The sequence below is a fragment of the Topomyia yanbarensis genome, chromosome 3 (assembly GCF_030247195.1).
Source record: "Topomyia yanbarensis strain Yona2022 chromosome 3, ASM3024719v1, whole genome shotgun sequence".
Taxonomy (NCBI): domain Eukaryota; kingdom Metazoa; phylum Arthropoda; class Insecta; order Diptera; family Culicidae; genus Topomyia; species Topomyia yanbarensis.
Genome location: NC_080672.1, coordinates 154,561,892 through 155,644,476, shown reverse-complemented (window position 1 = coordinate 155,644,476; position 1,082,585 = coordinate 154,561,892). Strand labels below are relative to the sequence as shown.

General features: G+C 36.6%; 3 protein-coding genes across 39 annotated transcripts; 2 read left to right on the top strand and 1 right to left on the bottom strand.

The window, feature by feature from the left end:
- Positions 1-200,852: 200,852 nt before the first annotated feature.
- Positions 200,853-284,688, bottom strand: LOC131687327 (uncharacterized). The gene is made up of 4 exons (XM_058971404.1): positions 284,535-284,688; positions 240,691-240,738; positions 201,587-201,788; positions 200,853-201,425 (listed from the first exon to the last, which is right to left on the bottom strand). Exons 1-4 carry the CDS (start codon positions 284,567-284,569, stop codon positions 200,853-200,855), a joined length of 858 nt encoding a protein of 285 aa, XP_058827387.1. The 5' UTR covers positions 284,570-284,688.
- LOC131692185 (protein muscleblind) lies at positions 283,597-1,065,916 on the top strand. Of its 37 annotated transcripts, none has more exons than XM_058979074.1 (14): positions 780,067-780,326; positions 824,876-825,254; positions 825,359-825,422; positions 949,228-949,437; positions 993,484-993,651; positions 1,008,384-1,008,689; positions 1,010,151-1,010,336; positions 1,019,101-1,019,316; positions 1,026,060-1,026,242; positions 1,027,504-1,027,545; positions 1,028,062-1,028,188; positions 1,051,351-1,051,409; positions 1,052,599-1,052,710; positions 1,058,292-1,065,916. In XM_058979074.1, exons 4-14 carry the CDS (start codon positions 949,435-949,437, stop codon positions 1,058,441-1,058,443), a joined length of 1,554 nt encoding a protein of 517 aa, XP_058835057.1. In that variant the 5' UTR covers positions 780,067-780,326; positions 824,876-825,254; positions 825,359-825,422; positions 949,228-949,434; the 3' UTR covers positions 1,058,444-1,065,916. The 37 variants fall into 37 exon arrangements, 28 of the variants coding, with proteins under 28 accessions (XP_058835047.1, XP_058835068.1, XP_058835074.1 ...); XM_058979075.1 differs by lacking the exons at positions 780,067-780,326; positions 824,876-825,254 and adding exons at positions 865,601-865,750; positions 910,258-910,305 and having other exon boundaries at positions 825,261-825,422; XM_058979064.1 differs by lacking the exons at positions 780,067-780,326; positions 824,876-825,254; positions 825,359-825,422; positions 949,228-949,437 and adding exons at positions 283,597-284,331; positions 316,179-316,217; positions 504,553-505,997.
- Positions 1,028,195-1,036,691, top strand: LOC131692190 (uncharacterized). Its single transcript, XM_058979094.1, has one exon. The coding sequence runs from the start codon at positions 1,028,455-1,028,457 to the stop codon at positions 1,029,394-1,029,396; it is 942 nt and encodes a 313-aa protein (XP_058835077.1). The 5' UTR covers positions 1,028,195-1,028,454; the 3' UTR covers positions 1,029,397-1,036,691.
- Positions 1,065,917-1,082,585: the final 16,669 nt, after the last annotated feature.

Here is a 1,082,585-nt window from a genome sequence, read left to right as displayed (position 1 = left end):
TAAAATTTCAGACCATGAGACAATTTCAATTTTACTGGAGAATGAACCTAACCATGAAGAGGATAAAGTTAAAATCAAGTGCTGGAAAAGATATTCGAAACAAGCTATGTCTCAACTGGTTTCGAGAAGCATGGATTTTACGGAATTGAATGGAAATTTGGATAACAAGGCAGCTGTTCTAACTAACGTGTTAAAAGAGTGTACAAATAGTTTAGTTTCTCAAAAGTTTGTTAATTCAAATAAATCGAACAGCTGGTACTCTTTAGATCTTTTGCGTCTTAAACGTAAAAGGGATAAAAAGTACAAGAAATTTTGCAGAACTAATAGTGAACGTCTTTGGAATGGGTACACACACGCGCGAAATATTTATTCACGGGCCTTGAAGAAGACCAAATGTGAATATATTCAAAGGAAGATCGATCAACATCAAAACAACAGCAAAGAGTTATGGAAAATCCTAAAGAATTTAATTAAACCTAAACGTAGTTCCTCGCAGTCCATAACTTTTAACGGGATAGAAGAACAATCTGAACAAATAATAGCTGAAAAATTGAACAGTTATTTCGTTAACAGTGTCCAACTGATCAATCAAAGTATTGAGCTGGTCAGTGAACCTGTGGAAATAACACAGCCGATTAATACTAACTGTAGATTTGACGGATTTCACCCAATCACTTTTGAACAATTGAAAGATATTTGTTTTTCTTTGGGAAAATCGGCTGGTATCGATAATGTCAATGCAAAAGTGATACAGGATTGCTTTCATGTCATCGGACACGATCTGCTGGATCTTGTAAATGAATCGCTACAAACTGGGCACGTGCCGACAGTTTGGAAGGAGTCACTTGTGATTCCTATTCCCAAAGTTACTGGGACGGATAAAGCCGAAGAGTACCGCCCCATTAACATGTTGCACACATTAGAGAAAATTTTAGAACTTGTTATTAAGGGCCAGCTGATGAGTTATTTGAATAATAATAATTTGCTAATTCCGGAGCAATCGGGATACCGAGAGGGACACTCTTGCGAAACCGCTTTGAATCTAGTGTTAGCAAAATGGAAAGAGAAAATCGAGGTTAAAGAAACTATATTTGCTGTATTTTTGGATCTGAAACGCGCTTTTGAGACAATTTCGAGACCTTTACTTTTGAAAACTTTAGAGCGATTTGGTATCGGAGGGATAGCACATAAGTGGTTTGAAAACTATCTATGTGATAGAACTCAGAAAACTAGTTTTAACGATTTTGTATCTAGTCCTCTCGACAATCCTCTTGGAGTGCCGCAAGGTAGTGTCTTGGGTCCTATTTTATTTATTATGTATATAAATGACATTAGGCGAGTTTTACGATTTTGTGACCTAAATTTGTTTGCTGACGACACTGTTCTGTTCATTGCAGCTAAGGATATAGATGAAGCCGTGGCGCATTTGAACGAAGATTTGCATTCCCTTGCTCGTTGGTTAAAATTTAAACAATTAAAGTTAAATGTTGCTAAAACTAAATATATGATTATCTCTTCGGCTAATACTAGGCCTGACGTTAACGTTAAAATAAATGGTGAGACTATTGATCGCGTTAGTGAATTAAAATATCTTGGAATAATCATTGATGATAAGTTAACCTTTAAGTCTCACATCGACAATGTCATCAAAAAGATTGCTAAAAAGTATGGTATATTGTGTCGTCTGAAAAATGATTTAACAATTAGTAGTAAAATTTTATTATATAAATCTATTGTTTCACCACATATTGACTTCTGCCCGTCCATTTTGTTTCTTGCCAATCAAACACAAATATTGAGGTTACAGCGATTGCAAAATAGAATCATGCGATTAATTTTAAAATGTAACAGATACACTTCCTCTAGTTTCATGCTAAGCGCATTACAATGGCTCTCTGTGAAGCAAAGAATTTATTACTTAACAATGGTGTTCATTTTTAAAATTATTAATGGAATGCTACCTCGATATTTGTGTGATCGAATTGAAAGAGGAAGTGATGTGCATAGGTACAACACTAGAAACGCGTCTGATGCAAGAACACCTAACTTTTTATTTAGTAGATCACAGAACTCCTTGTTGTACAAAGGAATAAGTTTTTTCAATTCGATGCCTAGACATATTAAACGTGCGGCAACATTAGCGGAGTTCAAAACACTATGTATTTCACACGTAAAATCTGCTTTGTAGACAGATTTGTTGAATTTTCATATTTTGGAGTTATTTGAATAACTATGTAATACCACGAAGATTGTATTTTTTTTCTCTTCTATTATTTGCATTTAGTCACACGAAGTTATTATATTCGCTATGATGATGATGGATTTTTGTTAATTGTTTATTATAGTTTTTAAAAATAATGAGATGTCTACAGAAGTCTGAGCCACGCGCGCGATAAACAGATAGAGACTAACTTGAAATCGAACATGGTGACCAGTACTAAGAGCTCATCGGGTTGAATTGAAGCTTTTAGACTTTTGTTGTGATCAGGGTCTGATTTGATGATGGAGTTGCTTTGCTGGCTTTGCTCGACAATAGAGTTAATCTCGGTTATTGCTGCCATAGCGGCAATAACGGAGTTGGTTCGTTGAGTGGGGGGCTTGGTGATTTCTTCTGATAAAACAAGATATCGGGTTCAATTCCTGATCAATCCAGGGTATTCCCGGAAAGGAATATCCCTGGGTTGCCTTGGGTTAGTGGTACGCAACTTTCAATAAAGGGGCCTGATGTGGATGATATAACTCGATTAGACTCTGCACTGCCACTAGGCTCGTCACTTCTCACCTTAGCAGGTGGTAGTACCGATGTCTTGGTCAGGCGGGAGGAGTCTTACAGAGAATTATCAGAAATGGAAGCTATTGGGTTCAATTCCCGATTCTATCAAGTATCTTCCCGGAATGGAAATTTTCTTGATGGACCCTGGTTGTTGATGGAATATTCGAAATATATCTGGTTACGTTCTTTTGAAGGAAAGGCTATGTCTGTAAATTGAACCAGTCCGTTTTTTTTGTTAACTGGTCTTGTCATGATTTAAAATATTAATTATCTTCTAGATAACTCGTTCAGCTCACACCTTTGTGGGGGTATGAGGTGGGACCATCATCATCATCAAGCATAAACTAATCAGCCTAGTTCTTGTCGCTTACTTTAATCGGTGTGGTTTGTTAAAGAGGAAAGCACAGTTTGCTCAGACGAACATACATTTCAAACGGATTGGGATCTTTCAAGGGAATCATCGTCCATGACATTAGCGATGATATTTACCATGTGATACTTATAAACACTTTTGCATGAGATTTTTTTTCATTGGGATTCCTCTGTCAAAAGATAGAGTTGATCTAGGTTAGTTTTTGCTTATCTAAATCAGAACCAAAGCTCTTAAAATTCTGTTTATCAACTATACTCTGTCGAAAACACCAAACTTGAATGATACATACCCAGAGCCCAAGAAAGTTCGTTCAACGAATATAGCATCCTGCCTCACCTAGTTGGAAGTTTCGTAGTTCGATTCGAGTTATCGTAAAATGGGGCAACATTGATCACTGTTTCTGACGATTTTCGAATAACATTATTTATATCAATTAGATGTAATTGTTTGTATTTTTAAAGCAGTCACTGATTCCCTTAGATTCAAATTGTTGGGTGGTTTATTTTGTTTTTGTGCAAGAATATAATAATATTATTTTGAATTCACAATCTTTGCTCTCAAGGTAACTTTGATCAGTCGAATCATTGAATCGAAAAGTGAAATTACAAGCGAAACTTTGTGTAAATTGCATACCTTGAGGCAATTTCATACCCAATATTGTTTTCCAGGAAATTGTTTTTTTTGTTTCGATGATTTTGTTGAAGGGAATTTTCTTATTGTACAGTTACTAAAATAAGCTTTATATGGTCAAAATTTCCTCATTGATCAGAGATACCCGTTTTATGTTATGATTTGAGCAATAGCTTAACTCACCAAGAGAATCTGTAGTAGCACTCGTTCACGCATTCTAGAAATTACATCTAGATACCTGCTCGGCAATTCGCAACTTCATCATTAGAAAGCACTGGTTATTTTCCGGGTAACCTTTCCGCAAATTTCGTCCGAATTGCAACCACGTTCAACTACAGCTAATGCCAGTTGCTGGTGCTAATCGGAGTATTCAAACCTTTTGGAAATGGCAGACTGTATGTGATTAATTATTTCGTGATCGGTAAATAGGAGACTATATTTTCAATGACCCATTCACCGATCATTGTTAATTTTGAATTTTCTGGGTTATTAAGTTTTTATTCGCAGAAACTTAGACTAAAACGTGTGCTGCGTGCCTTGTTCATTCTGTTTGTATATTGATTACTTAGAAATATCAGCCACAAAATAGATGTATTTCCTTAAATTGCAAGTTAGCTTTTTAAGCGACAAAAATAACAAAAGCGCAAAAATGGCGCTTGATGCGATGCAGCGTACAAAAATGACTATATGGCGAAATAATAAGAGATACATACTGAAAATCTATGTCATGTTGGTGTTGTAGGTACTGCTTCCATGTTTCGCTTTAATTCTAATTTGTTGATTCCATTTAATATTCGAAATGAAACGATTTTTGCATCAAAATGATCGGTGAATGGGACCCGATAGATGAGTAGACGGTTGTCACGGTAAAGATGGACACGTCTATCATTACCAGGACACATGTTAGTGAGCTCGGGTGATTCGTAGTTATACTGCCTAAGCTCGACCCTCATTAACAGAAGACAAAGATTAAGCCCGCACGATATTAAGCCTGTTCTAATGACCCTGCCACTTCTAGTTTTCCGATCTGTTTACTTCACATCCTTGCTCTCACTTGAGTACTATGGCTCAATTTTCATAACTTTCCCTACCCAGTAATCTCTAGCTAATTGAATGTCGTTAAAATGTAAAAAAGTAGTAAACAATAATTGATAGGATTCAATAACACATACTTTTGGTTTAAATATGCTTAATTTTTCTACTTGTAGAAATGTTGGACAGCATGTAGGGAAAATAGGTAATTTTTGGATTTTTTTGCACAATGTGAATATGAATGATCCTGTATTTCTTATATATTTTCAGCAATTTAGCATTGCTTTGGTTCGATGTATGAATAACTGCACACTCAATTGCTATTAAACATTTTTGCAACGACATGTCATGAGATGTCATATTTTTACGTTAATTGAAAGTTTTTCCCACTATGTCATGGTGAAAACTATGAAAGTTGCATTGAATTTATTTATGAATTCAAAACTGTTTGATCCACTATAGGACAACATGCACCTGATTATTTCAGTTCTTTTATAGTAAAATTCAAAGAAGAAATAGTCGCATGATTTGATTGGGATTTTTTAAACCAAAATAATTCATACCATTTTCCATTGAAACACTACAATTGCAATGAACATCCTACCAAATGTAAGTTTGTCTGATTTATTGTGGCAACAAGTCAGTGCTCCACGTTTGGAAGGAGGCGCCCATTTTTGGCAGACGTAATAATTAGCAGCAACACACGCCTCTGTCAGAAAAGGACACCGAAAAAGTAGGCGGAATCTCACGGTTTTATGTACCTACCGCTATGTCTGACAGTTCAGCAAGAGAAGGCCCAAACGAATCGGAGATGTTGCGCAACACATAATTTCCCTGCCTGCTGTGAGTCGTGGGGGTGGCAGCCTCGTTCCAACCTGTAGCTATTTGTTATGTAGTATTCGCGAATGGGGATTTTGATAGAATGGATGTTCGCAATAAAATGCGAACCCCAAGACGAGGAAGCGTGATTTTTTTCTGATGTGCGTTACCAGTAGCAACGACACCACTCGTACCATATAGTAACATTTCATAGTAAATCAGTCAAATAAATAGGGTCACCAATCCAGTCACAAATCTAGCGGTGCAAGTATTAAAGGCCAGGTTAAAGAAATCTTATACTCATCGAAAATGTATAATGAATGCATTATACACTTTTTGTATGAAATGATGTTTATATATATATATATATATATATATATATATATATATATATATATATATATATATATATATATATATATATATATATATATATATATATATATATATATATATATATATATATATATATATATATATATATATATATATATATATATATATATATATATATATATATATATATGTATATATATTAGGGTGACAATAAAACGACCATTTTTGAAATCGCTAATCTACACCCCCTAGCGTTGTTCCAAATCATGAAAAAATGACATTGTCCAAATTTGAGCGAAATCGTTTAACCCTAACCCCTCCCCCAAAGAGCTTAAAGTTTGTATGGGATTTTTGGCCAAAATGTATGGGGAAACACTCGCACTTCACAAAATCGCCGCTAGAGGTCGCTGTAAACTTCCGATCACTGACCTAGGAAGGAGTTAAGCTTTTGAAGATATGCTGAACAAGTTTGTCGAAGACTGCAAGACAATCCAATCAACCGTTAAAGAGTTATTAACGTTTAAAGTTGGATACTGCTGCTTAACATTCACAAAGGGCGTCCTCCGCTTATCTCATGTATGTGAACCACGAGTGAAGGTGGGACAAAGTTAGGAAAAACTCATATATCTCTGAAACGATAAGAGATAGAAAGTTATGATGTTCCACAAAGCTGTAGAGGAATAAAAGGATCTTTTGGTTTCACTAGAAAGTTTCAGGATTTCTCCGCAAGGTGGTGGTAGTGAGCCAAGCAATTTAAAGGGAATACTCCTATCTGTATAACGGTAAGAGATGGAGCATTTGGATGTTCTACAAAATTGTAGAGCATCAAAAAATATTTTCTTTTCTCATTTGAAAAATGCAGAATTCTACCACATGGTGGCGCCAGTGATCAAAATTAATTCCAGGTAATACTCCTATCCATACAATGGTAAAAGCTAGCGCAATCTGATGTTCTGCAAAGTTATACAGCATTTCAAAGGCTTTCGTGTCTCGTTATTAAAATTGGAATAAGGACGCATATATACTGTATGAAGCTTAAGGGGTTACATACCTTTTTTATTTTTCAAAAAATCGATTTTTTTTTATTAATTAATCTGAAAGTACAACTCCTTGAGAATATTTTTCCAAGTTTTTATAGAGATCCGAGAAATAGATCGAAAGTTACAGCGCTTCCAGCCGTGCTTCGTCTACCAAGCGCAGTGGTAATTTTAAACTCGATTATCTCGAAATACCGATTGTAAAAAAATGGTTTTCCCGTGATCACGATTCCTGAAATACCACTCAACCGATTGTCTTTATTTTTTTTAAATTGATCGTAATTAATTTTTCTCATACCTTAACAATTCCTTTTTAATATTTGTTTTGTAGATGAGAATTTTTTAATACAATTTTAAAAGCCTAAAACAGCGATTTATTAGGAAAAACGTTCACGAATGCAGGAAAAATGTTGAAATGTAGTCTCCGGTTATTCAAATAGGTCGACTAATAGAAACCGACTAAAATTACAATTATTTTGTTCAAGATGTGTGGTTCGGTGCACGAAATTAGCGGTAACCAATAACGAACTGGTTTTAGTTGGGTTTTGTAAAATCCGTGTTTTTCGGCTCGGTGCATAAGTTAACAGTAAAGAATCACGAACTGGTTACGGGCGGGTGTTTAAAATCCGGTTTTTCGTCGTGCATGCTACTCTCTAACTATCAGAAATGAAAATAATTTCCTCTGCTAGTAGTAGGTAATGACACAAATTGATTCATCCACCAGCCGTGTACAGTTCACAAATATTTTTTTCCCGGTATTTTACAGCCCTTGGAGAACCCTGTACGCTCTAAACAGCTCTACACAAAAAATTGAAATAAAACTGTAGCGGACCTACATTTAAAATTTCTCATCATTTCAGTGTCCGGTTGGTGCATCATATTGAATGCTCTGACCGAGATGAGCTGAAACTTTTCCCCATTTACAAGTAGTTTTTTTTCGAAAGATTTCTCAAAACAGGTTTTCGTTATTAATGCATGTCATACATACCTCAAAATTTTATACAACATTGTTGAACTTATTTTCGACAAATTCCGAAAATTGATTAATTCCATGCAGTATGATATGAAAAGATGTGAGCGTTCCAAACCTTACACGACTTTCATCCCGAAATTTTGAAAAGGGCCCGTATATTGAACGATAAGTCGTTAGTCACGACAAAAACGGAACAGCGCTTCATAGTATAATGGGTTCCGCCGCGGTACAATTTTCGAAAAAGCACACTTTTATTGGCTTACTTTGTGGTCCTAGAAAAAATGTCACTGTTGAGTTACTTAGTACTTTGGAATGGACAGGGCTCCAGAATGTAAATTTAGCAGAATTTTATCTTTTTGCTAAAATTAAATGATTTAGCCTTACAATATGTTTGGCAAAGTTGTTGTACATTACAAGCCCTTTATTTTGCTTTAAACAGAAGCAAGGGTGGTTCTAACTTTAGCAATATTTAAAATGAAACTTTTGAACGGTTCGAGATAGAGCTTGACTATTATCGATGAAGTTATAGAACAACACATTTTAGCCAAATTTGCTGAAGACACGCAAGCTCTTGCTTTTATACATTCCATTGCCTGACAAATCCAAATGTAAGCTGTAAGGTGTTCCTTAAAAACGGTGTTATTTCTATAAAAAGTTTTCATTTTACACTAAAGTACCCTATGGACAGGGGTACAAGATTATTTTAAGGTGCATAATTTTCTTTAAAACTCCAACTGCCAAAAAATTTTCGTTTGAAAGGTATGAGAACTTTTTTATATTAAAAAATATAACTTTTTCATATAGCATTATCTTCGATTAGGACACTTAACATTAAATACCGTTGTTGTCATGTGATATAGCATGCTTTGTAGTATAGATCGCAAAAAATGGCAAATACAATATTTTTTACGTCTTGCAATATTTACTCATAAAAGAGTTTACTTTTAGTAAAAAGTATATATAACTTTCTAACGAGAGATGCTAGAGGTTCGGTACATTGAGACAAAATGCTCTCCTTCAAAATATCTGAAAGTTTTTCTTACGTGATCCTTATGAAAAATTAAAACTGCAAAAGTTATATAAAGAAAACCATTTGTTAAGAAACATCCTATTTTTTTGATAAATTTCTTGTAAAATGGAAAATACACGACATGGAGTTCCAGTGTCTTCGATCAAGTTTTTTTAAATTTTATTTTCTACGAAGCTCTATCTCGAACCATTTAAAAGTTGATTTCAAGATTTTAAAAAATTAGAACTACCCACATTAAAACGCTAGGTTCTATTATTCAAAAGATATAAGAACTTATAATATCAAAAATAGAATTTTTGTAATCAACTTAATGAACTTTTAGAAAATAACGTATTCGTTATTTTTTGCTCAATTATAACTCTGGTAATGACCTTAGTTATACTTGAAAAAGAATTATTATTTGTTTGCCTCAATGAATGATATTGTTATTGTTGGCGAAAAAGTGCTCATAACTCATCGGCAAAAATAGTTAGATATAATAGTTGCCATGAAACAAGTTATTTTCCTTAAAACAATCTTAAAGTTGTCTGTAGACTACTTCACTTTTAAATCAATACCGCAAAAGTTATTTGACTAAAACAGTTTTTCTGATAAACATTAAGAAACACCCTAACCTTCAATTTTAAAATAAAAGTATAAGTTGTAAAATGAAAAGTATGATAGGTAGAGCTCACATGTCTTCAGCAAACTTTTCCAAGATTTGTTGTTCTACAACTTCGTTGAAGATTATTTGGCTCTAGCTGGAATAATTAAAATGTTATTTTTTTTTATCTTGGTACAATTACCCTATCTGTTTTTTTTTAACAAAAAGAAGAAACCCACAAACTACGAAAACTTCCCCAAAGACTTATTAGGGCTATGTTGCTTAGATTTAGAAAAATCTCAAAATTCCTGCTAAATTTACATTCTGGACCACTGTGGAATGGTAATCCTTATTTCTATGACCTCACATGAACTACAATTCCAAAGTATTGATTTGAATTGTTCAGTGTGGAAGTTTTGTGTGGTATCAGATACGACGAAAAATTGACCAATGTCTTCAAATGGGCGTAGTATCCTTTGCCTACTACCAAAATATCAGTCCTGTACTCGTACAACCAATATCATTTGAATTGGGTTCGCAGCACATGGCACGTCTTGAGGCGACCAACGATCACCGACGACAACAACATACACTATATTCCTCCGGCGATAGCGAGCAACATGCGCGATGAACCGCATAAAATACCCAGCTGTCGAGACGATCCACCCATTCTAGAAGATCTGCAAAATCAATATTCAAATATCTGGTGATGTGGTGATCTGGTTGGCCGGTAGCGCAATTGGCATGCTTATTTGCAAAAAAGGGGGATGCTGAATATAATAGAAGCACAGCGCGAAGTGGATTGTAGCCTACTTAGGTATTTATCCCAGGCTGGCAATATTCTAGCACAATATAGTACTTAAGCCCTGTAGTCCGCGTAAGAAAACAGAATATATATTTCGAGCAGCCTATTTCTAAGTTATAAGTGAGGCCAGATTTGATGAAAAAGTCACTAATTGGCATTCGAATCACCCTAGTAGTTCTCACCAATAACCAAATTATCAGCCCTATAATCGTGCAACCAATGCCAGTCTAACTGGATTCACAGTGCATTGTGTACGCTTCTTCTGCGAGAGGTAATAAACAAGCACTGACGCGCGGCACTATACACGACATCTCTGATACAAGAGCGCTCTTAAAGTTAGTCAACAGTTAATTAAAAAAATTAAAAATGCTATATAAATGAATGCAACAGGAGAAATATAAATGGGGTTACGAAGAAATTTAAGAATACAGGTTTTATCATAGCATGATAGTCTTAAGAAAATATTGTAACATGTTATGTATAATAAAAGAATCTCTGCACAAGAAATAGGAGTAAAAATTCGAAAAAATAGAATACATTCAAAAGGTGTATTAAAATATATTCATACTCTATGCTGTTTGCACCACTAAGCGGCCTAAATTCTATTTTTACAACGAGACACGAAAGCCTTTGAAATACTATATAGCTTCGCAGAACATCAGATTGCACTATCTCTTTCCATTGTATGGATAGGAGTATTACCTTGAATTAATTTTGATCACTGGCGCCACCATGTGATAGAATTCTGCATTTTTCAAATGAGAAAAGAAAATATTTTTTGCTGCTCTACAACTTAGTAGAACATTCAAATGCTCCATCTCTTACCGTTATACAGATAGGAGTATTCCCTTCAAATTGCTTGGCTCACTACCGCCACCTTGCGGAGAAATCCTGAAACATTCCAGTAAAAACAAAAAGTCCTTTTATTCTTCTACAACTTTGTGGAACATCATAGCTTTCTATCTCTCATCGTTTCAGAGATATATGAGTTTTTCCTAACTTTGTCCCACCTTCACTCGTGGTTCACATACATGAGATAAGCGGAGTACGCCCTTTGCGAATGTTAGGCAGCAGTATCCAACTTTAAACGTTAATAACTCTTTAACGGTTGGTTGGATTGTCTTGCAGCCTTCGACAAACTTGTTCAGCATATCTTCAAAAGCTCAACTCCTTCCTAGGTCAGTGATCGGAAGTTTACAGTGACCTCTAGCGGCGATTTTGTGAAGTGCGAGTGTTTCCCCATACATTTTGGCCAAAAATCTCATACAAACTTTAAGCTCTTTGGGGGAGGGGTTAGGGTTGAACGATTTCGCTCAAATTTGGACAGTGTCATTTTTTCATGATTTGGAACGACGCTAGGGGGTGTAGGTTGCGAAATTTTTTTTCATATAAATCATTGTCACCCTAATATATATATATATATATATATATATATATATATATATATATATATATATATATATATATATATATATATATATATATATATATATATATATATATATATATATATATATATATATATATGTATATATGTATATATGTATATATGTATATATGTATATATGTATATATGTATATATATATATATATATATATATATATATATATATATATATATATATATATATATATATATATATATATATATATATATATATATATATATATATATATATATATATATATATATATATATATATATATATATATATATATATATATATATATATATATATATATATATATATAATTTTCATGTCTTGGGCACTTTTTGGTACCTTCTTTACTTTTGACAGTACGAGCAATTGAAAAAAGTTGTTTTTTTTCAAATGGTGAAATTCAACACAAAAAATCTCGAAAGTCTCGCCTACTATGTTGAAATAAAAAAACGTGTCGAATATTTTTGACTACCAAACCGAGAAAAAAAGTGATGCGGACAAAAATAATTTGTGTGGCATATTTTGCGCGGAATGCCCCTTATATATACAGAAATTCCATGAAAAAAAGTTATACGATCTCTCAGAATATTTTTTTATTTTGTCATTAGGGTGTCGCTTTCCACGTTGGACTGGTTAAAAAATCGTGATTTTTCAAAAGATGAATTTTTTAAAAATTCATAACTTTTGAATCGCTGAACCGATTTTGATTGGATATACGTCAAATGAAAGGTATTTGAGTGCAGTTCCAAGAAAAAATATTATCCTAAAAATATTGAGTTTTGTAGGAGCAACATACGCAATAAATAGTTTTTCTTGATTTTCTCTTCGAGGGGCCTTGAATACTCCATACTTTTATATTTTTATTTGAAAGATCATTCAATTCTACACAACATCTCTAAATATATTTTTGAGTCAAGTCTTAAGGTTTCGGAGATTTAATTTTTTGAAAATAAAAAATCTATGGGGTGTATCCCCACATGCATGGCAACGATGAAACCGCATGGTACTTCACCATACACCTCCAGAGAGTCTCAGCAGCTGTGAATAAATAAATCTATGATTTACTTACAAGGTGGGTGCAACATTCGTCCATTAATCACATAAAAAAATCAGACATTGCAGATCTTCGGGTTCAAAGTATTTTTACCGAGCGTCATCTTTGGTTAGAAATTCTCCTTCAATAAAAATCCAGATGGTTTTAAAAGCACAGACTAACAGACATAACACTATGAGGGAATTCCCTAAAAAATATCGATCCAACAATTTTCCCAGAACACTAGCTCCACCTTTTATTCACGGTCCCAAACACTCATTTGCTGGTGGGTTACCCCTCAGGTATGGGAACAATTTGGTATATTCCCCATATGCTTCTTCATATGTCAGAGGCGCCATAATTTCAAATGTGGCCGCAGTCCCAACTACAAATATATTCAAAATGACCTTAAAGCGGGCGAAACTTTGTTTTTGAGTGTTATGTCTGTTAGTCTGTTTGTATCCTTTTGTATCGAAAATCCAGAGGAAGCATGAAGAGAAATAAGTAAAACATTTTTATAACTTTATTCGTTGTAATTTCATTTCTTTGGCTACAATTTCACACATATTTCTTCCGTCGAAAATGAATACCGTTTGATAATAATATAGCTTCACCCAAAACGAATCCTTGAGAGCGGAAATGATTCTGTTTTTTTCGCTCTCGAACTGTGAGCTAAAAGCTCCCAAACGATGCGTTAGTGTTCAACCAACCTCATACTCGTGCAATACAATATCGTACCCCATAGCTACACGCTGTTGGCTCATGCAGTGCAGGGATAACTTGAATAACACATACCATCGTCTCCATGCTGTCCCATTTGTGATCGCTGCTGCAATGATGCGAAGTTTATATAGCTCGTTCTAACGACTACCCATTATGTGTCGTTATGGCCTAAGGTGTAAAGTAGACGTTTTAGCGAGTAGATGTTTGTCGGTTCCAGTCCTGATGCTACCCGTTGATCTATTTTTTCTAGTGAGGCTTAGTTCCCAACACATACATACAAACGAAATATTAATAACAGCGGGGAAATGGCACAAAGCAAAATGCGTCAATGACGATGCTGAAATACCGACGCGGCGGCGGGGAAGCAAACGATATTATCTCACTCATCATTAGTGTGAAGCTTATATATGCCATTTAACTATTCCACCAGTGTGTCGTCATGGCACGGGTAGTAAAGAGGTGTTTTTACCGAATAGAAGTTTGTCGGTTCTAATCTAGAATGTGATATCAAAATTTTTTTACTAGAAGTTTCAGGTCACGAGCTATTTATAGCAGTGGAAAGTGTAGAAAAAAGATACGAAACGAAATACTAACGAAGTTTCCTTGTGTGTGAGTGTGTGTCATCGTTTTTTTTTTCGTGAGCGTTGCGCTCATCTCGAATTGTGCGCGAACAGCTCAATGTTCAAAAAGGATTGCTTTTGGGAATGAGATTGTGAGCCCAAAAACAGAAAATCTGAGCGCGTCGTTTTGGGTGTTTCAATTTGAGGTCATCAAAACATTAAACTTATTTTTAATACATCACAAAGCAGTAAATCACTTCCAGATGGTGGTAACTCCTATCATGATTTGTTTCCAAAACTAATTTGTGAAAATTAGAGCGAACAGTGTTGGCTGCAGTGTTGCGGAAACTACACTGGAACGCAGATTTTAGCGACAAAGCTAAAAAATATTCTTAGAAACGGCCACATTGAATCATTAAAATTAAAAATAAAGGCGTCAAGTAGAAAGATGAATTATGGACTTAGTTGAAATGGACACACAAGAATCTATTGGTGCTTTTTTAGAAAAAATATTCAATATATATCCATAACTTTATACCTGAGCAACAAGCAAACCACTTGAAACACATCAAAAGCAATTTGAAAGCTACAGAATGCATCATTATCCATGATTTTTCGGAGAATCATTCTTTCGATGTGCAGGATGCAGTTCAAGGTTTTCATTGGGTAAACGCTCAATGTACTATTCACCCTTGTGCTATTTATTTTAAAGACGAAGAATCGAACGATTTGAAGTTTACTAGAGTTATTGCAATAGCTGACTTTACTAAACATAATCATGTCGCAGTTCGTTTATTTTTGACTCATTGTTTAGCGTTCATAAAAGGTAAATAGCCAGGCTTACAACAGATTTACTTTTTCTCAGATGGATGAGGAAGCCAATACAAAAATAAAATGACGGCATTTAATTTCTGCAACATGCAAAAAGATTTTGGCATTGATGCCGAATGGAGTTTTTCGCAACTTGTCATGGAAAGGGTTCTTGTGATGCTTTGGGAGGAGTATTGAAACGAAGCTCTGCGAAAGCGAGTTTGCAAAGCCATCATATAACAACAGCCAAAAGACCTTTATTTATAGGCTATTTCTAAGCCAGATTCAAAAATACACTAAGCTTTTTTCGGAATCCGAATACAATAAAATGGAAAAAAGTTAAGGAATCGTTATACAGTTAACTCTCTCTATGTTGATATTGAAGGGACCATCGACATAGGGAGAGATCGAGATATAGAACAGAATGGTATTTTTTCAGGACATCTTTACCTTGAGGACATCATACTGCATGCTGGGAAACGAAGATAGATGCTCGCCTTAGGGAGTAATAATAGAAGACGGCGTAAAATGTGCGTTCGGAGGAAACATTTGTCCCGCATTTTTATGCATACACTGCCACAGCCAATAAATGTGCAACATTGGAAATTGTTTCGACCGTGGAAATCCCATTTTAGTACTGTAGTGTCGGAATTGATTATATATTTTCAATTTCAATTCCCCTGAATGTGAGAAGTAAGCTGTGATTTGCTTATTTTTTGTATGCAGATGCAATTTTTTTGACAATATTGGGTAGAAATTTTTTTTTTTTGCTGAAGACACTTGACGATTTGAATGTTCCCGAAATATTTCAAAAAGCGATTTGAAATAATCTTAAAAAATAAATATAGTTGCATATTTCGCTAAACTAGTTTACGCGAATGATGGAAGTGTTAGTTCCAGGAGCTGTACGCAAAAATGATCTTAAAAAATCATTCGCATAATGTTCGCACATCTCAGACTGCTTCGTCTAAGTTTGGTAATATTTTCATTAAATGATCGAAGCTATCATTTCAGCACTAAAAATTTTCTATTTCATAGCCATTAGGGCGAAGAGCCAATTTTGGTCCTTTTATGGAGGGGAGGGGTGCAAAATTTCATTAATTACTGCTGCTTGCAATCGATGGAATGCGGATAAATATGCATCACCATCTTTACTTCGTTACTAAGAACAATTACCATTACCATTTCAGCCAATGCGTTGCACAAAGATGGCAGACGCCCTCTAACCAAGGGCTTCAAATGAGTAGAGTGATCATAGAAACATGGTGAAAATAAGCTGATTACCCTATATGGGCAATATATTTCTTCAATCTCCATTTTTTAGATTTCTGAATGCGAATTATTTCTGAAAAGAAACCAGCCGCACTTCTGGAGATCAAATATATTTCACTGAAAGTTGCTCTCTTCCCATCTACTACAAAATCCAGCAAATGAATTTAAAATTTTTAAAGCCTGCTACAAACTTTTTTCAACGAAATTGTATTAAATATTCGGTGCAGTGTGAAATTTCCTATAAAGAACGTTAGTCCTCATGCGTAACAATTGCAAGTTTTTGCGGTGAAGCTATGATAGATCAAGATTGATATGCCAAACCCGAGCTTTGAACAATATCTGTGAACATATGTTTTTTATTAAGTTCAGATAGAGATCTGTTAACTCTACCTATACTAATCATATATCAATACACAATCATGCAGGTAATTAACGGACTAAATGCCCCAATCATCAATTTTTATTCTATTATATAGAATCACAGATCACATCGACATAGAGAGAGAAGATTGCAGGCAAACCGCAAGCAGGTACATCTAGATAGGGAGATATCGAGATAGAGAAAATATCGAGATACGGAGGATTTTTCACAAGCAATCTGAAGGGACTTCGAAATAATCGAGATAGAGAGAGATATCGAGATAGAGAATATCGACATAGAGAAAATTAACTGTACACGTGTAAAACAAATTTCTGGAACACAGTCATTCCATTGTTTTAAGCCTCAAAATGAAAACTATATTTTAACTATATTTTACATTGTCCGAAAACCATTGCTGAAAGTCAATAGAGCTAAGGTTCTTATTCTTGCTTTGTAGTGAAATCAGTAGTTTTTGCACTCACTTTACATTTTGACTTTTACTATAGTTTTATGGATCTAGGAAAATCAGTCTACGAAATTTGTAATTCGTAAGTCCAATGGTATAAAAAGTATTTAAAAAGAATCTACTTAAATAGATAAATAATAATAATTATCTATTCTCAATTGCCTGATTGTCGAAGATAGTCTTTAACCCATTCCCCACGAGAGTCAAATGAAAAAAAAACATGTGTTTTTCTCAGGATTGTTATGATTACGACATGATCAGTATCATTTTAATTGAAAATTTCTTAAAGTTGAGTTAATACAAACTTCGGATGCAGTCACAGAACTAGTAATAGTAGCAAGACGCCTGATCATGAAAACAGAAGTTGAACCTATTTTCCGCATCTACAAATCGCCTGCCTTGTCAGAAGATTTGAAGCAAATTTCGACATTCACTTTGTTCGGACATCTTTTGCAGGAATCAGGAATCAGTAGCGTCTGGCTCAAATGGCACGTTCCCCATGTTGTGCCTTGCCAAGAATCGTATTTACATAATTTTCCTGATGGGAAGGATTGGGGAAGTGGTAAGGTTAGGAGTAAGGAAAATAACGACACAGAACAATTAAAACAGAGCATTCTGCACCATCGGAGGGATGCTGAACGATCTGCAGGTACTACAATAGCAGGAATCAAACTTCCAACCCCCGGAGGGATTTAGAACTTATATTTAAGCAGTGATGTATCAACACCCCCGAGGGGATATTAAGATAACGGTAAACTTGGATTTCACACTGATATATTCCTATCCATGGAGACAACCTTGACGTTGGTTTCGTTCTCCTGATTAGCAAATGCGTGTAAAGTTTTGTGAGACGGGTTTTTGGATATTTTTCTACTCATTCCAATTTAGCGACTGCTATACCTTGTAAACGTGTAGTCTAGAATACGTAGCGTTTTCAAGCTGCCCTAAATACTTACTACTCTTGAATATTCATTTTTGTAACTAGAGACGTTTCTAACTTGTAAATTAATAATAATCAAATTTAATTCGTCGATGCACTTAGCCTTTCTTGTAACAGACAACACACTTTTAGGTTTGTTAGTTGTCATAGTTTTGTAATTGTTTTCGCTAAGGGACCATTCATAAATTACGGTACACTTTTAGGGGGAGGGGGGCACGACAAGTTGCGACCTAGGGGAGAGGGGGAGTAAGCTAGTTCGTTGTTTTTACTGAACAAAAAAAAATTCAAAGAATTTGTTACGTAATAGGGGAGTGCAGGATAGATAAATTTGTGACAATTTGTTACATAGGGGGAGTCCATTTTGTGCAATTTTTGCGATACGTAATTTATGAATGGTCTCTAAGAACTTATCATAATTACGTTCAGTTTCCAGTGATCAGAGTTAAAAATATTCAAATTCATTGAATGAAAATTGATCATATTCAGCCGCATTCATTTTCAATATTCAGTGACGCAGCTGAAATCGTCAAACGAACAAACCGCCCATTCATCCATGCAGATTTTCATTCGTCTCCGATCATTACACGAAGCGACCGTGCAGCACCGAATCAAACGCATCAAAGTAGGCCCTGGTACAATGTAATGATTATGATTGTTGTTTCATATGCTTTACCGGCATTTGAAAACATTTTCCTAGATAATTAGAATATATTGCACGATTCAACTGAATGAATACCATGGATATTTGAGTGAGTTTTTTTCATATTCACCGCGAGTCGCATCAGGTTCATTTTCAGCCGTCAAAAAAGAGCTTCGACTATTTTTAACTCTGCCAGTAATTATCTCAAGTCACAAGTATCTACGGGCCTTAAACGAATGTTGCACCCATCTAGTAAGTAAATCATAGGTTTCTTTATTCACAGCTGCTGTGACTCGCGGAGGTGTATGGTGAACTACCATGCGGTTTAATCATTTCCATGCATGTGGGGTGTATTCATAGATTTTATATTTTCAAAAAATTATATCTCCGAAACCTCTAGATCTGACTCAAAAATATATTTGGAGATGTTGTGTAGAATTGAATGATCTTTCAAATAAAAATATAAAAGTATGGAGTATTCAAGGCCCCTCGAAGTGAAAATCAAGAAAAACCATTGAATACGTACTTTGGTCGTACAAAACTCAACATTTATTAAAGTTATTAATTTTATTCGTGAAACTACAAATAGCTTTCATTTGCCCTATAACCAATGAAAATCGGTTCAGCGGTTCAATATATATATATATATATATATATATATATATATATATATATATATATATATATATATATATATATATATATATATATATATATATATATATATATATATATATATATATATATATATATATATATATATATATATATATATATATATATATATATATATATATATATATATATATATATATATATATATATATATATATATATATATATATATATATATATATATATATATATATATATATATATATATATATATATATAACATATATGCATGTGTGTTTTAATAATATAGGAGGAATAAGAAATAAGAAGAATTTGATTATTCATTTAATGAACCAATAGCTAGAAACGCCGCAAGAATAGCCAACACCACATTCATAATTTCACTTCCGACGCCCAAATATACGCGATCACAATAAATTATATTATAGGATCCATTAGCAGAATTCTATCTGATAAGTTGCCTCGACATCATCCAACAACTCCACACATCCAGCAACGTTCGATTTAATGAGAGCTGCACAAATTGTTCGGTTGATCCAATTATGAGCAGTCTTTCTCCACTTGATTTGGCAGCTTTGCGTCATTCATTGAGTTCATCAGATGCAGCTGTTTAGCGATGTCTCGCATATTGATTCACTGGGGAGGTCAAATTGATTAGTGACTTGGCTGGACAACACATCGTATAAATCAAATCTTCTGCAAGCCTTACAGGACCGGTCTACAGCGTACGTGAGAAAAGTGAGAAAAATCCTCCGTTCTTGAAGTCTTTTGTCGATTGCAGAGAACCACATTTTGCTTGGTCTCGCGAGCCAGTATTTGTAATTTTTGCTCTCTACTATCTTCGCATAGGACTATTCCCCAGCTTGTTTCCTTTCAGCCAAACTGTTTAATTGAACGTTTCGGTGAGCTAGGGAGTAAATGCAAGGATAAAGTTTCTGCTGATTACTGAGAAGATATTGCTTGTATTATCGCTTCTTGCTGGCAGACAATGAGCAACACGTTTTTCATTTGACGCAAGTCACGAACCGAACAAACAGAAGCAAACTGGGCAAAAGCGTGTAATTTAATAAGTTACGCAATTTGTTTTCCCTCTGATAGAGCTCCAAGTGGGAAAGCGGATGAAATGCAGACTCAGTCAAACGTTTTATATTTGAATCGGATGGTCAAACTGATATAGGTCAAATTTGATGATACTCGATATAGCTGTACTAGATATAAAGCATATTGTATTATTATCAACTAAGGAACCGAACACATTACGATTTTTTTCTGTTATGATTAACGACTAATTGTTCAATATTAGGACCTTATTTTAGAAAGGCGGAATATAGCAAATGTCATACATTAGAAGCCTCGACTTCTTCTATTCAGAAGCTGAAACTGACTTAGTGACAGGACTAAGCTAGCGCCAGATGATGATGATGATGATGATGGTGGTTTTACCTCATACCTCCACAAAGATGTAAGCTAAACGATTTATCTATAAGATAATTAATATTTTGACTCATGACAAAACCAGTTAACAAAAAAACGGACTGGTTCAATTTGCAGATGTAACCTTCAAAGGAACGTAGCCAGATACATTTCGAAATTTCCGCCAACAACCAGGATCCATTAAGAAACTTTCCATTCCGGGAAGATACTTGATAGAATTGGGAAAAGAACCCAACAGCTTCCCTTTCCGCTAATTCTCTATAAGACTCCTCCCGCCTGACCAAGATATAGGTACTACTACCTGTTAAGTTGAGAAGTGACGAGCCTAGTAACAGTGTAGAGTCCAGTCGAGTTACTACTACTAACCCACGGCAATTAATGGATATTCCTATCCGGAAACATCCTAGATTGATCAGGAATCGGGTTCGATCTTTTTATATCAGAAGGAGTCATCAAGCCCCATAATCAACAAACTAACTCTGTTATTACCACTATCGCAGCAATAATCGAGATTAACTCTATTGTTAAGCAAAGCCAACACAGCTCCATGATCAAATCAGACACTGATCACAACAAAAGTCTAAAAGCTTCGATTCAACCCGATAATCAATTACAATGTATCATTTCCATAACATTCTGTATTTTTTCCATGCAAAAATTTCGACAAGCGACTTTGTGACGAAGCTTTTTGTAGAACGTCTCTGGAAGAACACGATTTGCGGTGTTAAATGCCATTCAAAAAAATGCTTATCCGATTTATTTCAAGCTTTTCAATTAAGGAGGGTTTTTTACTCATTTCAAATAAAAATTGCTATTTTCACTAGTAAAAACCCCTTTACTTACAAATATCCTCGGTTCAGTTATTTTTTTTGTTCATTTAACCTTCCGGCAGTCGCGCTAGTGCACTGAGTGCACGTTGCTCTGAAAATCTAGCGAAATTGTCTTTGGACACCAACGGGTGTTTGTTCAGTGAGCCATTTGTGCGACTTCCGGAGGGTTGATCTAATTTGTTAATATAACACAACTTTATTTGTTCCATTAATTTACCTTTTTTATTTTTTTTTATTTTGATTATAGAGGTATTAACCTGAGGATCATTCGCCGCTTGCCTTTCATCAATATTGTCAAATTTTTGAGCGAAACAAATTTGATTTATTTCTTTTATTAAGAGGTTACACCACTCTAGAGCACGAGAAAATAGTCATATTTCGTGAATACGTTGTTAAAGTTTTCAGTACACTCGTGGTATACATAATAGTTGTGACAGAATTGAAAAATTGTTTTCGTCTATCATTTTTGGGATATCATTTTTAACATCCTATAGCATATTTTAGGTCAATAAATAAAAATTCGATTTTGTTTAAATTGTACGGTGGTGTAGCCCCTTAATTTAATTTATATTAATTTTATGAATCTGTTGCTTTTTTGCTTCATTAATTTCATTTGTTTGTGCCGGATTCGAAACTATGTTCATCCCATCTCTAGTAGAGTGCCTACTTCGCATGAGTTCTTCAAACCAATGAATGAATAAACATTCGTATGTGTAAGAAATATCTCATCTCACTGCTAGGAAGAATAAATCGTTTTTTTTGCATAAATGCAGAATTTTTTTCTTCCAACTTCCATCAATCCAGTTTTGTTTCAAGTAGAAATGCAGGCCCATCAAGAATCTTTCTACCATGGTAAGAAATGTTATCAGGATGCTTACAAGTAGGTCATAAATATTCAAAGTATTGAAAGCACAATGTGAGCAAGTTATATTAGTTAAACGCTGGATTTTATGGAAACGCTTGGGATTTTCGATGTCCCAGGAAATATTGGGAACTCTTTTTCTGAACTCGGATTTCTTAGGCCAGAAGCTACTTGTTTCGGTTTTGCACCAGTACTTCCACGAGTTGTTATTTTCAAGGACCTTGGAGAGACACCTTCTGGCCTTACAACGAAGCTTAAGAGAGAATATGTCCCTCCTTTTCTATTGCTTCTAGGCACAGCCTGAGCCGTACTACGAAATCGCCGGAGGAACCCCTTCCGGTTCGAGGAAGACCGCCCAGCGTCCCAATACATAAAGCATGCTGATGAGAACCTGTCTGTGCCTTTGTGCGATTGTGCCTTTCTCATTTATTCAAACTATGTTTCATTAGCTGGTTATGTTCAATATAGTTGTGGAAATGTCTCATTACATTCTTATTATACTTAGCACGCATCCCACGACTATCACGAAAGTCGACGCTAACACACTTTGAACATAAAAGCGAAGACTTTATATCAAGAAGACTGGCCACTCTGTCCAGAATTTGGAGACAGTAACAGCAACGCTACTTGCGGGTAAAGGTGGTACTTCCCATAGTGATGTATACACACATATAATACACTTTTACAGTATGCTTCCTACCTTCATATAATACAGGTGCTGTAACCACTGTCGATTCTCATTTGTATGGGGGATGGAAAGAGATATCACTATATCAGTAGGGGAACCCGAGTCTATTAAGACAGTGGGGGTAATTCGGACTTCCTCGATTTCTCAGAAAATAGTAAGACTTTCTGACTATCGTACATATTCGTGTACCCGCTATTCTGAAACATTAATTTTGAGAGCTGAATTTGATTCTTTGTTCTTTGTAGAAAGGATATACAACGTGTTTCGTTTTTTTTTTTGCAATTCTCAAAACAAAAATCATTATAGTGGAAAAACCGTGATTAAAGCAACAAATAAAAGTGAAAAAATATAAGGTAAGTGTTTTGGAAAACTTTAGGCTCCTATTTTATGGAATGATTTTTGTTTAGGTGAAAATACAAATATTTTCGAGACGCTCAACACATTTGTGCGAATTGAGCGAACGCGGCTATTCGGACCCCCTATTCCGTCAACCACTGTTCAGCGGCTTGCGGCTGCGCACATCATTGCACACGTCACAGCAAAGAAAATACATGGGTCACCAATCGACAGCTGTGACATACCAGATTAAGTTTTTGTAAAGGAATTTTTTTTTGCTTCTTAAGGAGTTTCTCTTATAAATATTTTATAGGTTAACATAATTCCATTGCAAAAAAAAAATTAAAGAGAAATTACGGTGTGAATTGCCCCGTAGGGAGGTCCGAATTACCCCTACATTGTAAAAGAATGGAAAAACGTAGAGGTTTGCAAATCGTCGCCTAGCGCTGCCATTGAGTGATGAAAATGAACCTTTTATGGCATCAAAATGTAGCTGAGGTTTCAAATTAGGACCTTTGACCGGTAAATTTTCTCTCATTTATCCACCTAAAAGGGCGATTTGCTTAAGTAGGTCTGAATAGCCCCGGGTTCCCCTATTCTTAATATGCAGTCTTCGATAAAAATATAACATTTAATTAGCTTAATCTTTTGAAATGCTAGGGGAATGGGTTTGGTAGGGGAGGAGGGATAGTGGGTTAGCAGAGTAAGAGGATGCGTCAGAAATCCTTTATCTTATTTCGGAATGCTGAGGTGAAGGGAATGCGGGTTATAGAAAAACCGACTTAGTCCAGCCGGGGAATCGATTTTATCGACTTCCATTGCACCATCGATTTCCATAGCACCATGAGGTGAATCATTATCATGGAAAATCATTTTTGCTCGGGTCTATTGCCCAGGGAAGGATAACACCCCTCCCGCCATATAACGAATTGTCACATATTTGTTTAATGCCTCTCTTCCCCTAATGTGTTACGTCACTCCTGCTCCTCCATATTTCTCATTTTGTCGTTCAACTACTCTCCCTAAGTTTTTCGTAATTTGTGAATGGTCCCCACAAGAAAAATGCCAATACCTTGAATCTTTTGACATGACATGAAATTATTATTTACTGAATTTTATTTCAATACCTCCATCAATAATTTATTTTAATATCACAGTTGTGTGAAATGACAAATGAAAATATTGATTTTTAGGGGCATGTTGACATCGTTCAATCTCTTTTGAGAAATAGTCAATTAAATAGTTTCATAACTTTGAAGAACATTATGTAGCTAAATTCCACATATCAAAACAGTTGATACTTTGAACACCCTAACCACAAGAACTATCCTAATTCAACTAATATAAAAACGGCTAAAAAGTACTAAGAAAGTTTGCCGAAGACACTATACATCTCTAAACCACCGGTTTGGGCACAAACAGTTTTGTCTACCTAAATATGGCTTTGGGACCATAGTGCATTGGCAGAAATGGTGCGGTTTTCTTATATTTGCTAAGGTTAAATTTTCATGCAGGACATGTGTTCTAATGCTGAAGGTATGTAAAGCAGTGAGAAGCGGTCTTTCAAGCAGCGTTTTGCTCACGGTAAAGGACCTGGCACTTAGCTCTTATATCTTTTACCCATAAGGATTGAACATGTCGTTTGCCTTTCGACACTAAACTAAGACAACGTGGCGAGCAAATATTTTGTGTTTTCGGGTTTTTATTTGGCATGGTCAAATTGTGCTGTGTTTTTCACTGACTACAGATTTTTCATGAATTGCGTTCAGTAGAGGTATTGTAAATTATAATCGTAAACATTTACGTTCATATTGCGATTATTTTGAAATTTATTTTGTTATTTTTAACTTAAGGCTAACTTAATTAAGAGGCTGTAGCCGATTTACTTTGAAAACAGACATTAAACTCCTAGCAGTGTGACTTTTTTATAACTTCAAGTAGTTTTTTTTAATTTTGATTATAGAGGTTTTAACCTTAGTGTCAATCGCCTCTTTTCGGGTTAGAGAAATCTCTTTTGGAAAAATCTCTAACCCTATGTGCGGGGTTGGGAATCGAACCCAGGTGAGCTGCGTACAAGGCAATCGATTTACTAACTACGCTATGCCCGTCCCCACTTTTCGCAATCGTTTCAATCAAACGACTTGTCAAACGTGATGTCCCGTCCGATTTTTCCCAATTTTTCCTCCTTAAGGAAGAATATAGCATAGTGCTTTCGCCAAAACAAGTTTCGGCTTCACTATGTCTCATCGGCATAAACAGAACTTCTGCTCGGACGGGCTTAATGCGAATATAATTAATCTGTTTTGTGGAAAATGTGTTTATAGCATGATGATACGTAAATTTTTTTCTCCGTTTGCTCCGAGGACCGAGTATTTTAAGTTTCCCATGGTAGTCTAAAAATGCTCCATAAACTCGTAAATAAACTTTCCGAAGTAACTCGTATCAAATCATCAACAAAAAATCATAATATCAGCATCCAATAAGCCAACACTTTCTCCTTTACCCAACGAAACAACCAGTACGCACTACGGCTTGCCAGAGGAAACACACAGATAAATTCACCACGGTGCACTGTGGAACGCGCGCCGCACAGTGGCGGCTCTTCAAACAAAAGTCGGACAAAACCTCAAATGTTACCAAATTTGGCTGAAAATCACAATTTTAGCTAATTTTGAGGTGCTGAGCTCATTTTTGTTGCCAAAAGTCGTAAAATATTAAATGCATTTTTCCATACAGTGTCATTGAACCTTTCTTATAACTATGATCCCGTTTTCATGATAGATTTTCCGTTACTGTTCACCAATGTCAACAATATCATAAAAAATGAAGAACACTACTTAAAAACCATTGTTGAACGTGTTGGTTTACTGTAGATTGTCTAACTATTTTACACAAAATACCATGTGTCTCCATATCAGCAACCAAGCTTCAAAATCTCCTTAAACCTTTTTGCGCACCTAGGCGCAGAACGAGACCATGATATTCGAAAAGTAGAGGTAATTTTACATAGAATGTATACTATGTGACCGTTCCGTAATGATTCCGAAATTTGTACAGAATACATTAGTGAACAAAGTATTTTTGATCTGACCACCTTAAACATATTTAAACTAAAAAGTCAGAGTTCCAAGCAAATTTACCAAATGTATTTTACTCACTAACCAAGTTTTTTAGTTCCTCTACACAATGAAACTAGTTGTGCTAAAATCGAACCAAAATCAAAAGAGCAACATGCATTTGAAGTGAACAGAGCAATGGTGGTTTCGGAAATGAAAATCATTAAAAAAATCCGGACATTGGTACGTTTAAACTCGTGTTAAAAATCGTGTTCTTATCCAATGATCAGAAAATTTCGAATATACATCATTCAATACATGAGAAATTTAGGAAAAATATAAAATATGAATATTTCAAAACTAAATTTTTGAGGTTTTGGCCAACCTCCGGTCACTGTGCGCCGTGGTGAATTTATCTGTAAACGCTCTTGACGACACATATAGTTTAAAGAACAAGAGAGCGCGGTTCTCGCACTAAACCACCCCATCGCCAATCCATTTATTCAGCTCTGAAAAAAGTGCTTTCTGCTTTTTCTGTGGTGTGTCATCATTGTACCTTCCGTGTATGGTTGAAACTGGCATGTCATTAAAATGAAAAAAATGGCGGCAGTCATGGTATCTATTACCTACCATCAAAGAATGTGAGCTGACATGAAACGCAGCAGCTGCTACGCTTACAACGTCAGAACACAAACTAACGATTTTTTCTTGTGTTCCCTTTTTATACGCGTCGCAGTTCATTTGATGAAAAAGAGTCCCAGTAACGCTTGCTTTTTGAGCGAATTGTACCGACCAATCATGGATCAGATAATTACTACTTTCATAAAATCCATTATTTCCGCTATTTTTAGTAATTGTACATACTACCGAATTGGGTACAATTGTTGTACATATTTCCAATCAAATAGCGTAATAATCTTATTTTTCCATTTAGTTCCGGCAGAAAATTGTTAAACGGGACCCCTATGTTGAAACGTTAGAAGTATTCTACTTCAAAATAATAAAGAATAGATTTCATATCTTTATGGATAACTTTCTTTTATTAAATGTTATAAAATCAAAGAATATGCATTTTTAAGTGGAATATATGTTCGACAACTTTTCTTACGGTCACATAATTTCGAAACCAACTTCAAAGGTTGGTCGTCAAATGGTGAATAATTCCCAGTCTTCACAAGCTCCTATCTCATGCTTCCCTGTGCGTCTTTTGATGACTTTTAATCTGTAGGCCGCCATCGACTGGGTACTACCGTCTTCTGCAGTAGAAGCAAAATGATAAGGTGCGAGTGGGTATGGGCGCTATAACCCTACCATAGACAAAACTGAATACGTGAGGTGGCAAAGAAACCCGCATGGCTGTCCTTCAACGAGACAGGTGGTTGGGTCAAACCAATCAAGCCGCCCAGAAATAACCAAGTGCAGTAGAATCAGGAAGAAAAGGCCGATCGGAACAATCGGTCAAAGCTTACGTAGCGAAAAAAGGACTATGATTGAAAACTTGGCACATCGAACTGCAAGTCACTTTGCTTACCTGGGTTCGAACGAAGCCTACACGATGAGCTGAAAACTCGCAACTTGAAAGCCGTAGCATTGTAGGAACTTTACTTGGCGGGCCAGAATGTGTGGAAAAGCGGGCATGTGTCTGGATCAACGGCCATTTCTACAACTACAGCATCGCCAACGTGCACTGCCCTCACGAAGCGTGATCCGAAAACGAGAAAGAAGGATTTTACGCGCATTTGGAGCCCGCGGCAGAATGTAAAGCTCTTCATTAGCGACATGAACGCCACCCAAACAAACTGAGAACTAAATCGACCACGTTCTAATGAACTGAAGTTTCTTCTCCGGCAACACAAATGTTCGCGCCTTCCGCAGTGTGAATATAGATTCAGAATCCCTTCAGGAAGATCGGGACACTGAAGCGGTAGAGCATCTGTAGAGTTACGAAAATTCTACGAGTACGTAAATGGTTCGAGCAAAGGCTAGGTACCACAGGCTGACATATGAAAAGATACTAATCGAGACCTTCTCAGGACCGAGTGTGAGCTGATCGATAAGTGTTTTATGACGAACATCGAACTAGCACTAGATGACGAGAGTATCGCAAGAATTAGCCTGGGGATATGCGCAGCCGACGATAGATTCCCAGCTCCGGGTCTAGCTAAAATTTATGAGGAGATCGGACGGTTAAGAACTGATAAAGCCGCTGGCAATGATCAACTGCCATGTGAGCTGCTGAAACACGGAAGAGAGGCGTTGGTTAGAGAATTCCATCGGGTGGTTTTGAAGATCTTGAAGAAACAGATCTTACCGGAGCATTGCATGGAGGAAGTAGAATGCCCCATCTATAAAAAGGGTGTTAAGCGGGATTGCTGGGTCTTCGTGTCCTGCGAGGAGACAAACAGCCATGGACCGAGTGAACTGGAGACAACTTCTTGATAGAGCAAAGGACAACGCGGCCATAGACTGATTGGTAACTAAATTATTTAAATGAAAGTTTAGCAACGAGTTTTCCAATATTAAATAACACTTCAAATATAATCATGTTAGTGATAAATCCTCCTAGAAATAATTATGGAAAATCAACTCTTCAAGAAAGTAGTAAGGGACTTGATGTCTTCAGCAAAGTTTTTGCAAATTTCACTTAAAACATCTTTATTGAAGATATGAACGCTCTATGTATGTGGCATATCTAGATATAAATCGATATTTACGATATTATTCTTAAATCCAGTTTTCTTCAATGTTATTGTAAGCTTCAGAGGCACACAAGGATAAAATGTTTGTTTTATTGTTTATTGACAGCAGAAGAGATTGATCATATACAGTAATATCAGAATAATTGATTTTGAAAGTTCACTTTCGCAAATAGCAAATATATCTCGATACTCTGAATATATGGAGCATTTATGTCCTCAACCACGTTATTTGTAATAAAATTTTCGAAAACTTTATTGAAGGCACCAAGTTTTTCGAGACTAAATTTGTTTGAAGAATTCATGCATCCATCTGGGAGGATTATTCACGTAAATTATTTTACCAGAAGATGTTTTGCAAATTGCAAAAGTCTACGTAGACTTTGATTTAAAAAAAGAGTTGTGTTAAAAATAGTTGTGTTCAACATACTAGTCGATTCAGCTAGACGTATTTATGCAGACACGTCGAAGTTAGTACACCATTGGAAACTATTCTTTAGGCGACCACTCAACCCAGAACACATGTCATCTTTTGGATAAAACAACAACCCGACACGTTGTTGCTTCTTGCGTATATTCAGATATAGTTTTGGTCTCATGAAAAAATTCTTAGAATAACAAAAAATGACAGTTCTAAAGACGATCTCTCAAAATTTCTCTCCGCGAAAGATTTCGATTGTGAAAATCCTGCAGTCGTGAATTATCATCTGAGACAAGGAAGGAATGAATGAAAAGCAGATGTTAAGGTGGGCGTAAGGGTCTTGGCGTAAAAAAACACCTTTTTTGGAACTTTGCGTAAAGTGAATTGATCAAAACTATCATATATTATAGAGTATCATTTCAATAACATTCTGTAATTTTTCTATGCAAAATTATCGACAAACGACTCGGTGATGAAACTATTTGTAGAACTTCTTTGAAAAAAAAATGATTTGCGGTGTTAACTGCCATTCAAAAACTACTTAACCGTTTTATTTCAAACTTTGCATACACATTCTATGTAAAAAATAGGTAACCCCTATGTTGAGTTTTTGAAATAAATTTGCAATTAAGGGGTTTTTTCTACTCATTTTAAATAAAATTTTCTATTTTTCACGAAAAGTTTCGCCTTTTTATGTGTAAAAACCTCCTTAATTGAAAAATATCTCAAAAACTTGCTATCGGCGGCGGCGCGCCGGCGTATGTCGGCGTGACGAATATTGATACCTAAACCAAAAAAAAAATCTTGACGGTACAATTCCTTTCCCGAATTTTTGGTTTCTACTGTAACAGATTTCGCGGCATACAGCCACAGACAAACAGACGTAACAGTTTGAAGAAAATTCTAAAAATATAATCACCCGCAGTATACTACATATACAAATCTACAATAGCATACACCCAACAAACATATAAATGAATATAAATAAATATATAAATTTCCAATAGAATTTACCCTACAAACAATCATAAAACATTAAATATTATGGTTTTTTCTGTTTCAACATTGTTCGACGCAGAGCTCTCGCAGAAAATTTACAATAAAACTTACCGTAACAAATAATTTTACTGTCCAACGAAAAACTGATACAGTAAATTAACATTAAATGTTATTGTTTCCCAGCAAAAATCGTATGGAAAAAACATGATTTTTTAATGTTAGGATACTTAGCAGCCACCGTTTTTGCAGAAAAGTCTATTTTAGAATAAAATGTATTGTAGGAACGTTTATTGTTTTTGTTTTGTAGCGCAAAATTGGACTTTACTCTAAGTTATTGAAAAATTGCTGATGTCGCATACTTCGAGTTTCCATAGCATAGCACACAAGAAACAGTTCTCGAATCCATGAATAATAGTCTGAGTTCCTTAAATTGTGTATGTCAATATATTAAGATCATGCAGAAAATTAATTACTTCATGAACTATATCATGAACTGTTTCACGAGCTCTGCTGGTGAATCGTGACTAGCATACTAGGAATCATGATCCTGTTAAAAAATCCATGAATAATACACTTCATGAGTTCCGTGAAATTGATTACGTGCAAAAAATGAGATCAGGCAGAAAATCGCAAATTTCATAAACTATGTCTTGAAAGTGGAAGTGTTTTTTGAATTTGTGGACAATTTTGCGAGCACGAATTGTGAATTATAACGTATATGCTATAACTATGTATAACTATGTATAATGAATTCCGAGTTTCGTGTAATGGTTTTCGAGAAAATTTCAAGAGTATTTTAATTTTGTGATCTAATACCAAGTACAGTCGTGACCAACTGCATGGACACTTTATAACTGGACCGCTTTTAAGTTGGACCTCCTATAGTTGGACCATTGTCCAACTGAAAAGCATCTGAATGCCAAAATTTCATGACAAATTTACTTTCACAATCAATCTGACAATAATTAGAGATGCGAACTTTACTTTACTCTACTATCATCTCTTTTGGAGAGGTTTTGACATCTGTCAGTCGGTCCAACTATCGAACCAAATTCTATAGTTGGACAGAGACTGTGGTCCAACCAGCGAATCGCGACCGTAATGACCACGATGTGATAAATCACGAATCAGTGAAAGTCGTATATTCGAACCATAGACAATGTTCCTAGATCAGTCTACTTTCTACTTCTGCCCAAGTCAGACGTACAATCGAACCAAGTGAATAAAAACTAGCAACCTCTCGATCTAGTGTGCATTGTCTCGAGAACAAAGAAAACATTTAATTTATTCTGGCCATCATGAGTAAAGTTGACGAAAAATCTCTGCTCCGACCCAACACAGCGGTCGTTGACTTTAAATTCTGTTCAATAAGATTGAGTTTTCGTGAAGTGGAATACCTGCTGAAGGTGAAGATGCAGCTTAAGCTCAAGGAGGTTATGTATCTACAGTATCATCATCTTCGTAATGTTGTACTCATATCATTCAACACGTTAGCAAAAGCCGAACGTTTAGTTTTGCAGAACAACTTGAAGCACGTGGCTCAAAGTGATAAAGTTGGAATTAAGATTCCCGTGTATATAGAAAAAGACTATGTAGATGTAAAGTTACATGATCTATCACCACGTACCCTTCCTGATCTAATCGCAAAATACATGTCGCAATACGGCGAAGTAGAATCAGTTACACGTGATACGTGGAGAAATTTCTTCCCGGGTACACCTAACGGTGTTCTTGTGGTGAGGATGCGGATCGAAAAACCTATCCCCTCCCTCTTGACTATAAAACTCAAAACCCATGAAGCCACTATTAATCAAACTACGTTATGCACCCATGAGGGGCAAACTCCCACGTGCAAGTATTGTAATCAAACAGCACACCACGGACAACCTTGCGCGGAAGATACAGAGGAGAATGCATCTCTACCGATTGCCAACGAATCCACGGTAAACCAACCCAAAAAAGAGTTTTCAATACCAATACCTGAAGCACAAACGGTTGCCAAATTTGTGGCAGCTGTTCAGTCCATATTGACAACTGCCAAAACAGCATCCAGCACCCCAGAAACCACAGTAAGCAACATCGGTGACGAAGATAATAACAATGACGACGGATTTACATTGGTCACCCGTAAGTGCAAGAAGCAGGAAAGAACACCTGGTCACGAGCACCAAGGCACTTTTAACGATGATGACCTTGATGTGGAGGACAGGAGAGAATTAAATTGTCCCCATGATGCAGTAGGTGAGCTGCGAAAGAAGGTCTCCGCTCGCAATAAAAAGTTGCGCGCACGAGATCCAACGGACAATCAATAATATTTGTTTTTATTTTTATTTTTTACATATTATAAACACATAAAAGATCCACGGCTCCGTTAAGCTACCGCTATGAGCCGTGTCAAATAAACGAAATAGAAAAAAAATGTTCCTAGATTAGTGGATAAAATTAGGGTTCGTCGCGGTTGCGGTAATTACCGCAACCGCGCGGTATTTACCGCACCCGCACCGCAAAATCTGTGGTGCGGTGAGACACTTTTTCCCGCATATGCGGTGCGGGAAAGAGCTTTTGCCGCGCGGTTTTACCGCAACCGCACAGCAAAAAAAAATTATAAAGTGATAATTTTGATTATTCTAAATTGATAAACAGACTGCTATTACGAAAGAAAATCTAGCTGTGTCCGAAATATTTTGACGCTATTATTTTTACGACATAGTTTGGACACTAGTTATTTTATACTTCTAAGTAAAACTTCACAAATTATTAGATCATCTAAAAATAATAAATTTGTACTCTTAAATCCAATTTAAAAGTGCAAAACTTCTGTTTGAAATCGTATCAATTTTGATTAATAAGGAATTAGAGATAAACTAATTATCATGGGACTTAAACGCAACCCAAACAATATAATTATCTTTATCAAACCAAACGAATTTGGAGTAATTAGCAGTAAAGAAGACAAATGTATGAAAAGCGTCCAAAATAAGGAGGGGTCCAAATTAGGCTGATTATTCTATCATTCGTTCATCAACATCGTATTTATATCTTCTATGATTGCTGTGTAAATTCAATGTGAATTTTTCTGCAGTCAATTTTATTGGACTCTCTCAAAAAGTATGATACATAACTTTTTTTCGCGTGCTTCCATTAAAATTTACGATAGTTTTCTACCAAATTAACTCCTAATATTTTTCAGTTAACCCTCCAGCACTCGCGCGAATGGTTCCCCGAATGAGCAGCCGCTGGTGCTGAAAGAAGATTTCGCTAGAGTTTCGGAAGGTGTTTCACAAAATACAATGGCGCGTGTGCTGGAGGGTTAAGACTATTTTGTAGCTTTTTCGAAACTATTTTGCCAAATACCACATCGTTTGAATCCCGTCAATTTTAATTGAAATTGGCTCTTTGGAAAAATATTAGAGGAAACACATTAAATGCTAGAACTTTCGGACTAGCCTTTAGAAAATTACACTTCATACATGTTTAAAGGGAGCAATCTTAGTTTCTGAATAAGAATACATATATTTCTTGAAAAATGCGGAAGTTAGATTTTTGGGTTATTTTGTCCATAAAACCCCCTTATTTTTAATAACATTTCTGCTATATGTTACAAATCTTTTTGCAGTTTTTCTAATGTTCAATAATTCTGTACCGGTTGAGACCAGACTCCTGATTAGATGTAATGCATAGAGCATTTTTTTTTCGTCAAATATGGCGTCGTTCTTATTGATGAAATACAATATGTTTTTATTTCACTGTATTGGAATATATGCGCATATAGTAGAAGTACCGGTATTTGGACTTTAGACTTTTTTGTTGAAATTCCTTTAAGAATGAAAGGTGGTTTTTATTACGTAAATGCGAAAATGATCCATTTCATTTTCATATATAATAAACATTGAAAATATGACAATTTAAAGAAAAAAATACTTCATTTCTTATTGCATTCCATTATTCCATTTTTTCAATTAACTGAAGGGTTGCTAAAATAAAAGTTTTCCTATTACTGCAGTAGAACGTTTTTGAATGTATAATGTTTGCCTTAAAATGTACGGAATTTTATTAATAGCAAATGAAAAAGTTGATTTTTTCTTGAACATTACATTCTGAGGAGTCTCTTAAAGTTAAATTTTGTGTAAATAAGAATAACATTTTATTATATATACATTATACAAATGAACAATTTTTCAACACAATTTTTAAAAATATAAAAATTTTACCGCATTTACCGCATTACCACGCGGTGCGGTGCGGTAAATAAAGTGCGGTTGCGGTAAGCGGTGCGGCTTTATTATTTTTTTGCGGTTGCGGTGCGGACAATCCATTTACCGCCCACATCAGCACCGCGACGAACCCTAGATAAAATTATGAGTCAACAACACATGTCTACAATGAACTGTATTTCGTTTTTTCAAAAAAGATTTGCATAAAATATTTTTAAAAATCACGAACATAGCTCACTTTTTAGCCTCAACTTTGTATATAATCCCATAAAAGAATTAAAAAAAACATTATATTCATCCTCGGCCGCGTTGCTTGGGGAGGGTGTGTAGGAAAATGCTACGTTATTTTCAAGGGGGAGGCCAGAATTTTGTGACAAAATACTACGAGGGAAGAGGGAAGGGTCAAAAATCACTGAATAATAAGTAATTTGTGTACGACCCCCATATGAGAAAGACAAAAGAATACAAATTATTTCACAACATTTCTCAGTTTTACTGGCCTATAGTCTATTTCCGATGTAGACTGTCGTTCTAGTGGCAGACTGTCTCCATTCGCGATGTCCCAGCTGCAAAAATGCTTGCACTTATGGTTTTTATGTTGTCCCTACCCGTGCGGAATACGACGGAGTACAACTGTGACAAAACGGCTACACGTAAATTCACCTTTAGGTATTGCCCTTCTAACGAATTCAGGTTGACTTTTCTGGAGCCTTCACTTCATTTCACTGCAAACCTGCGATGCCGTTTTGTCTTTTTCTTACTTTATACCCTTCATAAACATTTGCAATCATTCGCAAATTCTTTGACTTCACATCCCCAGGAACAACAGCGCCACGTCATATTCTGCGGAATTTTATTTTGTGCCCCTGACGACCCTGCTGTTTCATGGAATAGCTTTGCATTTCGAAAGGTACACTCCAGTTTACCAGCATTATTTATGCCTTGACAGTCAAATGTACACGTTTCTGTTTTCTTTCCCGCCGTGACCGGAAAAGGAAGTTTAGATTTGCATATGCAGCATGTTTATTAATTCAAAACGAGTTTGTGTTCTCTTTTGCGCTTTACGCGATAGGTGGAAGATGTCATGAAATATAGGTGCATAAAATATTATTTTGCATTCATCCAACTGGAATGATTGAGTTGTAGGAGAAGCTATAAACCTTGCGTAATAAAGTAAAGCGTTCATTTGATTTAAATCGGTATTTTCGATTACTTATGTATAATAAGCTTACATGATAAGCACTTTCACATCCCGCTTTTTTCTCGAATTTTTTTTTCGAATTATTACTTTCAATTTCCTACTTCCAATTTCACCTTATCAATCCCAAATTTCGTATTTTTCGTAACAATCTGTTTTCTGGTTTCTATTTCCAATTTTCCTAGTTCTATTTTCTATTTCTGTTTTCTGGTTTCTATTTTCTATTTTCAATTTTTCCTTTTCGATTTTCTATTTCCTATTTCTTATTTCGAATTTCATTTTTCTCATTTCTTATTTCCTATTTCCTATTTCCTATTTCCTATTTCTTATTTCCTATTTCCTATTTCCTATTTCCTATTTCCTATTTCCTATTTCCTATTTCCTATTTCCTATTTCCTATTTCCTATTTCCTATTTCTTATTTCTTATTTCCTATTTCCTATTTCCTATTTCCTATTTCCTATTTCCTATTTCCTATTTCCTATTTCCTATTTCCTATTTCCTATTTCCTATTTCCTATTTCCTATTTCCTATTTCCTATTTCCTATTTCCTATTTCCTATTTCCTATTTCCTATTTCCTATTTCCTATTTCCTATTTCCTATTTCCTATTTCCTATTTCCTATTTCCTATTTCCTATTTCCTATTTCCTATTTCCTATTTCCTATTTCCTATTTCCTATTTCCTATTTCCTATTTCCTATTTCCTATTTCCTATTTCCTATTTCCTATTTCCTATTTCCTATTTCCTATTTCCTATTTCCTATTTCCTATTTCCTATTTCCTATTTCCTATTTCCTATTTCCTATTTCCTATTTCCTATTTCCTATTTCCTATTTCCTATTTCCTATTTCCTATTTCCTATTTCCTATTTCCTATTTCCTATTTCCTATTTCCTATTTCCTATTTCCTATTTCCTATTTCCTATTTCCTATTTCCTATTTCCTATTTCCTATTTCCTATTTCCTATTTCCTATTTCCTATTTCCTATTTCCTATTTCCTATTTCCTATTTCCTATTTCCTATTTCCTATTTCCTATTTCCTATTTCCTATTTCCTATTTCCTATTTCCTATTTCCTATTTCCTATTTCCTATTTCCTATTTCCTATTTCCTATTTCCTATTTCCTATTTCCTATTTCCTATTTCCTATTTCCTATTTCCTATTTCCTATTTCCTATTTCCTATTTCCTATTTCCTATTTCCTATTTCCTATTTCCTATTTCCTATTTCCTATTTCCTATTTCCTATTTCCTATTTCCTATTTCCTATTTCCTATTTCCTATTTCCTATTTCCTATTTCCTATTTCCTATTTCCTATTTCCTATTTCCTATTTCCTATTTCCTATTTCCTATTTCCTATTTCCTATTTCCTATTTCCTATTTCCTATTTCCTATTTCCTATTTCCTATTTCCTATTTCCTATTTCCTATTTCCTATTTCCTATTTCCTATTTCCTATTTCCTATTTCCTATTTCCTATTTCCTATTTCCTATTTCCTATTTCCTATTTCCTATTTCCTATTTCCTATTTCCTATTTCCTATTTCCTATTTCCTATTTCCTATTTCCTATTTCCTATTTCCTATTTCCTATTTCCTATTTCCTATTTCCTATTTCCTATTTCCTATTTCCTATTTCCTATTTCCTATTTCCTATTTCCTATTTCCTATTTCCTATTTCCTATTTCCTATTTCCTATTTCCTATTTCCTATTTCCTATTTCCTATTTCCTATTTCCTATTTCCTATTTCCTATTTCCTATTTCCTATTTCCTATTTCCTATTTCCTATTTCCTATTTCCTATTTCCTATTTCCTATTTCCTATTTCCTATTTCCTATTTCCTATTTCCTATTTCCTATTTCCTATTTCCTATTTCCTATTTCCTATTTCCTATTTCCTATTTCCTATTTCCTATTTCCTATTTCCTATTTCCTATTTCCTATTTCCTATTTCCTATTTCCTATTTCCTATTTCCTATTTCCTATTTCCTATTTCCTATTTCCTATTTCCTATTTCCTATTTCCTATTTCCTATTTCCTATTTCCTATTTCCTATTTCCTATTTCCTATTTCCTATTTCCTATTTCCTATTTCCTATTTCCTATTTCCTATTTCCTATTTCCTATTTCCTATTTCCTATTTCCTATTTCCTATTTCCTATTTCCTATTTCCTATTTCCTATTTCCTATTTCCTATTTCCTATTTCCTATTTCCTATTTCCTATTTCCTATTTCCTATTTCCTATTTCCTATTTCCTATTTCCTATTTCCTATTTCCTATTTCCTATTTCCTATTTCCTATTTCCTATTTCCTATTTCCTATTTCCTATTTCCTATTTCCTATTTCCTATTTCCTATTTCCTATTTCCTATTTCCTATTTCCTATTTCCTATTTCCTATTTCCTATTTCCTATTTCCTATTTCCTATTTCCTATTTCCTATTTCCTATTTCCTATTTCCTATTTCCTATTTCCTATTTCCTATTTCCTATTTCCTATTTCCTATTTCCTATTTCCTATTTCCTATTTCCTATTTCCTATTTCCTATTTCCTATTTCCTATTTCCTATTTCCTATTTCCTATTTCCTATTTCCTATTTCCTATTTCCTATTTCCTATTTCCTATTTCCTATTTCCTATTTCCTATTTCCTATTTCCTATTTCCTATTTCCTATTTCCTATTTCCTATTTCCTATTTCCTATTTCCTATTTCCTATTTCCTATTTCCTATTTCCTATTTCCTATTTCCTATTTCCTATTTCCTATTTCCTATTTCCTATTTCCTATTTCCTATTTCCTATTTCCTATTTCCTATTTCCTATTTCCTATTTCCTATTTCCTATTTCCTATTTCCTATTTCCTATTTCCTATTTCCTATTTCCTATTTCCTATTTCCTATTTCCTATTTCCTATTTCCTATTTCCTATTTCCTATTTCCTATTTCCTATTTCCTATTTCCTATTTCCTATTTCCTATTTCCTATTTCCTATTTCCTATTTCCTATTTCCTATTTCCTATTTCCTATTTCCTATTTCCTATTTCCTATTTCCTATTTCCTATTTCCTATTTCCTATTTCCTATTTCCTATTTCCTATTTCCTATTTCCTATTTCCTATTTCCTATTTCCTATTTCCTATTTCCTATTTCCTATTTCCTATTTCCTATTTCCTATTTCCTATTTCCTATTTCCTATTTCCTATTTCCTATTTCCTATTTCCTATTTCCTATTTCCTATTTCCTATTTCCTATTTCCTATTTCCTATTTCCTATTTCCTATTTCCTATTTCCTATTTCCTATTTCCTATTTCCTATTTCCTATTTCCTATTTCCTATTTCCTATTTCCTATTTCCTATTTCCTATTTCCTATTTCCTATTTCCTATTTCCTATTTCCTATTTCCTATTTCCTATTTCCTATTTCCTATTTCCTATTTCCTATTTCCTATTTCCTATTTCCTATTTCCTATTTCCTATTTCCTATTTCCTATTTCCTATTTCCTATTTCCTATTTCCTATTTCCTATTTCCTATTTCCTATTTCCTATTTCCTATTTCCTATTTCCTATTTCCTATTTCCTATTTCCTATTTCCTATTTCCTATTTCCTATTTCCTATTTCCTATTTCCTATTTCCTATTTCCTATTTCCTATTTCCTATTTCCTATTTCCTATTTCCTATTTCCTATTTCCTATTTCCTATTTCCTATTTCCTATTTCCTATTTCCTATTTCCTATTTCCTATTTCCTATTTCCTATTTCCTATTTCCTATTTCCTATTTCCTATTTCCTATTTCCTATTTCCTATTTCCTATTTCCTATTTCCTATTTCCTATTTCCTATTTCCTATTTCCTATTTCCTATTTCCTATTTCCTATTTCCTATTTCCTATTTCCTATTTCCTATTTCCTATTTCCTATTTCCTATTTCCTATTTCCTATTTCCTATTTCCTATTTCCTATTTCCTATTTCCTATTTCCTATTTCCTATTTCCTATTTCCTATTTCCTATTTCCTATTTCCTATTTCCTATTTCCTATTTCCTATTTCCTATTTCCTATTTCCTATTTCCTATTTCCTATTTCCTATTTCCTATTTCCTATTTCCTATTTCCTATTTCCTATTTCCTATTTCCTATTTCCTATTTCCTATTTCCTATTTCCTATTTCCTATTTCCTATTTCCTATTTCCTATTTCCTATTTCCTATTTCCTATTTCCTATTTCCTATTTCCTATTTCCTATTTCCTATTTCCTATTTCCTATTTCCTATTTCCTATTTCCTATTTCCTATTTCCTATTTCCTATTTCCTATTTCCTATTTCCTATTTCCTATTTCCTATTTCCTATTTCCTATTTCCTATTTCCTATTTCCTATTTCCTATTTCCTATTTCCTATTTCCTATTTCCTATTTCCTATTTCCTATTTCCTATTTCCTATTTCCTATTTCCTATTTCCTATTTCCTATTTCCTATTTCCTATTTCCTATTTCCTATTTCCTATTTCCTATTTCCTATTTCCTATTTCCTATTTCCTATTTCCTATTTCCTATTTCCTATTTCCTATTTCCTATTTCCTATTTCCTATTTCCTATTTCCTATTTCCTATTTCCTATTTCCTATTTCCTATTTCCTATTTCCTATTTCCTATTTCCTATTTCCTATTTCCTATTTCCTATTTCCTATTTCCTATTTCCTATTTCCTATTTCCTATTTCCTATTTCCTATTTCCTATTTCCTATTTCCTATTTCCTATTTCCTATTTCCTATTTCCTATTTCCTATTTCCTATTTCCTATTTCCTATTTCCTATTTCCTATTTCCTATTTCCTATTTCCTATTTCCTATTTCCTATTTCCTATTTCCTATTTCCTATTTCCTATTTCCTATTTCCTATTTCCTATTTCCTATTTCCTATTTCCTATTTCCTATTTCCTATTTCCTATTTCCTATTTCCTATTTCCTATTTCCTATTTCCTATTTCCTATTTCCTATTTCCTATTTCCTATTTCCTATTTCCTATTTCCTATTTCCTATTTCCTATTTCCTATTTCCTATTTCCTATTTCCTATTTCCTATTTCCTATTTCCTATTTCCTATTTCCTATTTCCTATTTCCTATTTCCTATTTCCTATTTCCTATTTCCTATTTCCTATTTCCTATTTCCTATTTCCTATTTCCTATTTCCTATTTCCTATTTCCTATTTCCTATTTCCTATTTCCTATTTCCTATTTCCTATTTCCTATTTCCTATTTCCTATTTCCTATTTCCTATTTCCTATTTCCTATTTCCTATTTCCTATTTCCTATTTCCTATTTCCTATTTCCTATTTCCTATTTCCTATTTCCTATTTCCTATTTCCTATTTCCTATTTCCTATTTCCTATTTCCTATTTCCTATTTCCTATTTCCTATTTCCTATTTCCTATTTCCTATTTCCTATTTCCTATTTCCTATTTCCTATTTCCTATTTCCTATTTCCTATTTCCTATTTCCTATTTCCTATTTCCTATTTCCTATTTCCTATTTCCTATTTCCTATTTCCTATTTCCTATTTCCTATTTCCTATTTCCTATTTCCTATTTCCTATTTCCTATTTCCTATTTCCTATTTCCTATTTCCTATTTCCTATTTCCTATTTCCTATTTCCTATTTCCTATTTCCTATTTCCTATTTCCTATTTCCTATTTCCTATTTCCTATTTCCTATTTCCTATTTCCTATTTCCTATTTCCTATTTCCTATTTCCTATTTCCTATTTCCTATTTCCTATTTCCTATTTCCTATTTCCTATTTCCTATTTCCTATTTCCTATTTCCTATTTCCTATTTCCTATTTCCTATTTCCTATTTCCTATTTCCTATTTCCTATTTCCTATTTCCTATTTCCTATTTCCTATTTCCTATTTCCTATTTCCTATTTCCTATTTCCTATTTCCTATTTCTTATTTCCTATTTTTTGTTTTTTCTTGTTTCCTATTTCCTATTTCCTATTTCCTATTTCCTATTTCCTATTTCCTATTTCCTATTTCCTGTTTCCTATTTCCTATTTCCTATTTCCTATTTCCTATTTCCTATTTTCTATTTCCTATTACTTATTTCCCATTTCCTATTTCCCATTTCCTATTTCCTATCTACTATTTCCTATTTCCTATTTCCTCTTTTCTCTTTCCTATTTCTTAATTTCTATTTTCTTTTTTCTATCTACTATTTCCTATTTCTTATTTCCTGTTTCCTCTTTTTTTCTTTCCTATTTCTTATTTTACTATTTCCTCCTTTTAATTTTGTATTCACTTGTGAAATGCCTGTTAGTAATGAAATTCTTTCAATCGCAGTTTCACTTGATTAAATGATGCGTATGATGCATGTAAATATCCTCATTTCTTTACCATCGATTCAAAGAAGCCCAATCCTGTATAAATGGTATGCAGTAACCACTCACTCCATTCCTTCCATGAAGTGGATTTAAAATTTATCAACAATTCCTCGATAACACCCGAAAGCACCTTTTGTAATTTCCACTCCCAGCTTCTGCCACAACTTGATCCCACATGCCAAACCATGCATAAGAGATATGGCTATCCTAGCAATATGTCCATCTTTTATTATATTTTTCTACTCTTGTACCTTCCACGATGCGGAAACGGATCGGGATGTGCACGCTGGTGGCAACGGAAATTTTGGCATTGCATCTATATCTTATATAGTAGCGAACTGCGACGGAGGGTTCTCTGTCGGAGGATTGATGCCGGAGGGAAATGCACAAAGTCATTGAGCCAAAGCTATAAATTTTAGCTAGTTTATGTTTATATCCACCAACATACAGATACGAGCTGAATCGGAAAGTAAGCAACAGAGTGTGCAGCTCCATTGGCAGTTGCTTAACGGATCGACAGACGGACGCTTGATATCATCCCAAGAGAGTTCCGGACTCTTGAATGGTCGTCCAAAGGATAGAGCAGTAACGCGAATGCTGGACTTGGACAACCGTAAGCTTACATAAGTTTGGTGAGGCATAAAATACAATTCAATATAAATTTACAATCTGGTTAAACTTGCATTAAGTATGTTTTATGTTGGCCAATTTTATGGTTGCTCCGTCAAAACCATCAAAATGGTTTTAAGGCTGTTTTGACGGTGAGATATAAAGTTGGATTGGTCTGACCAATGTTTTAATGGTTCAAAACCAATGAGGAGATATAAACACCATCCCTTGTGATCCATTGACGGTTTCTCATTGCGGAGAATACCGATTGGAATTAATGAGTTTCAAGTTGTCATCATGTTTGAGTTGTCATCATGCTAATTGTTACTTCATGCTCATTATTTCGACAGAATTATGGCATGATTCCAAAAATTACTTAAGCCTTTTTACATTTATTTTTGAATAGAAAGTTTGATTTTATGTTATAAACCAGAAATACAGAAATGAAATGGTGTATGAAACAAATCAGGAGCGGATCCAGAAAAAAAATTCGGGCGGGGTCCGAAATTTTGATTTTGGAATTAACATTGTACATTACGTTATACGCCAAAACTTCATTTTATGAAAACCAGTTTTGGTTGTCAAATTTGGTTTGAAATAATTTTATGTTTGAAACTGAAAAAAAATTGAAATGCATTTTATAATTTTCAAAAAGTCGAACTTTTCGGAGGGGCTCCGGACCCCCAAAACCCTCCCTCTGGATCCGCCACTGAAACAAATATTGAATTCTCTTCATCAGTGTGTCATTGCTACCTAATCTTGCAAGGAAATTGCGTAACAAGTTACTTTCAAAAATGTTTAATTATTTAGACAGTTTTAATCAAATTTTAATCCACGTAATAGGTTTTGAATCTTCGGCATAATTCTTGTTTAAAAATCTAGTATCAACAATTGGTCGTTTCATCTATGTGGCTTAAATAAACATTCACAGTACACTTTCATATTAGTGGAAAACGAAACTGCAACAATCTGCAATTGTCTATGAATAAATAATTTCCACAAGGCCGTTCTAGACAATAATGGTATCAGCCGTAGCAAAATCACTCCCATTAATTGTACTAATTAAATTGACAACAAAAAATAGAGCGCCGAAAAGTTCGTCTTGTGCTTTACCATTTTGTCCGGGTTCGAATTTCTTGCTGGAGCGAAATTCGGACCATTTTCGTTCATTCAACTAGCTAATGAAATTAAACTTAAGTTTTACTGTTATTGTGCACTGAGTAGATTGTTGATTGCCTGAAAATATTCCATCGTTAAACTTTTCCGGCTCCTAATAGCAAAAAAGTTCAATAAAACTTGGCAAGATATTGGCGGTCGTACGGTGGGTTGGAATGCAATCAATCCAGTTCGGTACCCGGTCTTTAGTTATATTCGCCCCAAGACTGCCATTGCACAGTGGGAAAAATATACCCAAAACTTTTGTTTAAGAGCCTGGATGACGTTTACTAGGAAAGGTATGTAAAAAGGTCTGCAAAATTGATTGCTAGTATTTTAAAACGATCGCACGGCACACGCTCATGCCTATTTCACCCAAATTCCCAATTCTTTCTTAATACACGTTACATACATTTTACCTCAACTCTTCGTACAACTATAGATTGAAGTAAATTCTCGTTTTATATTTCGGTAGAGTGTTATAAGCGACTGATCAAAAGTAGTAATTCTTATGTATAAAAGTCCACGTTATCGTTTGAATATAGTTAGACTGGCCGCCCGAAACGTGTGTATCCGTTTTATCCCAATTCGTCCCACAACTCAAGTGTAAAATTTAACCTGGCTCTACATTTCAGCATGAAATTGAACGAAACTGACCAAAAGCAGTATTTCTTATGCAAAAATTTCTGAGGAAACGATTGAAGATAGTGAGAATGACCACACGAAACGCTTGAACCCGTTTTACTCTTCTCAAGTTTGAAATTAAACCTAGCTATGCTTCTCGGAGAGAGGCTGATTTTGGCTGATGAAAAATAGTAATTATTAGGTAGAAAAATCTAGGGAACCGATTAAAGATAGTCAGAATGACCGTACGAAACGTTTGCACTCATTTTATCCCAATTCTTCACATAATACAAGTTTGGAGTAATACCTTACTCAACATTTAAGACAGTTGCTGAAAGTGGCTGATTAAAAGTAATTTTTAATGTTAAATAGTCCAGAGAATTGATTAAAGATAGTTGGAATGACCGGACAAAACATGTATAGGTACCCGTTTTATCCCAAATTCCTCCCACAATTCAAGTGAGAAGTTAAACCTGGCTGTGGCCTGGAAAGATGCATTCAGCTTCAGTTGATGAAAAGTGATAATTCTGATGTTCAAAAAAATCGCGTTCAGTCTGTTTTCAAAATGTAGATTTAACTGTTTTCAGTTAAAGATATGATAAGAAATGGGGTGAAACTAGTTCACACGTTTCGTACGGCCATTCTATCTTTCTGTAATCGATTTCTGTTTACGTAAATCAGAAATACTTTTGATATGCCGCAGTCAACCTTTTTCTTAAACTTCAAACTTCAGTTCAGGGAACTGGGGTAAAACGAGTACACATGTTTCGTGCGGTCGTTCAAATTATCTTCAACCGATTCCCAGGACTTTGGCATATAAATATTAATACATTTGATCAGTCGCATTCAGCCTCTTCCCGAAATGCAAGGCCAGATTTTACTTCACACTTGAGTAATGAGAAGAATTGGGGTAAAACGCTTACACACGTTTCGTGCGACCCTTCTAACTATTCTCCAGTGATTCCTCGGTCTATTTTACAGAAAAGTAACTACTTTGGATGAGCCCTATTTGACCTCTTCCCTAAATGTAAAACTTGGATTAACTTCAATCTTGAATTATAGCAAGAATACGGGGTAAACGGGTTCATACATTTCATGCGGACATTCCTATCTGCAATCGAATCCCAGGTCCTTTTTCCATAAGCAATACAACTATTGATCAACATATAGTTTCGACTCTCCACCAGTTCGGGTGCTTTCTAAACTCGGTGCAGTGTGTGATTATTCGCTTTGTCTCGGTTTCGCTTTGTGTTTCGTTTTTCAAAGCCGCATTCCTCAGCCTTTTGTTTGCACGGTGAATATAGAGTAAGGTGGGGTAAAAGTGCGCGTGGGGCAAAAGTGCGCATAAGACTTTTAGAAGCACACAAGAGCTAGAACCTGGCAACTCTGTATGGATTTAGTGTATCATTAAGTCAACTAATCGCACATATAAGCATGAAAGGTTTGAATATAGTGATTTGAAATTAAGGAGGAAGGACCATTTTTCGCATATTTGATATTATTTTTTGAATTTTGGGAATCATAAATTAGCTGTTTGAATAAATCAGGATCTATAAAACTACAGTACCCTAAAAATCTACAACATATGGTTCGTTGCGAGATATATTTGATTTAATGAAAAAATTCAGTAATTTTCGTGACAATTGAATAAGTTAAAAAACTGACAGTGGGGTAAAAGTGCGCATAGCATATCCGCCCCAAATCAAAAGACGCGAGTGAAGCTTTTTATATAAAAATTGAACTAATTCTTTCATGATTTGAAGAAGGGATAAGCATCTTCAATAACTGCGAGCTCACCGGTCAAATTACGACTGATATGAGCGGTTTAGGAGCAAAAGCATCAGCATAACTGGTTCCAAGGAAAAATATAGAGTGCCGAAAGCTCAGAGTAATTAAAAAAGAACCAAAAAACTATGAATATGTAAATAAAGATGTATTTCCAATATAAATAGCATATTCGCAAGAATTTTTGTAGTGATCTACCCAACTATGACAAATAATGATGTTACCAGGGGTGACAGTTTGATCATGAACCACATTGTCTAAAAGATGAAACATCCAAGTTTTTTCAACAAAATGGAAAACTGAACAACATCAACCGAGGCAGAGAGAGGGGTACTTTTTAGTTATGAAGGAAGAGTAAGAGGGGATGGATATCCTAAAATTGATTAGCTTAATTTATGGGCGGAAATAAATCGGCTATTTAAGCTGTGCGCACTTTTGCCCCGTGCTATGCGCACTCTTGCCCCGACCATGGGGCAAAAGTACGCATTTGAGTATTCATAAGAAAATAACCATTTCTCGGATTACAAGCAAAACCAAGAGATATCTAGTATTACGTTTTGAAGATGTGTGATGAGAGTAATAATTTGTAATCATGCCGATTTTCTAGTGCTTTTCTACCAATAGTTATTTTACGAAAACTGTTAGGTGCGCACTTTTGCCCCACCTTACTCTAGAACAATAGCCAGCTATATAAGCTGGACTGGTGCGTCGTGGGAAACAAATTGAAGATATATGAGATCTACCTTATTTGACACTAAGAGAAGAGACGACAATCGCGTAGCTAATCCAGCCCTAACCTCAATATTGAACCAGCTTCTGATTGGACGTTTTACCAGTCATGGGCGTTCATTATATTTAGAAACGGGATAGAAAACAGTGCTGCTGAATCTATTCTGGCTACTTTTCACACACATCAACATTTCATGCAAATTGAATAAAAGTCCTGAATGACGATATAGCTACGTGTATTGCTAAAAGAGACATGAATAAAAAATAAATTTAATTTTTAAAAGCAGCTAGTATTGTAAATTGTGGTTGAGGTGCAATCTTTGAGGTACAATTTTTTTAGCAATTGCGAAAAGCATACGAAAGGAATCTGACAACGATGAACGCTTGCTGTCTTTAGATTTACGGTCGAGAAAATTAAGAAGAACAAGAAGCCTGATGTCGTCTCTTCTCTTAGATTTGACACATTTACTTCTTTTTCCCGTCTGCACGGGTACTGACCTCGTGCGTTGTCGGTGTCCGTGGCTTCCTCCCCGAACGGCTAAATGGAGGTCGAATCGACTATCAAGGTTCCTCCCCCGACCCAAACCATATCCAGAGCTCTCGACCCGTCCCTTTGTGGTCTACTTTCGTCCCAAAACAAAATCGATGATTTTTTTTTTATTTCGATTCATTCGCCTCTTCGGGTTAGAAAAATTTCATATGAAAAATTTCTAACCCAAAAAATCGATGAATCTCTGTGCGGTGCACAATGTACGGTATCGGGAATCTGGATGGCTTCTCTTGATGGCTTTTCAAAACGACGACGGTAGTCGATTCGGAACAGCAATAGGTTGTCCGTGTGCAAGTCGAACTGGTGTCCATAATAGATTACCGCGGGTGGGGTCTAAATGTGGATCAGTTCGATGGGACCAACGCTCCTTGGGTGCGCTCTGCGATACGCAGCAAGTCAGTGGACTGTATTACGATGGCTTAGCTACAGCAGCAAATGGATGCCTCAGATCCAGCAGTGGAGGACGAAATACGAATGGTGCTCTTTCGGTGGCAGAAAGGAAAATTCCGGATTCTCTTTGGATTTGTATATTTCGCGATGTTTACAGTTCGAGTTTTACAAAAATACTGATACTGATACGTGCAAATGCATTTCTTTTATAGCTGATTGCCTTCCGATGTCTGAATCGGCTTTGTATGATATTGGCTCCTCCCACCTCCATTGAAACAAAAAAGCATGATGGTACGGCTGAGCGGGAGGAGGTTTCTTGATAGGACAAGATTGAACAGGATTTTCTACATTTACTTATGGACTATGGGGAAAGATACAAGAATCGGATAAGATTTATTTTCAAGAGAAAGATTTAATAATGGATTGGGTGATAGTGGGTGGGGGATTTATAGCAAATATCGGTCAGGGAAAGACAAGTGAGATTTCAATGAATTTAGACGTTCGATACCGAACAATCTCTCTGACCTGACAGAATGGTTCTCGGAAGTGACCGAAATAAAAAAGGTCCGCTCAGACAGGGTCAGGGTCTTGTTGACAAACTCAAAGCAGGCAAATGATATTTCTTGCTGCGAGCCGTTTACGCAGGACTATTATGTGTATATTCCAGCTGTAAAAGTACAGTCTGAAGGCGTCGTCACTGATGAGAGTTTGACATGCAAGGATCTGCTATTGTACGATGTTGGCCGTTTTAGACACCGCTTTCTTCAGCCAGTGAAAATACTTGAGTGCAAGTGTTCCCTTGCGGAACGTTTCGAGCGTTCTTTCGCAGAAATGTTAAAGAAAGCTACGCCACCATCCTCTTGCCCCCTAAACGCAGGTGAGGCTGATGATCCACAAGAGGGTACATCCACTAGGGTGCCTAGTCTCTAGGAAGTTTTGCAACCAAACAGAAGCAAGTAGCTCCTGGTCTCGAAGGATTAAACTCGGAAGGATCATCAAAACCACCAATTGTTACTCAGTTTCAGCTCAAGAATAATCGCGGCACTGGAAACTCTCGGACATTGTGGACTTGATAATAAAAACTTCAAATGTAACTGATCCTATTAAAAGTCTGTTGTTAGGTCTTCTACCTATAGTAAGAACATTTTTAAAGCAGTTGACTGCAAAATGGCCCCTCTTTTCAGCGATTGTATTCTTCGATGGCTAACTCATCGTACGAGGTCACGGATTTTATCACTGTTCTACAGTGGTATTACAGAAGTATCATCCCAAAAATCGATTGTTTCAAAGTTTTAATAAATAACTTGAGATGCGATGCATTCTCTTTAGGTGTAGCTAGGTTTTCCAATATAAACCCAAACTTCCATGATTTTGATATTAATCGCTTGGATCGAGATACCCCCTACAGAGGACTACTTTTGGGGATCAAAAAGTGTCATTCCTTCTACAGAATTAACCTCCCTTCGTTACCAGGCATTGACATTGTCACTTGGCAAAGACCTTTGCTTCCATATATATATATATATATATATATATATATATATATATATATATATATATATATATATATATATATATATATATATATATATATATATATATATATATATATATATATATATATATATATATATATATATATATATATATATATATATATATATATATATATATATATATATATATATATATATATATATATATATATATTACCCCAACACCGCGATTTAGGCACCGCCGGTTACATGATATCATAGAATCCCTGTCGGCACCGCGACTAGTTTTAGGAAACTTTAACTCTCACGGTACGGAATGAGGTTGCCTTTATGGTGATAACCGCTCTTCTTTAATTCACAATATTTGCGACAACTCCAATATGACAATTCTAAACACGGGTGAAATGATTCCTCTCCACCAGCGCGCCCAGCGCATTAGAATTATCCCTTTGCTCGATCTCGCTATACTTACATTGCATGTGGAAGGTAATCCCTGAACCCCATGGTAGTGACCATCTGCCGCCCGTAGTCTCGATCACCTACAGCTCAAGACTATTGGAAACAATCAATATTTCGTATGACTTCATACGAAATATCGATTGGAAGAACTATGCTGCCGCGATATCCGACAACATCGAATCCACGCAAGAACTTCCTCCGGAGGAAGAGTACAGCTTTTTGGCAGGTTTGATTCTCGACAGCACGAATCAAGCCCAGATTAAGCTGGTATCCGGCGCGAATATACAAAAACGTTCTCCCAATCCGTGGTGGGACAAAGAGTGCTCAGACTTATATATAAGACGTATAAGAACTACCGCGACGATGGGCTACCCGCTAGCTATCAAGAGTGCGCGATGTTAGCAACGTGAATGCAGAGTTTGATGAAAGCGAAGAAACGTGGTTACTGGCGCTGGTTCGTTGTTGGATTAACGCGACAAACAGCGATGAGCACTCTTTGGAGCACGGCCCGGCGTATGCGAAACCGAAACACTACTAACGAGGGCGTGGAATATTCAAACCGTTGGATAATCGATTTTGCCAAGAAGCTTTCTCCGGATTCCGCCCCGGACCAAGATGTTCTAGCAAAGAGCAAATGGCATCAGTGTTCTTAGATATTAAGGGGGCTTTTGATTCAGTTTCTATCAACATTCTTTCAGAGAAGCTGCCCCAGCATGGTCTTTCAGCGACATTAAACAACTTTTTACTAAACTTGTTGTTGGAAAAGCACATGCATTTTTCGCATGGTGACTTATCGACATCACAATTTAGCTACATGGGCCTTCCCCAGGGCTCATGTTTAAGACCCCTGTTACAAAATTTCTATGTCAACGAGATTGATGATTGTCTTGAAAATTCCTGCATGTTAAGGCAACTTGCAGACGATGAAATCTTAGACAATTTGTCTGCTTGGGCTATTCCCAAATAACCATAAGCATTAACGGACCACTTCAAAATAAACTGTGAATATTTACTTACTGCATATAACGATTTTTTTCACCGTATATACGGCGCTGACGGCATTCAAATCACTTCAATACCTAAAATAGAGCATAGAAAATATTTTAAAATGAATACAAAATTAATTAATTCATTATTAGCAAAGATATCCTGTCCAGAAAACTAAAGGCCTAGTATAGATTGCAATGCCATATTATTACATGACGCCGCAATTTTCTGGGCAGTTTATCTAAGCCTCTACCAAATAAATAGTACTCAACTCACCTTGATCCCTTTGTGACACCCAATGAAAGCTCTTCAAGTCAGCAGAATCCATCAAAAAGGCCCTTGAATCGGAATTTCCTGTCCGAAAGTTCTATGAAAGTAACCTTTTGTTTACATTCATATCGGCAACACTATGGAATTTGTCAAAGTTAGCGCGCACTGTGTGCATTTTGTTGTAATGTGGTCAGAATTCAATATTGAATCCTTTGAGACATAAATTTCGAAACATTATTAACTTTATACATGGACCAATGCATCGACAGTACATTTTGTCATGAAAAAACAATTTTGAAGCGTATTTTTTCGATTTACGTTCAACTAATGAATGAAACATGCTGACATATTTGACCATTCATGGTTGTTCGTTTGTTACAGTGTGAAAACACGTTTCATAAAAATTATATCCCATGGCCATCTACCCATATTTTCACTTATTTGTTGACACACTTTCATCGCTGTCAAACGGTTTATCTAGTGAGCTAATTGAAAAGGGATTTTATCAAATTTATGGAACCGATGCGGCAAAACATGAACAAATGCATTTGCCGGTATTTCTGGTTCTAGTAAAACTCTATATTCAATGGTGAATAAAGATACCAAAAGTAGTATATAATCGAAACTTATGCATGAGGCAGACATCATTTGTCTCTAAAGAACATTTGCAATGTAGCCAATCGTTTTTTGGAGTGCCTAAATTTGTAATAGAATATTTTTTTACATTCAGTCTAATAACTGATTGCAACCGTCGTAAGGTAATAATGATCGCATCCGGCGATGGTATGTGAAAAATATATTACAGTCTTCGGTAGAAGTGTGATGAAGAGTTATGTTACTTATTGAAGAGAAAAAGCAAGTTATTCAACTACCAACGTATATACGCCAACGAACGACAAACCCGATGATATGAAAGGGAGTTCAACAAACGTGTAGACATGATGTACGAAGAGTACATAAAACATGGTGTGAAGCTAATCAGCGGGGTGGAAAATGCAAAGGTCGGTAGGGAAGAATTTTTTCGCCTAGTTATTGGTGATGAGAGTCTCCCCAGAACCACCGACGACAGCGTAAACGTCAATATTGCAGCAGGCAGAAAAATTGCTATGTGTAATACTTAGTACAACAAAATATTCGGAAACGCATTTGTAGACATCCAAATGGTGAAACGTGTTTTCAAAACAACCAGGTTTTAACAAATGGTTATTTCGTTGATGTCGTCGATGTTAGTATCTTCCAAAAATCGTCGATTCTAACCATGATGTGCTGGGAGAGAACTATTTACATGCTTGGTCAAACAGTGACTGTTGAATCAGGATGCTGCTAAAGAATATGTTGAAAAGCTCAACGAACGAATAATTGAGCTACTAATAAGAGATAAACTAAACACAGCAAGGTATCAGGTTCACGAGGCGGTCTACTACAGTCACAAAGTGTTAAAAATACAAAAGGGCATCTGTGGAACGGCTGGATCAACGTTGAATGACCAATAGCGACAAACGAGAAAATCCAGACTGTGAGTCGAATGCTTGCAGCGGCTACACAGGCAACTTACACATTCAAGTGAAAGCCGGTATAAAATTTTATCGATGTAAGAAGGGGTACTTCGAGAAAAAAATTTCGAAGTACGAGGTAAGCTTTTGCTGGAAAGATTTGCAAAAATTTTACGGGACTATTTTCAGCACAAAAAAGAAAAGTTCTGTGGGATCAGATAGGATCAGGATGAGAAATCTGTTATCAAATTAAACAAAGACAACTGCCAGCGGTTGTCATAGAATGGGCAATCAAATAGAGAATGAAAACACAGAAAAAGGATTGTTGATGAAAAACAGTTTATGAATCTACCCTCGCTAGAAGAAGTTGAAAATATTGCGATAACATGTTTGACAATAAAATGATATCAGTTTATAAGGTATCAAATGAGTAGAACGTAGAGATAAGCATTGCGTTACAAAAGAAACGAAATCACATCTGATCATAAGCCATTTTTCAACTAGATTGCTAGTTGAATAGTTTTACAAATATCTTTTATAACAATAAATGGTTACAATTTTTTTAAATTACTAGATATATGACGGTGAAAAAACGTTTATAAAAATTAGGTAGCCAAATGATAATTTGAATACAACAGAGGCTGTATAAAACTTACCTCCTCTCTACAGCAAAGAGTGTTTCATCAGAATATTTTTTACTGTACACTCGATGGCAAATTCTACAAAAAATCCTTATCGACGCACTAAATTCACCAGACCTTTTATTTTTTAGATATTTCCTCTTCTTCAAAAAAAAACTTTGCTGTCGGTTGTAATATTCTAGTCAAAGCACTGACTGGACATTGTAAACTCAAATATCACAAGTTTCCTACTCAGCGTGCTGAGTATTATTTGTGTGACAGTGAATTCGATTACGGAACTTCAAATCTTTTGATATGTAATTGCTCTACAATAACGCAATTACGTAATCGGATTTTTGGTTCTATATACATACACAAACTTTTGTACAGGAAGCTAGTAAGGATATGCTATAGTTCCTAACCCAGTGTGGCAAAGAACTATAGGCTTTGTCAGTAGGGTTAATTATTCCTCCGGGAATGAAGAATTCATGCTGTTTACTGTTTTGTGTTGATTGTATTGTGTTGTCATTTTCCATTCCCCTTCCTTTTGTCTCCTTTCCCTTCTTATTAGGAATCTTATAAGGGGACAAGGCTGGGCACAAATCTTCGAATAACATGGGGTGCGTACCAATCGAGTCAATATATACTGATTCCAATTTTACGATCAGTAATAAAATAAAGATTGTCTCATCCAAAAGGGCAGAGTTCTGCTGTTTCTTTGCGTGTACCTGTCATACCATCTATTCTGTGTACCGTTACCTTGCCTTGTATAAATCCGAAAAATCTAATATAAAACTAATGGCACTATCATAATAAATGAGCCACAAGATGTTTTTACCAGTTCCAGTTACGCAGTACTCAAATTATAGGATATAATCTTACTTTTGCACACCGATTTTGCTGTTGAGCATGTTGAGAACGTTAGTGAAAACGACTTTTTCAAATGAAACGCTAGATTTTTGTTTGACTTGTCTTGTCAACGCAATCAAAGTAACCAACAGTGTTCCTGGAATATTTTCACTTTCAACACATTATTTTCCATTGAAGTGGTCCCTTAAGCCATTGCACTATATTGGCTATACATTTGCACTAATGTTGCATTGAAACTCCATTACAGCATTAACAACGCAATGAAGCCCTTTATTAGCATCAATAATGCATAACTGCACAGCCGACATATAGCATTATAGCTTGCTCTATATGCGTATATAAAGCTGATATAACGCGTACATGCTTGAAGGATCTTTAAGGCATGTAAGCTTTACAAGTGCATTTAATGCCATTTTAGAGCATATAAAAAGCTGATATAATGCTATTGTAATGCTGTGGGTTTATTTGTTATGCAACTCTTCTTGAAGATTATATTCGGCATATTTCATTCCAATCGAACATATGCAATATAGTCCAGGAAGCAAACGCAGCCCACTTACCGTGAAGGACGAGGCAAGGTACCTCAGTTCGAGACTTACTAAAGGCAATTTTCGTAAACATTCATATCATGTGAGAACGAAATCCCATTGAGGATATTCATTACAATGCATTAGAACAGAGTCAATTACGGTTTTAAACAGAATATTTTATTTTAAAATTTTTCCTTTTTGCTCATCATACCGAAAGGAAATATAAGAAATGGTTTTAAAACCATGGCGGACAATGACAACCAACTGAAGCTTTTTAATAGCATTAGTAGTGCCAATATAAGGCTTTCAAATTTGACATTTGTACGCTTTTGCTATAGTATTAGTACTGCAGAAACGAGCTGTCAATCTCCGCACCGTAATAGCACTATATTTCGCATTTTCTGGCATAATATCGGCATTAAATAAGTATTTAGGGCTTCATGGCTTTTTAGGACAGCTTTATATGTGGATCTAAAGCAGATATTAGGCTACGTTATAATGCTTATTGGTTACTTGGGTTAAGCTGGGTATAGAATTGTCTATGGAGAAAACTGAGTTAGTTGTATTTTCTAGGAAGCGTGAACCAGCACAACTACAACTTCTATTAATGGGTTAAACAATCGCTCAGGTCTTGACAGCAAAATATCTAGGGGTCTGGTTCGACTCGAAAAGTACTTGGGGATGCCATGTTCGATATCTCAGAAATGCCAGCAAAGGATCAACTTTCTTCGTACAATAACCGGAACATGGTGGGGTGCCCACCTAGGAGATCTAATTAGGTTGTATCAAACAACGATACTGTCGGTAATGGAATACGGATGCTTCTGCTGCCGCTCCATTGCGAACATACATTTCATTAAACTCGAAAGAATTCAGTATCGTTGTTTGCGTATCGCCTTAGGGTGCATGCAGTCGACCAAAAGAGATTATAACTACTAGAGAGAGCAAAGCGGTACGGTCTCCATGTATTCACGGACTAAAACATGGAGTCTCGCTCTAGCATGTTGTATCCCATCACTTTGACATTTGTGTACCCGGGGCAATAGGTGTCAAACTAATGGGCCTAGCATATGTGAGAGCGAGATGATAAATTTTCAGTGTTAGCAGAGACGTGCGACTTCTAGTAGTTATAATCTCTTTTAGTCGACCCATACGATGAGTCTCGAAGCCCTGTCGGGCGCTCATCCATTGAAAAATCGATTTTGGGAACTCTCATATCGATTGCTCATTCGATGCGAAATCTTGAACCCGTAGGTGATTGAAAATTTTGAAAGGCTTGTCGAGCTCAATTCTCAGACCTGTTTAATGTCCCTGTACTTTGATTACATGGCGCAGAATATTAATCGTTCTTCTTACAATCTCAACCGTGTGGATATCATAAATACTTCTGAATCTACTGTTTTCTTCGACACATCCATCCAAGTGGTTCCATTTTTTTCATAATAAACTACGAGAGGTCGACTGTTCTAAGATGTTTTATACTGAGGATCAAAGCTCGAAGGGTCCACGGGCTTCGGTATTTTCAATCAAAAGTTTACCGCCTCCTGCAAACTCAGTTACCCTGCTTCATTTTACGCCGCAGAACTAACTGCTATTCAGCATACCCTTGAAGTCATTAATACACTACCCGCAGACCATTACTTCATCGTATCGGATAGCGTCAGTTCCATTGGCACTATTCGCTCGTATTTTTTGGGAAAATTCGGGAGCTACTGAGTGTTTGTGTTCTTGATTTTCATGAATTATCAAAGAAAATACTACAGTAGTATGAAAGGTTTCATTTTTCCACAGAGGAGCTAATGATTCTGATACAAATCTTCCTTAGTGTTTTCAAATAAAAGGTTAAGTTCTGTTGATTTTTACGTGATTTTTTTGATTTAATCCAGTAATCCAGCTTTGTCAAAGATGAAATTCAACGTTTCGCGTTCTCCTACGACTGGGACTCAAATATTTTCATTATCAGAATCCGGAAAGGAATATGAAATTAGAGGTGTGCGCCACGCCGCGCCGACGATTGCATGTAAAAATAGTAAGCACATCGGCGTGACGCCGGCGCGCCGCCGATTCCTACCTGAAATCGGCGGCGCGGCGCGCACCTCTATAAGAAATGCGCTTCCTCGACTGGAAGTTCAGGTAAAATTTGTTTGGCAAGTTTGGAAAAGGCTTCGTATTATTGCTTGCATCGAAATTACTGTATATGTTTCTAGAAAATCCTGGTATTTGCTCATTATCTTCGCATTATCGGAACTTCTGCTGTAAAACACAATCAGCTAATCAAATAAAATGATTGCTTGCTGTTGCCGATACATACATGCTGTGATTCAGGGAAGGAATTATTATTAGATTCACACAAAGCGGCAATTTAGTAAAGTGCAATAGTAACTGTTGCTGGATAATCCATAAGTCAGGCGAAAAGTGTCGTACGTGACGATGAAGGATTGGAAGGAAATTTTATTAGCGTCTTTGATAAGCTCTTTTACGATCTGGTGCCAATTCCGTGTTTTCCAGCTGAATTCCTATATACAACGAGAATATGCGGTAAAAGTTATTTAGTTGCTGCACTCACTGGCCGTATCCACCCTCCGCAGTATGTACACATTACATTTTGTCATTCCGGCTAATAAGGCCATAACATTGCTGGTGTGTAGGGCGAACTAGCGTAAACACATCCACTGACTGCGACCGTCGACTCTGGCGAAGAATATTGAGTCCATAAAATCCTGACTGAAAGGAGTGATTCTTTATGCTCCTTGCAAACTAGCTGCGATGGCGACTTCCTTATCAAGAACGCGTTGCCATCGCAGCAAATGCGAAAATTGTAGTACTAAATGGATTGTTTATGGTTGCGACGTGATTCTGGCTCGGTGGAACCGTGGAGGCGACCATAGTCCGGTGAGTTGCTTTGAACGGTTGTCGATATTTCGATCATTGCTGAAACTGAAAAATAGTTAATCATGAATTTAAATATAAATTACTAAAATGATTATATAAGCTTTGGTAGCGTTACAAAAGATATAAAAGAGCGTAATAAATTTATGAAAATGTGCCATATCATGAAATTATGTTTTATCATCTTTTTTAAATTGAAATAAAACGCATAGAACATTGTAGACAACAATTGATGTTTTTTGGTAGAGTGTGGCCTACAATCAAATGTTTTGATATTATTTCAGATAAATGTCCACTTTTTAAAAATCCCATTTTGTAGGTCAAATTTTGATCATTTTTTCGAGAACATCTGGAAAAAATTTGTGAATATCGCATTCAATATTAGCATCTAGCTCATCAGTTGCTCGCAGTTTGACGGTGTAGACAAGAGACTTAACGTAACACGTTAAATCTATTATCGTTTTCGATAAGATTTTTCTATCGAACATCGTCTTAAATAAATTGATGATTGCAACGGCCTTAGACCTATTGTTTAGACAAAAGGTCTTCTAAGATTTGTGTAACAACATTTGGAAGCAGCCAGTCCTTAACCATGTCTCAATATTGCTGGTCAGTGTTGTTAATGTTGAATCCGGCATTATTTTGTAAGAAAAATGGGCCCATGATGCCAATCGCTAACGATGTGATGGGGTCTCTAGCAGAGTTAAATATAATCGAAGCTCTTTTTGACGACTGAAAATAAACCTGATGCGACTCGTGATGAACAAAAAAAATACTCATTCAAAAATCTATGTAATTCCTTCAGTTGAATATCGTATAATAATATTAATTTCAATAATCATATACCGTTCCAGCCGAATATCGAGTAAACAGATAAATGCCGTCCTATACTGAGAAGAAGGCTTTGACCAAAGGTGGATGCGACTTATGCGACTTCTTAATCTGCCACGTTTTTTTTCGCAAAAAAAGTTCTTGGTACTGCAATTTTCGACTTTTTTCTCACGCTATATTCTTGCACACTCGAATTTGTTGTGTTTAGCTCCATAATAATATATTCAGCTTATTGAAAACGTCAGCATCGGTATTAGTCTGTTAGCGGTTTACAGTCAGACCAGCCACCCGGATCATCACCGATGCCTTTTTCGTCAACTTCATCTGAGAACTTTTATTGTTGCGGTATCCCATCTAAGCGGAATGCTCGGAAGAAGTCGCAGTGAAGATGGAAGCGTTTCTTTTCGAAACGTTGCACTATAGGGAGGCGCGTGACAAAAGTAGAAAACTACATCAACTCCAATTTCATTCAATTCTATACTGAGTAAACACATACACTATAATTAAGGAAATCCTTAGGTATCTCAGAAAAATAATTGATTAAACTGGGCAATATCTTTGTTTAAAGGTGAAATTAACACATATTTTTTTTCAAACTCCGCGTGTCTCGATTGAACTTTGAATGAAAGGTTTACCTGTTTTGTGAAATTAATATTGAAAATGCCCATTCATTGCATTGGTTTGAATTCTTATGAAAAATAACGGATAAAAGTCCAAAAAATGTACAGTCTCCCAAAGACCACCTGAGTAGTCGATGGAAGATGCAAGTCTAATGTTTCTTCTAACTTATAGCGAAGGTTTCAGTAATCCATATTTGCTCTACGCTGAGAACGCTTCAATTAAAGTTTCAACGGCAACGGCGATTAAAGTGGTTTTTACTTAAAAAGGCGGAATTTTTCGTGAAAAATAGAAATTTTTATATAAAATTAATAAAAAACCGCCTTAATTGAAAATTTATCTCGAAAACTCAACGTAGGGATTAGGTATTTTTTGAGTTTGAGCCTGAGCTTGTGCGACCAACCCAGGCTGCTATTCCGTTATCGATCTGGACTAGCTGAAGTTGCACAGAGAATAAGTGTAGATAATTTTTTCTTGGGAGTAGCGAAACATCTTTCAATGTGCAACTCCTGGTAATCCTAAAGTGTTTATTGATCAATACCGGCGCCGGCCAGGCCCGAACGTAGATCGCGGAACGAAAGAGAAGGAATGGTTAGTCCGATACTTGCTTTTGCTAGAGGCCGTATATACAACTGCGTACACCACAAGTATCACAGGATGAGGATATTTGTTTTTGTTAGTAAGAGTATAGAAGTTGGATCGACTTCTTCTTTACCAACGCCAGAGAAGTGACTTCACTATCTGGCCTAGATATCTATCCACCAAACTCATAGACCGGGGACCAACGGCTTTTACTTCCCTTCCGAAGGAAAGTCATACATTACCACAGATTTTTTCACCTCAGAAAAATCTCAACGACCTAGCCGGAATCGAAGCCAGGCCAACTGGAATGAGTGGCGGTCACGCTTAAAACTCAACCACTGGTGCCGTCGTAGAGGTTAGGTATTTTTTATATAAAAAGTGTATGCGAAGTTTTAAAGAAATCGGTTAAGTAGTTTTTGAATGGCAGGTAACACCGAAAATTATAGTTTTTGCAGAGATGTTCTACAAAAAGCTTAGTCACTGACTCGTTTGTCGATATTTTTGCATATAAAACTTACAGCATGTTATTGAATTGTTACACTATAATGTATAAAAGTTTTGATCAATTCGCTTCACGCAAAGTTCAAAAAAATTTCGCAAAAAGAGTTTTTCTTCAAGCTGAAACCCTTACCCCCTCCCCCCTTAATCTTTGTTTTATCAGTTGTATCCATCTATTCAATCTTATTCTATTTATTTATTTTTTTATTTTATTCATTTCATTTATTTTATTTATATCATTTATTTTTTATTTTATTCATTTCATTTATTTTATTTGTATTACTTATTTTATTTATTTCAATTAGTTTCTTCATATTATTATTTTTGTAATTATGTTCAGTCATACCATTTATTCATATCATCCAATTTACAGTCTACTTTCTACTTCTGCCCAAGTCAGACGTACAATCGAACCAAGTGCCGATCTAGTGTGCATTGTCTCGAGAACAAAGGAAATGGAAATGAGTAAATTTGACGAAAAATCTCTGTTCCGACCAAACACAGCGGTCGTTGACTTTAAATTCTGTTCAATAAGATTGAGTTTTCGTGAAGTGGAATACCTGCTGAAGGTGAAGATGCAGCTAAAGCTCAAGGAGGTTATGTACCTACAGTATCATCATCTTCGCAATGTAGTACTCATATCATTCAACACGTTAGCACAAGCCGAACGTTTCGTTTTGAAGCACGTGGCTGAAAGTGATAAAGTTGGAATTAAGATTCCCGTTTATATAGAAAAAGACTATGTAGATGTAAAATTACATGACCTATCACCACGTACCCCACCTGATCTAATCGCAAAATACATGTCGCAAAACGGAGAAGTAGAATCCGTTACACGTGATACGTGGAGAAATTTCTTCCCGGGTACACCTAACGGTGTTCTTGTGGTGAGGATGCGGATCGAAAAACCTATCCCCTCCCACTTGACTATAAAACTCAAAACCCACGAAGCTACTATTAATCAAACTACGTTATGCACCCATGAGGGGCAAACTCCTACGTGAAAGTATTGTAATCAGACAGCGCACCACGGAAGATACAGAGGAGAATGCATCTCTACCGATTGCCAACGGATCCACGGCAAACCAACCCAAAAAAGAATTTTCAACCACAAACGGTTGCCAAATTTGTGGCAGCTGTTCAGTCCATATTGACAACTACCAAAACAGCATCCAGCATCCCAGAAACCACAGTAAGCAACATCGGTGACGAAGATAATAACAATGACGACGGATTTACATTGGTCACCCGTAAGTGCAAGAAGCAGGAAAGAACATCTGGTCATGAGCACCAAGGCACTTTTAACGATGATGACCTTGATGTGGAGGACAGGAGAGAATCAAACGGTCTACATGACGCAGTAGGCGAGCCGCGAAAGAAGGTCTCCGCTCGCAATAAAAAGTTGCGCGCACGAGATCCAACGGACAAACAATAATATTTGTTTTTATTTTTATTTTTTACATATTGTAAACACATAAAAGATCCACAGCTCCGTTAAGCTACCGCTATGAGCCGTGTCAAATAAACGAAATAAAAAAAAAAATAAAAATAGAAAATATCCAATTTGTTAGTTTACATCTATTTAATTAATTCTACTGAGGGGGCGTCTGGTGTAGTAGGCAAAAATAATCGACTTCTTTTTTATCCGCTTAATTTCTAGCATTGAATCTTTGGAAAAGTCACCCGCAATCTCTGTGGCCACACTGAACTTCTGTTTAAAATAACCATGCATTCGTCGTGCATATTTAATATAACACACGCAGATTTCGATCTATCGGCAACAATTTTCGAAAAACTGCCAGCGATAAAAATACAGTGTAAACAAAACACTCTAAATTACTTCTACCCAATTTTTCATGAAAAAATATCCAATGGGCAATTTGATATGGGAAACCCTTCAATACCGTTCTTCTCGAAACCGCGTTTTCTCAAATTGGCGAACTCGATAACTCAAAATTAATTAACGAATTGGCTTGATTTTTTTATGAGAATGCACAATATGTACAGCCTGTCGATAAACCACAGAAAATTGAATAAAAAAATCTCCCTATTATTTCGAAGAAAAGTGAGCGAGTTTTACAATAAAATATGAGATTTTTCGGTTTTCATGAAGCCATATCCGAAGCTATTTTTTGTGGATCATCGTCTATCTACAAGTCTAAGCTTTACAAAACTTATTGAATTTCCCTCATCAGACAATTTTATCGAGAGTTATGGTGCTCGCCGCGGCGCTCCTCGACGCGAAAATGGTTGGTTGTCTAGTCTTGGAGCGCTCGTATGTGTGGTTCTGCGTGACTGATTTTTTCCCGTAGCGATGAATGTATGAATAAATCTGAACATTACATAAAAGATCCATTGTTACCTTGCATTCAAAATCGTAAAGCAAAATAACCTTCGATTTGAGCACTTTACACCAGACGCCTCCCTTAATTTGAACTGATTTGATTTATTTATTTTATTAATTTTATTGAATTTTTAAAAACTTAATCGGCCCACTTCTGAGTCGATTTCTAGTCCCACCAGAAGTTCTTCCTCCAAAATCGGACAAGTCTAGCTATAGGACCAGCGTGCCTGAAATTATATAAATTTTTCAACAATTTACTTGGAGAAAACCCACTAGCTCGCATTTTCGCCGCTAGGTGGCACTGCATGCATCGCATTATCACTGTAAGTGGAAATAAGAAAGATAATTTAAATGTTTACAACTTTGTCGAAGACTGCTAGTCCGGCTTTGTTGAGAGAAGTTATTAAGCTTTAAACGAAATGATGTATGAGCAGGGCCGTCGAGAGCGGCGGCGGGCCCCAAGGCTAGTGTTACTGACGGGCCCTTCTCAACTTACTTATTTGAATCTTGATTAGAGGACTTGTATATTTTCATTCATATATCAAACTATGTTGCTGTTGCTAAAATTGCTATGGTTACGAGTTTTTCAATTAGCGGGTTCCCGGGTACTCTTTTGCCCTGTTAAAAATATACACAATGGTTAACAACCTTATTACAGGTATATGGAGATAATCCGTGTATTCGCACCACGTTTGTATCATCGCCTTTATATATACACTCAGGTTTTTTTACGCGGGGGATACGAGCCGCGTAAATGAAAACCGCGTAAATGAAAACCGCGTAAATTTCAAAATCCGCGTAAATGAAAACCGCGTAAATTTCAAAATCCGCGTAAATGAAAACCGCGTAAATTTCAAAATCCGCGTAAATGAAAACCGCGTAAATTTCAAAATCCGCGTAAATGAAAACCGCGTAAATTTCAAAATCCGCGTAAAAAAAAAACCGCGTAAAAAAATACCGCGCAAAAAAAAACCGCGTAAAAAAAAACTTGAGTGTACAGAGGTACTGACTTCATGTTGCCACATTCAATGATATATTTAATTTTGCGCAATAAACGCTTCTACTTGATTATTAGTCTGAAAAATAATCAGTACCCTATGTCCAACTATGAAATTGTAAGGTATAGACATTGATCATCTTTACCTCCATTTGCAAATTTGATATTTTTAACTTCTCCAACAGGTGACTTTAAGGGACACCTCGAAAAGTAAACAGGAATACGGTTTGACCACAGTACGGCCATTTTCCGCTTTGATCGTCATTCATTTTTATTCACGTTCGACACAGTAGGTTGAAGTAGGGGAGACTGGGGCTAGTGGGCGGGGTTTTTTGGTTTCAATTTTTATCGCCGATTTTTTTAAAGTGTTTGATGCATTGTCTCCATTTTTAGAGACAAAAATATGTGACGCGGAAAACCCGCTAACTTACCTCGGCCCCGGGGTAAGTTGGCGGTATGTGAGTATACGCCAAAAACTAAGCAATCAAATGGAGATTCAATTCAAGGGTCCTTTTGGAACGTGCTGAATGTCTTTTCGAGAAAACTGTATATTAACCGACATTTGCTATTATATTTCAGTTTCAATTCCCCGGAATTTTGACTTTGACGCGTACTCCCTATACAAAAGAATTTTTCCCTATACAAAAGAAATTTTTTATGCAATTGACCGGAATAAATGTCTCCTACATTGGCGAGATACACAAGAAAAAGATTTTCTTACTTTGGAGTGAATTCCAGAAATAAAAATATTTCATGATTTTATTGCACTGTAAATAGTACCGCCAACTTATCCCACGTGCAGCACCGCCAACTTGCCTCAACCGCATATTTTATTAAAAATTATTTAAAAAATTACTTTTGTTTGTGGATAGATGTAATATCTATACGGATGCTCTTTTCACGCGCTATCGAAAGATATAATCATTCGGGAAATAGATTTAAAATCACTCTAAATAACGCAAAGCATTTAAAATTTAGAACATTTACGTGGTATACTCGAAAACACAATATCACCCACAACTTCCACCAAACAAATCGTTTTGCAACAAAAACACATTGGATAACGGGTTTTACCTAACTTGAGGTACACAAGAAGAGCCAGCGCTATATGTCTAATTGAAACAGAGAAAAAGGGATTCCGCCAACTTACCTCAACTGCCAGCTAGCCCCGGGCTCCTCTACGATATTTTGCTTCTGTGGTTTAGACAAAATAATACACGGGTAGATTTATCTGTTGGTAGCGGTGGAGCAGTTTTTAGCTTTTGTTGTTAGCAAGAATAAGGTAGCAAATTCAGCTCGTAATTCTCGTTTAACCCTACAACGGTTTCGTAACTTTTTCTATACGTAAACGGTTTTGTGGGTACATTCGTACCCCAGAATTAAAACCGCTCTAATATGCCTAGTTTTTATTGAATTTATAATTAAATTAGATAGTTTTATTCAAAAATAAGCCAATCAAAGCAGCCTTTTCAAAAATAATCGTGCTTTGCAAATTTTTTATGCACATTTTCATTTTTATACAATTTGTCCTAAAAATATGTCAACATCCCTTTTTAACCTTAATATTGCTATAGCTTCGGAAGCTTCTAACCGATTTTTACTATCTATACGGCGTTGTAAATATTATTAAATTGCCTTTTGAACAAATAGTAAATAATTCAAAAACCGACCAAAAAGTGCATTTATTCCGATGCTTGTTTGAACACCAAATACAAATACAATACAAATAGTAAATATACAGCAATATGCAGTAACGAAGTTAAAATAGGCGATGAAGGAACAGACCAGTGCATTGTACGTTCCAGAACTTGGGCTACAGAAGATGAGGAATTGAGTGGTGCGTAGTACATATTATATACAAATCATATTTTGACATCAAAACCAAAAAATACGATTACGATCCAAGCGCCTTTTCTAGTTACTTTGCTATAGTAGCATTATTAAATCAAATAACAGATTTAATTGTTCAGCAGTGTTGAAGCCTATACAATTTCACGCAAGTTACTATGTATCGATATTTTGCTTATAAAAAAGATATAATAAATTTTCCGAATTATATACACATGATAAAACACTAACGTAAACGGTTTTGTGGGGTACATTTGTATTCCAGACAAATTTTAAGCAGGCACTGTTAGGTTATTTAAGTGAAACAAATAGGTTGCACCAGCTTTAATGGAAGTTTAATAATCAAATTGATTTATGATAAAGTTTGCTTGCAGTTAAAATAAACCGTAACGGAATAACAGGGATTGCAAATAGCTCTGGGGTACAAATGTACCCCACAAAACCGTTGTAGGATTAAAAATATAGAACAACCGAGAAAATTTTCTAATCATAGCTTTTATGAAGGTTTTTTTGGAAAGGAATGTGACGTTTTAATGTAGAAGTCGGTTTAATACGCTGTTGGAATATGCAGTAATAGACAAAAAATGACACAGAACGCAGTAATAAGGAATTAAACGCAAATAAAACAACTGCGAGTACAGCGGGCAAACGACTGCTAGTACTGGTGACTGAATTGAACTGATTTGATTTCCTTATTTGGCACATAGCAATTGGCTTCTTATGGATATCACAAACATCTCTAGCGACGCCCAAAATTAGTGTTCCATCTTAACACAAAGCGGCGAAAAATTATTTTAACGTGCTATAAAAATACAAATATACAAATAAAAATTTATTTCAATTACCGGTTAATTAAGGTCAGTCTACCTTCTCATCCCTCCCGGAGTCCAAGCTAAAATCGTTCCGCCATAGATCCCCTGCAAAAACTAGCCCCACTGTGGATAAATTGTGTTGCTATTGTTTTTTTGGAAATGTTCTTTGAGACCAGCTATTCGAGAAGTGAAACAATTACTAAAAGTGAAAAAGGTGCTCAATGTGGCAGGAGCTAATATCCTACAATTGCACCATATAAAACATTAATCACAGTCATTCGTTACGTGAAACAACATACAACACGCCAACGAATGCGGCAACGTTAACTAAAGCATCCCCGTATATATAGACAACGGCTCTAAACAGGTGCGCTTACACGATTTATCTCTGCCCACTCTCCCATTTTCCAGGGTAATTCTAATCCTTTTCCTGTGGTGAGAATGCTTGTGAACAAACTAATTCCTTTTTACAAAACCATTTTATGCATATTAACCGAACATGGAACTTCTCATCAGACAACACCGGTTATGCACCCAGGGCAGATTCCTATGCGCAAATTCTCCAAAAAAACACTGCACCACCTAAAACATTGTACAGAAGTAGCTAAGAAAAGTCCGCCTACTATAACCGCTAACAGCACATCGTTATCTTATGCCAAACCACAAAAAGCTTCAAAACCAAGATTTGTGGATCTTACAGAAACAAATATTCACTCAATAAAATACTCCCAGTGTCTGCAATCCAACAACCGGTACCACCAGTAAAGAAACGAACGCAGAAGAGGACGGATACGTCCGTGTGCTTGCATTTCTGTTTGGCGCTGTTTTCTTCGAAAATACATTGAATTGGCTTCTGAACGTTTTGTAAAGTATTCTGCCAATTCAAACAAAAAACTCGGTTTTGTTGACCTAGTACATAAAGTAGACAACTCCTCTAAGAACGTTTGTTTTAACAAATGTTAAATATATCGTCGGTTGTCACGGTAAAGATGGACACGTCTATCGATACCAGGACACATGTTAGTGAACTCGGGTGATTCGTAGTTATACTGCCTAAGCTATGAGGGTCGAGCAGAAGACGAAGACAAAGATTAAGCCCGTACGATATTAAGCCTGTTCTAATGACCCTGCCACTTCTAGTTTTCCGATCTGTTTACTTCACATCCTTGCTCTCACTTGAGTACTATGGCTCTAATTTTCATAAATTTCCCTACCCAGTAATCTCTAGCTAATTGAATGTCGTTAAAATGTAAAAAGAAAATGTGACTAACATAGTCGAAATAAAAAAGGAAAAAAGTTAAATATAAAATAAAGCTCTGGTATCCACAATTTCGAATTCTCAAGTTATTAGATTAAAATGTCTTTCAAATTTTTCTCCGCTTTTATCATATGACAATTTAATAGGGTGAATAATTACAAAGAAATTACAATTCTTATTTTTCTTGCTCTTCTATGAATACCAGACGTTTTCACCCATCTTCCGGATAAAAATTCGGGCCCCCAAACGCGACCCGGGCCCCAGGGCAATTGCCCCGGCTGACCCCCCCTCTCATCGGGCCTGTGTATGAGTCAGTTTTGCATGGGGCCTAGCAGTGCATGGTTGTGTATCAGTATTCGACCCCCACGGATTATACATTTTTGTGAAACAATGGTTAGATTTAGCTGAATAGTATGCTCAGAAAAATTGTACAACATGATAAAAGTTATGTTTTGGTTATAAAATTTTAGTTCCACCTGTGACTGCATATAGGGCACCAACACTAACTTTTCGTAGAAGAGAGATAGAATATCGAGATGCTCGGAAGAATTACTGAAAAATGCCTGTTCTATAACTTTGCAGAAGACACCTAATTCCTATCTCTCCCCGTTGAAAAGTTGGCGCCCTCTGTACGATAACATACAGGGCCAAAGATGTGTAAAATTTTAGATACACACCTATTCTTGTACTTTATTGATATATAATGCAGCATTAAATTATTCCTTCGTATATTGATCCCATGACTGCATATATCTAAGATTCGGAATAAAATACCTTAAATCAAAATCTCGCTAAATTTATAAGACGGCATGAATTCGAATAATATTCTTGTATGTAGCACGATTTATACCGTTAATGCACAGTGGTCCTACGGGATAGACTTCCTTTACATGAGAGTAATTATAGCCTTCAAATAAAAATGTTGAACACGTATTCGCAAATCCGTATACCCACATAGAGGATCTGCTTCATGTAAGAGTCCCGCTGGCATTCCATGTCTTCTATACTGACACATCTGGACACGTTATTGGCACCGCACACTCTAAGGGAATCAACGCTTTCGTTAAGCGCCGAGCTGGTAGAATGAAATATGAGTTTCACTTTCGTATTCTCACTCGTAACACATATGATGCAAGTCATGTTTTTTCTTGAAGAGCAAATTAGCCATATGTTCTGCTGTGTTCTGTGCTTTTATTATTGACTGCAGATTGCTGAGTGTAACTAGGGTAATGAGCCTGTTTTCACCATGTTTCTATTATCACCATAACCATTTGACGCCGTTGGTTAGAGCATAGTATGTCATTTTTGTTCAAAGCATTGAGTCAAATGGTAGGGCAACAATAGAGACACTTGATTCGAGTTTTTTTCGTTGCGCTCAAACATGATCATTTCACCGTTTTCTGCGCATTTGTGTTATCATCTTGATTCCTAACATCGAAGCAAAACTGTTGATGCCAATTTGAGCGCATTCCCTCGATTGTAGGCCGAGTAAATAATAAATTAGTGAGGCACCCTCCCTAATAGGGCTAATAGGGTGAAGATAGGTAGTTTACCCTATATGTACCTATTTCGAGTATGGAATATGAGGTGGATTAGGTACGTCCATACCAAAAGAACCTGTGTCTCATCACCGCTCGTTGTATCCGGCAAAACTTCAGAGATTTGGGATGAGAAATATGAAATACATCACTTCTAGCTGATGCACTGAATGCAGAATAGGGTCTAGTCCCAACTACGTGATTGTTGTACTACGATTGCTAGTAGTGTTTTGATAGATATACCGAAATGCTATGCGAGCAACGCACGTACGATCACTTTTAAGAAAATTTTCTATCTTTCAAAATAGTGCCATAATTTGCTTTAGTGCCGCATCAAGGGGGTCTTCTACTCGCGATGCCTAAAAATTGAGCACTTTTGACGTAGGACTACGTCTTTGTTTTCGATATGGGGGTGCACTTTGCGAATTCTACAAAAATGGTATGTAACGAAAAGTGGTCCAATTTTAAACGCATATAATTCAGCCATCTTACGATAAATTTTCAAATTTTTTGTGCATATCGCTCCGAAATGCTTCAAAGAATTGACCCCAATAGATAAACCCAAAGATTTTTGATATCATGGCATTAAAAATTTAAATAATGTACAACTTAGTCAAAATATAGCGCATTTACACACAGAAGATAGCGCTTCCCAAGTCCAGCACGACAGATTTGTGTATCTAGCGCGCTATGCTTCTATGAATGACGTCATCATCGACTATTTAAAGAACGGATTTGGCTCAGTTGCCGCATTATTTCTTTCGTACGATAATCTCGTCCCAAAAAAAAACAAGAATCCATTCATAGACGCTCACATATTCCTTAACCGTCAAGAATGAACCAGTGAATTCTTTAAACAATGATTTTCTCATAGAGAAGCGCCATCGTGGTGCGCCGCGCTTTGTGTCTCAGAAACGGCGGGAGATGGGTACCTTTCGGTTCCCAGAAACATGCCAAGCAATATGATTTTCACTAAATGCTTTCTGTGGCGTATTCTCAGATACATATAGATTGAAATTAAGCAAAAAAAAAAATCGATTTTTTGAAACCATGAAAGTAGAAGACCCCCTTAAAGAAACAAAATTCAGGTTGAGGTACCTACACGATTTTGTTTTCGATTTATTATGTTTGAATAAACTAGTATACAACAATTCTGAACTCAATAATCTAGTTGTCATTCTCAATGTAAGATCATATGCTGAATCCGAAAATGAAGTCTGAAAAATTAATAGTAGAACAGTTTTCGAGGTAAAGTAAATAAATTAATTTAATCTTTAAAATATGAAATTATTAAAATTTATAGTTATAGTAAATCGGAATAAAATATTGTAATATTAAATCAAAGATATATGAATGTAGAGTAGAATGGAGTCAAATAGGTATAGGACATTATCTTTGCTATGTCATTGGAGAGTTCTCTTGTGTTGCGTGAGTTGGATACGGGTAAAGAACTTCGTTGGCGACTGTCATTTCGACTGTTACCATGGATCAGCTGTATTAGTTACGGTGTCGTTTATGTTTTCGCGTTTTGTTCTGCGAAAATGTATGGTCTTTTGTCCTCGGAACCGTACATTTAATCAATGTAAAACAATGTCAAAAGAGTTTTTTCTTACGTAAAACTTAATGCTGACGAGGAGTTTTGTGTTCATTTTTAGATATTTTTGCTTTAAAAAATACGAACATCAACATGAAACATACGCTTGGAGGCATGATATGTCAACCTTTTGTGTCACTAATATAATGTAAATTTGAATTACAGTGAAGTTTTTATCAGTCCCTTGGTGAATTAGACTGATAAAACGGAACATTGACAAAATCGGGATACATTTTTTTCTTTTTTTTAAGAAACCGATGCTCTTAAAATATTCTTCTTTAGTTCCTTAATATAGCCTCATAAACCTTTCTGATTATTTAGTTTAAATTTCCCTGTTCCATTCGAAACATTACGTGCTCCTGTGAAAGGAAAGTGCACGTAATCAATGAATGCTCGTCAGATATTTTGCGTGAGTTAACAATATAATAATTTAAGGTGTGGTTGAAGTAGATAATCGAAAAAATAATAAGGGAAAAACAGATGGAAAAGGAATCGAAAAGAAATACTCCGAAGCGCAAACGTGATTGTCGCACAGCTAAGCAGCACATGAGCCGAAATGCACAACTTCAATTCCACACTCAGTCGACGACGAGGACACCGAACAAGTCATTCGCGAGTACAAAGCCAGACGCAGGTGCTGAAAAAACATGTATTTTCAACATTTCCTTCCGTGGTTTCATGCTGTTTTCACATCATTTGCCACTTCCTTGTTTTTTACCTGAATAATATCGATAGCTCATGTTTTGGATTGTTCAATAATCCGCTGTATTCATACTCTTCAAATGAAAGTTGAATCATTGATTTTCTATATATACTGACCTATTGTATCCCCAGGTTTTAAAAACATCGAATCGCTTTATTGGATTTAGCTTGAAAAATATTTATCCATGTATAAAATCATTTTTGCCAAAATGTTATCAGATGTGTAACCTTTCCAACAATTCCTTGTTTGTCAAAATCAGTGCAAAAGTACCAGCGTACTGATGAACATTGTGTCATCTGAGCATTTTGTTTTAGTGCGATGTTATTTACGAGTTTGTTGAACTTTTATTAATTAAAATTAATTAATTAATGTTCTTCCAATCAAACTTTGCCTGAAATTAAGTTTGATTTGCCTGTCTTCCTGTTTGCCAATGAGGAGAGGTACAGAAAATGGCTCTTCAAGGTGACTCTTTGTGCGCAATTGTATATTTCTGGGTGCACAAAACTTCTATTTTTACTATTTGCATTGCTGTCTCAGTCTAGTAGAATCAAAACGAATGTTGGTTACTGCCCGACTTTTCGGCATTTGACGTTGGCCTTTACCAAGGTAAACTAGATATATTGGAAAATTAGTTCGTTATGATGGTTTACATTGTGAAATAAAATTATCACTTACTACTGTCAATCGTTTTACAATTCGTATAAAAGAAATGTATAAAATTCGCTCAAGCTTTCAAGATTTTTTCCGAGACACGGAGGGCCGAGTTTTATATATCCGACTCAGTTCGACAAATTAGGACAATGTGTGTGTATATAACGGACAAACCCTCATTCGTGTTTCTCAGCAACGGTTGAACCGATGTTATCCAAACTAATTTCAAATAACATCCAGACAGAACGCTACTAATTTGTTTTTGATTCTGATGTTTAGTTTCTAAGATATGGATTTTTGAATGTGTAAAAACGGTTTTTTTCGCAGTTTTATGTGAATTATTGTCGAAATTTACAACATAGATGAACAATTTATATATCTTCAGATAGCGTATACGACTACCTTTTGAGCGAGCTATATTTTGTTGAAATCGAATTATTATCAAAAGAGATACAGTGACATAATTTCATTTTCGTACACCGCTATGTGGAATGCTTTTATGCATTTTACAAGTAAAACATTAGTTTACGAGACATTCGTTTATGTAGAAATAGTTTACTAGACAGTATAGGGAAGATACAATAATTGTCTTTGTACTACAAATGCTCATTTTTTAAAAAATAATCATGATTCTAAAGATAGTCAAATATACACCCAATCTCATATTCGTACAGTACACATATTTTTTTAAAAATGAATTGAAATTTCTATAATAAATATTCAATGTGGAAGCTTTTGTTTGTAATTACAGTTTTCAATCGTATTGGAATGCCGACCACTAGTTTTTGTGTGTACTCAACTTAAATTTTATCCCATTCTTCTAAATAGTAGTTTCTAAGATCATTATCATTATAATCCGGATAATTTCGCACTTTTTATCCAAATACTCCCACATATTTTTCCAATTAGTTAATAAACGGGGTCCGCAGTGGAGAATCCATAACATTTAAACAATTATAAATTTACTCTAAACGTTTTTTGCACGCCTTATACTTTAGGTTCTTCTCCTGAACGAATTTCCAATATCCACCATTTATTAGTAAAAGTACCATTTTATGGAAACTTTGTTTTAAAACTTATTTTAAGATATTCATATTAAAATACACTTTCTGAGCCATCATTCCATCAATGAAGACCAAATTTCTAGCACTTCTAGAGGACATAGGGTTTGTATGCCTATGATGGACCGTTTGCGTATAATGGACCCCCTGACGCATTTTTGTCAATTATTCCTTATAAATAACTGTTTTTAACGTATACTGATGGTTACAGGACAGCTTTAAGACTTAGACAGCAATTAGAATGTGTTTTTTCACCATAATTGAATTCAAAATTGATATTTGCACTCGATTTTAACCCAGTGCAGCATGACACATGGTTTGTAAGTAATTGTTTTACTATTATAAAAAGAATACTTCGCTCTGATGAAAATAAACTACGTATGAAAAAGATATTGTTTTACTGGTTAATACCTAACACTAACACAATCTTTTGCGATGTAGATCTAACAAACTAAGATAATTTAAAATTTATATTGAAATTCTGGGCGTCCATTATGGGAACAACTGAAACTAGGTATCTGCGCATTATGAACCCCTGGCACATTAATACAACTAGAAACTTGTAATAGCAACTAATAGAATTAAAGAGAGTTATCAACATTCTGAGAATTCAGTAGGGTGATGAGCCTATTTGCGCCATGTTTTTATTATCACCTTACCCATTTGAATCCGTTGGTTAGAGCAGTGTCTGCCATCTTTGTTCAACGAATTGAGTCAAATGGTAGCGCAACAATAGGGGCACTCGATTCGAGTTTTCATTGTGCTCAAACACGTGAATTGTACTGTTTTCAACGCATTTGTGTTGTTATATTGTTTCTTAACAACGAAGCAAAGCGGTTGATGTCAATTTTTACGAATTCCATTGATTGTAAGGCAAGAAATTACCGGTTTATTGAGGCACCTTGCTTAGTACGGTGAAAATAGGCTCATCACCCTATAAGATTGATTGAAACCATCATATTGAAAATTTTGCAGCTTCTCAGTATTGGATCAACAAAATTTGTAGTTCCTACACCAATCAATAGACAAAAACTAATCACTGTAGGTACAAATAAAAGAGATTATAACTACTAGAGGGAGCAAAGCGCTACTGTCTCCATGCATTCACGGACTGAAACATGGGGTCTCGCTCTAGCACATTGTATCCCATTACTTTGACGAGTGTATACCCGGGGCAAAATATGTCAAATTAATGGGTCTAGCATATGTAAGAGCGAGATGATAAATTTTCAATGTTAACAGCGACATGTGACCTCTAGTAGTTATGATCTCTTTTGTACAAATACATGAAGGCTGCCATGCAAAAGTTCATTCGAGCGACTGGAACCATGTTCTGTCAAAAAACGTGCAGGCAATTTGATGTATCACGCTCTACTGTGAAGTATCGCGAAGTATATGGAAAACTGGCCTAAAGGAACAAGAAAAGGTCCACGCTTCCCACCATAGAAGAAAATAAAATAGTGACATGGATGGCCCGAAAAGATTACTTAATAACCACGAAAAATTAAAGTCTGGAGTAATACTTTAGCAAGTTCGTCGTTCACAGGGTTTCAGAATGATTGCAATATATTCACTAGTATCCTTCTATTAAAAAGTAATAGAATAAATATATTGATTTAGAAAAAAAGGTGGTGCTAAACGTTCAAGAAGCTTTACTAAAATTTGATTATACGGAATATTAAAATAAATACCGTAAAATGTAGCATGTATTACTGTTTCGAAGAACTTTCTTGAAATCAACGAGCTGTAATTAATTTCTTTTTTAAAGTAAGACAATATAATTCGAAATCTTGTATATATTGCATATATCCAGGCAATTTCATGTCCATTATTGTTACGTCCCAAAATAAATCAAAACTAAAAATACAAAGTACTTTTATAGAACTTTTTCAGGAAAATAGTAGAAATTAAATAGTTGGGGATTAAATCATGTAAATCATGGGCCCTGTCAGCTAAAAATACTTACGGTTTCTTCAAAACGTTTCAGATATTGCTATACATGAATGTACAAGCAATTGTATGAACTGATCAAAATGATGCAAGAAGTTGTGTCGTTTTTAATTTGTATTTGGTCGTTTTTAATTTGTATTTGGTATCTTGACAAAATATTCGTTGTGTTTAGACACTGAACATGTTTAGAGCCGACTTGTTAATATTGCAAATGCTTGTCTCCACCGTATTGTTGATGGATTGTCATAATTCGACCACCAATCAATTCAGACAATTGCCAATTTCAATTTTCGCAAATTTGTGTAAGACTTTCTATAATGCAGACCTCATCACCTTACTCATAAGCGCCATACAAATCACATCGCTTGATATAAAAGGCATGTTCGCCTTTCAAATCAGCATCAGATCAATTAAAAATTTAATTCATTAGTCAAAGGTTTCGAGTGCTATTGAAATATTTAATGAAAGGATTTGTTATTTTTCATATTTTATATTTTTCTTATAATACTGTGCTAAAATGACTGTTGATAATACCAGAAAACTGAAAAAATACAAATTTATGTATTAATTGTTGGATATGCGTATAATGGACCCGGGTTCATAATATCGAATTTTACTAAAGGAATCAATATGAAATGCTTTAAATTTGCATTATATTGTTTGAAAGACTTGGTATCATCAATTGATAAGATATTACATTAAAAGTACAACTGGATTTATCCAAATTCTTTGAAATTGTTAGCACCGTCTACTGCGGGGTCCATTACTAGCACATTAACCCTATTTTACCCCATACAATAATTCCACTGTCCCTGCGCTGCTGTTATAAGGTTTTTACGTCCAGGTCGATTTTATCCACTCGACACAACAGCCATTTAAGTCAAAGATGTTGAATTTGGACCCGTCGACAAAGTTTACAATCTTTCCAATATTTTGATAAAGTATTTCAATAGTGTTGAGTATATAAAAAAAATCAATTCTTTGTTCTTCTCGTTGATGATCGGTACCAGAGCAGACTTACACTTAAATGCTATGATTCAATTTCTTTACCATGTATATAATATTAATTACTTGATTTTCTAAAATTTTTCTAATTAAAAATCGTTTATCCCTCATCGTTAATTTTTTACAGTTCAAGTTTTTCGAAACGTCTGCTCTACGTTTCGCAACATAAAAGTTTTTAACGACATGTTAAATAGTTGGACGAAACCTTTGAACAATTTCAAAGATTTCATGAAGTGATTTAGCTTCATTTTGGTTAGTAATACTTAGTTTCCGTCCCATAATGGCAGTTAGTTTAGTTTTTTTAACCATTACGTTAATTTGACGGAATTTTTTAACCGTCTAGCGCCCAAATTTTTTTGGCTTGAAAAAACTTTTGGAGGTGGGCTTCGTGATGAGAAAAACGAAAATAATGTTAAAAATTCTTGAAAGTAATGGATTTTTAGCCTTAAAATAAGTAGGCCGCCTAGAGGCGGTGTTGGGCACCTGGGCGAATAAAAACAAAAACTTTTTTTCCTGGTTACTTCAACATAAGCGAATACCGATGGTTGCTTATATTTTAGACTCCATCAGAACGCCAAATGCCTAAACTGTAAGTGCTAGTGCTTTGGTTGTTTAATTATTGACTTCTAACTTATCGTAGGGGAGTCTAGAGTCTGCTGGCGATGGTTACACTTATCATGTTTTATGTTTTTAATTTAAGAAGATCGTGTAAATGTGAATGCGTTGCATAAAAGAGCGGACTGTTAGTTGCATTACAAATTTTAAATATGTGACGCGGGAATCTCGCCAATTTACAACTATACGCACTATGATGCCACATGACCTTTTTTGATGGTAAAGGATGGATCGCGTGGGATTAGGGTTGTGGTACCGGTAATACCGGTACCGAAAATCCCGGGAATACCGACCCATTTTTGGTACCATAATACCGGTACTGAACAAAAGCCAGTACCGGTATTTTCGGTACCATAGAATTTTTTATGACAAATGTGTTAACTCTGCAGGGTATCTGTTTCAAAATATCGGACTGCAAGATAACGTTTAAATATATTAATTTGCCTTCTAGATAAATCGTTGAGATAACACTTTTGTGTGGGAACGAGGTGGGGCCATCATCATAATAATTCTAGAAGTTAAAGTTTTATTAGCGACATTCTGATTGGTTTCCATTATTCACTGGGTGGCGCGTAATAAGACTATGGTCTAAGTCATGCCTGTATTTGGTTTGCTCTTAAACCTTTATCTATAATAGAACGAACAGCGATTTACTAGCTAACAGTTTTTGACTTGGTTAACTGCTTCAAATGGGGAGATTTGTAATTATTGGTGATCGGAAAATTCAGCAAAACTCCGTAGTTTACAGGAAAGCAAAGAGCCTGGATATGCGTTAGAGAATAGTAGGCAAACGATATAAAGTTCGAAACCAATTTTCAGAAAAGCAAGAGAGGAAATACGATTAACCTGCTCGGATTTACTGCCATTCTCGCTTTGATTTACTGTTGTTAATAGGGTTTCATACATTTACCATCTGTTCAAGTCGACGAAAGTCGCACCACTCAGCAGTTATTGATTTCAAAGTGGCCTAGATTTCGAAATAAAAGAAGGTGCCCTATACGAAAAATATCTTCTGTGAAATAAGTCTTGCCATTCCGAAGCAATTAAAAACAATAAACATGTTTTTTGATCAGCAAAAATCAATCATCTGAGAATAAGATCATCAGTTTGAGCATTCAATTTCAGTTTGAAGCTTTTTTCGAATTTTTTAAAAAAATATTCGAGTACCGGTACTTTACCGGTACTACCGGTACTGAGGGCTTCAGTACCGTAGTACCGGTTCTCGCCAAAAAGGGTCGGTACTGCGAACCCTACGTGGGATGCTTTTTGAATAGAACTGCAAATCAATCGATACGTCTTATTATTTTTCAGCCTCAATGCTCTTGCATTTTAATTTCGGCGAACGCTTTGTATTCAAAATCTAAATTTTCGAAATTCTTCAGGTGAAATTCCGAAGTAAGCAAACAAAAAAACAAACAAAAAACAAATTTTGTTTGTAGTTACATATACGACCAAGGAAAGTTGTTTTCGCGCGCTATCGAAAAATCTAGTCATTCGTGGAATAGCTTTGAACTCGCCCTAAATAACAAAAATGCTGAAATTTAAAAACTTTACCTAGGGTAATGAGCCTATGTTCGACCTAACCTTGTAAAACCGTTGGTTAGAGCAGCGTTAGCCATCTTTGTTCAACGTATTAGTTCAAATTGCGATTTTTGATATCATAATGGTTCAATAGAAGAAAGCAAAGATATTGGTGTCAATTCATACGCATACGCATTCTGAGTAATTAATGAAATGGTGAGACACTCTTCCTAATACGACTAAAGTAGGATCTTCACTCTAATACGCTCGAAAACTCAATATCACTTACAACGTGTACGAAACAGAATTTAATGAAACATACACACATTGGAGAATGGATTAAACAGTACATGAAGTGCAGAACTAGAGACAGCACCATAAGTCTAATACAAAAGGAGAAAAAAATATTCCGCCAGCTAGCCCCAGACTCCCCTAAATATTATTAAATGATAAGAATATCCATATTCTAACAGCAACATTCACCCAAAGTTTTTAAAACATACTTATTTTCAGTTAAAATTGCACATAATGCTAGTTTCGGTACGATAAGTAATCACTAAAGACTGAAAAAAAATTTCGCTCGGGTGTCCAACACCGCCTCTAGGCGGGCAAAGTATTTTACCAAAAAACCTAAACTTCCGAATTATTCCACTAAACCAATTCACATCTACAGTGAAATTCTAGTAGCAGGCTACTCAAAAATATTTTTTTTTTAGTTTTTGAAATTTCTAAAAATAGTTAAAAAATTTTTAAAGAAGATTACCGCTAAAACACACAATAATTTTTTTCCACGTTTTCCTTGAGTTTTCAACTTTGAGTTTCAATTGCCTTTTACCATATTTAATTGAAATCAGTATTGGTTACATTTGGTTTAAAAATATTTTGAATTTGAAACTAATATAAAATTCAAACTAATTGAAAATTTATTAACAAGTGAAAATTGTCAAGTATTTTCAACACAAGATGGCGGTTGGACGATATTTTTCCGCTGTTGAACTCTTTTGGAAAGTGTCCATGGCTGGAAATCTATCTCCCGTAATCTATGGCCTAGAGTCAAAAACTATTTTTTTTTTCGATTCCTTAGAACGATAGAAAGCGACGTACGTCAGTTTTTAGATATTTTGATTTTCCGCAAAATGGCACACTTTTTAATACAAAAACGCTGAAAATGGCATAATAATCGACACAAAATTGCTCATTTCAAAATATCTTGCCTACGTTACTGGAGAAAGCAATCATCAGCCGATAACTGTAAAATTTGATATGGTGTACCATCAAATCGTTTTAAATATTCTATGTTATGATGTTATTACCATATGTAAGAATACTTATCCCTCACCAGTACTAAAAGGAACAACGGCCCATTTAAACTTGAACCGTCCTTCCTTTTGAATATATAAAGTTTTTTTTCGAATGATAAACAATATTTTATTCAAATGAATACCTCCAATTAAGTTTTTTGGTCAGAAGTTGGTGTCATTGCATTCATTACATAATAACATACAATAATTTGTGATTAACCTACTTTTGATATTTTTTTGACTTGGGCCGTTCTTGCACTGAGCCCTTCAAATATGCGTTTAGTTGAAACGACTGCTGGTAAAAATGTTTCGTCCATTTTCATTACTTACACATTGTGCGAAGGCAAATAAATATGTACTATATATACCTGCTGCAGGAAGCCACACCGTGGCTTCTTATGTTAAGCATTGTCGTACTTATTCGTCTTTTCGTGACAATCAGGGTTCCTGGATACAAGGACAGTGCCAAAGGTGTCACAACAAAGAGCAGTGGGATGTTCGAGAGATGAGATTGCGACAATAACTTACTGCGATTCCATGCACTCTAAATATGAGTCAGGAGCAAATGCAAATACCATTTTTCCAAAACAGCTTTCTGTTGAAAAGGGGGAGGGCATATACCCCCTCGTGTCCCTCCCTGCATCCGCCAGTGCTATTTAAAACAAATAAAGTTCAGCGTGGCCACCGAGATTGCGGTAGACTATCCCAAAGGTTCAACACTAACAATTAAGCGGATAAAAAGAAGTCGATTTTGTTTTGCCCACTAAACCAGACGTTCCCTTAAACTAAAAATGGTTGATTTCGGTAAAAATTTCTAGCTTGAAATGATGTTCATAACTTGACTGGTGAAAAACAGAAATTTTAATGAATTTTAATGAAATGAAATTTCATACGCGAATGCAAAGCAGATTTCCGTTGATTTGCATACTCTTGGGCTATTTTTTAGTATCGCAATATCGTGATATATGTACCTACAAAAAACAAAATTTATTGGTCGAGAAGCTTTTCACTCTGCCCTTGCCTATTGTCATCTTTACCAATACCGCTCGTCCATCTTACTCATGCCATGTCTTTCCCATTTCATCAGTTTTGCAATGACGATTTTGTGCCTCTTTTTCACAACTATTTTAAACATCTTTCTATATGAAATTTTATTCGTATAAGTTACTATATTTATGGAATATGATCTAAAATCACGGTTTACATACAATTCGCGAGCAAAGTATCAATTGATGTTTTAAATTGGCTATTTAACCTCAAGGTCTCCATCTTAGGCACAGTTCCCCTATAGACTACTAGCTAATACCCATCGCGCGTTGCTGCGACTTTCGTCGAAATATGAGGAAATCACAATTTGTTCAGAAGCGCCATCTGTCGGGTAGATAATCCCCAACCAATAGCACATAAACATGCTCCATAACAAACGCCTACTATGTACAAATTTTTACGGTAATCGGTTAAGCCGTTTGGGAGTCTATAAATCATATACATACAAACATTGACTTTTATATATATATATAGATAGATAGATAGATAAACCACTAATTAGCAAGCCCATCACAATCATATCGTACGTCTTTTGATTTTGTGTTTTAATCAACCTAGCCGATTTTTTGTATTCTATAGCCTAGTGCTATAAAGGTTACTCTCTGCTTCTGAATCTGCTGGTTCTTCGCAAATGCTAGAACAATTGACGATAAAAAAACTCGCTGAAGATGTACTATTAAGTACGCAATTAACATTATTTATGATGTAATTAAATTCTAATACTCGCCGTCAGCAGAGCTGTTGCCGCGGCGACCGCCGTGCATGTGCAGTTCCGCTTTCCATTCAAGAAGTGAAGCAGTTAAACGCGGAACCTTTTTCGCCGGTTCCGGGTCTCGTTAGCATTTTATTATTCCTAAAAGGACGAAAATGTGGCTCTACTCTACTGCTCTAGCAAACTTCTTACACCTTCATAAATTTTGGAAACGTTTATTCTTCTATTTTCCTGTCTGCAAGAATGTGTTTTCCATCTTTCCACTTCATTCCTCACATTCGGAGCATCTGTTTCATCACCAACGGAGAAAAGCGACCGTTTGAGGAAAATAGATAGCTTGCTAGCTATCCTTGGTTCGCTTACTGAAAACGTGGTTCTGTCCCTAATACCAAGCGATGAGTAGAGCAAACCCTATTGAGAAAAGTTTATAGTGAGTCATTATACTATCATCCGAAACGCGAGTTTACGTTTATGGGGGCCGCGGATCGGAAGTGCTATTTTTCCGGTTTATAGAAATAGCAATAGACAATTTGTTTTAGTTCAAAGTTTAATACATCTTGATGACATCAAAATTTCATTTCTAATGTTCTTGTCGTATCAACAATAATGGTTACCGTGCAAAGTAAGAATACTTCTGTCTCTCCTGTCGAAACTTACTGCAGCTAGACGGGCGGGACATAGTCCCCGTGCTGTCTCAAAGCTTTATTATCTCATAATCAATGATGCGAGAAGCCACGCTGACATATTGAATTGAAACCAGCAATACAATAGGAAATCTTGTTTGATGGCAATACAATTCGCGAATAAGCTTTAATCTACCAAAACTATCGACTCATTTCAGGACTGGAGACTACAATGTCTTCAGTAAAAACCTACTCCGTCACATTCTAGCTTACTCTCCTGCTCCAATATACAATTTGCTATACATCCTCTCACCCCTTATAACATTATTTATTGATGATCCTTTAACAGTAGAAAAATTCTAAAACAAAGTACAACACCATGCTCATTGATATATTTTTAAACTAATCGAGTATTTTAATTAATAAATTATCTCTTGGCATTAGTCGATTACCAGTAGCAACTATATGAACAATAAGCTATTTTCTATTAATCAATCAATTGAAAAAATAACATTCAGTTAGCAAATTAGCTGGTCTATTAAAAAATCTATTAAAATCTATTAAAAAATAAAATTAAAACAGCGCCTCCATATTGAGGACTTTGATGAGGAAACCCACTCTCCCAAAGGAAATATTCAGTTCTTCAATGAAATATGAAATTACATTTTCGACAATGTACTACAGTAATGTTTCGATTATATCACGGTCGGTTTGTATTTTAGCGTGATATATTTGAAGCGTGATATATTCAAAACAAAATAAAAAAATAAATTCAAGCATTAATCTATGTATTTCTATAAACAAAGAGTAATAAATAGTTGAAGTTAGTTAAAATAAAATAAATCATAGTAGGGTAATGAGCCTATTTTGCCATGTTATGTTTAAAATTAACACGACATTGAACTTATGTTGGGGAAACTTGATCAAGATGTTGACTTGACCAAGTGCCATTAATCTGAAGAACACAACACAATTTTTGATCTTTACTAATCTGTGGTACCTACTGTTAACGTTAATCACGTCACAAAAATATCACCCTTAGCACCAGTCTATATTTTTATAGTACTAGTCAAAACAGTTGCATTTATAGGGCTGATTTCGTGGCGTGTAAACATGCAATGTAATCCGTACAGTTAGTCCCAAAATCAAAATTAAATAAAAAAATCAAAATTCATGAAATACAATCCTTTCATATTTTTCCTAGTTATAAGGACCTCGATATTATGGAAAAAAATTATTACAGCATGTTTTATGGCTTTATTTTTGTTCTGATAATTCAAAATTCTAAATACCCCATGCGGCGAATGAAGGGTCTCAGAAAAACTTTTATAACTTTTAAAATTGTAAATGCAAAAAAAAATATGAATACGCACAATACTTTCGCATATTATATTTAAATGAGTTTTGATAGATTGAAATCCTTTTTAGAGATTTAAATAAGTTTAACTGAAAACCTGGTCGAGTCTCCCCATGTTCTCCTATTCACATCGAATCAAGAGAAAATGCATATCTCGGCATACCTACCATATCTTGCGTATTTTGTTTTTCTCATTATTTTGTTAGATTTTCCTGCGGATAACTAACAATTTAAAAAAGAAGTCGATTTGTTTACCCGCTACACCAGACGGCCCTTTAAGTACACTGCAAATAAGTTACGAAGAATTTAAAACTAAAATTGGAAGGTATTTCGGCAATCCTAGTCATTGCAACAACGTCTTGGAAAAACATGATTTCGAGATTATTTACCTTTAAAGTTTCGCGCCACGCCTTCCGCCCCCGTAAAGGAACAAGATGAGTAGCGCTATAACTTTGCTTCTACTGCTAAGACCTCATCAATAATAGGAGTGCTAAATCCTAGACCTCTATAAAAATTTGAGATACTTTCTTAAGATTCTATACTTTAAGATAAAAGAATAAAAAAGTTGGAGTTTTTGACCGACTTCATCATATATAAACCCTTAACCAGTGAAGCCAATTTTCATCAAAATTAACACTCATCACCCAATCACTCATGATTGTAATCCATGGTTTCGATGCACGAATATGTGTACAGCCGAAAACCTTCCATGGTAACCTATTTTCAAGTTGCAAACAAATCAGTATCGATGAAATGCGTAACCAAGTTCACTTGTTTGCATTCCCTCCATTCATTCATTCCGCGTGATCATTTTTCAATCTGAGTATGCTTCACTATGTTCGATTCTTATCCATTCAGAAGTGAGACACGAGATCCATAATATTTTTCGAAGTGATTGAGACAGTTTTGATGCTCTTATGCATAAGAAGGGCATTTGAAACCTATAGTTACGGGCCTTTATGGTACTAGAGCCTCGGATAGTACTATTGATGCCAAAATATCTTCATTTTCTTGCCCAAAAAATTGCAACGAATGCTGTTTGATTCATTCATCAAGCATCGAAAGTTTTCGATTTCGATGAGAAAATATCCATATTGGACCGATCTTCACTCAATGCTGAGTTGCCTCTGACAACAGGTAGTACAGCATTTATTGGCGCGTTATGTATTTGGATTTTATCGCCTACTACAAATAGGATGACCTGATAAGCAAGGACAATTGGTTCAGTATACAACATTCAACGTTAATATGCATCATTTTAATCAACAATATTTTCATCAATCACCATCACTGCCCTTAACGAAATAATCCGAAACCCAAAAATAGGCTCATTACCCTACATGTAAATAAGCAAATCAATTGTAAAAATAATCCGGGAATTTCTAACACAACATGTGGCTTATTTGGATCAAAACGTAGTGTGCCTTGTCTGTTTTCCAAAAAGCGTGATATAATCGAGACAAAACCGTGATCTAATCGAGGGTGATACAAACGAGTATTGATATAAACGCATAGTGATATAATCGAAACATTACTGTAATGCAGTGTTTCTCAACCTGGGGTCCGCGGACCCCTAGGGGGGCGTGAAGTCGTTGCATATTGAAACTTCAAGTCTTGTTTCCTAACAAACTGATAATAACATATTGATAGCATACAAAATTTATGTTTATCCGTGGGGGTCCACAGCAAACCAGCGTGATTTCTAAGGGGTCCGTGGTACGAAAAAGGGTAAGAGTTGCTGTAGTAATGAACTTAGGTAAACAAGTATTTCTTAATCGATTAATTTCTAAACAAAAAAATTAATCAATTACAGTCTTATTACCGTGCAAATCTGAAATTTAGACAATTTTAGAGATAAACCAGATCCAGTTTGAAATTCAAACAATGAATTTAGTGCTTGTTCTGCAACATTTTACTTTTTATAGGTTTTTCAATGGGCCCCTATTGAAACAATTACATTTCCATTGTTTCTTGATTTAAAACAATATTGTTTTAAAATTTAAATTAGTGTAAATCGTAACTCTGTTTGTTACTTAATTCAAAACATGATTTGCACTGTGTTGTGAATACATATAACATCACAGATATTTAGACTGGATAAACTGGGGAAATAGTTTTGAGTCCTTCAACACCTAACACAAGACGTGGCATGAATTTAAAACTAAAAAGAACACCCGCTCAAACTGCAGCTGAAGAGAGTAAGTTCTAGTTTGACAATTTTCAGTTTTCTATTATTTTCTATTATCTATTCTGGTCATATGAATCTAGAACTGAGCCACTCCAAAACGTGTATTTAGGTTTTGACTTGAATCGAAATTGTTTTTCCCAATCTATTAAACCTGAGTGTAAGTACTGAATACTCCTTATATATAACACACACCGTTCTAAACGTGTTTCAAATGAAGCAACAAAGAGAACAGAAGTGTATACCAGTTTTAAACAAAACTGTTGGAAAGAATACATAAAATAACAACTCTGGGGACGTGACTAAAACATATTTATTTTCTAAAAATTAAAACTTGCATTACAAGAGTGTTCATGCCCCACAAGCAGTTTATATGTCCAGAAACACTTTCGATGGCCATTTGATTTTCCAAGAATTTAAATACTTATTCTGATAGTTTGAAGCATTTTTTTCATGGTATTGGTTTGTATACGACTCATTAATCCATATCTTCGGATCAAGAATTCCGAACGAAACAATTCGCTAACTATAGAGGTAACTGAAAAGGCAGACTAATCGACTGAATGCACGGCTGTGTTTTGCTTCACACTTCCTTAAATGCAAATGAATACTTTGAAATATTTTAATTTCATGAATTTTGCTCGTTTTATTTATTTTCTTTATTTGAATATTAGAATAATTCTAAATATATGATAGTTTCATTTTAATCATTTATATCTTTCAGTGTTATTTTTATTCATTTTGGTAATAAGAGTTCATTTTTTTCATTTCATCTATTTTATTTGTTTCATTGTTTGGGTTCATTCTGATCAGTTGGTTTATTTTATGCATTTAACTAATTTTTTCTTTCATTTATTTTAATCATATCATCCAAAGTATTAATGTGACACGCTTTAATTTATTCTATTTATTTAATACTTTATTTTAATATTGTTTCGCTTCGCATTTTAATCATTTCATATATTTTATTCTGTTTATTTTTTTCTTCTTTTTATTTATTTTACCAATTCTTTCCATTTTGCTTATTTTATTAATTTTAGGCATTATGTTTCTTTAATACATAATTTTCATTCATTTATCCTTTCATTTTGTTCAATTCGTTAATTTCTTTAATTTATTCTATTTCTTTCATCGTTTTCATTCAATTCTTATATTTTCGGTAAATTTAAGACTAAGAGAAACGAAAGCAATGAATTTCAAAGACGGATAGGTATTCTAGAGCGAATCAGTTATAAACTTAGAACGGAAAACTTTTTTAATTTTATCTGTTTAATTCATTATTAATTTTACTTTTTTTTAGTTTCCTTTATTTTATTGTTTTATTCATCTCACTAACGTATTACTTTTATTGTTTTTTAACTTTTCAATATTTCGTTAATTTAAATAGAGGGCTGCTTTAAGTCAAATATGTTTTCTAAAATCATGTAAACTTCTTAAGTTATTACAATGGATTATGCTAATTATGATTAAATGATGTCGTGCTCGTGAAAATGAAGAGGTATGTTCAAAAACTACGTAATACGCATCCAGTAACTTTGTTTTGAAGAGTCAATAAGTCAACGAAAACCAGCACGCCATGAAAAACACTGTTCAAGATATACTTTTTCATTAAGCCTTATGAATTAGACATTGCTTTGGTATTTTTCTCAAAGTATTAATGATTGTGTTCCGGCGGGCAATGGCATTTATGACAAAAATGCGAATGGGACTGTTAGTATTAATTGTCACGTAAGTTCCCCCATCTTTGATGTGATATCCATTTCCAGTATACTGAGGAGCTCTTTTTGTTTATTATTTTTGTTTATTCGTTTCGTTATTAGTTTTGTTTATTCGCCTTCACTGCAAAATTATTCTCCGCTTCCCTTTCTATCATTCAACAACGAATTTCTTTAATAGACATAGTTTAAGTACTTCTAGAAAAGATAGCGTTTTTACATTTTTGCATCATTGCATGAACAGGTTCATTCATCTACTCAACTTGCAAATTATCGATTACCGTTTTTTTAAACTGTCAAAATTTACTTAAAATCACAACCCAAGATAAGAGTAAATTTTAAAACAAATATGCAGATTGAGTAATATATACAAGAGTAAAGCTTGGCGTAAATTAACCTCATTTTTAGATAAAATGGACATATTACCAATCAATAAAAAAATACGAACAAAAAGTACGAACACAAATTATTTCATTATATTGCCATGTTAATTTTATGTGATCTTCCATTGTACTGAACGGAATTAAATTATGTTGGCACTAAATATTTATAAAATGATAACTTAATTAAATAAAGAAAAATAGACATTTTTTAAAATCATTCCGCAGCGCTATCTGATTGGATTAAACTAATTTATAAGACTGCGAAATTGTTATAAATATAAGTGGCGACTTTCCTTCTTGTGCTGTCATTATTTTATGGTTCACCGTACCAGCAATGTATGGCTGCAAATTTTCGGTAGCATAATCAACTTGTTCTTTGTTGATGTAATAGTAGTGAAGCAGCTGCAGATTTATTTGTTTTCTCCGTGCGAGTTAATAAAAGAAAGCGTAGTTTCTTTCCATACGCTAGGAAAAATATTCCGATTGTTGTTTCGGGAAATTTTAACATAGACATTTCAACGTAAGAAACTATGAAATTTGTTCATTTCATGGATGAATGTCTCAAGCTCCATCTTATATCTGATCCTTTGCTGATTGATTGATTGATCCTTTGCAGGCTACCACGCTTGGAGGTACATGCATTGTTCTCGTGTTTGCCAGAAACGTTAATGTAGAAACCCGAAGATATATTTCGTACTTTTCGTATCACAGACCAATACTTTGTTTGATTTAGTTTAATTTGAAATCTGCAATATACAACACATCATAAAATTATCGCCTATACTTACACTAATCATCGCTATCATGAAACAGGCGTTTAACAATGTTTCCTAGTATAATAATACTTCATTGAATTAATTGTTCAATGTTACTAGAGGCTGTTTTGTAGTATCTGATTTCGTAGAAAAAAGAATGTTCAGTTTTAATAATGTTTGGCCGTGTGTCACAAATTTAAATCAAAGCTTTTAGTTATTATTTCGATGGTTCACAATGTAGAAAATATTGAAGAATATTTAAGAAATATAGTTTAAAAGTTAAAAAAAACATACCTATTTTGTTCAACTTTTTGTTCTAGCCACTCTATAGTGCGATGCTCTATCATGTATTACCGAATACTTGAACAATAGTGAACGTTACATGGAAAATCTGAGTAAATTTCATTACTTATACAATTTCAGTGATGATACTGTTGTTGTGTACAATGTTTACCTTGAATAAAATGGCAAGAAATTGATTATGTACGCTAGATCCTAATTAGCTATATAAGAGAAAATGATGCTTCGAAAATTAATTTTGAATTTCCGAAATAGTAACATCGATCAAGAATCTATCTAAGTTAGAGTCGGATTTAAAGCATTCACAGAATTTTTAACAAATAAACCGCATCTTTCAATTTTTGAATGCAATGCACTTGCTTTTATTTATACATATACAACAATGTGTTTATAATCCACTATGGCCAGAACCGAATCCGCCATTGATTAATTACTGGTACGACCAACAGCCAAAACAGTACAAACGTGTATACGCCACTGATACCATAATGATAATCTTACCGTTCCGCCTAGCTTTGAGTAGCTCCAGTAGAACAATACGCCCTGTTTCCCAGTCTGAAAATGATTTATGAACTTGGCAAAATTAAATACGACATTCCAACCTCTTCATATTTTCTAGCTCCCGCTTGGAAGCATATGCATTTCACTCCTGTAGAGTCATTCATTCGTCTACCGATTACCTTGCCCTCCCAACAGGCAAAGAAATATCCGCATGCAAAAATGTCCCTCTGCTCATCGGCGTCGTCGGGACGAAATGACTCGGCAATGGCTCGTTAAACAGTGATTGCTGAGGCTAGGTTTGGTTTTCGGATAACTTAAATGGATCATTTACTTGATGCTCTAGTTGTTTTGCGACCCATTTGTTTCACCACCTCGTGTTTGCTGCAGCCCCACTGTACCGGACAAAACACGGAAGATGGAAAAGTTGTCTCCCTCTCAATGCCGGAAACTCTTGCGAACAAAAGAAGAATAACAAATAATTACACATTTATCTAGATGCATTTTCTACAGCAGTCATTCATTTATCACACGGGTCAGGAATTCAATTCCAGTGTGTATTTTTTCATTCAATTTAATTCCATTTTTTTTCAATTCATTTGTCTCAAAATATTGAGAGGTCAGAACTTTATTGCAAGGCAAGTGAAACTATAAACCACGAATTAAGGATGAAATTCTGGTATTCTTGAGCATTTGTAAATCTTTTCAAATGCCAGAAAAACTTAGCACCAAAAAACAAAAACGTCTGGATGTAACATACCGGCCATAAATCTTGGATTTTAATTTAATATCGCAGAAATGCAATGATACAAAAGTATTGTGCACCGTAACAAGAAAAACTTTCTCAGTAATTAGATTTCTAAATTCAATATTGAAAGTTTTTCCTACTTTTGTACCATCATATATTGAAAGAAGCTAATTGCAGCAAGAAAAACGATTCTCATCAACTCAACAGTGTGATGAGGCATTTCATATAACTCTTATCACTCTTTTCGTATATTATATCTATTGAGAACAATTAGAACATGATGTTTTGTGATGTTTTGATAACAAATACTGCATGGATCATAGCCAGGCTCAGACAAACACTCAAATCAGCATGGGACAACATCAGCGCGAGAAATCTCAAAGGGCAAACCAAATCAATGGTAAACCGAAGAAATGGGCTATAAAATAAACGTTTGTTTGACCTATTAGGCCATTACAAATCTTTTTAAAAATTATGTCACCCCCCCCCCCCCCCCAAAATCGCTGAAAAAAATCAGGGGGCAAATAATTTTTTTTATAATAACCAAAATTCAAAAAATTGTCACGTTTTATAGAACAACAACAGCTTCCATAGAGTTTTGCTTTTCGTCACTGAAAACTATTATGGTTTTAGAAATTACCATCCCATGATAGTTTTTATTTTGACCATTCTCGGGTAAATATGAAGTTTAAATGAAATCGTCAATCCAGTCCAACATCAAATGAAACGTTTGCTGGTCGCGGAAGGAAGGACCCGCCAGTGTATTATCAAACAAATTTCTCATGGAAAGGCTAATACTGACCGACTTCTGAATCGATTCCATTTTAAACGCAACAGTCGATAGAGACAGAATCGATCGTTGCATTCGAAAATAATTTCGATAAAGAAACAATCTGAATTCAAATCAGACTCCTTGCGATTTATATGTGGTTCAATATTCAATATACATAAGCTTTAACGAAAGGTTTTTGACATTTAACGATTTCATATGGGATCGTAGTGTTCATACCGTATTTCCGCAGCCATATGTGCGATTCGTATGAACTTGACCAGATCAAAATCTGCTATTAAACCTTCCATTTAAGACTAAGCTTGTGAAAATCGAATAAACCGTTTTCCAAGAAGCCGAAAAGACTTTAATTCTGAAATATTCCAAGAACCAGAAACATGCGAAATTTTCGAGATAGACGCTGGAATCAAAAGGACTTTGCCTGGCCATCAGCGATCAAGAATGCTCCAGCAAAGCTAAATATAGATCTTACCAAAATGGGAACATCGGTACTTACCGCAGGGAGAGCCGGGAATCCATTATCGATGTCAATTTTTGTAGCCTTGAAGTAACCGGAAAGATGGACTGAAAAGTGTGCGAGGATATATCCACAGCGACTTCCAAGCGATCTGGTATAGCATTGATTACAGGACACGGTTTGAATATGTGGGAGATATATAAACGAATGAAGTTGGAAAACACCGATCTTTCACAGGAACGTGTCCGTCGAGGAACTTGAATTTGAGGGTATCCTCTTCAACCTAAATGCGAATGAGTTCACGGAACAACTAACAAGGGCGTGTATTGCGACCATACCAAGGAGAAACGGTCCCCGGGTGCAATACGACGATTATCGATCTACGTATAAGTTGCCTCTGAGCTTGGAGAAGAAGTCGGAGATCACTTCGGTTTCTCATCTCGCTCAGTTCAGAAGCTAGAAATCGCTCCGCTGCTATAGCAGGGCAAGTAATCAAATTTACCCGCGCGACGTTTAGTCTATTTGCAAAGGCAAAAATTGATTCCTTCTGCCTAATTTGTGAAACGTGAACAAACAATGAGTGACAATGCAAAGCAAAAGTATATGACGGTGCGGGCAAACTGTGTTGCTGTTGACTACTCGAAATGTCCGGTAAGACCATCAATTCGTGAAGTGGAGCAAATGTTGAAGGTGAACTTGAAGTTCAACGTAGCTTGCGGTACTCTATGCGGTGTAATTCCACCATTTATGTCATGCGGTACTGATTATGTTAAAAAACATTAGTCAAGCAGAATCATTCGCTTCCCAGAACAACATGAAACACGTCATCGAATGTAATGACATTTTATACAGTATACCAACGTATATAGATGTTGACAGCATTGAAATAAATATACATGACCTGGCAGCACGTACTAGTTCCTCCGCTATCAAACAAATCATGTCAAAATACGGAGAAGTGGATAGTGTTAAGGAGGATACTTGGAGGAACTTCTTCCCAAGACTCCGCAACGGCGTTCGTGTGGTGAGAATCCCGATCAGAATGAAATAACAAGATTATAACAGAACGCAATTTTTGTAACAAATTGTGTTATAAATTAGGTCTCGTTAGTAGTTAAAATAACAGAAATTTATAACAAGTTACAGCGTGAGATATAGTTATGAAATATTTCTGTTATGTGTTTCTGATCGGGATGCGTCCGACAAAACCTATTCCCTCTTACTTGACTTTCACATGCAAATCACCTCATGATGTTGAATATTCTCAACGAACACTAGTCACGCACCTGTCAATATTGTGATCATCCGCTACACCACGGGAAACCTTGCGCAGAGACTGCTAAAGAAATTCCACCTGATACGACCAAAGCCGGTATACAATCATCGTATGTTAAACCACAACCAGTTGGTAAACCAACGACTGCAGACCGGGCATTCACAAACACCAGCTCAACAACGATCGGCTCCAGTACCACTAAACCAACTGCCATTACCAACATCGAAGTAACAACGATTACAGCAAATGTTTCCAAACCAACAACCAACACCACCAACAAAGAATCTAATACCGATGAAGAAGGATTTACAATAGCGACCCGTAAGCACAAACAACAAATAAGAACATCCAACGATGAGCAAGATGAATGCAGTACCGCTAACGACATGGTCGTAACGAAAACGCAAGAGAAGACGGACCAAATGACCCCAAAGGTGCGCTCCACGGCTCAGAACCGTTCTCAACAAAGCAGTCAAGCTGAACAAGAAAGCATTGCCACAAAGCCAACGCGAATTTCCTTAGGAGACACCTACAAAGTTGACATAACAAAGATAAAAGGCTCAGCTGCACCACCTGAAAGGTGCCCGGAGAAGATGGAGGTCACCATCGAAAGGTTTTCCCCACAACATGAAGCTATTTTCGCCGTACAGTGGGGAGGATGATCACAAGGATGAAGATCGATTTACCAACAAACAGCTGATCGAGATGTCGAAAGCCATAAAAATGAAGCGATACATTAGAGCCCGGATATGTTCAAAGCGATCCGATAATTGCAAGCGACCAAAGGTGATGTTGCTTCCGATGCCGGGAAAACATGGAGATCTTTCAGCGTAGTCAATATATACCTTGGTAATGTTAGAGAGAGAGTAATGCTGAACAAGCTAACGAAGTACGCGGACCGTGAAAACGGCATGTCATGCAATTCAGCAATTGTTCAGTGGGAGCTGTGGAGACAGCAGAGATAAGGATATCGTTATTGCGTGGTGGTTACCTTAGGCGTGAAGAATGCTTCAATAGTACTAGCTGGGAAGCAACCGCCCATTCGCTGTACAGCATGAGTGAGTAACTCTGCAGGATATTATAGATCTACTTTCAGAGCCGAACAATCTACGAGACAGACAAGGGAGAATCACAACTACAACTGACGTTCCTCGACTCGATGCTGTGGAACGCAGTGTACGATGGAGTATTGAAGCTGAACCTTCCCAGAGATATAACGATTTTCGGCTTCACGAATGATGTGGTGTTCCAAGTAATCGGACAATCGCTAGAAGAGGAGACACTCGACACGGAGACGATTGCTCATCATAAAGCAGAGTTGGTGATGACTAGCAGCCGAAAGACAGCAACAGGCGAAAATCGCGGACGGAGAATATATCATCGACTTGAACTTTTAAAGTCATGACGATTATGTTAAGGGGAAGGCTGCGAGAGCAACCACAGCTTTGCTTGAGGCGCCAGTGTACTGGGCACCACGAACCAGCTGGAATCGCCGGACCGAAGCATGTGAGCAGACTAGTTTCACCGTCAGGGACAAGATCGAGTAGGTCGAGTGAAGCACCAGCGGTGGGTCATCGAGTTTTCAACGAACCAGAAGCTACGCTCCATCCGGTATCGCCGAACCGTCCTCGCCAAGTACTGGTTGGCCCTTTGAGTAGGATTTATGGACTATGCGAGTAGATTGCGATAAAACTGGGAGCTAAATGACTCACGCAACAAGCATCGGTATCGGGAGAACTTCCGCCGAGGAATTGAGATGGCTCGCGAAAACAGGAACTAAATGGTTCACAGAAACGGGAGCCAAATGGCTAAAGGAAGTTCACCACTGCGATTGAACGAATAGGTGTTCGGAGCTAAACCGCTCTAATGTATCATTTTGTCTTAAGACTGAATCAGCCTCTCCACGATATAACGCTTCGATGCAGTCTCGTGGAACAAAAGGAAGGAAGAAAAGTAAGGACTGTTAGTAGTGGTTAGGCACAAAAGTGAGTCCCACCTAGGGCCAATGCACTTTTGAAGCTATTTAACCATACTATAAAACGTACAGATATTTTCAGATATCGACGAACTGAATCTAGTAGTATATGACACTCGACACTCCGGGTGTAGCTTAAAAAGTCGAGTTTCAGAGTGATTGCACAATCTTCCTTATATGAAAAAGGCAAAAATGAACTGATGATTGCTATACATTTCATAAATCCGTACGATTGTCAAAAGAATTTCTCTGATGTGGCTACCTACTGCGCAACAAGATGGAGAAAAATGCAAAGATTTCGAAGATGCACACGGAACCGAGCCGAATTACTATCATGTACCAAACAAACAAATCTACAAGTCTTCAAGCACAAGCGATAAACCAAAGCTGATGTTTCCACTAGAGTTCGAAAAAGTATAGTATGCACAGGATGTACGTTCACCAGGCTACTGTATACGAAATACGCAATAGAAAAAAATATCAGAGAAAACCATATCTGAGATGAATAATTCCATTGACGCGCACTTTACCTTTGGATTCATTCCAGAATGTTTTCCAAAAGTCCATAAGTGAAATGTTGCAATCCTGTTTCTGTACATTGTTATCAAGCAGAATCATCTTTGACCGATTTTCATGCCTTGTGTGTAAAGTCGGTCCGTGTGCCGCCACGACGGAACGAAAACTATTCTAGCAACCAAAAGTTAATACCTTAAAGTACTCTTAAATGTTTACATTAGGTTCTTAGAGAATTTGCAAGCTTTTATTGTGAATTTAGAAATGGCACTTTTCGGAAAATTATTTAAAACGAAAACTTTTGCATCCCTTTCTTATATGAACTTTTGATTGATTCAGTAATATTTGCTTGAATTTTTCAAGTAAAACAAATAGCTCAACCTCGCTACACGAAATCACCCTGCGGAAACGTCCACGAGAACAATCGAAAGAAAATGTAAAAAAAATATGTTTATTAAAATAAATATTTATTTTTTGTTTGCCCCCCCCTTCAGAAAAAAATTTGTACTTGGACATAATTTTTAAAAAAGATTTGTAAAGGCCTTACTAATGCTTTGTATGTACTACAATCAATGCATTATATAGAGAAAAATTGAATTTTTCTAAAGGGGCTCTATATTGTGTGCTGGGCCAAACAATCGTTAAACAATTTATTACATATATTCGAAGAGCACACTCTCAATAACGTTTACTCAAATTTTCAACGCGACTGAAAACTATAAATTGAAATAACAGATCATGATTACACGCTACTTTTGAAGTGCATGCGTGATACTTCGACTTCACAGTAGTAACATATACCGTAGTAAAATATAACGAATACCGTTGATCTGAAACTATCCAGTATTATCTATGTTCACTAGAGATGGTCAGGTTTCAGTTTTTTGAAACCCGATCCGAGCCCGAAATATTGAAATTTGAAGAACCCCAACCCGATCCGAGCCCGAACAATTTAAAATTGAAAACCCCGAGCCCGACCTGATCTCGAAAATGAAAATTTTGTAAAACCCGAGCCCGACCCTAACCCAATAATTTCAAAATTTAAGGACCCGAACCCGACCCAAACTAAAAAAATATATTTTGAGAAACTCGATCTGCACGGGACTTGTTAATACGGAGAATCAACCAAAGATCCCGATGAGTTTTAATTTCAGGCTTGGATCCGAACTGGGCCCAAGCCTCATCTAGAATTATAGAATCACAGAAGTAGCACCATACGCGTCCAGTTACATCTGCCTATGGCAAAACGTATTACTGGCGAGAGGTATTCTCATTTATATTTACTATTATTTAGCGCCGAATTTGTAATGTTCTGAGACACTTATAAATCGTTAATATCGCATGGAGAAACAAAAGGCGTAATGATGACTGATACAAACAATTCAAACGATTTGTATAATTTATTCCCTATATTAAATTAAAATATGTCAACTGGCAATTCATATTCGACAGTTTACACGACGTCACTCGCGTTACTGGTTGGTATGATCAAACTTGTGTCGAAAGGTGTCAATCAAGATCCTCTGACCCATTCTTGATGTCACATCATTGGCTAGTACAGTATGCGCGCCAGTAGAAATGCTTCGACATATCCTATGGAGTTCTCGGGACGACTCAAAACTTCTACCAATCCGCTAATGGTTTGAACAGATCACACACTATTTTAACGATCATTCGTGGAAATTCATGTATTTTCATGAAGGAACCCGGATCATGCAAACGGCCTACTCGGGGACAATCTGACAGAAAGTGCTTGTTTCATATGTGTACCACTGATTTGATAGTGGCGCTAGTAAACCATTACCAAATCAGTGCCAACGTTGTTCATGATCTTAAGGAATTGGTCGTAAAAATATTGTGTGATCTGTTTAAGCAATTAGCGGATTTGTAGAAGTTCAAGTTAAGAGCGTGTTTTGTACCTTATGTTATGAACGCCATCAGTGCATCTAGCGCCGCCACTACATCATTCAAATTTATCTCTGTAGAGATTTAACGTGTCCTTCATTTGCTCGCAGCCTATTTGGTAACACTACGTAAACCAAGGACAGCCAGAATCCTAGCGGAAAGGTTTCTGTCGGGGGACTCAGTGCCTGGGAAGATGTAAATTAAAATCCAAAGTTTTTGATCACTTATAACATCGATTTAATTCATTATAATTTTTTTAAATTCAAAATGAAATCTACTATGTTTTGCCTTTCACATATAAAGAATGGCTATACAATCACTGTAAAAATCGACTTTTAAATCGTGGTCCGGAGGACCGGGTGTCATATGCCATTCGATTCAGTTGGTCGAGATCGGAAAATGTCTGTGTGTATGTATGTGTGTGTCATTCAAACGCACACAATTTTCTCAGAAATGGCTGAACCGATATTGACAAACTTAGTTTCACCTGTAAAGTATAACGCTCCCATAAGCTGCTATTTAATTTTTAGTTGATCCGACTTCCGGTTCCGGAGTTACGGCTTGAAGAGTGCGGTCACACAGCAAATTCCCATATAAACTGGTACAACCATGATACATTCCAACCATGATGTCTAAATGATGTAAAACATATTAAAATGGGTGCAACATTACTGGTCTGGATCACTAACGATCATTAAAAGCAGCTTTGACCACATTGGCCATCTATGACGGTTCTTGAGGACCCTGGGGAACTCGCCATGTTCCTAATCTAGTAACGAACCTATTTCCCAACGAATTCTTGACCGATTTCTATAATACTTCAGAGACTAAAAATCTACTGGAATGCTCACCAAATTAATTCCATTCGCAGGTCTAGATCATTGAATTGAAATCAAACATTCCATGAATATATTGTCCACCATCGACAATTGCGGAAGTTCCGGATTTCGGGCATATTCCACAATCAAAATCACATCGATTCTTCGGTCATGACTGAACCAATTTTCTCAAACCAAGTCTCGAATGAAAGGTATAATATGCAGTTGGGTACCACTTCGACATCCCCCACCCCCCTTATTCTTACACCTACCCCTTTAATCACCTCCCTACCCCTTGGACCACCCTTACATCCGCATTCCCTTCATCTATCCCTCATACCAAAATAAGATGAAGGATTTCTGATGCATCCTCCACTCTTACTCCACTAATCCGCAGTTAGTATTCGGACAATTTATTAACCGTTATATGTCCAACAAAAAAAATCTTTTAGGAGGGGGAGGAGGGAGGGTGAGGTGGTAAGGGTTTCAGCGTGACAAAAAACACTTTTTTATGATTTTTGTTTAAACTTTGCGTGAAGCGAACTGATTAAAAAAACTTTTGTACATTATAGTGTAACATTTCAATAACATGCTGTAATTTTTCTATGCAAAAATATCGACAAACTATTTGGCGACGAAGTTTTTTGTAGAACGTAGAAAGTTTTTGAGATAATTTTTCAATTAAGGGGGTTTTTACTCATAAGACTACAAATCACGTTTTTCTAGAGACGTTTTACAAACGTCACCAAGTCTTTTGTCGATATTTTTGCATAGAAAAATTACAGTTTGTTATTGAAATGATACATTATAATGTACACAAGGTTTGATCAATTCGCTTCACGTAAAGATCTAAAAAAAATCGCAAAATGTGTGTGTTTTTTTCACACCGAAACCCTTATCCTCCCCCCCCCACCGCCTCTTAACAGGCAGACGAGGGTACCCGGGTACCCTTAAATTGAAATGCTTATAACTATAGCTTTCTTTAACCGATTTGGACAAATTTAGATGTTTAGGATTTAGAAATTCGTCCACTTTTTGATTCTGTAAAATTGAACCGGATGAATAGATCTTTGTAATCCGGATTTTCCGGAGTAATGTTCTAGTACTAGGGTATGATTTGTAAATTTTAATAATGTCCTGGCAATATGAGTATCCAAACTCTTCAAATTGTCTGGAAGTCTGTTATTATTTGTTGCGGGACCATATTGCAATTTAACCTCAGAATGGTCATTCACGGTTCCACGGAAATCTGCTCCGAAATGTCCGTTCCGGGGTCAAATCACCAAATGGTTCCAGAACCATAAGATACAGCCTACCAGCGTTGCCAACTTTATTTTCAAAAAAACTGGAACCTCTCTTTAAAAAAGACTGGAAAAAACTGGATGCCCGAATAACCAAATTTATCCTTGCAAAAGGGAATGTAGTTTAGGGATGCAAAGTATTTTAAAATAAAATGGATTTATTTTTAATAAAACAGGATTCTCAAATATGAAGACAAACATTCAATATGAAAACGTTCAGCTATTAGACAAAATAAGAAAACAATTCTCATATAGCAGCGAATTTCTAGTTTAAGATAGTATAAAAGCGATCGCTACTATTTAAATATAACTTTTAGATAATTTCACATTACAAGTTTTAAGAAATTTGAAATGTTAAACGAAAAAATTGGTACCTGCAAACTAACGCACTATGCCATGTGTAATTAACAGACTAAAAAAACAATCTTCATTTTAATTAACAATATCTGCTAATCTTGCACTCCATAGCATATCAATTTCTAATGTGTATTGAAATACGACAGGGTGCAGCAAAATATGGTTACTGGAAAACAATTTCCCTTGTTCCCTAGAGAGGTTGTACTCTTCACAATTTCATTTATTTTATTTTATTATTTATTACTAGTTTATATAGTAAACTACTATTGTAATGCAAATAGTGAGGAAATAATTTTGGCGCACACCTCTGGGAAAAAAAAACTGGATAAAACTGGACAATATTTAAAAAAACTGGACGATTTACACATTTGTCTGTTTGACTGGATCGTGTAAAAAAAACTGGAAGAATCCAGTTTAAACTGGAAGGTTGGCATCGCTGCAGCCTACTGATGTAATGTCAAGAATTTTGATACCCATATTGCAGTATCTGGATGAATTTGAACGGCTGTCTCAGTCAACAAAAAAGCAAAACGATCTGGCGCAGAATGATTTGGCGAACACGAAGATCATCGATCGCACACTCCGGACTTCGGCATTACCGCTGCTAGAGATGTGTCACATTGCAAACACACCTAACACAATCAACCACCTCACCGATGTACAGGGCCTCAACAGGTATTTTGCACGCTACCAATTCCGTCAGTTGTAGTAGCAGAAACAGACGAAAAAGTTTCTCTACTAACACTGATACTGTTCCATCAAAAGCTCCGTAATGTCATTTTTTTGGGCCACGATAGACCAGGTGAGCTTTCCCAATGTCTATGTTCAGCTTTTCAAATCAATCGTTATTATTTTTAATTTGCATACAAGTAGATACGCATGAAGAAAATCAATCAGACACCGCAAAGTTGGACAGCGACAACTTAACAAAAAACGAGAGAACATAGTAAGTTTGTGTTCACAATGTTAACCGTCACTAGCTGTGCATTATTGTTATTACTAACTAACGATATCCCCAATAAATTAACAGTTTCCCTTGAAAAAGGCCAACACCAAAGGCCGAAACGTCGGGCAGTACAAAAAAACATTCGTTTTGCTTTTTTGTTGACTGAGACAGCCGTTTAAATTCATCCAGATAAAATCATCCCAGTCGACATAAACATAACCATATTGCAGTATTCCACTGAAATTCACAAATGGTGTCCCAGCACTGGAACATGCTTTCAAAAATCCGAACTCTCGGGAACCGAATGAAGTAACCCGATTCATTTTTACTAAGTCTAAAAGTAGATGAGTTCCTGAATCCGAAACATCCAAAAGTATCGAAATCGGCTAGAAATTGCCTTAGTTATTGGCACTTCAGTTTTGGGGGTACCCGGGTACCTTCGGCGGCCTGTTACGTAATAAAAAAAATAGGAACCCTCCCTCACTCCCCCTTATCATATCAACAATATTATTAACCCAAAAGCTTGACTTGGTGAAGTTCTAAGATGTCACATAGTTTCTACTTCCACCTATGGATAAAACATTAGAATTTCATTAATTGAATCCTAAAAAGGTACTCGGGTACCGCGTCGAACACATAACGGTTAAAACGACCAAAACGATATAAACCAGAGTAATCCTTACCTGCAACAACACAGCATCAAGTTAAAATTATCTTGAGAACAGTTTAAAAAAACTCTTTTGTGGGACTTCGAACATTTTTTTAATCGTCGAATTTTACAAACCGAACTGAACAAAACCAAAAATTGCTAGGGTTTAGTGTTTCTACTAAACAATTGTGAAGAAACATGTCCATACAAATTGTAAAGCCACGCTCTATCTCTTTTAAAATAACTTCATCACGGCACCCAAAAAAATATTTTTTTTAGGATTTGGTTTTAGGAAGGAAGGAGTCTCTTCGGGCCCTTTAACTGGCTACGTAATTAAACTTAATTTAATTACTTCAAATATGTGTTCTTAAAACCCTGGATTTTTTATCGCGAACAATCATTTTCCAAAGTACGAGTCACTCAATCAATCAAAAGAGTCGATTCATTTTAGTGAGCGAATCAGATACGGTTCACTCACCAAACTGAATCGGTTTGCCCACCTCTAACGTCAATTATCTAAAAATCAACAGCCAGCACCATCAATGAGGAAGTCCTTACTAGTAATCTGTATGGGCACAAGGATGAAATCAGATGTTCGCGAACGACGGCAGTTAGAAATAAACGACCACTGAGACGCTGTTGGTTAGGAAAAATATGTCCGAGCCTAGTAAACATGTTTCAACATTATGATAGATATTGGCCAGAATAAAGTTAGTTACATTATAATAGGTAAAGTTAGTTAAATAAGCTAAAGCTAGTTAAATTGTAATAGATTATTGCACTGGACGCTTAGCATAAACGCCAGTCATCGCACTCTAGCGTGCTAGGGAAAATACATTTCAATTTGCTGATAACAACATAGCCGAGAAGATAGTTTTTAATATGTGTTCCGTACTGAAAACACTGTTAAACCAGAAAATCAATCGAACAATAAGCAAGAAAACCAAAAAGTGGTTAAGCAGTGGTTTTACTGAGATGTACATAGATCCACGAATTATATACACTCGTCAGATGTCAATTAATGCTAAATCACATATTAGTCAATCAATCTTAATGAACTTTATGTTGCAACCAGCAGTAGCTATTTGTTGCTTTGCATGGTTTTTAATTCATTCATTTATGTAAGTTTTTAAAAAAGACGGCACGATTCAGCAAACAGACATCAGTAGGCAATCTTGGAGAGCGACTAAAATGTTGTAACTGGTTGAATCTATAAGTGAAGAAGTTCGGATTATTGTTCCGATATCATGTTTTCAGTATGTGAAAGTCGTTAGTTTTAGTTTTGTTGGTAGTGGAATAAAATGAGAGAGACCATTAGCAGTCACGAAAAAAAGAGAGAGAAATGAATCAATCAATTGAAATCGATTAAAAGTCACCTGTTCTATATTTTCTATGCACTCAACACGACTGCTTTCGGAATTGCTCTCATTTTCGAAAGATCTTTACGCCTTCATTATCCGTAGGACTTTGATGCGTTAGGTGCAACAGCTTCAATTGCAACAGATTCCCAAAGTGTGGTAAAATAAATTTGTAATTAAAAAGACAATAAAGCTTTGTTGAGGTAGTCGAACATCTTGCAATCTTTACCGTCTTTTCCACAAAGGGGAAGTGAGTGCGATGTATTCCTGTCCATGTGTCGGAAGCAACAGATACTGAAATTATTGAGTTCATATTTATAGTTTCTAGTTATTTTGGTGGTGTCATCAATGATACATTTAACAAATTTTTCCTAAAAATCATTGAAACATATATTTTGATCCTATTGATCACCAAAAATCCTTTCCTGGCTGGGGCTCAGATCAGCCAGGCTAAGCCCAGCCTTGAAAATAGTTTCATTTAATTGGATTATATATATATATATATATATATATATATATATATATATATATATATATATATATATATATATATATATATATATATATATATATATATATATATATATATATATATATATATATATATATATATATATATATATATATATATATATATATATATATATATATATATATATATATATATATATATATATATATATATATATATATATATATATATATATATATATATATATATATATATATATATATATATATAATATGTATTCCAATTTAATTTTTCTATTCATTTGGATTTAGCGTCTGCTACACCTTTTAATCGTGTAGTTTAGAAAACCTTGCTTTTTTCCAGTACATACCGCAAAAGATTGTCATATTCGGTTAGTGCATAAATACTTTGAACTCTAGAATATCCATTGTTGTAGCGAGAGTAAATCAATAATAAAAAACGAATTCAGCATCTATAATTCGTCAATGTACTATAATCTATCTTGTGACAAACAACATGTTTTTAAATTTTTAGTTTTTATTGTTTTAAATTAGGAATTGTTTTCATTAAGAACTTGTCAAAATTTCATTCACTTTCTAGTGACCATATCAAGTCATCAGAATTAAAAGATTTATGCAATAATTTTTTAAATTCCCTCCCGAAACAAAATCCTGGCTACGGGCCTGTGTGTTTGAGTGGCAAAACTAAACCAATTTTTGATATCGAGGAATGAAAAAAGATCTACGTAATTCAAGTAATTCGATTCCGCAATCACTTTGAGAATTTACTCAATATTGAATGAACTATTTCTCAAAAGCTATTATGTAAGTTCACTTCAAAGACAAAATAATGTGTAAGTGAACATTTTTTCAGAGTTGATGTTTGTATCCATTAGATTAAGCATTGGGTTCAGCCGTGAGGTAGATGTTGGATGGTATATTAGTGCATAGATCATCAAGTAATCTATCTAGAAATATGATAATAGATTTCTCCTATAATTTATGTACATATTGTACTCGTGGCATTACCGAGAGCAACGTTATTTTTGAATCCTAAAATTCTAGTGAAAATTTGATTTCTTTTGCAAGATTTACATTATTACAATTACAAGTTATTATTGCACCCGTAAATAGTTAATTTCAACATTTGTGTTGGATTTGTCGGTATGGTAAGCCAATGTAAACAAGGTTTTTCATTGTTTTAAATTGTTTGGGGCAGCGGTTCTCAACCTTTTTAGTACCACGGACGCCTTAGAAATTGCCCAGGGTTGCTGCAGACCCCCTCGTATAAACATCGATTTTATATGCTATCAATATGTTATTTTCAGTTTGTTGGGAAACAAGACCTGAAATTCCAATCTAAGCTTTAGAGCATGAGCTAAGAAAATGGTATACACCAATGATATTATTTTAGAGATGATAGATCTCCTTGTTGGAGTTTTAATCTTTTCGATTTACGTAGAGTCTGCTGCAGCTTTCAAACTTTTCAAACTATTATAATAAATATATATTTTATTTCAGTACAAAAATAAATTAAATATTTCAAACTGGCGCATTTACTTAAACAAACAAAATTCTTGATCAAACACTTCTAAATTTTTGTACATGTCATCGATGAAAATTTAAATTTATCTGTGCCTTATGACAGTGGTGGTTCCAGTGGAAGGGTCCTGGGGGTCTGGACCTCTACTCCCCCCGAGATGTTTTAACCTGTTGACAAATTTTAAATGAGTTTCTATTTGAAATTCGTTCTAAACTGAAAACTATGCCGAACTAGATTCAACCACCAAAATGTATTGTGCAATGAATTTTTCAATGAATCGAAATTTCGGACCCCACGATTTTTTTCTGGATCCGCCCCTGCCTTATTAACTTGTGATCCCCTGAAAATAAGTATGATGGGTTTGTTGATTGGCATTTATATAGTTTGTTTACTTTGCAACTTTTCCATACAATCACATAGGAATAGTGGTTATAATGCAAAGCTTGTAAGTTGAAGATTTTCGGTCTAACTAATGATTACAATGCAATAAAAAACTAAAACTTTCTAGAAAGTATAGACAACTTTAGATGTAGACATAAAACACAACCTCATATTATTACATACGTATCCCGCAAGTGGGAACGTAGGTGCATATAAAGAGCCACCACTGACTCACAATGCATAAATAAATTATTACAACTCATAAAGTGCAACATTTCCTCTTGCCGACAGTACGAAACATCCGGTAAGATCGTTTCGAATTGCTGGACGAGTCCCACAAAAAAACGTAGAGTTTTTCAAGAAGAGGAAATTTATGCTCATTCGTATTCCGCTTTCCGAATTGCTTCAACGTGATGAGTTTTTCCGAGTTTGTTCGATCGTAAAAAGTAGAAGCTAGACACGGAGAAAGGGATAACTCACCTGGCTGTCGAGGAGGGGGAACGAGATCTCTTAAGAGATGGTCCACCCTCGTCGTCGCTGCTTCGAATGCAATTTCTATACCGGCACGGTCGGACAGAAAGACACAGTCGGTCCCACAGCATAATCCTTCTCTAGCTCATAACAAATTGAGATGAAATTCTGTTAACTAAGCACAAGCACGTCATGGTGAACCGTGGGCTATGCTTTTACTTGGCCTGGTTCAGTAGGTTCTTGGTCGAGGAGAGATAGAAATCGCTTTATTTTGCGGGAAAGAAACCTTAAACTAAGCACCCGGTTGGAAAATAAAACTCGGCGAATGGAATTTAAACGGGCTTGGTAAATATTTAATTTTATTTGATATACACGAACAAGCGAGGAAAAGATTAACTGCCAAAGTTAAAAATTGGGTCTTCAAATTGTAAATCGTCCACATATTGACTGAAATAAGGCTTTTGCGCCGAAATATTTCGTTGTCTATCTAAACTACATTTTAAATATACGAAAACTTCGAAGGTTTCTTGCTTCCGATTTCAAATGCAGCAGCACCACGCAAATTTTTATCCGCGTAGGGTATTCCGGAACTCGTATCAATTGTTTCATATTTTGATTTCTTTAGTGCCAATTTTTATTATGTCCAACTGAAACCAGTTAGTGAATTAATATGTGAAAAAATTTCCTCGGAGGCAGGATACGAATTTGCGCCTTCTTCCATTTGTACTATGTACGTTTTACCATCGCCTAACAGTGGGATCAACCCAAAAAAAGGTGGGACAAAACCTATTTGAGGCCTTACATGTCATTTTAGAGCCAGGATTTCTTCGTAGGATATGTTCACAATATTATGCTGCAACTTTTTAAATAGATTTTTTTTGGGAGTCTTTGGAAAAGTTGTCGAATATTATGTTTTGAATAACTTCGAATAAGCTACCACAGAAATCAGACCTCATTTTCGAGGCGAAATTGTTGTTTTTTGTAAATATGACCTAAACATCAGTTTTTCGACCTTTCCATGCTAAAAACCTTAATTGATCAATTCAATATGTTCTACAATCTTTCACTAAAATACAAATTTTTGTTGGAGGAACTAATAACGTAAAATCAATATTTTGGCTTCTACAACTAATCTTCATATAAATTTGCACTACTTTCATAAAAGATTTTGTTTTTGTGCACTTTTGTGCAGCCAAATTTTGGTTATCAAAAAAACAACAATTTCGTTTCAAAAATTAGGTCTGATATCTGTGATATTTTAGACGAAGGTATTTAAAACATAGTATTCTACAACTTTGACTAAGTCATTGTTCTGCCTTCTAAAACATTGTTCTAAATTTTTTTTTGCTCGGGTACTCTACTGTAGTCCAACCAAAAAATATTCTATTTAAAAAGTTGTAGATTAATATTGCGAACATATCCTACGAAGAAATGCTAGCTCCAAAATCACATCTAAGGCCTCAAAAAGGTTTTGTCCAAACTTTTTTGGATTGGTCCCACTGTGCGCCTGTTCCACACGGAATCGAATACACCTCGTTCTTCTGTTTCCCGGGTCCTTCAACTTAGAGAAAATTTTGTTTTTTATTTTGTCTTTTGGATTGAAAGCAAGTTTTGTATCGTGTTTTTTGGAATTTTCTTTAGTTTTCACTGAGCCTCGGGACGTATGGCACAGCTACATATGCCACTTCAGCAGTCGCATCTTTATTCTGCGATCTTTAAGAATTTTGCGAACAAACCATTAAGGGTAATGGTTTATTCGCAATATCTTTTTGGCTGTTTCAATTGCCGCTATTCGGGTTTTACATGGGATGTTCTGGTCACCAATCTTCGACAGTGTTGGAATAGCGAGGAACGCAGACAGTCGAGGAGTGATCACCCGCCAAGCGGTGGAGAGTGAACGAGAGTACGAATGAATGGAGGATGTGTTATATAAAATTATGTGAGTTGATTGTAATTTGTCATTGTTTTGTGTATACTAGCTTTGTAATGTTTTGTGAACAAATTGATGTTAATGTTAATGCTTAATAAATGTTTGTAGCCCGATCAGAATGAAATAACAAGATTATAACAGAATGCAATTTTCGTAACATATCGTGTTATAAATTTGGTCTCGTTAGTAGTTAAAATAACAGAAAATTTTAACAAGTCACAACGGGAGATATAGTTTTGAAATATTCTTGTTATGCGTTTCTGATCGGGAGGCGTCCGACAATGGTTGAAGAACAGTAAGCCGAAACGATACGTGTAAAAATTGGAAAATTTGCTGTTTCATTTTCACTGCGAAAAATCAACAATGCTACGAAATAAATATGTTACGGTGACCATGAAATCTTATATTCATGTCCATATGATCCTCCCTAGTCCTAGTTTTCCGTTCTAAGTTTGTAACTGATTCGCTCTAGAATACCTAACCGTCTTTCAATTTCGTTGCGTTCGTTTCTCTTAGTCTTAAAGTTGCAGAAAATTGCAAACAAAATCGATACAGTACAAGCAAATATTATAGTACAAATATTGGACTTCGTGTGCGCTACTTTTTATTGCGAACTGAGACCTTCTTTTACGGGGGCGAAAAATTTGTCTGTTGACATACTGCGTCAGGGCCACTGTTTGTGGTTCAGGCATTGGTATTAAAAACTGTGCGATTTGCCATAAATGAGTTGGCAATCGCTTGAGATGCATTTTCCTCTGCATCTTCCGCGCAAGGTTGTCCATAATGTGCTGTCTGAATAAATTACTTGCACATAGGAGTTTGCCCCTTATGGGTGCATAGCGTAGTTTGTTTAATTGTAGTTCCGTGAGTTTTGATTTTTATTGTCAAGTTGGAGGGTACAGGCCTTTCAACCCCGCAAGTAGCAATTGAAGTGTTATAGCATTCTACAAGTGCAATCTGAGTTTTATGACTGGCTTTAAAACTACCATAAAACCTCAATTGTTATATGCGCCGCATATACCTTACAAAAGAATTTGCCACGTGCTAACCAATAGAAATTGCGAGGTGCTGAACCATATTTACGTCAATTTGATCAAGCCAATCAAGGTTATCTTGGGCAGTTGGCTGAGCGCGTCGCGGGACAAGCAATCCCATATCTGTGGATTGGAATAAAAGGACAAAATCAACCCAAAAAAAGGTGGGACAAAACCTATTTGAGGCCTTACATGTCATTTTAGAGCCAGGATTTCTTCGTAGGATATGTTCACAATATTATGCTGCAACTTTTTAAATAGATTTTTTTTGGGAGTCTTTGGAAAAGTTGTCGAATATTATGTTTTGAATAACTTCGAATAAGCTACCACAGAAATCAGACCTCATTTTCGAGGCGAAATTGTTGTTTTTTGTAAATATGACCTAAACATCAGTTTTTCGACCTTTCCATGCTAAAAACCTTAATTGATCAATTCAATATGTTCTACAATCTTTCACTAAAATACAAATTTTTGTTGGAGGAACTAATAACGTAAAATCAATATTTTGGCTTCTACAACTAATCTTCATATAAATTTGCACTACTTTCATAAAAGATTTTGTTTTTGTGCACTTTTGTGCAGCCAAATTTTGGTTATCAAAAAAACAACAATTTCGTTTCAAAAATTAGGTCTGATATCTGTGATATTTTAGACGAAGGTATTTAAAACATAGTATTCTACAACTTTGACTAAGTCATTGTTCTGCCTTCTAAAACATTGTTCTAAATTTTTTTTTGCTCGGGTACTCTACTGTAGTCCAACCAAAAAATATTCTATTTAAAAAGTTGTAGATTAATATTGCGAACATATCCTACGAAGAAATGCTAGCTCCAAAATCACATCTAAGGCCTCAAAAAGGTTTTGTCCAAACTTTTTTGGATTGGTCCCACTGTGCGCCTGTTCCACACGGAATCGAATACACCTCGTTCTTCTGTTTCCCGGGTCCTTCAACTTAGAGAAAATTTTGTTTTTTATTTTGTCTTTTGGATTGAAAGCAAGTTTTGTATCGTGTTTTTTGGAATTTTCTTTAGTTTTCACTGAGCCTCGGGACGTATGGCACAGCTACATATGCCACTTCAGCAGTCGCATCTTTATTCTGCGATCTTTAAGAATTTTGCGAACAAACCATTAAGGGTAATGGTTTATTCGCAATATCTTTTTGGCTGTTTCAATTGCCGCTATTCGGGTTTTACATGGGATGTTCTGGTCACCAATCTTCGACAGTGTTGGAATAGCGAGGAACGCAGACAGTCGAGGAGTGATCACCCGCCAAGCGGTGGAGAGTGAACGAGAGTACGAATGAATGGAGGATGTGTTATATAAAATTATGTGAGTTGATTGTAATTTGTCATTGTTTTGTGTATACTAGCTTTGTAATGTTTTGTGAACAAATTGATGTTAATGTTAATGCTTAATAAATGTTTGTAGCCCGATCAGAATGAAATAACAAGATTATAACAGAATGCAATTTTCGTAACATATCGTGTTATAAATTTGGTCTCGTTAGTAGTTAAAATAACAGAAAATTTTAACAAGTCACAACGGGAGATATAGTTTTGAAATATTCTTGTTATGCGTTTCTGATCGGGAGGCGTCCGACAATGGTTGAAGAACAGTAAGCCGAAACGATACGTGTAAAAATTGGAAAATTTGCTGTTTCATTTTCACTGCGAAAAATCAACAATGCTACGAAATAAATATGTTACGGTGACCATGAAATCTTATATTCATGTCCATATGATCCTCCCTAGTCCTAGTTTTCCGTTCTAAGTTTATAACTGATTCGCTCTAGAATACCTAACCGTCTTTCAATTTCGTTGCGTTCGTTTCTCTTAGTCTTAAAGTTGCAGAAAATTGCAAACAAAATCGATACAGTACAAGCAAATATTATAGTACAAATATTGGACTTCGTGTGCGCTACTTTTTATTGCGAACTGAGACCTTCTTTTACGGGGGCGAAAAATTTGTCTGTTGACATACTGCGTCAGGGCCACTGTTTGTGGTTCAGGCATTGGTATTAAAAACTGTGCGATTTGCCATAAATGAGTTGGCAATCGCTTGAGATGCATTTTCCTCTGCATCTTCCGCGCAAGGTTGTCCATAATGTGCTGTCTGAATAAATTACTTGCACATAGGAGTTTGCCCCTTATGGGTGCATAGCGTAGTTTGTTTAATTGTAGTTCCGTGAGTTTTGATTTTTATTGTCAAGTTGGAGGGTACAGGCCTTTCAACCCCGCAAGTAGCAATTGAAGTGTTATAGCATTCTACAAGTGCAATCTGAGTTTTATGACTGGCTTTAAAACTACCATAAAACCTCAATTGTTATATGCGCCGCATATACCTTACAAAAGAATTTGCCACGTGCTAACCAATAGAAATTGCGAGGTGCTGAACCATATTTACGTCAATTTGATCAAGCCAATCAAGGTTATCTTGGGCAGTTGGCTGAGCGCGTCGCGGGACAAGCAATCCCATATCTGTGGATTGGAATAAAAGGACAAAATTTACGGATTATTGAAGGTGTACGTTTTCCACGTCATTTTACATATATTTTGATTTTTTTCTAGCTCCGAGAACACAATAAAATTTTGTATTGTTTTCAAGAAAAATGAAGTTTCAAGAAAAAGTATTTTTTAGACTAATTTTGGGTCGCTGAACACGAAAACAATATTCATTTTTTTGTTCAAAGAAGCGATTTTGTGATTTTTTCAAAAAACTCGTTTTTGAGCACTTTTTGTAGTTTTTAGTCAATATTTCGTGTCAAAATCATTCAATTCATTTATTCAATACGCAGGTTGAAGGGTGCCGAGATGCCCTTTCCAAAAACATATAATAAGTGTCGATCATATGTAACATTTTTAGTGTTGCAAGCGACCAAAGTTTAAAAAAAGTGCATTTTTGACCATTTTTTGAAGTTACTCATTTTTAAATGATTTTTTTACCAAAAAATAATTTTTTTTCCGACCTTTTAGAATCTAAGATGACATATAATATGTTTACGTTAATTTTAAGCCTAATATCACTAACATCGGATGGAAAATGTTGATGCTATGGCACATTGATCGAAATGGAAATTTTATGATTTTAGCGGACCCTGCCCTGGTGCGGCGGTTTAGAGGGTGTAGCGCTGGTCTCATAAGCCAGTCGTCAAATATTCGAGTCCCTATCGGGAAGGAGTCGCAGTGGGATCGTAGCACTAGCCACGTAATATTCTGTGAACTGAGAATCTGCTGTGAAGTCTGTTGAAGCAGAAGGCGAAAATTCTTTTAATTCGTAAAATATGTACTCACTACAGACAAAACAAAACTTTTCCAACAATATTTCCACATTTTAAAAAGAGCACTTAGTTGTACAATGAAATATCCAAAACCATTCAAATGTCGCAGGATGGATGGATGCAAGCTCGAGAAGACAGTACCCAACACAAACAATAACTATCAAGTATAGAAGATTATTTCAGCCGAAAGTATAATTGTGCGAAAAATAAAAAGTTACAATTTTCACTCAGTGCTTCATACCATCTACATTTTTTATCCGAATTTTGTGATCATTGGATTAAAATTTATGCAAAAAGATTATTTATCTCATTAGATTCTAAAAGCATTTTCTTCTGTCCTTGATTTATTCTAAAAAAATTACTAGAAATATGCATTTTTTTAAAAAAAGGTCGTACATTAGACTTTTTTTTACTTTGGTCGATTGTAATCATAATAAATGTACATTTCTCGACAACCATACGATTACGGCTCAAAAGCCAATTGTCAAAATTGTCTTTGAAAGGAAATTCCGGACAAACCGTTACTGGCTAACCGCAGTTCATAGCAGTTAATGCAAGAGAAAACTTTCTTTTGTTTACTATAAACATCTGTGATTGACGGGTAATAGTTTGTCTGAAATTTCCTTTCAAAGAGAATTTTGACAGTTGGTTTTTAAGCCGTAATCATATGTTTGTCGAGATTTGATCTACGCATATTATACATTTTCGGAAAGGGCACATCAATACCTTTCGAAATGTTTCGATCAGATCCTATTTGAACAGGATATTGACAAATAACTAAAATAGTGCCCAAAAACACCTTTTTCAAAGAAATCTCGAAAATGCTTCTTTGAAGAAAAAATGGACTTGGTTCTCGTATTCAGCGATCCAAAATTAACTGAGAAAACACGAACTTCTTTGAAACAGAAATAGAGTATTATTTTCGTATTCAGCGACCCAAAATTAATCTAGAAAGCACTTTTTCTCGTAACTTCATTTTTCTTGTAAACTAGTGTAATCTTATTTAAGACCAAAAGAGATATGTGAAAAACGGAGCAATTTTCACTCGGTGCTTAATAACATCACCAGTTTTTGTTGGATTTTTGTGATCTTAGGCTTAAAATTCACGTGAAAAGTGTGTCTGTCACATAAGATTTTAAAAGATTTTTTTTGCCGATTTATTTTTTTATGAAAAATCATCTAAAAATTAGTAATTTTGCCAAACACTATTTTTTTGACTTTGGTTGCTCTTAACCCTAAATTTTTGATATTTTATCCTAACATGTTATACATTTTTGGAATGAGCACATCAATACCTTTGAAATAGTGAGTCATTTGTGTTAATCGGAAAATTTGTTCCTGAGATATTGACCAAAAACTGCAAAAAGTGCTCAAAAACGTCTTTTTCAAAAAATCACAAAATCGGTTCTTTGAAAAAGAAAATGGATATGATTTTCGTGCTCAGCGACCCAAAATTGACTTAGAAAACACCTTTTTTCTTAACTTCATGCAATTAACCCAAAATTTGTAAACTAGTGTTATTTAAAACTAGCTGTCCCGGCAGACGGTGTCCTGCTTATAAGTATTCACTGGAAAATACAACGAAAGCAAAAATTGCAATGCTTGTGGATAAAACTTCTATTAATTTCAATTCCAGTGAGGTGACACCAATTGTAAAACATATTACGAAAAGTTTTTTTGCATACGTTATGATCAACAGTGCTTTTATTTCAGACTCTTTCTACAAACAGCAACAATGCTGATGCTTTACCAATATCTGAACAGGACCATGGCAGAATCGACAGTACGTCAAATTTATTCCGAAGCTTTTCAATGACTTATTGTCATTTTCAAAGTTGTATCGGAATTTGAAACTGTTTGAATCATGGGAATTCGTTGAAACAAAGCATACCTGAATTCACACTCTCCTTTGTGAATAGTGCCTTCATACACGTTGCTCTTGAACTCTTTCGCCGCTCTTACCGTACCGTTGCGGAAAAACTGTAAACCCAATAACAATCAAATGGCATTTTATTACGTAACTCCATATTATGACAAACTAAGCACACAATCCTAAACCAAAAATATCCCAATTGCACAAATAGGTGAATCAAGAAACTGTTAATATTTTGTGTTCCTGCTAAAAAACCTTTCACAGAAAATAGCGCAAAAATCGAAGAAATCCATTATGTCATTCTTGAGTTATGCGATGACACACGGAAACCGTTTAATTTTTATATATATTTAAAATGTATGTAAAGTACTGTTAATACAAATATCCCGTAAATGTAAATGTAAACATCATTCTATAAGTGTGTAAAATTTCATTCAATTTTGTTTAAAACCCATAATTTGAACAAAAAAAGGAGTTTTAACAAAATATTCATACCAAAAGTTACATCCCCTATCCAAAAAATTGTTTTCTTGGAAAAAGGTGATTTAGTGGAAATTTCGGGGCTCACTTGACGTGGTTTGACTCTACCACTGTCCTTTCCAGGACAATAAAATATTTCCAATAAAAAATATAATTGAAATTTTCGTTCACCAGATCCCACTTCTTTCTCATCGGCTGTTTCCGAATCTTCTAATCTAAATGTGAGGAACTACAATAGGCTCGCTTACGAGAACTGCGTGCGCTGGCTCCAATATACTTGAAAAAATGAAATCAAAATCTGGAAACGCGTTTCCTAAAAGTTTTGTGTTGTATAGTCAAGCTTTACTTATATTATAACTGGAGTGTTGTGACGACATTTCGGGATGGTATTCAACGAAATGGATTGGAAATTTTCGAAATATTTATTGATAATTAGGATGGTTGCGGATGGAAGTCGCATCAAAATGCCAAATGAGGTGCCGCACTTGATGACTGAGGATGCGTGGATAAAATGTATTTTTTACGTCAGGTATAGGTTCTTAAGGGGGTCCTCTTATATAATTGTGCAAAAAGTACCTAATGCTTGAAATTTTTTTTGAAGATGTAAAATGACTTAGACATGTGCGCTATTCTGCAAAATGTTTATGAAGGTTTCATCAACAAAACAAAAAATTTCGAGTGTAAGGTGTTAAAAATGGAGTCCAAAATGGTGGCTCCAGCAAAAGGTTATTTGAAAACCGACCCCATCTGAGGACACGGTACAGGTCGCAATTCGTCGTGTACAAGCAGCAAACCAAAACGATCTTGAAGATTACATTCCGTAGAGGAGCCCTAACCTAAAAAACATGAAAAAATTTGATATAGAAATCAAATAGCGACAACTTGAAAATTCTCGCAGAATGTTTCCACTTTGTCCGGCTTTACAAAATCGTTAATGATCAAAATAATGCGATTTTGTAGGTTACAGCGCCCGAGAATGCTGTCTTCTTTTAGGCGGGCAAAACCCGAAGTAGATTGGTTGAATGGTTCAAAAACGAGAATACCCGATTCGAAAAATCTTGTTTCGAGAAAGCCGCCATTTTGGACGTTATTTTTGACACCTTACACAAATTTTGATTTTATAGATGAACCCTTAATAAACATTTTGCAGAATAACGCACGTGTATTAGTCAATTTACTGCTTAAAAAAATTATTAAAGATTTGATACTTTTTGCCACAATTTTATAAGAGGACCTCCTTAATGAGGTATACTTACAAACAAACGGACTAAACGGGCGTTATATATCAATGTATTGGTTACTTCGGATTATTCTTTAAAGTTTCAGGCATTACCTTTCCTCAATGTATTAATTTGAACTGATGCCAATTTTGGGATAAAAACGAAATTTCAACGAATAAATGCTTTTATTAAATATGAAGCTTACAAGAATAAACCTAAATGATGCTTGATTTTAAGGAACCCCTACCAACGATTTTAATATCGTTCGCTCAAATATATTGATAAATAGTACCTCAATAAAGTTACTCCAAATTAATAATCATGCCAGAAATTTTTTTAATATTGTTTGATAAAAAATTGTTTCTAGAAATGGGAGTACACCCTTAAGAAAATCAAAGGTACTAACATGAAACTTAGATGAAGACACCCAGCCAAATAATACTTTTGACGATAGCCAAAAATACTTTTGGTCGCCATTTTTAAGTTTGGGATCACAGGGTGGCGTTTCACCTGCACATGTAGCATCTCTCCCAAATAGATCTTTTTAAATGTTCGTGGAAATTTGATGATTTTTTTCCTTACGAAAACCATTTCAGTGTATTTTAGGTAGAGTAGAGTGAGGTCAAGTAGGTCAGTTTTCTCGTACGATGGTGTTTTTGCACTGATCTTGATAAACAAGCACTCGTTGGAAAGGTTATACATCTGGAAACGCTTTGGCGATAATGGTTTTATGCTTGACTAAATATTTTTCAAGCTAAGGCTACTTTTTTAGATGCTTTTTTTAAATCTGGGGGTACGATAGGCGTTTGGGGGCACTATAGGTCACTACTGTTCGTCTCACAGCTAAGTAACCACGTGAGCCGGAATGAACAACTTCAATTCCACAGTCTGGCGACGAGGAGCACACCGAAGAAGTCATTCGCAAGTACAAAGCCTGACGTAGCTGCCGAAACAACATGATTTTGTAATCTTACTCACAAGTAGATATAAGAAGAGTTCTGGTGGGTGTTACGGTGGTATAAAAATATATTCTGGGCTGAATGTTGTAAAAACGGCAAGAATTCAGTTTAAACTGAAATGTTGGCATCGCTGGAATGTGAAATTTAGCATATGAACTTACTTTGAGAGCTGTCACAATATGGAAAGGGGGGTCCTCGCAGACAGTTTCAAATTATTTGACTGCGAATGAGGCGAAAGGACCGAAAGTTTAGTGCTTCTATAATAATAAAATAAAAATAAATTTAAAGGTTGCCAGCGAGCCACATCCTTCAAATATTCGTTGGACCCTGTCACATATAATTTTCCAACTGACAACAGTAATAAAAATCTAACATTAATGATGACATCCATTCTGCTGCAAAGCAACTTCACTCAGTAGTAACGCAGTAGAATGGTTTTGGAAATCGACATGTGTCATTCGAAATCGCAGGCGAATGGCCAGATCATGTGAAAGCTGTTGCCATTGGTCATAAAAAAACTGTTGGAAGGTGTCTTTAGGCAACCCCCTAAATATATTTGCGTCGTAAATTTCCCGAAAACCAATTCGGTTTCTGCAGGAGTACATAAATAAAAGTATTTCCACTCACCTTAACTAACCTGTCCGTTTATGATGGTTGGTATCCAACGTTCAGGATGTACCTATATATTTCCCGCCTGCTTCCAAGACATACCGTGAGACGATGTTGTTTGTTGTTGCTGTATCGCCTTACTGCGGGTGATTGCAAGTCCGTGACAATTTTGACGAGAATTTGCTTGACAGCTAAACATAAATGCGGACATCCGGGGACGGAAATGGGTATGAGATAACGACCACCAAAACGTCCAGAGTGTAAGCGTTGATAAGCCATCCAAAGACCAAAACGCAAGTAAATTATGAAACGCAATAAAACACCATAAAAACGGTAATAACAGTTCCCTGAAGAAATGATTTGTATGAAAAAACATGTGAGAAGGGTTCATTTCTAATATTGAATTGATGGTCGTAGCCAACAGTTTTTATCACCCAAGCTCTCGCACAGTCTCTCACTTTGCAAGAGCATATAAAGTTTATAAAGGGCTTATTCAGATTAACTGTTACATAGTGTCGGATACAACAATAAGATTACCTTATACAAAATTAGTAATTTTCTATTTTTTCTTTCGTCAACCATCGAGTTATTTTTACGCGAATGAATTAATTTATTAATAATTTCATATAGATCGCAGCAATCGTAAAATGCAGACGCAAGTAATTTTCGCTGTCCGTGAAAAATTAAGTTTTTTTTCAATTCGTTTATTTGATAAGGCGTTAGCTTAAAGGTTCCATTTTTTCATTGTTTTACATTGTGAATTTCCTAAAACTAGGGGGTTACACATTTCAATATTATTTTGTTTTATATAATAAAACTAAAAAAAACTTTACAGCTAACTTATACATATACAAGAGGGGATAATATAATATTCGTAAGATTAGGGGGACGGGTCATGTTGTGTGTTCTTTGTATAGTAATTAACTTTAAGATTTTTAGAAGGGAGATTGTTGGAGCAATTTATTATTAACTAAGCGGAACATTTTACAAGCTTATACCATGTTCACACTACAGAGTGAAAAAATGTTATAACAATTAGCAACAAGAAAAACATCAAGATAGCGTTAAAACACGTTTTAACTCGTAGTGTGAACGTAGTATTATTAACTAGAAATAACTAGAGGGAGTGGTTCAATTTTATGGTACTGTTGGGCATTTCTTAACGAGATTAAATATTGATCAACTAAAAGAGGCACATAAGTCTTGGGAAGATATTCAAGGGGAAGGGGGTGAAGTCATACATCTGTGTTTATCAGAGATGCGAATGAAATCCCGACCCACATCCATCCCCCTGAACCAAGGTTTCATCGATACCTTAGGGATTATCGAATGTAGCCAGAAAAAATCAGTTTTCATCGTCTTTAAATTGTGGATTTTCGATATTTTGGACCATTTGCGGTTGTCCCGATTAAATAATAGAAACTGCAATTCCAAATCCGGTTTCCGTGTAGTGCATTACTCTTCCAGAAGCGAAGTGGAACTTGTTTTTGGCAGTACATAGGATATACAAAGGATCTTCGCATGCTGAATACCGGCGAGACCGTTTCATGTACATTTTAAATTTATTTTAAATTTATTTTAAATATCATGGCTTTATGGCGGTAGAATTTAAAAAATCGATTTTCTTTTCATGAGTCTAAAATATGCTTTAGGGTGTTAAAAATGATATTCCAAAACATGGAAGACAAAAACTATAGATAAATGTTCAAATTTTCAATTCTGCCGCAACACCTCTTATGTATATCCCGTGTGTACTGAAAACTTTAGCCGTGTTTTTCTCGAAACCATTTTTTTAAGCGGGCCAGAAATGTAACTCGAAAAAATGATTTTTGATTGCTTTGAAATTTTTACAACATATTCGAAGTCGATTGCTCCATCGACATACGTAGAATTTTATTTTTTTTATTGCTTACCTTTTTGCCTTTCTCATATAGAAAGGATATGCAATCACTCTGAAAACCGACTTTTTGACCGAGGCCCGGAGGGCCGAGTCTCATATACCATTAGACTCAGTTCGTCGAAATTGACAAATGTCTGTATGTGTGTGTGTTTTCAAAACTCACTCACTTTTCTCAGAGATGGCTAAACCGAATCACTCAAACTTGATTTCAAATGAAAGGTATAAGCTGCTATTGAATTTTTTGTCGATCGGACTTCCGGTTCCAGATTTACGTGTTGAAGAGTGCGGTCACCCAGCAAATTCCCATATAAAATGGTAACACCATGATGTCCAGATGGTGTAATGCATATTAAAAAGGGTGTAACATAACTCGGATTTGCGAGTCCAGATCACTATTAATCGTTCTAAGCAGCTTTGACCTCATTGGCCACCAATAACGGTTCTTGATGCCCCAGGTACTTTTCAAGTTCGTAAGTTAATCTCACACCTTTTTCTCAGGGAATTCTTGACAGATTTTCATAAACTTGGTTTCAAATGAAATATATACTCCCATGGACTGTTACTGAATTTCATTTGTATCTGACATTTGGTTCCAGAGTTACAGGTTGTTTGTTGCGACCACATAGGAATTTCCCATATAAACCGGTACAATCGTAATTCTTCAAAGGTTAAAAATTCATTTCTATTTGCAAGTCTAGATCACTGATCGCCAATCAAAGATTCTTAGAATATAAGGGACCATTCATAAATTACGTAACGCAAAAATTGCCCAAAATTGACCTCCCCCTCCCCCTATGTAACAAATTGTCACAAATTTTTCCATCTCCCCCTCCCCTGTTACGTAACAAGTTCCAAGAAAAAAATTTTTTTTCTTCGATGAAAACATGTTACGTAACGATCTAGTTAACACCCCCTCCCCCCTATGTCACAACTTGTCACAACTTGTAGTACCTCCCCACTGCGGGGAGACTTGACCAAGGCGTGGGGAGACTTAACCAATAGAATTTTGAAAAATCATAACAAAAAATAATGACATAAAACATACTGTAATTATTTTTTCCATATTGTCGAGATCCTTAGGTAGCAGTAAAAAATATAAAAGGGTTGCATTTGATAAATTTCGATTTTTTTAATGCATTTCTTTTTAAGAATTAACCGTACTGCTTGCATTGTATGTTCACACGTCACGAAATTAGTCCTACTATTGTAACTTTGTTTACTAATACTAAAATATAAAGACTTATGTTAGAGGTGGGATTTTTTTATAGCGTGATTAACATTAACAGTAAATACCAAAGCATAATAAATATCAGGAATTTTGTAACTTTCTTCATCTAATTGCCACTTGGTCAAGTCTCCCCATAAAATCTTGGTCAAGTCTCCCCAACATTAGTTATTGCATTCAATGTCATGCGGATTCTAGTAATAACTATTCCAATGTTACAATATATGTAAAACCATTTCACTACTTCACAAGGATTAAGATGGTATATTAGTACATTAATAGTAATTAGTAGTTGAGTAGATATGTCCAAACAAAGTTTGATAAAAAATTACATCATTTAATGCAAATTTATTAATCACGTAATATTTTCTATAAGGAAAGGATTTTTCATTCCAAACTTTTAAAATTACCTTAAGGGAACGAAACAAGTATAAAAATATTTTTGAAAAAATTTTAAGAAACGAATAGAAGACGCCATAGCCAAAAATAGAATTTTGCGCTTGGTCAAGTCTCCCCATGTTCCCCTACTCAGTGATGACTGAACCGATTTTCATAAACCAAATCTCAAATGGAGGGTACAATATGCTGTTGGGTGTTGCATACTCCATCAGCCCCCTCTCAACTTCCCCTCACACCATCTTTTTCTACATACCATCCCCCCTCCCCCACCCTTTGACCTACATTCTCTTCATCCGCCAAATTCATTTTTGGAGAATTTCGTTCCATAGCCATATATTATAAGTGAATTTGGAGTCGCTCAGCTCAAATTTGATATCGAAAAGATCAGATCAATTCATCTTATAGTGATAAATTGATTTTGGCACGAGGAAAATACGAAAGAGAACATAAATAAACTATCCGATCTGATTATCGTCAATTTGGTCCTTGTAACTTTTTTACTACAAATTTTATATTAGATGATAGAATCTATCGACATTCTTACTATGACTTTTAGTTATCAACTCGGTATTGTTTGTTGGTTTTAATCGACGATTTTATTAATTGTGTGTTTAGGCTAGCTTCAATTCGGTTGATTTCTTAGCTGTATTTTCGATTTAGGTATAACACTTTTTTACATTTTAGCGATATTTAATTATCTAGAGATTACTGGATTGGGTAGGGAAAGTTATGAAAATTTAGAGCCATAGTACTCAAGTGAGAGCAAGGATGTGAAGTATACAGATCGGAAAACTAGAAGTATCTTTAGAAAAAGCGCTGCTGTTATAATCTAGCCAAATATTAAAAGGCGCCTTTCTACTACTTATGCGCAAATTAATAAGCATTGATACCTTGTTAGCTTAGTGTCGACTATCAGAGATAGTACTTCATCAGCATTTAACTTCGCAAATTCTGTAGCATAAGCACTCAAGTTAACTAGAAGAATTTTCATAATAACTTGCATCAACTTTAGACAATTCTAATACAATGAAGATCCATTTTTAACAGCCCTTTGGTGAGATTTAGTCTGTTAAAACGGGGATATTGACAAAATCAGAACATATATTTTTCTTTCTTTTTAAAAAATTCACTCGAATTCGACTTGGTTCGTCTGCTAGAGCCCATCAAACTACCAACTATCAATTTTCATATGAGGCTGACAAAATCATGGGCTGATAAAATCTGGTCTTCTCTATAATCTATCAATCGTAAAATGTAATGGCACAACAACATGACAACAATGTTCCATAAATACCTTCTCGTCTCATTGCGACTGTACTCTCCGTAAATTGATCTTTTTCACACACGTCCATACCCTAGTAACAATTGAGATTTCATGGCACTCTTGGAGCGCCTCTTAAAACTTAGACTGCACTTGTAGTGTGCTATAAACCCAGAATTGTTACTTGGGTAGCGAACTAGTCCATTGTTCACATTAAAAATCATATTCAATTTTGTTCTGTTTGCTTTCGTCCATTTCTGGACAGCCAGTTTATAAAAGGAGCAAATGAGTTATTTTAAATCCTCAATCTTTTCCTAATACACTTGTTATAACACTTTTTGTCACCTCCGATTCATACAAACCTGAAAAAATCAGATCCGTCCAGATTTCGAAAATATATATTTTAGCTAATTGTCAGCTAAGGGGTCATGCACAAATGACATAGCTTTTTGCCTTTCTCATATAGAAAGGATATGCAATCACTCTAAAAATCGTCAACCTAATCCCGGCATTGACATAAGGTTTTTGGGTTTTAACAGGAGAGAGTTACACCCCCCTCCCACTCACCGGTCACCCCCTTAGATCACTCCTCATTGCATTCCCCTTAGATCACCCCTCATTGCAGCCTCCCCCCCCAGGCCACAGCTCCATTCATCACTCATACCCCTCCCCCTCTCAACCCCATCATCTTTATATCACCGCTATAGCACAAGGCATCCCGAATTAAGATGGGGCACTCCCCAGCTTAATTCATAGTTAGCAGGAAGCCAACATTGAACTAATGCTGATTTGGCTAATAAAGTAATATATTTTTTGTTTCAAGTGTTTCACCGTCGACATCATATAGCTCATCAGGTTCGTGGCTGGCGAACCATTGTGTGTAAGTGTAAAGTGTACTAAGAATGTAGTAGATGTTTCCATAATTGAAACGAACATAACCAGCCTTAGACTCATAGTTTAGAGAAATGAGAAAGGCACAATTGCACCACTAGGTGGATTAAAACAGGTTTTTTTAATTAACAATTTTGTGTCAATTGTTATGATATTTTCGGCGTTTTTTTCACTGAAAAGCCTGCCATTTTGCGTAAAATAAAAATATCGAAAAAATCCTATGTACGTCGCTTGCTATTGACGTAAGGAATCAGAAAACTTTAGTTTTTGGCTCTGCCTATTTTTTCGTGTTCTACAGTGGTGTAACCCTTTGAGCAATAACATTGTTCAGGGATTTGTGTGATATGATTTTATATAATCTCCAGCGCACATTTTTTGGCCTTCTGTTATCTCCGCCATCTATAAAAACTGTTTCGGCTCCGAGCGTTTTCCAAGTAGGTGGTGGTACTATTACGGAATAAAAACGTTTGTAAGGACATGGCCAGGTGTGTGGAGATGAGCGGTACTATGTCATTGTAGATCGTGGCGAGGTCTGATATGGCAATGGATACGCTCAATTCTGCAACTCCATCGGCGATTTGTGCAGGTGTTCGTGCTATGCTATGCTATCAATTAATTTATTATTGGCTTCTATGAATAACATGAGAATAGAACATATCCACCGCGTTTACATTGAACTTAAAAGAAATTATATATGAGCATCGAAAAAATAGCAACAAAACAATTAAACAACTTTACAGCACGGGGTTTTTCATGACTAAACCGAACGTATTCATTTCAAATTGATGCTTTTTCATTCATCAACCAAATCTATCATCTGCTCTTAGTGACCAGTTTAGGTTAAATGTTCACTTGACAGTTTTAGCATTTTCAAGCATACATTGATAATGTGAAGTATGTTCTGAGTAGTTTTGTTTAAAATCCTAGTCAACACTCCAGTAGAGAGATATTAACAGTGTCAATAAAATTGAAAATGATTGAGTGGCTGGATTTCAAAACAAATCAGTTGAAAATTTGTAGCTCTGACAGTACTACTGTAGTGAAGACCCGATTATATCAGCACCCGACTTTATCAGTACCCGATTTTATCGACCCCCGATTTTATCAGCTTTTTGACCCGATTTTATCAGCTTCATATGAAAATTGATAGTTGGTAGTTTGATGGGCTCTAGCAGACGTACCAAGTTGAATTCGAGTAATCCTTACTTGAGCATTCGGGAAATGAATAATAAATTTCCCGGGAAATCCCGGGAATACAGAAGAAAAATAAAAAGGTGAATGATTTTCTTAAAGAATAAATTGAAAAGTTTTCAAACCAGTTTGATTGCATGTATATCTGTCCTAAAAGCAGTTGTCAGAAAAAGGCGTCCTACACATCATTCAATCATTTGATAACTCGTCAATAAGTTTACTAAACATCAACTTCTTTTGATTTTTCTTGGTTATATGTATAACCTAAATTTTTGTAATCACGGATACGATTGGGACGATATACTAAACGCAGCTGCTGGAGTTACTGTCCAAAATTGGAATTCGTTGTTCTTATACGATGGATCAATTTAATGCAAAGTACCTTCTTTGGTAATCTTGAGTGAAAAGATTGAGCTGCTTCAGGGTATTGTGCAGTTATTTGCGACCAAATGAGAAAATGTGATATATGGAATCCATTTCTGTCGCAGTAGGATCAGCATCATTCCGAATTAAGTGTGAATCAAAATCAAGCAGATAATGAACGAACTGTGCAGCGATGGATGAAGCCTACATGATGCATCGATTTCCTGTTACGTGCGAGTATCTAGATTGCTTGATCTTATCCCTTCAAACATTTTGCCTGCATCCTTGAAAGCGACATTCAAATAGGTTGGATGCGCATAATATTGGACAGGTACAGCGTTATGTCTTTCTTTTCATACATCAAAAATTTACAGATATTTTAGTTACGGTATAACAAATTAGACGATGAACCGATCAAATAGTTCTGCAGACGTTGTAGACACATTCTTTATTTTAAATAGCGTTTGCGTTAAGCATGATATCACTAAAAACTATCCCAAATTTCGAAACAAACACTCATCGATTTTTTTAAGAAATTACCGCCATTTCAATTACTAATTTGATTGCATTCATTCAAGATCTTTCATTCAAGATTAAAATAATCTATTAAAAGAACTTTTAAAAAATCTGATCAATCGGCTCATCGGTTGCAGAGATATCGTACGCATCACTAACGCTACTGTAAGGAAATACTTCGGTACAACGGCCGGCAAATTAATCCATTAATCCATACCTAAAAAATCATGAAAACATATCAGCGAGCCTAAAGATATATAGTCCAAAGATCTACAAATCAGTTGGAAAAGCAAATGTTTGCCGATTTTTGTGCTAGGCTGAAGCGTTCGTGTCCACACTGAAATTGGCAGCATCAAACCAACAGCGTTGGATTATTGTTTTCAACAAAAACTTTGTTCGCCCAAATATTAGCTAGACGAAACCAAAAATTAAACTATTTTTTTAGTTGAAATTGTGATGAATCGGTTTTCCGTGTGTTTTCAGAATGGGTGTTACGATTAGATTCCAGAATTCGATGTTTGACGCAAATTTGAAGTCCAAAATGGTTGGTATCTCAAAATGGTTTGAATATTTTCGAATGAATGCAGTTTTTTTTCAATTGGCACGGTTTTTCACCCAGATATTTCTTTTTACGCGTACGCTATACGCATCCATCGTGTAAAAACTAAATTTGAGGTTTTAGCAGTAATAACGGTAATTTGCACCAGGCCACCATATATGTGTAGTATTGCCAAAACGTTGCGAGTTTATATTTTATCTACTGATTCTGAGTTCTAGAAAATACAAGCCTTATTACGCTTGTTTTATAAAATAAAAGAGAAGGAGATGGCATTTAGTCGCGTTTTTAAAGAATATTATTCTATTTTGTCTATCGCTTACGTTTCAAAGGTATCTTCGTCAAGTGTAACCGTTTTTTGCCCTGAAAATAAAGGCACCTTTGAAACGTAGGCAATAGACAAAATTAAATAATATTTGCTAAAACAGTAACAAAATGCCATCTCTTTCAATTGAAAACAAAGTGCTCGTTCTTCCAGTTATTATAAAATAACGAAGTTTCGCTACAAACACTTACATTTTCCAATATCCATTCGGAATCCAGATTGAAGTCGTAAAAACGAAAAATGGTAAAATTAATTATTCAAGGTAATTTTATAATTTATCTTAAGCAATAAACTTTCACACTTTCTTCCTTTTTCCGGTCCGAGGCGGAAGCGTTTGTTGGTTACCCTCGCGACGGCCTCGATGCACTTTCCTCTGCTTGCATGCGCTTCTTCCAGACACCAAGTTCAGCACGTTCCACCTTTATCAAGGGTCGAAACGCCGGCAAATAATCAGGATAATCACATCATATATATTGGATGTTTACGGTGGCGGTAATTTTATTACAGAGATTAACGGCTCCACATTTTTGGAGTTTGTCGAAGTGTGTCTGTGTGTATAAAATTCACACAAGAGTAACACCGATCCCTAGCGCGACTTTCCGTACTTGGTCCAAATAGGTGAACCGGAAACAATGTCAAAAACACTTTATTTCCTGAGTGCCGGCTTTTCACTTTCTCATCCCCCCTTTTCGGGGGATGGCAGTTTGCGTGGGAGTTCACGGATGCTGCTAGAATCGAAACGAACAGGTCACCCGATGAGTAAATGCACTGACTGGTGAGGGGATGGTAATTTTTGGCGCCGGGTAATCGAATTTTGGTCGCTATTTTGGTAACTTGTGTGGTTGGCAGGGGTACGATGAGGAGCGTTTTACCGGTTAATGGAAATAACCGTTTCGGTGGTATTTTCATCATTACATTATGTAAAAGAAGTGCATCGAAGATGGACACCCCGAAAAAAGTGACACCCTTTGAGTTTTAAAATGTTTTTAAATAACCCTCTTAAGATAGATTTTCTTTATTTATTTATTAAACAACTAAACCTCACAATTATGCAAGTAACGTATCTGTTCTCCAAGTATGCACTAGTGCCTAATTATATAGATCTCAGCAAAGGGATGAGTAAAATTTCAATGAGTCGATTTTGAATCGAGTTAAGGAGATATTGGATTTTATAGTTGAAAGAAGAATATATCCAAAGATTGATAGCACGGATTCGAAGATACAGTATGACTTGTGGATTTGTGATATATGGTCTTTCTTTGACAAATTATGAACATACCTAGTAAATGAATTAAAAGCTACTTCCAGTTTTCTGAATAGTGTAGCATTTATTTTGAAGCGTAAAAAACATCGCAGTATTAAAATAGGGTGACAAGAAGAGTCGTACATGAAACGGAGTAATTACCCTAAGACTAAGATGAGAGAGTGTAAACTGTAACAGCCATTAGTATTTAGACGATAACGTATAGTCTTTTTCAGTGTTCATTTTAGTTCAAGTTTTTGAAATAACTTGTCCAATACAGTTTGGCTACATTTAATATTTTGATTATAGAGGATTAAACCACAGGGTCATTCGCTTTTTCTTCGAGTTAGAGAAATCTTTTTAGAGAAATCTCTAATCATGCATGGATAGGAATCAAACCCAAAAGAGCTGCGTACAAGGCAATTGCCCGCCCCTCCATTGCAAACATGTTATGGTATGTCAAAAGTATCAACTTATTATTTTAATAGCTTTTCGAGCGCTCGGTCGAGACACAACTGTTTTGTTGCGGGCCTGTGCAGTGTATAGCGACAAAGAATTGTGCCAATTCGCGTTTAAGGTTATCTTGTGCATTCTCCGCTTCGTCGAGGACTAGTGAAGCAGTGTTCTTCTAGCAAGCCGTCTGGATAATATTACCTACACAAGTTAAGTATTATTTTACGATTCCCCTTCTTGGTTTTCCTACTAACGTACACTGGGCAATAAGCCCGTGCAAAGATAACTTCCCCTGACGGCGGTTCATCGCAAGGTGAGAGTGTCGTCGAAATAAAATCTGCTCCTCGGCTCAAAGTATATCCAAGCTCGGCCAAGGACCCTTCGTAATCTTCTTCCGGGCCAAAGACAAAAAGTGTTTGAATCTGTTGCAGATTTCTCGAGTTCTGGCGGATCGGTATTCGGCCGTGACAGTTGGTATATTCCAGTTAACAGGGTTGAAGTCTGTGGGGTCGTTTCCGATTCGAGTCTGAGTTGCGAGGACCTGCTGAAACGTTTGCATTCTGCATCAGTCGCAGCTGACGGGAAGAAAACATACGTCAACTCAAACTCTTATCGGTAGATTTTCGCCGGTTCTGCTCTACTCAACTACTTTCGCTTTGACAAGGTTCGTCTACCTGTTCGCCTCTTTGTGCCGCGGGTCATGAACTGTACTAATTGCAAACAATTGGGACACACAGCCTCCCATTGTAGCATTAAGGCCCGTTGTGGGAAATGCGGTGGGAATCATTCGGATGATTCCTGTGGAAGGGATGCCGAAAAATGTCTCAATTGTGGGGAAACCCTCATTATCTCCCGGCATGTCACGCGTACAAACAGCGCGAGGAGAATCTTAAGCATTCCCTTCAAGGGTGCTCTAAGCGATCTTTTGCAGAAATGCTTAAGATAGTCACGCCCCCGGCCTCTACGAACATTTATACCAACTTGTCTACTGACGAAGGCGACTATGATGAACTCCAGGCGGGAACATCTTCTGTTGTGCCTAGAAGTAATAGAAAAGGGAGGAACATTTCCTCTCCTAAGCTTCGTCGTATAGGCCATGCCCCCCCCTCCCTAAAATAATTGCTCAAGAAAGTACTGGTGCAAAACTGAAGCAAGTCGCTCCCGGTCTCAGAAACCTGAGCTCAGAAAGGAGTTCCCAGCACTTCCAGGAACATCAAAGACCCAAGTTTCCCATATTTCAGCCAGAGAAAGAAACCAGCGCTGGCTTAATAAATTTCTCAGACATTGTGGACCGTATTTTTACAGCACTAAATATTTCTGACCCTCTTAAAATCAGCTTTCTCCCCGCAGTAAAAACATTTCTACAGTGGAATTGCAGAAGCACTGTCCCGAATATCAATTCTTATAAAATCTTAGTAAATAACCCGAAATGCGATGCATTTGCACCATGCGATATAAGGCTTACTTCAGGAATTGACCTATACTTCCACGATTTTAATATTATTCGCTTGAATCGAGAAGAATCTTACGGAGGAGTACTTTTGGGGATCAAAAAGTGATACTCTTTCAATCGAATCGACCTCCCCTTGACACCAGGCATTGAAGTTGTCGCTTGCCAAACCATAATTAAAGGTAAAGACCTTTGCATTGCTTTCATCCCCCTTAGAACCTCAGTTAGCCACCGACGGCTTTGCGATATTGCGGAACTCTTCCCCGCACCGAGGCCAGTTTTAGGTGATTTCAACTCCCACGGTACGGAATGGGGTTGCCTTCATGACGATAATGTATCTACATCAATCCATGAGCTTTTTAATATGACCATTTTGAACAAGGATGAAACGACACGGATTCCGGCCCCTCCAGCGCGTCCCGCACCTTAGACCTGTCCCTCTGCTCGACATCGCTGCGGTTACTGCATGTGGAGAGTAGTCTCTGATCCCCACGGCAGCGACCATCTGACAATCATAATTAATATTGCTAACGGTTTAGGACTACCGAATACAATCAATGTGTCGTATGGCCTTACACGAAATATTGATTGGAAGAGCTACGCGTCTGCTATATCCGACAAAATCGAGTCCACCCAACAGCTTCCTCCTGAGTAAAAGTACAGGTTCCTGGCTGGTTTGATTCTCGATACTGCGATTCAAGCTCAGACTAAACGCGTAATGGCTTACGCTAGCAAAGAGCAGATGGCATCAGTTTTCCTATATGTAAAGGGGGCTTTTGATTCAGTTTCTATCAACATTCTTTACGAGAAACTGTACCACCATGGTCCTTCGCCGGTTTTAAACAAATTTTTGCTAAACTTGCTGTCCGAAAAACACATGCATTTTTCGCTTGCTGATTTGTCGACATCACGAATTAGGTATCTGGGTTTACCCCAGGGCTCATGTCTAAGCCCTCTTCTCTACAACTTTTACGTGAATGACATTGACGAATGTCTTGTCAATTCCTGCATGCTAAGGCAGCTTGCAGATGATGGTGTGGTCTCTATTACAGGTCCAAAAGCCGTTGATTTGCAAGGATCACTGCAAGATACCTTGGACAATTTGTCTGATTGGGCCCTACAACTGGGTATCGAGTTCTCTACGGAGAAAATAGAACTTGTCGTATTTTCAAGGATGCGTGAACCAGCGCAACTACAACTTCAATGAATGGGTCAAACTTTTGCTCAGGTTTCAACTTTCAAATATATCGGGGTCTGGTTCGACTCTAAAGGAACCTGGGGATGTCACATTAGGTATCTGAAACAGAAGTGCCAACAAAGGATCAACTTTTTCCGTACAATAACCGGAACATGGTGAAGTGCCCATTAGAGTGGCTCGAAAATGACATTTTTCAGCACAGCACTTTTTGAGTTCCTTTTGTGGTCCCAAATGCCTGTGCAAAGTTTGGAAGCGGTCGGTTGCTTCCCGGGTTTGCGCATTGCGTTTAAAGTTTGTATGGGATTTTATATGGGGAAATCAATTATTCTGCATTTACGTTAATAAAAATCGCTATTTCACTGAATATGAAAAACCAGCTTTATAAAACCTTGGTTAACAACTTTGTAGAAGACGGTAACTAGCTACGAGTTTTAAAAAAATAATTATAACGTTTTTAAAACTTATGGATCAATCCAAATGCAGAAATTAATTATTTCTTCCAACACTGGCAGTACACCACGACACCGATACTTTAAAATTGAATAAATGAGAATATATTCAACGCAGAGATTTGGTACCTTTGAATGAAATGTACAGAATGAATTGCTGAATAACATAGACGTAGTCAGAAAATTAAAATAAGAGGGGGTGTGGCTTGTGTACTCCCCAGTTCCCTGTTTAGATAGTTTAGTATAACATAAGGAGCACATCTTCAACGCAGGTTTAAACCGCCGAATTAAAAATTAATCTTACGTGTTTGAGTGCTACTATTTAATGGTACAGCGGTTTATAAGTTTTACATATTTTAAAACCCTATTTCTTAGCCGTTCAGAGTCACAATTTTTAAAAAAGCATATCCTTAGATTCCTTGAGATATCGGAATTGTTTCTATTAACGTTTCTATTAATCGTTTGAGAATCTAGGAACGAAACCAGGATAGTTATGTCAAAAAAGTGTTTTTTGATGAAATTGGGTTAGGTTAACGTAAAACAGAGGTGATGTTGGCGAACTAGAAATATAATTCAGGTAAGAACCCAACGCGATTTCCAGACCTGAGTTAGTTTTTGCCCCAAGCAAAAACAACACATAAATTTGTAGGTGTAAATTCTAAATATTGTAAATGTTATTTCCCACAACAAAGATTCTAGTATGATTCATATTTGGGTCTATTAAAATATTAAAAAAATTCAGTTATTGGCATTTACAAGGACGTAATGATTCTTTGTCTTAAACAAAACAATCTAAGCAGGGACTGGGGAGTACACATGCCCCCCCCCCCCCTTCTTCTTGAATTTTCTGACTACGTCTATGATATTCAGCAATTCACTCTGAACATTTCATTCAAAGGTACCAAGTCTCTGTGATGACTGTATTCTCATGAATTTAAGTTTTTAATGTCGATGTCGGTGGTGCACTGGCAGTGTTGGAAAAAGTAATCAATTTCTGCATTTGTATTTTACCATAAGTTTTAAAATCGTTATAACTATTTTTTGAAAACTCGTAGCTAGTTACGGTCTTCGACAAAGTTGTTAACCAAGGTTTGAGCTATAGTTTTATAAAGCTGGTTTTTCATATTCAGTGAAATAGCGATCTTCATTAACGTAAATGCAAAATAATTAATTTCCCCATATAAAATCCCATACAAACTTTGAACGCAATGCGCAAACCCGGGAAGCAACCAATCGCTACCAAATTTTGCACAGGCATTTGGGACCACAAAAGGAACTCAAAAAGTGCTGTGCCCGCTAGTTTAAATCATTTTGAAGTTTTCCCATACAACCGCGAGCCACTCTAGTGTACCATTATAAATACTTTACGAGAGCTATTCTAAACGTTTAAATTGGTTGACAGTTTTATATATGACAGCTGGAGGAAAACAAACCTCCAATTAGTGTGTGTGAAATTATTTGCATAGAACTCTATAGTTTATACCCTACCATTTCGGTACGGTACCGTGTCTCCTTAGTTAACCGGATCGTTATTTGCAACTCGCCCAGGTTAAAAAGCAGCTTCAGTGCACCTTTCAGCTCGTTCACAGTCCTGATATCATCCTGGTCTCTACACATAATCACTGTCTTTAAGGCTTTAACTTCTGCCCTTTCACCCAGTGATGTGGTAATAATCTCTTATATAGTTGAGCTGTTAATCTTGGGGTCCTCCTTCAACTCGAGTATATGTATGTAATTGTAATTGTATTACAATGTATTACAATGCGTATATGTATGTAGGTATTTGTATATGTATGTGTGTATGAATGTATGTGTATCTTTTTTATGTATACATGTGTGTATCTATGTATGTATATATGCACAGGAAAAAAATGGAATCTTGAATTTATGTTTATGCACATATTTGGAGCGTGAATATAAATGTAAAATTGCATTCCACCACAAATACACATAAATTGTCGTGCTTACTTCAACGAATTTCATTATAGTTTTACACGTTGATTGAAGATTACAGTTGCATTAAACCGGATGCCAAAGCACTTTAATGTATTTTTAATCCAATATTGTTGTAAAATAAATGGCATGTAATATTATACGAACGAAAGTGTAAAATCATATGCTTATTGATGCTCCCATTGAGTGCATCGAATTCAACTTAATTGTCAATTAAATTTTTGATTCAAGCTTTGTATGTTTACATTCGTATTGAATTACATGTCGTTTGAATTGCATTATTTTTTGGTGTGTGTATGTGTATATGTGTGTATATGTACATATAAATGTTCAAAAAATGGTTGCATTATACACGGGATTGTTTTGTAGTGCACACATATAATCTATTAATATGAAAAACTGATACTTCTGGATAGAAGTCGGATCTTCCTCCAATTACAGCCCCTTGAAGATCTCCATTGGAGCCACTTGCACAAGTCCAACAGGCAGTGACACCAGACTAAGAGAAACGAAAGCGCTGAGGAAAACACGAAGCCTATCGGTTCTTTTTCAGTATTTCTCCTTTTCTTTCTTAAATAAGCAGGAATTCAAAAAAAATGTGGATGAGAGTCAAAAGTGACATAAATGGGAGATAGAAATGAAGGTAGGAAACTGCAAAAATGGTAAGTTTTCTAGTACACATATGTTATGTCATATATACAAATTGAACCAATATACTAAATACGCGTCGATTTTCTGCTTAAATGGAATCGAAAGTCTTACTGTAATGTTACAATCCAATTGATACAAACATTACAGTAAGGCGGGGCTAGTTGATGGAACGATGACCTCGGAACATGTCTGGCACTGTACACGAAATGGGTCATCGGAAAGTCAATTGAGCTAACAGCTTCCTAAATCCGTGAACCGAGTTATTTGCATGAATGTTTAAATACATGCAAACATCTTTTTTCTGTAAATCACTACCAGCTAGTGGGAGATAGGATGGTTAACACACACACACACAACCGCGAGCCACTCTAGTGCTCATCCAGGAGACCTGATCAGGCTGTACCAAACAACAATATTGTCGGTGATGGAGTACGGGAGTTTCTGTTTCCGCTCCGCTGCGAACATATATTTCATCAAACTATAGCAAATCCATCCAATAATGTTGTTTGCGTATTTCTTTGGGTTGCATGCACTCGACACTGAAAAATCCATTTTGGGACCTCTCATATCGATTGCTTATCCGATGCGATATCTTGAACCCGTTAGTAATTGCAAATTTCGATAGGCTTGTCGAGCTCAATTCTCAAACACGATTTATGTCCTTGTACTTCGATTACATGGTACATAATATCAATCCTTTCTCATCCCGATCAGAATGAAGTTACAGGATTATAACAGAACACAATTTCTGTAATATATTGAGTTATAATTTAGGTCTCGTTAGTAGTTAAAATAAAACAAAATTTATAACAAGTAACAATGTGAGATATAGTTTTGCAATATGCTTCTGATTCAATTGTATTTTTCGACACATCCATGAAAGATGAGATTCGAATTCCTAGAAACTATCAATATCCAGATTTAAATGCCACTATCATTTTTCTGATCATCCTCATAAGTGCCTTCTTCCGCCTACCGTACCCCAACGATGGTTTGATGCGACTCCAAGACGGCACAGAACATCTCTGTGGAATGACCCAACAAACACGAGACCTACAGCACAACATCACACGCGCAACGCGGTGTGTTGCCGATCCACATCTGAGCCGTACTACGAAATCGTCTTAAAGAACCCCTGATGGCGCGAGGAAGACCGCCCGGCGTCCCAATACATGATACATCCGTCCGAATCTGTAATCCTTACCGTTGATTCCCGATGCCAGAAATTGAAAGGTAATATCTCCCCTCTCCCTGTCAGCCTTGTCCACCCTCTCTCCACTGTTTCTGATACACAGACGTAGGACATCACCTCCTCCCTCCTCCTTCTTGAGTATCTTCCCAAAACTGTGGCCCCCTATCTTCTAGTTTTAATGCCCAAGTACCACTACTTAAAAATAGCCCTAATAAATCCCCCCTAATCCCAATAAAATTGAACCACTCCCTCTAGTTATTTCTAGTTTGTAAAATGTTCGGCTTAGTAAATAATTAATTGCTCCAACAATCTCCCTTCTAAAAATCCCATAGTGCACTACTATACAAAGAACACACAAAATGACCTCCCCCTAGTCTTACAAATATTAAATTATCCCCCCTTGTATATGTATTAGTTAGCTGTAAAATCTCTTTAGTTTCATTATATAAAAACAAAATTGTATTGATAAATATGTGTAACCCCTAGTTTTAGGAAATTCAAAATGTAAAATAATACACTTTGCACATGTTTACAAGGGCACGACTGCCAAGAGCCTGATGAGCAACATGTTGACGATGACGTATAATATTTAAGTGGATAAATCAGCATGAGTTAAATGTTGTCTTCGTGTTAACCTATTTTGGAATGCAGTGGGAGGGGAAAGGGATTATAACTGTAAAAGAGGATGTGAGAGATGCCTAGTTGGTGAAAATGGGTTCAGTCATCACCGAATCCGATGTGACTTTAATTCGGGAATATGCCTGGTACCTTGTTTCGGTTTAAATTCCTACATTACCGCAGTAACTCCGGTATCAAAAGTCAGATCTGAATGAAATTCAATTGCAGTCAATGGGTGTATTGTAATTATCATTTAAAACCAAGTTTGTAAAAATCAGTCAATGTTGTGTAATGTTGAATCCGTTTTAATATTGCATCATATGGACATATTCATAGTGCAAGTTTACATGGGAATTTGCTATATGGCTGCAGTCTTCAACCCGTAATTCCGGAACCGGAAGTAGAATCAACAAAAATACAATAGCAGCTTGTGGGAGTGTTAGAACCGTTCCACAGAAGAGTATTCGTAACAAAAAGCTGGCCAAAAGCATTAATATAATTTGTTCTACGAAAAACGATCCGGTAATTAATGGAAATTAGTATAATAAGATGCGCTAAGTAGTTTTCATATTTTTTTTACGTTTTAACGACATTCAATTAGCTAGAGATTACTGGGTAGGGAAAGTTATGAAACTTAGAGCCATAGTACTCAAGTGAGAGCAAGGATGTGAAGTAAACAGATCGGAAAGCTAGAAGTGGCAGGGTCATTAGAACAGGCTTAATATCATGCGGGCTTAATTTTTGCCTTCTGATAATGAGGGTCGAGCTTAGGCAGAATAACTACGAATCACCCGAGTTCACTATCATGTGTCCTGATAAAGGTAGACGTATCTATCTTTACCGTGACAACGTGGCCGGTACGTCTAACTAGTGCTAAATTGGGTACTAGTTTAGATACATCGTCTAACTAGACACCCAGATGGTGTTAGTTACTGACGAGATGAATTCGAAACACAAAAAATAAAACTTAATTTAAAGAAAGTTATTATTCGTTTTTTAAAATTCCATTATTTTATAAATGGCTAATTACTATGCAATGAACTTTCTAGGGTTTTCATACTTTTTTTGTTTTCACCTTTTCATTTTCGTTGTTCTTTTCTTGGCGTTTAAGATTCTCTGGTGTTTCTACTTTATTGATGGACCTTAATTAGTTGTCAGGAATCTAGAACGTTCAATTCATTTTGGAATTTAAAGTTTTATTTTTGATCACATATTTCCAAAAAAAGATGTTTGTACAGAATCCGTGAATACGCGCAATTGGAAATAGCAAAGTGAGACAAGGTCACATGCGCTTTCAATCCCCTTAAACCCCAAAGCATGCCTTTTTGGTAACATGAGCTTTCTGGGAATGTTTGCATTCGTAAAATATTAACGAGCATAAAAGAAATTCGGCGTGGCAAAACTCGGCAGCAGCGCGCCGCCGAGGGATCGAACAGCGTCGGCGTGGTGTACAAAAAGTACCGGCAGCTGCGTGGCGCAGCGGCGCACATAGCTAGTCTCAATTTGTTGAGCTGATTTGAGTGGTTTATGGGACTAAGACCTCCTGGCCTTGGACAAAGTTTTCAAAGCTGAAATGAATTCTATACTTTTCTTTTATAAGAAATGTAATATAGTTGGATCAAAAAGTTAAAAAAAATCCTGCTTTGTCTAACTTTTAGTTCTAGCCACTCCATAGTGCAGCGTCCTGTGGACGAATAGCCACGGTAAATTCATGGTAATTCACTATGTTGTAATGATAGAGAAAGCTTCAGGATAGGAAAAAAACAAGAAGGCCAATCACACCCTGCTTGACTTCTGACGAAATTATTTGTACAAATAAATCCGGTAATTTGAGACAACAGTACGTACAAAAAATGGAAGACAATCGAGATTGTAGAACGAACGTTTCCATCCCAAAAATTGTATTCCTACCGGTTGAAGAAAACTTCAGCACCGTTATCGGAGGGCCCAGCCTGAGAAGTCAACGTCGGGTCGTTTATTCGAATAACAAAACGACGAGGGGAGAATAAATATTGAGGTGTGAGTTTTCATCTGCAAATCTGGTGTTGTGCAGGAGGGGTTGAAAATCTTTTACATCGATAAAGTTGGATGGAAAGAGGCGTGAGCTGCACCAAAGAAGATGATGTTTTTCGGGGAATGAATTATTTAGCAAGACGGTACACGATTGTTTAGCAGATAGCATTTCTTGTTCCGCTTTTCTCGCTCTTAGTCAATTAAATCCGTAATGAGATTTTTTACCGCGGTTGAAGCGTTGATATTTTAATCAAAATGAATCCAATTTGTGGGTGATTCTCTGAATTTGTCTTTTGATATGAATTTGCACGCAATAGTAAAAAGATTGAACTGATTTATTGAGCCAATAAACGAAATGAATATTCTACATTTCCCAGAAAATACTTCCCGTATGCTAAACGAGCCTACCACTAAATTCACTGCTCATCGTGACATATGGAAGACTAATTACTAGTATTCCACCGAACTTGGACAGATCTCGGCCATTCCGAGTGAATACCACAAAATACCTGTAGTATGCGAGCAGGAGCTTAAAATTTAATCAATTTATTATGCTAATTCTGCACTTCATCACTATCACTGCAGTGCAAACGAGCACAGTCAGCAGCCGAGTGCTGTCATTAGATAAGATTAGCTTGGCCCTGACACCCAACCAACCAACAGCCCAGATAGCAAACCAACACGACAGCCTCACTATAGTGCCCTGGTCCAGGTGTTGAGACTGAACCGTCATCAGCTGCGAGTACCGGTCTGTGTGTGGGTGTATTCTGGAATAGAGCATGCCGCATCGAATAGAGGGAACATTTCGTCCGATTAAATCGTGCATCCATTGGATTTGGCTTCTTTTGGATACGGCAGTGGCTGTAATCTCAATACTAATGATGATGGATTCTGTCGACTAGCTATCCAAGTGGAAATAGGAGAGACCGGCATCAATCTCAATTTCGGTTGAACAGGTAGTAATTCTGTTTATTTTCCTATCACATTATTTGACAAGTGAAGCCAATTAGTCAATGTATCTCATATATGTATATAAAACACATGTTGTGGCTATATCTTTTTGACGTAGATCTACCGAGCACTGAGAAAGTGATTGTATGTTTTAGCGAGATTTTCTTCATTCTATTTTGTAGCCAAAGTAGTAAATTTGCAAAAATATATACAGGATCAATTATCCGTAGTGCTCAGACAAATTTTACTCCAGATAATCGAATCAAAACATTTTTTTTCATGCAATAGATTTGACAAAACCTACTCTTTAAGGCACATTCTTCAATATTTGGCTTATAAATCTTCGCTTTACAGTGTTTTTTTCTCCATAACCTGCGATTAATTATTCATGCAAGAACAGTAAAGTGTACGAAAATAATTGAGTCAAAATTTCTCAAGTGGGCTACCCAAATTAGGCGATATCGCAAATTCAATGGAAGATCCAATTTTTTGATATTATTTGGTATTGCAAAACTAAATCCTGATGGGATTCGCGAATTTTGGCCATAACATTGACATTTCGAGTTTTTAACCCGTTTATTTAAAAAAAATACTACAGGCGACCTAATTGACCGAATTTCACGAACTAAGCAACAATAAAATTGTCGTGAGACACAGATTGTTCATGATTTTCTTCGATCCAAAAAGTTACTATTTTGCATATTTTTTTAACAATTGTTCATAAAAGAATGAAATTAAAAAGTGTTCTGCGCCTCTTTTTTGTTCCAAAAAATACCGCATATACTACTTTTAGTACCTAACATCATGCCGTCGAGAAAAAAATGGCCTGCCATATGCAACTAAGTTATTCAACGCCGAACGTCGCCACACACGAATTTCGAGCAACGGATTGAAGGCGCAAACAGCTCCGCGTGGACCAACATGCCCGGTGCTAGCGTGGTAAACACTTAGCCAGCCTGTAATTTTGAATCCAATGCGATGACATACACATATTTATGCATCAATCGAATGCAAATAAGGCAGGCTACGATTTATGGTAAAAATTTTTGAAATTTATTGAAAATATTCAAAAAATCATAGAAAAAAGTATGAACTTTTACTCATAGAACCAATCTATTGTAATTTAACACAATGACATATTCACAATGAATTTCAAAAAACTTTCTTCCATAATTTGTAGCCTGGTGAACCACCAGAACATTTCTTTGGTTTAGTTAATAAATGTGATACAATAAAATAGACAAACTTAATAGCTTGTTGATCCATTCTTCGAGATTATCATGTCAACCAAGAGCTCATGCAAACATTTTATAAGCGAAATTTAAATCCTTCGTATATGTTTTATTTACGATAAATAAGAAAAATGACGAATGGGAAATCTGCAATTATCAACACCAATCACTTTATTTGAAGTTTCTATTAAAAACGCATTATTTACCTGCTAGCATGAGAAGTGGATCCACAAGATATGGAAACAATTAACAGCTTCTCAAAACACCACATTCATTCCGTATGCGGAGCTGCATCGAATCCCTAGGCTAATAAAATAATCATAAGATAACCACAGCACATAGCTTCCTTCCGACCGGAAACTGACAGTCGGAGTTTAACCCTTCCGTCATTAGTAAAGTGAGAAGAGGGATATGAACTTGCCAAATCCAGCTGGGGAGTAAACTTTAATTACCCCTTTGGTGAAGGATAAATCTCCTTGTATGTGACCGAAATGTGATTGGAATAAGAAAATAAATTAATTTGAAAGAAACGGTATAGCACTTTCGTCGGGCAGCAGGAGTAACTTTGTCGCTGAAACTAAGTGAGAGTGGTTGGATGTTGGTTGGTCAAATTTTGCGGGGTTCTGTTGGACGCACTTCGAATGGATGATTTACAAGCTATATCCGAGACAGGGTCCGGCAAGCATTCGGTCTCAGGGTAGTTCTTGCAGAGAGTGTTGTAATCCTTTTATAGATGAATAATTAAACCGGGATTTGTTTCTTATAAGATTAGGTCTGAGGTTAGGGATTGATTTAGTTTTAATGGAGTCTTGATTGAAATTCAAAGCATAGTTATGACCCATACGAATCTGTCTCAAAGTGAGGCGTGAGGCACAGAAGGAAGTTTTTGTTCGTGTGTAACTATGTTCAAAGCGAAAATTTTGGATAATATTAAGATTTAATTCCAACATTGTTCTAATGATCCGGGGAGTTGATAACTCGTCGCTGTTGTGCTATCTTATGACAAACGCAATTTTGGGGTAAAATGAGTTAGATATGCCACATTACTAAACTAAAAAATCTCTACAAAATGGCGTTTTCAGAATTTTGACATTCTGCTTGGTTATTGAAATATAGCGAGAAACATGCTGAGAAAATTTAAATATTTTGCTTCAAAGATATGAATAAAAGTTAATAAATGATGCTTTTTTTGTATGGAAAATTTTCCATGCACGATTATGACACGCCATATAAATTTTGTCATCAATACACGCCTATGACACGTGTGAGCGCGACTTTTGTTTACATTTATAGTAAAAACTCGCAACATAGTCAACCGATCTTCCCAATATTTGAGAGATTAATACAGAATAGATAGAAGCATCAATTGTCTTTTTTGAATTGCTTATACCATTTATAATTTTCAAGATATTCCATCTCAAACTTTAAAAATCGTTTTTCTCGAAAAGTGCTAAATGGCGCTTGTCATAAGATAGCACAACAGCGACGAACTAGAGTAGACGAGCCATTAATTAGTTGTGTTAATGTGATAGTTATTGAAGCATAATGATCCTCATTAGGGACCATTCATAAATTACGTAACGCAAAAATTGACTCCCCCTTCCCCCATGTAACAAATTGTCAAAAATTTATCCATCCCCCTCCTCTATTACGTAACGAATTCCTTGCAAAAACAATGTTTTCTTCGGTGGAAACATGTTACGTAACGATCTAGCTTACTCCTCCTCCCCTTATGCCACAACTTGTTCTACCACCCCCCCCCCCCGCCCCACACCTAGACACGTTACGTAATTTATGAATGGTCCCTTATCGCCAATGCGATTCGTTTGTAATTTGGGTTGGGTTAAAGCAGGGTCGTGTACTTTCTAATTTGTTGTTCGACATAGCGGTTGAAAGTGCGACAGGAAGATCTGGCGCGCAAAGGAACGGAACGAGATCTCACATGCTCTTTTACCTCGCAGACGAAATATGATTGGAGTTGATCGCAGAACGAAGCTATTTTTTGCATTCTTGAGAGGGGATTTTTTGATAGGAGGCCATTTTATAATGGGAAATGAAACGAATGTGCGCAAAGAAATTATTTTTTGGAGTTTTTTTAGATTTACTGTAATTGACAACATAGCCAAATGCTTTGCATATCTGCAGATACGAGTACCTTTCCAACGAGCTATAGATTGTCATAATCAGACTATTATCAAATGAGTCATTTAACATTAAATTTTCTTCATGTTCCTATAGTTACAAATAAGACAAAAACATGTTTATTTAAACTATGATGCTAACATTGTGGAAATGTATGTTCCATTAGGCTGTCCCAAAAAAATCGATGTTCGAAAAGTCATGGTGCTCAACCCTATAATGAAAGATAAGCACATTTTAAGCACTTTTGTAGAACAAATCAAGTTTCTAAAAAATCATCTAGAGGTTCCGCAAATGCGATTTATGAAAAATGGTAATTTTTGAGCAATATTGTCGTATATAAGTGGTTTTCGCAACTTTTTCAAAGCCCAATTATTTTTAATATATTTTTTCATTTTTCTGTGGACCTCAGAGGATAAATCCCATTTAAAAGTTTTTTACAAAAAGTCCTTATATTAATTATAGAACCTCTTAACCACGGCGAAAAAAAAATATTTTTATTCTAAGGTAGTTATTGAGAGATTTATGGGATTGTGCATGATCAACAACTTTTTCGAATAAGAAGTGATAACACCAATGTTGCTATAACCTATGTAACATTCACGATTGATTAGATTTATTTATTAATGTGAATATATACTAAGTCTTGTAATAAAACAGTCAAAATGAATCCATTTCATATGTTATAATTCAATTTTTAGAAGTTATTTTGACTCTGCATATTTTGGGTGATAGTCAGTAATAATTCATTTCTATCAGTGTCATTTTTAGAGCCATCTCGTAGATTTCTCCACATAAAGCTACTGTTCTTTCAGTACGATCATTACTGTCATTTATGTTTAAACGGGAAAATACAGGAAAACGAAAATAGCAGTTTATTTCCTCACCGATTTTTGCCAACAAAATTAGCTTATATAGTATTAGTACTACTGATTGAATTTAGTGAAGATTTTGCAAACGCAGTAGAGAAAATTGAATTATCTCGTTGTAAATTTTTGTACCATTTTCAGTTTAACTTTAAGATTTCCGAACAAACTTTGCCTGAAGCGATTCATTGTAGTCCATGCTGATTGATCTGTGTTAAAGACAAATTCAGTTATACCGAGATATTGGAATATATTTTGGGCAACTTAATCTGGTAGCGTACAGAGATTCGAGCTGTTTTACTCTGATCAAGAATTTCCCAGTACTTTTCTTTTTTAAGATTTTACAATCAATTTTGTCATGGATGTCTGATTAAGCTAAATATTTTGAACCCACGATACCAGATTATGTTTTCCAAACTTTACTCCAATATTTCGATACAACTTGTCTTTAACACCGATCAATCAGCACGGACTACCAAGAATCGTTTTAGGCATGTCAAAGTTTGCTCGGAAATCTTGAGCATGCTCGGAAAAATTTTCAGTAATTATCAAACTGTACGATTATTAGCTTCATGTGAAGAATTCAACAAAGATGGCTCAAAGAATGGTATTGATACAAACGAGTTATTACTAACTATCGCCAAAAACAGAAATAGCCAAAATAAATCTTCTAAAGCTTCAATCAGGCCGTACCCGAGCAGAGTCTGATATCAAATTGAGAACTTAACTTGATGTTGTGATGTAATAGGTAATGATTGCTCATGTTGTTATCGTTTTGGTCGTTTTAACGGTTAAAAGATCAAAATCGAGAGCAGAAAAATTGTCCTATGGCATCAAGTAGAAAACCATTTGAGCTATCAGTGAAAGCAAATTGAAAACTCGTTGAGATGTTGAAATATTTCAATAAAAACAAAATAAGTAATCAATTTGATGTTTGTCAAAGAAATAGAAACAATCATTTTTTTTTCTAAAAAACGCAAAGCATGTAAGCACATCAAAATGGGATCAAAATATGATGTCATCTCTGAAAAAGTTTAAACCGATATCAAAATAAGATTTGAATTTGATGACTGATATCAAAATATGATGTCTACTTGCTGTAATTTTGATGTTTGACTTTGGTAGATTCCACATATGAAAATGCTTTGTAAGATTGAGAAAAATCCTTTTTATTTGACACCCAATATACCTACACTGGTCAAGTTACGGTTGAGATATTGAACAATTCAAAAAATGTAGCAAAGTTTCATGGTTTGAAAGCATTTACTAAAAATGCTGTATCTCAGCCCCTCGACCGAATTTTCACAACATTTGTTCACGAAAATTTTTGCAATGAACAGTACTTTCCAAAACATGTCTTTGGTTTATTGAAAAAAATTTATTGACATTCGTTTTGTGTGGATTTTCTTCAAAATTAACCAAAAAAATATTTTTTTCGCCGTGACTAAGAGGTTCTATAATTAATATAAGGACTTTTTGTAAAAACTTTTAAATGGGATTTATTCTCGGAGATCCACAGAAAAATGAAAAAATATATTAAAAATAATTGGGCTTTGAAAAAGTTGCGAAAACCACTTATATACGACAATATTGCTCAAAAATTACCATTTTTTATAAATCGCATTTGCGGAACCTCTAGATGATTTTTTAGAAACTTGATTTGTTCTACAAAAGTGCTTAAAATGTGCTTATCTTTCATTATAGGATTGAGAACCATGACTTTTCCAACTTCGATTTTTTTGGGACAGCCTAATGTTCCATTCTTATTACACTTGGTAAGTATATATAAGTGCACGATTGGCACGATCCTGACGAGCGACATGTCGACGCTAACTATGATACTATGAAAATACGGGATGGTGGAGAACGGGGAGGGGATAATTAGTGAGAGGAAGGAGCATACGTCGGGAACCATATAAGAAATTTTGCTATACAGGGTTAGGTTGGTCTGAGAGGGAGGGGGTGATAGTGGGATGGGTTGTGAAAGGAAGCAGGGTGGAATGGTGCATGGGGGGAGGGGTCCAAAACTCAACTGCATATTATATTTTCCATATGATACTAGTTTAGTGAAAATTGGTGCAGTCATCGCTGAAGAGGTTTTAGTTCTGGAATATCCCCGGAACCAGGGACTTGCGGGATTATCGATAGTGGACAATATATTCCAAGAATCTTTGATTCGCCATCAGTGATCTAGCCCTACGAATGGAACTAATTTAAATTTTATTTGAATAGATTTTAGAAATATGAAGTATTACGATTGTACCTGTTCATATGAGAATTTCCTATGTGACCACAATAACCAACCTGTAACTCCGGATCCAAAAGCCAGGTTTTTTGAAGTAGAATACTTCTAACGTTTCAATATGGGGGCCCGTTTCAAAATATCGCCTGTGGCAGTCGCGTCAGATTTTGAACGTTAATAGCTTCCATCATACTTAATAGAATGATTTGAGGTTTAAAGCAATTTTATCGAAAATATGTTCCGCAATGTAGTATTAAAATTTGGAGTATGTATAACATGCATTAATACCGAAAATACTGTGTTTTAAAAAAATCTTTCAAAAACTGCCGAAAATGGTGAAAATTTTCAGCTCATCTCGGCCAGCGCCAACGATATGGTGCACCAACCGTGCTACTAGCAGAAGCCATCATTTTCATTTCTGATGGATAGCATACACACACGAAAAAAACCCGATTTCAAATCATCTGTCTGAATCTCATTCCTGATTGGTTCCCTCTAATTTCATGAACCAAGCCGCAAATCTGGTCAGAAAGAATTGTCATCCCGAGCAAACGAAAAGCCCATAATACCCCCATGCTCATGGGGTTTGACATGGGTGTTTGAAATGGGTTCACCCCTTGAAAACACCATCACCATGGTCCGGTAGATCCCATATAAAATACCATATGTTGGTATATTTATGGGTTACTGAGACCATTTTATGGTGTATTGATGATAGTGAATTTTGGCATGGACCATGTTTAAGGTCTTTTCAAGGGGCTATGTGGTGTTTGAACCCATGAGTATTTGCTCGGGATTTCAATCGGTTTCAGCAAGTCCACTTGTCAGATGTCAATTCCGGGAGAGATGATTATTAGGATTCAAGTCCGTGGATTAATTTGTGCAGCTTCGTATTAGAATATTTTCTTCGGCAAACAAATTAGCCCTTATCAACGCTATCATTCCATTAGAAATAATTAATTTTGAAAATCTTTTCTTTCGCCAACCGCGCAAATAATTGACGTTGGAAAACAAATCGGCAAATTCTATTGCCAAACACTTAGAAACGATCGAATCAATTTCCCGTCAATGTCACTTTTCTGATTCAAATTTTTGTAGGTATGTATTTTCTTCAAATTGGTCAGTTCATTTGTTGTATCGCACATTTTTCGGATATTATTATAGAAAATAACTAACCCGATAGGAGGGAAGTTATTTTCCAAAACACGAAATGGAAATTTCATTTGTAATTGTTCTGAGAACGAGTTTGTGGTCCTAATAAGGACCGTTTGTTGTGATTATATCGCCTATTCCTTGCAAAAACAATGCGACTTCTGTGCACGTCTAGTGAAGGAGGCCATTTTGAGAGCGCCTTTGTTTGCTGCTGCTAACGGGCAGTATTCCTTCCAGGAACTAACGAAGCGGGTCGCCGGCGACAAACGAACTGATTTCAACGATGATCAATAATTCAAATTGTGATAATAATTAGCGGATTTTTCTCATCGGCAAACAGATTATGCACTTTTCAGTTCCAATAAAAAAGACGTTGTGTTTTCAAACAGTTTCATATATTCAATAGATTTTCATTATAACACACATTGACTATTTCTCAGTTGATTTTTCCATAAGAGATTGAACGATGAAAACGTGACCCCTTGAAATCACTATTTCTCATTTGTCACTTCATACATTGATTTATCGTAAATAGTTTGTTTGCAGCACTTTTAGAACTTTGTATGGCAAATATTTTTGCTGAAGTAACAAAGTTATTATCTCATCTATTTGAAAAGTTATGAACGATTTTTGTTGAAAAATACACCATTTTCAAAAATTAATTATTTATTTTACAGAAATAACGCTCCCGCAGTTTTTTTTTACCAAAAACTGCAAAAGTTCCGATCTTTTAAATGAAATTAAAAGATTGAAAATTCATTTGCAATGTTGGAAGATATATAGCTTTGAAAAAAACCATTTTTGTTTTGAAAATCGCCTGTAACTATGCAAACAAAAGAGATAGAAACTTCATTGCTTCGGCAAAAATGTGTATTTACAAAAGTTGAAAAAACCTCTAGAACAAAGTATGGGCGAGAAATTAACACATAAAAAGATATTAATAGAAAACCAATTTTTAAAGAGCCACCCTACCTTAAATATTGCAAAAATTATAGCACATGAACCATTAGAGATAGCCACATAGTTTTTTCAGAAAAGTTGCTTCAATTTGATTGATTTATAACTTTGTAGAACACTATGTAGCTAAATTTTATATATCTAAGAAGTTGATACTTTGAACACCCTAACCACAAGGACCACCCTAATTCAACTAATATAAAAAAATCGGCAAGAAAATACTAACAAAGTTTGCCGAAGATACTATATATCTAAAACCAATAGTTTTGTCTTCCTAAATACAGCTTTGGGACCATAGTGCATTGGTTTGTTTTATCGTGGGAGGAAATACCGTTCACTTCCGATAGCGGCGAATTTCTCACAGGGTGACAGTTCCTGTTCCGTAGCATTTGGCTCCTCAACGTCACCAGCGGTTTAGGTACTTTCGCGGATGGTTTTCGTTGTTGTCTGCTTGCGAACGGTCTGTTTGGTACGGGCTATGGCGCGGAAATTACTGCTATTCTGGTGTACAACGAATGATGAGAAAACCGACCGACCAATATTTACGCGCGAATACGCACTACTATCACTCTTGCTCACTCGTTTTCGTGCCATGCACTTTTTCATTCCTTTCTGCTACTAATACTAGCATAACCTAAATGAATACGCGTCTTTCCCCCACCATCCATTTAGTGGGCAGTGTTGCCAAACGCATTTTCAGCGTTTCATCAATAAAATTTCAACAATATTTTCAAAGAATGTTGCAGATTTGAAAAGAAGAAAACTAGTTGACGATGGAAAACAATTCTCAATTTTAATTTTTTAATTTTACTTTCTTAACCATAATTATCATAACGAATCATTTGAAAATTTCCAAACGCCATCTTTCTTTAATGCAGAAAGAAATCATAAACGGTTTATAACGCTACAGCTACACCAATCATGTCAGTATCGTACCCACGGACAACAGTTCAATCCGGAAATAGAGAGTAGAAGTCAGCAGCATCCAACGAGAATCGATTCCAGCGCGTCATTCGCCAAAGCGAACATAAACGGTCCTTTTCCACTATTATTTTAATGAAGAATTAATTAGAAGGCTTTCCCTTTACCCTTCCCGTTGATAACCTACATATCCATATAAATAATCCTAAGTGTATTCTACTTCACTCCAGTTATGTCGCTGACATTACCCACCCATTTTTTACGTAGGGAATACAGGCCGCGTAAATGAAAACCGCGTAAATTTCAAAATCCGCGTAAATGAAAACCGCGTAAATTTCAAAATCCGCGTAAATGAAAACCGCGTAATCTTTAAAATCCGCGTAAAACTACCGCGCAAAAAAATCGCGTAAAAAACCTGTATTATTTCTTCCATTTGAAATAAAGTTTGTAAAATCGATTAATAGTTCGTTGGAAAAAAGGTACGAAATTAGTTAAGGAACTTGTGGAGTTCCCCGGAGGCATCAAGAACTAACATAGGTGGCCAATGTGATCAAAGCTACTTTTATTGGTCATTAGTGATCTAAACCCGAAAATCCAAATAATGTTGAACATATTTGAATATGAACATCATATGTGAATTCGCTGTGTGACCGCACTCTTCATCCCGCAACTCTTGAACCGAAAGTCGAATCAACTAAATATTCAATAGCAGCTAATGGAAGCGTTATACCATTCATTTGAAACTTTGTCTTTGTCTGACATATCTGAGAAAATTATGTAAGTTTAAATGACGCACATATACACGCATATACACATAGATATAAACATACATACGAACCTCCCACCCCCGGCCACACTGCGAGTTGGGGAGTTTTGCTAGGATATGGTGGGGTTTGGGTTGGGCTCTGTTAAACCTCTAAAAAAGATATAACTCCGAAAGCAGCTCCGACGAAGCGAGTCTGTGCCGCTTCTGCCAAGATCCTTTGATTCCAACAATCTAAGATCTTAGCAATAAAACACTCTAGCCCAACCAGCACATCAGGATCGACGCCAGTAACATCTTGATAATGACATACTGGCCATAGTGAACTTCAACGTACAGGGCACGGATTACGAATTGGACGGTGACTTTGGGCTGACAGACTTACTGTCCTACTCCCTGAATAAGAAAAGATGACACCGACTTAACCCTTAAAGGCGCGAACCAATCAAAACTCTGGCAGTTCTCCGAAAAAGTTCAAAACTCGTCCCCATTTAGTTGGTGGTACTAGGTTCAGTTGAAGCATTCCCGAGTTTACGCCGATCCTGTTCTGAACACTACTCTCCATGAAGCATAGTGTCAACTCTAGCATGACCCCACTGTGCTTGTATAGATAATCATGGACTCACGAGAGGTGACTATGTACAACGAGTGGAGATAGGGGCCCGGAGTTGGGACTCAACAAAATGCAGACATCCAATAAAACAAATGAGGAGGTCGATTACGTTTGATTACGTTTGCAAGGAGCGGTAAGCTGCAGAGATCACCGGCTACGCCACTGGTAGCCACAGCGAGTACCAGCAGCGGCTTGATACAGAGTGAGCCACGAGAGAACCAATGTGAGATGGGCTTACCGAACTGAGTGTTCACCTTGAGATCAGGTAGCGACGCTACCCAGAATGACTCACATATTGAGAAGTTGCTCTATAAGTTCATAGATGACAATGTAAACAACAAGGTGAAGCAGCTAGTGACGAGTATCAAAACGGCCGTAACAGCTGCAGCGGGCGCTCTTGATGATAGCTGAATCAGTCGAAAAAGCTCTGATGGAAGCCGCAGAACACGCGAGGGTAGAAAATGAGGTGACACCGAAGAGTCACCACACTCGTTGAGAAGAGTGAGGGGTACACAGGGAGAACAAGAGGACCCGAAAAAGTAGAAGAGCGAGCTGGAGGGCTCCTGCGACCAGAGGAACGTTGAGAAAGACCATGGTTAGCGCATCATGGGAAGCCAGCAGGCGAAGCGGAGGGAACGGAAACAGAAGGGAAGAAAAGAAGAAGATACAAAGGCGATACATTGATCATCGAAGCGAACGATACGACGTCCTACACAGCTCTTCTCAAAAAAGTGGGAGACGACCCAGAGTTGAAGGAGCTTGAGAGAACGTCGTTAAAACGAGACGCACTCAGAAAGGCGAGATGATCTTCGAGCTGAAGAAGGATGTCGCAGGAAGCCGTAGTCGAATACTTACAAAAAAGGGAGTTAACGATCGTCGATGAACTGAAGCGTGCATTCGACTACCAATGGGTGTTGCCAACAAACTGCCGGAGACCGGCATGATAAAAGTCAGATGGTCGTTGTGCTCGTTGAGAGTCGCTCCACGATTTACCAAGCAGATGGAGCGATTCTTCAGGTGCTTGGTCCTCGGACATCCGGAGAAGAACTGCAAGGAACCGAACAGGTCAGCACTGTGTAGAAAATGCGGAGGAAAGGGGCACGTTGCTGGAGACTGCATGAAGCAACCAAGGTGCATGATCTGCAAACCGGAGGACGAAAATGATCACACGACGGGCGACTTCAAATGTCCTGCGTACAAATAGGCAAAGGCAGGCTAGCAATGATGAAGATAAACAAGCTTAATCTCAATCATTCATTTTGTTTCATTCGCTCTAAAGATTCATCATCACGGTAAACTGTCAAATTGACTCATTCGGTTCTTGTTGGGTCTCTCTCATAATAATTAGCCACATTTTTAGTGAACCACAGTTCTTTAAAAAAGAATCACGGTTCATTCATTCTTTTTGAAGAGTCGATTCTTTTGATCGATTCAGGATTCATTCGTCCATCTCTAGTGGATAGTGCAGGGATGGCTGCAAAGCAAATAATGGGCGGTTTCTCTGTCTAAGAGGTGGTGGATATCACACACGAAGGTTTTGTGATCGCCAGGATCAACGGCGTATTCGTCTGTAGCTGCTATGATCCGCTAAGATGGGCACTAGAACAGTGCAATCGGATGCTGGACGCACTAACTGACTCGTTAGTCGGACGAAAGCCCGTTGTTATAGGAGGAGACTTTAACGCATGGGCCGTGGAGAGGGGTAGCATGCTGACCAACGCAAGAGGTAACAACTTGTTGGAAGCCCTGGCGAAGCTGGATGTAAGACTGTGCAACGAAGGTCCGGTGGCACATTCCGCAAAGACGGTCGGAAATCCATCATCGACATAAAATTCTGCAGTCATTCGCTATCGGATAACTCGAATTGGCGAGTTAGTGAGTAGTATACACATAGCGACCACTAGGCGATCCACTACACCATTGGTTGGCGGAATTGTACTGTATCGCGGAGAGTGAGGACTGGCGAGCGAAAGAGAAAATAAAGCACCTTGACTGGGACATTTTTGTGGAAGCACTTCGTTTTGACAGCGTCACTCCAATTCCGAGCGCCGAAGGGCTGTTAGAAATAATAACGAGGGAATGTGAGAAAAATGGAGCCAAGGCGTCCGGCGTACTGGTGGAACGAAAGACTCAGCATCCTCCTCGCAGCCTGCTTGAAAATCAGAAGACGCGTTCAGAGAGCAAGATCTGAGGCAGTCAGAGAAGAGTGTAAGGTAACATTCCGGACAGCCAGGGCCACTATTAAACACGAACTAGTGATAAGCAAGTCCACCTGCTACAAGAGGAGCTGCGCAGAGAAGTAGACGCTAACCCCTAGGGCAATGATTACCGTGTCGTTATGGCCAGGATCAAGGATCTAACGACGCCAGTCGAAATGTGCGCTGACAAACTGATAATTATCGTGGAGCGTCTTTTCCCGATGCACGATCGAACCGCATGGGTCTACACCGTACGTTTATGCAGACGCTGAAAATGCTGGTGACAATCTAGTCTCCAACAACGAGCTCCTTATAGTGGCAAAAGGGCTGAAAACGAAGAAAGCCCCTGGACCGGATGGTATCCCCAACGTGATACTGAAGACTGCGATCCTGGTGTTTCCGGATATGTTCAGTATAGTTTTACAGAAATGCCTGGATGATGGCTACTTCCTGGATAGATAGAAGATCCAGAAGCTGGTGTTGCTGTCAAAAGCAGGGAAACCACCAGGAGATCAAGCATCGTATCGGCCTATATGTCTGCTAGATACTCTTGGTATACTTCTGGAGAGGGTCATCTCAGACTGACGACTTATGCTGAAAGTGAGATCGGACTATCGCATAGGCAGTTCTGGTTCCGGAAAGGGATAGCGATGGTGGACGCCATCCGCACATTCATCGCGAGCGCGGAGAAAGCATTGAAGCAAAAGTGAAGGGGTAATCGCTACTGCGCCGTAGTAACGATAGACGCGAAGAACGCGTTCAACAGTTCCAGCTGGGGGCGATTGCTGTAGCGTTGCAAATATTGCGGGTTCCAAACTATCTGTGCAAGGTTCTGAAAAGTGAGTTCAGGAGCCGAGTACTGGTCTACGAAACGAATATGAGGGGCTCCATACTCGGCCCAACGCTCTGGAATATATACAACGGAAAATTAGCACTGGAACTGCCCAGGAGAGTTGAGATCGTCGGCTTTGCAGATGATGTTGTCTTGATGATAACCGGCGAGATCCTTGAGGATGTGGAGATGTTGACGGTATAGACAATAGGTATGGTGAAAACCAGGACTGAAGTAGTGCTGTTTAGCAAACTGGAAAAAATCCAGCGTGTCGAGATCAGCGTCGGGGGACAATCCATCCCTTCTATGCGATCGCTGAAACAACTTGGTGTGATGGTCGCGTCGGTCAAATTACAATTACTATGCATGTGAGAAGGCTGCAAGGACAACTAACGCATTGGCAAGGTTCATGCCGAATCACGGAGGAGCAAAAGGCAGCACGAGACGTCTCCTGGCGGGTGCCTCATCCTCAATTATGAGGTATGGCGTACCGGTCTAGGCTGCTGCGCTGAACTCCAAGGGGAACCGGACGAAGTTGACAAGCACGTTTCGTCTAATTTCTGTTCATGTGGCGAGTGCGTACAGAACGATATCGTAGGAGGTGGTATGCGTAATTGCCAGGATAATTCCCATGTGCATCACTCTGGCTGAAGATGTGGAATGCTACCAGCGGAGAAATGCACGTAACGCAAAGAGACTGGTCCAAACGGACTCGTTGGCTAAGAGGCAGCAAGAGTGGCACAACGTAGAGAAAGGAAAATGAACCCACCGACTCATCCCAAATGTGTCGGCTTGGCTGCATAGGAAGCATGGAGAGGTGAACTTCCATTTGATGCAGTTTTTGTCCGAGCACGGATGCTTGCGGAAGTACCTGCATCAGTTTGGGTACGCTTCGTCACCCCTTTGTCTTGAGTGTGTGAACGTGCAAGAGACACCGAAACACGTGGTCTTCGAAGAAATTCCGCTGCCGGGGAACTCTCCAACGGTATAGGCTAAGTCCACCGCCGCGGACCAGTTGAGTAATACGCAACTTCACCGGAATCGCCGGGTCGACCTCGACACCTTACCGGGGAGCTCGTGAGTAGGCTAGATCCACCGCCGGGAATAAATAAAGAATATAATTTGAGCTTATTTTTGCACACCTGTTTTAGGCAACTAGATTTTGTCATTGTCCAATATGCTTGGTTCGAAACCAAAAGTGCGAAATGGGGTCACAATAGGCTCTACAGCTAGGATAGGCACATTGCCCTACTATGATTCGACAAGTTTCGTGCATCAAAGCATAAATGAGCCAACTTGATTAATACAATAACTTTCATGCTTACACGAACGGCATAAAGTTCAATGTTTGCCAGTAGCTAATTGGGCAATTGAGTAAATTTGTTTCGTTATAAATCCCTTCAGTGCGAACGGCACAACCGATACCAGAATTAATTGGTCAGATTATTGATAGTTCAAGAGCTTGAAATTCGTTGCACGCACCTTCAGTGCCATAATTCTGCCAAAAATAAATTATCCCAATTAGGTTTTCCTCGGACTTTGCGCAAAAATATGTAGGGAGTTTCTTCAATATGACAAAGCATATACTTTCGATCTAAAAATCAATCTTCTTTTGAGTAAATCGCTTACTTACATAGTTTAAGGCGAAAGCAAGCTGTTTTAACTCTTTTTGCACATAATTTGACGAACTAACTAACTTTGACTACACACAGCCATGTAAGGTACTTACGCATTAAACACTGTAAAATACCACCAACTGAGTGAAATAAACGTGGCTGAGAAATCTAAAAATCGATTCAATGCATCTAACAGTGAGATCGAACCATTCCGATGCCATGTTTTTTTGCATTTGCTCAATTTATTTCCTATAGGCTGGTAAAACCAAAATCATAAATCGTCGCTGTTGTGCTATCTTATGACAAGCGCCATTTAGCACATTTCGAGAAAAACGATTTTTAAAGTTTGAGATTGAATATCTTGAAACTTATAAATGGTATAAACATTCCAAAGAAGACAATTAATGCTTCTATCTATTCTTCATCAATCTCTCAAATATTACGAAGATCGCTTGACTATGTTGCGAGTTTTTACTATGAATGTAAACAAAAGTCGCACTCACACGTGTCATAGGCGTGTATTGATGACAAAATTTGTATAACGTGTCATAATCGTGCATGAAAAATTTTCCATAGAAAAAAATCATCAATTTTTAACTTTTATTCATATCTTTGCGTTCATATGGGCTATAAACAATCGGTGAAATGCATTTTGAAGGGAATGAGTCAGGGAATCTAGAAAAAATAGTTATTTTTAGTTACAGTGTTGCCAAATATCCTTTATTTCCAATTTAAAACTAAAACTGTGTTTTTCTCACAACTCGTGTAATTTTCTTTTGAAAATGTTTATGTCATTGTGTTCCTCAGACATTTTCACGCATAAAAACATCTAAAACTTCAATATAACTTGAGCAAATCCCTAGATACAGTGATTTTAAGCAAAAAACTCACAATTTCTCATGACGTTTCTCGCAATATCTAAGTAACCAAGTAGAATTTCAAAATTCTGAAAACGCCACTTTGTAGAGATTTTTCAAACAAGTAATGTGGCATATCTAACTCAGTTTACCCCAAAATGGCGTTTGTCATAAGATAGCACAACAGCGACGAAATGTGTCATTTGTTTGAGTCACGATCTCAAAGGATTCTGTACGATGTCACTATCTACTAACCATATAATTAAGGAGCTTTGATATAAAAAAAGATAGTAGGGATGTTTGTCACTTCACCCGTAGTTATCCGAGCCATTGGAAAAGACCAATCTCGAGTACTTTTTCAAATGGACGTAAGTAACAATGAGAGATTCTCTTTGAGGTCTTTCTCTTCTGTTCATTACTCGGCCATTTCAACATTTACTACTCTACTATTTGCATAATATTGTAGTAAAAACCGTCGGGTTTCGATATGTACTGGAAAATTAGTACAAAGTGTTGTAATGACGTCGTAATAAACGAAAGAGAAAGTAAACAAAGAGAGGCTCTCAATGTTACTTACGTCCATTTGAAAAAGTACTCGAGCAATAGTTATGACTCGAAAGTACTTTTGTGCTCCGCAATTAGGGTAAAAGGGTGTATTACGTCCCACCGGGGCAAAATGCCCTTCTTCGATTCCCAGGATTCCTGAATAATCTATAAAGTAAAAATGACTGATAACAGTATCGTTTCATGAAATCAACGTACTAAGTTAGTTTGGTATATTTAATATGTTGCAAAACAACAATATACACAAAAGATTCAAAAGAGCTACTTTGATGTAAGCTCCCACTTTTGCCAATAGGATTACAACCAATTAGAAACAGTCGGATTCGATAGAACTATTTAAAGTAGCTCACTAGAATATTATAGTTACTGTCTTAGTTTTTAGCTTGGCTTAAAACTACGTGTGTGTAGAATTATTCATATATTCACAACAGCTCATCACCGGCCAAAACGCCCTACCCATTGTTGTGGGGCATACTCACCGATTGCTGTGGGGCATACCGTCCTCTTGTTGTGGGGCATATTACACTATAGCCGGGGGCATTTTGCCCTGGGTGAAAGAAAAAAAACTAGAATTTAGGCATCTTTGAAAAATGTTTAATAGTACTTGTATCAGGATGTTTTTAATAAAAAATGAAACGGATACCAATTTCTAACCAATATAACAATAAATTAGAGTAATTAGTAGGAAGATCATAGTGTCGAGTGGTGGAATATAACTATTTTTGCTTAAGAGGGGCGTATTAGACCTGTTTACCCTATCTAGAATCAAAACGTTGGTATCTTTATTGCTGGTAATTGGCTCAAACTGTTAGCCATTACCCGTTTTCTGAAAACGTCCACCAACAGGTTGCGAAACTTAAAGAACAAATGGACATATGCGGTTAATGTAAAATAAATCTGGAAATGATAAAAATAGAATCTTGGGATTCGAGAGCCGTCAGAACTAGTGACTACAGTTTTAGATTTAGTTTGATCACAGACTAGCCAGAGGCTCCAGGTCATCAAAGTGTAGCAAAAAATAACGGCGTTTTTAAAAGTTACTTTATTGTGCTCACCACAAGAGGCGTTCAGCCATATGACATGATTGACAAGAATGTCCAAACTAGAGATGGGCGTGCACGGATTATTTTTACCTGATACTCGACCCGAACCCGTACCCGCAGGAATCGGGGTGGGTTCGGGTTTTGTTATCACCGGCTACGGGTCGGGTCGGATACATTAACCCTTAAAAAGGTACGCGAGTATTCCAGTCCAGCTATCGGTTTCTTAGTTACAAAGCGTTATGCTTGAGCATGGAAATTCCATTAACTGACGCTAAAATTCATTTAAAAAGTAAGTTATTACGGAAATATCACATATGAAGTGCTTCATAGATTCGTATAAACTTTTAAATGCACAAAAAGGCAAGAATTCCTACCGGGCCCACTAGGTACTCCGATATCAACTTTTCATACTGGTGATGCAAATAATATTCCTGGCACATATGTTTGCATCCAAAAATCAATTTTGATGGATTCATTTTAGTTTTTACAAATATTTCCTAAGCTTTGACGAACTTATCTTCGATTAAGTTAAAACACATTTACTTTTTAGTTATGTCATGTAATTTTTCTCACGCAAACGCTTTTCTATACACCCAGAACTGTGCCCATATACTAGACCGGCAACTTTTTTTGAACTTTTTTGGGAACACTGCTAAATCAAGTGCTAATTAGCTCTACAAAACTATATGCCACTTATGAGCTTTTCCTATAGCTCTAGTTCACTCACAAGAGTTTTGAAGCTGTTCTGGTTAATATGGAAAATCGGAAACAAGAAATCAAAATTCAATAAAAATTCCCACAGTTTTATACGGTAATATGATATTGTGAGTTTGTCTTTTGAAGAATTACAACACTGGAGATGTAAAATAATCCTTATCATTAGTTTACAAAAATTTTATTAATGATTATGTGCGTCCAGTTGCACACGGAGTGCCGAAAGTTTTTCAGTACCACATTAAAATTTCGTTTTTTTAAATTGTTCGATTTTTTTTTTTGTAAATCATGTATCGGTTGAGTAGCTGGGACCTTTTAGAAGGCATTCTGATCATGTGCACGGTCATCCATTATTTCAGAGGAAAATGTCGTCGTGCGGCATCTCTCCCATACAATTGGGAGAGATGCCGCATCAAAATTGCGGGTGAGATGCCGGACTCGATGGCGGAGGATACGTAGCTAAAATGTATTTTTTTCGCTTCGAAATGTCATTAAATGATCATTTGCATCAGATATAGATTATTAATAAGGTATATACACAACCTAAACGGACCTAAAACAGTGGCATATAGAAATATGAGTCTATTTATTTATACATTTGAACGGACGATATGTATCTAAGTATTAGTTACTTCGGTTAATTCTTTAAAGTTTCAGGCACTAATTTTCGTAAACGCATTGATTTGTAGTGATGTCGATCTTGGGCTAAAAATGAAAATTTCGACGAATTGATGCTTTTTAAAATGAATCTTTCAAGAACAAACCAAAGTTATATAAATACATTGTTGGAAGAAACAACCAAAAACTGCTTCTAAATAACCCCTACCAATATATCGCTCGTATAAACATATAAATAAACAGTACTCTTAATTAAGTTAGGGGAGAGAGGGTAACAATGAAACACATTTTTTCTACAATTTAATTTTGATGATAATACTTGTTATTTGTGTAACCAAAAGTGATACATATTGCCACTCTGTTGTTAACTAATACATATATTTTTTCCAGCTGGTAAAATTCACGGGAAATAACATTTTTTGGATAATAAACAGTCGGTGGTAAAATGTATCAGTGGGCCCCATGGGTAGGAACTATGAAACACGATGTCGTCTATAGTGAAATATTCTACTTATAAATTTTATTCTTTTGTTTTGACGAAGAATGATCCTAACGCTTTGAATTTAAGTTATATTGAGGCGAAAATCGTTTGTTTACGAAAGAATCCACTATAACATCGCGTAACATTGAACCACCATATATGCATATCAGCTGCAATCCTGAAATAAGAGCCAATTTCTACAAAACTTGCCCAAATTCACTAATTTTGCACTATATGAGTAGTATTTACTGTTGAAAATCGGAATCCATTCACATTTTGAGACAGACCACAAAAACAAAAAATAATCACTGTTCCCCATACGCCTTCGTTCCACAGTTACCCAATGGGTCTATTCATGAAAATTGCGAAATTACACAGAACCATGAGAAGTTACCAAAAAACTTTGTTCGCGGCATATGTTGAGCATAAAATTTGCTATAAATAGCAATAGACTAAACATTTATTCAATGAATGGTAACTCATAAAGATGCAATAATGTTTTTCATTGCGAATTTACTCTGGCTATCACAAAACAAACAAATATCCATTAAAAGAGATACAGTTATCAGATCTCTTCCAAAATATAGCAACACGTGTAAAGAATTAGAAATCGTGAAATATGAGAGAATGAGACGATTCTGATCATGCATTATGATTTTATTGCGAATGTTTCATAGTTCCTGCTGATCCACTGTTACCCTCTCTCCCCTACTCCAACTAAACCGTTACACAAGGTTGCAAAACTAAAATATTTTTAAAATGTTGAATAAAAAAATGTTTCTAGAAATGGTATTACCCCCTTAAGAAAAATAAAGGTGCTGGCCGATTTATAGGTGTAATCAAACTTCATGGAACTCAGCTGAAGACTCTTAATCACAAAAACATTAATGATAGCTAAAAATACTTTTGTTCACCATTTTTCAGTTTGTGAGCATGGTTCGGCATCTCTCCCGCAATGACCTTTTACATTTCTTAGAAAAGAAATGTATAGAATTCGCTCAAACTTTCAAGATTTTTTCGGAAGCCCGGAGGGCCAAGTCATATTTACCAATCGTTTCAGCTCGACGATTTGGGACAATGTCTGTGTGTGTGTCTGTGTGTGTATGTAACGGACAAACTCTCATTCGTGTTTCTCAGCAGTAGCTGAACCGATCTTATCCAAACCAATTTTAAAAGAAAGAACTATCAAACAGTAAGAACGCTATTCATTTGTTTTTGATTCTGATGTTTAGTTTCCAAGATATGAATGTTGGAACGTGTAAAAATGGCGTTTTTTTAAATTATCTGCCGAAATTGACAACATAGATTAACAATTTATATATATTTTAGGCAGCTTATACGAAATGCCTTTCGAACAAGCTATAGCTTGTTGAAATCGGACTATTATCAAAAGAGATATTTATAATTAAATGCGGACGAAAGATTTTTATCATTTCCCATTGCCAGAAATATGACCAAAAACATGTAATCTATTATTAACGCCAAAACGGCTTATTTTAGGTCAATAGTATCTTCGGTGAATTTATTGGAGGCAATATGCCCTTTCTTTTGGTATTGTGCTTTTGCTGAATAATCCCCCTATGAGTGAGATATTTTCATAAATTTTCTTGGAAGTGATTATATCGAAATGATGCCTTCAGCAAATTTGTAGCTTTTTTTTTGAGATTAACTTTACTGAAGACTTCAGAAATATCTATTTTGAATACTTTAAAAGTTATGGCTTGTTGTTTGTGGATTATTCTTTGTCGTCTATTTATTGTTCAATATAGTAATAATCCCTTGAAATAAGCCAAACATTATCACGATAAAACGAATTTTGTATTAAATTTTTCTATCTACAACCGCTCACCAAACACTTCCAAGTTGTCTGGAAGGAACTTGATAACTTATCAGTGCAAAAATGTTCATTTGTACGAACCTTCTGTTTGCAATTTTTATAACTTATAACCATCGGATCGTTCTGAAACATATCGGAAAATGAAAGCGAAGTAAATAACTCCAAGCGACGGCGTAGTCAAGAGAAGGTTTCGGGGTTTAATACCATACAACTCCCCCCCCCCCACCACACCCAAAAAAAATTGGATTGAAGTTGAAAATTTATTGATGCTGACTGATTTAATTCAATATTACAATAACAATTATCTGATCCGTAGATTGATAACCTGTTGTTGTAAACATCATGAGGACTTTTGATAAATTGTCGGAATGGGGTCCTGATATGTAACTGATCTATGGGTCTTGATTTCACAGTTGTCTAATAGCATCAATATCAAATTCCTGCCTGAAAACATTCCAATAGAAAATTCCAGAGTTCTGTAATTCATCATAATCCTCAGATTTATTTTCAAATCGAGCTCGTTTTTGTAGAGATGTACTGTAATAAGGGTCTTTATTTAATAGGAAGCGAAGTTAAAATTGATTTAAAGTCTATGAAACATAGAACTGCTCACCAAAAAATGCATAACTTTCAACATTTGCTAAAAATGTTTTTGCCTTTCTCATTCACTCTAAAATTCGTCAATCTAATCCCGACAGGGAGGGCCAAGTGTCATATGCCAATCGACACAGTTCGTCGAGATCGGAAAATGTCTGTTTGTGTATGTATGTGTATGTTAATCAGAGATGGCAGGATCGATTTTCACAAATGAAATGAAAAATTTTCAAAATCAAATTTGTATTTTTGATGCCAAATGACTTTAAAATGCATGAAACATTGAGATTTGATGTAAACTCGAAAAAAATAATGTTTGACAAAAATTGACTTTTTTGGACTTTGGTACATTTTTGCCTTTCTCATATAGAAAGGTTATGCAATCACTCTAAAAATCGTCAATCATACCGGCCCGGAGGGAGTATGCAGTGAGGGGTTGCTACTTTAAAATTAAAACTAGTTTAAAATTTCTTAACAAGTTGAAAATTTTCGGCAGGACCCGGATCTCCCGGATCTTTCTCCATGATTTGCCGCTGGTTTCAAGCGATGTTTCAGTATCACATAGTATCTGAAGATCGTAGCTGTCGATCCGTTGTATGTATGTGCAAATCGTACTGAACATGTAATATTCATTTCCACCATTGTATTGAACATAACCAGCCATGGAATCTGGAAGTCTGGACAAATGAGAAAAGCACAATTGCACCACTAGGTGGATTAAAACAGGTTTTTATTTTGGGAATGCGTCGAGTCGAGACGAAAACGTAATATGATTAATAACGAGGATAACACTTTCCGAATATAAAGAGAAATTTATTAAAAATGACGATTTCCATTCGACTCTAGCAGGTCCTGATCGATTTTGATGAGCATTTGATTTTTGTTGTATGACCAATTATAGGTAAAATGTTCAAAAACAGTAATTTAAGGTCAAGATAACATCATTTTGAAACCGCCAATTTCGGAGGTTTAGTATCCTCGATGGGTTTTACAAACGTTAAACAGCGCATCATTTGATAAAATAATTTTGACGGTATATCGTCCAAGAAGTATTTATGGTGAAGTTTTTCAGGTTAATATTCATGACTACAATAATGTCTCAACAAATTCGCTAAAGACACGAACTCTGTTACTATTTTCTGAAAAATTAATTCTGCATAATTTTAAAACTTCAAAAATTACGGTTTCGGAATTATGCCGTTTGGACAGTATGATCGATTTTCACCAAACCGAATTTCTTGCTACGCCGCTGATTTCAAGTAAGTAGAAACAAAGTCGTTCACAAGAAACTTCTTCGAATACTGAATATCTATTATAACACATTGAAACCCCGATTTTATCAGCCAAATATGAACATATGTTTGATGGGCTCTAGCAGACGAACAAAACTGAATTCGAGTAAATCTGAGCATGTTTTCCTTATCATGAAGATGGAAATATGCAAAAATAAAAAGTTCATCATAATCAGAAATAGTTATCAGACTACATCAAGGGACGGGAAGAATATTTTAACAGCTTGAGTGTATTATAAAGAAAAAAATTGCCCGATTTAGTCAATGTTCCCATTTTGTCTGCCTAAAATACACCATGAGATTGATAAAAATGGGTCTTTATTGTATGTATTATTCACTGTGTTTCACATTAATAGGTACATTTCATTTTTTAGGATTTTTTTATTGCATCGAACTACAACAATTTTTAGGTAGTTTTCAAGGGGTTATTTTGTAGACTTCTTCCAAAATTTGGCGAACCTATTCCAATTCGTATACCAATTAATTGGTATACTTAAGGGTTTATATGTTGCAGATAGAGAAAATACTGAAATTTTCAGATTTTTTCCTACACAATATTACGAAAGCTTATTAAACAATTTTTCCTAATAAGTTTGTGAAAATTATAAACTATTTGAATTTTTTTAATAGTTTTATTTTTTATTTAACCGTGATTTTTTAATAAATAGTGACCATCGCTTCACAACGTAGTCTATTTTTCATAGCTTGCGGTGAGCACGATCTCTCGAATTGCTCAACTGAAAATTATGGAATAGAAATTAATTTTTAGTATTCTTTACAGATTTAACTCGCCGCGCAGATAGCTCTGAATTAGACCCGCTGGTGCCCTAAGAGGATTTTGCTAGATTTTCAGAGCACTGTGCACCCAGTGCATTAACGCAAGTGACGGAAGGTTATCGAAAAGTTTCGTGAAAATGAAAATTCCAGAAATGATGATGATTTTCCCAAACGGTTCGTTTTCGAGAGGTTTTTATTTGTTCTTTGGCATTAGGATTAGCGATAATAATTTATATCAAGGATACTACTGGGAAGTCACCTTTAGAAAAAGTCGATGTCGAAGTAAAATTTGGAACTATGCACGCATGCACTTCAGAGATAGCGTGATATCAGGAGCTGCGATTTCAGTTCAACGCTTTTTTGTGAAAAGGGCGATACTTACAAATGTAAACATAAGGCTTTTTTCATACATGCAAATGAGGGCTTTGAAACGCAACAAATTAACCTAAAAATTTGGATTCTACGATATTGCTTTCTTAAACTACAGCAAAAAATACAACGGGCGAAACTGTATTTTTGTTTGTTTATTTAAAGTTTCACCCTCTACGCTCCATGCAAACAAACAGGGCGATACTTTTTTTGCTAGCAGTTTAGAGGCTAAACTCTTCTTTTCGTATTTTTTAGGATTATCAGCTGTAAATAGTAACAATGATCGCTATTGAAAAAACCCGGACGATATCGGTGGTGTAAAACGATAGTGTTTTTTTTTCTTAGTTCTCAGTCGCGTTGGAAATTTGAGTAAAGTATAAACTTCAAATCGATTAAAAAAATCGATTTTTTTTTGGCTCAGTACAATATATAACCCCTTTAGGCAAATTCAGTTTTCCCACCACAATGCATTGATTGAGGAATTTAAATATTATATTAACAGAGCATTAGCAATAATTCGTTTGCATGTCTATTTTATGGGCCATTTTTTCGCTTTCCCATTGATTTGGTTTGAGATTTCTAGCACTGATGTTGTCCTATGCTGATTTGAGCGATTCTCTGAGTCCTGCCACTATCCCATGTAGTATATGTTATCAAAAACATCGCGAAGCATCAAGTTCTAAATGTTCTCAAACGATATAATATCCGAAGAGAGTGATAAGAGTTATAAGAAATGTGATGAATTTTTTTCATGAAAAAAACCATTTCACAGTATTTTCGAAACTTGTCGCAAACGATAAAAATGATTTTATCAAATATTGAATGGTTAGCTTCGATGCAGGATTGATTTTAGGAAATGTGCGGCATCTCTCCCCAAATTACCCTATAGAAAGGTTATGCAATCACTCTAAAAATAGCCAACCTAATCCCGGCCCGTAGGGCCGAGTGTCATATGCCATTCGACTCAGTTCGTCGAGATCGGAAAATGTGTGTGTATATGTGTGTATGTGTGCATGTGGAAAAAATGTCACCTCTGTTTCCCAGATATGGCTGGACCGATTTGCACAAACTTAGTCTCAAATGAAAGGTACAACCTTCCCATCGTACAGTGTCGCCTAGCTGGACAAAACCTCAAAATTTTGTTTTGGATTTTTCATAATTTAATATTTTTCTCTATCATCAATCGTAGTTCCACTGTGATTTAATTTGTATTGCATTGCTGTCTGTATCGGTTATCACACTATGTATGTAAATTATATTTCGCATTTTCACTTGAACTACACACCAAAAATAATGAAATTTAAACGAGATGTAAATCAATACGAATGTAAATATACAAAGATTGAATCGAAAATTTGATTGAAAATTACGTTAAAAGCAATTAGAGCATCAAACAGCATACAATTTTACACTTTCATTCGTGTAATATTACATGTCATTCATTTTACAGCAATATTCGAGTAAAAAATACATTGAAGTGCAATTGTTTTTCCGTGTAAAGAAACTGTAATTTTCAAACCACGTATAAAATTATAAGAAAATTCGTTGAAGAAAGCACGACAAGTCGTGTGTATTTGTGGTGGAAATGTTACATTTACATTCATGCTCCAAATATGTGCATGAAAATAAACTTAAAATTACAAAATATTTTTTTCTGTGTAACTAAATTCCCTATTGTCATGTAATTAGTTGTATCTACTCAATACTCCTCTTTTTACATTTGTCGTACTTCATTCACTTTAAATTTGGTCGAATTCAATAAGCTGATAAAATCCAGTCAAAAAGCTAACAAAATCAGGGTAGACAAAATCGGGGGTAGGCACAATCGGAGGGAAATCGTCTCTTCACTGAATTTCCAAATCCTAAGTGCGATTGCCTATTTCTGCACCTTTGCTGACATAGATCTATTTCATAACAGTCAAGAGAAGCCACAAGTGTGTATTTTACCCTCCGCCGGGAGTACTTATGCACTACAAGCAGACTGATGGAAATCTAGGGATAGACAACTGTCCCTATGATTCGTTGACTGCGAAGTTTCGTGATCTAGCTAGTCAACCTATCTTTCGAGGTTAGTGGGAGAAAATATAGGTTCGCACATGAGCTACAAAGCGGTGAATGTGGTTTTTCTATAATGCCTAAAGTTTTTTCCCTGGTCGGGGTGGCTGAAAAGCTGATAAGATATGTAACGTTGAGCTTGCTTACGTAAGTTGAGATGTACCGAAATAGCAAAGGACGAAATCTTTTAACATTACTGCGAAGAAAGAGCAGAAGTTTCATCACCGGCAGGATCAAATACAATATGTAAAACGGAATTTTCGCATAGAGATTCGTGTAAAAATCTGACGATGTATTCGAATATTTTGGACAATTTGAGATCCTACCTACCATCTTTTGCTATATTGTGGACTCAGCGAACCATGTGATTACGATCTGTTTTAGTTGACAAGGAATAAAATTATAATCACTAACCGATAGACGATTTATTAAATAGACCATACTCGAATCGACCAACGGTAGCTATAGCAAGGGCAAAAATAGATAATCTAAGTATCAGTTGCTGCGGTCGATCTTCCTACCGAGTGCCAGGAAGAATAGTTTAACAACATTCAAAATATTTATAGATTCTCATCATATGTTCCAACACAAGTTTCCGGTGAATTTTCGTTGTTATGGTTAAGTTCACATTTTTACGTTCCGTACGATGTATGCACAACTGATACTAATAGAGCTGAGATGGAAAATTACGTCTTAAGGGGGTCCTCTACAGATGCGGTTTTAAAAAAAATATTTTTTCGCATTTCTCTACTCTAAAACCTGTTTCAAATATAATCGTAACAGGTTTTAATAGAATACGCATTAGTTTAGTTTCCTGGGAGCTTTGAAGATGATTGAGCGTTGTCCTCTATAACTCGCCTCCGCAGGTTTCCCAAAAGTCATGTTTTTGCAACTGGTTAGCAAGATATCTCAGAAAATAATTTATCAATCGGCTTGGAACAACTTGTGAAATGTTCGTAAAACGAACCGCTATTGTCCGACACAAGCTTTTTCAATTTTACATAGTTTATTATAATCTTTATTCTAATCAAAAACAAAGGAATTTTTTTTTGGTCATAGTTCAACCATTTTGTAATTTTTTTGAATTTTGGGTACACCGTATATCAAGTAACAGTCAAGGAGATACAAAAATCAATTCTTTTAGAATTCTCTGTTTCAGTTTAATTGCATGACCGGAATCCTGCCAGCCGTTTGACCTAAATTTTTTTAGAGGAATGCGTTCAAGATCAAACAGAAGTCACACAACATCTAATAAAAATATAAATTTATGTTAAAAGTTCAACAATAAACAATTCGAACCAAAGTCTCATTGCATTCGCATTAAGGTTGCACAGAGAATGCGCAAAATTCGCAAACGAAAAAAGCAGTTTTTTTCCACACCGTATGTCAGATCTTCATAAAAATCAATCAGCAGTACTGTAACAACATTCTACACATGCTGATTGATTTTTATGAAGATCTGACATACGGTGTGGAAAAAAACTGCTTTTTTCGTTTGAGAATTTTGCGCATTCTCCGTGCAACCTTAATGCTTCTACTGCAATCCATCCTCAAAAAGTGTTTAAAAAGAGGATATCTGTAGAGGACCCCCTTAATAGCACCCCATCGTCGCGATTCGACGTTTGCTGCAAAATGGCAGTTGGAATGAGGAGAACAGACTTTTCTGCGCCAGAATACTGTGCCGCGTCGGTTTCAAAAAAGCAGTTATTTTGGCTTTCGACAGGCAGAATGAACGTATCAATGCCGCATCGTCTTCGCATCACCGACAAGCCACGAACGTAGAGCTACGAAGCAATTCGATGCTTGTCGCTTCTCGACGCGTGCAATGTTTATTTAATGTTCCATGTTTGCCGAATGAGCTTTTCCCGAGAGTGAGCAGGCATTTCTTATGGTTTTGGGTGGTGGGCAATTTCCACGCACTCGCGTCCTGGGAGAATAGTAGAGTCATTTTAAAGTGATATGAAATGGAAAACGCATGAGTTTCGCAATATCTTTGCACAGTGTGCTCAAATGTGTACTTTGGGGGTGCGATGTTCGGTAATCGCTCGTGGAAATGGCTTGTGGAGCTTATCGCGAAGTGTTTCGGATGAAATCAATTTCCGGAATTTCACACCCGAGATTCAATGCTAAGCGTTATGTAAGATCAAGTGTTTTCTATGCATCCTTTCTTTCAAGTTTTTGTTAGAATTGGATTCTCCTTAGCATCAAACTGATCCCATAAATCTAGTTTTTTATCCTTTTAGCATAAGGCTAAGGACTAGTTCGTCCTGATAATTTACCGTACCATAAGATTATGTTACTCAGTTTCCCCGAAAAAGTGGCAAGGCATGTGTCTCCATCTTTCTACTGTCTTGCTGATTTTTTTTTTCTTATAGGACTGGGTTCAAGATTCCAAAGGAATCCGGTTATCCTTCCCCTGTGTTTGGGTTGATTTACGTGCGAACGATATTGTTTCATTGCTCGGCCGGGTGGAATGCTTTACAAATGATTTTCTACCGCACAGAATGGCACTATGAATATAGGCAGAGCTATGAAGCCGAAGTTAAGGTAGTCACAGTGTAATTGCTGAACTTAATGTCGTTTAAAAATATTAAGGAGGATCATAAGATTTAACGATAATTATTATAATCTATACTGTCCTTTACACCTGCATTTGCAGGCCTAGAATTCCACGTCAAATGAACAACCAACATTTTAATTCCTTCCAGTTTTTTCTTGCATTCTGCAGCTAAAAACAATACGTATGTTTTGTTTTGGCTGAATATGATATTTTTCAAGTTACTAATTTTTGAACTTTTGAGGTTTATAAGAACATTTTTCAATCACTGAAACAATCACTCGGAAATGATTAAATTAAATAAAGTTGCGTTTTCAGATGAGCTTGCGGAATTTTTTATACAACTTATGAAGCCTGCAATTATTTTAAACAAATTGAATTTTTTAAGGGTTTTTTTAAGGACGATTTTTTTACTTAATATTTTCTTCAAATATTAGGAATCATGTTTAAAAGATTGTGTAAAAATTTGGGAGTGGATATCTAAATACTTTGCGAAATATTACAATTATAAACTGAAAATAAGGCATTTGTACATTGGCAGGCCCGTTATAATTATAATATCTACTGTATCGATTTTGTTGGCTATTTTCGGCAAATTTAAGACTGAGAGAAACGAAAGCAATGGAATTGAAAAACGGATAGGTATTCTAGAGCGAATCAGTTATAAACTTAGAACGAAAAACTAGTACTAGGCAGGATATGTGAAGTTTCTTTTGCCGGCGGTAAAACATTATGATGAGTTATGTTCTACCATAGACCATGCGGTAGACTTGGGTGCAACGCCCAACTCCTACTTAGCAGAAGGCAAAGGACTCTTCACATTTCCTTTCGATCATGTCCATATGAGCCTGCCTAGTCCTAGTTTTCCGTTCTAAGTTTATAACTGATTCGCTCTAGAATACCCATCCGTCTTTCGATTCCATTGCTTTCGTTTCTCTCTGTCTTAAATTTTCCGAAAATAGCCAAAAAAATCGATACTGTAGAACCTTGCCGCAATTAAAACATAGTAACAAACTATAATATCTCGTAAAGTATTTAGAGATCCATTCTGAAATTTTTATCCAGTCTTATCAAAATAATTATAAATGATTTAAAAAAATAAACAATGTTTTTTGGCTCAACTTAAAAAATCATTTGCTTCTAACATTTGCAGACTATATAAGTTACACAACAAAACAAATAAGTGATTGAAAAATGTTCACTTTCATAAAATTTATAAAAATTTTCAAAATATTTTTTAAAGTTCAAAAACTCATAACTTGAAAAAAATATTATATTAGGCCAAAGCAAGAAATTTGCGCCAATATTTTTTAGCAAAAGAATCTAACGAAGAATGCCACGCATTCTGCAAATATTAGAAGCAAAAAAAAGATGACAAGCCGGAAAAAAATTATATTTTTTATATAATTATATTGAGAAGATTGTGTGAAAATTTCATAATGGAATTCGAAGTATTTTAGGAAATATTACAATTATAAAAGGTCTTTCACTGGGTTTTTGGTGTAAAATTGCCTACTTTTAAGTTTATAGTTGTAATCATTTCATTCCTTTCAGTAGTTAATTTTCATTCACTTACTGGGAGTAAAACAAAATAATTGTTATTATTGATTACTTTATCGTTAGAACTAAGACTGTTAATATTGTTCCCTATCGGCCTATACATAACTACAGTGTTGCGATATAACTAGCTGCATTTCTCAGAACACCTATTGTCGTTACTGTTTTCTTTAGAGCGCGCATGTTGTCATTCGGGTCTGCTTTCAGTTAATTAGCACATGTTGTCGACTGGGAACGTTCCATGTGAACCAGCTAATAACTTTGCCGTAAAAGTTTTTAATGCTTCTCTGGTTGAGTCCCTGGAATCTTTCGACAGACAAATCTGAAAATGCCGAATTTGGAAGAATCTCTGAAATAGAGAAAATCGATGAAAATTTTGGAATGGGTCTCAATTGGGAGAGATGGTGATACATTGGCATCTACGGCTGTTTTATTGTATCTCCTTGTTAGTTTGTACACTAGAGTGACAGAAAAAATGATCCCTATCGGTCCATCTCTAAATCGATTCCTAGTTCCAGTAGAAGTGTCTGCTCACAATTTGAGTCAAATCGAACAAGTCTAGCTACCGGACCAACGTGCTTGAAGTTTGTATGGAATTTTTCGACAATTCATATGGAAAAAACCCACTTGCTCAAATTTTCGCCGATAGGTGGCACTATGTCCATCAGATTAATATCAAAAGCGAAGCTTAAGACGATAATTCTATTATCTACAATTTTGTTGAAGACAGCAAAGCGAACCGACTCAAACAAAAAAATTATTAATTTTTTAACGATGTGATGTCTGAGTTAGTTTTACACGGGGTCTAACTGCGCTTGATGAACATGCTGGTGGTTCAAAAGTCGATCGAACTTAAAACAAATTTTGCGAAAAAAATGGGTAGGTTTAGCTGAATGGTATGTTAGAAAGAATGGTAGTATATGAGATGGGTTAAATAGTTAGTTCCATATTTCACAGACTAGAGGGCATCAGCACTAACTTTTTAATGGAGGGAGATACACCTGTACTGGTGTCTTCTAGAACGTTGTAGAATAGACTTTTTGTAATAATTCTTCTGGACACGTCAACTCGCTATCTTGTATTGCAACCGGTTTATAGGGTGTATTCTGTAAATAGCCGTCGAAACTCAGCTTCTAGGCGAATTTGAATGCAATAGTTTGGAAGGTAGTCTATGAAAAAATGATTTTTGACGCCATTTTGAAATCCAAGATTGCTACTTCTGGCTTAACGAAACTCTACAACTCAATCAATATGGGTATTTTTCGAATGGTCTTTACAAGTAGGAGACAAAGGTCGATGTATGACGTCATTTACAAAATTTAAGATGGCGACTTCCAGTTCACCGAAATTCCCGCCTGGAAGATCTGGGCGATCATCCAAAATTTCCTTAAATATAATGCAACGAAATACAAAATATTTTTATGTGTTCATCTAGAAGAGTGCGGTGAGAATGGAAGTGAGAAGAGAAATAGAAGGATGTGGTGTGAATTGGGGGTTTGAAATGATTCAAATTAAACACATTCCATAAATGTAAGTAAATTCAGCTGTTTAATTAAAACTATTTGTACTACAACTTCAAATACCCATATTGATTGGTTTATAGCGAATTTCGCCAAATCGGAAATCGCCATCTTGGGTTTCAAAATAGCGTCAAAAATTTATTTTTGGAACCTACTCGTCAAGACCATTCCGAAAATACCCATATTGACTGGGATATAGCTAATATGGCTAACCCGAAAGTCGCCATCTTGGCAGTGGCGAATTCAGGGGGAGGGTCTTGGGGGTCCGGACCCCTCCCCCCGATTTTTTTTTTACTTTTTGAGAAATTTTAAATTAGTTTCAATTTTCTATTAATTTCAAACTCAAAATCATTCCAAACCAAATTTGTTTAACAAAACTGATACTTGTTAAATAACGTTATTTACGTATTACGAATTTAACAATGTTAATTTTAAAATTGAAATTTCAGACCCCTCCCGAAATTTTTTTCTGGATCCACCCTTGCATCTTGGACTTCAAAATGGCATCAAACATCGAACTTTGTGTCCTACTCATCAAGACCATTCCGAAAATACCCCCATTTATTGGATTATATCAAATTTCGTTAAACCGGAAGTCACCATCTTGGATTTCAACATTGCGTCAAACAGACATTACTGGCACCTACTTGTCAAGATTTTGCAGATGATCTTCGTGATGAGAAAGAAGAAAATAATGTTGATAATTCTTATAAGTATTAGACTTTTCATTTAAGCCTTAAAATAAGTAAGCCTAGAGGCGGTGTTGAGCACCTGAGCGAATAAAAAACAAAACCTTTCTTGATGTAAGACTACGTCTTTGTTTTCGATATGGGAGTGCACTTTGCAAATTCAACAAAAATGATCCGGTTTTAAACGCTTATAATTCAGCCATCTCACGATAAATTTTCAATTTTTTTGCACATATCGCTCAGAAATACTTCTAAGAACAAATTCCAATAGATAAACCCAAAGAAATTAAAAATTTGAAAGATGTATAACATAGTCAAAATACCACGCATTTGTACACAGAAGGTAGCGCTTCCCAAGTCTGGCACGACAGATTTATGTACCTATCGCGCAATTCTTCTATGAATGACTATTGACTATTTGAAAAACGGATTTGGCCGGACAGTTGTCTGTTGAACGACAGGCGGGATAGATCACTGCGCTGCGTGCTTTCACGGCCAGTGTAGCTGAGTGAAAAGTTCGTTACACTGGCTGTGGAGGTACGCTAAGGAGTGCAGTTCAACTGTTGAACGTCAACACGCGTCCGTTCAAACACCATACTTTCTTTTGTGTTGTGCTCTTTTCAAGCACTCTTCTATGTACAATCTCGAATGCATTCGTACGCAAAATCGCTTGTACAGTCGAGCTCCATGTGTAAGTACGGTTATCAGGAATCAGAATACATTAACCCTCTAGTTCCCAACACCGCCTCTAGGCGGTCTCTATAAAAATCTAAATAAAACTACTAAAACATGATTGTATGTTGTCATCCGCACTAGCATTTCTTCCCAACGCTCGCACCCTTCATACACACACATTATTTTAATATTCGTAGCTTTCTGTCGAAGGCATTTGAGGTTCAAAGTTGAAAATTCGAGGAAAACGCGGAAAAAAACTATTTTGTGTTTAGTGGAAGCTTCATTAAACAAATTTTAACTGTTTTTAGAAATTTCAATAACTAAAAAAAATATTTTTGAGTAGCCTGTTACTAGCATTTCACTGTAGATGTGAATTGGTTTAGTGGAATATTTCGGAAGTTTAGGTTTTTTGATAAAATACTTTGCCCGCCTAGAGGCGAACACCGCCAACACGGGCACCTGAGCGAAAAAAAAATTCAGTCTTTAGTGATTACTTATCGTACCGAAACCAGTATGATGTGCAATTTTAACGTATTTTTTAAAAACTTTGGGTGAATGTTGCAGTTAGAATATGGATATTCTTATCATTTAATAATATTTAGGGGAGTCTGGGGCTAGTTGGCAGAATCTTTTTTCTCCTTTTGTATTAGACATATGGCGTTGTCTCTAGTTCTGCACTTCAAGTACTGTTTAATCCATTCTCCAATGTGTTTATGTTGCATTAAATTCTGTTTCGTACATGTTGTAAGTGATATTGAGTTTTCGAGTGTATTAGAGTGAAGAGCCCACTTTAGTCGTATTAGGAAGGGTGCCTCATAATTTCATTAATTACTCGGAATACAATTGATGCAATGCGTATGAATTGGCATCAATATTTTTGCTTTCTTCTTATGAACCATTATGATATCAAAAATCGCCATTTGAACCAATACGTTGAACAAAGATGGCTAACGCCGCTCTAACCAACGGTTTTACATGGTTATGACGAAAATAGGCTTATTACCCTAAGTAACGTTCTTAAATTTCAGCATTTTTGTTATTTAGGGCGTGTTCAAAGCTATTCCACGAATGACTAGATTTTTCGATAGCGCGCGAAAAGAACTTTCCTTGGCCGTATATGTAATATACGTAACCACAAGAAAAAATTGTTTTTTTTTGTTTGTGTGTTACTATGTTTTAATTGCCGCAAGGTTCTACTGTATCGATTTTGTTGACTATTTTCGGCAAATTTGAGACTAAGAGAAACGAAGGCAATGAATATGAAAGACGGATAGGTATTCTAGAGCGAATCAGTTATAAACTTAGAACGGAAAACTAGAACTAGGCAGGCTCATATGGGCATGATCGAAAGGAAATGTGAAGAATTCTTTGCCTTCTGCAGAGTAGGAGTTGGGCGTTGCACCCAAGTCTACCGCATGGCCTATGGTAGAACATAACTCATCATCATGTTTTACCGCCGACGCCGGATTTCATTGCTTTCGCTTCTCTTAGTCTCAAATTTGCCGAAAATAGCTAACAAAATCGATACAGTTTTGTTTGTTTGTTTACTTCGGAATTTCACCTGAAAAATTTCGAAAATTTAGCTTTTGAATACAACTTGTGCGCCGAAATTAAAATGCAGGAACATTAAGACTGAAAAATAATAACAAGTATCATTGATTTGCAGTTTTATTCAAAAAACATCTCACGCGATCCATACTTTATCATCAAAAGTGATCAGGTGGCATCATTGTGCGTATAGTCGTAAATTGGCGAGATTTCGGCGACACATATTTAAAATTCTGTAATGCAGACAACAGTCCTCCCTTTTATTGCAACGCATTCACTTTTACACGATCTTCTTAAATTAAAAACATAAAACATAATAAGTGAAACCATCGCCAGCAGACCCTGGACTCCCCTACTATAAATTAGAAGTCAATAATTAAACAACCAAAGCACTAGAGAACAGTTTAGGTATTTTGTGTTCTGATGAAGTCCAAAATATAAGAAACCATCTGTATTCGCTTATGTTGAAGTAACTAGTAGAAAAAAAGTTTGTTTTTTATTCGCCCAGGTGCCCAACACCGCCTCTAGGCGGTTTACTTATTTTAATGCCTTAATGAAAACCCCATTACTTCCAAGAATTTTCAACATTATTTTCGTTTTTCGCATCACGAGGCCCACCTCCAAAAGTTTTTTCAACCCCAAAAAAAAAAAAAATTGGGCGCTAGAGCGTTAACTTAAATGGCACGTTCCCCGTATGTAGTCGGAGATTTGTGCCTTGCCGTGTGTTTTCATCATTTCCTGAGCGGTAGGAAAGGACATGGAGGTGTAGGGAAGCAGAAGTGGAAGGGTGGGAAAAATAACAGCACAAAAACAAACAACACAGATAAAAAAATCATGTAAAATTATGCTAACTAAATGTAAAAAAAATTAAAATGTCTTACTGCACATAAAATGAACGCGACCAATAGTGTAAAATCATGCACCTGCTTAATTTTACATTGGCCACATATCGTGCTAAAAAATAAGTTACGTATGTGTTGGTGACCATATCGACATCAAAAAAAATCCCGTTAAATAATGAACCGACTATTATTGTCCAAAGACACCCCTTACTGGCTGAGATAAAACAACACATAACAACGGGACTGCAAAGTGGCGTATATAAGTTTCGCTTTAGCGTGAACGATCCAAGCGCATTGAGCTGCGGCTCGTGCATGTATGTGTATAACGCAGCTAGTTTTTCACAATGCTCAACACCGTTTCACATGAAATCATGTCAAAAATGGATATTTTGGCTGAAAGTTGAATTAATAACAAGACTCGTTGATATTTTTGTGATTAGGTGCGATCAGCTGAGTTTCATGAAGTTTGATTAGCTATAAATCGGCTAGCACCTTCATTTTTCTAAAGGGGATACTACCATTACTAAAAACATTTTTTTGCTCAATTTTTTAAAAATATTTTCCTTTTGCTACCTTGTGTAAAGGTTAAGTTGCAGTAACTACACCCAAAACAGGCCCTGTAACAATCGCTTACATTAAATCAATAAATACGAGCGAATATTGCAAGCGTTCTGGTAATGTGCAAAAATTGCAAGAAGCTTCCTTGCATGTAATGCAAGAAACAAAAGAAAATGAATTTTGCCTACGTATTAGCGATGTATGTGTATTGGTGACCAATATGCGTTAGATAAAAAAGGCAGCTAGCGTTAAAAAACGAGTCCCATACAAGCAGATCACTAACCAATATCTAATCCACCCAACCATGCTATCAGATGATTATCTCAGTGGCTAAAAGTCGTATATAAACACTTGGATGATTTCACGATTAATAAAAAAAAGTAAAAACTGCATCAAGATTTGAACTCAAGTCCTTGCGCATCGTATCCCCGACTATAGGCACTGTTCAATCTGTGCACATGCGGACAGAGCGTTAATGCTCGTACAATCAGCACATCCGCAATTTGATACTATCTCGTGTGTAATGAATTAGCCACAAAACTGCGTTTGCTGATGTTGGTAAGGAATGAATAAAAAGTAGACGGAAAATAAAAACTTGCGATGCGTTTCTATAACACCCAGCATAGACACGTGAATGTGGTGGTAATCCTTTGACAGTGTGTTGAAGAAACGTATGTACGTATAGCGAGAGATGAAGTGATTTTATATGCTTGCAATGATTGCAAGCGGCTTTCACTGCAAAATTGCAAGCGATGCTAACATTATTTGCAAGTGATTGTCGCTTGCAACTATTTAAAGAGATTTTTGTTTTGGGTGTATTTAATTTTTAAAAAGCTACTACTCTGTTCAACTCTTCCGACGAAATTGTTTGATATCAAGCCTCTGCATCCTGAATTACGGAACCATAACGTGTTGAAATTACTTGCTTGATGCTTGAGTTGTGAAATTTACATTTCCCATTGGACTGACTAGGCTTTCTTCAACTCCAATTATCATATATATTAAAAATGAGCTCATCATCTGTGTGCAGAGATGTTACAGTTAATAACGAGATTTGAATGTGAAATGTTTTAGATTTGACATCTTATTTTTTCCGTATTCCTTTTCCCTCACAAAAACATTCAGCTGACCTGTTTCATTTACTTAATGTCAGGCACTTTCATTTGCAATGACCACAGTGCCCGAAAGTACGCAGTCACCCCTCCTAAAGGACAAACTTTCCAAATGAATAATACGTGATAGTCGACAAGCCGCCAAAATGTGTGCCCATTAAAAAACTTTCAATCCTGGCCTGTGGACTATTCTCTTTCTCTCGTTTGTGTTCCGCATCTTGCGAATCACGTCAAAAAGCTCCATTTTTATGAACTGCGAAAATCGTGCGCAGTCGAAATTATTACACTTTGCTTGAATTAAGATAATGCTGCGGATATGGCCACCCCGGACTGTGCCTGAAATGCGCGAAAGTGCCATCCCACTTTCAGGCCTTTCGGCATAAATAAGAACGCGAAACGTGGAACGGAAAACCATCCCCAGTGCTGACATGACTAGGTAAAGTGCTGACCAGTTGAGAAGCCGAGATGAAATGTGAATTAGTGAATCGTCGGGTGGCAGCTCGGGAGGACGAAATATGGCTACTCACCAGGCTCATTAAGTATCATCCGCACGTCCACAGTCGAGAATTACGTGTAAATTTCGGATGAAAAAGAATTGCTTTTGTGTTCTCTAATTATTGCTGCTCTTTTTGTTCGATTGCGTTTCTTGCGACAGTGCGACCACAGGCGGAAGGACCGATGCAACGGCATCATGAATCTTGCCGGATTTTCTCCATTTCGTTGTATAATATATTTACGTGTGTAGCTTTTTAATATTGTTTTGCTGTTCTGTTTTATTCTTCCGAAAAAACGATGTTATTGAAAAAGAATATTTTTTGCATTTCCTATTGATAAAATCTATAAAGTTCGCTCAAACTTTGAAAGCGAGGGTCTGAAGGGCGAGTCTAATCTAAGTAAACTAATCGACTCAGCTAGACGAATTGGGACAATGTTTGTGTGACTGTATGTATGTGCATTAATGTCATGTAATTATCTTCGAAATGGCTAAACAGATCTTAACGAAATTTTTTAGATATGTTGTTTTCTTACTAAGATATGGGTGTTTTTGTCAAAACACAACGTGTTTATTTATTTATTTATTGTCGTCAAACAAGAGTAGACCGTTTTGTTACAACGATAAAATATAGTATACACTTAAAACATAAAATACTAAAAACTAAACTAAACACTATCTGGTTTACATAGCACTACTTTAGGATGTTCTTTATAAGCGAATAGAATTGAAATATTTTTTTAATTTGCTTTTTGTCATTGTTAAGTCAATAGCTTCGCAGTGCTTGTTGTAAGTTGCCATCATCTGATTTAATGGTCCAAACTTGGCATAATTTGTACGATAATTGTTTGTTATAAATGTATTTCGGATTCGTAACTGCCGGGAAGGTATATACAAATTAAGTTTAGATAGAAGTTCGACTGAATCAATACGACACGAAATTATATCGTTTAGAAATGAAACCATTGCATATTCTCGGCGCTCTTTTAGTGTTTGGATGTTAATGAGCATACAGCGAGCTTTATAAGATGGGAGAGGAAATCGTGTCCAACCTATTTTGCGAAGTGCAAACAATAAAAATTGCCTTTGTACTGATTCTATTCTTTCTTCATGTGTGATTGAGAAAGGTGACCAAACTATGCTACAATATTCCAGTATTGACCTTACATACGAGATGTATAATGTTTTTATTGTATATGGATCATTAAAATTGTAACTAAAACGCTTTATAAATCCAAGCATGTTATTTGCTCTATTGATGATTGTGTTGTAATGGTCAATGAATGTTAATTTTGAATCTAGAATGACTCCCAAATCTTTAACTCTTTCGCACTTTTGTACCACTTGATTTCCTAGAGTGATTGAAATGTCAGGTGTATTTCGTTTCCTACTAAAAGTTATTGCATTACATTTTTTTACGTTTAGTTGCAGAAGGCTTTTGTTACACCAGAGGTAAAACATGTATTTCTTCCTGTAATATCTTTATGTCTTGTTCGTTCCTAATTTCTAAAAAGAGCTTCATGTCGTCGGCATAGATAAGAACTTTTATGTTTTTGAGAATGTATGATATGTCGTTTACGAATAAAATGAACAAAAGAGGGCCTAGATGTGAGCCTTGAGGAACTCCTGATGTGACTTGAATGGGATTCGATTTCTTCCCTTTAAATCTAACTATTTGTTGACGGTTAGTTAAATATGATTCGAGCCATTTGAGAAGACCTGATTCAATTCCTAATTTTTTCAGTTTGAATAATAGCAAGGGTATGTCGATACGATCAAATGCCTTGCTAAAGTCCGTGTAAAGAGCTTCAGTGTAGTTTCCATTCTCCATTGCAATCAATGAGTAGTTAACGAATTCTAGTAAATTTGTATTAGTTGAACGTCCTTTGAAGAACCCATGCTGCGTGTTAGTAATTCTGTTTTTGATTTGATTGAATAGTTTTTCGTTAACGATTGCTTCAAAGAGTTTAGGCATACATGACATAATGGCAATTCCACGGTAGTTACATATGTCAGATTTTTTGCCACTTTTAAAAATGGGTACCAGGTACGAGCTTTTCCATAAATTGGGGAAAATGCCAGATTCAAGCGACATGTTAAAAAGCCAAAACAGAGGAGCTGTGAGTTCCAACGCTAAGTTCTTCATAAATACGGGTGGGATCCCGTCAGGTCCAGAACCTTTGGAGGCATCTAGTTTGTTTAGAGCCTCCATAATATCTTGCACACTGACATGATTGACGCCAATGTCTGTGGTGAATTCTGGGAAGAAACCGAAATATTCGCGATCACGATCTTCTTCAGAAAATGTGGTATTTTCTTTAAGTTTCATTTTTGAAGGGAAGTTTTCCGATTTTAAATTATTTTTAACATGATTAAAGAATTTTTTTGGGCAAGATTTTATTTGAAGTTCGGTTTTTGAGTTATACTCTTCAAATGCTATTTTAATGGATAGGTTTAGTTGATCGCAAATGTCCAAATAGTTAAATGAGTTCCTTTCATTTCTGATTTTTTTATACTTTTTGTGGGCCTTTTGTTTACGATTTTTTAAATTTTTAATTTGCTCGTTATACCAAACTGGATATTTTGTGTTGCCTTGTCGCCTAATTTTTTTCAGTGGTACTTGTTCAACTATTATATCAAACAATTTTGTGTAAAAGACGTCTACTGAATTTTCGATACTTGTTTCATTTCTAAACAACGTTTGCCAATCTATACTGCTTAGTCTTTGTTTTATGTTGTCAAAATTTGCCAATTGAAATTGAAAGGCCTCTTCGTACTCGCAGTCATCGGGTCTTTTGTTATCATGTACAAATACAGAAAACTCTATTGCTGTATGAAACGCTTCATTTTTCCATAGTGGAGTTAATGATTCGGTGACACAGAAGTCTTCAAGAATGTTTGTGAATAATAAATCTAAATAACAGTTTTGCTGATTTCTAACATGATTAATTTGGTTAAGTCCTAAACTTGCAGTTTTATCAAATATGGCCTGCAGAGTTTCGTTATCCCCAACGACTGGAAGTAGAATGCTTTCATTTTCAGTGTCTGGAAAGAAGTCAATGCTTCGTTGATTGAAGTCACCATAAATATGAACTTTTACCTCTGGGGGGAGCTTGGTTATACTGTCTTCGGCAATAAGAAAAAACTTTTCAAATGTATCTTCGCGGGCATTATTTGGGGGGAAGTACACAGAGGCAAATATATGTGTTTCACCTGCCAGATGGGTTTTAACCCACACATGCTCAAATTCTTTAAATTTCCTTGTAGTAATGATTTCTGCATTAAATTTTGATGTAATTGCTATTAAAACTCCCCCTCCTGACTTCTTTTCAGACATATGAATGTCTCGGTCAGCTCTAAACACATTGTAGCTGTTCCCGAAAACTTCTTCACTTCTAACACTTTCGTCCCAAGGCACATCACTCTTAAACAGAGCAAATTTGTGTGTGATGTGCATAAAATTAGCTTTCCAATAAACTACAGATTGTCAAAATCCGTTGACAAACGACGAAGATATTATACATTATATACTTGTATGTATTTTTCACTTAATAATTTTCAATAACTAAAAATGAGTTCGTTATATAAAGAGTATAAATATACTAGTGTACTAGGGGCAAAACTAAACCGATTTTCAATATCAGGGTATGAAAACACATCTACGTAATTGCATTGGCTTGCTAAGGGTTCGCATAACCCTAGTGAGAGAAGAGCACTAATTCTCGACCCACAGCCAGCTTCCCTACTGCCATTAGGGTTCGTCGGCATGCCGATGCGGGCGGAAAATGCATTGTCCGCACCGCAACCGCAAAAAAATGATAAAACCGCTCCGTCTATCGCAACTGCAATGCAATGAAATTGATGTATTTTTAAAAATAGTGTGGAAAGTTCTTCATTTTTAAAAACAAAAAGGTAAATTTTATTCAGACGAAATTTGATTTTGACAGACTCTTTGTTTATGAAAAAAAATCAACCTTTGCAATTTTTATTGATATTATATTATTGATATTTATTATTTCATCTGGAGTGCTCGATACTTCCTGCATCTTTTTCAAAATAAGTTTTATATGAAAATTATAATCTTTAGAATATCTTGATGATAACTTTACGATTCCAAAACTTTTTGAATAAAGGCATTGAAATCATTAGCCCCATATTCGAAATTGTGTGTCAGACGAGTGTCTCAGAAAATAAATAATCTGTTAATCAAAATGCAACCAAGTAAGTCGAACACCTTACTGACAAGTTTTCCGACCACTTACATCTAAAACTTCGAAAATTTGCTTTAAAAAGTTGAATAACGACGCATGAAAAGAAACTTCAGCGTTTTAGTAAATAGACGGTCATTTGTGTAATGTAACAATCATTCACAGTTGATTGATTAATTTGTTTATTGGGGCTTTAACCAAATGGTCATTTGCCCGCTTTACAGTTTACCGTTAGCGTTCAAAGATAATTGTGAAAGAACATATGTATAACTTATTATAACATCATCGTTATATGCGTACATTAATATCGTATTAGCAGTCCAGTGATATGACCAGAAGATATAATCTTGATGTATGTTTGGTTGCCTTGCTGATTGGGATATCACAAAGATAACACAATGAGTAATAAATATCAACATGAGATATAAATTTGATAGCTTTCTGTTATGTCGTTCTGATCGGGATGGCGTCATATTGGCGTAGTCAACATAAAAAACTTTGTAACAAAATTAACGAAATTTGTCTAAATACAAACGAGAAGCACTTCAGTTTCGATCAAATTAGAGACCCCCATTGATCGGTTAACAAACGATGTTACCTATTGAGTTCGACAAGGTGACGACACGAATGAACTTATGTTAATGAAGTTCATGTTTGACAATTCTCGGTGGTTTGTTTACTTTGTCAATTGCGTGAGTGCGAGTGCAACGTGTGCTCATCTGTTACATTCGTACTCACGTAACTCCCATGTAAACAAACCACCGAGAAATGTCAAACAAAATTCATCCGGCTCATTTTGTGGGGTTATGTCGGTTGGTGTAAAACCTAATTGTCAAACTCTGTATATAAAGATAGGGAAGCCAGTTACCTGTGTGCGCTGGATTCGCATGTTAGGGAAATAATACAAACTGAAATGCCACTGCTGCTCAAAAGTGTAAAACCATGTCATCACCTCCCTTATAGTTTATGATACTTTAAACTTAAATACTTTTACTGCGAAATACTGATATTATATCACCTGAAAATACTGTTGATATAAGGAATGTCAGAAATGATTGGCGGACGGCTTCTATCAGACAAGTGTTGAAATTTGTTAGCCCAATGTTCCCATATAGGTAATTTTCTCCTGCGTATAGTGCGCTTAAAAAATCATTAATCATTATTAACATTTATGAACCTATCTAGTGGCTACAACTCGCATATAGCTGGTAAATTTAGGGTTGAGAGAACGCCGAAAGCTCAACATAAAATCAACACATAATCATCACCCACACCCCATCAATTTGTTATAAACTGTTCTCTCCAATATGCAGCATGTGATCAGTAGAAAGGCAAAATGGAAACAGGTCCTTGAGCTTGTATTAGTATTTTCAGAGCGCACATGTATCCGAGTGGAGATGTCATTTATATGTGTATTAGTGCGGAGTCATTTCAATACTAATACTCCGATATCGTTAAATTCACTAATACATTCCCAACTGTGGGTTTGTGTAAGTTTCTGTGGTGTAATCGCCATTTAATGCATTTTTGTCCCAAACCAACATCGCTTTCTATGCATTATACCAGTTACAATGCAAAATTCTTATTAGAATCATGCTTATTCGCATGTAATTCATATGGTTCGCGTTTTGGGCGTAGAGATCTCCTCACATCTCTGACTGAGTGCCTCTACACACTTAAAAATATTTACATCTCATAAGATGTCGTCACAATTCACTTAAATTTACATCAAGAACTTGTAAAACGCGCTTTGTTCACAATTCTCCATCTCTATTCAACCGAGTTTTACATCAAAAGAGACACAATATTTTATTTCACATGTCAAAACATGTAAAATTCCATTATTAGACAGCAAAATACGTCGCAATTTTGTTTATGTCAAATGTAATTTTAATTTTTTCTTTTGTTTGCAATGGAGAATGCAATTTACGCACTGATCCAGTACACGTGCTTAGTAGATTCCAAGCTACCACACGGAGTGTACTGGAGTGTCGGGCTCCACCATGAACAAGGTAATACCGACTAAACTCCATTGGGCTCCGCCATTGTTCTCCCCAGTGACTACCTTTCGGTATTATTTCTGGGGGGATGGCTGTACTTGATTTACTCACTCACTCTCGCTCACGCGTTCATACATACTGTATGAGGCTTACTTGGGTGCTCGCTCTGTCACTTTTGTGCTCACCCCTACCACGCCTTACTTTTGTGCTCACCCCTACCACGCCATGTGAGACTGCCTTGGATGCTCACCCTGTCACCTCATTCAATCTCGATCATACCACTCTATTACGCCCTGTCGCTCCGCCTGGCATCGCATGTGGGACATTTTTCTTAGGCCCCACTTCTGACATACCATGTGAGGCTTACTTGGGTGCTCACCCTTCCTTCCTCTGCTACGTTACGAGGTATCAATAGCGAAGTCCCAACATACTACGCTGCGACCCTCCCGTCTTGGCATGAGGCAGTCCATTTATACGCCTATTCACTCACTCTTCTACCTTGCTTCGGGGTGGCTGGGTTTACCCCTTACGTGGTTGCCAGTCGCTGCGCCAAACCTGCCACAGCATGAACAAACGATTCACTCACTTTTTCGCACTCAACCCTTTCTGCTCCAACTAACCAATCACAAGTTAGTCGTGCTCGTCGTCTGTTGCTCGGCGCGCCAGATTCTCTGTAGCCTGCAGGTAATCTGAGTGGTTGCAGTCGAGACTACGTTCCACTTCTCCACCGCTTGACACATCCACTCAATAAGGGTATCAGGGGTTGTGTCCCATACAAACAGGATGTGCTCGGCAGTTTCGTCTACACCTGGGAAGTCAGGGCAGACGGGGACCTCCGCGTGCCCGAACCTGTAAAGGTACTGTCGGAAGCAGCTATGGCCTGACAGGAATTGTGTCGGATGAAAGTGAACTTCCCGATGGGGTCTACCCACCCAGCTCGATATGTTAGGTATCAGCCGGTGGGTCCACCTACCTTTCGAGGAGTTGTCCCACTCACGCTGCCATCTGGCGACCGAAGCCACCCTGATGCGCTCGCGGACTCCTCTAATGCCACGCAGCTCAAAGCACTCCTCATGCTCGCTATCACACAGGATGCATCGTGTGATACCGTGCGGTAAGCAGATATCACTCTGCGGCACATCACGCGGTAGGTGCTCTCCAGTTTCTGCAGGTAACTGGTTACCGTCAGTGCTCTTGACCATGACGGGCCGCCGTACTTGAGGATAGATACGGCAACGCCTGCCAGTAACCTACGTCTACTGGCGCACACCTTTGAGCTGTTAGACATCATCCTCGATAATGCCGCAACAGCAGTCGATGCTCTCTTGCACGTATATTCGACATGGCTTCCGAAGGTCAGCTTGTCGTCTATGATGATTACGAGAGACTTCAGACTCCGCTGTGAAGTGATCGTGACTTCTCCCACCTGGATAACTGCATGTTGTGCCGACTTGCGGTTGTTGACGATAACTACCTCCGTCTTGTGCTGAGCGAGCTCCAAGCCTCTCGCGCTCATCCATTCCGCCACAGTGTTGATCGCGTGTTCTGCGGTCAGTTTTATCTCGGGGATTGACTCCTCGTAGATAAAACACCACCACTTCTATATAGCAGCGCATGTATCTCAATATAGTGATATAAAAACATGATAAATTTCATTAATTAGAACGACGCCATATTTGACGTAAAACAAATCGTTCTACACATCACGCCTTAATAGGAATTCATCCATACTCAACTGGTAGAGAATTATTGAACATTAGAAAAACTACAAAAATGTATGATTTGCAACATACTGCAGATATGTTTTCAAAAGTAGGAGATTTTAAGAATAATATATCCCAAAAACCTTACTTCCATATTTTTCGAAAAACGGAAGTATTCTCATTCAAATACCAAGATTAATCCCCATTAAAATGTATGAACTGTAATTTTTTAGTTCGAAAGTTTTAGTAGGAGAACCCGGGGCTATCAAGACCGTGAGGGTAATTAGGGCCTCTTCGATTTCTTAGAAAATCGGAAGACTTTCTGACTGTTATACATATTCGTGGAAGTGCCATTCTAAAACATAAATTTTGACAGATGAATCTTATTCTTAAGTTTGTTTTTAGAAAGAAGATAAAACGTGTTTCTTTTTTATTGCCATCCTCAAAACAAAAATCATTATAATGATAAAACCCTAATTAAAGCAACAAATAAAAGTGAAAAAATAACAGGTAAGTGTTGTGGAAAGCCTGAGGAATGATTTTGGTTTTGGTGAAAACGCTGATATTTTCGAGACATTCTCCACCTTTATGCGAAATGAACGTACAGGGCTATTCGGACGCCCTATTCCATCAACCACCGTTAAGCGGCTTGCGGTTACACACACGATTGCACACACCACAATAAAGAAAATACATCGCCAATCGATAGCTGTGACAGATTAAGTGTTTGTAGCGCAATTTATTGTTTTTGCTTAAGGAGTTTCTCCCTAAAAAGTGTCATATGTAAATCCATTGTAAAAAATAATAAAAATTCACGGTCTGAATTGCCCCGCAGGGAGGTGCAAGTTACCTCTACATTGTAAAAGGATGAAAAAATGAGTTTTGAAAATTGTCTCCGTCGTTTGCCTTCTCCGAAAACACTTGCGACTTGCGAACCTAGATATTGCATGAACCAATCTATCTTAGAATGCTCCGATAAAATCATCAAACCTAATTATTATGTTAAAGCATTTCGACAAAACAAGGTGGATTAAAAATTCTGATCGACCAAATAAGGTGAATTGGATACGCAATCTGCGATTTTTGGTATGTTGATGATATCAATCAACGCACGTATTCGTATAGACTGCAAACATAAATATTATGGCTACAAATCTATATGTATTTCCAGGTAATCAACTTCCCTACTTTATCGTACATTTTGGATTTTATGTATTCTTATGCACTTTTGGCCGCAAGCAATATTGGTTGCTGGTCAAAAAGAACATTTGCTTTCTTTATCTCTGTTCTAACATGCGAAAGGACACGCATTTTCGCTATATACTCGAAGTAAGGTGCTAATCAATCCGGCTGAGATCCCTTTCCCTCGAAGGATGATGGAGGCGCGCCTTTTGTTGGAACGTAATAATTCACATTCTGGTCGTGTCCCATGCGTTCCGCCTACTTTTTTGGTTGTACCTGTTTCACTTCCACACGTGTTCAAGTGCGACAGTGTTTTTGATTAGGGTAAAGTGCCTATTTTCACCCTATTATGGAGGGCACCTCACAAATTCATTAAATATTCGGCCTACAATCGATGCATTCCATTAAATTGGCATCAACACTTTGCTTCGCTGTTAAGGACCGATCTAGCGACGCAAAAGCCCTGAAAATGATGGAAGCTCATGTTTGAGCGCAACGAAAACTCTAATCGGGTGCCCCAATTGTCACCCTGTCATTTGAGCTATTGCGTTGAACAAAGCTGACAGACACTGCTCTAACCAACGGCTTCAAATGGGTAATAGAAACATGGCAAAAATAGGCTCATCACCCTGTATAGGTACAAGGTAAATCGATTTGTTCTTGCATGCCGATTCGTTCAATTGATAGTGGTGTTATTAATTCGAAAACCAGGGTAGTAGAAACCTAATCCAGTTTTATCCTTAATCAAAGATTTCAATAAGAAAAATGATACCCAACTTCAGCGAAAAACTGAAGACACAATTTTGAGCCTCCACTAGTTAGATTTTTGTTCACCGTAGCGCATATAGATAAGCAGTTGATTTACTGACTTGAAATGTAGATGTCTAAAAGAGTGAATCTTTGCTGAAACTATAGAGAAACAACCCACTAGTAGAATTCAACAGATGCTACTAATGGCTATAAAGGGATGTCTTATATACAATAAATGAAAAGTATCGAAGTTCGGTATCATTCTCCTAATTGATATTTTTGCCCTATTACTAGTTTTGCAGTGAGCCTACATTTCAATTATTCTACTGACGTCTAGTTCACCTTTCCGCTTGAAATAATGGTCCCAATTAAATTGTGTAGTCGCCACCATGGCTGGGTGGTGCGTCGCCATTTTCAGCAACTAGCTGCAACTCAGCATTAGTCACCGAACAAACTGTGGGCTGGATATAATTTGTTGTTTTCGTGTAAAAGGCGTAATTATTGATATTTATAAGCAAAGCGTTGAATTGTTTTAGTGATAGTTGTCAAAATTTTGGAACTCATTGTCATTCGATTATTCATTAGGCCAGTAAATCAGTCAACCTTCTGCTTACGCACAGAACAGAAACTGAAAATCCTCCACTATATCTATACCAGTGAAGCAGAGGTGGCATTCCGCATCTCGATTCGAACATTTTTCAACTAATCGACTAAATTGGGGTATTACGTATCGCGTTCGACCGAGCTTTCGAGTTCCTTCGTTTGCGGTACTAGATTTCGACTGCATTCGTACGAGCTGTTCGAGAGCAAGCTGTCAAATTGAAATAAATAAACCAAATTTCTGGTATCGGTGGAGGAGCATATAAAACGAAAGGACTCAATTCGTCGTCGTAAAGTAATTTTTGCCTAATTGTCGTAATGGTTACTTTTGCCTGATACTTATAAACATTCAAAATTATTTAATTTATTTTAATTCCTTAAAGATGCTTGGTTTTTATATATTCGCTTCGGACAGTGAGGATGAGGAGTACTCTTTCAATACGGGGATTATGAGGCGCCATTTGAGAGACAAAAGCAACCCATTGGATTTGAATGAACGAGAGTATCTTCAAAACTTGCGGAAAGGAAAAAGCGTTTTGTTCGGTGCATCAGCAGCTGATCGTGAATGGTTTATTTAATGTTATGTTCGTTTGCCTACCTCACACTTTTGGCATCAGTGAATTACTTTAATATTCCATTAATCGGTTCCGGTGCGTAACTTTTTGGGCTCAGATTTTATGTACAAGTTTTGTGATTCAACACGGAAAGAACGAAATCAGCTGGAATGCTAAAACCGTTTTCTGTTTTTGAATTAGTTAAATTTAAGGAAAAAAATCAATAAAATAACTAATAGCTTTGTTGTTATTCAACTCGTTTGTTTCTAAAAATATTTCTTAGATTTAAGAAATGTATTTAGTTGAATGAAACCCTAGACACAATCCACAAAAACAAAAAGTAAAAATGCAACTTTTCCATTTAACTATGTGAGCGCCTAAAAACAGTAATTTGAATGAGGTTTTCAACTAAACAATGGGTTAAAGTTATTTTTTTCCTCTTGAGTTGTAGAAAAAGCTGTAAAAATACAGCACATTAAAAAACAAGAGCCCGTTATAGATTTTTTAATTAAAATCAAAGCTGAATACTACAAGTAGATCTTTTATTGTAAAATTGACGTTTTTCACACTAACAAATAAGTATCGTTTGCATCTGGCTGGTGTGCGGTTGAATGAGATGTGTTTTCCAAAGAGTAAAGGTAATAAAATCAAGATATTGGTTGAGTATTACGATATTTATAAATAATATTGAACTGTGAAGAAAATTAATTTTATTAATGTTTCTATCAATAAACCAGCAGAGCAAAATGTTTGCACAAGGTAAGCAAGTTTGTGGAACGCTGGCATTCCTCGAATATTTTCGTAAGTATTGCCTTCATATCAAATTTCAAGTGACAGCAAACAATGTTTGGCAATATCAGTGAACGAACTTCTGATCAATCCATTTTCGAAATTTGAAAGTTTTTTGGTTTATAACTGTATGCTTATTACGTGACAATAGTGGCAAGCTAGTGTAACAAGTAGTATTGTAATTGTACTTCAGTCAGTTATAAACTATATTTTACGTCGAGATCGTCCATCGTACAAAATCTGGTTAATAAGCATATCAAACCTTTTTTGAAAAGAGCGATAGTATAAGTAAAGTTACACAATCTGAGTTTTCAATAAGTTGATGGAGAAAGCACAACTTAGTTCGAGCCCAGCGTATGATGGAAGTTATTGTGAAAAAATATGGGTAATGCTTCAATGGTTATGATACTATATTCAGTGGCGTAGCCAGAATTTTGGTTTGGAGGGGGTTTTGATAAAAATCGCAAATTTTTTGAAAAAATGCTAAAATTTAATATGAGTTTGATAAATTATTGAAAACTCAAAAACATAAGTAGTCTAACAGATGTCATTCCAGTCTACAAACAAGAAGGATCAACATGGAACAGTTTTCAAACCTCTATAGATTATTTTCTTGTATAATATGTCAATGAAGTCAAAAATTGCGATCTTTTAAAGTGGGATAAATGATCTAAAAAAATTTCAACGTTCAAGATCACCTAATATAATAATCCTTGACTTTGAAGGTTTGACAACTTCGGGAAGTTGTCAACATAAAACAGCGCCTACTTTGATATAGAAATTTTAGTGATTAACTCTCATAGAGGTAATTATGGTGAATTAATTTTTCAAAAATATTAGGAGACATGGTGCCTTCAGCAAAGTTTTTGATAATGTCATTTCAAACAATTTTGTTGAAAATATGAAGGCTACATGAATTCAACATATAGGGATTTAAATGGACTGGGCCTGCTCTATTTCTTCTTAGTGAAGAAAAATTTAGCTGAAAACTATTTTTTTCTGCGCTACGGATAAAATTGTTTGAAACAATAATTGCGAGTTGAGAACACAAAACCTATAACTAAATTATGGATGGATGGAACTGAAACTTGCGTTTCGACTTCATCTCATCAGAATCCGACACTATCTTGGTGGGCGGACTAAGCTTGCGCCGAATTGATGCTAGCTCCTGAAAATGGAATCACTCTTTGTGTTTTTGAGTCCTTTTAATATCTGGGAATTATTTGTTTTAAATCCAGTTCCCTTATTTTTTTGTAAGCTTCAAAGGCACCTTGAACGCAATGTGAATTTATTATTTAATTACCGCAGAAGAGATTTATCAAATACAGTAATTTCAGAATAGCTTGTTGTAAAGGTTTTCTACTACTATATTTCGATACTCTGAATATGTGGGATATTTATGTCTTTGACAAAGTTGTTTGAAATAGCACTTTCGAAAACTTTGCTGGAGACAAGTCTCGACCCAAATTTGGTTGAAGAGTAATTCTTGTCTATAATTACTTCTAGGAGGATTAACCGTCAAAATTATTCTATCAGCAGATGAACAGTTTTACGTTTTGAAATTCTTCAATGTTACTTAACATCGAAATTTGGCAGTTTCGAATGAATGTGATCGTGACCGTTAAAAATTTATCGAGCATTAATTTTACTTTTCTGTTATGTTACTATGTTTTAATTGCCGCAAGGTTCTACTGTATCGATTTTGTTGGCTATTTTCGGCAAATTTGAGACTAAGAGAAACGAAAGCAATGAAATTGAAAGACGGATAGGTATTCTAGAGCGAATCAGTTATAAACTTAGAACGGAAAACTAGAACTAGGCAGGCTCATATGGGTATGATCGAAAGGAAATGTGAAGAATTCTTTGCCTTATGCAGAGTAGGAGTTGGGCGTTGCACCCAAGTCTACCGCATGGTCTATGGTAGAACATAACTCATCATCATGTTTTACCGCCGACGCCGGCGGTAAAACATGATGATGAGTTATGTTCTACCATAGACCATGCGGTAGACTTGGGTGCAACGCCCAACTCCTACTCTGCATAAGGCAAAGAATTCTTCACATTTCCTTTCGATCATGCCCATATGAGCCTACCTAGTTCTAGTTTTCCGTTCTAAGTTTATAACAGATTCGCTCTAGAATACCTATCCGTCTTTCAATTTCATTGCTTTCGTTTCTCTTAGTCTCAAATTTGCCGAAAATAGCCAACAAAATCGATACAGCAATTTTACTTTTCTTCATTAGTCAACCTCACAACTTACAGTACTAGTACGTAGCACACAAAATTTTAGTACGCCATTCATTGCATCCTGCTAAGAGGCTATTCATATAGTTGATAATACAACAAAAATCCAATGCTCATAAAACCGATCCTGACCTGCTAGAGACAAAATTACATCAGCTTTCAACTAGTTTCTGAAATGTTATTCTTGTTGTCAACCATATTGAATTGTTGTCTAAACTCTACACAATCTAAAAAAATACATTTTCAGCAAATGTTGAAATGTATGTAAGTTTTCGGTAAACAAGCTTATGTTTTATATGCAATCAACCTATTTAAATTTAGATTCCCATTCGAAAAATTGTCTTTAATCCATATTTTGAAGCATCTTTCCAAAAATGAGCTCATAATAATTCAGACAGTTATTTTATTTTATATTGAAGTAATTTGACAACTATGGGATTTTGGCTAAGAGATAAGTTACAAGATCCCCTTCCCACAATTTTCCAAAAGTTCTCATGACACTTCAAACACAGTTCTCAATGTAGTGATCAGAGAATATTTTTCCAAAAATATTTTGTGTAATATTAAATTAAATTCGTCAGCATCAATTTTTTTCAATCCAATTAATTTTGGTTTGGGGGGGGTTTTAACCCCCAAAACCCCCCCTGGCTACGCCACTGACTATATTGAGTGGGATTAATCAGTAACTCCATATTATTATCGACTTCGTTTTGTATTTTTTCCAAACTAATGTAATGTAAAAAAAGAAACTTATTTTTCTCAAGCAAGAGAAATAGTCGGTGCTAGACCAATGTAGCTCACAGACAAAACCGAATATACCATAGCACATACCTTACCATATCGAATAAACAGACTAAGAGTATGTACACCACACAAGCTTAAAAAAATGGTATCAAAACCGAATCCACTACCATTTACGAATTTGCTTTGAATGTTAACACCACTAGTACCGCCTTTGCCTACTAGTTATGTTTTCATGTCATTCTTAGACGAGGGTTCTAAATTTATTAGTCAAAGCTAAATCTCATGATTTAGTATATACGTCAACTAGGGTAGTTGTCTGTAGGACATTGCATTTGCTTTAGTATTATCAAAATGATATACACTCAAGTTTTTTTTACGCGGTTTTTTTGCGCGGTATTTTTTTACGCGGTTTTTTTACGCGGATTTTGAAATTTACGTGGTTTTCATTTACGCGGATTTTGAAATTTACGCGGTTTTCATTTAGGCGGATTTTGAAATTTACGCGGTTTTCATTTACGCGGTTTTTGAAATTTACGCGGTTTTCATTTACGCGGATTTTGGAATTTACGCGGTATCTATCAACGAGGTTCCCTTTAGCGCGGATTCTTAAATTTAAGTGGTCTTCATTTACGCGGATTTTGAAATTTACGCGGTTTTCATTTGCGCGGTTTTCATTTACGCGGCCTATATCCCCCGCGTAAAAAAACCTGAGTGTACTATGAATCGACTTTGAAATATGACGAGACAAATTGTAATTCCCTAATGGAATTTTAGTCCAGAAAGTTTTAATGATATACATCCCCTCTATTTCGAGTTTTCGACAAACTTTCTAAACGATTTAGTAGTCCCTTTATACTAACGATGCAGTTATTGCACTGTTGTGTGCTATACTTATTATAGTTTCACAATATTATACCTACATGCAAAAAATAACGGAATAGCAAAGTTGAATACAGTTCATTGATAGTCCTCAGACTAAAGCATGCAGCACTGCCCGCCGTAAACGAACTGTGAACATTCTGTAAACATTTGACGACTTGTACAAAAACATCAATATCTACAAATAGAATGAAAGTTTAATGCAATAATTCAAAAGAGAATGCACATATTGTTTATAAGTACATACCAATATGCCAAGTTGACTGCAACAGGGAAAAAACTAACAAAAAACTGGTAACGACACAATTAAATATATTTAAGATTAAAATTGTAGTGAGTGTATTTAAAATGAATATAAAAATAAAAGCAGCTGTAAGTCAACTGTCAAAAGGACCACGAACGAGCGAGCATAAAAAAGAAGACTGTTAATTCGAAGACACACAATAATACGTCGATGGACAAGTCAGTCGAGTGTACATAATAAGGGTACTTATTCAAAAGGTCCCAATTGATATTCTTCTCAAAACACAAAATATTGGATTCGAGTTTCAGGGATCTAAAAATATTAGTATGTGATAATAAATGTTTCGTGATACACCAAATATGGCAATGTATTCTAAAGATTACGTTCAATTTTGTATATTCCTAAAAGGATGTAATGTTCACCATAAACTATAAATAAAAATAAAAGATAAAAGCGATTTGAAGGACTCTAACATATCATTATTAATCAATACATTGAGATGTCGGATTTGTAGATTCAATGACGTGTATTCAAATAATATAGCGGTGTTGACAGCTCACTGATTTGGTTTCCCTCTGGTCAACTCAGGCTGAATTCTGTTATTTCGGTAAGAATTCCTAATGAGTCAACGTTCTTGCACAAAGAATAAGCCAAAATTGCATGCAATAACCATCAGTAAAGCAAGCAAACAATGGTATCTAACACTTTGTTGTTTAAATAATGCATAAAACAGTATAGTAACGAAACTTCCGACTGCGCAGTGAAGTGACTGACCCACTGAAAATAAAAGTACCGACTCAACGAAAAATAGAATTTCGATTCACTTTAAGCGAACTAGCATTAGATATACAATCCGTGGGGTAGAGCACTTACTAAAGCTTCATCTTAAGGATGTGACCTAAATACAGCAACATCAGTTTCGTAATTGTGTAATTAGAATTAATAATTATTTAATTTCGTAATTAGAGCCTTAGCACAGGTAAAACACCTCATTGCAAGGAAAAACCCGCAACACGACGTCGCATATGCGTACGAATACGTTAAAACCAAGACTGCTGCTACGTATTAAGATTCTTTTCCTTGGCGGTCCAAGTTTATTGCCGAAAAAGTTCAATAACTATGTTACGGTTAAGATTTGATGGTGTGGGAGCTTTTCCACAATTCGTTTAACCCATTCATGCCCATGTTGTTTGTGGACAACAACGTTTTTAAACAGCTATAACTTTTGATTGAGGAAAGATTTTCTCACAATAATAAGTAAGGCTAATAAATGTGACTATTGCCTTTCATTTGAGTATTAACAGTTACAAGGATCAGCTCTAGAACTGAAGTTATTGCACTTAGTCTAATTGGATTCCGATGGAGCTGTGCTGCCAGGAACAGTGTACGTTGACGACGGAAAACAAGTTTTTCATATATCTTCGTTATGTTGCAATATTATTGAAAACTGATAAAACTTATCAGTTTAGACTGTCTTTGGCTACGTTTTTGACGCAATTGGACTGTTGTAAACATTCTGAGAGACATGCATTGTGCATTGGAAGGTAAAAATTGAGCAGCTTCTAGCACTGCGGGGGAAGCACCTAACTTTACGAAAAAAGGCTTTTCGTGTTTCTTGACGTCAACGTTTTCAAGGAAAAGTTGTTTTGAAACCATACATGGACTAGAAAAAAGTTGGGCATGAAAGGGTTAACTCGATGAAAGGTGCTCCCACCGATATCTTCTTTTTTTATGGTCTCTGAACTCTTACGTGCCCACTAAGAAACTAAAAAAAAATCTTCCAAAATCGTCAAACACGGGTCCAATGATGGATGTCTCTTACTTCAACGGTTTGTTGGACGTTATCCAGCGTTGGCCTAAAGAACGTCCGTTATTGAACGATTTAGTAACAACCTTCTCCTAGGTATTTAAATTTACTCCTATTTTATTTGTATCATAAAAATTATTTATTATGAATGTATAAAAAGTTTACACTCTTCGTATGTAAACATATTGACAAGCATTTCTTATTTTAATCTCAATACTCCCCACGCATTACTTCCCTAATCCGTCATATTTGTTTACATCGCTCGTTTGGAACCGATGTTTTGGGTTGATCGAAACTTTTGGCTTCAGTCTTCTCTATAAACATCATCTCTGGTCATAAGCTCCTAAGTGCATATGGAGCTAAACAATTCCATTTTCGATCTGTTCCATGCGACGCTTGACAATTCGCTGGTGGATTTGACGGACTCATTTGTTTTGCTCTACCGCTTTCGTTGCGGGATCCTTCTTCCCACGAATACAAAAACCCGTCCGACGAACGTCATTTATTGATCCTATAAGTTTAATGTTTAACCGAATCGACGATTTTGTGGGACAACGAGCAGAGATCAGATCACCCGAGAAACGTCAGAAGGATTTAAAAAATCAACTTATCGGTAATCTCTCACGGAAAGACTTATTTCTAGTAAACATCGATGATTTGACAGTTAATCGAATTAAGAAAGAAAAGGCAAAACGGAATTGCAGTTTTCTATGATTTTTTTCTTTTTTCCAGTACTGGAATAAACCTAAAGATAAACAATAGATCATATCAGAATAAAATAAGTTTTATCGTAAATTTCAATTAAACGTAGGTATGTGAAAGGAGAGAAATCTATCAGGATTGTGATTCGGGATTCTATTTGGTTTCCAATGAATTTTCGGCTTAATCGCAACAACCTTGGAACAATTCTATAATATCTAAGATAAGGAAGATCCTAATATATGAGTGAGTTAGTAAAAAGATGGTATAAAATCAATTATCTGGTCCATCACTGAATCATATACAACATATTAATAATTACAATCTATAACAGATTAGGTTCATTGAATGTTTTTTGAAAATTTTACTGATCTTTGTAAATATTCAGATATTTCACAGATTTTATTATATTCTAGGTATAACTTATGGCAGAAAAAAATTGACTGGCAGATTTCAATTTGACATCTCTGGCAGCCATAACCAAACGCGTTTGCGTGGGAGTATTAGCACAGACTAACAGAACGCTCGAAAATAAGTCTTCGCTCTTATATTATCGATGCGTAATAGGCATCGAGAGACTGTGCGCACCCCATTATAAAGTAAAGTTGATTGCTTTGTACTTTGTGATGGGTATTTTAACAACATATGCGAATGAACAAACTATATCCAATTATGGGATTATCTAATATCTCATATATTAGATAAATCAATCCCAACAAAGATTAGTGGTATCAAGCGCTATATTCCAACAGACACGTAACCAAGTGACTTCAAATAAATTTTCTTAAAATCACTAGGTACGGTGACAGAACCTTTTCAATATTTCTTGTTTCCTTTATATGTTCTCATCAGATAAAGTATCTGTTATAATATTTTTATTCAATTTTCAAACAGGTTCATTAATCGGTAAACGGGCGATCAGTTGCAAAAAGAGGACTTTTTCGAGGATCGCTAGTGTCTTTGGGGAAGCATCTCGTTCAGTCATTATGTTTATGATAAGTTGTAGCATAAATGAGCTCACGTGCAACAGTCCAAGACACACGAGTAACAACGACGATTAGCATTACCATTACGAATAACAATGTAATGTGAAACAGTAGTATATATCATTTTTTATAATAGTATACCTTATTATTACTTCCGAAGTTTACATTAGTAGTATAGGTTTTGAAAAAGGAACAGAAATCCTCGATTCTGAAAAAGTGTATTCAACTAATAAAACCAAATTTCAGAAATAGTATTTAGTGAAAATCAACAAAAGCTATTATTGAATACAACATAAAATGTGGTTAAAATAATAATTGATATTAGTTGAAATTGATAAAGCCCTTCGCTGAATACAATAAGGTTTTTAGTTATATTAGCAATTGATACTGGTTGAAATCAACAAAAACCCTTACTGAATACAACAAGGACTTTCGTTGAAATTAGCAATTAATATTGGTTGAAATCGACAAAAACTTGCTGAAATCACCCAGTAAAGTGGTTAAATGTAAGAGAGGTGTGTCTGTGCTAAAACTGACAGCATACTCTACACCACAACATTAACTAAAAAAATAGTAATTTCAACCAATGTTTTAGGTTTATTCAAGGGGATAAAAAACAACTCTTCCAAATCAGCAAATTTAAAATTTTGTTAGCTGTCTCAAATAATAACTAATGAAAAACAAAAAATCAACTAAGGTTTTCGCTTCTGAGCTGAATTTTCGTTCTCCGTGAATGTATAATCAATTTTGCCTGTTACATATATGTAAATTCAACCTGGTGGTTGTGCGTTAACTGTGATTATTTGGCAGTAGTAGGAACCCAAATTTCGGTATGTGAAACTTATTGTAAAATAGTTTTGGATATCGGATTTTGGAACCTACCGTAAAGTGATCTTCAGTTAGGATTACATTGTACATAGATAAAAGATCCGGAATAATCTTTAACCGGGGAATCGTGTTTTGAAGTCGGAGTTCCATGCTTGTGTTTTCTAAATACTAAATAAATCAAAAATGAGTTTTTTCATGCAATCAAGCATGCATCGCACATTGTACAAGTCACTCGATATTTACACAAAACTTCAGGTTGCCAAAACCAGCAGACAAATGTAGTAAACCGTCCCAGTTAAGCTCAACCGGAAATAAACTGGAATTGTGGCTGGTTCCAGTTCGTACTCCGGCTCCAGTGACACAACCGATTCTAGTTAGAATCGGCTGTGTCATTGGAGCCGGAATACGAATTAGAACTAGACAGCATTCCGGCTGATTTTCCGGCTGAACTTAACTGGGGATTAGCTGTTGCACAACCCCCCTCCCTTTCCTTTGAAGCATTCCGCAGCAGTCACAGAAATCTGTCAATATATTTCCTTTTATCTATCTATCTATAGAAAGGGGTTGAACATTCGGTATATTTTCGCACTCAATTTATGAGCATACTTTTCAATTGCAAAATCTATTGCCTTTTTAACAGTTTTTTCATCTTTGCATAGGTTTCAGCAAAACTTCAGATTAAGTCGTGAAGCATTTAATTATGTCCTTAATTTTGCACAAATTCCTGCAGGGTCCAGGTCTACATCGATTTCTCCTGTCTTAAAATTAGCCGCCACACTCAATATACTAGGAAGTGGCAAATAAATGCTGGAAGTGGATTTATGATTGGAATGGCACAGCCCACGGTTTCTGTTATCTTCAGTGATTTGATAAATTCAAAATCCCCAGTGTCGTTGGATGTATTGATGGAACGCACATCTCTATACTAAGACCTACAGAAGATGAGCACATGTATTTCAACAGAAAAGGAAATCACAGCATAAATGCAATGATTGTGAGTAGCATATCATCAATCTTCTTGTATCAAACAACATTAAAGTACTTTACTGGAATCTTTTCAGATATGTGACCATAACTACCGCATACTAGCAGTGAACGCATGTTATTGTGGAGCTGCGCATGACTAATTCGTGAGGAACATGAGCAATGAAAAAATATTTTTTGAACAAATGTACGCAGACGGAGATTGCAACTCCAAGCTATTAGGTAGGGTGTTATGCCTTTGGTTTCAAAAAATACAGAATAATCACAATATCAATTTTATTAAAGAGGATTTGCGGGGACCAGTTTGTTTTCCATATTAATACAAACCATACTAGTTCAAAGCGATCGGCCAATTCTAATTTTTAGTTGGGAAACTTACTTCTAGTCTTTTCAGTTCATTCACCTTTGTCTAGTATCCCATACCGTTATTTTAACTGGAAAATATATTAGTTATTTCAAAATTAAATTCAATGTTAGATGCTAGGATGTGAATTGTGCTGTAATACATTATTTAGAAATGCTTGATTGCTAGAACTACACTGTCATAATCTACAGTACTGCCGAATATAACATAAACTAAAAAAATGTAGTGTGGTTCTTTCAGACATAAGTAATCAATTATTTGCCTCGTTTGTATTCACGACATGAAAAAGTTCATTAACAAAGATGGACCATTACTATATTTCTAGGTGATAGTGGATATGGGCTTGCACCTTGGCTTTTGGTTCCATATCGCAATGCCAACGACGGTTCTGATGAAGAAACTTTCAATGGTGTTCACTCTTCAGCCAGAACAACAGTCGAGCGAGCGATCGGTGTACTTAAAGGTCGATGGAGAAGTTGCAGCTCTGATAGGAAAATAAGATACAAGCCGATATAAAAAACTACAAGGGGCAGCCTTATGGGGTTGCACGAACTGTAGACGTAGGACTATACTACTTAATGTAAAATATTTAGTGTGTGGGAAAAAACACCCGGACCGGTGAAGAAAAATCAAATTTTAGACAATATAATCACATCTCATGTATAGGACAAGCTTTCTAGTTGCTCTCAAACAGATCCTAAAAGTTCAAACACCCATGGATAACCCCAAGTTTGTAGATGTGTTTTCGATGCCACAGGATTGTAAAATGGTAAATATTACGTCATGAAAATTCAATTCTTCCGTGATTATTTTTTTTGCCTGCAAAATGCCCTGTGTGTATGCAAAGCTCATGATTTGTTGGGTATTAGCATTGATCGGAAAATGCTTTCCAACCAGCGCATTGGAATTTTGCAGGTCACCAGAAGCTGTTCATTTTACCCACTTGCTATAAACATGTCTTATTTTTGGACAGGTTTAGAAATCAAGAATCATGTTTGAAAAAATGTGTTTATGACGAATTATTTTTACCAGATATGTACAAAACATGTCTAACAAGAAACGTATAAGGTGATTGTAATATCTCATTCACTTATTAGTTAGAAAATAATGACTTTGCTTTGCACATTCGCTCCAAACATTGAACCCAAGCGCACAATGCAAAATGAGTCCACGGCTTACATATACTAGGCTAGCTCGTTAGAGTGTAAACATTTGACGAGAGCGCGTCATAGAAATCGTCGGCGAAAACAATTACATGAAATTCATATATTGTTTGCTGCTAGCGAATGATCGGCACCTGGTAAATCACAAGGAAGCTATGCGGATGTCCAAAACCTTTGCTATGATCAGAAAATTACGGTGGGATATGTTTTCTATGGCATGCATCCAAATTCCCGATTTACGCTAATAATCACATAGATGCACTGATTATCCACTGTGTCCGGTGTAATTATGGCGTAATTTACGTCTAAAATCCATTGCACACTATTTTTTCCACCGTAAGAGCTCAAATATAGTCAATTAACAACTTTCGAGAAATCCGTTTGTTTATCTCAACGATTTCTCTGACGTCACTGAAAACTGTCAATTCGCGGAATAGCAAGCCTCCTTTCTGTGAGCCGTGAATGAGTCAACGCTGATGATGATGGGTAGAGCGAAAGAGACAACTAGTACCACCACGACACTATTAGCGCGTTTCACCAAAATTCCACGCGGCCTTTCCCGATTGAAAGAAACGGCCGCGCTTAGCCCATCTGTTATAATATCGTGATTTTGCATAGCGAAGGGCTGAATCATTTTGTTCCAAAAACAGCCCTGCGTTATGCAACACTTTGTGCAGGTTGATTATACTAGTTGCAAGTGGGGCCAAATTCACCAAGTTCCGTAAAATTCCTTTTAAATTGCAGAATTGATAAAATTGCTTAGATGAGCTAAACTAATTAATCAAATCCTGTTTTAAAAACTGTCCTTGCGTTTAAACCAAAATGGGAAGCTTATTAGTACCACTACATTACTTAATTTCAAGCGCTAATAGCAAATACATGTGCTAGTTAAACCAAAAATTTACTGGCAACATTACAGCGGCATTTAGGAAGCAGTTGGAGCGGTCGCCTGTTGGACGACACAGGGTAACGTCCCTCCACAGCCAGTGTAACGGACTTCTAGCTCAGCTACACTGGCTGTAAAAAACACAGCGCAGTGATCTGCTTCGCCAGCCGTTCAATAGGGAACTGAGCGTGTCTGGCCAAGTCCGTTCTTTAAATAGTCGATGATGACGTCATTCATAGAAGCGTTGCGCGCTAGGTACACCAAACCGTCGTACAGGGCTTGGGAAGCGCTATCTTCTGTGTGTTAATGCGCGATATTTTGACAAGGTTGTATATTATTTATTTTTTTAATGCTATGATATCAAAAATCTTTGGGTTTATCTATTGGAATCTATTCTTAGAAGTATTTCGGGGCGATATGCGCAAAAAATTTGAAAATTTATCGTGAGATGGCTGAATTATATGCGTTTAAAATTGGACCACTTTTCGTTACAATCCCTTTTTTGTAGAATTTGCAGAGTGCACCCCCATATCGAAAACAAAGACGTAGTCCTACGTCAAAACATCATCTATCGTTAACGTATTCGCCGCTTTACATAACATATGCATTGAGTACAATGTGCATTTTAACTCATCAGACATAGTGCATCCGGATGACCCTATTATTCATAGGTCAGCGGACCTTTCTGCCAACGACAACGCTGTTACAAGAAGAGCCGAAAGAATCAGAAACTCCATTAGAGACTCTTTGGTGAGAAGATGACCAAATCAGTAGCCCTTTAACGTCCAATACTTTTAACAAATGAAATATATATCAATGCTAAATGTAATGAAATGAATAAGTATGGTACATTAGGGCATATGGGACCTCTCAAAGCAAAAATAGTGTTCGAGATGTCTTTGGATAGCTTCAAAGTAGGTATCAATAATTATTGTTTCGCATTCTACATTGCACATGAATTGTATCTAAAAACTGAAGATAGGTAAGGTTCCACAAACCCCAGTGTACCGAATATAATTTCATTATAACAATAACACTTCCCCCTTTAAAATTTTCTTGGTTTTAAGGAATATGTCAAAACATTAATATCTGAAGAACTTTAAAGTAATCAAAAAGTAAAGTTTTTAAATATGAGTTTTTTTAATAAATTTTCGTGAAGCATGAGAAATCCTCTGTGAATCTAAAAAGCAATCTATCTTTCTAGTTGTTCATGAAAAAACTCACTGTAATTGCAATTCATTTCTAAAAAGTAACCCGAAAATGTTTTTTGAGGCACATTCAGTAGTTTCCCTGTTCACCAGTTGCTTTATTGAAATTGATCACGGCTTCTAACAACGGTTCTATATAAGCATTTGTCTAAAGCTAAACCAATCTTCCTCAAGGCTTTTTTTTTTTTCAAAGAACGCTTATTCAGTCCAAAGGATTTCGTCGCCGACCAGACCCATTAGATATTTCATACACATTTTCGACGAATGGTATGAGAACCACCCCTAGTTTTAGTAAAAAAGTCAAATTTCAAAGGATCTCAATAACCTTTCAATATGAAGAAGCTACTAAAAAGTTTTATTTTTATTTTATTATCATCGTCATTTTTATCATTATACGCAACACTGTATACAACATCTTAATCTACCACAATATTCCTTTAAAAGGTCGCAGTGGAATCAAGGCTCTACAACATAAAAAAAACATCTTAATCACTATCATTTGAAACATTCTGACAGTATTTTCTTCGTTTGAATTCGAGCAACTGTTGTTGCACGCAACAGTTTTCTTTTTGAGCAGACAATAGCTCTCTTTGAATGCTATTGCTTTCTTCGAGTGCTTCTACGTATCTTTTAAAAAGCTTCAGTTTTTCGGCTTTATAGTTCATGCGGCGGCGAGGTAAAAATGGTGCACAGTTTGTTGATTGATTTTCATTCTCGTCATTGGCAGTGTCTTCTACCAAATTTACTTCCGTTAACTCGCTCGTGTAGTTTCCTTCTAGCCATTCCGTAGTGTATTGCTCCATTCTCTGGGGGCTATCAACTGATTGGCCTTCGTCTGTCTCTGTCGATGACGTTAGTCTGAGATTGTTGCTGTTGGCTCCAAACGCCTTTGTCCCATTGACACCATTAACAGCCGCCTCCAAACCCGCTGATCGGACCACGCTCTCTTCGAATGGGTTGAGGTTTTTTATCTCATTTGGCCCACCTCCAGTTTTGCGGATGCTGTTTAGATTGTTTTGTAGTTTGTTTTTAACATTGTATTTATAATCTGCCCAAACCTAAAATCAAATGAAATTATGATGCCGGTACATCATTGAATATAATACAACTTTGAAAGTTTGTGTTGCTTTTTTTCTACTATACAATAATTTGGTTCATTGATGCAACAATAATGTGCTTATGATAGACGAAAGAAACAAACACATCGAAAAAATCTTACTTTTTTCCATTCCTTTACTTCCCGCATGGGAGGACCTTTTTCGTTCAAACGCTCTTTAATATTGTCCCACAATTTATTTGAGTTGTGCCTCCCGTCCGCTCTGTTGAGGATCCCACGAGCGAGATCCGGGTGTAGCTCCATAAATTTGGTCAATTCTCCAACTTGTTGAGGGTTGATCCCCATGGTCATTTTCGGTTTGCTCCTGTGTAATGCAAAAAAAAACGATTTGAAAAACCCATGCAAAGATGCAACATTTCCCTAGAGGAATGATTTCGAACGTTCAGTTCACGCGAGTATTTCAGAAAAAATATTGAAAATTACAATAAAACTATCCTCAGTATAAACGTGACTTTACGAAAATCCTTAGCACAAAAGTATTTTATACTTACATGCTTATGGTGGCTTACAGAGACGTAAGAAAAACGAAGATTTTGATTGTTAAATTAAATAAAATAAACGGTTCTCGAAACCGAGCTTGGGCGGTCGACAGCAATAATACTATCGAGTATTTACGATCGAATCGAGTCGTTTTCGAGTTTGATTGTTTTGGTTGCATAATGCCAAATCTTCTCGATAATCTAGTACTTCTGCGAGCGAATTCGAACGAAAATTAATTTTCGTTCTAATCTAATTTCTACCTTCATCGAGGGCTACTTTACGCCAAAATTAAAGAATGATTTAAGCTTCCAGGTTAAATTTAAGGAAATATTTTGACAAAAGCAAAACATAGTATTATTCGCTGGATCAAATCGAATATAAAAATTTGATATATTTTTAAGAGAATATTTGCAAGTAACGTAGCAGGCGATCAAATTGAAACACAAAATGAAATAAAAACCTGGTAACTAAAATTCTCTTGGAAAAATGTGATGTACTAATAAATTATTAGATAAGAGGAGAAAGATTACGCAAAATAACCTGGTAATGTAAATGTAATGCAATTAAAAAATTTGCTGCTTTACGCCAAGCTTTACTCAAGTATATATTATACAAGAGATCATCCATAAATGACGTAGCATTATATGGGGGAGGGAGGAGTATTGTATTTTGTGATTATGTGGGTCATGTCATGCTACGTAGTTTTTTTAGAGGGGAATAACTAACATCGTTTTTTATTTTTTAATGTAGAATACATTTAAGGTTTCAATATAGGGGTCCCGTTTCAAAATATCGGCTGCGGCGCCGCGTCAGATTTTGAACGTTAATAACTTTTATCATACTTAACAGAATGATTTGATTTTTAGACCAATTTGTTGCAAATATGTTCCTCTATGCTGTATTAAAATTTGAAGTATGTATAACATGTACTAATAACAAAAAAAATGTGTTTTGAAAAATCTTTCGAAAACGACTCGGAAAAGTGAAAATTTTCAGCCCATCCCGCACAGAGCCGTCGTTATGGTAGACCAACCGAACAATAAAATAATGAAAAGTTTATATATAGGTCCATTACATGTTTGTTCGTATGGTTATTCGCATTGGGTTGCTTGACGAGAGCACTTGGTGGGGGAAAGACGGCATATTCCTTTGGTTAGGCCATTAGAAGCCGGACGGAAAGGAAAGGCTCATGCACGGCACGAGAACGAGCGAGAAAGCGATAGTAGTGCATATTAGCGCGATTATATAAATATCTGTCGGTCGGTTTTTCTCATCATTCGTATTCGTTCAAGCACTAGCAAGCAGCCAGTCCACCGAAGAAAAGCAGTCGGCGATGACGACGGCGGAAAAAGTGCCCCAGCTACTGGTGACTCATCGCAACCCGATCAGGAACTGTCGCCCTGCAAGAATTTCGCCCCAACTAAAGGGCAACAGAGTACAGTTTGTTCGAGAATGCAAAATAGTGCTTTCTAGCTCACCGTGTCCGCGGGGAGTGCGTCTGAATTATGCTCCCGCAATAAAACAATAAACGGTTCTTTACAGGACCAATTAATTGTGTTCTAATAAGAGTTAAACTGAAATTTACATTTTATGGTGTATAACAAATAATTTTCAGAAAGCAATATAAGAAATACGATGTGTGGAAAGAAAGAAAGAGAATTTAAATTATCTTCTCTCGCTCGTTTTCGTGCACTGCTTTTCCATTCCTTTCTGCTGCTACTACCATCATAACTAAAACAAATGTGCGTGTTCCCCCACCATCTCATGGCCAGTGTTGCCACAATTCCATGTCGCTATAACAATTTGAATTATTTTATTGATCCTCTCTAGTATTGATAAAATATAGAACATGCAAAGTACACTAGTCGCATGCTTTTATTCGAACTTTTTGGCAGCCTCCGTTGATTAACTGCATAAATCGATTTGTTTGTGCAGCTCCTTGCTAGTAGCAAACTAAATAGCCTTTATCAGCGCTAACAAATAACACGAAAGAATTTAAATTTGTGAAAATCTTTTCCTTCCTTCTTTTCAAATCTGCAACATTCTTTGAAAATATTGTTTGAATGTTGTTATTGAAAAACTGAACATGCAAGTTTGCTAGCATTGGCCACTAGATGGCGATGGAAAGACAGAATATTCGTTTTGGTTATGCTAGTATTGGTAGCCGAACGGAAAGGAAAGGCGCAGGAATGGCACGAAAACGAGCGAGAGAGCGATAGTAGTGCTTTCTCGTATATGAATATTGGTCGTTCGGTTTTTCTCATCATTCGTATTCGTTCAAGCACTAGCAAGCAGCCAGTCCACCGAAGGAAAGCAGTTGGCAATAGCGACGGACGGAAAAAGTGCCCCAGCTACTGGTGACTCATCGGAACTGTCGCCCTGCAAGAATTTCGCCCCAACTAAAGGGCAACAGAGTAGGCTATCGTTCCAGCGTCTGGGTCGTGAGATTGTGCAGGACTGCAAAGTCGAGCTACGCTTACAAAGCTCAGTCGTAATGATGCCCCGAGAAGCCAACGATGCCTACTTGGTCGGTTTGTTCGAGAATGCAAAATAGTGCTTTCTAGCTCACCGTGTCCGCGGGGAGTGCGTCTGAATTATGCTCCCGCAATAAAACAATAAACGGTTCTTTACAGGACCAATTAATTGTGTTCTAATAAGAGTTAAACTGAAATTTACATTTTATGGTGTATAACAAATAATTTTCAGAAAGCAATATAAGAAATACGATGTGTGGAAAGAAAGAAAGAGAATTTAAATTATCTTCTCTCGCTCGTTTTCGTGCACTGCTTTTCCATTCCTTTCTGCTGCTACTACCATCATAACTAAAACGAATGTGCGTGTTCCCCCACCATCTCATGGCCAGTGTTGCCACAATTCCATGTCGCTATAACAATTTGAATTATTTTATTGATCCTCTCTAGTATTGATAAAATATAGAACATGCAAAGTACACTAGTCGCATGCTTTTATTCGAACTTTTTGGCAGCCTCCGTTGATTAACTGCATAAATCGATTTGTTTGTGCAGCTCCTTGCTAGTAGCAAACTAAATAGCCTTTATCAGCGCTAACAAATAAAACAAAAGAATTTAAATTTGTGAAAATCTTCTTCTTCCTTCTTTTCAAATCTGCAACATTCTTTGAAAATATTGTTGGAATGTTGTTATTGAAAAACTGAACATGCAAGTTTGCTAGCACTGGCCACTAGATTGAAGGCGATGGAAAGACAGAATATTCGTTTTGGTTATGCTAGTATTGGTAGCCGAACGGAAAGGAAAGGCACAGGAATGGCACGAAAACGAGCGGGAGAGCGATAGTAGTGCTTTCTTGTGTTTTCATATATGAATATTGGTCGGTCGGTTTTTCTCATCATTCGTATTCGTTCAAGCACTAGCAAGCAGCCAGTCCACCGGAGGAAAGCAGTTGGCGATGATGACGGTCCGCAAAAGTGCCCCAGCTACTGGTGGCCCATCGCAACCAACTACCGATCAGGAACTGTCGCCATGCTAGTATTTCGCCCCAACTAAAGGGCAACGGAGCAACTAATCCGCTGGCTAACATTCCAGCGTCTGGTTCGTAAGGTTGTGTATTACTTCAAAGTCGAGCTACGCTTACAAAACTCAGCCGTAATGAAGCCACTGATGCCTACTTGGTCGGTTTGTGGGAGTGGGCGTAAATTACAATAAAAGCAACGGTTCTTTTCAGGACCAATCAATTGTGTTCTAGTGAGAGTTAAACTGAAACTTTTATTTTAAGGTGTGTAGCAAATTTTCAACAAGCAACATAATACGTTGGGTGGAAAGAAGTAGCTTGCACACGGAACAAAAATTTAAATTATCCTCTCGCTCGTTTCGTGCACTGCTTTTCCATTCCTTTCTACTGTTATTATCAGTATTACCAAAACGAATGTGTTGTTGCATGTGTTTAAGAGAAACGTTGAAGTCGCATGCTTCTATTCAAGCTTTTTGGCAGCCCCCGTGAACTAACTGCATTAAATGATTTTTTGTGCAGCTCCGTGCTAGTAGCAAACAAAATGGCCCTACCAGTGTCTGATTCGTGAGATTGTGCAGGATTTCAAAGTCGAGCTAAGCTTATAAAGTTCAGCCGTAATGGTACCCGAAGAAGCCAGTCTTGTCGTTTTGTTCGAGGCTACAAAACAGTTCGCCAGGCACGTAACTATCATGCCAAAAATATCCAACGATCCAGCGCATCACCATCAACACCAACGCCGATACCAAAGGTTCTTTTCAGAACCACCATTATTACCATAGAGAATTATTTGAAAATTTCCCATTCAAACGTGATTCTGTTGAATATTATTAGATTTAAATTAACGTCTCGAATTGAAATCACGACGCTCCGGTTATGTGACAGACATTACCCACCCATCTTTTTTTATTGTGACCACGACACCCCATTTCAATATTTCTGAATGAACAGAAGGTCGAGTTTGGAAAGTTTGTAACTTTCATTGTACTTAACCAAATTACACAATGTTCGCACTAATGATTCAGAAATATGATCAGGAATCTTCTGTTAGATTTGTAAGTATGTATAATTTACATGAATAAAGAAAAATTGATTTTCAGGAATCAATTATTATCTGTTCTTCCATTGGCCAGTACTACGCGACTTCCTCATGCTAACAATTAATTTCATCGTTAGCCATCTCCCTCACCAAGGCCAACAACGCCAACAAAACCGGTCCTTTTCAGGACCACCATCATTTTTGTAAAGAATAATTTGAAATATTCCTCGCCCAAATCACCTTTTGTCCGAAAATTCCAATGAGTATCAACATATTTGAAGAACGTGTTCCTTATGTATTCTACATCTCTCCGGTTATGTCGCAGACATTACCCACCCATCTTTTAATGTAGAATACATTTAAGGTTTCAATATAGGGGTCCCGTTTCAAAATATCGGCTGCGGCGCCGCGTCAGATTTTGAACGTTAATAACTTTTATCATACTTAACAGAATGATTTGATTTTTAGACCAATTTGTTGCAAATATGTTCCTCTATGCTGTATTAAAATTTGAAGTATGTATAACATGTACTAATAACAAAAAAAATGTGTTTTGAAAAATCTTTCGAAAACGACTCGGAAAAGTGAAAATTTTCAGCCCATCCCGCACAGAGCCGTCGTTATGGTAGACCAACCGAACAATAAAATAATGAAAAGTTTATATATAGGTCCATTACATGTTTGTTCGTATGGTTATTCGCATTGGGTTGCTTGACGAGAGCACTTGGTGGGGGAAAGACGGCATATTCCTTTGGTTAGGCCATTAGAAGCCGGACGGAAAGGAAAGGCTCATGCACGGCACGAGAACGAGCGAGAAAGCGATAGTAGTGCATATTAGCGCGATTATATAAATATCTGTCGGTCGGTTTTTCTCATCATTCGTATTCGTTCAAGCACTAGCAAGCAGCCAGTCCACCGAAGAAAAGCAGTCGGCGATGACGACGGCGGAAAAAGTGCCCCAGCTACTGGTGACTCATCGCAACCCGATCAGGAACTGTCGCCCTGCAAGAATTTCGCCCCAACTAAAGGGCAACAGAGTAGGCTATCGTTCCAGCGTCTGGGTCGTGAGATTGTGCAGGACTGCAAAGTCGAGCTACGCTTACAAAGCTCAGTCGTAATGATGCCCCGAGAAGCCAACGATGCCTACTTGGTCGGTTTGTTCGAGAATGCAAAATAGTGCTTTCTAGCTCACCGTGTCCGCGGGGAGTGCGTCTGAATTATGCTCCCGCAATAAAACAATAAACGGTTCTTTACAGGACCAATTAATTGTGTTCTAATAAGAGTTAAACTGAAATTTACATTTTATGGTGTATAACAAATAATTTTCAGAAAGCAATATAAGAAATACGATGTGTGGAAAGAAAGAAAGAGAATTTAAATTATCTTCTCTCGCTCGTTTTCGTGCACTGCTTTTCCATTCCTTTCTGCTGCTACTACCATCATAACTAAAACGAATGTGCGTGTTCCCCCACCATCTCATGGCCAGTGTTGCCACAATTCCATGTCGCTATAACAATTTGAATTATTTTATTGATCCTCTCTAGTATTGATAAAATATAGAACATGCAAAGTACACTAGTCGCATGCTTTTATTCGAACTTTTTGGCAGCCTCCGTTGATTAACTGCATAAATCGATTTGTTTGTGCAGCTCCTTGCTAGTAGCAAACTAAATAGCCTTTATCAGCGCTAACAAATAACACGAAAGAATTTAAATTTGTGAAAATCTTTTCCTTCCTTCTTTTCAAATCTGCAACATTCTTTGAAAATATTGTTTGAATGTTGTTATTGAAAAACTGAACATGCAAGTTTGCTAGCATTGGCCACTAGATGGCGATGGAAAGACAGAATATTCGTTTTGGTTATGCTAGTATTGGTAGCCGAACGGAAAGGAAAGGCGCAGGAATGGCACGAAAACGAGCGAGAGAGCGATAGTAGTGCTTTCTCGTATATGAATATTGGTCGTTCGGTTTTTCTCATCATTCGTATTCGTTCAAGCACTAGCAAGCAGCCAGTCCACCGAAGGAAAGCAGTTGGCAATAGCGACGGACGGAAAAAGTGCCCCAGCTACTGGTGACTCATCGGAACTGTCGCCCTGCAAGAATTTCGCCCCAACTAAAGGGCAACAGAGTAGGCTATCGTTCCAGCGTCTGGGTCGTGAGATTGTGCAGGACTGCAAAGTCGAGCTACGCTTACAAAGCTCAGTCGTAATGATGCCCCGAGAAGCCAACGATGCCTACTTGGTCGGTTTGTTCGAGAATGCAAAATAGTGCTTTCTAGCTCACCGTGTCCGCGGGGAGTGCGTCTGAATTATGCTCCCGCAATAAAACAATAAACGGTTCTTTACAGGACCAATTAATTGTGTTCTAATAAGAGTTAAACTGAAATTTACATTTTATGGTGTATAACAAATAATTTTCAGAAAGCAATATAAGAAATACGATGTGTGGAAAGAAAGAAAGAGAATTTAAATTATCTTCTCTCGCTCGTTTTCGTGCACTGCTTTTCCATTCCTTTCTGCTGCTACTACCATCATAACTAAAACGAATGTGCGTGTTCCCCCACCATCTCATGGCCAGTGTTGCCACAATTCCATGTCGCTATAACAATTTGAATTATTTTATTGATCCTCTCTAGTATTGATAAAATATAGAACATGCAAAGTACACTAGTCGCATGCTTTTATTCGAACTTTTTGGCAGCCTCCGTTGATTAACTGCATAAATCGATTTGTTTGTGCAGCTCCTTGCTAGTAGCAAACTAAATAGCCTTTATCAGCGCTAACAAATAAAACAAAAGAATTTAAATTTGTGAAAATCTTCTTCTTCCTTCTTTTCAAATCTGCAACATTCTTTGAAAATATTGTTGGAATGTTGTTATTGAAAAACTGAACATGCAAGTTTGCTAGCACTGGCCACTAGATTGAAGGCGATGGAAAGACAGAATATTCGTTTTGGTTATGCTAGTATTGGTAGCCGAACGGAAAGGAAAGGCACAGGAATGGCACGAAAACGAGCGGGAGAGCGATAGTAGTGCTTTCTTGTGTTTTCATATATGAATATTGGTCGGTCGGTTTTTCTCATCATTCGTATTCGTTCAAGCACTAGCAAGCAGCCAGTCCACCGGAGGAAAGCAGTTGGCGATGATGACGGTCCGCAAAAGTGCCCCAGCTACTGGTGGCCCATCGCAACCAACTACCGATCAGGAACTGTCGCCATGCTAGTATTTCGCCCCAACTAAAGGGCAACGGAGCAACTAATCCGCTGGCTAACATTCCAGCGTCTGGTTCGTAAGGTTGTGTATTACTTCAAAGTCGAGCTACGCTTACAAAACTCAGCCGTAATGAAGCCACTGATGCCTACTTGGTCGGTTTGTGGGAGTGGGCGTAAATTACAATAAAAGCAACGGTTCTTTTCAGGACCAATCAATTGTGTTCTAGTGAGAGTTAAACTGAAACTTTTATTTTAAGGTGTGTAGCAAATTTTCAACAAGCAACATAATACGTTGGGTGGAAAGAAGTAGCTTGCACACGGAACAAAAATTTAAATTATCCTCTCGCTCGTTTCGTGCACTGCTTTTCCATTCCTTTCTACTGTTATTATCAGTATTACCAAAACGAATGTGTTGTTGCATGTGTTTAAGAGAAACGTTGAAGTCGCATGCTTCTATTCAAGCTTTTTGGCAGCCCCCGTGAACTAACTGCATTAAATGATTTTTTGTGCAGCTCCGTGCTAGTAGCAAACAAAATGGCCCTACCAGTGTCTGATTCGTGAGATTGTGCAGGATTTCAAAGTCGAGCTAAGCTTATAAAGTTCAGCCGTAATGGTACCCGAAGAAGCCAGTCTTGTCGTTTTGTTCGAGGCTACAAAACAGTTCGCCAGGCACGTAACTATCATGCCAAAAATATCCAACGATCCAGCGCATCACCATCAACACCAACGCCGATACCAAAGGTTCTTTTCAGAACCACCATTATTACCATAGAGAATTATTTGAAAATTTCCCATTCAAACGTGATTCTGTTGAATATTATTAGATTTAAATTAACGTCTCGAATTGAAATCACGACGCTCCGGTTATGTGACAGACATTACCCACCCATCTTTTAATGTAGAATACATTTAAGGTTTCAATATAGGGGTCCCGTTTCAAAATATCGGCTGCGGCGCCGCGTCAGATTTTGAACGTTAATAACTTTTATCATACTTAACAGAATGATTTGATTTTTAGACCAATTTGTTGCAAATATGTTCCTCTATGCTGTATTAAAATTTGAAGTATGTATAACATGTACTAATAACAAAAAAAATGTGTTTTGAAAAATCTTTCGAAAACGACTCGGAAAAGTGAAAATTTTCAGCCCATCCCGCACAGAGCCGTCGTTATGGTAGACCAACCGAACAATAAAATAATGAAAAGTTTATATATAGGTCCATTACATGTTTGTTCGTATGGTTATTCGCATTGGGTTGCTTGACGAGAGCACTTGGTGGGGGAAAGACGGCATATTCCTTTGGTTAGGCCATTAGAAGCCGGACGGAAAGGAAAGGCTCATGCACGGCACGAGAACGAGCGAGAAAGCGATAGTAGTGCATATTAGCGCGATTATATAAATATCTGTCGGTCGGTTTTTCTCATCATTCGTATTCGTTCAAGCACTAGCAAGCAGCCAGTCCACCGAAGAAAAGCAGTCGGCGATGACGACGGCGGAAAAAGTGCCCCAGCTACTGGTGACTCATCGCAACCCGATCAGGAACTGTCGCCCTGCAAGAATTTCGCCCCAACTAAAGGGCAACAGAGTAGGCTATCGTTCCAGCGTCTGGGTCGTGAGATTGTGCAGGACTGCAAAGTCGAGCTACGCTTACAAAGCTCAGTCGTAATGATGCCCCGAGAAGCCAACGATGCCTACTTGGTCGGTTTGTTCGAGAATGCAAAATAGTGCTTTCTAGCTCACCGTGTCCGCGGGGAGTGCGTCTGAATTATGCTCCCGCAATAAAACAATAAACGGTTCTTTACAGGACCAATTAATTGTGTTCTAATAAGAGTTAAACTGAAATTTACATTTTATGGTGTATAACAAATAATTTTCAGAAAGCAATATAAGAAATACGATGTGTGGAAAGAAAGAAAGAGAATTTAAATTATCTTCTCTCGCTCGTTTTCGTGCACTGCTTTTCCATTCCTTTCTGCTGCTACTACCATCATAACTAAAACGAATGTGCGTGTTCCCCCACCATCTCATGGCCAGTGTTGCCACAATTCCATGTCGCTATAACAATTTGAATTATTTTATTGATCCTCTCTAGTATTGATAAAATATAGAACATGCAAAGTACACTAGTCGCATGCTTTTATTCGAACTTTTTGGCAGCCTCCGTTGATTAACTGCATAAATCGATTTGTTTGTGCAGCTCCTTGCTAGTAGCAAACTAAATAGCCTTTATCAGCGCTAACAAATAACACGAAAGAATTTAAATTTGTGAAAATCTTTTCCTTCCTTCTTTTCAAATCTGCAACATTCTTTGAAAATATTGTTTGAATGTTGTTATTGAAAAACTGAACATGCAAGTTTGCTAGCATTGGCCACTAGATGGCGATGGAAAGACAGAATATTCGTTTTGGTTATGCTAGTATTGGTAGCCGAACGGAAAGGAAAGGCGCAGGAATGGCACGAAAACGAGCGAGAGAGCGATAGTAGTGCTTTCTCGTATATGAATATTGGTCGTTCGGTTTTTCTCATCATTCGTATTCGTTCAAGCACTAGCAAGCAGCCAGTCCACCGAAGGAAAGCAGTTGGCAATAGCGACGGACGGAAAAAGTGCCCCAGCTACTGGTGACTCATCGGAACTGTCGCCCTGCAAGAATTTCGCCCCAACTAAAGGGCAACAGAGTAGGCTATCGTTCCAGCGTCTGGGTCGTGAGATTGTGCAGGACTGCAAAGTCGAGCTACGCTTACAAAGCTCAGTCGTAATGATGCCCCGAGAAGCCAACGATGCCTACTTGGTCGGTTTGTTCGAGAATGCAAAATAGTGCTTTCTAGCTCACCGTGTCCGCGGGGAGTGCGTCTGAATTATGCTCCCGCAATAAAACAATAAACGGTTCTTTACAGGACCAATTAATTGTGTTCTAATAAGAGTTAAACTGAAATTTACATTTTATGGTGTATAACAAATAATTTTCAGAAAGCAATATAAGAAATACGATGTGTGGAAAGAAAGAAAGAGAATTTAAATTATCTTCTCTCGCTCGTTTTCGTGCACTGCTTTTCCATTCCTTTCTGCTGCTACTACCATCATAACTAAAACGAATGTGCGTGTTCCCCCACCATCTCATGGCCAGTGTTGCCACAATTCCATGTCGCTATAACAATTTGAATTATTTTATTGATCCTCTCTAGTATTGATAAAATATAGAACATGCAAAGTACACTAGTCGCATGCTTTTATTCGAACTTTTTGGCAGCCTCCGTTGATTAACTGCATAAATCGATTTGTTTGTGCAGCTCCTTGCTAGTAGCAAACTAAATAGCCTTTATCAGCGCTAACAAATAAAACAAAAGAATTTAAATTTGTGAAAATCTTCTTCTTCCTTCTTTTCAAATCTGCAACATTCTTTGAAAATATTGTTGGAATGTTGTTATTGAAAAACTGAACATGCAAGTTTGCTAGCACTGGCCACTAGATTGAAGGCGATGGAAAGACAGAATATTCGTTTTGGTTATGCTAGTATTGGTAGCCGAACGGAAAGGAAAGGCACAGGAATGGCACGAAAACGAGCGGGAGAGCGATAGTAGTGCTTTCTTGTGTTTTCATATATGAATATTGGTCGGTCGGTTTTTCTCATCATTCGTATTCGTTCAAGCACTAGCAAGCAGCCAGTCCACCGGAGGAAAGCAGTTGGCGATGATGACGGTCCGCAAAAGTGCCCCAGCTACTGGTGGCCCATCGCAACCAACTACCGATCAGGAACTGTCGCCATGCTAGTATTTCGCCCCAACTAAAGGGCAACGGAGCAACTAATCCGCTGGCTAACATTCCAGCGTCTGGTTCGTAAGGTTGTGTATTACTTCAAAGTCGAGCTACGCTTACAAAACTCAGCCGTAATGAAGCCACTGATGCCTACTTGGTCGGTTTGTGGGAGTGGGCGTAAATTACAATAAAAGCAACGGTTCTTTTCAGGACCAATCAATTGTGTTCTAGTGAGAGTTAAACTGAAACTTTTATTTTAAGGTGTGTAGCAAATTTTCAACAAGCAACATAATACGTTGGGTGGAAAGAAGTAGCTTGCACACGGAACAAAAATTTAAATTATCCTCTCGCTCGTTTCGTGCACTGCTTTTCCATTCCTTTCTACTGTTATTATCAGTATTACCAAAACGAATGTGTTGTTGCATGTGTTTAAGAGAAACGTTGAAGTCGCATGCTTCTATTCAAGCTTTTTGGCAGCCCCCGTGAACTAACTGCATTAAATGATTTTTTGTGCAGCTCCGTGCTAGTAGCAAACAAAATGGCCCTACCAGTGTCTGATTCGTGAGATTGTGCAGGATTTCAAAGTCGAGCTAAGCTTATAAAGTTCAGCCGTAATGGTACCCGAAGAAGGCAGTCTTGTCGTTTTGTTCGAGGCTACAAAACAGTTCGCCAGGCACGTAACTATCATGCCAAAAATATCCAACGATCCAGCGCATCACCATCAACACCAACGCCGATACCAAAGGTTCTTTTCAGAACCACCATTATTACCATAGAGAATTATTTGAAAATTTCCCATTCAAACGTGATTCTGTTGAATATTATTAGATTTAAATTAACGTCTCGAATTGAAATCACGACGCTCCGGTTATGTGACAGACATTACCCACCCATCTTTTTTTATTGTGACCACGACACCCCATTTCAATATTTCTGAATGAACAGAAGGTCGAGTTTGGAAAGTTTGTAACTTTCATTGTACTTAACCAAATTACACAATGTTCGCACTAATGATTCAGAAATATGATCAGGAATCTTCTGTTAGATTTGTAAGTATGTATAATTTACATGAATAAAGAAAAATTGATTTTCAGGAATCAATTATTATCTGTTCTTCCATTGGCCAGTACTACGCGACTTCCTCATGCTAACAATTAATTTCATCGTTAGCCATCTCCCTCACCAAGGCCAACAACGCCAACAAAACCGGTCCTTTTCAGAACCACCATTATTACCATAGAGAATTATTTGAAAATTTCCCATTCAAACGTGATTCTGTTGAATATTATTAGATTTAAATTAACGTCTCGAATTGAAATCACGACGCTCCGGTTATGTGACAGACATTACCCACCCATCTTTTTTTATTGTGACCACGACACCCCATTTCAATATTTCTGAATGAACAGAAGGTCGAGTTTGGAAAGTTTGTAACTTTCATTGTACTTAACCAAATTACACAATGTTCGCACTAATGATTCAGAAATATGATCAGGAATCTTCTGTTAGATTTGTAAGTATGTATAATTTACATGAATAAAGAAAAATTGATTTTCAGGAATCAATTATTATCTGTTCTTCCATTGGCCAGTACTACGCGACTTCCTCATGCTAACAATTAATTTCATCGTTAGCCATCTCCCTCACCAAGGCCAACAACGCCAACAAAACCGGTCCTTTTCAGGACCACCATCATTTTTGTAAAGAATAATTTGAAATATTCCTCGCCCAAATCACCTTTTGTCCGAAAATTCCAATGAGTATCAACATATTTGAAGAACGTGTTCCTTATGTATTCTACATCTCTCCGGTTATGTCGCAGACATTACCCACCCATCTTTTTTTATTGTGACCACGACACCCCATTTCAATATTTCTGAATGAACAGAAGGTCGAGTTTGGAAAGTTTGTAACTTTCATTGTACTTAACCAAATTACACAATGTTCGCACTAATGATTCAGAAATATGATCAGGAATCTTCTGTTAGATTTGTAAGTATGTATAATTTACATGAATAAAGAAAAATTGATTTTCAGGAATCAATTATTATCTGTTCTTCCATTGGCCAGTACTACGCGACTTCCTCATGCTAACAATTAATTTCATCGTTAGCCATCTCCCTCACCAAGGCCAACAACGCCAACAAAACCGGTCCTTTTCAGAACCACCATTATTACCATAGAGAATTATTTGAAAATTTCCCATTCAAACGTGATTCTGTTGAATATTATTAGATTTAAATTAACGTCTCGAATTGAAATCACGACGCTCCGGTTATGTGACAGACATTACCCACCCATCTTTTTTTATTGTGACCACGACACCCCATTTCAATATTTCTGAATGAACAGAAGGTCGAGTTTGGAAAGTTTGTAACTTTCATTGTACTTAACCAAATTACACAATGTTCGCACTAATGATTCAGAAATATGATCAGGAATCTTCTGTTAGATTTGTAAGTATGTATAATTTACATGAATAAAGAAAAATTGATTTTCAGGAATCAATTATTATCTGTTCTTCCATTGGCCAGTACTACGCGACTTCCTCATGCTAACAATTAATTTCATCGTTAGCCATCTCCCTCACCAAGGCCAACAACGCCAACAAAACCGGTCCTTTTCAGGACCACCATCATTTTTGTAAAGAATAATTTGAAATATTCCTCGCCCAAATCACCTTTTGTCCGAAAATTCCAATGAGTATCAACATATTTGAAGAACGTGTTCCTTATGTATTCTACATCTCTCCGGTTATGTCGCAGACATTACCCACCCATCTTTTTAAATTTTACGGGGACAAGAGGGGGGAGAATTACCGTCAAGCTGCGTAATTACCAAGGGGGGCATTTAGAGGCTTGTGACGAAATGCTACGATGGGGGAGGGGGGTGTTTAAAATCACTCAAAAAATGCTACGTCATTTATGGATCGTCCCCAATCTGTATATTTGTTCTAAAATTTACTCCCATTTTACGATTTGATTCCATTTCATAGCAAACCGATTTTCAGTAGCGTACATGTTTGACAGTTTGAAACGAAGTTTTTTCTCCTTTTTTATGAAATTAAACTATTTCCGGCTAAAAACTTCTTCTCAGGGCAAACTACGGGATAGAACGACCGATTGGTACTTACCTTCTCAAAAATGACCTCACAATGTTCCTTTTTTCGGAACGGATTATATATAAAAAAGCTAGTTTAACTGCATTTTACGTGTATTATTGGAGAATTTGAAATTTTGAAAAATTGCATGTTGCGCAATCTTACACAAAAGATCTATTGTTGCCTTGCCTTCAAAATCGTGAAACAAAATAACTTTCGTTTTGAGCATTTTACACCAGACGCTCCCCTTAAGATAAAACTTAAGGGGAGCGTCTGGTGTAAGGCAAGGCAACAATAGATCTTTTGTGTAATGTTAGATTGCTTTATACATTCATTGTGTACGAAAAAAAATATTTTCAGTCACACAGAGCCACACATACAAGCGTTCCAAGAGTAGACGTCCATCCATTGCCAAGTCGAGGAGCGCCGCGGCGGACACGATAACTCTCGATAAAATTGTCTGATATGGGAAACTCAATAAGTTTTGTAAAGCTTAGACTTGTAGCTAGTCGATGAACCAAAAAAATATAAAAAACTACAAGGGGCAGCCTTATGGGGTTGCACGAACTGTAGACGTAGGACTATACTACTTAATGTAAAATATTTAGTGTGTGGGAAAAAACACCCGGACCGGTGAAGAAAAATCAAATTTTAGACAATATAATCACATCTCATGTATAGGACAAGCTTTCTAGTTGCTCTCAAACAGATCCTAAAAGTTCAAACACCCATGGATAACCCCAAGTTTGTAGATGTGTTTTCGATGCCACAGGATTGTAAAATGGTAAATATTACGTCATGAAAATTCAATTCTTCCGTGATTATTTTTTTTGCCTGCAAAATGCCCTGTGTGTATGCAAAGCTCATGATTTGTTGGGTATTAGCATTGATCGGAAAATGCTTTCCAACCAGCGCATTGGAATTTTGCAGGTCACCAGAAGCTGTTCATTTTACCCACTTGCTATAAACATGTCTTATTTTTGGACAGGTTTAGAAATCAAGAATCATGTTTAAAAAAATGTGTTTATGACGAATTATTTTTACCAGATATGTACAAAACATGTCTAACAAGAAACGTATAAGGTGATTGTAATATCTCATTCACTTATTAGTTAGAAAATAATGACTTTGCTTTGCACATTCGCTCCAAACATTGAACCCAAGCGCACAATGCAAAATGAGTCCACGGCTTACATATACTAGGCTAGCTCGTTAGAGTGTAAACATTTGACGAGAGCGCGTCATAGAAATCGTCGGCGAAAACAATTACATGAAATTCATATATTGTTTGCTGCTAGCGAATGATCGGCACCTGGTAAATCACAAGGAAGCTATGCGGATGTCCAAAACCTTTGCTATGATCAGAAAATTACGGTGGGATATGTTTTCTATGGCATGCATCCAAATTCCCGATTTACGCTAATAATCACATAGATGCACTGATTATCCACTGTGTCCGGTGTAATTATGGCGTAATTTACGTCTAAAATCCATTGCACACTATTTTTTCCACCGTAAGAGCTCAAATATAGTCAATTAACAACTTTCGAGAAATCCGTTTGTTTATCTCAACGATTTCTCTGACGTCACTGAAAACTGTCAATTCGCGGAATAGCAAGCCTCCTTTCTGTGAGCCGTGAATGAGTCAACGCTGATGATGATGGGTAGAGCGAAAGAGACAACTAGTACCACCACGACACTATTAGCGCGTTTCACCAAAATTCCACGCGGCCTTTCCCGATTGAAAGAAACGGCCGCGCTTAGCCCATCTGTTATAATATCGTGATTTTGCATAGCGAAGGGCTGAATCATTTTGTTCCAAAAACAGCCCTGCGTTATGCAACACTTTGTGCAGGTTGATTATACTAGTTGCAAGTGGGGCCAAATTCACCAAGTTCCGTAAAATTCCTTTTAAATTGCAGAATTGATAAAATTGCTTAGATGAGCTAAACTAATTAATCAAATCCTGTTTTAAAAACTGTCCTTGCGTTTAAACCAAAATGGGAAGCTTATTAGTACCACTACATTACTTAATTTCAAGCGCTAATAGCAAATACATGTGCTAGTTAAACCAAAAATTTACTGGCAACATTACAGCGGCATTTAGGAAGCAGTTGGAGCGGTCGCCTGTTGGACGACACAGGGTAACGTCCCTCCACAGCCAGTGTAACGGACTTCTAGCTCAGCTACACTGGCTGTAAAAAACACAGCGCAGTGATCTGCTTCGCCAGCCGTTCAACAGGGAACTGAGCGTGTCTGGCCAAGTCCGTTCTTTAAATAGTCGATGATGACGTCATTCATAGAAGCGTTGCGCGCTAGGTACACCAAACCGTCGTACAGGGCTTGGGAAGCGCTATCTTCTGTGTGTTAATGCGCGATATTTTGACAAGGTTGTATATTATTTATTTTTTTAATGCTATGATATCAAAAATCTTTGGGTTTATCTATTGGAATCTATTCTTAGAAGTATTTCGGGGCGATATGCGCAAAAAATTTGAAAATTTATCGTGAGATGGCTGAATTATATGCGTTTAAAATTGGACCACTTTTCGTTACAATCCCTTTTTTGTAGAATTTGCAGAGTGCACCCCCATATCGAAAACAAAGACGTAGTCCTACGTCAAAAAGTTCGAATTTCGGAAAACGGCTTCATGAAAACTGAAAAATCTCATATTTTCCTGTAAAATTCGCTCATTTTTATTCGTAATAACAGAGTGAAATTTTTTTTTCTTCAGTTTTCTGTGGTTCATCGACAGACTACACATATTGGGCGTCCTCATAAAAAATCAAGTCGCTGATTTGAAAAAAATTAAAAAGCTGTTTCGAGAAAAAAAAACTTTATTAAAGGGTGTCCCACATCAAATTGCATCACGGAAAAAACGCTGTAGAAAATGACTCATTGGGTATTTTCTCTTGAAAATTTGGGTTGAAGTAGTTTGTATTGTTTAAACTGTATTTTTATCACTGTCAGTTTTTCGAAAATTGTTTCCGATAGATTGAAATCTGCGTGTGTTATAGCAAATGCGCGCGTGGAATGGATGGCTGTTTAAAACAAAAGAAGTTCAGAATGACCACCGAGATTTCTGGAGACCTTTCTAGAGATTCAATGCAAACAATTAAACGGATTAAAAAAGTCGATTATTTTTGGCTTCTACACCCGACGCCCTCCTTTATTTTTTAGGTTAAATTTTTTCCATCGTTGGCTAGCATGGTACGGCAGTCGGTCGGGTGAGCGCCTTGATATGTAGAAACTACCGGACAGACTCTTCGTGTCCGGGCAAAGCAAGCAGTTCATGTTAGGAGTACTCACATACCTTAGTGAGCGACTCGCCGGTCGCAACGGTGGTGGTGACGGGTTGTCGATGTTCGGTGAGAGTTCACGATAAGCGGGTAGTGTGGGATAGCTATCGTAGTAGTGGTTGCTGATGAGATAACGAGAGGGATGCGGATCCAGGCTTCGTAGTGTTGGGTCCAACGTGTCTTCTTTCGCAACTGTATCGTCGATCGTAATGACGAGATCGGCGAGGTATGATCACCCGCGTGGAGTGATCGATCGACGGGAAGCGGAATCGTGTGTCGACGTACTATCAAGGAGTACTCGAGCGGACACTACATTTACATGGTACCCTAATAAGAGTGGGTTATTTAGAGGGAGAAGCCGTACGACAAATTTTAATTCGGGCATGCTAGCTATAGGACCAGTAACTTTTCGACGCGCTCACTGGCAGTCTCCGATCAGAATGAAATAACAAGATTGTAACAGAATGCAATTTCGTAACATATTGTGTTATAAATTTGGTTTCGTTAGTAGTTAAACTAACAGAAAATTATACCAAGTAACAACGGGAGACATAGACGCTTAATGTGGCTACGCCACATCGCTTTATGTCAAGTGCTGTCCGACATCGCTCCGCTCCGTCCGACTTAAACTAATTTAAGCCCATATGTTTGAGTAATCCGGGCAAACGAGTGGATCACAGGTTTGCTTGCGAGAGGCCGCCGCTTCCGACGGCGCGGCGGGTCGACGGCCACCTCGTCCGGCGAATCCTCAGCGGCTTTACGCCGCTTCGGATCCTTGGCCTCGGTTATGCGGCTAGGCCGCATGCGCTAGAGCAGTGTAACAACCGAAAAATGGTTGTGGCTAGCGGTTATATTAAGCCAAACTGACTTTTTTATTTTAATTTTCTTTTATTACCTATGCATTTTATAAATGGGATTTTATTTTGAAATATCAATCATTGGCAATATACTTTAGGGTTGAATTTCTGGTGAACGGTACATTCTGAGAAATTATTTCCGGAAATTGATATTATAATAAGAATGGGTTTGTTTGGTGATTGTATTTTCTAGGGAAAACTCTTCGACATTATATTTTCTAGGGAATGTTTAGCTAAAACTTGTAGAACTACGTTGGACTCCATCTGATTGCAGTTAACATCGTAAACAGAACTAGTTGGTATTTATATTTTATTTCGGGAATGATTGCTACAAAAGCAATAATATAATCATTAATTGCATAGGTATTAAATTTTTTAACGACTTTTGCGGAGTCGTTCATTCTTCTGAGCGTGTTCATTCTTCTGTGCGGCTCTTCCTCCAACAAGGAACACATTCCCCCACACACTACCAGCTTTCTGTTCCAAACGAAGTTCGTCAATCGTCTTCCATGTTCCCACATGTGGTGCTCCAACAAGTTTCGACAACTGGCTATGCCACGATTCGACCTGGTTTGTTGTTCTTGGTAATTCGCTACATTGGAATATACAGATGAAAAAGACGGAGGGTACATAGGAAGATTGCGCTGCGGAGACTAACTAGCTAACGATCAGAGATTAGTCGAGACTATTCACGAAGAAGTACTCCAAATTCCATGGTACATCGTATACTAGATCTTTTGAAGTAAAGAAAAAAGAACGCTCCCTTTAGTTTTGGCGGCTTTGACAAATAAAAGTCAAGGTTCGAACTTTCCATCAGGCTCGTAAATATGGTAGCAATTGTTTATTGTTCGTTATTAAGTTCGTTTCTAGGATCATTTTTTACGAGCAAAAATGTGTAAAGATTTTTAAATCATGCAACTCCACCGAGATTGGGAGAAACTAGCTCGTTAAATGGACTAGGAAAATCATCAGAAGATTGGTAAAGCGTGAGGGATTTAAGTATTCAAAGGGAGATTCCACTTGTACTCGTAAAGAAATTTTATGACGAGATGTTTTGAGGCGCTAACTAATATTAAAACTGATAACAAATAAGCGTCGTTGTGCCAGAGAGACATTATGACGTATTAGGGGTACGTTGTAAAATTTGGAAACAATTTGGGTTGAAACTTTAATTTCCGGATGTTATGACACACTTAATGTTCTGGGTGATATATGCAATGCTAATGAATATGTATTGGTATCCGAAATCAGCAAATTTAAAAAAAATGTTTCTGAATAAAATACATCTAAATAAACCCATCACAACCGATGTTAAGAAATATACAGCACTCTCCAAAGAAAAGTAAAGCACTTTCGATTATCAACGCGTTTTCTGTTTGACATTTCGAGGGACCCTCTAGTACAACATGAGTTAGAAACTTTTGAACCATGGGGAACTCGTGAGCCCATCTCAATTAGTCTCTGTAACGATGCTTTTAATCAAATGACATTCAGCACAATGGTACATACGATCTAATGAGTCATTCGGCCTAATGACCCATTCGGTCTAATGACCCATTCGGCCTAATGACCCATTCGGCCTAATGACCCATTCGGCCTGATGACCCATTCGGCCTGATGACCCATTCGGCCTGATGACCCATTCGGCCTGATGACCCATTCGGCCTAATGACCCATTCGGCCTAATGACCCATTCGGCCTAATGACCCATTCGGCCTAATGACCCATTCGGCCTAATGACCCATTCGGCCTAATGACCCATTCGGCCTAATGACCCATTCGGCCTAATGACCCATTCGGCCTAATGACCCATTCGGCCTAATGACCCATTCGGCCTAATGACCCATTCGGCCTAATGACCCATTCGGCCTAATGACCCATTCGGCCTAATGACCCATTCGGCCTAATGACCCATTCGGCCTAATGACCCATTCGGCCTAATGACCCATTCGGCCTAATGACCCATTCGGCCTAATGACCCATTCGGCCTAATGACCCATTCGGCCTAATGACCCATTCGGCCTAATGACCCATTCGGCCTAATGACCCATTCGGCCTAATGACCCATTCGGCCTAATGACCCATTCGGCCTAATGACCCATTCGGCCTAATGACCCATTCGGCCTAATGACCCATTCGGCCTAATGACCCATTCGGCCTAATGACCCATTCGGCCTAATGACCCATTCGGCCTAATGACCCATTCGGCCTAATGACCCATTCAGCCTAATGACCCATTCGGCCTAATGACCCAGTCGGCCTAATGACCCATTCGGCCTAATGACCCATTCGGCCTAATGACCCATTCGGCCTAATGACCCATTCGGCCTAATGACCCATTCGGCCTAATGACCCATTCGGCCTAATGACCCATTCGGCCTAATGACCCATTCGGCCTAATGACCCATTCGGCCTAATGACCCATTCGGCCTAATGACCCATTCGGCCTAATGACCCATTCGGCCTAATGACCCATTCGGCCTAATGACCCATTCGGCCTGATGACCCATTCGGCCTAATGACCCATTCGGCCTAATGACCCATTCGGCCTAATGACCAACTCGGCTTTATGGCCCATTCGGCTGAATGGCGTTCGGCCTAATGACTCATTCGGCCTAATGACATTCGGCCTTATGACCCATTCGGCCTAACGGCGTGTGGCCTTGCAGCATTCGGCCTAACGGCTTTCGGCCTAATGGCCCGACACCGTGGAACTCTCACTCTTATATCCCGAACGCAATGAAACCCACTAACTATATAAATCTTGGTTCAACATCCCGTGAACCCAGAGTTTTTTCGTGCGAATTTTTTTTCGAAACTCCGTGCGAAATTTCGAGCGACATCCTGTGCGAAATTCCGTGCCAAATTCCGCGCGAAATTTCGTGTGAAACTCCGTGCGAAATTTCGTGCGAAATTCCGTGCGAAATTTCGCGCAAAATTCCGTGCGAAATTTCGCACGAAATTCTGTGCGAAATTCGTGCGAAATTCCGTTCGAAGTTCCATGCAAAATTTCGTTCGACATTCCGTGCAAAACTCCGTGCGTAATTCCGTGCGAAATTTCGTGCGAAATTCGGTACGAAATTTCGTGCGGTATTCCGTGCGAAATTCCGTGCGAAATTCCGGACGAAATTTCGTGCGAAATCTCGTGCGAAATTCAGTGCGAAATTTCGTGCGAAATTTCGTGTGGAATTTCGTGTGAAATTCCGTGTGAAATTCCGCGCGAAATTTCGTGCGAAATTCCGGGCGAAATTCTGTGCAAAATTTAGTGCGAAATTCCGTGCGAAATTTCGTGCGATATTTCGTGCGATATTCAGTGCGAAATTTCGTGCGAAATTCAGTGCGAAATTCCGTGCGAAATTCCGTGCGAAATTCCGTGCGAATTTCCGTGCGAAATTCCGCGCGAAGCTCCGTGCGAAATTTCGTGCGAAATTCCGCACGAAATTTCGTGCGAAATTCCGTGCGAAACTCCGTGCGAAATTTTGAGCGAAATTTCGTGCGAAATTCCGTGCGAAATTCCCTGCAATATTTCGTGCGAAATTCCGTTCGAAGTTCCATGCGAAATTTCGTACGACATTCCGTGCGAAACTCCGTGCGAAATTCCGTGCGTAATTCCGTGTGAAATTTCGTGCGAAATTCGGTACAAAATTTCGTACGATATTCCGTGCGAAATTTCGTGCGAAATTCGATGCGAAATTCCGGGCGAAATCTCGTGCGAAATTCCGTGCGAAATTTCGTGTGAAATTCCGCACGAAATTCCGTGCGAAATTCCGTGTGAAATTTCGTGCGAAATTTCGTGCGATATTCCGTGCGAAATTCCATGCGAAATTCCGTGCGAAATTTCATGCGATATTCCGTCCGAAATTCCGTGCGAAATTCCGTGCGAAATTCCATGCGAAATTCCGTGTGAAATTTCGTGCGAAATTCCGTCCGAAATTCCGTGCGAAACTCCGTGCGAAACACCGTGCGAAATTCCATGTGAAATTCTGTGTGAAATTCCGTGCGAAATTTCGTGCGAAATTCCGTGCGAAAACTCGTGCGAAATTCTGTGCGAAATTTCGTGTGAAACTCCGTGCGAAATTTCGTGCGAAATTACGAGGGAAATTCTGTGCGATATTTCGTGCAAAACTCCGTGCGAAATTTCGTGCGAAATTTCGTACAAAATTTCGCACGGGGTTTCGCACGAAATTCCGTGCGAAACTCCGCGCGAAATTCCGTTCGAAGTTCCATGCGAAATTTCGTTCAACATTCCGTGCAAAATTCCGTGTGAAATTTCGTGCGAAATTCGGTACGAAATTTCGTGCGATATTCCGTGCGAAATTTCGTGCGAAATTCCGTGCGAATTTTCGTGTGAAATTCCGGGAGAAATTCCGCGCAAAATTTCATGCGAAGTTTTGTGCGAAATTTCGCGCGAAATTTCGTGCGAAATTCTGTAGAAATCCCACACATTAATTTTTCGGGCGTCTAAACAGAGCCGAACGTTTCTACTGGGTTTTATCACGGGTACCATATTCAAGGCCCCATCGGAATCACTTTCGGAGACATCACATACGGAAATTGTCGCACCACTGGATTATCTCTCCATTCTGGTTTGAACTCTATATAGTGCACACTGATTAAATATATTCGGAAATCGCCACGAATTAATTTCGTACCGACAATTTTCCAAAAATATATCAATTTTTCTTACTTAGGGAGATGAGCCTTTTTTCGCCGTGTTTCTATTTTCATCCTACTTGAACCCGTTGGTTAGAGCAGCGTCTGCCATCTTTGTTCAGCGCATTGAGTCAAAGGATAGCCTAACAATAGGGGCACTCGATTCGATTTACGTTGCGCTCAAACTCGAGAATTCCACTGTTTTCAGTGCATTTGTGTTATTACCTTGGTTCTTAACAACGAATCAAAGCTGTCAATATGTACGCATTCCATTGATTGTAGGCCGAGTAATTAATGAATTAGTGAGGCACCGTCCTTAGTATGGTGAAAATAGGCACTTTACCCTATAATGAATCGTTCGTTTGGCTTAATACGAATCGGCTTCATTAGGAAAGCGAATTGTTCGCTGATATATACGAAAGTCTTTATAATATTTAGGAGCACCACTCGTCAAACCGTCTACGTCAAAAGATCTCCAATAGAGATAGAATATGGTGTCGTTGTTGCTATAGGGGAGCTCGGGGCTAGTTGGCGGCTGGGATAAGTTGGCGGAATCACTTTTTCTTCGTTTCTATTGGACATAAAACGCTACCTCTCGTTGTGTATCTCAAGTAATTTGAAACACATTATTCAATGTCTTTAAAATGTAAAAAATAGATATCAAAGATCTTAGCAACAAAAGCACCCTAGCTCAACCTGAGTACCAACCGGTACATCAGGATTAGCGTCTGTAACATGCTGATTACGGCATACTGGTCATTGTGAACGTTAACCAATAGTACGCGGATCACGAATTGGACGGAAACTTTGGGCTTACATGCGTGCTGTTCTTCCTGAGTAAGGAAGGATGATACTGACTTGAAATGGCTTCCGTCCTGTCAAAACTCTGACAGGTCTCTGGTTATGTTCAAAATTCGTCACCAAATAGTGGTGCTAGGTTCGGATGGACCATTGCTGATTTTACGCCGATCCGGCTATGAATACTACTGTCAGTTTTTGTTCGAGAGATTATATTACTGTGCTCAAATTTTGATTAAACTTTCAGCATTTGTTTATGTAAATGTGGGAAAGCCCGGCCAAAAATCAGCTAAATACTTTAATGGGCAGTGGGTTTACAGGTGAATCGAAAGTTCGACCGAAGAAATAGGTAGAAATTTTAAAATATCTCTAACTCTGGTTTAACTACAATTTTTCTGGTTGAACTTTAGAAGGGATTAAAAATAGAATATACCGATTCGATTTGTAATCGATGCATTGAAAAATTTTCATACAATTATCTTGAAAAAATCAACGATTTTAAAAATGTATTAACTCTTAACAACAACCCAATTGAGAGTCGGTTTGAATATAAGAGTAAACTTATGACTATAAGCTTATTGTGATAACTTTTTGGGGTGTCTTGAAATTCGTAAAATATTGCATTTTTTAAGAAACATATTTTCAAAAAATACTTTTACTCGGGTTTTATTTTCAAACTAATTTTGTATTCAAAACTTCAACATTGTCAGACAATTCTGATGTGGTTAAGTCATATAGTTCGTCAAAAATCTGCTCGATTGAAAAACTTACCTTTGAAAACACATCAGAGTATGTAGTCTAGAGTGATATTTAAACAATAAAGTTTTACCGCAACTGAGTAAAGCCATGTCAAGTGATCCTCGAATTTTTCGCAAAATCACCGATCTTCATGAGGAATATTTTATTGGATAGGGATTATGGTGAATAGCTTTTGGTATAAATATTTCGTTAAAACACCTTTTATTTTTTAAGTTATTAACCCTTAAACTTTATTGTATGATAAAATTGTAAATTTTATATCTTAAAAACTACTAAAGATAATTCAATGAATTTTTGCACACTTATGGAATGATATTTGCGTTATCTCATAAAAATATTTTTACTGTATAATTATGTAAATAACGGTACTTTGCATCTATTTAAATATTTCAATTGTATTTTTTCTTCTGTTCTTCACGCTAAAATTTTTCAAAAAGTATGTCAAATTATGCGGCAATCTTTCACCTTCAATAATCTGTATTGATCATTTTTCATTTTTGTTCCTATCGAGAGTTCTGGAGGATTTTGTAACAGTGCACTCTTTCAACGCACGGCCCACTTTGATGCAGCCCGCGAGAACGTACATATTGGCAACGTCGCACGTAGCAACGTCAGAATGCGCATCGCGTAGGAAGTGCGCATCGCATGACAAAAAGAAACCACATCTCTTGATTATTGCAAAAGGGTAAACTTTTCTATACGGATTATCGAAGCTGACTTTTTTCCAGACCGAGGTAAACAACAAAAATTATAGTTGCTTAGTATTTTTTATTAATATAATTTAACGTTTCCAACAATTAACATCATCAAAAACACTTTTGTTAGTCAAAGTACATCTACGTTATATCCAAATTCATTTTTAGTCTACAACATTAATATAGGAAAATGAAAAATCTTATGACAACAGCATTTTATTTCACGTTTTTATTTTCACCGGGTGATATTACCTTTGAACAACGATGTGTCTTTTGAAAAAAGTTTACTTAGAATCTTTACTTGTTCAATCGCATCGATGTTGAGGTTTTTTTACCGCTATTGCTTCTGTTAATTCTGTTAATTTGTGGTTCTCCAAGTTCTGGTAAGATATTATTTATTTTATCGAATTTCAATTAATCATCAACGATCTTTATTTATAAATCATCGTTACAGTTTTCCGCATGAACCTGTTGAGTCAACGAATATTCCAGTTCATTACTTTGGCAAACACTAAAAGAAAATATTTCCTATATTCTAAACGCGTAATTGAGGAACCCATTACCATAAACATGGGATAAAAATTGAAAATTTAACGAACATTGTGTTTTGTTCATGTCCATATTTATTTTTGTAGTATTTTCTGCATCCATTACGACATATGCCATACATGTGTTGACCAATATAATTTTTAAATTTATCACAATAACCAGATACGACGAAAACATTTATGAATTTTTTTAACGGAATAAATCATTTGTGTGATCGACCCATATTTACAACATCAAAAAATCGAATGTTTTTTTAGCAAAGTTTGTCTATTTTGAGATAATCTAGCATTTTGTCGAGTTCTTGCTATATGGGAAACACTCGAGTGCGATCGAAACAAAAACAAACGTCAAAACGTTTTTTCACTCGCACTGATGCAAATTAAATAGGCGCGTAATTTAACGCAAGGCCCGATGGCGCATGGCTGAAAAGTTGTAATGTGGATTTAAGAAAAGATTCGCAATAAACCATGCTACCTCTCAGACAAATGAACTGACAATCAAATATGGTGAACGCAGGGTAAAACATGCCCACTGCTCAACTTTGCTCATAGGTTGCCAATATCCGAGCGCGCTTGTCCGAGGTATTGAGTGACAGAAAATTGAATAACTCCTGAATAAAACATTCACCTTCAATAATCAATAAAGAAAAGCTTGGCTTTTTGTTTTAATCTCACAGATGCCAATTTTGCACATGAGATACGCTCCTTCAAAGCGATGCGCATTAGGACGTTGCAACGTGCGGCGTTGCCAATATGTATGTTCTCGCAGGCTGCATCAAAATGGGCCGTGCGTTGAATAAGCGTACTGTTACAAAATCCTCCATAACTCTCGATAGGAACAAAAATGAAAAATGATCAATACAGATTATTGAAGGTGAAAGATTGCCGCATAATTTGACATACTTTTTGAAAAATTTTAGCGTGAAGAGCACAAGAAAAAATATAATTGAAATTTTTAAATAGATGCAAAGTACCGTTATTCACATAATTATACAGCAAAAATGTTTTTATAAGATAGTGCAAATATCATTACATAAGTGTACAAAAAATCATTAAATTGTCTGCAGTGGTTTTTAAGATATAAATTTTTAAATTTTTTCATGCAATAAAGTTTAAGGGTTAATATCTTAAAAAATAAAAGGTGTTTTAACGAAATATTTATACCAAAAGCTATTCACCATAATCTCTATCCAATAAAATATACCTCATGAAGATCGGTGATTTTGCGAAAAATTCGAGGATCACTTGACATGGCTTTAGTCAACTGCGACAAACCCTAGATTCTGAAGTAAGATTAAATTCTACTTTTACAAGTAATACAATACTTTCATTTTTCGTTGATAACAATTTTTCTCTAGCCCACAGTGCTACATTGACGTGGCGTGATTTAGTTTTCGGCTTTCATGGAATTACAGGTCACTTTTGCTCAGCTGGCGCCCAACAGGGGGAACTGCATTTGCTGCTATACATATATTTTTGTATGTATGCAAAGATTCAACCGTCGTTTTAGCACTTTGCTCTAATGGGTAAACGTTTCGTGCAAACTATAATCAAATGAGCGAAAATGCGGGAAACGCAACTCTCAATATCGTTTGTTCGAAGCGGTGATACCTGGGCTATTAGTGAAATTAAAATTTGAAAAGTTTGCCCGTGTGTCTGTCGACTTTTAGGTTTGAATTTATTACATGCCGCCAAACGGTGTGTGAGCATTATGCAGTCATGGCATTAAACAAAATTGCTCGGGACGCGATTTTTGCTGTGGTGTTCTGGTTCACCACGAGTTGGCACGATTTGATACTTTTTGAGTAAAAATGTGGTCGCGTTTTTTGAGTCGAGGTTGGCAAATTATCGTAGCTTGCACCTATGTATATTCTCATATAACATTTGACTCTGTTCGTGGAGAATATGTGTGCATGTATGTAAGTGACCAAAAAAGTTACACGATTTACGCAAACTTAGACTCAAATCGAACACTATATATCAAGTAGATTGACATCCCTTTCCTTCCCCCTTACAAATGATAAGTGACAGAGATTACAGCGCATCTATTGCACAAAGGTAGAAAGCTCGATATAAAAGTGCGCGTCAATCACTGTGGAAAGTAACACCTAAATATTTTTTCCGCTTGTGTATTGCGCTGTGCACCAAATGTAAGGAGCGGGTTAACCCACTACTTGGAATCAGTAGCGACTGGCTCAAATGGCACGGTCCCCATGTTGATCGCAGATTTATGCCTTTACCCACTACTTAGCTTCTTATTTATTTTCCCGGCGGACACTATTTCACAGGACGGCAAAGATACCTTTACTGGTGATTTCTGATCTTCGTAGCCACAAAGAAAAAAGAAAAACAAGCTAAGTTTTACTGTACCTTGTTCTAAGCGTTTCTCCTTTGTTATGCGTTTGCTACCGGTGGATAGGCGGAGCGGATACTGCTCAATTTCTTCGACCGGTCGATACTTCCGCGGCTTCTCTAGCTGGAATTATCGCATGCGAGCTGGTATCTTCCAGTAATATAACTTTTACGGAAGCTCTACGACAACGCCACATCTTCGCTTCGAGGTTAGCAATCTTCTTTTTATTTGGTTCGCCGCACAACTACAACAAACCCCGCCTTCCATCACCGCCGCCACTAAGGCATGCTGAATAGCGAATTCAGCATTGGTTTTCGGCAGCAAAAGGACAAATCTAGCCTACCTAAGCCCTACGTTTTCATTTATAAACATGTAACAAAAATTATTTAACCTAGCCAAACCGCACATTTTTAAAAATCGATCCTGCATCGAAGTTAACCATTCAATATTTGATAAAATCATTTTTATCAATTGCGACAACTTTCTAAAATAGTGTGAAATGATTTTTGTCATGAAAAAAAAAATTCATCAAATTTTCACGAACATTTTAAAAAAAGGTCATTGCGGGAGAGATGCCGCATGTGCGGGTGAGACGCCGCACCGTCGTCACAAACTGAAAAGTGGCGAACAAAAGTATTTTTTTAGCTCTCGTTGGTGTTTTTTGTGATTAGGTGTCTAGTTGAAGTTTGATTATACCTATAAATCGGCTAGCACCTATACTTTTATTAGGGGGGACCTACCTCTACTTCTACTACTCTAGAAACATTATTTTATTTAACATTTAAAAAATATTTTTCTTTCGCAACCTTGTGTAACGGTTAAGTTTGAGTAACTTAATTAAGGGTACTATTTGTCTATTTGTTTGCTCGAGCGACACATATCTATGTGTTAGTAGGGTTTCTTAAATGTAGTTTTTGGCTGTTTCTTCCAACAATGAATTTATATAACTTAAGTTAGTTCTTGAAAGATTCATTTTGAAAAAAGCATTATTTCCTTAAAAATTTCGTTTTTATTCCAATATTGACATCACTACAAATCAATTCACGAAAATTAGTGCCTGAAACTTTAAAGAATAAACCGAAGTAACTAATACTTAGTTATATATCGCCCGCTTTAAATATTAAAAATATAGATAAATATAGGTACTCATAATCTTATATGTCACTGTGTTAGGTCCGTTAGTTTTTGAATATACCTTATTAAGAACCTATACCTAACGCAGATGTTCATTTAAGGACATTCCGATGTGAGAAAATACTTTTAGCTATGGATCCTTCGCCATCATGTGTGGCATCTCACCCGCAATTTTGATGCGGCATCTATCCCAATTGTAGGGGAGAGATGCCGCACGACAACATTTTCCTTTGATATTATGGATGACTGTACTCATGATTGGAATGCCTTCTAAAAGGTCCCAGCTATTCAATCGATACATGGTCGGTGTTAAGTCAGACCGGACCAAGTCGCAAAACATCAAAAAATGAGTTAACGATAGCACTGGATAAAGAATTTCTTCATCTACATTCCACTTTTACCAGACTTGAAATATGAAACAATAAACAAGAATTATGGTAAAAATTATTTTCCAATTATAATGTAAAGGATGCTGCGATTCAAACTTTAAACGCGTTTTTCTCGAAATCAATGCACTGTCACTTAGTCCGGTCTGACCTAACACCGACCACATGATTTACCAAAAAAAATCGAACAATTTAAAAAAAAACGGAATTTTAATGCGGTGCTGAAAAATTTTCGACGCTCCGTTATGCAACTGGACGCACATAATCATTAATAAAATTTTCGTGAGTTAATGATAAGGATTATTTTACATCTTCAGTGTTGTAATTTTTAGAAAGACAACCTCACAATATCATATTACCGTATAAAAGTTACCTCATATACGAGATATAGAGAGTGCGGCATCTCTCCTGACGCGGCATCTCTCCCGAAATTACCCTAATACATGAACGTTAACGCGCAAACAAATACACTACGAAGTGTACATACAAATTCGAGTTTTTTTCCACCCAGTGCAAAATTATTACCCTTACGGGTTACAACACACACGCACACAAACATACATGTATACAAGTTAGGGCATTGCAAAAAAAATTTTTTTTTTTGAATTCTCAAAGGCCCCCCTCTCATATTATGACAAATGTCAAAGTAAGCTCAGATGCCAAATTTCACATCATTTGGACAATTCTAGACCCCCGCCCACTTCGCTTGAAATTTTTGAAATTTGTGCTATGGGAAAATGTGGAGGAAAAATATATTAAATGCTATAACTTTTGAAGTAGCAATCAGAAAATTACAATTTATACCTCTTTTTAAAAGAAATAACCTTTGTATTGGAATGAAAATATTTCTGTTTCTAGAAAAATACGGGATTGTGGGGTACTGGGTCATTTTGGCCCCAAAATCCACTATTTTTTAAATTTTTCTGCTCCGTTGTGCAAACCATACATATTTTGCAGTTTTTCTAATGTGAAAAAATCTCAGAAATTGAACGAAACCTTTTAGACCTTTGTCCGATTACGAGAAGTTGGGGTTATAGGGTCTTTTGTTATTTATATTAAATTTTATCATTTTCTCGTGCATATATCTCTATTGTTCTTCATTCAATTTTAATGATTTGTGCCTTGTTGAACGCGAAAAATTCTTAGAAATACAACAAAAATAGATTCGTATGCGTTAAAATTCAAAAACATCAAATTTTTTGACATTAACTCTGCAATCCACATTTTTTTCATTAAATGTCCTAATACCTCAACTTCACCTATTTTTCCAGGCATGAAACTTTTCTCATGTGATTCCTAAGCGCATTTTTCATTATAAATAGTAAATGAACTAAGAATTTTGTAGTTAAATGGAGTTAATATGTGCGATTTCATGATAAAAATGTGAAATCGAGACTATATGTCAGATAATTTGATGTTTCTGAATTTTACCGGTAACGAATCTATTTTTATTTTGTTCCTAAGGATTTTCCACGTTGAACAAGGTACAATTTATGAAAATTGAATGAAGAATAATAAAGATATATGCACGAGAAAATGATAAAATTTAATATAAATGACAAAAGGCCCTATAGCTCCAACTTCTCGTATTCGGACAAAGGTCTAAAAGATTCCGTTCGATTTCTGAGATTTTTTTACATTAGAAAAACATCAAAATATGTATGGTTTGCACAACGGAGCAGAAAAATTAAAAAAATAGGGGATTTTGTGGTCAAAATGACCCAGTACCCACTTTCCCGTATTTTTATAGATACAGGAATATCTTCATTCCAATACTAAGTCTATTTCCTTTAAAAAGAGGTATAAATTGTAATTTTATGATTGCTACTTCAAAAGTTATAGCATTTAATATATTTTTGTTCCACATTTTCCCATAGCACCATTTTCAAAACTTTCAAGCAAAGTGGGCGGGGGTCTAGAATTGTCCAAATGATGTGAAATTTGGCATCTGAGTTTACTTTGACATTTGTCACAATATGAGAGGGGGGCCTTTGAGAATTCAAAAAAAAAATTTTTTGCAATGCCCTAATACAAGTCATCGCCAGAGCCACCGTTCGCTGATTTTATTCGTCAGTAATAAGCGATATCGACAATCGAGGACACTAGCAGCAACGTGCCAGCACGCAATACCAGACGCCAACGCAGCATTTAGTGTGCTTAGTCCAATTCAAAAAATAACTGGATCAGGGAAATATCGATCACGTTAGGCCTCTGTAACATATAAATTAATAAATAAAACTTCACTTAGTGCCTGACCGTGGAGCCGAGTAAATCGTTTATTTTGAAAACCCTAATCGGTCGCCATTATTCGTTAATTGGTGCAGGAACGGTAGGATGGCATATCCAATTTGGCTTATTGAGAAGCAGCGGTGTAACCTACTCAACACAGCGACCAACCCTGCAAAGCGAACGGAAATCGTCGTACACCACCGAAGGAAAATAAATAACTCGACGAGTGACGGGTCATCGCAGTCTGGGATCCTCTTTCGGCTCTGGAAAACCGATCAATTAAGTAATTTTAATATGATTAACGTGAATATAAGTGAAATAAAGTGATCAAGAATAAAAAAAATTGTTTATATTTAAGTGGAAAAATCTCTCTTCTAAAAGAAAACATGAAATAATGAACCAACAGCAAGATCAACTGGCGGAGGTCGCAGCCGCCGTCGAAAGAATGATGAATGAAGCAGATCGCTTTTTTTTTTATATTTTTCACTGTCAGACTCCCTTAAGGGGAGGGTAAAGGTTTCAGCGTGAAAAAACACTTTTTTTACGAATTTGTTTTAGAACTATGCGTGAAGCAAATTTATCAAAACTCACAAAAATGTCGAATTTTTCATGGAAAATAGTAATTTTTATTTAAAATGAGTAAAAACACAGTAAATTTATCTCGAACACTCAACGTAAGGGTTAGGTTTTTTTACATAGAATGTGTATGCAAAGTTTGAAAGAAATCGGTTAAGTAGTTTTGGAATGGCAGGTAACACCGCAAATCATGTTTTTCCAGTGATGTTCTACAAAAAGCTTTGTCACCGACCTTGTCTACGCTTGAGTCAAAATAATCTTATTGACTGTGGAGAATGTTTAGTCTTCCATGCCGGTTGAACCTGTAAAGTTTTGTCGGAATCTAAGATGGTCGGTCACGATTTTAGAGATTTTCGGACGGACCTTCGTGGAATTCCTTCGGCTCTAACAAGAATTATATCGACCCCGCGTAGGTAACCGAAAATTCGATACTGAAAAAGAATCAAATGAGTGTCAATAATGTAAACGGAAAGCATAAAATCGACAGATTTATATTCTTCTCTCCCTTTGGCGATAAGCAACCTGAAATTTTTTACTTATTTAACTTTCACCAATTTTTTGAAGGATTGATCGGATATGAAACCCTTCAATCGCTAAAAGCCGAAATCAACTGTTCCAATGACGTCATAAAATTCTCCGACACATCAATTACCATGCTAAGAAAATATTCAACCACCTACACATTACAACTTAACGTCCGCGAAGCCGTAATTTCCAAATTACCCATTAATGCACAAAATGATGATTTTTATATCGAAAACCTTTTACGTCTCACAACAGACGTAGCCGTAGCACCCGGAATTTACACAGCAATTGATAACAAAGCCAAAGTGATTCTAACAAACCCAACGAACACCACTGTCCAAATTAATCCAAATCGTCCTCATTTCGCGGAAGTGCATAATTTCGAATGCGTAACTCCCAAATTCCAAACATGCAGGAAAACTTCAAATTTGACACAACATTGAATTATTTTAATGAAATCGAAATAAATTCAATGACGAAGTTTGCCGGTTCAGCTAGTTTATTTTAAAGCCTAATTTACGATTTTTCTTAAAATTTGAAGCTTTGGTGCATTTTGTTCGTTTGCTATAGCAGTTTAAGTGAAATCTTAACTTATAATTTCGGGTCAATTGTAAGCGTAGGAATATTATTCCAAACAAAACAGATTGACTAAACTAAAAATCTTGGAAACTTTAGCGTTTTGAATACCTTTTGTGGTAGCGCTGCTATTTTTACGAACAGCTTTATATCGACTTTCTTCCGAAATGACAGCTGTGTTTCGTAAACAATAAGCCAATGATTCTAAATGGTGGCGTGTTTTACTCTTCGTACTTTAGGTCACTTCAGGCAGCACGCACGGGGGGGGGGGGGGGGGTTTGGGGGTTCAAACCCCCCCCCCCATGAGCGCTTTGAATAACTTTTAAAAATTTATTATCTTCCTGTCCAGGAAAAAATATACTGCAAACCGTTTGGACACACTACACTGAAGGTTCGGTTAACGTTTCGACAAGCTTCGATGTTAGCAAAAGTAGTGAGTAGACAGCAGATGTCGGTCAGCGGGCTAGCAACGACAGTCAAGGAGGAAAAACACGAAGTTGGAGAAAATCGGGATATCCTTGTCTAGAGAAATTTTACCGCCGATGATTATTCCGTTAGAGTGGCAGCGAAATGGATCGCGAAAATGGGCATCGGTATAGGGTGAAATGCTGCCGCCAAGAAGTTCTCAGCACCAGCTAGCAGATAAATAGGAACGACTAGTATCAAGAAGGATAAGAAACCCGGCGAAGGTGGTTGTAAACAGATGTAAATCCTTATGGTCGACACCCCGGATCGGTTCATGTCTCAACAGGGTACGATATTTACAGCAGACCTGAGCAGGTGAGATATATCGCGAAGATTTGACAGCAAGTAAGGAAAAGTAGCTATGGATAAATAAAAACATGACGATTAACACAAAACAAAATAAGCAAGAACACAATCCTTACTAAAGCAGTACTTAACGGTTGACCCAGATGGAAGAGGATTACGAGATACAAGAGATTTAAGTTTAGTTGGTTGGCTCAACAACTACTACAAACCAATCCGAATCCACCACGAGCCAGCAGGCAACGCACAGTGGTCGGAAATGACAAAAACGTCACTAGAGGCCAAACCATTGAATATATTCGTAGGGTACCTTTGGAGGAATTGTTCGTAAGAATATTCCCCACAATCTGATAAAAATTAAATTGAAGCATGGCTTACTATGATTGAACTAGAAAAATTAACTTTTTATGCTGACGGGGTAGAAAGATGGTGTCTTCAACAAAGTTTTAGGAATGCTCATAATGAAGAATTTTGTTGAACAACTTGAACTTGTAGGACTAAATGTTATCGATTTATAAATCGTTTTCTGAGGCAAACCCCTTAAATTTAGCTTTTTTCGCTGTGATTTTTTGTGCAAACGATGTTCCAGACAAATGTTGAGGTATTAAAACCACATAATATTGTTGAAGACTACATGTAAAAATTAAATTATTGTTGAAGACTGCATATAAAAATTGTACCCGAAATCGGCGGCGCGGCGCACACCTCTTGTAAAAATACTGATTCGTTTTAGAGTTATTGAAGAATTTTAAATTTTTTACACCAAGTTCAACTGCGTATAAGAGAGAGAGGTACAAACCAAAATGGACGAGCAGACGCTATTTTCAATGTCCGGACTACGCATAATAAAGGTAAGAAGGTTTTAAGCTCATTTTGTAATGTTTTTTACTTGGGTATTTTTACTTGGGTATTTTTACTTACAGTCTTCAACAATATTATGTGGGTTTAATGCCTTCACATTTGTCTGGAGCACGGTTTGCACGAAAAGTCTCAGTGAAAATAGTTATTTAAAAAAAACTAAATTTGAGGGTGTTGCCATAGAAAACGCTTTACAAATCGATAACATTAAATCCTACAAGTTCAATTAGTTCAACAAAATTATTTATTACGAGCATTTCTAAAACTTTGTCGAAGACACCAACTTTCTACCTCGTTAGCATAATTTTTTTTTTAATTTGATCGTAGTAAGCCATGCCTAATTTTAATTTTTAAAAAGGTTGTGGGGAATATTCTTACGAACAATTCGTCCAAAGATACCCTGTGAATATATTCGATGGTTTGACCTCTAGTGAAATAAGTTCACGTTTTTGGGGTTTTCGACCACTATGCAGCGGTGTCTTTTGATGACTCCTTCTCGATAACAAACATTTACCCAATTTGTTGAGCAGAGTCGTTTGGTTCACAAGACTAGGTCCAGGCCTCTGAAAAAATCTTCAAAGTTTGAGGGTTTCTATACGTTTCTTTCAAAATAAACGTTAAAAAATTAACCCCCCCCCCCTTGAGAATTTTCTGCGCACGGGCTTGGGTCACATACAAAAACATATAATGTTATTGGAGAATAGAACGTATGGTAGTATTTTACACTCAAAAAATATTTACGCTGATATTTTTTCGGACAGCGCTATACTTCTAAGAATAGATTCCAATGGATAAACCCACAGATTTTTGAAACCATGACATTAAACATTTGAATAATGCAAAACATTGTCAAAATACCGCGCATTTACACACAGAAGGTAGTGCTTCTCAAGTCTGGCACGACAGATTTTTGTACAAAGTGCGCTACGCCTCTATGAACGTCATCATCGAATTATTCAAAATTGGTAAGTGAAGAATAAAAATATAAAATGTTCGATATCTCCTCCGTTTGTAAACGGACAATCTATACCGTGTTAGAATTAGGTATTTCTAATTGTATGTGCATTAGGGTGGGACAAAAATTAGATTACAGCTCCGAGCAACTTTTTGGTCCTAGAACAACTGTGCTCGATCGGTGAAACTATATTTTTGTGCCCACTGCTTAAAGTTTACATGGGATTTCGTATGGGAAAATTAACTTTTACAAAATAATTCCTCCAGGAGTCGCCCATTACTTCCTAAAAATAAATCGTTATGTGACTTTTATAGGAAATTTAACAAAAAAACAAAGGTTCGAAAACAATAAAACGATCTGACGCTTGAGAAAAAAGTTATTAAGCAGAAACCGATTGATGCTCTGACGATTGACAAAATAATCATTTTTTCTAGCATCACTGCTGTTGGTTGTTCAATTATACGCAAATTTATTTTAATCCTCTCTTAATGTGTCTAAACCGTTTATCTACACTGGCCACTTCACAAGGTTTTGAGGGATAAATTGAGGCTTCTTTTGCATATAATAAGAGAAAGTTGAAAATTTTGTATATAATTAGATCATCAGAAGCAGTGATGCTATGAAAAATGAAGTTTTTATCAATCTTCAGGGCATCAATCGGTTTTCGCTTAATAACTTTTTCCACAAGCATCAGATTGTTTTGCAGTCTTCTAGACTTTGTTTCCTTGACTAATTTCCTACAAAAATCAGACATCTGTTTATTTTTAGGAGGTAACGGGCGACTCTTGGAAGAATTAATTTGCAACAGACAATTACCCCATACGAACTCCCATGTAAACTTTAAAATGCGGGCGCAAAAATATAGTTTCACCTATCGAGCTAAGAATTTGCAGAGTTGTTCTGGGAGCTAAATGGGACCCAAAAAATTACTCCGAGCCAATTTTTTTCATATAACCATGTCCAACTCTAATGTGCACAGTGTGACTAAATTGCTTTGTTTGAAAGTTATGAAAGTTATGTGTTTAAAACATGTCGTTTTTGACAAAATTACCCATATCTCAAAAAGTAAGCAACATATCTAAAATCCAAAATAATTGTGTCATGTTAGGTCTTTTAATTTTCACTAGTTTCAAAGTAATTATTGCACTTAACTGGTTAATTGATTCAGTAAATTTGTGACCACGACGTTTGGTTCATTGTTTGAAGTTCAATCAACATAGAAAGCGAAGAATATAGAAGCTAAGTTGAATAATGGAACAAACACCATAATCCCCCAATTTCGCTTAGTTGTTCATTATATGTTAATCAGAGTCATCAGTAGCCAAGCCATACCTTATCTTGGAGCAAAGGTGGATCAATAACTCACCATTCACGCATTGTTAACCCCCAACAACGAGGGAACTTATTGAGCGTGACACCGTCATTAACAATACACCGGGAAAAGAAAACTACCTCATTTGGTATTCTTCCATCGCAGCTTTTTGGATACACCCTCCGTCATCCAGTTGGGAATGTAATTTTCTTTTCCTGCTCTCAGTCAAAATTCGTGGGATGCGATTTCCACTTTTTCCTATGAGTCTTTTTTCAGGATTGACTCTTCTATTTTTTTTGTTTTGTCATTCATCTCCAACTGTCACTGCCAATGTGAGTCACCGTGTACGCAGTTAATTAATTTTTAGGACAGAAAAGGACAAACCATTACGTTTAATTGAAATTATGTTAATTTAGGATGCGTTGAGCATATCAACAGGGACACACAAATATATTCGAAATAAAGCAAGCGATGGGTTTATTGGCGACAGGTAGCTGTTTGTATTTTTACATCTATTTTAAAAGAAATGTATAGAAACCGCACAAACTTTCTATATTTTCACTGGGACTCGGAGGGCCGAATCATATGTACCTATCGACTCAGTTCGACGATTTTGGAAATCGTCTGTGTGTACAACTCGAGGCAAACTCTGCAGTTCAGATGTTCAGTTTCGGAGATATGGATGAATGTGTACGTAAAGAAGACACTTTGCATTAACTGTCAAAATTTATAATGAAAGCAAACGTATCTCTAGAAAGCAAATATACGAATTCATTACCAACGAACTATAGATCGTTAAAATCGAATTCTTATCAAAACAGATATTTACCTTTGTTTAAAAACAGATATTTACCTTTGGCTTTGAGTTTGGACGAAGGATTTTCTTATCATTTTCCCATACCTAGAAATAAGACCAAAACATGCAAATGATTGTTAACGTTGAAACGGCTAATTTTAGGCCAATAGTATATTCAGAAAATTTATTAGAAGCACTATGCCCTTTCTTTTAATATTCTGTTTTCGCTGATAAATCCCTCTATAAGTAAGATATTTTCAATAATTTTCTTTTAAATAATTACATATAGAGATTATGCTTTCAGAAAATTTGTAGCTCTTACTTTTGCGAACAACTTACCAGAAAACATTAAACATCCATCTTGTTTGTGGATGACCTTTTTCCGCCTATTTATTGTTAAATACAGTAACGATCCGTTTAAATAAATAAGCCGAATGTTGTTTATCCACTCACTTTTCAAAAAGCCATTAGAAAAATATTTATTCTACTCTTCTAATATATTCAGCTAAACAAATTGTGTTTTACTCTAATTTCGTTCAAAGTCGCATCAAGGCGCGACGGGTATTAGTTAGTCTATTATTATAATCAATATTCACTGTGTGTGGGACACATTTTTGGGGGGTTTTTAATTTAGTTACAGGTTTTGTGCTGTTTACGCGCAAAGATGATTTCAAGCAATTTCCTCCTTAATGGAGAGAAATAGGTTTTACCTAAATTTCTCCCCCCAAAGAAGAAAAATAATTGGTTTGCTAAGCCAAACCAAGTTTGGATTTTATTAGTTCTCATCAGCTTAATCAGAATTCTTTTTCATGCTCAGAAACACAATAGTGTTTTCCATTCGTAGAGCTAGCGTTAATCCGGCGCTAGTTAAGTCCGATCACTAAGTTAGTGTCGGATTCTGATGAGGTGAAGTCGAAACGCAAATTCCGTAACTAATTTAATTATAGGTATTGTGCTCTTCATGCGCAAAGATGGTTTTAAACAATTTTCTCCTTAATAGAGAACACCTAAAATACATAAACGACATAGCAATAAAACAATTTCAGTTAATTCCGAATGGTTTGGTGGTAAAAGACAAGAATTTATCCATAAATAACAGAGATATTAGCGTTCAAAATAGTGCCATAACATTGATAGATTTTACATTTTAGAATGACACACAGTACAGTAAAATATAGGAAAAATAGGAAAAGGTCATCATATTCATAAAATGAGTGAAATGATTATTGAAAATCATATTAGTTCAGCTTATCTAATAAATTAAACGAATAAATTAACCAAATAATATAAAAAGAATAAAATAAACAATATGAATATGAATAATAAAATCGATAAAATGAATAAAATAATCCAAATGAAAAGAGTTGCTACAATTAACAGTTGTTCCCAACAAAAAAAACCCTTTAACAGACCAACGTGTGTCCAAAAAAAAACACCTTTAACAGGCCAACGTGGGCACCCGGGTACCCACAAATTGAAATGCTCATAAATATGGCTTCCTTTAACCGATTTGGACACTTTTAGATGTTTTGGATTCAAGAACTCGTCCACTTTTTGATTCTATAAAATTGAACTGGATGAATGGATCTGGTTCTTGGTAATCCGGATTTTCCGGAGCAATGTTTCAGCACTAGGGAATGATTTGTAAATTTTAATAATGTCCTAGCAATATGAGTATCAAAACTCTTTAAATTATCTCGGAAGTATGTTATTCATTGTCACGGGACCCTATAGAAATTTCAAAAATGTATTTGGAATGGAATGGCCACTCATGGCCCCACGGGAACCTGCTCCATAATGTCTGTTCCGAAGTCAAATCATCAAATGGTTCCAAAACCACGAGATACAGCCTACTGATGTGATTCCAAGAATTTTGATACCCATATTGCTAGTATTCCATTGAAGTTCACAAATAGTATCCCAGCACTGGAACCTGCTTCCGGAAATCCGGATTCCCGGGAACCGTATGAAATAACCCGATTCATTTTTACCAAGTCTAAAAGTGGATGAGTTCCTAAATCCAAAACACCCAAAAGTGTCGAAATCGGTTGAAAATTGCCTTAGTTATTGGCATTTCAGTTTTGTGGGTACTCGGGTACCCACGTCGGCCTGCTACGCAATAAAAAAAAATCAGGAGCCCCTCCTCACTCCCGCTTACTATATCAACAATATTATTAACCCAAAAGCTTGACTTAGTGAAGTTCTAAGATGTCACAAAGTTTCAATTTCCAGCTATGGATAAAACATGCGAATTTCATTAATTTAAACTTAAAAAGGTACCCGGGTAACGCGTCGGACACATAACGGTTAATTAAATCGATAAAATGAATAAAATACTCCAAATGGAAAGAATTGCTACAATTAGGAAAAAGAAGAAAAAACAATAAAATAATTAAATGGTTAAAATGAAACCTTAAACGATACTCAAAAGGTTGAAATAAATTGAATTGGGTCGAAATAATAATTTGAATGAAATCAATAAAATGAATGACTGATAAAATTAGTCAGATTTAAAAAATAACGAGGTATTAATTGCATAACATTACATATAGAAGAGAAAGGCCAAATGTTCACAATGGAAATAATATCCGAAGAGAGTAGGAGTTATATAAAAATATCTCATCACCCGGTTAGCTGGATTAAAATCGTTTTCATTGTAAGGATATCTGTAATTTCTCTATCCGGACTAGAGTAGATACGATACATTGTAGAAATCTCGGCTCGAGGAATAATTTCCCCTACACCATACTCACTTGCATCGACTAGACGCAAAAGAAGACTTGGCACAACCTTACTCTACCTTTTGAACATCTTGCTTGCAGAAAGTGCATATTCCAAGAGTGAAACGTGCCAAAGTGAGCCCGATATGGATTGAGGGTTCACATCTTCACGGAGCACACTGGAATAGTTGGTAGATACCTATATCCTTATTATACTTTTGCTCTTGCCTCACAGTTGTTGCTACTTGAGAGCTTTTTGATTGTTCACATTTCAAGCTCTTATTAAGTTTCCTGGCTATCCAACCGAATACAATGCTGTTTTATTGCTGTTTTATTCGTTCCGGTTTTGCTACTGAGCTATGCATATGGTTCCTGCATAATCTTTTCATCAAATTGAGTAAACAGAATATTGATCAAGCTGAGCCAATACATATTGTGTTTTTTATGTCAATTGGTTGGACGGCGATATGCGCGCCTTCATTTTCTTTCTACGAAGAAAAGGGGCCATTCGGTGCCAAAATTAAAATAAAACATTGTTTGCAGATCCCACATTACCTATGAACGACCGAAAATAATAATCACAAGGATAGAACATGTTTCCTAGAATCCGGTTTAACTATATTAGAAGGCAGTAATCGACTTCTAGAAGTTTATAATTTCTAGCATTAAAATCGGACTGCAATTCTTCAGCCTAAAAATCTCCAGTATAAAAACCGATTTAAAATAATTTGTGCAAATGAAATCCGTATATCGTTATTTTCCTAATTAAATTTGGCAAAAGAAAACTTCTTTACAAGAACCGGATATATTTTTCCAGTTTTTATAATAAAAGTTTTTAGTCGAAGAGCATCTTGGTTTTTGAGGTTTGAAGTTTGCATCCGCTTTTTTTTTCAATTCTAGTATATTTGTAATTTGTATTGAGCAGTTTTACAACTTTAAAGGCGTATGTAAACAATAAGACGTATTTTCATGTGAGTTCACAGGATTTCATTGCAGTTTATCATCCATTTGTTGATTTTATTTGATGATTACCACAAACTTTGCCAAAAATCTGTCGTAATGTATAAAAGGCCCAAATTAATCCCCAAATATCCTAGCAATACTTAATAATAATAATTTCAATAAATCAAAAGATTTTAATAGGTGAATCCGGTGCTATTCGAACCCACCTAAACAAGTCGCCCTTTTAGGTGGATAGAAGTGAAAGAATTTGTTGGTGAAAGGTCCTAATTGTTTGTTTGAAACTTCACCTACTTTTTGGATCCATAAAAATTCATTTGCACCACTCCATGACAGCGCTAAGCGACGATTGGTAAAACTTTACGTTTTCCATACTTTTACTAATAAGGAGTAATTCGAACCTCCCTACGCACAGTGGCTGGAGGCTGGCCAAAACCTCAAAAATTTATTTTTGAAATATTGATATTTTATATTTTTCCTAAATTTCTCATGTATTGAATGACGTATATTCAAAATTCTATGATCATTGGATAAGAACATGATTTTTGACATGAGTTTAAACGTAGCAAAGTCCGGACGTTTTAATGATTTGCATTTCCGAAACCACCATTGCTCTGTTCACTTCAAATGCATGTTGCTCTTTTGATTTTGGTCCAATTTTAGCACAACTAGTTTCATTGTGTAGAGGAACGAAAGAACTTCGTTAGTGAATAAAATACATTTGGTAAATTTGCTCAGAACTATGACTTTTTAGTTTAAATATGTTTGAGGTGGTCAGATCAAAAATACTTGTTTTCACTAATGTATTCTGTACAAATTTCGGAATCATTTCGAAACGGTCACATAGTATACATTCTATGGGAAATAACCTCTACTTTTCGAATATCATGGTCTCGTCCTGCGCCTAGGTGCGCAAAAATTTTTAAGGAGATTTTGAAGCTTTGTTGCTGATATGGAGGCGCATGGTGTTTTGTGTAAAATAGTTGAGCAATCTACAGTAAACCAACACGTTATACAATGGATTTAAAGTTCATTTTTTATGATATTGCTGACATTGGTGAACAGTAACGAAAAATATCATGAAAGCAAAATCATAGTTATAAGAAAGGTTCAATGACACTGTATGGAAAAATGCATTTAATATTTTACGATTAGCTTAAATTGTGATTTTCAGCCAATTTAGGTAACATTTGAGGTTTTGTCTGACTTTTGTTTGAAGACCCGCCACTGTGCTACGGGGCAGTTCGAACCTTCAATTTCTTTCTACAAAGGTATTATCTAAAAACTGCAGGATGACATTCAGCTGTCAAAATTAATGTTTCAGAATAGCGCTTCCACGAATATGTACGATAGCCAGAAAGTTTTACGATTTTCTAATAAAACGAGAGGTTTTGAATTATCCCCACAGTCTTAATAGGCCCAGGTCCTCATACTCTATGACAAGCACATTTCTTCGAATTCATTGGGCTGATAAAATCGGCGGCAAGAAAAATCAGCGCGTGGTAAAACTGGGAATGTACATATTATTCTGAGTGAATTTCATTTCTATATTCATAGACTGTTGTATGGAATCCTAGCCAGGCAATTCACAATTCAACTTATACTTTGGCATAAATAGGGTTACCAAATCAACTCGGAATTTGAGCCTGAATCAGTCGTGTCATTTGAGCCAGAATTCTGGCAAAAGCCAATTGGTATTCTGGCTCATATTCCAGGTGTACAACTGGGACGTTGAATCCCGATAGAGACAAGTTAGAATGCCCAAGTAGCACGCTTTGTTACTGTATAGTATTTGTAACTCTCTTGGTAACAACTATGTTATGGAAAAAGCGCACTTTGTTTATATGTTGTGCAACATGTTCCTAATTGTAGCAAAATAATGAAAACAATAGCTGTGCCATTTGTCGAGTACTGGGTAGTTGGACAGTTCTGTTTTAGGGTGAAATGGCAAACAAAGAGGCATTTGCAACTTGTTAGACTGTTTGTGCAAGTTAGCAAAGTTTCTCACAACTGTTATTGATGTTTGCATGCTTAACACTATTGGCCAACTCTATAGTTACATAGTTGCACAATCAGTTTAAAAACCCGTGGACATTATTTTCAAATATATCCTACAATAAAAAATATTGTGTAGCAGTTGTGCAACATTTAAAACTTTCAACAAGTTGCAATTGCTACTTGGGTGGTGTAGCGCCTATGTCAAATGAAGATAACCACTTTGGCCAAACGTCATATTGAGCTATCTAACAAATTTTGGTTGCTTTGAGTAAAAAAACGTTTGGTTGAGATGGGTCGCGCAGGGGTTCAAAAGGCTGGAAGGAATTGAAATTGATAACTGAACAGTTACTTTCTCTTGGGATAAACTTTTTTTTATTTTTTTTTTTAGATTCAAGGTTTAAATATTATTTTGTTTTTATAAAATAAAACTAAAGAAATTTTACAGCTAACTTATACATATACAAGAGGGGATAATATACGGATTACAGATACGGACGGGTGCATCATGTATTGGGACGCCGGGCGATCTTTCTCGAACCGGTAGGGGCTCCTCGAAATGATTTCGTAGTATGGCTCAGAGGCGGATCGGCAACACACCAGGCTGCTCGTGTGATGTTGTGCTGTTGATCTCGTGTTTGTTTGGTCATTTGACCGAGATGTTTTGATTGGAGTCGCATCAAACCATCGTTGGGGTACGGTAGGCGCAAGAGGGCACTTTTGAGAATGATAAGGACAATAATAGGGGCAGTTAAATCTGAATATTGATGGTTTTTAGGAAGATATATACGAGGGACATATAGAGGGAATCGCGGCTTGACAATTCATCTCGAACCGGGACATTGAGTGATCTTCCTCGGGCCCGAAGGGAAACGAATAGTTGAGATCTGGCTCAACAATACTCGGCGCATGCCCAGAAAATATGTTCAATATCTTGATAACCGTTGCTCCAGGTTCAGATACCGCTATTTGCGAACCCAACACGTCGGAGATGAGCGTCCAGTGTGTAGCGATTGGACATGAACCGAGACATCACTCGAATGAAATCCCTCCATCCCTCCGAACCAAGGTTTCGTCGATACCTTAGGGATTATCGAATGTAGCCACCTTTCTCGTTCACCATTGCTCCATGAAGCTTGCCAACTTTCGAGGGTTCTCTGATGAATAATACTGAAAAATTCGCTGAAGCAAATTGGTCTTTCATATATGTCACTTTCTTAAGCGCCCGCTTAGCTAAAGAGTCCACTTCTTCATTACCTGGAATGGAGCAATACGAAGGAACCCAAATTAAAGTAATCTTGTACGATCTTACAGGCAAAGCATGCAGGCGCTCCCAGATTTTCCCCGGAAAATTGTAACTGGCCAGCCTAACGAGCTTCCGAGGTAAGTAAGTGGGTGGTTTATGCGCCACTCTCAGTTGAGAGACCACCCACCTGGTTTAGAGCTGCCCGGCCTTGTGAGACCCTTCAGGAGAAGGTTCTGGTTTTCCTCAATGTAGGAAGGAAGCAAGCTAGCTGATCACAACCGTCCGAGCCGCGCGTATAATAAACCCGAGAAATATCCGAAATGATCAATACAAACTAGTTCCGAAGCAAAGATTCTGTTCGCGGGGGTTTTTCATCACTGGCAGAGTCCAATCCGACCAATTGACGAACAAGCGTTCGATTCGAGAGTGGTTCCGGTTGGTATCGAAGCCAACCTCCCCAGCAAAAGACAAAAAAAAGACGAGAAAAGAATACCGACCGAAATAAACTAGACCCCAAAGACTTCACCAAATCACAATTACTACATCTACCGTACGGGAAACCTCATTAACACAGAACAGAACTTTTCACTTCATCAAAACATTTATTCCTATTTACAATTGCGATTTTATTCCCATTCTTCGGTTTTCTCTATTCAAACCTAGCTAGACGCATTTTCCTCTCTATCCCTCTCGGTTTCCCTATCCTCTAGTGTGGCGATATACAGTGCATTGTGCGTGCTCTCGGCGTGGGTATTGTTCTATACCGTGCGGTGCTATTTAGTTTGCAAGTTCACTTCGAGCCACGGCTGGCAAATCTGACGGTAGGGTAAGGCCGTCTAATGTGACCCCATGCGCATGGACAATCACAACATATATTTCACTCTACTCACGACCTAGGATTTACGTGTACATGATGGCGGGAGACGGCGATTCCTTCTGCTGCTGTTGCTACTGCTGACACCACGTGCGATCACCCTTGATCGGACTGGACTGACGACGATGGTCTTCACCGCCGGTTCGTGGAACTTACGCAGACGGGGTACTTCCGTCGAAACTTTCGGTCGTCACCGGAAAGCGTAGATTGCTGTTGAGGTTGCACTTGCTGTCTTGGAACGGTCCTGCCAAGGCGCGATTTGACGGACGCCGCCTTCTTCCGGCCACGTGTACCGCCGGGACCAACCTTGAGCCGAATCGTGGGGTCAAGAGCGGTCACTAACGAAGAGGTGTGATGTGTCGGACTTTCGACGGCTGCCACGAACCTGTGAAGTAAATTGCCGTCGCACGACGACAAATAAGCACGCGCACATTTGGGGGTAACCAAAAATTACGGGTTTACCTTATATTTTTCTAGCAGCGCACACACTAGAATCGCCAAGCTATTTATTGCTATACTTTGCAATACTTTTCTATTGGGGAGGGAAACTTATTAGTAATTTGGTGAAACAATTAAAGTCGAGTCAATTTACCACACTAAACACATCACGGCGCGAACAAAATTGAACCACTCTTGCCTCTTCCACTGAAACGATCAAAGTGGTTTATTGGGCTCTGGGAATCCTCAGAATAACCGCGATTTGGAGATCTTCGTCAGCGGATCTGACGCAATTTCCACGAAGTGGACAATAGAGACATTTCTAATATCATATTGATCATCCCGAACTTCCCCAGTTTCATGACCGCATCTCATTTCTGCGGACGGTGTCTATCATGCACGGCTGCTGCCTGTCCTAACATTAGAGTGAAACAAAACGCTCTCCCAACAGTGCAAATATTCGTGAAATTGACCAAGGGTAGATGGCCTCTTTCGGCAGCCCAATCCCTTCCCTCACCGGCGGCATCGCTAGGCCAGCAAATTAGTAATGGGCAATTGCGAAGAACTACGGGCACTCATCAAGTGCGTATTATAGCAAGTCTCTTGATGAAGTCTCTCTCGCGCTACCGTAGCAACTCGATTTTGCGAACATTTCTCCATGGTTTAAATTGATAATATGGATACCATGCATAATAAACAATTTAGAACAAATAACAATTTACGCATACGTACTAATATTTACAAATCTATATACATTTAATTATTTACAATTAACGTACTCGTTACATCATTCCCTGCTAAAAGTACGAAAATTTGATTGGCCTTGAAATGGACATTGCAATAACCAATCAAATTTTCGTAGGTCAAACAAGTCATATTCGGAAACTATTTTCAACATTCGGGGTCATATATGGTCATCGCCAATAGGGATTGGCTCGTTCTCTGTTTACAGCACTTCGCCTATTACGGATGAAGTCTGCTACTGACTCTCATCGACTTTCGTCTCCAGTCTCCAGCAAAAATTTACTTGTAGCTTCACAGAATATAACTCAATGCCTAACAAAACTATACTGTAACGCCTTCAATAACCAATCAAGAACAACAGAGACGCGAAGAGTGTTCTGACCGACAATCGTTGGTGACTGTGAAATCCATTCATACTCCTCACTTATTCATCCCACTTATCCCACATTCAAAACATACAACATTAAAATGGCTTAAATTCAAAGTTGTCGACAAACTTTGAACAAGCGCACGAAAATAAACTGGAACATTGTCGTCTACACCAGGACGAACCGATTAACGAAAACAATGTTCACGAAATAATTCACCTAAGTGAAAACCATAACTAGTAGGTTCAGATTGCTGTCCTTACCCCAGCATATTGCGAGATCACAGGACACAACTTTCCCTCCAAAATATATACTGTCCAAGCTGGCAATTCACTGCCACAAAAATAAATCTCTGCGATTTTAGCTTACTGCACGCTTGGAACGAAACTTGCTTCTTAAGAGAATTTTTAAACGCCAAACTTACTCCGACAACAAAATTCTCCAAGAAAAATTAAACACGATAGTAACAAAATCATTCACTCGCCCCTTGCACACTACGCGCATCAGAATCCAACTACGCGCTGAATTCCGACACGCGAGCTCAACCGGTCTATCATACATACGCTTTCCACAGCACCTTCAACCGAAACGTCAAAATGAAACAAAAGAACAGAAATGAAAAAAATTGTGGTAGAATCGCGTGCGCGACGTGTTCGTATTTCCCTTATCGGGAAATTGAGAAAAAAAATCGGTCGTCAGCTAGTTCGATTCACGGGAAATCTAACGGGTGAACATTGACGGAGGAGAGTATAATTTTATAATCGTGGCCTATCGGGTGTAAAGTTGTGTGTTGGCTTTTTCATTACAGGTAGACGAACCATCCGCTATTGTGAAGAATGGCACTAGCTAGCTAGGAAAAGGAAGGATTGTGTAGGATGCCATCGATCGGGAATTGAACGTTAAGGAAGGATCTCGGACAATGAAGGATGAGTAAAAAATAACATGAAATGAAGGATGCAAACTAAGAATCAAAATAGAGGAAGTTTTTAACTGGTCGAAATTAACAGAGGACACCTATTTAATGGGATGACTACTGATTTAAAGCAAAAAATTCAAGGAGGATCGGATGGGAGGTATGGATAAGGAACTGGAATTATAGGGAAGCTGTAACATGATGCAATTGGAAAGGCTAAGGAAAACAAAATTTAATCGAAAAAATCAATGATGGAAACGAGGAACTTGGCTATTGGATTGGAAGATATTGGAGGGTTTCAGGACAAAAAGGAATTGGATTTGTGGGATGTAAATCTACAAAACGGAAGGATAGGATCGTAGAAATGCGAGAAAAAGATTTGGTCTGTCACCTACCCGAATAAGCTGCTGCGTGGGACGCGCTCAAAATAAAGAAAAGGAATGAAGTAAGTATTTGTGAATGAAAACTAAATGTAAATTTTTATATGTACAGGAAGACGAAACTAATGGAAGCAGAAAAAAACCCTCAACCGAATCATATACTACTAAATACAAATATACATCGATGACGTCATCAACAAGCAATCCCTCAGAAGGAAGGATGTGTATTCTTTTTGCCTGCTTGCAAGTATTCCCCTCCGAAGGAAGGAAGCAAGTTAACAGGGTTTCGACCATCGTTGGAAAACTGTGAGTGTATAGAATTAATGACTAACTTAGAATAAGGACTAATACTAGCATAAGGGTTAGGTAATTAGGCAATTAACTATTTACAAATTAATTATTTACAATTGACCATCGCTGATGTATTATGTTTCGCGATTCGCGGTTCTAAACCGGTTTGCTATGTCGGTTTGTTTACCCATTTTTGGTTTTTTTGTGAATCATCCATTCGTTGTCACTTCGCAGAAGCTTATTCATAGCTGAGAGGATTTTCTATTTGTTTAGGCACAATCTTGGTATCTCAGTAGCAATTCCGTCCGAGGACTTCCTTGAACGAGTTCATCAAGATTGGCCGTAAGCTGCATTTAACCTGAAGGGTGTTTTCTTACTCATCGTATAGTGTGGTTACTCCTTGCGGAGGTACATAGCTCGACTCTGTTCACTTAATTGTTTAGATGAGAAGAGTGCAACTTTTTCAGCCGGTTAGCGAAGTAGACCCCAAATCTTTTTCCCGCAAGATCTTCCAATTCATAGGTATTGGAGCCAAGTACCTTCCGCACGACAGCCGGTTCGTACTTGGGCGCTAGCTTTTTGCAAAACCCTTTCCCCTTGTCAGAAAGGTCAAAGGTTTGCTTCAGCACCTTCTCCCCCACTGTATAAGAAGCACATTTAGCATTTGATCGAAGGTTGTATGTTTTAGCGTGTTTTTGGTACGCCAAGGTCAGATTGGTTCGCACTTCCTCGAACAGTTTCTTCCGTCTATCGGAAACAGAATTGTCGTCATCCGCGCTTGGCTGATAGTTGTCCCTTACGTAACCGTACTCCCTTCCGTCCGAAATCTTGTTCCGACCAAAAACGACAAAGTACGGGCTGTACTTCGTGGAGTCATGAACTGCGTTACGGATTGCGTTGGCGATTTCCTGAACATCGTCTGCCCAATGATTGTGGCCTTTTTTAAAGTTGCCCGAATTGCCGTCGTAATGACGCGATTCACCCTTTCGGTGTTGTTGACCTGAGGGTGGTATGCAGGGGTTAGCCAGTGGGACACTTGATAAGCCTCCAGCAGACTCTTAAAAGTTTTTGAAACGAACTGCGATCCATTGTCCGTGAGCATGATCTCCGGTACCCCGAATAGTCGGAAAATCATGTTTTCCACGAATTCGACCAGTGAACTTGCTTTGGCTTCCCGGAATGGCTGGACCAGAACAAATTTGCTGAAGACGTCCGTTGCAACAAGAAGGCAAGTGTTCCTATTTCTGCCGGACGCCGGTAGTGGGCCGACGTAATCCAGCGTTATGAACTGCCATGGGTACTCTACCGGTTTCTGTGCTCCCATCGGTGGGGTGACGTTAACATTCCCTGATTTGCTAACCTGGCATTTCAGACACTCCCGACAAAACCGACGAATTTCCTCACTCATTCTGGGCCAATGGAAGTGTTGTTTCACGGCGGCCAAGGTCTTTTCGAACCCGAAGTGGGCTTTTTCGTGTTCCTTATTAATGATTTCCTTACGTTTTGCTGTCGGAGGGAAGTGTTTCCAAGCAAACCTTGGGTCACTCTGCCTGCTATTGGTTTTCACATATTGGAACACTTTTCCATCTACAATTCGCTTGTCGCTGTGTTTGGCTGGGTTCGCTCGAATCTTTTCAACGAGGTCTTCGTATGCTTGATCGGCTTGCAGCAGCGTGATTGAGTCAACCTCTATCGACCTTGACAAACAGTCTGCCAGAATGTTACTTTTTCCCTTTCGGTACTCAAGGTCGAAGTCATAGGCCTGAATGCGGAGCGCCCATCTTAGCAACTTCGCATTCCCCGTCTCTGTACCGAGATTGAATAACCAGAGTAAGCTTCTGGCGTCCGTTACCACCCGAAACTTCGTACCTTCAACATAGTGACGGAAGTGGTGTATTGCAGATAGAACACCTAAGCATTCCTTTTCGACTGCTGAGTACCGTCGCTGTGTGCGGTTTAGCTTTTTGCTAAAGTAGCTTATTACTCGCGTTTCCCCGCCTTGCTCTTGCACCAGCGCTGCCCCGACGGCTCGGTCCGACGCATCTGATTCGATAGTGAACATACGACTGAAATCTGGGTTTCCAAGGATTGGTGCTGATGTCAACACTGACTTCAGTTCATTGAATCCACTTTCGGCTTCTTTCGTCCACGTAAAGCGCTTGTTTTCCTTTGATAGGAGGTCCGTTATGGGGGCCGTGATCCTACTGTAATCTTTTATAAAGCGTTGGTAAAAGCCGGCCAGTCCCATCAGCCTTCGAATGTCCTGCTGCGTTTTGGGACGTGCATAGTCCAAAATTGGTTGAATCCGTCCACAGTCGATCGTCAACCCGTTTTCACTCAGTAGGTAACCCAAGTACATCACCTGCTTGCGACAAAATCGTGATTTGTCGAGTGAGATGGTTAATCCTGCTTGGCGGAGTCTTTCGGCCACCCTTTTGAGCAGCTTCAGGTGGTCTTCAAACGACTCCGTTGCGATGATTATATCATCGAGATATACAAACACGCGTGGTTCGAGGTCAAACCCAATCGCCTTTGCCATCAAACGCGACATTGTGAATGGCGCATTCATCAGGCCGAAGGGCAGTACTTTAAATCTGAATACACCCTCCGCTGTACGAAATGCTGTTAAGTTCCTGCTTTCTTCTTTCAGTGGTATCTGAAAGTAGGCATCCTTTAAATCTATCACTGAAAAATATTTTGCTTTTCCCAAACGCCGAAATATGTCCTGCATATTTCGCATTGGGTAAGTGTCCTTTACTGTCAGTTTGTTGATTTTCCTGGAGTCCAGGCACACTCTAACCTTGCCGTTCTTTTTCATCACCGGTACAAGCGGATTCGTCCATTCCGAATAGCATTCCTCAATGGCATCGAGCTTTTTGAAGCGTTCAACTTCGGCGTTGATGGCATCTTGAACGTAGGGTGAACATTTGTACATCGGGGGATTTCGTGGTACCGCTCCTTCTTTGAGGGTTATACTGTGTTCGATTAGGTGTGTTCGTCCCAGTCTGCCGTTAGAAGTCAGCTCGAAGCCTTTTATGACTTCCGTAAGTTGTCTCCGTTGGTCTGCACTGAGAGTATGTTCAGTCTCTATCAGTTCTGGATCAGGTATTGACTCGGTTGGCCCTTCATAAACTGGAATGTCCAACGTGTCGTCTTCAGTTTCCACTTCCGCCTGCGACGGAACCTCCGTTGGCTCGATCGTGAAACAAATTGTCGAATCCTCTTTCGGGTTTACGGTTTCAAGTTCCTCCGGGCCATGGCCCATATCTATCATCGGTTTAATTTTAAAGTATTCCCAAAAGTCTGCCCCAAGGATCAATTTCCTCGAGATTTCTGGGACAACAATTGTTGGAATTACCTTTGTAACATTTTTGTAGGTGAAGGGGATGTTCAAACAGCCGAGACACTTATAATTTGTGCCATCTGCCGTCGAAACGCGTATTGGAGCTGGCTGAATTTTCAAGCCGTATTTTTGTACCAGTTCGAGGGAGTTTAGAACACTTATTCCCGCCCCGGAATCTAAAAGAGCTTCGATTTCAGTGTCAAAAATTTTTACTTTTAAATGGGGACATTTGCTGGCGCGTAGTTTGATATGATAAACCTGCAATAAGGGGTCGTAGTTTAGGGTTTGGAACATTGATTTGGGAACATCTACTGAAGTTGGGATGCTCGAATTCCCCGACTCACACCCCTTCATTCGTTTCCCTGTAATCCGTTTGGAGCTGCACCCGTTGAAATTACGCAACGTTCGCAGTTTCGAATCGTTCGTCCCAGACTCCCGCAACCATAGCAAAACACTAGTTTGGGTTTCGTGCACTGTCGCCAGCCGTGTCCCTCCCCCTGACAATTCCAGCATTTTATCGTGACCTGTCCCTGAATAGGTCGTTCAACTCGTTGCATTGTAGCCCCTGACGATACTTGTTGTCTCGGTCTTGTAGTAGGAAAAGAGGAGTCTCTACCTGGTCGACTTCTAAGTAGGTTTAGCGGGGCGGAACGATCGCTTTCGTAGTCACTTCCGTCGGCCTCGATTTGGTTAATGGGGCGGCGAAATTGGTTTTCCGTTTGCTGATGTAGCTGCGGGTCCGCTGCGTCGATTCGATAGTTTAACCTGATCAGTTGTTGGAGATCGTTTATTTCGACGATTGAAATCTTAGATCTGTAATGCTGGCGCATGTTGTCCCAGATCACTTCAAATTTCCTTCGTTTGGATAGTGGTCGAGACAGCATGCGGTTCAGTTTTTCGATTTCGGTGACGAAGGCGATAAAAGGTTCTCCGCGCTGTTGTTTTCTTTCTTGGATCTTTGAACGAATTCCCTGATCTTGGTTAGGGTTCCCAAACCGATACGTTATGCTCGTTTCGAAAACGTCCCAAGAGTAGAAATCATCCACGTACGTGAAGAACCAATCTGATGCTGCTCCATCTAAGAGCATGTGAATATCCCTCAACAGCATTTTTTTTGGCACTCCCTCTCGTTCTGCCAGTTTCTTGGCTTTGTAAAGGAAATTTTCGACTGTGATGGACCTTGGCTCTCCCGTAAATCGTAACTTCCATTTCTCTACCCGTCCGTGCGCCTCATTCCTTCCACGATAGGATCGTCTTTGTTCCCAATACCGAGGTTGTTCATCGGAGTATCTGGAAGTTGAGTGTCTTCCGAAGCTTCTGTGGGAGTCATCTGTACTGTCTTGGTAATTTTGCCGGCCTCCAGGAAATCTCGCTAATAATCGACTATTGCATTCATCTTCGCTTGAATCCGTGTTCTGGTCTCGTTCTGGCAAGTTTGACAATGTTGGCCGTGGTGGTCTTTCCATTGAAGTCGTCTCGAAAGTATTGAGTTCGTGGTCCCTTCGCCGTTCGACTACGTTAGGCTGAATGTTCAGTTGAACCCGTTTCATCAGGTCCGATAACGCCCGTTGCATATCCTCCCATTCTTTCTTGGTCACCGTCACTGTGGCATCTGCACCTTTTTCTAGAAGTGGCTCCGTTGGCCGTTTAGGCACGGCTCCTTTCCCTGTGTCTGGTGAAGGATTGACGGAAGGCGCCTGATTAAAATCTAATGGCGTAGGAGCCGGAATGGGAAACCTCTGATCTTGCGTACCCCCTGCCCCTTCAGCTTCTTGGATAATGCTATTTATCTTGTTCTTAAACGGAGACAGCGGTGGCCCAAATTGAAAATTCTGCATGACCTTCTCGATTCGCCGAGTCAGGTCCCGACGAATCTTTTTTTCTTCGTCGTTGTTAGCCAAACACCTTTTTACCCTGTACCAATAATGAAGAACTCTCGATTCCAGTTTTTGTTCAACCTTTCTTGATAAAGCTGTTTCTAACATTGAAATTCGTCCCTCAATATGCGCAACTTCATGCATAATGTTAATCGTCGACCGATAATTTCGACCTTCGGCCTGATCTGCCCTGAACAAACTTCGCAAATGTCTCTGTTTCGCTTGGAGATCTTGTAAGAATGCATCTTCTGGTTGCTCCCGAATCATCAACTCATAATCGACCTCGTCTTGGTTCAAATCTTCGGCATGTGGGAAGAGTCGATTCATTTTTTTAAAAAAATTTTTTTTAATCTATTGTATTGTATAGACGTTATAGCAAATGATGTAACCGATATAGCACGCGTTAGACGAGTATGAATAAATAACAATATGATAATTGGAATGATTTCTTAACAATATTAATGAACATGCAATAAATAAATAAATAATAAATAAATGAGCGAAATCAGCGAATAATATATCACCATGTATAGATAAAGAATAAATATAAATGTATATAGAATTTTTTCCGAAATTTTATTGAGAAATGTCCCTTAGTAGAACGGAAAAATATTTACATAAAGACTGCCAAATTGCGTTGGATGACTGTAAAGTCGAACCGACGTTTGACCAAAAAAAAAGTAAAATGCCTGGTTTTGTTGGGCGCCAAATGTAACTGGCCAGCCTAACGAGCTTCCGAGGTAAGTAAGTGGGTGGTTTATGCGCCACTCTCAGTTGAGAGACCACCCACCTGGTTTAGAGCTGCCCGGCCTTGTGAGACCCTTCAGGAGAAGGTTCTGGTTTTCCTCAATGTAGGAAGGAAGCAAGCTAGCTGATCACAACCGTCCGAGCCGCGCGTATAATAAACCCGAGAAATATCCGAAATGATCAATACAAACTAGTTCCGAAGCAAAGATTCTGTTCGCGGGGGTTTTTCATCACTGGCAGAGTCCAATCCGACCAATTGACGAACAAGCGTTCGATTCGAGAGTGGTTCCGGTTGGTATCGAAGCCAACCTCCCCAGCAAAAGACAAAAAAAAAGACGAGAAAAGAATACCGACCGAAATAAACTAGACCCCAAAGACTTCACCAAATCACAATTACTACATCTACCGTACGGGAAACCTCATTAACACAGAACAGAACTTTTCACTTCATCAAAACATTTATTCCTATTTACAATTGCGATTTTATTCCCATTCTTCGGTTTTCTCTATTCAAACCTAGCTAGACGCATTTTCCTCTCTATCCCTCTCGGTTTCCCTATCCTCTAGTGTGGCGATATACAGTGCATTGTGCGTGCTCTCGGCGTGGGTATTGTTCTATACCGTGCGGTGCTATTTAGTTTGCAAGTTCACTTCGAGCCACGGCTGGCAAATCTGACGGTAGGGTAAGGCCGTCTAATGTGACCCCATGCGCATGGACAATCACAACATATATTTCACTCTACTCACGACCTAGGATTTACGTGTACATGATGGCGGGAGACGGCGATTCCTTCTGCTGCTGTTGCTACTGCTGACACCACGTGCGATCACTCTTGATCGGACTGGACTGACGACGATGGTCTTCACCGCCGGTTCGTGGAACTTACGCAGACGGGGTACTTCCGTCGAAACTTTCGGTCGTCACCGGAAAGCGTAGATTGCTGTTGAGGTTGCACTTGCTGTCTTCGAACGGTCCTGCCAAGGCGCGATTTGACGGACGCCGCCTTCTTCCGGCCACGTGTACCGCCGGGACCAACCTTGAGCCGAATCGTGGGGTCAAGAGCGGTCACTAACGAAGAGGTGTGATGTGTCGGACTTTCGACGGCTGCCACGAACCTGTGAAGTAAATTGCCGTCGCACGACGACAAATAAGCACGCGCACATTTGGGGGTAACCAAAAATTACGGGTTTACCTTATATTTTTCTAGCAGCGCACACACTAGAATCGCCAAGCTATTTATTGCTATACTTTGCAATACTTTTCTATTGGGGAGGGAAACTTATTAGTAATTTGGTGAAATAATTAAAGTCGAGTCAATTTACCACACTAAACACATCACGGCGCGAACAAAATTGAACCACTCTTGCCTCTTCCACTGAAACGATCAAAGTGGTTTATTGGGCTCTGGGAATCCTCAGAATAACCGCGATTTGGAGATCTTCGTCAGCGGATCTGACGCAATTTCCACGAAGTGGACAATAGAGACATTTCTAATATCATATTGATCATCCCGAACTTCCCCAGTTTCATGACCGCATCTCATTTCTGCGGACGGTGTCTATCATGCACGGCTGCTGCCTGTCCTAACATTAGAGTGAAACAAAACGCTCTCCCAACAGTGCAAATATTCGTGAAATTGACCAAGGGTAGATGGCCTCTTTCGGCAGCCCAATCCCTTCCCTCACCGGCGGCATCGCTAGGCCAGCAAATTAGTAATGGGCAATTGCGAAGAACTACGGGCACTCATCAAGTGCGTATTATAGCAAGTCTCTTGATGAAGTCTCTCTCGCGCTACCGTAGCAACTCGATTTTGCGAACATTTCTCCATGGTTTAAATTGATAATATGGATACCATGCATAATAAACAATTTAGAACAAATAACAATTTACGCATACGTACTAATATTTACAAATCTATATACATTTAATTATTTACAATTAACGTACTCGTTACAAAATATAGAATGTGCTTTCTAGGTTTCATTGAACGGAGAGCTTCGATTGAGCTGAGGCTACCCGAGACAATAAAGTATCTATGATCCCAAGGGTGTGCTGAATAGCAGCAAGTTCTGCGACGTAAACTGAAGCAGGATCATTGAGCTTGAATGAGGCGGTTAGGTTTTGATGGAATATACTGAACCCAGTGGACCCGTTGAGGTGAAACATCTTGTTGCAGTCAACTTCGCGAAATCTACTATGAAAGATGCTTGGTATTACTTGAGGACGTATGCGATCCGGGATTCCACGAATCTCGTCCTTCATGGATTTGTCGACGAATACAGTTGGACATAAATCGTGTTTGAGAATTGAGCTCGACAAGCATTTCGAAATTTGCAATTACTAACGGGTTCAAGATATCGCATCGGATGAGCAATCGATATGAGAGGTCCCAAAATTGATTTTTCGGCGGAAGGACGCTTGACAGCACTTCTAAACTCATCGTATGTGTCGAGTGCATGCAACCCAAAGCAATACGCAAACAACAATATTGGATTCGCTCTAGTTTGATGAAATGTATGTTCGCTGCGGAGCGGAAACAGAAACTACCATATTCCATCACCGATAATATCGTTGTTTGGTACAGCCTGATCAGGTCTCCTGGGTGGGCACCTCTCCATGTTCCGGTTATTGTACGGACAAAGTTGATCCTTTGTTGGCACTTCTGTTTCAGATACCGAATGTGACATCCCCAGGCTCCTTTAGAATCGATCCAAACCCTGAGATATTTGTAAGTTGAAACCTGAGTAATAGTTTGACCCTTTATTTGAAGCTGTAGTTGCGCTGGTTCGCGCTTCCTTGAGAATACGACTAGCTCAGTTTTCTCCGTGGAGAACTCGACACCCAGCTGGAAGGTCCAAGCAGACAAATTGTCCAAGGTATGGTCCTTGCAGATCGATATCGGCTTTGGGCCCTGTAATAGAGACCACACCGTCATCTCACCATGTAACTAATTCGTGATGTCGATAAATCACAATGCGAAAAATGCATGTATTTTTCAGACAGCAAGTTAAGCAAAAAGTTGTGTAGAGTCGGTGAAAGACCATACTACTGCAGATTCTCAGAAAGAATTTTGATAGAAACTAAAATAAAAGCCCCCTTAATATCTAGGGAAACTAATACCCTTTCTAGCATAAGCCATTTGAATTTCTGTTGAGAGCTACGCAAGACAATCGTTCGTCCCTTTGCTTTTGCGGATACCAAATTGCGTATCTGACAGTAAGCCATTTGCTTCAACCCAATTGTCGAGGCGAAACAAGATCATTCTCTCGAACAACTTTCGGATACAGGACAGCATTATGCAATCGATCGAAACGAGTTGTGGTCGGAGGATGGCTTTGCTGGTTTTTGGATGGCGATGACCTTCACTTGCCTCCAGTCATAATGGACAATGTAACCCTCAAAAAAATTATTAAATAAATTTAACAAGTTTCTCTTGGCAGATTCTTAGCAAGTTAAATTTGATCCTATCTGGCCCTGGGGCTTTATTGTCACATAACAAGAGAGCAAATGAGAAACGACGAATATCCGACGATTTGAATATTCCACACTCTCGTTAGTACTGCTTCGGTTTCGTAAGCGCCGGGCCGTGCCCGAATGAGTGCTCATCGATGTTGCTCTTGTTAGCCCGTCGACGAACAAACCGGCGCCAGTAGCTAGGTTTTCTGGCTTTCATCAAACTCTTCATGCGCGTTTAGTCTGAGTTTGAATCGCGGTATCGAGAATCAAGCCAGCCAGGAACCCGTACTCTTCCTCCGGAGGAAGCTCTTGAGTGGACTCGATTATGTCGGATATCGCGGAGCCAAACAATACTTCGTGTGAGGTCATACGAACCATTGATTGTATTCGGTGGCCCTGAACCGTTAGCATTATTAGTTACGATTGGCAGATGGTCGCTGCCGTGGGGATCAGAGACTACCTTCCTTATGCAATCTAATCGCAGCGATGTCGAGCAGAGGGACAGGTCTAAGGCGCTCGGACGCGCTGGATGGGTAGGAATCCGTGTGATTTCACTCATATTCAAAATGGTCATATTGAAATTGTCGCAAAGTTCATGGAATAGGGTAGATTGATTATCGTCATGAAGGCAACCCCAAACCGTACCGTGGGAGTTGAAGTCACTTAAAACTAGCCTCGGTATGGAAAGGAGTTCCGCAATATCGCAAAGCCGTCGGTGGCTAACTGAGGCTCTAGCGGGGATGTAGGTAGAAGCAATGAAAAGGTCTTTGCCTTTAATTCTGATTTGGCAAGCAACAAGTTCAATGCCTGGTGTCGAGGGGAGATCGATTCGATTGAAAGAATAGCACTTTTTGATCCCCGAGAGTACTCCTCCGTAAGAGCCTTCTCGATCCAAGTGAATAATAATAATAAGCGAACGGACTGACAACAAAACACTTGTGGCTCGACCGAGTGCTCGAAAACGAATAATTGGAATAAACTTGATCTGAATAGTTTAATTTAGGGTGATAATAAGATTTTTGAAGCAATAAAAAATGGAAAATATGTTATATGTATCCCGAAAACTTATAATTACTCGAAAGACCATTCTTAGCCATTTATTGTTTGAAAACAGTTTGAAAAAAACCTTATGTTGAATAACCCAGTTGGGGAGACCGGGGCTAGTTGGCGGTGTTCTCAGTTTTCATTTTTTACCGCTTTGATTTTGGTAGATCGTGCAAAATAGAACACGTTGTATGAAAGGGTAGACTGTTGGCAACATCTCTGAATTTTATTAAATTGTTTGATACGTTGTCTTCATTTCTAGAGACAAAAATATGTGCTGCGGAAAAGCCACCAACTTACCCCAGCCTCGGCGATTGGCGGTATGTATGGGGTAAGTTGGCGGACTGCCAGAAAATAAGCAAACCAATGGAAATACAATTACATAAGTGGTCCATATGAAATGTGCCGATTGTATTTTCAATAAAACTGTATAGTATGCGACACTTTTCATTATATTTCAGTCTCAATACCACGCCATTTTGGATTCGACGCGTACTCCATATTCAAAAGCAAATTTTCGAAATTCTTCAGGCGATTGGCTGAAATAATTGTCCCCTGCGTTGACAAGAGACACAAGAAAAAGTTTCTCTTACTTTGGAGTGAATTCCAGAAATGAAAATATATGATGACTATTTTTGTACCGCCAACTTGCCCCGTGTGCGTTACCGCCAACTTACCCCAACCGCATATTTTATAAAAAAGGATTTAAAAAATTAATTTTGGGTATGAATAGGTATAACATCTATACGGATGCTGAAAGCACTTTTCACGCACTATCGAAAAGTATAATCGTTAGGGGAATAGATTGAAAACCATCTTAAATAACACAAAATGTTTAAAATTAAGAAAATTTACAGAGTTTGCTCAAAAACACAATATCGCCCACAGCTTCTACAAAACATAATGTTTCACAACAAAAACACGTTGGATAATGTGTTTCACATTACTTGAGGTAGCCCCGGGCTCCCCTATATGCCAAAGTTTGATACTAAAATTAAAGATATTTGAAGTAAAATAAGAAAAAATTCTCAAAAATCTTGAATGCAAGGACATGTGCTTCAAAATAAGGACGGTTGGTAACCCTAGGCATAAATAACATAACACTTTCGTTAGTAGAGTTGGATGGGATCAAATAGGTATGGGGCTAAAATTGGCATAGGGCATTATCTTTGCTATGCTATTGCTCATCTTGTGTGAATTAGATACACGAGAACATCGTTGACGACTGTCACTTCGACTTTTACCGTGGATCAGTTTTATTAGATTCGATTAGTCCTTTATGTTTTCGTGTGTTGTTCTGCGAAAGCGCATTGTCTTTCGTCCTCAGTTCAGTACATTTAATCAATGTAAAAAATGTTCAGTGAGTATTTTCTTACGTAAAAATTAATGCTGAACGCGATAGTTGTTTTGTTTTCTCGATATTTTTGTTTTTGAAAATTATATGGACATCAATACGAAACATGCACTTGGGCACGATAGGTCAGGCATTTGGGGGAACTATAGGTCACTACTGATCGTCTCACAACTAAGTAACCACGTGAGCCGGAATGAACAACTTCAATTCCACACTATGGCGATGAAGCCCTTCGCAAGTGCAACGCCTGACGCAGCTGCCGAAGCAACATGTTTTTTCAACATTTCCTTTTGCGGTTTCATTATTTTTCATTTCTTTTGCCACTTCTCATATTCTTACTTGAATGACGTCAATTTAAATTTTGAATAATCTTCAGTATTAGTACTCTTCAGATAAAAGTTGAACCGGTGATTTTCTAGGTGTGTAGATTGTTTAATTTAACCTCGAATATAGTACCCTATCGTACCCCCATATTTTAAAAACATGGAAAAAATACCTTCGCCTTTTTGGATTAAGCTTGAAAAATATTTGGTCGGTGTTAAGTCAAACCGGACTAAGTCGCAAAACATCAAAAAGTGAGATAATTATAGCAATGGATGAAGAATTTCGTCAGCTACATTCGACTTTTGCCAGATTTGAAATACAATAAACAAGAATTACGGCAAAAATTAATATCCGATCATAATGTAAAAGATGCTGCGATTCAAACTTCTCTTCTGCGATTCAAACTCGTTTTTCTCGAAATCAATATTTTGTCACTTAGTCCGGTCTGACTTAACACCGACCATTTAGCCAGGCATAAAACGTTGCAGATGTATAACATTTCCAACGAGTGCTTGTTTGTCAAAATCAGTGCAAAATACCATCGCACGAGCTCGCCAAAGAAAACTGACCTACTTGACTCCACTCTACTCTAGTTATTAAACGATTCCCTACAAATTCACCACCATTTTGAAATTACTGTTATTGGGTTATTGGGTCCATAAAATCGTATTGTGTGAATTCAGATAATTTTATTTCAAATAAATCACATAATCGTATGTTCCAAAAAGCTAAGTGATAATATTATTGCTAATTTTGTTGGATTCACTGCAATTTTCCGAATTAGAATGGGTCACACAGTTTTCAACTCATCTATTACGCACGACTTGCCTCTAGCAGCAATTTTAATTTACAGTTCGACGAGCAATCCGAAAACCGAAACTTTTCCTTTAACTAATGCATTGAAACTTAGGTACCCGTGTGGTTCGGCTCTCGGTAGTGACAGAATATGGTGCGGCAAACATCTCCATTTGAACCGGCACTGTGGGAAGGATCTCACGCACCACAGTAAAATTATTCAATATTTTACTTTATCTTTCATCCCCCCGAACAGTTCTGGTGGTAGATTCACTCAGAAACACTCCAAAATTGCATAACGTAATTTAAAGTTTTACTTTTTCACTCCCTTTCAGATTACCGCTCCGTGGTAATGATTGAGGAAAACGATTCGAATGTTTTTTTTCTAGGTAGGTATATTCTAACACTATACAAAATTTCATCCGAAAACAAATGAAACTAAATTACCGCTCACAGTGTGATCATAAGTGGAACGACAACATGAAAGAATGGAACTGAATTGCAATACTAATTTCAACAGAAAATAAAGGTTCTTATTATTTCATTCTTGTAACAGTTCTAGGCGTCGACGGCGCCAATCAGACGCGTCGACAGCGGCCTGATGGTCTACCAGACGCCATAAGTGTTGCTTACTTTCCAGCCGGGTTGCATGAATACATGTGTACTGTGCCGATTGAACATCGAACCGTCCCGAGTACAGCATATTTTTGCATAAAGCATAGGCGTAAATTATTGAACTAGAACAGCCTCTGTATTTAGAATAGCAAGGTAAAACCTAAGTCCGGTCTGGGAGTTACGGATTTAAAAGTACGCTCACACATGAATTTTCATTGAAATTGTATTTGGGAAGTCAAAGCTGTTTACGTCCAAATCTTTAGTTTTAGATAAATGGTGTGTTCAGTAAGTTTTCTTTGTACTTTTTTTGCCAAAATTCTTATATCAGAAACATTAGGGTGGTTTTTGTGGTTAGGGTTGACAAAGTCTCAACTCTTTAGATTTGTATAATTAATCTACACAATGTTTTACAAATTAACTTGAAGCAACTTAGTTACGATTTTTTATATATTTAAGGTTTGGTTGCTCTTGAAAAATCTGTTTCCAAGAAATGTTCGAACCGAACCCATATTGAAATACTTTCAAAGCACGTAGCTTTGAGTAGCTGGTTCGCATACGCAAGCTTCGCCTCACAACCGCTACATTATGGTTGCGGACATTAGGGCGATACTTTACAATGCTCATCGGCGAGAACAAGAAAAGCTGTTTGTTCGTTTTTTTTCTATTTTGAAAATAATAGAAAAAAGCTTTTGCGTTACTTTCATCGAATACGATGTGGCTCTTAGTTTGTATGCAGGAAGTCCATAATCAGGGGAAAGTGAATGACAAAGATGCTGTCGTATACTAGGGTTCGTCGCGGCGCGGATGCGGGCGGTAAATGGGCTGTCCGCACCGCAACCGCAAAAAAATAAATTTTAAGGCTCAATTTACCTTTTTTGAGCATGTGTTAGAAATGAACGCTTGGTAGTATGCGTAGGAAAAATTGTGTTCAGCTTTGCCACCGGATTATTCATTTGAACCTTTTCAAAACATTTAAAGAAGAATATCAGTCGATTTATTAGATCATCACGATTCAAATCATGCAAAATATATGCTGTGAAAACCATCGTCTTAGCTGAATGGTGCTTTTGAAAAAGTGGCTGTGGCGCCGGCGCTAATCTATTCCGATAAAAAATTAGTGTCGGTTTGTGAAGAGACGAAGTCGAAACGCACCCATGACTAATAATTTAGGATTTGTGTCGTTCATATACAAAGACTGATTTTACCAAAAATTTTCGCCCTAGTGAGAAATTTTGGCGTTTACCCAATTTTTCTACTTCATGTGAAATACAGCATAGTACTCAAATATAATTTATTCCAGGTTTAAATCCACCGTGTTATTCGAAAGGCTGACACTACGTCATCAATTCTCGGCTTAGTTTTGAAAAACGCATACACAATAACCACAAGATTGAAAAAAAAGTCGTTTCTACTTCCCATCCTAGTCAAAAAATATCCCACGCCCTAATGCGCCGCCCAATGGACGGAGGCCGGACAAAACCTATTTTTCAAATATTAATACTTTTTGTTTTTTTTAAGCTTATGTATTGAATGACATACTATCCAAATTTTGTGACAACCGAATGAGAATTTCATTTTTAACCCTTTCATGCCCAAGTTTTTTGAAAGGCAATAGTCACATTTAGTAGCCTTACTTGTTTGTTGCGAGCAAATCTTGCCTCAATCAAAAGTTATAGCTATTTAAAAACGTTGTTGTTCACAAACAACATGGGCATGAATGGGTTAATAGCAATTTAAACGTCGTTGTGTCAGATAATTCTAATACATTTCATTTTCGAAATCGCATCTATCTTCACTTCAAAAACATATTGCTCTTTCAATTTTAATCCGATTGGAGTACAACTAGTTTCATTTTAAAGGGGCATTTAAAGAACATGTTGAAATGATATTTGCCAAATATGATTCGAATTATGTAATATTATTACAAATATATCTTTAGTGGGTTTATAGAAAATTCTTTATTTACAAATGTATTCTGTACAATCAGGCGAAACAGTTCGGAACGGTCACTTATTATAAATTCTATGGGAAATCATCTCTACTTTTCGAATTTCAAGGTCCCGGAGGGGTTAAAAATCGACATTTTTAAATTCTTGCTGATATGGAGGAGCCTGGTGATTAGTGCTAAATAACAACTGAACAAAACCTAAGCATACTCTTCATGTAGAGATTGAAAGTAGTTTTATCCAATTATTATGTTGTTATTGATACAGCTAATTAGTAAAAAACCATGTATCATACAAATGGTATTATGCTCATAAGAAAGGTTCGATAACACTGTATGGGAAAATTCATCTCATCTTTTATAACTTTTGACATTAAAAATAAGCTCAGCTCCCCAAAACTACCTTAATATGTAATTTTAAGCCAGATTTAGCAGCCTTTTCTGGTTTTGTCCGACTTTTGCTCGAAGACTCGCCACCGCCGATTTTAGCGATCGGCGTCACGCCGCACAGTGGTCGGAAATTGAAAAAATTGGAATAAATTAATAACTCCTCGTGGTTACGTTTTAAAAGTATAGTGTCTTCGGCAAAGTTAATGCTTAGTATCTAGGCCTTCATGTGGTTGCATCAAAGTAGTTTGCAACTCGGCCGCAAGGGCGGCGCTCCACCTAACTGTTTAATGAAGCATGATAGAAGGTTGGTGTCTTCGAAGAAGTTTTAGGCACTGCTATTCTGAGGTACCAAAGGTACCAACAATACAGGAATTAAAGGTTTTGAGATAATGCTCTATTTTTGAAAAATAATTTCAATAGTTGATTTTTACCCATAACTTAACATAACTTCGTGCAGAAATTGATTCAGTCAGAAAAAATACTTAAAGTCAAAGACGATTACAACAGTCACGACAAAATAATAATCGCAAAACATCAAAAATGAGATAATGATAGCTCTGAATAAAGAATTTCGTCAGCTACATTCGACTTTTGCCAGATTGGAAATATGTAACAATAAACAAGAATTATGGCAAAAATTAATTTCCAGTCATGATGGATGCTGCGATTCAAGCTTATAACTCGTTTTTCTCGAAATCAATATTTTGTCACTTAGTCCGTTCTGACTTAACACCGACCATACAGTGTTACAGTCTAAATAATCAAAGCAACCAACACTAATCTTTTACAGTATTGGAGAAAAGCTAGAGCTTTACAACTCAACGAATCTTAAAAAATCTACCACAATGAGAAAATTGGATTCAATCCAAGAACACAAATGTATGGAAAAGTAGTGCTACTAGTTGTCCTTTTTTCTATCACTTATTCCTACCGAAAAATTGTATATTGTATGCTATATCCGGCGGTTTCGCCAGTCGAGTTTGTCCTTCCGATAATTTATGATTGGTTTTTGTTCCATGTAGCTTCAAGGCAGAAGATTAATCTACTCAATTTTCAAGTGGAGATCCATTCGTTGCCCTGTAACGACAATGGTTGGAATTATACACAGAAAGTGTTTCAGGATGGTAGAAAAGAGTCGGTCTGGAGCAAAAAATGTAACATCAGGATTGGCGCGAATTGTTGTAAGCTAATTTTCACTTTCTACTTCTACTTGCTGTTTTTTGTTTCATTCTTTATCGTAGTGCCACTGGGATCGTAGCATCAAGAGGATGTCACGCTGTTACGCACAGCGTTTATAATTTATTGGCTGCAGATATTTGGCTTTCTGTTCCGCTGTCGCTATAACCAGGCGGCCGCAACAAATGTGTACAATTTTAACGAAACACCTGTTTCCAGACGTGCCTCAGCAGCAAGAAAAGATGGGTAGCAAACGTCGTCAACACAAGTTTCAGCTCTAAAACACACTGGAATTTCCAATTTCTTTATTTGTTTTATTGATTCACTGCTTCTTCGTTCGCTAAACATCTTCCAACTGCTGACCTAAACATTGGGAAATCATTTTCTTCCTTCCCATAGTGTGGTTTACCGGAAAAGTGGAATTCGATTCGATCGTTTTACTTTGGGGAATGGAAATTGGAATATATATTTCGTTAAAAGTCGGCAAAAGGTGTGCATCTCAGCGAGATATAATTTATTTCCATTTTTTGGAGACACTTTTTGTTTTAATTTTATTTTCCTATAGGGAATCCTAGATCCGTACATATGATCAATTCCAAATCTGCATAGATCTAGTGCTGAAATCACATTTTTATGAAAACCCCAATGAATTCCCAAATGATTACTAATGATACCAATCGATACCCCGTCAACCTATACCTCCGGATAGTGAGCATGGGCTGCTACAAATTGTCTACCCAGCTAATGTAAAACGGTTCGATTAATCTTTATCAAGTATAAATAGAGGATCACAATATCCGGACAAACGAAGACCAATCCGTGCCAGAAATTGAGAAAAATGAAAGAAGGAATAAACGTTCACTGTAGAATTACCGGCATCTGCCGGCTGGTGTTTGGAATCCGCTTCATATTTTATTCATCGCACGTTTTGCCAAATTTGCTTCTGCTTAAGTCGAATTATGGTGTATTATCCTCGCATCTAAGCCCATTTTTCGACTCTCGAATGGAGAAATGGAAAACAGAAGGTCAAACGTCGCACAACGTAACATTTCCTAATGTAAAATAATTTAGTTATCGCACTGAAAATATAAATTCGTAAAAATAATGAAATAGATCGTGCACTGCACGAGTTCATTCGTCGTTTTCTGCAACGAAATATTTTCGTGCATAGTAAATAGTAGGTTTTGTTCATTTCATGAGCTGAAGAATGGCCGCTCGATAAACGAAATTTTTCGTAAATTTTACCTATTTAGTGTACATTGCTATCGTTGATAACGAAATTATTTTTCACGAATGAAACGAAATGTTTCGTCTATTTTAATTGATGTTTGTATATATTACGAACGACTTCGTTGGTCGCACGAATCATTTTCGTTCATCTTAGAAAAGTTTTCGTATTTATTAGCATTTTTTTCATTCGCTCTTTTAGGATTGATGATTGACAACACCGATTTTTTTAAAATTAAAAGGATCGATCTCGTCAAATCGATTTTATTTCAACCTGCTTATCACTATTGACGGGTTGAAAGATTGTGGTATGAAGAAATGGCAACTTGACGAACGAAAGTTTTCGTAAATTTTACTTATTTGGTGTACGTTGATAACGAAATTATAATTTCGTGAATGAAACGAAATGTTTCGTTTATTTCAATAAATGTTTGTGAATATTACGAACGATTTCGTCGCAAAAAAATCATTTTGGTTTATCTTAGAAAAGTCTTCGTGTCGATTAGTATATTACTTTGGCATTGCTCCGGCAGAATATGCACAGTGGCGGGTCTTCGTACAAAAGTCGGACAAATCGAAAAATGTTGCCCAATCTGGCTAAAAATTACATGCTGAGCTCATTTTTAATATCAAAAGTTATAAAAGATAAGATAAATTTTCCCATACAGTATTATCGAACCTTTTTTATAAGCATAATACCATTTTTATGATAAATCTTTTTTTACTGATTAGATATAACTGAAACTAGATATAACAACAATCTAGTCTAGTTTAGTCTAGTCAACACATACGCAGCCAATACATGTAGGAAGCCTACAAGCCTACAATTTTTTTTCTTGTCTATATTAATGTGTGTGGCACATATGATATGTGACACTACCATTAAAGCGGCCAGGCCAACTGTGCAGCGTACAATGTAGAAGAAGATTCCAAAGTTCAGTTCAAAGGGGTTTTGAGAAATCGCTGGGAGTGACTTAGCTAAAAAGGTTAATGTCACTACTTTGGTCCAGAGATGGAACAGAGGTATTTAGAACTGTCCTGGCTAACATGTCTAGGTTATAGCGCCTTTATTCGCTCTCTGAAATAAAGAAAAAGATCGGAAAGAGCTCACCAATAAATGCAGGGTTCAACATAATATTTCTTCAATATAGCTTCCATGGTGTGTGGCAGCAACTCTTTTCTTCATCGGTCCTGGTAGCTGCCCATTGGTACTGTGATAAGATACTTCGTCCGGGGAAACTTCAGAAAAAGAGCCACCGGTGCCGACAGATTTGCTGGATCCGACTGAAGCTCATGCGGTTCGGCTTCGTTTGTTGATGGTTGATGATTGTTGCGTTGCAACGGAAAATGCATGAAATAATTGGCAATGTCGTGAAGAGGTCATGATTACTAACAGGAATATGCTGGGGTACGCGAGGGTTGAGAGGCATTGGGGTACGGAATGACTTGCTACGCGTCACATACTGAACCGAGCTTAAAAGTTCAAGAAAATATCCGTTTTTCTAGCCGTTTTGCGTGGTTTTTATGAGGTTACAGCAGGTATCTGCTACGCCTCCATGATTTCAAAGCCAACATCTTAAACGTCACGTTAAGGTTGATCTACAATGAATAGAATCGATTCCATTCGACACATATTTGTAGAAGTCGAGTTCGTTTAATTCATTGATGCATCATGGTAAAAAGATTTTTTTTATTCACCGATATGTCCAAAACAACATTTTTCATCAATTAGCGGTCGTACATTTTCGCTTTTTAACAAACAACTAAAAATTGAGTCATGCCGTACCATGCCTGACTAATGAAGATCGAGCTTCGAGCAAAACGAGCAGAACAATTTGAACTGTCAGTGGGGCCCATAATTTGTGTGCCCGCTGAGATGTTGACTTATGTCAGTTCAAGTCAAGTCAGTCAAGAGTCCAGTTTGAGTACTTTGTTTTTTTTTTGTGATTTTTGCGTTGGCCGTCGTTCTGTCCATTTAATAAATTCGGGGCACTGTTCCAAATGCCGTGGTTTGTGTCGTGCGTTTCTCGGTTTATGAAGTGTGAAGAAGTGGATCCTAGAAGCAGATTTTCGCCTAGTTCTGGATCCTGGCCGTAGCACAGGCCGAAGAAACTGTGCAAAGACTGCTGGAGCAGGTATTTGGCGGTCCGTGGGTGTCATATTTGTATTTCCTTTGTTTCTTGATTTTCGGTATTTCTGTGCACACCCCCACCCCGCCCCCCCCCCCGGGGTAAGAGTCCGGGCAAATTAATTAGAAAACCGCTAACACATCTACTTTTCGCGGATGGCGCTAAAGTGTTAGTTGGTAAAGTTTGCGACATCTTCCCATTAAACCGGCAGAGCGATATGCCACACGTAGCATGATATAGAAGATACGACGTTTTCGATATGCTGCTATAGCTGCTCTGAGCGAGGTTTCTTGCGGAATGTCACCCGTAGCACCTGGTTTATCGTTAGTCTTGAGTTGCCTCCAGAAGCCCAGACATGGAACCACATTGGTGAGCATAAAGTCCAGAGTTTATTCCACTTGCCACACTGCACTGCTACAATTATAATGTTTGTCTTGAAAAATCTTGGAGGACCTGTTGAAAAAATGACACGTCTATTTACACCCGCCTACTCAGTTCGACTCAGAATAAAACTATTTTCAATCTCTGCAAAAAGTGTTTATTTACGTTTTATTCAGTTGTTATTTTACACTAATCACCATGCTCCTCCATGTCAGCAGGAATTTAAAAATGTAAATTTCACACCCCTCCGGGCAAAGGGGGCAAAACGAGACCTTTAAGTTCGAGTAGAGATTGTACGAAATACATTTGTGAAACAAGAATTTGCTATCAACCCACTTAAGATGTATTGTAATAATATTAGTTCGAATCAAATTTGGCGTACATAATGAAATAATCACCAAAGTTCTTTAAATACCCTTTCAAATGAAACTAGTTGTGCTCAAATCGGATTTAAATTGAAAGAGCAACATGTTTTTGAAGTGAATATAGATACTGTGATTTCGAAAATGAATCTTATTAGAATTGTGTTATACAGCGATGTTTAAATTACTATTTAAAATCTAATTCTCATTCGGTTATCATAAAACTTGGAGAATATGTCATACAATGCATAAGAAACCTAGGAACAAATAGAAATACCTATATTTGAAACATTGGTTTTGTCCGGTCTCCGGTCACTGTGCAGTGTGGTGGTGTGACAAAAAATCTCCGCCAATTTTTAAAAAGCACGACACATTTATAATATATGTTGTTGTGACTACGACTAACTTTTCAATGTAGGGGTCTCTTATTAAAATATTGAAATAATGGAATGATAGTTTTTAAACGTTAATAATTGTAATTGTTCTGAACGAAATTGCACAATTTTTGCACCAATCAATCGAAAAAATGTTCACCAATTTTATATTAAATTATGAAGTAGATACTATATGATATAAATAATGGATAAACAACGCAAACACAGCACTATGGTACCAAAGTTTCAAAGTTGTATTCAGGAAGATAAAAGTGTTTACGCCCAAACCGTTGGTTTTAGCAATAGGTTTAGTTATAAAGTATGTATGGAAAATTTTCTCGGAACTTTGCTTGCAGTTGAATTGGGGTGGTCCTTGTGGTTATGGTGTTCAAAGTATCAACTTTTTAGATATGTAAAATTCAGCTACATAATGTTCTACAATGTTATAAAGCAATTGAAATAACTTTTCTGAACAAATAATATGGCTATCTTTATTTGTTCATGTGTTATGATTTTTCCAATATTTAACGTAGGGTGGCTCTTAAAAAAATGGTTTTTCATTAATATCTTTTTATATGTTAATTTATCGCATATACTTTGTTCTAGAAGTTTTTAGAACTTTTGTAAATGCACATTTTTGCCGGAACAACTAAGTTTCTATCGCTTTTGTTTGCATAGTTACAGTCGATTTTCAAAACAAAGCTATATATCTTCCAAGATTTCAAATGGATTTTCAATCTGTTAATTTCATTTAAAAGATCGGAACTTTTCTAGTTTTTAATGAAAAAAATGCGGCAGCGTTATTTCTGTAAAACTAAACAAGTTATTTTTAAAAGTAATGTATTTTTTAACAAAAATCATTCATAACTTTTCCAATAAACGAGATAATAACTTTGTTACTTTTGCAAAAATATGCGCAATACAAAGTTCTAAAAGTGCTGCAAACAAAGTATTTACGATAATTCAATGTATGAAATGACACATGAAAAATAGTGATTTTAGGGGTCACGTTTATCGCACAATCTCTTATCACTTTAACAAAAACACTGTTTTTGAGCGACTTAGTGGAATGTTATATTAAACACTTCTACCAATATCTTCCGTTTTAATTCCACTATGATGATCATCATCATCTTAGTGGAATTAAAACGGAAGGCATCGGTAAAAGTGTTTAATTACTAACAATCTATTATGCTGATATCAACTGAGAAATAGTCAATGTGTGTGATAATGCCGAAAGTCACGGAAATACTATTGGATATGTTTGAAAAAAAAACTGTCTACCCAATAACTAAATGTTATTGTTATAATAAAGCCATATATCTATGTGACTTTTTTTCAAATAATTTGAAATATGTCGATTGCACTTATCAAAATCAAAGACCAATCCTTTTCTAAATATTCACAGTTTTTATCAGCAACAAACTTAAATCGAAAATGATTATATTTATCAGCATCTCTTCAGTCAGTCTAAACAATTGCTAGTACGTATATGGAAACAATGCATATAGATATGAATAATCTTTTTATTAAAAAACGTTTTACCAATAAAATCACAGAAAAATTGTGATTTTAGTTGATAGTCCAATCCAATAATTATGCTGAATAAAATTGCCCTGAGAACAAATTTACAACAAAAATAAATCATCAATTTAAATGTTTTTAATCAGTTAGTGCCAAAAATGATTTTCAGAATACAGAACATAGCATCTGCTTGATTCCATGAAAGATATTCGAAAAACTTTCCAAAAAGTAATCGATTTCCCCATTTGACGGTAATAAATGTAAATATCGTGTGCCTTGGTCTAATGGTTTTACGGTATTCGGTCTATGACAAGAAGAAGTATCAGAGTAAGTATACATGGCAATTTACATCTATACTAAGCATCTTACGTTGAATTTGTCAAAATAAATGTCCCAGTATTTTGCTTTAGTTTGCCATGATTTGATTATATGGTTAAAAATTCGGCAAATATTTCATTCAAACAAATATACTTATTAAGTAACATATGAATGAATTTTAAGTGGTTTGAGGATTTTTCTATTGCCCTCCCCTTATTTTCTCGTATATGTAGTAATTTTCACGAGCCAAATAATGATAACCGATCAAGACTATATACTCTTCAGTCCTTATATTATTTTTGTATTACTTTGAAATGAAGAAAAGAGTTCGAATATTTTATCATTTTCCATAAGAAATTCTGCAGTTAGTGTGCTACAATCGACCTAGAACATTTTCATCTAAAATATACCACTGATTTTTTGTGTAGTAGTAAATCGATAAAAAAAGTATAAAATTGTTACAACTGGAACATCAATATCACGTTTAAAGTAATTTTACCAATATAAAGTAGTTCTATTTCTAGTGTGACAAGGACTACAGAGTATGCCTGATAACTGGTAATAAAACAAAACAGCTGGTAAGATGACTTTAATTTTTGAATCACTGTAGTGAAGCATTCGAAAAATTTTGGAAGAAAAATCGACATTGAAACTACTCCAATATGACTATTCTCCCAACCCATCAAAATCTCGAATTAAGCCTCGGATGAGTCGCATGGATGGTTTTTTCCTGAACTTTCCAATATCGTCGATTTTTCAATATTAAATTACTGCCAATAATCAGGTGTGCCTATAAGTAATTAAAACCCATCGACGAATAGCGGAGTTATAAGCGTGTAAATTTTACATAGTTTCGTTACATAGGAGATTTTTTAGATTTTAGAATGCTAGCTTTCCCCAGATATTGGAGTAAGACATTTTGAATGTCGAAATGTATGAATTTTTCAAGTGACCCAGTGTTTTCGTCTACCAAGCTTGTAACCAAGGAATGGTAGAGCAGAAATCAAAACTAACTTATCAACCTGCCTACGCTACGAAACAGAAGAGTTTTTCTGCAGCGACTTTTTGTGTTTGATCTTCTCGCTGGCAACATTGATTGCCCTCTGCTTCTCGCTAAGCTGGACTTCAACGTTCCTGGTAGGTCTCTGCGGAGAATGGACTTCTTTCGGCGCTCTACTCATCGCACGCAGTACTGCCAGAATAACCCGGTAGATGTTTGCTGTCAGCTCTTCAATAGCGTTTTTCATCATTTTGACTTTAATTTAAGTAGAGAAATTTTAAAATTGAAAATAGGTTTAAGTTAGTATAGTATTTCAGTCTGTACAAAAATTATTAATTCGAAGACAATATATATTAAATAGCTAAATAGTTATTTTCAACAACAATTTCGCAAAAAAATAATTTGAAGACGAATAATTCAAAAGAGTGTTGCATTTCTCTTAAAATATAAACTGTCGGATGCATGAAAAAATTGCGTCTGATCAATAAACAAACTCGGTTGAAATTTATTCAAGCTATGTAAAATTTTATCAATTATTTATCTCGTTTATATTTTTTTTATTTATTAACAGTTTAAGGCCGAAGTGGCCTGTGCCGTATACAAAAGATTCCTCCATTCCACTCGGTCCATGGCCGCGCGTCGCCAGCCACGCAGTCTGCGAAGGGTCCGCAAATCGTCTTCCACCTGGTCGATCCATCGTGCTCGCTGCGCGCCACGTCTTCTTGTACCGGTCGGGTTGCAATTGAGAACCGTTTTCACCGGGCTATTGTCCGACATTCTGGCTACGTGCCCGGCCCACCCTAGTCGTCCGATTTTCGCGGTATGACAGATGGGTGGCTCCCCCAACAGCTGATGCAACTCATGGTTCATTCGCCGTCTCCATGTGCCGTCTTCCATCTGCACTCCACCGTAGATGGTACGCAGCACTTTCCGTTCGAAGACACCAAGTGCGCGTTGGTCCTCCACGAGCATGGTCCAGGTCCCGTGCCCGTAGAGAACTACCGGTCTAATCAGCGTCTTGTAGATGGTCAACTTCGTACGACGGCGAACTCTGTTCGACCGAAGTGTCTTGCGGAGGCCAAAGTAAGCACGATTTCCTGCCACGATGCGTCTACGAATCTCTCTGCTGGTATCATTGTCGGCGGTCACCAGTGAGCCCAAGTACACGAACTCTTCAACCACCTCGATTTCGTCGCCACCGATGCAAACTCGAGGCGGGCGGTTCTCATTCTCTTCTCGTGAACCCCTTCCTATCATGTACTTTGTCTTCGACGTGTTGATGGCAAGTCCGACGCGCTTGGCTTCTCTTTTCAGTCTGATGTAGGCTTCCTCCATCTTCTCAAAGTTTCGTGCAATAATATCAACGTCATCGGCGAAGCCAAGTAGCGTTTATATAGTTGAACCAGTTTTGAGAATGCCTTTATACCTATGATCCATATCTTGAGCTGTAATTTCTTTTCAGATAAATCGAGCTGGTGTTTATCCTTAAGTAGGAATTCGACATTATAGGTTGCATAGTTTTTACTTCGAATAGTTCATCTTTCTGGGAGATCCTCAAAAACCTCCTGGTCATTCTCCTAACTCCTCATTCTGCAAATCTACCTTATCCACGCTGTTGCAACAAATTCTTGGCGCATTACCATTTTTTAATTTTTTACTCATGAGCTGAAACAATAGAACATCCTGACGAAAATTGACACAAAAATTAATTTGTCTTTTATGCTTACTTGAAGTTATCAGGTTCTTAAAATCATACTTAGTTCGCTGGATTATGCAATTATCCATGCGATGTAAATCAAAAAGATCAAATTTTGTAATCATTGTTTTAATTTTAATTGATTCAGACTAGGTTTCTATCATTATATTTCTCTCGGTTTGTTAGGAAACAAGACTTGATATTTCAATCTGCACTCGGAAAATATATTTTTCCCCGCGGACCCCAGCAACGACTTCACGAGCCCCAGGTTGAGAATCACTGCTTTAATACATCCACGGGCTGAAGCAATTTAAAATAATCGTTGTCTTGTTTGAGGTGGATTGCGATTGCGTGGCATTTTTTAGTTTGATGGGGAGTGATGAACCATCGCAAAAAGTGGGAGAAATGGAATATTTTTGAATTTTTTTTCGAGTTATAAAAGCTAAATTTTAAGATGTTTCTAAGCTAATGGTGAGATGAAAAAGTGGTCTGATTCGCAATGAGCCGGCGATAACATGATTCGTACAGTAGAAACATTTAATGGTAGTTACCACATTTTTACAATTTATATCATAGCGGGTATTGACGGTTCCCTACAAATTTTAGCCTTACATAAGTTACGATATTACGATATTACACGTGATTGTTTCCAATCAAAAATTTTCTACCCATGACACTTGACAGTGCGTAGGGAAAAATTAAAGTACTTTAATAATGTAAGCCATTGGCGGATTCAGGGAGAGGGTTTTAAGTTAGTTTCAATTTTATATCTGCTTAAATTCAAATTTAAAATCATTTCAAACCAAATTTGACCACCAGAACTGATTTTCATTAAATGTGTAGTGTTTCGTTTGCAATCGTGAATACCGTCTGAAAAAGGGGTTTCTAGGCGCTCTAAAGTTTTCCCGTCACCGCACGAGAGGTGTGACGAGAAGCACTGACGTCACCGCACGAGAGGCACGGCACAACCAGTTGAAGTGACTTCGCGCGCGTCGGTTCCTGGACGGATAATCCGAAATTATTCTCAGTATGACCATCAAACTTGAGGATTATATGTTCAGATAGTATAGCTATCGATTAAAGGAAAAAAAGAAAAATCGATTTTTTGAAAGTTGTTCTTAACTGAAGCGATTTTACACACATACGTAAACACAGAATAACTTCAAATTGAAACCTACACCATAAGTTTATTTAGTGCATATCAAACGTCATTTATTTAGAATATAACCTGAAGGTTATTGTAATGAGTAGCCATATTTTCGACCAAACAGACATTGAGGATTTTTAAATACTATCTGAATCATATAAAAGACTTTTCCTAAAAAAATTCTCAAATGTACGAGCAAAACAATATGAGTAATACTGCGCATGCGCTGCAGAGGCCTGAACCGCTTCTATTCAAAAATCGAAGCAGGAATACCTATAACATTGAAATGTTTCTGCAGCTGCAATGTTTCCTTTAAAATGATCTGATTTCATAGTACATAGAAATCACTAGACTAGACTAATTGCGAATATTACCCATAAATCAAAAATCACAATATTATTAAATGAAGTAGAACTTATTTAATGCTAAAAGCTAAAATTGTGACTTTAAGAAACATCGCTCCTAAGACCCAATGCAATCAAATGCCTCTATTTTGTCGTTTTATCAGTGAAAGAATCGAAAGCCCTATAACGATCGATCATTTGTATTTCAAATTATTAGTTCAATAAACTAGAGAACTGTAAGTAGCCGGGCATCTGAGACCCCTTGCCATTTTGAGGGTTAAAAGGTTTTCCATAATATACGAACAATAGTTAATTACGTTAATTTTGAAACAACTAAACAGCTAAAAACTATATAAATTTAATTAAGAAATGAGTAGCAATTTCGATTTGAGAAGCAGTACGTGATAAACTTGCGCTGCAGTGTAATAGGAATTTAAAACGTAAATAGGTAAAGAATTCAATTTATCCGATGTAAATTAATGACATACGTCTTGTGATTTTTCATTCAAAAATATCAACGAACGACTCAGTGACGAAGCTTTTTGTAGAACATCTCTGAAAAAACGTAATTTACGTGGTAACCATCCATTCAAAACCTACGTTGAGTTTTTGAAATAACATTTTGATTAAGGGGGTGTTTAGTCATAAAAAGGCGGAATTTTTCGTGAAAAATAGCAATTTTTATTTAAAATGAGTAAAAGAACCCTTAATTGAAAATTTATCTCTAAAACTCAACGTAGGGGTTAGGTATTTTTTACATAGAATGTTTTTGCAAAGTTTGAAAGAAATCGGTTAAGTAGATTTTAAATGGCAGGTAACACTGCAAATCATGTTTTTCCAGAGACATTCCACAAAAAACTTCGTCACCGAGTCGTTTGTCGATATTTTTGTGAAGAAAAATTACAGCATGTTATTGCAATGAGAATTTACAAAAGTTTTGACCAATTCGCTTCACGCAAAGTTCTAAAAAAATCGCAAAAAAGTGTTTTTTCACGCTGAAGCCCCTAACTATACCCCCCTTCCCCCTCCCTTAAGCAAAAACTGTCAATATACTCAACCGATCTTCGCATAAATCGAGAGATTACTACAGAAAACATAGAAGCATCGATTGCCTTCTTCGAAAAGCTTCTACCATTTATAAATTTCAAGATACCAACCTTAAACTTTAAAAATCGTTTGCTTGAAACTATCGAGATAGCAGATAGACACTTACTAGATTAAGATGCTCAGCAGGTGATTGTGATTTTTTTCTTTGAGGGAGTTTGAGCAACCGACCTTGCATGCTTGCACCTTGTTGCAGCAATTGGGTTTTTTTAATTTTGAATAAGGAGGTTTTAACCTTGGGGTCATTCACATCTTAACATGGTCGGTGTTAAGTCAGACCGGACTAAGTCGCAAAACTTCAAAAAATGAGATAATGACAATACTGGATAAAGAATTTCTTCAGCTACATTCAACTTTTGCCAGATTTGAAATATGTAACCATAAACAAGAATTATGGCAAAAAATAATTTCCAATTATAACGTAGAGAATGCTGAAATTCAAACTTCAAACCCGTTTTTTCGAAATGAATATTTTGTCACTTAGTCCGGTCTGACTTAATACCGACCACATCTGAATGACAATGTGCCGTTTTCTCTGCAAATGGAAACACGGAATTCATTATTTCGTTAGTTTACTGTAATCATTGCGTATCAAAATTGATTTCAATCTCCGAGAAAGATTTGTTTAATACCTGTGACTTCACATGATAATACAGGTACAACAGTATTTTAAAAAATAACTCTATACGGTTAGTCAAGCTATATAAAAATAATTGGTGGTGTAGGTTGTGCCCAGGAGCCTCTCATATTTGTATATTTTTAAGGAAGTAAGTAAAGATAATTTTGCCCCGGCCAGCCGTGTATCGTACAGTTGCGGGTCCTCGAACAAAAATCGAACAAAACCAAAAATATTGCTTAATCTGGCTCAAAATCAAATGCTAGGGTATTTTTGGGATGCTGAGTTCATTTTTAATGTCAAAAGTTATAAAAAGTGTTTTAAGTGAAATATTTTTTCCATACATCGAACTTTTCTTATTTAATTGAAAAAGATATATTCTATTATACCTATTAATTTGGGACACAATGAATAATAAATACAGTAAAGACTTGTTCTTCAAAATCACATGGTGTATTTTAGGCTGACGAAATGTGGGTATTGACTAAATCGAGACATACTTCCTTCTTTCTTTATAATAAACTGAAGCTGTTAAAACATTCCCTTGGTGTAGTCTCATAAGCATTTCCGATTAATTAATATAAAATTTCTTTTAAAGAGGTCTTTCAGTGAAAAATCTAAAAAAGATTGAGCCTTTTTATTTTTGTATATTTGCATCTTTAAGATAAGAAAAATATGCCCAAGAAAAGATTAGCTCGAATTCAGCCTTGTTCACCTACTAGAGCCCACTAAACATATTTTCATATGGGGCTGACAAAATCGGGGGCTTCATTGAATTATAATAGATAAGCAGTATTCGAAGAAGTTTCTGGTGGATGCGTGTAGAACGACTATGTTTCTATTCACTTGGAGTGGCGGTTTGGTGAAAATCGATCAAATTTTTCAGAAAATAGTACCAGGCCTCGTGTCTTTAGCAAATTTGTTGAGATTGTCTTTTAAAACAACTTTGTTTAAGGTATGAATACTACGTGTAGGGAGTATATCGAGCTATAAAGTGATATTTACGAAATGTTCTTAAATCCACTTTGTATAGAATGTAAATTTTATTGTTTATAAACTTTTAAAGTATTCGAGATGGTGTCTTCAGTAAAGTTATTAGCGAAAGTAAGAGCTATAAATTTGTTGAAGGTATTATTTCAATACAATCACTTGAAAGAAAATTTATGAAAATATCTCACTTGTATGGGGAATAATCAGCAAACACACAGTATCAAAAGAAAAGGCATATTGACACTATTGATCTAAAATTATCCGTTTTGGCTTTAATTATATATTGCATGTTTCTAGACTTATTTCTAGCTATGGAATATAATATAAATCTTTCGTCCGAATTCAATGTTAAATATCTTTTTTGATATTAGTCCGATTTCAACAAAACTTAGCTCGTTGGAATGGTATTAGTATAAGCTGTCTGAATATTTATGAAGTGCCTATCTATTTTGTCAATTTCGACAGTTAATTTCAAAAAACTGAAAACACTTTTTTTCACATTCAAACATTCATATCTTGGAAACTAAACCTCAGAATCAAAAACAAATTAATAGTGTTCTGTCTTGGTATTAGGTCTTTCATTTGAATTTGGTTTAGATAAGACAGGATTAGCCATTGCTGAAAAACACGAATGAGAGTTTGTCCATTGAATACAAACGAGTACACATTGTTCCAAATCGTCGATCTGAGTCGATCAGTATATAAGACTCTGCCCTCCGGAACTCGGAAAAAAAATCTTGAAAATTGGAGCGAATTCTATACATTTCATTTATAACACATGTCAAATTTCTATAATTGGAACAAAAATATCTTTAGAACAGGAACGATTCCTTGGAAGAATGTTGCGCTATTTACAAATTATTCACAAAAAAATCGCATAAAAATGGTTATTTTTATAATGTAGTCCCAAAATTGCATTATGATTGTCAAAATAGCATATCGTTAGAAAGGTCTATTCTTTTTCTTCCCAGAAATTTTTAATCGGATGAGAAATTACAACGCATCCAAATTTGTGGTGCTGAAGTAAAATGGTTTTAGCTGCAAATCAGGATTTTGACAGTAAAGATATTAAATTGTTTAAAGATGGTTTTGTGTTGTATTTGACTAGACCTACATTATTTATTAGATCGCTTTAAAAGATCATTGATTTTTTAAATTTTTTTGTACCGCATTGGTTTGGCAACATTGTTTATATCATCGCACTCCAAAAGAAGCTCAGGCCATCATTAGAAGTTCTGCAAGGTGAGGTAGCACAACATTCGCAAAATGTTTTAATTTCTCGTAAAACGAAATATTTCTTTATCGCATGTTTGGAATAAACGGAACGCCAATGGATATTAGGAAAATTTTAGAAAAATCGAATCAACCCAGTCAACAAGTTTGTTCCAAACGACAATATTTAATTTTGACAGCCGTTCTTGGTAGCCTTCCAGTAGCAGCTTCGATGCATGCGCAGTGACTTGCCCTCCAATACTGCACTCACACTCTTGTATAGAACCACACGTACTCCTAGTTTTTCTTTATCGGAAAATGTTGACATAGAGCGTACAGAAAGAGAGAAAACATTGACTTTCAATGATGTCATAAATTGTACATCTCTTATAGGTTGTTTATGATAAAAATTTTAGGAGAGACTTTTCCGAGCGTATTGCTTGTACTGGTCCCATGCAAAGAGCATATGAATGAGAGAAAACGCGACCCCTACTTAGAATGAACTCTCGTGTGTTTCGTAGGAAAATAGAAAATTTCGGCCCTAATTACGCCACCTTTTCGCTCTGCTCGCGCTACTGTTGCCTGCTATTTTTGCTCTCCGCTTTCAATGTTCTTGTTTTTTGCGTTGTTAACCACCTACCCAGCTGCCTGTCCGCTTCGACCATTCGGTTAACCCACCGGGACCGGTGTCGCAAAGTAACGGCGAAATTGTGACGGTAGAATTCTGTGCAAAGTGTTTCGCCTTACTTGAAAAACAGTGTGCATCTTGAGGGTTTATATCCTCTGCGGTGTGGAAATAGTGAAAACGCAAGAAACCAACCACTAAGACAACAGAGAAGATCTCACCAATACGAGCTCACAGATTTTCCGCTGTTCATGTCATGAACTCACGCGTTCGTGATAGAGAAACGTGATTTTAGTGGGTATTTCTTTCGGTTACCACCGGAGGGCTACCAAGGTGACATTCATTCTAGTGGTAAAGTAGGCGATAAATACAAGCCAACCCATACTATCAAGACACAAACGTAACAAAGGCAAAGTCATCTGTTTTGTAGCACAAACACCACATTGTGACAAACTTGAAAACGCGTGCGAGCATCTCAAAACAAATGAAAACAAATTGGTTCTGAACTATCGAAAAAATTGAGCACTGTCAAATGTGTAGCAATCGGATTTTCGCTGTGGAAAAGCGATAAACTGTTTGTCGTATATCAACGCAAATTGAAAAGCTATTGTTGATAAGATATATTGTCGATGTGTTGCGTTTTATTTGTGTGGGTAAGTGTGGGTGATAACAAACTCCGCATGCTGACTGGACAAAGAAATGAAAACAATGTTTACAACAATACACATATATCGATTTCCTGTAGCCGATACATACCAGATGCGTGAGATTAAATTAGCTTATATTACAATAGAATGGTCATATGTTTTTTCGTGGTTTACAAGATTTACACTTGAGACATATTATAAGTGCTTACCTTTTAAACAAAACACCGTTTGCGAGGTATTCCATGAGAAAGCAGCAGACTATAAAACTTGGCCATCACCGATTCGAACGGAACTTTACAAGGATATGAATCTCCATATTTTCCACTGGCAACTAGACTAGTTTCGCAAACGCAACTTTTTTAAATCGGGCATGATTTTTTTGCAAGCACAATTTTCTAAAAAAAATTTGCTGGGGAGCCGTATTTTGTACAGCAAAACTATCCAAGAATGAGATTTTCGGCAAATTAATCCTTTTTTGCACAAAAAATGCTCTGAAATAAAGTTATGGTATTTCACGAAAGGTCAACAATGTTTGGTTAAACATAATTACAAAAAACCTGTTTTAATCCACCTAGTGGTGCAATTGTGCCTTTCTTATTTGTCCAAACTACGATTTCATTATGTTCAATACAATACAATGGTGAAAATGTATATTACATATTCAGTACGATTTGCACATAGTACATATAATAGATCGACAGCCACGATTTTCAGATACTATGTGTCGACACTGAAACATCGCTTGAAACCATCGGCGAATCAAGCAGGAAGATCCGTTAAGAAATTTTAAACTATTTATTATTTTAAAGTAGCAACCCGTTATTGCATACTCCTACCTAAGCCTATACAAGTCAAAAAAAAATTTGGCCGGGATTAGGTTGACGATTTTCAGAGCGATTGCATAACCTTTCTATATGAGAAATGCAAAAATGTGCCAAAGTCAAAAAAGACGAATATTGCGCCAACTCGAACAAATGTTGTCAACACCCTCTCAGATTTTAATGAAACTTTCTTTACATGAGAACTTTGTCACAAAAAGCCACTTTGCATACTTTGTGTTTCCAAAAATGATCTAGACTGTCTTTTGAAAAGGGCCAAACTTTTTTTACCATTTTTTTTTTCAAATGGCTATAGTCTAAAAATGACAAATCCTACAAAAAATGTTGTAGGAGTGGTTTTCACAAAATTAGTCAAATTTCCAATAAAAATATTGAAAAAATTCTTCATTGACTTCTACACTTAAAAAATCGATTTTGAAAATTTAAGATCGATTTACAAAAAAATCCCATTTTTGATTGGGATGAAATTTTGTTGCAAGATAGGTAATTATGTTCCCTACTTACTGTTAAAAATTGAAGTTGGGTACTTTCAAGGAAAAAAAGTTATTCGAAAAAAAAATCCTTCCTGTGTCCTTGATTTTTTTTCAGTATATTTTTATCGAAAACTAAACTAATGATAGTCATAATCATCTCAGAATCCATTTTCCCAACTGCTAGTTGCCTGATACATGCAAAAAATATCAGTAACGAATTTGGTATATATTCATAACAAACTTAAATGAAGACTGGAAGATTGAAAGACGAAAAGACTGGAAGACAAGAAGATTGGGAGCCTTGAAGACTGCAGTTCATTTGTTCCTCTCAAAACTGATAAATTTTATGAAACAATTGACAAACTTTTCTAAAATTTATTTTATGTCTGATGGAGCAGCAGCACATTACAAAAATAAGAAAAACTTTGCAAGCTTGTGTGGATTTCAGTCAAAGTATGAGTTAAGCGCAGAATGGCATTTTGTTGCAGCATCCCATGAAAAAGGACCCTGTGATGTTATTGGTGGCACTCTCAAGCGAATGGCAAAAAGAGTCAGCCTTGCTCGCGACTATGGAAATACCATAAAAAGTCCCCGAGATTCATATAACTGGACAGTTGAACAAACTGATAAAAATATCACAAAATTAATTTTCTGCTACATATTTACTGAACAGTACAACAAAATATCAGAACTCTAAGAGCTGTATAATAACGCCAAAACAATAGCTGGAACTCAAAAAAATCCACAGTTTTGTGCCTATTCCTGGGGAGACGAAAAGGAATTCTAATTAAGAAAAAGAACCAAAAATATTTTCCTTGTATAGAAATAATACAAAATAGCATGCATGAAGATAGTTTTAAGACAAATGTAATATATAAAAATAAATAAATGGTTATGTAAAATTCAGTACATAATGTTGTGGTGGTTATTTCTTTCTTTGATTCTTCCTTAGTTTATTAAAATAAATTGATAATTGGCGGAGTTATGGCTTTTCCCCGAAACCCTTTTTTGTTTAAGAGGTTTGCGGTGATCACGATTGGAGACCAAAAGATCATCTAAAATCCCAAAGCTCAAAAAATTCCATTAGTAACAATAATTTTTCCTGCATTCGAGAACGTTTTTAGTAAAAAAATTGCTGTTTTAAGCTCTAAAAATTGTATTAAAAAATTCTTATCCATGAAAAAAATATTAGGAATAAAAAAGAATCGTTAAAGTACGAGAAAAAAATAATTACGATCAATTGAAAAAAAAAAAATTAAGAAAATTGATTGCGTAGTTTTTCGGCAATCGTGATCACGGAAAATCCATTTTTAATAAAACGACATTTCGAGATAATCGAGATTAAAATTTCAAATTACCACTGCAATTGGTAGACGAAGCGCGCTTGGAAGCGCTGTAACTTTCGATCTATTTCTCGGATCTTTATGAAAATTTGGAAAAACATTCTCAAAGAGTTAATAAAAAAAATCGAATTCATGAAAAAAGAAAAAGTAGTTGACCTCTTAATGAAAATATGTTTAGTTGCTAAATTAGATAATATCTTATCACAAACTGAGTTTTATTGGATTCTGAGATGATTATGACTTTCATTGGTTTAGTTTTCGATAAAAAAAACACTGAAGAAAAAAATTCAGTTTGGACTAGGAAAAGTTTTTTTTAAATAACTTTTTTTTTTCTTAAAAGTGCCCAATTTGAATTTTTGACGGTAAGTAGGGAACATAATTATCTATCATGGAACAAAATTTCATCCAAATTAAAATTTTTTTTTTTTGTAAATCGACTTTAAATTTTTAAAATCGATTTTTTTCAGTATAGGAGTTAATGAAGAATTTTTTCAATATTTTTATTCTAAAATTTGACTAATTTTGTGAAAACCACTCCTACAACATTTTTTTTGTAGGATTTGTTTTTTTAGACTATAGCCATTTGAAAAAAATGATGAAAAAAGTTTGGCCTTTTTCAAAAGAAAAACAAAATATGCAAAGTGACTTTTTGTGACAAAGTTCTCATGGACAGAACGTTTCATTAGAATCTGAGAGGGTGCTGCCAACTCTGAATACGATATGGTGCAAAACTCGTCAAAAGTCAATTTTCGCTAAAAAAATTTTTTTCGAGATTGCATCAAATCTCAACATTTTATGCATTTTTTTCGATTTTGAAATTTTCCCTTACTTCCCCTTTGAGAATTTTTCGTTTCAGTTTATATGGGAATTTGCTGTGTGGTCGCCCTTTTCAACCCGTAACTCCGGAACCAGAAGTCCAATCAACATAAAATTAAATAGCAGCCGATAGGAAGGTTGTACCTTTCATTTGAGACTAAGTTTGTGTAAATCGGTCCAGCCATCTCTGAGAAACAGAGGTGACATTTTTTCCACATACACACATACATTGTGTGTATGTGAAAAAAACATTTGTGTGACATTTGTCGATCTCGACGAACTAGCCCTTCGACCTGGGATTAGGTTGACGATTTTTAGAGCGATTGCATAACCTTTCTATATGAGAAAGGCAAAACTTTTTTGTCAAAGAAATCATTATTTCGATTTTTTTTTATGTCAACACGGAGAAAAGAAACATTTTAAATATAATTCCTTCCTGAAAAGCTGTCAGTAAACAGAAACGCAATAGTTTAAATGACAGGGCAATTGGGATACTCGATTCGAGTTTTCGTTGCACCCAAACATCAACAACGAAGTAAAGCTTTTGATGTCAATTTATACGCATTCCATCGATTGTAATTAATGTAATTAATTGTAAATAATGGAATTATGAGGTACCCTCCATCATAGGGTTAAAATAGGTTACTTTACTCAGTACACCTTTCAATTGTACACAATGGCTCGCCAGCCTCAAACTTGATGAGCTACGTGTCGGTGAAACACATGAAATAAAAAATAATACTCTTTAATTAGCTTAATCAGGATTAGTTCAATGTTGTCTTCCTGCAAACTTATTTTGTCATGCGGGGGAGGGGATGTGAAGAGGGTGAATAACCCACAACCGATCCCTCCCAGCTTATTTGTGTATGCTTGATGATATAGTGGTGGTATAAAAATGATACAGTAGAGAGGAGAAGTATTAGGGATGGGTGGGGTGATGGTCTAAAGGGGGGTGTAATGAGGGGTGATCTAAGAGGGTTTTCAGGCGGTCCCTTACACTACGCCTATGTTAAAAATCAGAAACCCTACCTCAGTCGAAAAAAATCGCCGGGATTGGGTTGACGATTTTGAGTGATTGCATTACCTTTCTATATGAGAAAGGCGCAAATGGTTAATTTAAAATCATAAAAATTGCCCCGTGTACTGAGAGTGGAGAAAGTAAAGTGATTTTTACGCATAACCAAATTCATTACGTGGTTTAGACATACACTTTAAAATGAAATTATTTCATAGTTTCTTGCACATTAGTGGGTTTTACTAAATTAATGTCTCGATATATCAAATCTGATCACATATATTCAATGGGTGCGAATTTGTCGGTTTAAAGTATGCTGGGTGTAGGCATTTTGGGTCTGATATATTCAAAGAGCCGAGTCATCCCACAGCTAGTTGTGCAATTATTCATCAAAGGTAAGGTTAACTACATATTTAGGATGAATCAGGATTCAGTTCCGTAGGTATAATACCAGCACAACGAACCTACTTTGTAATCAAGATACTTTCGCGTAGCCTCTAACAAATCTAAACCTGAACTTTTGTAACATGTTATGTAAAAAAACCCCGGCGTAAAAAAGCTTTTGCAAATGCCGTGTCAAATAAACGTTTTATGAAAAAAACAAAACAAATCCAATAATCACATTTTGTGGTTCTTAACCGATTAAGTATTATGATGGAACAGGTATATGGACATGTATATGGGAAATTCCTATTTAACCGCACTTACCAACCTGTAACTCTGGAACCGAAAGTCAAATCGGGATGAAATTCAATAGCAGCCAATTGAAGCGTTGCATCAATCAGTTCAAATTTGGAAGATGGTGGAAATCGGACAAGAATTTTCTGAGGAATAGTTGTGAAAATTACTCTGAACATTGGCAAGTTCTCTGGGGCATAAAGACTATCCTAGGTGGCCAATATGCTCAAAGCGACTACAGACTTCAAATCTAAGTAATCTAACACCCATTTTAATGAGTTTTGCATCATCTAGATATCATGGTGGTATCAGTTTAAAAGGGAATTTACTGTATGATCGCAGCTCTCAGCCAGTAATTTCAATAGCACGCCATGCCATTTGTTTGAGATTAAGTTTGAGAAAATCAGTCTCCGAGTAACCAATGTGCCATTGTTTAACACATACCTACACTGAAACGAAGACCATGGTATAAACTACTATATTAGAGGTTTAAATTAAAAGGGCTGTACCAGTGAATTTTGGTAGACAATATATCATACTTGTCTTGAGTATGATTCCTGTCATTTGTACCATGTCCATTCCAACATAGAGACATGGTATTTCTTACCATTTCATGGTGATATAAAGGTATTATTAACTATGCTTCTATTTTCGTACAACGGTTAGATTTAACATAAATATGGTTGTTTTGAAAACTGTTAGTTGGTTAAAAATACTTTTGGTGTTCACTATGTTATAGTAATACTATAGTATATGTGATATATGATCAATATTTCTTTGAATAAATTTGAAAGGTTTTGTTTATTGGTTCGTTTATTGATTCGCGCATAAAAATATATGTGAAAAAATCGGGCATAAATATTAATTGTGAAGCTCCACGTCGCAATTTCCTTAGCTAGATGCTATTATATTTTTGAGCACCTTACTTCATTGTTTTAGTATGGAACTGTAATATCGTGACCTAGAAACCAAAATCCATATTACAGAGTTTATAACAAGCATATTATAAGATCTTGCCGATAAGATTCCCGTACGCCTGTTGTTTCTAGGACTCAAAATAGAGTTAATGAAACTTGTTTTTTGTGGTTTTTAATACATGGAAAATGAAATCATATTAAATCATAGAAATAATTTTTGTTATTATTATACTCACCGATGATAAAATGCGTGTTAGAAACGCAATCTTTTATTTTTGGTTTCGATATTCACTTTCATTTCTAAAAAAACTAATTTGTGGAACAAACAAATGCTCTTGGAGAAAAAAATCCTATTTTTCAACAACATGGCGGACACCATTTTCACTACTCGAAACATTACCATATTTATAGTGATTTTAAAATGAAGCCGTGTACAGTTGAAAAACACTGGTAATTCCTTTTATTATTACCATGTTCGTGGTAAAACAGATAGAAGTCTGAAGATCCATTCCAAATTGAAACCAGAATCATAGTGAAATTGATAATTTTAGAGGTTATTTTAGTCATGAAATAAAGCTTAAATCAAATACACAAAATAGTAAAAAACACATTGAGTGTTTTTCCGAACTGTATGGTAGTTTCAAGCATTTTCTGGTAGACTAAACATTATTCATGATAAATTTAACTTTTTAGTTCACATGGTTTTTTCTACCATGACTCTGTAGTTAGAACTACCATATCGTTCTTTTCAGTGTACAAACACACATGCTCACACGAACATTTGCCGAACTCGATGAAGTGAATCGAATGGTATAAGAGTTTTGGCCCTCCGGTCCTCTTTTAAAGAGTCGATTTGCAGGGTGATTGCCAATGTTGCATACTAGTAGACTTAGTATGGTAGCTGAATTAAATTTTCTTTTCGCATTCAACCAAACATAATTTAGTAATTTACATGAACGCATGCTACTTAGAATCATTAACAGCTGCAGGATTATGAACTGAAATAACTTCTCTTCATGCTCCCCTTGACATATAAAATTCAAAACAAAAATATTATTTTGAACGCAATTTGCTGTTATAATGAAAATGTTGATAAAAGTCGTCAAACATTTTGAAATAACATGTATTTAAAATAATTGAAAAACATATATAATTTTTTTAATACACCAGCCGCGTTGCATAGGATGAGGGGGGGGGGGGTAGGTAAATGCTACGTTATTTACGAGGAGAGGTTAGAATTTTGTGACCAAATGCAACGAGGGGGGAGGGAGGGGTCAAAAATCGCCAAAAAAAAGCTCCGTCATTTGTGTATTCCCTAAAAGCTTTCTAATTCCGATCTTGTCTATTCAACGGTTTGAGGCATTTTATTTCACTGCTATCACCTATTTAACCTACGTTACTTTTAATTAAAAATTTTTCTTGCATGCTGATTTTATGGCAAGTGAACTGACAGCACTGACTGCATTCTGTCATGTCATTATAAAAAGAAGGAAAATTTACTTTCTGGGAAATGTTGTGGGACATCGGTTTCACCCATAATTCCCCTATTCATTTTTAAAGCCAAGCATACTTTTTCCAAGCATACTTGTTGAATAAATAGAATAACTATGAATACAGTTACGAGAGCAATTACAATATTTCGTAGATGTGCATGTGTTTCCGCTGACTTGAACTGAAGACAACAGTATCATTTATATTGTATTCAAAAGTCAATCAAACTCTAGATTCATCATCAATTAGGCTGCCTAAACAGAAATATAGGAAATTGATTTAGAATCCTTCCACACGTCAGTTAACTTTGGCTTCTCATTAACAGCTGGAACACGTTTTAGCAATTTCCTGTACGGAATCATTAGTACAGATTTTACGGAAATTTTCATTACTGTATTGAAATTCCGACGCGCTCGCTCTGCTCATTTAGTCATGACATCTCTTCAATACCGAACCACTGTTTCAAAGTTTCTGTCCAGTTGAAATCCGTACCGAATGCATTCTGCATCAAGGTTCGTTAATTTAATTATCAGCAATACTGAATTCAATGAGAAGGTACGTTCGCTCGTCACCGACTGTTTTTATTTGACAATTGAAGGGTTGCCGTGTGAAAGGGCGGAGATGGTCCATATTTCACTTTCAACGATTAGAAATGGTAATTTACTGGGCTATATGACTACGGGACTTTCTCTACCACTTCAAATTTTATTCAACAAAGACGGATTTGTTGCCAATAAATAAACCAATATATTGGATATTTTAAAATACGTGCACCTCTGTTTATCATGACACGGCTCAACATTAGAACGTCCGGCTCCGTTGATACGTCTGTCCATCAATCAGTGAAATAATACAAAACATTGCAATGGGATTGACATCCATCGAAAGACTGTCGTGTTCAGACCAGTAAAATACATCCTTTCCCTCGTTGCAGCATAACGTACACCTGACTAATGCATTATAATCGACAGTGCAAATAATTATAATTATTGACTTCCCAGAAATATAGATTTTATCACTGCGATTGTAGGGGTTCAACTGTCCCTCTTCTTGATATTTGTAGAATTCAAAGTAAACCAGTTTTACTAACTTCTAGGAAAAGCCGCCGGAAACCCTTTCCATACGATTCTGAAAAATCACTTTAATGCGTTTATGTGTGTATGCAGTACTGTTCAATCAACCCATGTCCAAGTACTAGCTCATTAATTTTGCACGACGCAATCAACCCTTTCGTTTTCTCGCAGTTTACCAAAGTTGCATATGGTCTAAAATAATACCGCGTGGACAAGCGGGAGGTGAGATTGTACCTATTAGATAAAGGTCTGCCAGATTATTAACAGATATGCGAAATGTTGTATAGTCCCTCTACAAACGTGAAATTAATGAACGAATAATAATGCTGTTGGTTACTGGTAAGTTAACATGACATTACTGTTTTATTAGTGTTGAAGGCTACTTAATGAAGGGATACATTTGATTCAAATCGATTAATTTCTATTTTCAAGTATCTTTCTGAGATTGGCTTATCTGGTTTTTCAGATAACTCGAATTTTATTAGTCCACTTATACGTGTATTATTTATCTCCTTCAGTCGGCGGTTCAGAAGGTAATGCGCTTGTTGCGTAAACCACTCATCGTATGTTCTAGCCAAGAATGAATTCTTCCACTTGTCATTGTACACGCAACTGAATGTAGTACCATTGCTTTGCTTTGATATATTTATTTAGGGAAAATCATTTAGTCTCACTTTTCACCTCAAACTGCTCAAAAAAATCATTTGAATTATCTTTTCAAACTGTAGAATCTATCATGTCAAACATGGAACCTGACGAAAAACTACATATTTATGGCGACATTTATCAATGTAACTCCAACTTCATTGTAGACATTGAAAACGAATGGATCTTACTCCCAGTCGTAGACGAAAACGAAACACTTTAATACTTATTTGACCAATATCAGAATTCGGCCTGCATCAAAGAAACCGTGTAAAAAAAGACAAAACTCATATTTAGACCTGCTATTCACGAACTGCACTGAAGACTTCTGTGTTAATGCACTCCATAATGAAAAAATGAAGAATTTCACACAGCAATCGAAAATCCATTCTTCATGCATCAAAACTCTTCTCCGAACGACTTGGTGTATGAGGAAGCGCCGGAATACCATAAAACTGACTTTGAAGAAGTCAGACGTAGGATATGTAGAATAAATTGGCAAAATGTATTGAATATAGAAGGAAATGTCACCGAAGCAGTGACAAAATTCTATTTAATTGTAGTGAAAGAAGAAGAAAGGCTTATGACAGTCAACAACCTGACTTGTCCAACCAACATCTGAAAACTTAAAAATAGCGAACACAAGGCACATAAAATGTGCAAGAGAGATCGACAAAGCTATTTAGAAATTTGCTCCCAACTCGGCATAGTCATTAACACTGCACATGAAGAATATAATCGTAAAATCGAAAAAGAAATCATGACATGTCCAAATTACGAAAATTCCACTGCACTAAAAAACCTAGACGCATCAAAAGGACCATGAGCTGACGGAATTCCACCAGTATTTTTAGAAAATCTAACAGAAGAATTCACGCTACCATTACCGCATATTTTCAACATGTCACTGAAAAATGAAGCATTCCCAGAAATATGGAAACAATCCTTTTTAGTTCCTGTTTCTTAATCAGGCACTCAATCGGACATCCGAAACCATCGTTGGATTGCCGTGGGATTGCACCGCGGGGAGGTAAGGGATAGCAGTTCTGTATCAGAGGTGAATAGCGACATAGATTGGCCTCATGTTGCAGGATAATACAGCTCTGCCAACCGACATACATTTAGCATAAGCATAAGCATAAGCATAAGAGATCGCCCGTAGTTGCTACTCCGTTATTGACCAGAACCAAATTAGGTTGCAAAATGTTCATTGGAACAACATGTTTGGGAATAACATGATGAGCCACATTGTACAATCTATTCTGATCCCTGCATGCTGATCAATACCGACGCCGGCTACGTCCGAATGCAGATCTTCTGGGAAAGGAAGGAATGTTAGTCCGATACATGTTGCTACTAGAGACCGAGGAATCCTCTGCATCTCCACATGTATCACGGGAAGGGGAGAGTTGTTAGTAAATGTGTCAATAGCGTTATCATGTAATAATTGCTCTGGGCACCCGGCTGCAGAGAATTTGGGAAATTTATTTGTTGTATTAATACGATTAGAAAAATGAGCACCTTGAACTCCGGATAGCCGGCTATGAGGAGCACTGCTTATATTTTTAATAATATTCAATCACGCGACAAATTTGTTCGTGGTTTCTATCGTGTCGGTGCTGATTTTACCCGGCGATCGTTTGAATAAATATAAAAATAATATATAAATAATATAAATAATATATAACATTCCGCATATAGAAGGTTCATCAGACTGTTCCATAGATGTCGCGGAGTTAGTGGTTTGGAAGGATATAGGGTCTAGGATTCGCTCCAAGCAAGCGATCCGACCTGCAAAGCACTAGGTACTAGTTTATTTAGTCTTCGAGAACACGATCGCTCAAAAAAGAAGATCTTGTTTAGTTTTTGGTTCTTTCCAAACTCTGGGCAGCCGGCCACCGAGAGTATCCCACGTTTACCAAACAAAAGCAATTCCAACCCCACACAGCCGACCGTGGGAGTATTGCCTAGAAAAGCTAATCTTATCTGCGTAATGGGCCGGATCACTATTTATTGCGACATTATTTAGACTAATTTTGATATTCCTTCCCTACGATATATTTTTGGGTTGCAAACTACCGAGTGATAACACGTTATACAGACAGAGTTATGATAGCTCGAGATGTTATAAATCAACGAAAGTATTTCCTATTTTCCTTATTGGATTGTTTGTGAAATATACGTATACGAACGATTATATCGAACCATGAAGGGAAATACAGAGGATAGTTAACCCGATGCACGGGCCTGTTACCAATAACGGAACTTGAAATTAGATTCACCAAAACAGATGCGGCGAACCTTCAGTACGCATCGACCCGCGATCATCGACACCAGTCAAATCAAAGTCCCATTGGAGCCAACTCCCCAACAACAATTCGTCTTTACGGTATTGTCTTCCCGGCCAGATCCGCTCGCACCCCCTCACTCTGCCACCACCGGCAGAAGGCCAACAGTACCCAGTCGTCGCCTGTCCAAGGACCAAATATCATCAATACACCCAGACTCGCGTGGGGGCATGAGATAGAATTGAACGCTAACCAATGAACATGACAGAAAAACACTTATTCTTCGTGCGGACATAACTGAAGGTAATTGCCAACCGGTCCCCGATCCCTCTCGCGAATTGCCAATTCTCAAACATTATACATGATTGAAGTCATCATTCCACTTAAATCAGGCCATGTGTTTTCCCTAAGCACATTGAATGCTCTGTGGATCAGTTCCCCCGTTGGTAAAACAAACCCCAAACAAACATAGAAATTAGTTTGCTCAGTCCAAAGAAAAGTTGGCCGACCGGCGGATACGTGTTCCCTTACAGTGCCATCACATCAACGAACGCCCAAAATTTACATGCGACAAAATATCTGCAATCCCGAATATAAAAGAATCAAAACCTCTACTCATTTGCAATAAAATAAGAAAGCAAAAAAACAGTTGAATATCCAAGGCGGTTCATTTTCAAAGATAGCACCGCCGATGAAACACCCAATAAAAAATAGGTGACAAGGGATGCGGACGAAATTAGCTGAGCACCGATCGGCTGGTTTGCCACCTATTTTTCGGGTGAAGATTTTTGGGGCGACACCTGGTAGTCGCAAGTCGCTGGTGAAACACCAATTATTTGATTATGCCAAATTTTCTTATCGCCGTATTTTTTCACTTTTCGGATCGAACTTTATTTTCCGAAAAACCATTTTTCACTATTTTTAGAATGTACACTGTGTTGCTAGACATTTTCTGTGCACTTTTAAGTACGATTCAGACGATACATCAGCCTCCGTCAACGTCAACGGAACGTCACCGTTCCGTCAGGATAAGTTTAATACTTTTCTCTTGTGCCCGTTCACACATGCCGTACGTCAAAACGTTCCGTGCCGTTGATGTTGTGTGTGAATGCCTCCATTTAACTGCATGTAACTTATCCTGACGGACCGGTGACGCTCCGCTGACGCTGACGGAAGCCGATGCATCATCTGACTCGTACTTTACTGTCTTTGCATCGGGAATCGACGGCCCGTAATGCGAGGAAAAGATTTTTTTTACACCGGCCGCAGGAATGACCAAAAAAGAAGACGGATACACCAAGGTCACTAGTAAACACAAGAAGGCAACAAAAATATACGCCATAAAAAGTTCTAAAAGTGCTTCAAACAAAGTATTAACGTTAAATCAATGTATGAAGTGAGAAATGAGAAATAGTGATATTAGGGGTCATGTTTTCTTCGCTCAATCTCTTATGGTAAAATCAACTGAGAAATAGTCAATGTGTGTGATTTCGTATTTTCGTATTGAAAATCGCCTGTAACTACGCAAACAAAAGAGATAGAAACCTCCTTGCTTCAACAAAAATATGTATTTACAAAAGTTCCAAAAACCTCTAGAACAAAGTATTAGCGAGAAACTGACACACAAGAAAATATTAACAGAAAACCAACCCTTCAAGAACCCCCCTACCTTAAACATTGCAAAAATCATAACACATGAACGACCAGAGATAGCCATAAAGTTTCTTCAGAAAAGCCGCCTCAATTTGATTGATCTACAACTCTATAGAATACAATATAGCTGAATTTTACATATCCAAGAAGTTGATACCTCAAACACCCTAACCACAAGGACCACCCTAATTCGACCAATATAAAAAATTGGGCAAGAAAGCTCTAAGAAAGTTTGCCGAAGACACCACATATCTGCCTCTGTAGCTCTGCCAACCGACATACATTTAGATAACAAACTCGTAGAAAAAAAGCGAATCTGTACGATATTTAGGCGTAATCGTAGAATCCAAGCTCATATTTGTGGAACATTAGGATACAATAATAAATAAAGTAAAAAATATGCTGGGCTTTATTAAACGCTTCAGACTCTTACGCAATAAAATATAAACGTCAGACCAATGTTGGAATATTGCAGCGTAGTGTGGAACCCATACACTGTCCAGCACGAATAACACATCTAATCAGTCAAAAAATAAATTCTTTTGAACGCACCTTGTAAACGAACCTGGACGACATTCCCTCTTCCATCATATAAAGCATGCTCATTAACATTCAAACACTCAAAGAACGCTACGAATTTTCCATGCTTTGCTTTATCAATTTAATTTCTCAACGTGTACAACTTTCGTAAATAACATTTAATGTACCTAGCCGTCATCTAAGACCTCTTAATTTATTTCAAGAACAATACTTTTGGACAAACTATGCTAAAAATAACCCCGGCAATAGAATGATGCGTCAGTACAATGCAAATTGTGAAATAATTCACTTTGCCATGTCCAGAAAGAAATAAATTTCAACTTAACTGTAGAAATAATGTGTAGTGTATAAGTAACTATTATATGCACCGATGTGCCCACCACAGATTGAATACCTTAGGCACCGCTGAGATGAGAGCAGCTAAATAAATCGCCCACGCAACGCAGCACAAGCACAGTATCTAGTTCACGGCGATTTCGTTCGTATACGGTAGCACTTGAGGAACAACTCATGAACCAGCTGAAAGAAAGATAATACAATGGAACTCTATTTTCCGAGCAGAAAAACATTTTATATTTTTCCCTAGTTTTTTTACATGTTCTCACTTCCCTAAACTACCCTGTCTTTCGCGATTCTTTCGCGCCTAGTTTCAACACTAGTGATCTAAGGTCTCGGTACCCAGAGGTACGCACGGCACATGGGCCGAGCCTTGATCATTTATATAAGATTAGTCTCGCACAAAAAGAAGCGCGCACTCAAGAAGCCCCGATTCTAAATTTTCTGAAGTTTATATTGTAAAATTCTAGCTAGCTTCAGCAAATTACAATTATTAACTATCTGTCCCAATTCAGCATGCGATTGACATTATATTTGTATTAGTATCGCATGGTTTTCTATCTTTCCCATTCGTATGCAACTTGTGTGTTAATGTATTCCTATTCTCCTCTATCCTAAAGTAATTCTTGCTGTCTTCTGTTATTTACCGAAGATCGGATGAGCATGAATAATTCTAATTGCTTTGGTATTAATGAGGAACATGATTCTAAATATCATACTATCTAAATGCATGTCAAAAGGAGAAAATAGATGGGTGGGTAAGGTCAGAGACATAACCGGAGTGAAGTAGAATACAATTAGGATTATTTCTGGATCAATTAATGAAAGATGGCGTTTGGTCGCGGGTTTCTTACAATAATATTGTATTGCGTCTACCACCTGCGTTTCAAAGGTCTTTTAGAGCAAAAAACACTAACAATATTATCTTTGTAAAGTTGATTTGAACATTTGAACGGAAGACGCAACGCACTGATCTACCTCAGCCGGTCCCCGCACAAATCACTCATTGCTCAGTCTGCTAGTGATTTGTGCGGGGACCGGCTGAGGTAGACAAGTGCGTTTCGTTTTCCGTTCAAATGTTTAAACCAACTTGACAAAGATAATATTGTTAGTGTTTTGCCCTGAAGAGGAATCTTCAGGTGATAGACGCAATACAACATTATTGTAAGACACCCGTGACCAAAGGCCATCTCTCATTACTGATAACAAAGTGATCGTTCATCTCTCTATCGGATCAATCAAAGAAAGTTATGGCCTGTTATATGAAAAGTACGAAATATATCTTCGGCTTTCTACATTGCAGTTTTTGACAAACACTAGATCAATGCATGTACCTCCAAGTGTAGTAGTTTGTGAAGGATCAGTAATAAGACGAAGCTTGAGGCATTCATTCATGAAATGAACAAATTTCATGTTTTCCTGCTTTGAAATGTTTATGTTAAAATCTCCCGAAACAACCATCGGGATATTTTTCCGAGCGTAAGGAAATAAATTATGTGTAACGAAGAATTGCTTTTCTTAAATGTTGTATGTGGTGAAATGTATACAGCAACGTTTTAATACCTTTTAGCATAACTTCTGCTGCACAAATATCACCATTATTATCCGCCAGACAAATTCGCGTCATGCTCTTCACTGACTTGTTCAATTTAATGACCAATAGCCTTAGTAGATGCAGTGGTCCTTTGATAAATTGCAACACCACCAGCTCTAGAATTAGGACCATTTAGTTCAACCAACTCTCACTGAGGGCTACAATGTCGACTGTGGTCAGTAAACTGTCCATTGAAATATCTGAGAAATGAGCATTCAAACTTTGGACGATAAAACTTATCAAGCAGCAACTATGATCTATCGCTCCAATAAAATTCACTGTTGATAGTCGGCAGCTGATGCTTTGACAGGCGTACTAGCTCTGTTCTCAATTTAGTCATTCGGGGTGAATTACTACCCTTAGAGTGGTGATATTTGAAATTATTTTTCGAGTAAGTAAAAAATATGGGTCGGTACCCGGATAGAATTTTACAATAGCATTTACCCTACAAACAATCATAAAACAATAAATATTATAGTTATTACTGTTTCAACACTGTTCGATGCCAAGTTCTCACAGTAAATTTACAATAAAATTTCATGTTACAATAAATTTCATTGTTCAGCAAAAAACTGATACAGTGAATTCATAGTAAATTTTACTGTTTTGGAGAAAAAAATGTATGGAAAAAAATTGATTTTTTTAATGTTAAGATACATAACCACCCCCCTTTTTCACTGTAAAAGTCTATTTTACATTGAAATTTACTGTAAAAACGTTAAAGTTTATTGTTTTTGTATTGTAGCAAAACACTAAAACTTACTGTAAATTATTGTAAAATTACTGTACTGTCACGTAATGTCTGCGATATAACCAGAGTGTCGTGACTACACTTCGGGGCGTTAATTCAAATCTAATGCTATTGAACGTAATCACGTTTGAATGGGAAATTTTCCAATTATTCGTTATGATAATTTTGGTTAAAAATTAAAATTGGGAATTCTTTTCCATCTTCAACTATTTTTCTTCTTTTCAAATCCGCAATATTCTTTGAAAATATTGTTGAAATTGTATTAATGAAAAACTGAAAATGCGTTTGGCAACACTGCCCACTAAATGGATGGTGGTGGAAAAACGCGTATTCGTTTATGTTATGCTAGTATTAGTAGCAGAAAGGAATGAAAAGGTGCATGGTACGAAAACGAGCGAGCAAGAGAGTGATAGTAGTGCGTATTCGCGCTACTATACTAAATATTGGTCGGTCGATTTTCTAATCATTTGCCGATGAAAAAAATCCGCTAATTATTATCACAATTTGAATAGGTGAGCGCTGTTCAGGCTAGAAACATGAGAAATAGCATTACCGGAAAATTTGCACTAATAATTCTTCACGAGTAGATTTTGTTAGTCCTGAAAAGGACTGTTTTGGCAATATTGCGGACGCGCGAGTTTACTTCATAGGGGAAGATGGGGTAAAACGCACCCCCTAAGGAAATATGATCATAACTCAGCTATAGAACATCAATTGGAAGAATTTAATTAATGATATCGTCTAGCCAACATTTTCCTCTATAATCACAATCACAACGCTTTGCAAAGTATACAGAAACATGAAAAATATTCAATTTTTCAAAATCATTGAAAATTACCTTTTCAAAAATAAGCGGGGCAAAACGCACCTGTACGGGGGCAAAATGCATCACAACAACGGGGCATAATGCACTACAACAACGGGGCAGGATGCACCGCAACAGCGGGGCAGAATGCTCGGTGAACAAGAAAGTAGTTTTGTTTTCTAACGGGATATCACAAACGTGTGCCATTAAATAGCCGAAGGTTATGCAATTAACATGTTTTCAGAACGATTTTTCTGTTTTCGATTAAAAAATCAGCAAAAATAAAGAAGAGGGCATTTTGCCCCCGATGGAGCAGAGATATAAATTTAGCAAAAAGTGAACTATTTAGTAGATTTTTCATATATAGGCGACTGAATAATAAGCAACGCTATAAATAGAACTGGAATGCACTGATATAATAGTAAAACAGCATTTATAAGAGCTGAAAATCCTTGTTGCGCGAGCCACAATAATTACACGAGAAAAGCACGTTATTGTTTTTTGTTTATTTCTCGAGTTGCTATTGTGTACGGTTATCAAACTTTGACAGTGTAAGTTAACTATGAAGGACTTCCGACTGGTTTTACCCTTTTCTAGAAATTTTTAGCAGTTTTCGATATAAACAAGGGGTGCATTTTACCCCGGGGGTGCGTTTTACCCCATCTTCCCCTACTGGCGGTTTACTTCATATGGCCTTCTCATTACCTCCACAACCAGCGGTTTTTCTTCTCTCCTGTGGTAGTCGATTTGTTCGGTTTTTTTTCGCTGCAGCCTTCTTATCACCAGTCGGTTTCTTATCCTCGACTGTCACCTTAAACGATCTGGATGCGCCAGTCCTTCCTGCCAGCCTGGCGATGTCACACACATGTAGTTGGCGGCGGTGTACTTTTTGATCGTATGCAGCAGCTGGGGAACTTTAGAGGTTGCTCCTGATCTGCTGCTCCTGTTTTACTGCTTCTGCTGCCGCCACAATCGGGAACATGTAAACGAATGACGAAAAATTCAAACAAACCGTATGTCTTATAATCGTTGCATGGTTTAATGTAGCAAGAAAGGCGTGGCTAACTATGAAATGAAATACTAAAATACGCGAGTCGAATAGTACTGGGCAATGGTGGGACAGATAATAATTGATTTCGGAAAATCAATTTTTCTTTATTCATGTAAGTTATGCATACTTGCAAATCCTATAGAAGATTCCTGATTATTTTTCTAGCTGATTGGTTTAAACATTGTATATTTTGGTTGAGTACAAGGAAAGTTACAAACTTTCAAAACGCGACCTTCGGTTTTTCCGAAATTTTGAAATGGGGCTTCTATTTTGAAACGTTAGTTGTAGTCACAATAATAGTTGGCGAAAGAAAAGATTTTTAAATTTAATTCTTTCGAGTGGAATGATAGCGTTGATAAGGGCTAATTTGTTTGCCGAAGAAAATATTCTCCGGGTGGGAGATTTTTGTTCCAATTGTTCCTGCTTTCTAACACCGGAGCTGCACAAATTAATCCACGGATATAAATCCTAATAATCACCTTCTCTCCCGCTGTTGACATACAGTCTGTGGACATCTGACAAGTGGACTTGCTGAAACCGACTGAAATGACATTCCTTTCTGACCAGATTTGCGGCTTGGTTCATGAAATTAGCGGGAACCAATCAGGAACGAGTTTCAGTCAGATGATTTGAAATCGGTTTTTTTCGTGTGTGTGTGTGTGTGTGTGTGTGTGTGTGTGTGTGTGTGTGTGCGTGTGTGTGTGCTATCTTACATCCATCAGAAATGAAAATGATGGCTTCTGCAAGTAACACGTTTCGACACAAACTGATTCATCCATCAGTCGTGTACAGCTCACAAATATTTCTCGGTATTGTACAGCCATCCGTTCGCGCCAAGCAACCAAATACGAATGTTGATGGAAACAAATCTGTAGCGGACCTATATTTAAAACTTTTCATCGTTTAATTGATCGGTTGGTGCACCATGTTTACGGCACTGGCCGAGTTGAGCTGAAAATTTTCACCATTTTCGGTAGTTTTTGAAAGATTTTTTAAAACACAGTATTTTCGGTATTATTGCATGTTACACATACTCCAAATTTTAATACTACATTGCGGAACATATTTTCGATAAAATTACCTTAAACCTAAAATCATTCTATTAAGTATGATGGAAGTTATTAACGTTCAAAATCTGATGCGACTGCCACAGCCGATATTTTGATATTGAAACGTTAGAAGTATTCTACTTCAATACTTTGTACAAAACCATTGATATCAAGGAGCTGCCGATAGTGGTATGTTGCTTCCATTCCTCTATCAATCATCACGTGGTCAGTCAAGTCCTCAAAATATGTCTATGCTCTTATTTCAAAACCGTGGGAAATTTTCAACATTATTCTAATTCACAACGAATCAGTGAACTGCATATTGAAGTTCAACCAGTTTCACGAATTAAAAAACATTTTTCCTGTTCCGTAGACAGCAGGAATAAGAACAAAAAACGAGAAATTGATGTTCAAACCCTATCTGGACAGCATTTCCCGCTGGACCAGCAGATGATGCTCCTAAGTTATAATACCTCTAGTTGATATCGTTTCTCCTTGATAATCGACCCTGCAAAACCTGTCAGAAAAAAAATGGATTTAAAAGGGTACCCCTCAGCTTTTTTTTACAAATCAGACGGTGGGTAGGTCTGTGACTTGATTATAGTTCTGCCTTAACCGGGCTTGGATTTAGAAGGATTTATACCAACAGAAACAAAACGTAGTCTTGACTTGATTGTGAATTTCTGTTCTGATACACGGCATACAAAGAGTACACGAATATGGGACCGCAAGCCTGTTGTCTTTCGGGACGCAGGTGAATTTCGTGATTTAAATGCAACAAATCTAGCCCTTTTACTGTGGCTCTTTTTCTCCCTCATTCGTTTTTTAATTTGCTTAGAATTTAAATGAACATTGTTAACCCATTTCGGCCTATCGCGGAATTCAAGGCCCAGCTGGGGCAGTCTTGAATTCGCAGTGAAAAAGGTTTCCTTATTAGCATTTTTAGTTTGGCTTTATGCGGTGCAGACCGGAAGCAGAGAACCTTTCGGTATTGTAATTTTGCGAAATACTTACGATAGGGCGATTTACTGCAAAGCAGGTAGCAGTTGGGTATGTTGGATGCGTAAGGGTTGTATATGAGTTTTGGGGTTGACATATATGGTGTCTGTTTCAACCTTTCTTAGTTTTGGGATGACTTTATTGTACACAGTTTTTATGATTACTGTTTAATACTGTGGCCATTACTTGTTAAACATGTTTAAAACCTCAACATGTTTCATTTAGTAGCGGATGCTAACAAAATGCCCACAGAAGAATGAACCTTATCACATCTAGTCGAAAATTACCTCCAGCGAGTAATTATCCTGTCACACCTCTAACGAACCATATATTAATGACCAGTGCATAAATCGCCTGAGTAGAAGTAAGTTAGAAGGTAATTATCGCATGAAAAGAGGTACGTCTATGTAACGTATATACCAGTCCAATAGTTCCCAGAAGAAATACAGCTTGAATATCGCGTTATGTTTAACAATTTTCATTGATTGTATATTGAACAGCGGTTGGACCATCCGATTCCTGATAAATTTCAATTTTACGGATTTGGTCCCATAAGGCCAATTACATGCGCGTAAGCGAAAACATAAATGTTCAAGTCAGCTAACCTTTGCACCAGTTCCACGCTACTAAAAATAAAAGAATCCCAAAGAGGAAAAATCCAATATAGTCAAGTAAATTCATAAATATATTATGAGCATCGGCTGCGGCTGTAGATAGGAAAACTGCCAACCCCAAACTGAAGGGGTGAAGCCTGCATTAGAGTTTGCAGACGGTACGAAGAGGTGCGACACACATTCGACGAGACGCTACTCTCCGCTTCGTGACCGTTTCGGGAGCATATTTTTAGTCCGTCTTCAATGGAATGAAAACAGCTAGCGGAGGGAAGAAACCGATTGTTGATACGAAAGGGGAAAACTCAGCAGTATAAAATAAAATAAAATAAAATATATCTGCTGTGCCGAAACTACTCGTCGAAAGACATGTCCCCAACAAAGCGCTAGACTGGTTTGGGAAGGGTGCAGTAGGCAGCAATGTGTGGGAAACGGAAAACCCACCCCGATAGGAAGCGTACAAGGGCAACAAATAAAGAAAATATTGCATAATGTTGATTTTTGTATTATTCATGCATGTTTATCCGAAATGCTGAGGAGCCGGAACGCGAAGAAGTTGGTCGGAATTGAGACTAGTGTTTTTTTTTTCAACCAAAAGACAGGGTGGAAATCTTTTAGAATTTGTTTTTCTAAGTGTTATTCGTACCTCCACTTTCCTTGATTTTATATAATTTAAACAATTGCAACTTTTTGCTTTTCTCAATAGAAAGGTGTAGCAATTGCTCTGAAAACCGACTTTTTAACGGAGGCTTGGAGGGCCGAGTGACATATACCATTCGATTCAGTTCGTCGAGTTCGGCAAATGTCTGTGTATGTATGTGTGTGTATGTATGTGCATTTTTCTCAGAGATGGCTAAACCGATTTTGACAAACTTAGTCTCAAATGAAAAGTACAACGTTCCCATAGACTGCTGTTGAATTTTTAATGGATTCGACTTCCGGTTCGGGAATTACAGGGTGATGAGTACGATCACGCAGAAAATGTCGATTTTAATAAATTCTGCAATGAATGTATAAAGGTGAAAATTTTTCCAAAATGTGACCACAACTGCTTCGATTTGTAGTATTAGATCATTACCAGCCACTCAAAGTCTCTATGGCCACATTGGCCACCATCATCGGTTTCGGAAGCCCCGGCGGACGTATCTAAATTCAGAATAACAGTCACATCGGTTTCTCGGAGATATTTAGACCGATTCAACCAAACTTAGTCTCAAATGAAAGTAGTTGCGCCCCCGTAAATGGTTATTAAATTTCATCCCGATCTGACTTCCGGTTCCGGAGTTACGAGTTGTGGCGTGCGATCACATAGCAAATTGCGATTCAAACCGATACTCCGATAAAAGCAAAAAAGGTAAAAATTACGCTAAAATGTCTCTCAAACAACTTAAATTTCTATGCTATATTTCACCCTAAGGAGGAAAATTTGGTAAAACCAAAATTTCTTACTAGGGTGAAAATTTGTTGGTAAAAACCAGTCTTTGTACAGGAGGGCACAAATCCTTATTTCATACTATGTTGCGTTTCGGCTTCGCCTCATCAGAAACCGACACTAACACATTGTCGGAATAGATTAGCGCCGGCTTGACGCAAATCCCTTAAAACTAAAACACACTATGTGTTTCAATCAAACGACTGATCAAACGTGATGTCCCGTTCGAGCAGAAGTTCTGTTTATGCCGATGAGACACAAGTGAAGCCGAAACTTGTCTTGGCTTAGCAGGCCTATGCGAAAGCACTATGCTATATTTCACCCTAAGGAGGAAAATTTGGTAAAACCAAAATTTCTTACTAGAGTGAAAATTTGTTGGTAAAAACCAGTCTTTGTACAGGAGGGCACAAATCCTTATTTCATACTATGTTGCGTTTCGGCTTCGCCTCATCAGAAACCGACACTAACACATTGTCGGAATAGATTAGCGCCGGCTTGACGCAAATCCCTTAAAACTAAAACACACTATGTGTTTCAATCAAACGACTGATCAAACGTGATGTCCCGTTCGAGCAGAAGTTCTGTTTATGCCGATGAGACATAAGTGAAGCCGAAACTTGTCTTGGCTTAGCAGGCCTATGCGAAAGCACTATGCTATAGTCGTTTGATTGAAACACATAGTGTGTTTTAGTTTTAAGGGATTTGCGTCAAGCCGGCGCTAATCTATTCCGACAATGTGTTAGTGTCGGTTTCTGATGAGGCGAAGCCGAAACGCAACATAGTATGAAATAAGGATTTGTGCCCTCCTGTACAAAGACTGGTTTTTACCAACAAATTTTCACCCTAGTAAGAAATTTTGGTTTTACCAAATTTTCCTCCTTAGGGTGAAATATAGCATAGTGCTTTCGCATAGGCCTGCTAAGCCAAGACAAGTTTCGGCTTCACTTGTGTCTCATCGGCATAAACAGAACTTCTGCTCGAACGGGACATCACGTTTGATCAGTCGTTTGATTGAAACACATAGTGTGTTTTAGTTTTAAGGGATTTGCGTCAAGCCGGCGCTAATCTATTCCGACAATGTGTTAGTGTCGGTTTCTGATGAGGCGAAGCCGAAACGCAACATAGTATGAACTTAAATTTGCAGTTCTAGGTCACCGACGGCCAACCAAACTTTCGTTGACTACATTGACCACCATAGACGGTTCCGGAAGTGCCCGAGAAAAGCAGCCATCTTTCAAAATTTACGAACTCACATCAGTTTCCCGGAAATGGTTGGGCAGATTTTCACAAACTTAGTCCGAAATGATAGCTTTAATATCCCCACAGGTGTCTAAAAAATTTCGTACGGATCGCTTATATGGTTCCGGAAATATAGGCTAAACCGTCCGGTCACATACGAAATTCCGATATAAGCCGGAACTCACAATTTTTTTCAAATGGGGGACCCCATGAAATTTCAGAAATCGAATTCGCATTTTTGATGCCAAACATCTTTAAAATGAATGAAACGTCGAGATTTTAGGTAATCTCGAAAAATGTTATCTCGAAAAATGATTTTATTTTATTTTTATGCGTTCAGTTAAACTGTTGGACTGGAATCATAGTCACGACAAACCTCTTAGAAAAAAAACTCGTTTTTTCAATTAATATAACTTCAACAATTATTAATATTTTTTATGTTCCCAAGTGGATTTTGCAAATTGGACATTATACTACGCTAGACGTATAACAACTATTTCATGAAAATATGGCTACATACCTTTACAAAATTCAAACTATTCCCTTTTTTCCTGCATTTCAACATATATAAACCCTTAACGATCTTGTAGCGAACGCCATCATTATCAAGACGTGATTTATTTTAGTTATACATCAACATGATCAGTTATGTCTAATGTCTATTATGCCAATCGTCCATTATGCCTAACGACCTAATTACCATTACGTGCGAATGCCTAACGTTCGTATGCCAAACGAGTTTATGCCTAATGGGGTACACCCGAATCGATATACATAGTACGGTATGTTGAATCTTTATAGTTAAGGAGCTACCATATAATAAGCAGAACCCAACCGTTGCCAACATGCTTTTAGGCGCGACAGCGGGAAATTTCCGACTGCGCTCGAGTTGGCTAATCGTATACAGACATATTTTGCTGGCCTTTGGCTCCGTAAGGTATAGCTGGTGTGGCGCCATATGTGTTTTAAAGTGTTCTACACTTTCTCCTCGCATACGAAATGAGCGCAACCTTTCGGCTTTGGGAGAATTTGTGATTTTTGCTCTGTTTGCAGTCAACCTGGAATAATGTAGAATCGTCATAAAAATGCTGCAAGTGGGCGTATATGGGCTTTCCTTTCTACTGCGGCAAATAAATATTTGGTACAGCCATAAAATATGCCCGCTTGCATGATGAAGCATTCTAAATGAGATGTAAAAGTGACATCTAAATTCGAGTGAGGCAGACGAAAATGAATACGATTTAACTGGATAATAATTGCAAAAATTGAATGCTCAATGCTAATTCGTGCTGTTTTATATAGAAATGTCGTGATTTCCGCTGACAATCCCTCGGGAATTCGACACTGCACTATGGATTTATGGCGATGACGAATTGCTAGCAAAATGAAGTAGAATTGTAACCCAAAAGGTTAAAATAATCTAAAATGAAACTGCCATATCAGATCGGATCAATTTGCTTCCGAATTCACGAATTGTATGTAAGTGTAACCAAAAAGCTTTACTGCACTTTTCGCATGTAGGGCAAGCATATTTTAGCGTTAGCATGGCAAGGAGGCCATTCAGTATAAAATTACAAAAAAATTAGAACCGTCAGGTGTCATGAGATATGCAGAATTTTGTTGGTGTTTGTTAGTATGTGCTGACATAGGGCCTATTCTCACTGTGTCGCCACCTAGTGCTCGAAAAGTCATAATGAAAAAAGTTATATTAAAAAACTAGATTTAAGGGGGTTGCCATAGAAAACGCCTTATAAATCGATAACCCTTAGTCCTACAAGCTTAAGTTCTTCAACAAAATTCTTCACCACGAGCATTTCTAAAACTTTGTCGAAGACACCAACTTCCTACCTTATCAGTATAAAAGTTAACTTTTTAGTTCGATCATATTAAGCCATGCCTAATTTCAATTTTTATTAGATTGTGGGGAATATTCATACGAACAATTCCTCTAAAGATACCCTGTGAATATATTTAATGGTTTGGCGTCTAATGAATTGAGTTCGCCTTTTTGGCGTTTCCGACCACTGTGTAGCATGGACTTGGTGGAGTACGAAACATCAGGGTCAGCAGTAATGTGCAAAATTTTAATGAAAAAAGCTCCATACAAGTTAATTTGTTTCCGAAACACCTTGAACGACAAATTTAGCATATTATTAAATTGATAAAATCAGAATAACCCGCTTTATTTTTAGAATGGAAATTATTCGCAAAAAAATAATTAAATTGGGACGGTTATAATAAACCTAAAAACTACGTGGGGTATCGAATGATTATTGCGTTTAGGTTCCCACACTGCAAGTTTCCATGGGTTTCAAAACGAATTTTTTCTCATTTTTTTCTTTATGTTGCTTTATTTTTCATTATTTGGATACAATTGTATTTGGAATACATCTAATAGGCTTGAAGGTGCTTGAACCAAAACTGTTCACTTAAATGAAGAAAGCCTCCAGCTCATCCACGGAAGAAGTAAAAAAATCATTCTTCCTTCAGCTTCTTGCTCTCCTTTGAGTACTATGGCACCTAAAATTGAAAAATATTTCACACTACCTTACTAATTAAATGTCGTTACAACATAAAAAAGGAAAATTAACTCACTCTTAATCATTAACAAAAAAAAGAAAAAAATGGATTGAAAGAAATTTTATCGCGACACCGATACTTTTCAATCCTTGATAAGTTGTAATAGCTTTTTTGGTTACTATTGTATAACAATGTATAGTTTTCATTTCCGACAATCTAAATTCAGTAATATCCGATAACTCTTACACTGACTACGCCACTGATCACATTTTTAGTTGAAGCCGCATAGGAGAAGTCTCCTGCTATGAAAACATTTGCAGAAGAAGTGGTCTTTTGGCTTATGTATGCATCAGATGATTTCATCGGGGAGTAGTTCCGATGGTCGGAGATTCTTAGTTTCTACCTCTGTTAATGTTGCTGTGAGGTTCAATTCGTTCTGCTCTGCGATGATAAGAGTGAAGCTGTATTGGGCCCAGTCAGTGCAATACGTGATGTCCTATGGCCGGATGGCTGCAAGAATATCAAAGGCAGTAGGTATGAATACTCTAACCGGATGGCATTCCATTTACTTTGTACCAAACTGAATTTACATGTGTTCCGATTTATTGTTGGCCTAAATATTTGTTCGGTGATTGGGATGTTTTGCCAAAGATCATCAATGCATTTATGTTCACTGTTCAAAAAAATTCATTAGGTTCTAGGGGTGGGACGATTAAAAAATTTGTGATAATTTGTGACATGGTAGGGGGAATTTATGTTGGGCAATATTTGTGTTACATGATATACGAATGGTCCCTAAAGGATACAGGCGTTAGTTGGTGGTGTTTTGAATTTTGATTTCTATCTTTTACATTTAGATAAAGGATAAAATAAAAAAACCTTTGAGTTTGATGAATTATCTTTAATTTTAGGGGTATAAAAGGAGGGGGCCTGAATCTAGCAAATATTCTAGTTTTTGGCATGTCAAAAAAGCAATAGCACAGAAATAAAGATGCTTCAAGAGTTGAGACAATAACTCAATAAGATTAATAAAGAGAATAACATTTCGGGAGGTAGAAGCAAAGTGGTGTAAAATTGTATTTTATATTTGTCTCTAGCGGGTCAGAATCGGTTTTAATGCGCATTTAATTTTTATGGTATTATCAATAACAATGGAAATGATAAAAGTTTCAGAATATTTCAAGTTACTGGCTATTAATAGTGGCGTAATAAAACATAATATAAAACGACTCGTTCTCAAGTTATGAATTTTAATAATTATAAAATGTAAAAAATTTGGAGAAAATTTACAATAGGACGTAAGTAACAATGAGAGATTCTCTTTGAGGTCTTTCTCTTCTGTTTATTACTCGGTCATTTCTACATTTAGTACTCAACTCTTTGCATAATATTCTAGTAAAAATCATCGTCTTTCGATATGGGCTGGAAAATTAGGGCAAAGTGTTATAGTGACGTCGTAATAATCGAAAGAGAAAGTAAACAAAGAGAGGCTCTCAATGTTACTTACGTCCGATTCTGAATTTTCTCCAGAAATGCTCGAATTTTTGTTACGACCAAGATCACATTATTTCGAAAATGTCAACTTTGGAGGTTTAGTAAATTGGAAGAATTTTACTTCGTAAAATAGCATATCTTCTGATAGAAGTTATTGTGGAGATTTTATGCTTCAAGCAAATTTAGTTCGAGATTAAATATTTTACGCCAAATCTTTAACAATAGTATTTCAAACACTAATAATTCATTTGTTTTGGTTTTTGACCTAAGTGCCAATATCTTATTTAAGACTGGTGGTATCCAACGGTGCTAACATGCGAGTTAAAATCTTCCAACTGTGCAAACAACTATAGAGCTTTTGATCTCAGTAAAAAAAATTCAATTATTCAATATATCAATTGACAATAATATAAGGAGATATTCCTCCTTCCAATGCAATATTTGGACATTTGTTAAACAAACGCCCAAAATTCCTTATGAGATGTTATAATAGATTATATTGATGATTGATTATTGTTAGATGTTTTATTATCATTGGTATCCCTTAAACCCCTAGTATGGAACTGTGATTTTTGTAGATGTTTTATTCAAACTTCCTTCAACATCAACATTACTTGCCTTTGATAGGGTTAATTATATTATGTGGGACTATAGATAACGTGATTAATATTGGGACTATTTGAAAAATATGCGACAAGACATATTAATATGAAGTAATGCCTCAATAACATCATATACTGCCAAATTTAACATATTTTAATCAATCACACATGGTCGGTGTTAAGTCAGACCGGACTAAGTGACAAAATATTGATTTCGAGAAAAACGAGTTTAAAGTTTGAATCGCCGCATCCTTTACATTATGATGGGAAATTTATTTTTGCCATAATTCTTGTTTATTGTTAAATATATCAAATCTGGCAAAAGTCGAATGTAGCTGACGAAATTCTTTATCCAGTGCTATCATTATCTCATTTTTTGATGTTTTGCGACTTAATCCGGTCTGACTTAACACCGACCACATGGTAACATATGGCTAGAAATTTTTCTATCGCTCAAAATTGTCCGAAAAAGAATTACTTCTTTTTCTGATACATTATGTCGTCTTGAGTGAGGTTTGTTGAACAAGCTTGCTTATGATAAAATGCTCACACATTGAAGGTTTATATATTGTAATGTGAGCAAACACCTATAAATGTTCATGTAAATGGATTGGAAAATATCATGAATTAGGTTTAAAATAAAGTATAATCATGGTTTTGCCTTTCTCAATAGAAAGGTATTGCAATTGCTCTGAAAACCGACATTTTAACGGAGGCCCGAGGGCCGAGTGACATATACCATTCGATTCAGTTCGTCGAGTTCGGTAAATGTCTGTGTGTATGTATGTATGTGTGTGTATGTGCGTCTGTGTGTGTATGTGACCAAAAATATCACTCATTTTACTCAGAGATGGCTGAACCGATTTTGACAAACTTAGTCTCAAATGAAAGGTGCAACGTTCCCATAGGCTGCTATTGAATTTCTAATGGATCCGACATCCGGTTCCGGAATTACAGCGTAATGAGTACGAACACGCAGAAAATGTCGATTTTAATAAATTCTGCAATGAATGTATAAAGGTGAAAATTTTTCCAAAATATGACTACAACTGCTTCGATTTGTAGTATTAGGTCACTAACATCCATTCAATTGGCCACCATCATCGGTTCCGGAAGCCCCGGCGGACGTATCTAAATTCAGAATAACAGTCACATCGGTTTCTCGGAGATGGCTAGACCGATTCGACTAAACTTGGCCTCAAATGAAAGGTGTTGCGTCTCCGTAAATGGCTATTTAATTTCATCCCGATCCGACTTCTGGTTCCGGAGTTACAGGTTGTGGCGTGCGATCATATAGCAAATAAACCGGAACTCAAATTTTTTTTTTCAAAGGGGGGACCCCATGAAATTTCAGAAATCGAATTCGTATTTTTGATGCCAAACATCTTTAAAATGCATGAAACGTCGAGATTTTATGTTATCTCGAAATTTTTTTTTTATAAAGATCGACTTTTTGGGACTTTGCCGATTTAGCACCTTTATTTTCAATTTAATATTAATGTGGTTGTTTTTTCTTTTATAAAGTTTTAGAACTCGAATAATGATTTCTATTCTTGTATATAGTTGTCATGTCGTGTATAATAAAAATGTAATATATACATTTGGAAGCTTATAATGAATATAAACAACGCAAAAATTATCGTGTTCATGTTTGAGAAAGGCACAATATCACCGCTAGGTTGATTAAAACAGGTTTTTATATTGAATCGCACCTCAAATAATCGTGATTGAGACTACCAGTTTCAGATATTCACTCCTTGAAGAGATATTTTTGATAGTATTTTGTTGTGAAGAAAATCTTAGCTCAGGGTTTAATGAAATTGTTTTGGAAAAAAACTCTGATTTGCTTTTGGAAAGTTTTGGTAGAATACACTCTAGATTCATTTCATAGAGTTTTGAGCATTAAAATCTATGAAAACATTTTCAAATATATTTTTTAGCTTTTTGGGATACCAATAATTCATTTGAAACATATTGAAGCATTTAAAGAGGGCTGAAACTATAGTCCCAATCAAAATTATTTTTAGTTCGATTCAAGAAAAGCACATTCCCACTTATCATCAATATATTTCAGTCAGTAAAATTGTTATTCTGGTTACAATCACAAAAAAAATAAATTCCAATCCATAAATTATCATAATTATTAGTTTCACTTTTCATCAAATACGTCTTTTCTAAAATATTTTTCTAATTTTATGCCGAGGTATGTGTCAACTATACCGCAGAAAATAGAACAAATAGTTCACTCAAGATCATTTACCCTACTTGCTTTCAGAGGATAGTAACAATTGCTGCATTCGAATTAAATGGTTAAAGTGTATTCCATTTCACTTCGGTTATGTTGCTATGTTTTTGACATTACCACTCCATCAGCTTTTAAAGTTAGATATTCTGAATGAGCATATATTGAAAAATATTCTCTCAAAATATTGCTGTGCACTCGAAGGCGGCGTTTACGTTCGATACGTGAGACAACACGCTATCTGTACCAACCGGTCAACTTGATTATGTCAGCATTGTTCTCATGCATAATGACAATACTTTCTTCGCTAAGTTACATTTTATTAGTAATCTGCTTGGGAACTGATCCCAGGTGAGCTGCGTATAAGGCAATCGACTTACAGACTACTCTTTGTCCGACCACAATACAACTGTATCAATGACAGTTTCTCGTGTTTTCTGTTTAATCACGAAACCATTTCAGCAATCACATGAAGTATTTTAGTCATGTTTTCCAATTATGAAATTTAATAACGACGCCATCGTCATCACCTCCGTCCTATGGAACACTTGTTGTTGTTAGATAGCACTTGTCTCCACTCCACCGTGCTAGGTGCCACCAACGCATAAGTTCTTTTCTCATACTTCCTAAACTATAAGAACAAAACCAATTCAAGCCGCTTCCTCTTGATTGCTGCATCTAGTTGACAAGACAAGCGCTGAACTTTTGGCCCGCTCGTTGCAAGTTCTAATTCCAATTTATTTTCTCCTCTGTCCTCTGCCGGCCACAACGCGATGCGTTGTACAGCTCTCTGATATTGGAAGTGTTCCACATCTGGAGCATCACTTTCATTGAATAGTTTACGGTACGTGCTAACGGAGAGAAACAGCAGCCAAGCTTCTTATTCCCACTTTCGAGGACGGTAGTATGATAGAAGAAATCAACGGAGGTAAGTTCTTGAAGCGGGCGCCATGGGAAAAGCCGTCGGCAATGCTTGAGAAGATGTTGGTCGTCAGGATGTTACAAATTCCTCCCACGCGCCATCGTCATCCTGGTTTTTCACGAACAAAACATGTATTAGTCAGCCATGTTTTGTTCGTGAAAAACTAGCTATATTGCAACGGGTATCTTCGTCGCTGATACCGTGGATCAGTTCCCTAGAAACGTTTGTAGAAGTTGGTATGGCTTGATTTGTATCTAAGACTCTTAGCTATAAATTTAAAAATGTGTTATTTTGACTTATTAAAAATGGGTGTATGCATTTTTAAAAATTAAAACAAAGTATATTCGTTGACAGATTTGATGTTCAAAAAGCACGTTGAGTTGTTGAATCCGTTGTAATTTATGTATGTATCGCTCTCATTCTCTCTTTTTACAGATTATGTAAAAAATGCTTCAACGTGTCAGTTAATGTACGGTAAGTTAACTTGTTTGTAACCATTTCGTAAAAATAGTAAGCCGAGAGGTGTCAAGAGATAAGAATGGAACGATATCGTACATTCAGTGGCGGATCCCGGGGGAGGATCCAGGCGGTCCGGAACAGACCCTCCCATTAGCAAATTTTCAACTTGTTGAGATTTTAAATTAATTTCAATTTTGTATTAGTTTCAAACTCAAAATCATTTCAAATCGAATTTGACCACCACAACTGATTTTCATGAAATGAGCTTTTTCCGTATATTGTACAATGTTCATTTCAAAATCGAAATTTCAGACCCCTCCCGAAATATTTTGCTGGATCTGGTCCTGCGCACATTATACTGAAACCAGGCATTGCATTTATCGCTCATATGAGTAAATGCGCCCGGATAGTTTGCTACTGCGACAATAAAAACTCACATTTTCACACGAAAAGTTATTGGCACTCACACAACTTCTCCGGATAAAATCAACGTGTTATTTCTCCGGATAAATAAAACAGCCGGAGAATGAGAGAATGAGTTTATCACGGTATCCTTCTTGTGTTCCCTGCTTTGCTGTCGTTATTCCAAAACACGATAAAACAAGTCTATCATACTTCTTTGCCGCTTTTCTTTGTAATTAAGTGTATTTTTTGCAGTTTTAATTGATTTCCACGAAATTAAAATTTTATCACCTTCTCCGGTGAGAAGGAAAAAGTCAAATAAATTTTATCCGGAAAATCATTCTCACGCTATTTGTGGAGACGGAGAATTTTGCGACTCATCTTATCTCGGAAAAGTTGGACATCGGATAAGCTACTTCTCGCGTGAGTGAGAGAGAATTACAATGCCTGACTGAAACAAATCGCTAATATGTAAATTGAGCCGGGAAAATATCACATCACTGGGAGGGCAGCAAAAAATAAAACATACATTTCATAACGTCTACAATATCATTAGCAACTTGTCGATAGCTACCTACCGACCGGTCCAGCTTCCTATGCATAGCCGATTCGTGAGTGCATACCGGTTATCGCTAAACGAATGCACAATCCATATCAGTCGAGCTGCCTGTTGCCGCCTTTTTCCTTCTATGTGGCATTGGTAGTAGAAATGTCGGAAGTATACTACATCACAAAGAAGCAAAAGTGAAGCCAAAGATTACATCTTATTTCAATTAACACTTACCATCAACTCTCCGGGTTTGATAATCGTCGTTCGTCTTATGGGTTTGGGTTTTTGTATGCAACTGTAGGAAAACTTACATCCTACTTCGGCTAGAAGACCGGCATCTGCAAAACAACATGCGTGGATGTCATTCGCTGGAATATTTATGATTGTTCCTACTGATTGTTGTCGTTGCGGTTCTTAAGTACCTCCTTATTTGTAATTGTACCGCCCCACAGCGAATGCAGTGCTTTTGATGGCAATGTCCTGCACTCAGATGGACGAGTAGTTTCTCAATTTTTGGTTCTGAGATTGTTTGGCCTACGCATACACTGCCGTGGTCATTTACATTCAGGGATATACATCATTTTAATTAAGACACGTTTATGACGCTACTCTTGAGCCGAAATTAACATTATAAGAATGTGTGTTGTACCTACCGGTATATAGTAACATAAATACCTATGTCACTTCAGCGGCTAGCAATAATTCATATTGGCATATTGGCCCTACAACGTAACTGGCGAAAAAGCTTTAAGAAAAAAAATTGAAAGATGAAAAGAATTTTATATAAAAGTAGCAATAAAAAAACATAAACGAATTATAAACAGAAAATAAAATATGCAATAGCACAATCCTTATTGAAGTAGTACCTAACGGTTGACCGGAAGGATGAAAATTGTGAGAAACAATTAATCGTAGGCTTAACTACTACAAACCAATCCGACTCTACCACGAGCTTGCAGGCAGTTGTGTCTGTTGATGATTTCTTCTCGATAACTGACAATTTGTTGAGCTGAGTTGATTGGTATCAACTCGGCCCTCCACGCATCGGAAAAAATCTTCAATGTTTGAGGGTTTTTATACATTTTCTTTATAAGAAACGTAACAAAATCAAAACCCCTCCCTTGAGAATTTTCTGGGCACGGGCCTGTCTAAAAAAATGCTAAATTAACCTACAGTCAGGTCTCCTACTGCGCGATTAATTGGAGGGCGTGAAAAAGGAATCCGAACTGCCAATAAAAAAATTGTTTAACTTTCAACGTTTCCTCAGGCTCGATGAGCGGGGGGAGGGGTCCACCGGGGCAATTGCCCTGGGGGCCCGGTCCTATTTGGGAGCCCAGTTTTTACCTGAAAGAAAAACTGAATGGGCGGACGATAGGCGAAAAATTCCAGTATTCATAGAACAGCGATAAAAATAGTGATTGTAATTTATTTGTATTCATTAACCATATTAGATTGTTATATGATGAAAGCGGAAAAAAAATTCGAAAGACGATTAAATTTAATCATATCATAACATTATTTGATATTTGACGTTTGTTGAAGTAAGCGTTATCTTCTATATATACAAGGTCAAAAATAGAGCTTTTTGGTTGAATTGTTGTTCCCCTAAAAATTTATTGTGTTGAATTTGAGCCTCGCCAAATTATGATATTTATAAGAACCCAATAGTTATGTGCAAAATAAGGAAAACAAATCAGTTCAATTCAGCCTTCGGCATTCGATTGTCTTCTTGTTTCATTTAAGTCACATTGTATTTAAAAACAAAAAAAAACCTGCATAAAAGTTCCGATTAGAAGATTTCTTCATATTTTTGGATTCAATACGAATTAAGTTAATGAAAATTGAAAATCTTTTTGATTTTATATATTTAAACGAGAACTACGAACTGTATATGCTACCTTCTCATCTTGCTTAAAACAAAAGTCAAAAACTTCTCCACCGCTATCAGTAATTAAATCTACCCATGTATCACTTTTCCTACACCGCAGAAGCAAAATATTGTGCTTCAAACAACTGTGTCGAACGTGAGCAAAAATGAGGAACGATTACAAGCATAAAGTGGCCCTATTGTTGTCAAGATGTATTCTTGTCTACTTTTCAAGATGTCCCTTAAAAGTACCTGGTCGAGAAGGGCCAAAAATATTATAAGAGCAAAAGTGTAGTTAAATATGGCCGATGATTACAGCTTACAATTTCACCATGTTAGACATATCGTACTGATTATGTACCAGAACATTAATAAAATATAAGAAATGTAACAAAAGTGATTGTTTCGCAATATATCGTTACAGAATGTTATTAAAATGTTACATTATAGCGTACAAAAGTTTTGATCAATTCGCTTCACCCAAATTTCCAAAACGATCGCAAAAACGTGTTTTTTTTCAAGCTGAAATAACTTATCCATCACCCCCTCTTAAATAAATACACAAGAGGTGTACTTGTGAACTTTTGATAATCGTAAAGAAATGGCGTTGTCCACAATTTTCTCCTCAAAGGCTTTCGATCAAGTTAGACGTAACTCGAGATGCAGCCTCACAGAATCATAATGCATTTTCATTATAATACATTGGCTGATACATTGACGATTAGCATATTGTCGGTTTAGTGGCACAAACCCATGCCTACAGTTTAAGAATTGCGCTACTGCTGGAAGACATGTAATGTGCTGTCGTTATGCCATCGTGGGGCAATAGGAAACCAGATCGGACTGATGGTGCAAAACTGACTGTGAAACCGGTATTGGGTTACACACTAACTGTTGCCTATGCTGCTGATTGATACTTGGGTTGGTCCACTTGCCTGTTTATTGCTTGTGCATAAGCAACTGCGTCGATATGCATTAAAAGTGAAAGGTATTTAAATCTGTTTACCAATTGATATCTTTCTTCGCAATATTATGAAAGATTTATCGCGAAAAGATTTCAATGAACTCATTCTTCTAGTTTATTTGATGAAAGGTGTAGTAAGCCCATTCAATTAAAAATGCTATTTATCATTGAAAGCTCTCGATTTATTACTGCTCGATTAGAAAAAAAACGTTGCAAAGTATAAGAATTAGAGAACTAGCACTAATTCAGACACACACAGAGTGCTCGTCTTTGAATTTTAAAGATATCGCAGAAACCGATTTTATAGCTTAATTTCGAATATGGGTCATTCTTTTACAACCGCTCAGATTTTGGGAAAAATAAAGAACTCTTTAATTGTATTAAAAGTTCTAAGCATACAAATGTCCCACTGCACTATACGGAGCTACGTGACATTCTGAAATCCAAAATCTATCGATATCACGTTTTTGAATCACTATGGTAAACGCTCATAACTCTGCTATTAACGGATGGATTTCCTTTACGGAAAAATCCGTTCATAAGTTCATGAAAAGAAATCGCGCTTTAATGAAGCAGTTCACGAAACCATGAATATTAATTTATAATATTCTACAGTATCGATTTTGTTGGTTATTTTCGGCAAATTTGAGACTAAGAGAAACAAAAGCAATGAAATTGAAAGACGGATAGGTATTCTAGAGCGAATCAGTTATAAACTTAGAACGGAAAACTAGGACTAGGCAGGCTCATATGGACATGATCGAAAGGAAATGTGAAGAATTCTTTGCCTTCTGCTAAGTAGGAGTTGGGCGTTGCGCCCAAGTCTACCGCATGGTTCATGGTAGAACATAACTCATCATCATGTTTTACCGCCGGCGAGCATTCTTTTGTAAAGACTTGCGTAAGGTTTAAGCACTATGCCTTAAAAATCACAAAAAAATGTCTTCATATTACCGAGTTCAAAGGTATATTGCCCATTGATCTGCGAACCAGTTGAACAAGTATAATTTACAATGACTACCCACTTCAAGTACTCAAGCTGCAGAATTTTTGTGCAAAATGTAAGTTTTTTGGAATAAATTAACAAATCATTTTCCCGAGTTCACGAGAATGTTCTGATTTTTTTAAATAATATACAGCAACGAAACCTAGATCACGATCAAGTCGCAATAAATCATTAATCAGTTTACGTTGTGTTGTGCTCCTTAATTTATGAAAAAAACACGAGTCAACCTTCGATTTATGAATAAGAGTTATAAAGTTATGAACTAGATCGCGTACAGTATATTGATCTCTTCACTGATAAAGGTGTTATGCTGGTGTAAGTTGAACATGATTGTAAAACTCGTGGTTTTACATTTTTCGTAAAAGAAATGGATAGAATTTGCTCAAACTTTCAAGATTTTTTCCGATTTTTTTTTGGCTGAGCCGATTTAAATAGATCATTATTTTTTGAACAATGAATAACATGTTATATCTTTTACAGCATACAAGATAGACACTTTGCGTCTTCTGCGTCTTCTTGTTCACAAAAGAAAGGGCTAAGCGTTTGCTTAAGACATGATCTGAATTTAAGCACTCAAAAGAAAAGCGCCAATAGAATCAATGTCGTTCTACAATCCCACATTAATAGGTGTACCCCATTTTATGAGGATGTTTTTTCTATTGCAGCGAACAACACAAAATAAATTTCTGGTAGTTTTTAAGGGGTTATTTAGTGACTTCTTCCAAAATTTAGCGAATCTTCTCTCATATATGCATTTGCAACGATAGTTCAAGTTAAAAGTGTATCCTAAATTAATTGGTACACTGAAACATTTATATACGTTGCGAGTCGAAAAAGTTCACGAATTTTCATACTTTTTTTTCAATATTTAAAAAGTTTTTTAAACGCGCTTTCCATGATAAGGTGGTGAATATTATAAAGTAAATGATAATTTTAATTTATTTTATTTTTAATAAACGGAGTAGTCACCGTCGCGTCGTACTGTGTAGTGGCTAAAACAAAAAGTTGGACAAAATAGGGAGAAAATATTTAAACTTACTAATCAAACCTCCTTTATTAAATGTTATTTAATGTTTTCTACATCATGTACCATTGAAATAACTAAATAACTAAAAACTTTAATCTATAATTGTGACGCATGGTCAAACATTATTAAAAGTGAACACTCTTTTTTCTGCTTTATCAGGCAATAGGAAACAGTATCTATTAAAATTGTATTATTCAATCAATGAAGTATTATTATACTAGAAAATATTGTTAATGATCTATTCGTACTACATACTATAATAAATAAAAATAAAAAAAAAGTATTTTTCTATTAAAGAAGTTAACGAATTATGTCAAAATAAGTTAATGTTGAAGCTATAGGTTATTGCCAGTTTATCGCCGGCGGAAATTCATCCTACCGCGTCCGGCCGATCATTTGAGAGAAATTGTAATTTTTACATTATTTTGGTGTTTTAAGGTAAAATTTTATAAGTAACTATAAGTCTTATTTCACCAGATCGCCTGCTATGGTTTTTATGAGTTTCGCCTATATTTTACTTTACTACAGCAGTCATATATTTTCGATCTGTTACTATCGACAAACCCTCACCTCGCTTCCTCCTTACCTTTCCAAACTAGCGATGGGACTTGTAGAGATGTGGAACAAAGACTCACCAAGAAATGTAATGTTACACACTTTTCTTGAACATGCAAAAAAGTTTAAGTTGACAAACTGAAGGAGTATTTTTGCCTTTCTCATATAGAACGTTAATTTAATATCGGCCCGGAGGGCCGAGTGTCATATCCCATTCGACTCAGTTCGTCGAGATCGGAAAAAGTCTGTATGTGTGTATGTGTGTGTATGTATGTGCGTATGTGTCAAATAATGTCACTCATTTTTCTCAGGGTTGACTGGACCGATTTTCCCAAACTCAAACTCAGATTTGAATTTTTGATCGATCGGAATTTTGGTTCCGGAATTACGGATTTAAGAGTGCGGCCACACAGAAATTTCTCATGCAAACTATAGGAAAATAAAAAAAAATATTTTTGATGTTAAATGTCTTTAAGGTGCATGAAACGTCGAGATTTGATGCAGACTCGAAAAAAAAATTTACGAAAATTCACTTTTTTGGATTTTGGCACATTTTTGCCTTTCTCATAGGGGCCATGCATAAATGACGTAGCATGTTGGGGGGTAGGGAGGGTATACCAAATTTGTGACGAAGTGTGACGAGGGGGAGGGTAGGGTTAGTAGTCGGGCGACGTAGCATTAAGTTTAAATTTTTTGACGGGCATCAAAACCTATTGATTAGAGAAAACAATGCAATGTTCCTCCATTCCCAAGAGAAATAAATTTAAGTTCACACAAGTTACTTTTCATGCGGTTTTTCATGATGTATATTTTACGATTCGTGGAATTACAAGCTTGCAAAAATACGGAAAGATTTTGTATGCGGATTTAATTTGCTGCATTAGTTAGTTAATGTTGCTAATACACTTAGTTTGGTAGCTGAATTAAATTTTCTCTTCGGATTCAACTAAATAAAAATTAGTAATTTAGATGAACAGCTGCAGGATTTCGAACTGAGAGAACTTCTCTTCATGCTCCCCATGACATATAAAATTCAAAACAAAACTATCAACACTATATTTGTCATGAAATGAGCTTATTTTGTACGCAACACAAATAATGAAAATGTTGATAAAAGTCGTTAAACATTTTGAAAGGACATGTATTCGACATAATTGTAAAACATATGTAATTTTTTTTCATCCTCCGGTCGCGTTGCACAGGATGAGGGGGGGGGGGGGGGGTAGGTAAATGCTACGTTATTTACGAGGGGGAGGTTAGAATTTTGTGACCAAATGCTACGAGAGGGGTGGGAGGGGTCAAAAATCGTCGAAAAAAAGCCACGTCATTTGTGTACGGCCCCATATAGAAAGGTTATGCAATCACTCTGAAAAACGTCAACCTAATCCCGGCCTTTTTTTGACTAGCATAAGGTTTCTGGATTTTAACAGGGGCGTAGGTGATAGTATACGGAGAGGGGTTACCCCCTCTACTGTTCACTCCCATCCCTTTAAAATCCCCGTACAACACCCCTCCAGTCATCATACCCCTCCCTCTCAACCCCGTCATCTTTAAGCCACCACTATATCACAAAGCATACCAAATTAAGCTGAGGAGTAGGATGTCTCAACATGACATCATGTTAAAAAGTCATAGGGCTCACTACTTAAATGAAAGGTTAGGGTATCAAGACCACTTTCTTCTTCGGAGTGAATTTGCTAAAATGCTCCCTACTGGTGGCGAATTTTGATTTTTTGAAAAAAGGACCGATTTTGGGAAAAATTTCAAATTCATGCTTGTTGAAGTGCTTCTGAACTATCTTAGATTTTTTTTTCAGCATTTTTTATTTTTCTGGAGATCCAAATAGAGAAGTTTGGTTAGTTAGTTTGTACAAATTTTGAAGTACATGAGCGGCAGAGCCATTAAAACTTAGTAAAAAGCGTAATTCTTGGTGCTTTTAATTAGTTTTTCTTCAAAACTGGGTATCTACAAATTTTTAAAAGTATAGAGAACACTTCAAGTAGTTGAGCCGAATAAAGGGGCGTAATTTTGTTGAAGTGTATAGCTACGGCTAGTGGGGTATGAGTTATATAATTTTTTGCTAGATAACCTTTTGACACCCTACTGTTCGTGGAACTTTCGCCCTCCTCACACACTTACCCCCGCATGACAAAATGAGTTAGCAAGCAGATAACATTGCTGATTAGGCTAATGAAGCATGATATTATTTTCTTTCAAGTGTTTCACCGTCGACACGTAGCTCATCAAGTTCGTGGCTGGCAAGCCATTGTTTATAAGTGCAAAATGTAGTAAGAATGTAATGGACATTTCCACAATTATGTTGAACATAACCAGCCACCTAGCCATAGTTTAGAGAAATGAGAATGGCACAATTGCACCGCTAGGTGGATTAAAACAGGTTTTTCAGTTTACTATTTACCAATAGGATTAGATTCCCCAAGTAATGTCCCTTCTATATCAACACAAATATTTTCTTTGTGCAGTCATTCACATCCGCACTTTAATCTTTTAACAAAACATACACACACAATGACGGACAGCATTATTGTGAATGTATGTTCAGTTGGATATCATCTCTGAATATTCAGTTAAAGATCATCTCTTTAAAATAATTACTTTTTGCATTAAGATTATTTTTATTCAAAACTTTTTTCACAATAATTTTATCGGAACCCTGCCTAAATTCCTGCCATCATATGCATTTGTTTTGCTCCCAAGCCCAGTTCGTTGGGTTTTAAACTGTGAAATCCCGTTCCAGTTTTTTACGCTTTTTCATCACTTCTTTTCTGTTTTTTGTCTTTTTCCGATTTTACCTTCTTGCTTTGATAAAAGATCTCGACGGTTCATGCATTTTGAAATTATATAGCATTTCAATAAAAAAATTTATCCGAATTTTTTTCAAAAAGTCTTTTTTGTCCTACTGGAGCTGTAGAGCTAGGTTCTCGGAAGGGCTCCCCGTCAGAATCATATACTACAATTTGCAGACGAGACGGGCAATGTCGCCCACTAAAACACTGCTTTAGGTCAATTGTAGCGGGCCGTGATTCTGAATGTGATATTCATTGTACGGTTCAAGTATGTGCGGGCGTAGGGACTCGTGATCGCATGTATCACCGCAAAGCGCTCGATCATTTGTACGTTAACGTGTTCGATCGCGTGTGCGTTTGTATGTCGCGTGTGTATGTAACTTCGCGTGTGTAAATTCTATTCTATAACCGTGTGCCTTTCGCATATTCGCGTGTGTTCTTGGATAATCGCGCGCGGACCGTAAATCTTATACTTTATTTTTGGTGTGCGGCTAAGATGCTAAAAGAGACTGAGATCTTCCATATCACTAGAGTTCCCGGTGATGTCGCCATGGAACGTATTGTCTAAAGAATATGAGCTTTATTTTTTGATTGGTCCTACTGAATGTATGGACGTAAGTTATTAGGACAGATAGTAATGGTTTCCGGACGTGACCGATTCATGAGCGCGCGAAAACGGACGATTGTAGGTTCGCGTTTGAGACAGCGTTTGAAACTTCGTAAGTGAAAAAACGTTCTCCTTATTACCGGGGTGTTCTTAAGTTTGCGCGATCGCGAACGTAGGTGTGCGTTGTTAATCGCGAAGGGCTTAAGCGTTCGTATGTTAACGTGTTTGTCACGTGTGCTTGCGTTCATGTGACTTGCGTGTACAAGAGTGGATTTTGTAACCGTGTGGCCATTCCTATATACGCGTGCGTTCTTGGATGGTCACGCGGACCTTTTCTTCGGTTTTGAACATTTAATGTACTCCTTCTTTGGATTTGGATTTGAGTATGGATTATGAATTCAATGTTAAAACGCTAGACACCTCTGATTGAGCTAAAAATTGCATAGATTTGCTTTTCCGATGCAATAAGTATTTTACGTAAGACTTTATGCAAAAATTTAAGGTTCCATTTTCATTGATATTTTCCCTATTGAACACTCCTAGTTCTCTATACAAAGTTGGGTTCAAACTGTGAAGCTCCGTTCCCATTTTATTCAAAAATTTCTTCACTAGCTTTTTTATGAGACCCCAAACTTTTGCCATTTTTTTCGTTCTGCTCACCGATCTTGTGTTGAATACGAATTTTGGTCACTGTAATTTTACAGTAAATTAAAATACTTTGTACAATACCAATTAAAATCTATTTAATAATGAGTATCTTTTTAGAATTAGTTCAAACAAATTTTGAATGAAAAACTTTAACATCAAGAACTTAATGTGAACATACAGTTTACCAAAGTCACCCCGGAATACGAAAATGGACTTCAAATTGTAATCATTTTTGGAAAAAGAGTAGTTATCGGACATTTTCAAGTGAATCTATCCAATTTTGTTCTTCATACATCAGTACATGGTTTGAAAATATGACACTTCAAAAAATTGTGTAGCGTCTAAAAATATGAAATGATTACGTTGAATCGCCCCGGTTTACGGTAATTAATTATATTCTATTTATTGTTGAACAGGTTTATCTGAAAGTATATTCCGAACAATGAAACTCAAGATGGATATCTAAAACACATTCAAAGTACTATTTTCAATCATTGAATTTCTACCAAAGTATCTTTCGCGTCAAGGGATATAGATTTATCTACGAAATTTTCAATTATTGCTATCGAACAGAAATCGAATGAAAACGGATTGTCAGACACATTTTTGCTGTTGCGCTTAGGTATGCCTTTGCGTCTTCGGAGTATCTCTTTTCCAAGGACTGCATTCGATACCCGAGTTGTAGTGACTGGAACATAAATTTCATACCCTATTTAGTCCCAACTGTTTATTATTGAATATTTTTGATCAAGAGTTTTTAAATAATGTTTTCGAGACATTTCTAACTCTGTTGCGACACAGCAAATAAAATTGAAATTTTGAATCAATTCAGTACCAAACGCATTGAAATGGTAATACTTTCGGCTCTGGAAAATTACCTTAGATCGTTGCGATAGTGTGACAGCGGTCCTCATTGGGTAAACATTGCACAAAATGTGACACAAGCAACTGATTCCGTGCTGGGAAGTAAATTTCCCTTGGAATGTTCAATTATTCGCTATCCCCGTATATCCTCCATTATTTTTCAATGCTTTACCATGGTTAATCCCAAGTGAGTCGGGTCGGTTCGATTCTAGAATGTATAGTAAAACAGGGCAATGTGTGCCACCCTGTCGCAATACAATCTACACCAGACTGAACGGAACATTGTGATTGTAATTCTATCGTTTTCATATAGGTATTTATAAATGAATCCTTTGCATTCACAATAACTTAATATTAGTTAAAACATTTACTCAATTCATTCTTATTCTCGAGTAATCCCCACTCTTCGTTGCCATTTCCACTTATTGTGATTATGCTTATAACTCATCGTCATTCTGTCTTCGAGGCTCCTCTATTCTCTACGACACGATGGCATAAAAAATCTTGCTTTAACCTCCCACCGCCCAACTGATAATGATTTTCCAGCTACTGCTCCTGCCCTATTCTCATCCACCCCTAGTGTCAAGTGTTCTTGGGTCTGATCGAAGGAATCTGCTTTTTCTTTTCTCTCCCGCTCGAATCTACCACAACCATTGTCGTTTTTCTATATTTTCTCTGCTGTTTGCAATGGATAAATCGGGTTTCGTGTTCATTTTCTTCCATTCAAGGACATGCTCTCTGTTTCTGCTACCGTCACCGGTCGAACGGTCGGTCAACTGAATAATGCTACCACCAGACACAGTGTAAAGTATATCATCAACGAATTCCGAGTCCTTTCTGCGGGATTTTTTTCCCTCCATTGGATTGAAGTTTTTCCGAGACTACTCTTGTGATGACAACCACAACGATTGGAGCCACCAGCCGACCAATGAGCAGCGCGTCTCTGTCCAATCATGCAGCTGTTGTCAATTCCGATGCGTTTCGCTGCTGATGCCGGCGGTTTTTTACTAGTCATCGTGTCGCAACGGTTGCCAGAATTAAAATTTTGTGTAGCGATCTAGTTAGTTTGTACCAAGAGTAACAAACCATCGATGAATGACTCTTGCGCAAAATTATTTTCATAAGTTAAATTGTCCGATGATACCTATATTCCTGTTGAGCTATTATTATTGGCTTGTAATTCATGATTTTTTGCCTTTCTCATATTAGCAAGGATATGCAATAGGCTGTCAAAAAATCAATGTTCGAAAAGTTTTTCTTTCACAAATAGCCTAAACTATTTCGATATGCTCAACATACGGAGCATTCATGTCTTCAACAAAATAATTTGTAATAGCACTCTTGAAAACTTTCTTGACGACATTAAGTCCCGAACTGAGCTTGTTTGAAGAGTAAATTGCCATTCAAAATCTAACTTTCAATTTTGCATACACTTTGAATGCATAAAATACCTAATCCCTACGTTGAGCTTTCAAGATAATTTCTCAAATAAGTGGGTTTGAATGTTGGAAGTTACATAATTTTTCGGTGAGTCGTTCTATATTTCATAGACATTCAAACTATTTCAACTTGGCTTCCTATTCGAAAAATTAACTATTTTCGGAACATCCCTTCAAAAGATTAGATATTGATAGCACTGAATAAAGAATTTCTTTGGATACATTCAACTTTTGCCAATAAACAAGTAACAATAAACAAGAATTCTGCAAAAATCAATTTCCAATTATAATGTAAAGGATGCTGCGATTGGCGATTCAAATCTTAAATTCGTTTTTCGCGAAATCAATATATTGTCACTTGGTCCGGTCTGACTTAACACCGACCGATTATAGATATCTGACGGTTATTATTATTCCGGGATGGGTTTCTATTCGAGAGTTTTGTGTAGGTATTTGATATTGATGTGATGTGACAGTTATGGAATGCCGACCAATAGATCAGTTATAGGATCCCATTCCCACATTTTTCCAAAAGTACTTAAGGTGTGTAAAACAAATGGTTTTTAATGTTGTGATTAGACTATTATAATTGTAGTGCTAAATTAAATCAGTTAGTATCCTATTTATGTCGATTGAATCTTTCGTAAAATTTTGTCTACTTTCCGAATCTGTAATAAGTTTTGATTTAGGCGTTCATTTGATAAAGTTATAATATATTTGTCGAATGAAGATTCGTCAAATCATTGTAAACGTCACGAAAGAATGTGTCATTAGTACACACCTAGAAAAAATAGTGTAAATGACCATGACATATACGAGCATCAAAAATGACGTAGTTTTACGTTTGATTTTAATTTTACATGACGTTTAATTTCGTAAATCATGTAAAATTACTCCACATATAGCGTTTGTTCTGAATTGTAGGAAGTGTAATTTTATGTCATTGGGCATGTAAAGTATATGTAGCATGTAAAATTAAACGGAACAAGGTAATGTTTCGTCATTTCGTGAATTACTAGTTGTTGAATTGAGTCATGTTTGCAATTACGTCAACGATAAAATTCAGATTTTTTTGGTGTGTACACACTTAGAAATAATAATGTAAATTTACGTCTCCTGACCCTGACATATACGAGCATCAAAAATAACTTAGTTTTACGTTTGATTTTAATTTTACATGACGTTTAATTTCGTAAATCATGCAATTTTACTCCACATACAGCGTTTGTTCTGAATGGTAGGAAGTGTAATTGTATGTCATTGCGCATGTAAAGTATATGTTTCATGAAAAATTAAATGGAACACGGTAATGTTCCGTCATTTCGTAAATTACGGTTTGTTGATTTGTGTCATGTTTACAATTACGTCAACGATAAAATTTAGATTTTTTTGGTGTGTAGTGTTGGAAAATTCTTCATTTGTGTAACAGTATATAATAAAATGTTATTCTTATTCACACGAAATTTATCTTTAAGAGATTCCTCAGAATGTAATGTTTATGAAAAAATCAACTTTTGCATTTTCCATTAATAAAATTCCGTTCATTTTAAGGCAAACATTATACATTCAAAAACGTTCTACTGCAGTAATAGGAAAACTTTTATTTTAGCAACCCTTCTGTTAATTGAAAAAAGGGGAATAAAAATGTAATAAGAAATGAAGTTGCATATTTACATATCTTATAAAAGAAATGTATAGAATTCGCTCAAACTGTCAAGATTTTTTCCGAGGCCCGGAGGGCCGAGTCTTACATACCAATCGACTCAGCTCGACGATTTGGGACAATGTCTGTGTGTGTCTGTGTGTGTGTATGTAATGGACAAATTCTCATTCGTGTTTCTCAGCAATGGCTGAACCGATCTTATCCAAACCAATTTTAAATGAAAGAACTAAAAAACAGTATGAACGCTATTAATTTGTTTTTGATTCTGATGTTTAGTTTCCAAGATATGAATGTTTGAATGCGTAAAAATGGCGTTTTTTGCAGTTAAAATTATCTGCCGAAATTGACAATATAGATTAACAATTTATATGTTTTTAGACAGCTTTAATGAATACCTTTCGAACAAGTTATAGATTGTTGAAATCGGACTATTATCAAAAGAGATACTTACCATTAAATGCGGACGAAAGCTTTTTATCAAATTCAAATATCTATTTTCAAATACTTTAAAAGTTATGGCTTGTTGTTTGTGGATTACTCTTTGTCGCCTATTTATTGTTCAATATAGTAATAATCCATTGAAATAAGCCAAACATTATTTCGATAAAATGAATTTTGTATTGCATTTTTCCATCCACAACCGCTAGAAATAATCACCGAACACTTCAAAGTTGTCTGGAAGGAACTTGATAACTTATCAGTACAAATATGTTCATTTATGCGAACCTTTTGACTGCAATTTTTCTAACTTATGACCATCGGATCGATCTGAAACATATCGGAAAATGAAAAGCGAAATAAATAACTCCAATCAACGGCGTGGCCAAGAGAAGGTTTTGGGGTTTAACACCATACAACCCACCCCCCACCACACCTAAAAAAAATATTGGATTGAAGTTGAAAATTTATTGATGCAAATTGATTTAATTCAATATTACAATAACAATTATCTGATCCGTAGATTGATAACCTGTTGTTGTAAACATCATGAGGACTTTTGATAAATTGTCGGAATGGGGTACTGATATGTAACTGATCTATTGGTCTAGATTTCACAGTTGTCTAATAGCATCAATATCAAATTCCTGCCTGAAAACATTCCAATAGAAAATTCCAGAGTTCTGTAATCAATCATAATCCTCAGATTTATTTTCAAATTGAGCTCGTTTTTGTAGAAATGTACTGTAATAAGGGTCTTTATTTAATAGGAAGCGAAGTTAAAATTGATTAAATTTCTATGAAACATAGAACTGCTCACCAAAAAATGCAAAACTTTCAATATTTGCTAAAAATGTTTTTGCCTTTCTAATTCACTCTAAAATTCGTCAATCTATTCCCGACCCGGAGAGCCGTGTGTCATATGCCAATCGACTGAGTTCGTCAAGATCGGAAAATGTCTGTGTGTATGTATGTGTGTGTATGTGGAAAAAATGTGACCTCTGTTTCTCAGAGATGGCTGAACCGGTTTGCACAAAGTTAGTCTCAAATGAAAGGTACAACCTTCCCATCGGCTGCTATTGAATTTTTTATTGATTGGACTTCCTCTTCCGGAGTTACGAGTTGAAGAGTGCAATCACACAGCAAATTCCGATATAAACTGAAATGAAAAATTTTCAAAATCAAATTTGTATTTTTGATGCCAAATGACTTTAAAATGCATGAAACATTGAGATTTGATGTAAACTCGAAAAAAATAATGTTTGACAAAAATTGACTTTTTTGGACTTTGGTACATTTTTGCCTTTCTCATATAGAAAGGTTATGCAATCACTCTAAAAATCGTCAATCATGCCGGCCCGGAAGGAGTATGCAGTGAGGGGTTGCTACTTTCAAATTAAAACTAGTTTAAAATTTCTTAACAAGTTGAAAATTTGCGGCAGGACCCGGACCACCCCGATCTTTCTCCATGATCCGCCGCTGGTTTCAAGCGATGTTTCAGTATCACATAGTATCTCAAGATCGTGGCTGTCGATCCATTGTATGTATGTGCAAATCGTACTGAACATGTAATATTCATTTCTGCCATTGCACAGTGGTCCGAATCCAGAATTTAGGATGTCAAAAATATTTGTGTCTAAACTACTGGCTCTAGAGATTTCATGTCTTCGGAACAAATAATCTGTGTCAATTGAGGCATCTTTTGAGGTGGGTGACATTAGGGTGGTCCTTATTGTTTGTACGATCTGAAAATTATTTTCGAAATAAGAAGAGATAAAACAATGAAGTGTTCCGCAAAATTGTAGAACAACCTTTTTCAAGCAACTTTGCTAAAGACGTCATATTTGTAACTTTAATGGTTTTAGTTTTACAGCTATTAAAATGTTGTGTGATAGGGTATCCCTTACAAAATCAGTTTTTTCGTTATAACTTTTTAAATAATTTTTTTCGTCAATGGCGTCTTCACAAAACTTTTAGAGCTTATTGAGGCGAATATTATTTACCTTATGTTAAGTTATGAGCAATTTTAGCAAAAAAAACACAACTTTTTCAAATGTTGATATCTAAAAATGGAGCAAGTGAAATGGATTTCTTTTTTTTTGCATTCGAAAGACCACAATTGATAGTATGTTTTATGAAAAAATCATAAAATATACATACATACATATCAGGACCCCATTCCGACAATTTATCAAAAGCCCTCATGATGTTAACAACAACAGGTTATCAAACTACGGATCAGAAAATTGTTATTGTAATATTGAATTAAATCAGTCGGCATCAATAAATTTTCAACTTCAATCCAATTTTTTTTTTTGGGTGTGTTGGGGGCGGGGGAGGGGTTGTATGGTGTTAAGCCCCAAAACCTTCTCTTGGCTACGCCGTTGCTTTGGAGTTATTTATTTCGCTTTTCATTTTCCGATATGTTTCAGATCGATCCGATGGTTATAAGTTAGAAAAATTGCAGTCAGAAGTAGGGTTCGTCGCGGTGCGGATGTGGGCGGTAAATGGATTGTCCGAACCGCAACCGCAAAAAAATAATAAAACCGCACCGCTTACCGCAACCGCACTTTATTTACCGCACCGCACAGCGCGGTAATGCGGAAATTTTTTTATATTTTTAAAAAAAACACACCTAGAAAAAATAGTGTAAATTTACGTCTCCTGACCATGACATATACGAGCATCAAAAATGACGTAGTTTTACGTTTGATTTTAATTTTACATGACGTTTAATTTCGTAAATCATGTAAAATTACTCCACATATAGCGTTTGTTCTGAATTGTAGGAAGTGTAATTTTATGTCATTGGGCATGTAAAGTATGTGTAGCATGTAAAATTAAACGGAACAAGGTAATGTTTCGTCATTTTGTGAATTACTAGTTGTTGAATTGAGTCATGTTTGCAATTACGTCAACGATAACATTCAGATCTTTTTGGTGTGTACATAAGAATCGGCCCTGCGGGCCTCGGAAATCATCTTAAACGTATGAGAGCATTCCACCCATTTCTTTTAAAATAAATGCAAAACTAATAAGGATCTGCTAGAGTCTAATGGTAAACGCCATTTCTAAAAAAATCCCTTCTACTTTAGAACTGTGTTATTATCGTTGTTAATCATATGAAGTTTTCGTCTTAACTCTACGCTTGTTAAAAGTTTTCTAACATAACCATCGACAATAAAATAATCGCCTACCTTTCACTCTAGCCTCTATTTACGTCAATGCAAATGAATATTTTGAAATATCTACCTGTCTCATTCACGCAATGCATTCTCTCTCTCTTTCGTTCTCTTTGGAAGGGGCTTGAAAGCACATGTGAGTTTATCTCAGTTCACTATTTTCAATTACGCGTTAAAAGCTGGAATTAATCAGGAAATTCTATTATGAACAAAAACTTTTTGAAATTTGAAGAAATCTGTGACCACAGACATCTTTGAATTCCAAAACAAATTGTACGTTCCCGTGTCCTGATAACTAATTAAGGTAATTTGGTAATAGGTAATAGGTAATTCCTTTACTTTGATGAAATCTTATTTTTTTAATTTCTATGTACTCATTTCTTCAGTTTATTCATTTCATGGATTTTATTTTTTTTAGTTCATTTGAGCTATCTTATTCGTTGCGCTCTATAGATTCATTCTGATCAGTTGACTCATGTCATGTATTTTATTTATATGATTAAATTAACTTATTTTATTAACTATATTTATTTTATGCATTTAATTTATTATTTTCTGCCAATACATTTGTTTCAGTTTCTTCGTTTTAAGAATTAGACTATTTTTTCCAATTATTCATTTTATTTATTTCATCTAACTTATTAATTTGACACAAATAAGTTTCTTTATTGTTTCATAATTTTTTAAAAATCGTGTAATTTTTCATTTTCGTTTTTTTTTATTCATTTTATCTATTTTATTAATTTTCTTTATTTTATTTATTCGATGCATTTTGTTGATATGATCATTTTATTCATATTATTCATTTTATAAGTTTTATTTATTTTGTTTATTTGATTTATATTATTCATTTTATTAATTCTATTCATTTTAGGATGAAAACTAGTTAGTTTGAAACTACTGAACTTGTTAGTTTGAAACTACTGAATTTATTCCATTATTTTATAACTTTCCTAATGTTGCATAGTTTTTCATGTATTGTATTGAATAGTTTTAGCTGCACTAATTTGATTAATTTATATTATAAATATGATTTATATTAATCATTCTACTCATTCCATGCATTTGACAACATTTTTTTTTCATTCTTTGCTTTGTTATTTATTTTAATTTCATTTTTTCTTGATTTTCGATAATTTGTTCAGTTATTTCGAGATTGCTTGCATAACTCGAAACTGCTTTCATCCCACCTAGGGAATGATACCACAGTGGTCTGTGTAAGAAATGTCTCATCTCACTGATAGGTGCATTGAATCGGTTTTTTTATTTTACAATCACCTGCACTCGAAATGGGATGCATGAAGTGAAGGTGGTTGAAATCGATTGCGCCAAGCTGTTAACTATTGGTTTTTTCTGGTCATTTGTGCATGAATAAAGCTAGCAACTGTCTTCCACCGGGATTATAACTACGAAAGCATGCCTTTGGTTACACATAGGGAAAATCTTCCAAACCTGCAATTTCCTGATTGTATACGACACGATTTGAAATGTGTTTGGGCTTTCTACATATAAAGAAAAATAGTTTATTGAGATGTACATGCAGACGGTTCGGATCGGGAAAGCTCATGTCCCATATAAAGTAATGTCGATAGCTCGTTTTGTATGCGGATCTGGTTGATTACCAGCTTCCAACCTACATCAAACACGACAAAGTCGCGTGATTTTTCTGTTGGAGGCCAATAAAGTGATTTTGGCGACATTGTTTTTCTTTTCTTTGGATTGGATTACCGGCTGTGATCGCACCCTTCGGTGAAATCCAAAGGTGAGAAATCGTTCCACGGTTTAGTTGATAATATAGGTATGATGAAAACGGATGATAACGCAAAAGATTAGGGACTCGTGCGATGCTTTCTTTGTATAAAGGAAATACTGTTTCTGGTCTTGTAACTTTACAGCCAGCGAGCAAGATTTGGTGGGTTACACTTTCTAATTTAAATTTCAACCGCTTTGAAGCGGATGGAAGTTGTGGCATGGCAGTGAACGGTATAGATATGATGCGACAATGCGTGTTCCATCCTCGGGGGCCGAAGGATAAAATAAGAAAAAAATGCTCGAAAATTTGGCGTGGTAATCGCTAGAGTTTAGCATGTTTATGGAAAGATTATCGAAAAATCGTGATGTTAGCAAAAACACAGATATATTTGTGTCGTTAGGGTGTTGATTTATAGATATATTTCGATAGGAACTTTTGAGAAATACTTCCTAATTTAAGAAGGATTCGAATTTAATTGGAAACGACCGGGCATGGCCCTGGTCGATCTTGACGAAATTTAGCGCACAGCTTCGATACGAAAGATGATGTAGGGTATTGTGACTTTTATAGTAATAGAGTCTACTGTTTCCTTATTTCTCATCTCTTTGTTTCGAACTAAGTATATGCGATAATGGCAATATTAAATCGGCTAAAATGATATGCAATGATATTTTATTTTTATTTTTTAATTATGAACAATTATGGATTATCCAGTTTAAGGGAAGCGTCTGGTGTAAAGTGTTCAAACCGAAAGATATTTTGTTTTACGATTTTGAAGATCTATTTTTACATTCATTGTTTACGAATTATTCGATGAACCAAAAAAATGGGAAAAAGTTCGAGTTTCGGAAAATGGTTTCATGGAAACTGAAAAATCTTATATTTTACTGTAAAATTCGTTCATTTTTCTTCAAAATAATAGGGAGAAACAAAAAATTATTCAGTTTTCTGTGGTTCATCGGCAGGAAACACATATTGCGCAATCTCTTAAAAAAATTAGGTCCATCCGAGAAAATGTAATTATGTTTCACGAATAAATTTATACTAAATGTCGTGCACAATAAAATGAACCCTGAAAATCGTGCAAATATATAGGGGGAAGTGGGCCAATTCGGACCGCTGGCCAAATCGAACAGCCAGCTGTTTCTCAGCTATGGTAATATTATGAAAAGCGTATATATCATTTTCATGGCTGTCATGTAGCTTTGTACAGAGTCGATGTATTTATCCGTTGGATTAAGCATTGCGTTCAGTCGTGAGATAGACGTTGGGTGGTATATGAATGCACAGATCACCAAGTAATCCACCTTGTACTGAGAAAATAGATTTCTAACATAATTCATATTCATATTATACTCGTAGCATCACCGAGAGCAGCTGTGTTTGTGAATAACAAAATTCTTGTGAAATTGTATCTTCTTTTGAAAGCGTTATGTTATACTAATTATGGCGTTTTAAAATTATCAGTTGCATTATGTATAATAAAGATGCAAGGAATCAAAATTTCGCGCTATATACAAAAATAATGTCACATGGTATTGTAATTCCCTCTCACTCATGCGAGAAGAAGCTTATCCGATGTCCAACTTTTCCGAGATAAGATGGGTCGCAAAATTCTCCGTCTCCACAAATAGTGTAACACTAATTTTATGGATAATTTTTTTTTGATTTTTTCCTTATTACCGGAGAAGGTGATAATATTTTAATTTCGTGGAAATCAATAAAAACGTCAAAATATACACAAAGAAAAGAGGGAAAGAAATGCGATAGACTTGTTTTTTCGTGTTTTGGAGTAGTGACAGCAAGGCAGTGAGCACTAAAAGGATACCGTGATTAACTCATTGGCTCATTATCCGGAGAAGTTGTGTGAGTGCCAATAACTTTTCGTGTGAAAATGTGAGTTTTTATTGTCGCGGTAGCAAACTATCTGGACGCATTGGTCACAGCACTAACCATCATTTACCATTCCTCACTTGTCGCCCCTCCCCACTCCAGATCTCTCACCAAATCGTGTTTGTGGCAACTGTCACGACTCAGATCTATCCTTATATTTCCAAATCCATTTCTAAGATGTGTCATAAGATCTTCAACTAATCTGAAATATTTGTTAGTATCCAAACTAATTTAATCTTGCGATGTATTTTATTTATTTATTTATTGAATTAACAATATACTTGTGGAGTAAGGACTTTTCCTTCTTTGCTTCTACAATCGGAATTCATTTGGCCACATACTAACAATTATCATAATTAAAAGTTATCTATAAAAAAAATCAGCTTTTTTTAAATTAAACATAAATTAATTCTAATTCCTTTCCCTTAACCAATCTAAGCACTCATGATGAAACCGCTTACGAGAATTAATATTTTTAATTTCAACTGGAAGCTGATTCCACAATATGATTGCTCGCACAAAGAACGAGTCTCAGTAATGTGCAGAATTGAGTCGTGGCACAATAAGATTCCTGGTTCGTGTACTACTAACCGAATTGAGTTTTACTGATAGATAATCTGGGCCTTGATGCATTATTTTGTAGAGCATAAGACAATATCTCATCTTGAGAAAAACATGGAACGGACATCCGGTCGTGGAGATAAAAGACACTTGAAAATCTAGATATATTCAATACCCAACGAATGCATCCATTGAGCGCAATTTTTATCTGTTCAGCGCAGCGACGGAAGCATTCGACGTTAGCTCTATGCCATTAGTTAGATGCGGAAGTAGAAGGGATTTGAAAAGCCTTATTTTGACCGCTAAGCCTAAGCCGGCATAGATTTTTTGCACACTGCCCATTAATATGATTATCCCATTCTAGGTTTTGTTGAAAAATAATACCTAAATTTGAAACCTTCTCAACGTAAACAAGAGATTCATTATTGAAAACGATATCTGGTAATGGCAGGCGTTGCTGACGTCATGATTTTAAATTTATTAGTATTGATGGGAAGTAAGTTTCGTATTTGTTCAGGTTAAAGAAAACAAACCTATATTTTTCTTCTTTTTGCCTATAGACAGTTTTGCATTTTAGTGCAGAACAAAGCCACTTGCGGAAATTAACTAAATATTACATTCTACTTGTAAAAGAAATTATTTGTCCTGGAAAAAATTGCCAAATATTTGTATTATGAGAAAACTATAACTAATTTATGTTCAAACCCTGCTTTTCTCTGAAGATGAGAGGCTATTCCTTCGAACGTTGCACTAAGGAGAGTCATATGACCAAAAACCGAAAACTACCTCAACTCCAATTTAATTCAATTATATATTGAGCGTTTGTATATACCATAATTACGGAAATCCTTGGGTATTTTAAATTGGGTAATATGGTTGCTTGAAGACAAAAATGTTGAAAAGAGACATCCCAAGTGCACTTTTATAAACTTTTCGTATCTCTACTGAATTTTAACAACATATATGCTCAAATGTTTCATTTGAAAATTGACAACACCTGTTTTGGGTTGATATTATTGACAATTATTCATTGTATTTGAATAAAAATAAACATAAAAATAACGGATCAAATTACAAAAATATCCACGAATTAGATCCGGGAAAAATGGCGCCCAAAGACCCCTGAACTATCGAACTATTCTTGCGTCCCAGTAAAAGGATGCTTTTAGCTTATAACGGTGGTTTCAATTGCCTAAATTTGCCTCATGCTGAGAACGCTTCAATTGAAGCTTCAATGCCAGAATTAGTATGGGAATTGGACAATTCAATAGACGTTTCGTTTGAGTGCTCCGTATTCTTCATCTAAATTAGCGAGGACTACAATCACAGTTTATGCATTGGACAGATAGTTGATCTTAATGAATTTGTGTCATACATATTACTGTGTACCTACAACTGATACTGAGTCGTACTGAAAACCCCAATATACATCTTTCATGATCAATGTGACAGAAAGCATATTAATTTGCAAAAAATACGAATTGTAATTTCAATAATGTTCGTGTTTTAAAAGCATTCCAGGGACACTTTCAATAGCCACTGGCTTTTCAATGAATTTAAATACTCATTCTGGTAGTTTGAACCATTTCTTTGTCATGATATTGTTTTATGTAGGACTCACAAACCCATAGAATTCCGAACGAAACAATTCTTAAGTGATAAGGAGGGGTGGAAAGAGACTGCATTGTAATCGACTGAATGTACGGCTTTTGTGCAAACGACAATAATATAATTGCCAACATAACCTAGACACTTGACACTCTTTTCTATATATTTCAATGCAAATCAATGCTATTTACAGGTGGCCTTATTTCAGTTTAATATTTCCAATTACGCGTTAAAACACTGGACCTGAAAATTCTATTCTGTACAAAAATCATTTTCCAGATTTCTGTGACCAAAAAGACATCTTATAATTCCAAGACAAATCCCTGATTTCTAGATTTCCTGACTAGTTAAGGCCCATCAATAAAGAACAAAAACCAGATATTCTTAAAACGCCGCCAAGAAAAGAAGAACGAAAACGTGCTCTTTGAAATGGGATTTTCACAAACTCTTCAGAATATTCAGTTTCTTCATTTTATTAATTCGGTTTATTCAGTTCTTTTTATTATTGGATGACAGTTTGTTAGTTTAAAACAATTTTATTTACTCTCTTAATTTTACTTTTCGCATATTGTCCATTTTTTTTTGAGCTGATTTGATTTATTTTATAAATTTGATTTATCTTAATCATTCTATCCATTTTATGAATAACTTTTTTTTTATATTTTTTTGCTTCACAATTATTTTTAATTTTTTATTTGTTTTATTATTTTTATTCAGTTTATTCGAAGTGTTATTCGTTCAGGGCTCGAAACTGTGCTTATTTCACATCTAGTTGCTTGCCAACTTTGCGTGTGTTCGGCAAGCTAATAAGTAATACAACAATGATATGAGTAAGTAATGTCTCATCTCACTGATAGGTGGATCAAATCGGTTTTTTCCTTGTAAAATGCGCATATGCATTCCGCATAGCGGTGTACGAATATGAGATTGTATCACTTTATGTCAATTAGTAGTATTGTTTATACATCCGGGAGTAAAAGTGCAACTTATGTGTTTACTTTTGTGCCTTCGCTATCCCTATCTCTAAAACCTTTTCTTCCTTAATCTTGATGAGAAGGCATTGTATGGCAAGGAACCAATCTCAACGTCGAAAACGTGCCATTTTAGCTAGAAAAACTCTACATCAAAATCTCATATAAATCGAAGGCTGAGGCCAGTCCAATAAATATCCATCGAGTAGGTGTTATAAAAAGCAAACTAAGAATAAAAATATACACTGAAGTTTTTTTATGCGGTACCGCATAAAAAACGCATAAATTTGAAAATACGCATAAAAAACCGCATAACTTTGAAAATCCGCATTAAAACCTGTTTTAATCCACCTAGCGGTGCAAATGAGTCTTTCTCATTTCTCTAAACTATGGCTCGGTGGCTGGTTATGTTCAACATAATTGTGGAAATGTCCATTACATTCTTAGTACATTTTGCACTTATACACAATGGCTTGCGAGCCACGAACTTGATGAGCTACGTGTCGACGATGAAACACTCGAAACAAAAAATATCATACTTAACCTAATCAGCATTAGCTCAATGTTATCTGCTTGCTAACTCATTTTGTCATGCGGGGGTAGGTGTGTGAGGAGGGCGAAAATCCCACGAACGAACGACTCCCCAGCTTAATTTGGTATGCTTTGTGATATAGTGGTGGTTTAGAGATGTTGGGGTCGAGAGGGGGGGGGTATGAGGGCTGGATGGGGTGGTGGTCTGAGGAGTGATTTAAGGGAATTTTAAAGGGAGGAAAGTGAACAGTAGAGAGGGGGGGGGGGTCTCTACGTATACCGTCAATTACTCCCCTGCTATAATCCAGAAATCTTATGCCAGTCAAAAAAATTAGGATTAGGCAAAAATGTGCCAAAATCCAAAAAAAAGTGAATTTTAGTCAAATTTTTTTTTTCGAGTTTGCATCAAATCTCGACGTTTTATGCACCTTAAAGACATTTGGCATCAAAAATAAAAATTCTATTTTTAATTTTTCCTATATTTTATATGGGAAATTTCTGTGTGGCCGCACTCTTAAACCCGTAATTCCGGAACCAGAATTCCGATCGATCCAAAATTCAATAGAAGCCGATGGGAAGGTTGCACCTTTCATTTGAATCTAAATTTGGGCAAATCGGTCCAGCCATCTCTGAGAAAAATGAGTGATATTTTTTGACACATACGCACATACATACACACACATACAGACTTTTTCCGATCTCGACGAACTGATTCGAATGGGATATGACACACGGCCCTCCGGGCCGGGATTAGGTTGGCGTTTTTCAGAGTGATTGCATAACCTTTCTATATGAGAAAGGCAAAAACACATAAGTTTGAAAATCTACATAAAACAATACACATAACAAATCAGTAATACTCAGTCAAAAACCTGTTTTAATCCACCTAGCAGTGCAATTGTGCCATTCTCATTTCTCTAAACTATGGCACGGAGGCTTTTTATGTTCAACATAATTGTGGAAATGTCCATTACATTCTTAGTACACTTTGCACTTATACACAATGGCATGCCAGCCACGAACTTGATGAGCTACGTGTCGACGGTGAAACACTTGAAACAAAAAAATATCATACTCCATTAGCCTAATCAGCATTAGATCAATGTTATCTGCTTGCTAACTCATTTTGTCATGCGGGGGTGGGTATGTGAGGAGGGCGAAAGTTACATGAACGAACGACTCCCCAGCTTAAATTGGTATGCTTTGTGATATAGTGGTGGTTTAAAGAAAATGGGGTTGAAAGGGAGGGGTATGAGGTCTGGATGGGGTGGTGGTCTGAGGGGTGATTTAAGGAGATTTTTAAAGGAGGGGAGTGAACAGTAGAGGGGGGGGGTGTAACCCCTCTCCGTAAAGCATCAACTACGCCCCTGTTAAAATCCAGAAATCTTATGCGAGTTGAAAAAAAAATTTGGCCGGGATTAGGTTGACGTTTTTCAGAGTGATTGCATAACCTTTCTATATGAGAAAGGCAAAAATGTGCCAAAATCCAAAAAAGTGAATCGTAGTCAAATTTTTTTTCGAGTTTGCATCAAATCTCGACGTTTCATGCACCTTGAACACATTCAGTATCAAAAATAAAAATTCTATTTTCAATTTTTCCTATAGTTTATATGAGAAATTTCTGTGTGACCGTAGTCTGAAACCCGTAAATCCGGAACCAGAATTCCGATCGATCCAAAATTCAATAGCAGCCGATGGGAAGGTTGCACCTTTCATTTGAGGCTAAGTTTGGGCAAATCGGTCCAGCCATCTCTGAGAAAAATGAGTGACATTATTTGACACATACGCACATACATACACACACACATACACACACATACATACATACATACACACACATACAGACTTTTTCCGATCTCGACGAACTGAGTCAAATGGGATATGACACTCGGCCCTCCGGGCCGGGATTAGGTTGATGTTTTTCAGAGTGATTGCATAACCTTTCTATATGAGAAAGGCAAAAAGATTAGGTTAGCGATGTTCAGAGTGATTGCATAACCTTTCTTTAAGAGAAAGGCAAAAATGTGCCAAAACCCAAAAAAGTCAATTTTAGTCAATAATGTTTGTCGAGATTACATCAAATCTCGACGTTTCATGCATTTTCAAGACATTTGGCATCAAAAGCACACATTCAGTTTTAAAATTTTCTTTTACTGCTTATATGGAATCAAGAACTGTTGTAGGTGACCAATGTGGTCAAAGCGACGTTAGTTAGTCATTATTGATCTAGACTTTCATATGAAGCTGATAAAATTGAGTCAAAAAGCTGATAAAATCGGAGATAGATAAAATCGGGGGTTGATAAAATCGGGTCTTCACAGTAATCTAAAATAAAAATATGAACATTTCATGTCTTTTGTTTGAGCATGTGCATTGATATCTATCTTTCGATAAAATTTGCTTCAGGTGATTCCCTAAAAATTAAACGGAAGCTGCATAAAACAAATCGCATAACTTTAAAAATTCGCATAAAAACCGCATAACTTTGAAAATCTGGATAAAAAACCACTTAACTTTGAAAATTCGCATAAAAACCGCACAACTTGGAAAATCTGCATAAAAAACCGTATAAAAAGACTTCAGTGCACATTTTTACTTACAGATACCTCACTAGTTAGTATCACAATGAACAAACAACTATTCAGAATCTAATATCGCGCTAGCTGTATATCTGCCTAATGGGATAAACGGAACACAAAAGATGCATTATCTTCAAGCATAAAATATTCTACACCAAAACCTCTCCGCAGTAGCTCTCTTGTTCCACGTGCACATTGTCTGGAATCCACATTTATCCTCTCTCATTCCTTCAGCGAGATGGTCGATTGCTTCATGCGGTCCCCTCTTTATAGCGAACATATTCCACGAAAAATCGCACGTGTGTGTTTTTATAGCAACTATACGCACACGTGGTTTCATTGTGTATAACAGAAGAGAACAAGACCACAACAAGCGAATCTCTCGTTGATTTGTTCCCCTGACGGTATCTCTCGTGCAAACGCGAATGCTCACTCGTAACGGATAAATTTTATTATATCGCCCTGCTCGTGCTATGACTAACCATAAACACACATACACACGTGCTTTTGCTGACAAACGAATGGCTTCTTCGGCCATGCAGCGAGAGCGATTCGGAATCGATGGCGAGAGAATACTAGAGCGAAAATTCGCGCCGTGAATGTACGGTTAGCTGGGTGAGTGAGCGGACTTCGGTGTGTGAATTATACGATAGTACCACGATATCCAAAGGGTGATCCCGAGGATGTGTATGCGCTCGTGCTCTTGGAGCTTCGCCACAGACCATCAAGACTTTTTGTGCTCGGTTATAAATTTAGAGTTTTCGTTCGAGTCAGTCTACGAGCGACAACGTTTAAAGAAGGTCGCGCTGTTTCGCATCCCCGCAAAAAATTTTGCCGCTTATTGCTTATTAATGTAAATCCGATATATCACTATATATTACACATATATAATATCTCTTGCATCCCAAAAGTAACGAAAAAGTAAATATTTACTGTTCGAAACGGGAAGAAAAACTTGTCGCAACAGCGAAGTGGAGAGTCGAACGGAAAACGCCGAAAGTGTCTGTGCCGTGTCGCGGAAAACACAAGACCACCTTATTTCCCGAGAAAGAATAATATTAGGGAAATCGTTGCTTCAAACCGATTCGAGTAGTCAAATTGTAGTGACAGCTACAGCAAACCGAAAGAAAATCGTGAAGTTGATAAAGTTTCCTGTGTGTTGTTTCCAACTATCCAACCGGCGAAAAGTAAACTATAACGTGAAAACATAAAAACGCTCCATCTCTGCCGAAAACTAAAACGATCAGGATTTTTGCGCCAAGTTTGCAAAGAACAAGAAGCCGCTTAGTCGTTTCGATTCATTTATTTCCCGCCCACGGTTCCCAGTAATCCTTATTTCCGTATTCTGCCGAAACAGCGTGTAGCTTTGCGTGACCGGTGACACAGTTAAACAGTAGGCGTATGCCAAGAAGAACAATAGGCTCGCATTCGCTTCTAAACACTTCTCCTACTGTCATTGTACATGCGGTCATCTTTGTTTTCTGTGTCTTTGTCATTCGCTTGGCACTTGAAACTGAAGTAAAAACACTAGCAAGTGTGTAAGCTAACAAACGATTATAACTTCAAGCAATTAATGGAAGACAAAAGCAACAATCAGCAGAAAATTTTGTATTGCTATGTTGGCTGAGGGAAAGTTCAATTGGGTACATGTTGCTAATAGTGCATTCTCCACCAAGTAACAAAAAAGTGTAGTTGAGTGTTGTATTCGTCAGCAGCGAGAAAAAGGAATGCTCCATTAAAAATATTCTCATGAAAATTCATCAAAATTATCGAAAGTTTGTTTAACCTTCACCTAGGCCATAGTATATTGCCGAACGGCTCGTAAGAAGGAGGTGCAAGATAGAAGAAAATTCATCGCCCCAACCAATCGCTTGCGAAGAGAAGAATCAGTGTGTGAAAAATTATTCCAATCGGGAAAATCGTAAATATTTTTAAGAGGTACACCGCAGTCGCAGCACAAAAGCCGTAGAAAGTGTGACGGAGCGCGGAGGTGTGTACGTGAAAATAGAGAGTGTAATACATCACCATCCGAATTGATACGACTTACGGCGAAAAAATAAAGCAGAGCAGGGAAGTTGTAGTCATCAACAAAAAACAGCCGAAGCACGACTTGACAACGGACCCAACGAGAAACGACTCGTCAGCATTAAAAAAATGTAGGTGTAGAAATTTTTCTCCTAATGTTATACTGTGATATCCTCATAAAATCTGCACAAATTGCAGCGCTCCAACGAACAAAAGAGAGTTGATGAAAATTTCATGAAAAGCTCAACATTCTGGCAGTGAGCAAAAAAAGAAAGTTTTGCGCACCCAAAGCAGACCACTTTAAACTTTGTCAATCGCTGCTTTTAGCATGAATCTACTTTATTTGATGTTTATTCAACTTGTTTTTCTTCTTTTACTGTATAGGCGTTCCGCTGCAATGTCTCCAAAAGCGGTTTCTCACATATATACACACTTACAGCTTTTGAAGTGTTGCAACAAAATGTGGCGTTGCGCCTGGTTCAGTAGTGAATAAAAGGAGTAAAATCGAGCCGAGATAAGGGCCGAGAGTTGATTTCTTATACCTCACGCGTTATATTGGGTTCTCGACAGTCAACAAAATCGATATCATCATTCAAATAGTTGAGGTTTCCCTTATATCAGCGTATATTAGAAATGTTGCTCCATTTTTAGAAATTGAAGCATAGTTACTTTTTGGCAAAATGTGCCTCCTTCTATACTTATTCATAAATATTGGTTACGCTTGAAAACTTGTTCGTGAACAAGACTAAACTCGATGGACTGTAGGAACACTATGTACGGTGACCCATAAGACATACCACATCACGTGTCCGGGTTCTTTCGAACTAGCTGCACACGAAACATGCTAAGCAAAGTCGGATTGTACATGTATTTGAGACTACGGCGATTAAACCACGGGAATTGGAGCCCCCGCAGAAACTTACTTGTATGCGGACTACGTACGTTATCCAAGTGTTTTGTGGGGACTCTTGCTCAGCTCGAAATGCTCGGCAAAACGAAAGGGAAAATAGGTAACCAAAACGAAAAGAACAGTCACCACGACTGGTCGCACACCACCACAGACCACACCGTAACTATGGTATAGTAGTAGGCTTGGGAATTGTGTCGAAGTGCCACGGGAAGACGCAAACGAGTGGAGCGCTGACGGTTATACATATATGAATATTGCTGTGTATTTTCCCCCTTGTTTGTTTCTTAGCTTCATTTTCGGGTTTCGATTCCATGCGTCGTGGTTGACACTTTGGAACAGATTTCGGTAAAAAAAAGTTCGTTGTGAAACTTATATAAATAGAATGATAATAATCGCTGAGCAGGTAGAATTGTTCCATATGAATTTAATTACTAGAAAACTAATGCTGATTTCGTTTTTAGATCAGGTGCTCGAAATTGTCCTTTTATATGGATTTTGTAAACATTACCGTGAACCTAGAACGGCTCGAAGCCAAAACCGAAGTCGTTTAATTTTTAGAGTGAAATTATGTTATTCCTCTTCTTCTTTTTCTTCATTGTGTTTTTTTGAGCTGTTATATAACGCATATAAGAGCCAGATAGGTGGACTGTATGCCAAAAAATAATGTCAGACGCTGCATAATTTGTTTAATGTTTTTGCCGGTTTTCAGTATTTCATACATGCAAGTTTTGTGTTGAAAACAGGGTGAGAGTTTGCTGATGAAATTTACGATTAACAGATTAATACAATATAAAGAAAATGTCAAAAACACTGAAGTTATCAAATGAATGTTTGTAGAAATGATTTTGTACAAAACTGGGCCGCGATAAGGGCCAAATAGTAGTGAGCTGTACGACATGTCAAGTAGGGATTTTCTAAAACTCATCTGATTGACAGTGACATAAATTTTAATTAAAATTTTAAACAGTTCAGTTTAAATTTTAAACTCTATCTCGAAATGTCGGTTTTTCAAAAATGGTTTTTCCGTGATCACGATTGTCGAAAAACCACTCAACTGATTTTCTTCAATTTTTTTTTCAATTGATCATAATTAATTTTTCTCGTACCGTAACGATTCCTTTTTTTGCATAAATTTTCGTTTTGTAGATGAGAATTTTCAAATACAACTTTTAGAGCTTAAAACAGGGATTCTTTAGAAAAACATTCCGAATGCTGGAAAAAATATTATCTATTTAACTAATCGTTAAGGTACGGGGAATACTCCTATACTAATGGATTGTTTTAAGTTTTGGGTAGAGCTTCCATTCCCCGACGGTTTTCAACTTCCCGGGATTCGGGAAATAAATAATAAATTTCCTTGGAAATCTCGGTATCCCGGGAATACAGAAGAAAAATAAGAAGGGTAATGATTTTCTTGAAAACAAAAGAATAAATTGAAATGTTTTAAAACCCGTTTAATTGCATGTACATATATCTGTCCTAAAAGCAGTTGTCAGAAGAAGGCGATTTGGTATCCTACACATCATTCAATCTTCTTTTGATGATTTTTCGTGGCTATATGTATAACCTAAATTTTGGTAATTACGGTTACGATTGGTGCGATATACTAAACGCAGCTGCTTAAGTTACTGGAATTCGTTGTTCTGATACGATGCAATGTGATCAATTTAATGCAAAGCACCTACTTTGGTAATCTTGAATGAAAAGATTTAGCTGCTTCAGTGTGCAGTTATTTTCGATCAAATGACAAAATGTGATATATAAAATCCTTTTCCGTCACATTAGGATCAGCATCATTCAGAATTAAGTGTGAATCAAAAACAAGCAGATAATGGACGAACTGTGCAGCGATGGATGAAGCCTACCATCGACTTCCTGTTACGGGCGATTGCTTGATCTTATCCCTTCAAAAATCCTGTCTGCATCCTTGAAGGCGATATTCAAAGAGTTTGGATGCACATGATATTGGACAGATACAGCGCTATGTATTTCTATTCATACATCCAAAAATTTACAGATATTACAGTTTCGGTATAACAAATTAGACGAAATATGCATTCGATGAACCGACCAATTATTTCTGTAGACGTTCCAGAAACATTCCTCGTTTTAAATAACGTTTGCGTTAAGTATGATATCACTACTAACTATCCCAAGTTTTGAAACAAACACTCATCGATTTTTTAAGAAAGTTTCGCCATTTCCATTACTAATTTGATTGCAAGCCCTTTCATTCAAAATCTAACTATTAAAAGCACTGTTAAAAAATCGGATCAATCGGCTTATTTGTTGCAGAGATATCATGCGCATAACTAACACTACTTTAAGGAAATGTTTCGGAATAACGGCCGGCAAATTAACGCTTTTTTGCATGAAAATATCAACATTGTTTAGCAGTGTTTTGAGTAAGGCTTGGAGTATATACCTAAAAAAATCACGAAAACATATTAGCAAGCCTAAAGATATATAGTTCATTGATCTGCAAATCAGTTGTAAAAGCACAATCTGCCTTCACTACTCGCTCCAAATGTTTTCCGGTAAATATATTACCTAAGGAATTTCTTTCGTAGGACCTAAGCCTTTTGGAATAAATTAAACATCTCTTTTCCGGTATTTCCGAATCCCGGGAATGAGAAAATTCCCGGGATGGAAGCACTATTTTTGGGATTTTAGTTGATCTATCGGTCTTCAATCGTGATCACCGCAAACCTCCGATATAAAAAGGTGTTTCGGGGAAAAAACCGTAACTCCGCCAATTATGAATATATTTTTACAAACCTTTACTGTTTATTTAACTGCAAAATGTACTACCAAAATATTATAAGTTTGATATAGCGAAATTATCGCTTTATGCCTTTACGTAAATTCAAAATTTCTTGACATTTTTATCACAAAAAGGCATATAACACCTTAATGTTAAAACTTTTATTTTATCTATCCGCAGTTAATCCAATCTTAACTGGTAAAGAGTTCTTTGAACATTGGAAAAACTGCAAAAAATGCATGATTTATTCATGCATTGAAAATTTGGGTTTTATGGACAAAATAATCCAAAACTCTAACTAATTATTCAATGAAACGGATGTATTCTCTTTCCAATAATGCGATTGTTCCGTTTAAAAAATATATGAACTGTAATTTTCTAAAGGCTAGTTCGAAAGTTTTTTCCCTCATATTTTCCCATAAAACAAAAACTTCAATTGAAGTAGGCGGCAGTCAAAAACTATGTACAGATTTGGGGTCTGAGCTAACTTTGATATTTTTCACAATACAAAAGTGCGGCTGAGAATTTCAAAAAAAAAAATCGCGATGCCCTATACTATAAAAACACTAACTTCGAATAACTTTACTCAAGGAAATTTACAAAATACTCTTAACTGAAACATATTGGTATTTAATTTGATAGAAACTTTGCCCAGCTTTCCAACGGAAGTATGCGTGAAAAGTTATGTTGCATAATGTTTGAGAAAGATGAAAAAATCTAAAACAATTCATAATTCCAAGATTACCAAATAGAATCTGGAGAAGCGATATATTTTTAAATTGGATTAAGGAGTACAATTTAATTGTTTTTCAATGATCCAATAATTTTGTCTCTATAAAGATTACGCATTATATGTATTCGAAATGTTTCGTTTGTACAGTTTCACTGAGAAGTATAAAACAAATAGTGTCCAAAATATGTAGTAAAAAAGTGCCATATTATTTTGGACCCAACTGGATTTTCCTTCTTAATAGCAGTCTGTTTATTAAGTTAGAATAACCTAAATATAAAACATTTAGTATCGATAGGTCGAATGTATATTATATTCGAATTTCTTCTCAAATCATTAGCAAGTCAATGAAAATTATGGCAATTTGTATAACGTTTTTTATGTTTCTCCATTGTAAAGTGAAAAGTAAAACACGAGCGTTCTGACAGATGGATTTTCCAATCAATGCCGTTACTAAGCAGTCACCAAGGAAATAAATCTCAAATGGTAAAAGTCTTAGTTTTAATCCACTTTTAATACAGCAATTATCAATTTTTTTTAAGTGCGAGAAAAAGTGTCTCACCGAACTACAGATGTTGCGGTGCGGGTGCGGTAAATACCGCGACGAACCGTAGAGACCACTAGAATTGCGGAAGCTTTTCAGTGGGCGCATACTTCTTTACAACTTATATCAAATTTACAGTGGTTCTTCCAGTACGTATGGCGAACACCTATTTAAATGGTGCTGAATACGTTTCTCGGATAGAGTTTATACACAACTATCATAGCTCAGTGAGATTCTTAAAGGATGGAATGCATAAATATTACGGCTGAAGACTTTTTTCGAGTATCAACCACCGTGGATGTTGAAACATCACTCACAGGTAATGAACCAGTTGCTACCCATATAGCCGAGAATGCTATTTTATCTTTATTTTATACTGTGACAAATATATAGTTGACAACTACATATTCGCATATAGATATAGAATAGACAACTACATCCGTAGCAGCAATAGTTAAATAGTTTCAGTTTAGGTTTTTACCTTTCTCAAAAAATGGTTATGCAATCACTCTGGGATTTAACTACCTAACCAAAACCAGAAGGTCCAAGTTTTAAACAACATTCGATTCCGTTCGTTGAGTTTGACAAATGTCTGCGTATAAAAGTTAATAAAAATGTGACAACATACTCTCGGAGATGGTTAAACTGATTTTCACAAAAAAATCAAATGAAAGGATCAGAGACTCCATTGACTTTTCCCATTCGACTTTTACTTCTGGAGCTACAGGTTGAAAATTACGATTTAGATCGATACGGTTTCTCTCAGATGACTGATTAACAAGATTAACTTATACTCAAATATGAAAGGTGTTATACCCCTATGAATCTCTAACGAATTTCATACCGATCGCACTTCCAGTTTCGATATTACGAGTTGATGTGTACGATTACAAAGAAAATCCTGTTTTAAACCGATACCACAATGAATGTAAAAGTGTATTTCTGCATTCATTTTATGTTATATAATGCAAGATATCTTCTAGATACATAGATCGACAAGATTTAGTGTTATTTCGAAAATCTAATTTTTGTGTTGATTATAGGACTTATACTTAAGCTGCACAAATTACGTATCCGTTTTAACTACAATACTCGTTTTTTACTTAATGGTCTTAGTTAAACAAATAAAACAAACAACTTTATAATATATTTTGAGGGCGCCACATCACGTTGTTTAGCCATCCCAAAAACTGTTTTATCATCAAAAAAAAGTTTCATACTATTTCATCAAGAACTGTTAAAGCATAAGCATGAGCATGATGACTGTACAATTCGTAGTTGCTACTCCGTGATTGACTAGAATAAGCGAAGTTGTACAGAGAATCAACGAATGGGGCCTGGGAGTAGTTATCCATTCTCAATGCGCGCGTTTCGAGAGTTCTATACTTTGAAATATCAATAACGGCACCGGCCACGTACTTACAGTCATCGGAAAAGGAAAGGAATGTTAGTGTGACGAACGTTGGTATGGAGACCGTGTATACCTCTGCATCTCCACGTTTGTCACGGGAAGGAGTTTTTGTTAGTAGGATGGGGTGAATAGTTACGTAAATCTGGATTCACCTTGATAAGTGATACGATCTATGCAACTCTCAGAAGTATTATCATGTGTTATTTGCTCTGGGCATCCGGTTGCCGAGAATTTATGATAGATTTATCGTTTGTTGAATTAATTTTTAAATGCTCGGTTTGTAGAAAAAAGCAACTTCAGCTCCGGATTGCCGACAGTCCGGAGTGTTGCTTATGTTTAATTGTACCAAACGGCATGTGACCGATTTTATTATTCCTTCTTTCTTTATTCCTGCGAAACACGAAAACAATGCAATATCATGAAAAATCATAAAATTTTGTCGAAATAGATATCGTAATACTTATGTAATTGAAGATTTCGTAATATGGGTATTATTTATCATGTATAAACATTGGTATTATAAAGCAAATAAAGCAAGAATTATGTATTGGTTTCTTTCTCCGCAAACAATTGAATAAGAGGTCGATTGTTTTGTTATTCACGCGCGTTTTTAAGCTAACTACAGCGTATTTTAGACGGCATAAAATAAGCACTAACGAAATACCTGAAACTGAAGCTTTGTATGTCGAATATACAACCGACGACACTAATTTTTACATTAATTACTAGAACTAGTAACAGGCTTTTTCTCGCGAACTGTCAATACTCAACCCTAACACATGATTCAACAGTCATCACTTCACTCAGACAAGACCATGCGTATTCCCCACGCACATTAAATGCCCAGTGGATTAGTTTTCTAGTTGGTCAAATAAACGCTAAATAAACAAAGAAATTAGTTTGATCAGTCCAAAGAAATGTCAGCTCGATTAGCATCAACCGGCGGATACGAGTTCCCTTACAATGCCATCAAATCAAAGAATATTTAATTACATATGCCAAAATATGTGCAATTCAGAATCAAACGAAATGAAAACTACTTAATTATTTGCAATATGAATCACCTTATAAAATAAGGATAGGTGATAAGGACGCGGACGAAAATAGCTGGCCACCGCCTATTTAATCAAAAACTGTTAAAGCATCAACAAAGAACTTAATTTGAGACATTATTCTTATAAAAGAAATGTATAGAATTTGCTCAAACTATCAAGATTTTTTCCGAGGAGGAACGGGTCTTAAATATCAATCGACTCAGTTGGACGATTTGGGACAATATCTGTGTGTGTATGTAACGGACAAACTCTCATTTACGTTTCTCAGCCATGGCTGAACCGATCTTATTCAAACCAATTTTAAATGAAAGGTCTGTCACCCAGGCAGAACAATATTAAATGGTTTTTGATTCTGATGATCCGTTTCCATGATATGGATGTTGGAATGTGTAAAAAAGGTGTTTTTGATGTTTTCTTTTAAATTATCTATCGAAATATATGATAGAGATAAACACTGCATACATCTTTATATAGCTTATACGAACACCTTTTGAACAAGCTGTAGATGGTTGAAATCGGACTATTATCAAAAGAGATATTTAACACGAAATATGGACGAAAGATTTCTATGATTTCCCATGCGCAGAAATATGATGATAGTGTGTTGAGACATTTCTTATAACTCTTATCACTCTCTTCGAATATTAAATCGATTTAGAAAATTTAGAACTTGATGCTTTGCGATGTTTTCGATAACACATACTACATGGGACTCAGAAAATCGCTCAAATCAGCTTAGGACAACATCAGTGCTAGTAATCTCAAAGGCTAAACCAAATCATTGGAAAAGCGAAAAAATGGCCCATAATATAGAAATACAAACGAATTATTGCTAATGCTCTGTTATTAACATATATAAATTCTTCAATCAATGCATTATGTAGGAAAAATTAATCGTATTTGGGGAAAAATCGTTCTACCCGTGCCATCAAATCTCAACCGTTACAGAGTTATTGAACTATTTCTGTAAATAATTAGTTCATCTTTAAATACCTCTAATTCAAAAAGTGCACTTCGTATTTTAAGTCTTTTAGTTTCATTCGGTGGTGTCCTCACTTGTATCAGGTTAAGTAATCTTTAGGAACTAATTTATTTTAAAGTTAACATCTTTTATCGATTTTTCGGGCATTTCTCGAAAATCTCAATAGTTAATCTCACCATTTTAATGATTCAGATTGTTCGCCTGAAAGAGCTGCATAATTTGTTATTTGACATGATACACTTATCTTTTCTTGCTTTCATGTGTTTGGGTTATTGAAATTATAACACTTTTATCTTATTTTCTCCAATATAAGCTCTAATTAAAAAAGTATATTACTTATGGTTTTTATTTTATTTTTATTGGAAAGCCAAGAAAATTTCTAAGAGAAAAATGCTCTAATACCATTCAGTTTAGTGCATTTAGTATTCTTTCAGAAATAAATGAATTTAAAGTTAGTGTTATTATTAGCACTTTTGTTAATTTTCTTAAAAAGTGCATCTCAGTAAGTTCAAAAATTCTTGCTTTGACTCCACACCATTATCTCTTATCTTTTCGACATAAAATTATTTTCATCGCATCATTCCGTATGCAAAAACGACCACTTAGAACTAACTGAATCTGTGGTGACGTCATGCTGTGTTCACCATTAAATTGCAGCGGAATGAAAAAAGATAGGGATAAAGTGTCAAATAACAAGTTATAGAGCATCAAATGAATAAACGCCACGATAAATTTTGTTACTTAATAATTGAAATAATTACAAAACTCCTTTGTCATTTAGTGCTCTTTACTAAAAAGATATTTAAAAAGATAATTCGCTATGGAATTTTCTCAGTTTTCCAACGAAACCTTGAGAATAAGGATATAAAGCATATTTTTAGGACAAGAGTTTTTTAATCACTTGCAAGTCGACTACAGAAAAAGTTTAGTAATGAAATTACAAAAAAAGCGAGAAGAGATAGAAATGCATTGTAGAAAAACAAATCATGGGTCGTCTTAAAACTCACCTTTTGGGAAATATAGATTGTTCATAGATTGTTTTTTTTTAAATATCAAAAACGCTAACTTTTAATTACTTTACCACTAAATGTTAACTAAAACTACTTAATTGATATAAACATGGTGACACCAAGCATTAGGAAATTTTCTTACCTTTGCAATGGAACTAAAAGATTCTAAATAGTTTTCGAGTTAGAGGTATTTTAAGTTTAATAAGTTATTTGCATAAAAAATTAGCATTTTTATTTAATAGCACAGCATTTAATTAGCAAGGGAAGGTGAAGTATATTTTTTAATATTAAGAGCCATAGTACTCAAGGGAGAGCAAGGAGGTGAAGGAAGAAAGTTCACAATAAACGTGGAATAGGGTCATATGAGCAAGCTTAGAGTTTCCCGGCAACATCACTCTTTGTCTGCTACCGCAGGAGTCAGGATCTTTTGCCAATAGAAATGCGAATCACCTGAGTCTGCGGCATATCCGGACGAGCTTTCATGCTTTCGGAAGTCACCTTCTAGAATGACTTTCCTCGACTATTAGAAAACCACTAACCAAACTACCAAATCTGTCAGAATCTAGAATAATTATGCATCAAAATATCACAGGATAGGTCCACACGATCCATTCATCCTTAAAGCTTTTCCCGTTAACTGAACCAAACTCAAACATAACATACATAAATCTTATTCACCGGAAATCACTTGATCCTAACCAAACAAGCCGTCTAGAGCTGTGTCGCACTTCCAACTAAAACAAGCACCCTAACCATAAAATCCGTAACCGCATAGAGAAGAGACCTGCCATTTGAACTTTGACCCCTTGAGAGGTATTACCATCGGCCCCTGTCTTGTCTGCCACCGGACGTCCCGTGTCACATATATAATTCTGTCTCCCGGCTGCCGCGCAGGTTAGCCAATTTTACGGTCAAAATAATGACTCACGTGTGCTGTGCACCAGTCACAATAGCCGAGGGGACGACACTTGTCCCGTTTTCGAGGTCCCTAATTTATATTCCACTATGTGCTGAAAATTATCTTGCCCATTAATCAACGTTCTACGGGTTCTGGACGGCCGGCTACCGGTCGCTAAAGGACCTTCTGCTGTTTGTGTTCCCCTTGCCAAAGTGAACTCTCTGTAGTGGTCCAGAAAGCGGTTGCAATGCCCGATGAGAAAAACATGTGCCGCTGCAAAGTACCGCCAGTAACGGTTCTTTTGTTTCATTGAGAGTACACATTTCGGCTAGGTTGGTTAAAATATCACTAGATCATGAGACGCGATGCTGTAATAATTTGCGCGCTAAAATTCATCGCAATGCAAATGGTTGGTATTTTTTCTCAGGACAGAATCACAGTCACCGACTGTCCACATGAATTCGAATGAAAAAATATGCTGAAAACCAGACCAAAATCGAGAATGTATTCAGGGGGAGAGAGCCGGTCAAACCGGTTTTTTTTCGTTGGTCGTGCAACCATTCGAACCCGCTGTCTGGTCGTTGCATTTTGACTGGCTTCCTCCAACTTAGAATTCGAATCCGCCAGGAATACAAATGCAGTCCAAAATACTGGCGAAAGCGAAAAAGAACAGGAAAAATTACATCGCTTCATTATCACCTTACCGTGACCCTCGTCGATTACCGCCGTCGTCTGCAGAATTGGTGCAAAACACTCACACATCGCGACACGACCCGAGGAAACAGCCGTGAATTTTTGTGGTCTTGTGTGCTTCGATCGGTTGACTCGTAGTCGTAGGTTGCGGTTGATCGCTGAACTGAATCAGCATGTTTTTTCTGCGCCTTCGGGATTTGATATAGCATTCCACTTTCAGTGTCTCAGTGCAGCAGGAAGAATATCGTGCCCCCAGAAATGTGTGGGTTTTCATGATATTTCACGTTCTCGGTGATTGTAGATGTTCCTTAAGCACCCACGCACACAGTTTTTGCATTTTAATTTTTTGTTTTGTTTGCTCGTGGTGACAGTGGTAAAAAATCAGCTAATGTTAGTTGATTCAAAATAGAGATGTTCATCTGTTTTGTCATCCTCACACACTTAGTTGAATTCCGCAATTTGCCGCACAGCCGAGCAATCATCAAATGTTTATACTGATATCTCGTAAAAGTGTCACTTGTTTGCTGATTTTCAGCAAAATATTTCCTGAGACGCGGCAAATAATTGTATCTTTTACTAAGATCTCAGCAAAAAAAATGAATTTGCGGGTGCTCGGCTGTTCAAATTTTGGTAAAAGATGCAAAAAATGCTAAGATTCGGCAGAAAAAATATCGACAGAGCTCGACGAATTGCTTCAGAGTTGCAAGCTGAATCACAGAATGCATGCTGAATCCCATTATGCATTTCATTTAGCATTATTTGATTCTAACATAACCCCTTGGATTTGTTTCGTTTCAAGAATAACAGATTTGGAATATTTGAATTCTCAATTTTTCAACTTCTAATTATCTGAATTAATTGATTAATGTATGGTATCAGTCTGAATAAATTTTAGCATCAGTCTTTTTTCATCTTTTGGCCCAATTTGATTGGGAATCTGAATAGCAGATTTTAAATTATTATTACTTGGTTTATAGGGTTCGATTGCATTGTACGTGTGCCACCTGGGTTCGAAATTTTTCTTAAGAATCTTCTAACTCGAAGAAGACGCGAGTGAGCATATTTTGACATTTAAAATGTTCTCTATCTGCGGATAGGTTTCATTCTAAAAGTTGGAATACCTCCCATGTAACAAAACTATGTAAGGTTTACACACTTATGATTCCGCTATTACATTTTTGCATTAGTCGATTCAGAAATATCTGACCTAAATATTGGAAATTATTTAATAAAAATAGTCTATTGAAAAGTTCACAAAAAAGGAAAATTTCGCATTAACGAGGCAACAATTTCAGGTAGAGCCGTCAAAAAGAAGCACCTAAGTGGCTCAATCAAACTCTGAAGTTATAAATAGATGTGCCGTGTGCCTGTTAGAATCAGTGTTTGCTCTTATGCAAACGAGCAACGTGATGGCTATAGCGGTGACATCGCACAAGTTAAACCATGTACGAATTTTTCGGGTACCAGCACGATCATGTCACATAGTGATTTGCAAAGTGGGTGGGCGGGGTGGTTTTAGGTTTAGTACAATACTGCAGGGTGCTGTTTGAGAGTTTAGTTTTGAAAAAAAAAAATATTTGTTGTTTCCGGCGGCTTGTTTCATATTTCAGATATGATGTCAAATAATGTCACTCATTTTTCTCAGAGATGGCTGGACCGATTTGCCCAAACTTAGTCTCAAATGAAAGGTGTGACCTTCCCATCGGCTGCTATTGAATTTTGGATCGATCGGAATTCTGGTTCCGGAATTACGGGTTTCAGAGTGCGGCCACACAGAAATTTTTCATAAAAACTATAGGAAAAATTAAAAATAGAATTTTTATTTTTGATGCTAAATTTATTCAAGGTGCATAAAACGTCGAGATTTGATGCAAACACGAAAAAAATTTGACGAAGATTCACTTTTTTGGATTTTGCACATTTTTGCCTTTCTCATATAGAAAGGTTATGCAATCACTCTGAAAAACGTCAACCTAATCCCGGCCCGGAGGGCCGAGTGTCATATCCCATTCGACTCAGTTCGTCGAGATCGGAAAAAGTCTGTATGTGTGTGTGTATGTGTGTATGTATGTGTGTGTATGTGTGTGTGTATGTGTGCGTGTATGTATGTACGTATGTGTCAAATAATGTCACTAATTTTTCTCAGAGATTGCTGGACCGATTTGCCCAAATTTAGTCTCAAATGAAAGGTGCAACCTTCCCATCGGCTGCTATTGAATTTTGGATCGATCGGAATTCTGGTTCCGGAATTACGGGTTTCAGAGTGCGGCCACACAGAAATTTCTCATAAAAACTATAGGAAAAATTAAAAATAGAATTTTTATTTTTGATGCTAAATGTATTCAAGGTGCATAAAACGTCGAGATTTGATGCAAACACGAAAAAAATTTGACGAAGATTCACTTTTTTTGGATTTTGCACATTTTTGCATTTCTTATATAGAAAGGTTATGCAATCACTCTGAAAAACGTCAACCTAATCCCGGCCAAATTTTTTTTTCGACTCGCATAAGGTTTCTGGATTTTAACAGGGGCGTAGTTGATGGTTTACGGAGAGGGGTTACACCCCCCCCTCTACTGTTCACTCCCCTCCTTTAAAAATCTCCTTAAATCACCCCTCAGACCACCACCTCATACCCCTCCCTTTCAACCCAATCATCTTTAAACCACCACTATATTACAAAGCATACCAATTTAAGCTGGGGAGTCGTTCGTTCGTGGGACTTTCGCCCTCCTCACATATCCATCCCCGCATGACAAAATGAGTTAGCAAGCAGATAACATTGATCTAATGCTGATTAGGCTAATGGAGTATGATATTTTTTTGTTTCAAGTGTTTCACCGTCGACACGTAGCTCATCAAGTTCGTGGCTGGCATGCCATTGTGTATAAGTGCAAAGTGTACTAAGAATGTAATGGACATTTCCACAATTATGTTGAACATAAAAAGCCTCCGTGCCATAGTTTAGAGAAATGAGAAAGGCACAATTGCACCGCTAGGTGGATTAAAACAGGTTTTATTAATAAGGTATCTGACATCATGATTCTATAGTTAAATCACGGGCGGACTCAACTGGATTTGCATCTTCAGAAAGGCGGGGGTTAGTTGGAGATTTTGTTGGGCGAGGAGACTGAGTTATGTTAGAGCAGTTTTAGCTTAGATTTGTTTTCAAAAACTTGCTAGCTAATCTATAGCGATTCTTGGTAGTCAACCCAAAAGTTATGCCATCTGATCAAGAGAAAGCAGTGATTGGTTTTTATCACAGGTTGCATTATTATTTTATATCGATCGAGTTCTTTAGGGCAAGTTTAGCAGCGTAGTAATTTATATGGGAGTTTCAAAGTACAAAATTGGAACGGAAACAATCACATTCTCAACGGAGCTTCTTGATTTATTATTGCCAACAGTTTTGTTTCGAACTGTGTAACTAGTGTACGCTGCCGTACTCTTTGTCACTCAATTGAAAATACGTTTGAAACTGTTTTGAATACATAAAGAGTATTCAGCACATACCCTCAGATTCGAGAGATTGGGAAAAAATTCGAATCAAGTAACGACCTAAGGACATCTGGTCGTGTTCAGTTTAAAATTCATAATTTTGACAGTTCTATAATATAAAACTGAAAATTTTAAGACAGCATTTAGTCTCTTAGCAGCATTTTGGGCGGGTGTTGTTTTTAGTTTAAAATTCATGTTTGAAATTCGTGCCATGTCAGTTTTAAAGTGTTTTAAATTAAATGCAACAAATAGAACGGTGGTGTACACCAACTTAAATTTTAAAACAAAGCTGTTTAAAATTATAAAACAAACCGCAATACTGGGGATGTGATCGTTTTAGTCCTAGTCCCCCATTGATACACCTATATAAAATAAAACGCTGCAAAATATGCACTAAGTTCATTGTTTGTTTTCAAACTGGAACTGGTTTAATAACAATTTATTCATGATTTCATTTGTTTGGCCCTTAGTCGATTAACAAATACTTAACCTAAAGATTGTTTACCTGAGCTCATTAGTACATTATTGAAAATTTAATTGGAAAATTAAATTTCATATTTCGTGGAAGAACTGTCCTCAATACGGAGCTACTCGTTTTGAATATATTTGCTGGACAGACCGGCTATTTTTACTAGATAGATGAGCTAAAAAATGTGAATCAGCTAGTGAGATAATTGATTAATTGAAATAATAGATTAGTTTAAAAGTATAGCAGAGAGCACGGTGTTGTGCTTGGTTTTAGAATTTAGTTACTGTTAAATGGCCTGCAATGAATTGTTATGATGGGGAGTGTCCTGCACACAACTCTTAATGTTTTTTTCTTATCTTAGAGGTTCAAAAGATACATTCGACTCCCTTTAGAGAAATTCATACTAAATAATTAGAAAGGGCTATGAGAATAAATCTACGAACTGAAGAAGAATTCGCTTTAATAAAAAGAAAGAAAAAATGTCCCGATTTCGTCAATATCCCTGTTTAGTATGCTTAAAATTCAAGCAGCTAATAGAAACGGGTCTTCACTGTATTTGAAAAAGCTTGGATTAATGAAATTCACAAGTCTAAACCTAGGTTTCCAAAACTAATTATTTCCTGGATGTTTACACGGAATTTTTAACCCTTCATATGGGTTAATATTGAAGGTTATATTAATGGAAACGCGTTCTTTCACTTAGTTTATATTTATTATATATATTTACATTTATTTCGTGAGAAAAACTGTTTGGAAAAGATGTCAATATAGTTACCACCGCCTGGTAAAAACATTTCATGAAACTCTATTTCTGAAGAATAGTGTAGGAAGAAAGCCAAACGAAAGTTTATGCTTGCCGCCATCATGCTCGTTTTTATGTAACCGTTTTTGTAATTGCTAGTTTTACTATTTTTACCTCCACATCTATGCAGGCCCGTGCGCAGAACATTTTTAAGGGAAGGGGGGGGGATTAATTTTATTTGTTTGTTACAAAAGAAGGATATAGCAACCCCAAACTTTGAAGATCTTTTCTCAGGTCTGGATGGCCTATTCTTTTGTATTAATAAACTCAACTCAACAAATTAGAAATACTTCATTTGTGATGTTTTTTAGAACCTTGGGTGAAACAAATTGATCAAAACTTTTGTACATTATAGTTTTATCATCTAAATAACATCTATGCAATAATATTGATAAACGACTCGGTGACGAAGCTTTTTGTAGAACATCTCCGGAAAAAACATGATTTGCGGTGCTACCTGTCATTCAAAAACTACTTAACGGATTTCTTTCAAACTTTGCATACACTTTCTATGCAAAAATACCTAACTCCTACGCTGAGTTTTTGAGATAAACGAAAAGGTGGCAATATAATTGCTACTGCTTTTTAAAGGGTTAAGCTGAAACAAATTTTACTGGAGTATTCAAATTTCTTCAATGCCAACTATTCTCGAATGAGTGATCAGATCAGATCAGATCAAGTTCTATAGCTATAGGTTAGTAAACTCACTATGATTAGATTACTAATGAATTCAAAGATTCCAGGATATCTGATTATTATTTGGAATTGAATTTTTGCCTGTGTTTCGAAACAAATGAACTCCTGTGTTCATATTTTTTAAATTTCTTTCTCATTTATTTTTTGGATAATACTCAAGATTTCTTAAATTAAAATACCTGATATTTTCTTCTACCACTCATTCGAACGATAAGAAAAAAAGGTCGAAAAACAACAATCTTCGTAAAACTTACTTTAAACACATTAAAATGCAAAATCGGATTACGGATACATACATTTTTATTCAAGCGCGAATTAATTATTTAAATTGTTTTTTTTACTGCGAACTTCCTTCTTTACTGACCTTTGCAAAGCACTTCTAAGAATGTTAAAACTGATATCCCAAAACATGGAAGACGAAAACAATACATGGATTTCAAATTTTCAATTTTGCCGCAACGTCTCTTAGGTATTCCCCGAGTGTAAAGAAAACATTACCAGCGTTTTTCTCGAAACCACTTTTTAGAGCTGACCAAAAATGTAAATCGAACAAATGATTTTTGATTATTCTCAAATTTTCACAGTATATTCGTAATTGATTTCTCTATCGACGTATGTAGAATTCAAGTTTTTTATTGCTTCATTTTTTTGCGATTAATAATTTTGTGTCGAAATCCCCTTAATCGATTCTTATGTTAATGGACCTCAGTTCGATTTCGCTAGAATTTCATATCCTATTTATACATTCTAATATTCAGTCCGGCTTGAACATTCGTTCGATCCGGTCACAAAACCATTGAAGCTGGTGTACCTAGAGATTTTCAACAGCAGCAGTCTTTCTCAAGACTACCTATATTTTCTGACAATCAGTCTTTCTCAAGACTACCTTGATTTTCTGTTCAAACAGTCATTTTCCAGACTAAATCGTTTCTCAAGAATACTGCAGCCTAGTGCAATTTTACTTAATTCTTCCAACATACTGTAGATTTATTTATTAAGCGAAAATCGTTGTTTTTTGGCAGTTTTTTCTATATTGTAACCAACCAAACTCATGTGCATTTATTTTACATTACGAATAGATGATGATATACCTGAAACGATAATGATTTTGATTTCGGAACTGAGCATTGGTTTTTTCATGAGCGGAAAATTCTTCTAAACAACTCCAATTTTTTACAGTTGTTTTACGTGCCTTGCCATTGAATTGAATTTTCCAGAATAAAATCAAAAAAATATCTCATCATGTAACAATTGACTTTCATCACAAGTACTATTGATGTGTTGGAATCCCAATGAGTTTTCGGGGCCAAAAAGTTATTGTTTTCCTATTTCCCTCAATTCGACATCCTGCGGTTTACTTCGTCCCTACTAAGCTATGCAGTAGTTACCGATGGCGGCAATATACGCAAGATATCTTCAATCTTACACTCATCTGGCCACCCAAGACATTCCAGCATAGCAGATTCGATTTAACCGCAAAGACAGAGAAAATCTGCCCACTCAGTTCAGCAGAGTCAGTATGTAACGTTTTGCGTCACATGGCTGAGGCGGCAAACCTAATTCTCTCTTTAACCTGCCATCGTTTGGTAACCACTCTTGGAAGTACGACGACCTTACCGTCATCATCATCATCATCATCCTTCGAGGACTTGGAGAGTCGTGCAAAGAAAAGATTATATCACCTCACCTTCTCCGTTTTTCCACTTTCAACACCCTCTTCAACTCGAATACTAACCTTTTCGGTGTGACAATCCTTACCAATGCATGGCACACCTGAAGTGGCCTCTGCTGTTCGGTATTCGGCGTCCGTTTGCCAGAACGATCAACGCAAAACAGAGCTCATCGGTTGGTGACGCGGCGACACTTGTCTCGAGTGGAAGGAAAGGAAAAACTCATCCAAGCATGGCATGGCGTAGGTCACCCTCGAAAAACTACCACCCACCCCTCACACGAAGACACAATCGAAACGACTATTTCATCTGTGCGAGGGGTGCGAGTTTTCATTAGCGGCCATCCATATACCACGTGGACAATTTAGGGGAGGATAGGGGTCACGAGAAAATCCACGCTTGTCCATGCGGAGGGAGGTGTGGGTATTGGAAATAAAAGACAAAAATTATATTTTTATCTTTTATAAGAAAATGAAATAAATATGTATAATCATTAGTGTGGTGAGCTTGATTTCAAGATTTTGAAATGGTCAAAGTGTTTATAATAGCATAGTGTGTGATAACAATCTATCATAAAAAATCATAGAAAATCGCGCGAAACAAAATCTGAGAAAAAAAATTCTGTTTGAATCATTTGATTCAATCTTTCGTGACTTGGTCAAATGTCACTGATTATGAATTTAAAAGCTTGTGGTTGAAATTACCAGTTCAAGTTCCATAGGTTACTTTAATTTTATGTTATTAAGATGAATCATTAATTTAATTTCGTTTTTGAAACGAAAATATAAAAGATTATATTTTTGTTCAGAAATGAGATATTTCTAAGAAAATTTCACAAAAGAATCATGTATGGTAGTTTGTGGTTGACGCTTGAAGCGATTTTCATTAGGTTCTTCTTCACTACAGTAGTCTAAACACATAGGAAAATTTGAAAATTTCCGATCACCCATTTTTTATTAAATTTTCCAAAAAATTGGAAAATCCACGTGGACATCGTTTGGAGGGGTATTGTCCACGCTTGTTCACGGAGGGGAGGAGGGAGTTAAAAACAAAGATTTTTCGTGCACGTGGTATATGAACGGCCTCTTACTGAATACTAGGACATTTATTTTCTTATAAATGGTAGAACCAATTCAGAGAAGGTAATTGATGCTTCTATCTATTCTGTATTAATCTCCCAAATATTACGAAGATCGGTGAACTGCATTGCGAGTTTTTACTAAAAATGTAAACAAAAGTCGCACTCACACGTGTCATAGATGTGTATTGATGACAAAATTTGTATGGCGTGTCATAATCGTGCATGGAAAATTTTCCATAGAGAAAAAGCATCAATTATAAACTTTTATTCATATTTTTGGTTTAATTTGGTCTATAAACAATCGGTTTGAGGCATTTTGAAGGAAATGAATTAGGGAATCTAGAAAAATAGTAACTTTTGGTTGCAGTGTTGCCAAATATGCTTTATTTCCAGTTTAAAATATGAACTGTGTTTTTCTCGTAACTCGTGTATTTTTCTTTTGAAAATGTGTATGTGTTCCTCAGACATTTTTTTGTACAAAAACATCTAAAGCTTCAATACAACTTGAGCAAATCTGAAGATATAGTGATTTGAAGCAAGAAACTAATAATTTCTCATCATGTTTTTTGCTATATCTTAGTAACCAAGTAGAATCTCAAAATTCTGAAAATGACACTTTGTAGAGATTTTTCAGATAAGTAATGTGGCATATCTAACTCAGTTTGCCCTAAAATGGCGTTTGTCATAAGATAGCACAACAGCGACGAAATGTGGAATGCTGAGTATAAGGTAACTATTACATCAAGAGTTGTCTTCGATTTCAAATGTTTTTCGCATTTTCTCAACCACTCACCCACACATCCTATGGTGTTGGAAGTTTCCACGTGACCGGAAGCAGCCGCAACAGCGGTTGGATTCGGCCCATCAATGTGTGAAGGTTGTGCGTGAGTCCTCTTGAGTAGTTGAGCCAGAGAAAAGCCCGAAAGGCGCCATCACGATCATATCAACCTAATGCTTCGAGCATTATCTGCAAGAGCTTGAACTACAGTTGCCCGCGGTCAGACCAACGGCCTTGATGATGATGACACGTCTACCCTGGTGGGGTTGAAACTACTACATACTTCGGCTGCGTTTTTTGTTCTCCCCTGTATCTTATTTTTTTATTCTTCCGTTGCCGTTGTCGCTTATAGTGTCGGGGTTCCGCCACCGTTGCCTTGACTTTCAAACGGAAGGTATCTTTATTGCAGTGCGATGGAAGTTCCCACGTAATTTGGCGATAAAATAAACCTCGGCTTTTTGTTTTGGAACGAATTTTCTCATGACACCACCAATTCTATTCCGTTGTTCGCTAGATTTCATATAATCCGAACAGTTTCATAAAACTATTTCACTGCTCCAATTTCATATCTATTCGAGGTAAAAAAAAACAAGAAATAATAAATTACTTTGCTATCTCCTATTCTACCGGAAAACAGCATTACTCTTGTACTTGTGAACAATTCTAGGTCAACCTTTCTAAAGAACCAGTTTTATTGACACTGCCGCCGTTTCATGCCGTTTCAGCTCGAGAACACGAGTATATCGTTCTGCAAAATTAGCTACAGAATAAAGGAAAAACAAACCGCTTGCAAGAAAAAAATACTTACGACATGATCTGTCAGCACGAATTAATTCATATTTTGTTCATAAAACAACATTATTGGCAAAAGTTCGGAAACATTTCCCCCCCGATGCGAGTCCTTTCATAGCACTGCTCCACAATCAGTACCATAACTCTAATTCAGTTTGTCAGTTTTGTGTTATAATTACAAAGGCATCATTCTACTGATCCGACACTAGGGTGGTCGGCTTTATGCCAATTGGGTTGCGAGTTCCTTCAACCAGAATAAATATGGTTAGTCCCCAACCCATGGTCCCGTTTGTGTTGAACCCCAGCCCCTAGGGCTCCCTTGAAAACAAACAGCACAGAAGCAGTGCAGCCCTAGAGGATAGGAGAGCTAACGAACGTAAAACATCAGCACCCAGCGATTCGCTTTTGATGATTATGAATCGTATTTCCATTTCCGCAAGGTAGACCGTCACTGGTGAACCTACCGCGTGTGAGAACAAGATCACAATCAGAGGCGTTTTACTAATTTTTGTGTGTTTTCGGTCGGATCGCGAGTTTACCGAGAAAGTCTAGGCCCAGTAGCGACATCAGATGAGCGCATGAACTCTGATTGTTGGGAGACAGATGCTTTCTGAACCAATTTGGTTCGGTGTCACTTTCCGTGTCCTGATTGTTGACGATGAAAAATGGACTGGTCAGATTGAGAGTGGTGACATTCTGGAGTTGCCGGAATGGTGCTGTACAGCCGAGACAAACTTTAGCTGAAAAATCTCCTCTTAGCAGATGGCACATTTTCCATTAAGTTACTGGCGCTTTGCTGTGGTTCTGAGTTGATACTTTAAAATGCTAGGATAGTTTGACGAACCATACACAATAATTCGATATCTCTGATAAATCATATTTGTTATCATATCAGAGCACTAAAATACATTCATCCAGGCTTATTAGCAGCGGAAGGCTTCCGTGCCATCAAATTATGGTTTAGGGGGAAAGCCTTTTTTTTAATCCGGGGGTCAATTGTGCGTTTCTCATAAACTCTAGAATTTCATTGCTTGTTATATTAGTGAAAATTTGGAAATGTTTATTACAATGTTATTGTAATTGACAATGATGTAACTGTTTTTTTTATTTATTTATTTGGGTTTTAACCTACTGGTCATTCGCCCATATGCACAGTGGCTCAAAACAGCGTTTTGAGGTACTTAATTCATTGCAGTTAAAACTGTTCATATTAGCGATTTTACATATTCTACAATGTTTGTGTGTATAAATAGCGCCATCTTTTGGCAATATTGTTGTTTTAAAAAATTGATCATAGTAGGCTATAAAAAAATTAACTTTTGAACCGAAAGAGATAGCGCTTGATCGTCTTCAAAAAAGGTGTAGAGGAGAGTATTTTCATAAATTTTGCAGAAGACATGTTGTCTCTGTCACTCACAGTTAATGAGTTATAAGATATTTTCTATGATGAAGTCCTACAATTCTTATTTTTACTCATAACTTTTTTGTTTCTGATTTTTCGCGTTAACTATGTTCGAAGGTATTTTGTATCATTACAAAACACACAACTTTTTCGAAGAAACAAAATAGCTGTGAATGCTGTGCAAAGACTTATGGCTGATGTTGATTTCATTTTAACCTGTTTTCGAACCCGTGTACCTTTCCTATCGGCAAAACCTGTAATTATACTATCAATTATTCTAATAGGACTGGATTTCACCTACATAACGAAGGTAAAACCGTTTGTCCACAATCATCCGTTCAGAAGTTATACCCTGTTGAAAGCTGTATGTCTGGACCTCTTGAAGTCGCGCGTATGGCTCACTGAACGAGTAGGCGCTGGTGTTCAAAGACGCTTTCGCTTGTTTTTCTGAGTGGCGCGCACTCTGTGTACTAGCGCGTCTGCTGAAAGCACCGATATTGCATGATTTTCTAACGGGTGATGTACTTTTCCAGCTAATCGAATGAATTTTAATTTCTGGATGTTGAAGTAGAGGTAAAAGATACACTTTTCCATATGGGGTAAAGTGCCTATTTTCACCATACTGAGCAGGGTGCCTCACTAATTCATTATTTTCTCAGCCTACAAGCAATGGAATGTGTAAAAATTTACATCCACAGCTTTGCTTCGTTGTTGAGAACCAATATAATAACACAAATGCGCTGAAAATAGTGAATTTTTCGTGTTTGAGTGCAACGAAAATCGAGTGCCCCCATTGTTGCGCTACCATTTCATTCAATGCGTTGAATAAAGATGGCAGACACTGCTCTAACCAACGAGCTCAAATGGGTACGGTGATAATAGAAACATGGCGAAAATGGGCTCATCACCCTAATCGCTGTATTAACCTTTTGATTATTTTCAGATATTTCATACAATGCAGCAATTTTGTGCATCTTTATCCTAAAGCTAACATTAATACGGTAACCCCGACGGAAATGAAATTGTACATTACCCGTTAGAACATCATGTAACATCGATGTTAACCTTCTAGCAGACGCGCTAGTACACAGAGTGCGCGCCACTCAGAAAAACAAGCGAAAGCGTCTTTGAACACCAGCGCCTACTCGTTCAGTGAGCCATACGCGCGACTTCAAGAGGTCCAGACATACAGCTTTCAACAGGGTATAACTTCTGAACGGATGATTGTGGACAAACGGTTTTACCTTCGTTATGTAGGTGAAACCCAGTCCTATTAGAATAATTGATAGTATAATTACAGTTTTTGCCGATAGGAAAGATACACCGGTTCGAAAACAGGTTAAAATGAAATCAACATCAGCCATAAGTCTTTGCACAGCATTCACAGCTATTTTGTTTCTTCGAAAAAGTTGTGTGTTTTGCAATGATAAAAAATACCTTCGAACATAGTTAACGCGAAAAATCAGAAACAAAAAAGTTATGAGTAAAAATAAGAATTGTAGGACTTCATCATAGAAAATATCTTATAACTCATTAACTGTGAGTGACAGAGACAACATGTCTTCTGAAAAATTTATGAGAATACTCTCCTCTACAACTTCGTTGAAGACGGTCAAGCGCTATCTCTTTCGGTTCAAAAGTTAAATTTTTTATAGCCTACTATGACCAATTTTTTAAAACAACAATATTGCCAAAAGATTGCGCTATTTACATACACAAACATTGTAGAATATGTAAAATCGCTAATACGAACAGTTTTGACTCCAATGAATTAAGTACCTATAAACGCTGTTTTGAGCCACTGTGATATGATGTAAATTTAATTTTTAATATAAATATTTCCTCCAGCGGTTGGGGAACCGTCGATGGTGGCCAATTTGACCAAAGAGATATTTATTGGCTGGACATGGCATGCAAGCAATTTCTCTCGCATTTTTAAACCTTTTAGTTATCATGCTCGTAACTATCTATATCTCAAATTTCCATGTTAACGAGCTTATCAACCCGTAATTCCAGAACAGGGAGTTGGATCAGAAAGGAATTCCATAGCAATCGTTGAGAAATTATACCTTTCATTTGAAACCAAGTTTGTGCAAATCAGTCCAGCGATCTCCGAGAAAATTATGTAACATTTCCGTCACATACACACACATTTTCAGATCGCGTTAAGCTGAGTTCAATGGAATATATGACTGTATCCTTGGTACCTAGGGTTGCCACCTCTGGAGAGGCTTTGACCCGGAGATTTTCACTGATCTGGGGGGTGGTGGATTTTAAGTGGAACGAGACAGAAATTGGAATCAAAGCGATTGCTAGGCATTTTTGAGCACTTTAATCGCTTTTTATTACCACGTTAAAGTAAAACTGTAAATTTTTCACGCTTGAGAACGGTTTTATCAGTTTAATGTGGTGTAGTATCTCACTTCCCCGACTAAGTGCCAAGAATACAAAAGCACCAGCTACTCTCACTGTGGAGTTCGAACGAGCATTGCTCTCCTCCACAATTAACAGGAGAAGGAGAGCAAAGGAGGCAGAGCTGCGATATCATACTATGTGGTGTCGGTTATTCGTCACCAACAAATTTTAATGTCGCAACAAAGAGGCAACACCGCAAGAACTCGTTTGATGTTGACCTAGTCAGTTGGATTAGAACAAATCTGCCAGACCTTAGTGCAGCTGGTAATAAGCACCACTAAGAGTGAAATGATTTGGTAAAATTGTAGCAAATAATTTCAATTGTAGCACATAGCGAAATATTATTTTCCTTAACCCTCCGGAAGTCGCGCATATGGCTTATCGAACGAGCAGCCGCTGGTCCCCTAAGACGATTTCGCTAGATTTTCAGAGCAGCGTGCACTCAGTTCACTAGCGCGACTTCCGGAAGGTTAATTTGTAGTAAATTTTATTTGTTTTTCATTTTCATTGCTTTGTGAAAGAAATTAGCAAAATTTGGTAAACTCTTCGCCACCTTGAAACGAAGGTTTAGTCGGGAAAAATAAATCTGAACCAGAGTAATAGTTAATTTAGACTTTTTAAATATTTTGTAAAGAATCAATTAATTCCAAAAAATTGAACTTATGCTTCTTCCCACCAAACCCGGAGAAATTGATGTAAAACCCGGAGACCCGGAGATCGCTCCCGAAAACCGGAGTCTCCGGATCAAACCCGGAGAGGTGGCAACCCTATTGGTACCTGTACAGCGACCTACAGTGACACAATCTCATTTTCGTACACCGCTGCGGAATGTTTATATGCATTTTACAAGTAAAAAATTATTTTACGTGACATTTTATTTATGTAGAAATAGTTTACTAGACAGCATACGGAAGATACAATAATTATCTTTGTACTACAAATGCTCATTTTTACAAAAAAATCTTAATTCTAAAGAAAGTCAAATATACACGCAATCTCATATTCGTACAGTACACATATTTTTTTCAAAAATCAATTGAAATTTCTATAATAAATATTCAATATGGTACCTTTTGTTTGTAATTACAGTTTTCAATCATATTGGAATGCTAACCACTAGTTTTTGTGTGCATTCAACTTCCCATTCTGTGCAAATTTTATCCCATTCTTCTAAATAGTAGTTTCTAAGCTCATTCTCATTATAATCCAGATAGTTTCGCACTTTTCATCCAAATACTCCCATTTATTATACAATTATAAATTAACTCTAAACGTTTTTTGCACGCCTTATGCTTTAGGTTCTTCTCCTGATCGAATTTCCAATGTCCACCATTTTTTAGTAAAAGTACCATTTTACGGAAGCTTTGCTTTAAAATTTATTTTAAGATATTCATATTAAAATACACATTCTGATCCATCATTCCATCAATGAAGACCAAATTTCTAGCACTTCTAGTGGACATATAATACCCCATACAATAACACCACTGTCCCTGCGCTTAGCTGCTGTTATAAGACTATTACGTCCAGGTCTGAGTTCGAATTTCTCCACTCAAAACAACAGCCATTTGAGTCAAAGATGTTGAATTTGGACTCGTAGACAAAGTTTAACATCTTTCCAATATTCCAATAAAGTTGTTTCGTGTATAAAAATCAATTCTTTGTTCTTCTCATTGATGAACAGCTTCTTGCTCAGAACACAGGCATTGTAATTGTCCGTTCTCCGTACATTAAGAGCCGTACCAGAGCGGACTTATACTTAAATGCTATGATTGAATTTATTTACCATGTATATAACATTAATTACTCGATTTTCCCAAATTTTTCTAAGTAAAAATCGTTCATCCTTCATCGTAAATTTTTTACAGTTCAAGTTTTTCGCAATATCTGTTCTGCATTTCGCCACATCAAAGTTTTTAACAACATGTTAAATAGTTGGATGCAACCTTTGAACAATTTCAAAGATTTTATGAAGTGATTTAGCTTCATTTTGGTGAGTAATAATTAGTTTCCGTTCCATAATGGCAGTTAGTTTACTTTTTTTTAACCATTACGTTAATTTGAGGGAATTTCTTAAACTAGTATTGAGAAAACTGTGCCAATGAACACTTTTTTGTTGTCATAAAATCTATATTTCAAAGTAAAACAAAAAAAATAAAGAAATAACAGGTCTTAAATTACAAATTCAATGACTTTTCAAAAGTGTACGAATATGAAATTGTGCAATTTTCACACCAAGTAATGATTTTTTATGTGTAGTGTACGGAAACTTGCACGCTTTAGATTACAAATGATATGAAAATGACAGATAATGATTCTAATACCACATTTACAAAACAATACCTATATTAAGTAGCGCAAACATTTATGAAACAATTTTAAACACATACACTAGAGGTGTACGAATATGAGATTGTGTCACTGTATATTCATGGATTAGATTTACCAAAAAAAGTGCCATTTGTATCCCGGATGGGAAGATTACAATTTGGAGATCAATATTCCGGACGGGCATTATATAACAATGATTTGATGTGTTGAATATTATACCAGATTGCATCTCACATCCGCTGTGTTTTAAAAATAATTAACTTTGAGTTACTACTGGATTTTATTCCGATTAACCCACTCATGCCCATGTTGTTTGTGGACAACAACGTTTTTAAACAGCTATAACTTTTGATTGAGGCGAGATTTGCTCACAAAACAAGTAAGGCTCATTAATGTCATTATTGCCTTTAATTTGAGTATTAACAGTTACAAGGATCAGCTCTAGAACAGTGCTGTCAGGGATAGTTTACGTTGACGACGAAAAATGATTTTTTCATATATCTTCGTTATGGTGCAATATTATTGAAAACTGATAAAACTTATCAATTCAGACTGTCGTTGGCTACGTTTTCCACGTAATTGGACTATTGTCATTATTCTAGGAGAAGGTAAAAATTGGCCAGCTTCTAGCACTGCCATGGAAGCACCTATCTTTATGAAAATAGGCTTTTCGTGTTTCTTGACCCAACCGTTTTCAAGGAAAAATAGTTTTGAAACCCTGCATGCACTAGAAAAAAGTTGGGCATGAAAGGGTTAATGTGCAGTATCGTTTAGTTCCCATCATTTTTTTATTCGCGTTTTTTTATGATTGAGTTGACATAATAAGTTTTTTTTAATTTCCTCAGTTAACTCTATAAATCTTTCAGGCCAAAAATATACGCTTGAGTAACGACATAAAATTTTGAAATTTTCAATCAAAAATGACCGTTTGGTCAAGCAAAAATCACCGTTTGATCAAGCAAAATTCTGATTTATTGGGTGTAAATAAACAAAACTGCCTATTCAGTGTTATGGGTAGCCAGTAAAGAGTTCTTTTCAATCCAATCCAATGACAGTGTGGTGTTGTTTGTACACGAATGACATACCATTTTTCTTCTAAACATCACTTGCGAGCAATATTGAGACATGGTTGAGGACGGGATGCCTCTAAATGTTGTAACGTAAGATTCGTTAGCCTCAAAAAGCAGCCATCTTTGAAAACGAAAATAGCAGTTGTACCACAGACAAAATTAAACGTTATGGTGTATTGATTCAGCTATATAGTTGAATCATATTTTGATTGTTTTTATGTAGCTTTCAAATGGTTCCCAGTATCGCCTTGAGGTCAAAAGGTTACAGTTACAGCATTTTTAAAAACCTTTTGTTCTTACTACTTATACCTAGTAAGGGCTTTTTTGATAATACTTTTTAATTCCACTATTCACTGGTATCTGCTACAGACACGCGTATTCTGCACACCACTTATGTGAATCATCAGAAATATGGCACCGATGATGCTCATAAGTAGTGTGCGAAATACGCGTCACAGATACAAGTGAATAGTGGAATAAAAAGTGCTGCCAAAAAGAAATAAGGGTTAAGGTGATAAAGGATTGTAAAGTTTTCTAGGGATTCGTACTTGTACAATCCTCATCGGAGGCTGTACAGACCTTACGACCTAACGTTAAGAATTATTTGAAGAAGGTATCGTATTTTGTTAACAATTTATTTTAACTAATACTACCGCGTAGTAATGCTTCATTTACTTTCAAAACTAATCAATTTGTTGAATTTTAAAGAAAGTGGTTAATATTAGTGCAAACTCAATAAATGAGCTTATAAACGCATAGTTTTCCCTTCTTTGAGCTCCTCTTCCACGAACACCTGAATCTATTCACGGACCCATTCAACCACGGTGAATTTGAATGAAGCTTTACTCATTATCCATCTGTGCGATAGACTCGCGTCATGCAACCACCTAATAACCCAAACAAATGAAATCGAAAGGCAAGGCGTAAAGATACGACGCAAATGCAGAAAAGAAAGGACTGCCGGATAACTCCACCGTAGGTATTTAAATGAAACAAAAAAAAACAATGCATTCCAACACACGTTTTTAGCATACCCCGAATAGTATTCGTAAACCTAGTTACTTTTATCGCAGCACTAAGTACCAGTTGTTTAAGTGTGATTTTTTCTCCAAATTCCTCGTTACCCATCTGACACATGGTTTTTATGAGGTGAAACAGTTTGACGCAGGAGATTCGTGGCGCGTGTGTTTCTACATACTTTTACCTACCTATTATACGTAGACAGTAGACACGGTTGTTACGGATCCAATCGAATGAAATTTTTTTGGCTGCTGTGTGCTTTAACCGTTGAACTGCTGCGAGAATCGATCCGAAGGGGCCTTAGAGGTTAGATTAATTTAAAAATAAAACCTCGTTTCATCGACAGCAAAATTAAGCTTCTCTCTGGAGCGTGCAATGTTTGCAGAGCGGTCAGTGAAAGTCGACTCGATCAGGTCACGTCGTTCTCCATCGCTGTCTGTTCCGACCTGGTGTCCGTAATGAGTTGGTCGTTTTTTAAGCTGAATCAATTTCATTGCATGTAAGTAGTTATGTAAGTCTAAAGACCTGGGCCAACTTGCTGAGAATGGCACTTGGTTCCGTTTGACTGCGTCCGCGACTTGGTCACTGTCGGCGTGCGGGCTACCATTAGGTAGATGGTTGGCCGCTCTTTCACCTTGAATCTTAGTTCAGGTACACTGGCAGTCACAGCCCACATGTAATTGTTAATCAAAACAATACATACCTACAATGCTGCAGCTGATAATCAAAGATTTCTTGCTGCAACTTGTGATATGGAAAAATTCCAACAAAAAATGAGCAATTAAGAACTGCGGTAGGTGATATACGGGAAACACATGCTTTCCGCGACATATCGTTTCGCAGCTTGGCGAACTTAGTATTGGTACCAACTTAAGTCAGCACAACTACGGCTGCAGTAAACTTAGCGGTTTTATTTATCTTCCATTATTGCCACCGCAACGTGCTTTTTCGTTTATCTCTCTCCCGCAGTCTAGCACGATAAACACACGACTCTTGACCGGTTTACCCCATACGATACGTGTTGCGCTTGCATCCCCGCACGCACACAACCTAAAAATTAATCGCACTTTAGCATTTGGATTTTCTTCGCGCAGACTGGCCGATGCCGGATGGCGCATAATTAATTAACAAACACATGTGTATAGGAAAACCAGGCCGAAACCGAGACTTTTGAACTGGCCCAGGGACGAAGAAGCATGGAATTACATGTTCCACGTTGGAGTGAGCGCTTGGCAGAAAAAGGGGCACCAATGGGTGAGCAAATGTTTCGAAAGGTCTGTCATTAAAACAGTCTGGAAGTCTGTTTTTTATTCTTGTTAGTATAATGATCAAAATCAAAATTGCAATTGTTTTGTAATTTTGTGCAATCCACTTTCAGTGAAACTTGGTCCTTCACTTCGCCAATAGTGATGATCCCCTTTTTCACGTCATTTCAATTGAGCGCATGGCACACTGCGTTTCGCCGAACCACGCAGCGCAAATAATAGCAAAACGAATAACCATGAAGCAATAACAAAAACTACCACCACGAATACAGAGTTCACAAAAATTGCATACGATCTCTCACACGCTCTCTGCCTTCAGCTCTCAGTACGCATACTATGGCGCGGTAATAAAATGCCATAAACTCACCATCCGTATATATCGATGTATGAGTGATGAAGTGGAAGTTATGGAACCTACGCTTGAATATACGTGTATGAAATTTCTGTTATAAGTGAATGTGAGTTACCTTTTATAGATCGCGAACGTTTTATTTCTCAATGCGACGAAGCGAAAGGGTAAATATCAGATGAGGTTACTTTTGGGACCGCTGCCCTAATGTTGAATAGGAGGTGGGGGGTTCGACATTATTTAGGATTCATCGAAACAAAGCAAAATCTCGGAAATTTTTTTGTCTAAAGTTTTTTTTCTCATTTTCTGAGCATCTTTCTTGTTTTCTGCAACGATATTACGAATATAGAAAATGCAAATATCACCATCAAAATATTCAATGCGGTTAACTGCGTCTAGATACACTTGCATTAAAATGTCCAGTGAGAGACTTTTAGTATTTTGTACCCATTTCCATTGAAATACATTAACAGCAACACTGATAATCGGTTGACCGGAGCTTACGTTGCGTGTTTTATTAACCGGAATTTTCAGAATTAATAGGGGAGACCGAGGTGGGTCGAAACAATTTCTGATTTTTATTAAATATATCGTTAAATTTAAATTTATTTTTATTAAATATATCGTTAAATTTAAATTTATTTTACTTCCGTTTATGCTTTAGCAAATTACGTCAGAATAAATGGTACAAACCAATAACAAATTATCAATATGGGTCATTCCACGCGAAGTGACCAAAAAAAGATGCAAACTTGAAATCGACTTTCACTGATTTTAACTAAATTTGGAGGAAATGTTCATCTAGTGCCAATATATAAAAATCCAATTTTTTGTGTCAATTGAACCACCACTCGGGCCATGCGAGCACCCCCCGTTTTGATAAATTGCCAAAGCCCTTGATTTTCTTTTGATCATATCTCCGGTTTTATTTACTAGAATAAAGCCACAAGATGATTTTTAATTAATTTGAAAATTGTTCAAGGAGTCTAGAAATAATATTAAGTTTTGGCAGTAGTGCTGCCAACTATGTGATTTTTTCAGTAAAATATTAAAAGTTAATTTTTCTCTCAATATATATATATTTTTATTTTAAAAATTCTAATGCCATCGTGTTCCTCAGGCATTTTTACACAAATAGCACCAATAATCTCAATATAATTTGAGCGCATCCTCAGATACACCGTTTTGCAGGAAAAAACTCACATTCTCCCATATAAAAATCTATTTTTATTGGTCAAAATTGAGAAAATCTTCAAACGGTCATAAAAGTCGACCCTGATCTGCTAGAAGCAAACCAAAAACGTAGTTTTTCATCATTTCTCGTCTATTTCACGATAAATTATGTGTGAATTTAGAATATTCAAGTTGGGTTTTTATTGTTGTGCGCTTGCGATTTTATATGGGAAATTGCGATTTTTTTGGTTCAGAACAGAGTATCCCAGGATAGGCTAACTTTCTGGGACGTTTCGCCAAGCGGAACAAGATCTTGAAATCCTGGACTGCCCGCCTTATTCGGGACCTCCGGTCACGTTAGTAAGACACAGCAAAAAGCTCGAGAAAAACAAAAAAATCGCTATTGACCTAAAGCTGGACAAGCAACATAGCCTTATTCAGCAGCAAATTACTGGAACAAAATCAGTGCTCCGCATGAACCACCAAACCGACAAAGAGTCGTCACTTTCGTTTTAACTATTTCTATTTTCATGTGGTCGCTTGTTGTTATAACTCCCTTCATGCCGACTTCTGTTCTTCAAACACTATAAAAAGTCATTACGCCATAGATTCGTGCGTCGCGCCGTCGAATTGATTTGCATTTGGATATTTTATGGGCCGTCGAAAATTCAGTTTTTCACTAATAGCCAGCACAATGTATAATTAAGCACATTTCTATTCTAAGCCAGATTCTTTTATTCAGTAATTTCTATGTTTCGTTTTTATTTCGTATATGTAGTGAACAACTTTCACTTTTCGCCTGTTTTATATGCTCCGTATTTTGCAGCAGACGGTGGACAAAAAATCCATTGACGCTACCGACACCGAATGGAAATACGAAGCTCACTGTTAAACCGGTCACTGCTAGCCAGTTTCTAATTCTGTGGTAATCCCGTGTGTCACTGCTGACATTGCCGTTCTCGACCGCGCGATGTTCGTTTTCACCCAAAACTCGCTGCACGTTCATCCGGAATGCCAGAAAATATGATTGAAAATAAAAATCAAATTTCTGAATCTCGCGGTTGAATCTGGCGAACTGCTCAACCGAGAACCTGAATACCAGAGTTCGACTAGAAAACGTATTCAGATAGAAAATGCAAAACTGGATTAGCACGTGATTCTTTTGGAAGTGATGCGACATTGGTTCAGCTGAGCAATGGAAAACAAATAGATTTGCAACTTTTATCTAATCGCAGCTGGATTTCGCTATCGGTCGGTGATGAGTACCGTGTCTTTAATCGAACTAGTCTGAAAGATACACAAGCTTACACCAAGGTTCGATTTAAGTTAAGCTTACCGCGATCGTCACACCGATACTTCCGATGTTACGCTGTGCGCGGGCTTAAAATACAGGCAAACATTACAGTTGAAAACTTTATTGCTGCAAATCATCGTATTTTTCTCTCCTCTTTGCTTCTAACGATCAATTTTAACTTCGTTTGCATCTTTATCAGTTTCTGCTGCTCCTACTCAAACCAACTTCGATAATTCTCTCATTATCCGTTTACATCGAGCAGATTTTTAATTGCAGTGAGCGATTTTCGAACGCTGCTTCTCGTGCCGTCATAATTTTTGTGTTTGTGTGAAGTATGGCACGCGCACAGATTTCAGACAGGGGGGGGGGGCGAATAATTGAAAACAATCATGATTATACGATTACTACCAATCACGCTACAAGCGTCGGCGAATGGACGAAGGTACGACAAGGAAATAGAGACAGAGAAATGGTATATTCATTATTCTTGGCCTCCAAAATCCAAAGAAGACCGACCTCTTGATAAGCGATGGTGATGCGTGTGAGTTGTGATTAGTATTTTATTGGATGAGAGGGGCGGGGGTGTTTATGCGTGAGGAGAGGTTTCAAATGAATGAACAAAATTATTTTTTTACACCCTAATGAACAGGCCCACAATCAATTGGCTTTTATTTTCATTTGCAGAACAATTTACCTTGACTCGCTTTGCTCATTGGAGGTAACAAACCTCGGCTGTGGTTTGCGGTGCACGGTTTGAAGTGATTACTCATCCATTCGTGATGGTGGTTCTTTTGTGGGTTTGAGTAAAAAATTAAAGTGCTCTACAATGTATAGCGTTACGTGATGAAAAAGTTCTACATTTCAAGCTCATGGGTGCAAAAGCTGGTATAAAACAAAAATTTAAAACGCAAAATATAGCGATGTAATATTTCATTTAACATCAAATGCCTACTAAATAGTTCCGGTTCGTTTTTTCTCTAAAATCAGCTTTCAGGTTCGCTTTCGTTCCCATGCACGCATTTTGTTAATATATGTTAATATGTGTATGTATATATATTAATTATTTTTTATTTTAAAATAATGTATCCTCGAAATAGCTAGTCAATCCGGCCTAATTTTTTAAAAAATGTTATGTAAATGTCAATAAATTTTCTTAATCATGAGCATTAGAATTCCAACTATTAAATGAAAAAATCAAAATCAGTATTCGAGTTCAAATTTTTTTTAAATTTTTCATGCATTTTCAAGACATTTGGCTTCAAAACAACGAATTCTTTTTCTGAATTTTCAATTAGTTCCAGCTTATATGTAAATCTCATATGTGACCAGACGATTTAGTTTATATTTCCCGAACTATACGATCGATCTGTACCCAATTTTACAGCAGTCTATGGGGATAATATCCGTTTCATTTAAGACTTAGTTTAGAAAAATGGGCCCAAACCATCTTCGAGAAACTGACGTGAGTTTGTTAATTTTGAAATATGTCCATTATTCCAGTTAATGCTGAAACCGTCTATGGTGGTCAATGTGACCAACCAAACTTGAGCAAATTTGTTACCTTCTTCCATTCATCGCGGTATCGGTTTGAATCGGAATTTTTCGGCATGTATAATATTATGCCGTGCAGGATCGATGCAGGCTGCGACGAGACCAGCGAACTAGCACGACCAACAAGACCAGGTTTCAAGCGAAGTGCATGAGCACTAAGCTCCACCGGAGTCGCTGAACAAATCTGAACAACTACTGACTGACCTATCGAGTAGGTCAACCGTTGGGGGCTAAATCGAGTAGATCGGGACGAAGCGGGGAGCTAAATGGCTCACGGAAACGAACATCGATATCGGGAGAAATTTACCGACGGGGAATTCACAGTAGAGTAGATTAATTGCCGTGGACTACCCGACTACATCGTGATAAAAATGGAAACTAGTTGGCTCACGAAAGAGACATTGCTACCAAGAGAAATTCCGATGCTGGGTAATTCTCCGTCGGAATAGGCTAGGTCCATCGTCGGGACTACACCGAGTAGCTCGCGAACAAGCCGGGAGCTCAACGAGGAAGTGGGTCTATACGGGACATGGGAGCGAGCTGAACTACCCATAAAAGCATAAGAGTCCAATATAAATTTTTGTCAAAAATGAGTTACCTGTTGGATTGTATTCTGTATTACCACTGAATCACAATGCACATATAGGATTTGTTTAGAAAATATCAAAAAAATACCAAAACATGGTTGTCCCATCCCATAAGGCTGAATGAAAATGTAAATCTTGAACAGCGTTTTTCTCGGCTTGCTGTTTTTCATTATGGGACTCTTATGCTTTTATGGGCAGTGAAGGGCTCAATAAACTAAACAATCTGATGTTTCCGCCCGGTAAGTTCTCGTAGGGGAAGCGCAGAAATTGTCACGTTGTGTGGATGATCGAAAATTGGTAGTGCGTAAGGATGCTGTAGCCCTACTGAAAGAACTAGATTGGAGTGTGTGCTTTGCATATAATAAAATCTCCCCCCAAATGCCGTTAGACATTGCCGGAAAGGAATCAGCTTCCATGCTTTAGCGGATCGGGTGGTTGTTCAAACTTGTTCCCTAAGTTGTTGGTTTTTGTAAATTTTTTCCAGCTCAGGGTCTGTTTGAACATTTTTTCTGCTCTCTCTAAAAATACATGCACACAAATATAAATACACCCAGATATTTGTCATTATCAACGAACTGAATCGAATGCTATGTAGTAGTTGGCCCTCCGGGCCTCGGTTGCAGAGTCGGTTACCAGGGCGTTTACAATAACTTTCTATTGAGAAATTAAAAAAAGATAAGGTTTTTTTCATGCAATATCAAACATTTTAGGAAATTCCCCACCATAGAATTTTTTTCCTTACAATAATAATCGAATCAATGGCTCAGAAGTTATATTTTATTCAAAAACTCAACTTTGAAAAATTACGATTTTGCGACAGTTTATCGTGGCACACGGCTGTTTAATATTTTTCGATTTTTTTATATTCCTATTAACATTGCTACTCCTATTCCTATACCTATACATATTCCTATTGCTATTCATATTCTTATTGATATTCCTATTTCTATTCTTATTTCTATTCGTATATATATTGATATACAATCTTTTACTAATGTTATTAATATTGTTATCATTTTCTATTTCCAGGTACGTTAGTCTAGAGTGAAGATCAGCATATATTCGAGTCTTGTGAGTAGTATAAGACGGTCGTTTCAAACATTTTTAACGTACTTCAAATCTTCTTTTTCTGGAATTTGTTCAAATTCGTCACAGAATTTTTGGTTTGTGACATACCTGTATTTCAAAAAAAACTGGCGTCGATTTTTCAGCCCAGATTTTTTTCTGAATAAACAAGTTGAGATTTATTACCAACTATCCAATTCATATTTTGTTGTAGAAACTTGCAACGAAATTCATTTACTAAGTCAATTTTGTGAAGTTCGAACATTATTTTTCTCGAAATTAAGCAATAGACTGAACAATGCTCTACGATTGGGTTAATAATTTGTTTTAGTAAAAACTAAACTGGAATAACGTCTGCGTCGCGAGCTGAAACGTAACGATAAAAAAGGTGAGACGTTAAACGGCAAGCGTGTGCATGCTAAGGCGTAATCCGAATCGATGATAATTTCTTTAAATCGCTAATACTACTCAACGTATAAAACAAACATATCAAATCTCATCCCATCCTTCACATTGAAAACTTATATGACCTTCAATGCTCTAAAAACCGATATTTGAAATATTTTTGGTAAAAAACTGTTTTTCGTAAGGACACCTCAACCTCCACCACAATTGCAATTATAAATAAAAAACTCTATGGGCTATAAAGATTCCATACTCGATATATGATCTTGGATTTGATCTCTCCTTAATACAAAGTTCGTATCTTCAGAAGATATGCTTATAATACTTGACCTATAATTTCGTTGTTAGACACCATCCTTCTATCTAGTTGTTATAAAAAGTTGATAACAGCGCCATCCTTGCGACTGAGCTTCAAACTAATATGATCAAATAAAGCGCTGGACGCTATACAACACGTTTGCCAAAGACACTATAACTTTGGAACGAAAGATAAGGAAAGGGTGTACGAGTTGTGGGTTACCTCCATCTGGACGCCGGGTACCCTTATGTTTTCCAGACATCTTTAATAAAAACTACAAATCTAATGTGGAAGTTGTTTTCCGTAAAAAATTAAAAATGAAGTTAGCCCCCTTTGGACGTCAGCCACACAACTGCTTTCAAATTAATTTTGTTGAAAATATTTATGCAGATTACTACAATCATAAAGACCACTAACACATTTGATAATATTTTCATAAGAGTCAGCACTATCTCGGAATGCCAAAAATGAATTATGAAGTTAAGATGTTAATACAGTAATACAGTTGATACAGTGATGACCCGTTTTTATCAGCCACATATGAAAATATGTTCGATAGGCATTCGCAGACGAATCAAATTAATTTCTTATCTCAGTGATCAGTGATATATATTTTTTTAAGGAGGGCGTCTGGTGTAAAGCGCTCAACCCGAAGGTTATATTGGTTTACAATTTTGAACGCAAGGCAACAATGGATCTTCTTTCTAATGTTCAGAATTATTTATACATTCATTGTGCACAACAAAAATATTTTCAGTCACGCAGAGCCACACATACGAGCGTTCCAAGAGTAGACGTCCAACCATTTCTACATCGAGAAGCGCGTGAACACGATAACTCTCGATAAAATTGTCTGATACGGGAAATTCAATAACGTTTATAAAGCTTAGACTTGTAGTTAGTCGATGAACTACAAGAAAACAGAAACAAGTTCGAGTTTCCGATAACAGCTTCATAAAAACTGAAAAATCTCATATTTTACCGTTGGTTTTAGATATATGGTATCTTCGGCAAACTGTTTTAGTGCTTTTTAGCCGATTCTTTTGTGTTATTTGTTAAATTAGGGTGATCCTTGTGATTAAGGTGTTCAAAGTATTAACTTTTAATATTTGTAAAATTAAAAAAAAAATTGCTCATGAGTTTTGTTTTTTTTTAATATTTAAGCTAGGGTGGCTCTTGAAAAATTAATTTTCTTTTAATATCTTTTTATGTGTTGATTTCTCGCAAATCATGTGTTCTAGAGACTTTTAATGGTTTGGAAAGCGCAAAGTTACATGCAATTTTGAAAACAAAAATGGTTTTTTCCAAAGTAATGTACACACATAAAAAATTGATATTGCATGCGACATATTTTGCTGTCTAATAATGGATTTTTACATGTTTCGACATATGAAATAACATATTGTGTCATACCAGCCACTCTCGCTGTGGAGGATAGGCCCAACGACCATTGTGCTCCAACTTGAAGAGCAGATAAGCAGGATATCAGTACTGCCTGGGAATCACACCGCGGTGTCTCCGAGATTTTTCGTAGAGAGCGAAGAATCCTGTTTTTCGCTACAGTCGCTAGGGAGATCCCAACAAAGGAACAAAGTTCACCTGCGTAGCCAATATCTAAGGACGGCTAAAAGAGTAGCAAACGTTAACACAAGAAAACATCGTTAGAAGTTGACCCGGCCGGTTTAATTAGACCAACCGCCATCCTATCAAGCAGTAGCTGCACACAAGCATCAGCAACAGTGAGGTGATTGATTGAAATTGAAGGAATTTAACTTTTTTAAACCATTTTGAGCGCATTTGTGGAATGTAAAATTACAAATTTTAGCAAACGGCGGAATATTTTCTCTAAAATGATGGACAAAATGATTTGTTTTCATACGATTTCCGAAATAGTTCTTAGCATAATGGCCACCTTGAAACAAAAGGTTAGTCGAGCAAGTAACTCTTAACCCTACAGGTGATAATAGCACTGCTTATACTTTTTAAACATTTTGAAAAAAATAGTTCTAAAACAGTATAAATTATAATTATCTGTTGTTTCACCGGGCCCGGAGAAATAGATGTAAAATACGGAGGTCAGGAGATCGCCCTCAAAAACCGGAGTCTCCAGGACAAACCCGGAAGGGTGGCAACCCTATTCCTATACCTACCGCATCTCGAACACTTTCAGCAGCTAAAAAAACTCACCGTCTCGATTTCCAAACAAACGAAACAGCTACCATCAAAACAGAAAACTATGAAAGGGGCACTGGAGGAAAGGTTTAAGACCAAACATATCGTAGCCGATATGGTCGGTTTACATAACATTACGCCATCGGGCAACTTTAGACACCAAACGCCATAAGCACCAATAGAAGCAGATGTATGTATAGATGCCAAACTCACCGCAATCAACGGAGTAGTCGATTCAAAATGGGTAGAAAATCTATTTGGGGGAACTGGTGGTAAGCCCGACACTGTAGGTAAGTCCGACACCCCACGACTTTTCCCAGAAATTTAATCATACAATGACAGGATATCATTAGTACGATTATTTTGAGCATTTCGCGACACATCGATGCCTTATAAGTACATCAAACGTCAACTAAATAAAGAAAACATGCGAAAGCAAAGTTGATGCACACTGGGATGTTATTTTGAGTTGATAGGTATATTTTAAGCTTTTAGCAGCACAATAGCTTTGAAAAGTTTTTTCATCGCACATCCTAATCTACTCTACATATTATCATTTGTGTGTGTGTTGAAGATAAGTTTGAGTGTTTCGATACCGTTAATTCGGTATTTAAAAAAATGTGCACTGTTAGGGTAAAACTGACAGTTGTTGGGTGGGGTAAGACCGATACGCTGTCTAGATGGTTAAGTTTATTGTTGATTCAATGTGAGTGACTGGGTATGTGTGGTGCTCGATTAGACTATTGATACATCAAGTTGATAATAGAAATATATGTAAACTTTTCATTTATTTTTAGTCAGTATTGTTCCAAGTAGACAAAAAAAATTAAAGTTGATTGGAGCGTGATCCAAACGAGAAAGTATAATCTGAACTTTTGAAGTGATGTTGAAAAACAGTTTCCATAGACCGTCGGATTGTTGATGAAGAACGTTGCGAAAAATCGTAACACGAATAGCTTACTACTAAGCATACGTCGCTTTTAAAGTGAATGAATCCTAGTAATTGGGCCTGTAGAACTACTTTGAGTGCTTCGAATGGCTGGCAACAAAGCTCGAAAGGATTACTTGAGAAAATCCATGCCATAATATAAATCAAGTGTTAAACAATATTTATTCATAATACCAAACATTCGAATACTCTTCTTCTTGCTACCCGATGAATCTCCAGATAGCATACATTTGCATCAAACACAGAATTTCACTTTATCACACATACACAACACATTTTTAAAGAAAAAAATGTACAAAAAGCATAATTTAAAAGGGCCCCCTCGAGGTGTCGGTATTACCCGTAGTATTTTTAAAATGTTATTTTCCTCCTTTTAATGGCAACTAATAATCTAAACGAAACCAATTTTTTGAAGCGCTGAAACAATATATCTTATTAAGAACCATCTAAACAAGGAGTATGCACAGAATATATAATTGTGGTATTTTAGAAAAAATGATTATTCTTAAGGTGTCGGACTTGCCCCAGTTCCCCTAATACGCTTTCTTGAATTGGAATCTTGCCGATGCGAAATTGAATGTGACTCGCCAGGGTCTTGGGGTCCTGGCAGCGGTCTCTTTTGTAATCCGAAAGCTAGGAACGTAAGGGGAAAACGTTTTCTTAGCTGCGCACATAACGACTCGCTTTAGAATCTCTGGGATGACGAGCGAACGGGATGCCGATTGTCTGGAAACAATTTCTAGCCATTTTGCCAATCTTTGCGTCATCCTATTATTGGTCGACGCATCCCGGGACCGGTGATAGTAGGCTGGCTGTTTCAGTCTCTGATGTTTTAGCACTTTGATATCGAATGAATGGGAGGGGATTACGTGTGTATCTCAGAGGCATGGATCCCATTTTGTACTTTGCATTCCCATTCGTATCTAAAATAGAGATTTGTAATTTAAATGAAGCAATCAAAAGTTGGTAAATGGACCTTAAGGGTTCGTTTTAACATACGATGAGAAAATCACAACAAGCTGTCTGATAGATGCTTCCGAATCAATAGCACGAAATTTTACTTTATAATTCTTTCAAGTTAACTAAAAAAAATCAAATCAGGAAACGACAATCTGACTTATCGATCGAAATCAGCCGCTAACTCACCAACTAAACTTTTCATCCCCCCATCCTTATCATAACCCTCTGCCGGTAGCAATCCGCCAGTTTATCGTCCGGGCTGTACGATATTGTAATGTCACGTAATTCACAGCGAGAAGCAAAAATTTATTGTTTTTCTTCCCCTGTTGCGGAAGGGAATGAAGCGGAAATAATGTTTTCAAAGGGCTGCGTGAACTTGTTTTCCCTCGGGTAGCATTACGCGTTGCAATGAAACAAAAACAATAGGATTTAGTGTGCGTTTTTTTTTCTTCTAGGGGAGGGCAATTGTTTTCAAGAACACATAAAATAACCGATTTTACACACAAAACTCAATTAGTTTACACTGGCAAGTCGAAGCAAGGAAACGGTCTACAAATATAAGCGTGATTCATTTTCTATGAAAAACTATTCTAATTTTTGATACATCCTGTGCATATTTGTTAAGATTCAATCGATGCTTTTATTCTGAAATTAAGTTTCCGATGTGCTGGTACAGTGCTATCAGCAGGAAACAAGTTTTTTTTACATTTCCGTGGTTTTACCTTATAGTCACAGACAAATTTCGCTTTATGATAAATGAAGTCAGGTGTAAAAATAGAACTAGGCCTAGAAAAGTTATCCACACACTTTAACCTTTGAATTGTGATGCAATACACCACATATGAAACGATGCAGATGTTATCAAACTTACAGTGCAGAAACGACCCATGATGCATGATTTACTTTGAAGTTCATAATATAGGTGTTTCTTATTTTTGCAACCAGAAATAAACGAGAACTGTTCTTCGGAACCGATTACCACAAGTCGAGTGGCAATTGTTGCAGTTAACCCTCCGGAAGTCGCGTAAATGGCTCACAGAAAGAGTAGGTGCCCAAAAATGATGTCGCTATATTTTCAGAGCAACGTGCACTCAGTTCACCAGCGCAGCTGACTGAAAATTAAAATCAGGGTACTCACGACTCGATCCAACGTCAACAAACAAGAAATGAAGCGTTTTGATTCAAGAGTAGTTCTTGTTTTTTATTGTTATTTAGAAGTTAAGTGGCATCATATGCGGCTCTAGGGCGGGTGCTTGTGTTAGAAGGCACAAAATAGATATTGGACGCAACAGAACGAAATAAAACACACAGCATCAGCGAGGGTGATTTCTCTCGATTCGGTCTTCCTCCTAATTTTGTTAGTTTTTTGACCTGTTATTGTCTGGATCCGACTCAATTTGAGGATCATTATAAACTGCATTCTGAAGGGTTGTTTGAGTTTGACAAAGAATATCCATAATTTTCATTGGAATATCCATAAATAAAAGATTTTTTTTGTAAACTTTTATGCTCTTTAAAAATCATTTATTTTAAATTAATTGATTTGGCACACAAACTTAACGGAGCCGTGGGTCTTTCATAGATTTATAATATGCAAATATCTAACCTAAAACCTCTATAATTCAAACAAGGAGTCAAACTTCTATAATTAAAACGATAAAAAATAAAATGTAATAAAATAGATATCAGAAAAAGAGACGGCATGGCATAGTTGGTGAATCAAGTGCCTTGTTGTCATCTTTAGTGCTATCTGGAAGTACGTGATCAGATGTTCTTCCTAGTTTTTTAACTTTCGGGTCGAAACTATTTGGTATTGGCTTACTCACTGATGGTGTTGATTGTTGATGTGGAGGTACTGGACGCAGCTTTTCCATTTGTCATTATTGCTGAAACCGTAGCCACACATTTGGCAACCTTTATTTTCCTCCAATGGGGTTTTTTTGACAACTATTTTCTCATATTATCGCAAATTTTTATTGTTTCAGTTTTCATTAAAACTTAATCATGCGCATGAGTAACATTTTCGAATTGTGTAATTTCACATAATAAAGAACCAAAAATATAACACGGTGTTTCAGTAATTTTGTACTTTTCAAGCGACCTAGTACAGGTTGTAGATCTTATCAAATGCAACACAAAATAATGTGTGAAAAATGTTGTTGACCCTCATAATCTTAATTTATTGCAGAAAACCAATTTTTCGGAACTTTCGGCAGTACAAAAAATTCTACACTGTCATTTTTCAACAGATTTTAAGGGGTGTTCTAGAAAGAAGAAGAAATGACCTTTCCAACGGTATGCTATGTTTCGTTCTTTTATTTATAATACTTTACGGTTTTTTCGGACAACAATATGAAATTTGCAAAAAATTGCATTTTTTCTATGAAAATTTTGAAAATTGCTCAACATTCTTCTGAAAAAGCGGCGTAATTTTAATAAAAAATTAGAGAGAACGTTCAATTTCGCATCCAACGACCTATTTATCATTAAAATCGGTTGAATGATGGCAGAGTTATGTTTTTTCCAAATTAGAAACATAATCACTTGAACTATTAAGGGGGTTAGTGAGGTATTAAGCCGTATGAATAAAAACTAGCATTTGCTCAGCTTCTTGAGATTCGAGCAGTCGAGCAGCTGCGTTGAGCATTTACTCAAGTTGGTATGAATAAAGACTTTGCTTTGACAGATGTATACTCTATTTGTGAGTTTGCTTTTCGAACATCTGATTCCGTATGAATAAAGTAATAAATCCTGAGCAAATGCTCAGCGAAAGCTGAGAAAACCAAGTAAATACCTGAGCATGCTCAGTAGCATACTTGAACGATTTTTTTTATACTTTAAATCCAAGGGAAGCAAACAGTTTAGTGATGTGCAATTGTTTTTGTGCATAACAATGCACTGATTACCTACTTTTGGTGTTAAACTAGATCAAAAAACAATTTGGCCAAAAAACTTTGTACTAGTCGGTCTGTTGCACTTTACATCAAATAAGAAGAAAAATTTGAAACATGTTAATACGATGATTTCTTGAGGTATGCTGACTAAATTCTTTCAGTGAGAAATTGTTCTGTGACCATACAAGTCACCCATATGACAGTGTTGGGCGTACAATCCTATAATAAATTCAATAAATGAATTAGGTTTTAAGGCCTCAAGTTTTCCAAAAGTTCATCTGCATTGCTCGAAGGTTAAAGATGTTTTATCGACTTTGTAGTAAATGCGAGGAGACCCATATCCAATACAACTTAAATTTATTTGATCTGATCCGCTCACAGTAACTAAGAGTCAAAGAATTTGCCATTAAAGTTTTGTATGGATAAATCGATAATTTAATTTGTCGACATCATTGTCCGATAGCTGTTAATGTAGATGGGTTAAGGTTCAAGAGAATTTGGCCCGGCCTGCGTGGGAATATAGTCCTTAAAGATGTGTGTGTGTGAAAGGGTGGGGGTGCATGTGCTGAGCTTTGCGCCCTCTAGTTAGTGAGACCTTTCTTGGGTTGTTTGTTGTGTTGTCTATTGGACGGCTAAGACCGATCACGGTCCTTCTCACTTCTTGAGTTGTTGAATGGGAGAATCACCCGATTTATTTGATGGTCATTGTTCTGATTATGCAGAGGGGATACTTAAGGAGTTGGAGCGGCTTTAAATGTAGAGAGAGTGTTCAGTACATGCACTCGGGTTCGGTAGATTAGGGGAAGGAGTTTAGAGTTGGGTAGTGACCTAGGGACGCGTTCGGGAGTGGTTCAGTTCTGGATTCATATTTTTTCTCCCAGCAGCGGTTTGAGCGGGGATTCTTTTGGTTTGGGATTCGTGTTTGAAATCCGGGTATTGGACGTTACTGGACAGGGTTGTGTTTCCCAATCTGTCTGGTCTGAGTGTCTGTCCTTCTCTGTGTGTTTGAAGCACGGTTCTGGAAATGTTTTGGATTGGACGCCGGTGTATTCCAATTTAGATTTAGAACAGGGCAGTATTGACAGCTATGCTAGGGATGTGGTCGTTCCAGTTCTAGTTCCACATTGGAATGCCTGTGTGGGGTAGGGCGCTGCAGACATGTACTGGGTTCGTTGTTTTAGTTTCGGACTGGAACCGGTTTGGTTGCGCTATAGTTTCTTAAATTATTTCATTTAATCGATTGAGAGGTGCTTGACCTGGTGCTTGTGTGCCTGGTTTCATTGGTGCATCTTTTATGTTTTGATTGGAAAGTGAGATTTCGTGTTTCGTGGAGGAGCTGGGTGTTTCCTTTGGCGAGTGTGAGCTTACTCGTTGCACTCCTCCGTGTGGGGCTGCTCGGTTTGAGTAAGTTTTCTGAGCAGACCGGCCTATTATTACTGGATGGATCGGCTGAGTGTTATAATTGATTGATTTAACTGGTAGACTGGTTTGAACGTGCAGCGGAAGACATGGTGTTGTGCCTTGTTTTGGAGTTTTGATGCTGATGAGTGTTCTTTGGTGGGTTATGTTTTGGTGGGGAGGGTTGTGACTTGTGCGAGTGGGTGAGTGGGCTGGAGCGTGAGTTGTGATGGATTGGAATTCAATCGCGAACTGTATTGCATGCTCTTGAAGGGGCTGCATTTTTTGTGTCACCGTGGTCGTGTCCTATGCACGGCCCTTTATTTTTTTCGTTTCAGGTGTTTCAGTGTCGATACCTGACACATTGGGTTTATGGATGTCAGGCCATTGTGTAAGGGTGCTGAGTGCAAGAGTGTAATGGTCATTTCCGCAATTGTATTGGGCATTGCCAGTCATGGAGTCGTGGTTTGGAGGAGTGGGAGGGGCACGGTTGCGCCATTGGGTGGATTAAGAGGTTATATCCATTTGGATTTAAAAACATTCGCGATTTTTCAATTCATCATTGTTATATTATTCTTTATACTATGTTACATGTATTGTAGTATATGGTCATAGGTTTCTGTAGTAATTTTGTAGCTTGCAAACTGACAGTGATATAGCTGTTCCCATGGATCACCTTATTTTAAACCTCATGTGCGGGGACCATGATAAAGCCAGAACGGCTTATCTTTAATGGGAAAACTGATATGAATTTCATATAGCCATAATTATCGAAAGTGGTAAAACTGGTTCTGGACCAACGAAGTCAGTCGCAGCGTCTGCTGTTGCCAATTCGTCCGCTCATTCATTTTCAGTAATACCGGAATGACCAGGTACCCATAGAAGATAGGCAGCATTTGAAATGCTAAGTTCTTCGACATGAGTTCGACATGTGCTTAATAATTTGAGTCAAACAAGTACGGTATTCCACCAAGGTGTTCCTCTAGAAGCATAACTCGAAGCGGGCAATCCTCTTGGAATGCTGCTACTATGAGTGTGTTTATTTTATCCACGACCTCATCCGAGTCACGTGGAAGTTAGCCCTGGAACCTAGTCGCCAAGCCCTCATCGTAGAGGGCCCAGTTCGTAGATATGGGATTACGATATGTGACGATATCTAGCGAATGATCAAAGACGAGGAACTTATGATCCGATACCGACGGTTCAAGCTCGCTCGGTTCAAGCCAGTTTGCCAACTCATACGTAATACTGTCGGAGCAGAGTTACATCTAACACCTCTTCTCTGCCAGATAGTGCAAATGTTGGGCGGTTTCCTGCATTAAGTCTCGACAAACATGTCAAATGGTCCTAAGTGCAAATGAGAGCCTCTCTTTACTTTCTCTTTGAATTCTTACGGCGTCAGCATAAAACTTTTCAATATTGTTTCAGGATATATCGAAAAACGCTGATTTCGACTAGCATATTATGCTGAGAGTTAATGAACATACGTATAAACTGACGAGTTCTTAGCGAAAGAGAAAGTAAACAAAGAGAAACTGTCATTTTCACTTAAGACCATTTGACATGTTTGGCTAGAAGAATGTGCAGATTTGTACTACCTAAGCATTCCATTAATTCGATGCCTCTCAAATATGTGAGCTGCCCCAAATTATGAGACGGGCATTTGCATCACTGCCGGTTATAAGGGGAAACCCATTCCTGCCTCAGTATAATACAACCCTTTTGAAATCATCAGAAGGTGATGGTTCGTTATGTGGCAAATATGTCGAACAATAGACGTATTTCTTGTTTATGTTATCAAGTCATATTGACTGTGACAGCACAAATATCGCGAGTTGTAAGATCGGATATAAGACATGCGACAATAGCACTATTCGCGAGAATACATGCACGAGGCATTTCACGTGGATTTGTCATGCCATTTTTGTTGAAAGCTACGAAGACGGTGTTAAATAGCTTTCCAACATAAAATTTTCCTTTAAAGAAATACGGCTCTTGAACCAAAGCTATAGAAGCTTTTGTTCCTGCATAAGGCGGGATAAATTCATAGTTGCTGTACGTTTATGCTGAAGATTAATTTGTGTTGCTCTAACCATACTTGATCACAGCACTATACATTTCATCATCAGCGTTTGTGGCTTATAATCGTCTATAGCGCACCCCGCAATGTATATTAGGGACATGACCACCATTTGATCTCCACGATTTGCGAAGAAACAAACTTCCACTGTATCAGAGACTCGCTTAACACGGTAAGCTTAAGACTTACGACACTCCGTGCGCGACTGGCATATTTTAGTCTTCCCAGCCATTCAGTCCTCGGCACGGGGAAACAACTTGACATGAGGGGCCCTATTCTCACAGTCACGTCACTTAGTGAATATAAGGAAATTTTCTTCTAGTCACTAGGTGACGTGACTGTGAGAATAGCCCGAGGGCTCCTGTTTTAAGTCGCCTCATACGACATGGGAGCAAAAACACAGTGGATCAATTCTTGGTTGAGAAAACAACACGGCCTGGGTGCAACACGGCCTCTAGGTGGATTTGTCCAGAGAAAGATAATAGACTGTTATCAACCTCCTAGTGGACCCCAGCCGGCGAAATATATAACACGGCTCAGTTAAGCTTACGAATAATATAAAAAAGTAACAAGTCATGAAATGATAGTTTAGATATAAGATAGAGTGCAACAAATAAAAGTGGACTACCCGAATTTCTTTGAGTACTTGAGACATCTATGTCAAGCCATGCATATAATAACCATATTTTGACGTGAGTTTACTCTTCCTAACTATTTGGAGGTTACTTGGTTACATTAATGCAATTTCTCATCATATCAAATCAGATAAATATGTTTCCAATATCATTTTTCGAAATGCAAAGTAGATTTGGCCCATTCAGGCCACATTTAGTTGACATGGCATGTATATGCATAAAACGGCGCTTGCAGACAGAAGGGGCCCCTTCAGTAACGGCACTCTTTGCGCAGTGAAGTTTTTCTACGAGTTATGCAAGTCTTGATGACTTATTCTGATTTTTGTTTTATTTTCTCTTAATTAGAGTAAGAGCTTATTTTAACCCTATTAGAAAGGTACAGCACTACTTAATCAATTACTCGGTCTACAATCGATGGAATACATATAAATAGGCATCAACATCTTTGCTTCGTTCTAAAGACCCAACAAAATAATAAAACTCTCGACAAACATATGATTACGGCCTAAAAGCCAACTGTCAAAATCCACTTTGAATGGAAATTCCGGACAAACCGTTACGCGCCAATCACAGAAGTTTATAGTAACCGAAAGAGAAAAGTTTTCTCTTTCATAAACTGTTGTGAACTGTGTTCGGCTAATAACGGTTTGTCCGGAATTTCCATTCAAAGTGGATTTTGACAGTTGGCTTTTAGGCCGTAATCATATGTTTGTCGAGAACTGATCTAACAAAGGCGAAAAACCCGCGCTTGAATGCAAGGAAAACTCGAAGCGAGTGCCGCACTACCATTTGAGCCATTGGTTTGGGCAAAGATGGCAGGCGCTGATCAAACCAACGCGTTCAAACGCGTAGGGTGTTATAGAAACAGAGTGAAAATAGTCTTCTTACCCTATACTTGTATCCTATAATCCGCCATTGTGAATTTTGCAACTCGGATCTTTCATTCATCAATAACGAAAATATATATATTTTTGTTTATTTGGATTTCAAGACTATTTAATTACATATACTTGTTTTCTTTGTTCAATATTTTCAAATCTTATTTACTTTTTTACTGGATATTGATTTATCGTTATTGTTTTAGAACAATCTGGTTTTCCACCAAATCTGTTATGCTATCATGAAAAAATCATTCAATTCATTCGTACATCCAAACATCTGAGCCTCCTACGCTCACACACAAGTATACTACCCATGATCGCATAGTTGTCCCGTTTTCTATGGGATTTCCTATCTTTATGGGACTGATATGCGATCATGGGCAGTATAGTGCTTATCGACCTATGTTCTGCTAGTAATAACATCCTCATTTGTAATGGATGTAACACCCAGTATATTCGTCCAATTTCGGCAATGCTAATTTACAATCATTGGTTATACGCTTACTCTACATTACAACATGGAGTAATAGAACATATCTTGTGCTTAATGAAACGTTAGATTAAAGCTGTCCTTAGACGAGCGATGTGTCTAATTACGCGTCCAGCTAGTTGCTCACATTCGACAACAACGATGCGTTGACGTACAATGCATACGAGATTAGTTACATGCAGTTAAATGAAGGCATTCACACACAACATCAACGGCATGGGACGTTTTGACGTACGGTACGTGTGAACGAACACAAGAGCAACGCATCTAACTTATCCTGACGGAACGGTGACGTTCCGTTGACGGAAACTGATGTATCGTCTGAATCGTCCTTTAGAACAGCTGCCTGTGTGCAGCTCAATTGAGATTCAATGAAGCACCAGTTACACAGCCGCTATAAGCATAACTGTCCCATGTGCTATGAGATTTCCTATACACATGGGACAGTTATGCGTATAGCAGCAGTACAGGTTCCACCATTAATCGTCCAGGATGCACATAGCGTTATGTTAAATATAATCAATGATTGTATTGCACCGCAAGAAAAACAAACAATCTAAACGTTGTTACATGTGCATTGTATGGGGCACTTCCACGATAAATACTGGGACTATCCTGCACCAGTTGTTTTTCCCTACTGATGCTCTAGCCAGTAGGTGTCATAACAGTCCTTGGTGATGAAATCGATGCTGCTGTTCCGTTATATCGTGCCTTATCTTTCATCACTACTTAACTGCACTTTTAAGCCAATTCGGTTTAGGTCTGGGATGCTGCTTTTCCATTTACTGCCCAACGAATGGAGCGTACTAAATGCATTAAATCAACGTGTCTACCTGTAATAAAATACAAAGTAAGTAAATAGTAATATAACTACATACCTTAAGACAGAATTACCACGACTTAATCCAACACCTAGCACCGTCAACTGTGTCTTGTGTACACATCGTCAAAGTCACGTCATCGTTCCGCTAGTATAAGTTGAATGCGTTTCTCTTTTAACCATTTACAGGTTCCGTACCTTGAAACATTCGTGCCGTTGATGTTGTGTGAATACATCCATTTAACTGCATGTAACTAATGTTGACGTTCCTTTGACTTTGACAGAAGCCTGACGTATCGTGTAAATCGTACTTAAATTAGAAAATACAACCTCCGGTAGTCACGGCATGATTTCTTACTGTATGTGTAGTTGTTGACGGTTGTTAGTGATTAGTTCGATAGAGTTTGGGTCAAATATCTAAGAAAAAGAGCGTTTTATTAATGTTTTTCATATCCATAAAAACTTACGTTACCTTTTTCCTTCACGAAATAATTAAAACAATTTTTTTGATTCCACTTAAAAATTTTTACTACCCGAAAATTATGATGTTGACAAATAATTGACGGAGCAAAAGCTATGTTCGAATTTCGAACTTGCTACAGTCCAAGCTGAGTAAAGTAAAGTTTTATTCATACCAATTTGAGCAAATGCTACGAGAGTTTACTTTGCTCAGAATCGAGCTGAGCAAACTTGTCTTGAGCAAATGCTCATTTTTATTCATACGGCTTATTGTCTCGTATTGTAGGATTCGAAAATTATATCTTCCGTTATTTTTTCCATATGTTCAATAATGTTCGACTTCTTTCATTCTTACAATTTGTTAGTCTAGTTTCCTATTTTCTTTTATAAATTTTTTATAGGTTCTGCTTTGGTTTTTTTTATTATACATTTTCTGACAATTGATCTTATTTTGTTTATTTGGTTCATTTTTCTACTTTTAGACATTTTTTTGCACATTCTTTCAATATTCAGTTTTCTCATTGTTTTTTCATTGATCTCCGTTATTTTTAGCTTTTGTAAGTACTACATTTTTAAACTTTTCATTTCTTTACTTTTATTGACACTATTGACAAAAATGGCTCCTTTCAAAGTTACCAAAACTTTTAAGGAGGTATTTGAAATATTTATTTGTTTATTTATTGCTCATTTTTCATCTGACCCGTGTTGGTCTACATGAAATTTGATGTATATTCCAAAGTATTAATAGTTCTACCTTTTTCCTGTTATTGGCATTACAAACAACTTGAGCGAAAAACTGGTACATAACTATAAAATTTAAATGAAATATTCATAATATCAGTGAAATCCAATGGATTTCAAACTTTAACTTTTTGGCACTCGGGCAATATATAGTGATGAGGGTCCGTACTTTCTCTCTACATCCCTGCCCAAAACCGCATAGTACTTTTAACAAAAGAACGAAAGGTTTTTCCAAAACACGTAAATAATTGAAAATCGGTTGAACTATGACCGCGTATAATTTTTTTTCGTGCCGGAAATCCTGCAAATATTTTTTTGCTATAAATAAAGATTTTGAGGGTATAATAAATTTATCAAACGTGCTTTTGGGTTGCATATGACCAGACCTTGCACCTTTAACAGACCACTTTAAAACCACATTCAATTTTTTCTGATTTGTAGTACAATGTAATATGACCCTAATTTAATTTACAGTAAGTATTGTTTCCTGTAGCTGTAGCTTCATCATCAGAGTTCAGTTTGGATGGTACGAGTCGTCTTTGATTTACGTTTGTGCTTTTTAAAATTTCACCGATTCGATGAGTAACGAATGTTTCATACTACTTAATCAATCTCGTTCCTAATAGAGCTTCTTGTAATTCCATCATAGAAATGGAAAGTTGATAAATTGGTCCTACTCTTGCTATAGTTGATAATATACGTACGTATATCAGCTCGTTTACTTTACTGTGCAGAAATACACTTGCAGCATGTGCCTCTATATCTTTAATTAGAAGGATAGAGAAAAACGACGTCCTACTACACCTATGTTCTAATACTGCACCTTACACGCCAGGTGAGGGCAGCTTTCTTTACTTTATTTCTTCATATCATTAAATATTAGTTTTTTAGGCTCATGTTATTCTACCTTCCGATGTATGTTGAGAATGAACTCCAATCTGTATGATAACTTATTTCGATCTGCTGCATTAGAAAGGAAAGGCAAATTATTTTGGTTTATTACATTTAAATGAGAAGCATTATTTAGATTTGCTATATAATTCATTTAACATTGCACAATATTGACTTGAAATTTTAGAGACAATTATCGCAGAATCGTGTTACAGCTTAACGGTGACCACGATTTCTCGGCAACAACTAAACCGGTTGATTTGAAACTTTTACCTTTTCATTTCTTATTACAATGACTTCTGTGTTAGTATATTTCAGAAAACTGGTCACCATTTTGTAACAAAACGAAATTTTGTAAAATACGTCGTTCGCGAATGGCATCCGGGCATATACTAAAAAATAGTTTGTTGCAGATAAGCCGTTCTTGATTTATCATGATACAAAATGAAATGATCGGTAGCAACAGCTATGTCATTGTTATTTTGCAAACTTTTTCAGCATAAAATTACTAAAATGTAATGAAGATAGTGTCACAAAATATTAACGATTACAAAATAAAATACTTAGAATATACGTAATTATTTGAGACCCAAGTAGATATAATCCCTTAATAGAATTTAGCCATTTCTCCACCCATCGTAAAATAAATCTTAAAATTAAGTGAAAATTACTACTTTTTAACTTTTTTTTCTTTTTTACCTTTTTTTATTTCGACTATATGTAGACACATTTTCTTATTTACATTTTAACAACACTCAATTAGCTAGAGATTACTGGGTAGGGACAGTTATGAAAATTTAGAGCCATAGTACTCAAGTGAGAGCAAGGATGTGAAGTATACAGATCGGAAAACTGGAAGTGGCAGGGTCATTAGAACAGGCTTAATACCTTAGGGGTCTTCTGTTGATAGGGGTCGATCTTAGGCAGCATAACTACGAATCACTCAAGTCCAACAACATGCCTTCTGGTAAAGACAGATTTGTTTTTGCACTTTTATTTGTTGCTTTAATCACGGTTTCACCATTATAATGATTCTTGTTTTGATGATGGCAAAAAATGAAACAAAACCAAAGAATTAGATTCGCCTGTCAAAATTCATGTTATAGTACAGCGGTTTCACGAATGTGTACGACAGTCAGAAAGTCTTACGATTTACTGAGAAAACGAATTGAAAGGTTATTTGCAGAGTGCCTGTGTGTGTAGCAACGTCATCAGAGGCATGAACGTAAAACATGCAACCAACGAAGGTTTTGCTTTTGTTAATAAAAACAACGTAAAATTTGAACTACAAGCTCAAATATAGTTCTTTAATGTCGTTTCTCACTGAAGAACACCGGAGCGGTGGATTGCACTGGTTTTGCATTTTCTAGCAGAAATGGGAATGAAACACGTCTAGTAGGCTGCTTTTCTGCTGGAAAGTGCAGCACCAGTGCATTCCACTGCCCCAGCGTTTTTCAATGAAAAACCCCATAATATTGGCGTAAAGTAATCTTCGTGAGGAAGTAGCCCCCGATGACGGTATCTTTCGATCTTGTGCTTAATTTTTGACATCGGCTAGTTACTTTTTATTTCCAGCCCTCCCGTCCCAATGGCGGAAATTAGTTCACCCATGATGGGTTATGATGCCTCTGAAATTCCATAAAACACCTCTTCATTTGCTCGTATCCGGCCCTTGATAAGAATGAAAGTGAGCACCATCTGTTCATGACCGAATATCGTAAAAACTTTTCCCTAATAACCCTAATGAAAACATTAAACCACTAATTAAACTTATATACTAACACATGCCCCCACAGCTTTCAGCATGCGACCGGGGACTTGAGGTCTGGTCCAGTTTTAAAATCGCACCACAATTGCTTGAATACCAGGACACATTCTCACACCTCCACCCGCAGACACAAACAGGCTCTGCCCATGCAGAGCCAGCAGACGACCATCACCGAAGTGTTAGAACGTATAAAATTTGGAATATTTATCCTTTTTGCTCGTCGCCTACTTTCCCAAGTCCAACCCGGGCTTCCGTGTAAAAGTGTCCGACTATTTGCATCGGCTCATCGTCCCGCTTGCACTGTGCGACAAGCCTCAACTTGTGGCAAATAACTGCCCGAAGCCAAAGAGCATGACAAGATAACCTCTCTCTTTCTGCACCTGGTCACATCTGCCACATTACCCTTTCTACTGCATTATAACGGGCAATAAATGACCGAACCAGTCGTCGGTGGAGAACAGCCCAAGTCGAATGAAACGAAATTATGAATATATTTTCCCCTACTTGGATGTGGCATAAGGAATGGTAGGAAAAAATGGGTACTTGGTGTACGAAACCACTCTGTTCCATGAAACCGGTAGACTCATTTCTCAGCGACGTCGGCGATCGCTTTTCTCGGAAAACCAGTTGGTCCCAAATCGTGGAACGAGTAGTGAGATACCTGATTTCTTTTTTTTAAACGGGGATGCTTATTTGGACTTGGTCCAGCCGCCAGACTCGTCAAGATAGCCTCAATGGTTGCGTCTCCCCGACGACGACCCAGAACTGAAATGGAAAGGGATGAGTCGAGATGGCATGTGACCCTAGAGTTTTTGCTAAACTCTAGCTGCTGAGAGGTGGTCAGCAGTTTATGTTTTTTCTCCTAAAATTAGAATAACCGCTGAAGCCGGATGGTAGTGCCCAGGGTCGAATAATTAACCGGTAAATCTGCGATTTTTGAACTAATACGCAACCGTGGATAACATTCGGGGTAATGGTCAGTTTGGTGGGATCTGCTTTGCTTGAGTAATCTTGTGAAGGGTTTATTATACATTCGATCCTTTTTCGGTTGCATTGTGCAAAAACCGGTATTTTTTTTAAGAAACGTGATGTTGGTGGGGTGGAATGATTTCAAAGGAAAAACTGATGTTTACACTGAAAGAATATATTCGTAAATCTGCTACGAATGCGTTTCGAACAGAAAAAATTCGTAAAATTTATGAATTTTTCGTACATATAATGAATTATTCGTAGTTTCATGAAAACGATTTTATTTTAATTGCGAATTTTTCGACTGTCATGGGCTTATTACGAATCGTTAGCCATTAGTCCGATAAATTGTTTAAAGAAATATACTAAAGTCTTTCTAATATTTTGGAGCATCTTGCATTATATGATTAAAAAATGCATTGCATTGAATGCATTATAAATATTTGCCAACGCATTGGCTCAAATGACAGAGCAATAATAGGGGAACTAGATTCAAGTTTTCGGTAAACTCAAAACGAGTATTTCGATATTTTCAGGCCTTTTGTGTTATTATTGCCAATTGTAACGAATTCCATCGATTGTAGGGCGAGTATATAATGAAATCGTGAGGCATCCTCCCCAATGGGCACTTTACCTTCGTTGGTTTCATTCATTTCATGAGCTGAAATCATAGGGATTCGAAGAACGAATATTTTCGTAATTTAACATATTTAGTGTAAGTTACATGAAATTTGTCGTCGAAAACGAAATTATTTTTCGTAATTGACACGAAATGTTTCGTTATGTTCCTAAATCTTTGTATATAGTACGAATATTTTCTCATTATTTATAAATGATTTGTCTAGCATATTGAGTCATTGCAGCTAACATCTTTGCACGGATGACTTACACTATACCTGTCTGGTGATAAAAACGAGATTGATGGTTGCCAAAATCAAGTGGTGAATGCTTAGCTTCATCTATAAATGACGTAGCATCGTTGGGGGTGGGGGATTTTATTGTTGGAAGAAGATTCTTGTCCCTGCGCTCCGCCCATAAGAACTTCTGCTTGTGGATCCAGCCCTTTTTGGACCTTTACACAACGATAAATTGAAAGTCGTTTGCCATCATAATTTGACTTTGCTATTAAAACCAACTGCAGCCACTGACGTAGCCCTTGCACTAATGGTGGCTTCATTACATCATCATATGTGACGATGGGGAGGTAGGGTCTCAAGCAAAGCTACGTAGCTTTCTTTGGATTAGAAAAATGTAATTTGAATTGTGAACACCGTCAATTCCCGCTAAGATATAGATGATAAAAATGTGGTAACTTTTATTAAATGCTTCTACTGTCATGACGTCACATTCTCATTACCTAATGTTGCATTAACTCATGTTCTGCATGTTCAGGTAACTAGCGACTAAATATACCAAACAAAAAGTTTTTTACTCAATTCTATTTGTGGTATGTGGAGTCCCTTTATGTAGCTGATTTCCAAGTAAATTAGTGCAAAACATTCCTTGGGGGGAGGGGGGTATCATTGACAAAAAAAAATTTGGATTAATTTTTATTGTGCCGATGTAGATATGAATTTTTCGAGCTCTGACAACGAAAGTGTTTTTTCGCTCCTGACAAGTTTTTGAAGAAAAAACTTTTCCGTTCGCTGTTCTTCAACAACGCAGCTGAAGAGAACCATTTTGCATTTGTAAATTCGTAAGCGGACTGGGCTCGAGGAGATACGGCCACATGCGTCCACTCGCAGGGGCCCAACGTCAAGAAGTCCCCTCAAAACTGGCAATATTGGAACTGGTTCATTCCGGTGACCTCCTGGCTACAGATATTGTTGAACCGGACAAGGCCATTCATTACGGAGTGTTCAACGTTCAAACAAATGTTTGAAACGATGGCTGTTCCAATGGGTGTTCTCTACCTCGGCAACATTGGTATCTTCAGCATACATTCGTCCACGTGGAACTCAGTGATGTCCTAAGATTGTTATGTGACTCGCTGTTGTGCTCGTCGGATTAACTGGGTGGATCTCCTGGGCACGATTGAATGCAAAATCGGCTACGAGTGGAATACTAAATCGTGAATATTCTGTGTGTGGGGGTCGAGGCCGCCATCACGAGAGATGCAGATGACAGCATTCTGGATGATCCTGTTACACGTGAGTCAGATTTATTTGGCGTTTTCTAAAAGATCATTTTTGAGATTCGTTGGTGTATGTGTATGGGATCTTCGAGACAATTAATCAAACTTAAAAGTTTCATAGGGTTCAGTTGTCTGGTTCTCGTTGATTGACAAGATATATTTTTTTAATGATTCCTAACCCATTTGAAATAGGCAAATTAAAAGCGAGTACAGGCGCTGTTTCCTAGGCTTATTGGCCAGGGCAAGGTGTAAATACCTCTGTCCCATCCCAATGGACCAAAGGAGTGACATAAATCTTCTTAGCCAAGTCACTCCCAACGATTTATTATATCCCCTTTAAACTGAAACGGTCGGTACGGTTGTCCTCGTTTCTTCCTTCTTTAAGATTCAAAGTAAGTCGTTAATTAAATTATTCATTAAATGAATTTGCCGTCTAATTTTGAAACATCTTCAAACCCAACTCTGTACAGTAGGCCTGGACGTTTCAATATTTGCGACATATGAAAATATGCTTCAAATATTAATATTGACAAGAAAAACACTACACTACGTTCCGTCTTCAATCTGCATGCCAGCATAGATGGTACGCAACACCTTTCGTTGGAAAATTTCAAGGGCGCGTTAGTCTTTAGTAGAGATGGTCGGGTTTCAATTTTTTCGAACCCGAACCCGACCCGAACCCGAGAGCATGAAAATTTAGAAACCCGAACCCGACCCGAGCCCGAAATTATAAAATTTGAAAAACCCGAACCCGACCCGAGCCCGAACATTTTAAAGCTTAAAAACCCGAACCCGACCCGTACCCGAGAATGAAAATTTTGTAAAACCCGAACCCGACCCGACCCGAGAATTTTAAAATTTGAAAACCCGAACCCAACCCGAACCCGAAAGTTAAAAATTTGAGAAGCCCGATCCGAATCCAACTTGCTACGGAGAATCAACCAAAGATCTCGAAGATTTTTAATTCTAGGCACCCGATCTGGACCCTAGGCTCATCAAGTAGAATCACTCGAATCTGAAGTAGCAACATAGGCATTGAGTTATATCTGCATATGGCAAAACAAATCACTGCCGAGTAGAATCCGCATTTATATTTACTATTATTGAACGTCGAATTTGTAATGTTCTGAGAAACTTCTAAATCGTCGATATCTTAACCGGAAATTAAGTTAAATCGGTGGCTAACTCATGGGGAAACAGAAAGCTTGTTCACAGTTTCCAACAACCTTGTTCGTCATCCTTAACCAAAATTTCTGATTTTTTTATCAGAAACCATTCCTGCAAGGCAGTTTCGTATAATTTATTACATGTATTAAATTAAGCTATGGCAATTGGCAATTCGTATTCGACAGTTTACATGACGTCACCCACGTTACTGGTTGGTAGGGTCAAACCTGTATCCCATCATTAGCGATAGGACGATCTATGATGGGGTATCTAAGTTATTTTATGCTTCAGATTATACGGTAAGCACGCCAGTAAAGATGCTTCGACTTCTCCAATGGAGCTCTCGGAACGACTCCAAACTTTTAAAAATCCGTTGATTGCTTCAACAGAACACACAAAATTTTTGCGATCAATTCCTTAAGTTCGTGGAAATTCATGTATTTTCATGAAGGAATCCGGATCATGCAAACAGCTCAGCCCGGGAACAGACAGAAAGTGCTTGTTTCATATATGTACCACTGATTTGATAGTGATGCTATTATACCATCACCATATGAGTGTCATGAACAACGGAACCTGGCGGAAGTGAAGCTAGGTTTAGGTCTGATGGAACAAAGTCTCTAGAAAATAAATTTGGCCTAAACTATCCGCTTTTAAAAAAATAATGTGCCCTTTTTAAATTTGAGCCTCCATAATGACACCAAAGTACCACCAAATCCTTAATTTTCCGTTATAGTTTATTTAAATTGCAAGCAATCTTTATCATAAACCAATTTGATTATTAAACTTCCGTTAAAGCAGGTACAACCTATTTGTTTCATTTGACCAACTTAACAGTGCTCGCTTAAAGTTTGTTTGGGGTACAAATGTACCACACAAACCCGTTTGCGTTAGTGTTTTGTCATGTGTACATAATTAAAATAAATTTTTTTATCTCTTTTTCAAAGCAAAATATCGATACATAGAAAGCGAGAAACTTGTGTAAAATTGTATAAGTTCCAGCTCTGCCGAATAATAGTATCTGTTATTTGCAGGCATTGCATTTATCGCTCATATGAGTAAATGCGCCCAAATAGTTTGCTACTGCGACAACAAAAACTCACATTTTCACACGAAAAGTTATTGGCACACACACAACTTCTCCGGATAAATACAACGTGTTATTTCTCCGGATAAATAAAACAGCCGGAGAATGAGTGAATGAGTTTTTCACGGTATCTTTTCTTCGCTCGCTGCTTTCCTGCCGTTATTCCAAAAAACGAAAAAAAACAAGTCTATCATTCATCGCCGCTTTTCTTTGTAATTAAGTGTATTTTTTAAGTTTTTATTGATTTCCACGAAATTAAAATTTTATCACCTTCTCCGGTGAGAAGGAAAAAGTCAAATAAATTTTATCCGGAAAATCATTCTCATGCTATTTGTGGAGACGGAGAATTTTGCGACTTATCTTATCTCGGAAAAGTTGGACATCGGATAAGCTTCTTTTCGCGTGAGTGAGAGAGAATTACAATGCCTGGTTATTTGATATAACAAAGCACTATACCAAAGTAACTAGAAAATGCGCTTGGATTGGTATCGTAATTTTTGCTTTTGCGGATTAAAGAGGCAAAACACATTCATGAATATGATTTGTATATAGTATGCAAAACGCATCATTCGATTTGTTATCTTCTGCAGTCCAGGCTCTGGAACATACTTACTTATATACACGTATAATGCACCGGCTCTACCTGTTCCTTCGACGCCTTCCTGTTTCATCTCCGTTACTGCATATTGCTGTATTTTGAACGTTTGTATTGGCGTTTGGTTTTCATAAAAGCATCGGAATAAATACGCTTTTTGAGCGGTTTTTGAATAAAATGTTCAAAAGGAAATTTAAAAGTCTTTACAAGATCGTATAAATGGTCGAAATCGATTTGAAACTACCGGAGTTATAGCAATATGAAGAAAAAGAGAATTTTGACGTATTTTAAAGACTTACTCTATACAAAATGAAATATTACATAATTAAATAGTCAAAACGCGAATATTTTTAAACAGGTTACTTTACGATTGATTTTAGAATAAGACTACCTAATTTATTTATTTATTTATTTATTTATTTATTACTACAAAAAAGACTGCCATGAAATGGTTGGGTTGTTTTGTTCAAAACCCGAACCCAACCCGACCCCGATAATTTGTAATTTGAAAAACCCGAACCCGACCCGAGCCCGAAAGTTCAAAATTTCAAAAACCCGACCCGACCCGAACCCGAGAATTTCAAATTTGAACTCCCGGAACCCGACCCGAACCCGAGAAGCTTTAATTTACAGAACCCGAACCCGACCCGAAACCCGTCGGGTTCGGGTCGGGTCCGGGTTTCGGGTCCAAAAACCCGAACCCGACCATCTCTAGTCTTTAGTGAGCATAGTCCAGGTCTCTTGGCCGAAGAGGAACACCGGTCTAATCAGCGTCTTGTAGATAATCAACTTCGTGCGAATTTTGTTCGACCGGAGCGTCCTTCGGAGTCCATAGTAGGCACGATTCCCCGTCATGATCCGACACTGAATTTCTCTGCTGGTATCATTGTCGGCGGTTACCAGTGAGCCCAAATACACAAATTCGTCGACCATCTCGATTTCGTCACCGTCAATTCGAACTCGGGATGGGTGGTTCACTTTGTCGTCTCTAGAACCTCTTTTTCTCATGTATTTTGTCTTCGAAACGTTGATGGCAAGTCCAATCCTGCAGATTTTTCTCGGACTGAGTGTTTTTGACATGTCTCATGCTCGAACAACACTGACAGATAAACAAACGATTGAGATTGCGAGTCTCCAAAGATTCAGCGTCCTTAATTTCTACTACTGTTGAATTTCAGCAGCTACCACCTATCTCTCTGTTAATATTTTAAATAGGTCGATTTCGAGAATAAATTTTATCATTCGAGAGGTGCTTTATAATGTCTTAATTGCCAGCAGTAATATATATTCTGTACTCCAAAAAATGTTGATAATAAATAAAGGGGGAGGGGATTGTCATTGGTGGGGAGGGGTTAGAAATTTGTCAAGAAATGCTACGAAGGGGGGGGGGGGGTTCAAAACCGCCTAAAATGCAACGTCATTTATGGATAAGCCCTCACTAGCAAAAAGCTACAAGCATTTATTTTCCGTAAATAATCTACCATTTATATAAAGGGAATTGTGAATATAAGTAGACACTGTCTCAGTCACATACATGGATTGAGTTGTAAAGGGCTAAAATTCGACTCTCATCGCAGAAATCCATATTTCAATACAATTCGGAAAACTGGAGGTAGCATTTAAACCCTGCTACTATTTTTTTTACAATTTGTAAAGGATGACAATGTGTCACAATTCACAAGTTAATTTAACGATGCCCCTTAAAAAATTATCTGAAATATAGACACTACTACATTACAATTTTCAAAATTATACGCGAACTCAAATTTCCTGAAAAATTCTTTTCGAATACGTGGTATCATGGTCTCTTTACAACTATTAAAACCAATCACTCCCTAACCTGTTTAAAAAGTAACGTATTAAAATCATACTCAACCCTTTGCAATTTGTAACTCACTTAAAATAGTACGTGTTAATGGTGTCTTGGCCGGCTGGCGGATCACGGTGAAAAACGGTGACTCGACGACGGTGGTATACGATATTTGTGGATGACTGTTCCTTGCCTTAACCGCGTTTAGAGCGATTCCTTACTTTCAGTCGCTTGATCACTAGCACTTATCTCCATGCTGAAAGATTTTGTTAGCCGTCACCTCCTTTAGAATATTTACGTCACGCTGAAACAATGTTTGGCATAAAAACAGATCATCAATATACCGCGTTGCTAGAGTCTGGTATTGGCTTTGAGTATACGTAAAAACAAATCAAAATTAAATACATAGAGATTCCTATCAAAGAAATAGGGACGGACCTAATTTATTTTATTTTTTAAATCCGGCTGCAAAATAAATTTAATAACCAACATTTGACTGCTTTAGCACGTCTCGAGAACATGTGTGTTTATGCTAGCAACTGTTGATAACTGACTTTATCACGCTAAAACTATGAAACTTTAATGTCACATTCATAGTCTAAAGCTTATAGTGTTCAATCTGTTGTGATGCCTTAAATATTATCCCTAAAGTGTCCAACCCACAACACTGTCGCGAGTTGTTTCCAGCCGATATGAGTATTCTATCATACCAAACAATATCGATGAGAGCACACATTTGCAGAGTCTGTTTTTATATCTTTCATATCTCTGATAACCATTGTGCTCAATCGAATTTCCACCTATCCTTTCGGCAAACCCCGTCCTGATACCGACTCGAAATATACACAAGCACATGCACAAACCGGATCTGATCACTATTATTTCCCCGGATCGATCCAACAGCGTATGTCATCACTCTTGCCCGGTACTGTCTCGTTGACTACCTTTACATATCCTGTTAGCGAACGATACCCCATTGCGTTATGAAAACCTCGTCCCATCCAACAATACACTGAACGACCATAGTCAATGTCGATATCGGCTTAATTTTCCACCAGCAACTGCCGTTCAACTTCACATAAAATGTGTGATTCGGCAGTTTTTAATCACACTATAAATTACACATTCAACTCAAAAATAGGCTCCTGCCGAATTTCCATTCTTTCCCGCTTTTTTACCAATTCCAGCGTGCAGCTTCCGGGAGCCAATCAATTTTTCACCAATCAGCCACCGTCACGAGCCATGGTGTGGGTACCGGAGTAAGTTTAATTTTCTGTGAAACGATGTATATATCTAGTTTTAAAGTGAATTCAAGCGATGGTATTTGATTGAGTCTATTTCATAGCGTTTTCAAAATTCCTGCGTATTTAAAACAGAATGGAAAACGGCCAATCGACTAAATACTCATTTTACCTATATTTTTTCTCATAAAATAGTTCTGAAGACGGCTGAAGTTTAACAAATATAATTTTTTTTGTGGGTCCAAACCATTGAAAAATATAAGACCTATTCCTTGGTTATTCATTAAAATTAAATTTTGGGGAAGCTTAATCCGTTAGTAATTATTGTCAATGCTGAATATGGCGGGAATTCTGCAAGTGTGCCGTAAAATGTGTCTACTTTTACTTTTATTATGAATATTGATGGGGATTGCAGGTGCACAGAGCACAGAGAGGCTCGGAAAAAGGCAACCAGTTCTCTGCTGTACGCGTGAATGGGTATTGCATTGGTTGACTTACAGTTTTTTTTGTTTTTATTGTTTGTTTCGCTCTGATCAAGAATCGGTCATCCATGGCGGTGATTGGTTAATAATTTAATCACGGCCATAAAGTAGAAAGCCCCGACCTGTGATGAATGATATATCTATTTGCGGTACCGTGTTGCAGTTTTCAGCCTATCGTACCGGCATTGTTTCGTTAGTGCAGCTTCAGAAGCGAGCCAATAATGGGAATAGCTGCTAATTACTGGCAAAAGTTTCTGCTTTTTTATTAATCAGCAGTTAGTTAGTGATGAGTTAAGATTAATTTTTCGTTGGCTGTAACAAATGGTAGTCGGTTACGACTTTTTTAGTTTGATGTCTACAACCGAATCTTTTAAAAAGAACATTTAACAGGTCCAAATTACCAATTAGCAATTAATCGACTTCACCATCTACGTAACTTTGAGGTGTAGTTGGGTACAGAAATTTACGCAAAGTTAATGTTTAAATTATGACAATATGAAAATAACCATTATTTTGCGATTTTTTGCATGAGAAATGTGAAATTTGCCCAATATTATCATTAAAAACCAACATAATCCACCTAGCAGTGAAATGATACATTTATTACACATGTCGCTGTTGAAAAATTCATTAGTTTGCAGAACTCGTTAATTACTTTGCAGTTTATAGTCCTGCGCGAATAAAACCTCGAATCAACTGAATAAAACATAGAAAATCAATAAAACGAACAAAATAAAAATGAATAAAGCAAAAAATGAAAAACAAAATGTTTTCAAATTTATTAAATGAGTACAATGAATAATATAAATAATATAAATCATATTAATAAAATACATAAGTCAAATTAGACTAGCTGATTAAATAAAAAATTAGGCAATATTTAAAAATAGTTATTAAAATAATTGAACGAATTAAATTGACTCAAACTAACAAATTGAACGAGATAAATAAGCGAAATGACTGATTATGAAATGAATAAAAGTAAAGAAATGAACAAATGGATAGAATTAATATAATGAATTCAGTGAATACAATGAATCAAATGAATGAAATGAATAATATGATTGGAATGAATGAAAAGAATAAAACTAATAAAAAATAAATTGAATAAAATAAATAAATAAATAGAACAAACGAATCAAATAAACGAAACGAATAGAATTGATAAAATGAATAAAAAGAAGAAAAAAAAGAATTGATTAAAATGAAAAATTAAGCGATGTTAAAAAGATATAAATTAATGGAAAAAAGTAAACTGTGTCAAATAAATAATTTGGATGAAATGAAAAAATTTAAAAAATTAGTCAAATTATTAAAATGAAGAAACTGAAAACATGTATAAACTGGAAAAATCGAATAGAATGCATAAATGGAAAACAATTAATAAAATAGGTTAAATGAAGGATACGAATGAAATGTAACAAATAAACTGATCAGAGTGAATCCAAAGAATGAAACGAATAAAATGAACCTAAATGAACAAAATGAATAAAAAGAATACTGAATGATGTAAATAATAATTAAAATGCAAAGGTCATGTACTTAAAATCAGTCAAATATTCAAAATGAATAAAATAAACAGAACGAATAAAATCCATGAAATGAAGAAACTGATAAAATTGACTATTTAGAATAAAATTAAAAATCGTTTTTGAATAAAGTAAATGAATAAACCGGATTGTACGAATTTGAGAACTATTGTATTAGAACGTTGTGAAATGTTTTTGAAAATCCCATCATGTGAAAAATCACTAATTAGTATGCAATGAACTTTCTAAAGTTTTCATTTCTTTTTGTTTTCATTTTTTTTATTTGCGTTGACGTAAATAGTGTGAAGCTATGCTATGTCGATAGCACAAAAGCCATTCAGTTGATTATAATGCAGTCTCTTTCCACTCATTATTATAGCTTGTATATTGTTTCGTTCGGAATTTGCGATCAGGAAATATGGATAAATGAGTGGTGTGCAAACCAATATTACGAAAAAGAAATGGTTCAAATTTTCAGGATAAGTATTTAATTTTTTGGAAACGCAAGCGGCCAATGAAAGTGTCACTTCACATAATACTGCTCTTGATGGATAGATATGCTTGACATTACAAGTCTTAGTTTTCTGCGAATAAATATGTTTCTAGTTACATTGGTGAAAAGGGTACCTTCGGGTTCATTTGTTGTTACATTGTAATGTGTATGGCAAGAATGTAGTGAGATCAAACGTTTCCGTACACAGTACATCCAACGCTTCTCTACTAATGGTGACTGCCATTTAAACATCAATTGAATTGTACTTAGTATAGAGCAAAAATGGACAACGATAAGTTAGAAGAAACATTGTACTTGGATCCCCCATCGAGAGTGGAGTCTTTGGGAGACTTATTTTCTCGGAGCTATTCATTTAAAATTCAATTCAGATACGAAAAGTTCAAATAACGCATGTGGAATGTTTCTTTTCAATATTTTCATCTTCAAACCTCCATATTACCTAGTTAAGTTAAATGTTTTTCTAGATAGCCATGAATTTCATTAATTATAGTATATTATGGTATAGGTATATTATGCGATATATTTATTTCTTTACACCCTTATTGTAAATAACGCAACTAGTAATTTTTACGCCATGACCTGTATAACTTAAGTCTTGCGAAAAAAGCCAACTTTTAGCTAGAATTTTGGGATTCAAATATACAGTTGCTCTTGGTGATGCTACGAGTATAATTATATGAGAAATCTTTTATCTCACTACTAGGTAGTTTACTTGATGATATACCTCACGGTTGAACGCAATACCTAATCGATTGAATAATGGCACAGTTGATATTTTGTTTATATATTAGAAACTAGCTCGCATGAGCTCTTAAGGGGTTAATGAGGCATTGTCGCGCACTGTGGGATTCTATAATTATATCTTTTAAAAATCGATTTGAAAAAAAATACTTGGGACTGTCCCCTATAAAAATTGATGCGAGCGTGTTTCTAATATAGGAAAAAAAAAAGAATTTTTCTGCAATTTTCGAGGTCTATAGATGTGCGACTTGGCGACAAAGCTTTTTGTAGAGCGTCCCTGGAAAACACGATTTGCGGTGTTAATTACCATTCAAAAACTACTTAACGGAATTCTTTCAAATTTTGCATGCATATTCTATGTAAAAAATACCTAACCCCTACGTCAAGTTTTTGAGATAATTTTTCGATTAAGAGGGTTTGTACTCATAAAAATTGCGGAATTTTTCGTGAAAGCTGACAATTTCTATTTAAAACTAGCTAATACCCATCGCGCGTTGCTGCGACTTTCAACTTTCAAATAGGAGCACAATTTGTTACGATCTCTAACCAATAGCACACAAACACGCTCCATAACAAATGCCTAATATGTATAAATTTTTACGGCAAACGGTAAAGCCGTTTGCGAGTCCATAAATCATATACATACAAACATTGACTTTTATATATAAAGCCCCTTAATTGAAAAAATATCTCAAAAACTCAACGTAGGGGTTAGCTATTTTTTACATATAATCTGTATGCAAAGTTTGAAATATATCGGTTAAGTGGTTTTTGAATGGCAGTTAACATCGAACATCGTGTTTTTTCTAGAGACGTTCTACAAAAAGCTTCATCACCGAGTCGCTTGTCAATATTTTTGCATGAAAAAAATACAGAATATTAATGAGATGATACAATATAATGCACAAAAGTTTTGATTAATTCGGTTCAGCCAAACTTGTAAAAAAATTCGCAAAAAAGTATTTTGCAAGAAAACTTGCTGAAACCCTTACCCTTACACCCACCCCCCCCCCCCCCTCAATTAATCATGCGTGGTTTTCGATTGTATGTAATGGATTGTTGTGATGTAAACCTACAACACAACTTTTACTAGATCGCTTGAGCAGTACATTATTTTTTTTTATTTTGTTGTACCGTGTTATTTATTGATTTCATATCACTCGTAATTTTTACATATCTTTTAAAAGAAAAGAATAGAATTTGCTCAAATTTTCGAGATTTTTTCCAAGAACTGGTGACCGAGTCTTATATACCAACCAATCAACTCAGCTCGACGATTTGGGATAATGTCTGTGTGTGGCTTTGTGTACGTGTATGTGGCAAACTCTCGTTCGCGTTTCTCAGTAATGGCTGAACCATTTTCATCTAAATAAATTTGAAAAAAAGCCTAACACTCACACAGAATGCTATTAATTTGTTTGTTATTCCTATGTCTAGTTTCCAAGATGTGTACGTGCAGAAGGCGCCATTTGCATTTTTTTAGATTACGCACCAAACAAATATGAATTTTATCATTAACGTAATTGTAAATATGACACAATTTAACAAACCGTAATTGACGAAGTGGCGAAACATTACCGTGTTCTGTTTATTTTTACATGAAACATACACTTTACATGCGCAATGACCCTACTGCCATTTAGAACAAAAGCCATATGTGGAGTAAAACTATTTTTTATATTTAGTCAATGAAAACCTAAATAGAAAAGAATTATTTTGAATGTAATTGCATGATGGAGAACTTATCGGTCAAAAAGTTTTTCTAACAATAACTTTATACATGTTTTTAAATGTCAATGTTGTTACGGGAAATAATTCTTAGTATCATTTTAAATCCAAATACATTTACCAAAAATCTTCCAAAATGCGATAATTGTCGAATTTTACTCAAGCAAAACAATTGATTTGTGTATTTGTACCTTTTTTAAAAGTTATTCGCGTTACCCCATTATAAAATGTCTACAATCTAATGTGTATCGTTTGAAAGACATAAAAGAAACTTTTTCAGTGTATTTCAATAAAAAAAAGTTTGCCTAACAACAACTTTTGACATATTTTCATAATTCATATTGCAGCCAAAAGCCCAATTTTCTATTTGAATATGATTCTAAACGCTATTTGAAATCAAAATGCTCTTAACAAAAACAAAAACAATTCTCACGCTGTTTAAAGAATTACCAAGAGCATGATTTAAGATTAAAGATTTTCGTTAACAAACATCTAGATAATTTGCTGACACATTTTACATTACAGTGCTCGAACACAAATGTGTTATTTATTGATTTCATATCACTCGTAATTTTTACATATCTTTTAAAAGAAAAGAATAGAATTTGCTCAAATTTTCGAGATTTTTTCCAAGAACTGGTGACCGAGTCTTATATACCAACCAATCAACTCAGCTCGACGATTTGGGATAATGTCTGTGTGTGGCTTTGTGTACGTGTATGTGGCAAACTCTCGTTCGCGTTTCTCAGTAATGGCTGAACCATTTTCATCTAAATAAATTTGAAAAAAAGCCTAACACTCAGACAGAATGCTATTAATTTGTTTGTTATTCCTATGTCTAGTTTCCAAGATGTGTACGTGCAGAAGGCGCCATTTGCATTTTTTTAGATTACGCACCAAACAAATATGAATTTTATCATTAACGTAATTGTAAATATGACACAATTTAACAAACCGTAATTGACGAAGTGGCGAAACATTACCGTGTTCTGTTTATTTTTACATGAAACATACACTTTACATGCGCAATGACCCTACTGCCATTTAGAACAAAAGCCATATGTGGAGTAAAACTATTTTTTATATTTAGTCAATGAAAACCTAAATAGAAAAGAATTATTTTGAATGTAATTGCATGATGGAGAACTTATCGGTCAAAAAGTTTTTCTAACAATAACTTTATACATGTTTTTAAATGTCAATGTTGTTACGGGAAATAATTCTTAGTATCATTTTAAATCCAAATACATTTACCAAAAATATTCCAAAATGCGATAATTGTCGAATTTTACTCAAGCAAAACAATTGATTTGTGTATTTGTACCTTTTTTAAAAGTTATTCGCGTTACCCCATTATAAAATGTCTACAATCTAATGTGTATCGTTTGAAAGACATAAAAGAAACTTTTTCAGTGTATTTCAATAAAAAAAGTTTGCCTAACAACAACTTTTGACATATTTTCATAATTCATATTGCAGCCAAAAGCCCAATTTTCTATTTGAATATGATTCTAAACGCTATTTGAAATCAAAATGCTCTTAACAAAAACAAAAACAATTCTCACGCTGTTTAAAGAATTACCAAGAGCATGATTTAAGATTAAAGATTTTCGTTAACAAACATCTAGATAATTTGCTGACACATTTTACATTACAGTGCTCGAACACAAATTGTCCTTTTGACTGGTGATATAAATTAAACACATGATTACAGATAAAAGACATATTTTGTGTGTTATGTTAGAGCATTCTGTCTATTGTAAAAATTATAAACGCTATTCTCATGGTACCGCTAATGTTAATATACATTTGGTGGTTCGAATCCTGTTGAGAAGATTTTGTATTTGAAATCCTTGCATTTTAGTATTCAAATATTTTCATTTTTGCATCCGAATATTTTCATTCAATATTCATTTTTTATGATACATATTTAAAAACTTGAAACAGAACAGATTGGAATTGTTTTTGTTATCATCGGAAAATAATTACAAAATGCAGTTAAATCAATAAGCTAGAATTGGTGCAAATTGTTTTAATTACTGCACAACAAGAGCTAGCCTTTGCCTTCGAGGTGCTACCACCGATAATTGAGTATTCCACAAAACAGCCAACTTTAACACCACTCCTCTAACACGCCCTTAGCTGGTGCGCAGTATTCAACCCGCCAGTAAAGTAACAACTTTGTCGCCCATTCCAACCCGCAGCACGAGGTCACCGTCGCTTTTACTCTTCTCAAAACCTTCGGCATCCCCACTCCGCTTGGTAATGTGCCAACCGACTTCACTACCATACATCTTTCAGCTCCATCACAACTCACCGCTGCCAACCGGTGTGGAACAAAAGCGGCCTGCAAACTAAAAAACCGAACGCTAAAACAATACATATTATCGCAACGACATAAATTAAAACCGTTGATGCGAAAAGTTGACTCGTGCGACATTGCGCTCATTTCCCTAACCTCCTACACCGCCCGATCATAGTCGCATAGGCGCTCGCTCGCGTGAACGTCGGTCGGCCGGTACCAATACGCAACCATGCAGGTCGGAGCGTAGTACCAGTAGAGACCTTCCGCCTCCATTTATTCCATCTGACAACGTAGTCTGACAGTTTCGGTACATGTTATAAGCCGGACCAAAAAATTTGTGTGTATTCTGCTCAGTCATCGTGATTTTTTCGTCAGACGTTTGACGCCGCCGTCGTCGCCGCTTCTACCGCAAAAGATGCTTGTTTGAACTCGCGATAAGGATGGTTGATTTTTTTGCTCACCACATTGACAGGCGCAACCCAATTTCGCTGATTCAAATGCGCTTCGTTGGATTCTTGGTTTGAGCTGCTCCCAAAGGAGATCCTTGAAGGACTAGATTGATTTGAATAGCGGAAGAGTTGTATCACAATCGTGGTCGGAATCGCATGGCAATTGGTTGCAGGAAACATGATCTACAATTGAGGGCAATTGGGGGAGGTATAATAGAAGGGAAGGATCCATTGGAGAAGGTCAAGCAAGCCTCATGGGGCTCACAGTTGCGAAACTGTAGCATTCGGTGCGTGAAAGATTTGATTGAAACAATAAACTAGCGAGCTTCATTAATAGAATTCAATTTTCCGCCCGCCGTCACACGGGACGAGACGATTAGCCGTGTGTATGGTAGGCGAGACTACTCATCCATCCCCTCCATCTAATTAAACTGTCGCATCATAAACGGCTCTCGGTACGGCTAAGAACGCAGTCACCGCCCTCCGGAATGCGGAAGGCATACCTGCCTAATTCCGTTGGGCCTGTTTTCTCTTTTTCTATTATTTTATTGCCTTTATTGAATTTAAAAAAACGGGACGGTCTAAGACGGTCCTCATGGGTTAGATTAAACTGTTAAATTCAAATTTTTTAGGGGTTGATTTATCAATCCACTGGCAACTCACTTGTCCAGCTTAGCGATCGCATTTATGATACAAAATATATACTGTTTACTTAGTTTCCCCCAAAATTTGCCTAAAAATTTAAAATTTGAAAGAAGTTGACCGACTAACCGAAAACTGTCGTTTCGCGAAATTTCGAAATCGTCATTTATATAAAAGACTATTGAAAATATATTCCTACACTGAAAAAGAGGTGGTTTAAAATATAAGTAACATCGCAAAAATTAAGTTAAGTATTAATAGACATTTTTTCGCATATTTTTTTTGCATCTTTAAATAATTGATTAGATGATTTAATGAAGACCATTATTTCACTAGATAGTAGTTTATCGTGATATGTTCTGCTTTAAAACCAACTAGTCTATGAGACTCTTCATGGACCCAATGAAGTTTTGTGGGTTCAGTTTATTTCAGTTTTAGTGGATCATTTTATCTAAACAGTCGAATGCCCCAATCTGGACAATGGGCGATCACAATAAATTGTAAAAGTTTTCATTCAAGTGAAAAATTGAAAGTTTGTGGAAAAGTTGCTAAAACATTTTTACATTTCTTACAAAAGGATTCGCTCCAACTATGAAAGCTTTTTCTGACTCGCGGATGGCACAGTCTCATATACCAATCGACTCAGCTCGACAAATTGGGACAATGTCTGTATGTGATGTGTGTGTATCTGTCTGTATGTACGCTCATGCCATGTATTGTGTTCTCTGATTTTTGAAAATAATCGATTATCCGTTAATCGAGTAATTTCCAAGAGCTTAATTAATTGATTCGATTAATCGGCCAAGATAATCGATAAAATCAATAATTGATTAGGTAGTAAATCTTAGTTTGCCAACCAAGATAAAAAAGGTCGCTGGGTCTATTTTAATATTTTGAGTCGCTTGCATTTTTTGTTCTGCGGTTTTCATGTTTAGTGTTAGCACGTACCCTTTATGCCGAGATTCATGCATTATGTTGTCGATTAATTGATATCAGCTAATCGATTATTTCAGAAATTAATCGATTATTTGCGTTAATCGATTAATTTCTGAAACAATCGATGTCTCGATGATTCAGAAAATCGTAAGGCTTTTAGACTGTCGTACATATTGGTGGAACCGCTATTCTAAAACATTAATTTTGACAGCGGAATCTAATTCTTCGTTTCTTAGAAAGGAGGTATAACGTTTCATTTTTTGCAATCCTCAAAACAAAAATCATTATAATGGTAAAACCTTGAATAAAGCAACAAATAAAAGTGAAAAAATAACAGACAGGTGTTTTTAAAAGCTAGAGCCTCCTATTTTATGGAATGATTTTTGGTTGAAAACACAGATATTTTCAAGACGCTGACCACGTTTGTGCGAAATGAGCGTACGGGGCTATTAGGATCCCCTATTCCATCAACCACCGTCCAGCGGCTTGCGGCTACGCACACGATTGCACACGCCACAGCAAAGAAACTACACGATGCGCCAATCGACAGCCGTGCCTAACCAGATTAAGTTTTTGTAACGCAATTCATTTTTTTGCTTCATTATCTTTTCCTCCAATAGATATTTCATAGGTAAACATAATTCCATTGTAAAAAAATAAGAAAAACCTGTTTTAATCCACCTAGTGGTGCAATTGCGCCATTCTCATTTATCCAAACTATGGTTCATTAGATGGTTTTGTTCAATAGAATTGTGGAAATGTCTATTACATTCTTATTTCACTTAGCACGTATCCCACGATTACCACGAAAGTAGACGCAGACTCACTTTAAACAAAAAAGTATAGGGGAGACCGGAACTAGTTTGCGCTGTTTTCAGTTTCCATTTTTTACTGCTTCGATGTAGATAGATTTTGCAAAATAGAACATGCGGCTGTAGCCAACATCCCTGAATTTTATCAAAGTGTTTGTTTTTATAGACAAAAATGTGTGACGCGGAAATCCCGCCAATTCACCCCGGCCCCGGGGTAAGTTGGCGGTATGTATGAATACGCCAGAAAATGGAGATTCAATTATATCAAAGGTTCGTGCTGAATGTCTTTTCAATAAAATTGTATATTAACCGACAATTGCCAATATATTTCAGTCTCAATACCCCGATATTTTACTTTGACGCGTATTCCATATTCAAAAGCATATTTTCGAAATTCTTCAGGCGATTGGCCGAAGTAAATATCCCCTGCATTGATGAGACACAAAAAGTTTCACTTTGGAGTGAAATCCAAAAATAAAAATATTTGATGACTATATTTGCACTGTAAATAGTAGCGCCAACTTGCCCCGCGTGCGTAACCGTTAACTTACTCCAACCACATATTTTACAAAAAACTATTTAAAAAATAACTTTAATTCATGGATAGATTGAATATCTATACGGATACTGAAAGCTCTTTTTACACACTATCGAAAAATAAAATCGATTGGGAAATAGATTGAAAATCACCCTAAATAACACATGGTGTTAAAAATTAAAAAAATTACTTGGTATGTTCGAAAACACAATATCGCCCACAACTTTTACAAAAGAAAATGTTTTTTAACAAAAATGCATTGTTTCACATAACTTTAAGTACACAATGAGAGGCAGCGCTATATGTCTAATAGAAACGAAGACAAAGGGATTCCACCAACTTACCCCAACTACCAACTAGCCCCGGGCTGCCCCTAATATTTAATTAACTTAATCAACATGAGTTCAATGTTATCTTAATGTGATTATATTTCGAAATGTTGGTGGAATGGGTTTGGAAGTGGAGCGGGTGGGGGTTTAATAGAGTGGCTGTGGAGGATGCGTCAGAAATCCTTCATCTTATTTCGGTATACGGGGTGGATGAAGGAAAAGCGGATGTGAGGGTGGTCCAAAGGGAGAGGAGTGATGAAGGAGTGAAGTGTGAGAGCAAGGGTGGAGGGAGGTGGTGCTGAGTGGCGACACAATACTCAACCGCAAATGTTACCTTTATTTGAGACTTGGTTTGAGAACATCGGTTCAGTCATCACCGAAGAAACCATGTGACTTAAATTGTGAAATATGCCCGGAATGCGGGACTTCCGGAATCGTCGATAGTGGAAAATATATCTAAACAATGTTTGATTGGCAATCAGTGATCTAGACGTGCGAATCGAAGTTATTTGGTGACCATTTCAATAGTTTTTAGCTTCTGCGGTGTTACGATTGAACTGATGTATATGGAAAATTCCAATGTAGCCTTACTAACCAACCTGTAACTCCGGAACCAAGAGTCAGAACCAAATGAAATTCAGCAGCAGTCAATGGCATTACTGTATTTTTCATTTGAAATCAAGTTTGTAAAAATCGGTAGAGAATTCGCTGGGTAATAAGTGTGATATTAGGTTTGGAACGTGGTGAGTTCCCCGGAGGCATCATGAACCGTCATAGCTGGCCAATGTGGTCAAAGCTACTTTGGTTTATCATTACTGATCCAGACCCGCAAACTAGAGTAATGTTGAAACCATTTTATTATGTTTTACATCATTTGGACATCATAGTTGTACCAGTTTATATGGAAATTTGCTGTGTGACCACACTCTTCAACCCGTAACTCCGGAACCGGAAGTCGGATCAACTAAAAATTCAATAGCAGCTTACCTTTCAGATGAAACTAAGTTTGTGAAAATCGGTTCAGCCATCTCTGAGAAAATTGTGTGAGTTTAAATGACACACACATACACACATACACACATACAAACATGCATACAAACAGACATTTGCCGATCTCGACGAACTGAATCGGATGGTATATGACACTGGGCCCTCCGGGCCTCGGTTGATAAGTCGATTTTTTCAGTGATTGCATAGCCTTTTTTTATACGAGAAAGGCAAAAATGACGGTCTGAATTGTCCCGTATGGAGACTTGAATTACCCCTACTATGAAAAAGAATGGAAAAACGAAAAGTTTTACAAATCGTCGCCTAGCGCTGCCATAGAGTAGTTCAAATGAGCTTTAACGGCACCAAATGTAGCTGAGGTTTCAAACTAATAATTAGGACCATTGACTGATAAATTCACATCTATTCAGCTAAAAGGGCTATTTGATAAAAGGGCGAGGTAGGTCCGAATAGACGCGGGTTCCTCTATGTTGTTTACTTTCTGAGATATTGGTGATTTTGTCAAAACACAACAGGTTTTCAGCATATAACCTAAAAACAAAGTAATTTAGTTATCCTACTTGCATACAATTATGAAAGCTTATAACATTTCTAAATCCCTGTAGATTGTCAAAATCTGTTCGCCGTGATATTAAACATACTTATCAATAGTCAATGACTAAAATTAAGACCATTACATAAATAGTATTGCTTTACTGGTGTTTCAGGAGCAAAACTTAATCGATTTTTAATATAGGGGATTGAAAACAAATCTATGTGATTCAAGGAATTCGATTCCTTCAACATATTGTAAATTTACTCAATAATGAATTAATTATTTCTCAAAAAGAAATATGTAACTTCACTCCATAAAAAAAGAGCAAATTTTTCCAACGTTAAGCTTTTTGACCGGTGCATTAGGCATTGCGATCAATCGTGAGTTTGATTTTTGATGGTATATTAATACAGATCGTTATATAATTCTCCTATAGTTCATATTCATATTCATATTTAAGCTGACCAACTCTGTCGAAAAAATCCGTACACCATTCTGCAACGAAGCGCGATTGTTCACCACGGTCAGCCACATAGTTCGCGTTGTGGTCGGAGTTTAGAGTTGGTCAGCTTATTCATATTATACTCATGGCATCGACGAGAGCAACACTCTTTGAATCCACGACTTCTATTGAAAAATTAAACCACACACATAGGGTGAAGATCCGATTTTGCCCAATTTACACGACTTCGTCACCCTATTCACACGAAACCGTTGATTAGAGTAGCATTAGGGTTCGCAGTACCGACCCATTTTGGCGAGAACCGGCACTACGGTACTGAAGCCCTCAGTACCGATAGTATTGGTAAAGTACCGGTACTCGAATATTTTTTTAAAAAAATTGAAAAAAGCCTCGAACTGAAATTGAATGCTCAAACTGATGATCTTATTCTCAGATGATTGATTTGTGCTGATCAACAAATATGTTTATTGTTTTTAATTGCTTCTGAATGGCAAGACTCATTTCACAGAAGATATTTTTCGTATAGGGCACCTTCTTTTATTTCGAAATCTAGTCCACTTTGAAATCAATAACTTCTTTCGTCGACTTGAACAGATGGTAAATGTATGATATCCTATTAAAAACAGTAAATCAAAGCGAGAATGGCAGTAAGTCCGAGCAGGTTAATCGCATTTCCTCTCTTGCTTTTCTGAAAATTGGTTTCGAACTTTATGTCGTTTGCCTACTATTCTCAAATGCATATCAAGGCTCTTTGCTTTCCTTTAAACTATGGAGTTTTGCTAAATTTTCCGATCACCAATAATTACAAATCACCCCATTTGAAGCAGTTCACCAAGTCTAAAACTGTTAGCTACTAAATCACTGTTCGTTCTTTTATAGATAAAGGTTTAAGAGCAAACCAAATACAGACATGACTTAGACCATAGTCTTATTACGCGCCACCCAGTTAATAATGGAAACCAATTAGAATGTCGCTAATAAAACTTTAACTTCTAGAATTATTATGATGATGGCCCCACCTCATTCCCACACAAAGCGGCTATCTCAACGATTTATCTAGAAGGAAAATTAATATTATTAAACGTTATCTTGCAGACCGATATTTTGAAACAGATCCCCCTGCAGAGTTAACATATTTGTCATAAAAAATGCATAGTACCGAAAATACCGGTACTGGCTTTTGTTCAGTACCGGTATTGCGGTACCAAAAATCGGTCGGTATTCCCGGGATTTTCGGTACCGGTATTACCGGTACCACAACCCTAAGTAGCATATGTCACCTTTGTTCAAGGCATTGACTCAAATGGTAGTACGATAATCAATTCGAGTTTTCGTTGCGCTCAAATAATTTCACAATTTTCAGGCTGTTTTACGCTTCTTACGTATGATTTTTCACAATCAATGTGACTAAAAATCTATTTATTTGCAAAAAAAATTATATTACAATAATGTTTATGCCTCAAAAGCAGTTTATATGACCAGGGAAACGTTGAATTGCCACTTGCTTTTCCAAGAATTTAAATACTTATTCTGATAGCGTGGTGCTAGTTTGTATAGAACTCATTAATCCATATCTCCGGATCGAGAATTCCGAGTGAAACAATTGCGAAGGATTGATATGGATAACCGGAAAGATGTTGCATTGTAATTGACTGAATGCACAACTTTTGTGCTATCGACAATTACATAGCCTAGACACTTCCTTCTATTTACTATGAACGATACAACATGCCCATTGACTGTTATTGGATTTCATTCATATATGATTTTTAGTTCCTGTGCTACAGGTTGGTAACTGCAGTGAGCTAGGAATTTTCCTTATAAACAGCTACAATCGTTATACATTAGAGATTTACAATCTATTGAAATGGGCATCAAACTACTTAGCTTTGCAGGTCTAGTCTATGGCCAATCAAAAAATTCTTAAAACTAAAACTAAAGTTGTAAGAACAAACATCGTATTACAAATAAGGTTTTAAGTAAGATTCAGATATCATTCGCTCCATAAAAATATTAGGCTGTTATATTAAAAAAAAAAAAAACTTTTGGATAATGCAATGGAAAGTATGTGAAATTATCCATTGTCCTACTTGTGCTTGATGACCCTCGGCGAGGGCTACTAAAATGTACGAGTTCCGCGCGATCTTCACCACCAAGAGCTCTAAAAAATAAGTTGATTAAATTTACATGAAAACATATTGGAAATATATGTTAATCCGAGCTCCAGGCGCTCGCTGCCTGGTTGGCTAACTGACTGAATTGCTCGTTGTGGGGCATAATGATGGAAAAAATTGCCTTTTCCCTGCTGTCGCTAGTGCTGCTCGTACCATTGGCGTTTTTTGCTGTTTAGCTATTGTAATTTTGGCGTCTTTTCCGTCCACTGGAAACAATGACCAAATGTTCACTTAATGTTTTCACCGACAGAGGCGAACTTTACGCGATCCATCCACCACCCACTGGCACTGGTACCACTCGTTGAAAAGAGAGTGAGTCTGCGGTTAGTTACCCAGGTTGGATGAAACATTCCGATGCCGAAGGTTTCACAGCATGTTTATGAGCACCGGGGAAAATATGCGATTGTTCACTGATGATAGTAGCAGATACAGCTGGGCCGAGCGCCACAGCGCAACAAAGTGTTGTGATGGAAATGATGATTTCATGGCTTCTGGTTGCAGACGGCAGTTTCCAATTCGCACATACACGAGGGACGATAATTTTCGATGAAGTGTGTTTTCATATTTTAGTGGTTGGCTGCAGATTTCACACGTATTTGAGTAATTTCAATGAAATGTTTGGGCTTTTGTTTTAATATGTATGTTGGCAATGGTACCATACTACGTATTGCATTTGTGCTCACAGTTTAATTGTTTTCGTGCTAGGGTATTTGAATAACAATAAGTCTTTTCGTTCCGTTTGTTAACTTAATTTCAATTCCGGCGAAAAATAAACCAAATAAAATATTTGAAAATTAAAGTCCTTTATTTCTCAGACTATCTAAGAATCACACTATGAAAACAATGGACATGTTAATTTGAACCTAACGCTAAAAACGAGTTTAATCCACCTAACAGTGTGATAAGGCATTTCTTATAGCACGTACTCACTATCTAGCACGTATCACTATCACCGATTGTATATCGATAGAGAATCGCTTTCTTTCCTTGCTTCCTCCTTACATATGTTGTACTGGGCCAAAAAATCGAGAAAATAAATTATTACATTTGTTTAAAGTGTATACTCTCAATAGCGTTCGCTTAATATTCCAACGCCACTGAGAACTTATAACTGAAATCGCAGCTTTGTAAAACACGCTACCTCTAAAGGGCATCGTGAATACTTCGACTTTTTCGAATAGTGACTTCACAGTGAGCAACATGCTTCGAATACCGTTGAACCAGACTTCCCTGAAATATTTATACTCTCAATAGCTAGTAATTACATAGTTACATTACGACTTCCATTGGGTTAAATCAGTACAGGAAACATTCTTAGCATTTCAATGGAAGCTAAAGCCTTGTATAAAATGTGATCTTTTTTATAAACAACAAAGAAGTTATTTCGAAGGTTTGCTTTCACAAGTAGCCTAAAATAATTAAACTCCTAATTTCAAAGTATCGAAATGATGTGATTTTGCACTTAAATAATTACTTTTCGAACATTGATTTTATCTATTCATAAAATTGATACGAAACAAAAATCAAATGGTCATAAAAATAGATCATGACTTGCTAGGGTCAAACGGAAAGCGCCATTTTTCGAAAATTTTCTTCTAATTCCGGAAAGTGATATTCTCCTTACTAATCATATTAAGTTTTCGTCACAACTCTACGTAGTCCCAAAAAACATGTTCAGTAAATATTCATATTTATGCAATTTTTCGGTAAGCATTTCTATGTTTCATTGACATTCAATCTAACGGCGCCTCCCATTCGAAAAATGAACCCCAATCCATATTTCGGTATATCCGTTCAAAAATGAGCTCAACATGATTGGAAATCTGAGGATTGATTAGTTTCAGAACTTCGGTATATGTTTCTATTGGAGTGTTTTATGCAGGTATTTGATAATGATGTGATTTGACAACTATGGTCCTATTCCCGCAATTTTGCAAAAGCCCTCATGATGCTTGAAACAATAGGTTCTTAATATAATAGTCAGACAATTATTATTGTAACAATACATCAAATCAGTCACCATCAATATTTTTCCAATCCAATTAATGTTGCTTTGGGGGGAGGGGGTCGAAGCTTAACCCCCAATTTTCCCGCTGGCAAAACCGCTGCTTGGATTTAATTATTTCACTTCTAATTTTCCAAAATATGTTCCTGGTCATTCCATGGTTCCAAGTTATAAATTTATCTGTCAGAAGGTTCTGGCAAATATTTTTTTTGCATCAATAAGTTACTAAGGTCCGACTTGGAATCGTTCGGTGGTTATTTCTAGCGGTGGTAGATAGAAAAATTAAACACAGAAAATGTCCTGACATCATCCTTTTCCAATTCATTGAAATAAGATTCGGATTGTTTAACAATCTGTTACTATATTGAACAATAAATAGGCGCTAAAGGGTCATTCACAAACAGTGTGCTATAACTTTAAAAGTACTCAAAATAGATATTCGATGACTTCAGTAAAGTCATTCGCAAATGTAAGAGCCAAAATTTGCAGCAGATATCATCTCAATACAATCATTTACAAGAAAATTAATGAAAATACCTTATTTGTACGAGTATTAATCAATGAAATAATATTTTTGAAAAATTTGCCGTTTGGCATTAAAAATTGCTTGTATACATTTAGTCTTATATCTAACTATGGGAAAATGATAAAAAGAATTCTTTAAATATGTCTTTTAATAATAATCCGATGATAACGTCAATTTTTTCAGTTAACCTATATAAAACTGCAAAAAGCGCCTTTTTCACGCACACAATTATCCATATCTTGTAAACTAAGCGTCAGCATCAAAAATAAATTAATAACATTCTGTCTGAGTGTTAGACCTTTCACTTGATATTGATTTGAATAAGATCGGTTTAGCTCAACGATTTATAACAATGTCTGCATGAGTACATGCACACAGCTAATGTTGTAAATTGTTGAGCTGAGTCGATTAGTATATAAGAAAGACACGGCTCTCTGGGCCACAGAAAAAATCTTGAAAATTTGAGCGAGTTCTATGTATTTCTTTCATAACAATTATATCTTTTATTGCGTTGTACCATTAGAACAAACAAAAATTTCGATTCTCAATAAATGTACATTACTTTTTATCTTTTCAGGTAAGTTTGCGTTTATCATCACGTATCGGTATAAGGAATACGTGCGCGGAGCATTCACGCTAAACAAAATGCATAAATAAGTGAGTTACACCCTATATACTAAAAAAATCAAATACATGCAGGGTCCGGCAAATGAACTGCTACAAAAATGTTTTCAGTACTTTTAGGCTACATTTATACATAACGTAGCATTTTTTGAGTGATTTTTAAAACCCCTTTCCTCATCGTAGCATTTCATCGCAAACCTCCAAATACTCCCTGGTAATGATGTAGCTTGACGGTAACCCTCCCCCTCCCTAAAGCTGAGTATGTATTGTTGGAGAATTAGCAAATAAAAAAACTATTTGTTTTTAACTGCGCACATGTTCAAGGAATTTCCATTGCAATTAGAGCAACTTGAAATCTTTAAAAATAAAAAAAAACGAAGCATGAAGCATCCAGTACAGGAACCAAATAATTCTCACTCGCTTTGATTTTGTATTCATATTCCTATATAAGAAAACACTTACGAATTGAAATTGACATCTTTCTTTACTTGTAAGTAATGCAGTTAGTTTGTTGAAACGGGGAATATTGTCGTGACATCAGGTCAACTCCTATTCCCACTTGAAAAGCTACTTAGAATGACATGGCTCCCTACCCCCTGTCGTCCCACATCATCACGAAATACAAAACTCCTCCTCCTCCATATGCTACGTCATTTAAGGATGTACCCTATAACTTTATACGTAGAATTGAATTGGGTCACCTTTAACCATTTCGTTGTTTACTTTGATTCCTAGAAAAACCTATGTATATCACTGATTTGGACAAAACGCGTGGGACTTTACTTTAAACTATGCAGGAGTTCGCATGGTATGATTAATATTCAGCTAGGAGTAGCCGGTAAATTCACCAGATCATTGCCCGATTGATAATTATGTAAAGAAAGTATTGGATGAAACATAAAAACGTAGAAGTTCTGAGAATTTCTTGTAGCAGAATGAATTCAAATTATAAAAGTTCATCGGCGAGCAACCTTCAATATGTTCTTATGTCGTCTATAGCATGTCATTGATCTGAATGGTTAGTATGAAATATTCGGTCAATGAAATGTCTTAATTTAGACTATTCTCAAGTATATTTGACTTAATTATAAATGCAAAATATTGTGTTAATTTTTAGAACGCACTTTAATTGCCGGATCCTATATCCAGAATCACCCTATTGCATTCTCAAGAAATTTCTATGAAAGTGCGGTTAGTAACTATTATTAACTATTTGTATATATATATATATATATATATATATATATATATATATATATATATATATATATATATATATATATATATATATATATATATATATATATATATATATATATATATATATATATATATATATATATATATATATATATATATATATATATATATATATATATATATATATATATATATATATATATATATATACAATTTCTTAATTTTATTATTTCGGTTCTGCCATTCCTTTCATTTATTTCATCCAATTTGTTTATTTAAAACAATTTAATAAATTCTATTAGCTTTTTTAATGTTGTTGATTTTTACGTTTAGTTAGTTGAACTAATTTTATTTATTTATTTTATTAATTTGCTTTATATTAATTATTTTACTCATTTTATGAGTTTGATTACCTCGCTTTACTATTTTTTTACTTCCATTTGTTTTATTGTTTTTCTATAATTCATTCAGTTTATTCGAGGTTATGTTCGTGCAGGACTTGAAACTTTGTTGATACCACTTTTAGTTGGGTGCGAAATTCGCATGTGTTTTGCAAAATACACAGAAAAAAATATTTTGCGATTTTAAATTTATTTTCATGCACATATTTGGAGCATGAATATAAATGTGGAATTAAGTTCCACCACAAATACACAAAACTTGTCGTGCTTTCTTCAACGAATTTTATTATAATTTTAAACGTTGATTGAAGTTTACAGTTTCATTAAACAGAATACCAACGCGCTTTAATATATTTTTAATCCAATATTGCTGTAAAATAAATGATATGTAATATTACACAAACGGAAGTGTAAAATCCTATGCTTTTTGATGCTCTCATTGAGAGCATTTAATTCAACTTAATTTTCAATCAAATTTGTGATTCAAGTTTCGTATGTTTTAATTCGTATTGATTTACATGTCGTTTAAATTTCATTATTTTTTTGTGTAATACAATGATCCAACAGATATATGTGTAAGAAATGTCTCAATTCACTGTTAGTTGCCCATGATCGTCCGATTCAGTCCCATATAGATAGGAAATTCCATAGAAAACGGGATAAATATGCGATCATGGGCAGTTAGGTGGATTAGATTGATTTTTATTGTACTTACGCATCTTTCTATAGCCCGCACAAAAGATTAACTAGAACAAATTCCTGGCCAATAACCAACATATTTCTTCTCTATTTTCTATTTTATTATATTTGTTTACATACCTAAAAGCTCACTGATTAACGTGGCAAAAATAGGAGTATGTCAAATTAATATAATGTTATATTATATATAAATATAATATTATTAAAGATTTTTTGCAAGAATTACAAAACCAGATTACAGCTATCCGAAAAGCATTCGAACTCTTCCGATCTTATCCGATCCACAAATTTTAAGCGATTTGAAAATATTGAAATTTTTAGTAATTTGAGGTACACCGAAATGCTGTACGGCCGATTTCGGAGGGGGTCCGGACCCCCAGGACCCTGCCTCTGGATCCGCCACTGCACAAAAACAATTCTGGGCCACTATTCTAGAATGTACAGTTTGTAAATGCAAGTAAATCCTAGAAAACTCGCGGCTCTTTTTTAATGTTATTATTTCAATGAACATGCAGCAAGATTTATATAATGAAAGGGGAAATGCAGTCCAATTGAGTTTAAGAAGTTCATTTTGCTCACTACTAAATCCTTCCACGTTCTACTTTGTAGAACACTTTAAAACGATTCTTATTCAATAATGGTACAAAAACTGCAACAGTGGGAAAACAGAAATCGAATAAAACAATGTCGTTACATCCTTTAGTCATTCAGTGCCTGCATCATTACAAGCTCATGTTGTCCCCTATGAATGCCACAGCAAACCGCTTAAACGTTCTGATGACCACTTGTGGCTGCCACTCACTCATTTCCAAGACGTGAGTCCGCAGTCAACCGTGCAACGTGAAGATGGTTGGTGCAATCCGGATCGAAAGTGAAGCGGCATTCATCATAATTTTTCGACGGAAACCATGCCAAAGAAAAAAGAAAAAGACAAAAGTGAGAGGATGAAAAACTCTAACTTTCAGAAACACTTGGGCAGAAAGGCGAAATGAGGGGACTCGGGCGGTTTTGGCCTCGGGTGAAACGGTAATCGTAAAATATGTTTGAGGGACGTAAACAGGGCTTCTACCAGCTGAATGTACTAGATGTTTTGGTCAGTAGGGCACGTGTGGGTGCCGTAAGCGATGATCAGGCCTGGCTATGTTTCATCTGACGTGTGGGAAGTTCACACACACTGCCTCGTACCCGACAGACGACGGTTAGTGTCAAATATCTTTTAAAAGTACTAGTCGTACTTTCAGTTTATTTTATAGCTTGCTTGAAATTTTTTGTCATTAATTTCTTTGGAAAAAAGTTAATGACATTTGTTCAAATATTAATCACGTACATTCATTTCAGATTGAAGATGGAGGTGGGCAAATCGACTGGAATGTAAATATTTTTCACCATAACAAAGCTTTTTGGAGTCGGCACCTAAACAATTCCACGGTGTGCCCAAAACCGTCATGAGAATCGAAATATATTGCAATTTAAAGTTTTATGACAATTTTTATAAGACTAAAAGCATACACCCAGAGGCTTGGTTTGACCTTTGTATTCGAACAGCATTCGAATAATATAGTATGCAAGTATTCCCTCTGCAAATTTGAAAATATTTCATAAGCGGAATCGAAAGTTATTGCGATTTGAATTTGCATGAGTACAACGATGGGATTTCTACCAGACTCCAAGCATTAATCCATGGTTGTTTATTAAATATTTGAGGCGTTAAAAAGTTGCTCAGTTTTAAAGACAAACCTTACCATTTAATTATATATTTTGCAATGTACAAATACTGCACTGAAAATATATGAAAACTAGAGTTGTCTTCCCAACGTTATAGTAAAATGTGTAAATGAAAGAATTAGAGTAAAACGAATAATTCAATTTTTTGTCTTTTGACTTAAGTGCCAATACCTTATTTAGTACCATGTGGTATAATGGTATGATGTGGTTGCAGGCAGGGTACGATCACCGTCGCCAGTGCGATAATCATATGTTCTTTCTGGGATGTCACCATACCCAGAGATCAAAGGTTGCGGGTTCGAGTCTCGCCTCTGGGGGGAATTTTTTTCACATGATTGCTTAGCTTTACTCACCATTTCCGATCGTTTTCCCCGTTGGATACCACCAGTCCTAGAGTAAAACGGTTTGTTTACCGATTCTATTTTTTTCATTATTTAACAGTTAAACATTTATCAACCATTTTCCTTGAGGGGGGTAAGGGTTGCAGCGTGAAAAACACTCTTCTTTTTGCGATTTTTTTAGAACTTTGCGTGAAGCAAATTGATCAAACCTTTTGTACATTATATTGATTCATTTCAATAATATGTTGTATTTTTTCTATGCAAAAATATCGACAAACGACTCGGTGACGAAGCTTTTTGTAGAACGTCTTTGGAAAAAAACACGATTTACGGTATTACCTGCCATTCAAAAACTGCCTAACCGATTTGCTTCAAACTTTGCATACACATTCTATGTAAAAATACCTAACCCCTATGTTGAGTTTTTGAGAGAATTTTCATATTGTGATAAATATTAAAGTAAGCTCAGATGGCAAATGATTCAAATGATTTGGGCTACTTTTGCACCTCACCCACTTCGATTGAAATTGTTGCCACTGCTACTATAGAAAAATTTGAAAAATACATTAAATGCTATAACTTTGAACTAGCTCTAAGGAAATTATAGTTTATAGCTTTTTTGAAAGCAAACAACCTTAGTATTTGATTGAAAATATGTCTGTTTCATGCAAAATACGGACTAGAGCTCATTCATCGTGAAGTCGCTTAAATCTGCACAACGAAGGCACCGTCGATTGATTTACCTTTCAAGGTGACAGAAAGGACTAAATAATCTCAATATCAATACTGGTATTATATAACTGTTAATTTTGTGGCGTTTCGGTTAACAACTGTTTCAAAGCTTGAATCATTGCCTCGTGTCATAGATGTTAATTGTTTGGCCGTTTTAATTGTCACTTATAGTGAGAAAATTATCAGCATTGTCTATTGTCCCCCTTTCGATTTATTTTAAAAAAAATCGTTAAGCTCAAAAGTACTTACATACATGTGTATGGGATCGTTGTAACACACGCAACAGTAGTTATAATGAATGGGCTCTTTGATCAATCATCCAAAGCTGTCAAAAAATCACACCAACCAAGCCACAAAAGCGTCGCGTGCGGCAATGGGTCATTTCTAGATGAGCAGATCGTAAATCAATATTGCGATTGCACGAGCGCCCCACAAGTTTACAGGATTGCTCTCACTCACGACGAAACAACTATCGTTTAGTAATAATTCGCAAAAGCTTTCTTCCAGCAGCGGTTGCAATAATTGTCAGTTGCATCAACGCTGACCACCGTCATCTCGTAAACCACGTTATCGGGTGCCTCCCTACCCCTCCAACGATCATCGGTTGTAGTCATCACAAAACATAACAAAGATTATAAATCAACTACGCGGGCGATAAGGTGGAACGAACCGAACGGGTTTTTTTTTGTTAAGTACAACAATGAAAGCACGTTAAGGTTCAAGTTACCTTTTTTAAGCATGTGTTAGAATTGAACGCTTGGTAGTGTGCGTAGAAAAATTTGTGTTCAGCTTTGCCACCGGATTATCCATTTAAACCTTTTTAAAACTCTAAAAGAAGAATATCAGTCGATTTATTAGATCATCACGATTCAATTCATGCAAAATACCTGCTGGAAAAACCATCGGCTTAGCTAAATGGTGCTTTTGAAAAAGTGGCTGTGGTTTTTTCATTGCGCAGTTGTGTTGCGTACCCCAGCTCGGTGTGGTAGTGTGATAAAAAATCACAGCCACTTTTTCAAAAGCACCATCCAGCTAAGCCGATGATTTTTCCAGCAGGTATTTTGCATGAATCTAATCGTGATGATCTAATAAATCGACTGATATTCTTCTTTTAGAGTTTTGAAAAGGTTTAAATGGATAATCTGGTGGCAAAGCTGAACACAATTTTTCTTACGCATACTACCAAGCCTTGAGGTAACTTGAGCCTTAAAGTCAACCGTATATTGACAATCAGTCACCCCCTCTGCGACCCACAAAACCTGCTGGAAATGAAAACATCAAGAAGCGACCAGAGCAGACCAAACCGTTTATTGTTCTATTGCAGCAGGACCGGTCCAAAGACGATGTTTTGAATATAAAGACACGCGGAGAGAAAAACATTCAATTTGGCTACACGGTTTACCAAGTTGTTTTGTATGCTAGTTTTGGAAACCAGAAGGTTTGTGTAAACAGCGAGTGACTTGTAGTTTTAATAAATGCTTGACGAATTTCTTTTTTGAAATGTTTCGCAGTTTTCGTTGCGCTAGAGAGGATAGATCAAAAATGCTGTTGACGAGTAATAGCAACATTACCGCACAGCTGGCTACTTTGCTGATGCCATTCAAAATTAGGATTTATGGCGGATGTCACGATATTAGGAGAAAACTAGTCGATAAGTCTATAATGTTCAAACTTCGCATCTACCAGTTATATAAAATGAGGGACGAGACAGTCGATCAATGGTTTTGTAAATTATTGATGTGGTTAAATTTACTTATTTAGTTATTTAGTATTATGTATATAATGTTTACACTCTTCGTATGTAAATATAATTACATGGATTTATTTTTATATATTTTTATATTGTAACGACATTTAATTAACAAGAGACTGGAATGTGAAATATTTTTCAAATATTAAGAGCCATAGTACTCAAGGAAGAGCAAGGATTTGAAGTAAAAAATTTTTATATTTCTATATCAATCTCAATACTCCCCACGAGTTACTTTCTTAATTCGCCATATTTGTTTACATTCCTCGTTTTGAACCATTGTTTCGGGCTCGATTGGAACTTTTGACTTCAGTATTCGCGCATCTCTATATAATCATTATCTCTGGACCGGTCCAACAATCTCAGTTGGTTGGTAACAGTTGGTGAAGAACGATGATAAGCAACGGATTTGTGGAAAGAAGAAGAAAAAAGTTAACCACTGTTGGTTCACTAAAAGCGAAGTCGAAATGAATGGACCTGATGGAAGCTGGTTACTAGGTTGAAGGTGGCAGCGGTTGTTGCTTTCACCTCAAAAGATTGGATCCATCAGTCAATCCAGCGCACAATGCAATTCTGCATAGGACAGTGTCTGGTCGGTTGGCTGGATGATTGTTCTCGTTCATGCTATCCAGGCATGACGTGCATAGTATCCGTGTAGGTATGAAGCATTTCTCATGCAAGATTGAGCTTAGCTTCTACAATCTGGGAATAGTTGGGCACTGTACGATAAGCTTCGTAAGAGTTCTTTTTCGTATCGTGATTTTGAAGGTAGGTCTTAGATTATAATACTGGGGATATTCTTTTATATTTAAACGAGATATAAATATAATGTTTTATATTAAAAGGGGAGGAGATATAATACAGATACAACCGATACATTTTCTTGATATAAAAACTTGATATTTTAACAACTATCCAGCCATATTTTACATCAAATAGAGATATGTATTTTGCTATGATATAATATCTTATTTTGATATAATCTTGATGTAAATTTCTGATTGGGAAAACAATCAATGACTTTTAATAAGATACTTAATGCAATTATTGTCATTGTGCAAGTAATTATAGTATATAAAATGTATATTAGGGATACTTAAAATATTTTGTGTATTTAAAGTACGAATGCGCTGTACTTATTACTCTTTTTTATAATAAATTTACATGACATTCGTCACGTATTTTCTAAATATTGACAGTACTTAATGTACTTGATGGTACTCTTTGCTATCTTTTTGCCAGAACCTTCTGACAGACAATTTTCTAACTTATAGGGTAGACTAGCCCTTATTCATCTCATTTGTTAGTATGTCACACTATTTCGTTGATAACTCGACTTAGAGTGACTGGATTTCGCTTAAATAAGTATTGTCATCTTTGCTTCGGTCCTAAGAAGTAGCAGAATTTTTACCTGGAAAATGCAAAACACTCTAGTTTGAGCGAAGCGAAAAGTCGGGTACAACGTACCCGTAATAATCCTAAATGCTAATGCGTTGAATAGAGCAGATACTGCTCTAACGAATGTGTATGGTTAGGATGAATAGAGGAGCTAAGATGAATTAGGGCGCAGCAACCTTAACTATAGCCAATAAAAAAATCGATTTTCCAAAAATTCTACGGTAGTGTAACCACTTAACATTTTCAATGTTTGGCCTAATAAAACATATTCCTCCATTTAAACGTATTAAAAATGCAGTAGAATGTTCAGTCATGCCAATGAAACAGCATTTTCCAGCTCTAGCAGCTGACGCCAGTCTTCATTATTTGCATACGAAAAAAATATGCCATGACACCATACGCCTCGACGAAGGTTCAGAGTGACCACGGATGATGATCAATTATGCCATTTTCGAGCAAAGTTTGCTTTCTTTTTATTCTCGTGTACCAGTACGGTCCTGGAACAGTTGATCCTTGCCAGGATTCTATCTCAATCAGAATTAGAGACAATCGACCCCGTTTCTATTCTAGGAATTTTCGGAAGAATAGCGTGCCGAAATTGGATTAAGCTTTTTTTTTCGGGAATCGAATTGATTTGAACAAACAGTGTATTTGGTAGCCTGACTAGCTGACTGCCTGTCTGCCAGCCGGTCGGTTCGGTATAAGTTTATCGGATCGTAACATACCAGCACACATACACAAACACACACGCAAAGGCATGCATATCGAGCAGGCAGGGGAGTGAAACAATCAAACTGATTTGACTTTGCAGCTGTCCATGTTCCATAGAATTGCCGCTGCTGCGCTCCGGTGTGGTATGGAGCCCACAAGCCGCTCCACGAACGGACTCAGCCAGTGGGTGGTTGGTTGGTTGATTGTAAAACAGGGTAGTTGCTATTTGCGAGCAAAGCGGAGAACAATATGGAGCAGAAATAATCGTTACAGTAAACACAGCTGGATGGCAGAAAGGATAGAGAGCCAGATAATTGGTTAGACATTGTATTTCACTCAGCTCAACCAATATTCTGGTTTTGTTTGCTTAAGGCGGAGCTTGTCGATTTCAGTTCACGGACAGCATAAGCGGACATTCTAGAAACAGAAATAACTAGTTTACTGCTGGATTGGCGGGGAGTTTTAATCAACTGGAGCAGCAGCGCTTTCGCCAAGTTTTATGTTCTACACTGTATCGCTTATCGCGCATCATTCAAGAGGAATGCCGGAGAAGGACAACCATCCAGAGCTCAACATTTCCCAGGTGGTGTGCATTGCCGTTACTGACCTGTTTCCCTGAGGTACAATGCTGGTAATCATGACGATTCCTTCTGGAGTCGTCCGGAAAATACATTATGCTCACTTTCTCGCATTATATTTACAAATGGGTAACGTTTAAATTTCCACCGCTCGCTTCATGCAGATTCATTCAGTACATACTTAGCAAATAGCCAAAAACAGTTCCACCATATTTTCCATTCGAATTAACGATAGTACACGGTGTACAGTGGTCCAGACCAGGTCAGTTAGCGCTTTTTTACGGCGTGATTAAATGTATAATGAACTCTAATTGCGCCATCATTTGAGTGACGAATATTCTGGCGAGAGCAGCAGGAATCTATCGATCGAAGTCGACTGGCTCTCGGTTTGTTAAATGGCGCAAGAAATAGTGAACGTGGTACATTGCCCATCAGCGGGACGTTTTTGTGACGCAAATAACCTGGTCGATGGTCATCCGTCCCTTTTGAATGTCGGGTATAACATAAAACTGACAAAAATAAAAATATCGAAAGTCAGCCATTCTTATAGTGATGCATTATCACTACTTATTCGTTTATCTTAATGCAATGCGAAAACGCTAGGCTTCAAGATGTTGAGGTTATAAAATCCAATAAAACAATTGAACTCCAAAATTTGTATTATGGAATAACCTTAAGATTTGGACTTGAATACTTAGAATTTGTTTAGAAATCATTTAAAACAGATGCTACTACAAAATTCAGGATAATTGGTGTTTGGTGTTCAACTCGACAGGTTTCTGGATTTTAAATGTAAGGGAACATGGTGAGATTTTCAGTTAAACCTTAGCAATTCTCTAGCTAGTGTTGTTGTTTTCAATCCTTCAAAACCTGTTGAAATGTAATGTGCAAAAGTATTGTGTATTCAAGATTTTTTAAAGACTTTTTAATATACTTTTTCAAAAGTTATTAAAGTTTTTCTGTTATCACGATTTGGAAACATTACAACAAAAAATAATGGCATAAAACATGCTGTAATCATTTTTTCCCTATATTGTCGAGCTTCTTAGATACCAGTTAAAATATTTAAGGGATGCATTTCATGATTTTTTTTGTCTTCTGTCTTCTGTCTTCTGTCTTCTGTCTTCTGTCTTCTGTCTTCTGTCTTCTGTCTTCTGTCTTCTGTCTTCTGTCTTCTGTCTTCTGTCTTCTGTCTTCTGTCTTCTGTCTTCTGTCTTCTGTCTTCTGTCTTCTGTCTTCTGTCTTCTGTCTTCTGTCTTCTGTCTTCTGTCTTCTGTCTTCTGTCTTCTGTCTTCTGTCTTCTGTCTTCTGTCTTCTGTCTTCTGTCTTCTGTCTTCTGTCTTCTGTCTTCTGTCTTCTGTCTTCTGTCTTCTGTCTTCTGTCTTCTGTCTTCTGTCTTCTGTCTTCTGTCTTCTGTCTTCTGTCTTCTGTCTTCTGTCTTCTGTCTTCTGTCTTCTGTCTTCTGTCTTCTGTCTTCTGTCTTCTGTCTTCTGTCTTCTGTCTTCTGTCTTCTGTCTTCTGTCTTCTGTCTTCTGTCTTCTGTCTTCTGTCTTCTGTCTTCTGTCTTCTGTCTTCTGTCTTCTGTCTTCTGTCTTCTGTCTTCTGTCTTCTGTCTTCTGTCTTCTGTCTTCTGTCTTCTGTCTTCTGTCTTCTGTCTTCTGTCTTCTGTCTTCTGTCTTCTGTCTTCTGTCTTCTGTCTTCTGTCTTCTGTCTTCTGTCTTCTGTCTTCTGTCTTCTGTCTTCTGTCTTCTGTCTTCTGTCTTCTGTCTTCTGTCTTCTGTCTTCTGTCTTCTGTCTTCTGTCTTCTGTCTTCTGTCTTCTGTCTTCTGTCTTCTGTCTTCTGTCTTCTGTCTTCTGTCTTCTGTCTTCTGTCTTCTGTCTTCTGTCTTCTGTCTTCTGTCTTCTGTCTTCTGTCTTCTGTCTTCTGTCTTCTGTCTTCTGTCTTCTGTCTTCTGTCTTCTGTCTTCTGTCTTCTGTCTTCTGTCTTCTGTCTTCTGTCTTCTGTCTTCTGTCTTCTGTCTTCTGTCTTCTGTCTTCTGTCTTCTGTCTTCTGTCTTCTGTCTTCTGTCTTCTGTCTTCTGTCTTCTGTCTTCTGTCTTCTGTCTTCTGTCTTCTGTCTTCTGTCTTCTGTCTTCTGTCTTCTGTCTTCTGTCTTCTGTCTTCTGTCTTCTGTCTTCTGTCTTCTGTCTTCTGTCTTCTGTCTTCTGTCTTCTGTCTTCTGTCTTCTGTCTTCTGTCTTCTGTCTTCTGTCTTCTGTCTTCTGTCTTCTGTCTTCTGTCTTCTGTCTTCTGTCTTCTGTCTTCTGTCTTCTGTCTTCTGTCTTCTGTCTTCTGTCTTCTGTCTTCTGTCTTCTGTCTTCTGTCTTCTGTCTTCTGTCTTCTGTCTTCTGTCTTCTGTCTTCTGTCTTCTGTCTTCTGTCTTCTGTCTTCTGTCTTCTGTCTTCTGTCTTCTGTCTTCTGTCTTCTGTCTTCTGTCTTCTGTCTTCTGTCTTCTGTCTTCTGTCTTCTGTCTTCTGTCTTCTGTCTTCTGTCTTCTGTCTTCTGTCTTCTGTCTTCTGTCTTCTGTCTTCTGTCTTCTGTCTTCTGTCTTCTGTCTTCTGTCTTCTGTCTTCTGTCTTCTGTCTTCTGTCTTCTGTCTTCTGTCTTCTGTCTTCTGTCTTCTGTCTTCTGTCTTCTGTCTTCTGTCTTCTGTCTTCTGTCTTCTGTCTTCTGTCTTCTGTCTTCTGTCTTCTGTCTTCTGTCTTCTGTCTTCTGTCTTCTGTCTTCTGTCTTCTGTCTTCTGTCTTCTGTCTTCTGTCTTCTGTCTTCTGTCTTCTGTCTTCTGTCTTCTGTCTTCTGTCTTCTGTCTTCTGTCTTCTGTCTTCTGTCTTCTGTCTTCTGTCTTCTGTCTTCTGTCTTCTGTCTTCTGTCTTCTGTCTTCTGTCTTCTGTCTTCTGTCTTCTGTCTTCTGTCTTCTGTCTTCTGTCTTCTGTCTTCTGTCTTCTGTCTTCTGTCTTCTGTCTTCTGTCTTCTGTCTTCTGTCTTCTGTCTTCTGTCTTCTGTCTTCTGTCTTCTGTCTTCTGTCTTCTGTCTTCTGTCTTCTGTCTTCTGTCTTCTGTCTTCTGTCTTCTGTCTTCTGTCTTCTGTCTTCTGTCTTCTGTCTTCTGTCTTCTGTCTTCTGTCTTCTGTCTTCTGTCTTCTGTCTTCTGTCTTCTGTCTTCTGTCTTCTGTCTTCTGTCTTCTGTCTTCTGTCTTCTGTCTTCTGTCTTCTGTCTTCTGTCTTCTGTCTTCTGTCTTCTGTCTTCTGTCTTCTGTCTTCTGTCTTCTGTCTTCTGTCTTCTGTCTTCTGTCTTCTGTCTTCTGTCTTCTGTCTTCTGTCTTCTGTCTTCTGTCTTCTGTCTTCTGTCTTCTGTCTTCTGTCTTCTGTCTTCTGTCTTCTGTCTTCTGTCTTCTGTCTTCTGTCTTCTGTCTTCTGTCTTCTGTCTTCTGTCTTCTGTCTTCTGTCTTCTGTCTTCTGTCTTCTGTCTTCTGTCTTCTGTCTTCTGTCTTCTGTCTTCTGTCTTCTGTCTTCTGTCTTCTGTCTTCTGTCTTCTGTCTTCTGTCTTCTGTCTTCTGTCTTCTGTCTTCTGTCTTCTGTCTTCTGTCTTCTGTCTTCTGTCTTCTGTCTTCTGTCTTCTGTCTTCTGTCTTCTGTCTTCTGTCTTCTGTCTTCTGTCTTCTGTCTTCTGTCTTCTGTCTTCTGTCTTCTGTCTTCTGTCTTCTGTCTTCTGTCTTCTGTCTTCTGTCTTCTGTCTTCTGTCTTCTGTCTTCTGTCTTCTGTCTTCTGTCTTCTGTCTTCTGTCTTCTGTCTTCTGTCTTCTGTCTTCTGTCTTCTGTCTTCTGTCTTCTGTCTTCTGTCTTCTGTCTTCTGTCTTCTGTCTTCTGTCTTCTGTCTTCTGTCTTCTGTCTTCTGTCGTCTGTCGTCTGTCTTCTGTCTTCTGTCTTCTGCCTTCTGTCTTCTGTCTTCTGTCTTCTGTCTTCTGTCGTCTGTCGTCTGTCGTCTGTCTTCTGTCTTCTGTCTTCTGTCTTCTGTCTTCTGTCTTCTGTTTTCTGTCTTCTGTCTTCTGTCTTCTGTCTTCTGTCGTCTGTCGTCTGTCTTCTGTCTTCTGTTTTCTGCCTTCTGTCTTCTGTCTTCTGTCTTCTGTCTTCTGTCTTCTGTCTTCTGTCTTCTGTCTTCTGTCTTCTGTCTTCTGTCTTCTGTCTTCTGTCTTCTGTCTTCTGTCTTCTGTCTTCTGTCTTCTGTCTTCTGTCTTCTGTCTTCTGTCTTCTGTCTTCTGTCTCCTGTCTTCTGTCTTCTGTCTTCTGTCTTCTGTCTTCTGTCTTCTGTCTTCTGTCTTCTGTCTTCTGTCTTCTGTCTTCTGTCTTCTGTCTTCTGTCTTCTGTCTTCTGTCTTCTGTCTTCTGTCTTCTGTCTTCTGTCTTCTGTCTTCTGTCTTCTGTCGTCTGTCGTCTGTCGTCTGTCGTCTGTCGTCTGTCGTCTGTCTTCTGTCTTCTGTCTTCTGTCTTCTGTCTTCTGTCTTCTGTCTTCTGTCTTCTGTCTTCTGTCTTCTGTCTTCTGTCTTCTGTCTTCTACCTTCTACCTTCTGTCTTCTGTCTTCTGTCTTCTATCCTCTGTCTTCTGTCTTCTGTCTTCTGTCTACTGTCTTCTGTCTTCTGTCTTCTGTCTTCTGTCTTCTGTCTTCTGTCTTCTGTCTTCTGTTTTCTGTCTTCTGTCTTCTTTCTTCTGTGTTCTGTATTGTGTCTACAAATACAAATATTATACTGGCTTATTGCTATTCCAAACTTAACACTAGCTTTAGGCTAGTAATAGCTGGACATTTTTAACTATCAACATTAGTTTCTTATGAATCTGAACATTTTTGTCAAAATTATATTTGACCATATCTAGTACAAAAGTAATGAACGTACTATTTCAAACAATGAAATATCCAATACATTCATGTCGTAAAATTTCTCGCCCTACCCCTTTACTCATTTACCTATTCTGAACTTCAACCCATTTATCAAACCTAGAATTGGTAAATTCGAATCTATCACACATTATTGCATCCACTGACTGACGGCAGTAGTTGCGACATTTGATCCAGAATTAGTGAAACAGATAAGTATGCAAATCCCCCCCCCCCTACACACACGAAACGGTTGGCTAGAGAAAATCGTAGCAGACACTTTTATACTATATGCTCATCTCTATATATTTAATACGCTATCCCTCCATCCACACTCCGTTCAGTACACACATGCTTTCGTGTTTCCACGATCCCAATATCGGTTTTAAACCGATCACCTGGATTTCCGTCTTGAATTGAGGAATGGGAAAGTGTGCCTGTCGATCCGCCTGAGCAATTCGTTCTAAAATTCACACCTCCTGTCGGCTGCACGTATCCCCACGAGGATCCTACAGCTGAGTGCACGTGTTAAAAGTTTATGCAGTCAGTAGCTGTGTGGTCCATTTCAACGAGATAAATAGAAAATCTGATTCGCGCGTATTTGTTCAAATGAGACGTCACATCAGTTGTTAAAACTAATTCGAGCATCACCACATGCTGCACAATTCCTTACTTAACATTTGAATGGAAAGCCCGATAGTGAAAGGCTTACTCTCACATCCCAAAGCTTAACTCCGTGCAGTTTAGTTCGAAAACATGAAATACGATGACGTAGCGGTAAATATATCGATTTCCTGTGAAACTGTACAGATTGCACACGAACCAATGCAAAGCTAGTGTTGTTATGCCCCAACACATCTCACCTATGGCACCCCATCTCCTCCAGCAGCTGTCTAGAAACATTTCCAACGCCCACAGTCGGTACCAGGCATAAGGCAATAGCAGATGTCGAAAACTTCGGGACCTGGCGGGCAGTGATTATACTGGTATTCTTCTTCAAATCCTATTTATAAACACTTTTGGCGATGCATCAAACATATACACGGTTCTATAAGCTCGGGTTTGTCCACCTAAATTTTCACGTTGCGAGGAGAGGGTGAGGTAGTGCTGTAATCGCTACCACAGAGAAGAGGTAGTCCCTGGATACCAAACCACGGAAATAGGCTTCTCAGTGAAAGTGGAACCTCGTCGGACTGAATATTGGAGCAAGTTTCTCGATCTCACGAAAAATTCGATTACCTTCAGGTGGGATATTAGAGCGTAGCAAACGTCAAGCGAACTCAACTGAGAGAAAAAGTAAATCGGCCGGCGGCGGTAGCCAGACAGGAAAGCGAAATTTCCAGATAATGTTTACTTAAGATTTACACGATGTTTACCGTTCTTGCTTCGCTATTAAAACGAACTTGCGGCAGATTGATGTGAACCATATTTTGCTGTTCGTGGGAGCGAAGTCGGCAGAGTATTGTTTCGTTTCGGTGGTTTACGGTGAAAATTGTGTGAACGGTAGAACGTATCCGAGTTTCGTGCTACCATTCCCGAAGTCCTAGAAATTATGCAGTTAGTAGGACAGTTCAAGGCATTCATTGAATTCTATCCGAACACTGATGAAGGAATGATTTGATGTGCTTTATTCCTTGTACGCAATTGACTTTACAATCAAATAGTATACGTACATGTATTATCTATATAGGTACTATTTAAATTTTTACTCATCAAGCGTTGGTAGGTTGTCAATGTCACGCCAGGAACTCGTTTCTAGTTTGTTTGCAGCACTTTTAGAACTTTGTATGGCGAAGATTTTTGCTGAAGTAATAAAGTTATTATCTCGTCTATTTGGAAAGTTATGAACGATTTTTGTTGAAAAATACACCATTTTCAAAAATTAATTATTTATTTTACAGAAATAACGATCCCGCAGTTTTTTCACCAAAAACTACAAAAGTTCCGATCTTTCAAATGAAATTAAAAGATTGAAAATCCATTTGCAATGTTGGAAGATATATAGCTTTGAAAAAACCCATTTTTGTTTTGAAAATCGCCTGTAACAAAGCAAACAAAAGAGATAGAAACTTCATTGCTTAGGCAAAAATGTGTATTTACAAAAGTTCTAAAAACCTCTAGAACAAAATATTAGCGAGAAATTAACACATAAAAAGATATTAATAGAAAACCAATTTTTAAAGAGCCACCCTACCTTAAATATTGCAAAAATCATAGCACATGAATCATTAGAGATAGCCACATAGTTTTTTAAGAAAAGTTGCTTCAATTTGATTGATTTATAACTTTGTAGAACATTATGTAGCTGAATTTTACATATCTAAGAAGTTGATACTTTGAACACCCTAACCGCAAGGACCACCCTAATTCAACTAATATAAAAAAATCGACAAGAAAGTTCTAAGAAAGTTTGCCGACGATACTATATATCTACAACCAACGGTTTAGGCGCAAACAGTTTTGTCTTCCTAAATACAGCTTTGGAACCATAGTGCAACGTTCGCACTGCCAGTTAAAACGGATTTTGATGCTATCTTGGTGACATTTTTATTGTTGCTAATTATTATAACGTGTTATAACTCTGTAGTGTAAACATTGTATTATTAAACCAATTCTGTAGCGTTTTATGTTATATAGGTGTTTTATGTGGTAATAGGACTGACATAATTATATCTTCAGTACAGCGGTTTGTTTCATAATTTAAAACAGATTTATTTTAAAATTTAAATTAGTATACCCAACCGTTCTATTTGTTGTATACTTTAAAACGCGATTAGAACTGTGTTTTAAATACATAGGGCAACGTGTAGTGATTGGACAAAGTCGGGATATTACACGAATGAAATCCAGACCCATATCCATCCCCCTGTACCATAGATTCGTCGATACTTTTGGGATAATAGAGTATGGCCATCGACATTGCTCCATGTTTAGCGTTCTCTGACGACAAATATTTATAAATTCATTGAATCAAATTGGTCTTTTGTAGATGTAACTTTCTAATGCGCCCACATTAGCTAAAAAGTCTCTTTAGTTTGAGCGTTTGTTCGCAACGGAGCAGAAACAGAAACATGTGTACTCCATCACCGAAAAATTGGTTGTTTGGTACCGTCTGATCACGTTTCCTGGAGCGGCACCCAATTATGTTCCGGTTATTGTCCGCGGAAAATAAATTATTTGTGGGAATTTCAATTTCGAATAACTTTTTTGTTTCGAATATAGAGGTTTTAACCCTAGGGTCATTCGCCTCTTTTTCGGGTTAAAAAATCTCTTTAGAAATATCTCTAACCCAATGTGCGGGGTTGGGAATCGAATACAGGTAAGCTGTGAACAAGGCGATCGACTTAGGGGCCGTTCATATACCACGTGGACAAAAAAAACCTTCGTGTATAACCCCCTCCTCCCCCTTCGTGGACAAGCGTGGACTATTTCTACCCCCTTTCTATGATATCCACGTGGACTTTCCAATTTTTTTCAGGTAACTTCATAAACAATAAGTTTTCGGAAAATTTTCATATGTGTTAGACTAGTATGGCGAAGAAAAATTTAATAAAATTGTTCAAACTTTAACCACAGAATATCACACACTTCTTTAGTCTTTTGTGAAATGTCCATAAAAATTTCTTATTTCTGAACGATATAACGATCTTTTATATTTACGTTTCAAAGATTCATCATAATAACATAAAGTTGAAGTAACCTATGAATTCTTGAAGTGGCTAAAATTAGTGGTATTTGAACAAGTCATAGAATATTGAATGAAATGATTCAAACCGGATTTTTCCTTGGATTTTGTTTCGCACGATTTCCCTCATTTTTATAATGATAGTTGCCGTCACACAACTGTGATGTTATAAGCACTTTGACCATTCCAAAATTTTGAAAAAAATGAAGGACACTAGTAACACTTATGGTTTTATGATAGATTTATGTGCATGAATTGACAACATAATCGTCTATGTCATTCACGTAAAAATGGTCGAAAGGGGAACTTTGACATGAGCCCTGGGGATAACCCATGTAGCAGTATCGTGATACAGTTCATTGCCCGTGGTACAAACAGGCGACCAGGTGGATGAACATTTTCCAGAATAATATAGTTAGCAAGAGAAGATCCGGCGAAAGTCATCCGAAGCGAGCATGATAGAGTATAACTAGACTTATTCTCCGCAATTTTTGCTGTCTTCGTACTTTAGACCCGATTCGGAGATAACGCCATCGATCTCAACTATCTTTGCCGGTACGCACATCCGAAATTCGTTCAATGCTCACAGCACGCAATTTGTTTCGTCTGGTCGATGTCATTTACTATAACATGTATCTTATTAGCTTGAGTTACGGCAGAGTAGTGAGCAGTCAGCTCCGGTGAGATCATCGAAATATTCGATGATTTCTAAAATGGATTATCCAGTGTCCATTTGACCTGGTTGGATATTTTTAAAGCAAGCACTACAGTTAGAATCAGGGGAGTAGTACTGTTAGAATCGGGGGAGAGGGTTTACCATTCTGGTTTCATTTTCTTCCTCCTCGATCATTGCGGTACAAGGTTAGCACGACATGCAAACAAGTGATGAATCTTATATTTGGGACAAGGGATCTAAAAGGTAGCGACCGGATAGAAGGAAAAGTAAAAAAAAATCTTAACTTCACTAATGACCAGTCCGACTAATCTTGTTCGAATCACTGCACAAGCAAACAAAGGCTCTGTTTCAGATATAGTATGACCTTCCCAAGCGATACATCAACTTTACACACTATGCACAGCATTAGAAAACGATCTGCTTTGATCGAAAGCTTGGAAACGAATGAGTTTAATGTCCAATATGACTATAGTATGGATGAAAGTGACAACCAAGGAAGTGGATCGAATGATCCTCAGGCGTCATTAGCTAATGCTAAAATTGTCCCATTACCGCGTAAATGAATTAATGCGCGCATTGGTAAATTGCGTGTGAAAACATTAAATATGCTTTAGGGGAAGTGGGACAATTCGGACCGTTGGCCAATTCGAACCTCAAGCTGTTTCTCAGCTATGGTAATATTATGAAAAGCTTATATATCATTTTCATGGTTGTCATGTTCTATCTCACAAAATTTTACGGCTCTCAGTTTTCGTGTACGCGTGCTAGAGACGAATGTTGTTTCGGAGCGCTTTTTTGAAAAATGTGTGAGCCGAAAAACAAGATTTTCGTTGGCAACAACAACAATTAATTAAATCAAGTGCATTATCGTAATTTTGGATCTGCCGGACAAAATCTTTTATTTAATAGGGTAATTTCGGGAGAGATGCCGCGTCAGGAGAGATGCCGCACTCTCTATATTTTGTATACGGGGCCACTTTTATACGGTAATATGATGTTGTGAGATTGTCTTTTAAAGAATTACAACACTGGAGAAGTAAAATAATCCTTATTATCACCTAACGAAAAATTTTATTAATTATTATGTGCGTCCAGTTGCATTTCGGAGTGCCGAAACTTTTCAGTACCACATTAAAATTTCGTTTTTTAAATTGTTCCATTTTTTTGGTAAATCATGTATCGGTTGAATACCTTTTAGGAGGCATTCTGATCATGAGTACAGTCATCCATAATTTCAGAGGAAAATGTCGTGCGGCAGCTCTCCCCTACAATTGCGATAGATGCACAGAAAAAAATATTTTGTGATTTTGAATTTATTTTCATGTACATATTTGGAGCATGAATATAAATGTAAAATTAAGTTCCACCACAAATACACACAACTTGTCGTGCTTTCTTCAACGAATTTCATTATAATTTTACACGTTGATTGAAAATTACAGCTTCATTAAACGGGATACCAATGCACTTTAATGTATTTTTACTTCAACATTGCTGTAAAATAAATGACATGTAATATCACATGAATGAAAGTGTAAAATTATATTCTTTTTGATGCTCCCATTGAGTGCAACGAATTTAACTTAATTTTCAATGAAATTTTTGATTCCAGCTTTGTATATTTACATTCGTATTGATTTACATGTCGTTTAAATTTCAATCTTTTTGGGTGTGTGATGCCGCATCAAAATTGCGGGTGAGATGCCGCACATGATGGCGGAGGAACCATAGCTAAAAAGTTTTTTTTACAGCGGAATGTCATTAAATGAATATTTGCGTCAGGTATAGGTTCTTAATAAGGTAACAAACTAACGGACCTAACACAGTGACATATAGGATTATGAGTCCATTTATCGATATATTTAAACTAGAGCTTCCATTTCCCGACGGTTTTCAGCTTCCCGGAATTCGGGAAATAATTGATAAATTTCTCGGGAAATCCCGGGATCCCGGGAATACAAAATAAAAATAAAAAGGGGAATGATTTTCTTGAAAAAAAGAAGAAATTGAAAAGTTTTCAAACCCGTTTGACTGCATGTATATCGGTCCTAAAAGTAGTTGTCAGAAAACGGTGATTTGGTATCATACACATTCTTCAATCATTTGATAACTCATCAATAAGTTTACGCAACATCAACTTTTGATGATTTTTCTTGGCTATATGTAGTTGCAATTACGATTGGGACGATATACTAAACGCAGATGCTGGAGTTACTGTCCAAAATTGGAATTCGTTGTTCTGATACGATAGAATGTGATCAATTTAATGCAAGAACCTTCTTTGGTAATCTTGAATGAAAACATTGAGCTGCTTCAGGGTATTGTGCAATTATTTCCGATCAAATGAGAAAATGTGATATATTGAAACCATTTCCGTCGCAGTAGGATCAGCATCACTTTGAATTAAGTTTGAATCAATATCAAGCAGATAATAATGAAGCAATGGATGAAGCCTACCATCGAACAAGTTTAAAACAGTTTTTCAACTATTTGCGAAATCATAGTACATAGGGATAGTATACAATACAGTATATAAGCAATTCATGTTTGTGTAATGTAGTCTACAATTGATTGACGAATAAATAAATAAATTTCCTGTTACGGGCTTGATCTTATCCCTTCAAAAATCCTGCCTGCATCCTTGAAAGCGACATTCAAATAGTGTTTGCGTTAATCATGATCACTACACTATCACTACAAACCATTCCATGTTTTGAAACAAACACTCATCGATTTTTTAAGAAATTACCGCCATTTCAATTAATAATTTGATTGCATTCATTCAAGTTCTTTCATTCAAGATCTAAGTATTAAAAAAACTATTAAAAGAACTGTTAGAAAATCAAATCAATCGGCTCATCGGTTGCAGAGATATCGTGCGCATCAGTAACGCTACTGTAAGGAAATGCTTCGGTAAAACGGCCGGCAAATTAATCCATTTTGCATGAAAATATCAACATTTTTAGCAGTGCATCTGCATCCACTGCTCACTCCAAATGTTTGTCGGTAAAGATATTTCCTATATATATATATATATATATATATATATATATATATATATATATATATATATATATATATATATATATATATATATATATATATATATATATATATATATATATATATATATATATATATTTTTTTTTTTTTTACGTTTTAACGACATTCAATTAGCTAGAGATTACTGGGTAGGGAAAGTTATGAAACTTAGAGCCATAGTACTCAAGTGAGAGCAAGGATGTGAAGTAAACAGATCGGAAAACTAGAAGTGGCAGGGTCATTAGAACAGGCTTAATATCGTGCGGGCTTAATTTTTGCCTTCTGATAATGAGGGTCGAGCTTAGGCAGAATAACTACGAATCACTCGAGTTCACTATCATGTGTCCTTGATAAAGGTAGACGTATCTATCTTTACCGTGACAACCGGTACTATGGCTCTAAGTTTCATAACTTTCCCTACCCAGTAATCTCTAGCTAATTGAATGTCGTTAAAACGTAAAAAAGAAAATGTGACTAACATAGTCGAAATAAAAAAAGGGAAAAATATATATATATATATATATATATATATTTGGAATAAATTAAAAATCTTTTTTCCCGGGATTCCCGAATCCCGGGAATGAGAAAACACAATTTCCCGGGAATCGGGAATCCCGAGAAATACAAAAATCCCGGGATTCCCGGGAAATAAATTCCCGGGATGGAAGCTCTAATTTAAACGAACGAAAAGTATTAGTTACATCGGTTTATTCTTTAAAGTTTCAGGCACTAATTTTCGTGAACGCATTGATTTGTAGTGATGTCAATATTGGGATAAAAACGCAAATTTCAAGGAATTAATGCTTTTTTCAAAATGTATCTTTCAATAACAAACCTAAGTTATATAAATTCATTGTTGGGAGAAATAGCCAAAAACTGCTTTTAAGGAACCCCTACTAACACATAGATATTAGACCGGTAACAATTTTGACTTTTTTTCGGAACACTGCTAATTAAAATGGTAATTGGATGCAAAAACCATTTGCTAAATATGAGTTATCGGAAAAAACTCTAGTTCACCCACAAGAGATTTCAAGTTTCTATAGTAATATATATGGAAACTCGGAAATAAAAACTTAAAATCCAATAAAAAGTTCCACAATAACTCTGCATACCTCGAAACTTATGGTCACATAGCTATTTTATAAAGCACAGCTTTGTTGAAGATTGCATATTGATTGGAGGTTCCCGGACAAAGTTATTTAACTTTGAAGACCAACCGATTTTTTCAAAAATTCCTATTCTTAGTATGTGCGAGAAAGAGAGGCAACACATAACTTTTTACTGCAAATTCGGATCAATTTGCTGTCTTCAGCAATGTTGATCCTTAAGCTATATATCTGCAGATTTTGGGATACACAAGATGACACTGGCATTTTGTACTGAATTCATTGTTTCTATTGCCTATTTTTCATATAATTTCACATACAAACTTTAAAGAGTTTTCGGAAAAAGCTCATATTTGGTAAATGATATGTGATGCCAATTACCGTTTGATTTAATCCTTTCATGTCCAACTTTTTTCTTGTGCATTTAGGATTTCAAAACTATTTTTCCTTGAAAACGGTGAGGTCAAGAAACACGAAAAGTCACTTTTCATAAAGATAGTTGTTTCATTCGCAGTGCTGGAAGCTGCTCAATTTTTACCTTCCAATGCCCAATACAATTCTCCTAGAATATTTACAATAGTCTACTTGCGTGGAAAACGTAGCAAATGGCACTCTAAATGGATAAGTTTTATCGGTTTTCAATAATATTGCAACATAACGAAGATATCTGAAAAATTCATTTTTCGTGGTCAACGTAATCTGTCCCTGGCAGCACTGCTCCATTGGAATCCAATCAGACTAGCTGCAATAACTAGAGTTCTAGAGCTGATCCTTGTAACTGTTAGTACTGAAATGAAAGGCAATAGTCACATTTATAAGCCTTACTTGTTTTAGTGAGGAAATATAGCTGTATGAAAACGATGTTGTCCACAAACAACATGGGCATGAATGGGTTAAGAGTGTTCCAAAAAAAGTCATAATTGTTGCCGGTCTAATAAATATATAGCGCTCGTGCAAACATATAGATTAATAGTACCTTTAATTAAGTTACTCAAACTTAATCGTTACATAAAGTTGCGAAAGAAACAGATTTTCAAAATATTGAATAAAAAATGTTTCTAGAAATGGTAGTACCCCCTTAAGAAAAGTGTAGGTGCTGGCCGAATTATAGGTATAATCAAACTTAATGAAACTCAGCTGAACACCTAATCACAAAAAAACATCAACGACAGCTAAAAAATACTTTTGCTCGCCATTTTTCAGTTTGTGACCACGGTGCGGCGTCTGACCCGCAATGACATTTTTTTAAAATGATCGTGAAAATTTGATGATTTTTTTTTCATATCAAAAATCATTTGACAGTGTTTTAGAAACTTGCCGCAATTGATAAAAATGATTTCATCGACTATTGAACGGTTTACTTTGATGCCAGACCGATTTTTAGAGATGTGCGGCATCTCTCCCCAAATTACCCAATCTTGTTTTGGGCGAGACTATCAACTGTTTTTGTATAATCGAACTGTTGATAAAAGAATATGGGTTGATCCAATTAGGAACTTTCACGTATATGGCACCCCTATCCCATTTGTATTGAACTGACATAAGTCAACATCTCAGCGGGCACAAAAATTATGGGCCCCACTGAGAGTTCAAATTGTTCTGCTCGTTTTGCTCGAAGCTCGATCTTCACTTGTCAGCCATGGTACGGCATGACTCAATCTTTAGTTTTTTGTTAAAAAACGAAAATATAGGACAGCTAATTGATGAAAAGTGTTGTTTTGGACATGTCGGTGAATAACAAAAACTTTATACCATGATGCATTAATAAATCAAACGAACTCGACTTTCACAAAGTTGTGTCGAATGAAATCGATTCTGTTCATTGTGGATCGACCTTAATGTGACGTTTTAGATGTTGGCTTTGAAATCATGGCGGCGTAGCAGATACCTGGCAACTTTTCCGTGTATACGATGTGATACGCGATCGCGAAAAACCGTTTGAGAGGAAAGGGTGCGTAGTCGGTCGAGCTTTCACGAAAACAAGTTTTCACAAATCGGTTGACAGATTTCGACGATATAGCTCATAACCTAATTTTAGGTAATTTGGCTCAACTCTTACTTTGTATTGTTTATTTACTACTAAGTTTTATATATCAAAGAGAAATTTTCATTTCATTACTGAATATGATACAGGAATAACTTAGCCTAAAATAGGAATTCAACTCTAATGCAAAAAAATCGATAAGAAATTGGTGGTCCGAATTGGAACAGGGTTGGGGTTATTCGAACCTTTCATGTACTTTTGCGCAGAACCCTTTATACACAATGCGCTAAAAGATCAGAAAAGTCGCATTAGAAAAAACTGTGCGCAATTGAACAGGCTTTCAGGAAAAAATATTTGTTTGAGAATCGGTTGACACTATCCAGTTCTATAGCTCATAAACCCCTACTAGGTTTCAATTGGCCCAGTTCCCTCTATTATCCTAATATTTATTTGTTGTAAATAGATTATTTACACACAACTCTGCTAGGCTCAAGTAATGAGCCGTATGAAATAAATGAATCGAGTATATGGTCCCAAATTCGAATGAATGATCAATGATTTTCGTTCAACAATGGTATTCCGTCATTTTCTTAAACCTTTTGTGCCTTCCAACTCCACCTTATTTCGTTCGAACGTGCAGCCAATATTGTCAATTGGAATACAACATCTTTATTCAAATTTACTTTTTCATCCTCATGCGAAACTTAAAATGTTTATTTTGTAGACACAATCCAAAGAATACGAAATTCACACTGAACTCATTTCAAACATCCCACGTCTAGGCCGTTGACCTCTGGCTGAAAAATTCTCACCATATCCACGCCAACTCATTATACGATCCAGAATGTACCGAGAGTGGCACGGGTCTGAGCCGATTTGAATTGGGAAATGTTTGCACCTTCCTGCGCTAACTGAAGCCACAGCAAGTCGAACGTGATCAACACGCCTACATCACCCTGCCGCGACTGGAGAAGATCTGGTTGCCGGCACGCGGCGGCCACGCTGTACAGAAAATGTCAACGACTCTTTCGGAGTACCCTCCTGTTTGATGCCCAAACACCCCACGCATAATCGTTATTATTTTTGCGACTGGCGCTGGCTCCGGTTGTTGAGAGTTCATATACGTATCGACAGATTAAAGAGCACGCGGACAAAAATCGTGAGCTCGCACGTACGAATGATTTGTTTACTCCTACCTACTGGCCGGCCGATTGCAATGCTTTCGCGCCTACCCCTTCCTATGTTGATGACGATATGTAGTTAGAGAGGTTTGAAAATATATGTGCCCATCAAATGAACTTACACAAAAACAAGCGTATGAAATCTGGGAATTATGCTCCGTCTGTTTACCTACAAAATATTTGCCTTTAAACTTTGTGCGTCGTCACTGAAATGGTTTCGGGGATTGTAACTGAGCCGGTTTGTAGTAGGCCAATCGAGCACTGCTGTTTAGATAGGGCTGTTTCCTGGTCTACCGAAATGGATGATGCCGGTCAAGTTTGAGCAAATTGAACCAATTTTAGCGCAAACAGGTTCATGTGATTTGCTGTTGATTCCTGATTGCATCATATGATGGCAATTATGTCGCTTTAGTTGGCCATGTGGCAATGCTACGATTGCTGTTGCCATGTACGAAACACTACCGCGGTTTCCTCGGCTAGCGGTTGCGGCCACAACAGCTCAGATGTCTTGCTGGGAACGTAGCAAATCGAGCCATTGCGTATAGACTGAAATATATGGACACCAGCTGTGGGAGAGGAACTTTGGGACATGGGAAATATAGAAGCAATTTTGTAAGAGTTGAGCGAGTTCATTGGACGGAGCAAGTTTCCTTACATGGAAGTCTGGGGACGAGCCAGAGTTGAATAGACTTTCTACCTTGATTGATGTCTTGGCCAGTTTAAACAATGACTAAAAATCAGCATGCACTTTGAAACTTTGATACTTTTGGAACGAATAAAGTTCCAAAAATATCTCGTTATCTTAAATTAATTCAAAAAATTTGGATAATACACTGTGTTGCAGTGAAGTGAAAAGCGCGCCACTCCACATGATTGAACGACTAGCACCATAATTCGCTCCAAATAAGGTTTCCCGGCAGTTTGTGAAAGGGAAACGATGTGATCCAACGCCTCGTTTCCATTGCAGTAGTCGATTTCCTATCGCACTCTGGCTATAAGTTGGTACTTTCGACACAAACCACCAGACAAACTACACTTTCACTTTTCTCTTGCTTTATTGTGAATAAGGAAAAGATGGCTACCCCCAGCTGTACGAGCTGTTTTGCCGACGCCATATAAGGTTGGATAGTGGAGACCAACTCTTTGGAGTGAGTAAAAACTCAGCCGATAAACCGGTAAGTACCGTCTATTTTATTGTGGACCAAATTCTAATTGCCAGAAATATTATCTTGGTCGCGGTTGTGTTCAACCAAACACGTTCGAGCAGATGCTAAACGTCTGCCTGGAAATGTGTTTCTCAGTCAGCGAGAGCGACAGAATCATTAATCTAATTCACACCCCAAATATAAGAAATAAACGACCGACAAGATTCAGTCATTTCCACCTACGCAAAGGCCAACTTTTTCTCGTCACCTTCTCTCGCCTCGCTTACGGAATCGAAAAAGATGAGCATGCGCAGTCCCTTTGGTGACAGCGAAGCAACACCGTCAGACGCGGTCGGTGTCGTTTGCTAGCAAACATTGCTTTAATTGGTCGCCTAATCATCAGCAGCATCATCGTCATCGTGATCATCATCAGCAGCATCATCGTCATCGTGATCGACGACAACAACGGCCGCCACTCTAACTGTTTCGGTGTTTCAATGATGCAATCAAAACAAGACAACGGCAGTGAACGAAGTAGGGACACGCCACACACACACAATTGCCCTCCCAAAACAAACCACGCGGTTCTTGATCATGCGGCGCCGGCGCGCTAGTCGCTCATTTAGGGTTGGTTCAAACTGCAGCTTCGACATACGAATGTTTTAGTTTGGCAGGATAATTTAGAAGATCGGAGAACAATGCGTCTCGGTTGATGAAAGTTGTTTAAGGCGGTCTTCTACTCGCGAGGCCTAAAATTGAGCACTTTTTTGGGAATAAATTGTAAAGCATCTACTCAATGGATTTAGAAACTATTTTTTTATCTTGAAGATACATGTTTTAACTTTTCAAGTTTACTTTTGAAGACGAAAAGAAAAATCTCTCGTTATCTTGAAATTTTATTGATGACATTGATGTTGAAGCTGCATGGGTTCCGCTTAAGTAAAGTTTTGGCAAATTGGGTAATCAGAAAACCCATATTTTTATAATCATAGTCATGATGGCTATATTTAGACGAGAGGGATTTCTTTTATTTTATAATTTGTAAAAGTTATATAACGATTTGTGTTAATTTCCAATATTTACGTTATTTTTTGGCCTATTAGGGGCCATAATAATGGAACAAATTGACATTTTGCAAATCCCTCTCGACCAAACATAGCGGTATGTTTTCTGAACAATTTGAGAAAAAATTATTGAAATCGGACCAGTACTTATATAAAAAGTCTTACTTGACCGCTTAAAAATACTACTTTCGGGAAAATGCATTTAAAGATAAAGTGTATTATAACTCGATAGTAGTAATTTACTAGATAATCTACTATACCGGGTCCGCTGAGCTCACCTTCCTCACCACGAAAATGATCTTGGTTTTGTACATTTTACTCTTTGTTAAATTCGGGCCAGTTTTGCCGCGACACTCACTTTGCGTTCAGAACGAGTTATACGTTCACTGTCGAGTCGAGTAGCACATCTTTCAGCTTCAATCCCCAAGGTAATTCCCATCACCTCCAAAGCTTGTAAGATCGATGAAAATCCTTGGTTGAGGATACTGACTGCCAAATAAGTCACAACATTGGCCACCTGCCTGCCAGAATTTATGCATGTGTTTTGGCGCTAAGGAACAGATTCCACTATTCAGAGACTCATTGATGTTTTGGGTGTGAGCTCCTAAGAAATATTTCTAATAAATCATTAGATGCATGCACCAACTGCCCTCGCCGGATGAACACTTTGGGTGTTGGGGATTTTCGTTCGATGACGAACGGTTTTCGAGGGAAGCCCATATATTTCACATATGTTCTACAGAATTTGAGTTTCTCCGAATCGCCAGCCCATAAAATTTTGTTAGCTGGTCGATTGATTTGTCCGTCAACTTTCTCTTTCCTTTCCCACCGATAACTTTGTTTTCTTTCTTCAGTTTTCGTAATCTCGTTCCCATACGCTTCTCAACATGTCCGACGCATTCTTTCTTCCGTACGATAATCTTGTCCACCCCCAAAAAAAACAAGAAACTCTTCATAGACGTTCACATATGCATAAACCGTCAAGAATGGACCGGTGAATTCTTTAAACAAAGTTTTTTTTCCATAGACAAGCGCCATTGTATTGCGCAGTGCTTAGTATCACAGAAACGGCCGGAGATAAGTACCTTTGGGTTCCCAGAAACATGCCAAGGAATATGATTTTCACCAAATCCTTTCTGTGGCGTATTCTCAGATAGATATAGATTGAAATTAAGCGAAAAAAAATCGATTCATGTAAAATTAAAATCAAACGTTAAACTAAGTCATTTTTCATGCTCGTATATGTCAGGGTCAGGAGACGTAAATTTACACTATTCTTTCTAGGTGTGTGGTTATTAATGATCCTGGTTATAGGCGGATATAGCCGGATGATAAAGAGGGGGGGAGCAAGCCTTCATGGAAAAATGTGTCTGATGCACAATTTGGAAAATGAAATTTCGGATCTTGAAACGCATTTCCCGACATGTCTAAAGTATCGCGAAGATTTTGTCAAATAAAAAAAATAATGTGTTTATTAAGGAACATTTGGGGGTAGTAGATTTACGGTTGCATCAACCATATCAAAAAAATCGTATTGTTGTGCAAGGGATGTATACTGCCATATTGTATTTGAAAAATTAAATATAAATTTGTTTTCGTGCCACAAGACTGTTAGAAACATAAAATACATTTTATTGCATGAATCCATTTCCATCTGATAAAACTAAGAAATTGACCTATGGTTTTGTGCTCACAAGGTAACTTTTAATAAAGTCGAGCATTTAAAATTCAAATACCTGGTCATATGTACCGCGGTCGACTTGATCAATGTGATCAGAAAACTGTGTATTGTTTCATATTATACGTCCTATTCAAACTTTATTGTTTATTCTCTCCATGCCATAATGTCATTGAGGCAGTTTTCTTAGCTCAGTGTTTTTTATTCACTCTGCTTCATGTTATCTGTTTTCAAATTTCTCAAAATTAGTGGTTTACAACATTAAAATTGGTTCCACAGTTCGATATACAAGGAGATCAATTGAATTTTAATTAAACTAAAGGGGTATTAAAGATTGTTTTAAAGACTAGGAATTCATATCGGCAACATTTTTAAAATTGAATTAACCTGAGCAAACGCTTGGAAAAACACAGGGTAGATTTCAACATCGGAGTAATAACAGTGTCACAGACAAAAACACTAAACTTGTAGTGAGAAACGGAAGAAAAACGACATTTGACAGTTTTGGATTTCTAGGACATCACGAACCGGGACACAAGGTGCGAATTACGGAAAAACCGACACCGCACAACTTTTCCTAGAAATCAGTTTATTAGGAATTAGTACGAATATGCAGATCATATGAAGACAAATTGGATTTACGTCAGAAGATTTAACCGAATAAAAGTTTTTTGTACCCATTATTATCGGCCTTTCCTATGATCAACTACGTGCATTGAAGAGGAGCTTGAGGTATTCAATATTTGTTATTGCATTTTGAAAAAAAATGTTTACTGTTGGGTTAAAAAGGACGACCTTTGTTTGGTGTTTAGGGCCCATAAATTACTTATTGCAAAATTTGCAACATAACATAACAACATAACATACATAACTAACCCTTAAAAAACATTTTTCTTCGACAAAAACATGTTACGTAACGTTCTAGTTTACTCCCCCTCCCTCATATGTCATAACACTGATCTTCTTTTGATTTGAACCGCCATGTATTTCTCGCACGTGTTTGTTGTCACACCCGTACATCGGTCGCTCTCCAAAACCGTATTTTTCAAATTGGCGGAAACGATAACTCAAAAACTATCCAACGGATTGACTTGATTTTTATTGATGTATACCTAGTCGATGACTCACCGAAAACTGAATAAAAAATATATCTCCTCAGTAATTTGAAGAAATGTCAATGAGTTTTACATTTAAATATGAGCTTTAACGGTTTCTATGACGCTATTTTCCAAAATTCAAACATTTTTATAATCCTTTTTTGATTCATCGAGTAAGTGCAAATCTGAGCTTAATAAATCCTTTTGAATTTCCTGTTTTAGACATCTTTTTCAAGAGTTATCTTGTCCGTCGTGGCGATCCTCGACGTAGAAATGGTTGAGGTACATTGTGTCCTGGTGTTCAAAATCGTAAAAACAAAATTTCGTAAGTTCGAGCATTTTACATCAGACGAAACCCCTCCCCCTCTTCCTCTTAACTGGCAACGGTTTCCGTAACTCGTGCGGCGTTGGACAGCCTCGATTCTGTCAACGCCGTTCTGGTAGTACAGCAGAACAATATTCAAACGTTGAGCGGACCAACGCTCAATAAAGCGATTTAAGACAGTATACGTCCCTGGAGTTTTTTTCTATTCGGAAGATGTGGTTTGAACGTTGGTGGCAATCCAAGGGTTCTCCAATCTCCTTGACGTGAGAGTGTCTTGTAACGCTCGAGTCGAACAGACGGCAATTGAACTGGATCGGATGACGTTTCTGTGCAAACCATTCTGTTCACGTTATGAAACTGTCCAGTTCACTTTGAAGAAATTCGGTATTTGTTGAATCCCGTATCTGTCGAAAAATATTTGACATATCGTCGACGAAGCGAGAAATGATGCAGAAAGATAATCCTTAAAGTTGATTTGAGTCGCCTTGAATCGAGATAACAATGAAACCAGCGAAGAAGTTGACCATGAATACCGAGTTTATTTAGCTTGACTATTGCGATATCATGGTTGATTTTGCAGTTCGTCAGTGACCATCGAATACATACGTTGTGAATGAGAGCAGGTTGGACGTTGTCGATCGTTTAGGCATAAAGCCATGTTACAGTACCACTGATTGATTTTATTAAAATTCAGTGTACTGTGCAGATAAAAGCGTTTTTTTTTCTTTTTTCGATTTTTGTACCATTCCATTGTACCATTGAATAACCTTAACATATTTCCAACAGATAATTCTTCATTTTCGGATCAAAAGGTTTACCCAGACCAACTCAATAATTTCTATTCTACAAATAATGTATAACTTTCATCCGATTTAAACTAATAAGTACTTATTTTCATTGGTTATTGTTTTTTCCATCGAAAAAATGCACGTTTCATAAAAAAAATTAGTGAGCCGTTAAAGAGTTTCTAAATCACAACAATTGTATATTCCACGGTTACCATCTAACGGTTTTTGAGATTGGGACAGATTAGCAATATGTATTTTTATTAATTTTCACTCTAATAATTGTGAAATGTCATATCTTGTCACTTATGCTAGAGTCGAATCCATGTTTCCTTTAAGGAAATTGTACCGTAACTTTTTTACCACATAACACACGAATAAATCAATACTCCGATTCTGAATGATGATGATGAAGTAATGCAATATCCCGTTCACTCCGAATCTTATGGCAATATCCCATGTCTTTTGATCCTGCTCGGCAAAAAAACAGGTTCCGCAAAGCCGATAAATCGTCCGAAGTGCTTATTCTTCCTTTAAAAATATCATCAAAATTGATTTTGTTTCACCGATTTCTTCTTTCTGAACATTCGAGCTCACTACACAACCCGCATCAATTTTTTCCGTCCGACCCGTGCCCAACTCAAATTCGCCAACCATACACCATCTTAGGATGGAGCGCTTCGAATCCGAGCTTATTTGCAGAATTCCCTCACCCCACCTCTAGGAATCGCAAAGTTTTCATATTGATTCCCACCGCCAGACAAGCGGTCGCAAAAGAAAGTTCCCCCACCACGTGCCGATTTCAACAGAGCTCTGTCCTGAGACGGAAAACTGACGGAAGCTGAATTGACTCTTCCGTGATACTACTGCTACTGCAACCACCACAGGAAGCATTTCGCAGTTTGACTGGCATCGCGCATTTTTTATTCGATCTCGATCCAAATTGATTTATATCGAGATTTAGTTTCAGCAGAACGATTCGATAACTGCTGCTACTGAGATGATGGTTGGGACTAACGGTAAGTAGGGTGCGAAGTGAAAGAAAAACAGCTTGATCACCTAGTAGAGTGGGCTGCTATTTACACAAAACACTAATGAAATGTCCTCTGGGGTCTTCATTCGAAGCACACGTAGCTGTTGTATGCTATTTCTCGTTGTATAATTTTACTTGAATTGCAATACTGTTTCCAAACCCCGAGAGGGCTTACTAATTCGCAAAGAAAGATGTTAAAATTCAACGACAGGTCTCTTCCCGGGCAGCAAAGACGCAAACGAACTGTACTCCGGCACTCTGACGATTCTGTCAAAAGAGAAAAGAAGCACGAGCAAAACGAGAGGAAATCCGTGTAATGACTAAAGCACACAGAATGAGTTTCAAACTCAATTTGCATGTTATTACTTTTTCCTGGGCTGCAGCCAAGTCGGAACAAGACTGGAAAAAAGGGCGACCAGCGATTGACGTTGAAATAGTTTGACAACCCGCCAAAAGGAAAGTTGTTTTGTTGGCTCACAGCATCATATTTTGTTTGGTGAGCTCCCGAGAATGCACTCTACACAATAGCTGGGTACAAAACACGCCACATCGGGTTGTGATGATGGATGCTGGATAGATGCTACGGCAGACAGAGTGCACCAGTACGATTCGGAACGAGAGCTTTGCCGGTTTTAAAGTTTCATTAATGTCATTTTCGAGCGGCGATAGAGCGACAGCAGGAAAGTGTACCAACAAATTTCATGTAAAAGTTGAACACGCCTCCAGGGCCTTTTCGGCAGAGAGAAAGAGAGTAAAGGTCTTGGCCGGCCAACAAACAGCCCGAAATAAAAATCCGGTGTCGAGAACAACTGTTGGCAAACAACATGATTTATTTGCAGCGGCAAAAGCGAGCACGAGATTAAAAATCAAACGGGAAAAATAAAAGTTTTCAGTCGGTTTGTTTTTCTCACTCTGGAGTTTAAACTAGCCTAGTTTCTATTGGCAGCATTGAATGAAACACGGTAGAAACGTCGACCAGTTTTTTTCAACTTAAAGCGATTCGTGCAGAGAAATGTGAAGCTGTTAGATGTGAAATCGATTGAAGCGCGTTGCGATCGTTAGGCATTTGTCGCCAAGGACTTGTTCGTGGAATCTGTGTATTTCTTGAAAACATCCCATTTCTGACGATGATTCTTCGGAAGAAAAGTCAACGACATCCCGCTCTGAAGTTTGACGCGCTCGAGGAACAATTGAAAATGACAAGTCATAAGCAAACATATCGATTCGGAATTGATGAGTTTGAGTGCAAGTGTAATTTATAAATATTTACTTAAATTGAAAAAAGCACGGGCTACCTAAAAATTTTGCGCTGCTGACTACCAGTTTCTTTTAATTGCACGTCGAGTGCCTGGAAATATCACAACACACCTCGGTGACATGTTGACAATGAACTTGACGTAGTTGTTATGAATGTAATTTTTCGCAGGAGAGGAATTCCACGAAGAGCCGTCCAATTTTGTAAAAAATCGTGACAGACCATCTTCGATTTTGATTAAACTTTTTACGTTGCGCCTATGTGGGAAATTAAGTATATTCAAGAGATAATCAAATCGTTTTGTCTCTAGGGCAACTTTTTAAAAGGGCGTATGTGTTTTTGCGTGCACTACTTTCTAAAAAAATATTGTTCAAGAACCATAATTTGTACAGCAAAACTATTCGAGAATGCGTTGCAGGGCATTCATTAATCTTTTTAAAAAAAATATACACAAAAAATGTACCGATTTTCAAAAAATGTATAATTTATATTAAAAATTGAAATTAAAAAAAAACCATTTTTTTAATTTTTTATTTTTTTCCAGCGAAAACCTAAATAAAAAAGAAACATTTTAAGTCTAATTTTATGTTGGAAAAGTTATCAATAAAAAAGTTTTTCTAACAATAACTTTGTACATGTTTTTCAATTCTGTACTATTTTACAGACAAAAATATATTTTTTTATCGATTGTGATTCTAAATGTCATTTCAAATGAAAATGCTCTTTACAGAAATCTTCGAAAATGTAGTCGTTTTCAAGATATTTTAAATTTTGTTTAGACAAAAAGTAATAATTCGTTAAATTACGCCCTTTTCATACGTTATTCGTGTTTCTCCATCAACAATCGTACGATTTTCATAATAGTCGTAATATATTCTACAACTTTCCTTTTTACAGCATGACGGTATAACGAACCATTAAAAAACTACAGGAAAATAATAAAAAAATTATTTGACTACATAGAAATTGAATTCTCTAAAAATGTTGTTTCCAGCGCCAAGCTGATAATATTCGGATAATAGTTCAATTTGTACGTTATTTAAGTCGCACATTTGAGAATTACTCTTTATTCTGGAGAAACCATAGGAGGAAATAGATTTTACCTGCCAATGTTTTCTGAAGCAAAATAGTTGATACCTGTATGAACCATGTATTAAAACTTACCTATATTTTACATTGAAATAGGTTGACACATTAAAGAAACTTAGTCAGTACGGTGTTTTGGTGTCAACAAGAGCAAATTATTATGGATATCAATAAAGTAAGGTGTTGTAAGCCATTTCCTAGTAAACGGTGTTCATCGAAGCTTCGCAAAGTAACGCAAAAAATATTGAAATTTTAAAATCCACAGAGTGTAAAATTCAATTGGATGAGTCTGTTTTTATATGTGATACTTGCAGGTTGCAGGCATGCAATTCTGACAATATAAAATATCTGCAGTTAGCGAGCATCTACACTACAGAACCACAATCATCACCTTCAGGATATGATCCAGTAGACATACCATCGGTTACATCAATCTTCTCAGCATCTACTCAGGAAAGCGATGTGCAGGATTATTCCAGAATACATAACATTGAAATATTCAATAAAGGAGTCCTGGGAATCAACGTTTCACCAATAACAATAAACAAGCTTCAACAAGTCAATTATTCCAATAGTAAATATTCGAATATTTTACATGGAATACGAAAACATTTATTCGGGTTTAATGTAGAAAATGATGAGCTGGAGTTATTAAAATCGAAAGCTGCTGACCTTGATGATATAATTTCTCAACTGAAAGAGAAATTTGCATATTCAGGATGTTCAAGAAACGATCAAGTGAGGTTATTGTCTATTTTACCAACAAAATCTTGGTCAAATCAAAAGATAATGGATGAATTTCATGCAAACAAACACATTGTATAGCAAGCTAGGTTATTAGCAGAAGGAAAACATCACAACAACAAGAACAACAACAACGAAAAGATGGTTCATACTTTGGATTCACAAACAAAAAACACGGTGTTGGAGTTCTATGATAGCGACCAGATTAGCAGAGCCATGCCTGGGCTAAACGACTATGTTTCTGTGAAAAAGGATGGTAAGCGTCAACATGTACAAAAACGTCTGTTAATTTGTTCATTGAAAGAGGCTTTTAATAGGTTTAAGGAAATTAGTGAATTTACTATTGGATTTAGTTCATTTGCATCATTGAGATCGAAGAATTGCAAGCTATTAGGAAGTTCAGGTTCTCATAACATTTGTGTTTGTACGATTCACGAGAATATTATTTTAATGCTCCATAGTCTACAAAAATATTCTTTCGAAAAAGATTACAAGTTTTATTTCGAAAAAATGTTGTGTAGTGCATCGTCAAGATCAAAAGATTGTTATCTTCGTGAATGTGACCGCTGTCCAAATCTTTCAATGTTTGAACACAATTTTTCGAAAGAATTGGAGGAACGTTGTGTTGGAGAAATAACTTTCGAACAATGGGTTGCTACCGATAGATGTAATCTAGAAACACTCGTCAAACTAGTTGATGAGTTTGTAACATATTTTGGTGAGAAGTTGGAAAAATTGATAACTCATGATTATATAAAAAATCAACAGTCTATTTTTTAAATGAATCAAAATCGTCTTTAAAAATAGGCGAAGTTTTAGTAATTTGTGATTTTTCTGAGAATTATTCATTTGTTTTGCAGGATGCTTCTCAGAGTAGTTATTGGAACAATGATCAAGCTACAATTCATCCGTTTGTTATTTATTATATGGACCCTGGAATAATAAAAAAATTAAGTTTTGTAATAATATCCGAAGTTCTAAAACATGATACAATCGCGGTGCAGGTAGGGTTCGTCGCGGTGCGGATGTGGGCGGTAAATGGATAGTCCGCACCGCAACCGCAACAAAATAATAAAACCGCACCGCTTACCGCAACCGCATTGCATTTACCGCACCGCACCGCGCGGTGATGCGGTAAATGCGGTAAAAATCGTATATTTTAAAAATTGTGCTGAAAAATTATTCATTTATTTTGTATAGCCATTTATATTAAAATGTTATTCTTATTTACACGAAAATTGTCTTTGACGGACTCCTCAGAATGTAAAATTTATTAAAATATTCAACTTTGCAAGTTTTATTAAGAGAGATAAGGGTTTTGGCGTGAAAAAAAAACTTTTTCTCGATTTTTTTTAAACTTTGCGTGAAGCGAACTGATCAAAACTTTTGTACATTTTAGTGTATCATTTCAATAACATGCTGTAATTTTTCCATGCAAAAATATCGACAAACGACTCGGTGACGAAGATTTTTGTAGATCGTTTCTGGAAAAACATGATTTGCGGTGTTACCTGCCATTCAAAAACTACTTAACCGATTTCTTTCAAACTTTGTATACAGATTGTATGTAAAATACCTAACCCCTACGTTAAAGTTTCGAGATAAATTTTCAATTAAGGCAAAAACTGTCCAAACTATGCAAAATTTGGCATCTGGGCTAACTTTGACACTTGTCACAATATGAAGAAAGACCTTGAGGGGGACTTTGAGAAACCTTTGAGGGAATGCCCTACACTAACTTCGAAAGCTTTACTTTCAAAAAGTTACAAAATACTTCCAACTGAAAATATTATTTGTTAATTTGGTAGAAAATATTCCCAGTTGGACGAACAATGGAGGCACGCAAAAAAAATCCTCCAAATTCGTTTGGTTTGATGATGATAATTACATTCTTTGGATTGTTTTTAAGTCGTAGTATCATTAGTTCATCAAAATTCACAGTTGGGAAAATGTCATCGAAAACGATTCATAATTCCACGATTGCCAAGAGGAATCAGGAGAAATGATGCATTTTATAATTGGATTTGATAGTAAAATTCAATTGTTTTTCAATGATTGGATTTTGCGTTTTATGTATTCGAAAAAGTTCGCTTTGTAATTTTTTTTGAAGTATAAAATAAATAGTTTTCAAAATATGTCGTAAAAATAATGGTGCCAAATTATATTGGACACAACTTATAAATTTTATTTCTTAGTAACAGTATGTTTTATCATATTTGAATGACCAAAATATAAAAAATCAAGTAGCGATAGGTCGAATACAGATTATATTCGGATTTCTTTTCAAATCATTGTCAAGCCTATGGAAATTAGAGCAATTAAATGTTTATCATGTTTCTCTATTGTAGGATAATAAATGAAACTCGAAGCATTCGTTCAGAAAATAAATCTAGTTGCGTCCTTCTCAAATGGTAAAAGTCATAGTTTTAATTCACTTTTTAATGCAGGCTGCAGACTTTATCAATTATTTTTTGAAGTGCGGTTGCGGTAATACCACGCGGAAAAAGCTCATTTCCCGCACCGCACCCCCGGGAAAAAGTGTCTCACCGCACCGCAGTTTTTGCGGTGCGGGTGCGGTAAATACCGCGCGGTTGCGGTAATTACCGCAACCGCAACGAACCCTAGGTGCAGGTATTCATTTCAAAGTTACTAACTTTTCTAAAACCAAAAATGCAATTATAGAAGGCTATATTTATGTCTGATGGAGCTGCTTCTTAATACAAAAATAGAAAAAAATTTGCTAGTCTTTGTAAATATAAAACTAATTAAAACATTGATGCTGAGTGGCACTTTTTGCAACTTCTCATGGAAAAGGACCCTGTGACGCAATTGGCGGGACATTGAAACGAATGGCAAGAAATGCGAGCGTAGCAATAGCACACGAACATCCAATCACAAGTGCAGAAGAGTTATATAAATGGGCTAACCAGCAAAGTAATGAACAACTAACAAAAATTTCGTTTTGTTATGTATCACAAGAAGAATACGAACAGGGAGCAGCTGAATGGAGCTGAAGGCAAAAATGATTCCAGGTACACAGAAATATCACTCTTTTGTTCCTATTTCAGAAAATAAAATTGCCACGAAACTGTTTTCGAATGACGAAACACCAAGTATTTTTAGCATATATAAAGAACAAAGTGTTAAGGTGTATATAGAAGATAAGAATTGTATATAACAGGAAGAAATAAATTTTAGTATAAAAAATGACCGATAGTGATTTTATAAACCTATAACTTGCAACATTATCCTCTTATCATCTTGGTGTCAAGAGGTAAGTTGTAGAACTTATCATGACTATTATGAAAATCGTACGATTGTTCATGGAGAAACGAAAATAACTTATGAAAAGGGCGTAATTTAACGAATTATTACTTTTTGTCTAAACAAAATTTAAAATATCTTGAAAACGACTACATTTTCGAAGATTTTTGTAAAAAGCATTTTGATTCGAAATGCCATTGGGAATCACATTCTATAAAAAAAATATATTTTTGTCTGTAACATAGTATAGAATTGAAAAACATGTACAAATTTGTTGTTAGAAAAACTTTTTTATTGATAACTTCTCCATCATAAAATTAGACTTAAAATATTTCTTTTTATTTAGGTTTTCACTGGCAAAAAATAAAAAATTTAAAAAAATGGGTTTTTTTTTAATTCTAATTTTTAATATAAATTATAAATTTTTTGAAATTTTTTTTTCAGTGTATATTTTCTTACAAAGATTAATGAATGCCCTGCAACTCATTCTCGAATAGTTTTACTGAACAAATTATGGTTTTCGTATTATTATTGTTTGTTCATTGTGCATGCAAAAACACATACGCCCTTTTAAAAAAAACCTCTTGAGTCAAAATGGTCTAATAACCTGTGGAAGTCATGGAGACTCATAAACCAAACATAGCTGCAAATTTTTGTTAAAATCGGAGATGGTGGATTTTTATGGTCGGCCACTTCCCCGTGGAATTCCTCGATACGATACTTTGATTCCATACATACATTATTAACAATATAACCTAAATCTTGCAAAAGTAGCCAAATTGTTGCACAGTTGCTCTCGGTGATGTTACGAGTATAATATTTATATGAATCATATGAGAGATCTATTATCTCATTACTAGGTGGATTACTTGGTGATCTATTCGCATATCATTCAACATCTACCTCACGGATGAACGTAACGTTTATTCCAAGGGGTAAATACATCAACACCGGAAATATGTTATCTTTAAAGTGAACTTATACTTTATTTTGTGAACTTATCCATGAGTAAATTCACCAAATGTTTATGCAGCTGAATTGATCGAACTACATAGATAATGTTTGCATACCACGTTAAAAATGCCCCCAAAACGCTAACGGTCTATTCCAAATGATATGTGAGAAATAAAAATATAAAATGTGTAATATCTCCGCTGTTGGTGAACAAATTGACACGATCTATGGCTTAGGGACCATTCATAAATTACGTAACCCAAAAATTGCCCAAAATTGACTCCCCCCTCCCCCTATGTAACAAATTGTCACAAATTTTTCCATCCCCCCTCCCCTGTTACGTAACAAATTCCAAGAAAATATTTTTTTTCCTTCGATGAAAACATGTTACGTAACCATCTAGTTAACACCCCCTCCCCCCTATGTCACAACTTGTCACAACTTTTCGTAGCCCTTTCCCCCCCTAAAAGCGTTACGTAATTTATGAATGGTCCCTTATTAGAAAGGATTTTTTAGTGTTCTATACTATTAACTATATGTATATGGCGCTTGAAAGTTATATGGTTAAAACATGTTGTGTTCTGACTAGAACACTTATATCTCAGAAAATGAGCAACATAACCTAAAAAAATATTTGCCGCAACAGGCTTTTTGTAGGAAAATAGCTTCGTTAAGATAGATTAAGCTATTACTGAGATAATAACATGACAATAGTGCACACACACAAATACACACATGCATGCATTGTCTCGATTTTCTATCAAAGTCGATTGGTAGATAAGATTCGAACCTCTGAGCTTCGTAGAAGGTTTTCAAAGTTTGACCGAATCCTATACATTTATTTTGTAAAAATTTTAAACCTCCTAAAAGTTGTGCAATACTTCTGTTTCTGCGCAACGGAAACTCGAATCGAACGCCCCTATTATCGCACTACTATTTGAGCCAAAGTGTTAAACAACAGAAAATGCTGCTCTAACCAACGGCGTCAGAAAACTAGAGTGGTAATAGAAACATGTAGGGAAATAAAAGGGATGCATTAAGTAATAATCCCGTGTGTTTACATTTTCATTTAAATGGATTGGAAATACTACGGAAAATATCATGATTTTAAATAATGTATAATTATAGTTTTTTGATATTGAATCGCACTACAAACAATCGTGATTGAGACTACCAGTTTCTGCTATTCACTCCTAGAGGCGCTATTTTTTGTAGCATATTGCTATGAAGAAAATTTAAATTCATGGGTTGTGTTGAGATAAAACTCTGATTTGCTTTTGGCAAGTTTTAGTGAAATATACTCTCGGTACATTTCATGAAAATTTGAGCAATAAACCTATTAAAACATTTCCAAATATAAAGCAACATGGGGAGACTTGACCAGGTTTTCAGTTAAATCTACTTAAATCTCTAAAAAAGCTTCCAATCTCTCAAAATACGTTGAAATGTAATGCGCAAAAATATTATGCGTTTTCATGATTTTCTGCAGAATTTTAAATGTACTTTTTCAAAAGTTATACAAGTTTTTCTCCCCACTGAGGGGAGACTTGACCAAAAGAATTTTGAAATATCCGAACAAAAAATAACATAAAACGTGCTGTAATCATTTTTTTCCATATTGTCGAGGTCCTTAGTGCCAGTAAAAAATGTATAAGAATTGTATTTCATGAATTTTTAGTTTTTTAATGAATTTCCTTTTGGGATTAACTGATTACATTGCATGTTCACATGTCACGCAATCATCCATATAACTAACTTTGTTGACTAGTACTGTAAAGCTATAGACTGTTGCTCTAGGTGGAATTTTTTGTGGCGTGATTAACATTAGCATTCACAGAATAGTAAGTATCAGAAATTTTGTATCTTTCTTCAGCTTATTGCCACTTGGTCAAGTCTCCCAATAAAATTTTGGTCAAGTCTCCCCAACATTAGTTCTTACGTTCAATGTCGTGCTAATTTTATAAATAACTATTCCAATATTCCGAAAATGTAGAATCATTGCACTGCTTCGTAAGGAATAACACGGTATATGAGTTCTTGATATATCCATACAAAGATTTTTAAAAAATTACAACATTTAACGCAAATTCATGAATTACAAATTTTTAAAATTACCTGATGGGATCGAAACAAGTATAAACATATTTTCAAAAAATTTTAAGAACCGAATAGAACACGTTATTGATAATTGTTGAATCTCGCGCTTAGTCAAATCTCCCCATGTTCCCCTATATTTATCCTATTGAGTGAGATACCAAATGTTCATTTGGAACTTGTTGATGCGTTTAAAGAGGACTGAAACTATGAGCCCAATCAAAATTATTTGTAGTTCTATTCATTCCTTCTGTAGATCAAGTCAGTAAAAATGTTATACTGATTCCAATCATAGTAAAATTTAAATTTCAATCCACAATTTATCAAAATTATTAGTTGTAGCTTTCATCTAAAACGTGTTTTTTCTTATTTATTTTTTCTATTTTTACTCCGAGAGTTAGACATCGACGATTCTGCAGAAAAACAAATCAAATAGCTCAACCCAAGATTACCTTACCAAAGCGACGGATAATATGCTTCCAAGTGGGAAGGCTGCACGATTTTGGTATTAAAAAGCACCTAAGACAATGCCTACGAGCTCGTTACACTGTTAGCTCAGTGGAGAAAGTGAATCGTTCCTCATAGAGCAACGGGCGTAGCAGACAGTCTCTAAACCAGTATTTTAGTCAGATCTACAAACAAGCAGTCCAAAAGGCAGCATTTAAAATGCTGACTGTCCTAATTTTTTCATAGCTCATTACTAATGCTCGTTGCAGAGTTGCTTTCATTTTTCCCTTCCACCACAGTCGGTCACGCGTCGCACGTGCATGCAGTCCAGTTACGTTCCAGACTTCGGTGCACCCAATAAGTGGCGTCAATCGTGGAGCACACTGGGGACCAAAACTTGTGGGCTAAAACATATATTTTTGGATTCGTATCATTTTATAATGGGTTCGTTCCTCAAATTTCAACCAAATCACTTGAACTGATTTTGTTGAAATTATTTCGCCAACCCCGTTTAGCAATAACATCCTACTCGAAGGAATTCTGACAAGGAATTGAAATCCCTTTGAATCAACCAGCTTCTTGGCAGCAATAACCCACTGTGCCTGCGACTAGTTTCGGATCTACCGCAATGTTGATGGATTAGGTCAGAAGGGGTGGCATTTTTGTAACAAACCGATTTTCTTGTAGGTAGGAACTTTTTTTCTTTCGCTCTTTGACCAGGTTGGGCTTTTGGTCGACGTGATTTAGCAAGTTTTTCCGTTTCTCTAGCATATCATGTAGGTATGCCGCTTGATTTCGGGTTTGCCCTTATGACCCTCTACGAAAGAAAAAAAAAATTGGGAACACAAAGAATTTGTGTACGTAAGCAATGTTGAGAATAGCGCTATGTCGTGATCGCCAGGATGGAAGCAATGGGAACAAGTTTTGTAGCAGTTTCATAGTTCGAAAGTTTCTGATTCAATTATGACCTGATTGGCTCTGAACGAATTCTGCTTTACTTGTGATCTTTGTTCAAACAATCTTAACATGATAAATGTCTTCATTGTTTTCAGTGCGATTCGCATCGATAGTTGCTTAAGAGGGGTAAGGGTATCAGCGTGAAAAAAAAACACTTTTTGCGATTTTTTAGATCTTTGCGTGAAGCGAATTGATCAAAATTGTTGTACATTATAGTGTATCACTTCAATAACATTCTGTAATTTTTCTATGTAAAAATAATGACAAAAGACTCGGTGACCAAGCTTTTTGTAGAACGTCTCTAGAAAAAAAAAACATGATTTGCGGTGTTACCTGCCATTCAAAAACTACTTAACCGATTTCTTTCAAACTTTTCATACACATTATATGTAAAAATACCTAACCCCTACGTTGAGTTTTCGAGATAAATTTCAAATTAAGAGGTTTTTTTTCATTTTAAATAAAAATTTCTATTTTTTCAGTAAAAACTCCGCCTTTTTATGAATAAAAACCCTCTTAATTGAAAAATTATCTCAAAAAATCAACGTATTGGTTAGGTATGTTTTACATAGAATGTGTATGACGCTCTTTTACGGAATCCGAACTGCATTTTGGACACCCTGCGCTCATTCTCCGTGCATTTAGTCAGTCTGTTAAGAATGTTGCTTCCCAGGAGTTTTCCGAGTATGTTCAACAAAACTATACGAAGCCGGATCGCCCTGATTTCAGTCGCTTCGATGCTTCTGCGAGTTTATCGTTAGTCGCTTGCCGATCGTCCTTGTTCATTCTATCTTCTTTGCCGGACGGTGTCGGTTGCCAGGTAGTTGGATAGTGCTTCGGGAAGAGACCCTTAACAATTATCTTTAGCGTACTCGGGCATATTTCGGCTGGCGTCAACGGGCCCTTCATGTTCGCCATCACGACTCGGTACGCGTCGCCCTACGGAATGGCGTATACCTTTCGGCACAGCTCCTTATGCCAATCTGATTTGCTAAACTTGTATGTGAATGTCTGTTTGTATGTTATGCAATTATCTCAGCAATGGCTGAACCGATCTTAACTAAAGTAGCTTCAAATGCAAGCCCTAATGTGATTTGTAACCGTTTTTTGGTTATGCTATTTCTCAAATATGGGTGATTTTATCACAACACGACATGTTTCAAGCACATAACTACCAAATAAAGCAATTTAGTCACGCTATGTGCATAATTACAGGGTCCGGCACTCGAAGCGTAACCAATTTAAGAAGTAATTTTTTCGGTTTGGAATATTATTTTTATTTATTTCAAAGTACAGGATGTGTGAAATAAACGAAATTTCAGAATCAATTCCCTTTTGCTCGATATGACGACTGGTGGCATTTTTACTTCGTATCTTGCTCTACAAAATGATCCAGAGAGAATAATTCATCGGATTCGCGTCTGATGAATACGAGGGCCATTGTGTGGTCGTGATGAAGTTCAGAATGTTGGGTTTAAGTCCTTCTTGGTTTACTTGCGCTTTGTGATATGGTGCCGAGTCTTGTTGAAACGTCCATGGTCTGCGACCGAAATGTTTATCTGTGCGCGGTTTCAAAGCAGCCTCCAGAACACTTTCCCAATAATATGTCGTATTTACTTTGGTACCATGCTCGATGAAAACGATTGGAGAGTGACCATTTGTGATTACAACGGCCATATCATTACTAGTGGCAGGTGCTGCCACCTGGTGGCTAATAGATAACTCAAATTATCAGTCGGTCGAGTAAACCCGTATCGTTTTGAGAGTTTACGAATTGCTCAATTTGATTTGTTTTTCGTCAGATCATCGCTGTTGTGCTATCTTATGACAAGCGCCATTTTGCACATTTCGAGAAAAACGATTTTTTAAGTTTGAGATTGAATATCTTCAAATTTGTGAATGGTAGGAACAATTCAGAGAAGACAGTTGATGCTTCAATCTATTCTGTACTAATCTCTCAAATATTACGACGATCGGTTGACTATATTGCGAGTTTTTAGTAAAAATGAAAACAAGAGTCGCACTCACACGTGTCATAGGTGTGTATTGATGATAAAATTTGTATGGCGTGTCATAATCGTGCATGGAAAATTTTCCATACAAATTAAGCATCAATTATTTACTTTTATTTATATCTTTGGCTTAATCTGGTTTATAAACAATCGGTGAGATATATTTTGAGGGAAATGAGTCAAGGAATCTAGAAAAAAAAAACAATAGTTCTTGGTTGCAGTATTGCCGAATATGCTATATTTCCAGTTTAAAATTTAAACGGCATTTTCCTCAAAATTCGTGTATTTTTATTTTGAAAATGATTATGCCATTGTATTTCTTAGACAGTTTTACATACAAAAACATATAATACATCAAAATAACTTGTGCCAATTTCCAGACACAGTTACTTTAAGCAAAAAACTTATAATTTCTCAGCACGTTTCTCGCTATATCTCAGTAATCAAGCAGAATGTCAAAATTCTGAAAACGCGACTTGGTAAAGATTTTTTAGACAGTTTCTGTGGCATATCTAACTCAGTTTACGCTAAAATGGCGTTTGTCATGTGATAGCACAACAGCGACGAGATAACACGATGTTCGAAATTTGACGCTTTTCGGCCAAACGAGCCACTTCTTTGCTCTCTCAAGTCTAACTTGTTGCCACTACGGTGTGAGATAATAAGCCTTTTGGAACATATAACGCATGACCGTGAGCTCATTTTCAAATATGAATCCTGAAAATCTTGCAGCATTCCATTCGGAGATTTTCAGTTCTTTAGCCATTTGATTAGAACTTTGTTGTGGATTTTGCTGAAGTCGCTGCTTTACTTTTCGAACCATCTCACGTGCCGTTGCAGTCTTGCGATGTACGATAAACAAAAACTTAACCCACACTAGAGGGGACGTCTGTTATAGTGGGTAAATAAATCGACTCATTTTTATTCTCTTGATTGTTAATATTGAATCTCTGGGTCTGCCGCAATCTCGATGGCCGCTGAACTTTTTTGTTTTAAACAGTCATGCGTTCTTCGTGCGTATTTGCTGTAAAACTGTAATTATTTTTCTTCCCATTATTTTAAATAAAAGTGAATTTTACATTAAAATATGGGGGTTTTCGGCTTTTATTATGCCATTTTCTGAAATTCAAACTTTTTTCTATTTTTTGTTCGTCAAGTAACTATAAGTCTAACCTTTATAAAACTCGCGGAATTTCCTGTTTCAGTCAATTTTATCGAGAGTTGTCATTTCCGCCGTGGCGTTTTTCGACGGGGAAATGGTTGGATTCCTACTCTTGGAACGCTTGTGTGGCTCTACGTGACTGAAAAATACTTTTTTGTTATACATAATGAATGTTATACATATAAATAAATCTTTACATTACACAGGAGGTTCATCGTTGCCTTGCCTTCAAAATCGTAGAACAAAATTACTTTTGGTTTGAGCACTTCGCACCAGACGTTCCCCTTAAGAGGTTTGAGCTCACGAACAATTACTGATTGTTATGTTTCAGGCTAGATGTAATGTATTCCCACTATTACGGTTGAATTCCATCGTTGATCACTTTTTTGCATTCACTTTCGGCATAATTCTTTAGCACACTTGTAAACAATATTCCGAACTATCATTCAGTCAATTTATAGACAGCTAATGCCAGTGCGACAGCTGCGGGAATGATCTGAATTTGGTTGCACTTCGAGTGCCGGACGCTGTAAATTTATTCCAATTACAACTAGAAAACCTATAAAAATACCTTGCTAACAAGCTATAGATTGAAATCTCAAAAAAAAAATCACTTTTGGAGAAAATTTTTTCCTCCTTAGGGAGGAATGTAAATTCACTACAAAGATAAAGAGCAAACTTTGCCTAAAGATATGATGTTTGACCCATGCATTAGACATTGCGATCAAACGTGAGTAAATTATGGTTCTGGTTCTAATTCGAATAGATGGATTTATTTTTTCTTACAACGTAGTTTTCTTTACGTCAACTGCGTTAGAAGAATATGGAATTTACTTCAAATTCTGCTTAATCAGGACTAGAATTAAAAACAGCATCGAGAACACTCAAATTACGAAAATTCGCAACCAAATGTCTACAGAAATCCAAAACATGACCTAGTTAACACTCGGAATACCAAGGGGGTAAAAAGTTACGCGGACTACCAAGGGGGTCTAAAAAAATGGGAACGCTTACATTGACCGGTCATATCTCAGCCGTTACATAATCGATTTTAAATCTGTCTTCACCAATAGAAAGATACGTATTTTGTGAATACGTCAAATTAAAAAATAGAAGAATAGAGTTGTCTACCGTAAGTTACAGTAAAAAGAGTATAACAAAGTCAGTGAGAACAAAAATGGGAACGCTTCTTTGACTTGCCATGTCTTAGCTGTTTGCTCACCAATTTTAATTCTTTCTTCCCTTTTTTTATTTCGACTATGTTAGTCACATTTTCTTTTTTACGTTTTAACGACATTCAATTAGCTAGAGATTACTGGGTAGGGAAAGTTATGAAACTTAGAGCCATAGTACTCAAGTGAGAGCAAGGATGTGAAGTAAACAGATCGGAAAACTAGAAGTGGCAGGGTCATTAGAACAGGCTTAATATCGTGCGGGCTTAATTTTTGCCTTCTGATAATGAGGGTCGAGCTTAGGCAGAATAACTACGAATCACTCGAGTTCACTATCATGTGTCCTTGATAAAGGTAGACGTATCTATCTTTACCGTGACTACCGACAATTCTTTCTTCATCATTACATAGGTAAATCTTTTATAAAAACAGTGAACAAAGAATGGTGGAAATCAAATTTGTATATCTGAAGTAATTGTAAAACAGTAATTGAGAGTCAGTACAGACGAAATGAGTTTTTCTGTTCAAACAATCGTATCACGACCGTTTGTCAACCAATTTCAATTTTCCTTACACCAATGCAATCCTTAGAGCTTCTAGACTTGTAATATATGCAATAAATAGTAGATTTTCAAAAATTACTATACTTTTTCGAGTTTTTAGGAGATAGGATTTTTACAATGTACGTGGCATACGGTTGATTGAAATTCTTTGCGACTTGTTAGATTTACGGTTTGAAAATTACCTGTTTACTCAATAGTTCTACATATTATACATGGATATTATTATATCAAAATGTTTGCACGGACGTGGAGAAACACATTATTGTATGTAAGTTACTAAATAATAGAGTGTGTTAGGACGATTCAGTAAATACGAAGAAGTTCAGAATTTTTAAATATTCGTCATATAACTTTAAATTTGTAGCGATGACCTATATATTTTAAAAAAACAGTCGATTGTAATTGATGGCGGTTACAATTTCTGAAAAAAACACATTTTTATTACATAAACTTTTTTAAAAACCAAAGGATATTGTAATTGATGGCGGCTACAATTTCTGAAAAACACATTTTTATATTTTCTCAAAAAATAGCCAAAAGTACGTAGAAGTACAGAAATTCCATTTAGTTGGCAAATAACGTCGAGTTCAAAGTGATGGCCTATACCTTTTTATATACCAATCGATTATAATTGATTTTGGTTACAATTTCTGGAAGAACGATTTTTATATTTTCTCAAAAATAGACAAAAGTACGTAGAACTACAGTAATTTCATTTAGTTGACAAATAACTTCAAGTATTCAAAGCTATCACCTATCGTTTGTAATTGATTTTGGCTACAATTTCTGAAAGAACATATTTTCATATTTTCTAAAAAAATAGCCAAAACTACGTATAAGCACAGAAATTTCATTTAGTGGGTAAATAACGTCGAATTTTAAGGGATGATTTATACTTTTTTTTATACACCAATAGATTGTAATTAATGGTGGCTACAATTTCTGAAAGAACACATTTTTATATTTTCTCAAAAAATAGACAAAATACGTAGAAGTACGGAAATATGATTTAGTTAGCAAGTAAGGTCAAATTCAAAGTGATGACTACACTTTTATATATACCAATCGATTGTAATTGATTTCGGCTACAATTGTTGCAAGATAAACTTTTTATATTTTTTACAAAAACGACAAAAATACGTAGAAGTACAGAAATTTCGTTTGATTGACAAATAACTGCAAATTAAAAGGGATGACCTACACTATTTATACACCAATCTATTGAAATTGATGGCGGCTACAATTTCTGATAGAACAATTGTTTATATTTTCTCAAAAGTTAGCCAAAAATACGTAGAAGTACGGAAATTTGTAGTTATGTGCCAATCAGACGAAATTTCTGTTCTTCTACGTATTTTTGTCGTTTTTTTTGGGAAAATATGAAAAGTTTATCTTGCAACAATTGTAGCCGAAATCAATTACAATCGATTGGTATATATATAAAAGTGTAGTCCATCACTTTGAATTTGACCTTATTTGCCAACAACATCAAATTTCCGTACTTCTACGTATTTTGTCTATTTTTTGAGAAAATATAAAAATGTGTTCTTTCAAAAATTGTAGCCGCCATCAATTACAATCGATTGGTGTATAAAAAAGTATAAATCATCCCTTAGAATTCGTCGTTATTTGCCCACTAAATGAAATTTCTGTACTTGTACGTATTTTTGGCTATTTTTTGAGAATATATAAAAATTTGTTCTTTAAGAAATTGTAGCGAAAATCAATTACAATCGATTGGTGTATAAATGGAATAGGTGATAGCTTTGAATACTTGAAGCTATTTGTCAACTAAATGAAATTTCTGTACTTCTACGTACTTTTGGCTATTTTTTGAGAAAATATAAAAATTTTTGTTTTTTCAGAAATTGTAGCCGCCACCAATTACAATCGACTGGTGTATTAAAATGTATAGGTCATCGCTTCAAATTAAAAGTTATATGACGAATATTTTAAAATTCTGAACTTCTTCGTATTTACTGAATCGTCCTAACACACTCTATTATTTAGTAACTTACATACAATAATGTGGTTCTCCACGTCCGTGCAAACATTTTGATATAATAATATCCATGTATAATATGTAGAACTATTGAGTAAACAGGTAATTTTCAAACCGTAAATCTAACAAGTCGCAAAGAATTTCAATCAACCGTATGCCACGTACATTGTAAAAATCCTATCTCCTAAAAACTCGAAAAAGTATAGTAATTTTTGAAAATTTACTATTTATTGCATATATTACAAGTCTAGAAGCTCTAAAGATTGCATTGGTGTAAGGAAAATTGAAATTGGTTGACAAACGGTCGTGATACGATTGTTTGAACAGAAAAACTCATTTCGTCTGTACTGACTCTCAATTACTGTTTTTACAATTACTTCAGATATACGAATTTGATTTCCATCATTCTTTGTTCACTGTTTTTATAAAAGATTTACCTATCCAATGGTGAAGAAAGAATTAAAATTGGTGAGCAAACAGCTAAGATATGGCAAGTCAAAGAAGCGTTCCCATTTTTTTTCTCACTGACTTTGTTATACTCTTTTTACTGTAACTTACGGTAGACAACTCTATCCTTCTATTTTTTTAATTGGACGTGTTCACAAAAGACATACCTTTATATTGGTGAAGACAAATTTAAAATCGATTATGCAACAGCTGAGATATGACCGGTCAAAGTAAGCGTTCTCATTTTTTTACCCCCTTGGTATTCCGAATGTACCGCTGACGACGATTAATGATTTCTATTCTCCACTCACTCTGACACGACCCATCGAAATATGTTTAAAAGAAAATAAAATATAAATCGATAGTCAACAGACTTGTCTCACGCGGAGTATGGAAAACAAAAAGAATGAAACCGATATGGCCTCGTAACAAATTTCGAACGAAAAGAAATCTCACTCGCCATAGCTTGTTTTCGTGACATTGTGTCTTTTTCCTTCCGTACTGCGACTGGTCTTCGGTCTAATTTAGGTCCATTTCCTTTGCCGGCTCAAATTGCCTACTGAAGCTTCCTTTTCATATTACATTGTATTAACTAATCCACTTCGGTGACGGAAGAACTGATTCCAATTTCAACTCATTTAAGGTTCATCATGTATTTTAAGAATAAATTTCCAGGTGAAATATCCACGAGTTGTGTTTTAATTGAAACTCGAACTCGGAAATTCAAAAAGTTGATATAGTTCCTGAACATGAATACCTTTCATTTCTATTGAAGATTGGCAGTTGATCAGTTAGATAATTTAACTTTATTCTCAATTTACATTGTATATAGCATTTTTGTAGCTTCCGATTCCGATGCGGGTTACATTTTGGTATATTCGATAATACTTGAAGAATATGAATTGAATCCTTTGGGGATTTTCAAACCGACCAAGATTGAACCAACGACACTCATAACATAATTATAACAAGTCCAGTATATTATTGAATTAGTTAATGTTTCCACTGACGATCTCAGAATTAATAAAAAAAAAGATCATCTATCAACACCTACAATATTAGGTTCTATTTTGAAGGAGAAACGAATAGTTTAGGGATATATTTACATTTCTAGAGATGCCACGCGTTTCGGCTTATATCCAGAAAATTATCGATACTATCATTGATCATCATAATATAAAAAAAATTTCTTCGCATCAATTTGCATCATGATAAATGGTTTATTATTTCATACCAAAGCATGGAGAAGCTTCTAATAAAAAGGTAATGGGCTCACCAATTTACCGATATTGAGCTTGTTCATTCCGCTTCGGAGATTGATCACTGAAGCGAGATTCGAGAAGCATCAAATCGAACCACGATATCCTGCTAAAAGTTTTCAGTATGAGTATCAAGTAGTATTCCTCTCACAATAAACCCTTTGAGTTTCTCTTAGTCGCAGTTGGACACACACAAACGTTAGAAAATACGTAGACTTCACTAATTATAGGAATTAAAATAATACTTTGCCAACCTCGTTTTATTTCATTGGCATAAAGACCGTTAACATTACTGTTTAAAATTATTTTTAGCGAATAGAATCTGAATGCCCAGTTTTTTGGCTCTTTTTTCATGGTTGAAGAAAAATTATCGATAATGAAAAAAAGAAATTCTACCACAATTTTTGCAACAAACGTCACAGTCAAGGACTTACTTTCTCTTTCGATTATGGTGCAATTATAAAACTTTTCAGTAATTTCCCAGTACTTATCGATAGACGATGTAAACTCTTTTCCACAAAAGTTGTTTAAAAAAAATCATGGTACATTGGCCGGTGATCTTCAATTCAGAAACGTGACGTTCTCCAGTTTCTTTGAACATTTTTTCAATTTTTTTAGATTATGAAACATGTACTCTCCCAAGTAGCGCGCTTTGTTACTGTATTGTATTTTAAACTCTCTTGTTAACAATTATGAAAAAAAAACGAACTTGGTTTGTATGTTGTGAAACATATTTCTAATTTCAGCAAACTATTGAGTAATGTAGCTGTGTAGTTTTATCAAATACTCGATAATTAGACAGTTCAGTTTGATGATGGAATGGCAAAACAAAAGGTATTTGCAACGTGTTGAACTGTTTGTGCAAGTTAGCGAAGTTTTTAAATAGATTCCCAACTGTTATTAATGTTAGCACGGAAATTCTTTTCAACTATATTCACAAATAAAAAATATTGTGCAGCATTTCAAACTTTCAACAAGTTGCAATAGCTACTTGGGATACACTGCACGCTTTCTCCTGCACATCAACACAAATGATTACAAGATATCTGACGGAAATGGAACCGAAGTAAAAATCCGAGATTGTAAAAATTTTATGCTACCACAAAATATCACATATCGAATCATCCAGCTATTAAACCTTCTTTTCTGACCCTCCCGAATTTGTCATCTCGTGATGATTTCGCTGTCCAGTACTATATTTCCATTCGTATCCCTTAGTACTGGACATTAGGATGCGCTTTCGCCATTCTTGATAACGTCTCGTCTGAACGAGTAGATATTCTATAAAAGGAGAGACTTTTATCCTTTTATATGTGTGGTGTGGACCTAGTGGATAGGCAACGGACGATCTTTTCGGAAGAATATTTGTGTGTCTGTGTTTGTAGAGCACTTTTCCGGTGGAGAAAGTGCACTGTTACACAATGGAATGTTGGTCAAGCAGCGATAGAAGGACGTCCACTGAAAATGACCCGAGGGAATGGACTAAGGAAAAGTAAATTGGAAAAGCTGCAAGATGATTGTGGTTAAGTCTATGGATTATGGAATCGATTCCGAAAAGTGGACATGTTAAAGATTCCTCCGTTTCATCGGTGGAAAATAACGAAAGGCTTAGCTTTTAAATTATTTTGAGCTCATTTTTAAAGCGATGTACCGAAATATGGATTAGGAATTTTTTTTTCGAATGGGCAGAGCAGCTTGAATAGGACTGCTAACTAATAATTGCGTAAATGTCAATATGCTGAAAATGATATTCTTAAGAATCGTAAAGTTGAGACAAAAACTCAATAAGAATCAATAAGGTTAATAAAGAGAATGTTCTTCAAGGTTGAAACTTAATGTCATTAGCAAAAAATTCGAGAATGCTATTACAAACAACTTTGTTAAAAATATTAATGCTTCATGTGTTCAGGGTATCACTCAGTTGTTGCTATTTGCAGTTCTGCTTGGCTGATGGTAGCGCGGATGGAATCTGCTTGCTTTTGGTTGCACTGTATCCGTCCTTCGCTTCGTCCGAAACGTGAATAAGATAGTTCGTGTTAAGACTCTCGCTTATATAGCAAGGACCTTTCTCTTTCCATAAATGAGCATCAAGCAAAACAAACATCATTGTCACTATGCGACAATAAGAGGGAAACATTAAATGCAATAACTTTTGAATTAGTACTCAGAAAATTCAGCTTCATATCTTTTTTAAAGGAAACAATCTTGCAATTTGAATATGCACGATTCTTGAAAAAATACAGGAAATTTGGATTTGGAATCCTTTATATTCAATTACATTTCTGCCCTATGCTCATACCTTTTTGCCGTTTGCGTCAGAATACAAGAAGATGGGGTTCTAGGGCCTTTTCGTTATTCATATTAAATATTGTCATTTTCTTATGCATACATCTCAATTATCCTTCAATGAATTTTTATCAAATGTACTTTGTTGAACCTGGGAAATCAGAAATAAAATGAAAATGGGAGGAGCCTGGTTACCGGTAAAATTCAGAAACATTAGTTTCTTGACATTTAATCTGGAAACATTTTTATTAAACACTGATAGGGGAGCCCGGGGCCAGTTGGCGGTTGGGGTAAGTTGGCGGAATATCTTTTTCTCTGTTTCTATTAGAGATATAGCGCTGCCTCTTCTTGTGTACCTCAAGTTATGTAAAACCCGTTATCCAATGTGGTTTTGTTGCAAAACGATTTGTTTGGTGGAAGTTATGGGTGATATTGTGCTTTCGAGCATACCAAGTAAATTTTCTAAATTTTGAATACTTTGCGTTATTTAGGGTGATTTTCAATCTATTTCCCGAATGATTATATTTTTCGATAGCCCTTGAAAAGAACTTTCAGTATCCGTGTAGATATTACATCTATCCACAACTAAAAGCTATTTTTAAGTAGTTTTTAATAAAATATGCGGTTGGGGTAAGTTGGCGGTGCTGCACGTGGGGCAAGTTGGCGGTACTATTTACAGTGCAAAAAAGCCATCAAAATTTTTTCTCTGGAATTCACTCCAAAGTCAGAAAATATTTTTCTTGTGTATCTCGCCAATGTAGGAGGCATTTATTCCGGCCAATTGCATGAAGAATTTCAAAAATTTGCTTTTGAATAGGGAGTCAAAATGCCGGGGTATTTAAACTGAAATATAACAGCAAATGTCGGTTAATGTACAGTTTTCTCGAAAAGACATTCAGCACGTTCCAAAAGGATCCTTGAAGTAATTGAATCTCCATTTGATTGCTTAGTTTCTGGCGTATACTCACATACCGCCAACTTACCCTGGAGCCGGGGTAAGTTGGCGGGTTTTCCGCGTCACATATTTTTGTCTCTAAAATGGAGACAATGCATCAAACACTTTAAAAAAATCAGAGAGGTTGCCAACAGTCTCCTCTTTCATGCAGCGTGTTCAATTTTGCAAAATTTACCTACATCAAAGCGATAAAAATTGAAAACTGAAAACACCGCCAACTAGTCCCGGTCTCCCCTACTGCTTTTTTGTTTGTTTATTTGACACGGCTCCATGCGTTAACATAACTGAGCCGTGGGTTTTTTTATTTTTACGATGCGAGTTAATTTTCACTATATTTGTCCATCAGGTCTTATTGTCGCAGCTTGCTGCTGCGTGTTGAGATCCTCTTCCTTGATGGTGAAACATTAGGTGCGTTATCTGTCGCACGTTGGGGGTCATTCGGTCCGTCTTCTCTAGCGTTTTCGTTCACGTCCATATCGTCGTGTAGCGGTTGATCACAATATTGGCACGTAGGAATCTGCCCTGGGTTCGTGAGAATATGTATCACCTTGAGGTGATCTTCTTACGAGTGTCAAGTAGGAGGGAATAGGTTTTGTCGGACCCATTCTCACCAAACGAACGCCGTTACGAAGTTATGGGAAAAAGTTCCTCCAAGTATCTTCTTTAACACTATCCACCTCTCCGTATTTTGACATGAGGTGTTTGATATCAGCGGTGGTGCCAAGTCATGTAGTTTTATTTCAATAGTGTCATTATCTATACGTGGTGGGGTGCTATATAAAATGTCATTACATTTGACGACGTGTTTCAAGTTGTTCTGCGAAGCAAATGATCCTGTTTGACTAATGTTGTTGAACATAATCAGTACCGCATGATGTAAATGGTGGAATTTCACCGCATTAACTTCTGTTACGTTGAGCTTCATGTTCACCTTAAACAATTGCTTCACTTCACGAATCGATGGTCTTACCGGACATTTCGAGTAATTAACAGCAACACAGTTTGCCCGCAACGGGATATAAACTTGCTTTCCAGTGTCGCTTATTGTATGTTCACGTTTCACACACTTGGTAGGTAGAAGGAATCAATTTTTGCTTTTGCAAATAGAGCAAGCGGCACGCGGGTAAATTTGATTACTTGTCCTGCTATAGAGGAGCAATTTCTAGCTTCTGATCTCAGCAAGATGAGAAACCGGACTGTACTAATACTGCTAATCTTTCAAGAAAAATAGAAATTCCGCCATTTTATGAGTAAACTCAATGCTTGGCGACATATTTCATACATAGAATGTGTATGCAAAGTTTGAAATAAATCGGTTGAGTACTTTTCGAATGGTAGTTAACACAGTTCTACAGAAAGCTTCGTCACCGAGTCGTTTGTCGATATTTTTGCATAGAAAAATTACAAATGTTATTGAAATAATACATTATAATGTACAAAAGTTTTAATCAATTCGCTTTATCTAAATTTCTAAAAAAATCGCAAAAAAATGCGTTTTTTCATGCTGAAGCCCTTATCCCTCCTCTTTTAAGCTGTAGTTAGCAACTTGCTGCCTGTTGTATAGAAATGAAGTCGTTTTACAAAGTTGGTTGCGGTGAAGCGGTAGGAATTTTGACATGATTTAATGAAATAGGCGTGCACACTACCCACGTTCTTTAATTTTTCGACGAATTGCCTAAATATATGAAGACCAGGTTCTTGTGCCATTGATTTTTTGAAAATACCACCTGTCGCAACATACGTTCGATGCATCCAGTCGAGAAGCATCTTGACCACGTTTACCCACCCTCTCGCGTTCCCATTTTCAATGGAGCATGCAATTAGTTTTACAACACGTCCATTAGCCACACCAGTTGAAAAAAAATCAGCAAAAAGTCGAATCATTTTAGCAGACCATTAAAAAAACCAGTGCGAATAATTTATGCAGACCGGGCCAGGGCGTGAACTACATTAAGAAGTCAAGGATCTGCAAGCTGGTCCGAAATGCGAAGGCGTCTTTCATCCCTTTGTCATTCCTCTCTCGCACGATGACGAAACATTCGTCGGATGCCTCTCGGCCAGCAGCGGTCGATTGAATCGATTTGCAGTTCATTTGGTTCGGAATAGTTTAATTTCAAGATTTATTTTCGGTTCACCCTCATGATAGAGGGATGCTGGAATAATCATTTTGGGTTCGAGTTCTGATCGCAAGTTCGAAATCGATTTCTCATCAACCGCTGCGATGGTCTTTCTTTTCGATTAAGCCGCGTGATGGGTCATTTGCAATTTCGCTCAAATTAGAGTATATACTTTGGTGTGTGTGTTTTGAGATGGGCGATTCATGTTAAATTGTGAAATGTGTTTCCTGGGGAAGATTGGTGGCCATTCGCTTAGCACGCGGGAGCACGGACGGAGGAGCTCATTTGGGAAAGTGTCGTAGTCTTCGTCGTACCAGTCGTGTGTCAAATCAATCACTTGCATGGGGCGAAATCCGCTTCTAGGGGATTTAAAGCAGCTCGATCGGAAAGCGATGATTTGTTGTTTCTATATTCTGCGGATTCGATTAGGAAGTGTACCCATGTTTATCCATCACAAATTTGGACATGTTGAAGATGTACGTTCTGTTGAGAGATTGAATTTATAGGAATGGGTACGTGATGATGAAGTATAATCACTTGGAAAAACTTAACAGTTTGTTTGAGGTAATGATAAAAAGTAATCTTAGATTCCGATATGGTGATTGCGCCTTCAAATTGTGCAATCCTTTTATTTTATTTCATTCGCCCAATAAATATTTGTATTTTAATGTTATTCTAGTACGCGATCAGTCTTTCAAGATGACTGAATATTATGTTGGCATTTATTTTTGCGATGTTGAAATTTTGTCCTTGGCCGGTTAAAAAATGAATCAAGGCATCAAAACAAAAAATTAAGGGGGGGGGGATGTTAAGGTTTTCAGTATAAAAAAAACATTTCTTTGTGATTTTTTAGGAGTTTTTGAATGGCAGGTAACATTGCAAATCATGTATTTTTCCAGAGACGTTGTACAAAAAGCTTCGTCAACCGAGTCGTTTGTCGATATTTTTGCATAGAAAAACTAACAGCATGTTATTGAAATGATACATTATAATGTACAAAAGTTTTGATAAATTTGCTTCACTCAAAGTTCTAAAAAAAATCGCAAAAAAGCGTTTTTCTCACGCTCAAACCTTTACCTCCCCCCCTTATGCAAACTTTGAGCGAAATTGTGCCACTTTAACACGTGCTCAAAGCGATTTTTTATTGAGGCCTTGACTCATTTTTTGATCGGCGACGGATACAATTCAAACATGGCAAAAATAACTGCCACCCTACTGAATATAGATGTACAATAGAATTGCATCGAGCCGACATCGAAACATAAGAGAAGCACGCAATATTTATTCACATAAGGGAAACAATTGGATTAAACTAATTTTGCGCATTAAGGGCACAAGACCCAACTTAAAATTAAGTTGGATTTTTGTGTTTCGAATTCATGTCGTCAGTAATAAACACGAACTTGGGGCCAAGTTAGACGATGTCTCTAAGCTAGTACCCAAATTAGCACTAGTTAGACACTATATCCAAACAATTACACGACATACATGCCGCATAAAGCAACTGCAACTCAACTTAATTTTTTTCCATTAATTTTATAACTTTTTTCAATATTGTCTAATTTTTCATTAAATGAGCTGAACTAATTTGATTTATTTATTGAATGATTTATTTACCATTTCATTTTATGAATTTGATATTTTTTTTTGCTTTTGGAAGCTTTTAATTTTATTTATTTGATTCTTTATAATATATTCAGTTTATTCGAAGTTTTATTCGTGCAGGACTCGAAACTGTGTTCATCCCACCTTTAGTTGGGTGCCTACTTTGCATGAGTTCTGCAAAGGGGCCATGCATAAATGACGTAGCATTTTGGGGGGTAGGGGGGTATACCAAATATGTGACGAAGTGTGACGAGGCGGAGGGTAAGGTCAGAAGATGTGCGTAGCATAATGTTTAAAATTTTTGACGGGCATCAAAACCCATTGATTAGAAAAAAACAATGTAATGTTCCTCCGTTCCCAAGAGAAATATATTTAAATTCACACAAACTACTTTTCACGCGGTTTTTCATATGGTAAATTGCACGATTCGCGAAATTGCAAGCTCACAAAAAAAACGAAAATATTTTGCATGCGGATTTAGCTTGCTTCATCAGTTATGTAATGTTGCTAACTACTAGACTTAGCTTGGTAGCTGAATTAAATTTTCTCTTCGTATTCAACCAAATCAAATTTATTAATTTAGATGAACGTAAGCTTCTTAGAATCATTGGCAGCTGCAGGATTATGAACTGAGAGCATCACTTCATGCTCCATGACATATAAATTTCAAAACAAAACTATCAACAACACAGTATTTGTCATAATGTGGGCTTGTTTTGTACGCAAATGTTGATGAAAGTCGTTAAATATTTTGTATTTAACGTATTTAAAGAATTAAAAAACATGTAATTTTTTATCATCCACGGCCGCCTTGTGCTGGGGGAGGGGGTGTAGGGAAATGCTACGTTATTTACAAGGGGGAGGTTTGAATTTTGTGACAAAATGCTACAAGTGGGGAGGGAGGGGTAAAAAATCTCCGAAAAAAGGCTACGTCATTTGTGTACGGCCCCAAACTAATAAATTATCAAACAGTGAAATATTAAATGGCTCATATCACTGCTGGGTGAATTAGATCGGTTTTTTAAATTCCGGACCACTGCAGTGTGGCGTCAGCTCTCGAGCTATTCCAGCCAGTATGCTATCATCTCCGCACATTTTATCTATATTCGGTTACGACCAAGGTATGGTGCATCCACACCATGTCGTGCGAATCTGCGGTGTCAACTTCTATGTGTATTCTGTGCGATCCGAGACTGGCAAATCTTCAAACGGGATTGCCTAAAAACAATGTTTTTAAAACATTATTCGCGATTACACAAGAACGACTTCACTTATTTTGGTAGAAATTTTGGCAAATTAGACTGCCGAGTGTAATTTGAGCAAAAATTTTAAATTATTTTTTAACAATGCCCTAAAATGTCAAACGTGTTATAAGTAATGTTAAAAATTTAAACCTGGAAAAAGTGAAACGCATGCACTAGAGAACATTAAAGTATATGAGAAATGTGAAATTTTTCATAGATCTACTTCCCTGGGTGCTTCAAACTCAATATTGAAGCAAACTTTTACAAAGCCACTTGCACTGGAATACGTTGAGAAAGTTGTAAATAAAGAACTCTGTTTGTTTAAACTTTCAAGTTCTACACTGCCCATGATCGCTAATCAGTCTTATAAAGATAAGAAATCTCATAGAAAATGGGAGGAATATGCGATCATGGGCAGTACAATAAATAGTTTCTTTTTAATTTGCACGCAAAGTAGAGAAAGCAGAAACCCTGTATATATATATATATATATATATATATATATATATATATATATATATATATATATATATATATATATATATATATATATATATATATATATATATATATATATATATATATATATATATATATATATATATATATATATATATATATATATATATATATATATATATATATATATATATATATATATATAGGACTGTCCATAAATGAATGGTTTTAATATGAAATAATTCTGAATAAACAACCCTAGTAACAATTGAGGTTTTATGGTAGTTTTACAGACAATCATAAAACATTGGCATGTTTTAAATGTAAATTCATACGAATTGTAATGCTTCATTTGTGTGCATCATGCGGTTCGCAAAATTGCCAGATTTTCTCAAACAGTTCTAATAACGTTAGAGATCCGGGGGATAGAAAGGCGATCACGCTGCAATCTCTCTAGAAGAAATTAAAAAAAAACTGGCATAATTTCAAATCCTGATCATTGGTACAATTTAAAACATTGCCCATTTATTCTTAGTTGAAAATAAACTGACAAACTCTTCACCAGTACAAGTGCGCAAACGTGTTGAAACGCTCGTATGATAAGTGTACTAATTAAAATTATAAAATTAATGAAGTGAGGAAACTGGTCTCGCTCCAGTACCTTTCCTTGAAAAATGGCACGCTCATTACAGCAAGAGTTCAGAAGGAAAATTGCGCCAGCATGAAGGTGAAGAAAATTGTCTCTCGGTGCCGGGTTAAAACCAAAGGTCGAACTATTTTTGACATTTTAAATTTAACTTGGTTTAGATGAGCTTTAACTCATTTGTGATTATAAAGTGCTCAATTCTGTCGAAGCTAAACTTGCTCAAAAATGAATAGCATACAAAAGTTATGTTGGAAAACTTTGATAAATTGATTTTCAACTTGATTTTGATTGGTAGTTTTGACTAACATAGTACATGTTGTTAACACTTTGTAAGCGAGAACTGTTATTTGGTTTCATGAGTACCGAAAACTTTTACCAAATTAGTCCAAAAACGAAGTCTACATCAAGCGATGCGATGAAATCTCAACCAACACCGATACCTCTCTATTCAAGATTAATTACCAATGATATATCTATTTAAGATTAATTACCAACCGATAAATTTCATAATAGCAACTCTCATTTCGAATGATTACTCGATAGGTGAGAATCATTACAAAATTGTTTGATTTATCCCACTTTGTCCATCACTCTTTCGCCAATCTATTTCAAAATTCAATTTTTTCCGTTTCTTTGCATACCGCGCAAACTATGCTCGAACCACGCGCGATTGGTTCTCTTCTCCGGTAGTGGTTCCCATATGTTTCCTTCCTTCCTTTTCGCTTCTTCATTCACCACGATATCGATTATTCCAATCATTCGCGGTTTACGTAGCAATTAATGATCGCTTTGTGAGGTGGGCCATTTTCTTCGTTTGGCTCTTTTGCATTACTATTTCTTTCAATGCCTCGTCCCGTCCAGATAGCCTTGACCCGGACTCGTAACCTTCCAATACCCATATGGTAGATGTCCGACGACGACGCAGTGAGCTGTCGGATGGCAACGAGCTGCTCTTTAGTCGGTTGTTGCCGTTGCCGCCCCTGCTGGACAATGCGGCATTTCTATCATACTACTATTATACACAAATTCCCTCGGTGATAGCCACGATTGTTCCGCCATCAGCGGGTGCGTTATTTCATGCGAGCTCGGACCTGGAAGAAGCGATCTGCAAGCGAGGTGTTTTTCGTTTGCATTCAATTAGTTACTCATTTGCATTTTGCGCAAACTACCGGCGTTGACTGATGGTGTTGTTCAGTGAATAAGATTCTGGTAGTTGGGCCATGGCCAGGTTAAATGAAATTGATTCTTTGCTCAGTTGGTCATTTTTTCGTGATGTACTTTTTGTCGATGATGGCGTATGTTGATCTGTCACCCCTGCAGATAGCTGTTTTTGGGTATCTTTATGTTAATTTGAACGTTGATTGATCCAAAATTACATAATCGAAACACTGAATAAAAATACACCAGTACACTCATTCTGAAAGCTTGAAATTTGCTTATTGTATCGACTATCGATCTAGCAAACTTACACAAATTACGCGGTGATACAAAATATTTTTTTTTCAAATTAAGAATTTCGTCGCATCAATTCTTAAGGGTACCGCCTTCAATAAAATTTCTTTTAATTCGATTGCATGTACATTCTAAAATATGTGTGTAAAACATGAGATTGAAATTGAAAAAAAATACGAAGGATATGGTAATAGAATCTCACCATGCATCACTATGTTACATAAACCCTTCAAAAGCTCACGAGAGCAAATTTTAAATTAGGGAAAAATGGAATACCTGGAATTTTTCAAAAGATTTAAATAATTAAATAATCTCTAGAAATAAAATGTTCTTCTAATTTATTTTAATAAAACAGGAACGTAAATGTAAATGTACAGCAATTTATATAATTTCATTGAAAAAATTAGTTGATTGGTTATTTTTATGTTGTTATCCCGAAACCGCATAGTATTTCTCATCAAAAATAAGGAAGAATTCTTTCCAAAGCCGTTGCAAAATCTAAAAACGGTTCAAAATGACAGATTGGATGAATTGATTTTCTTTACGAGATTTTGACGATATATAAATTTGTTCAAACATTATATCGTGTTGCATTTGATGAGACCTACAACCTATACTAGATCACTTGAAAAATACAAAATCACTGGAGCACCTTTTTATCGGACTGGTTGCGTACAGTTAAAGGATTGGAGGTTTTTCACTTATGGTTTCACTTCACACATCGGTTCAAGTGGGTCAGTAATCAACCGTTTGAGCTCGGTGCTTTTATCTCTACCTATTCACTTCTATTTGGCTCCAGTCGGATGGAGCGAACGACACTCGGTTAGGTTGCTCTGGGCTGCAAAGTTTTGGCCATCCGGTTTAATTTTGTGGAGCTAAGAACCACTTGAAAGAAATGAAGTGAAGTACCCTTGTGTTACAACATTTATATTGTCCATAATCGCATATTTGTCCGGTGTTTTCTGGGATTCTCTATCTACATAGGACTGATTTGCGATTATTGGCAGTATATGTGATTCATGACGCTTTAACCAGGAAAAGAACAAGAAAATTGTGATAGATTACGAGGGGAAAAACTTGGGATGAAAATTTTGGTACCTAACTTTTAGGGGTTAAAATCATTAAAATATGATTTTTCCCGACTGCAGTGATATTAACCGTAGAATATATCGCCCTTTTTTTGGGTTGGAAAAATTAATTTGAAAAAATCACTAACCCTATGTACGGATTGAGAATTTAATCCAGGTGAGCTGCATACAAGGCAATCGATTTTCCAACTATGCTATGACCGTCCACAAAAATTGCCCTTTGCAATGCATTTCAAAAATCGTCTTTCCAGCAGGTGCACAGTAAGGAATCACTTCACTTCAACCAAAACTCGGAAATAAGCAAAAAAATCTTTTTTCCTTTATTTCGACTATGTTAGTCACATTTTCTTTTTTTACGTTTTAACGACATTCAATTAGCTAGAGATTACTGGGTAGGGAAAGTTATGAAACTTAGAGCCATAGTACTCAAGTGAGAGCAAGGATGTGAAGTAAACAGATCGGAAAACTAGAAGTGGCAGGGTCATTAGAACAGGTTTAATATCGTACGGGCTTAATCTTTATTTTCTGTTAATGAGGGTCGAGCTTAGGCAGAATAACTACGAATCACCCGAGTTCACTAACATGTGTCCTGATAAAGGTAGACTTATCTATCTTTACCGTGACAACAGGTCATTTCTAGTTTTCCGATCTGTTTACTTCACATCCTTGTTCTCACTTGAGTACTATGGCTCTAAGTTTCATAACTTTCCCTACCCAGTAATCTCTAGTTAATTGTAAGTAAAAAAGTGTATTTAATATTTTCGAACAATTATTTCTTAGTTAACTTTGAGTCGCTGGTCTAAAGTATGAGGTCTAAATAGTCCTAATGCCTGATGATATCATGATAGGGAGAGGATGGCGGTATGGTAGAGAAAACTCGTCGAAGACCGGATGAATCTTTTATGGCGATATAGAGAGTGTTGATCTATTCAGATAATTTTTATTTGAAAAATGTTGTCCAGAGGTTTCATTGCAAAATAATTAAAATTGAACGGGTAACAGTGAATCTTCGGTGATATTTCAAAAAAGGCTGTTTGGAGGTGTACATCATAACTAAAGATCTATTGGATCAATAATTTTGAAGTGTTGCACAATATTTCTTTGTATGATTTCCCATATAACAACACAAGTTTTTTGCTTATTCTTCGATTTTTTTTTTAATTTTTTCGTGACACTTGTAAGTCTAAAATCGATTTTTCGGAAAGTAAAATAATTATTTAATGATAAGTTCTCGTACATGTTGTGGGTTTTCAAAGATCCTGTGTCGTCACTCGCTCAATTTTACTACATTCAAATTTCGGACATTATTCTTCATATGTTGCAATATAATATGGAAATTAGCTGATTAATACCACTTTCTGTATCGCAAAAAGTCTAAAAAGTATTCCTTATCTTAACAAATATACTTGAAAACTTAGCAATCTAATATTTGCTTCAAATAGATGTTTGGATAAGGAGTTTGGAGAGTATAGTTTTGAATCAAATAAAATCAATGTTTTACACAAAACCTCTCATAAAGAATGATATGGCGGAACAAACAATTTAATTTAAATTAAATATTCATTTTTCCGTCTTGTTACACTCCTAGTTCGATCGCATTTTATAGCTTCCATTTGATACTAGGTTTATGAAAATCGGTTCAGTCAATATCCAATAACCGATGTGACTTTAACTCTGGAATTAGCACGAGACCCGGTTCTTCCGGACTTGTCAGTGATATAGATCGGCAAATCGTAACAGTGATCTGGATCTGAAAAATGAAATTAATTTGATGTTCATTTCAATAGATTTTTAACCTCTGAAGTAATACGTACTAATCAACCTATCACTTCGGAACCAAAAGTCAGATCTGAATGAAATTCAATAGTCGGTAAAAAATGCACTGCGAAAAATGTGTAATATTTAATTGGAGTTTGGCATATCAAAGCTACTTCGATGAGTCATTAGTGATCATCCTGGTACCAGATTATATGTAAGTTCGCTGTGTAACCGCATTCTTCAACACTTAACTGCGGAGCCAAAAATTCGATCAATGAAAAATTCAATAACAGCTGATGGGAAGATAAAACCTTTCATTGAAGACTAACTTCGTGTAAATCGGGCCAGCCATCTCTGAGAAGCAGAGGGGACATTATTTGCCACATACACATATACGCACACATCTCATCGAACTGTTCTCCGGGCCTTGGTTAAACAGTCGATATTTCGAGCGATTGTATAACCTTTCTATATAAGAAAGGCAAAAATGAATTATTTCAAAATCGGCATTTTCATCCATCAATTTTTAATGAAAATGTCGCTCATTTAGTTAGAATTCAATGTATTAAAATTTGACCATGGTATAACAATAAAAAAGTTATAATTCTTTGAATATTGTATAGTTTTATATCCCCAAGAAAGACAATTTTTTACAGTGTACATCATGTATTTTGTGCAATGATAATATCGAAAGAAGGTATTTCATATAAATTGGAATAACTGTTCAAAGATTCAGTCAAATTAGAAACGATCGATCAGCACAGATTTGCGCAAGTTTCGGGAATGGGTCAGATGCGCTTGATTGCTGTTATTACGGGGTTTATTATCGAGAAATTAAAATTAAATAATATAAAATAAGCTAGGAGCGACAGAAAGGAAAATTACAAACAGAACTTTCGCAGAACTGTGGTTTCGATGTGTGGTGGTGGTAGCGGTGATCGAAAAAATATGTATGTTCTTCCGCAAACATTGACTTTCCACGCTCGTCAGCAACGCCCTCCGGTAGAAGGAGGTGGGTGTCAAATGTGTTTTCCGACTTGTGTAATCTGTTTGTGCACTTCAATTAATGCTAATGAAATTAAATCCTGACAGAATCAGCGCTCAACCGACGAAAAACCAACCGATGCTATGATAGAGATACGGATGAAAAGTAAAAGTTTATCTATGTAAAACATTGAATGTCCGCCTAGAAGTTGAGCAAAAAAGTCTATGCAATTGAAACTGCCCCACTTCATAGAGCTGCGATGGACGGTTTTCAACTAATTATCAAAAGTGTCAGTGTGTATAGAGTGGTAAGGACACACAGAGAAAGAGTAGGTTTTCCTTCGCCACTGGTAAACCATTCATCGGGACAACAACAATATCACACTAAAGGGAGGTTCTAGTGGGTTGTCTCGTTTGCCTTTGACTGCGATGTTGCATTTCGATTTCTAAAAGCAAAACACCATACTGCACTGTATGATGTTCTGTTGTTTTTCCCAGTTTTCCCTGTTTTTCCGAGCCAGGATTGAGCACATACTACATAAATCAGCCTGAAAGAGAAAAGTGTTCAGTTGGACTAAGGCTGCTAACAGTCACGCTACAAGTGTCATCGGCACTCGGAACAGGCTAATCTCCACTCGTTCTCCGGGCGTTTGAGTAGAGAGTACGCAGTGAAAGCTGGTTCTTCATGTGGCGGAACGATAGGTATGCGAAGTTCTCTCAATGTGGAAGCCTAATGTCGCAGCAAGACACAAAGAGATCACTGGAGGGGTCCGTGTATTGCTGATTCAATATTGAGAGGAAAAATTTTAGTGTTGGCTGTTTGTCCAATACCAATATGAATCTAATTGGAAGTACATCAGGATTCACACGGACATAGTATTCCGACAAAATTAACTGGAAACTTCGTTGCTCTCATTGTGATTGAACACAGGCTATAAGCACAATTATCAATTGAACTGATTGATGTATGACGCAAAAGGTTCTCAGCAGGGATACCACATTAAAATCTGTGTTTCAGTAAAAAAACTCTTTTTACCCTCTGTGATGGCTAAAACAGGAAATAATCTGTGATAAATTTCCAAAAAATCTGTGAAAAATCACAATATTTCCACAAATCTGTGAAATTTTCATCAAAACGCCAAAAATCTGTCATCTGTGAAAAAGAATCTGTTATCAAAAATTGTGAAAAAAAATCTGTGACAGTACAGAAAAATCTGTGAATATAGTAACCCTGGTTCTCAGTGTGCAATGGTAAGGGGGTACGCAGACAGGATTTTTATTATGAACAAGAGCATTTCTAGTTACAAAAGTTTCACTATTTTGTATTAATTTGGTAAATTCAGATGGCTAAAAGTTGAAAACCATTCTATCAGGAAGCTTAAAGGCTTAAATTTTACCATTATTAGTCCAAAAAAGTTTTAAAGTTCTAAAAGTTAAGACATCATTATTCTAATATTCTAATAATCTGAACTGTGTCCAAGATGAACACGTTAAAGTTTAATAGCAAATTTGAATCATCGATTGAATCATTTCTCGAAAATTGCACGCAAACCATAATTTGAGATTATATTCCATCAATATAGTAACTTATACTAATAAAATTTAAAACCGAAAGATGATTAAAATGGTTGTGAAAAAGAGGTACAAAATCGAGATATCGTACCATCACACAGATATTGTAAAGAGATGCTTTGGGGAAATAGTCTGCAAATTTATATATTTTTGCATGAAATGGTTTCATTCTTTAGCTGTGACTTCTATAATGTTTGAACTTATACCTTAAAAAATATCTTCGTTTAATCGAGTTCAAAGATGTACTGTCCCTTGATTTCCGACCCAGTTAAAAAAGTATAATTTACAATTACTATTCACTCATGTATCTACCGGTCGAGACATTGCCTGAAGAATTTCTTTTGCAAGTCTTAAGTATTTTGGAATCTATTAAAAATCTTTTCCCGGAATTTCCGAATCCCGGGTATGAGAAAACATAATTTTCCGGGATTCTGGAATCCCGGGAAATCCGAAAATAGCAGGATTCCCGGTAAATAAATACCCGCGATGGAAGCTCTACTTTGGATATTACAACGGCTTTTTCGACAAATGATCTCACAGTGACCCGCGTAATTCGAATATGGTTGAACCAATCGATCTGAATCTTCACAGTATTATCTATACTCACAGTAGCTAGTGATTGAACAATAAGATTGCTTTGAACCCATATTATTAATCCTACTGTCAAAGCAGAAATTAAATAATTGCCATTACTGGAACATTCTCGTGACTCCCTTCGATAACTACTTGTATACAAAATAAAAATCTGAACTTCAATATTTGACCTCCATTTTCGTTGTAAATTTGTTTGTTGAATCCGAAAATGAAGACAAACAAAGTATTCGAGTTAGAGTAAAAAGAAACATATCATCTTTTAAAAAATACGTTTAGTAAAATCCAAGTATCTTCGATTACACCGCATCGATATGAAATATGATTATATGGATTTGAAGGTAAATAGCTGTACTGTTGGTAATCTTTACATTTTACTTCCGTGTGGCTAATGGTTCTGACGTTATTTTTGAGTTGGTAGAAACTTTTTCTTAATGTTTCCTCGATTACTAAATAAAAAACAGCGGTTGGTCAAAATTATATACAAGACATACGCAATTCTGTATGATACATGTAATTATTATGCGTATTATTTAATATCAATTTTTAATGACATCACTTTATGGAGCCTGCAATTATTGTTATCAGAAGTCTTTAATCATTTGGATAAACGAGGTCGAATATTATCCTAGATCAAATTCTCCCAAAATTTTTGTTTATTTGTTTAACAGAGTTCTAACAGAGAATTCCCTAATATATTTTGCAACAAGCCCTAGAAAAAAATGGGATCTAAACAATTCAAGATAAGATGAGCCAGAGAAACTCAATAATTTCCTATCTATAAAAAAATTAATAACTTCCACGTTTTTCATCTGATATAAACTAATAAGTACTTATTTTTATTGGTTATTAATAAGCTTTAAGTTCCCCTAAAAATAAATTTTTTACAATTGCTTTATCTTGCCCAGAATGATTTGGTCATTTTTTTTAAATGAAGCGAAATTAATGAAAAGTTCAACAAATTCATAACAAATATTAACATAATAATATTTCACATCAATGTGCTGTACCCGAATATATTTGGATTTTACTAAAAATACTTTTTATTTTAGAGGTAAAATTCATGTTTTACACTAACTGGAAACTTCTGCACTGAAAATTTTTTGATCTTCATTTTCACTACACGATTTTATTGAAAATGAACCCGCCTATTGGGTTCCGAAATAATGTAAGGGGTTATATATCTTTTTGTGAGAAAAATGTCGATAAAGTTTGAATTTACCTAAATGCCTAAAGCAATGATTTCATTACATCAAATTTATAATATTTTGGTAGTAAATTTTTTAATGCAATACACAAGCATAAGTTTATAAAAATGTAGTCATAATTCGCGAAGTTATGGCTTTTTACCCGAAACCCGAAAAGAATAAAATCGGTTGAGTGATTCTTCGGCAATCGTGATCACGGAAAAAATATTTTTGGAAAAATGACATTTCGAGATAATCGAGTGTAAATCGACTTTGTTTCTACTTGCTTAGAGTCAGTGGCGCAGCCAAAAATTGGGTTTGGTGGGGGTTTGATGAAAATCGAACATAGTGTCAAAACGACATAATTTCTGAAACCGTTATCTTTGAAGGTTTAAAACTTCGTTGTAGATCTCCAAAATAAACAGTGCGTTTTCTGATTTAAAAATTTGAGTAATTATTTCTTCTAGAATAATTCAATTAATTCTCTTAGAATTATTTCTTTAAAAAAAAGACATCGTGGCTTTAACAAGCTTGTTAGGACTGTAGAGAGCATATCGACTAGTATTACGACATTTACGAAATGTTTTTTTTATTTCAATTATGGAGGTTTTAACCTTAAGGTCATTCGCCTCTTCGGGTTAGAAAAATCTCTTAGGAAAAATTTCTAACTGTTGTTTCTGTTCTTAAATCCTGTTTTTTTTTAATAACCTTTTATTGAGAGCTTCCCAAGCCTTATGTAATGTATGAATTTTATTGTTTAAAAACAGTAACATCATAATAACTTACTTTAAAAGTTTTCTTCTACAAATGGCCTAAAATATTTCGCCGCACTGAAGATATGGAGCATTCATGTCTTCAACCAAATGGTTTGTAAAAGATTTCTCGAAAACTTTGCTGAAGACATCAAGTCTCGACCTAAATTTGTTTGGAGAGTAAATTCGCCATAACTATTATTATTGTTTGTATTTTTTCATAAAGGTTTTAACCTCAAGGGTCATTTGGCTTTTTTGGAAATAATGCACATTATAGATTGATGTAATTCTATAAAAAAACAACGAAAACTATTGTAGTCGTCTATCCTGGGTGCATTGCTTGAAACTTCGCGTGATTTTTGTCAGAAGTGGATTCACTCTACCTTCTGCTGCGCTCTCGTGTACGTCCATGTAGTTATCGCTTGAGCAGTTGGAATATTCACTGTTGGTTGTTTTTTGATGCTTCTTGTGTTTCTGAGAGACCTTGGTGAATCCTTATTGCCTTTCCAGCACAGAAAGGTTATGCAATCACTCTGAAAACCGACCTTTTAGCCATTCGACTCAGTTCGTCGAATTTGGATAATGTGTCCACGAATATTTCGTCATTCGCACGGTTTCATTTCGTTGATCGAATAAAATGTTAGTGTATAGCCCAAAGTCCATATATAGGAAGGTCCTAGCATGCGTCTAAACAAAAACTGCCCCTGTGCTCGTATGTGTGACAGTATCTAAGGGCGAATGGTAGCGTCTACGTCATCAATACCACGTTTTATAGGCTGTCTCTGTTCACTACCACTAACGCATGCTAGGACCTTGTTTAGAGGGACTTTGTGTATAGCCCAAATATTTCGTCAGTCTCACGATTTCATCTTTTTCGTTCTAAGATCTATCAGAGTAAGAATCGTTTTAAAAATTCTCCCACGAAACAGTAGGCAAGGATGAATATTCAGTTAAAAAATCGTATAAAAATTAAATCAATCGTTCACAGAAAAATCCGTGAATCGCTTCCTGAAACATCCAGAGCGACTTTAACTCAAGAAATCTTCTATTATAAAGCTTATTCAATCTACCTCTTTATTGTTTCTGAAACTGTTGCATTGTGAAAAAAAATAATTTAGGAGATATCTGAAAATATATTTTATTGGTTAAATATTACTACGTACACTACCCGTCAAAAGTCTGGAACCGCTTCAATAAGTATTGCAACACCCATATTGAATATTGCAACACCCCCCGAAAAGTTTAGCATCACCTAGGAAAGAGTCAACTCATGAGACTGTATCTCGAGATCCAGATTGTCTGCATATTGGCTCTCTTCAAGAAAGCTTTTCTTTAAGTTAAGGAGATCTGGCAGATGAACTTTTTAGTTTGGAATTATGTCACTGCATGGCGCTAGTGTACATGTTAAGTTGTGCACTTCAACTTAACATCATCTCATTTTTATAACGACCAGAAGGTTTGTGTCTTCTGAAATTTCATTCAAATAGTCACGACCATGCACATGGCAATCGTTTTAATTTGGAATTCTGTCACTACGTGGCGCCAGTGTATAAGTGAGATAATACATTTTGAACATGTTTTATCTGGTGATTTTGCTTTCCTAGAAGATTAGGGCCTTCAGCGAAGTTGTGTACAAGGACAATAGCACATTACATACAACAGTTTGGAATCGTGTCAGTAAGTATTGTAACACCCATATTGAATATTGCAACATCTCCGGAAAATTTTGGCATCATCTAAAAGTTTTAAATTCATGGTACGGTACCTCGAAATCCTGATTAGCTACATATTTACTCTCCTCCACAGTGTTGTACTTTAGTTCAAGGAGGTCTAGTAAGTGAACATTTTAGTTCAGAATTCAGTCACTGGATGACGCTAGTGTGTATGCGAGGTGGTGCATTTGAACTTGCTCCATTTCGTTTTTCCAAAGGCCTACATTGTCAGACAAAAAAAATACTCCTATGCGTTTCACTCTATATCTTGCAAAATATTTTGAATTGGGTTCTGAATTTTTGAAATGCATTCTTAGATAGTTTATTTATTGATGAAAACGATAAAAATCATATTTTTCAAACTTACAAGGCAGACCACCACCGTAGGCGTATTCTACTCGAGACAAGCATAATATAAAATAACATAAATGAAAATGCACTATGCTATATTTCTCCTTAAGAAGAAAATTGCGCGAAGAGCGCAAAACCTATAACTAAATTAGTTGTGGAATTTGCATTTCGACTTCGTCTCATCAGAATCCGACACTAACTTAGTTAACGGACTAATTCTGACAAGCCGGCGCTAGCTTATTATTACTTATTAAAGTTATTCCAAACTTTTGACGGGTAGTGTATGTGCTTCTCAAAGGGATTTCTGTTGATCGTGCTGAACCCCAGAGTATTCCACAAAATATAGAACTGTAATATAGCAAAATAAGGTTGACTTGTCTGAGAAATCTGAATATAAAAAAAATTAAATTGAAAAATCGGTTGCAAAACAAATCCGAGTAAAAAGATATTTTATAAATAAAACGATTCTGAAAAATGTAATATTTTGCGAATATTAAGGCACCCCAAAATGTTATTACCTTATAGTCCTAAGTTTACCCTAAAATTCATCCAAAAAATAAACCTTTGCTCAATTCGGTTTGAAAAAAAAACGATTATAAGATTGTCATTTTCTCAAGGTAAAATATGATCAGTTTTCTGTGAATCCATTACAAATGGAAAATTTATAATCTATTTTCAATCCCATTCAAAGTCCTTTCAGAAAAACTAAAAAGATTTAGATTTGATCAAGTTAAAGATATTTTAAAATTTTGACCTATTTCTTCGGACCAATTTTCAATGCCAACTTTCCCTCAAAGTAGGCATCTTATATTGGACCAAAGTCCATGCAACTTATGCACAAATAAACGCTGAAATTTTCATCCATATCGGATCATCAATACGACCTCTCGGATAAAGGAATACTCACATTTGAAAAACTGGTTCTTACCCGACTTTTACAGATGATAGCCCATGTCCGATTGCTATGCTTGAAGTTTATATCCAATTTTCACGTTCAAATATATTTAAAGCGTGTTTCACAAATCATGTTCTGTTTTCCGACTTTTATTTTTAGTCGGGTAAAATATTTAATTGGTTAAACGGATTAAAAATACTAACCTACAATTTACACTCAACAAACTATTCGATATGGCGAATTGGGGTTGGTAATGTTGAACATGAAATCTAAACACTGAACCGTTCAATATGGAATTATTCTAAAAATTAAATCATTAAAATGTGTTGTCGAACGCCGTCCAAGCCCTGAGACTTGCATGAAGTATGAGTTTAATATGGAAATGACAAACAAGTAAATACGTGGTGCGCTTTAACCCAGCACAGCACGAACTACATGTTTATACATATATTCTGTTTGAAGACCGACTTCTGCTATGCCTGCCTGTAGTCAGAGTCTACAGCAGCTAGCTTTTGCAATAAAATACAATTATTATTTCATTCATAAGCCAAAACAAACGCAGTCTTTTATAGAGTTGATGGTCTCGACGGTGTCTCGCTAAGGCGACTATCCAACATTGTTGTTGCTGCTGATTCTGCAATTCACTCTCTTCTCTTTCACACTCCATGCTCAGAAGAAGTAGTTGATCTTGGAACGAAATCTATCCAATTACGTTTTATTAACTTTTACGGAACACGCCGTTCGGTTGGTCCCATCGTGACCGATCGTAGAAGGGTAATGGACGAATCTGAAAAGTGAGAAGTTTATTAAATTCTAACACGCGTAGGTTTGAAATTTTTCGCGAAGCTGCGGTTGAGTAAGGCGTTTGGCATTTCGTTGTTATTCTGTTCTCCGCGATGAGATCATTAGGCGCCTCCGATCCGGTTAAGACCGTTTAATATGCGGAAGCTATCTACAGTGGAACTATTGTGAACAAATCTACCATCCTGAGGAAATGCTGCCTACAGTTTGACGTGAACCTTTTGTCATGCGTAAATCGGATTATATTGTCGGCCTTTGTCAGATACCTAATAATGTAGTTAATTAAAGGACAATCGTGTGAAACCTGTTATTGTATGCGTGGGCAAATTGTGTGAAGTGTTTGGTAGATGCCTTCAATTAAACTATTAAACGCTTCCACTGGAACGCAAACACTGTAAGCAAACTATCATGCGTCTCCTTTAATTGAATCAGGTTTCAAACGATTCCTATCTTGTCGACCGTTGTGTGGTAAGTTCCTATGAACGATAAAACTTTTCAAAGATATTAAAGACGGTCCAGAACCAAACACACACTACAAAGTTCGAATAACTGCTATGCAGAGGCAGCACCAAATCTGCTCCAAAACACACTAAACTGGTTCCAGTTATTTCCCAGAAGCTACACACCAAAAAAATGAATTTTATCTTTGTAATTCCATAACTTGACACAATTTTATAAACTGTACTTCACTAAATGACGAGATATAACCGAGTTCCATTTAATTGTATATGAAAAATGTACTTTCCATAAAATTGCACTTACCAACATTTAAAACATAGGTCAAGGTCAGGAGGCGTAATTTTATACGATTTTTTATTAGTGTGTAGCCTATTCCCAACCGTTTTCCGTACCTAAAGGATCAAACCAACCGATTTGTACGTATACAGTTTACACTCGCCAACCATCCTAGCCCACGCACACAAAAAAGCTTCTAATCGTCTGATGGTTGACGGGCGGCCTCAGAAGGAAAAGGCATGAAATCGAGTAATCCAATTACTTGGGCCGATGATCGTTCTGTGTGCGCTCTTTGTTGATTCTTTCCCAGCAACTTGTGGTGCGGTTCGTTAAATCCTCCCCTCCCTATCACCACGTCGATGTTGCCGCAAGTCAGTATGTATGCGTGCGTCCATTGCGCTAGTTGCGAAAGAAAAAGCACCACCGAAAATCAATGTAAATATAAATACACCGAGACTGGAGGGAAGGGCGCATTTTCGCACGTGTTGTTTTTGACGGTGTCGTAGTCTTGTGCTGTGACTGCACAAAATCGAAAAAAGTGGAAGCATAAACAGATACTCATCCTGTCGAACGATGAAGGTAAACTGGTGGGTGGGCCTTTTAATTTTAATTGAGAAATGGAATCAATTTCAATTTGAAAGGCTAATGGCTTTGTAAACAAAGTGAGAACCATTTATTTAGCAAGCTTATATGGCTAGGTAACCGAAATAAAGTAAAAATAGGAGCTTGTTCAGTTTGACGTTTTATTTTTTGACATGGTAAGCAAGTCCGGTATATTCTAGAAATATTTGAACTTCGGGTATGTAATATGGTATAAAATGTATCGAAGATGTTTTACACTCATTAAACTTTGAAACATATTAGAAAAGTCGTTTTTGAAGAAATAGGTCTCAACTTTCGATTTCCACCAAAAAGTAAACGAGCCTTACTGTAGCAATCGTTTATAAAACCGCTCGAAAGAATGTTTGTCATCTAATTTATGATACCCACTCTCTCTCTCTGATCTAATTTTAGCATCTTTACCACCTATTAACATACTTAATGATCGCTTTCATTTTTCTTCTTTCCAGAGCAAGCGTCCTCTCCCCATCCAAATTACGCCCAAACTGGCTTTGCGCGCGCTATAGCTGTATTTTATTGGTTCTCAATCCTGAAACTCGACGAGCGCTGCCAGCGTCACCTCCCCTGCTGCTAGTCGTCTGTCCTCGCGCACCGCTGCTGCCACCGCCTATGCCCCTAGCTCCTTTGTGCTTGTGCTTTTCGCATCTTCTACTGCAACATCCAACAGAAAAGGCGAAGCTCATTACATCCTAGAAACAGCCAACTGCACTATCACACCAATTATACCACAGAGAGCAGTAGGAACGAAACCGCGTAGAAAAGAAACTGATAAAAAACGACAGGACAAAAAACACCACACTGACAGAGTTTCTGATTTCCGTCGCCTGCGAATTCTGATAGAAGTCTGCCGCCTCATTGCCCGCACAGCCGCAGGATATCCATGAACGGGGAGCAGAAGTAATTAGAAGTTACCAAACAGCGAGAGCAGAAAAAGCGACTCGCAAGGCGAAACCAGGAAACGGCATAACTCTTCCCAAGGACAATCAAAGCTAGCGTCCGTCGAGTGAACATAGAGAAGGTATAGAGGGGTATCCTGAAACAGGAAGCTTATTATCCACATCTCCATCAAAGCAGTAGCAGTCGAAAGCTGAGACAGTCGGTCAGTCAGCCAGCACTAAAACTCGGACTGATAGACACAGAGAAACCAAAAAACGTCCGTTCCTGAGTAACTACGAAGGAATTAATTTTTTTAAATCTTAGCACCAGAGAAGTGAAGATCGAGAAGCAAAAGTACCTCTAGTCTTCGGTTTTAATTGCCATAGGAATTAGTTAGCGAAAGCAAACAACGCAGACGGGAAAGCACTCCTCTGAAGAATACTGAATCATCTACATCGACTTATCTTGTGATACTAAACGAAGAAAATAAAAAGACCTGCCGAAACGGTGGCTCGAAACGAATCAAACCATTCAGTAGAAAGGATTCTTAGGACAGTTTTAGAATATCGTTGTATCAAATCGCAGCGTTTATCGCCGATAGTGAATGTTTGTGTAGATTGTTTCCCGATTTTATACACTCACACACCCCCCGTTGTTTATTTTGTGTAGTTTTGCTAGTAAACAAGAGTTAAATTACCACATCACAAAAGTGTTGAGGTTATTCCGAGTGAGCGTGAAAAACAGAAAGAGAGTGCGAACTAGCAACCGCCAAGGCCTAAACGCATAAACCAAAAGCACACACTACCACACAAAGGAAAAGCCCCAGCGAATGGCCGCTATGATGAACATGACAAATCTACTGAACGGCAAAGATTCTCGCTGGCTGCAGTTGGAAGTATGCCGCGAGTTCCAACGCAACAAATGTTCCCGCCCAGACACCGAGTGCAAGTTCGCCCATCCGCCGGCCAACGTCGAAGTACAAAACGGACGCGTCACCGCGTGTTACGACAGTATTAAGGTAAGTGCTTTGCTTTTCTTTCAACTTGAAGATGAGGTTGCTTTTTCACACCGATGTAGCAGAAGGAAGTCGTTCTTGGTCCGACTGAAGAAAGCGTAATTCAATCTGGTCACCAAATTGGCTTTTTGCTTTCGTTTCATCTGTTAAGGGGTTGTATATGTTTAGGTCGCCCAAAAATTGATTTTTTTCTTGTATCTTAAAATGTAGGTTCTTAAGAATATTTTCCCAATCTTTGTGCAGATTTAAGCAGTAGAAGCCAAAGGCTTTTGTCATCTTGCTTCTGGTGTTGTGCCTGTGATTGCCGTAAAAATTTTCAAAATGGGCCCTCGGAAAAGTTTTAACTGCCTTGAGAGCATATATCGAGGTGAGTTGAGCACCCAATTATCAAGTTTGGTAGAGTGTAGCACCGGCTACACCGGTGCACAGTGATGCCACTTAGAACAAATTTGGCCAAAATCTCAAAATCTGTCCAAATCACTAAACTAGACTATTTTAGTACTCTGGATTACATTTTTGCATACACGATTTTATAAAAAATGGTTTTGGATTGATTAGGGTGGTCCCAACACACAAATAAGAAATTTCCTACCAACATAGAAAAGGTTAATTTTAGTGTTACAATCTGGTCGAACGTTATATCATTCAAAACCAACAAATTTCTGACATTTTCCTGATCATTGCAAATATCGTTTGTGTTTTCTATTCGTTTATAAATATATCGTTTATAAATATTTCGTAATTGCAATAATTTCTTGCTTCACTTGTTATTTCATCAAACCTTTGACAAAAAATAGTTACCTATCGAGTTTGGCGCAATACACCACTATGATATTCTGAAAGATGATGAAATTTTCTATAATATGCAACTGCTTTTCCGATTTTTCCTTCCTGTAAAAGTTATGATGAATATTCAAGGTTGTATATTAAGAAGGTATTCTTTATCATCAAATGCTAACATTTCCAAATTTTCAAGTATGTCTTAATCCAAGGTTAATTTTCGTTGCATATTGAGGTAGAATACCATGAATTTTAAAGATATTGGGAATTAACTTGTGATGAATATGTTCTAAATTCAATTATGAGTTAGAAGTGTTAAATAAAATCGAAACCTGAAAATACCTCATTTCTAATCAGATCTCAACATCCAAAAAATACTAAGACATCTTCAAACACCACAATTTTTCGCAGGTTTTTAAATCAACTATTTTGGGCCCAAAGAAAAATATTTTTGATGATAAAAATTGAATTTCATATTTTTAATTTTGGCCAGCTTTGCATTACTGTGCGTGGACTGTCAAAAACGAAAATGCTACAAGTTTCGGTTTACTTCCACTTCCTACTGTAATCACCAAAGATCTAAATACTACCCGCAGTGATTCGTCTCCAACAAAAAATATTACCAAAGGTTTCGTTTTAACAAAATTTTCTGGACATGTAAAGGGTGCTTTGATCGAAAATTGGTCATACAAGGATGTGTTTAAATCAAACTTTGTATTAAAGAATCAAAACATGTATCTTTTGCAAGTTGAACAGAATAAAAAGAAAAATATTCATCCAAACTTCTTTCTTAGCGAATGAAAATTGCCTTTAGGGATCATCCATAAATGTCGTAGCATTTTTTGAGTGATTTTTAACACCCCCCTCTCCCATCGCAGCATTTCGTCACAAACCCCTAAATACCCCCTGGTAATTACGTAACTTGACGGTAAACCTCCCCCCCCCCTTGACCCCGTAAAAATTTAAAAAAATTAAAAAAAAACGATGTTAGATGAAATGGGTAAAGCTACGTAGCATGACATGACTACTACCCTCTGTCGTCACACATCATCACAACATACAAAACTCCCCCCTCCTCCATATATTGCTACGTCATTTATGGATGATCCCTTAGTATGATCCCATTCCATCAAATTTTCTCGAGGTTCCGCTTGACGATTGCCCAATATTTTTCCATTTTTCTCTGTTCTTGGGTAAACCTGGAAATTGTTTGCGCCATACCATGACCTTTTTCCGTAATGGCAACAGACCAAAACCGGCCAAAAGAACAGGGAACAATTGTGTTGGTTGAGGAAAGGCAACAGACGTTATTCGAGGCACTTCAGCACATAGATTTCTTGGTTGCGATGTAAAAGTCGCTATTCAAGCTACAGGAACAGATGACCTGAACAGATGTTTGAAAATCTTTGCCGCCTTTCTTCTTTCAGTCAACGTGTAATATATCTGTCCAGGAAGCTGTTTAAAGTATTCCATGACGATTTTTTTAATGCATGATGAAATAATTACGTCAACTTCACCGATTTTTGAACGCTTTTTATTGAATGAGTGATTGCGGTCAGCTATTAAGGATGAAATGTCATTAATATTTGCAATTTAGGGTTAGCTTCTTCTTCTCATTTTTGAATTTCACAATAATTTTTTTTAAATCAACTAGAGTGTTCGTTCGCCGTTTCTGGAACTACGTAAATTTTTAGGATTAATTGCACACCTTGAAAAAAAAACGAAAAATGACATAGTTTTACGTTTGATTTGATTCAGATATGGCGTGGAATCTCACAAAACACGTAATTTGATTCCACATATGGCGCCATATGTTTTGATAAGTGTAATTTTATGTCACACGTCATTTCGTGAATTACGGTTTGTTAAATTGTATCATGTTTGAAATTACGTCAAAGGTTCCAAAGAAAGGGAAAAGGCAAAATACACGTCACGGGCCCGGAAACCGTACACTCAGATACTGACGAAACCTCATTGTCTCATTATGGATGATTAAATTTTCATCAAGGCAGACTTCCGGCAGCTTGTGGGGCTACTGTTCTTCACCACCCAGCACAAGTTTGATGTACTGGAGGAAGTAAGGAAGCAGAAACTTTCAAGTTTGCCAATAAATACATGATTTGGCAAGCGATCTGCTCATGTAACAAACGGAGTGCGCCATTCGTGACTACCGAGACTGTGCCCCAAGGAATGTCTACAGAAGCGTCTATTTCCTCAGTGGAAGTAACACGAGGGGCCTACGATCTTTTTGCCGGATCTCGCTTGCCACTATTCAAATGTTGACCTGGAGTGGTACGAAGCCAACGGAGTCACTTTCGTACCCAAGGACATGAACCCCTCCTCCCCACAACGTAGCAGAACTAAGGTCCATAGAAAAATACTGGGCAATTATGAATCAGGCACTACGGAAGCACCCCAAGGGGGTCAAATCTGTGGAAGACATGAAGAAAAAGAGGTTTTCGTACGTAAAAATCTGCAGCCAGATATTGTACAGAGCCTAAGGTGCGGGCGTACCGGTTATAGTATTAGAGTTGAATGAAATGAATGAGCCAAAAGCTTACTAGTGGGTTATATTTTATTGTCTGAAAGTTTGAAAAGGATCGGCAGAGGCGTCTTGAGACTAAGCTGGTCCCTGGGTACTCTTGAGCTAGGCGCATCTATTATTAAACAGGTATAAACAGCTGTAATAGCAGGAGGATCAAAAAAAGATTCCCAGCATTACGGAACCATGTCCACTCCACGCCACCCTGAGACTCTTTTCCAAATTTGAGCCAAATCAATCAACCGTGTTCAAATTATTTAAAAAAATGGGTTCAAAATATACGGAGAACAAAGACGATTTCAGATTTTCACAACCACGGGTCGTTGCCGATGTCCAAATATCGTCAAAAACGCAAGATGAACTGAGGTTATTTGTTTTTCTGGCCGATCTGACCGATGGTGGAAAATGGCCTAACACGTTATATGCGGTGGTGCGAGTTCGAACTCAGGTTAGCTGCATACAGGGAAGTGGACTTATCAACTACGCAATAGTATTCCCATACGGTGTAAGCTGACCTTCATAGTTGGAAGATGTTGTTTGCGGATGAAGGGTACTTCCATCAAGATGGAGGAATGTTGGGGTAGGGTGTCTTAAACGTCCATTATTGGAACGTTATGTAGTGTAGCGAAAATTTCATCGCGCATACTCCACAATGTATAACCCTAAACGAAGCGTACTGTTCCTATATTTTTTGGAATACTGCATGTAGTTTGCATGTGGTCAGCACCATTGATTTGTTTAGTGTTGTTCCTGGTATAATAGCTTCTTGATGTTCCTGATATAATGAAACTAAACGGAGTCGACTTCCGACTTTGGAAAAAGCCACATTTTTTCTTTCAATGAATAGTCGGGAACCAAATCAATCGGTGTTATTTGGAGTCTAAGCGCGCGAATCGTCACGAGATTCGTTCATTTTGTTCGTATTGTTTTCTGCCGGAATAGAAATAACGGTTCTTTGCAATATTGTCTCTTTTTGCACGAATTGTTGGTGGCGTAGATTTTTTTATATATAACGGCAGACGGTTTGTGCATTCGATTATTATAACCGGTTCAGGGAGGCATAGAAAGCGAACTGGTAATAATAACAGTATCCCTGTTCAATAAATTGGAGTTTCGAAGACAACCATTAACATGCTCACTATTAGATATAATAATTGTTCAATACCTTAGTTTTCGCGTAAAGTTTGTTTAAAATTGCTTTCAAAACGACACAAAAAAATTGCTCGAATCGATCAATATGATCAGTACAATTTGTTTCAATGGCGGGAATGTAAAATATTCGAAACATAAAAGACGCCGAGTGCACGTTGCCGCGACGCCAAACATGCAATAGCATTCGCCACTTTTCTAGAAACTGACGATTTGAATTTAGCTAAGAGAACTGCCTGTATGAAGCGCCATACAAAAATATTCATAAGAATATTTACGCTAGCCAATGTTCGAGGCTCTGCGAATGTCCTCAAACGCATGCACTTTTACCGTGACTCAATTAATCAAATCATTGGTAAAGACAGGGTCGATATGTGTAAACACTTTCAAAAAAAAATTTTTTGGAATTCATGATCGTTTGTCTTCATGATGGTTTATTTTTTTAGTTAGGGTGGATGCACTACGAAAAACTATTACTGGTTTTGTACCAGTATAAGACTGAGCAGGCATAATGAAACATGCCACATCCGGCCAAAAAGTGTCGAGTCTTCGTAAGACCTCAAGAGGTCACTTTTGGGCGCTTCCATGTGGATTTGTCCATTTACAGGCACAGATATGACGTAGAAATTAATATTTTTTCACATCCACAGATCGCTCATCATACAAGGTTTTCTGGTTGGTTGGCTAAGGTTCGGTGCCTTCTAAACGTTGTATACGTAGTGTAGTAAACGTTTTATTGTTAAAAATAAATTGAAACTTGAATCAAAATGTTGAATTGACATTAGAACTGGTTCAATAGTCATGCAGTGTCTCGTTTTCTGCCGTTCTGATGCCTTTTAAATGTTTTGATCACATGGGATACGGTGCAATGTGCGATTCCGAGCTGTTACAGATCTATTGTTACCCCCAAGCAAAAATGTTATGCATAAATATTTTTTGAAATTTAGTCTATTGAATAATTTTATATTAATCCTAAGTAAGGGGCCCGCAAAATCCCGGGGCCCCTGGCCTTGGCCCAGTGTGCCCATGCGTAAAGACGGTACTGTGGATCAGTCCAGTAGATAATTGTCTACAGCATTTTTCCGTGATGCAAATTGATGTGGGATACCCTTTATTTGAGGTAGCAGCACAAAGTTTGGATGAAATATTATAACTACGCGTTTTAGTGAGTAAAAAGATCGTATCTCGTGTGTGACGTTATGAAAAAAGCTTACTGTATGGACAATTTCTGTGCCGTTCAGCAGTTAAAGGTACAGCCATCTTGAAGCAAGGCAGAAAGATACATGAATTTCGATATGCTCAAGATGAAGTCAACTGTCAGTGAAATTCATTCCAACTTTTTCCTTTATTCTATCCGAGTACGTAGAAGAAGGGCTAATATGATTTGAATTTTACGCCAAACAGTATTACATTTTTTTATATGTACATTTTGCGTTGTAAACCTGCTTATGGGCGGTTGAGCGAAGAAACCAAATCTCCAAGCCGCTCGCTCGTTGTCCGTTCTTTTGTGGTGCTTTGATCGAAGAATGACCGGTTGGTGCTCTCGTCTACCGCTTGGTTTCATATTCGAGGCTAGATTATATTTTTCTCATTCAGCTTATTTTTTCTCATTCAGTACCCAAAAGCTGAACTATGTAGCGTACACTACATATACTTGATGTAGTATAGCAGAAGCAGCATAAATGGACGGGACTCACGCTGGATGAAATTTCAACAACCAACCATTATGTCCTGTGTCTGTCGGTCGTTGTAACAACCAGCAGTGAAGGGCTTTTCCTGCTACATGGTTGTGACGGAAGTGGAACAGATTGAAAAAGCTGCCTGGCTGTTGAATGGGGTTTGGATTTTTCCTTCCTCGAACAGCTGAGCTGAGAAGTTTACTCGGTTTTGGATGAATGGAGGCATTATGTAAATACGTTTCTTACAAAATGGTACAATCTGTTTTTCTTCCGTATCAAAAGAGGATTATCTCCTAAAATTTTGTGTATGTTCCTTGAGTATAGTGTTTCTGTTGTGCCTCGGAAGTTTATTGGTATGTTGTACAATTTGGTAAGCTCCGTTAGCTGTTCGCTGCTGTTTATATGAGAACTTTCAATCTAATTGCATTTTCAAGCACCTCAAGTATTCGGTGATATTTACTGAAAGTTTGCGGGGATGTATAGTAATCAACTAGTCATAATCATAATTAAGAAACCAAAAATTCCCAGAAGACGCCAGTCCATAAAGCCCAGGAGCGGCTTACCGGCGTTTTCATTGTCAGCGCAAAAAGTAAATATATCCGGAATGATGCATTCATTAATTTTTTCTTGAGCTTGTAAATTAAATTTTGGTAATTTTTTCTTTTGTTCTGTTTGTTTTTTGAAGATCGTACAATTTGTATTGGTTATCGTAAAATTCTCTCTCGGTCAAGGTCGCTCCTTTTAAATTCACACATCCGGTGTTAATGAACACATCAAGTTTGATTGTGGATGGCAAATTGCCAGTCGATGACCGGAGGTATAAGAATAATCAATTCCGAATTGGATTGGCTCTTGATTGCGCCATCTAAAGTGAAGGAGGGAAGCAGACTTCATAACTAGTGGCGGGATGAAAGTTTAAATCAATAGCAGGATATATTCTAGATTGGAAGGGTCGACTGCAATCTGTCTGTCCCTCCTCGATGGCACAAGCCAAAGTTTTAGAATTTCGGGAACACCGGTTTTGACACCAGTGCGATTATAAACGGAGGAGTTTTCTTCACTGAAATGACTGAAATGGTTTACGGGACTGCATGTGAAAGTTAGACGGTTGTTTTAAATTTTGGACTAGTTCATGTTCTAGTGGATAACTCCCGGATAAGAGACGAACGGATAACTTTCCGTATGATAATAATGAACCTATTATGGCTGTATTACTAGTGGTTATCAAGTTTATATTTACTCGCAATCTGTTCATCATCATTTTCAATCAAAGCTGCATGATTGAGTATTCTCAGAAAACCATGTACAATATCACGAAAAACCGCCAAGGAGCTCCTGCTTCAGCATCGTTCCAAAAAGGTGTTGAAAAAACCTATTTTAAATCTATTATTGGCTCGACGCGTGAGCTTAACTCTCTAGTATTCACGTGAATGGCCCTCAAAATGAGCGGCCGCTGTTGCTCAAACGTCATTGTGCTTGAGCTTCTAAAGGTGTTGTGCTAGATATAATGACGCGAGTTTTAGAAGGTTAACAAAGTCGTGGATCATTTCAATATATTTGTGAAAAAGATAATGGAATAAAAATCAATCTATCCTTCGAATCCTAAGCACACAATATACCAGTGCTGACTCGGATTCTTTTCCTTTCTGGCGGAGCGTTTTCAGCAGCCTCTAACAATACCTGAGGTTCGTTTACCTTTGTCGTCCAAAACATGTCATCATTCCATCATTGAATGTGAAATGCTCCCGATAATTATTGGCTCAAATATTTTATAAAAAATAACTACCGCAATTGTCAACGGGAAAAATGAAAGGCGATACTCATTTGATTACAGGTAAAGATGTTATTTGAAAAATAAATACAATTTTTGAAACAATTCAACAATCCTGAAGGAGGTGCTTTTTGGCGGCTTTTCGTGACATTGTATATGAATTCCTGGGAAAAAAACATAATTTGAAATGCGCGTCAATTGATTGATTGATCAGGCTATTGGTTTGTATAATCTATATCATAGTTTATTTTAGGAACATGTTTTTCAAACCTTGAACATAATTGTTTTTCCAAAGGCATGTTACCAGTTTTCCTTTGTGGTGAAGAGAGATGAACAAGACGAAAGATTCCATCAGGTGCAGCAATTATAAAAATCGCGTGAATAATTTATCTGTCACAATAGATTCTGAAAATATGAGAAAATAGTTTTTCTGTGATAAAAAATTAGAGTAAAAGCAAAAAAAGTACGCAAAACACGTTTTTTGAAAAACAAAAAAAACATAAAATGCTTCCTTGAAAGAGAAATTGAGTATGATTTTCGTGTTCAGTGACCCAAAATTAATCTAGAAAACTCTGTTTCTCGTATCTTAACTTGTCTTGAAAACTAGTGTAATCTTATTAAAATCCACAAGAGATTGAAAAAAAAAATATTTTTTTTATTCTCAAAGCCCCCCTCTCATATTTTGCCAAATGTAAAAGTAAGCTTAGCTGCCAAATTTCGCATCATTTGGACAACTCTAGACGCCCGCTCACTTCAGTTGAATTTTTTGAAATTGGTGCTATGGGAAAATATGGAGGAAAAATATATGGAAAGCTATAACTTTTTAAGTAGCAATCAGAAAACTACAATTAATTATTATATTATTACTTCACTTGAGTATTATAAATTCATAAAAATGAATAGAATGTTTAATATAAATCAAATTAATAAAATACATAAATCAAATTAGATAAGCTCATTAAATGAAAAATTGGGAAATATTCAAATTGTTATAAAATTAATAAAATAAATTAAATTGACTCTAACTAACAAATTAAATGAAAGAAATAAATGAAATGACTGATCATGAAATGAATTAAATTAAAGAAATTAACAAATGAACCAAATGAATCGAATGAATCAAAAGTAAAGTAAAGTAGTAATGAATCCAGTGAATATAATGAATCAAATGAATGAAATGGATAAAATGAATAAAATAATTAGAATGAATGAAATGAATAAAATTGATAAAAAAATGACTTTAATAAAATGAATAAATAGAACAAAATGAAGAAGAAAATGAGCAGAATAAAATGGATTGATCAAAATAAAAAAAATTGGCGATGTTAACCATTTATAAATTAGTCGAAAAAAATAAATGGTGTGAATTAAATAATTTGGACGAAAAGAAATAAAATTGAAAAAATAGTTAGTTTATTAAAATAAGGAAACTGAATAAAATTCGTGAACTAGAAAAGATAAATAGAATGCATAGAACGAAAATAGTGAATAAAATAAATTAAATGAATGACATGAATAAAATGAACGAAAAAAAGAAACCGATTAGAGTGAATTCAAAGAATTAAACAAATAAAATAGATAAAATGAACTCAAATGAATAGAAAGAATGCCGATTAATACAAAGCAAAGATTACATATTTAAAATTAGTCAAACAAGACGAAACCATGAAATGAAAAAAAAAACTGAAAAAATTGATTATTAACAATGAAATTAAAAACAGTTTTTGAATAAAGTAAGGGGTGTTCAATAAAAAATGATAATGATTTAAATACCTTTCTGTAATTCAAGTAAAGAGCGTAATTTTTCTTGCTCTCCGGAGTCCCTAGAAATGGGTTACATGTTTCTTTTCGATCGAATACTGTCAGTTCAATCGAAGATGGCGTCGAAGCAGCAGGCACTCCGCGAGCGTGTTGTATGGTTTTACGAAACGCATGGTCATCGTGGAAAAAGTTTACGATAGACCATTTTCGAGACGAAAACGTGTCCCTGGTAATTGGTAAGCTTCGAATAAAAAATACAAAATGCTTAATATCTCCGGCGCTCGTAAACAGATTTTGACAATCTATAGCTTGTTAGAAAGGTATTATTTATTTAGTATTTGAAAGCTTTTTATTTTTAAGAAGTTACGCGCTGTGATTGCTTTGTTCGAAAGTTAGTTGCTTAAAACATGTTGTGTTTTGACAAAATCGCGCATATTTCAGAAAGTAAACAACATATCAAAAATAATTGTGTCAAATGTTTGACCTTTCATTTGAAACTAATTTCATTAAAATCGCTTCAGCTATTGCTGTGATAATTACATGACATTAGTGTTCGGACATACACACATACAGTCATTGTTCCAATTTGTTGAGCTGAGTCGATTGGCCTTAAGGGGCTCGGAAAAAGTTTTCAAAGTTTGAGCGAATCCTGTACGTTTCTTTTGTACGAAATTTAAAAAACACATTTCTTTCGAATTATGATAATTTCAATTATCTATTCATTACATTTACTTCATTTATCGATACTGATATCCTTAAATTAATCATCTCGGTAACATGTTTTTGTCTGCGTAACTTTTCTGCGTAAGTAAGCCGTCAATTGCTTTCCATTCTACCTTTAATTCAAATTGCTAAATGTAAGATTGAAAGTCGACTCATTTTACATGTGTTGGTAAAATCAGCAAACATTACAGTGACTTGCGTATGCTATTTCTTTAAGGCGTAAAGTGTGGCCTAATTGTGATGAATCCAAACACTCAGCTTCACTTTTTATACCATGAAAAACCAGTTGAGTTTACTCTTAAAAATTCAATTTACACATACGGCAAACAACATACAGCTATAACTATGGCTAACCACAGCGTGATGTGTCGAACCTTGAATTGCCGCAACCATAACGGCGGCAAGTCGAAGTCATAACATAGAACCACGGTGCGTTGCTGTTGGCCACTTAGGTGCGGACGGTTTATTTGCCGTCGCTGCAAATGCAGCAGACACAATGCCAAACTAAGCTATTTCAACCAGATATGGATAGATTATATTGCATTCGCTAGTAGTAGCCAGTTTTTGTACCAGTTTTAAATGTCATGTCAACTTTTCTTGGTCGTCGACTCAATCGTCTGTTACCTGTGACATAGGATTTGGCTAAACTCATGTCAATTATTTATTGCATTTTTATTAATAGTTAAAACTCCAAACTGAAAGCCACAATAACGCTGATACCCTACACTACAGCAGCGATGTTAAGATAATGTCATCTTATCCGAAAATTAATCATATTAATACTACTCTGATGGTGGTTTAATTATCTGATTACTGATCTTTCGACATCTCCGCTGACACACGAACGGAAATATGAACGATTTGACATAAACCAGCTGATAATTTCGATACTCGCGGCTGGTAATTTGTGGTACAAAACCATACACGGTTAAATATCGCTTCGCCCGGTAAATGCTAATGACGAAAAAATATAATCACAATCGGGTCATTGTGCATTGTTTACGCGCCTGTCGTTAATGTTAGACAGAGCTTCCGGCTTTGTGTGAAAGCCGCGTAGGTGCCCTCTTTGTATTAATTAGCTTGTTTAGAATGCAAAAGCATACAGATTTCACTAATAATAAAAGCGTATGTTGCCAAACAACCATTTCCGGTACCGTGAAATTAAATCCATACTTCGAACACTGATGCTTGGCAGTACCTGTCAATCAGTGTTGATGAAACCGTCAGTCACCATTAAAACTAGTTTCAACTTTCAACTGAGTGCATGTCGTCTTCACCGCGGAGGCCTATTAATTAAAACGCTTCCAAAAACACCTGTCATTAATCATAGTCCTGGCGAAATATTATACCCATCGCATTCCATCAGGGTCACACTGCAACCACACTGGAATTTGACTCCAGCAACTGAATTCCCCGGAAAGCCTATCGTGCTTCCATTCCGTCAAATTCAACCGTACCTATTTTTAGTTTCAGCGGAATAGTACCGAACGAATATTTTACATTTCTTCGAATTTAACGCAAAGGTTCACTCTGATGCAGCAACTTGACACTGAACCCCGGTAAACCTGCCCCAACTCACAGCATCCTCCTTCCAATCGCTATACTCGCTGAACAGAATCCGAGGCTTCGCAGAGGGTAGTGAACGAAAGTTGAGAGAAATATGTGGCGGAAAATGACTGATTTATTGCCGCAGATAACGTCAACGAAAATGACATGCTCGAAGGAATTTTTGCGCTTTCCCTCGTCAGAGTGGTTGGCGCCCGGATTTCACTTCTCACTTGGGAATTCGACGAAGCAAATTTCGAGCACTGTGCAAAAACGCATAGCGAAGTTCAACAGTTTCCTGAAGGCTGCAAGCATAAACTCACGGGCTGCGACTGCCAAAAGTCAAGGATAATCGAATAGGGGCAGAAACGTAACTAGAGAGGGGTTTAGGGTGTTAAAACACCCCCCCCCCAAACTTTTGAAAAGTAAAATGAAGAAAAAACCTGAATTTCGGCGACTCTTAACGAATTTTTGTCTTGATTGGTTTTTAACAAATTGATGAGAGAACGTTGAAGAAGGTTGCTATTCCCAACCACCATGATATTTAGTGTATTGTACGAGCCAGTGCGAAGCGAATGACCTAAACAACTACTTTTACATTATGCGCCTTGTCTGCAGAGCAAAATAAACTGTTACTTAAATTCTTGCCGGTGTGATCTGTCGAGATGAGTGAGTCGCAGAATCAAGAAGGTATGATCCGGTCAAATACGGTGTCTATTGACTTCCGTTCTTTCGCATAAAACCTAGAATGTGCAACGTTTGGTGAAGGTAGAAAATGGAGCTTAGGCTTACAGAAGTAGCCTTTATCGAGTTACGTCATGCCAGGCATTTAGTGTTTATAACGTTCCACAAATTAGCCCAAACGTTATCGTACGTTTTAAATAACAACTTGAAACAAGTGGTTGTGTATGTGTGAATAATAATATTGTTCAGAATCCCCATATAGTGGAATATGGGGAGACTTGACCAGGTTTTCAGCTAAAACTGCATAAATCTCTAAAAAGGCCTTCAATCGCTCAAAAATCATTGAGAAAAAATGTGCGAAGTTATTGTGTGTCATCATGATTTTTTGCAAAATTTTTAATTAAATTTTCGAAAAGTTACAAAAGTTTTTCTGAAATCGTTTTTTTTTTTTTGGTGAAGTCTTCCTACTGCGGGATATTTTGAAAAATCGCAACAACAAAAATAATGACATGAAACATACTGTAATTATTTTTTTTCTCCATATTGTCGAGATCTTTGGTTAGCAGTAAAAAATATAAATGGGTTGCATTTCATAAATTTTGATTTTTTAATGCATTTCTTTTTAAGGATTAACTGTACAGCTTGCATTGCATGTTCACACATCACGAACTCAGTCGTATTATTGTCAACTTTGTTTACTAATACTAAAATATAAAGACTTATGTTTGAGGTGAGATTTTCTTATGGCGTGATTAACATTAACAGTAGATACATTAGTTATTGCGTTCAATGTCATGCAAATTCTAGTAATAACTATTCCAATGTTCCAATTTATGTAAAATCATTTCACTGCTTCACAAGGACTAAGATGGTATATTAGTACATTAATAGTAATTAGTAGTCGAGTTGATATGTCCATACAAAGTTTGATAAAAAATTACATCTTTTAATGCAAATTTATTGATCAGGTAATATTTTCTGTAAGGCAAGGATTTTTCATTCCAAACTTTTAAAGACATCAAAACAAGCATAAAAATATTTTTGAAAAAAATTTAAGAATCGAATAGAAGACACCATAGCCAAAAATAGAATTTTGTGCTTGGTCAAGTCTCCCCACGTTCCCGTATAAATGAACGGTGGCAAAATCGTGGTTCGGTTACAAGATCGTATATGATACTTAGGGGAGACTGAGGAGACTTGATCCCCTTTTTTATTTTTCAGTCCAACTCCGTGGAATGATAGAAAACTATGTATTTTTTTGTAGTTTTATATTGTTTCTAGGGATGACTAATAATCATAAAAAAATTACATGGAAATATTATACTGGACATGAGCTATGAGCATTTCTGGAAAACAACAAAAAAATGGGAAATTCGTGGATTAGTGGAGACTCGATCCCTAATTTGGGGACACTTGATTCCTTTATGAAAACGTGTTTAAAAGAGCATGTAGGGTAATAAGCCTATTTTTACCCTGTTTTTACTATCATCCTACCCATCTGAAGCCTTTGGTTAGAGCAGCGTCTGCCATCTTTGCTCAACGCATTGACTCAAATGGTATTGCGATAATGGGGGTACTCGATTAGAGATTTTGCTGCGCTCGAACAGAAGATTTTCACCATTCTCAAGACAATTTTGTTATTATATTGGCTCTTATTAAGAGGCGAATGACCTTAACGTTAAAACCTCTATAATCGAAATAAAAAATGGACCTTAATAACAAATCAAAGAAGCGGAAATAATAAAATTATTATTGTAATAATGTGGTGCCCTTCTTAATAGGGCAAAAACGGGTACATTACCCTATTCAATTTTATAAATGGATTGTAGTATTGATTAAATTGTTATGATTGAAGTTACTACATATTACGCATCTCTCACCTGATTTTTTTACGAATTCCCCTAATCTCCGTGCAATTATTTGAAAGCTGTCTTTATTATGGTTGAGGAACGTCAAATGTGGGATGAATGGTTGCTACGTATACTGTAGTAAACAATTACAGTTATGTTTCTTTACGATGAAGCGTTTATTTTTGGCATTTTTTATGACAACAATGACTTCAATTGTTCTGGTGTGAATTTGGTTATTTTCAGTGGTGTGTATGAAGTATGGCGAAGGGGATCAAATCTCCACGAATTTAAAGTGATCAAGTGAACCCATAGCATCTATTTAAGCAAACTTTAGTAAAAATAAAGTTGAACAAAAGAATCAGCTCAATCATAACGTATTCATATAATTGACATTCTCCTGTAATTCTGTATGCAGAAGTAGAGTATGTGGTGGGTGATTTTATCAATTATATAAAAGTTTGAAAATTTAGAAAATAAATCTTCTTCAGTTCTTCTGAGATTTTTTTTTAAATCGGTAAAAATTCGGTTACACAAAAGTCCAATTTCTTTTTTCTGTGTTAATGAAATTTATGTTTAGATAAAACTACGTAACTTTATAGTATATTCGATTAATGTATCCTGATCCGCCTTTGAGTTACAATGATGGGATCAAGTCTCCCCGGGGATCAAGTCTCCTCAGTCTCCCCTACACAGTGGCGACTAAAAAAATCATGCCGCATTTAGGAGAAATGGAATCCATTACAAAGAACACATGTAAGGACTACTTTCCGATTTATCAAATAATACGTGCCAGCTCTGTGAAAAGACGATTATGAGCTACCCTGCTCAGAAACAACTAATGAAAGTTTATCTGCGTAAATTAATTCTAATCCACGGTCATGAACCACAAACAGTTGTCAAGTTGATGGCAGCTGCTATGATAACATTAACAACTGCAAAAGCAGTGTCAAGTAACTCAAAATCAACACCACAATCACTGAGGAAGTTCACACTTGTAATCCGTACAATATCGGAAGTGTATACTAACGAAATTGAAATGAATAACCTCAAAAACGAATGCCTTATCGCTAGTGATTGTCATGTTTAAGAGCACTCGGATATAATTTTACACAATTTGAATTCCTGTGTTAGGTTAAAGCCCTATATTTTTAGTATAAACACCCTCAAGCGTGTTCTCGCGTTGTTTTGTCACAATGGCTTTTTTATTGATACTTAATTTAATTTTTTAAAACAGTTTCAACTATTTTCCAAATTATGGTTAAACAAACCTGTAATAGAACAAAGATTACAGCTTTCTTCAAGTAGCGGAACATATCTTCCAATCATGACGGCGGTTGTGAAAAAAGTCAAGAGCAAATTAGTTACAATAGCATCGAATAAGTTATTTAATGTTTTATTTTATAAAAAAAACAAGATGTCCATCCGCATGAACCCAAGATAAAATCGCTTCAGAATTGCACTATTCTAATGTTGTTGATCATGTTTCGCATTTTGTGCTTTACTCACAAAAGTTTCAGCTAGAGTTTGGTCAGAAACATAACCACGACTACTCGATGACATGTAGCTAATCAAACAGTCAGATGGAACCAAACATTTTTCCATACACACCGCCGCTGAAAAAAGTTTTTGAAAGGCTGCATAGAAATTGGATAAATTGAAATCTACAATTTAAAAAAAAAACAAAAAGCGACTTTGTGAAATATCTTAATAGGGTTAACTAAATTCCTAGAAGGTTAATTAAAAATAGAGAAATTTAAAAGAAAATCTCTTAGGTAAAGGAGAAGCAAGTGCGATGTTTTCTCTTCCATTAATCGCAAGCAAGTGATGTTGCAATTATTTTATTCATGATTTGGTTATTTTGGTGGTGATACATCAATAAAGTTTGCTAAACTTTGGTAACCTTATCGAGTCCCAATGGTTTTACAAGATTGTTCAAAGTAATTACAGCTAAAGTTCTTATTCTTGTTTTGCATATAAATTAGTATTGTCTGTAGACACATTTTCAACTACACCGGGAATTTTATCGAAGATGACAATGAAAATTACTGGTTGGCCTTTTGATTTCAGGGATCGGAGAATTCACCTGACCTAGAAAAATTAGTTTGCGACCTTTTTAATTCGTATTATTGCGTATTATTATGAAAAATTTAGTATTCTGTTTAAGCAGTTGTTCTAATTTGTTTGACAATCTTGCCGAACATTTGGGGAAAGTTAAAGTAGTTCTAAGTTAAATGTACTATTTTATATATTGAAAATATCATAATATCGTCGCACCTCAGAACTGATAATAGTACCCTATATTTCTCCCAATGGAGAAAAATTGGAGTAAAAACTATTTTTTCTGCAGTCGAAAAGTAAATTCCATAATTAATTTGGTAAGAGTGGCAAATCGCCAAACCAAGAAAATAAGAGTTGAATCGTTTCTCCACATCTACAAACCTCCTGCCAGAACGGTTTGACGCTGATATATTCCTATCCATGGATATAGCTTTGACATAAAATTCGTCTCCCATTAGGGTGCGTACGATTTAATGAGCAACTGCGTGTAAAGTTTCGTGAGACAGGTTTTTCGGTGTCTAAAATACCACACATTTTCTCCGCAGTGATTGTCATATTCGGCTAGTCCTTAAATACTTTAATATCCATTGTTGTAACTAGAGTAAATTTCTGTCTTACAAAATGCTTTCATTGAGAATTTCTATTTAGTATATAGTGATTTTCTCAAGCTATCAAGATGAATAAATTTATGCTTCAATATTTTAAGCTCCTCCTGACATAAAATCCTGACTACGGGCATGAGTAGGAGTTTTTACTTTGTGTTGTATGTGGTGGAATGAAGCTGGGTCCGCGCTTGTCTGTGTCCAGCGAAGCGAGATAGCAGTGGCACTGTAATGATTTTAACGGTTTCGGGGGATTTGTTCAGGTTCAGTGAAATAGAGTCCATCTAATCTGGCAGGAGTATTCGAGATTCAAATATTATATATATGGTACCTGGTTAGGTAATGATAGCGATGGTGAGCAGGAAAGTGAAACAGCCACGAATGAAAAATTTATAAAACGAATCGGGCAGAGTCAATGCTATATGATATTAAAAGAACTAATGCAACGTCTAGGAAAATAATTTTTACCTCAAGTAGGTCAGTTTCCTTGGCGAGCTCGTGCGGTGGTATTTTTGCACTGATTTTGATAAACTAACACTCGTTGGAAAGGTTATACATCTGGCAACGTTTTAACAATAATGGTTTTATGTTTTGCTAAATATTTGTCAGGCTAAATCGAATAAAGCAAAGGTATGTTTTCAACGTTTTTAAAATCTAGTGGTACGATAGGTCACTATATTCGAGGTTAATTCAAACAATGTACACGACTAGAAAATCACCGTTTCAACTTTAATTTGAAGATTATTAATACTGCTGATTATTTAAAAATTAAATTGACGACATTCAGGTAAAAAAAGAGAAGTAGCAAATGATGTGTAAAATGATGAAAACGCGAAAGAAAATGTTGAAAAATCATATTTTTTCGGCTGCTGCGTCTGGCTTTGTGCTTGCGATTGACTTCTTCGGTGCCCTCGTCGTCGCCAGAGTGTGTAATTGAAGTTGTTCATTCCGGCTCACGTGGTTGCTTAGCTGTAAGACGTTCAGTAGTGACCTATAGTGCCCTCAAACGGCTGACATATCATGCTCCCAAGCGTATGTTTTATGTTGATGTACGTATTTTTTTTTTCAAAAACAAAAATGTCGAAAAACCAACACGAAATTCGTGTTCTGCATTAATATTTACTTAATAAAAAACCCACTTGACATTTTTTTACATTGATTAAATGTACTGTACTGAGGACGAAAGACGCGAAAATATGAACTAGGCCGTAGCTAATACAGCTAATCCACGATAACAGCCGAAATGACTGCCGTCAACGATGTTCTCTACCGTGTATCTAATTCACACAAGATTAGCGATCTCTGTAATAACATAGCAAAGATAATACCCTATACCTATTGTACCGCCATACCTATTTGACCCCATTCTACTCTACCTCATTTTAAAAGGAAATAACCTTAGTATTTAAATGGAGATATTTTCGTTTCACGAAAAATGCGGGAAAGTGGAGTACTGGGTCATATTGTCCCCAAAATTCTCTATTTTTAATAATTTTTCAGTCACCACCAAATAACCGATGCTTTAATTCAGATATATACCCGAAAGATTTCCGGACTTGTCAGTAGTGGATAATAAATTCAAAGAATCTTTGATTGGCCATCAGTGATCTAGCTCTGCTGTGTGACCATACTAAGTCCGGAATGAAAAATCTTATCTGAATAAAATTCAATAGCAGTCAATGAGAGTATCATATCTTTCATTTGAAATCAAATTTGTAAAAATATGAAAATAATTCGCTGAGAAATAGGTATGACATTAACTTGAAACTTGACAACTTTCCCGGGGTCCTCAGGAACCTGTTACACCTATTTTAATTTGAACTACATCACTTGGGCATCACGGTGGTACCAGTTTATATATAAATTTGCTGTGGGACTGAACTCTTCAATCCGTAACTCTGGAACCAGAAGTCCAAAAATTCAAATTAAAAATTCAAAGATTATACCCTATATCTATTGTACCCCCATACCTATTTGACCCCATTCTACTCTATCGATTGCTCCAAATCATAATGTAAAACTAAACATTAATGTAAATAATCGGTCGTTCCCAGCGCGTTGGTTTCATCCATCAGCACTTGACACGCAAAAATTCAAAAAATCTCGGAATGCAATTTTTTGAAAAGTATCATTTTGAACACCTCAAAGATAATTTTTTTTGTCAACATGGTTTTTAATATTGGAATGTTTGACTTGACCGGTGTCGCCTCTTTAAAAAAAACACGCCTCGTGGATTTTGCAGGGCGCATTTTCAAAAAAATGCATATAACCCCTTAAATATCATCACCAAAATATTAGAAAATAACCGATAGTCACAGACCTGATGCGACACACGAAGTAATTTTCATAAATATTCATAATAATCTGAGTATGGCGAATCGACAATGACGCTGATGGGTAAAGCACGGACTCCCAATATAGACACCCAAGCAAACTAGATCACCACCAACCACGCGGTTCAGGGCGAGGACATCATCATTTCGAAATTTCAAATTCTCCTCTCTCGCTCTATCCAACGGCTGCAGTGAAAGACTGTCAATTTGCCAAGGTGAAAAATGATCAGTGTCCGGGGGGTTTTCCCTTCATTCAACGTTGCTCGAAAAGTTCAATCAAATTTCGATTAAGAGCTTTTAAAAGCTATTCCATTCGTTAGACCCGACACGCGGGAAGCTGCTACAGCAGTCAATATTCCCTTGAGCAATTGGGCTCTCCACCCTCCACCCGCGTCAGGACTACTGTTCAACGGGAAGTTCCGGCTAGCGCGGTATCATTAATCATAACACCTGTGCTCTCCCACTGCATTATCCTGATGAATTTGTGTGTCACATTTGCTGCTTGCTGCAGCCTTCAAAGCCCGAGGGTTCATTTCCGGTGGTGATGGCGATGAGATTGTTATGCGGATAATGGTAGCACCGGAGTGTTGGCGTTACTGGTAAATGAACAAAATGGGCTCTTCTGTCTGCTTCGCTTCAACATGAATCATTCGGATAATGTTTTTGCATTGCTCGAATGGCGGAATGGAACTTCTTTCAACTTTTCAAAGTTCAATAGTTTTAAATTAAGTAGAGTACATTTTTAACTCTACTCGCTATTTCTAGTCATGGAATTGATTGAAATAAAAAGATGCAATGTATGTAGAGCAAACATTGCTTGTTTGTGCACTTCTGGATCATCACGTAAAATTTTTCTGGCAACCTGCAAGTTAACTTCTCGTCGTAATTAGTATACTTTGACATTTATGAACATACGGTTTCGATATTCAAAACACAGTTCTAAACGTGTTTCAAATGAAGCAACAAAGAGAAAGGCAGCAGTTTTAAAGTTCGAAACAAAACTGTTCGAAATAATAAATTAAAACGCTCTAATGGGGATGTGATTGTTTCGGTTACAATTCTAATTCCTACACCCAAAACGCGAACCGTATGAATTACATGCGAATAAGCATGATTCTAATGAGAATTTCGCATTGTAACTGGTATAATGCATAGAAAGCTATATTGGTCCAGGACAAAAATGCATTAAATGGCGATTACATCACAGAAACTTACACAATGCCTTTTTTGCATTGGGAAATTGTTTTGGGTGTACATGTAATGCTACGCTGCTGTATATCCCAGTCTATCCACTCTGAGTATCTGTACTGCCCTATGTATTTGAAACTCTAAACGTGTTACTTCTAGTTCTAGTTACAATTGAAACATCTATATTAAATATAACGCAGCAGAACATACACTAACTTCATTGTTTTAGTTTCAAACTGAATCCGGTGTAAAGCTAAAATTGTCAAAATTTCAGCTGGGTACGGTATAACACTATAATTTATTAAATAATAGTATTTGTTTAACCACCAATCGGTTAGGAAATAAGAAGATTGTTTACCTAAGTTCATTACTGCTCATAAAAGCATAAGAATCCCATATTGAAAAGCAGTAAACCGACAAAAACGCTGTTAAAGATTTACATTTTCATTGAGCCTTATTGATGGGACAAAAATAAACCTGGTAATCTTATTTGTGCATTGTGATTCATTGGTGATACAGCATACAACCCAACAGATAACTCCTTTTTGACAAAAATTCATATGGGACTCGTAGGCTTTTATGGACAGATTAGTACATTATTGAAAATTTGATTGGAAATTAAAATTTCAGATTTCGTTGAAGAACTGAATATTTATTTTGGAGAGCGTTGGCTTCCTCATCACACACCTCAATGTGGGTTGCTAGATGGATCAACCCAATAACATCATATTTTCAGTTGATCGATTAATAGCAAATAGATTATTTTTACATAGTCGCTTATTGAAATTTATTCATACCATGAGATAATTGATTTATTGAAATAATAGATTAGTTTTTAAGTACAATATCAGAGAGAATTGTATTGTACTTGATTTTCGAATTTTGTTACTGTTAAAATACCATTAATAAATTATAAGTGTGAGGGTGTATAGCGAGTTGCCACATATGGGAGTAGCATAATAATCTACAATATTTGGTAGCATGTGTTTACTAAGGACTATGTAGTCTCCAGCCTTGAGATGAGACGATAGTGTAAATAGATTAAAATGCATTCGCGAATTATATTGCGCGGTCTTGAAAAATGCTGCATTTTTCTTGTTACCGTGGTCGTCTCCTGTGCACAACCCTTTAACCCTCCGGCACTCGCGCAAATGGCTCCCCGAATGAGCAACCGCTGGTGCTGAAAGAAGATTTCGCAAGAGTTTCTGAAAGTGTTGTACAAAATACAACGGCGCGGGCGCCGGAGGGTTAACTTGGAGACGGGCATAGCGTAGTTGGTAAATCGATTGCCCTTTACGCAACACACCTGGGTTCGATTCCCAACCCCGCACATAGGGTTGGAGATTTTCCCAAAAGAGATTTCTCTAACTCGAATAGAGGCGAATGATCCTAAGATTAAAACCTCTATAATTAAAATTTTAAAAAAAAAACTAACTTTTTATTCAACAATTAGAACATATTTTGTTGTTCCACAACCTTGTAGAGCAACTAATTTGAAGCCACTTTGCTGATGATACTATTTGCTATTAATTTATTTGGAAGATGTTTACTCATACCTAGAAAGTTTCAGATATTAATAAATTGCAGGTATATTGTGCCTCAAAATGCGATCTAGATTGTTTTATACACATGTATTGCTATGAGATGCTACGGCTCTGCAAATGACAATTGGTCGGTGTTAAGTCAGACCGAACTAAGTGACAATTTATTGATTTCGGGAAAAACGCGTTTAAAGTTTGAATCTCAGCATCTTTTACATTATAATTGATTTTTTTGTGCAATAACCCTTGCTTATTGTTACATGTTTCAAATCTGACAACAGTCGATTGCAGCTGAAGAAATTCTTTATCCAGTGCTATCATTATCTCATTTTTTGGTGTTTTGCGACTCAATCCGGTCTGACTTAACGCCGACCAATTGCAAATTGACATTTGAGGATAGTCTCTGAACTGTAGTCGAAAATCAGCGATGAAACGACAAAGTTTTTGCAGAGGATCCAGGATACCTGATACCTATAATTATTGAATAAATATATCACAAGAACATAAATAGAATTTATCTGACACTTGCATAACACTTCGGTATGACACCAAAATAAACAGTTTACTTAAATCAGCTGTTTTCGAACCCCGAACAATTAATTGCCCCATCCCACACTGTCCTTTGGATCATTGTTGGGACTATCAGTCGAAAACTGAGTTGAAATACTAGCTAGTTTCAGCCAGCATTCCGGTTCAGTTGACACAGCCGTTATTCTAGCAGAGCTTACGGGGTATTCTCGTACTACCTTACATTAGCGCTACCCAAAGGTGCTTAAGTTCAAAGAGGTAGAGGAGAGGGAGTAACAGTGAAACACATTTTTTCTACTACGATTTAATTTTGATAATAATACATATTATTAGTTTAGCCAAAAGTGGTACATAGCTCCACTCTTTTGTTAATTAATACATATATTTTTTCCAGCTGATAAAATTTATTAGTGTTCCCATGGGTGGGAACTATGAAATACGACGTCATCTATGGTGGAATATTCTACTTGAAAATTGTATTCTTCAAACATTACGAACAAAGATCTTAACGATTCCAATTAAAGTTATATTGGGGCTCGTTTGTTTACGAAAGAAATCACTATATCATCGCGTAACATCGGATCACCATATATGCGTATAAGCTACAATCGTGAAAAAAGGGATCTTTTCCAAAATACTTGCCCAAATTGACAAATTTTGCACTAGATGAGTAGTATTTACTGTGAAAAATCAGAACCCATTCACATTTAAAGAAAGATCCTAAAACAACAAAAAAAATCCACTTTCCAAAAAAAAAAACGCAGCGAATGTTGAATATAAAATTAGCTATAAATACCAACAGACTGAACATTTATTCGCTGAACAGTAAGTCGTCATAAAAATGAAATAATGTTTTTCATTGTAAACTTATCTATTACAAAACAAACCTATATCTTTGAAAAGGGATAAAGTTATCAAAAGTCTTCCAAAATATATCAACATGCGTAAAGAGTAAGAAATCAGGAAATATTAGGAAATGAGACGATTCTGTTCATGCATTATGATTTTGTTGCGAATGTTTCATAGTCCTGCTGTTCCACCGTTACCCTTTCTCCCCTACGTTACTGTATGCCAATTTGGCTTGCGATTTTAAATCTTGTTATGCCATCGCTAGGCCCTCATATCAAAAACCCTGGGGCGAGCTACATTCCGGTGTAAACATCGCACGATAATACCGCGAAATGTGCAAAAAAGCAACAAAAGCTTGAAGAGAATCACTTCTTATGATTTTTCGCCATTCACCCGGACCGGAGCGGAAGTTGGTCCCACAAAACGGTCGACTACCTCTGCCCACACAAAAGTGCGAGCGATAAAAAATAGAATGCTTCCACCGCCTAAAGGGTTGTGCTCTTGCTGTTCGGTTGACGCCTCTGTTGCAACATGCCATAAAACAGGTGGCGAACCGTTTGACACGGGAGTCGTCTCTTTTTTCTTCCGCCTTGTCGTTATACATACTCTATTCCGGAAGAAGCCCCACACCTTATTCCAGGACGTACTACGTCACTGTCGCTAAACTGGATAACACTGTCTGCCGTTATCTACCGGCACAGAGCAGTGGGAAAGGGATTCGTATCTTTTTTTTTACTGCGAGATTGTACAACGAACAGCGGGATAGTGATTGTTCGGTACCTGCCGGAAAGATAAAGGTTCACGTAGAAGATACTTCTGGAAGAAATTACACTTTTCTATTTGGAGAATCACAAAAGAACTTGAGTGGAATTGAATTTGTTCTTTCTGAATTGTAAGTCTCGAAACTAGTTTGAAATTAGTTCGTTGAGAATTTTAAGCTCCCAGGTTCTCTCGCCAAACAACGACTAGTTTGCATTATCACTATTCAAATACTGAAACGATAGTTACGTGCAAGGAATCGCAAAAGCAATGAGAGTTTGTCAAACATAGTTATGAAGGCTTAATCATGTCTTGTTCATCAGCATCGCAAACGACACCCATATAGCCGAGCCTGATTCAACATTGTGCAGGAAATATTTGCCTAATAACTTGAGTCCTGTCTCGTGCTTTTCGAACGAAAGCAATACGCAACTAGAATGAACAATGGACCAGAATCGCTCGATTATACCCGACTGAATGGCTCTGTATGTATGATCGTACAATGCGTGCCAGCTTTGGCAAATGTTTTCAGTGTATTTGGTTAATTAATTTAATCGAATTGAGTTCATCCAGTCAGTGGGTCTTCTACGCAGACGAGAATACCTCCATCCTGCCTCGACAGGAGAAAGAGTGGAGAGTATGATGTGTACTAATGGACAAATGGAAACCCTTATTACCAAAGGCGCTTCCCTAGACTCGCTCTGAGAAATACGCATAGTTTGGGGCATCATTGCTATGGGAAAGTAAAACAATCAGTAGTGTCAGTAGCTGAATTGAAGCGCTATCAACTATTGCTAAATCTAACAGTAGTTAAATCCAAAAGACACAAACGCGCAAATCGAAATATTCATTAGTCAACCGATCCTACCCTGGAAATAGCGTCGTCTCGAAACAGCTATAGAAGTGAGACGATTGATTTCAAAACTTGATTGCGGGCCTTGTGAATCGAGCCTCAATTTGATTACTTACCACTGACTGTAAGAATGCTTACATGCGGAAGATTCAGCCTGGTCCTTGCTATCAACCACATGTCGGTATGATGGGGACTTTTGGTTGCCGGTGGAAATTAACATACAACCATCAGTTGGTGCGTGTGTTCCTAGAATCTATTCGCTCACTAAATATGTGGTAGGAGTCAATTACAATAATCACAAGGTGCTTGTTTGCTTTAAATGTTGACAGATAACTTGAGTACTACGACTACAACTGAATGGATAACGAAGTGTTGCCGATGTAGACAGTCATGTCGTGCTCTTGTATAATTTGAGGCATCCCCGTGGCTTATACACACTTGAAGGGTATAAATTGATAGTAATTCTTTTCTAGAACATTATTTTATCGTCACGTGTAATCTTTCAAACAAGCAATCGGAATAAGCCTGATTGGAGCATACCAACAATCATTCCTCTGTGAGTTACTTCTGTGAAAACATTTTTCATTCCCAGAGGTGGAACATCGGAGTTCCGGTTGCCACCGGTCGGTGATTCCATTTATACCGTCCCCACAAACACATTCACAAGTCCAATCAAGCATGATCGAAAACATGTGCTTTGAGTGCTGATCCTTTCCGGTATGGTAAGCATCGAAAAGTTGCCATTCGAAAATTCGCTTCTGCTCCGGGAATCCGACAGTTACCTATGTGTGCTATCTTCATAACCGATAAGCCTAATCCGAGTTTCAGCAGCTGTGCGCTTGAACGATAATCTAATGAAAACACTCGGCAAAGTCTATTATCGGATCAAAAAGAGCAAGCAGCTCAGCAGTGCTGACTGAGGCCGACGTACCTCCTGTGAGGTCGAACTAGTATAGGTATCCCCTTCTGCCAGTGCGAACTGCATTTGGTTATTCTCGGCCGGATGTTGCGGGAAAATGGCAAAAGTTTTCATTGCACTGTTCACCTTTAGTGTTTTGGTTATGCTACGTACGGCGCTAGTTGACAGGAAAGGTGTGAACAGAACATTTGCTTCTCGGGTGGGATAAAGTTGTCAGATCAATCTAGCACTCGGAAAATCTCAGGCTTGAATTGAAAAGGGAAAAAAATGCATTGGTCCTTGGACTCCAGGGAAAACTCGTCTCTAGCTCGGAGAATGAAAATGATTATTCGATTCGTCTCTATTCCATTTCACCGTTGGTGAGGCTACATCCATAAAGGACGTAGCATTTTTTGAGTGATTTTTAGCACCCCCTCCCCCTTCGTATGATTTCGTCACCATCCTCTAAATACCCACCCCCCCTAGATAATTCCGTAGCTTAAGGGTAACCCTGAAACGGGTAAGATTAACGTGACATCAGGTCAACTACTATTCCCCTTTAAAAAAGCTACGTAGCATGACATTACCCCCTACCAACCCTGTCCTCACACATCATCACAAAATTTAAAACTCCCCCCTCCCCATACAATGTTACGTCATTTATGGATGATCCCTGATAGGATTTCTAAGGAGTTGGCAAACTAGTTCAACATTCTTAATATTGTAGACATAAAAAACATTCTCAACGAAAACAAAGTACAAATAGACACGAATTAAATAACAAAGAACATTCTCTTTAATATAGCATCTGATAAAAAGGTAACCTGTAAAGCAAAGTAAAAAAAGTTAGTAGAAAATTTTCTTCATGTAAAATACATGTCAGCAAAAACCGAAAGCTGCGAAAGTTATGTAAAAAAATATTTTTCTGGATTGTTCTTTAGTAATATGTTTAAATTACTTTCACGATGGACAATATTAATAATATAGAACCCATCGGTCGTCCCAATACATGATACTTCCCGATGAAGACCGCCCGAGTCTGTAATCCTTACGTTGATTTCCCGATGCCGGAAACTTAAAGTTAATATCCTTCTCCCCCTGTTATCTTTGTCCACCCTCTGTCCCCTGTCTCTGATACCCAGATGTAGGAATTCACCTTTCCCAAACCTATTTGCCTTTGTCTATTCTAGTTTTAGTTGCTCAATATATCATCTCGGTAAGAAATGACACACAGTACTACAACTTATATAAATAGCCCCAATTAACCCCCCTCTAATCTTAATAAAATTGAATCACTCTCTCTAGTTATTCTTAGTTTTAATATGATTTTAAAATTGTTCCGCTTCGTTAATAATTAGGAGCTCTCCCTGCTAAAAATCTTAAATTGCATTACTATGTAAATATACTCTAAATGACCCCCCTAATCTTACGAATATTATATTATCCCTTCTTGTATATGTATAAGATAAGATACCTGTAAAATTTCTTTAGTTTCATAATAAAAAACCTGTTTTAATCCACCTAATGGTGTAATTGTGCCTTTCTCATTTATCCAATAGCAAGTTATATTCAAAATATTTGTGAAAATGTCTATTACATTCTTATTACACTTTGCACATATTTACAACGACATGACTGCCATGAACCTGATAAGCAACATGTTGACAATGACGTTCTTGAAAAAAAAAAAATAAAATATTTAGTTGGATAAATCAGCATGAATTACATGTTGTCTTCGTGTTAACATATTTTGGAATGCAGTGGGAGGGGAAAGGGATTATAACTGTAAAAGCGGATGTGAAAGAGGCCTAGTTGGTGAAAATGGATTCAGTGATCACCGAATGCGATGTGACTTTAATTCTGTAATATGCCCGGTACCTTGTTTCGGTTTAAATTCCTATGTAACCGTAGTAACTCCGGAGTCAAAAGGGTTAGACAAATCTCTTTAGAGAAATCTCTAACCCTATGTGCGGGGTTGGGAATTGATTGGGAGGTGATCTGCGTACAAGGCAATCGATTTGGTAGTTTGAAGCGAAATTTAAACTATATAATCGGAAAGAATTATGAATTATATCTAGGGACTAAAGAAGAATATTTTAAGAACTTCGGTTTATTAAAAAGAAAAATGCAGGTCTGACTCGATTATCCGCGGATACGATTATCCGTGATTCGATTAGCCGGGGAAAATGATTCGATTATCCGGGTGTTTCGAAAGAAATTCAAAATTTCAACTAGAATGTCTGATTACAGTACAAATTCGATCATTGCGGTCAATAGGACCTTTTTTTGGGAATGGGGGGTCTAGGGTTAACCTCCTCTCAAATTTTGGCCTACCTCAAAAATAGCTTATATATGGGTTATTCCGCCTAAAGTGACCAAAAAAACCAAAACTTGGAATCGACCTTCCCGGATTGGAACCAGTTTACAAGAAATTGTTCATCTAGAGCCAATATATAATAAGTTAAATTTATGTCATTTGAACCCCCCTCAGGTCTTGGGCACACTTAATCTGAACAAATTGTTTAGAAAAATGGTTCTCTTCGGATTATATCTCTGGCACTGTTTGCATTAGAGTGCGAGGTTATTGTTGAAGGATTTGTTCAAGGTATCTAGCAAATAGTAGTTTTTAATGGCAGTGTTGCCAAATATGCAATTTTTAGCACATTTTTCTCGTTTTACACATATCGGTTACTGCAGGCCTTACTGATACATAATATGTCATTATACCTACTTTGATCGGTCGGTTTCTGGCACTAGCTTGGATTTTGAGCACATGATTCTCAGGATCCTGTTTGGATACTTTCAAGGAATCTGATCGATGTTTTCTTAGCATTCCAATGTGATCTATTTCAGAAAATCGATTGAAGCCTTATCCATATTTCTACGGTTTTTTTCTCTGAATTTTGATGCAGGATTTTAGAGAAAAGCTTCTCAGGGGTCTGGTGGAATCCTTTTCAAGATAAAATTCTGTTGAAGATTATGATTTATTCAAGATGCTGATAGAATCTTATCCCTATTTTCAATAAAATACGGTGTAAAATTCTGATGAATATGTTGCTCTGAGCACCAGTGAACTTTGATACAATATGGCTCTTCTCCTATTATCCCCTTTAACCACTGATCTCTACTCAGAATTCCAATGGCATCTTTTACCACTTCATGTTCATGTTGTTTATAAACAACGTTGTTTCTAAACGACTATAATTTTAGGTTTTCACAACATTTGTTTACAACGACAAGTAAGGCTTATGGAACTAATATCCTTCATTAAACTTCCAAATTTTGAGCACTTACAGTTATAAATATTATCAGTAGAACAGAAGTTGTTACAGTTAATCTGATTGGGTTCCGCTCAAGCAGTGCTGCCAGGGATAGTTTCTGTTAATTGTGAAAACTTTGGAATATTTTCGTAGCCTGGCAATATTATTGAAAACTACTGATAAAACTTTCTAATTAAGACTGCCTTCGACTACCTTCTTCATGTAATTGGACTAGACCAGAAGGTAAATATTGACCAGCTTCTATCACTGCGAAAGAAGCACCTATCATTATTAAATCAAGTTTTTCGTGTTTCATGACGCCAACAGTTCTAAGGAAAAATAGTTTTGGAACCGCATACGCAGTATAAAAAAAGTTGGTCAAGAAAGAGTTAACAAGAATCTAACAAGAGACCCGACTGTCACTTGAGGCGATTTCAATTTTTGGGTAATCGAAGTAAAGTTGAATGTTAGCCTTTTTAAAGCCAGCAGTACTCTCGATGAGGCGGCCAGGAAGTTATCTTCTACGTAACCTTTGGTAGTCCTTCGCTGGTGACAAACAAGATTGGGAGAGTTTACGAAGACTACATGCGTAGACTACATGCGTACAATCCGGTATGGGTACAAACTAAATGATGCTACAAGGACAAGAATCTCTTTGTACAAGCACAACGCGCACTCTTCTAACTAGAATAAGGGATGAAAGAAACGTTAGCTGTGATATGTGACAACATCACTTAAATTAAACTCAGAGTCAAGAAACAGACGATTACTTACTTAGTTCATATCGAATCATTTTTCCCGGAAAATCGAAGCCACGGGTAATCGAGTTTGACCTGTATTGCAAGACACACACCTTGTTAAAAAGCTTGCCTTAGAATTCTTGCACAAATATCTATAAACAACTGATACGTGCCGTTAATTCGTTACCAATATAAATAATAAATGAAATCCAACTGAAAATACAAATCACACATTGAAATTCTGCAAAATCGACTAGGGTCAAAATAAGTCCACTTACATTTACCGTAACAGGAATATTTATCCTGGCCATTTTATTTCCAATTTCTCCTTCAATGAAGCTAAAATTCATAAAATAACACAAAAAAAGTTTGATTCCATTATCCGGGTGATTCGATTATCCGGGGTGAGATTTTTTTAAAATTCCCGGATAATCGAGTCCGACCTGTATATGTCCCGATTTTGTCAATGTCCCCGATTTAACAGCCTAAAATTCACCAAAGGGCTGTTAAAAACGGATCTTCACTGTATTAGAATTGTCTAAAGTTGATTCAAGTTATTATGAAAATTCTGCTAGTTAACTTGAGTGCTTATGCTACAGAATTTGCGAAGTTAAATGCTGATGAAGTACTATCTCTGATAGTCGACACTAAGCTAACAAGGCATCAATACTTATTAATTTGAGCATAAGCAGTAGAAAGACGTTTTTTGATATTTGGCTAGATTATAAAAGAAGCGCTTTTTCTAAGGTACTTCTAGTTTTTCGATCTGTATACTTCACACCCTTGCTCTCACTTGACTACTATGGCTCCAAATTTTCATAACTTTCCCTATCCAGTAATCTTTAGCTAATTTAATGTCGTTAAAATGTAAAAAAAAGTGGTATACCTAAATCGAAAATACAGCTAAGAAATCAATCGAATTGAGGCTAGCGTAAACACACAATTAAGAAACCTGTTTTAATCCACCTAGTGGTGCAATTGTGCCTTTCTCATTTATCTAAACTATGATTTAATGGCCAGTTATGTTCAATAAAACATTGTGGAAATGTCTATTTAATTCTTATTACACTTGATGAGCATATATAAGTGCACGACTGTCACGAACCTGATAAGCAACATGTATCTGAATATGTATTACATAATTCCGACATCATAGGATTACCAGTTTATATGGGAATTTGCTGCGTGACCACACTCTTCAACCCGTAACTCCGGAACCGGAAGTTCAATCAACTAAAAATTCAACGGCGTCTTATGGGAGCATTATACCATTAATTTGAAACTAAGTTTGTGCAAATCGGTTCAGCCATGTTCCGTTTATATCAAGCGATGAAATTGCTATGACCCTTATGAGTATGATAATGAGGTCTGTGTTAAGGAAAGTGCAAAAATTGTATCTCTACACATTATTTATAGATTCATGAATTTTTCAATACTGTACTATTAAAACATACAAATAAATTTGACAAAAATTGTTCATTAGCTGAATCGATTGATTGTCGAATTATAAAAATCCACCATCAGTCAACTGAACGTATACCACATTTTCACAATGTACTCACAATAGTATTGATTATTCAATAGTGTAGAATTGTAACACATTGCTAAGTTGGACTTGTATGAATCGTTGGGTGGGTAAATAACGGAAATCCATCAATAATTAACATCTCTGTAATCGTTTAAAAGTTCGCCATAATTCCGTGATGCGGATCGAATTTCCAATTGTAGTTTAAAATCCAGTCCCAGCTTCATATAGTTTAGTGAAACATTTTCAAAGCTAAAAACTGTAGGGCACCTGAATTCTATCCGCAACAGTGAAGAAGTTTTATGACGTTTTCGTTTGATAACCCAGAAACGAAAACAGGGTAATTGCTTCAAATTAACGATTGTAATAGAACTGACTTAGGTTCACTCAAGTTAGCGGTTGTGTGACTGACCTTCATACATATTTTCGCAAATGAACCCAACCCGATGTTCAGCTCAAAGATCAAAACCAGGTTTGAACAGGTTTTAAACAACCGATTTAATCGCACTTAGTTTTAAAACTAACTCAGTTTCAACATCAAGCGAAAACGACATTTCTGTACATAGGAAAACTGTCCTGGTATCCCTTGTGCTAGACATCTAGACATTTTTTCAAAAAATAAACCAAATATTGCATTGGAATGCAGCACTATGATTTCGCTTATTTGAATGGAAAAAAATTGTTATACGTTCATCTAACATATGTTTCGTTGATTTTATTTCACTGGGACATATACATGGATTTTTTGCGATAGCAAGAGACAAATTACGACTATAGATCAAGTGCTTCTAAAGTGCTATGTGAACGGTGAAAATGGTTCAATTGCACCAATAAACCACCGAACGATTGGTAACTTTAGTGAATAGGCCAATCGGGTTATCTAGCCGAAACTAGATTTCTCACGATAAAGATGTGTCGGAATAAATCACAGCTTTTGCAAATCATTAGTGGATATTACAATCTTTAATCTTTCAGAACCTTTTTAAATTAATAATTCACTGTTAGGTTTATTTTGTTTATTCAAACTTTTAACCTTTTCATGCACAATTTTTTAGTGCACAGAGCGTTTGAAAACAATTTCTCTTCGAAACTATCAGTGCACTGAAACTATAAATTCGTAAATATAATGAAATTGATCGTGCAATGCTCGAGTCCATTCGTCGTTCTCTGTAACGAAGTGTTGTCGTGCACTGTAAACAGTGGGTTTCATTCATTTTATGATCTGAAGAATGGCTGTTTGGTGAACGAACGTTTTCGTAAATTTCGGTTATTGACTATTTGACCGTCGCGATTAACAATTATCTGGCGTATAGCAACAACGACAACATATTTTACCTCTATTGAAGCTCTTTTGAATGGTGCTCGTAAATATTGTAAAGCCTTTCGTATATATCAGCGAGCAATTCGTTTGCCGATTCATAATAAGCCAACGAAAGTCGTTTCGTGGGTTTTACGAGAAACTTGTAATAAAAAATAAAAGTGTGTCAATAGAACTACGAATGATTCGGCATATGTATTTGTCCTCAAAAAACCGGAGTCCCCGGATGAAACTCGGAGGAATAGCAACCCTTGAGCTATAGATAGCACGCACAGTCTCTTTTAGCAGCCTTAGTTATTTATGTAAGCAAATCCGGTCGAACCTAAGAATTATAGCTACGCATTTAAAAATTCTATTGTTTCTAAACAACATGAACATTAAAAAGTTAAAAGGATTTTCTTTTTGTGGAACGATCAAATTCGGCAAACCCCCGCACTGTATATTACTTGCAGTGCACTGTGTTGATCTACAGGTGCACATACTATTTCCTGCTGACATCATTCCCTTAATATTTGTTGTTTGTAAGTTCCACTCCAATTGTTTGGCCCCACTTCTGCACTTAGTGGAATTACCATCACGGTGTGCTTCCAAAACGCAATGCCATTTCATAAAGGATAGAGTTGCATGCTAACCGAACGACCAAATATAATCTGCTTTGACCTGTCCAAATTTGTCTACCGGGGGCATTTTTAGCGTGGTATTCGTAAGCAAAGCCGAACAAAATCCTAGCTCCGTGTATGTTTGTGTCTGTGTGTTTTACATATATCTATTAACGGCAGTTGTACGGCTGGATTTGACCCCACTTCCATTTGCAACTGCTACGTAACACGAACTTCAACAGGGACTTATGAAATTAAAATAGGATTTACAGTTTCAACAGTTCGCCGCTGTCCGGGGATACATGTTGGACTTTGGCTAAGCTTGGATACAAAACGAAAGGCTGAACCCTAGCCAGCCAACCAACGAGCCGCCAGGACATGCACGGATATCCCTGATGTTAAAATTTCTTCCAGGTACCGTGCAGTTCAGCACTCTTTATACTGTTCGTCTCACTTTGCTGACCTTGCTGCAACTGGACTCGGTTTATCCGTACAAGCGAATGCGATTCTGAGTACGGGATTAAATTGACTCCGAAAACGTTAAACGTTCTGACGAGAAAATTATTGTATTATATTTTTTGCCCACACACACTTACCTCACCAATTCAATGGGGAGTGACATTGAGCAAGAGAAGCACTAAAATTTGCTCTTCTACGGCACTCATCATCACTGTCATCATCGTCGGGTGGTACTTTTAGTCTACCGCGGTAAAACCACCATTCAGATGCTGTAAATTCCGTATGTTCAATCGGAGGATTAATTTTATTGGTTGTTGGCTATTTCAATTCGGAAGGCGAAAAATTCTCCTCTGATGGCTGTACATTTTAGACAGAGATGTAGTATAAACATCTCTACTTCACCAGAATAGGAACCGAAACCATTAGTAATTATTGCTCGGCTGGATGATTTTTTCCATTAGGGAAAATAGCACACATCTGCAAAATTTCTCGATTCAGCGTTTAACACATAACCCAATGTATCGACATGGATTGTATCAATTTTCCCAGCCTCAGTGGGAAGGATGGATGAAGGGACGAAAACGCCAACTGCCTGTCAGTCAGTAAATTGTTTTTATTGTAATCCTTATTATGAATACAAAACGCTTTGTGCTCCTCCGGTCCCAGACCCAGTTCTCGGGCTCTAGGTAGCGTTAGAAGGGGTGGAATCCTTTCGAATCGCATCCGATCCTCCGCAGACCCACCAACTAATAGTCGGTGGTGGCAACAAGGACGAGCAAATAACTGGAGGGAAAACGAATTTAAAACAACAAATTAAATTGAACTTAATCTCATTTGATGTGGTTCGGTGGGCACAATTTCTGCGTACTGCTGCCACTACCGATAGCGAAGTAGTTCCGCTTGTCTGGGTGGATTTTATGTATCCGACTCTCTCACGTTACGTATTTTGTTTTTGTTTCGCTTCCTTCGAAGCATGTTTTGCTGATTTCGTTCCGTGGCTTTGGCTGTTGCCGATTGTGCATGGGATAAGGGGGGGGGGGTCTTTTAATATACAATATTTCCGATTAAATCCAATAAAGGATGTCACAGATTTCTTCTATACTAATATATACAATTTTTATTTTATTTTTTGCAGGTGCGTATTCCAGCAATCAACAATAGCCATTTCCTAAGGTAATCGCCTCAATGCAACTTGTAGGGTTAATACAGGCTTCAGATAAGTATCGGTTCATTTAATGAGTGAAATCACAGAAACACGCATCTCACTGGTCGTCATTACCAAGTAATCCAATTAAACGTCTGACAGCTAAACATCCTGATTAACGCGCCTATGCTTAAGCATTTCCTTCAACTCGTCCGGATCTAATCCGCCGCATTGCCTGGTCATTGTTCCGTCCACCATCAGTTGACTACCTCCATATATTTTCCCAACCACGGCATGGTATCTTCAGCTAAATGGAAATTACGTCATTCTATACCCTTCCGGGCCGCAGGGAGTTCTCGCGACTCCGACTGGCAGCCAATAATTATTTGGCTGGCGTCATTCTTTTCCATTAGTCATTCCGTCGTTCGCCGGGGGTCAGTCCGTAAAAGTGTTGTTCACCCACTTGTAGTTCTGCCGACAGACCGAGTGACGATGGTGTCATCGAGTTACCACGGTCCGTGGGATGAACTCATAGAACTTCTGGTAGAAATAATCTTCCCTAATGATACTACATTTCAGTGGATATTTGTTTTATTTTGTTCTGATGATAAATGTCTCACCAGAATTACAGCCCTGTCACTCGTTGGCGCTTCTTGATGACGGCGATGTCGATAGTAAAACTCGTACAGCTTGTCCGCCAACACAATATGGTTTAAATTAATTTAGTTCAGTGCCAACCTCTGCAAGTTGATACCCAGCTGCTGTGGAGGTATAGATAGTTAAGTTGTGCCTACGAAAAAACTATAACCATATACTGAACGACACAAACTGGAAGACATCTGAACGCTTTACGCGTGGATGAGCAAATGTTGATTCATTATACCGTAAACCGAGGTACCTTTGATCATCGGGGTACCTTTTATCTCTCGAAACTTTTTTCATAAATTACTCATTTAGCCAAAATAGTCTACCGAATCATTCAAATTTGAAATGAAAACCTATAAAATTTAAATCTAAATCTATAAAATACTGTTTTGTCACACTTTTTGAGTATTCTTAAATTTTTGAGTACAAAACCGAAATTTTACTTTGCTTTACTTTTACGAAGCTTATATTTTAGCAAGAGTAATAAATTCCAAGCGAGTTTTTATTTTTCTTTAGAATCGGATGTGCTAAATTGATTTTTAAGAACATGCTTATTTTCAAACCAATTATTTTTCGTGAAACTAGTTCGCAATTATTTCGAATCACTTCAAGCTAAAATGCGCAATATTTTTTTATATTCAATACTCCAACGTGTTGAAATGGATGAAACTCTTTGTTAATTGATAAACCAATAAAAAAACAAATTTAGCAGTTAAAAATATTTTCTGATTGTTTTATTCAAGTTGAACTCGAATTATACGGATTTTAGTCATTCGAATTTTACAGTATATTGAAATATTTTGTACATTACCAATTAGCATCTATTTAGCAATGAGTATTTTTTCAGAATTAGTTTAAACAAACCTTTGAATGAAAAAAACATTGCCATCATGTATTTTATGAGCGTGAACAGACAGATTATCAAAGTCATCCCGGATTTCAAATTGAAATCATTTTTAGAAAAATAGTATTAAGCGGATAATTTCATGTAAAGCAACCCAATCTTGTTCTTCATACACCAGTACATGGTTGCAAAATATTAAACTTGAAAACAAATGTGATGCGTCTAAAAATATGTAATGATTATTTCGGAAATTGATCAATGTCACCCCCATTTACGGAACCTGCTTTGCGCTTCTCCACCAAGTCATTGCCGATGCCGCCATACTACTGCAAGTGCCTAGACATGTGGGCCAAATTGATTTGCTTCGTACTCTCGTCGTCTCTGAATCCGATTCAATCTACAGTGGATAACGCGTACGCTTGCGGGATATTGATTTTCCAGATTTTTAATGTCTTTCCTTTTTGCAGTCTAATCAATCGGCGACTACCACGAATCAAATCTTTATTAAGAGGAGGGTAAGGATTTCAGTGTTTTCTGTGCTACTACTACTACTCTGTGCTTTCTACTCATAACGGCGGGATTTCTCATGAAAAATGGCAATTCCGAGACGTTCCACAAAAAGCTTCGTCACCGAGTCGTTTGTAGATATTTTTGCATAAAAAATACAGGATGTTATTGAAATGCTATAGTTTAATGTACAAAAGTTTCGATCAATTCGCTTCACCCAACTTTCTAAAAAAATTGACCAAAAACAGATTATTTTACGCTGAAACCTTTCATCCACCACCCACCCCCCCCCCCTCCCCCTAAGAGCTATGACACTCGATTAAGGGGTTATTTCCATTAGCATCTCAAAAAAAAATAGAATGCGTTTTTTTCTTTAATGATCATTATATCTTTATGCAGAAAGAACTTATAAAATGACAGAGCTATATCAGTTGCCGCAGATCACTTTATTTTGTACTTCTTGCACGGTGACCATGATAAATCAAGAACGGCTTATTTGCAATAGAAAAAGCAACATTTCTTAGCAAATAAATGTATAGGATTCTCTCAAACTTTGAAAACATTAGGCAACTTCTGTAGGTGTTTTTAAGAGTGCATAAAAAATGTTCAAAAACTCCTTGAGCACGAAAAAATTGTACAAAAACCAACAACTCAGCGAACGGGTTTGGGCAGCCACCCGACACGCTAAAACAACTGCTCTTGCACGGAACCTGATTCCTCCCCGGCTGTACCTTACGGCATTACTTCGGGAAGAGGTTTTTTATGTGTACAGCACATACTCCAATCCCACTACTTAGTAGTTTTGGACCATCCACACAACGTAACAAATTCTGTATTACAATAAGAAAGCTGTGGGTCGAGGATTAGTACTTTTCCCCTACAAGGACAATCTGGGCGGAAAACTTCAGACTGTCTAATTTACTGAGCCCTTTGGCTGCCTTGTGCCTTTAAGTACCACATCCTCGTTGAGCTCCCGCCTTGTTCGCGAACTACTCGGTGTAGTCCCTGACGATGGACCTAGCCTACTCCGACGGATAGTTCCCTGGCGAAAGAAGTTCTCCCGAAACCGAGCTAACCACCCGGGTGCCGAGGTCAGTACGGCAATTCCAATGGAGTAGAGCAATGGCTGAGAATGAAGCTAGTATTAAATGAAAGGCCTAACGTGACAATTTGCCAGTATTATTTTCATTTTAGGATATGTTGTTCACTTTTTAAGATATGGGGGATTTTGTCAAAACACGGCATGTTTTAAGCTTATAATTAGAAAGTTTATAACAAGCACCTTTATAACAAGCTATAGATTATCAATATTCGTTCACGAACGGCAGAGGCATTAAACATTATGTATGTTTTTTTTCTCGTTTACCAGTTTCCAATTCCAATAATAATGAGACGGTTGCATACAGAGTATTGATTTAAAGGTGATTTAAGGGTTAAATTAAACCGGTTTGTCGGGGTATGAAAACACTTCTACGTAATTTAAGCAATTCGATTCTGAAAATATTATGTGAATTACCTCAATGGTAAACTAATATACTGTGTAAGTTCACTTCAAAATATTTCTAAAGTTCATGATTAAACGTTGCTTTCAACCGTGTGGTAGATGTTGGATGGCATATTAATACACAGATCATCAATTAATCCACCTGGTAGTGAGATATTTGATCTCATATAATTCATATTCATATTATACTCGTGGCATATCCGAGATCAACTGTATTTTTAAATTCCACAATTCTATTGAAAATTTGGCTTTCCTTTGCAAGATGTAGGTTATACTGGCCATGGTGCAAAAATTACTATTTGCATTATTTATAATAAGGATGTAAGGAACCAAAATGTCGCATAATATATAAAAATAAGGTCATGGCGCTAACCATCATTTACCATTTCCCACACGCCCTCTCTCTCCTACTTTCTCTACCTTCATGTGCGTGGCAACTGTCACGACTCACATCTATATTGCTATTGCTCTATCCATTTCTAAATTGTGTGATAAGATCTTCTGCTAATCTAAAATATTTAATAATGTCCAAGATAATTTCACTTTGCACACAGTATTTGTGTATGTTTGAGAATACAAACTTACTTTTGTTACCATGTAAATAGCTTTTGGCACTTTGGTGTAGAACAGAGTCACTCGCGGAAAAAAAATTTAATATTACAACCTACTTGGCAAAGAAAATAGTATTCCCGAGAAAATTTGCAATGTATTGTGAGAAAATATAACTATTTTCAAATGTTCAAACCCTTAAGATGAAGATATATCTCTTCGAAAGGTTGCACTATTAGGACCCAAGTAACCAAAAAGTCGAAAACATCATAAATTGCAATTTGATTCAATTCAATACAGAGCGTTTTTATACGCTATAGTTAAGGTAGGGTGACCATATCAGGCGAGTAAAAACCAAGGGCAGTCGAAAGGAGAGACCCTCCTCCGTTGCCTCTCGCCCGAACATGCCTGGCGAAACTCTTCCCAGGGATCCGTCAAAATACCTTTCGTAAGAATTCGAACACCAGGTGCTTAAGCGGATTAAGCAGCTTTTGGCTGTTTCTCCCAACAATGAATTTATATAACTTAGGGTTGTTCTTGAAAAATTCATTCTGAAAAAGCATCAATTCGTTGAAATTTTCGTTTTTATCCCAATGTTGACATCACTACAAATCAATGCGTTCACGAAAATTACTGCCTGAAACTAATACTAAGATACGTATCGCCCGTTTAAATATATTGATGAACTCATAATCCTATATGTCACTGTGTTAGTCCGTTAGTTTGTGAATATACCTTACTAAGAACCTTTACCTGACGCAAATGATCATTTAGTGACATTCCGAGGTGACAAAAGATATAATTTAGCTACTTATCCTCCGCTATCGAGTGCGGCATCTCACCCGTAATTTTGAGGCGGCATCAATCCCAATTGCAGGGGAGAGATGCCGCACGACGACATTTTCCTCTGAAATTATGGATGATCATGCTTATGATCAGAATGCCTTCTAAAAGGTCCGAAGCTATTTAACCGATACATGATTTACCAAAAAAAAGAAACAATTAAAAAAACACGAAATTTTAATGTGGTTTTTTTTCGGCACTCCGTGATGCAACTGGACGCACATAATCATTAATAAAATTGTCGTCAGCTAATGATAAGGATTATTTTACACTTCCAGTGTTGTAATTCTTCAGAAGACCAACTCACAATATCATTTTTTTTATTCAATTCGTTTATTTGATAAGGCACGTTTGCGTTAGCTTAAAGGTGCCAATTTTGTTTTGTTTTACATTTTAAATAACTTAAAACTAGGGGATCACATATTGATTTTTTTTAATGAAACTAAGGAGATTTTATAGCTATCTTATACTATTCACAAGGGAATAATTTAATTTTCATAAGATTAGGGGGTCATTTAGTTTTTATGGCAATATGGTTTGACATTTTAAGCAGGGAGATTATTAATTTTTAACTAAGGGGGTCAATTTTACAACTATCTTAAAAGTAGGAATAACTAAAGGGCGCGATTGAATTTTGTAAAGATTCGGGGAGATTAATTAGAGTTAGTTTTATTATGGGTTTGGGCATTTTCAACAAGAACGCGAAGATAGGGTAACCAACCAATTTTGGACCCCTAGAGGAAGTGAAATTACGTGAACGTCAAAAAATGTTTGCTTGCCTATGTTTTTTAATGCAAAACATGCTCCAAAATTACTGTTCTTGAAAGAAAACTGCTAATGGATGTTTTATACATTGACATAAACTCGAAAATGACATTTATTCACAGCATGTATTTTTCACATTTCGGACCCTTCCACACTAATTTGGACAGTGTTCCAAGCATATTTTGGACACACTAAATGTGACTGAATATATTTTGGAAACATTGAAGTTTTTTTTTACTAAACTGACCTACTGACTCGTTCTCTTTGCAGTATATTTAATGCATGAAAGAAGAACATAAGTAAATCAGTGACTGCCAATCAAAAATGGTACATTAATCTTTATATGGAAGGCTGATTGCATGAAGTATTTTTTTAGTTCTATCATTTTGAGAAATAGAAAAACTTTCGGTATAATAAGGTTACTCCAGACTTAACAAAGCAGCATTAAATGTTATGCAATAGAGTTAACAATAATATATTTCGTGTAGCAATTCATCTGTAGCAGTATTATGGAGTAACATCCTCAAGTGGATGATAAATCAAGGTTCAAAGTTCGTCAGGAATGTTCTTGTACTAAACATTATTTTTTAATTCTTTTGTTTACGAGGTGGTTTCTTGTTATTCTTTCTAAGCTCAGTTTTTCTTTGTTTCTCTTCCTTTAAGTTCCTTTTTTCTTCAGTTTTCGCCTTGTGGTATTCAACTGTTCGGCGCAATGTTAAAACAGCAGGACTACGTCGCTTGAATCGTGATGTTCTTGTTCGTGTGAGTGTTTCAGGCGATTCTAGGAATTCAGCAAACACACTGTTAGATTTGTCAACATATAGCTCGTCGAATTCAACAAATTTGAACTACAAATGTTCTTCAACATGCATTTCAGAAGTCTCCTCTTTGGTCATATTATGGTCTTCAATCAAATGTTCCTCAATCGTTTGATTTTCGACATCCATTAGTTTGAACATATTTAAATAATTTGACCAAAAAGAGCAAGCGACCTACCGTTACGAAATTTTTCACTTTTTGATTATTCTAACTCGATAAACAAATAGCTGTCAAGAAAGAAAATCAAGGGGTGTCCAAAATAAGTTTATATCAATTTTTTAAGACATATTGTGGACACCATTTATTTAAGATTTTTTAGATAAAACATTACGAAGAAACCTTTTCAAACACGTAACATGCATAATACCAAGTCAGACAAACTAATTAAATCGATAAAAAATATTATAATTGTTCATTTAAATCCAATTTGAAAATGTATCATTTCCACCGGTTCCTCTTGGCTATCGTTGAAACTTGAAACGTTTTCGGTGATATTTTTGAAAACTATGATTCTGTTTAATTTTAAACAATTAGTGATGAACTAATGATATTGAAACTTAATAGACAACCCAAGGGATGTAATTGCTGCATCAAACTAAACGAATGCAGAGAAACTTGGCAGTGTAGGAGGCAAATACATTAACAGGGTCCAAAATATGCAGGGGTCCAAATTAGGTTGGTTACCCTATTTCGGGTAGGGGTTATACTTCTGGGTATAAGAGTCAGGGGAGGGAGGGTGGACAAAGATGACAGGGTGAGAAAATTATAAACTTTCAATTTCAGGCATCGGAAGATCAACGGCAGAGATTACAGACTCGGGTGGCCTTCATCAGGAAGAATCATGTACTGGGACGCTGGGTGGTCCTCCTCAAGACGGCAGAGGTTTCGATTTCGTAGTACGACTCAGATGTGGATTGGCAACACTTCGAGTTGCGCGTGTGATGTTCGTACTGTAGGTTCTATGTTTGTTGGCTCATTCGACAGATGTTTTGTGTCGACTTGGAGCCGCATCAAGTCTGGCAGATTCTTTAACAAGTCGAATTTGACTCTGTCTGGCCCTGGAGCTTTATTGTTACATGACAAGAGAGCAACTGAGAACTCCACCATCGAAATAGGTGTTTCGTTCGCTTTATCGTGAGGGGACGCAGCGCGGTTGATCTTCTGTGCCGGGGCGGAATCCGGACAAAACCTTCTTGGAAAAATCGAATATCCAGCGGTTTCAATATTCCACGCTCTCGTTGGTATTGTTTCGGTTTCGCAAACACCGGGCCGTGCCCCAAAGAGTGCTCATCGATGTTTGTCTTGTTAGTCCGTCAACGAATCGGCGCCAGTAACTATATTTTTTGGCTTTCATCAAACTTTTCATTCGCGTTTCTAACGTTGCGTATTGTAGATAGCTAGCGGGTAACCCGTCGTCCCGGAAGGTCTTATACGCGGCGGCGAAGACTCAAAGTAATTAAAAATGTAGCTTAGAAATTCGATGCTGTGGTCCAAAAAACTTTTTCGAGTTTTCGATCTGTCATGTTACACGCATTAATCCATTTTCATCTAAAATTTCGAGCGATGTTTTCAAATTTAAACTACGATGAAAAAATCTGGTTCAAGGCATAAAGTTGAAAATATGGATTTTATTTACCTTTTCATTTTCTTACGGTCTTTAAGTCATTTTCAAGTGGTGTAAGAAGCATTGGCAAGTTTTAATAAATGACAGCGATGAAAATTTATTTGGGCTTGTCATTGATATTCATTAATATTCGAGGATATATACAGACGGGGAAAATAGTTTGATAAAATGAGTCTTGACCATATAAGTATCACTGAAACAGAAAACACCCGATACTGCTATTCAATCTTTGAACCATGGCTGGACCAATAGAGTTATGCTTCACGCAGAACATAACCTTTCTATCCATATAGTGCAAGTGATACATTTGTTCGAAGTTGTAAGGCTACGTGAAGTTAACTAGCTGAAAACGAGGGTAATCTTGGTTCCAGCTACGTTGAAATGACATCTCTTCCTTTCAAGCCACAGCACGGCATGTGGACCCGGTCAATCAAAGCTAATCAACGGTCGATTAAATGTAAAATTTTCATCCATACTAGCCGACTATACGACTGGTAGGTGCACGTCCTGGCCAATTACCTGCCCCATAGCGGATAATTCCACAAATGGCGGACGCCATTTGCCCATTCCTGCAGCATTGCTCGAATAAATTGGTGTGCACAAGCCCCATCAGCTCTCCCACTTTAGAATTTCCTGTTTTTTCTATCTCCCTCCGACTATCCTTTTAGCTTCCCCACGTCAGACGAAATGTTGCTGCCTGGCGCCAGTCAGGTCATGTACAAGCATTGCGTGACTTGCTTGTCGGTGTTCTCTGCCGACTGCGACAAAACGTGTGTGAGACTACGGTCTCCGCGCCGGTTCCGACAAACAGCAGGTCTGGCGACAGTAAGTCCCTCGCACCTCTGTTCGGCGGAAGCGGAATCTCCACTCCCACCATTCCCGCATTTCACCCTTTCAATCGGGTGGGGCGTCATTTTTTTTTTTCTGCGGAAGTTAGGTTTCTGGAAATCTAATGTGGAAGTCCTTGTACTAGCGAGGTTTACGAGGGATGAGGTAGGGGACATATGATTACAAAGCAGGAGGTGCCGCACACGAATACTGTTTTATTGGGCGCCATCGAGTTTTTATGCATTTGAGAGGGGTTGGCGCGTGGTCGGAGAAATCGCTGGTAACACGTCGTGGCTGTTGGGAAATAATAATCGAGTGAGTTGCTTCATAGTGGTAGCATTTTTTGCTTGCACCGTGAGCTGAAAATAATCACACTAATGCTAGTGGAACTAGTTTTTGCCTCGCCTGGTGAAGCAGGAAAACAACACCAACGAGCTTTACTTTCAGCTACATGGAAAGTGCTAGCCTCCATTTGTGGTGCTTTAGTAGGATAAATATGGTCCCATGAGCGAGAAATTTTGTTCTGCAGTACGTTTACCTCAGGATGAAAGATGCTATCGAAGATTTCTTAGGTAGAGCACTTACTTTTCGCACAGACTGGTACCACCACGGAGAGCAGTGCGACTGCTGGGAGGAACTTCATTACAACCTTTGGCAATAGTTTTAAATGTAGGCCAAATGGATAAAGTTTGGCCGGGTTTTATCTATTTACCCTTTCTCTGAGGTTACGTGATACGTGATTACAAGTTTAATTAAGAGATAATTTCTCGGTTGAAACTGTTCTGGGAAGGTGTTCAGATCATGTTGTGTAACAAAATCATACATGGTGTTTCAGTTATTTACTTATATTTGCTGTTTCTGGGCTCTTTCCATATATCAATCTCAGTTCTTCTAGTATAAATCTTAATAGGAATTGCGTTGTCGCTGAATGATTCTAAACTTTATCAGATGCTGCTTTTACTGGATATACCGGTTGAAAAAATGAACAAATTTTTCCCGCGCATACTACCAAGCGTTCTGTTTTATACACATTCAGCAAAATTAAGCCATAAATAAATAAATAAATATAAAGAAACGAGGCGCAATAATAAATGGAATGAATGTACTGTAATTATTGAAACAAATAAAACGCTTATTATAAAAGAAAAATTGTGGAACCCGGGGCTATTAAAAAAGTGGTGGTAGTTCAGACCCCTCAATTTCTCGGAAAATCGTAAAACTTTCTGATTGTCGTTGAAGCTTCTTTCTGGAACATTAATTTTGACAGATGAATCTCATTCTGTAGTTTTATTAGAAAAGAAATACAACGTGATTCATTTTTTTGCCATCCTCCAAACAAAAATCATTATAATGGCAAAATCATGATTAAAGTAACAAATAAAAGTGAAAAATAACAGGTACCCAAGAATTTTGTAAAGCTCTCCTATTTTATGGAATGATTTTTGCTTGGATAAAAACATAGATTTTAAACACGCTCATGATTTTTGCGTAAAATAAGCGTACGGGGCTATTCGGACACCGTATTCCATATTCCGTAAACATGATTCTATCGTAAAAATGGAGGTTCGAATATCCCCGTAGAGAGGTTCGAATTATCTCTACATTATAAAAGGATGGAAAAACGTAGTTTTGCAAATCGTCGGCAAGCGCTGAATTTTTATGGCTTCGAAATGTATCTGAGGGGTCAAACTAACAAAAGGGACGTTTGAGCGATAAATTCTTTTTCATCTATCCACCTAAAAGGGTGATTGATTAGGTAGGTCCGAATAACCCCGAGCTCCCCTATAAAATAAAGAAAAGAATAAAGCAAATAAAATTAAAAACATAAATAAAATAAGCGTTAATAATAAAACTAAATAAAAGAATAATATCTATAATGATAATAAAAAATTACAGCAATCAATCAAATGAAGTTAATAAAATTAGTAAAATAAATGAAGTGTATAAAATCAAGAAAAATATAATGAACATACAATGTTTAAATCAATATTATGAATAAAATAATTGGGGTTGATTATCTGTCTAAAACCCGACTTGATCCATCTAGCAGTGAGATGAGACATTTCTAACATATATCTCTGTTGGACTATTCATTAGTTTTCAGAACTCATGCGAAGTTAGTACCCAACCAACGATGGAATGAAAGCTTTTCCAATCCTGCACGAATAAAACTGAATAAATTATATAAAATTAATAAAACAAATAAAATTATAAAATTCATAAAGCAAAGAAAAAAAAATTCAAAATTCATAAATTGAATAAATAAATAAATCATTCTTATATAAATCAAAATAATAAAATAAATTAATCGAATTAATTTAGCTTATTAACCCTCAAAAAGGCACGCGGGTCTCAGAGGCCCGGCACGCTACAATTTTTTAGTTACAACAAAATGTGTATGCAGTATAAGCTTGGACATGGAAATTTTGATAAGTAGCTTTGAAATCTATAACAAAAATAAAGAATTGTGAAATTTTCATCTATGGAGTGATGCGCAGCAATGTTTGAATTTTTTACATGCGCAAAAAGGCAAGCCGGGCCTAGCAGGCCCGGTGTGCGTGTGCGGTGTGCATGTGCATGTGCGGTGTGCATTTACTAGGAATACCACGGGTTTTATACATTAATACTTATCTGAAATAAAAAAAAACATTTTTTTAAGTTCATCTCCATATTAGTTGCTTAAATAAAAGAAGATAAAATTAATTTTAAATTGATTTTATCTTCTTAGCATTTTTATAAGAAAAAAATAGCATACGATAATCACGTGAGTCATATGTTTTTTGGTAAATACTTTCATTTCACTCACTGTGGTCTACTTGATAATTATTTGGATCCAACATAATCTAACTTTTTCGTTATTGTCTATTTTTGTTGTCTATTCTTGGTGTTATAGTTGTCGTAATTATTCAAATTGTAGGATCTAGAAGCAACAAAAAATTTAAATGGCTAGAAGACGATCTGCCCATGTTTTCAATCGCCTCATAGAATCTGAAATAATGAAAGAAATTCGAGCAAATTCAACAGCAGACGATGCCGAAGCTGATTTGCAAAGCGAGGAAGAAGATGTGAATGATATTGCTTCCGAAGATGAATCTGATGCAGACTAGGAAGAAGAATCTGAATATGTACTCTGGTTTTGCATCAGAAGAAATTAATACCAACCCAGAAACATTGATTGGTCGTGATCAAACGAAATGGAGCTCAGAACCAATCGACGGTCGATGTGATCCTCCGAATACTCACCTTTCGGAAAAAAAATCTCCTTTTTACATCCATCGCTGTAAATCGGGATTTGCTGCGTGTTCGCACTCAACATCCTTTAATTTTGGTACCGGAAGTCGGATCAATTAGAAATTCAACAGCAGCCAATGGAAACGCTGTACCTTGCATTTGAATTCAAGTTTGGGAAAATCGGTAATGAATTCGTTGAGAAATAGGTGTAACATTATCTTAGGAATTTGGCAAGTTCCCCGGGGGCATCAAGAACCGTCATAGCTGGCCAATGTGGTCGAAGCGCCTTCGATGGGTCATTAATGATCTAGACATGCGAATCAACGTAATGTTGCACACATTTTAATATATATTGCTTCATTAGGACATCATGGTAGCACCAGTTTATATGAGAATTTGCTGTGTGATCGTACTCTTCAACCCGTAACTCCAGAACCGAAAGTCGGATTAACAAAAAAAAATTGCGACCGATGGGAAGGTTGTACCATTCATTTGAGACTAAATTTAAGCAATTCGGTCCAGCCATCTCTGAGAAAAATCGGTAAGATTGTTTGCCACATACACACATCCATACATACATACACACACATACAGACAGTTTACGATCTCGACGAACTAAATCGAATGTTATAAGAGATTTGGCTCTGCAGGTCTCGGTTAAAATGTCCAAATTCCAACCGATTGCATAATCTTTCTATATGAGAATCGCAAAAGGGAGCTTGAATTTAAACGGGCCTGAGCTACCCGGCTTGCCTTTTAATATTAGGATTTTAGCTTGCCTTCACAAGGGTTAAGTGAAAAATTAGACAAAATCAAAAAATTTTTGAAAACATAATCTGTAAGTACATGTTTTAACTTAAACCTTCTCTATCTCGAAATATACAGAACCTACAAAGTTTGCGTCTTCAGAAGACAAGTTTAAAATACTAGGACCTACAACTTACTCGGAAACACCACAGTTCTATCTAGCTTCATTAAAAAGTTGATAACAGCCCCGCCCTAGCGACTGAATTCCGTACTAGTATGACAGATCAAATAAAGCGCTAAGTGCCGTACAGTAACTCTTCCTAAGACATCATAACTCTTTAACGAAAGATAATAATTGATTCTACGTTTTTTAACTTTCTGACGACAATGTACCGTTTTTCCCTTAATCCCTTATTGCTCGGTGAACTTTCAACGTAGAGACATGACATCTTTATTGGAATTTTCAAAAAAAATATGCTCAATAATATACATTTGTGCCAGAAATATATATTACATAGAAAAGCCATACATAGCAAGCGTATGAGCGGACCTTACCTTCAACAACTGTTTGGGTCGAAACGTCAACGTACAATGCAATCCTACTAAAAACAGTATTAAATCTAGTTCACCGATATGTGAGCTACAACACAAAATTTACTGATTGCGAATCGATTGATTACTTTTTCTTAAAACCTCGGAAACGCTCGAGAAAACTTGAATTTCTATAAAACTTCCCTAGGCTCTTTTGGACGCCATGGTCAACTTTGATTGCTAATAGCAAAAAATCTAAAAATTATTTTACAATTTCTTAAATGGCAGTACACGTAGATTACTTAGCAATATCAAGAAATGCAAAAATGTCGATTTCGGAAAAAAAAAAGTGGGTTAGCCCCTTTTGGACGCCAAGCCACTCAAACGATGTAGTAACACAGTGAGAGGGGACAGTAAAGCCGAACAAATTATTGATCTTAGTAATTTCTTTGTCGCTTCTGACTGCAACTTTCGAACATAACTGCTGCCAAACATGTCTCAAGATAAAACGACATAACTATTCTAATCTGTATTAAATAAGCTTATCCTTTACTGGATGCTACACAAGTAGAAATACTGATGATCCCATTTATAGAGCAAAATATTGTTGGTGGGAGGGAGAGCGATTTCAAATAGGATTGACATATTGAAACAGTCTTGTCAATTTCTGTCTCGTGTAGGGTTCACTTTTGATTCATAACGAGATACCATAAATATTGATCTCAACATCAATGCGGAAAGGGTTAATCCTTTCCATCAGAATGTGACTTTCCCGCCTGACCCACACCTTAAATCAGCCAAAGTTTAATTAACTGTCTAAATCGTTACGTTTATTAGGTTTCCTTTCGAACATCCGCTCCTTTATCGCTTGTTAATTGATTAAATTTTGCGTTCTGCTTTTCATTCCAAGTTTGCCGTTTGACTTGCGCGGCACACCCATTTCTTCGGCATTTGTACCCTCAGATGCAATGCGACTCGACTGCTAACCTTTCACGAACGACGCTTATGCTAGCTGCCAGAATTGATACAGCAAAGCGTCGTCATGCCCATCGTCATCATCGTTGTCACCGTATATCGCTTAAGTACATTGACGTGTATTCAGTAGGGGAACTGGTGGTAAGCCCGACAACGCACAACTTTTTCCAAAAATCAAACTTTAAATCATACATTAATGACAGGATAATATTAGTGCGATTATTTTGTGTATTTCGCGAAATATCGATACCTTACTGAAAATATAAATTTGTAAATATTATGAAAGTAGTCGTGCAATGCACGAGTTCATTCATCATTCTCTGCTACGAAAATGCAGCGTACATTGCAAATAATAGGTTGTGTTCATTTCATGTACTGAAAAAATGGCCGCTTGATGAACGAAAGAGTTCGTAAATATTACATATTTGGTGTACATTGCACGAATGTTATCGCTGATGACGAAATAATTTTTACGAAAAATGTTTCGTTTGTTTTAATACACGTTTCGTTGGTCGCACGGATTTATTTTCGTTCATCTTAGACAAGTTTTCGTTTATATTGGCATATTATTTTTTTCATTCGATCTTTTAGGATCGATATTCGACAACACCGATTTATTTTAATTAAAAGGATCGCTCACCACTATTGAGTACTAGAATGATAGTGGTATTTTTTTTTTCAAGAAAAAATGTTTTTGAAAGTGAGATGCACCCTTGTAATAACCATTTTTGTGAATAAATATTGTAGGGATTTTTTGGCATTAAGGTGTTATATACAAAGTTGGAACTCAAAAAAGCGAAAAAAAAATTTATTGAATATTCTGAAAGTACATGCTTTTGAAAATATCTGTGCGAAATTTCATCCAGATCGGAGTACCAGATTTCAAACTACATTCGTGCGCAGCGCGCAGGTTCTTCCACGAGTGAAGTTAACACGAAACTTTAAACGCAATCATCTCGGAACTATGTTTTTTGAAAAGTACCGTTGCGGTAAACGTGATATCTAAAAAACTATTCATCTGATCTTCATAACTTTTTTTTGAATTGTTTGTATTAATATTCTCGTGTACTTTAACGGTTCCTTTTTCATCCAATAATTTTCGATTCTTCGCAATGAATTTTTGTTTAAAATTTTAAACACCAAAAAAACTGAACTTTTTGGTCAACAAGTTTTTTTATCGGAAATTTTTTTATTGAGAAATCGATCCGTTCAAGTACACCACAAACCATTTTTCTTCAATAATCTTTTTACTTTTTTAATTTCTGTTGAGCGGTTCGGCTTGGAGAGCGTTCACCGCAAACCTCTGCCAAAAAACACGTTTCGGGGGATAGGGCATAACTTCACCAACCTTGAATATTTTTTATTTCAATCTGTTTTTTTTTCGAACTTCGATAGTATTACTAACGAACGTCTTTCGATTTTTCAAATAAAATTTGCATAAAACACTTTTAAAAAATCACGAACCCCTTAATCGTGAATAGCGCAAAACAAATTTCTTGAAGACGAATCTATTTCGCAAGAATTTTTTGATAAGATAGACGAACGTAATATCTACGAACGTCTTTAAGGGCTCTTACACGCACAATTAAAGTGTCATTACTAAGTTTTTTTTAATTTAGATTATAGAGGTTTTAACCTTAAGGTCATTCGCCTCTTCGGGTTATAAAAATCTCTTATGAAAAATTTCTAACCCTATGTGCGGGGTTTCAAACTTATTCTTACCAATCCAACGAAGAGTTAGTGATGGCTCCACTTAACCCGATCGAGCCTGTACTGCACCGGATTCTGGATCAACTGGAATCGCAAGAAGTTCAGAAAATCTTGCTGAAACTGGTGGACACGGATGAAGTTACTGCCTATTTGAGCGTCTTTTGACGTTAACGGTTTGACAAATTGTGCTCGTAAATATTGATAAGACGTTCGTATATTTCATCGAATAATTCGTTTGCTAATGAAATTGAATCGTAATACGCCAAAGAAAGTTGTTTCGTGGTTTTTACCGGAAAAATCGTAATAAAAATAAAAGTGTTTCATTAGAACAAAATTCGTATATTTCACCGAAATTGTGTGTACGAAACTATTTCTTAGCGATATACGAATATATTCTTTCGGTGTCTTTCAACAAAATAAACATAACTTGGGAAGGCAAAGTTGATGCGCATGGATGTTATTATTAGTTGATACATTTTAAGGTTCTATTAGCACACAAACGTTGAAAATCATTAGTTTTTGTTCCCATGTTCTAATCTAAGCTCCCTACCATTTTCTTTATGTGTTGAAGATAAGTTTGTGTTTCGATACTATCAATTGGGTAAAAAATGGAAAAATATACTTTTGCAGATAAAATATTTAAAATAATCTATAAAGAAAACAACAAATCCATAAAAAAGTTGTCCATGTTCCATAAAACAAAACTGAAAATTCATAAAACAGTGTGAATGATCCATAAAAAAGGGTGATTTGATCAATTGAACCATAAAATGGTCGCAAAAGAGCACTAAAATAGTAATAAAAAGCAATTTAAATGAACCAATGCCCCATAAAAATATTGGAAATGTTCCATAAAATGATACATTTTGCGCCATAAATTAACTGACATTGATCCATAGAATATTAACAATGTACATTAAAACACGTCGATATGTTCCATAATATCGACAAAAGTGTTCCACGGTATTACAAAATGGAGCAATAAAATGTTAGAAAAAGTTCCATAAATTTGATGAAAATGTTTACTAAATAATTTCTCTTGGTCCATAGAAGATGTAAAAATGTACATTAGAAATGATTCATGTATCCAACGTTAAATTATGGTTCATGGATATTTACAAAACGATCCATAAGAAAAGAAAATGTAAAACGATCCATTAATATGTGCTTATGCACCAGAAAAATTAAATTTAATGAATTCAAGCGAAATTTTATGGTAAACTGAAAAAATAAGTTGTGCGCTTAATAATACTCATAACAGTGACAGTGTTTTAACAAATGAGCTTATACTGGGAGCTAGTGTGATGCGGCTTAGCCGCATATCCGAGGCCAAGGATCCGAAGCGGCGCAAAGCCGCTGAGGATCCGTTGGACGAGGTATTGATTAACCCGTAGCTGGAATTGCCAGCGAACCAGTGGTCCTCTCGTTTGCCCGGTTTACTTGAACATAGGGGCTATAGCTAGTTAAAAGCCGACTGAGCGGCAGCGAAGTCAGACCTTGCACTAGAAAGCGATGTGGCGTAGCCACATTAGTCAGTTTTCGTGTATAAAGTGTCCGTTTTCGCATCAGATAGTTGGTATTTGCGACTCATGCCAGCCTGTGTCAGTGGTCTAATAACTCTCAGCGCGCTAATATCATAGATACCCTGCCGTTTAAAGAGTTGCCATAATGATTTCAGGTTAGCTAAGGTCAGCTACCTGACTAATGGGAACTAATACGGAAGCTGAAGTTTAACTATAATGTATGCATTGTTTGTTGTAGTTTGACATTACAACCAAATGTAATAAACTTTATTATTAGTTGGAATAGCAAAAATTTCGCATGAATTTATTAAATTTAATTTTTCTGGTGCATAAGCACATATTGATGGATCGTTTTACATTTTCTTCTCTTATGGATCGTTTTGTAAATATCCATTAACCATAATTTAACGTTCGATATATGAATTATTTCTAATGTTCATTTTTACATCTTCAATGGACCAAGAAAAATTATTTAGCAAACATTTTCATCAAATTTATCAAACTTTTCCTAACATTTTACTGCTCTATTTTGTAATACCGTGGAACATTTTTGTCGATATTATGGAACATATCGACGTGTTTTAATGTACATTGTTAATATTCTATGGATCAATGTCAGTTAATTTATGGCGCAAAATGAATCATTTTATTGAACATTCCCAATATTTTTATGGGACATTGGTTGATTTTAATTACTCTTTTATTACTATTTTAGTGCTCTTTTGCGACCATTTTATGGTTCAATTTTACATAATCTATGGATCAAATTACCCTTTTTCTGGATCATTTACACTGTTTTATGGATTTTCAGTTTTGTTTTATGGAACATGGACAACGTTTTTCAATTTTTTATGGATCATTTTTGTTGTTTTAGCGGCGCAAACTTAGGGCTGTCGTAAAAAATGTGCCCTGTTGGGGTAAGATCAACAGTTGTTAGGTGGGATAAGACAGAAACGCTGATAGTTGGAGCCATTTTTTATATAATCTGAACGACTTGTAATGTGTGCGGTGCTCAATTAGAATATTATTACAACATGTAAAATAATAGAAATACACAGGAACTCTGCTTTTTGCATTTATTTCTTGTCAGTATTGTCCCAAGCCGACAAAAAAATTAAAAGTAAAATTGAGCGTGATTCATAATTATATTATAAAACGAAACGAAAAATTATAAACTAATATGAGATTCTGAAATGATATTAAAGAACAATTTTTAGCAACCATCGGGTTGTTGATAAACCGAGTTCCGAAAAATCGTAACACGAACGGGATAGCTTGCTACGAAGCGAATGTCTCTTCTAAGTTAATGAATTCTAGTAACCGGGAATAAGTTCCACTAGTAGAACTGCTGTGTTAAACATTATTTATTCATAACACCACGCATAGTTAAGAACCATCTGTACAAAGATTATACACGGAATATATAATTTTGGCGGTTTGTGATATTTTAGAAGTATAATTACGCTTAAGGTGTCCGACTTGCCCCCGGTTCCCCTATCGTTACCCCGTGGGCATCATCGATCGGTCGAGATCCCTTCTGTTTTACCCGCAAGCACACACGCACACACGTCCCCAAAGAAACGCCATTAGGTATTTGAGGTATCGATAGAAGAAACCGCAGACGAGATTGCTTTCGTTTTACGGTGTATGCACGCTTAACCTAGATCCTTCGGTCGACAGAGTGAACGAAACGATTTAAAATAAAGTAATATTGCTTTAAAACTTTTGCTCCCGACTGTGGGCCCTACCGCAAGTCAATTTTCATCGGCACGCTGTTCAATCTATCGTTGCTGACGGAGTTTTGCTTCAGTGGAGATAGAAAAGCGGAAAGAGAAGCGAAAATGATATTTGATTACACCCATATTGTCGTCAGCGACCGTACTGAAGGTGAAGGCATGGCGATGTTTATCGACAAAAAATGTGGAAGGAAGAAAATCATCCTTTCCGAATCCATTGTGGGTGAGCTAGAGGTAGCCCGCCTCGCAAAGTAAGCAAACTGGAAGAGGTTTAGTAGCAAGAGGGAAATCTATTCAATGTTGAATCGATGCCGAAGTGTGGCATTTCTTCGCATATTGCTGAGGCCATTTTGGTTTGCCCTAAGAAAGCGGAAAATGGTTGGAAGAAAGATATGCATTTTGTTTCATTCTTTATCGAGATGAAAGTGAATGGAAACATTCGCTTAAAGCAATGGCACAGAAAGACGCATAAATGTTGAAAATGTGGGCAAAGTCTATGTCACCCAGCAGTCCTCCAGGTCTGGTAAAATATGAACCAGAAACATTGAAGTTCTTTTGTGGCACAGATCGATCCCTGCTGTGTGATGGTAGAAATTGGAAAATATGATAACGATTCAATTTTGTTTTTTTCTAAAGATAGAGACAGCAGATAGACGACACAGTGATCGACACAAAACTGACTTAAATGTATTTTTCTGAATTTATTTCAACAGATCGCCTAAATTATTGATTTACGGTCTTTCGATTCTTATTCGGTTTAACCCTTTATATGGCCCAGAGTTTGGGGCTATTAATGAATGTTACATTATTATAAACACGGTTCTTTCACTTAGAATATATTTACATCTATTTCGTAATAAAAACTGGTTTGAAAATATGCTTGCCCGTGACAAAACGTCAGGCTTTGTCATGTTAGGTGTATTTCCAACGAAGTTGGTGCAAACATAAAGACAAATCGAGCTGGATCAGAAATTCAGAAAGAAATTATAGTGGGTTACTGGTTATTACCTGATTAACAGTAAATAACCCCTGCATTCTGAGGATAAGTTGAAAATGAGACCACAGATTACAGACGTTCATTTATTCTTTTTAATTTTTTCTTTGCAATTTTTATCACTCAGAAATCAAATTTTCGGATTAAAAATAGTTGTTTTTACAAATCTGCATTACCAACTTATAGGGTCTAGAACACTTTTTTTTTTCAAAATCGAGCAAATCCAAATGGAAATCGCCGTATTTTTTTCAAAAAACTCTTCACCAATCTGACACTTTTCACTGTATCTCAATAAAAAGTTATCAGAAGAGTTAGCAGACTCCTAACAAGTAAATTTCAAAAGTTTGGAACACTTCCCATTTCATATTCCTGCATTATGAACGAAACGAAAAGGTGGCAATATAGTTGCCGCCGCCTTATAAAGGGTTAAATGCAATGCCATCTTCTCAATCTATCCCACATGATTTTAGCTGAACATTCGATAAAAAATCCAAATATATCAAGCGGAACTAGCGAGGTGCAATCATTTATCGCCTAATGTAAGAATCAGCACGTCGTAGTCATCGTACCACCCACTGTGTGTCGCAGCCTTCAAATGAGTTTAATGACGTAACCATCGTCTGCTGCATTTCTTGTCTGCCTGTGAACTACGAAACCACACTGGCGCGGAGTAGCGCGCTGTGATTAATGGAGAAATTATATACTGCAATCGGCACAAGCAATTCTATCCTCGTCTGCGCCAATGCCACTGTCGTCGTCATGCGAATAGGCAGCCGAAGTTTACTGTTTTCCTGCTGACTGCCTGCAAATTTTTCACTAGTCTCTCTATATACCATCTCATCCTAAACCATTTACCACTTGCTGACTGTTTTATTCCCTCAGTGAGACCCCGGTAATCCTTAACTCACTCAAACTCACACACAATTTAAGGACTGCAGCAAAATAATATAAATAGTATGCATTTTTCTCTCAGAAATCGTGACACAGAACGACATGTCTTCACACTAGTCTGCCCGCTGCAGGTTTTCTCCATTCCGTTCGAATCCTCGACAGTCCTGTATACACGATTCCCATAGGAGAGCACAACCGACTCCGAGCAAAAATATGGTATGCCAGCTGTCACATATTGAGCAATGCAAAATATTTTCTGCTTTTTATTTATCCTTGGCATGGACCGGCATCACATCTTTCCGGGTTTTCCTAAGTTTGACTTCTGAAGGAACGGTTGTGAGGTTTTACACTCCCAAAATCACCACCACACAATTTTCTTTTCCCCGTCTGGCGGCACGACTCCATTAGGCTGTTTCGCTGTTCCTGTTGCCGTATACTCATTTATCTTAGTTTCTTATGTGATTCACCCACGCCTTGCGACACCAGTCGAGACGATCTTACGCGTTGCCACATTGATTCCGCATTTTTTTTTCTTCTTTTATATTTCCGGGGGAAAAGCATATGATGTTCGGAACATGTTTTGTTTTGTTTGTGTCATCTTTCTGCTCGTATTGTGTTGTTAAATGCAACTCCAGATTATTCGTTGATCTGTAAAATCAGAATTAACGAGGCGATAGAACTATTGGGAAATGTAAGGGGTTTGAAAATTTGTAATCGTATTGACACATTGTGTTAAGATTTTTTATATTTCGCCTACGTTACGTGGCTCACAGAGTTAGCTTAACTTCGCCGTGGGATTTCTACATATAAGACATTTCATAAAAAATTTGTCTTGAATTGTCACGTTCGACAAAAAGTACCTTTTCTCAATCGCAAGTACATATATTGTTTTGCACGATTCTGAAGATTTTTCTCTACTCTAGATCCTACGAAGACTTGTATATCACTGATATATTGCGAAACGAAAAATGTCCCATTTCGTGGAAATGTCACTGTGCAAGCCAGATTTGTGGTGCGAAACATTTTTAAATGTTTTGCATTTTTAAATTGCTGAACGGCACTATCACAAATATAAACGCACCTATATATTTGTGAATGATTCACCGAGAAATACGAATTTAGGTATTTAGGCAAAACGTACACAGCTATAGCATCATGTTTCCTTCAGTCAAGAATAACTATTAGGTATTATTAAAATCTACAAAATTTGTTTGAAAATACAAAACAAAATACAAAATACTTACAAAAAAATTACTTGATGCGCGATAATAATCACCATTGATGTTTTATTTGGATTAACTGATAGTCGATGATTACATATCAAGAAGACTAATATCTCTTTCCTTCCGCCATACAGACGAGGAGCGACAGAGGTTACATCACCTCTATTGTATAAAGGTAGGAAGCTTAATGTAAAATTGTACTTGTGTGTGCATCACTATGGGAAGTACCACCTTTACCCGCAAGTGGCGTTGCTGTTCCTGTCTCCAGTTTCTGAACAGGGTTGACAGTCTTCTTAATATGCAGTATTCGTGATAGTTCAATATGAAGAATCTTTTACTCAACAACACATAAGGCTTCAGTTTACTTTCGTCTGTGACGTGTGTGTATGTGACAAAAAATGTCATCTAATTTTCTCAGAGATGGCAGAACCGGGCTGATGCCATATACCCTCAAAATGCATGATACGTCGAGATTTGATGGTACCTTGAAAAGAAAAACATTTGAAAAAAAATTGACTTTTTGGGACTGATTACGCACCATTTTACCTTTCTCATATCGATAGGATATGTAATCACTCTGAAAGTCGACTGTTTAGCAGGTGCCCGGAGGCCGAGTATCATATACCATTCGACTCAGTCCGTCGAGATTGCAAAATGTATGTGTGTGTGTTTGTGTGTGCGCATGTATTTTCTAATGTCACTCATTCTTCTCAAGCTGACTGAACCAATTGCGTTTTACACACAAGATTTTTGCCTTTCTCATATAAAGAAAGGCTATGCAATCACTCCAAAAATCGATTTTGCAATCGTGGCCCGGAGGTCCGAGTCTTATATCCCATTCAATTCAGTTCGTCGAGATCACAAAATATCTGTGTGTGTATGTATGTATGTGTGTATGTATATGTGTGTCAAATAATTTCACTCAATTTTCTCCGAGATGGCTGAACCAATTTGCACAAACTCAGTTTCAAATGAGCGGTATGACGTTCCCATAAGATGCTATTGAATTTAAAGTTGATCGGACTTCCGGTTCCGGAGTTACGGGTTGAAGAGTGTGGCCACACAGCAAGTTCCCATATAAACTGGTAACCCTATGGTGTCCGAATGATGTAATACGTATTCAAATACGTTCAACATTACTTGGATTTGCGGGTCTAGATCACTAATGACCACTTAAAGTAGTTTTGACGGATCTTGATGCCTCCTGGGAACTCGCCAAGTTCCCAAGCTAATGTCACACCTACTTACCAGCAAAGTCCTAACCGATGTTTACAAACTTGATTTCAAATGAAAGATATAATACTCTCATTGATAGCTATTGAATTTTCTTCAGTTCTGACTTTTGGTTCCGGAGTTACAGGTTGTTTATTGCGGTCACATAGGAATTTCTCATATAAACCGGTACAATCGAATTACCTCATAGGTTTAAAATCTATTGAAATGAACATCAAATTACTTCGATTCGCAGGCCTAGATCACTGATGGCGAATCAAAAATTATTGGAATGCATTGGGGTTCCGGACGAATTCCAGATCTAATGCCACTTCGGTGATAACTGAACCAAATTTCACTAACCTAGTCTCAAATGGAAGGTATAATATGAAGTTCGGTGTTGAATCCTCCATCTACCCCTCCACCTTTTACCACTCAACCCCACCCCCACCCTCTCAGACCAACCTCCCACATGCATTCCCTTCATCCACCCCGTATACTAAAATAAGTTAGATGTTTCCCGACACAGCCTCCCCATCCTACTAAATATATCCCGTCCCTTCTTCCCCATAAAGTGAACATGAAGACAACATTGAACTCACGAAATGTAGTTTGCTATACTGACGGTTTGTTGTTGAAGAACCGAGCCAATTCGGAGTCTATTGTCGTGAAATGAGATAATGAGTCTCATTCGCTTAGTAGATACTGTACCGTATTTTGAAATCTTTGCGATTCTTTGTGGCGTACAATCGGCACTCCAGAAAGGAATTGGCGGTAAAAGAATTTATGTTTGCTCTGATAGTCAAGTTGTCCTGAAAGCACTTAGTTTTGATTCGAAATCAAAATTAGAAATCGAATGTCGAACGTTAGTCGAAGAACTTAGCATTTCAAATGCTGTCAACCTTCTATGGGTACCCAATCATCCCGGTGTTGCTGGAAACGAATGGGCGGACGAATCGGCTAGAGCGGGCGCTGCGACTGACTTCGTTGGTCCAGAACCAATTTTACCCCTTTAGATAAGTTGGATAAAGCACAGGATTTGCTCTTGGGCTGCATCCGAACATGCCAGACATTGGCGTAGCTTGCAAACTTGCGTTCAAACAAAGATTTTCTGCCGTATGTGAGTCCGAAAATGTCAAAGAATCTGCTGCATTTTTCCGAGCACACTTGCAGTATTCTAGTCAGGGCACTGACTGGACATTGAAAACTCAATTATCACATGGCTGCTATTCAGCGTGCTGAGTATTATTTGTGTGCTCTTTGTGAATCCGATTGCGAAACTTTGTATCATTTGATATGTAGCTGCCCTGTAGTAAGGTGAAGTTTGTTGAATTCGAAATGTTAGAATTTAACCAAATTTGGTTTACAAGAGAAGGTGAAGCATATTCATTCAAGAATACATTAGTTATCCCCGAGATTAATGGAGGAAACGAAAAAGGAGTCAAGATATGTTATTGAAAAATCAATTTCTGCATGCAATATTTTGTAAAAGAGCATTAATATCGTACAAGTTTGGTCCATACTTACCTATCTCCTTATTTAAAAGACATCGTGCCCTATATCAGGTGAAATTTGGAATTATACTTTTCAACCAAAAGGTGAGGCTTTTCAAGCACTCAAATTCCTATGAGTTCAACTAAACACAACTATTTCGCAACTATAATAAGTACGTTGAAATTGATTTACAAACCACTAGGCCTCCTGTTAAACTATCCTAGACATAAGTTCGTCAAAACCTTAAAGAACTTTTACGGATGATTTCAGATCGATTTCCAGTTGTTAACAAAGAAATGTGAACTAGTTCTATTGTAAAACCTATGTTTTCACGAAAAAAAAAACTTCAAAAAAGTTGCTTCAGATCCACGACGGATTATTTTAAAATTGGTTGGATATGAAAGGGGATAGTCCATTTTTCATATCCAGAAATTTTAGCCATGCTGATTTTTTTTGCATAATATTGTTCTACCAAACACACCGTTATATGCTATTGTTCCTAACTCAGTGTAGTAAATAGCTATAGTTTAAGCCATATTTGAATAACAATATCTCTTCGGGGGTTGAAAGTTTTATTCCTGCTATTGTAGCACCTGCAAATCGTTCAGCATCCTTCCGGGGGTGCAGAATGCTAGGTTTTAATTGTTCTGTGTCGTTATTTTCTTTACTCCTAACCTCACCACTTCCCCAATCCTTCCCATCAGGGAAATGATGAAGAAAACAAATCATGGCAAAGCACAAATCTCCGATCAACATCGGGAACGTGCCATTTGAGCCAGTCGCTACTGATGCCTATTAACTATTCCTAGTTAATTCTTGCTATTAATCCTGTTCTCTGCAATTCTTCGCTACAAATAGTGTAACAAATTTGTGAACAAAATCCACCGCCTACTTTGAAGTCAAATATGTTGTTTTAAACATAATGTATTCCCTCTTTCTCATTCCAGGTAAATTTTGTTCCCTTTCCTTTGGCAATTTAGAAAACAGTACAAAAATTGCAATAAGACAACAAATGATTTTGGTAAGAATGATCATGTTTAATTGTAATTAATTTTACATTTAATTTACAATACCTTCTTTTCATCAAATCATTTTCACTCAATCTGTGCTTTTCACATTGTGTATGGTCTATTTGAAGGTATTCAAGAATGTATGTATTTTATTAAGTCTTAGATCACTAAAGTGTGTTTTGATGAACTCGAACTTCATTCACTGGTTTGAAAAACTCACATACAATCTCGAATCTGTACGATTTGACCGGATTACCCAAGAAGTTTGTGAGTTTGTTTCGAACGTAGTTGGAAAATTTCGCAATTCAAACGTAATATAAATTGAAGTTGTTCAATTACCAATATAGGTATACATGTCAAATATCATGATCAGAGCGCACTAACGAAATAGCTCTTCTATTATAAGCAACGCGATTTAGAGCAGGGATTTGTAAAACCTTCTCCAGATGATTCACTCCATCAAGCAACACAGCACATGCTTCCAATCCAATCGCAAAAAAAAACAATTAATTTCACTCCATAATGCGTCAGAGACCTCGTATTGGAATGGAAATGAAAATTGAGATAGAACTTTTTTCACTCTACAATCTAAACATGGTAGATACACAAACCAGCTATGTGCTACTTTTATGCTTCCAAAAGCCATGGAAATAACAAAATATAATAAAAAAATACATTCTCATTTCCCTGGCTGCGCTACATCTTCGCTTTACTCTCTCGACCGCTCTGTCCCACCGCTGGTGGATAGTACCGAAAATCATTTGCATAATGATGACTTTTCCTATACTGCCATGTTCACTCCGCAGCCTTTTTGATTGCAATTTTCATTGGTTTCACTTTTTTCTTCTCTGCTATCGATTCCCATCACCAGATGCCAATGTGGCTCCGCAGTCTTATTATTTTCTAGTGCGGACAAAACAAGCGCAAATGGTTTGGTTGAAGTGGCAAATGAGAAAGGCAGCAGTAGCAAGAAAACATATATTTTAGCACGTCGGATTTCTCGTTTAGATTGGAGCGAAAGTGAAAGGAATGCATTGATTTTCATGCGAAAGGAAAAACAGCCTTAGCGCTCTGGGGCCCGTGGTCCCGTTGTATTGGCAGGTGGAGCTGAGAAAAATTGAAATCGATGATTTTCCGCCTCACCATCGTAAATATTTAGAATAGACGTGCGAGCCACATTACCTCGGCGAATGCTTTCTGTAGACTTTTTAATCTAGATTATTAAAGCAAAAAGCGAAAAATTATCCAGTCGGAATGTTTGGGTCGTTGAGTTTTATGCCAATCTTACCTTAGGTAGTTTACTTTTCAAGCGGATTGGATATCGTCTCTCTACAGTCCTCGGGAAATAAGCCAAATGTGACTGACAAAACTAAAATGGTTTGTTTAAAAAACACATCACAACTTTTCTAATTGGGCAGCTTCAAGCTTTCGTCTTTCGCCTTGTGGTTTCCGCAACAGACTAGAGATTAGCTTAATACATTTTTGTTTATTATCGAACTTTATTGTTATATTTATTTCCTCTTGGTAACAGTATAACACATCGCCTTATTTTCAAATCATCCCTTCTGGCTGCTGCAAAAAAAAACATGAAAACAATTTCCGGTTTGCCTGTCCCATTAACCCACCAAAGTGCAGTTTGCTACTCTTGGATATTAGTTCAGCTATAATCCACTTAAAAGCTTCCAACGCCTCCCGAACAAGCACCACTTTAACACCCGCTCCTTCCCACTTCGTTAGCATCTATTGTGATGGGTGGTATGGAAACTGCCACTACTAATGGAGCACGACACAGTTACGCAGTTTGTTAGCAACAGAGTCGCTAGTAGCTAGGACAATTCCGCGCCGATCATTGGCTGGCAAAGTGGCAATTTGTTAATGCAATTTTCGACATCGCGCTTGATAGCGGTTTCCGAATACGTCGGGGTGGGTACCCTTCCATCCTGTTCGTGTCCTACATGTGTTCTCTTACAGGAAAAATGAAAATCAAATTCGTTGGAAATCAGGAAGGATTTCCGATGCGTGAAATAAGGAATGCGGAATATTTAGAGGATACATATAGCATGGGACTTCCATATGAAGAGTGGATATTTAAAGTCGTATAAACGACGATTTATTAAAATTCGTTTCATTTATACATTTATTATAAAAGAAATGTTTAGAAATCGCTCAAACTTTCAACATTTTTTCCAAGGCCCGGAGGGCCGAGTCTTACATACCAATCGGCTCAGCTCGACGATTTGAGACAATGCCTGTGTGTATGTGTGTGTGTCTGTGCGTGTGTCTATGTGTGTATGTACCGGACAAATTCTCATTCGTGTTTCTCAGCAATGGCTGAACCGATCTTATCCAAACCAATTGCAAATAAAAGGCCTCACACCCAGACAGATTTTTGATTCTGATGTTTAGTTTCTAAGATATGGATGTTTGAATGTCCAAAAAGGCACTTTCTGCATTTTTTTTGAAATTACTGTCGAAATTGACAACATAGATAAACACTTTATACATCTTCAGAGAGATTATACGAATACCTTTCGAACAAACTGTAGTTTGTTCAAATCGGACTATTAGCGAAGGGGATATTCAACATTAAATACGGATGACGGATGCTCGCCGTATCCCAATATCTAGAAATAAGACCAAAACATGAAATTGACTATTTCCGAAAAAAAAGGCTAAGTTGAGGTCAATAGCATCTTCGGAGAAGTTATTGGATTTAATATGCTCCTTAACATTATTTTTTCACTGAAATATCCGCCTATAAGTGAGATATTTTCATTATTTTCTTTTAAGTGATTATATTGAGATGATGTCTTCTGCAGATTTTTATCTCTTTTTCTTTTGCCAACAACTTTGCTGAAGACACAAAGTGTCTATCTAGCTTGCTTTAAAAGTTATATCATGTTATTTATCGTTCAATATAGTAATGACCCATTATAATATACAAGACGAACTTTATTTCGATAAAACGGAAAGGGATGATATCAGGACATTGCATCGAACTACAGCAACTACGCCATTTTTGGTAGTTTGTTTAAAGAATAATTTCACGATTTCTTTCAAAATTTGGCGAGCCTTCTCCCATTCGTTCATGTCAAAAAAGTGTCCTAAATTAATAGGTACAATTAAGGGGGTGCGGTGGACTGCTCTGGTTGGCAAAAATGAGGCTCGTTTTAGTGATTTTTAGAAAGGGAAAGCAACGTCCTAACTTATTGAAAATTCATGTATACTCGTCCACACATTTGGGAAATTAAAATAATAAAATTTCTTGGAAAACTTCACAATATGGCGGAGTAAAATAATATTTTACTACTAGTAAAGTGCAGCTAGTAGTTATTGTTGAAATCAATGAATCTACGAAATTTCCAATTCACATAAGTATACCTCTGTTTGATTTTCTTTATCCGTTGTCTCCGCGGTCGTCTGGAAATTATATGAATTTTTTGGTACTAACGTGTCACAGACATGGTAAAAAAGTTTGTTAGAATCTTAAAAAATGTACATATATTGTTGTTCTTCGTTTTACCTATCGTCATAAGTTTTTTTACTTTTCTTACTATTCGATTTTTTCGATCTTGTATAGTAGGTCACCTCGTCCAGGGTTTATTTATGTAGCGGATCTCAATAATTAGAAAATTGCTTTATTTTCTCTAAACAAGATTGCAAAACTTTAAGGGTAACACGACTGTATAGCACGAAAACATAGGAATATTTCGGAAATTTATCTTGATACAATGTAAAGATTAATCGAGATCCCGTAAAATGCAAGTTATAATACTAGTTTTGATGCACAAAAACTAAAAGTATCAAGTGTTTTCAACACAAGATTGCGGCAGGACAACATTTTCCCACAGAGTAGTTATTTTCGAAAAAGTCCACTGCCGAAAATCTAGCTTCCGTGATTTTTGACATAGAGCCAAAAACAAAAGTTTTTTCGATTCCTTAGAACGCTGAACATTTCATAAAAATCGATACAAAATTGCTTATTTTTTAAAAAAAGTGCAAAAAAAGGAAAACCTGCGTACGTCGCTGGAGAAAGCAATTTCGAAAACACTGTAAAAATTTCAGAATGATAAAAAGATATTTGTTAAAGTTATATTTTCGACCACCGAAAAAATATGGCGTGAATATTACAAAGTACTTGTGTAAATATTATCAAAGATTTAGGCATTAGGATTAGTGGTGATGGTTCAAATCAAAATCCTTTTTTCAACCACTAACTATTGCGAGTCGAAATATGTTGCTCACTACGAGGTCACTTTCAGAAAAAGTCGATATTGAAATAATTGCGTTGAGGTAGCGTGATTTCAAGAGCTGTAATTTCATTTCTAGTTCTTAGATCGCCATGAAAATTTGAATTAACGCTTTTAATGATACGTACTTCAAACAAAGATAAACTTAAGATTACTATGTCCCATATAAAATATTCAGAAAAGATGGTTCATTAACCGTGAACCGGTGAACTCAACCCTAGTAACAATTTAGGTTTTAAGGTAGTTTTATAGCCACTCATAAAACTTAGATTGCACTTGTAGCGTGCTATAAAACTTCAATTGTTACTTGGGAATAATAGTATGCTTTTGTTACCCCCTCATTAATAGGCGTCGGTGATTATTTGATGGTATCTACACAATGCTATGATTATAACTTAAACAAGGTTGGAAAAATTCTTGTGCAGTATGTAAACATGGTGCCGAATCGTTACGCAGAATGCATAGTAGACTGAAAAGACTGAATCAATAGTACAACTGCATGGTTGTTTTTTCAGGACATGGGATGTTGCAGATCGGTTTCTATCCTAAACAGGTAATGTACGTTGCGATTGAAAATAAAAGGTGCGCTGAATTGCACCTTAATTTGATTCGTACGCGAAATATAGTGCGAAACCCTGGTGCAAGATTCCATGGAACTCGATGAAACTTATAGCAGTCGTTATAGTTATTCTATTTTTTTAAATTATCCACATTAGTGAAAAAAACCAGATTATCTCTTCACTAATTATCGAACTATAAGTAAGTTTGTTATTTTGCAGCTGAAAAATCGATTAATATTTTCACAGCAACATATTGTCATAGATACGACGCAAAGATCGACGGCGGTCTTACCCAAAGCCTCGCTTCGATTTTTATTAAAGAGCTGTCACTCTGACGGTGAACCGGCTTCAACGAGGGGTCTTATTTGAATGGTGCATTGAAAATCTCTGATCACTCTATCTTGAGTTTATCTTTGGTACAAACACAAATAATTGCATTAAATTGCCAGGTTAATTTCACGTAATCTATATTCTCTTATCTAATAATTTGACTAGTATATCACACTTTTCCATGAGAAAATAAGTTACAATGTTTTTTGCGTATATTTTATGTTCCAGTTTCATCGCCTACTACGATTACCTATCTCCAATTTTTATATTCGCGTTGAACCAGCGAATAATACTATTTTTGCTTTTGTCAAAATACAACGTTAAATTTGAGCTAGAAGCTCAAGTATCATTCTTTAATTTTGACGTAAAGTAGTTCCCGCGACGTAAGATAACCCCCGATGATGGTACTTCACGAATGATTTTAGAATAAAACTATTCAATTTAATTAAAAATTCAATAAAAATTAGGCATATTAGAGGGAGTTTAGTTCTGGAGTACGAATGTACCCCACAAAACCTTTTACGCATAGAAAAATGCATGAAATTGTTGTAGGGTTAAATACAATCCATTAATTTAATTTAACTTTCTCAACATTTAACAGTCGGATTATTAAATAATGTATTTGTTGAATCGTGCCGCTATTATTTATTTGTTAAATTTATAGGTTTACTTAAATCAACAAAAGTTGTTTTTTATTTATATCATAGATATATTCTTCCTCGAAGAGTTGGAAAGGAAGAAGCTGAAAGCAAGAGATGAAAATAGTACGAACATACTTTCAGAAAATGGGGTATGAACATTTTTTGAAATTTATGGGAGTTTAAAATCAAAACAATTGTCTTCAAAGTACTAAACACGTTATTAGGATATAGAACACGATATTCTGCATTTTTATACTGCAGCTGTAGGTTACACCATTAAAATGTTATTTAAAATACTACAAAGACTAATAATTTAAATGCCCAATCATCCAGCTGGCTCAAGGCATAATAAGTAATAAGACTAAATACTGTTGCATGTTACCCCACACGGATAGTTAATATCAATAATACATTTTTTTCTTTATTGTTTATTTGAAACGGCTCAATGCGTTAGCATAACTGAGCCGTGAGTCTTTTGCGATTTTTACAATAAGTAAAAATTAAAATTTAAAATTAACTTTCATGTGTCCATCGGGTCTAGTTGGCGCAGCTTGCTGCTGTGTGTTGAGATCCTCTTACTTGCTAGTGAAACATAGGGTGCGTTGTTTGCCGCACCTTGGGGTTCATTCGGTTCGTCTTCTCTCGCATTTTCGTTCACGTCCATGTCGTCATCGGTACTGCATTCATGATGCTCACGGTCGGATGTTCTTGTTTGTTTCATGTACTTACGGGTCGCTGTTGAAAACCCTTCTTCATCGGTATTTGATTCTTTACTGCTGGTGTTGGTTGTTGGTTTGGAGGTATTTGGTGTAATCGTTGCTACTTCGCTGTTGGTAATGACAGTTGGTTTGGTGGTACTGGACAGAAGTTCCTCCAAGTATTTACCTTAATACTATCCACTTCTCCCTATTTTGACATAAGTAGTTTGATAGCGGTGGGTCCAGTACGTGGTGTCAAGTCATGCAGTTATATTTCAATACTGTCATTATCTATATATGATGGGATGCTGTATAAAATGTCATTACATTCGACGACGTGTCTCAGTTGTTCTTCGAAGCAAACGATTCTGCTTGACTAATGTTTTTGAACATAGCCAGTACCTCATCTCGTACATGGTGGAATTGTACAGCATTAATTTCTGCTACGTTGAGCTTCATGTTCACTTTCAACATTTGCTCCACTTCACGAATAGATGATCTTACCGGAATGTTCGAGAAGTCGACAGCAACACAGCTTGCCCACAACGGGGTATACACTCGCTTTGCATTGCCACTCATTGTTTGTTGACATTTCAAACACCAGGTAGAATGGATCAATTTTTTGCTTTTGCAAATAGACCGAGCGGCACACGGGTAAATTTGATTACTAGCCCTGCTATAGCAGCGGAGCGATTTCTAGCTCCTGATATAAGCAAGATGCGAAACAGGACTCCTCAATAATACGTTATCTTACGTCTATTTGGGATGGTAAACAAGCATGTATCAAACAGTTATGTTTGCTATTGTATTCTCGATCTCTATGTAAGAGATACAAATTATGTGCTCTCACCATTGAAGTGGAACAAAGGGCAATATTCCAACTGTTTTTCTATTAACAGTTATGTGTCCAACAAAAAAACACCTTTAACAGGCCAACGTGGGTACCCGGGTACCCACAAATTGAAATGCTCATAACTATGGCTTCCTTTAACCGATTTGGACACTTTTATATGTTTTGGATTCAGGAACTCGGCTACTTTTTGATTCTGTACAATAGAACCGGAATAATGGATCTGGTTTTTGGTAATCCGGATTTTCCGGAGTAATGTTCCAGTACTAGGATATGATTTGTAAATTTTAATAATGTCCTAGCAATATGAGTATCAAAACTTTTCAAATTGTCTCGGATGTCTGTTTTTTATTGTTACGGAACCCTATGGCAATTTGAAAAATGGAATTGGAATGAAATGGCCACTCACGGCCCACGGGAACCTGCTCCGGAATGTCCGTTCCGGTGTCAAATCACCAAATGGTTCCAAAACCACGAGATACAGCCTACTGATGCAATTCCAAGAATTTTGATACCCATATTCAAGCATGGGGAAAATCGCATCGTGAACAGATCGTTCGCGCTTCGCAAGCAAGCTTTCTTCAGTTGCGATGCATTCTGTTAGCTTCGAAAATGATACCTAGCAACCTGTCGTTACGGACACATGCGATTCAAAGCTATAACAACCAACGAAGAAGCACATCAGTTGTGTTTTAATTCTTTCCTTCCCCAACGCGGATGGCTTCGTTCGCGAAGCTCTTCTCGAGCGGTTCGCGGTTTGCATAGGATTTTCATTATACAGTTTTATTTCATTTTCATATTCGCACAATATAATTAATACTTGGAAAACCATATACCATTTTAAAACTAGCTGATAATATTAAAAATTTGCAACAATGCACTGCTAACAAATAGGCCGCAAGGAACTTCAGTAGATCAAATTGCTAGTAGTGTATCACAAAACTACCCATAACGCGATCTGTCAGCAAAAAATCCAGTGCAAAAATAGGTACTATGTTTTAATCATGCATGAAGAAACCTTTGTGAGCTTCGCGAAGCTACGTGACAAACATTCACGAGCGAAGAATTGACGCTGCTCTTAAATTTTTTAAGCTTCACTTTTTATTCGCAGTTTGCCCATCTAGTGACCTGCTCTGAAGTTATTAGACTTCTCCCTTCGTGCGTTGATTATGGTTAATTAGTGAGCACAAAATTTTGACTACTTTGTGATCCACAGTTAGAAACAGTCGCGCGAGTGAACGAATTTTCCCATGCCTGCCCATATTGCTAGTATTCCATTGAAGTTCGCAAATTGTACCCCAGCACTGGAACCTGCTTCCGGAAACCCGGATTCCCGGAAACCGAATGAAATGACTCGATTCATTTTTATCAAGTCCAAAAGTGGATGAGTTCCTGAATCCAAAACGACCAAAAGTATCGAATTCGGTTGGATATTACCTTAGTTATGGGCATTTTAGTTTTGTGGGTACCCGGGTACCCACGTCGGCCTGTTACGTAGTAAAAAAATTCAGGAGCCCCTCCTCACTCCCACCCTTACTATATCAACAATATTATTAACCCAAAAACTTGACTTAGTGAAGTTCTAAAATGTCACAACATTTCAATTTCCAGCTATGGATAAAACATAGGAATTTAATTAATTGAAACTTAAAAAGGTACCCGGGTACCGCGTCCGACACACAACGGTTAAAAAAAAATTAAAGGGTTGTGTACAGGACACGACCACGGTGACATTAAAAATATAGCTTTTTTATCTATCACACATATCGACACACGTTCTTGTTCACTCGCCTGGTTTCATATGTTACAATTTGCTATATACCCTCCCCATTAAAACATAATTTATTGAAGGTCTTTTAACGGTAATCTATTAATTAATCAAGTATCTCACTAGGTGATTGGCATTATTTGGCTGATCCATCTAGTAAAAATAGGCTGGTCTGTCCAGAAAATATATTCAAAAGAAAAGTTCCATATTGAGAGCTGTGATGAGGAAACCCACGCCCGCCAACGGAAATATACAGATTCTCCATAAAATATGAAATTTCATTTTCCATTTAAATTTTCAATAATGTACTAATGAACTTAAGTAAACAATCTTAAGTGTAAGTATTTCTTGATCGATTAGTGGTGGAAAAATGAAATTATTTGATAAATTACATTGTTATGCAACGTTCGCACTACCAGTTAAAACGGGTTTTTATGCTATCTTGGTGATATTTTTCTTGTTGCTAATTATTAAAACGTGTTATAACTCTGTAGTGTAAACATTGTATTATTAAACCAATTCTGCAGCGTTTTATGTTATATAGGTGTTTTATGTGGTAATAGGACTGACATAATTATATGTTCAGTACAGCGGTTTGTTTCATAATTTAGAACAGATTTATTTTAAAATTTAAATTAGTATACACAACCGTATTTGTTGTATACCTTAAAACGCAATTAGAACTGTGTTTCAAATACATAGGGTAGGACAGATATTCTGACTGGTTTAACTGGGAAAACAATTTTAAGTCCAGTAACGCTCAAGACATGACTTGAATTTGAATCGAAAAAGAACACCCGCTTCAACTGCTGCTGGGACGGTAAGTTCTGTTTTAAAATTTTCCGTTGTGTGCAGTACGAAACAAAAGTGTTTGAAATTAGAAAACAAAAAGTTCTGCTGGGAATGTGATTGTTTCCGATGCAATTACACTCAGATTTTTCACGCAGGGGATACAGGCCGTGTAAATGAAAACCGCGTAAATTTAAAAAAAAAACGCGTTAATGAAAACCGCGTAAATTTCAAAATCCGTGTAAAAACCTGAGTGTACTCTCCTATATAAAATACTACGCTGCTGAACAGTGCAATAACTACAGAAGCACGTTGTCAGATGCCTTACTGATAAAAAACATATAACCGAAATATGAAACATGAAAACCAATTGGCTCTTTACCCTACGCAGCTACAAAGCGCCGTAAACATGGATTAACAAGTTACAACGCACACGCATGCATAAAAATAAATATATTTTTTTCAAACGCAACACTCTTAAGCAGCACACACCGTATTGAATTAAATCCAAACCACCCCGCCCACCCACTTTGCAAATCATTCTGTGACACCATGCTGGTACCCGACAAATCCGCACACGGCCACCGCTGCCGAAAATGCATAGCGTCTACCGCTTATTGTAGTGCCCAGACGCTGCAGCCATGATCTTACCCGTTCGACATAAGAACAAAAACTGATTCAAACGGGTACGCGTCACCTCTATTTATAAACTAACCGTATATGGTTTAGTCACTTAAGTGCGAGTGTGTGCAAATGCCAACGTTACCGAAAATCGATAGCGCTTATTGCATCGCCCGGAGACGACGTTGCTCGTGTGGGATAAGAGCAACAACTGATTTAAACGGACATGCGTTGCTTCTATTTATGACTTTTCGTGTTTCATTGAGCAACTAAGCTGCCCTCTTTTGACGGCTGTGTCTGAGAAATCTGCCTCACGAATGGTATTTTTCCCGTTTTTTGTGAACTTTTTAATTTTACCAATTTCCAAAAGTCTACTTTTATTGGGGAGATATTAAATTATTACCAATATTTAAGTTAGGTGTTTCTGAATCGGTTGGTGTATGAATGATTAAAATCCATCTAGTAATATCGGAGTTATAAGCGTGCAAACCTTACATAGTTTCGTTACATGGGAGATAGTTTAGATTTTAGAATGACACCTAGCCCCAGATAGTGGAGTAAGACATTTTTAATGTCAAAACTCGAAATATAGAAGATTACTCTGCCGCGCTAAAGAAACAGAAAATAGTGACTGGCAGTACATGATTATCTGTTACCATATGCTAACATTTAACAGGCATTTTACTAGATCGTAAACAAAAACACCGTCGAGGTGTCGTAAGTTACCCCGCTGCACAGAGGAGTAATTGGGGTCGAATCCTGGGCAAAATTATTTGCTGCTGCAATTGTTGTTATTATGCCTTAATATGAACTAAAAATAGACACTTACTAGTTTTTGGGACAATTTGGCATCTACCCACCTACCAGTGCAGAGGCCAATTTTCTATATCCTTTCGAATACTAGTAATTTCTAGGTGATCTTTGTGAATACATTTATTTTTCCAGTTGCGTAAACATTTGATCAGTGGGAAAGGGAGAAGAAAAGGAACGCCTGTGCATATTTTCATAGAGATACATTTTGGCAAATATAATATTTGGCCCTACCGCATTTCGGTGTACCTCAAATTAGTAAAAATTTCAATATTTTCAAATCGCTGGGATTGGTGGATCGGACAAGATCAGAATCATTAAAATTTATCATTAAAATTTGGAATAAAATGTTTAAAAAAGGTATTTTTTAAAGTTGGTGCAATACACAGCAAGTCGACTGTTTTAGTTAGTTTTAAGCTGAAGTTAAACAAACGGCTGTGTTGAACTACGTTTGTAATAATATTGTCTTATTTAATACAGTCATCATCACTAGAAAGCGATTTTGCTGAATATATTACGAAAAGGATTAAAATATCCCTTATAATATCACCATTGGGCATACATGCAAAAAAAATTTAACAATTTTTGATATACGCCTAATTTAGCCACGTTATACAGTAGGTTTTTAGGTATTTAAAAAAAATATAACGGAACAAAAAAATCGAAAAAAATATTTTGGGTTTTTGGCCAAGAATTTGTTCTAGTTACTCCTCTGTGCGCTGTAGTGAGTTTTGAAAAACAGTTATTGCAGGCGTATTCTTTTGCATGAAATATCAAAAGAATGTGTATTCATTGAAATTAATTTTATTTTTTGTTGAATGTAACATTCCACGTTCAGCTCCATTCAGAAATATAAGAAAGGTCAATTATAGATGGAAATAAGCGGTTATTGCTGAATGCACATATAAACATGTACGCAATCAACTGATCTAAACTAAACTGTGTAGAAATTAAACATTAAAATCTCAAATATGATGTGCTCAACAAAGTTGCTTAGAAAAGATTACTGGACACTTGATTGTTCTATCCCTTCTTATTTTGAAAATACTTTTCAGATCAAACAATTAGGGCCACTCTAATACCATCCATCTCACAAGATACCTCAATTGACACAGATTATTTGTTCCGATAACATGAAAGCTTTAGAACTAGTAGTTTGGTCACAAATATTTTTGTCATTCTAAATTATGGATTCGGACCTGCAATGGTAATCGTGCAAGGTTGGATGGGTTTCTGAACCATTTTGGCGCAATTCATTTTATACGTGCCGTGCCGTGATGGTACATTAAGCATAGCGCAAAAACTCTATGCTCCAATTACCATTAGTATTTTTGCATAGTGAACAAACAAAGGAAGCGTCGAGTAACACAAAAATGCTACTTTGAGTTACTTCACTACAAGCGAAGTGCATGCATTTACCAATTTCCGCTGAAATTTTCTCGTGAATTGAGTGAATATACTTCGAACAATCTTCTTATAGCTTTTTGCTCAAATATGCGAGCTGGTGACGATTTTCCATGTAACAAATGACTGCCGCTAAGAATTCAATGATCTTGTTATGAATTTGGAAGAAAATGAAGCCTTTAACGATCTAATAAATATTATTGCTTTTGTTGTTTTATATATAATATAACAAAACTCTTTCAAATATAAATCATCTGCAATCAAACAGCGTAAGACGTTTTTCTAAACGAAGCTGATAATTACATCAGGATATTTGTTACTAATGACAGTCGTTCGACTTCTATACCCTAATACTATTGTAGTGACTAATATATCATCAGGAGGATAAGTGTCATGTGTGGGCTATGGAAGTAATAAAGTCCGACTCTTGGCTCTCATGTAACAGTCCTCCAGAATCGGTGTCCTATCGTGGCGTAACCAGTGAAATGATAATCCTTTAGAAAAATCTCATTTCAGTATCACTTCTCGCACATCCCTTCGCGTACGGATAGTCCCATTGTTGTTTGACGGCCATAACGTTCACATGCACACATAACATGGCAACTCAGCTGAGATTTTGTTTTCTATACACATCGCAATCCCTCCGACATCCGCTCACGTGCACACCCTTCATGACCAAATGTTTCCGACAACATCAGTCCAGTAGTGAGCACAATACCGACCGAACGATGTTGTCGTCATATGACTTGTCGGCCAGACCTCCCCAGCCATGCCACCGCTCAGTACTTATACGCTTGTTGATAATAATAACGGCATATAAATGAATGACCGTATATCTTCATACGGACCAGTGACTACATATTGCAGGACACATTTATAAAATAATGTTATTGTTCGGCCCTGCTCTCGCCTGGTGATCCTTCGTTCGTCCATGATGTTGCCACAATTTTTGCTATCCTTTTGTAGTGTATGGATTGCGAGAGAAAAGTCACCGCCACCACTCCTCTTATTCTCTGGTCATTATTGAGGCCAATCACAGGATTGTACTTCCGCAAACCAGCTCTCCCTTTTCCGTAGGTCACATCCCCAATTTCAGCCCTGGAAAATCCTGAACCGTACACAGTTGTGAGACAGCCCAAGCTCGGGAAAGTCTCATTCCTCATTCATGAGAGCCAATGTCAACGGAAAGCAACGATCCGTCGAATGAACAATGAGATTTTTTATCCACTACACACTCCCTTACCTAGAAGGCCTCAGTCGGAGGTTTCATCTTGACTTCCATCCGTGGTGGTTGCATGCGGTGGCAGATTAGGTATCCTCATCCATCCACCGCAAAAACGCCACGGCGCATCATCAAGGCCTGCAATCTGATATTTTCCATCCTGTTACCTACCCAAACCCGGACTAGCATCATCAGTGGGAGGTTGAAATGGGCAGGAGTGACTTCGGTTTTGGCATCGGGCAAGTTAATTATATTCATGAATCAAAATTTAGGACGTGACTATAAGTACGTGGCCTGACGTGGTTCGCTTTGGTTCATTGTATCAGCATCGGAACGAGTAGCACTGACTCCCGGCTGTTCCTTGCCCGAATTGCAAGGGCAGGCTGTTGACGTTTGCTGTGGAGTGGTGTTGGTACCCTAAATGAAGTAATTTTTCGATTATAAAGAGAAGTTTATTAACATATCACGTTCCGGTCCTTGCGAATCATATTGGTGATGTTTGCTATGTTGGTGAAGTACCACACTAGGAAAGAGGGGGACTTTGAATCGTAGACTACTGCCATAGGAGCTTGTGCTGCAGCTGATAACATTTTTTTTTCAGTTGGTCTTGGTGCTCTGCCTCTTGGCGAATTCCAACGCTGTCGGACTGGATTTATCTCGCCTAAATAGTTGCATGAATCGCTCTCGAAACGAAATTACATGCATATTACATTAGAGCTTATCTATTCTAAGCACAACTAATTTGAAATAAATTGAAAGTGACATTTATATAATTCTGGTTGCACTTGCTCGCCTTGTCTACCAGTCAAATTTTGTCGCATATTTTTTATTATGCTTTGAATTTTTTATTTTCAAAGCATGAAACTTTTGACATTAAATGAAAAAGTTTTTGAAGTTTAACGGAAGACAGATTTCATTCTTATGGCATATTCGTTTTTGACACTGCACTACACCGGTGTAGTCGGTGCTACACTCATTCAAACTTGGGTGTAATCAGTCTATCTCTTTCTTTGCACTACACCGGTGTAGCACCAAGAAAAAACGAAAACGCCATTAGACTGGTACTTTTATGACCCAAACTGTGTAGTGCTAATCAGAAATCAAATGAAGCTTCGCTTCAGCTATTGTTCACATTCGTGTTTCATCCAGAAAGACCGAAGTAGAACACCCGGGTCAAAGTTGAAAGGATGCTATTTGCTTCTCGTTCCATCTCCTTTACCAGGCGAATGCTGCAAACAAACAACTATTTCCCGCATCTTTTACGGGTGAAAGTACTCCGGTAAAAAAGGATCTGAAACATAAGTGGAACTGCTCCTTCGCTTCTAGTAGGTAGCATCTGTTACCGGAGATTCTGTCGCTGTTCGTCGGTGGCCGCAGGGGCAATATCTACTCTACGGTGGGAGAGTACCACACAGCCGCAAAATAAATAGGATTAAAAGAGGAAGTTTCCGCAGGGTCTCGTGCAACTACACTTTTCTTCCGTTTTTTGTTCATTGCCACAAACAAAGTTCCCATCTTCAAATGGCCCGATGAAGTTCACCGCTTTCTCGTCACCATCGCTGGAAAAACTTTGAAAAATAGTACCTTGAATCAGGGAAACTTACTCACTGCGCAGAATAGAGCTCACAAAGACATGGCAGCAACAAATGAAGTTTCGCACCCGCCATAGATACAGGACTTATTTGACCGTTGCACGGTAGTTCGATTGGAACAATAGAGTGATTTTTTAGAAATATCTGATTCTAAATTTCCCTTCCTCGCAAATTGACTTCAACTAAATAAATAAGTGACGAACCTTCTCTAGATTTTTTTGAAAAATTATTTTTTTAAACCATAGCCCACCGTGTAATGCCGTGATCCTCACAAAAGCGATTGGTATGTGCAAGTGTTGAAATTTTTGCCGAGATTGTTTCACGCCCAGGCTCGGAGACACCAACTGACACCAACAGGAAGATAGAGAGAGTTTTAAATTTGCTTCACTCCATGCACAACTGTGCAGCAACCAGCAGTAGAATAATGGAGGCGAAACTTTTTCACCTTTCCCAACTGGCGGCATCACCGGGTAGAGTGCATTGCTGGATCCTTTGGCATTTTTAGCGGTTTATTAGAAGAAAGGAGCTTTTGTTTTTGCTTCGGTATAATATCGCATTCACTCGGAACAGTTATTGCTGAATAGAAGAAAATTAGGCTTTGGAATACTTGATCCGGTTATACTCTGGATATTTGTCTGTGTTTGGAGGTAACTTAGAATTTGTCGGAAAACAATTATATATTATTCGATTGTTATTTCCAGGTAGGGCTTTTGGCATTTTCCCCGCAGAAGCGATGCGGGAAATGACCTTTTACCGCGCGGTATTACCGCAACCGCACTTCAAAGAAATAACCGATAAAGTCTGCATTAAAAAGTGGATTGAAACTAGGAGTTTTACCATTTGAGAAGCACACAAAGAGATTGATTTTTTAGTGAATGTTTAGCAACGGCATTGTTAGGAAAATGCCTCTATCAAAACGTTCGAGTTTTACTTTTCACCCTACAATAGAGAAACTTAAAAACATTGTATTGCGATATTTTTTTTAACTTGCTAATGATTTGGGAAGAAATCTGAATATAATTTGCATTTGACCTACCACTATTTGATTTGTTAAATTTTGGTTATTCTAACCTGATAAATAGACTGCTATTTAGAAAGAAAATCAAGCTATGTCCAAAATAATTTGGTCCTATCAATTATCATTTTTCGACATATTTTGACACTATTTATTTCATACTTCTCAGTAAAATTTTGAGAAGGACCTCTGCGATCAATATTTATCTATTATGGTATCAGTAGAACTTTACAAACGAACCCTTTCAAATACATAAAATGCATAATCCAAATAGAGATAAAATTATTACATCATTGAAAAACAATTAAATTGTACTCTTAACACAGACTAACAGACATAACACTCGAAAACAATATTTCGTCCGCTTTAATGGAAATTCTGAACATATTTGTAATTGGGACTGTGGCCGCATTTATGAACAAGCATGCGAGTAACACTAGCAAACCGTATATAAAAGGTGGAGCTAGCGAGCTGGGAAAATAAGCGAGTCGATCTTTTTAGAAGAATTTCCTCATAGTGTTATGTATGTTACTCTGTACCCTTAAATCCAATTTAAAAACGCATCACTTCTTCCGATTCCTCTTGGCAGTAGTAGAACTATTGATAGTTTTTGATCTCCTTTTATCAACTGAGAATTTTAATGAATTTGAAGCAATTATACATGAACTAATAAAGCAGAGACGTGAAGACAACCCAAGGAATGAAATTATCTTCATCAAACAAAACAAATTTGGAGGAGCTTTCATTATTAAGAGCCATAGCACTCAAGGAAGAGCAAGGAGTTGACGGAAAAAAGTTTAAAAAGCTTGAAATAGGGTCATATGAGCAAGCTTAGTTTTCCGGTGACTTAATCTACCGCAGAAGTCATATTATTTTAGCATTTGAAATGCGAATTACCTGAGTCTGCAGCATGTCCGGATAAGCGTAAAGTGACTTAGTACTTCATGGTGTCGGAACCGACATGGTCGGTATTTTTATTATTTTTGGGATATATTGTCCTTGAATACCCCTATTTTAAATGACATTTCTGCTTTTTCTAATGTTCAATAACTCTGTAGCGGTTGAGATTGGACGGATTCCTGATTAGATGTTATGTGTAGAACTTTTTTTGTCAATTATGGCGGCATTCTTATTTATGAAATTCAGTATGTTTTGATAACACTGCATTGGGATATATGCGCTACTATATAGAAGTACTGATGTTTCACCATTATTTTTTTGTGAAATTTTTTTAAGAATGAAAGGTGATCTCTAATACGCAAATTAGTAAAACCTCTATTTCATTTTCATGTGTCAAAATCACTTAAAATATGAAACTTGCTGCAAAAAACAACTTCATTACTCATTACTCTTTTATTTCATTTTTCCAAAAAGCTGAAGTATAGATATAATAAAAATTTTAATATAAATTGCCACGAAAGAACTTATTTGTTTGTATAATGATAAAAAAAACATTACATTAGGGGAACCGGGAGCAAGTCCGACACCTTAAGCGCAGTCATTATTCTGAAATTCCACAAAGCTCCTAAAATCGTATTTTCTGTTCATAATACTTATTTAGAAGGTTCTTAACAAGATATAATTTTTTCAACGTATCAAAAAATTGAAATCATCGAAAATTATTGGTTGCTATAAAATAGAGAAAATGACATTGTAAAAACGCTGCGGGTAAGACCGACATTCCAAAGGGGCAAGAGCGACACCCTTTTAAACTTTCTTTTTGTCCAATTTTCTACATTAAAAATGTGTTGTGTTTGTGTGATATAGTGTAATTCAAATGCTTGCTTTCTGGAGTTTCATCGCGTAGCAAGAGGAAGAGCATTCGAATGCGTGGTGTTATGAATAAATAATCTTTAACGCATGGTTTATATCAGTGGTTTTCAACCTTTTTTGTTCCACGTATCCCTTTCCGAATATTGATCCTTATGATGCACCTCTTTCTGTAAATTGCTCACCATCATTACCCTGTCAGAAAAAAATTATTTTCACTTGGACGAAAAACATAGTTTGTCAATGAAAAACTTGTTCCTGAACAGTCTTAGTAAGCTAGAATATATAAAGACAAATATCCGACGGGAATGTTAGGTCAAAGTTAAACTTATCCCGTATAATTCGCCCCCTACAATAGCCTAATTTACCCCTGGAGGTGAATTCATCCCCGGTTGAAAACCACTGCTTTAGACTAAATACGGTCAGAATTATTGTCGAATTTGAATCATATTTTATCTATCTAATAGTGTGATAAACCCATTCTATACCACCTAATATTATTAAAATTTGAAAATTCATGATTTTGCTGAACTTACACTATTAAAATTGTCAAATTTGTATGATCCCATAGTAGGATAAAAAATTAAAGCATACATTGCATCAAAACTATATTACAATTCAGAATCTGACGGGAGCATCTTTAAACATCAAGAAGGAAATGGAACGGAGGAACGGTGGATTTGAAGTAATTGATGATTACTCCCTTCAGAAGTGTTAACCGTTATGTGCTCAACAAAAAAAACACTTTTAAAAGGCCGACGAGGGTACCCGGGTACCCACAAATTTAAATGTTTATAACTTTGGCTTTCTTTATCCGATTTGGACACTTTTAGATGTTTTGAATTCAGGAGCTTTCTGATTCTGTAAAATTGAACCAGATGAAAGGATCTAGTTCTTGGTAATCCGGATTTTCCGGAGTAATGTTCCAGTACTAGGGAATGATTCGTAAATTTTAATTATGTCATAGCAATATGAGTATAGAAACTCTTCAAGTTGTCTCGGAAGTCTGTTATTTATTGTTACGGAACCATATGGCAAATTGACCTCGGAATGGCCACTCACGGCCCACGGGAACCTGCTCCGGAATGTCCGTTTCGGGGTCAAATCACCAAATGGTTCCAAAACCTCGAGATACAGCCTACTGAAGCAATTCCAAGAATTTTGGTACCCATATTGCCCATATTGTATTCCATTGAAATGCACCGGAGCATCTTCCGGAAATCCGGATTCCCGGGAAACGAATGAAGAAACCCGATTTATTTGTACCAAGTCTAAAAGTGGGTGAGTTCTTGAATCCAAACCACCAACAAGTGTCGTAATCGGTTGAAAATTGCCTTAGCTATTGACATTTCGTCGACCTGTTACGTAGTAAAAAAAATCAGAAGCCCCTCCTCACTCCCCCTTACTATATCAACAATATTATTACATACGTCTCCCAACCTTTGAACGGAACGGATCGTTATATTTCACAGTGGTGTTCGGTGTGTAAATTTCAGTGAGTGAAGGTCATCCTTTGTTCGTTCGTTAGCTGCCGTTCTGCTGGTGCCGGCAGTAAATCCAGTGCCGGCAGTAAATCGGCCAGGCAAACGCGATTGCTTGCTGTGAGCGCTTTACGCGGGAATTTAAAGCGTACGTGCCTTGTGTGGCCTGTGAAATCGATGGGGTAGTGTCCGAACCGAGCCTGAAATGCGAAGAACTGTTGGAGCACGGGGTTGGCTGCTTTAAGGACCCCTCACTTGAACAGATTAAGATCTTGGAATGCAAACAATTGTATACCGCAAACACCGAGGGAGGTAAGACTACCTACTCTCTATCAGGCTCGCTTCGGGTGACATTCGCCGGGTCCTCTCTTCCCAACTACATCCTCCTTGACAGGGTTCGCCTACCAGTTCGCCTGTTTGTACCGCGGGTCATGAGCTGCAGCAATTGCAAGCAGTTGGGCCACACAGCCACATATTGTGGAAATAAGAAACGATGCGGCAAATGCGAAGAAGAGCATGAGGATGACTCTTGCGACAAAGAAACTGAAAAGTGTATTTGCTGCGGGGGCCCTTCACATGCTCTTAAATCATGCCCTGCGTACAAGCAGCGCGGGGATAAAATTAAGCGCTCCCTTAAGGAACGCTCAAGGCGTTCTTATGCAGAAATGCTAAAGAATGCTTCGCCATCTGTCCTGTCCGAAAATCCCTATGCTGGTTTGGCTAACGTTGAGCAAGAATCTGACGACCCACGAGAGGGAACATCTTTGGTTAACCCAGGGGAATCCAGGAAGTGGAGAAATCCAGCCTCCCCTACATTGCCTCGTAAGGGTGCCAAGGTGTCGTCCACTCAGAGTGCGCCAACTACAATCAATAAATCCAACGGAAGTGATGCACAAAAGCCGAAGCAATGTGCTCCAGGACTTGGAAATATTAATTCTAACAATGAGTACCCACCCCAAGTGTCCCCTTTTTTCAAACAGATACTCAGTCCAGTAGCTGACTAATGAAATTTTCTGACATAGTGGATTTAATTTTCACAGCTTTCAATGTTACTGATCCTCTTAAAAGCATTCTGATACGTTTTCTCCCTATAGTGCAAACATTTTTGAAGCAGTTGACTACTAAATGGCCCCTCCTTGCAGCGATCGTATCCTTCGATGGCTAAGTCATCGAACGAGGTCACCGATTCGATCACTGTTCTACAGTGGAACAGCAGAAGTATCCTCCCGAAAATCGATTCCTTTAAATTTTTACTAAATAGTTTAAAATGTGATGCTTTCGCATTATGTGAAACTTGGTTAACTTCCGATATAAATCTCAACTTCCACGACTTTAATATAATTCGTCTGGATCGAGAAAACCCCTATGGAGGAGTACTTTTGGGGATCAAAAAGTGCTATTCTTTCAACCGAATTAACCTCCCTTCGACACCAGGCATTGAAATTGTCGCTTGTCAAGTTTTAATCAAAGGTAAAGACCTTTGCATTGCTTCCATCTACATTCCTCCTAGAGCCTCGGTAGGGCACCGCACGGAATCCTTACCGGCACCGCGGCTAGTTCTGGGAGACTTTAACTCGCACGGTACGGTGTAAGGCTGTCTTCATGATGATAATAGATCAACATTAATCCAAGATCTTTGCGATAATTTCAACATGACCATCTTAAACACGGGAGAAATGACGCGGATTCCTACACCACCAGCACGCGCAAGCGCGTTGGATTTGTCGCTTTGCTCGACATCGCTACAGTTAGATTGCATGTGGAAGGTGATCCCTGATCCCCACGGTAGCGATCATTTGCCTATCGTGATTTCAATTGCTAACGGTTCAAGACCATCGGAAACAATCAATGTATCGTATGACCTCACACGGAACATTGATTGGAAGAGTTACGCGACCGCGATATCCGTTAAAATCGAATCCACTCAAGAACTTCCTCCGGAGGAAGAGTACAGGTTTTTGGCTGGCTTGATTCTCGACAGTGCGAATCAAGCTCAGACTAAACCAGTACCCAACGCGAATACCCATGGACGGTCTCCCACCCTGTGGTGGGATAAAGAGTGCTCAGAGCTGTACGCGGAAAAGTCCACTGCATATAAGGCCTTCCGGGAAGACGGGTTACCCGCTAGCTATCAACAGTACGCGTCGAAAGGCGAATGAAGAGTCTAATGAAAGCCAAAAAACGCAGTTATTGGCGCCGGTTCGTCGACGGGTTAACAAAAGAAACAGTGATGAGCACTCTTTGGGGTACGGCTCGACGTATGCGTAACCGTAATAGTACTAACGAGAACTTGGAATATTCAAATCGTTGGATATTCGCTTTCGCCAAGAAGATCTGTCCGGACTCTGTCCCGGTACAGAAAACGTGCCGCGCCGCGTCTCCTCATGATACCGCGAACGAAACACCGTTTTCGATGGTGGAGTTCTCACTTGCTCTTTTATCGTGCAACAATAACGCCCCAGGGTTAGATAGAATCAAATTCAACTTGCTGAAGAATCTGCCTGACACTGCAAAAAGGCGCTTGTTGAATTTATTTAACAAGTTTCTTGAGGGTAACATTGTCCCTTATGAATGGAGGAAAGTGAAGGTCATCGCCATCCAAAAACCAGGAAAACCAGCCTCCGACCACAACTCGTATCGGCCGATTGCAATGCTGTCCTGTATTCGGAAGTTGTTCGAGAAAATGATCTAGTTTCGCCTCGACAATTGGGTTGAAGCAAATGGCTTACTGTCAGATACACAATTTGGCTTCCGCAAAGGCAAAGGGACGAACGATTGCCTTGCGTTGCTTTCTACAGAAATCCAAATGGCCTATGCTAACAAAGAGCAGATGGCATCAGTCTTCTTGGATATTAAGGGGGCTTTTGACTCAGTTTCTATCAACATTCTGTCAGAGAAGCTGCACCAGCATGGTCTTTCGCCAATTTTAAATAACTTTTTGTTAAACCTGTTGTCTGAAAAGCACATGCACTTTTCGCATTGCGATTTAACAACATCGCGATTTAGCTACATGGGTCTTCCCCAGGGCTCATGTCTAAGTCCCCTGCTCTACAATTTTTACGTGAATGACATTGACGATTGTCTTGCCAATTCATGCACGCTAAGGCAACTTGCAGACGACGGGGTGGTCTCTGTTACAGGGCCCAAAGCTGCCGACTTGCAAGGACCATTACAAAATACCTTGGACAATTTGTCTGCTTGGGCTCTTCAGCTGGGTATTGAGTTCTCCACGGAGAAAACTGAGTTGGTTGTTTTTTCTAGGAAGCGTGAGCCGGCGCAACTCCAGCTTTTATTAATGGGTGCAACGATCAACCAGGTTTTCACATTTAAATATCTCGGGGTCTGGTTCGACTCTAAAGGTACCTGGGGATGTCACATTAGGTATCTGAAACAGAAATGCCAACAAAGGATCAATTTTCTCCGAACAATAACTGGAACATGGTGGGGTGCTCACCCAGGAGACCTGATCAGGTTGTACCAAACAACGATATTGTCGGTGATGGAGTACGGGTGTTTCTGTTTCCGCTCCGCTGCGAACATACACTTCATCAAACTGAAGAGAATCCAGTATCCGATTTAAGGCCTTGTACTTCGACCCGATTTATGGCCTTCGACTACATGGCACAGAGCATTAATCCTTCTTCATATACTCCCAACCGTGTTCGTTTCCTAGATACTTCTGATTCTACTGTAATCTTCGACACATCCATGAAGGAAGAGATTCGTGGAATCCCGGACCATATACACCCGCAAGTGATCCCCAATATATTTTATAATAAATTCCGAGAAGTCGACTGCCGCAAAATGTTCTACACTGACGGATCAAATCTCGATGGGTCCACTGGCTTCGGTATCTTCAACAATACTATCACCGCTTCATTCAAGCTCAATGATCCCGCTTCAGTTTACGTCGCAGAGTTAGCTGCAATTCAGTACACCCTTGGGATCATCGACACTCTGCCCACAGATCACTACTTCATCGTTTCGGACAGCCTCAGCTCTATCGAGGCTCTTCGTGCGGTGAAGCCTAAAAGCAATTCCCGTATTTTCTGGGGAAGATACAGGAGTCCTTGTGTACGTTATCTGAAAAATCTTATCAGATTACCTTTGTTTGGGTCCCCTCTCATTGTTCTATCCCGGGCAATGAAAAAGCCGACTCATTAGCAAAGGTGGGCGCATTAAATGGTGACATATACGAAAGACCAATCTGCTTCAACGAATTTTTTAGTATTTGTCGTCAGATGACGCTCAACAGTTGGCAAACCTCGTGGAGCAATGGGGAACTTGGACGATGGCTACATTCGATTACCCCAAAGGTATCAACGAAGCCTTGGTTCGGGGGGATGGATGTGGGTCGGGATTTTATTCGTGTAATGTCCCGACTTATGTCCAATCACTACACCATGGATGCGCATTTGCGGCGTATTGGGCTTGCGGAGAGTAGTCTGTGCGCTTTGTGACGAGGGCTATCACGACATCGAACACGTTGTCTGGGTATGCGCCGGGTATTGTGACGCTAGGTCTCAGTTAAAGGAATCCCTTCGGGCCCGAGGTAGACCACCCAATGTACCAGTCCGAGATATGCTGGCAACTCGTGATTTCCCCTATATGTCCCTTATTTATACCTTCATAAAAACGATAAATATCCCAATTTAGCCTTTCTTTTATTTCTCGTTTTTAGAGTTTCCTCCTGCCTTGTGGAACCGATCAGCTCCAGAGTGCCACTATGTAACCGCCGTCGCCCTTACCACTACGCCTGCATAGAAGGAAACTGAAGCGAGAGCGACTCGAGATCCGATGACTTTTGAAGGATTCCCCGCGGGTCCGAAGAATACCATCCGCCAATCCGGTACTCGACGACTTACTAGACTGAGGCGCAAATTTATTTCGCTGATCCCCCTCCCCCCGTTCGAGCGAAAGTTGCAAGTTTTGTCTTCTTTCCCTGTCTCTCCCCTGTCCTTGATACAACTGCTGCTACACTAATGCGGAAATAAGTCACCCTCTGAATATCTTGACCAAGCATAAGTTTTAGTTAAAAAATTCAAATTAGTATTCTGTATTCCTAGTTTTAAGATAGCTATAATTTTTACTCTTTATTGAAACTCTTGTCCTCCATTTTGTAAACAGAATTGAATCCCTAGTTTTAAGATTTCTGTGAAATTTCTCATAAATATTTGTTCCCCCTTTTGTGTACTAAACTATATTGTTAGTTTTAAGATAACCGTAAAATATTTCGTAAAATACTATTACTCCCTCTCTTGTATATCAAAGTGAATCCCTTGTTTTAAATTTTTTCATAAAAAAAACTTTTGGCCCTCTCTTGTATATTGAATCTTATTTCTAGTCTTAAGATAGCTGTAAACTTTCTTTTCCTTAGTAAAAAAAATATTTCAACATTGTAACCTCCTAGTTTTAAGATATCCAAAATTTAAAAACAAAAGCATTTGGCACCGCCAAGCTAACGCATTTGTGCCTATCAAATAAACGAAATGAACAAAAAAAACAATATTATTAACCCAAAAGCTTTTTTTTAACCCAAAAGCCAATTTAGTGAAGTTCTAAGATGTCACATAATTTTTATGTCCAGCTATGGATAAAACATTGGAATTTCCTTAATTGAACCCTGAAAAGGTACCCGGGTATCGCGTCGGACACATCACGGTTAATATTGAAAAAGATCCCCCAACATTGAATTCTTGAAATATTGCCATAACATGAAAACATGTAAGCTGTTAGCGATCAATGGAACAAACCCTGAAAACTGTCATACAATAAAAATGTGTTGAGATTAAAATAGCAAAAAAAATATTTTTTAACCTAAGCAGAGTAATAAAATCAGAGACTGTATTATATAGCAACAGACTCGCGACCAAAAACATTTTTTGCTAAACGGAATAATATACGAGAGAAAAAATGAGAGTGCGGACCATATGATTGTGAATTATACGAACTAATAAAAGGAAAAGGTAAGCTACATGCATTTTGCACTGCATTTACAACGAGAGGTTGTTAAAAAAGCTGCTCGGACTAAACGCGCCCTACTAACACAAACTCCTATTACTGAAACATCTATGAATGTCGTATGAGTTTTGGGCCACCGTCACACTTTTATCCCGAGTGGGTAGTAAGATATGCTAGGGTGAGGGTTCTAATTGCCACATTTTCGCAATACACATACTTGCATTAAAATCACATAAAATCATTCGCGGTGAGTTTATGCAAATGAATGGTACATCGAGGATTTCAGACGCGAGCATTGTGTGCACGTGATACATGTGTGATAAATTTCAAATTTAAATTTATTCTATTATTCCGATTAGGTAATTGCCTTTTTGGAAATTTTCGGGTGGGCAGTACAATACATAAGCCGATCCCGTATGAGTTCCCTACACTTACGCTAGTAGATGTCAAAATAATATTCCTTCCCTTCCTCGTCTATTGTAAGGACGTGGCAAGGCTCACTCTGTGATACTTGTTCCAAGAACAACAAGAACAAGAAAACGTTAATCCAAAATGTTTTTTTTCTTGCGACATGCTATGGTGAATATCTCAATAAATATTAGTTGATCATTTTACAGCCACCGACAATTTGAGAAATCGCATATACAGGATGTTTGGTTCATGGCTAAGAACCTCTCGGGGGGTGATTGACTGACATATTTGGAGAAAAAAATGTTCTACAGTGTGATTGTACTCTTAAACCAGTAACTTCGGGATTAGAAGTTGGTTGAACTAAAAATTCAATAGCATGGGAGCGTTCCACCGTTGAATTTGAAACCAAGCTTGTGTAAATCGACTCAGTCATCCCTGAGAAACTTGTGTGAGTTTTAATGACGCACACATACACACATACATAGATATTTTGCGGTCTAGAGGAACTGAATCGAATGGTATAGGAATCTCAGCTTTCCGGCCTCGGTTGAATAGTCGTTTTTACAGTGACTGCATCGCCTTTATATGAAAAAGGTAAAAACGAAGCAAATTTCGGGTAGATACCTATTACATTGATTATGAATTTTAAAGTTGAAATATGTATCGCGCACCTGCAAAGGGTAATTAAAGCTGACTAGTAAAATAGTAGCAGTTTGTGGCTGGAATCAAAGGTCGGCACAAACTGCACCCCCGTGGGCCATAAATTGCGGTGAAACATAAGATTTCGAGAAAAGGGCACACAGCTATTGAGTGCCCCACCGAATCGACATATTCAAAGTGCTTTCTCTCAGACACCAGCAAGTGTATTGACAGGTTCGGTTGGCAAAGTATTGCCGGGTGCAACTTTATCTGTACAAGATTTATGCGCTTAGGTGCGGCCGAGTGCTGAAACTGGGATCGTCTAGTATTTACTATACAGAGGCAATGCAGGCTGGAAGTTTTTGTTCTTGCTGTTGCCTGAAAATAGAGCCATTTGCCATTTGTATATCGTTTTAGCTCTTATTTATACTCTAATGCAATTATTGACAGATTTACGTACAGTCGTGGATAAATCTCTGGTATGCGGACTATTTAAATCTATTCACTTTTGGATAGTGGACCTGTTTACACCATTCTCGTTCATCGCAGTGAATATTAACTTTTTAACAACTCTAGTTGGTTCTCATTTTTCAAGTTAATTTCAACATACCTTTGAACTAAAATGCTTACTATGTCTCTTTTCATATGCATACATCACAGCGAAATAAACTGCGACCAATTTGACGAAATGTAAAGTTTGACCTTTTTACTTACTTAACAGTGTACTTTTTACTGGTAAATCATTAACGTGTCGTTTCGCATAAATCGCCCACATGTCGGGCACACATATCAAATTTTTGCCCCTGCCTCCCATAATAATTACGTAATTTGTCACAACAAATAATAGCAACGTGTCAGTTGAAAATTGTAGAGCGACGGCCGGGCCGCTGTATTGTAATATCACCCTCATTAATCTAGCTCGCACTGACCGAATCCCTATATAGAACACACAAAAACCCTCACTGTGGCGACGAGCCGCACATTATGAAGTGGAAGGATCAGCAATTCGTTTGTCGCTGCCGTTGCCGTTGCCGGAAGCAGTGAGAGGGTGTCCGTTCGATAGAGAGGAAAAGAGGCCGAAAAGACAGCTGCTGGATGTTCTGAAATGACCCACTCTCTGGTCCCACTGGATTGCCAACCGAGTTGAACCGCAAACCATCCAGTTGTAGTCAGCGCGGAGTATGAATGGGAAAGAGAGCCGGATAATTTGCATATTTCTTCCCTCGACAGAGAGCTTGTGCAGCATTTTCATACTGTCGCAGCATCGAATTGTACTTTAATTTTACAAACATTCATCATCGTTACTTCCGGTATTTCGCACATTTCTCTTCCCGGTGGACAATTTTGGTCAACCCTTGCGGAAAATGGAAGTTAGGGAGATTGTGTTGACTGTCAAGAACGCAGCTTGCCATGACAGTTGTTCTGTAGTGGACGGAAGAGTGGTCACACGGACTGCGCCGGTTTGGATAGTAAATATTTTAGTCAAATAGGATTTACATCTGGAAGAAAAAGGTACCTAAACGAACGGTTTCAAAAAGAATATTGGAATAATATTCCAATCGTTTGAGAAGGTTTTATGTTTTAAAATGTGTTGCGAGTATCCATCTCACTAGGAAATACCAAATCACATTAAGAGCAATAACGAGTTTAAGGAGTTACATTCCTTTTTGTTAAAAAAATATCAAGAAAGTTTAAATTTACGTAAAAGAATAAAGCAATTCTTTCATTACATCAAACTTATGATATATTGGTAGCACATTTTTCAATGAAATAAACAAGAATAAGTTTATAAAAATAAATTGATAATTGGCGGCGTTATGGTTTTTTTTCTCGAAACCCTTTTTGCCTTTCTCATATAAAGAAAGGCTATGCAATCACTGTAAAAATCGACTTTTTAACCGAGGCCCGGAGGGCCGGGTGTCATACACCATTCGATTCAGTTCGTCGAGATCGGCAAATGTCTGTGTGTATGTATGTGTGTGTATGTATGTGTGTGTATGTGTGTGTGTCATTTAAACTCACACAATTTTCTCAGAGATGGCTGAACCGATTTTCACAAACTTAGTTTCATCTGAAAGGTATAACGCTCCCATAAGCTGCTATTGAATTTTTAGTTGATCCGACTTCCAGTTCCGGAGTTACGGGTTGAAGAGTGCGGTCACACAGCAAATTTCCATATAAACTGGTACCACCATGATGTTCAAATGATGTAAAACATATTAAAATTGATGTAACATTACTCTAGTTTGTGGGTCTGGATCACTAATGATCAATTAACGCAGCTTTGACCACATTGGCCACCTATGACGGTTCATGACGCCCCCGGTGATCCCGCCAAGCTCCTAAGCTAATATCACACCCATTCCCCAACGAATTCTCTACCGATTTTTACAAACTTGATTTCAAATGAAAGATACAGTAATGCCATTGACTGCTGCTGAATTTCATTCGGTTCTGACTCTTGCTTCCGGAGTTACAGGGGTGTTAGTAAGGATACACTGGAATTTCCTATATAAATCGGTACAATCGTCATACCTTAGAGGCTAAAAACTATTGAAATGGTCACCAAATTACTTCTAATCGCAGATCTAGATCACTGATTGCCAATCAAACATTCTTTGAATATATTGTCCACTATCGACGATTCCGGAAGTCCGGAATTCCGGGCATATTCCACAATTAATATCACATCGGTTCTTCGGTGATGACTGAACCGATTTTCTCAAACCAAATCTCAAATGGAAGGCAAAATATGCAGTTGAGTATTGCGTCGCCGCCCCTCCCCCCGCCTTGCCCTTACACCTCCCTCCTTCATCACTCCCCTCCCCTTGGACCACCATAACATCCGCATTTCCTTCATCCACCCCGTATACCGAAATAAGATGAAGGATTTCTGACGCATCCTCCATTCCCACTCTACTAACCCCCCATTCCCTCCACTTTCAATCCCATTCCACCAACATTTCAAAATATAATCACATGAAGATAACATTGAACTCATGCTGATTCAGCTAATTAAATATTATTCTTTTGCCTTTCTCATATAGAAAGGTTATGAAATTGCTCCAAAAACCGACTTTCTAACCGAGGCCCGGAGGGCCGAGTCTCATAACATTCGACTCAGTTCGCCGAGTTCGCAAAATATCTGTGTGTATGTATGTATGTGTGTATGTATGTGTGTATGTATGTATGTATATATGTATGTATGTATGTATGTATGTATGTATGTGAGTGTATGTGCGGATTTGTTAACAAAAAGTCCACATCGGTTTCTCGGAGATGGCTGAACCGATTTTTACAAACTAAGATTCAAATGAAAGGTATAATATTCCCATAGGTTGCTATTGAATTTCATTTTCAACCGAGATCTTGTTCCGGATTACAAGTTGAAGAGTATGGTAACAAAACAAAATTTGTTGATTTGTCCACATCGGATTCTCGGAATTTTCTGAACCGATTTTGACAAACTTAATTTTAAATGAAAGGTCAATCAGCTGCTGTTGAATTTTGTGTGGATCCGAGTTCTGGTTCCTGAATTACAGGGTGATACGTACGATCATGCAGCAAATCCCGATTCTAACGAATTCTGCGATGAATGTAAAAAGGTGATTTTTTCCAAAATGTAACCAAGGTCACCAACAGTCATTCAAAGTCTCTTTGGCCACACTGGCCACCATCGACGGATCAGGAAGCATCCAAATTCAGAATAACGGTTATATTAGTTTCTCGAAAATGGCTAGACCGATTTGATCAACTTAGTCTCAAGTGAAAGGTGTTGCGTTCCCGGAAACTGATATTAAATTCCATCTCCATCCGACTTCCGGCTCCGGAGTTACGGGTTGTGGAGTGCGATCACATAGAAAACTCCGATTCAAACCGATACCGCGATGAATGCAAAAAGGTGCTCTTATATATATACTTACCAAGTGTTATAAGAATAAAAGACATTTCCATAATGTTATATTGTACGAGCCAGCTATTAAATCATCAGGAATCAGTAGCGTTTGGCTCAAATGGCACGTTCCCCATGTTGATCGGAGATTTGTGCCTTGCCAAGAATCGTCTTTTCATCATTTTCCTGATGGGAAGGATTTGGGAAGTGGTAAGGTTAGGGGTAAGGAAAACAACGACACAGAACAATTAAAACAGAGCATTTTGCACCCCCGGAGTGATGCTGAACGATCTGCAGGTGCTACAACAGCAGGAATAAAACTTCCAACCCCCGGAGGGATTTAGAACCTCTACTCAAACAGTGAGCGGATATATCAACACCCCCGAGGGGATATTGAGATAACAGAACGACAACACCCCCGAAGAGATATTGTCACTCAAATACGGCTAAAAAACTATAGCTCTTTACCACACTGGGTTAGGAACAAAAGCATATCCTTAAATTTCAGCTCTCTGTACATAGGTTCATCTATGTATGGAGAACCAAAAAACCGGATGCGCAATTGCATTAATACAGAGCAATTGCATATCAAATGATATGATGTTCCGTAATCGGATTCACAAAGATCACATCATATTCAGCGCGCTGAATAGTAGCCATGTGATAATTGAGTTTGCAATGTGCAGTCAGTGCCCTGACCAGAATACTGCAGTTGTGCTTGAAAAAATGCAACAAATTTCTTGACATTTTCGGACTCACATCCGGCAGAAAAGCCTTTGTTTGAACGCAAGTTTGCAAGCTACGCCAATGGTTGGCATGTTCGAATGCAGCCCAAGAGCGAATCTTGTGCTTTATCCAACTTATTGACAGTGGTAGAACTGGTTCTGGACCAACGAAATCAGTCGCAGCGCCAGCTCTAGCCAATTCGTCCGCCCATTCATTTCTAGTAATACCGGAATGACCGGGTACCCATAGAAGGTAGATAGCATTTGAAATGCTAAGTTCTTCGATTTGAGTTCGACATGCGATTACTAATTTCGATCTCGAATCTGCCGAACTAAGTGCTTTCAGGGCAGCCTGACAGAGCAAAAATAGATTCTTTTACCGCAAATTCCCTGTTGAAGTGCGGATTGTACGCCACAGAATCGCAAAGATTTCTGCTTGGAATATGGTACAGTATCTACCAAGCGAATAAGATTGGTTTAATCTCATTTCATGACAATAGACACCAGCACCGGCTCGGCCCTCCAACAAAGAACCGTCCGTATAACAAACTACGTATTCTTCAAGTTGTCGCTCCATCCAGCCAGACAGCCATTCCTCACGAAGAGGAATTCTCACATTGAAAGTTTTAGAAGGAAAACTACATGTGAGTGTAAGGTCACTAGGAGCAAGTGTATATTCATCCCAAGTAACCTTTTGGGGCCACAGTCTTGTGTGGCTAGTTACACGATCTATTGGGTTACTGTTCCAGAGCCCAGTAACCTTAAGACGGTATGCACAAGAAAGTGCTTCTTGTTTCAGAAACACATGTAGTGGTTTTATGTTAAAGAGTGCCTCGAGAGCAGCAGTAGGTGTTGTCGAGAACGCACCAGTCATCGCCATCAAGACCATCCTCTGAAGATGGTTTAACTTTGATTGGATTGTCATGACTTCTCCCTTCTGCCACCAAACAAGGCACCCGTATGCCAGTATTGGTCTAACAATTGTTGTGTAAATCCACTGAATGTACTTGGGTTTGAGTCCCCAAGATTTGCCAAAAGCCCGTCTACATTGGCCAAAGGCCATGCAAGCTTTGTAATCCTTCGTTGCGTGAAAAGCACCATTAAGGTTTTATTTGGATTAACTGATAGTCCAACATGAAGACACCACCGCTCAACAACACATAAGGCTTGTTGCATCAAATCAAAGAGTGTGTTAATGCAAATACCGGTGATCATTATATGATAATCATCGGCGAAACCATACGTCGGAAACCCAAGCTCATTTAGTTTTCTCAACAAGCTATCGGCGACAAGGTTCCATAGAAGTGGTGACAGCACACCACCTTGAGGACATCCGCAGACACTCAGTTTCCTCATCTCTACTTGTCTTAACGATGAGCACAGATGTCGGTTGCTAAGCATTGCGTGTATCCAGTTCGTGATATATGAAGGTACTCCATGATCTCGTGCTGCTTCCAAAATGGATTCGAAAGACACGTTGTCAAAAGCACCTTCAATATCGAGAAAAACTCCTAAACGTGATTACTTTTGTGAAAAAGCTTTTTCAATGTTGTAGACAACATTGTGTAACAGGGCGGTAGTAGACGTCCCCCGCTGATATGCATGTTGCATTGCATGCAGCGGGTGCTCGCCCAAGCTACCATCCCGAATGTAGTGGTCGATTAAACGTTCCACTGATTTGAGAAGGAAGGAGGTCAGACTGATCGGTCTAAAGCTCTTTGCCTCCTCATAAGTGACGCGACCACCTTTGCGAATGAATTTGACAGTTATTTCCATAACTGACATACTTCAAACCCGCCGGATGCCACGCGGCCTCTAGGCTGGTTTTGTCCGGAGAAAGATAATAGAGTTATCAACCTCCTAGTGGACCACAACCAGTCACTGGGGAGTTCGCCCGGCTCTTCCCAGGCTCCGTTCGCCATTGAGAATATTTTAAACCCCCTCAACAATTTTACCCATAGCACGGGTCGCATGACACTATGGAATTGGGGTTCCCTGTTTGGTGTTACCACCGGAACAGGTAGTCCGTAGTGTAATTCTTAGCCGGTTGAAACAACTACTACCGACACTACACGGCTTATCTAGGCTGTTCGGAGAAAGAAGCTGACATTTATGGACAGCTCCCATAGATGGCCGAACAGCCACTCTTATATATACTTACCAAGTGTTATAAGAATAAAAGACATTTCCATAATGTTATATTGTACGAGCCAGCTATTAAATCATAGTTTAGAGTAATGAGAAAGTCACAATTGCACCTCTAGGTGGATTAAAACAGGTTTTTATTTACGAGGTTTGCGGTGATCACGATGAACAGATCAACTAAAATCCCAAAAGTAAAAAAAAATCCCTTCGTATATGAATATTCCTCGTACCTTAACGATTAATTGAATAAATAATAATTTTTTCCTGCATTTATACACAAAAAAGAAATCTCTAAGGTACGAGAAAAGTTAACAACGATCAATGGAAAAAAATTGTAAAAAATCGGTTGAGTGTTTTTTCAGTAATCGTGATCACGGAAAAATCATTTTTGGAAAATCGAGTTTAAAATTACAAGTTACCACTGCTTTTGGTGGACGAAGCGCGCTTTGAAGCGCTGTAACTTTCGATCTGTTTCTCGGATCTCTATAAAAATTCTCAAGCAGTTGTACTTCCAGATAAAGTAATAAAAAATCGATTTTTTGAAAAATAGAAAGGTACCCTTAAGGAGTTACACCAATGTAAAGCATTGAAAAATAGGCATATTTCGATAATTTTCTTGACGCATTTAAGCGTCAAATCGAGATCTTGTTCCATGGGATTTATGACATAAGTAATGAAAACCGAAAACTATTTTTTCCAAGTCATTTCATCACAAGATATCAATTATGCAGCATTTTCCCCGCGATTTTGGAGGTCCACGGCCGGAGATCTATTTCTCGTAAGTTTTGACCTAGAGTCAAAACTAGCATAATATGCCGAAAATATCAAGGTAATTAACACAAATATTTTAAAAAAGTGGTTTCGAGAAAAACGCAGTTCAAGTTTTCAGTACACTCGAGATGTACATAAGAGGTGTTGTGGCAGCTTTGAAAATTTAAACATTTATATATTGTTTTAGTCTTCTATTTTCTTTCCTAAAGCACATTTAGGCCAATAAATAAAAATTTGATTTTTTAAATATTCTACGATGGTGTAACCACTTAACCAGTCGTATAGACACAGCAGTGGCAAAGCTAAACAATCTATTGAAATTTGAAATCCCACGCATCAAAATAAGTATCTAGGTAATAAAACGCAGAACCAACCCAATCAACGGTTTAGATTGGAAGGGTAAGTTGTGCTTTCCTAAAATTAGTAAAGAGTCCCAGTGGTCTAGGGTATAAATTTACCAGGAATTATAACTTTTTACTAAAACTGGATAACTTAGCCTTGTAATATGTTAATAAAAAAATTTCTTGACAAGGTCCCTCTTTTCACTTAAATAGTAGCTAGGCTGATTCTAATTTTGGCAAGTTCTAAAATTGAGCCTTTTTTATGCAGTTAAGTGTGTGCACAATTAAATTATCTAAAAATCAGTCCTTTACTTGAATACATAGTTTTTTTGTTATAGTGCACGGAATATGGAAAACATAGTTTTCATAATAAAGGCCTTAAAGCTTTAAAAAAAAATTAAATCAAAGAAAACTTACCAGCCTAAGATGTTAATTAGCTATATGTACTCTAAGACTTTGCAAGATTGTTCGCATGTTATAATTAAACAAAAAATATCGTATTTTCGAAGCTGACTATTGAGGGGGCCGCAAGCTCCACTTGGTCTTGGCATTTTCACGTGTCTTTGGAATATTATTATTGTTGATGATTTAATTTTTCTTCCGTGAACTGGTTCATGATTCATAGTACATTGATCACGATTTATTACGTGTTTAGATTGAAAGTAAATGAACCTAATATCTTATTTCACACTTAAAATAATACAACACACACAAGGTTTCCTATTATTGTGAACTTCAAGCCGCGTAAATGTCAAATTGTATTAATTGTTGGGTCACTCTACCTACGGTGTTCATTCTTTATTTGCAATTGAGACCATAACGAATCATCAATACGATGACATTGACAAACCAGAAACTGTTTCAATCAATATACTAATGCCGCAAGCAAAAGCACCCACAAGTGACCAATTAACGAAAAGTTCAACCAAGCTTTATTCCAGCTTTCGCCACAGCCGTTACATATTCTGCACCATTCGTCAGCCTCGTCAATCCCCAACACCTCTGCCTACTTTCGCACAATGCAATGCTGCAGAAGACAAGCAAACGGGTGGCGAAAAAGGATATCTGCCCTTTTCATGTGTTGAAAAGCGGCACATTGTCAGCAGAAGAGTGTGCACCGATTCTGCATTCTATAGAGATTAAAATAGATCGAGTATAACAAATGTTAATTACCAGTTGAGGCAAATCGTTATCTCTGGGCGATGATGCCGTAATTTAATTTTAAATCACTTCTCGGTCTTTCGGTTACACCACGGTACTGTTCCAGTGTCTAGTTTTCTCATCGAACTTGGTGTTTATGTGTGTGTGTGTGAGAGAGAAAGTTTATATGTCTGCTGAGGGTCATCCTCGTGCAAGGAATGTCATCATCATCGCCCGTTTTTGGATTGCTGGTTGGGGGATCATCTTGGGAGCCTTAAGGTAATCTAATGGAGGAGCATAACTCGGAGAGGTAAAACTTTTGCTCACGGAAAACCGATTCATCACAATTTCAACTAAAAAATTAGTTGAGTTTTTGGTTTCGTCTAGTTAATATTTGGGCGAACTAAATTTTTGTTGAAAACAATAATCCAACGTTGTTGGTTTGATGCTGTCAGTTTCAGTCTGGACACGAACGTTTCATCCTAGCACAAAACTTAAAAAGCTAAAGCACAAAACTTGAAAAGCTACATGAGCTAAAGCTTGAAACGCTTGTCTCAGCTTCTAACGCTTGCAGACACAATTGCATATGCCGTTACACTACCTTTTCAGCCAAGACACAAACGACTAGAATTCAACTAATCTCATTGTTGAATTAAACTGCTTCATCGTAAAATACAACATAGGATATTTCAAACGTTTTGTTTCACCGACCGACGGATGAAAGGTATGGAATTAAATTGTTGAAAAATTCCGTATGTCAGTAATTCACACGTAAATATAATACAGAGTTATGTTTCTCATAATGTTATCTTTTTATAAACTGCAATCTTAAATGAGACGAAATAGCCAAAGGTATTTAAGGATTGTTGGAAATTGATTGATTTGAATTTTAGAATAAAGGTATATTTTTTTCTATTTAGTCACAAACACTATCCAGCACTACAAAAAAAACTTCATACTTATTCCACATCTAGTTTGGAATCTCAAACGATGAAAAATAATTATCATATTACATATTACATTGGTTAATAATTGAAATGTTACTATATAATCGACTAAATCCGAAATAGAATGATTTTGACAATTTTCGACAATACTTTCAATTTTCAGTGCACATGTATTGAAAAAAATGTCAATAAAAATCATCCCTTTATTGAAATGTTTTTAAAGAAAAACTAGGTAAAACCAAAATGAGGTCAGTTGAATTTCTGTTTTTTTTGTATACTGGTTCAGGTAGTTGCGTCCAGGATAAAACAAGCTTTCCAAGCTGAGACAACTACCTACGTGCTTAACCGTTATGCCCAGCGTGTATGAACATAGTTGCTGTCGCTACCTTGATGTATTTCAGTAAGGTGTGCATCTTAGCTACTTGCTGTCATTTCGTATGATGTGCGTCTTGAATCAAAATCAATAATAATTTTCAATAACTATTATTTGAGAATCTCTCAAAATTAAGAGAAAATTTAGTTACGTTATTCATTTTTCTGGTGAAATCAACTAATTAGGAAAACAAAAATTTGTTTTGTTATTTTCTTCATCGAATGGCTTTCAGTGCTGTATTTCGTCCTGTCGAATAGGGGATGGAGTTTTATGCTGAAATTTGCCCGGATTATGTGATAAAGGAAGTGGTTTCCATACCACTGCCTACCTTAAGACCATCATCGCCCGGAATAAAAGACCATTACGAGGATGTTTATTTCGGGTCCTGACTCTCTACTAAATGTTTTCGAAACATATTTTGAATCAACTTTTATCTTGCAGATCGTGCATCTTCAGCACTTTCATGACATGCATCTGCCTGTCGGTCGTCGTTGGATAGTGTTGAACAAGACCAGTCCCATCCTACACCTTTCTCGATGGACCGTGTTTGGCTTCGGAATTCATTGAAGTGCTAAATTTTTAGCCTTCATTTCTGACGCCCTTACATTTACTCCTTACGTTTCAAGTCTGGTTTCTGGACAAAAAGTTTAAAGCTGTCTTCCACGTTACAGTGCCGGCTTCAACTATCCCAGTAAACTCGTAGCATTAAACATTCCGAACGTTATCTCCACCTCTACTTCAATTTAAATTGCTTTATTCTTAAATAAAATGAACAAAGCAATATATTAGGTTGATTGTTGTGGCACAGGATTCCGGAAATCAACTGTTTGCATTACTGCAGCTTACCTTCAAGTATCCCGGCAAACGCTTAACCACTACAACCTGATGCAACGAGCCTCGAATGTACAGAGAATGAGTTTTCATGTCTAACCACACATCCCAAACCAAGTAGTCTTACATTTTTCCTTGTACCCCTGACGGAACTTTCAACTATCTCGCTTGTCTACCATTATTTTGATCTGACCGACATCTGAAGCTGGAGCTCGAGTTTCTTGATTCCTTGGAACCTCTAGAGGAAGACAGAGATGATGGTGCTGCTGGATACACACGGAGGGCAAACCTCATCCGAGTCAGGTATTAGGCTTTCGGGAAAGTCCGTTCAGCATCGGCAATATAATCCGCATTGCGGAGAACCTGAAGACTGATGGACGCCTCAGGAGAAAGCTGAGCTTTAAGAGCTATGCGCTGAGACCTCGTCTCCTCTCGGCCGAATGAGAGATATAACACTTGAACTATGGTCGGGTGAGGGTGGGCGTTACTTGGTTGACGCACACCAAACTACTACTTTTAATGGAACAAGTTTTTCTGTTTGTACGGTTGTCGGTTTTGTTCGGTTGTTCCATACGAGATAGGCAAACCGGAGCTGATTATAGCGATAAACATGCAGTACACAACGTCATCTTGTGTTTATGCTGCTCTCTTGTTGCTGTGTTTTGTGACGCAAAATAATTGTGGTAAAAAGTTTCTTTTCTCGTTGTCAATTATGCGGTTTGAAGACAGGCCTGAGTGAGTTATTCATTGTTTCAAAAGACAACATATGCTATAAATAGTGAAATTTTTGTTTCGATGGTTAATCTTGTAGCGAATATACGAGATTAAGTGCAAATATTAGCAATACATTTTAAAACCAAAATATCAACTCTTGTAAGATTTAGAATTCACATGAATAACTGTTTCCTATCTGTTCCGCGTACACTGCACACTGAGCCAGCTAAAATCTTATTTTTTGAGTTTTGTACAGTAAAACGATTTTTTTCTGAAATTTCAACAATCGTTTTCAAAATTTTGGAAGAGTTTTCTATTGTTGAAAAACTATCGGTAACTTTATCAAATACTTACATGTTATGATGTTTAAATTTCCATTTTGGGGACCAAAAAATATTGACGACCTTATAGCATCATAAAAGTATTGATCCGATTTCAATCCCTTTTGAGCAAAAGATATGTTATGCCGATGAGACACAGCGAAGCCGAAACTTGGATTGGATTGAGTTCAACGCTGCAGGGGAGTTTGAGTAGATTAATTGATTCTTCTGTTTGTGGGTGCATTGGGTTGATACGGGTGAAATGCTAATGTCAAAATGTATTCGGTAGTTCGTAGGTACGTAGAGTAATGAGTATATTGACACACACTTTTCATATTTAGGATACACGTGATTCGTTTTTTATCACTGAAGCATTTGACAACATGCTTCTGTAAGTATTTCTAAAGCACGAGCGGACTGCGGATTTGTGCCTGCTCAAAGGTGGTGTTAGTTAGCGATTTTGGTGGACGAGGAAATTGAGTTATGTTAGAGCAGTTTCAGTTTTGATTTGTTTTCAAAAAGTTGCGAAAAAAATATGTAGGAATTCTTGGTCGTCATCCCAAAAGTAATGCCATCTGACCTAAATAAAGCACTCATTGGTTTTCATTGTTATCACAGGTTTGCAAGTACTAGTATTTTATATCAATCAATATCCTTATGGTATATTAAACTAAACATTACAACTAAAAATTACGCGTTACTGGACTTAAAATTATTTTCCCTAGTTTATCCAGTGTCTGTGGTGGTATTATACTTGTGTTCAGAATATTGTTGACGAGCAAATTGTAATATATGGGAGCGAGAGAGTAAGCTACAAAATGACGTAGCATGTTTTTACTGAAGACTGTATAGTCTCAAGCCCTGAAATGAGTCGACAATTTTGATGAACTTAAATTATGTCGCAAATTATATTGCACGTAATAAACTAACATATTCATTGTCTCCGTGTTCGTGTCCGGCAGAGAGAAATGGGAGAAAGAGATGAATAGTGGAAATCAGTCAAAACGGCAACTTTCCCTTTTTGTTGATTTCAACGCACAGTGGTCCAGATCGCTAATTTAGGAGGAATTTTTACTTTCTGACAAACCTGTATAATTTAGCCGTATCATGTCTTAGGATGAATTTGTGTACTTTAGAAGATGCTTCTTTTTATTGGAATAGTTATTAGGGTGGTTCTAATTTATCTAAAATACGAAAATAAACTTTTTACTGATGAAAGATAGAGCTCCACAGTCTTCCACAAAGTTGTAAAGTAACTTATTTTGAATAAATTTGTTGAACATATTAAAGCTCTATCTCTTTTAGTTTTTGTTATACAAGAAATTTAAAAAAAAAGATTAGGGTGTTCCTGAAAAAAACGTTTTTTTAGTATAACTTTCGTATCTTTTACTTTTTGTTAACACAACCTTTGAACAGCTTATTGAAAACTTCAAGCCGAGTATTTTTCTCCAAGACACCGAAGGTCTAACTTTTTTCTTTAAAAAGTTATGGACACTTTTCGTTAAAAAAATAGCCTATTTCAAGGCTCAATATCGCTGATGCGGGCACCTAAAATTGAATTCTGTTTCCACCACATGAAAGACCATACTTATTAGTATATTTGAGCAAAAATTGGCGAATACGATATTTTTTTAAAATTTGCAATTTAGATTTAAAGTTTGTAGTTTTGCAGGTTCAACGCATTAAAGCATTTACACACATATCGTTGTATTATGAAAAAAGCCACTTTCAAATATCATTCTTTCATCGCAGCAAGCTTTGCATAAGTGAAACGACTGTCAAAAAAGGTTTCTGATTTTATTCGTTTTAAATAAAACTAGTAAATATGGATATTAGTCGAAGAGAGTTGGCGAATTTGCTTATTGCTGGTAAAAAGACAGATGAACTGCTTAAGTTCATTACAAGTAGTAATCCAAATGTAAAATTGAGACTTGTTAATGTTCGAAAGAAATTTTATATTTTGTTAAAACAACCTTTGAACAGCTTTTAGAAAACTTCAATCCACGTTTTTTCATAACTCTGAAAGTCTAACTTTATACTTTCAAAAGTTATGGAAACTTTTCGCTCATAAATAGCCCTTTTTCAAATGTCATTATCTCTGATTGGGGCAAATAAAAGTAAGTTCGGATTGAACCATAGAAAAGAACATACTTTTAAGTATATTTGAGCAAAAATTGGAAAATATTATTTTTTTTAAGCATGTAATTTTAAATTTACTAACCAAAGTTTTAAATTTTATCGCATAGCGACATAAAAGAAATTGCCTAAAGCCTTTGTATTTCCTTTTCTGTTTTGCTTACATATCAACAATACTGAATGTGTTCATTAAAAATAATTTGGCTATGACAACAATTACAAGCATTATTCAACATAACATGCTGCCAGTAGGTATGTGCAGTGAAGAAGTTCAAGAAACCAGGAATAAAAGTATTCGCAGATTCCGAGAATTCCACGCACGCAAATTCGATCGACTCGTCAATCTTGATGACGTTTTCAAGAGACTTCTTGTTTCATCAGATCCTATAATTTCTCTTAAATGTAAACGTCGAATTCAACGAGCACCGCTGGATATACCTGAAAATGCAATGCATCTACTTTTGAATTAATTGGCATTGAATAAATTCTCCTTATATAAATCATAAATTGTTGTCATAGCCAAATTATTTTTAATGAACACATTCAGTATTGTTGATATGTAAGCAAAACAGAAAAGGAAATACAAAGGCTTTAGGCAATTTCTTTTATGTCGCTATGCGATAAAATTTAAAACTTTGGTTAGTAAATTTAAAATTACATGCTTAAAAAAAATAATATTTTCCAATTTTTGCTCAAATATACTTAAAAGTATGTTTTCTATGGTTCAATCCGAACTTACTTTTATTTGCCCCAATCAGAGATAATGACATTTGAAAAAGGGCTATTTATGAGCGAAAAGTTTCCATAACTTTTGAAAGTATAAAGTTAGACTTTCAGAGTTATGAAAAAACGTGGATTGAAGTTTTCTAAAAGCTGTTCAAAGGTTGTTTTAACAAAATATAAAATTTCTTTCGAACATTAACAAGTCTCAATTTTACATTTGGATTACTACTTGTAATGAACTTAAGCAGTTCATCTGTCTTTTTACCAGCAATAAGCAAATTCGCCAACTCTCTTCGACTAATATCCATATTTACTAGTTTTATTTAAAACGAATAAAATCAGAAACCTTTTTTGACAGTCGTTTCACTTATGCAAAGCTTGCTGCGATGAGAGAATGATATTTGAAAGTGGCTTTTTCATAATACAACGATATGTGTGTAAATGCTTTAATGCGTTGAACCTGCAAAACTACAAACTTTAAATCTAAATTGCAAATTTTAAAAAAATATCGTATTCGCCAATTTTTGCTCAAATATACTAATAAGTATGGTCTTTCATGTGGTGGAAACAGAATTCAATTTTAGGTGCCCGCATCAGCGATATTGAGCCTTGAAATAGGCTATTTTTTTAACGAAAAGTGTCCATAACTTTTTAAAGAAAAAAGTTAGACCTTTGGTGTCTTGGAGAAAAATACTCGGCTTGAAGTTTTCAATAAGCTGTTCAAAGGTTGTGTTAACAAAAAGTAAAAGATACGAAAGTTATACTAAAAAAACGTTTTTTTCAGGAACACCCTAATCTTTTTTTTTAAATTTCTTGTATAACAAAAACTAAAAGAGATAGAGCTTTAATATGTTCAACAAATTTATTCAAAATAAGTTACTTTACAATTTTGTGGAAGACTGTGGAGCTCTATCTTTCATCAGTAAAAAGTTTATTTTCGTATTTTAGATAAATTAGAACCACCCTAATAACTATTCCAATAAAAAGAAGCATCTTCTAAAGTACACAAATTCATCCTAAGACATGATACGGCTAAATTATACAGGTTTGTCAGAAAGTAAAAATTCCTCCTAAATTAGCGATCTGGACCACTGTGCAACGCTATCATTTTGGCAACCGCTTCCACAGGCAGCACTTTAAATGACTCCTATATTATATTTTGAAATCAAACCGTATGGTAATCGTTGGATTTGTTTAGAAAAGGATGTGTGAAACAAGGAGATGAAATAAGGAGATGAAATACTTGTAAGGCTTGTTTTTCTAATACATACTCTAAAATGGACCGTACAATGAGGATTTAACTAAATTCTGACGAAAATTTAAGTTTCTTTTTTGATGGATGTACAATACTCATCTCTTCCAACATGATAATTTACATTGCACGATTGGTCTGCTCAATAAGGTATTTTCGGCTTCACACTATTCGTCTCTCTCCGTATTCCTTCTGGTGTCCTGTACACACCTTTCAATTTTTTACTGATTGTCAATCCAAATTTCAATGATTTCACAACGAACCGATCATCTTTAATATCGCAGAAATTAAAAAAAAATCAAGAAATTGTGCATGATCCTTGCAGAGATAGTTGTCTTTTATATTAGTGATACAATTTCATTTTTATCACATACGTTGCAAATAAATTAGGATATTTTTCCACCAAACTTCTGGTATTGGCGAAAAGTTTAAAAAATATGGGAAGCTTGCGCTTTGTGCCCACTGTTGGTAGTAAATAATAGTACCATTAAAGTTGGTACAGTCCTGGCAAATATTGTCCTAGAGAAAATATTCATCGATTTAATGTGATCGCATATTCCACAACACTAAACGCGATAATATATTTTCCGAATTCGAAAAAGAATTAATCCCAAACGACTTTCCTGAGATTCAGATGACAATTTACGGTACAAGTTAGAAGAGAAAAACTTAAGTGTATTCTTCTTAATGGTGCATACAAAAAATCATTTGTTACCGTTTTTAATGAATAATAATAATTTAATATCATAATCCAAATAATTTGTATACATCATCCTTCATTGCATTGTAGAACAACAAGAGATGAGAATCATTCCGAAGGCACTTATCCCTTCCGACAGTTCCATTCGAGTAAAATTCGATTGTAAAGTTGTTTTTCATTCTATTTCCTTTGCGCTACCTCTTCTTTCCCCATCCAAAACCGGTTTTGAACTTCAGCCTGTCGATCAGCTTGGGCCCGATTTCTAGTGCAACAGTCGAGAAAGGAAAATTTACATCCCCGTTTTCTTATTTATTTAATCAAATTGATGCCACTCACGAATGTAAACAAGCTTCGCATTCGCCCCAAAGCAGGATGGAAGGCTGTAATGCTTTCACGAGGCAACATCAAATGCAATCCCCATCAAGTATTCAGCGCATTGAATTGGAGGAAGGAGCAGTTTAGCGATTCGAGCCGTTTGATTTTTTTTTTATTTTAGCCACCCTCCATCTGATTGTGAAGTTGTCTGATCCTTGCAGGATCTGCACGACTATCCTTGTATTATTCGGTGCCCTCTTTTTATCCCTCATATCAGACTCTTACTAATTTGGTTTTCGCTTTTTTTCCTTTCAGGTAAGTTTTTCTTCAGAGACGTGGATCTATTTTCGTTGTCAGCGGTAAATATGTAAGTTGTTGCTGATTGAGTCAGTTTCGAAGACACGGTTAAAAATACAACATAGGGAAACAGATGACTGACGATGCAAACTAAGGTTACGATTGCTGCGAATCATCGTATCTCACCCCTTTGATAACAATTAGAAGAGGGAACGCTTATGGATGTAATCTGTTGGATTCTTAATTGCATCACTGCTGGTTTTATTAAGGGACTGGATCAACTAAAAAAGAAAAAAATCGACATCAGGTTAATGAACAAAAAAGTTTATTTGCAATGTCGAAAAGCTAACGAAATGTGATTCGAAATTCGATTTCGGACAAAATTGTATAAGTAAATAGGTTTTTTTATATTCATATTTATTTTCCGTCGGCCTCTGTCTGCACTGAGTGCCTATCACCGACGCCAGACAGGTGACTCCACCATCTCGACCATAAAATCAGCACATGGAACAACGGCTTTTACTTCCCTTTTGAAAAAAGACGTGACCACAGCATCCCAGAAAATCTCAACTACCTTGGCTGGTATTCAAACTAGACCCACTAGGGTGCGAAGCGGTCGGACTTGCCACTCAATCACCGGCGCCATTGAGCTAATGGGGTTTGCATCAATACGTTTCTCACTAAATGCAAAGCGATAACCCTCCTATATTACACTGATTATTTAGATTGTAACTTATCTTTCTTTAAGAATAGTTTTGATTTGAAATTTTTAAGAAGCAACGAAAGTATCTTTAGGAAAATCATGGTAATTTAATTTTGTCTCAAGAACCTGACACGAGCGTTAAAATGACAAGGTTTTACGTTTGTCTTTAAAGTTACAAGACATTAATTTTTATGAACCAGCTAATTTACTCCATACTGACACTTTCTTAATTTTTGACAAATTTAATTTATGTCGGTGCATATCTGTATTCTTTATTTCATTCAAGTTAAATTAAATGCTAAAAGGCCGGTAGCGGTGGGGAGCCAAACGATATTATTTACGTATATGGCACCCCTATCCCATTCGTATTGAACTGACATAAGCCAACATCTCTGCGGGCACACAAATTATAGGCCCCACTGACAGTTCAAATTGTTCTGCTCGTTTTGCTCGAAACTCGATCTTTACTATTCAGACACGGTACGGCATGTCTCAATCTTTAAATGTTTGTTAAAAAGTTTAAATATAGCCATGCTAATTGATGAAAAGTGTTGTTTTGGACATGTTGGTGAATAACGTAAACTTTACACCATAATGCATCAACAAATTAAACGAACTCGAGTATTATAAAGTGGTATCGAATTGAATCGATTCCGTAAATTGTGGACTTAACGCGACGTTTTGGATCATGGCGGCGATAGGGTAAACAGGTCTAATACGCTCCCCTTAAGCAAAAATTGTAATATTTCACCATTCGACACTATGATCTCCGCACCAATTACTCTAATTTATCGTTATATTAGTTAGAAATTAGTACCTGTTTCAATTTTTATAAAAAAACATCTTGATACAAGTATTGTTGAACATTTTTCAAAGATGCCCAAATTCTAGTTATTTCTTTCACCCAGGGTAAAATGCCCCCGGTTAAAGTGTAATATGCCCCACAACAAGAGGATGGTATGCCCCACAAGAATAGGTGAGTATGCCCCACAACAATGGGTGGGGCATTTTAGCCGGCGATGGGCTGTTGTGAATGCATGAATAATTCTACATGCACACGTAGTTTTAAGCCAAGCTAAAAACTAAGATAGTAACTATAATATTCTAGTAAGGTACTCGAAATAGTTCTATCAAATTCGACTGTTTCTAGTTGGTTGTAATGTTATTGGAAAAAGTGGAAGCTCACATCAAAATAGCTCTTTTTAAACTTTTGGGTATATTGTTGTTTTGCAACACATTAAAAATACCAAACTAACTTAGTACGTTGATTTCATGAAACGATACTGTTATCAGTCATTTTTACTTTTCAGATAATACAGGAATCCTGGGAATTGAATAGGAGCATTTTGCACCGGTGGGGCGTATTATACTCTTTTACCATACCTGATATTATCTCACTCATCATTAGTGTCAAATTTGTGCCATTTTACTGTATGTCGTCATGGTACGGGTAGTTCTGTAGGTTTTTAGCGAATAGATGTTTGTCGGCTCTAATCTATGAATCTAGATGGCCGGATTTTTTACAAGAAGATCAGGTCATTTATAGCAGCGGAGAAAAGAATGGAACAAAACAAAATACAGTGCAGCAGAAATGATCGCTTGTGAGGGGTGGGTGGGGGTAATATAAGGTGTAGAAGAAAGGGAATCTTTTGTGAACTTGGTAAGCAGCAATTTGATACGAAACCAAAATACTAACTTAGAAAGTCTAGTTTTGTGTGTGTGTGTCATCGATTTTTTTTCGTGAGCGTTGCGCTCATCTCGAACTGTGCGCGAACAGCTCAATGTTCAAAAAGGATTGCTTTTGGGAATAAGATTGTGAGCGCAGAAACAGAACTCTGTGCGCGCCATTTTGGGTGTACTTAAAACATAATGTTTATTACTTCATTGTTTTCGTTCGTTAACATTAATTTCAATTGTATGGGTGATAAATATAGGTCGCACGGAAGAGTTTTGCGATCCATTGCGTAAACAGTATCACCATCTTTTCGTTGATACCAAATGGAACAGCAAATTTAAAAAAAAAAAGTTGAATTGCAATGATTATCGAACTGATTCACGTTAACGAGAACAGATCATCAATTAAAAGATATAGGAGCTATCGCGTATACACTAGGGTGTCCCAAAATGACATCATGATAAAAAAAAGTCATCGGGCTCACTTGTTAAATGAAAGGTTAGGGTATCAGGACCACTTTATTCTTCAGAGTGAATTTGCTAAAACGCTCCCTACTGGTGGTTAGGGTTCGTCGCGGTTGCGGTAATTACCGTAACCGCGCGGTATTTACCGCAACCGCGCGGTATTTACCGCACCCGCACCGCAACATCTGCGGTGCGGTGAGACACTTTTTCCCGCAGATGCGGTTTTACCGCAACCGCACCGCAAAAAAATAATTGATGAAGTGATAATTTTGATTATTCTAAATTGATAAACAGACTGCTATAATGAAAGAAAATCTAGCTGTGTCCGAAATATTTTGACGCTATTATTTTTACGACATAATTAGGACTAGTTATTTTATACTTCTAAGTAAAACTTCACAAACTAACCATTTCAAATCCATAAAATGCAAGATCCAAATGGAGACAAAATTATTAGATCATTTAAAAACAATAAATTTTTACTCTTACATCCAATTTAAAAGCGAATCACTTCTCTCGATTGCTGTTGGAAATCGTGGAATTATAAATCGTTTTCGATATCAATTTTTCAACTGTGAATTTCGACTAACTTAAAGGAATTAGAGATGAACTAATTATGCTGGTACTTAAACACAACCCAAAGAATATAATTATCTTCATCTATGCTACATAACTTTTTTTCGCGTACTTCCATTCAAATTTACTATAATTTTCTACCAAACGAAGTCCTAATATTTTTCAGTTAAGACTATTTCGTAGCTTTTTAGAAGCTTTTTTTTTCCAAATATCACATAGTTTGACTACCGTTCACTTAAATTGAAGTTTTTGCCATTGGCTCTTTGGGAAAATATTAGAGGAAAATACATTAAATGCTAGAACTTTCGCCTTTAGAAAATTTGTAATTTTTGGTTTTTTTCAATAATTTTTCTTCTAAACTGGGTATCTACAAATTTTTAAAAGTATAGAGAACACTTCTAATAGTTGAGCCGAATAAAGGGGCGTCATTTTGTTGAGTAAAGTGTATAGCCACGGTAAAAGGGGTATGAGTTATATAAGTCTTTGTTATATAACCTTCGACATTTTTAGAAATTCATAAAAAATAATGATGTTCCAAAACATAAAACAATTCGAATGTGCTTAGACCATATATTGTTTTTTGGAAAATAGAAGGAAAATGATTTAAAACGGCGTTTTCTGTTTGTCTTTAGTTTGATGAGCATTTGATGATTTTTTGTACCATCAATAATAAAAATAATGATAACTTTACTAATGATGCCAAGTCTCTAATTATTTTTAGAAAAGTTAATTCTCCATAATTTCTTCTTGGAGCCTTATTCTCCAAATTTTTGTACTAGAAGATGCGTTGTGTTCTGTCGTAAAACTTTTTCGAAAATACAAATCCTTCAAAGTTGACTATTTCGGAAATGTGTGATCTAAAACGTAAGGATCAGTTTTTCAACATTCAACCCACCCTTCTGCATTTTCTTCACTCTAAGGTACCTAACATGGGAAAGAGACTTTATATACAAAATCTGAATGCGTTAATCAATTTAGCATACAAATATACGCCATAACTTGCCACTAACTCGACATATTTGTTTAATTTTCATGATTTTCAACCCCACTAGGTGGTTATTAATATACTAAATAATTTTAAAAAAATCGTAAGGGTCATAAAAACTGATTCTGATGTACTAGAGACAAGAAGAAAACGCCATTTTTCATCATTTTCCTTCTATTTTACGAAAAACAAAATGCGGATTAAGCACACTGAAATTGTTTTATTTTGTAGAACAGTGCTATTTTTTATGAATAGCATAAAATGTCAAAAGATTATATAGCGAAAACTTATAGAACTCATACCCCTTTTACCGTGGCTTTACACTTTCTTCAACAAAATTACGCCCCTTTATTCGGCTCAACTATTTGAAATGTTCTCTATACTTTTAAAAATTTGTAGATACCCAGTTTTGAAGAAAAACTAATGAAAAACACCAAAAATTACACTTTTTACTAAGTTTAAAGACTCTGTCGCTCTTATAATCCACAATTTGTACTAATTAACTAACCAAACTTCCCTATTTTGATCTCCAGAAAAATAAAAAAATTGCTGGAAAAAAATCTAAGACAGTTCAGAAGCACTTAAACAAGCATGAATTTGAAATTTCACCCAAAACCCGATCAAAAACACAACAGAAATATTTCAAAGCTATATCTCGCATTATTACTTGTTATAAATTTAACTACTAACGAGACCTAATTTATAACACAATATGTTTCAAAAATTGTGTTCTGTTATAAACTTGTTATATCACTCTGATCGGGAATCGGCCCATTTTTCGAAAAATCAATATTCGCCACCAGTAGGGAGCGTTTTAGCAAATTCACACCCTAGTATACACCCAAAACAAAAATCTTTTCCAATAATTGCAAGCGACAATCACTTGCAAATAATGTTATCTTCGCTTGCAATTTTGCAATTAAAACCGCTTGAATTTTTTGCAAGTATTTAAAATCACTTCATCTCTTACTACACCTACACACGTTTTTTCAACACAACTCGTCGCTGTTGTGCTATCTTATGACAAACGCCATTTTGGGGTAAACTAAGTTAGATATGTCACATAACTTGTTTGAAAAATCTCTACAAAGTGGAGTTTTCAGAATTTTGAAATTCTACTTGGTTACTTAGATATAGCGAGAAACATGATGAGAAATTGTGAGTTTTTTTGCTTCAAATCACTGTATCTAGGGATTTGCTCAAGTTATATTGAAGTTTTAGATGTTTTTATTTGTGAAAATGTCTGAGGAGCACAATGGCATAAACATTTTTAAAAGAAAATTACACGAGTTGTTAGAAAAACACAGTTTTAGTTTTAATCTGGAAATAAAGGTTATTTGGCAACACTGTAACCATAAATAACATTTTTTCTAGATTCCCTGACTCATTTCCTTCAAAATGCATTTCACCGATTGTTTACCATATGAACGCAAAGATATGAATAAAAGTTAAAAATTGATATTTTTCTATGGAAAATTTTCCATGCAAGATTATGACACGTCATACAAATTTTGTCATCAATACACGCCTATGACACGTGTGAGTGCGACTTTTGTTTACATTCATAGTAATAACTCGCAACATAGTCAACCGATCTTCGTAATATTTGAGAGATTGATGCAGAATAGATAGAAGTATCAATTGTCTTCTTTGGATTGTTTATACCATTTATAAGTTTCAAGATATTCAATCTCAAACTTTAAAAATCGTTTTTCTCGAAATGTGCTAAATGGCGCTTGTCATAAAATAGCACAACAGCGACGAACTGTCAAAGGATTGTCACCACATTCACGTGTCTATTCTAGTTGTTATAGCAACCAGAATTTTATTAATTTTTTATTATCTGCTTTTTATTCATTTCTCACCAACATCATTAAACGCAATATTGTGGCTCATTCATTACACACGAGACAGCATCGAATGTGCTGATTGTACGAGTTTTAACGCTCTGTTCTCATGTGTAAGAACGGAACAGTACTAGTGCTTCTAGCATTCATTACTGATTCAGACCCCCGGAAGTGGCCCAAACGGCCATAAACGAGAACCGCTGATGTTCTAAGACGATATCACTAGCTTTTCAGAGCAGCGTGTATCCCGTCCACAAGTGCGAGTGACAGAAGATTATCAAAGAGTTTCGCGTTCCAGTAATGATGATAATTTTCCCTAACGGGTCTTGAATGTTTTTAATTTCTTCTTTGTCATTAAGATTAGTAATATTGGTTCAAATCAAAGATAATACTGGGTTTCAGATCGATTGGTTCAAACGGTATGTTTCGGCTTCGGCTTTTCGAAAAAGTCGATATCAAAATAAAGTTTGAAATATTCACGCATGCACTGCAGAGCTAGTGTGATATCAAGGGCTGTAATTTCTGTTGTTAGTTCTCAGTCACATTGAAAACATTAATGTACACTATTGAGATCACTTGAAATATATGTATGCTTTTTTCGATTTTTTGGCCCAGCACAACATATATAGCTCCTTTAGGAAAATTCAGTTTTTCCTCACGTAATGCATTGATTAAAGAACTTTGATATTTTATTAACAAAGTATTAGTAATAATTCATTTGTCCGTCTATTTTATATTTTGTTTTATTTCTCTGAGCCCTGCTACTATTCCATGTTGTATGTGTTATTGAAAACATCACGAAACATGTTGTAAATCTTCTTGGATTAGAATCGTTTCTAACAAAACCTTTCCTTAAGTATACGACTATTGGTGCATCGACGCAAGGATATAATTCTGAAAATGGTTGGTCACCTTGAACAGCCCGCTTTTTTAAAGATGTCTTCAATAGCCTGTTCAAAGCATAATCTACCATATTGGTATCCATGCTTATGCAACAAAACATTATATCGAAATACGCTCTTCCGCCTTTCTATCCTTATCTGTGCTGTTTAATAGCAGAGAGTCACAAAATCACCCAAAAGTTGACTCATTAAAAATCCACCAGCATTTCTAATCTTTATAATGTCTCATCGGCTGCTGGTGCGAACAAGCTCTCATGCTTTGAGGCCTGAGCTGTTTCATTTGCCAGCATTTCAGTCTATTTTTTTAATGTTTTTCTACCTTTTAAGGAAAATATAAGATGCTACATTTTCACCCGACACGAACCACACGAACACGCGTAAGCATTTTACATATAAATTGTTATTCATTTGCATGCATATATGAAGCAGCAGCGGCTGCTTATCCAATACATACCAACGAACAGATATAGGAACAGATGAGTCTGCCTGTGTACCTACTGTTGGATATCAACGTTCTCACCATCATCGCAACAATGTCGTCGCGAAGAAAGCAAAATTTCACCAACCGAGAAAATGATCTAAAACACATTCTTTGTGCAAAACGATCCATCGTTAAGTTGGTTGAAATAGGATTGTCAGAGAAGTGTATCCTTAGCCAGTTTAATTATCCCTGCTCCGAAATAATATGTTGGGAGATAATACGTTCTCCATATCACAAACAATAATCTTGTTATCGATAACGGCAAGAGTGGTTTGTATGTACAATGGTGGACACAGAATTAGCCCATACCCCACACAACGGATAACGTAACAAAATCAAATAGATCATTAACTAATTCCTTCAAGACATTTATGTGTACTATTAGTGGGTACATAAAAATAAATCGTATGGCATGGCTATAGTCAAAATCTGTATTTATATGAATGAAATTAACAAGAAAATTAAATGATGTCTGGGCACATAATTAGCACATATTAAAAAATGCTGTTAATTTTGATCTAAATCAGGACTAATAGTTCATAGCTGTCTAGTATTTAATCGGGAAACATGTTTGCTTGAAAACACTCTCTAGACGCTCTAGACAACCGGGGACGTTTCCAGCTAGCTTACAATATCACTTCATTAGAATTGACATCTCGCAAACTTCAATCCATGATCATTCAGATTCTTTGAGATCCAGAGATTATTCTGATTTTTGGATTTCCCCGCTTTGACGTGTTTTCCATGTCGTTCTCCAGATTTTATATTAGATTTAGGTCTGGGCGGTGTACAGGTCATGGAAGAACATTAGCCATCTGAACAAAAAACCTCTGTTTAACGAACCAAGATGTATGCTTAGGGTCAATATCATGCATAAATGTTCACCAAATAGACCGGTAGATGGCTCCATATGATATTACAATATTTGTTTATTCTGATGCTGATCCATTCTGCCGTCAAGGTTAACGATTGGCCTCATACCATGCCATGAAAAAGCATGCACAACACAACCGCCACCATGTTGTACTGATTGTATGGTACCTATACTAAGGACAGGGCCTGCGTTACACTTTTAACACGTGTGGGTAGTAAACATAGGGTGAGGGTAATAGAATAGGTATTTGTCTCATTTTCGCAATGCACACGCATGCATTACATTTACATTAAATCACTTGCAGTGTGTTTGTGTAAATGAAGTTGTTGTGCATCGATATTTTCAAATGTGTGCCCGAGATACATACGTGGCAGATTTCAAATTTATGAAAATGTCCAAAATTTCGAGTGGGTAATTACCCACTCGGTTATTTTCGAGTGGGTAGTACTACCCATACTACCCACGCTATCCGCCGGCCCTGACTAAGGATTATGATGTCTCTTTGCTGAAAATTCCGATCCAAATCGATTATATTTCGACTCTTCGCCTCAAAAAACATTTCTTCATAAAATTGCAGACTTATTTCCGTCCAACTTAGCAAAGTTTATTCAGCTAGTAGAATTGTTTTAAGAAATATGTGGTTTATGTCGTGCAATAATGAAGCTCAAACGCACTTCAGGCGTTATATTTGTATGGTTTTTTCTGCTCACTGACATGCCATGATCTCGTTCAATGATATTTTTGATTTTAGTAGACGAAAGTGATGGATTCTTTTGGTTCCATGGTGATGAGACGATCTTCAATAAATGACGTTTATCGCGGAGGGCGATTATATTTCAGAGAATTGGTGTTGGTATAGCTAAGTTATGATCATATTTCCTTAGAGGATGCAGTTTACCCCATCTTCCCCTACAAACCTTATTAGAAATCAATTTTACGACCTGGTCGATTCCTATTATAAAACAGTACCTAGTTCAGTATTGTCGAAAAATTTGTATGAGTTTTGTTGAAATCACAGAATAGTTTAATAAAAAATGATAAAAAAAATTACATTTTTTAAAAGTAGACTACGACAATTAGTAGTGTGCTACAAATCAGCGACTTTAATTTATTTTATAGTCCCTATAATAATTAATTCATCCATTCAACTGTCCGTTCGTTAATTTATCTTTTCAAAATGCTAGCATTGAAACATTCAGTTCAACCTTCAAAGTGTACAGGCAATCAATTATCATGTGTATAATAATTAGATCTCCAATTACACCTGTGCCAGAAGGACCCCAATTTCCGATAATTATTATTCCCCACTGTAGCCGATTTCATGCGATCGCATGAATCGAAAACCGAGTGCCACAATTTTCGCATTCATTCGAAAAATCAAAACAACCCCGACCTTTTTGAACTCCCGATGATGGTGATTACAGTTGAGCTGTCCCGCAGTACATTTAGAAACCAGGGTGGGGCACGATGTGGTCGTTGGTTTTGTGGTATCCATTGATTGCGTGTATCAGCGCTATTACCGGCTACCATCTGCTGCTACTGTTGCTGATGCTTACGGCTGATGAAAATTCCATAAATGTGTGTAACACTTGCTGTGAGTCGGACGCTGGAAAAGCTAATGCCAAATATGTAGCAGCAATTCCGACCGATTTGCTCATCAGCAGAGGGCACATGTTGCCATCATCAGCCAAGCGGGAAACCACCAGGATCAAATTACGACTGTTCCCAGCGATTAAAATAACCCCTTCGCGTTGATCAATGAAAATAGGTTCTGTGATGATGATAGGGATGTGGTGGATCTATTTCCGGACTGCGAAGAACGTTTGGATTTGAATTATTCGCGAACTGACACCCAAGCAACTCGCGAGAAAGTTTTCACAAGTATGATATGGTACGATTATTCCTGTTTATTTGCGTTATGGAGCGGATCAACTATTGCATATCGTTCGTGTTAGAGCGTGAAAACTTCTCATTTTGGTTCTTACAGAAACTCCGGTCGAAAATAAGTAAAATGATGTGCGCGGTTTATCATAATGCCACACTATGTTTAAACTTTTACTGGCAATAGGGAACAATCAGGAGCAAATAATAGTACGCGGGTGGAAACATGACAGCTTTCCTGGCAAGCGATAAATTTGAGATTAACTTTAGTAATTAATTTCTGCTCCCCCATCTTCGCTGTCAGTATCGCGCGAAGATTTGACTTACTTATGAGTAAAGTTCATGATACAATATGACTTTTAAGCGTCTTCACATAAGTTGGAGAATAAATTCAGTAATTAATAACTCCATAAACAAATATGCTCATATCATTTAATGAAACGCAATAATGTAAAGAACTCACATTTGAAATAATAGATGTTTAGAGTAGAAAATGAAAATTTGTAAATCTGTTTTTAAAAGTTTATAGAAACCTTTTCTATACAATCTAAATAAATCTGTATTGTATGAGTTAGAATCCAGTGTCAACTTAAACGTTAGACATTGAAAAGCATCGCTGGTTTAGCCTCGTATGATAGAGCCCAGTCTTTCGATGATTTTTGTGACTAACTGCCGGGACATAGTAGGGGAGACCGGGGCTGGTTGGCCGAGTTTTGCTTTCGGAATTTCTGTACTCATTCTGGTTAGACTTTTTGAAAACCGGTTTGCGCTGTCATAAAGATACAACCCTTGAGCACATAGGGTGATGAGCCTATTTGCACCATGTTTCTATTATCACCCTACCCATTTGAAGCCGTTGGTTAGAGCAGTGTCTGCCATCTTTGTTCAACGCATTGAGTCAAATGGTAGCGCAACAATAGGGGCACTCGATTCGAGTTTTCATTGTGCTCAAACACGAGAATTTTACTGTTTTCAACGCATTTGTGTTATTATATTGGTTCTTAACAACGAAGCAAAGCGGTTCATGTCAATTTTTATGCATTCCATTGATTGTAAGGCAAGAAATTACCGAATTAGTGAGGCACCTTGCTTAGTATGGTGCAAATAGGCTCATCACCCTATGTAATTTTTTTCATTCATGAAAAAAAATCAGGGAAAAAGTTATTAGCAAACAAATGCGGAAAAAAATCGGCCAGCCAACCCCAGGGCTGGGGTAGGTTGGCCGAGTTTAGTAAAATAAGTTAAACACGTCAAATATATCAGTGGAAAACTTTTAATTAAAAAAAATATCGTTTTTTCGTGTATAGGAAAGGAAAATAAAACCCACTCTTCACTTTTTAATATTTTTAACCTTTTTGGACTTAGTTTTGGCAGCTTTAGGGAACGTTTTACCAGCTTTCGCTGATTTTTTTCTCCGACTCCTTGCCACTTCTTCGAATCAGATCGTGCACTCGCCTTGGGAAGAGGTCTGACGTCTTCAGGCTTATATCTGCAGCAGATTCTATGCTAATGGACGAGTTTTGTTCGGGGTTGGGTCGATCTGTGACAAATCCTGCCAGAAACTCCTCAGGAGGAAAAATTTCAGGATTGAAGGGGCTACGCCAAAGACTCTGAAACCAGCTTGGCATTTAATTCATAAATTATCGGAATCAACTTTTTTATACACAATTTCCGACTTTTAATGATTCTATTCTCTTATTTCTATTTGGTATTAATTTTAAATTATTTTTATTACTTACTTCTCACGTATATTTTTCCTTATAATCATCAATATTAGCATAATATCAAATTTTACTTTGCAAAAGGTTGGCATTTCACAAATATCAAAGTGCACATTACTCTGCACTAAATTTACAACTCGGCCAACCAGTCCCGCACAGAACTCGGCCAACGTACCCCAATGTATATTTTCGAGAACAATCACGATTTACACAAAACAAATATAAGGTTTCACTGGTAACCGTTATACCCTTTTGTTGGGTTTTGAATACCCTTTCCAGTAGTACCAAGTTATTGGAAATCGAATGTAAATTGATTCGCGTTACACGTATTATTTTTCAGAAACAGAAATTTACTCACCAGTGTCGAAAAAAGAATAAACGCGCTCCTGTACAAACGACACCACCAAAACACCTGAAATTACGTCGGTACATTCGTGACCTAATACCCCACCAAAATCACTATAGATGTCGCTACTGCGCATAATAGCCTTTTCACTCGGCCAACCTGCACCTTCGGCCAACTAGCCCCGGTCACCCCTACCTTAGATGTATTCAATGTCGCGTCCACGTATTTAAAACAGCTCTAAGCTCTGTCCTACCTAAACATAATTATGATGCTCAAAGCAGCATTCATGCCAAGAAGAAAATGTTCGATGTATGTCACGATTCCGGCTGTGCAGCTAATGTAAAACTAAAGATTCAAAGAGTGTTTGAATCAAAAAACCTGTACCTACAACATAAATCGGAAATTAATTCAATAGTTTACTCCAAAGTGTGTATTTACACTTTTCATCACTTTTTGGAGCAGTAAACGTATAAAAAAGACAGGAACATAATATTTTTATTGAAGTTGGAACTATTGTTCAACTAATTAGGGTAATTTGGGGAGAGATGCCGCACATTTCTAAAAATCGATCCTGCATCAAAGTAAACCATTCAATATTTGATGAAATCATTATTATCAATTGCGGCAAGTTTCTAAAACACTGTGAAATGGTTTTTGTAATGAAAAAAAAATCATCAAATTTCCATGAACATTTAAAAAAAACTACCATTTCTAGAAACATTTTTTTATTCAACATTCTAAAAATATTTTTCTTTTGCAACCTTGTATAACGGTTAAGTTTGAGTAACTTAATAAGGTACTTTTTATTTATATGTTTGTACGAGCGATGTATACCTATGTGTTGGTAGAGGATCCTTAAAAGCAGTTTTTAGTTGTTTCTCCCAACAATGAATTTATCTAACTTAAGTTTGTTCTCGAAAGATTCATTTTGAAAAAGCATCAATTCGATAAAATTTTCATTTTTATCCCAATATTGATATCACTAGAAACCAATGCGTTCACGAAAATTAGTGCCTGAAACTTTTAAGAATAAACCGAAGTAACTAATACTTATATACGTTTCACCCGTTTGAATATATAGATAAATAGACTCATAATCCTATATGTCACCGTGTTAGATCCGCTAGTCTGTGGATATGCCTTATTATGAACCTATACCTGACGCAAATGATCATTTAATGACATTTCGAGGCGAAAAAAAATATATTTTAGCTACGTATCTTCCGCCATCTAGTGCGGTATCTCACCCGCAATTTTGATGCGACATCTATCCCAATTGTATGTGAGAGATGCCGCACGACGACATTTATGGATGAACATGAAATTATGGATGACCGTGCTCATGATCAGAATGCCTTCTAAAAGTTTCCAGCTATTCAAGCGATACATGATTTACCAAAAAAAAAATCAAACGTTTGAAAAAACCGAAATTTTAATGTGGTGCTGAAAAATTTTCGGCACTCCGTGATGCAACTGGACGCATATAATCATTAATAAAATTTTGGTGAGTTAATAATAAGGATAATTTTACATCTCCAGTGTAGTTATTCTTCGAAAGACAAACTCACAATATCACATTATCGTATGAAAGTGACCCTATATACAAGATATAGAGAGTGCGTCATCTCACCCGAAATTACCCTATTCCGGCCGAAAATTTTAAAACCGGACCCTTCTATTGAAACGGCTGAAGTATTCCACTTCAAAAGCCCGAAATCACGTTTCCAAGAACCGCGGGTACCTATTACCAATCATCCGTTGCATTCGCTCAAATAACTAATTCAACTAAAAGACCTTAAGCCAATCAACCAATTATTTCAAAAATATAATTCGATTAAATAACAATTGACTAAACAGAGATCGGTTGAATGTTCTAAAACCCGATGAATTCTAAATCTTGCTTTTTTTTCGTTTTTACTGAATACACGTTAGTTGGGCATTAAATTATTATCTGCATTATACCAGTTATTCCAAATTGTTTTATATTTGAGTCAGAAATACAATAATAGGTTTGATGTTGGAACCCGCATTGTGTACTGTATGTAATTCGTCAGTATCAATTCCATTTCCACCATCCACAGCATAGAACTTAAACCAGGAAAATGATCGCATTTGTACAGTAAAGCCAAAAATATTCCACTACATCCCAGAATCAGAAAAACAACCGGAAATTAAAACTATGTCCGTAATACAATAATGGTTTTAATTAAAAAGTATAGGCGGGCGAGCAGTCCTAGGCTCCCTGAATCGCAGTACTGTACAATGGTTGAGAGATATCTCACTTCAGGCTGGAATAAAAAGCTATACTCCACACGTGCAAATGATTCCGGAAGCGAGTCACTCGGTAGCTATGATTCGCGTATTACCCCTTCTCCCATCCAGTGGCAGTGGGGAAATTGAATTTCACTTCGCTGGTCATTTTTTTCCCTGTTTCAGCTGCTCAATGGAATGAAAGTATGCACAACAATTACAAATACGACGAATGAGAGCTAGAATTTGGAAAAATACTGTATCGAAAGATTTAATAGGTTCAAGTTGGCTTTTTAATCCGATTCCGATTATTACATTTCGATTTGGGAATAATCGGTTTATAGCTTCTTGCTCTGTAATGATAGTAAAAACTAAAACAAAAATCTGTAATCTCCCAATACAATGGACATTAGGGTGGCATCCAATTATTACACAGTTATGAAAAGTTAGCTGGCAAGGTACGTTCAACTAATTTTTCACTCAGATGTGCGTTAATGTGAATGCTATTTGTACGGACAACATACATTTTCGTGAAAATTGAAAATATTTACGTGTGTAACATAAGTTATCAACATATGCGTTGCATCCGTTTGAAGTTTCCTAATTTTAATAATCTGTAAGAAACATCCAAAAAGCGTCCCGCATGAGCTATATGCAAATAGGCATGATTTTAATGCGAAATATGCATTATAACTAGTATGATACATATAAAGCTTTATTGGTCCAGGACAAAAATGCATTATGCTGCTATTACACCGGAGAAACTTACACAATCCCACAATTGGAAATGTATTATTGAATTGAAAGTTATCATAGAATTGGCATTAAAATAACCCTACACTAATACACAAGCAAAGGACACCTTCCCTCGTATACATGTGTATTCGTATGTATAAGTGATTTATTCTCTTAAAATATTCACGCTTGCTCACGGAACTTACTTCAATTTCGCCGATAACATAGCCCGCTTCATATTACAGAAGGCTAGTTTGATCAGACTGAGATCAGTAGATCATTTTGGGGTTTTGAAGCAATACTAGCTCTGTGTAGAATAGCAACAAACCCCGATCAGAATGCAATAACAAGATTTTAACAGAATGCAATTTTCGTAATAAGCTGTGTTATAAATCTGGTCTCGTTAGTAGTTAAAATAACAGAAAATTATAACAAGTAATAGCTCGAGATATAGTTTTGAAATATTTTTGTTATGTGTTTCTGATCGGGTTAGGATCCTGTTTAATATGGTTGAGCAAGTGGTGAAGCACCGAAGCACAAACAAACGCTGTTTGTTGGATCGATGACTGAGAGAGCGAGAATGTTGCATACATATACATATATATTGTTGGAAAAGTTCATCGCGTAATTCACATATGGCCGGTGTTAAGTCAGACCGGAGACCAAACTAAGTCGCAAAATCATGAAAAACAGATATTCATAGCACTGAAAAAACAAAATCATCGGCTGCATTAAACTTTTACCAGATTAGAAGTATGTCACAATAAGCAATAGTTTTGTTAAAAAGATAATTTCAAATTATAACATAAAGTATGCTGCGATTCAAACTTTAAACTCGTCTTTTTTCGAAATCAATACAATGTTACTTAGTCCGGTCTGACTTAACACCGACCACATCTACTCGTGTACAGGTAAAATGTGCACCAGAGCATAGCATGCACGAAATTAAGTTGTTTGCAGACAAAACAGCGTCACTGTGTTGGTTGACAGAAATTCGTACACACCAATGTGACACATTTGTATAGAATAGGGGAACATGGGGAGACTTGACCAGGTTTTCAGCTAAAACTGCATAAATCTCTAAAAAGGCCTTCAATCCCTCAAAAGTCTTTGAGAGATAATGTGCAGTGCAAAGTTATTGTGCGCCTTCATGATTTTTTGCAGAATTTTAATTTAATTTTTGAAAAGTTATAAAAGTTTTTCTGAGATCGTTTTTTGGTAAAGTCTCCCCACTGAGGGGAGGCTTGACCAAGGCGTGGGGAGACTTGACCAAGAGAATTTTGAAAACTCATAACAAAAAATAATGACATAAAACATACTGAAATTATTTGTTTTCATATTGTCGAGATCTTTGGGTAGCAGTAGAAAATACAAAAGGGTTGCATTTGATAAATTCGATTTTTTTAATACATTTCTTTTTAAGGATTAACTGTACTGCTTGCATTGCATGTTCACACATCACGAAATCAGTCTTACTATTACTAACTTTGTTAACTAATACTAAAATACAATAACTTATGTTTGAGGTAGGATTTTTTCATGGCATGATTAACATTAACAGTAGATACCAAAGCATAATAAATATCAGGAATTTTGCATCTTTCTTCAGCTAATTGCCACTTGGTAAAGTCTCCCCAACCCGCAATAGCTAATGCGTTCAATGTAATTCAAATTCTAGTAATAACTATTCCGATGTTCCAATTTATGTAAAATCATTTCACTGCTTCGCAAAGATTAAGATGGTATATTAGTACATTAATAGTAATTTGTAGTCGAGTAGATATGTCCATGCAAAGTTTGATAAAAAATTACATCATTTAATGCAAACTTATTAATCACGTAATATTTTCTGTAAGGAAAGGATTTTTCGTTCCAAACTTTTAAAATTACCTTAAAGGATGGAAACAAGTACAAAAATATTTTTGACAAAATTTTAAGAATCGAATAGAAGACACCATAGCCAAAAATAGAATTTTGCGCTTGGTCAAGTCTCCCCATGTTCTCCTACACCTTGTCGACAAAAACAAAACAAGCAAAATGGACAAACACTTTTACAAACTAATTTGTTATACTTTACACCCAAAACTTTTACGGTAATAAGAACAAAATACTCCAATAGCAAGTTAATTTACTGGTTAATACTAAAATGGTCCCAACAAGAAATTCCCTAAACGGCAATATCAACATATAACATTCAAATCTTCTCTGCGTTGCACTCATATTCAGCAAGCCTTATACAAAACATATTGACGCATCGGAAGAAGTGTGTAACATTTCGCTTGTCATTGTATTACGCATCAAGCAATTCGAACATAATGTGGAAAAGATGGGCTTCGTTTTCCACTACATGACACATTTTGTTCTTAAAGATCGGCTGACCCTCAGCCAGCTTCAAAGCACACTGTGAAAAAACGACTCGGAATAGTGGTGGGATATTTCGGTTGGTATTAAATTGAATTCTTTTTTCTATTTCGGACGTCATCAGCAATGTAGCGAATGTATAAAACATTTACATTCCTTCCCGTCATGTACGAGAAGAAAGACCAACGGTTTGGAACCTCGTATTCGAACTGAGGTCTCGGATCCAGACACTTATCTAAACCTAAGCACCAAGTCTGGGCCTGGTTCAGGTCCGGATCTGGTAAGGGGATGGGTTAGGTCCGGAAATATGTCCGTATCCAAAAACTGGTGCTGATCCAGACTGAACTAGTTCGGATCCATGGACTGGTCTGTCCCGGACGCGGCGTCTGGGCCTAGATCAGAATCGATGCAAAGCATTGTATCGATTATAATTTTTTTATTTCACAATCCAACCTACCTAGTGAAAAATCTGTGATTCCGGCTGGTTTCTGCCAATATTCGGACAGATTCCAGCTTGAATTTAGGTAAGAATCTGCCAGACTTTCGGTTGGTTTGACTCGGTATTAATACCATCATAGAAATCGGCCGAATTATTCCACATACGAATAGAGACGAGTTTGACACATACTGGAAAACTGTTTGATTGTGTATGTTTGCAACTGAGAGCCGTCATTCCAACATTTATTACCTTTTCGGTAATATGGGTTCAATATCGCAATGCTTAATTGCGTGGTCTGTTGCCAAAAAGGTCATAGAATCTTACCCTAAAGTAATAGAAACGTCAGATTTTGGGTGTAGCGTGTATTCTCATTCAATTTGTTCTTTCGGTACAATTGCTATTATATAGCACCAGTGCACAAATGTCACGCTATTAGAAAGCTTGAATTGGCTGTTTTTTCCGCTATGTGGTTTTGGCTTTCTCCTATAGAAAGGTTATGCAATCACTTTGAAAACCGACTGTTTAACCAAGGCCCGGAGGGCTGAGTCTCTTATAACATTCGACTCAGTTCATCGAGTTAGGCAAATGTCTATGCGTGTGTGCGTATGTGTGTGTGCGTGTATAAGTATGTATGTGACCAAATATAAGCACATCGGTTACTCAGGAATGGCTGAACCGATTTTGTCAAACTTAGTCTCAAATGAAAGGTACAACGGTCCCATAGGCTGCTATTGAATTTCATTTAATTCCGAGAAAAATTAATTACGATCAATTTAAAAAAAGAAGGACTTCGGTTGAGTAGTTTTTCGGCAATCGAGATCACGGAAAAACCATTTTTGGAAAATCGACATAATCGAGTTTAAAATTTCAAGTTACCACTGCTCTTGGTAGACAAAGCGCGCTTGGAAACGCTGTAACTTTCAATTTATTTCTCAGATCTCTATAAAATTTGGGAAAACATTTTCAAGAAGTTGTACTTTCAGATAACGTAATAAATAAAATTTCGATTCTTTGAAAAATAAAAAGGTATGTAACCCCTCAACCGTTATGTGTCCAACAAAAAAAAACACCGGATTCCCGGGAACTGAATGAAGTAACCTGATTCATTTTTACCAAGTCTTTAAGTGGAGGAGTTCCTGAATTCAAAACACCCAAAAGTATCGAAATCGTTTGGAAATTGCTTTAGTTATTGGCATTTCAGTTTTGTGGGTACCCGGGTACCCTCGTTGGCCTGTTACGTAGTAAAAAAATCAGGAGTCTTTTCTCACTACCCCCCTTACTATATCAACAATATTATTAACCCAAAATCTTGACTTAGTGCAGTTCTAAGATGTCACAAAATCTCAATTTCCAGCTATGGATAAAACATTGGAATTTCATTAATTGAAAGTTGCAAAGGTACCCGGGTACCGCGTCGGACACATAACGGTTAAAGATCCTTGAAGCGTGTACGTCTTATGTCAGCTTTATATAAGTATGCGATAATGCTATATTTTGGCTGTGCATGTATGCATTTATGATGCTAATATTGAGCTTGATAGCATTATTAATACTGCAATTGAGTTTTATTGCAACATTAGCGCAAATGTGCAGCCAATATTGCGAAATAGCTTAATACTTATGGTTACTTGGGTAGTTTTATAAATGTTGACAAATTTTATGGTGTCGACAGCTACGTAGGAATCTAGCTCACCTTCAGAGAAGAATATATCATCTACAAAGTTTTATAGTTTATTAAGGTTCAGAGATCCAAAAATCAATCAAAATTATTTGAAATATAATTCCTAATTTAATTGGAATAACTGAGAACTATCCGAAAGCTACCTCTCTAGTAAAGAAAAACGCTTCGAGAGAAGCCCTATTCAATGATCCGGTTTATTTTCCATTATTGTTTTTAATTGAAAATTTACACTAATTTTCATTTTCAATTACAATGCGCTGGTGTTGGGCCCGAGAACGGTAGTATCCGGTGCGGATTGCAAAAATTACTCCCGTGAGGTTTAAATTTTTAATGAGATTTTCGCTGTTGGCCGGATGCTACAGCCGAAAAGCTACCGCAATGCAAAGTTTTTCAACAAATTGGCAAAATCAGTGCTAGCAGCTTCAACCTGAGTGCAGCGGCTGCTGCTGCTGCAACCACCAGTTAAATGGCCGATGGCCTGCCCCGGTGCGGTTGTGCTTAATATAAAATTTTTACACCGGACGATGAACGAAATCGTGATAAAATACCACGTAGAGATAATTCCTGGCCGAATGATGGTACCCGGTGGCGTGGATTATTACGTCGCACTGTTGTGAAAGTTCGACCAATACTGATTGAAACACGATTCCGACGCGACGGTAACATTATGTCAATCCGATTCGACGATTCGGGAAAATTTAGTGGTTGGGAAAATCGAAATTTTATCACAATAATGACTGTTTTTACACTCACAACGCGAAACCGCCACTTGGTGGTAGCCGATGTTGCGTGGTAGACTGGAAAAAAGTACACGCACAACCGACAAGGCTCGAAAGTCAAACGACAACCTCGTTGCACCCCCAACACAAGCTGCGAGACCATCCCAATTATTTCATTGGAGAAGGATTTTTACAACCCAACTGAGCTGCTACCGGTCACCAGGATCGAACTACAAAGGCATGCCTTGTAACCACAATCGGAATGATTAATTGCATTTATTGTGCCTGGGGATGTTATTTTAATAGCGTTTTTGCATCGATGATGGTGGCAAGTAAAATTCATAACATTTTTCCGAGAAAATAACTGCATGCGGCGATAGCTGACAGAGCTTTGAGCATTCAATAATTTTTTCAACCAACTGAGAATGGTGTAGGTCGGATCCCCAAAGTCTTACTGCATTTACACTTCATTATTATGAAATATTTAAATCATTTACCAAGTGAAATAAAGCGTAATGTGGAATCGTTCAAACTTACCAACAGCTTTTATTTTAAGAGACATATCATTAATTGCGACGAATTATGGCATCGTCCTTTATTAGATATCAAATTTTCTTCATTTTAGTCTCAAACCTTGACATATTTGAAATATTTCGGATCAAGTTTTTAGTAGGTTACGCTCACACCTTTCATACACACACACTGTGTGAATATTCGTAGCTTTTTGTGAAAGGCAATTGACTCATTCCGTGGGCTTATACACCAGGACAATTTTGTTCTGTTTTATTTTAGTATCATTATAATTTTTCTCGATTCGTTAGTGTTTAAACCATTGAAAAGTTATGTAATCCAACTTCTGACATTTGGAAAAATTGAGAAGACATACGGAGGATTGTTTATTGGCGTTTGCCGACATTTCAAATCCCGTCGAGTCGACGGATTATTGTTCCCTGAATCTTTGTAACTATATTACAATATAATAATATACCAAGCCCTTCCGATTATCTGGCGCGAGTTCAGGCTCGTTTCGTCATATGAATCCACTTGCCAATGTCCAACAATAAACATATCCTACAAATTCGCATCGAAACCTGATTCCTGACAAAATCAACAAAGCAAAACTACCACTTTCATTTTTATTTCGTGGTCTTGTTGATTTTTCTCGTTGAAAATTTTCCCCATTTTACAAGTAACGTTTCGGCTTATTGTTACTTCAGCCATCGTCGGACGCCTACACACATTTATTTAGCATTAATATCAATTTGTTCACAAAAAATAAACAAAACAAAGATGTAGTTTTTTGCGAACAAATTTCCTAGTGATTTTTCGACGAGCGCATATGTTTAATCGAGTAAATTAGCATTAAATTTGCTAAATGTGATAAATATTTTGAATTTCACTCAAAATAATAGCACCAGTGTGAGTGAATAGAAGTTGAAGATTTTCGTGACGTTACAACGAAACGAGATATCGCTTTTTTGAGAAAGGAGCGTTGTAACATCACGAATATTAAAAGATAGTTAAAAAGAAACGAAGCGAAAAAAAAATTAATCACGCCAAGTTATTCGTATGTTAGTTAAGAATAAATCATAGAAGATTGGTTCTTGAGGAAAAATCTTATAGGGAAGATATTTGGACTTTTATACAGTGACACAATCTCATATTCGTATACCTCTAGTGTATATGTTTAATATTGTTTCACAAACGTTTGCCTTATTTAATATAGGTATTGTTTTGTAAATGTGGTAGTAGAATCATCATCTGTCATTTTCTTATCATTTGTAATCTAAAGTGTGCAAATTTCCGTACACTACATAAAATAAGACCTGTTGTTTCTACATATAAGACCTGTTATTTCTTTTTTTTTGTTTTACTTTGAAAAATAGATTTTATGATTACAGAAAAGTGTTCATTGGTACAGTTTCCACAACAATAGTTTAAGAAATTCCCTCAAATTGACGTAATGATTAAAAAAAGTAAATTAACTGCCATTATGGAAATGAAACTAATTATTACCTACCAAAATGAAGCTAAATCACTTCATAAAATCTTTGAAATTGTTAAAAGGTTGCGTCCAACTATTTAACATGTTGTTAAAAACTTTGATGTGGCGAAATGCAGAACAGATATTGCGAAAAACATGAACTGTAAAAAAATTATGATGAGGGATAAACGATTTTTAATTAGAAAAATTTGGGAAAATCGAGTAATTAATTTTATATACATGGTAAATAAATTGAATCATAGAATTTAAGTATAAGTCTGCTCTAGTACGGGTCGTAATGTACGGAGAATGGAAAATTACAATGCCTGTGTTCTGAGCAAGAAGCTGTTCATCAATGAGAAGAACAAAGAATTGATTTTTTATACACTAAACAACTTTATTGGAATATTAGAAAGATGTTAAACTTTGTCTACGAGTCCAAATTCAACATCTTTGACTCAAATGGCTGTTGTTTTGGGTAGAGAAAATCGGACTCAGACCTGGACGTAATAGTCTTATAGCAGCAGCTAAGCGCAGGGACAGTGCAGTTATTGTATGGGGTATTATATGTCCACTAGAAGTGCTGGAAATTTGGTCTTCATTGATGGAATGATGGATTAGAATGTGTATTTTAATATGAATGTCTTAAAATAAATATTAAAGCAAAGCTTCCGTAAAATGGTACTTTTACTAAAAAATGGTGGATATTGGAAATTCGATCAGGAGAAGAACCTAAAGCATAAGGCGTGCAAAAAACGTTTACAGTAAATTTAAAATTGTTTAAATGTTATGGATTCTCTCGCTGCAGACCCCGTTTATTAACTGATTAGAAAAATAAATGGGAGTATTTGGATAAAATAGTGGATGAGAATGTTCTTAGAAACTACTATTTAGAAGAATGGGATAAAATTTAAGTTGAATGCACATAAAAACTAGTGGTTAGCATTCCAATACGATTGAAAACTGTAATTACAAACAAAAGGTACCACATTGAATATTTATTATAGAAATTTCAATTGAGTTTTGATAAAATATGTGTACTGTACGAATATGAGATTGCGTGTATATTTGACTATCTTTAGAATGATGATTTTTTGTGAAAAAATGAGCATTTGTAGTACAAAGATAATTATTGTATCTTCCTTATGCTGTTTAGTAAACAATTTCTAAATAAATAAAATGTCTCGTGAACAATTTTTTTACTTGTAAAATGCATATAAGCATTCCGAACAGCGGTGTACGAAAATGAGATTGTGTCACTGTAGATATACGATAAAAGTTGCTAATTGCTGAGGTGTTGTAACGTCACGTCACAGTATCGTTCATAAAACAATCCTCTTCCATAATATATTCAGTTTATGTAGATTGACTCTTATGTTGAATTTAGTCTACTTTCCGAATCTGTAATAAGTTTTGATGCAGGCCATCATTTGAAAAAGTTGTAACGAATTTATGGAATAAAGGTGCGTAAAATCGTTGTAACGTCACGAAAGAATATGTCAATTGATATTCAAAGTTGAAAACTCGAGGAAAACGTAAAAAAAACTATTTTGTGTTTAGTGGTAATGTTCATTAAACAAATTTTAACTATTTTTGGAAATTTCTAAGCTGATGTAATACGATCAGATAAAGGGAACGAAGCAGTACTAATTAATGCAGATGACAAACAATGCTTGCCATGCTTAAAACAGTGAAACTTATCAACCTTTATCACGTGACCCCACGTCACGTCGCTCCAGCAGATTAACAACAGCTTTGCTAAACGGCTCCTAGATCTGAAGCTTATAGACAGAAAGACAGCATCACAGATTACAACATACAATGCGATTTGCTCAAGAACTACGGAACTCGGATAGTATTATAATACATTATCCAATAAATAAGAAGCTCAGTTAAGCTAGAATATAAAATCTTAAAACATATTACTTATGGATATACATCCCAGCTTTCGACTACTGTATAGCGTGACTGCAACTGTAGAAACGGTAAAAGCAACAACTGTCAACTGTTTATTTATTTATTACCTTGTTTTTCATTTCAGTATTCACGTTAGTTGAATGCAAGTATACAGTACTTTAAGTTGAGGTAAAGCACCAAGAGGCTCCATTATTTCTATACACCATACCTCCTCTAATAATTAAATACGCTACAACTGCCTCTATCCAACATCGCCTGGGATTCTAATTCTTGCTTTTCACCACATCAAATTTTGCTTCCTTCCTGCGTTTACTGTACAACAACCACCCTTCCCCGTCTGCCGACAAAAGCGTATAGAGGGGAGCATGTTTTCATTAAAAACCGCCACTGGGACGCCGGTACGTTTTTTTGCATTAAAGCACCGATTGCATGGATTAGCCTTGCCGTAGTTGCTTCGTCTTGCGCTCGGCTTCTGTGTTATTCTATGTTCAATTTACCACAATCCTTTGAGTCGATAAAAATTGTTACCAACCGTTGTGATGTGTTCCCTTATTACGATGTACCATTGCCACGTACCTACATACGAGTGTTGATGGAAGGCAAAGTTAATAATAATTGCTATGTTAAACGAAAAGAAGCCACGAACGGGCTGCAGCGAGTGGAACACCAATGCATTAAAAGAGGAAAGTTTTTTCCACGTCATGAGGTTCTTTGCGAGGTGTACTGGCGCCTGCCAATCGTAGTAATTATTGGTTTTTAACTTTTGCCACTGCAGTGAATTGGAAATTAGGGCAGAAATATGCATTTCATGTTGCTAGAAAAAAAAAAAAATATTTGAAAACATTTCTAATCATATACAGGTGAGTCATGCCAGAAATAGCAGAAACCAGTCTGAGGTAAAAATTGCCATTAAAATTCCAATCCATCCTCTCACAAAAACACATATTAAACCCTTGTGTAATGTAAGAGAACTCCGTCTAGCCAAAAAACTTATGTTTTTGATAAGAAATTTAATCATCTCTTAGTAAGGTTCATCAATTTCATGGATTTAATTACACTTATTTTTTGTTAAGTGAGCTAAACGAAAGAGCCGCTTTTAAAATGGAATGTTTCCCCTTGGCAGCATTCAGAGATCTATTTTTATCGCACTGCTGGACAAGAACCATAAACATCTTCGGTGGAAGGTGGTGGGTGTGACATTAAAAATTTATTTCTTCTTCGTTATTGCAATCGCACAAAATACCTGCTTTTTTGCTCCCCTCACAAGGTGCTAGTATAGGTGTTTTGTTTTTCATCACACTTCATCAACAAACTTTACAGTGCCGGTTGAACGCGTAGAGCGTTTCATAATACCCTTAGAAAATCATAATGTTTCACCGAATACATTATAACGGCTTTAAATGCCACGTCGTTAGCAAAACTTTTCTGCAGATATTATGGAATTTTGGCCTACTTACTGTTGAAACATTACAGTACCAGATTTCCCTGCGAGTTTGGCCGTCCAGGCGTACTACCCAGCAAATATTTACGATAATTACCTGGTGATGGAAATGAGCGTATCCTAGCCCGGTAGCTATGGCGGTAGTCCTAATAAACTGAGGACAATATTTAAATGGCTTCAATAGCCATACCCTGTGACGGTTAACAGGAGAAGCTTAACTTTTTTTTATTAGACTATTAGATTTTCTTCCTTACGGCAATCGTTTTAGTGTAAAATGCGCATTGTTTTAAGAAAATGAAGATTTTCGGGTTTCCTTTCCCGTTCTAATGGCGATCCGACAGGTTGTTTGAGAATTCACGAAGTCAACTATTTATTGACGGTGAAATACTCTTGTTATTCCTATTGAAAGATGGTGCTCACTGAGCAGGTGCGAATGAGTTTATCCGTCCTGCGTTCATGTTATGGGTCGCCATTGAGAATACAGTCTAATAAATATAAACTCTGCTAGGACATTTGAAAAAATTGCAAATATTTTGAATTTTGGTATAGGGGGTACAGGGGAGACTTGACCAGGTTTTTAGCTAACCTGCATAAATCTTTAAACAAGTTTTCAATCCTTTCAAAGTCATTTAGATATAATGTGCAAAGGTATTGTGTGCGTTCATGATTTTTGCAGAATTTTTAATTTATTTTTTCAAAAGTTATAAAAGTTTTTCTGTGATCGTTATTTTTGGTCAAGTCTCCCCACTGCGCGGAGACTTGATCAAGAGAATTTTTAAAAATCAGATTAAAAAATTATGACATAAAACATACTATAATCCTAAATTAAAGCAATTCAAACTAATAAATTGGACAAAAAGAATAAAAAATAATGACTGAACAGAATCAATAAAATAAAAAACGAAACTTAAAAATAAATTAAATAAACAAAGAAAATAAAATAAATTAAGCAAATAAAATAAATAAAATAAAATAAATAACATAAATTGAACCAATAAAATAAACAAATTGAATGAATAATATTGGTAAAATAAATAAAACAAATAACAAATAACAAATGGATACAATAAACAAAATTATAACAAAAAATAAAATGAGCAAAATTAACAGAATTGGTAAATGAAAGAAATAAACATAATAAAATGAATTAACCCTCCGGAAATCGCCCACTGAATGAGCGGCCGCTGGCGCCCTAAAACGATTTCGCCATATTTTCAGAGCAGAGAGCACTTAGTGCACTAGCGCGACTGCCGGAAGGTTTAATGATTAAAAAAATCACGGTATCAAAAAGCTATAAAATTGATAGAAAAAATTGAATTGTGTCAACCTAGTAATATCGAGGAAATGGAAAGAATTAAATGCTGAAAAAAATAATAAGGTCATTAGAAGGAAGAAACTGAAAAAATGAATAAAGTGAAAACAATGAAAAAACTTAAATGAATGATATGAATAAAACGCATAAATAAACTGATCAGATTGAGTCCAAAAACGCGAATGAAATAGCATTTTATCTTCTCTCAAATGAACAAATTGATTAAAAAGAATGTTGAATGTAATAAATGATTAAAATGAAATAACTATACCTTGACAAATAGTCAAATATTCAAAATGAATAAAATAAAAAAACGAATGAAATCGATGAAATGAATAAACTATAAATAAATGAGTGTGAGGAATGGAATTCAAAAAAAATAATTTGAACAAAGTAAATTATTAAAACACATTGTACGAATTTGATAACCATTGTTTCAGAAAGTTCAGAAATGTTTGTGCAGATCCCGTTATTTGAAAAATGTACTTTCTAGATTTTCTATTCCAGCATCGATTAAGTATGCGTTGTTTTTACTATATCGATGACGACAGAGGGAATGAAATTCGTGGAAGACGGCGCCGGTGGTTGAGTGGTAAGCGTGACCACCACTCACTCCAGTTGTCCTTGGTTCAATTCCATCCGAGGTCGTTGAGATTTTTCTGAGGTGAAAAAACAGTTAACGATTTCGACGAACTGAATTGAATGGTATATAACACTCGACGCTCCGGGTCTCGGTTGAAAACGTAATTTTTAGAGTGAGCCTTTCTTTATAGGAGAAAGCCAAAAAACATTGTCAAGTAGGATGTAATACTAAATTCCGTAAGTGGCCCTGTTTTATACTAAAATACAAACAGTAGACAAAAATAGTTTTGTCTTCGCAAATAGCAATTAAAATATGTTAAAAAATGAAAATTAGCGAGAGATGTTTTATAAAAGGCTCATATGCAATTTTTATGTTTAACAAGTTCGAATTGTTTTAGTCAAATATGATACAATGGCTTGGTTGTTGCTATGTTATTTACAAGTAGAAGATTAGAATTTTGGGACAACATGCTACGATGAGGGAGGGAGGGGTCTAAAATCGCCGAAAAAAGCTACGTCGTTTGTGTATGGCCCCTTTTGAGCTTGTATACAATAACATCAAGCGAATGAAGAGATAATAAACGATGAGAGTCTCTCATAATAGATTTTTTTTTGAAAAAAAAAGCCTCAAGATTTAAAGAAAGGGTATATTGCATCTATTAAATTCTCCAAAGATGATTTTGACCTGAAATTAGTTGTTGTTGAAACAATAATTGCTTGTTTTGACAGAGCCGGTCTTACTTTTGGTTATTGGAAAAGAGTAATAAACCGTTAAATATCTTTTCTGTTAAAAGTCCAATTTTAACAATTTTTAGCTCGTTCGAAAAGCATTCGCATAGGCTTTATTAATACAAAGCACTTGTTTATATGGACCTTTATTGACAAAATTTAAAACTTATCCGTGTATTGCACATATATTTTTTCATATCTTGGGAACGAAACATCAAAAACCATTTCTGTCTGAGTGTTGGGCCTTATATTTGAAACTAGTTACAAACATATATACACGTTTGAACATACATCTCTTTTATGAGAAACGTCACACGAAACGAAGCTAATTGCATTATATACATACATGCAAAAGCTCAATTCGGTGATATCCGCTAGCTAACGCAATCATATGTAGTTTTTATATGTGACCAAGTTACTATGTATCGCTTTTACTCAGACATTAGCGACGCGCTACTTAGTGTGTAGATGATTTTCGATTAAAGTCCAGATATAATAACCGTTAGCTATTTTCTTTGAGTTTATTGGGTATTTAATTTTATAATTTTTGCATCTGGATAACACCTACACTAGAGTGACAGGAAAAAATGACCCCTATCGGCCGCCCACCCCTGAGTCGAATTCTAGTCCCACCAGAAGTACTTGTGCCGAATTTGAAGTAAATCGGATAAGTCTAGTTACCGGACCAACGTGCCTGAAGTTTGTATGGGATTTTTCGACAATTTACATAGAGAAAACCCACTAGCTCGTATTTTCGCCACTAGGTGGCACTGTATGCATCATATTATCACTGTAAGTGAAAATAAGAAAGATAATTTTGTTATCTACAATTTTGTCGAAAACTGCTAGTGAATCCGGCTTTGTTAAAAGAAGCTATTAAACTTTTAACGAAGTGAAGTCTGAGTCAGTTTTGCATGGGGCCTAGCAGTGCATGGTAGCGGATCAGTACACGATTCGCACGAACTAGACATTTTTGTGAATAAAGGTTATGTTTAGCTCAATAGTACGTTCAGAAGAATTGTAGCGCATAATACGAGTTATGTTTTGGTTAGAAAATTTTAGTTCCATCTGTGACCATATAGAGGGCGCCAACACTAACTTTTCAAGAAAGAGATAGAAATAAGGCGTCTTCCACAAAGTTGTAGAACAGGCATTTTTCAATAATTCTTCCGAACATTTTGATGTTCTATCTTTCTTTTATGAAAAGTTAGTGTTGGTGCCCTCTATGCGGTCACAGGTGGAACTAAAATTTTCTAACCAAAACATAACTCGTATAATTCTTCTGAACACACTATTGAACTAAACCTAACGATTATATCACAAAAATGTTTAGTTCGTGGAAATCGAGTACTGATACACAACCATGCACTGCTAGGCCCCATGCAAAATTAATTCAAACATTACTTCGTTAAAAGTTTAATAACTTCTTTTAACAAAGCCGGATTCACTAGCAGTTTTCAACAAAATTGTGGACAATTAAATTATCTTTCTTATTTTAACTTACAGTGACAATACGATGCATACAGTGCCACCTAGCGGCGAAAATGCGAGCTAGTGGGTCAATGTAAATTGTCGAACGATCCCATACAAACTTCAGGCATGTTGGTCCGGTAGCTAGACTTATCGGATTTGCTTCAAATTTGGCGCAAGTTTTCCTGGTGGGACCCGAAATGGACTCAGGGGTGGGCCGATTGAGTTTTCAAAAATTCATTATTTTTTGGGGCAGTCTGAAGTTGCACTAAAAATCAATGAGTGAAAATAATAGAAAGATACTTCAATGTAGTAATTCCAAGGATTCTATTAGTAAATATCTGCTTGGACTACTGACTCAGAGTTAGATAAATGAAAACCAAATCACAACAAAAATTTGCAAAGCTCGTATATTGTTTTTTACAAGTTTTTACAAAATTAAAAGTAAATAAATAACTATCATGTGTCTCCAGCATATCACAATACCGGTTAATCCTTCGCAAATATTGTATTATTTATAACTGTTTCTGTTATATTATGTTCAAATTATTAACACAAATAACATTTTTGAAATATTTTTCGGATTCTGTTTCTGGGAACAAATCGTGCGTAATAAATTGTTGTACCTTACTGGAAAAATCAAGTAAAATTTCCATTCCTTTAAACCCTGTTCAATTTTAAATATTATTCAATTTCAATATTTATTTGAAATAAGAATGCAACAAAAAAACATAGAAAATACTTTTTAAAAAGATTTTTCGAAGCATTAATATTTATTAAAAATGCGTATAAATAATGAATCATAGCAAAGCAATTTTATTACCAGATATACAAAGTTCATTGCAAATAGAACAATGTAGGGGAACATGGGGAGACTTGACAAGGTTTTCAGTTAAATCTACGTAAATATCTAAAAACGTTTTAAATCTTACAAAACTCGTTGAAATGTAATGTGCAAAAGAAAGAATTGTTAATTTACCTTTTCAAAGGTTATAAAAGTTTTTCTGTGATCGTTTTTTCTGGTCATGTCTCCCCACCGCGGGGAGACTTGAGCAAGGCGTGGGGACACTTGACCAAAAGAATTTTAAAATATCAGAATAAACAATAATGGGAAAAACATTCTGTAATCATTTTTTCCCATGTTGTTGAGGTCCTTAGTACCAGTTAAAAACTACCAGGGGCAGTCCTATGGGGTTGCACGAACTGTAGACGTAGGACTATACTATTTAATGTAAAATATTTATTTTCTTAGTACTTAGTGTGTCTAAATTTTAGACAATATAATCACATCTCATGTATAGACCAAGCTTTCTAGTTGCTCTCAAACAGATCCTAAAAGCTCAAACACCCATGGATAACCCCAAGTTTGTAGATGTGTTTCGATGCCACAGGATTGTGTAATAATTAATATTACGTCATGAAAATTCAATTCTTCCGTGACAATTTTTTTCTGCAAAATGCCCTGTGTGTATGCAAAGCTCATGATTTGTTGGGATATTAGCATTGATCGGAAAATGCTTTCCAGCGTTGCACATTGCATACATACAGGACATTTTGCGGGTCACCAGAAGCTGTTCATTTTACCACCGCCACATGTTCATTTTACTCACTCGCTAACATGTCTCATTTTTGGACATGTTTAGAAATCAAGAATCATGTTTGAAAAAATGTGTTTATGACGAAGTATTTTTACCAGATATGTACAAAACATGTCTAACAAGAAACATATAAGGTGATTGTAATGTCTCATTCACTTATTAGTTAGAAAATAATGACTTTGCTTAACGTGTTTATTTTACCGCCAGTTCCCCTACCTACCAACACATTCGCCACAAACATTGAACCCAAGCGCACAATGCAAAATGAGTCAACGCTGATGATGATGGGTAGAGCGAAAGAGACAACTAGTACCACCACGACACTATTAGCGCATTTCACCAAAATTCCACGCGGCCTTTCCCGATTGAAAGGAACGGCCGCGCTTAGCCCATCTGTCATAATATCGTGATTTTGCATAGCGAAGGGCTGAATGATAACACATTTTGTTCCAAAAACAGCCCTGCGTTATGCAACACTTTGTGCAGGTTGATTATACCAGTTGCAAGTGGGGCCAAATTCACCAAGTTCCGTAAAATTCCTTTTAAATTACAGAATTGATAAAATTGCTTACATGAGCTAAACTAATTAATCAAATCCAGTTTCAAAAACTGTCCTTGCGTTTAAACCAAAATGGGAAGCTTATTACTACCACTACATTACTTAATTTCAAGCGCAAATAGCAAATACATGTGCTAGTTAAACCAAAATTTTACTGGAAACATTACAGCGGCATTGAGGAAGCAGTTGGAGCGGTCGCCTGTTGGACGACACAGAGTAGCGTCCCTCCACAGCCAGTGTAACGGACTTCTAACTCAGCTACACTGGCTGTAAAAAATACAGCGCAGTGATCTGCTTCGCCAGCCGTTCAACAGGGAACTGAGCGTGTCTGGCCAAGTCCGTTCTTTAAATAGTCGATGATGACGTCATTCATAGAAGCGTAGCGCGCTAGGTACACCAATCTGTCGTACAGGGCTTGGGAAGCGCTATCTTCTGTGTGTTAATGCGCGATATTTTGACAAGGTTGTATATTATTTAATTTTTTAATGCTATGATATCAAAAATCTTTGGGTTTATCTATTGGAATCTATTCTTAGAAGTATTTCGGGGCGATTTGCGCAAAAAATTTGAAAATTTATCTTGAGATGGCTGAATTATATGCTTTTAAAATTGGACCACTTTTCGTTACATACCATTTTTGTAGAATTTGCAGAGTGCACCCCCATATCGAAAACAAAGACGTAGTCCTACGTCAAAATATAAAACGATTGTATTTCATGATTTGTAATTTTTAAATGCATTTCCTTTTTGGGATTAACTGTACTGATTACATTGCAGGTTCACATGTCACGAAATCTGCCATATAACTGCTAACTTTGTTGACTAGTACTATAAAGATATAGACTGATATTTAAGGGATTTTTTGTGACGTGATTAACATTCACAGTAGATACCAAAAAATAGTAAATATCATAAATTTTGTATACTTCTTCAGCTTATTGGTACTTGGTCAAGTTTTCACATAAAATCATGGTTAAGTCTCCCCAACATTAGTTCTTACGTTCAATGTCGTGCTAATTTTATAATAAATAACTATTCCAATATTCCGATTAATGTTAAATCATTTCATTACTTCATAAGGATCGACATGGTATATGAGTTCTACAAGAAAATATATCTAGTTTAGTATATATGTCCTGTATGGACAAGTTTGATAAAAAATTACATCATTTAACGCAAATTCATGAATTATGGAATATTTTCTATGATTTTTCACTCAGAGCTTTCAAAATGAGCTAATTGGATCGAAACAAGTATAAAAATATTCTTAAAAAATTTTAAGAGGCAAATGGAACACGTTATTGACAATTGTTGAATTTCGCGCTTGGTCAAGTCTCCCCATGTTCCCCTAAAATCAATCAATTTTACTTTTGTTTATGGCATCCTAATGAGTCCTGTAATGACTACTTCCCTCAAAGAAGAACATTGCCCGTACCCGCAATGAATCCGCAAATCAACCAAGTGAAAAACACCACAACCGCGAAATAGTGCCTCTTCCGAAGCTAACACAAACGGTGAAGTATTACCAGCTGCTCATGGTATTGCAAGACTTGGTGGTAATCCTGATTCCGTCCACAGCACGTGTGTCGCAAGTGCCAGTCGAATGCGTCCGGTTGTAAATGGAAAAAAATATATATACACTTTCGCTTGCTTTCGAGCAAACTAATTTGCGAATGAAAAATTGCTCAAGTTTACGTTCAGACGCGTCCCGGCAACTACCGCCACTACTATTCCAACGACAACGCATACACCGCAAACTCTGTGGATGTTTTGATGGTAGCTAACATCATCAGGATATCCGTATAGGACTGACCCCATACTCTGTTCACGTACAGCGTTGTAGCAGTAGTTGGTGTTGGGAAAATTTCAGCGCACAACTATTCCACGTATGAGCAACACGCCAAGTGAAAAGTGTAGGAAAATTTATTGCTCACTGCATTGTTTAATTAACTATGGTCAAGCAGCGGAGGCCCACTTGTCGGTTGGTTGGCTCAGTCATCAGACTAGGCTGGCTAGCAAATAGTTCAGCGTGTGTGTGTCCCACTTGCAATAACGCCCTCCGATAAGTGGTTATCCGAGAGAAATATGTCTGACTTTCCTACAGGGAGCCTACGAACGACCTACATGAAAAGTCGCTTCATGTTGGGACTTGATTGTTAAGCTTCTGTCGAGAGAAGTGCAAATCGAATATTTCCACTCTTCCGCTTTACCAAGATAAGCGATATAATAAAGCTTCCCTCGCTTGGCTGAATTTTTATTTCTTTCCTCGAATAGTGCAATGATGGTGAAAAAGTGCAATTCCCTTGAAGCCCTATTTCACCAATCCCCGAATAAAGCTTGCTATACGTAGCTTGTCGATAATGGAGCACAAGTAGTCGAGAATCACCGATTGTGTCATTTATTTTGTTAAGTAAATCGTTAAGTGTATACTTCGGTAGCGACGGCGGCAGCTGCTAGTGCTGTTTGCTTCGATACAGTATTTTTGCCATCACCCGATTGAGCTCGCAGACAAAGCTTAAAATGGAGGAAACTGTAACTTTTTCCCCTCTTCACGGTACAAGGTTTGTTTGCATAGCTTCCGTGAAAGTTGCCCATATGTTTCCCCTTCCTCACCTATGGTTCTATGTAAACCTAAAGTGTGTGCCTTCTTACTTCGACGAATCTGTGAATCGACTTCGAAACTCGCAAGTACTGAGTCAAAGTTCCGTATAACAGGCGTGAACGCTGCTGCGATGGCGGGGTTCGACGCGAGGGATAAAATGTAAGCAAATCCATACAATGGATGGGTTTTTTTTCTCTGAAATTTAAAATATATGTAATCTGATCGGATCGGAAGTTCGCCGGTTTGTGTAAGAGCTCGCTATACGGTCGTCAACACTGCCAAAAGTTTGTCATTCAGCGGATGATGGCATTCGAAAAGTACCTGGCTGATACAGGGGGGAAAATCGAATGTTAAATCTGATTTCAATAGATTCCAAACCCTCTTTGCTATGTTTCCCATAGTCATTTCACAACGTTCATTAACATCATATGTGAATAAACAGAACGATTGTAACTGATAAATTTGCCCATTTGTGCTGTAATCAATGTTTTAGAAGGTCTGTTTACCATTATACAAGATCGAGGATCGAAATCATTTTATTCTGATGCTGAGCTGCAAAATTACACAGGAATTTTTTTTTGTAATTTTAAATTTATTTTCATGCACATATTTGGAGTATGAATATAAATATAAACTTAAGTTCCATCACAAATACACACAACTTGTCGTGCTTTTTTCAGCGATATTTATTGTAATTTTACATTTTGATTGAAAATCACAGTTACATTAAAAGGCAAACCAATGCTCTTGAATGTAAATCAAATTTTTGATTCAAGCTTTGTATGTTTACATTCGTATTGATTTACATGTCGTTTAATTTTCATTATTTTTTGGTGTGTAGGATTAGGCGTAATGTAATTTATTGTTGCTCAAAGGTTGATTTAATTTCGCGTAATGGTATTCTAAAGTGTAATGGTGAAAATTAATTACGTTTTTGGCTATGCTGCATTTTGCGGTTGAATTGTTAGATTAGAATTCGACTTATATTAAATATTCTCGTGTTTTTGAAGGTTCATTGCAGAGACCGGACACAGTTGAGTTATTTTATCTATTAAGAGGAGGTTCTCACTCAAATGACCAAAAAGTAAGCAAAATTTGGATTTTTTTTGTGTGCCAAACACAAAACAAATAATAAGACTCTAAAGTAAACTAAATTTATTGGAGTAATGACCTAAGAACGGATAAAAATTTCAAATTTGAAATAAAGGTGCGATCTAAACTTTAAACCATAAATTTGAGATCGATTTTTCACACCTTTATTTCCACTTTAAGGCTTCATTAGAAATAGTGAATTCAAATAATTTAAAAATTTCAAGGGCCGTTTCTCCAATAAAAAACCTGTTTTAATCCACCTAGCGGTGCAATTGTGCCTTTCTCAATCATGAACACTAGGATTTCATAGTTGGTTATGTGCATTATAAATTGTCTTATGTCTATATTACATTTTTATTATACATGGCTTGACAACTATATACATGAAAAAAAACAAGGCGAAAACTTGAACCATCATAACCAGTAATCGGCGGTTTGAGACATAGTATTTTATGTCCAAAAGGTTTAAAACCCAAAACGGTCAAAATTTTAAAAATATTTGTCATATTTATGTTATCTAGACTCGGGTGAATCGAATTTTGCATACACATTCTATGTAAAAAATACCTAACCCCATGTATAGCCGTCTCTGTGAAACGGATGTGAAATTAATTCAGAAACTTAATTAGTTTATCCGAGACTGCCAGAGCAGGTGGCCAATGTGAAACAATAATTTTGGATAGACAAACTGTTACCTAAATTTATAAATTCAAGCAATTTGGCTCATTTTCTAACAACATTTTCATCTTTCAAGTCTCTGTAATATAGTTTTATAGAAGTATTTTCTGTGTGTTCTCACTAATGTTTCCGTGACACCGGAACAGGAAGTCGGATTAACATAGCTTTCATTTGTGGCAAAGTTCGTAATAATAGGTCGTCATCTTCAAGAAACCGATGTGCACATTTTATTAGTATGTATGCAACACATTTATAAATATATGCACACATACACACACTTACACACATACACATAACATAAAATCTCTACGTTTCATGCATTCCAAAGGTATTTAGCATCAAAAATACAAATTCGATTTTTGAGCTTTATTGTACTACCTGCTTTGGAAATTTTCCAGTTTCGGTTTGTATATGGGAATTTCATATGTGGCCGAACAATTCAGTCTATATTTGCGAAACAATATAACAAATCCGTAGAAAATTTTACAGTCTATGGTGATTATACCGTAAACCGGGGTGACTTTGATCACTCTAAACTTTTTTCGTAGATCGCTTATTAAACCAGAATAGTCCATCGAATCATTTTAATTTGAAAAGGTTTTTTACTCTAAACTTATAAAATACTGATTTGTTATACTTTGTGAGTATATTGTTCGGTTTTTGGGTACAAAAACTACAAAAAAAACGAAATTTGACTTTACCTTATTATTACGAAGCTTCTTTAAGTGTCTATTTTTTATAAAACAAATAAATCTCAGATTTGAGCAAGAGAAATAAATTACAAGCTAGTTTTTGTTTTCCTTTAGATTGGGATGTGCCAAATTTAGTTTTAGGAGTTTGTTTATTTTAAATACATTTTTAGTGAAACTAGTTGGCAATTATTTCCAATTATTTTAAGCTAAAATTCGGAACATTCGTTTTATTGTTCAATATTCCAACGTGCTAAAATGGATGAAGCTTTTTGTACATTGATAAAGCACTGACATAAAACAATTTTAGTAGTTTTAAAGATTTTGAGAATCTTTTATTCTAGTTGGACACAAATTATACGAATTTTGGTTACTCGAATTTTACAGTACATTGAAATACTTTGTATAATACCAGTTAACATCTATTTAACAGTGAGTATCTTTCCAGAATTAGTTTAAACAAACATTTGAATGAAAAACATTGACATCAATAACTTAATGTAGGTGAACATGCAGGTTATCAAAGTCACCCCGGAATACGAAAACGTACTTCAACTTGAAATCATTTTAGGAAAAATAGCTGTAAGCGGACAATTTTAGGTAAAACCATCCAATCTTGTTCTCCATACATCAGTACATGTTTTAAAAATATTAAACTTGAAAAAAAATGTGTTGCGTCTAAAAATATGTAATAATTACTTCGAAAAGTGATCAATGTCACCCCGGTTTACGGTATACCTTTCATTTGAGACTAAGTTTATCGAAATTGGCTTATCGGTCTTCGAGAAATCGATGTGAATTCGTTAATTTTGAAAAACGGTTATTTCAATCGGGAATGCCGGAACCCTCTATGAGGGTCAACGTTGCTAAAGAGGATTTGAATGGCCGTTAGTGAACTAGAACTACAAATTTAAGCACCTGTGCTTACAAATTTGGAAATTGATCACCTCTTTACTTTATTTGCTGTATGCGTCGATAGAGGGATTTTCTGTGTGATCGTACTCACTATAATTCGGGAACCGGAAGTCGGATACACAAAATAATCAATAGCAGCCGATGGGAACGTTGCACCTCTCATTTAAGACTAAGTTTGTGAAAATCAGTTCGGAAAATTTCAAGCAACCAATGTGGACAAACTATAATCAGATTTTCTATGTGACTGTATGTTTCAATTCGTAACTCCGGAACCGGAAATTGGAATTAAATTAAATTCAATAGCAGCTGACGGGAACCTTGTACCTTCCATTCGTGACTAAGTTTGTAAAAATCTGTTCAGCCATCTTCGAGAAAACGATGTGGACATTTTTTATCCACACATACATACATACACAGACATTATCCGATTTCGACGAACTGAGTCGAATGGTATAGGACATTCGGTCCTCCGGGCCTCGGTTAGAAAGTCGGTTTTTGGAACAATTGCACAACCTTTCTCTATGAGAAAGGCAAGATGGTTTTCTTTCCAGAGGTCAAAAGAAGTCTTTAAATTTAACTATTTTCAAATGAGACGCAGAATGCAGTAAAAAAACAAGTTTTAAGATAAACGCGTTTGAAGTTTTGAATGAATTTTTCGTTGTAGAATGTCAATATTTTGTAACATACACTGATAGAATATATTCGTAAATCGCTATGCAATTGTTTCGTACAGATAATTTTCATAAAATATGCGAATTTTTCGTACATATTATGAATCGTTCGTAGTTCTATTGAAACACATTTATTTTTTATAACGAGTTTTTCGTGAAAACTACGAAACGACTTTCGTTGGCTTATTACGAAACAGCCTCGTTCGGCAAACGTATTGTTCGCTGCTATATACGAATATCTTTATAATGTTTACGAGCACCATTCGTCGAATCGTCAACGTCAACAGAGTTTCAATATGGAGCCATTGATGTTCACGGCGGTCTCGGTCTGACTGTTTAGTAGCCGTATCCGTGTCCGCCGGTTTCAGGAAGATTTTCTAAACCTCTTCCTCTTCTAGTTGATCCAGAATCCGGAGCAGTACGGATTCAGCTGAGCCATCGCTCGATGGTTTTGCATGAATAATTTTGAGTTTTTCTGTGCCGGACCAATGTAAAAGAATATGCTATTAAATACGAAAACTTCTCTTAGATGAACGAAATGAATTCGTGCGACCAACGAGATTGTTCGTAATATACACACATGTTTATTAAAATAAACAAAACATTTCATTTCATTCACGAAAAATAATGTTGTTATCAACGATTACATTCGTGCAATGTAAACTAAATAAGTAAAATTTACGAAAACTTTCGTTCATCAAGCGGCCATGTGTTCGTACCAAAATAAAATCGATTTGGCCACATCGATTTTTTTAAATAAAAAAAAATCTATGTTGTCAAACATCGATCCCAAAAAATTGACTGAAAACAATAAGAGGATAATAAATACTAAGATAAACGAAATGAATTCGTGCGACCAACGAAATCGTTCGTAATATACACACACGTTTATTAAAATAAACAAAACATTTCGTTTCATTCACGAAAAATAATGTTGTTATCAACGATAACATTCGTGCAGTATACATTAAACGTGTAAAATTTACGAAAGATTTCGTTCGCCAAGCGGCCATTCTTCATGAAATGAACGAAACCAACTATTTAGAATGCACGAAAATACTTTGTTGCAGAAAACGACGAATGAATTCGTGTAGTGTATAATCGATTTCATTATATTTACGAATTTATATTGTCAGTGTGCTGTAAGTCTCGTGTTTGTTGGGTCATTCGAAGGAGATATTTTGTGTTGTCTTGGAGTCGCATCAAACCATCGTTGCAGTACGGTAGGCGGAAGAGGGCACTTCTCAGAATGATCCGAAAAATAATAGGGGCAAATAAATCTGAATATTGATGGTTTTTAGGAAGGTATATAGAGCACATCGCAGCTTGCCAGTATATTTCGAACCGGGATATTGAGTGATCTTCCCCGAGCCCAAAGGGAATCCAATAGTTGAGATCTAGCAGAACAGTACTCGGCGCATGCCCAGACAATACGTTCGATATCGTGATAACCGTGCAACAGGCGCAGATACCGCTTTTTGAGAGCCCAGTGTAGTGATCGGACATGAGCCGAGACATCACAATTTTGTCACACCCTCATCAACAATCATTTTCTTCGTATACATTTGCGTCTTGCACTGTATCGGATAAACTCGAGAATGTTTATTTCGAGCTTAGTAGGACATAATTCTAATTTTTGTGACAGCAATCATTGTAAATGATAAACTGTACTTTGCTTATGTAACTCAAATCAATTCTGCAATTTTACCCATCCTGTTAAGTATCAGAGATCAGAGATCTATCGAACGACATTGTATTTTCAATCAAAGCTTTTATTGTAGTCGAATGATATAGTTTAAAAAAATTATTTCAGATCGTGTATAGAAGAAATCGAGAAACTTATCTGGCCGAGGAACTATATCCTTGATTAAAATAAAACCTTAGTTCATCGTTCTGTTTCACAATTCCGACAGAACTCGCATTTTCCAGGAATAACATCGAGCTGAAATGCACTATTATTCATCAAAACGAAATCGTATCACCAAAAAGTTAAAAAGAACGTAAACAATTTAAAAAAAAATACTTGCACAATTAAAAATGGAATTTTATCACAAAATATCTAATTATGTTACATATAACGAAAGCTCAACCATGCATGTGGTTTTCGTCATTTACTTCCAATACTCATTTGGTAACCTCCATTATAGATAAAGAATAAAAGTATCTGAAACGAAACAAATTGATGTTTGGCCATTGATTTGTTTCTGATCTACACTATGAATCTGTTGTTTTTGTTCTTTGCTAATCTTTAAACTAGCAATCGCGAAAAGTAGTAGCAATTCGTATATAAAATTCTATTGTCAATTCTGATGATACAGGAATTATGATACTGTTCCCCCAAGCTGAGTGTTCGAATCCTAACGAAGAACGATTGAGTTCTTATTAGATTATGAATTCTTCCTCAGTGGCTCATTTACGTATTTCAAAAACTTCGTATTCTGAGGTTTTTTTTAATACTTATATTTTTATGGTTCCGCCGAAAGATATCGTCGAATTAGGGTTGGACTGTATTCGTATTTTCAGACTAGAGGAAGATGTGGGGAATAGCCGGCTTAGTCATAATACCCTGAATACCCGCTTTCTATAACTACAGTAGAAATTGAGACAGTATTGAGTAGCTTAAATCAAACTAAGAGTTAGTATTTATTGTGCATAATATAAATGTGCAAACAAATGTTCGATGTTAGCAAACTAACCAAATTTTGTTGACAAGTGAAATTATCCGTCAAACTATATAAGTGTAATTTTACACATTCTAGTGATTTGTTTGTCTGAATGTAGACAAATATTCGGATGCGCAGCACAATAGCTGCTTTGAATATCATCATTAGGAAAACATGATATAAAATGCTATGAAAACTATGATTATATTTAAGAATTTATATTATCAGTGTATACGTAAAATTATGGTTTTTGGACATCACTGATTACAATTCTGAAGTCAGTGTTTTTTTTTTTAATTCTAATTGGCCGATTGGTGGACCGTCCATTAAAAATAAGTGATATTTCAGCCAAAATCTAGAAAAAGTATTTCACACCCAGCAATTCCTCGAAACGCACGAACATTTCTTTCATTGCGACCAGCTCCATCATTGAAAAGGTAATTTTTTGTTCTTTCCTTAACACTCAACAAATTTAAAGTCGGTTGAAAAACTTTTTTTGGTGCCGAGTAGTCCGAAATATAGTTTTTTTTGCCATGAATCAAGATTTTGAGAGTATACAATATTTTATTTTGTGTTGCATTTGATGAGATCTACAACTTATACTAGTTCATTCGAAAAGTACAAAATTACTGTAGCACCGTGTTATAGCTCCTCCTTCTCTGATTACTGCGCTTCTATTCTGTTCCTAGCATCCAAGAAACATCGTAAGCGAAAGCATATTCTCCGAAACAAGGTAATGCGACTGTTAGTACGATGTGACAGATCCACTCCACGAAATTTAATACATACTCGATTGTGTACAATAGATGTCAGTTCACACACACCTGCTTTTATCTACAGAGTACAAAATGGAGTGGCGCTGCAGTAACTGTCTAGCACTGTTGTGCACGGAAGAGATATGCACCGGTATGAAACCGGACAACCCGGCAATCTAAGTTTGTGCAGCACTAAGAAATCTTGTACGCAGAACTCTTTATTTTATAAAGGTTACAAATTGTTAAAAGTCTTACCAGAATACGCCAAGCGAACCAATAACCTAAAAGAATTTAAACAGGCCTGCAAAATATTTGTGGAGCAGAGACCTTTCGATTTATAAGGGAGAGGTCTGGACAAAACGAAAGTGAAGTGAAATTAAACGAAGCTCTGATGATGAAAAACTAAATTAAAATAACAGCTCATTGCAGTCGCTACCAAAAGCTAATATCAATGTAGTTGCTAGCACCTTAGGCATATTAAACAAATTCCCACGGAGGGTTTGCTTGTTTTCGAGAACAAAAATGTACCTGTCACTTCACTATTAACACCACGCCGTCCACCACAGCATACGCAAAACCGTTAAATTAATCTCCCCTTGTTAATAACAGACTCTTTGGCACGCAGTATATAAAAAACCGAGCCTCTTCAGCAAGTGCGTGTGAAAACATTCCGTCGTTAATCCTGATTCACACGCATCCACGCCACTTGACACAAGGACTCTCCACGGGGATGCAAACTGGAGGAACAAACCGCATGGCACACAGGCATTCTCGGGTGGCCTAGATTCCGTAGGTTTCATCGCAAACTGGCAGTTTGAGAATTTCAGACGATCTCTATCCCAGTTCTCGTTGGGAGGTTAAAGACACCTGATCTGACCTGCTTTCCGCTGCTACATTTGAATTCCCCATTCATACGCGAGGCAAGCCGGTTCGCACTCTCATCCATTCATTCACAACTCATTCATAGGAAAATTTAATACGACCTTACGGGCACACATTTTTTGCATCTCTAAAACCAAGACGTCCTGAGTCAATGTAACGCTCACTTTCGAGATTGTTTCCCACACAGTTGGTAAGCACGAACGGAACGACGAAACTATCCAGGAAATGTCGTACCCGCCTATTGAAGAACATGAATGCTCCCGACAGGGAATTAATGAAATGCCTTCGCTTAGACTATAAAAGACCGATTTGACGTTCCATAGAGCCTGTTTGAAAAGAGGCTTCAATTCTACAAATTTTGTAAAAAAAATGTAAGGGTATTCAAGTTATCTGCGGACGGGATATCTGCCCAAAATTGTTATTAGGTTGTTATACCGCTTTCAAAGGGATTCGATAACGGCAATACATTCTTTTCAATCAGACGCGTTAGAGTGTGATGTTGATTAATACTGATATCCCCTAAAAATAGTTTGATCATTAGGCAAAGTTTGTTTTATTTCAATAACCATTTCCAACAAAATTAACTTCCAGGCATCTTCGGATAATGATAAAATATGTATCAAACCAATTACCACCGTGAATTACCCACGCCCACTCCCGGTAAACATACTGTAGTCAGACGCCAAAGGCAAAATGGTTAGTTTTTATTTGAATTCTCGTTTTACATGTTATCACCGCTCGAAGAGAACGCAAACAAGTTTACGGGACAGCTACCTTTCTTTTTAGTGCCACATCCAATATGCACGTATATTTTGTTGATAAGTCTCGGTACTGACTGGTGCACCTTATTCCAGAGCAGGCTTAGAAAGGCCTCCGATTCGGTATATCCAGGAAAATATCCGAAATCGAATTGAAAAGGGTAAATGTGCCAGAACGATGTTACAACAATGGCGTGTCCTTTTTATAGGTTTCCGGTTTAGAGGGTGTCAAAAAGGGGTAAATATTGCGGATGTTTCGCGAACGCAGTTAAAACAAGAAAACGAGATGAAACCATAAAGTTAGACGTTGTAAAATTTTCATGCCTTTTTCGCGAATTGGTTAGAATGGGGCAGAATTTCGCCTTTTCTTTTTTTTCTTCCTCTCAAAGCAGTGCCGTCCTCATGCATGGGCTCACTGGACTACATCCAGGGGCCTCACACTTGATGGTGAAGCAGGGTTCGAGTGTTTAAAATTTGGAACAATCGCTTTTATCTGCATTAGCGCTGTGAGGCATGTGGTCCACCACCTCCCCTTACATTAAGCTATCAGTTTCTACGAGTTTGCAATTCTAAGATTACTGGAATCTACCCAAGCAAAATTTGTTGTTTCAAAAGTGAATCAATTGGAAACAGATCCAGAATTAGGGATTTAAAATGGTTAAATAAAGTTGAGCCAAAATAGTGCAATGTTTATAAGTTTGTTAGAACTATTTACAGGTTTGACGTCCTGTAAATATCCGTTTGCATAACATTTCCATTGCCCTAAAAAGTATCTTTTCACAGTTCTTATATTTTCAAATTGAGCATCCTTTCATTTATGGAGTGCGCAGGCGACCTGAATAGTCTAATGACGGCCCTGTCTCGCATATCATCAAAAAATGTCATCTTATAGCTGTGTAGGGTTTTCGCCAAACCGCTCAGATGTTCCTGTGGTTGTCTGGCAAATTTCTTTAGGATCCTCGCATGACTCATTTCCAGCTAACTAAACGGTCCATTGTTTCTGACGCCAACGACGATGACGACGCAGGTTTGATGCGTTCATTCGTTGTCAGTTTGATGGGTCACAAAACGAGTACAAATGAGCGGTCGTAAAAAGTGAAATGAAATCCAGACGATTGATTGTGGTTAGACAGTAGACTTATTCTCACACAGCGAATTTGGAGGGTTGTCATGAACTCATAGATAACCAGAAGTTTCAAAATTAGGAAAAGGTTGAAACTGTAATATTAAGAAAACAGAAATATTACTGTACCGCTGGATAAAAAATAATAAAATACTTATTTCTATTAGTGACATCTAAGGTGAAGATATGTGGAAGCCAGGAACACACGCTTGTTGCTGGGCACCGACACGCTTGAAGAAATGGAATTCGAAGTGAAAATTCAAACGCACAAATGAGTTTTCGGACTTTTCCTTCGGTCATGTAAACAGTGACAGAAAATTTGAAGTTTTGTTTGTAATCGATTAAAGTTTCGCGGGTGTTTTGTGCAATGATGTGTGATTGAAGTGCATTTGAAAAAGTGCATTAAATATGGGAAGAAAAAAAATATGAGCACTTCGAAAAGAAACCCCAAGTGAAGAGGGGTGATATTTTCGCACAAAATAAGAACTAAAGATAGCATTCTATCAAAAACTCGGGTTTATTGTACAGAAAAATGTTCTAGCTTCCTCAAGTAGCAGTTTCGCGGCACACCGACAAGGATAGTGTATTGAGAAACGTATTTTTATATTTGCTCATGTCCGGTACATGGTTAGACAGGAGAGAGGGGTGTGTGTGACGTAGGAGCTATGTTGTGACTCGCTTGTATAATGTCCCTAAAGCCTCCGCAGTCTAGGAAGTCTGATCGCAGTAGGCATACGCGTCGGTCACGCATATTTTTTTCGTTCCCGTCAATTTTTTCAACCTCAAAATTGGAACATTTTTTTTTTAATTTTTGTTTTATTCTGGTGTATTTGCGTGATTGTTGTAGAGAACAGATTATGCAAAATAAGTATTTCCTAACAATATCTAAAGAAATTTAATTTCAACGCGGATTACTCGGAAGACGTGACAGGTCGTCCAGTGGACGCCGGACGCTACAAAATAAAGTGATCTGTGGGCCGAATCTGGTATCCACTCGAATATCAAGTGAACAGATAAGTGCCCTCCTATACTGAGAAGAAGAAAACTATGCTATATTATTGCACATTCGAATCTGTTGTGTTTAGCTGTCTCCATGATAATAAACTCAGCTTAGTGGAAATGTGAGCATCGGTATTGTTTTGCGGTTTGCTGTCAGACCAGCCACCCGGATCATCATCGATGCCTTCTTCATGAACTTTATCTGAGCGTAATGCTCGGAAAAAGTAGCATAACGGTGGTTCCTGAAGCCAGCACGTGTTACAGACCAGCCAAGTGAATTTGGCTGGTCTGTAACAGGTGCTAATCTGATTTATAATTAATTTTTATTATCCATTTAGTTGAATATTACATAAATCACTCCACACCCACATCCCATCTTTCTTTTTTTCGCTCGAACAGTCAACGAGTGCGGACACCTCTCCAAGCGTTCCGCAAGTAATTTATTAATTACTATTTTTTACCTACGTAAACAAACATCGCGCACGTGCCTCGTAAGCTACAGTTCTATTGAACTTCAAGTAATAGTAAAATAATGCAGTGCGGTGTAAAAACTTGTAACATCAACGACGACCGCTTCCTCTGGAACTGTGAATTTTGCAGTAGATCGTACCATGCTGCCTGTGTAGGTGTGCAGCGTAATCAGGAAAATTTTATCCGGGCATTTATGGTGCCTGTGTGTGGGGACTGCCAGCACATTATTAGGACAGAAGTCGACACACGCAAAATGATCCATCTACAGTTGCTAAAAATGATGAAGTCGCATACGGACACACAACATCGAACCACAGCTGACCTAAAGAGCCACAGTCTTGAATTGTTCGGTAGCATCGAACAGGAGCGGATCCAGAAAAAAATTTCGGAGGGGGTCCGAAATTTCGATTTTGAAATATTCATTGTACAATACGTAATATGTAATACCCTCATTTAATTAAAATCAGCTTTAGTGAATGAATCTGATTTGGAATATTTTAGAATTTAGAATGAATTGAAAATAGAAACTGCTTTAAAATTTCTCATGAAGTTAAAAATTTTCGGGGGGGGGTCTTGGGGGTCCTGGATCCGCCACTGGCATCGAACAATTACTTAAAAACGTAAAACAGTCAATGCATGTCGTCCATAAAAAGAACGAAAGCATATGCAGTAAACTAGGTAAGAATTTTCATTCTTGTGACAATTTGTTACAAAATTCAATCGACACCATCAGCAAATCGACCAAAACAATATCGGACAATATGAATCATAAAATTGACGAACGGCTATCACACCTCGAGAACGAACTGCTTTCCACTAAATGTTCTGAGCCATACCCTCTCGCCAATTCCGACCTAATGGAGGAATTGCAGGAAGAAATGAAGGCTATTTGCATTGCTATCTCCAACATGACAACACCAGAAAATGGCATGAAATTGAATCAATCAAAATCCCTGGCTGAAGAATTAGCGGAAAAATCACACGCTACAGTAACGTCAACGTGACAACGATCGCGCTAACAATCATCATCATAACGACAGTGGTAAGACGTCAGACAAATTACTACTTGCCACGGCGAAAAAACAATTTTCCGTTCATCCCACAACCACCGAACGTCCGATTGCAGGTCTTGCAATACCAACAGTAAAACCAAATTTCATAAACTTTGGAAAAGGCGACACCATCAACCCATACCGTTCAGCTAACGAAAACATTCAACCCAAACAAATGGAAGTGACACCTACCAGCGAAAATAGTATTAACACATTGGCAACCACATCTCAACATTCGAACACAGACAGCCAATTTGAACTGGACCCCTTGCGCCCTCCCATCGTACGCCTCACGTCACAATCAACGAATGGCGACGGTTGCTTTTTAAAGGCCAGTTTTCGCGAACCAAAAATAATGAACATTATACGCCTATACCTGGCATATATGAAGGACCAACACCCATCCACAACAGAATTCGACTGAAATTTTAGTCTATTGCCAAAATTTTAATCGATTGAAAATCCCAGCCAAAATGAAAGAAATCCAACAAAAAATAATTTTATCTTCTTTTAATGTAGTTCTTGGAGCAGAAAGTAGCTGGGATGAAAGCGTAAGAAACGAAGAAATTTTTGGAAATCAATTTAATATATTTCGGCATGACCGTAATTTGTCTCTTTGTAAGAAAAAGTATGGAGGAGGAGTAATTATAGCCGTAAACGCAGACTTTCCTTCAGAAAAAATAGAAACCATGAAACATATAGAATTTGAACATATATGGGCAAAAGCAGTAATATCAGGAGAAGTGCACATATTCTCCTCTGTGAACTTTCCACCTGCAAATGCTCACAAAAAATCATTTGAACTATTTTTTCAAACTGTAGAATCTATCATGTCAAACATGGAACCTGAAGTAAAACTGCATATTTATGGTGACTTTAATCAACGTAACACCAACTTCATCGTAGACATTGAAAACGAATCTATCTTACTCCCAGTCGTAGGCGAAGATGAAACACTTCAATACTTATTTGACAAAATATCAGAATTTGGCCTGCACCAAATCAACGTGTAAAAAATAGACAGAATTCATATTTAGACCTCTTATTCACGAACTGCACTGAAAACTTCTGTGTTAATGCATCTTTAACTCCATTATGAAAAAAAATGAAGTATTTCACACAGCAAACGAATATTCAATTTTCTTTCATCAAAACTCTTCCCCGAAAGACTTGGAGTATGAGAAAGTGCCGGAATACCATAAAACCGACTTCGAAGAAGTCAAACGTACACTATGTAGAATAAATTTACAAACTGTATTGAGTATAGAAGGAAATGTCACCGAAGCAGTGAATAAATTCTAATTAATTGTAACGAATTTAATCTCTGGAACAGTACCAGTAAAAACGAAGACGAAGAACTCATCGCGGTCAACAGCCTGTATGGTTCAACCAATATCTGAAAAATTTAAAAAATAGGAAACAAAAGGCACATAAAATTTACAAGAAAGAATTACAAATCGGCAAAACTATCTGGATATTTGCTCCCCACTCGACATAGCCATTAACACTGCACATGAAGAATATAATCGTAAAATCGAGAATGAAATCAAAACCTGTCCAAAGAATTTCTTCAATTACGTGAAAACGAAATTGAAAAGTAGCAACTTTCCATCCCAAATACATTTTAACGGACATGTAGGAAATAACAATACTGAAATTTGCAATTTATTTGGAAAATTCTTCCAAGAAGTCTATACTGCATATTCCGAAACAGACCGCGACCGCGACTACTTTTCATTTATATCTGAATTTTCAAATGACATTTCCGTCCACGAACTATCTGAATACGAAATTACCACTGCACTAAAAAACTTAGACGCCTCAAAAGGACGGAATAGCACCAATATTTTTAAAAAATCTAGCAGAAGAATTCACTCTACCATTACTACATATTTTCAACATGTCACTGAAAAATGGAACATTCCTAGAAATATGGAAATCATCCTTTTTAGTGCCAATTTTTAAATCAGGCGCTAAATCGGACATCCGAAACCATCGTGAGATTGTCATTATATCATGCATTCCAAAATTATTCGAAAAACTAGTAAATGACAAAATATTTCAGCAAATCAAAAATCAAATAACAAGCAAGCAGCATGGCTTTTATAAAGACCACTCAACAACATCAAACCTTTTAGAATTTGTAACATTTAATGTAAATGCAATGGACAATGACAACCACGTGGAAACACTCTACACAGACTGTAGTAAAGCATTCGACCGTTTTGACATACCTTTATTACTCTTCAAACTGCAAAAATATGGCATAAAAAATAAACTATTGAAATGGCTCGAATCATATTTAACGAAACGTGAACAAACAGTTCGCTTTCAGAAAAAACTCTCGGAACCAATTTCTGTCACCTCTGGCGTAACCCAGGGCTCCCATTTCTTTTTATTTTGTGCGTAAATGGCATTACCTTTATACTCAAACATCTTAAAATGCTTATATATGCAGATGACATGAAACTTTTCATGGAAATAAGAAATCTCAAAGACACTGAAATATTCCAAAACGAAATCAATCTATTCCACACGTGGTGTAGCAAAAGTCTACTCCAACTTAATGTAAAGAAATACAACTCAATAACTTTCAGCAGAAAAATTTCAAATGTTCCCATAGACATACACTTAGGCTACCAACTTGTAGAAAAATGCAAAAATGAGCGAGATTTAGGCGTAATCTTAGACTCCAAGTTCACATTTGTGGAACATTATAATACAATAATAAATGAAGCAAATAGAATGCTGGGCTTTATTAAACGTTTCATTTACAATTTTGAAGACCCTTACATAATAAAATCATTATACAATACATATGTCAGGCCAATTTTGTCCTGTACGAGGAACGCATCGAATCAGTCCCAAAATAATTTATTTTGTATGCACTTCGTAAACTAAACCGGACGACATTTCCTCTTCCATCGTATAAAGCACGTTGCATGCTCATTAATATACAAACACTCAAACAACGCCGCGAATTCGCCATGCTTTGGTTTATCAACGACATTATTTCTCCACGTGTACAATCCGCAACATTACTTTCGCAAATAAAATTTTATGTACCTAGCCGACAACTAAGAACTCGTAATTTATTCCAAGAACAATCTTTTAGGACAAACTATGCTAAAAATATGATGCGTCATTATAATGAAAATTGTGTAATAATTGACCTTTCCATGTTTAGAAAACAAATCTGAACCTTAACCTTAACCGTAGAAATAATGTATAGTATATAAGTAAATATTATAAAACCATTCTGTGTAGTCTACATATGCTTGACGAAAATAAATAAAGTTTGTAAAAATATACCTTTCCAATACACTTCATGTTCTATATTGCGATGTCTGTATTGAAATAAACTTGTAACATTTTCGAAAAAAAGTTTCTCGTTTTTCATGAACATCCAAATAAAATATAAGGCGCACGTGATTTAATGGAACAAACAAGCCGTTTGATTCGGGATGAACCGAAACCATTGAAAATTATATAACCAACGTACCCATTTTCGTTCAATTATAATTAGTATAACAACTATCCATAAAAAAGTAAAATAAACGCACCACCTCCTAAACTGAGAACGAAAGCCGATCCTATGGGGAAGACCACAGTTCAATGAATAACGCATAGACCAAAATTTTCGGTAAATGTAATAAATTCTAATAAGTAAAAATGTTGTAGTGATAATGTTTATGCCAACGATCAAGGTGACACCGCGGTACATGCTAAACTGTCTGATGCTTCTCTTTCGGCACATGAATGTCCCACATCAGGCGTGTCGCGTATGGTCTCGACTCCGAAATCTGCGATCCCATTAATTTATGGTCGTCTGATGCAAGACTAAAACCAACATTTTTGTCACCACACAGAGAGGTAACTAGAACATATTCCTGGCCAAAAACCCTGTTTTTTTAATTTTTAATTTAGTTATACTTTTTTACGTACCTCAAAGCATGCTGCATAATGTAACAAAACTTAGAGTATGGCTAAAGATTTTTTTCATAGATACATAGTTTGTGATATTTTTGGAGTTTTTAATAGTTTTTCATTATACATCAAGCTATATCGCTTACTAGTGATTGTTCTAGTGTAGGACCAAATACCATGTTTAGAAAAATGCATCTATATAAATATGTGCACACGTGTCCCTTCCTTTCTCCCTGATCATCTGTCTATGCAACTAAAAAAAGTGTTTACACTGTTGACCTCGAAATTGCTAGTATTCGGAAGAATATAGAAAATCGTTTTCTGCACTGGTAGGTGGGTAGATGTCGAATTGTTCCAAAAACTAGTAGTTGTCTATTTGTAGTTCACATTGCGGCCTAATAACGGTAATAGCAGCAGTAAATATTTTTGGCCAGAATTCGACCCCAGTTACACCTCTGTGCGCCGCTTGATTAGAATATATGTATATGCATTTTACACCCGCGAAAGCAGACACCCACCCGTAGTCAGTGGCCGCTAGTGGCAGCGAGAATGGTCTATTCTAAATAAATATGTTGACGTGGTTTCTCGCATCGGCGTCGTATGTGGTTATCGTGTGTTCCTGTAATATAAACTCTATTTTGTTGTGTCTGGTGGCATTATCTATCCGCAATCATCATCATCATTATGTGTGGGTTTGTTAATTGGGTGGATTATTCCGACAGAAGGCCTAGTGCCGAACTTTTGACAAGTGCGGTCAGCATAGTTGACTAGTAGTCGGATTAGGGCTTGCCAGCAGTTGAATTAGTGCCTGCGGTTGAGATCGATAGGTTTATTATGTGGTATGATAGCAGTCGCACTCTCATCGATTTTTTGGTATTCTAAAATGGCAAAATTTAACCAACACAAGAACCGATATTATTAGTCCTCATGAAAATGTTTAGAATTATTATAATTATTATTGCTATTATTACGATAACGACTAGTTAATAGTTTCTTTTAAATGAGGAAAGATCTTAGATTTTAAACTAGTGTCAAACAACAACGTCTGACACCTACTCGGCATGAACATTCGGAAAACATCAATATTGATTGAGTTATTGAAAATTTCGCTATACCGGATTTCAACATGGCGTAAAACACAAGGCAGCTGCTCGTCAATCCCGTTCCGTAAATATCCATATTTTTCCATTTTTTCTTGTAGTTTTTGAATGGTGTGACTTTTCTACGACCTTTGAGGCAAAACTTCTTGTTTATTTGGACGAATCTATTGTTTTTGAAGAAGTGAACGAATTATGAAAAGGTCGTTATTTCACAGTGTTTTTTTTGTTGCTCCAAAATCTAAAATATCTTGAAAACGACTGTATTTTGGGGATTTCATTGTTGTGAGCATATTGATATTAAATGGCATCTAGAATCACATTCTATTAAACAATGGTATTTTTGTCTGTAAATAGTATGAATTCTAAAAATATGCGTAAATATGCTTTTGTGTGATCAATAGGGTTTATGAATACCTGCAACTCAGTTGTAGTGCTCCGATCTTAATTAATTATTTGAGGAAATTTTTCTCATTCACTTTCGCAATATCTAGTTTAAAAAATCAATTTTGTCCACTCTGACCGTGTAAATTTTATTGCATTTCCTTGAATGTTAAAATATTTAATGGCGAACTTATCGACAGATTTTGTTGTATAGACATCAAAGATTAAAGAAGTTTCGTTGAATTAGCTACATCTGCCTATTGGATTATTCTGGTTATATAGTACCTAGGAATCCAAAGAAAATATTGCCTTATAATACGAGGAGAGACAACAAATTAATCCTTGAAAGAATGTCGAGCAGTCAATATTATTCGATAACATGTCAAAAATGAACGTTCTTGCAAGAAAGTGGAGCAAGACTCCAGCGTTGGCAAATCCAACTACATGCAGCTCTCTTAGAGCAAATCGTACAAAGGTTCTTTGAACGCGCTGTATCCTGTTGCTTTGAATGGCTTTGTATGGCGCCCATGCTTATACACCAGTGCGCAGTATACTGATTTCAGTGCGTAGAAATCATCAATATCAGCAGTTTTCCGTTTCAGAAAGCACAATATTTCCAAAGCTTTCGCGCTTGTAGTGAAACTAAGTTTTCTTTCGAATAACGCTCCCAAACCATGAATGGAATCCACCCGTTCTGTGACATTGGCTTTAAGGCTATATACACTACACCTTAAAATTGTCGAGCAGTCAACATTTACCACTGGAAAATCTCAATCACTGTACTACCCATGATCGCATAGTTGTCCCGTTTTCTATGGGATTTCCTATCTTTATGGAACTGATATGCGATCATGGGCAGTGTAGATTTATTAATATATTCCATCCACTTGTTAACGCTTCTCAATAGCTGTAACTAGAAAATTAGTGTACATTTTCACTATTTTTTAATCAAAAGTGAAGCAAATATCAATATTTCAAAATAGTATCATACCGTTATCGGGGGTTACTTTACGCCAAAAATAGAACGTTTTGTATATTACACTTTACGATCACGCAACTTCAAATTTGAAACTAATTGATGTTTTACATATGGCAGAAGTACCTCCAAAGTCAGTGAAAAGAACTTTTGGTAAATCAAGATTGAACATGGGATATAAAGAACTAAAAATTGGCGTAAAGTGGCCCCCACAGGGCCCGCTGCTTATTCTGTCATTCCACGACAAATTGCTTCAATACACATAGTTTAAATACTTCTAGAAACGATGGCGTTTTATATGTTTGCCTCCATTGCAACTACACTACTCAGCTTGCAAATTATCGATTGCTGTTATTTTCCAAAACAGTCAAACTAGTACGCTAATAAAAATCTGCTTTGAATTAGAATCAAATCCCAAAATAAAAATAAATTTTAGATTAAATATACAGATAGTGCGATATAGACTTAAGTAAAGCTTGGCGTAATGTAGCCCCAATTTTAGATAAATATGGTTACCAATTATCAAAAAATCAAAAATACCGACAAAAAGTACAAACACAAATAATTGTTTTACATTGCCAGGTTAATTTCACGTAATCTATATCCTCTTATCTAATAATTTGACTAGTATATCACACTTTCCCAAGAGAATTTAAGTTACAATGCTTTTTGCGTATATTTTATATTTCATTTTCATCGCCTACTACGTTTATTTGCAATCATTTTCCCTTAAAGCTATTTCCATTTTTTATATTTGTATTGAACCAGCGATTAATACTATGTTTTGTTTTTGTCAAAATATAACGTTAAATTTGAACTAGAAGCTCAAGTATCTTTCTTTAATTTTGGCGTAAAGTAGCCCCCGTGGCGTAAAGTATCCCCCGATGACGGTATTTTATCTGTACTAAAGTCAGAGTTTTAAATTACTTTTTGGTTTCAAATTTATCGCGAATTAGCCCATGAAAAATAAATTTGAGTTTTATACGCATAAAAAAGTCCTTTGGTGCAATAAATAATTTTAAAATCCAATCTATTAAATCTTTTGGGTACTACTGTTTACTAATTCAAACGTTATACTGTTTTAGCACAATAGAATTTAATCCTGTATATGAAAATTTAAGTTAAAAAAAATTATTAAAATTGGTCAAGAATCGAAACTTTAAAACTGACATAAGCTTTTCAAGTAAAGATGTACTTATTTTGAAGTAGGATACTTCTAACGTTTCAATAGTGGAATGGAAATACATGCACGTTGTCAATATAGCAAAATGTACGGCTACTGCGCATCCAAAACTTCTATATGAAAATGAACATTTTACAATAGGTACGTAATAATCAAAAAGCAGTGAACTTGGTTTAAAATGATTTTCAGTTTGCAACAAATTTGAAATAGAAATTGATTTAAAAAATTTCAACATGTTGAAATTTTTCGGGCAGAGGAGTAGGGGGTCCGGACCCCTAGGATTAACTCGCACCCAGTTAAACCGTGTGAAACTTGTTCCCGTTGCCTTGCTGTGTGCAAAGTTTGTCATGCGCTCTTAATCTGACTGTGCTATTCAAAACTTTACATGTACACGAACGAGTATGCAATGCGGGTGAGAAGGGTGCATATGTCGTCGCTGTTGTGCTATTTTATGACAAGCGCCATTTTGCACATTTCGAGAAAAACGAGTTTTAAAGTTTGATATTGAATATCTTGAAACTTATAAATTGTATAAATAATTCAAAGAAGACAAATGATGCTTCTATCTATTTTGCATTAATCTCTCAAATATTACGAGAATCGGTTAACTACATTGCGAGTTTTCTTTAAAAATGTAAACAAAAGTCGGTCTCACACGTGTCATAGGTGTGTATTGATGACAAAATTTGTATGGCGTGTCATAATCGTGCATGGAAATTTTTCCATAGAAAAAAATCATCAATTATTAACTTTTATTCATATCTTGGGCTTCATTTGGTCTATAAACAATCGGTGAGATGCATTTTGAAGGAAATGAGTCAGGGAATCTATAAAAAATAGTTATTTTTGGTTACAGTGCTGCCAAATATGCTATATTTCTAATTTAAAACTTAAATTGCATTTTTCTCACAGTTCGTGCATTTTTGTTTCGAAAATGATTATGCCATTGTGTTTATCAGATAGTTTTACATATAAAAACATCTCATACATAAAGATAATTTAAGCCAACCCCCAGACACAGTCATTTGAAGCAAAAAATTATAAATTTCTCAGCACGTTTCTCGCTATATCTCAGTAACCAAGCAGAATGTCAAAATTCTGTAAACGCCACTTTGTAGATATTTTTTAGACAAGTAATGTGGCATATCTAACTCAGTTTACCCCAAAATGGCGTTTGTCATAAGATAGCACAACAGCGACGATGTATTGCTTGTGAGTTGCGTTAGGATAAAATATGTAATTTATTTCTCTGCACGTTTCAGATTTAAAGTATAGGTAATGCATTTTTATCACATATGCATCTGACAACTGGATTTGCGCCTACTGAAAGATGAATGTAAGGTGGATATTTTAGTGGGTGAGGAGATTAAGTTAGGTTAGAGCAGTTTCAGTTTGTTTCAAAAAGTTGCAAAACTAATCTCTAGCGATTCTTGATGGTCAACTCAAAAGTAATGCCATCTGATCTGACCAAGGTAAAGCACTGATTGGTTTTTATTGTTATCACAGGTTTGCAAGCATTTCATATCCATTTTCTTAAGATAAATTCAGCAGTGTAGCGTTTAGTGGAGAACTTAAAGAGTTGATTTGTAACAGAAACAATCACATCCCCAGCAGAGGGTTTCGATTTATTATTACGAACAGCTTTATTGTGAACTATCTGTTGTACGATGCCGTTCTATTTGTTGCTTCATTTGAAACACGTTTGGAACTATGTTTTGAATATATTAAAAATATTCAGCACATACGCTCCGCGGAAAATAATTTTGAGTCGAGTGACGACCCAATAGTAGTTCAGATTTAGATTCATTCTTTTGACAGTTCTACAGCATAAAAATGAAAATTTCAAAACATACTCTTCCGTGAGCGTGAGCGAGTGTTTTTTTTAGTTTAAAAGGCATGACACGTCATGTCTTAAGCGTTATTGGCACAGAGGGCATGGTGTTATGTTTTTAGAATTGTAACACATGGGAACAGGAGAGTGAGCAATAACGTGACGTAGCACGTTTTTACTGAAGACTATAAAGTTTCCAGCCCCGACATGAATCGATAGTTTTGTGATTAAAATTCGTTTGAAAAAAGCCACACTTCTAAATTCACCGTGGTCGTATCTGGTGCACAATCCTTTAATTTTTACTTAATTATCAATCCAAATTTCTATGATTTCACAACGAGATTGCGAATCGACTTTTTTATCACAGAAATCATCAAAAATCAAAAAAGCGTGCATGAACGTTACAGATATAATTGCTATTTATTTAGGAGAAACAGTTTCATTTTTACTACAAAAAATTTCAAATAAATTAGTGTATTTCACAAGCAAACTTCTGCTATTAACGATAAAATTAAAAAAATATGACGATCAACTTAAGGGGTTCTATACAAAGTTGAGGAGCAAAAGTGAGCTAAGTTAGTAATTTTTAAAGAGTTATACGCAAGTTGTGTCTTTAATAGCGAAAAACAATTTGTTGGTAATAATATCGAAGAAAATAAAAACAAGTTGTATTATAAAAAAATATTGGAAATTGTCGGAGTTATGGCCGCGCCTCAGAAGCGCATTTTATTCGCAAAGACTTGCAGTGAACACTCTCCCAGACGAACCGCTCAACTGAACTCAAAAAAGCAAGAAAATTGTCGAAGAAAAAAGTATTGAGGTGTACTTGAACGGTTTGGTTTCCCAATTTTTTTAATGCCAAAAAATTATTGCAAAGACTTGAAAGTTTTTGGATGAAAAATGAACAGTTCAATGTAATGTAAATACGAACAATTAAACAAAACTAAAATCGGTTGAATAGTTTTTGAGTTTATAGAGGTTTTAACGTTAAGGTCATTCGCCTCTGCGGATTAGAAAAATCTCTTATGAAAAATTTCTAACCCTATGTTCGGGGTCTGGACTCGGTGCGCTGCGTACAAGGCAATCGATTTACCAACTACGCTACACCCACCCCTTTTTGAGACAGCTCGTTTACCGCAACGGTCCTTTCCAAGAACTTCATTTCGAGATAATCGCGTTGAAAGTGTTGCGTTTACTTGATTCGTGGATGGAACCAGTGCGCTGTAGTTTGAAATCTAGTGCTGCGATTTGGAAATTTCGCGCAGATATTTTCGAAAGTATGCACTGTCATATTATTGATTTTTTTTTTCAATTTTTTGAATCTCAACTTTGTATATAACCCCTTAAAGCAGGTGTAGTCCTTGCAAATATCGTCCAGGAGAAAATGTTCATAGTTTTAAAGTTTTTGCATATTCCAAAACACTAAACGCAATGATATTTTTTTTCAAATTAAAAAAACGTAGCAAACGACTTACTTGGTGATACCGGTGACAATTTACGGCACAAGTTAGAAGGAAAAAAATTAGTGTATTCCACTTCATTGTGTTTATGTCTCTGACATTACCCACCCATCTTTTTCCGTTATTATATTATTTTTGGTAAATTAAAATTTAAAATCTAATTATACATATTTTACTTGTATATAGCTTTTGAATTGAAAATTATTTCCTGTTATCTATATTTATACTTTCAGCTTTAATTTTTAATAAGAAATTAAATGTATACTAAAAGTGAATATACAACAAAGAAAATTGAGATGGAAAATGAAACAATATCTATAAAGACGATAGTCAGTATTCAAGCATTAACAAAATTAACTGAAATTGCATAAGAACGATCGATTATCATTTAGCAGGTCATCTGAAGTAATTGAACTAAAAATCGGAAGAGAAACGTGTCTCGTATATACCAGACATATAAAAGAATGAGTGTTAGTTGCAAGTTTCATTTTGATAACGGTTCCTTGATTTTCAAGCACATGGAATTTTTTATCTCATCTGACGATTTTTCTTATACGGATGGCATTCCAGGAATTATAACTCAAGAGCAATTGTTTATTCTGGAACTTCATCAAAAAAATTAAATGTATAGCTCAAAAACACAACAAAAATTTGAATGCTTAGAAATCAATATACGTACCTATAGTTAATCTTCAGTCGCCTTAATTTTTTTTCCTTCGTCCAACTATTATTATTTTTGTAGAGCATATACGGAATAAATATAGCAATCCTGTTCAGCCCAATTAAATAAATCAAATGAACAAACTAGACACAACCGATCTACTGCGCGCAAACTAGTAAATTAAAGCTATCCATTAAAACGTTCATCATCCCGAAACAAAGAGACCCATCGGTATTACATAGCTAATCTTTCAACGCGCGTGATAAATGCCTTTCGCCGGCTTTAAATAATATATTAAAACCCATAAAGCCGGTTGAATAAACCCCTACCTCCCCGAATCGCCATTACGGGGCGAAACGGTGCGTGTCATCATGAAGCGGTACCGCGGATAATAAATTCCATCACGCATCGACCCCAGTTGAACGTCATTTGCTTTATTTTCGGCTATCCAAATTTTTACATCATGGTTAAATATCATTGTTGTTTGGCAACTGATATAAATTTTATTGACATCAGCAGCGACAGAAAGTAGTGATTCCCGGGGAACCGTCGCAAACAAAGTAATGAGTCCGAAGTCCCATGAATTGATCCGGTTTCGATTGGTGAAAAATCAAAGTATCGCTGAATCGAAAAGATAGGGAAAGAACACCGGTTCAGTAAGTAGGACAAAACCACTGTCAACCTTTGCGTTTTGGTCGGGAACGAGAAAATCGTAAAAAGGCCAAAATAGTAGGTTAATAAATTTTACTGTTCTATGAGGAAATAAAGTTCTTATTTAATTTCTAGAACTTTAAGTGATTCAGTGACGGCCTGCAGTAGATGTTTTGGTGATTGCGGTGTAACTGGTAGCTGACGGAAAGACTCTGGTGATTGTAACTGTCACGAGATGGCAGAACGCGGCCATGCAGCACATAAAAATGGTAGAGAACAAGGCACCAAACGAGGCTACATTTTTTTGCTTGTTTACTATGTATTTGTATGTGTGTTTGGTAGGTAAAGTATGTGTGCCTTATTTGATCGATCAAGAGCCTCCGAGGAGAAAACTTTCTTAATCAGGTAAAAGAATGGGAAAAGCCGCTTGAAGTTATCGACCAAACTCATGACCGCCGGTGAATAATCGGTTTAAAGCGATGCTTGAATTTTGCTTCAGTTAGAGTACAAAAAACAGGTAAATTTCTAGTGTTTTAGTTAAAATTATTTAACAGAATCATGGTTTTGTCATTAGATTACGAATTTTCCATCGCTTGCACTTTTGAAAACCAATACAATAACGTGTGCGGATTTCACATCAATTTTCATAAGAAAATTAACTGGAACATTTCCTAGAAATGAAGGCGCCATTCCGACATACCCCACAGCGATAGGCGCCAGGCTGGTGAAATGTGAATTAGAAACGGAAGAACGTTTCAGTAGTCCGCTGTTGTTAGTGTTCCTTTGAGTGCCTTACGACCGCAAAAATAATGCTTGCCTCAATTGCGATCTATCCTCGGCCAAATAACTAAGATTGGGGTAGTTCTGGCTAGACGATAATAATTAAAGGCCTCAAGTTGTTGGGGGAATGTTTATGTACACATAAGTTCCACTCCCCCTCCCCTCACCAAAACGGTACGGTTCCTATATCTTTTCTGCATGGGGTGTCTTAAGTAATGTCATAAATGATGCATGAACAGTTCTTACTGGAGCCATTACGTGAAGGAAAATTTATTGTCTGGCTAGCGGCTTTTGTATTGATTTTCCACCTCATGGTGAGAAAGCCGTCGTGTAGTGGATTAAAGTGACACAGCGCAGCATGTTTCTGCAGACAACCAAGTTCTAATTGTTTTAATAACATTGTCAAGAAGACATTAATTCCTCATCAAGGTTTAGTACTCCTTTCTCGGTAAACAACAACAGCTTCTCTTGCGAAGCAGCATTTATTTGATATCCTGTTTGATACATTCCTTCATGATATGGCTGGAGAGTGCACTCCAATCTCTAAGACTAAATCGGCAGACACTCTGAATTCTAGGTTCTGATGGAGATGTAAAATATGAATTTAAAATTTCTAAAATTTCATGGATGCATCAAAATGTATTGTGTCCGCTATAAAATGTGTAGAAAAGATTTTAAGATATCCCTAGGATATAACCAGAAAAATGACAACCAGAGATCCCGAGTGCTGTTTCCCAATCATCATCAGCTAGGAAGACGCTGACTCAGCCGTGCAAATAGCATCAGCACATTTGGAACGTAGGCGCTGGCGTTTTGAACAACAATCATGGGTGTAGAATTGCTTGTCATAGATACAAAGATAGATATGTGGTAACAGCGCACGTGAGCGACGAGACAAGAGACACGCCAGCTAGGTCCGCAAAACTAGTGACGATGGAGTCAAAATGCGAGGCGTTTGATTTGGATTGCAACCGAGACGCACATGCATGTTAGCTAGATCAATTTCTAACGTGAGAGAAACGAGATAGAGCGCTGTCGTCGTTTGTCGGTGGCGCTATCCAAACGGTAATCATAATGCTCCACCAGGGAGTTGACTTCGTTGTTGGGTTAGTGAGATTTGAAGAAGTACTTAACTGTCAACAATTTAATAATGAGTAACTTAGGATACACAGAAATTACAGTTTCACATTTACTAAAAATATTCAAATACCAATTCATCCCATACATCAGACGAGTAAAAAGGCTAGAATTTCCCAGAAAGTATAAATAAATGTAAACTTTGAATTTTGTGTCGAATAGCCAACAATTTTTGGCAAATTTAAGACAAAGAGAAAGTTATGAAGAGATGGATAGTAGAGTGGCTCGCGGTTGTATGGGAAAACTTCAAAATGATTTAAACTAGCGGGCACAGCACTTTTTGAGTTCTTTTTGTGGTTTCAAATGCCTGTGCAAAATTTGGTAGCGCTTGGTTGCTTCCCGGGTTTGCGCATTGCGTTCAAAGTTTGCATGGGATTTTATATGGGGAAATCAATTATTTTGCATGTTAATTAATAAAGATCCCTATTTCACTGATAATGAAAAACCAGCTATATAAAACTATAATTCAAACCTTGGTTAACAACTTTGTCGAAGACCGTAACTAGCTACGAGTTTTAAAAAAATAGTTATAACGATTTTAAAACTTATGGTAAAATCCAAATGCAGAAATTGATTAGTTTTTCCAACACTGCCGGTGCACCACCGACATCGACATTAAAAACTTAGATAAATGAGAATATATTCATCGCAGAGACTTGGTATCTTTGAATGAAATGTTCAGAATGAATTGCTGAATAAAATAGACGTAGTCAGAAAATGAAAAGAAGCGGGGGTGGGGGGGTCTTGTGTACTCCCCAGTCCCTTTTAAGATTGTTTTGTATAAGACAAAGAATCATTACGTCCTTGTAAAAGTCAACGACTGAACTTTCTTAATATTTTGATAGACCCAAATATGAATCATACTACAATCAGGATTCACACCTACAAATTTATGTTATTTTTGCTTGATGCAAAAACTAACTCAGGTCTGGAAATCGCGTTGGGTTCTAACCTGAAGTGTATTGCTGGTCCACCAAGATCACCTCTGTTTTGCGTGAACCTAACTCAATTTCATCAAAAAACGCTTGTTTGAAGTAACTATCCTGGTTTCGTTCCTAGATTCTCAAACGAAAACTTCAATAGAAACAATTCCGAGACTTCAAGGAATCTAAGGATATGCATTTTTTTTTTAAATTCTGACTCTGAACGGCTAAGAAATAGGGTTTTAAAATATGTAAAACTTATAAACCGTTGTACCATTTTAAATGAGATAACAGTAGAGCCCTTAAATAGTATATTAAATATGTTATACTAAACCATCTAAAAAGGGAACTAGGGAGTACACAAGCCTCCCCCTCCCTCTTCTTTTCATTTTCTGACTACGTCTGTGTTATTCAGCAATTCATTCTGAACATTTCATTCAAAGGTACCAAGTCTCTGCGATGAATATATTCTCATTTGTTCAAGTTTAAAGTATCGGTGTCGTGGTGTACTGACAGTGTTGGAAGAAATAATTAATTTCTGCATTTGGATTGAACCATAAGTTTTAAAATCGTTATAACTATTTTTTGAAAACTCGTGAAGCTAGTTAGCGGTTTCGACAAAGTTGTTAACCAAGGTTTGAATTATAGTTTTATAAACCTGGTTTTTCATATTGAGTGAAATAGCGATCTTTATTAACGTAAATGCAAAATAATTGATTTCCCCACATAAAATCCCATACAAACTTTAAACGCAATGCGCAAACCCGGGAAGCAACCGACCGCTCCCAAACTTTTCACAGGCATTTGGGACCACAAAAGGAACACAAAAAGTGCTGTGCTGAAAAATGTCATTTTCGAGCCACTCTAATGGATAGGTATTCTAAAGCGAATCAGTTATAAACTTAAAACGGAAAACTAGGACTAGGCAGGCTCATACACTCTTTCCCGAGAGAATTTAAGTTACAATTCTTTTTACGTATATTTTATATTTCGGTTTCTTCGCTTACTACGATTATTTGTAATCATTTTCTTAAACCTGTTTTCAACCTTTCGATTCTCACGATGGTTCATTATGAAATTCAATTAAAAGGTGCTTGGACTAGGTCTTAAGACTGCCGAATGCCGAATAGATAGTCATTTTGTCTGTTAATAAAGATTTCTGACACACCGTGTTTTAGTTTAACGTTTGTCAATTGCATCCATCTAGTTTCCCAGAGTTGATAAAGCGCATAGTTGATCGATTTTATTGTAACTTTCTTCGAAAGGCGATATTTAGAGGCGTGGTTGGCCGAGAGACAACTTATCGAGTCAGACAGTAGAAGGAATTCGTTTGACAAACTACTATTTAGCGCCGCTTTAATCGGATAGGAATCAGTAAAGATAACACTACAGTGTGAAAGAAGTCCTATCAATTATTACCAGTTTTCACTGAATATCCTTGCTTTAACGGTAGTGTGGCACTTGGATTCGTTGGTATAGATAACCATGGCACGGGGGAATCGATTTGCCAGCAATTCCTGTACAACGGGTCTTACTACTGTGGTGGGATCTCCTGCTTTCACTTGCCTTTTTAAATCCCATACATCACGTGAGTTGGGTACGTGCCACATACCGTTACCAAGTTGTATCCCAATGCTTGGAAGTTGCATACCAGCTACCTTCATAAGATTATCGGAAGCTCGTTGCACAACTGGAAGATATTTTTTTGACTCCATGATGCGAGTTGTAGCACAAACCACTTAGAAGATCATGAGGTGACAGGTGACATACGTACCTGACGCAAATCGGATCATCTGGTTATATCCGGATATATATTGGAGTGTTTGTGGGATCGTATCGACTAACGAGTACGATGCTGAAGAGAAGAAGGAATTCTAGCACCGATCAATTTCATAATTCGTAACATTGAGTCGCAGGTAGATTTAACCAGCTTGCAGTGTTGTTTGAACGTCAGTGTCCGATCGAGGGTTTCACCAGCTATCTTCATCTGTTTTGATTTTGATATTGCTACCCGGTCAATGCAAATATTGAATTATATTGTATTGTTTATGGGGGCTTTAACCTCGTTAGTCATTAGCCTTAATGAAAATATTATTGTTGAGCTCCCGGCGTATCATAGAAGACGCTAGATTTTGCTGCTGAAATTCGGAATCCAACACGTTTTGCCCACGTTTACGATGCTTTCAACGTAACTTTCAGAGTACGGTATACGGATTGTACGAGTAAGATGTCGTCCGCGTACACGAGCACAGTGACGATTTTTGGAACTACTTTAAAGACACAATTCAACAAACCGTAATTTACGAAATGACGGAACATTACCGTGCTCCGTTGAATTTTACATGAAACATATACAGTACATGCGCAATAACATAAAATCACACTTCCTACCATTCAGAACAAACACTGTATGTGGAGTAAAATTACATGATTTACGAAATTAAACGTCATGTAAAATTAAAATCAAACGCAAAACTAAGTCATTTTTGATGCTCGTATATGTCAGGGTCAGGAGACGTAAATTTACACTATTTTTTCTAGGTGTGTAGCATCAGATACCCTACGCACGCTGCGTCCTTTATCGAGAACCCATAGAAGCTCGTTGAAAGTGATGTCCAAGTTATAAACCTTTTCAGTGTCTGGTAGAATATCCGTGGGAGCTCAGTCGGCTTTCTCCTTCACTATTTGAAACGATGAGAACTAGCTAGATGTCGTCGATCTCCCGATACAATGCCTAGCCAGCTCTTCTGTTACTTCTTTTACTTTGTCTGTATAACCATCAGATCGTTTGATTTCAGTCGTGTGGTACCATCGCTTACCCTTCAGAGCATTTACTGTCTGCCACATTTCTACCGTAGTCTGATTTGTAGATACTTTCCCACCATTTCCACTTCCGGATACAACCATGGTACAGATTTGGGACCGATTCGGCTGTATGTTCGAGGTATGTTAATTGTTGCTACAAACAATAGCCGCTCCACGAACTTATCTATTTTGATTTCGTCGTCTGGTGTGACGCTCGCAGCCGTCAACCGTTCATATGTTGTCTAGTCTACTTGGTTATAGAGGCATCTTCTCTGTTTGCTTGTAGCCTGAGAGGGTCCAGATGGGGAGACTGATCAGAAAGTGATCGTTATTGTGGGTATCTGGGAATATTCTACAAATAAAACTGACTGCTAGTGTCACGGCGCATCTCGAAAGGTCTATTGGTGAAGTGGATTCAGTTGCTGGATCAATCCGAGTGTGCGATCCGTATTTCAAAATAATCAGTTGTTTGGCCAAAGTTTCCTCAGCGATAAAGCGACCGAGCGTGTTCGTTTTATGGAACCCCTGGCAAGATGATGCGCGTTAAAGTCACTAGGTATTAGGTTCAAGTAAGTCATATAGTTCTGATTGGCACAGCTGAACGGTTTTTGGTGATATATATATTGATACAACAGATGTTGAAGTCGGGATATGAACTCGGATTTGCGATTGGTTGGACGCTACTCTTTATATGGATGCGCTCAAATAACACTCCGCACAACCGACTCCTTGGGAGAGGTTATTTCATGCTCTCCCTCCCCTCGTGTGATTGTGGAACACTGGTCTAGCTCAGACATGGGTAGCGATTGCTGATAACGATGGAGGAGCTGTTGTTGTCGATAGGGCTCAAAGATGGAAGATCGGGAGAAGAATTGCGCGATCTGTATATCCGAATGGCGGGCAACCGGCAGAACATGGTACCTACTGGTAGCTGGATTTAAAGAATATTCACCCTTATTCTTGTTTACGACAAACGCAAGATTCGTTCGAAAGCGTTTCGGTGGTACAGGAGTAATGCGCTGTCTTATAAGCGCTATGGTCGAATGGCAACCAGGAACGGTTGCTTATATCTATATATATATATATATATATATATATATATATATATATATATATATATATATATATATATATATATATATATATATATATATATATATATATATATATATATATATATATATATATATATATATATATATATATATATATATATATATATATATATATATATATATATATATATATATATATATATATATATATATATATATATACGAGGACCGTTGTCGTCTTTAAGGACTTAATACTTTAACACGCTGGAGATATGCAGCGCAAGTTGCCTTGGTGTCAAAGATTCTGCTGGCTGAATATGATGATCCGGAGCCACTAGCGCAAATCAACCTCTACGCGCCTACTCGTTCTCTTCGCCCTCGAGCCCTGCTGCATTCTGAAATGCGCAGCACTAACTACGCTACCAATAGTCCAATTTTAGCAATGAGTCGTCGCTTCAACGAGTTTGCTGAAATTTTTGACTTCGTCATGAACTCTTCGCAGTTTCGACGTCGTGTATTGTCACTATTTTAATTATGTATAGTTTACCTTAGTTTAGTATAGTTCATTAAGACAAATTGTCAGTTGGACTTTTTTTTATGCAAATTCAAATACATATACATATATATATATATATATATATATATATATATATATATATATATATATATATATATATATATATATATATATATATATATATATATATATATATATATATATATATATATATATATATATATATATATATATATATATATATATATATATATATATATATATATATATATATATATATATATATATATATATATATATATATATATATATATATATATATATATATATATATATATATATATATAAGGAGTTATTCATAAATTACGTAACGCTTTTAAAGAGGTGGGGAATTATAACAAAATGTGACATGTTGTGACATATTGGGGAGGAGAGTAAGCTAGGGCGTTAAGTAACTTCTCAAGGTTATTTTTAATGAATTTGTTACGTAATAGGGGAAAGGGGGGAGGGGGGCAAATAAATTGGTGACGATTTGTTACATTGGAGAAAAGGGAGTCAATTTTGAACAAATTTAGCGTTACAGTCTCCAAAACTTTGCCGGAGGTACCACCGCATTATCTCTACAGCTTTACCGAATATGTTTCGTATCAATATTTTAGACTAATGAAGCATATTCTTCAAATCCTACCAGAGTCGTGGATACAATCGGTATTTTCTCTAATAACGCTCTATATCTCAAAGATTATTGAAGATAGAATATTACCATCTTCATCTTGTAGAAGAATTTGCTTTAACTTTTTGGAATACACCAACTCGTTATCTCTAATTATACAAAAAATAAATTTTGAATCTCATCATAGGAGAATTAATTATCAAGCTTTTGATTTAGAAGGAAAAGTCGTCTCATTGTCATAAATTCTTCTAAAGGAAGTATATCGCTTTTGCTAACCATTTCGAAATAATTCAAAGGATCGCGTTTCAAACCAATGTGCGATGCATCGATGGATTGGTGAGAAAACTTATGGTGATTTCGCTTTTAGATTAGAGTCGGTCTAGGTTCGCTCTAATGTTTACAAAATCAATAAAACAATGGCAGTTTCCTAGACCTAGAGCAACTCTGATCTAAAAACGAAATCAACATTAGTGAACCTGGATTTCGGACGCATGGTTTTGCAAATTTTTTCAGGATTGTTTGAAAATTAAATAAAAGCTCTACAGCACCCATAACAACCAAACAAAACCTGTAAGAGAAAAAATACGAGGTAAAATAGGAAAAAACTAGTATTTTTTATTACAAAGCAAATCACTTTGTCGGCTCATGCTCTGGAATAAACACATAAATAAATTAAATTCAGGCAATAAATAATTTCCCGTGCGAAACGTGTCGGACCCAGCTTGTCCTGCAGGACGAGAGTGTGGTGCAGGCGAACGGCAAGGGCCAGGTCATGATGATGGATGTCAATGCGCGCGAAAGTGGAAATAAAAACTTTTACGAGATTAGTACAACGCGTTGGTCGGCACCGATGCCCACTTCGGTGGCCAAGCGAAACCTTGTGTAACGTTTGCTACATTCACATTTGGCAGGATCGTAAACGCATATGAACCAGGTTCTTTTGTTTTCCCTTTTCCAGGGTAAACCAACTCCCACCTCGGAAGGAATGATAAATTGATGTTCCCGGTCAGAGGGCAATGGAGCTGGCTGACTATGGGACCCCTCCACTTAATTTTTCCGAATGTTTGTTAAGAAGATGGAGGGCTGATCTCCTAATTTGGGAAGAATTTCGAAAATCGTTACAAAGCATTGATTTGAGAAGAAGAATGATTTTCTCTGGTCAACTGTAACAAATGCGCAGTACAACCGCTCTAAAGCAAATTCAATCCATCGAGTTGAAAATTGTGGTCGGTCACAATCTTCCTAGAGTTGGATCCTTATGATATCTATAGCGGAACCCGAGGCTATTAAGAACTATTAAGGCTCATATTTTATGGAACAATTTTTGTTTGTATGAAAACACCGAATTTCCAGATGCTAACCACTTTTGTACGAAATGAGCGTCATCAACAACCGTTCAGCGGCTTGAGTTGATGCACACGATTTCACACGCCACAGAAAAGAAAATACATGATCCGTCAATCGACTGCTGTGACTATCCAGATTTAGTTTTTGTAAAGCAATTTTTGGTGCTTCTTAAGGAGTTTCTACAATAAATATTTCACAGGTAAACATAATCCCATTGTAAAAAAAAATTAAAAAAATAAAGGACTGAGTTACCCTTACATTGTAAAACAAATGGAAAAACGTAGAGTTTTGCAAATCGTCGCCTAGTGCTGCCATGGAGTGACACAAATGAATTTTTATTACTCCAAAATGTTGCTGAAGTTTCAAACTAACAATTAGAACCTTTGAACGATAAATTCTTTCACATCTATCCACCTAAAAGTGCAATTTGCTTAGGTAGGTCCGAATTGCCCCGGGTTCCCCTATATTCCGTGCTGTTTGAGATAGCCAAAATGAAAGCAGAAACATTCTAACAAATATCTACGGGGTGCGAAAATTTGCTTTTCATGACGCTAATCGCTTTTTCTGTTAATGTACAGGAACTGCTTGCGCAGCACGGAAGGCAGAAAATTTAGAAAATCGAGGGCATGCCCGAGCGGGATAATTCCCAAAGTTTCGATCCACCCGCACTGTACGAAAAATGAATGTGCAAAAGGAGTAACAGTGCCACCAGTGTGATATTTTTGCAAGCAATACTCTTACTTAATTGAGTAATTCCTCGCTGGATTTACGAGTTGAAATGGAATTTTACGCTTGAGAGTCGAAGCATTCGATTGATTTTATATAGGTCAATATTTTTGAGGTGTATGCGAAACGGAGAACAAATTTAGACGTTTTATTCTTTCTTTTGGCACTGATACAAATTTGGAGCAATTAAGCAGGAGAGCACAGTTTATAACAAGCACAAGTAGAAAAAATGTATGACCAATAACTAGCATCGTAAATAACACACGTGAAAACATTCAACTTAAACTCAATTTGCCGCCAGAAACTCCAGTAAAGCACAAACTGTATTACCACATTTTCTCCACGACGGTATTCAGCTGCTTTACACTTTAGTGGCCGATCGCTGGCGGAAGCGTCATTTGAAAGGACGAACTTTTCCTCACGCTTCCAATCATCTGACGATGGCTATAACGGCCGCCACCGGAGTGAACAGTGCAAACTCATTCAGTAACTTGTCACAGCCATCCAATTTTAAAAATTCTTCCCACCAGTCAGAGGGAGAGCTGCTGAAAAGATATCAACGCAAGAAGAAGAAAAAACAAAAGTTGAAGGAAAAATTGCACCAGGACGAGAACACGTGACTTTATCAAGTTCTTTCTACTCCATGTGCACCTTACAAAAGACTGGCTTTCTTCGATCCATTCCTGATGCCGTTCTCCGGTCAAAACCCGGTTGACAGTAAGAAAGCTTCAGAGGAAAAAAGTTTACTCGACTGGAGTCCGATCACGTGCCGAGTAAATACAGCAAGTGACGGAACGAAAATTATATGACAGGATGCATCGGTGGCATTTTTTGTTCCGATTGCGCCCGCTTTGAAATGGTTTGGCCTTCTTGGACGACGAGAAGTGGTATCTTACATTTTTGATGCTCCATCGAAGCAGCAGCAATAGCATCATCATCAACAACGATCAATGCTAGATTCAATGGAAAGAGGTCATTCCCGTTCTGGAAGCGGAAAGTTCCTCTCAGGTTGACTGCGGAGTAGAACTTTTCCAATTAGTTTTTCTTGTGGTACGCAATTACGAAGCGCTTTGGAAATTTTCCATAGATAGACATGTGCAGTCGAAGAGAGAGAGAGAGAGAGAGAGAGAGAGAGAGAGAGAGAGAGAAAGAGAGATCCTCCCTCCTCAATCTGACTTGTGTAGAGCTCCCTCAGAATTAAGTGCTTGCCACAAACAAGACAGTTGCTGAAAGTGCAGTTTTTTCTCAGCATTGTTAGGTATAGTGTACTTAGTTAATTTGGCTTAAGGTAGTTAAACGGTCGTTGTCACCATCGATTTATTGAAGACGATATTCAATAGACAAAACATGAAAAATATGGTGATGTCGATTGACCTCCGTGCACTTGTGATTGGACGCGTTAGTCCCGAATTTTCTCCAGACTTGCTCGAAAAAAATTATTAAAGACTGAATCAACCGGATGAGATTTGTAAAACGTTGTAACGGTGGACATTTGTCTGAATCTATTTTAAAACATTAAACTAGTGTGTTGAGCCCATTTTCGCCATGTTTCTATTATCACCCTACACATTTGAAGTCGTTGGTTAGAGCAGTGTCTGCCATCTTTGTTCAACGCATTGAGTCAAATGGTAGCCATAGGCTATTAAAATAAACAAACAATTGTTGCCATCGATCTTTGTTGTGATTAAATAACACGCTTTTACATTTAAATTACACGGAAATTGAAAATGCAATTGCGGTAATACCGCGCGGTAAATGTCTATTACCGCAACCTCCACGAACCCTAGTTAGAAAAATTCCTCTGTCAGAACATGCGAGTGTTACTGTTAACTTTATAATAGAGAAAAATAAACAAACATGGAATTGCCATGATTTCTTGCTTCGTTCCTAAGAAGTAGTACAACAAAATATCTGGTCTGGAAAATATTTAATACTCGCGTTTGTGCACTACGAAAATTCGAGTACAACGCGCCCTTATTCATCCGACCATCTGAGCTAATGCGTTTAATAGAGATAACAGAGACTGCTTTAACCCTAGAACGTACAAATGTACCGCATACCTTCTTTGGAATCGTGTGAAGACGAGAATTCGGCAGTTACTGACCTGGGACCCTAACCATAATTCAATTTAGAGTTCCCAGTAAGAGTATAGCCAGTTTGCTTATAGCCTTCGTGGAAGCAGGGGTTACAGTTGGTGTGGGGTACATTTGTACCCCAGTGTACGGTTGCCGTTAGCGTTTCGTCAGGTTTCGTGCTGTCAGTGGAAATGTGATTCGTGACAATACTAATTAAAGTACTGGTTGTTCACAACGTAAGTAACAATTAATATTATATAATCGTTTGTAATTATTTATTCAATTAATTTAATTTAAGGGGTTATATACAAAGTTTGAACTGAAAAAATCGAAGAAAAAATTATTGAATATTCTGAAAGTACATACTTTTGAAAATATCTGTTCGAAATTTCATCCAGATCGGAGCACTAGATTTCAAACTACTGCCGTTCGCAGCGCGCTGGTTCTTCCGCGTATGAAGTTAACACAAAACTTTAAACGCAATTATCTCGGAACTAAGTTGTTTAAAAAGTACCGTTGCGGTGAACGTGATATCACAAAAACTATTCATCCGATTTTCATAATTATTTTTTTTTTGACTTGTTTGTATCTACATTCTCGTATACTTGAACGATTCCTTTTTCATCCAAAAAAAATGATTCTTTGCCATGAATTTTTGTTTAAAATTTTGAACATCACAAAACTCAATTTTTTGGTTAGCATGTTTTTTGCAGGAAAATTTTTTTTATTCGGAAACTGATCCATTCAAGTACGCCACAATACATTTTTCTTCAATAATCTTTTTACTTTTTTGATTTCAGTTGAGCGGTTCGGCTTGGAGAGCGTTCACCGCAAACTTCTGCCAAAAAACTCGCTACGGGGGATTGGCCATAACTCCGCCACCCTTCAATATTTTTTTTAATTCAACTTGTCGATTGCACGAGCTGTCTTTTGCTTTTTCAAAAAAAAATGCATAAAGCGCTTTAAGAAAATCACGAACTTAGCTCACTTTTTCGTCACAACTTTGTATATAACCCCTTAATTTTGAAGCGGAACATAAAATCTTTCTCAGTTTTGCTGATTTTTATTGTTTTTTTTTTGATAATTTTTATAGTTTTTTATGGCAATGGCTCGCAAGTATAATTTGCGCACAATAACTGCTGAAACAGTAATGTTGCGTGTTGCCAATGCATTACTGGTCACAAATATTTTTTTCATTTCAATTTCCTCCCCATTTCGCTATATTTTTTCAAAACCCGATTTTTAAACTTTCGCTCTTCAAAATAGTTGCACTTTTTCAAAAATATCGAAATTCCATTTTATAATGTTTCAAGATAATTCATTCAACTTTTAGAATCATTTTATTTTTTTCAAATCGGTTAAAAATTCACAAAGTTATAAAAAAATTTGTGAAAAAAAGTCAATGCTGCGATATTTTTATTTTCTATTTTGTTCAAACCAATTTATGTATAATTAATTCAATAAATTCCATACTTTCACTTACACAGCTGTTTTCGTAATCAAAAAACGAAGAAAATGATGTATTATACATTTTTTGCTTTCGTTTTTATCAGCGAAAATTGCGAGCAAACGACATTTGTACCCCATTGCAACGTTCTAAGGTGGAAAACGATAAGTGCAACGTTCTAGTGTTAACTACTGTGTTGAAATGGGTAGGAGGGATAGGCGTGCTAAGATGAATTAGGGTATAGTAACCTAATATGTGTATTACAGGGACAAAATATTTAACAAAATCGTCGGTTTTGTATTGAAACATAACCTAACGCATATTCCCAAATGGTTATCAAACAGAAATCAATAACCCAAATGACGGAACCAATTTGTAATATGGTGTGTTTATTGTCACAGCATGACGAATTGTGGAAAAATAATAAGACGAATCTATGCTTCTCATTTATTCGGTTAGGGTAACGATATAATTATTTCGCCAGCGTAATAACAATAACATATTTATAATGGATGTAGCAAATCTGAGAATCCTAATGTTAATGACAGGGAAAGGCAAAATTACACCACTAGGTTCTTTTATAGGTAATGGTTGTGTTGTGTGCTTGAAACTTTCAAATGTTAATAAACATTGATATTGAACTGTTTTTGCGAAACAAATTGCAAAACATATTGAATATTTTTGGGCCTTAAAGTGGTTTGCCGCGAATAACATTCAGGTGGTGCCCAAGGACATGAACTCTCCCGACCAGGGTGGCCAGACCTACCGATTTATCGGTAGTATTGCCGATTTTGGTCTTCCCTACCGATTCCCAGACGACCATGGGAAAACTACCGATATTTTGTTATCCCTACCGAAAACTACCGATTTTTATTGATTTTGTACACATCCTACTCAACATTCATCTTTGGGTTGGATTTAGTCTGAGATCTGTGTTTTCAGTATTTTACAATTCTTTGTCAACACTACGTTTTTGGGACAACAACCCGGCCTACCGATAACTACCGATAAACTTTTAGTGACCCAACCGATATTAAGGAATTCTATCTGGCCACCCTGCTCCCGACATACCAGAGCTCACACACACCAAGCAGACGCGAAAGACAGTTGTCAGCGAGATGCAGTTCAAAGTATACTGGCTAGACTGCCCAGAAAAATACTGAATTTTTGAAAACTCGATCGGCCCACCCCTGAGTCGATTCCTAGTCCGACCATGAGTATTTACACCAAGTTTGAAACAACTCGAAATAGTTCAGTTGCCGAACCAACGTATCTGATGTTTGTATGGGATTTTTCGACAATATACATGGCGAAAACCCACTAGATCGTAATTTCGCCGTTAGGTGGCATTATATGCATCATATTATCACTGTAAGTGAAAATGAGAAAGATAGTTTAATGGTCTACAACTTTGCAGAAGACTGCTTTTAGCGAAGTGATGTCTGAGTCAGTTTTGCATGGGGCCTAACAGTGCATGGTTGTGTATCAGTACTCGATTCCCACGAACTATACATTTTTGTGAAATAATGGTTAGATTTAGCTCAATAGTATATTCAGAAGAAATGTATTACATAATACATGTTATGTTTTGGTTAGAAAATTTTAGTTCCACCTGTGACCACATAGAGGACGCTAACACTAACTTTTCATAGAAGAAAGCTGTAGCTGTGCCAATTTGGAAACCATGAGATGACTTTGCTTCACCTTCGGTTGATTGAAGCACACATTTTACAGTTATGTTGGATGCAGCTGTTTTATTGATGTTTTATTGCGTGTAGACAAACAGTGTTTGTCATTGTTTTTGTTTCATTCGTTCTAGAGATTCATAGTCATGCCAACCTCTTAAATCGACTCATTCAGTTCTTGTTGAATCTCATTGGAATCATAATAATTAGTCTCTTTTCAGTGAATTGCAGTTCTTTGAAAAAGAATCGCCGGTTCATTCATTCTTTTTAAGAGTCGATTCTTTTGATCGATTCACGATTCATTCGTCCATCTCTAGTACGAAATACTTTCATTAGTACTCATAGTTTGGAGCAAGTTTTTATTTTCAATTTAAGAGAAATGATTATGGCTGTTCAAAGCACCAAAATTACCTTCTCGTGCTCCTAACTCGGCCCTTCTCAGACATACTACCCTCGAAAAACTATTCCTAATACTCCAAGTAATCCTTCGAAAAACAAAGCTTTTCGCAACAATCCAATTTCATTCCCCGGCTAACGAACCGATTAGGCAGCTGAAAACTATCTGAAAAACTGTCACGCGAAAATCCTGACACATCCCGGTGGGATCAAATCGTCCTATCGCTGTAAATGGCTTGTGAAGACTCTACGGCATGTACAGGATGTTTAGTCAAAGCCACGTATCATGACTAGCCGCTCATAGCGACAGCAAACTGTATTATTTTGTTTACCATATATCGGCTGCTTGCACTAGTAGAAAATCCCTATCGCTACACCGATATGTCAAAACAAGAAAATGGCACCGACACCATTCTCTTGTGTTGTTTCGCTCTCCGGGGGACTTACGAATGACAGCATAATGCAAACTACAGAAAAAATGCCGAAAGCCTAAAGTGGAAAATAACTTCCAATCGATTTATTTCAACAAATGCATACGATTGCAAGACAGGCGCCAGTTCAGGAAGCTCATCGAGCTCGAAAAACGTTAAAACCGAATCCGTCAGCGACCTTGAGCGAGAATTCGTACACATATTCATCCCGACAGCATCTATGTGAACTTTGTTTCGATCTCCTCTGGTTGTGAGAGGGCACGAAGAGAGGTATTATCCCAATCGGGATGAAAGCGACAATTCCACTGGCAGTTGGTTCTGAGGGAGCAAAAAGTTAAAACGAACTTTTGAATAATGAACCAGAAATAAATCAACTTTGGGGGAATAAATTTGTTAAGCTGATAGTTCAATTATTCAAACAGGTTGTGGACCGACAATTGTGTGGGTGGAGTTTACCTCCAAACCACCCCCTATCCACAGTAGCACCACTGGTTGAGGTCGGGATAAACTTTCCAACGAGTACTCGTCGAAGTTTGCACTGCAAAGGAAATTTGAATGGATACTGTGAGTCTGTGACAATTTGCATTTCGCGTCTAATTGAATCTACATATAAATTCGTTAGTTCGTGGGATCGCGTAGCAATTTACCGAGCAGAGGAATTTAAATCATTTTGAACGACTTAACGGGAAGTCCTTGGCGGTAAATTCTTAACTACTTGGTTGTTTGCTTAAAATATAGAAAAGTCAATACTTTAAGTGAAATCGAAAAGGAGACTATCATAACTTGTTGAATGCAATGTTTAAATAAGCGCCATACTGCACAGTAGTTCCCCCATAGGCCGTTAGGGGGGATAAGGGTTTCATCGTGAAAAAACACTTTTTTTGCGAATTTATTTTAGAATTACTCATAAAATGTGGAAATCTTCGTGAAAAATAGCGAAATTTGAAATTTTTATTTCAAATGAGTAAAAAAACCCTAATTGAAAAATTATCGCTAAAACTCAACGTAGAGGTCATGTATTTCTTACATAGAATGAGTATGCAAAGTTTGCAATAAATCAGTTAAGCAACTTTTAAATGGCAGTTAACACCGCAAATCATGTTTTTTTTTCCAGAAACGTTCTACAAAAAGCTTCGTCACCGAGTTTCTTGTCGATATTTTTGCATAGAAAAATTACAGAATGTTATTGGAATGATACATTACAATGTACAAAAGTTTGGATCAATTCGCTATACCCAAATTTAAAAAAAAAGATTCACAAAAAAAGTGTTTTTGTTTCACGCTTATTATTTTCACAAAGTTTCATTTCGATCGGATTATTAGAATTTGAGTTATATTAATATATTTGACGCTACTTTTTGAAACTCGTTTTGGTACAGCATTTGCGAAATACGAGGAGAACGGCTTACTCCACTTCGCGCCATTGCGTATTTTTTAGCATTGTTTTGAGAAAGCCCGTTCCGATTAATACGATCTCCTGGCTCCATATTGTCAATAAATTTTAAATCATATTGGTACCTAAACCTAAAGAGGTTATTTTATTTTATCTGCCGCTTTTGATAAGCTAAACCACGATATCACAATAGCAAAAATGGAGAGATTTGGAATAAATGGTAGTGTTTTGCAGTGGTTTCGATCTTACCTCACAGACCGAGAGACAGCGGTTGTCATAGGAGATTGCCAGGGCCCTATATTCACTTCTACGTCAGGAATACCGCAAGGAAGCCACTTGGGACCGTTGATGTTTCTGATATACTTCAATGATGTACATCCAATTCTGAAGACTCCCCGATTGCCCTTCTCGGATGATCTCAAGATTTTTCGCATAATTCGTACAATTGAAGATTGCAGATTTCTCCAACAGCAGATTCAAGCCTTTGCTGACTGGTGTACTATGAACCGCATGTATGTAAACCCGAAGAAGTGCTCGGTAAGATCATTTTCACGGAAAAAGGATTCGATCTATTTTAAGTACCGTCTTCTAGAAACAGAAATCGAACGCGTCATTCACGTGAAGGACCTGGGAGTGATTCTGGATTCTCAACTTACGTTTAAACAACACGTGTCCTATGCAGTCGGTAAAGCGTCTCAAACTCTAGGATGCATCTTCAGGATAGCCAAAAGTTTTACAGATGTTTATTGTCTCAAATCGCTGTACTGCGCTTTATCCTGATCAATCCTAGAATATTGCCCTGAAGTGTGGAGCCCAAACTACAATAACGGCGTTGAGAGAATTGAAAGCGTACAGCGTCGCTTTTTACGTTCGCGCTCCGTAGATTGCCGTGGAGAGATCCTGTCCGATTACCTAGCTATGAAAACCGGTGTCAGCTGATTCAGCTGGAACCCCTTTATGTTCGAAGAAATACAGCAAGCGCTTTGTTCATCGCCGACACTTTGCAAGGTCATATAGATGCCCCAGCTATATTAGAACAAATTAATATAAACGTCGCACCACGAACATTACGCAACAACATTATGCTTCGATTACCGTTCAGACGCACTAATTATAGTATGCATGGAGCCATCATTGGTCTACAAAGGATTTTCAACCAGGTTGCTTCAGCTTTCGATTTTAACGTGTCTAGACAAACTCTGCGTCAGCGATTTTCTAGACTTTTTAATCAATCTTTTAACCACATTTGAATTTTTTAACCGTTTTTGTGAATTATTCTATGACCACTATTTGTGTATATAACTTGAATGTTAGTAATAAGTTTATTATTAAGACCAACACCATTGGGGCTTTGGTATGCCTGTTGGTGTATAAAACTAATACAGAATAAAGAATAAATAATGTAAGAATTTTTATTTATGAAAACCATTTTATTAGGAAAAAATCACAATTAAGTTTAAATTCGTAAAGTTTGCAAATATAATTACGAATATTGTTCCAAAATTGAGATCTGTGAGATAGTTGACGAGATATCACGCTCATCGAAAACGATATCAAAATATTTGCGTTTAAGTACAAAAGCTACAGTTTCAAGAATTTTCAATGAAAAACCATGAATTTTTCTACAAGCACATTAAAACATGCACTATTTCATACTCAAAAAATGCTGGATCAAATGGAAATTAAATGTGAATGATTAGTGTATGGCCACATAACACTGTAAGGTTAATATAATCGATTTTTAATGCGAAATTCGGATTCAGTGACTCTACATTTGCTAAATAAATGTAATTTTCAAACTTCAATCACTTTGGGAAACTCAAATTTTACTCAAATTTTGGCAAAATTTATTTTTGATACCTTGATTCGGTTTTTACCGACGATAGGCGAAATTCAAACATCGGAAAAATAACTGCCCCCCTAATTATCGCCTACATCAAGGACTGGAACCGCTGTGCAATATGCCAAAATTTACATAATTTGTTCAGTAGCAGCATACGCGGCACTTTAATAATCCTGCAATTCATGAGCCTCCGAAAGAACCATGCACTTTTGCTGCCTTTCATTAAAAGGCAAGAACTATAACTATATATTTCACTTCATTGCCGTGGTTGCTACTACACGGTTTTCCACTTTTTCACTCTATTTAGTGCATCTGCACCATTTTCGCACATTCTCTCTGCTTTCGCAGTTTGGTGATGATTTATGATTTATCACTTGGCCCATCTTTTAACAGCATCACATCACACGAGCCCGACAAGAGCCTGCGGAAAAGTGGTAGATATGAATCGTCAATGGAGAATTATCTGTAATCATTTGCGGTATTTGTCGCACATAATGACAACCACAAACACGCACTCGGTGACTCACCCGCTCAGTTGCCGTAACATAACAAAAGATATAAAACCCTATCAGAATACCATAACAAACATATATAAAAAAATTCCCCAATCGATAGTTGTTACATTTTTTCAAAACTTTTTGAGCGACTTAGTTGAATGTCCCAATTGATCCTGTTAAGACAAATGTCTTCCGTTTAATTCCACTATAGATATAGTAATGAAAAACTGTTGCTATTACGTATAGTCTTCTTCAGTGTTCAATATAGACTGATATTGCACACCGAAGAAGACTTTACGTAATAGTTGAAATACTAGTATCTGATTGATAATGAAAAGTAAGTGCTTCATTATTATCTCTATAGTGGAATTAAACGGAAATATATGTCTTAACAGGATTAATAATAACGTGACCTGTTTAATAACAAAAATTGTCTGAATATATTAAGTTTCAATGCAAATCCTGAAAACATCAATCAATAACCAACAATTTATTATAATGTTTCCTTTCCTTTGCATTTCAGGTAAGCTGCACAGTTGTATTGTATGAGGACAAACTATGTTCATGTAAGTTTGTTGTTTGTAGACTGTTTCAGAAAATAAGAGCTCTCTCCAAATTGGTAAAAAACAAGCATTCATTGTTCATTATTTCGAAGTTATGTTTGATTATTTTTGAGCGGATAATAAAATAAAAGAAATAAATGTACTTTACATGTGATCTAGTAAAGGTTGTAGGTCTGGTCAAATATAGCACAAAAGTACGTATGATCAATATAATCCGTAAAACACTGACAATTTTTTTGTTCGAATTACTTTCCGGAAATCAAGTAGGGTATTTTATCACCCTATTTATTTGAAGCCGTTGGTTACAGCAGCCGTCTTTGTTCAGGGCATTGAGTCAAACAGTAAAGCAACAATAGGGGCACTCGATACAAGTTTACGTTATACTCAACCACGACAACTTTCTCATCGATTTATCCATACAAACCATTTATTTAACTCTAAAAGAAGAAAATCAAATTTAATAAATTTGATTAATTTGATTAATTCGATTAATTTGATTCACTTGATTCACTTGATTCATTTGATTCATTTGATTCATTTGAATCATTTGATTCATTTGATTCATTTGATTCATTTGATTCATTTGATTCATTTGATTCATTTGATTCATTTGATTCATTTGATTCATTTGATTCATTTGATTCATTTGATTCATTTGATTCATTTGATTCATTTGATTTATTTGATTTATTTGATTTATTTGATTCATTTGATTCATTTGATTCATTTGATTCATTTGATTCATTTGATTCATTTGATTCATTTGATTCATTTGATTCATTTGATTCATTTGATTCATTTGATTCATTTGATTCATTTGATTCATTTGATTCATTTGATTCATTTGATTCATTTGATTCATTTGATTCATTTGATTCATTTGATTCATTTGATTCATTTGATTCATTTGATTCATTTGATTCATTTGATTCATTTGATTCATTTGATTCATTTGATTCTTGTTATTCATTTTATTCATTTTAATCATTTTATTCAATTCATCTTATTTATTCTTTTATTTTATATATTTGTATCATATCAAGCGCATTAATGAGAGGAATTTATTTTATTTATTTATTTTATTAGTGTGATTTATATTATGCATTCTACTCGTCTTATGAATCTTATAACTTTTTTTCGCTGTTTTGTTTTATGATTTTTTAAATTTAATTTGTTTTTTTTATTTTCTATAATTTATTCAATTTATTCAAGGTCTTATTCGTGCAGAATTCGAAACTATGTTATTCCCAATTGTAGTTGGGTGCTCATTTCGCATGAGTTCTGCGAGCTAATGAATGGTCCAACATTAATATGTATAAGAAATGTCTCGTCTCACTGTGAAGTGGATTAAGTCGGTTCTTTAATGGTTTGTTTATTTGACAAGCACGTTTGAGTTAGTTAGAAAGTGCCAACTTCCTTTTTACAATTTAGATATCTTAAGAAAACGAGAAGATTACAATTTTGAAATAGCATTCTTGTTGTTAGCAGACATAACTTCAGTTTTTGTTATCTAATGTTATGAAATTCATGTACATTTTCATCTAGATAAATTATTAAATATAGATATTTAGCAAATATTGTCTCTGCGAACCCTGCGCTGTAATTTATGCAATTCATCGAATCGACTTCATCGAAAAAAGATGCCAAATTATATAAACCATCCTAATCGTTATCTTCACGCTGTGAGTCCCGTTAACACTTCCGAATAATAGCGAACGAAGAAATCGACCCGAATGGATGGGCAAAATAATAGCAATAAAACGCTCGTAAAAGCTTATGCAAATTATAATTGTATTTGCTACATCACGCCCAGCTACACCCACTTGGGCACACAACCATCACCGTACCCCACTAGCATCCTTTCCTGCCATGAACAACGTGTACAAAACCATGGCATCGCCTTTCCGTAGGAACAGACAACGCATCGTTCCCACTGTAACCGCTACTGCCATTACGGTATACAGTATGCGATACTTGTCCGGGAATCTCCGGGTTAGACTTCTTGCCTTTGGTGCGATGCTTGTTCATTGGATGGCGGTGGTCGTAGCTGATATCAAGCGCGCATCAGGATCTTCCGTGGCCGCCAACATCAGCTAGTCAAGCAAAAAATAATGGAAAACGGCAAAAGTTAGTCGCATTTTTATTTATTGCAGCGAAGCGAGTGGCACCAGATCTTCTTCGTTGAGGAATCGCGACCGACCGCAACATAGTAAACGACCGACCACAGTCGCTATAGTACCGAGGACGACGAGCCTGGGACGGATGGTCGATTATAGTATAATTTGTGCTTAATTACAGCTTAAGTACGAAAAACATTTGTTTCTTATTGCGCTATTCCCTTGAAATAGAAAGATCCGCGGGGCTACTAGAAACGGAACCAGATGGGTGGACAGATGGACTGTGGTTTTGGCTGGAGGGATGATCTGCAGAACTTAGGGTGTGCAAGGGAGTTTTGAGAACCACCAGTGCTCAAAGTCCTACTTATAAAAGTCGGAAAACGCCAGTGGACGCTTTTGTGCAAAGATTTAAATTAAGGAATGAAAAAAGTCGCTAGAAGCCGTGTACGGTGACAATGCTATACTGTGGACTCTTTGCATCTGGGACGAGGAAGCGGGAGAAGTTAAATTAAAACAAATTTCGTAATTAATAATTCTCTTTAGGAAATATTTATTCATTTTGCTACTTCCCAACAGAGCGGCGGCTGCACACTTGTTTGCACGTCCTTGCGTTTGTCGGTAGTGTTGTCGTTGTCGGCCGTAAGAAGATTAAATGAATTTCGCTTCAAAAAGAACTCAACGTTTCGTATCAAGCAAGTTACTTGGTCCTCGTGTTTTCGGCAGAGTAATTGCTTTTGGTTTCGCTAATGATTCGCGGATGCTGTCCATGTGATAGCAAAGTAATTTGCCTAACTGTGAATCAGTTGCATGGTTGGCGAATGCTGAAATTTTTATAAATAGATTGAACAAGTTAGTTTATGAACTGTTATAATTACTTTCTTCACAACCAACATTTAATTTCGCTAAAAGCAACTATAACTGAAAGAGACTTGGTTTGGTTTGCGCTATTTATTTTTTAAAAAACGTTTTTTGCCTAACAGTGTGACAAGACTTTTTTATAACTTTTTTATAACTGCTATAACTCTTTATTAGTATATTATATCCATTGGGATTATTTAGAAATTAATGTTTCGCGACGTTTTTGATAACATATACTACATGGGATAATGGAAGAGCTCGGAGAAACGATCAGATCAGCGACGCGGAATCTCTAAAGTTTATTCAAATCAATGGTAAAGCGTAAGGAAGTAGAATTGAAAATAGAACGATAATCGATTAATTATTACTACTACTTTGTGAATAAAATACTCAAACTCTGATATCAATGTATTATACATTGAACATTTCTCTTAGGGGTTTTTATATCATGCTGGTTCTAAAAAAACAAGCAAAACATTATTGTAATTATTTGAAGTACATATCTCAATAGCGTTTAGTCAAATTTAAAAAAAGTCGTTGATTTAACCCCTTAATACTTTACCAGAAATTGGTGTAGTTCTATGCAATAGAAAAAAAATATAAAATGGAGTTTACAATTTAATGCGGATTATAGTGATTAATAATAGATAGACAGTATTAGAAGAAGTTTCTGGTGGACAAGATTAGAACGATTTTATCTACTTACTTGTAGTTATTTACTTCCGAGATATGTTTGAAACCTATGGTTACAATTTTAAAAAAATAGCTGACGGGTTGTGCCAATTGAAAATTTGTGCACTGATATATGATTAAGGTACACCCAGATAACTTGCAATTGTTCGCTGGATAAGTTTAGCGGTGGTAAATAGCAAAAAAAATTCTGGATGTCATCAATTTCCATTTCATCAAAATAATATTCGATTTGTTTATTTAAACGTATCATATATTGAACTATGGTTGCTTGAGCGTTATACACAAACAACATACCATAACTTTTAAAGTATTAAAGATAGATACTTACTGTCTTCTACGAAGTTGTTTGCAGTAGTAATAGCTACAAATTTGCTGAAGACACCACCTCAATTTAATCACTTCAAAGAATACTAACAAAAATATCTCTCTAATAGAGGGCTTAACCTGCAAAAAAACTAGCACCAAACGAAAGTGTATATTGCATCCATTAAATGCTACGAATGTTAAAAAGTAATTGTATGTTTTACATCTATCTTCTATCTTCTACATATATAAAAGTCAATGTTTGTATGTATATTATTTATGGACTCCCAAACGGCTCAACCAATTGCCGCAAAAATTTATACTTAGTAGGCATTTGTTCTGGAGCGTGTTTGTGTGCTATTGCCCGCCAGATGGCGCTTCGGAACAAATTCTGCTTTCCTTCTATTCCGTTGAAAGTCGCAGCAACGCGCGAGAGGAATTCGCTAGTTTCTTATAGAAAAAATATATAGAATTCGCTCGAAATTTCATTTTTTCCGAGACTCGAAGAATATCGTGTTTCTCAGTAATGGCTAAACCGAACTAATCCAAACCAATCTCAAATGAAAGGTAATACTCAGACAGAACGCTTTTAATTTGTTTTTGATTGTGATGTCTAGCTTCCAAGAGATGTATATTTGTATGTGGAAAATGTCATTTTTTGCAGTTTTTTAGTTTAACTATCAAAATTGGTAACATAGGCAAGAGTTCTTTATATCACCAGTAATTTTGAACGAATACTTTGCGAACTAACTATAAATTTCAAAATTAGACTAATAACAAAAAAGGTATTTATCACTAAACTAAATAACAATCTAAATATGCGAATAACTTGAAAACCATGATTCATATGGTGAAATGATGTAGGAACGAAACAAGCATAATTTAAAGAAGAATCATGTTACTTATCAAATTCACTCATAAATTGGGTATTGCCGGCCTCGGAAGAAAATAGTAATACTTTTTATGGTTTTGATATACTTTTCTATATAAGATTCCAGTTATCAAATTGTCTATTGCGATAGGAACTTTCACACCAAAACATATGATTTTTATTATTGACGTAATTGAAAACATGACACAATTTAAGTAGCCGTAATTCACGAAATGACGAAACAATACCGTGTTCCGTTTAATGGAGGCGTCTGGTGTAGAGGGCAAAAATGATACTTCTTTTTTATCCGCTTAATTGTTAGCATTGAACCTCTAGAACCTTCCGCAATCTCGGTGGCCACGTTGAACTTCTTTTGTTTTAAACAGCTATACATTCCACGCGCGTATTTGCTATAACACACGCAGATTTAAATCAAACAGCAAAATTTTTCGAAAAACTGACAGCGATAAAAATACAGGGTAAACTATACACTCTAAACTACTTCTATCCAAATTTTCAAAAGAAAATACTCAATGGGTCATTTTCTACATAGTTTTTTTTTCCGTGGTGCAATTCTATTTGGGACACACTTTAATAACATTTTTCTCGAAACCGGGTTTTTTTTTCAAATTGGACAACACGATAACTCAAAAATTAATCAACAAAATGAATTAATTTTTTTATGAGGATTCCCAATATGTGCAGCCAGTCGATGAACCACAGAAAACTGGATACAATTTTTTGCTCCCTATTATTTGAAGAAAAATGAGCGAATTTTATAGTAAAATGTGAGATTGTTCGGTTTTCATGAAGCCATTATCCAAAACTCGAACTTTTTTTCTATTTTTTGTGGTTCATCGACTAACTAAAAGTCAAAGCTTTACAAAACTTATTGAATTTCCTGTATCAGAAAATTTTATCGAGAGTTATCGTGTTCCCCACTGCGCTCCTCGACTTGGAAATGATTGGACGTCTACTCTGGGAACACTCTTATGTGTGGCTCGTGTGATTTATTTTTTCGTCGACCTGATTGGTAGATAATACTCGACCTTCCGAGCCTCGGAATTTTTTTTGAAAGTTTGAGCGAATAATAAACATTCGTTTTTACCGTAATGTACAACTATTCAAATCCGCGTGAAATGCCACACCTCAAGGATTGACACAGCACGTAGGAAATGCTGGAGAACAGAGATTAAATGAACGATTGCACAGTGTTTAAAAACGTCGTTTTCGTGCTCAAAATTAATACCCTCCAAACGTTAGAAGTATAGTTTGTTCGGAGATGTTGTTGCCCTTATGATTGTGCAGTATAACGTTCAGTGATTAATTCACCTAAAAGTGATATACGAAATTTATTTTCCGAACTAATTAAGATAGAGAATTAGTGTCTTCGGTAAAGTTGTAGCGAACATTACTGCAAAAGAAATTGCCAAGAACACTATAGCAACTAATTGCAAGTTATGGAACATACTATATGGAAGACCCCTAAAAATTAGTTTTTTCATGATAACTTTTTTAGACATTCTCCTACCTTCTTTGAGTCTTCCACAAAGTTGTTCGCAGTATCGAAACACATATTGAGATACACCGTTTTGAAGAAAAAAAGTCGCAGCTGAGAGCTAAATTTAATTCTTTGATTTTTGTGGAAAGGAGTTACAACGTGTTTCATTTTTTGCTCCTCAAAACAAAAATCATTATAATAGTAAAACCGTTTATAAAACAACAAATTAAAATGTAAAAAATAAAAGGGAAGTGTTTTGGAAAGCTGGAGACTACTATTTTATTGGTTTGTGTGGAAACACAGATCTTTGTTTGTGTGGAAACACAGATATTTTCAAGACGCTCACACTTTTGTGCGAATTTAGCTTTTCAGACCACATATTTCATCAACCTACAATAAATATTTCATAGATAAACATAATTCCATTGCAAAAAAATGAAGAAAAATGACGGTCTGAATTGCCCCGCAGGGGGGGGGGTCCAAATCACCCCTACATTGTAAAGGGATGGAATAACGTAGATGTTTGCAAATCGTCGCCTAGTGCTGCCATGCAGTACTGTAAATGAACCTTTTATGGCGCCAAAATGTAGCTGCGGTTTCAAACTAACAATTAGAACCTTTGACCAGTAAATTTTTTCACATCTATCCACCTAAAAGGGTGATTTGCTTAGGTCAGTCCGAGTAGCCACGAATTCCCCTATTATTTTCAACTATAAACAAGCCTTTTGTCGAATAAAACATGTTATAGCGCACATATATTAGTCTTGTCAAAGTTTAAAGCAGATTTTGAACACCATATTTAAAATGTACAGATAAAGTGAACATTGGAAAAAATATTGAGAACAATGTTGGCCTCTTTCGTCAAAAGAGATACTTTGATAAAGTACTTGATTTCGTGTTGGGTTCTCAGAAGCCGAGCCTTGAAGCCATACCATAAAATTGATTTTTTTAGTTGGGATCTATGTTTGTTTATCCTTGTTAATCACGTATTTTGAGCCGTAACGAATTACAATCGATTATAATCTATTATAATTTTTTTTATATGTTGTTACTGTAACATGATACCGTAATATTCTTTTTAATTTCGATTATAGATGTTTTAACCTTAAGGTCATTTGCCTCTTCGGGTTAGAAAAATCTCTTACGAAAAATTTCTTGACCATAAGGTTAAAACCCCTATAATCTAAAAAAAAACACAAATTGTTCCTAGTGTCTATTCCGCACAAGTTTGGTCATGACACTAAGTTAGTGTTGGAATCTGATGAGACGAAGTCGATACGAAAATTGCACAATCAATTTAATCTGGCTTCCAAGATAAACGTGGGTGATCTAGAGTAGAATGGGGTCAAATAGGTATGGGGGTACAAGAGGTATAGGGCATTATCTTTGCTATGTTATTACAGAGATCGCTCATTTTGTGTGGATTAGATACACGATAGAGAACATCGTTGACGACTGTCATTTTGGCTGTTACCGTGTTTCAGCTGTATTAGTTACGGCGCACAGTGGCTGAAGGTTCTGTTATGTTGTGTTTTAAATATCGATATTTCATATTTTCCCCAAATTTCTCATGTATTGAATAATATATATTCAAAATTGTATTATCATTGGATAAGAACACGATATTTTACAGCATTTTAAACGTATCAATTTGCGGATTTTTTGATCATTTTTATTGCGAATTTCAGACTCACAGCAAAATAATTTTGTCACACGAAAATATGCTCACACCGCACCTGCCATAGATTGGTTGTTGCGGTGACTAAAAAAACAACACTGAACGCACTCTCTAGGATTGTGCATAAGCTGTTCGGTTTGTTTATTTGCTGTCTCCCATGCAGTTTGATGTTATGATATTTTTTTTAGCTGCTTCGAAAATTTGCACGAATGTCAATCTACAGACGAAACGGACAATATTTCCGACACAACAATTACTACGCTCACTTCAAACGTATGTTGCTCTTTTGGTTTTCGTCCGATTTTCTCACAACTAGTTTCATTTTATAGAGAAACAAAAAACTTAGTTTGCGATTATAATAAATTCACTAAGTTTGCTAGGAATTATGACTTTTTTGTTTAATTATTTTTGAGGTGGTCACATCAAAAATATTGTTTTCACTAATGTATTCTTTACAATCAGGCGAAACATTTCGGAATGGTCACATATTATACATTATATGGGAAATTTCCTCTACTTTTCGAATATAGTGGCCTCGTTCTGCGCCTAGGTGCGCAAACGGGTTTAACGAGTTTTTTTACTAATAGGCGCATGATGTTTTGTGCAAGAAATTGTTGATATTGATGAACAGTAACGGAAAATATATCATAAAAATGGGATCATAGTCATAAGAAAGGTTTATTGACACTGTATGGAAAAATGCATCTAATATTTTATCACTGTTGACAACAAAAATAAGCTCAGCACCCCAAAATTAGCTTAATTTGTGATTTTCAGCCAAAATAGGAAACATTTTCGATTTTGTCCGTCTTTTGTTCGAAGACTCGCCACTGTGCGGCGTCGTTTATGTTTTTGCGTGTTGTTCTGCGAAAAACAAGTGTCTTTCGCTCTCAGTACAGTACATTTATTCAATGTAAAAAAATGTCAAGTGGGGGTTTTCTTACGTAAAAAAATATTGCTGAACACGAGTTTTGTGTTGGTTTTTCGATATTTTTGCTTTGAAAAAATTACGGACATCAACATGAAACATGCGCTTGGGGCACGATAGGTCAGCTTTTTAGGGGCACTATAGGTCACTACTGATCGTCTCACAGCTAAGCAACCACGTGAGTCGGAATGAACAACTTCAATTACACACTCTGGCGATGACGAAGACACCGAAGAAGTCATCGCAAGTACAAAGCCAGAAGCAGCTTCCGAAAAAATGTTTTTTGAACATTTCCTTTCGCGGTTTCATGATTTACACTTTACATTTTACACTTCTCATTTTCTTACCTAAATGACACCAAATTAATTTTTAAATCATCTGCACTACCCATGATCGCATATTTGTCCCGTTTTCTATAGGATTTCCTATCTTTATGGGACTGGTTTGCGATCATGGGCAGTGCAGTACTCTTCAAATAGAAGTTGAACTGGTGGTGTTCTAGGCATGTACAGTGTTTAATTTAACCTCGAATATAGTGAGCTATCGTACCCCCAGATTTTAATAACATCAACAAAGTACCTTGGCCTTATTGGATTGAGCTTGAAAAATATTTAGCTAGGCATAAAACCATCATTGTCAAAACCTTTCCAACGAGTGCTTGTTTGTCAAAATCAGTGCAAAAATACCGTCGCACGAGCTCGCCAATTAAAACTGACCTACTTGACCCCTCTCTACTCTAGTGCAAACATGTGGGTGAAGTAATTCTTAAGTATGTTGGTGAAATGCACTAAAAATGAGTATTTGTTGTAGTTAATAAACATATGAACTGGTTAGTATTGTATGACTATCATTAAGCTCGCCTCAGAGTAATGAGTATAATAATTTAACCCAATATTACTGTGAACTTTATTTGTTTTATAGCTAAACATAAGCTAGTTCAGCTGAATATTTATTTTAAAAAAACCATTTACGTCCTTCTGACTTCCGAACTAATTGCCTTAGACACGCTGGATTTGTTTAAGTTTTTTTGTTGAACGACCGATAAACGAAAAACGATAACTTAGTGAGCAAGCATATTGTTTTTCCGTTTTTAACATGTCATTTATATTGAAAATTAATTGCAATTTTGTTTGGAAAATGCAATAACCAGAGGCCGAAGCATTGGACAGTACTAATCAGCCGTTTACATTTTACAGCCAACAAAAGCCGAAAATCCGTTGAATAATTACAAAAGTTATACATTTGCATACATGGCCTACTCGATTTGATGGCCTTAGTTTTGGAAAAAATGTAGCTACGGTTTGTAGTCTGGCAAAGGTTTCATCCCTGCTTCACCGTTTAACGACTCTGGTATTATTTATTTATGGAGACTTCACACCCGTGCTGCCCTGTCAAAATTATGCTACCGTGGCACGGCTTGAGAAGAGCTCGTTGAAAATTGTCCAGAAGAGCGGTAGGAATATTTGCGTGAATGGGAAATTTACATCCGGAGGTGAATCACTGAGCTGATAATGATGATGAAGCTTTGTGGATTAAATCGATGGGAAATTGCTTAATTTGTTCAATTTGTTTGCGGCACGGATACTACATACAGTTCCCTTTCCACCCCACAGCATAACCTTTAACCAGTACCTAGTTTGAAACAGGTAGCGGTTGCAGAGATAATGTGTCGCGTGTAGTTGACTGCATGTGTGATTAAACTGTAAATTTATTGAACATATTGACGGCACACGCATGACAGGGAAATTCGAATCACGACCGGCCTGTGTACAGTCCGTGTTCCCGTCGCTAAGAGCAATTTTTGCTCAACCGCTTGTTCGAGATGCTACGACCATAATCCAATAGCTCCGAGAAGCATACAAACACACATACACATAAGCGCTTACAATTCGATAAATTAATCACTACTCGATATGAATACGATGAGGATAATCCCCGATTCGTTCCGCACCCCTCCACCGGGTGTACCAAATCATGCTCTGCAGCATCAATTTGAATCTATGCGTTCTCGCTCCCATATGAAGCTATAAAAGTCATAAATTTATTCAATTTGTTTCCTTTCCACTTCTTTTTATTGAAGCGTGCAGACATTCAAAATGTTTTCGACGTTTTTTTATGAGCCACCCACCATGTGTCTCCATCATTTCTTCGGACAAAAAATCTGTTATCCGTACCACGGCTAGACGGCCACCATCTCGCGCGCAGAGCATGGCAAAAAAAGCATAAAAATAACATTCCTTTCGCCTCTAGAACCTGAACCAACAACAACTAGATCGGGAGGGATGTAGTCAGCCGGAAGCGGGACTTCTTTTCTAATGCTGATTTATTTTAAAACGTGACTGTAACGCACCCGCTGTTGCTCATACTGATACCTTCGTCATTTTCTGGAAAGCGTTTCATTCCGGAAGCAACGCTGGCTCATGTGATTATATGTGTGGAGGCTGCAATGATGAGCATGGCTTATAGCTATAATGTTTGTATACAGCAGAAAAATGGGAATCAACCTACCGACAGGGAAAGGCAAGGAGGTGGAAAATTGACTTTGTACTTTCGCGTGAAAGAAGACGCTTTTGGTAGCAATCGTTGATAGTGGCTGCTGCTTCACTTGATGGTTTAATGGGAGGGAAAATCTATCAAGACGTATCGGATGGGTTGCTGGCTATAGTGCGTTCATATTTTTCGGTGAATAATATACACCACAACAGAGATGTGAAAATCATAACGGGAACCATTGAGAACTTGCAGTGTTGCGCAAAATATGTCAATGAGCCTGTAGTGTTGGTTGGCATTTGTTTTGTATAACCGATAGCAGATTGTTATTTTTTACATTGAAGCAAGCTTATTGGATCAAGGAATGTAGAAACACATATACACCTAAGGTCTTGTGCAATAATCGTAGTTTTTGGGAGAGCTCAAAAAGTAAACCTTTGAAGAAGACCTTTAGTTTCTCGTTCCATGAGTAGAATAAGAAAACAAAATTTCCAGCAGATCATTACTTTTCATTCTATAGTTTTTACCAAAGATGTTCCAAACGACTGAAATTTTGTCTTTTTTATGCTCTGAACGTTATCACTGAAATAATATATAAATAATATGAAATTGAATCATTTTTTTTCAACGCAATCAGACAATCGAAATCTAATCGCTAGTAGGACGCACATTAGCTATTGCAATCTAACATCAACTTCATTGGCTCGACCTACTGTTCAAGTGCCGAAATGTTTACCAAAGCACCCGAGATGAATGCGTTATCAAATTCCATTCCATCCAGTTTTGCACTCCGCTCGTAGTAAGGAAATTTCTTCCTCATCATCATCATCATTTGATGTTTAAATGTATGTGTATGTGTGTTGAATGGATGGTACATTCTCGTCTCGCATAGATCGAATATTTATCGAGAGTGTGAGTTGCAATGCGCGCGAGATGTAAATCATTTTTATAACTGTCAGGGCTACGTGGCGAGAGTGGGCGAGTGGGTTTTCGTACGAGCAAAGACGAGTATTATTGCCGAAAAAATGTTTGATTTATGAGTAACAAGCAGGATCCTCCTCGTGCACATTTCCGTCATATGAGATGTGTATGATGGGGGTATTAAAAATACTACTTAAATACGACGTGGTAAACGCCGAATGGTTCGCTGGAAATTTATTTCTGAGACACTGACTCCTTTGAATTTGGAGGAAGATAGTAGATTTTAAGGGTGAATTTCTAATTGATTCTGCCAACTACATTTTAAGGTACCATCCAAGTGTTTACATATTCTTTTTCCATCCAGTAAGTACATATAACCCGTAATTCGTTCTTGTTGTTTATTAACGACACTTTACACAGTGCTTGTACTAGGCGACTTCAACGCGCACCATATTTGCTGGGGTTCCACGAAATCTATCGCACTAGGCCACTTCTTGACAGAAAAAATTTTGACCGAACAGCTAGTCATTCTCAACGACGGGTCACATACCCGAATTGATCCAGCTTCCGGTACGACATCAACCATCGATCTTACAATCTGCTCCGAAGCTGTGGCCTCGAAATTCATCTGGCGAACGCATCCGGATACCCACAACAGTGACCACTTCCCCATAATCGTCTCAATCTCCGGATTGTCTCAGGTTCCAACAAAAGGGCAGCAATGGCTGTACAACCAAGCGGATTGGGTAGCTTGCGAACGACTGACTGCCAGCGCTATACGACCGGGCGTCGATATCTCAACAAAGTGTTTCGTCGAACAGTTGATCACTGCTGCAAACACTGCAATACCACGCACTACTGGCAAGGTAGGGCCTAAAGCTGTTTCATGGTGGTGTCCGGAGGTGAAAGCAGCCATCAAAAACGTAGGAAAATACTCAGAGCACTGAGACGTATCCAGGCAGAAGATCCACGAAAAGCTGATGCACTTAAAAGCTTCCAAAAATCGCGGGCAGCGAGAAAGTCAATCCATGACGCCAAGCAGCGATCATGGGAAGACTTTGTCGCGAAGATATCCCCAAGTTCTACTACGTCAGAGATTTTGCAGACAACGAATATGCTGATAGGGAAACGTAAGCATAGCTCAACTGTCATTAAACGATCCAGTGGATACACTGACTACCCGGAAGAAGTAGCTGATGAACTGACACAACACTACAGCAAAATATCTGCAATCTCCAGCTATCCACAACCGTTCCAACGGAAGAAGTAAATGACCGAACCAAGGGGTGAGTCGCTTAGAACAATGTGCCATACACACTGTATCACCTACGATAACACGATATAAGATTACGATTCACAGTAATACACGAGCATTTCACTCGTTACCACAATGTGTGGCACAATGAGGCACACTTCTGACAACTCAAAAACTATCAATAAAGCGTAGTTGAATAATCATAGCAACCATTGCATTTGTTTTACTGAACACCATGGCACACCGTGGCACTTTGCGGCACAAGCTACCACACTGTTTGTTTGTGAGCACAATTCGATTTGTGTTAAGCGACTCACCCCTTGGACCGAACGAAACCTAATACAATTTTCACTAGACACCGACGACATATATAATTCCACACTGAATGAGTTTCTGTGGGCACTCGACAGAGGGCGGGGCGGGTCTTCAGGACCGGACTTCACCGGTTATCCAATGCTTCAGCGACTGCCATTGTCGGTGAAAATTTCCATGCTAGAGCTCTTCAACAGAATATAATGCAGTGGCGTATTCCCATCCCGTTGGAGAATTGGCATAATTGTGCCAAACTCAAAGCCAAATTCGAGCGACATGGGTCCATCTGCTTTCCGACCAATCACATTAACGAGCTGTATGGCAAAGATATTCGAGCGGATGGTGAATCGACGGTTGACTACCGAGCTAGAGTCGAACGGGAGTCTCGACAAAAGACAACACGCCTTCAGGTCCGGTCTTGGAACTGACACATACTTCGCGGAACTAGAGAAGTTTCTACCAGACCGCGATGAACACTGTTTGATAGTGTCGCTTGATTTGCCGAAGGCTTACGACACCACCTGGAGATATGACATACTACGCACACTAAAGAAATGGCAGATACGTGGAAGAATGATAAACATCCTGAACAGCTTCCTGGCCGAAAGTTCGTTCCAGGTCAACGTGGAGGGGCATTTGTCGCCAGTACATCCGCTGGAAAATGGGGTGCCACAGGGCTCAGTGCTTTGTATTACTCTGTTTCTCGTGGCTAATCAACCTATCTTTCGCGTGGTTCCGAACTCCGTACAGATCTTGCTGTACGCTGATGACTTTCGCAGTGAAAGCCGTCGATAAATGGTCGAGAAGTATTGGATTCACGATATTTGCAACGAAATCCAGCATCTTCTATTGCAGCCCAATTGCCTGCCGCGAACCCACGCAAGCGATGAAGGTAGGTGATGTAACTGTTCCGACACAAACGCTGCTGAAAACACTCGGTGTTGCCCTCGACCGATCCCTCAATTTTAAAGCGCATTTTGAAATGACGAAGAAGGTTTGCGAATCCAGGCTGCGTATCCTAAAGATGATCGGTGCCAAGTTATCTCGTGGTCATCATGTGCCTCTACTGCAAATCGGGTCAGCAATTGTTACCTCTCGACTGCTCTACGGCATGGGGATCGTAAGCAGAGGAGGAGATGCCGTCATCCAAACTCTCGCACCTGCCTACAACAGGATAATAAGATTCGCATCCGGAGTACATGTCACGAGCCCAATCCTAGCCATTATGGCTGAAGCAGGTACTTTGCCGTTCGATCTACTCGTTCTTCAAACCATTGCACGATTGGCGATCAGCATGATGGAAAAAAAGCAAGGATAACGCTGATCTTCCCTTGGTGCATCGATCTTCCGGTCGTTTGAAAGAGGTAGTCAGAGCGCTCCTTCCCAACATTTGTACCCGCAAGCGGTTAACCGCCCGGAAGTGGAAAAAAGCACGTGAAAGCTGGAGACCCTTCAGAAATTGTCCGTCCAGTCGTTCAGGAGCTACTGACAGAGCGTTTCAGCCGTACAACAGTAGTCTACACAGATGGCTCGAAAGACGATATCGCTGTCGGCGCAGGAGCTTCGGAGAACACTTTCAACAGTCGCTAGGTCTTCCACAGCAAGGCAGCGTCTTCTCGGCCGAGGCATTTGCAATAAAAACAGCGCTAACAGCATACCACACGTCTAGCGGTTTGCTGATCATGTCAGATTCGGCTAGCTGATTATCAGCAATCGAAGCCGGCACATACCAGCACCTGTGGATCCAGCAGATTAAGAACATGCTTCGGAACCGCCCAATAAATCTTTGCTGGATCCTAGGTCACGCTGGCATCCGCGGTAACGAAGAGGTAGGCCGACTAGCAGGAGAAGCAAGGGGTATTGCCCAAATGAATATATCCATTCCGGGAGCAGACGCCGTTAGTCAAATCAAAACAGCTATCCGAAATCAATGGTGGTCTGTGTCCACTGAGGTAAAACTACGCGAAGTAAAATTCGACACGACGAAGTGGACTGATCGCGAAATTTCGACCGACCATCGAGTGCTAACACGGCTGCGAATAGGGCATACCCGATTGACGCACGAGTTCCCGCTGAAAAAAGAAGCCCCACCAGCTTGCGACTGCTGCGGGGTAACTGTCGCCATCCGTCATGTGATCCTGCATTGTAGGAGGCACCACCATGCTAGAAAAAAGAATGACATTGAATCGACGAGTCTACGAGTGGCTTTATAATCCGTAATGATTTATAACAAATTTGTAAGTTCTCGTATGCTCAGTAGCAAGGTGCTTAGAGTTCTAAGGTTAATCGTCTTTGGAAGTAACTAGGTGAGGAGCGAGATAAGTGTGCAGCAGTCTGCGGGGAGGCAAAATGACAGCGAACAACTTTGTTATCATACTGAAATCCAAGCAAACATAAATGGAGATGTATATATGTATATTATCAAAATCTAGTAAACAATATTGTTAGCTGTCGTTTTTAAAACCAACATGGCTGATCAGCGTTTTTGAGGATCGTATCACCTGATAATAAAAACTCCTTGCTCGGTAGCTTGTTTTAGTAACATCCAGCAATACTGATTTTTTATTATATTTTTGCACTTTTCGGTGGTCTTGCAAAAGATTAGGCGAACCTGAGATAGCAGATGAATTTAAAACGACGGTCAATTTGTCCATCAAACTGGATACCACTGGTGTCAAGTGAGAATAGCATAAAGTGCCGTAAAAGTCGGATTGCCATTCAACATATATTAACAGTTATGTGTCCAACAAAAAAACACCTTTAACAAGCCAACAAGGGTACCCGGGTACCCTCAAATTGAAATGCTCATTTAACCGATTTGGACACTTTTAGATGTTTTGGATTCAGGAACTTGTCCACTTTTTGATTCTGTAAAATAAATCCGGAAGAATGGATCTGGTTTTGGTAATCCGGATTTTCCGGAGTAATGTTCCAGGGTATAATTTGTAAATTTTAATAATGTCCTAGCAAAATGAGTATCAAAACTCTTCAAATTGTCTCGGAAGTCTGTTTTTTTATTGTTACGGGACCATATGGCAATTTAAAAAAATGGAATCGAAATGGAATGGCCACTCATGGCCCACGGGAACCTACTCCGGAATGTCCGTTCCGGGGTCAAATCACCAAATGGTTCCAAAACCACGAGATACAGCCTACTGATGCAATTCCAAGAATTTCGATACCCATCTTGCTAGTATTCCATTGAAGCTCGCAAATAGTACCCCAGCACTGGAACCTGCTTCCGGAAACCCAGATTTTCGGGAACCGAATGAAGTAGCCCGATTCTTTTTTACCAAGTCCAAAAGTGGATGAGTTCCTGAATCCAAAACACTCAAAAGTATCGAAATCGCTTGGATATTACCTTTGTTATGGGCATTTTAGTTTTGTGGGTACCCGGGTACCCACGCCGGCCTGTTACGTAGTAAAAAATTCAGCAGCCCCTCCTCACTCCCCCCGCCCCCTTACTATATCAACAATATTATTAACCCAAAAGCTTGACTTAGTGAAGTTCTAAGATGCCACAAAGTTTCAATTTCCAGCAATGGATAAAACATGTGAATTTCATTAATTCAAACTTAAAAAGGTACCCGGGTACCGTGTCGGACACATAACGGTTAAAAGAACTAACAGAACTTAGCAGTTGCCGGAGAAAACGACTGGCGCGCCGTGGTGTGAATGTCGCATGTGACTTTCCCGCTAATGAGTGCACCACTTGGCCGTGCGGTAATAAACCAAAAGTTTGAAAATTCTGCGGGTTGTGGTCGAGTTTTATTGCCCTAATTTGTTGCCAGCCGTTTTCTTCCATTCTCGGTGAACGACGATGTAGAATTTGATACTTTCATTATCCGACACCCGACATCGACGACGGGGTGCAACTCGACCTCGACACGCAGACCCCAGGTTTGCGGTGGAGGACAAGTGGTGGCTGCAAACTGACTAGAAATTGTAAACTTTTTAGCTCGGATTTAGTTTTACTGACTTTTCTCCGGCTTCTCCCCGGGCCCGGAAACAAGTGGCGCAGGTTCGCAGATTGTTAAAGAGAGCCATAGCATATTTCCATGAAAGGGAGAGAAAAATCTGTTTATTCCGCCCCTTTACTTCCGGCTGGAATTGGCCACATAACCAAAAAAGCTGAAAGTACCTCAATGGCTGGTTGGTTGGACGGCATTGGCTTCTGGAACGATTTCTGTCTTTATAATCGGATTAAACTGCCAGTTTCCTCGCAGTTTTCCTTTTTTCGTTCTCCAATGCTGAATCGGAGAAGATGGTATTATTTATGGTTGGTGATTGTACATTTTTATTTTTTAGTTGGGTTGCCTGGCTGACTTTTCGAAACGATTGCATGCAAAACCTACACCTACACTGTGTCACTTGAGAAACATTTCTAGGAGGAAGCTAACGGTAAGATTCAAGATTTTCAGAAGAATTTCCATTGGTGGAGATTTTTTCGAGGGAGTAGAGCAAAAGAGCAGCAAATGCAGCGGAGCTTTTTTATATTAAAGTAATAAATAATCGCTCTTTCCCTGTGTGAAAGTTATACGGAACGGTTCCCTACCATGGCTTGGCAATTTTCATGCAATTGGTTGTCCTGCATTGCGATGGGTGGTAGTTTCACTCTATTCCACCCATTCTGCCTAGCCGTCAGGTATCTGGAAAGGAGAAGAGATTACAGGGCGAAAATTGTTTGTATGCAAAAATAATGCTGATTTAGGTGTTGTGAAATTTCTGAAACAAAAATTGGGCACCAAAACGAAGTAGGAGAATACTTAATTGATTTTACTAGGATCTAAATTTACTTTGACATTGCTAAGTGGGCTCAGAAACACTTAGCTTTTTCTTATAATTTTCTAGAAAACTAATACACTATTAATCATCGAAATCAAATATGTTATTGCTCTCAACTACGCCAAATATTACTTGATGGTCATAAAGGATTCAAATTTTCTTTTTCTCGTTTTCTTCCAGGTAAACCAATTTCATCAGCAACTTTGCAACAAACTTCACCTAATACGACGACCTTCTTTGAAGCTTGAACCAGCATCAACAAATGCAGGGGTGACTCTAAATAGCGCACCTAGATAGCCTACACCAATCAGATTACACTGGTTTTCCTCCCCATCCAAACATACCTGTCGCGTTGAATTTCAAATGGTTTCAGCCTCCTAGGAACACATTCTCAACAACCGCTGACTGAGAGTACATCAAACGGGCGTGTTTAATAAACATCAAAATCGACTGAAACACCTGAGTGAGACATTGTAAACCTACGGGTCTATGTTCTGATACATAATCCAAAAGAAGAACTCCGACCTCCCATTCCACATCACAACTAGACCACAGAAACATAACACCACGTAATATGCCCGGATTCTGCTTTTGTATATGTACAGGTATTTCTATGTCACAACTAGACCGCCTTACCCTGTAGGTACAGGTTCATATATTGACAACCAAAAGGACAACAATAGTGCTAATACTGGCTTAAGATATTCACCAGAACATGGGCACGTCCTTTTGTTGGTACTATTTATTATTTCCGCGATTAATTGCGTATGTAGATTGAATTGAACTTCTATTGTTGAGTACAGGGTATATTGCTAATTATATGTTTAATTAATCGACAAACCTTTCCCCGAGCCAGTGTCAATATTTGCGAAATGCAATTGAAAGTGATAATCAAACAAATTTATTCATGGTTCAGAACAGTCTTGACGAATGCCAACATTAATCAGTATTTTACATTTCTTACAAAAAAATGTATTGGATTCGCTCAAACTTTGAAAACTGTTTCCTATGTTCGGAGGGCCAAGTCTCATATACCAATCGACTCAGCTCGACAAATTGGGACAATGTATGTATGTGTATGTGTGGGTACGTATGTATGTGCACTAATGTTATGTAATTTTCTCAGCAATGGCTGAACCGATTTTAATGATTTTTTTTAATTTTTTTTAATGAAAGTTGAAAGACCCAACGTGACAATTTGACACTATTATTTTCGATATCTTGTTTACTTTCTAAGATATGGGTGATTTTGTCAAAACATAATATGTGTTAAGTGAATAACTTCCGAACAAAACAATCACATCAAGCAAACTCCATAGAAATAGAAAGATTATAAAATTACCATTTTAATAAGCTATAGATTGTTAAAATCCGTCCACGAGTGGCGGAGATATTGAACGTATTGTATTTTTATTTCTCGCTTACCAATTTCCACTAACTAAAAATGATTCAAAGTTTATTTGTATTTGTATTCAAAGTTTATTTGTTTATTTTTTTATTCGTTTACTTTATTTGTAGTATTACTTTACAGGAGTTTCAAGGGCTAAACTAATCCGATATTGAATGTCGGGGTATGGAAACACAGCAAATAAAGGGTTGTGTACAAGACACGACCACAGTTACATTGAAAATTCAGCATTACAGTAGAGTAATTTCGGGAGAGATGCCGCGTCAGGAGAGATGCCGCACTCTCTATATCTCGTATACGGGGTCACTTTTATACGGTAATATGATATTGTGAGTTTGTCTTTCGAGGAATTATAACTATAGAGATGTAAAATAATCATTTTTAATTACTCACGAAAATTTTATTGATGATTTTGTGCGTTCAGTTGCATCACGGAGTGCCGAAAATTTTTCAGCACCACATTAAAATTTCGTTTTTTAAACTGTTCGATTTTTTGGTAAATCATGTATCGGTTGAATAGCTGGGACTTTTTAGAAAGCATTCTGATCATGAGCACGATCATCCATAATTTTAGAAGAAAATGTCGTCGTGCGGCATCTCTCCCCTACAATTGGGCGAGATGCCGCTTCAAAATTGCGAGTGAGATGCCGCACTCCATGGAAGAGGATGCATAGCTAAAATGTATTTTTATCACCTCGGAATGTCATTCAATGATCATTTGCGTCAGGTTAAGGTTCTTAGTAAGGTATATTCACAAACTAACGGACCTAACACAGTGACATATAGGATTGTGAGTCTATTTATCTATATATTAAAACGGGCGATATGTATCTAAGCATTAGTTACTTCGGTTTGTTTTTTAAAGTTTCAGGCACTAATTTTCGTGAACGCATTGATTTGTAATGATGTCAATATTGGGATAAAAGCGAAAATATTAACGAATTGATGCTTTTTCAAAATGAATCTTTCAAGAACAAACCTAAGTTGTATAAATTCATTGGGAGAAACAGCCAAACAGTGCTTTTAAGGAACTGCTACCAACACATAGATATGTATATCGCTCGTACAAGCATATAGATAAATAGTGCCCTAAATTAAGTTACTCCAACTTAACCGTTACACAAGGTTGAGAAAGAAAAATATTTTTAAAATATTGAATAAAAAAAGTTCCCCTTAAGAAAAGTGAAGGTGCTAGTCGATTTATAGGTGTAATCAAACTTCATGAAACTCAGCTGAAGACACTTAATCACAAAAACATCAATGAGAGCCAAAAATACTTTTGTTCACCATTTTTCAGTTTGTGACCACGGTGCGGCTTCTCACCCGCACATGCGGCATCTCTCGCGCAATGACCTTTTTTTGTAAAATGTTTATGGAAATTTGATGAATTTTTTTCATTACAAAAACCATTTCACAGTATTTTAGAAACTTGTCGCAATTGATAAAAATGATTTCATCAATAATTGAATGGTTTACTTTGATGCAGGATCGATTTTTAAAAATGTGCGGCATCTCTCCCCAAATTACCCTAATGCTTCGATTATATCACGGTCGGTCTGTATTTTAGCATGATATATTTGAAGCGTGATATATTCAAATCAAAACAAAAAATTACATTCAAACATTAACTCATGTATTTCTATAGACAAAAAGTAATAAAAAGTTAAAGTTGGTCAAAAGAATGATTCATAGTAGGGTAATGAGCCTATTTTTGCCATGCTTGTATAATCACACTACCCATTTGAAGCCGTTGGTTAGAGCAGCGTATGTCATCTTTGTTCAACGCATTGGGTAAAACGGTATGGCATCAGTGGATATTTTCCCCACACAGCTTCACTTTACGTATCCCGTACCGTTTCTTAAAATTGTTGAACCATCCAAAACTAAACTTGAAAGAATCTGGTACGGTAAGGTTTTGGACAAATATCTTGACTATTGAAATACTACGATTCAGTTCTCGTTATTTCAACATTCATAGAAATAGTCCCATCTCCAATTGTTGATGTTATCCTTTCAAACGAAAATTATTCACATCGATTCAAGAGAAAATGCATATCTCGGCATACCTACCATATCTTGCGTATTTTGTTTTTCTCATTATTTTGTTAGATTTTCCTGCGGATAACTAACAATTTAAAAAAGAAGTCGATTTGTTTACCTGCTACACCAGACGGTCCCTTAAGGACACGGCAAATAAGTTACGAAGAAATTAAAACTAAAATTGTAATCGGCCGAAAGATATTTCAAATACTTTCTTAAGAATCTATACTTTAAGATAAAAGAATAAAAAAGTTCGACTTTTTGACCGATCTCATCATATATAAACCCTTAACGAAATAGTCCGAAACCTAATAATGGGCTCATTACCCTACATGTAAATAAGCAAATCAATTGTGAAAACCTAAAAGTGCCAGGACACAACATGTGGCTTAATTGGATCAAAACGTAGTGTGCCTTGTCTGTTTTTCAAAAAGCGTGATATAATCGAGATAAAACCGTGATATAATCGAGGGTGATATAAACGAGTATTGAAATAAACGCATAGTGATATAATCGAAACATTACTGTATTAACGCACACCATACACGAATTTATTTTATCGCATCAATACCACACTTGACGTTGCATTTTTTGATACCCTTCGACTATAAATTTTTAAAAGCTTTATTACATTACAGTGAAGATTTGAACCCGATTTTATCAGCAGCCGATTTTATCAGCCCCCGATTATTATAAGCTTTTTGACCCGATTTGATCAGCTTCATATGAAAATTGATGGTAGGTAATTCTTGAGCACATTTCAGTATATTATCTTAGAGATCCGAAACTTTTCATTTTTTTTTTTAATTTTGCCTTGTCAGACCCCCTTAAGGGGAGTTTAAGCTAAATAATCAGGAAAGGTTATGAGGCTATATCTAGGGACTAAAGAAAAATATTTTAAGAGCTTCGGTTTCTTAAAAAGAAAGAAAAATATATGTTCCGATTTTATCAGCCTAAAATTCATCAAGAGGCTGATAAAAACGGGTCTTCACGGTATTGGATGAACATTTTTTTTTTATTTTGATTATAGAGGTTTTAACCTTAGGGTCATTTGCCTCTTTGTCGGGTTAGAGAAACCTCTTTAGAAAAATCTCTAACCCTATGTGCGGGGTTGGGAATTGAACCCAGGTGAGCTGCGTACAAGGCAATCGATTTACCAACTACACTATCTCCACCCCTGGGATGAACATCATTTACATTCTCAAAAAGGACGGTTTGCTGATGACTTTGTTTTGGGATACGGGACGAGAATCCCTTGAAACAATTTGAACCATGCCGGCGATTCGTTTCTGCTTCATACACACAAACGAACATTCCCCTTTCCTAGCTCATGTCAAATGAGCACTTTGTAAAACAAGGCGATCTTATTTATTTTTTATTTCAATTATAGAGGTTTTAACCTTAAGGTCATTCGACTCTTCGGGTTAGTCTCTTATGAAATTTTTTAACTCTATATGCGGGGTCGTGACTCGAACTCAGGTGCACTGCGTACAAGGCAATCGATTTACCAACTACGCTACACCCCATCCCCCCCCACAAGGCGATCTCTTTTATCAACTTTTTGGTGCAGATGAAAGACCATCCTTTTGTGCGATAAATAAAAATATTTTCATCATTCTTTTTGGTGTGGCTTTCGCTAAGTGGCAGGGTTGCCACATTCTCTGATTGCCTTAAAAGTTTTGCAAAAACTTTCGGGTTTTTTTTATTCAGTTCGTTTATTTGATAGACACAAATGCATTTGCTTGACGGTGCCCAATTCTTTTGTTTTTACGTTTCAAATTCTTAAAACTAGGAGGTTACAATGTTCATATATTTTTTATATTGGGAGGAAGAATTCTACAGATATCTTAAGACTAGAAATACAATTCGATATACAAGGTTTTTTCATGAAAATTTTTAAATCAGGGAATCCAGTTAGATGTACAAGATGGTGAGTAATAGTTTTTCACGAAATATTCTAGTTATCTTAAAAATAGGGTTACAATTCCATTTACAAGATGGGGACAATAGTAGTGAAAACTTTCGGGTTCGTAAATTATTACTTTGAAGAACATTTGCTTATATTATGATTTACTGATAAATGTAGATAATTAACAAGCGGAAACTTAGTACAAGCTAACAAAAGGAATTTTCTAATTGAATTCTTTTTCAATTATCTATTCGTCCTAATACGGGCGGTTTACTCATAGCTGTCTTGTGATACAAGACGAGAAACCTATGGAACGATTAGAGCCTTGCCTGCACAACTCATACGCACGGTATAAACCAGAAATTAGCCATCTCGCTTCTGTTTCGCCACCGTCGTTTGTAACTGCGAACAAAATCCTTCCAATACACACATACAAACGTTTTCTTTCCGTAGCTTGTGTCAAACGAAAGATGTAACAGCTATCCTACAAGCAACAGTACCGATGATCTTACTGTTTCTGCTAACAGAGCAGGCCTGGCGATGAAGGAATTCGGTCAAAAACATTCCTTTTATATAAAGCGATGGAATGTGTAGGACGCTAATGAATGTCGGGATGAGGTCCCTGTTTGGGGAAGTCTTGCACAAGTTAGTGAAAATTGCGTATGTTTTCCCTATTTTTTGCAGATTTATGGATTTTTCAATAATGTGCTAATTTAATGCACTAGCGCGACTGGCGGAAGGTTAAGGACATTAGAAGTAAAATGAAGAACGCTTTCTCAAAGCTTCGAAAATAAGGACATGTCTTTAAAAATAAGGACAGTTGGTACCTCTAAACCTACCGGATTTCCATCTTAACGGGTCTCGTCGTTCATAAGGAGGCATCCTCTGACCACCATCAAAATCCGTGCATCATCGTTCTGTTCGATTTTTTGCAGGCACGGAATGAACAGTAACTTATTCGCATACAGATCCTCTGAACGATACGGTGGCAAGCATGGTTTTTTAGCGACATCACGATTCAAGACCTCTGCGATTTTTTTGAATGATCACGGAACCTTTTAATTTAGCTGACAATCCCACGTTTGCTTTGAACCTTCTGGCCCACACTTTTACGATCACGAATTCGATTTGACTATATTGAATGTTCGAAAACGCGGAATGAAAGCCGAGGTGACTATTTTGGTGTAAGCAAGCTTGGAGATCGCAGGATTTATTGAGCTGTCTTTATGCTCTTCGATCGTAGTGTCCGGTTAGATGTTTCTTTCTACGTGAACGTAATATTCATTTTCCCAAAAGTATTTGTTTCAATTCTTTTGCAAAGCGAAATGAGTAGGTACCAAAACAATCATTCCTACAAGGTTTCGTAGAGGATTTATTGAGATTTCAAACCAACACCTTTTAAGATAACTGAATTTGGAATTTTCATCAATGTTATTGGTTTTAATATTATGTAAAGTTCTTCGAAAAATATATTTGTACTGCAATAGATACGAAAAAAGTTATTAGCGATAAACCAGTCTCAGATGCTTATCACAAAAATGCCACATAACATAGGAATATTGCGAGCTACATCATTGAGAACATTTGCGAAGGTTTGAGAAGTAACATTTATAGTTGACGTCTTTAAGATATTTCACCTTATAAAAACCACCGTAAATATGAAGACGTAAACGAATCATTTGAGAAGAATCAAAAAATAATTCTAAACTAGTGTTATATAAAATAATGTTAGAAGCTAAAATAACAAACACTAAGATAAGCTGGTCAAACCAGCTGGAGGAAATAACAAAGTCCGTCGGGAACAGCTTATCGCGGGCTTGTCCTTGCTATGTCAAGTGAGCCCCTGACAAGTGCATGTTTACTTATTTGCCAATCGTGATATTTGAATCATGGACCCCATTGATATAACGTTTATAGTGCTCTGAACGAACACTCTAAATCTATTCTTCTGCTGTAGCTAGCTTACTAAACTTTGGTCCAAGAGCCGAATTCCGAAAAATGAAAATTTTAAATTGTAAAGGTATTGAAACCAATCTTCGTAATTTTCAATAGAAATGGCATGACACTATATCTTACTGTTTTGGTATCATAGACAGGAAAAACATGTTTCATCGGCACGTTTATCGCACAATTAATCATCCTAACTGCTCTAAAATACACTAGTTCTAACTTTATTGCTACTTTTTAACATAGGTCATCTATCAAAAAATAGTAAAACGAGATAGCACTGTTTTTTGTTCCTTTAAAATTATCATTTCTTGCCTATGGAATCCTAGTGACCCACTTTTCCACAATAATAATCGCATCATCCACTCAACCCCGGTGCTCAAATCCCCTCATTAACGGCACTCGTCGCCTTAATTCCCTCACCCGAGCCCAACAGCCAACCAATTCCGGATAAAGCGGTAGAAGCATAAATCGCAACCACTTGATATGCTCCGCTAATCCAGTTAACCAGCTTTAAACCCATCGGGCTTCTCGGCTGTTACCATTTTTCGCTATATAAACAGGCGGAAAGCCGACACCAACCAAACTCTCCAGAGCTCACGTTCGTTCCTTGGTGTCCCATTTTTCATCGCATTAAAGACGAAAATCTCGTCGCCTTAATCCTATCTCATGTAGCTCTATCCCCCGCACCCATTCCCACTGTTTCCGGAATTCCAGCATTCGAGCGACTACCCACTGAACGCCTACGGCACTACAAACAGAAGCAGTATGCTTTCAACGCGTCCTCGTGTGATGTTATACATGTTAACGCGCCCGACCTCATCCCATTTCGCGTCAATGGGCGGAAGGTGGGTGACGCCAGCGGCAGCAACAGGGAGACCTTTCTTGTGAGAAAGCCACTTTGCAGAATAAATTGGATTACGTTCGCTTAGAGGCAAGGCCAGGTCGTTCCTGGCAACCCTGGGGAAACTGATCTGTGTTAAGCTCATCAGCAGCCGCTACCACTAGCAGAACCAAACGATGCGTGGTTTTGCGTGTATCGATTCCCATTATTAGATCATAGGCATCCATCACAATTCTATACTATACTTACAAAGTTTCCGATCCTTTCCCAATGCCATCATACTTCGGACCAATTGAATCACCATTTAGGAGTAAACCAAATCCGCAAAGATGAATTGACCTCCTGGGGAACCGGTCTGCAGCATCCTAAGAAAATATTTACTTCCAACCGTAGTTATATTTGCATGTTGGTGTGTGTCAGAAAAACCACCTGTCCCTCTATTTGCATAGGATGATATTCTTGGCACATATAAGCAGTACGTTCCTATGGTTGGAACAAATTGAATTTGACACATATAGTCAGTTGTAATTTATTTAGACCATGGTTTATATAAATTTCTATTAAAGACTTTTCAGTCAGTGAACCAGAGTAGTGATAGTGATTAGCAACGTGAAAATACCAGTAGTGGTTTGAAGAGTTAAGCCATTCATGCACAACTTTTCTCTTGGTCCAATTGGATGAAGAAGGTAGTCGAAGGATTTCTCGTTTTGCCTTTCTCATATAGAAATGTTGTGCAATCACTCTGAACATCGGCACGTTAATCCCGGCCCGGAGGGCCGTGTATCATATACCATTCGACTCAGTTCGCCGAGATCGGAAAATGTCTGTGTGAATGTATGTATGTATGTGTATATGTGTGTATGTGGAAAAAAAGTCACCTCTGTTTCTCAGAGATGGCTACACCGATTTGCACAAACTTAGTCTCAAATGAGGAGTACAACCTTCCTAGCGGCTGCTTTCGAACTTTGTATTGATTCGACTTCCGGCTCCGCAGTTACGGGTTGAAGAGTGCGGCCACACACCAAATTCTCATATAAACTGATATCACCATGATATCAAAATGATGCAAAATGATGAAATTAAGCGTATATCTAAATATACGCAAAGACAAAAACGTGCCGGGTTGTTGTTTTGTCCATAAAATACGTGGATATGGGTTGGGTAGTCGCCTAAAGAGGGAACATAGTCGTTTGTTTCAGAACTACGTTTGATGGTTCCTTTTGAGTAGCCGAATAACTATGTCAATTGGTTATGGCCGTAAATACCTCATTACCTTTGGAATTTAAATGGAAAATTGTATAGTGTTCTTGCTGGTGAAGTAAGTACTTCTATACTTTACCTACTTTACTAGATGAACCCTTACTCATCTCATTAGTAAGATTGTCACAGTATTTCATTGGCAACTCCAAATAAAAGTAAATTGCAGTTTAAGATATTACGTCTTTCATTGGATATTGTTCAAAGCGACCTAACTTTTTTGAGAATAGAATTTTTCTATATAAATGAATGCAACTTATTCACTAAATTCCATCCACGCAATCCTCATAGCAGGAATTCGAATATTGTTCATTTGGTTTCTAGTGTCGCTCTATCCTTAAGTAAAAGTCGAAAGCGAATTGTGCTTAAACGAAAACATTTTTGATCATACTGTTTTTTCTGTTTGCTGAATGATTCAATGAGCAGACATTGTTCCCATTTGACACGGTCAGCCTGAATTCACTGCCTCGGCGTACGTGCTGCCTTCAAAGGGACATCTTTTATCAGTGCTCAACAACAACACACTGCTTCTGGTAGTGAGCGGTCTTCAACCAGATCCAATACTTTCTGCGCTAGGCAAACCGACAAGCTTTTGAGCATGAATGGTAACTACTATAACATAAAACCTAAAAAAATTACTTCAATTACCTAATGCTTGGGAACACCAGACTACTAAGCCAAGCGGCGAGAAAAGACTGACGGGTAAACTTTATGACAAATATATAGACAGTGCCAAGTCAATCCATCTGATGCCTGTCAATAATGACTTTGTAGCACCATGGATAGACATTGCTGATGCTACTGCCTAACTTGTTTAGGTATATCTTATCGTTAACCGCCACTCTGAAGGTTGGTGGCGCTTAGACAAAATGGAAGGACGTAAGATTGATGCTTACGCTAGCAGATGGTTAAGTGAAAAGCTCCGCACTAGGAGGAGCATTTTCATCCCACAGTTGCCACACTGGACATAATGTACCGATAGTGTGGTATGCTACTACACTCAGAGAAAATATTCGTAAATTTGGTACGAATAGGTTTCACCCGAAAAACGTAAAATATACGATTTTTCGTTTCTATTTCGATTACGATTTTTTCGTAAAAATCACGAAATGACTTTCGTAGGCTTATTAAGAATCGGTTTTATTAGTCAAACGAATTGTTTATTGAAAGTCTTTTTAATTTTTACGTGCATCTTCCGTAATATGAACGATTTTTTTTTCGAAAAATTGATTGCATTGAATGCATTATAAATAATTTAATGCCTTACTTTCGCCCTATTTTTATTATCATCAAATCCATTTGAAATCGTTGGTTATGCCAGCGTCTGCCATCTTTGTTCAAACGCATTAGCTCAATGGCAGGGCATTCGAATTTTTGATGCGTTCAAACGTGAATATTTAACCATTTTCAGGCCATTTGTGTTGTTATATTGGTTTTAAAACAAAGTAATTAAATAAATAGTGAGGCGCCCTTCTTAATAGTGCCAAAATAGAACCCTTATCCTAGTTAGTTTCGTTCAGTTCACGAACTAAAAAAATGACGAATTGAAAAACGAATTTTTTTATTCTTTTTACATATTTAGTATACATTGTACGGAATTTCTCGTTTTTGCCTTTCTCATATAAAGAAAGGCTATGCAATCACTGTAAAAATCGACTTTATAACCGAGGCCCGGAGGGCCGAGTGTCATACACCATTCGATTCAGTTCGTCGAGATCGGCAAATGTCTGTGTGTGTATGTATGTGTGTGTATGTGTGTGTGTATGTGTGTGTGTGTCATTTAAACTCACACAATTTTCTCAGAGATGGCTGAACCGATTTTCGCAAACTTAGTTTCATCTGAAAGGTATAACGCTCCCATAAGCTGCTATTGAATTTTTAGTTGATCCGACTTCCGGTTCCGGAGTTACGGGTTGAAGAGTGCGGTCACACAGCAAATTCCCATATAAACTGGTACCACCATGATGTTCAAATGATGTAAAACATAATAAAATTGATGTAACACTACTCTAGTTTGCGGGTCTGGATCACTAATGATCAATCAAAGTAGCTTTGACCACATTGGCCACCTATGACGGTTCATGACGCCCCCGGGGAACCCGCCAAGTTCCTAAGCTAATATCACACCCATTCCCCAACGAATTCTCTACCGATTTTTACAAACTTGATTTCAAATGAAAGATACAGTAATGCCATTGACTGCTGCTGAATTTCATTCGGTTCTGACTCTTGCTTCCGGAGTTACAGGGGTGTTAGTAAGGATACACTGGAATTTCCCATATAAATCGGTACAATCGTAATACCTCAGAGGCTAAAAACTATTGAAATGGTCACCAAATAACTTCTAATCGCAGATCTAGATCACTGATTGCCAATCAAACATTCTTTGAATATATTATCCACTATAGACGATTCCGGAAGTCCGGAATTCCGGGCATATTCCAAAATTAAAGTCAAATCGGTTCTTCGGTGATGACTGAACCGATTTTCTCAAACCAAGTCTCAAATGGAAGGCAAAATATGCAGTTGAGTATTGCGTCGCCGCCCCCCCCCCCCCCGTCTTGCCCTTACACCTCCCTCCTTCATCACTCCTCTCCCCTTGGACCACCCTCACGCCCGCATTTCCTTCATCCATCCCGTATACCGAAATAAGATGAAGGATTTCTGACGCATCCTCCACTCCCACTCTACTAACCCCCCATTCCCTACACGTTCAAACCCATTCCACCAACCTTTCCAAATTATAATCACATGAAGATAACATTGAACTCATGCTTATTAAGCTAATTAAATATTATTCTTTTGCCTTTCTCATATAGAAAGGTTATGCAATTGCTTCAAAAACCGATTTTCTAACCGAGGCCCGGAGGGCCGAGTTTCATATAACATTCGACTCAGTTCGCCGAGATCGCAAAATATCTGTGTGTATGTATGTATGTATGTATGTATGTATGTATGTATGTATGTATGTATGTATGTATGTATGTATGTATGTATGTATGTATGTATGTATGTATGTATGTATGTATGTATGTATGTATGTATGTATGTATGTATGTATGTATGTATGTATGTATGTATGTATGTATGCATGTATGTATGTATGTATGTATGTATGTATGTATGTATGTATGTATGTATGTATGTATGTATGTATGTATGTATGTATGTATGTATGTATGTATGTATGTATGTATGTATGTATGTATGTATGTATGTATGTATGTATGTATGTATGTATGTATGTATGTATGTATGTATGTATGTATGTATGTATGTATGTATGTATGTATGTATGTATGTATGTATGTATGTATGTGTGTATGTATGTATGTATGTATGTATGTATGTATGTATGTATGTATGTATGGATGTATGTATGTATGTATGTATGTATGTATGTATGTATGTATGTATGTATGTATGTATGTATGTATGTATGTATGTATGTATGTATGTATGTATGTATGTATGTATGTATGTATGTATGTATGTATGTATGTATGTATGTATGTATGTATGTATGTATGTATGTATGTATGTATGTATGTATGTATGTATGTATGTATGTATGTATGTATGTATGTATGTATGTATGTATGTATGTATGTATGTATGTATGTATGTATGTATGTATGTATGTATGTATGTATGTATGTATGTATGTATGTATGTATGTATGTATGTATGTATGTATGTATGTATGTATGTATGTATGTATGTATGTATGTATGTATGTATGTATGTATGTATGTATGTATGTATGTATGTATGTATGTATGTATGTATGTATGTATGTATGTATGTATGTATGTATGTATGTATGTATGTATGTATGTATGTATGTATGTATGTATGTATGTATGTTTTTTTTTTTTTTTTTTTTTGAGAGCAGTAAAAAAAATTTTCAGAAAAACCCTGAGTGAGGAAAAATGTACAAAAACCCCATTGTCAGGGAACGGGTTTGGGCTGCCATCACCCGACCCGCTAAAAACCACTGCTCTTGCCCAGAACCTGATTCCTTCCCGGCACTACCTTACGGCATTACTTCGGGGAGGGGTTTTTATGTGCATAGCACGCACTCTAATTCAACTACTTCCTAGTTCGTTTCTTCCGTAGGGTGACAGCCCCACTCCTCTACACACCACCAATTCTCTACCATCCACACAGACTGGCAAGCTCTGCATGGCAGTCGGAAAGCTGGCTGTGAGTCGAGGCTTAGTACTCCTCCCCTACGAGTACAGTCTGAGCGGCAAACTTCTGACTGTCTAATTCACCGAGCCCTGCGGCTCGCTTGTGCCGGTTAGCACCGCAACTCCCTTCTCGCACCATTCAACGCCGTTTACTCTTCTGTATGTATGTATGTATGTATGTATGTATGTATGTATGTATGTATGTATGTATGTGTGTATGTATGTATGTATGTATGTATGTATGTATGTATGTATGTATGTATGTATGTATGTATGTATGTATGTATGTATGTATGTATGTATGTATGTATGTATGTATGTATGTATGTATGTGTGTATGTGCGGATTTGTTAACAAAATGTCCACATCGGTTTCTTGGAGATGGCTGAACCGATTTTTACAAACTAAGATTCAAATGAAAGGTATAATATTCCCATAGGTTGCTATTGAATTTCACTTTCAACCGACATCTTGTTCCGGATTACGAGTTGAAGAGTATGGTTACAAAACAAAATTTGTTGATTTGTCCACATCGGTTTCTCGGAATTTTCTGAACCGATTTTGACAAACTTGATTTTAGATGAAAGGTCCATCAGCTGCTGTTGAATTTTGTGTGGATCCGAGTTTTGGTTCCTGAATTACAGGGTGATACGTTAGATCACGCAGCAAATCCCGATTCTAACGAATTCTGCGATGAATTGGTGAGGTGATTTTTTCCAAAATATAAACACAACTGTTGAATTTGTAGATCTAGGTCACCAACAGTCATTCAAAGTCTCTTTGGCCACACTGGCCACCATCGACGGATCCGGAAGCATCCAAATTCAGAATAACGGTTATATTGGTTTTTCGAAAATGGCTAGAACGATTTGATCAACTTAGTCTCAAATGAAAGGTGTTGCGTCCCCGGAAACTGATATTAAATTCCATCTCCATCCGACTTCCAGCTCCGGAGTTACGGGTTGTGGAGTGCGATCACATAGAAAACTCCGATTCAAACCGATACCTCGATGAATGCAAAAAGGTGCTCTTATATATACTTACCAAGTGTAATAAGAATGAAAGACATTTCCATAATGTTATATTGTACGAACCAGTTATTAAATCATAGTTTGGAGAAATGAGAAAGGCACAATTGCACCTATAGGTGGATTAAAACAGGTTTTTTAATGTTTGTTGGCACATTGTGCAAATATTTTTTAGAAAAGACGAAATCGTGCAATGTACGAAACATAGTACATTGAACGATTTCATTAGTCGAATGACTTAATTTTCGTTATCGAACAAAAGTAGTATTTTTATATATTATTTTTTCATTCGATCGATGTTTCCAAACATAATTCTTGTTATATTAAAGTGATCGAACTGGAAGCATCATTTTTTTTCAAAATGCTTATCGCTACGAAAGATGTTTGTAACAATTCTTGCTATTAACAAAATTGATTCGTCATCAGCCCAAAGAAATTTGTTTTGCGCTAATCAAGTTTTTTTGCCGATGAATTCTTCTTCTGAATTCACAATAATTATTAACAGACCAAATTAGTTAAGGGGATTTTGGGTAAAACCGTCACCCCACTTTCCATAGAAATCGAATTTTTACTCATTTAGTATGGATATTTTATAATTAGTACAATTATGAAGAGCATTTGACGACACATTGAATTCACATTAGTGCGTCAAATGTCATAAAAATAAACAAAAAATGCGACAGATAGTGGGGCAGAATACTACTTTCAACGCTCAAAACCTCTAGCGCCCTGGGTATGTATCCTGGAGGATAAGTGTCTTCAGCAAAGTATCTTGGATGCAAATGAGCTTTATTTCGACAACATTGATTTTGATCTAGATAAGTAGATGGCAGAGACGTTCTACCAAAAAACTTTTTTCGGTAAAGTTGCTTGTTTTCATATTTTTAGCATAGGTACCAAAGACACTTGTACTATATAGCCTACTATATAACCTAGAAGGATAGCATGACGTTTAAAAAATATATGCGAGAAAAGTTGTAGCATCCCCAGCAAGTTCTATGAAATGAGTCGATCAACAACTTTTTTTCAAATAAAAGAGCTCAGCGTCGAACCATTGAAAGTTTTTTAGATATTGATAGAAGTAAAATCAGGTGTCTATCAAATTCCAAAAGTTTTCAAAGATATTATTATGTTAAATCATATAGTTTTAGAAAAAAGTTGAAAGTGAAAAGAATAAAAGATTACATATCTCTTAGTGACGATTCCCACGTAATTCCTGCTAGTATCGGACTATTGAAACCACGAAAGAAGTCGAACAAGTTTTAGTGCGGTATATGCCTTCACTGACTGCATTAATCGTTTGCAAAAAAAACTTGTGATTTTTAGTCAATGTTTTAGTCAAAGTAAGAAATTAAATTGTTTACCTGCAGCACGCTTGTATTTGTATCTACAACCGAAACTATAGGGGAACTGTGGGTAAGACGGACAGGTGGGGTAAGACGGACACATGGTTATTTTAGGGATATAACATTAAAACTTCAATTGCATTGTATGTGTACCCTATCATTATGGGTAACCTTGAATTATGAAACACTTAGTAGGCCTTGAATACTGCTAAACGTGTACAATTTAAGCAAATATTGATAATCAGTACTGCAGTTTCGTGCGGATGTAATTTTCAAGTTTCCGATTTTAAGGTTTAGCGATGAAAAAATCAATTCTTTCGCGGATTTTTTCCTTTATTTCGATAAAGTAACTCTTAAGTGACACCTTCGTGGAAAATAACAGGTAAGTTTATTTATGCGTGAATAAGTACAAACGTTTAAAAAAATATGTGTACTGGTGGGGCAAGACGGACAGTCTTGATTAATTCTATTGATTCATCCTTTTTATAAATGTCTCGCCCGTAGAAACGAAATTAAAGCAGTCAAACGTGAAGAACCATCAAGTTAGCTGAAGTCTCACATGCAGTAGACTGCAGGATGTACGTTAATGTGCCCGAGGCTCAATACGAAATTCCTAGAACCTGGTAGACGGTTTTGTGCAGGTCCCATACTCTGGCTGTGTGTAATCGAGGAACTAATGTTACTAATTACGCGTTTAATATATAACTTTCCACTTTTGTATAAGTGATTGTGACTGATCATTGGAACTGATTGTCTAGCTCTTTTTATGACAACGGCAAAAACGATATTAGAAAATTCATCATTTGCTTCAACTCTAAATCGAACCCCAAAACGTCATTTTTCACCTCGAATTGAACATATATATTAAGAAGAACCACAATCCATTCTAAACATCCGCAATAAACAGTAAATTTTAATATTTTGCATTGTGATCATCCTTTCTGCAGCATGTCCGTCTTACCCCCACCATATGTCCGTTTCACCCGCAGTCTGGAAAAAGTGCAGATATTTCTTCGTTTTCCAGTTCTTTAAAAAATGCTACTTATTGATTTTTGTAATATAATTCCTCTGGGCACTCCAAAACCAAAGTATGGAGCTACAACATAGAGTATTACATGTTGACAAAAACATGCTCTTACTATGTTATATTTCAGTATATGCTAAATATGTCCGTCTTACCCCCAGTTCCCCTACCGATGTTACCGCTTCCGCTCGGAACGCTAATTTTGTTATCAATAGAGATTCCAGATTTCAACGGACTTGCTATAACTGTTGATTTTATCGATTCGTTCCAAGATTTTACGGCTTTCTTAAACAAATTGAGATGAGCAGTAGGTGAGTTACACATGTTTCTCGTATGACTTCAACATTATAATCTTATTTTTGTTTGAAAAATTTCTGAACATTGTAGGGGGCTAAAACCTCTCTTGTCTACCCGTATGAACGTCAGTATCCGTATTACATATATTAAAATGAATGATCATGAAATGGCCGCTATATTGAATCAATATCAGCTATTGATGATTACAAACTGGCAGCGCGTATTAATTTTGGGTACAGGAAAGATGCCTGAAGATTATTTTTCAATTACCGAAAATGTACTCAATATTATATTTCGCTGGTTTTTATTGAAAAAATCATCGAAAATACTGACCCCGCTAGCACAGTCAATCAATATCAACCCGAATACAAAATCGAACCACAACCAAGGTTTGGTTTTGTATTTTTCGTGTGTCGTTCCATACTCGTTCATCACTAAACGAAAACCAATATTAAACCGGGGTGTTGTGTAAACGAAACTTCGGTTTGGTTTTCTTGTCACTGCCAGGGCCGTCTTAAGACAACGCGGGGCCCCTGGGCACTACGGAGCTAAGGGGTTCCCATAATTGAACAGGTATTAACTGCTGTAGAGTATGATAATCTAAAACGACCCCCGTCATCACGATCCATTTTTACTCCATTCAACCCTGAGATTTTCTTCTCCCAATTTGAGTCAAATCAGTCAACTATATTGAAATCATTATAAAAATAGTGTGGGAATCGAAATATTTGGATAAAACACACGATGCCAGATTTCCATCACTGGGTGTCGTTCCAAGGACCGTCGAAAGACTCAAGATGATTTTAGTAGATTCTTAAAAGTTATTGGAATTTCTGATCGGTGGTAGCAAAGAGCCTAAAACATTATATGATGTGGTGTGAGTTGGTACTCAGGTGTTCTGCGTACAGTGTTATGGACTTACTCTCTCCGGACGGTGTAATCCTTCACAGTAGTAAGACGTTAGAGGATTAAGAGTGCCTCCGCCAAAAATGAATGATACAGTAGGGCGAGTTAAACGTCCATTATTTGACTGCTTCTTGATACATACTCCATAATTATGTGTAACCTAAAACTAAGAGCATCGCTCTTACTTATTTCTGGAATACGTCATGCAGTTTGATATATCTGAAGTTCTTAATACCGAGGATATTCAATGTCAGTAGAAATCAAATTTAATTTAACGCTTAGACAACCATGTGCTATTTTGGAAAACCATCACGCAAATATTACACTTTTCAATCGACACGTAACTGTCAAAATATGGAAGGTAAAATTTTGACCGTATTTCTGTTGTATTTTCGATAGCTTTGTTGAGTCTTGCTAGACACAAACCACAGTAGTGTCAAGGCTTCATTTGACTATACCATTAAAACCGTTCAGATATTGCACTATGGCAATTTACGACAAATAAGTAGCAATATGCCAATAAAAACCAACTTGTACATATATGTTTTATTTACGATCCAAACATGATACTCCCATGAAATGTATATAAATTTTAGAACTAAGACGGCGGAACTTGTAATAGTTATATTGTTTCGGAGAAGCTACATTTATTCTTCCAATCAATATTCCACTGCATTTACAGACGGACGAATATTACAGCCTTTGAAATCAATAAATATTATGGTGAATCTAAGCGCGCGAGTCGCCTTCGGGTTTATTTATATTCGCGGTGTACATTCTTTGCTGAAGTAAAAGTACTAACTATTCTTTCAAATATCGTTTCTGTACGAGTTGTTGATAAGGTCGATTTTTGTGATATACTACAAAAGAAACTCTGTACTTTCGTTTATTGTGAATGGTTCGGGGAGATGTAGTTAGCAAACACGTACACATTAAGTGACAATAAATCTACCTATTCAATAAATTTGTAGTTTAAAGATGGCGCAGGTCGTTAAGTGTCAAGCCGTGGGTTAAGATATATAGTCGACTTTCTAGTGTCGATGATAGACACTGAGTACGGAATGAGACCGACAGAAAATAAATTTGAATAATATCAAGAAGCATTTTCACCATTCGAAAGTACAGATGCACAATACATTAATAGTTACGTTATGTTTGTTTCAAAATATTTTCATGATCAAACAATGAAATTATTCGAAACTAATATGTTATTTTTCTTGTTTGTTAATTTGGCTTTAATCTTGAAGGTCATTCGCCGTCGAACTTATTGATAAGAGCATCGAAATTCATTTTATTGCCAATTACGTAAAACAGGCGAAATAGAAAACACAATCGTAGACTTCTATATATGCACACCACATTTTTCCGATGTGCCTCTGGAGATTCATTGTAACTCGCCCAATTTCTAATAATTTGTAATGAAAATTCTGAAAAATGTTATTCAACTGTTGCCAAATTATAGAGAAATTTACTGAATAGACCCAATTTACTTCAATAAAAAAATTTCAAGTACTTTTTTAACTGTAAAAACTTTTTCTACCCTAATTCCCTCATTAATCATACTTTGATTGGGAGCATAATATAAAAATGTTCGTAGAAATATTTCGTGTAGACAACTTTGGGACCAATCGAAAAAAATGGTTCATACAATATATTCCACCAAATATCCGAGGGTCTTCAAATATCCTTAAATACATATTTGCCTTGATTCCTTTAATCAGATTTAAAGTACGTAAAGTAAGGTACGAGTGATTTGTGTACAAACTGTCAATCACACTTTTGCTTCCACTTCCTGTACAGCTTCCTTGCGCAAGTTCTAATACTGCTCCTTCTCGGTGCCATTCGAACTTTGTATACGCGTTGTACAAAACGTTTCATTGTTTTTGCTCAAAATAATCGAAACTTGAATCGAAATGTTGCATTGACGTTTTAATTGGTTCAATATTATGCTGGTCGTGCAATGTTTCGTTTCCTACTGTTACCATCACTAAGCTTGGTTGTCCGACGCTTTTTAAACGTCTTGTTCACATGGAATACAGTACAATGTGCGATTTCGAACTGATACCGATCAATTGCTATCCACACGTTAAAGTGTTTTAAACAATTGAGTGCTACTATTTTTTTTTTGATTGAACCCTTAGAATGATTTTATATTCATCCTAAGTTCGGGGCCCCCAAAATTACGGGGCCCCTGGCCGTGGCCCAGTGTGCCCATGCGTAAAGACGGCACTGGTCACGGTTGAACACAACCACAGAGCAAAACCGCACACGGTGTAAATCAAATACAAACACGTGTGGCGATTTCGTTTACCGTACCGATACTCAACCGATTTTTTTCCCACCCCTGGTTACTATTAGACTGCCCATGATCGCATATCAGTCCCATAAAGATAGGAAATCCCATAGAAAACGGGACAACTATGCGATCATGGGTAGTAGAGTACATGTAACTTACGTAAAAAATTTCCATAAATGTAACGAACAAACATACCACAAACATTCTAGTACTCAATAGTGGTGAGCACTTTGAAATAAAATTGATCGATCTTTTTAAAATAAAAACAATTTATGTTACCAAACATCGATTCCAAAAGAGCGGATGAAAAAATAACATTTCAAAACATGACAATTTTTGGTCGATGCTCGGCAATCGTACGACGACTAACGAAATGTAAATTCGTCATTTCCAAAAATATTCGAACTATGTACAAACATTGAATAAAATAACTAAACCTTTCGTTTCCATAACGAAAAATATTTTCGTCAGCTTCCATGATAAATTTCGTTTTGTCATTTTTTAAATACGTAAAATAAACCAATGCAATTATTTATAATGCATGAAAATGCTTCGTTGCGGAAAACGACGAATGAATGCAATGCACATATATAATCATTTTCTTTCTACTTACGAATCGGTTTTATCTGTGGTAAACCGTCACCAACCGACCGACTGTCTGACATCTTGTCCATATAAAAGCCGATAAGAAGCAGAAAATTTGAGAAAAGGCTCAATAAACCGAACCACAGTGCCAGCGAACGGGATAATACTGTTCGCATGTCACGCTTTGTCCCGACTATATACGGCATTTACGGTATTCACGTCACGATTTTCTGTAATATTAAAAAGCCTTCCTCTCGATATATTCACGTTTACTTTATGCTTTGCTCGGCGCATCTCTACACCAATCTGAAGCAATGTGCCAGGTCTCGTAAGGCAATGTGAGTGCTGTATCCTTTCCATTTTCTATACAAACTGGCAACGGGAGTCTGTAGCATCGTGAGGGAGTCAAACCAAATGATTGGTTGGAGGATCTCTGTCATAAATAAGTGAGCATTTCGATATACTCTCCAGTGTACGACACATCTGGTTCAGGCGTTGGCATGTTCCAGGGCTAAATTTTCAACGTGTGAGCGGACATAAGAAATTGATATTTGTCTTCAACTCCAGTCCGGTTACCGATGGAAGGAAAGATATGATTCCAAAAGCCACCGTACGGACGGAAGCGTAACTAACTCGTAACGAGTATCGACTCGATAATTTATGCTGTGAATGTATACTGGGATATGTTTCCCTCTTGTTATTCAAGCAGAGTATTAACATGTTGAAAGTAAGATAAAACTGATATTATATAATACTAAGCAACCTATGAAAAACTGTTATAACATTCCACAAAATGGAAATGTAATTTGTACCTACTCCCTAAAATAAACACGGCCCTGTCCCAAAACGCTCTTGAGAAGTGCTGATGAGAATCCTTTCTACCCAACCATAGTGAATCAAATGCGGCACTTAATGCGCCAGTTGTAACACATCCATAATTCATAAATTTGCCATACATTCCCCAGCAGCATCAGCTGCTACCTGAAGACGAAACAAGTGGGACGATATTTTCATGCGTCTTAGGCAGAGGAAGGAGAATACTTTACTATTATGAACCCTGGGAAAGCGCTTCCGTACATTGGCATAGTTGTCTTAAAGTAGATGTCAGCATATTATACTATGCGGACCGTATGTACTGTCCAGTGCGGTAAAATATCAATTTCAAACGAAAATATTCGTTTCAAGTGAAACTGCGAGTCTTTCACTGTAAGCATACCACCACTATATCAATTGAGTTCTGCTGCCGTCTTCGTTTGAGTCACTCAGAGTTCACTGTCAATTGAATAACAGGTTCTGGTCATTTGACGTTTTTGCCTGTTTAGTTTCTACCACCAGAAAACCAGAGGAGGATCAAACGAAGGAGGTTGAATATGAATTGCAACTCATTTGAAAGCATCGATGAGTGAAGTGCCACGAACTGAGCTTCAGATCAACAGCAACTGATGCGTTAAATGAATATGAATGCTACCGTAGACGACTGATTGACTGCGTTCATTCAGTTTCGATTGAATGAAATGAAATTTTACTGCACTGGTACTGTCTACTAAAAATAGCGCCCACGATAAATATATACCTCCCGATTTATCCGTGCCGGGCATTTTATTCAGAACAACTCACAAATTTGAACGGGATGAGTTTCCAATTGCATAAATTTACACGGCTTCGCTCCACACTGGATACCAATTTACTTAATGCTGCTCCTGACATCAACACAACTTTGTCTATTTTAAAGTGTTCGTTGGTTCAAAGAGTCTTACCGAAGCAAGAGCACTGTACATGACGAAATTGCCGTTCTGGGCTGTACAACGAACGCTGGTACGCGGCGACATGCTCCCGCTCGGTGTCCTAAAATAAATTAAATTAACTTAACGAGTGACAAATTATCCTGCCTGTGAGATTGGCAAACAGAAGCTGCTCTGGGATGTCATGAGGCGCATCGGAGCAAAAGGGCCCATCGCCGGCTCATGGCGACGAGCGATCGCTGACACGATGGCCCTCGATCTACAGTGGCAAATTCTTCGAATTTACTAGATTAACTTTTAAACTCTACTTGATGGCGGACGGTATACAATAAACTACCTAAAGAATTTCAAAAATTTGTCCGTGTTGGTCGAGAATTTCACACAACTTCATTAGATGGTAATACAGAATACTTAGTGATGAGTCTTGCATTTGGTTAATGGTACCATGGTAAGTTGTGGATCTTACAAACTTATCTGTTAGAACCGATATTACCAATTCTAGAATTTTTGCGGAACCTTCTGATCATCCGGAATTGTATCCAAAGTGACTTTCATTGGTCAGTGATCCAGACTTGCAAATCATAGCAATTTGATCAGTATTTTAATTTTTTACCTTTTAGGTTAATTTGGGAAAATTTTACCTGATCATGTAATCTCGGAACCAAAAATCAGATCGAAATTTGATAGATATTATATATGTCAGTTGAAGTTAAGTTTGTAAAAATCGGTTCAGAATTATTTTCGCAATCGGCGTGACATTAGCTCAGCAACATAGCTATTTTTTTTTTAATTTGGCGGTTTTCACCTTGGGGTCATTCGCATCTTTTTCAGGTTAATAAAATCATTAACCCTATGTACGGGGTTGGGGATCGAACTCAGTTGAGCTGCGTATAAGGAAACTTACCAACTACGCAATGGCCGCCCCTGTTGGCAACTTTCTCTGAGGAATCACGAACAGTCGTGGGTGGCCAATGTGTAATTTAATTTAATTCCCTAGCAGTGAGATGAGACATTTCTTACACATATCATTGTTGGATCATTCATTAGTTTGCAGACCTCAAGCGAAGTAGGTACCCAACTACAGGTGCGATTAACACAATTTTGAGTCCTGTACTAATGAAATCTCAAACTGAATAAATTATAGATAATCAATAAAAAATTAATTTAAAAAATTAATGGGGCCAAAACATGAACAAAGTTATCAAGTTCATAAAATGAGTAGTAAGATTAATATAAAAAATGAAAAAATAAATCAAATTAGTTCAACTCACTAAATCCGAAATTTGACAATAATAAAAGAGTTATAAAATTAATAGGATGAAATTTGTTTCAAACTAACAAATGGGTTGAAATAAATAAAAGGAATGACTAAACAGAATAAATAGAATGAAGAACCTCAATAAAATGCATGAACTGCGAAAAAATCATAAAATTCATGCAATAAATAAGTTAAATGAAATGATAGAATTGTATAAAAAAAATTAAAAATATGTGAACGAATAAAATGAATCGAATAAATACAACCAATAAAATGAAACGAATGAAATTAAATAAATGAGTCTGCTCAAACATGTTGGTGGACTTTAGTGATTCGACCCCCATCAGCAAAAGACAAAAGTTAAGCCCGTAAGATATTGAGCCTGTTCTAATAACCCTGTCACTTCTAATTTTTCAATCTGTATACTTCACATGCTTGCTCCCACTTGACTACTATGGCTCTCAATATTCATAACTTTCCCTACCCAGTAATCTCTACGTACGGGGTTGGGGATCGAACTCAGTTGAGCTGCGTATAAGGAAACTTACCAACTACGCAATGGCCGCCCCTGTTGGCAACTTTCTCTGAGGAATCACGAACAGTCGTGGGTGGCCAATGTGTAATTTAATTTAATTCCCTAGCAGTGAGATGAGACATTTCTTACACATATCATTGTTGGATCATTCATTAGTTTGCAGACCTCAAGCGAAGTAGGTACCCAACTACAGGTGCGATTAACACAATTTTGAGTCCTGTACTAATGAAATCTCAAACTGAATAAATTATAGATAATCAATAAAAAATTAATTTAAAAAATTAATGAGGCCAAAACATGAACAAAGTTATCAAGTTCATAAAATGAGTAGTAAGATTAATATAAAAAATGAAAAAATAAATCAAATTAGTTCAACTCACTAAATCCGAAATTTGACAATAATAAAAGAGTTATAAAATTAATAGGATGAAATTTGTTTCAAACTAACAAATGGGTTGAAATAAATAAAAGGAATGACTAAACAGAATAAATAGAATGAAGAACCTCAATAAAATGCATGAACTGCGAAAAAATCATAAAATTCATGCAATAAATAAGTTAAATGAAATGATAGAATTGTATAAAAAAAATTAAAAATATGTGAACGAATAAAATGAATCGAATAAATACAACCAATAAAATGAAACGAATGAAATTAAATAAATGAGTCTGCTCAAACATGTTGGTGGACTTTAGTGATTCGACCCCCATCAGCAAAAGACAAAAGTTAAGCCCGTAAGATATTGAGCCTGTTCTAATAACCCTGTCACTTCTAATTTTTCAATCTGTATACTTCACATCCTTGCTCCCACTTGACTACTATGGCTCTCAATATTCATAACTTTCCCTACCCAGTAATCTCTAGCAAATTGAATGGTGTTGAAATGTAATAAATGCGTAAAATTAACCAAATCAATAAATTGAATAGAATGAATGAAACAAGCAAAATAAATGTAATGAATAAAAAGAATAAACAAAATGCGATATCATAAGTTATAGAAAAATACAAAGTAAGTAAAATTTATCAAATTGATTATACGGATGAAATGAATAAATTGAATGACTGAAACTGAATATAAACTGGTAATCATTAATAAAATGAAAACAGTGCACAAAATAAGTTGAATGAATAATACGAATAAAATGTATGGAATGAAGAAACTGATCAGAATGAATCAAAAGATTAAAACGAATAAAATAGATAAAATGAAATTAAAAGAACAAAATGAGCAAAAAGAAAGCGGAATGAAATTAATGATTAAAATCAAATGATCATATACTTAAAATTGGTCAAATATTCAATCTAAAAAAACGAAACGAATAAAATGCATGGAGTGAATAAATTGGAAAAATGAGTATATATAATGAATTTAAATGATTTAGGCAATGTCCCAGTTTCTCGAGCTGAGTCGATTTGTATATGTGCGGATTTTTTCGAAATTTAATCGAATCGGAAACAATTTTCGAAATTTAATCGAATCCTATACGTTTCCAGTTTGTATGGGACTTTGCTGCGTGACCGCACTTTTCAACTCGTATCTCCGATACCGGGTGGGCAATGATTTTTCATTTACTTGTTTTTCGAAACTACTGGTGCCGTTAGCCCAATTTTTTCATACGTTATTGCAGAATTAAATGATCTTTCAACTAAAAATATGGAAGTATCGAGTTTCCAGGGACCACCGCCATGGTAATCAAGAAAATCCAATTAATACGTAATTTTTCATACAAAATCATATATCTTTGATGGTTTCCTATTTTTTCTCGAAACTACATTTGAAAGCCTTTTATTTGAGCTACTAATAATAAAAATCGGTTTAGCGGTTCCAAAGTATTGATAAAAATTCTTTACTTTGGAATCGCCAAAAATTCAACTTTTGCAAAATCACGATATGGATATACTAATCATTTTGGAAAATAACTTCACCATCAATTAAGCTACTGATATTATTTCCCGCGGGAGCACATTCACCTCCACGCGGGATAAAATTTTAATTCAAATTCAATGTTTTTCTACGACTGAAATTATGGAAACGTATTGCACAACATTAGCTACAACATGAAATACGCCTCCATTGAAGGCGCAAATATACAAAATCCCAGCTTTCAACTAATGGTTTATGTTGACTTCATTCCAATAAAAAAATGTTTATAGTTAGGCGCACATTCGCCACCCTTCCCGACCAAATGTTTTTCTTCTTCCAACCTCCCCAAAGACGGTAGCTGGTAGAGCGACGGAAAAGGTTTCGCTTTCATCTCATTTTCCTTCCAATCAACCAGACCGACCCATAAATTAGCCTGAAAAACGTATAGATGATGCTGCTGCTACTAACCGGGAAACGAGATAGCTTTCCGGCAGCAAAATGGGAAAATAAAAAATCGAGCACACCCTAGCAAACATTCCCTTCCACTCCTGAACCGTCACAGCGAGACCGGAAAAAGAAAACTTTTCAAATTGAAACTGATGCAATAACCTTCACATTGCAAGCCGACGCCCCTGCAAGAGCCCACCAGCAGCAGTGACGACGTCAATCGACGAATTTGGGATGGAAAATATCAAAATTGTGATAACCGATACTAGTTTGGCGAAAAGTTACTTCGCGAGTTAAAGCTGCAACTACGCACAATGGTCTCATACCCAGAATCGGTCAAAATTATTTCCATGCTTTCGATGGTCTTCAGCAACATTCCATGTGACGTCATTACGCATCTATATGAATTAAAGTATTTCTTAAATTTTACTTAAGGTGTATTATCAATTTTAGCGTTTTTTTTTTATAAAATGATGAAAAATATTTTATCTTGTATTACAGTTCGTTTGACTGTTGTAACGGCATTTAATTAGCAAGGGACTGGAAGGTGAAGCATATTTTTCAATGTTAAGAGCCATAGTACTCAAGGGAGAGTTGAAGTAAGAAAGTTTAGAAAACCGTGGAATAGAGTCATATAAGCATGCTTAGAGTTTCCCGGCGACTTAACTTTTTGTCTGCTACCTCAGGAGTCAGGATCTTTTGGCATTAGAAATGCGAATCAAAAATGAATCTGCGGCATTTCCGGACAAGCGTAAAGTAACTTTATACTTCAAGCTGTCGGAACCTAATTAAATGCATTTACAACAGTTTGAAAGAAGTCACATTATTTTATTTGGGTAAGAGTTCTAGTTCCACAAGTTACGGGATGAGGAGTGCGTTCGCATATTAAAATCTCATAGAGACCGTTATCAGATTGCCAGTTTTTAAAACGATTTCTCCACTGGATCAATTTATACAAATCATGTTCATTCCAGAAAGTTTCAGACACTAACAGAACATAATTTTGCTGAGCACCCCAATCTAATTTGATGTCGTGTTTTTTTCCAAGTAGACGGTGAGCGTACACATAAGTTCGTGGCACCAGTTTTCTCTTTCTCACTCTCATCATCACTAGCGTTAACTCTTTTCGAATCGTTCTCGTGTACGCACCCGGTGTACGTACACGGATGTTTTAACTAGAATTTGTACATCGTTTGCTTGGGTTAGATGTTCGAGGCGAGCCTGTACATCGAGAGAAGCATGTTTGAGGTTGTATGCGTGCACGAAATCCTGTTCGCAGGTACAAACTTGTCGATGTTCATGGGAAGTCTGGTTACGACGAATAAACCCCAGCATTGAGAAAACCTTTGCGTCAGTTGTGTGTGTTAACCTTCTAAATCCCGCTGGCCGGCAGCGGTATTATGAAAAAAGTTTTCTGTGTATGGTCCAATCACCCCATACAAACAAATTAAGCTCGGGATATAAAAGGTGTTAGCTCTACCGCTTCTCCAATGACCCATTTCAGAATGACAGATGTACCTAGCGGTACATTCCGAGATCATTTTCCCGTCGACAAGCCCCACTCAGTTATAATACGTGTACCATTATACCATTATTACAACAAACTTTCGATTCCTTGCCACGAATGCGTGTGTAAGGAATTGACGCGTTTTTATTGTATTGTAATTTTATGTACTTGTGTTTATTATATAAATATGTTTGGTATCTCAACCTTTTACCTTATACATACCTGATTGCCTAAATTTTTAATAAATAAATGACTGAAAAATAAAAGTTAATCATTCCAAAAGCAAGAATTGAGAGTTGTCTATTGCGATATTAAGTAAAATATTAGGTATAGGATGCACAGAAACAAGTGTATAGATTTTGTTCACCAAAGGAAAAAACGCTCGAGAATGTTGAGAAAAAAATTTAAAGTGCGTTTTGATTCAGATGATATTTGTTGCACATGCTGTGTCATATGTTCTATTTTCCGATTGTTCAGAAGTGAGACATACTTACATTATTTTAATGATGACCAATCAAGAATGATCGTAAAATGGAAGAAGTAGTGCGCCTTCACCGTTGGGGAATTCGGGGCCTTGGACGGCAATTGGAGAAAAGGGTTAGAAGAGGAGCAAACCTGGTGGAATGTTAGCATTTGCAAAATCATCTAAATGCCTGTGACAAATTTTTTTGTACCTCTCGTTATGCGATGACCGATGAAGCGATCTACTCACCGCCAGCCAGCAGTGGCCCACCGGTGTCCGTACCAGCATATCAGCCATTCAGATGCCTTCCTTCTCTTCTGTACGATGACCACTGAGATTATTTCCTAATACCACCAGCCAGAAGCGGTAGGCCGGGCGAACGTTCCACTCGCATTTCACACTAGCTCGAAGAACCCTTCTTCTTAGCGAACAACACAATTACGCCAAAATCGTTCCGGGAAACCTGAATCAGCAATCCACCGTAATCCACACAGAGATTCGAGTTCCACCACAGGGAATTCGTCAAAAATGGTACAAAAACTTCCGAAACTGCAGTAAAATTTTGCAGGGAAAAAGCTGACAAAAAAACCAAACTGTCTCGAACGAGACCTCGCCTACTCTTTTTGATGAGACCATGTTATTTCTCTGCAATAATTTGATGTATCGCGTTATAAAGAGTTTCGAACAACATTCTTTCGAGTATTTTTGGCAAACAGCTCAGGATCGAAATTCCTTAGTAATTGCTAATATCGCGAGTAGTACCACTTTTGTGAATCGAAGTTATTGCAGAGATTTTCCAGGTATTCGGAAAGACCACTAAGAGATCGCTTGAAATGAGAGGGAAACCGCACAATTTTTTATGAAATATCGATAGCCGTTAGTTTCTCATGTACGACTTGCTGGATGAAAACTAAACGAGGTATGCTGAGATTGCAGTGCAGCAATCTGTCTAAGTATGACTCTGACTTAGTACACTTCGAAAAACATCGAAAATAAATCCGCCACTTACTGAGTGTTTGTGCCTGATTCCCCGAAGTCGTTGCTGGGGGTCCGTGAAGAAAAATGTATTTTCCGAATGCATATTGAATTTTCAAGTCTTGTTTCCCAACAAACTGAAAATAACATATTGATAGCACACAAAATCGATGTTTATCCGTGGGGGTCCGCAGCAATCCAGGGTGATTTCTAAAGGGTCCGTGGTACGAAAAAGGTTGAGAGCCGCTGCCCAACTTGATTTAACAGTAGGAAGTGGACAAGCTTTTTCGTAGGCTACTCGTGATCCAAGTCGTCTAGTTGACTAATTGTTAGAAAATATCTATGAAATTCAGTCGCCAAGTATTCCAAAAAATAGTCCCAGTTTGTAGATTTAGGATTACGATTTGTTACTACATTGAGGGTAATATCAAGATTATCGAAAAACGTATAATTATGATCGGATTGAGACGGTTCAGTTTATTTGGAACCTGTCAATTTGCCAGCTCATGCATTTTTTTCAGAGCAAAGCGTTATGTCTAACACCTTCTCTCTCTTCCAGACCTCGCAAAAGCCGGTTTCCTACATTAAGAATATGGAGATTTGTACTGCTTATGTACACCGTCAGTTCAGAGCCTCAGATTGATGTCTGAGCTGCCCCAAATGATGTGATGAACATTTGTTGATCACTGTCGATAATGAGCGGAAACCCATTTCTGTATATATGCATACCTTTTCCTATGTTAGAGATAACGAGTTCTGAGATCCGATATGAGTCACGCGTCAATAGGCTTATTTGGAATCCTAATGTTAATAAATGAGAAAGGCAAAATTATACGACTAGGTGGATTAAAGCAGGTTTGCTTCTTAGGGATTTAAACAGCTTTTTCTCCAATTTTGATTTTTAGGGATTACCTTAACATTTTGTCCAATTTTTCTCCTTAGGTTTAATATGGCATATTCAATGAAATAAAGATATTTAGATAGCTTCTGTCCCACAATTCTAAATTTTAAAAACTCCAGAGTCTTTTACTTGATTTGAATATACAATGTTGGCTATAAAAACAATTCGTTGGATATACTTTTGACTGTTTTATAATAATAATTTTAGGAAATAGAAATATTATACTGATCGAAGGTTTGAGAATAATGAAAAATATTGCAAAAATTCTAATAAATACAAAGAAGGTCATTAATAATAAAGTACCTTAAAATCTTCAACTGTTAGTTTCACCTACATGGAGTACACAATGTGACGAAAATAAAGTTGTTATATATTAGATCACAAATTTTCACTGGATTATGGAAACTGCTTTTAAAAAGTTTTTTTTCATAAATTTTCTACTAAGCTCCAAAGTTGACACCAATCCAAAAAAAAATATTTTAAGTACCCATACAATACATATTTCGCCCGGAATTATATACATATATACCAATTTTATCGCATGTTCTGACATCTACAGCATTGTGCACTTTCACTGTTAAATTCAGTCGAATAAATTGGATAGTTATGAATAACCAGATTCAACATGCTCGAAATTGTCATATATTTTGCGTGAATCTGGCGAAATAGTAAGATTATTTCGAAATATTTAAACGAAAGTTATTTAAGTTATTTTAGCAAAGTCTCGTACTCGCGATTGATTATTATACGAGATTGCGGACTATAACTATTTTTACAGCAGAACGAAAAAATATTACTAAAATGTTATGAACTTAGGAACCAGTTAGATACTAGCCCATTCAAATGCATATTGAAATCTTATGCAGTTTCGCTGAAAACATTAAAGGAGAAGAACGTCATTGATGGCCAGAAAATAGTTTTCATCGTCTTTCTTGGATTTGGGTCCACTGTGCGTTGTTAGTGATGGTACAGCAACTGCGGTAAAAAGAGGAAACAAGTTTTCCGTATATTGATGCAATCTCATTTTTTGCGGCTCGTTTTTTCTTTTTTTTTTTGCTGAACGTTTTCCACGCTCGTATTTTCCTTCACGGGGTGATGTTGCTGCGGAACAATAAAATCTTTCATAATGCGTTTTTGTTTGGAACAAAATGGGCAGACGGCAAGAAACGTTTTTGGTTTGATGGTACCCACAACGATCGGTTGCACCGGAAGATGAAGTTGGTTTCTATAAATTTTGTAATGTATAGCATTATCATAACAAAGTAAGGAAAAAGTTTAAACTGTTATGGGCATCCTGGCCAGGAAGTTCAATTCGATTTGATCAAATAAATCATGACCAAATTAAATTATGCTTCGGATATTTTTCTTATTCACGGTACTGTACTGTACACTTCAGCTAGTTTAAACGTAATTTGAAATGTTGCTCGATTTACAGTAGCAACATCTCAATTCACATTGAAATCGTCTTAGTATGGCGCTTCAGAGGGTAAGGTGATGATGTAATAAGGCAAACCTCATATATTCGAGCCCCAGCAGGAAAGGATTCTTATAGCGTTTTTGTTTTCACATGGTTCTATACCGGTGTAGAGCAAAAAAATAAGATAGACTGATTAACTCAAGTTTGAATGACTGTAGCACCAACTCCACCGGTATAGTTCACTATCAAAAACGAAAATGCCATTAGTGATCAGTAGAATCGTGGTGCAAACTCTGAAATGTGCTGTACCCTAAGACGCGGTATGAAAGTCTGATCAGTGACATAGCCAACCGGAGGTAAAAAAGGATATTTTTTTCTTGTGGTTATTTTGAGACAAACGCTTTCCTATCTTAAATATTGTAGTATTTTAACACTTATTTTTATAGCATAGCTGACTTTGGCAAATTAAAGCAATGTGCCGAACTTTAGTAGGATGTCATAGATTGTCTCATATAATACTTGAAACTAGTTATTTCACAAGTCATATATCAGCGGACCTCCGGCTCCGGGGTAAGCTGGTAGTATGTATGGAACAAATTTGCGGTATGTGTATTGCTATAAGTATTCAAATAGAAATAAAATTGCTTGAGGTTTAAGGGGGGCGCCTGGTGTAGTGGGTAAAAATACCCTTTAATAGCGTTTTTTCTCGAAACCACGTTTTTCAAATTGGCGAACACAATAACTCAAAAACTAATCAACGAATTGACTTGATTTTTTATGAGAATGCACAGCCTGTCGATGAATAACAGAAAACTGCATAATTTTTTTTTTCTCCCTATGATTTTGATGAAAAATGAACGAATTTTATAGTAAAATATGATTTTTTTCAGTTTTCATGAAGCCATTTTCCGAAACATGAACGTTTTTCTATTTTTGGTTCATCGAGTAACTACAAGTCTTAACAAATCATATTGGGTTTCCTTTCCCTAGTAACAATTGAGGTTTTATGATAATTTACAGCCAACCATAAAACTTAGATTGGACTTGTAGCGTGCTATAAAACATCAATTGTTACTTGGGTTGTAAGACAATTTTATCAAGAGCTACCGTGTTCGCCGCGGCGCTGCTAGACGTCTACTATTGGAACTCTCGTATGCGTGGCTCTGCGCGACTGAAAATATTTTTTTCGTACACAATGAATGTAAAAATAAAGCTTAACATTACACAATAGATCCATTATTGCCTTACCTTGAAAATCGAAATGCAAAATAACTTTCGGTTTGAGCACTTTACACCAGTTGCTCCCCTTAAATGTGTTGGATGTTTTTGGAAAAGAACTGTAATCCAATCGACGTAATTAAATCAAATTCGTGCCCATACATATCAAAGACTAATATAAAATGATTTTTTTATTGTTTTGAACAATATACGAGTAAATAATGGTAGTATTAATCCTTCTGCCAGTGTAATGCAGCGACGAAATAAAAAATAATAATTTCACTTCAACTTGGATTTTTTTTGCAAAATTAACGATGATATTTAATTTTTTGAACATTACGATACTCAGCGGGCATTAAAAAACGGTTCGAAGAAATAGGTTGAAATTTTAAACTCTTTGCAATGTCAAAAATTAAATTAGAAATTTATGAAACATAATTTTGTTTAGTTTAGTTATGGGAGAAACTTAAAAAAAGACATATATTGTTTATTTGCTATCAGTGAGACGAGATATTTCTTACACATATCACTGTTATATTATTCATTATTAGTTTACTTGAATTAAACTAAATAAATTGTAAAAAATTGTAAAACCAATAAAACGAATGAAATTCTAAAAAACAAAATGAAAAACAGGTCTTAAATTTATAACGCGAGTAGAATGATTAATTTAAATAAATTTTAAATAAAAAATGAATCAAATTAGTTCAGCTCAATAAATGAAAAATTAGAAAAGCTGATGTAAAAGTTGAAAAACCATAGAATAAATTAAATTAAGTAAAATTAACAAATTGCATTAAATGAATAAACGAAACTACTGAATGGCGCGCCGCCAATTTCAGGTTCAAATATCAGCGTGCCGGCGCAATGAACATTTTAACCTGAAATCGGCGGCGCGGTGCACACCTGTCATTTTTCACTTTTATTTGTTACCTTATTCACGGTTTTACCATTATAATGATTTTTATTTTGAGAATGGCAAAGAAATGAATCATATTGTGTCTCCTTTCTAAAACACTGAAGAATGAGATTCGGCCGTCTCATTTAATGTTTTAGAATAGCGGTTTCACGAATAAGTACCACAGTCAAAAAGTCTTACGATTTTCTGTGAAATCGAGGTCTGAATTATCCCCTTAATAGCACCGGGTTCCACAAAAATAAATTTAGTTGAGCTAAATTAATATATTGGATGACATGATTAAAATGAATAAATGAATGAACTACGCCGGAGGTAAAACATGATGATGAGTTATGTTCTATCAATGACCATGCGGCAGACTTGGGTGCAACACCCAACTCCTACTTAGCAGAAGGCAAAGGATTCTTCACATTTCCTTTCGATCATGTCCATATGAGCATGCATAGCCCTAGTTTTCCGTTCTATGTTTATAACTGATTCGCTCTAATACCTCTAATACCTATCCGTCTTTCAATATCATTGCTTTCATTTCTCTTAGTCTCAAATTTGCCAACAAAGTCGATACAGTAGTAATATTTTTGTAGGTGAATAATAAGTATTGTTTACATACAAGTTCACAATATCCTATTAGCTCACGACGACTCTCTATGCGAGATTGTAGAGAGTGCGCCATCTCTCCCGAAGCAGCTACTCTCCCGAAATTACCCTAGTCGAGTTATAAAGTCTTCTGAATCAACGAAGGCCAAATCAAAAACTCGAACCATCAAAATCGCTGGTTTGAGTCTTAGTTCGTTCCATCGTATGTGCCAAAGTCGTCAAAAAGGGTTTAATTGGGCGTCAGTAAGCCAGAATTGCGAATCCCAGCAATTTAGAAAATTTCATAATTTAGATAGCGAGGTGCTACTGGTTTATACGGGAATTTGATGGATGACCGCTCTTTTCAATTCGTAACTCCGGAACCAGAGCTCTGATCCCAATAAAATTCAACAGTAATATAAATCGATCGTAAACCTTTCATTTGAATATAATATTAATGAGACTAGCCCAGCTATCAATGGTGCATATTTAATTCAAAGACTTTGTTACTTCTTCGAAGCTTCTGGTTCCATTAAAGGTAAATAAAGTGGTCAAAGAAGGTTCGATTGGGTGTCAGTGAAGCAGAATCACAAGTTTCAGCAATTTAGAAAATACTTAAATAATTTTTGTGCCATATAGATACCCTTTCTATATTAGAAATGAGAAAGAGTAGAAATATTTAGTTAATAATTTACTGAAATAAGGTTACATGTTCTTTCAAGCCCCTTAAAGAGAGAAAAAACAGTAAACGACAGAGAGAGAAAAAGAATGCGATTCGTGAATAAGACAGTATTATTCAAAGTATTCATTTGCATAGAAGTAATTAGAAGGAAGTGTGAAGTGTCTAGAAGTGTTTTATTGTCGATAGCATAAAAGACGTGCATTCAGTTGATTATATTGCAGCGTCGTTCCAGTTATTCTTATAGGTTACGAATTTTTTTCATTTGGAATTCTCGATTCGGAGATATGAATTAATGAGTCCTATACAAACCAATACAATGAAAAATAAATGGTTCAAACTATGGGAAGAAGTATTTGAATTATTGGAAACGAAATTTTGCGAATAAATATGTTTTTAGTTATATTGATCATGCAAAATTATTTGTGAGAAATGTTGAACGCCCTGATAATGGTGAAATTCTTCTGTTTGAGCGCAACAAAAACTTGAAACAAATGTCCGAATTATCGAACCACTATTTGAGCCAATGAGTTGAACAAAGATGGCAGATGCTACTCTAACCAACGACTTCGTGTGAATAGGGTGATGTTAGAAATATGATCAGGAAGTAACATGTATGTATTACTTTTTCACTGCCGTTGCATCAAAAAGACAGTTGCGCGATGATGCCACAAGTATAATATAAATATGAACTATATGAAAGAACTTTTACCATATAACTATGAGGATTATATGACGATCTGTGTATTCATATACCATCAAACACTAAACCCACTATTGATCGCAATGCCTAATGGAAGGGTCAAACACCTTATATTGGGAAAACGTTTGCTCTTTGTCTTTGTAGTGAACTTATATATTAATGTTTGAGTAAATTAACAAAATGTTATCAGGATCGAATTCCTTGAATAACGTAGATATGTTTTCATACCCCGAACCTCAAAATCGGTTTAGTTTACCCCCAAAAATACCAGTACGCCAAAACACTTTTTGCAACGGTTTCATTTTTAGTTATTGAAAATTTGTAATTTTTCCTGCTGTATGCAATGTCACTAAAATAACTTAAAGCTATTCAAAGTTCGATAGTTCGAATTAAATGCCAGAAATCTTTTAGATTTTGGCAACACTGCCGGTGTACCACTGATAATTCATATTTAAAACAGAAATCATAGTTCTTAGATCTACCGTATTGGTATGTTCGGGTAAATTATTCGAAACCCGAGCAAATACTCATGGGTTCAAACACCACATAGCCCCTTGAAAAGACCTTAAACATGGTCCGTGCCGAAATTCACAACCATCAAGACACCATAAAATGGTCTCAATAACCCATTAATACACCAACATATGGTATTTTATATGGGATCTACCGGACCATGGTGATGGTGTTTTTATAGGTTGAACCCATTTCAAACACCCATGTCAAACCCCATGAGCGCGGGGGTGTTATGGGCTTTTCGTTTGCTCGGGAAGCCTTAGCTCAATTTCATGGGCGTAGATGATTAAGGAATCGGGCGTAGGTGGCTTTAACATATAGGTTTTTCGTATTTCTTGACCACAATAGTGATAAGAAAAAATAGTTTGAATGATACAAAAAGTAGTGATTCTCATTGGTAGAAAAAATGTACGCATTTGATGTATGAAGAATGAATTTGAAATTCAGGGGATTAATTTGAATAGAATTTTCTAAAAATACTTTAAAACATGAAAAAGAAAGTTTCAAAATATAACAAAGTTTCTCAGAAACTATTCTACTGCATCCTAGCATTCTTAATTTCAAGACAAAAAAGTTTGATTTGAAAATTCAAGAGTACCAGATTAGTTTCGTATACACATAATGCCTTAGACGGTTGACGGTTGAGGACAAGCGTTAGATTTCAATAAATATTCGATGGACTATTTTCGACTAGCTACTTACAATGAACAGTTACTATGTATTCAGAGATAAAAACCGCTATCTGCTGAGTTTAGATTTAATAAAAAAAAACCTAACCGAACATTAAACCAAACAGACATCCTAATTACCATCCTGACAAAACCACTCCAGCCCAATTTGACGGTCGATTAAGCATAATCTGTTTCCCGTTTCCACCAGTGGAAAACAATCGTCAGTGTGCCACAATTTACCGCCTCTCACCTTTGCCCTTACCCTTACCAACTGCACTTCATAACGATCCATTTTATACAATTTACAATTGATTACATGCGGTCTCCGGTTCACTCCCCGGGGCGACTTTTGATGGCAGTGGAAAAATGAATGGACCTGCCTTCGGTGCTGCACTGACTACTGCAGAACCGCCGCAGCAGTGGAAGAAGTGCCTGATGGGCATATATTCCATTAGTCGCCCTTCACGGGAGGCTCCCCAACAGATTGGATAACAATGGGAAATAAATACCTACAGACCGCTTTAGGCCAGATACAAATACCGAATGCGTCGCGTCTCGGCAAATGCGATCCATTCATAAGCGCATCATCCATTTATAATGCGCTCGGTATGTGAATGTGTTTGTGCTGCAAGGAAGTGGCGGAAGGCGGAAGTATTAGCATGACATCACCAGCGGTCGCTGGAGTCTTTTCATTTCCTGCCTCCCAGGTGACAAAAGTGGTAGTAGAGGTGGGAAATTGATGTGGTTGTTGCTGCCTCCGGGACATATTGAGACCATAGCAAGATGAAAGAGGATATCATTTACATCTTAATACTACACGCTGGTTGTCGCTTATACCAAGGGGACACTGATGCAGTTGAACACTGTACAATTGTGCATTCGCTTCACAATGAAGGGTGAAACGATGGGAACAAAGGCATTCTTGTCCGTTCCTCGTGGTCAAGCATAAATTTGAAAATCCTCCAACATCGGCGACACGTTGCCGGTAGTTAGATTGCATCGAATGCCCGGCAGGGATGGTAAGGAGTGTTTGCTGTTTGGTATGTGTGTCCATGGAGAAGCAATTCTGTCGGAACCAACCAGCAGTGCCAAATAAGAATGTCATCCCCATATTCACAATCAAGAACATTATTTATCCGTAGAGAGATAAATTACGCCTCAACGACCTCATGCTTCTATTCGATAAATAAAACATAATCTGACAAATGTAAATATGATTAACTCCTAGAAGGGTTTAGGTGTAAACAGTTGCACGTGCTCATCGCACTCAGTAACAATCGATGAGGATAATAGTACAGTCACCAAACAAGCTAACAACATACCGAATACTCAGTTTTGCGTTTATTGTCAAATTTTTGGGAATAAAGCTATCGGTTTAATATATCCATTTTGGCTCGAGTAACCAGAAAATAGGTCTAAAATGGACATTATCATATTATTATGAAGAGATGAATGATCCTTTTCTCGAATGGTTCAAATTAACTGCTGCCATATTGTGCATCCGAAACGAAAAGACTTTTTTTCTGGTACCAAAATTTTCCAAGCTATGTATCTTGTGTATTGAAATTCGCCTGTTCAGCTAAACACATTCAAGATGTATTTATTGTTGTTGTGCAATGTGATATTACAATTTTTGAAAGGTTCGCTGAATAAAATTGATGTCGTAAGAAAAATTGTAAAAAAAATAAAATATCGGCATTTTGTATTATTATTTAAAGTAACCTTGAGGCTTTTATTTTAAGGAATCATTTTTGTTTGGGTCAAACCCAGATATTTTCAAGACGCTCACCACTTTTGTGCAAAATGAGCGTATGGAGCTATTCGGACCACCAATTTCATCAACCACCGTTCAGCGGCTTGCGGCTACGCATTAGGGCATTGCAAAAATATTGTTTTTTTAATTCTCAAAGCCCCCCCCCCCCTCTCATGTTGTGAAAAATGTCAAAGTAAGCTCAGATGCCAAATTTCACATCATTGAAATTTTTGAACTTGGTACTATGGGAAAATTTGGAGGAAAAATACATAAAATGCTGTAACCTTTGAAGAAGCATTCAGAAAATTACAATTCATACCTCATTTTAAATAAAATAACCTAAGTATTTGAATGCAGATATTTCTGTTTCTCAAAAAATACGGGAAAGTGGGGTACTGGGTCAGTTTGTCCCTAAAATTCCTAAAATTTTTAATAATTTTTCTACTCCGTGATGCAAATCTTACATATTTTGCAGTTTTTCTAATGTAAAAAAATCTCAGATATCGAATGGAACCTTTTTGACCTTTGTCCGAATACGAGAAGTTGGGGTTATAAGGCCTTTTGCCATTCATATTATCACATTTTTTCATTAAATGTCCTAATACCTCAACTTCCCCTATTTTTCCAGGAATGAAACTTTTCTCATGTGAAGGAATCAGTAGAGTATTTTACACTAAAAGTAGTGAATTCAATAAGAATTTATTGTTAAATGTTAAATGTTAAATTATGTGTGATATAATGATAAAAATGTGAAATCGAGACTAAATGTCAGAAAATTGGATGTTTATGATTTTTTTTCGCTAACTAATCTATTTTTATTGTATTCCTGAGGATTTTCCACGTTCAACAAGGTACAGTTTATTAAAATTGAGTGAATAAAAATAGAGAAATATGCATGAGAAAATAATAAAATTTAATATGAATGACAAAAGGCCCTATAACCCCAACTTCTCGTATTCGGACAAAGGTGAAAAAGGTTCGATTTCTGAGATTTTTTCACATTAGGAAAACTGCAAATTATGTATGATTTGCATCACGGAGCAGAAAATTTTTTAAAAATAGGGGATTTTAGGGACAAATTGACCCAGTACCCAACTTTCCCGTATTTTTCGAGAAAAATAAGTATCATCATTCAAATACTAAGGTTATTTTCTTTAAAATGAGCTATGAGTTGTAATTTTCTGAATGCCACTTCAAAAGTTACAGCATTTTATGTATTTATCCTCCATATTTTCCCATAGTACCAAGTTCAAAAATTTCAATCGAAGTGGACGAGGGTCTAGAATTGTCCAAATGATGTGAAATTTGGCATCTTAGCATGCTTTGATATTTGTCACAATATGTGAGTGGTGTCTTAGAGAACCCAAAAAAAATTTTTGCAATTCCCTACTGCATACGATTGCACGCGCCACAGCAAAGCAAATACATGTTGTGCCAATCGACAGCTGTCACTAATTTGATTAAGTATTTTAACACAATTTATTATTTTTTGCTTCTTAAGGAGTTTCTCCAATAAATATTTAATAGATAAACATTTAAAAATAAATAAATTGAATTGCCCCGTAGGGAAGTCCAAATTACTTCTACATTGAACAAGGATGGAAAAATGTTTTGCAAATCGTCGCCTAGCGCTGCCAATGGTGCAAATGAACTTTTACCCGACCAGGAGAAGATAACTGGATAATAACCCGAGCATACTATTTTTTGGTATTCATACCAAAACTTGGTATTAATTGATTAATATACCTCATTGAGGTATTAGGCAGGTATTGAAAAAAACATTTTTCCTGCTTAATGCCTTAATGAGGTATAACACTTCATTTTAGTATTATTTATGTGTTCCAGTGATTTTTACAAATACCAAATCAATACCTTCTTGAATACCTCCATGGAGTGAATTTTGTTACTGGAAGGTTGAAAAATGTTTTATTATTATTCAGGTATTATAATAACTCGTTTCATTATCAAATAGTTATTTATAGAACATGTCTGCGTTTTTTTTTTTTTGGTATTTTACCTCTTATGTAGAGCTCATTAATACCATATTGTGGTAAACAGTCAATGGTATTGATACCTATATTTAGTATTCCGCAGTTATTTTCTTCTGCTCGGGTAGGGCACCAAAATGTAGCTGTGGTTTCAAACTAACAATTACGATCTTTGCCCGATAATTTTTTGCACATCCATCCACCTTAAAGGGCGATTTTCTTAGGTAGGTTCGAATAGCCCCGGCCACTTCGTTACTATTCATTCCTTGGTGGCCAGGTACCCAGAATATCATTACTTCATTCCTTGTTGCCAGTTGTTGTAAGGATGTTATGCAATCCCAAATCAGTTTGGATTCACATTTCGACGACGTTAATGCCAACAGTGCTGCTTGATTGTCCGAGAAGATGGCGATTTTTTCATGTCTGTAGTTTCGTTTCCTACAGACCTCCGAGCAGGTGTATATTGCATATACCTCTGCCTGGAAAACTGTAGGCTACTTTCCCATTGATATCGCTTCTTTAATTATTGGTCCGTAGACCCCCGAGCCAGTCAGCTCACCCATTTTAGAACCATCCGTATAGAATGGTTTTGTACCTTGAGGCAATATAGGACCCTCTACATCCAAACATCTGACGATCCACTATGTGGACCTCACATGAGATAACGAAGTTCAATTTAGCCTCCATTTTATCTTGAACTGTTGTCAAGGCAGGGTTTAGTTTGAGTTCCTTTATTATACTCGGGAAAATGTACTTTTGCATATAAAATATTTAAAATAATCCATAAAGAATTGTAAAACGATCCATAAAAAAGTTGTCAATGTTCCATAAAACAAAACTGAAAATCCATAAAACTGTGTGAATGATCCCTAAAAAAGGGTGATTTGATCCATAGATTATGTAAAATTGAACCATAAAATGGTCTCAAAAGAGCACTAAAATAGTAATAAAAAAGAAATTAAAATGAACCAATGCCCCATAAAAATATTGGAAATGTTCCATAAAATGATACATTTTGCGCCATAAATTAACTGACATTGATCCATAGAATATTAACAATGTACATTAAAACACGTCGATATGTTCCATAATATCGACAAAAATGTTCCACGGTATTACAAAATGGAGCAGTAAAATATCAGAAAAAGTTCCATAAATTTGATGAAAATGTTTGCTAAATAATTTTTCTTGGTCCATAGAAGATGTAAAAATGAACAGTAGAAATGATTCATATATCGAATGAAATTATGGTTCATGGATATTTACAAAACGATCCATAAGAAAAGAAAATGTAAAACGACCCATTAATATGTGCTTATGCTTTAGAAAAAATAAATTTAATGAATTCATGCGAAATTTTATGGTAAACTTAAAAAACAAGTTGTGCTTAATAATTCTCATAACAGTGACAGTGTTTTAACAAGTGAGCTTATACTGGGAGCTAGTGTGATGCGGCTTGGCCGCATATCCGAGGCCAAGGATCCGAAGCGGCGCAAAGCCGCTGAGGATCCGTTGGACGAGGCATTGATTAACCCGTAGCTGGAATAACCGGCAAACCTGTGGTCCTCTCGTTTGCCCGGTTTACTTAAACATAGGGGCTATAGCTAGTTAAAAGCCGACTGAGCGGCAGCGAAGTCGGACAGTGCACAAAAAAGCGATGTGGCGTAGCCACATTAGTCAGTGTTCGTGTATAAAGTGTCCGTTTTCGCTTCAGATAGTTATTCAGATAGTATTTGCGACTCATGCCAGCCTGTATAGGTGGTCTAGTAACACTCAGCGCTCTAATATCATAAATACCCTGACGTTTAAAGGGTTGCCATAATGATTTCAGGTTAGCTAAGGTCAGTTAGCTGACTAGTTGGGTACGGAAGCTGAAGTTTAACTATAATGTATGCATTGTTTGTTGTAGTTTGACATTACAACCAAATGTAATAAACTTTATTATTAGTTCGAATAGCAAAAATTTCGCATGAATTCATTAAATTTAATTTTTCTGGTGCATAAGCACATATTAATGGATCGTTTAACATTTTATTTTCTTATGGATCGTTTTGTAAATATCCATGAACCATAATTTAACGTTCGATATATGAACAATTTCTTGTTAATTCTCATAAAATGTTTGTGCAATGAAGGTAGATGAAGCATGGCTTCCATAGCTGTAGTGGGTTTTGATTTCATAGCGCCTGTGATAGAGGCAGGCTAGCCTCTGAACTTTAGTTAGTTTAGCTTGGGCGGTCTTTTGCTTAACTTTGGGCCACCACACAATGGAGGAATAAATCAATCGTGGTCTGGCGATGGTCGTGTAGGACCAATAAGCCAACCTCGGTTTGAGACCCCAAGTTTTCCCGAAGAGTTTACTGCACGCCCACAATGCTGTTGTTGCTTTATTAACGGCGTATGTCAGGTGCGAGTTTCAATTCAGTTTTTTGTCTAGGATAACACCTAGGCGTTTCGCTTCTTCTGCGTAGTTGATTGTAGTTCTAGTGAGAGTTGGAAGAACCAACTTAAGTTTTTTTCATATTGGTAAATGGTACAATGACCGTTTTTGCAGGGTTCACGTTGAATCTCTCTTTGAAACACCATGTCATAATAAAGTTTAAGGCTAGTTGAATCCGATCGCTTAGTACAGATTCATGTTTTCCCCTCACAATTAGGACATTGTCAGCTGCATATCCAACAATCTCGAAACCCATTTCAGTCAGATCATTGAGAAGATCGTCCACCACTAGTGACCAGAGCAAGGGTAATAGCACACCTCCCTGGGGACAACCTCTATTGGCTGTTATAGTTGCTTTCGTATCTCCCAACGTTGCTGTGATCTCTCGACTTTTGAGCATTGCAAGAATCCAGTCCTCTATCGGGTTTTCCACTCATCTTTTTGCCAGGGCCTTGTGAATTGATATGTAGGACGTATTATCAAAAGCACCCTCGATGTCAAGAAAAGCGCAAATTGCTATTTCCTTGAAGTCGAGGTTTTTCTCAATAAGTGTCACTAAGGTATGTAGGGCTGTTTCCGTAGATTAGCCCTTTTGATATGCAAACTGGTACTTGTTTAGCGGAGCTTTCGATAAGTGCTCCGTTCGAATATAAGTCCAGCAGTTTCTCCATCAGAAGTGTTGACGTCAAACTAATAGGTCTAAAGGCCTTGGGTAGTGTCAGGTCTTTTTTCCCGTTTTTGGAATAAATATTACCATAACTTCTCTCCAGCTTATAGGTATGTGCCCAAGCATAAGACTGGATCTCAGGATGTTTAGTAGATCCAGAAGAATTATGTCTGCCGATTTTTGTAGAAATATTGGAATAATGTTATCGTTCATAAATGTAGGTACGGTTCCCTTGTTACATATATTGACATCATTTGACGAAAGGTATTCTAGTAGGTACTCACCTCTGGTATTTATATCAGTGCTACCCCATATTGTGTAATGTGCATTGGCATCACATCCAATGATAAAGGGCTTGTTTATGCTTCTGCAGTACTTTATGAGGGCATTGATTTCAGAAGGTGGTGCTGTATCCGCATCGCCAGGAAAGTAGGCAGATGCGATCACAATCTCCTGCTTTCCTCTAGCCGTCAGAGCTTCCACTGTTATTGCAACGAATTCTGTAATTGGAGAGAATTTTATTGTTCTGTTTATCAAAACTGCAGCTTTTGGAGTTGGCTGGTCGATACAATATACTAACCTGTGAGCTGAGGAATTTAAGCCAAAGATTTTGTGCTCCTGTAGAGGAACGATGTATAAACGCTCTTTGGTGAACCTCCGGGCAAGGACGCTTGTGGCACCTTTTGCATGGTGGAGGTTCACTTGAATGCAGCAAATGCTGCTCATTTTTGGGTGTTACTTTACCGTCGTTTTTTGGGGCCAATTCTTCGCCTCCTTCATTGTACCGACGGCTAATCACAGGCTGTGTGCTGTTCAACGTTCTAGTGGCCTTTTTTGGCCCAGTATTTGCTTCGGCTCTTGCCGTTTGCTCACCTTCGTCTGCACAGGGTTTCCGATCTTCTCCATGTGTATCAGTTCGTGAGCCGCATACAGTAGGGTGCTTTTGTGTTTTGCTCGTAAGACGAGCTGCCACCGATGCATTCGTTACCGTTGCTGCAGGCTTGTTACCGTTGCTGCAGGAAATCCGTTGTGAGGTGCTCCGTGTTGGGTCACCCACAGGAGCTTTTACAGACCATGCTTGCCTAGAACTTCCACGTTCGGCGAAGGCCGGGCCCCCTTCAGCTGGCGCATTCTAGCCTTTCCGAATACGTAGTTCAGCTGGTTGTGTTGGGAGGTTATCAGTTTCACTGAAGCCTCATCTACCACCAACAGGAGCTCTACCATTTTGAGGACCGTAGTTCTCTTCACGACCTTCCAGCGTTCTGTGCAGAAATTGTCGTCCTGATTCTGCACCAGGCGGAGGATGTTCCCATCGGACCTGTCGATGCTGTCGGGGAAATACCCGATGTAAAGCGCTTGTTTTGGAATCTGCGACGCTTCAACAGCTTCCAATGAAGCGCCTTCCCAGGGCTTGATTACAAGCTGTGGCATCCTTAAGCCACTTAGCTGTATCTTTGTCTACATAGGCGACTTCGAGATACCCTTGTTTGTAGGTACACTTCCTAAACTTGGGTCTCGTATTGCTTGAGCTCTGCTCCATGACGCTATCGATCCGCGAGCATCGAGTAGCATGCAGTTGTTCATGGCTGAGGGTATTTGCAGGGTACCCAACCGGAATGATGGCCATCGAGTACAACTTGGCCATTTCGTTGAAAGTTGGGCGCTGCTCAGTTTTCAATGTCTGTCCAGGATCCTGATTCTTGATTTTTTTCGGTTGCGGTTCCTTTCTGCACCGACTGTTGTTCGGCGACTCCGTGTCCGTCGAACGCTGTCGCTTAGATGGTGCCTTCCCTATTGGGATTTTTTTTCCAATTCTAGCGCTTCAGTGTGTTTGTGATTAGTTCTTCTTGTTCCTCTTGTTTTGTTCTCGGAGACCTTCAACCCACCGGTTGCTCCGCCAGACTGGTCTGTGTCCTCCTTGGCTACTGTCCGATCCTCGTTTCTATCTGGAGAGTTAAGAATAGACGAAGTGCAGTACACAACATCCTCCAACGAACCACTATTCAGCAGCTCTCCAAGTTTGCTTTCCAAGCAATCCTTCTGCTCTTCCACTTCCATCGCCGCAATCTCCTTCAAACTTATGTTTACAGTGTTCTTAGTCCTATGCTATATTTCACCCTAAGGAGGAAAGTTTGGTAAAACCAAAATTTCTCACTAGGGTGAAAATTTGTTGGTAAAACCAGTCATTGTACAGGAGGGCACAAATCCTTATTTCATACTCAGTTGCGTTTCGGCTTCGCCTCATCAGAAACCGACACTAACTTATTGTCGGAATAGATTAGCGCCGGCTTGACGCAAATCCCTTAAAACTAAACACACTTTGTGTTTCAATCGAACGACTGATCAAACGTGATGTCCCGTTCGAGAAGAAGTTCTGTTTATGCCGATGAGACACAGTGAAGCCGAAACTTGTCTTGGCTTAGCAGGCCTATGCGAAAGCACTATGCTATATTTCAGTGTGATCTTAGTGTTTTCCGATCTGTTCCCACGAATAGCTAGGGAAAGAAAGTCAACGCTGTCAGAGCCCAGCTTGACAGGGTAAGGGCAAAAATACTGTGAGGTGCGCCCTGGTGCCCCACAGGCTCCATGCGCGGCTTGATATTTGTCATCACTTAGGATCCCAGTCCTAGTTTTACGTAGGGCTGGGGTTCGAAGTGTTGATACCCCCCCCCCCCGGCCATTCATCCCTCGGCACGGGTCTCGTCACACCTTGGATTGGGGCATAAACTCTACGGTACGGGTTTTGAGGCCCGCCCGTTGGTACCCTCTCATTTCGATACTACAGCAGAAGGCTAATAGCACCCAGCCGACGCCGGTCTAACGATTACATGTCCTCGATAGACTCACGTGGAGGCATGAGATAGGAAACTTGTGAGTACTATGTTATCCCACCATTTGACGGCACAGCTGTTATTAGTTGCCTCTTACGACATGGGGAACAGAAACCCAATGGGTCAATTCTTCGCTGAAATACTGCGAGAGATTTCAGCCACCACCGGATACTACACGGCTCACGTGACTTGACTCAATAAGAACTGGATTATGATTTTCAGAATATCGTTAATATTCACGTAGAAAATATAATTTTTCCTAATTGATTCAATTTTGTTCGACGTTTTGATGTCTCGATGAATACTGAAGTATATGTTGTTTCTGCTAAACTTTCAATTTTATCAACAATTTTTCCAGGTATGGGATAAGATCATTTCAATTCTGCCTAGTTTTATTATTATCATGAAACCATGTAAACACAAATTCATGGAAGGGGTTTCGTTACCAATACTCACTGGCCAGTAGCAGTTGATCCGGGCCACCATAACGTGTGACCACGGCACTACGACGATCCATATCATTAAATTGTATTATAAATTTAACACCCTACCGAAGCTGCACGCAGTTGATTAATAATATTTCACAATGATTTATGTCCTCCCTCCGACAGACGCCGGATAATTTCTTTTTCGTTCATTTATAACAAACACCACGCACATGCAAAATATTTGGCAAACGAATTCAGTTCAGTAAACGCACCATTTGGTGTACGCGTTTTCGACCAAACAAGAGTAACGCGATAAAAATGCAATTTAATATTAACGTAATTATGCTCCTACCCTCCGTATAGTGAACTTTTTGCGGATTATTTCCGTCCTTGTTCGCTTTAGCTGCCTGGATGAAATCTTTGCTAGTCAGCCAGGACACCGGAATGCTATCGCTTCATTAAACTTGCCTGTTATGTTGTATGGCTGTATACCTGCGTTATGATAATTGCCTTTATGTTAACAGAGCATGCCACGCCGATCGATGGCCACCTTTTTCACGCGGGATAATTCGGCGATGGGATGTTCATTGTTTGTGATTTACTGGCTCTGTATATGTGTTGTTCCACTTGTTTTACTTCGGCTACAGTCACTGGAAGCCCGACAGAAGTCTGGATTGAATGGTCATTGAAATCACGTTGTTTCAAATAAAATTAAAATGTAATTTATCTGCAAAACTGAAACAAAAGATCGCCAGGATATTGTTGGACAAACAAGAACAGTACGAACATTTACTACAATCAGGTCAGACTTGCTCGGATCGAAATAACATTTTTACATTGTACTCTTTGCTGCTAATTAATACCAGCTAAGGGGAACGTATTCTACCATTCAATGGTTTAGTACCAACCAACTACCTTCACGCTGGCGTTTAAACGTCATTTCGGTTGACAGAAATAGATGAGCTATACAACACGTCACGCTTTTACTACTGAATCATTCTATATCAAACTTAAATCGAAGGAATCTTCATGAAGGTCACGGCAATATCAAGGACCAGTTCGTTTGTTTTCATTATCTTTAAAATTGTTCAACCTTTTTCATATATTATCATACGATACATAAATTAAGGGATTTTATTCAAATGTACATCTAAGTACAACAGCTGGACCCGCAGCTTCCAGTTTCACGATTCGAAGCAAATCTATTTCATGCAACCCTTCTCTTTTAAGATCATCTGTGTAGACCAAGGAAAGTTTAAAAAAATACCTCTCCCTGTGTGATGAAATAATGAAGAAATAGCCTTCACCCCCTAAATGCGTTCCGTGTGTTTATATTTCTGGACGGACACAGAAACACGTTTTTTTCCAACCTAACAAACTAACCTCGAACACTTAACCCATTCAATGTTCCGCACTTCTATTAAATTCGAATCTGCCTTCCTATGCAAACACCATTCAGAAAAAAACAATTTAATATACACGCACAATCGAGATGAGGGAAATTTTCTCTCCTTGAAATAGAGAAAAAGGACGAATCCATCCCAGGAAGTGCGAACGCGAGAATGGCTACCCTCGTAGAGCTGAATACTGACCAACGACGCTTGGAAACCGGAGTCAGAGCAGGATAATAGAATAAAATATTCAATAACTGATATTATCTCCCCAGGTGTGCTCCGAGTAGTCCGGCTCATTTGACCATCAGGCTTGCCTTAAGGGGAAGCTAAGAAAGGAATGGCCAGTACGATTGTCCTCCGATTTTATCACGGAACTATCCAAACACCAAACTCGTTACTGGAGAGGCTATGAAAACAGTGGATAGAATAGGCAGAAAGCAAACTGTCTTGAAGGGGTCGACAGTTGGCTGCGAATCTTTCGAGAAACCACTCTGCAAAAGTGTTCAAACTAAGGGATTAGGTGCAACAGTTGTGTGTGTGCAGGTTCGTGTGTGTGCGCATTTTCCTACGCAACTAAGAATATGCGAGCATATCCTATGGAAGGGAAACGATTTTGTTGGTAACTAATGAGTCGGAAGCAAAATAAATTCGAATTATTTTCACTGAATTAGATTAAATTGCTTTCAGTGTTAATAGGCTTATGGATTGAGACGGGATTTGTTACTTTTAATCAAGAGATAATGAAAGCGGGACAATTTAATAGTGTAACAAAGTGAATCGTTCTTTGTTTGGAAAAACTTTTAAAGAAATTAATTCATTAGACTTCCCCTACATTACCCATCCGTTATTACCCACAAAGTAACACACACAACATGTAATCGTTGGAAAATCAAATCAGTTCCGATTTTTGGTAATTCAAATATTGCAGACGTTAATATGACAAACGAATTCGCCGTTTAATTTATTTGCACAAGCGATATCGTGTTGGATTAAAATCACCAATGCTTGGAAATATTTGTTTATTGAACGAACAATATTGGCTCAGAATAACAATAAGAAATAATAGTTCCTATAGCCTGTGGTCGAACCTACTTAAGAATATCGCCCCTTTAGGTTAGTAGATGTGAAATAATTTAATAGTCAATTGTTAGTTTGGAATCTCAGCTAAATTTTGGAGCCATGAAAATTCATTTGTACCACTACATGGCAGCGCTAGGCGACAATTTGCAAAACTCTTCGTTTTTCCATACTTTTACAATGTAGGTATAATTTGGATCTCCCTAAGGGGAAATTCAAACCTTCTATTTTTAAATATTTTAAAAATAAAATTATGTTTACCAATGAAATATTTATTGGAGAAACTCTTTAAGAAACAAAACAAATAAATAAATTGTGTTAAAAAGACTTAATCTGGTTAATCACAGTTGTCGGTTAGCGTATCATATAGTTTCTTTGCTTTGGTGTGGCAATCGTATGCGCAGACGAAAGCCGCTGAACAATGGTTGATGGAATAGGTGGTCCGAATAGTCCCGTACGCTTATTTCGCACAAAAGTGGTGAGCGGCTTGAAAATGTCTGTGTTTTCACCCAAACAATAATTATTCCAAAAAAGGGGCACCATCTTTCCAAAAGACTTACCTGTTATTTTGTCACTATTATTTGTTACATTAATCGCGGTTTTACCATTATAATCACTTTTGAATAGAGAATTTTGAAAAAAAAACTTGAAAAATCACGCCAATGATGATACAATGTTTTTACATTTTCTTCTAAATGACAAAAATCTAATGAAAAGTCCACGGGAGTCCACCCCCTCCCCATCGACAAACGTGAACTTTCTCGTGACCTTCTCCTCCCCTAAATTGTCCACGTGGTATATGGATGGTCCCTCTTTATGTTTCACATCCTTGCTCTCACTTGAGTACTATGGCTCTAAATTTTTATAGCTTTCCGTACTCAGTAATCTCTAGCTTATTGCATGTCGTTAAAATGTAAAAAATATAATTAGTTTTACAATAACATATAACCCGTTTTTTTGCAAAAATCGGACGGCTTCAAAGTGCTATGAAAAATCAAAAATCGAACAAAAAATAAAAACTCCTGTAACTGAAGTAAAATGATGTGAAGAAGAATTGTGCAAAATTTTAAGTAGATTTTAAGTTATATTGAACAATGCAAAGTAAGGACGCCTCCAGAGATTCACTGTCACTCGTTCAATTTCAGTATTTTGCTATGAAATTTTGAGGAAATATCAATCAATTGTGGTATTAAAGAGAGCCCCACGTCAAATTGCATCACGGAAAAAAACGCTTATAGAAAATTACCCAGTGGATCGATCCTTTTCTATCTTTCAGATAATAAACCCTTTTTGGCATATTTATTTCACTCAACTTCAGTACCATAACTGTACGCTTAACTGCATTCATTAGATTCTGTACAACATATGGCTGCGGCTTCTTCTGCACGGAAACCCATTTTTCTTTATGTCTTCCTCACATTTGGTCGGTGTTAAGCCAGACCGGACTAAGTGACAAAATATTGATATCGAGAAAAACGAGTTTAAAGTTTCAATCGCAGCATCCTTTACATTATGATTGGAAATTTATTTTTGCCATAATTCTTGTTTATTTTTACATATTTCAAATCTGGTAAAAGTCGAAAGTAACTGACGATATTCTTTATCCAGAGCTATCATTATCTCACTTTTTGATGTTTTGCGACTTATTCCGGTCTGACATATCACCGACCATTTAACCTCCTTGAAATGTTTCCGTAATGCCTGCTTTATAATTGCCTAGTATTTTTCAATGGGCCATAGCTCCGGTGCGTTGAGGGGATTCATATTCTTGAATACAAAAGTGACTCCGCTGGCTTCGTACCATTCCAGAACAACATTTGTGGCACGAAGCTAGATCCGACCAGAAGATCGTAGGGACCTCGTGTTGATTCAGCAGAGGAAGCAGACTCTTCTGTAGACATTCCTTGAGGTAGATCTCCCCGTTTGCAGTCCCGCTACTCACGAACGACGCACTCTGTTTGCCACATGAGCAGATCGCTTGCCAAATCATATATTTATTTTGCAAACTTTGAAAGTTTGTAAACATCAAACTTTTGCTGGAATGAACAGTAACCCGGAAAGCTGCCGGAATTCCACCCTGTCGTAAGTCAAATCATTCATGATGAGGCAATGATGCTTCATCAGCATCTGGGTGTACAGTTTCCGTGACTTTCCCACCGTGATTTGCTATTCGTTACAATTTGGAGCGTTCTGCACTTTGTACATATGCAGTCCCTCTCGGTTTCTTGGCTCTCTGAACGAAAGACTTGGACAGATTCAACTTTTTGGCCACATACCTGACCGAAGGATTGGAATTCCGCTTAAAAGCTTTCACTACACGCTTGTGATCCTGATCACTAATTATAGAACGTCCATTCTAACCGCATTTCTCCTTTTTGGTTGGGTAGTAATGTTTAATCACACGACTCACCGTTGACTGCACGATTCCGAGTTGTTTTCCGATGTCCCGATGAGAGAGTTGAGGATTTTCCAGGTTCTTACGCAAAACAAATTCGCGGCGTTGCTATTCGGCTGACACCATTTTTTCCAATTTTCGAAAAACTGCCAGCGATAAAAATACAGTGTAGACAATACACTCCAAACTACGTCTTCCCAAATTTTCAGGAGAAAATAGTCAATGGGTTATTTTCTACAACGTTTTTCCGTGATGCAATTTGATGTGAGACACCCTTTATTATATGGAAATTGAATGAATATACTAATACTCTTTGTTTCGCCACAACAAATATTTAAAAAAAGTATCTTTTTACCGAATTTCACGTAATGTACCCCCATGGTCTTACGATCAAAAATCGATCAACATTCTGTTCAGACGTGGTTGAATATTAGCAACAAATTATTCTTATACAACTACTACAATTTCTCACATTTCCCCAATTGAAGATGCTGACCTCACTGCCACGAAAAGAAATGTTTTCTATCTTTTATTTCGAAGAGTAACTTATCTTTTGCATGATTTATTCGATCTGCACGCGAACACCGCATCGCGTAACCACCTCATTCGATCTTATATGCAGGCAAATGAAGGACCAAGTGCGAATATGTGAGAAACACGTCCTCCGACATCAGAACACACGTTCGTCTGACATTCCAAAGATCCCTGGAAATCGTTCCAATATATCTACCTCCGACCGCATTCGTTGCCAATCCCAGGCGGACTGTTTGATATGCGGCTCAACCAGCCTGCACTAACCCAGCCCCACCCCATCACACCACTGCAGAGAATTCCAACCCACGCAACTGACAACCCGGCGGAGATGAATTTATGTGAGACTATTTTCATATTACATTATCGCAAGGTCTTGGCTCTTCCGTTTTTGTCACCCACAGTCTACTATCTACCTATACATACGGCGAATCTTGCAGCAGTGTGGTATGAAGAAAACTATTCTAGTGCCATGATGAAGATCCGGCTTTCCATGCTTCCTCTCAACTGGAACATAAATAATACAGTGTGGCTGCCTGAGTACGGCAAATAATTTCCGTCCTTCTATAATACCAACGGCGGGCGGATGAAAAGCTCCAAACCAGGATCTGTATGTCTTGAATCTGCTTTTTTATCCTACTAACGTAAGGCTTCCCATGCTAGAGCGCATCCTTACTATCAACTTTTTTTTCCTTCTTGGGTGTGAAGGATCCCGCCGGCTGATTAATATTCTAATATGGTGCTTCTGCTCGTTTGATTTATATTGAATCCTGTTTTTCCGCTCTGTCTTGGCTCCAAAACTGGAAAGGGAGCAACATCGAGCAAAGATGACTGAGCACTCGCTTTCTACGGGGACTTAAAGCTTGCAACTTATTACTGAGAGACGTCTTTAGGGCAGATTACTGGTACTGCTGCTAGCTCGTTCCGCACCGTTTCGGCACCGGATGTGAGGTTAAAGAGCGAAGATTTACATGTCAATTTTTCGTTCAAATGCCACTTACAACTACCAACGAGCACTCGATTTTGTCGGGATTTGTCACCGGGAAGGGACTGTCGTCAACAAATTAGGAATTCATTACTACTTGGTCGTGGCGCTTGGTTTCGGGGAGGATTACTTGAAAATAATTGGGAGCTTACGGAGTGAATCTTGCTCAAGATGTGCATCATTTGGTCGGAAATACTGCATAAATGCTAGCAGTGAATAATAATGATTGGTCGGTCGTTGCCAATCCGAGCAGATTACGATCAACACTCTTTAATAATACAAATTTATTCAGTCGATTGTTTCTCTATTGAAGCCCCAACTCAATCGATATTTTGCGTTGAGCTGCAAGACGATTTAATTGGAAAGCGATTTTTGTCCCATTGTTTGTTCTGCCAAGACAAAGAACTGACTGGTACAAGGTTTTGTTTATTTGTTTAAAAAAGAGTATCTCGTGGAAAACACACACCGCTTCACTCGTGTACATGTATGCACATATTTTCCAAACCGCAAAGCAATGCAAATTGACCACCGGTACCAAGCATCGTACCTTCATCGATATTCCTACAGAGGGAAGTAACAGTGTAACAACAGCAGGACATCAATAAATGTAGAACATTCCCAATATGGTCAGCTTGCACGAGTAGAAGCAGCAGTTTCGGTAGCTGCACAGAAACATGTGTAGCATGTACCAATGTAGAGAGCATAGCAATTCTACCACACCCCAATCTCTTGCCCCTTCATGGATGGTACTACAATCCAATATTGGACATAACCCTCTTTTGTGAATCTCGGATAAGCGTAGTAAAAATCACAACTGTAAGGAATGGTTTTATAATAAATATCGATCCCGTGACTCGTCATTGTAATTGCTCTCTACTTGTTCAAACAAAATGCTTTCGAACTGAGTTTGTAGGTCTTTAAATCTGGAAATACCTGCTGAACCTGGGACCAAGCGAATGATCATGATCATCATCATCATCATCATCATCATCAAGTACGCAAAATGCAAATAAACTCCACTGGAAACATGCGTAATGTTACAAATGCCAATGTGCGGTTCGGTGGTATTGCAATCGTATTAATCGTTTCGAACTGCCTTCTGCCCAGTATTGTTCTATCACCAAGGAGGCCAAAAGAGTAGGTGGATCTCACTTTTGTTAGCCCACAGATTATTTCCGATAACCAAGGTCCGGACCCAGAGGCGGATCCAGGAAAGAAATTTGTTGGTGGTCTGAAATTTCGATTTTGAAACGAACATTGTACATACAATACGTATTAAGAAATGATCTCATTTCATAGAAATCAGTAAAAAATTTGGTTTGGCTTGATTTTGCATTAGAAACTGATATAAAATTGAAACTAATTTAAAACTTGTGAACAAGTTGAATATTTCTGATTTCCTTTTGGAAGTAGTAAATGACAAAATACTTCAGCAAATCAAAAATCAAACAACAAGCAAATAGCATAGCTTTTATAAAAGCCGCCGCTCACAACATCAAACCTTCTAGAGTTTGTCACATTGGCTGTAAATGCAATGAACAATGACAGGCTGTCTAGACAGACTTTAGTAAAGCAATCGACTCTATTACTCTTCAAACTGCAAATATGTGACATATGACAACTCTTTAAATGGCTTGAATCATATTTAACGAAATATTCGTTCGGTGGCTCTCAGACCGATAGATCGATCTTTCAAGTCTGTGCAGTGTAACGTTGTAAAAAATAGTGCTAATCCGCTGTCAAAGTTATCTTGCGCATTCTCCACCTCATCGAGCATTCAGCATTTTCCCTGGTTTTGTGTTTTGCGCGTTTACCGTTATCGGCATGTAGACCAGTGAAGCAGCAGTGTTTCTTTCTAGTACCCTTTCTGGATACCGTTTTATATACAAAACGAGCACCGCTATAATATTACATTTTCCATTCTCATCTCCAATACAAGCCTCCACCGGGCAATAGGCCCGTGCGAAAATGACTTCCCAGGATAATGTTTTGCCTCGAGGCCTCAATAAAATTGGTTGGAAATGTACCCAGCCTACGCAACCGAGCCATTTGTGATCTTCTTCCGGACCAAACACAATTTTTGACGTAGGACTACGTCTTTGTTTTCGATATGGGGATGCACTCTGCAAATTCTACGAAAATGGTATGTAACGAAAAGTGGTCCAATTTTAAACGTATATAATTCAGCCATCTCACGATAAATTTTCAAATTTTTTGCACAAATCGCCCCGAAATACTTCTAAGAATAGATTCCAATAGATAAACCCAAAGATTTTTGATATCATAGCATTAAAAAATTAAATAATATACAACCTTGTCAAAATATCGCGCATTAACACACAGAAGATAGCGCTTCCCAGGCCTGTACGACAGATTTGTGTACCTAGCGCGCTACGCTTCTATGAATGACGTCATCATCGACTATTTAAAGAACGGACTTGGCCAGACACGCTCAGTTCCCTGTTGAACGGCTGGCGAAGCAGAACACTGCGCTGTGTTTTTTACAGCCAATGTAGCTGAGCTAGAAGTCCGTTACACTGGCTGTGGAGGGACGCTACACTGTGTCGTCCAACAGGCGACCGCTCCAACTGCTTCCTAAATGCCGCTGTAATGTTGCCAGTAAATTTTTGGTTTAACTAGCACATGTATTTTAAAATATCTCGAGAACTACTACATTTTAGAAAATTTTTGTTAAGAACATTTCGATTTAAAATGGCGTTTAGAATCATATTCAAAAAAAATTTGTATTTTTGACTGCAAATAGTAAGAATTATAAAAAATGTCAAAAGTTGTTGTTAGGAAAACTTTTTTATTGAAAGCTTCTCCATAATCCAAATACACTAAAAAGGTTGCTTTTACGTCTTTAAAACGATAAACATTAAATTTTTGACATTTTTTGATGGGGTAACGCGAATAACTTTTAAAAAGAGCATAATTACACGAATTAATTGTTTTTGAAGTAGCAAAATTTTAATTATCTCGAAAGCATTTTGGAAGATTTTTGTTAAATGCATTTTGATTTTAAATGGTGCTTAGAATTATATTCTGTAATAAAATTACAATTTTGTATGTCAATTAGTATGAAATTTAAAAACATGTACGAAGTTATTGTTAGAAAAACTTTTTTACCGATTTTTTCTCCACCATGCAATCACCATCAAAATGTTTCTTTTCTCTTTAGGTTTTTGGTAACAAAAAATAAAAAATTTAAAAAAAATTTTTTTCGCAATTTAAATTTTTATCATAAATTTTAGTTTTTTTGAAAAATGACACAACATTTTTTTCAGTGTATATTTTTTTCGGACAGAAGTATTCATTCCCTGTAACTTGTTCTCAGACAGTTTTATAGTATAAAATACAGTAATCGAACAAAAAAAATTGAAATTCACGCACGTAGAAACGTTTACGCCCTTTTGAAAAATTACTCTTGTATCAAAATTTTCCAATTGCCAGATTCATACAGCGAACACACCTGCAAAGTTTCGTTCGAATCGACGACGGTCATATTTTGCGGTCGGCCGGTTTCTCATGGAATCCCTCATTGGCTGTAAATGCAATGAACAATGACAGGCTGTCTAGACAGACTTTAGTAAAGCAATCGACTCTATTACTCTTCAAACTGCAAATATGTGACATATGACAACTCTTTAAATGGCTTGAATCATATTTAACGAAATATTCGTTCGGTGGCTCTCAGACCGATAGATCGATCTTTCAAGTCTATGCAACGTAACGTTGTAAAAAATAGTGCTAATCCGCTGTCAAAGTTATCTTGCGCATTCTCCACCTCATCGAGCATTCAGCATTTTCCCTGGTTTTGTGTTTTGCGCGTTTACCGTTATCGGCCAGTAGACCAGTGAAGCAGCAGTGTTTCTTTCTAGTACCCTTTCTGGATACCGTTTTATATACAAAACGAGCACCGCTATAATATTACATTTTCCATTCTCATCTCCAATACAAGCCTCCACCGGGCAATAGGAAATGTACCCAGCCTACGCAACCGAGCCATTTGTGATCTTCTTCCGGACCAAAAACAATTTTTGACGTAGGACTACGTCTTTGTTTTCGATATGGGGATGCACTCTGCAAATTCTACAAAAGTGGTATGTAACGAAAAGTGGTCCAATTTTAAACGTATATAATTCAGCCATCTCACGATAAATTTTCAAATTTTTTGCACAGATCGCCCCGAAATACTTCTAAGAATAGATTCCAATAGATAAACCCAAAGATTTTTGATATCATAGCATTAAAAAATTAAATAATATACAAGCTTGTCAAAATATCGCGCAATAACACACAGAAGATAGCGCTTCCCAAGCCCTGTACGACAGATTGGTGTACCTAGCGCGCTACGCTTCTATGAATGACGTCATCATCGACTATTTAAAGAACGGACTTGGCCAGACACGCTCAGTTCCCTGTTGAACGGCTGGCGAAGCAGAACACTGCGCTGTGTTTTTTACAGCCAATGTAGCTGAGCTAGAAGTCCGTTACACTGGCTGTGGAGGGACGCTACACTGTGTCGTCCAACAGGCGACCGCTCCAACTGCTTCCTAAATGCCGCTGTAATGTTGCCAGTAAATTTTTGGTTTAACTAGCACATGTATTTGCTACTTGCGCTTGAAATTAAATAATGTAGTGGTAGTAATAAGCTTCCCATTTTGGTTTAAACGCAAGGACAGTTTTTAAAACAGGATTTGATTAATTAGTTTAGCTCATCCCAGCAATTTTATCAATTCTGTAATTTAAAAGGAATTTTACGGAACTTGGTGAATTTAGCCCCACTTGCAACTGGTATAATCAATCTGCATAAGGTGTTGCATAACGCAGGGCTGTTTTTGGAACAAAATGTGTTATCATTCAGCCCTTCGCTATGCAAAATCACGATATTATGACAGATGGGCTAAGCGCGGCCGTTCCTTTCCATCGGGAAAGGCCGCGTTGAATTTTGGTGAAATGCGCTAATAGTGTCGTGGTGGTACTAGTTGTCTCTTTCGCTCTACCCATCATCATCAGCGTTGACTCATTTTGCATTGTGCGCTTGGGTTCAATGTTTGGGTCGAATGTGTTGGTAGGTTGGGGAACTGGCGGTAAAATGAACACGTTAAGCAAAGTCATCATTTTCTAACTAATAAGTGAATGAGATATTTCAATCACCTTATATGTTTCTTGTTAGACATGTTTTGTACATATCTGGTAAAAATACTTCGTCATAAACACATTTTTTCAAAAATGATTTTCTAACTATGTCCAAAAATGAGACATGTTTATAGCGAGTGGGTAAATTGAACATGTATATATTGATAATATATTGAACATGTGGCGGTGGTAAAATGAACAGCTTCTGGTGACTTGCAAAATGTCCTGTATGTATGCAATGCGCAGCGTTGGAAAGCATTTTTCCGATCAATGCTAATATCCCAACAAATCATGAGCTTTGCATACACATAGGGCATTTTGCAGGCAAAAAAAATGTCACAGAAGAATTGAATTTTCATGACGTAATATTAACCATTTTACAATCCTGTGGCATCGAAACACATCTACAAACCTAGGGTTATCCAAGGGTGTTTGAACTTTTAGGATCTGTTTGAGAGCAACTAGAAAGCTTGGTCTATACATGAGATGTGATTATATTGTCTAAAATTTGTTTTTTCTTCATCGGTCCAGGTGTTTTTCCCACACACTAAGTACTAAGAAAATAAATATATTTTACATTAAGTAGTATAGTCCTACATCTACAGTTCGTGCAACCCCATAAGGCTGCCCCTTGTAGTTTTTTTTAATCAATTTCAGATTTCTCGAGTTTTGACGGAGCGATATTCAACAGAAATATCGAAAATTGGCCATGATAAGCTTCGGGTGGTGGTAAATAGTTTGAAGCAGGTAAATGATATTGCTGGCTACGGGCATTTTTCGAAAAAGTATATAAGGTGTATAGACCTTCACCGGTTCTGCTCTACCTAACTACCTCCTCTTTGACAAGGTTCATCTAAATCAGTGGTTTTCAACCGGGGGTGAATTAGACTACCCAAGTAAGAATTGAAGTTTTATAGCACGCTACAAGTGCAATCTAAGTTTTATCAGGGACTATAAAACTACCATAAAACCTCAATTGTTACTAGGGTATTCTAGGGGGTGAATTATGCGGGGTAAATTTTAATTTATTTTAACATTCCTGTAGCAAACCTTTACATATTGGTTCAGTGAGTCAAGAATAAAAATGCTGCCTGAGAGAGTACAGAAACAGAGTTCAAATTGAAATACTATGGCGTTCACTCAATTGAAAATATTTTTTTTACTTTTCTGACAGGGTGGTTAGCAATTTTCACCAAAGGGGTACATGATAAGGATCAATATACGGAAAGGGATACATGGAACGAAAAAGGTTAAAACCCACTGATCTAAATGTTCCGCGGGTTATGATCTGCACAAATTGCAAACAACTTTGACGCACAGCCTCCGTTTGAAGCAAAAAAAGTTCGTTGTGGGAAATGCAGTGAGAAACATGTGGATGATTCCTGTGAAAGGGATGTTGAAAAATGTTTCTATTTTGGAAATCCACATGATCTACCGACATGTCCCGCGTACAAACAGTGCTTAGCTTAGCTTAGCCTGTGGGTTTCCCGTGATTGATCAAAGCCTGTTGTAATTGTGTATTGAACCAATTGTATGATATTTGGGAGTAGTACATCATACTTAAGCTGACCAACTCTGGCGAAAAAATCCGTACACCATACCGCAACGAAGCATAATCGTTAAACACGCTCAGGCAAACTGTTCACACAGCGTACGGATTTTTTCGTCAGAGTTGGTCAGCTTAATCATACTCAACGTGAAACCTAAAGTGACTACGATCATGTATGATCAATAATGTAGATGGCCGCTTATTCAGATTAATTTTGGGATGGGAAGGAATGTTAGTTCAACACTTGACGAATTTCGCGCTAAAAGGTGTTCAGAATTGGGAGCACCCTCTCAGATTTTAATAAAACTTTCTGTGCATGAAGACTCACAAAAAGCAACTTGGCATACTTTGTTTTTTCCAAAAATGATCTAGACTGTCTTTTGACAAGGGTCAAACTTCTTGCACATTTTTTTCAAATGGCTATAGTTTAAAAATGGCAATTCCTACAAAAAAAATGTATTTGACGCGGCTCATAGCGGTAGCTAAACGGAGCCGTGGATCTTTTATATGTTCACAAATGTAAAAATAAAAATATAAACAAATATTATTATAATATTGGTTCTCGTGCGTGCAACTTTTTATTGCGAGCGGAGAGCTTATTTCACGGGGTTCGCTGGCAATCTTAACTGGGGGTTCATTTAATTCTTTTTTGTTTTTCACGTCCAGGTCTAAGCCGGCTTGGTGTCAGATCACATGTTTTTCCCTGTTTCTTGCACTTATTGTTGACCAGTGTAAATCCGTCACTGTTATTGTTATCCTTGCCGATGTTGCTTACAGTTGATTTTGCGGTTCTGGATGCTTCTTTTGTGGTTTTCATTATGGTCTGTGCAACTGCTGCCACAAATTTGGCCACCGTTTGTGGTTCAGGCAATGGTATTGAAAACTCTGTTTTGGGTTGGTTTACCGTAGATGAGTTGGAGATCGGTTGAGATGCGTCTTCCTCTGCATCTTCTGCGCAAGGTTGTCCATGATGTGCTGTCTGATTACAATACTTACATGTAGGAGTTTGCCCCTCATGGGTGCATAGCGTAGTTTGTTTAATTGTAGTTCCGTGAGTTTTGAGTTTTATTGTCAAGTAGGAGTGGACGAGCCCATCGACCCGCATTCTCACTACAAAAACGCCGTTAGGAGTACCCGGGAAGAAGTTTCTCCAAGTATCAGGTGTAACGGATTCTACTTCTCCGTATTGCGACATGTCACTTTCAACCACGTATTTTAAGTTGTTCTGCAAACGAAAGGCTCAGCTTGTGCTAACGTGTTGAATGATATTAACACTGCACAGCGAAGATGATGATACTGAAGGTACAACACTTCCGTAAGTCTAAGTTGCATTTTTACCTTCAAAAGGTATTCCACTTCACTAAAACTCGGGTGCGTTGAACAAAATTTCAAGTCAACGACCGCGGCGTTGGGTCGGAGTAGAGCTTTTTCGTCAACTTTACTCATGGTAACAAGAATAATCCGATGCTTCCTTTGTTCTAGAGACAATGTACACTAGATCGAGAGGCCTGTTGTTCACTTGGCTCGATTGTAGGTCTGACAGCGGCAGAGGTAGAAAGTAGACTGGATAAAAAATTGTTGTAGGAGTAATTTTCACAAAATTAGTTAAATTTTTGAATAAAAATATTGAAAAAATTCTTCATCGACTCTAAATTGAAATTGAAAAAAAATATTTCACAATTTTAAAGTCGTTTTACAAAAAAAACCTAGTTCCAAGATAGGTAATTATGTTTCCCACCTACGCGTGCTAGTGCGCTTTCAAGGAAAACAAGTTATTTGAAAAAACTTTTCCTTGTCCAAACTGAATTTTTTTCAGTGCATTTCTTCAAAAACTTTACCAATGATAGTCAGATTCATCTCAAAATCCAATAAAACTCAGTTTGTGAGAAGATATTGTCCAATTTAGCAACTAAGTATTATTAATCAATATCAATTGAAAAGAGTTTAAGCCATTAAACAAATATTCTATTATTACTTCTTTATTTTCTTGTCTAGTTCTGAGGAAGGATCAGGGAAAGAAATAACCACCACAATATTATGTATTGAATTTTTCATAATAATTTATTTATTTATTTTCTTAAAACTATCTTCATGCATGCTATCTTCTATTATTTCTATAGATGAAAAATACTTTTGGTTCATCTTCAGAATTAGAATACCTTTTCACTTCTACTTTGCCACCAGGAATAGGCACAAAACTGTGGAATTTCTGATTGCCAGCTTTGGCGTTATTATACAGTTCTTCGAGTTTTTCTAACATTTTGTTGTACTGTTCAGTGGATATGTAGCAGAAATTTAATTTTGTGATATTTTTATAAGTTTATCCAACTGCCCAGTTGTAACACTCTTGGGGAGTTATTATGGTATTTCCATAGTCGCAAGCAAGACTGGTCCTTTTTGCCATTCGCTTGAGAGTGGCACCAACAGCATCACAGGGTCCTTTTCCATGGGATGCTCTAAAACAATGCCATTCTGCGCTTAATTCATACTTTGACTGGAATCTACACAAGCTTCCGAAGTTTTTTTAATTTTTGTATTGTGCTGAAAAAGTTTGTCAATTGTTTCATAAAATTTATCATTTTTGAGATGAACAACTGAACTGCAGTCTTCCAGTCTTCCATTTCACCCATACAAAATATCCCCTACTTTTGAAAAAATCAATTTTGCAAAATATAATGGTTTACGTAAAAGAGCGACCATTATTTAAATGCTATCAGAATCACATTAAGTGTTATATAGAAGTATCCATCTTACAATTGCGATGAATAATAGCTAATATCAAATTATAACTCGAGCTCAAGCAGTTTTTCATAGCAAGGTTTGCCGACATTATTTTTAGAAAGCAAGATAAAAGTTTTCATTCACGGAAACATCAACAACTTCTTTAAAGCTCTACAACAAATATCAAACTGTCGAAGAATCATCCGTCGGAGAAGTGATGGTTAAAGTAGGAAAGATCCATTTCTCTCTCCCCCTTGCTGCAATTCAACGCAAAGAAATAAAACACACAGGTTCACAGATAAAAGAGAAGATTTTGTTTGTCCTCTTACGGGTTGGATCGGTTGTTACTGGGTGCAGTAGCAGTTTTGAAAACAGGATCAACACAACCATTTCCATTCCGCAAGCATTTTCCACTATGATGTATGATTCGAACACACCAAGCAGAAGAAGCAATGGTTGGTTGTCTTCGCGTATAACCAACGTAAGGATGGTTTGATGTAGCATTGAATAAAAAAACTCTGGAGCTACGGATAAGTTGCGTGCAAAATTTATGGCACAAATATGTGTCAGTGATATTTATGCAGCGACTTCTGTTTTCATTGAAATCTTCAAACAACCTGAAGCATTTTGGGGTCCGTTGGTAAGGTTGCAAAAAGCGACTGTGAAAAGGATACACACTGTCAACAGCGAAGCGGAAGCGAACGTAAAAAATCGAGCATTGTGCATGGAATGATTAGGAGTTGTAAGCATTTCGTTAATTTCTATATTTGTTTATTTTAGTCTTGTTTTTATATTCATTTTGCTTTCTTTTGCTCTTTTTACTATATACCATGTTCATGATGTTTTATTATTCATCTTGTTATTTACCCTTTTTTCATTATTTTACCTATTTTGCAATATTTTTCTATATCTTTAATATTTGTCCAATTTTCATTTCCTTCGTATAATTTGATTGTTTCAATTATTCAACCCGTTTTTTTATTTCTTCAAATAGTTTACATATTTTAAATTTTGTTTTAATTTTCATTGTCTTATTTTTTACACTTTCTGTTGTTTCTCCGTTTAGTAGTTTTTCTATTAGGTAGGTTTTTGAATATTTGCATATTAATAATCTTTTTCCATTATTTTAAGTATCATTTGTAGCTTTCTTCTTTTATTGCATTTTATCTATTTATTAGTTTTTTCTCGTTTGCTACTGGTTTGTTTTTCTCTAGCATTTTGTGAAAAGTTTTAATCATGAGTAATTCAAAAATATTGTACCAAATATATAAATGAAGAACTCGCAAAAACCACCTGAACTAGTTTTTTCCTAAAATACCCAAAACGTCAGCGACACTATCGAATAAATGAGAAGTTATATTTTCAGAGATTGGCAATGTTGTAGCGCACCGACTTGGCCGAATGTGTTGTTTATTTAACGTATTCTAGGTGAAACCACACAAAGATTCGAATAAAACCATGTAATACCGACATTCTGATAAATATGGAAATATTGATAAATCGGCACTTTCAAAGCCACTGAAAATTTCGTACAGATATTTAAAATTCGCGATCAAAATTTGGTCGACTTAAACTTGACGCATTTCTCTGCACGATATTCAACAAATCCGCAAACCCCTCAGTTACCTGTGAGCAGAATGATGACATTTTCTCTTTAGTTATAAACGTGTCAACCTAACAAATGGAGCAACACAGAGTAATTTTGCTCACGTATAGCCTGAATCCAAATTAATTGCACACCAAGTTAGTGAAACCGTTAAAAGTGACCAAATCAACTGTCACCAGCGTAATGGCAACCGGGAGGAACAGTGGCTGATATTTTAAAGCATATGAAGCTGTGGAAGTTCACACAGAAATATCTGATTTGGCTGGCCTCCTGTACGTGTTGTTAGAAAAGCGACATTTTCATTGCTACCAAGCCAGTCAACAAGGAAATTTATGTGAATGAGAGCATGAAAAAACGCCTGCTACCATTCATGAAGCAACACGATTATTCCACGCTATTTTGAGCGGATTTGAATACTGCCATTACGGAAAAAGGACATGTAGTGGTATAACGCCTATAAGGTTCTGGTGGCGCCCAAGGACAAGAACCATCCCAACACACTAGCGCTCGGTCGAGGACTATTGGTCCAACGTCAAGCGGAGCCTGAATAAGACCCAAAACTGTCCAAGTAAACTAGCTGTGGACGAGGTGGCTGTACAGAATTTAAAAAATAATAATAATAAACTTGTTTTAATCCACCTAGCGGTGCAATTGTGCCTTTCGCAATCATGAACACGAGAATTTTTTATTTGCTTATATTTATTAAAAGCTTTCAAGTGTTTACATTACAATTTTATTATACATGACTTAACAACTATATACAAGAAAAGAAATTATTATTCAAGTTCTAAAATTTTGCAAAAGAAAAAACAGCCACGGTAATATTGAATTGAAAAAAGGAGCGAAATCGGCAAAGTCCCAAAAAGTCGATTATCATAAAAAAAATTTCGAGATAAAATAAAATCTCGACGTTTCATGCATTTTAAAGATTTCTGAAATGATCGGTGTTAAGTCAGACCGGACTAAGTGACAAAATAATAATTTCGAGAAAAACGAGTTTAAAGTTTGAATCGCAGCATCCTTTACATTATGATTGGAAATTAATTTTTGCCATAATTCTTGCTTATTGTTACATATTTCAAAATTGACAAAAGTAGAATGTAACCTACGAAATTCTTTATCCAGTGCTATCATTATCTCATTTTTTGATGTTTTGCGACTTAGTCCGGTCTGACTTAACACCGACCAACTTTCATGGGCCCCCCATTGAAAAAAAATTTGAGTTCCGGCTTATATGGGAATTTCAAATGTGACCGGACGGTTTAGTCTATATTTCCGGACCCATATAAGCGACCCGTACGAAATTTTATAGACATCTGTGGGGATATTATAGCTCTCATTTGGGACTAAGTTTGTGAAAATCGGCCCAACCAGCCATTTGCGGGGGCGCAACACCTTTTACTTGAGACTAAGTTTGGTTGAATCGGTTTAGCCATCTTCGAGAAACCGATGTGACTGTTATTCTGAATTTAGATACTTCCGCCGGGGCTTCCGGAACCGATGATGGTGGCCAATGTGGCCAAAAAGACTTGAATGGCTGTTAGTGACCCAATACTATACATCGAAGTAGTTGTGGTTACACTTTGGAAATTTTTTCACCTTTATACATTCATTGCAGAATTTATTAAAATCGATATTTTCTGCGTGATCGTACCGTTAATCGGGGTGACATTGATCACTTTTCAAAGTAATCATTGCATATTTTTAGACGCAACACATTTTTTCCAAGTTTAATATTTTTAAACCATGTACTGGTGTAAGGAGAACAAGATTGGATGGTTTTACCTAAAATTGTCCTATTTTTCCAAAAATGATTTAAAGTTGATGTCCATTTTCGTATTCCGGGGTGACTTTGATAACCTGCATGTTCACCCACATTAAGTTATTGATGTCAATGTTTTTCATTCAAATGTTTGTTTAAACTAATTCTGGAAAGATACTCACTGTAAAATAGATGTTAATTGGTATTATACAAAGTATTTCAATGTACTGTAAAATTCGAGTAACCAAAATTCGTATAATTTGTGTCCAACTAGAATAAAAGATTCTGAAAATCTTTAAAACTACTAAAATTGTTTTATGTCAGTGCTTTATCAATGTACAAAATGTTTCATCCATTTTAACACGTTGGGATATTGAACAATAAAAAAAAGTTGCGAGTTTTAGCTTAAAAAATTGAAATAATTGCCAACTAGTTTCACAAAAAATTGTATATAAAATAAACAAACTCTTAAAAGTAAATTTGGTACATCCCACTCTAAAGGAAAATAAAATCTCGCTTGTAATTTATTACTCTTGCTCAAATATGAGATTTATTTGTTTTATAAAAAATAGACACTTTATGAAGCTTCGTAAAAATAAGGTAAAATCAAATTTCGGTTTTTTGTAGTTTTTGTCCTCAAAAACCGAACAAAATACTCAAAAAGTATAACAAACCAGTATTTTATAAGTTTAGAGTAAAAATTATTTCAAACTAAAATAATTCGGTAGACTATTCTGGTTTAATGAGCGATCTACGAAAAAAGTTTCGAGTGATCAAAGTCACCCCGTAGTAGAAAAATCTACAATGATGGAGCGGCCCTTGTATTGGACCCCCCGGGCCCATAATTTCTCTCTTAAGTCCTGGTACTTTAAGATGCATACAAAATTAATTTCAATATAATTCCGTAAGAAACCTACTTGGCGCATCTTATTATACTGGTTTCCATTCATTACCGTATCTTTCTTCGTGGTACAAGTTGTTTTAACACATTTGGTCCGCTTTTTTATCCGAATACTCCTCTGTGCGCTCTATTGATCAAGTCATGACCCGTTGTTTACCCGTCTGAAACGAGAAAGTTTTTATTCCAATTGATTCGAACAATCTTGCAAATTTCTCTAGTTTATTTCATCATCTATTGGTAATAATATTTTTTTCTTTTTTTTTGCCTTTCAGGTAAATTAAATCAATATTGGAAACACAGTTTTGGTGAATAAGGTAACTAATTCAAATTTAAAAACATAACATGAAATATTTCCTACATTAGAACAAACATAAACTGGGTTTTCTGAATTTTAACCTGGCCGTAGCTAGAGGTGTGCAGCGAGAGGTTTCTTTCCCCCATAAATCAACCCCCCCCCCCCCGCTAAGATCACCCATAATGTCCCCCTCAGACAACCACTCTACAGATCCCTTCCTCTCATACCCATCATTTTTATACCACCATATCACCGGGCATATTCGGATATGCTGCAGTTGTTACTCACAACCAATTCAACCCCTCTCACACACCCACACCCACACGTTAAAATAAGTTGGCAAGAAGCCAACATTGAACTAATACTGTTTGGGTCAAATAAATATTAATTTTTGATTGAAGTGTTTCAGCGATGGCGCGTGGTTGGCGAGCCCATGCATCTAGGCGCAAAGTGCACTGTACTAAAAATGTAATAGACATTTCCCTAATCATATTGAACACAACAAGCCATAGAATCATAGTTTGAAGAAATGAGAAAGGCACAATTGCACCATTAGGTGTATTAAAACCGATTTTTTTTTTATATTAAGATTGAGGAGGAAATTTTTACATATTGTTAGAGTGCTTACATCTTTTATGGTGTAATTTTGCATTACTGCGAAATATAGTTACCGGTTTGGTTTTGGGCGTACCGATGCATTTTCTGTAATCTATTTAACCTTCGCTTTCTTTGCTGATATGTCTCACTTATCTGCTAAATATATACGAACTACTCTTTTTCTGCTTACCCTAACCAATGACGTAGCTCGAACGGATGGGAGTAGTACACGAATTGTATTGTTCTGAAAAGCACGTAAAGTAAAGTGCACCGTTGCCAGCGAATTCCAAGTGTACTGTAATTCAAAACGACGTGCTAAGCGACCCCCGCCCCTAGTCACAGAGGACCTTCCGGAACATGTGACATAACTAGAAAATTACTAGGACAAATTGAATTAACATAAATCAACTATGGTCACTTGCTGCGCAGTTCCATGCCTCGACAACCTTTCCCTCTGTCGACGATTCGTGGTAAAATAGAATAGAACGTGCGGGGACCTGTTTCCTGTGAAATGGAAGCGACACACCGAGGCGACACAACCGAGAAAATACCAACTTGCATTTCTAGTTCTTTAAATCGGTCACATAGACACAGTCGTCATTGGCGGTGGTGATGGCAACGATCATGAAGAAATCGCAAGAATGTCCTATTCGGACAACAGCGAACTCATGCTTCCTCTGTAACAATCATGGTGAGAATTTCAACGTATTTAAAAAAGCTGGCTCATCACATTCAATGTCGGATAGATCGTCAATGCGATTGTAGTTTAGTTGAGTTTTCCAACTGTCTCTATTTTAAACCCAAACCATTCATTGGCGTGGGCGCCGTTTTTGAACCGAAACGGCATCGGTGGAAGAAGGGGGAAGACGCATCGGCCGGTAGGAAAAACTATTGAAAGAAGAGAAATGGCTTCCCGAAAAGCAGTCTTTATTGGCGGCGACAGTGTGGCGACGAGGGCGTTTTTCCATATGTGTGTATAATTTTGAACCAGAGATCCATTCGACAGTATTGTTATTAGTGGTGGATGGAAAGCTTTTTTCGGTTAGTCGCGATTTTTCCTTTGCATTTCCACTGTCCTGTACTGTTCGGTCCGCCATTCTCACCATTAGCCATTGCCATCAGCAGCGCCGCGGCTCAGTGTCTGTGCTGTACGCTTCGAGGAAAACTCGGAAAACTGTCAGTAGGACGTGGTTCGCGCTTAGTACTACCAGTGATCTTCACCGTTTCGCGAGTGTGTTCTACTTTTATATTTGGGCTGTGTTGTGCTGTGAGTATTTTTGGCATCGACTTTTGCACATTCCAGATTTATCGCAATAGAGAAAATAAATTTGGCTGGGCTGGAGGATCTGTCGAGTTTGTGGAAGGTTTCGTTTTTTCGGTTAATCTAAACATTTATTAATCATGACGAATATTTCGTATAAACATGGTGCGAGCGATTTTGGGGGTGGCCATTCAGTTGGTGTTCTATGATGCCGGGTTATTTTTAAGCTGTAATGTTCGGTGCGAACAGCGTGAAAACGGCCGTTAAATGATTGCGATGAATGGTAGTTCAAATAATATTAAAACGAGAAATATTACGGAATAAGCACGAAACGCGCTTCCTACTGAGCGCTCGAGAGCGATTAAAACACATGCCCGTGGCAGTGATTGAAGACAGGCAGTTAAGATGGCTCAATTACGGGAACTGTTGCAATAATAATAATAAACGGAGCGTGGTGCTTTGAAATGGATGCCAAAAAGTGCGCAGATCTGAATGGATGAATCGGGTTGTTGACGCAATTGTTGGTTTAACAGTGAAAATTGTCATACCTTCATTTCCATTAGGCTAGATATATGTAGTCCATGTTCAAATGAAAAAAATGGTAGTTAATAGCGAACTCTTTTTTCTTAGCAGAATCAATACTGTTATTCTTTTTCATGACAAGCGATTGAAAGCTTCACTTATTGATAAGAATCCGTTCGAAAAAATGTTAGAATTGGTGATCTTCGACCCGATAATATTTTAGCTCAAAGTAACCTTTGCCAAAGCAACATGTTCTCACGAATATAAACCGAGAATCCCAACATATCATTGAAAAGCAATCAATTGAAACCGTACAAGTAAATTCGATGAACAGGTCAGTTTTGTTTGGCAGTGTATATCATAACATCATGATCAAAGAGCGGAGTACAGATGTACAGATATACACTGAAATTTGATTTGGTTCATAGATATATATTGAATGTTTGGCTTTGTAACCAACAAGCTGTCATTAGAGTTTGTTTTGAATAATTTCTTGTCTTCAAACAAGTCGCAATTGAACTCACACGAATTTTCAAAAACATTGGAAGAAAAAAACGCGTCATTACTCGCGTTTATCCTATGAAACTACTTAACTTAAAATGAGAGATATGGGCGAAAACCGGAATCATTTCTTGAAACCTGTCGAAAATCTTAGCTGAATTTACAGAAAGTTCGGGAGAACCTTTCAACGGAAGAGCTCGTTCTGGTAGCAGCATCAAGTGCAAAAGCTGAGTGGTTCGAAGAATGAAACGTCATTGACACTCGAAGAGGCGATTGCGTTCATTTTCACGAACGGTTTCAACAGGTAGCAGTATCAAGATCTGCAATCTATCAACCTCAACCAAAAAACAAATTAGACCTTAAAAAACTCTGATATCCTTCTGTTATATAAACGTAACAAATAATTCAACATAGTTTTTCAATATTTTTAAATAAGAAAATCAGACTTGTACTTGAAAGCGACTGTCGTAGATTTGGTAGACCACTCTGCAAAGCGCTTAATTTATCACATCAAGCGCAATACTGAAACCCAGAAACTAAGCATGATTTTGATTATCAAATGGGGAGTTGATGATAGTTCGACTCATGGTAGTTAAAATGTTTGGTAACGATTTCCAGTATTACACACACTATCAGTCATCTTTAAAAGACGTTCTTATTGAGGATTATAAATCATCAAACTTAACCCTCCACTACAAAAATTAAGGTATGATTAACCCTTTCATGCTCAACTTTTTTCTAGTGAATGTAGGATTTTAAAACTATTTTTCCTTGAAAACGGTGGGGTCAAGAAACACGAAAAGCCATTTTTCATAAAGATAGGTGCTTCCCTCGCAGTGCTAGAAGCTGCTCAATTTTTACCTTCCAATGCTCAATACAATTCTCCTAGAATATTTACAATAGTCCACTTGTGTGGAAAACGTAGCCAAAGGCACTCTAAATTGATAAGTTTTGTCAGTTTTCAATAAATTTGCAATATAACGAAGATATATGAAAAATTCATTTTTCGTCGTCAACGTAAACTGTCCCTGGCAGCACTGCTCCTATGGAATGCAATCAGACTAACTGAAATAACTTCAGTTCTAGAGCTGATCCTTGTAACTGTTAGTACTCAAATGAAAGACAATAGTCACATTTATTAGCCTTACTTGTTTTTGTGAGCAAATCTTGCCTCAATCAAAAGTTATAGCTGTTTAAAAACATTGTTGTCCACAAACAACATGGGCATGAATGGGTTAAAGCTTCAACGACGAAGATGAAAACAGAGAATTGCGCGAATTCAACAATTCCCATATATGTGCACTCAGGTTTCTTTATGTAGGGGATACTCGCGTAAAAAACAACGCAAATAACCGCGTAAAAAGATTTCAGTGTATATTTGCATTTTCGATGGTTCCATTATGTTTGTTGTTGGTATGGTAGGATACGGTTTTCACGCTATTTCAACGTTTGTACATAGGTCGAGTAATTGATGATATGGTGCGGCACCCTGCATATCTGCAATATGAAAATCCTACAAATGTACGTGATCCTTAAAAGGTTTTAGCAAGACTTCAAAGAATCTGCGAATAAAAATAATTTTTTATAACGAAGCTGCAAAATTTTTTTTACTCAAATTTGATTTATTTGAGAAAGACAAAAAAGCGTTTTCAAATTTTTTAATATATTGTAGACAAAAGTACAACCTTTCGAATGCAATCAAATTATCTATTTTCGTTTGCCCCCTTTTAAAATATTTAAAAAGGCGTATTTTTTAGTGAAAATGATGTATAACTTTTGAACCAGACAAGATAAATTTTTTCTTCCTCCAGCAAATCATGCTCTCAATTAAAATCACATTAAATCACACTAAAGAACTGTACGGAGAAAACTGATTTTTTGAGTTACACCCTATGTTAAGATCTGGAACTCACTATAAAATGAAAACGGTTTGAGATACAAAGTTCGCATCTTCGAAAAAGTTGCTCAGAATTGATTGCTCTAGAACAGTGTTTCTCAACCTGGGGTCGCGGACCCATAGAGGGCCGCAAAGTCGTTGATAGGGGTCCGCGAAGAAAAACATATTTTCCGAGTGCATACTGAAATTTCAACTCTTGTTTCCTAACAAATTGAAAATAACATATCGATAGCATACAATGCGATGTTTATTCGTGGGGGGTCGCAGAAACCCAGGGTTATTTCTAAGGAGTCCGTGGTACGAAAAAGGTTGAGAAGCGCTGCTCTAGAATATTGCGGAAGGAAGCATATGAATCCATCGATACCGTCGATTATTCTGCTACATCGCATGTATGCAATTGAAAATTTTCATGCATGTTATTTTAGTTAGTGCGCAGCATTTGTCCATCACATCTGAGCAACGGCCTTGGTTGAATAATCTCATTTAAGCGACCATTATAATTAGAAAATATAATGAACTACACGTACTGTTACGACGAATGCGAATGATACCAACTGATTTAAATCGTTTGTGTATAGGTAAACCGACGGATTTATTTAGGAAGCTAGGGATTTAAAAACAAATCCAATCATCACAAAAAACAATCTCTTTACCAATACAAGGAATGATCGGTTATTACAAACCAGTTCTTAAATTTGCGATTACTGAAGCGGGTCCTAATAAACGATACATTAGTAGCCATGCCGGGCGGCTAAAATCACCAACCTCTAAAGTCAACATGTCCAAAGTGAAGAGCATTTGTCAGCGAATGGATGCAGGTTATCCTCTGATTAGAAACTAATTGATATATCACTGCAGCCGCCACACGTAACCCATCCACCGCACATGGCTACCGCATACCTTCTCCATATAATCTTGCCCATCAATAAAATGTCCGCAGCGCCACCCCTGTCAGTGTGACGGGACACATAAAATACAGCAACAATCGCTTGCTTCCAAGGATCATCTATCTTTGGCTTGCTAAACGATCCAAACCCCGGCACCATAGACGCAACATCAGGTTGGTCCACACTTCTGCTCACTGACCTTTGTCATTCGTTTGGCTCCGTTCATACATTGTCATTAGGGAGCTAGGATTAAATGGGCCGAAAGTTCGGGCCCAGGCCATCGGCCGTCCACCGTAAACTCATAAATTTTAATCAAAACTCACTCGTTCAAATTTTATCAAATTCGTCCCTTCTTGATAACTAAATTCAATCAGTGCTAAATATTAATTAATGATGAATAATTATGGGATGTGTCCGGAATTCAACCGAGCGTCAAAAACAAAAGCCAACCTTGGCCATTCCACGATGATTCATCCGATGAAGGATAACCGCTCATAATTTGCAGAGGTGTTGATGTTATGAGAATTATCGGTTGAATGACTGAATTCTGAAATGGCATGCCTGTGTTATTTTTGGAATGCTCCATATAACGAGTGCGATGTTCGCAGTAGATGTAAAAACAACTCAAAAATGTCAGCTGTCAGCATTTCCGTTTGCATATTACACAGTTTCAGTTCTCGAAGGCCACCTACCGGACACGCTGCTCGGTAATGTGCGATTTTACATGGACCATATTCAGCTAGTCAACTGTACGAACAACCAACCGACCGAGCATATAGGACAAATGATGAGCTGCCGGTCGGTCATTTCGTTTCGTCCAGATTGTTGTCGTTCGAAACAATCGCCAGCGTCGTCCGAGATAAATTGACCAGGTACCATTTCCATATCATTACGCTCATCACCCACCATAGAGCAGACGCTCAGGGGCCCGAAATGAACTAGAATCTACCTAGTAGGACAAAATGTGTTGGTACCCAGTAAAGTTGATATTGCGTTGCGACAGCTCATTTCTCTAAACGTTCGAAGGATCATCAACGCTGCATAACTAATGCGTTACCGCAATCACTGACCATTGTTGGAGTGAAAAGGGGTGCATGTTTGTATTTGTGCAGTTTTGGGTGTGTCAATGGAACGAAGGGATCGAGGATGGATTAGTTTCTAATTAACATTATGTCTGTTCAAATAATTACAACAGTTTCGTTTTTTCCGACTGTATACGTTATTAAAAAAATTTTAATGCATGATTTTTTTTTTATTTCAATTATAGAGGTTTTAACCTTAAGGTCATTCGCCTCTTCGGGTTAGAAAAATCTCTTTGGAAAAATTTCTAACCCTATGTGCGGGGTCGGGACTCGAACCCAGGTGCGCTGCGTACAAGGCAATCGATTTACCAATACGCTACGCCCACTCCCCATGATTTTTATTTGGATGTTCCCACATTTTTATTGATTACCAGATTTCGTTCTGGTAGGCTTTCTTTAATTTACTTAAATGTATTTTTGAGACTCATCCGGAGAAGAATTTAAATAGAATCCCGATAAAAAAGCTTAGGGACCATCCATAAATGGCGTAGCATTTTTTGAGAGATTTTCAACACCCCCCTCCCCCATCGTAGCATTTCGTCACAAACTTCGAAATACCCCCCTGGTATAGCGTGACGGTAACTCTACTCCCCCCTTGTCCCCGCAAAATAAAAATAAAAATAAAAAACGATGATAGTTATTCCCCTTTAAAAAAGCTACGTAGCATAACAACACCTCCTGTCGTCACATATCATCACAAAATACAAAACTCCCCTCTCCCCCATGTCATTTATGGATGGTCCCTTACATCGTTTAAAAAAATCAAATTTGCAAAATAGGGACAAGTTTAGAATTGTTTTTATTAAAGTGGTAAAAAATAAGCTACACCACCACTAACAGATGGTGAAAATATATATTTTTTGGTGAAAGACCGCACTTATTTTTCCATTCAATGTTTTGAAAATCACTTTCATAAGAAAAGTTTTAATTATGATTTTCGTACTTAGTGCACCAGAAATCATAGAAAAAACATAAAAACATGTAGAACTTTTTAAGATAAATACTTCGTATGTAGGAAAATTCATATCACATTACATGCAACATCAAAAGTCAGCTTTAAAAAAATACTCTATGAATACATTGTTTTGTGTAACTTCCCGATCAGAAACACATAACAAAAAGATTTCAAAACTATATCTCCCGTTGTTACTTGTTATAATTTTCTGTTATTTTAACTACTAACGAGACCAAATTTATAACACAATCTGTTACCGAAATTTTATTGTGTTATAATCTTGTTATTTCATTTTGATCGGGTTACCTTTTGAAATCAATGCGATAGTCTGATTCGTCTAAATGCCATCAGAATATCGCTTTGATTTCAAAAGGTAAGTTACGCAAAATTTCATGTTAATTTTGATAAACAAATAGTAAAGAAAGACATATAACTTATGAAGAGGTAATAATTTAACGAATTAATATTTTTGTGGAAAAATAATTCAAAATATCTTGAAAACAGCTATATTTTGAAAGATTTTGTTAAGGGCATTTTGATTTGAAATGGTCTTTAGAATCATATTCTCAAGAAATTTATTTCGTAAAGTCGCTGCAAATTGCATTAATTTTAAAGATATGATCGTTTTTTTAAATTTTGATTCATTAACAAAAAATAAAATATGATTAAATAAATTGAATGACTGACAATCAACTGTCTGGAGGCAATGCGCTGCTTGCAAAGACAATATATACTAGAATCTTACTATTCATACAACTACTCGCATGCCCCTCGGCTAGGATCATACTCCGTTGATGCCGAGCCTATCGCAGGCGTTTCGATAGGTAACGATACATATCTGCTCTAACGCGGACCAGTAGCTGTCCCATACATCGTTGATGGGTAAACACCGGGAATCAAGTGGGTAAAAGTAAATACCATTCGGTGTTAGGCACCATCAGCATCAGCAGCAGTAGCAGCAACTATAGTACAGTTGTTTGTCCTGTTAAAGTAGAATGAAGAAGGTCGGATAATAAATTTGCTGCAATATAGTAATCAGGACAGGGTAGAATAGGGGAACAACATCCGACTAACGGTAGCTATTCCTTCGTCTAGTCTGAATCGGAGCACAAAGAGGCCTGATAGTTTTCAATCCCAAGGGGGTGATAGACATTTTAACATTGTTTTGAGGCTTTATCTAATTTGACTTTTTGATAGTTTGATTTCCAGCATCCATGAACAGTATGGAAGGAAAAGACGCAAGCAGCACAAATTTCGTCATCAACATTATCGTTAGGCTTGAGTAATGTTACTCCTTGAATCGAATTTCGTGTCGGCTGTGTGAGTCAATCGAAAAGATTGCTTTTCTTACAAGATAAGGACGAAAACACCATTCGTTCGGAGTGTTCCATTTCCAATATCAGCCGAACAATTACAAGCCTGGGACGGGATGCCACTCCCATTCAAGGGTCGAATAAGGAACTAAAAGTGCACTGCAGTCAAGTGTAATCGGTGAGAATGATTCAAACATACACTTGAGAAAAAAAAAGGGAACACCCATTCGAACACGTGCTCAATAATCACTGTTTTCGTTCCTTTTTTACAACCCTTATAATAAAGGAACGAATAAAAAATAAAGACGATTACACCAATTGGTTCGCAGGGTAATCCCTGCGCAGTCGTTTTGAAGAAGAGTCGCCGTAATAAAAGCACTCGGAGAAAATAGTCGTTGGAAGAAAAAAAGGTGTTAACCTTTCGGCGTCTCTCATATACCTTTCACCTTTCGCTGCTTTTCATTACACATCTTCATTCATGTCCCAATTTAGGACAATGAATCGTTCAACCCTAAGACTGTGTGAATTTAAATGAACTAACGCTTTAAGGAATACATCGTCACCCGGCAAACCAACGGAATAGAACGCACCAAATGGAAGAAGGGTTACTAGACTCTGCAGTCTGTCTTGCTTGAGCGGCACATACACGTAATCAAAAGAGATTCAATTTTGGGACCCTCCTCTCTTGCGTCTGTGTCGCTATTTCAGTGATTTTTCATTGGTGATCAAATTTTCAAGTAGGGATCTCAGTTGGTTGACTTTCAATAACTGTTTTTACGACTGGGAAGGAATAACACTTAATTTAAATTTGAGTGATAAATCGGACAATGGCGTTTCAGGGACAACTGCTTAGACTAAGATAATGATTTCAAGTAAAAAATAAAGAAACTTAAGCAACGTGTAAATCATTAGGACTTCAAATATACATATATTATCAATTTACAGAATTTGAGCATTAAGGCATATCATTTTGTACAGTACATATATATAGTCTTATGATATTACAGCGTTGAATATTTTTTAAGTCTTTTGAATTTGTAGAAAGAAAAGATTTCACATTTATTTTACTTTTTCAAAATATGGCAACTAACTTAAAATATATTATAATTTTAACAGTGTATTACACATACACAACACATATTACATTCATCTATATTATATCCATCAGATAAAATATATTCATCTTAATCATTATATACAGAATGTTTACTATATAAAAACTATATACCATTTGGGTTGGGAGGGAGCATCAGGGTATCATTCAAGTTGCAACTTGGACTAGATGTCGTGGGTCGCCAGCTTCTAGTCACAAAATAAGAATACTACCATTGATCGCATAATTCTTCGGGATCATGCTATTGCTGTGAACGTTCTTATCTGATAAGTGGCAATAAGATCAACGCGCCCACACAGACCATCAGGTAGTGCCTTAACAAGTATTGAAAATTGAGTTATGCAGCTGGCTGGATCTTTTCGTTGGAAGGAGATTTTCTGTCCTTTCGGATTGCGCATAAATGACTCTGTTTATGGATCCGCCTCATTCTGGCCCTTCATACAGTGTTAATGTGAATGTCGGTTGATAACATAATTTTATCTTTGCTGTTAAAAGCATCTTCAGCCACCGGAGTATTCCATGCACTGATGGTGGGTTCCTATATCATCATAATCATCAGCATCATAAGTAATAAATAAAATTTGCACAGCATAGAATAAATAAATAATAAATAAATAAAACTTGTACTTTTCTGTAAAGTTAGAGAAAAATGGTCTTTAATAAAAAGTTATTAGCAGTTTGGTTTGGAAATGCAAATTATATGTTCTAAAAGAATTTATCAATATGATCGCTGTAGTGCAAACTTCGCTACGAGAATAAATTTTTCGCTAAGCACCTTTAAACATTACCAAAACAAATCCAATTAACCTCTCAGATACCCTTCTGGTATCGTGAACCAATAATAACAGAAAACCCTCCTTTGTTATCTAATGGGTGTCGCGTGCTCGTCCCATTAAAGAATACCTCAACAAAGAGAAAACAACGAATACGCATGTTACCCCCGAACATCCCGTTAGATCGCACACCACAATAGAATGTGACTGCCTGTCAGACCGTATGCGTTTGTGTCGGTATCAAATCCCCGAAGGAAGCGGATCCCAAATAAATGATACCACAAAGGAATAGTGTGCTAATGGTCGGTGCTAGTCAGTTGCGAAGGGGTGCGTCAGATCAGGACGGCTGAATTGATATTAAAAAAATACACAGGGGAAGTTTGCCTACACTCAGACACATTTTCTTCCTACTCCGTTAAGACTCGAAACCGTATATCGCGGCCCGGCTAAGGAGGAGTCATATTTCTTCCGTGTTTTGTCACACGTGTAGTTCCTACATTCGAACAATGCCGCGTTGAAGAAAGGTGCTCGCTCGAATCTATGCTTCGTGTACTAATGTGTATACAGTCGCTATTCGAGTAGTTCGGTGGAAAAGCGGCACTCTGGATACACCCTTCCAGCCCAAGCTGTGCGGACTACAAACTGTCGACGGAGCAAGGATGCGTTTTACATTCTAGGGCTAGGAGTTTTAATGCGCCTGCTATAAATCAGTTTGACGACAGTTAGGAAAAGTCACCGGTGGATAGTTTAACCTCTTTCGGGAACACTTACAAGTTCTGACATTGTGTCGTAGTGGATGGATGGTCGATAGTTGGTAACGGATGGGAAAGGCTCTAGAAATCCAGGTTAATACTTTGATACGGTGAAGTGATTACATAGTAGAGGACGAAACTATTCGGACGTCAGTAGGATAACTGTTGTAAACTTATTTGACTTCATTTGTTCGGTTTGAGACGATATGCAAGGAAATTCGTTGCTGAGGTTTCGGCATAACAGCGGTACCGACATGCTACCTTACAAAATTGTTTAAGATCAGAAGAAGCGTTCCGTATGAAATTGCAGTTAAGTTCTTCTTTTTAAATTTGTAATGCTCAACACATTTTCTTTGTTTATTTCTTCTTCTGTTTATAACTCGTTTGGCTTCTCTTTTATATCTTAACTTTTTACATAATATGCTAGCCAAATCCATTCTCTATCGATCTACACCGGAAAATTTTTCTAGAAAAAGATTAGTAGTGGGGCCAAAATAATCGATAATGAATGTAAACAAAGAGAAAAACTTAGTGTCACTTGAAGTTGAATCTAAATATTTGGTGTAAGAGTAAAACAAAATAGCAAAATAGCTTTAAATTAGTGTATTAAAAGAAACAAGGGGGCGTAATTGCTTTCATTCGCCGAGAGAACTAGATAAAAATTAACAGTTTACTGAGTTCTATAACACAAATAGTTTACAAATTGTTTTTGATTCAAATAATTCCCATCAGCTTAATCAGAACTTCGTTTCTTGCGGGACATCATGCAGGACTAGAGTTTTGATCACAGACACAAATAATGCTTACGTTTTTTTAGCTATCGTCATTCTGGCGCTAGCTCAGTTCTGTCACTAAATCTGAAGTTTGCAACAGTAAAGGACTAGAAATTCTTACAACAGCGGGTTTCGGATCCAAAAACAACATCTTCAACATCGATTTTCTCTTTTGATTTCACTAAAACTAAGTTCAAAGCGATTTCGCAAGTGCTCCTCTCGGCATCCTGATTGCTCCAGAATCAGTACATTATTTCTATTGAAATATGTCGTCTGTTGTCCCAACAAGTTCTAAAATTATCTAACGTGTGCAACATGTTGATAGGGCGAAACCTTTCGGATTTGTTCCTCCTAGTAATCTTGGGAATAGGACCCACAAGTGTTTCTATCCAAACTTTCGGCTCGTGTTCAGATATTGTAACGTTTTTGATAAACTAGTTCCAGCAGATTGTGTCCGATGACAGGAAATCAATCGTGTGCCACTTTTAAGTTGACATTATTGATTCCAGCCAATTTTCCCAAAGAAAAAAAGTCCCCTTCAACTATTCTAAATTGATTGGAGGTGAAATTCATTAAATCTACAGTTATCATTAATCGATTGTTTTATTACACTGAACAGCTAAATACTTTGGTTGAACACTTGCAAACTGTTAACAAAATAAGTTCAATTTTTCAAATATTGACACACATTGCTTTTCGACACTGTTAACAGTTATGAACTGGGTGGATCCAGGTCTTGGTTTTAATAATTTTTTAGTGTTTTCCGCGAATCGAAGCTATTTTATGTTGATCGGTCTTCCCTTGAATATATTCACATTCGGTCTTTCGAGGGGCGTTATTTGTACACTCTTTTAACACGTTAGATAAAACAGTTGCCTTGTTATCTAGACTCCCGTTCAATTCCGTGAAATCTGGATTTCTCTGAACAAGTTGAGACATGGTTTGTTTCGAATATATTTTCCAGCACATCCTTTCAGCATTATCTACACGATTATAAGGTTCATTTTTCAGTAAAATTGAAATCATTTCATGGTATAAAATTTTACATTCGCCCTTTATATTCAAATGAGCCCTATCAAAATTGGAATGCATGTCCGTGAATTCTTGTAAACCAACTAGCCGTTTGCTTGAGAATAGAAAACTCAGCCAACTGCTTCAATTGATTACAATTTTGGTCACTGGACTAATCTATATTGAAATAACCCGAAATTATATTTCGTTTGCTTAAATCAACGAAATTCTCATATAAGTTTTCTAAAATTTCTAAAAACTTTCAGTCGTTTGGAGTAGGGGTATACTATACTACTGCAAAGTTGCCTTTTTGAACTGATATACATAAGAAACAATTATCATCAAGCGCTTCGTTTAACCGAACGTTGAATTTAATCGACTCTTTGGTGGAAATATCAACTCAACTAGTATGTCTGGCATGCGTTAGGCAAAAAGTAACATTATAACCTGGACTAGGTACTACAATGATCGAATGCATCAGTATCAAATATATACATTTCAGATAGAACATTTGCAACAATAGACGTTTGTTTTCTACCAGATGTCGTATTACAACACAGTTAGTAGATAAACCTGCTATATTTGAAAACAATATTACAGAGAGCCTGTTCGTTCTGTTAGTTTCTTTTCACTTGACACTAACTTACTGATAAAACTTCGTTTTCAAGTAAATAACAATTTTAAAATGGAAATGGTAATGGGACAGTAAGAAAAAGGATTATTTTTATAGGGGTTAGATTTGAAGGCCAATGAATCGAATATTTTCGAGTAAACTGGAACTGTTTGAAAACTATTAAAACTGGATATTCGGATGTCGAGTTACCCACAAGTTTCCAGGAAATGAAAAAAATAGTTTCATTTTAAAATTTTGATGCGAGTGCTCAATAGTTAATAGAGGCAGTACAATCACATACCATTGGCACTAGAAACCGTGACAAAGTCTTTTAGTCATTTTATTACAAATATCAACTAATAATCTCAACTCCAAATATGTTCGCCATCAGTTCTGAGAGCATAGAAATTAAATATTCAGTCCGTTTTCTCTCTATAATTTTCACTTTCCGCTATTCTTTCGTTGCATTGTGATCTAAGCTAAATCCAAAGAGCAAACGATAAGGTTGGAGCAAATGAAAGATAAAATCCTGTGTCCTTCTTTCTCTGATACGCTCGCTGCTTTTGCGCAGTCCAGTGGAGGTAAAATTAAGACCAATTAAAGAGTAAGCCAATTAGAATCGGTATGGAGCAAGGTGAGTGATGAATTGCAACAATACCTCAACTATATGATGAAACTTGATATATGATATGTAAATCTTCAACGGTTCCGTAGGCGACCTAAGTGTAATTTTCAAAAAGGGCTGTCGTGTTATCGCATCACAATTACTAGAAATCCGTCCGTTCAAACCAAATTAACTTTTTGTGAAAAATATTCTTTGTAAAAATAAAAAGCCAATCTTCCGGGTTTTATGGGTTATTGAATTTTCTAATGCATAATCATGAAAGTCAATCATGCCATTCTTTTACGATCTGGGACACCAACTGAAAAAACATGTCGATTTTGCGTGTTAATATCAAATTAACAAATATATTTCAACGATTTTTTTAGCTAATAATAATAATAACTTCAAAATAAAGAGAAGTTTAAGTCTTCAGCATGAGAACATTTCTTGAAAGACGCACAAAGATTCAATTTTGATCGTTCATATGATAATCTCCTTTTAATATCCCAGTTAATTCTAAAAGCACACTTATTTAACAAACTTCTTTTTTCATTTTTTTCGTTTTAAGACAGTAACCTTCAATTTCATTAGACTAATACGACTAGACTAGGTTGCCTCAATAGATCTAGTTCTCAAATGACATTTGGGATTGCAAATGGGTTGAACCACGGAAGTACTAAAAGGTGCTGCCTCAATATTTCCCGGTTGATACCAGGACGAACGATTATGTTTACAGATACGTATTTTAGTAAACTACATGCCAGTGTGTAAACTGATTTGGCTATAGTTATTTTTTAAGTCTAAAATATCAAAATGATGGTTGTGATTTTAAAAACCAAATGCACGATGCATATGAAGAAATGAAAACAAATTACCTAGTTAAATATATCTATTAACAACAACAACATTATTACAACAAAAATATTTCTAATTTTGTTTGTCATCAGGATTCAAAGATATTGAATTATTTTGGATACTTGCAACAAGGATAAATCATGAATTAGGAATTTGAAAAACTTTTTATCGGAAATTTGTAACATTTACTTGAAAATTTGGATTTCATAAAATAATATGATTTAGAAGGAGTTGCTAATCAATTACACTCATAAGAAGAAATTTGATAAACAAAATGCGAAGAACCATCGCTCCGGGAGATGCATTAATAAAATTCAGTATAAGTTTGAAAAACAAAACCGCTTTTATAACTTATTCCATAAAAAAGCTATCCAGAGGATATAAGACCAACACACGACGAAAAGAAGAACTGAACTACATTATAGAGCAAGCATCACACATCCCGTAAATAACGCCAAAACTCTAAAAAATCAAATGTAAATCACCGACATACAAATCCGCTGAAGCTTGCTATGCTTATCCAGTAGCATCTACTATAAAATTGTCTTGCTTATGTTATGATAGTTTCCATATCGCGTAATATGTGTAGAGATGCACTCTGACATTTTGCACTATCTTACCAACATGAATTCAAATATTTACCAAGAACATAATAAAAATTGTCTTAGTTGCAAAACATTCTATTTGTTTATAACAATTTTGCTGAACACATAAGTTAAATAACAAAAATAAAATATATCAACATAAATTCTGGTAAGCCTGTATGAAAGGGCTACATTCATTTTTGAAAAAAATCGCTTGGAGTTATCAATGATTGAAAAATGTTCAATTTTATAAACATCGAATGTTCCAAAAATCAAAACTTGAAAAACTATCATATTCTAGAAACATACGTATCGATTATTTTTCGAGACAATAAAAAATTGGGTTGAAATTTTGCGGTGGAATAATCCATAAATATTTTCAAACACGTTTTGATTCTAAATGGGCCGTGCTTTGCTTTTCTGTTTATGATTTGAAGCAAAATTCATACCCCAGGAATTAAAAAAGACACATTAACCTATTCATGCCTATGTTGTTTGTGGACAACAACGTTTTTAAACAGCTATAACTTTTGATTAAGGCAAAATTTGCTCACAAAAACAAGTAAGCTAATAAATGTGACTATTGCGTTTCATTTGAGTATTAATAGTTTCAAGGACCAGCTCTAGAACTGAAGTTATTGCAATTAGTCTGATTGGATTCCGATGGAGCAGGGCTGCCAGGAACAGTTTACATTGACGACGGAAAATGAATTTTTCATATATCTTCTTTATGTTGCAATATTATTGAAAATTGATAAAACTTATCAATTTTCAATAATATTGCAAATTGATAAGTTTTATCAAGTTGGCAACATTTTCCACGGAATTGGACTATTGTAAATATTCTAGGAGAATTGTATTGAGCATTGGAAGATAAAAATTGAGCAGCTTCTAGCACTGCGAGGGAAGCACCTATCTTTATGAAAAAAGGTTTTTCGTATTTCTTGACCCCACCGTTATCAAGGAAAAATAGCTTTGAAACCCTACATGCACTAGCAAAAAGTTGGGCATGAAAGGGTTAATAGCGTAAGCTCCCCGACTAAATCACCAGCGTACCGCGGGTAATTAAATATGTCTATAACGCGACCCTACACGACCAGCTAGTAGTCAGTCATAAGTTAAGTTGAACATCCGACTTTTGTACCGAAATTGCACGCGACACTGCGACAAGCCGGGATCAGAATACACACGAAAGAGCTTCATTCTCTAGCATCTCGAAGCTATTATCCGAAAAGCATCCCAGCTCCCTGCAGGATTCCGACAACTTGTCGGCGGGAAAAGTTTGTCCTCAACTCATTCCTCTAACACTGGTGAGCTCGGATATCACCGGATTCATTGGGAGATTTGAAAGAGACAACCTCAAAGGGTGTCCCACTGTGAACGTTAACAAGCTCTATTACACGCGTGTAACGAAATTATAAGCACTAAGTTCTCGATTGCAGAGCAAAGTTACATCGTCGATGTTTTGCTCCCTATATTATCGTTTGTTTTTTGTGTATATTTGCAAATGGTAGTTTCTCGAATCATCGTTTTGAAATATATTTATGAGTAGAAAATATGACATACGTCAAGTACAGAACATTCAAAACAAGTTTTCCGAGAGAGAGAGATAACAGCCGAAAGTGCATCACCTTCAGGAAGTTTTCCCTGACTTCTTTTGCACATGCAATATGTTTATTCCCTGCGATCGAATAGTATGCAGCGATATTTTCCACATGCCATTAAGAATTGTACTATCACAAGCACCATTAATTCAATTCATTGTGTACACATACAGTTACGGACAAAACAAAAAGACCACTGCGGCATCATTTTTTTTGTTTTGTGCCACCAACCTTCACGTTATGTTCAAGATGATCTTATCCAACAGCGGGCACTAGCAATAATGTGCAAATGCGCGTTACCAACTTTGTGACCTGATTTCCGCTAAAAAAATTTGAATACAATAATAATAATTTTGTGAAACTCTCTCGTAGTTATCTGAGCAATGACGTGAAAAAGAACAGTTCGAAAATTCAAAACTATTGGACCAGGAAATGTTGAGTCATGGTATATTTTTGTGTGCCTCCATAAAAAATGACTAGCATGTTGCGTTTCTATAAGGAAATTGTATGAATAGACAAACAATCTCTGTATCGTCTAGATTTGGTAATTTACAGCTAATTATTTATGTTTTACATTTCTTATAAAAGAAATGTATAGAATTCGCTCAAACTTTCAAGATTTTTTCCGAGGCCCGGAGGGCCGAGTCTTATATACCAATCGACTCAGCTCGACGATTTGGGACAATGTCTGTGTGTGTGTGTGTGTCTGTGTGTGTGTGTGTATGTAACGGACAAATTCTCATTCGTGTTTCTCAGCAATGGCTGAACCGATCTTATCCAAACCAATTTTAAATGAAAGAACTAAAAAACAGTATGAACGCTATTAATTTGTTTTTGATTCTGATGTTTAGTTTTTAGGATATGAATGTTTGAATGCGTAAAAATGGCGTTTTTTGCAGTTTTTTTTAAATTATCTGCCGAAATTGACAATATAGATTAACAATTTATATGTTTTTAGACAGCTTTAACGAATACCTTTCGAACAAGCTATAGATTGTTGAAATCGGACTATTATCAAAAGAGATATTTAACATTAAATGCGGACGAAAGATTTTTATCATTTCCCATTGCCAGAAATATGACCAAAAACATGTAATCTATTATTAACGCCAAAACGGCTTATTTTAGGTCAATAGTATCTTCGGAGAATTTAATGGAGGAAATATGTTCTTTCTTTTGGTATTGTGCTTTTGTTGATTAATCCCCCTATGAGTGAGATATTTTCACAAATTTTCTTGGAAGTGATTATAACGAAATGATGCCTTCAGCAAATTTGTAGCACTTACTTTTGCGAATAACTTTACTGAAGACTTCAAATATCTATTTTGAATACTTTAAAAGTTATGGCTTGTTGTTTGTGGATTACTCTTCGTCGCCTATTTATTGTTCAATATAGTAATAATTCATTGAAATAAGCCAAACATTATTTCGATAAATCGAGTTTTGTATTTCATTTTTCTATCTACAACCGCTAGAAATAATCACCGCACCGAACACTTCCAAGTTGTCTGGAAGGAACTTGATAACTTATCAGTGCAAAAATGTTCATTTGTGCGAACCTTCTGACTGCAATTTTTCTAACTTATAACCATCGGATCGATCTGAAACATATCGGAAAATGAAAAGCGAAATAAATAACTCCAAGCAACGAAGTAGCCAAGAGAAGGTTTTGGGGTTTAACACCATACAACTCCCCCTTCCACCACACCCAAAAAAATATTGGATTGAAGTTCAAAATTTATTGATGTAGACTGATTTAATTCAATATTACAATAACAATTATCTGATCCGTAGATTGATAACCTGTTGTTGTAAACATCATGAGGACTTTTGATAAATTGTCGGAATGGGGTCCTCATATGTAACTGATCTATTGGTCTTGATTTCACAGTTGTCTAATAGCATCAATATCAAATTCCTGCCTGAAAACATTCCAATAGAAAATTCCAGAGTTCTGTAATCAATCATAATCCTCAGATTTATTTTCAAATTTTCAGCTTTTTTCCTACACAATATTACGAAAGCTTATTAAACAATTTTTCCTAATAAGTTTGTGAAAATTATAAACTATTTGAAATTTTTTAATAGTTTTATTTTTTATTTAACCGTGATTTTTTAATAAATAGTGACCATCGCTTCACAACGTAGTCTATTTTTCATGGCTTGCGGTGAGCACGATCTCTCGAATTGCTGAACTGAAAATTATGGAATAGAAATTAATTTTTAGTATTCTTTACAGACCCGCTGGTGCCCTAAGACGATTTCGCTAGATTTTTAGAGCACTGTGCACTAGACTGCCCAGAAAAATGATGAATTTTTGAAAACTCAATCGGCCCACCCCTGAGTCGATTCCTAGTCCCACCAGAAGTACTTGTACCAATTTTGAAGCAAATCGGACAAGTCTAACTACCGGACCAACGTGCCTGAAGTTTATATTGGATTTTTCAACAATTTACATGAAGAAAACTCACTAGCTCGTATTTTCGCCGCTAGGTGGCACTGTATACGTCGTATTATCACTGTAAGTGAAAATAAGAAAGATATTTTAATTATCTACAACTTTGTCGAAGACTGCTAGTAAATCCGGCTATGTTAAAAGAAGTTATTAAACTTTTAACGAAGTGATGTCTGAGTCAGTTTTGCATGGGGCCTAGCAGTGCATGGTTGTGTATCAGTACTTGAGTCCCGCGAACTATATATTTTTGTGAAATAATGGTTAGATTTAGCCGAATAGTATGTTTACAAGAATTATAGTAAATAATACGAGTTGTGTTTTGGTTAGAAAATTTTAGTTCCACCTGTGACCGCATAGAGGGCGCCACTACTAACTTTTCATAGAAGAGAGATAGAGTATCAAGATGTTCAGAAGAAATACTGAAAAATGCCTGTTCTATAACTTTGTAGACAAATTTCTATCTCTCTCCGTTGAAAAGTTAGTGTTGGCGCCCTCTATGCGGTAACAGGTGGAACTAAAATTTTCTAATCAAAGCATGACTCGTATTATTTACTATAATTCTTCTGAACATACCATTGAGCTAAATCTAACGATTATTTCACAAAAATGTTTAGTTCGTGTGAATCGAGTACTGATACACAACCATGCACTGTTAGGCCCCATGCAAAACTGACTCAGACATCACTTCGTTAAAAGTTTAATAACTTCTTTTAACAAAGTCGGATATACTTGCAGTCTTCGACTAAGTTGCAGACAATTCAATTATCCTTCTTATTTTCACTTATAGTGATAATACGATGCATACAGTGCCACCTAGCGGCGAAAATGCGTGCTGGTGGGTTTTCTCCATGTTGAAAATTCCCATACAAACTTCAGACCCGTTGGTCCGGTAGTTAGACTTGTCCGATTTGCTTCAAATTTGGTGCAAGTACTCCTGGTGGGACTAGGAATCGACGCAGAGGTGGGCCGATAGGGGTCATTTTTTTCCTGTCACCCTACTGTGCACCCAGTGCATTAACGCAAGTGACGGAAGGTTATCGAAAAGTTTCGTGAAAATGAAAGTTCCAGTAATGATGATGATTTTCCCAAACGGTTCGTTTTTGTGAGGTTTTTATTTGTTCCTTGGCATTAGGATTAGCGATAATAATTCAAATCAAGAATACTACTGGGAAGTCACCTTTAGAAAAAGTCGATGTCGAAGTTAAATTTGAAACTATGCACGCATGTACTTCAGAGATAGCGTGATATCAGGAGCTGCGATTTCATTTCAACCCTTTTTTTTGAAAAGGGCGATACTTACAAATGTAAACATAGGGCTTTTTTCTTACATGCGAATGAGGGCTTTGAAACGCAACAAATTAACCTAAAAATTTTGATTCTACGATTATGCTTTCTTAAACTACAGCAAAAAATACAACGGGCGAAACTGTATTTTAGTTTATTTAAAGTTTCGCCCTCCACGCTCCATGCAAACAAACAGGGCGATACATTTTTTGCTAGCAGTTTACAGGCGAAACTGTTATTTTTGTATTTTTTAGGATTATCAAACTGATACCAGCTGTAAATAGTAACAATGATCGCTATTGAAAAAACCTGGACGAAATCGGTTGTGTAAAACGGTAGTTATTGTAAAAAAACGTAAGGGCGATACTTCAATGCTGATAGATGGGACCGAAAAAGTAAACAAAAGGGGGCCGATACTATCAGGGGCGATACTATCATTTTGTCAATTTCAATAGCAAAAACAAATTTTAATTTAATAATTTCAAATACTTTATGAAGTTTTGGGTTTCGATCACTGAATCATGCAATCTAGGATGTCAAAAAACACAATAGTTCTTAAATAGGAAATAAAACCAAGTCTGGAAATATTCACTGTTGATTTTCTTTGAATGGTATCACTGCTAGTATCGCCCTTTTCAAGAAAAAGCGTTGATTTCTTAGTTCTCAGTCGCGTTGGAAATTTGAGTAAAATATAATCTTCAAATCAATTAAAAAAAATCGTTTTTTTTGTTTCAGTACAATATATAACCCCTTTAGGAAAATTCAGTTTTCCCACCACAATATAGATATTTTATTAACAGAGCATTAACAATAATTCGTTGGTATGTCTATTTTATGGGCCATTTTTTCGCTTTCCCATTGATTTGGTTTGAGATTTCTAGCACTGATGTTGTCCTATGCTGATTTGAGCGATTCTCTGAGTCCTGCCACTATCCCATGTACTATGTGTTATCAAAAACATCGCGAAGCATCAAGTTCTAAATGTTCTCAAACGATATAATATCCGAAGAGTGCTAAGAGTTATAAGAAATGTCTCATCACACTGTTAGGTGGATTAAACACGTTTTTTCATCTCTGATTGATTACAGATCCCGATCTTTACCGCTTTTTTTCTTTCCAAAGCACAAAACCTTCAATTTTGAATTAATCCTTAACTTCTCCACCTCAATCGCTTGAAAATAATTCAACGTTCAACCACCCTAGCAGCAAACGAGTGGATGGCAACACCGTTGAATCTAAACCAAAAATTACACTTCAATGCCAGCCTAGATGTGGCTCCTGTACTTCCTACTGAGTTGCCCTTTTAGAGTTGCCTCTAGTACACAACGCATGCATGTACACTTTTATAGCAATTTTCTACGACATTTTCCAATGGCTTGCCCATCTACCAATGCCAACATTCAGGCAACAGACGAATGTCATCATCATAATCGTACTCTGCATTGGAACCACCTCTTCCTCACTGATGAGAAACCATCGCAAAATTCTGCTTCCCTTCATCGGAGACAAATCGACGATTCCACTAGAAGCGCCAATCTGTTTTCAACCAGGCGCACTGAAAAAATACATTCGTGAATTGAACGAAAATGAACATACAATGCACGAATTATTACGTCGCTTTCTGCACCGAAGACTTTTCGTGATTGAAAATAGTTTCACGAATTCAAAAAATGGCGACATAATGAACGAAAATTTTCGTAATTTTGCATATATTGTCATTTTCGTTCATCGAACAATTCTTTCGTATTTTTATTTACATACAAATGTTTGCGATAGATAGAGGCACTCTCGTAGATACTTTCTTTTTGTGATTAAATATTGCTGTGATTTGACAAACTTTGTGAATAGCGCAAAACAAATTGCCTAGGTTGACGATGAATCTATTGTTTGAAAAATTCGCGAAAAACTTCGTAATATTTACGAACATCGTTCGTAGCGATAAGCATTTAAAAAATTTCGATTGGCCAGATCGATATTTTAATCCACAGATGAAAAAAATCATTTTTTCAAGGTAAAAAAGACACATAAAATCACTTCTGTGAGTTTACTACGAATCTTTTTCGTTAATAGCAATGTTTACGAAAATTGAAATTCTTTTGAATTTGATTTTTCTTCTCATTGCGAGTTGCTCGATTATAGTACAAAATAAATAAATACACCATTTCAAAAAATGTACGAATTATTTGATGAAATAAGCGTAAAAAATGTTATGTTTGCGAACATTATTCGTATATATTTTGAAAAATATATACAATCACGAGCAGCCGATTTAAATATAAACTTAATTTGAATACATGCAAATAATTCGTAATTTCACGAAAGTTGACTTTATGAAACTGTAGCAGATTTTTGAATTCAGTGATTCAGTTTTTTGTGCATACATATTTGAGGGGTTCTTCGGAAAAAAAAGTTCTTAGTACGAATATTAGATATATATTATATTTCGCAAAACAATTCACTTGACTAATGAAGCGTATTCACAATTAGCCAACGATTTCTACGGTTTTTACGAAAAACTCGTAATAACAATAAAGGCGACTTACGAATATATTCTCTCAGTGCAGCGGTAAAGAAGTTCGATTTCCTACTTATCGAGGCAACTTCCGCTATTTTCTTTGGATCCTACAAATGCACGCGAGAGAGTTGATCTATTTTCAATAATAGAATATTGAAAATAGATCAACTCTCTCGCGATGACTGCCTTAGAAAAGAGCGGACAAAAAAGAAAGCAAGCAATGAAAGTTCAAAACCTTTCTGGATGCTGAAAATGAGCAAACTCGTTATGAATAATGTAAGGAAAAAACCGGTTACCGTCTCGGTATGGTTAGTTGACTAACTGAAGCCGAAATCATACTAAAAGGTTCTTCAACATTAATTAAATTTCTCCCGACCAAACGCTGATCGCCGAGATACACTTTTACAACAAAATGGTCGCACCGAACAGCAACCAGGAAAGACAGTTGGGCTGAAAAATTCATGACGGGCCATAACAAGAAAAAGTTTTACAAGTCTCCGGTACGCTGGTGGTGTGTCGAAACTTGAGCTGACTGAATGCCTGGGCAGACGGTGTCTACTTAGCTGAGAAGATGTCACGTCAAGAAGACACCACCACGATTGAGATGGTGATGTGCGGCATGTGCTCTTAATCAAGAATGATTTTTCACAGAGGTTTGGAAAATTCTGGCGAAGAAACTTAGTACAGATTCACCGTGGGCAACGAACCGCAGCAGAAAGTATGAAAGCGATGCCGGGAAGTGCTGCTATACCAAATAATATGATTGATAGCTCGAGGAGCCAATGATAAGCGGGAGTGATAACATTTGTATTGCTAATCTGAATAACAGATATGATTTCCCTCTTTGAGAGGTAAATTAAAATTGTTGCGGGAAAAGATTGTCTCTTTGTTTAACCCAATTAGACCATCTCATTCCTATGTCTACATTTCGAAATTTCATCATTGAAAAACAATTTTAAACGACGTCGGGAGCTATCTAGCAAGCCATAAAAAGATCCATTAAGAAAACAGTATAGATTTTATTAATAAGAAGTCGATGTCTAGATTCTCGGCCTTACTTATGCATTGATAACAGTCGCTAAATGCATCTGACACACATCGATAACCAAACAACATTTTTAACCTTTTTTTGAAAGCAGTCTGACGGTTACCTGCTTTCGTAGCGCGATTATTCCCGTCCAGTTCGATGCTTATCGGATGTAAGCAATTTTCTCACTTTTTGTGAATTCATGCTGTTTTTTTTTTGACGAAATTCACTTCCATACCCGTGCCCTGCATTTCTATACCGAGAGAGAATTGGTCAATCCACACAGTCCGGTTATAGTAGAGACCCACATTGGCAGCAGCGCCAGCAACCGTGTTTTCCGATCCTGCGATTCCTTTATGAAATTACGAACGGTTCGCTGCGCTTGACCGAGCATAATCATCATCATAGTCATCATAGTCATTATCATCAGTAGTATCATCGTCGTCTGGGAGGTAGCCAACCACGGTAGCATTTGTTGTGCCTGAAGCAGAATAAACATCACACAATCAGTCGAAATCGTATTAAATCTTGATGTGAGAGATGTCGAGAAGCACAACGATAGGGATACCCGACCAGGAGAAAATAACTGGCGAATAACCCGAGTATACTATTTTCTGGTATCATACCAAAACTTTGAATTAATTGGTTACTATGCCTCATTGAGGTATTAAGCAGGTACTGAAGAAACATTCTTCAATACCTGTTGAATTCCTCAATGAAGTATAATACTTTATTTTAGTACTATTTATGTATTCCAGTGATTTTACAAATATTAAATCAATACCTTACTGCGGTGTGTTCTATGACATTAATGCATGAACGAGTTATTATATTATTACTGATTATTTTTAGTATTTTACCCCTTATAAAGAGATTATAACACCATTATGTGATATTCAGTCGTTGGTATAGAATACCTGAATTTAGTATTCCGGAGTTATTTTCTTCTACTCGGGTAGCGCAGCAATAATGGAATGAAAACCGAAAAAAGAACAAATATTCCCACTGTGTGGTAGCAAACAGCCGAATTTGCAACATGTTTTTATTCGGATTTGGTCCGCTATGGTTTTTTCGATCGCTCAATTCGGTTTTTATATAGATTTCCCAATCGGAATGGTCAAATCAGTCGGTTGGATAACCATTTCATTTTTTGTGCTATTTGAAAATACGACTAGATTTCTCTATTTATTCAGTCTTGATCCTGTTATGCCGCGGCAAATATCGGCTGCCTAGCGTTTAACAGAAGCCCCCTCTGGTGACCTTTGAGATTGAATTCTGGAAATGAATGGGATGTTTTGGGTAATCGAGGAACAATATAAACGCAATCTCTGATTACGCAAATGAAACATTCATCTCATTTATGACTAAGGAACAATCGTTCATATCAGATGTCATTTTCCTGTATATTTGAGCAGGAATTATTCGCATTCATATAGCAAAGGAATTGAAATTTAAATTTTAATGAATGAAAGAATCTAGATTTGATATTGAATCACTTGACCATCCAGGTAGGGTCACTGAACAATATTGTGAAATAGAACACCAACTATACGGATTGGTTCGTAATGTATACGGAATCTCCGACGTCAACGGAAAGAGTACATTCTGATATGACAAGTTTCTCTACAACATGACTAGTTTTCCAGAATCACAAAATGTAACACTTCAGGAGTCAGGTTAAACTGAAGAGAACGAAATAATGGTCTTTTTTATAACTTGGTTTTGTTGTTTGGTCAACAGTTTGTGCTCAAATGGTACATCGGAATCAATAGCATGATCATGTTTACTGTTTTTTTCAATACTCCTCACTGGTAGAGAAGTACACTCGTTAAAACCCATCCAACAATTAAGCTTCTAAATTTCACAAAGCAAAAACTGTGTTCCCGTAAAAGATTCATTTAACCTTCTAGAGGATAGGTTACTTCAGCCAAATGTCAATAATATATGAAACAGCAAAGTAAGAGTTTATATTAAACCATAAACAAACTAAGGGTGCCCCAAAGGGTAACCCATTATCTCCATCTCTTTGTGAACTAACCTGGCAAACCATCGGGAATGTTTGAAGGAAAAAGGTGTGTTACTAGAACGTCGATGATATCTTTTCAAACGTTTAAATTACTCACTGATGGTAGAAGCCTTAAAAATATTTTGTTCACACATGCGGAAGAGAAGGAAAACAAATTGCTCTTTTTGGATGTTCCCGTAACGAGAGAGGGATGGTCCTTGACATTCAAAATATATCGGAGACCTGCAAATACCGAAATACTTCAAAACATTCTTATCGGCAGTAGTAGTTTCAAACTCAAAATCATTTCAAAGCAAATATTTCACTGGTTTTTATTAAATGAGGTTATTGCGTATTACGTAATGTGTTCAATTCAATATCGAAATTGCAGACCCACTAGTAAATTTTACTATAGATCCGCCCCAGCATGACACAAAAATATTAAATATTAAAATAGCTTAATTAGCATTAGCTCAATGTTGTCTCTCGGCTAAATTATTTTATCACGTGGGTATGAAGGGAATGAATAACCCACAACCGAGCCACCTCCCAACTGATCTTGGTATGCCTACTGGGTGAAGGAGATTGGGATGAGAGTGGGATGGGTCTGAAGAGGGCGCATGAAGTGTCCCTGTTATAATACAGGAAACCTATATAAGTCAAAAAAAAAATAGGGATTTGGTTGGCGATTTTTACAGTAATTGCCTAACCATTCTATATGAGCAGGGAAAAATGTTCCAAAGTCCAAAAAAGTCAATTTTCGTCAAAGCATTTTGTTCGAGATTACATCAAATCTTGACGTTTCATGCATTTTAAAAATATTTGGCATCAAAAATACAAATTCCCCACTTTGAGCATTTTTGAGTTCCTGTTTATATGGAATCAAGAACTGTCGTAGGTGGCCACTGTGGTCAAAGCGACTTTGGTTAGTCATTATTGATTTAGACTGGCAAATCAAAGTAATTTTACAGTCATTTTAATAAACTTGGCATCATTTTGATATCTTAGTGGCACCAGTTTATATGGGAATTTGCTCTGTGGCAGCACTCTTCAACGCGTAACTCCAGAACTGGAAGCCTAATCAATAAAAAAAATCAACAGCAACCGATGGAAAGGTTGTACCTTTTATTTGAGACAGAGTTTGTGTATATAGGTCCAGCCATCTCTGAGAAACAGAGGTGATATTTTTTTTCCACATACACACATACACCTTAGAGTGGCTCGCGGTTGTATGGGAAAACTTCAAAATGATTTAAACTAGCGGGCACAGTACTTTTTGAGTTCCTTTTGTGGTCCCAAATGTCTGTGCAAAATTTGGTAGCGATAGGTTGCTTTCCGGGTCTGCGCATTGCGTTCAAAGTTTGTATGGAATGTTATATGGGGAAATCAATTATTTTGCATTTGCGTTAATAAAGATCGCTATTTTACTCAATATGAAAAACCAGCTTTATAAAACGATAATTCAAACCTTGGTTAACAACTTTTTCGAAGACGGTAACTAGCTACGAGTTTTCAAAAAATAGTTATAACGATTTTAAAACTTATGGTTCAATCCAAATGCAGAAATTAATTATTTCTTCCAACACTGTCAGTACACCACGACACCGATACTTTAAACATGAATAAAGGAGAATATATTCATCGTAGAGACTTGTTACCTTTGAATGAAATGTTCAGAATGAATTGCTGAATATCATAGAAGTAGTCAGAAAATGAAAAGAAGAAGAGGGGGGCATGTGTACTCCCCAGTCCCTGTTTAGATTGTTTAGTATAAGACAAAGAATCATTACGTCCTTGTCAATGACAACGACTGAACTTTCTTAATATTTTGCTAGACCCAAATATGAATCATAATCAGATTGTAATCTTTGTTGTGGGAAATAATATTTACAATATTCAGAATTTACACCTACAAATTTATGTGTTGTTTTTGCTTGGGGCAAAAACTAACTCAGGTCTGGAAATCGCGTTGGGTTCTAACCTGAAGTATATTTCTGGTTCGCCCACATCACCTCTGTTTTGCGTGAACCTAACTCAATTTAATCAAAAAACGCTTGTTTGAAATAACTATCCTGGTTTCGTTCCTAGATTCTTAAACGAAAATGTCAATAGAATCAATTCCGAAACTTCAAGGACAGCTAAGAAACAGGGTTTTAAAATATGTAAAACTTAAAAACCGCTGTACCATTTTAAATGAGATTACAGTAGAGCCCTTAAATAGTAGCACTCAAACACGTAAGATTAATTTTTAATTCGGCGGTTTAAACCTGCGTTGAAGATGTGCTCCTTATGTTATACTAAACTATCTAAACAGAGAACTGAGGAGTGCACAAGTCACACTCCCTCTTGTTTTCATTTTCTGACTACGTCCATATTATTCAGCAATTCATTCTGAACATTTCATTCAAAGGTACCAAATCTCTGCGATGAATATATTCTCCTTTATTCATGTTTAAAGTATCGGTGTCGTGGTGTACTGACAGTGTTGGAAGAAATAATTAATTTCTGCATTTGGATTGAATCATAACTTTTAAAATCGGAATAACTATTTTTTGAAAACTCGTAGCTAGTTACCGTCTTCGACAAAGATGTTAACCAAGGTTTGAATTATCGTTTTATAAATCTGGTTTTTCATATTGAGTGAAATAGCGATCTTTATTAACGCAAATGCAAAATAATTGATTTCCCCATATAAAATCTCATACAAACTTTAAACGCAATGCGCGAACCCGGGAAGCAACCGACCGCTCCCAAACTTTGCACAGGCATTTGGGACCACAAAAGGAACTCAAAAAGTGCTGTGCTGAAAAATGTCATTTTCGAGCCACTCTAATACACATACAAACTTTTTCAGATCTCGACGAACAGAGTCAAATGGCCCTCCGGGCTGGGATTAGGTTGGCGATTTTTAGATTGATTGCATGACCTTTCTATATGAGAAAGGCAAAAAACTAATTCAAAACTTAAAATAATCCAATACAATAAAATGATCTCGCTACCATACGCCTAATATAATTTAATATGAAAAGTATTTCGAGCGGATTGATAATAAATTAATGAGAAATTGTTCTGTGCCAGATCTGTATCTGCGCTTGAAAATATGTGGAATACAGATAAATCTGCATAAATTGCAGCTCGGCTCCTGCCGAACTATTTAAAACTTCTTTGGATGATTTGACGCAAAAGGCTGTCAGCCAACGTCACCTAATCAAATGAAGCGCGAAACAAAACATATTCAATTCAAAAACCATTGCTTCATTCCATTCACGAATCTTATCTTGACGCGGAAATCGAATAAAGTTCTTGGCAAACAAATCGAAAGTACTTAACATCCTGTATCTCCCCTGCAGTCGTAACCTTTCTAACTGCCTTTTGTTCAGCTGTCATCAACCACCCGAAAAGTAGGAGAAAAACCAAAGCACCCAGCTGTAGGTTCGTTCCTCCCGACCACCCATTTTCCGTATTCAACGGATGTAGCATATTTAAATGATCACAAAACAATACTTTTTCTTCAGTATGTCACCTTTTTCTGAAGCCGTTCACATTACACGCGAACCGGGGAGAAATAAACAATGGGTAAAGCGGATTTTCCTGACTGAGATTCCTGCGAATATTTGCATTTTTTCTCGGGAAAGGATATTGAGGATATTAAGCGGATCTAGACGCTGAGATGGGAGAGCGTACGAAGCTACCAAAACAACAGAACCACCCACCGAACAAGTAACTGAGTGCACTTGAGTGGCTGAAAACATTTCGAGAGGCTTTTCCGGGATCTTTTGCTTGTGCAGGAGTCAGCCAGTCAGTGGTACTAGAGTTTGCAAAGCACGCGGCAAGAATTATGTCCGCAATACCCAGTACCAACAACGACACGACTCTGTTTCCGTGACATGATATTGTCACTTGCATTTTTTTCACTCCCCCCACGACCAACCCTTAGTACCGAAGAGGATATTAGTTTGCTGATGTTGACGACGACCAGCGACAGCAGTTGGTTAGCATGTTGATTTTTTGCAATACCCAAGAGTTGTTATTGTTAGCGATCTTTTGTTTCACAACTGCTGTACCACAGTATCCTTGGTTTGAGTTTGGGTTTGCGGGGAAACATTGCTGGTTCATCTTCGGCCTGTGATATGACTTTATAAAGTACGTAAAGTTGATGCGGTTGTGAATGCAGTGCTCGTCAGAGATTTTGTGTTAATGAACTTTGACCCTTTGATGAGTGGTAGTGAAAGTGTATCATTTTATGAGCTGTAGACAGGGTAGGTAAAGATTTTAACTGAGATTTGGAACTGATCAGGATTATGTTAGTTTATGTTAATTAAATTCCAAAAATGAATCAGTAGATGGTTTCTTAATTGGCCAATGCCTGTATAGTCAACTTTTCTGAAGATTATAAAAAATACAACTCAACCAAATCTTGTGCCACGAAAGTTCTTTGTAAATGAGTATAATTTTAATAATAATTATTCAGCTTTGTCAAGATAGTTAAATCGTCAAATGGCATTTGTCAAACGAAATATGTTTCATAACTTTCATTATAGAGTTAACGGAACATGCTCTTCGCGGTTCGATTCTTTTCACGAGTATTAAGATAATACTGGATTTACCATTTGGGAGATTTTCTAGGATCCGCTATTGGATTCCAACACATAGACCGTATTAAGTGGTTTATTGTCAGTACAATCCTTCATAGGCAATTCAGCCTGCTTGTAAGAAAAATGTTATATCTGTTAATTTTAATAAACTAATAATATAACGATGAATTGCATTTCACAACCACATTAATCGATGCTTAGGATAAGATGAAAAATGTTTAAATAATTATTGGTCAGCGATGTTTCTATAAGTAAAAGGGAATGTGATCAAAGAACCCTATTGGTACAGTATTCGTTACCATCAGGTGTTGCGACAATAATAGTACTTGTATTTTATTACCTTTGCTTAGCCTAAGGGATTTTCACTAGTTGAAACAGAATAAAAAAATTAAATAAAATTTTAAAGGTTTTGGCTACCGAAGGCAAAATAGATGTTGATATTGATGTTGATACTGTCTCTTTTGTAAATTTTATATTATATTTGCCTAAACTAACAGAATAAATAAAATATTAGGTTTCCAAATGGACTGGATTCCGCAAGATATTAAAAATAAGAGATCGATTATTTAAACATATTTCTGTTCAAAATTTTCTGCCACCAAATTTGATAAATTTGTATTGGTCACAATTTACAAATTCATGCTTATGGAGTATATTAAGATCATGAGTATTTTCTCTACTTTAAAATAATCGAATACAGTAATTTTTCGATTATATCAAACCTAGGTAGGTACATACTGATTTACATATGCATACATAGATACGTACATATGCATATGTAAAAACGCTGATAAATGCATGCATATATAGATTTATGAGCGTGATATAATCGAAACATTACTGTATTTGTATTAGAATCTAGAACATTCGTCGGTTCAAAAATTACTATGGTGAAAATTTTATGCACACTCTTAATTAGAGTTCTTCAATTCTTACGCACACTATATTTAAGCAGTCTGTGATCGACAATACTTTTCGTCGTTAATATTTATTATAAAATTAAGCGTTAGTTTTTTTAATTATAGATGGTTTAACCTTAGGGTCATTCGGCTCTTTTCGGGTTAGAGAAATCTCTTTTGGGAAAATCTCTAACCCTATGAGCTGGTTGGGAATCGAACCCAGGTGAGCTGCGTACAAGACAATCGATTTACCAACTACGCCATGCCCGTCCCCGAGCGTTAAAGTCTACAGGTAAAATTTTTCACGTAAAGTACAACTTTAAAGTACAACTTTTTTACAGAGTTTTTGGAAAAAATGTCAAATTTAGATAAAAAGAGAAAACTAACACTTCGAAATAGTCAACTTTGCTGCCGCTAATAAACGTTATTTTTAACTAGATCCAATGATAACTGACAGTTTAATAGTCTTTATTTCAAACAGTCAATAAACTAAACATTTATACAAAAAATCGCGTCTGATCTCGCACTGATGTTTCCCCCGACGGTGTACTAAAAGTCATTACCCCTACGAAGCTATATTGACATAACCAAACCTGTAGACACTTCATAATATGATGCCATTTCGCAAATTTATGCGTGTTTTCCTTCTGCTGTTCTAAGCTAGTCTTATACGGATAGTGTGAAGCAGAAGAATCTGATTCTTAACTTCGCTAAAGGATGTCATCGTAATCTTATCAAACTAATAAAATCTGCGATAATCTGTTTTGTGTACCCTAAGCCAAACAAAGTATTATCCCGCATGCAGTATCCCACACGAGAGTGCCATCATTCTCCGGACTGTCGCCACTAAGTTTCCCTCTGCCATACGACGATCCGGTCGACACTTTCCAGCTACGAGATGATGACGGCAGGACAAAGTCGTTAAAGAATCGGAACGGAAGGAAAAAAGTGTCACCTGGAAGCTACTACGAACTATAACGAGTTCCCTATATATGAGAGTGTAGTGCCTTTTGCAACGTTATCGTGAACTGACTATGTCGTTGTTACCGTCTTCGTTGCCGCTCTTGCCGGTATCTAATTAAACAACACGAGAACATATAATATTTTGAAATAAAATTTATGAGCACATTTAATGCACATTATCTTCTGCTCCCTGCTTCGGAAGAATATCTTGCATCAGTATGTCACTGTTTCTGTGGCTGGTGCTACTTTTACGACTGCATAACGGAGGTCGTTAGAGCCTTTTCCGCGTACTGCCAACGCCGACTACGTGCCAAAAGTTGCACTTGAGCATAAGAAAATTGGAATTCACATTCATCACTACCTACCTACACGAATTTGTCTTCTTGTGCTGTTTACATTCTTTCCCCGTCAACGCACACCGAACATTCAGCCAAAGATTCAGCTGGCTTCAATTCCGCAACGAAACGTCCGGGTGCTCGTCGACCGCGAAAATAATTGTATACGTTGATTAAAAACATGGGATTAAACATGTTCTGTGTGCATATCTTAACAGGAAACACAACCCATCAAGTAGCCCCAAAAGAACAAATGGCTGCCTGCATAAACCACATCCCTTGCGGAGACTGAACTGTTTCATCTTCCGTGTTCGGGTGGATCTACCGAACAGCAACATATCACGTACTAACCGAGGATACCATCAAGCAATAGGGTGTGGTAAGGAGCGTAAATTTATAACTTAGTTGTCACGTGTTTCCATTTCCCGAAAGTTTTTTAAAGGTTAATAAAAAGTGTAACAATAATTTATTTTTTTCGAGAGACAGTTTTGATGGGGGCGATCTCTGAAAAACATTTCCAATTTGCTAAATTCCAACATGAGTCGAGGTTGTTTGTACAACCGATGGAATGCATTTCTCACCACCTAAATAGTTGACAGATGTTCGACGGAAAGATGCTAAAATGAAGCAATTTGGAAACAGCGCGGAATATCTTTCGACAGAAACAATATTTGCCAAGGACTAACCCACTCTCACAAGGGGCTTCAAGTTGTCTGTCAGTTCTCACGAATAGAAATTAATATATGATCCTTCTGTTCGTAGTACATGCAGGGTTGCACTTGATTAAACTTATCCTTTCCTTTTCACCACCTGCCTGCTTAATCCTCTCGGGCCATGCTTGCTTATTCTGGTAGTGGTGGCGGTTGTGGAAGCAAACAAAACAGTAAAGAATTTGAAGTCTCCAACCACATGCACAAACTGTGTGGCCGGAAGGGGGAAATGCGGAAAGCTTTTCGACAATTTACCACCGAGATGTAGAGCAGCAAGAAAAGTGAAAGCAGGCGCGAGATCGTATATTAAAGATAGGAAAATATATTAAATCTTACTTCCATACAATCGGTGCTGAAAAATGGACCAAAGTGGGTTGCACGATTTTACCAAAGCTTTACTGGTATATCCGTCGAGAAAGGCGTGTTTATGTAATAAACTGGTAAATCGCAGCTTTTCATCTTTGTTGTGGCAGAATTCGTTCTCGAGCCAGCATAGTGAATATGTATACCTAACTGTTGCTGCATTTGTATACTGTGAGGTTTATGTCAAATTAATGTATCTAACATTATTTTCATATCTTGTTGCATTTTTTGGGATGTTCGCGCAATGCATTTTTGCCGAATATGTAAATTATAGACTGTTTATAGAAACTATGCAAGCTGTTTTATATTATAATGCTAAGTTCTCAACGAATGAATAATTTCAAGTTAAACGTATCTGTTTTAGTTGAATTTTAAAAACTTTTAAAACTGTAGCTTGTTGTTTGCGGGTGACACTTAAGGGGTTACATACCTTTTTAAAGTACAACTTTAAAGTACAACTTTTTTACAGAGTTTTTGGAAAAAATGTCAAATTTAGATAAAAAGAGAAAACTAACACTTCGAAATAGTCAACTTTGCTGCCGCTAATAAACGTTATTTTTAACTAGATCCAATGATAACTGACAGTTTAATAGTCTTTATTTCAAACAGTCAATAAACTAAACATTTATACAAAAAATCGCGTCTGATCTCGCACTGATGTTTCCCCCGACGGTGTACTAAAAGTCATTACCCCTACGAAGCTATATTGACATAACCAAACCTGTAGACACTTCATAATATGATGCCATTTCGCAAATTTATGCGTGTTTTCCTTCTGCTGTTCTAAGCTAGTCTTATACGGATAGTGTGAAGCAGAAGAATCTGATTCTTAACTTCGCTAAAGGATGTCATCGTAATCTTATCAAACTAATAAAATCTGCGATAATCTGTTTTGTGTACCCTAAGCCAAACAAAGTATTATCCCGCATGCAGTATCCCACACGAGAGTGCCATCATTCTCCGGACTGTCGCCACTAAGTTTCCCTCTGCCATACGACGATCCGGTCGACACTTTCCAGCTACGAGATGATGACGGCAGGACAAAGTCGTTAAAGAATCGGAACGGAAGGAAAAAAGTGTCACCTGGAAGCTACTACGAACTATAACGAGTTCCCTATATATGAGAGTGTAGTGCCTTTTGCAACGTTATCGTGAACTGACTATGTCGTTGTTACCGTCTTCGTTGCCGCTCTTGCCGGTATCTAATTAAACAACACGAGAACATATAATATTTTGAAATAAAATTTAATTTTAATGCTGAAAAATGGACCAAAGTGGGTTGCACGATTTTACCAAAGCTTTACTGGTATATCCGTCGAGAAAGGCGTGTTTATGTAATAAACTGGTAAATCGCAGCTTTTCATCTTTGTTGTGGCAGAATTCGTTCTCGAGCCAGCATAGTGAATATGTATACCTAACTGTTGCTGCATTTGTATACTGTGAGGTTTATGTCAAATTAATGTATCTAACATTATTTTCATATCTTGTTGCATTTTTTGGGATGTTCGCGCAATGCATTTTTGCCGAATATGTAAATTATAGACTGTTTATAGAAACTATGCAAGCTGTTTTATATTATAATGCTAAGTTCTCAACGAATGAATAATTTCAAGTTAAACGTATCTGTTTTAGTTGAATTTTAAAAACTTTTAAAACTGTAGCTTGTTGTTTGCGGGTGACACTTAAGGGGTTACATACCTTTTTATTTTTCAAATAATCGATTTTTTTATTACTTTATCTAAAACTACAATTCCTTGACAATATTTTTCCAAACTTCTGGATCGAAAGTTACAGCGCTTCCACGAGCACTTCGTCTACCAAGAGTAGTAGTAACTTAAAATCTTAAACTCGAAAAGTCGCTTTTCCAAAAATGGTTTTCCGAGATCACGATTGCCACTCAACTAATTTCATTCAATTTTTTTTTCAATTGATCGTAATTAATGTTTTATGTACCTTAACGATTTATTTTATGGGCATAAATTTTTGTTTTGTGGATGAGAATTTTTTAATACAATTTTAGGGCCTAAAATAACGAAAAAACGTTCCTGAATGCAGGAAAAAAAATATTATTTATTCAACTAATCGTTAAGGTACGAGGAACGCTCATATACTAATGATATTTTTTTAGTTGATATGTTGATCTTTAATCGTGATCACCACAAAGCTCTTGAATAAAAAAGGGTTTCGGGGAAAAAGCCATAACAACGCCAATCAATAATATATTTTTAGAATCCTATTGTTGAAAAAGCTAGTCAGGTATGACATATTTTTTATTTCAAGTGTTTCAGCGTCGACACGACGCCAGCTCATCAAGTTCGTGGATGGTGAGCCATTGTATATAGGTGTTTTAAGAATGTAGACATTCCCACAATTATATTGAACATAACCAGTCATAGAATTATAGTTTAGATAAACGAGAAAGTTACAATTGCACCACTAGGTGGATTAAAACAAGTTTTATGCCTAATGTCGTGCACCAGTAGATTTATTGCTTAAACCGAAGCAGATACCTGATATAAACCGTGAGCTCAGAAACTCGATGGTAAAATCACTTTTTGTTCACTGATTTGTACAGCCGCTTGATATGGAAAGATATAGACATCTAATGAGATCGACAGCTTCATTTGTTATATAAATATCTATACGTTCTGTCAGAATTTAATTGGAGGTAAATCATAAGGTCTGTTTCTCTGTCAGTAAATTTTATACAACAAAAAATTTATTTTATTCCTCCGGCAATCGCAGAAATGGTTCACTGAATGAGGTTAACTACAGAACTAGTTTCAATCAACTTATACAAATAAAATCAACATATTTTGAGGACTAATAGCGAGGAATGTAAACACAAAATTTAGACAAAGTTTGCAAATCTGAACATATAAAGCTATACTGACTGGTAATTTGTCGCAATTTTCTAATGAATTCAACTGAAAAAATCATTATTTTCACTAAACATTACATAGGATTAGTTTTAATACTATATACTCTTAAAAAGATCCCAATTCGTCGAATCAAAAGTACTCCTCGCCTATCTCAATCAGTTTTAGTACCACCAACCAGGAAACTTCATACCCGTGATGATAAGTAATGAGCAAAGCAGCCAGCAGAACAAAAAATCTCTCACTCACATATACCCACTCACTCGAATTACCACCAGGGTACGACTACTACTGTTTCTGATACTAGCCTGTCTGTTCTTCCAGTGACTAGCAGGATATCAGGTGTGAGTGTAGCTTAATCATCCTCTTCATAATCCTCATCATCGCTGTCACCCTGCTGTCTACCGGAATGAAACGATTCTGTCAACGATGCTATCCCCCGTACATCCCCGATCCATCCATCTCTGCGACAGTGTGGCTGGCGACGAAGCATCAGGGTTTAACCGGAAGATGAAGAAACTTAGCCCACAGCAGCGCAGCCAACGCAATGATGATGTGAAAAATGTTGCACGTTCAAGTGGTGAGCACTTACTGGTACTGGTGTTCTTTTCCTTCAGGATAGAAAATCAGTAGCTTAGCATAAAAAAGAGTGAAAAAGTGAAATTGATGACAAGAGATACATAAACGTGGATTTTCGTCGATCAGTGACTTTTTGTTATGAACAATATTGGACTTCATTGAATCGGTAAAATGCTTTTATAAACAATTAGTTGGTTATAATTGCACAATTCTACTGAAAATTACTAGTTACGATGCGAATTAGGTCATTATATATTATACTAGCTAATACCCGTAGCACGTTGCTGAGACTTTCAACAAAAAGATAAAATCACAATTTATTCCGAAGCGCCTGGCGGGTAGATAGCACACAAACGCGCTCCATAGTAATGGTCTACTACGTATATATTTTCACATACATACATGACTTTTATATATACCTATTATATATATATATATATATATATATATATATATATATATATATATATATATATATATATATATATATATATATATATATATATATATATATATATATATATATATATATATATATATATATATATATATATATATATATATATATATATATATATATATATATATATATATATATATATATATATATATATATATATATATATATATATATATATATATATATATATATATATATATATATATATATATATATATATATATATATATATATATATATATATATATATATATATATATTTATTTATTTATATATAAGAGAGTATCTCAAAGCCATCGGGCTCACTTCCTAAATGAACGGTTAGGGTATAAGGGCCCGTTTTTAACTTTTTTCAACATACCGTCTTGCGGGGCTTCTTTGCGCACTTTTTATCAATTTTTCAATTTTGACGAATTATAACTCCTTTAATAATCAATGGATTTGTATCATATCAGCACAGATCAGATCGTCATCGTGTACGTATTATTTATGCCAAATATGAGCGGAATTGGTTCACACATAAAAAAGTTGTTCATATAGCGTTCAACAATATTTTTGTGGACTAGCTAGGGGCTACTTTGCACACTTCTTGAATTCGATATAAAATAAAAATTAACTAGTTTTATTTACTTTCGTTGAAATATCATTAATTTATATCGATATCAGAGGCTTTTCAACAATAAAGCATCACGCATTTATCGCATTTTCTAAAATAAGGGATTCATTTTAATTTATCGTTTTCAACGTTACTTGTCAGAAAAACTTGAGTGGGTTGAGACTGCGTATTGTTTTTCGTATAGAAAAAAGGAAAATGACGGAAAATGGCAATATCAGTTTATTTCTAGTATGTCAGAATAGGTTTTTAAGAACATTTAAAGATTTTTTGAATTATCAACTATAAAAATAGCCAGGTGGGATTAAAATTTTCGCGAAATTAAAAAAAGTGAAAAAGGGGCTATTTATGACGTATGTTTGAGTGCTAAATTGATGGCGTAATTAGTACACAAGGCCACGTTCTGAAGTTATGCACTTTTTATGTCAAGAATTCTGAAATAAAGTTTCGAAACCAGTTTTTTCACGGCCAAGATCACATTATTTCGCAACCACCAACGTTGGAGGATCAATGTCTTCAAAGAAATTTTACAACATAATTCAGAGCATCCCTTAAAAAAAACAATTTTGGTAATTAATTCTCTTGGACAAAATTACGGAGAATAAACTCAAAACATTATTTAGAGGCTTGGTATCTTCGGTAAAGTTGTTGATAATGATATTAAAAACAACTTTTTAAAAGACACAAAAATCTTCAAATGCTCATAAAAACCGATCCTGACGTACTAGAAACAAACGGAAAACGCCATTTTTCATCTTCTTTCCGAAAAACAGTATGTGGTCCCGGTACACTAAAGATTTTCTGTTTTGTTGAGCAGTCTTATTTTACGAGCCTCCAATCACTTTTATCGACTCTTAAAGTGTTTTATTTGTTTTGGTAAACAGTATTAAGAAAAAGGCATATGCAACATGTTTAAAAGACATGGCTCTACAAATGTCAAATGTATAATAAAACTAATAAAAGCGCGTCTGTTAGTAAATATTGAAAAACTAAAGTGTGCAAAGTAGCCCCACATATCCAAAATAACCCCGCTCGACGGTATTTTATTTTTTTTAAATGGAGCTTTAGGGAAATTCAGTTTTTCCATACTTAATGAATTGGTTGAAGAACCTAAATTATTTATACACAAAGCATTAGTAATAATTCGTCCATCTATTTTGAAGGCCATTTTCTTTCGCTTTACCATTGATTTAATTTGATTTTCTAAATTTGTCGCATTGATGATGTCCCATGGGGTTGCGATCTTTTTCCTGAGTTGTAGTATGTGTTACGAATAACTTCACGATACATTATGTCTATCAATCGATATAATATCCAATGAGAGAGTTATATGAACGTGTTTTAATCCAACTAATGGTGCAATTGTGCCTTTTTCATTTGATATTTATTTATTTGTCCAAACTATGATCCCATGGCTGGTTATGTTCAATACAATGGTGGAAATGTATATTACATATTTAGTAAGATTTGCACATACATACAAAGGATCGATAGCCGATCTTGAGATACTATGTATCGACACTGAAAAATCGCTTGAAACCAGCAGCGGATCAAGGAGGAAGATCCAGGGGGACCCTGCCGAAAATTTTCAACTTGATGAGAAATTTTAAACTAGTTTTAATTTTAAAGGAGCAACCTCTAACTAACTGCATACTCCTACCTAAGGCTATATGTAAAAAAAATATTAGATTGACGATTTTTAGAGTGATTGCATAACCTTTCTATATAAGAAAGGCAAAAATGTGCCAAAGTCCAAAAAAGTCAATTTTTGTCAATTTTTTCGAGATTACATAAAATCTTGACGTTTCGTGCATTTTAAAGTCATTTGACATCAAAAATACAAATTCGATTTTTAAATTTTTCCTTACTACTCCCTTACTACTGAGAATTTTTCATTTCAGTTTGAATGGGAATTTACTGTGTGGCAGCACTCTTCAACCCGTAACTCCGGAACCGGAAGTCCAATGAATAAAAAATTCAATAACAACCGATGCGAAAGTTTTACCTTTCATTTGAGACTAAGTTTGTGCAAATCGGTCCAGCCATCTCTGAGAAACAGAGGTGACATTTTTTCCACATACACACATATACACACATACATACATACATACACTGCCATTTTCCGATCTCGACGAACTGAGTCGAATGGCATATGACGTGAAATTTTTAAATAGCTCTGCTACATTAAGTAAAGTGCAGTTCGTCCGTTTCGATTCGTACTGACAAGCTAACCAGAAACTGTGCCGTGTTTGGCTCAAAATGGGTATAGATTGTTTATTCAAATATTGTTGCACACCCGAACGGAAAATTTTGAATTGATGCTCCGTACAAATACAACACGATTTCGAACCTGGGGTAGATATCACGTATCGCAGCCAAACCGCCCAATATACCCAGGTCCGCGCTGAAACCGGAACTCCCGCAAGGTTCCTGATTGCAAAAAATAGGCCACCGTTCATAGCAACCACAGCTACAGTGATGCTAGAGTTGTTTGTGCTTCCGCCTTGAAACAACGGTCATATTGATGAAAAAAACTTCCCTGTCTCTCACGCATTCTATGTTTGACAAACATGGGAATTTATAGGCTTAAAACATACCCGCACAACACTTGACCGTGTCATGTAGTCATACCGATGATGCCACGACGCGCCACTTCGTCCAGCTTTCAACCATCCGAATGTGCACAAAGCTCGATCTGCAGAGGGAGCCAGCTATTCAATTCCAATCGATTCTCGCTATTCCTCATTTGCATTTGCTGCCTGCCGGAAAATGTTGCCGTCTGGTAGGTGTCCAAAAACCTATGAATAGCGTACCGGTCAGCTAGGAAATTTACGAACATTGCCCAAAAGTATAAAAGATTCAGGGATGATTTCAGGATAGAAGCTTAGGTCAAAATATTTCGGATATTGATACACTGGCGCCTTCTGCAACACTTTTGATTTTTGAAAATCTACAATAATAATCCTTCAATTTTGAACTATCTACCTTAATCTTCTATTTATAACTAAGGTGTTGCATTCATTCTATTGATAACTAAGGTGTTGCATCAAAAAAATATCCAAACGGCAGCCAATTTTGATCTTAAATTTAGGTTTTATTGGTCACCGCTAAATTGTATTTGATTTATTGATTTTTTTCGGTGAAATTAGAAAACGAAACCTTCTTTCTTCGTTGCTACGTTACGTTTCAGCCTACTACGCTTTAGCCGTCGTTGAACGCATAAATTCGCTCCAAACACACTCCATTCATTCACATCTTCTGCAAACTGACGAACGATTTGTCCTGTTCGGCTGTCTGCTTTCCTTGCTATTCACACAGTGAATTAAAATTAATTAAAAATTGGAAATCTATATGTAAAAGGCGAACACGAAATTATTGCGACACATTCAACACGGCATAACTTTTTTTCCCATTGGGTAAAAATCAACCAAATTTTGCACATTTTCTCATTGATGTGTATTGTTTACATGCTGTCAAACTCGAAGTCGTGTTTTTCGATTCAACGAAAATGGAGGTGAACCAACGCGAGTCGAGAGAACAAATTCTTCCCAAACACCTGGAATTTCCTACAGTTGGGAAAAATGTTGAACATTCACCATTCAACCGACTCCAGAGTGTTGAAGCCGTTCCAGGAGCGGTTGACGTTGGACCACGGCAAAGGAGCTGGAAGAAAACCGGGACCGGAGAACAAAAAGACGGAGGGAAAGGTGAAGCGGATGATTAAATCAAATCCCAACGTCTCAAGCCGTGATTTGGCATGTCGCAGAGCTACGTCCAGAATGTAAAGAAGAGAGCTGGACTACATACATACAAGGTACAGAACTTCCCAAACCGCGATGAGCGGCAACAATCGACGGCTAAAACTCGGGCACGGAAGCTCTACGAGAAGATGCTGACAAAATATGGCTGCTGTGTGATGGACGACGAAACGTATATAAAAGCCGATTTTAAGCATATTCCGGGGTTGGAGTTTTTCACCGGCAAGATCAAGTTCTATGTGGGAGACAAATGTAAGAAGAAGAAAATGTGGAAGTTCGCCTCCAAATATCTCATTTGGCAAGCCATCTGCTCTTGCGGATTGAGGAGTGAGCCTTCGTGAAAAAGGGCACAGTAAATGGCGATATCTACAAATCTGAGTGCCTCGAGAAGCGCCTTTTGCCGTTCTTGCAGCAGCACGACGAAGCTCCGCTATTTTGGCCAGATTTGGCATCATGCCACTATTCCAAAAGTGTCCTGGAGTGGTATGAGGCCAATTCTGTCCATTTTGTTCCAACGGACATGAATCCACTAAACTGTCCGGAGCTGCGCCCGGTGGAGCAGTACTGGGCAATGATGAAGCGGGAACTTTGGAAGAGCGAGAAGACAGTCAAAGACGAGAAGGACATGTTAAGAAAATGGAAAAAAACTGAGAAACTGGTACCGGATGACACTGTAAAGACATTGATGGAGGGCATCAAGCGAAAATGCGTTCAATTTTACACTCAAGGCTCCATTTCTTTTGATTTTTGAAGTAAATATATGTATAAAACTACCCTAAAATTTTGGTTTGATTTTAAACATTAAAGAAAATTGGCATGACATTTTCGGTGTCGCAATAATTTCGTGTTCGCCCTTTATGTATATGATTTATGGTTTTAGCTAGTTGTTTATAAAACGATTCTGGGGTTGGTTGGCCGAGTTTTCACTCCGCATTTGATTGTTAAAAACTTTTCCCTGATTTTGTTTCATAAATGAAAAAAATCACACGTGCGCTCGAGTGTTGTATCTTCATGACAGCGCAAACCGTTTATCAAAAAGTCTAACCAGAATGAGTACAGAAATTCTGAAAGCAAAATTCGTTCAACCAGCCCCGGTCTCCAGGGCACTTCGTTAGTTGTTAGAAATTTACATCATTTTCTCTAACTTTCCATAATAAGGCTGTGAATATTATAAAGTACTTACAAAAAAAATTAATTGTATTTTTTACCCGACCTTCGCTCCACAGCGCGGTTTTTTCATCACTTGTAGTGGACATGATAACTCGAGAATCGCTCAACTGAAAATTACGAAATGAGAACAAAAGTTAGTTTTTAAAAAAACCCTAACAGAAATTCATTCAATTATTTACAAAGCAACAATTATTACTCGATTGTCCTTCTATCAATTTCCTTACACTTTACCATCGATTTCAATAAACTTTTAAGATTTCTCGCGCTGATGTTTCATCGTTTCTCTGATCTCTGACTATTCCATTTAGCATATGTAATAAAAAACATCGCGAAACATTATATTCTAAATTATCAGGAAATTATAAATTAAAAATTAATTATTAAAATAAGTTTTCAAAAAAGTATTATAACAATGCCTTTCGAAACCGCATAATCAGTAGCTTCGAAAAAGGTACTCTGAATAGCATTGTCTAAAACTTCTTCAAAGATACCGTCCTTCTGTCAAGCTTCGTTAAAAAGTTTACGACATACAATATGCAATATACGGCTTCGCTCTCATGATTTTTTTTTGCACTGTAAAGACTCTTCTGTTCATTTAAATAGTGAATAGGGTGGTTCTAATGTTAATGATATCTTCGAAATTTACTATTTAATGATTAGATATAGTTTCGCAGACTTTAAGAATATTGGAAAAAAACGATTTTTTTAAAACATCGCTAAAACACCGTAGTTATACCTCTCTATAGTTATTAGCTGTAGTTACTATGCACATAAGTTTAAAGCTTGAATAGTATATAATCTCCGAAAGGCCAGATGGCTACTTGCATTTTAAAATTGATTGAATATTTTTGAATGACTAGTTCATAATTCCTTTCAAAAGGTTTAGGGTCATTCGCCTCTTCTGGAAAAATCTCTAACCCTATGTGAGAGATTGGGAATCGAGCCCAGATGAGCTGCGTACAAAATAATCGATTTTACAACTACGCTATGCCGGACCCCTTTTAATACGCAAGTCTAATAAAAACACATTCCCGTTTTTTAAACAATTTGATGAGATATATATTTCGTCTAACAAATCTCTTATTTTGTGGACAGAACCTTCGTGTAATTCTACCAATGGCTTCGACTTTTTCATTACACTTCCTTTTTAAAATTAACTAAATCTACCACACTTGTTTCGATACAATTAAATTAGGATCCTTTTTATATTATAAACTGTAACATTGGGAAAAATATTTAGGAAAACTTAAAATTACACAAACATGTTACATATGCCGCCATTTGAAAACGACTTCAACCCTACCGAACATTGCTAGCATGTAACAACTCCCTCAGCATCGATGGAACCATTTCAGCCAACTTGCGTCCGAGCCTGACGAAGAGAATAAGCTTTTGTTTTTTATCAAACTTCCAGCGTTCACATTTTTTATCTGTCCTGGCTCAGGTCTAGTGTTTATTCCGCCCGCTGTGCACAGTAATGTTATGCAGAACTTTTTGCTACAGTTGGCAAGAGTCCCGGTGCTTTCCCACACGTTGCAAGCTCTATTCAACGAGCATGATTCCTCGTGATGGCTATGCAACCTTTTCGTACTGCTCATAGGTGTTACGATTATTCCGAACAGATCAATTATTATCGACTACTGGCATGCGTTTTGTGAGTGTGGAAAAGAGTGGACGTTTGAATGCTCTAGCAGCCGCACACACAATGAAGACTATCGCGATATTTTTTTATGCGAAAGCACCTCTTTTCGGCTGCTAAATCCGATTACAATTTTGCGTGATTTTTTCTCGACCTAGAAGCAAACAAGCTCTGAATTGGGTTCCATTGTAATTGTTAGAAACAAGCACTTGGAATGGATCTAATTTGACATTTACTGAGTGCCGTGTGATTTCACTTCATTCCTAATTCGCTGCGTGAAATTGTCGTTACAGGGATCCTAATTTGATTTCATACTATAATATTGTTCAAAACATGGCCACTTTCCATATCTACCTCAAAAGCAATTTTCGATCCTGTTCCAAGCAGGCTCAATTACACCCACCTAATCCAACCAGAGAAACAATCAACCAATCTAATTTGTATTTTCTTTCTTTCTCTCTCCCAGGTAAGCAACCCCGGAATGATTCTAATGAACCAAACAACACTACTGGTACGAAATTAAATTAAACATACACAGTGGAAGGCAGAGCTGGGAAAAAGGGAAAAGTCAGTTGATAAAGTGAATTACCCAGATAAGGATAAGAAAGAAAGTTAAAACGCTGCGCGTCGGCTTTGGCTTACGGTTCAGCCAAAGCTCAACAAAAAGGTAGCGAGAGTCGCAACGAAAAACCACCAACCAAACATCAGCAGCTAGATAAGCTGTTTTCCGCTGCTCGGTGCATTTTTTCCTCTCCCGGTGCGGATTTTCTCGTACTGCACGGTTCGTGGTTCTTCCATCAGTGGTCTGATCAGCGAAGCTACCAGAAGTGCTCAAGTTTCATGAAGTGAGATTGCTTAAGATTTAAGTGAAACTAAGGCAAGAAAGAAAAAGTGAACCAGTTGTTTCCACTTTTTTCTCTTTTTATCCTATCACTCTGTCCTCTACTAGTTACTATTGGCAGGAAGAGCAAAGAAACAACAGCAGAAGGAATAAAATGGACGAGAAAACTCTGGTAAGCCAATTATCTTAATACGGGAGGCGGAACGGGTTCACCGGATGGACAGGGTTGAAAGGGAGAGATTATAATAATTTCAATTTATATTTCATTAGAGAAATGCATCGCATGTGCGGCTAAATTGCGATTACTTCAAGAAGCTAGACTGCACTTGGAAGTAGAAAGGATCAAAATATAAAAATACGGGGAAATGAGAAACCTTGCACGTTGAACCACTGAGTGGTGTGTCCGACGGCAAAAAGATTCTGTTTAAGGATGAATGATAAACTGATTTTCGTGCGGTTGGTCTGAAGAATAAGTGAATTGTAGCGTAGTAGTAAATTAGAACTGTAAGCACGTTCTGTGAATATAAGGTTCAATCCTCGAAAGAGTTCGGTTAACCTGTTTAAGGACTTTTCATACTTTTAGATAGCCGCCTCCCTCTCATAAATTTAAGTAGTCTTTTATCAAACCCCTCCCCTAACCATAATATAAAAACCATGACATTTTAAATTTGCGATAAAATTGAAAATCACATTATACACATTAGTCCTCAGTTAAAAATTGCATGGAACTGTTGCCAAAAGTCACTAGCGGAAATTCGGTATTGGTCGATTGCTAGTACTGAAGTCAATAGTGGTCAATCGGTTTCGGCGGAATAACACTTCTTTTCGCATTCCCGCATAATTGGAGTTTGCAATTGGGCATATCTATTTGCGAGCATTATTCGAGTTTATAAAAGCAATGAACATTAAGAAACAGTTTAAAATATTTTGACGTTCTTATCTAAATGATTTTGAATGTACCATTATCAAACTACTTTTGTTATCCCCTGAAATAAGATTAAAATTAACAAAATTCGGCAGAAATTAGTTTAAATTTAACAAAAACTATGAATGAAATAATAAATTTAACATAGTATCGAAGCTAAAATAATTTCTTTGACTTAGTTAATATCTTACTAGAAGAAAGTTTTCGTTGTTGAAATATAGAGCTATTGGAATGGTCGGCATCTCTTAGATTCTAGTGATGACTTCTGGGAAGTTGTTTTGACTTTTCCGCAAGCAATAGAAATTCTCTTTCAATTACCAGTATGCCATTTTGAATAACAAAGACAACTTATTCACCAGAATGAAAATGAATAGATTTCGTGACTCATTAAACACCCTTGAAGATTGGATGTTAGTCATTATATACGAGAACACACGGTAAGTGTTTTGTACAATCTTGTATAAAGCCTATCTTCGAACAATCAAATTTTCCCCGTCCGAAATCGATCGTCGTTTCCTGCTGAGCCTAGTCTAATAGGAATTAATGGTGCGTTTGAATAAATGAGTGCAGACGGTAAAACACCACCTCCCCCTTTAGTTGGAAACACCCATGAATAATGGAACATCTTCGGCTGTCCGTGGTTTCGATTCTCTATATCGACTGTTATATGGTTGTTTCCAACGCACAGTACTCCAGTGTTTCGTTAGAATTTTCCGATTGCTTTTCTAGAGTGAACGAAACCTTATCTCACCCACAGATCGTGATTAATTACCTCGTCTGGTGAATGAGGCGCTCGGTAGACAATCAAAAAGTGATGGAATTGTTTTGCGTACAAATCAAAGATCCAAATTATTTTCGTAGATTGACGTGCAAGGAAGAAAACGGAAATAAAGCAAACGTGACGAACAGCAAAAGTTCTTCCAAAGTACTGCAACGAAAAGCTACAACTTCCATCACTCTCAAGAAGTAGGATGGCTCGTGCCTAATTAAACAATTTATTATTCAAACAGTCTCAAATTAAAAAGCGTTAAATAGAGAACAATCTTCTCGCCTAATTTCCTTATAGTTTGATTGAATCACCCTTTCCAACACTTTCCCTTTCTCAAAATTTGATACTTTCCGATTCGACCCGCATTCATCGCTTCCACGAATTGGATTTTGGATTAATCCATTTTTTCGTATTCACACCTTAGAAGAAAGACTATCCGGCAGTATTCTTCGCAATTTTATACTGAAGAAGACATTTTCAGGCAACTGCAGAATTGGTAGAATTATGATCAAATTTTAATGTCGACAACAGACAAAATCCTGCCACGAGCACCGAAAGAAAACGAGGTTAATCAATGCAATATTTGCCCTATCTTTCGCACTTTTCGTTTGAATAGCTTGATTAAATGCAAACGATCCCTACGGGCGACAACACGATGAAGAGGAAAAAATTCTCATTTGGAATAATATTTTTAAACCATGTACTGATGTAAGGGGAACAAGATTGGATGGTTTTACCTAAAATTGTCCTCTTACAGCTATTTTTCCAAAAATGATTTCAAGTTGATGTCCGTTTTCGTATTCCGGGGTGACTTTGATAACCAGCACGTTCACCCACATTAAGTTATTGATGTCAATGTTTTTCATTCAAATGTTTGTTTAAACTAATTTTGGAAAGATACTCCTAGTTAAATAGATGTTAATTGGTATTATACAAAGTATTCAATGTACTGTAAAATTCGACTAACCAAAATTCGTATAATTTGTGTCCAACTAGAATAAAAGATTCTGAAAACCTTTGAAACTGCTAAAATTGTTTTATTTCAGTGCTTTATCAATGTACAAAATGTTTCATCTATTTTAACACGTTGGAATATTGAATAATAAAAAAAAAGTTGCGAGTTTTAGCTTAAAAAAATTGAAATAATTGCCAACTAGTTTCACAAAAAATTATATTTAAAATAAACAAACTCTTAAAAGTAAATTTGGTACATCCCACTCTCTTGCTCAATTCTGAGATTTATATGTTATATGAAAAATAGACACTTTATTAAGCTTCGTAAAAATAAGGTAAAGTCAAATTTCGGTTTTTGTAGTTTTTGTACCCAAAAACCGAACAAAATACTCAAAAAGTATAACAAACCAATATTTCATAAGTTTAGAGTAAAAATCATTTCAAACTAAAATGATTCGGTAGACTATTCTGGTTTAATAAGCGACCTACGAAAAAAGTTTCGAGTGATCAAAGTCACCCCGATGATCAAAGTCGCCCCGGTTTACGGTACTAATTGGGCTTCTAATGTGCATGTTAGCAATTGGCTGCTTTATTGAAAGCTACGAGAGCGATTTTTTTTCAATTACATTTGCGGATGATCCTAATTTATTAAAACCAAATATGTATCTCAATAAATAATACAAGATCAGTAAGTTCTAACTGAAAACAAAAATAATAATATTGGTGTGACCATTGATGGTTGGTTTCGGGACTGCTGAATCTGATTCTCTGGGCCGAATGACAATGTATAAGTTTCATAGCATGCTGTGCCACAAAAATTAGCAAGTCTAGTGCTATCATATTTGATGACAATCAGATACAATCGCTTCCTGAAATTCCTGAATTTAGTACATCGGATTAAAGATTCTTTTTACTATTATTTGGGTCATCAAATTACATCAACCTTATGATCTACGAATCATATTGCAAGTAATGCGGGCACATTCAACTACGATTTCGGATATTCCAGAATTTAGTTCCCTGGACTTTGTTTTACATTGATGTTACCATCATGTGACACATGAAAGGACTTCCCATTGACGATCTACGAGGAATCCAGTGATATATATCTGGTTTATGAGACTCTTGAATCCGGTTACTAGAATCGAAGATTGTTTTCGAATTCTATTATGTGTCACATCTAATAAATAAGAGTGAGAGATGATATTTGTAATTACACGCAAAACTGTGCATTTTACGATCGGTATGTGGTATTTAGGAAATCGGTTAGCGAATTGAAATATATTTCCAGAAATTCTTGAATTGTGGGTAGAAGTGGATCTTTATAGTCTATTCTAATAATGAAAGTTCATAAATTGCTTTTATTTGATGAGACGGTGAGAATATTATAAAACACTTCACAAGCCCAGACAGAATAATAATGACTAATGACTTAATAATTAAGAAAGAGGTCAAAATAAGAGTATTTTCAATAAATTTAATTCATTTAAGTAAACAAACATTAATTGCGGCATCTTTTTATAGAACCACTATAATTTTCTTACGAGAAAAGTTGTTTTACACTGCTTTGTAGGTTAGGTATTCAAAATTAGTTACGCGTTATCAAAATTCTACAAAATAAAGTACCATGAACAACAATTCTGTGAGGATTTTGCATGCTTCGATATAACGTACAATTTTTAGTGAGGAAGGTACGTTAGGGCAAGGTGGGGCAAATCCGACCGTTGGGTAAACGCGACCCCCCTCTGTTACCGAAAATCAGAAGCACTACGCGAACTAATATCAATGTTGTCGTGTAGAGCATCGAAAATAATCATAATGGTGGTATGACAGCATTTCATTAGTCTACCTTGAGATGCTCAAACGACAAAAGGTGTGTTTTTAGAACTTTAGATTTGACTTTTGTGCATCATTGACTACAGGATATTTCTGATTGTTAAAGTGATTGCATAATAAATGTAAGTGGATTTAAATTCTTTGATTAAAATCCTACAAAGTGCATAGAAGAATTTAGTTCAACCTTTTTCATATTTTTTTTTAATTGCATCGTAATGAAAAATGACGCGGTGGGGCAAATCCGACCACTAAATAGTGGGGTAAATCCGACCGCTTTTTTGCTAAGAAAATTTTTATTTTTCAGATTGGAATATATTTTTGTTATTATTTATTATTTTTAAGCAAAATGGTTCATAATTACAAACGAAAGACACAAAAACATGATGATTATAGTATTCGTCGAGCAATTGCTCCGATGCAAATGGGACTGTTCGTGATTGTAGCATTCCAAGATTGACATTGAACTCCATTTTCTTCATGATACAATTTAATAACACAACATTCATTCATTTGTCATTGAAAAACCATAAAATTTGGATAATAGCTGCACTAAAACAACCAAAAACATAGGGAGTCGGGTTTACCCCACCATTTTTGAAAACAGCAAAAATGAACATTTTTGTAAAACGCTTGTATCACAAGATATTCCCAAGATCCAAATAAAATGCTTTATATAGAAAGATGCCCAGGAGTCTAACCTTTAATTTGATATATAAAACGACTTGATCCGATGCAAAATGAGCATTTTACAGCCAAAACCATTTACTAGGTCGGATTTGCCCCACCTTACCCTATATCAAAGTTTACCTTAGTAGACTTAATTTGGTAGCTGAATTAAATTTTCTCTTCGGATTCAACCAAACAAAATTTAGTAATTTGGTTGAACGTGTAAAAATTTTACATGTTCAAAAAGTTACATTTTATGGAAAATTTTTTTTCTAAAGTGAAAAAATCTCGGAAATTGAACGGAACCTTTTTGACCTTTATCCGAATACGAGAAGTTAGGGTTATACGGCCTTTTGTTATTCATATTAAATATTATCATTTTCTCGAGCATATATCTCTATTATTTTTCAATAAGGTCGGATTTGCCCCACCTTACCCTATATCAAAGTTTACCTTAGTAAACTTAATTTGGTAGCTGAATTAAATTTTCTCTTCGGATTCAACCAAACAAAATTTAGTAATTTGGTTGAACGTGTAAAAATTTTACATGTTCAAAAAGTTACATTTTATGGAAAAAGAAAATAAAATGTAACTTTTTGAACATGTAAAATTTTTACACGTTCAACCAAATTACTAAATTTTGTTTGGTTGAATCCAAAGAGAAAATTTAATTCAGCTACCAAATTAAGTCTACTAAGGTAAACTTTGATAAAGGGTAAGGTGGGGCAAATCCGACCTTTTTGAAAAATAATAGAGATATATGCTCGAGAAAATGATAATATTTAATATGAATAACAAAAGGCCGTGTAACCCTAACTTCTCGTATTCGGATAAAGGTCAAAAAGGTTCCGTTCAATTTCCGAGATTTTTTCACTTTAGAAAAACTGCAAAACATGTATGATTTGCATCGCGGAGCAGAAAAATATTAAACATAGAGGATTTTGGGTACGAAATGACCCAGTACCCCACTTTCCCGTATTTTTCTGGAAACAAAAATATCTCCATTCAAATACCAAGATTATTTCCTTTTAAAAGAGGTATACATTGTAATTTTCTCATTGCTACTTCAAAAGTTATAGCATTTATTATATTTTTCCTCCATATTTTCCCGATTTTAAAAATTACAAGCGAAGTGGGCGGGAGTCTAGAATTGTCCAAATGATGTGAAATTTGGCATCTGACATTTTTTTGTAAGCTTGCGATTCCGTGAATCGAAGAACTTATCACATAAAAATCCGTGGGAGAAGTAATTTGTTTGGATTTGTAAAAAAATACCTTTACATTTTCATTGAGCCTTATGGATGAGACAACCACGTTTTGGGATTTTGTTTCGATATTTTCCAAACAAACCTGGCAAACATATTTATGCAATGTGATTCAGTGGTGATACAGAATACAATCCAGATAACTTATTTTCAACAAAAATTCATATGACCCTTAGCGTTAATGGGCAGTATGCATCGTTCCTGAGAAGCAATTAGTTCCAAATAGGTAATCTCAAAAACACAAAAAATGTAAATAACAACACTTGTTATGTAACATGTAAGATAATATGTGCATTAGGGTGGGACAAAAAATGAAATCCAGCTCCGAGCAACTTTTCAGGTACCATTTGGGTCCTACAACAACTGTGCAAATTCTTAGCTCGATCGTTGAAACTATATTTTTGCGCCCACTGTTTAAAGTTTACATGGGATTTTGTATGGAAAAACTAACTTTCACAAAATAATTCCTCCGGAAGTCGCCCATTGCTTCCTAAAAATAATTCGTTATGTGGCTTTTTTGGGAAATTTAACAAAGAAACAAAGTCTCAAAAACTACGAAACGATCTGACGCTTGAGAAAAAAGTTATTAAGCAGAAACCGATTGATGCTCTGACGATTGATAAAATATTCATTTTTTCTAGCACCACTGCTGTTGGCTGTCCAATTATATGCAATTTTGTTTTGATCTTCTCTTAATGTGTTTAAATCATTTATCTATGCTGTTTGGCCACTTCGCAAGGGTTTTGGGGGATAAATTGAGGTTTCTTTTGTACATAATAAGAGAAAGTTAAAAATTTTGTATATTATTCGACCGTCAGCAGCAGTGATGCTATGAAAAGTGAAATTTTAATCAATCTTCAGGGCATCAATCGGTTTTTGCTTAATAACTTTTTCCACAAGCATCAGATCGTTTCGTGGTTTTCTAGACTTTGTTTCCTTGACAAATTTTCTATAAAAATCAGTCATCTATTTATTTTTAGGAGATAACGGGCGACTCTTGAAAGAATTATTTTGCAAAAGTAGATATCCCCATACGAAATCCCATGTAAACTTTAAACCATTGGCGCAAAAATATAGTTTCACCGACCGAACTAAAAATTTGCAGAGTTGTTCTGAGAGCTAAATGGGACCCAAAAAGTAACTCGGAGCGAAATTTTATTTTTTTCATATAACCATGTCCCACTCTAATGTGCATTGGAACGTAGTAAGCGAAGCGACCCCTTTTGCGCTCATATTTATTAATTAGATGGAAATCGACCGCATATCAGTCCCATTAAGCTTTATTCTCAAAATATACAGTAACGTGGATTTTTTTAATGATGATAAAAGAACCAATACTAATATGATTGAGTTGCATGACACGAAAATTTCAACTAGGTCTTCATGTTGAAGCGCAAATGGGACTGATATGCGGTCATGGACCGTATACTCGTTGAATGAATCTCCACTGCTAGCGATGAAGAGGAAACCACTATATTAGATTTTATGAGTTTATTTTATTGGATATTTATTACTAACGTACGAGCGGTCCCGGTCGGTGTCCTGTTATGCTGTACCTCTGGCTTCTGCAGTCGAAAATATGCTTTTTGTTTCACGATCCATCCTATCCGGCGTTAGCACACACTGCAGAAACGGGGACGGCCGGAAGTTATTCAACATGTAGGCAATCTGCTGGCATTACAAACATATACACGACTACGCTCGTGTACCCAGCACTGACACTGGGGCAGCTGCATGTGGGTGGTTCCAAGTTGTAATTTACTGCCGCCACCCGAAAAAAGCGAAACTGCAATTAGCGTCGGTTGGGTTTTCCCCTGTTGAAAATTTGTAATATTCTACATATTTCGCACGAGATTAATTACTATCCGTAATTTAATGGTAGGGGCGTCTAGCTTCCAGCTAACACCAGGACTAGTGGTGGCATGCTTGGGGCAGAAAGGCAATAAGATTGGCTAGCTCTTGCCAAATCGAAAACAAAGGAATAAAACAACAGGGCGTCTCAATCACCCGACTTAGTTTGTGTGTTTTCTTTTCTACCAGACAGTACAACCGTAGCATAGTACTAGACTAATCAAATAACAGAATGAGCCCATACCTGATTTGGAAGGTATGTATTGTTTTTCCGAACCTTTGTAGGGATTCTAGGGCGAAGAGGTGGAATCGACCAGGAAAGAAAGTAATTTCATGAGAAAAGGGCATAAAAATAAAATTACGCTCAGAAAGAAAAGGTCAATCGTGTTTGCCTTCAAGTGTCGGTGATTCGGTTGCCAAGGGGCTACAAGTATTTCTGCGGGTTTGTTTCAAATCAGATTACATTTTGTGCAACTTATGAAAAAAGCCTAGATGCTCAATGTATTCAAAACTTATCGTATTATTACGTTCAATATATGAGCCGGAAAATTCGTTCATCGGCCTGAAATCCAATTCACAAACCCCCTACAAACCAGCGAGTTTACAATTTACAACTAACTTACTTCAACAATATTAACCGGGTCAAATTACATACACTTTGAGTATCCCCCCAGGATCTTTCCTGCTAGACCTCTATTCGTGAGTAAAATTGTGAACGTACGAGAAGCGGGGTGGCATTTGGCGAAACGCTTTTACCACGGTCCCTTTCTCTGAGCGATTTGGTGGAAGCTCGGTGGATCCTAGATAACCAGAGTCTTGTTTACGACTTGCGGATGAACTTTACGATCGAGTTGTGGCTATATCTAATACCTGGGTGGTGTACGTGGCAGACACGAAAGTGTGTGAGTTGTGAGTGCGGAACATCTCCCAACTAACTGGAGGCGAGGTCTTACCGGACGAGGCTCGTAAAACAACAAAAAAAAAGAAAGATAATTATCCACGCCATGATTTGTTCCTTCTACCTAGCTGCTCTGGAGGGGTGGGATTCATGTTGGATCTCGTTAGAACAAAGAAAATAACACCAGACCTAGACGGACCCCTTACCTGAGGCGGTACAGCAAGCGAACAGGAGAACGCAGTATGTAGAGTGATGTATGCGGGGGTTTTGTAAACGTAACTTGAACTAGAATTATGACTGAAGGGCTGCTACTTTCACCTTGCTGTTAGTAGGTCTTGCAGGACAATCTGTCCTGGAGGAAAAGATTCCAAATTGTACACGTGAAATGTAGCAGATATTTTCGGAACCAAAATAAGGAAAGCAACCGTCGTTATTTTAATAATTTGAAACATTTTTTTAATTTTGACGCAAGGTCGTCATTATCTCTATTTTAAGGCAAATTAACGGGAAAACAGATCGAAAATGAACTAGTAGAATGCGTATTGAAAACACATAAAACATTTCTCCTCCACTGCGAAAGTCGAATCTATTATCACAATAGTAGTCGGGCCGCCCCAAGCCGTTTTTCAACAATATTAAGAAAAGCGTATTTGTCATTTACTACTTGTCATAAAAGGCATATTTTAGACATCGTGTATATTCGTGATTGGTCACCTATTGGTTGGGATTATTCTTTCGCAATATAAGTAGACTTTTATTTGATGGATAATATTTTTCATTTGATATCTTTTTTGCCTTTCTCATATAAAAAGGGTATGCAATCACTCTGAAAATCGTTAAACTAATCCGAGCCCAGAGAGCCGAGTGTCATATCCTCTTCGACTCAGTTCGTCGAGATTGGAAAAAAATCTGTATATGTGTGTGAATGTGTTCAAAATGTCATTAAATGTTCAGAGATGGCTGAACCGATTTGTACAAACTCAGTCTCAAATGAAAGGTACAAGCTTCTCATCGGCTGCTATTGAATTTTGTGTTGATCAGAATTCCGAAACAAAATGTCGAGATTTGCTGTAATCTCGACAAAAAAATTGACAAGAATTGACTTTTTTTAAATTTTGGCTCATTTTTATCATGTAAAAAGGTTAATGCAATAGCTCTGAAAATCGTCACCTAATCCCGGCCAATTTTTGTCGACTGTTATTAGGTATCTGTATTTTCATTTGGGCGTAGCTAGCGTTGTACGGAGATGGGTTGACGCCCCTCCCCTCCAGATCCCCGTTATCTTTATATTACCAGGCATACCAAATTAAGCTGGGGAGTAGTTCATTTGTGCGTTTTTCATCCTCCTCACACACCAACACCCGCATGACAAATTAGTTAGCATGAAAACAACATTGAACTAATGCTGATTAGGTTAATTAAGTATGATAATTTTTGTTTCACACGCAGCTCATCGAGTTCGTAGCTGGCGAGTCATTGCGTGTACAGGTGCAAAGTGTAATGAGAATGTAATAGACATTTTCACAATTATATTGAACTTAACCAGCCAAGGGGTCATAGTTTGGAAAAAGGAGAAAGGCACCATTGCACCACTAGGTGGATTAGAACAGGTTTTTTAGGAAGACCGGATTATGCTTCCAAATATTCCAGTGAATGAGATCCTAACAATCTGCTCCAACCGTTCTAGTTATTCCGGATAATATACTTGTTGAAAAAACATAGAAAAAATTACCTAACTCATACAAAACAATTTCCCGCTACGATTTGACATCGACAATAAATTAAATCCCAAAATAGACCACTCTTTCCGTTGTCACCGTAAGCAAAAAAGGCATTTCTCGCAGCTCCTGTGATCAAAACAAATTCTTCCAAAGCAAAAGTCACAGGTAACTCAGGCCAGTCAAGAGGTGGAAATTATATGCAATTTATCACTCGGTTATCTCACATTTCAGTCAGTCTAGGGCGTCCAGCAAAGAAAAACAGCTACACAGTGGCAACAGTTTTCCTTTTCTTCACTTTGGCTAGCTTAAGGCCACCTAAACTTTACGATCCAGAAGCCACATAGCTTCACAATATTTTTGTTGTTGAAGTAACGTGTCCTTTCAGTTTATAGCAGAAGGTAACGTGATTTTTCCTTTTGATTTTTTGTTGTTGCTTTAAACATCACAAATACAAGTGGGCAAGCGACAATGATGATGCAATGGAGTATTGCGGAAACCATTTGTTATTTTTTTTGCTTCTAGAAGGCTGGAGAATCCAAACTGAAAAGAATCCTGCCAACCCGAAAAAGGTCGCATAAGTTCCAATACGACAGGAACCAAAATAAAGAAGCAGAAAATGATAAATACCACCCCGCGTAAGTAGTTAGAAAATGGCACACAACGTTTGAATAATGTATTGCCTACCTGATAAACTTGTTGGCTGGCATGTAGTGCTTGCTTTTTCATACTGCCAACCAACCCACACGTCAACTCACACACGGACAGCTACAGCGAGTAGTGCACACTTCCTTATTTTTTGCTGGTTTGTTGAATAGAACTTTACGATAACAAAAAACGAACCGTCAAATGCATAAGCGCGTGGTAATGCTTCTTGACATTCATATATGCTTGGAAATAGACGAAAAATACCGTCACTAGCGGGAGCTGATACGTTTCCCGTACTACAGGAAAATAGAGCGGGAAGTTTTGAAAAAGGCACCACCCATCCTGAACAGTGAGTGAATGTAGCACGGCTCGGAAAATAGAGTCGTGTCCGCCTTTCAAGAGCTATTCTCCTTCTCAGGAAAACGAGTTTACACTCGGGGTAAGTTCGAGTGACACTTAGCGAGGGCTCTTGTCGGTCTGGGTATACGATAAAATATGCAAAGAAGTTGCTGGTATTTTCGTGGCATCAATCATTATTGAGAGGAAGGGCAGGGACTCTCAGATTGCGGATGCATTTAAAGAGGATGGAGTGCTATGGAACAGCAAATCGAAGCGACAATTCTGGATTCCAAATTCCAGCCTGCGTCGCATAGCTTAACTACACTTTGGAAAATGTCGGGTTTAATAAAGCAGTTTGTACAGGGTGGCAACAGATGGTGATACATTTAAAATGTTTTATGAAACCCAAACCAAATTTTATTTTTATTTGGCCTTTGATTTGATCACAGGAAGTCCTTTCTGTCAATAAGCCACTTTCTCAAATCATACACAAAAGTTCCTTATGGTATGGCAGAAATTAGAACGAGAGCTTCTTCAAATGAGTGTATCACTTTCACATTACCACCCTGTACATCCATTCAATTTCAACTTTTCACTAACGCACTAACGGTGCTGCAGCATGACATCCCCTATTCCAATATTGACTTTTGAATTCTTGTGCTGTGAAATGACACTCGGAACACGGCGCAGTACAACTTTTTACAATACTTTAGTTATTAAAGTTTCTTTGTCAAATAAACCAAGCAACACTTGTTAATAATGTTTTTTCTGGATGGTGTTTTTCACCACTTCTGCCGTGGTTCGCAGTTTCCTGGATTCCAAGAATAACTTGAAGAAGGGGGATTGTAAGCGCAACGGACGTAGCATCATCACCCGATATGGTTTCATAATTAGAAAAGTTTGCTCCGATAGTAGTAACGAAGATGATGTTGATGATGATGGCTAATTCAATCTTGTACACGCTGCTGTTACCGTTACTGGCGTTGATGCAGAGACAGCCGGTGGAATCGTCAACTCTCGCTTGGATTTTCGTAGCGTATACCGCTTGCATGCACGAACTTCTGTGCTTTCCCACTGGTAACCGAAAACAAGTACTTTAACCGAGGGTCTGCCTCAAAGGGAAGAAGAGCGTATCCGAATACGAATATTTGACAAACACCAAACAGATTCAGGATATACTGCGTAAGGTGTATATTTATGCATAATAAGATTATTGGTGGTAAAGGCTGAAAGGCTCAGAAAGCTGAAAAGTGCTAACTTGTTATATTCAAATCATTTTGTTTGAATTAATTTCGTTTTCATGGCTTGTTTTTTGTAGCGATGCAGTATTTACATCAATTCGATCCTGCCAATTGTAAAATCAAAACTCATTCTTCCTGACCAGGAGATAGTAGCTGGCCAATAACCCGAGCATACTATTTTGTGGTATCATACCAAAACCTGGTATTAATTGATTATTAATACCTCATTGAGGTATTAAGTAGGCACTGAAGAAACATTTTTCAATACCTGCTTAAAACGCAATGAAGTATAATTTTTTATTTTAGTATTATTTATGTATTCCAGTGATTTTTACAAATACCAAATCAATACCTTATTGAATACCTGCATACAGTGAATTTTGTTATTGGAAGATTGAAAAGGTTTTGTTATTCTTCAGTACATGTCTCAGTTATTATTTCACAAATTTTACCTCTTATGCAAGACTCATCAATACCTTATTATGGTGTTCAAGTATTTGGTTCAGTATACATCAATTTGGTATTCTGAAGTTATTTTCTTGTGCTCGTATTATCTGGTTTTCACGTCATGACAAGATCATAGTTTACAAGACCGTAATTTGGAAATGGTCTATCCCTAAGAACATGAGCATTTAAAGAGCAGTCCTTTGCTTTAAACTCCCTGTGTCTGGTAAGCGGCACCCAGAACTGATGAGAAGTGTGCTTTGTGATGAAATTATTTCATTATCAAAAGATAAAAGCAAAAAATGGGTTTTCTTATTTGAAACAATATTTCGCAGAAATTAGTTGCATGTCCAAGGTAACACAATATATCTAACTATTTATTTATTGTAGACAATTGGAAGTTTGAAGTTCACTTAAAAGTATACCACTGCAGTTGCATAAATACGATTGTTGGGTTCTTTCATGACTGCGTGCACTGATTGCTCGACATTCTAACACGTTTTTATCAGCGCCGAACTCCAAAAACCCAACATATAGTTCTATGAAATATTGCGTTGTAGATGCGGGTGGTAAATGGACTTATCATTCACCACGTCTTTTCTTTTATTGGGTTGTGTATTGGTTGGTGAAATTATCCCGGAATGAATTTGATAGAGATTGTTGTCACTAACAAATGTGACAAGCACGTTCGTGATTCGAGCCACTATAACGTTATTTTCATTTAGCGTCGACAGCGCCATCTGAATGCGACTGACTGATTCATCGCTTTGGTTGATCAATAATACAGGAGGTACTTCGCTGAAATATCATCAATTAATTGATTAGTTCAGTTCGTGAGATCATTTTATGTTATTTTTCGATGTCTACATATAATTTACTCAAATATTTTGCTTGAACTGAATGCATGCGCAAATTAAATATGTTATTTTTCATTCTGGAAGTGTGAGGATATTGCCCGTATCTATTTGCTACGTGAATGTATTCGTGGGGGACATGGATATTTTACATGAAGGTGATCTTAGCATGTACGTTGAAGACCATGCATTCTTGAAATGGATGTATAGTAGAACTATCACCTTTCACGTCCACCACTAAAATTGTTTGCATATTTAGATAAAACAAATTTGCCAATGAAAAGTTGCAAAACATTTTTTTCCATAAAAGCAAAACCAACCACCCCCCCCCCCCCTGGACCCACTGCGATCTTAGCAGTAAAAGCACACTAACCCGACAGAAGTGCCAACCGGCAAATCAGAATCGATGCCAGTAACACCCTGATACTGGTCATTGCGAACGTCAACGGACAGGACACGGATCACGAATTGGACGGCGATTTTAGGCTGACAAGTGCGCTGTTCCACTTCCTGACTAACGAGAGATGACACCGACTTGAAATGGCGAGTGGGCTAACAGCTAACAGGTTGCCTCCGTCTCATCAAAACCCTGGCAGATCTCCGGGTACGTTCAAAACTCGTCACTAATTAGTTGGTGGTACTAGGTTCGGATGGACAATTTCCGATTTTATACCGATCCGGCTCTGAACACTCATGAGGGATAGTGTCAACCCTAACATGACCTACCTGCTTGCATAGATAATCATGGGATCACAAGAGGCGACTACGTACAACATATGAAATTAGTAGCCTGGAGTTGGAGCCCAATAAATGGAAAATAAACACGAAACTCTCACATGCGCAGCAGGTGCGGCGAATCCGTTCACCAGAGATGATTTAGTGAGGTCATCACCACCACCAGTAGCTGGAGTTATTCAGCAAGAGCAGGAGGAGAAGAAGCAGCAGTAATAGCAGCTGGAGCAGAACGAGGTGGATAAAAGTTCACAGAAGCCAAAAGTAGTGGCCGCGAAGTGCTTGGTGGAGGATCTCCACAAATGTGTGGACTGAGAAAAAATGTCCATAAAGACGTTAAGGGGATGGTTCTCAAAATCCGACAGGCGCTACTGTCTGCCGTGAAAGTGACACAGCAACGTGGAGGGCTGATGTAGTTGAGCCAGTATTGGCGTCAGCTACGGCTAGTTCTTCCTTTCCCTCTCACCGAAGCGGAGAAAAAGAGAAATAGCTTGGAGTTGAGAACACACCAATAACGTAAAATCAATATTTTGACTTCTAAAACTATTTTTCATATAAATTTGATCTCTTTTCACAAAATATTTCTGTTTTTTGGGCACTTTTGTGCATCCAAACTTTGGCTATTCAGATACTCTATTATTCCAAGAATAAATTTAATATAACATAGAAACAGGATATAGTTGGACGCATTGCTTGGGTGACCATTCATGTACGACGGTTTATAACATAAAATGTGTTTATATTATTTTTAATTTATATGCATTATTAGCTATTATCAAAATCTTATATTTTACACGCACCTACAAGCATGTAGAACATATTGAGTTGATCAATGACGGTTACAATATGGAAAAGTGAAAAAATAAAAATATATATATATAAGTTTTTAAGTTAAACTGTCAATAAACAACGATTTCGACCCAAAGAATAAATCTACAGTATGTATATGGTATTTTCAACAAAATTGTTCCAAATACAATATTTGACAACTTTGCTGAACACCTATCCATTTAAACAAAATTAGATTTTTTAGTTCGGGATTTCTACTTTAGATAAACCAATAAGGTTAGCTCTACAAATTAATAAAAGTAGAACAATATCTTTGTAAGGCCCTAGATATTATAGAACCTAGGTGTCTTTGGAAAAATATTCACAATAAAATTCAATCATTTCTATTGTTTTAGATGGTTGAGGACTCCAGCAAAGTTGTATGATATTCAATTTCGAACATTTTTGTTGAAAATACCTTATACATACTGTAGATTTATTTTTTAAGCCGAAATCGTAGTTCTTTCGCAGTTTAATTACAAAATTTGTATTTTTCTTAACTTTTCCATGTTGTAACTGTAATTGATTAACTCAATATGTTCTACATGCTTGTAGGTGCGTGTAAAATATAAGATATTGGTAATAGCTAACAATGTATATAAATTGAAAATAATATAAACACAGTCCTTTCATGAATGGTCACCCAAACAGTGCGTCCAACTACGTCCTATTTCGGAAGTATCGGAGTATCGGAATAGCCAAAGTTTGGATGCACAAAAGTGCCCAAAAGAACAGAAATATTTGGTGAAAATAGATCAAATTTATATGAAAAATAGTTTTAGAAGTTAAAATATTGATTTTACGTTATTAGTTCCCTCAACTAAAAGTTGTATTTTAGGGATACCTGCAAGTTTGTAGAACATTATATATTAATCAATTAAGGTTTTTAGCTAGGTCATATTTACAACAAACAACAATTTTGCCCCAAAAATGAGGTCTGATGTCTGTGGTGTCTTAGAAGACGTTATTCAAAACATAACATTCTACAACTTTGTCGAAGACATCGACCCTCTAAAAATTTTTTTTGGAATTTTTTTTGCTAGGGTACTCTACTTTAGTCCAACCAAAAAATATTCTATTTAAAAAGTTGCATAATAATATTGTGAACATATCCAACGAAGAAATGCGGGCTCTGAAATGACATCTAAGGCCTCAAATAGGTTTTGTCCCACCTTTTTTGGATTGGTCCCACTGTGCAGCGTAACCCACATATTCTGCAGGGAACTCCAGTGAAATTGGACGTACGATTGTGCAATGAATGTTCCATTTACACATTTCGGAGAGACTGGAGGAAGTCTATCATCGATGTCAGATTCTGTAGCCCTTTACTGACGGCGAATACTGATTGGAGAATATGCGAAAAGTATACGCAAAGTGACCACGAAGTGATTTGCTACAGTATTGACCAATGGAACCCTACTACAACATGGAGAGGGATGACCGGAGAGTGAAGGTGAAAAACGAAAGCTTTCAGCAAACACTTTTTTGGAGAGGCATTTCGGCCGGATGACCGGGGACGTGGATGCTGCTGATTTAACAAGAAGAATTGTAACGCCATAAGTCAGTCTGTGAATGAATCTGAATCAGTCTGTGTTAATCAGATTACCACAACGAGCTGTGCCGAGAATTAGAGGTAAATCTCTGGAGCGGCTCATACCGAGTCCTGCCCGTCGACGCCAGCCGAAATGTGCCCGAGTAAGCTGAAGATAATCGTTGAGAGTCTCTTCCCGAATTAAGATCCAACTACCTGCCCACCGACACCGTACCGCAACGAAGAAGGATCAAATACGGACGATCCGCAAGTGATTAACGATGAGCTTGCAGAACCATCGCAGCGACTGAAATCAAAGAAAGCCCCAGGTCCTGATGTAATATCAAACATGGTGCTGAAAGCTGCGATCCTGGCATACCCGGACATGGTGCTGCAGAAGTGTCTAGATGACGGCAACTTCCCCGAAATGTGGAAGAACTGATTCTCGAGCCACAGTTAGCTTTCCTACTGCCATACAGAATTTGCCACGTTGTGTGGATGGTCGATATTAGTTAGTATTAGTTGGATTGGAGTCTGTACTGCACACAAAAAAGCTCTCACCGAAGTAATGCCATGAGGTAGTGCCTGGGAGAAAACAAGTTCCGTGCAAGAGTAGTTGTTTTGGCCGGTCAGGTGGTTGCCCAACTCCGTTCCCTGAGTTGTTGATTTTTTGAATTTTTTGTTCCTGCTCAGGGTGTTTTTGAACATTTTTTCTACTCTCTAAAAAGACACACGCAAAGATATAACAATATACTGCGAATCTGAATTTTATCAGTGAATACAAAGAAACAATATTTGGACACCTGAAAATATACGATACAAGGGTGTAAATTTAGTACGTTTACATGCACCATCTTTTTATTTGCTTCATTTTTAGAGGTTTTAACCTTGAGGTCATGTGCCTCTTTTTTCGTGTTTCGTGTTTTTTTCTACCTCCATGTGCAAGGCTGGAAATCGGTGAGCAACTAACAAGACAATCAACTTACCAACTACGCTATGCACGTCCCCATCTGCATTATCAATTTTTATCATCATTTCAATACAAAAAAGCTACTAAGCAGGCTAAAAATGATTGCGTTATCTGTTCGAAACCCGAACCTGAAAATTCCAAATTTGAAAAACACAAATCCGAGAATTTCAAGCTTGAAGAACCCATCCTCCTTCCCTCCAGTCTTGAGTTCGGAAGCTCTATCCCAACCATCTCGAATCTGGGCTCCCAAAAATGTGGTATATACTTTAGCGACCTTTGGCCAGTTTTTCAGGGAAATCCACCAAGGCGTCGCCTCCCGTTATACAGTAAATTACCACATAATCTTTTTAAAATGGATGCTAGATTACATAAATTGCAGGTCAAGAACATTAATGGCCAAACTTTACCCGCATAGGCGTTTCCAGATAACCCGGAAATCCAAAGTTAATATCACATCTTCAGAGAAATAAATTCTGTCATTTTCAGCTCAAGTGGTTTCCCTTATGTGTAGCCAGGTTTCCTTTTATTGCCTGATCCATTTTTTACAGGTTCCAGCTTGGATTTTTGCCATAACCTCTGTTAAATATACTACTTATGCTTCTTTTGCTATGTGCAAGATGCTTCTAACATATTTAATAGACACAAAATCAAGTAATAGCTGTTTTTGTCAATTCAAGTGATATCATATATTCTTTATAAATTTACATAGCTCTGTGCTCAAATTCCATCTTCCTTTCAAATAAACACAATTACAGTAAAAAAAATATAACCAATTCAACCCTTATATTTTTTCTTGGAATTTCTGAAACAGAAACAAGCATAAAAACTTATTTCTTTTTTCTCGAGTAGTAATTCTCAGTATTTTTCCAACAAGTTACGACCGGCTGAAATGTTTGTCAGAACTTGAGATAGTATTCCTTCAAACTCCTATAAACGGAGCGCTCGTATGTATACTTTCGAGATATGATTTTGCTTTTGTTTCATTTTCGTTAAGATGTTATTTTCAAACAATCCTTCGTGGTTGTTCGACGCCTTGGCCGGCTGCATATGGTTTGGATTTTAAGGGAGTAAAAGCTGTTACTGCTAGGCTACTGCCATTGCTTGGGCGGAAAACTTACCCCCACGGTAAACCTTTCTCTTACTCTATATATGAGTTATTGAATTTGCCATAATAGTCTAACGAAGCGTTGTATGTGCGAACAAACACAACAGTTACTTCAGAAAGGAAACGGGACTATACACAAACACGCACACACATATACAGCAACTGCGCCCGAGAGGCGTTGGTCGGAGAAACGTTGAAAAAGGAAGCAAATCAACGAGCAAAGGCGAGAAATAAAAGTTTGTAAAATTCGGGTTCGAGGAGCTATGTTCGGGCTGGCCCCGTTGCTGTTCCAGACGATAGCAATATTTGATGTTGCCACCATGCTGATGCTAGAAATTTCCGCTTTGTAGTAAGTCGGTAGCGATAGAAGAGATCGGTGCCATTTTTGCACATTGAGATAGAGAAAGCACCATCGCATGTAGCTCTCGAACGAGCAACCCACCTAACAAAATGGGAATTCTGAAGGGAGCGAAAATAAATAAAAATTTTATGTAATCTGGCGAAGATACAGAAATTTCTTTAATACTTTCCCCCGACAGTTAGCAGGTTGGTTATTCGAGCAAAAGTGCCAATTTGCAGGGTCGAGAAGATTGGAAAACGAAGATGCATACTGCTTAAATATTCAAATTGTGGCTGTAATCCTTTCAAATATTAAAATGTTCATTTCTTTCCGTGCGCGTCCGGGAAATTGTATTACGCGAAAAAATTGCTGCTAGGGAGAAAGGTGAACATCCTCTCCAGGCAGAAGGTTACAACCGACGCATGCTGCTTCGGTTATTGAGTTAATTGTTACGGAATCCTTCTTCTTCTTCTCACCGTAAGATTGAATTGGCCTTAGCCTAATTGAATTACATCGATAGCTTAGTATGCGAGGTTAACCTTGGAATTAAATTGAGTATCCAGAAGTAATAATGACCACTTTTCTGTGTATGTGCGTTAGTTCTTTTTCATATTTTCGGTGATTCTTATTATCTCAGAATGCCTATCAGTCCCCAAATAATTACTTATTAGTGGTAAACAAACGTTGCTAGGTAAAGGATACCAGGAAAATATGTGCCTAGTTTGCGAACAGTTTAAGGTGGTTTTCCTATCAGTCAACTTAAAAAAATCGATTTTCTTGCTTCAATCGCTGGAAATATTACCAGAGAATATTCTTACAAGTTTCAGCGTATAGCTGATTAACATCTCACGCCTGTAAGTTCCTTTGATTTGATTATGTTTTGTTCTAAAAACTGTAAAGCCCATTTTATGAAAATCATATTTTTCAAAATTCCGAGAATTATTAGAAAAAAAACATACATGAATGCTATATATTCGAGTAAAAACACTGTCTTTTAGATAATTTTATTGTGCACAGATTGAACTAAAAATGTATTACAAAATCTCTTTTTACAATCTTCTTAACGCACTTACTACGAAAAAAAGCCGAAAATCGAGTACAAAAAATGACTCAAACGTTTTAAATCTCATCTTCCAATCACCATAATAGTCTATCATGCGCAGAAAAACCTTCCGAATAAGAAAGTATTTGATTTTTTTTATTACAGGTGAGAATTAAGGACTGAATCGTGCATGAAGTTTAGGTTGCCTGCGGTGAGCTACTACGCGAAACTGTTTATAAATCCGCCATTTTTTTTTATTTTGCATGCAAAAAACTGTTGTGGTTCAGTAAATGTGGAAAGTTATGCAAATGATAATTTTTTGCTCTTGTTGTTTTCATGTTCGAAAATATTCAAATAAACCACCATTTTTATGAGCCACTGATGAGAAGGTCACCTAAAGAGTAAGCAAATCTCAAAAAAATATGACTGAAATAAAATATCTTCCTTTCAGTCCGTACATTTTGTTAACTCCCCAAGTATACTTTGTAACAAAGCGGGAGTGTTGCGACCTGCCACTCTGTTAGTTGAACGAAGGCATGAGAGCTATAGGATAGTACTGAGACTGCCAATCGAAGACAATGCTCGTCAAACATGTCAAATGGTCCTAAGTGCAAATGAGAGCCTCTCTTTGTTTACTTTCTCTTTCGATTCTTACGGCGTCATCTTAAAACTTTTCAATATTGTTTCAGGATATATCGAAAAACTTGAGTAGCAAACGTATAAACTGCCGAGTTATTAGCGAAAGAGAAAGTAAACAAAGAGAAACTGTCATTTGCACTTAGGACCATTTGACATGTTTGGCCAGAACGGTCATGTGATCATCTATGTACGATAGATTCCTACTATTTCACCAATCACTAGCAAGCCGGTGTTGTAGGCTGGTCTTGCCTCACAATGATATCTGCCACAAAGTACTATTCGAGCGCTGGTTTTGATGCTAATAGAGATGACATTTAATAGATCTTTCGGTAAGTTAGATTCGATCATTTGTATTATGAAATAGATATTGATGAAATTGCTTCGTGGTTGGGGTGAAATTTGCTGTGTCAATAAAAATCAAATACATGTTTATTTCAACTAATCTTCAACTGAAACAGTATCTTATTGTTTTTACAAAAAAAAATCGATTGAACTAAACTTACTACTACGCTTTTTTAAACAATAATATTGTAATATGTTGAAATTATATGAAAATTTGGTTAACTCAAATATACTATGAACATATGTTCGAAATAGCATCAACAATGTTCGGCATAACCATATTTTGTTCTGCGTGCACTTCATTCGGATGGTCATTATGTGACCAATACGGTCCATTTACCGCTCATAACTAAGAATGTATGCCAATGCAACAAATATTTTCGAACAAAACTCAGAGTTCTAGAACCAGATTCATGTATTGATCATTTATAAGGATGTTCCGAATCTTCCGAAAGATTTTCACGTAGCATCCAGCGTCAACATTTGAATCAAAATATCCGTATCATTTTAGATGGGATTTTATATAAAGTTTCAACAATATTATAAAATGTTGAGATCAATTTCATTGATTAAAGATATTGTCGCTTGTTAAGCATTATGAGAAATCATAATGTACCTACGCAATCGGTATTTTAATTGTTATCCTGAACGCCTAAGATCAGTCGTACCATGTAAAAAGTGATAAACACGTTCTCATTTTTGTATTGTTTGTGTTTATTATTAGTATTCCGTCAATAAACATGTGATTAGTACCCCATTCGGTACCGATTTCCATTGACCAGGTTGCAAAATTGCTAATATTTACCAGCAACTCTAAAATGAAACTCTAACAAATAATTTTTGTACAAATACATATAGATTTTTTTAAGATGTGTCTTAGAAACCATTCATAAATTACGTAAACCTTTAAAAGGGAGGGAGTACGACAAATTGTAACATGTTGTGCCATATAGGGGAGGGAGAGTAAACTATAACGTTACGTAACATGTTTGTACAGAAGAAATTTTTTTTATTAAAGTAATTTGTTGCGTGATATTGAAGGGAAGGTTATAGAGAAATTTGTGACAATTTGTTACATGGGAGGATGGCCAGTTCTGGGCAATTTTTGCGTTACGTTATTTATGAATGGTTCCTTAATCCCAGAACGTTGCATTTGAGTTTTCCACCCTAGAACGTTGCACTGGAGTACAAACGTACCCCACGCGTTTGATCGCAATTTTAGCAGGTAAAAACGCAACCAAAATAAATGTATAATACTTCACTTTCTTGGTTTTAAATTGCGAAAACAGCTATGTAAGTGAAAGTACGGAATTTATTGAATCAATTATACATAAATTGGTTTGACAAAAAAGTGAAAAAATCGATTGACTTTTTTCACAAAAGTACTGTAACTTGCGTTTTTAAACCGATTTAAAAAAAAATTCAACCGTTTTGAAAAAAAATCAAATGAACCTAAAAGTTGAAAGAATGGTCTAGAAATAGTATAAAATGGAATTTCGATATTTTTGAAAAAGTGCAATTATTTGGAAGAGTGAAAGTTTAAAAATCGGGTTTTGGAAAATACCACGAAATGAGGTGGAACATGAAATGAAAAAAATATTTCTGACCAGTAATACATTGGAAACACGCAACGTCACTGTTACAACAGTCACTGTGCGCAAATTATACTTGCGAGCCATTGTTTTGTAAAACTATAAAAAATAAACAATAAAACAATCAGCAAAAATGAGAACGGATTTGTTTCTACTTCAAAATTAAATTAAATTAATTGAATAAATGATTAGAAACGATTGTATAATACTAATTGTTACTCACGTAGTAAAACAACCAGTATTTAAACTGGTATTGTCACAAGTCACATTTCCACTGACAGAACGAAGCACTAACGACAAGCGTACACTGGGGTACAAATGTATCCCAAGCCAACTTTGACACCTGCTTGTACGAAGGTTATAAGCAAACTGGCTACCACCTTTTCCTACTCTTACTAGGAGCACTAAATTTAATTATGACTAGGGTCCCAGGTCGGTAAATGCAGAATTCTCGTCTTGACACGGCTCCAAAGAAGGCGTGGGGTACATTTGTACCCCAGCGCAACGTTCTTGGATTAAAACTGAGCTTCGAAATCCGGGACCTGCTATCACCTTATTTATTCCAAAAAGTGCACACCTAAACTGCCCATAAAAGCATAAGAGTCCCATATAGGTTTTTATCGAAAATGAGTTATCTGTTGGATTTTATTCTGAATCACAATGCACAACTAAGATTACCAGGTTTGCTTAGAAAATATCGAAAAAAAATACCAAAACATGGTTGTCCCATCAATGAGAATGTAAATCTTCATCAACGTTTTTCTTGGCTTGCTGTTTTTTAATACGGGACTCTTATGCTTTTACGGGCAGTAAAGAAGGGTAATAAATATAGCGTGTATAGTAGAAAACATAAATATTGGGCTTGATATTAAGTATTGACAAAGCAGTCATGCAGTAAAAGTAAAGCAAAGTCAACAAACAATTTAGCCAAATAATAGTTTGAACAGTTCGTGTTCAACTTATTCTCTTGTTCATCTTTTGCTGTTTGCTGGAAAACCTTACAATTATTCGCTTTGCTCCAACAGACTTCAAAACCGATTTTTGGCGTACACGACTATTTCTAGGATTTTAGTACTGACACTTAAAACCCGTACTGGTCGATGCTCGAACATAGGACGACTGATTTATGTGTATTTTGTAATATCGATCTATTATATAATCATTAAGCTGGTAATTTTGCATCTCGCGAGATGCACATAGAAGAATCGTTAAAATCTTCTACGAAATTCACATTTAAGAAAGTGTAAAAATATGTGTCGTTCATGATTTTCCAGCTTATGCCGTCGAGTTCTATCTTAAAAGAGACACAGTATTTTAATTTTCATGCTATAATAGGTGAATTCTTCTTATCGGGTAGAAAAATATATCGTGGTATAGATTACGTCACATATTGTTTTATTTATAAGTGTGAATTGTTAAACAAATATCACAATACATTTTTCACCATATATGAGCATCGGTTGGCGATCGGATAAGTGGAACCGTATTAGTAATCCCGTCTATTGATTAAAATGCAGCATAAGCATTTGCACCCCCTCGAACTAGCTCCTTCAATTGAATCAAAAGCTAATGGCGATTGTCCCCTCCAGGTGTTGAAGTCTAAACTAAGCTTTAAGGTTCAACTGAGAAAGCCTGAAATGCACAGTTTTTTGCACGCCGTTGGCAAAATGTTCACGAAAACACTTAGTAATATTCTTTCAATGCCCCGAATGCATTGATTGATTTTCATGAATGTTGTGTAAAGGTTGGCGAAAATTATCGCTTGTTTAGTTCTCAAAAATGACCGATTTTTTTGAGGATTTTTCAGTTGAACCTTAAACCCATTTTCCATCACAATCACAATAAATCCTCATTTCACACCGAAAACCCTTCCTCCGCCACTCGACAACCAAATCAGCAATCCTTTCCCTCGGTGGCTCACGCTCAGTCAACGAGACAAAGCAATCCTAATTGAAGTAATAAATTAATCAAATCTGCAAACAGAGCTCGTATTCGCTTTGTTGGCAGTCAGTGCTGGTCTTTGTAATTTATTCGACCAATTTAATGGAGACCAGCCATGCCGGTGAGCGCGAATGAAAACAAAGCCCTCTTCCATTCCCTATTCCCACTCCTACACCAGTGGAATGGCTCTTCCCTGTTCCAACGACAAATAAGGTGCCGGAAATCTATGGCTCGGTAGGAAGTTGTGGGGCGGAGACTCTCTATAGACAGAGCTCCTACCCAGGTGCCATCTATCCACACCATACCTGCTGACGCCGGGTGGAAATGGTACATCTGGCTGACCGGAGACCCAAGGAGCTTTGGAGTGCAAACCAGTTGGCATCACCATCTAATTGCATTAACCTTTTCTTTTCGAGCAGGATAGAAGAGCAAGCGTACCTTGTTCCATGTTTTCATATTACACTGCAGCAGTTTCAACTGTCATTGTGCGAATTTACCCCCAACTCCAAGCTGGGGCAAACTTAAAGCAAATAACTTATTACAATGGAATTCATTTGTAATTTAATAAAATAAATGAATTTATTTCACCTCCTTTCCGACCACTACGAGAAGGAACAATAAAGTCAGCGCACAGCAGGTGGTTGGGGAACGGCTTATATTGAGCGGGCGGGTTGCGGCAGTAGCACGGGTTGGGTTTTCGTGACGTTCAAAAAGCTATAAAGTTTAGCTCACCGGAAACCGCTTCTTGGGGTGTGCGGGCGAAGAATAGTAAATCGTAGAACAAATTCTGGAATACGTTTTTCTAAATTACTGCAGTATAACCCATTTTGATGCATTGCTCGGAGGGTGTTGCCGAATATGACAACGAGCCTGGGAGCGGAAGAGGCTGCGAAATTAGCAATTCCAGGATGTAAGTTTTATACAGAATATTTAACCTATAATTGGCAACCGTGGGAAAGCGGAACTTATAAACGGGCCAACGTGCTCAAAGGATAAGGGCGGACGGGAGCGTATCACCACACTGAAAATTACTTTTGATGTTGCGACGTATTTTTCAGTCCGGTAATAAGATTTTACATGATCTAATATGTAAAATTAAAATATTGTGACTTTTTTGCAAATCTAGTTTTTGAACTAGTGGAAGACGAACAACTTACATTTTCACAAGTAATTAAATGTAAATGAATGTGAATTAGGACGCTTCTGTTATCTGCAGCTTGCCAGACATAAAGTTACAAGATTTTTTAGCTGTTCAGATAAGCGGAATCTTGCTGAATCCCAATTAATTCAATTACTCAATGATTTTAATGATGATAAAATTCATTTCAAAGTACACGTAGTCAAATAAACCTTCTCCATCACCATTACCTAATATAACTATAACAGAAAGCAATTATCGCAACAAATTGTTTTATAAACTAGGTCTCGTTTGTAGTTAAAATAGTAATAAATTATTAAAAGTATCAACGTGAGATGTACCTGTAGCATTAACTGCAAGCAGACCAAAGGAAAAAGAGCAATTTTTAAAAATATCGCCAGTACACAGCAAACCAAAGATATAAGAGCAAGTAATGGCCATGAAAATCCGTTTATCTGAATAACAAACGATAGCAAAAGGATATTTTGATTATAGATACGGCATTGAGCTATTGGCAAAATTCCCTTAAAATATTAAAATGAAGTTTTAATAGCTTTATTAATATAATTTGATAACCTCCACAAAAAATATTGAACGGCATTTAGCTAACAAGTTATTTTCAAGGTTGTGGATTCTTAAACATCATTTCAGTTAAATTATAATAATAGTAATAGAAGAACCACCTATCAAACTCTAAACGTGATAACTGTTCGAAGTAAGAGCTGGCTTGGTTCGTCTCAGACGAAAAAAGAATGACTTGCCCACAATCAACCTCTCAGGTCACGTTCCGCTCATCACGACTATTCTTCTCTGTTTTCACTCTATCCCCTCTGGGACCAGTAGCTCGGTTTTCACCATCGCAAAATGTTAATTTAAACGAGACTCAGCTCTTCGTTTAGTCTGCTTCAGTAAATCATGACTATCCGCATTCTAGAAGGGAAAATAATTATCAAATTAGAGTATCGAATTTCTCTGCCTGTACAAAATAATCCTCGGTCAGAAATGAACAGCAGCAGTTCCCATTTTGACCATTCTGCTTCATATGACATTCATCGATCCCGGTGCCAATTTTCTCCGGAGGGTTTGCTTTTAATTTTTTTTTCTTGTGTCATATTGAGACTTGCAACTGAAAATGCCGACGTTTCCATTTTTTGCTGGAATTCCCCGATTGGGTCGTGCATGCATCATCATCATCATCATTATCATCATCTTCGGTGTCGGTCGTGCTTCTGTCTCATTTCGTGACGAGGAGCACAGAAGCGAACCAACCACAAAATGACTTTTCCTTCCTTCCGGGAAAAGCGTCCCGGCGAACCAACCATGCACTACGGAACTGGTGGCAATGCGCTGACGTTGAAGCATCGCTGCTGTATCCTCGCAGTAGGACCGATTGAAGAACGTGGTTCTCGAAACATCCGGCAAAGTTTCGTGTCCTGGCTCGAAGGGCTGGAGACACGGGCAGCAGATACTTGAAAAATGCCTTTTGAATACTAATAAAGTGCTTTATGTTTTAGCAATAACGATTGCTCTCCAGCAAAGTCCGGGTGGGATCCTACTCCATGTCCAATTTTTGTTGCTGAGTTTCGTTTGAGGTGAACCGAACAGGAAGGAAACGATGTGACCGCACTTGAGAGAAATTGGAATCTTTCATCGCCCGCAAGCTTTGCTGTTGGTACAGGAAAAGCGTGTGGGAGAATTTTTTTCAATTTTAAAAAGTACGTGCAGCCTCGTGTACTGGTTTGTTGATGATGACGCTGCAAAATGATGCACGTTTGAGTGACCGGGATTTCGCTAGCCTTTATTACATTTTCCCGCCATGAGTACCCCAAATGCCTTGAATTTATTTGTTGCTCCTCGCGTACTCCAACACGACTTGAACTAGGAGCTCGTCAAATCAGCGAGGTTTCCTGTTTTTTACTGCTTAATTTAAATTCGTTAGATTCGGAAGCACCCAAACTTTTTGTCATACTTTGATTAAAGGCATTGGGACCATTGAGGATACAAAGAAATTCGGAAAAAAGTTGCCGGAAAGAAAAACTCGGCGGTGCAGATAGCTTGGCCAGGTGATGATGACAAACGGATTCTCATACTCTGCTTGAAAACAGAAAAGTTTATATCTTTCTTTCATCTTCTTTTGTGGGTTGAGCGTATTTTTACTCATTGGAATATTTGCTAATGCGAATAAAATAGGTGAAGGCGACAATGAAACACAGGAGCGATATTAATTTTATAACATGATTGACGACTAGTTAAACATGGTAGAATAGCAGAATCGCCCTTGCTCTTTTGCCTTGTTCGGATGAGTGGTGGCACGTTAATTGGAACACCATGCACGCAAAAAGATTATGATGGGCTGATCTCGTTTACGCAATCTACCTTTTGTTAATGTTTGATGGGTGGTAGATAGCTGTGGTTACTATTCGAGTGGAAGAGTTCATCACAACAAATATGCAATATATGCATGTAGGAAACTATCCGAATTCTATATAGGTAACCAACGAAGATTTATCGTAGGCCCTATTAAAGCTTTCTATTACTAATTCCAAGGCATTCTGACCTGTTCGTACCAAACCTGGAAGCACAAATTTTATGTTAATTTTCGTGTACATTTGTGGAGCTTAAAGATATTTGCAAAATGAAATATATCCACAAATCATGTTTATACAAATATAATTAGTAACTAATATTTTATGTATAAAAGTATAAAATATTTTTTTAATTCTCCACAACCGCCTTTTGAATTTCACAATTTTTACTACTTTTTCACTTTGGTGGATCCTATAGACGTTTGGAAGCTCGTTATTTGCAGGATATCTTTGTTTGTAATTTGTCGATTATTTAGTGTAATTCCATTAGACATGGACCCCCCTTGAGAAGGGTTATTTTAAAATATTTGAATGCGTCGACGCCATCAAGTTGGTCATTTCCAAAAAGCTATTGTAAAAACATTATCATTAGTAAATTAATTTTAAATAGGCCGACGATAGCTGCACAACACTTCGGTTGATAAGAAAAATTGAAAATAATCAGTGTTCTTTTTATTCATTTTGTTCATTTGAGTTCCTTTCATTCACTTCAACTATTTTATTAGTTTCATTCTTTCATTTCATACATTTAAGTAATTCTATTCAATGTTTTCATTTTATGCGTTTTATTCAATTTTCAGTGCATACATTCTAATATTTTTTTTATTTTAATAATCTTGCTATGCATTTTTTTAATCATTCGTTTTAATCAAATCACCCAAATTATTGTTCTAACACAAATTAATTTGTTCTAAAAAAAATTATAGCTTTTCTAATATTGCACATTTGTTTTATTCATTTTATTCCAATTAATTTCCTTCTTTTTTATTAACTTTCTCAACTTCATTCACTTTGTTTCTTTCATTTATTCTATTCATTTTACCCTTGTTATTCAATTTATTTGTTTTATGTTTTATACATTTTATTAATTTCCTGTATTTTATTCATTTCATTTACTTTATGCATTCTATTCAATTTATGATTTTTGGTATTTAATTTTTATTCATTTAATTAGGTTTTATTCATTTTCCAATTTATTCATTTTACTCACATTTTTATTCGCGTAAAGCCTTTTTTCACGCGAAAACCGTAAAGTGCACGACAATATTTTTTGTTCTTTTAATTTATTTGAAACCGTTCAACTGAATCTTGGATCTTTCGTGTTTTACAGGATGTGAAAATAAAAAAATACTAAGTTACTGCCTGTCCGTCGCGTATTGTTAACACAGCTTGCTGATGCGTGTTACGAACCTTTTTCAAGCGGTGATGCATTAGTTGCGCTATCCTCTGCAATTTGGGGGTCAGTCCGTCTACCTTCTCTCGTGTTGTCGATCACGTTCATAGAACAAACTAAGGTTTTGCAAATATGACTCTAGAAAACAGCAAAATGTTATTTTTTTAAATCATTCAATTTTTAAAATTATTCAAATTGACCCAATACCTTTAGGAAGTCTTACTAGGCAACTGCTACTTTCGAAAAAACGCAATGAGGATTATTGTACAAATGGTCGAAATTATACTGAATGTTTGTTAGTGGTGCAAGAACAAAAAGTGTCCATGATAAAGATACATCATTTTGAAAACTTTATAATTCATATGGTAATTCATTTTTCGTTCAAATATATTCGTCAACTTGGGAGATATTACCGCCTAAGTTGTTATTTTTTTCAATTGCCCGAATCGCAAGGGAACGGCTTGATCGATTTTGATGATATAGATGTCAAAATAAAGATAATTTCAATCTTTTTAGTGTGAAGCTAAGAATTATTGAAACGCATTTCGTTTTTTCACTATTTTGGGATAAAAACAGATTTAATCTACCTATGAGAGATGAGACATTTCTTACACATACACATTGGACCATTCAATAGTTTGTAGAACTCATGCGAAGGAGGCACCCAGCTAGAAGAAGGATGAACACAGTTTCGAGTCATGCACGACTAAGACCTCGGATAAACAAAATAAATCGTAAAAAATCAATAACACAAATGAAATTTAAAAAAATATTGATGAAAAAATTGAAACAAATTACCAAATTCATAAAATGAGTCAAAAGATTAATATAAATCAAATTTATAAAAAATGAACCAAATTAGTTCAGCTGATGAAAAATTGGACAATATTAAAAAAGTTATAAAATTAATAGAATAAATTGCTATGCTATATTTTAGCCTAAGGAGGAAAATTTGGTAAAAACCAAAATTTCTCAATAGGGTGAAAATTTGTTGGTAAAACCAGTCTTTGTACAGGAGGGCACAAATCTTTATTTCATACTGAGTTGCGTTTCGGCTTCGCCTCATCAGAAACCGACACTAACTTATTGTCGGAATAGATCAGCGCCGGCTTGACGCAAATCCCTTAAAACTAAAACATACTTTGTGTTCACTGTGCCTCATCGGAATAAACAAAACTTCTGCTCGAACGGGACATCACGTTTGATCAGTCGTTCGTTTTCATGATATCATCCTTTTTCGGTTTATCGAAATAAATTTCAGTTAGCATATTTAAACGGACTAAAGATATTCGAATGGTATTCTTATAAGCTTTCTACAAATGTATAAATGGTTTGTTTATGTTGTAAATTTTGAAATTAAATTTAAAAAAAAACTGCGGAAACAACAAACTTTGATATCTTGGAAACGATGTGCTCTCCAAAAGAATTTGCCACGTACTAAACAATAGAAATTGCGAGAAGCTGAACCATATTGGGCCGTGGTTTATAGGTTATCTCGGGCAACACACAATAGCACCGCGCGTTGGAAGAGCGTTTTCTGCGGATTATTGAAGGTGAACGTTTTCCGCGTCATTTGACATATATTTTGATTTTTTTGTAGCACCGAGAACTCAATTTTTGTACCGTTTATTTAAATTGTATGTAAGGTACTGCCATTCAAACAAATATAACGAAAACTTATGTTTATAAGATAGTGTAAACATCATTCTATAAGTCTGCAAAATTTCATTCAAATATCTAAAGTAGTTTTTGAAAATAACATTTAAAAAAATGATTTTATCGTTTTTTAAAATTTAAAAGCTTATAATTTTAACAAAAAAAAGTTTTAAGTAAATATTCATAGTAAAAGTTATACTCTATGTCCCATATACAAAAAAAATATTTTTCGGGAATTTTGGAGCTCATAACTTCGATAATTTGAAGTAAATTGGGACGATTTCTACTACTCAATGCAGAAAACATTGTGTTGATCAATCGTTTAGATGGAACATTGTTGCTCAATAATCCAAATGCATTTTATTATTTCTACTGTATTTTGTCTCATTCAATATGGCCAAATTTCCAAATACTACCTAAATGTTCGATCCAACCTAAATTATGTATGTACGCTTAAGTGACCAGACGTCCCAGAATAGGCGGGAGGGACAATCCCGGATTTGAAGGTCTTGTCATGCAGGGTAAAACGAACCGGAAAGTGTCCCGCATTTACAAAAATGCCATTTTTATTCTAAAAGCACAACTTAAAACTTTTATGAGTGTTTTGAACAATATGAATGTACAACCTGGGCATGTAAATTCACATTGTTCAAAACACTCATAAATGGTTTGAGTCGTGCTGCCTACTCTCCGAACTACAAAGGAAATGTGAAACTGGAGCCAATTTATTCTAATTGCCACGGTGACCTTTTCGACTTTGAGCTAGGGTATGAATCCTTGCGAAAAGTGTGTCAGTCTTACATAAGTAGTGCAAGTATTTCGAAAACGTACGTCGTAATAAGTTACTTGAGCGCGTCCCACATTCGTCCTGACAGCATATGGTCACTTTAGTGTATGCTAAATAATACACTAAATTTTCTTTCATTTTCATGACTACGTTGGTGGAATGAAATATTTCAGAAGCCATATCAGAGCGAAGAATCATAAAAGGCAGCATTTCTTCACATCACAATTACAAGTATATGAGGCATACCGGGCAGTCTCATTTTTGTTTTTCAAGCCAATGAACTAGTCGCTTCATATGGTTCTGCTATGCACAACGAATAGTAACTATCGGTGGACACAAATGCGCATCGTGCACATTCCACGTCACGGTGTGCAGAAGTGGGATATTTACAATCATTGTTGGCCCGTATGCTTCATGAATATTTCATCCATTTCTGCTACAAATAATAGCATCATTATGCATAAGTTACTATACAATCAATTGCCAGTAGCATGTGATCTGTTTCGTTTGCCTAAAATAAAAACGATTTTAATTCACCTAACGGTGTGATGAGGCTTTTCTTATTACTCTTATCGCTCTCTTCGGATACTGTATCGATTGAGAATATTAACAAAATGATGTTTCGCGATGTTTTTGATAATACATACTACATGGGACAGTGGCAGGACTTAAAGAAACGCTCAAATCAGCATAGGATAACATCAGTGCAAGAAATCTCAAAGGCCAAACAAAATCAAATGTAAAGCGAAAAAATGGCCCATAAAATAAATTAAAGAGAAAAGCGAATTATTTTGAGAGCCTCACAAATTCAATACTTGAAAAAATGAGAATTTTATTGTTTATAAACATCAGAATAGATTTATCACAAACAGTAATCTGATAATAACTTATTTTAAATGTCCACAAATAGCTTAAAATATTTCGATACCCTGACCACAAGGCGCATGCATGTCCTCAACAAAGTGGTTTGTAAATGGGTAAATGACCGATTTAGGTTTACATACAAACAAATAACCAAGAACATAAACACATAAAACTGGTTTGTTGTATGTTTTTATGTTATATCTCGAAAACTTTGCTGATGACATTAAAAGTCGTACTAAATTGGTTTGAAAAGTAAATTCTCTGTAATTACTTCCTGGAAGATTTTACGCCGAAAAGATTTTGTCAGATGATGTGTTAATTTACGCTGTAAACATCTTCGAAGATATTAAACCTTCGAAATTGGCGTACTCGAAATGATGTGATTTCGATCTTAAATTACTGTTTTGGAACATTTTTTCACCTATTCATGTCATACATGCTCATAAAAATCGATCAGTCAAACGTAAAACGCCGTTTTTTAAATATTACTTTCTATTTTCGGAAAGTGTTATTCTCGCTATGATCCATATTAAGTTTTCGTCCCAGCTCTATGCATGCCCAAAGTAAAAATATTTGTAGCAAATGGTGAAATGTATGCAATTTTTCGGTGAGCAGTTCTATGTTTCATAGGCATTCAACCTATTCCAGCTTTGCTTTCCATTAGAAATTGAGCCTATTTCGATACATCCCTTCAAAAATGAGCTCAATAAAATTGCAAATCTGAGGATTATGATTAGTTTCAGAACTCTGGAATAACTTTCTATTGGAGTGTTTTCATGGGGGTATTTGATATTGATGTGATTTGACAATTATGGAATCCCGACCAATAGATCAGTTACAGATCAGGGTCCCATTCCCACAATTTTCCAAAAGTTCTCATGATGCTTAAAACAATAGGTTCTCGACGTACTGATCATCGGCGAGGTCGTTACTTGCATAAATTTGTTACTCGTATTATAGTTGAGCTGCACACCAAAACAATATGAATTTTATCGTTGACGTAATTGCAAGCATGACATAATTTAGTGAACTGTAATTCACGAAATGACGAAATATAACCGCGCTCCGTTTAATTTTACATGAAACATATACTTTACATGCGCAATGACATAAAATTACACGCACTGCCATTTAGAACAAACGCCATATGTGGCGTAAAATTACATGATTTGCGAAATTCAACGTCGTGTAAAATTAAAATGAAACGTAAAAGTAAGAAATTTTTGATGCTCGTATATGTTATGGTTAGGAGACGTAAATTTACACGATTTTTTCTAGGTGTGTGGGCTTGCTGACAGGAAAACGACCTTAGAATGTACCGCTAGGTCTTTGTCATACTGAAATGGGTCATTGGAAAATCGGCAGAACTAACACCTTCTACATCCCGAAATCAAGTTTTTACATGAAGAAGCCAGACCATATGCAGAAAACTTTTTTTCATAATACCAATGCCGGCCAGTGGGATTTGGAAGGTTAACACACACACAAGTTCTAGATGTACTGATCTAATCAGACAATTATTATTGTTGTGATGAATCAAATCAGTCAGCCTCAATTTTTTTTTTCATTTTTTTAATCCGACAACTTGGATTTTTTTACGCCGACAACTTGGAATATTCGCGTTGGGGGACCGCCAGGACCCTCCCCCTAGATCCGCCATTGGATAAAAATCTTTCGTTGCAATTAAGTGTGAAATATTTCTTTTGATAAAAGTCCGATTATAACAATCCACATCTCGAAAGGTACTTGTATAAACTTTCTGGTAATATGTAGAATGTCTGTCTATTTTGTCAATTTTGACAGTTATTCTCAAAAAACTGCACAAATCTCGGAAATTAAACATCAGAATCAAAACCAATTATTAGTGTTCTGTCTGACTATTAGGCCATTCATTTGAAATTAGTTTTGATAAGATCGGTTCAGCCATCGCTGAAAAAGAAAGTTACACATACTTACATACATACATACATACACACAGTCATTGCCCCAAATTGTCGAGCTGAGTCGATTGGTATATACGACTCGGCCCTCCAGGCCTCGGAAAAAATTTGGAAATTTTGAGCGAATTCTCTACATTTCTTTTATACGAAATGTAAAGAACGTGACAGTGAAAGTTTGACTCCATCGCCGTTGGTTGCGTTCCATGCACCCCGCCCCACTAAATACGAATTTGTGTTTGTTGGATCGATTCCATCTAAAACTGGTGGTAGTTTATGAAAAAATGGCGGACACGGAAAAAAATAGAAGAAGTCAACCGTCGAGGGTCGATTCGAGTAATTTTTTCCAAGCTCGCGGAAAACTGGGAAAACATGTTCCGCTCATTGACTACCACTGCACTCGCACGAACTGAATGGAGTAACTTTGTCAAGTATCACTAATATTGAAACTTTTTTGAGTACTTTGCGCTCTAGTACGTACGGAGAAACCTCCAAGGATTTCCAGCTTTCAAGTACCTACCTGCCAGACAACAACGAACGAAGAAAAAGACGACGACGACAATGATTATGATGATGAGGACGATGAGGATGTTGTTGCTTTTCGGGGTGTCCTTACGTGTACGGAGTGCTACGAAACTTTTCGATCTTGTAAATCTTTTCTAAAATGCTTGCAAAAGTGTTCCTAGCATTCCACCTGCAACATACCTATCGCCCACTTGGCTCCGATTGGGTAGGATAAAGTGGAAAATGCACTGTTAGCACAGCAACCTGCTCAGTTCAAACAGCGGAGGAAAGGAATGTGTTGCTCAAGAATGTGGAATTGTCTCTCGAGAAAAAGCGAACTTTGCTGATGTCTCGTATAGCGAAAAACAAAGAGCACTCGTTTTCCCGACCGCAAATAATCGCACACGAGATAAGAATTATTTCGTTTGCTGTGCGGAGTATATTTGTGGAGTTTGGGCTCCTTTATTCGGGACGGAGTACACACTTATGCTATGGCCTTTTGAATGGCGACGCGCGGGTTGTCGCTAGTTCACTGTAGTACGGAATGATACAAAAGAAGAAGAAAGTTGAGTTTCCAAATTGTTGTTTGTTTTCCCTTCGGCTAGCAGAATGCTCCCATATTTAGGTGCCGCGTTGATCTTCTATATATATAAGCTCCAGCGTGACCTGCCCTTTCCAAGTATTTACTTTCGCGTACCAGAGTCAAAATTGTTAGACTGGGACAAAATGGCAAAAAATTGATTTCCGCTCGATTGTTGTGAGAGACAACAACCAGAAACTTGAGAATGGTGGTAGTGGATGGATTTTGCTTTGATTGACTGCAGCCAAGTATGATTGGAGAATCCTTTATTGGATTCGAATTGTGGATTCTCGTGATGAGCAGAGATGCCAAATATCAGTTTAGTTGGGAAGAGTAGTCATATTTGTTTTGGATGATTTTGATCTGATTACATAGTGTATTGCCAATATCTACGCGCAGCAGATATTTAAGCTCCCTCGCTAATGTGAAGGAATTGTGAGTGTCATCAAAATGATTAATTTTCACAACAAATCAACTGATCGTACACATTGTTTCATTGCTTTGTTGTTGTTTCAAAAAAGTCACCTGTGATGGAACCTAGTAGGAAATCATGTAGATCACACCAATAACACAATTAAACAAGATACTACTCACATTATTTCAAACATCAGTAATTTGGTGAAATATTCTTGACCAAAAGCACATCAAAAGTTAATTAATCTTTTGTCACATAAAGACGCGTACTAATTGTATCCAATTCTGCGAATTCCAATAGCTTTCGAATCGTTGCGACATATTCAAATTTTGGCATAATAGTTAAAAGTAGTGTGAATTGACTATTTAAACTTCTGATAATGTTGAATTTGTATAACACCCTCCTCCCCAAAGGGCTTTCAATATTACTTAAAACTCTTATAACTCTTTTCGGATATTAGATAGATTAGTGCTTGATGTTTCGTGATGTTTTTGATAACATGTACTACATGGGACAGGGGCAGGGAACAGAAAAACGATCAAATTGGCATTAGACAATATCAGAACGAAAAAACTTGAAAGTCAAATCAAGTCAATGGTCAAGCGAAAGAAAATGGCCTTAAAAATAAAGGTACAAAAGGATTATTATTAATGTCAAAACAAATCACGTTTGTTAATAAAATATCTAAGTTCAATGCATTATGAATGAAAAAATTGATTTTCACCTAAGGAGCTGTATAAGTTGTGATATGCCACAATCGAGAACACGATTTATGACATATATTTGAATTACATATCCTTAACACATTAATCGTGGGGAATAATCGAAAAAAGCATGTATTTTCTCAACCTTTTTAAAACTACGATATGGCAGTTGAACGAATTGTTATTTTTTATGCAACAAAAACATCCTAATCTATGTTTTGTTTATTAACTACAACAGCCAGTTCAAATATGTTCAAACAAGCTATTACGGCACAATTGTACGTGTCATATGGCATTATAGGGCGGACTCGATTATACGGGTATTCGATTATCCTTTTTGAAACAACAAAACGTTTAGCTAAATTTCAAACTTCATGAATGACTGTTTCAAACTGAAATGGGCATTTCTCGAAAGCATGTATTATACATCAAATACTTCTGCATTTAAAATAAAAACATTGTTGAAACAAAATAAAATTTGTTAGATCTAATTGTTTGTTTTTGTACTGTTTTTGAGTTGTTATCTCCTTTAATTAATACCAAAGGTTTTTTTTTGTTTTTTCGAACTTTGTTCGGGTAAACTTATCATGTGTTTTTTGTTTCAAACTAAATATTTTGTGAAACAATTGAAAATCCAACACATACATTTATTGGGAATTTCAAGCAACAGTATTAATTAAATCAAACCTGAATCTTGTTATCACTATGTCAAGCGGGAACGTGGTAATTAAAACCAAAATTCGTCTTTTCTTACTGATTTTTTTTCAGCGTGTTGCTCGGTATGATTCTGAAACTCTCTTGGGATAATGATGACATGCTTCTCATGATTCTGTTCATTTCTTTATTTATTTATTTTATATTTATTTATTCAATTATTTATTTATTTTTAAATTATTTATTTATTTATTGTGATGTTCGTATAACTAATAGCTTCGATGTTATTGCATTAATTACTGGAAAAATGGGTAGAAATTCATTTGCCTCAGAGGCGGGAATATAGTTGGTAAATCGATTGCATTGTACGCAGCTCTTCTAGGTTCGATTTCCAACCCCGCAGATAGGTTTAAAGATTTTTTTAAAGTAATTTCTCGAACCCGAAAAAAAGCGAATGACCCCAAGGTTAAAACCTATATAATCTAAATAAAAAATCACTTACCTCCAATGTATTTTGTTTGATGTGCATGGTTGTGAGGTAGTGACCCTGTTTAACCCTATTAGGCAACAAGTCACTTTATCTTATGAATAGTCTCTAACTCAAGCTTAACTTCCAATAACCTTTCATAAAATTAGGTATCAGTATACTATTCGTTATATCATTCTTCCTTTTTTATTTCGACTACTAACATAGCATTTTCTTTTTTAAATTTTAATGACATTCAATTAGCTAGAGATTACTGGGTAGGGAAAGTTATGAAAATTAGAGCCATAGTACTCAAGTGGGAACAAGGATGTAAAGTATACAGATCGGAAAACTAGAAGTAGAAGGATCATTAGAACAGGCTTAATATCTTACGGGCTTTACTTTTGTCTGCTGCTGATGAGGGTCGAGCCTAGGCAACATAACTACGAATCACTCGAGTTCACCAGCACGTCTCCTGGCATAGACAGACTTGTCCATTTTTACCGTGAGAACCGACGGGCGACGATTTTCAAGAGTGTACGTTTCTATTACTTTTGGGTAAGATTCTAATGCCTTTTTGTGGTATTAAACCCATATTACCGGTGTTTTGTAAACAGCGACATGAAACATATAATATCAGAATACATCGGAACGGAGTTGTTTATTCATGTATTTGTATACGTCATTTAGCAGACATTTTCATTTTACCGTCGTAATTTTCCAACATCATTATGGTTGTCTTTTTTTGTTTTTTGTGTTAGTTTACAAAGCTTCGTTACAGGATGTATCTTATTGTTTTAGTTTGGGTGATGTAGATAGATTTATGTGTGGTTTACTATTTTATATCCCACTTTCTACTGCGTTTCCTTATCTGGATACATTTCGACGATATTGGTAAATTTATGTTGAGATATGATAACTGTTTTGATAACTGTTCCAATAATAAAATTTGATTCCTTTCATACTACTAGAGAGAACAATTTAAAATATACCTTACACTCTGAGTGGCATTTTCAGACATATTCAAACATAATTTTAAATTAGACTCTACGTTGATTTTTTTTATAATATATACACTGCGAATGCACCCTGAAAACTTTTGAAAAAGCGATCACAAAAAACGGCCATTTGAATAAACCGAGAAAAGATTAAATTGAATCAATAGAATAAATGATTTGCAGTTATTTTCCTTTCATCCTTTTCGGTTCTTCTATTTTTTGTATTTGGCCCCATTGTAAGCACCCAATTTACTACCTTCTTAACATTGGAACACCGCTGCTCGAAATGATAATCGAAGAATTCATCTCCTTTGAGGTTTCCCTCAATTTTTTCCAGCCCATCGATAATACGACGAAAAAACCATTGCCCTCGAAAACATTGATAATAATCACACATTTCTCTTTCTTTCCTTTCTAGGTAAGCATTCATACGAATAAAAAAAGTTTTCTTCGATTCGCAATCAACGCCAGGGACGATCTCGGAAGTGATACGTGATACGTTTTGCCTTACCCCGACCCGGTCCGAATCACGTTGTTGTCCTGCCACTCTCTCTCGAACTAGCACAATGTAGGTGAGTGTACGTACATGGAAAATTCACGCTTATAGAAAATGGACGAGAAATACTTTCTTGCTGATGTTGAGTTTGTGGACTGCTCTCGCTAGCGAGAAATAGATTGTTTTTCCCACCCAACCGACGCAGTTCCGTCCAACAGGATGCCAAGACTATCATCGTTAGCCAATTGTTGATCAGACAATTTTTCCATTTCCCCGGAGCATTGCTGCTCCCTTACTCATTGATAGCATCACACACTTTTCCAGTATCCGTGGAAGCAGCATCAGCAACAAGCTCATTTCGTGACTTTTGACTGCGGTAGAGTTTTTTCTCTCTTCTTGCTCGTGTTCTACAGTAGCCCGTAGGGGAATAACTTCGCTTAAGTATTCTCGAAGATAAATTAAGGGAACTCGACATCCTTTGTCTGGTGTGATATGGGGATTGCATCTTCCGTACGTTCAACGGCAATATTCGTCTTCTTCGGAAGGAGCTAGTGCTCCCGGTAATTGAGTGTGAAAATCTGCACCCTTCCCACTCCCTCGAAATAAATGGTATGACTATCTGTGATTGACACCGATTTTTGTAAGTTTACTTATGTTTGTTTTGTATTGATCTTTGTCTACACCACATCTGCTTCATATGTTGCTACACCACTGGGCTAAGCTCACCCGTTAGAATTCGTCGGTCTACAACTTTTGCTGCAATTTACCGATTTTGACGGTTCTTTTATTTTGTAGGTAAAACATTGACGATTCAAATATTTTAATTGTTAAAGTAGTTCATATAGAAAAATTTCAAGATTTTTAAAAATACATTCTGCTTCAAAGTAAACCATACAATATGCGATGAAAAAATATTGAAAAATCATCAGTTAAGTTTTATTACGCCAATAAATCGGCTAGCACCTTCACTTATCTTGAGGGGTTATTCCCATTTCTAGAAACATTTTTTGTTATCCTACAATATAAAAAAATTCTTTTGCACCCTTGTGCATTGATTAAGTTCATGTATACAATGAACACGGCACCCCACTGAACGCTGCACGAACTCAGTTTTGTATTTCGTTTTGTGCCTTTGCTTCGTTCTGGTACCGTACTCAGCAGTTTGTACCCGAGTTCATACCCCGTTTTGTATACGTATACCTTATACCGACTTATGGCGGTAGTTGTGTGGTTGGATTTAATTTCTTCACAGGATGAGCGCATACCGAATTTGATTTTGTTTTTCTATTCAATCCGGGGAGTGTGGAGCAACCCAGCCAAATATTATAGTTACAGAAGATTCTAGAAAGCTTTCAAATATGATATATGTGTGTCGTTTCCAATGCAGACCAGAAGTTTTTCTTAACTGGTGGTGATAATGAGTTTTCAGCCTTATTCTGGTCCGATCAAATAAAATTCTCGTTTAATATTGCTGTCATTATTGGTAATGTAAATTACCTATATTTATTCGAAAAAAAAAACAATCTGTCGCATTGCAGAAAAATGCTGATTGGCAGCATTTGTTCACCACTAGTAGCAAGTTTAACGCTTGTTGGTTCCTTGTTGTAAGAGGAATTTGCAATCAATCTACACTACTTTTACGCTGTAACGTACGTGAATGAGGTTTTCTATTTTCGGCATCTATTCCAATACCAATTTGATATTTTTTCGCATTTTGTATTAAACATTTTGCTTAGTAATTAAAAAAGAACAGTAGGAGTGTTACTCTATGGATTTTTCACAAACTTTTACTATTACAGTTGAAAGAAGATCTTGGTTGAAACGTATCATCATCAGATCATCCAGCCGACTCGAGGATATTCTCAACCGATGTTGTCCCAGTAGCAGTTTTACTACTGAAAAGCATCGTTCAACTGATACATGCGTCGCACAGTGGCGGGTCTTCAAACAAAAGTCGGACAAAACCTCAAATGTTACCTAATTTGGCTGAAAATCACAATTTAAGCTAATTTTGAGGTACTGAGCTCATTTTTGATGTCAAAAGTCGTAAAATATTAAATGCATTTTTCCATACAGTGTCATTGAACCTTTCTTATAGCTATGATCCCGTTTTCATGATAGATTTTCCGTTACTGTTCACCAATGTCAGCAATATCATAAAAAATGAAGAACACTACTTTAAATCCATTGTATAACGTGTTGGTTTACTTTAGATTGTCTAACTATTTTACACAACACACCATGCGCCTCCATATCAACAACAAAGCTTCAAAATCTCCTTAAACCTTTTTTGCGCACCTAGGCGCAGAACGAGACCATGATATTCGAAAAGTAGAGGTTATTTCCCATAGAATTTATACTATATGACCGTTCCGAAATGATTCCGAAATTTGTACAGAATACATTAGTAAAAAAAGTATTTTTGATCTGACCACCTCAAACATATTTAAACTAAAAAGTCATAGTTCCAAGCAAATTTACCAAATGTATTTTATTAACTAACCAAGCTCGTTTGATCCTCTACACAATCAAACTAGTTGTGCTAAAATCGGACCAAAATCAAAAGAGCTACATCCATTTGAAGTGTAGAGAGCAATGGTGGTTTCAGAAATGAAAATCATTGAAAAGTCCGGACTTTGCTACGTTTAAACTCATGTTAAAAATCGTGTTCTTATCCAATGTTCATAAAATTTTGAATATACATCATTCAATACATGAGAAATTTAGGAAAAATATAAAATATCAATATTCCAAAAATAAATTTTTGAGGTTTTGGCCAGCCTCTAGCCACTGTGCGTCGCTGGGCAGAATATTTGATAATATCAGTAGATACCGGAAGTTGCGCTGTAGTGTTCTCCAAATGAATTATTTTTATCTTCAGATTCATTTGAATCCTTCCGGTGGATGTCGCAGCATTTCTACGCGATTCAGCCAAGGTTGCTTCAAAACCATCATCATCGTTGAGCTTAAACAGAAGCATATCAAAATTTTAATGCCATTTTTGTTACTATATTGGTTTCTTAAGAACGGCCAATTTATACGCATTGCATCGATTGTAGGACGCGTAATTAAGAAAATAGTATGGCACTCGCCCTAACAGAGTTACACCCGCATGAGAAAAAATGTTCACATGTCCCCTGAGGAGCAAAAGGCTGGAGGTATCTTGTGGAGCCAATTATGCGATGACGAAATTTTTCTAATGTCAATATGCTTAACAACGCTTTTAGGTACTGTAGAATCTCTGCATACCTCTTTATTAAAATGCCAATTCTGACGTAACTCATACAATAGTGGATGGATTGCTGTACCGTACCAACAAGAAGGAAAGACACAAAACGAAACATAACACCGAGGCCGCGCCGCATTCAGTTAGGTGTCGTTTTTACCGAGCGAGCACAAGAGTTCGGTGCTGAACTAACAGAGCGAAGTGCAAAACAGAATACGAAAATTTTGTACCCAGCATTGTACCCGGTAAAAGTTAGAGGTGCAGTTCCCTACGAGTGTACCGCACTTATGTACCATGTGTACCGCGTGCAGCAGAGAAGACTGATGAATTTATATGTCCTAGGCTTACTCTTGAAAGTTTCATTTTGGAAAAAACGTTAATTCGTTAAGATTTCCGATTTTCCCCCAAAATTTACATCAGTGCGTTCATAAAAATTAGTGAATGAAACTTTAAAGAATAAATCGAATTAGCCAACACCTCGTCGCTGCTGTGCTATCTTATGACAAGCGCCATTTAGCACATTTCGAGAAAAACGATTTTTAAAGTTTGAGATTGAATATCTTGAGACTTATAAATTGTATAAACAATCAAAAGAAGACAATTGATGCTTCTATCTATTCTGCATTAATCTCTCAAATATTACGAAGGTCGGTTGACTATGTTGCGAGTTTTTACTATTAATGTAAACAAAAGTCGCACTCACACGTGTCATAGGCGTGTATTGATGACAAATTTTGTATGACGTGTCATAATCGTGCATGGAAAATTTTCCGTAGAATTTTTAACTTTTATTCATATCTTTGCGTTCATATGGTCTATAAACAATCAGTGAAATGCATTTTGAAGAAAATGAATCAGGGAATCTAGAAAAAAATGTTATTTTAGGTTACAGTGTTGCCAAATATCCTTTATTTCCAGTTTAAAAGTAAAACTGTGTTTTTCTCACAACTCGTGTAATTTTCTTCTGAAAATGTTTATGCCATTGTGTTCCTCAGACATTTTCACACATAAAAACATCTAAAACTTCAATATAACTTGAGAAAATCCCTAGATACAGTGATTTGAAGCAGCACAATCGCAATTTCTCATCATGTTTCTCGCTATATCTTAGTAACCAAGTAGAATTTCAAAATTCTGAAAACGCCACTTTGTAGAGATTTTTCAAACAAGCAATGTGGCATATCTAACTCAGTTTACCCCAAAATGGCGTTTGTCATAAGATAGCACAACAGCGACGACCTAGCTACATATTAGAGATGGTCGGGTTCGGATTTTTGGACCCGAAACTCGGACCCGACCCGAACCCGAATTTTCTTCTCTCCAGATTCGCAAACTGCCCGAATAATTTTATTTTTTAAACGAGCGCTCATGAGAGAGCATTCAACAATAAGTGTTTCGCATCTAAATTCTCTATGCAATTTATTTTTCATAATAATCATCAATAAACCGAGTCAAAGAAAATTTGTCGGAAAATATTGATTCCAGCGAGTAGAAATCTACGGCAAGTAGAGACAATACAAAACTATCTATTGATCCGCTCCTGATTGGTCATTTTGACAGTCGCAGTTCCTTGTTTCATATATGTACCACTGATTTGATAGTGGTGCTAGCATACCAGCCCCATATGAGTGTCATGAACAAAGATGGCACTCATATGGTACTCCATTGAAGATGTCGAAGCATCTCTAATGGCGCACATACCGTACTATCTGAAGCATAAAAGAAATTATATAGCCGATCGTCGTCAACGTTAATGATTTAACATCAAGAACGCGTCAGAGAATCTTGATTGACACACTTGGACACAAGATTGACCGTACCAACCAGTAACGCGGGTGACGTCGTGTAAACTGTCGAATACGAATTGTCAATTGACATAGCTTAATTCAATACATGTGATAAATCATACAAAACTACTCTTACAGGAATGGTTTTCGATAAATGATTAGAAATTTTGATTAAGCACAAGGAGGAAGGTTGTTTGAATATGTTCATCATTACGCTTATTGCTTCCCTATGCGTTAGCCACCGATTTGTCCTACTTTCCGGTTAAGATATCAACGATTTGTTGGTGCTACTTCAGGTTGGAGTGATTCTATAATTCTTAGATGAACCTTGGTTCCAGCTCGGGTGCTCAAAATTAAAAATCTTCGGGATCTTTGGTTGATTCTCCGTATTAACAAGTCCGGATCAGATCGTGTTTCTCAAATTCTATTTTATTTTTTGGTTCAGGCCGGGTTCTGGTTTTTAAATTTTAAAATTGTCGAGTTCGGACCGGGCTCGGGTTTTACAAGAAATGTAAAAACCTGTTTTAATCCACCTAGCGGTACAATTGTGCCTTTCTCAATCATGAACACGAGAATGTTTGCTTTGTTTATATTCATTAAAAGCTTTCAAATGCAAATATTACATTTTATTATTATACATGACATCACAAATATACAAGAAAAAAATCATTATTCGAGTTCTAAAATTTTGTAAAAGAAAAAACAGCCACGGTAATATTGAACTGAAAAAAGGTGCGAAATCGGCAGTCCCAAAAAGTCGATTTTTATAAAAAGAAATTTCGAGATAACATAAAATCTCGACATTTCATGCAATTTAAATATGTTTGGCATCAAAAATACGAATTCGATTTAAAAAAAATGTGTTTCGGCTTATATGGGAATTTCATATGTGACCGGACGGTTCAGTCTATATTTCCGGAACCATATTAGCAATCCGTGCGAAATTTTATAGACATCCGTTGGGATAATATAGCTATCATTTGGGACTAAATTTATGAAAATCGGCCCAACCATTTCCGAGAAACTGATATGAGTTTGCTAGTTTTGAAAGATGGTCGCTTTTCCCGGGCACTTCCGGAACCGTCTATGGTGGTCAATGTAGTCAACGAATGTTTGGTTGGCCGTCGGTGACCTAGGACTGCAAATTTAAGTTGTTTAAGAGACATTTTAGTGAAATTTTAACCTTTTTTGCTTTCGTCGGAGTATCGGTTTGAATCATAATTTTCTATGGTCGCACGCCACAAAACGTAACTCCGGAACCGGAAGTCGGTTCGGGATAAAATTTAATAGCCATTTACGGGGACATAATATCTTTCATTTAAGACTAAGTTTGGTTTATTCGGTCTAGCCACCTCCGAGAAACCGATGTGACTGTTATTCTGAATTTGGATACTTCCGCCGAGGCTTCCGGAACCGATGATGGTGGCCAATGTGACCAAAAAGACTTTGAATGACTGTTAGTGACCTAGTACTACAAATCGAAGCAGTTGTGGTCACATTTTGGAAAAATTTTCACCATTATACATTCATTGCAGAATTTATTAAAATCGACATTTTCTACGTGATCGTGTACTCATCACCCTGTAATTCCGGAACCGGAAGTCGGATCCGATAGAAATTCAATAGCAGCCAATGGGATCGTTGCACCTTTCATTTGGGACTAAGTTTGTGAAAAGCGGTTCAGACATCTCTGATAAAAGTGAGTGAGATTGTGTTCGCGTACACACACAGACGCACATACACACAGACGTTTGCCGAACTCGACGAGCTGAATCGAATGGTATATGTCACTCGGCCCTCCGGGCCTCCATTAAACAGTCGGTTTTCAGAGCAAAATAGAACAAAATCATTGTGCAAGCGCAAAGGGTCACTATGACGTTGAAAATGTTTTTGGTGTGTGCCCTGCATAGCGTAAAACTAAATCCAAATTAGTAGATTCTTTAGTAGTGGTCGAGGCAAACCACCCCATGTAATCAATGAATTGATTAACTAGTACGAGTCGCTCAATTTGCTTGTCCATTGGTCCAATCTAAATACAGGTACACAAATTTTCGTTTACATAGTTAGTATATTTAGAATAAATGTAATTCAAAGCAAATGGAGAAATTTTGCAGGCCTTCCTATCAAGCTAGCCAACCAAGCGACGACTTTTGAACCCACAACCCGCATACTTCCAACGCGTGGTATGCCATTCACTCCCAACTAACAAAGTCTGCCTCCAGCTCACTCGAAAACTGCTCACAAGCATCTCTGCAAAGCTAAATCCAGTAAAGCCTGACGTTGAATTAAATATTTCATTCAACCATGCCGAAGGGATCTCCATTGTTTCACTTTCGCATCGAAAGAAGCTCAAACGATTCGTGCAGGGTTTTCCCCCCTTTCGTCTCTGAAAAACGGTAGCATCCTTGAGCAGAGAGATGCTGCAGCTCAAATTGTTCCATTCCAAATTCCCCGATGTGTGATAACTTTGACTGGCATGAATTCGAATTTTCTCTGCTGTTGCTGCTTCTAACTGCAGCGGTAAACCTTTTCTACTGCAGTAACAGCAGCATCCCGGAATCGATTGCTTGGAAGGGTTTCACATTCCACTAGGAACCCGAATCACACTTGAATCTCCAAACCCTGCGGGAAATGAATAAAAAACCCGCCGAATGAAATGCTTACGAAGAGCTTATCTTATCGACAGGGTTATACAGTTTTTTTTTGCTATTTCTGGCTAAAATTCAAATATTTTATTTTAAAATTCACAAGTTTTAAGTTGTAAACGCGATATTTGTTAGATAGCTTGATTTTATTAATAAGCCGTTTTGGGGTAATCATACCTTGTGAGCACAAAATTTAGAGTTAAAAAAATTAATTAGTTATAAATTTTAATTTCCGGTTATGTTTCCAATAGTATTGAAGGGGTCCTCTGCTTTCGAAACCTGAAGTTGAGCTATATGATGAGACATTTCTTATAACTCTTATTCTCTTCGGATATTATATCGATTGAGAACATTTAGAAAATGATGTGTGAGGGGAGTGGGCGTAGCGTATTGGTAAATCGATTGCCTTGTACGCAGCGCACCTGGGTTCGAGTCCCGACCCCGCACATAGGGTTAGAAATTTTTCCTAAGAGATTTTTCTAACCCGAAGAGGCGAATGACCTTAAGGTTAAAACCTCTATAATTGAAATAAAAAAAAATAAAGAAAATGATGTTCCGCGATATTTATGATAACACATACTACATGGAACAATGACAGAACGCTCAAATCAGCACGGAACAACATCAGTGCGAGAAGTCTCAAAGGTTAAGTCAAATCGAAGATAAAGCGAAAAAATGGGCTATTAAATAGACGGAGAAATAAATTATTACTAATGTTTGTTAATAAAAATAATAATTCTTCAAGCAATGCATTATATAGAAAAAATAGAATTTTCCTGAAGGGGCTTAATTACTTCCTATATTTGAAATGTATATTCTCAATAGCGTTTACTCGAATTTTCAATGCAACTGAGAACTCTGTTCCCTCTGAAGTACATGCGTGAATACTTCAAACTTTATTTCCATATCGATTTTGTCGAAAATTGACCTCATAGTAAACAACATAATTCGAATACCATTGAACAAATCTTTGATTTGAACCATTATTTTTAATCCCAATGCCAAAGAACAAATTAAAAACAAAACTCTCAAAAGCCATAAGGGAAAACCATCACTGGAACATTTTTTGTCGTGAAACTCTTCGATGACCTTGCTCTGAAAATCTAGTGAAATAGTATTAGGACATCAGTGGGTCTCGTTTTTCAAAAATTTGCTTTTATTTTCGGAAAGTGTCATTCTCGAGAATAAGCAAAAATCGAAAACGAAAAAAGTAGTTTTTTTCCACACCGTGTGTTAGATCTTCATAAAAATCAATCAGCTTATGTAGAATGTTGTTACAGTACTGCTGATTGATTTTGATGAAGATCTAGCACACGGTATGGAAAAAAACTGCTTTTTTCGTTTCTGATTCTAGCGCTTTCTCTGTTCAACCTTAATCACAATAAGCTTTCGTCTCAACCTTACGCATTTCCAAAGCAAAAACCGACTTAATCTACCTAACAGTGAGATGAGACATTTCTTACACATATACTGATGGATCATTCAATAGTTAGCAGAACTCAAACGAAGTAGGCACCCAACTAGTAGTGGGATGAACACAGTTTCGAGTTCTGCACGAATGATACTTCGAACAAACTAAATAAATAAATTCAAATATATATATATATATATATATATATATATATATATATATATATATATATATATATATATATATATATATATATATATATATATATATATATATATATATATATATATATATATATATATATATATATACATATATATATATGTATATCTATATATATATATATATATATATATATATATATATATATATATATATATATATATATATATATATATATATATATATATATATATATATATATATATATATATATATATATATATATATATATATATATATATATATATATATATATATATATATATATATATATATATTTATATGTATATATATCGCGCTGAGTCAAACAATTCGAAAAACAAATTTTTGAATGGGTTTGAAGTTCATACTCTCAATAGCGTAATTTTCAACGCAACTGAGAACTAAGCACTGAAATTTCAGCTCTTAATATTTCGCTATCTCTGAAGTGCATGCGTGCATAGTTCAATCTTTACTTCGATATCGACTTTTTCACGTAAAATCATCATGATTTTCATACTTCATAATTTTCACGATTTTATTAGGGAAAGTTATTAAGAAGCTTTTGTAATATTGTGTAGGAAAAAAGCTAAAAATTTATGAATTTTCTCTATCTGCAACATATCAACCCTTGTGTATACCAATTAATTTAGGATACCTTTTTAACAAAAACCATCGCATCAATGGGAAAAGGTTCGCCGAATAAAATAACCCCTTGAAAACTACCTAAAAATTGGTGTAGTTCGATGCAATTTAAAAAAAAAGTCCATAGATGTAGATCCATGTAGATAACTTGGACTTATGTGGACTTATTCGCTAGAACTAGCGATCGAAGAGAGAAAAATTAAACACGAAAAATGTCCTGATAACATCCTTATCCATTTCATCGAAATAAAATTCTACTTGTTTAAACGGGTCATTACTATATTGAACTATAAATGGACGATAAAGAATAATCCACAAACAACAGGTCATAAATTTTTAAGCAATACTGGTATCTTCAGTGAAGTTGTTCGTAAAAGTAAGAGCTACAAATTTACTGAAGCCGATCATCTCAATACACTCACATAAAGGAAAATTTGTGAAAATATCTTACGTTTAAGGAAAATAATCTGCAAAAACATATAATCAAATTTAAGAGCATATTGCATCCATTAATTTCTCCGAACATACCTTTGGTCTAAAAATAACCGTTTTGGCGTTTATAATATATTTTCTTATTTCTAGCCATGGAAAATAAAAAAAAAACTTTCGTCTGCATTCAGCATAAAATATCTCTTTTGATAATAGTCCGGTTATAATTCTTGTAATATGTAAAATATTCGGTTTGTCTTTAAACAAAACACATAAAAGAACGCCTCAACCTCATCTTACCAAATGACAATTTTTACCCTTCGGTCTCTAGCAGGATATCATATCAACCACCCCACCCAAAGCAACCTAGCGGGTGATCGGAAAAGTATATTTGTGTCCTTCGGAAAGCACACTCACCCACAATCGAATAAAAGCGACACAAAGGCGCACACGAAAATCCCAGAGCCAATTCCAGCTATTGTGACTGGAATTGGTATTCGTTTGGTCGTCGGTTGATCGTTCCATGTTAGGAAGCTGAGGTTTTGTTCTCCTTCTCTGCTTCTCTAATGTAATCTTGGGAGCAATCCGCAATCAATAATAAACAGAAAATATTAAACAAATAAAAAACTTCTCTTATCGTATTTCCGTTTCGATTGGATTGGTGATCAATGCAAGGGAACCATTTCCTTCATCTATTCACCCTGACAGCAAATCGTAGTAATGGAATTAATCTCTGGAGACTCCGCAATAGGTGACGGTTCCGAATTGGCATCCTTTACGGATGTATATCAATTTAAAATAAACCGGTCAGATTTGAAGGCATTTTTGATAAACATAAAGGAATAACCAAATCTTAACAATCATAATTCAGTCCAATGTACATGTATAGATTAAATTTAACTTCCGTTTGTGTCCATTATCCCTGCAAATCCACTAAAACCTGGTGCGCGCTTTACTATACAAATCGCATTTGCTTTGCCTTAAAGACCGAGTTTGAGTTCCTGCACATCTTCCATACCTACATTAGCGGGAGAAATACAGCCGCATATTTCAAACATCCAAACTCACCCTCCCCCTCGTATTATTCAGTTGACGACCTTTTGTCGCATATGAAAACAAACCACAAGAACAACAGAAACAAGCTTTCCATTTTCGTGCTCTCATTTTTTCCTCGCTTTAATGCCCGAACCTACCGTCATTCATTACGACAAAACACACTTAAGAGTGGCAAATGCTGCTCGCTTACACACCTACTGCCTGGTATGTCCTGAATGGTGCACCCCTGATGCCTGGGCCGGTTCATTAGCAGAGAGGTGAGCCTGTTTTGCGCTTCGTCACTTCCACACACAACATGGGGACCGAGTTACAAAAAGCACTTCTCACATAGCAACACACACACACATGAATTCTGACGTTCTTTACTGCTGATGTGTCATACTGCTTTCCATTTCGGTGCAAGTGCGACTGAGTAGAAAAGAAAAAGCGAGAGTGGCTGCTTTATGTCGATGATAACACACATAGTCGAAGTGACTTTTCAGCTGTTTTTGTTCAGTCTTCAAAATTTTCACATGTTTCTGCCCCAGCTTCGAAACTCTCGAGGGGGTAGTTCACCTCTCCGTAGTCCGACCATTTATTAGTAGAGAAGCATTCCCATATCGTCAGTAGTATACGCTGAGGACGGAATGATAGCAGTGTGTTTCCTTCCGCACTCATCAGCTTTTTCGGTGGTGACGGTAGATGGGGTGTTGTTAGCAGGCTTGATACTTTCGACCAATGGCTGTGTTTTGACTTAGTGCAGTGGAGAACACCGGGACAACGAGAGACCAAGTGTCAACTAAATTAGTCCTACGAGGATAAGGCGCAATGTTATCAACTGAGCACGTTTCCAGCAGGATTTTTCTTCCAACCCCACCATACCGATATTACCGTTTTATCGAGTCTGCGTTTCGAATCGTTTCATGGCTGTATGTGAATTGGGATATATAATCGTTTCATCACGCGTCGCATAAAATCTTATCGGTGACCTGTCGTTTGCATTCTGATTTGGTTATATACACTTATAAAAATTCACATTTTAAAACCATATGAAATTTAAAATCATTTTAATGTGCATTTGCATGTTGAAAAACATCAAATGATTTCCCTTCGAATTTCATATGAAAATCTATTAAAACGCAGCTTATGTGGTGTTGCAAATTATATTCATACAACTTTGTGTAAAAAGCATAGTGCATATCCATATGTACAATAATTGATTTCACCGATTCTTCTGCTCATTACATCTATAGGTAAAACTAATCGATATTCACGTGTAATTCATTGAGAAATCTTAGCTTATGATATTTCTTATGACGTTTATGTGATTTTCACACAACGTTCTACGTGAAAATCAAATTGTCAACACTTTTAGTTATTGAAATGGCACATGATGTTAACGTGTCTAGTTTGTTTCAGTGTACACATAATATACACATTAGAGGTTAGAAGCTCGTTCGATGACGTCGTAGAATTTTTTTTGTGCACTTTTCTCCTTTTCGCGAAGGACGCACACTCAGGAACGAACAAGTTGAACGTCGGGTGACTTCCGAGAAACTTTAATATCTTCTCACACCACAATGTCTGAACTTCAACAGTTGCAACGAAACGTGAAATTTATAACCAAACTCAGAAGTCGTAATTATCATTAGAGACTATAAATTTCAGCGTAATTATTTTCTTCTTGCGATATTTATGCGCATTAAGGCGCCAGCTACAACCCCTCTGTACTGCTGTCCGTTGCCATACAACCAGTCAGTCTAGCGTGAGAATTTCCTCCTGGAGCTTATCAGAAGTCTACAAAATTGCTTGTTTGCAACCAGCTTGTTCTCATCTGTGGCCGGACGAAGGCTCGGTAGTGTAGCGGATTTCTTCTACTGTTCCTGTATAGAGATAGCGAGGGTTAGCATCCGGTCTTTATCCTTGAATGCGATTTCAGCAAAAATTTATAATACATTAAAATTTTACAGTTGGTTTTGAGTCAAATCTTATTCTCAATATTCTCGGGCGTACAAAGATTTTATACCGTTTGGATACAGAAAAGTGTAGTTTTTCCACCCAGTAGCTGGCTGTCGTAAGGTCAAATCACCAGTTAAATGCACAGGTCTACTTAATTTGATCAACCGGGGACAGAATATGGCGTGAAAATTTAGTTTGGAAAAATAAGCATACTAAAAATAAAACCGATTAATACTCAAGTACACAGAAAAAATATTTTGCGATTTTAAATTTATTTTCATGCACATATTTGGATCGTTAAAATAACTGCTTTTTTCAGCGATATTTATTATAATTTTACACGATGATTGGAACTTACAATTTTATTAAACGGCAAACCAATGCACTTGATTGTATTTTTAATCCAATATTGCTGTAAAGTAAATGACCAGTAAACTCACATCAGTATTAAGTGCATCGAATTCAACTTAATTTTCAATCAAATTTTTGATTCAAGCTCTGTATGTTTACATTGGTGTGTACTCATATCTGTAAACCAGATAGTATTATGACAAACGGTTTTCAAAATTTAGTCACATCCTGTTTTCAAGCACTACCCGATCAGAATGAAATAACAAGATTATGACAGAACTCAATTTTCGTAACGTATTGTGCTATGAATTTGGTCTCGTTAGTAGTTAAAATAACAGAAAATTATAACAAGAAACAACGGGAGATATAGTTTTGAAATATTTTTGTTATGTGTTTCTGATCGGGTACCCGATTAGAATGAAATAACAACATTATAACAGAATACAATTTTCGTAACATATTGTGTTATGAATTTGGTCTCGTTAGTAGTTAAAATAACAGAAAATTACAACTAGTAACAACGCGAGATATAGTTTTGAAATCTCTTTGTTATGTGTTTCTGATCGGGTAATTAACCCTTGGCTACACCGTTTCATAATATAGTTACACCACTGTGTTAGGCTCACCCGCACATTTAAAAATATTGTAGTTTACCGCTTTTTTGGTAAAGTAATTTATATAATGGAACGTGCAAACGCAATTTCTAAACAATAGAAATGCTTTAAAATTTTACATTTATTGAAATGCCTACTGCTAATGTAAAAAGTTGTAAAATGCAATATGTTTGCAGCGAATCCCAAGTTAAGGAGTTGATCTTTTAAATTTATGGTTTGGTTTTATCATAATCAACCAACCGAAAGTGAAACAATTTCAGGTGCCACTTGAGTACACGATATTAACAAAATCCCCGATTTTTGTCTATAAAAATCAGTTATGTGAACAGTGTACACACCTGGATATTCATAATTTTCTTTAGATGCCACGTGTTAAAGTAATGGTAATCATACATATCAGTAAATATTTTTAAATTAAAAAAGTTATAATGTTCTCATTTATCAAACTTAGTTTTCATGTCTAATGATGGAATAAAAAAATGTCTAATGATGGAATAAAACATATTAAACTAAAGAGTTCTGAACACTCATTTTTCTGTTCAAAATAAACAAACATAAGCCGCACAATGGTTTAGCGCATGTAAAAAATTTCAAAAACCTTTTTTTCTGTCCAAGTGTAGGGTAGTGTGGTATATAGGAGGAAATAACCGCTCGCCGCACACTCCCATCTACGTCCCTGCTAAATCTAGAAAGCCACCTTAGTAAAAAAAAATGACTGGAAGAAGGTTGACGATATCAGGGTGATTGCCTAATTTTTCTATATAAGAAAAACAAAACTGTTCCAAATCCAAGAAAGTCAATTTTCGTTTATTTTTTTTGGGATTACATCCAATCTCGAAGCTTCATGCATTGTAAAGATTTTTGGCATCAAAAATACATTTTTTACATTTTTCCTTTACTCCCTTTTTGAACATTTTTCAGTTCCTGCTTATATTTAATCAAAAACCGTCGTAGCTAGTCAATGTGGTCAAAGCGATTTTGATTAGTCATTAGATTGGCAAACCTAAGTAATTTTGCACCCAATTTAACAAATTTTGCATCATTTTGATATCATCGTTCGATAGCACCCAAAACAAAAATCACTTGCAATAATTGCAAGCGACAATCACATGCAAATAATGTTAGCATCTCTTGTAATTTTGCAGCTGCAATTTTGCAGTTGTATAAAATCACTTCATCCCTTGCTGTATCTACATACGTTTCTTTGACACAACTATCAAAGGGTTGCCACCACATTCACGTACCTGTCGCTGGTTGCTAAAGCAACGCACGGCGAATGTTTATTTACCGTCTGCTTTTTATTCATTTTCACCTACATACTTAAACGCAATATTGTGGCTCATTCATTACACAAAAGACAGCATCGAATTGTGGATGTACTGATTGTACGAGTTTTAACGCTAATAGTCAGTGGTACGACGCCCAAGAGCATGAGTTCAAATCTAGGTACGTCCGTTTCCTTTTTGAATTATTTTATGTTTATATATGACTTTCATCCACTCATAACTATCATAGGCAAGATTAATTATTCTGTTTCTTGCATTGCATACACATGACCAGAACTCTTGCAATTTGAGTAAGCGATTATGCAAGTGACTCTTATTGGGTTTGTTTTGGGTGTATCGATTGAATTTTTGACGAAAACATGAAATAATTTTGAAAGGCCCAAAATGAGCATTGAATGTAAGTGAAAATCATGATATAATTTCACGCACACGTCGATTTTAACTACTAAAGAGAGAGAGAGAGAGAGAGAGAGAGAGAGAGAGAGAGAGAAAGAGAGAGAGAGAGAGAGAGAGAGAGAGAGAAGCAAACAGATTTATAATAATAGAATTAATACATAATTTTCTAATTCATTACACAATATCAGAAATTCGTAGGGAACGAAATGAAGAGGAGTGAAAATTCTCCGAAAACGCTATTTGCCCAAAATTAGCCGTTTCATGTTCAACTATGGGTTAATGATAAAAATCTTTCGTACAAAAACAATGTTAAATATCTCTTTAGATAATAGTTCGTTTACAACAATCTATAGCTCATTAAAATGATATTCGTATAAGCTTTCTGGCTGTTTGCACAACGTTTGTCTCTGTTGTCAATTTTGACAGTTATCCTAAAAAGTGTTTTTTATGCACACAAATCTCTATACATTGGAAACTAAACATCAGAATCAAAAACAAATTAAAAACGTTGTGTCTGAGTCTGAGGCCTAACGCCTGTCGTTTGTTTGTTTGAACAAAGTTTGAGCTAATTCTATACAATTCTTTTATAAGAAGCTTAAAACGTTTTTTACCGAATATACCTTGCCACCCACAAAAGTTTAAATAACCCATCTTTGCAGCGTCAACATAAATAAGTCTCTAAATCATCCCAACTCGAACGAACCAAGAAAGTAAAACCTAATCAAACGGAAAATCAATTAATAGTTTGGGGATTTGTAATACCTTTTCAAGACTATTCCTCCTCTTGAAAGAATCTTAAATTTTTCCCAATTTCGACGTTGACCAGGCACACAACCTTAACTACCCACTATAAACAACAAGTGATAGAACCCATTACTCAATAGCGCAATCATTTTTATTGTGAAAAGTTTTCTTTTTAGCACATTTCTCACCATGACGCAAGTACCACTGTCCAGAAGTCGACTGCCTTTGCCACACGAAAGTAGGAAAATTGACTTTTTAAACAATGGCAGAGGAAGGATTCCATGCCATTGCTTGGTGAGATTCGTATGCACCCAGAGTTCATTGATTGAATCTACCATAATGATAATAATAATATCAGAAGAAAAAAATCGTCGGTAGTTTAGAAAGAAAGAAAAAATCCACTGGAAAGTCTTGTCATGTCCTTTCGTTTATGCTTTCCTTTATCCCGAACCGAAACCGACGGGTTTCAGTTATTATTATTGTTATTATTATTTCGCTTTCCAAATTTTATCGAGTGTGGTTGTCTTTTCGCTTAAAGAACACACAGGACAAACGATGTTCCGGGTGCGTGCAGATTTCTACCCGTATCCAATGGTGAGCCGGTTCTCGACGAGCGCTTTCCAGTTGTGTCACGATGGCCACCATCAACATAGGATCGGAGGTTTTGAAAAATTGTACCTACTATGTGCGCTATTTTTTCTCCTCTTAATTTTCACTGACATTCGGCGACGTGACACGAATGCTTATCGATCATATTGCCATCAATCGAGTGAATTGGGCCTGTGGTGTTGAGACCAGTAAGGGACATTTCCCGCCGAGTGGCTGCTGGGTAGACAAAAAGGCATAGAATCAAGGTTGTGTCTTTTTTCGGTATCGACAGCCGATAAAGACAAAGAGAAATGAAAAATATAGGGAAAACGTGGAGTTCTTGTGAAAAAATTGCCAGGATCTAAGCTGAGTTGATGCTAATGGATCTGAAAAATGTATGATTTTATGAATCAGACAGCTGCGACAGGAAGGATTGACGGTTGTGTGCGAAATGGTGTCCTTCTTTTTCAACAACCCGTAATATCATGGTGTTCAAGATTAGATAAAGTTTAGTACAAGCAACACAACAGATTATGTGTTAATAATGATCTATTATTGATTGATTATGGCGGATTGCACAATAAATATTCTGTATTAGAACACTATTATTTTAAACACGTGCAATTCAACAATATTGCATCAAGAGAGCTTCTGCACCCCAGCGATGGTTGCTCTCCCGAGACCGCTGTTCGCTGTTCATCACGACATTATCCAGCTGCTCTGGTGTCTCCTCAACGTTCTCACACTCGGGGCATAACGGTAACGTTGCGTACCCGAACCGACGAAGTTACTTTCTGAGGCAACCGTGGCTCGACAGGAGCTGTGTCAGCTGGAAGTTCGTTTCTCCGTGCTTTCTAGTGACCCACGTCCAGGGATATAATGCACCTCAGAGCAAATAAATAGAAGAATGTGGTTGCACGAACTGTAGACATAGGACTACACTACTTAATGTAAAATATTTATTTTCTTAATACATTTAAAGTAATAATAAATCAAATATATTTCTTGCGTATTGTTCAAGCACAATCAACCAACATCGAATGTTACATATTGCACCAAACCTGCTTGGTTATCAGGGCATTTCATTTGTAGTAGCTGATCGAATCCGATTAAGGTTAGACAGAGAATGAGCAAAATTCGCAAACGAAAAAAGCAGTTTTTTCCACACCGTATGTCAGATCTTCATAAAAATCAATCAGCGTATGTAGAATGTTGTTACAGTACTGCTGATTGATTTTTATGAAGATCTGACATACGGTGTGGAAAAAAAACTGCTTTTTTCGTTTGCGAATTTTACCCTTTCTCTGTTCAACCTTAAACTTATTAGATCTGAAGAAAGAAGACGGAAAACCGTGACCGAACTAATACTTGCAACTATTATACATATTTATTGCACGATATTAGATTTGAGAAATTGTGAAAACTTTTCGACTGTGTGCGGTAAAAACCCCGACCCGGCGAAGAAAAATCAAATTTTGGACAATATAGTATCATTTCATGTATTGACCAAGCTTTCTAGTTATAATTTACAATGATTGTAACTTTCCTAAAGTACGCATACAAATGTAGCGAATGCAGAGGTCGTAATCATATATCGAAGCTATAAATATACAAGAATCGAAAACAATTTTATATATGGACTTAGATGCGTTTTGCAACGGTTTTTTGAGTGCCGTATATTCATTCATAAATAGGTTTTGTAGTATGTACCAATTAGCAGAAACATAGTAGGATAGACTGAGTGGAAATGAATCACGTGAACTCGATGAATTGGTCGGACGTAAATAATAAACTATCGTTGTGCTTTCCATCGATTCGCGTAAATTTGTTACTAAGACAGTTTTCGTCTTTGCGTAACGTAAGCACAGATTGCTATCATGCAGGCTAATGCGTGGCAACCGCTAACAAATTAAATATACCTATCTACACATTCGCCTCAAACATTGAACCCAAGCGAACGGTGTTCAGTTGTACAATTCTCGAATCAAACAGCTGTGTGTACTCAAACACATGTCTGTATACTAATGGAAGATACGCACAAAGCAAAATGAGTCGACGCTGATGATGATGGGTAGAGCGAAAAAGACAACTAGTACCACGACGCTATGTTAACCGTGTTTGCACATGGAGCTCGACTGTACAAGCGATTTTGTATACGAATTCGAGATAGTACATAAAAGTGTGCTTAAAACGAGCACAACACAAAACAAAGCATGGACAAGCTCACTCGCATGTTGAACGGCACAGCGTAGCGTACTTCCACAGTCAGTGCAACGGATTTTTCACTCAGCTACACTGCACAGTGGTCCAGGAAGCGAAATTAGCTGGAAACAATTAATTACGCTTTCATCTTTGGATTTCGAGATTTGATGTCTTAGAAACATTTATTGTGCGCGACAAACTGCATCTTTTGGCCGAAACGGTTTTAGGGTGGTCCTTAAAATGACAAAGTTGTAGAAATTATTTCAAATTTTAGTTGAGATAGAATGATACTTTTTTCTGCAATATTCTAGAACAATCAATTCTGAGCAACTTTGATGAAGATTCTAACTTTGTATATCAAACAGTTTTCATTTTTAGTGAGTTCCATGTCATAACTTGGGGTGTCTCTCGAAAAAACAGTTTTCTCCGTACAGTTAGTGTGATTTTTCTCACAAAAGTACTCTTCTGTGTACTTTTCGAGCATAATTAGGAGCAACTTTTGCTGAAGGATGAAAAATTTTATTTTGTCTGGTTCAAAAATTATACATAATTTTCACTGAAAAATGCGCATTTTTCAAATGTCGATATCTCAAAAGCAGGCAATCGAAAATTGATAATTTTGATTGCATTTGAAAGGTTGTACTTGTGACTATAATAAATTTAAAAAAATGGAGAACGCTTTTTGGTCATTCTCAAATAAACCAAAATTACGTAGAAGCACTTTTGCATACATTCCTACAGCGCTCATATAAAAAAAAAATATTTGTTTTACGCAGATTCTGTGAAGTCTTACCAAGACTCTACTTCTGTTCAACTAATGTGAGACGTTTTTTGTTATCAGAGATGCTGTTGATTTTTTGGAAGAATTTCCGCAAAACACCAATGATTAAAGGTTTCTTTTGATTTCGTTTAAAGGTCCCTACAATCTGCAAAACAATGTAATGAATTTCTCACAAATAAAAGATGCCACATTAAAAATGTATCAAAAGTACCACAATCCTTTCATCTAAGACAAGGCCAACTTAAGTCGGGAAGGGTAAAACAAAACAAGTGCTAAATAAACAACCACACTGCACAGGCAAGGTATCTGCAACACCGTTCTTGTTTCGGCCATCTGACCGATACCATTTTGCAAGCATCAAATATTTAGGATTCAATTCCGAATGGCTGGTCTGTGTTCTAACACGCTGCCTAATGATGCTCTGAACCTAAAACGAAGCAGGAGGAATGTTTCTTTCTATTCTGCCAAATTGGGGGAAAGAGTACAAATGAGAGTATTTACTTGTACTCTGATGATCGCAGGATAGGATTTTCACAATAAGAGACCTACCATGAGGCCCTGGCCAAGAACAGCAATGAAAAATGTATATTCGACAACGAAGTCAAAAAGAATTTTTTATGTCAACATTCTTCGGTTTGTGTAGCTTCTGTTCACACGTGCCGAACATTTCCAGGTGCTGGCCGCTAGTGATGTCAACATCTTGAATTGTGTTAGGTTTAAGGTATGCATAAGTTAATTGAATATTTGATTGAAGAATGCGACTATAGCGTTATCAAGCAGGTCTTAAATTAGGTTGACCAGTGTTATATAAATTAAAACAAATAATGTTCGGCTAACTCCGACATTTCGATGCAAAGTTAAGGTCATCCTCAGGGGACAAATTGACTCATTCGTTCCTTGTTAAGTGACTTTTTTAATAACACAGGATTTCAAAGTTCAAAAAAACTTACCATACGCCTTTGAAATATTTGTAAAAGTCATGTGTATGATTAATATAATTCTTAACTTGCCTTCCGCTAGTTTTCAAATGCGCACTCTACTTTGACAAGTCATCTGTCCATTGTCAATTTTGACAACTCGTCAGTAGTGTCAATTTTGACGGGCCGTCCCTTCAGCCTCAAGTTTCACAACTCTCAGCTACCCTGCTCGTGCACATTCACGTTCTCAACTCAAACTTCAAAATTGACATTTGTTTCCAATCACCTTTCTCATTGGTATCACTTTTATTGCGTATCTATTTATAAGCTTATCAATAGATTCATAAAATAGATACAGCTTGTCAATATTGACACTACTGATGATTTGTCAAAATTTACACAGGACGGACGACTTGTCTAAGTGGGGTGCGCATTTGGGTACGTAGCCACCAACAAAAAGCTGAATATGCTGCACAGAGTATATTTGAAATCGAAGTACATTTCAAGGTAATTGTCGTAGTAACTCATATGGCAATTTTACTCAATAGTCTTAATATATCAATTGAAAGCTTTAAGAACAACAGACATCTTTTATCCCACCTTAAGTTTTCTTGTTACTTTTCAGTGAGCAAGATTATTTGACAAGTTTAATTTTATTTTGGCTAGACCCGGAGCAATGTTTTTGCATGGTAATAGACGCGTTGGTATTATTGATATATGCGAAAGTTTTGTTTTGTAAAGCCGGATTTTTCCCCTGGTGAATAAAAATATGGTACAAAAAATTCGGCGGTACAGAAAGTGTTACTCTACTCTTTCAATTTCCATACAATAATGTAACATTTGAACAACAGTTTTCGGAATTTTTAGCACAACATTTTGAAAAAAGGATGAGACAGGTAATCTTCAGGAGGTACCTCGAAAAAATATAGTGCACACCATAATTCAAAATCTCCTGGACCAAAATTTTGCACAGTTCTTCTTCACATCGATGTCCATATAACTAAGGTATCGTTTTACACAATTTTTAGTATTACTATTTTCACAATAACATATCTAACGGAGAAATTAAATAGATCAAATGTGTTGGGTGGCAGCGCCGTTTGTGTGTGATCTCACTCTAGAGACAGTGGTACGATCGATGTCACCAATGCGATAATCATGTGTACTTCCTGGGACGCCATCATAGCCCAGGGATTGTGTATTGGGCCGGAGTTCTAAGGATTACAGGTTCGAATCCTGCCTCTGGGGAGATTCTTTTCACATTTTTTTTTCGTTTAACTCACCATTCAGACTTTTTTGGTGGATCCCCTTAGATAAAATAAGGTATTGGCACTTACGTCAATACCCAACCCCCCCCTGTTACCTGATCTTTTTTAACCAAAATCGAACTATTTCCTTCACAATGAAAAATTCAAAAATCGAACAAAAATAAATGCTTTTGTGCTTACCTGAGAAATGATATGGAAAAAAAACCTTGCGAAATTTCAAAATGATTGATTCAGTAAATTTTGAGCTATGATGCACACCGTAATTTCAGTTGTCGACAAGGTGCCTGCGAAGATTTATTGTCACTCGATAAATTTCCTGTGTTTTGCGATCAAATTTCGAATAAATATTGTGGCGATACTATTTGAAAATTAAACGAATATTCTGACATTCTCTATATCACCACAATATTTTTTGTAAAAACGTAGAATCAAAGGAATGTGCATATTGCAACCATTTAATTCTCCGAAGATACTATTGGCCTAAAATTAGCCGCTTTGAAGTTAAGAATTAATTGCATGATTTTGGTCTTATTTCTAGATACTGAAAAACGATGAAAATTCTTCGTTCGCATTAATGATTAATGTTTCTTTTTTGGATATGTTTGAAAGTCAAGAATAATGTTTGAAAAACTATGAACATGCAAAGTATTATCAGTAACTGTGCACAAAATATGTCCAACAAAAACATATAAGGTGATAGTAGTATCTCTCTCAGTTGGAAAATAACCTAACGCATTCATTTTACAGCTATTTGAATAGAAAAATAATACAATAATTTAAACACATGAAAAATAGGACGTATACCAGTTACAAAACTACAACAGCAGCTCCCTATTAATTTGCATTCAAATGACTTGTCGACGACACGAAACATTTCTATCATTATTTTGTGTGCTCTACTGTTTAACCAGCATAGGATAAAAAATTTACTTTTAAATATTTTGACGTTTTTATATTTTTAAAAATCTTTGGACTTCAAATCGAAATGATAGTCACCCTAACATTTCAACCGAACTTTTGGTATCTGATCAACAACATCTAGGTGCGAAAGTTGGGATTTTGTTGTTGATACTTTTCTTGGGTGGCTTTGGTGAGATCCAATTATGCTGCGTCAATTTGACTATACCACAAATTATTCACGCTAAACAAGAGAGGGGGGTGCTACCATCCTACCGCCTTCCGAGACAAGCAAAATTTTATGAATGAATTATTAAATGGATAACGAAAGCCAAGAGCTGCGTTGCTTCACGTTGGTGTGTTTTTATTTCTAAACGGTTTTTCTTTCTTCTCGTCGAAGTTAATCGTAATTGGATTTTCGGCCGCATGTTTTGATTATGTTTCCCAAAATATGCGTAAAAATTTTGCTTGAATCTTTGCGTGGGTAGGGATGCAAAATTTCAGATTTTCAGATTTTTGTATCTCTTATCTCACAGCTTATTGCAAAACTATTCTACAAAAGATCTCCATTTTTGAACATTTTAACTTCCGCGCAATAAAATACCTCGTTCAAAGTTATTCATATCGTTCTTCGAAACCACACTTCTTCCGACCCGAACCCTTCCTGGTATAATAATCAGATGATGCGGCAAAATTTGATGCTTTCAGTTATATATCACACACGGAATTCCATTTCTGTGCAGAACGTTGGAACCGACCGGAGTATACCTATGCCTTCTAGTATGCGCTCTCGGTTTCCAATTTGAATATACACTAAGCTCCCCATGGACTACCCCTTTACTCCCGATCCTCGGTCTGTTCGCACTGAATTTATTTATTACTATGATGATACCCGTGAGCTTCATCGCCATTTACCACCACACATCTAAGCACTTGGAAGCCCATCAGCACCGAGCAAAGACTGCGAGGTCCGATGGTGAGCATCACTCACTTGGGCTTTGCCCTATTTCAAAACGTTACCGTCCATTCCTCAGAAACCCCTCTCTCACATACACCCTTACGACGTTCGAGTGTCAGTCGGATTAGAACGAGCAGCAATAGGAAAGTTTGAATTTATTTCCGACAGATGAGAATTTAAAGTTCTGTGTGGAGTTTTCTTTCCATTTCGATGAATTTTTCCCATTCGTTTCCCTTGTTTCCCCGTATCACAGTTGCGGTGTCGGAAGAAGACGTAGCAGCGATGTCAGCAGAAAAGTATCTACAGTAAATTTTCACTGGCAAAAATCCTCCCTATCCACAACCATAGAGGTCGTTGGTTGTTGGCTCGGTTCCGATTTCCGTGGTAGGAAGCATTGTTCAACTTTCGCAAAAATGCACGTAAGTACTTGAAAATTCTGAGACTGGCGCTGGCCGACATTAGTCTTCATTATTTTCGAAGGGCATCATTATTGCTGAGCTATGGCGAAAGCATATTTCACTGGGATACTCGTCTGAAGAATCTGAACTAAACTGAACAAACCTCAGAAGCTAACGAAGGCATATTTGTAATACTAGTGAAATCCACACAGCACGAGTGAGATTTTAAGAGAGGGGTATTCCGTGGAATTAGTTGCAACTCAAAAAAAATATGCTTGCAATTTGGTGGGTATACCTATAGATCAATAGTTTAATATCCACAATAATCGGCTGCTGAAAGTGAATTTATTAAAAGATGGCGTGGCCACTGGGTATGCTAAGTAGACTTTATTAAGTTTTATGTTAGTTTAATTAAAGCTGATTGTAGGATTTCAGCTTTAAGGTGGAATATAAATAAATTTGGTTTATGACGGCACTGGTGGTTGGGTGGTAAGCGTGACCGCCACTCACTCCAGTTGGTTGGAGATTTTTCTGAGCTGAAAAAAATCTGAGGTAACGCCTTCCTTCGGAAAGGAAGTGAAGCAGTTGGTCCCTGGTCCGTGAGTTGATGGGTCGATATTTAGTCCAGAACTAGGAAGAAGAAAGTTGGATTATATTTTTAGTATACTCTTGAATTCTGTACTGTTACTTAATTATCTTCTAAATACATTAAAAATATATCACTGTGACTATCAAATTGCCAATTCGCTGGAAAAAAAATATTTGCAAAAATATAATATGGTTTTATTAGATGTAATGGCAATGTGGTTAAAAGCTAAAAGTTAAAAAAACTGTTTTAAATATAGTAATAATTATCCTATATAGCAAAATCTTAGTTTAAATGAAATATAAATATTTTTCAGCGAATTTACAATTTTATAGTATTCATGTGTTTTGATATGGCATCATTTTACTGCAAATCTCTGTGATATATTGCGAATCTTTTTTAAAAGCCCCAATCCGTGAGCTGAATTACGCGCATGTTCACTTTGCATTAGAGCAAGCGAAAAAACGGTTTGACGTTTATTTTTGTTTCGTTCGCACTCATTTGTGTCACATATAGCATCAAATCGACGAAACGCTAGTTTATCTCGGGATAGGCAATATTTGTGCTTAAAAGATAATTAAATAACAGAACAGAATTAAAAAGTATACTAAAAATATAAATCAAATTTCTTCTTTCTAGTTCTTGTTATTTCTCGTCGGCCTATTTCCGCTACGAAGTCAAACAACGACGCCAGAGAGGTATTCCCCCACTATCTGGACTAGATTCGACCCATTAACCCATGGACCGGGGACCAACTGCTTTATTTCCTTTCCGAAGGAAGGCTCAGATTTTTTTCGGAATTGAATTAAGAGTAACTGGAGTGAGTGGCGGCCACGCTTACCACTTAACCACCGGTGCGGCCATAAACCAAATTTATTTATTTATATTCCACATTAAAACTAAAATCCTACAATCAACTTTAATTAAACTAACATTAAACTTAATTTAATTCAAACATTAGTTTGAAATTAAATGAAATATAATTTGGTTTAAATACTTCAGTCGATGTTGCAGTTATTGGCTAGAAGAAATCAATAAATCGGGAATTTAAAAAAAAATCTTAAAGTAAAGACTATAGACATTAAAATCTCTTCGCATTGTATAGCGTCATATGGTGGTGAGAAACTTTCCCTTCTGTATATTTACTAGACTACCATTGCTTGTCTGTCACTATAATTTTATTTATCTTGCAAGAGAAGAAGAAAAAGACAAGTCGACGACAAATAGAAGTTATCTTCTCGAAATGAGCAATAGATAAAATAATAAATTGATTTTTCGTTACTGATTTGCCATCACCCCACCCGGATCGGATGGTAGTCTCTAAGGACAACTGCGGCGTATGGATTACTACACGGAAACAAATCCTCATGAAAAATCATTTTGGAGAACAAACATTTCGTCTTGATCAACATCTTGGAGTGGTAGTATGAAGTTATTAATAGACCCACACTTACGGGTTGTCCTGTATCTATAATTTGAAAGCAGATGCCACGCAGGATTTTTTTCGCGTGCATTACCGTTGTCTACTAACAAATCTGTGCACTGCTGGCGCCTTCGGTCGGAGCAAAATTGACGCCAATTTGTGAGTCGTCGCCTGCTTCCGCAGTCTGAGCCTTGTCTTGGGCCCTTTGGGTGGGGAGTTACCGCTGCGTTGCGTTTGGCTCGACACGGACCCGGGCACGTACACGGCCATCCATATGTGGACAGAGCCACAAGGACAAGATGTTGTCGTCAGTGGATCGTAAAACTAGCAAGACGGAAAAGCTAATTTCATTCGACGGATGGCAATTTGTTCTTCGTTGGCTGGCTGGCTTCGTTTGGTGGCGGCAAATGGATGATGTTCGGTGAAGTTCGGGTTGGAAGTAGTAACCTTCGTTCGCTGGCTAACATAATGGAGCCGTGAAGGGCAGGTGGGTGCAAAATGAATAGACATGAGAATGATAGCAGTCCAGCAGCGCACGTGGAGCCGGTCGGCAAACGATGTCATATCCTGATGGTTCGCTCGCAATTGCCACCATTATGGGCTTTTATTATGGCCAGTGTCAAAGGCATAAGGTTTAATCGGACCCCAGTCCTGTTGTTATCCAGGCTTGCATACGCAATACCAACGTTAAAAGTGAGTAGGGATAGAATAAAAAGAAACAATTGCGTTTTATTGGGTATTCTACAGGGATCCGAACCTTGTAAAAGGCAGCTAGACATGATTTGATAGGAAATTGCACATCGATACAAGGAAAGATCTCTTCAGGTGATAGTACAAAACAGACGTTGAGTATGTCGACAACAACAATTCTGGTATTGTGCGGCAAAATATCACAAGAAATTTGAAATACTGGAGGAAATCACTGTGTCCTATTACTACTACTACAACAATTTACAAAATAGTGATTATTTACTACACATAAAAATATGAATTTTGTCAATCAAACATGCCAAAACATAAAGACATTTAAGGAAACGTAATAAAAATATTGACGAATTGTTGCCACAGTCCATTTTTTACATGAATATGCCACAAGCTATTATACAAAGCTATAAAATTATATTTACCAACCTTTGAAAAGGGGCCATACATAAATGACGTAGCTTTTTTTCGACGATTTTTGACCCCTCCCCCCCCTCTCGTAACATTTGGTCACAAAATTCTAACCTCCCCCTCGTAAATAACGTAGCATTTACCTACCCCCTCCCTCTCGTCCCATGCAAAGCGCCCGGGTGATGAAATAAAATTACATATGTTTTTCAATTATTTTAAATACATGTCCTTTCAAAATGTTTGACGACTTTTATCAACATTTTCATTATAACAGAAAATTGCGTGCAAAATAAGCCCATTTCATGACAAATATAGTATTGATATAATATAGTTTTGTTTTGAATTTTATATGTCAAGGGGAGTATGAAGACAAATTCTCTCAGTTCAGCTGCCAATGATTCTAAGAACCATACGTTCATCTAAATTACTAAATTTTGTTTGGTTGAATCCGACGTGAAAATTTAATTCAGCTTCCCAACTAAGTCTACTAGTTAGCAACATTAGCTAACTAATGTAGCAAGTTAAATCCGCAAACAAAATCTTTTCGTATTTTTGCGAACTTGTAATCCGCGAATCGTTAAATTTACCTCATGAAAAACCGCATCAAAATTAACTTGTTTTGATTTAAATTTATTTTTCTTGGGAATGGAGGATCATTAAATTGTTTTCTCTAAACAATGGGTTTTAAACTTAATGCTACGTCGCACAACTTTTGACCCTACCCTCCCCCTCATCACACTTCGTCACATATTTGGTATACCCTCCCTACCCCCCAAAACTTTAATGAAATTTATTGTCGTGTATAATTAGAAACAAACGTTACACTTTTCAACAAAAAATGGAGCTTCATCCAAATATTATTTTGGAGCTAACTTTCCAAAACTACTTTTAACAGAATTGTTCAACAAAATTTCTAGGTCAAAATATGTTATGTCGTAAAACTTTGTATTTACTACAAGAAAATATTAAAAATATGACTAAACCATATAGTTGAATCATCAAACCATAGGGGAAAGTGGGTACGCTTGATCCCACTTTTGTTTTTTACTCATAACTTTTCAATGAAATAAAAATTTCAATTGCAAAATTTGCCATCTTGTAGTCAATTCGAATTGTAAGAGCTGTGAATATTGTGTAAATCGGAAAACTATGTCCTGCCAGTAATATGAACAGTTTTGAAAATCATTCCAAAACGAAGTTTTTGTAAAAACGTGTGGTAACTTGATCCCCCGCCTACTAGGGCTAAAGAAACAAAGCCCACTAAGACCTATAGATACGAAAGTTCAGCTAACCACCTATCCTGACAAATTAAATAATAAGACTACCTTTTTAGATGCACGAGAAAGCTTTAACCACAGTAGAAAGTCGAGACAAGTATTTGCGGTAAATCAATGCTGTTTAACTGGCTTTTTCAACCTTCAATAACTTATACCATCATTTGTTCACGGAAAAAACATTTTAGATCAATTAATAGTGCCAGGTACGTTATGAAAATGATGTTTTTCTAATTCTATACATTTCGGAAGTGTTTGAGAGAACTAATGATAGAGATCAAGACTACCCAGTGTTATAGGGATCAAAAGTACCTGTTGTATGAGGTGAACAAAATTTAATTTTTTGCATGTGTAGTGAAACTTTTTATTCGAAAAACGTGGCAACTGCCCTTAGAAAGTAATCATACTTGAAAATATTCATAAATAATTAGTTAGACGATCTCATACGGTAATCGAACAAAATTGTTTTGAAAATGCTGCATGCAGAAACTCCTACGACATTTTGAAAATTTGCTCTTGTGTCAAAATCATAAAAAATGTTAAATCTTCCATGTCGGTGAAACGTGTAAAGTTCAATCTGAATCGAAGATCAGGTCACGAATTTGAAGATATTTATGTGAATCTATGCGGAATGGTTCTAAAGATTAACAATTAAAGTTTACAAACAGTCACATTATTGGAAAAACAGATTCATCCCATCGAACGCTCTTGCCTAGCAGCCAGTGTACGAAAAGCGAACCTTTAATTTTCAGCTCTATTTTGTGAGCCCTTCGCTCCGTCTGCTGCAGCTTGCACAATTTAAGGAACCAAAAGCATAAAATTGCATCTTCGTCTCACATCACATTTCGTATTCCCGTTCCCGTCCTATCCACAAAGCAAAAAAAATTCTAGTAAACACTCGTAATCGCAGCATATTGCATCTGTTATAGTAGCACAAAAGTTTTGCCCCTTTTTCCCGGGGAGTTTCACTTTCTCAAGGAAACCGTTTTCCCCCCACTATATACTGCTCACACATTCGCATTCAGGCGGTGCCCGGCTTCGAAAGTGAGTGCAGACAATGCCGCCACCATGGCAAGAACATTTTAAATTAAATGAATGAACAAGTTTCTTCCAACTCGTTAAGCTTTCTTTCCTGTCGGCGGAGGTGGCGGTGGCGGTAGCGGTGGCGGTAGCGGTGGCGGTAGAATTGGTGAACACGATGCCGACCTTAGATGATTGTGTGCGCAGTTCCGTGTCTAAACATGGTGGTGCCATAACGGTACAGTGAAAATGCTGGAACTCAAGCACGTCAATTGTAAAATATGACCGATCTTCGGGATTATTTTGCTGATTCAAGTTTATTTTCATTCTACTTAGTATTTGGACCACTTGAGGTCCCTTGGCAGTATTGGACATAAGACATCGATTTGTAGGTCTAGATCATTGATGGCCTATCAAAGATTCTTTGAATACAAATCAGCGCTCCACACAATTCCAGAGTTGAAGTCACATCGGAGTCTCAAATGTAAAGTATAATATGTGTTTGAAAATTGCATGTAATGTTCCCAAATGTAAGTTCTTCGGGCTCGAAAGAAGTACAGATTTAACACAAATTTTGTTATTGGCCCCAACCACAATATTCAACATTTCGAATATTTACTAGTTTTTAAAGTTAAAAAGATAAAATACACCCAAGTTGCTTTTTTACGTGGAGAATAAATACCATATAGCTTCAGAACCTCATAAAACCGTTAAAACATTTTTTGTTAACTAACAAACATACGAATCGGAGAACTGCATTAAAAACTCCGTTAAAAGAAACACTCATTGGAAATGCCAAGTTTAAAAGAACTTGTGAAATAATGTATAATAAACCCACACGGTTACATATGATTATCATGTAAGTACCCACAGCACCTTCATTACTTTCACTACCATTCTATAGAAAAAAAATCATCCATTATTGCTTCCTTTTAACAACACTGCCTCATGACTACACCCTTACTCAACTTATACAGAAAAGTTCATTTCAAACCACAACAAAACTGTCTCTTCATCAAGTATCCTTATCTCAACCTGTCACCAGACTTTTGCTGGTGAAAATATTAATTTCAATTTATTGTGCATAGTTTTCTTTTAAAGCATTTCCTTTGGGCTATGGAAAACCAAAATGAGTGGCAAACTATTTCCTGTCGGAGCAGGATGGAAAAACACTAGAAAAAACCTATTTTAATCCACCTAGTGGTGGAATCGTGCCTTTCTCATTCATTCACATTAGGATTATTTCATTAATATTACTCAAGTGACATAATTGGATCGTAGTAATAGATTAACTCAGAACTCAAAATGCCGTTAGAAGATTGCCGTATCCTACTGACTAGAATATCGACAAAATTAAATTTAAAAGTAATGATTAAAGTTCGAAAATCTTAACTCAAATAAACATTTATTAGTCTCTTCTGACCGTCCCCAACCGTTATGTATCCAACAAAAAACACCTTTAACCCTTAAAGGCGCAAATCATTTTTTGTGAAAATTGTGTCGCAGTTTCATTACGTCACTATAGTAATTTTGAGATGGTTTTCGCAATGTTGTTTTAAAACAACATTGCGCATTGAAGGGTTAACAGGCCAACGAGGGTACCCGGGTATCATCAACTTGAAATCCTCATAACTATGGCTTCTTTTAACCAATTTGGACACTTTTCGATGTTTTGGATTTATGAACTCGTCCACTTTTTGATTCTGTAAAATTTAACCGGAAGAATTGATCTGGTTCTTGGTATTCCGGATTTTCCAGAGTAATGTTCCAGCACTGGGGCATGATTTGTAAATTTTAATATTACCCTAGTAATATGAGTATCAAAAGCCCGTTATTTATTGTTACGGGACCTGCTCCGGAATGCCCGTTCCGGATTCATATCACCAAATGATTCCAAAACCACGAGATACAGCCTACTGCTGAAATTCCAAGAATTTTGATACCCATATTGCTAGTATTCCATTGAAATTCACAAATAGTATCCCAGCACTGGAACATTCTTCCGGAAATCCGGATTCCCATACTCTTAGAAAAAATAAAAATTACATTTGACGTAAACAACGCAGTGACGTATTTTTCTGTCCAATACTAGAATTTTACATACTATGAAATGTAAAATTGAATATTGTGACTCTTTAGATGTAAAACTCAGACTGCTGAAAATTTCACATTTTTACATGTAATAAAATGTAAATTTATTTGAATTGGGACGCTCATTTTATGTGCATCTGGCAAGACGTAAAGTTACATGTTTTTTTTTGCTGTGCGGGAACCGAATACAGTAACCCGATTAAGTTTTACCAAGTCTTAAAGTGGATGAGTTCCTGAATCCAAAACAGCCAAAAGTAGCTTTAATTATTGGCATTTCAGTTTTGTGGGTACCCGGGTACCCACGTTGGCCTGTTACGTAGTAAAAAAATCAGAAGCCCCTCCTCACTCCCCCTAACTATATCAACAATATTATTAACCCAAAAGCTTGATTTAGTGAAGTTCTAAGATGTCACAAAGTTTAAATTCTAAGCCATGGATAAAATATGGGAATTTCAATATTTGAAATCTAAAAAGGTACCCGGGTACCGCGTCGGACACATAACGGTTAAATGTAGTACTCATCTTTTAAATGATTTCGAATCACTGTGACGTACATACCTCGAGTTTAACACAAAGCTTTCTGCGAAACAAGTAAGACTCCTATTGCAGGAGTATGCCCGAAATACCTAGTCTGCGAAGCTTGAACAAAAGTATGTTATGATCAATTTGGTCGAATGCAGTTTTGAAAATAGTGTAAATAGCATCAACTTGCTTCCCATTTTCTATGTTATTTGTGCAAACTGATGTGAAACAAATCAGATTGGTTTTGATAGATTAACCCGGAGAAAACCATAATGATCGGAAGAAATGTAGACCTTTGTATTAAACAGAAGATATTCGTTGATTATCACTTTAGACCCAGGTCAATATAGGAGATCCATAAATGATGTAGCATTTTTGAGTGATTTTTAACACCCCCCTCCCCCATCGTAGCATTTCGTCACAAACCTCTAAATACCCCCCCCCCCCCTGGTAATTACGTAGCTTGACAGTAATTCTCCCCCTCCCCTTGTCCCCGCAAATTTAAAAAAAAAATAAAAACGATGTTAGTTATTCTCCTTTAATACAGTTACGTAGCAAGACCCCCTACCCCCTGTCGTTACACATCATCACAAAATACAAAACTCTCTCTCCCCCATATAATGCTACGTCATTTATGGATGATCCCTATGGTCAAAGATCAAAGCCTACAAATCCAAGCAATTTGATACGCATTTAAATGGAATGTTGAATAACTATTTGACGGTGTCGATTTATTTTGAAACTATCATCAGCCATATTTTAGAAATTGAATCCAATCTGAATAAATTTGATTTTCTTATGACCATAACCATGTGAAAATTGGTATAGCCGTCTCCGAGAAACAAATATAAAATTAATTCATAAGCTTCGTTACTTCGTCCGGGACTTCCGTAGACGGTAAATGAGGCAAATATGTATCAAGAATCGTTGATAGGCAGCAAGCGACCTAGATCTACAAGTTCATATAATTTGGTACACATTTTAACCACTTTTTACCAGTTAAGTATATTGGCGATATTTTTTTTATATCAGAAATTTCTGTGTATCAACCCGAACTCTAGAACCGTAATTCGGATCAAATTGAAAATCAAGAGCAGTACCTGAGGATATCGTACCTTTCGTTTGAGAAAATCGGTTCAATAAACTCCGAGAAACCGATGTGGATAAATTATATCTAGGTTTTCTATGTAATCGTACTCGTAACTCCGGAACTTAAGATCGAATCAAAATGAAATTTAATAGCAGCTGATGGCAACATTGTACCTTTCATTTGAAGTTTGTAAAAATCGGCTCAACGATCTCCGAGGAAACGTGGACATTTTCCTAACATACCGGCTCGTACACACATACGGACACACAGACTTTTTCCAATCTCAACGAATAAAGTCGAATAAAATATGAGACTCGGTCCTCCGGCTCTCGATTAGACAGTTAGTTTTTGGAAAAATTACATAACTTTTCTATATGAGAAAGGCAAAACAGCAATAATTATCATCAATGAGAGCATACAACCATTCTCCAACTCCGGACACCGCCAAAATGGCCAGTCTCTGTGGATTGTCGAGGAAGGCACACAAAAAGGCGAACACGAGGTTGCACTGCAAACCCGGTGGAAAGCAGAAACACGTTTTCGAGCTCCCCCATTCAGTCGGCTACTACTACCACTACACTGCATTCTCTTTTGCGTCCGTTGTCGTCGTCGCCGTCTTCGGCGTCATTGGAATTATTGCTCCAAGGGACAAATATTGAATTCAGCACCCTCTTCATCGCGTTTTATTGTCTTTATTTCTTTTCCTGGGCTTTCAAACGGACATTCCAACATCTCCCACCACGCCCGAGAGGTTTCGGAAAATTGCTTCTACCTCACCGTAGCAAGTCGCAATAATGACGATATCAATGAAGAAAAGTTCTTAGGAAAGCCTTTACGGAGGGACAACTAAAAAGCCTCAATCGATGTGGCAGGGAGACTCACTGATAAGAAGGGAAAGTTCGCTCTGAAATATTTCTCACGGTAATAAGTATTTTTAATGAAAACTTTCTCACTCCTTTGCGAAGGATTGTCGTTTTGGTGGCTGGTGAGTTTCGAGTTTTTTGCTTGCCTTTGTTTGCGAGGCTGAAAAGGACCCATCTTTGGGCTTTATCGTATCGTGTTTTCCCCATCTTGGCATCTTTTCTCGACTATGCCATTTGGCGTGTTGTGTGTTGCCAGGAAGCCCTTTCACAACAGATGGCGCCATCGGTTGTTGGTGATACTGTTTTCATTACGGGTATGTGTGTGAGTGTGCGTTTATCTGTTTATCCTTTTGGAGTGCTACGCTGTGGTGCGAAAAAACGCTCATTGATGGTTCTTTGTTTACTGCTCGTGTTCAGCTCGGTGACTTGAAACCTTGATACCATTTCCAGCTGATATTCGTTTTTAAAGAACGATAGACTCGTTTAATATTTGAACGAGTTTCAGAATTTATTCAACCAACAATATTGTAAGTGCTGGAAGCAGCGATTGTGGAAGATACCAGTTTTGGCATATAAATGGGAGATCGTCGACAAAAAACGTGAATATAGGCAGAGCAAACGGATCAAAATACTGACGAACATATCGACTTAGACAACGATTTTGATGTATGGCTCGGATTGGTTCAGACAGAGAGCGACGACATTGGACATTGAAGTTTTATTAGAACAACATTTGACACAGGACCTTCGGAGAGGAGTCGTGAGTTTTACATATATTTACAGTTAGGACCGAATCTTGGGAGGTGCCGTGGATGCATTTACCTCTGCTCCATATTGCAGTGGCTTTCTCAAAAGTTCACTGGTTGTTACGTAATATTTTATTATATAAGCGGAAGAAATAAAAAATCGAAAGAGCACATATTGCTTTCTAATACTAACAAGGAACGACTAGAGGGGCTAGCATAACGTTGTTCATATCTCGACTGCCAGCTCCCCTGTGTTCCCGCTTTGAAAATTTTCTAACCCGAAATAAACTTAAAACTTCTGCAACCGAAAAAGTGACTATTTCTTTATCCAGTTTCCATAGAGATGGTTCTAATTAAAAGATTCTCGCTCCATATCCTGATCTGATCCGGCTGTTACACTTTCAATTCAACGATTACAAAAGTTGTACGAAACACGATCTGTTTTTCAACTTCAAATTTCTGCATAGGGGAATTACGGGTAAAGCCGCCACTGCTGGTAAAATCAACACACCACAACCATCCCCAGAAATCTTTTTTTTTTCATTTCGTTATGACAGTTTATTATTAGTATTTTTATTATTAGTATTATGTAGATAAATTGAAGCCAAATCGAATTTATATTAGTACGTCAAATATCATAAAAATCAACAAAACACATGAAAGTACGTACATTCATGCTCGTCTGGATGTTAGATTTTGTTGGTAGATTTTATGGTCTTAAGCGAACAAAAGTGTCGGAGGGCCGTGTCTTACACACCAATCGACTCAGCGCGACGATTTGGAATAATATCTGTGTATTTGTATGTAACGGCCAAACTCTCATTCATGCTGCTTAGCAATGACCGAACTGATCTTATCTACGAACTGATTATTAACTAATTTCAGACTAAAGGCCTAATACTCAGACAGAACGTTTTAAACTTGTTTTTTATTCTGATGTTTAGTATTCAAGCTGAGTGTATAAGGTATTTTTTGCAGTTTTTTCACTGATAGAATATATTCGTAAATCGCTAGGAATTAGTTTCGTACAGAAAGTTTTCATAATATATACGAATTTTTCGTACATATCGTTCGTAGTTCTATTGAAACACTTTTATTTTTTATTACGAGTTTTTCGTGAAAACCACGAAACGACTTTCGTTGACTTATTACGAAGCAGCGTCGTTCGGCAAACGAATTGTTCGCTGCTATATACGAATATCTTTATAATATTTATGAGCACCATTCGTCAAACTGTCAACGTCAAAAGAGCTTCAATAGAGGTAGAATATGGAGTTATTGTTGATATACGTCAGATAAATGTTGGTCATCACGACGGTCTCGGTCTCACTATTTAGTAACCGTATCCGTGTCTGCCGGTTTCAGGAAGATTTTCTGAACCTCTTTCGCTTGAGCCATCACGAACTGCTCGTTGGTTTTGTATGAATAAGTTTGAGTTTTTCTCTGCCGGCGCAATGTCAAAATAATATGCTATTAAATACGAAAACTTCTCTTAGATGAACGAAAGGAATTCGTGCGACCAACAAAGTCGTTCGTAATATACTCAAACATTTACTGAAATGAACGAATCGTTTCGTTTCATTCACGAAAAATAATGTCGTTGTCAACGATAACATTTGTTCCATGTACACTAGATAATTCTTTACACAACAAACTTTGTAGTCCTCAATGGAGGTGAGCAGGTTGAAATAAAATCGATTTTGCCAGATCGATTCTTTTAGTTAGTTAAAAAATCGTTGTTAGTTAATAAATCGTTACGAAATCCTTCGTAATATACATGAACGTTTATTAAAATAAACGAAATATTTCGTTTCATTCACCAAAAACAAGGTTGTTATCGACGATAATAGTCGTGCAGTGTACACTAAATAAGTAAAATTTGCGAAAACTTTCGTTCATCAAGCGGCCATTTCTTCGTATCACAATAAAATCGATTTGGCCACATCGTTTTTCTTAAATTAAATAAAAAATCGATGTTGTCAAACATCGATTTCAAAAGATCGACTGAAAACAATAAGAGGCTAACAAATACGAAAAATTTTCTAAGATAAACGAAATGAATTCGTGCAGCCATCGAACCATCGAAATCGTCATCATATATTGAAATAAATGAATTATTTCGTTTCATTCAAGAAAAATAATGTCGTTATCAACGATAACATTCCTGCAAAGTACACCAAATATGTAAAATTTACGGAAACTTTCGTTCATCAAGCGGCCATTACTTCACACCACAATCTTTCTAGTCCTCAATAGAGGTGAGCAGGTTGAAATAAAATCGATTTTGCTTGATCGATCCTTTTAGTTAGTTGAAAAATCGTTGTTGTCAAACATCGATCCTAAAATATCGATTGAAAAAATAATATGCTAATAAATACGAAAACTTTCCTAAGATGAACGAAATAAGTTCGTGTGAGCAATGAAATCTCTCGTAGTATACATAAACGTTTATTAAAATAAACGAAACGTTTCGTTTCATTCATGAAAAATGATGTCGTTGTCAACGATAACATTCGAGGAATGCAAACTAAATAAGTAAAATTTACGAAAACTTTCGTTCATCAAGCGGTCATTTCTTCGTACAATAAAATCGATTTGGCCACACCGATTTTTTGAAATTTAAAAAAAATCTATGTTGTCAAACATCGATCCCAAAAGATCGACTGAAAATTTTTCTAAAATAAACGAAATGAATTGGTGCGACCAACGAAATGGTTCAAAACATTTCGTTTCATTCACGAAAAATAATGTTGTTATCAACGATAACATTCGTGAAGTGTATATTAAATGTGTAAAATTTACGAAAGCTTTCGTTCACCAAGCGGCCATTCTTGTTCATGAAATGAACGAAACCTACTATTTACAATGCACGAAAATACTTCGTTGCAGAAAACGACGAATGAATTCGTGCATTGCATGATCGAATTCATTATATTTACGAATTTATATTATCAGTGTAGATAATCTGTCAAAATTGATATTATGGACATTATTCCAAAAACTCCCCTATTTCTTATCACCATTCTGCTCCATCCTGCAAATCATATACGACCTATGTGAGAAAACGAGAAGTTCAGGTTCTAGGGCGTTTCATAGCTCATATTAAATGTTATCATCTTCCCGTGCATGTATCTATTATTTTTCATTCAAGTTTTATTAAATGTACATTTTCGGATATAAAAAATTCAGCAAAAAAGAAGTATATTTTCTATCTGCAAAATTCTGATTCATTGAATTTTTTGCAAATATATTCTCGATTCCACTTTTTTTATAAAATAGTACATATCAACTGCATTTAACAATAATTTTTGTTTCATTTACTATTTCTAGTGTACAAAATGCTCTGAAATCATATCAGATATTTAACTTCATTAAAAATATGAGAAGTTCAGATATTAGGGTATTCGAACAAAAAATGTAGTTTCTAGACAAAATATCAAAAAATCTGACGTTTCTGAATTTTACCAGAAACAAATCTATTTCCATTTTGTTCCTCAAAATTTTCCATGTTTAAAACGTTCATTCAGTAAAAACTGATTCATGATTAATAGTGATATATGCTCGACAAAATGGTAAAACTTGATATGAATGACAAAATGCCCAAGAGCCCGAGTTTCTCGTATTCTAACACAGGTTGCAAAGATACCACTCGACTGCTGAGATTTTTCCACATTAAAAAACTGGAGCATACGTATGATTTGCAGTACAGAGCAGGAATAAGGGTGTTTTGGGACAAAATGTGCAAAACTCTAACTTGCGGTATTTTTCGAGAAGCAAAAATATTTCCATTGAGCTTCTAAAAATGTTTTCTTCAAGAAAAGGAATAAACCCTCTCACACATTCTCTCCCACATGCCCAGATAAGTCAGCAAGAAGAAAACATTGAACTAATGCTAATTATGTAAATTTGGGAAAATAATTATTAAACTATATAACCTTAACATGTTATGTAATAATAGAGTAAAATAATTGGACTATGTGCTATAAAGTTTTTTGTCTTGAATTATCCAGTTAAACGTGTACAACATCTTAGATTCTCTATGCATTCTGGGCGCAGAGATGCGCAGCTGAAACCTAGTACAAGAAGAACTAAAGACTATTTTTGAAACAAATTCGAGAGAGATATCGAGGCACAAAGCTAATTAAAGCAATGTTCAATATTTTTAGCTAGATTCTTCGATTACATATACAAATAAACCCATTTTGTAACACTCCATATTCTCCAAAACCCGCTAATTATCATTCAATACATAGTGTTCGAGTCCTTCTACTCAGCTTGAAGAAAATTTTGAAATGACAATTGAACGACCCCCCGATTTTTTGGTGGATCAATTGTGATATGACAGCATTGCGAGAGTGATTGCGCGCGTTTTACATTTTCGGAAGAGAGCGCACTTCGTGTTTCTGCTGACAACAAGGAAGCCATTTTGTGGGATTTGGTATATAAGGCATAGAAATAAGTTTCTCGATCTCATTCAAAATTAAGTCGTGCGATGGATAACAAGTATTTTCAATGAATAAATGTTGAATATGAAATAAATTAAATGTGAATAATAGTTGGATAAGAACTTAAGTAGTGGTTTAATTATTGTTGCCCGTTACCAGAACGCAAAGAAAGAAATTCCAGTGTCCCGCAATGTTTTTTTCCCTTCAACCAAACTGTATACAGTCCACTTCCGTATTAAATTACCTCGGGACAGGTTCCACCACGTGTTCGGTAGCTTTGAGAAATCGGCGCCGACACATAGTAGGTTGTGTGATAAAAATACCAGCGGGATTTGAAGCAACTTTATTTTCACAATGATGCCAAACATGATGTTAGTCCACATGTTTCAAAGCAATGCATCTTAATAGCCCACACCTGGTCATCTAGGGACCGTACACCTCCTTTGCTTTGGAATGTATTCTACAGACTACATACATCACTATTATTGCCTTCAAATCACCTTCGAAGGAAAAATCTCATCAATTAAAATGGAATAAATAAGGTAGTTGAATAAAAAGCAAATGCGCTACAATTCACACATATTACTAGATCAGAGATCAGTGTCACGAGGAAACAGTAAATAACTAACTACATAAATATAATATGAACATTGATCACTGTATCTGCACGACCAACTAAAAAAGTGTAGTAACTGAATTATTTGAAATGTTAGCCCAATAAAAGGAATTGAATATCAGTACTACTACTTTTCTAATATATATTGTTTTGATTAATGCATTTCTCACCATTTCTCGTTTACGTAAGGCTTCCTTCCTGCAGCATCAGAACCCTCTAACTAGAAAGCCAGACAAATGCAGCTCCCATTTAAAAGGATAAATGATCCTACACGAAAACCGAAACGAAAGTCGAGTATAATAATAACGACTTGTCACCAGTGTTTAATATGTTCTGCTGAGGAATGTGGCTCCTGTGTGCGGCGTACATACATACATTCGTACGTACGTGCCCCTTACGAAACCTGCCGGTTTATCTATAGGTTGAGAGTTTTGTCTGTCCCACCAATTCCACCACTCCGCTAGTGGCTTCCAATAAATGTGCCAACCGGCAAGCCGTTGAAAGGACTCGCTTTGTGTGCAGTGAATGCAATGGTATACCACCAGAGCAGGTCCTATCCGGAGAATAAGGAAATATTTTACACTCAACTAAACTCATTTTGTGTTATTTTCCACCGGAATGAATTCAGCACGAGGAGTGGGTAGCGGTACAAGCTTGTGCTCACTGACGGCAATGAAAACTGCGTCACCCTATCGTCTGAGTAATGGATGAAAATGGCATTTTTTGCTGGATTGGAGCTTACCATGGGGGGCTTCATTAAGCAAACGACAGAGTTCGCTTGAAAAAGTGTTAATTAGTGGAATAAAATAACCGTCAAAATCGGTCGGTAGTAAGTTGTGAAATTTCAAATTTCTTCTATTTTCTATACTGAACGAACTTTGGGCAACCCCTCAAACAAACATTGCCCTGTAATTGTCAGTCGCTTGTGAGTATTTGTATTGCAAATACCCACTCCTTCACCCCAACTCACTCAGGGAAGTCCACCTGCTGGTGTTGATATATGACACCAAAATAATCTACTGCTGCGGATCCGTTCGTTTTTTTGTTTGGAAAAATAGCAACTACCGCTGTTGTCCCACATCCAGGGCGGTACAAACATGGTAGTTAATGTGGAAACTCGTCAACCTGAGCAATTTTTCAAACACACAGACTGATTGCAGGTATACAGTGTCATTTATTTGCTAGCGGTGTTTTTTTATGTTCTACTGTCACCCCATCACACCCGAAAACCGCCCTAGGCAGTTAGTCAGTTAGTTTGTCGTCGGGAGCTGCTGATGAAGTCAGAATGGAAAGTGTCGACTCATCTGCATAGGTGATTACTTTTGCAGCAGCTGAACGAGTCCAAGTCACTTCCTTATAATGCGTGCTGTTATGTGGCTGTGTGACAAAGCAAGACACAATCCCATCGTTGATGCAACTAAAGCCACACTTAGGATTCGTCACGGTTGCGGTAATTTACAGTACCCGCACCGCAAAATCTGCGATGCGGTGAGACACTTTCTCCCGCAGATGCGGTGTGAGAAATGAGCTTAATCGATAAAGTCTCACGTCCGCATTGAAAGTGAATTAAAGCTAGGACTTTTGCCATTTAAGATGCACGCAACTAGATTTATTTCCTTAGCGAATGCTTAGGAATGGCTTTATAAGCAAAATCTCACTGTCAGCACATTCGAGTTTTACTTTTCACCCAACAATAGAGAAGCATAAAAATCATTGAAATTCCATAATTTCTATGAACTTGCAAATGATTTGAGAAGAGATCCGAATATAATCTGCATTCGACCTATCGCTACTTGATTATTAACATTCTGATTATTCTAACTTAATAAACAGACTGATTTTAAGAAAGAGAATCTAGCTGTGTCCAAAATAATGTGATGCTATTACTTTAACGACATATTTTGGACACTATTTATATTCTATTTGCAAGTAGAACTTTACAAACGAACCATTTCAGATACATAAAATCCAGATAGAGGTAAAATTATTAGATAATTAAAAACAAACAAATTGTACTCACAAATCTAATTTAAAAAATGCATCTCTTTTCCTGATTTCTCTTAGCAATCGTAGAATTATTAATCGTTTTCGATGTAATTTTTTCTATTGTGAATTTGATGCCTCTCTTACCAAAAGAAAGATTGTTTCCCTATACTCGTCAGCGACCCAGAGCATCCGTGCCTGGCTAACCGAGACATCACTTAGTACCAGCCAGTTGCTTTAGGCGTTCACATATGTTATGTGAACTGTTTGGATTTAGTGTCAAACTAACGCCAATTTGGTGTTAGTTTTGATACATCGTCTAATAGAAAGTTGGTGTTAGTTACTAACGAGTGGAACACGAAACATTAAATTCCAACTTTTCAATTTTGATTAATTTGAAGCAATTAGAGATGATCTAACGATCCTGAGATTTAAAAACAACCCAAAGAATGTAACTCTCTTCATCAAACCAAACTAATTTGGAGTCTTTGGTAAAAAACCCGTTTAATTGAAAAATTATCTCGAAAGCTCAACGTAGGGACTAGGTATTTTTTACATAGAATGTGCATGCAAAGCTTGAAAGAAATCGGTAAAGTAGTTTATGAATGGCAGTTAACACCGCAAATCGTATTTTTTCCAGAGACGTTCTACAAAAAGCTTCGCCACCGAGTCGTTAGTTGATAGTTTCTAATAAGAAAAATTATAGAATGGTATACAAAAGTGTAAGTCAATTCGTTTCAAGCAAAGTTGTAAAAAAATCGCAAAAAAAAATTACGCAGAAGCCCTAAAGAAGTGAATGACATTCTGCGGATGAAGCTTGAACGATTTTAATTATATCATAGTAGCCTAACACATTTGCAAATTTTTCAAAACCCCATTTTTTATGAAACTACGCGAAAAAAAATCTTAGAAAGTCCACGTGGACATCGTAGGGAGCGGAATATGAGTACAGGAATTGTTCACGCTTGTCAACGGAGGGGGAGGAGGGAGTCAAAAAGAAAAGTTTGTTTGTCCACGTGGTGTAATAACGGCTCCTGTTCAATATCTTTGTATCGGTTGAGATTGTATGGATTTTTTATTAGATGTTATGTGAAGAACGATTTTTTTTGTCAAATATGGCGTCAATAAGATTGATGAAATTCAATATGTTGGGATATACGCGCTTACTATACAGAACTACCGGTGTTTCACCTTTAAATATTTTATATATAGAATTATCTTTAGGAATGAAAGGTGATTCTTACCACGTAAATACGGAATCATCTATTATTTTCATATTTCAGAATCGTTCAAAATATGAAAAATGAAAGAAAAAAAATATATAATCCGTCCCAATTTCCAAAATAAACGAATGATAGCCAAAATTAAAGAAAGAAGAACGCTTTTGGTTATATGATGAGAAAATACAGCTAAATTTCATTGGAGTTTTGGGCAAAGCTAATATTTAGAGGAATGACAATATTTTACTTTGTTTCAAAATTTGTCTTAAAATGTATGACATAATTAAAAAAAATGCAAAAGTTAATTTTCTTCATAAACGTTCTGAGGAGTCCATCTAAGTCAAATTGTATTATATTTTAAATTTTAAGAATACATAAATTTAACTGCATTTACCGCATTACCACGCGGTTTGATGCGTCAAATGCAATGCGGTTGTGGTAAGCCGTGCGGTTTTATAGGTTTCTTTTGCGGTTGCGGTGCGAACTTTTCATTTACCGCCCGCATCCGCACAACGACGAACCCTACACACCGTAGTAGGAAGCTCGGTAGGAGGATAGATTCGTGCAAACAAGGCTATATATATATATATATATATATATATATATATATATATATATATATATATATATATATATATATATATATATATATATATATATATATATATATATATATATATATATATATATATATATATATATATATATATATATATATATATATATATATATATATATATATATATATATATATATATATATATATATATATATATATATATATATATATAAACTCAACAAATAGAAATAATATATTTTCTAATTGGTTTTTCTCTCTCATTTTTACAGGTATGTACCGATGAACAGTACACCTATTTGACAACCAAAGGCACCCCTGTAAGTTAAATTAAATATTCATTTCTAAATACCAAACTGTTAAATAAAAATTAAATTGAAAATAGTTTCACCCCTGCTCAATAGAGCGCACTGGCTTTCGTGTACCTAGAACGTTAAAAAAGCGGCGTTTCTCACTTGCTGCATCTGTCTATAGGCAAAGCCATTAATTCCGGGGATACGTGTCCCATCTTTCAAGTATTGTTTTACGATGGGTGAATAGAAGTGACTTTAACATCAGTATTATCATTGAAGCACAGTGACAATGTCTGATGGACTATAAACTCTGACAAGACAAAGTATATAGAAGCTATCCGAACGAGGTTGTTTCCGAGGTGGAAATGGATGGGGTACAGTATGAAGTCATAGACTATATATCTATATATCTTGGAATACTAGTGACATGCACTATTTTTTCGTTAGCCTAGCCACGCAAAAACTCTAAAAAAACCGCTGACACTCCCTATCGCTCAGTACGGACATGAGGCGTGGTCGTTGAACGAGATAGACTTCTAAATGCTTGGTGAATTTCATAGAGAGATTCTACGCTCGCTACTTGGCGGATCAATGAAGGATGGAAAATTGCGCAGGCCATGATAAAAACAATAACCAAGAGCTTTGCTAACGGCAGACTATAGTGAACTGGGCAAGTAGTACGAATGCCGGAAGAGACACCAGCCAGAATTATGGTCAGCAGAGAACTTGGTTGAGGTCCTCGACTTCGAAACAGACCCTGCAGACAGGCTATGTGAAAACGAGGAAGATACACGTGCGACGAGCGTACAAAGAGACGGAATTCTAACAGTCCAAGATTTTTCTATCATGATTCGGAACATTTGGATAATTCGGCCTCAATGATAAGTTTCATTCAAATATCTATATTGGGCTATATTGATCGAATTTATAGCAGGGATGGCATTCCGCATCTTGATTCGAGTGACTCGATTCGAATCGTTTTAAGGGGTCTTCTACTCGAGAGGCCAAAAATTGAGCACTTTTTTGGGAATAAATTGTAAAGCATCTACTCAATGGGCAGTCTATCTCCTGGCCTCGTATAAAGCATAAGCACAAAAATCTCAACGCTCTAGCAGGTTATAGGCACCAGTGAATCAAGCTAGCTATTGTTCTATATCAGTGCACATACAAATTGTATTGTTGCCTCCGGCTGCGGAGTGAAATGAGTTTGCCAAATGAAACAAAAGTGCCCGTGCTACGGGATAACACGATTTCGATCAACTTTAATAAAACTCATGTTAGACCCACAGTTCAGGAAGTGGAACAATTAGTTAAAGTGAAAATGGAGCTTAATCTCGCTGAAGTTACGTACATTCAGCTACATCACGTAAAAAACTGTGTTTTGATCACGTTTAGAAGCTTAGCACAGGCCAAAAACTTCATTGCAAAGAACAACATGCAACACGAGGACGAATTTAATAACACCAGAATCAAGATCCTGGTGCATATGGAAAACGACATGTTGGACGTGCGTATCCATGATTTGGCCTCGCGCACGAAGGAAGATTACATCAAACGAATCATGTCGCAATATGGAGATGTAGAATCTATTACGAATGACTCCTGGAGAAACTTTTTCACCGGCATTCCCAACGGCGTTCGTATTGTGAGGATGCGAGTGACTAAACCAATACCTTCTTACATGACTATCGAATGCAAATCACCGAAGGATGGCGTGAGCTTTAAGCTAATCACATATCCCGGGCAGACCCCAACATGCCAATTCTATAACCGTACAGCCCACTACGGAAAAACATGCGCCGAAGCAACTAGTCAAAACTCATCTACAAGCAGCCACCGATACCTTCAGATAAACCAAAAACAGCGATCCAATTAACCAATAATGCAGGTACAACGACCACGACAACCGCTCCTAAACCAACAACTGGTATCGCCAATAAAGAACAAATACCGATGAAGACGGATATACAACAGCGACCCGTAAGAACAAGAAACAAATAAGAACCTCTGATCATGAACAGCAAGAAAGCAGTACCGATGACGACATGGACAGGAACGATAACGCGAGAGAAGGCAGACTGAATGACCCCCAAGCGGCTTCACCGCCAAGGAAAAGGATCTCAACACGCAGCAGCAAACTGCGTCAACAAGATCTGGCAGACCGACATTCTTAGAATTTATTTTTTTTTATTGTTACTTATTGTAAAAAAAATTAAAAGACGCATATAAGCAAAAAATCGAGCTTTTTCGACCTTGTTGACAGAGGGGGATCCACAAAAAAATTTGGGAGGGGTTCGAAATTTCAATTTTAAAATGAACATTGTACAATATGTAATACATAAAAAACTCATTTTGTAAAAGTCAGTACTGGTGGTCAAATTTGGTTTGAAATGATTTTGAGTTTGAAACTAATATAAAATTAAAACTAATTTTAGAAATTGCTCAACAAGTTGACAATTTTCAGGAGGGGTCCCACAACACCCTCCCCTTGGATCCTCCATTGCTTGCTTCACCCCCTTAATGGGGTAAATATTAGAAAATTGGATCTGCAAAGATTAGAAATTTTCATTATTTTCTATTCAAGATTGTAAAATTTTATTAAAAGGTTACACCACTGTATAGATCGAAATAATAGGCATGTTTTGAAAAAATATTATTTGATGCAATGTAGAAGATGAAATAAATACTAAATACTAAACAACCATTAGTCTTGATCTAAATCAAAATTAACAGCAATTTTTAAATATGTGCTAATTCTGTTTCCAGGCCCTTTTTAACTTCATTGTTAATTTCGTTCATATAATTACAGCTTTCGCTTTTACAGGATCATATTCTACAACGTATTGCTGGAACAAATGCTATGCAATTACGCTTAGATATTACATCAGAAGATAAAAAATTGCTTAATTTTTTCCTATCCCACTTGCTTCACATCAGCTGTAGAATGCAGGACATCTAGAAATCTACAAACATTTTTATTGTTTAGTAGTTCTTTTTCGCAGTGCTGCGCCAATATTATTAAAAGTTTATATGTTCACTTCATATACCTAGCTTGATTTATGCTACCAGCCTCGCTGTCTAGCTCCTAACCCAGCGTTCCGGGCAACATAAAATTCTCATCGAGTTACTTCAGAGGTAACGTGGCAGAGCAAAGTTCGAAGTCGACTATACAGTTTCGAACTGTGTGAATCCACTGATTGTGATACTTTTAGATCGCACGCAAAAGCCAAGACGCAGGATAGGGGTGGGGGTCCATACAACAGGCGACTAACCCGAAATGTATACCGGATAGTCAAGGAGTAGACAATTTTATGGCTGCATGTTTTCGGCCAAAAAATCGAATGATAAAACGCCATGAGATGAAAGTCACCATCGCGCATGGAGTAGTGAATTGGAAGTGCCTGGAACTCTCACTTCCTCGCATTCTCTCTCTCTCTCTCTCTCTCTCTCTCTCTCTCTCTCTCTCTCTCTCTTTCTCACTCTCTCTGTCTCTCTTGCTCCGGTCACATTGGCAATAAATAAGTAAATTTTATGATTTATGGTGGCGTGCGCCATGGAAGCCGAAATTCTCTTCTCGAACAGCAGCGACCGTTCGCCGGATACGAAGCGTGGAAAATGATATTTATTGTTAATAGAGGAATAACTCGGCGGGTCGAGCTCGGCGGGATCCCCCAAGCAGTTCCGCAGGCAACACGGCAAATTTGGATGGAATGGTAGGAAGTAGTCATCACCCTTGTTTCGCTTTTATGGGGACAAATATGTAGTAAAATAAAAATGTGTTTCTTCCTGGGCGAACCACTACTGATTCACCAAACCTCGAGCAATCATGCTCACACATGCTCCGTTCACCTTCACCATAGAGCTCAAGCAGCTGCATCTCCCGCAGACCCAGAGGCCACTACTTTCCTCTTTCGATTACTATTTGGAAAATTTCGCAAGGCGAAAGGTGCAGCAAAAGTCATGTACGTGCCTTTTCCTTGTTTTTTTGTGTTTTTTTGTTATCTTATTTCAAGGAAAAATCCAAACCACCATTCAGATGGCGTTTTGCAACGTCTTCCACCGCCGCACCATCCCTGGTAGCCAGTCGGTGGTGCACAAAAGCAGTTATTATTCCTCCATCCACCAACAAGACCATAATCTTCCGGTTCGCGTTTACAGGGAACCAATTCTCTTCGTTGGTCCTCCGGGGGAAGCGAGCGGAAAACTTGTAGCAATGCAATTCGTTGCGGGTGGTTTTTTTCTGTAATCGCGTTCTCTATTAGAACATGAACTTTATTAGAGATATAAGCACGAAATTGTTTGCCTTCGTGTTACTATTCAAGTAATAGTTTTCTTCAATTTTTCTACCAGGTGTCACCGAGAAATTAAAAACGAACAAAATAGCAAGTCTTGCGATACCTGAGGCTTTACCTGTTTGGTATATCATAACCTCTAATTTTCACAAGTTTAATAAAATCATTACCACTATCACAAAAAACTAAAGAATGTCAGAATTAGACAAAAACATTTAATTAGTTACCAATGATTCATTCGATGGCACAATGCCTCGTTTCCTACCGGTACCATAACTCCGCTTGATCATCTGATGATCTCTAAACATCTTGTTCGCATGGGACACGGTACAATGTGCGATTCCGAGCTACAACCGATCTATTGTCACCCACATACTAAAGTATTATAATTGAGTGCAACTATTTTTTGGAATATAGCCTTTAAAATGATTATATATTCATGCTAAGTTCGGGATCCCAAAATCCCGGGGCCCCTGGCCCTGGCCCAGTTTGCCCATTCAAAAAAAACGGTACTGACAGCAAATATTTTTTTAAGTAATTTTATCACAAGATGGTGACATTTTCCTTAAGTCTCGTTTTTTTTGAAGGGGTCCACGGCCGGAAATCTATCTCCCGTAATTTTAGACCTTGAGCCAAAACTAAAAAAATTCTTATTCTTTAAGACAATAGCAAGCAACGTACGTACGATACTCAAACGCCGGAAACGTCAAGAAAATCGACACAAAATTGTGTATTTTAAAAAATTAAGCAATAAAAAAATAAAATCCTACATACATCGCTAGAAAAATCAGTTTCGAATATATTGTGAAAATTTCATTTGTTTGAGCTACATTTCGGGCCAGCTCAAAAGAAGCGGTTTCGAGAAAAACGCGCTTAAAGTTTTCAGTACACTCGAGGTATAGAGTAAAATGGGGTCAAATAGGTATGGGGGTACAATATGTATATGGCATTATCTTTGCTATGTTATTACAGAGGTCGCTCGTGTTTCGTGAATTAGATACATACGATTGCCATTTAGGCTTTTACTGTGAATCAGCTGTATTGGTTATGGTGTCGTTTAAGTTTGCGGGTGTTTTTCTGCGAAAACGCATTACTTTTCGTTCTCAATACAGTAGATTTAGTCAAGGTAAAAATATGTTAATGTGAGTTTTTTCTTACATAAAAACTAATGCTGAACACGAGTTTTGATATGGCTTTTCGATATTTTTGGTTTTGAAGAAATTACGGAAAATCTAAATTATTTAGACAGAAAAATGATGCGTAATTTTGTGTAAAAATCGTCGAAATGAAGTGAATTGGGCATAAAGATGGCGCCAGTATTCGATCAGCCTATAAACAATTCAAGGTTCCGTTCGAAACATTACGTGCTCATGTAAAAGAAAAGTGCTCGCCATCAATGAAAGCGCATCAGATATCTCGCGTGAGTTAACAATATAATAATTTAAGGGGCTGTTGAAGTAGATCATCGAAAAAACATGATAGGAAAAGAAAAGGAAAAAGAATTCAAAAAATCCACCGAAGTGCAAACGTGGTCGTCCCACAGTTAAGTAACTACGTGAGCCGGCATTCACAACCTTCATTCCACACTCTCGTGACGACGAGGACATAAAGAGTTCATTTGAAGGTACAAAACTAGAAGCAGCTGCTGAAAAACACGTTTTCCAGTATTTCCTTCCGCGGTTTCATGATTCTCACAACATTTGCCAATTCCTCATTTTCTTACCTGAATGGCGTTAATGTATTATTTGTGATATTGATTTTTAAATAATCTGCAGTATTCATACTCTTCAAATAAAAATATGGTTACCTATCGTACACCCAGATTTCAAAAACATCGAAAAAAGTACCTTTGCCTAATTGGATTTAGCTTGCAAAATATTTAGCAATCGTAAAATCATTATTGCCAGAATGTTGCCAAATGTATAACCTTTCCAAAGAGTGCTTGTTTGTCAAAATCAGTGCAGAAACACCATGACACGAGCTCGCCAAAAAAACTAACCTACTTGACTTCACTTTACTCTACATAAGAGGCGCTGTGGCAGAATTTGAATTTGTAAATTTATATATATTGTTTTCGTTTTCCATTTTTGGGATATCATTTTCAATATCCTAAAGCACATTTTAAGCCATTAAATAAAAAATCGATTTTTTTTAAAATTCTACAGTAGTGTAAACCCTTTTTTCCTTTGTTGGGTACATTAACCACTGCAACCAGTGTTTTGATCTATTGTGGCAACCATCCCATAAATTCATCGACAAATCGCCAATCCCTGGAAATTGTATGTAACTAAGATCTTGGAAATTTTCAAACAATCCCTGTCGTCTTTACTCAATGGAGATCAAGGTAACGGATATTTATGGCTTTGTCCGCACACATAAAACAGTTAGCTTCACGCATCTATATTTCCACCTGTTTACTGTATAAAAAGTTGTAGCTATGGGAATTTTTTTAGATTGATATGAACAAATGAACAAAAAAGAACTATATGTCTATAGTTTGATGGTGAAAAGCAACTTCTTTTCATTCTGATTATAGTGAAATTAAACGGAAGATATCTGTCTTAGGAGGGTTAAAAGTGCAAGAGACGCCGAAACATGAGGTCTTCGAATATCATAGGTTCGAAGAAGTTTGAAGGGTTCTGCCTGGCGTAACGGTCAACAATATCGACGAAGAAATGTGCCACAATGAACCTTTTTAGGATACGACCAACAGATTAGTGAACGTGTCAAACAGCCAGCAGTCGTTAAGGCGCCAGGGAACCTGACGCAGACTTCACTCAATGGCAAGTGACGTACGTAGGATATATTAGATATTTATATTTTTCGCCATATAGCGCACTTTTCAATCAATAAGCGGTGAAAATGTCACTAAATTTACACTTGTTTATGAATAAACCACGACATTAAAAAGCAATCGTGCATTGCTGGAGAAACTAATGCTAATTATATTGTAAAAATTATGAAAGAGTTTTATGAGAAAAACGTACCCTTCACCATTTGTATATTCTTGACACTTCCCTTTTTGGCTCATCATTTTTAACCCTTAAATGCGCAATGTTGTTTTAAAACAACATCCGGAAAATCGTCTAAAAATTATCCCATTAACGTGATGTAGCTGTAAGACAATTTTCACAAAATTCTGAAAAAATTGATTTGCGCCTTTAAGGGTTAAGACAGTAAAGCATAGCTTAGGTCAATAATAATCTCTTAAATAATATAGCAGTGAAATTCGGAGTCATAAGGGCTATGAAGGCGCAGGCGGATGCTTTGTAGCAGAATACAACGTACAATATGGAATAACACCCATTAAGGCTTAGTTTCCTGGTGCTTTTGTGTATTCGTTGTAATCCATACAATTTCTCCCAGAATTTCTGTGCTGGTTTCAGTCGTGTGCGTCACGAAAGAAGCATAAAATAAATAATAGTGGCATGCTAACAAACGACACTCGCAAGAGCACATTGTGTATTGTTTCTGTTTGTTGTGTAATATAAATCTAAGCAAGGTATAATAAAGACGATTTATTGAATTTTTGGGGATTTTCTTGCGAGTAAAAAATTCTGTGTTTCCGCACAGCTTTTTTTTTTTATTTTTTGTGCTCGTGTCCTGTTTCTTTAATTTAAAGAAGGAAAAAAGTTCAGTTGTGCTTTAAAAAGATTTTTAACTCCGTTTTCTCTTGAACGAGGCTTTTTTGATAGTGAAAGAAAACATTTCTTGAGTTTTTCGAGCATGTTACCGGCAATCTGTAAGGGCAGTGCAGTCTGTAATTTGGCTTGTTGGGGAGGGGCTGGTGATGATTTGTTCAAAATGTTTTAATTTAAGGGGGAAGGTGTATTCAGCAAAAAGATCACATTTAAAAAAGATGTTTGGGCGATACAGAGAATGTTAGTATATTCGTTGCAAAATATTCAAATTTAAACAGTAACAGTGTATCTCTGGAGGCGGCTCTAAAACAACTTGTTGACTCAAAATTTGGTAGACCAATTTTGTTGATAATTTGCACAATATTTCTCCACACAATCTTCTAAGTAGCAATAGGAGCCTTACTTTTTTAGATTTGACAATTTTTCGCTGCCTAAAATTCGATTTTCGAATCGGATAACATATTATTATAAAAATAATAATTAACACTACTTTATAAAAAGATATCATTGTTGCCAGAGGAATGATGTGGAGAAGAAGTGTGCAAAATTTCAATAGCCCAGATGATTTTTGGTTTTGATGTTACAATTAGTGGTTTGATGTTTCGAGGTGTCTCCGAAGCTTCACTGTCGGTCGCCCAATATTCAATATATTGCAATGAAAATTTATGAATATATTGTTCAAATGCTGCATTATTAAATGCAAATGGCGTGTAAATAGTAGCACTCTCATCGCTAAAAATTATGAAGAACCATTTTTTACACCACAAATTTCTCAATTTTCTGTGTATAGGAACGGAAAAGGTCAGGAGGTACGTTTTTATAGACCATAGATCTTAACAATATACACGAAGGTTGTTTGCGATAATTTTCAAAAAAAAAAAAATATCGAGTAACTTGAACAACTCGGCCAATGTGAGTACTACTTCTCATTTATAATATTCGTCAATAATGCATTACTCCAGAGACCAATGATCATTTCCAGATTTTTTGTCGTGACTACCCACTAACCATTCAATACAAGGATCAAAAGAAAAGTCGTGTAAGCTTTGGAACTTTTATATCTTTTGTTGTACTGCATGGAATTAATCAGTTTCTTCGACATGTTGTCGAAAATATGTTTTACAAAGTTTTATTAAATTTGGGAGCATGAATGACATGCAATAATAAAGCAAAACTGTGTTTTGAAAAATCATTCGAAGACTGTTCGGTAATAAGAGAAAATTTCCAGCCCATCTCCGGTAGAACCGTCAATATGGTGCACCAAGCAAACACCACAATCATGAGAAGTTTTAAGTGTTTTTTGGGTCGTTCCATGCTACTAGCAGAGTCCGCTATTTTAAACTACCGTGGTAGGAAAGTAGCACACACAACACGTGATGCGAATTTTCATTTTCAAACGCCAGCTTTCCGTTGAATTTATCGCAACCAAGGTTCAAATAAAAGCCTCCCCAATCATTCACTTTCAAGTTGGCGGCTGCTCTGTGTTGGGGTATATGTTGACATGCTCAGCATTTTCAAGCACACAAGTACAGTGTGACGTACATTATGGGTAGTTTTGCTTGAAAAACCTTATCACTACCCCAGTTGAGAGATATTGACAGGGCCGATGAAATTGAAAGCTAACAGAAAATGATTGAGTGACTGGGCTGGCATGATTTGAGATTTGTTCCTTAATCAAGTTCAAGCAAACATGATGAAAGCTCTGAAGCTCGTTTCTGATTGATTATCGCTAATTTCTGTTTGGTTACCACTAATTTCATCTAGTCGCAACTATTGAACAGAAAGAATTGTGGTTTTCGTCGAATGCTGCTATTCATGCTTGTCTTCTTTTCGGGAGATTGCCTATCAACACCGGGAGGGAAGACGGTGCAGCCGCATCCGTAGAATTACTGACTTGTTTAGTTTAAAACGATTTTAAAACATCCAACCAAAGTTCGTTCGTTATTCGTTCCCACGAATTACATGCATCGAGCCGCATAGTTTGAACAGAAAGATTTGTGATTTTAGCCGAATGCTGCTATTCAAGCTTCTCGAGTGTCTTCTCTTCGGGAGACTGCCTACCTACACTGGAAGAGTAGATGATTACCAGGATGCAACCGTCTCCGTGGAGTGACTGCATTATTTAGTTTGGGTGATGATTTTGTTGCATATCGTTATATTTAAATTAGTATCCCAAAGTGTAGTCACGCAGTTAGTGTAGTTATGTAACTGGTATTACCCACTTGTATTGTTTTTAGGATTTGTTAAAAAAATGATTTAACTTTGAAATTCGTGATAAAATAACCGGAGTAGAAACCAGACTAAAGCTACAACCGAAAAATTATCGATTTTATTCGTGAAGTAATATGAAATACTTCGAAACTTTATCGATACCGAGAGCTTTACTATGGCGGATACCATACACTTCCGCTTAAAGCGAAACTCAGTCAGGCATCAACAACCACTGTCAAAATATATAAACTAGCGGTTGGGTTAGTAGAACCGACCCAGCCCCGGTTCATAATAAAACGGTATAAGGAGCTTTATATTCATGGTGGGCACCGCGGGGAGGTAAGGGATAGGAGTTTTGTATCCCTTAGTGTGGCCTAAGAAGGCTAGGATAATATTTAGTATTACCAAAAAGCGGGCGTTTGGCAAAAAATACTATTTGTGTGTTTGTATTTTAGCTGCTAATGCTAATGGATGGCGTTTCGGTTCCAGAAATTAATTGAAAACTGACTGTGAATAGTTACTGGAATCGACATCGTGCGATACATGTCTTTATTCATATTCTAATTGTGAGATCCTTTTCACAAATTTTTCCAGAACTCAGTTATTAAATCCAACATAAATAGTATCGAGAACTAACAATGTTTTCCCTGTTTCCAAACGATGTTAAAACTAATCCGAAAAAGAGTTATCCTGTAATCAACCTGCGCTTTCTCTGTTAACAATATTGATTATCACTGTTCCAATAAGTAGGGGAGAGAGGGTAACAATGAAACACATTTTTTCTACAATTTAATTTTGATGATAATACTTGTTATTTGTGTAACCAAAAGTGATACATAGTGCCACTCTGTTGTTAACTAATACATATATTTTTTCCAGCTGGTAAAATTCACGGGAAATAACATTTTTTGGATAATAAACAGTCGGTGGTAAAATGTATCAGTGTGCCCCATGGGTAGGAACTATGAAACACGATGTCGTCTATAAGGAAATATTCTACTTATAAATTTTATTCTTTTGTTTTGACGAAGAATGATCCTAACGCTTTGAATTTAAGTTATATTGAGGCGAAAATCGTTTGTTTACGAAAGAATCCACTATAACACTATAACATTGAACCACCATGTATGCATATCAGCTGCAATCCTGAAATAAGAGACAATTTCTACAAAACTTGCCCAAATTTACTAATTTTGCACTATATGAGTAGTATTTACCGTTGAAAATCGGAACCCATTCACATTTTGAGACAGACCACAAAAACAAAAAATAATCACTGTTCCCCATACTCCTTCGTTCCACAGTTACCCAATGGGTCTATTCATGAAAATTGTGAAATTACACAGAACCATGAGAAGTTACCAAAAAACTTTGTTCGCGGCATATGTTGAGCATAAAATTTGCTATAAATAGCAATAGACTAAACATTTATTCAATGAATGGTAACTCATAAAGATGGAATAATGTTTTTCGTTGCAAATTTACTCTGGCTATCACAAAACAAACAAATATCCATTAAAAGAGATACAGTTATCAGATCTCTTCCAAAATATAGCAACACGTGTAAAGAATTAGAAATCGTGAAATATGAGAGAATGAGACGATTCTGATCATGCGTTATGATTTTATTGCGAATGTTTCATAGTTCCTGCTGATTCACTGTTACCCTCTCTCCCCTACTCGCTGTTTTTTTACAATCGATGCTTCTCGTTCCCGCCACGCTTCGACATCTCGTCCAGTATCATCGGAGGGTGTACCCGTAACAAAAACAAACATTCGAACAGAAAAGCAACTGGCGGAATTTTCGCTATTTCTAGAAGAATGATAGGTACATTATCACTGCTCTGCCAGGCGAGGAGGATAAGTACGCAAAAAGCCGTGTCGGGAAGTGAATTATTGTTATCACTTTTTTGGTGTTATTTCGCTTTTAGTATGACTCTCCTTTTCTATCTTAGGAAAAAAATCACGATCATGACAGGGTGGCCCTTCGAAGGCGATAATTTGGCGGTATCAGAACCGTTGGAACTGATCACCACCCTATGCTATCAATGGGGGAGTACTCAGTGTTGAGCAAAAAAGTGTAGAAGCAAACCCATAAAACGAAATAATCACGCGTATCTTCAATCGATGAAACTGGGGTGATGGAACGGGAGTTCCTAGTTCTCTCTATTATTATTACGGCAGTCAATATCGATTCAAATGGATGAAAAAGAGTGAATCGTGAAAGAGACAGCGGAGAAATAAAAGTTGTCAGGACATCCTATTTAATGGCCTGGAACTATGCCACTTGTCGGAGGAAGGAAGGCCATTTCGGATAACTAATGATAATCGCTGTCTTAATTTTTCTTGGTCAAAAGCTTTTAAGAACTTGAACTAGAAAACCGAAATTCACCAGACAAGTAAAATTACTGGCAGATTTAATCGAACAGACCATACCGCTTTTATAACACTCTTCACTATACACGAAATCGTAGCTGCCATACTAAATTGAACTACAACAATGCTGACAAGTTACTATGGTGTTTCGGACATAAGCTTGAATTTCCATAAACACGTATGTGTATGTGGACCGTCTGTTGCCATTTTAGAACACACCTACTGTTTATCGAAAAATGTTATACCGTGATGTCTCGAAATCCGACCATCTAAGACAATCAATTGGTTGAAAAAGAGTTTAGGACAAGCTTTGGATCAGTGCATCGAAGTCAACTGTCATATTTCAATTTGGAAAGAAATTACGGACAAACCTTTAATGGCCAAGCATAATTCATAGTAACAAGCACGTAGCCAGAAAAAAGTTTCTGGAGGGGCCCAAGAGTTTAGAAAAACAACACAGGCCAGATTCGATTATCCGTAGGGTGCAGAAAAATTTCGCTTCGGATAATAGAATCAGAATCACGTTTAACGTTTCAATATAGGGTCCCGTTTCAAAATTTTCTGTCGGAATTTTACCCGATTTTTTAAACGTGAATATCTACCGTTGTACTGAATGGAAAAATAAGATTATTACGCTATCTGATTGGAAATATGTACAACAATTTTGTAACCAATTCGGTAGTATGTACAATTACTAAAAATAGCGGAAATAATGGAGTAATTATCTGATCCATGATTGGTCGGTACAATTCGCTCAAAAAGTAAGCGTTACTGGGACTGCCTCTTTTTCATCGAATGAACTACGACGCGTATAAAAAGGGAATACAAGAAAAATTCGTTAGTTTGTGTTCTGACGTTGTAAGCTGCTGCGTTTCATGTCAGCTCACATTCTTTGATGGTAGGTAATAGATACCATGACTGCCGCCAGGCGCTGATAGCATTTCATTCTAATCATGAAATGACGTGCCAGTTTCAAGCATACATGGAAAATACAATGATGACACACCGCAGAAAAAGTAGAAAGCTCTTTTTTTAGAGCTGAATAAATGGATTGGCGATGGAGTGATTTAGTGCGAGAACCGCGCTCTCTTGTTCTTTACTTCGTTACTTCGGAAAGTTTATTTACGAGTTTATAGAGCATTTTTAGACTACCAGGGGAAACTTAAAATACTCGGTCCTCGGAGCACACGGACAAAAAGTTTTACGTATCATCATGGTATAAACACATTTTCCATAAAACAGATTAATTGTATACACATTAAGCCCGGCTTATTTTATGTGCGGCTAGATGACACAATGTGCATTTTACTTATTTTGTTTGCGAATATCGCGGATACACAAGTGAAAAGCTCCATTATTATGAAAACTCCACTCTAAGATACCTGCTTGGTTAAGGTTCGAGCATATTATTATTTATGAAAATATGGGGTAAAACGCGCCTCCCAAGGAAATATGATCATAGTTTAGCTATAGAACATTAATTGGGAGAATTTAATAAATATCATTCAACCAACATTTCCCCCTGTAATCGCAAACGACGCTTTGAAAATTTTCAAAATTTTAATAATTCACAACAACAATGGGACAAAAAGCTCGTTGGACTAACACGTAATTTTGTTTTTTGTCGGGATTTCACAAAAGTGTAGCTTTAAATCGTCTCAGGTTCTGTAATTATTAGGTTTTCAAAACAATTGTTCTTTTTTAGATTAGAAAGATGGGTAGGTAATGTCAACGACATTACCGAAATGAAGAAGCATACATTTTAAGTTGTTAATACGAATGCTGCAATTTTTACTAATTCCTGAAAGGTTTTATTAAAATAAGTTATTTCGGTGTTTCTAATGGAAATAGCGAAATAACGATACAAGTATATACGATTCTCTACTGTTGCCAAATGAATTGTTTCACTCTCATTAAATGCTATTTTCAGGGTTACCATATGAGGATAAATATATTGAAATATTTTAGGTTTCGATATACGTGTACCGATATTTCGGTATTTCCATTATAAATAACGAAATAGCTGGATTTAATATAACCTATCAGAAGATAGTCCAAATTGTAGCATTCGCATTAACAGCCTAAAGTTTACTCTACTTCACTCCGGTTATGTCTCTGACATTACCCACTCATCTTTTTTAAAGAAGGGCCATTTTTGTGGAATTTTTTAACAACAATTTACGACACCAGTGGGCCAAAATGCATTGCCCTATCTTGGTAAGATAGAAATAGAAAAAGTGCATTTTGTAAATAGATTGATTTGATTGCGCTAATTCAGGAATAGCTAATTTCTCATAATGAATTTCTCATGGATTTTTTCACCTTTCGAGTTCCATTATTTTTTGTTTATAGTTCATTTGTGAATCTTTTAATCGAAACATACGTGCCTGAACGCTGTATGGTTCAAATTCAACGAATGCATGTAAAAGGACGATGAAAATTACGTAAGTCAAATTTAACTATAGGAAGCTTTTGGGGCAGAAATTTTATATTGATAAAGATCACGGAAATTTTCCCGAGAAAATTAAAGTTATTTTTGTAGGCAGGTTTGCCGGTAAGCTAATGATCTTGGAGGCAATCTGCAGTTATGGACGTAAGATTTCCTTTTCAATCAACAATATGAATAGAGTTATACATTAACGAATGTCTGAAAAACGTCGATTGATTCATTAGGTCACACCGGGCGTTACCAAGTTTTGACTAGATTTGGCGAGTACCTCCAGAGTAAGAGTGGAAACATGGTTAAAGGTGTTATTTCAATGACCACATACTGGTAAGAAGCAACCGAGTATAAAAAACGCAACACCCACAATGTATCATTAAACTTTAACAAATAGTCAACACTTTCTTTTATTTTCTAGCAGGGTTCTATTTTGCTAATTGCAAACTACATAAGTTAAATACAAAAAATAGCTTAACCCTTTGGCAATCGTGCTAGTGCACTGAGTGTACGCTGCTCTGAAAATCTAGCGAAATCGTCTTATGACACCAGCGGCTGCTCAGTGGGCCATAAGAGCGACTTCCGGAGGGTTAAAAGCATTTTCGATTAGCTTATTCAAAACACAATTTGTAATATAAACAAATAATCAATTCATCAAATAGTTTATGAGTTATCAGTGATTGAAAAATAGTTAATTTTATAAATTTCAAAAGTTCGAAAACATTAACTTGAAAAAAATATATTGCAGAAAAAACGTTTTGATTGCGTCGCGCGAGAATTTTTTTTTTTTGAGTTGTTGAAAAATGATGTTGTAAATTTGACATGCAATGACCCGACATTAAGTTAATTGTAAATATTTATTAAAATGGAATAAAAATAAGATCTGCTGAAAATACTTTGGTTATCATTTTTTTACCGAATCTATTGCCAGATTTAGGAAATATATAAATAATATTAATTTCAATGATGTAAAATAACTGACGGCACCGGCAGTTAAGTGATAAGCGTGAACGTCACTCACCCCTGTGGTTCAGGGTTAAATTCTAACCGACGGGGTGAGGTTTTCTGAGGTGAAAAGTAGTTGTTCATGGCCAGATATCTAGAGTCCAGATGGTGAAGTCACATATCTGGCGTCGGTGATAGGCTTTGGTATTAAAATTCCGACCAAAAATCTAACTGATAATGAAGTTTTGAAAAAACTGAAAGTATTTGGGCTGATAGACCCCTCACCCCACAATCCACAAACTCTACCTGTACTCCATTACTTGCAAGAGCACCAGGAACAAAGATTTATTTCTGTACTAGAAAGTATTGCCGTCATAATGGGCACAATATGGGTATTCATGGAATAGAATAATAATACAAAAAACACTGGAATTGAGAACCCTGGAATTTGGATTCATGCAGCATACCTATACTAGAAAAGTTGAAAGAAAAAGACATTCGTGTATTTTTAACCCGCGACTACAAACTGGCTTGTGGCATAATTATTATTTGTGGTTAGCTTTGCATTCGAACAAATGTCAAAAGCGTAATTAATTTTTTATGGCATTTAATTACATCTGCATTAAGCTTCGTCGGTTGTGGAGAAAACCAGTGGCTCCGCAGGTGGCGCACGGGAAGTTCTGAAAAGCGACAGCCGTGCAAATGGGAACCTTTCTCGCCCAAGCCTTGGCTGTTGGATATGGATGTAGTAAAGCATTTCAAGGTAATCACACCCGCCTTGTATTTGTATATGGAATATGGAAATCGCTCCTGGCCCGTAGGATTGTTGATTGGTTGGGTTGTATGACGGAGAAATACAATTCTGAAACACGATGGAAAAGAAACATGATTGCCGTTTGCTGTGCGTGATATACAAATCAAATAAACCGTTTGTAAGGAGTTTATAGAATAAACTTCGGCAAAGGGCAAGCAGCACGCTTGTCATCGTGTCTTCGTGCAGTTAAACAGACAACCAGATATAACACTTGAAATTAAAAATGATTTGCTACACCGGTGTAGTGTAAAAAAGAGATAAACTGATTACACACAAGTTTGACAGAGTATAGTGCCGACATACACCACCAGTGTAGTGCAGTGTCTTAAACGATTATGCCAATCATGATCAGTTTAATACGTTATTGGTAATATTCATGCACAACAGAGAAATTTGCGAATTTTGAAAATAGTATTATGTCTGTGGTTGAATATGAGAAATCGTGGTCTGCATTTCGAGTAAAAGCTTTTTTTCATATCTCTATCTAACATTCGATAAATATTTAAGCAATCCTCAAATAATTTTTAAGACACGACACGATGCCTGGCATGTCATGTGATACTTAACCCAATTGACTTCTAAAACAGATTATAAACAAAACATGACAAAGACGTGCTTCCAAAAGTTCCTATTATGTTTTCCGGTATCAGTAGTATATACGTATATCTAATTCTATATATAAGAAGTTGAATCTGAAAGTAAAGTATACTAACAACAAGAAGAACAAATATCTCAGACCCTTGAGTTGGTACCTACTGATTGTCACATACTACAAATAACACATACCACCGCCTCTAAAGGGAAACGCACCCTGGTTTTCACAAACGATACATACTACAAAATATTACTAACGGGAACAAACTTGAAGTTGATTAATGATGGTTCAGTTCTTGCTTCACTGATACATGCATGAAAGATATTCACCGTCAGCAGAGTTCCAAGCCAAAACCAAACCAGGCCGAAGCTGTCTGGCTTTTAGGTTTACGTTCGCAGGGAACCTTGTTGAACGATTATCTTAGACGGGATGGGTTAAACAATATACTAATATTAGTGATCCTGACAGTATGATGTAATTTGTTTCCATTCAAGGGGGAAGCATTTGATTGAAACGACTTCTTTTCTGTGGAGGAAAAATTTGATCTGGGTTTGAAATATTCCCTTCCGTGATTTAAATTTGGTGACATTGTCCATTGGAGTATACGAATACTAACAATAGTAAGATGTAAGATTCACAATAAACCTGCTTTGTTATGAATTCTTCGCATTTTATTGAAAGGTGGACGGATGGCTGCCTGCCTCCCAGTAAGCAAGGAAAAGATCTGCGATGACCTGTTCATCGTGGTAATGAGGACACATTTCTAGTATATTTGGTCGGTGTTAAGTCAGACCGGACTAAGTCGCAAAACATCAAAAAATGAGAGAATGATTGCACTGGATAAAGAATATCCTCAGCTACATTCGACTTTTGTCAGATTTGAAATATCTAACAATAAACAAGAACTATGGCAAAAATTAATTTTCAATCATAATGTAAAGGATGTTGCGATTCAAACTTTGAACTCGTTTTTCTCGAAATCAATATTTTGTCACTTAGTCCGGTCTGACTTAACACCGACCATTTGATATCTGGTAAACGGGAACAATGCAGCAAACATTGTGATACATACTTCCATTTAGGTGCATTAACTAATGTTTGATATTTTATCGAACTAAGTTTCCCAAATTAGCCAATTAAAAAATCGTAGGTTGAATAGACCGGGATTGCCGTAAATAAATGTATTTGTAGGTATAACTTACTATAATATACAAAAATCGAAACATGGTTCGACTATTTTTACCTTTTTTTGTTAACCTTTTTTTGTTAGCGACCTATTGAGTCAATTTGTCAACTGTTGTTACGGCATTTAATTAGCAAGGGACTAGAAGGTGAAGTATATTTTTCAATATTAAGAACCATAGTACTCAAGGGAGAGCAAGGAGCTGAAGGGAAAAAATTTAGAAAAGCGTGGAAGGGTCATATGTGCAAGCTTAGAGTTTACCGGCGACTTAACCCTTTATCTGCTACCATAGGAGTCAAGATCTTTTTTGGCATTAGAAATGCGAATCACCTGAGTTTTTTGATGTTTTCACACAACTTATTTTTATGGTATATGTCATTTCCCTTATCGACCTTGACATTATCTTCTACAAATAAAATAATAAAATCATTTGACAATGATTGGGAATGTCAATGGTGAGTTAAGAAGCTATCATCTCGTTGCATCCAATGTGATCATATCTTAAAAGACAACTAAACTTAAAACTATATACTTCTTCACTATTCAGCAATTATTGAAAAGATTGTTACTTTCAATATTATTAAAACATTGCAAATCTTGAAATTTTATTTCAGATATGTAAATACAAAACATTCTTTAAGATTTGAAAATCTTATTCAACACCCTAATCTATAAAGCAATATATGGGTCATCCCGCCGAAGCGTACGAGGTGCATGTCATCGACCTTCACAGAATTGATCCAACTTCGGGGAAAAAATTTATCTAGGATCAATATAAACTAATCCAAATTTTTCTGTCTATTGAAAGCACTATTTTTTCAATCATTCATTTTATTTATTTCATCCAAATTATTAATTTTCCATAAATTGTTTTGCTCTCTTAATCTTAAAATATTTCTGATATTTTTTTAAATTTTTAATTTCAATAATTAATTTGATTTAATCCTGTTTATTTTTTCTTCTTTTTATTCAATATATAATTTTTTCGATTATTCATAAATTTTAGTAATTTTGTTAAATAATTAAATTAAGTTAATTTAATGACTATAATTAATTTAGTATAGGAACCCGGGTCTATTCGGACCTACCTAAGCAAATCGCTCTTTTTGATGGATAGATGTGAAAGAATTTATCGGTCAAACGTCCTAATTGTTAGTTTACAACCTCACCTACATTTTGAAACCATACAAAATTAATTTGCAGCATTCCATAGCAGCGCCCGGCGACGATTAGCAAAACTTTACGTTTTTTCATCCTTTTACTACATTGTAATTCCCTACTAGAGAATTCAGACCGACTATTTTTATTTTTTTTTACAATTATTTTTGGAGAAACTCCATGAAAAGCAAAAAAAACATTGTATTAATGAAAATTTATCACCGCAAACCTCTTAAATAAAGAAGGGTTTCGGTGAAAAAGCTACAACTTCGCCAATTATCAATGTATTTTTATAATCTTGTTCTTGTTTATTTCACTAAAAAATTTGCTACCAAAATACTATAAGTTTGATGTAATGAAATTATTGCTTTATGCCTCGATATACATTCCAACTTTCATGACATTTTTCGCACAAAAATGTATATAACCCCTTAAACCATATCTCCGGATCGAGAATTCCGCACCATTTCGTAAAATATAAGAATGACTCGAAAGAGACTGTTTTGTAAACGACAATAAAATGATCGTCGACATAGCCTAGACGCTTCAACTAACTTTATTTTATCTGCCTTTTGCGAATCGTCTTCTCTCTATCGTTTTTTTAAGGAGCATCAAAACACAAACACCTTATATCAGTTTACTATTTCCAATAACGCGTTAAAATAATGAACTTGAACATTCTATACTGTACAAAAGTCTGAAGTCATGAGTGGTTAATAATACTGTCATGTTTCAAAATCCTTTTATAAGTGTCGCACATTATCATCAAACTTTTTGCGCAAATATTTGTTACCAGATATTTTTAGTCACCTGTTTGTATTAATCCCTCCCATATTGAGTTGGCCATTCGATGCAAAATGAATAATTTTCAAGAAATCTGTGACCAAAAGGACATCTTTGAATTTTAAAATTAATTTTACGTTTCAGTATTCCGATAACTAATTAAGGTCGAATAACAAAGTATAAATAACAGAAAATCCTACACGACGCCGTCAAAAAAAGAACGAAAACTTGAAAACAGAAAAGATTGGAAGCATTAGAAAGTTCATTGTGTAGCAATTAGCCATCCATGAAGTAAAGTAATGGAAATTTTTGGAAAACAATTCAGAAATTTCTGAACTTTCCATTGCATTAATTTACCTTACTTCAATCATTTTTGTTTTTAATTTCATTCTATATACAGCAGGATTCCATTTTTGGCAACAATGTTTTTTTTTCAGCGTCACAAATATTCCACGCAGGGATGTGATGCACCTCAGTGCAAATAAAGAGAAGAATAAAAAACGCTCTTTGCACTTTTCATGCGAACCACTGCTCTTCTCTTTCTTTTTTCTTTTTTTCTTCTTCACTCCGATGTGTGTTGCTCCCATACGTGCATTCTACTCCATGGCTGCACACCTCAAAGAGTACAAATAAAGAGACTCTTTAGTGTGAATCTTGGTCCCACGCGCACGGAAGCAGGGAAGGCAACCAAAAAACATTTTAAAAACGTTCTTCCTATCAAACTTTATCTGAATTGTAGTTTGATTCGCCTTCCTACCTGCTTGCCAGTGAGGGGATGGACAAAAAAGTGGCCCTTCAAGGTGACTCTTTGAACGAAATTGTGCAGCTCTTGGTGCACAAATCATTCTCTTTTTTGTTTTCAAGTTTCTCTTTGTACGGTCGTTCTGAACATCGCTCTGTTTATGTGCTGCTCTATTTTTCATCGGTGTATTTCGCTCTTTGTGGCATATTGTGTGAGCAAATAACAACCCTGATTACAAAAACCTTGATTATATAAAAATATGTGAAATGGAATGAAATGATAGCAGAAAGCCATCAAATTTAATTTTATTCGCTATGCACACCCCATAATATATAGTAAATATGACTCTCATGTGTGTAAATAAAGTTAAAAGTGATATCAATTATTGCAACAAAATATTAAACATTTCTTTAAAGATTTACTATGTACAACAACAAAGTTGCTCCAAACGAAACTTTTTTGTTGCCAAAAATGGAGCATGCCAAACACGGAACGCACGATAAACGGAATCTTACTATACTTATTTTTCAGTTCATTTATCTCTTGAATTTTATTCGTTTTGTTTTATTGATTTTGAGAATTTGACCAATTATAAATATATGATCATTCCATATTCAACATTTACTTCATACATACAGTTAACTTTGTTCACTTGAGTTCATTTTATCCATTTCACCTATTCTAGTCGTTTCATATCGATTTAATCTGATCAATTCATTCATTTCTTGCATTGATGCTATATTTTCACTATTTCACTGTTTGGTATTTTTAATTAAAAATTAATAGTTTATACATTTCCTTTAATTTATTTTCTTTTGTTTACTTTTATCCATTTTGTTTATTTTATTGAGTTTATTGATTTTATTGATTATATTGATCTTTTACTTTTATTCAGTTCATTCATGTTATTCATTTTATTTATTTTATTCATTTTATTCACTTTATTTATTTTATTCATTTTTTATTTTTTTTATTTTGACTATAGAGGTTTTAACCTTAAGGTCATTCGCCTCTTCGGGATAGCAAAATCTCTTATGAAAAATTTCTAACCCTATGTGCGGAGTCGGGACTCGAACCCAGGTGCGCTGCGTACAAGGAAATCGATTTACCAGCTACGCTACGCCCACCCCCGATTTTAATTTTATTCATTTTATTCATTGTATTCATTGTATTCATTGTATTCATTGTATTCATTGTATTCATTGTATTCATTGTATTCATTGTATTTATTGTATTCATTGTATTCATTGTATTCATTGTATTCATTGTATTCATTGTATTCATTGTATTCATTGTATTCATTGTATTCATTGTATTCATTGTATTCATTGTATTCATTGTATTCATTGTATTCATTGTATTCATTGTATTCATTGTATTCATTGTATTCATTGTATTCATTGTGTTCATTGTATTCATTGTATTCATTGTATTCATTGTATTCATTGTATTCATTGTATTCATTGTATTCATTGTATTCATTGTATTCATTGTATTCATTGTATTCATTGTATTCATTGTATTCATTGTATTCATTGTATTCATTGTATTCATTGTATTCATTGTATTCATTGTATTCATTGTATTCATTGTATTCATTGTATTCATTGTATTCATTGTATTCATTGTATTCATTGTATTCATTGTATTCATTGTATTCATTGTATTCATTTTATTCATTTTATTAATTTTCCCTATTTTCTTAATTTGATAAAGTTGTAAAAGTTCTTAAAACTATAGCAGTAGTAAAAGTTGGGAAACTTATTAAACTTTCAATAGCAGATTTATTTATTCATTGAAAGTTATTAGTCTTATAGTATCCAATAGTAATGTTGAAGTAGCTACTGTATTATAGCTACTAACAAGCGGATGCTAAATCAATCCCGCCTGAAATCCTAGGAAAATACGAGAAACATGTCACGTCATAAATCCAGTGAGCATACACAGCTTCTGATATGCTATCCACAAAGAAAAACTTGTATGATGAAAAATATGACAATAAAGATCCGAATCATAACCCGTCAACTACTTTGCCATCTAGCTACAGCAGAGTAAGTCCGCCCAGGGGCGACCGACGGCTGGGTTAGAAAATGTCATCCTCCAACAGTCGGAGTCCAACTCCAAAAGCTAAGCCTCTTAAATAGGCATGTGCGGGTACGTTTCAGAGCTGTTAGTTACTGGTATACACTATGGTTGGCTCGAAAATTTGTTCAGAAGAGCTCTTTGCATATGTGAAAAGGCTACTGGAGGATAGAGAGAAAGATGACAAAAGTGATACATCTTGCCTATAGAGATGAATATCAAGTCTGTTGAAATGTGGTTACAGTAGCAGTCACTTCTGCAGAGGCACTACTGCTGATGCTTACAAAAGCGTTTATGATTATTACGACGATAGCTTGTTAGAATGGTGAGCAAAATAAGACAGTATATAATAAAAAACCTCATAACAGTTTTTGCAACCGGCCGAGACGGTTGTGCCTCCAGGTGGAAGGTTTTGTTCTCGAGAGAGTGACGGAGTGCGAGACGCTGTATGCGTTTTTGTGGGAGAGAGAGAGACCAGTTTGTTAAGTGTGAGTCGACAGTTGATACGTCGGAGGCGTGGTCAACGGCATCCTCGGTGTTTGGACAGCAAACCGCGGGTAGACGAATTTGCCTACCGCGGTGGCAGAAATCGTGCCTGTACACACAGAAAAAATATATTGTATTGGTGTCGTCGGGCAATTCTAATCGACGAGAGGGGAAGCGTCACAGGTAGACCCATTTGCTCTATTCGTCTACCGCAGAAGTGGTACGACGAATAAGGAAAACAAGTGGCACCGAAAAGTTCCGCATCGTCAGTGGGATTTTCGCAGCAAGCCACAGGTAGCCACATTTGTTTACCGCGGCGGTGGATACGAAGAGAGCGCGCTTGTGGTGGTGATACCGACGAGCAGCTTAACCGGAGAGAGTTTTGAAGTGTTGCAGGTAGGCATATTTCTCTACTGAAGAAGCAACGCGACGAAGAAGGACAGCAAGTGTCACATTGTCAAACAACGGGCACCGAGTTTACAACGTAACACATGAGGTGTGTTCTACAGGTATAACAGGTATATTCTTCATTTCTTTTTGTGATAGTTTTCTTGCTAGGTAAAATGGATGAAGAGATGGGAGAACGAGTAACAGACCCTCCCCCTAAGCCTTATGCTGAAAATGTAAATCCGACTAGAATTAAAATTTACCCAGAGTCGTCAACGGGACCATGGATTGTATTTATTAGGCGTAAAGTAAAGGCGCTAAATATTATTCAAATTTCTAAAGATTTGACTTCGCGATTCTCGGATGTAAAAGAGATCGTCAAAGTCAATAAAGATAAAATACGCATTGTCGTTGGTAGTCTCAAACAAGCCAATGCAATTGCTTCTTGCGAGCTTTTTACGCGTGAGTATAGAGCGTATATTCCTTCAAAGGAAATTGAAATTGATGGGGTCATCACAGAATCGAGTTTGACTGTTGATGACATAATTAAGCATGGGGTTGGTCGTTTCAAAGACACCATACTTAAAGACGTAAAAATACTTGAATGCAAGCAATTGCATTCAGTATCACACGAAGGAGATAAAAAAGTTTATCGACTGTCTGACTCATTTCGAGTGACTTTCGCTGGGTCTGCGCTGCCCAACTATGTCATTATCGATAAGATTCGTCTCCCTGTTCGCCTTTTTATCCCTCGTGTAATGAATTGCCTTAATTGCAAACAGCTTGGCCACACAGCCACTTACTGTTCCAATAAGGCACGGTGTGGCAAATGTGGGGGTTCTCATCAAGAGGATACATGCAATGAAAATTCAGAAAAATGTTTAATGTGCGGAGAAAACTCACATGAGCTCCCTGCATGCCCCATTTATAAATTGCGTGAGGATAAAATTAAACGATCCTTGAAGGAGAGGTCTAAGCGCTCCTATGCAGAAATGTTGAAAAATGCTACCCCTAAACCCATCTTCTTAGAAAACACTTACACATCTCTATTTTCGGAACAGTCTGACTCTGACGGAGCGTGCGAAGGTACATCATTTGTTTTACCCGGAAATTCCAGAAAAAGAAAACAGTCTTCTTTTCCCAAGCTGCCAAGAAAGGGCCTTAAAATTTCTCCACCAATAGATAAACTGCGCCCAAAACCGAAAAATTCCGATTCAAAACCGAAATCAATTCCGCCCGGTTTTGGGAACGTACAATCCAAACAGAACACCATTACTGGAAATAATAAAATTTCGACTTCCTCTGAGCCTCAGCCGGGGGTAGGATTATTGAAATTTTCTGAAATTGTTGATTGGATTTTTAAAGCATTCAATATTTCGGAACCACTAAAGAGTATACTTTCAGCTTTCCTCCCAACAATTAGAACATTTTTAGAGCAGCTGATTGCTCAATGGCCCATCCTTGCAGCGATTGTATCTTTCAATGGGTAATTCACCTCCTCCAATGAAAGATTCCATCACTGTTTTACAGTGGAATTGCAGAAGTATCATACCTAAAATTGATTCCTTAAAAATTTTACTGCATAATTTAAAATGCGATGCTTTTGCTCTATGTGAAACATGGCTTACCTCAAACATTAATTTCAACTTAAATGATTTCAACATTATTCGCCTAGACCGAGACACCCCGTATGGAGGAGTGCTTCTAGGAATTAAAAAGTGCTATTCTTTCTATAGAATTAACCCTTTCATGCCCAACTTTTTTCTAGTGCATGTAGGGTTTCAAAACTATTTTTCCTTGTAAACGGTTGGGTCAAGAAACACGAGAAGCCTATTTTCATAAAGATAGATCCTTCTATGGCAGTGCTAGAAGCTGGTCAATTTTTACCTTCTAATGCTCAATACAATTCTCCTAGAATAATTACAATAGTCCAATTACGTGGAAAACGTAGCCAACGACAGTCTAAATTGATAAGTTTTATCAGCTTTCAATAATATTGCACCATAACGAACATATATGAAAAAATCATTTTCCGTCGTCAACGTAAACTGTCCCTGGCAGCACTGCTACATCGGAATCCAATCAGACTAATTGCAATAACTTCAGTTCTAGAGCTGATCCTTGTAACTGTTAATACTCAAATGAAAGGCAATAATCACATTAATGAGCCTTACTTGTTGTTGCAAGCAAATCTAGCCTCAATCAAAAGTTATAGCTGTTTAAAAACGTTGTTGTCCACAAACAACATGGGCATGAATGGGTTAACATCCCCTTGTTTGCGGGCATTGAGGCTGTAGCTGTCCAAACGAACATTAAAGGCAAAGACATGTCTATCGCTTCTATATATATACCTCCCAAAGTTCAAATTGGACAACGTCAAATTTTTGAGGTAGTGGAATCCATGGCTGCTCCGCGTCTGATACTGGGAGACTTCAACTCGCACGGAGTATTGTGGGGTTCCCTCTACAATGATAATCGATCCTCTTTGATATACAATGTTTGTGACGAATTTAATATGACAGTTTTAAATACTGGCGAAACAACACGCATCCCCAGACCTCCTGCACGTCCAAGTGCATTAGATCTATCTCTGTGCTCGACATCACTTCGGTTAGATTGCACGTGGAAGGTTGTACCTGATCCTCACGGTAGCGATCATTTGCCAATCGTTGTTTCAATTAACAGTGAATTAGGCCTTACGAATTCAATCAATGTTCCTTATGACTTAACACGAAATATTGATTGGAAAACATACGAAACATTAATTTCCACTTCTCTTGCTTCGACAGAAGAGCTACCCCCTACCGAAGAATATGAATTCTTAGCGGGTTTAATTATTGAAGCAGCAGAACAAGCCCAAACGAAATGCAATCCTGGAATGACAATAAATAGACGGCCCCCTAATCCTTGGTGGGACAAAGAGTGCTCTGATGCATATGAAGCTAAACAAGTTGCCTACAAAGAAATTATGAAACAGAAAGGGGGTATACGTGAGAACTTTGAAAATTATTTCATTTTGCAAAACAAATTTAACAGTATACGTCGTGCCAAAAAGTCTAGTTATTGGAGACACTTCGTTAATGGCTTGTCAAGAGAAACATCAATGAGTACTCTTTGGAACACAGCCAGAAGAATGAGGAATCGAAACGTGACTAATGAAAGCGAAGATTTTTCGAATCGTTGGATATTTAATTTTGCCAAGAAAATTTGTCCCGATTCTGCTCCTGCGCAGAAAATCACTCGCGATGCTCCCACAAGTAACGATTTCATAGATTCGCCTTTGACAATGATGGAATTCTCAATTGCACTCCTCTCATGCAACAATAATGCTCCGGGACTAGACAGAATTAAATTCAACTTGGTGAAGAATCTACCTGACCTAGCAAAAAGACGCTTGTTGAATTTATTCAATAAGCTTCTTGAGCAGAACATAGTCCCGCACGACTGGAGACAAGTGAGAGTTATCGCCATTCCAAAACCGGGAAAACCAGCCTCCGACCATAACTCGTATCGACCGATTGCAATGCTATCCTGCATCAGGAAATTGTTGGAAAAAATTATCCTACGACGTCTCGACAATTGGGTTGAGGCGAACGGCTTGCTATCAGATACCCAGTTTGGTTTTCGGAGGGGAAAGGGAACGAATGATTGTCTGGCGCTACTTTCGTCAGAAATCCAACTCGCTTACGCAAAAAAGAACAAATGGCGTCTGTGTTCTTAGACATAAAAGGAGCATTCGACTCAGTCTCCATTGATGTTCTCTCGGAGAAGCTACATCAATGTGGTCTTTCACCGATATTAAATAATTATTTATACAATTTATTGTCAGAAAAGCACATGCATTTTTCATATGGCGATTTGGCGACACTCAGAATAAGTTACATGGGCCTCCCACAAGGCTCTTGTCTAAGCCCCCTTCTCTATAATTTTTACGTGAATGACATTGATAATTGTATTGTCAGCCCATGCACTTTAAGACAACTTGCAGATGATGGGGTGGTTTCTGCCACAGGACCAAAAGCTATAAATTTACAACAACCATTGCAAGATAGCTTGGATAATTTATCAATTTGGGCTTTAAAGCTGGGCATCGATTTCTCTACGGAGAAAACAGAGTTGGTCGTTTTCTCAAGGAAGCGTGATCCAGCTCAGCTTCAGCTTCAGTTGGTTGGTAGAACGATAGCCCAAGTCCTGACTTTTAAATACCTTGGAATTTGGTTCGATTCTAAAGGCACATGGGGAGGCCACATTAGGTATCTAATAACGAAATGCCAACAAAGGATAAATTTTCTGCGAACAATAACTGGATCATGGTGGGGTTCTCATCCAAGTGACATGATAAGATTGTATCAAACAACAATACTTTCAGTAATGGAATATGGGTGCATCTGTTTCCGTTCAGCTGCGAACACTCACATTATTAAACTGGAACGGATACAGTATCGCTGTTTACGAATTGCCTTAGGTTGCATGCAGTCGACCCATACAATGAGTCTTGAAGTACTAGCGGGAGTTCTTCCTTTAAAAGACCGATTCTGGGATCTCTCTTCTCGTTTACTTATTCGATGTGAGGTTATGAACCCACTGGTAATTGAAAATTTTGAAAGACTTGTCGAGCTTCAACCCCAAACCAGATTCATGACAGTGTATTTCAATCACATGTCACAAGAAATAACGCCTGCTAGGTATGTTTCCACATACGTCAATATACTAGATATTCCTGAATCCACTTTATTCTTCGACACGTCCATGCAAGCAGAGATTCGTGGAATTCCGGATCATCTACGCTCGCGGGAGATCCCTAAAATATTCACAAGTAAATATCAACACATAGACTGCCTTAAAATGTTTTACACTGATGGGTCACGAATCAGTGAGGCCACTGGTTTCGGTATTTTCAACAATAATTTTTCAATTTCTCTCAAACTTGCAGAACCCGCCTCTGTTTATATAGCGGAACTAGCAGCAGTTCACTATAGTTTTCAAATAATTAATACTTTACCCCCGAACCATTACTTTATCCTCACTGATAGTCTCAGCACAATTGCAGCTCTACGCTCAAAGAGGATTGATAATCACGATCCATTCTTTTTGGGGAAGATACGAGAATCTCTGAGTAACCTGACAAGAAAATGTTATAAATTTACCCTAGTGTGGCTCCCCGCCCATTGCTCTATTGCGGGCAATGAGAAAGCTGATAATTTAGCCAAGATTGGTGCACTAGATGGTGAAATATATGAAAGACCCATCGCTTACAATGAATTTTATAGCGCTTCTCGACAGAGGACACTTGCTAGTTGGCAAACATCTTGGGACAATGGAGATATGGGACGATGGCTACACTCAATTATCCCTAAAGTATCAACGAAGGCATGGTTCAAAGGATTGGATGTAAGTCGGGACTTCATCCGTGTGATGTCTAGGCTCATGTCCAATCATTATACTTTAGATGCGCATCTCCGTCGTATTGGGCTCGCTGAGGGTAATCATTGTGCTTGTGGAGAAGGTTACCATGACATTGAGCATGTTGTTTGGTCCTGCACTGAATATCGTGAAGCCAGATCACAATTAGTAGATTCTTTACAAGTCCGAGGAAGACCAATCCATGTTCCTGTTAGAGACATCCTGGCGTATCGCGATCCTCTATACATGGAACTTATCTATCATTTTCTAAAAACAGCGTCTGTCAAAATTTAATTAAATTCATCTCCTCATACTCTCATCCAAGGCTAATCATTCACCAATTAAAGTGTCCTAGAATATTTAGTTTTTAAATTTAGACAATAACAGAAAAAAAGTAAATAAATACACCCGAAAATACTAGATCATTATGAAATACAACAATGTAAGGAAAAAAGCAAACAATAAAGTGATTTCAGTGTTAGTTTTAGACAAAGTACTAGTATAGTTAAAATTAGTCTTAAGGATTTTTGTAACGTGCTATGTAAAAAAAGAAACTGGCGTAAAGAGCTTTTGCAAATGCCGTGTCAAATAAACGTATGAAAAAAAAAAAATAAAAAACCTGGAACAGTTTTGTAAAAGCAAAGTCTGCAATCTTCCAACTAACCTAACATACCTCTCTTGTACTGCCGTTCTACCCCCAATTGTCCCATATTTCAAAACTATGTTATGTTACACCAAAAATTTTGGCAGATTTCAAATGTTGTTATTAAATCTTATTGCATATATTGTTTCAATCTTAATAAAACTTTGTAATAAAGTGCCACTTGCTGTTGTAGAAACATACACATTCAAACCAACACATGAACATATCGTCTAGACTGGTTTGAGCATGCATATTAGGGTGGAACAAAAATGAGATTTGTGCTTAGAATTTGCACAATTGTTCTAGGACACAAATGGAAACCAGAAAGTTGCTCGAAGCAAAAAATTTTTTTTCATATAACCATGTCTCACTCTAATGCATGTATATTCTATACAACATTACAAAAACTCAACGTATATCAACAATCTACAACTAAAATACAAATTGCAAAGCTTTACGCTTCGCGCAAGTGATCTCTGTGCAAAACATTTTAAATACCTACTTTATTTTCCCAAACAGAATTGCTGCTGTGTGACGCTAGTTCACTGAAGGAAGTTATTTTAGCCTCAGCTCAAATTGTTTGTTGTTGACATTCAATTCGAAAAAAATGTTAGTTGATGGTTGATGTTGATGAAATTCGGAATATATATGCAAAAAGGGAATGATAGAAGCAAAAAAAATTAAAATGTTCCAAAAGTAATATTTGACAACTATGCGTAGAACGACGGTGTTTTCTGCTCAGTGCAAAATCGAGAAACTATTTTAGCAGCTTCGGGTATAAAATAACCTTTTCAATAAAATTGTTCTAAATGCAAAAGCGTTAGTGCGGGGAACGTTTTGAGTCAGAATTTTGTCACTACGTGGTGCTAGTAGGCATATGAAAATCAGCATTTTAACTTATTTGATCTCGTTTCTCGAACAACCGCATAGTTCTTTTCTTCAGCACAGTTGTTCAAAAGGAAATGGCTGCGTGGATGATAATTATTTTAGTTCGACACGGTGTTACCACGGGGCGCAAATGTACATGTGTCAGAGCTGCAAATTTTCAACAGCTTATTTTGAACAACAAATACGGGATAAATCCGATGCCGAGCTTCTTCAGAGGGAACTGGACAGCTTCAGTACGTGGTGTGATCTAAACAGAATGGTTTTAAGCCCGAGCAAATGCTCAATCGTTACGTTCACGCGAAAACGCCATCCGACTCAGTTTAACTACCATTTCTTCGGCTCGAGCATTCCAAGACACTCTCACATCAAAGATATCGGAGTCATCATGGATTCGGCACTAACATTCAAACCACATACGTCATACATCGTGGATAAGGCATCATGACAGCTTGGGTTCATCTTCCGAATATCGAAAAACTTCAGGGACGTATATTGTCTTAAATCGCTTTCCGCTCAACGTTGAAATATTGTTCTGCTGTTTGGAATCCGTACTACCAGAACGGGATTGACAGAATCGAGGCTGTCTCCCATGGCGGAACAGATTTCAGCTGCCACGCTATGAAAACCGTTGCCAGCTAATACACCTCGATACACTCAGCATTCGGAGGGACTGCTCTCGAGCCCTGTTCGTCTCGGACTTACTCTCTGCCAGAGTGGATTGCCCTACAATCCTCGGACGTCTAGATCTACAAGCCCGCGTTCGAGCTCTACGTAAATACTCTTTTCTGCGAGTTCCGTTCAGGAGAACCAACTATGGTTGCCAGAGCGCTGTTACCGGACTCCAGCGAATTTTTAGCAGTGTGGCAACGGCTTTTGACTTCAACCGGACGCGGAATGCGATAAAAGCGAAAATGTTGGTAATTTTAAAATGTAATTAGTTTAAGCAACCACCATTGGGGCCAAGGGGCCTGTTGGTGAAGGTAATAAACATAAACAAACAAGAAGGGAAAAATCTCAAAACACGCCTTACTATGTTCTATTCGCAGCTGTTCGTTAGCATACTTCATTCAAACAGCCAGGCAGCTCAATCATTTTCCATTAATTTTCAATTTCAATGATCTTGTGAAAATCTCTCTACTGGGGTATTGACTAGGTTTTTCAAGCAAAACTACTCTGAACATACTTCTTACTGTTCAAGTAAGATTGAAAACGCAAAATATGTTAACAACTGGCCTGTACAGAGCAGATGACAACTTTGGTTGGTGAATGAAAAAGCATCAATTTGAAATGAAGACGTATGGTTTAGTCATGAAAATTCCGCCAACTTCAAAGTGAATTATTAAGGGAGACTTTGAATTTGAATCATGGTTAGCATTTAAAAATGAAAATTATCATCACTGACATTTGTTACCCTTTTTCAAGTAATTCTGACTACCTAGGAAGTTGCTTCAGATAAATTTACAACAAGACAAATGCCATGCGGAAAGTTACTCATTTCATTAGAAACTCTCACCCACGGGCGCTAGCGTTCATGTGAAATAATGAACTTTTGAACTTCGCTAATGTATTAGTCGAAAAATTTCGGAACGGTCACATATTATACATTCTAAAGTCTTATTGTAATGTTAAAATCCATTTGACACAAACAGTACATTAAGGCATGGCTGGTTGATGGAAAGATTACCTCGGAACACGGTTTGCCCTGTATACGAAATGGGTAATCGGAAAATCAATTGAGCTAACACCTACCTTAATCCTGGAACAAAGTTATTTACAGGTTTGTGTATAAATGCTTGGAAATAACTTGTTTCTGTAAACCGCTGCCGGTCAGCGGGAGATAGGATGATTAACACACACATACACACAGCATCTTGAATTCACTTTTCACTAGGTGACGCTAAACTTTTTGTGGGGGTGTTGCAATATTCGATATAGGTGTTTCAATACTTATTGCAGCGATTCAAAACTTAGGACAGTAGGGTATGGTGACCTATCTGCTTCATGATGGTGCTCTAAATTCAACTAAATGCTTGAATTACAAATTTTCAGCATTTTCCACTTTTCCATTCCCCAGCTCCGGATTTTCCACGTGAGCGTATAACATTTTACACGTGCCTCCAATTGATTCACATTCACTTTAGCTGCACACAACTTCGAAATTCACAACATGTTCTGGTCATAAATTGAATCAAAGCATGAAAATAACATGCATAAATTGAGTGACATTGGATCATATTAACACATTCCACAAATTGTTTGAAATTTAAAATTCATGATGAACAAAGTTCCAACATCGCAATAAGTGCACCCTACTTCTCATTTAATTTTTCTCATCCTCATCGACAGCGTAAAAGATTTAATCGGTTCAAATTCGTTTAGTTACATATAGGATTTGCGTTTGATTGACACCGGTGTAGTGGAGTGCACTGAAACTGCACCGTTTTTGCACTTTCTAGCAGAAGTGCAGAAAACTGGGTATGTTCCATTGACACTTCTGCTAGAAAGTGCAAAACCAGTGCACTCCACTACAGCGGTGTCAATCAATCGAAAACCCCAATAGTCAATAACAAATCATCACCTTCCATCTTCACTCTAGAAAAGTCTAATTGGAAGGCAAATAGAAGAAATTTCCAGAGGTTGTAGACCGGCGACAAATAGTAGAAGCTGAAGCAAACAAGTCTCCAGCTTGTGCTGAAGTGCCACATTACCTAATGGAGACAGAATTATACCACTGGCAGCCACTGATCCAGAATTGATGCTCCAAGCCATTTGGGATTCGACAGAAAAACAGATTTGCACGATTGGAGCAAACAAAAGAGTACACTGATGATGATGACGCGATGACATCATCAGTATTCGATAAACGGAGAATGAGCGGCGATGTCGGTGAGGGGAGACAGTAGGAAAATACCCATCATCCAATTGATGGGGTCAGTAAGAGCAAGCAGAAACGAATATAGGCAACGAAGCAATACATTGAAATCGATATGATTCAGTCCAGAACAAGCAAAAAAAGAATTTTGGTGTCGGTCAAAAAGTTTATCAGCAGGGATGCCATTATGCCAGAAGTGACTGGCACAGCCAGAGTTTTTGGCAGTTTCCAGATAATAAGACAAACCTCTCATTCTGCCAGATTCTTAAATTTTAGAAGCTGCTACACACACATTTTGGAAATTTTGGTATTAATGTCCCAAATTTTACAAAAAATCAATGATGCAGGTTCTATGAAAACTAAAATGTATACTAAATTTTTTCGATGACTTTGATGTCACTGTCAAGTGCCAGATTTTGCCAGACATTTTTAGTTGAACTGCCAGATCTTTTTTGAAAAATAGAGACAACCCTGTTTATCAGATTGGAAGTGCGGAGGAATGTTTTATCCACGACATTCAAGTACTACTGACAAACCAAACAAAAAATGTATATACTGATAGAGTTGCAGGAAAGGCGTCGAAGGTGTGACTATAGCTGCTGGAAACTTGGATTCAACCCATAAGGGGCCATACACTAATTACGTAAGGGCATATATAATATCTTACAAATTCTTATCTGTGGGGGAGGGAGGGTTCGTCCCTTCTTACGTAAAATCATAAACCATGTATGAAAAACGAAATCAATAAGAAAAATCTTCTTTTCATAAGAAAAGAAACTATTTCTTATTTGTGCCATGAACATTTTGTATATCAAACAATATAAGCACATAATGTACATCATGGTCAAGGAAAGGCGGACCTCGAATTGAAGTGTTTTACAGCGGCAGAATATGGTTGTTAAATTAGTTATGGAATTTTGTTGATTGTTGCCAGGGCCGGCGGAAAGCGTGGGTAGTATGGGTAGTACTACCCACTCGAAAATAACCGAGTGGGTAATTACCCACTCGAAATTTTGAACCATTTCAAAAAATTTAGATGTGCGACGTATGTATCTCGCACTACACACATTTGAAAACATCGATGTACCACAGTTCCATTTGCATAAACGAACGTGATTTAATGTGAATGTAATGTAAGCGTGTGCATTACGAAAAGAGAAAAAATCGTTACTAATGGACCCCTCACCCTATACTTTCTACCCACTCGGGCGAAAAGTGTTTCGCCGCCCCTGATTGTTGCCAACGTGAGGAGCGGCTTAATTGTCGATGGTTTTAAAGCAATTTCTTGACTCTTGGAGGTACATTGTTCAGTTCAAGAACTGGAGTCACAATCTGTCTTACAAGTTAAGAAGTGTTGATACCCTTATAGTTGGAATTCACACCACACCAGAAGAGGTTATAAATTCTTTTGAATTCTACATCACAAGGAAATAGATTCAAAGAAAGTGGAATATATCGAAGCAAATTATGTTGACCAAATCAAAGTTGCTGAATATCTACAAAAAATAATCTGAAATTTCTACTGGGAGAGATTAGGATCCAATTTTTTTACATGGCATATTCACAAAAGACGTACTTTTCCAGTGGTGAAGACAGATTTAAGATCGATTAAGTAGCAGCTGAGATATGACTGGTCAAAGTAAGCGTTTTGACCCCCTTAGTAGTACGCGTATCTTTTTACTTGCTATGTATTCCGAGTGCTAATAAACCATACAAAGTAAAATTCAACATTATATCTGATAAATCATTCGAGCGTCTGATAAAAAGTAGATTTACGTGATGGTATGAGGCAAAGTGTATCCTGTTGCAACTTCAGTTCCACACACCCAATAAAAATGTTAGAGGATTTTTGGAAAAATATTTTTGAATACAAAGCGAGCCCGGAACATCAATTTGAACAAAATTGTAAATTTTTGATAAATTTAAAAATTGACCTTTTTCGTGACGTGTAATGCAGAAACAATTAAAACTTCTATCAGTTGACAAATACAGTGGTCAAATATTGGTGAAAATTTTTGTACTTTTATTATTCTACACTCAATAACGAACAATTTCCTTTAAACAGATCAAATATTTCAATAATAGTTTCATGCTATAGAATTTCTCTAGAAGTCAATAAATCAGAATCCATTCAACTGTCAAATTCAACTTTCTTTTCTATACATAAAATGCCATCATTCAAAAAATCGTCGTACCAACAGAGGCCCGGAGGGCCAAGTGGCATACACCATTCGATTCAATTCGTCAAAACCGTAAAATGTATGTGTGTATTTCAAATTATGTCACTCAATTTTCTCAGTGATGTATAATCACACATAGTTTCAAATAAATGGTATAAAGCTCCATAAGCTGCTATTGAACTTTTAGTTGATCCTACTTTCGGTTCCGGGATTGAAGATATAAATGCCCTATCAAGATGTCCAAATGATGCAATACATATTAAAATAGATGTTGCATTACTTGGATTAGTGGGCCTAGATCACTATAGGCCAATCATACTGGCCACCTATGACGATTCCTGAAAGCCTTGGGGAACTGGCTAATTTACTAGGATAATCGGACACCATTTTCTCAGCATATTCTTGAATGACTTTTAAAAATTTACTTTCAAATGATAAATACAATACTCTCATTGACTGCTACTGAATTTTATTCAGATCTGACTCTTGGTTCCGGAGTTACATTTTGGTTACTACGATTGCCTAGCAATTTTTTACATGAGTTCTGCAACCCGAGCAAAGTCCAACATCAAAATTACAGCAAATAGACAACATATTTTGATATCAAGCATCAAATTGAAATCTTATTTTGATATCAGTTTAAACTTTTTCAGATATCGTCGCTGTTGTGCTATCTTATGACAAACGTCATTTTGGGGTAAACTGAGTTAGATATGCCATATTACTCGTCTAACGAATCTCTACAAGATAGCGTTTCCAGAATTTTGAAATTTTGCTTGTTGACTGAAATATAGCGAGAAAAGTGATTAAAAATTGTGAATGTTTTGCTTCAAATCATTATATCTTGGGAATGTCTCAAGTTATAATAAAATTTTAGTTGCTTTTATGTGCAAAAATGTCGTAGAAACACAATGGCATAATAATTTACAAAAGAAAAATACATGTATTGGGAGAAAAACGCAGTTTTAGCTTTAAACTTGAAATATTGCCTATTTGGCAACACTGTAACTAAAAATAACTATTTTTTCTAGATTCCCTGACTCATTTCCTTCGAAATGCATCTAACCGATTGTTTATAGACCAAATAAACGCAAAGATATGAATAAAAGTTCATAATTGGTGGTTTTTTTCTATGGAAAATTTTCCATGCACGATTATGACACGTCATACAAATTTTTTCATCAATACACACCTATGACACGTGTGAGTGCGACTTTTGTTTACATTTTTAGTGAAAACTCGCAATATAGTCAACCGATGTTCGTAATATTTGAGAGATTAGTGCAGAATAGGTAGAAGCATCAATTGTCTTCTCTGAATTGTTTCTACCATTTATAAGTTTCATGATATTCAATCTCAAACTTTAAAAATCGTTTTTCTCGAAATGTGCAAAATGGCGCTTGTCATAAGATAGCACAACAGCGACGATATGACATCATATTTTGCTCTCATTTTGATGTGCTTACATTTTTAGAAAAAAATGTTTGTTTCTATTTCTTTGACAAACATCAAATTGGTTACTTATTTTGTTTTCAATGAAATATTTCACCATCTCAATGAGTTTTCAATTTGCTTTCACTGATAGCATAAATAGTTTTCTGTTTGATGTCATAGTGCAATTTTTCTGCTTTCGATTTTGATCTTTTAACCGTTAAAACGACCAAAATGATAACAACCTGAGCAATCATTCCCTACTACATCACAACATCGAGTTTAGTTCTCAATTTGTTATCAGACTCTGCTCGGGAAACTAATGATATATGTAAAAAATGTCTCATCTCACTGCTGGGTGGAAGTCGGTTTTTATATAATAAGTTTAAACAGAGTCGAATTTGAGGAAAACAATGGCGACCTATTTAGTGTGTCATATTCTTTTTCGAATATATACATAAAAAGATATGAAATCATAATATGTGTTTTGTTGTTATGTAACGAGCGCTTTAAGAACCTAATTTAGAAAAACGCGAAAAATGTAATTCAGGAAACTTACAACTCCTTCTTTCTTATTCCAAACTAATTGGTTTGTGACTCGTGTTATTTCTATTTAAAGGAATTAGTAACGTTCTCGGGGAAGAAATCATCATATTTTGCAATTAGGGCAAAAGTTTAGGTTTTTTGCTACTTAGTTCATTAATTATATCACAATCAAGGGTGTGCAAAATGTGACATGTGTGACATAAGGGGGAATAAGCCAAAACGTTACGTAACATGCTTTATCGAATAAAAAATAGGTTTAACAAATTTGTTACATTCTAAGGAAGGATAGGGAAGATAGAGAAATTTGTGACAATTCGTTACATGGGGGAGGAGAGAGTTTGTTTTGGGCAATTTTGGCGTTACGTAATTTATGAAAAGGCTCTTATTGAAAATGGAATTGATAAAGTTGTGAATAAATTTATTTTAAATCACAAATTTATTGCACACATTTTAAGAGTTTTATATGTAAATACTGAAATCTTTACCAAAATCAACGCAATATATTTCACTATTTAAACAGTTGATCCAGTGAACACGGATTAATGTACTACTGAGATGAATTAGAGAGTGTGTACAGCATTTGATATAATTTGGTTTCCTCACATTTCGTAGTACCAACATCCAATTCTTTGGATAACTACGATTCAAGGAGTCACTAAATCGTAAAGAACTTAGTTAATTATTTCCACCGACAAGCGTAACCTCGCTACTATACTGACGGGGGTAAACTTAAAAGTCGAGCAATGATTCAAAATTCAATTTGAGCACTTGATAATCAATTGGTGCTTACGCTTTTTTACTGTTGTTCTATTTACACGCTAACGATTTTTTTTCTGTTCTTCTATTTGCAGGTAATCAAAGCATTTTTGTGCATTCCCCCGGTATTCAGAAAATCATACTAAATATTGGTAAGATCTGCCTTACGCTGTGCTAATAAAGCTTCAGATTGTTTGTAACTCAATCCCAAGTGCATACTCTGAAGTTCGTCCGTCCCATAGGAGATGCCACATATGATTTGAGCGGCCAACAGCTACCACCAAAACCACATATTTTCTTGCATGGTAAAATTTATGGAAGCAATATTTAGTGCATTTATTTAGTTTTTTGTTATTTTCGGTTGCTGCAGGGAACTTACTAATAAAATAATCCTTTTCTTTAATCCCATTGAGGGTGCTTTGCTCACCTTTGAGATTCCACTAGTGTAAAGTGCCTATTTTAACCATAGTAAGGAGGGTGCCTCACTATTTCATTAGTTACTCGGTTTATAATCGATGGAATGCGTATAAATTAGCATCAAAAACTTTGATTCGTTGTTAAGAACACATGTAATTACACAAATGGCTAGTAAAAAGGCCAATACTCGTGTTCGAGCGCAACGAAAACTCGAATCGAGTGCCTCGATTGTCGCACTACCGTTTGAGCCAATGCGTTAAACAAAGATAGCAGACACTGCGCTAACAAGCGGCTTCAAATGGGTAGGGTGATAATAGAAACATGGCAAAAATAGGCTCATTACCCTATTACTTCAATTGTATCTACAACATGTAGATACAAGTGAAGTGATAAGGTAATGAGCCTATTTTCGTCATGTTTCTCTTATGGATAGGGTCATTTGAAGCCGTTGGTGCGATGCGTATCTTTTGCTGTACTACTTGCGTGTTGTGTCGATCCTTTTGGCGATTATGGTTTTGCCTTGCTCATATAGAAAGATTGTGCAATCGCTCGGCTTCTTAATCGTAGTACCATTCGACTCAGTTCGACGAAATCGGAAAGAGTCTGTAAGTATGTATGTTTTATTTTAAACAACTGCAAAAAGGTTGAAAAACACCCTAAGCAAAAAAAGTACAAAAACTAACAAGTTTAAGCAGCCACCCGACCCTCTAAAACAGGGGTGTGGGGAATTTTTTTATGTACACAGCACACACCCCAATCCAACTACTTAGTACTTCTAGTAGGGTTACGGCATCTCTCCTCGACACACGACGTCGATTTTTGTCAAAAAATCAGATAGATTATTCCTCATATTGTAGCTTATTCTAATCGATATGATATGAATATCATGAGATAATTGATTACTTGTAATAATATCCGATTAGTTTGAAAGTATAGCAGAGAGCATTGTGTTGCAGTTCGTTTTAGAATTTTGTTACTGTTAAAGTACCATCAATAAATGATGTATTAAGGGGGAGGGTGCAAGCTAATTGTAACATATGGCAGCACGAGAGTAGGCTAGAACGTGACGTAGCATGTTTTTACTGAAGACTATATAGTTTCCATCCCTGAGATGAGTCGATAGTGTTGATAGATTCGAATTCATTCGCGAATTATATATTTTGAAAAATTGTGTAATTCCACATAACATACCGAAAAATTATGCTGACGGCACCAGGTTTTTCGTAGATACAATACATACACCCGCATGCTTGGAGACGATGAAGATGCATTGTAGTTCACCATACATCTCCATCGAGTCACAGCAGCTGTGACTAAGGAAATCTAAGAGCTAAATTCGGGTTAGCCGGGCAAAAAAAATCGATTTCTTTTTTATCTGCTTAATTATTAGTATCGAACCTCTAGAAAGGTCTCCCGCAATCTCGGTGCCACGCTGAACTTCTTTTGTTTTAAACAGCCATGCATTCCATGCGCGTATTTGCTATAACACACTCAGATTTCAATCTATCGGCAACAATTTTCAAAAAACTGACAGTGATAAAAATACAGTGTAAACAATACACTCTAAACTACTTTTTTCAAGAGAAAATACCCAACGGGTCATTTACTACAGCGTTTTTTCCGCGATGAAATTTGATGTGGGACACCCTTTAATAGCGTTTGTATCGAAAGCGCGTTTTTCAAATTGGCGAACACGACGAAAAACCAAATCAAAAACAAATCAACGAATTGACTTGATTATTTCTATGAGGATGCTCAATATGTGTAGCCTATCGATGAATCACAGAAAACTGAATAAAAAAATTCTTCCTATTATTTTGAAGAAAAATGAGCAAATTTTACAGTAAAATATGAGATTTTTCTGTTTTCATGTAGCCGTTTTCCAAAACTCGAACGTTTTTTCTATTTTGTTGTGGTTCATCGACTAAGCTTTTTCGCCGCGGCGCTCCTCGACTTGGAAATGGTTGAACGTCTACTCTTGGAACGCTCGTATGTGTGGCTCTGTGTGACTGAAAATATTTTTTTCGTACACAATGAATGTATAAAGCGAGCCTAACATTACACATAAGATCTATTGTTGCATTGCCTACAAAATAACATTCGTTTTGAGCACTTTACACCAGACGCTCCCCTTAACCACATAAAAATATTTTCAGATATTGCAGAACCTTCCCTCCCCTTGCGTTCAAAATATTTTTACTGAGTGTCAACTTTGGCTAGACTCTACTAAAGATTTAAAACAGCTTACCTCTAGCTTCCGACAAATCAGTGCCGTCATCAGTCGAATTATAGAATGTTGAAATTTTAACTTATCTAATACTACGCCTATTAATAAGAGCTATGCTAAGGATTTGAAAAAAGTGGCGTTATATTCAACGAATATTCTCTACCTACTCACTGAGATGAAGGGCATGGTTAGTATTGCTCTCAGATGGGTTTTGTGTAGGCAGAATTGTTTTGACGATATTTCTGGTTTGTTTTAACAGGTTTTTCAACAAGCAAGCTCCAATGTAATATCTAGATCAACTTGCAAATTATCGATTACTGTTTCTTTTCAAAACTGTTAAACCAGCACGCTAATGTAAATCTGCTTTGAATTAGAATAAAATTTTAACATAAGAGTAAATTTAAGAAAAAAATACAGGTTGTATAATATATACATGAGTAAAGCTTGGCGTTAAGTAGCCCCCTTTTTAGTTAAAATGGACATATAGTCACCATCTTATCTAATAATTGCAAAAAATATGCGCTGAAAAAAATGATGCAACTTTTTTTGAGTGCATGTTTTTCGCACAGAAGGATTCATTCCATAAAAAAAACTCTTTTTCGGACAGTTTTGCTCTACAAAATATGGTAATCGAACTTTTATCTGGAAAATACTGCATGCAAAAACGTTTGCGTTCTTTAAAAGAAACTACTCTTGAGTCAAAAGGATCTGATTGACTGTGGAAAATGTTTAGTTTTCCGTTTCCGGTGAAATGTGTAAAGTTTCGTTGGAGTTGAAGCTGGTCATGCTTTTAAAGAGTTGTGAACCAATATTGGTGGAATTTCTCAAATGTCAAAACGAACCCATACAAAAAAGCAAACTAGGAAGCTTCTATGAAAAGACATAACTGGTCTAATTCAATTTTAAGTGCTCTAGATCAAAATAAATGCTATCAAACAGTGGCGTAGCCAGAAATTTAGTTTGGGGGGGGGAGAGGCTTGGTGAAAATCGTAAATTTTTCGCATATGCTTCAATATAATGTAAATTTGATAAAATATTGAAAGATCAGAAACAAAACCAGTTCATCAGTTACCATTCCATTCTACAAATGAGAAAAAATAATATACCTTTCATAGATAACTTTCTCTTATAAAATGTTATAAAATCAAAGAATATACACTTTTAAAGTGGAATTTATGTTCGACAACTTTTCTTGCGGTCACATAATATCGAAACCTACTTCGAAGATTTGTCGTCAAATGGTGAATACTTCCCAGTGTTCACAAGCACCTATCTCATGCTTTCCTGTGCGTCTATTTATGACTTTTAATCTGTAGGCCGGCATCGACTGGGTACTACCGTCTTCTGCAGTTGAATCGAAATGATAAGGTGCGAGTGGGTATTTGCGTTATAACCCTACCGTAGAGAACTGAATACGTGAGGTAGCAAAGAAACCCCGCATGGCTGTCCTACGACGAGACAGGAGGTTGAGTCAAACCCGCCCAGAAAACACCACCTTACGAAGAATCAGTAAGAAAAGGCGGACCGGAACAATCGACCAAAGCGTAACGAAAAAAGGACTATGATTGAAAACTTGAGCTACCACCCTTGAGATCACCTGGTTAAGCTGGGAGCTAAATCTACCACGTTCTAATCAACGGAAGTTTCTTCTCCGACATCAAAAATATTCGCACCTTCCCAAGTGCGAATATACATTCAGAATCCCTTCAGGAAGATCGGGATACCGAGCGATGGAGCATCTGGGGAGTTACGAAAATTCTACGAGTAGGTAATTCGCTCGATCAAAGGCTATGTGCCACAGGCCGACATATGAAGAGATACTAATGGAGACCTTCTCACGACCGAGTGTGAGCTGATCGAAAAGTGTATGATGATGAACATCGAAATAGCAGTAGACGACGAGAGTATCGCAAGAACTAGCCTGGGGACATACGTAGCCTACGACAGATTCCCAGCGCCGGATCTACCTAAGATTTATGAGAAGATCGGACGGTTGAGGACTGATAATGCCGCCGGCAACGATCAACTGACATGCGAGCTGCTGAGACAGGGAAGAGAGGCGTTGGTTAGAGCATTCCACTGGGTGGTTTTGAAGAGCTCAAAGAAACAGATTTTACCGGAGGAGTGGATGGAGGAACTAGTATGACCCATCTATAAAAAGGGTGTCAAGCGGAATTGCGGAGTCTTAGTTTCCTGCTAGAAGACAAACAGCCATGGACCGAGTGAACTGGAGACAACTTCTTGATACAGCAAAGGACAACGTGGTCTTAGACTGATTGGCAACTAAATGATTTAAGCAAAAGTTTAGCAACAAGTTTTCCAATATAAAATAACACATCTTCAGATATAATCATTTCAGTGAAAAATCCTCCTAGAAATAATCATGGAAAATCAATTCTTTAAAAAAGTAGTAAGCGACTTCCAGGTCTAGATCTTCAGCAAAGTTTGTAGCATATTAATATATAAATCGATATTTATTAAATTATTCTTAAATCCAGTTTTCTTAAATGTTACTGTAAGCTTCAGAGACACATGGCTTGGAAAAAATGTTTATTTTATTGTTTATCAACAGCAGAAGAAATTGACTATATAGTAATATCAGAATAATTGATCTTGAAGGTTCACTTTCGCAAATAGCAAATATATCTCGATACCCTGAATATATGGACCATTCATGCCTTCTCGAAAACTTTACTGAAGGAACCAAGTTTTTCGAGACTAAATTTATTTGAAGAAATAATGCATCCATCTGGGAGAATTATCCACTAAGATTATTTTACCAAAAGATGTATTACGTTGCAAAATTCTTCGAAAATACTAGACCTTCAAAGCTGACTGTTTCGCAGCTATATGATATTGACCGTAAAAACTGTTTTCAAGCATTTATTTTACTTTTATTCGCTATTAAAGTTCATAATATACGAACGAGTTCTTGCATACGAAATTTTATTACGCCATTTATTTCAGTACTCAAATGTACATTATAAATAATCTCTAACTTTTGATTTTCTTCATTTCCAATCCTATTTAACCCCCAAACCCCCACTGGACAATACACTTCCAAAATTATTATTGTACAATACTTAATTAAATTAGTTAGCATCAATTTTTTTTTTTTTCAATCCAATTAATTTTGGTTTGGGGGGATTTCAACCCCCAAAACCACCCCTGGCTACGCCACTGCTATCAAAATATAAAGTCACCCACGCTACTTTGCCAATGTCTCCGAACCGTTCGGAAGCATATCAATAGTACAAGAGGTTCTGCTCGTCGAAAGTAGCTTCCTAACGCCAGTAAATATATATTCCAGATCGTCATGCGAAAAATCGTAAATTTGTATTCAATACCAACTGAGGACGGTATAATCTTCGTAATTCGAACCTCAATCTAATAAAAAAAACTCAAACAGCATGGTAAACACCAGCAGTGAAACTTTATCTAATCATATTCATTTTTATTTTCCTTCACTCATCACCAAAACTGTTGAAAAACACGTCTCCTTGCAATCCTAAAAACATCCTGAAGCCCTCCCAGCTGCCCGGTGTCTATTTTTACAGAAGCCGGTCCTGGCGGCCGGTATTAAATGTTTCCCGCCAGTTTCGGCTACGAGCTTGTCATTATTATTTTAACGGCAGTTGTTGGTCCTATCCCTTTACCGGCACGAACGGTGATTCTCAAATAGAACCATAATCGTTAAGAAACTGGGAAACGGTACATGGTCTTGGAAGACTGACTGCATAAAAAATAACTGTTTGCTAGCGAGAAAGAATCCATCTCAAAATACGTTTAGGCCTTGCTTATATGTTTTTGGGTGATTCAGCGAAAAAGTGGGTAAAGAAATTGCTTTCTTGATAGCGCCAACGATTATTACTCTAGCTTCCACCCGAACCAATCAGTGGAGAATTTTCGTCCTCAAGTTTCCAATATATCGTTATTGTGTATCGATAGCGAAAAATGAGACTCGCTACGGCAGCACCTGAAGCCGTGGAGCGGTAAAAAGTTGAACAGATGAAGGAAACAAGATTATTACAAAAAGATGGGGAAAAAGAAAATGATTTGAAGCTAATACTTCGGTGACACAGGTGGGATTATACATAACCAACACGACGTTTTCCCGAAAGAGACGGAAGACTCATGTGCTAACCGACGTAAGCCCGGCAGTAAATTAGCCTTTTCAGTTTGATTTTTCGATTAAATACAGGAAATTACTCGCCTGGGAAACCAGTTCCCCGTTGGTAATCAGTTTTTCGTTTTAGTTTTCATTTGGTCAGCTATGGGAAAAGCCATTAAAACCTCTCAATATCATTAGAATTCACTGAAGAGAGGAGTGACTGTAAATTACAGACTTTAATGTTCTTGATCCTTTTTAAAACTTTCAAGCTTTCAACCAAAATAATCCACCTAACCAACGATTGGAAATTTACAGTAAGCAACATTCCACTGCAATAAAGTTCACGGAAAATATGCTTATATTTATATGTCTATGATCGCCCATAGCATAAACATATCTTTGCGGTTTAATATAATTTTCCTCTAACCCCCTACTCCCGCACATGTATTCGCATCGAGCTTCAAGCGAATTTGTCAAAGCACATTATTCCACACTGTCGTTTCGATCACCAGTGTGGGGCCGAATAGAACCAGAGTAGTGTTACAGCACTTTCAAACCGAGACCCCGAAGATAATCATCATTACCGACCACATCACAGGTTTAGTTTAGTAGAGCAGGTTTGGATTCATCGTAAATGGTAAACCACGTTCAATATTTTCTATGAGGTCTTCAGGACTGAACCGCAAAACTACTACTACGAGAGCACATAGTGGAATCACGTGGGTAGAAGGTCAGCTCGGAGGCAGACTGGATGCCAGTCATAAACCACAAATGGAGCGGCGGCTGAAAAACTTTCAGCCGTTCGGTGGCACAGCGGTATTTAGTTGGCACAGTGCAATCATCTCCTCTAGCATTGCAAAGGGTCTTGATGAACGATTAAAGTGAGACGAAATTGCCTATGTTTGGAGGATCTGTGGCTGTCAAGTGTGTTGATGGGTGTGCATGTATGCCCTGGAAAAGTGGTGTTTATTTGAAAAGTTTAAAATTAGCAGCATCTCGAACCGTTCAGTTGAGTGTGAAATGGACGAAAATTTCAAATAACAGTTCATTGCTGAGATGTCTGTATTGTCGAATCCTTTGTTGTAGTCTGTTTCCATTCACAGCTCAAATGTTTGGATACAATTTGACAGGACGTTCGTTATTGTCCAAGTACGTTCTAAAACTGACTCGTTTTGTTCATTCTATTCATTCCATTTTTGACAAGTTATTTATTTTATTTGTTTTATTAAATTTTTTGTGTTCATTTTATTCATTTTAATAATTCATTCAATTTGTTTATCGGACTCAACTTAGTTTAGGTAATTATTTAATTCTATAGTTTTTTTATACAGTGGAAATCGGTTTTTATCAGTCCCGTGGTAAATTTTTAGCTGACAAAATGGTGACATTGACGAAATCGGGACATATGTTTTCGTTCTTATTAATGAGCCGAAGCTGTTATAATATTCTTCTTTAGTCCATGAACATAGCATCATAACCCCGATTATTCTGATTATTTCGTATAAATTTCCCATCACGCAAGATTAAAAAGCATTATGTTTATTTTTGTATATTTTGCATCTTTAAGATAAGAAAATATGCTCAAGATGGATTTACTCAAATCTGACTTTGAGCTGTCAATTTGCAAGGACCAGTGTAAGATGCCTTGGACAATCTGTCTACTTGGGTTCTTCAGCTGAGTGTATAATTCTCCACAGAGCAAACTGAGTAAGTTGTGTTTTCAAGGAAGCGTGAACCAGCACAACTACTGCTTCAATTTATGGGTTGAACTATTGCTCAGGTTTTAACATTCAAATATCTCGAGGTATGGTTCGAATCTAAAGGTAGCTGGGGGTGTAACATTAGGTAACTGAAACAGAAGTACCAACAAAGGACAATCCAGGAGACCTGGTCAAACTTTACCAAATAACGATCTCGTCGGTGATGAAGTACGGGTATGTCTGTTTCCAATCCGCCGCGAAAATAGACTTCATCAAACTGAAACGAATCCGGTATTGTTGTTTGCTTATTGCTTTGGGTGGAATGTACTCGACCCATATGATGAGTCTAGAAATAGCGGCGGGCGTTCTTCTGCCGAAGAGTCGATTTTGGACCTGACTTATCGATTGCTCAATCGATGCGATATCTGGAACCCGTTAGTAATTGCAAATCTCGCGAGACTTGTCGAGCTCAATTCTCATACCCGATTTATGTCCTTGTACTTCGATTACCGATTCTTCTTCGCATTATTCCAACCATGTCAATCTCTTTTATGCTTCTGATTCAAATGCATTCTTCGAGAGAAGATTCATGGAATTCCGGGTAACGTACGTTCGGAAGTCATCCCAAACATTTTTTATAGTAAATTTCTAGAAGTCGACTGCAACAAGATTTTTTACATCGAACGAGCAAGTCTCCACGGCTCCACTGGCTTCGGTATATTCAATGATTCTGCTTCAGTTTTCGTCGCAGAATTTGCTGCCATTCAGTATACCCTTGATGGAAGGAGCAACCAATAGCACTTTATATTTTCCATTTGATATTTGGTTTGTGAAAATCGGTTCAGTTAGCACCGATTAACCGATGTGATTTTAATTATGGAATATGCCCGGAGCCCGAGATCTTCAGAATTGTCGATAGTGGACAATAACTTCAAAGAATCTTTGAGTGGCCATCAGTGATCCAGATCTGCAAGTCGAACTAGTTTGATCCATTTCAGTTGATTTTAAATCTCTTCGTTATAAGAAACACCATTAAAAACAGTAGTTGAAAACTTTTTTACCTTTCTCACACAGAAAGGTTATACAATTTATCTGTATGTGTGTATGTATGTATGCATGTATGTGTGCATGTATGTATGTATGTATGTAAATAAGTATACCTCAAATAATCATTTTTCTTAAAGACGGTTGAGTTGTTCCTAATGAGTTAATTAGGCATTTATGACGCCTTTGAAAGATTTTGGCTTTATAAAATAATTATGGAACGCTTTGACAAGTTTCCTGGTCGGGAATGGATAAAGTTATATTCTGTATTAAAATTATAGTTTTAATGCTAAATAGTATGACATTTAAAAACATGTATAAAGTTGTTATAAGAAAAAACTTTTTTACCGATAAGTTCTCCATCATGCAATCAAAATGTTTCTTTTTTCATTAGGTATTTGTTAACAAAATATTAAAAAAAAATGTTTTTTATGCAATTTCAATTTTTAATATAAGTTTTTGTGCTTGTGAAAAATGATACATTTTTTTCAGTGTATATTTTTCCGTACAGAAGTATTCATTCCCTGTACCTCGTTCTCAAATAGTTTTGCTGTATAAAATACGGTAATCGAACTTTTTTTTTCGAAAATGCTGCATGTAAAAACTTTCACGTCCTTTTGAAAAATTGCTCTTGAGTCAAAATAAGCTTATTGACTGAGGAAAATCTTCCACGCCGATAAAATGTAAAAAGTTTCATCTGAATCTAAGTTTGTCGGTCAAGATTTTAACGATTTTCGGACGGATGTTCGTGGAACTCCTCAATACCGCTTATGGTATACAAAAGGTGCGTTTAAGAAAGCTTTTTGGTGGAAAAAATAATCACGGCGATTACTTTTTTCTGGTGAAGGTTCAGACTTCCAACTTACCCCGCATTTCAAGTTGCCCCAGTGTACCCGAGCCGTCGATGTTTTACAATCTGTAGGGGAGAGTAAGGACAGTAGATCCTTGGGGATATTTGATTCCATTGTCATATCTCAGAATCTATACGCATAAAGTTATCACAATATTAAAAGAAAATGAAATATTTGGTCGTTTATGATGTTTAAAAAAACAATCTGATGTATTGCATTTGGTTTCGAAAAGTTTTATAATATTTTAGAAAATATGTGTTCAAATCCATCTTCAAGATCTTTTTACAATTTTTTTTAAAGGTTGTATGTGATCGTCGAAGTAATTATATTTGAATATTTTCTAGTACGATTACTTCCTAAGGGCTATTGTGTAGAAAAACACGTTTTTCCAATAAAAAGTTTCACAACACATACAAAAAATTTAAATTTTGTTCATCTCATACAACAGGTATCTTTTATCCCTGTAACACTTGATCCCTATCATTAGTTCTCTCAAACGCTTTCAAAATGTATAGAAATAGAAAAACATCATTTCCATAATGTACCTGGCACCATTAATTGATCTAAAATGTTTTTTCCGTGAACAAATATGGTATAAGTTATTGAAGATTGGAAAATCAAGTTAAACAGCACTGATTTGCATTAAATATTTGACTTGACTTTCTACTGTGGTTAAAGTTTATCGTGGATCTAAAAAGTTAGTGTTATTAATTAATTTGTCAGGATAGGTGATTAGCTGAACTTTCGTGCCTAAAAGTCATAGTGTGCTTTGTTTCTTCAGGCCTAGTAGGCGGGGGATCAAGTTACCACACGTTTTTACAAAAACCTAGGTTTGACATGATTTTCAAAACAGTTCATATTACTGACAGGATATAGTATTCGGATTTAAGCATTATTCATAGCTCTTTCAATACGAATTGACTACAAGCAGGCGAACTTTACAATTAAAATTTTTATTTCATTGAAAAGTTATGAGAAAAAACAAAAGTGGGATCAAGCGTACCCACTCTCCCCTATCCACCAATCACTTTTTTGCAAACTCTTTTCTTTTAAATACCATTCTATGAAAACACTCAAATAGACTATTGTTCATTGTATCGGAAGCAAAATAATCAACTATCATTTCCAGCGCATTTCTCCTACTTGTGAATGAAATCAAAAAACCCAAAATGCCATGAATTCCCATTAAAATACCACCATCAACAACGCCAACACTTTCACTCAGTAGTTGAACTTTTCACTTTGGAACCGAAGAGAAAGAAAGAAGAAGACCTGACGGTTCCGAGAGTCCTGTTCGGAAACATTCCTCACCTACCATACTGTCTCGTTATTTTTCATTTCCCTAATATTTCCTGCCCGGCGCCCGTTTCCGCAAGGTGTCCTCCATTCTTCAGGACGGGGTCAGAAAGCGAGACTACGGGAACAAAGCAGAACATTCGCTAACCATGCACCGGATCACCACAATCAAACAAACAATGCACATGGATGAGTTCGTTTGGATCTACAGATATGGCCAGTGCTTGCCGCCCGGAAGATTACAGCTGAAACAAGTGGATCCAGGAAAAATATCTACACCAGAGTTGCTGCTGCTTAGCTCGGTCGGAGCAGCCAGAAGAACAAATATTTATAAACTTAAATAAACTGTCTCGCTCACACCCCCCGTTAGGTCGAGAACAATACGGATATCGTGGAAAGGAGCTAGTATAAAACTATAGTTTTTCCTCGGTCATCACATTTGTTGTTTTGGTCCCTACTCCGTAACTCACGCCGTTACCACCGATACATGCCGTAAGCGTCCGCACCTAGTGACGATGATGCTGCACGATACATCCGCCAGCGCCTTTACGAGCCATTCTTCCTGGAAGTGTTTGTTTGCTTGTTTCATGCCACTAACTCATTCCACTATTGCACAGGAATATAGATGGTCACAATTATACTGAAACAAGTATTTTTTCACGGATGAAGTTGCGGCAAAAGCAACAGTACATAAAATTTGGCTAAACAATGTTCAACCGCAGAAAACACTAGAGCTTTTCGTTGAACGGGACTTGCGCCAGTTTTTTTCCTGCTAACTGCTGTGTCATGGCATGCGCCGGGTAATATCTACATTGAAGAAACTCATAAAAGAGCTTTACTGAAAAGCTGATTCCTGGTCCTCAGATAGAATGTAGTGGTTTGTCTCCAGATTCAAACAACTGCGGCCCAATAAACGAAAAAGAAAACAAGATGCCTCTCTTTTATATCTACTGACACCATCAGTTCAAGCAGCAACAGCAACACCCTTGGCATCCGGGATGGATTCACGAGTGTACAGCAATTTAGCAGTAATTAATAACAATTAAGCTCTCCTTTTTATGAACACAGAAACCTTGCTTGTGCTATTCCATAGAGATGCTCTCTTTTTGTTTCAATGTTCCTGTATATTTCCTTGCTTAGGAATCCCTTCCTGATGTTTGTCGATGTCTCTAAAGTGTTGGAGACTCCCTGTTATTTGCCTCAACTGGTTCCCTTTTCCACCACTTATTCATGCGGGAAAAGGGTTTGTCTGATCAAAAGATCGTCATATATACTGTTCCGGTACGACGTGGCTCGTTTCGCTGGCAGATGACACACTGCCTGGGCGGTGTTACATTTACTTTGCCTTTTCATTTTTGCACCTTCCTGCATCGGATGACGGTGGTATAACATTCATTCTTCCCTGCTTTATCCAGGTGATTGTATCGTGAACCTCGGCTGGCATGATCGGTGGGTACCGTGGGAGAAAGAAGGTGTGTTTTCAGGAAATTATTTCCATTATTTGTTGATATCAGCACGATATCTCTACGGGTGGAATCCAAATACCGGGGACCGGCTTCATTTACGGAACGAGAAAGTTTTGTGTGTAACTTTTTGTGAAGCTTATTACAACACATTGTTGTTTGTATTTTTTTTTACAATTTTCTCAACAAATAATATAGCTTGCTCATGTATACAGAATGCGGCACTGCCCAAGTCGAAGCTAATTTTGTTGATTAAATTATCTCCGCATGGGGGCCGGTTGCGTAGATAGATGATAGTTGAGCAATAATTTATGGATTTTTACGACATTGATACTAAATAAAAAATAAATTTGCTTAGGTCGAACTATACAAAGTGAGAATTATCGGCATTTGGTTCAGCCAACGCGTATCCACAACTACGATAATTATAGTGATCGATCTCGGGGAATGGAACCGGTTCCAAAATAGTGTTTAACAAAAATCAAGATTTTTTCAGGTCTGGGCTTTATTTTAAGAGATACTCATAGCTACACAATCCATTGTATTTATAAGAGACATAATCAGAATGCAAGATAATCTAAAGCTTACTTTTGTTAGAATCTAGACGCTAGAAATCGGCCCTATCTTTGGATTGGGTTGCTGAACAAAATTCTCAGAAGCAAAAATCAAATGCACCTCTAAATATATACACCGACGTTTGTTTTAGGTTCACCTGAGAAAGCCTCAAAAAGCGGCCATCTTTGTTAACGAAATGAATCAGTTTTTTTCCAATACCCGTCGCACAATCTGTATGAAAATCAATCAATGCACTCGGCATGGTTAGAATACTAGTTATTGATTTTCATGAAGATTTGGCCAACGGTGTGCCAAAAAATCACTTTTTTCGTTTTCAAAGACCGGCCGCTTTTCCAGACTTTCTCAGTTGAACCTGAAATATATAGCTTTTAATTACCTTCATTAAAATTTGCGCGAACTCCTAGTGATTGTAGAGAGTGCTGCCCACCTGCAGGTCAAAGATTACCATGCGGTAATTTCCTTTAACTCTTCAATTAGAATAGGAATCTTTTCCTTCAGATCATTATTCCTTTATTTAGTAACACTTTTTGACCACAATTCCTCCTTTATGCCCTTCTTCCCCACGGAACTACGACAAGGTATTACTTCGTGAGGGGGGATCGTTGTGCTTTCGTCGTACCTCTTTCGTCTGTTCTATCTCGGAGACTCGCTTGGTTCGTGGAGTGGCTCCTTTGATTTAACTCTCGACTCTTCTTTCGCTTCTTGTCTTCATCTATTACGTAGCAGTTTAGCTCTCGTCCCCGTGAGCCGTTAAGGTGATGATTCCTTGAGCCATTTAGCTCAAGTTTCCGTGAGTCATTAAGCTTCCGGCTTTATCACGATTTACATGGATAGTCCCCAACGGTGACCTCACCCTACTCCGACCGATAATTCCCCAACGGAGGAATTTCCCCCGACACCGAAACCCGCTTCTTTGAGCCATTTAGCTCCCAGCTTTATCGAGATCTACTCGGATATTATCCTACTCCGACTAAGAGTTCTCTGCCAACGGGATTTCTCTCGGTACCGGTGTTTGTTTCGTGAGCCAATTAGTCCACGGCAGCGAATCTACCTACCGTGAATTCCCAGGTGGTAGATTGCTCCCGACACCGATGTACCTTTTTATGAGCCATTTAGCTCCACGGTCCGTCTACTCGGTCTAGTCCCCGACGGTGGTCCGTCCAGCGATTCCGGGTGGAGCGTTGCTTCCGGTTCACTGGCGCCCTAACGACCCACTGCTAGTTATTCGACGCAGTCTGCTTGGTCTAATCCCCGGCGGTGGATCTAGCCTGCTCACGAGCTACCCGGCAGGGTGTCGAGGTCGATTCGACGATTCCGGTGAAGCCTGACGTTCGGTTCATTGGCGCCCCAACGACTCAAGCCCGGTGCCATGGCGCGTACTACTCAACTGATCCCCGGTGATGGACCTAGTCTACACAGTCGGAGAGTTCCCCGGCGGCGGAAATTCTCCCGAAACCCGATTTGTGGTTTCCTGGCGGCGTTCTAGCCAATCGCGCTACTTTGTTGCTCCCTTCGCCACTTCCTCTGCAGTTCGGAGAGTATACTCGTAACCACTCTGTTGACAGCGTCCCAGATATGCTCGTCGTGGCACATCTCTTCTACGGTATTGTCCGCTGTCACACCAGGCATACTTCTGCGAACTTCTTCGAACCTAGGGCATTCAAATACCACGTGTTCCGGTATCTTTTGCACGTGCACACACTCCGGGCATAGGGGTGACGAAGCATGTCCTAACCGATGCAGGTACTTCCGGAAGCATCCGTGCCCTGACAAGAACTGCGTCAAATGGAAGTTCACCTCTCCATGTTTCCTATGTATCCAAGCAGAAACATTTGGGATGAGTCGGTAGGTCCACATTCCTTTCTCAGCGTTGTCCCTCTCTTAGCCAATGAGTTCGCTTGGACCAGTATCCTTGCATTACGTGTATGTCTCCGCTGCTAACATTTCACGTCCTCAGCCAGAATGATGCAGATGGGATGAAACACCCGCCAGAAGACGTCTCGTGCTGCCTCTTGCTCCTCCGTGATTTGTAACTTTTTTACTGTGATCTCGTTTAAAAACTCTAAATAATTTATTTTTAATGCTAATGTTAGGTATAAAAAAACACAAAAAAGTATATACATCCAGTTTTTAAATGAAGGTAATCAGATCAATAGAACACCTACTCTTGGCGTTAGCAGAAAAAATATGGTTTCGAGAAAAACGTCATTTTGAAGCCGCCATCTTCAATTTTCGCAAAAAAAAATCATTTTCTAACTATCGATTAATAAAAGATAAAAAGCAGAAGTTCGTATGTCTTTTCAGTTTTCCGTAAAACAATCTCTAATATTGCATTGATTTTCCGCCGAATCCAGGAAAAGGTCCCCTTAAGAATCTCTTTTAAAAGATTATGTGAGAATTTTGGAGTGGATCTCCAAATACTTTGCGAGATATTCTAATTATTAAAAAGGAAACATTACGCTCAACATCCTGTAATAGCCCAACTATAATTGAAATTTTTACACAATCTCTTCTAAATCTATCCAAAATATATATTTTTTTTGGGGGTGGGTGTAGCGTAGTTGGTAAATCGATTGCCTTGTACGCAGCTCACTTGGGTTCGAGTCCCGACCCCACACATAAGGTTAGAAATTTTTCATAAGAGATTTTTCTAACCCGAAGAGGCGAATGACCTTAAGGTTAAAACCTCTATACTCGAAATAAAAAAAGAAAAAATATATTTTCCCTTTATCAAATGCGCACATTTTTTTTTCTAAGGCGACTTTATCCTATCTTCTGCCGTATTGTGTATAAACGTTTCTGCGCAAAAGTACATGAAAGGTCCGAATTACCCCAACCCTGTTTCAATTCGGACCACCCATTTCTTATCGATTTTTTGCAATAGAAATGAATTTCTATTTTTGCCCAAGTTATTCCAATTATGATTTTCACTAAATTTCGAATTGTGAAATGAAAAGTTCTCTTTGGTATATAAAACTTTGTAGTAAATATACAATAAAAAAGTAAGAGCTGGGCCAAATTACCTAAAAATAAGTTATGAGCTATAGCGTCGAAATCTGTCAACCGATTTGCGAAAACTTATGTTTTCCTGAAAGCTCGACCGATTGCGCTCACTTTCCTTTCAAATTATGTGATCGCGTATCAGATCATATATACGGTAAAAAGTCCGAATTAGACCAATACATATTCTCATATTCACAAAATTAATTAATTAATTGTTGTTGCCAATAAAAATCTTGGCTTTTGGCTTACACATTTTTCAAAAAAGCGCTCCGAAACAACATTCGCCCCTAGCACAAGCACACTAAAACTAAGAACCACAAAATTTTGTGATATAGAACAGACAGCCATAAAAGCGATATATACGCTTTACATAATATTAGCATTGCTGAGAAACAGCTGAGCGAATTGTCCAGCGGTCCGCATTGGCCCACTTCCCCCTATCATAGTCAGGCAAAACTAAAAACATGTATCAATAATTTTAGCTAAAGAATGCAAGAAAAAACATTGGAAAGAATACATGTTTTTTGTAAATCTGTAATGGAATAACTATTATTTTCCAAATGTTATTCCAATATTTTTTTTTAAGCTTGAGGATTTTTTTTTATTTTATGAAAACATTTGTGATCATATTATATTTCTGAATATAGTTCAGAATGGATTTCGAGGTACTTTGCGAAATATTTCCATAATAACAAGCCTTTCGCTGGGCGTTTAGTGAAAAATTGACTTTTTCTGATCAGTCTCATGTTCATTTCATGCCTTTTATTCATTGCATTAATTTACCTAAATGTTTCACTGTATTCATTTTATGCATGTTATAATTTTTTTCAGGTTCGTACATTTTATTCAGTTTCTTCATTTTAATAACCTGACTTATTTTTGCAGTCATTCGTTTTATTCATTTCATCCAAATGATTAATTAGACATTATCTAATTTATTCTGATTATTTGTAACTTTTGTAATTTCGCTATATTCTTCAGTTTTATCAATTAATTAATTTTACCCTGTTTATTTTTTCTTCCTTCATTCATTAGATCAAATTTCATCATTTTATTATTTTATTAATTTTATAGATTTTTGTTTATTTTATCCCAATTGCGCATTTCATTTGTATTATTTATTTAATCCAAAATATTTATTTTATGCATTTTCTTGGAAAATTGCAAGCCAATTCATAATGATACTGCCGCTTCCAACGTTACGATCTGTTTGTTTTCCAATTTTTACTCTCACTTTTCACTTTGTCTAGTAATGTAACCTCACGAATTTTTTAAATTCGAGATATCTAAAGGAATTCATTACAAATGAATTCATTACATCCTGTTCATCGTGGGTTGCTATAAATCCGACGGGGTCTGAAACGGGTAAAGTACACTCCAAACTTTATCTATTTAAACTGTTAACTATTCGACCGCAATCTACTGCAATAGTAAGCTAAGCAGTGATGATTGCGAGTATCTGTCACTGGGGGCTTCTAAAACACAATTAAAGTTTCGTGTCGAGCGTTCGCTTGTACCCACCATTAGCGTTGACAGAATTAGAAATTAGATTCGGATGTCCATACGAATTAGTCTGGATTATATTAAGTGGAAAATTTGCTCCGAATCAGTTCAGCGCGTAAATTTCGATTTTCCGTTGTTTCCCAGTCTGGTTATACTCGTTTGTGTTAGTTTCAGAAATTGCGACGAGGACGACATCAGCACGATGACTTGTCGATGACATTGATGACTTATCCGTCAGCCGTTCGGTGCCCAGGGACGATTTCAACATAGCAACGATGCAAAGCTTCAATTTCCCAACGACTATCAATAATAATTTCAACCTCTTTCCCCATCTGCGGAGTGACTGGAAATCAAATCGAATGAACTTTCTCACTCACTTCCGAACCGCAAATGCACGTTCACCATTCTAGATGCAAGTGATTCTGATTGCTTGTGGCGCAGCTCCATTCATGCGATGCTATTTCAGCTGAAAAGGAAATTTAATTTGCTGTATCTCGCTCTAGCCACGTCGTCGATCGTTCAAGCGAATGCAATCTCGGCCCATCAAAGGAAATATCTCATTTTCCAATCGATATGAAGTCATCGGAAGGTTTTTCCGTGCACTTCGGCTAGCACAGCCAAATTGACGATATTCCGGGTGTAATAAGGCAAATGAAAATTCATTGTACTTGGAAGGAAAACACTTGCGGGAAATCAACGTGATTTATGACTCACAAGCAGTGGCATTTCGGTTCCAATGAAAATCGATACCCACTGGCAGTAGACATGAGTATATCCCACCCCTGAAGATAAATATGTGCGGTGGTTCTTTCAATAAACCGAAAGCGAAACAACAAAACAAAAAAGCTACACAGCGACTGCAAGAGGCAAACCAAACCAACCGAGATCATATGGTTCTCCAGAGACGTCATAAATATGTGTGTACTGGAGTAGTTCGCTTCCATGTCCTCACCAGGATAGATATTTATTCCTCAAGCAAGCTATGTCTCGCCCAAGCTAGTTTTTTATTCATCTATTCAGCCTTCCAGGCATGCTCCAATCTGCAGATGAATTCACCGGTAAATGTGTGGACAAAGAAGCTTTTTCTAGTTTTGTCGTTCGTGCTGAAATGATGAAGAAGGGTCACTCTCCAGAGTTGGCAAAGAATCGGAACGCAGTAGAAGAATGCATAGTAATATGATACAATTTTCATGTTTTCCTTGCTGCTTAATAAATAAGCAAATGTTTGCGCTGTCCGTGCGGAAAACAGATTCACATGTGCACGATTCTCGGACCCGGAAACCAAGTCATGCCAGAGCATCTATACTGGATACCATTGCACATCCTGTCATGATGTAACGCAAACTTGAACCCTCACCCCGCCACACGATCCCTCTATTCTCGTATGGTAAGCGATAGCAAGGAGAGGGCAGCAGTTCGTAGTTAGATAACTAAATACCACTGTCCGTGTGGGAGAGATTTGAACTGATCCAGGCTGATGGATCCACTAGCTGCTGTGTATTGAGGTTAGATTGTCGTCATTGGTAGTAAATTTTAAGGGATCTGAGTGAGGAAAGATGAGTGCTTTTGAAAGATGTTGTTGATAAATGCATTCAATTGCAATTTTCTGCGCAATTGAGTTATAGACGTGATGGGTTCACTTGGGAACCCATGTGGTGTGCAGAAAATGATTGATTTAGGAAAGCTAACCACTCAACTAATATAAAACTGTACTAAAAAGTTATATATCAGTTGAGCGGCTCATTAATTTATAATAGCTTATAAATATGAGCTATTTTCAAGTAAATCATTATCACTTATTTTCGCCTGTTTGAATAATTTTGGGCAATATAAAATTTAAATGTGTGCTTTTTGAATTATTCGACGCCGAAAATATCAATCCAGGAAGCCCGTCAAGATAGTATGCCAACTAATCGTCGATTTCTTGATTTGTCTATCACATTGCAGAGTTTACAACAGTAAAGGTCTATTAATTGTTTCGCAAGCGCCCTTCAGATCCGAAAATATAGCAATAATAGTTTCCTTAATCTCGATTTTATCTTTTCATTTCTCTAAAACTACATTCAATGCGGTTACGCAAGAGGGTCACGATTGCTCCGGAATCAGCAAAATATTACTATTCAAATAATTCATCAGCTGGACCTTAACAAGTTCTAAAATTTTCTCTGATGTAAGCAACATGTTAATGGGTCCCGCATATCATGTTCGATAACATGTAAACAATCCTATACGTCTTTTGCGTTGACATTATCTGCACCACCCGAATTTTCCTGTATAAAAACCTCGTTCGACCGGCATCGACATTTGGCGTCTACTCGTCAAGCCCATTCCCATATTGAATTGGTTTTAGAGAATTCCGCTAAACATGGAATTCAACATGGCGGAAACATCGACCGGTGGCATTTGTTCGTCAGGTACATTCCAAAACATGCCTATGTTGTTGAAGTGCGAGCCGCAAGAAAATCTTCCAAGCATTTTGGCAGAACTATGTTTATTGCTAAATATGTGCAAAAATACGTTAATTGTGAAAATCGTGTGAAGAGAATCCGTAATGTAGTGACGCACCCATAGTATGCAGCTCACCTGGGTTCGATTTCCAACCCCGCACATAGGATTAGAGACTTTTCTATAGAGATTTATCTAACCCGACAAAGATTAAAAATTAAAAAGAAATTTCGTTGTACAACCATTAATAGTTTGTTCTCTAGTCAGCTTGGAAGTGAATGAATGAGGGAGGCGTTGAAATAAAATACTGGCTGTGGTAAATTGCAGCGGAAATAGACATTTGAATTTGAAATGTAGCACACTGATCAAATTGGTATAAAAAAGGTTTCGCCTCACTGCTGGATGCATTAAATTGCGTTTTTCTCTTAAGTATTCCCTAAATAAATAATCTATTGTATTCATATTATTTTCTTTGATTTCATTAGTGTTATTGATTTTCTACAACTTATTGAGTTTAAACGTGGGCTCGGCCTCTAGTTGGGTGCCTCACTCGGAATTTCACACGGAATTTCTCCCGTTATTTTGTGTGTAATTTCACGCTGAATTTCGCACGGACTTTCACATGGAATTTCACATGAAATTTCACCCCTCAGTTCAATAGTGCCCAGGGGAAGCAAGTAGTTCTAATACGGCTCAACCCGATGTATATTTTCAATAGTACAACACAACTTTCTACTCAACTGCGGAAACATGGGGCACGAAGGTTGATGATAAATTTCCATTGCCTATGAACTTGAAAATAGGAGACATATACTGGGTTACACTGGGTCTATGTTTATGTTAGGAATGCTTGAACAACTAACCTCAGAATTTTTACTTTAAATGAAATCAAAAATATACCTGCTTACAGAAATGTTACTAAACATAAATTAAAACTTTATGTGAAAATACTAAATAATTTCCCTGATGAAAAAGCTCTTTAAATAGAATTTAACGCGAAAATTTCCGATAACTCCAACGTTAAATTCAACGAAGTTCCTTGACGATGACGATGAAATTTAGCGGCGGTAATGGAGCTGAATTCTCGTTATCGGCAGTAAAGTTGAATTCAACGTTTACAACCCCGGTCCACACCTTATGTGCATCAACAAATACTACAAACACTTAAAGTTTCATCAAAATTGGAATATATCAATACGACCTCTCACACAGACTGGATCTTAAAAGCTGTGCCAGTCAAGTGCCAAGGCAATAACACATATTAAAAATACGAGCACTATTGAATTTAAATTCAAAACGGATCTCGTTAGACTTTGGAACTTTAAACCCAGAATATGCTCATTCAATAGGCATAGATAGTATATCCTGTTATTAGTGCCTGAATCGTTAAAGAAACCAAACAAACGCCACCTACTATTTATATTTGATTCAAGCACCGTGTATGTAATACGATGAAGCACATAAAACCTCCAGTTATCCGGACACACGCTCCGGACTGTAATGGGTACGAATATGTTTTTTTCCCGACATGGGAAAAGTTTCCCTTGAAAAAGCCGCACAAAACCCGTTGTTAATGAAAGGTCTTCACACCCCCAACGTGACACATTCCGCAGAGAGCTAATTTAAGAGGCAACCATTTAAATTGGTGTACCCCCTTTTACTCGCTGGAACTGCTTTTGCTCGGTATTGGAAGAGTATCCGTTGAAGATTATATACGCGACGCGGTACTAGGGCACTTCAGTATGACTTTGATGGAATGTATAAAAGTTGGTGGTGGTTCTTTTTGTTCTTCATTTTCCCTAGCAACGCTATAGTCCGCTTCGTCCCTAATGGACCCGACAGCTTCGTTCGCCTCGTTCACGCAGCCGCTGTAAAATCGGCATCACCAGGGTAAAGAAGACTGATGATTGTCATAATCATAATGATAATGAATTTTGGTTTTATTTCCCTACGAACCACCCAACAGCTCACTTTCCGCCAAACAATCAGTTTATGTGAGAGGGACGGTCACCTAACCAGGCTTTCACTTTCAACGCGGTGCTGCGATGATGATGATGTGACGAAATCAAGTAATATTGGATGGAAAAGTGACTACCGGGAAGCATGTTAGGGTTTTATTTTATTTTTCCATTAGGCGTTTTGTGTTTTTAGGCCTGTGGAAAGAAACACGCCTATGCATGCAAACTCACACAAACACAAATGTTGAGCCTCAGGAGTTTCCACCCTCGATAAGATTTGGTATTCTCGGTGCTTGTTTGTGTTATTTACATAACTTCGAGTGTGTAACGGCTGGAGGTTAAAGGTAATAAAAATCAAGTATGAAAACATTTTTACTTTTGGCGCATTATTTCGACTTTAGAGGTGTGCTAGAATGGTGAATTCGCGTAGAGAACGAATGAAGCTGTTGATTATGACTTGTATTTTGAAACCATACCCGAATCGTACATTTCACTTTCATGTTACCTCAGCAAAACAACTTTTAATTAAACCACAATAAATAAGTTTTTTCAGTTCATTGCTGACTTTTATAAGAAAACTTTTCTTCGTTTCATACCGAAAGGTTGAATTACTGTATATCAATAACAATGCGACTGTATTTTACCTATTAAGCATTGAAATAAAACATCTTTATTCGCATTCATTAACTTTCGCATCAGCTTAACGACCGAAAAAGCTTCAAAACAAAACATTTTATTAGCGGTAAATAAACTGCTTTTAGCGCACGCTGAGGTGTAAATATAGTCGGTTATCAGTCGGGGATAAAACGATAACACGAATTTATCATAATAAACTTTAGGATGAAGCAAGTTTTATAGAAAATTCATGTCACAAATTACATAACTGATTTAGTGAAAGGTTTGGTGCCCTCAACGCACAAAAATAGTTTTCTCTTTAGTGAAGAAAAAATAATTTCTACCTAAACTTGTCTCCACAAAAGAGAAATATACCATAGAAATATATTTCAGAATATCATAATGCAGGCCGGGAAACGGAGATAGATGCCCGGCCTGGGGGTGGGGCTGGCTTAGATAGACGAGGCAAAAGACAAGTCCGGTACAAAACATCCTGAACGAAAACAGCACTAGGCTAGCTGACCCAATAATTGTGACAGCAGGTATAGTTGTAATAGCGATGAAAATTTGTCGTTTTTGATCATTTAAATAACTTTAAAGCAAGTCTATCAATTTATAAATTTCATAATTCTAGTATTACTTAAATACTACATGAATTTATGCAGTAATACAAATGTCTCCATTAAATGCTTTTTCTTTGCGGAATTTATAAAGACGGTAACGCGGTAGCTATTTCGCTTGTTTGTGTTTCTTTCTATTCCCTACATACGGAGTTTGGCAATATTCAACATTTTTTCATTTAATCTATTAGGGTCCTTTTGACGAGTTTGACAACGTCAAAATTACGCCAACTTACGAAAATTACATTCATTTACCAAATTGAAGTAAGTACGCAAGTAGGCAGTTGTTCAATCGATTGATCATAATCCTCGTTTAATAATTCTATCCTTCATAATTTTGAAGCCAACAAAACGGAAAATAAACTCATAAATTTCCTAATATTATCATAATTAATTAATGTTCAATTTTCGAACCATTGTATTTGTTAAAATGATGCGAAATATTCCTACTGATAAGGAAAAACAGTTAGCACGACTATAGGAACATAGACTTAAAACTATAAGGACATATACTTACTACTATGAGAACACTATCGCAACTATTGGATCATACGGAGCGTTTCCTTTTTTAACATTTTGCAATCAAATAGAAGTTTAACTCGCATTTACGGATTTTTCTTAGTCGTAAAATTAAAAAGTCTTTCATATAAATACAACTACATTTATACGTAAATTTGAGTTAGTTTACTATTAAAATTGCTTATGCGTTGGCAAAGTTCAACCACTATTACGTCATCTCCCCTATCTGAGAAGGAATTGCTTATGTACGGTTCATTCTACCTATATTATTGTTTTACTATTTTTACATTTCCTAGAAAAGAAATGTATAGAATTCGCTCAAACTTTCATTTCTTATATACCAATCGACTCAGTTCGACGATTTGGGACAATGTCTGTGTGTGTATGTAACGGACAAACTCTCATTCATGTTTCTCAGCAATGGCTGAACCGATCTTATCCAAACGATCCAATTTTAAATGAAAGGCCCATTACCCAGACAGAACGCTATTAAATGGTTTTTGATTCTGATTTTTGGTTTCCAAGATATGAATGTTTGAAGGTGCAAAAATCGCGTTTTTTGCAGTTCTTTTAAATTTTCTGAAATTGAAGACGTAACTAAACCATTTATATATTTTTAGAAAGCTTATACAAATACCTTTTGAACGAACTATAGATTGTTGAAATCGGAATAATATCAAAAGAGATATTTACCCTTAAATGCGGACGAAAGATTTTTATCATTTCCCATAGCCAGAAATAACACCAAAAATATTCAATGTATTATTAGCGCCAAAACGAATAATTCTAGGTCAATAATATCTTCGGAGAATTTAAAGTATACAATATTCCCTTTCTTTTGGTATTGTGATTTAACTGATTAATACCCCTAAGAGTGAGATATTTTCATAAATTTTCTTGGAAGTGATTGTATTGAAATAATGCCTTCAGCAAATTTGTGGCACTTATTTTTGCGAATAACTTTACTGAAGACATCAAATATATATTTCGAATACTTTAAAAATTATGGCTTGTTGTTTGTGGATTACCCTTTGTCGCCTATTTATTGTTCAATATAGTAATAATTTATTTAAATGAGCCAAATATTATTTCGATAAAACGAATTTCGTGTTTCATTTTTCTATCTACGACCGCTAGAATAACCACCGAACAATTCCAAGTTGCCTAGATGGAACTTGATCACTTATCGGTGCAAAAATTTTCATTTGCGTGAACCTTCTGACTTATAACCATCGGATCGATCTGAAACATATCTCGTAAAATGAAAAGCGAAATGAATAACTCCAGTGGTGTAGCCAAGAGGATGCTTTGGGGTTTAACCACACCTTCCAACCCTCATCACAAAAAAATAATTGGATTGAAGTAAAAAAATTATTGATGCTGACTGATTTAATTCAATATTACAATGATAATTATCTGATCAGTACATTGATAACCTATTGTTTGAAACATCACGAGGACCTTTGAAAAAATGTGGGAATGCGATCCTGATCTGTAACTGATCGATTGGTCTTGATCTCACAGTTGTCTAATAACATCAATATCAAACACGTGCATGAAAACATATACACTCATTCCACAGTTCTGAAATCAATCATAATCCTCAGATTTCCTATCATATCGAGTTCAGTTTTGAAGGGGTGTACTGTAATATGGATTAGGGTCTTTTTTAATAGGAAGCGAAACTGGAATTGCTTTAATGTCTATGAAACTTAGAACTGCTCACTGAAAAATTGCATAACTTCCAACATTTGCTGAAAATGTTTTTATTTTGGTAATGCGTCGAGTTGAAACGAGAAGGTTATATACGATTTTATCTACCCCCGATTTTATCAGCTTTTTGACACAATTTTATCAACTTCATATGAAAATTGATAGTTGGTAGTTTGATGAGCTCTAGTAGACGAACCAAGTTGAATTCGAGTAAATTTCTTTCTTGGGCATATATTTCTTATCTTAGAGATCCGACAAATGCAAAAATAATTTTTTTTTAAATTTTGCGCTGTCAGACCCCTTAAGGGGAACTTAAAGTAAATAATCAGAAAAGGTTGCAAGGCTATATCTAAGGAACAAAGAAGAATATTTTAAGAGCTTCGTTTTATTAAAAAGCCAAAAATATATGTCCCGATTTTATCAATGTCCCTGTTTTTTTAGTTTAAAATTCACCAAGGGGCTGATAAAAACGGGTCTTTAGCCTAGAAGTATTTATGGCGAATTTACTCTTCAAATAAATTTAGTTCCAGACTTAATGACTTCAGCAAAATTTTGGGGAGTGCTATTACAAACCACTTTGTTGAAGATATGAAGGCTCCATGTGTTCAAGGTATTAACATATCTTATATACTATTTCTATTTAATTTAATTTTATCTCAGGCGAATGACCAAGTTGGTTAAAGCATGCAATTAAATAAATAAATAAATATATATTTAATTTTAAACTAAATTATTATGATTTTACTGTTTATGATAAATCTCTTCTATTATTTATAAACGATAAAATTTACATTTTATCCAAAGCTTGAGTTTGTGAAGCTTACAATAGAAAGTTATTTTAGAAAAAAACTAGATTAAGGAACACTTCTCAACCGATATAATACTATAAATATTCTCAACCGATATAATACCCAAAAAAGCGATAAGAGTTATAAGAAATGTCTCATCACACTGTTAAGTGGATTAAAAGCGTTTTTCTTAAAAAAAAATCGCTGTTTTATGCTCTAAAAATTGAATTAGAAAATTCTCACCAACAAAACAAAAATTTATGCATCAAAAAGGAATCGTTAAGGTACGAGAAAAATTAATTACGATCAATTGAAAAAAATGAAGAAAATCGATTGAGTGGTTTTTCGGCAATCGTGATCCCGGAAAAACCATTTTTGGGAAAACGACATTTCGAGATAATCGAGTCTAAAATTGCTCTTGGTAGACGAAGCGCACTTGGAAGCGCTGTAACTTTCGATCTATTTCTCGGATCACTATAAAAATGCGGGAAAATATTCTCAAAGAGTTATACTTTCAAATAAAGTAATAAAAAATTCGATTTTAAATAAAAAGGTATGTAACACCTTAAAAACTTTCTAAAATGTGGTAGTTATCGAGATATTTTAAAATTTGTTTTAACCCTTGTGAAGGCAAGCTAAAATCCTAACATTAAAGGGCAAGCCGGGCCTCTCAGGCCCGTCTAAATTCAAGCTCCTTTTCGCCGTTCTCATATAGAAAGGTTATGCAATCGGTCGAAATTTCGACTTTTTAACCGAGACCCGCAGGGCCAAATCTCTTATACCATTCGACTCAGTTCGTCGAGATCGTAAAATGTCTGTATGTGTGTGTATGTATGTATGGATGTATGTATGTAACAAACAATCTCACCGATTTTTCTCTGAGGTGGCTGGGCCGATTTGTACAAATTTAGTCTCAAATGAAAGGTGCAGCCTTCCCATCGATCGCTATTGATTTTTTTATTGATCCGACTTTTGGTTCTGGAGTTACGTGTTGAAGAGTACAATCACACAGCAAATTTCCATAGAAACTGATACCACCATGATGTCCAAATGATGCAATATATATTAAAATATGTGCAACATTACTTGGCTTTGCATGTCTAGATCATTAATGACCCACCGAAGGCACTTCGAGCACATTGGCCAGCTATGGCGGTTCTTGATGCCCGGGGGAACTTACCAAGTTCCTAAGATAATGTCATACCTATTTCTCAGCAAATTCTTCACCGATTTTTACAAACTTGGTTTCATATGAAAAGTACAGCATTCTTATTGGCTGCTGTTGAATTTCTAATTTATCCCAGTTCCGGAATTACAGGATGATGAGTACGAACACGCAGCAAATCCCGATTTCAGCGTATAAGGCGATGGGTGTAAAAAGGTCAATTTTTTCCAAAAGGTGAGTACTCGAAAGATCACGTCGACTGTCGATTGGTTCTGAGCTCCATTTCGTTTGAACACGACCAATAAATGTTTCTGAGTTGCTATTAATTTCTACTGATGCATAACCGGAGTACATATTCATATTTTTCTGCATCAGATTCATCGTCGGAAGCAATATCATTCACATCTTCTTCCTCGCTTTGCAAATCAGTTTCGGAATCGTCTGCTGTTGAATTTGCTCAAATTTCTTCTATTATTTCAGATTCTTTGAGACGATTGAAAACATGGGCATATTGTCTTATAGCCATTTCAATTTTTTGTTGCTTTTAGATCCTACAATTTGAATAATTACGACAACTATAACACAAAGAATAGACAACAAAAATAGACAATAACGACAGAGGTAGGTTATGTTGTATCCAAATAATTGTCAAGTAGACCACAGTGGGTGAAATAAAAGTATTTACACAAAAAAATATGACACACATCATTATCGTATGCTACTTTTACATTTCTTATAAAATAAATGTATAGAATTCGCTCAAACTTTCAAGATTTTTTTTCTTATAAGAAAAGGTAAAAAGATAAAATCAATCAAAACATGAAAAAAATTCCTGCTAATATGAAGATGAACTCATCAAAATGTTTTTTTTAGATAAATATTAATGTATGAAACCCGTGGTATTCCTAGTAAATATTGCATGCACATCGGGCCTGCCAGGCCCGGCTTGCCTTTTTGTGCATGTAAAAAATTCAAACATAGCTGCGCATCACTCCATAGATGAAAATTTCACAATTCTTTATTTTTGTTATAGATTTCAAAGCTACTTATCAAAATTTCCATGCCCAAACTTATACTGCATACACATTTTTTTGTAACTAAAAAATTGTAATGTGCCGGGCCTCTGAGACCCGGTTGCCTTTTTGAGGGTTAACAATACAATTATTTTGTTTTACTGCGTCCTTTTCAACAGCAATAGATTTTTCGAAAGGCCCATGATATTTCCTGTAACTTTCCCTTTGACATCAAGACGATCTTGTAAACCAAAAAAGCCTCAAAAAAATAATTAAAATATGCTATATAGCTTAATCATATTTTGATTGTGAAAAATGTTTAGTCTTCCATGCCAGTGAAAGATGTAAAGGTCCATCGGAATCTAACGCATGTCTTATATCCGACCTCACAACTCGCGATATTTATGCTGTCACGGTCAATATGTCTGTTGATAATATAAACAGGAAATACGTCTATTGTTCGGCATATTTGTCGCATAATGAACTATCACCTTATGATGATTCTAAAAAGGTTGTAACATGCTGTTGCAGAAATTGGGTTCCTCTCATAACTAGCAGTAATGCAAATGCCCGTCAAATAATTTGGGTCAGCTCAGATATCAACATGAGGGGCACCGAATTGATAGAATATATTAGCAGTATAAATCTGCATATACCTAATGTTAGAAATTGCACAACATTTGCACGAGCTGGCAGAAAAGAGGTGTTAGATGTAACTCTCTGCTCTCACTGTATTACGCGAGCTCGAGCCGTCACATGTGTCTATCCCAAATATACAAACTGGGACTTCTGGGAGAGAGTTTGGCGACAAGGTTTCATGAGTATCTTCCGACGATTGAATCTCCAAGTGACTTGGATGAGGTCGTGGATAAAATAAACTATTTCATTGTAGCATACCAAGAGGCTTGTCCGCTTCGACTTATGCGTGCTTCTAGAGGAACCCCTTGGTGGATTACTGAAATTGTTTGACGCAAGAAGTTATGTAGAAGAGTTTAGAATCGTAGACACGGGGACGGATCGGAGGCATTTAAGTTGGCTCACAAAGTACTCAAAAATGGTGGCTGGAAAATCCTCCGCACGAATGTCTCAAATCTCAATGAGGCTAATAGATTAAAACGTTACTTCATATCCGAAATACATTCATGTCATTTCGATTAGAACAGCTAATGGTGATTACTCGACTGACGAAGATGTAGTACTCAACTGTCTTTTTGACACACACACACACACACACACACACACACACACACACACACACACACACACACACACACACACACACACACACACACACACACACACACACACACACACACACTTTCAGGGCTGTACGGAGCCATCACTGACGACTGCCCCTTCAGATAGCTCATAGAATTGAATCGCCCGAAAGGCGATTGAGAGTTTTGCTCCATATAAGTATCCGGGAAAAGATGGAATCATTCCACTTCTACTTCAAAGAGGATATGAACTCTTCAAGCGTATTTCGAAAAAAGTTCTTATTTGCATTCTTGAAACAGGAAAGCAAATAAGAATTGGCTTAGCGGGAAATAATTGTAAAATTATTCCCAAAGGTGGCCGCGCTACTTATGAGGAGGTAAAGAGCTTTACATCAATCAGTCTGACCTCCTTTCTTCTCAAATCAGTGGAAAGTTTAATCGACTACAGGTCGGACTCGATTATCTGGGGATTCGATTATCCGTGATTCGATTATCCGGGGAAAATGATTCGATTATCCGGGTGTTTTGAAAAAAAAATCAAATTTCAACTATAATGTCTTATTATAGTGCTAATTCGATCATTGCAGTCAATAGAACATTTTTTCGGGCAATTTGGAGGTCTAGGGTTAACCTCCTCTCAAATTTTAACCTACCTCAAAAATAGCTTATATATGGGTTATTCCGCGCAAAGTGACCTAAAAAACAAAACTTGGAACCGACCTTCATGGATTGGAACCAGTTTTGAAGAAATTGTTCATTTAGAGCCAATATATAATAACCTAAATTGTTGTGTCGTTTAAACAGCCCCTCAGTCCATGGGAACACTCTTAACCGTTATGTGTCCGACGCGGTACCCGGATACCTTTTTAGGTTGAAAAATAACGAAATTCCGATGTTTTATCCGTAGCTGGAAATTGAAACTTTGTGACATCTTGGAACTTCACTAAGTCAAGTTTTTGGGGTAATAATATTTTTGATGTAGTAGTGAGGCAGTGGCAGTGAGGAGGGGCTCCTGAATTTTTTACTACGTCACAGGCCGACGTGGATACCCGGGTACCCTCAAAACTGAAATGCCAATAACTAAGGTAATTTCCAACCGATTTTGATGCTTTTGGGTGTTTTGGATTCAAGAACTCATCCACTTTTAGACTTGGTAAAAATAAATCGGGTTATTTCAACCGGTTCTCGGGAATCCGGATTTCCGGAAGCATGTTCCAGTGCTTGGATACTATTTGTGAATATCAATGGAATACTAGCAATATAGGTATCAAAATTCTTGGCATAGCATCAATAGACTGTATCTCATGGTATTGGAACCATTTGGTGATTTCACCACGGAACGGACATTCCGGAGCAGGTTCCCGTAGGGCCGTGAATGGCCATTCCATTCCAATTCCATTTTTCAAACTACCCTAGGGTCCCGTAACAATAAATAATAGACTTCCGAGACAATTTGAAGTGTTTTGATACTCATTTTGCTAGGACATTATTTAAATTTACAAATCATACCCTAGTACTGGAACATTACTCAGGAAAATCTGGATCACCAAGAACCAGATCCATTCATCCGGTTCAATGTTACAGAATCCAAAAGTGGACGAGTTCCTGAATCTATAGCATCTAAAAGTGTCAAAATCGGTTAAAGGAAGCCACAGTTATGAGCATTTTAATTTGTGGGTACCCGGGTACCCTCGTTGGCCTGTTATAGATGTTTTTGTTGGACACATAACGGTTAATTTTAACAAATTGTTTAAAAAAATGTTTTTCTTCGGATTATATCTCTGGTACTGTTTGCACTAGAATCAATCAGCGAGATATTTTTTTTAAAGATTTGTTTAGGGATTCCAAAATAATGAAAAGTTTTTAATGCCAATATTGCCAAATATGCAACTTTTTAATTTTACACTAAAAGTACATTTTCCTCGTAATACATCGGTTACTGTAGGCCACATAAAACGTCATTATACCTATATTGCTCGGTCGGTTTCTGGCTATCTCTTGGGATAATGATGACATGCTTCTCAGGATTCTGTTTGGATACTTTTCAAGATTCTGATCGAAGTTTTCTTAGCATCCCAATGGAATCTATTTCAGAACTTCGATTCAATATTTATCCATATTTCTACGGCTTTTTCTCTGAATTTTGATGTAGGATTCTAGAGAAAAGCTTTTTAAATGTCTAGTGGAATATTTCTCAAGATAGAATTCTGCTGAAGATTATGCTTTATTTCAGATACTGACAGAATCATGGTCCTATTATCATTGGAATCCGGTGTAATATTCTGATGAATATCCTGCTTTGAGTTCCAGTGGACTTTGACACAAACAATATTGCTCTGACAGTTCTCAACACTGTCGGCAATGGAGAGTAGACCGAATGCTGTCAGTGCTGTCAGTTCACTTGCCATAAAATTAGCATGTAAAAATTTTTTTTTTTTTTTTATTCCTTTATGGGCAGCTAGGGCCGAGGGTGGTGGCTAGCGGGTTTCATACATCCTTGACCTGACGGACAAAGCTATGGTGCCTTGAACACAGGCAACGCAGATCCAAGGCCATCATTGAAATGATAAGTTCTGCGTTTGAGATGTACTTCCCCCGGTTGCCAGACGAATACCTGTAATTATTACTTGTTGCTTTGTATGTATGAATCTAATGTTCAGTCCTTGGTGGTGTATGCGTGGAAGGTGTGGTTTTTAGCGTTCGAGTCCAGGAGTGCATATCTGTCTGGGTTAGCGGGGGCGTTTACTAATTGTGTAATAGTGTGATCGCCAAAGGCTCGAGCATTTGAATGCTAGCGTGTCTCTAACTTTGCGTGCATAAATTCGATTTTAAATTCGTGTGGCCATTCGCATATTCACGTGTATTCGTGAACGATCGCGCGCGGACCGTGAATATGATTAATTTTTAGTGTATGGTAGAGGAACGTGTTGTCTGGCGAATATGAGCATCATTTTTGATTGGTCCAACTGAAGGCATGAGTCGAGAGTAGAGAATTCCGAACGTAACCGGTCTATGATCGCGCGAGTGGTGGGTTAATGCTTGCGACCGCGGTTGTAAAGTTATAGGTGCTGAAAAGTTCACCTAAGTAAGGGGGTGTTTTAATGTTGGCGAAATTGCGAGCGTAGGTGTGTGTGAATGATTGAAATTGTAATGTAAGTTCGCGTTTTGACCAGGTTTGTGTTATCGCGAAAGTTAGGGGCGTTTTGGATGTGAGTGTATATGAGAGAATATGCAATTGATTGTGTTAGTGAGTGTGAGTATGAACCTAACTTAAGATATAGTAATAAAAGGAAAAATAACATGCCGAATGTTTCTTTTTTAGGTCACTAACCGTGCATTGCAGAATGCCCAAAAACTCTGAACTAGGCCTCGTCGCGTCCAGTCTGTCCGTCTCGTCCTGTCGTGTCTGGGGTTTCCAGGTTGCATGCATTCACCAGATGAGACTAGCTTATGTCAGTTTACTTGTGCACTGGTTTCGTGGAATCGAGGCGATCCTCGAAATGATAGATCCTACGAGTGAATGCACTTGGCCCAGTCCACCTGTCAAGCATTTGTGTATTTGTTTGTGTTGAGATATATGTGGAGCCTGTAAATAATATTTTAATACGAATATTATTGTATTTGTTAAAATAAGAAACGTGGACTACTTGCAGTTTGTTGATCGTTCCTACTTATCTGATTCCATCGAGTATGAGAATACATCTCCATTGTTCTAAAACCTGGCGACGTCTGATGGCAGAGAAGAATCATTGTTGGCAGCAATGTTGCTCTTCTTGGATGTATGAGCTCGAAAAGGTCATCACAAGAATATAACGCATGAGACCGAAAATAAATAAAAATAAAAGAAAAAGAAGAGTTAGTATTGTTATTGAGTATTAATAATGTGCCGATTTTTTTCGAGAGTTGTCCTACTGAAGCTGTAGAGCTAATTGATTCAATTAAGGCATGACCTAGACTTCTGGAATCGAGGATAGAGACTTCAGGACGTGAACGACTCATGAATGCGCGAGAGCGGGGGACTGTAGGTGCACGCTTAAGACTACATTTGAGTGATTACAAGTGCTGAGACGTTCATATTATCACCGAGATGTTATAATGTCTGGAAGAGCGCGAGTATAGGTTGCGTGGACGGTCGCGAAGGGCTCAAGCATTTTTATATTTGTTTGTCACGTGTGTGTGACTTTGTGTGTATACATTCGATTTTTATGTAGTTTAGTGAATATGAGCATTATATTTTTGATTGGTCCACCTGACGGCATTGGACTTATGCTACTAGGGCCTAGAATAGGGGATTCCGGACGAAACCGATTCATGATCGCGCGAACACGGGCATTTGGAGGTTCACTCTCGAGACCGGGATTGTTAATTTATAAGTGCTAAACCATTCACTTAGTCACCGGGGTGTTATACTTTTTACGAGATCGTGAGTGTGGTCGTGCGTGGATGATCGCGAAGGACTCGAGCGTTTGTATGTGGACATTTTTGTCGCGTGTGCTAGTATGTAACTTCGCGTGGGCACATTATTTTTGTAAGCGTGTGGCCATTCGCATGTTCGCGTATTCTTCAATGACCGCGCATGGGCGTCTTATCTAGTTTTTATTTCTATTGGTCTAACTAAAGGCATGAATTTGGGCTGCTAGGATCAAGGGCGGAGACTTCCGGACGTAACCGATTCATGATTACGCGAGCTTAGGTTCTTAGGTTCCAACGTTCACCTAATCAATCGGGATGTTTGAATATTGGCGAGAACGCGGGCGTTCGTATTTGTGACCAGGTTTGTGTTATCGTGTAGGCCACGTTTGTACGTTTGGAATGAGAGATTGATAGTGTATATGAGAGAATAAGAAATTTGCTTGCAGAGAGAATTGGGCCCTAAACCCACATTGTATATTATTTGACCATGGCAGTGGATAATAAAGGTCGCCAAGTTAAGTACTAAAATTGATCACAATGTAACTTAACTAAAAAGAAAATATTCGTATCCCAAGTTTCTGTGATATAATCACTGTAATACTGCTTTGGTGGAAAAGCCCCCGGACCACATCAAGGTACAGTATCATGCCGAGGGAGCATGTAAGAAAGTATTTGAATTAAAAAGTAACGTAGGCGATAGCAGTGAAATAAATTGCCTCTTTCCCAGTCAAACCGTTGAGTAGACAAGATCGAAATTATATCGTATAATAAAGTATCCCGAAGTGTTACTAGTGCGTAGAGCCTACTGTTTCTTTATTTCCCGCTCATGATTGTCGGTTCGGCTCGGTGGTGCTTCCGTCTGTTGCCTGTCTGTGAACCCGATAAAACGAATTTCGCCGGAAACCACGATCCTGCCTCAACAATCCTCTTCTCCCATTATCCCCTTCAATAGATAATTCCTGCTCAGAATTCCAATAGCATCTTTAACCCTTCGTGCCCTTCTGGTTGATGAACAACCATGTTTCTATATGACTATAACGTTTGGTTTACACAACGTCAAGTAAGGCTAATAACTGCGACTAAGATCTTTCATTTGAGCACTAAAAGTTATAAATATTAGCATTAGAACAGAAGTTATTACAATTAATCTGGTTGAGTTCCGCTGAAGCAGTGCTGCCAGGGATAGTTTCTGTTAACGGCGAAAATGAAATTTTAGAATATTTTCTTAGTCTGGGAATATTATTGAAAACTGCTAAAACTTTCTAATTTAGATTGCCTTCAATTACCTTTTTCATGCAATTGGACTAGATCGGAAGGTAAATATTGAGCAGCAGCAAAAGAAGCACCTATCTTTCTTAAACCAGGTTTTTCGTGTTTCTTGACGCCAACAGTTTTAAGGAAAAATAGTTTTGGGACCCTATACGTGGTAGAAAAAAGTTGGTCAAGAAATGGTTAACGAGATTCCGAAAAGAGACCCGTCACTGGAGGTGATTTCAATTCTTGGGTAGCTCAAGCAAAGATGGATGATAGGCTATGTAAAGAGGGCGCCAGCAATACTTCTCGCTGAGGCGCCCGGGAACCTGGTAGTCCTTCGCTAGTGACAAGTATGAGTGGGACAGTTTGCGAAGACTACACGCGTAGTTATTAAACTCCGCTAGCGAATGACGGATCCCAATAGTAGCATGTCTGTAATAACATACGTACATGGAACTATTGAGATCCAGAGCTACAAGTCCAAAGCCCTGGTAAAGGAGGATGGTTGTGATGATCCGGGCCGAGATCACCACGTAAAGCAAGGTAGGGCATAACCCCAATTCCAAGGCGTGAAGCGACCCGTGCCGAGGGATGAGTGATCGAGGGGGTGAAAAAGATGCTCGATCGTTAACGGAGCCTGTGGGGTACCTGGGCAACCCCCACAGTAAGCGTCCCTTACCACGCTAATGCGGAGCTCTGGCGTGGCGGACATATATTTCTCGCGCTACTCGTGGGACTATACATGGAGGCAAATAAAAATAAAAATAAACAGACGGAGGTGCCAAACCCCTTCGCAAGAGGTGGTTTGGCGAGGTCTCCCCCCCGTGGGGAGAGTAGTGGAACGATGAGTGCTGCACTCGAAAGCACCAGTGACCCCCCAGCAGCGGTAGGCAATACCCCTACCAATGCATCGGAGGGGCCAATAGCTGCGATGCGCAAAGTAGCGAAGCAACTCGATGCTATAATCGACTTCGCTAGCGCAAAGCAGAACATAGCCAAGGAGTTGAAGTTGAGCCTTCTGGAGCTCCGGAAAGCTGTTCGTGTCGCAAGACAGGAACAGCAGGCATATGTTGAGAGGGTGGAATGTCGGGAGAGGCCCGACAGAGAAACCCAGACAGTGGCCTCCAATAGGGAGGAAAGAGAGAAGGTTAATAGAGGTTCACAGACAGTGGCCTTTACCTTCTACGGAGCAGCCACGTCGATCGGAGCGGCGACCGAGTTCCCCTCGAAGGGAAAGGGAAAGGGCAATCGCAAGACGGCATCGAATGCGAAGCGCCCTAGGAAGTCGCCAGGAGAGGGTGCCAAAACCGACACCACTCGGCGTGCAACCGTCAAGGTCAAACGCCGCCTGGGTGAGGTAAGCGAGGGCGAGAGTGACCTCGCTGTGGAGAGCGATGGTACCAGCAACCCGACACGACCGGGGCAGGGGGGCTCAAACCCCTGGACGCTGGTTACCAAGAAAAAGCCGGCACCGAAACCGGAGGTACCGCGGCCTGCGAGGAAGGCCAAGGACAGAGGCGAAGCCTTGTGGTTAAAAACCGACAAGGACAAATACGCCGATGTCCTTAAATCGATGAAGGCGGCCGAAAGCCTCTCGGCCCTTGGGCAGGATGTGCGTAGCGTAAGACGCACCAACACGGGAGAGATGCTCCTGTTGCTGAAGCGAGGCGCACAATCAAGTGCAATATATAAGGCCTTGGCTCAAGAGGTCCTTGGCGAGGGCGCCCAAATCAGGTCGCTAGGTGCGGAAACAACTCTCCAGTGCAAGCACTTGGACGAGTTCGCGACCGCAGAAGACGTCGTCGCAGCCGTCAAGGAGCACTGCGGCGTCACAATCGAGCGGGCCTCTGTGCGATTGAGGGACGGACCCTCTGGCACCCAAGTAGCCTACCTCAGGCTACTCAATGCGGATGCCAAAAAGGTAACCGAGAAAGGGAAGCTGAAGATCGGCTGGTCGGTATGCCCTATTAGTATACCCCAGCCGCCTTCAGTGGACAGGTGCTATCGGTGCCTAGAATCCGGCCATAAAGCTTACGAATGCAAAGGCCTAGACAGGAGTAAGCTATGTCGTCGATGCGGCGAGGAGGGGCATAAAGAGCGGGGGTGCACTAAGGCATATAAGTGCCTTATCTGCACCTCTAAGAAGCAAGCCCATAAACATGCTATGGGCGGACCTTCGTGTCCCTTCGGCGAGTTAAATAAGAAGAAGCCGTGAGAGTCACACAGCTAAATCTTAACCATTGTGCAGCAGCCCAACAGCTGCTGTGGCAGTCGGTCTCGGAGTCGAGGACAGATGTCGCCCTCTTATCAGACCCTTACAGCATCCCTGCCGGCAACGGCAATTGGGTGTCGGACGGGTCTGGAATGGTGGCAATCTGTACAACGGGAAGGTTCCCGGTTCAAGAGGTAATACACCCCTCCGCCGAGGGTGTGGCGATTGCCAAGATCAATGGTGTGTTCTATTGCAGCTGCTACGCCCCACCAAGGTGGCCAATAGAACAGTTCTACCAGATGATCGACAGGCTCTCGTCGGACCTCGTGGGCCGGAAACCGGTAGTAGTAGCGGGAGACTTCAACGCTTGGGCAGTGGAGTGGGGCAGCCGCTGTACAAATAGCAGGGGTCAAGCGCTAATGGAAGCGTTTGCGAAACTCGATACTGTGCTAGCTAATGATGGCTCCGCTAGTACATTCCGTAGAAACGGAGTGGAGGCGTGGATTGATTTGACCTTTGCCAGCCCGAGTCTGGCTCCAGGCATGGAATGGAGGGTAGACGAAGGCTACACCCATAGTGATCATTTAGCAATCCGCTTTAAGATCAACTATGGTGTGCAGCATCCGAGGGCGGGAGATCCCTGTCAGGTACGCGGGTGGAAGTCCAATCACTTCGACAGCGAAGCTTTCACCGCGGCCCTGGGACTGGAGGCCAACACCGACAGTCTAAGCGGGGATGCGCTGGTAGCTGTTCTATCACGCGCGTGCGACGCCACTATGCCGAGAAAAACACTGCCAAGAAACGGCAGATGCCCGGTATACTGGTGGAGTGCCGAGATTGCAGCTCTACGGTCAGCCTGCCTCAGAGCTAGACGTAGGATGCAAAGAGCTCGCACCGAGGATGCAAGAGAGAACCGCCGTGAAGTGTTTCGAGCTGCGAAATTAGCCCTTAACAAGGCTATTAAAAGCAGCAAGAGAGCGTGTTTCGACAACCTGTGCGAGAGTGCCAACGCCAATCCGTGGGGTGACGCCTACCGAATTGTGATGGCCAAGACCAAAGGGGGCTCCTCACCCCCAGAACGGTCTCCGGACCGGTTGGCAACGATTATCGAAGTACTCTTCCCGTCTCGAGCCACAAGCCCCTGGCCACCTGCACTACGAGACAGTGCGGGCACGGTCGAAATGGTGGCTCCAGTGACGAACGAAGAACTACTCGCAGTGGCTAAATCCCTAGCAATGAACAAAGCTCCAGGGCCGGATGGAGTTCCGAACAACGCTCTCAAGGCAGCGATCATAGCGAACCCGAACATGTTCAGGCTAGCTATGCAGAGATGCCTTGACCAGTGCCGTTTCCCCGATAGATGGAAAAGGCAGAAACTGGTGCTGTTGCCGAAGCCCGGGAAGCCGCCAGGCGACCCATCGGCGTACAGACCAATCTGTCTGATAGACACGACTGGCAAACTGCTTGAGAGGATCATCCTCAACAGGCTCACCCCGTACGCGGAAGGTACGGACGGTCTGTCAAGCAACCAGTTTGGCTTTCGGAAGGGTAAGTCCACAGTGGACGCTCTCAACTCAGTGATAAATACTGCCGAGATAGCGATCCAACGAAAAAGGCGAGGTATTCGATACTGTGCGTTAGTGACACTTGACGTGAAGAACGCATTCAACAGCGCAAGCTGGGATGCCATCGCGCTCTCGTTACACCGGCTTAGCCTACCGGTGGGTCTGTACCGGATCCTGGAAAGTTACTTCCAAAACCGCGTACTGCTATACGAGACCGATGCCGGTCAGAAAAGGGTTCCGATTACCGCCGGAGTCCCGCAGGGCTCGATCCTAGGCCCGGTGCTATGGAACCTCATGTATGACGGGGTTCTGAGACTGAAGTTCCCTCCTGGGGTCAAGATCGTCGGCTTTGCCGACGACGTAACCTTGGAGGTCTACGGGGAGTCAATTCCTGAGGTAGAACTAACCGCAGAACACGCGATTAGCACGGTGGAGGAATGGATGAGCGCGAGAGGCCTGGAGCTCGCTCATCATAAGACGGAGGTAGTTATCGTCAACAACCGCAAGTCGGCACAACATGCAGTTATCCATGTGGGAGAAGTCGCGATCACTTCACAGCGAAGTCTGAAGTCTCTCGGAGTCATTATAGACGACAAGCTGACCTTCGGCAGCCATGTCGACTATACGTGCAAGAGAGCGTCGACTGCTGTTGCGGCACTATCGAGAATGATGTCCAACAGCTCAAAGGTGTGCGCCAGTAGACGTAGGTTACTGGCAGGCGTTGCCGTATCTATCCTCAGGTACGGCGGCCCGTCATGGTCAAGAGCACTGAGGGTAACCAGTTACCTACAGAAACTGGAGAGCACCTACCGTGTGATGTGCCTCAGAGTGATATCTGCCTACCGCACGGTATCACACGATGCATCCTGCGTGATAGCGAGCATGATGATAGTCGGGCTGGTCATTCGGGAAGATGAGGAGTGCTTTGAGCTACGTGGAAATAGGGGAGCCCGCGAGCGCACCAGGGTGACCTCGGTCGCCAGATGGCAGCGTGAGTGGGACAACTCCTCGAAAGGTAGGTGGACCCACCGGCTGATACCTAGCATATCGAGCTGGGTGGGAAGACCCCATGGGGAAGTTCACTTCCACCTGACACAATTCCTGTCAGGCCATGGCTGTTTCCGTCAGTACCTCCACAGGTTCGGGCACGCGGAGGTCCCAGTCTGCCCGGACTGCCCAGGTGTAGATGAAACTGCCGAACACATACTGTTCGTATGTCATCGGTTCGACGTCGAAAGAAGAGCAATGCTTGACGTCTGTGGCTGGGACACAACCCCGGATACCCTTATCCAGCGGATGTGTCAAACGGTGGAGAAGTGGAACGCAGTCTCGGCTGCTACCATCCAGATTGCCAGTAGGCTACAGGTAATCTGGCGAACCGAGCAACAGACGGCGGGCACGGCTAACTAGTGATTGGTTAGTTGGAGCGAAAAAGGCCAAGCGCAAAATAAGAGAGTGAATGGTCTGTTCATGCCGAGGTAGGTTGGCGCAGCGATTGGCAACCGCGTAAGGGGTAAACCCAGCCACCCCGAAGCAAGACAGAAGAGTGAGTGTATAGGCGTATAAGTGAACTGCCTCATGCCAAGACGGGAGGGTCGTAGCGTAGTATGTTGGAACTAAGCTATCGATGCCTCATGGCGTGGCAGAGGAGTGAAAGGGTGAGCATCCAAGTCAGTCTCACACTGCATGTTAAGGGTGAGCATAAAAGTCAGCCTCACAGGTTGGTAGAGGCTAGCACAAAAGTCAGCCTAGCAAGGAATGAAAAAGGTGAGCACAAAAGTCAGCCTCGCATGGTATGTCAGAAGTGGGGCCTAAGAAAAATGTCCCACATGGGATGCCAGAGGGAGTGACAAAGGTACAACAGAGTGGCACGATTGAGAGTGAATCAGGTGATAGGGTGAGCACCCAAGTCAGCCTCACATGTATGGGTAGGGCGAGCACAAAAGTAAGCCTAGCAAGGAATGAGTAAGGTGAGCACACAAGTCAGCCTCGCATGGAACGTAAAAGGTGAGCACAAAAGTCAGCCTCATGTGGGAGTGTTTGAGAGTGAATCAAAGTGTGATTTAGAGAGCACCCAAGTAAGCCTCATACAGGATGTATGATCGCGTGAGTGAGAGTGAATGAGTACATTCAGTACAGCCATCCCCCCAGAAGTAATACCGAGAGGTAGTTCCTGGGAGGAATGATGGCGGAGCCCAATGGAGTTTAGTCGGTATTAATGGCTGGTCACCATTCGAGTCCGACACGCCCCCAGTGCACCCCGTGTGGTAGATTGGACCCTACCGTTAGCACGTGTACTGGGCTAGGACATAAAGGTCTTCTCCATTGTAAAAAAAAAAAAAAAAAAAAAAAAAACACGCGTAGTTATTACCTGACAATCCAGCATATGTCAATTAAATGATGCTACAAGGACAAGGATCTCTTTGTGGGTGCGCAACACGCACTCTTCTAATTAGAATGACTAGACATGTTAGCTGTGATATGTGACACTCCACGTAAATTAAACTGGAGCCAAGAAACAGACGACCCCCAGTTTACTTATTAAATTTTTTTCTGGTATTCGAGTAATCGAATCAGTTACCTCGGAAAATCTAAGCCCTGGGTAATCGAGTTTGAATTGTATTGCAAAAGACAAACCCTATTAAAAAGTTTATCTTAGAATTCTTGTACAAATAGCTATAAGCAACTGATACATATCGTTAACTCGTTACCAATATGAATAATAAATGAAAACCAACTGAAAATACAAATCACACCCTGAAAGTCTGAAAAATCGACTAGGGCCAAAATAGGTACATTTATATTTACCATAATAGGAAAATTTGTCCTGGTCATTTTATTTCCAATTTCTCCACGAATGAAGCTTAAATTCATGAAAAAACGCAAAAAAAAATTTGATTCGATTATCCGGGTGATTCGATTATCCGGGGTGAGATTTTTTTCAAATCCCCGGATAATCGAGTCCGACCTGTACTACATTTGGGATGTTAGCTTGGGCACCCGTTACGTACAATGCAACATGCATATCAGCGGGGGAAGTCTACTACCACCCTGTAACACAATGTTGTCTAGAACATTGAAAATGCTTTTTCGCAAAGGTTTACAAACTTTTTTGATATTGAAGGTGCTTTTGATGTGTCTTTAGAAACCATTTTCGAAGCAGCACGAGGTCAAGGAGTACCTTCATATATCACGAACTGGATGCACGCAATACTTAGCAACCTACATTTGTGCTCATCGTTAAGACAAGCAGATGTAAGGAAACTGAGTGTCTGCGGATGTTCTCAAGGTGCTATGCTGTCACCACCTCTATGGAACCTTGTTCGCCGAAGACTTGTTGAGGAAACTTAGTGAGCTTGGGTTCCCGAAATACGGTTTCAACGATGATAATCATATCATATTACATCATATCCATATCCGATAATTAAAAAATAACCGTACGTAGCATTCCTGGTTTCAACAGAGAATTGATTCAATTTCAATTCGCTGGATAATTATCATACTTAATAAATGTGACCTTCTTACTATCTCTCTAAACTAGAGGTATAAAAGAAAAACTGTTGTCATTTCCGCCTGCAATGCGCAAAAATGGCTATGTTCAAACCTGAGTACGAATACAAGCATACCTTCAAAGAATAATGTTGTATCTACATAGGAAAATGATTGCAAACTTGAATTTGATAAAACAAACTTAATTGACTGGCTCTATTGATTCTTGCGCAAAAATTCCTTGCATCGTCATTTTCATTCGAGAAAGAATGAAGCGCCTTCCACGGAATAAGCAGGAAAATACTTATTGGTTCTCCTGAAAAGGCTCATAAAGTAAACCCTGATTATTCTCTAGGATATGTAGCACAATGACAGCAATCAAGTTGAATTTGCACCAGAAAATGGTATCTTATGTGTAAGGGATCTTGTGTGGGATGAAAAAATAATAAATTTTACTTTCAGTGGATGTTATAGCCTACATGCGACACCGAAAATGGGATTAATTGTATTATTTTGCGCCAAAGTAAATATATTATCTCATAGGCCAACATTGCCACTAAATCGTAGACATAAATCGAATCATCAAATCGCAGCATACGTTCGTTTCTATGGGGAACGAATAATTGCCTAGGGTACTATAATAAACCGTGAATGCACAAAGTAGGTCAAGGTCAAGGTCAGAAGATCTGCACCAGATTTTATGAAACCAAATTTTTTAAGTATGAATAGAAACCAGTCGGTGGGTATTTCAAGGGCATCAGATAATATAAAAAAATACTAATACTGTTTTTAGAAGGGGTATGGTATGTGAGATTTTTTCGCTTATCGAAATAGGTAATATTAACATCGAATTGTAGTGGACAGCTACAACATACAACTGAAACTGTTAATTTGTGAAATTTTGTTTTGTCTTGCTTTTGTTTTGGTTATCGAGGTTTTGACCTTAGGGCCATTCACCTCTTTTCTAGTTAGAAAAATCTCTGTGTGGGATTGGAAATTGAACCCAAGTGAGCTGCGTATAAGACAACCAACTTAGCAACTTAGCAATATCCGCCCTTTTGTATAGTTAAAACAAAGAATTCAAAATGATTCCTTTCAACCAAGCTTATGGAATTTTGTGACTAACTGCTATTTTTCTGTTCTCTGTTTTTTCCCTCTACTTTAAAATATACAGGGTCGTTGCAACCGTGAAAAACCACCGTGTAAATATTTTCATCCACCCCAGCATCTCAAAGACCAACTGCTGATAAACGGAAGAAACCATCTTGCGCTGAAGAACGCAATCATGCAGCAAATGGGAATTTCACCTGGACAACCGGTGCTTCCCGGTCAAGTACCAGTGGTAAGTTGCATTCCTGAACCAGAACCAAACCCTAGCTAAAATCAACACTAGCAATTAGAAAGATCAACAAAAATATACTCCCTCGAGCAGGGATATAGCTAAAACTTTTCTAGAAACAAAACAAAGTCCTCCCCAAAAACAGTAGCCACAGAGAAAAGAAAACAGAGTAATTAGTTCTGTGTTCTTTTATCTATGTGTTGCACAAGTCTATTCGCTCAAATCATCGCTCCGTCCGAGATTTTATCTAATTTTCGTTATTGTTTCCCTTTTCTAATTATTGCGCTTTTTAGCATTCTTTTCGGTTTTATTTGTGTTTTACTTATTCCTTCCCGAGCCTACCCTACTTTCTGTTGCTCATTCAATCATAATCAGTATTTTCTCAGCTCAACAACTTTTTCCACCCATGCGGCAATCGCAGACAAAAATCACCTCCGTGGGCATTCTTTTCTCCAACTGCAGAACATGACCAAACCACCCAGGCTAACAACACGCTCAGCCTCTTAGCAATCCTACCGCATGTCTTCTAATTTCAACTTAATTAAGGAAAACTCAAATTAAAGCCACTCGAGGAAAAATAATTTCTATTTCTTTCCCTGCCACATTTCGTTTACCATCGACGCTTGAGTTGTAGTTGCTCTGTACTGCCAGCCTTGAGAGCGGCTCTTTTGGATGATGCACAATTAAAAGTTGATGTCCATTAAAACGAGCGCGTTCCACGGTGGCGCCGGCAGTCCACCGAACTGCAACGAGCCGTCTCCGGGAAAACTAGGTGGAAATATAAAAAATTAGCAACTGCCAACGTCACTCAAGCCACTGCAAGGCAAATTTCACCGGCCGCTGTTTGTCGGAGAACAATTGAAAAGTTTTCCTCTTGAGAGCAGCTGAAAGTGGGCGCGCGCTTCTCCATCCTGTCGCACACCTGTAAAAGCTCTGCTAGCATTTGGCTGTAAATTGTTCCAGAAGCAAAGGGGTGTATTTTGAAGCCAGACACAGATAAAACATCAAATTTCCAACAATATAGCAAAGATAACGTTGAAAATTGTGGAATCCACAGATAAATATTCTTCTTATATAATAGGGTCGAGTGAGATGCCACACTCTCTATATCTCACACTCTATATCACTTTAGCGCGGTAATATGATATCTCGAGTTTGTCTATTGAAAAATTACAAAACTGGAGATATAAAATAATCTTTATTATTGAAAAACTAGGAGAACCAATACGAAACAGTTTTGTAGATTATTCGCTTGTATAATATGTCAATAAAGTCAAAGAATGTAAACTTTTAAAGTAAGACTCTTTTCGAAAACTTCCTCAACAGTCAAAATTACATAATTTCGAAATCATCAACTTTGCAGATTAAACAGCTTCGAAGAAGTTATCCAACACAATATAGCGCGTCTGTTGATATACAAATTCTTATAGAAGTAATTATGGAGAATCAACTCTTTAAAAACAGTAAGAGACTTGGTGCCTTCAGCAAAGTTGTTTAATCAATTTTAGGCTACATGAATGCAGCATATCAAGATATAAAACAATAACTAGCAAATTTTTTAAAAGCTAGCTCTCTTCAATAAAACTTTCTCTTGTAAGCTTCAGAACCTTACACTTTGAATGCAATGTGAATTTTATTGTTTATAAACAGCAAAAGAGATTTATCAATTACAGTAATATTAGAATAACTTGTTTTAAAGGTTTTCTTTTACATATAATCTACTATATTTCGATACTCTGAATATAGAGTATTTATGTCTTCAACAAAATTGTTTTAAGTAGCATTTTCGAAAACTTTGCTGAAGACACTAAATCTCAAGCAAAAGTTGCTTGAAGGTTAAATTCTCTATAATTACTTTAAGCAGGAATACCCACTAAAATTATTTAATCACAAGATGTGCCGTTTTAAGTTGTAAAATTCGTGAATAATACCTACTTAACATCGAAATTTGACAGCATCGAATGAATGTGGGCGAGAATTTCGAGAATTTATTATACTTTTCTTAACAACCTTTTTTCCTTTTCTATTTTGACTAATATGTAGTCACATTTTCGTTTTTACTTTTTTAACGATATTCAAGCTAGAGATTACTGAGTAGGGAAAGATCGGAAAACTAGAAGTGGCAGGTTCATTAGAAACAGGCTTAAAATCTTATGGGCTAATCTTTTGTCTTCTGCTGGCAGGAGTCGAGCTTAGGCAGCATAACTACGAATCACTCAAGTCTACCAATATGTCCCCTGGCAAAGACAGACTTGTCCCTCTTTGCCGTGAGAATCGCCCGTCGGTTCCAATTAATTTTGGTTTGGAGGGGGAGGAATGCATCTCGCTCGTTCAAACTATAGTTACTGTACCCATAGCGGAGCCAATTGAACCTGTCAAAATCTGGAGCCAATATAGTATGACGTCACATAATATGTTCTCTTCGGATGTATAGGAAAAGGTATTGTGATTATGGCGATAATTGTTTTACTCTTTCCTTGTGTCAACGAACGTAGAGGAACGAAAATAAACAATTGTTTTTTTTCTGTTACATCGAGAGATATTCGCACAAGTATGAAACCATATCATATTTTCGAATTCGTTTTGCTATTCGTAGATGTAAAAATCTTATAGTTATCACGACGTCAACAATAAAACTATTAAGCTAGCGCTTGGACATTTGCATGAGATGCAAGTGTTTTGTTCCTGAAATATGAGCTGAGTCAAAATTTCTCAAGTGGCCCATCCAAATTTGGTGATATCGCGATTTCGATGGATGATCCATATTTTTGGTGGTAAACTAATTCCAGGTAGGTTCTGCAAAAAAAAATACCGTGATATTGACATTTGTAGTTTTTAGCCCATTTTTAAATAAACTTCAAATGTCACTATCATTGGTAATTTTTTTCAGAACCTACCTGGAATTAGTTTTGAAATGCCAAATACGACCAAAAATATGGATCTTTCATCGAAATTGCGGTATCACCTAATTTACCTAATACTACGGATAACCTAAAAGACCGAATTTAACGAAATAATCAGCAATGAAATTCTCGTAAGACACAGATTGTTCGTGATTTTTTCTAATGAATGAAACGAATGAAACGAATGAAACGAATGAAACGAATGAAACGAATGAAACGAATGAAACGAATGAAACGAATGAAACGAATGAAACGAATGAAACGAATGAAACGAATGAAACGAATGAAACGAATGAAACGAATGAAACGAATGAAACGAATGAAACGAATAAAACGAATGAAACGAATGAAACGAATGAAACGAATGAAACGAATGAAACGAATGAAACGAATGAAACGAATGAAATTAATGAAACGAATGAAACGAATGAAACGAATGAAACGAATGAAACGAATGAAACGAATGAAACGAATGAAACAAATGAAACGAATGAAACGAATGAAACGAATGAAACGAATGAAACGAATGAAACGAATGAAACGAATGAAACGAATGAAACGAATGAAACGAATGAAACGAATGAAACGAATGAAACGAATGAAACGAATGAAACGAATGAAACGAATGAAACGAATGAAATGAATGAAACGAATGAAACGAATGAAACGAATGAAACGAATGAAACGAATGAAACGAATGAAATGAATGAAACGAATGAAACGAATGAAACGAATGAAACGAATGAAACGAATGAAACGAATGAAACAAATGAAACGAAAGAAACGAATGAAACGAATGAAACGAATGAAACGAATGAAACGAATGAAACGAATGAAACGAATGAAACGAATGAAACGAATGAAACGAATGAAATGAATGAAATGAATGAAACGAATGAAACGAATGAAACGAATGAAACGAATGAAACGAATGAAACGAATGAAACGAATGAAACGAATGAAACGAATGAAACGAATGAAACGAATGAAACGAATGAAACGAATGAAACGAATGAAACGAATGAAACGAATGAAACGAATGAAACGAATGAAACGAATGAAACGAATGAAACGAATGAAACGAATGAAACGAATGAAACGAATGAAACGAATGAAACGAATGAAACGAATGAAACGAATGAAACGAATGAAACGAATGAAACGAATGAAACGAATGAAACGAATGAAACGAATGAAACGAATGAAACGAATGAAACGAATGAAACGAATGAAACGAATGAAACGAATGAAACGAATGAAACGAATGAAACGAATGAAACGAATGAAACGAATGAAACGAATGAAACGAATGAAACGAATGAAACGAATGAAACGAATGAAACGAATGAAACGAATGAAACGAATGAAACGAATGAAACGAATGAAACGAATGAAACGAATGAAACGAATAAAACGAATTAAACGAATGAAACGAATGAAACGATCAAACCAAGTCAATGGAATGAACGAAATGAAATAAATGAAATAATTATTGATGTAGACCCGCAAATCTTCGTAATTTTACACACATTCAAATTAGTTTTCTGTCATTTCGATATCATGGTGATTCAGTTAATATGGAAAATTGCTGCGTGGCCGCACGCTTCAACTCGTAACTCAGGAACTGGAATACCGATTGACAAAAATTAATGGGCTGGCTCCTCCGATAGTCGGTCACCTATTCGCCTTGGTGCGCCTACAAACATTTTATTCTATCTATTTATTCAAAGGAGAAGAAATTAAAATGATCGCTTTTAATCGTTTTCATGGAGGGGAAGAGGAGAGGGATTTTCGGTGAAAAAAAAATCGCTTTCAAAAAAAATTGGCGATACAAAGAGTGTTAGTCTATTCAATCGATTTCTATACAATAACGCTAAATTTGAATAACATTTTCCTAAAATTTCATAGCAAAATATTGAAAATTGGACGAGTGACAGTGAATCTTCAGCAGACACCTCAATCACTCGTTCTAAAATTTTGCACAGTTCTTCTTCACGTAATTGCTCGGGTAACTACAGGAGCTTTAAACCCTACAACGGTTTCGTGACTTTTTCTTTACGTAATAGGTTATGTGGGGTACATACGTACCCCAGAACTAAAATTGCTCTGCAATGCGTAATTAATATTGAATTTATAACTAAATTATATAGTGTTATTCTAAAATCATTCGTAAAGTAACTTCTTTAAAAATATTCGTATATTGTCTAACCGATTTTGTTTATCTATACGACGTTGTTCCTTTTGAGCAAATAGTAAATAATTTAAAAACCGGCCCAAAAGTGTATTTATTCCAATACTTTTTTGAACACCAAACGCCAGTACAAACAGTTAAAATTCAGCAATATGCAGTAACGGAGAGCCGGTGCATTGTACGTGGATATAAAGTGAGTATGTTCCAGAGCCTGAGTTACAGAAGATGACGAATCGAGTGGATATCATATACAAATCACATTCACGAATGTGTTTTTCCTCTTTCATCTGCAAAATCAAAGATTACGATAACGACTCAAGCGCATTTTCGAGGTACTTTGCTATAGAAGTTGTAATAAGAAAATAACAGATTCTGTTGTTCAGAAATGTTGAAGTTTATACAATTTACCACAAGTTTCTCGCTTACTATGTATCAATATTTTGCTTTTAAAAAAGATATATTAAATTTTCAGAATTATGTGCACATGACAAAACACCAACGTAAATCATAACGGAATAAGAGGGATCGCAAATAGCTCTGGGGTATAAATGTACCCCAGAAAACCGTTCTAGAGTTAACAAAATTTCCAGCATTATTATTTTTACAATAGCAGGTATTAGACCAAAGTTGAACATTCGACTTCAAAGTTCTAGGAAAAATTCATTATTATATGTAAAATGAATGAATATAGTAACACTCTGTAGTGCCACAATATTCAAAAACGAAAACAATGCAAATATTTTATTTTAGCTTTTCATTAAAAATTCAGCTGGTTATAATCACTACGATCCATCGTGTTCCATGTGATAATATAAAAAATACCCAAAAATAAATCTTAGGGATGGCCAAATGCAGGTTTCTGCACAATGTTGTTGCAAACCGATGGCGTTAACCACGACTCAATGTCTCTAATGAAAAAAGATTGACAAAACGGGGGCGGAGAGGCATAGTATAATATGACCAATCAGGTAATAATCTATTAAAACTAACGGCTTTCGGGCCATTCTGGTCTATTGGGATATTCGGCCGAATGGTTTGGCTTAGCGAATCTTTTGGGTAAATTGCATTTGTCCTAATGACGTTTCATCTTATGACATTAGGTGATACGGCAAAAAACAGCGGTTGAGCTGAGACCGCATTTAAAATATTCGTTCTAGTTAAACAGCGTATTACGACCGTATTAGAAAAACCGCTTAAAAAGTGGAGCTCATAAACGTACAACAAACAACCATCCTCCCCCATTGAACTAGTTCGATGGAGACGCGTAGTTCTTCAGTATTTTGGGTATGAAATAAACTTCTGGTGAATTAATCCTTTCAGCACAATCCACCCTTGGCTAACACCCCTGTGAAAAATTTCGTCGTAGGCAGATGCAGACAATCGTTCTCCCGCACACTTCATTGATTGGCGTGCCGCTTTGTTGCACTTGCTGTTTCTTGATGGCTGTTGAGTAAATTGTCATTGTCAACTTTCATTTCGGTTATGAAATTAACTTTTCTCTCTAATTCTCCTCATCTCGAACACCCTGAACGGTGGCTCTCCCTCTCTCTGGACAAATTGTTGTCACTCGACGGAATACTTAGGATCCCGGCGACATCCGCCGACAGCAGTGCAGTGGTAGCTCGTCCTCGTGCGACACAGTTTTCATAACAACCCTTAGTTGTTAGCTTTGCCTGAGACAGAGTTAAACAAGCAAGTGCTGTGTGACCCGTTCCTTCGGGGAGCAGGGAATCTCCATGGGAACAGCTGACAGTCAGTAACAGGACAGGAAAAGACAAGGGGCGAAAAACAGCCTCAAGAGCTGTTGATTGTTTCGAGTGGTGCTTTTTTCTGAGGTGAGGAAAGTGTTGTTATAATTTAGCATGAATTGCATCGCCTGTGAGAGCACGAGTAGAGGCTGTCTTGAGATCCAAAGCTTGAGCTTTAGCTATAAGCATAAAAGATAAACACGGGTAACAGTTCATAATCTCACAATCGCAACTCAACCGAGCTACAGCGGGAGAGGGAAACCTTTGTTGGAGCCGTGGAAAGTAATGCTACCAGTACCGCTTTTTTATTCTAGTTGATGAATAACGAAGAAATAAAGAGAACCCATACAAATAGCTCTGGCGATTTTAATTTGACCATTTCTTTCGTTAGCAGGTAGATTGAAAATGTTAAATCTAATGTCTTTTAAGGAGTAGTGTGCCAATGAAAGGGTTCTTCGAATTGATTCAGTTGATCAAAAACACAAAGATTGTTCTTTAATAATGATAGCTGCTAGCAACTAGATTAAGTATAATTGATTAAGTTAAGATGCATAATACACAAGCTAACCAACTCTAACGAAAAAATGCGTTAAGCTTGCGGACTGTGTGCCTGATCGTGGAGAGCGATAGCGCTTCGTTGCAGAATTGTGTACGAATTTTTTCGTCAGAGTTAGTCAGCCTAATAATTCTCAAGTCAAAATTTAGGCTTTGATAATAATGGTATAATGCGGTTCACGAAGAAGATGCGAAAACTTTATATACAACGGGTCCTACTGTAAATGCTTTTACACAACCACCATAGGTCTATAACATGATCAATAATGCGCATTCTATAGGTAGCTTTATAACCTTGTTATTAAACATCATTAGGAGCAATTGTATGTGTGATTGTGCTCTTAGCAACGTCTTTCAAGCTTGATCTAGTATACCACAAAGCTATTCCACTATAGTAATGCTAGCTAAATATATAGTATAAAAACAATATAAAACAAGAAAATTTGATTAGACAATGGAATATATATTTTTGTGCTTTTTCTCATAATCATCTGATATAACTATCTTACTTTCTTGAAACCTCAAAAAAATCTTTGTGCCTATTTTTGCTATAGATAATGTCCTTGTAGCATAGTTTCTATATTCAGTCAATTGCACTCCCAGCTGGTCAATTAGTTCTGCCATAGCTCATTCGATCACAATTTGGTTCTTCCAGTTTGACATTTCCAACCTGAACAACCCATCAAGGCAAACGTTGCTATCTTTCGTAATAAACTGTTTTAAAAGTGATATGCGCTTTTTTTTTGGTTTGCTTGCAAATATATGGCACCAGTCAATTCTATAGAAGATAAGCCAAGGTTCAGTATAATTTTTGGATTAAATATTATATTCCTATGAAGAGGCACTTAAGAGACTCCATAGAGAAATTTGAAAACGATATTATTGTTGTCAGGAAATATGCCAATTTCCCGATCTTTGCAAAATAGGGCAGCTGACCTTGAACAAGATATTTTAGGAGATTTCACTTCAAACACCAAATTCCTTCTGTATATTTGAAAAGTATTTCAAAGCAATGAGAACATCATTATAGCTATTTGGCATAACATAAAATCAATTAGTCATACCATTAAGGTGGTCTTTTACTTTCATGGTTTCAAAAAATCGATTTATTTTTCTTTCTTTAATTTCAATCTATATGTATCTGAGAATACGCCACCGAAAGGATTTGGTAAAAATCATATTCCTTGGCATGTTTCTGGGTACTGAAAGGTACCCATCTCCGGCCGGTTCTGAGATACTAAGCGTGGCGCACCACGATGGTGCTTGTCAATGGAAAAATCATTGTTTAAAGAATTCAGCGGTTCATTATCGTACGGAAGAAAGAATGCGCCGCCCGATCAGAAGAGCATAACAAAACAATAACACCATTATAACTATGGTTGATATTTATAACAACTGGAGTTATATTCAGATAACGGAATGGAAAATGGATTGCGGAGAGTTTTCTATACTATCAATATTATAACATAATCTATTATGAAACGATCAATTTATGAATTGATCGTTTGTTACTAGGTCACTGTCATTAGATAATTATATCTAATACATAATCTCTTACAGACGACGTTTCTACCTTTGGAAAAAAAATTATATCTCATTTAGTTTTAACTTTGATAAAGTCATATCAAAATCTGTTACAATTTTGTTATCATTTGCCAGTTTTATGTTTTATTTTATGTTATTTTAACAACTAACCAGCCGGATTTATAACAGGTTTTGTTTCAAAATATTTTTGAAATAAATAACTCCAGGTGTTATAAATCAGTTATGCCCTTCTGATCGGGCGGACATGTTGAGAAGCGTATGGGAACGATATTACGAAAGCTGAAGAAAGAAAACAAAGGTATCGGTGGGAAAGGAAAGGGAAAGTTGACGGACAAACCAGCTGGCAAGCTGACAAAACTTATAACTCATGTCGTGCATAAAAACATTTGAAACGATCGTGTCACCCTGATTATGTAACGACGTTACATCCAGGGCAACATTGTTTAAAGGCCACGATTCAGACCCACACTCATTAGTTATATTTCTGTTTATGGTCTGAAGTGTCCAGAACCGGTGGGGCATGTGACGAAATACAATCGCTTCCATTTTGACTTGTGTGTCACTTTCTTTTTCTAAGACTTTTGACAATGCCCCGTGATCAGTGAACGAATGTATAAAACAATCCACCAACAAGAAGTCATCGTAGTCTCAGATATCCACTGGGCGCACAGAAATGGCTATTACACTTCATTACGTTTTTTTAAATTAATTATTAATTGTTCCCGACCAGGCGAATGACCAATAAATAAACAACAACAAGCAATCCACTATCGAGGCATACCATGCCTATAAAGTACTCTTTCGTTTCTGTTTAGCAGACTGTGAGTGTGCACCCATTGCTTGAATTCATTATCGGTCTCGAGAACAACAATGAATAACAGATCAGATGTTTACTCTGTAAGTAATGCACGATAAATTTCGGAATACAACTTGCGGACTCGCCATCTGTGTCTGGGTTTTATCAGTTTTTGAAAGCAGCATACGATTCAGTGAAACGAAACGAACTGATTAATCTGATTCATATCACGCTAGATGGATGAAAATCGAGCATCAGAATAACCGAAGAGACATCGGACTCGTTTGTGACGTTAGATGGATTGAAACAGGGCATTGTTTAACATAGCGCTCGAAGTACGAATTACGATGATGAAATCTAGTGTGCAAAGTACGGTCGGCATCAACATCAGATCAATAACAGAGTACTAGAAAAGCCGTTAATGTCTTTTAAAAGGGAGGCTGCGAAAAACGGAGTGACTATAAATTCTGGAGACTAGAGAAGGAGGCCAACCGACCGGTGTTGGTTCTAAGGTAGAATGGATGTGGTACGTTACACGGTTATCGAAGAGTTCATATATCTAGGAACAAGTGCAAGGAAGAAAATGTTTATTGTAAAAAAACGCATGGAGACGGGGTTGAAGCCTGCAAACCTTTTAGACCTCGTCTAAATGTTCAGCCCATCTCCAATTCTCTCTACTGAGAGTATATATTCGTAAATCTGCTACGAAAAGGTTTCGTACAGATAACTTTCGCAAAATATAAGATATTTTCGTATATATGATGAATCATTCGTAGTTTTAACGTTTTTATTTGTATTACGAGTTTTTCGTATAAACCACGAAACGACCGGTTTCAGAAGTCAAGCAAATTGTTTGATAAAATATATAAGAATCTAAAATTCTCGAACACCTTCGGTAATATAAACGACATGCTTTTTGAAGAATTCCTAAAATATTCTGCTACGAATAGGTTTCATAAAATCAACCTTCGTACAATATACGATAATGTTCGCAAATATAACACGTTTATCCCATGAAATAATTAGTACAATTTACGAAATCGGTTCGTTATCTATCCACAAAACCTATTTTTTACTATTAACGAGTAACCCGTAATTAAAAAAAATGCTTCAAATGAATTCCAATTTTCGAAAATATGAAATATCATTTTACTAAATAACACGAAAATTTTGCGTGACTATCACAATAAATGTTCGTACTATTAACGGAATAGATTCGCTGTCATCCGCAGAATAATTAATTGTGTCGATATTTTCACCTCGAAAAATCAATTTTTTTTTCACTCGCGTATTAAAAATTCTATCTGGAAAAACCGATTTATTTTTTACAACGCCTATCATGAAATATGTCCGTAAATATGACGAAGTTTTCCTTGCATTTTATCAAACAATTCTTACTATTAACAAATTAGATTTGGCATCAACCCACGAGATTTCTTCCGCGCTTTTTTGCCAATAAAATCCCAACATATTTATGCACAAAAAATTCAAAAATGTTACTATAAACGGTCACCTAATTTTCGTTAACATTTTTCGTAAATGTCAGGAACAAAAATGCCATCATCATTCTAGTGACCACTAGTGGTGAGCACGTTGAAATAAAAGAATCGATTTTACTAGTTCGATTATTTTGATTTAAAAAATTGGAGTTACAAAACATCGGTCCGAAAAGATCGGATGAATAAATAAATTGTAAACATACAAAAACTTTCGTTCGATGAAGGAAAAAGAAATCGCACGACTAACGAGATCGTTCAATATAAGAACAATATTCATACTATATATAGAAACATTATTAATTATGTAAAATGACAAAAAAATCGTCCATGAAGTCACCATTTTTCAGTTCGTTAAATGTACGAAACCAACTATTTACAGTGCACAAAAATGATGTTGCAGAAAACGATGAAACAATTCATGATAATATTCGTTTTATTTACGAATATATTTTTTCAGTTCCCGTAAACATTCAAGTCCGTCCGTGATTAATCCTAGCCTCGTGGAATAGAAATCTTGTAACTAATAAATTAGATGTTGTCGTGACCACGACAAATTTTTCAATATTGGGACCGTTTTCGAAATAATGGATAAAACAGGAGGGTAAGGTTTTGAACTTTTATTATACTGAACGGAGTTACACCATTTTTGCAATAATCAGTTATAAAATCATTCACCATTTTTTTAATTTAATTTTGAAGTATGTATGACTTCTACAAACAAACCAAAACCGGATTTTTAGAAAATATTTCGGAATCGACGCGAAAAACTGAAATTACCCGATGTCTTTCAGGCGAAGACCTACGAGACCCAATCGAAGTTATATTAGTCTCGTATGTATTTTGTGTCTCATTCCAAGTTCGGTAGTCGAACGAGTGAGAAGCATATAGCTGCACAATCAGACGGTGTGGTAAAAAAAAGTCGTCGACTGTATGCAGACGTAATTTTGGGAAATTTTTTACGCTATTCGCTATTGATCAAATCTAAATATTTAATGATTCACAGCGAGTTTGATAACGAAACTGTCTTCCTGGGTAGATTACTGAGCATATTGTTGTTCATAACCTCTAATTGAAACTTTGTTTGTAGTTTCGGGCGAATGTTTTATCATATTGCTTATATATTTTTCCATTACACTATCAATAATCCGATGTACTGACAATAGCTACTATTAGATTCGATTTGCTAGTCCCAAGACAAGTCCCGATAAACTGGTTATGTCCTAGACATTACTCGCCCATCTTTTTTCCCGATACTTTGAGATTAGTTTTCATGAATACGTAAAAAATTCTATAATTGAAAATAAAACGTCGAAAAATACTTTGGCAATTTCTCATTCCTAACTATAACTCCAGAAAATGGTTTATCGCATGTCAGCTGTCAGCTGAGAATACACAGAATTTCACATTTTGCTTAATGCGAAAGTAACTTAGATTGTGTTTTATAAACTTATCTAGCTGCCTTTCTAATAAAATGCGCCCAAGAAACAAGCATACATTTTACACAATACTTCGAATCTAACATTTCTTTTCACACCTGCAAACTCAAAAAATCGAACAAAAACAACAAATTGGTTGGATCTTTCGGTCACTTACTTTGCAAAAGCTGCAAAATATGAAAACTGATGTAAACGAAAACTTTAAACTTGATAGCACATTCGCTTTACATGTTTCATAAAACTTAAAAAAACATAAAACTTAATTGTTTGCTAGGTCCACATTACACTTCTTAGCAATAGTTTAGGTTTTATGGCACTCTTCAGCCGGTTTTGAAACCATACATTGCAAGTGTGCGATTAATCTTCAATTGCTTTTGCTAGTTTACAAATAAAATCATCTGTGTGTGTGGCATTTTAAAATGATAACCATTCCATTCCAACCATTCGGTGACTACCGCAATAAACAAAATGCTGAAAACTAAACAAATTGTGAGATATTATTATGCAATTATGCAACCGAGGCGAATCGACTTTTTCATACACGTTATCATACATTAAACCCATTATTTTGTTGTTATTATCTTCTGATAGAGAGACTCCAGAATCACGACAGTAGATCCAATGGCTTGTCTAGGCTATTGTTAGATCTGATCACCATCCATGACTCCTTTGTGATACCCTTACGAATTAAAATCTGTTGGAACTACAGCCCGTAGAGATATGACCTTCAATTTCGACAGAATTAGTTATTACTAATAATTCCTGCAGTAATTATACAGTCTAAAAGTCGTTAGTGAGACTCAGGATGTACTAAATGTTATTATGTCAAAAGAATCATTGGGTTCATCTCTCAAATAAAAGGCAGTAAGTCTGCCAAAATGCTCCCAACTAGTAGTGATTTTTTATTTTATTTTTTTTAAAAGGGCTAATTTGGGGTAAAATATTAACTTTATGCATGTTGAAGTGCTACCTAACTATTTTCGATTTCATTCAGCATTTTTTATTGTTCTGCTGATCCAAATGGAGAAGTCTATTAGGTTAGTTTATAGAATAATGTGGTTATAAGAGCGATAAAGCCATTAAAAATTTGCAAAAAGTGCAATTTTTGGCATTTCTTACTATTTTTTTTTCTTAACTTACTATTTTATATAGAAGCTTAATATTGTTGAAACGAGTTTATAGCTACGGCGCAACTACCCAAGGTTTTCCTTAAACTTTTGACATATATTTGATACACAGTTATAAATAAATACTAATAAGAAACGCAAAATTGCAGTTTTACTAAGTTTTAATGGCTCAAGCGCTCTTATAAACACATAATTGTACTAACTAACTTACCAGACTTCTTCATTTGAATCTCTAGAACAATACAAAATGCTGAACAAAGTCTAAAATAGTTTAGACTTTGTTCAGCATTTTGTATTGTTCTAGAGATCCAACTGGCATTAAAATGAAATTTATCCCAAAATCGGCCAAAAATCAAAAGTTTCCACCAGTAGGAATCGTTTTAGCAAATTTCCGCCGAAGAAAAAAGTGTTTCTAATACCATAACCTTTCATTTGAGAGGTGAGCCCAACGACTATTTTGACATAATGTCATTAGCGCGTCCATAAAAAAGTTTCAGAGCTGCTGTAGTTATTATTTATTTTTTGGGTCTATTGATATTAGTTAGTATATCTATTTCACAAATAAGTTCCCAGTATACAAATAACGATGCCTTTTTCGTTACACATATTTTGGGAGTATGAATTTTTTTAAATTTTTATTCCTTCAGCTATGTAGTTGCATATTGAATCCGAGAACCATCAGTTTTAACATGCATCAGCAAACCAAGCTTGTTCCCAGATATTAGTTAAACCCGCTTGTCCAGCGATTCGCAATAAAAACCAACCTTCTTTCAATTGAAAAGAAAACTTAAGATAAAGCCACTCAAAAATAATCAGAAACTAATGCAATCAACGATTGATAACAGCTCCACCTCTTCCTTTCTCGTCCACAAACACAAAATCAAACTTGAAATGCAAAATCATTACCTTTGCACCAACGGATATATACGACCTAGAACGGAACCACAGCAACGTCAGTTCCGACTGTAGGCGTACCTCCAGCGGCAGCGGCTGCGGCACTCGGATTTACGATCTCGTGGGGAGCGCACCATCCGCCCTATACGACATATGTCGTGAGTCACAGCAATGGCAACAATTGTGTCCCGGCGGCCATTATGAATGGTAGCAGCGCCCACACAGTCGCGGTGACCTCCACCAACAACAACAGCAACAACAACAGTAACACCTGCACCACCACCCCCAGCCACAATAACAACAACCACATCAGCACCAATAACAATAGTCAAGGTGGCGCTTGCAAAGTAATTACTTCAAAGTATCCCAAAGTACCATTTTTCCTTATATACGAACGGTTTTTAACTATTAGTACTTGTCAGATTTTTGTAAGTGTTGCTCTATTTTGCTGCCTGCAAGTTTTTGATTTTTGCTCAATATAGTCTTTTATTGAACACTGGTAAAAACACAAACAAACTTTGGATGCAGACTCTTTGTCCCTCTTGCTCGCTGTTGAGTACAATGTTTTTTTTTTGCGAGAAGCTCCAAATCACGCTGGCCATCTATAGAGATCAATCAACAGTCGAGAAATACACAAACACACATACAATCTACCCTGAACCGGTCACTTAAGCTTCTCGTGCGAATGGAATGTCTTAGTAGTATTTAAATGCTTGAGCTTTCAACTAAATAATACCAATCAATCGATGCAAGCTATCCGATTGTGGTATATTTTAGGAAAGGCAACAAACTGCACGTGGTATTTTACTGCGTCTAAGAGGCACTGTTGATCCTGCTTATGTTTGGAAGCTTTGGAAATCGAAGCTGCTTTGCGTAATGTACTCCAGCTAGTGTCTCTGTGTGGGTGTTCTGCATTAGCGTGCAAAGGCCGCATCCGTTTTATCCAGGAGCTGATTCGATGTTATCTGCGTTTTCTAGTTTTCTTTTGGAAATAGCTGCTATTTCTGCTGCTTCCGTCTAGGGTTAGGTAAACATTTTTTTATTTGAGCATGGTCGTGATTCACAGAAAAGTTTTTAATTGTTTGCCTGACCCATTACTCGTAGAGTACCTTTCTTCATTATTATGGCGCGTAATTGCTTTGATATCACGGTGCTTTCAAAGAGTAATTGTCTCCAGAATCGATCAGCAAATCGCTGCCTGTATATCGCTGGTGTATTTTATGGTGTATTAAATTTATAATGAATTTCTTAGTTTTCATTACCACATTTTGGAACACCATTAGATTTTGTTTAGTTTGTCATTGTGAGCCTAAAGTCCTGCTTATTTACTTGTCTTTCGTTCCAACTGCCCTGCAGATGTCGAACAAATAGTCGTCTGGAAGATTCTCTCCATGAAGCCAACCAACTGCTAGAGAAAAACTTGCAAACGATTTTTGCTTGAACATTTATTTTCCACAAAGTCCGCGAACGACTGCCAAGCTTAATTGCATTTTTATGTTAATGTTAAACCGCAATTTTCCACCATGCCAAAAAATAGGAGTGTGAGATTGAACTCGCATTCGTACCAAAAAGTCACCCTCACCAGAGATTCTTACGAACCGCAGGCAACTATCGCTGCTGCTAGTAAACCGCACCGGAAGGAACTCGTCTATCTTCCGCTCTAGCGACAGCAGCAGGGATGGGAGCTGTAGTCGTAAGAGCACTTTTCCGTGCCACGAGCACCACGGACAACCACTGCATATAATAATCGTACGGTTTTTCCTTCTTTTCTTTTCTTTTTTTCCTTCTTTTTCTTTCAACCGACACAGGCAACCAATCCTTACCTGACTAGCATGCCAGCAAGCACGTACAGTCCATACTTTCAACCCGGTCATCTAATGCCGACCCTGCTAGGGCCTGCGGATCCATCCGGCGTGTCCCAGCTGGGGCCCGTCGTGCAGCAGGCCGTAGTTCCGGCGCAACAGCAGAAGATCCCTCGGTCCGATAGGCTCGAGGTAAGCTTGTAACAGTCCTGTTCGCCCTTTTTAAACGCCAATAGTTTTACCCCTCTATATTTTCTTTTCTAAAACAAAACGAAAAAAATATGATCGTTTTACTATACATATGTATTGATCGAATGCTTTAACTGTCCAAATAAAACTAAAGAGACGTATTGCTTTGGTCTCTATCTATTTTTCTGCACCTCACTACTTCTTTGATTCAGTACCGTTTACTATTTTATATTTAAGTGTACATTTTTACTGGAAGTTTACCAAAATGCTATCTTAATTTTTTTGTACATGAATTCTATGGCTGCGTATAGATTTAACTATTGTTTAACATTTTTAGAGTAACAAACGCCTAAACCTTCAAAGAGCATTTGTATGAGTAACTTTCGAAACGGAGACAGTTGTTTTTCGCCAACTATTTTTGAAATTCCTAACGCATCAAATCACTATCGCAAATTGTGAACGTTGCAAACGATGGACGTAGCAGGAGTATACTCCAATGATAAGAAGACTTTGATATGACGTGTCGTTACAGAATTTGACAACATAAATTGACAGAAAAATTGACAAACTTCGCAAAATCATAGCGTAGAAGAGAATTGCAAAGCTAGTATGACATTTCCAATGAGACTTCAAATACTTGTTAGTCTGAACTCGAGCATTTAAAGTCGATTTTGGTTATGAAACTTTAGATAAATTGGTCGCTGTACCGTAGATGTTGAGAACTTGGGATCCGAAGACATCTGAAATTTGAAACAATTAACTTCTGGGTTTGGACATACATACTATTTTAAAATACTGAGCATAACATTTTTCTTGAAGACTTGTGAATCATATCGCAGAATGTTAAAATCGTTGCAAACGCACAAAATGTGCATTAACTTGCACTTGTACTTTTAAAACATGCGAAGCACTTACAGCAACTATGTCTCGAGCGATATTTACATTAACTACACGAACTTTTGGTAAATCTTATTCTACTATCACGTCAAATATTGATGATCTAAAAAAACGCTTTCATCTTCAAATAGATTTATAGTGCAAATCATAAATAACGAAGACCTTTGTGACCATGGAATAGCATAACGCAATATAACAAAAATAAAGTGAATCAACATCTTACGTAGTCTAAATCGTTTTTTTTTATATTTCGATTATAGAGGTTTTAACCTTAAGGTCATTCGCCTCTTCGGGTTAGAAAAATCTCTTATGAAAAATTTCTAACCCTATGTGCGGGGTCGGGACTCGAACCCAGGTGCGCTGCGTACAAGGCAATCGATTTACCAATACGCTACGCCCACCCCCTCTAAATCGTTCTGATGATTAAATTTTGCAATTCTATCGCCTCAACTGAAATCTTTGCGATGTTTCTAGTTACTGCACTATCCAGAGCTCTTCTTGAAATTGCATAGCATTATGGAAAATGCAAAGTTCTATCAATAAAATATCCCACCATCCTCAGATTGTTATCGAATACAATTCAAAATGATCTATATGACCTATGGTTTGAAAACTTATTGACTTAATTCAGGATATAGACATCATGGCCAAAACCCCAGGATTTTTTGGAGAAGGTAACATGTTATGTTTATATGTTCTACCACTCTATCCACAGTCTTCCAAAATGATAATGTTTCAACATTTTTTTATAAAATAAGCATACGCCACGTTCTTGTTTTTTTCTGCGTTTCTATATATCATCCATGATACAACAAAATAAATTCATACAAAAAAACTAAACGGAGGGCGGTCTCCAAAGCTTTCTATAGCTTTTTTATTGAAATTGGTTGTTATTTAGTAGGATGTGTTATCAATTAGCAGGTTAGATTCGTGGACCTATGAAAGTTTAAAAAGAGTCAAAGAAAAGAGATAAAACTAAATAAACAAGAAAACGTTCGATTCTCATGCAAATCCATTCCAATAAAGATAGATAAAAACATTTTGAATTTTTTCAATGGTTAAGTATAACTTTTATAATACGGAATCATTCGATGAAGCTTTGCGTAAACAAGTTTTTCTAACTATATGAATTACTATTTATTTATCACAGCAATAGTAAATTGTAAAATATGCTGAGTTTCTTGATAGTTGCGAAATCTTCGAACTGATACTCAACGTTGAAACAAGTACAAAAACATTTGCTTAACATGATTGTTGCAGGTTTTAAATAGCCACTTCACCACTTGGAATTACTTCGGACACGTTGTACCATTCCAAAACACAATATTTAAAAAAAATCGGTATAGCTTGTACTCAACATTGTGGGGCAAGAATCCTCGATTTACCTATAACACGTTATGGTATCGTTGTCGCATCCAGTAGAAATTCAAAGTTATTACTGGATAAAGCTTTTTATAAACAAATGCAAAAAAAAACATTCTGGCTATTAGTTCATAGATGTAGATAAGTTTCGTATATAGTTTTGAAAATAGTCATATCTTCTTTAGTGCTTGCAATTGTCTAAACATATTTCTGTAGCCCATCTGTTGTTAATATTCACTAGTATGCATACTATTACAAGTAAAAAGGCGACCCGTTTCGAAAGTTCCTCAAGCAAGACTAATTAAACCAATAAGTTACGCTGTATATAATTTAGTTAAGTAATCTAGAAACTGTGTACAGTATTTATTTACCTACAAAGCTAAGACCGAAAAGCATAATGGAATGACTGAGCAGTATTTCTATATTAATTCATAATATGGAGTTAGTTGCCTATAAAAAAACAACCAAGCCATCAAAAAAAACAATTACAAACTCAGTGTCTAGCATCCGTATGATCAATTCTTACTATGTTTCGTAACTCAACTGAATGAGAAAGGTCAGTCAGTACAGTTTCGGTGTCGTAATAAAAATGTACCTAATAACTGCCTGATTCGTCCGCTGTGCTGATTGACTAATTCCTTGTATTCAACTCAAATGTTCGCTTCAGCGCACGTTCGTTAGTTACTTAGTTGATTGTATGTTCTACACTCTTTAAAAAAATATGTCTAGAGGCAATCGTTTCAGCTAGTTATCTGTTAATGTTCGATCTAACCAATTGATACGTGCCAAACTGGAATGTGTTTCAAATGTCTAGCAAAGTACAATACTTCTAAAAGGTTTCTTTAATTTTTTTACGAAATCGACAATGATATCAATAACAGATTTTATTTAATTTTTTTTATTTTCTCACTTTTGTAATAACCAAACCACATCACATCAGGCGCCAGTATTCTTTGACAACCAGTTGAAAATCGCAATCAATCCTGCCTCCTGCCAGAGCACGAAAAGTCCAATTTGTTACCTTAATGTGATCTGCATTTTACGCCTATCCAACTATACGTATCCACCCACTTTACCAGTTCCCTCTCGGTGCGTGGATATTTGAGTGTATGCACTGCCAGGTCATGTCGTTTATCACCATATTTCACGCCGAATGTGTAAATTTGTTCTTCCCCGATGATGTTGAGCATGTGATTTTTGATGACTTTTTTGCAAACAATCATTGTAGGTCGCACTAGTTGATGTAGACTGTCCTAGTCTGCAGCTAGAAGTTATTCAAAGGTTGGCAAACCGTACGACGGACATCAGACAGTGTGATGTGGCGTGCGGTTGTATGCCGAGAAAAAGGGAAAAGCCGTGTGCATTTTGTCGAGCATACCGACCAAGCACCAGTTGGCGCGAAACCAGATCCGGAAAATTGTCACCGACAGCAAATGAAAAATATGGCATCTTTCGTTGATAAATTGATCGTAAAGTCCTGTCGCACGAGTACATCAATTAAACTTGCCTAAAAAATTGCTACCAGAATGTTTTTGGAAGCTGGAGAACTTAAACGATTGTGAACTCAAGGCGGAAAGCAGTTCGATTCATTTCGATTTACACATTAAGCACGGTCGCTTGCCGGAAATAGTTGGAAAATTAAAGCCAATTAGTGAGTTAGTACAATGCAAGTTTCCCAATTAATTTGCACGCTATTGGGTATGCGGGGAAGCTTATGAGAATAAAACATGTCTTTAATTTATTCAGCCTATTTGATCAGTTCATACCATTCTATATAGGAAGAATTGGTCATTTACCACGATAGACAAATGAAAATGCATGTTTTTCTCAGCATTTATTTGATTACAATATGGCAGTTGAACGAACTGTAATGTTACATCAAATAACAGTTTCTACTAGGACTTGTTCATTAAATCTAAGAACCTGTTCGAATATGTACTAGCAAGCTAACACGATACAATTGCACACGTCATGTCTGATAATGCCGTTCGGCATCACACATGGAGAATGGGTTAACACCATAATTTTTTACCTAGAAGAGTCTTGAGAGAAATCCTAGACCTTATCTTTACCTTTTTGCCTAGAATAGCCCAGAAGAAAATCCAATTCGTTGCACTTTACACTCTACATCTGAGCTCGACCTAATGTAAGTTCAAGAAGTTCAGAAAATCTCCTTTTTTGATGATCTAGACTAACGAACAATATCAAATAGTTCGTTTGAAGATTTGTATCAGAAATTTAGTTTTTTTTTCATCTATATTCCATAAACCTTTTCAGAAATCTGTCGTTTTAAAATAGTTGTATTTCATTTAAAATCGATGTATAAATATGTACATGTCATCGAATTGAATTCAAAGTTATTGACTGAATAAATGCTTGCTTCCATTCATTATCCTTTGATAGTGCGACAAAACCTGCAACAGACATGTTGGTCCACGTGGAGTCGCGGCAAAGCAATATGTTTACGCCTTCAATTCGTCGTTCGAAATCGTGGACGTGGAAGAACTTAGTTACAAATGACGGGCCAATTTTTCCTCGATGGCAAACGTATTACTTTAATAAGGTGCAGTAGGGCATTGCAAAAAAATTTTTTTTTTGAATTCTCAAAGGCCCCCCCTCTCATATTGTGACAAATGTCAAAGTAAGCTCAGATGCCAAATTTCACATCATTTGGACAATTTTAGACCCCCGCCCACTTCGCTTGAAATTTTTTGAAATTGGTACTATGGGAAAATATGGAGGAAAAATACATTAAATGCTATAACTTTTGAAGTAGCAATCAGAAAATTACAATTTATACCTCTTTTGAAAGGAAATAATCTAAGTATTTGAATGAAGATATATTTGTTTCTTGAAAAATTCGGGAAAGTGGGGTACTGGGTCATTTTGGCCCCAAAATCCCCTATTTTTAATGATTTTTCTGCTCCGTGATGCAAATCATACATATTTTGTAGTTTTTCTAATGTGAAAAAATCTCAGAAATCGAACGGAACCCTTTTGACCTTAGTTCGAATACGAGAAGTTTGGGTTATAGGGCTTTTTGTCAGTCATATTAAATTTTATCATTTTCTCATGCATATATCTCTATTATTCTTCAATCAATTTTCATAAAATGTAACTTATTGAACGTGTAAAATTCTGAGGAATAAAACAAAAATAAAAACGTTAAAGGTAAAATTCAGAAACATCAAACTTTTTTATATTAACTCTACAAATCTCACTTTTTTCATTATTTGTCCTAATACCTCAACTTCCCCTATTTTTCCAGGAATGAAACTTTTCTCATGTGATCCATAAGCATATTTTGCACTAAAAGTAGTAAATTAAATAAGAATTTTGTTGTTAAATAGAGATAATATGTGCGATTTTATGATAAAAATGTGAAATCGACACTATATGTCAGATAATTTGATGTTCCTGAATTTTACTGGTAACGAATCTATTTTTGTTATAATCCTAAGGATTTTCCACGTTCAATAAGGTATAGTTTATGAAAATTGAGTGAAGAATAATAGAGATATATTCACGAGAAAATGATGAAGTTTAATATGAATGTCAAAAGGCCATTTAACCCCAACTTCTCGTATTCGGACTAAGGTCAAAAGGATTCCGTTCGATTTCTGAGATTTTTTTACATTAGAAAAACTACAAAATATGTATGATTTGCATCACGGAGCAGAAAAATCATTAAAAATAGGGGATTTTGAGGCCAAAATGACCCAGTACCCCACTTTCCCGTATTTTTCTAGGAACAAGTATATCTCCATTCAAATACTACGATTATTTCGTTCCAAAAGAGGCATAAATTTTAATTTTCTGATTGCTACTTCAAAAGTTATAGCATTCAATGTATTTTTCCTCCATATTTTCCCATAGTACCAATGCAGTCGACTTGACTTAAAACCTTTTACTATCCCAAAATATATCACGATTGGTTTTAGGCAAAATGGTTCTCTCCTGCAAGAGAATTTTTTCAAACAATTTGGATTTTGGCTAACTTAGCGAATTTTTGGATTTTGGGATTAAACCATCGCCAACAGGCATTGTAATTCTCACTGACTCACGTCAGAAGAAGCTTATCCGACGTCCAACTTTTCAGGGATAAGTTAAGTCGCAAAATTCTCCGTCTCCACAAATAGCGTGGGAATAATTTTTCCGATACTATTTTTCAGATTTGTTCCTTCTTACTGGAGAAGGTAATAATATTTTATTTTCGTGGAAATTAATAAAAATGTCAAAATATACACTTCATTTTCAAGAAAAACGACGGAGAAGTACGTTAGACTTGTTTTGTCGTGTTTTGGAATAGCGCCAGAAAACCGGACTCGTTTACTCATATGTATGATAAATATAATGCCTGATCGCCAATTATTACAAAAATTGGTGTGAATTTTTGAGAATGAATCGAACACCTGATTGAAAACGACAGGCATCTAACTAGTTAACTTTTTTGGCGATAATACACGTTCACAAGTGCACCAAACGAGCGAGGAACTGATGGAAATCGGATTTATCACTGCCAGAATACGCCTTTAAAAATATTAATAGTTTTGGATACAGGGACTACCTCCTTTTGAACTGGCGGCACGGTGTATTCTTGCACCTATTAGTGATATTTTAAAAAAGCTGGAATTATACTTTATTGTTATGATAAATGATGTTTATACATGCTACAAACAGAAACCTACCCAACGAAATGGTACGCAAAAATCCTGTTACATTCCGGACATTCTATATAAGTCCATATTCGGCAAACATTCAAATTTATTCGTAGAACCTATTTTCTACACAACAACAATCTATTTTATATCTTTATTATTAGTTTGTGTAATCAGAAGTTCTGTACATCTTTAGAAGATAATTGAGATTGAAATAAAACCAAACCAATAAAGCAACGTGCAATGACACTTGAGACACATTTAGTTGAGGCAGGTAATATTTCACTTAATTTTTTAAATATCTTGCTATTTTTTAACCATTCAGATATGCAACTAGAAGATACCTTAGTTACAAGCCTGACATTCGTTAACTTTCTTTTAATAGTTGATAATAACACACACATTGGTGTCCTAATAAGTTCGTGCTACTTGAAACAAAACACCGTTCATTCAGAATGAATAAAAAAATTGAATTTTATTTATATTCTAAAAATACTTAAGTCAATGATGCTTCAAACTCAAGCAGAACAAAAAAGTTAGAGTAGCGAAGACACCATCCACGTGAATAGTTGATTACGCGGTATTGAAAATACGTGTTGCGAGAAAGCTAATTTCCATAGTCGTTAGTAGGAAAACTTGTCGAAATATAATGTTGATTTTTTTCAAACAAGTTAGTCAATAGGATAGTGAATGCACCTTCTTTACTTGCTGTTATTCCGGATTCAAAATCTGTTTACCACTTTTGTAGTGTACCAAGAAATTCATAACACTTTAGAACTTTCCATCCGTTCTATGGTTAGCCTAGTGTCTCAAACCATGTACTTCCAACCAAAACAGAACCGTTCGTTCGTCCCGCCATTCAATCTCTGTCACACTGAACACTATCACACTAATTTTTACTAGTTATAATTCCTCGTACAATGACCCCTTCTGTCTCTTCGTTTTCATTTACTCCTCTTTCTACACTACTTATCAGTACCGCTCACCCACTATTTGTTATTGATAGCCTTGTTCTAAAATAAAATACCTACTCCAACAACCCTGTCATACACAACGATCTCGTGATGTTTCAAATGCGACAGATGTCATCTGCATGGTTCTAAGAGTTGTACAATGCTGTATGTCGCGGAAACCGCCTACTACCAAAAAAACGCTATAGGAACCGCGATTTTCAAAAGTATTTCCACGAGCAACGCGACTGTCTCGAAAAAAATAGAAGAAGAAGAAAGGATCAAAATTCAGCACTGCTGCAAACATTTTTTGCGTGCGCTTTCAAATTTTCTCATTTGTTGATATAGTTTCTGCATCTCTGCCTACAAGATTATCTAAAACTATTTTTGAGTTTCTTATGCCACACGTTCTAACCACTTTTTTTCGCTCGATTCTGTACGCTGCAAAAGACCGCAAGGACTTTTGCAACTAGAAGAAATCGATATTATAAATATTCCGCTAGCAAGTTTTATGTTTTGTATCGCTCAATTATTCGTAAAAGACTTTTGTTTGTTTAACTACTCAAATAACACATTTTTAATGAACTGCTTCAAAAACGTTTTTGTTTGTTGCCAGATTTTTTACCGATTCACTGCAACCGTGGTCGATGTGTTTTTTTAAATAATTGATACTTATACGCAAACTTATAATATCTCAATATTTGTTTGTTTTCGTTTTTTGGCAAGCAACTAAAATTTGCAATTAGCATACTTTTTTGCAAAACAAAAAAAAACAAAGCTACTTAACTGCATATGAAGCAAAACTACCATTTTAAACCCTACTAGTAAACACCAACTTTTTAACTTACCAACATTGAAAATCAAAGAAGACAAACATCAATTAGCAGATAATGTCTTTAGGTATGTCGCGAATTCATGCGCGGTGCCTGCAAGCGAGCGGAGTCCGAATGCCGTTTTGCTCATCCTCAGGAGAGCGTTACAACACACGAAGACGGTTCCGTCACGGTGTGCATGGATGCCGTGAAGGGTAGATGCGCTCGTGAACCTTGTCGCTACTTCCATCCTCCTTTGCACCTGCAGGCTCAAATAAAAGCAGCGCAGTCACGCGCAACCGCGGTATGGCTACCTTTAATACAAAACCAAGAAAAAAACATTTTTCTTCTACTGTTTTCCTTTTTTGTCTCGTTTCTTTTCTCTCATTCTTTCAGTTTCCCGTCTAATCACTAACAATCTCGTCACCTACTTATCTACCACAATTCATTTGTACTTCTAATCTGTTTCTTTTGCCATTCATTAATGAAATGTTCTTTGTTCTGATTTTATTTCTGTTCAATTTTGTTCGAAAACAAACATTCGAAACCAATGTTTTGATTTCTCGTTTTGACAACTAACACAAACACACGTGCACTCTAATCTCACAGCCCTCGCGATATTTCGTCAGCTCCCTGGCACCATGCACCATGTGTAGCCACCCCACCACATTTTAATCATTCAACTCCCCATGACACTGCTCCTACTGGTAGTAAACCGTAGACTCCTTAATAATCGTAGTAAACTGAACCGCATAATTCATATCTGTACACGTCAACAATAAGAAAGAAAGCAAGGTTGGAGCACCATTTTCGCCGAAACAACACAAGATACATCTACTCGTCAACATCCGCCGCTAGTAACACTTGCTGCGTTTTGGCTTCGATGCGCAAATGTCGCCACATAATGAGTGCCAAACATTACAGAAAGTTTGCTGATACCGCTCCTGCTGTTACTATTAGGCCGTCTGCAGTTCGAATCGATCTGCATTGTTTTCCAATTTTCCGTTCGAACAGAAGTCTCATTACAACTTCGGCATTTGCAGCTCTTGTTTACATTTTAATATTTCAGCTGCCAGTACTATCTCTTCTTTCTTTCTCGTTATTGATAGTTGTGTGTTTTCTCCCATAAAGTTTCCATCTGAGTATCATCTCATATCACCCTTAGTACGAAACTATGCATGCAGTTCTGTGTTCTAAAACATTTGAATCTTACTCAGCCATCTCGGATTTGCAAAAGTGTTTTCTCATGTTTCAACTCTTCTTCATCAACGAAATATCTATTACTACTACATTCTTTTGGCTTAAAGCAGGTTCATTCTGCCAATGCAGAGATTATGAACGGAGTTATATAGATCAACGTGCCCAGTAGACTAGAGTTTTTAGATAAGTTAGTACTATTAGAAACTTAGTAGAGTAGAACCTAACTAAGGAGTAGCTCCATTTCTAAGGCATAGATGTGCGGATATACTTATGAAGAAATGTAAATCCGTTTTTACATTGTGAAGAATGTGATTTTTAGGTAATATAAGAGTTCTTGCGAAAACACAGTGCGGAATAATGGGTGAAGCGCACCCCGTTGTTATGATGCATTTTACCCTCGCACAGATGCGTTTTGCCCACCTATTTTTCAAAGAGTAATTTACAATGATTTTGAAAAATTGAATATTTTTCATGTTTTTGAATATCTTGCAAAGCATTATGATTGTGATTACAAAGAAAAACAGTTGTTAAATGGTATCATTAATTAAATTCTCCCAAATAATGTTCTATAGTTTAGTTATGATTATACTTCGTTAGAGAGTGTGTTTAACCCCATCTTCCCCTATATGTGATATGGAAAGTAACATGGACGCGAATATGTACGGCAATCATTTCGAGAATATTGTTTTTAGAAGACAATTTGAACGGCGGATGATCAGGAACCTTCTCTGTACGAATCTATTTAAAAATAGTGAGATGAAATTGCAAATTAAATTAATGGTTATCTTCAATACATTTACTTTTACATACATTGGCGATTCAAACGAAGCTTTTCGGTTCAGTTTTTCATAACAAAACTCCGCTATGTCAAGCTTTTTCGGACTAATTCTTTCTGCATTGATAAAATTTATTTACTCTTGAATTAGTACGAAAAATCACCAACTTCCTGACAATTCAACAAAACTCTATATAATATATGTACATAAGGGGAGCTTCAGCGAATGTGTTATCAAGTAGATTGTTCTCATTTGAAGTTTGCGACACTAAGGACTGTTCATTTTATAAAGTGGATTTTTGTAATGAAGTAGTTTATGTTTGTTTTCTTCTTAAAAAAAATTCTCAAACTTTTCTATTGATGCCATCCAAGATATTCTGCCCAACATTAGAGGCCGTTTATAAACCAAGTAGATTCATAAGGAGGACGGATGGTCTGTCAAAATCTATATTTGTCTACGATGCAGGAGGGTGTTTCTGCAAACGTTTCTCTACGTAGACTTTGATTTTTTGTTCTCCTTGTATTATTAATTACAAATTAAATTAATTTATGCGTACACTTCAAAGCTAGTGCACTGTTGAAGTATCTACTTTTTAGGTGACTACTTAATCCAGAACTTTGGTGAATTTGTTGGAGAAAAAAACAACTCGATATGTTGTTGTTTCTTGCGTACTGTAGGGTCTTCTACTACGCGAATAACTGGGGAAATGAAAAAGGAATGCGCATAGTAAAAATCCCATAGCTTACGGGATTTGTACTGATTGGGGCTGTGGTCGCATTTTTTGTCTGCGATAACGTTTAGCGCCATATTTTTTGGGAAAAGTTATTTTACTTACATTTAAGAGCAATTTGATATCAAATTAGTTGAGAACTTTGCCGCCAGGGGTGCTATAAAAGAGACTAAATAAATCAAACTTCCAAACAAAATGCTGAGCGATAAATGTCGTTAAACGTGTAATTTATTATGGCATTTGATTGAAATACACTATCATAAATCTGGATTGGGATTGCAGCTCGAGAAGCTTTTCAAAAATTCATCTATGGGTTCATAACTTCACATTGAATAAGTAAATGGGAGAAGAAATCCCAAAACTGGTCTTTTAAGACAATGATCCTCCCTAGTACTTCAAGACTTATTTTATTTTTCGAATGTATAGAACCTAATGCGATTAGTAATAAACGATGATGTGTTTGTTCCAATTTAATAACGCGACTGAACGAAACCGATGCAACCTAAAATCAATTACTTAATGTAGCGTTGTTTGATACAATCTCATCATTCTTCCTCAAGAAAACGATCAACTCTGACTATCTTGTAGCGGTCTTTCAAAATTTATTGCTTTGGGTTCATTAACAGAAATAACGCCATTAGCTGCAAGTTGTCATCAATATCATTGACGTCAAAACTGTAGGAAATGTGGAAATTGTGGAAGATTCATGCATCTTTATCTGAATGTAGCGAAATGATCATACGAAAAATGCATGTGCTTTGCTGACAATAAAATGAACAAATAATTACTCATTATTGGTGAAAGCCCACATTGACGTAGCTTCTCCGAAAAAGACATGAATGAAAACTAAGTCGAAACCCCCTTTTATGCCTAAGAACACATACGCTTTTTTTCTTTAGTAAATGAGTTGGAATTTTAATAAATGTTTCGTTCCTTTACTTCTCCGGAAACCAAACTGGGTATCTGGGTAGCTGTTCCCCTCAACCCAATGATCGAGACTTTGTGGGATTATTTTATCAAAAAATTACAATTGAAATCTGACGACACGGGTTATTGTCGAAGGCTGTTTAATGAATGATATTCTGTGTAGGATCATAACCTGGACAAACTATACTGACAAAATTAAAAATTCAACGGTTCGAGAAATCTTTGAGCGCATAATGATGTCTTATATGGTAATTCTATATCTGACTGCCTACATCAAGCAATATCTGAAAATTCAATCCAATCACATTCAATATGAAGGATAGAAATAATTCGACCTTTCGTTTAAATCTAAGTTTGTCAAAATAGTTTGACCCAATTTTCGAGAAATCGTTTATTTTTTACCTTATTATTTAAAAAACTTGACATAAATCTGAATACCTCACGTTTAATTTTCATTTGAATAATAATATATACTATAATATACTTCTTGTTAATTGCACATTTTCACAAATAAAAGAAATATTTATAAATGGCCCTAGTGGTCATACATTTTTACAATTGAAATTTACAATTTCATACAATTTTAATCCCAATTTTCTTGAATTCTTCGAAGTAATAAATTTGTCAGCCTTCCTTCAACAGCTCGGAGCAGTTTAGTGAATTATTCCATTTTGCGACAAAATTGATAGCTTGGTTTTTGAGTTTCACCATTGATTGTGCTCATTATGAAAAAAGATGCCACACGAACAGATCGCTTGTTACACGTTTCGCCGAGTTTTCCCGATCTCGTCGCTGTTGTGCTATCTTATGACAAGCGCCATTTAGCACATTTCGAGAAAAACGATTTTTAAAGTTTGAGATTGAATATCTTGAAACTTATAAATGGTATAAACAATCCAAAGAAGACAATTGATGCTTCTATCTGTTCTGCATTAATCTCTCAAATATTACGAAGATCGGTTGACTATGTTGCGAGTTTTTACTATGAATGTAAACAAAAGTCGCACTCACACGTGTCATAGGCGTGTATTGATGACAAAATTTGTATGACGTGTCATAATCGTGCATGGAAAATTTTCCATAGAAAAAAATCATCACTTTTTAACTTTTATTCATATCTTTGGGTTCATATGGTCTATAAACATTCGGTGAAATGCATTTTAAAGGAAATGAGTCAGGCAATCTAGAAAAAATGGTTATTCTCGATTACAGTGTTGCCAAATATATTTTATTTCCAGTTCAAAAGTAAAACTGTGTTTTTCTCACAACTCGTATAATTTTCTTTCGAAAATGTTTATGCCATTGTGTTCCTCAGACATTTTCACACATAAACCCGTCTAAAACTTCAATATAACTTGAGCCAATCCCTAGATATAGTGATTTGAAGCAAAAAACTCACAATTTCTTATCATGTTTCTAGCTATATCTAAGTAACCAAGCAGAATTTCAAAATTCTGAAAACGCCACTTTGTAGAGATTTTTCAAATAAGTAATGTGGCATATCTAACTCAGTTTACCCCAAAATGGCGTTTGTCATAAGATAGCACAACAGCGACGATCTGTTTAATCTAACGTCATCTGTAGCATCTTCCTTAGTACCGTATTATAAAATTGTGAGCCTAGCAGCGAACAATTATTAACTTTTACATGAATCCTATCATCTATTACAATACATCGTTTCGCCTCTCAGACGAATATGTTGAACAAAAATTGGTACCGTCTTTTGAAAATAAATAAAAAATCTGTTTTTCTATTCTTTTTGGTGTTATTTGTTTCCTGTAGAAGTTTATGTGGTTCCTCTTTTTAATATTTTGCACTGTCTCTTTGCTAATGTCCAATACCGCGAACTGAAAGCTTCTTATTTGGTGTCAGGAGGTGCTGGGCAGCGTTTTTCTTTTTGTAGTTTATGGGACCGAAATATACTGTCCCACTTTTTGAATCATGTTGTGCACTGCAAACTTACAACACTTCGCGATGTTAATCTCCTCACGCTTCAACAGGATCTCCGTGAACGAATTTTGCAGAAATTATTTACGAAACGGATTAGTAACTCGGCCCATGCTTACATTAAATTACGTATTTTTTGACAGTTTTCAAATATGTTGCCGAAATACACATAATTGTTCACACGATAAGGATGACTTCATAATTTTCCATCAGGTTGTGGAGCAGAGACAGCAACAAACCTTATAAAACGAACAGTCCTTAACCGTAACAATCTACCTTCGCTCGATGAATTGGCATATTACATACACATACTATATTTCGAGTTGTTTTGATCTTTGAAATCAGATTGATTATCATTATCATTATATTTTTCATTATTATGATCATCATCATCATCTTCATCATCACCGTAGCCAATAAATTCGGGTATAGTTGCGCATCGGAGACGGACGCATACCAGGACCGCACTCCGAATTTCGAAACAAAAGGATTTTTGTATACAAGCATGTACGAAAAAGTCGTTTCGACGTGGTTGCATATGACCACAGATTTTCAAGTTGGTATATGTTGGACCGCCACCCTCCAAGTCCAATGCTTACCGCACGATATCTTTCTTGGTTGCTCACAGCAACGGCTGAATTAAAATTAATTAAATTTTCCAGTTTTCCTACTACATTCAAACCATAGTTCATCCCATCAATACAATTTCACATATATAAAAAAAAGAAATGGACGATCTATATTTTACCTGTCTTTGAATAAATTTCACTAATAATTGAAACTAATTGAAACTAATAGTCATAAAAAGTAGTCCCAAGTGATTATTGCGTCCGTTACCCTTGAGGCCTGAAGCATCTATCCTAGTTTTACTATCTAGCCCTAAGTATAGCAGTAAGTTTAGTTCGGCAAAAGTTGAGCAACAAACCATCCAACAAAAATATTGCAGTGGCTTCAGAAGATCTTCGGTGCAACTTACATAAAATATAAGCGCTAGAATTGAACAAAACCGCTTCAAACTTATTATGATGAAAACAAATTATTTGGATACCACACAAATGAGTTTTTTTTTAAATTAAAGAATAAATACTGTGCAGCTGCAAGCTTTTTAGCGAGCTCTTACTTGCAGACATGCTTTCACAATCAAAACCATTCTATTATCATTTCACTGTCCCGTTAAACAGATTACTCACAACTTTTAATCTTTGACCATTATATATAATTATTTCACTCTCACTATCATTTATTTGTATTGTTTTCTTTTCATTTTCACATAAAAAACTATTTAATTAAATGCTTGTTATGCTTCTTTTTCTTATTCTCAAACCATCACTACAATCAATTCAAACACAACAACAAACACCCCCACATGACCACTACCAATCGAAACCACCCCACCCCTCAAATATCTGAACCCATGAAACCGAATCTTCCACCACCGAATTCCGCAAAAAATCCCACAATCTATAGACTGCACCTGTGTCCGCTGCGGCTGCTGTTGCCGCTGCTGCCGCCGCCGCTGCTGCTACAATGGGCACCCTGCCACCGCCGCCGCCGCCAACCGGGGCTGTCACTTCGACATCCTTAGCGATTGGCCAGCCTCCCCTGGAGGCTGGCAAAAAGCGTGCAGCCGAAAATGACATGATACAAATGGTACTTGCGTTGTTATTTCTTCCGTTTCCGTTTATTTTCTTTCTTTTTCACTAGAATTTTGTTTTGTTTCTGATTGTTTTTCCAGTTTCCACTCACTTCTTATTGTGTTTTCTTTCGTTGTGGTTCCAAAATAAAAAACAATATTTTATTTACTGTTATCTGTTCGTACCACCACATTTGCTGTAGCTTTCGCATGCTTCCGATTGTGTTTGCTTTTTAAAAGAGAAATAATGAGAGGATTATCTCTATACGTTTGATCTGAAGTGTACAAAGGAGATCTTGGAATCGAAGTTGCTAGCATGTATGCTAAACACGTACATAGATAAAATATATTCAACACAATCATATTTTAAACCTATATTTTTTGTTGCTGCCAAGTATTTGTATATTTTCATTGCGTGCAAACGGCATAACATCGTTACTCTGTACAAACGCGCTTCTAGGGTATGCGTGAGTGGATGTGCGAACTATGTTCTTAATATTTTTCAGCTGTGGTAATCAGCCGTATGAATATGTGTGTATGTGTTGCGCCTTTTCGAACCAATGGAGAATATCAAAATTTCAAATATTTAAATTGTTTTCATCATAATACTCGCTAGATCAGGCAAAGTAATCAAAATCAGTAATTTATCCAATATTACTCACCATCAGCAAGGAGAAAAAACACCATAGGAGAAGCAAACATCCTCGCAACTTGACTGATGATCTAAAAAGCAAACAAAAATCGAAAAGAGCTTAGTGTCATTTGAGTCAGTGAAACCAATCGTTACGCTGAGTAATGAAGTAATCTACGAGAATATTTGACTTAATCTCAATAGTTTTATCTTCAGTTTTATTTCTTGGTTTCATTTTCTTTAATTTCTTTTCTTTCTGTATAAAGTCACTCAACTATTATTGTTTAGTGCCGCTATCTGTACACCTGACTAATGAGTGTTTTATTTTTCTCGCTTTTTCTCTCTTCTCGCAAAATACATTAAACAACAACAACAAACACGCACACACAAATCATTCCACATTCTCACTCAAATTCCCCGTCCCAATACATGCACTAATGACATCACTCCAAACAAAATGTGTGTGTGTGTGTTTGTATGCGTACCGCCAATTATGTATGCTTCAAATATCTCTGGGAACGGAAACAAACACCAATCCACATATTTACCCACACGTGCGTGCTGCTTTTCCTCTGTACTACTACTACTACTACCACTACTACTCCACTCGCCAAACTACAATACCACTGCACATTCGCACCCACCAGATGGACATGAAAACGATGGGATCTTTTTACTATGAAAACTTTGTAAGTAACCATGCATATTTCCCCTTTTTGGTTATAATTTATTTTCGTTGATTGATTTCGTTTAGTTTGTTTTCTTATTTTGCGTAATCTCTAATGTAAGTGCGTTTTGATATTCATTTATGTATCATTTATCATAGGACTCAATTTCCGTATATGTAGATAGAAGTCAGTGAAATAAGATGATTGGAGGATTGGTGTCTTGGCTAAAGGCTTAAACATTTGAATAACCATCGTTGAACGGTTTACTTTTTAGTAAATTGAACTCATTTTCTTTATGCAAGACGCTATAGTTTGAATAGCTACTCTATACTACTATACCTCGCTATTTCACTTTGAAAGATCCTGTATGACTGATAAGTGCTAATTTGTGAAAAAACTCATTCCATTATTGTTTTAATAAAAAAATGCGCAAGTTATTAATAAAAAAAACTTTTCTCAAACAAACTTTTTCCACTATTCTTCTCTTCTAATTGTGGCCTCCCAAAACCAAATGTGGTGTGCAAATAACGTGTACAGGCTTTCCCGGGAATGGTCCCATACAAGCGAACGGCTGCTGACAAATCGGGAATTCCGGTCTACCAGCCAGGCGCAACAACCTACCAGCAGCTGATGCAACTCCAGCAACCATTCGTGCCAGTGTCATGTGAGTACCCAACACCCAGTCCTTCAGCTACAGCTGCTACTTATATTCCACAAACATCCACAGCAACCCTAATTGCTAATAACAGTAGTAGTAATAGTGCTCAGAGCACTAACTTGACCAGTAGCAGTTATTATACTAGTAGTGGTAACAGTGTTAATAACAACAACAGCAAATTAAATAATAAAAATACAACACTTGTTAAGTCACTCTCCTTGCAATCGGTTTCCTCAATAGGGGCAGGTTTGAATCACATTTCTAACGGTCAGATGCACTCAGATAATGACCTCAGCATTAAAACCGAGACCCATCTCAGCGATAAGGAAGACACATCTGCTAGCGAAGCTAATAGCGCTTCGCTGCTGACATCACCGGCTATTTCGACCTCTAGTTCGCTATCTCAACCGCTTGTAAGCACCTCGTCCACTCAATCAATCCCTGTTCCAATAACCAGCACAATGCTATCCTACTCCTCTGCAGCTCATATTAACAATTACACTGCAGCTGTCGCTAGCATGCAAGCCCAAGCCCAGGCTGTTCATGCTGCCCACCAAGCAGCGGCTGTAGCTCAAGCTAACCAAGCTGCAGCTGCTTCTGCCCAATACACTGCACACTATACCGAAGCAGCCAATCTCGCCAAAGAGGTTGCCCAAAAGAATTACGCTAACGCACTCAAAATGGCGGCCGTATCGAGCGCTCTTACTGGAAAGCCACTAACTGCTCTCAGCTATACTGGTGTCGCACTGAATAAAACGGGGATGCTGCAACAAAACCAGCCGTACCTCACTGCTGGCGCAACAACAGTTGCTGCTCCATCCGTGGCACCTGCCTATCCACCACCTCGCATCGGTACACCTGCTACTCCACAGCAGGCTATGCTTCCAGCGCTTACACGTCCACCGCCGCCCATAATGACGCAAGCTGCCTACGCACACATGCTACGTCCACAAATGCCAGCCAGTATGGTTCACAATCCGTACGCAACCGCCGCTGCTATGGCCCAGCATCAGCTCATGAACCAAAGTCTGATGTATCCAGCCTACCAGGCGGCCGGAGGTTATCAGTTTGCCAGCCCAATGCACACTGCTATGCCTACTGCTAATCTTACCGCGATTCCCGGTGCGATTCCCCAAATGCAACAAATAGCAGCAAATCCCGCATCAGGCAGTGCAATGGTTTTGAATCCCTACAAAAAGATGAAGACGTCGTAAGCTCTGAATAATAACAGCAACCTAAGATACCAGTAGCATGCAACCAAAATCACCCACACACGCACATACATCAATTGCCATACGAGAAAGCACATGCTCACTAGAAACACACGTGAATGCACACAGATGCATCTATCTCACCATTAATCGTTGCCATGTTTTAGCGAAAAACTCGCACTCTAATGAAAGAGGAGAAGAGATAAATACAATAAGAAGATAATGATGATAGTGCCTGAAAAAAAACACACTTGGAAGACAAAAAAAGAAAAGCCACCAAGCGATAGTGAAATTGGAACATAACAACAGTGTAACACCATTTTATGTAAAACAGAACAAATACAGATAGTGTACAAACAGTATGCGGTCATTTGAAAGCTAAGAGTAGGAGATATTAAACTATTGTTTATATTGAGTGATCTTGTCACTATGGTTAAGTATAAACTTGAATAGCAGCGCTTATTATTCGTTCTGCAGCAAGATGAAGTAGATCATTTTAAGTGCAATTTTCTTCGAAGATAACGGTTCCAAGATGAACCCTAAAGGTCATAATAGATTTTGTTTTCACGGTTTCAAATTTGATTATTTTGTTATGTTACGGGTAATTTGGGTAGGTACAAGGGGTGTGACACAACAGCTTGATGAAACAATATAAACCGCAAACATTAGGAAGATACAATTTTGACTTTAGATAAAAACCAACACGAATAGCACATAAAACTGCTGTGTGATGCCCTTTGAAAACGAAAACTTTTCTTGTGTATACAAAGAAAAATCAAAATAAAAAACTGTGATAGCTTGACAAGAACAAAACCGCTGCGCAAAAACAATACCAACACATTGATCGATTCAATTGCACAACTACGATACACACACATTTAACACACGTTCTGTTTCTCCATGGAACTCAAAATGACATTAACATATTTCTTTAACATTCGTTTTTTTTGTTTTCGTCGTCTGAGAAAATTTTGTTGGCAAATGAAGAAACAAAGCAAGTAGGATATTTTAAGAAAATTAAGCATTAAGCAAGTCAAATTTTGGACATTATAGTCAAGCTAGCTGAACTAACATAACCCGTAGGAAAAATGTGACGTTTTAAAACGAAACCTAGAAGTGCATTTTGTTTTCATTTTTTGTTTAACACTTAAATAATATAGGAAACGAGAAATCGGATCTTACTTAGTTTTCATTGCTGTTAAATAACCCAGTAGATGGACAGTGCCGTATTGATTGTAGAGTTATACGTAGATAAATATTTGTAAATAGTCGAAAACGTCCCATGGAAATATCGTTGTGATAAGTTTTTTTTTATCTTCAAACTGATTTGGAGTTCCTTTATACTTTTTCATTTTCTATATTGATGCATACAATAACTAATTGTTATTACACACAAACTAGGATCTAGCATCATCAAACCTTAACATACTGATGATTAGATGACTAATAACAAAACCTATATTGAAAATAATCGAAAGGTTGTGTATCCTATAAACAACAGTGAAGCAAAATAGCCCAGAGAAAACAAAGCATACCCACAACGCGCGTGATGGAAGCAATGGTTTCCAAACACAATACACATCTTACATCAGCTCTTGGAATTGCAGTTCGAAACTAGTAGAAATCTACACTATCAATCTAAGAGAGAGAGATAAAGCGTGCTTTAGAAGTATTAATACTATTACAACTGCTACTATTAGTACTGCTACTGGAAAAAATAAACAATCGTTTGATGTAATTGAATAAAACGTAAATATAATTTCATGGCTTCAATAATTTTACAATTACAACTCGAGCAACGCTATTGCTACTACTATTACTACTGCTACTACTGATGTCGAAAGATTGTAAAAACCTAAAAGTGGGAATTTGGAAAGAAGTATCGCTTGTGTTGATAAAAGTAAATCAAGTAGTTATCTATTCCACCAGTAAAGAAATAACACACCCACGTTCCCATTTGCATATTAGGGTATATATTTGTACATGTTTGATAACAGATAGTGTAAACATAAAATTCTTAACGTACGCATTACACTTAACTACGCCGACTACGTTCTACATATTTATAGTCTAGCAGATTTGATTTGTCGCGTGATTTTGGATAAAATAAAAGTAAATATACCGTAGTTGAAGTATAGTATCCCAATGCTAAAAAATAAAACTATGTAGAGTTATACTCACCTAGAACGACAAAACCTAAACAATCATTGAACGAAAAAAAATTACATTGATAATAAACAAACAAAAAGTATGATAACAGTAGTTTTACTCCCTCCTAAATTCTATATAATTACTGTTAATGGTAAAACAAAACTGCATGAGTATGAAAACTATCTGGATTCGATGAAACTAAGTCAAAATACGGAGAAACATCCTTCATGAAAAGTACAGTTTAGTTATACAAAAATCCACAAATTAAAATTGCAACGTCGATACTAGGTGTAAAAATGCTACTACTAGTTACTATACTGGTTCTAATTCCTCCTTCGCAAGTACAGTGAAAATAACAGTAAAAGTACTGAGAAAAGCATTATTTAGTGATTAGTTATTTTGTTGCATTTTTCTATTTAGTTTAGTTTCGCTGTGTAAAATTTGTGTAAAATTAGTCCTGTTGTTCAGTGCAAAGTTTTTTTTAAGGCAATAGCAACGGGTTTTAGTTTATTCTTTGTTTGTGTTTGTGATTGATGAACTTCGTATAACTAAATAAAGCTATTGCAATTAGCAATTAAAGCTGAGAGTTTCGTTTGAATTATTTTCACTGGAATCTTTGGTTACGTAATGTAAAACTTTTGTCACGCCTTATACGTTCGCCTGGTATACATTTCCTAGATCATTTGAACGCATAGAAAGCTTGTCATAGTCATCACAATAATGCATTTTCACATACAACCTCCATCGCATCCATAATTGAATTCAGAAAACTACAAACGCTTAATTCAGTCGATTCCAATTATGCTTTTTTCATGGTCTCGCCTTGCCACCCCTCGCTTTTTCTCCATTTATTTTAGCTAAAAACAAAAGCAGCAGTGTAAGTGCCGAAAAAACTCATGGTATTTGTTTCCTATATAATTGTATCTAAGCTGAAATAGCTACAATATTTACTGCGCTTAAACAACGCCTACTAACATCCATTGTTCCATATTCTTTCAACACTAGTAACAAGGTTCTAGAATTAAGTTAAATTTAATATTGTATCTCTCGAGTAATTGCATATCAAGTTTGATTGGAAACCGCCAATACATTTATTTTTATTTTTTATTTTATCAACACACGTCTCGCTAACAGAGTGAGCAAAAAGCAACACATAAAATTTCGACTCATAATGGTTCATGGTTAGCTAAGTAAAATAAAACTGCTTTGTTTATTTAGTAAATGGGATTTGATTTAGTGAATTGCTATTTATGTATAGATTTCTTTATGCTTCACACTTCTAAAACACGCATATCTAAGCTAAGAGTCGTGTATAGGTATCATATATCAGTATAAACCATAAGTACTTAAATAGTTTGGACAATTTATCGATTAGTCTCTTGTTTATCTATTTCCAACTGTTCAACTTTACGTTAGCCTTAACCACAACTCGTAGTTCACACACACACTCAATTTGATACAACGGCACTAACATACAATCGAAATACGCTAGTTGGCCTACTTTGTAGGTGGTTTTCAACTAGTTGAGCCATTCAAATACAAAAAACTAAATATCAAAATCTCATGTCAAATAGGCTGTGATATTCAAACAGAGAAGTTACGATCACATACGAATAATTTTATACATACATCATCCGACCTAACTAACGAATTCGAGGTGGTAATACAATAAGCGGGGTAAAACTGGATTTGTAACTACAAGGTAACCTATAATAAAAAGCCCAAGTTTTTAAAAAAAAATTATGATCGGTCATAAAAAGTACTCTACAATAGGCATGATTTCTTATTTAAACACTATTATGAACATTTTGGTGTTCTTTTAGTTTACCTTCACTTTTTTGAGGATTTGAAAAATGCCAGCTTTGAGCAGTTTTTATTGGAACTTAGACCCATTTAATATGCTTTTAATCAACAAGTTGGGTTCTTTCTCGTTTTCAAGTTGAAATGCTCACACCTGCTCGAATGTGAAAAATACCACATTCCACAGATGGTGTTCAATACTCTGATACACACATTTGTGTAAAAGCCCAAACAATATGCTTCATTAATGCAGTACTGACCCGTTTTTATCAATCAACCAAAAATGTTGTTTGAAGAAACGTGGAAGTTGATAAAATCGGGAATTTTTTATCTCATTTTTTTTCATCCAACATAACGCTAGTTTACAAGAAAAATGAAACTTAAGAAAAAGTATTTTTAGACTAATTTTAGGTCGCTGAACACGAAAACAATATTCATTTTTTTGTTCAAAGAAGCGATTGTGTAATTTTCTCAAAAAACTCGTTTTTGAGTACTTATTTTAGTTTTTGGTCAATATTTCGTGTCAAAATCGTTCAAATAATTTAGTCAATATGCAGGTTGAAAGGTGCCGAGATGCCCTTTCCAAAAACATATAATATGTGTCGATCATATGTAAAAATTTTAGTGCTGCAAGCGACCAAAGTTTAAAAAAAGTTCATTTTTGACTATTTTTAAAAGTTAATCATTTTTAATTGACTTTTTACAAAAAAAACAAATTTTTTTCGGACCTTTTAGAATCTAAAATGACAGATAATATGTTTACGTTAATTTTAAGCCTAATATCGGTTGAAAAATGCTGATGCTATGGCTCATTGAGAGAAATAGAAAATTTTGTGATTTTAGTAGGCCCTGCCCTGGTGCGGCGGTTTAGAGGGTGTAGCACTTGTCTCACAAGCCAGTCGTCAAATATTATCGGGAAGGAGTCTCAGTGGGAACATAGCACTAGCCACGTAATGTTCTGTGAACTGAGAATCGGCTTCAAAGCCTGTTGAAGCAGAAGGCGAAAATTCCAAATTCAAGCTCGAGAAGACAGTACCCAACACAAACAATAACTATCAAGTATAGAAGATTATTTCAGCCGAAAGTATGCACGAAAAATAAAAAGTTACAATTTTCACTCAGTGCTTCATACCATCTATATTTTTCATCCAATTTTTGTGATCATTGGCTTAAAATTTATGCAAAAAGATTATTTATCTTATTAGATTCTAGAAGATTTTTCTTCTGTCCTTTATTTATTGTAAAAAATTAATTAGAAATATGCATTTTTTTAAGAAAAGGTCGAACATTAGACTTTTTAACTTTGGTCGATTGTAATCATAATAAATGTACATTTGATCTAAGCATATTATACATTTTCGGAAATGGCACATCAATACCTTTCAAACTGTTTCGATCGGATCCTATTTGAACGAGATATTGACAAATAACTAAAATAGTGCCCAAAGGTTCACCTTTTTCAAAGAAATCATGAAAATGCTTCTTTAAAAAAATGGACATTGTTTTCGTATTCAGCGATCCAAAATTAACTTAGAAAACACCTTTTTTAGCTTAGCGCGATTCCCTTAAAATTGGTAAAATCTGTCACATTAGATTCTGAAAATATTAATAATTAATTTTTCTGTAATAAAAATTAGAGCAAAAACAAAAAACAGGAAGCAAAAGAGAAATGTTTTGTTTGTTTAATAAAAAAACTAGAACTTCTTTGAAAGAAAAATTTAGTATGATTTTCGTGTTCAGCGACCCAAAATTAATCTAGAAAACACTTTTTCTCGCAACTTCATTTTTCTTAAAAACTAGTGTAATATTATTTAAGACCAAAAGAGAATATATGAAAAACAGAACAATTTTCACTCAGGGCTTAATAACATCAACAGTTATCGTATTTTCGTGATCCTAATTAAAATTCAAGTGAGAAATTTGTCTGTCATATAAAATTTTAAGATTTTTTTGTCGAATAATTTTTTTATGAAAAATCAACTAAAAATGAGTTATTTTACCAAACATTACTTTTTTGACTTTGCTTGCTCTTAACCCTAAATTGTTGATATTTAATTCAAACATGTTGTTATACGTTTTTGGAATGGGCACATCAATACCTTTCGAATGGTGAGTCGATTGTGTTAATCGGAAGATTTGTTCTTGAGATATTGACCAACAACTGCACAAAGTGCTCAAAAACACGTTTTTCAAAAAATCTCAAAAACGGTTCTTTGAAAAAGAAAATGGATATGATTTTCGTGTTCAGCGACCCAAAATTGACTTAGAAAACACCTTTTTTCTCAACTTCATGCAATCACCTCAAAATTTGTAAACTAGTGTAATTAGAGGCAACCTGAGATCTCAAGTTGTCTGGTTGCAGAATAATTAATTCTAATGCCCTTTTAGTGCTAAACATTGTAGTTAAACGAATCATCCAAAAACTGATTATCTAACCTCCAAGCATATGATCGATCTAAAGCATTTCCTATTATGAATGACAATGTATTCTGTCGATGAAATTTAACAGTTAAACTTCTTCCACTGTCATTCTACGCCCTTCTTCCAAAACTGATAGCTGATAAAAACGAAGATGGAAATTATATTAGCGATCTGAAAAAAAATAGTGCATCAAATAGAGCTCCACCATTCAAAATTACGTTTCCAATATAATTAGTCAAGCTTTCAACTAGAAAAATTCGTTTTTATGAAAAATGCTCAGTGGGAAAATTCTACCTATGACACAGCATTCTTGTTAAGCGAGCAATTTTGGTTTTACTTGAATAGGAATGGATTCGTTCGCCATATTTTAAGTAATTGGATGCGATGACAGTGATAAATAGTTTTACAGAATCGATCTCCCGACTGTAGTTGTTAACATCGTACCCACCTCTTTGTTCACGAAATTTTCTCTTTCCACAAACTTAACATTTACTTTTTGAGATATTTTACTAGTAGGACAGACATGTGTAGAATTTCAACAATGGGGAAAACAGATTTGATTTTTTTAGAGTTTCAGAACAGACCTCACACTCTTTGAGACAAATATGCGCAAAATTGAATCATTCGGACGGGTGTTCACAGACAACCGCCACTGCAGTCGATTATGCAAAATCATGAACATGATTTACTCATGACTATAGAAATTCCACTCCGGCAGAAAAATTTACTCTGTCAGAAAAATCCAACAGCAAACTAATAGATAAATACCACGTTAACGGAATAAGATATTACGAAAATTGTGAGTAAGGTTCTGAAATCATGAACATCGTACAACTGTCGGCTCTTTTAGTTGATATAGTTTATACAAACCAGTGAATCCCCGAATCATGAACAAAACTAAACATGTCCAGGGAAAACCACAAAAACACAACCAAACATTGGAATGTAACACCATGTAAATTTTTGGGTTTTCATGAATACGACAATTTATACTTAGTGCCGGAACTTATGAACGATTTCCTTGAATCATTTAGTTCACGAAATCGCAAGTTTTTATAAAATTATGAACGGATTTTTGTATCGTGTATATACAATTTGCTATATACTTGCTTCATCATAATAAAACAGTATAATCACGAATACTATGACTACTATCATACTTAAAAGATAAAGATTTTGTGCCTTCGGGAAAAGAAATTTTTGAAAAACCATCCCGCGAGCTTTTTCCTCTCAACAATGAAACAGTAAAACAATAAAACCACAAAAACGAAAATAACCTGAAAATTGTCCAGCATTCGTGTTTGGCAAATAAAAACTTAAATCCATTGTCACAATTTTAACCCTAGAATTCGAACAAAAATTACAAACGATTTCGGAAAGAATGAATTCGGAAAGGGGTAAAAAAGGATCAATACTCTATATTCGAACAGCTACAGGAATATCTTGAATGGTAGACTCAGCAGAGGTAGCATGCATATATGCCGACTGCTCTAGATTAGGGATGATCCATAAATGACGTAGCATTTTTTTAGTGATTCTTAACACTCCCTTCTCCCCTCGTAGCATTTCGTCACAAACCTCTAAATACCCCCTGGTAATTACGTAGCTTGACGGTAACTCTGCCCCCCCCCCCCTTGTCACGGTAATTTTTTTTAGAAATTCTATTCCCCTTTAAAAAAGCTACGTAGCATGACATGACCCCCTACCCCCTGTTGTCACACATCATCACAAAATACAAAACTCCCCCCTCCCCCATATAATGCTACATCATTTATGGATGATCCCTTAGCGGTATGCAAAGTCTCCAATAAAACTACAAGTCTGCATAAATGTTAACGACAGGCAAGAATAAGCGAGGGTAAGCCGTAGTACACGAAAGCACAAAAACCAAACCTAGGCCGATCTTAACTGACAGAAGGATTCCGTTATCATTAAAAAATGTCAATTGAAACAATACTAAAACAACCTACAAGCTCAAAATACTGTTTTAAGTACTGGTTCAGTGTATTGTGTGACCAAAAACTTTCAATTTATCAATAGCCAGCAAGTATTTAGAGAGACCGAAACCGTATCTACACACGCTTTGAAAAAAACCAATATTCGACGTAAACAAATTTGTGACGTTCTGTGTGATAATAGAGTTTTACATGTTTTGACATGTAACATAAAATATTGTGTCTCTATTAATGAGAAAACTTTACTATTCTAGTAAAAGCACCCAACTTCCCAGTTTCGAATATTTATGATATGGAAAAAGATACAAATCACAACAAATCGATGGAGACTAGGGCATTGCAAAACATTTTTTAATTCTCAAAGCCCCCCCCCCCCCCCTCTCATATTGTGACAAATGTCAAAGTCAGCTTGATTTTACACATAGATTTTTGCAATTAACGGAGGCATATAGACACTATTTGCTGGCACATAAACCTCATGTGTGTATTTACAAGAAATATTAATCTTACATTCACATTTCATAACTATTAGGCACATAAGACCCCATTCTATAACAATATGCACATATAACTTATGTGTATGCATACATAGTTTATAGAGTTGACACATAGAAGGTATGTGTGCGCGTGATAACAATAGCATTTCTTCTTCAAATGAATTTTAAGCGGTTTGAAGCAAATAGAATTAACGTTTGGATTTTTTTCAGTGTAGACTCCCGACCACTTCGCTTGAAATTTTTGAAATTGGTACTAAGGGAAAATATGGAGGTAAAATATATTAAATGCTATAACTTTTGAAAAATACGAGTAAGTTGGGTACTGGGTCTGAAACTCGAGATTTCAAGCGAGACCGAGTGTTAACTCAGACAGGACGAAGTGACATTTCAAGAAAAAACGAGTTCAAAGCTTGAATCGCAGCATTCTTTACGTTATAATTCGAAATGAATGTTTGTCATAATTGATGCTTATTGCAATATATTCCAAATCTGCAAAAAGTCGATAGTAGACGAGGAAATTCTTTATCCAGTGCTATCATTATCTCACTTTTTGAGATTTTGCGGTTTTGCGGTCCGATCTGACTTAACACGGACCATATACGATACAACTCAGTTCGTCGAGATCTGAAAATATCTGTGCGTTAGTGTGTTTTTGTACTAAGGTTTAAAATGATTCAAATGCTTAACCTGTAGTGCCTGTTGTTTATCACACATTTCTCTGAGCCCTTTAGCTCCCGTTTCCGTAAGCTTTGTCGCGATCTACTCGGATAGTTATTACCCTGCGACGAATCAACCCAATTCCGACTAAGAGTTTCTCGGCGGCGGAATTTCTCCCCATACCGATGCCCGTTGTGTAAGGCATTTAGTACCTTGTTTTGTCCCGACATACTCGGGTGTCGATGTCAGTCCGACTAACTCGTCCACACTTAGGTTCATAGGATGTTCTAATCTAAATGCTTCGACGAACACATCCTTGTCGGAAATCGATGTTTCGCGTGTCCGCTCCTTTATCTGTTTCCTGTTCCCGACGATGTACCGGAGGTCTCCTGTCAGTCCAGGGCTGCAGAAAGTGACATCGTTGGTGGATTCCCGGCTCTCTCTGCGGTATGTGCTGATGATACCTAGCAAGATCTACATTTAGCCTCGATCACTGGTGGCCAATCATAGTAGATATGATTACATCGATTATTTCGTAAGTCTCATATTCTGGGAATATTCCGGAACTAAAGTCTAGTCGGTTCCTCGGAACAGGCTAATTCGATTTTCATAGACTTAGTCCCAAATGGAAGGTTTAAAATTTTGCTGGTAAACTTCGCACGAATCGGACCTATAGCTGCGAAAATACGATCTGAATACTACGGTCACATATGAAATCGTTAAATGTCAGCCATATAATTTTTAAAAAAATATTTGTAATAGCCTTACGTATCCACCAAATCGAATTCGAAAAGGATTGTATGATTTATAGTGATTCATGTGTTAATATCAAACAAAGTAGTTTTTATTATTGCTAACCTTCTAAAGGATAATAAAACATTCACCTAGATATTATGTTTAACTTAACTCGAACCGTTGTTACTTTCCAATGAATCTGAAATGCACTAAACATTTTTTCATTCATAATACCCGATAGAACGGATACCTTCTTGTGAGTAATAAAATGAGAAGAAACAGATTAAAAATAAATTTTAAACGCAAAGAAAAATAAATCATTATGTAAACAAAGTTGTGTTTTTAATAAGTGCCTAATGACCACAGACAAAACATTCGTAGAAAATATTGAAACAGTATAGAAGAATCAACTAACGAGAAAAAAAAACAAAACAGGCTTAAATACTTGTTTTCAGCATCGCTCGAAACTGGGATTCAAATATCTGATAGTCCAGTTTTAGGTGCGGAAATCGTTTTACTATGAGATTGATGGATTAATTACTTCAAACACTCACATAGCTGTGTATCGAACAAAAGCTACCACTTGCAAAAGAGATCTCTCAGAGTTTTACGTTTCCTAGGTTAATCATGGAGTATTGTGGTGTTCTCGAAGGTAAAGTAATAGTTGCGAACTGGAAATAATTTAAATATCTATCGTTCAGCAACGCAGGATTCTAAATCCAATAGTCGGATTGGTAGTTTCGGGAAAGTGCGAACAATAAGGATTGTGAAACAACTTTACGTGATAATGTGAATTGAGGAAAAATAAATCTAGGAAAGTAAGATCATACTGTATAACTTAGGCAAGATTTGTAAGTTGAAAACTAATACTAACACAGATAAAATTTGTATTTGAAGAAAAACACTATGAAAATTGTAAAACAAACCATTAACTATTACTTATATTGATATATAGCATTACTATACCATTAGTTTATATTACTAAAAAAGAAAAGTGCATGTAATAAAAAGTAATTGTTTACATTTCAATGAAAATATAAAAAACGCCAATATTATTTGACATTTGATTTGGTTTCGTAACGCAAGTGCTGTATTCGGTTTTCTCTCTATATATACCTATATGACAAATTTTGTTTCCCTGAAAAAGTGTGGCTTGTAAATAGATTTGGTTCACGTATTGATTCGCTGCCTTAATTTTTCTTTACTTTAATTATCTTTCTCTATCTAATCATACACTTATTAGTTTAACTTTGGGACTTTTATAGAAATATTCCTAGTTTCAATCTGTTTGTCCTCATACTCAGACATAAATATGTTTAGGTTTCGCGTAATGCGCGTTCTCATCAACCAGATTGTTCAACATCCAATTGTTCAACAAACATCGTATTACTAGTTGTTCTATCGATTTGCCGAAGCCCTCAAGAATATATTTATTACAGCTACTGCTCGTTATTTAGAAGAAACTTTGTGTGCTTTAAGCAAACTTTTATGACTATATGATAGATGATGAATTCCGACAATCTATTCTACCGAAGCACCAATACCATTACACGTAAACTCGCATAGGCTTATCATGGCACCGACAGAATTTCATGTAAAAATGTACAAAGCCTTTCGTGTGAATAACATGTTAGCATAAAATCAATAAAAAACCTGTTTTTAGCCAGTTCAGAACATATTAGCATGCTGTTATGGGTATCTTAATCTATGGATTCAAGCATTAGTGCACTATCGATCGAATGCGCTTTCTGCCTCGTTATTCGTAGATTGCTCCAGTTGACAGCTATCATACACTACACTAATATTTAACTACAGGAGCAATCTACAGTTACACAGCCTAGTTCATTAGTATTAAGAAATGCTACTTTATATATATATATATATATATATATATATATATATATATATATATATATATATATATATATATATATATATATATATATATATATATATATATATGTATATATATATATATATATATATATATATATATATATATATATATATATATATATATATATATATATATATATATATATATATATATATATATATATATATATATATATATATATATATATATATACGCACAACCACAGTTATTTTGATTGATAACTCAATATGATATCTGTTTGAATTGATCGGTGTTAAAGTAAGACTGGACTAAGTGACAATTTATTGACTTCCAGAAAAACGAGTTTCATGTTTGAATCGCAGCATCCGTTACATTATGATTGGATATCAATTTTCGCCATAACTCCTGCTTCTTGTTACATATTTCAAATTTGGCAAAAGTCTAAAGTTGATGACGAAATTCTTTATCCAGTGCTATCATTATCTCATTTCTTGATGTTTCGCGACTTAGTCCAATCTGACCTAACACCAACCAATTGAGCTATCTTCATTCGACATCGGTACTACATCACTCTCATTTAACCCCCCCCCCCCCTCCCTCCTGAATTTTTGATAAGATGTAATTTATGTCGGAAATGTGTCAACAATTTCCGACAAAACTGTAACTACTCAAAAATAAGTAAAAGTGCCTGAGGCAAGTAAGAAAGATGCAGTACCATTGTCGAATGAGAATAGCTCGCTTCTATCAGACACCTCATCGAGCCATCCTTCAAATTTTACTCATTTATGAGTAACGGTGCTTTTTGTTTCAATGGATAGCTGATAATAAGCATGTACTTCCTATACAGATACACTATAACGGTTTTATCGCAGCACATCGCCCTGAAGATTCCATATGAGTTTCATAGTAATCGTACACGTTTTGAATAGCAGCTGACGAAGCTAATTTATTTATTTTATTCATTTGGGCCCTATTTCACCTACACCCAAAACCAACCCGGTAAGAATCACGTACTGTAATACAACAATTCCGTGCTCAAAGTTTGAGATTAGTGTTAGTGAGTGTTTTGGTGTTGTTGATCAGTAGCAAATAAAAAGCAAAGCTGCTAAAAGAAAGTCGTCATGGTTCAACAAACTTATAAGAGGCGTTTATTTTAAAACAAAAATCGCTGAATATTGAATAGAAAAAAATATATAGGTATTAGAGTAATGATCAAAAAACGTATATTCCATTTTTACCCGGCATGCTAAGTGGGAGAGATAGGCACAATTACTTGAAATTACACACTTAATTAGGATAGTATTTTAAGCTGTTTAAAAGTTTTTTTTTTAATTTGGGAGTTACAAATTCAAAATTTTGAAACACTGGAACTTGAAGAATATAGTGCCACAAATCTTTAATCCGTTATGATGAAAAACTCTCAGTAGTTTTCGTATTGATTTAATCAGTCTCCTTGCTGTACAGAGCGCACAACGCGGTTATCGGTTTTCTTGATTAACTATTTCGAGTCTTGCTGTATGATATCCAAACGATTATTAATGTTGAAGATATAATAATAATGCACAAATGTAAGGACGACACAGAGAAAGAAGAAGGTAAAGTTCAAAAATTTTTAAAAAAGAGACAAGTGGGACGCAAATAAAAATATTCAGTGAATTATCAACTTAATGTTTGATTGCTCGCAAACACGCAACTTACTTTTGAGCCATGCTATGCGAACATTTACCCTATACAGTTGGCATTGGTATCATTACTTAAAAATGTTTATTTCTAGAATTAGGAACAAAATATTGAACAATTTATTAATACGTTTTAATGGTAGTATGTTAGAGGTAATAGCCAGCCTAATCAAATTCGTTTAAATTTTTTTTTTCAAACGTTATTTTACGACAACAGCTAGGTATGAACCTTTTCTAAAATGCTAGGTGCGAACCTTCTCTAGTAACAATGACGCAATTTAAATTACTTTAACAAATATGTTCATCATTTTAGCATAGTTTGTTTGCAGGTTGACGCGAAATTCAGTGCAAAATTTTCAAATTCAAGAATCCCGAACATTCCAATGCTTATTACTATATTTGAAATCTTATCGTCGTTTGATTTAAATAGAGTAATTTAGGTGTCGTGAAATTTGTGTACTTTTGATAAGAACCCACATTTTCTGACATATCAATTGAGTAGACCACAATATAAATAAGTTAATGAAAGAACGAAGTCAGTGATGAAGTTCTTTTTACTTTTCGAACGAATCTAAACCCCGTCTGGTGATATGTGTCGATTTGGTCATTCTACTGCATATTTCATGAACATGTTACACACGGAAAGAGAACCTTTAATTGTTGAACGGTCCAGTTTAAGGGGTTATATACAAATTTGGAGCTTGCTTGTATTGTGGTGCACTTGAACCGATCCGTTCAAGTGCACCACAATACATTTTTCTTCAATAATCTTTTTAGTTTTTGGATTTCAATTCAGCGGTTCGGCTTGGTGAGTGTTTACCACACACACTCAATTCAGTTCGGTAATTTTCGCACAGCTGAACAGTCAGTAAAATTTTTCTACTGATAATTCAGCAAAGTGGCTTTAATTTACTAATTTTCAGCGATATATTTTCCGAGTTTCAGCAAAACAAGCGTCACTTTTACTGAGATCTTGGTAAAAGCTTTGTTAGCTGAGTGCTCGGCTGTGTAAAACTCGGTAAAAGTTGCGATAAAAGCTGGAGTTCGGTAGTTCAAAATTAAGTCTGCAAACCTCTGCCAAAAGAACTCGCTTCGGAGGATGGGCCATAACTCCGACAACCTTGAATATTTTTTAATTCAACTTGTTTTTTTTTTATCTTCGATAGTTCGACCAACGAACTGTCTTTCGCTTTTTCAAATAAAATTTGTATAAAGCACTTCAAAAAAATCACGAACTTAGCTCACTTTTTCGCCACAACTTTGTGTATAACCCCTTAAGGGAAAATGTTTGCTCTGAAGATGATTAAAAAACCGATGGAAGAGTTTATCTATCCCCCGGGGAGCCAACATTCCGGAAGTCCCGGAGTAACTAGCGAGATAAGGAAAAAAAGCTTAGTCTCTAATCCAAAACTATTGACGGGGTTTCAATTGAGCATCTGCTGCCACTAATCTATTTCAAACTATCTGATTGCGTCATAATACATGGTATGGTCAAATTTCGTACCGACGAGTACACCATTCCAAACGTAAAGCTTGCATAGAGAACTGAAACAAAATGTTCCAATAAAACCGAAACCTCGGATCCATTAGATCGTTGTAAACAAACCTGGCGGATTTGGTATGTAATGCGTGGAAAGCATTGCGATTGAAGTTAAAAAAAATTCATTATTTTATGTTTGCAAACGAAGAATAAAAGTGTATACTGATAATGCGATTGTAAATATTCTTTAATTCTCGCGCTTCAAAACTATACCACAATACTAAGCAATTTATCAAAACAAAAATATTTGTTTTACGCGTGACTCCACGAGACCCTCACTTGGAAAACATTCATTCAAACCAAAATAGTGCAATTAAGCGAAATACCACCACCCAAAGTTATTAGCAAATTTAAAGTTACTCGAAATTCACACTTAACTCCTGGTAGCCAAACTCCACGCGTCTCTTTATTTGTATCATTGTCACTGACACAAACAAGTCTGCTAATATATTGAAATACGAGACAGGTGACGCAAACATAGAAGTACAATAGTTTTAATAGCATGGTTTATATATGTATGTAATGGTATTGGGGTGTAATGTTCAACCGTATGTTACCTTTGAATTGGTATAGACAATAGTTTACACAGCAGTAGATAATTGAAAAATAGTCTGAGTTCTTTTCAAGTAGAAATATTTATCAATTTGAATAACAGCTGGTTAGATGACTTAAATTAAAATTAGTCAAACGGCATGTCTGAGTATCTTGAACCGACTATTTCCCTTCCATATTACACTCCTTAGTTTCTATCCGTGCATCTATTTAAGATTCTTCTTTCTTGTTATTGTTTACAATTTTGCCTTGTCTCATGCAGACAAAGTCGCCGTTACTTTTGTATATTTCATCGTTTTCTTCGTATGTGTTTTATAGTTTCTTTCGGAAAAGGTGGGATGTGTGTTCTCGTATCAAACTACAACAAAAAAACAGCCATCAACCTGCCTTCATCCGCTACTGGAAAAAGGCATCTGTTTCCTAGGCTATAGCAACGTATTTTCTACTGTTTCGCATACATATATATTTCACCATAAATTCCACCATATATATCTATTAGTCTATATTGAGTCTCTGTAATTGGTTGACCAGTGTGTGAAAAGTACATCAAAATTGTTTTTTATTGATTTGAGAATGTATCTAATTCAACCTCTACGCCAACCCATAAACACACACACACATGTATATATATATATATATATATATATATATATATATATATATATATATATATATATATATATATATATATATATATATATATATATATATATATATATATATATATATATATATATATATATATATATATATATATATATATATATATATATATATATATATATATATATATATATATATATATATATATATATATATATATATATATATATATATATATATATATATATATATATATATATATATATATATATATATATATATATATATATATATATATATATAAACGCTTCGGCTGATGTTGCGAGCATAGGAGGTAAGAGTTTGCACTGCTATTTGCTTATATTTATTTAGAACTCATTTTCATGTCGTTGACTTTAATACACATACAAACACATTTCATAATCTATAGATTCGTTTGTGTTACTAGAGAGAGAATAATTGATATGCTATTTTCAGTTATCCTCGCCATTATAGTTTTCGTAGATTAGAAATAGTTACTAATGTTATCATTTATAACTCATTATTTTTCTTTTTGCGTTTTATTTACAGACACCGAACACACAACCGCTAAACGCTAACCATATAACAATAGAATTTAAAGCCTCATACCACGCCAAAACTTGCACACAGCAATCCAAATAATAAGTCAAATTATTCACCACCAACAGCCAAATACACCAGCAAATGACAATATCTTGGTTTGATTGCTTGTAGTTCATTGGCATAATAATCGCTTTTATATTATTATATTCATTATTTGAAATATTATGTTTAATTTTCAGCACATTTTATCGCTCAAAAATTGATCACACCTTTTACCGCCCGAAATGTGTATTCATTGTTCCCTTTTAACAATCTCCCATTCATCCACATTTGTCATTGTAATCAAACAATCAATAAATTCTCTTTGTCGATCGATGTAATAGAACCCTCAACGTTCCTATCATTATCTGTCATTCACTGCGATCCTCGTTAATCATCACAACTATATACCAAAATAACAAAACAAAACCCCGATTGCTATCCTCATCATCTCGTCTTTTATCTCTCTCTCTATCTATCTCTCTTTCCCCTTATTATAATACCCGCTTCATATTGACTGTGGCTTTTAAAAAAAACCGCATAAAAGACGTAAAATTTAGACGTATTTAGTTAGAACTTAAGGGTTCCACTACAGAACCATTTCCGTATTCAGTATTTTTATTATATATTTGGTACATATTATATAATGTAACTGCAGCGGTAAAATAAGTTTCAATGGCTTTAGTGTACACGTATTGAGAGCCCGAAGCGATCGTGTTGGCCGATTCAGACTATCCCCCTCTTCCAACCCCTCGGAGTCTGCTACTGGTTAATTCTGAATTCTAATGACGCTTAGTTTGTGTAGTATTTCGCTTTCTCTTTACGTTAGTGATTTATTGATTAGTTTGTGCCTTTATTTAGACAAAGACTGTCGTTCGATTGGTGTTGGTACGTCAATTTGATTACGGTTCGTATTGTCACGGTCTAAATGAGATACAACCCGTTGACATGTATTACTAGTGACACATTTGTATTCCTCGAAATACCCATCAAAAAACATTTGGACAACCGGTTGGTTCATAAAACCTCAAATGTAGAATTGCTTTTTCTGGAATGTAATTGAAATTCACAGAATTATAATATTCCTATGGAATAATATAAAATTTGACTGGATCATAAAAAATACTATGATATTTCATCAATCATACTCCGAAGACGATATTATATGCCCAATAACCCTGTTTTAAATCTTTTAGGGAATAAAATAATACATATTATTAAACTTTTTCTATATTCGTTGTGTTCAATTTCATGACCATTATCAAATGCACATAATTTCATAAGATCTTATACACATGGGCCTATTTGTTTTTGTGTGAAAATCCTTTTTTCCTTAATCCCTACTTACGATTTCACGTCCTTAGGATGCTTCCGGTGTGCCTTTTTCATGATGGCCCAGTATTTCTTAATTGTCCGTAATTCTGGTACGTTCAGGGGCACGAAATTGTTCTCCTTAGCCTTCTACCACACCAGACCATCCTTCGAGTAACGGTACGAGGCCAAATTCGGTCAGAAAGGCGTAGTACCATCGTGAGACCTCAGAAGTACGGCATTCTTCCAAGTGCACCTGTCCATTGACCGCTCCACTCGTCACGAAGTTTCCATTTCCACACAAGCATATTGTCTGCCCAATCATGTATTTTTGGCAAACTTAGACATCCTATGCTTTATAAATGCGCCAGGAACGTCAAACTTATGACGAACAGTGAAGAAAAGGAGCCCAGGGATCTGACGGAATACTGCGTTCACATAAGTCTCGCCTCCCATGATGGTTTCGTCAACAGCTGTGTGTAGAACTTCCGCGCATTTGATTTCCCCTTAGTATTCGTTCGTTCATCACAATTATACCCCTTCTTGGCTTTGTTTTAGGTGTAGCCTTCAAAATCAAATAAGTGACCCTTAACTTTTCTTGTGAATGGTAATTTAACGAAAAACCATGGTGTGCAAAATCTCTGGAATTGGCACTTAGTTCGCTTCGACGCAGCACAGGTCATTTGTCACAAACAGACTCGTGTGATTTATGAGAAACGACGATTGGTTGCCGCCCCAGGATGCCTTTTCATTAAAATATATTCATTTTTACAAGAAATAGTTTCGAGGACAGTGCGGATAAAAGACAAGAGCGTCGCACGTAGTTTTATATCTCTCAGTGCTTTCTCATGAAGTTTTTAAATATATAGCTGAAATCTCACACAAACTAGCTAGGAACTATCCAAGAGAATATGTTTGCATGCATTTTTAGGAAAATACGCTGTGAAAATAAGAAAAATGGTTGGACCTACAGCTGTTGTTTCAAAGCGTTTTTAACTGGAAATAACAGGTCATTCGACGTGAAGTGCCAGCATCCACACGATTTTTTTCCAAGGCTCATATGAAAAAATCTCAGCTTTTGTAGCTATTCTATCTTACTATGAAGCCTCCTTAGTTACGACATCCATGAAGCTTCCCTAAGTTATGACAAATTGTCGAAAAAGTTCACAGATTTTACTGAAAAGCTTAGGGTAGCAACTAATTAAGTGAATGTGAATTTTCACGTGCGAAGATATAATGGTTCCAGATGCTAATCACGATTATAACGAGTCGAATTTAAAATTTTGTGTAATTAATTCATATAAGCTATTTATTTTCACGCATAGAGGTCTTCAATTACCTAGATGATGTTGCTTTTATGAGATTAGATGTTATTAGATGAATTATTGTTCAGTTACTATACCTTTGCACATATTTCTCAAAGAGCGACTGTTTATTTATAAATTATGGAAAATAGATTCTAATTTATAGAAAATAAAAATTTTGCAATGAATTGACGACATACTTGCTCGTGAATTTCAGTAAAAAAATAGATATTACAAAAAAAACGAAAAGAAATGAAATTTACTAAGAGTCATAGCTTTATTTAATATGTTTGACCCAGGATTCGTCGAAAGCCCAATATTACGCAACGTCGTCCATTAAAATGCATCCATCATATTTGGCCAAAACATGCTCTTATAGCTCCCTGGCATAGTTTAAAGCAACCAGATTTTGTTTCAGCGTCGGGTTTTCGTGTTTGCAGGCACAATACGACTGAAAACCTTCTCATATACAAATTCGTAAAGCTGTAGGTACTGTGTGCCAAAGTAAACTTTGAGTTCAAATATCGGCCGGAAATCAAAGTATTACTTATTATTTTCGCTTTCGAAGTATCCAGTCATGTCTCTTTTAAATTTGTTTTGAGTTGCACGATCAAACGGTAACGTTTATGCACTGTATTCACAGTCGATTTTAAAAATATGGAACGTCATTCAGGTCCTACCTTAGATAACTTTGGAACGTGTTTATGATTGATGAAATTTTCACCACTAAATATATGTTCAATATGCTGTATTGTGCTTCTTGCTACGATAACCAGAGACGTTTCAGTAATTAAAAGGGCATGTCAAAATTTCAAACTCGAAATTTTAGAATATGTCTCCATGTCCACCTAACCGGAAAGTTTTGGCAACATTTCTAAAATTTTACAAATAGAAAATATTACGGGAAGTACAAAATGCTTTGATATATGGCGAACATACGTTGACAAAAAAACTATTCCAATATGTTTGCAAACCACTAGAAGTGTAATTATTGGATGTTTTGAGCGGCTGTCTCAGTATTGTTTAAGGAAAATGAATGTTTGTTTATTGCCTGACGTTTCGATCTTTGGTTGTGTGGTTTTTCAAGGGAAACAAGGTCCATATGTTTTTTGCTATGGTGTCATCGTGCAATTGGTGTACGAATTACTCCCGTTTAAAAAAAAAACTCACAATCATTCGGTAACCGGATCACCATCAAAGGCAGTAAATTGCGTCAGCGAGATTTAGATTTGGTTAAAAACTCATTTTTACTATATTTAAAATGATTTTGCTTCTGTTTTTTTTTGTCAATTTACCACTCTACTTGTAAAATAGTCACTAAAATGCTGGTCACTATATGCTTCTTTCTCGAAGGACATTACATATTAGTCACGTCGGAAAAACATTCCAACACTTTATTTTTTGTCGTCTGAAAGCAAGTGAAAAATCTCAGTTTGTTGTAGATACAACTAGGATTAACATTAAATTAAAACATAGAACATAAATAATATCAATGTGAATCCGCTTGACGAACCCTATCGAACCTTTCGAGATTCAGTTTTGCTTGATATCGTATTTGTTGTTTTTGTTTTATTTTCGTATACAAAACTGCTGAACACATCATTAGAAACCTAATCTGCACACCTTTGCACAAAAATTTTGAATCGATTTTAATTAATGAATATAAATGAGTAACTTTTATTTCAAATGTTTTTATTGCTTTATTTCACGCCTCCGATCATTTCACTGGAATACGAAATATATTTTCATTCGTTTACGCTTATTTGATTAAACGATGACTTTTTATATTGACAACAAACCCTACACGTGCCGATCAACGGATCAAAAAACATGCGAACTTAACGACATACTTGTTTTTCATTCTTTAAATACCCCCCCTTTAAATACCCTCTTTATGGCTTTCCGTAAATGGTTTTTCATCGAAATTTTCCCCCGAACCTAATCGCGGAATCACTGCGTCCATTGTTGCATGCGCCTTGCAATTTGTCCCACAACTTCCTACATGACCCAATGGCATTTATTCAACCACCACCCACTCCTTATGTTTTAAATGGATGTATCGGAATATAATCTATTTCATTACAATCAACGTCCTCTTCTTATATTGTTCATTGATGATGAATCTCGCCTGCAAACAAATTCCACTACACATTTTCCACCCTTACGCGCATTTCGGTCTACCGCCGTCGATTCAATGAAAAAAACAAACACTGCATCGGGCCGATTGTACGGCATAAATCGTCGTAATTAAATAAATCGAAAAACTACCCTTTCGACTAACCAACAAACAGCATCACCTACGATACCTTTGAATGCTCCTTACGTTATCTACACCGACGCCAATGGACAGGTACAGGTTTTCGTGCTTAAGTTGTTTGCGTAATCCAAATGGTACAAATGTTCATTTCAAATATTTTTTTTAGTTGGTCGCTTGTCCCAGACTATTTCGCCTTTTAGTTGCAATAACTCCTACACGCTTTTTAGACATAAAAAATCCTGGAAAAACAATCCTCCCCCTATCTGAAACATATGAATGCGCTTTTTCGAAACAAAACAACCCGGCCAGCGCTGCAGCAGCTTTACCGTGCCTATTTTCTGTTAGCATCTTCAGTGAATTCGGCCGCTTGCTTGGTGGCAGCAGCACTGCTTGTGTACTATTTTTCTATTGTTATACTTTGTTCGAATACTCCATAGCGGTTCAATAGACACACCCCCACACCTTGTTCTATTGCCTTCAGCTTTCTGTTTAGACTATTGTCGGGTAAACTCAGATTTCTACTCGATGGGCTGCCGCTGAAGAATGAAGAATGCCTGCTGCTTGATATCTATTCTCACACGAGGAAAACAGCTTCACTTACTAACTGTGCTTTTTATTTCATTTTATATTTTGTTGGAGAAACAATGCTGGCTTTTTTATCATTTTAAGTGGTTTCGTTTAACCGATTCTGTTGAGATGATTAAATCGACCAGAGTCTAATATTCGATAGGTCCAATATGATAAAAATAAGTCCCCAGAGCTAGGCAATCATCAGTCAGAGCAAAAGACAAAACACAATAGAGAAGACAATAAATGTAGCCACTGTAATAATCGAAAATGTCGGATTTGAAAATTTAGAACAAATAGCGTCAAACTGTGGATTATCTCTAAATCATGAACGTTCACTATTGTCAGTAAAATATCATCCTTCTATCAATTCCCAAATCAGCTCCCATCATCCTTTAACTTAACTTAAAATACCATTTCAAATAAAACAACATATCAACCATTCACTCCTTATTACCATCTAAATTATTCATACCTGCACCTTGGACAACCCTCCAAAAATCACCACCATGCTTTCATTCTATCTCCTATCACAATCTCCACCAACCAGATCATGAGTTCAGCAACATTTTTAGTTTTTATTTGTTTTACGTTCAATTATTATTATTTTTCTTGTTAAATTGAACCAACCATATTCTCTATTTTTTTTTACATATCATTCTTTCTCTTCCATCACGCTGGCTCGAGTGCAAATTAAGGCTAAACTAATCGATAGTCTGTCTTTCTTGTCCACCCGTTACAGTTACTGGACACCCTCCCGGTGTGCCAAGATTTTAATAGATCGATGTGCACGCGTCCGACCTGTAGATTCGTACATCTAATGGAGTGTAAGTATCATTGTATCAACTAGCACTTTTTGTAGGAATATATTTATAAATGTTTCGGCTAAAGTATTTTACCAATTTCCGGGAATTATAGGGCTCTGACTTCTGTCAAACTATGCTGCATTTCAACATCCGTTCATCTTTTATATGTCCTGCAATAAAAAGACAGAGCGCTATGATATCTGGACAAAGTCAAAGTACTTGTTCCGAAGCGTCGAATATGTAGACAGACTTCTATTTCTTTATACCAAATACCGTACATCCAAAACACAAATTAAAACATACCGCGAGATACAAAGCTGCTTTTTCAATATGTATTTTGATTTCGTTGCCCAGTTCGATAACCCAGTCACCGTGCTTGGACAGAAAGTTAGCAGAAGTGGAGCAAAGCGAAATTAGTTCTAGCAGAACTCTCTCGACATTCTGCGCGCGTATTATCAAAATTCGAGATGAAAATTTGATCTAATGCAAAATCGGAATCTGACAAAAACGATGAAACTAAACGGTACTGTTAGGCTTTAGTCAAAATTCAGCCAGACTTTAACTAGATTTCGGTCCGAATAATGACATTTTTTACTCGATTCCTGCTAAAATCCGATCAGAAAGATATCGTCAGGGTTTTGCACGTTTCCTATAAGGAAAAACCAGGAATTCACTTGGTTCCTGTTAGACTTCTGCCAGGAAGTGCGAGTGAAATTGATTTCACCCTAGTTTGAATGGCACGTCAAGGCTGTTAAATCAAGAACTGACAGAAACCTGGCATAATGGTTATACCTGCGAATTTAGTGTCCCAAAAGCTATCGAACCAACTTTCTCCGTTTCGCTTTGTATCTTGTCAGATTCATAGTGAACAAAAACCATTTCAGTGAATCTCAGCTCGTTAACCCTTTGCTCCCCAGCTTTTTACTAGCGCATATAGGGTTCTAAAACAAAACTCCCTTAAAACGGTTGAGGTAACACTAAAAACCGATTTATCACAATTTTAACTAAAAAAGTAGTTGAATTCTTAATTTTGGGTGAACTACCTTTATACTGAAAACAATAATCTAGCGCTGTTGTTTTGATGCTGTCAGTCTCAATCGGGATACGAAGGTTTCAGGCTCAGCACAAAACTTGATAAGCTTACCTGTGTTGAAGCTTTAAAATCTTGTCTTTGCTTGTAGCGTTTGTTTAAGCCCGTACACAAACGCATATGCCGTTACACTACCAATTCAAAACAACTGAAATTCAATTGATCTCATTGTTGGTTTAAACTAGATCATCGTTAAATAAAACATATTTCAAAATGATGACTAATTTTGATAGACGTTTTGTTTCGTCAACCGACGGTTGGAAGTATGAAGTTTAATTGTTGAAATACTCCGGAGGTCAGTTATTGCATACGTAAATTGAATTTTTAATTATGTTTATCATAACGTTATCTTTTGTGGACTGTAATCTTAATTTTTTTGAGAATTTTTTAGATGAACAATGAAAGAGACGAAATGGAAAAAAATGTTTGCGGATTGTTTGTAATAGAATAATGAATTTAATTTCGCATGAAAGGTATATTTTTTAATTCTATGCTATCTTGGCTAGTTTGCTGTTAAAATCAATCATAATCTCAACAGGTAGTATTATTTCAGAATCTCGCAAAAATAAAAGAAAATTTAATAACATATTTCATTTTGTTTTTGAAATCAACTGATTAGGAAAACAAAAATTGGTTTCGTTATTTTTTTTATCGAATGACTTTCAGTGTGTATAACGATTTTTAACTTTTTTCCATTTTATTGTATTCTGATTCCGAACAAAGCTGATAGTGTATTTTTGAATCTGGCTTATAAATAGCCCATGAATAAAATTATGATGGCCTTGCAAACTCGCTTTCGAAGCGTTTTGTTTCAATACTCTTCCCAAAGCATCACAAGGACCCTTTTCATGACAAGTTGCGGAAAATTTCATTCGGCATCAATGCCAAAATCTTTTTGCATGTTGCCCAAATTAAATGCCGTCTGAGAAAAAGTAAGTCTGTTGTAAGCCTAGAAATTTACCTTTTATGACGCTAAACAATGAGTCAAAAACAAACGAACTGCGACACGATTATGTTTAGTGGAGTCAGCAATTGCAATAAAACTAGTAAACTTCAAATCGTCCGATTCTTCGTCTTTAAAATAAATAGCACAAGGGTGAATAGTACATTGAGCGTTTACCCAATGAAAGCCTTGAACTGCATCATGCACAACGAAAGAATAATAATAATGCATTCTGTAGCTTTCAAATTGCTTTTGATGTGTTTCAAGTAGTTCCCTTGTTGTTCAGGTATAAAGTTATGCGGCAATATGTTAAATAATTTTTCTAAAAAAGTATCAATAATTCTTGTATGTCCATTTCAACTAAGTTCATAATGCATCTTTCTACTTGATGCCATTGTTTGAATTTTAATGATTCAATATGGCCGTTACTAAGAATACTAATTAGTTCTGTTGCTAAAATTTGCGTTCCAGGGCAGTTTCCGCAACACTGCAGCCAATATTGTTCGCTCGAATTTTCACAAATTATTTTTGGAAACAAATAGGAGTTAACACCATCTGCATTGACTTGCTGCTTTGTAAAGTTTTAAAAATAAGTACTATATATATATATATATATATATATATATATATATATATATATATATATATATATATATATATATATATATATATATATATATATATATATATATATATATATATATATATATATATATATATATATATATATATATATATATATATATACGCATACGGTATGCAGGGCACTTATCAAAAATGCATTGTTTGGACGATTACTAGCGAACATGGAGAATCCTATTTTAATATCAGGATAAGTATTTTTGAAGATAGAATACGCCTACTGCAAGTTACACAAAACTAATCTTCTCTGTACGTAAATTTTGCCTTCTTCATTGTTAGATATTAAAAAATCCACAGACATGACGGCGCCGGTGGTTGAGTGATAAGCGTGACCGCCACTCATTCCAGTTAGCCTGGGTTCAATTCCAGCCGAGGTCGTTGAGATTTTCTGAGGTGAAAAAATCTGTGGTTACGTCTTCCTTCGGAAGGGAAGTAAAGCCGTTGGTCCCCGGTCCATGAATCACCTCTCTGGCGTCGGTAAAGAAGAAGTAGATCCAACTTCTATACTCTCACTAACAAAAAAAATATCCTCCTCCCGTGATACTTGTGGAGTGCGCAGTAGTATATACGGCCTCTAGCAAAAGCAAGTATCGGACTAACTATTCCTTCCCTTTCCTTCCGCTATCTATTTTCGGGCCTGGCCGGTACCGGTATTGATCAAAAACACTTCAGGATTACCAGGAGTTGCACATTGAAAGATGTTTCGCTACTCTCAAGCATAATTATCTACTGATTCCCTGTACAACTTCAGCTAGTCCCGATCGATAACGGAGTAGCAGCCAGGGGTGGTCGCACAAGCTCAATTTCAAGACATGTTATCGTTTCAGTTCTTATTGCAGCAGAGCTTAAACTCTTTTCCGGCACCACCATTATTCCTTTCTCTTGCTGTAATTCTTTTGTTTTGTTGGCCATATATTGAGAACCATTGAACTCCTGCACAATTCTATATGTAGTCCAACTTTTGGGAAGTGTGGTTAAGATCTTGTATCGCTCATTTCTCCTTGTACTTCTTCTGGATTTTTGTTACAAAAATAAATAATGTCGAAATATAACCCTTTTCAAACCACCTGGATATTGAAGTGGAATTTTTAACCAAAGATGACGCTCGGTAAAATTATTTAGAACGCGAAGGGAGGCCAGGATCTGCAATGTCTGGAATTTTTTCTACGTGGTTAATAGATAGCCCCCAGGTTGAAACGAATTTTGCACCCAGCTTGCAAGTAACTCATGAATTTCTTTATTCACAGCTACTGAGACTCGCTGGACATGTATGGTGAACTACCATGCGGTTTCATCGTTTCCGTGCATGTGGGGTTTATGCATAGATTTTTTATTTTCAAAAAATTCTATCTCCGAAACCTCTAGATCTAGAGGTCTGATATGTTTAGATATGTTGTATAGAATTGAATGATCTTTCAAATAAAAATATAATAGTATGGAGTAGTTAAGGCCCCTCGCAGTGAAAATCAAAAAAAAACAAATAATACATATTTTGTTCAAACAATTTTTTTCAAAATTCACCATTTTTTCTTGAAACTACATACAAACACATTTTTCATTTGACCAATAGCGGTTCAAAAATCATGAATCTTTAAAAAAATTAGCTTTTAAAATATTACGATTTTTTGAACCAGCCTAACGGGTAAAAAGACACCCTAATGACGAAATAAAAAAATACGTATCCAATATTTTTCGGTAAGAGATCGTATAACTCTCCCTTCGGTGATGTCTAAACCAATTTTCACTAACCTAGTTTCAAATGGAATGTATAATATGAAGTTGGCGATTGCACCCCTCATCCACCCCTCCCGATCCTTCTTCTTACACCCCACCCCAGCTCTCTCACCCCTTTTCAGACCAACCTTACACCCGCATTCCCTTCAACCACTAACATTCGTTAGGTTGTTCCCGACGTGCCCCCCCCCCCAAATCATCCTCCTACCCTCTCCCACCACCCAGCATTTTAAAGTATGTTAGGATGAAGACAACAATGAACTCACGCTTATTAAGGTTCAAGTAACCATTTTTGAGCATGTGTTAGAATTGAACGCTTGGTAGTATGCGTAGGAAAAATTGTGTTCAGCTTTGCCACCGGATTATCCATTTAAACCTTTTCAAAACTCTAAAAAAAGAATATCAGTCGATTTATTAGGTCTTCACGATTCAAATCATACAAAATAGCTGCTGGAAAAACTATCGGCTTAGCTAAATGGTGCGTTTGAAAAAGTGGCTGTGGTTTTTGTCATACTACCACACCGAGCTGGGGTACGCAACACAACTGCGCAATGAAAAAATTACAGCCACTTTTTCAAAAGCACCATTCAGCCAAACCGATGGTTTTTCCAGCAGCTACTTGGCATGATTTGAATCTGCTGATCTAATAAATCGACTGATATTCTTCTTTTAAAGTTTTGAAAAGGATTAAATGAATAAACCGGTGGCAAAGCTGAACACATTTTTTCCTAAGCATACTACCAAGCGTTCAATTCTAACATATGCTCAAAATAGGTAACTTGAGCCTTAAGCTAATTAAATATTCGACATGTTGCTCATCAGATTCGTGACAGTCGTGCATTCATATATACCTACTTACCAAGTGTAATAAGAATGTAATAGATATTTACCCTATGTTATATTGAACGTAATCAGCTATTAAATCATTGCTTTTATAAATGAGAGTAACACAATTGCACCACTGGGTGAATTAAAACTAGTTTTTTAGGTATGTTTTAATAAGTTTCAAAATTTTCAATCTCAAACTTTTAAAATCGTTTTTCTTGAAATGTGATTAATTGCGCTTGACATAAGATAGCACAACAGTGACGTCTTGTGATAAGCGAAAACATTCATTTTAATGTAGCTATCTAATCAAATATCTAATCATCCGACAAAAATGTCTTTTTTACTCTTTCTTCTCCACAACACAGGTGATAAAGTAGAAGTATGTGATCAACGCGTGGCGGTTTGTCGTGATCATGCAAAGGGTATGTGCAAGCGCAAACAGTGTAAATACTACCATATACCAATCGTACTGCCACCAGCGAACGTGATGGCCGCCACGACAAAACTAGCAGAATAGTGGAAAATACAATCACCCAATCCAATAAAGAAGCAGCAAACATCCCGAACGCAAAAAACCTACCAACCGATAGACACAGAATTACTCTAGACCTACCTGTTTAATTAGCGAACCTTAGCCCCGTGAACTTGAAACTCGCAAACCTCCAGCTGGAAAATTGAAACAAAAATTCTTCACATGCGGTAAAATACTGTCTCTGGTGTATTAACTAGTAGTGTCAACGGATGTGAACAAGCAACACAAAACTTAAACAGTGAATGCGAGAAAAAAAGAGTCTATCAGAATAGAAAGGGAAGTGGAGCGCAAGTTTCGCTTACTAGGAGCGGTATAAATTTCAGCAGGTGCGATTTTCGCTAGTATTTGTACGTTATGTTGAGCTGTACACGTGTTACACGTTATTTGTATGTTAAATATCATAAGGTTGGTTATTGCCAATACCAGTTTTGGTTTGTTTAGTTTGGCAGAATTACAACTACTGTGAATTATTTTTGTATTTGTTTTATACTTGTATTTATACGTTATATATCTGAGAATTTTTCTTTATTTACAAGCTAAGGAACAGGAAAAATTGAATGTATTAAGAGATATTATTTTAAATGAGTGAAAATGAATGGAAGACCTGAAAAAATGAACAGCAAATGTAAATCTTATGGTTGGGTAAACATAATTATAAGTTCAGATTAAACACCACAAATTCTATAAATTTTACATTTTCTACTTGAAAAAAAAATTAAAAGTAAATAAAAAATTGTATTACATTTTGTACTAAGTCAACCGAAACATAATTCCGTACTGTAACAATCTATACAAATATATTGAAGTTATTGTACACACAAAGCATTCTTTTAGATTTACATTATCTGAAACAAGTGAAAACAAGTCGAAATTTAGCAAAAATAATATATACAAATCTACTTTTCAAAAAACGAAAAACCACAGAAAACCTTATTTTAAATTTGTTTACCAACTAAAAGACCCGCTGAAGTATGTCCATTTTACTTGTATTGAGTGTACACACATACACGTGCACCATTATTCTAACAACAAAACACACGCATACACTTTTATTGAATGCTAACAGAACAATACATACGTGTAGAGAGCGCGAGTGAAGACACGCAGGTTTTCTTCCTCGTAAACAAAATCAACAATAACAAAACATGTTGCAGATGATTACTCAACTACTAAATGATAAATCACGTCCTATTGGAGCAACGATAATGTATAGTTTAATTGTTCATACTAAATATCAACACAAAGTGGTGACAAAACTTGTTTGGTGATTTAAAATTAATAGGAAGAAATCAGAAAATGATGATACCTCTCTTTTATATTATTCTTTGTGTACGATTATTTACAATACGTTCGTTCTTAGTATTTCGTTTTAGTCGTTTGAATTGTGATTTATTTTCATATTGTTTAGTATTATTTTTCTCCGAGAGAGTTTAGGGTATAGGACACATACAAACACACTCATACACACTAAATCAAAAGTATTCCTATTACAATCTCTTATGTGTAAGTACTAATAAAATTTAAAAAATGTATAGCGACTCTCGAAATAAAACACTAAAGTACTTTTCAAGTTCAAAATTTTTACCATAAAACAGTGCTACAGTGATTCTGAACTTTTCAAGTGACTTAGTATATGTTGTAGGTCTAGTCAAATACAGCACGAAACTACGTTTGACCAGTTTAATAAACCCTCAGACCCTTAAATTTATTGCAAAAAAAGACATGTTCTGAGACCTTCGCCTACAAAAAATTAATTTCGTTGTCATTTTCAACCATTTTTTTGATTCACATTGATTGAAATTACCATAATTTTGATATCAATTTCAGGAAAATCGATCAAGCTGTTCTCTTCCAATGCTGGACACCAACTGAAAAGCAATATTTATAACCTTCTATATGATAATCCCCCCTTGAGGCAAAAAATACATTTTCGAAAAAACCACTGTTGTGAAATGCTGATCAAAGCAATCACATACACCCGTTAACTCCTAATTTTTGGAAAATTGAATAACTTTGTCATTTTCGGCAGATCGTGATGATTAAAATGTCGTTGGACGCGGAATTAAATGTTCTTTGGAATTATCATTAGAAATGCCTTCAGAAAAATGTTAAACCATTTTCATATTTTTATGAAATAAAAATCGCAAATGATTTCGTATTGTTGTTCTAAAAACGTACATCGTTGGAAAGGTCTACTTTTCTTCTTTTCAGAATTTTCAAAAATCTAAATTCGGCTTAAAAATGACAACGTAGGTAATTTTTTAGTGCTTTTTTACGATAATTCAAGATATTGCGGGTATATTAAACTGATTAAACGTGGTTTTGTATTGCCTTTCACTAGAGTTACAAATTATAGAACGGCACTTGAAAAGTGTATTCAATATTTGTTTATTTTTGTAGCACCATGTAATTACTTTGAAGAAAAGCATTATTTTGACACCATTACATCGTCTTTTTCCTGTTGAATTGATTCCTCTTTACTTTAATCGTAGTTGAATACTAATTATGCGAAGTGGGTTACTTGTATATATAAAATGAAATTGTGAAACTCATAAACAGAAAGTAAAACGATTTCAAGTTGCGTTCCAAAGCATTCAAAATGTTTTTGTGGGATACATGGGAGTGGAACTAGGAAAAAACAAACTGAGCGTTTTAAAATGATAAAAAAACTAAATTAGGGCGCTGAAAAATATGATAAAAATTTAAGAGCGAGGAATGATTGAGCAGTCAAGCAAATCTACCAGAAATGGGGGGAAATATCGAGATATAGAGCATGGCTGGCTTGCTTTTGCTGCAGGAACGGATCCTATCAGTCACAGTTTTTTCTTGTTTCATTTTAATTTTTTTTACGTTTGCTTTCAATTTTTGTATGCAATTGTTGCCTATACATTAAATGCTTTTTTAAAATGGACTGGTCTGTGGTAGGGTTTATCACTAACACTAACACTAACTCGTGGATTTGCGACAAGGATTGTCTTGAGTACGCCTACCAATTGCAAGGTGAACTTAATTAATTTAAATGCCATTTTCAGTTTCGGCTTTTAAGAATCTAGAACCGATACAAATAAGTGCTAAAAAATTTCAATGCTGAAATAATCTGGAGTATTGGAAATATTCGTATTCCGGGTAGGTCGCAGTAGATTATTCGAATACAATAGTTTAATGGAATTGTTGTTATTGCAAAACTATGCAGATGTAATAAAATTTTACCAGAGCTATTGTATGCCCCTAACCTACGACCATGGATGCCAACAACCGTCCGTTAAGGGATTACACCATCGTAAAAATGTTCAATTCTGTCGCAACGCCTCTTATGCATACTCTCAGTGTATTGAAAACTTCAACTGTGTTTTTACGAAAACCACTTTTTATTAGTTGATTAGTTGACCGGTAACTCAAACAAATGGCTTTTTATCGTTCTGAAAATGTAACAGTGTATTTATAATTACTTTCTCTAGCGACGTATGTAGGATTTCATTTGTTATTGTGTTTTTAATTACCATTTTTGTGTCGATTTTTATGACGTTTTCTTAATAGAAAGTGTGCTATTTCGCAAAAAATCTCAACGAAAACGCTTGCTATCATTCTAAGGAATCGAACAAACTTGTTTTTGGCTCTAGGGCGAAGATTACGGAAGCCACCATCTTGTGAAGAAATTATTTTAAAACTTAATTTTTTATTCATCACAACTAGTATTAGAAATACCATTTTACAGAATCTTGATTCATCTCTTCATTACGTCAAGAAAAATTACCGAAATATGCCTATTTTTTCATACTATATAGTGGTGTAATCCCTTAAGTCCACCAAATCGCTTCGCGCATGTCAGACCTGTTTACAACCGAAAATCTTTGCTTCGCTTGGCAGAATCAAAAACATGAAGACCATACCTCGGTAGAGATTAATGTTAGGCAAGAAGATGGAGAGAAACTCACATGAAGGTGAACCAAATATGATTTGTCAAGACTGAAAAAGCTAAGATTTTATAAAAATCTTTCTTTGCATCCATTACACTACGAGAAGAATTAGAAAAGATGAAATGCAGGAACTTATCAGAATGCGAAATTGCATCGAGCTAGAAATTCATTATAACTAAAGCGAGAAGTGATTGTTGAACCAAGCACAGTTCCAATCAGTCAAACTTCGCACAGTAGGCACATATCTTCAGAAGATTGAACATTATGACTGTCATACCAGACAGTCCGGAAAGAAAGAAAAAACCAAATTTCCCTTTTGGGTGTAAATTTTATTTAACTTTTCGTTTTATCACAAACGGTTCTCAACTTTTGTTACCTTTGTTAAAAAGGCGTGACTGCAAATTTGTACTCAATAACTTGGAAAGGATATCCGAAATGAATGTGTATTTAAGGACAAAAAGTAAAAAAGGAATTATGGAAAGCAAGCACCACTAAACTTGAAAAGAAAAATAAATATTTTTTAGATAGCTAGGAGATACATTTATATATTATTATTAACTAAAGAAAGAAAATACCTGCACGATGCAGAAACTTTAAAATATTACACAATGAAATTGTATTTTAACAAAAGTCGAGAGAAAAATACAAATTTCCAAAAATAATCCGAGGACAGAAATAAACTGAATCAACAGAATTGAGACGCAAAAAGCTTGTTTGTTTATGGAAGATGTTTTCGATCCTAATTTGAATTATATTTTTCAATCACAGGTCACCACATAGCAGATCGATTCAATAATAATTTTTAGGTATGTTTGTTCCTGTGTACAATTTAATCATATGATATGACGTGATTATTTCTTCGCTGGATATCCACAGGAAATGATCGTGCCTAACACGTTTCTAACTTTCACGGTCAAGTTCTGTAATACAAATCATGATGAACATTCAATAAAGCTAGCGATTTTATTCAACCAGTCCTCATTCGGTAAATTATTTCAAATTGATTGGATACAACTGATTATTTAGTTTTAAAGTAACTATTGAATCGTTGTGTTTACTTCTATATTTCCAGGAAAAAATAATATATTTGTTTCCTACTAATTATAATTCTGAATGAAGCGCTAAAAAATCTAAAAAAATCCTGTCACCAATGTTTCACTGTTTGTTCCTTTGTTGTTTTTCGTACAATAAATCAGAAATTAGTTTTGAATGATAAACAGCAAATACTGTGATATATTAAGCATAACAAGTAAACGGATAATAAAACAAACTCGGAAAAGTAATTGGAACAAAAATTCCCATATAACACGAAAACCGCTTAAATCAACAACTCACTTTAGTTCCTTGTTCAACATTTTCGGCAAACAAATTCAATATAATTTGTTTCGAAAATTACCCGTATTAACACGAAACATCGTCATCGTTCTTTTGTTTTACTTTGTCTAGTCAATATAAAGTGAATCAGTTAAGATCATCGCCATTTTTTGAATATGGTTATATGTTATAGAAATTAAGTCGCCTTTTCGTAAAATTTGTCCAAATTACATCCCAGTTAGAATACTCATTTTTCTACTGTCACCATGCTTCATTTCAGTGTCACAATCTCTCTATTCTTGGCGTGCACTTAGGTTGTGTAAACAATTTCATACAAAAGTTGAGCGGAAAACTAGTAGGCAAATGTTCCTGGTAAGATTAATAGCAAACATAACAAAATGATCCGGATCGGCGACTCTGAGCCCGTTAGTAAGCAGAACAAAAACATCTACCCTGACAAAGTAATGTAATAGTCAAACCCATAACGAAAACACAATAATGAGCCGTTTTGTGCGAAGGATTTTACCTTCAACACAATATTCACAAAAACACAAATAATTCGTACACACAGCTATGCACCACAATACACCCAATCAAAAATAGATCCTTGAAAGAATGATATATGAGAAACAATAACAAACAGCAGTCTATAGAACCAAAAACACGCAAAAACCCACGACTTTTTATGGAATTCGCAAGGAAACAAAAACACCCCGCAAGGTTATATTATTTGTAAAAAGAAATATTCGCATCAGAACAAAGAGAAACAAACAAATATTCTAATTGAAATAATGAACAGAAAAAAACATTAATGAGAATAATCTGTAAGATTTTTAGAAATAAAATACTATTAAAAACATTACTCCAATTACTTTAAAATATTGTATGAATAAAATCACTATTATCATTATTGATAATACAACACATATATGAAACACACAAAGGTATTTCAGTTTACTTAATGAAAAGTGAACTTGTCAGGAAAGTTGAAAGAAAGGAACAGAAAAGAATAATTGAATCTAGTAGAGCAAATAGAATCTGGCAAAAAAATGATATTCTTAAAACCGAAGAAAGTAACAAATTAATGCAGAGAACTAAACGTAATTCCTTCAAGTAGCGTCAGACAAATTAGGTATCCCTAGCCTTCGAGGAAGCATTCAGGATATGATAGCATTGTTCTAGTACAGCAAAACTTTCTTGTAGAAAACAGCAACAACAAGAACAAACCAGCACCGTCGCATTCGAACGGAAAACAAAAACAGAAAATAACCTGTATCGAAAACCGCGTACATTCATCACTGCGTCTGTGATAGATCTAAAGAAAATTTTAATGTACTAGATCAAGTCTCTGAAATTAAAGTGCGTTGTACGTAAGGTTAGTCGCACACATGGATTAGTAAGAATGAGAATCAAAAAAATCAAAAGCATACAGAGCGAACACGACTTGAGAACGGTCTCCTGGTGGAATTTTCTCCTATCTTCATGGTAGAGATGTTTCGATGCTTACTCGTAACCCTTCCGAAATATTTCCGGAAGAAAAGGTAGACCAGTTGTAATCGGACTTCGAATAGTCGGGTCAAGCAAGTTAGTAAAGAAAGTGAAACACTAATTTAAAAAAAAGGAATAAAATAATGTTAAACGATAAATTGTTGTTGATAAAAATAAATGAAATCATCACTTTTATTATTAAAGAAAACCTTAAGGAAAATCCTATGATTAGTTGTGTAGCAATTCTTTGATTAAGTGATTAAAATACAATATAAAATAAATTTAAATGGACACATGAGAAAAGTATCTAAATTAACATAAGCTAAAAAGGGAAAAACTCAGTGTTTTCGAGAAAAATCAGCAAAAAACATAAAAATAAAACAAAAATATTGCAAATTATAGATATGTTCCATTTTTTAAATATATTAAAAACAGTATGTGAGAAAAAGTAAAACTAGAAAGTGAATTACCACTGATCAATCATTGTGGAGCCTAACACAATTTTTTCCTTCGGTTTAGCAAACTCCGATACACAGAATCAGGTGATTAGGCGACTATGTGAAAGCAAGTAATAATTATGAAAATAATAATAATATTAAAGTACAACCACTTTTATTTTTTCGAGGCATGAGAACAACAAACCACAAGAAAAGAAGAACGTGACACAAAACTGAAAATAAGCAAAAACTGATTTATGTACTAAAATTATTTTCAAAATAAAACATTTCAATTCAATTAACATCGAAGTAGTTATAATTTGAAAGCAATATATTGGGGAAACCGAGAAGGGTTGAAGCAATATTATTCGACGAAGTTTTGATTTTAAATTTCTTATTTCTGTTCATGCTTAATCAAGATACGTCATAATAAATCATAAAAGTTCATAACAAATCAATATATTGATTTTTGTAACAGTTTTCACTTGGTTTCAACTCACCTCCTACCGAGGTAAGTTGAAACAAGGATCGAAGTGAGTTGAAACAAGTATAATATATATTTTTTAAGGACGTATATGTACGTAACACTATTTTTTACAGTGTATATCTACGTATAAATTGTTTGATTTTGGCCATAAATGCAGAAATTTCTACACACATAGTTATGAGAGTAAGATTTTTTCCTAGCAGTTATAGTAAACTATGACAGTGGAATCAAGTCATTTAATAACCTTTTTATTGGTTTGATGATGTGCTATTTTTAAACTACTTCCCCGAAACATCCGTATTGGTTAAAATGATGGTTATAAATTTAAGTGATACGGGTTTATGAACACAGGACATTTGATATTCATATCGGCAGTATTTGGTTCATTTTGAAATATGGCCACTTCGCTCAAAACTTCAGAAACCTGTAGAAGTAAAGACAGTACCGCCTTTATGCATGAACCCATTGGGCCTGGGCCAGGGGCCTCGGCATTTTAGGGGCCCCGCACTGGGGATAGATATAAATCCATACTAACGCCTGTGTTCGAGAAAAGGTACACCAAAACTTGAATCGAAAGTCGTTTATAGTTTAAAGTTTATACTGGCATTGTTCTATCAATATCCCAATGCCTCATATCGATGAATCGGTAGCAGAGTAGTTCGGAATCGCACGTTGATTACACATCAAAAAATAATGAAATTTAAACGACATGTAAATCAATAAGAATGTAAACATATAACGCTTGAATTAAAAATTTGATTGAAAATTAAATTGAATTCGATGCACTCAATGGGAGCATCAAAAAGCATATGCTTCCACACTTTCATTCGTGTGATATTACAGGCCATTTATTTTACAGCAACATTGGATTAAATATACACTCAAGCGCATTGGTATCCCATTTAGTGAAACTGTAATTTTCAATCAACATGTAAAATTATAATCAAATTCGTTGAAGAAAGCACGACAAGTTGTGTGCATTTGTGGTGAAACTTAATTTTGCATTTATATTTATGCACCAAATATGTGCATGAAAATAAATTTAAAATTGCAAAAAAAAATATTTCTGTGTGGTATCCCATATGATTAAACCTTCCAAGCGGCATGATTCTAGCAGCAGGAAACAGATCACGGCAAGGTTAGGATGGCACTGAACCAATTAAAATGTCGCGCAAACATTTCGGTTCAAGTTTCCATTTAGTGTAAGGAAAACCAATGACATATTTTGGACTGAAAGTATACAAAGTTCGGAAGAAACCGAACCGTACCGACAAACAGAAGATGATGGACGACAAATCTGTATTTGGCAAGCGTTCTGCGGATGTGGATCAATGATTCAGGTTTTCATCACTATTCCTGGACCCTCTTAAACTGATACGGAACCAATAATGTTGTTTTTGGCCTACCTTCGAACATTTCAGTACTATGCCCTATCGTGCTTAAAAGGAGCGACCTCATTCTTTTTGTTACTAATAATACTTTTTTTCTGATTAAATAGAATACTGTGATCCTGAAATAAAATGATTTAAATTTTACTATGTAGTTTATATATGTTGAATTCAAAACCTCAGTTTACGGTCAAACGATGAACGCAAAGTCAAAATGTGATCCACTTCCTTTACGAAGGATGGCTTGAATTGTTCATGCTTATTAGTTAACCACCGAAATCAAGGTGGCTGTCATACGCTGATCTGAAGAATTCGAAACGTTAAGCTCAACATATCATACACGGTCTAATGGTATACTAGACTACTACTTCCTGGCAAATGCATTTCCAATTTCAGTTAGCCAATATCATTTCTAATAGATTGGACATTCTTTTGCTTTAAAGCTATGAAACGAGAACTCCGAAAAAATTAACAATACAAACAAACAACGGTCCAAATCAACACGACATCAGACGCTTGGCAACTATAGTCTAGATGTTAACAAGTTAAGATTGAAGATATGGAAACCGTAATATTAAAAATAATCAGAAATTGGTAATTTCGCGCTTTGTTTCGAAAACCACCTACACCTATCGGAATACTTTTTTTTTTGGTCAAGACAACGTTCAAATGGTGGACGGTAAACCCGCCCCACTTCAACATTCCTCCTTGGCCAAAGCATTTGTCATCCTCAAACAACGTCATGCAACTAAAAATGTCAGATTTCCACATGTTAATTCAATCAGGTTACTACTACAATATTTATACAACTGATATTAAGAGAAACGCCACGTAATATCTTTTATTTCTAGCTTTCAAATGTCCTGTTATCTTTCCAGTAGTCATTTTAATATGTCTCGTTTTGGAAATACTAGATTGAAACGCGAATCTTCTCTGTGATTTATTGCTTTATTATTTTAATCGCTAGTAACTCTACCAAGGTGTTCGCGATTTTGCTTTTTTTGGAAATACGTCGAATGATAGAGTCACATGGTGAATTCTATAAGTTGACCAACAATTCAGTTTGTATGGGAAAAAACATCAAAATATATTAAGAAAACCCATATTCTTAATATATGTTGATTGCTTCTACCTTACAAACTGAATTGTTGGCCTACTTGGTTCAAATTTGGAAAATTCTTCGAGTGATATGGAGAACAGCTATTTATACCTATTCAATGATAGGGGCCCCTTCGTTTAACAGTGCCCAGGGGCTCCGAGTGGTCTTAAGACGGCCCTGAATGAAGCATTAGAGAAAATGCATATTTCATGGCTATCAATGATCCAGAACTAATGAACTAAGAGTATTGATAACTATTATTATAGCAGGAAGGAATAATGTTGATCATTTATTTTAAGTTTATTTTAAAATAACAATATCACAAGATAAGAATCTCATCAGCGAGGAGAGTTGAAACACGGTGTTTCAACTCTCCTAGGTTAAGAAGTAAAACCTGATCAACAATTTACAATATATACGTTGCAAATGTGGAAGAAAGCATACAATCCATGAATATGAACTATAAGATCACTTTTTTATGATACTGTCATGTAGATCACTATGCTAAGATGAAAAATATTACAAAACTATATTTTGGCTAGTTTTTTGTGGTGTGGCAACCATAAAACTCATCAACTCATTCAAAGTCGTTGGCGTGCAGAGCATTCGATATAAGTATTCGTGAGCACGATATAAGTAAAACAAATATATTTAACCACATTTTTTTTCAGCTTTTTAAAAAATTTCAGGATCAAAACTTTTTAAACGTCTTAGTGGAATGTCACAATTAACCCTCTTAAGACAAATGTCTTCCGTTTAATTAAACTATAATAATAATGAAAAGTAGTTGCTTTTCGCCCTGTTATTGGCACTGTTTCAATCCTCCTCTATTTCAACTCACCTCGGTTTCCCCTACTAGTGATTTTTGAGATTTTCGGCTTACAACGTATGACTCCTTCCGCGAAAGCTCTTTTGTTTACCACCCGCCAACATATTGATAGTATGGCGAAAACAAAAGAAATTTCGATATCACAGTATCTAAAAATCGGATTCCTGATACTCTTAGTGCATCAGAAAGGTAAGAAATTATTTATGATAGTATGTGAAGAAATAAAAAGTTGGGCTGTCGTTAAGCAAACGTCAACGCATTGCATTGGTCTACTGTGGAATGAATTTCTCTTAATGGCAGAATAGCGCAAACAACTACTGCCAAAATAAAAACTACTGACATAAATATATCTGGAAACACTGGTTACTGCATGTTTACACTACTTTCTTGTTTCGAATAATTGGATGTTTGCGTTTAAGGCGGGCATAGCGTAATTGATACATAGGTTGCCTTGTAAGCAGCTCACCTAGGTTCGATTCCCAACACCGCACATAGGGCTTTTTTTAATAGAAATGTTTCTTACTCGAAAAGACATGGATAAATCATCTAAAATCGAAAAATGTTTAGTTTTTGGTCCCCGAATAAACACCGAATTTGCATCTTCCAGGTAAAAATGAATATAGAGATAATTTTGGAACGGGACTTTACAGTTTAAAACCAAAGTTTCGTGAAATTTTGAAAAATAACATTTTTTAATTAAAAATAAGCATTTTTGATCGAATTTTTCACGAACTTGGGCTTGGGAGCAGAATAAATTCAAATGACGGCAGGGATTTGGAGTTCCAACTGAATCATTGCGAAGAAACTTAAAAAACGGCATTTTTTGTACGAGTACATGGCTGATATTTTGGTGGCAGGCAAAATCTACTATTCGAATGGCTAATAGCGACTTTTTGGCATGTCTGATATCGCAGATAACATTCGAACGTGTCAACCAAGGTTTCCATCTTATGTTTTATACAGGATACTGCAACTTAATCATCTTGCAAGGTTCTGTAACCAAAAATAGGTATAGGGGAGACGCTCTAGTCGTCAAAGCAAAGGGCGGCGTGACTTACGCTGGGATCCCCAAAAGGGCGAGAGAAGATCCTAAGCTGAAGAAGCTATGTGGGATGCTGTCAACAGAGTAATGAGAATATAAGGTTACGAGAATTAAACTCCCCCGTTGATTCGCGAAACTCGGTGCGATGAAGAAGGAATCGATCCCACAGAACCACTCAGCGAACTAGGATTTCCTCAAGGATAGACAAGGATTCAACAGCAGAAATCCTTCGCTAAACTCAAACTGATTTATATGATCGCTGTTCTCTACACTCGCCAAAACGGAAACGATTCGAACGGTACAACCGTCAATTTGAGAATAGATGAGCTGCGCGTTATCATCGTTATCATCATTAGAATCTGCTTCATCGGGCGAATAAAACAGCTCGATGTATGGTTGTCTCATCTGGCTTCGTATCTGCTATACTGCTATCATGGGTGATCGTCGATGGTGATCGCATGCATTTTATGTTCAGGTAAGTAATTGCAGCCCTATTTTTTTCATTCCTGAGAATCAAATCTAAATCTTAATCCCTCCTTCAAATAATCTCTTTACCGAATTCTTATAAATATACTGAAACACTAATCTTTTTAAATTAGTGTTGGAATTTGCGTTTTGACTTCGTCTCAGACACAATTTGTGTTTCTGAGCAAACCGCTAGTCAAGCGTGAAGTCTCACAAAAAAGAGCTCATTTATTTGCTGATGAGAACTATTGAAATCGAAACATTTGGTTTGTGCTTCCGTTATTTTGAGCTAGCGTAATCCGGCGCTGGCTTAGTCCTGTCACTAAGTTAGAGTCGGGTTCTGATGAGTTGAAGTCGAAACACAAATTCCATAACTGATTTAGTTACGGGTTTTGTGCTCTTCACGCGCAAAGATAGTGAAGATGAGGAAGGCGAAACTTTTGTAAGAAATATGAAAACGGTTATTAAAATTATTCTCAAAATGTTCGTTTTCTGTCGATAAATGTCTGCTGAAGGAAGATTCATGCAGCTCTGAAAAAATCTTGAGCAAATACTCAGAGCCGTAGCGTGACCATCTAGCGCCCTTAACGGAATCTCAATTTAGCGCCCCTTTGGTGTCTACTTTGCCATTCTTTTTAAGTTTGACTTTCGAACAATCATTTAGCGCGTACATGGAAATGGAACAGTTAACCTCACTTAGTTTATAAAGCAAATCAAGATTGCAACGCTCTAGAAGTCACGGCATTAGTTTTACGCTCATTTGGTGTTTACATTGGCTTTCTTTTTCAATTCGACTTTCGAACAACACTTTAGTGTGTGTGTACCTGAAATTGGTACATCATCCTGACTTATTTTATGAAATATCCTCTCTAATCTTATTAAGCATATCATGATTTTAGCGTCCCCCTGAGGCTGACTCACCGCATGCTACGGGCCTGCACATACTCCATTATTTTTGAAAATCTCGGGAATTTGCATATATTTTTGCAAAGGCTCTGGTCAACGATTTGAAATATGTAAAGCATTTTACTAATATTTTTCATTATATATCTGGCCCTGATCATCGCGGCATTCACACGAACTGCACACGGAAAACATGCTTGCGATGGAGCTGGAAACATTACTCGTCTAGCATGCTTATAAATGATCAAATTTCACCCACAAGTTAGTCGTATGACTTGGCAAGGAAAACTACTTCGTTACGTAATGTTTCACGCACTAAACTCCAAATATCATAGCGAATGTGCCAATCGAGCCATATTATTCTGATTCAAGAGCAGCAAAAAAACTTTTGAAAAATGCAAAACCACTCCTGGAACTCAATCAGTTGGCCATGTTAAACCGAACGTAGATTTCTAATTAAAAATGTAGATCTTTTCTTCCTGTAAACACTTTTGAATGCTTAAGGTTGCACAGAGAATGCGCAAAATTCGCAAACGAAAAAAGCAGTTTTTTTCCACACCGTATGTCAGATCTTCATAAAAATCAATCAGCAGTACTGTAACAACATTCTACATACGCTGATTGATTTTTATGAAGATCTGACATACAGTGTGGAAAAAAACTGCTTTTTTCGTTTGCGAATTTTGCGCATTCTCTGTGCAACCTTAAGTTAGTCTATTTTCAACCATCACAGGTATCGGTCACGATAGTCAGTGTGCTCCTGTTTCTGTCCGAGCCAGTGCAAAACGAACGAAAAAAACGGTTACTTGTGTGCATTGTCTGAAGAACAAAGGATACCGTTATTTTTATTCTTGCGTGATCTATCAAGATGACTGAGTCTCAACAACAACACGTGATTATTCGGCCTAACACAGTGGCCATTAACTTCAGGTCTTTTCGCATAATATCAAGTATTCGTGATGTGGAACGTCTGCTGAAAGTGAAAATGCAGCTTCGGTTTTCGGAAGTAACCTTCATACAGTTTGAGCACGTCAGGCATGCGGTGCTGATAACCTTCAACAAATTCGCCCAGGCGAAATGATTCATTTCGCAGAACAACTTAAGGGGTTATATACAAAGTTGTGGCGAAAAAGTGAGCTAAGTTCGTGATTTTTTAAAAGTGTTTTATGAAAATTTTATTTGAAGAAACGAAAGACAGTTCGTTAGCAGTACTATCGAAGTTCGAAAAAACAGATTGAATTAAAAAAATATTCAAGGTTGGTGAAGTTATGAGCAATCCCCCGAAAAGTGTTTTTGGCAGAGGATTGCGTGAACGTTCTCCAAGCCGAACCGCTCAACAGAAATCAAAAAAGTAAAAAGATTATTGAAGAAAAATGGAGTGTGGTGTACTTGAACGGATCGGTTTCCTAATAAAAATTTTTATCTGGTAAAAAAACATGTTGACAAAAAAATTGAGTTTTTTGGTGTATAAAATTTTAAACAAAAATTCATTGCGAAGAATCGAAAATTATTGGATGAAAAAGGAACCGTTCAAGTACACGAGAATATTAATACAAACAATTCAAAAAAAATTATGAAGATCGGATGAATAGTTTTTGAGATATCACGTTCACCGCAATGGTACTTTTCAAAAAACATAGTTCCGAGATAATTGCGTTTAAATTTTTGTGTTAACTTCACTCGTGGAAGAACCTGCGAACGGCTGGTTTTTGAAATCTGGTGCTCTGATCTGGATGAAATTTCGCACAGATATTTTCAAGAGTATGTACTTTCAGAATATTCAATAAAAAATTTCAGTTTTTTGAGTTCCAATTTTATATATAACCCCTTAAAACACGTGCTTGTTTGTGACAACGCTGAAATCAAGATCCCTATATACATGGGTAATGGAAATATTGATGTTAAATTACATGCTTTATCTCCACTTACTTACAAAGTTCATGACGAATTTAGGAGCAGTGGAATCTATTACGGAAGGCACATGGAGAAACTACTTCCCAGGTATTTCAAATGGTGTCTTTGTGGTGAGAATGAGGGTAGACCAACCCATTCCCTGCTACTTTACCCTGCAGTACAAAACAGAAGGGGGAAATACCATTACACAGCGAACTCTTTGTACATATCAAGGACAAACTAACACGTGCCAGTTCCGTGAACAAATGGCACATTACGGACAACCCTATCCAGAAACCGCTAAGAAAAGCTCATCTACAGAAAGAAATGCCAACACTCAGTCTCCAATATCATTTCCTGAGCCACGAACCGTTGCCGAATTTGTGGCTGCAGTTAAGGAAATAATGAGTGCAAAAATTTCAAACTTAATAACTATAAGTATTTGAATCGGTTTCGAATGTATACAGTCTACCTATCCAGCATGGTGTGATTCGTTTGAGCCTGTGGTATTGTCGTCTATGATAGGGCTACTTAGTTGTACACAGCTATACAACCAATAGTCTAGGTGCAGCCTGAGCTGCCCTGGTTGTGGAGATAATTATTAGCTGAAGCGGTAGGAACGAGGGTAAGCTTTTTCTTTTAGTACACTGCTCGGCCCACTAGCATGAAAGTTGTGTGAACGTTGTGGTTTTATCATCTTTGATAGGACTATTCAGTTGTACACTGCAAAAGAGCTAATAGTTTGAGTGCAATTTGGACTGTTCTGGTTAGAGAGATAACGTTACGCCAGCAGTACAAAAGAGTGCGAAAACCTTTAGTACATCGTTTGGCAGACATCTATTCTGCGATTCGTATCAGTGTTGTAGTGTTCAATCATCTATGGTGGCCCGCGTTCCTATGTTGACAAACAGTGCATAACTAACGTTGCGTTAATTGTTCACTGCTGATCAAGGATGCAAAATGCCTACCTTTTCTGCGGCTGTAATTTTTCTGCCTACATTCCCCCAGTACAGCCACCAGACGCGAGCGGTACAGCTTATCTTTCCTTATTTTACACTTTTTAATATTCTTAATCTAATCAATATTTTCAATCAAAAACGACGTCAATGAATGCTGTTCGTTTACGCCACGACCGGCATCAACGCTTTCGTGTGCGGGCCTCTCCTTTTGACTACGCAGAGGAAAGTGTACAAAGCGAGAGAACAAACATTACTACGCCACACTCTCACCGAGCAGTCGGAGTACAGCAGCAAAACAAAAATGTATTCTACTGCTCTACGGGAAAATGTACTCGGTTTGGCTACCGTTCTGGCAAGAACTGTCATGTGTCGCTGTAGCGGGCTTTACGGCTTGTGCAAATGTAAATATACCGAAAAAAAATGTAGTTTACTGGTACCTTTGGCATCCCTGATGCTGATTGTGAGCTGCTCGAGGAAACCATTGCTTTGCATGACGTTTGAACGCAGCATCATCGCGGCAGGTTCGATTTCGGTACAAGGTGAGTAGTCTTCTTTCTAATAGTCTGAAACAGGGCAATGATGCCAGACGAAGAAATTCTTTGCATTGTGTGTAAAAAAAGGGAGACCTACCCAAACATAGTTGTAACGTGTGTTTACTGCTTTTCTAGCGCACACTTCAAGTGTCGTAACATTATAGGAAACGCAGTAAGGCGTATCCGTGAGACGATCGATTTTTGCTCAGCGGATTGTTCTGCCACTTATCAGAGAATTATCGAAATGCAAAACCGAAATTCTTCAATGGTCTTTAAACTTGCCACAGAGCTGAAAAAAACCGTTGCTGATGCGGTAACCAGTGAAATCGAATGTGTTAAACTGGAAGTCAAGCAGATAACAACAGCGATTGAGACATCCCAAAGATTTCTCATCGTCCAAATTTGATGAAATCGTTTCAGATTTTAGAGATTTAAAAGCTGAAAATGATTCAATGAAGCACGAAATATGTACGTTAAAACAATCCAACGCGAAATTGACCCAACAAATGCATAAACATGAACTAAATGTTGACAAAAGCAATAAAATAGAAACCCAGAACAATGCAATGCTTTTTGGGATACTGGCTAGCGCGAATGAGAACACATCGATGGTGGTAACAAAAACCATTGCAGCTCTAGGTTTAAATATAGATGTAAATTCAATCGCGTCCTCGGAGAGAATTTTTAAGAACACGAAATCAGGAAATCCTTTGATCCCAATTAGAGTTATTTTTAAATGCGCAGAAATTAAAAGAAGAAAGGAAGTTCTTTATAAAAAGAAATCTATTAAATAGCTGCTATCTACGGCAATCCACCCAACTTTTTCGTTGAATGGTAGAGCTACAACTATTTCAATTAGGGATGAATTAACACCTCTTTCTCTGGAGCTTCTTAAGGAGCTGAGAGAGGTACAAGAGGTACTTAACATAAAATATTTCTGGTCGGGAAAAACTGGGATCATTCTTGCCAAGAAGGACAAAAACTCTAAAGGTAATAAAAAATAGGGAAGATTTAAGCCGTTTCATAACACATCACATGAACTTGTCGGTCTCTTCACCCTCTCCCAAAAGAAAGAAAACTGAGGAGACACAAACACAGAAATGAAGTATTATCAGAAACATCTGAATCGTTTTGGTAGAAATAGGAATCATTAGAACTCTCAATGGCAAATTTAAAAAAATACTTTCATAACAGCATAGATGATTTCAATGCCCAAATAGAAATATCTGCTTGAATCATACGGGTTTATATGTACTAACACCTGAGACGCCTCTGATCCCTGTAACTATCGTCCATTTTCAACGTTGTCAATATTTAATAAGATTCTGGAAAAACTCTTAGTTGAAAGATTAATAGATTTCATCAATGCAAACAATGTACTATATAATTTTCAATATGGTTTTAGACAGGGAAGCAGCACAACAACCGCTGTTATCGAACTAGTTGATTGCCTTGCTAATGAAATTGACTCAAAAAAGGTTGTAGGAGCTCTATTTCTGGACTTAAAAAAAGCATTTGATACTATCAATCACGACATTCTACTGTAAAAGCTGGACTATTACGGTATAAAAGGGTGTGACAAATGACGTTTTCCGTAGCTATTTGAGCAACAGACAGCAATTTGTCAAAATAAAAGATGCCTGTAGCTCACGTCGTCAGATATGTGTTGGAGTACCCCAGGGTAGTAATGTTGGACCTTTGCTTTTTCTTCTTTACGTAAACGACTTAGGTAAGCATAAATTGAAGGGTATTCCGAGAATGTTCGCTGACGACACTGCACTTTTTTACCCGTGTGAAAATATTGGATCCATAGTTAGCTGCATAGAACACGATTTAGAAATGTTAATGTACTTCTTCAACGTTAACCGGCTGTCACTAAACATAGCGAAAACCAAATATATGGTTTTTCACTCACCAAGAAAAAAAAATATAGACCACTCTAACCCTATCTACAATTGCAAACCTTTGGAAAGAGTTAACAATTTTAAATAGGGGAGACCGGGGCTAGTTGGCGGTGTTTTCAGTTTTCAATTTTTACTACTTTGATGTAGGTAGATCTTGCAAAATAGAACACGAGGAATGGAAGAGCAGACTGTTGGCAACATCTCTGATTTTTTTTAAAGTGTTTGATGTATTGTCTCCATTTTTAGAGACAAAAATATGTGACGTGGAAAACCCGCCCCGGGGTAAGTTGGCGGTATGTGATGATACGCCAAAAACTAAGCAATCAAATGGAAATTCAATTACTTCAAGGGTCCTTTTGGAACGTGCTGAATGTCTTTTCGAGAAAATTGCATATTAACCGTCATTTGCTATTATATTTCAGTTTCAATACCCCGGCATTTTGACTTTGACGCATACTCCCTATTCAAAAGCAAATATTCGAAATTCTTCATTCAATTGGCCAGAATAAATGTCTCCTACATTGGCGAGATACACAAAAAAAAAGATTTTCTTACTTTGGAGTGAATTCCAAAAATAAATTTTTTTGATGGCATTTTTGCACTGTAAATAGTACCGCCAACTTGCCCCGCGTGCAGCACCGTTAACTTACCCCAACCGCATATTTTATTAAAAACTATTTAAAAAATAACTTTTGTTTGTGGATAGTTGTAATATCTATACGGATTACCAAATTTTCCTCCTCAGGGTGAAATATAGCATAGTAATATAGCATAGTATACGGATACTGAAAGCTCTTTTCACGCGCTATCGAAAAATATAATCATTCAGGAAATAGTTTGAAAATCACGCCAAATAACGCAAAGTATTCAAAATTTAGAAAATTTACTTGGTATGCTCGAAAACACAATATCACCCACAACTTCCACCAAACAAATTGTTTTGCAACAAAACCACATTGTATAACGGGTTTCACATAACTTGAGGTACACAAGAAGAGAAAGCGCTATATGTCTAATAGAAACAGAGCAAAAGGGATTCCGCCAACTTACCCCAACCGCCAACTAGCCCCGGGCTCCCCTACTTGGGAATATATCTCGATGCCACTTTGTGTTGGGATAGCCAAATTAAACATATTGCTCATAAGGTATCAACATTATCCGGAGCATTGAGAAGGGTTAGTTGTTTCGTTCCCAGGAAATTTTTACTTAACTTTTACTATGCTTGTATTCACCCGCAGTTACACTATCTGATCTCAGTATGGGGACAAGCTTGCAAGTCTATGTTGAGAACGCTTCAAGTCATACAAAATAGATGCCTCAAGACAATTTTCAAACTTCCTACTTTATATTCAACAGTTAGACTGTTTTCTAATACAGCTCACGGAATTTTGCCACTATTAGCACTACGAGATATGCAAACAATTACCTTCGATCATAAAGCTCTCACTCAGCCAGGTTTCCATCATAATCTCTTCTTTTCGACTGGAAACCGATTATATAATACTAGGCAAGCGAATGGATTATTTCGTTCACGAACATCTACAAGCTTTGGACAAAGACGAATCATGTACTATGGTCCCACCATATATAATGCTCTACCAACTGATCTTAAGCAAATAACAAATACTAACACATTCAAAACACGACTTAAGACATTTTTAAAAATAAAAATAACAGAGTACATTTTATAAAAAGTATCATCCTACCATTAGAACATATTTATTAATTCTTAATTTAGTAATAATTTATTGAAAATATTAATTAATTTCATAATAATTAGTTTAACTGTCACTATATTTTTTAAATATTTTGTTGTGTATCTTTAATGCTTAATTGAGCCCCTTAAAAGGAATCATTAATTCCACTGGGTGCTCATTAGATAGAAATTAGCAGTTTTACCTTCATGCAACATAAATAATGTATTATCTCACCTTTGTTTTTGTTTTGTGAATTTGTGTTAACTTTTATTTTTGTATTAAAGCTGAGATATTTGTAAGTGTCCGTCACCAGGGAGCTCTTAGTGCGAGCTTTTTGGTGCGGGGCGAGTGGAGGGTTACTTACAAAAAAAAGGAAAAACTAATACCACCAGTGAAGAGGCTACCACCAAGGATGGAGTGTTCACATTCGTGACCCGCAAGGGCAAGAAACCAGGAAGAACATCTGATCGCGAGTATCATGGAAGTAATCAAGATGATGATACGGACGTAAACAACAACGAGAGAGACATGGATAACCCCGAAGTCGGCGAGAGAAGGAACATCTTCCCGACGCGAAAAAAGATCTCCGCTCGCAACAGCAAGTTCCGCGTACGGGATCTTACAGGCTCAAAATAAAATTTATTGTTATTTTTATTTTTTACATCTTGTAAATATATAATAGACCCATGGCTCCTCTAAGCTAACGCATTGAGCCGCGTCAAATAAACGAATTGAAAATAAAATATGAAAACAAACGTACGTCTAAATATAGTAAAGTGAATTGCAGTTATAGTAGGGGAAAGTGTTCGGTTGTCGGCACACCTATGTAACTTTTGACAGAAACCAGACATGGACATTCTGATAAATATTATTTGTGTGTTATATTAGCAAGATTTTTATTGTGCCGATTGCTGAAGCAAACAGACTCGAATGTTCTGTTCTACAACCAATATAGTTTTTGAACACGTGAAACTCTACTTAAAAGTTTTCTTTGATGATTTACTTAGTGCTATAGAAAGAAGTAAATCGATCAAAAAAGTATGCGCATTGAATATTTACGATGTGAATTGATTCTAATTTGTGATTCAACATTGAATGGCACCGAAATGTTCGCCACAAAATTTTGTTTGATCAGTTTTCAAAAAGGTTACTAAAATCGGTTGTCGGCACCCAAACATGGTCGGTTGTCGGTGTGGCAAATACTCTCAATAACCTAATCAATATAGGTATTTTGGAACGGGATTTACGAATAGATACCAGAGAAGGAACTTTGGCACCATTCTGAAAACCAGGAAGGCGACTTCCGGTTTAGCGTTTTACTTTTACAGGAAGTTAGCCCACCTGGTCGTGTTTTCACTGCTAGGTAGTACTGTATACACCAGATGGTCACGACCAGAAAATTTGGGGGGAAGGAGCGGGGTTACCCTTTAGCCCACTTCACCTTTGGCAGACTTCTATCTGATCTGAAGCTTTGGTAAAAAATGGACTGCCTGAAACGAACTCAATTGCAATGAATGCGATCCGTCAGTGCATTAGCAGTGCGTAATATTCGCACTAATTTTTCACATACACATATTATGATTCTGATGAAGAATGATGTTCCTTTGATGGTTGTTGAAATGAATAAATTTCCTTTTCCCTTTGAATCTTGGTGATTATCATGCATATTTTTCTATTTTTAATAATTTTACTTAGAATGCCAGCAACCGACCGCATTTTTCGAAATGGTAAAAAATTATCATTTTACTGAATTGTTAATATTTTTTTTCAAGTTGACAGAAAAAATTAAATTCTGTCATAAGTTGTTAGCTAATGCCTCTAGCTTTCCATTGGTATGCTTATTTCCATATATTGTTCAATTGAAGTAATGTTGTGAGCCAAAAACAAAAGTGTGCCGGCAACCGAATACATTCCCCTACACTAAACCCGCTGGCGTGTAGAAAATCATACAGCCAAGCGCCCAAATTTAGATAGCAGTAAGATACATGATTTTACTACATCATGCAATATAAAAAAAAAGAAAAAAAATCATGTCCAAATTTGGGGAAAAAATCGATTTGTTTTTAATTTTTCAGTATTCTTAAAGAAATCATCAATTTGATTAAGTTTCAATATTTTATTATAATAACATATTAATTAATCCAAAAGCAGAGAAAAAGACACACTTTGTGTTATTTTTTTTTACAGAACGAACGATTGAAAATAAAATACTTTTTTAAATGTGGAAATTCAACACAAAAATTATTAAAAGATCCGCCTATTACATTGAAATAAAAAGTAGGTGTCGAATATTTTTGACTACGAAAAAAAATTAGGAAAAATAGCTTTTGGTGACATTTTGTGTGGAATGCCCATATCGTCGCTGTTGTGCTATCTTATGACAAACGCCATTTTGGGGTGAACTGAGTTAGATATGCCATGTTACTAAATTTTAAAATCTCTATAAAGTTGCGTTTTCAGAATTTTGAAATTCTGCTGGGTTACTGACATATAGCGAAACACGATTATGACAAGCACCAGATTCTCGAGTGATCGAGTTGTGCTATCTTATGACAAAGAAATATCAGACAACATACCCAGTTTGTTGGCTTGCTATAAGCCAAAAAGCTTATAGCAAGCCAATAGATGTCTCTCATGACATAGGTAATTTCTATGCAGATAAACCATAACCATTAGCTAGGTTTTGTCTCGGGAGCAAAACTTTTCCTACCATAGTTTTTTTTTCTGGGAATGGTTGGCTTATATTTTCAATATTATTGAACAAATTTCCTATTGAGATTTCCACTAGTTTTGGAAAGTATACCGAAATGTAGTGATGGATTATGCAAGAAGACTATTTGTTTCGTCTAGTCGCCTATCAACACAAACATTGTTTGATATATATTGTCTCTAAATTGTTAATGGAACCATCTTTTGTTTATTGTTTTTCCCGAATAAAGGAGGATATCTGGGAAAACTTTGTGTTCCAATACTATCATTTTGTAACCTGATATTGCTGCTATCGCATGGAACAGTATAATATTGCACATAGCTATCTATAACGCATAATTTCACGAATCAGTTATGATTCATTTTTATATGAAATCTTCTGTGCATATTTGCGACACGTCATACATATTTTATCATCAATACACACTTATGACACGTATGCGAGCGACTTTGGTTTACATTTTAAGCAAAAACTGTAAGTGTAGTCAACCGATCTTCACACAAATCGAGAGATTACTTCAGAAAAGATAGAAGCATCGAATATTTTTTCCGAAAAGCTTGTAGCATTTATAAATTTTAAGATATTCAATCTCAAACTTTAAAAATCGTTTTTCTCGAAAAGTGCTAAATGGCGCTTGTCATAAGACAGCACAACAGCGACGATATGTTAATAAATAGCTGAATAAGGGAGCGTCCACCTTAGAAAAAAAATTTACTGCGGATTTTTTACTCGTGAAATTAAATACACAATCCTAATTCTAAAACAAACTAAAAAGCTTTATTTACCCAAACTGTTGTCTATGTATTCCCCAGGATTACACCTTTTGCATCTCATTAATCGTCATGAATATCCACGCAAAATTATTCATCGCTGGTAGCAAAATACCGAATCAAAACAAACCAACCGAAATCATTAATGCACTATTAGTGGTAGCTAGCAGTAAACAGACGAATGGGATAAATACTTCTGTTTTCTTTTATACTATCAGTGTGATGAATAAAGTCAACGTAAAATGTGAGTTTTATGTTGCCAGTAACATTGGACCCAGTCAGTCATTAAAAA

What these genes read in the sequence shown, in the direction of transcription:
- LOC131687327 (XM_058971404.1), bottom strand. Translation starts at nt 284,569, where the DNA reads ATGGAATACCTCGCAAACGGTGTTTTGTTTAAAAG. An exon ending in GTCCAAACTCAAAGCCAAAG is followed by an intron (nt 201,789 to 240,690) that starts GTAAATATCTGT and finishes TGCATTACACAG; the next exon opens with GAGCAAACCGAAAATGACCA. An exon ending in AAGTAAAGGAATGGAAAAAA is followed by an intron (nt 201,426 to 201,586) that starts GTAAGATTTTTT and finishes ATTTGATTTTAG; the next exon opens with GTTTGGGCAGATTATAAATA.
- LOC131692185 (XM_058979064.1), top strand. Translation starts at nt 505,809, where the DNA reads ATGGCCGCTATGATGAACATGACAAATCTACTGAACGGCAAAGATTCT. An exon ending in CGTGTTACGACAGTATTAAG is followed by an intron (nt 505,998 to 993,483) that starts GTAAGTGCTTTG and finishes TAAAATATACAG; the next exon opens with GGTCGTTGCAACCGTGAAAA. An exon ending in ACACCGACGCCAATGGACAG is followed by an intron (nt 1,051,410 to 1,052,598) that starts GTACAGGTTTTC and finishes ACTAATCGATAG; the next exon opens with TCTGTCTTTCTTGTCCACCC.
- LOC131692190 (XM_058979094.1), top strand. Translation starts at nt 1,028,455, where the DNA reads ATGCACTCAGATAATGACCTCAGCATTAAAACCGAGACCCATCTCAGC.